The 925,738-nt window shown below is 43.2% G+C and overlaps 10 protein-coding genes across 22 annotated transcripts; 6 read left to right on the plus strand and 4 right to left on the minus strand.

The window, feature by feature from the left end:
* Positions 1-1,523: 1,523 nt before the first annotated feature.
* On the minus strand, positions 1,524-20,075 carry LOC116490506 (glycerol-3-phosphate dehydrogenase [NAD(+)], cytoplasmic-like). The gene is made up of 8 exons (XM_032189719.1): positions 19,975-20,075; positions 14,155-14,332; positions 12,647-12,787; positions 11,314-11,452; positions 9,333-9,445; positions 7,597-7,830; positions 7,299-7,405; positions 1,524-5,988 (listed from the first exon to the last, which is right to left on the minus strand). Exons 1-8 carry the CDS (start codon positions 20,013-20,015, stop codon positions 5,892-5,894), a joined length of 1,050 nt encoding a protein of 349 aa, XP_032045610.1. The 5' UTR covers positions 20,016-20,075; the 3' UTR covers positions 1,524-5,891.
* A 9,007-nt stretch (positions 20,076-29,082) lies between these two features.
* Positions 29,083-62,382, plus strand: OSBPL11 (oxysterol binding protein like 11). The gene is made up of 13 exons (XM_032190040.1): positions 29,083-29,213; positions 42,645-42,713; positions 43,254-43,429; positions 44,263-44,342; positions 45,163-45,345; positions 48,644-48,845; positions 50,920-51,065; positions 53,078-53,218; positions 53,965-54,463; positions 56,019-56,205; positions 59,048-59,230; positions 59,840-59,993; positions 61,307-62,382. The coding sequence occupies exons 1-13, from the start codon at positions 29,083-29,085 to the stop codon at positions 61,382-61,384; spliced, it is 2,229 nt and encodes a 742-aa protein (XP_032045931.1). The 3' UTR covers positions 61,385-62,382.
* A 3,958-nt stretch (positions 62,383-66,340) lies between these two features.
* Positions 66,341-92,018, minus strand: LOC116490458 (TGF-beta receptor type-2-like). The gene is made up of 7 exons (XM_032189586.1): positions 91,884-92,018; positions 78,389-78,539; positions 75,287-75,489; positions 72,085-72,899; positions 71,597-71,738; positions 70,396-70,523; positions 66,341-66,818 (listed from the first exon to the last, which is right to left on the minus strand). The coding sequence occupies exons 1-7, from the start codon at positions 91,933-91,935 to the stop codon at positions 66,606-66,608; spliced, it is 1,704 nt and encodes a 567-aa protein (XP_032045477.1). The 5' UTR covers positions 91,936-92,018; the 3' UTR covers positions 66,341-66,605.
* Positions 92,019-99,521: 7,503 nt separating this feature from the next.
* On the plus strand, positions 99,522-132,556 carry SNX4 (sorting nexin 4). Its single transcript, XM_032190107.1, has 14 exons — positions 99,522-99,679; positions 100,630-100,745; positions 109,518-109,656; positions 109,733-109,882; positions 111,010-111,057; positions 114,960-115,015; positions 119,091-119,163; positions 120,679-120,740; positions 122,217-122,282; positions 126,384-126,473; positions 127,682-127,781; positions 128,674-128,819; positions 130,176-130,290; positions 130,636-132,556. The coding sequence occupies exons 1-14, from the start codon at positions 99,593-99,595 to the stop codon at positions 130,681-130,683; spliced, it is 1,296 nt and encodes a 431-aa protein (XP_032045998.1). The 5' UTR covers positions 99,522-99,592; the 3' UTR covers positions 130,684-132,556.
* A 20,976-nt stretch (positions 132,557-153,532) lies between these two features.
* On the plus strand, positions 153,533-185,205 carry ZNF148 (zinc finger protein 148). 2 transcript variants are annotated; one of them, XM_032190548.1, is made up of 7 exons: positions 153,533-153,571; positions 171,388-171,733; positions 172,955-173,080; positions 176,040-176,163; positions 176,826-176,909; positions 183,013-183,131; positions 183,481-185,205. In XM_032190548.1, exons 2-7 carry the CDS (start codon positions 171,404-171,406, stop codon positions 185,074-185,076), a joined length of 2,379 nt encoding a protein of 792 aa, XP_032046439.1. In that variant the 5' UTR covers positions 153,533-153,571; positions 171,388-171,403; the 3' UTR covers positions 185,077-185,205. The 2 variants fall into 2 exon arrangements, with proteins under 2 accessions (XP_032046439.1, XP_032046440.1); XM_032190549.1 differs by lacking the exon at positions 172,955-173,080.
* A 16,473-nt stretch (positions 185,206-201,678) lies between these two features.
* Positions 201,679-250,836, plus strand: SLC12A8 (solute carrier family 12 member 8). Its single transcript, XM_032190041.1, has 13 exons — positions 201,679-201,747; positions 202,619-202,765; positions 206,018-206,209; positions 209,783-210,014; positions 226,367-226,480; positions 233,009-233,096; positions 234,203-234,290; positions 237,715-237,861; positions 240,696-241,368; positions 242,201-242,298; positions 244,616-244,733; positions 247,118-247,178; positions 249,793-250,836. The coding sequence occupies exons 1-13, from the start codon at positions 201,679-201,681 to the stop codon at positions 249,956-249,958; spliced, it is 2,193 nt and encodes a 730-aa protein (XP_032045932.1). The 3' UTR covers positions 249,959-250,836.
* A 7,049-nt stretch (positions 250,837-257,885) lies between these two features.
* Positions 257,886-301,530, plus strand: LOC116490550 (protein HEG homolog 1-like). 2 transcript variants are annotated; one of them, XM_032189840.1, is made up of 21 exons: positions 257,886-258,190; positions 271,622-271,816; positions 272,366-272,659; positions 273,582-273,902; positions 274,296-274,574; positions 274,898-275,227; positions 276,120-276,437; positions 277,080-277,397; positions 277,850-278,155; positions 278,696-279,019; positions 280,080-281,444; positions 283,698-283,817; positions 285,160-285,254; positions 285,971-286,029; positions 286,515-286,675; positions 288,079-288,213; positions 292,458-292,500; positions 292,611-292,648; positions 293,278-293,365; positions 294,703-294,877; positions 296,215-301,530. In XM_032189840.1, exons 1-21 carry the CDS (start codon positions 257,998-258,000, stop codon positions 296,362-296,364), a joined length of 5,307 nt encoding a protein of 1,768 aa, XP_032045731.1. In that variant the 5' UTR covers positions 257,886-257,997; the 3' UTR covers positions 296,365-301,530. The 2 variants fall into 2 exon arrangements, with proteins under 2 accessions (XP_032045731.1, XP_032045732.1); XM_032189841.1 differs by lacking the exon at positions 294,703-294,877 and having other exon boundaries at positions 296,215-296,304.
* A 33,603-nt stretch (positions 301,531-335,133) lies between these two features.
* ITGB5 (integrin subunit beta 5) lies at positions 335,134-381,419 on the plus strand. The gene is made up of 15 exons (XM_032190322.1): positions 335,134-335,286; positions 338,409-338,494; positions 343,323-343,527; positions 348,060-348,309; positions 351,083-351,251; positions 355,425-355,586; positions 356,083-356,178; positions 356,877-356,966; positions 359,607-359,741; positions 361,662-362,091; positions 374,152-374,374; positions 374,554-374,654; positions 379,125-379,241; positions 380,160-380,326; positions 380,821-381,419. The coding sequence occupies exons 1-15, from the start codon at positions 335,175-335,177 to the stop codon at positions 380,914-380,916; spliced, it is 2,439 nt and encodes an 812-aa protein (XP_032046213.1). The 5' UTR covers positions 335,134-335,174; the 3' UTR covers positions 380,917-381,419.
* A 7,012-nt stretch (positions 381,420-388,431) lies between these two features.
* UMPS (uridine monophosphate synthetase) lies at positions 388,432-394,672 on the minus strand. The gene is made up of 6 exons (XM_032190565.1): positions 394,532-394,672; positions 393,743-393,896; positions 391,558-392,226; positions 390,750-390,925; positions 390,098-390,212; positions 388,432-389,116 (listed from the first exon to the last, which is right to left on the minus strand). The coding sequence occupies exons 1-6, from the start codon at positions 394,670-394,672 to the stop codon at positions 388,941-388,943; spliced, it is 1,431 nt and encodes a 476-aa protein (XP_032046456.1). The 3' UTR covers positions 388,432-388,940.
* A 216-nt stretch (positions 394,673-394,888) lies between these two features.
* On the minus strand, positions 394,889-892,055 carry KALRN (kalirin RhoGEF kinase). 11 transcript variants are annotated; one of them, XM_032189850.1, is made up of 61 exons: positions 891,906-892,055; positions 736,348-736,422; positions 723,636-723,750; positions 697,595-697,787; positions 692,833-693,345; positions 670,940-671,062; positions 661,661-661,852; positions 654,771-654,902; positions 649,727-649,957; positions 625,267-625,389; positions 603,755-603,946; positions 589,586-589,755; positions 583,432-583,606; positions 571,183-571,378; positions 565,266-565,432; positions 559,479-559,598; positions 556,453-556,644; positions 553,047-553,196; positions 551,983-552,097; positions 549,351-549,466; positions 548,659-548,781; positions 545,547-545,729; positions 544,267-544,385; positions 542,936-543,002; positions 541,943-542,052; positions 539,517-539,586; positions 537,737-537,826; positions 534,665-534,757; positions 533,173-533,284; positions 531,710-531,900; positions 531,198-531,299; positions 530,377-530,519; positions 528,942-529,044; positions 490,830-490,859; positions 489,019-489,265; positions 449,757-450,040; positions 448,795-448,899; positions 445,262-445,357; positions 443,528-443,658; positions 440,369-440,435; positions 438,903-439,006; positions 436,386-436,455; positions 435,868-435,954; positions 435,011-435,103; positions 433,919-433,969; positions 433,520-433,597; positions 432,487-432,672; positions 428,166-428,337; positions 423,559-423,797; positions 422,400-422,647; positions 419,055-419,178; positions 417,678-417,737; positions 408,635-408,662; positions 408,004-408,175; positions 406,000-406,121; positions 405,019-405,150; positions 404,673-404,837; positions 404,034-404,112; positions 402,657-402,857; positions 401,610-401,748; positions 394,889-399,874 (listed from the first exon to the last, which is right to left on the minus strand). In XM_032189850.1, the coding sequence occupies exons 1-61, from the start codon at positions 891,976-891,978 to the stop codon at positions 399,329-399,331; spliced, it is 8,925 nt and encodes a 2,974-aa protein (XP_032045741.1). In that variant the 5' UTR covers positions 891,979-892,055; the 3' UTR covers positions 394,889-399,328. The 11 variants fall into 11 exon arrangements, with proteins under 11 accessions (XP_032045741.1, XP_032045740.1, XP_032045746.1 ...); XM_032189849.1 differs by having other exon boundaries at positions 448,795-448,896; positions 556,453-556,671; XM_032189855.1 differs by having other exon boundaries at positions 423,559-423,683; positions 556,453-556,671.
* Positions 892,056-925,738: the final 33,683 nt, after the last annotated feature.

The following is a 925,738-nucleotide window of genomic DNA, read 5'->3' on the forward strand; positions in this document are numbered from 1 at the left end:
TCTCTGTGTGACCGGTAGCAAAGCATCCTCAAACTGGAAATATACCTCAGTGGTTTAGTCAAAAGCCATGTGAAAATCAGTTACTGTTACTGCGAATAACTCAGACCCAAACAGGTGTGGGAGGTTTTTGTTTGGGTTTTGTCCATTCTTACAATGTATACAATGTATATTACATTGTATATGAGTAAATTACAATTCTTACAATTATTATTATTTAACATATTACAATGTATATGAGTAAAATTAATTTAATGGAATAGACTGGTTGTTGGGAATTGTTTCCACAACTGGATTCTGTAGCTTTGAGACTTCTCAGAATTCATGTTAGTTTGCAGTAAGTTATTTACTTCTTGAGGTTCATGTAAACCTTAGTGAATGCACAAAGTAGACTTTCAGACTGATAACCATGACAACTGTCTAGAAATCACATTTTCATTTAGCATGTGCCAGTTCTACTGTACAGTGTAATAACATTACTCTGAGGATATTCAGAAATTCAATTTGCTAGGCAAATGCATTTTATTACTGATGCCAGTCTGTAAAATTGGGGTAGGTTTTATTTTATTTTTCTTAATAATGGCATTATTTCTTTAATAATATGATCATAAATACATTTGTTTCACTTTTTGCTGAAGGCCAAGCCAGTAGCTATGGCAGCTATAATGTTATAGAACTATACTGACTCTTCTAGGCCAAAAATGAGTATGTAAAGAAATGTCTAATCTGTCTTTTTTTCCCCCTTTTCTTGGACATACAGTTGATTATTTCAAATAATTCATAGTATTTAGATTATGTTAGAGAATCAGACATTTTGAACCACACAAGGGCACACCTTGGTACAAAAGTCATCTTTTGGAGGACAAAATCTACCTGAGGTAGGAAATGAGCAAAATCTGTCTTGCTGAGGACAGCTGCTCTCTACAACACTTGTGAAGGTGTTTTTCTTTGTTTCTGACCCTAGATGACATGTTACAAATAATCCTGCTTAGCATAAAAGAAAGTTATGTGGTCCAATCCATTGTCTGTCCTGTTTGTCCAATTTCATTCTTGAGAAGGTACTAAACCTGAGGGAGCAGATGGGCCACGTGCACTGATAATGTGGGTGAGAAGGTGGGGAGAAGGATGATGATACACAACTTGTTTAAGGCTTGATCCCCTTCTAATACGGAAGGGGTAGGGAGTAAAATTTCTGTAGCTACAATTAAGCTTGTTTAATAAGAACTACCATTGTAATCATAAGGACACTGAAGAAAATCTTTGTGCCTACCAGATTTTTTTTAAAGATGCTTTTATGACACTGCTGAGGTGAATAAGCTGCAACATAAAACTGTCTGAGGGCATCATGGTTGAGAGAGTACCTTGCACTGGGCTAGTTCCCCTTCTTAACTGCAGGTTATGCACAGTTTGCTTTGCATTAAACAAGGCCTAGATTAGCCTTAAATAGGTGTTTCTGAGAAGCAATACAAATTAGGGATCAAATGCTTTAAACGTGTACAAGTTTGAATTAAGAAACACTCAGATTAGTAGGTGAACACTGATAATTTTAATATATGCACAATCAACAGTCAGTATAAATGGATTCATTGAAAGCGTAAAGGTTTGAGAATATATATTAGGTCCCAGAGGTTGTGATTGTCTCTTGTCTGGTGTGCAATAATACAGGTTAAATGGTATCACTCAACAACAACGCTTTTTATACTTGAAAAGAAATTACTGGTTATTTTTTCTTACTGTGGAATATTTGCACTGTCTGAACTTTCTGGTTAAATTTATAACTGTTAAACATTTTTAAATGGTGTTTATTTATTGTGCTTGGTATTCGATATGCTAGTCTCCTGTCTGTATAAGTGAAGTGTTATATTTAAGTGAATTTTTTTTTATCTTCTACACAGTTGTTTATCTTGAGGGCTTTTCTTCTCTCTTCCTGAGAATTAACTGAAAATTGAAAGATGGCTTGAAACATTGATGCTTACCTACTTCTGAATTGTATACATTCAATTAAAGAAAGAGGCTGTAATGCGTTGTACCTACAGGGAAAATCTGTCTGGCTGTCAGCGTCCATGTAGTCAGCTTTACCGGTACCTGCTGAATAGCTGCATTAGTGAGTCCAGCAAAGTAAAACTACTAAAGCCTTAATAATCTGAGATTTCAGTTGTAATTTCTTTGACATGCAGTCCTTAAACTGGCTGCGAACTGCGGAATTGGAAGTGACTTTAGGGGACTGGGGAGGGAAGGTTAAGGTTTGCAAAAGCCAGCGGGTTACCTTCTGTCAGTAAGCTGGCAGCTGTAGCCTTGTAGGAACTGCCAAGAAATGTGTCACGTTCACTTTCAGGTACGGATGAATTGGTGACTGTCAAACAAGTTCGAGTAAAGCTGCCTACCTCAGTTCTGTTTGTCTTTCACTTAAGCTTCTAACCCGCTGTTGTGAACTTCCAAGTCTTAAGATGAATTAAGTAAAAATATGTCTCAGGTTTTTAAGAGCAAAACAGTAGGGAGCATAAGCCATTTTTGAGTGTAGAACACAGCTAAAATTGTAGCTTAAAGCAACCATTTGTATAGCCTTAAGCGCAATTTCCCAGTAAAAGTAAACACCAGTTTTAAATAAAAACAAAGATTGCAGGCAGCTACTTTCAGTTTCCTGAACATATAGGGGCAAGTCCATCATATTGAACCTCTTATATGTGAAATCTTTTAAATAAAGCCCAAATAGGCTTTTGTGTGTTCACCAGACTATCTAGCATTATTCCCAGGACTTTTGCTGCCCTAAGAAATAAACAAATCGTTTATCTGCAGCCAAACCATGCCCACTGCTTTAATGTGAGAACATGTTCCATGTTTCTCTATGGAAGTAAATTAGTCTTGCAGACTTTTTTTGTTCCCCCCTCCCTCCATCAGTTCACGTTTCTAATATTTCAATTAGAAGTCAAGGCTATTAACACTTCAGGAAAAAAATTTCTAGTGTTTCAAACAATTACAAGAAGGAAGGATTGCTTTTGGCTGGAGTATGCAGTGAGGAAATAACACAGAAAAGCAGGCAATTAATTTCTTTTTGAAATGAGGTCTTGGGAGACTGTTAAGGCCTCAGATATAGGTGAACTACCAAAATGGAACTTTGACACCCTCCCCCCCATTAATTAACTGCTGGTGCAACATAACTCTTTATTTTTGTTGTGCTCTAGTAAATTAGGAAGGTTGATGTCACCTGCGAGCAGACACACCAACAATTCCTTGCTTGCAAGGGCCAGTTGTTTTTAAATCTGTCCTGCAAATCTTTCTGCTTTCATTAGAGAGGAACGCATGTGTCCTTTCTTCCCCATGTTTCCTGTGAATGACTTTCAGCCAAGCAGGTCAACATCTTTCCCCTGCAAGATCTAACAACCAGCTTTTGCTTGGCTGAGTGCTTGGGTGAACACTTGCACGTATCGCTCTTTGGGACTGGGGTCTATTTTGTATATTAAGTGATGTGATCTTATGTCACCAGGGTTCCAAGTGCAAATGTTGCCTTTTTAATGTGAAGCTTACCTTGGAGATAAAACAACTGTTTTGAGAGAACTGGCTGACCTTGAATATGCTTCCTATTTTGGTACAGAATGTAAATATAGAACAAACTATTTTACTTAGATTTTGACTGGATTGAGATATAAGGGCTAATTTTGTTATTTATGAAGTCAAAGTTGTCTTATTTTACTGTGTAAAAGTATGTCATACAGAAGAAAAAACTATGTTAATCAATAAAAATGTCTGTAGAAAACTGACTCTTCTTGTCCTTTTCTTTGAGAGCTGTAGGAATAAGCACAATAACGGACCACTATTAGAACAGTAATTTATTTTGGGAGAACTTTGAAAATGAAATTACATCAAACCTGCATTTGTTGACCACTTTATTAAACTGTTTGATACCTTTAATGTAAAATGTTCTGTATTAATAGCTCGTAAATCACTTATGAGAATTTCAGCCTGCCTGGGAAGCAAGGGGGTTTTTGAATTCTTTATCCCATCCTGATATATTTGATATTTAAGAATTACATATCTGGCTTTCTTACTTGAAATGAAAGGTCATGACTTTTGTTTTCTTTTTTTCCCCTAATTCTGCATAAAGGATTTGGCCATGTGGTTCCCATTTCAGCTGAAGGAATGTTTCCGTTGCCCTGCAGAGCCCTGAGCTGTTAGCCACGAACAGGCAGTTCTCTTCCTCCAGCTGAGTCTTCACGTGGGCTACCTTCCTGATCTCCACTGAAGAGCAGTGGATGCTACAGCCACTGTTTCTGGTACCAGAGCTAGATTTGCTAGCTTGAAAACAGATTTTAAAAATTATTTATTTTTATAAGTAATATTTTTATACATATATATATAGAACTGATAAATGTGAAAGACAACAACATTCCTCTTAACATATAGAGTGGAGAGGATTTTATAATGTGTTTCTTTTTTCTAAACAATGTCAGTGAATACAGAGAGGTTAAAAAAACACTTGCTGTTTTGGAAAATCAGATGAAACAAAAGTAGCTTACTCTTCCTGTTTGCTTGCATTCTCTCTAAATACAAGTATTTTCAACAGGGTATTAAAGCTTAGAAAATGTGACACTGTTTATTTCATAGATGGCTTTAACTCTGAAAAACATCAGGTATGTAAAATTACCCAATATAGTTAGCTTAAAAACTTTTATGTTTCTAAAATTAATGCCATTGGTAGCAAAATTAAACTGGTCTAGGAACCAGTTTGTGTGTAAAATTCAGACATAGTTAGAGGTCTCTCCCTTCAGGAGTGCAGCGTGTAAGATAAATTGCTTAAGCGACAGCAGGATCAGGGAATTAGTCTGTTTGTTGCGGTCTGTGGAAAGATGCTTGGAGTTGCACTGATGTCAGTCCAGTGGAGCTTCCTGGTAGCGCTGAAATGTAGCCAGGTTTCAAATACAATTTTATAGGAATTCTGTGCGTCTGTAGCGGTCATTTTCATGTACGTATAAAAAGTCAAGTAATGCAGAGGGTGTTTCACTGCTGCTTCTTACATCCTTAAGTGTGATACAAGATACAAGCTGAGCTGTGCGTGCATACTAGTCATCATTTTCTTCTTCAGTTTTCCCCAAGCTAGTATAAATACTAGTGGGTTATGCTTGCTCAGAAATCCTAACGCTCACATAAATGTATTTGGTTATTCCATTTTTTTTCTGTGTATTTCAACAGAATACAGTAAGTACAATGAAAGTCAGATCACTACTGAAAATCCCTAGTGTCCTGAATAATAATAATTTAAAAAGCCCTTCTTTCCTTCCCCACCACAACCCCTTAAACTGCTTTATTTATACATCTGCTAAACATTCACGTATGTCTGAGCACAGTAACAATACCTATTTTTCCAAAGTGGCTTACACTTTGAAACAAAAACAAGGAAGGACTAAATGTCACCAAATACAAAATATTATGCTATTTGTGTTTGAGAAGAATTATGAAAACCCATATTTGCCTATGTGACTGGATCTTACTGCTGTAAGAACTTTATCTGTAATTCTTTTGATCTTCAACTTTTCAGCGTCTTGTGCTGTTCTGTAACTAACATCAGTAGGCACAATGCTGAGGTTCATGTGCGTTAATTAACTCCTGTTACGAAAATTACGATGGGCACTGTTGGAAATCAACATGAAAGTAACTGTAGGCAAATGCTTAAATTGCTAACTCAAATCAAAGTCTGTTACACTTCTACATTCAATTTCTGTTCTCGGATATGGTACTGAAAGGCAGATTTTCACCTCCAGAAAGAGGATACTGAAATACATTCTGTGTTGCTTTTACAGCAAGCATTGCCACACAACCTATTTGTCTACTTTATTTGCTGTGGAGTGGATAGAAGTCCTGAAAAGATGAGAGCACAACCAGATGAGGAGAGCAAACTTCTAAATGTGTTCTGGGTGGTTTTGCAGACATGAGATGAAATCCTGGATCGATCTACCCTCGTAGCAGATCTTGTAGATGGTTGTAAATAATGGAAACCTAAAAGAAGCACGTAAAAATAGTTTTTCAAGTTTACATAAAAATCCATTTTGTTTATAGTGGGGGGAAAAATAGTTCTTTTTTGTTGTTTGCATTGACTGAAAGACTGTAAATTGTAGATGGAAAAAAAAAAAGCAGTAGGAATGAAGTTAGGACAATGAAGAGGAACTTAAGGGCAATTTGGGGGGAGGGGCGCAGAGAAGGTGACAACAGAAAATCTGTTTTGGAGACAAAATTGTTATCTAGTGTTTTCATTCACTGAAAAAATCTCGAGGTGGATATCACCCTTTCCCTTCTGTGTGCAAAATGCATGCATTATTTGTATTCATAACTGATATCTAAAAGGCTAAAAAGGACTCAAAACAATGGAAATGTCTTAATGATTTCCTTTTCTTGGCTTGAAGGTGTTTAAAAAAAAAAAAACAACAGCACACTTGTAAGCTGTCTTACCATTATTATGTGGTATAAATGATATCACTGAATGACGTGGAGCTGAGTCTGTAATTGGCAGTAATTACAGGGATACTCATTAGATTAAGTTTTGACATAGGTGTACATCCTGTCAAAATAAGCTTTTTTTTTCTTTTTATCTTCTGCTTTATCTGTTAATATTCTAACATTTTTTAAAGTATTTGTTTAGCAGTGTTTGACCTCTATATATAATACTAACATAGATCAGGCTAGAAGATGGAGGGAAAGTTTAATCTTTCCTTTGTATAACTTGAGACAAAGGCTTCAAATTATGAATAATCTTATTACCTCTCTCCCCAAACAATTAGAAGTAGTTTATTTCAGCTTCTTTTGTGGAACCAGAGCAGTGAATATATAATATGTGCTGACATCAATTTGTATACAGTTTTTTTGATTGTAAGCATACTCCTGAATTTTATACTGAGATGATTTAGTTCGTATTTGCACTGAGAGCAGTATTGCTGCAAGCTGCAGTGCTGACATACTGAGAATGAGAAACCCTTTGATCATGTTCCTAAACTTACTCTGTAAGCGTGCATCAATCTTGTTCAGGGTGGACCAGTGATATCTAGGTAGCTCCCTTGGACTTTCTTGGTGTCTTATACGTCTGTGGCTTGTTTCTTTTAACACTGTTTTGCCTTCATCCCATTCTACTGATCACAGTAATGAGGAGTCTTGCTAAGTTTAATGGTGGCCCAAGATGTAGCAACCGGTTGTTGCGGAAATGATGGGGTAGTTAACCTTAATGGGACTCGTGTTTATGAATCACTCATAATTCTTGGTGATGCCTGTTGAGTCAGGTGTTTCCCTTGTTTGTCTTTTTAAATCAAAACACTTACTTATCAAGCAGACTTTTCTGTTTCAGAATCTTGTAGACTTCAGCCGAAGTCTGAGGACCTTGTAGTTTTTGTCCATTCAGCATCTCATCCTCCAATTGCTCTATGGACTAAAAGAGAGGAGACTGATTACTTGCATCAGAGGAAATCCTGCTGCCATACCAGCAGTTACTGAGAAGGTAAAAAGCTAATGATGCCTTTGTATTGTTACACAAGATTTTTCTTTTTTTTTTTTTTTTTTTTACTTTAAAACACAGGAATTCATTTTTTTTAGTTTAAAATATTTCAAAATCCTCCTTACTTTTCCTGTGCGTGCAAAGGCTTCCGCTACTTTTCTGTTGCGTCCTCCGTAGCAGGTAGTGATTAGGTCAGCAACTCCACAGCTTTCCAGAAAAGTGGCTATTGATACTGGTCCCCTGCAGAACATCTTGGCAAAGGCCACCATTTCCATAAGGCCTAAACGTATAACTGCTGCCTTTGTGTTATCACCATAATTCAGTCCATCGCAGAACCCAGCTCCTACTGCTACAATGTTCTAAAAACAGTTTAGTGCATAGAGAATGAAAGGAAATTGTCAGATAAGACATGCAATTCATCATTGTACATCAAACTTTAAGAAAATTCCATCAATCTGTCTGCACTTTGTTCACTGGAATAAGACCCCAGGTTCAATTCGCAGAGGCTATGAATTTGTTATGAAGAAGGCAGATGTCTCATTACAGTTGAAGAAAATTTGCTAGACTATAAAAGATTTTATAAAGTATCCACTTTGCAAAGTTATTCCAGTGGGCAAAAGGCAGAGCAGCTTGTTTAATATTGTAACATTGCAATCATGTAGCATGCATGCAATTAATGTTTTGTTTTTCTGCTACTTCCAACTTGGAGCTTGCTGACCTTTCTGTTTTAACTGTTTAAACCATTCTCAGTGAGGACATGCCTCTATCTTTTTTCTGTTGGCCTGTAGCTTAAACAGTTATTGGTTCCACATACTGATGCTGTAATAGATCAAACCTTGTTTTTGCCTGCAAGAGTGGTCAGTAGAATTGACATTTTCTACAGATCTAAACAACTGTCTTCAGATCCTAAACATCCTTGTGTTGCCCTGCATACGTCCCTCCTCATCCCCCAGCTTGCAGTCCCTTGAAGAAGCATAGCTCATTTCATTTGAGTTATAGGTTGGTAGTACTGCCATTGAAATATTTACTCCCAGGCATGCATGTGCCCCAGTGCAGGTTTGTTTTGTTTGTTTGTTTTAGCAAAAGGAATGATTTCAGGAAGAACAAACATTTTCCACAAAACAGAACCAACTTCTCATCTCTCTATGCCCTCCACTACTCCCAGTTCCAGTCTGTAGATGAAAGCAAAGTCTTTGGTTATTTCTATGTAAATAATCTGTTCATATCTGGGTTAAATGGGACCTGTTCTTTACTAGCTGGTAATCCCTCCTCCAAAGAAAGGTGAATCATTAAAGTACAAATGGCTGAACTTATGCAAACTACAAAGATTGTAGCCTGGAGACACTTTTGACACATTTAAGAAAAACAACCCCTAAATCTTAAAGTGCCCCTGCCATGGAAACTTGATGGTTTTGGTATTTCTTTTGACCTAGTCTGGGATCTGTATGTGGACGTGGCTAAACACTGTACGGGTGTGCTTCCAACACTGAATGGTGCTTCTAAGGCAAACTTGCTGGTGGGTTGCTACTTGAACTGTGAAAATAAGTTATTAGCGGAATTACTGTACATAGTAAAAGACTTTGTTCCATGCATGTACAACATAAGAAAATATAGGGGACTAAATTATGCCCTCAGAAGCAGAGGTGAGCGATAAGTTAAAATATGGCTATTCTGAAATGTTTTGCCAGCAATTTTTTTTTTTTTTTTCAGATTGGAAAGCTGGCCTGTGAACTACATGTCTTGTCTGTGCTCACTCAATCCTAAAATGGTAGGACTAACATTAGACCATATGGCTTACAGAAGACTCAGGTAAGGGTAGAATTTAGCCCTAATAAAAACAAAATAGTTTGAAATCACTGACTTTTAAGGCTCCACAGATCTCCACTGTATCAACGTCAGGCACCACGGTAATCCTGAAATTGGGGGTCTGCATTAGTTCTTTAAAGATCTGCCCTTGGTTTTCATTTTTGCACCCTGCGGGAAGGAAAGATGAAAGTTAGAGCATTTGTAATGTTTAAGTGACATTAGTATGCACAACTAACTGAAACCCGAAGTAAGGTCCTAGGGACCACTTAGGTTTTGTGGTCCCAGTAACTGGAAATAACACTGCTGCTGGAAGCCAGGGTGAATATATTGAAGTCCTTGTACATGGACTGAGTATTGCTTACTAATGTTTTGAAGAGCTTAAAAGTAGACAGCCCCTAGTGCAGATGTCTGCCTGAGGGAGCTTGTATAACCACAAACCTTGCAAGTGATTAAACTGAGGCGGACCTAATTAAAAATGAGACTCCTCAGGGTTTTTGCGCCAACCGGTGTTCAACTCGCCCTGCCCTGCCCTGCCCTGCCCTGGAGCCACAGGGGCTACTGCGACTCACACTTTGAGCATGAGCTGGTCACCACAATCCTTGCACCACCCTACTGCAGGTTTAACAGGATAATATTTACAGATTGCTTTGTACAGCACCCCAGTATAATTGTTCCTTTGAAAATGTAAAAAGCTATAATTGCTAAGTATTATTGTGGGGTGAAAATGATTAATGCCAAATTAATTCCCAGTTACGAGGAGATCCACTGATAATGAAGTTGAAAGTTTGCTCTGCTGGAGCAATTTTGTTACCAATTCTACCAGGGTCATGTATCATGTCATCGCAGCGCTAGCCCTAGGTAGTGAGAGGAAGGGTAGAAAGCCCTGACTGATGAAGTGGTTAAGGTTGACTTTATCCAAAGAGCCCTTGGCCAACAGGCAAAGATTTTTGAATGGAGTTTCACTTGTTTTTATGCGAGGCAGTCTTGTTTCTTTCAGAGAAAGCTCAGCAGCAAGGCTCTGTAGCTTTTTCCAGTTGTTGCTCCTGGAGGGGTTCTGGGGTAACACCACTGTGGGTGGCTCTGGGGTTTCTGCCCTACCTCATGAGAAACTTTGTGTTTGTTTCTCATCTTTTAAAAATAACTAATGGTAGGGTTTTCTTTGAGGTGACTGTTTCTGGGCTATGTTGCTTTCCAAATGCAGAAACACTTTGAGGCCCCACAAGCCAAGGGGCAAGCATGCCTCTTTCCAAAGTCATCATCATGGCATGGGTTAAAACTGGGCCAGCAGAAACTGAACCATCCCCAAGAAAATGAATATTGCTCAACTCCCCTAACCATGTCTAGTCCTATTCGTGTCTAGTTTCTCTGCCAGCAGCAAATGGTATGGTTTTCCCTATAACCTCTGGACAGCAATGGAGCAGTATTGCAATAACAACCTTTATCTTCGCTAGCTATTGAAGAATGTAACTTTAATATCTGCCGACTTCAAAAAGCAAGTCAAAAATCAAGTGGATTTTAAAAGCTGCTGGCCAAACTTTCCAAGTCAGGTCAGACCCAGTTCCAGGAGCATCTGAGGCTGTGCCTTGGCAAGCAGCCCGAATGAGAGGGAAGAACAGAATGTTACTGCTGCTTTTTGAAACAAGGACATTTGAAGATGGAGAAATACACCTCAGGGGGTGTGAGCACATAGGAGATTCTGATTACGCATTTCTAGCTAAACTACATAGTGTATCACTGCCTAGTTACTCAGCACTGGGCTGTGCAGACAGGTGGCTTTTGATAACTCCTACAGGAATAGGAGTAAGCTGCAATTTTTTAATGGATGAAATTAGCGAACGGTTCTCAGTACTGAAACCTGCTCTCATTTGCAATCTGACCCTGCCAGCACCAAACTCCCTGGAAGTTGTGCTGCCTCCTTGAATGAGTTCAGCATGCAGTGTGGTCCCTTGGCTGTCTCTAGGCCCTATCGTGTTTCCCAGCCCCAGGTGAAGCCAAACTGAAGATAGCGGCTATAATTTGCCCTTCGGAATAGTTACCAATGGTGGTTTCACAGAACTTTTCATCAGCCACTTCTTTGGCTATGTTGGCCCCCATAAGCACACTGATTTCTATTTTCAGTTTCTCTCGAATGAGGTCAGATATGAGCTTCAGGCCTTCAGGACCCTCATCAATCCCCTGAATAAAAGACGATAGTCAAAATTATTAGAACAGGAAAATAACAGCAGCAAAGCACTGGTAAAGCAGGAGGTGTCCTATTGCCTGCAGGTCTCCCTGGTTCTAATTGGAAGAATTCAGATCTTATATTCACTAGCGTTAGCCATTAGTACAAATGTTCTGCAAACTCAACTAAATTTCAGGGAGAAGGTGCAGTTGAGTTAACCCTGCCACAGGCCTCACACCCAACACTACTGCCCTGAGGGTTTTTTTAAGCTGCATTTTTCCCTTGTGTTAAGTGCCTGTGGTAAGGAACCATACTTTTAAATTAAGTTTACAAGCAGTGGCTTTTTAGCAAGATCTTAAGTATTAATCTGAGTGCTTCATTGGTATTAAAAGGTATACTGAACTGTCACTTTTTTTTTGGAGCTTAAGAAGTAAATTTCCATGAATTTCCTTTCTTTCCCCTCCCCTCCTCTGCGTACTGCTGCATGCAAGATATCATTTCTATAGGGGAAAAAAAAAGAGGAGCCAATATTCCAATCTGAAAACTTGAATTAAATTTATTTCATTCCTATTTTAAATAGGATGCTTCCTGTAACACAATCAACAGAAGAAGCAGTAGACTATATTGCTACACTTTGCCTCCAGCTTTTAGTTTGAGATTCTCTTATAAATATTAATTCCTTTTAAAGTTATGATAACCTGGCATCTCTAACCTTCAAAAACAGATTGCTCATTTCATTACAAATTGAAATTGCTTCAGTTCTGCAAAACTGTTGATGATACGGTGCAGTTTTAATGTTGCCATGAACAGCTTTGCATGTACTCAGGCTGGTTGCTCAGACCCAGTGCTCTGCCCAGGTATGAGTTAACTGAGGCTGTAGTTGGAATATTTTTTTCTGGCAGCTGCGCCAGTTTATGCAGCCCTCTCTCTGTGCATTTTCACCCCTGTGCTGGTCCAAGTGGGAACAGATCCAGGCTAAAGATGGGAGACAAGAATGGTTACTCTTAACCCAGTAGGGTTGCCCAATCCTTTCCCCTCCAGTCACATGAATGGTAGAAGGACTATTGGAGGCTTGGAGGCTTTAACTCTTGCAGAAAGAAATGCTCATACTCACACAGAGCATGCAGCAAGGGCTGGAGTTCCTATCCCTAAATTGAACATATTTATTTACTCTTTACACATTGATTCTTGTGGAGAGAACAACTTACCTTGATCAGTGAAATCCCAAATGTTCCAGGTTTTATCTGGTCTGCAATCTGTTCACAGACCCGTCCGATGAATTGATGTGGTAGAACAAATACTAAGATGTCTGCCCCCTTTGCTGCTTCAGCCACATCTGGTACTGCCACCTGGGACAAGTGGAACAATGGAAATGAGCCCCTCACACCAGGCAACAATTCTCACACCTTGCAGGATTACACCATTCCTGCGACATCCTTAATAATCAGCAAGCTGTAGCTTCCTCTCAATGCTAGTGTGACTCAGAACAAATAAAGCCAGGTTACAAAGGAAACGGCAGGTGAATTTAAGTTTGCTATTAAAATCAGAAAATATTGCCCTTAGTCTCAGCCTTAGAGCAAGTATGATTCCTTACAGAAGAATCAGTGCTGCTACCAGCAAGGCTGCTTCTAAAGGCAAATAGCAAAGCAAGGCCAGGACCGCGCCCATAGCACTGTACAGACAGCCTTTCTGTCTCTCCAAAATGTAGAAAAACAATACGAGGAAAAATATTTTTTTTCCTCAGAGCTGAAGATGTGAGGGGCCCTCCCTCCAGGCTTACTGCAACCAGCTGATTTCAGCTGGTAAAGTCTCAGAGGCTTTGTTATAGGTAGGATGAGGCTGCTCTCAAGTGAGGAAAACAAGCTTGTGGATCTGTTACAGGACTGTGAAAATAACAGCGGCAATTCAGTTTGAACCCAGGAGAGCTGCATGCCAAGTTCAAGCCATGGGAGTGCAAAACTGCAATCCCAGCACTAAATGTGGTTCTAAATATAACCACTCTCCAAGCAAGGAGACCCACCACGTGCGGCATCTGAACTTCCTTTTACAACTACGGCTATTCTAGAAATGCAGTGCTACTTTCTTTAATTCACAGAGCTCTGTCGTTTGGTAAAGTCTTGAACAGCCCAAAAGCCTCACTTTGCTTGCTTCAGTAGCTCTAAATGATCCAAGCTGATTAAATAGTGAGGTATAATTTGGTATTTCAAATGTAAATGAATTAAAAATTAAATACCCTATATTCTGGTGGAACTTGCAGCATTATTATTTAGTAACGTGTTGCTATCCTGACATCACCCAAAACCGGTAGCTCACTGTTCATCTCCTTGTTAGCCATGCTGTTGATTCCCTTTTTTAGAAGAAGGGAGAGCAGTAGCCTCCCCTCTGTATCCAGAAGATGCTGTGGGTTTAAAAATCTCTCTGCTCTGTGTATACACAGCCCTAGAAATAGCAAACAGAGATGCTGCTTTATGCTGGGGAGGAGGATGGCATATTATGTATCAGTATTCGACACAGTTGGATGTTTGAAATTGCATGACAAGAGATGAGCTGAAGTCCCAGAAGTAAGTTATATTTCATACTTAAAATACTGGAGTGAGTTAGGTGGCAAACCACAACAAGGCGACGAATTACTTCCTAGTTTAAAGATTGCCAGTTGTTGCCTTCCTTGTCAAAAATTAAAATAAATAAAATCAGTGTTTTTTTTTTTCCAACTTACCACATTTTTAGGTATCTTGTATCCAGGAAGATACTTAACATTTTCATGTTCCTGATTGATTATTTCTGAGAGTTTTCTTCCATCGATCATCTCTTCAAATACCCACATCTTGACAGTAGGATCAAATCTGTTGGACATCTGGACATTTTGGCCAACAATTCTTGCTATGGCTGAACCCCTTTTTAAAAAGAAAGAAAGAAATAACTGATAGGACACAAACTTTCCTTGCCAATTGGAACCACAAGTTACTTTCAACATAATAACTCATAAAAGGCCTGTGCTACAAAGCTTCATCTGCCTACTAAATTTATCCGAAAGTTTTATCCACTACCCTCCATCAAAAAACAAACATCAACAAAAAAAAGCCTTAGCTTAATATCACAAAAAGTAGAACCAGGTAAAACATTACAGTTATAAGGAATCTGAAGTCATAAGAAAGATTACAGAGTAGAAGTGTGATACGCCCTCAACAGCGCTAAAAATATACTCTGAGGCTAATTGAATATCTCTTCATCCTGAGATTTTCTGAAAACCAACTCCAAAATAATCCAGGCAGTGAAGTACTCCTGAATGATCTTGCTGTGCCAGTCTTTGTGCATCTCATCTAAAACAAATGGATGCCAATTTCCTACCAATAACCAAACGGTTGCAGTAAGGATTTTATGTAAGATATAAAAACTAAGAAATTATCTTTAGGAAAAAAAAAAATCAACCTGGTGGTTTCTCTTTGGATGTGGTTCTAATTATCAGTGTAACAAGATCCAGAATATCTGAAGATATTTGAACCATCCCATTTACTCTTGGTCATGCTGAGCATTTTTTATCTCAGTTTAGGCAATAACTTTATTACACCATCCAGCACTGCAGCCTTGTGAACTTTCACTTATTCTCTTAACAAGAGGAAAATTAAAAATCTGGAAAAAATACTGAGAATATCGCTTGATGCACTTTAAATTATTTTGGGAGTAGAAAAGCGTGATTTTTATTTTCTCTCGTCTTTCTTTTTGCTTTAATACTACCTTAAAGTACTGGCTGTTTTGCTAACATAACTGAAAGAGGGGTTCCAGTTATGACGTTCTTGTTCTCTGACTCACTTGTGATATACCTGCAATTAGGAGCATGAACAGGATTTAGTTGTTTTCTGTAACAGATAAAAGTCTTAAGTACATCCAAGACGAAGTCCAGTGAGGTCTGTGTTGTGAATGGTTCAAAGGGAAGCCATGTTGTAACTGGCTTTCCTTGGCTCAACTCGATTTTTGATGCAACAGGTTTGCACAAGGCTAATTGCTCAATAAATAATTAAAGAATAAGGGTTTCATCTTAATCTTTAACTACAAAGAAATCCTACTGAGATCAATTTTCACTTTCCCAGTGTTGACTGCTTGCTATATCCTGAGCTGCTGTAATGCTTTCTTTCAAATTGATAAAGGAAAAAAAAAAGGGGGGGAGGGGGATAATTTGTTCTGGTCCTTTGTAAGTGTAAAATATGTAAGCATCTCCAGGGTAAACCTTTATTATTATTTTTTGAAAGGTGTACAATTGCATCACATGTTTGTATTATCTGTAAAATTTCTTATGTTCTGGTTCGCTTCCCCTGTTCTCCAACAGTGAGCACAATCAAGGCCTGAGCTGAGGAGGAATTATGGCTTGCTATCATAAATATAATAAGAAAAGTTATTTTTACACATAAACACTAAGACTTGAGATCTAAATACGTTTTCCAGGTTGTGCTGTAGTCTTCTTTTGTGAGAGGTGAGTTTTACCCGCTTATTATCTACAAAATGGTAACAACTTTCCCCGCTTACACCCAGCATCACCTATCCATTTTTCTTTCTTTCCTTAGACTAGAACTTCTTGAAAGTAGAGACTTTTTTTTTGCTATTTATTTACAAGGCACTTAGGAGAGTAAAAAGGGGCTTCAGTCTCAGTGGAGCCCCAACATCCTCTTTCACTCTGAAAAGCTGAAGACAAACCTAAAAAGACTGCAATGTAGAAACGTTTAGAAGGTGTATAGAATGTGCATCAAGGTGACTTTTTGGGGGTGGTGCTTTATAGCCTGTGACTGTACCAAATTTTTGTGATTTTCTGTTGAAAGATGCAGGTTCCAGCTCTAACTTCTGAAATCCTGACTGGGACTTGCAACTTTCAGTAGGTAAAGCTTGTCTTTCTGCAGAGCTGTCATTGCCAATGTGCTTGGATGTTTCTGTCCAACCATCCTCCCATTGACAAGATACCCATGAAGGTATCTCACGCATAAAGCGAGCTTCATAAATCACCTTGTTTTTGATTGGTTTCCCTAGGAATCTTGGGGAGACAAGGTGTAATGTTTAAAAGGCATTCACTGGTTATCAGGGAAAAACTCTCTCTACGAAACAATTAAGCAGTTCAAAAACTGACGTACTGTTTCATTTGGTCCATTTAAAATTTGCAGTCACCGCTAATCAGCCTTGGAAAGAAGAATTGCTTTGTCTGTGAAGCCAGTGCTCAGTAGACTACACAGGCTTGGCAGAGGAGCTCTGCTTATGCAAACAAAACCAAGGACACACACATGAAGACTTCGCCATTCTATTTTATTTCTCCAAAATTCTCTTTAGTGAAGATTAATAGATGGCTGAGAACTCCGCTTGGATCATTTTTAAACGTAAGTGCAAACTGCCAATCATTCTTCTTCTCCAATTACATTGAATCAGGGTGGAAGTGATTTACATATTGCTAAGAAAAAAAGCTCTCTTATGTGGAGGTTTCCTGTTGGTACAATGGGAATTTTTTGGGGTGGAAGGGGGAGGGGTGAAGAATAATTTAAATAAGACCCATTGATTTATATATGCAAATATGAAAGTATTTGTGGCATACATTGGAACTGGTGAAAAACAGCTGAAAGCCTCCATGAAACCAGCTAATCCCTGTCAACTGCCCCTTGCATAGGAAATGTACTTGTGCCATTCCTAACAGGAGCTGTTCCGAGGAGGGCTTACAGAGCTCAGGTACTGCCGATACTTTCCCTTCCCTCAACAGCCTCCTAGGGCTTTGCTATCCTTCTCCTTAGCATTAGTAAGATTGTCCTTACATCTAACCGAAATCTTACCGCAGTTTAAGAATTTCTGTTCTAAGAGGGAGAGATATTGTTTCTCTCCTTTAGGTACTTGAAGAGGATCATATCTTTCTTCAGTCTCTCTTAGCCAGCCACCTCTTTTTTTTTTTTTTTTTTTTTTAATTGTAGTATTGCTTAGGTTGGAATGGATCCCGAGAGGTCTCGAAAGTGGGAACAACACTGAATTCAGATCAGTTTGCTCAGGGCTTTGTTCACTCAAGTCTTAAAAACTCCCCAAGGACCAGCTGCTCTCTAGGCAACCTGTCCCACTGCTTTATCATCCTCATAGATTTCCACCTCCCTCTGTATATCCATTTGGAACCTCCCCAGTTCAGTTTATGGCCATTGACTCATTTTCCTTCCATGCACCTCAGTAAAAAGCCTGGCCATCTGTGCAGGGTAAGGACATATGCCTAGTTCAAGCTGAATCTTCACTGAGGAGAGTCCAAATGAATCTAATTAGATTGGAAGAGCTTTTGGGTTCTGAAGGGTCAGGCAGTGAAATAAACCCGTATTTTTAAAACCAGATAACTGGACCGTGATTAACAAACGCAAAGCCTCCTGTACCTGGCTGACAACTACAAGATGCAATGTGGCACTTGCTTTACTTAACCACATCAGTCATGAGTTTCCTGACAGTGTTGACTTAGTAAGCCAGTGTGACCTGCTGAACTTCTGCAGCTGACATTAGCTATTGCAAAATGTTGTGTCACATGTTGGCCACGTTTCTGAGCTGCAGGAAAGCCTCACGTGCAGTTATCTGAGCTGTCGCACAAATATTCGGGAGGAATATAAGGAGACAATGTTTGCCAAAGAAAAACATATTTCTGTGTTGTGCTAAGATTACCTGTACTGCCATAGAGGCTATGAATAGATGTAATTTAAACACTAGAGAACAACATTTATCTACTTCACAAAGATTTTACAGTTTGTCCATATGGTAGGAAGTAAGAGATGAACCCAGGCAGACAGGTAGTACAAGTAAGCAGATAGTACTAAGCGATTTGCTGGGCTGGAGTCTCGGTATCTCCAGGGCATAGCTCTTTTCAGTTTTGTAGATACACATTATGGAAAAAAAGAAGAAAAAAAAAAAAGGAAAAAAATAAAAAAAGAAACAACCAACTGGCTTTTGAGAATGTTTTATGGAAAGGGAACAGCTTGGGAAAAGGCAGGAGATGCTTGCTTGAGGATGAGAGCAAGAGAGTAGCTCAGTCTTTAATTGTTGGTGGATCAAAGGTAAAAGCTGACTCCCAGATGTTCAGCCGTGGCTCTTGAGGGGCTTGGAAGCAATAAGAAGCAGCTCATGCAGGCTGTGTTTAAGGCAAGGAAGAGGAGTGTGGCAAGGGAGGGAAGCAAGCGCTGGAATGACTTGGGGACAGTGGCAGTCAGGGAAGCAGGGTGCAGGAGCGATGGGTCCCTTAGGACCAAGGAAGGGGATGCTGCAGTGAGCCAGCTGTGTGATGGTGGCTCCCCAGGAAGGCCTGGCTGTAGGGTTGTTTGTGAAAGACCATATGTTAGAGATGTGCACGGGGAACCCATGATTTGGAAGCATGTCACACGTGCGGGGACTCAAAAAGCTGTGGGCTGGTTTTGCAAGGCAGGAGGGTCCAGAGCCGCACCGTAACTACACTGTGTTCTCAGAAGCTCGCAACCAACCACTCCCTCACCTATTGACTTTTTTGGTATTTGCTTCCACATAGCTGTCAGGTATTTAAAAAATCTTAAAGAACTTGCCCTCCTTGTAGAAAAACAATCAAAGAACTACCTGGAGGCTGGGTTTGCTAATCACAAGCACATGCATATACATGTTGTTCGGTTTGGTTGGGCTTAGGTTATATAAACTGTAAGATGCGAAGTCCATTCAGCCAGGGTTACTGACTTCACTGAAGTCTGCCAGAGCCAAGGAGCTTCTGCAAGCAGTGCTTTTGTCCAGGCTAGAAAGAACCAGGCAGTAGCAGGTATATTCTTATAAAGGTGGGCAGGGATAAGCTGGGGACTCAATGCTTTTATAATGCTGCAGAAGGATGCAAAACTACATGCTGAAGATGACAGAAGTGAAGGGTACGTTTAAGTCACGGTTTTAAATGAAACCCGTGTCCTGGTTCTTTCAAAGGAGTGCGAGCAGCATCACCGCTCTGCTCCATGCCTGTATGAGAGGTGCCTGGGCTCTGCCACAAACACAACCACAGAGGCACAGCTCGGGTCCTCTCTGGGCTCTCACTGTCCTGGTGCCAGGCTGGGCATGCTTGCTACACTTAAATCAAGCTGTGATACACTTAAATCAAGCTGTGATACACTTAAATCGAACTGTAGCCTCGTGCTTGTGCAGCTCCCATTGGCTCAGGCAGCTCTTTGTTACTGGCATTTACTGGATGCGAGCATCCTGACCGTTCCCATTTAGCTTACAAAACAAAGAGCCCCCGGCCCCAAAAGCAAGCGGAGCTTTTGCCCTGGCTCCCAATCTTCTCTTTCGGCGGGGTTATGGCTTGTAACGGAGCGGGGGAGGGCCGAGGTGCAGGCGGGACCCCAGCGGGCAGGGCCGGGTTTCAGGACCATGGAGACCCCCGGGCACCTGTTGCGGAACCCCCCGGGCAGCGAGGGGACACCCTGCCGGGCTCAAGCGGGGAGGAGGGCACGGAAGGAAGGGGAAAAAGGGAAGAAAAAAAGGCGACAGATAAAGGGAGGGAGGTAGGAAGGAAGGGAGGGGGGTCCCGCGCTGCGGCACTCACCAGTTCCCCGAGCCCACGATGCAGACGCGGAGCGGCGACATGCTGCTGTGCCCGCGGCACGGCTCGGCTCGGCTCGGCACAGCACAGCCCGGCACGGCTCGGCACGGCTCGGCAGGGCTGCCAGCACCGCCCCCGGCCCGGCCCCTGCGGGAGAAGACGGGCGTCAGGCAGCTGCCAGGGCCCGGCCCGGCCCTGCGCCCCGCCGGCTCCGGGGGCTGGGCTGCGGCACCCCCGGGTGGGCACCCGGAGAGTCCCGGGCACGGTGGGGAGCTCACGGATCCCTCACACCCTGGAGCGCCTTCCCAGAGCCAAACCCAGCCGACAGCACGGCTCTCAGGGTGGCACGGCAAATCCAAGTCCTCAGGATGAAGCAGAGCGTTGTTTTTTTCCCTACATGGTCTAACCATCCATCACTCCCTGCTGATTGTCTCCTCTCTGCCCTCCAAAGCAGCCCTCTCCCCCATTTTCAAGCCCAAGAGCACTCCCACCCTGCCAAGCCTCTGTGCCCTGCGCCCACCGGGCCCGACTCGGCGGCGCCTGGCTCCACGACGAGGGGTCTGGAGAGGCAGGCTGGCTGCCAAAGCCTGAGAAGAGCCTGTGGGTGGTTTATGGAGGGAGGCATCGGCTCAGCCTGCCTGCTGCTCTCAGCTCCAGCAGCTCAGCTGCTTGCCTGGTGCATCCTGCTGGTGGGGAGAGTGCCTGGGGGCTCACAGAAAACACCACAGAATGATGCACTGGGGGTACAACCTCCTGAAGGTGAAGGTAAAGCCCACCCTGGGCACGTGTGGGGCCTGCAGGGGGTTCTGTGAGGTTCTAGGTGCACCTTCCTTCACTCTCCTGCCTGCTCACCACGGTTAGCTCTTCCCCTGGCTGGATAGCTCCTCTGTGCCTCGTGGCTTTCTTCTCCCTTTAGCTTATCCCCTCCCTGTGAAGATCTCATGTGGGGGTGAGGAGGAGCCACCAACCCTCCTGACACTTCTCTGTCATAACCTCTTCAGTCCTGGTGAGTCCTCAAGCCCTGGGGTGTGGGCACAATCACCAGAGCCCTGTCTTCTGGATGTAATCCATGCAACTGAAGGTCACAGAATTATAGAATGGTTTGCGTTGGAAGGGTCCTTAAAGACCATCTAATTCCACCCCCCTGCCATGGGCAGGGACACCTCCCACCAACCCAGGTTGCCCAAAGCTCCATCCAGCCTGGCCTTGAGCACCTCCAGGGATGGGGCACCCACAGCTTCTCTGGCAGCCTGTGCCAGGGCCTCACCACCCTCACAGTAATTTATCCTGAATATCTAATCTAAATCTACCTAACCGTTACTCTGTGTCTTATCACTACTCCCTGATAAAGAGTCCCTCCCCATAAGATGTCCCTGGTCTGTGGAGTACTTGAGTACTGCAAACTGTAATGTTTTCATCTAAATTAAAGTTTTTAATTACAAAATGCTGCCGTATCAGTTCAGTAGCCTCTTGATCAATTGATTTGTGAGGCCTTCACATGGGGTTTGCACTGACCAGGGGTGTGATTGACAGCAGGCGAGCAGTTTTAACCGGGGACACAGAACTGCCACAAGAAATGGGGCCTTTCTCAGATTTGAGCCCTGGAGCCATGGAGCACCGGTGGATGCTGATGACTTGTTTCCTCAGGCGAGAAGAAGGATCTGTGCTTGCCGATGTAGGCACAGTGTTTGTTTTCCACATAAGCCCAGGAGAGCCCTGGAGTGTGAGTCATTAGTGCATAGCAGACATAAAAGCCTGGGCCGCTTAGCAGGGAGGACAGAGACAACCCTCCCGAAGGCACCCCCTCCCACGCTCACCTGGTCTGGTTCAGCACCTAACAGGCTGTGCACATGTCAACACTGGGAGTTTACAAAGCCGGCGGGTTTTCATCAGCCGAACAGCTGCTGCAAACAAAAAAAGAAAAAAACAGACTTGCTGTCAGTGGTGCACTCTTTCTGTGGGGACGATGTGGTCTTTGAACGTCCCTAGAGATGTGACTGAGAAATGCCAAACGTGGCAGGCACCGGGCAGGAGGTGGGGAGGGAGGAGATGTGGGGCTGGCTGCTCTGTGGGGAGCAAACCAAGGGCAGGGTAAAGTGCAGAACCCACGGGTGCTTTTCCTCCCTCTCTGCCCACCCCAAACGTGTTTACGGGGAGGAATCAGATCCCTTCCCAGCACTCATTCTGCTAAGCTCATGCTCTCTCATCACCTCTTTGCTGTTTCTCTGTTTATTCAGGTGATGCTTCTCTGTACCTGTTCCAGCACGAACCCTGGCTTGCTGAGCACTGATAGCCTGGATGATACCCTAAAATCTCAGTGGAATTTCACCCAGTGCCTTGTATGTATTTACTTATTGTTCCTGGAAATACTCGCCTTGCTACATGTAAGACTGCATTTATTATTTTAATAACTACATTGGGCATGTGGCTTTTCCTCTTCTGTTCACAGCTGATGAATTTTAATTTTTACAGAAAGGTTGTTAGTCTCTCAGTGCACGTCCTTGCATTTTATATGGTTACATTTCATCCCATGTCTGTTCCCAGGGCATAGCAACCATATTGTTCTCCCTGTAAGACTTCTTCTCCATTGAAAACATCTCCCAACTTTGTCATTACCAAACTTCATTACCCCACTTGTCATTTTTTACACCAAGCTGACTTAATGCCATTATTCAGTAAGACAGATCCCTCCAGTCCCGTAACTTTGCTATCAGCACCATCAGCAGTTTTCACCCCTGTACTAGATTCCTTCAGCATTTTATAGTGTTTATGTTACTCCTCATCTTCTTGAGTTTAACTAATAAGTTTCCCAGTAATACTAAATCAAATGTTTTACCAAAGTCCACACTGATAAGATTTTACCAGTTTTCCTTTGGCCACAAAAGCAATTATCTTATCAAAGAAAGATATTGGGTTGGTCTGCACATAACATGCCTATCTTGCACTTTAACCCATTTTCTCCTTCCCTCCACGACTTTTGTTACTCATTTGTCCTACAGCCCTTGTCCTAAAAAGCCTATAGACTTTGTGCTAAGCAGCCTATAGATTTTGCTGATGGCGATTATTCAGCCTTCAGAACTGAAGGGTGAGGGAGGAGCTTTGAGTTTTGTGGCTGTGTTACACGTGGCAATGTCCATACCCGTGCCCTCAAGCCTGTTGACAGTGCTGCCTCTGCCTTCCAGGGTTGCATTATCTTCCCTATGGAACTGAAGCAACACATCCCTTTAGCTTCTAGCTATCCAGCTCTCTACCCTGCTGTCATTGCTGGTGATCCTTTCCTTTGCTTTGTACTGATGTAGCTAAAAACCTTTTCCTCTTGATCTTCTTCCTTTTGATTTGCTTCGATTTTGAGCAGTTCTAAGTTTGTGCCTTTAACTGTTGATGTTTGAAGGATAGTTTTATTTGTATATCATTCCCTTCTTCTCTCTCTCTTTTCATTTTTATTTTTTTAAACTAGGCTTCCCGTATTTTTCTGAGATGTCCAGCTCTGTCTGCACTGCAGTTTGTATCCTAGCTGGGCATATGGAGCTCGAGCTAATACTCTGCCTCTACCCTAACTGCAAGCACCACACCTGCCCCACGCCTTGTAGCAGACAGCCTGCTGGCTGGCATTAGCATCAAAATTACAAATATAACACGGGCCTCTTTGTTTTCCAGTGGAAAAATTGTGGGCACAGTTTTTCCCTGAATTATATTCTAAATGGAAGGTTTGCAGAATTTAAAATGTATGTATAAGCACTAGATTATTGTATGCATAACTGCTATTAACTGTGGGCATTAAGTAGTAGCCATTTATACTGAGGCAGCCTGTAGCTTGGTGTAGCTCCTCCAGGGTGTTGGATACAAACAAACACTGCCAGTTCATGTCCTTAAGAACTCACAGTCCAAGTCACTTCCAGCTTCAACATGGATTTCTTGCAGTCTGGCTTTACCAGCTCACAGGATACAGAAAATAAATCAACACTGAAGTTTTTACTCCGCTCATTTTATTCAGTTGAGTTCTCTGCTGCACCTCCTGGTTAGATTAGATAGCAAGAATGTTTGTTTGTTTGTTTGTTTTTCCACACTTCAATAAGTTCTCCAAAAAGGTACTTAGCAGAAAATTAGACTGAATTTTAGCCGTATAGAAATCTTAAGTCAACTCCAAGCAATTTTCATAATCCAAGCAGAATGGACCAAGAAGCCAACTGTAAACAGTCCGTATTGTTTAGGGCTTTCTGCAATTCAATGGATAAGGTTTTCAGGAGAAGTAAAATATTACAGGACTGTAACAGAAGTGAAAAATGCTTCTGCTGCAAGGAAAACTGTACTGGTAACTTATTGTTAGTTGTCTTCAAAACAGACATCAAACCCCAGACAGCAGACCTACAGAGACTTTCCAGAATCCAAATATACCTCCTCTGTAGGAAGCAGAGGCTGCAATGAGAAGGAAGGATATCGTCTGGAAATTATGAAGTGGATGCAGAATTGATTAGAGGAGCGTGCAGGTACAAGTAGGACAACTGGTAGCAAGAAGAGCTCAGTACCAGTCTCCCATATGCAGATCTTATATATATAGTGATGGAGCAGTCAGATTACAAAGGACAGTTTTGTCTTCCAAAATTACTGAGTGCTTTGGCTTGGTTTCCAAACTGATCTTGTTATCATGATGCACCTGGAAATAGCATTTGACTGAGATAACAAGAAGCAAACCATGATAATGGAGATCTATGGCAGATGGAGAGAGACGCAGGTTGCCATAGAAACCATGCAGAAAAAGCATGTAGGAGTGGAGCAAGGCACAGAAAGAGAAGGGGTTAGAGACTGAAGAACTGAACTCACTCAGTTTTTCGAGACATTAACAAAAACACATTAGTTTTACAGGGGACTGAGAGCCATGGAGGGCAGGAGTCCTAACGGTGAGCTGCAGAAGGCAGCGATGCCATGTTGTGCCATAGGGGAGGGCAGAAAAAGCCTCTGGAAAAAGGCCAGAGGTGAATGAGGTGGCTGAAATGGGTGGGAAGCCCTGGGGCACAGCCACAGCCCTCGCTCCCTTGCGCCTGGTGAGCACGCTGGTGAGAAGGGGATGTGCTTGGCCTCCTCCCTCCCCACACGGAGGCCGTAGGTGTGCAAGAGGTCACCCTGCTTCCAGCAGTGCCTGCTTCCAGAGTCAGAATCAGGGCCCCTCAGTCCTGTCCTCCCCGAGCTCCCAGAGCACCATCCTTTCCTCAGAGGGTGCCCTGCTGGGATTACACAATATTCCAGCCCGGGTTCCTGGCTTCCAGCCAGACTGAGCCCCAGTTTGCGTTTCCAAGTCTGGGCTGTGCTGCGTGATGTAACGCGGGAGGCTGGAGCATGACTCAATGCAAAGTCACACTGCGTGGAACTGGAAATGGTGCCAAATGTGACTGTGGGGGATGCAGGCAGCGAGGGAAACTTTGTAGGCAGCCTGAGCTGCTGCCGTCTGTGACTCTGGTCCTTTCAGCTGGACATCTGAGATTCAGTGGAGCTGTGGTAGAGCAGAATACGATGCACAGTAATGGATGGAGAAGGGGAAGGAAATGATGAGATGATTGATGGTGACTGAAAAGCCCAAACAAATAAAGGTTTTGACTCATTAAGACTACAGGAGTGATGAATAGCTATTAAATGCAAGCACCAGTGATTCTGCACATCAAACAGTTCAGCATTTCACATACATGCTCACTTACAGCGAAGCCATGGATCCAGTAACACAGCGATATCTGTAAAGCTCCAGAATCGAGACTCTCTCAAAGGGTCTGCCTTGAGCAAGAATCTAACCCTAAGAAGCATTGACTGTACAATTAACCAGATATGAAGCACTATTAGCAACAGTATCTTTTGGGGCGGTTTCTCAGTAGTTTGAAGCTTTTCCAGTTCAGCAATGATTATGAGAAATAGCACTCCTCGTGCAAGAAAGGCAGGCGGTACTCTCCAGGATTTTTGTTATTTCTCTATGTACCTGTAGGGGATGTAGTTCCCCTAGCAGATAGCAGCAGTGATTGCTTATCTCCCCTGCACCGCCTACCGGCTAGGATACAGGTTTAAAATTATGTTAAGCTTGGTCTTATCCAAAGATAGTTTTTAGGACAGGAAAAAGTGCTAACCAACTAACAAGGGGGTGATAGAAAACTCTTATCATTCCTATTTGGAAAATAAATAAATAAATATATATACACACATATATTTAGGAATACAAGTGATGAGAAAATATGTTGGGTTTTAGAGCTTTAGTCTTTGAACATGGATAGATTTTGCTACTCTGAAGAAATGATTCTGATGTGAAGAAAGGTGGAGCACATATAGCCAGACTATAAGCTTTGGAAGAAATCTGCAGGAGCGGTACATGGTTTTCATCAGATCCTGGACAATTTTCTAAGAGTATCAGAGTGATAAAGTATGGAAAATATGGCAAGTTTTCTTAACATGAGTTACGATAAAATACTATTCACTTCAGTTTGTAGCCATCATCAGGCCTACAAAGGCAAATAGTGCTAAACATGTATTATCCTTTTCATGCTTTCCTCCCCCAAAGCTGCAACTCTTTCTGAGTTCTTCCAGGAAAGAAACCGGCAGCACCAGAAATCACAGTGATGGGTAAGGGCCAGGCGTACTCGTGGCAGGGTGCTCGGCAGTGATTTTAGTCATTTTGAGCCACTAAATTACAAGTGGGGAAGGAGACTAAGATCAGTGAACCTGACCACAGGTTATAACTAGTAACAAATGTAAACTGAAGGTAAAAGACACCTTTAACAGTGCCTTCTTAGCAAAACTGGTTATGCAGTCGTTAAGCATTTTGTCAATGCCACCTTACGATAATCTCTGGTATTACAAGTGCAGCACTTTTTAAAAAGAAAAATGCAAATGCATGGGGTTTGCCATCAGAGTTTACTCTCTGTACTCTCGGGTTAGATCCTGAGAGGCTGCAGAAACACACAGTAAAAACACCAGCCTGTCTGCTGTGTTGGGGAGGTTGTAGGTGGTGTAATGTCCTGCTGCCTGTCTGACAGCGACAGGTCTGGCACAGGTAAAGTTACATTTCTGCTGGGACCAGTAGTCCTCAAGCAAGGGGAAATAAAAGACACACATGGGACTCTTGCCTGAGTTGCTTTTGCTTCACATTTTCCCAGGAACATTTCAGTGGTGTTGGCATGCATTATGATACAATACAATGGTATTATATTTCCAGTTATGGTTGCAAGTGATCAGCAGGAGAGGAACTAACATGTTTAGAGGACAAGAGGAATGCAATTCTGGCCCAAATGTTCTTCAATGGACAATCTGACTCTGCTGATCTGTTCTCTTTTGGTTCCATGGGAGAAACATGCAGCTGAAAAAGCCTTTATTTTCCTGCAGTGATGAGTGTGCTTGTAAAAAGGCAGAAGTAGGGGATTTTATGCCTGTGCAGTGGTAATATATTATGTCTCTGTAAGACATATTATAGCTGTAGGTGCAACAGGCAGTCCTCACTGCCTCACTGTGGTCTGTTAGTCAGATTTTGTGTGCGTGCTTGGCAAGGAGGAATAATATGGGCTAACTTAAAGCTGGCTTGGTACTTATAAATACATTTTAAAGACATGATACTTGTAAAATCCTATCCTCATCTGATGGCCAAAGGCAAAAATGTTTTGAATGTTGCTGGGAAATCTGGAATGTGCTGATGGGAGAGACCAAGAGAGCCTCCAGGGTTATGAAGCTGCTGTGTTGAAGGGATGCAACTGGCCAAATGAACTGTTTGAAATAACGTTGCATTTTTGTTTCTGTTTGACCTACACATATTGTCATATAGGGAGGGCACTTTCAGCATCTTTTGTGTAACAGTTGTTTACCGTAATATAGCAGTGCTGAAAGTGAGACCACAAAAAGGTAGGTGGCTGTGTGTCCAGGCACCCTGCCTGTGAGCTGGAGAGGAGAGGACGAAGAAGTGATGGGGTGAAATGGGATGTGGAGCAGAGCCACAGCCTCGCTAACCAAGGCAAGTATCCTTCAACCCTGATTTTAAGAAGTAATGCAGCCACAATCGACTGCATTTTGCTTTTGCAAAAGTGATGCCTGGCCTGAAAGAATACACAAACCAAAAACTACTTTTCCCAGTTAGCTTTGTGTCATTCTGTGAAGGAAAAAAAATGCTTAACTGTTGCCCACATGCAGTATCTAGTGGCAAAACAGAAAGAAGTGCGTATTTCCTCTCAAGGTCAGGCTTTGCTTGGTGAATAAGGCTCTGGGAACTTCTGAGTTTGGCCCTGTTTTATGGGTCTCTGCAGAAGCTGAACTGGAGGACAGATGTGGGTTTCTCTGAATATTTGGTATCAAACTTGGCATCAAGTCTGGCGTTTGATTTGAAATGAAATATTCTTCCACCAGGACTGCCGAAATCTTTCACTAGAGGGCATCAGCCGGCCGGGAGAACCGCTCCCACGGGCAGAAAACCTTTTCCTGAAAAGAAATGCTGGTACCTGAGCGGTGTCTGAGTCTGCTCACCGGCTCTTTGACAGAAGCTTGTTTGGCAGGCTACCACAGAAACGTCCTTTAAACCGAGATATCCTAAACAGCCCGAAACTCTTTGTGTCAGTAATGACCAAATAGGCTGGCTTTGCCCAGTTGGGAGTGATTCTCTCTCTTCTGTTTGCAGTGGATGCACACAGAGGAGAGCTGCATTCCTCCTGGATAACCCACCTGGAGGAGCAGTATGGGGTCTGTCTGTCACGGTGCTGCCTGTAACAACCCTCCCACATCCCCGGGGGCGGGCGGGCGCACTTCGATGTTTGTTTAAACTCCTTTATTTTCGCCCAGGCGCGCTCGCCCTCTCCTGAGGGACGCCAGGTCTACCCAGCGCCCGTGACGGAGCGGGGAGATGGCGGCCGCCGCCCCCGCCGGGCGCTGCCCGCACCAAAGATGGCGGCGGCGCTGAGGCGGAAGGGGCGGCCGGGCGGAGCGGGGCGGAGCGGGGCGGTCCGGGGCAGAGCGGAGCGCTCCGGCCTTCCCCGGCCGTGCGGGGAGCCGAGCCGGGCCGAGCGGGGCTCCGGGGGGGCGCGGGCAGCCGCCGCCGCCGCCATCTCCCATCTCAGCCCGCATGGGGCCGGCTTGAGCGGGGCCGGGAGGCGCGGCGCCATGCAGTGCGCCGACCCCGCGGCCGCCATGAAGGGGCCGGAGGGCGAGGGCAAGGCGGAGCCGCCGGCGGCGGCGGGGCAGAGCGGCGGCAAGAGCGGCGGGGGCCGCGGAGCCAAGGGCTGGCACTACAGGTGGGCACGGCGGGGCCGGGAGGTGGGGGGGGGCTGCGGGAGCCGCCGGTGCTCGGAGAGCCCGGGGCGGGTGGCGGTGCCCTCCGCCGGGACAGCTCGGGCAGCGCCCCGGGGGTGGCTGCCAGCTGCAAGCCGCCGCGTGGTTTAGTTCTTAATTGGTATTATTTTTAATTATTTGTTTGCTTAGATTGTTTCGGGGGGGGGTGTGCGCCGTCGCTTGGAGGCGGCTGTCGTGTGGCCGGGGGTGAGCAGAGCCGCGCGGTGTGGGTGCTGGGGGGACGCGCCCTGCTGGCTGCTGCTGCCCCCGGTAGGCTACGGACACACACTCCGAGTTGTCGGGGATGTGCCTCCCTCCCTCCAGCACTTCTAAAAAAATAAACTTTGTGCTGAACTCTAGCGTGGCCTGCCTGCTTTGGGATCGTAACCTCGCTGTTTGGCGTGTTTCGGTCCCTGCCAGAAGCTCCCCGAGCTTTGCCTGGCGTGCTGTGGTGGCCGCTCACCGCCAGCCTGGCTAGGGTGAGGGGAGCGTGGGGAAAGCTGGCCACAGAGGGTTCATTAGAAATAGATTCAAATTAAAACGCTTCCTGTGAGCGAGCCATCCGCCTGCGTTTTAAGGGGATTTAGGAGTTTCTGTGTGTTGTTTTTTTATTTTATTTTTTTTTCCTAATGTATTTTCTGGTTCAAGGAGTCGCTGCTCCCATCCAGATCAAGGACGTCTAAGGTTCGAGGGACTTGTGACTGCTTTAGGGCTCTCATCCTCCACTGGAGTTGGGCTGTGTTGCCATTGAAAGTAGTGCAATTCTGGGAAGTTTGTGCATTTCTCCTGCTAATGGAGACCCTCCAGAGCAGTCAGTGGACACTCTGCTGTGTCCTGCTCCTGGGGGCAGGAGAAGGGGCGCCTTGTGCTTCTGCACGGGATGTTGGGGGGTCACCCACTTGCCTTGTAGAAACAAACACCTAGGCCCAGCTGGCAAGGGTGCTTCGTGCCTAATGATTTTAACAGGGTGTGGGCGGTGCAGGCGTCTCTGAGCACCTAGGTCTTAAGTAACTTCCTTCTGAATGACCCCTTTTCAGGATCACCCACCCGGCTCTTCTGTTGCTCATGCTCGCTGTTGTGGCTCGCAGGGCAGAGGTTGTGCTGAGCCTGCCTGCTTCGCGCCTTGCCAGCCTCACTGCAGCCAGCAGGATATGCCTTGCGACTACCACTACGTGGCTGAAATTGCTCTAGTGGAAGCTTGTTATTTTGTAGGTCTTTGGGACGAGTTTAATATATTAATTGTGTTATGATCTACACTGAGTTACCTTGCTGTTAATCTCCGCTCTGTTGGGAATCTATTTACAGCTCTGTTTGACTTTTTATGTTTAATCAGGGACAAAAGATCACCTTTTCCCCCTGCCTCCCTAGGATGGTTTCCTGTCGGGATGCTGCAGTTTAGTTTTTGCATGCTTACTTTTATTACGGAACGTTGTCAAGTAAAGGAAGATCTCTCTAGTAATAAATGGGTCAGTACCTAAAATAGTGGGTTTAGAAACATTTCTGATGGTGGAAGTTCTCTCTTTTTAACTTTCCTGGCACAGGGCGTGGGCAATGCGTGGTCATGCACTGTAGCAGAAGTAAGGTCCCAAAGCACTGTGTCAGCACAGACTGTGTGGTGCAGAAGTGTAACTCTGTACTTGGTGAAGTGTCTTTTCAAAGCAGCTGGAGCATGTTTGCAAGACAAATGGGGCCAGTACTTCATACTTCACTGCTATGAATGGGGAATCACGATGGTGTGTGTGTGGGGAAGGGGACAGAAATCTTCAGCACTGCTGGAACCTGAAATAATGACAACTGAATCTCAAAGAGTTGGAAAGTCACACTTCCTTGTTGTATGGTGCGTGTCCAGAGAATATTAAAAAATGGAGCAGAAAGTCTAACTTTATGTTTTTGTAGGGAAGTAGTATGGAGGTTTTTTAGAGAGCTGTAGTAAAGGGTTAGGCCTAATGTTTTTCAGTGGAGAAGAAACCACCAGAGGCAGATGAATGCTTCAAGTTATGTAGAAGTACAGATAAATCTCTTTGCAGACATGCTCTACTCAGAGCCTGTGTGTGATGAGTTTGGGCAGCCCACACAGCAGTGCCTCCTGTGGCTTGTATGGCTCTGTTTCTTTGGAGTGAAGGAAGGTACTCTTTTATTTTTATTTTTATTTTTTTGACTTAGTTGTTGAGTATGGGAGTCTGGAGAAACTGCGCTTCTAGACATCTGACAGGAAGTTATTTTGCTTACTTATGGATGTGTGATGAGTCTCAGAGTGTGTCTGAGAGCAGCCAATGCTGAGCTGCCTTTTCTTGACTGATAGCAGTAACAGTGTGAACATTACGTTACAGTGAAGTAGATAAGAAAGAGCCTGAGAGGCTGTGCTGCATGCTCAACTTCTTATCCCTATTTCCATTTAGAAAAAAAGTTAACATGAGATGAGACTGCTGAATAACCTCAAATTACTGAAGTTTACTTGGCAAAGTGATATATAACTTCTTGTTTTTAAACTGCTTTATTTTCAGCAGTTATCAAGTTAGGAAGTGGCATTGCCCATTTGCATTCAGCTATTCTACTTTTAGTCTTGATCATCTTCATTAATTTTTGCACTGCTCTAGATTGAGTGAACAGAGTAGCTTGGAAGCAGTGAGAGAAAGGCGACAGCCTTGGCAGGTACTCGTATGATGTGTGAATCATAGTCATTCAAATAACATAAAAATTTCACAAGCAGAATCTGTATCTGTGAGCTAAATAGAAAGCTGGTCAGAGTACTTGCCAAGGAAATATAACAAATCCTCTCAGCCTGCCTTGAGGGAATTTCAGATAATTTTGAGAGAAATGACTTGCAATAACTGGTTCTCGTTTATCTCCGAAGATAAAAGTTCAAGGCACTGCAGTTGACTAGAGAAATGAGATTGTCTTTCTCCATTGGAGATGTGCTAATGTGCCGTCCTCTCACATTTTTCTTCATGGTTCTGTTCTCAAATGCATAAATCAATTCAGTTTCTTTTAAAAGGGCTCACAGCACTTCTTCCCTTGCTGGTAGAAATATATGTACATGCTCATTAATTTCCTAGTGATAGCTGATTTTAAGATTACAAGTTATATTTCAAAACTTATTTGCTTTTTAGTTCCTCATGTCTTCTTTTTGGTAACTATCTTTGTTCCTTATTTCTTAAACAGCTTAAGCATCTGTTCACTATGGATGTTGCCACAGATGTCTGTGAAGTGTTACAGGTCAGATGTCTTTTGCTGTTTTTCAAGGAAGCAAGTTAACTTTATCTGTTCTTGAAAGTTTACTAAATGCTGCCGGGCTGTGAATTAGTATATCAGAACATTTCAGTGGAGGCAGTTTCTAAGGCAGGGAGTCGGTTTCCTAGACTTTTTCCTCTAGGGGTGGCAATGACAGGAAAGCGAGTTCGTCATGCTGGATGCATTCTGTGTGCTCTTAGTTTATCAGCTTAAGATGGTTTCTCTTGTTATATTACTCCACAGGCCTTTGGGCCAGAGTAAAAGAGGCTGAGAGTGAGTAAACAGCAATGCAAACAAACAGTGGACAGAGGGCTTTGGCAAAAAGAGCAGCATTATAGCATCATAACTCTTTTAAAAGTCAAATTCAAAAATCTAAGAAATTGAATGCTGGGTGACAGTTGTCTTTGAAAGGCTTTGTTTTGCAATTGACACTGACTGCTCTTCATAAATGAACACACACACCAAAAAAAACCCACACCCACAACAAAGGCTCTCCCCTGAAAACAACCAACCAAAAAAATGTGAAGAGTTACTGACCTTAAATCAGTCTTCTATTGGAGCAGATGAGCATGCAGTAGTGCAACAGAACAGGCAGCTGAAACACATGGGTATATTTTTAATTCTGTGTTTCAAGATGATTGTGGTCCCTTCCCCATAAAATAATACCATGGGAAACGTGTTTTAAAGAGGGTGGTGGTTGCACTTGTGAGTTTGATCTCAGTTGACTTGGGGTGACAATCTGCTGCACTTCAGGCAAGTGGAAGCAAAGTGTGTGAGACTGAGCTAGGCTGTGGAAGTACTTAATTACTTTTTTTTTTTTTCATGCTGTCTTGTGAAATGAATTAATTAGCTCCAACAAAGGGAAGTGTCTTGAAACTGATACCATCGTCTTGAGCAGATGTTGATAAGAGCCCTTTTTATTGAGGGTGGAGTTAATGTCGGTCTTAGTTGTGAGGATAATATGTAGAGTTTTTCTAGTTTCTGTGTTTTTCTGTTCAAGATTAAGCATTCTTGGAATGCAGAGGATAAATTTCATGCGTTTCGCCCTTTAAAGCTGAAAGCAGCTTGGCAGAAGCAGATAAACTGGGTAATGGCAATGCGATGTCTAACAGCACTTCCTACGGAGAGCCTCTCCCTTGCTGATCCTTCACTCCTGTCTCTGACCAGCGTTTCTCATTATAGCATTAATGTAAGCATCTAATTCTTGCTTAGGCTGCCATACGGTGTATTAGCTGGCCTAATTAACTTTGGACTCCTGAGAACAGGCTGGAATTTAAGTCCCTATCACTTGAAAAGTATAAAAAAAGAAATGTTACGCAAATGTCACGCTGGGACAGCTCCCAGTAAGGAAGTACCAGGAGCGCAAGCACTTTTATTCCCCATCTCCCACGTCCCGGGGTTTCTTCCTGTGCTGTCTGGAGCTAATTATTTGGGGTCACGCGTGGGGTTTTGGTGCTGGGTGTCCCCAAGCCCCCTCCAGGCCTTAAGGTGGCGTTACCTCAGCTTCCTCAGCTCCTGTGGCGTTCCCTCAGGTTCCCGCTGCCGCCCGGCTCTGTGACATCAGGGCGGCGCCCACCGCTTCCATTTATTACTTAATTACATTTCTATGGAGGGTTTTGCTGATTGTATGATGGATCTGATGTCACGCTTGTGTCACGGTGACCTCAGCCTGTTTCTGGAGGCCTGTGATGGCGCCCAGGCCATCTGGTGGTGGAAGACCTTGGCTGCCGGGGATCTCACGGTGCCGGTGGTCGTGCGAGCTGCCCTCCATTCTGGTACCAGCAGTCAGACACGGGTGGATGTCATGTTCATTCACCATGATGGTGGGAAGTGGCTGAAAAGCCCCGTGCCTGGATTTATTTATCCTCATCTGAGTCCTTCCTTAACGAGTATACTGTACTCATAGCACTGACTGAGAAACACTGCACTCAACGTAGTTGTCTCTTCACAACACAAGAAGGCCATGTTTAAAATGCTCAGCTGCTTATATCACGCCCCCCCCCCCCGATCTGTTCATTGTTAATAAAATGTTAAGATCGTTATTTATCGCACTTATTTTTGTCCTTGATAAAGCCCCAAGCACTTCTCAAAAGGCAGGTGAGCGTTGGTGCTCACAGACTGGAAGAAAGGAGATAGAGCAGATGACAGCCCAGATTCATTGTGAATTGAGAGAAGTGTGTGTGCGAGCGTGTAATAAGTGGGTAGAGTTGGGGAAACAGGTTTGGGCAACTTAAATAGGTCGTGGTGATGGCTGGTGTTCTAGCAGAGACCTGAACTGGGGCGGCGAGCTCTGAGTTTGTCTCCAGCCCTGTGGCTGCTCCGTGAGCAGCTCTCAAGAGCCGTATCCCTCTCCTGCTTCCCAGAGCAGGCTGTAAAAGCTGCTGGGGCAGGAGCAACAAACGTGGGAGTTGGTTCTGACATGCGGGATACTTTTCTTAATACTGGAATATTCATTCAGAGTTAAAAATTAAGCTGAACTGAAGAAGCAGAAACTTCTAAATAGCTTTTAACCATCCAACAGTTTGTGCTTTCCCTAGAACAGATCTCTCCAGGAGCTAATGGCCATTACAAGCGCCAATCCTGGAAGTGCAAAGGGTACTTTCTCAACTTGCCTTTTCTAATGTAATCGTGTAGCAGCATGTTAATTAAAATCGCCTACAATATTAACATCCTCCTCTGCCACACACGCTCTCTCCCTAGAGAGAAGATGAAAAACAAACTGTGTGTGACCTAATCACACTGCTTAATGTACAAGCAGAAAGTGCCAGCTGCTGCTGGTAGATTGTCCTAGGTTGGTTCTCATGCTGTACTCACAGTACCATGAAAACCACAGCACCCTGTTTACTTAGGGATGTTGCCTTGACACACATGCCCATCATCAGCTGGTGCTGATGTGTTTTTATTGTAGGGACCACTGCTTGTTGATAACGCTGTCTGGCAACTTTCATTTTAGGGTGCTTGCAAAGCTTATGTGGTTTCAGGTTTTCTATATGGCACATCTAATGATGAAATGCAGCAGGCTGAAATGGGGGGGGAGAAGTGCTGGTATTTTGTGTGTTAAGCTGGCAACCTCATGTTTGATAACCTGGGATGCCTCTCTGCTTTGGAGCAGGAACATCAGTGTCATGGGGAAGGCTTTTTGCCTTGGATGTGCCTTTTTGTCTTTCACGTGTGAATTTCTAAGTTTTTGAGTCTGAAAATCTTTAAAAACGTGCTTAGTGTCTAGGCACTGACGTTAATTTCCAACAGAGCTCAGTTTGCTGAAGCTGACTTCATTTGCAGTGGAGCTGCAATGAGCGAGTGGTCTGCAACTGAAAGCCAAAAGTCTTCAAGGTATAGCTGCAGGATGCTGTGTTCATGTGCTCATTTCTCACCCTGGCTCTGACCTCCTCTGTGCTAACAGTCACGCTCTTTAAACTGTTCTTCCTCTGTAATCACTAATTGTATGTTCCTCTTTCTCAGAGGCCTAGTTTGGAACAGTTGGCTCTGATTTTGCAGAACTGTTGCAGGGTCACAGCTGCAGCTGAAATCACCAGAAGCTGTGATTTGAAAATATCAACTGCAAAAATATGGTAGGGAAAAAAATGGGCCGCAGCGAGCTCAAAGCTAGAAGGGCTGAAAATTCACTGTACATCCGTTCCCTGTCAGTAAAATGGAATGACAGTATCCTCTTTCTTTATTGTTTGGTGCATCACTCCTTCATAAACATCGCTAACAAGCACAGGAGAAGAAACTCATAGGAAAGCTTTTTGTGGGAGCATGAATATCAAATGAATAACGCCTGATGTTCACTGTGCGATGAACAGGAAAGGTTTTGAGTAATTTCTTGTGTGGGGATCACTGTCCACTTAAAGCACTGACCAAGAAAGTAGTCCTGATATTTTTGTTTGTTGTGATGACCATAAGTGGTTAAACTAACACAGATGCTTTCTTAATTAGCGCTTAAACCTGCTGAGTACCTCATGCCTCAAGTTTAATGTAGGAATATTTTGGGTTCATTTCCATATATCTAAAAGCTATAGGATAAGTTTGGGTTGGGATATCTCTAGTCCAGCCTCATGCACAGAGCAGGGCCAGCTTCACAGTTATAACAGGTCATTTAGGGCCTTCTCCAGCTGAGTTTTGAGCATATCCAGCGATGGATGTGTTTGTGCTTGCTTGGAAATAGTAATTTTTATCCTGCATTTAACCTAAAATGTCTCAAAAATTGTTCCAAAAAAATAAACGTCTCTACTTTTTATCTGGATAGCTAATCAGTGTCCATACCTACATTTTAAGAGCTCCTAGGTTAGAAGAGGTTAGAAGCAGACCAAAATGCCTGAGGGAAAAGTATGCATAGCAGTTGATGAGCTAAAACATGCTGGAGGGTGCTTAGAGTAACTAACTGGTTTTAGCACCAGTGTCTGTGACTAGTACTTGCCAGGGTCTGCCACTTTCTGAAGAGCTGTAGACAGCAGATACTGCAGCATTTCAGAGGTGCTCATCCATCAGTGTGTTTGCCCAGCTTGCGTTGCATTGTTATGTTACGTTGCTGCTGTTTGCTGAGCAGAGCAGCTTTAACTGTCAGCTGCCTGAGCTTGATGAAACTGGACTGGAAGGGAAAGGTTTGGTTTCTGGTAACAATAATACATGAAGCTGTGCGTTATGGTGTGCAGCCATAAACTGGCAACGTGAATGCTGTTAGTTACAGGAAGCAATAGCTGTGCTCCAAGGGCGTAAGGTGGAGAGTTCATACCTCCTGAGCTGCCTGGTTTTTGTACCTTTCACCTCTAAGATATTGCTGTGAGTTAAATCCACAGTTACTTGTTCAGCAGTAGCTTGAGCACTGGTTATCCTTGCAGAATAATCTGCAGGGCTGGCTGCTGACTCTCAGGTCCAGCTTCTTTTGTGTTATGCTGATGCAAACCCACAAATAAATTGTGTGTGGGTAGAGTTCATGCTGACTCGAGCTCTTCACATACATGCAAGAGAAATTGCTTAGCTGAAACTCACTGCAGTTTTTTTTTTACAGGCAGATGAGAGCTAAAGAGCTCCTTAAATGATAAAGTAGTTAAATATTACCAGCTTTACAGTAGCCCAGTGAGAGCAGTATTTTGCTTCTCATTCATTAAATGGTCTCTCTCCTTTTCTTTTTCCCATTGCTACCCTGCAGAAGTGTTACAGTATTGTTTCATTTGTGTATAATTGATCCATGGCCTTTTAATGCAGAAAAAAGAATTGAAAGTCTAATTAGTATGCCTTAAAAAAACAAAACAACAACAGCAGAAAATGTTGTAAGCTAGATTTGTCATGTTCCCCTGGAGAACTTAGTGCCAGGAGAAAATTTAGGTGCAAATGCAACTGCCTTGTCGATAACTTGGGCTTGCAGGGCTTGGGCTCATTTTGGGTCCTCCATGGCAGATCAGTGCTTCTCTTCCAGTTCATGTGCACTCCTAAAGGTTTACAGGAACACGCGGAGAAGTTCTTATATTTAACAAAGATGTGTGTTGCTAGCATGTTTTCATGCTTGCAGCCAGCAATTCTGTTCACGGGGTTTACAGTCAGTGTTGTCATGTTGTTGGACATTTCTTCTTTGCACTTGTTGGTTTCTAAACTCACAGTCGAACACAGTGGAAACAGATGAACTGACGAACAGGAGCTATTGCGGCTACTTCACAGCTGACTGCATGGTCTTGGTGGTGAGCTGCATGGCCAGGTCAGTTTTTTATTTCTTCCAAAATCATTTGGAAAAGCGGAGCTAATGTGTTGCTGTGAGCTGGATGAAGGCTTCCGCCTTGCCTTGCTGGGTGTGCCGGCAAGATCTCTGCAGTCACAGAAGATAATTTGCACAGTTTCCACTGCTGACATAGCTTTTTCCTCCCCCCTTTATCTTCTCTTCCTTCTCCCCGCCTCCTTTTAACGAAAAGGGGAATTAATACCTTGTAGACAAGCATGTTGCAGTGGTATATGGGGAATAAGCAAGCTGTTACAGACCAAGTTCAGTAAAAATGGTTCCTGCTGTTTTTTCAAACTGTGTAGTCAGAGCCATTCATTGGTTTGCATTGTTATGACCGTGCTGTCTTCAGATCCATGTGCAGCCAGCAGCTGCTTGGAGCTTACGGAAATCCGCAGGGAAGCCTTTGGCTGCTGCTTTGCTCCTCAAGCAGCTGCAGAAACCTGGCTGCTTTCAGTGTCCTCCATGGTGCTGCCCGGGCCCCATAAAAGTTAACATTGGCAGAGGGACAGCCTTGAAGTGTGCTCCGAGCCCTGTCCTCGTGGACAGGCGAATTTTTGTGCTGCTGTTGGCAATGCCCTGCTTGAGAAGAGGTGGGGAGGTGCCTGCGCAGAGCCTGCCTCTTGGCGAAGATGTTGGCCCTGTGCCTGTCAGGTGCAGGTTGGCTTGGCTGGAGCTCCTGCAGGACGTCACCGTGGGGCTGCTGTGCCTCAGCATCTGTGTTCGAGACTTGGGTGCTGCATGTAAACAGGATACAGGAGGAATTTGGCCCTGCCATCACCCGCTCTTCTTTTTCCTCCGAGGAGGAAACCAGCCTGCAAGGCACCGACAGCTGCTGCAGCTTGAGGGGCGTAGCAGAAAAGGACAAGTAAGGGGAGAAAGGATACATAAATCAACAGTAATCCTTGGTGAATGTTTTATTCCTCTCGTCTTTGAGTGGTGCTTGGGTATCTAAAAATATGGCTTGTGGGAGACATCACTGGAGATGGGGCGGGCTTGTCCTCTGAGAAGAGTACAGACCATTTTGTAATTTCTCATAAACTTTAATCACTCGCTTACAGGGACAATTTTAGTTTATAAATATTGTCGAGTGGGCTGAAAAAGTGAGATAGGTGGGCAGCAAAGTTCAATAGTGCTCAGCCTTCAGGGGAAAAAAAAAAAACAACAACCAAATATTTATTGAGGGGTAGATGTGCTGGGCTGAGGTTCGGGTGCTGTACCACAAGTTCCTGCATAACTTTTTCTTGGATTATGATTTGCAAGGAGTCATTACTTAAAGCAGTACAGTAAGTGTCAACTTTATTTTTTCTTAACATGCCTAACTGGTGCAACACTTGCACTCATTTTTTGCCTTCACTTCAAAGAAGGACACAAATTTTTATGAAGTTGTTGACTCATTGTGGCTGAACTGTTCCTGTTCCTTTGACAATCTGAAACTGCTGGGAGCATTTTGAGTAGCAGCAGCAGCAAGTTGGCTACTGAAAGATACACTACCCGTAGGTACATGTGCATGCACCTAGCTAGCAGCAGGTTTTGCTAAAAGGGAGGAGGATCCCAGCGCAGCCAGGCCTTGCTGTGAGCGTTGTGCAACGCTGCTCAGTGATTTTGGTCACTTCCAAAACCTGTTTTCTAAAAGTCAGAAACCCCAAAGTGGGGTATGATAGGGGCTTCTGAAGTTCTGCAGACAACTTTAAACAAGTTTCACTATTGTTTCCTTGGAATAAATGCTGGCAAGTAACTTCTAAGGAAGTTACTAATTTTACCACTGCTGGTGCTGTGGTTATCTGAGCAGAGCCAGCACCCAAACCACTTTGCTCTCAAAATCTGCCATCTCAGAAGCTTTCTGTAGCTCCCAGAAGAGCCCTGCTTATTCCATTCTTGTGTAATATTCCTTTTTTTTTTTAAACAGGGTTTTTTCTGCCTTATGACACTGCTTTAGCTGATGTTACAACATTTAATTTTGCTCTGGAGGCACTTACCTTAACATTACTGAAGGGAATGCCCTGGTTACAATTCTGTGGCCTTGCTGTTAATAATGTTGAGCATGTTTTGCTGTATTTACAGGGAAGTACTCGTGTTTACACAAAAGGAGATTAGGAGGTTAGCTCTGCTCCTGGAAGAGGGGTGGACAGTTACAAGACAGTAACCATCTCTCTTTTGTGAATTATGATTTTCAGTCTGGATTTGCAGTTTTTTTTAGTGTTACTGATTTTGAAATAAGCCTTACTTCAAGTGTTGAAAACACACACCATGGGCCTTGGAGAACTTGTGCTGGGAGAGTGTGATTGATGCCTACGAGGGCTATGTTCTTGCTCTTCTACTAGTTTGTGTTTGCTTCCAGGCTCTTACACTGTCAAGGAAATGTTTTAAATACCGGCCGAGTTTCTCATGCCCTTTGGGCAGGTTAATCTGTGGCATGCGTGGCTGCTCAAAGTTTGCTCGGCCTTTGACGGGGTGAAACCTCAGCATAGTGCCGATGATTTTCACAGCTCTGTCAGCGGGCACAGTTAAGGTGGGAGACAATGTGACCAATATTGCCTAGTCTGACAGAAAATCAGCTTTGCATTGAGTTAACAGTTCATGCCTGGGATGTGGGGTCAAAATTAAGGCTTTACGTGCGTGCACTTGCTGCTGAGCGCGCCACTGCTTTGGGTCCCTCAGTGGGACGGGGCAGCAGCTCTTCCCTGAGCTCTGTGGGCTGTGATCGCAGAGCAAGGGTGAAGCTTGGACGGCTAGGCAAAATGGAAAGCAATTAGCTGTGACTAGAGACGATTTTCAGAACATTAAAGACAAGTTTGTGCACTTTTATGACTGCAATCTCACAGTTCTCGGCATAATTGTGACAATGAATAAGTCTAAACTGCACTTCACTTGTACGCAGTAACAGCCGATGGGGATGTGTTTGGTCATGTCTCCTTAGCATTTTTATGAGTTTAAGATGCTCTCTGCTCTCCTACGGTTTGTTTTTGTCTGCATAGTACTGCTTAATGAGCTATTCCTAATTAAATTCCTAGCTAGTCCCACTGGCTGCTTTCCATTGCAGGGCAGTACTGTGATACTGACAGCTACTGGATGCGTTTTGCTGTTTTTAAATGTAACGTGAAAAATCAGCTACTTGGTTTTTCTTCAAACACCTGACGACTCAGTAAGTGTACTCTGGTGATACTGCCTCTGTTTAGAAATGAAGCATGGGCAGCAGCTTCAGCTGTTCTGTAACGCGTCCACCGATACTTAGCCCAATTTTGTTGGGACCAAAATCCATGAATGGAGGTGTTCCCCTGGCTCTAGCAGTCCCGTGTGTCCCCACATTTCCACTCTCCCTGATAGGGGGGCACTTTGACCACCTAATGACTGGCACAGGCTGCTGCTCCCATGGACTCGAAATAATTTTCCCTTAATCTTCAATATACTGCAAACTACAGAAAATTTAAATCTAATAAAATAGCTTAAATGTAAGATTCTTTTAAAAAGCAAATGGTTAACATCTGATGTTTGGGTTGTTGTTTCCGTTCTTTGTTGGGATAAAATAGGAACTTCTCACATTGTACCTGAGCGCTCTGTCTCAGACTGCTCATTTTGCTATAGGACTGTGCTCCGCTGTACCAGTTGGGTTCATTCCAGCAGCATTTCTAGAGTTACGGGAATGTGCTGTATAAAGTTGAGTTTCAAGCTGTGGTTTTAAGGAGATTAGTTTGTTGCCGTAAGACTTGTAAACCTTTCTTTGGACAATGGATTTTCAGAAGTGCTAATGTATTTTGTCTGTAGCGATGTTAAGTCTCCATGCTACGTGCCCCTTGTGGGTTCGTAGTTCTGGTGGGTGTTGCAAGTTCAGGCTTCGAAACAACTGGATTTTCCTGCCAGGCCAGAGAAGGAGACATTTCAGGCTTGCTTTATATTTCAGAATATCTTGATATGGCCTGTACATGCATGTTGTCTTCTGCACAGCACCTGTATGGTCTGGAAGGATTCTGGAAATTAAGGACGAGCAGAACCATCCATAGGAGTACCCAGCGGCAGGTTTTGGCTAGTGACCATGATCGAGGTTCTCTTAATAAGCTAAAGAAAGTTAATTTTGTTTACAAAGCTTCCTTAAATGGGGGAACACAAAATAAGTATGCATGCATAGTTTATATTTACCTGAAACTAGGCCAGAGTGACTGTTGAATGAATCTTAAGTGTTGGTGAAACTAATCATGCCTGGAAACTGTTTGGAGTTCAGTAAGTCCATTTAAACTGTCTTATGAAATAATCTCAGAAATTAGATTCAAATCTGTTAAGTATTGGTAGTTGTTTTTTGTGTTTTTTTTTTTTTTTTTTTTTTTTTAAAGATAGCGCCGCTCTAAAAAATGAAGGTGAAAATTAGTTTTCAGGGAATAGATAATGATGCTTAGAAACTGAAGCTTTACTACTTGATATTATCTGATTGCTTTTCTTTTTCTTTTTGTGATAGTGATCACATGGAAAATATTTATGGCTACTTAATGAAATACACCAATCTTGTCACTGGTTGGCAATATCGGTAAGTTTTTTTTTTTTTTTTTTTTTCCCTGGTGGTTTTTAGTAAAAAAGACTCTTGGCATTGCCTAAATGAGTGCATTTCAGTCTTTTTAAGTAGAAAATGGGAAAATCCAATGTTATTAGGCAAACTTGATGAAAGTGTCTTAATCCTTTTCTCTATATAGGTTGAGCTGTCATGCAGATGAATAATATTTGTATTAAAGTATGATTAAGAAGTTAAAAAATTATTAAAAAATGTTCTTTTAAGTCTTAAAATCTTGCAGTAGTATTCTTCTGTGAGCACAGTTGTTCTCTTGTTCTATAGAAATCCATCCCAATCTTTGAGAAAAATTTAGTATAAACTTAATTTGTCTGCAGACATGTTGGGAAAATATTTCATGTGTTTAGGGTTGTACTGACACAAGTCTTTTAAGTCTCAGTCCAGTCTCTTGTGAACTTGTGAGAAATCAAGACTTCCATTTTATCTGTTCTCACAATCCCTTCTTAAAAGAAGATGAAAATGCTGACTTTGTTTTGTGTGTTTGCTTTATCACCATTGCAGATTTTTTGTTTTAAACAATGATGCTGGCCTACTGGAGTACTTTGTGAATGAGCAGTCAAGACATCTGAAGCCCAGGGGTACCTTGCAGCTGGCAGGAGCTGTAATTTCGCCCAGTGATGAAGACTCTCACACCTTTACAGTCAATGCTGCCAGTGGGGAGCAGTATAAACTAAGAGGTAGGACCTCTGTTCTTGGCCAGGGGACTCTTCCACTAGAGGCACTCCTGGCTCCCACCTGTGGTTGCCGCTCTGGGCTTGGCAGCCTGTCCAAAAACAAAAGAATTTGTTTGACTGATTGCTGTAATGAGTGTTGTGTGTGAAACTTTCAGCCTGCTCTTCAGTTAGTTAAGAGCTGTCCTTCTGTTCGGATGGTTCCATACTCTTTGGGCTTGATGATGTCCAGAAGACCACAAATTTGAGACGTGTAGGGTGGGGGGGTTAATCTTCATGTATAGTGTCCTTTAAACTGTACTGATACAGAGTTTTCTAATTCATTGTAGGTAACATTACTGTGTTGACACTTGTAAAGGATTATGTTATTCCTAATGTTCTGTATGTTAGTTTTCTTGTGGCAGTTAGAGAAGCCCATTCTCTGATTTTGTAGGCTGTTGAAATCCGGGCTAATATATTTTAGTACTTCTTTCTTTGAAGATATGCTGTCTTTTTTTAAATTCAGGGCACCTTATTCTGCTTCCAGGAAAATATGGCACGTTGTTAAATTAAAATGTGTGTAGGGAGTAATTGTTGAAGTTATTTTAGTTTTATATACAGAAGTTATTTCTGTGTTACAGTTCTTTCTATGTTACAAAAATAAAAAAAAAAAAAGTACCTGCTAATTCTGTTGAACGTGATTTAATGTCATAGCTAATTACAGATCAGCTGAGCAAATTTTAGAACAAAAAAAGTTTTGTACTGTTAATGTCCGTGTCTATTTTGAAGTATCAAGCAGTTTTTTGCACATACTTTAAAATGTCTTCATGTAGGTAATTCTTTTGGTTTGCTTTTTTCAGCTACTGATGCTAAAGAACGGCAACACTGGGTTAGCAGGCTACAAATATGCACACAGCATCACACAGAAGCTATTGGAAAGGTATTGTACGATTGATATTTTCTTGGGAAAAAATAATTTAGGGTGGTGGTAGAGGTAGTTGGAAACGAACCATTCTGTTATCTAAGACAAATACTAGAAAAAGGGTGTGTGGTTTTGCTTGAAACTCATGACAAGAAAAAATTCTCTGAGTAATAGCTAACTTGTAATAGAAGTATGCTTTAGGAATGAGACAAAGTGAAGTCACTTTGCACTGAAAAGCTGACTAACCCTCCCTGACCGGGTACTGGTCAGCTGGTGTTTGATAAGGAAGTGGAGCTTAAAGGTTAGAGAACTAGTCCAGTGTTTTCCTAGACTAGACTAGACTTTTGGTGGTTGAGAACATAATACATTTTATAGAAACTCTTGGTAACCACAAAACCTACATTGTAGCTGTATAAAATCATGCTTTTAAGATAGAGCAAGCTACAAGAGGTTGATCCTGAGTTAATGTTTACTTCAATTAATAGTTGTGAATGAAATTCCATTCTCTCAAATGTGAACTCTATCCTGGCAGAATCCATTAGCTGTCAGTTTCTAGAACTGTTGCAGATCAAGGGCTAATTTTCCAGTCAGAAGTGAAAAGTATTGATCCATCTCATTTCACTGATTGTTTATAATTAGACTGTAAAACAGGGCAACTGTCAACAGATGATTCAAAATACTCTACTTAGAAATTGCTGCCAGTACATTACTATGACTTTGTCATCTGTCCTTGCTCTATACAAATTTAGAATTAAATGTTCCGCTGTACAGCTCAAATCAGAATATTTGCTGATTATTAGGAAGTAACTCTTTCTTCATGTGCTTATTTATTCACTAGAACAACCCTCCTCTGAAATCTCGCAGCTTCTCTCTTGCATCTCAAGGAAGTGGCAGCTCTCCTGGTGTGCAAAGAAGACCCAGTCAAAATGCAGTTTCTTTTTTCAATGTTGGACATCACAGATTGTCAACTGGAAAAAGAGTTCCTATTCTGCAGCCAGATCACCTTGTAGATGTTCGAGAGGTTTGTCTTCTAAATTACCTAATGATCTTTTGAAGGAATTATCATCTTATATTTAGGATTGTGGAGAAGCCTGCTATTCTTAGTTGGACATTTACATTGTCAGTTGTATGTCCCAAACTATTATTGCATAGCTGTGTGAGGTTAACTTGCCCTGGCTTGTAGTGGTATGTGGTGTATAGTCTGTGACTTTCACGCACTGCAATAGTATCCTTGTGCTCAAAATGGACTTGTGTATTCTGATCTTTGCAAGTCCTAGCAGGGTAGGTAATGAGGGTTTGACTGTTACGTCACTTACTGAGCTCTTCCTTGGAGTTACAGAAGAATTGGCTATGCTGTTCTTGTACTTTGTATGGCTAAAGAGAAATTGGTCATGACTGATGCTTAAGAATACTAGTACTGCTATCTGGTATGCTAATTCATGTCCAGGGATGGATGTGATTTGAAAAAGAGCAAAAGAAAACGAGCAATTTAGAAATACACATTTTTCCACACTTCACATTCAGATGTAGTATCTCTTGGGGATTATTACCTGATTATTATCATTCCTCCGGGAATGGAGATTACCTGTCCATCTTGTCTGACAGAATGGACTGACTGTTGGTTGGTTTAACTCATGAGTATTGACAGTGTACAAATATAAAGCTCCTTCTAAAACAGTTAGTTGCTGAATTGTGGACCTGTGTGATTTTGTAGCAGTTTTGCTATTAATGCATATTTTAATGTTAGCAGTGTAATTAGCATAGCATGATACATTCCTTGGTAAAACAAAAAGTCTCTAATGGCAGGCTTTTTAATTTAGCGAAGAAGCGTCTGGCAAGCATGGATAATTAGAAGGGTGAGGACTTGCTTCAGAAATACATTTTTCACTTTTCAGATGGCAATACAGCTTTCTAAATTCGAGGGAGGAAAGAGGAGAGTGTGTGAGTTGGAACACTGAAGCAGTGCCTTGCGTCCTGTAATTGGGATTCTCACCATGGAGGTTTTCTCAGAGTAAAGTGGAGTGAATTTTCTTAACATTGAAGAGTGCAGAACACTTTGTTACTGAGTTTAGTGACACAATATCATTATGTATCAGTTTTAATTTCTGACCTGTACAGACAAGGCTCAGTAATGATACCCCTTGTAAATGTCAGTTAGTTTGCTTACCATTTTGAAGATAAAATGCTTGGATACAACACCCACAGTTTTTTTTTTAGATGCAGTTAAAATACTTGAAATTACAAAGGGCAGGTGCGTGCCTGTTACACTTGAGCATCATACAGCACAAATACTGCAAATGCAGTTTGAGAAGCTATGGGAAGAACCCTTCTCTTTCAAATTACCTGCTGCGGGGAGATTCTTTAATTTGCCCATGAGTTGCACTGTAGCTGGTTCTTCTGTCAGTCCCTTTCCCTTCTTCTTTCCCTTGTTCTTGACTGAGTACATGTCATGCTGATGACTTGAAAAGAACACCTTGCAAAACAGGAGTTCTGAGAGGATCTTTGTGCTGACTTTGAGTAAATACAGGTGCATGCGTTTGTAAAATGAGAGCTATAGCTTGCATGCTTCTGACACCCAGTTTTCAACAGCCGTGCTTCTCTCTCCCACCCCCAGCACCATTTCTTTTTTTATACAGATCTGATTGAATAAGCAGGAAGGATTTAGGATTGCTTCAAGTATGCTCTGTGAAAGGGGAGATGTCTGTTTGGATGTTAGTGCTGAATATGACATGGGTTGTCCTGTTGTGTGACCTGATCCTGGAATCAGGCACTTGGGTGCTACTGCATGGTGAATGACTTAAGAGCAAAGGTCACAAAAAGGGCTGTGGTTGTTTGTCAATCAATTTTGTGTCCTTTTGTTAACCCAGCAGAAGTTTTTAAAACATTAGAAAAAAAGACAAAGACTTGAATTGCATTTATGACTGGGAAAAAAGGCAAGTATTGTGCTAGTTACACAGCCTTGTCCATGCAAAACATCACTGTTTTGCTAGCTTTCTGCACTGTGACACTTGGGACAGGCTCAGTCTGAATGTGCACAGTGAACTCCACTTCCAAAGAGCCAAGTGATATGCAAATTCACGCCGTAGCGTGCTCTGTAGCCAAGCCCATAAATTTTCCAAATACCACATACCGTGAAGTTGGATGAATACCTATTGCTTGAGTAGTGTAAAACCTTAAAAGCATAAAAGCAGTTCCTGGAGGAGATTGCAGGCAATGGTACAGCAAAAATAGTGAAATACTGCCAGAATTGCTAAATTAAAAACCTAAATAGTACTGTAGCAGTTAAATGCATGAATGCATCTTGGATTCTTTCAAGAGATCCTTCTTCTGCTCTGCTTAATCAATCTGTTTTTATGTTTAACTTACCTGCCAGAATGCATAATGCTCACAGGGGTAGCGGTATCCAGTTGCATTAATGCTGTTTGTTGTTCCTCCTCGGAAGAGTGACTAGCAGGTAGAGGAGTCTGCTTTCATCCCTATGATTCAAAGTCAGGCAATCTTCTGCTTCTGTAAGCTCAAAGAGGAATTCAAATAATATATTTTCTTCTGAAGACTAATGCTTGATAGCTGGTGTGCGTTACAGCTCTACCTCTTGCAGGCAAATGTGCTGTTGCAGGTTCTGTGATGTTCCAGAGGAAGCAGGAAAGGGACTGAAGGGAGAACAAGGGCAAAAATGACAACAGGAAAGTTGTAATTTCAACATGTAATTAAGGTGACAATTCTGCCACTCTTTTTACTCCCTCTGCAAAGTAAACAGTGAGATAGCACTGCCATTATGCTTACAGGACCACTGATGATAAAGGAGAATCCTGTGCAGTTTGAACTGAACTGAGTGGTAGAGCTCTTTTTCTTTAGAAGGCTGGATCCGTTCTTGTAGGGAATGAAAAGATCTGGGTACCCATGGAAAGGATCTAAGGTTCTCTTGCAGGCTGAGCAAGTCACAGAGCTTAATTATTCTTCACATGGTGTGTGTGGTTTTTTTTTTGGTGTGTGTCCCTACCAGCCAAGCCTGACAGTGTTTGCTATTTACTGTAGCAAGTACTGTGTTCTGATTCTTCTTCACTTACATGTATTACCGAAGAATCTGTGATACTCTTTTGCTCGTTAACAAGGTGCCACGTATTTTAGTGCTTATTTTGTCATGTATTTAATGACGTTTTAGTGGCTTCAAGAAGAAACAAAGTATGGTTAAATTTATATACACCTGTTACCAGGTAGTTTTATCATTGTAAAATCATTTGGGTTCCTTTTGTGTGTGTCTGCCACATCACACAGCACGCTTCCAGCACCTTCTGATAAATACCTACTTTGTTTGGTAGATGATGTCTCAGGCTGAGGGCCAGCAGAGAGACTTGATCAGGAGCATAGAATGCCTTCCTGTCTCCGGTCACCTTACGTCCTTGGATCAAGACCTATTAATGCTCAAAGCAACTTCCATGGCAACCATGAACTGCTTAAATGACTGCTTCCATATTCTCCAGTTACAACATGCTTCACAACAAAAGGGATCCTTACCAGCAGGTGGGTATAGATGTTCACAGAGAGCTGGACCCTATCACAGACAAGAAGCCGTTCCTTCTTCAGTTGTGAAAAATGCTTGCTCCACTAAATCCAGTTTCCTATGGGCAGATAAAACTGCTGGCTGCCTCATTTCTTCTGAGCTTTTGTAGAGTTTGATTACTGGTGTTGCTTAGAGCTCTTGTGAATATTTTCCTTTTTTTTTTTTCCTCTGGATTTCTTTATTTCTAATTGCTGTGGATCATCTCACAACAGAAAAAAGTACCTAAGGCACAACGAAAAGGTGGCTGCCTTTGGGATGTAACTGGCAGCTCGGGAACAGTAATAGTGGAGGGGGAACTTTATGGGGTCGAAGACTCTAAGGATATGTGTTGTCTAGCAGAGCTCTGCTGAATCTCATGCTCTTATGACTTTTTTACATACTTAATGCCTGTTGTAAGCATTTACATGTGTGTAGCTTTCATTTCTAGTTAAGCATTCAAATACAAAACTCTGAATTTGAATGGGATATTACTAATACTGTTTAGGTATCAATATTCATATTTTGGCTTAACATACTTGTCTGAAACACAAACTAAAATAAATATTGAATTCCTTTCTGAGGTGTGGACAGCCTTGTAGGCAAATGCAAATTGGCTAAAGTTTAAAACAACAAAAAAAAAAATACCTACCACCTACAAAAAGAACACACTACAACTAACAAATGACAAAAAACAAAACAAAAACACAGAAACAAAAAACAACACCACAAAACCCAAAGCCTAATATGTTGCTATGCCTGCACAGTCAAATAGCTTAAAGTGAATAGGTGCTTACTAGAATTGTTCCACCAAATTTGTGTGCAGCGTACAGAACTGAGAATCTGGTTTTCTATTTGAAAAATCACAATAAGATGCAAAGAATTTACAAGAGCTTACTCAGTGCCTTTTTGTAAACAAGATTTGTGGATACTCATGCTTGTATTATACAACAGATATGTCAGACATAAGTATGCCAAAAAGTACACTCATAATTAGTCTCTTACCTTTCCCATATTCTTATTGTATTTGTAGTACTTGCTTTGCCAGTGCATATTAGTTCAAAGGTGTAATTAATTTAGCTTTTACCATGAAATAAAGGATTTATATTGTTAAATAGTTAAAGCTAAAGTTATCTAGGTAAATCCTAGAGATGGGTGGAGAGGGGAGGACCAGCAAATAGGATGATGCATAATTGAGGCTGGAGTTAAAAACTGAACATTAAAAGCAGAAGATCTGGAAAGGACGGACTGTGGATAAGATAGGAAGGGACAGCAACCTTCCTGGTGTTGGTTCCTAAGCCCAGGGAGCTGCTCTATTGGTGCTACAAGTTCTGGCTTCCTAATAACTTCTGCGTTTGCAACCTAACTGAGATGGCTTGTTACAGTTTGTTTTTCTTCATCAAACCCTACTGGAGTCACCTGTACACTTATTAGCCTTTGAAAAAGAATGGAACATTTGCATTATTGATGAGGAACTTGATCCATTGTGGTAAATTAGCCAGGAGTAACTAGAGATGCTGGGATCATTGAGTGGGTAATAGCTTTCCAAGCCCTGCAGCTTTTTTTAAGCACCTATTATTTATTCAACAGCGTGTGCCTGCCTCCTTTGCAGCCAAGAAAAGGCGACTGCCCTCTCCAGAGAAAACATTGGCAGTGAAACTTTTCCTGCTCCAACTTTTTTTAGTCTAGAATCGAGCTGGGTTTGAGAAGGTACAAAAAAGTGCACCGCTTACTTCCAGTTCAAGAAAACTGTCAGGGTTACGTTCGGGTGATATTGGGTTCTTCCTGAAGTGTCTGATTACACCTTTCCTGACACCAACTAGTTCCTCCAGTACAAGTTGCACATATTACAGCTCGCCAATCGCAGGGTTTGTGCTAATGATCGCTGGAGGTGGTGTCTCATTGCACCACCTTTGTTCGGTGGCTGCTGAAGGGATTGGCTGCAGAAGGAACGATCTGCTTTCAGCTTTTTCTTCAAAAAGCTGTTTTGTGAAAACTGCTGTTTGTTGACCTTCCGGAGGATGAAAAAGTTTCAGCGCAAACTTTCTTTTGCTTCAGGAACAACGATCAATTGGCTGGAACCAAAGATACCTCTTTCAAACCACTTCAAAAATGGAGCAGCTCAGAATTTCCCAGCAGAGATAAACAAGCCAGCATCTGTCAGAGAAGAGCAGTGCATCGCAGAGCCCTGCCAGCTAACAAGGGTAAGGTAATGTGAAAATCCTCTTTCTGTGGGGAATTATTTTGAGGAATATCTGTTTTGATCATATTATGTGAATATGATTTAAATACAATTCTTATGCTTTTCAATTAGCTGGTTTAGAGGACGAGTGAGTGGAGTTGCAGTAAATTAAAGTTGCATACCTTGCTTTTTCAATACATTTTGCTGCTTTCTGGAACAAGCTGTCAAAAAGAGGGAGCCAATTGGGAGGGAATGTAAGGTGTTGAAATAGGCACTATTCCTTTGCATTTTGATCTAAAACAACTGGAAATTGAAGTGCAAAAAAAACTAATTGGAATTCATGATGCTCTCAAAATAAACCCAAGAAGAACTGCCTAAGTAGATGAGAGACAAAATTGCCAGTCTCCAGCTATTAAATCTCCCTGTCCTTCTTTTCCAGTTCTTACTGCATCTGTTTTTTTTAATCTGAGCAACTCTCATCACTTGACTTCAGGATGGCTTACTGTTTTGAAATACAGCTATAGCCTATATCATTATAACTGTCAAAAAGAATATGAAGTGCAAAATACTAAAGTAAAAGAACAGGATTATTTAAAAAGAACATGATTTCCCAACTGAGGTAGAAAATTGTAATTACATTATTTCTATACCAGTTGTTTTCACACAGTTCTTTGCATAAGACTGTATCATTATGAAAAGGCAATGTGCTGTATGTCCTTGCAGCAGCATGTTTCACTTTGCTGTCTTTTAGCAATATAAAACCTGAAGATTTTTTGGTTGCCATAGTTTATATGTTTTTAAATAATTCAGACTAGTTTTCATGAAATACAAAAAAAAAAAAAAACACCCACAAACAAAAAGCAAACGAACCAAGAGCTTTCAAATTTATCACTTTGATTCCTTCCTTCTTATAATAGTGAAGGGAGTTAATACCAGGCTGGATGGGGCCTTGGCCAACCTGATCTAGTGGATGGCATCCCTTCCTATGGCACAGGGGTTGGAGTTAAATGATCCTTAAGGTCCCTTCCGGCCTGAGCCATTCTATGAGGCCAAGTGCTTAATGTGTGCTCCTGTCTGTAGTTGAGGTATGCCTAGTATTATCACACTCCATATTTTCAGCTCTGTTATTTACAATAGCAGAATGGTGTCGCATCCTTGGCAAGGACTCACCTGTGTGATACTGTGTCTTCCGTCAGGTTATGGGCTCTGCACAAGGTTGTGGTCCCTGGTGTTTTCTGTCGTGGTTGGGTGTGACAAAAATTTTCCTTGAGCTGATGGCGGCTGACCAAGGGAGAAGGTCTGCCTTTGGGCAGACGCATATCGCTGCCCTCTGGTGGCATTCAGTTCATCTCCCCTCTGCACCTGCCTCCTTCCAGCTGTTTGTCCTTAAGAAGACGCTACTCAGAGCTGGAAATGCACCTCCCTTCCACTGAAGCATTCATCTTTCCTGCTTGCGGGATGGTGGTTGTTGAAATGGTGCTCATTTTATTTCTGCTAGTCTGTCTGGGCACTTGAGTTGTACTAACAGAGGCCTGTAGATACGTTAATTGTCATCTTGCATGACAGGAAGCAGGTAACTAGGAACTACTCTTTGATGCAGCCTTTGAAACGATGATGGCAACAACACTGGAAGGAGTTGAGGTGGTAGTGTAGAGGTGGAAGGGTGTCATCAAGGTGGCCAGAATTCCTGCTAGCTTTTGCTTCACTATTTTCGTATGTGTAAAAGGCTTGCCATTCTATTAGTTCACAAAGCTACAGGAAAACAAGTCATGTTTGCTTTTATGCTCTTTTCTGACCTGTGTGAGAGATGATGAGAAATCTTAGCCAGAATATTCTAAGTAAAATCTGCACTGAGTGATCTCAATGGCCTTTTGAGTTCTTCAGCAGCCTCGGAGAATATCCTACTCTGTAGGCCTTTGCAGGGATTTGGTTAGTCTCTTTTATCATGCAGGGATAGTTACAATATTAAATCCTTTTTCGGATACTGTGTGGACAGTCCCATCTCTGAGCTGATGTTTATGGCTCTTATTGCAGGAACCTGAAGAAATAAATCCAGATGAGGAGCTGGAGGATATCGGTGATGATAAAGAAGATAACGTGGGAGCAGTGGAGGAGCAGCGCAGTGTTATCTTGCATCTCTTGTCTCAGCTGAAACTTGGCATGGACTTAACAAGAGTAAGTAACTGAAGTGTGAAGACACCTCTTTGAATGCAGCTGATTTAAATGGACTGTTGGATCTCATGGTTGAGACACTCTGTCTTGCTCATTACAACACAGTAAATGACATGAGGTTAGTTGCCACTATGGGGAAGGAAAAGACTGATATAGCCTCTTTCTTTAAAATATTTTCATGGCCCAGCAAGAGATACCACTTCTTTTTTGTCGTGGTGGATAAATATGAGGAAGTTATAAGATCCTCTGCTCAAAGGTAAAGGATTAATTTAATTTCTGATTGATGGTTGTCCTATTTTCTGTGGTGAGAGACTCTGCAGGCTGTCAAGCGTATTGGCATAGCTTGCATGCTTTTCTCTCCATTAGACAAAACCTTTCATAACTTCTATTCGGAACCTTCCTTGCTATAGTTTGAGCTCCTTCCTGCTTGTTTTCTCCTCTGCAGACATGTGGAACACATTATCTCTTTCTTTGCAGTTGATTTATTTATGCTAGGGTTGCTCAGTCCCTTTCAAACACTTCTGTCCTAATTGTACCTATTATGTTCTTTTTTCCTTGTAAATTAATTTTGAGACCTCAGATCAGCTCTGTTTCCCTCATACCTTTGAAGAGGGACAATAAGGTTCAGTCTGCAAGTGCAGTGTCCAAAGCAAGACGGAATGAAAACTGACACCTGAAAACTTCCCTTATAAAAATGCCTGCCTCTTCATTTCACTTACGAGGTGTTCTGGGGTTTTGTTTTATTTCAGGTGGTTCTTCCTACTTTTATTTTAGAGAAGCGATCGTTGTTGGAGATGTATGCGGACTTCATGTCCCACCCGGATCTCTTCATTGCAATCACAAACGGCACCACCCCCGAGGAGAGGATGATCCGCTTCGTTGAGTATTATCTCACTTCGTTTCATGAAGGTCGCAAAGGAGCTATCGCCAAGAAACCGTACAATCCCATCATCGGGGAAACGTTTCACTGCTCTTGGAGGATGCCGAAGAGTGAAGTAGCTGCTGACACTGGCAGTAACTTACCTGCTCACTCCCCCTCAGAGCAAGTAACTCTGTCTAAAGATCTGGAAGGCCAAACAGAGTCGGACTACTATACAGTAAAATTTGTGGCTGAGCAAGTGTCCCACCATCCTCCCGTCTCAGGGTTTTATGCTGAGTGTGTAGAGAGGAAGATGTGTGTCAATGCTCACGTCTGGACAAAAAGTAAATTCTTAGGAATGTCAATAGGAGTGACAATGGTTGGTGAGGGTAAGCATAATGTTTTTCCTTTTCACTTTAGAATATTGTTAAAAATGCTAATTTGAGAGAAAAACTTGATGTACTTTTGCCAGAGGCACACAACAAGTGAATGCTGCTTGGTAGTTTTGTTTCAAAGACTCTTCAGAAAAATCTGCTTGTGGAGGTGTCAGTTGCTGTTGTGGGTTTTCATTTTTTTCTTGTACTTCTGGTTCTCCTTTAATCTCAGATCTGAGAGCCTTAATGTACAGTCGTTTGGTGATTTAGTACTTTACAAAGCACAGAAGATACTGCAAGCTCTCATTATAAGCAGCAGTTTTCATACTGGGAGAGAGGGGGGATGACACACTACATAAGTTTACTCTTTGCCAAAAATCAGGATTGTATTTGGAAATAAAATGTTGAATTTCAAACCAAAGGGCAGTTACTGCAAATCAGTGTTTGTGAATGTTCCCAAGCATTGGACGAATTAACTTCCATCAGATATTTATTAAATAGAAGTGTTATTCATTTGCATGTATTGCTCTTCTGTATCTTACTGTTTAAGTTTTAATTGGATCTGTTAGGGACAGAGGAGGGTAACTGTAATTTCCATTTAGTGCTAGTAATTCCTGCAAGACATGAGACAGCATTGCCCACTCTGTGCTCCTCGTGTATATTGCACAGCCACGGGGGCGTGAGGGGACAGGCATGTAACTGCAAACTGCATACCTGACAAGGGAGTGAGCACGGCAGGAGATGTGGAAGGCACATCTCGATGCTTTGCCTGTAGCAGGTAACTTCACAAGCTCATGTCTCCTCTAGGGTATTTCTCAAATCATGTCACGAGTCTGAAAAACAAGAGAAACTTAGAAAAGTAATGTCAGAGGTGCACAGTGATGGCATGGTCGATGCAGACAGCAGTCAGTTGTTATGCTATGATTTTGTAATGCTGAGAGGTAGATTTTGTGTGGTGTCTTTTTTTTTTTTTTTTTTTTTGGTAGGACTCAAACAAAACCATGTATCTTAAAGCCCAAAGAAAAATTCTAGTTTTTATGAGATTCTTGACATTTATTGCAAAAGCTACTGTCAGGAAAGAGTTGAGTTTATCTTGGCAGGTAAGTGTAGCAGGGAAGATTCTCTGCTATCTGCCTTCAGATAGGGTAGGATCTATTAAGTAGAGAGGAAATGGAACAGGAATATTACCCTCCCTCAAGAACTGCAGCTCAGGGTACTCACTCATTATTTCCTTTTGGCAGCGTAAATCTTGTGTTGCTGTGTTCTGGAACTGCTTTTAAGACAGCAACAGCCCTTTCACATACGACTGAAAAGTATGTTGCACAGCACAGTATTGTACTTTGTAGATCAATATTGTTAGGATAAATGCATTTTTCTTTTTTGAAATATTGTGGTACTCAGGTTAGTACTTTCTATCGAGAAACATTTTCCTGAATCTGTAATAAATGTCATTTGTGTGAGGAGTCTGTGAGGAAATGTAGTCAGATGCAGTATTGGATATATTTCAATCACTAACTTGATCATTTCTAAAATGGTGCTAATTTAAGGTGTCCTAAATTTCTTCACACAGGTCTCTTAAGTCTCTTGGAACATGAGGAGGAATATACTTTCTCTCTGCCCTGTGCATACGCTCGATCAATTTTAACCGTTCCCTGGGTAGAACTGGGAGGAAAAGTCAACATCAACTGTGCAAAGACTGGCTATTCTGCAAGTATCAACTTCCACACCAAGCCCTTGTATGGTGGCAAATTGCATCGGTGAGGACGCTTCTTTTTTTTCCCTATTTTTCTACATAGTTTTGTGCTCTAGAACTCCGGTAGCTATGCAACTGCCCTGTTCTGGGTGCTGAGTAACAGTGTTTTGATAGTCTGAGAGTTAGCTGTTTTTGCTGCTCATGAATACTTGAGGTGGGTATCGCTGTGGTCTTAATATCCCTGCTTCTTGTGATCCTCAAGGAAAAGTTAGGTTGTTTGTAGAGGCAGTAAGGGAATTCCATGTTTGTCTGACTCTTGGTTCAAACTGCTGGGAAAACAGGGCTCCTGACTTTTCTTCCTGGCTGCTGCAGATTTCTTAATGCTGACTTAGTATTTCTTGGTTTTCCATTTGCATGTTGCTTGAAATGAGGCTGATCCTACCGCCACAAAGGGTTGTGTGTTTGTAACGTGCTTTGTAGTTGTATTCCCTTGCATTTCTTTGCTGAATACCTCAGCAGTGTTACTTGTCATATGGAAGGAGTCCCCAGCTGGCATTTAATGAAAAAGTAAAAACACTACAGACAATGTGAGTAAATAGTCTTCTGTTAGTTAGTGGTCTTCCTCTTATGCTTCTCATACAGAAATTCTATCAAATTTAAGCAACTTAAGGAGAACCTCCAGGTAGACATACCTCCCCAGCCCAGTGGCATCTGGAGAACTGAAGCTTGTGTGATGAAAAAGCATCATGATTGAAACAGAGCAAAAACGTATCATTTGGGATCCTTATTTCCACTGTTCAGACTATTCCTTACATCTTTCAATAGCTCCTCTTATGCCATAAAAATAAGCCATAAATTTCACTTTAATAATTTGGTTTCGGAAAATGTTTTGTTATTTGTGTCGATGAAATTATTCATGGATATAGAGGCTTTCTTGGCCAGATCTGTTCAAGGTGCTGTAACTCCTGGAAATGTGACATGGCTATGACTGGACATTTCCAAAAGGAACCTCTTGATGGGGAGGCAGCAGCGTTGTCATGGTTATGCAGAACGTGAGTGAGTTGCCATGGCAATGTTACGGATTTTTGTAGTGACCCTTGTTAGAGCTCAGCTAGGTATCGGCTCCTTGGTCCTGCACCCCTTTAGCTTTCTGAAACTGAGGATTTAGTAATAACTAGGCATATAGCAATCATGCCAAGTTAGCAAATAAACGCTACCAGGTTTTTAATCACCATTAGTTCAGGCAGATAATCATCATCTGCAATGCTGGGAATGGTTGTATGCCATAGAGTAATACAACAGGAGGAAATAGAGGTCACAATAAGTTTCATTTAGCTGCTCAGCACTGCACCTTGTAATGCTGCACGAGTGATAAAACCTTATTTGCTTTAAGCTAAGTAGAGGCAACAATTTTATGACTGCTATTAAAGTACTGGGTTGTCAGTGTCACCACACAGCACTTGGAAAGATGAAGAGCTCAGTCCTGGAGAGATGTAAGTGCAAAGCCTGGACGTGCAGGTCTCTGCCGTGCTGTGGATGCAGCCTATTTGCAGATCTGCAGGAAGGAGGACAAGGGGCTTCAGCGAGGGCTGAGAGCCCCACGGTGAGAAGGCAAGACAAAATGAAGGCTACTGGCTTGTGGCCTGCTCCTTCAGTTATTTTCAGAAACTGTTACCATTTGTTAACTTCAGGAAAAAACAGCTGAATGTAAATGTGCTCTTATTGCCCATGTTACACTAACTCAGTCCTCTTTTCATGAATGAATCTTAAATTTTTGTAATAGAAAACTGTGCTTGAGCACTAGGGCATGGGTAGATACAGATGGAGGTGACCAGTGCATATGAAAGAGGGAACGTGGCACAGCTGTGTGCTGCTCTCCTCCTTCCTCAGAGTTTCTGGTGCTTTTGTGTGGGCAAGGTGGGAGCACAGAGGAGCTGCTTTCCATTGTGTGCAGCTGTTCAGGGTAAGTGAGAGCAGACCAGTGGTGTGGAGTTGGATATGATTATAGAAGCTGTGCAAAGGTAATTGGAGTTTAGCTGAAGCTGGAGATAGTGTCCTTTGAAACTTGCAGCACCTGACAAGTGAGAGCATGTCTTAAGCATTGTTTGCAGAGTTTGTGAACACACTAGTTTGCTCTTTCTGGGAGGAAGAATCACAACTTCTACTTGAACGTGGTAATTTGCAATATGCTCGGTACGTTTCTGCTCTTTAATTCGTGATGAAATGGGTGTCAGGTGGCCTTTGGACAGGTCTTGATGTTGAAAAGAAAAATGTGTGTGTGTGCTTATGGCAATACTTGAACTTCATCTGAGCGAGACTTTGGATGAGATGTTGGATATTAGAAAGACATTTTTAATACCTTGTTATCCTGATTCATCCGGTAGTGTGGAATTTCCTACCTTGCCTTCTGCCTTTGTGTGTGTGATGCTTATATGAGCAACATAGATATGAGACCACTTACATATGGAGAACAGTGGCATAAAATAAAGTGCCAGCAGGTAGTGAGATAGTCCCGGTAAAAAGCTGCATTTTTATTTGTATTTTTAAAATTTGAACTATATACCTGATGTGGTATTGAAATGGAAATGATCAATTCCTTGTTACATGTGATATACTTTGCGTTAGTTCCTTTTTCACTTCAAATCCCACTAAAAGGTTTGAAACAAGTTTAAGCTGAAGCCAAAAACTGAGTTTCCTGAGTAACGTGAAGAGAACTGGAGCAATGAGTGAAAGTCACTTTGTTCTTTGAGCTTCTCCATGCAAATGCAATTCAAGCAACTGACATTTGTAAAGGCAGTGTGACAAGTGTACAAACTCATTCAGAATGGAGATGTGATTAATGCAATGAATAGTCTTAAGGTGGCTTTAGCCATGGCCTTTTAAGAATAAAAACTAACGTTCCCTAGAGTCACGGGTGAAGTGAAGCAGAACACGACAAACACAGTGGTGTGCAGAGTGCAAGGAGAGTGGAACAGCATGCTCGAGTTCACCTACAGCAACGGGGAGACAAAACACGTGGACTTGACAAAACTGGTGGTGACAAGAAAGCGAGTCCGGCCCATCGAGAAGCAAGGACCATTTGAATCTAGGTAAAATATCTGGTTATTGCCATCTGACCCTTTTTGTCCTGAGCAGTCTGGTGAATACTCTGGGAAGACCTACAAATGGAGATATTATTTGTGAATAATGCTTAGCAGCACTGATCTTTATTTGCTTTTAAAAAACAAAACAACAACGAAGCCCCCCAAATTAAGTGCATAATGGTGATGAGAAATCAGTGTGCACAGGCATGTGGTTGTTTACCTTGTCCCTTTTGTTCATGGACAGAGTCTTATGAGTTGAAGTGCTGCTAGAGCAAAGCCTTGTTATCTGCTCTGTTTTTAACCATCAGCTATGCATCTGGGCAGTTCCTGCCAAGGGAGGTCCTCCCAAGAAACTGCCTGTTGAATTCCACTTCCACAGCAGCTTCTAAAGGCAAACAGACGTTAGACTGGCACAGCCAAAGCCTCAGAGCCATTCTATCTGTTCCATACTGCTGCTGCAGATGTAACGCTTGGCCACAAGCCCTTCCATCTGTGCTGCACCATTATGTTTTGTCCTGTGTAAGTGGAGGGGAGCGTGCAGTGATTTTGCTCTGCAGTGTGAGGCTGCAGACTGAGAAAACTTCTGAAAACTAAAGTTATAAACTTCGTTTGTAGGAGGCTGTGGCAACATGTAACAGAGTCTCTGCGGGATGGAGACATCGATAAAGCTACAGAGCACAAGCGAGCCCTTGAAGAACGACAGAGGAATGAAGAGAGGCTTCGTGCTGAAACAGAAACACCTTGGTGTACTAAATACTTCCTCAAAGAAGTAAGTCCCGAAGTAGATAGCTGTTGATGAAGGTAAAGGCAAAGCAAGTGAATGTGTGGGTATGTGTCCTGTCAGAACAGAGTATTTGGCCTTGGGTCTTACAGATTAGCTCCATGGGATCCAGAGGAGTAAGGTGACATACCAGCTGCCAAGTGTGACTTTACCTTTCATTTCCCAAATGCTCTTGTTTTGTAATACTGTGCAATGAGATATTTGCCTGTTCTGTGATTCTCCCTTTTACTGAGCTCTTCCCCATGGCGTGTGGAAAATGGCTTTACACTGCTGTACAAGCAGACTGCCACAGTAAATACCTGAGGAAAAAAATCAGCTGTACTAAATGTGCTTATGCTGCATGTAAACGCAAAATATTATTGTTAGGAAGGAAAACAAATTTATTCTGTATTTTGAACTTCCTGTTCTTACACGTTACGTTTTGGATGGAGCTTATTTGTTCAGTGGCTTATCCTGCATTGCAGTAATGGTAGTAGTAATAATATAGTAAGACTTGAGTTGAACTGCAGGCTGCCCAGGAAGACAGGAGACAGCTGATGTGGTAACTTTAAAATAGGCTTTCCTGGTGATCCAGGTGATAATGGAACTGCATCAAGATCTTTGAGCTCCATGCAAGAGGTTAGGACTCAGCTAAAACCTAACTGTGAAACCTTTACCTACTAAATTGCAGTAGTGTGACCCCCCTGCCTTTCTCTTCAAGGTATCTGGTCTAGCAAGGTTTTAAAGTATAGGTTAGAAAAGTGGTGTGTGTGGTGGTTGTTGTTTTTGTTTTTTTGAGGACCATTAGCTCCAATAAACTTTTCTGTTCCATAAAGCTATGTTAGCATGATCAGCTCTGATTTAGATGTTTATGTTGTTAGTATCTAGATTTAGATGAGGTCGACTTCTGTCACTAATATGAGAAAGATCTAGCCAGAAAACTTTAAATGTAGTCCAGAGCCACTTATTTCCAAGAAAACGGGCTGTATTAGAGTTAATAATCACTGGATAGCTGCCCCTCTGCTGGTGCCTTATTTTGCCTTTTTAAAGAAATCTGGATCGTGGAGTTGAGAAGAATGGCTTTCTATCTGGGTTAATTGCGAGTGCAGCCAGTTCCCAGAGTGCGCTGTAGCTCAGCGGGAGTCGTGCATGTTCTGAAGCAGTCTCAGAAGCCTGCAGAGTTGATCTGTCTTAGTCTGTAGGAGTTAAAGTTAGAAGCTATGTCCCTCTAGTTTTCACAGCTATCAGTCTACTAGTTCTGTGAAGAGACTTCTACCGAGGCAGTGTCTGTATTATGACTGTGTTTTCTCTTTAAATTGCAGGGAGATGGCTGGGTTTATCATAAACCCCTTTGGAAAGCAGTCTCTGCTGTGCAAGCTCAGCAAACGGACACTAACTAGAAAAGCTGCTTACAGATGAGTTTCCTGTTTCTGATATTCTCTCTTTCCCTGTCTCTCGAAACACAGTAATCACACTGAGTGTCCCCTTTTTATGTAATAGTGAAAGCTTAAATGAGCATAAAGAAATAAACTAGGGCACTTTAAAGCTATTCAAAACGAGGTGGTAGAGACAAACTTGCCAGATACATCCAACCAACTTGTTTTTTTGTATGATCCAGAAGATTTTATCCAACTTCTATAAGATTCTTCTAAGTAGGTGCGATTGCAAAAGCTGCCTAAGAGAAAGAACTGTTTGGTTTTTGGAGTGACGTGGGAACCTTTTTCTACATCAAGCTCTAATAACTGAAACATGCTCAGTACCCATGTAGACAACAGCAACAACAAATTGCTGCTTTTATGCCCGGCGTTAAACCTTTTTTGGCAAAAACTGGAGAGGTGTTTGGAAGACACGCCTGAAATCAGCGTTAAGAAACAACTGGATTGTGACAACTTTTTTCTTCAGAGAGAATGCGTGCATGCTTCGGAGGAATATGGAATATACGTAGAGACTACCTTTCTTTTTTATGGATTTATAAAAGCAATTAGAATTGTAACCATGGAGAAATTTTTCCTCTGAAACATTTTAATATACTTGAAATAATTGACTTGAATTGGAAAAGTAATTTGAACACTTTTCAACTCCTAATTTTATTAAATCTTTGAGTGACTTTGATTTTTTTCTCACGTTGTAATGTACTGAGGTTTGGCCTCTTCTCCTCCACCTTCCCCTTCTAAGGACTAAGGCTTTCAAACAGAACAGAAACTACACAATTTTGTATTTAAACTTCTCTACCCATCAAATCATCGCAAAGGTGAAGTATCAGTGTTACAAACTATCCTTTGGATTGTTTTGGTTTTTCTCCTGTGGTGTTACTCAGAACAAAGCAGTGAAATGTGACCTGTGAATACATGGACTGTAGGCTTTGGTTTTTCATCTTACCATAAAAAAAAAAAAAAAAGCAAAAAGCTGATTATGCTGAAGACTGGGTATTGATTTGAAACACAATCAGATATCAGGAAACTGTATTCAGGTACAAACATCCTTTGTTTTTTATAACTATTTTATTGAGGTCTAAGAATTGCTGGCAATTAAGAATAGTACCTATTATGGCTTTCATTATTGTTGTAACTACAAGCTACCTTAATTTTTCCAACAGTGGTGCCTTACTCTGTTTTTTCTTCTGATGTAGTCTTCCAGTCAGTGTATATAACATTATCTGCCACTTCCCAGCCATGGCAATGGCTGCACCTGATCCATCCTCATGAGAACTCACATCTTTGTGATCTGGTAAGATGTTTTCTGCGGAGAAGATACAAGTGTAAGAATGCATCAGAAGGTTTAAATAACCATGTTAACTTTTCACACAAACTGTAAATTGTGCAAAAGAAAAAGTTGGATTTATGCACAACTATGTTGATTTTTTTTTTTTTCTGTGAAATGCACTGAGATCTCCATGCGAGTTACCGTCCCTTTGTGAGAGGTGGGGGTGGGGGTAATAAAACTACAAAATAAAAAATTTGTTCTGTTTGCTTTCCTAGAGATCAGGTGGCCAGGAAGAATTGATTGGTGTCTTTTATGCTGGAGATCTGTCTGTTGGGGCTTTCACTGGCCCTTAAAGCGAGATATTTTGGCACTGTGCACTTCAGTAGTAACTCTATTCTCCAGCAGAAGAATGTGTTTTAGACCCTGCTGTCTTGTTTGTGATATTCTATACAACTACCCTGTCTTCTTAGTTTTGGTTATCTATTGGGCATTTTCATGTTCAACCAGGAATAAAAATAAAAATGAAAACAATGGGATTAGTTCCTCCTTGTTTCTGGTTCTGCAGCACGTTTGGGACATGCTTCTCAGGCAACTCAAGGATTTGGGGTAGGAATCATGGTGGCAGCATGTGGGCTTCCTCTGCCTAGGAGTTCTTCAGTACCTGTGCCAAACTGGGGGTGGGCAGAGGGGAGGAACATAGATTGACAATGCTTTGTATGTTTCCTAGGTGTTTTATCTCTGTCACATGGTGGATGCTCTTTAAATAAACAGCAAGGGCTCTGGTGCAAGGTCCAAACCTATTCCCCTGGTGTATGCTCAGCTGATAAACTTGTGCTTATTAAAATAGAGATCCATGACTCAGTTGCTGAGCTCTGGTTGAAACTTTGATTTGTTAGTGTGTCAAGGTGATAGCTGTGAGGCAGACTGGAAAGCTCACATATTGACCCTAAACTCATTTGCATTCCTTATATAATGTAAGTCAAGTTATTTCTCTTCCACCCTTGTCTGGGATGCTTATGGTTTCACATTGAGAAAGCTGTTACTAATTTTGTTATGTAAAAAAATACACCAATGCTGAAGTAGTAGTCTTAAAACATGAGATGAATCCTTTTAACATGTGAGTACTGCTAGGGGGGGAAAAGGAAAAATCTTCCTTTGCTCAGATGATCACAAGAACTGGAATGGCTTCATGGTGTGAGTTTAGTAATGATGCAGATTTCTTGTTATTTCTGGAAACAGTTTAGATGAAAACAGTTTTGTTTTGTTTTAAAAAATGTAGCCACCCAATATCCAGCATAAATTATGTGACATTTATTTGATTCTTCTAAGAGTTGCAAGTACTCAGCAGACTGCCTTGTATTTTCACACTGCCCAGATTTGATTCTCTTGCATAACTACTGTTGTTCCCATTGTGTGATTTCTGGAGTGAAGGCAAGGGATTGCTGCTGCTTGCTGTATAGGTATTGTGTAGAACCACAGCGCGTTAAATGGGGAGCATGGCAAAATTTAGGATTTTGGCTTTTTCCCCTCCCCCCCTTTTTTTTTTTGGCTACTGAATTTAAGAGCAAGATTCTTACTGATCTTAGTGGTTTTGGGCTCCTGGAGATGTAAGTAGATCCTGGAGGTTAACTGGCCCTCTTCAGAGGTTCTGGGTGTCCTGCTGCTCATGGAGAGCTGAGTGTGGTGTGTCACTGTTTAATGTGGGAATGCGAGTGTAGGATCCTGAAAGCTTGGTTATTGGCTTGTTTTTCATTGGGGGGTGGGGGGATGAATGTGTAAATGGGAGAGTTTGTTAACAGGCATGGGGAGGGGAATAGATTAGGAGGCATTTCTTAAAATACTCTTTTGAGTGGAGTATCTACAGTGTAAGCTGTCAAGCCTAGGGCAAAGTCTGTCTCCCTGGGAGAATTTCCAGCCTTCAGAATGGGAGCTGCAGCCTTCAGCTTTCAGTTCACACAGGCTGATCCCCTCTTGGTCCTGGTCGCCTCTGGAGGAAGACCAGGTCAGAGTGCATTTTAAAGCCTCTTGAACTGAACTTGGAAGAAAAAGTGAATATATTTACCAGTGCTATATCCAAACAGCTCGATGAAAACATCAGTGGGAAACTTTGCACTGAATATTGCAGGAAGGAAGGATTTGACAGCGTAGAGGGAGTTTGGTGTGTTCTCAGTTTCTGTCACTATTAGAAAAGCTGCATCATGCCCTCTGTTCCTCCTGGGCATACACACAGAGCAGTGATTAATGCATTAAATAAATAAGACTGAAGTTGGGTGGGCGGAAAGGGTGGTGTTTGTGGTGAACCAGAAGAGATCTGCTTCAAGAGAAAGGATTGACTTGGAGATTGTAAGGTGACAGAGGCAGCAACCAGGTGGGTGACTGCTGAGAATGACAGGTAGGGTAACAGTTGCGGGTGGAAACTTGTACATCACAGCTGATACAGCTTTTTGTTGTTTAGATTTGATGCAACCTAATTCATTCCCCTTCTGAGGGAATTAGAGACAATTTTGTGCTACCTTTAATTCAGGGGCTGTGGAAATGGCCCAAAAAGGCAGAAACAACTGTGAGATGAGAAGAGCTTTTTGTATGGGCTGGTGCTGTCATAGCTGTGTGTTCTGAGAAACCAAAGCAGCCCTGCAGATCTGCTTTGCTGCTCCACATCAGGGAGCCTTGGCTGGAGGCTGCTCATGGCCTTTACGTGCTTTAGTCCCTTCCCCCTGCGTCTGGAGGTTGATCCATGCCGTGCTGGCAAGCAAACTGCTCTTCTTTCCTGCTCTCCTGGGAGAACCTCTGTGTAGGTGTGTGTCAGGTATGGGCTTGCAGGGCTTCTTGGTAGCAGCTGAGGTTTTTATTGCCTTTTGCTTGCAAGGATTAAGATTTGCAATGCCAGGGTTCATTGAGGAGTGACTTACCTTTTGCATTGGATTAATTGCCGTTCCACGGCAGAGTCCATCTGGCTTGGTCCGGTGGTTATGGGAAAGAAAGGTCCCAGCCCTGCCTGATCATGTTTCTTCAGGTTGAGTAACGCGGCGGGGCGTGTGTGAAAGAGCTGCAAGAAGAATTGGCCAAGGTGCCTGTGTTGGCAGGATTGCTGTGGTACCGACCTGCTGCTTGGAGGTGGCTGGAAACCAGACTGGGTACCGGTGGGTGGGAGGGGTGGTGGTGCACAGAACTGTCCTGACAGCCTGCATGGAGGCTTCTGAGGCTGGAGCAGCAGTGCCTGTGCATGCACATTTTTCTTCTATTGAAGAAATTTCACGTGGCCACCTGAATCATTAAGGACACCCAGGAATTCCCCATTTGAAAAGACAAAAAAGTGTGTGTGGGAGTTGCAGCAAATCAGGCTTTGATGAACTGGATTATCGGGTATCTTCACGATGTGTTAAGGACTGCCCGATTAACTGAACTACTTCTTGGGTGCTGGCTTTTGTTCCACTGAGAATCATTTCAAGTCACTACCTCATCTTTCTACTGCTGCTACAACAGTTTTGTTTTGTTTTGTTTTTTTTTTTTTGGGGGAAGGGGCATTAAAAACAGTGAAAGTGTTTTGACTTCTGTGGAATAAGCAGTTAGAGGAGAAACTAGAGGAGAAACTCGTGGTGACTGAATGGAAGGACTTCAAAAGATGAACCTGGAGTTCAGGTGCTTATTAATAAAAGATTATTATTTTAAAAAATAATAAAAGAAATGCTTTGCATCATTATACATTTAAAGTAAGTACAAAATCAGTTCATATACACTGTTGCACTTTAACCACAGTATTGATTCCACAGTTCACTATCTGTGGGAGGAAACAGATCTCATAAATAAGTTATGTACTAGATCTTAGTTCTGTTTGGAAAAACAAAGGGAGGCTTTTTCCCGGTGAGCTAAACGCTCCTGGTGCATCCTCCTCTTTCCAGAGGCTTCTTGCCTGCTGGGTCACTGCACGTTTCTGCTCCCGTCGCTGTCCTGGTGCTCCCCGCCCGGGGAGGCCGTTTTGTCGGCCTCGCTGTCCGTGTTGTTGTTGAGGATGTCGTCGCAATCCATTTGTGCCATCAGGTTGAAGCGCTCGGCCACGCAGTGGGCGGTGAGGCGAGCCTCGGGGTCATGGTCCCAGCACTCAGTGATGGTGTCGCACAGAAAACGCATCCCCTGTGGGTAGAAGGGCTGAAATTAAGGGCTGAAGGCAGGAGGGAGAGAAGCTAAAAGCTCAGTAAAGCAGTATTTTAGTGGGCTTTTGACAGCTTCCTGCGGAAATACTTTTTTTCTTTTTTTTTTTTTTTTTTTTCTGCTAAGCTTAAGCACAGGAGGAAAAAGCATTGGAAATCCGTGGCAAGTGCCAATGTTTGTACTGGTACTGGCACCGCTTGGGTCGCAGCAGCATCCTCTGCTGACATGGGGTCTGGTCCCAAGCATTTTTCACCCTGCCAGGAAATCCTCCCTGAAAGCTGGAGTGCGATCACTGCGGGGCTTAACCAGGGCCCCAAGGGACTTACGCCCTCCATCTGCTCTCAGTCTTGGCCGAGCACCCTAAAACCGGGAGGGCGAGGGGAGGTGCAGGTGGTGACCCACAGAGCTGGGTGGAGGGGATGGGCAGGGGCAGCTTGAAGGCAAGTTTGGAATTAAAAGTTCAGAATTAAACTTCTTCAAACTGACTTCTTGTTTCAGTGGCTTCCTCAGAGGGCCAGCCATGCCAAATACTCCTTGTAGCATGCAGCTGAACTTTTTTTTCTCACCACAGAACAGCGTCTTACGTGGGGCTGGGGGCTTTTCTGCGTGCTTCAGAACACGTTCAGTTCCTCTTGGCTGCAGTGGTTACAACTCCCAGTAACGTGTGTTTTTTTTTTTTCTCCATTGGTGTAGTGATGTGAAGAGTCCCACTATTTTTAATTAAACAGCACTGTTCTGCTGGTATTTCCCCTTTTTTAGCCAGTAGTGCAGCTGCACCAGGAGCCATACTGCACCTCCCTTTGACTCTGACTCCTATCATGTGCTGTTGCTTTTCTCATCATTGTCAACCGAGCTTGCACCACAGTGGAAAAATCATTATTCTAAATAAAGCGTCATGTTTTTCAGTGGCTTTGTGCATTTCTTAATTTGCAATTAAGAGAACAACAAAGAAAATCACATGAAGATGAAAGAAAAACCGCGGGTCTCACGGCGGTGTGCCACAAGTGGCATCTGTCCTGCACCTTCCTCTGAACCCGCTGCTCTGTGCCAAGGTTTGTTGTACTAAATGTTGTACTAAATCTTCCCTAATGGACCCAGATTAGAGGGAACGGGCTCGTGCACTAAAACTGACAGATGGTGCATTTCAGTGCGCCTGACATCATTCATTTGCTAGCCTAATTGGGAGGATTTGAAGATAATTGATTAACATGCGAAAATGAGCTAGTTTAGCTGAAGCTCCTCAGCTAGGAGATGGCACTGTTAGATTGCTCAGTCACCAGCTCTCCCTGTGCTTGCTTTACCCTGGAATCAGGACATTTATTTGCAGCTTGCCTCATAAATGTGGTGATGCTCTTTTGACTGCTGCATTTTGTAACGCTTGCGAAGTGGGCTTAGTTTGGGTTTGGTGCTTGATACCCTGGGTTTCTGAGGGATGCTGCTTGCTCTGTCTGGCTATAGTTAGTTTTACAAGTGTATTTTTAGCAGCAATATTGACTTAAGCTCCCAGTGTTCCTTCCTGTCCTGCACCAGCCCTTCAGCAGTGACAGTACAGCAGGCTGATCAGCTGCCTCATGACCCAGCCCTGGGAATTTACCTGACCTAAATAATCACTCTTTTTAATGGCAAAATGAGGTAGAAGCGTGGGCATTTACAAATTGTATGGGATACTTCGGGGATAACGTTCTTTAATGGGCTTTGTTGTGCAGCCTTGCAAGCAGTTGTGCAGCACACTGGGTGAGTCAGCTCTTGGGGAAATTAGTGCTGTGACCCCAATGTCAGCTGAAAATCCTAACCCATGGCTAGCAGTCACTTGAGGGAGCCCTATGCTGAAATGCAGAAGCAGCCTTTAGACCAATGTAAGAAACTGGTTTGCTTTGATGGGACAATCTGCGGGTGCTTCCCCTGCAGATGAGCTCCTCGTCTCCCCAATGTTGGTGTCAGCTTGGAGGCAGCAGCAGGGGCTGGAGGCACCAAGCAGCACGAGCTGGTGGACTTCTGCTGTTTCCCAGCAGATGGTGCTGCCCTGTCTGCATCCTGGGTAGGCTGGTTGGGAAAGGCTGGGAGTATTTCTTAAAGCCGGGCTTGTAGGGAGATGTTTATTAGACCAGCTAATATTAGTCAGAGGCAAACTTTCAGGAACACAACGTGGCTTTTCTGTTCCTCTTCCCCAGTGGCTATTAGGTGGTCTAATAAAAGTCACTGACTTATAAACCTCGCTCTGTTTACGTGCTAGACCGACCCAACTACAGCGGCATTATTTCTCGGAGGTAATTGCAGTCAGCCCTTCTCCAGCTCCGCAAACAGCGCAGTTATGGTTAGGCTCTATCAGAGTGTGATTTTTGACAACCCAAGCCTCTGTATGTTTTTCTTGTGGTTTCAGAGTTTATCAGAGACCCTGGGAGGTGAATGTTTGAGATGAATACTCAAAGGCTTCAAACATGTAGCACTGCTGATTTAAGGTCGTGTATTTTTACTACTTCAAGGGAAAAGGCTGGGTGAACTTCAGCTGTGAACTTGCTGACTGATAAACTCACCGATGGTCCAACAGAAACCACGAATTCATTTGATGCTGGCTGCAGCTTTGGTCAGCCAGGTACCTAGGGGCTTTGGACAAACACCTTTTTGAGAGAGACGTAGGGAATACGCAGCCTTCTAAAATCACGAAACTGTATCTTTCCTCTCAAAAATCTGGCTTTGTGTGCTGTGCAGTCAGTGGAAGCAGTGTGCTTTAGGGGTAGATGGTGCAAAACGATCTGCAATGATCAATGACCGAGCGCTGTGGGGCTCTGTGAGCCAGCAGTTCCAATATTTCAGCTTGTTTTGCAGATGAGCCGAAATGTTGATGAGTTTATGGTGTTCTTCTATAAGATGTGAAATTTAAGAAGTGCCGATTTGGCCAAGATTTGAAAATGTCACTCAGTGTGCCTGTTACCCCTCGTGTCCTCAATGCAGGGAAAGAGAGTACTGCGTGTGGGGAAGAGGACACCGTGTCAGGGCCAGGAGGGAGCCATGCGGGAGCAATATTTCTGGAGCTGGTTGTTCTGGGTGTGTTTGTGGATGGCTTTAACAGCGTATCTCGTTATTGCTGAAGTGTTTCTGTTCTAGAGCACTGGACTATGCTTCCTGTGCTAAAATGCTGTGCTCTCAGACCCTCTGAGGGCAGAGGCCTGGATGCACCTTCCTCCCCGCCCTGCCTGCTGTGGGAAGGCTTGATGAGAGGGATGGCATGTTCCCTGAGCCATGGGTTTCTGGATGCAGTGGTGATGGCAGAACTGGAGCAGACGCACAGGAATGACTCTTTCAGGAGACTTGTGCTGAAGTGCTCTGTTTTGCTGCACTACAGCATCCGTGGGTTAGCTGAATGCCATCACTTGGCGTTCCTAGTTCCTGATTGTGGCCATTTATTCACCAATTAATTTTTCTCTACCCCTTGTTGACGGTTTGAAGTGGGTCTAGGGGACTTATCTGAGCCCAGGCAGCTGTGCTGATTTGATTGCAGCTTTACTAATATTCAGTCTGGGTCAGCAAGGTGGGGCAAGGTGGGTTGCTCCTGCCTTACCTGATGTACCAGCCAGCTGCTAGGGATCTCAGGCCGCCCTCTGCCGTGCAGCACGATGTCTCTCATGGTGTCCACGCAGGGCTGCTCCTGGACTTTTGACCCAAAAGGCAGCTCGTAATTCTTTACCTCTGCAAGGAAGCGACAGCAGTGTAATAGGACGGTTTTTGCACACTGACTGCCTTACTTTGGTGTGGCCTACTGGATGGGAATAAATGTGTTTTTATCAGTCTGCAAAAACCATTCTGGAAACAATCTAGGATTTGAACACAAAAGTATAGTGACAGGTTTTAAAGGTGGTTTTCAGACAGGTTGGTCGATCTGCCTGGCCACTTTTCTGAACGTAGGAGTACTGCAAAGGACTTGGTCTTCCTTTGGGTGAAGCGTGTTTTCAGCAGGTAAGATGTGTCATGGGGGTGAAAGACAGGAGAGGCAACCCCAGTTGGGCTGTGGGCAGGGGCTGGGCAAGAGGAGAAATGGCCCCTGCAGAAGAGCAGCCCCAAGTCATGGCAGGCCACTGAGGAGCCCTGCACTGCAGAGGTGAGAGGCCACCCTTTGTCTTTTCCAACCCCAATAGCTTTAATTAGCTTTAATTTTCTGGCCACTCACCAGCACCTTGTGGGCCAAGCAAAGATGCTCGGTTGCTTACATTGCGGCAGCTGCACGATGCAGCTGCACAGGGGGAGTGTTTATACTCTAAAGACAGCAGCTGAAGCCTGATTTGGGGGCTTTCTGATCCCCTAAGTGAAATTCTGGGTTCTGGGTCTGCATTTGCTGAATTTACCCCCCTTGTTCCCATTCTCTTTGCTTTGTAACACTTCATTACCAGGAAATGCTGAGCCCTGGAACAACCACCCCCTCGTCCTGAAGACCTGAGCTGGAGACCTCCCTGAGCCGTCCACCCCCACTAAGCCTTTCTGCAGCTGCAGCTGGAGGTGTTGGGGTCCCCTCTGCTGCTCCTCAACCACAGTGCCATCCCTTTTGAGCCACAACACATGCAGTGAGTGCCTGGGCAAATGCCAGCCCTTGGTGGTCATCAAAGCTGGTGGCAGATCCCACCTGAAACCATGTCCTGTGCCTACAGCCCTGTGTCAAGGTGGAACAGTGTCACCAGCAGGGACATGAGGGCTAGGATGGTCGCTGTATGTGTGGGAAGGGAGCTACGATGTACAAGACAAACCTGGGCGAGACAAGACAAGCCTACCTCCCACCACTTCACATCTGGAGGCCATCTCCCACAGAACGAGGGCCATGGAGTAGACATCCATCTGCTTGAAGGACTCCAGATCTTCCAGGTTCACCCTGGACTCCAGCACCTCAGGAGCCATGTACCTGGCGGTGCCCACCTGCCCACAAAGAAGAGAAGGGTTAGCAGGGGCAGGGGAGCACGCGGGTGAGGTCTCCTGGTGTGGATGGTCCAGTGTAGAGACCACTGCTCTGCCTCCACCAGCCTGCTGTGGCTGTGGGGCTGCCCTCGCTGTGGGCTCTGGAGGTGAGCGCTCCCTTAATGGCCCCAAAAGCAGCACCTGGCAGAGCTGCCCTGTGTAATGGGGCTCATCCCATAGGTTTAAGCTTTGACCACCCCAGGTCCCGTCTGTAAAGGCCACATCTCCCACCCAGTGCCACGTGTCTGATGGCATGCGTGGCTTGCAAGGGGCCTCATCCAGGGGGGTGCCAAGGGGTCGTACTCACCTGCCCGCTGTTGGCAAAGTCGTCTACCGTCAGGGAGGGGTCGAGGCGTATGGCGATGCCGAAGTCGCAGAGCACGCACTCCTGCTCGTTCTTCACGAGGACGTTGGTGCTTTTGATGTCCCGGTGGGCGATGGGGATTTTCGGCCGGCCGCAGGCGGTGTAGTCGCTGTGGAGGTGGGCCACCCCATTGACCAGCGACCCCGCCATCTTTTGCAGGTCCATCCAGCTGAGGACGTGGCTGGACAGGTAGTCCTTGAGGTTGCCCCGGCTGTGGTAGGCTGTGATGAGCCAGTACTCCCTGCGGGGCCCCGAGCCCCGGTCCTCGGCTGTGAGGAACTGCAGGACGCTGTCGTGCTTGAGGCTGGCGTCTGTGAAGATCTGGCTCTCGTTCTTCCAGGAGGAGTACTCCTCGCAGGGGAAGATCTTCACCGCCACCGTCTCGTACTGCCCCGAGCTGCTGTGGTTCAGCTTGGCCCTCCACACCTCGGCAAACTGCCCTTTGCCCACCATCTCGTCCAGCTCGATGGGCAGCAGCTCGGTGTTGTGGTTCAGGCTGTTGGCGCAAGTTGGGCTCAAGCCGGCAGGGCCATCGTCCATCATCACGGACAGCTTCTCATCCCGCTCTGCCGCCCTGCCCGGCTCCGGCAGCGCCGGGGGCTGCCCCTGCTTCCCACCCCACGCCTTGGCCCTCTTGCGGCGCTTCTGCGTGCGGCAGAGGTAGAAGATGACGGTGATCATCACCGCCACCAGCAGCGGCGGCAGGAGGCTGATGGCAGCCACCGGGATGACCTCCTTGCTCTGCAGCATGGAGTAGCCTGCGGGGAGGGAAGCGGAGAGGAAGGCGCTGCCGTGAGGGGCCTGCGACATCTTGTTTTGATCGCGGGTAGGAGGAAAATATGTGGAGCGGTTAATAAGGCGCAGCCGTTCGTGGGGCGGTAATGCAGGCTGCACACAAATCCCATCTGAGCAAAGGGTAAGAACCCAGATGTATGCAATTATTGCGAGGGCTGTTCATTTTAGGTCTCGAATTCAGGGCTGTTTGTCAAGCAAGGGCTTGGGAGGCCGGCCTGCACTCAATGGGCTGGGGGTGCCGGACCCCACTGCAGCCACGGCCTCTGTGTGCCGGGGCAGAAATAATGATGGTAAAGCTGAAGCTAGGCTTGAACATATCAAATATCTGAGATTGTTAGGTTTTTAGTTTTTTTTCTGGAGCCCTTCTGTGCATGGAGGGTGAGGAGGGATGCCAGAGGGGAGGACGGGATGGCATGGAGGACCACGAACGATGCTGCCGTAAAGGAGCATCGCTTCAGTGCTGTCCGTGTGGTGTTTATCATCACGTTGCAGCACTGGCACCCATCGACCGACCCTGGGCACGCTCGCTTTTGTTTTATGTATTCTAAGCCCCTGTCCGCCTTCAGCTCATTGGAGTGTGGGGGGAAAAACCCTAACCCTCGCGCAACGTGTAAATGTCTGATGCTTTGATGTTCGCAATTCCTGGAATAAACATGCTGACTTCAGTAGAGATATTCAAGTAAAATCTTACTCAGAGGTTTTTCTGCCAAGTATAATAACCCAGGGGAAGAGGGATAAGAATCATTCCATAAGCAAAACTCTTGCTGCTTGACCTCAGTGTGTGCAGATCATAATTCAGGTTCTGGAAAAACAGAGCGTTTCGCTATTTTACTTGGCAAATTTCAAAAAACGTGCTGCAGCTAATTTCTGCGAGGCTGTGAAAGCGTTTCTAAAATAGGCATCAGGTTCAAACCACAAGATCAACCTAAACTGATATAAATCAATAACTAACTCAGGAATATGTTTATTTTGGAAAGCGCGAGGCCTGGATATCACCTACTGCTTTAATGGCTTTTCCCGATGCTTAAGATCCCATCTCTGAAACGCTGAAGAAAGAGGAGATATTTTTAAGGGCGTCGCGTGCACAAGTCCCGAAAGCAGTGAGTTACCACAGCTTCAGCAAATTCCTTTGTGAGGATGCCCCTTCCCAACACAAACCCCTTGCGATGAGGGGGCTGCAGCACGGCTCCCACCCCTGCCACCAAGAGCAGAGGCAGTGGCTCTGCTTTCTCTGCAAAATACCCTGGGTCTCAGCCCACGCATTGCCCAGCTCTGGGTTTCAGTGTTTTACGTGCTGGTTGGCAAAAGGAGGCTGTTTGTGAAAGTCCTCGCTGGGGGCGGCATTTCCAATGAGCCAGTTGTCATTTTGGTGTGAAATTATATATCCCAGCATCGGCTCTGGGATTTGACTATCTCTCTTTAGAAGTGTGTGTACCTGTTATGTTTGGCTCAGCGAGCAGCAAAGGACTGCCAAATTTAGTATCATTTACTTTCATTAAAAGTGGCTTGTTTGTTCTGAGAATTTGCATTTTATATGCTTTTTTTTTTCTTTTTTTTTTTTTTCTCCCTCTAGCATTGTGGGAGAAGCTGTGCTGCTGGATCGTAGGTTATACTTAGTATCATTTTCAGCATCTCATGAATTATGGAAAATTAGAGGGGATTTGCTTTGCCTCTATTATGGGTCAGATGCCTGATGGGCGCTTGGATAGACCTGGTCCAGTTGGAGCTCTGGAGGTCTGGACAAGGCTCCAGAGGCTGACGATCTAGCTGGTAGCTTTTCCAAAGCACACCACCCTCCTGAGCAACAGACACAAGCTGCCTCTTTGTTTTCCCCAGCGTGCATTTAAAGCTGCTGTAGGGCCTGCAGCTGTGTGCAGGGAGAATCCTGCTGCAGAAGCCCCAGAAGAGGTTGGGAAGGTGATGCCCAGCACCACTGCCTGCTGAGCCCCATCTCCCCAGCACCACCACGCTGCTTGGCCACAGTCTGGTGCAGGATCTGATCTGGTGTGATTTTCTCAAAGCTTTTAGACTGACTCACTCTGGGTTACGTCAGCTTTTGGGTTCCCTGGCTGATTTGCCTCATGTCAAAGGGCGCAGCCTACTGAAGGACACGGTGCATTTTCCATCTGGTGTTCTCAGGATGTGTTTCTTGGAGGGATGGCTGAGCCACTGGCAAACTGCTGGGCTCAGTGAGGGGGTACAAACTTTACCTACCTCACACAGAAGGTCAAAGAAGACGCTGCATCTGCTACCCCATTTCTTGGAAATGCAAAGGCCCAACACATGACTTATTTATTGTTAGCTTTGAGTGCTCCTACCCACTTTACATAACACTAGCAAAGCTACTCACCATCGGTGTGGTTTTCAAATATAAGCTTGTCATTGCACTCCTGCTCGTCCACGCAGCCGCAGATGTAGATGATCCCCTCCTCGCTGGGCTGGTGGGTCATGATGCAGCGCGAAGTGTTGTAGTTTGGGACCATGAGGTTTTCTATGGGACGGTGTGGGTTGTGGCAGAGCGTGCTGATCCTGATGCTGTCATTGTCCTGTCTCCTGCAGGTGCCAAATGAACCGACAAGGGTTAGCCTAGTGGTGCAGCCTTCAGAGAGCAGGCAGCACGGGGTTTCCAGCCCAACATCACCCGAGCATCAGTTTTAAATTGTGTATTGAATGACCTGTTTGTGGTGACTCTGGTATAATTCTTATTATATGTGCCTGTGGGGGGCTTTGTTAAATCTCTTTATCTCTTCCAAATGGTGGAAGAGAAATTTGTAATGCATGCCAAGAGTAGGATCTGAGCCAGGGACTCTGTTGTTTCCTGTAGATAATTCACAAGTTAATAGGTGTTGGATCAGGTAGTGCCAGCCCTAAGGCTCAGTGCCCTGCGTGGGATCTGGGGCAAAATCCCTCCTTTCCCAGTGCCAGCAGCCAGGTCAGGTGCAGGTGGAATTATTCCCTCCACATTGCTGCTGCACGGTCCAAGGGAAACCTCCAAAGCAAGGACAGCCTCTTCCCAACTAGCGCATTATTCTGCTGCAATCCCTGCCTTGGCAGGGCTCCAAACCCCCACCACCTGTGCAGGAGAGAGGCAGGGGACACAGTGATTGCGATGCCTGCCCTCGAGCAATGGCTTGGCTGTGTGCCTCCATCCCCTCGGCATACACGTGTTGGTGGAGCTGGTTGGCCCCATCTCATTGATGAATTCCTGGGCTAAATGCTGGTTTTCAAGCACTGTCCTTGGGTGACCACTTATGCCCACCTGCAGGAGCAGAGCCATCGGGTAGCTGGTAGGGACTATAATTTAGCAGCTCCAAAGGTCAGAACTTTTATAGAAATAACGTGATGATGATACGGCTCCTGGGCACGTAGGAACTGTAGGGCTGTGTCTGTTTCTAAGCTGTGGAAAGCTGCCACATGTATAGGGAAATGTATAACATGTATGTTCCTGCTCATTTGCTGGAGATCCCCCATTCTCCCTGTCGCTGCATTGGCTTAACAAGAGGGTCCAACCCAACTGTGTCCTGGCACACGGGAGCCCCTTATTTCAGAGCACGGTGAAGCCATCCTTGCTGGTTAGCAGCCCGGAAAAGCCATCAGGGAAATGCTTTGCTGTGAGGTCTCCTACGCTCACCGTGCCCTGAGCGGGTTTTGGCAGTGGTGCAGCACGTGAGGCAGGCAGCTCGCTTCGGGTGTGGGGGTTGTGGGGATGCGTGCTTCTGACGGCCAAGATGGGGTAAGGTACAGAGCACATGTTATTTTTAATAATGTTGTCTTGGGCCTGTGGTATTTGGCCTCTGCATTAGTTTATGGGGAGATAAGCCCAAGCTAGAATCACACTTGTGAAACTCCCACCACAGATCCAGAAAAATGCAGATCACCATCCAAACCCCAGGCGCGAGCTCATCTCCACCCCTCGGTTAAGGTCATGGAGCACCACCAGCAGCCATCACCACGGGCAGCACGGACAACGGGGTGATGGAGAGAAGAGCCAGCTGGGCAGGGAAGGAGCATGTTCAAACTGCATGGCTCTTTGGGCGCCTTGAGGCCAGTCCTGTTGGCAGCCTGGGTGACAATTTTCCCCCAACAGCCGAGTATATTCCCTCCAGAGCTTTTGGTGGCAGCTGTGAGGAGCTGGAGCCAGGAGATGGGATGAGCTGCCATGGAGAGCTGGAGCAGAGCTAACCCAGGTGGTCTGCATGGTGAGCAAGGGGTGGCAGCTGCACTGGGCCCAGCAGACCTTCACCTAAGGAGGATCATTGGGTACTCCTCTAGAGCCAGTGTGTAATTAAGGGCTAATGAGGAGCTAAAAGCAGCTGCCAAGGCAGAACACCAGGGTGTGACCCTTGTTTCTGGAGGAAAATGGAGGTACAGGGAGATTTCACAATGCCTTACAGGTCAGCTGGGAAACTGGAAATAAAACCGAAGAACCCAGATTTGTCATCCTCATCCCACTAAAGTGAGTGAAACATTTGCCTTAGTGCTCCTGGCATTTTCTTGGGAAGCCCAGGTAATTTGAAAGACATTGGCTCATCTATGCAGGGTTTAAGGTCTGCTCCCCATCTGTGTGCAGGGGTAGTTGGGGCAGAGTGGCAGATTTTTCTAGTTTTGGGGGTGGGGGTGGTAAGGGGCATATTTTGTTTGTTTGTTTGGGTTTCTTGCTGGTCTTGTGTTTTTGTTATTTTTTTTTCAGTCCATAATGCAACAATTACATTGAGGCAAAACCCTGCTGAAAGTGGGGCAGTCCAGTGATCACACTAATTAGCAGGTTGAGATAAAGCCCAGTGATATGTGCTTAGCTGGCTCTCACTCTGGCAGCCAAATTAAAAGGGACGGAGAAGAAAATCACTTTGGGTAGACCCAAAATGGACTTTTGTTTTAGTTTTGCTCATGGGGACCAAAAAGCTGTGGGAGGCGCTCATCCGGGTGTACGTTTGACCCAAATGCTGGATCGTGTTTCCTTTCCAGGCATTTCCAGGAAAAGCAAAAAAGGGTTTTTCCCTGGGGATGATACCAGCAGCTTGGTACCAGCTCCAATTCCCAATTCACTGGATGGGGACAGACCTTCGGGTGCAGATGAGGATTTGCAGCCCCAAACCGGGCTTTTCCCAGCCTGATGCAGGAGGACATCACGGCTTTTGGGGTCAGGTCTGCTGGCTTTGCCCAACAGGCTCAGCCTGCAAAGCTCAATTCAGGTTTGCATGCGTGCAGAGGTCCTGACTGCAGCACTGCATCAGGCATTTATACGCATAATTTATTTAGAAAATAAACCAGTACTAATTATGGGAAAGATCAAATCACATTGCAATTATGCTTACAACAGAGTCGACGGGGGAGAAATAGAAAGCCCTGAATGATTTTGATGTCCAACAGCTCAAGCATGAGCATCCCCGTGAGCGCGTTCCCACAACTCCTTTTTCCCCACATCCCCCTGTTCCCTGGGGCTGCAGCTCACCATATGGCCACGCAGATCTCGTAGGGGTCCTCGCAGTAGGAGTTGAGGTTGCAGTTGCTGTAGCACACCTCCTGCTCGCAGGCCGGCGGCGTGGAGTCGCACCACTTGCACAGGTTGGTCTTCAGGCTGCGGCGGGCACCAGCACACCAGGCTGTGGGGCACAGAGGACAGCATCCAGCTGATTTCAGCAATTCACACGTTGTTGGGGAAGCTGCCCAAAATGACTATTTCTACGTGGATTTGTAGCTTTTGTTTTGCCCAGCTGCTCAGTCCAACGTGCTCTAGCTGGTGGCAAAGCTCACAGCAAGCAGATGCTGCTCTGTTGGCCCCACGGTAGCAGCTCCCACCGGACGGGAGCAAGTTATCTCTATTTTTATAGGAACTATTCTCAGTTAAGGAATAAATCCCAGCTAAATTTAAACTTCCTGTTAAGGCTGCTAAATGTCTTTTTTTTTTTTTTCCCACTAAAAAAAGAAAAATGAAGCCACTAAATGGCTTATGTAGAAGTACATACTAATAAACATTTAGTCTAAGAAATACATGCAGGAGTGCACAGGTGGGAACCTGAACTACAGCAGCTCTTTTTCAGAGGTGTGGGCTACCTGTACTCCTCATGGAGAATTCTTATTGTGCGCAGAGAAGGGTTGCATGGGAAGTTTTAACCACAAACAGGGCTTAAAAATAGTCATTTCTATAGAAAGTCTGCCCAGCTTTAGGTTGCTGCTTCATAAATCTTGTTGGTCTAGGGGAAAGAAAGTTATTTTCCATCTGGATTTGTCCAGAAAGACAACTTTTGGTGCCCAGTCATTGTATGCAGAGATGGAGCCCAGCACCTCTGCTCTCTCCAGGGCTTCCTTCATGCAGTGCCCCAGCAAAAATGGGCTGCTCCCCACTGGCCTTGCTGCTGGGGTTTATTTTGGACTGCCAAGGCGTGAAGGTTTGGTGGCATAATGGGGATGGCCGTGGCCAAATCCATGCCCGCTGGTGAGTCCCTTCCTCCCCTGCCTGCAAAGCCCTTATTGCTTGATGCCCATTAGGGTTTTGCTATTCATTTATTCACACCCATGGGGCTGTCATTTACCCGTTAACACCCCATGTGAGGCTTTGTTGGAGGGCTCAGGGTGTGAGCACAATGCCCGGCATGCGGTGAGGATCCGGGTTTGCGATCACCTGCACTACAAGGAGCAAGGGCTGATGAAAGAGTTAAATGTGGAAATAAGAGCCAGAAATACAGCAGTAACTGGACAAAATTCTTTGGAGACAAATTGTTCTAAACGAGCTCAGCCTGCGATGCTGTTATCTGCTCTGCGAGAAAGGTCAGAGCAGGAATATCTTTTCTTTCCCCGCCCCCCCCCCTCCTTATTCTCCTCAACAGAAGTGCACAAAGCCCACTGTGAGTTTCCTCAGAACTTCGTGTCCTTGAACCACGAGCTCGTAGGTACAATTTAGCTGCCACATCACTCGTCTTGGCCCTGATTAGACCCAGATGAACACTTTCAATATTAATACGTGGATGATTTAATAAAGCTGCACGAGCAGTAAAAGTAACAATACGCTTCCATAAAGGGGTTCCAGATGTTGCCAAGGCAAATGCTAAACATCAAAATATAAACTTCAAAAAAAAAAAAAAAAAAAAAAAAAAAGAGCTGGATAAGCAAAACTTGGAACAAACTATAAACTAATTAAATGTGGGTTGAGTTTTCCAAAAATAAATTGAAGCCATAAGGATGTGATGTGAGCCAATAAATAGTACAGTTAGTCAAAGTTATTGTGGAACAAGGGTTGGAAAGACGGTTTGAAGTCACCGATGAGGTGGGCTCACAGTGAGTTTGGCTTCTTATCAATAGGAAGGCTTGTTCTCCTGTGCACGAGAACGGCATCAAATCTCCTGCTATCTATAACCAGGACCCCGGAGAGGCGACGGGGGGAATACAAGACAATTTTCAAGCAGGCAAAAGAAGGGAAAAACTACACCAAAAGTGCTCGCGAGAGCTGCAGGGCTGATACCACCATCCAAGCATGTCGGGACGTCTTTCCTCCTGCTGCTGCCCACAGGGCATCCACGCTCTCCTGGAGGGCCAGTTGAAGCATAGATGCTGGGATGTGAGTGGTATTGGCGAGGAGCAAGCCTGGGTGTGAGGAGGTGGAAGCACGGCATGTTCGTTACGGCGAAGGAGACAGCGCTTTGTAGCCAAAGTGATGGCATGCTCAGGCAATTCGCTTCACTGCAGAGTGGAATGAGTGGTTTTCATTCTCAAATTGTGTCTGCTGAGCTGTTTTGTGGCAACCCAACAGCAGAGGGGTGTAAGCAAAGGCACTCAGTGCGAGATGCTGAGGCACACACTGTCCATCTTCTTCCCGAGGTGGAAGGGACCAAGGCTTCTGCCAGGCAGGACCTGCTCAGGTCTCCTCCTTATGCCCATTACGCTCCATCTTTCAGTACTAAATTGCACTTAAATTGCACTTAATATTCAAGGACAAAGAACAACTGATCATTTTGGGTCATAAGCACTTCGCAGGGAGGCTGGCCTCTTCCTTTCTGCGTGTCTGTGTGCATTGGGGCGCAGCTGGTGCTCAGCCAGCAGTTGTACAAGGCTTCCTCACTGCTCCAGGAGCTCTCTGCATCCTCTTTCTACAGCAGGTCAGCCCTGAGCCCCAGACTTTGTGCTGGGGGGAGACAGATCCCACTCTAACCAGTGGGATTTTGGAGCTCTGGCATCTCAGCTGGCACCACAGCTGGAGGGCTGGGCACAGAGGGTGCAGCCAGTGGGAATGCCCACTGTTTTGGGGGTTCATATCAGGGCTGGGATGGGGCAGGGACCCCCGGGCAGATCGGCGGGTGCAGTTGGAGACGTGGGTGCAGCACAGGATGCCAGGCTCAGCCACGAGTCCTCCATCCACTCCCAGCTCAGGACGAGGCTTTTTGCCGGGCCGTCGTCCACAGCTAATGACATGACTGCATAATAACAGAGCCGCTCATAAAATTATTATGAGAACAAACAAATTCCTTCCCTATTATATACAGTACTTGTTTTTGAGATTAGAACAGCAGCGGGGCTGATGTGCTGTGGTTGCTCGCTGACCCACACGTGAGACCTCCAGGATCTGCCCCCATTACTTCCTAGCTGCCACGGGCAGGATGCAGCAGGGCAATTCCTACATCCCTGATTTCCAGGGGATCCCTACAGGGCCAGACATCCCCATTGCAATTGTCCGGTGTGATCTGCCCAGCAAGGACCCTGGGTTTCCTCGTTTGGGGAGCCCAAATTGAGTTGAGAGAACTCAACACCCCTCTCTCTGCACATGAGGCTCTGCGGGGACAGCGGCAGCACACACACTGGGCTCGGGGGAGCAGCTCTGCCCTCAGGTCTGTGGTCCTGCACAGTCCCACAGAACAAATACTGTACTTGGCAGCGGACGTGTGGAGCGAGGAGCGAGCCAGTAACGTTTCCTGGTGAATAAAAAGGGGCTGATTTTGATTGCATTAGACATCAGTGCTTCCCCGTGCCAAAAAGACACACAGTATACATTTCTGGTTTATTTGGACCTTCTTCAAACAGGCTGGTAACTGACTTATTCTACCACTTATTTTTTTCTTTGTAAAAATAACCCCTTAAATTAAGTGTTTAGCAAATAATGCTTAGTCCTATTACAAAGTAAATTGGGTATGGACTGTACCAGCTGACCTCTCAAATCTCTTTCAGATGCTTGAATTACATCATGATCAAACTTCTCCCCAGGGACAGACGAGCTCTGCCGAATATTGTCTGTCCTTCTGCTGGGGCAGTCTCCGGTGTTGCTGGGGTACCTTTTGCAAACCAGCGATGTGTTGGCACAGCGACCTTGTATTGTTTTGGGGTGCTGGGTCATATCATGGCGAGGTACCTGGAGCCAGCAAGGAGAGGTTTCTCTTCAATTTTGGTCAGCCAGTGTCTTGCCTGTGGGTGAGGACAGGGCAAGCGGTTCTCCATCGGCTCGTGGAGCTGCTCATCTCCTCTGGCCACCTCCACATCCATCTTGTTCCTGCCCAAGGCACCGAGCTGGGCAGGGCACGTTCCCTGTGGGGGACCTCGAGCTCCCTGCCCCAGACCCCATTCTCCACCCCCGGGGCTGCTGGAGCTGGGTTTGGGGCCGGCTGGGAGGGCTGCGCGGGCGATCGTCGCCCATATTGTGCTCTCGCTCATGTTTAAAAACAACAACAGCTCAACTGACTCATAGATCCTACGGCCTCTGAGTCATTTCTTATTTCTGGATTTCACTGCTCTGCCCTTTGCAATGAGGGGAGTTGCATGCACACTCACACACACACACATCAAGTTCACATTTGTTTTTCCCCTATAAAAACAAAACGATTTCCATACCATTAATGAAACAGAAATGACTTGCCTTCGCATACCCTGGCTTTTATTTTCCATTGTATAAACTGTGCAGATGAAATAACGATGGCTGTAAAGTAAACCTTCTCTCTCTCTTTTTTCTTTCTTTTTTTTTTTTTTTTTTTCCTTTCCCTTTCCAGGCAGCCTCTTTTCGAAATAGCAAAGGGAGTCACTTACAGACTTGGCCCCAGCGCTGCGCCTGCTGGGATTAACCCCTGCGTCCCCAGCTCTGCTCTCTTTGCTGCGAAACCACCGCAGGGCAGAGGCAACGCCAGCCCCAGCACCTTGCGGGGTGATGTCCAGGGTGCAAAGGTGGCAGGAGGCAGAGCAGGGCACAGAACGGGCAGGGAAGCTCGGGGAAGGCAGAGGAGACCAGTGCTGACACCTTGGCCAAATGTCCCCTCTTCTCCACACCACCCTGCGGCCACAGCCTGCGCTAACCAACCACCAAATCCCACTCTTGCTGCTTACAGGGCTGTTACACCCTTTACAAAGCACCCTGAGGACAATCAGTGGGGGCAGTGGTGCCGCTTACAGGGGCAGCAGATGCAGCTGGAGCTGGGCATGCAAGCACATGCTTGGGAGAGCAGGACGGGTGAGCAGCACGGGGATGCCCCCTGAGCATTGCCTGCAGTCTGTGCGTCCCCAGGGCTCCCAAGCCCAGCACAGCCCCTTTTCCTGCTCATACAGCTCGTGGCCCCCAGCACCAGGTCAGGCCTTTTGCCAAAAGCCAGTGGCCGGGCGGGCTGGTGACACAGCTGAGATACCGTTACTCTTCCCAGACTGGGCGATGTGTTTTATATTATTTCTCTTGGATTTATTAAGCATTATGTAACCAGCTAACCGATCCCGCATGCTACAAAATCGCTGCTGATTTCATGTCAGTGGAAAGTAAACAAAAAGTGTTCTGAAGTGGCAGGGCTGAAATTCATTTCCACGTTCAAAGCAACCCGTGGAGGATTTTCCCCATCTCCTCACCACCAGTTTGCATCCTGGCTCTGCTGCAACCCATCAGAAAAGAGTTATGGAAAGATTGCGTGTTGCACACAACAGGGTGTTATAAACAAATCCTCTCTGGTCACTCTCCGCACGAAGTGATTAAGATAAAGGTTATTTCACTTAATTATTTTTAAGCATCTTTGTGGATTTTTCTGATACTCGTTGAAATGGGTTGTGCTGGCGTGTTGTTTGTCTTTCAGCTGGGCGATTCCTCTGAATATGAAAATCACTCACCAAAGAAGGTTTGGCATTAAAGTTTCAAAAAGAAACAAACAAATGAAGTCCTCGGGTCCTGGAGCTCAGCAGGACCCCATCCAAAGTGGCAGGGAGGCACTCTACATTGCTCAGCTTTGGAAGGATTAGAAGCAGCAGGTGAGGCAATAATGATGCCTCCAAAAGCATCAGGTGAGGCAAAAACGTTGCTGGTACTGGCAAGTATCTGCATGGAGCTCTTCCAGGGGCTCTTCTTGCTGCTGTTAGAGACCACAGACATCGTCCCTGCCACTAAAGCCAGTTTGCATGCAGAGAAGTGGAATGGGTAAAGGCAGGTCAGGACAAGAAGCTGCCTCCCCGAGGCAGATGGAAGCAGATTTTTCAGGACAAGAAGGTGCCTCCCGGCACAGCATGGCCATGCAGGGCTGGTTTGGGCTCACCGTGTCACGAGCCACTGCAGAGACCGCTGAGGACATAAGAGCATTAGCTTGGGAGCTAGGTGGTGGAAGGTAAGAGCCAACCAACTGTGTGACGTTGTTGTCATCACTTTTGTTGTTCTCATTTCTCCAGGACCATCAACAGCATATCTTGTCTGCTTTATTTAACTGCAGCTTCTGCACCCCTCCCTCAGGAAGATGCAGCAGAGAGTGCAGCAGAGCTCTACACAGAAAAAGCAGCAGCGACAAAGCCGACAGCAAGATAAATCTGTGAGTCTGTTGCAGACATTGCTCGGCCTTTGACTATTGCTATCCAAGAAAAAGCACAGCTTTTTTTTTTTTTCTTTCTTTCTTTTTTTTACAATTATCATCATATTATGCCTTAAAATTTAGTTCTGTGTATGTTTTACAGGCTCTGCAGGAACCTGGATCTCCATGAGCAGATCAAAGCCCAATTTAAAGATATCATCCAAATAGGTAAATGTGTCAGAAACATTATCTGGGTCACATTTGGGTGACAGGGCTCACTCTGTTTTAAGTGCAAATGGTTTGCTGATGGTTTAGCTGAACTTCCTGAAGAGTGTTTGAAATTCCTGGCACATGTTCGATTTGCCATCTGTTAGGAGGATTTTGATGAGCCCACAAAGAGACATTTGACCGGAGCTGCACTTCATATCTCGTGTGGGCTCCTGTGACTGACCAGTTTGCATTTTTTGTGTTTGCATTATTCTGATTCCCTGAGTGCTTGGAGGGAGCGGGGCGTGCAGGGGGCTGGGTGCTGAGCAGAGATGTGCTGCTCGTTCTCCGCCAGTGTGCTGTCATCATCTTGTTCCAGCACTGACTGTTCTTTATGTCTGCTAACATTATTATGTATAGTCAAGTTATGCCCTCATTTAGACCGGATCTGACAGTAATTAAGTAATTTGTACTGTCAGAGGGAACTTGAACTTGAGGGTAGCCTGGATACAGATGCTAAAATCTTCCTCGCTTTTCTGAAGGCATCTCCTCTTTAGCATGTAGGTACGTAAATTGGTCTGGTCTCCTCTTTCATCTCTTTCCTGAAGACTTAAAAAAAATCTCTTTTATGACAACAGTATCATAATCTCTTGAAAAACACTGTCCAATAAGGTTGAATTCAACCTGAATATTTTTCCGAAATAGAAGAAACCACTCACAACCTGGCAGGGGATGCGGTTTGGGCTGAATGCAGACTGTGAGGATTTTTGCAGGAGTGGGACCAGGGCTTTGCAGGAGAGCTGTTGATGAGGCCTGAGGTGCATTTTTCCTGCACATGAAAGCAGTGGGAGCTCATACATGTGTGCACTGCCTCAGGAGAGAGCCAAGAGCAGTCAGAAAATGTGACTGTGTGCTGTGGGATGAGCCCAGCCCCCCAAAAATTCTCTGTGCCTCTGGTGGGAATTTCTGCCACCATTTTCTACCAGCACCACCAAGTGTCTTTTGACATATTAAAGACACAACAGGAACTGGGCTCCCGAGGGATCCATTGGTCTGATTTCTGTGGATGCCCATACCCTGGGTCTATGTGGAACAGAATGATTCATTCGGCTTCTCATTGCTTAGGGCTCTGTGTCACTTCCCACTGTAGGGCGAGGGGTCTTGTCTGCTATCGTGGACTGGCTGGGGCTAATTTTGGGATAGATCTAGCGTGGAAAAAAATAGCTTATGCAGCAAGGCAGCAGCTGATTAAGCCTCTTCCACTTTGGATGCTGGTGTTCAGATGCTCCCAGGCAGTGAGAGTTATCCAGCGACATCAGGCAGATGTCCCACGTCGTGTCCCAGCTGCGCCGAGCAGCGACCCATTGCATCAGACCCTTGTCAAAGGGACACGGGGGTTTGCTCTGCACGGGCACAGGATAGCTGTCTGGTTTGGGATGGCTGAAGCTGAGGGGACCAATGCTCAGTGTTTGCATTTTTGCTTGTAGGAAAACGCCCCACAGGACTGTAATAACCAGCAGTCCAGGAACTTCAGCAAATGCCTCTGGGCTTCCCAGAAGAAGAGGTGTAAGAAAAGATTCTTGTTCCCAAAAGGAGTTTTGGAACCATGGAGTTAAAGGGACCACCTCCATCCATAGTGTGGCAAGGTGAAAGGCACAGCAGCAGGGCCAGCATGTCCAGCATGACACTGCTCCAACCACTTTGGGGGTCCTGGCCAAGGTGTGGGTCAAACTGGGGTTCTGCAGAGTGACCCCCACAGCTCTCCTCTGCAGCTCCTTTCTGCTGATAGCTGCAAATTGCACACTGGAAATGTCAAAAGGTTGGTGTGTTTTTTTTCTTTTTCCTTTTAAATCTTGAATCCAGCTGTAAATAATCCTGTCTAATGAAGGGTAAGACTTGGGTTAAGGTATATTCCCAGAGCTTCTCGAGCCCGTGTGGGCAGTAGCCCTGCGTTCAATGTAGATGGAAGGTTGCAGGGCACAGCTGGATGAATTAATTGCCCCACAGATGAGATGCATTTGCTGTGGTATAAATCAGCTGTCGCTTGTCAGGCATGTTCCTGGCTTATCAATGGGAAGCAAAACATTGCGGCGTAGCAGCTCCATGAAAGGCCATGTCCTGGAGCGGCACAATTGGTGGGGGCACAGGCTGCAGAGGGGATTACAAGATAAGCAGGCTCTCCCACTTCTCCTAAAAGCTAGACAGCTACCAGCAGCTGGCAGGAGAATTCCAGCCCTACATGGGCTGTAATAAGAAGACGAACCAACAGGAGAACAAGAAATACGACTCTGATGGACCTTACAGAGCCCTTCTGGAAGCAGGATCACAGTGGTCTTCTCCGAATCCAGGGATGTGCATGTGGGACGAGGCAGCTTGCAGCCACCCCTTCATTTCCCGTGAAGGTCCCTAAGGAAATGCCATCCCACAGCTGGGGGCCAGCACCGAGGAGATGTCGCTCCACCCCCCAGGGCTGATAAGGTAGGCAGCCATCTGTGGTGTTACCTTGTCAGCCAAGAGAGCTTCTTCCCACCTGAGGCTTCCACTTGGCACACAGCATTAAGTGTGAGATGTGGAAAGAGCAAAGTGTGGGGGAGCTGCTGGTTTCATCGCCTTGGTGGGACTCTTGGTGGTTCTTTTGTTTTTTTTCATAGTGAGATCAGATGTGGCACTTCCCTAAAAACATGGCAATCCACGGGAGAGTTCATTAGTCTGTGGCAAGTTGCAGCACTGAGGAAGCTGGCGGAAAGCAAATGTTATTGCAAGGAGTTATCACTAAGGGGAGAGGAAAACATGTCCCAAGGAAATAAACTCGATGGAGCAAAAAGTGGAACAATATAAAGCTATAGAGGACAGGCACTAGAGTTGAATACTTCCTCAGAGTGAAAGCCCCCAGTCATCTGTTTTTAATGCCAATGATTGCTCTCTGCCTGTTCAGTGAATACGTGGGACACATCTGTTCAGGACTCCGCCTCTAATAGGACAGCAAATATCACGACTGCAGCTGACTGAACTTTTTTTACCACCATTACACAAAAATGTCTTTGTGATCATCGTCCAATATTGACAACAGCACCAAGAGCAAAAATCAGTTTTGCTTTTTTTTTTTTTTTAAAGTGTGTTTTAATTCCAAGTGCCATGGGATTATATCTCAAAAAGGACTTTCCCCTGAAAACAAATAAACAGACAAGCAAAAAAAAAAAAAAAAAAAAAAAAAAAACACTAAAATGTAGATTTGAGCAGCTCTAATGACGACCGGCCTGCCTCAAGTCTGAGAAAAGTTTAAGAAGCAAGGAGAAAGGAGCCCACTTTCCTAAGTTTGACACAGCTGTATGCTGCAAACTTTCTTGGCCTTGAGTCTCCATCCAACTTGTACCAGCAACCGAAAAAGCAGCATCAGGCTTGGAGAAGTGTTAAGGTGGATGAATCACGCTCTTGCTGAATCTCATGCCAGTTAAAACATTGCAGAGGACTTTGGTTTGGGATTGTCAGGGTTTTCCTTGTGCTTTCCCCTTTATTTACTGGAAAATATATTGCTACCAAGTCAAAGCAGAACACAGTGCTTCTTGAGAAGGACTGGTGTAGCCAGACCTGCCACTGAGGTGGGCAGCGCCCATGTTCACACACTACATGGCCTGGGAGAAGAGCCTTGGGCCACAAAGACCCTCTCTGCATACGGATGAATCTGCTTGTGAAGCAGCAGGTGACTTCTTCTCCTTTCCCTTATCTTCTCACCCAGGTTTCTGCCTCTGAGTTATTGTGTGTTGCTGTTGGGGTGTAATCCTGGTAGGTCTCCTGCCTGAGGACCAGGCTGGTCTTTTGGTGACAGTGCAGCCCCTAGTTTTAGCTCTGGTGATCTTAGAAATAAGAGACCAACTTCTTCAACAAGCTGCTTGAGGAGCATGGGATAGGTCAGAGAATTCTTGGGCAGATCAAAAGGCAGAGATGTTTTTCTAACAGCCCTGGGGCTCCCTGTCATGATTTATGAATTATATATGCTCCACATCTTTAGCCAAAGAGACTCAGAGGGAGAACATGGGTTGTTTATTCAAGCAGGAATGAGTGTGTGGCTTCAGAGAGCCACCATCCACCAAGAAGTACCATCTCCACATCTGCAGAGCCATCGCAGTGCAGAGGTGTTCATCCAGCCGCCATCACTGTGCTCCTCACCACAGATCTGAGGTACAACCGCAGGTCCTGAGTGAACTACTTGCTGAAATTCCTGGGCAGATGTTCTCCTCGGAGCTCTAGCATATCCCACGGGGCACAGCTCTCCTTTGGCGAGTGCTACGTGCCTTGGCAGGCTTTGAGTTTCATGTCCTCCTTTGGAGGCTGGATGCCCAAAGGCGAGCTGCTGGGTTCCTTGAGCTGTCGTCACAGTGGTGACGAGGGAGGCTTTCCAGATTCTGATGCAAAACAGGACAGGAAAACTCCTAATTATGAGGCCAGAGTGTTTCTGTGTGCTCAGTACAGTAATCTCCGTATCCAGTCAGTGACTTCTGGATGGGTTGTAGTCCATCTAGCAGATAGTCTTGCAGTCACTGAAGGCTTTGAGCAACAAAACCCCACCACATCCTGAGTCTGAGTAATTACCTGCTGGAACAACTTTGCTGTTTTGTGATCTAACACAAAAGCACCCGGTTTCAGCTTCCAGCATGTAAATCTTGCTTTTCCTTTGTCCGATAGAAGAGGAAACCCTCTGCCAGAAAGCATCTCTCTGGGAATTTTTTGTGAGCGATGACTAGCTCACCTCCCAGCTCCCTCCTGCAACAACTAAAGGCACTGAAAGCATTCAGTCCCTACTGTAGGACAGGTTTTCCCATCCTGAACGATCTTTGTATTATTTTGTTGCAGGTCCCTCTGCTAGGTAAATCCAGAGCCACTTGCTGGAGGTGACTGGGGGAGTCAGGGAAATCCAGCAGCTGAAATTTCTGTGGTCAGGCTATAGCCCTTTTTTCCACCATGTATGGACCAAAGCGGTTGGAGACGCTGCTTGATGACCACTCAACCCTGCTGGTGATTGAAAGGATAGAGACAGGCAGCACAGAGCCCACCTTGTCTCAGCCATCCTGGTGTGACCCCTTAGAGAGAACAACAAGGTCCCTGAGGACACCCAGCTGGTGCTGAGGGAGCTCTTCTGGGATAGCTGGGACACCATCATGGCCATTTTCTCTGCAGTAATTCCTAAATCTGTGCTAGGACGAGTGACTTTGCTGCTGTCACCAACCCACCGCTGTCACTCTTTGCGGAGAGGCTGAATGACTGGTGGGATTTGTTGCGTGAAGAACAACCAAATGTGCATTTTCTGCCATTTTGGGAAACTTGCTGTTTCCTCTTCTCTTAATGCCAATGCAATGTGGGCCCCCCAGGCACTTCTATTGTCTCAGAGTCACTGTAGGGTTGATACTAACACTATATGTGATGGATGGGAGGTAACCCCAGTAAACATTTATCACAGTTGAGCTGAATCAGACAGTGAGAGAGTGCGCCTTGGCTTATTTTTTTTCCCCGTACCAAGACAAATGTTGTCATCATATCATTCACGTAACCTTTCAGATGAACTTAGTAATCATGATATGTTTTGGTTTGGCTTCTTACAGATTAAAACCCTGCCTTTCAGAAAAAGGAAACCATAAGTTAAATAACTCCAAAATTAGGTATTTCTGAAGGATAATTAGTGGTCTTCTTTCTTACCAAAAACAACCCAAGACTGTGCTTTAAATAATGCCTTGTAATAATTCCTTCAGTGCTGTTCCAAATGTGATTAATTTAGCAGGATGTTATCAGTATAGCATCCTACATTTCAACCCATACTTTAGGGTATTATCTACAGTAATGACTACTACATATTTCTGCAACTCTTTGGAAAGTCAGCCTCGGCTTATGTTGTAAATCCCCCCATCTGGGTCTCCCTGCTTCAGCAGGCTCACCAAGGGTTGTATTTAATACATGCAAATTACTGACTGACCGTATGCCTTGATTCCCTATTTCAGTAGATAGGGGGACCCATGGAAAGTGGATGCAGATACAGATCCCTGCCCCCAGTTATTTCAATTGCATGCAAATATACGGGCGCTATAATCCTAGCACTTCATTGCTTTGACCAAAAAGCAATTTTATTTGCATCAAAAGTTCTGTAGTGAGGAGAACGGGTCTGTGTTTGTAAAAGAGCTCACTGCAAAAAGTGCCATTGTCCGTGCAAATACATAAATAGATACTATATAGGGATATATGTGTGTATACACATACATCGGCATTGTATATACAGAAAGACACACACACATACTTAGGAGATGTGTATATAACACTCACTTATATACAAATCTATTCCCTGTTATGAAACAATCATCGAGATATAAACAAGAGAATTTAAGCCATGGATGGGCACATTTTCAAGTGCTGCTGGAGGGTTTTATCTACAGTCCTGAAGAAGTGCTATCAAAACCTAAACAGGGCACTTATTACAAAGAAGTCTTTACGTAAGTGCTGGAAAGGTTTGCCGAATAGCCAGATGTTGTTGCAGAGACAGTTCTCCTCCCCCTCTCCCTGCTTCTTTCTGACTTTAACAGTTCGATTAACTTTGCACATAAACTGGGGCTGATAAAGCTGAAAACTCCACCGCATCTGGACACCGCTGAAGCCAGATCATTCAATGGTGCACGTTAGTCGCCTTTAATCTCCCTTGAGAAAGTAAAAACTTCCACCAAGTCATGCTGACCTATGCATATACTCCTGCGCTGTAAACACTGACATCTGGGAGCTGCTCTCGGCGAGCACGCAGCGATCTCCACCAAGCCAAGCGCTCGCCCTTTGCTGTACGACAAACCCGCAGCTGATGCCGTCGGAGCAGGGCTATGACCAGCTCGCTACGAAATTCCCCTTTATTTCCAACCCTCCAGCTAACTGCCATCAGGGGACAAATCAAAGGTTTGCTATTTTTCTGGGGGAAGGAAAAATAAACGACTTCTTTGCGTACGCTGGTTAACGACGCCTAAGCAGAAACATATCTCTACTCACAGAAGGACAGCAGCAGCAAGGAAAGCAGACCCAGTCTCCTCCAGCAACCCATTTTCTGGATCCCGCCAGTGACCAGGAGCCTGGCTTCACGGTGTTGACCCGTTCATCTTCCCGTGCTCTCCTGCCTCGCTGCTGTCAACTCAGCAGCCCCGAACTTGCGAGGCTGCTGGCCGGGCTGGCTGGGAAGGCGGACCCAGGCGCAGCAAACCCAGCTGTGCGTGGGGTCCGCCCAGGAACTGCAGCTCATGAAGAAACTCAGCCCCGTTCTCCTCATGAAATATATACAGATATGGGAGGGGGGGAGCTGGGGGGAAGAGCTCCGGCTCCGGGAAAAGGGTTTGATTTCTCCAACAACGGCACTGAGCTGCTTCAAGCAGCCCAGGGAACTTCGGAGGGGACCTCATGCCTACTGCCCGCATCTAATCAGAGCAGCATGGGCACAGCTGCACACCTCTTTCATCGGAATAAAACACGGAGGGGAACGCTTCTGTATCTTGACCTGTCATTAATTTGCTGATTTTTCCCCTTTTAGACATAAACTCTGTCTTTTAAGTAAGCTTCAACGGGCTCTGCTTTTCATAGGGATAACTGGAAGGTTTAGGGCAACTTCTTCAGAAAGACCACATCACTATGAGCTTAGCCTAAAGTAGGTGCTTTCAACCCATTAAAGCAGCAGGATTTAAACATATCCTTATATGTTTTCCTGAATCAGGGCCTAAAATAATAACTTGGAGCCTTTAAATAGCTGCTTTCTCCCCAAGATCTCAAACTGCTGTACAAAAACTTGTGAGAAATATTATCCCCACTTACAAAAGGGAAACTGTGAAACATGGCAGAAATCTGACTGGCCTTGGTTGTTAACACAATCAATCAGCAGCAAAAGTAAGAGTAAAATCCTCAAACTCTTGCCCTATGATCTATCCCCATCCTTCAGAGCATGTTAAGATAATGATCAATGTAATCGAGTGGGGCAGAGAGAGAGATGATGTTATTAAGATTTTTTGCAGCTGAAAGCCTGCCCTAGGGTACGGCTAATTTTTTACAGCTATTGATAGATACAGCTATCGTTCAGAATTCTGTGTCAGTGAGTCTCCGGCTTTCTATTTGTCCATTTCACATTTCATTTTTTAGTTCATTAATCAGTGTGTGGAGTATACGCGATGTGGATACACATGTGCTTGCATGTATGTGGATGCGTGACCCGTGAGCATTTTGCTCAGCTGGAATTGGAGTGCTGGGATTTGTATGGTCCTTTCTTTGTATGAATCGTTCCAATAAACTGTTTTGTGTATTATTTATGTAAATTGTGCTCTTAGGGAGTTAAGTTACAGTATCTTTTCCTTTCATCTGTACTTTTAACAAAAAGGGGGGTGTTAGGTGGGGTATAGATATGGCTAATAAATACATGGCTATGCCATGGCCACAGAAGCACATCTCTGCAGAGAGCTGCTTGGTGTGCTCCCTGTTGTTTCAGAGTGCCCAGACATGGCTTAGCCTGTCCTTCATGGATGCCTTCTGTCCTTACCATCGGCTCACGTCCTGGGAAAGGTCCAAAATTGTTCTCCATCACTTGGTTGTCTTTAAATCAAGCTGGACATCTTTGTATGCACTAAGTAGTCTTAATGTAGAAGGGATGGGTTGGCCTGAGTTACGACAGCTGAGGTAGGGTTGTTTAGGAATAAAGGACAAGCAAATGTTTAGTCAACTTTCAGAAAGACATTATTTTCCAATCAGAATATTGAAATTCCAGTTTGCACGACGGTTTTATTTGGGTGACCTGCCAGCTCTCTTTCTGGCTTACAGCATTTCAGCATGCCCACAGCTCACTCAGGCTGCCAGCTGGATTTTTCAAATGGGAGCCCTTCTGCGCGTTATGAGGAAGCTGGACGAGGCCTTTGCTGGGAACACCACAGATTATTCATGATCAATGGGAGCCTCTTTAAAACCAGGAAGGATCCCCTGCTGTGCCGGGAAACTTGGAGAGAAATAATGTCCTCAGCAGGAGCCCAGAGGGGCTTTAAACAATGGTGGACATTGAGAAAACACGCTGTACAGCTTGGAAGTGTGAGTGCAGGAAGGCTGAAGTGCTGGATATTATTTGTCGAGCCGCAGGACCTGGGAAGCCAGCAGGAAGCCTGAGCAGCATTCCTGCAGCCAGGTGCCCGAGCCATGGGCAGCAGGGAGATTTCCAGGTGCCCAGTGCATCCCAGACAGCTTCTGGGCCAACCCAAATCCTCTGTGATGCTTCTCCATTTATGCAAAATAATCTTAGGGAAAGATCTGTGGCCTGAGCCCACTGAAATGAGAGGAAAGGCAACAGCTGCCCCACGTGGTGGTATCTTTACAATTTACAGTTGGGTTTCTATGGGAAGCTCTGCGAGGGGAAGCTCTTGGCAATGATGTTTGTCCTGCTCTTCCTAAACAGCTGTACCCACCCTCCAATAAGGCTCATTTTCAATCTGCTTAGCTGAGGTTATTGTAAGCAATCCTCAACTGCGAAATAGGAAGAAGATGGGGCTGGGAGCTTGTTTCTTTCCTAACGCTGTGGTGTCACCCAGGGTTGGGTGGGAGCCCCCCCAGCATGTGCCCCACCAAACAAGGCCTTTCTCTGGCCAACAGCTCCTCTCCAGAGCACCTGCCTGTTTCTCAGACCTTATCCAAGGAAAGACTGCAAACTAAAAATCCACCAGAATTACTTGGAGCAAAGTTAGCAAGAACTCTGGGATTTAGCCTGAAGTGTCTAAACTCACGTTATAGAGCTTTGCTTCAACTAGAGAACACAGTGACCTTTGGAATAAGGCACTGGGGAGGAAGAAGAGATAAATGGTTATTTTTATTGTTGACTTGTTTATGCCTTTTGGTGTAAATTCCCCTGCTTCTCTATTAGTGATCTGGACAACCTCATAACTCAAGACGTACTGAAGGCTGGATTTAAGCTGAGCAATGTAAGGTTTCTGCAGGGTGGTTTTTAAGTTGCATTGTGGGAGCAGTTTTCCCTAAGTTCTCGTTTAGGAGCTGGAAGATATTTACTGGAGAAGTAAAATAAAACTGTGGCCACCTGAAACAATACAGCATATATTTAAACAAAGGTTTCAAACTGCCTGGGTTTCCACTGCAGGAGGCAAGGGTCTGCAATCCATCAATGTATTGGAAGCTCTCAACATGGACACTGAACTCCCCTGTGCAGGGCACCATCATGAGGGACTTTGCCAGACCCCCAAAAAGATGCTGGGTTTACTTCTGCATCAGAAGGTGTTACTTCAGCCCTTTTGATTGTTTGCATGTTGTGTGACTGGACTAATATCTGTTGAATTTTCTCCTATTTTTTTTAATCTGTTGATATCAGTAGAAATCAGTGGTGATGCTGAGTCCCAAGGCTTTGGATAAGGTCCATGAGTATTTTTGGTTTGAGAGGTTTGTTCTATACTTCAAAAATTTCAAAGGCAGGCCTAAGCACAATGGCTACCTGACTGGATCAGGGACTTTGTTTCTATTAGTGAGCACAAATCCATGCTCATACTCTTAATTTATGTGCACGTATTGTGTGGTTGTATTGAAACATCACAACTACTCAGTTGTGTTACAGTTAATTAAACATGGGAATTTCAGTGTCATCACTCCTCAATCTTATAAGCATGGCATTAGTTTTACTGTGCCACCAGCAGCAGCCACCTGAGGAGGATGTGCACCCTGAAATGCAGATCTGATTCAGCAGGCATCCCCATCCTGTGTTCATAAGGACACTGGCTCCAACTCTCAAGGGTTTAATAAATTCAGATGCCATTGCCTGGTGAGAGCTGAAGGCATTTGTCATAGAATCGTTGGATCATAGAATCACAGAATCATAGAATGGTTGGGGTTGGAAGGGACCTTCCAGATCATCCAGTCCAACCCCGTGCCATAGGCAGCGACACCTCCAGAGGTGACCTAACTTCTAGGCTGCATACAACAGGCTTCTTGACCAAAGGTGCATCAAGATTAAGTAAATGCGTAATTTGCTTATGTCTACTGTTTACAACATTACTACCTTGTTGTTGTTGTTGTTACTCTTGTTCAGTTCTGAACCAAATTGTGTATTTGTTCCTGTTAAGTTTCAGGTTTTTCTCACTGCTTTCTTTTTGCTGTTTTTGGAGCTACTTTCAGTAATTTTTGATTCATACTGCTGATGTTCTTGTCCAGATTCTTTCAAAAATGTGGATTAGTTTTGGCTTTTTATCTTGTATGCATGGATGCAGTTCTGCCATTGGTAAAGTTAATGGAAAACAATTTCAATTGCTTCCCCCACCCCCCCCCCAAGAACACCGAAATTTCTTTTCCACTCTCCACTTTCTTTTTGATGAGTTTTTCTTTCTCTGAATAATTAACTAAATATTGCTTTTCTACTGTTTAATGGCCATTTCACACAGCTATTTAGATGATATAGAAGTATGTCTACGAGGAGGACGGACCTATATGAGGTAAGGATTTCCCTTTTATTCTTTTTGAACCTACTTTTCCTCCTTCCTCCCACACTCTTCCATGCTAAAGCAGCTACTCAATTGTGGTACTTTCTCCATTTCCCCTCTGTGTTTTCTTGGGAAACCTACACAAACACCTTTTTCTGCTCCATCCATACCAGTGACACCATTTGCAGACAGACACCAGGGTCTTCAGTGAGAATCAGGCTTTGGAGACCAAAAGAACAACAGCTGGAGGCCTCCGGTTAGCAAGCACCTTCAGCTCTGAGGGAATAGCTAGCAGAGGGAGGCATGAACAGTTTGACAGCCTGAATCATGATCTTTGTATTGTGAAATTATCATAGGATCCAGGAGCCTGAAGCACAGATCAGAAATGTGCCTCTGAAGGGAAACTCCTGACCATCCTGCTTTGGCTCAGGGCAGGCACAGACTGGGGTTATTTCAGCAGCAGCTGAACTGGGAGGTGCAAAGGGTGCCCAGTCCCAGGGAGCTGGCTGGGGGAACCCTAAAAAACATCCCCTAAAATAGATATGGAATGGTTGCCAGGTCTAAAGAGAGCCTGACTGCAAGAGTGGTTGTGTCTAGCTTTGAGGGAAACACTAAAGCTTATTTTGACCAAATAGAAGTCTTGGAAGTACTCTTAGAAGCACTACTGTGCTGAAACCAGAGCTGGCTAAGGTTTGGGTGCCCTGCCATGACACTGCACTGAAAAAATACCTTCCCAACCTGGACACTGGTGATAAATTCCGACCAACTCTCAGCCTTTCAGGTCCTTCAGGAAAAGTTGTGCGATCGGCTTGTTAGACCTGGAGACATTCTTAACTGTTGAGTTTTATTCAGAGGTCTGATGATCACCCAGATGGAGAGACCTTTCACTTTGTCCCAGTTTATCTGTAAGAAAAGACTGTTAGCCCACTTTGCAGGCTGTGTGTGGGAGAAACGTGGCTCAGGAGGAGCACCCTGTACAGCTGTGGGGCCTTTAATGCTTACCAAAGAGCTCTTTGTTGCATGCTAGTTTGTCATGAGGACATTTCACACTTCCCTTTAATGCTCCCCAGGATATAATGTACATGAGGGTTTCCCAGGCAGTAGGTCATCTTGATTTGGATACTCTTTCTGGTACCCTTTTCCAACGTATGCAGTGAATTCATTCTTGTCCAAATCTGTACTATGCCACGTCTCTACTTTTTAGGAGTAATAAGAAAAATCAAAGCTGAAAATAGTTTTTGAAATGACTGGATGTTACAACTGCAAAATATTACTGTATGTTATTGATAATGTTGTTTCCATAATAAAAATATTTAATGCAAAGTATGATATCCTGTATGAGCTTCATATAAATATTTCCATTACGTTGCTGATATGGATCTGAAAAATTTCAGTATGCACATCCTGCAAATGCGAGTGTAATTGATACAAGGTATGTATCTTAATGTACATCTTGAGTAAACATAAGAAGACCATACCCTAATGGAAAACAGACTTTGTCTTACAATGTGCAATCATGCTTTTACATCTAAACTGGACTTTGGGTTTAGAAAACAAATCTTAAATCAATCCTATTCAAAGGACAAACCAGAGTTCACATATTTGTAAAAAAACTTTTGTTCTAGGCAAGCCTTTTGTGAAAAAGCTTGGGAAACTCCATCCAGCTACAGTGGTGGAGGGGTGGGAAAAGAGGTATCAGTTCAAACAATCTGAGGAAAAAGTTGAATAAACACTGAAGACAACAGAATAGAAACCAGACGCCAAATATTCATTCATGGGATCTTCAAAGGGGATTTTGTGATTTATTTTAATTGTTGTTGAAAGAGAAAGATTAATTTTTGGATGAAAAATGTATGCAAATTCAGCCCTGGTCAATGATAAAAAAAAAATGGTTCCTCATTAAAGCACAAGAAAGCAAAATAAAGAAACTCATAGTATCAGTTCTTCAGTCCCCTGAAGTGGCCTTTAACCTGGGTTTGAAAAGGGCAGGTAGGAAAAATAAAAAAAAAAGCTACAAAAGTATATTAAAAATATGCCTGAATCAAGGCACAAATCTGGTGCAAAAATGGAAAACCTTAGGGGATCGACGAGGCATCTCCTGAGAGTCTGAAATGAAGTTTGAACTACAAGGGGCAGATGGGAAGAACCTCTCTGCCCAGTTTGCCAGCTGGACAAGGACTGTGTGGGCACCATGGGGTTCTGAGGGAATAAACCCAAAGGCTGTGATAATGGTATGGATCTGTCAAACCCAAAGGCTGCGATAATAGTATGGATGTATGTTCAGGAGGAGCTGCTGAACATCCCTCTGAAAAGACGGAATCACATGAAAGCACGGTGAGGGCTTGTTCCTGCTCAATGAGAAGAAAGGAGATAGCTGAAACTTTTATTAAATAACAGCAGAGACTTCCCAAAAGGTGAACTCAGGGGATTTTAACTACTCAGGTAACTCTTGGGTAAGCGTGGTGGCGGCCTGTCCATGACAGGACAGGCTTCAGGCACAATGGGAAGGGAAAAGCCTGTCTGGATTTCACAGCACCGCCTGAAAAGAGCCCATAGAGAACACAGGGCAGAAGAGAGGCTAAGTAAAAGCTAACAGAGCATGGAGGAGTCCTTTGGTGCCTGTAAATAGGTGACGTAAAGGAGTAAGAGCAGAAAAATAACCGGCTGGTGGGTTTTACAAAAACGAAAACAAAATCGAGCTGCCAAATGTTAACAAACATCTCATGGGAAAGTTGACAGCTAGTGAAAGTCTGTAAAGCAAAGTGGTGAGTTGTCTTGCTACAGAGGTCAGCTAGGATGGATGCTGCATGGAAAACCCGTGTGAGTGCATCAGAAACTCCTCGATGACCTGAGCACCAGGAGAGGCAGGCAAGCAGCACCTCCGTGGTACAAACATCTAACTGGATGAGGACGAGCGCAGACACGACCACCCAGGGGACAGCTCCAGGCCGGTCCCTGCGGAGGGGAGGCACGAAGCAGCTTCAGGGCGAAGCGGCTGAAGCCTCTCGGTGCCCGGCCGGGCCCTCCACGAGGGGACTTGAGCAGGCGGCCGCGAAGCCGGGGCAGGGAGCCCGAGGCCCCGCCGAGCCCGGCGCTGGAGCCCCGAGCTCCGGCACCCGGGGCGGGCCGGGGCAGCGGCGCCACCTTCCCCCGGTGCCGCCGTGAGCCCGCCCCGGCCGCTCTCTCTAGGACCTGCGATGAGTTTGCCCGCCGGAGCCGGCCTCAGCGCCTGCGCGGAGGGAGGCGGCCGAGCCCCTTATCCCCATGGAGAGCTCCGAGGCCGAGCCGAGCGAGAGCCGCCCGGAGGAGGACGGCGCCGCGCCCGGCAGCGAGCCCCAGCCCCCGGACACGGTGAGGGTGCGGGGGTGGCGGCCTCGGCCCGGCTGCCCCCCGCCGCGGGGCCCTCGGCCTCGGCGCGGCCTAGCCCGGGGGGCCGAGCACCGGCCTTTCCTGAGCGCGCTGCCCGGCCGCCTGCGCCGCCGGCCCGGGGAGGGGGCGCGGGGCTCGGGCGGAGCGGGGAGGCCGGGCCCGGGGGGGAGGTGAGGCCTTGGGGGCTGTGCGCCGCTCGCCGCGGGGCTACAGGTGGGAAGAGCCCTGCTCGGTTGCTGCTCCGAGCAGGGGGTGCCAGTTTTCCGTGGTGTTAATTGTAATTATTATTTTTGGCTTCTCGGCCTGCGCCCCCACACCACGGATTGCACAAAGGGATCGGTCTCCTGGCTGGGTTCGCCTAGGGGGTTCCCGGTGCTCTCTGCTTGCCCGGGGGGGCATGCGGTCCGAACCCACTCCTGCCTGGTTGTGTGGGAGATAACCATCGTCCTCGCTGAGATTTAAAGAATAACAGGGAAAAAACAGGGAAATCTCATGCAGGATGTCCTCTCCTCCCTGTGGAAGGGGAGTAGGGGCTGTGTGCATCTCAGGTGTTCAGAGGAGGAATTCACTGGTGGTAGGGAAGTGACTGGGTAGGAAGTACTGAGAACTATTTGCATTAAAAAAAAAAAAAAAAAAAAGTTACTTTGTTACTTGTAGGAAAAATATTTATTCGTTCTCTGCCTTCCCGGCTCCTGATGACTGAAGGTGTTCAAAGCTGTTTGTTGACTTAGTTTCATCCCCAAAGCGGGTTTTCTGTGTTTGTTTGCACATGTGGCACAAAACATATGTATAAAACAAAACACTGCCAGAGCCTTTATTCTGTAGAGACCTGCTACTGAATGATAGTGGTGTGAGGAAGGGGAGGTAGGGTTAGTAGCTTTTGCTTTGTGTTGCTAATATTACATGAATCTTTATTTTTCTCCTCTAAAAAGATGGAAGACTGTTTAGCAAAAAAAATGGAAATCACTGTTTCGGAAGCAGAAAAGCGGACTGGGAGAAATGCCATGAACATGCAAGAAACGTACACTGCTTACCTCATTGAGACAAGGTGGGTGATGAGAACTTGCTCGCAATTGACCTGGATGTGCCATTCCAAACCCGTTCTCCCTCCTTACCCCATGAAAACATTCAGGTACAGCTGATGAGGGGGGTTTAGTTGGTTTATGATTTGTTACGTGATAACAACGTGCTCTGGAGGAGTTTTTCCTGCAGAAACCTGGCATCTGGTCTGCAGTTCAGTACTAACACTGGTTTTGCCTAACTCTGCACTGTAACTCTACATCTGAAGCTAGGTGGAAAAATGTGTGCTCGGAAGGTATTGCTTTAACACAGTGTCAACAACTGGGTTGGATAAATTTATATCTGTATATATAAGGTTGTATATGCAGCTTGCGTGTGAGAGAGGTTGTGCTTTGTGGTCTAAAGTAATGGTTAGACTTGTTTGGGATCACAAGGAAATAAAGAAGTCTCTTGACTTAGGTCATGTGGTCAGAATTTACTGCTCCACTAGTGTTTGAAGTGTATGTGGTGATCAGATCAAGCAGAACTCCTTGTAAATGTTCTAGGGTAAGGGTTAATTATTTCCTTCCTTCATACTAGTTTGAACTTTCACTGGAGAATTTACTGCTTTCAGTCCTCTTCTGTTAGTAAGATTAATAATACCAAGTATGGTTAACACACCCAGTACCCAAATACAACTCACAATTTTAAGTATCAAGTAGTGAACAAAGCTTAAAAATCTTTCTTATAGCTCCTTCCCAAACAGTCACAGATGATCCTGCACAACAGGAGTCAGGTTATTCAGCTGAAGCAAGGATTTCAAATTTGCCTTTATTAGGAGTTTTGTATGTGTCTTCTTTACATTAACAGTTTTAACTGTTGAGCCTTGCCTCAGGAATGATGGGCTGTATGGATAATACTCTCTGAAATAAAAGAGTTTGAACTCTTCACAGCCTTAGCAAAATGCAGCCTGAGTTTTCTAGTTGCTAGCTCAAGGGCTTCTCAATTTGTTTAGCTGATGAAGTGTCGTAGCAGCCGTACTGACCATGGTGCAGACCTACGGGGATACACTTACTGTATTTTGCTGAACTTCATACTGTACTTCTGCTTTGGATTTTAGTTGTGTTTTTAGAATACTGTAGCTCTTTGACACTTGTTGAGATGTTTTTAAAATACTTTTACAGTGTATTGATATCAAAGACCAAATCTTCTCACATAGCTAATGCTATTTTTCCTTTACTGGTATTTGTAAGTGAGAAGGGAAGGAAATTGGAATCACTGGTATCTAACTGTGATATGGAGTATACTCTGGGGGCATCTTTATGCAGCCCTAGAACATGCTGACTGCATCTCCTTTCTCAATCATCCTTACATTACTTTAAACTCTCTCCTGCTGGTCTTTCCCAGTGGTTCCTTCCTAGTGGCAAAACTGTGTTTTGCTGCCCAGATTGCCTTCTTTCATTACGATTTATTTTGTTCTGTGGTCAGCAAATACCAAGACCAATTACATGTTTGTCACAGCGCTATTGAAAATGTGGGTTTGTCACATCTCTAATAAAATAGGTACTCTATTCCTTTTGCTGAGAAGGCAAAATTTCTTGCATAAATATAATTGCTGGCTATTAAATGAGCTTCCTGCTGAGCCTGTAGCTGTAGGTGGGCTTCACAGCAATTTGTCTGTGGGTAATAGGATATTTTGGAGCTGAAGAATAAAACTCAGTTTATAGGAATATAAAAGGACGACCGCTTAATGGTTGTGTTACACTCGTGTGAACTGGGTTTTCGCTGTTACTGCTATCTAGGATTTAACTCTGATTTGAATCGAAGAGTTGTGTGCATCTTGGTGAATGAGGCACAAGATGGGTGCAATTAAAACCACCATATATTTGTTACAGAACAGGAGCTGACTACTTCAACTTTTAACACGTTAGTTTTGCTAGCTCAGACAAAGCTGTTTTCAGAATATAATTGATGATGTTGCTTCCTTTTTCTTTTCAAAATGAGAAGATTTATTACTACTCTCACATTTTCATGTGATTTGTTGATTTTTTTTTTGTAAGTGATAGTGCACCTCGATGTAGGTTTTTTTTTTTTTTTTTTTTTTTATGAGACAAAACAAACTTCACTGCTGTAGACCACCGGAGTCTCAGCAAATTCCAAGGGTCATGCTTCCTGAAAGCATCTCCTTCAGTCTTGGTTTACACCTTTCTGCATTAGCTTAGTGGATTTTTGTGGTGAGCTATTTCCGTTCAATTAGTCTTGAAGTCAGTTTGTTTCCCAGCTTCCGTTAAACTATACAGTTATTTAAAAATAACTCAGCTCTTACATTCTCCCTGTGAGAACAGATGAACACTTCCACCTCTTTGTGTGAAATGGCATTAAGGGAAATACAAATTCTTATAATTAAGACGTGTAACTAAATATTCCTTCTTGCAATGCAGGTGCTCAGTGTATCATTCCCTTCCTATAAGGGAAAATGCAAATATCCAGGCCCTCTAAATTCACAATTGTTTGCTTATTAGAAATTTAGGCATCTGTGTCTCATACCAGAATCTTCAAGCTGCAAGAACTGAGATGGTATGAAACTGAGCATTTGTCTCCCTGGCTTGTACATTCTTGTTTTTTTGTGACGGGGCTGAAAATTAACCAGGATATAAAGGACCTCTAAATGCTCTGTGTTGATAAACTGCAATTTGTTTTATTTAATTATGGTCCACACAGGGATGCCTTTCTTTCCCCATACTCTATAAACAGCTTCTCCTGTAGTAGTAGGGCACTTCATCAAGCTAACTCTGCTTCTGTCCTTGCTGGCTTTCAGATCTCTAGCCTTGTCCTTGGGGTGAAGATAGTGAATGTAATTATTTTTTCCTTTGTGTGTGTGGCTTTAGGAAAGAGTAACACAACTTTGTGCAGCTTGGTAGTTGACTACATGAAGACTACTCTGAGAGAAATGGGCTTGGAAACCAGTAGCCAGCTAGGTCAGAGTTCAGTGGCACTGATGTAGCACCATGGGACTTCAAGAATTTATCCCTTGCTATGCTTTCTTGGAGTTCCTTTCCCAAAGTCTCCTGTTGCATGTTGCCCAGCATGTGTTTCCTGGGGGTAGCACAGAACAAATGCCCAAAGGGGCATGCTGTCTTCTAGTATAACTGCAAAAATGCAGTTTTCTGCTCATTGAGAGCCGGGAATATTGTTTGCTCCATCCAAAGGAAGTGTTAGGAAAAAAAAAAACAAAACAAAACAGGAAAAAAGTCTGAATTCAGTATGAGGCTTAAACAGGGAAGAGTCAGGAAGCTGAAAAAAGATGGAAGAGTTAAAACTCAGTTTACTGCTGGTTTTTACTCAATTGATGTTATGAATCATTAGCCTGCCTAGAAGATGTGTATTTTAATTAAAAACAGCACTCTTTAGCTGATGATATTCATGATGAGGTAACTTGTTTTTTGGTCACCTTCTGACAGGAGAACTGCCTCTTTGCCTTACAGCTTGCCAGGTACCTTTGGGTGACTCACAAAGTACAGAGTCGATCTGTAACGATCCTTTTTCTGTTTGTTGAGAGGCCGAAATGCATAGACCGTTTTTAGATATCGAATGGAAAAGGCGTCCTTGGATGGTATTCGTCTTCACAGAGCGTGAACGTTGCCCACTGCAGGGGAGTGGAAGTAGCTGGAAGGTCAAAGGCTGAAAGCTCAGGTGCTGCCTCCCCAACCGAAGCGGTGATTGGCTTTACAGGGAAATAAACTAATGTATTTCCTTCTCTTCTGATTTAATATTTTGCAGCCATTCCTCCTTTTATTGCATTAGGAATTGTTTAATGGCTCATTTAAGATAATTAGTTTTAAATGGCAAATGGGAAGAGGTTAATTAGATGGACTGAAGTTTTCACATTGGCACGTCAAATTAAGGCAAATGAACGTGGCTTTTGGAGTAATGTAATTTTCTAATCGCTTACGATAACATCAGTTATGAATGTAAAAGCTGGAGGTTTCAATTTTGTCTTTTAATTTTTTTTTTCAGGCAGGTTGGTTCATTCAATGAATAACGTGCATTGTTAAAACTGTACTTAGAGGGGAAACATATGGTTTTCCTGCCTGAAGACTGTACAAGTATTATATTGTGTTTTTAAAACCAAAACAAATTGAGAAGTTTGACTGAACGTCAACAAGTGATTATAATCTTAATTGAAACTGGTCTGCAGTACTTGTATTTAATGGTAGAGTTCATAATGTGGTCTAAAAAATTAGATGGTAATGAAGGTATTAAGTGTAACGAGTACTTTTGTGGATTTCCACTTCCTTTCTGGAGCGGTGTTCCTGGGGAGAAACACTCTTGTAATTGGTGATATTTTATGGTCTTATAACGTAGCCAGGTGGGGACATTTTTTGGTGCAATTAAAAAAAAAAAAAAGGGATTTCTCTCATTGTGCTTGCCTGTCCCAAATCCATCCTTGCAGTTTCAAACTCCTTTTTTTATTTAAACCTTGTTTAAAAGGCAGTTGTGTGGATGTAGGCTTATAATTGAGGGCTGTCCAGTACTTTCCTGCCGCAGCTTTCCAAAGAACTGCTGCTCCTGTCCTTTACTCAGCTGTGCAGTCTTGTGCAAAATCTGGTTGCTTTTACTTTGTCAAAGCTTGGGTGGAAGGGGGATTTTGAGCTAGTATTAATAACTTTAAAATGCATCTTAAACGTATTCAGATGGGTGAATTGGAGAAGCATAGCTGCTTTTTTTGGATGTTGCACAGCTGTCCTGTCGTCTTCCCACTGCAGCTGCTACCAGGGAAGTTTCACTGCCTCTTGGAGAACAACTGGGGTGGGTGCTGCCAGGGCAGAGGCATCAGCAATCCCCATCGTGCAGAGAAGGCAGAGTGTAGTACATGCGTGGAAGACTCTTGCTGAGGTGTACTTTTTACTGAGGTGTTGCTTTTTGCAATGGGAATTCGGGCAAAGAAGTACTGCAAAAGAACTGCAAAAAAAGAGCGAACTACCCAGGCAAGTTTGTCCTGCAAGGTTCTCTAGTAGTCATCTAAACTGCAATTTAATCTATTTCTTCAATGAGGTTTGTGTGCCCCTAATAAGAGCTGTAAAGCTTGACTAACTTCAGTTTAGGGTAGCCTAGCCTCCTGTACACAGATCCATTTCCTCAAAACAAACTGGGGCCGGGCCTTCAACTGACCAGACTTCAGTGTGGACAGGGAAGATGTGGTGAGCAGCGTGATCTGTGTAGCATCATCAGTCTGCTTCCTTCCTCCTTGAGTTCTCAAGGCCTCTCTTGAACAAAAAACTAAAGTATCAGGGTCCCCGTGTCACTGCTGTGGTGGTACGAGTTGGCTGTGCCTTAGGGCTAGGTATCTACAGAGCTGTGGTCTTTCCCTGCTGAAGCCCTGCACTTCTAGACAGCTTTTCAGAAAAAAATTAATTCCTATTTAATCTCTTGATTCTTTTTTCTTTTGGTGGGTAGGCTGAGATGTTACTACTGATTACTGTGTTTTTGTTTTTTTTTCCTTTTTAGATAACAAATGTGTTGTTAATTCTGACAGGTAGAAAGCTGGTGTAGCAGGCTGCTTGAAAAAGCAAAAAACACGCTTAAGACTCCAAATGGTTTGTCTCCGTGGCTTCTAGTGTATAGTTAACTCTGCAAAGCAGCCATGAAGCATTAAGGGCATAATTTACACCGGAGCATTCTCCTGTCAGAAGGCTGCTCTCTCTTGCAGTGACAGCTTACTGATGGTGTGTTGACCTGAGCCATTGCAAGTGATAAATGAAGTGCTACGCTATTAAAATATGCGATGATCCTATTGATGTGTTTGCCTTCCTTCAGTATTTGTAGGAATGGATGGGAACCTGGAATATAAGTGCGTTCTCTTCTGACCTGCAGTCTGTGTTACAGATGTAGAGGACACGCTCTTTATCAAGTAGACCCAAGTGTATGAAGGAACTTTAAATTTTATAAATAGATTCTTCTTGATTTCATTTCTCTTTCTTCTGTTTGTAGCAGAGTGCTTTTTTTAGTTCTTTTCCTAGACTTGTGGTGCTAGAATTAATGACAACAAATGATGATAGGACTCTTAAGTGCAGGAATTGAGACTTTTAAGGAAAACACGGGTCAAATTCTTCATGATAAAGCTGACTTGGCAAAGATGGCTGTGGGGAGGAATGGCAAGCCTGAGCTGGGTATGTGAAGGCAGATCAGCTATGGAAAACAAGTGACTTAACTTATTTATGTTATTATATTGGCATGAGAGTGCTATATTGAGACCGCTTCCAAATGCCTGCTACCAGAATTCTGGATAGGTCTTTTCTAACATCTTGTGAAGCTGTACTTCTAAAGAAGAGCACTTGAAAATGGAGTAGGAATGTCTGGACCAGAAACTTCAGGCAAGTCTCTGCTGGACACTGCTGCCCTAGCAGTAGGATGTGTCTGCAACGTGGATGAACCCTTCTGCAACATGGCTGCGTTCTCAGGGCTGGCCTGGCCTGTGTTTTTATTCTCTTCCTATTCCTGTTTGCTTGTGCAGTATGTTCTCAGGCAGGGTCTACGTAATCCTGTGGTGTATTGATGGTGGCAGTCTTGCTTAAGTGTCAGCAATAACCCATACAGAAGTGGTGCTCTTGAAGCCTCTGTTGTAAGTCTGTGCAACTGAGTCACAGCTGTTGAAGTTGGAGATCTGAAGGTTCCCTAATTCTGAAGTACTTCAGTGTGAGTGTCTCCAATGGTCAAATTATTTACCAAATCCTGCTGGGAGTTTCTCTTCTAGGAAAGGCAGGTTTGCATCTTCAGCTTTCCGCCAAGCAACTAATCTACTGGGGCCTGATAGCTTAATTCCTTATCTGCATAAATTAACCTCTGGCCCAGCACTAGTACAATCAGCAAATAGGTTCTTTTCAAGAATTGGATAACTGAAATGTTTGAATAATGCAATGTTTGTGTAGCGAGGAATGCCGCGCAGCCTGTCAGCCCAGTGCTGAGCTAAACGTATTCTCCCCAAAATATCATGGTTGTAGTAACGACTTTGAGTCAAAATACTCAGTAATAAGGAAATTCTTCCTACAAACATACAGTAGGCTGTTTGCAGTGTGACTTAGTGGCTGTCAGCGGTGTGCTGGCCTTTTTTCCTAAGTCAGTCTGAAACAGTTTAAATCTGCAGCAGTTTAGGTTGAATTGTTTTTATGAGTATAGCCTTGTTCTTTATTCTTTCTCCCAGTGAATTTTCTTCCTACAGCTTCAGTTACCTTACTCATGACCCTACTCATTTTTAAAAATTCCTATTGTGTAATTCTGTATTATATTACTTCAATCTCAAAGTGGAACCATAATTTATTTTTCAAAGCAAGAGGATATAGAAGTGCTGTTCCTCTCTAGTAAGAGTTCAGAAGGATGACAAAGACTACCTCTATTTTTTTAGGTGTATCAAATACATGGGGCTGCTCTGGGGCAGGGTTGTTTGTTTTTCAGTAAGGTCAGTAGAAAACCAACCTTGTAGATTTAAGAATAGCTTTAAGATACCAAATGATACGTGATCTCTTTAGATATCTTTAAAACTTTAGTCCATGAAGTTCTTAAGAATTCAAGAGCTACATAGTGTGAAAGAAGCTGTGGCCACAAATGCAAATACAGGAAATCCCATTTAAATGAGAACTTTACTCTGCAGGTCTTCATAGCAAAGAAGTCCATGGGGAATGGGTTGCCCAGAATGGTCGCAGAGTCTCTGCACTTGAAGATATTCAAAACCCAAATGGAAATGGCTTTGAGCAACCTGCTTTGAGAGGGAGTTAGACTACAGACCTGCAGATTCCCTTTCAACTTCAATTACTCTGTGATAAGCTCATAACACAGTTAATATTATTCCATACAGGGTTTTGCCAGGGCTTCGTACGTTAAGGAGTCACTTAGTGTAAGAGCTAAGGTAGGCATAGGCATTGCTGGTTTCTGTGAAGTGCCGTGTCTGAAGGCTCTCTGTCTATTCTGGCATATGCTAACTGCCAAGAGGTGATCCATCTGATGCTTATTTTAGGATATTGCAAAGATTTTTGGTTGCTTTAACTGTCTTGTATGAAGGATTATTTTTTTCAGGTTTTTAGTTACTCTTCAGTCCTATAAGATTCCACGATTTCTTCTTTTATAGTAACACACAATTCTTTAATCCCTTGTTGGATGATGTTGGCTTTGTGTTCAACGAAATGTTCAGATGCATCAATTTTGTACCCACATACTGTATCTTGAGCTAGGTTATTAGACTACGCATCCTTCCTTAATCCTTACATGTGAAAAGAACAAAAGATTGGAAGTGCTTTGAAATTTGCTTCTTTTTCTTGAAAACAAACAAGCCAACAAAACTTTAAAATTTCATGCTATTTCTCTTTTGAATTATTCTGGCTGTTACAGATGATCTAACTTCTGTCTTATGTGGAGACTCTCCCAGTGAATAGTAAATTTCTTCTTGCAATGCACTGTATCCTTCAGCGATTCATGAAGTCATGCTGGCTCGGAGCCTAACGCTGTTCCAAGACAAATATATCTAATTCTATAGTGCTGTGAACTAAGCCACTTGTATAACTGGACTGTGACCTACCTGTTTGTGGTGTGATGAAAATGCATTGACTTTTCCTGTGCTCCTGGCATGTGCAGATGTTTTGAGTGCTATCAGGAAGATATCAACATGATTTGTCTTTTAAATTGAGTTTGTAGACACAAAATTAAGATTAGATTATGAGCAAGTTATGTGGTAATCGTCACTGTGAAACTATTTTTAGGTTCATTGCTGATGGTGTGAGGAAGAAGGCGGTAGCTTACTAATGTTCAAACATGCTGTTTTATTTTTCAGGGCTGTTGAGTCCCAGAATGAGGGACAGTGCTCCCCAGTGGACTCCCTGTGGCGACGTTACAGTGAATTTGAGTTGCTGAGGAATTATTTGTTAGTTACCTATCCACATATTGTTGTTCCACCTTTGCCAGAGAAAAGGGTAAGGAAGCTGTGGCTGCAGCCTGCTCTGTATTGTTTCTTATTTATTTGCCATTAACACTCTTCTTTTCAAATAGGCTGACTTTGTTTGGCACAAACTCTCAGCAGATAATATGGATCCAGATTTTGTGGAAAGAAGAAGAATCGGTTTGGAAAACTTTTTGTTACGTGTGGCTTCTCATCCTGTTCTTTGCCAAGACAAAATCTTTTACTTGTTCTTAACACAGGTACAGGAAAATGATGTACTTTCTAAATATATATTTGTAGTGATCATTTATTTAAGATAATGCCCTTTTCCTCTTCCCTCCCACTGTCCTGTGGCTTGTTCTGTGTCTAGGAGAAAGATAGACAACATTAGTACACTTGTTTTAGCCAGATGACCCTGATTAGTACAGATGCTTTTAGCCAGATGACCCTTTTCCACCGTAATAGCCTGTTGCAGTTGTACAGTTGGCATTCTAATGTACCTTATGGCTTTATTCTAGTCCAATTTTAAGGCTTCTAAGAGAGAATTTTCACCTCTTTCGAACAGCGTATTGAGAAGCTAACATGTTGGCTAAGAACTACTCCAGGTTTAGTCCTAGGAAAGCTAGCTTGTTATACTGCTGGCTGCAGAGGGTGTACTGGCGACTGATTTGCCTTTTGGTTGTGTGTGGTTTCTTTCACATTGCGTTTTAAATTGTGATCCTCTCCTATGTTATCCCAAATGTTGTGATCTGATTGTTAGCCAAAGCATTGCATTCCTGCGGTTTTCAACTTTGGGCGTTTTTTGTCTGTGCTTTGATCAGAGATTTCCAAATAGTGGGCTGAACAGAGATGTTTGCAGTAGCACAATAGAGTATGCAGATGAAGTAGTATGGGTAGCAGTATGGAAGCAGTGGAGAAACAGCTACTACACATGAGCAAGATGACTGCGTGCACAGTAAACAGGTGACTTCAGTCACTGCCCGCACGTTTTCTCTGTGCTCTGTCTTAAGCTGCAAAGGTCCTTGGTGCAGCTGATAGTCTGCCGGCAGGTATCTACCCTTCTTTCTAAAGAGTTGAATTTAATTCTCTTAGACAAAGCTGGGTAGGCTTCTCCCTCACCCCCAGTTGATAGAACGTGGTACTGGAACACCCTTACGTGATGAAAAGAGAAGTTTTGGTGGGAGGTTAGTGTGTAGGCAAAACATAAGGACACGTTAACCTGGGTTCTTGAATTGAGATGGGGAGGGTGCCTGAGGCAGGCCCCAAGCCCACTGGGAGACTCTTCTTTCAGGTCTGATATGGGCTTGGTATAGGGAGTCGGGAAAGCTGTGGCACTCCTAAGTCACTTTAACAGTACCTTCTTTTCTTGTGCGTTATTTCCTTTTAGGAAGGCGGATGGAAGGAAATGGTGAATGAGACTGGATTTCAGTTAAAGGTAATTACTGTAGACATTTCTTTTGTGATTTGTGACACACAAATACTTCAGCAAACATTGTAGGCTATCTACAAAAGGCTATTTGCTGTTAGAATTAGTTAAAGGCATTGCTTTAAGTATATTTATAACTACAAAAAGTGGTGTTCTTGGCATGTAGTAGGTTCAGGCTAAAATTGTCAAGTTCTGTAGGAAGTTTGTTAAAACGTGCCTGTGTTTGATGCCCAGCCTTATAATTCTGCTAGTAACGTGAATTATGCTACTCAGAAGCTTTAAAACTAAGGACTGTGAGATCGTAGCAGTGCTTTTGTATGTTGTCAACTTAGCTTAGTATCAATTTAAAGGTTGGTGTCAGATTTTAGCTGGTAAGAGATACAAGTTGTCTTTGCTTAAAAAAAAAAAAAAAAGCAAGAGGAGTGTGAATTTTAAGTTTCTGTTAAGGACTAAGATGGAATGGATGTGGTGCCCCTTAACTGTTTAAGAGGAGCACATCTTGAAGTAGTACTATCCACGTTGACATCAGTGAGTTCCTGACTTGGTAATCTGGTGGAGGACTAGAGGAATAAATGATCAAAGATCTCCTGGCTGGACAGGATACGAATCAGTGAGAAGCTAGCAGATTGCAGGGCTGTGCATGGAAATGTTACTGTATGGGTACAAATACTAAGCTTTTGTTTCGCTGTAACGTGATCAGCTCTTAGGAAATCACAACTGGGAACTAGTTGGAGAAAGCCCATTTTTTTTCTGAATAGTGAGAACTGAAGAAAATCACTGGTGCTTATCCTCGGTGTCCAAACAACTTTGTTACTGACACATAATGTTGATAACTTCACTTGACAGTAACTCCCTCCTGTCATGGCAGGGCTTGCATTTTGCTAGTCTTTGTAATGCAACAATGTCAAGCTATTTTGCTAGTCCACATGCTTTTATTTCAGCTGTACTCAAACTTCAGAAAGTTTGGATTGGCAGTGTGTGTTCAGGAGCCCATGTGGTGGAAAAGAAAACTCGTAGAGGAGTGCTGAGAATATTTGAGTACCAGAAACCATATTGCAGATCTAACAAAAGATGAGTGGTCTCATTTTCCTGTTGGATTGGATTATGGATATAGTTTTCTTTTTCCAGTTCTTGTTTCCTTAAAGAAAAGTAAATTTGCAAAATTCTGGGGAGAATCTTCTTTCCTTTTTTCAACGTTTAAAGTGTAAACCCCTCAGATTGCCTGGTTATTTAGCATTACACTGGAGGACAGAAATCTACAAATGATTCACTGCATGTCTAGGACTAGAGTCAGACCACTGGCTTAAGCGCTGCTGCTGTCTCTGCTGCTGCTGAATTAAAGCAGGATGTGTGCTTGGTCCCAAAAGGTTTGAACCAGGCTAACTTGACTTTAAATTAGGCATTAATGCAGTGTCGCTGGGCATGTTACAGTTGAATGTCAGTGTTGGAGGCTTTGTTTACTCTGCTAGCCATATCATTAAATCATGCCTTTCCTCCCTTCCCCCCACACCGAATTTTGTTCTTTAGGAGATTTGTCACTTGGACCCTTCCTGTAGGGATGAAGAAATAGTGGCAACTATTCTTCCCTCCCTCTTTAGTTTACTTAAACGATTATGGCATCACAGTAGGAATTAACTGTCTGAAACCTCCTTGCTTGTACTTCATTTGGTGGGGTATTACCTCTAAAATGCTTGTTCATATTGATCTTAAATCAAGTTTAAGACTGGACAGATGTTTTTCTAACTGCATAACTGCGTGGTGCGAATGCTCCAAAGTGGTGTGTGGGAGTTACCGTGCTGTTAATGGCAAGAAGGAAATAATCCAGCATAGTGTTGTGCACCGGCAAGGTCTTGGTTCCTGCCTGACAGTGCTTTTATACTTGCTGAACTCTTCCTTCAGAGCATTGCATGTCTGTAACAGAAGGCAGCAACCTGCCCTGTAACTGTAATGTAGGTAGTGATTCTCTTCAGGTATAAGTCTGTTGAATGTGTACTCTGTCCTTACAAATATGAATGGCTTTGGTGCCTGCCATTTGAACATAAATACAGTATTTTGTGAAAGCTACCTACAGGAAGGGGCTCTGATTAATGACAGCATAACGAGGTAGTGTTTGTACTGCAAGAGATCGTGTAAAGAGGACATATAGGCACATCTGCACTGTCTGAAATCTAGCTGGCATGTATATTGTCTTGTGGGAGCAGAGCAGTGAAGGCATAAGGCTGTACAGGCATGTGGAGCACTCTGAGTAAACACAAAGCCTGGGCTGGGAGCTGGAGATACTGCAGGGCTTTGTGTGCCTTGTGCTGTCTTCGTTGTGCTTCTCAGCCCTGCCTTTCTCTTCACTTTGTGAGGTATTTTTAGAGGAGTGCTGCATTCAGCAGTGATAACGAGCCTGTTTTCTTCCAATATCTCTCAGTCTTACAGATTTCATTTATTTGCCGTTCAGTTTGTGGATTTTTTTTTTTATTTTCTGATTGCTTGCTGGGAGAAGCAATCTGCCATCCTGATACAGGACTGTTGTGGTGTAGAAGACTTCTGTCAGTAGCTGTCAGCCCAGTTGCTTTTCCCTCAGCTTAGATGCTGTCCTAAGTGCCCTCTGAATAAGGAGGTGGTTCCAGGTGGAAAGAACTTGCAGTGATACTGAAATACAGGTATTTTCTGCTCAGGCTCCATGCAGTGGGAGGTGGAACAGTCTCAAGCAGTGCTTGCCTCCTCAGGAGAAATTGCTGAGAGAGCCCTAAAGGAAGGACTTCCCCTGGTTTGAGAGGACGCTGTGTTCTGTATGCTGTAAAATTCACAGCAGCTCTCCAAGTTCTGAGTTGGTTAAACCAGTGCACAAAATATTCCCATGCCGTATACTGGCACTAACAAGTACTGTTGGAGTAACTCACTGCTAGCAGTTGTGACACAGTGCACTATAGGAGATCTTGAATACCTCAGAAGGTATATTGTTTTTGTTCTTGCACTGGAAGGAGGGTTGTTTTGATCAAAAGTAAACTTCAGCCATTTTACATGCACTGTGGTTTGTATGTGGTATAACTGAGCCTTGGTGAAGCTGTATGTGAAGTGCCAGAAACGTTGTAATGTGGGACTTCAGTGGATGAGGCTGAGATGTCTCATCTGGATTTATATATATTTTTAAGAGGAAATAACCATTGCACACTTATTAATGCTCAATTAAACTTAAAAAGCCAACAACCAACCAACCAAAAAACCCCACCTTCTTAGAGATATTTCCTACTGCTGTTGCAGTCGCTAGTAAAATGACATCTCAAAAAGTAGCCAATTAACATTATAATTAGGTATGTACTTTCTTCTGTAGATACCTATATATATTATAGAAAAGAACATTGAAATTAAAATAGTTCATTACTGATATACAAATCACATATTTTCTCTAAAGCGACTCATAAAATAAGAGAACACCATATATAAGGTTTTGATTTCACCGGGGAACTGTTCCTAGTAATAAAGAACATACAGAGGTCACTCTACCACTGGTTTTATTTGGTTTGAAAAATATAAAATAGTTTGTCCATATGGTCTTATGTTACCTAATTGCTTCATCTAAGAAGAATGTAAGGTTGTGTATCTTAACTCCATGATTTGTATAGCATTTTTAAGAAGGGACTGTTTTTGTGGGATTTAGGATTATACCTGCTTAGTATTAGTGGATACTGTTTACATCCTAATTTGCAAAAATATCTTAGTTTTCTACTTTTTATTAAAAAAAAAAAAATAAATAAATCTGACATGCAGGGCAGCTAGTGTCAACTTGTTCAATGTCTGAAGATTAAAATATGCCAGGAAGGCAGGACTTTTTTCTAATGGTGCTGCCAGAAGGCTGAGATTTTTGTCACTGGAATTTAATTGCATTAAATTAACAAAGCTTTTTTTTCCCCTTTTTTCAGGCAGATTCCAGATTAAAAGCTCTTAATGCAACATTCAGAGTGAAAAACCCAGACAAGTAAGATTCCACATCCTTCCTCCCTCCCTTTCCCCTTTTCAGTTACAACTGTAACTTCAAATGACAGAATATTCTATCTCCTTAGAATAAATTCAGAAAAGAAAAATGATCTTTCTGCATTTTAATTCTTAACAGAAGCCCAATAAGGAGGCAGTGTGAAAAGACTTGATAAATCCTAATTCTAGAAGCAGGAAACTTTCAGAAAAATGCCATTACTTCACGTAAAATGAGTCTTTCCTTTTAGCTAGAATAAAAGGAAGGGTTAAAAAAAGACCCAGAAAAATAACCTCTTAATATTTGTTTGCAATGAAACCTTTCCAAACATGAACAGAGTACAGATTGATAGTAGGTCTTTCCAAAAGTGTACAATAGTGTACAATTCTGGATGCACGCACGCTGGTGTTGTAGTTCATAGCTGTCTTCAAGCTGCCAAATTTCACAGATGCTCTTGGAAGTCTTGAGGTCAGTTGGGCTCTGCTGCAGCTTAGGAAGCTCAGAGACAGGCGCTAGAGGTATCTGCTGGATCAAAACCTGGAAGTACAAGGGGAGGATCATCCAACCCTAGGTGATGTGAGGAGTGTAAAACGTGAGTTTCTATGCCTGCAGGTGTTGGAAACATCAGGATGCAGCAATAGGATCAGGAGATCTTGCTGTTAGCCCTCTATATACATTAGACATGCATGCAGCGCCCTTTTGGGTTCATCTGCTGTCCAGTAGTGGCAGTAGGACATGCTGTTTAGGGAGAGGATGTGCCTGACTGCTCTCTGCTGTTCTGTTCCCTTTGTACTTCCCCAGTGCCCGTGGGTGTCATATGAGGGATGTCAGAGGGCACACACCTAGATGTCAGTTAGTAGACTTGTCTGTGAACCGGTCCAGTCCCTCTCTTTTGGAATTTGTTGATAGTGTTTGTTTCTGCAGCCTTCTGTGGCAGCAAGGAAGCTTTTAGCAAGCATTTAATATGTATGAATGCTCATGAATGAGATAAAAGACGGTAATTCTCTTGGTATTTGCAGGTGAAATTGCCCCCTTTTTGAATGTTTCATCCAATATCTTTGTTTGTGACTAGCGGGAGTTTGCTTTTCCAGCTTTCGTGGCAGGGAAACTGCCAGTAGTCTGCTCATAGATAGGAAGGGCTGGTTAATGCCGAGATGAGAAATTTGCTGTTATCTTTCAAGGTAACTTAATGTTGCAGAAAGCAAAGCTGTTGTGAGAAGTGGCTTGGTAAAAAGCAGGAGAATAGTTAATACAAGGAAAATAGGAGGAATGGCTTGTAACAAAAGCAGTCTCTGAGTATCTAACTCAATAGGGACTTCACAGTACTTGAGAGATACGGCGTGTGCTTTCTGTTGTATTCTGCCAGCTACAAAACTTCCAAATTGAACTTTCAGTTACAACAGCAAGCAGTTTTAAGAGTTGCTGAATAACTGATGAGCGTAACTTGTATTTGTTTATTCAGGGAGAGCCTGCATGGCTGTGACAGGAGGTGCAGTGCCTTGCTCTGCCTGGCATAGCTGTGCTCGAGCTGCCTGCAGCCTGACTCCTTACCCTTCTCTGTTATCTTTGGTTATATGAGTAGGTGGTAAAGTGGGTTCAACAACCTCACCTAGCCCAAACAGAAGACATCCCTGCTGTGTGGAGTGGAGGCTTTCTGGGTACAATCAGATTCCTGAGCCAGGAAGGGTCCCGGTGAAAAATTGCTGCAACTCCCAGTCCAGATTGTCTTGCGGTGCCGTGGAGCTGTGCTCCTTAGCTTAAAGCGATGTAAGGAACTTTAAACAGCTGAAACGATGCTGCTCCAGGTGATCAAATGCAAACCTCCTCCTGTGGGAAGCAATTAAGATCTTTTCTGATGGAATTGTATGGTGATAAAAACGTGATATTCTGGTACTTGGAGGTAAATTCGTAGTTTCTCTCCTACAGACTTCGCTTAATTCGGTCTCATGGCACCCATCCTCTTGTTCTCCTTGTGTGCTTTGAATCAAAACAATAGCTCTCTTCTTGGTGAAAGATTTCTTTAGAAAACACTAAATCCTTTCCTAAGGCAGAATTAAGAAGGCAAACAAAAAACCCTGCTGAGTAAAATGCCTTCTACTGTAAGTGAAAGATTCTTCTTTGTCTTTACCATAAAATACTTTTGAGATGAAACTCACAGAAACATAACCTGATTTGTTCATTTTTATCTGAAGTTCTACTTAATTGCTCAAACTTCTTAAACATCTAGGCTGTTGGTAATGTTGCAGAACCAGGAAAACCAAGGGAAGAGGGTCAGGCTTGCTAGGCAGTTATTGAGTGCCGAAACCAGGTCTTGGTTCATAATGCAAAAACTGGTATTTGTAACACTTGGCCTTCAGGGAACACTGGGCAAAAAATAGCATCACTTTGGTTTATGCTGTTATGAAACAACAAAAAGAAGACAGCTTGATTCTAAGGTGACTTTTTTAATGTACTGGCGTAAGAGACAACGTACGGCTGCTGGAGCCCAGGATACTGAGAGTTCTCCCGGGTTCCTGACCCTTGCCTTCAAGGGAGTACAGCATTCCTGAAAGCTTTCTTGCCACAAAACAGGATAAATAACACTTTTCATTATAAATTTCTGGAGTGGAAAAGGGAGTCTTCCTGAGCTGAAGGCATGCTTTTTAATCTTTTGTTCTTAGTTCAATTATTTCAAATATCTTCACTGTTTGTGTCTGCAGCTGTCTGACATGCTGCCCTGGTGCATATTTTATAAAGTGTAAACTGAAAAGATTGCTCTCTAAACCCCACTGTGCAGATCAATGACTATATTTATTTTTCCCATACAGCTTCTCTGCTGTCTTTTAAATCTTTTTATGTACTTTAACCCTGTGTGTGTCATAATCCTATAAAAGATGCTCCTTGGAGATCAGAAATACTAGAAATGGCAATAAAGCTTCTACTTCCTGAACGTAGGGAGGAGAATGTTTTAGGGGAAGACTTCCTGGCAGGGGAAGAAGAGGTGTTAAATGAAAAACCCTGGAATTTCATACTTGGTCACCCAAAGCAAGTGACCTGACTCATTTCAGTAAGACCTCTTGGGTACAAACTATTCTGAAATACAAAGCCTGGCTGTGTGCATGCAGTGGGTGGAGGAGTTCAGGTGTTTTTTTTTATGGTTGAACATCAGCTTTAGAAGGTTAATTTTAGTATCTCATTCTTTCATTCTAGTTACATTCTTCGGTGTTTGTTTATTTTCAGATCATTGTTTAGTAACTTAGGAAGCCAGAAACAACCTTACCTATCTAAAAGAAGCATGTTCTTGTGTACCATGTGCATTCAGAGTGAGTTGTGAGTTGGATTTCAGTGTAACAGGGAGGGTTTATGCATGAGTGGTCGCTGCTGTGGCTTAACTGGTCACTTGTGACTAGCACAGATGTGGTGACTGACTCAGCTTTCTAATTAGGATGAGCCAAATTGTATCAACTGAAACTACCACCAAGGCTTGATTGGGGTGGCTGATAAATGCCTGTTGCTTTCAGCAATGTGCACGTGAGCACTCCCAACGAGCTGCTGGACTGGTACCTTGTGAGGCTGTGGTAGCCTGCTTGCTTTTAGCTTCAAGCAGCTTCAGTTCTCAGTAGGGTTTCGTGCACAGCTAGTTACTGTATACCTTAGCCTTACAGGCATTGTGATAACTATGAAAGCTTCCTTGAATTTCTCAGAGGCTGTACTGATAACTGGCTAGATGGCAGCTTGAAAGCAAATACCTTTGTCAGGTCAGAAATGCTGAACCATATTACTTCATAAAAACACGTTCACAAATTTCGGCTTGGTACTCATTTTAAACTTTCCTATTCACTAACACTTATTTTTATAAACCCCATAAAAATGTCTCTTAAATTGATCTGAACCTTCAGCATTTGCATTTCAAAAACAGTAGTCAGCCAAGTGTTGAGGTTGTTCGTTTTAGGGAAACTAAGCTCTGCAGTCGCTTCTTTAGGAGTCTTCAGCGTAACCCGGGCTCCGTCTTGCTGGCTGTAGCGTTGTGGCTCTATCTTGCATTCTGTGAAAGCTTGCTTTCATGATAGCTAATGATGTACTATCTGTTTCCTGCTCCCAGGAGATTTACTGAGCTAAAACACTATAGCGATGAACTGCAGTCTGTCATATCACACCTTCTGCGAGTCAGAGCTGTAAGTATTTCCCATGTGTGTCGTGACAAACAGGGTAATTTATTTATAAGGCAGAATTTCTTGTTTAGTCAAGAGAACCGGTATACGTGTTCTAGAAGAAGGGCAGTTCTGCCTCAGAGAGCCCAACTCTCAAGTGTGGGGCAGGAGATGGGAAGGGGAGTACTGGCTTCGTGCAGATTTTGGGGAGCTGGGGTAGAGGTGTGTGGGGGAGAGTTCCACATAGGACAGTTTAGGTTGATTTGTATTGCTAATCTGCCCACCCTCCCGCTGGTCGCGTATCAGGAAGAGGTGTTTTAAAGGGGACCAGGATGTCCACTCAGCTGGCAAGTGGCTTTTGCTGTATGTCTGCATTAGGAAGGGACCCAAAACACAATTTTCTGGTCAGAAATATAAAACTTTGTTTTCCAGAACTTGTAGTATGAATTATGCATGCTTCCCAGCACAGTTTTTTTGGCTTGTTCTTCAGTCTCTGAAGAATAATGTTCTTTTTAATGATGAGAACAACTATGTCATGCATAATATACTGTGGGTTGACAATGGAAGATTTAAAATTAAAAAAAAAAAAAAAAAGACACAAAAAGTAAACAGGAAATCACAATTCCAATAAAGAGGAGCATGATACTGCCTTTTTAGTATGCTTCACGGAGATTTAATTTTTGATGAAAACTGTGCTGTGGGGAAGGTTGGTAATTGATTGCCCTGTTGAACTGAGGTACATGAGAGGATTAATCACTGGTATTGTACTAACAGTGCCTTTTTCTCAGGACTCTGTGTGTGAGATCTATTAGGTGACTTGCTTACATTTCCTTTGTACTGCTTTAACAAGTTCTGTAATTCTTACAGAACTTCAGTCTCATTCCTTGGTGCATCACAATTACAAGGGCATTATCTGGATTACAAGTCACACCTCAAATTGTACATGTGGTCTCTTTCTGATGTTGTCGCCAGCATTGTAGTACTGGCTGCAGTAGGTACTAACTCTCCAAACAGCTGAAATGACATATCTAGCTCTAGCAATAAGCTCTGCAATGGATAGCTCATTTCCTTTCCTTTATTTCACTGAGCTAGATGGAAAAATCAAGTCACTTGTTAGAATGCTAGTGAAGCTTTCCCTGCGGTCTTGATGTCAGGATAGATTTTTGTCTTGCCATATTTATGTTAAATAAGCGAGTGTGCATATAAATTTAGCATTATGCAGGCAAAGGAGGATATGTCTTGCATCTTTCTATCAAAAACTGAATTAACTGATTATTTGTGGACTCCATTGACATACCCTGTACACACGTGCTTCCAAAGAAATACTTCAAATGTTACTCTTCATTATAGCCTTGACTGTGACTTCAGTCTTCAAAGATTTTATGCTGTTGATCTTCTCCTTCAGTAGTAGCTTAGACTAGACTTAGGGCCTATCCTATTTACCTGTGTAAAAATATTAAGACTTGGATTTTGTATTCGATTTTCACAATGCAAGTTCTCTGATGTTGATGACCAAAAATTAACTTTTAAATGTTTTAGAGGGTGGCAGACCGGCTATATGGTGTCTATAAAGTCCACGGCAACTACGGAAGAGTATTCAGGTAAGATTTTTAGTTTTTAAATGTGCTTACAGGTATATGTAGAGAGAGCAGTGAATTTGTTTTGGTTCCGCTTTGCAAACATGTAACAGCGTCTGCAATATTCAAATGTCTGGCTTGAAAAATTTTGTCTTGCAGAACTAATGAGACTTGTATGTTGGATAGTGATCTCTCTCCGGATTTGCTGTGCTTAGTTTTAAGTACTTTTGTTTTTTTGTTTTGTATTCCAGAACTTTGAGACTTGTGTTGTGTCATTTGCATTCTGTTTCTTCAGGATGTAACGTACTGCCTGGTTTCATGGTGTTGTCTGAAAAACCTCGAGGTCTTTTAAATAGTTAAAGCCCAACAACTGTATCTATCCAATTTTAGTACCTTTTTTAAAGTGAATTTGCCTATCGTTTTTGATTTATATAAGTGAATTGCATGCTCAAGTTTTCCATCTCACTGGAGAATTGAAGAATCTAAACTTCTGGTTAAGGGAAACCTCCTGCTTCTACACACTGTTCAAGTGCTAAATTTAATTCTCAGGGTTAATGGATTGCAGATGTCTTTCTCATTGGGGGTTTTAAAGTGAAATTAGGTGTAGTTCTGTAATAACACAAAGACAAACAAATGTCAACATTAACGGAGTGGAATGTTTATGAAAAAGTGAAGGACAAAATAGACACATTAGGCACAAATTATGTGAAATAGAAGGGACTGCCCCTCTGCTTTTTTTCTTGCATGAAGAATTGTCGATGTAATTCTTATAACTAGTAAGTCTCAAAGTTTCACAAAACTGAGAACACAATTAAATTTGCGGTGTACATGGGTGTCCTGAACAAGTATCTTACTTTCTTTACTGTTGCTCTGTTTCCTACTTTATCCAAACAGTCTCCCCAGTGTGAACAGGGAGTTGTGGTAATGAGGCGGGAGGCAGTTATGAGTTGATATTTTTTTTAATGAATGGAACTAAACAGCAATCTACCATAAAAATAGAAAACAACATACAGCAAACCATTTCAGAAGAGGTAAAAGGCTTGCAAATGTCCAATCCCACCTTCTGTTTTTTTTGTAATGAAAGGCTTCTACCTGATGTGTTGTAAGTGCGGAGGGCTCAGTTTCTCCTCGGCAAATGAGGTGGACCAAATTCTGTTTAAGAAAGTTCGCTCTCTCTCCTTTAAGTTCTAGTCTCTCTCTGTTTTAGTTTTAGCTATTTAAACAAGACCCTCTTGGCTCAAAACCAACTTAAGCTCTGCATGTTTGTGAGGATGAGTTTAGGCAGCAGGGACAGTTGTTTAACAGAGTGCCTTAAATAGCCTTGCAGTTACACTGTCAGTTACGCTGCCTGCTTAGAGGAAGAAAACAGTTTGGCCAAGTCCAACTTGAAGGCAGTTTCCATTCAGGTGTCACCTGGAAAGAAACTATATACAGGATGCAGCTTATTAACTTCCCTTACCCTTCACGTGTGATGTTGTTTCTCGTTTGTTTTTCGTACAGTGAGTGGAGTGCAATTGAAAAGGAGATGGGGGATGGGTTGCAGAGTGCTGGCCACCACATGGATGTGTAAGTACTGACTGAATATCTGATAGCTTGATGGAAGCCAGATGTAGAACTCTCCCTCTTTCCTCTCTTTTCCCTCAACCCCAAAGAGCATACAAGTAGTGCACCGAGAAAGTTGGGGGCGCGTTGTTTTTAGGTGCGCAGCGTTTCTGTGACTTGGATGCAGGCACAATTTTAGCATCCATGTACTGTATTAAGTAGCTCAAAAGGTCTCAGGAGAACCAGAGGGGTTTCTTTTTTATTATTATTTTGAAATTGTAGAAGTGCTTGGAATTCTTCCAGCTTTTCTTTTAAGCTACTATGCCAGAAACTGGTGGAATACAACTTTAATGTACTGCAGACCTGATGAGTTCCATTTGTTTTTGATAGTGGTATTTTGTACCATGCAGTAGATGGTACATAGATTTGGACTTAATTACACAAAGCTAAGAAATTTAATTATTCAGCACCAAAACGTTAATGGATTCTTGAAACAAATGCTGTCTGGATGTAATAAAGTAGAGAATCCTCCCTTTTTGCATCTCTAGAGTCAGTTGGCAGAGTACGTGAAACACTGCCTTCAAAATAAGAGTCTAACACTTCAGAGTGCTCACAGAAGTACTATTCTAGGTTCATGCTTTTTGCTTTCCAGGTAGTTGTATCCTGTTATCGTGTTTCAGTTATGGTATAACTTCTCGTGACTCCGATTCCTGTTTTGTAATCAGGTGCTACTGTAAAGTAACAACTTCAACAACAGAGGAAAGCTGTTTGATACTTATACTCTATAAGTTATAGATATACATATAATTTGGGTAGAAGTAAAGCTATCAGTTTACAGTGCAGATCTACGAATGTGGTGCTACTGCTTGGTTGTGTTTGATATTATGCCTCATCAAATGGAAGGGTTTGAAGAGCCATACCAAACTGCTCTTGGTTTCTTCAGAAGAACCCTGTTTTAATTAGATCTTCAAGAATTTGGGCTCTTCTGAATGTGTTCATGCTTCTGTGTTTTGTTCATGTGATGGTTTACGTCCAAAAAAAATCTATTATGTTTTTCTAAATGGAAAGCTCTGGTGAGAATAAATAAATGGAAAATGTGTTTTGCTTTCAGAAGAAAATAATTGCACTCTACTTCAATGTTCAGCACCTACTGCAATATGCAAAAATTGAAGACATTATGAAAACATGCTGTAATGCAGAGAAGCTGGGTAGGCACAAGTAGGTTCTCAGTGGTTGAGATGCATCACACTATATGTCAACACCTAGAAAAAGCTTAATCAACTGAAGTGGGTCTGACCTCTCAGTCAGGAGGCTGAACCTTCTCCGCACATCAGAGAGGTTTTTCTGTGACATGGTTAGGATTAAAGATCTGGAGTAATGGTGTGGTGGTGACTCTAGCTAACTTTTTTTGCATGATGTCTGAAGTAGCTTTCATTGTCTGTCATCTCTTCTGCTCAGGCGTTCTTGTACAACGGTAATCTTTTAGTGGCAGTCAAGAAATGGCAGCAGTAAGATTCATGTAGTCTCCTACCAGCAAGGATCACACTGATGATCTCTTGAAAGTGTAACTTATCAATGCAGCTACTCTTCCCATAACATTAGACTGAGCAGTTTTGTTGCAACAGAAAGCGACTGCAGGAAGGCTGCCTGATAGACAGTAATTAAATTTGTTTTGGAAGTATATCTACCCCATGTGCTGTAGTCTTTAGTATTTATTTATTTAAACTTTTGAGATGTTATTGTTTAGGATGATATAAAACTGCTTAATATATGGAGAAGATATCCCAAAGTACCTCTGGGTGCATGTTGTATAACAGGATGAGGCTTGCTGAAGTCATTAATAAAAACAACTGAATATGCTGAGAAAGCTCAAATGAATGACTGTAATCCTGGCATTTAAAATATGAAAGACGTCTGGCCTTTGACTTCTGTCCTTTATATGATTAATGAATGGCCCTTTATCTCTTTATCAACTGGACTGTCAATACAGGTGGAATCAGTCTAAATTAAAACAGGGTTTTAGTTGAAGATTCCCATGAAGAGTGGGAACATGTTGGGTACCTTTAGTACTTACTACAGTGTTTCTCCATAATTTTTTTTCCCTGGACAAACCAGTGTCTAAATTTCAGCTTAGGCAGTCAGGAATATAGTTTGTCTTACTATTACTTTGAAAGCAAACTTAAGTGTCTTGAAAGTCTGGCCTAGGTAAGGTGTTTTTTTTTGTGTGTTTGTTTATTTTGGGAGAGTTGTTCTGCCGCATACAAGCTCTAACAGTTCTACAAACTTAGAATTTAGTTGAAACTGAAATGTGGTCCATCTGCTGCCCTGGGAAATCTAACCACTATACTAAAATTATTGCACTTCAGAACTTAAGAATAGAGAGGGTAAGCCACATATGACCTGTGTGGCTGTAGGATTTTTCAGAATATGCATGTTTTTCAAGAATTTGGACTTCTTCCTTGCTTTGATTCACAATGTGAATTCTCGTTCTCTCTGTTCCTCTTACTCCTTCTACTTGAACTGTTCCACTGCTGCTGATCACCTTGGGTATTGTGCTTATTTATCTCAAGTAGACTTGGTAGGGCTTGTCCTGGGTATGCCATGTCTTTGATTTCACAGAGCATCAGAGGAACCTACCTTGCTTGCAAACTTTAAAAAATAAAATCATTTTTGCACAGATGAGCATGTCTGCCACTTTTCCTCAAGCTCCTCATTCTTTGAGTTCTTCTGCAAGTACGTGAAGAACCTATGCAGTTCTTCTGAGCAGGGCAGTGGGTCCGATGATGGTAAATTCACTACTAATGTCTCCATCATAAAACTCCCTTAGATTCCTGGTATCTAAGTGACGTTACTGTTTCTTCTAGAACTTGCAGGAAGAATGTTCTGTTCTCTACCAAGTCATATTAAGTTACCTTTCAGCTTGACTCTGCCACTTCTGTCTTAGAGATAATTAGTGGAGAGGCACCAGAAGAAACTGAGGAACTCAAAGACTTTGCACAAACTTTAAAGGCAAGAGGTGCAGTAACTAACATTTGGTTTCGTTGTGCTAGTCACTGGACAGACATGGACACATGCTTACTTCAGGGAGCCTGTAGATGTGGAAATAACTTATTTCTTCTGTGCCAGGGATTGCCACGGACTCAAGAACCCAAACTGAATTGGTAGTGTTTGTGATAAGCTCTCATTCATTCTGTTCATCAGTAATGGTACACGCTCCATATTGCTGACTAAAGCAGCATCCTATTTTTGTTACTGTGCCAAGTGAGATGTGCACATCTCTTAGCTGTGGGCCTGTTCCTGCAGATGTGTCTGAGCACAGTCATGTTGGTTAGTAAGAACCTATTAAATACTGTTCAGTCAGCAATATAAATTAGAAAAAGGAAGTGCTTTTTGCCATTTCTAGTAGAGGTCAGCCTAAATGATGAAACTTACTGAGTATAAGAGCTGTGGAGTTAATTAAAACCCTTGTGCTTCTGAGGATTTTTCCCTAAAAGGCAGGTTTAAACTTCTTGTTGCTCTGAACTGATATGCCTGACTTTCACAGCAGGCAAAGCAACACGTCTTCAAGGAGCCGAAGGACTTCGTGTTTTGGTGTTCAGAGCAGCCACTATGAGTTTTGCTCTCAGGCTTATGGGTTGGCTGAATAACAAACAATAAAAGAAGCCTTTTAAATAGTGCCCCTTTGCTTTTCAGAAGGTATGATGTTCACTTTTCTAAGCTGTAGTGCTTTCAGCCTTGCAGGATTTCTTCTGCATCGTATCTTTTCTTTTTGCCTTGGTGCTGCCTGTTGACAATCCACTGAAGACAAGGAATAAATTGTGTTCCTTTCCTGTAATAAAAACTGCCTCATCTTCAGCAGGAAACTTATGATAAATCTTGTACTCATCAAAAGATTTATTGTAGTAACAACCAAAGAAACAGGCCTGCAGGAATGTTTATATTAGCTGACTCAGAGTTTAATTAAAAACAAAGGACAAAGGAAAACCCCTTTCAGAAGCATGTTTCACTGTTTTACTTTGTGACTGGCCTTTCTGTCAAACAGGTGTCCTCCTGTGTTACTGTATGTGCAGTCCATAAAGGTTAAATTAATGAATTCCTAATTGACCATGCCCATTTTTTCACTAGATATGCAGCTTCTATTGATGACATCCTGGAAGAAGAGGAACATTATGCAGATCAGCTGAAAGAGTATCTCTTCTATGCAGAAGCACTACGGTAAGAAACGGAAATACAGAGATCAAGTAAAAATCATTGTGATTTTCTCTAATATTGTGTTGGTGTTTAATTTTGGTATCTTCTGCTCTCTAAGAAGTAGAAATTTCAGTGTTACGGAATCTTCACATTCTTACCTCCTATTTTGCTTACTTGTATTTTGATTGCAATATGGGTGGTAATAAAAATTTAAAACTGAGCTAGCTGGTCAGTAAGTGAAATGATGGAAATATTAAGATCTGGATACTGTGGAAGATAATGCTGTTTCCTTGGCTAGTTGTGCCCCAATGTGCTGAAAGCTTTGTCTTTTAAAAGACAGGCCAAATAAAGCTGCTACAGCTGTTATAAGTCCCAGCAGATTTCAAAGTGCCCCATGTAACTTTTATCCTGTATGTTACTGTGCAGCTAAACATGGATTTTTTATTTTTTAAAATTGTTTTAGACTAGACTTCACAGGGCAGTCTCCCTTACAAACGTGGATGTGAAAGCAAATTTCTTCACGCTGCAAGATTGCACCTAGTGCTATTATGCTCTCTCTGGGTTGGCTCTGAACTTTTCAGAGAGGTCCAGTAACACTATAGAGAATCAAGTTGGCGAGTGTGGCTGCTGTCAGGGAACCCAGAGCACAAGTAGCCTCTCCTGGGAGATGAACATGCATCCGGCAGTGGAGTACGGATGTAGCCTCATCAGCCCACACAGGACTGGGACTTGCTGCAGGTGGTCAGAGGAAACTTGCCTCTTTTCCAGATGAAAGGCACTATGCGAGTCTAGGAGCACTGTTTCTTGTTTTGTTTAAAAACTAAAACATGAAGAACTTTATGATTGACTGATGCATTGCTGCTGTGACATGTTCTGTCTCCGTTTACCTTTTGTTGTAGTTGTGATTTTTCTCTGATGTATTTTGAATAAAATTATTTTACAGTGGTGTACTTAAGTAGGTGGCAGGGCTCACATTGCTGAGAATGTCTTGGAGTGAGTCTAAAAAGAAGAACAGAATGCTGCTGGAATAAGAACTTTCTTTATACCTTGATGCAAGCTACAGTAATTGCAGAGTTAAGCATTCTGTGATAGGGCTGTTGAATTTGAGCTAGATAAATAACTGAACATGTTGCCTGCCAAACAAAGCATTTTGCCATTTGTAAAGTTTAAATGGAGGGAAACGTAGCAAAACAAAGTAGTACGTGACAGATCTTTCATTACTTACTTTTCAGGGCAGTTTGCAGGAAACATGAATTAATGCAATATGACTTGGAAATGGCGGCACAGGACCTAACATCTAAGAAACAGCAGTGTGAGGAGCTGGCAACAGGAGTGAGTCTTTTTCCACTTTCTTCTCCAAGATGCTTTTTTTGTGTGTGTGTGTATGTGAGCCAAGTTACTTAGAATGACATTTAAATGGCACTAACATGCTGGCCCCTGGTTATGAGAAGCAGTATCCTATGAGCTGTAGGCCTCTGAGGTTTAAAAGTAATTTGGTTCTTGATGACGTAAGCTGTTAGTGTTCAATAAGAGAATTTGATAGAGAGCAAGTACAAGGTTGCAGGAAATAGGAACTGGGCAGAATAATAACAATAACTACCCTAGAGGTCAAAATGATAGGACTTCTGGAAGGCTTCCTCTGCCTTTTGGAACATGGACACTAGTGATACGTGGCGTTAGTTCCTCTTATATGGAAGACAATGGCTAAGAAACTACTAGTAGTAACATGTATTTAATTTTTTTTTTTTAATATTGCTAATTGAATCTATTGACATCCTGTGGAGAAATACTTTATAGTTTTTCTTTACCATACAAAATGCAAGGCTTTAAGTTCTTTCCTACCTCAGTCTGAGATAAAAACTTGTCTGGAAGCTTACCCATGCCAGTGGAATGACTTGCTTATGGTCTAATCCACAGACAAGCTGTAAGAGTTTGAACATCAAATTACTTAAAGGTGTCTGAAGGGTCCAGAGTTCCTGGGAATGAAAGCTGAGATACAAGTTTGTTTCTTTCTCCATCCTCACTTGTCTCTATGTAATGTGAGCTGCCATACTTTCAATTGCTACCTATATATGGGACACTCAAGAAATTAAATATGCCATTTTCTGGTAGTTAAAGGCAAAAATGAACAGAATAATAAGCCCTAATGCCGGTAAAAGTCATGTGATGTATCATGGCTCTGCTCAAGAATTTCGAAATCTAGAATTTCTTTTGTTTTTCATAGACTATGAGAACATTCTCCCTGAAAGGGATGACCAGCAAGCTGTTCGGGCAGGAAACCCCTGAGCAGAGGGAAGCCAAGATAAAGGTTTTAGAAGAGCAGATACAGGAAGGAGAAGAACAACTAAAATCTAAAAATCTGGAAGGCAGGTAAACAGGCTTGATTTGTTCAAAGGAGATGGGGCTTGTCTTAGCATAAGTCATCGACTGGATGCTCTTGAAGGTGTTTGCATTTTATAAGTGTTTTTAATATATTCTTGGTGTTTATGAGCTGTCTATAAAAGCTCCTGTCAGCTGCAAGTTGTGAAATAAAGTACAGTACATGCAGTTAGCTTCTGGTCTGAGTGTATGGCTTATGTAAAACCTGATGACTTTCCCAGTTACTGAGCCCACTCTAATGGCTGACTTGCTTGCTTTTATGTTCAGCTAGTAATATGTTTAGCAGGTGGGCTTGTAGGTCTGCAGCTGAATAGCCTAAGACTCAAAAGCTGATTTGCTTCAAATACAGTATTTAGTTTGGTTTATATGTATGGGTCCTAAGTTAATATTCTACAGCTCCTCATATGGGGGATAACTGACTCCTGTGTGAAAGAGATTAGAAGTTCTGGCAAGCAGTGTTTGAGTAACTGCTTCTCAATGCTGTAATGAAATTTTCTTCAGGAATGCAAATATGAAAAATAGGAACTAGCATTCCTAAAGCAATGTGTTTGTGTCAAAACATGTTCATCATATAATAGAAGGGGTAAATGTGGTATCTCCTGGTATGTTAGGATTAAAGCTGAGAAGATAAGACTAGTTCATGAGCAGTTCAAAACAACAAGACATTCAGTAAACCCAATTTCTTAATCATTTTGACAGAAGTACTGGAGATCTGCTTTTGTAGCTCTGGAAGCAATTTTCAAGTGAATACTTGTCTTGTGTGTACAGTCCAGCACAAATGAAAAGCCATGAATTACAGAATTCTTCTTCCATTTTGGTTAAGGAGACCTGAAGACACATCCCCAAACCAACAAAATTAATTCCTGAAGTGAATTGTCCAAGTCAAATTTGCATTGTAAATGTTGTTACACTTTACTGTCTCAAATCCTGTTGACAACTGAGTTTTCACATTGGAAAGACCAAGATTCAGACTTGACAATTGAAACAGAAACATGGAATGTTGTGTGCTGAGTGTTAGCATAAAGATATTTTGTCACTGAGAAAATCTGAAAAGTGTATTCTGAATTATGCTGGTTCTACAGCAGTGATGCTTACTATATTTAAAAAAAAATCCTGTGAAACTGGTTCTGGTTTAAAAATCTTAAGAAGTAGATGAAGAATTAAGCAGTAGTGCCAATTACAAAATGAGAACACTGCGGGATGCACAATAAATACAGAACTTGATTTGCTGACTGAAACAAAGTGCTTTATCATACATAAAACTTCCTTGTTGTGGGTTTCAGAAGAAGGAAGATGAGCTGAGATTGTAACATGTAAAACTAACAGAAATATTGCTTTTAATTCCAGAGACTTTGTGAAAAGTGCCTGGGCTGACATTGAACGGTTTAAAGAGCAAAAGAATCGCGATTTGAAGGAGGCTCTTATAAGCTATGCTGTTATGCAGATTAGCATGTGCAAAAAGGTATGTGTAGCTTGTGAAAGGCTAGGCTAGTGTATATATCATGTCAGCAGGGGATCAGATGCAAACTTTCAGCATCTAGGAGCGTTGCAGTCACAGAAGGTTGGAAGTCACTAGCGTAAAACCTCCCACATGTTCCATCCTACTCTAACTCTGTGACATGTTAATGTTGATATATATATAATAGGCAGTGTGGTCCAATCCCAGTGTGGTCTCTGCCTTGTTCTTGTGTGGAGTTTTGTGGGGTTTTCTATAGAGTCTTCCATGGAAAAAAAGTCTGAGGTTTGCAAGCAAATTATATTTCCGTCTATTTTTTGCCTTTATAATTTTTTATTATTATTTTTAAAGGGAATTCAAGTTTGGACAAATGCAAAGGAATGCTTCAGCAAGATGTGATTATCTGGAAATGAATTCCTCCTCCAAGTGCCAGAGAATGGAAGCACAAACGTTTAACACCAATGTTAAGTTGTTACATGACCTACATATAAATCATGAAATAAATGAGTTGAGTGAATAGTTTTTCTTTCTGCTGATTGTAATTGTTAATAAAGGACAAAAAGGTTATGTTATTAAATGTTTAGCTCTGACTGCCACTACTGTGGCATGTTTTATATGTGGTAGCAAATAATTCAGGGGTAAGAGTTACTGAAAACTACAACTCTGTACTTGGGCAAAGGTGTAGGGAAAGTTATCCCAGAAAGTATGAACCGAGCTGTTCTCTCTGAGACGTGTGAAACACCATGCTCCGTAATGTATAGATCACTTCCAGATGCCCTTTTTTTCAGCTCTTGCTGTTTAGAATTTGTAATGCTCAAGGGTGCTTTGGTTTTATAATAGGACACACAGTTGTGTTCTTGAGGTTTACACCACAGGAGGGACAAAAAATGAAATTGTAATGCCTAGGGTTCATATTTAAATGCCTTTGCATGTCCATAAAGAAATGTGCTTTTCCAAAGGTCAGGTTAAGCAGCTCCTGAGATGTTTGAAACTCTCTACAGTAGAGGTGTTGTACAATGGTTTGATACAATATTCTGCATTTACTGGTTCCCACCTAAGTTTTGATATGGGCATTGATTTCTTATCAAACTTCTTCCTGCAAGTTAAGGAAACTGGTGATCCAGCTGAGCAGCAAAACCAAAAACAAGGCTGGTTAAGAAGCAGATGCAACTTCTGCAACTTCTGTTTGGTTGTTTGGAACCTGTTTACATTAGATGTGAATCTGGTTTGTGGTACCTCTTCTTGTAACTGAAGTGGTTTGGCTCGTAAACGAGTAGTCCTTAGTGGAGATGCTGAAATATAAAGTCTGGTGTGATTTTTGTAGTAATCAAGAGCAGTGATGTACAGAATCCGCAATGAACTAAGGTATCTGTCTGGCTCTTTTAAGGATGTTTCTGTGTTTAACGTTTATAACATGATATCACCAGTATAACATGATTTGCAGTTACAGGTACTTGCATTAAATGTTGCCAGTTATGAAAAACATTTACCACTGTCTAATATGGGGCTTTTTCTACATATTTAAAGTTCCTGAAGTCTTGTGGAATTCATCAGACTTGATTGCTAATCCTACAGGAAGCTTCGTAACATTCTCTTGAATAGTGTATTTAATTTTTCCAGATTATAACACTACTCAGATCCTTTTTTTTTCTTTTGAGATATTCCAGGAAGTCTTTAGAAGTTGTTTTGGTAATTTATCAGTAATATCATTACTTGACGTGTCCCATGTCACTTTTGTCTCTGTGGCATTTTTTCTATAAAATCATTGTAAAGAATTCATAGACCTGGTGTACACTACAACTCAAACTGGAAGTAATGTACTGGTCGCTTTGATAGCGTATGTTAGCTTTCTCAAAGCATTTGACAATGACACTTCTGAGAAATGATATGGACAGAAGGAGGTCTCCATTTAATATTTACAAGGAGAAGTGTTCTCTTCAGAGGATTGCAGTATCCAATTCCGATACAGGTGGAAGGACTTTTACATTCCAAACCAAGAAGTTGCACACTTGACATATTCAGTAAGCCTTCTAAAGGAGTGGTGCCTTAATACAATACCATGAGGCGCTCAGAGTAGGTATTTTTCATGCACTTTGATTTTTGGTAGATCTTTCTGGTGCCTCTTTCCATAATTCACTTGCTGTACAGCTTACTATAAATGTATTAGTATGCCTTTTTTCCCTTGCTAGTTGTACTAAGTTTAAGAAGGGAACAACACCGTTCTTGTAAGTTTTGTGCCAATAAGCTAAATAAAATTGCTCTTTGATATTTTTGTTATGCTGTTTTTGTAAAAATGCTGTATTTTCCCAATGCTGACAAATGTTGCTCGCTGTATTGAGTTCAGTTCTTGGCCATCTCAAACAATCTCCAAAATTTGGTTTTAAAATTTAAGAGGTAAGTTGTGCACAACTAGTTGATTCACCTTTTAGGTGAAGAATATAGTATCTAAATCCAAAATAAGATCCTTGTTATAATCCAGTTTTGATCCCTGCTTTGTTTTTGCCCAAACAGAACTAGCTGTCTGAATTGCATGTATGTCATCTGGGTAAGAGAAGATGCATTTCAAAAGGATTTGTGATGTTTGGCAGAACTTGGGTGAAAGCTTAGTTAAGGGTAATTTGAAATAGCTTAATTCCCTTTACTTTTGCTGTTTCCAGATTTGCATTGCATGCAGTCTTGCATGCATTTACTTGTGGATCTTAGCAAACACTAAGGGTTCCTCCCCCTCTTTTAATTTTTTGTCTTTTGAAGAGGAAATCATCTAGTTAATGTCTGTTTCCATTTGGTTAATAGAGTCCACATGACAGTGCACGCTCGCAAAGTGTGCATTTTTCTAGCACAGATTTAGCTTCTGTAACTCAAGCCCCTCTGCCTTGGCTTGCTTCCTTCTCTTATCCAGTAAACATCAAAAACTGGTGGAGGGCCTTGAAAATAACAGCACCCAGGTAGACCACTTCAACTTCATGTCACTGAAATGCTCATATATACAACACCTTACCTATGTGGACAATCTGACCTACTGACAGAGCTGTCACTTCTGCCACAGGCAGGGATTATCAGTGGTGGTGCTGCCCCGACCTTCACTGCCACTAGCAGGACCTTGATTTGTCAGTGCATTTTACTGGCTACTGTTGCTTTGAAATGCAGCTAGGGTGAGGGAACCAGGTGAAACTGAAAGGTAAGATGTTTTTCTGAAGGGTCTTATCTCTTATAAAATGTTCTACTTAAATACCTGACATCTTCACAAAGCAGAATTAATTTAGCAGCTCCTGGAGTGAGGCTGGGCTGGGCTGCGAGTGCTGCCGCCTAGGAGAGACTTTGTTGTCCTGTATACTTCTCCCTGCTACTGAAATTCCTGTGTGTGTATTTGTTGAAGAAACAAGAAACATACTTTAATGTTCCCTAAAGGATTACAGAGAAGGCATTTGCCTTATTTTCTCTCCCCTTGCCCCCAACTTGTCTTGCAATGGCAGGGCAATGGTCTAACTCACGTTTTTGTTCTCATGGTCTGTGCATTCCTGGAGCTTCTCTTGCGTTTGCTCCTAGTGCCTCCCCATGGAGCTTTATCTGTTCAATGAAAATCCTACTACGGGGCTGCCATAGAAATAAGGCAAACAAAGGAAACAACTGGAATGAGGGCTGCTAAATGGGAGTAGCAGCTGCAGTGCCAAAATCAAGTACAGTATGCTTGTGTACCACCAGCAAATGCAGCCTCCCCACCCCACACACACACTAACACACTTCTCCCTTGATTCTTCCTCTGCTGTTTTCTGACACTTACTGGTAAAACACAGCGTCACTGAAAGGATTTTGCCATCATGACTTACACTGCAGTGTCAGGTGCAGAGGCAAAACATTGCTGGCTTTTGCTTGCTGTTGAATGGCTTCTGTAGGCTGATAATGTATTTTCTTTCCAGAATTATTTTTTTTTTTTTTTTTTTTTTTTTGACTGATTGTAGAAGGTATCAATCTCCTATTTATTTATTTTAGCCAAATTAGAAATTCTCAGATGGATGTGGAGGAGAAGGATTCCAGGTAGTGGTGGTACAGCGTTTAAAGATGAGGTGAGATGGCACCATTCTGGGAGAGGAAGGGAGGTTAAACTGTATAAAAGTACAGAAAGGTTTTAGGAAGAGATGCACAGAGAGGGTAAGGAAGAGAGGGAAAGTGAAGAGGTAAGATGTAGGGCAGACATGGGGTTGGTGGAAGAGCTGGGGAGGAGAACAGAAGGAAAGCATCCATAGCTGGGATGTGCCTTGTGCAGAGGGGGGGAAGCAGTGCTGCATCGCCCTTGTTTGGGAGGGAGGGCAAAATGGGGACAGGAAATATGGAAATTTTGAGAGCTGTCAAAGACATGAATGGACTGCCTGTAATACTGATGATGGCCAGCCCAGGTCTGAATTAAACTTCTGGTGGTGGCTGTGGTCTCAAAGCTGAGTTGAACACCAGTAATGGTGTAACATCTATTATAACATCTCTTCCACTTGGAAGGAGAGATTTAATTTTCAGCCTGATGCTATATTTAATTTTAATATCTCTTTGGTTTTTAGTATTATTATTTTTGAACATATAAGATAGGAGAAGATGCTTCTGCCTTTGAAAGCCTAACATAAACTCGGTGGAGACCCAGTCCTGCAACCACCAGCACAATCACACACACCATTTGGGGGCCCACACAGCCAATGCAAGCCAAGCAGGCTGCCCCATGGAAATCCCAGGACTAGCGGGCATTAAATAGCTCGCCCATCCTCAGCAAGCGCTGTCTGTGGTCGGGAGATCTCGTGGCATGCGAGGAGCCCAGCTCTGGCTGTGCACCCAGAAACGCCTTAAGCGGGCCGGGAGCGGCTCTGCGCGCTGAGCGCCTCGCCGGGAGCCGGGGGAAGGATGCTGCGAAGAGGAAAACGCAACCCCGACCGCCCTCTTGTGGGTCTCAGGCGCCGCTTCGCAGGGGCCGGGGGTGTAGCCGGAGAGGTTTCCGTGCAGGATTGCGCGAGGAGTGCGCTCGTTCCCGCAGGGTGCCGCTAACCACGCGCGGTGACTTGCAGGAGCTTCAGAAGCTCGTGGGCAGGTTCCTCGGTCGCCGTCGCACGGGGGCAAACGCTGCCGTGATTTGGGCTTAAAGGTGGGTTTCTAGGCTAGTGGCACGCTTCTGATCCTCAGAATTGCTTGGAAGGGGTGCTGGCGGCACGGTCAGCAGGAGCAATCTGTGATCGTTCATGCAATCTGCGCTCTGCAAACGCTGGGAAGGTTGCCCTCGCCCGACGCTGCTTTGAATTAGGGTTTTCTTGAAGCGTGTGCTCTCTGATCCCAGCCTTGAAACTCTCCGGTGACAGTGGCCAAAATCTTACGCTGGTTGTTCCAGAGGCTAAAAGTATACGCTTTCTTTCCAGGCTCATTTGTCTGTTTTAACTTCCAGCCTGTGTTGGGAGGCTTTCGTCTGCTCCCCTCCGAGGGTGTTTCTGCCTGCAGGAGGCAGTCGGGAAATGCTCCTTGTGTGTGGCTGCTACATCGATGCTATTGCTCTGTCAAGGAAACTATGAGCTGTTAAAGCCAGAATCAACCCGACACGGTCTGTTTTCCATGAACATCATGATTGGCATTGATCCCTTTTAATTCAGCATCAACTATTGTTTTCCCAGGGATTACTTTCAGACTGACAGGCCTATAATAATCCAATCTCTCTAATGATATATTTTTATAAATAGGCAAAATATTAGTCGTCTTCCAATTTTGTGGGATTTCTCCTCAAATTCAAAACTTGCTGAAAATCAGTACCAGTGGTTCAGAGATCTCTCACGCTAGGACTTCTGTAAGGCTTGAGAAGAAACTGTAGAGACCTGAGAGGCATTAACGCAAGAAGCTGATCCCCAGTGCTGCACCCTGGATGCGACTAGGGAGAAATGACCTCCTTGTGGTACAGATAAGGCACAGATATGGTTGAGCAAGGCTGCACACACAGCATGATTTATTTTAAGCATCCCCCTAGAATAAAATTTAAAAGAATATCCTTAGATGTTGCATATCTAAACTGAATTATTAGGGGTGAGGAATTCTCCTTTCTAAAACACTTCTCAGTGTTAAATCTTCCCTGAGCACATCTTGTGATGACTGCCAAATAACAGGGCAAGTTGGTCTGGAGGGCTGCTAGGAGAGAGCCTTCTCCAGACGCCCTGGCTGCTCCCCGAGAGCTCCTGCTGGGGGAGAGCTGCAGATAAGCTCCGGGTGTGACTCTGCTGTGCTGCCGCCTTCGTACGTCCTCAAGTTCCTCCTGCCGGCGTGCCGAGTCCTGTGGCTGTAAGCAGTATTTGTCCAAATGTTTTCCCAAACCTTCAGCGTTTATTGGGCAGGTGACAGCTAAAGGAACTGACTGTTAACGGGGTCGATGGCTGTGTCTCACCTGCTTTTTGGTCCAGTTTTTGGAATTGAAATGTTTTTCAATACTCTGTATTTGATTTCTCTGCATTATTGTCAACAACTCTTCTGTTTCTGGGGTGTGCTGGGCCTGTGCTGGGAACGCTTTTGTTCTTTTTTCTACTTAAGAAGCTTATTCTCACTGCTCATTCTGCTGGCCATTGGTTTCTCCTTGCTGCCTTATAGATAACTGATCATTCCTAGCCTCTAATTCCTACCTGTGGCTGGATTTACTATTCCTTCCCCCTCTGTAATACTTTACCTGTTTCTATTTCTCCTCAAAGACACGATGGGGATTTGAATGGGTGTTGCCTTTTCCAATTCCAGGGCACTCTAAAATACTCTCAGATAATTTCTGGTGATAGTTTCCGTTCTGCTCAAATTCATTCTTCCAGCTGATTTGGTCACTGCTATTTTTAGCTTCAAAATGCTAAATATGTGGTGCTTAGCTGGGCCTTTTTCTGTTTCCTTCTAACAAATACAATGATTGTGATTACAAGGCAACTCACTGGCTGCTCAGTTTCATGTTACTTTTAAATTTGAAAACATTTCCTTTTGACATCCAGCATAGAACTTCCCGCACTGGAGTTAAATAAAAATGCATCTCTGCAGCTTTTGAAACTGTAAAGCATTTGCTCAGGAGGTGTCTCCAGGATCGGCATCAGACATGGTATCACTTTCCCATGCCACATGGATAGGGGGTTAACTCGCCTCATGTCCCATTTCCTGAGCTCCTGGAGGTGCCAGCCAGCCTCCCTTTGCTTAGCTGTCCTTCGCTCTCCTGTCTCCAGCCCGTGGTACTTTGCCCTTTTGTCTCATGTTTAGAAAACTACAGAAACTCTTGCTTAGGTTTGATACGAACCATATTGCTCACAGACACTTTTCTTTTTCCCCACATTCCTTAAAGATGGAGTGACAAGCCTTCTCCAGCTCAGTGGTCCAAGAATTCCTCAATTGCTTGCCAGCATTTGTCTTCCACTCCACTGATGTCTTGGTGGCACAGTGACCAGTGTTGGCTTCTCACAGAGGAAAATCCTTCTGCCTCAGGTAGGAGACGTGGCATGCGGCAGCAGGTAGGAGGTGCGTTTCCATGGCTGTCCATATCAGTGCAATATAATGCGTTTCTCTCAGAAGCTGTTCTGGATCCAATGAGCGCAAAAGCAAATGGTTGTGTGGCTGTATCTGAGCTCTAAATCTAGATAGTAGACTGCCTTAATGTGGGAAAGAAGGGAGAAAATAAAGTGCTGGTAAAATGAAGCCGATGGTCTCTGAGGTCAGTGTGCACCAAGGACATTCCTTTACCTCAAAGTGTCTGAAGGGGCTGATGCTCAGAAGCATAACCTCTTCTTATCTTCTGCCAAGGGGCAATCTGACCCCCATGTTACTAAAGAGGGGATCTGGAGTTGTTTCTGTGCAGTTTTCCTGTCTGTCCAAGGGCGCTGGATGTGAGACAGATTCAGTCACGTCCCAAGGTAAGGGCTTCAGGTGGGCTCAACGGCTGGCTCCCCGCAGACCCCTCAGTCTGCATCGACTGCTCAGGGAGTTGTAGAGAGATAATTAGATCTTGGATGTAGTCTGCCCTAAATAAGGAACAAAAGCTGTGGTGGATTGTTTTGGTTCTGCTTTTGAAGATTTTTGACCCTCTTGTGTCTGTGAAAATCAGAAACTGGGACTTTTAAAGATCCTTCTTGGAAGTGCTCTGGAAATATCCACTTAGGGCTTCCTTTTGCTAAAGAGCAGTCTTGAAGATATTTTTTTCCTTTGTAAAAGAGAAAGAAGTGCAGGTCCATGTGCAGCTGTTCTCTGTGCTTGAGGCACGGGGTGCAGATCCCAGAGATGCAAGGCTCCAGCTGGAGAGCTCGGTGCTGCGTGCTGGGGAAGGTATCGTCTGCATCTTGCCTAATGGCAGCGGTGCAGGCTTGCAGAGCCCTCTGGCAAAGAAGGGTTAACTCAAGTCTGTTTGCACCGGGCAGCCGCTAATCCACAAAAGAACGTGTTCCAACAGCAAAAATAAATCTTGTCTGTACCTGCGCTTGCTGGCTCCCACTGGAGCCAAATCGCAGCAGTCGCGGTTCTTACCTGGCTCCTGCTCAGCGCTGCTGCAGGGTTTGCAGCATTGCATGCAAGCAGACTGGGGCTCAGAACACCCACGCCAAGCACAGGGAAGGCTCTGGTGGAAGGTGACAGCCTGTGTGTGGTCCTGCAACGTGATCTCCCCCTGCTTGTGCCTTTGTGGGAGCTGACTCGCCTGCCCTGTGCGCCGTGTGCCAGTCGCTGCTCTCCAGATGTCGTCGCGAACGTGAGTGTGTGGTTCCTGGTGACTCACAGCCCTGCGGTGGTTTGTTTGTCTCTGGGCGCTGGCAGGAGCACCTGTGGAGCCTCAGACTTCAGGGTTTCATCACAAAAGCTCATGGGTGTTACATGCCCAGGCAGCAGGTGGCACAATGGCAGTGGCCGCACACAGCAAGCCCATGCCACACAGTGTTAAAAGTGGTGTGGTTTGGTTCAGAAGTCTGCAGCAGAGAAAATCAAAACTAGACTTAAAAATGAAGAAAATAAAAAGGATTTAGGGTGTGATCTTTAAAAGCTGAACAGTTGCTGCAGGGTTTCTTCTTCTTTAGCTTTCTATGTTAGCCCTTAGTTTTGCTCTGAAAATCAGACCATTCATCGTGAATTTTGAGAAGATACTCTGGAAACCTTCACCTGCTGTGCAGTAGCCATCACTGCAGTATCTGTGGTTGCCAGTAGTTTGTATGAGTTCTTCAGAATATTTGCTGTGTTAGGGAAATGAAGGCAAGTTTCCACCTGAGATGCCATGGTGGGAAAAGTGCTTGTGGTGGCTGCATCACAGCCAGGTGTGATGGGGAGGGTGGTGGAGGAGAAGCTGCCTCTGACACTGACAGCACTCACAGTAAAGGGACAACATGCCAGGCAAGCTGGGTTTTGAAAGAAATGCAAAGCAACATCAAAAGTCATTTAATGCATGCTTTTTGTAAGCCCTGACGTGTTGTCTCTGCTATAACCATGAAAGCAAAACCCTTCAGTTCAAGATTTTCCTACTGCACAATGTCTCTGAGAGAGAAACTCATGTTGATTGTGGGCCCAGGGAATTAAAACAATAGAAATTACTTTTTTTTTCTATTTCTTACCTGTCAGAGGAGGGAGAAATCTTGGCCATCGCACTTACATCTTAATCCAAACTTCCTCAATGCTTGGAGCAGACAGATTGGAGCTGTTCTGGCTTACACAGCTCCAGATGCAAAGCTTTGTTCCAGCTGCTTCGAGAGGTTTCTTTGGATTTCACACTTGGCTGGGGACCATCCCTGACAGGAACTTTATGAGCAGAGCCTGAACTTGTATCTTCTGCTTAGAAAAATACAAAGTACCCTGGGGCAGAGAACCAACCATCAGGGTGCTTCTCAGGCTGGTTGGAGATGCTGCTTCCCTCCTCTTCATCAGCAAAAGCCAAGTCCTTGTTTTCTTCACTTTGGTATTTTTTTTCTATTACTTGATAATCTAAAACTCTTTTTTTCCTTGTGGCATGCTTTTGGCCTTGTTCCTATTATTTCTGCCATGCTTCAGAGCAGCTGGTGGTGAGTTCCTGCCATCCTGGCCATGGTACTGACATTGTGCATGCCACCATAGAATCTGAAATTCAGATGGAGCCAGTCTGATGACAGGGAGTCCAAAGGAAGAGGTTCCTTTTGGGGACCATGGGAAGGGTGGCAGCAGCTGCCGGAGATGTGGGACAACCTGGTTCATCCAGACCTCTCATCCTCCCTGGCATTGGCTCAGCCTTTCCAAAGACCCTGGGGTTGTCTGCCCACCCTTACCTTGGTCCTCCCACCCTGTGCAAACCTGCCTGAAGCTGCTGGGTGGCTTCAGAAGTGGAGGAGGAAGGGGAAATAGAAAGACGAACTGCCTGGTGTCAGGGCCCTTTCAGCTTCCCCACAGTAGGAAATAAGCTGAAGGCAAGTTCCTTCTTTGGGCCACAGTCCACTATGCTTGTGTTTCAAGCTTGTGCCTGATGCTGTGAATTAGGGGGAAAACTGCCATGGGATGCTACTTTGAGTAGTGCAGCTTAGCATGCTGCCATCATACTGCTAATGTGGTGGTGGGTAGGGATCCTCTGGACCGAGACCCATTTAGCTCTCTCTGTTGATTGCCCTGCTTGCAACTTTTCATGAATAGCTGCTGCCTGCAGCACAGCAAAGCCCTCCTCACGGAGACCCCCCCAGCAGTCAGCCAGTGCTCTGAAGTAGCAGATAGGGCTACTCCCAGTTTCTTACATCTTCTCCCCTGAAAAACCACTGTCTCCACAGCACATGCCTTGCTCCTGCAGGTAGAGCTGCTGGCTGAAGCTGCCTCTTAATGCTCTGCTCCAGAAATCTTTTGTTTCACACCACAAAGAGGGTGTTGCAGCTGGTGTGGCCCCATTCCCCTGATGCCATGTTTGCAGTGTCCTTGCTATTTGTACTCTTCACTAATTGCAAAGCCAGGGAATCTTACAAGGGGTCTGGAATAAAACCCAGCTGCAACTTCTGCTCGAGCGGGGGGGCTGCAGCAGGTGATCTCCAGGGGTCCCTTCCAACTTCAGCCTCTGTTAGCACCAGCCAGCATCTTGTCCCAGGGCTGAGGCCTGGCTGAACCTGCAGCCCTCTGTGTGAGGGGACACGTGGCCACAGGGGAGCAAAGCAGTCGATGGGATGGGATCCCAGCTAATGGTGGGGGGCACAGGGGCACGGTATGGGGGGCTCTTCCCCAGGGAAGGCATGGTCTGGGAGCAGAAGGCAGTGTGCTGGGGAGACCCGGCCGGCTCAGGGTGTGCCGCTGCGCAGCCAGGCTGTGTAAGTGCCTTCTGGGCCCCAGCTGCTGCTCCAGTGTTACTGTGGTTAAATGGGCGCATGTTGTGTGTTTTGAGTGTTTTGTGAACAATTAAACTGCAATTTGTGCCAGCGTGATGGCTCTTCCTCACAACGTGATAACAATTAAGTGAAGTGCAGTATTTAATGACCAGGATCTCATTTTCCAGAGGGTGATTGAGATTTCTTTTCCCACACTACAATGCTTTTTTTTTTTTTTTTTTTTTTTTTTTTTATATATATATATATATAACCTGAAGAACCACCAAGAGGAAAAGGGAACGGTTTGTCTAAGAGAAAGCACAGAAGTTTTCACTTAGACATATGTGTGCTGCATTCCTGCTATCTCTTTTGCTGCTACAGGCTTCGCTGTGGGCCTGAAAAACTTCCACCTTTCTTCTGAGACATCTGAAGCGATGACCCTCACTGGAAGCTATTCAGCTACGGAGGAGTGCCTGCTGCTGCAAGGTGCTGCTTTCAGGCAAGCTGGTGAGCAGGGTCAGGTATGTCACTCGAGAGCATCACTGCAGCTTGCTTCTCTTCTGCCCAAGTTCCCTTTCTGCAGTGGATGATTTAAGGTTAGCATTCCTTTATTCATGAATTTAGTTGTAGCTATAAATAATACACAACTTACAGGGACTGCTAAGAGGATGTGCAAATTCAGCAACGAGAGACTGAGAACGCTGTACTCGTGTTGGTGGCTGTGCCTTTGCATGTTGTAACAGACGGAAGGACTAGCAGACATCTCTGTCTTCTGAGGACAAGTGTCCAGCACAAGCAGTGCTTTGGTTCCAGCAGGACCCCTCAAGTGATATACCACAATACCAACTAGGAATGATCTGATATATATTAAATGATTTCCTAAGTTTAGATTATTAAATTGATTAAGCTTAGATGATTAAACATTTCCAATAACAAAAAGCATCTGTTGGGTTTTGTTTTGTGTTGTAAAGGGCTGTGCCTGTCCTTACCACCTGCAAGAACATCAGTCTGACAGAACAGAGAGGGGCTGGTGCTCCCCGTCAGCTTCAGGACGCTGGGCTTTGCAAAATCAGGTGAAATTGTTGTGTTTGTCTTTTCTATTTCAAGTTGAGAGGACTCCTTTTTACTGTTCAAGTTACTATGAAAAACATCTTTTGGTAGCCTTAACTTTGAGACTGCAATATTTCACATGTCTACGATCAGCCTTTCTGTGGTAAAGATGCAGCAACATCCTCTTTCTGTTTTGGCCCAGCCCACCTGCTGGTTTTGCATTCACTATTTTTGGTATTTTTGTCGTGTCATACTATACTACTCCCTACTCTTCTGTTTCTTTTCCTTACTTGTGACTCAGGTAACGTTTGTATCATCAAGATAATTTACTCTGAAAACACATTCAGTTTAAGAGAAAAATGCCGTTTTGAACTTGCTTTGTGTTTCTTTCCAACCTCCCTCTCTCCCCCCTGCCTCCAATGATATTATTTCTCTGTGACTCTTTGGCACTAAATCAGACCTGTTTTTATTTCTTTTTACTGGTGTACTGATCCCTACATGAAAAAATCACCAGCATTAACATTACTCATTGGTATGCATAGCTATAGCACAGGATGTTTTATTTTTTGACAGCTTCAGCTTTGTAAACTTCTCTGTAAACTGTGGGGAAAAAGCAGCCATTTTAGTACATAAGTGGGCTGAACTACAAACAGATACATTTCCCAGGCAGGAACTGATCTCCAAAATATTGCCGCTTTGCATGCAGTCGGGAATAAGATTGACTATTACATCTTTAATTAAATATGCCAAGTGAGTTGATCAAAAATGGCCAAGCTGACGAAATGAAAGAATCCTTGATCTACATCTAAATATTCATTTTTCAAATGAAGTAGCTTTTTGTGGTGCCTTCCAATAGCTGACATTGATTTCAGCCTGTCAGCTTGCATCTGCTGGTGATAATAAGGAGTCTCTGATAACATGTTGGTTTTTAATAAAGCTGTTTTTCCTCCAGAGATGCATGGATTTGGGGTCACCTTCCTGGGTTTTCCCTTTTGTACTAAATGAATGATTCAGAATCTCCACCATTTATTTATTTATGCCAACTGGTGAAGTTAATGGCTAAATACTTCAACACAGTATTTTTCCAGGGTATATTCACTCCATGCCACTGGCTTCTGAAAACAGAATCAGCTTTGTGTCACAGGTAGGGACAGCAGCACAGCCACCAGCAACTCTGCAATGCTCAGCTCACTGGAGGGGAAGAACCTTCTCTCTCGGGATAAGGCTTTACCCACAGCTTTGACTCAGGCTGGAAAAAAATCAGTGTGTTACCTCAGTCTGCTGAGAACATTTGTCCTCTCCGACTATGAGTTGTTACACTCTGCTCTCACCCTCTCACCACCTCCTTTTACACCTGACCTTTGAAGCACTGATGGGATGTTTTCTTCCACTCTTTTCTGCAGCTCCTCTCAGGCTGGGCAAGACTCTTTGCTTCCACCCAGGGAGTGTTTTTACTTCATCTGCTTGTCTGGTTTGGTGTGGGCACGTCCAGCCAGCAAACAAGGCCAGTTCGCTTTACAAAGAAACATGGTTTTATTTATTACATGTAATTTTTAATCATACATTTGACTTTTAAATTATCCTCGGCAGTGAACCCTCATCTGTTTTGCAGATGGAAGGCAGCACTTACTAACCAGCCTTTGTTGTCTGGGATATCCCCAGCCCCCAGTCAAACCATTTTGATGTTCTTCTGACCGCTTTCATCTTAACACTGTCCCTAAGGCTCAGGCTCCCTGGATTTCCCAAGCAGGTGGTAACTCGTATTCTGGATGCTTTCTGAGCTAGCACCCTTTGGGCTATCTGACCAACCTCCAAGGCAGGCTTTCTGAATCTGCCTGGGCATGAAATGTGAGGGTATCTTAGTCTCCAGAGGCTCTCCTGCCTTGTTTCCAGCTGAGGCCTTCTGGAGGGTTACACGAACATAAAAGGGGCTTTATGAAGGCTGTGCTGGGTGTGATGCTCCAGAGGCTGCAGGCTGGCATGCACAACGCTAGCAGAGGGTCTTGCTGTTCTGCCAGCTGTGATGAGCAGAGGTGGTGCTCTTCTCTCAGGCTAGTTGGAAGTCAGGTGTAGTTTGAAAACTGCATCAGTGCTGTTAGGCAAAAATAATATGCAGTTGCAACATCTCTAGCTTCAATGGTAAAAAAACAAAACAAAAGACCAACAACAACAAAAAAAAAAACAACTGCTACTACTGAGATCATCTACAGAGAGACCATGTGGAGCCACAGAGAGAAGCTGAGGAGGGCTCTGTTTCCAGGTATAAAATGTGATGTATTTAGCATTTCAAAGGTCAAGTTTTTCTTAATGTGCACATGCAGCACCACATTCCTTCCAGAAATTGCTGGCCTCTTGACATTTGTGTTTTAAACAAATTTCTGGCTAAGCTGCTGGTATGTCTCTGATGTGTCCTTGAACTGTTGGCTCTTGTTCTGGGATCCCCCCTCAAGTTCAGTTCTTCATAGGCGCTAGCTGAAATGTATAACATTGGAAGCTAGTGGTTGGAGTTACTCAGTAATAAGTAGATTTGTTTGTTAAGTTAACTTTGGATAAGACTTTGCAGTGAAGACCTTTGCCCCTCTGTTTATAGATACTGTCAGTGCTGTCATCCGGGTTGGAGATCGTTTGTCACTGCTCATTATTGGCTAAACAAGACACACAACCAGCTAGATACACCTCCTTGATACACACACATTCTGTTTTCTTAGGATGATAACAAGGCCATGATTTTGCAAAGGCTGTTCAAGTTACTGCTTTGGGGCAGAGCACTTTTTTGGGTCAGGACACGTACAGCTTAGGGCTTGGGTCAGACCTCTCCTCTGTTCTTTCAACCATGGCCAGTCCTCAGCCTACTGGGGTGGATGGTGCCCTCTTAAAAACAAGCATTCCCTCTGGTTTGGGGGGTGGGTGGCAGCTGGGCTGGGTTTGGTGGCTCCTGACCCAGTCCTTCTGCTCTTGGGAGCACAATGGATGGTTTTCTCCTGGACTGAGGTTGGTAACACATTTTCTTTCTGAACCCTTTTGTTTTCAGCATCGATGCTTTGGATGTACCATAGCAGTGAAGCTCCATATTTGAATCTCTTGTTGTGCATTTTATTTTTATTTTTAGTGTTCTTTATTATTTTTATTTTATTTTTTAGTTTGGACTAACCCACCTTCGGTTTGATAGTTTGGAGAACGTCCCTTTATTTGGCAGTATGAGAGAAGAAGAACAGAAGTCACTGATCGGTCTGTACCAGACATTACTTCATGTACTTTTATTCTGTCTCCATTGTTTTTTCTCTGAAGATAATAATCCCAATCTTCTCCATCTTTCATGAATTGCCATGCCCTTGCTCCTGCTTGCTGTTCTTTGAATCTTCTGAAGTTTCCAGTCTCTTTGAGATGGCTGGTCCACAGCAGTCTGCCTGAGATTGTACCACGTTTTTTCATTGCTCTTCATCCTATTTTATCTGCTTATAATCTGCTCACTTATTTTACCTGCACACTGAAGGGATGAAGTTATAAAGGTTTCTGTTGCACAATGGAAAACAAAGCTAGGTGGCACTTCAGGGTAAAGGCGATGAACTAGGTTACTTCGTAAAGCATTCCCTTTATGTTTATCCAATCTGTTCCTAAAGACCATTCACAGCCCTCTAGGCTCTCCCAGTGTTTTGTGACCTTTGCTATTAGAAAGACAGAAAAATACTTAACCTAAAGAAAGCTTCCTTGCTACGATTCACCTGTACAGCTCCCATGGGCAGGGAAAACAGCTTTTTCCACTTGTCTGTGCAATGGCCTCTTACATATTTGAAGACTCCTATCATGTTTCCCCTCTAGCACTCTGCTTGGGAACAAGTGCAGTTCATTTAGGCTTTTTTAGTCATGTTTTCTTCATCTCTTTTCATTCTCACTGTCCCCTCTCTGACTGGGACATCTATTTCCTTAGCTTCATGCCCCAGACCCGCCACAATACTTACAGCTGACATTTCAACAGCACAGTGTAGACTGAATGGGAACAAGTCCTTTGAGTCTTTCACACTTGCCAGTTTGTATGTAACAGCGTAATGTGAACTTTTTTGGTGACTGCATGATATCAGTTCATGTCCAGCTTGTGAGCGACCATCTTCTGCCCATCTTCTGAAACATCGCTGTCCTTCAGCTCTGCAGCTGATCCAGGCCTGTCCCTCCATCCTTACTGAGTGGAGCTCCAGCTTCTCCAGCTCACTCCTAGCTTATCCGAGGAGGTTGAAGTTGAACCTGGACACCAGTCGTTGTCATGGCCATCTCCAGCTTGGTGCAATCTGAAAATTTAGCAGTGTTCATTCTCTAGTTGAAACATTGAATAGTCTGGTCCAAATCTTGAGCAGTTTCATTCAATGCACCCTTATCCTTTGAAAGAAAATCAGTTGTAACTACTTTCAAGAAAGGTTTGCTAATTAGAGAAAATTCATCTAGTCCATTTCCCATATTTTATGAGAAGGGTACATGACAAAATTGCTTACTGACAGTAATAACTTACCTTCTAGCTTTTACCTGACAAAAAGAAACCCCACCTGAAGCCGTAGCTCAACTATTTTTTATTTGTAAGGTGTGTTAGCAGGTTGCCTGTTCTCCCAAATGTGCAGCTTCATACAGATGCCATGAACTTTTTTGGTTGTTGTATTGTTCATTCACCCAGCTTTTTTGAAACTCCCTCAAGTCTCCTTCACTCCCCTCGGGCCTGGTTAACTTGGTAACTTCATATCTCTGTTTTTTGTTTATATCTATCAAATCCCAGTTTACCATTCATCACTTCTCAATCTGTATTATAACAAACAACGTGAGATGGATTTAGGATGGAAGACTGATACCCTGATCAAAAATGACCATCTAACCCTACTTTCCACTTTCTGTCTCCTGGACAAATTCTGGCATCAAAAAATGTCAAATGTCTTTTGAAAGACAAAGTAAACTTTTTATTTTCCTTTTTCCTTACCCTTTTCCTTACTTTTCTGATACAATTGATAATTCTAAGAGCTTCATTCATAAAACTTTACTTGTAATAACATGATCTTCCAAATATTTTGAAAGATAATTCTGACTGGTTTGTCAGATAGGGATGTGTGGCTGCATATTTTTGCTGGCAGACCAGCTATTTCAGCTTCTGACAGCCACTAGGTATGCTGTGATTTGAAGAATTGCTAATAGTCTCTTTTGTTACAATATTTCTGTATTATTCAGATGCAATTTTGAGAGTATTACCAGAAAAGACCAATAAAAGGAGGGCAACTCTGATGTTTTTGATTATGAAACTGCAAAACCCTAAGGTTTTCAAAGCCCTTTCATGCCTTTCTCATTTTCCTCCTCTTCACTGCCAACTGAAGTTTGAAATTTTCCTTTCTACTGGCTTTTGTAGATTCAGATTTCCATATTCTGTTGGCTTTCCTATTGGCTCAAATAACATGGAAACTTCCCATTTAGCATAATGGCTTGATCCTTGTCCCTGGTGGGAATGTACATCATCTTGGACTTCATTGCTTTCAGCAGTATCCATGTCATCTCCACACGGTGATTTTTTTTATTTTTTATTTTTTGGTAAGTTTTAACTTTGAATGTCTGGTTAATAAATATCAATATCTCCCAGCATTATCCCAGTGCAATGAAGTAGTAATGCAAATGTCCCCCACCTGCTCTTTCAATCTTTGAGTTTTGCTTTAAATTGGGTTAGACTCATGAAGAGGTGTGGTTCTGAATTTTAAAGTATAGTAGTTCCTTGTGTGAGCTCTCTGTGCATGTTAATTGGTTTGATGCAACCTATAACACCTTGTGTCAGGGAGTATACATTAAAGTAGATATGAAGTAGCTGCCGTATCTTGTCTCACATCTACACCAAATAACCTTCCCTTATGGACAAGCCTTTAGTTAATGCTATCTTTTGAATTAGATTCACTGTAATAGTTCAAACTAAAGAACTCAGCTGCAGTGGGACACTTGGGAAAGATTAAGATGAATTAAGTAAAGGTGTGACATTAAATTGCATTAGTTAAAGCCCACCAAATCCCTGTGTGGATGCTTTCCCTTTAACACATAAAATACACGTAGTTTCCTTTGCATTTAATTCTGAAAGGCTTAATCCTAAAATGTTCACACCAGGGTTTAAGGCCCTTTTCCTTTTCCAACTTCAGTTAATTCAACTTAAATGTCCTAAGTAGACAGGGGATTTCAGTTAAGAGCAGGTGGGTTTCTGCTCTGCTTATGATTTGTGTTTTAAGGCAGAGAAATTGGTTCTCTAAATTCTGCCACATTGTGTCATTTGGACAATTTATGTTAGGCAGAGTACTACATTATCATCATTTTTGTTGCTTTTTCTGTCTGTTAGGCATCTCGGCATGGGACATTAAACATCCTCTCTTCTTTTAATCTGGAGATTTATAATGTTAATTTTATAGGAATGCCATGTGGGACCAAGTCAAATATATTACAGATATGTGAATGTCTTATGTCTACATAAAACTGTCTTGACTGACGCTGACTTGCTATCTTTCTTTGTTTCAGACAGGTACATCTCATATCAAACTATTACTTTTCATTTTATTTGGGATTTTTGTGATGTCTTTGGATCAAGTTTTAAAGCACTTCAAGATACTGCATTTCTGTAAAATAAATGAGTAAGTTGAGTCAGGCATGTTTGTGGCATTAGAAACTAATCCGATATTAAGATTTCTTCAGGGCTTCAGTACCAGTGTTCCCCTCTAAAGAGATTTAGGAGCAGAGAAGACTTTGGAAATGAGGAAAAGGGCTAAGTCACTTTCCTTCTGACCAATATTTTCTTGAAAGCATTTTTTGTTTGCAGGCATCAGATGCACAGGTATTTTCAGACATACCATAACACATTTATTCATGTCAGGACAGCCGTGTGACTGATAGCAATGTGATTGATTCCAGATCTGCTAGGAATATAGTGTAATGTAGCTTCAATTGAGTCAGGCTTCTGTAGGATCACGAACTGAAAGCCTGCTCTTAAAAAATGATTAAAACGCAAATTCAATCAGGGCTGTTGAAATAAATAGGAGCAATTTACAGACAATGTGAGTGGATACTCAGACAATAGACACATTTAATTTTCTGCATTGAGTATTTGTGCTAGTTAAATTCCCAGTGAAATGACTGAATTAAAAAAATGGATGGAAGATTTTCTACCTTTAAATAGCAATTGTTCCCTGATTACATCTACTGCTGAAATGTCAGGTGTTCATCTAGGCATTTCTGAAGCACTGTTCATTGTATCACTTGCACAAACTAGTATTAACTATGTCTACAGCACTTTTAATGGTTCAAGGAAGAAGGAGAGAAATTGAAGAAGGCATTTGGTTTTATTTCTGACTCAATATCTGATACCTCCATTTAATTAAATGGGATATTTGCATTTTTGAAGCTAGACATGCTTGGCTCTTTTGCTGAATGGGGAAGAAGGCATAAATCTACGAGGACCAAACTGTGTTCATCTCCACTGTTACGGTGACAACCCAGTTGCAATAAATGTGTTTATACTTGTTTCACTGTCCATTCTGTGTTTACTACTAATTATGATTACCATTTCTTTATTACAGTCACTGTCTGATCCGGTGCTCATTTTTGTCAAATGGGTTCCAGGCAAAATTGTAGGTCATAGCTAGCATGAAGACTGGTGTGAGACCTAAGTAGAAAATGAACATCTTTCAGCTAGTGTTTGCCATCTACAAGTTATGAGTATGAACACTGATAACCTCAAAAGTCTTCTTCTTTTGAGATTTCACATGGTTACAAAATATCCAGTAAGATATTGATCCTTGATATGAAGACTGCTTTTCAGATTTCCTTTGACCCTATCCTGTAGCCATGTAGAGACATGAATAGTTGGACAGAATTTTTTCCACTCAAGGAAAGGCAGTTGTTTGTGTTTGAAGGAATGGGACTATAGCTGAATGGCATCATCTGCATGGGGAAGGGAAGAAGACAGATGTGTTTTATCCTTGTTTTACACCAAGAAGGACAGAAACAAAGCAAGGAGCTTTCATCACCAGACAGAGTCAATAGGACAAACCACATCACTAGGTTTTGTACATCGCGCCAAAGCCACAGATAAGCTAAGTGGACATTCACATCAGGCACAAAGAAAACCAACACCCTACCCTTGACGTTAGTTGATTCACCTCTCTCTGTGTGCTACACCATCAGAGCAGAAGGCCCACACTAATGACATTTTCAAGCAAACAAAAATATTTTTTGAAAAACTGTATTTTAAAAAAGAGTTACAATGGTAAAGCAAGACTTGGAAAACATAATTAAGAATTCTGATAATTTTAGATACTGGATTTACAGACTGTCTAAGCTCAGTTAGAGCTTGGTGAAGTCAGACAACTATAAAGGCATAACTTTAACTGTTAGGCTAAGCAGCCATCTCAATAGCATACCTAACTCGTGGACTTCTCGCTCCAATTCAAAGAGTGGACGTGTCCAGGTTAGCTTTTGCTTCACTAGAAGTTACTATCCTGATGCAGAAATTCCTGAGTGCAATCCTTCAGTTCATCAATAAATGAGGTTAAATGAGGTGGTTCTTCTTGCTCTGCACAGTTATTTCTAAAGTCCCTTCCTGTTTAAGACCTTTCAAAACACACACTCTCCAAAGATTCCTGGTAGCCATTCTTTTTAATATGTAATTTACGTGTGGTTCTTATTCCTCTTGGTTTCTGGGTTTATACAGAAAAGGGAAACTATTCTTTTTATTATATCCATTATTTTGCACCCTGAAATAAATGAAAAGAAACTGAAATGCACCCTACTCAACAAGGTATGCACGCTGCCTTTTGGAGGGCTTTTCATGGGTGGGCAACTTCTGGATTTCAGAAAGGAGAGGGAAGACTACTAAATTTTTCTCTAGGAAAAAGCAAAGTTTGTCTGTTATTTCTGGAGTCATAAGAAAAAAAAAGAAAAAAAAAAAGTCAAAGTGCCCCTTTAAACTTATCAAGCTCCAGACTTTTACATTTTTGTTATGTCTGAACATCGATATTAATAAACACTACATTATTAAATGTGCATCAAAGCATCAAAACACTAGTACGAACAACTTCAGTGTAATAGCTGTGTGACTTGGTGAGAAATTACCATCATTTGAAAATATGGGTGGCAGGCAGGGGTAAAGGCCCGAGGTCTGCAATGCCCTGTAACCACACCTGCCTCGGCATGGGGGACTTTCAGGTGAAGACATCACCGTCAGATTCTCCCAGATGTAGGTGCTCAGTTCCTCTTAAAACAACAACAGAAAACTCCACCCTAACCCAAACCGACATTTGAAAATGGAGCATGTCTTGATTAAAGTCGGAGAAGATTGGTAATGAACAGAAACTAAATATGCTGAGTCTTACTTCTTTGCTTTAAATACAAGACAGTCTTCTTATTATATTGTTAATTGCCAAACAAAATTTTTGAAAAGCAGGCTCCAATTGATGGGTCCTCGGAGAAAGACTTGTGCTCACCCTGCAGAAAGCTTTAATTCCTCAGTGTATTTTAAAACAAGGTTTTAGTGCTGAGCTTCCTGACTCAGACCTAATGAAATTCAAAAGATTTTTTGACAGGTAAAAATGAATAGTTACTAAATTAATTGTCTTTGAAGGAAAAAAAAATATATCAAAGCTGCATAAATGTACATCTTCCCTCAGTTTCTAAAACTCTATTTCTGGAGATTAAAAAGTTTCCCATTTTATTCAGCAAGCAGGTTAACGACGCTTCTTGTGTGTATGTAAAGCTGTAAACGGCTGCGTGAGATGTAGGCACGTTTTATTAACTCCTTCCTCTGTTCATAGAGTGAGTAGTCGGCGCAATTATTTTGAAATATAGCTATTGCATAAAGGCAGGGCAGACCTTCAAACTGGGTCTTAATGTCATTAATACTTTCTTAACGCAATTTATTACAGCACAACGAAGAGGCACGATCTCTGACCCGTGTGAGGATGCAGAACCTTATGAAGGCATCTCGTTAAAGGGAGGTGGGAGCCCTATGTGGGGTTGTTTGGTGCTGCTGGCTCCCCAGACACATGCACCTTCATCCTAACAGGGTCTGCATGAGGGCTGTGAGCTTTGTGGCGGGGACAGGGCAACCTGGGCACAGCCAAAGTGCGGCGAAAAGCTTTGTGCTGCAGTTGGGTGGCTGCCTCACGAAGCCCTACAGAGCTGGTGAGCGTCGCCCAACAGCACCATTAGGGTTGGGAGAGACCTCCAAGAGGCCAACCGTGCCCTTAGGACCAGTGTCACCCACTCAGTGCGTCCCCAAGGCGCAGCTCCAGCCTTCCCTTGGACACCCCCAGGGATGATGACCCTGCCACCTCCACGGACAACCCGTGAGAGCCTGCAAGAAGAGGTCCCGCACAGCGCGGCGCCCCCCTCCCAGTGCCAAGAAGCGACACCAGGCGATGCAGCGGGGCTGGGGGCTTCGCCTGGAGGACGCTGCTCCCGCTCCGGCTCCGGCTGAGGAGGCAGCGAGGCGGCGAGGCCGTGCCCCCCCCCCCCCCCCCCAACCTCCTCCCTCTCCCCTCAGGCGCTGCAGGGCCGCCATGTCACCCCGCCGCCCGGCACCGCCCCGGGCTCGGCGGCTCGGGGCCGGCCCCCGCGGGCAGGCGGCCTCCGCCCGGGCCCCGCTGCTGCTGGCGGCGGCGGCGGTGGCGGCGGTCCTCCGGGCGCCTTTCCCATGCTGCACCGCGGCGCGGCGGCGCTCTGTCGCTGTCACCGCCAGCAGGAGGCTGAGGGGAAGGCGCCGATCGCGCCGCCGGAGCCGGAGCGGGAGCAGGAAGGGGCCGGAGCCGCCGCCGCCGCCAACTTCCCCTCGGCCTCCCCGCGCCCCGCCATGCCCGGGGCCTCCGCGCGGCCGCTCTGAGCCGCCCCCTGCAGCCGCCGCCGCCTCGGCCCCGGCTCCGGCCCCGGCCCCGGCTCCGGCCCCGGCCCCGGCCCCGGCCCCGGCCCGCCTTCTCCTCGCAGCCCCGCGGCCGGTAAGTGCCGGGCAGGGGGGAGCCGGGCCCGGCCGGCGGGGAGGGACGGGAGGAAGGGAGGCAGGGGCCGCGGGGAAGGCAGGGGCAGCGCCGCGTCCCGCCCGCCCGCATGGGCCGCGCTTGGCCCCGCCGGCGGCTGAGGAGCGGGGGGGAGGCGGCGGGAGCCCCCGGGACCCCCCCGCGGCTCGCTCGGGGTGCGGGGGGCTCCCCGCGGGCCCTCCGGCTCCCCCCGCGTCCCTCCCGGTTCCCCCCCTCGCCGCTCCCCCCCGGCCCAGCCGGCCCCCAGCGCGCCGGGCCCCGCTGCAGGCCGCGGTGGGGCCGGCTGACAGGCAGACAGACGGACAGACCGACAGACAAAGAGCCGGGGCAGCCGCCGACAGACCGACGGACAGCGTGTGTGTGTGTGTGGCCCCGCAGCCCGGCCCCATCCCCGTGCCCCCACACCCCTCGTGGCCCTATTCCCCCCCCCTCCTGCCCGCCCCCATTGTTCCCGGTGTAAGGCAGGTGAAGCGCGCGGAGTTGTGGAGGGTGATTTATTTTTTATTTATTTATTTATCTCCCCCCCCCCCCCTCTTCTTAAATAACCTTTCCCGAGTCGCTGCTCGGAGGGAGCTTTTGGAAGTGGCCTTTCTGCGGTGCTGGGAGCCTCTAACAAGTGCCAGGCGGGAAGGGCAGGGAGCACAGGGAGTCCAGCAGGAACGAGCCGGGCTCCGAAAGCTTGCACTCAGCTCCCCTGCCCCGGTCCCTGCCAAATCTCAGCTGGGATGAGCGCAGCAAAGGCTTGATTAAGCTGGCTCATAAAAAGGGAAGGCATTTATGTCGCGGCCGTAAATCACCTCTCCGATGGCTTCATCTTCGCGAAGTGTGCGGAGCAGCTCGGAGATGCTTTGCGCAGTGGTCGGAGACAAGTGTGCGGATCCCAGCGGTCGTGGCTTTGGTTTTGCTTTGAAAGTCTGCCGGCAGCGTGACCTGTGCACATGTGACAGTCCGGCCCAGGAAGTTTTAGGTGGGAGAGATGTTGTGCTGCTGCTCAGCAGCATCTTTGCCTTTGGTACCAGGAAGAAAAATTACAGGGAGCTGTTGTTTTGTCTCCACTGGGATCTTGGTTGCCTTGTTTATTTGCCGTACTTACAGATTTCAGCGAGGCTTTTCAGGCTTGCTGGCAGTATGTACCTGGGCCTGTCACGCTTACATATTTTGGAGTGCCCATATCAGATTTCTTTGTAAGCGAGACAGCTTTTGCGCTCGTTCTCCATGCGTTTGGTGATGCGTGCCTTGCAAAGAAAAGAGGTGGAGAGGTAGTGCTAACCTACATCGTTTTTTACAGGCGTTCTTAAGCTGTAATCAGAATTCGACCAGGCAGTGGTCGAACCCAGACGTGAAGTCTCTCCTGCCGCGAGACAAGTTGCACACCTGCAGACAGGGTTGGTTTCCCAGTGCCCCGCTTCCCACGCTGGGGATTGGGGCGCTGCCGCTGACAGCTGTCATCTGCAGGAGCTGGGGCTGGGCTGGGAAGCTCCGGAGCTCCTGAGGCCTGGTCACACGTGGATCCAGTGGGATCTGCAGGCTCTCGATGCAGGGTGCAGTCAGGTTCATAGCGGGGGCAGGCAGCCTTGCTCTTGTTGCAGTGATTAAGGGGAATTCTACAAAAGTTAGTTCTTCAGTTGTACTGTTTCCCTGAAAGCAATTCTTACGGCCTTTCCTCCTGAATATTCCGCTGAATGTATGCGCGTATTCAGTTTCCAGAAGTGTTTTCTTTCTCGTTTCTGTATGTCTGCATGCTCTTCTTCCCCAAACGTGTGTAGGCAGTGAGCTCATAGAGCTGAATAAAGCTCAAAAGGATGAGGCTGACCTCTTGCATGCAGCTGGTACGTTTTCTGTCTTTACTGCTCAGGCTAGGGCATGAGATAACAGATGCACTTATAACCGATGTTTCTGTTATTGTTTTCCTTGCCCATGTGCGTTTAATTGCTGCTGTACTGCAAACATATTCTACTTATGGAAAATCCCTAATATAATGGATTATGAAAGGAAAGCTTAAGTGGGTAAGTAGCTGCGTGAAGACCACAGTGGTTAAAAAAGTACTGTCTGGAAGAAAAACTGCTCAGACATTAAAGGTTACGTTGCAGGCTAAATTGTTCACCTGACAGAACCTCCTGTAATGCTATTGTGTAGTTTCTTAAAGGACAATTTTCACTCTTCAGTTCAGTGTATTTAAGTTTATTGGTATTAGGATTTAAAGCTTTGTAGAGCAGGCGTTTATTCTAGAGAGAGTTGGTGTGGTAAAGCCACTGGGGGTGGAAATTCGTACTTCCAGTTGAGAACTTCTGTGTACCAGTAGTGGTAGAGTTGAATTACCAGAATATTAAGAATATATTACTCGAGTGAAATATAATAACAGTACATCTAAAAGAGCTTAGCTCGCTTCTAGCTGGGTTCTTTGCACTACAGGTTTGATGATGTAAAACTGGAAATGGTGAAGATCAGGATATTAGGTGTTAGGCTGTTGACTTAGGTAAAATATTTTAAATTTACCAACGGGGAGGAAAGGTTTAGCTGCTTTCTAGTATCGTGGGGAAAAGCAGAGTGGGATTGTCTTTTCTATCTGGTGGTAGAATTAGCGATGTTTTTTTGTGACTAGGATCTCTGTGGAGAATTCCTCCTGTGAGGACTGTTACGTGTACTGTTGTCCCCCTGTAAATACTACAAGGGGAGACCTGTCTGTGGCGAGCAGCTTGATGGAGTGAGTGGGCCTTAATCTATCTAAAAAGGCTTTAATTGTTTAGCATAGTTTGGGATTAAGCTTGATTTAATTTTGGCTCTAATATGAAATAGATTTTTGTGTGAAGTAACTAAAGTTAAATAAGAAACGGCGACATATAAATCTTTGACAAATAAACTTACTGGTATTGTTCTGGAGTTCTTGAACATGAAACCAAAGTGTCTGATTTTGTTTTCCAAACTTAAAAATCTTTTCCACTGAGTGAATGTGAGAAGGACTGAGAAGTAAATGCCACTGGAAATATTTTAAAGACTCCTCTAAGTGGATCCAGCAGAGAATAGCATCACAGAATCATAGGTATGTTTTATTTAAAATAAGCACTCTTTCTGCCTCTGTCTGGCATTTCAATGATATCTACCTTTCAAATCAACATAATTTACGATGAAATAGATTCAAGCCTTTAGCTCTCAGTCTGATCTGCAGAGCTGAGTGCCTAAAGACAAATGAAGTCCCACAAAGCCTCCATGGATGTAAGTAGACGTGTGTGTCTGCTTCTAACAAGTTACAAGGCTCATGTGAAGCATCACTACAGTGATTAACTCATATTTTAATTTAATTTGATTTTTTTGACAGAAATATGTTTTTGAAAAATTAAATTTCCTGGAATACCGAGATTCATGAGAATATTTTTTTGCTCTTCTGTGTATTGGAATCTGCAGAAACCCTTGAACTAGCGGTGAAGTTTAACTTACTTTAACACACACGCAACTTACTAGCTTTTGGGAGCTGAGACAGCGCTTGACAGGACGTGTCAGAAAGCAGCAGCCATTGGCTGTAACATATGTAGGTGTATGCCAAGCACAAACTTCCCCCTAACAAAAGAAAACCCATTCAGACTTTCATGAGGTTTATTTTCAGTTGCACAAATGCTTTTAGTTACTTCATTCCAGTTACTGTTCAGTGCAGTTAAAAGCACAGTTCCATCTGTTTAGTTCATTAGTGCACTATATGTTTTTCAATATACATTTTTTATCATCTCATTAGAATATTTTATACACCAGCAATAATGTCATAAACTACACAAGTGACATAGGTTAAACCTATTTAACTTACAAATTATCACACAAATTAAAAAACTAACATATGTGAGTGTTCCAGTGTTATTTCTGATTAAAATGCCTGCCCCTGCCCGCATATAGGGATTTTTTTTCATATGTTATTCTGATATTCAGCATTTTGGATAAAATATCAGGAAAAATCCATAATAAGTTCTCACAGGACTTGATTATAAGTGTGTCCTAAAGGGGAAATTCAGCATCTTTTAGAAAGATGGCAGAAAGTTCAACATGCAAAAAGGTTGAACCTCCTGATAACTTCTTCCACGCCGTCAGAATTTTACACTGGGAGGTGATACAGAGACTGTTATCACAGTTGCTCAGAAATAATTATTAGTGTACTTTTATGATATTGTCAGTGTGTTAATGTATTTAAGCCTGATACTGCGAGGCAGCTTTTTCACAAATAAGGTGATACAGTTAATGTATTACTAATTTGTGTTACTTAATGATTTCATTCCCTTTTGTGGAACCAGCAAGGCACAGCTCTTCAGCTGGCTCTGCATGCTGGCCGTAGCCTGCCACTGATGCGCTCCATGGACATATTAGTAGTGGAGTACCTGCGTCTTGTCACAGTCTGTGCAGAAAACTCTAAGGCAGTACTGTCTGATTCTCTCCTTATGACTAGGCTGACGTTTTTGTAAGTGCAGAATTAAACAGTCTGATGATAAAACGAAATCTGTGTGGGAAGACGTTCCAACCTGCAAACAGCACCAGGGTATAATTTATGAGCAGCCTATCGAATATAAACTGTCTAGGTCTCTAGCATGGCAAAAAAAATACCACAAGGTGCCTGTGAAGTAGCTGTGAAGCAAAATCATTTTTTGATGCAACACGTGATACTACTATTGCATAAAGCTGTTGTGGTATCTGTGTAAATAAACTCAGATATGGGAGTGATAAACAGTTTTACAAAAGACTTCAAACGGCAGTTGTGTCCGTAAGCTAAAAAGATGCCCATTCATAAGCATTTCAACAAGTATCGTAGTGGCGTGGTAATCATTTCCCATAAAGTCCATGTAAACTTTTACTACATATGTAGCCCAGCACGGATGTAAAAACCGCTGTTAGCAGCGTTTACAGTGCCAGTAACATCGTGACCAGGTCATGCCACCTCAGTGCAAGAGGTGCAGTGACAAATAGTGATGCTGGGCAGGTTTGACACAGCCATATGTTCGCTGGCAGTGGTTAAGACAGAAAGGGGAGACAAATGTGTTGTACACTCCCTGAATTTTAACTTCTACGCGATTGCCTGGAAAATGAGTCAAATTTATTTCTTTTTTTTGCTTTTACTGGGATTAGGTTTGAATGAAGGAGTTAGCATTATATTCCTAAAAAGTATGGGTGAACGTATAAAACAATTCTGGCATCTGTTTGTGATGATCTCTGGCCTAAGGCTTTAGTCAACTGAGCTTGAGAAATGCTCAGCGTAAACTGGAGAGAGTTTTGCCAACCCCAGCAGCACGCTGCCTGCCTGGCATGCAGCTGGAACCCGTAGCTGTTTCCTGGGAAGGGGCAGAGCACACGGGCAATTTCTGCCTTCGCCAGCTTTCTGCAGGCTTCCTTTGGTGATGCAAGCTATTTAGCTGGGCTTTCACCAAGCAAATCTGAAATATTACATCGCTGACATTCTTCAGTTTCGTAAAGGGGAGGAAGAAGGGAGCAAAATGGATGTGAAAGCCAAGAAATGAGTGCATTGCACTGGGCTTGATGTCCGGGGATGATGTTTTAGTCTGTAAGCATTATAACAGCATTTCCAGATGCAGCCGATGATTTCGGAGTTTTTCAAATGAAAGTGCTCGGAAGCAAAGTACCATCTCTGCTGCTGACCTCCTGAAATGCAATTCTCCCCTGGTTTTGACCACATACACAGTGAGTCCTGACACAGGTCACTGCTATGCGAGTCTGTCAGATGAAATATGCCTGAGGTGGATGACAATTGTCAGGCTTTTACGTCGGGTCATCTGTAGCGCTGCGCAGTTCTGGACACAATAGGAGCTATAAATAAATTTAAAAAGTCTTCGCGTGTTGTGTCCTAAGTTTCTTTTATCAAAGGGGTTCTTGGCTAAAGATTGCTAAGCTCAAGCAGCCCCTTTTTTGCTGAAATAATCTTAACATGTCAGGGGAATTTTTGTGATGAGCACTGCAGACAGAGCAGGTCAATCCTGAGGACACCACAGTGTGGTGTAACTGATGTTAGAGATGATGTCTTCAAGAAGAGTCTGTAGAATATGGGTTTTCAGCTTCTCCTGTGACCTTATAACCACTTTATTTTTTGGGGGTATAAAATCTAGAGTAAAGGTGCTGTGTGTGAATACAACAATATCAAACAGAAATGAGTAAGTTGCATGGGAGGAAGCCTGCCGTCATTCCTCAAGGAGAGCTTTATCAGGCTGCTGTCCTCAGGACCTCCCTCTGGCTCTGGTGAACTCGACAGGTAGATGCTGCTGAGTTTTTGTGTGGGCCAGCAAGAAGATGTGGAAAGTTATGTGGTTGTCTGCAGAGGGCCTGGGAAGTTTGGATTGTTTGGGGGTATGAGGGAGTCATGGAAAGCTACTTGGCTTTAGTTTTGCTTTTTTCTTTTAGAGATTATGAAGTTTGCCAGTAATATCTTTTAAAATGACTCATAGCAAATAATTTTGATGTATTTAAAATATTTATTTTTGTGAGCACAGGTTATTTATACTTGACATGAAATTAAGGGATTGGGATGGAATAAAGCAGAGTTTGTAGGAAAGGAGCATGCAGAGGATGATCATCCAGTTGTCATAATACATCACTTGAATACGTAGACTAGGCGGCAATTTGTAGACAAACCCAGGGAGCTTGTGTTCTTAATCCGACAGGTAAAAGCAGATCAAGCCAACCAGACATGCTCGGGCTTTTCTGGTGCCTGTTAGGAGCCCCTGCTCAGCGCTGTATCCTCTGTATCGGGTCAAATATAAGGAAGCTTCAAGCAGGAGTCGACTGCACTGTAGAAGGGGAAATTGGCACGAAACCTAATCTCTCAATCCTTTGCCTGACCCTGCAGTTCGCTGCCTAGGGAGCCTTTGTGTTGTCCCCAGCTCGCATTCCTTCTGGGCCACGGGGCAGCGTGGAGCTTCCCACAGCTGTGGTGATCCTGTGCGTATGGCCGCGTGTCCAGAAAGCACGGGATCGCTTGTACTTACACGTGCCAGGTGCCTGGAATTTGCCCCTAAGTCGGGCAGCTCTTCTGTTTCCATCTGCGGTTACGCACGAGTTGGCTTGGGCTTCTCCTGGTGCTGTCGCCCAGTGGGAACCAGTGGGTACAGGACTGGGGCCTCTTAGCAGGGTTGGACAATAAAACAGTGCCTGGAAAGCAGTCTGTAAACACAGGGCATGCTGGATTTCTCTTTTCCCCAAGTCTTGTAGGAATATTTTCCTTCTTTACAGGTTAGTTTCCTGCTCGTGCAGTAATACAGGATTGTATTGGATGTATCCTACTAAGACTTGGCTTCCCCGTGGAATTGCTCGACCAGGGCTTCTTGGAAGTTTCAGACCTGCTGGGGATGGCAGCTCTGAATTGTTGGCCTGGGAGTTAATGGCATCAAGGACCTTCAAGATTTTTGTTCCTAATAGTCATAGGAGTATGATAGAAATCTGTGGGGTTCCCTGTGCATGCAATTTTTGGGACACTAAAGTGGCGTTACCTGGAAGTTTTCTTTGGGGGTTGTGGCTGGTCTTGAGAAGCAGACGTGCTGCAGAAGCACAGCATGTTTAGGAGTTACCTGATTTGACTTTTTTTTTTTTTTTCCTTTGGAGTGAGGATCAGCCAGACTGAAAAAAGGCTGACTTACAGCTCTGGTATTTGGTGTAAGTGGGGTGGGAATAGTTCTTAGTTGATTCAGTCTGGCCACAAATGTTGGTTATCAGGAGGGAGGTGATGGATTTGTTGCAGCAACATGGAAAAAAAGGCCCAGACTGTACAGAAGCGTGCTCTTCAAAAACTTCTTCGTTGTCCTGGCAACTTTACGTGGTCTGTCACTTGCTATTGTACCAGCTGTGGGTTTTAAGAAAGTGCCCTAGTTGTTGCTCACTTTCCTTAATTATGAATTTGTTTCTACGGCTTCTCCTCTGGCCGATTTCCTGCAGTCTATAAACACGGACGTGTGTTGGTTTGTGTACTGACTGCTCCTCTCCCCCTTGCTGAAGATGCTTGGTACTCCCCTTACGCCGTTATAGCAGGGTGTGGGTTAGGCCACGGTCCCTAATTCGTGGGACAGAAATTGCTCCTTGGTGATGCTACCGAGACCGTTGCCTCTTTGCTATTTTCATATCCTGATCCCGCTGTCACCTCAGAGGGGTCTGACCACCTTACGGAAATGTCTCCTGTGTTAGGATGAGCGGCTGCCACCTGTGGTTCTCTCCTGCTTTTTCCAGGGATTATTACGTGGCTTTATTTTCTATACCATGTTGTGTGTGTTGCCTTGTGCTCACATTAACAGAAACAAGGTAGGTTAGCTTCCTTGAGCTTGAACTATTTTTTTTTATGCTTTGTTTTGTTTAGTACCTTGTAGTTGCTGAATCTTGTGGAATGGGTCCCTGAAAGGACCTGAATTTTTGGGGGGAAGCGGAGCCGTCATCCAAGGCGTTTTTCTGAACTTTTGGGAGGCCTCTATCTGATATTCTGGCCCACGGTGATGGCCTTGAGATATGCCCACTGAAGGTAGCACAATGGTGTCTGAAAAACAATAAAAGAGAGCAGAGGATTCGCCTGGTCTGCCCGCAGTGCCTCTTTCTGTAAAGGAGGGATTCACCCTCTCATGCTCTTGGCTAATTGGATTTTCTGAGGTTACTGTTCCGTGTGCGGGTGAAAGGTATGGTTAAAAAGCAGCCAAAATGCAATAAATATACATTAAAAATAAAGTTACACTGGCATATTGCACAGCCTCCTCAGCAGGCTTAAATGAGAAAATGCTCCTTGCTGGTGCCGCTGTGTGAAAAGTCAGGCTGCAGAGAGCGCAGCATCCCTCATGAGTCCTTCCGAGACCTTACACAGAATGCAGCCTTCCCCTGAATAAGTCTACTGTAATGAAGTTAAGGAAAAAATGTGTACTTAGCTCATGCCAATATCCTAGAACTGAAATTGCAGCTTAGGAGAATGATTCCTGTATTCCAAAACATTTTCCTTGCCCTCACAGTCTGAGAGCCAGTGTTTAAATCATGCTTTCAACCACTCAAGTAAGATGTAGAAATAAATATTGTCTGAGCTCCATGAGATGCTTTGTGTCTGTTATTTGTGTCCTTCTCACCTGTGGTTTAGGTTACTGTTGGTACTTTCCTAAAAGTTTTCCTTATGCTGTTGTGTATGTACATGAGGGATGTCCTCCAGGTTCTCTTGAGACAGCTTTCCCTGGTAACTTCAAGGTTTTGGGATCAAATCCTTCCTGATTATACTTTCATTAGCATATTGCCCAATGTTATTTAGTCTATGTGGACTTACCAGGGAATTGGCTTGAATTTTTTCTGTAATTATAATTTTTCTTGAATGCCTGTGGATGACCTTTTAGAAGAGAATGAGAAGATGAAGTAAAATCATTTCAGGCACGAAAATGGTGCACTTAGAACGCTTCTAGCTATAAGTCAAGCACACAAATGTTAAAATTGCAGTGTTCACCTATGCCACCGTAAGTTTACCATCTGAAGTGTAGGTGCACTGACCCAGGAGTAATATTATCTGGTGGTCTTTAGTGGTACATGAGCACGGTGTTTCCCCCTGCAGTCCCCTACCTTTCTGAATGTACAGGATCCATAGCGCTTGCTGGCTAAGCAGCTGCTCGCTAATTTGTTTTCTGCTCATTGCATAATGCCTCCTCTTACTGTGCTCTGCTTAATCCTGCGCGGAAGGCAGACTGAATATATTTCTTCGTGAAGGAGAGGTTTGTGAGGCCCTCAGAAATAGCTCCTACTGCTCTCTTCGCACCCAGATCCTAGGTAGGTCAGTGCCCCCGCTGCAGCGATGAGGAAGCGGCAGTGCGGGAGGGGAAGGTGATGTGCCAAGACGACAGATTTGCCCAACAGCAGCGGCATGGCTGAGAAACGGAGCCAAGCTCTGTTACAACATCGTGCTTGTAACCTGTCGTGCCGTTGTGCTCACCTTTTCTTGATGGTCCTGTGTCTGTGCTCCCAAATTCCTCAGCTTATTCTCTACTGAAGCGACTTGTCTGGATGAGCTGTGCCCTCCCAGCAGTGCCTTGGTCCCAGGGGAGGCCAAACCCCTGCGGTCTGCCTTCTTGCAGTAGTTACCTAAGCCACTAAGGCGTGGGCTCAGCTGTCCCTCTTGCATATGCCACCTTCTTCCCCCAGGAGCTGTGTTGGCTGCAGGAACGTGAGCACCGTGAAGTGATCAGTCCACCCTGCTGACCTATACTGAACGCTGCTTATTCTTACGACTATTTCAGTGTGCCTCAGGGAAATGAAACGGGTACCTCCATTCTTATTTTATGGTTGGGGAATTGATGCTGGGGAGTTAGATCGAGATTTGTGTGTAGTGTGGCTCCCACTGAGCTCTGGGAGCTGTAGAATTGCAGAAGAAGGAGCAAGGATAGGACCCTATTTTGCAAGGCAGTGTTGAGTGGTCATGACTTTCTTTTCCTGCTATCCATGCCTCGTTTGCACACGTTTCAGCCATCACAGCAAATGCAGCAAGGGTGTTATAAACGTTCTCACTATTTTACCTGCTTATATGGAGCAGATTCATCCAGTGTGCTGAACAAAATGATGCTTTATAGAAAAATACAAATGATCTTTAATTAAAAAGAAGAAAAGATGTGAAAATCTATCATATTTTCATGTGATAGATATGAAAATAAGCTAGAGAGGCAAATGATGATGAACCTAATGATGAAAAGTACCTGCAGTGTGGCTGTCCCTGGCTTCTGTAAGTTTGCATGCAACTTCTTGTACTCTCCCAGGGCTTGTTGTGTAAAATGTTTGAAGGATTTTTAAAAATCAATCTGGAAAGAAACAGCAGAAGTGCTGTTGTACATACATACATATGCAGAGACCTCTGCCATTTGAGCCAGGAGGGTAACTGATAGCAACAGCAGGTTGTCATCTTCTGTAAAATAACACTAGCATGGTGCTAGTGACAAGAAGAGATGCTTCACAGATACTTGCAGATAGTAGAGGGGTGGTGAAACCCAGGAATTTCTCCAAGGAACTCAAGGGCTTGTCAAAAAAAAAAAAATCACAGTTTTTAAAAAGCAACATATTTTCCTTTTCCGTTTGTTTTCAAGGTGAAATTATATGGGAAAGGCTGAGCCAGTTAGCCTCTGAATGCTGCATGGGGAAGGACCCACTCCCACGCTATTTCGAGCTGCTTCTGACAGATTCTGTACAGTACACCAACTCAGTTAACCTGGCAGAAAATAAGTAACTTTTTTTTTTCTTGCCAGCCTGAAGGACTTTTAAATGACCATGTATTTGTAGGAGCATTGGGGTAGGCACAAAAGATAGGGTGGCGTGTCCCAGGAGGAGGGAGCTTAGCTATGTCATACGACTGCACTGTAAAAAAAAAAAAAAAAAAAAAAAGGCATGGTACATTATCTGAAATAATTCTACAAAATTTCAGCTTTAGAGGTATGCTTGCAATATATCAAATTTTACAAAATTTTAACAAGTTGGTGTGAAGTTATAAACTAGCACAAGTACTTACAAGGTGCTGGCTAGCCTTTGTTTTGTGTAGGGCTTTCTGTCCTGTGTACAAATTCATCTGAGGATTGAGTTTCATAACGTAAGGGCAGAAATTCTGCTCTTTTGGGTTAGCTGCGCAGTGGTAGAGGTCCAAATATACATTCTCAAAACTACCTGTTTTCTAGCAGGTTGAAATTAAGTGCCACCAGATCAGTGGCAAACCAGCTTTTTCTCTAGATAAAAAGCAACACTGCCTGTGACTTCTGTAATAGGGAAAGTGTGTTTGCTCCACTGGTAACATCCCTGTGGGTGTTGCAGCGGAACTGGGCTTTGCTGACACGGTCCGGAGAGCTTCTGATGTGCCTGCTTGATGTTAGACCGTGGTTGTGCTGGGCGTGATCAAATACTGAATTTAGAGTAAGCAAGGTGGCAAGGATTTTCATGCACGGATAATTTTATGCACAATAAGTAGATTTTCGGTGAGTAATCCTGTTGATTGTAAGAGGACTATTCACAGCTCAGCGCGAGCGTAAGTCTGGGTGGGATCAGGCCCTGCGCTGGCACGTGTTCAGCAACATGGGGTGTTTGGAAATAGCTGTGCAACAAGTCTTAGGAGTGTTTGTATCGTACGTTGCATTTTAGGATGCGTTATTTTTATGATCTGTGAACCCGTGCACAATGATTTATGTTTGTTCACTTTTTCTGTTTTACAAGTCATCATTTTAATTCATCCTTTCAAATGCCTGTGTGCTAATTGCAAAATCTTTCAGTTGTGTCTTATTTTCTCAGCAGGGAGAAGGGATGCTAAGTTCATGTAATGTTCTTTATTTAAAAGCATTAACGAGGGTGGTATTTTCTACTTTCCAGATGTATGATCAGAATTGAACTTTTGGTATTGTGAAAGCGAGCAGTGTTTCCCTTTCCATTTGACTGCATCCGTACTTTAATAATGCCGCCAAGTATCTTTTCTGAGGTGGGAATCCTCAACATGTTTCATGAGCTGATAGGGTTTTCAAATGGCTAGTAGGAACCTGTGGAATTGCGATTTTTTCCTTCTTTTGGAGAGCGTTGCATTGAGGGCAGTTTTATTAATAGGAATGCATCACCATAAAACGTGACCTAGGCACGTGTAGTTTTTAATGTGCTATTAAGCCATGTTGCTATTTCTTTCTTCTCTCGCATTAGGAATTGCAGAATTACGTGGGTTTTTTGCACTGCCTTGAGGATATAGATATACATTGCACCTCTAAATTTAGCATAGCCTGTAGGTACGTCTGCGTGGCAGCTGTACCTCCTTCATTTGCATGTGTACATCACACTCGGGCTGCAGGTTCCCCATACACCCATCTCTCATCTAAGCACTGCCTGCAGCAGAAAGAAGCAGCCCCTTTCCCTTCTCCCTGCCTCTTCCCTTGCCCATCTCCTGTGCTCGCTTCCTGCCTACCCCCGTGACCCGGAGGACAGCCGGTGGCTTTGCTGGTGGCCTTTTGGCCAGCTCCACTCGTGGTGGCACGGTGACAGTCGCGCTGCTCATCCCAGTGAAGGCAATGAGAACACTGGGAGAGGGGCTGGGCACCAGGCCATATACCTTCCATTCATTAAAGTTTACATTTTTTACATAAAGTTTACACAAACCATTGTAGTTGGGCCATAAAGGTGAGCTCCAAGAAGGAGTCTTAGTGGTGGGTGCTTACATCAGGACACCGTGGAGGTGCTACAGGCACCCTAGGATTGCTGTTGTGCGTGCACACTATTTTCTCTATCTTGTCTCTCAGTTTTTAATTGTCCGACATACTTTTTTTTATCTCTGTCTTTTAAATCCTACCCATAGAAACTTCATCCAGTACTGCACATAAAGATTAATTTCAGAGGTGAACCGAAGCAGTATCTCTAGGTGCTTGCTGATCATTAAGTAATCCTGTGCTGCCTGCTTCAGAAAAGAAGGGAAGAAGGCGGAGTGGAAAGAAGTGGAGAAAAAGAAGTGGAAAGAGCAGGAGAGTACATGGCACTCCGGTGGCTAACAAGTTGTAGCACTTGCCTTCAGGGGTGCTGCTCAACCTTAGTGCAGAGCAGCCACCATCCCACCAGCCTTTTTATTTTTGTTTTTTACCTATTAATGTTTTCTTTTGACTGTATTGCAACTGTTGATTCTGAATTGGAAAGGTTGTCACGCTTCTCATTTATCCTGATGTGGTTTAGGTGATTGTTTCTATGATAGGAATATTGTCTTTCCCACTCAGCTCTCCAACTTGCTGCACCAGGGATCGCTGGAAAAACTGATGTCAGGGGTACTGAAATGAACAGTTCTGAAGGACTGCCGTAGGCTCTGGCACGGCAGTGGCTTTTGAAAAGGAGCACGTTGTTCACTGGCTGTGGATGTTCTGCGAGCAGCTGCTGAGCACTGTGTGAAGAGAGAAGATGCTGAGATGATCTGATGAGACCTTTTCTATGCAGTCTCTCCCCAGCCTCTTTTTTATTTTTCTTTCCTCAAAATGGGAGCTATATATTCAAAGAAAATGCTAAAATTATGCGATTATTTGGTGGAGCTTAATAAAAGTTCTGCAATTTCATTGAAAATGTCTCTGCAATAAGGATAACAATGTTTGATGCCAAGGGAAGTACTTGTGTATGTTCGTGTATGCTTTGTGTTATTGTAACTTCGCTCAAGATAATCTCAAAATGAGTTGATCTTTATCTCACAGATGCATCTTGCACTTGAAATATTTATTTAATCTTTGCAGGCTTGGTAAAGTGAGCTGCTTTGAATGCTTTTAACTTAAATTTTCTTTATCCCACTGTCATTCTTCCAAGAACACTTCTCCTCATCTTTAATGTAAATGATAGGATTCCTTTTATGTGAGCCAAAAGGTGTCAGATGACAAATTACCCTTGTTTCACTGAGATGGTGGCAATTGGGATACTTCTCATTTGAATTAGTAGCTTATTTGTGTTTGTAGTTCTTCTTTTTCAAGCAGTACCTGATGTCATATGACTTACACTGTGCTTCATCGCTTAGAGTACGCAGCCTAAGAATATGCTACAAGTTCTCATTATTTCTCTCTGAAAAGCCAGATGTTTGAAAGCCTGATTCAATAAGCAGCACGCTCACTGTACCAGCAGCTGATATGACTCAAGATCATGATTGGAAAACAACCGAGTGTTTGCAGTTGCATGACTCTGCTAAGTCTACTTGGCAGGGTGAGAACGAAATAGTTTCCCTTCCCCTGGCAATTCAGAGCTCTAGTGAGACCAGGACATGCCATCTAGTGCCCGACTGTCTTCTGGGCAGCTGCTCTGTCTTGCCAACTCCCCTATGAATCTGCCCGTCTCTGTTGGCGAGAGCAGCAGCTCTTCTGCAGCCTGAAACGCTCGGGTCTCTCTATTTTCATTTGTCTGCCTACCTTCCTGCCAGGAAATAGCTTTGTATCCAGGATTTCCTCAATTCATACCTAACTTCGGGGTGAGACGGCAGTATGCTCCATGTGGAGCAACTGTTTCCGTGAGTGGCTTGAGCAGAGCGATCAGGGCCACTGTGTTCTCAGACTTGATGCTGTTTTTTTTTCCTTAAATCACCTTGCGTTCTTGTATCCCAGTACCTGCACATACCATTCCTCTAAAGACTCTGCGCTGAGCTTACACTGTCGCATTTCTGTAGCATGGAACAAAAGCGCAGCAGATGATGATCTATGTAAGATGTATGCTGAGAGTGGATAAACTTGGGATAAAGGCTGAAATGAATAAATATATCTGCTTGTTTTCCTTGGAGTCTATCTTTCATTGTACATATTTAACATGCCCTACCAAGAAACCTTAGCTCCTTCGCACCATCCTTTATCAAATAGTGACTCCATGGGAGACAGATTCTCAAGACCTTGAGTTCCTTCTCGCATTTCTTACTTGACACAGGATCCTCTGCACTGATAAAATGATAAATTCACCCTTATGTTCTTTTAGGATCACTAAGGTCTGTTGCACGATCTCTCTGGGAGACCTGCACTGGTAGAAAAAATGCAGCCTTTGTGCTATGCCAGGGTTTTTTTTGTTTGTATTACTGCTGAGAAACTATCAGTATGGTTTCCCAGTTACCTCCCCAAAATACTTTATGGATTATATAATGTCTCTAGGTGGCTGTGTGGCATGCCAGACATCCGTTTTCTCTTGAAGATGTGAAATCCCATTCTCTTCCTATAAAGTGGATTAACTGGGAGTAAGCTTGTCACCTAGCACTACCTGAGATCGCTTACGACATTAAGGAGTTGTCAGTACTTGAAGACAGATGCTTTGAAAATCAAGAGAAAGACTCCAAACTTCCTTGTGTTAAAATTGCAGAAGAACAAAACAGGACAGATAACAAGCAAAAATGCTCTTAACAGAATTTTTCCTCTTCTGCTTCCATCACAGGCTTTTTTGGGTCTCTAAAATGTTTTTGTTTTTTTGCATAGGAAGGGAGATTATTAAAATTGTTGATGACATTGTCATATATAAACAGATTTAGCTTGGTGACTGCGTCCTCCTGACTTGTGGCATCAGAAGGCTTATTAAAAAGACCTGTAATTGTCTGAAGAGCTTCTTTCTTTGGCGTGCCACTTAAATAGCTGAAACTTGGAGAAGTCAGCCCATGCTGGCTATCAGCTTTTCAGTGATACAGTCAGAAATTTGGAACATCTCCTGGTAGGGCATGGGAACAAGTATTATTCCAATTCTGTGCTATATGACATGAGCTGTAACTAGAAGGTGTTAATGTGGAATTTTTTAATTTCATTTTTTAGAAAAAATGAGTGAATTTTACTTTAGGAAGAAGATTAAGAGCTAACAGTAGGATTGGAAGCAAAGTATAATGTAGCAGAACTTCGAGATCTTTGTCAGCTGGTTCTCTGGTGGCTTGTGTTCCTACCCAGTACGCTAGGATCTCACCTGCAGAAAGGCTGCTCCGTGCTTTGTAAGCTCCCTGTAGTTCAGCACAAACAAATCTTTGCAAAGGTTTCAGGTGCATCAAGAATTTTCAGAAGATATTCCTGGTGAAGAAAGTGCTTTGGAAAGCGATCAAACAAGACTGGTAATTTAAATAGTTGATGTACACTCGTTTGATCCAGTCGTTTGGCGAGCTGGCAGTGGGTTTGCAAGGAGCTGGCAGTGGGTTTGCAGGGGGCTGCACCGCCATCCCGTTCATATTGTGATTCTGAATGCGACAAAATCCAAGGGGCTGGCGTAGCTGTCCCCAAGATATGCTCCTGTTTGTGCTTCACCCCACCCTGTCCGGCCCCGCTGTGCCTCTGCTCCCACCCCATGCTGTTGTGTAGCCATTGCTGCCAGCTGTGGGACGAGGCAGGGGTGCAGGAGGGATGTCTGTCTGTCTGTGGGTCTGTCTGGAGCAGTGGACCAGAGCGCTGTGCAGCAGGTAGGAGTTAGGGGCCTGGGGACTAGCACGGAGGAGGCTGGCTCCTGGGACCCATGCAGGACACCAAGAAGTTTTAGCCCTGCCGTGCCACACATCCCACGGTGTGTAGGGAGGTCCAGAGGGCTGTGTCCTGTCCTAGCAAAGTCACATCACCTGAGGAACAGGGAGGGGACAAGCAGATGCTGCCACCGCCAGCCACAAAAGCCTGCTGCCCTGTGTTAGACAACAGAGGAGAAAGCCATGCCACTTGTTGGAATATTCCACTTGGTATCTGTGCATCACGAATCAGTGTAACTACCGGTATTGCTCTTCACAACTGGAATTAATGTTTCCTGACTAATGCGCCAGCTTAGCGGGTGTGAAAATGACTGCCCTTTTCATAAACAAATTGTACCTCGCTGTAGTCCTTCCTTGACGTGCACGCTTAGCCAGAAAGTTCTCTTTTCTCTCACTCGGGGATATTAAAGGTGTTCCTGCAGCTATAGCATGCCCCGGGGTAGCTGTAACAAAAGAGCACGTAAAGAACAAGGAAATAGGGGGGAGCTGGACCAGTATGACATTGGCATTTCTCAGACAAACAAAGCAGAAAAAGAGAAAAAGGGGAAGAAAAAACCAACATTTTTTGAAAAAATAAGGAGTTAGGTCTCATTTAATCTTAGGCTTTTGCCAGCAATCGGAGGGCACCTTGTTACAAACCTTTTGTCTGAAAGTCTTCATTGGTGTACACATGCATGTGTGTGAAAGGAGAATCGTTTTGTGTTGAAGCAAGGTATCCAACTCCCCGCTTCTGGTTGGGTATTGGTGTTAGGAGTGGAGTGCATGTACGTATGCTGAGTACTGACTGGGGCCTTATAAATGTTTCTAAGTGAAAACTTGAAGCAAGAGCACCGATTGGAGATGTTTACTATTAAAACTTTCTTTGTAGGTTATTGCACTTAAGAATGAACATTGAAGACAAGCTGGGAGGATTATTTCTTAAATGTGGTGGCATAGACCAAATGCAGTCATCCAGGGCTATGGTAGGGATGGGTGCTGTATCTGACCAGTCCGGAGTATCGGGAGACCGGCAAGAGGCAGTGCTTCAAGATCGGACTATGGCGCACCAAGAAATTCTTGCGGCAGACGAAGTGTTACAGGAAAGTGAACTTCGACAGCAAGAGATGATTTCACATGATGAACTCATGGTCCATGAGGAGACGGTAAAAAATGATGATGACATGGATGCGCAAGATAGACTTCCTCAAGGGCTGCAGTATGCTGTTAATGTCCCTGTAAGCAATTTCTTTGTGAAATATTGGAGAAATTACTAGGGAGCTTGATCCGATAGTCTTATCCTACTCTGGCAAGAATCTATTAATTGCTTGTTTGGATTTTGATTATCAAAATATTTATGAATAGATGCTGTTTATGAAAATGTCATTTGCCTCTGGCTGTGGACAAATTTTTCCAATTAAGTATAATCTTTAAGTATCTGTTTTATAAATATTTTATAATCAGGCTGTTGCCATAAAATTAATGAGTTAAATTGTGCTCTTTTAAATACATTTAATGTTCGAGGGTAACTACAAACCAGAATAAATAGCGTTATGAAAAGTTGCATACTGTTTATGCTGTTGATAGTGCTGTTTAGTTTCTTTTGACGCAGGAAGCATCTTCTTATATGTTTTCAAGCTATGTGGACGCTTAGCAATTGCATTCACGCTGCAGGTTGGACTGTGACACTTCATACATGACCATAAATATGCCCCTCCTTGAGATCTAATAGAAAGTTTCCCTCATCTTGCCCAGAGAGAATACAGATGACTTCCTTTTGAAAGCAGAACGTCTGTCTGTAAAGCAGCACACCATCACTGATAGCTGTCAAACATAAAGGATAATTACAAGGACCTTAAAAGCAGCTAGCCTTATATATGAAGAGTAATCCTCGGAAAGGTAGCGTTGTGAAAACACGACTCTGTTAGCTGTAGATCAGGCAGTTCAGCTGTTAGAAAAATGTAAGAGTATCTTGCTCTTCATTGAAGTGCACAATAGGTGAAGAAATATTTTTGGAAAAAAAAAATCCCATCATTAGCAATATTTTTGTTTTCTTTAAAAGTACTTCTGTCTTAAATATATACTAAACTATTCCGTTAAATCTTGCATTGACAATACACGGACTAAAGTAAAGTAGGTGTGAAAAGCTGAATGCTTTTACAGATGGAAGTGATTTTAATATAAGAACTGATCTCAAAATCACCACAGATCAGAAAGAAAAAAGACTTTGGGAGATGAATGAAAGGATACATCAAAATGTCACTGTAAAAATTAACTATGCCCTTTTTACTTAAGATTCTTATTATTCCTTTCACTTAAATTTCTGAAAGAATGAAGCCACACGATAATTCCCTTAGAAAAAGGTTTTCTGTTTCAGCAGTTTGTCATCTTCTAAAATTGAAAAATTGCTTTTCTGTAGTGAGAACCTTACCTGAAACTGGCACTTGGTATCTTAACAGATCAGTGTAAAGCAAGAAATTACCTTTACTGATGCATCTGAACAACAGAAACGAGACAAAAAACAAATACGAGAGCCAGTAGATTTGCAGAAAAAGAAGAAAAGAAAACAGCGTTCACCAGCAAAAGTAAGACATTGATTTGGCAAAACCAAGATTAAAAGAACCTGAAGATTGGGTTGACTATGACTAATTTCATTAGCATTTGAAGTAGTTAGGCTGGAAATTGTTTGTTTGCTCAGTGAAGATGCAGTTCTGAAGTTTACCAGAGACCCAAATCAAAACCTGATATAACAGTGTTTTTCTTTGAACTCTTTTTAGCAACATGAACCCTTGACATATTTTAACATCTGTCTCTCCAGGGAGTTCTCTCCAAATATTTTTTTTAAATTATGAGTCAGTAGCTTTGTAGACAACCTATAAATCATTACTCTGTATCAGTCTAATAATAGTTGTGCTTTTCTGTGAGCCTGTCAATTTTATATGCTTTATGCATAGTGAAAAGTTTTTAAAAAGAAATCTAAAACGGTAGTTTGGAAAATTCTAAAAAGTTACTAATATATATAAAATAATCTACCAGTAGGGAATATTCCTGTGGTCATAATCATCTTCATATATGTATTTATTGATATCAAAAGATTCTTATGATAGCTGCTGGTTTGTTACTTCAAAAATTGTTTTGTAGATCCATTCATGAAGAGTATGTATCCCTATATGTCTGAAAATTTAGGTTTTCTTCTGTTGAGAGCCACTTCAGATAAAAACAGAATCATTTCACCTCATGAGGTAGCAGTGTTATACCTTCTAGCAACTCTCCAAATCCATCTTCAGATTTAAAATAGAACATATGCTGGAAGCTCTGATAGGTAAAAACCAGTTATATATCATCACACAGAAGCCCTAAAATAAGCCTACTCTGAAACCAACCTAGACTGTGTATGCATTGAAGGAAAACTCAGCCTAACACCACGAAGAATTCCAAAAACTCCTGCTTGTTGTCCTGGGATTGGGACCCTTCAACCCTCCTCAAAGCACTGTCGTATTCTTGGAAAGTTGACAAATTATATCAAATTGGGTGTGGAAGCAAGTTCCAAATCCTTTGCATCAAGGTATTTGTCCTTTTGATAGAGAAAGGCGATGTAGGTCGAGTACCCTCCACAGATCACTTCCATGGAAACATTGCAAGGTAGGAGAGGCATGTGTCCCTCTTTCTACAGACATATACTTGCATGCTTCCTTTTTATCTTCCAGTCTGTCAGTGCCATTCTTTTGAGATAACAAAAGATTGAAAAATGATCAGGAGAATTGTTAAACAGGTTCTTTTTCAGTCTCTCTTCCCCTTTTTTCAAGCTTGTCAGAGTAGAATGGCAGGATGAAGCTGAAGGGCTGACATAGGTGAGAGCCTTCTGCAGTTTGAGTTAGTGCTCCCAGAGTAACAGGGTTGATTTTTCCATCCAAACAGCAGCTGGGACTTTTACAAATGGAAGTCAATTAATTTACTGAAACATTTGAAATTTTCTTCTATTAATCTAGTCCTCATATACATAAAAAGTCAGTAGCTCTTATGAATCCTATCTACTTTTCCCCTTCCATGCACACTCACATGCACAAGAACACAAATGCATGCATGTACACACACACACACACACACACACATGTTACTTTTATTATGAAAACTGTCAAAGTTTTCTTGATTTAAGACATGATGCAATGAATGGATGCAGTGGAAGAGCTCAGGGTTAGTTTGCACAATTATTTAAAAAAATTCAATATATGAAAAAAATCATAGCAGGTATTTAAATTTATTTTAAATAACCAGTTTCATTAGCTGAATGCTGTTACAGTACCTAATTATAGTTGTCTGTATCAGAGACTTACTGGAGCTGTAACATACCAACCCTACAAACGTATGAATGTGCTTGTCCTTCAGAGTGAATGCGCAAGAATTTGCTAGCTGAGACTTTCACTCTTGCTGATTTTTTGATGCAGCAAAATTAAAAATTGTTAAGTAGATCCTATAGTATTTGCTACTGTGCAGAGATATTTCATTTATTCTGACTCCCTTTCTCATCGCTATCATTATCATAAAACTTTAAACATCATAGCTAATCAAAATGCAGATGTGTTTCCCCAGCAGATTTTTATTTTATATTTTTTAATAACAAGGGACTAAATGTTTTATGTAAGGTTATTTAAGCGCTTCTTTATAGCTCTGTTTTCAGTTAAGTAAGACTTCTGGAAATGTAATTTATTTACTGGTTTCCTTATGCTCTTGCCAGAGATGATAGAGAGTTTGGGTGTGGGTTTTTTGTTTTATTTTTTTTTGACAAATTAGAGCAAACCTGTAATGAGCTTTACTGAATAAGATATGGTGTAATTTTTTTTTTCAATTACTTTTTTCAACTTTATATTAAAACAGCTGCTTTGACACCAAAGCAGTTGAGTGTAGAACATTGAATTTGTCAAGGAGATGCTCTAACATGTATATTGAGTGAGCAATATTTTATTGAGTGAAAACCTTGGGAGAATAATGATACTATTTTCTTAGTTGTTTGGCTTTGGGGTTTTAGTTTTTAAAATATAATGTTGTCTCCAAGATTGCTGATATATGTAGATATAGGTAATTTGTATGACTATCCTGGATAATTTGTATGTTACTTTGCAAATTGCAATAATGATTTGAAAAAAAGAACATAACTTTTCACTTTTACTTTAAAATGTGATTATCCATGGTTCAGTGCCCAGAGGTGGTTTGGTTACTTCGCGTCCTTTCCAACAGACGGACAAAGTAAACAGTAGCATATAAAATGACTCAGCTGTGAGTAGGGAAGCTCTAAGTTGATTTTCTGAGATGCTTTTGCCTCCGTCCTGTTGAAATACTTCTTAACGTACAATGAGACACAAGTTGGATTGGACTGCAATTGGAAATGTAAGCTAAAAGCCTAAGAAGTAGCTTTATAGAAATTAGCATTGTTTTACCTGAAATATTTAAATTTTCTGCATCGAAAAAATGTTTTTTTTTTTTTTGTAGTTAATAAGACATCTTTAGAGGGTAGTGTGAGAACAAATTTTACTCTTTTTAAAATAGATCCTTACAATAAATGAGGATGGATCACTTGGTCTGAAAACCCACAAATCTCATGTTTGTGAGCATTGCAATGCTGCCTTTAGAACCAACTACCATTTACAGAGACATGTCTTCATTCATACAGGTACTGCTTGACTTCAAATTTGTCTTTTCTGCTATATAAAGGGTTGTTTACTTATGTTAAAATGTTTTCAGCTATATGCGGATTTCAGTGTTAAGACTGTAGCAAACTTGGCATCTAAGCTTAGAGATTCCATGCACCAAAGTGTCAAAAGAATACCAGGAAAAAAAAAATCAACGTATGTTTAATCAACTTAAGACCTAACTGTTTACAAGGTTTCTTTTCTTTCTTTATCAGAAAGTAATGGGTTGACTTGTAGCCTAAGTGCCAAAATTGACCCCTTTGTAAAATGTGCTCCGGCTGCTTATTTGCCTGATGAGGTATCTCTCTGGTTCGGAGAAGTGAAAAAGGTACTTACCATTATAATAGCTTGCCAGTATCCTGAATGCAGTCTTATGCCAGCATCATGATTGATCTTGTTCATGAGGATGTTACAGCCATTTCAGATCACTCTTCCATGCTAGTCTCAATGTGATTCTTAGGATCATGGAAACAATTCTGGAGTTCATATACTTAGTAAGGCTAATGTTTTTTGGTACTAGAGTATTTTTGGAATTTGCTCAGATGCTGGTTTCTTATAAAGATTTTAATAATCCTCAAAAGTAGTTATCAGAAACAACACTGTGTAGTTATTAACTTATGGATGTGGAATTATATTGTTCAAGGTGAAAAACCATTTCAGTGCAGTCAGTGCGACATGCGTTTCATACAGAAGTACCTGCTACAGAGGCATGAGAAGATTCATACTGGTGAGTATAGTGCCTTGAGTATCTTTGCTAGTGTGCTTAAAAACTGTTTCCCCACTCAGGCAAGATTTTGGATAAGAAGTATGCAGCCTAAGACCCTGTTGTAGTTTGTTTTGACTTAACAAATGTTATAAGACTTTAAAAAACAAATTACCTTTGTGCTTTCAACGTGTTCCACTTTTCTGTGGCTGTAAAGTGGTATAAACTGTAATAAGCGATTTTGAAAGTAGTCTCTGTAAATAATCCCAGAGTGACAAATTTTGAAGTTTGTGCGTTCCTTAAAAACAAGGTTTATTAAGCAGTTCTATCTTTTGTAGTATCAATGTAACGTGGACAACAGGGATTTCCAAATCATATTTTGGTAGATTTTTCTTTTTTTATTAATTTCTTTTGGAATTTGATGGATAAGTGCCAGGACTAAAATGGCCAAAATGCCGAACCCCAAAGGTATTAGTATCAGCTTTACTTCTCACCTTTTTTTTTTTTTGAAAGGTTTAATTCAGAACTGTTCTAAAAATAAGAGCTTTAGCTTAAAAATATCGTAGGTCAAGTAAGGCCTGAATTTTTAAGCCAAAGAGAGTTAAAGTTTACACACGTTTATTTTTTATCTTGTTGCACCGCACAAAACCACATTCTTTAACAGGTTTGGCTTCATTGGGTTTTTGGCATTTTGGTGCATGGCCTTTCAATCCCTCTTTAAATATTTTGTAATATGGTCCCTTTGGACTAGATGCCAACTTCTCAGCCTCTTTTACAGAAAAGCAGAGCTGGTGAATGCGCACAGTGTTTCTTGGCTCTAGCATTTAAGTGGATATGAAAGCTACTAACACGCAGTGCAGTGTGTGCATGTGTAAGAGTCGAGAGGGAGAAAAATCTTTGCAAAATGAATTTTCAGAGCAGTGTACAGGGAGTTGCATGCACAAGTGCCCTGTTGTTTATGGGATTTTTGTATCCAAGGTTGCCATGAGTCCAGACTAAGTAGGTTTCCTTCAGCCAGTCAGCCACAGAAGAGTCCTCCATTCTTCTGTCCCAAGTCTTTGTTCTGTTCATAGTCTTTCCTCTGGCCCTGAATTGGTGAACCATGCAGCCTTCGCTTTGTGTAGATATTATTCTTGAAAAGAACGCTCATTTACTCTCGTTTGTCTGTATATCTGCCCCTGACTCCCAAAAGAAAAGGCAATTTTTTTCCACATTTTTCAGAAGTGTTTTTTTTTTTTTCTTTTTTTTTTTTTTTTTTCTCCATGATGATTATTCCCTGTACGTGGCTTTGAAAATGAGAGTCTGGGCAATGTAGTTAATTAACACTTGACTGAAAATATTTTTTTAACTGCATCTGATTATCTTTTAAAATTCAGTTTCTAGCTCAAATGACAATTCCGCTGCATTGATTGTAAGCTTTGGAGGCAGGGTTGGGTCTGGTGTTGGTGGGACTTTTATTTTTCAGCTCTTACATACTTAAGTCTTTGTCTAGCAGAGAAAGATCTGCCATTTAACAACTTAACTGTATTGTTATCTGAATTTTTAGATAGCTATGTTTTCCTCTTTCCTTAGCACCCAGAGGCATAGTCTGTTTGTTTCCCAAAAAATTAAAATCAGTGATTGTGATTAAATTGCTGAATTGTGTATGTTTCCCTAGATGACAGCTAGTAAATGCTTTGGAGAAATCATTTAAGACCCAACTTCCAGTAGAGTAATTCCTACTTTATTTAGCTAGTTTCCAGTAGACAAACATCTTTCATCTTCAGTGAGATTGTAGTTACTGGATATATACAACTTATTCTGAAAAAAAAAAGAAAAACACGGATTTTATTTTTTTACCTCCCCAAACAGAACAAAACAAAACAACAACAAAGCCACAACAAGCAAAACAAACAAAAACCACACAAAAACGATCAAAAACAAACAAACAAAAGGAAAAAAAAAATCTTTTTTGAAGTTCACTTGGTTAGTAAGTATTTGACTAGAGCTCTGTTTTAGGGCCTGGCCCCGTATAGCTAATTGTCATTCTGTGTGCCCATCTGTGCTTTCATTTCGATGTGACAATATATTCACTCCTGGGCCATAGCTGTCTGCTTAGTGGTATTCTGTTCTGCAGAACTGCATGTTTGAACCCACCCAGAAAAGGGGAATTTTCAGTTTGCTTCTCTGACATGGAGGTGAACACCTCCATGTCAGACCACATGGTCCATGGTTTTTGCTTTGATGGAAGTAAAGGAAAGCTCTCTTTGTATTACTCATACTCTAAGAAATATTCCTTATAAATTCTGTTGTATTTTTTAGTTTTATTTTGCATTTTTAATCTCTGCCTGGTTTTAGCACCAGTTTTTGTACATTGTTCAAAATACCAATGAATAACATATGCTTCTTATTTTTTAAAGATGTTTATCAAATTTTCAAGTTCATTATTTTAAGAGAATCTAAAATGGCAGTTATACATAGAAGCCCTATTTTATGCCTCTAAATTTAGCTCTAAATTTAGAGGTGCTCCAACTAGTTCCAGTCTGATTTGAATTCGGTTCTTTGAACCACTCTGTCGAATGAAGTGTTACGATGGAGGTAGGAAGCAATCAATGAACAGCCTTATTCTGTGTAAATAATTAAATAGTCGCATCTAAAAGCAGACATTACATTAATACAAAATTCACTTTCTAGAAACAATTGTATATAGAGGAGGGCAGCAGTGCTTAGATCCTTGCTGCTGAACTTGTCACTAATGATACGGAAAATTGCCATTTCAGTTGTGAGAAAATGAACAGTCATTGGCACACAAATAATTTCATATTTTGAGTTTACTAGGCTCATGAAGATAGCAGATTTTTTTCAAGTATATCTGCTTTATTGTTGTTTATAAATGTATCCATAGACGTTACCCACTCATGCATTCATGTGTCCTAATTCTGTAAGCCACCCTACTTTCCATTTTAAACATACACAAAAAAAAGAGGTTACATTTAAAAAAGACAAACAAACAAGAAAACAGCATTAGTGGCTAAACATTCAAGTGCCTTAATATTCTGTCATGCTGCTTTTTATTGTCTTATTTTATATTTTATCATTTGTATATTGTCTGTTTAGATTTTAAACTGCCCTGGAGATTTGCTGCTATAATTGTTAAAGACTTCATACACACAGTAGTTGCAGCCATGCTTTATAAATAGTTCTACTGCTCACTTGTAACATATTTCCAGTCTAGACGCAAAACATAGGCTGCTTTTGTAAATAATGTATATAATTATTTTATTATATTTTAAATTTTTTTTTTTTTCCTACAACTGATTTTTTCCTATGTCACCAATGCACTTCAGAAAAATATATTTTGGATTCTCCCTATGTTACCAGAAGGTTTTTAATAATGAGCTCCATTTGCAATATATCCTGTTCTAAAAGTACAACAAAATTTCAGAATGCACCTGAAGTTTCAGGCTTCTGCTAGGAAGAAAGTATTACAGGATGCATATCTTCATATTAATTTTTAATCTTTTTCTAACACTATCTTCCTTATGAAGATTAAAACAAGAATTAAGCATGGTATCAGTTTCACAAAATGTGTCTTAATTTACTTCCAGTGTTCTGGAATTCTCCTGGAAAGTATGATTTGCTGTCTGGTACTAGTTAGTTGAGGGGAGTATTCCTAAACTTTTCTTCCTATTGAGGCATGGCCAGCAGTGCCCTGATAACGTCCCCATAAGGTCTCCAAAACAAGCAGTCGCAGCCTGCTCCTGTCCTACCCCTGGGGTATGGAAGCTGTTTAGCAGTGGTGCCCGGTCTGGCACAGATGCTGCTGCTGCCAGAGGTACGCCTCTGCCGTCTCGCCATCGCTGGTGGGAATACACTGCAGGGAAAAAACTGAGCCCCCCTGTTTAAGCCTAGTTAAAGGGAATAGATAGCAGTTAGGCTTTTGCCAGTAAATAGCCAGCTTGTTAAGGACTCTGGGACTGTTGGCTTACAGAGATGGGTGTGAGGCTGAAGGTAAGTGTACCCCCACAGCAGAATGCATTCGAGCCTCCCTGGGATACAGGAGAGCTCCACGAAGGGCTGCTCTGCACTGCAGCAGGACTGAGCTGTCTCGCTTCTCTGGCTTTGTTCAGCTTCTGTGGAGGCTCAGGACAGTCTGCATCCCAACCAGCATTGTGCTGCTCTGAGAAGAGTTTAAGAGACTGAAAACAGACTTTCAGACAACATAACAAGAGTTGTTCTAAGGAGGTGATTTAAATGAAGCACCAAGTGGAATAGTGGAGAAAAGGAAAATAAAACATAAACTAAAAAGGATTAAGTAATAGTCTTTGGGAATGGAAGGGATTGGTGTATAACAGTAGAACATCAAGACCTAAAACTCTTGCCTCATCTTTCTTAAAAGTGCAAACAGGGAATTTAATTTGACTGACAAAGCCTGAAGAGGCTTGGTGCAAGTAAAACACCATAGTAGTAGGTATGCCTAACTAATAAAGAGAACATGGCAAGACTGAAACTGGAATTTGAAAGGAAAGGAATAGGCCAGAGAGGAGGATTTACTTGTAGACAGTATGAGCAAGGATTAAGTGGTAGGTGCTACAATTTATAGAGGGTGCTGAAAAGATCAAAATTTTATGGTGGTTATTAATAAACAAGATATGGTAAAGTTGGTCTCGGACCAAAAGTGAAAGAAGAGAGAGGATGCTGAGGTTGTGAGACTGCAAAAAAACAAAGATGGTAGCTGTGAAAGATCTTAGGAGGGGAGATAATTTGATCTAGGAGAGAATAAATTGGAATTATTTCATCCAAGAAAAGGTTTGGTTGACAAGCCACACGGAGAGGTAAGAACTAATAACTGAAAATTTGGTATAGGCTTACAAAGAGAGAGGTTTAGAAGTTGCTTGGAATTAAGAATTGAAACTCTGGGCATTAATGATCTGACAAGGAGCAAACGTGTGGGTGAGGCATCTCTTTTCCATTCTAGTTTCTATAAGTACTGACATCTTATTTTAAGGTGTAGTCATATCAATAGTATTTCCATTTATAGAAGGATTTGGCTGAATTTATTCACTCTAAACAGAAAATAATAATGAAATAAAATTAATATTTTATTTATCATTAATAATTTGGTAATGCTATTTATTAAATTAATTTTTAAGGAAAAAAAAAAAATCCTTAGAAAAAAATAAGTCTGCATACTCCTGGAAACAAAAGATAGATATTTTATATCCCAAAAATCTGCAGGACAGCATCCAGAACAAAGGATGTTGACAGATTTTGCCAAGATATTTCCTTATGACTGCATCAATTCAGAAGACTTTTTAGTAAATATTAAGGGGAAAGATGACTGTTTTTCAGGATGAGTTCTGATAAATAATAGCGAACTTTTGTAAAATCAAAACTGACTTTTCAACACATTTGGGATTGTTCAGTTTTGTTGGAGAAACCTAGAAAGTAAATGAATCATAAGGAAAATGTAAGGCAAAAGTTAAAGGAAGTAAAACCAGTTACTGCATGTTCTGAAAGGATCAAAACCCTATTTGCCTGTGTTAGTTCAGCTACAGAGGTTTTCCTTTTTTTTTTTTTTTTTTAATTAATTGCAATTTTAAAATGAATTTTGGTTCCAACCAAAATAGTAAATTGGTTTCAGAGCAGTTATTTCAATTTCACAAACAGATAAGGGGAAAGAAACAACTGAAAATACAGAGTATCCTACAAAAATCTAAATCAACAGCTTGAAAACACACAATTATCTTCTAGATGGGATAGGATTGAGTTAAATGAGTTGGTGAGAGAATTAAGGTATTTTTTAGATAGTCCTCTGCCCTGAAAATTATTTAGGAAGGTTATTTTTGTGGTTCTTCATTTGTTAGGTTTAAGGCAGATGTTTGCACCTGCATTAGAAAGACGGGAGAAATCATTTTAAAGGTGGATTTTTAAATTTTTTTAGTGTAAAGATTTACAGTAATTTGGAAGCATCAGCTCCTGAGTGCTGGGAGAACTGTGATATGAGCAAGCCATAATTTGTTTTTCAGTAGCAACAATCTAAATCTTCCTTATTACTTCTATTAGAGAATGTAACATTTGACCTGGTAATTGTGTGGAAGAACATCGATGGTTTTTTAGATTAATATTGCTACATGTTTTTTATCAGGTGAGAAGCCATTTCGTTGTGATGAATGTGGTATGAGGTTTATTCAGAAGTATCACATGGAAAGGCACAAAAGAACTCACAGTGGAGAGAAGCCTTACCAGTGTGAATATTGTTTGCAGGTAAGATGTTGTAGTGAAGTCTTTCACAATTAGAAAGCAAAATACCAGTCAGTTCCCAAGCAGTACACAGGGAAATTTCTCCAGATACCGTAGCTTTGCATATACAAATAAACATACAAAAGAATCGTGTTGTTTGTGTTTTTTTCAGTTACAGTGAGCTGTCTGTATGCACAGGAGTCGCAGCTGTCTGCAGTTGATTTTATTGATATACGCTATCATTAGAAGTCAGTAAAGTGGACAGACTGTCAAGTAAATTTGCTAGAATTAGTTTCCTTTCTTAGTGTTAATGTTTTTTGTTTTTTGTTTTTTTTTTTTTTTCTCTAATGAAATATATATGTGTATTCTGCAGTATTTCTCCAGAACTGATCGTGTGCTGAAACATAAACGTATGTGCCATGAGAACCGTGACAAGAAACCGAACAGAAGTGCCACCAAAGTTGGCTTTTTGCCATCGGAGGAAGATTCTGGTTTCTCTACGCCTATGAAAGACAGCTCCTTGCCAAAGAAGAAAAGGCAGAAAACAGAGAAAACAAAATCTGGAGATAAGGACGGTATAGATAAATCTGAACAGAAGAAGGACAAAAATGACTACTTGCCTTTGTACTCTGCTAGTACAAAAGTAAAAGATGAATATATGGTAGCGGAATATGCTGTTGAGATGCCCCATTCTTCTGTCAGCGGGACGCACTTAGAAGAAGCAAATTCTGGAGAAATACACCCACCCAAGCTTGTTCTCAAAAAAGTTAACAGCAAAAGGAGTCTGAAACAGCCACTTGAGCAAAGTCAAACCATTTCACCTTTATCTACATATGAAGACAGCAAGGTTTCAAAGTATGCCTTTGATCTTGTGGACAAACAGAGTTTACTGGACTCTGAAGGTAATGCTGACATTGATCAAGTTGACACATTACAAGAAGGGCCCAGTAAACCTGTACACAGCAGCACTAACTACGATGATGCAATGCAGTTTTTAAAGAAAAAGAGGTATCTACAAGCAGCTAGTAACAACAGTAGAGAATATGCCTTGAATGTAAGTACCATAGCATCTCAGCCTTCGGTTACGCAGGCGGCTGTGGCAAGCGTCATTGATGAAACTGCTACAGCCTCCATATTAGACACACAGGCACTGAATGTTGAAATTAAAGGTAGCCATGACAAAAATGTCATTCCAGATGAGGTACTGCAAACTCTGTTAGATCATTATTCACACAAGGCTAACGGACAGCATGAGATATCCTTCAGCGTGGCCGACACTGAGGTGACCTCCAGTATATCAATCAATTCGTCTGAAGTGTCTGAGGTCACCCAATCTGAGACAGTTGGAACAAGCTCTCAGGCTTCCTCATCAGATAAAGCTAGTATGTTACAGGAATATTCAAAGTTTTTACAACAAGCTTTGGACAGAACTAGCCAAAATGATGCCTATTTGAACAACCCGAGCCTTAATTTTGTGACTGATAACCAGACTCTTACAACCCAGCCAGCATTTCCTTCCATAGAGAAGCAGGTCTACACATCTATCCCCGTCAATAGCTTTCGATCGGGAATGAACTCTCCATTAAGAACAACTCCAGACAAGTCTCATTTTGGACTAATGGTTGGTGATTCGCAGCACCCTTTTCCCTTTTCAGGTGATGAGGCAAATCATTCTTCTTCCTCCTCTACCCAGGACTTCTTGGATCAAGTAACTTCTCAGAAGAAAGCAGAGGCACAGCCTGTTCATCAAGCATATCAAATTAGCTCCTTTGAGCAGCCCTTCAGAGCTCAGTACCATGGGGCAAGAGCTGGAATATCATCTCAGTTTAGCACTGCCAATGGACAGGTGAACCTTCGGGGACCAGGGACAAGTGCTGATTTCCCAGAATTTCCCTTGGTGAATGTAAATGATACCAGAGCTGGGATGACTTCTTCACCTGATGCCACAACAGGCCAGACTTTTGGCTAAGAAATCTTTGTAAATAATACTGGCACTTTAGAACACATTTGTCAAAAGGGGGTTGCTCTGTATAAGATGGAGTTCTGTACAGCTTTTAAGAGCGCTATGTTAAAACAAAAGTAAGCTGATATTAGCAAGACCAATAACTGCTTTCTTTTTCTTTTCTTTCCTTTTTTTTTTTTTTTTTTAAATGGTTAGTCACCAGTCATTGATCTGCCTGATGTTGTTGCCCCTATCAAAGGCAGGTTATTATTCACTTGTTTGAATCCAGTAATTATTTTACCTTCTATGAAAATTAAAATAAACAAAATCCCCAGGTAAGACTTTCCCCCATGGTTGCTTCCTTACTGGTTTCCTTGTATGCTTTGGGAGGACAGTTTATTGTCTGATACTATTCATATTGTCATTTTTAAGCTTGTCAGTGTAGTCATTGCTCTTCAGCAGGGAATCAACATGTATTAAACACACAGAATAAACTATAAGTTTCAAAGTCAAGTAAATAAGGCTTTAAAAGATGGCATTTTCTAGGAAAATAATCTTTCTTCCAACTCTCTTAAAAATAATTTTAGACCATATGCCCTATGTTTCTGCTTTGCATTACCCGAGTTGTGTTTGGAGGAAAAAAAAAAAAAAAAAAAATTCTGGTAGACTAACTCTACTATTTAAAAGTCTAATTAATTTAAAATTGTTTAAACACTTTTTTAAGCAAAATACATAACTGCTAATGCCTTTACTTCATTCCTGAAGTAATGTGTATTTCTTTGTACAGCTGAATCTAGATGTAACTTTTTAATGACTTTTTCATACACAGATACCAAGATTTTGAAGTTTTAGTTAAAATACTCTGTAGAATGACATTCCCAATTACGTAATGCTTACACAAACTGTGTGTTCCAAGATTTCAAAGTTTAATTGTACCTTACCCTACATATTCACAATGATTAACATAGAGCACTTAGTTTATTTGATAGATTTGATTTCTCAAAAAATAAAACCATTCTAGATTTTTAGGTTTGATATGGTTGCATCATTTTCATCTCATACAACTCCAACGATTACTTTCAGCATACATTGAAATCGAATATTCTGAGCTTCTGTAAAAACTGTTTTAATTCTTTGTCTAGAGTTTTGACAATTCAGCTCATTAAATTTATCAAAGTATCCCCAAAAGCTGAAGAAGTGGGCATTCAGATTCCATATGTCTTTTTCGAGTTTGCTTGGTGAAAGTCATTACAATTTTGCCAACCAAAACCATTGGATAATGTTAGTGAAAAGGATTTCTTTTCAGCATAGATGAGTGATCAGAAGTTTTCATTGCATTTCACAATATAAATAAACTACAAAGTTTATCCCTGTACCATGAATATGTTTTTTTGAATAGTACTTTGTCTTGATGTATGCAGTATGGTACGATAAGTAGTTCTGTGTGCATTTTAAGGTGGTAAGATTTGAGTAGCATAACTATTGTGTAGTTTAAGTTAACAATTTACAGATTTTTGAACTGTATGTTCATTATATTGCACCTTCCCTAAAGGGACACTGTCTGGTAGTTTAAGGCAGTTTAAGCCTAATACAGGCTGATTAACCAGGGAAAAACGCACTCACACACAACACGTGTGTGTGTGTGTGTATATATATATGTATGTATGTATATGTATTTTTTATAGGATTGCATACATTCTTTTACAGCACTATTGCTAGCTGATATTTCTCAGATGAAGCCATCAGCTGTGAGAAAAGGCTGCACCTCAAGGGGCTAAGATATACGCTGTCTTTTGAAGGGACTTGAGCAGGACACACGAGAGTCCCCACCTCTTCCCAAAACAGTAGCAACATTTTTCTTGACTTTTATTACTAGAAAGCCCATTTCCCTCTCTCTCGTTTCCCTTGTGGTCTCGCTCTTAAAGCACTAACTTTGCTTGGTACAGTTCAGGGAGAAGGCCTGTTTGTAACCCACAGCTTGGTTCCTACATGGACAGGAAATACAATTTATGTAAACTTCTCACTTAGTACTTTTGTATAAGGAAACAGATTATGTTGTGATTCATTGACCCTGTGTATGATATAAGGAAGGTGTTTCTGCATGTTATCACTTACCAGTAATTTGGTCTGAGTATTTGGCCCAGAGTTAAGAATTGAGCATCAAGGGAGAATAGTTAATTCCTTCTGGATTATTAATGATACATGTAAAGAAATTTATTTGAAAGAATAATTACAATTTGTTCCATGTCTCTGTTTTCTTCCGTTATGATCAGTTTGGGTTTTTTGACTTTCCATTCTACTTTGCATAGACACAATAAATATGGCCCCTATTCCCCAGGAAGCCACCTCTTGTTACGCATGTTTCGTTTTCATTGTTTCATTTCCATGACATCTTAGCTTGTGCTGCCTGAATAATAATACTGTGTCGACATCTTTGTTCTAGTGCCCTGTTGTTGCAAGTAGGTGACCATTAATAGTACTATTTGTTAAATATAACAAGCAGCAAATGCCAAAAGAAGAAAAAAATAAAAAAAAAAGTAGGATTATTACTGTACTAGTCTGTTCCAACCGAGAGGTAAAAGGAATATAAAGCCTGCTTCTCCCTAAGCAGATTGATTCAGCTTTATTTAAAGAAAAAAAATAGTTATTGCATTGATCCTCTGCTGTGAAAAAGTGATTGAGGAGTAGGAGGGAGTAATTCTCGCTCCATGCCATCTTCACACTTATGGATTGCTGCTTGGGTACGTGAGTAAGCTCTTGTATGGAGGGAAGGAACTTGCTCTTCCCCAGAGCAAAATGGGAATTGTTGGAGAAAATGTTACTCCTTATGTCGCAGTTCATTCTCTAGTCTGCTGCTGAGCCATTACAGCTATCCTCTGTGCCTTAGGACAGATTGTGAAGTCCCAGCCTAGCCCACAGGGACTATCTTGTAGGATTCTCGCACATGCACAATTAAAGAGGTGGTGTGAATACTTGATCCGCTGATGCTTGAAGCTTTCTGTGATGGAGGAGCTAACCAAAAATACTGCTATAATTTCCTGAGTACATGGCCTTTTATTCTGGAAAGACTCTGTATGTAGTTCTGGAAGGTTTCTCTGTGTGAAAAGCTCTTGCTTTTTTAATAATTACATTATTTAATAACATTTTCTACTGCTCTTATTTTGCTGCTTCTAATCTGCTACAGATGCACATTCTCTGTTTTGACCTGGTCAGTGTTTGTTTTTGTTAGTTTTCCATGTATGTCCAAAAGAGCCGGGGAAAAAAAAAGTCTTTGGTTTTCTGTTCTGTTCTTGTACTGATATTGTTCAGTCGGTCAGCATGAGTTCGGGGTTAGCATTTATATTGCACAGAGCTAACAATAGAGGTTCTTTCTTAAAGGTCATGCAGGCACCATGTGTGTGTGCACGATGGAATTTTTTGTGGCTATCTCCTAGTGATAGAGCGATGATGATTTCAAAAAAGGAAAAAAAAAAGAGGAAATTCATAATGTTTACTATCAAACTATATATATACATATATGTCTATATATATAGACACATACTAATAGGCCATATTTTGGACCTAAATTACTTGACAGTGTCCCTTTTAGCATGAGTCCTTTGGTATGTTTTACCATTAATGTAACAGACAATGAAGGAATCAGCTTGTGATGGTATACTAATAACCAGTTACGTTTTCTGCTTTTGATTTGGGAATGAATTAACCATAAACGACAAGGTCTAGGGAGAAGGATTAACAATGTGTATCCCTGTATGTTGGTTTACAAATAACAGCATAATTTAAATTGGATGATAAAGGAATTATGTTTTATGATCTTGTGTCTCCTAGTATGTCTTTAGGAAAAAGGTGTTTGAGGAAGAAAATAGGACAACAAACTCTTCACATGAATTAACACTTGCATTATTTTTATATTGTACTTGTCAGTTTTTTGCGTGAAGGGAGCTTTTCATTGTTGATTGAGAAGTACAGTAAAATCTTGCTAATTCGCTGACTGCTAATCCGATCAGTTTATACATCCCCCATGGTCTGTCCCCACCTCTCTGCAACGTTCCAAAAAGTACTGGAGCGAGGTCTCGTCTCAGTAGCACTCTACTGCTTCACCCGAGTATACTGTACATATCAGTATACTGGGAGGTACAAGGAACAATGAAAACTAAATTACAGTTGTCAAAATAAATGAACAAAGTACCTTTTGTGACATGACATCCTTGCTTTCATTGCCTGCTTCTTCGCTCTTCTCAAAATTGTCATTTGTGAAGGGTTTCTAAGTCACTGCTGCGAATTATTGGGGTTCTACTGTAACTTTTGGAGTTTACTCTAAAGTATTCATGTTCTCCTATGAAAACTTTCCACCTGGACATATACATTATATTCCATGCTTGTTCAGACTATTTTTATGGTGTTTGTATCATATGTAGTAACTATTTGAAATGAACCAGAATATTTGGATGAATTCACTCTGCATTTTGCAGCATTGGATTTCTTTATGTATGCATATTTGCTAACTAAATTTTCTTGTTTTTTGAGAGCTTTGATTTTTATTCTTCTTTGTTTGTTTGTTTTAATACCATTACAAATTGCAGGGAAAATCCTAATACTCCTGGGAATACGTTTGGAAGTTTTATTAGGCAGAAATACGCCATCGGTACCAGTATACATGTGAACTTTCAAATTACATGGTTGGTACCGAAGCAAGCTAATGATGTTACACGTCCCTAGTTTTAAATGTTCTCCTGAGATGAAGCCTTGTAACTTTGAAAGTTCATTCAACTTGCAGTAATGCATGTTTATGTTAGGCATGTGATGCATTTAGCTAAAACTCACTTTGCAAAGGGCAAGTACTAAGAAGTATTACTTCTAATGAAAGGAAATGTCGTTAAGTTAAAATTTAAACCTTTGTTCAATTTTAAATTGCTTTGTGTCAGGGAAATACATTTATAGTCGCTTTTGCTCTACTCTGCTAAAGAACCTTATGTTTCCTTTTTAAAATTGTACCTTTTGGTAGGAAACACAAACTGAGGCAAGCAACATTTCTAAGAGCTGTTTCTTGCTTTCCTTAATCCAATGGATGGAAAGGTAATATTGTGTAAACAACATTATTTTATTTTTTTATGCAATATCATGCTGTAAATATGATTTATCAAATAAGGATGTACCTATGATTGAATCTTTGATTCTGCACAGTTAGAGTTTATATATAAATATAAATGTGTCTTGACAATCAAGGACTTATGTCAGTCTTCCTTTATGATGTTTATTATTGTTATGCATTCCATTTGTTTGAATTGAGTACCAATGTGGAAATTTGTATTGTCTGTAAAGTATGTAATGTTTTTTATAGCTTGTTTAAAGAAGAAAGAAAAAACCCTGTTGTAAATACAAACAAACTGAACACAGTACCGCTCTGTTAGAAGGCATACGATGTTGTACTGTTTGTAAGCAATAATACATGACAGTGCTAACTTTACAAGTAGCATAAGGATAAGTTCCAAAAATACCTTTGGGAGTTATTAGCCTTGAGTTAATGAATATTCTTAATCATTTTTTATAAATAAATTCAAACATCCTCCTGCTGGAGTATATAACATTGTTTACACAGCACAATTTCAGACACAGAGGGGACAGTCTTTAGATCTATGGCTTCATCCGTGCACACTTTGAGTAAGAAATGAATGGCTTGGCTGCACTTCTGCAAGAGGAGGAAGACTGCAAAAGTTGAATAGCTGTGTCTCTAAAGGATGAGAGATACTATTCTGCTTCTGTGCTGATTCCTGACAAGTCCTCTACTTAAATTTGGAGTCTTTAAGTCCTGATATTGAACTGATGAGACTTGGGCCTCCAGTAGAAAGGAGTAGCTCTCTTTGTATTTCATATGCAGATAAGCAGTGAACTTACAAGTCACATGTTCATTTGAGTTGCAGATTTTTCAAATTATGAGCTACGAGATGAGTTTATTCTGATAAATCAACGTCAAACTTATAGTTTGAATTGAATAGGTATTAGACTGTACAGAGCAGCGAAACTATTTGAACACAGTCATCACTGCTTTAGAACCCCCCCCATCCCAATTTATAAATGTATATGACCTACATTTTATAGAAAAAAAAAATGTTTTTAAATGCTAGTCATTTATATAATATGTGCTTTGAAGGATTTGCTAGTCCACTTCTGTCACTTTTAGTACACTGGTATCTTTTATATGTAATGTATGCTTTTTATTATTATTGTAGTAAAGCATTTCAGTAGGAGGAATTTTGCAACAGTATGAGGGGTTGAAATTTTCATTGTCAGAAATGAATTATACTGGACTTTGTCTGTGTAGTCTTGTCTTTCTTTTAATGCTGTCTGGAAGGCAACTTGGAATATTCAATAAAGCAAGTGACCTCCTTTTCTTTTGAAGGCATACTATGTAGTGCTGAATTGGATCTGGAAACACGATGAATTTGAAGACAGAAATTAATACAAAATCTAGTGTACAGAAGAAATTGTGTTATGAAAAACCTGATGATATATATATTGGAACACTGTTACAGTGCATTTTCTGATATAGTGTTATTTTGCTGAAGTCCATATGCCTTCTTTGTATTTCAGCTATTAAAAAAATCCGTATGGATAAATTTAGGATAATAGGTTTATATTAATAACTATACAATATTTCTTTATCCTACAACATCTATTCCGTCCCTTTATTATTAGGCAAAAGATCGTAACCTGAGTTCCGTCAGTAAAAGTATGTACATAAATAAGAGATGGTTTTGTAGGAACCTGAAGAGTGTGAAAGTTGTATATTCCTTATGTTTCTGACAGAAATCAGTACAGGAGTCTGTCTTTATACCTGTGAAATGAAGAATTCCCTGATAAAATGTGTGTGTGTCTGCGTGTGTGTGTGTGTACGTACGCGAAAGATGCTTGGGTCTCATGGCAAAAATGATACAAGGTATAAAAGGATTTAATGTAGCTCAACATCTGACATTTAATATGTAAAAGAAACATATAAATTTCATAATTCAGAAAGACAGTAGTTTTGCAGGAAACAAAACTATTTGGATAGCAGGCTTGACCAAATGAATTTTTTGGTTAAACTTGATATATTTTAAATGATTCTATTTCTGCCTTTATTTCTGCCCTAAAAGCAACTTAAAAATATTTTGGGAGTTATTCTATCTGTTCATTTGACTGTGAGTGTAATTTATATCATGGTTTACAAAACGTGGCATGAAGGATTGGATTGTTTTATCTGTATAATACAATGAAAGATTGCTTTTTTACATAATCATGGTGAATGGTATTGTATTATTAGGATTGATTTATTCATTAAGTGACTTAATGAGTTCCATCACTTTTGACATTACTGTTTTCTTATGATTAACTTAGTCATTTGGGGTTCATAATACCCTCCTATGTATTGTGATACTAAGGGAAGTTATGTTTTTGCTTTATTTTTAATTAAACTAATAGTTTGATAATTTATATTTGCAAATGATGCATTTTAAATGTGGTCACTTGCTGTTTGAAAAATAAAAATATAGAATACTGTTTTATGAATAGACTTAGCAGTATTTTTCATGTTAGATGATTTCAGATCTTTCTTAACGAGACAGATGAAGGCATGTGAGGATACATGTCGCTGTGTAAGCACTGAAGTGGATGCTTTCAACAATTAAATATTTAAGTACTTGATTTGAGATGTACCAAATTTATTTGGGTTTCCTTCCCCTGTGGATCTCCATCTTGCCACATTTGGTTAAACTGCATCTCTGACCTTAATTTTAATCCTGGACTTTGCACGATGGTAGCAGTGGAGTCACTTGCACAGGACCACATAGCATTAGGCTAGCTTGCCTCTTGTGCTTCTTTTGTCCCCAGAGAGGCATTACTACACAGTGCCAGCAACTCCTCGTGTAAATGAGGATGAGGACTTTGTCTGTTTTAATCTCAGTTGTAAGAAAGGTGAATTTTATTTAACTTTATTGCCTACTGGATACAAATACGCCATGTGTGCGCTACATCATTTTGTAGTCTGTATAGTATACAACCTATTTAACATGCAGCGTATTTTTGTACCATTCAAGCAGATATGTGAGAAATACTGATGATAGCATTTTTGCACTTATAAAACCAGAAATGTGCCCCTTAGCATTAATGACTGGTAATTTAGTTTTCCTTACCTCTGTTTATTCAAATGTTAAAGGTATCATTTGAACCTTTTGGTAAGGTCACTTCTGATAAAGACTTGATTTTTGTGAAATACATGGCTGTCTGGATTTTACTTTGTGTAAGAACAAGTTTTATGTTGGACAATGTTAAAACTTGCACATCACCTTTTAAAGAGAAAAAAGAAAGAGTTAAACTGTGTTCAAACTTGAGCCATGATCAGATGATCACTGCAGAAACAGCTGTGTTGGTTTAGATCCCCTCCGGTCTGTTACAGCACTGGTCCTGGAGCCCGCAGAGGGGTGACTTTCAGCAGGAACCTCAGGGAACCTCCTCTGGTTAGCACAGATTGTGGGTGAGGAGTTTTTTGTCTGGCTTAAACCATTTCTGAGGCTGTTTAAGTCAAGGTGACTGAATTTGCATCGCAGCAGAGAAAGAGCGCTCCTGAGATTTGCTTTAATGTCTCAGCCAGCGAGGTGGTAACTCTAACAGATGAAGGAGCACACAGCCAGAAATACATGAAATCAGCACAGACATTTCTGCAGGAACTATCTGAAATTGGCCTTAGTAGGGCTGCCCTTAGTCCAGCCCCTGTTAGTTGTGTCAGGCTATAATCCTTGCTGCCTCGTAGTCCCTTTACATATGTCTGAGACATGGAATGAGTACAGCAGTATTATTTTATATGACTTTGTTTCAATATTATTCCAGTATGCTTGTTCTGGTATTGTTTTTAAAATAACCTATAAAGAACTTAATGTTGTATGTTGACATCCGTCTAGTATAGTTATTACTTTTGTTTTATGTTCAATAGTCTTAAATTGTGGGTGAATTATGCAATATACCTTAGTAAGTAGCGTCTGCTTACTCAGCCACCCTGCTTGTCTTTGTTTTTGTTAGTTTTGCTTACATTAGTCACAATGATTTTTATTTGTTTCAATTATGTGGTGAGAATAAGGAATCAGAACTGATAGTTTCTGCTTTTTGACTCTCATAATTAGATTTTAAAATGTTTTGATGCTGGAAAGAATTGTTAGGACCTACATTTTGTGTTGAATGAGAAAAATAACCCATGTAGCTTTATTTTTCCTTGTACCACACAGGATAATCTGTTTTGTAGCTCCAAGTAGGACAGCAGGCAGTTCACAACGGCAGAGATTTGGTGGTGGTTGGTTTAGGGAGACGGGGTGGAAGTGTCCAGATTCTTGGTTATCCTGTGTGTTGCACCTGCCACATCAACAGAGGGCAGTTTCCTCTAGAATATTGTTTGCTCTTTTGTCTGCTTTAGCTGTCAAGATACGAAGTGCAAAGAAACAAGCTTTCTGCTGGAGCTGTACTCGGTCATGGGGGGTTAAAACGGAGCCTGTATGTGTTGTCCTCCCTGAAGTCCTGCAAGCAGTCCTGCAGCGGTCACTCAGGTAAGCTGCCTCCTCCTCAGCATCCTTCCACGTCAGGCTGAGCTTTGGGTCTACAACATCCCTAACGCAGCATCTGCTCTAGTTTTTGAATTTCAAAGGCAGTCTTGTGGACACGAGTCGCTGGCAGAAATTAAAACACGACAATTTGGTGAGGTGCCTGCCATCTTACGAGGTGCCACCGTGGGGTGGTGGTGGCAATCTGCAGCCTGGCCAGCTAAGTTGCTGTTAGCCGTGTCAGCAGCCCCGCGTGTCATGCAAAAGAGCACGGGATCCGGTTCCTTCCTCCATTATTTGTACTTCTGGATGTTCGCTGGGTGCACAAGAAGCTGTGTTTTTCTGCTTGGAGTCACTTCGGGCAGTTCCGCCTGCCTTACATGGGAGAGCCGAAGGAGGTTTCTGCGTGGTGACTGAACACTGCTGCCTTCTGGTAGCACGGAGGCTTTTGTCTGCCCGGCAGCTGCACCTTGCAAGCCTCCCTCCTGGAAATCCGGCTGCCTAGTCCCAAATCAAACATTGTGCTGGCACCTTCTGGCTCAGGTCGGTGTGCTGGCAGCGCACAGATTGGACGTAGCTGCCTGTGTTTGGAGGAGGCAGTACTTTCTCCACAGCATTGCCCCAGAGAGGTATGCTGGCACAGCAAGCTGGGCCACTGAACACAGTAGTTTTCAATTCTATTTCTGTGTATATCTGTATTTTTTTCCTGGCTGGATGCAATAATTAGTGCCATTTCAGAGAGGCAGCCTTTCTGTTAGACCAAAGCACGAGTCTGGCCTAAGTGGAACCAAGAGGAATCGTTATTTTTGCACTGCAATTAAAAATATTTCCGTGCTTTGATACAAATAACAACTGTTCAAAATGTATTATTTTAATACTCGTGAGGCTCTTTGGTAGCAGCACTTCCTTGTTCTTATCAAAAGAGATCCCTGTCTTGTCAAAAGATAAACTGGATGGTGGGAGATGATAAAATAACAGCCGCTGGGGATACGTCCAGGTGGTTGCAAGGTAATCTTCGCCATGGAGTACCGTGTGAGAACAACGCAGAGGATGCCATCAGAAGCTGAAAGGATGACCTGTGAGTTTGCTCTCAAGACCTGCATTTGCTTTGCTAGTTCCTGAAAGCTTCTTTATGATAAGGCTAATTACGGACAGCCTAAGAACACTGCAGCTCCAAAAGAAGGAAAAGCAAGTGCAAAGTAAGCAATGTGCCGAAGTGATCTGTCTCCAAACCTCTAGTTGGAAGGGAGGATTTTCAGGGATTTTCATTTCTTCAAGGCTGTATTTGTTACCTTACAGAGCAGTCGGTCAGCTAGTCGAACCCACAAATGGACTTCTGGATGCGGCAGCTTCTGGAAGGGAGCCACGACGGGAGCAGGAGTCCCTCTGATGTCAGCCGTGGCAAAATGCTCTGGCAGTGTGAGCCCTCTGTCAGCCGTCCTGTGCTGCCTGATGTTCTGTTTTAAGGAGCTGAAACAAGAACGTCGTTTGTGGTGGTGCCTGAATACTGTGCCAATAACTGCTGTATGCATGCTCTGAACGACATTAGGTAAAATGCAATTTAAAAGCAAGGTTTGAACTCCAACAGAAAAACGCTGGCTCTTCGTGTACAGAGCTCTGTTTTAGAAACATACTCTTTGTTTAACTGTTGGTCTAGGGCTGGTATGTAGAGCGACTGGTTAAATCACGCGACTAGTTAAATCATGAAGTATATTCACAGCTCTGTCCTCGTGAAAGGAGCGGGCTGTGTGTGTACCTGGAACTCAGCTTGCACACCGCTGCGGCAGGCGATGCAGGTGGGTTGAGCAGCTGAAGCAGGTGGTGCTGAGGTACATGGTGGTTAACATCCATTCCACTAAGAATCAGCCTTTTCTACAATTCATGTCATCTCTCAGGCCTGTGGACAAAAATACACATTTTGTCTTGCCGACTGACCTAAGCCCTGCTGCTTTCCCACTCCCTGAGGGCTCCTTGTGTGTAGTTTTCCCTTCCCTGTTTTATCTCATAGCATTTGCCACCTCCTGTCATTTAAGGAAAAAACACTTTGCACATGACTGCAATTCAGTTACGCTCGGAGAAGCGATGTCAGTCCATGTTTCTGCTAATGTGCTAGGCATGGAAAAGCAGCGTGCTCAGCAGGAATGCATGCAGACCCATCGAAGGCATGCTGTGGGTTGGATTTGGTTGCCCAGAAGGAAAATGTTGAAAACTGCCATGACTTAAATAGGAGCAGGCAGAGAGCGACACCAAGCACTCCTGAAAGTGTTTTTAGCATCGGTGCTTTGTGATTTTACCTTGGAGGGAAGCAGGATGTCTTTAAGGACTGTTCAGCAGTGGGAGATGGCAGCAGTAACTGCCCCAAGAAGTTTTTAATCTCCTGCACATGTGCACATAGAGGCAGAGGTGCCTGCAGGCAAGCCACAGGGCTCAGCTGGTTACTGAATTAGCAAGTCTTCAGCAAGTTTGCAACAAATCACATACTTCAGATTTTGCCCTGGCCCACAAGGTGAGGGAATCTGGCCGAGCCTGTTCCCTGGCAGGTGTAAAACTGGCCTCTGAAGGCAAATGGGGGGTTTCAGAAACATCTCAGGAATGGGAGACCTCTGAGGGAGGAACCTGCTGCTTTCCCCCATCAGGCTTCATCCTCCTGCAAGAAGTCTCCTCTCCTCTTTGGACTCCTGCTTTCCTCTTCTGCCACTCCATCCCTGCTGTTTCTGTCCAAGAATACGGGCTGGTTCATGCTTTATCTCTGTGGAAAATCAGAGCGGGCCAGCTGCATTGAACAGGTGTCCTGTACGGATACTATAGCGAATGGTAGAAGGGCCCTGGCTTACTCTAGCTTATTTCATTTTGGAAGCAAATTAAGTCAATGACAAGTGTTCAAATGCTAAGGAAGGGCACCCAGCTTTAAAATTAATCCCGTTTCCAGAAAGACCACCCCAGATCATGCCTTTAATCCATACAGAGCATCATCCCCACGGGACACGGCATTTTTGGCAGCCCTGAACGGGGAAACTGGGAGGTGAGCGAGGGATGCGAGCAGGTGGCGGCTGCTCCGGGGCGGAACAGGAACCCCATTTCCCTTCGGGGGGCACCAAGGAGCCCCATTTCCCTTCGGGGGGGCACCGAGCCCCTTGGCATTTATCAATCTCTTTAACTATCCCTTTGCTTCCTCAGCCTCCAGACGATTCAGGGTTCGGGAGAAGCCTGCAAAAAAACCCCTAAACGGCTCTGCCCCGCTGCCTGCCGTCGTCTGGGGGGCCGGATTGTGGCAGCCCCTCGCTGCCGAAGCGGTAAGGGAGCGCTCCCCGACCTGCCCGGCCGCGCAGGAGGGCCCCGGGCACACGTGGCAGCGCCGGGCCGGCCCCCAGCGGGGAGGCGCCGCCGGGCAGCGCCGGGCCGGGGGCAGCGGAGCGGCACCGCCAGTGAGTGGGGGACGGGGAAAAAAAAAGGGGGGGGGGGGACAGAAAGGGTAAAAAAGTCCTCGTAAAGGGTCCATAAAGAGCTAGAGAAGGCAAAAAAGGCAAAAGAAGGAAGGAAGGGAAAAGGAAAAACAGAGGGCAAAAGAAGGCAAGAGGGCAAAAAAAAAAGGGGGGGGGGGCAAAAGAAGGCAAAAAGGAGTTAAAAAGGGCAAAAGGGAAAAAAAGGAGATAAAAAGCAAAAAAAAAAAAAAAACAAGAAAAGTGCAAAAGAAGAAAAAAAACAAACTAAAGCAGCAAAACAGAAAAAAAAAAAAAAGGTAAAAAAGAGGGGCAAAGAGGAAAAGAAGGGCAATGAGGAAAAGGGAGAGAGGAAGAAGAAAAAGTGACGGGGGGGAGGGAGAGGGGGAGGAAGGCAGAGCCGGCCAGGTGAGAGGTTCTGGCTGGGCTGGTGGCTTCAGGTGGCTCAGTGCCCGGTACCACCACTGCGGGGTTGTGGCAGGGACATGCTGGCACCCCTGGCACTGCTGGCACCCGAGGCACTTCTGGCACTGCTGTCACCGCTGGCACTGCCACCGCCTCGGTGCAGCCCCAGTGTGCTGACCGTGCCACGGAGGTAGCACTGCTCTGGTGAGCCCAGGCTTGCTTTTTGCCTCTCATGTTCCACATGTTATTTGTGCTGAATATATGTGAAAAAAATAAAAGAGCCGGGTAATTGTTGTGGCTGTTACGGTAAATGAGTAACAGGGAGGGCGAGGGCAGGGCGAGCACTGCTATGTGTGGTGTTACATTCGTGGTGCTGGCGGCTGCTTCGTTTCCCTTTAATCCATCCCTTCCTCAGGGTCCCCTAAATCAGGTGTTTTTAAGAACTTGACCAGGAGAGGAGTGGAGGGGATTTAAGAAACCTGAAGTGCTGCCCGGTCCTTTGGTGGAGCGAGGCCTTGGAAGTGCCTCTTCTGGCAGCAGCAGAGCGGGACCACACGCAGTCATGTTTGTAAAACCAGCCCTCTGTTGGAGAGCTCGCAGCTCTGAGACGCCTTTAATGGGACTATTAATAAAACATCGCTGCTTTGATAAGGTGCGAAGGCCACAGAAAATTCATCTGCAGGAATATGCTTTTGTAATTAAGCAGGGAAGCGTCTTGGTAAAAGGAGACGAGGCTTTTCACCGCCCCACAAGGGGGTTTCTAATGTGCTAGCTTGAAATGTGTTGGAAAGATTAAAACAAGCATTCTCGCTTAATTTATAGACTGGTTAGTGTCTTTGGCAGAAACCTGAGGAAAAGTAGTATCAATTAACTTTGGGATTAGATGCTCGCTTATATTAGAGGAAAGCAATGGCTGTTTGGTGGTTTTGGCAGACTCGCCTGTATAGCTCAAAACTGAGCTTCCGCCCAGTCAGCGACGCAGATAGATAATGCCGCCACAAAATATGTGTGTTTTGCAGTCACTTAGAAACCATGGTGTGCTCATGGTGAGAGGAAGGCTCCTGCCTGGAGGATTCCCACTTCCAAAGCCTGAGTTTTCATGGACGTGCGCCCGACATCGCGTGCCGGGTCCTGGCGCGCTCCTTCAGCAATGTTTGCTTCGGTTACCTTTAGTCTAAATGGATGTGTACAGCTGTGCGTGTAAACAGTCGCCGAATTAAATAATAGGCGAGGGGAAGGTATTAGGAGGCTTGAAACGCTACTGAGGAGCAATGCTGGAGAGGCAATTTCCTGTAATTGCGGAGGAGAAAGTGCTTGTGGCAACGCCGCTGGGAGCGTGTTGAAGCGGAAAGAGCACCGGGAGCTGTGTGCGGGGTGAGGGAGCGGAATAGGAGAGAGCTTGTAACACTGAGGAAAAGGAAGGAAATCCTCAGATGTGGGGCTTTAAATATCTAAGAGGGTAATGTTTCCTACAAGGTCAGCTCCAGGGATGAAACCCATGGATCTCCTTGCTGCGTCGCTCAAATTTTGGCCCCGTAATACTGGTGCATCCAACTTCCCTGTGCTGTCGTACACAGGATGTGCTTCCAGCTGTCCCTACCTGCTGCAAAGGGATGGGGCCAGCCACTTGTGGGCTCCCTTAGCGGAATGTGTCAAGAGACCAAGATCAAGAGAAGGCTGCCTGTAGCCTTCCTCACCTCCATGCATACAGCTGGAACTGCTGCAAAAGACAGGAGCTTGTGTGACCACAGGGAATCCTTTACTGAATAAAATTGCTGGCTTGGAAGGGCTGCACTGGGGAATCTTAGGAGAATGTGTCTATTCAGTTGTAATTGTGGTTCATGTTGCGTGTTTTCTTCCTCAGAAAAAAAACAGAAACGCCTCCCATGCTGCCCATTGTGCCTGGTCCTACAGGAGACTTGCGGCCACCTGAAGGAGCAGTGGTGGTTATTGATTTCACAGGGTCATGGAGGCAGGGTGGTGAAAGCTCTGATAAAAGCTGCGATTCACACCCTGCTGCCAAAATCCTGACGGACCTAAAGTGATTTTCACTCTGATTCTCTGTGTCTCTGTCCCTGTGAAACAGGAGCAGCACATTTCTGTCGTTTGCCTTGTCTCGTTAGCTTGTGAGTGTGACAAGTCAGAGATTTCTGCACTGTGCCTGTGGTAAAGCGGGTACATTGGTGTGGGTGATCATGTTTGGTTCTTGTAAACCTGTGAACTCAGCTGGCCAGGAGCTGAATCAGCCCTGGGAGAGTGGAGCAGGCAGGTGGGCTACGCTCCCCAGGTGCTGTGTAGCTGTGCTGAGAAGTGGCAATTGGGGGGATGTGGCCACTGCAGGGCCACCTGGGGAAGGTTAAGGCTTGTGGTCAGCTGGAGGGAGGGGTATAAAAGCAGCTCTCTGTAATTAGGAGCATAGAAAACAGACTGACAAAGAGAAGAATGAGGGATGTCAAGGTAGAGAAGTGCTTGTGCTAGCTTTTTCCCTTCTGTTAAGTGGTGTTAAGTTATCCTTGAGAGAAAACCTGATGCTACCCTTCTGGGAACACAGAAGGTGTTGAATTAAGGCTGGCCCTCTGGTGGAGCCTGCCTCTGGCAGCTACAGATTTGAAGCCAGGCCACTGCAGACAAGAAGAGTGTACCTGCAGGGGTGGGTATGACCACGGTTAAGGCAGTGTAATCATTAGCGGTGCTGGGAAGTAAATACTTCACGTGTCTCGTGTCATAAGAGTGCAGGAGCGTGGAATAAAATTATCAGGTGCCAGAATTAAAAGCAGTGAAAGGAAATACTTTTCCCAGGCAGCGCATAACGAAGCTCTGGAGCTCATGCTGCAGGATGCTGAGGGTGCCAGGAGTATGAGCAGGCTCAGCAAAGCCCGTCAAGGGCCATTAAGTGTCAGGCTGCTGATACTGCCCCTGCCATGGGTGGGAGTGCCGCTGAGGGAGCACTGCTCTCTGCTGTGCTGTTCAGTGTCGGCTGCCAGCCTCTGTTGGCTCTGGGTTACAGCCTTGTGCCTCTACGGGCTCAGAAAGCAGCACCGGTGTCTTCTGTCTTTCCTTCTTCCACAGCGAGTGCAACAAAACCATGATTCTCCCACAACGGGGGACCCAGCACTGCAGGGGTCTGAGGGAGGAGAAGAGCTGACCTGCTCGGGTCGGTCCTGCCCGCCGTGAGGGCCACAGCTGTGCCTGGGGCAGGCAGAGGAGACACGAGGGGTGCCATGTCCGGCCTGCGTGCTGCCAGAAGCGAGGGCTACGTGCAGGAGCTGTTCCACGAGGAGGCACAGCAGGTATGTCGGAGAGCTGTCTCCCTTCACAGCCCGGGTTTCCGTCTCTGGTGGTCTGCTCCTGTTGCCCTCGGTGGCATTTTAACAGGACTGAGCAGAGCTGCCCCCCATTCTACTACCTAAACCTGAGGTGCTCCCTTTAGAAAGTCCAGCTTTTCACAGGCAAAGAGCAGCAGCAGGTTTTGGTCTGTAGAAAGGGTGTGAAATAATGTCCTGCCCAGGCAGCAGGGGCAGGATGAGGGCAGCTGCAATGGGAAAAGCTGCAGTTCCCTAGAGTTTTAGCTCTTGGCTCCAGCAGCTCTTAAATTCACAGGTGCCCTGAGTACCAGAGTCCTGTGTCTCCTCTCAAAATGCAGTATCCTCATCCCCAGCTCTTTTGGAGATGGCTGTATGTGATGGGGAAGCCTTCTTAACTTACTCTTCCAGTCCAAGTCTGTCCAGCCTGCTTTGTCATCTCCTCTGAGACACTTCTCCAGTGCAGAGAGGACCCCGCTCATCTTGGTGGGGACAGAAAGAGAGGCATGACATAAGACATGGCAATAAATAGCTGCAGTCCCTGTAAAGAACCCCTCAAATGACATTTTTTTGTTCATGTAACATCATGGACCAGGTTAATTTGCTGAGGCTGAGTAGGATTCTGTTGCTGCTTATCCTACAATAATATTAATTCAGTGTTGAAGGGAGCCCTCTCTTCTATGGCCCAGTGATCCCAACAGCTCTGCAGCCCCTTGATCTTGGAGAACTCAGCAAAGTCATGTTTTGGCACCTGTTGGTGGCCACCCCTGTTGCAATAATGCTGGTCGGCTGTTGCACCACTTCTGCAGCCTGCCCATAGAGCATGAGAGGTAAAACTGAAGGCTTTGCTTTCCTCTAGGTATCTCAAACGCAGACCAGGCCCTGGTGGAAGATTCAGCTGTTTGTGTGGGAGCCGGTGCTTTTTGGAACGTGGGACGGCGTCTTCACCTCCTGCATGATCAACATTTTTGGAGTGGTTCTTTTCCTGAGGACGGGATGGCTCGTGGTGAGTGCTGATTTGGTTGAATGTGTGACTAGGTAATCTCCTCCTCGCCACTTGTCTCCATCACCACCCTTTCTGGTTCTGTAATGCTTGTAGGTACTTTCTTGGTTCAGTCCTCTGGTTATTGCTTAGCTTTTCAGGAGGTTCTACTAAAATCGGAAGCTTAAGTGGTTTCTTCAAGCGTTCCTATTTTAGCTTTCAGAAAAGAAAAAACAGCACATCAACCAACCTGGAAAATAAACAGGAACACCCTTGCCTTGCACTGTTGAGGCAAAATAACCACTTTACCTGAAAAATGTAGTTAGAGCTACTCTGCTGTCTTCCCAGTGCCACCAAAGGGGGTTTCTTCCAAACACATCTGTATTGTTTGGAGTCCCCATTGTGTCTGGAATGGAGAGTCCTCAGTCAGGTGAAATTGTCATCCCTGCCAAAGGGACTTGCACTTGGGGATCCAGAGCAGTATCTCACTCAGGGTCAGTGCTCGTCTCTGGTCTCTTGCAGTGCGATGCAGGACTCTTCCTGATACAATATGTTGTACTGTCCCTTAAAACTTCCCCTCAATAAAAGGCAAGCATCTCCAGGGAATGGTGGAATCTGAGCTTCAGGCAGAATTTGCGTCACAGGGACAAGTTCATGTCACAGGCACGGTGGCCATCTTCCAAAAGGAGCAGGAAGCAACTTGCACTCTATATTGGAAATTGCTTCACTGAGGGCCAGAAAACCAAAGGGAATATCGGGACCCACACTGAAGGAAGAGCCGTAGAAACTCTGCAGGACAACTGAGATGAAATAGGGCTGCTCCCTTGTTGATGGCAGGGTGCAAACTGCATCCCACAAATCCCCCAGTGGGTTCAGATCAGAGGGCAGAGTGCTACTGCGTGTTGTGCTTGCTTGCTTTGTCTTTGCTAGCAGAAGCATGGCTTGCAAATTTTGAGGAGAACCGCGGTCTGTTCTGGTGAAGAAGTCAGGATGATTTTCCTAGCTCCCTCTTCCTCTTGATCTGATTTCCTCCATGTCTCCTCTGAAAGCAAGTTAACTGCTGGAACAAGCACAAATAAAAATAAAGTAAGTAAATAAAAGAAAAAATGTAACAGCTGGAAGCTAGCATGACAGGGAAGGGAGGAGAAGTCAGGGCTGGCAGAGTTCACGTGGCAGAGCACGGTCAGATGTTGATCCATGCGCAGTCAGGCTTTTGCTATGAATTTCCAGAGGTAAAGGTTGCGATTGCAGGGGACCCTAACCTTACAGGCGTGTTCAGCACTCACTGCCTTGCTACACTACTCTATCGTGCTCCATCTTAACACCTTCCAGCATGCATGCATAAATAAGCGTTGCTGTTTAATTTGGACTTTTTTTTTCCCTACTTCCTCGGCTTGCTGTTGTTGCTGCGAGACAACTCCATCCTTCCTCCCTGCTGGTGATCTGCAAGGATCTGTAAGGATCTCTCCTGGTCCCGGCGTTAACCCATTCTTCTGCAGAAACCACTAGCATTAACTAGCTGCCACGTAGCCTGGTGTGTCCAGCAGGTTCTGGGAAAGCCCAAGGCCACGTGTATGTTTGCATGAGTGCATTTTTTTTTTTTTTAACTGAAGCGTGTCTTATTTATTAACCATTTTAACCTGAGGGTAAGCGGGCAAGCTGCGGAAGAAAAAGAACAATTGTTCTTTTAAAAAGGAGTGTCAGATCCTAGTGGACTGTGGTGCTGACCCAGCCAGCAGCTGCATTTATGACAAACCTTGGCTCTGTTCCCTACTGACCAGATAAAGCCCTGTCAAAGGCAGCGGGACACTGAACCAAAATAGGATTTTATGATGATAGCAACATCCTGGATATGTTTCTGTTGTTTCACAAAAAGCAGAAAAGAGGAAAGGAAGGGAGGAAAAAAAAAAAAAAAAAAAAAAAAGGATCTGGGATTTCAACCAACCCCAAAGCTGAGAAGCAGCCTTTTAGTGCTGGTAATAAACAAACCCGTATCAAGGCTAGCGTGACCTCAGAAACTGCTGGAGTGGGAGGAGAGGGAGCGAGGTTGGAAAGGAGCGATGGGGACACGGCCTGTAATACGAGTCAAGGCAGAGGAGAGGAAACCAGACGTTAACGAACCGCTGGGCACTGGAAGAGATTTCTGACAATGAGTTGGAGTCAACCGTGCACTGGACTAAGTGATTTGCCAGAAGGGAAGGTGGGCTGGAGCACGAAGAAAAACTTTTGACCCTGGAAAATAAATTACAGCCGTGTGAGAGAGAGGAGCGGAGGGTCCTGAGCGCAGAAGAGGCGCTTGAATGCTTTTGGAGGCACCCAGCACCTTCCCTTTGGTCCTGCAGAAGGCAGCCTTCCACTCTTCTTGGAAAATCCATGCCCAGATAGCAAACTGAGTGCCCCGAAGCAGGGGTTTGTGCTGGCCCCTGTGAGACCCGCACCTGGCATTGCTCAGAGGCTTTTGCTCCTCGCCCTGCAGCAGCTCCTCCCTGGCGCTTCCTCTGCCTGGAGCAGGAAGGAAATTTTTGTCAGCAGGGCGAAATCCTCCGCACAAAACTATGTGCGAGTAAATTGAGAGCGAGAACCACCTGCTACTTTGCATATATTGTGCAGATAAGACCCAGCGTGAGGCAGTTTATGACTGTATTATTTATCTTCCACGCAGTGTTTCCTTTGGGGTTTTGTTCTTTGTTATCTCATCGTTTGGGAGGATTAGAGCTTTCAAAGGTAAATGTTCTGATAAATTAAAATGCTGGCTTGATGCTTTTAATAAATCAGTTGTCACAGATCCCAAATGTTCAGTTTTGAAACTGTTTTTGCTTTTTTTTTTCTGAAAGCTTTTTAAAAAACAAAACAAAACATTTCATTCTAAAGCATGATGAAACATGGCAATAGGCAGTGACCTCCCTGTGGTCATTGAGTCATTGTTTGACATCATTCTCTCTGAACCAGAGGACAAAATCAGTGATTCATGCAGGAGTCCAGTGATGGAGCAGGACCTTATCACGCAAAGGTCTGTCTGGCCACACAACGAGGCAGGTCTTCTGCAAAAGGGTATTAATGGGAACTTCAGATTTGGCAATCAGTTACATTAATTAGATAATTAGGGTGGCAGTGTGTTGTTTTTGTTTTTTAACCTGTAGTGACTCCATAGTCATTGATCACAAGGAACTAGAAGCAGATGGGTCTTTTTTTTTTTTTGTCTCAATCGATCTGTGTTGTGTGAGTTGGGATTTTTTAATTGTTGTTTTGTGTCTTTTTTTGTTTGTTTCATTGCAGGGAAACACTGGAGTTGTGATGGGCATGTTTCTGGTGTCCTTTGTAGTCCTGGTTGCCCTGGTGACAGTCTTATCTGGAATTGGGGTTTGCGAGAGGTGCAGCATTGGAAGTGGAGGTGTCTACTCCATGATTTCTACTGTCCTCGGAGGTCAAGTTGGGGGGACCATTGGCTTCCTTTATATTTTCGGCCAGGTAAATAAGAAAAAAAAATAAATAAAAACTTTGCAATGTTTCTAAATATGCCCATAAGAGCAGGCCTGTGCATGGCAATCCACCACCTGGCACGGTCAAAATGGAGGAGCTGGGTGTCTGAGCAGGTGAACTGTGCAGGACATCCCTTCTGATCCCAAATTACCCCAGGTGCCAAGACAACTCCTCGCTGGCTTAATGAAACTGAAGAGGGAGAGGCCAGGGTGGCCACCTAAAGCAGAATGAGCAGTCTGGGCTACCATGTTGGCCTCAGCACACTCACCGTGTGCTTGGGGGGAGCACTTGGACCAGGTGAGCCTTGGCTGCTTCCCTGCGGGAGCCAAAGAGAGCAGAAATGGAGCTGGTATGGGAGGGGAGCTGGGCAGAGGTGAGGACCACAGCTAAGTGACTTCTTGAGATCAGGAGTCACAACTTTCTCTGTTCTCTGAAGGGCCCCAAGCAGCAAGTGGTGAAGCGCTGAAATGCAAGTGCAGTAAACATAAGGAATGGAAAGTAATCTCTTAAATCTGTAGTAACTTAACCCCCTCCCCCCCATAAAGATGTTATGAACAGTCTAAAATGTGGTGAGCCGGGAAGAATTTTTATTGAGGTTTGTTTTTAAACGACTGGCTTGCAGCAATCTCTGAAAACCCTTAAAAAACACAACCCAAAAATAATCCCCTCTTCTCCTTTCACTCCAGATTAAAAGCAAGTGTCCATAAAATACAAATTGAATGCAGTTACAAGCCAAGATATGGAAATGGGCCACACATGAGAATCCTTCCTGTAATATTTTCCACTCTCGCTCTCCGAGCGGACCCTGTCTGGGAAAGCAATCAGGTTGCAGCCTGTCCCCAGGGTCGTAAAAGCTGGGCTCTGGCAGTCCCAGCCCGTAGCAAGGCATCCAGCACGCATGGGGGGCTGTGGGGTGGGAATTGGCAGCTCACAGAGAAACTCTTTGCGTGCTCCTGAAAGCTGATGTTTCCTTTCTCTCTGGCTGTACTCAGCAGACTTTCTGCCTGATGTTCTTTGCACCAGTTCTGAGCTGCATCCCCACTGCAAGCTGTGTAGGGAGTGCTGTAGTCAGTCAGAAATGGGGCAGTAACTGGCCATGTGCTGCTGATGCCCTCAGTCATGAGGAATTGCTCAGCATCCTGCTGCAATTCTGCCTGCTGGGGCTGCCTCAGCCAAGCCAAGCTGGGACGCAGCTTGGGGTCCTCTTGCGGTGCTCCAGAGGAGAGGTTTAATCGAATCCAGCACACCTATACCAGGTGTACAGAAACCAATGTGTGCTTGGTCACAGTGGCCCTGACTGCAGGGTTGGGGTTTGGTGCTTTTCTCTGCAGTCTCCTTGTCTGGAGTGGCTCACAGTGAGAACTGTTTGTGCAAGGAAACGTTTTCTAGCCTTAAAACCGCTTCGTGCTAAAAGCTAAGATGAGGCAGCACTTGTCTGGGTGTGGAAAACCCACTATGTTCTTCACCCAGCAAAATGTGTGGCTTGCAAATGCAAGCTGATTGCTGCAAGCGTTCAGTGTAGAAGTTCACTTCTGATTTCAAGATGGGTAGTTCAAACCCTGAGAAAGAAGCCTTTCTTGCTGGGGTGATGGTCACTGCTGTGCAAGGTGCAGGGGGGGCTTTGCAGCACCCAACCACCTGGTCTGCTGGTGATGCTCATGTTTTATCGAGGGAAAGGCTTCAAGAACATTTGTCATGTTGAGGCTATCAGAAGTTCTCTCCTGGCCTACTTCCTTCCAAGTGTCCTCCTAACAAGGAGAAGTGGTACATTGCAGTTGATGTCAGGGAAGTAAAGCAATCTTGTTTAACTCCTTCAAAAAATGGTGTTGGTCAGAAATGGGAGTGCAACCATCCTGCTTGCTGCCTGTGGTGCTTTTCTTCATATGAGATGCAGCCACCGCACCTTGTTTTAATACATTTATTTGAGTTAGAATCTGTTTTTTTTTTTTTGTTGTTTTTTTTTTTTATGGTTTTGTCTCTACTTCAAATCTGAAGTGCAGTGTTTGTGTGCCCCCTTGGAGCTGTGTGGGCTCACGGTTCAACCTCAGCCAGCTCAGGAGAGAGCCTGTTTTGAGAAGTGAGTGTGTGGGTAGTACATGTGTTGTCCTCTTAGTGGTGGTGTATAGGCTGTGCCAAACACAAGTAAAGAAGAGAAAATCCACTTATTTGGGGACTATAGAATGAGCCTAAACAAACAGATTTTTATGTATTGGTGCTCAAGCAAGGCATTCACTTTGCAGGGCCTGAGATATCTTTGGTGGAGATGTTTATGGTGGGGCTATCAGCAAGAAAAAGACTCTTTCAGGGTGTAGTTCACCTGATCTGTGCTAGGTCTGTTCTGCTAGAACTGTCGCATAAATCTGGTTTCTCCAAGAAGTACAGCTATTGCAGGCATTGAAATCATGAGGCTTAAATGTATTCTGTGGAGACTAGCTCACTTTCACACTCGAAAAACCAGCGTATATAGGCCGATCTAATCACTTTCCTGGACAATTAACTTTCTTGTCTAGACTATCTGGATAATGATATTTATGAGAAGAAAAATAATAATGTTATGTCTTAACCGCTTGCAAGCATTTAAGCTGACATCAGAGTAAATGATTGGAACTAGTTTAGGACGTGTGTGCCCCCTGTTTTTTTTAATGAGATGTTTGCCTGTGGTGGAAATGAATCCTTCTGCAGCTTGGTGGTCCTGGAGGTGTCTGAGCCCAAACAGGTGAATCCCATGTGTGTTGTTTGCCTAGAACAGTGCATGAGCATGCACTGATCAGAAACTTTTTCCAGGTGCATGATGAAGCTCATCTCTTCCCTGTCACCTGGCTGCTGTCACCTAAGCAAAAGAGCAGGCTGTTGGGTTGGGAGGCTCAGGTCCCCGAAGGCATGATGCTCTTCCAAGGGAGGAATTACCCTGCCCTGCAGGGTGATCTGAGGCCTGAACCTGCAGCGGTTTTCCTGCACTGCAGCTGTCCTGTCCTGCAGCCTGCCAGCCACCCTGGGAAGGGTGCTCATCCTGCTCTGCAGCAAGACAAACAAAAGGCTTTCCCAAGTGCTCAGGGGGCACGGGATGCACAGTGTGCTCTCCTCAAGTGTGCAGGCTGCCTTCCAGTAGCAAGATGGGGAGCCAGTGAAACATCAGGCTTTGCATCCAAACCAAATACTGAGTTAAAAATAAACCTTAGGAGGCAGTGAAGGGGTAAGCATGCAGCCATTCTTCAGGCAGGTGTTTGACCAAGAGCCTTTCTTTGAGAGAAATAGGAGAAGGGAAGAAGCTTACAGAGCTTGACCCATCCTTTTCTTCCTTGGATATGTCAGGGGGGTTTCTCTTGGGAAGTTAATTGAGGGTAAATTTTAAAGCCAGTGGGAAGTTTCTGGTTGCTGCTGTGTTTACCCAAGCAGAACATGTGCTGCCTTCCCCACACTGCCCTGACAGCGGGCTCTGTTGTAGTAATAAGGTTCAGTCCCTGTGGGTCAGAGTTGCCTTAAATATTGTCGTGTGACAACAAATGCCTGCCTGCTGTGGGCACTGCACCCACGGGATGCTCACAGACCGCTGTCCTTCAGTGTGTTGCAGGTGCCATGTACATCACGGGCTTTGCGGAGTCCATCGCGGATGTGCTGAGCCTCAGCAACATCTGGGCAGTGCGGGGCATTTCCCTGGCCGTCCTGCTGGGGCTGCTCGGCATCAACCTGGCAGGAGTGAAGTGGATCATCCGCCTCCAGCTCCTGCTGCTCTTGCTGCTGGCTGTCTCGACGCTGGACTTTGTCATCGGGTCCTTTTCGCACCTTGATCCAGGTAAAGCTGGGGGTCCTGAGCTTTGGGATCAGTGCACGTTGGTTGTATGTTTTTTTGTTTGTTTGTTTGTTTGTTTGTTTGTTTTTCCATAGGGGTCTTTGTGAAGGTGTACATCCAGACAGAGGTAGAGCTCAGGGCTGCCAGATGTGGCTTTCCTGTGCTATGTTACCAAGTCTGTAAGAGACAACCCCTAATTTTGCAAGGAATAAGTTTTTCCAGAGCGTTGCCTGAAGATAAGTCATTAATTTGGCAACTAACCTTAGGAATCTAGCTTTTAACTTGTGCTTTTGTTATACTCCTATTGCCCTTGAAGGTTTTCTAGCAACTGAGAGCTGCTGCGCTTGTGATTGAGGTTTGTAACCTGCTTGCTGTTTGACTTTGCATTAAGTATTGTGCTGAGAAAAATGTACGATTACAGAATCACAGAATGGCTGAGGTTGGAAGGGACCTCCGGAGGTCATCTGGTCCAACCTCCTGCTCATACAGGGCCACCTAGAGCAGGTTGCCCAGCACCGTGACTATTACAGATCCAACTTGTCATGGAGGAGATTTTCTCACTGGAGGTGTGTGGCATCCCTTAAGCCCTGGCATTGAGGTATGCGGTCAGTGCTGGCCCCAGGCTTCCCAGCTGAGGAAGCAGCATCTATTTGCTGCTCAGGACAGGGACAGGTGGGGTGGGGAAGGGAGTTGCTCGGGTTCCAAAGAGTTTCACCCATTAACTTTCACCAGCCTGATGGTAGCCCACAGTGGGGTCTTCAGTGTGGGGCAGCTGGGCATTGGCAAGGCAGAGGGATGGGGCTCCACGAGTCCCCTTTCCCTTCCCTGCATCCTCATCCTGAAAGGATGTGGGAAACCTGCTTGCTGCAAGGAGTTGAGGAGCACTGCAGCCAGCACTTCAGCAATCACCGAGTGCAATTAGCTGAGTAAACAGAAGGTGTCACCTTTTTCTTGGGTTCCCCTGCATCCGAAAGGGTCTTAGGCAGGGGTTCAGGAAACCTGCTGAAGTAGCTGGAGGGGGAAGATCTCCAGTTGTGACGAGCTTGTTACAGCTAGAATTCAGCTGGAGGGGCGTAGATTCCAGCTGTGCACTGAGGAGACCTTTCATGTAGCCCCAGAGACCTTTCTGATAAGGGGCAGAAGGGGAATGCTCGGGGTGGGGGATGACAATGGGGAAGCAAAGGTGGGACCAGGAGGAGAGAGAGGAGAACATGCGTCAGCAGGAGGCACGGCCAAGCTGAGGTCAGTGTTAGCTGTCTTTGATTTCATCCACTGCTGACAGCTGAGCCATTTTCTTCTGACAGAAAATAGAGAAAGGAGCAGGAATGAGGTGGCTGAGCTGTGACGGGTGGCAGAGGAGGGTGTGGGACCCGAGGGAGGGCCAGATCCTGCCCAGCTGCTCTGTGCCCACATGGCTGGGTCTGTGGCCTGACTGGGAAGAGCTGTACTGTCTTGTCTTATTTTTAGACAGCTTCTGTTTGAGGGAATGATCCCGAGCTCAGGCTGGATGCCCGGCACGGTGCTGCATTTCCCCAGCAGGCCTCTGAGTGGTGTGTCAGCACCGACGGTGAGCCCCAGCCTCCGCCAGCCTCATCCTCCCCGGCTGGCCAGGTTAGGGTCAGCCTCCTGCCTCTGTGTTGCACCCCTTGGCAAAACGCCTCTCCTGCCAGCACCCCACAAACGGCTGGGATGTGCTGGGGTCGGTACCCATCACACCGTCCCTCAGCCGCAGGCAGCGGGGTGCAGTGTATCTGAATGCTGCCCTGGGGGAGGCACTGGGAGCCATATGGCTCTGGGGACAGAAATTAGTTATCTTTGGCCTTCGGTGACAGCAAGAAGTCCTTTTGTTCATGGGCAGCATTTAGCTGCAGTCTTTCCCTCCTTGAGCACCTGTGATCGGTTGTCTGCAGGCTTCACACATGTACGGTTGCTTCAGGTCTGGTTAACTGGCTACAGCAGCAACTGTAAATGCAAGGGAAAGCATGAGACACATGCTAAAGGGGTAATTTTGGAGGAAGGACCTGTGAGCTGCAAAGGTTTGGGTTGCTTCCTTGTTTATGGCAGGTTTCCACAGTTCTGCTCGCAGCTTTGGGTCTCAGTTTCCCCACCTGCGCACTGGGCACACAGCAGCCCTCCCGCCGCTGCGCTGGGAGCATTTCCCCTCGCTCGCAGCTCCAAGTGCTCGGTGAACACTGAAGACCTGTGCCTCTGCCAAGCAGTGATTGTTTGGATTGCAGTGATCTGCAGGAATGCCTGTCCATGCTGAAGGCCTGAAGCCCGTGCCTGTGTGTGGTTGCACTGGATGGGGGCCCCTTGCTCGTCTCCTCCGTTCCCCAATCTCACACCCAGGCACACACAACGTGGGATGTGGGCCAGGCACTCACTCCCTTCCTGTGGTTTGCCTTTATTTTTAGTCAGAGGACAGGCAGTATTTACACAAAAGGGGCTTCTCAGCAGGGCTTCCCGCTGCTATTTCTCCTTTCTCTCTCTCTCTTGCTGTGGCTTGTCCTGCAGCCAGGCCCGGGCAGTGCCGGTCCCTTCTCCAGATGCTGCCGTCCCATGCAGAGACTGCAGGGCTCGGCCTCCGAGGGGAGCTAGGAACCTCGAAAAGCTGCAGTGGAGGAGAAGCTGTAAAGAGCGAGGGCAGGAATAACGAGTGTTTGTGTATTTTAGACGCAAGGGGGAAAACAAACAAAAGGGAAGAAGAAAGGTGAGGATCGCTGTCATTCTGAAGCAAACCTGCCTGCCCTACCTGAGCACTGTGACCACCAGGCTGCAGTGTCCCTGCTCCTGGCCCCAAGGACTTTGGCTTCTCTCTGCATGCTGGTGTGGTACCAAACCCTGCAGCCTCCTTTGGGTGCCATACCCGAGGCAGGAACTCTGGCCTGAAGCACCACGGAGCGTGATGCTGGGTGCCTGGTGAGCACAGGAGATGTCCTCCTGACCCATCTCCAGGGCAGGAGGTGGATGCTAGGGGTTTGGATATGACCCAAGGGCTCAGCCAGGGTGTGCTGGGGTGCTGCAGGTCAGGCTGCAGGCAGAGTGGGGTTGGACTGTCTGGTTCTGGAGTTGATCCTAAATCCCCACCTTGGACCCAGCCAGTGCTTCCCCCAGTGATGGGTCATAGTCCCATGCTGGGATCCCTGCGAAGGTCAGTGTTGAGGAGAGGGGCTCTTGTGCTAGCTAAAATCCAGGCTCTGAGCTGTCTCCAGCCTCTCACCTTAAAACTCAGTCTTACCTCCAGAAATGGAGACCCCTGTGTTACCTTCCTGCCTTGCTTTCTTGCCAAACCTAATGCAGGTGAATTAAGATCAGCGCTCAGCTTCTTGGCCCACAGCTGGGACCTTGTGCTTGCTACGCTGCCGAATAACAGGTTCCAGGCAGAGCAGCAGTGCTGGGGTTTCTTGGCCTGTTTGTTTTAATTCTGTAGGTGCACACCTCAGAATCAGCCCGAGTCATTTCGGGGGAAGCAGTGAACATAAAAGAGAGGACACTGTCTGCGAGCAGCTCCTCAGAACAGCATGTGAAGCTTTTTGGCCTCTTCACGTACTGAACATTAGAGTCATGGAAAAAGAAGATAAGACTGCTGTTAATGCCCACACTTTTATTTTCCTAGCATATCTCTGCTAATTTTTGTGTAGGGTGACTCCCAAATACTCCCTTCAATTAGGCGCCTGCTTTCCTGTTTTGGCAGTTGCTCGCAGGTACCCCGCTAAAGCAAAGCGTCCGTGGGATTAAATCGGGCGGGGTGGGGTTATTTTGGGGGAGATCTGGTGTTAATTTGGTCCTGCTTTGTTTTGTTGGTGAGATGAAAGGAGTCGCAATACAAGGAAAAGTGCCCCAGCTACAGCCTCTTAAATGCCTGGAATGTTCCTGGGGAAAAAAAAAAAAGGATTTTGTTGTGGCAGGGAGTTAAATAATGGGAAGGAGAGGATCTGGCTGAGGCACTGCTTGGGCTGGGACCCCCATTCTGCAGCTCACTTAGGGTGAGCACAGAGCTGTCCAAGTGGGGCTGAGCCCCTCTCCTGGAAGGAACCCACGCAATTCATCTCCCAGGGATGTCTGGAGGCTTTGAAGCCTGCCGAGGCCCTCAGCACAGCCCCTGCCTGCATCCAGCCCGCTGCAGCCCCCAGGCTGTTGCTGCTGGAGCGCTTCTGGTTGGGATCACTCCCCACACAAACCACATCCTCCGTGTCACCCGCTTCTGTTTTAGCTTTCTGACGCTGTTCTCACAGAGTCTAGGAAAGAAACATTTATCCTCATGTCTTCCTCTGACGGCGAGTCCTGTGAAGGATTTCTCCCCTTGGCTGTCCTGTGGCTGCCTGGGAGAGCTGGTGCTCTCCTGGGGGTACTGCTGGTGAGGAGCCGTGGGGAGGGGACTGGGGGGATATCTGCATGGGGCTGCTCCAGCAGAAAGGGGACCTGCAGTTGTTCAGATGGTGTGTACATATAAAAGCTCCGGAGCTGTAAAGATCCTTAAAATGATGCCTCAGGGGCTTTGGTGGATTGAATTAATGAAATGCATTCACATCTTCTATTTAACGTGAAAATGATCAAAGCATCCTAATCAGAGGCCTCTGCTTGGCCTGGGCTGTTCTATTGTATTTTTGGGCACGAGGGGTGTGCCCCAGTTCTCTAAGAGAGGGTGCAGGAAGGATGTGTGTGTCAGAAGATGATCTGCAGTTAATCCCAGAGGCTTTATCCAGGCTGATTGCTGACTTCCTGGCTTGAAACACATCTGGAAACTGGCATCGAATTCCAAGTAGAAATCACTGAGCGAGCGGCAGCAGAAAATCCCACTTTGCTACTGAACAAGGTAGACCCGGTGGTGAATAAAAGCAGGAGGCTGCTAATGCAATCTTTATTTATTAAAAAACACGCAATCGCTTTCCCCAGGTTTTTCCAATTATAGCACATTGAATTGGCGTGACATCACCTTTGAGCCAGGGCCAGCCTATTCAACAGTCTGGCGAAGAAATTTATTAACTGGTTACCTGCCAATTGTCTGGGCTAGGAGCTGCAGCACAGATGTGTTTTGAAAAGTGATAACATTGTTAGGGGCCTTGTTTAGATACAGACAGGAAAGCTACACCAGTCTCTCTGAAGTAGGTATTTTAAGGCAGTTGGTTTTCTAAAAGAAGTAAAAATTCAGCCCACCAGCCTGAGGCATCTCCCTGGGCGTGGTGAGGAAGGGATGGGAGCTCGGGGTCCTGTGGGTCCCTGCCCTCCTGCACCCACTGGGTCATGCTGGGGATGCTGCAAAGCATCCAGCTTCATTGATGCTGGTAGCATCCCTGGGAAGGGAGGAAGTTTTTAGCATCTCCCCATGGATGCCCTCATTTTTCCCCATGCTGGCTGCTCAAGCTTGGGGAAAATGTCCCATCAAAGCTCCCAGGCTGCTGCTCTTTTCTCTCGTTTGGCTTTTCTTCAAAATCTGCGACCGCCTTGCCCACCATCCTCCCTGCAGTCCTCTGGCCTCAAGCAGCCTGGCTGGAAAGAGGGTTATGATGGGATTTGAGAGCTGGCTTGCTCTCTCCCCACTCTGTTACTGCTCCTGGGATGTGCATGTGTCTAAAAATTGCAAGCGATGGATTCTCCATTGCATTCCCAGGGACACTGCTCTGGTCACAGCTATCCCAGGCTGTCTCCCTTCCTGCAGCCACAGCCCACTGCTTTGGCTCTCCTGGGGACTTGGGGACTAGCTTTTATCCTCCTGTTCTGCATTAAGTCCTCCGGCTCCCCTTCAGTCTTCTCTGCTCTGGGCTATGCTGTGTGAGTGGCTGTGCGGGAGCAAGCATCATCCTTGGAGCTTGCAGAGGTGGGGATGTCATCAGTCAACGCCTTACAATGTGCTGCTGCCCTCAGGAGGGGGCCAGGAGGCAGGGCTGGGGCAGCAGAGGGTTTGCTTCTATCTTGTGGGTGTTAGTATTTAACTCATTTAATAGGTGTATAGTAGGAATTAGGCTTTTGATTCAGCTTGTGATAGTATTAGCGTGGAAGAAAAAACACTGCCTAGCCCCATAGTGAAGGGGAGATGATATCCCTCCTGATTAATAAAGGAGATTTCATTTGTGGTTGGTTTAACCTTTAAATTTTTCACTGTTTCCCTGCGAGATGCTGCTAAGCTTATCTTCCTAGAGCTTGTAGATAAATCCTGAAACACCTCTGAGGCTTAGGTGGTGGTCAGCCCGTGCTGCCCCCCAGCAGGATGCTGTTCAGGGTGCAGAAGCAGAAAGCTGATTCATGCCCCCATGTGTTTGGGACAGGTCAGCTGCTGCTTGGTACCCTGGGCTTTGTCCCCTGCTAGATATTGCCTTCACATGGGCTTTCCTCTGATAAAACCTCCTGCTCTCAGGTTTAGCAGACACTTGCTTAATGCTAGGGGCCTCACAAAACGGGCTGGCTCGGGAATGATGTATATCAGCCCGTAATCCCTCCATCTCTCCCTGTTGCTGTGTTTTAACTGGACAGTTTTATTGGATTGCATTGATTTTTGTGTGTGTGTGCTGCTACATGATTGTTTTCAAACGATGGAGATTTGATACCGTCTCTTATTTCATCCCCCCAGAGTTTAATTCCAGTCACAGTTCGGCTGTGCCCTGAATCAGCTTTCCTTATTAAGGGATTTGACTTAGGAAGGTAATTTCTGGGTACTGGAGTCTTTCTTCAGCCACTTCACTTCTAATTTGCATTTGTGTCCTAGGCTAAAGAGGAAACTGTGCAGGATATGGGTTCTTATCTACTGCTCATCATCTTCCCTGCTGGCTTGTCTGAACAGTTTTTGGCCTTTTTTGGTTGTAGGTGAAAGATTTCGGCCTGGTTGTATCTGCACTGCCCTGGAGGATGGCCTGGTGGTGGTTCTTGGTTTTCTTTTATACTCAAAGAAGAAATGTATTCATTGAATAATGTGGTTTTAGCAGGGGAAATGTGTTCTCTGATTTAAACTGAATTCACTGAATGGTTTCAAACAAAACAAAACAAAAAGATCCTTTTATGTGGCAATGTCTTGCTCAGCTTTTCCAAAATCAAACGCTGCTTGATTCCCAGTTCTGAAGCTAGGCTTCGAGCTGTAGCTGTGTGTGCTGTGCAAAGGGGAATGAAAACCTCCCCAAAATAAAATCAAACTATTGTTTTGGACACAAAGAATCAACAAATGGACTGGTTTTCTTTTTAAATATTGTTACCATCCAGATAATATATCCATAGCTTGAAGGTATGGGATGCTCTAGCCATGAGTATGGCAGAAGAGTGTGTAGAGCACTGAGGCTGTTGCTGCCTCTCGGAAGCTGGGGAGCCGATCCCCATGGGTTGGGCTTTGTCCCAAGCAACACACAGAGCAGCTCGGAGCGAGCTAGCCCGAAGGATGTGTGTCATCGCTGCTGCAGCTCCAGTGCCGCTCACTTTCCTCCAATTGTTGTGCCTTGACTCAGCCTAAATTCTGGGTTCTTAAGGCTGGGAGTTTTCATCTGAGAAGCTCTGCGGAGCCTCCCGCAACAGGGACTTTGGGCATGGCTTCCAAGAAATACCTCTCTAATTAATAAAAATATCCCATTTGTGCAAAATGTTTTCCTAGAAAAAGGGTGAAGCAAGGGATGTTTTATTTCTCATGTGACTTGTAATGAATAAAACCATTTCTGCTGGCAGGTTTGAATAATGCTGAACAGCCAGGTAGCGGATACCACATCAAGAAATAAAATAGTAATGGAAGTATTTTATATATTATGGCAAGACTATACTTAGTATTAAGTAATATAAAGCATAAGTGGACTTTATAAAGTTGAAATACCCGTGTCGTGTTAAAACCTTTTCCTTTTCTTTTTTTTCCTCCTAACCAAAATTTCAGATTTTCTACCTGTAGAAAATGCTCTTTCATTATTTTATTTTTCATGGCTTTTTTTTTTTTTTTTTTTTGGCAGAAAATAGTTAGAAAACACCAGCCTGTGTGGCCAGTATAGAGGCCAAACAGCTCTGAGTTACTTCCATAAGGCTTACGTTGTTGTTTTTCCAGGTCTCCATCCCCCAGAAGCCGGGGTGGGGATGGAGCAGGGAGTGCTTGTCCCTGGGTCACCAAGCCCTGCATCATGCAGAGCTGAGCTCTCCCTCCTGGTGGCTGCCCAGGGCTGTGGGCAGCACAGGCTCCTGCGTTGGCTGCAAGAGGCAAGGGTGTCCCAAGGATGAAATGTGCTCGATCAGCTAAATCCAACCATCGGGGGCTGATTTAAGCAGCTCCTTTTGTTTATTACGGCTTTTGTGCTATTTTTAGCTGCTGGCCAGCACTCATTTTTGCAGGTCTGTTGGATTTAGGGGAAGGAGGATGCCTGCGACCTGCTGGCTGTTGTGGCCAGGATGCCCCAAGGTCCCTGCACCACGAGGAGATCAGGGATGGTACCCATGTGGTGAGTGACAGGGAGCAAGTGCATCTACGGGGGGTCACCTACACCTGGGCCTCTGTCCCCCTTCTTGGGGTCTCTGGGCAGAAGAGAAGGATGCAAATATTTGGGTTTGCCATGCATGCAAAGGTAACTGATAATCCCTGTGTGTTTTTGTTTGTTTTTGCTTTTCTCCAAAACCACCCCACAGCACTTCTGCTCTAGGCTTTCCTTCTTGCTCACAGTTTTCAGCACACAAACCCTGGCCTCCCCCATGCCCGTTGTAACAGAGCACGATATTGTAGCGTCCTGAGTCCAGCCTTTTTCAGAGCATCCTGGAACGGGCAGCAGGATGCTCTGCCGAAGCCCTGAGCAACCTGAGAAGAGGCCACCTTGGAGAAGAGCAAGCCGTTTGGTGAGACAGAAAGCAGGCAAGGAGTGCTTCCCCGTGCAAATGTTGTCACACTGCACGCTGGTTTGTTTGTCTGCTCGACACAGCAATATTTATGCAATGGGGCTGATTCATCACCCTGCAGCAGCCGTGCTGGCAGCTGCCGGCGTGATGCCTGTCCCTGTGCTGGATGCACGGCAGCTGGAGCCGGACCCAAATATCCTGTGATCCTCCCCAGCAGGTGCAGCCGAGGGCGGTTTTGGGGAGAGGGTTAAGGCTGGGATCGCTCGGGGCCCGCCGCTGCAGGAAGCCGCATTGTGTGCTGGCTTTAAACAGGAGGTTTGGGAGATCAGTGCTGGATCAGAAAACAGGGACTTGGGAGGAACAAACACTCGCTGCTTCAGAAGGGCGGTGATTTCCTTTTGGGTAAACACGTCATTAATCTAAGGGAGCACATTCTTTTCCATCAAAAGATAAGGGATTCGGATTGCATTTCTCAGGGCTTGGTCTTTTCAGATTGTTTTAACTGTGGCTTTCACTCCTTCAATTACAGACTTTATATAATCTCTCATTTTGGGTTTGCCGGCCTTATTATGGGTGCAGAGAAGGTCTCGGACAAGGGAACTCCTTTCCTCCTTCCTTTAAAAATACTCTGATCCTTCTCCCCATCTACTTCTTGCCAATTTTTTTTTTAATTTTTTTAAGTAAAACCTTTCTGCTTCTTGTTCCTTGCAACTCTGACGCATTTGAAGTGCATTTTTGTTACTTGTCCTAGTTTATGAAGCTGGCTTTCCAAGAAGCCGGGGATAAAAGGAGCTGATTTGTGCACCAGGAGCAGCAAACCTGCTACGGCCCTGCTGCTCGCATTGCTGAGCTGCTCATGCTCTGGGGATGCCTCTTGCCATGGCCTGGGGAGATGCCAACTGTGGCATCCAGCTTAATTTTCAGCTGATGCCATCCCAAAGTGTGGTGGGACACCACTTTTTTCACTCACGCTGTCCCTAGGGCTGTGTGGTTTCTTCGAGCTGGGATTTTTGTTCAGTGAGCCCAGTTTCACAGGAGCAGCAGGGCGAAGGAAACTCTTCTGATGGCAGATTTGTCAAACGGGAACTTAGAGATGAAATTATGGTGTTAAGGCCTTAATAGCCATGCTTTTAGCTCAGTATAATCATTGACCTGCAAGCATCCAAAGCCAACTGCCCAAAATCCCCCAAGTTTGGGGAGAGGCAGAGTTGGGGCTATAAGAGACTGGGGGCTCTGGGATAGACAGACGTGACTGCCATTGTCCCACCAGGCCAGGTGGGACCCATGGGAGATGCCAAAAAGGGCTACCCAAATTTGGTGCATTTGGGCCCGTGAGTACATCAGTCCCCTGGTACCAGTCAGGAGGTAGGGCTGCCAATCTCTTCCCCATCTACCTCCAGCTCACCCCACTGCTGGTCTTTCAGCTGAAACTTGTATGTCCAAACAAGAAGCAGGAGATGTCCTGAAAAAATGTTGCAGCATTTTTGTATCTCTGTGAGTTCAGAGAAGTTCTGTTCATTCTCTGAACCTGCCAGCACAGTTCTGCCTCTTACAGTGCTCTGCTTTCCTGACTCGCCCTCGTAAGAGGGCTGGGGATGATCTGGTGAAAATCTGTTCCTGCATCTCACCAACTTGAGTTTCAGCCCACAGCAAGGTGTTGCAGTGAATAGTTAGCACGGAAAAAAACTACTGTTTCTGTCCTCTGTCCACCTGCAGCGCTGCTTCCCTGTCGCTGTTTTCCTTCCCAACCTTTCTGTATTTCCCCTGTGCCTCTTTGCCTCCATCTGTCCTGCGCCAGGCTGGCAGCAGCAGGGCAATGCCTGGGGGTACAGATGGTGGCGTTGGACTTACTGGGAAAAAAAGATGGTGTGGTTTCTGCTTACTTGGCAGGTTGCTTGGTGTCGGCATGCGGTGGACCTCGGGAGCTGGAAATGGAGCTCAGTGGCTGCAGAGGCTTTGGAAGGGAGTCTGAGATCTGATTGTTAATGCAGTTGTTAAAAAAGCCCAAACACAGGAAGCCAAATGTGTGCACAGAGGGATGCGGAGAGGTGGGGCTTGGTGCTGCGCCACTTTGATTTTTATTATTTCTTCATTCTGTTGGGAAAGGTAATTAAAGCATTACTCATCACCCCTGTGCCCTCTTCATGCCTTGTCTATGATATGGCAAAAACATTCAGAGCTGGTGCCACTGAGGATCCTGAGCTGCTTGTTGCCTCAGGCAAATTACATTTTTGTGTACTCGTAGCTCAGGACTTGGGTGACGTTTATGGGTTTGCATCCACCTCTTCACATCCGCTGTTTCTAGGTGTGTGACCGATCCTGTGTGTCTTGCAACTGTGCTTGGAGGTGCTGAAAATCCTGGTGGTGGTGGTTTGACGTCTAAGTGTTAAAGCTGGGCATGTCATTCACCAAGGGTAATGATGCTGCTGTTCTTGTGTGACTGGCAGTGGGTAGTGAGTGTGGTTTAGTGACCACCAGACCATGCAGGGACAAACTTCTGCAGGTAGGGAAGAATTAGTGCTGCAAGGGAGAGAATTTCAGTCCTCTGCTGTAGAGTGCTTTGACATATTGATGTGTACAGAAATTAATTTGGTTTAGGCCACCCAACGGTCATCTGATTGAGCACAACTTCTGAGAGCTACCAGCCTGACAGGGCTTGACTTGCCCAAGGGGGAGTTCACAGCCCATAAATCCTGGGCTTGTGCCTTGCCCTCTGTTAAGTTTGGAGGAAAACTATATGAACTTGGTGCTGGCAAGGAGTTGTGAAGCTTTGTCTGACTGTGAAGGTCTGTGTTCAGCTGCAAGGCTGGGCTGTGGGGTCAGCCCCTGCCTCCTCCATGCTGATGTGCCCAGGTATCTCCAGCAGCCACACCAGGCTCGCTCTGGGAGGATGCTTGGGCTGGGGCCACCTCAGTGGTGACCCAGGGGAATGGTTGGACTTTGGAGCTTGTGCCAAAAGGGTTTAGAGATGGAAGGAGAAGCCACTCTTTGTGGCTTTTCAGATGGGAACGTGTGGGCCTATTTATTTAGGAAAAGAAAAAATACCCCAGCACTTCAAGCCTTCAGCATCCACCTTCATAATTAAACCCCTAATCACAAGCAGAGCGCAGTACGTGACTCTTCTGGGAGCTGTTTCTTAAGGTAGCTTTCCATTTTGCATTATTTCGCTCCATGCTCAGGCCTGCCTACATGCCAGGGTTTACTTAACCTTAAGCTGGTGAACAGGCTTATTGAATTTGGCCAGGACTTGTCTAATCCGTAATGAGCTGCAGGTTGCCTGAGGCTTGATGTCGAGGCAGTCCTGCATGTATTTGTGTAAGGGGCTGGCCCAGCATTGTCACCCCTGCACCATCAGCATGCTTGTGCCCTGCTCTTTCTCCAGCCTCTTGACATCCTGCTCTGAAGCCTGGGGCTTTGTGGAGGGGTCGCCCGCAAAGGTGTGTCCTGAGGGATGGAAACCTGCTCAGATACTTTCATCCATGGGGAGAGAGGCAGTGGGGAGGGAAAATGCAGCAAGAAAAGCCCAAAACCCAGCTGGGTTGGAGAGAGGATGCAGCTGTCTCCATGCAGGACTCCCTGATGGCTTCATGGAGCTTGGGGGGTGGAGGACATTCATCCTGGAAAGTCTCCCATCTGGAATGTCCTGGGTGTGTTTTTTCTTGTTTCCTTTTTTTTTTTTTTTTTTTTTCCCTCCTCTGGTTTACTATCTCATTTTAATAAGGGCAACGGGAAGGATTCTAGGTGAGGTCCTTACTACAAACAAAGCGTGCCAGAAATGGGTAGCTTAGCAAATATAGTATATTGTAAGGAGATCCAAAGAATGTGCTTAAATTTGGATTGAGTTGGCTGGAAAGGGTTGTGTCTGTGAAGGTTTTTGTCTAAAGATATGAAAAAAGAAATCAAAAAATGATGGAACATCTTACATTGACCTTTCAATGAAGCATTGTGCCTTGGAAATGCTGAAATGTTTCATCTAGATTCAAAATCCGACTTTTTTTTCTTTACCGTGCAGTGACATTTTTCATTTAAAATAGACCTGAGATATCATCTTTTTTTTTTTTTTTCCTTTTAGAAAAAAAGAAAAGAGGAAGATAAAAATCAAAGAAAAATTAGAATTCCAGAATGAAAACAAATGTTTTGGGATTGAGCAAAGTAATTTGACTTGAACCAAAGCAAAGCTTTTTAGTGTCTTAATTTGTCAAAGGTCGCAGAAATAATTCAGATGTTGGTTTAAGTCAATTTTTTCCCCTTTGTTTATTTACTTCAGCTCAGCCACTTGAGAAATCCATTATTTGCCTGCTTCTTATTGAGTATCTAATGATGAAAATAAATTGTTACCACTCTTTACTACTCTTTTCCCATAAGACTGACACAGCACAGAAGAAGAACCAGATTCTTTTCCTTCTAGCATGACACTGGGAAGATTGTTTATAGCACTTCAGCTCCATCCCTCCACAAACCAGCAGGGATCAGGCTCATTAAGGGCAGGATTTAGAGTCTGTGGGGTCGCATAAATTAACTGAGAGCAAAACTTGTCAGACACAAATTTTGTCCTGAGTGATGCAGGAGGAATCTGGCTCAGATCTCACATACCCAGCAGCTAGGTGGAGGGAAAAGATCCCCTTGCAGGAATTAAAAAAATGGTCGTGCCTTGTTCGAGATCAGAGATCCAAATATAGACCCTATCGCGCTTCCTTCCCTCCTCCTTCCGAAGCGCGGCCTTTTGAAGTGCACTTTAAATGGGATGTGGATAATTGACTCCATGAACACCCGAGTGAGTGCTCTGTTGGTTTAACCGATTGGTCTCAGTTGCTGATTCCTGTTTTGTTTTGGATGATTTTCAGCCCAATTGCCCCGTCAGCTACAATTAGGACCATTGATAGGACAGCCGAAAGGTCACCCATGGCTCACAGCAGCAGCCAGGAGCTATTCCCCCTGTGGTGTTCTCAGCTCCGAGGTCGTGTGTGTCGACGGTCGGCTCAAATTGATGGTCATTGCCAGCCGGGGCATAAAACTGATCAAAAGGGACATAGGGGGACTGTTTTACAGGAGGATAATTGACTGAGAAATGAGGTCGTCGTAAGATGTAACATTTGGATGAACTTTTCTTTAATGAGACGAGAAAGCTCCTGATTCTGTATAAAGGGGAAATTTTGAACTGCTGGGCTTCCTCCATCCCGCCAAAGCCGCGAGAAAAGGAAATAGAAGTGGGACAGAGCAGTGCGTGTATCCTGTGACTTCTGCAATAAATCTCTTGCTGTCACGGTAGAGTAACATCTGCCATTGTTTGGGGCTTTGTGCATATAAACAGACAGTCTCTGCCATCCAAGACTTATACTTGGAGGAATAAAATATATATGGAATTACATAGACCCCAAAACCACTTGGAAGACCCCAGTCGGAGACGGTCCACTTGCAAAGGAGGAGGTTGTGTGTGGTGAGGTTGTGCAAGGTTTTGGTTTGGTGGTGTTTGGTATTCTCCTTAACTGAGGGAAAAGAGAATATACTTATGAAATAGGCAGATGACTGCAAGCTGGGAAGGGTTTGCAAGCAGCCGGGCTGATAGGATCAGACTTCCAGGTGACCTTGCACAAACTGTGGGAGTGGTGTGAAAAGAAACATTTGTGGTTTGGTCAAGGCAAACAAGGCTTTGCAGCCTGGCAGAAATGATGGACCGTGCCAGTGTGGGATGGGGACTGTTCCAAGTAGGTGAAAGGGCACTACAAAGAAAATGCAGGTAACTTGTGGGCCAGGCAAGAAACAGAGCATGAACTTCAAATGGGGTGATTTTGGCTAGACTCTTTGGTTAGACTCCGGAGTCCGCTTCACAGGGGATTTTTAAGACTGTTGGGCAAATTTTTATGAAGAGAGACATAGTGACAGTCAGTGCTGCTCTGAAGCATGGGTTGGAGGTCTGCCTATATCCCTGATTCCTCAGGGTGAGATGAATATTTTCCCCACCCCTATTATTCTAATAACAAAACGTTACCGTTGCTGTGAGGATCATGTGAAGAATTGTTTGATCGTAGACCAACATTTTCCTCAAGCAGCTTGATGGAAGTTCTGCAGCTGTGGGTGCAGATTCCAGGGAAGTCTGTAGGAACATCATCTGAAAAAGGGAGTTTGGGTCTGGTCTTGCAGGAATGTACAACGTACACAAATTCCCCCTTTATTTCTACAGAAGCTGCACTTTATGCAGACTTCCACAAGGCCCAGAGGTCAGGGTGATGCACTGAGTGTATTCCTTTTAAATCTTGTCTGTGCCTTGTTCTTGTGAAGATTGCTGGTGCTGTTAAAAAGCCGAGCAGCAGGAGACCTTTTCTATCAGTGTGTTTCCATCCATGTTTGGGTAACACAATGAATGCAGATGTAGGAAACTTTTGATTATCTATAGGATTTTTCTGTGGCAACTTCAAAGCTCTGCGGTTAGTTATATTCTGAGGCTTTAAATGGATATGTAGTGTGTTCAGAAATCTTATTTAATTTTCCGGTTTAATCTATTGTCCAAACATCGTTAATGTTGTCTTTGAGGCGTGGGATAGCTTTGATGGAGTCTTTTTTTTAATTTCTGGCTGTCACCCCGCACAGCCATAAACAACATCCTGCCTGCTAATGAGAAAATTCAAGTTAATGCAGTCACATGTCTTGTGGAAATAGATTGGGGTGGCTGGAATTAAAAAGAAACCAGCTCTGCTCACCTCCCCCCGCAGCTAGCACTAGCATTTGGAGCTCTGACAGGGAGGAGAAATTTCCACAAATGAAGATACGCCATTGCAAAGCAGCATTACCAGCTGAAAATGAAAGTATTTCATAGATGTATCTTTAATTCTTTAATCTCCTCTTGTGAGTTATCTTTTCTACTTATAAACATCTAAAACCTTTCCCATTAAATACTGTGTTGGGCTCAAGTGTTCCTGGCAAATTCAGGCTTGTGGAAGCACTTGACTCGTTAAAGCAAGGGAGCGGGGTACACCATTAAATGCATGTGAAGCAGTTCCACGACGTTGCTGTCCTCTCTGTTGCTTCCCCTGCCCTCCCATCTCCTGAAAACGTTTCTGTTTAGGGAGTAAAACCTGTGTATGTGTGTATGACCTCGGAAAAACTTGGTGGAAGTTTGGCGGGGGGCACAGCCCAAGGCAGGCTGGCTTGGTGTTTGCTCTGTGTTGGGCCACATCCCCATGTGCCATGCTAAACATCCATTTGGAAGTGAAGGATTAAAGCGGCATGGGCAAATGAAAATAGATGTTAGCTGATCTCTACAGCAAGTTTTCCTCCATGGAGACGTTTCACAGGCAGGTATCCTGCTTGCTCACAGGCAGGGCTCGATGTGAGGCAGCAGTGCCCATGCTGAGCAGCACCAACCGCTGTGCTCACCATCAACTATGGCCTTCCCTGGCACTTGCACCCATTTAACCACGTTTACCTCTTCCCCCCAGTAAAAAAAAATTGACGTTTGCCATTTCAAACTACCACTGAAAGCAGGTAGTGTGGCCATGCATGGGCAGGCGTGGTGGCTCTGCCACATCCATGTCGTGTCTGAGGCTTTCCTCTCTCCCTCCCTGTGTCTGCAGAGCACGGCTTTGTTGGCTACTCCGAAGAGCTTTTGTTCAACAACACGCTGCCGGACTACAGCCAGGGGGAGTCCTTCTTCACTGTTTTTGGAGTGTTCTTCCCAGCTGCCACAGGTACTGTGAGCTTTATCCTCTCCTTTTCCTCCACAGGCACATCTCCAGATGAGCAGAAGCCTGGGGGGTTTCTGCAGCACCTTTCGGTGAGCACTCAGCCAGAGCAGACTCATGCAGCCGATTCAAAATGTACAGCCTTTCCTGCAAAGCCTCAAATTTTGCACAGTCCTGTCTGGTTTGCTTGAATGTGCTCTGCTTTCTCTCATGTGGCCAGAAACTGTTTCTCAAGTCTGTGAGTTGATCTGATGGTATCACTCCTTTGTTGCCAAGGATTAGGCACTGATCTTGACCAGTGCTTCCAGGCCACAGGATACCAAGCCTTTTTAGTAGTGTCAATCATGATTTATCTTGTTCAATAAGCCTTGTGATTAGATTGTGCTGGACAGGTGGGAAGGGGACAGGAGGGCTTTTCCTCCAGCCTCGCAGCTTGGTTGGTGCTATCACTCAGGATGCTGACTCTCTGCACTGCCTGCTCAGCAGAGCTCACGTTCATTAAGTTTAATTGGATGCTTTTGTGTTATTCCTTCCCTTAAATTAAGAGGAAGATCGATGTCCCCTCTCCACAGCTGGCACTCTGAAGTGGGAATGAAATAGCTATCAGTTGGAGTTACAATACCTTTTGTTGATGCTGGTTTTTAAGCTATAAAAAGTACTGATTATAAGCAGTTTCCATAGTGATGAATCCTTGGATTATAGGATGAATTTGCAGAGGATTAGCTCTAAGCAACTAGCTAAAAGTTGTTAGCAGAATTGCTGCAGTACAGAGAGACAAACTAAAAGGTTTTGTGAAACAGATGAGCTGGAGGAACAATCTGCTACCAGACAAAGTCAGGTATACCTAGAGCAGGATCTCAGATTTTCCTTTGAAATCCTCTCTCTCGATTTACCTGGTTGGCTGTTGCCTCCAGGTAGGCTTTCTTCTGGAAAAAGAGCCTGCATGAACTGTTGGCACCATGGAGAAGTTGGCTGCTGCCCTCTTCCTCATTGTTTTGTCTGGCCCACACGAGTCCCCCAGCCACAAAAAGAAACCTTCCTCATGAGCCCTACCACTGATGCAGGAAAATGGGTTTTTCCAGTTCTCTGATTACAGAAGAAGGAATAGCTATGACAAAGCAGAAAATTGTGATGGTTAACTGTATTAAATGGTTCTCCATCACTGCTAATGCTTGGCTGCTAGGAAGAAGGCCAAAGCTAATAGATATAATTTATTTAAAGTCTTGACAGCCTGATAATTTGTTAGTTAGTGGTAGTAACACCAGTAATACTGTTAAATATTCTCCCAAAATACAGTTTGGGCTGATGTGTAATTACTTTGGTTGCTGCAGAGCTTTTTCTTGTGTTCTTTTTAATTGCTTGGTTATTTAGAGGATTTAAATTGTTCTTTGGAGCAATGGTGCCATATAACACCACCATTGTTGCTGTTCATAGCGCTGCAGTGTTCAGGAACCTCGTGAAAGAAAACACAGTGCTGTGTTAGGTGCTCTACGTGGGAGAACTTGTGATCTGATTAAGAAAGATTAAAAAGGCAGGAGATGGGAGTCGTGACTTCTCTGCTCCAGATCACGGCTGGGATCCCAGTGCAACTTCAGAGGTACTGGGAGTAAAGCTCACATCTCCAAGAGCTGGTGCAATGCCTTATCTTGCATACTTACCTATGCTGGGGCTGCAGAGGGGACAGCAGCTTTTTCAGTGTCCAATGTGCTGCAGCACAGCTGCTTCCCATGGTGTTGTGGGCAAGAGGATGATGCTCCCTGCCTGGAGGCAGCCTCAGCCCCCCAGCAGGACAGGCTGTCTGCAAGGCTCCAGGTGACATGTCAGGGAGGGTTTGGGCAGTGGCATTAAGAGCAGACTAGATAGATGCAATGCAATCTCCAGGCCTCTCCTGCAGGGCAGAAAGAAAAGGAGCGGCAGGAATATGTGAGCGTTGCTGCCTGGCTACACCTCTGGTTTGTGTTCCTGCACCATCCCAAAGTGGTTTCCACATCTGTTGGGACTCCCTTGGTGATGGGGATGCATCAGCAGCAAAATCCTATGCACTAAGCAAGGTGCAACCAAAATTCAGGGAGAGTTTCAGCAGAACAATGTGTTGTTTGGGGGTTTCCTTTGAATGTTTGCTTTGGGTCAAAGTGATTTTTTCAATGTTGTGTTTACCTTTTATTAGTAAATGTTTTGTTTGCTTTTTTTTTTTTTTTAATTTCTAGCATATGCTAGTTTGCAATCTAAGATGCTGTTTTGGTTATTTTTTTAAAAGAATGTAGGAAATTGTGAAACAAGATGTTTAGGTCTTTCTGTGATGAAATGCTTCTCTTTGAAGTGAAACTATTTTGATGTCTTCAGGATAAGCTCTTTAGTCTTCCCTGGAAATTGTTATCTGAATTCAGCTGGTTTAAGTTTGGTCTCTGGGACGCTGAAAAGATACACGTTGTCTATTTCCACCCAAAATAGCTCAAGAAACTATTGAAGAAGATGGCTCAGATTTGCTGGCTTAAATTGGAGACTAACACACTTGCTATGGAGGATGTGAATATACGTTACAGAGATGCTGTGTGTTAACCAGATGTTTTTTTGAGTGTTTGTAAACACCTTAACGTGCATGTTTTGCTGCTGTGTTGTGAAAGGCAGCTCAGCTACCTGTCTAAGCAGGGGGGTTTTGTGGGAAAGGAGGCTCAGGAGCTGCCTGCCCACACCACGCATGCGGTTGCTCAGCAGCCACACAGCTGTCAGTGCAGCAACAAAATGAAGTTAAACATTGCTGTGGTGCAGCAAATGGTTTTCTTTTCTACTAAACCCCCAAGGTGTACCATTTAATGAAAGAAGTGTGTTGTCATGAGATGCGAGAAAGTAAGATGATGTTTGAAGTGGCGTTAGTGGAAAATGTAGTTGTACTGACACCGGTTCTGAAAAATCCCATACTTGGCACTCGCAAAATGACAGCATTTAGAAGATTTAGATTTAGAAGTTTTGAGCTAAGTTATCAGATGATGTAAACTGGCGCAACTCCACTGGAGCCTATGGAGGGGTGCCAGCTTACATCAGTGGAGAATTTGGCCCTTTAAAAAAAAAAAAAAAAAACTAGCTGCAATTCCTATCTCAGATTTTCCATTCTTCATCTCTTGGTGAAGGAAAAAAAAAAACAGAACACAACGCTTTTACGCTTTATAGTGAGTTTGCTGAAAAATGCCATGGGTGTTTGCAGGCAGTCGTATCTGCAGTTGTGAGCCATAGCTGGTAGAGCTGTGGGCCAGAGCTGGTGGAGCTGACGACTGCGTCTAACCTACAACGTAGGTGGTCCCCTCGTGCACGTATCCACTGCCTGGATGACTCCCAGGACAGGATTATGCTGGGAATAGCAGCAATGTACAGACTGTCTCGGCCATAATTTCCTGGCTGAGCTGACCGTGTTTTCATGCTCCCTTGTCCAGAAGCTTTGTCATTATCTGCTGCTCTCTGAGATAATAGCCAGTGTGGAAAATCCAGCCTGCTATCTCGTTGGAACAGAGAGGTGGGTAATTTTCTCCGTGGACAATCCGCAGATAGGATTGCTTGAGTTCAGACAGGATTGGCCGTTTCCTTGGGGGGTAGGTCTGTATCTGGAGAATGAAATGTCCCAGCTTCTTCACTTCATTGAATTTGTAGGGTTTTTTCTTCTCTTGAGTAGCTGAAGTCTCTGGAAACCCTGTTTTTGGCTACTTGCAAGGCAGACTGGTTTGCTGTTTGGCAGGGGGTGACCGAAGCTAGTGCAAGTGGAATCTGTTCGGTTCCTTTTGTCTTTTCACTGAAGAGTGTGGTCATTAGTCTGCTGCTCACAGTGATCTACTCAGCACTGCTTCTTGGCAGCTGACACCCTGTCTGGAAAGTTACTTTTTGGTTGGTGGTGGCGGTGGAAAGGTGGCTTTCCACCAGGGCAGGGATCAATCATCAATCTCAAGGTCCCACTTATGTGGGTTCTGGAGGTCATCTTCTGGCTGCTCCTCAGTATGTGTGGGTCTGTGGGAGGGAGGCAACGAGGTGAACGGGGCTGTGCAGTCATCACTGTACGGGTGACTCACGTGGCTTCAACTTCTTTCGTATTTGGTCCAGAAAACGCCATTTTGGTGTTTCCCCAGTGCTTTGCTGAGCTAAGAGCTTGGATGAGGAAGAGGTGAGTCAAGCTCAAGCTGGAAGATAGAGAAGCGGTGCCAGATGTTTGGGAAACTTGGCCAAGAGGTACATTAGATAAACAGCTGTCCTTCTGACCACAGCTTGCTCCCTTTGGAAGAAAAATTCAGGGCATTCTGCGTTCTCTGCTTTGCCCTTGAAATGCAAAGTAGCTTGTCACCAAAGGGTGCTTTATAGATGCTCTATGTAGCCTGATATTTTTGACTGTTTCCATGGACTTCTGCCTTCCTAGCTTGTCTCACCTCCAGCTAAGGTCATTGTATAACTCGCAAAAAAGGAGCAGTGCTTGAGCCGCGCTTGGAAGCTTTATCCAGGGAAAAGCTCACCAGCTGATGGGCTTTTAGCAGCACTACTCAGATCTATGTCCATGGAGTAGTCTTCCAGGAGAAAATTAACAACTCGTTTTGATTTTTAAAGCCTTCAGTATGGTCCCAGGGATTCAAATCTGGTCTAAATCTGGAAGACAGCTCCTCTGGGAGCAGAGAAGTGCCAGGGGCCCGCAGGGGCTGAGAGCGGCTGCTGGGGCTCTGGCCCTGGGGTGGAGAGGATGACAGAAAGGAATGGCTGCTGGGTGGGCCTGGGATGATCAAGGGGAAGAGAAAAAAAAAAAAAAAGAAATAAAGCTCTGGATCTTTAGCTTGATGTGTTTGGCAACATGTGAGTGCCTTGTGCTCATTAGTGTGCTGTCCTCACAGCAGCATAGTGAGCAGAGGAAGTGTTATGATTCCTATTTAGCACAGATGGGGACATGGGGCTGTGAAAATGCACAGGAAAGCCTGGGATGGAGCAGGCAGTTGAGCCTCTGGTCCCTGATTAGCAACCAAGTGTTTGCTTCCCAGTGGCCATCAATCCGTGGCTGTGCAAGGTCTTTAGAGAAGACGCCCATCGGCTGAGCTGGGTTTGTCCCCTCTGCTGTGGGATGTGTTCCACGGCTCCTGTCCACCCTTTGCTGAGAAAATCCTCCCAAGCAGCAGTCAGTGTTTGACCTTTAATATGCAATTGTTAAATTGACCAGTTGTCCTGGCCTGGAGCTGCAGCCGCTTGCATTTGCAGCCTCAGAGGCTGACTTGATTGCTCCTGTGCCCGGTGAATGGCTGCTGGTGTTGGCAGCCAAGTGACAGCCCTACGTGCTCCCTGCTTTCTGCCTGCGAGTGCCATGCTGTTGGCATCCTCATCCTCATTGCTCTTTGTTACTGGTCTCACCTGAGCTCCCAGCAGGGTCCTGTGGGTGCTGTGGACTGGCACTTAGCCCACGTGGCCTAGTGATGTTCATCCAACATCCAAGGGATGGGACAGAGGTGGGCAGGAATTAATATGTCAAGGAGGCTCAGCCTGCCTTCAGATTGGTTTGGATTCCTGATGAGAATATGGACATAGATTCTCTTTATAGCAGGTATCTGAAATATTCTAACAAATTTTGTGGGATAATTTGATGAGGAAAGGTGTGCTTTCTTGCCAAGTCTGTTGTGACTCCCTCTTCAAGTGTGAGTAAAGTCTCTTAACCCTTTTGTAGCTTGGGTTCCCAGCCTGAATGCAGAGATTTTAATCCTTTGCTCCATCCTGTTTCCTTTTCCTTTGTTGTCGGTTGCTAATTTGTTAGGCTTAGGTCTGTCCCTTGTCATACAGTACCCTGTACTCTGGCCTAAAATAACATCTCAGTACTTTATTCTTAGTTCTACTGTGTGCTTTCTGTGAGGCTGGGACAATCGCTTACCCGCTCAGAGCTTCTATTCTCCTATCTGCAAAGCAGAGATAATGCCAGCCTCCCGGAGCCGTGAGCGATGCCTGCGACGCACAGCCCTTGGATGGAAGGTGCCACCTACGTGCAGAGCCTCTCATTCTGCCCTCTAAATACGCCTGTGAAAGCCATTAACAAGCACAAGCTGCTCTGCAATCGCGGCTGTCCCTTGTGAATGTGGGCACCTGTAATAGATCTGGTCTAAGCGGCAGGGTCTGGGCAGGGTAGGACAACCTGCTGAATGTCCTGCAGTGATGAACGGTGGCGTTTTTCTTTTCAACACTCAGATGGCACTGTTTTCCGCTATGGTTGCATTAAGATAAGATGGGTTTTGTTTGGATTTCTGCTTTTTCACCCCCCTCATTCTCCCCCAGCATTGTTCAAACTGGACAAAGGATTCTTTGTAGACATGTTAGTGGTAGCTCCTTTCTGTTAAAGACAAGAGCAGTTACTTACCAAGCAGTTGATGGGAGCCAGTAACCCTGTCCATGGCAGTGCAATGAAATGATATAGTTACTGTTCTGAAGTAATCGATTAAGTGACTGATTAAATTATATTGCATATTATAATATATGTCATGTATGCTATAACTTAAATTAACTCTAAATTGTATTTATGTCTACAAAACATAGGTGTGATGGCTGGGTTCAATATGAGTGGAGATCTCCAGAAGCCTGCTACCAACATCCCCCTAGGGTCTCTGGCTGCTATTGGCACCTCGTAAGTAATAGATTGGGGAGAATTTACTGTCTAGAGTCTGCCCTGGATGTGACCAACCCATTTTGTACTCCCATCAACCTTTTATTACTCAGCCATCTGGAAAATTAAAGTCTGGCTCTCATTCAAATCCTCATCCATTACCACCACCTACTCTGGCTGGGTTGGAGAGGAGATTCGTTAATGTGGATACAATCAGTCCTTCCTCATGCTTCAGCCTTCCTCTGCCGGATGGGATGTGTGTTGGTGCTAGAGCAGTTGTGCTGCTGCAGCCAGGCTGTTCCCAAGCAGCATGCAAAGTTCTGGAAGGCTTGGAGCACGTGGTTTTGTCACTTCTCGCAGCTGGTCTCAAAGCGCTCCCGTTGCAAAAGAGGAAAATGCATTCGTTATTATTAGAGAAAACGGTACCACGAGAGGTAAAATGACCTGCCTGCCTGCAAGGCAAGGGGAGCACAGGTGCCCTGCATCCCTGGGAAAAGCTGTTTTCCAGGAGTAATAGGATGTTGTGTGTTTAAAAGAACTTCAGTAGGTTCCTGCCTGCTTTCATAGCCAACTAAACTACTTTTAAAATATTACATATATTTGCATACCCAGGTTCAGATGGAAAAGAGGGACCTTCTGAATTTAGTGGGATTCTTGCTGAAAACTGGTGCTCATTTTCTTTTGAGTCAGGGGATTCACATCTCTGCTGTCCAGACTTTGCAGACAGTCTAGCTTATCCCTCCAACTGAGTACTGGAAAAGCCAGAGATACCGAGGAGGATCATGGCTGAGGCAGTAAATTTGGCACATTCAACGCTGCCACCAGATGAGGGGACCTGCATACGGGCAGGATGAGGTTATTCCCTCTGTGTGCACATCAAGAGTGCAGGTTTCCTCACCTCAGGGTACCATGCCATCACTCTGTGTCTCTCCCCACTGCACTGCAGTGGGCAAGTGATATGTGCGGGTGTTACGCCGAGCCTCGAGGCTGCCGTGCAGGAGCAGCCAGGACAGAGTGGCTGAAGACCCAGTTTACAGCTTCTTGGCCTTCTTCTGGCTCTGCTGGTGGGCATGGTTCTCAGTGGTCATGTCTGGTTGGTGAAAATAGTTTGTTTTTGTTGCTTGCAGGTGGTTTCTGTACATGGTCTTTGTCTTCTTGCTGGGAGCCATTTGCACCCGCCAGTCCCTCCGCTACGACTTCATGATAGCAGAGAAGGTAACTTGTTCAACAGACTCAGTGTAGTGTTATATAACGGGGCTTTCAGATTTCCTTCAGCATTGTTGAACGCTTGAACTTTTCCCAAATCCTGAGCAATTTGGGTGCCCATCTCTCATTGATATTCAGGGGATTTTCCCATTGCAAATCCCAACGTACAATTGATTTGAATAGCTTTGCATTCACCAGCATATCCGATAATGCTGAATCTTGGCGTAATCACCCGGCAATAGCTTGAAGAGCTAAAATATGCTAATGTTGTCCAGTGATAAATGCTGTATCTTATTCAACGTATCCTGTCTCATTGGTGAAAGCTCAGACCAAATTGAAATCTCTAAAGAGCTGCACTGCTTATCTTTACTAAGTCAAGCGAAGCTTACGTTTTCATATCGAGTGGACTGTAATTGCAGTGTGAGCAGTAAGATTATCGAACTTGAGATGTTCCACGTTGGTGTATATAAATGAAGGAGGGTTGTAGTGTTACAGGCAAGGAACGTTACCATTACAGGCCTTTGAAAAGAGAGTAAAGATTTTGTTGTGTTGCTGTCTTACTTTAAATTGGATATGTAAGAGCTAATTTTACAATATTCAGCATTACACAAAAGCATTGCCTTACAATATATAACTATTTTATAACTATTTTCTGTATAACTATTTTCCTAATTAATTGGAGATGTTTTCCATTGATTTAATTTATAATATGATTTTAATCTAAAATGTCAGTTTGAGACTCAGACTTCGTTTTCTCTCCAAGTAATTGTAGCCCTAGACTTCCTCCAGTCCCCAAAATAAGCTACAGGTTATTGGTGGGCTTCTATGACTTCCTGCTAAGGAAAAAAAAAAAAAAAATCTGTTTCAGGGAACAAAAAGAATGAGTCTACGTTCTTTAAGGCAACGCCTTTGTTATGCAAATGAGACAGTTAATGGATGGAAAGTACAGTAATGAAATGGTACTTATAACTGAACCAGCTGAAGAGAGAGAGATTACTGAAGCTATGTTTTAATTTTAAAACCCTCTGTAGGGAAAAAAAAAAAAAAAAAAAAAATCTCCCAGTAAATGAATCCGGAGATATTTAGTTATGTTAAATAACAAACAAACAACAAAAAAGCAAAATCAGTTTTCTCTTCCCTTTTTATGGTACAATCCGTATACTCATGTGGTTTCTTTATATTTTATACAAGTTGCTTTATATTTTAATGACTGTGTGGACAGAGAGAAGGAGAGAGGGGTCATTATACACTGAGCATGCAAACTCCCCGTTTTCATCAGTCACAGGTGAATGAGTGTTTAGTTGCTTTTCTGCCTCACAATACTTGTTTGGCTTTTTAAACACAGAAATGAGATTCAGTAATTTCCCTTCTTAATGAGCCAGAAGTGCCAATTTCTTACGAAGTATTCATACTCTCTGTGCTTAAAACCAACAGCAAAACCTTTCATCAGCCTCAGTGAAAGGGACTCTTCCCCTCTAACCCTGATTTGAATGTCAAGTAGAACATTTAAATGCAAGCATTTTTGGCAGCTAAACTAATATATGATGTCTGCCACAATTGATTGTTTCGGTCAAGTATTTTTCAAACCAGGCCTGTACTGTAGGAGAGGGAAGGGAAGTTCTGCTCATAAGACTGCTGCGTCCAAGGTCTGTCCATTTGTCTGATGGAAGCTGATAGCTGCTAATCTTTCCCTCAAGTTTCTTCTGTCCCACAAGATAAAATTCCCAAGGCAAGTGGATTTTTGTGGTGAAAAGAAGTGTATATTTGAGTGGCAGGAGGTTGGTACGGTTCTGAAACACCACATTAATTTTACGTGCCTTCCCTGAGCAGCAAGTGTTTTTTTGTCTCTTTACCCAGTCTCCTTTTTGCCACATGCTGATTTCATAGATAAGAAAACGGCAGATGTATCTTCAATCATCTTAAGACATGTAAATTTGTCTAATTGCTACTAATAAAGCATATGCCATCAGACTTCAACAGCAGCAGATGCTCGGAGGATGCAGAAAATGGCAGCAGGTCCATTTAGATGTTATTTTCCATGAGGAGAAGGGCAGGAGTGGAGGTCATGCAGTGAGTGAAGGTTGAAGGACCTGCACTGGGTGCTGTCCTCTGGCACCATGTTGTGTGCACCTCCACCTCTGCTTGCAGCAGTTGACACTGGGGACCCACGCAGGGATACACCAGTCCTCACTCTTGTTTGACAGACCCTGAGAGCATGTTGTGTCCCCAAGGGGAGAGAAGGGATGCTTTCAACTCCATCTGTACTTGGCATTTCCCCTTCAGCTTGCCTCTCCCTGCAGTCTGATGAAGGCTGATGTCAGCTTAGGGCTCCCCCAGGAGATGGCTGCTCCCCCTCCCATCCCTCTGCTTGTTTGACATTTGTAGGAACTTCCTGCACTCAGACCTGTGTCAGACTGAGCTGAGATCAAGGAGCGTGTTCAAAAATCATTTGGAAACATCTGGCAAACATGGTGAAAACACATCTTCCCGTGGAAAAATGAGCTAAAAACCTGTTATTAGCAAACCAAGAGAACAACCCTGAAGTCTCTGTATAGACAACTTGTATTTTGGCCTGTAGAAGTTGCCCATAACTACAGGGTTCATGAGGACCTCCCTTTGCTCTCCTTGAGAAAGGTCAGAGCTATCAGGCTTCAGCTGAACTTTGCAGTCTGTAGGTGCTGGTGGCCGTGCCCAGCTCACAGCTTGCTGCTGCAGCACCGCCAGGTTTCCACCCCTGCAGGAGGTGCTACGCAGTCGCACTGGCAGCTCGAGGTGATGCTCAATACAAACTGGTAATAAAACCAGCCTTGGAGCACTGTGGCTTTAAAGAGTTTGAAGTTTCACGTTGGCTGAAGGAAATTCTTTACTCATTGAAGACAGGAAAATAAGGTCATTGTATTATATCCCTTGGAGCATATTTTTTTTAAGATGCCATTTGTTTAAGTGGCAAGTTTGGTTTGGTTTTACTGCAGATTTTCTTTCAGGATTGGTTTTCCCCTCTGGGACACAGGGGTTTGTCTTCCTGTTTTGGATGGTTGGAAGCCTGGGTAGCTTTTCCTGTACGATGTGCTCTGTATATAAGCGATCTCTCCTGAAATAAACTCACTTCCAGTTACTTAAGTGGAATCTAATAGCTGCTGCTTTGCTGCAATTGCTCCTAGTGACAAAGAATTTCTTGGATATGAGCTTGTCAAATGGCTCTGTTGGTACAGGATGTTTGGTATTAACTTACTTCTATGGGGTAATTTTCCCGTATTAATTGCTTGTACATTATACCACAGACCAGTTAAATTGCTGCTTTCCCAGGGCTCGCTCAGTTCATCATGCAATGTTACAAAATGCAGGGGGTTTCTGAAAATACATGTGTTTAAAATCACTCACAGGTCTTCAAAGAATGAAGTAATGAACTTTGCATCCCCTCTGCTTCCTCCAGGTATCCTTGGTGGGTTTCTTGTTTTTGCTAGGGCTGTACATCTCGTCCCTGGCCTCCTGCATGGGAGGGCTCTACGGAGCGCCCAGAATCCTGCAGTGCATCGCCCAGGAGAACGTGGTCCCCATGCTCGCCTTTCTTGGACGCGGGGTTAGTGATCCTTCTCTGAAATTACTGTCAAAACCCAACCTGAGGGAAAACTGTTGATATGAGGAGGCAGTATTTCTGTGTGTCTGTGGGGCAGGATGGGATCTGTGCACCCCATCTCAGCCATGCCCTGCCCCAGAGCTGTCAGTCCTGTCGCTGTACCAGGACAGCCCTTCCTTGGCTGTGGGACCTCCTCCTTTTGGTCCCTTTCTTTTGAGATGTCTCCAGGAAAACAGCCACTTATGATACAATTTGCCTGTCATTTGTTTTTTGCAAACACCTGATCTAAGCCCATGCCAGTCGTAATCGTGACCAAGGTACTTAGCACTTCTGTGCCCACCCTTTCAGAGCAGAGGCCTGAAGCTTTTGTCTAACCACTCTGGTCAGATGGATGCTAGCTGCCTCTTTATCTTTTTGTTCTTTTCTTCTTCTTTCCTTCACTTTCTCTTTGAAATCTTCCTACCTTCTTTGGTGACCTCAGAGCTGAGTACAGTGCTAGTCCCAGTGCAGTGGATTCAGTTTGTGCATGCTGGAGAAGAGGACACTTCTTTATAGGGTGAGATGCCTTTTGGGCTCAATAAAAGTAATAAGAGAGTAGATTTGAAAGGTTAATTTAGGGGGCTGCTAAGCTTTAGATATACTTTGAAACAAAGCCTTGCTTTGAATATGACAAGAGGCTTTTTCCTTGTCTCAGTCACTAATCCTCATTCACATGAGTTATTCCCCTGAGAACAGTCAAAGTCCCAGTCACTAAGGATTGTGTAGTCTTGGGCTATATGTTTAGAACAAAGTATTTCTTATGGATTTCCCTTTTTCTAAACAGGGAGAAAAAAATTCCATTGCTCTAAATAACCTGCAGCATCTAACTGTCTGTACTGAGCAGCTGGGAAAATCTTAAGACGTTTTACTCCTTCAGAGCAGCTTATAAATACAGAAAAATATTTCACAATAGTAATATTTAAAATTGTTTTATAAGCATGATTATCTCCTCTGTCATTTTATATTTCTCAAAGCAATTCTTGAAACTGAAAGTCAAGATGATAGTCATAAATATAGGAGAATCAGGAATGGTAAGAACAGCAAAAACTTCCAGCTACTGAGGATAGTTGTCAGGCAATCCCAGAACAGACTGTTCTCCATGTGGTGACGCTTGCCAAATTGTCAGTGATTTAGCCCTAGGACTGCAAAACTGATTCCCTTTCTTCTCTGATGGTTTTCTGTCTTTCTGTAATACTTTCTGCTCTGAACTCTGTCTAGGCAGAGTGCCACAGTGGAAGTGCTCAGAAAGAGGTGAGACGTTAAAGGCAGATCATTTTACCCGTTCCTTCTCTCTGCCACCTTGAAAAATGTCTAGATTTGGTTCATGGAGAGTTAAAAAATGTAATTTGCCCTTAACAATCTGTTCCACATCAGTTCTTCTTTTCCATGGTTTAGGAAAGTGTTATAGTCAACATAACCCCAGCTAATGTGAAGGACACTGTTGTTTTCTGTAGTGCTAAACCTAAGCCAGAGGCATCCTGAGATCGTACCATCTGTTCCCTATCTCACTAAGTCTTTCTAATACCTAAGATGTTTTCTGAGAACCGTGCTCGCTTATCCCTGAGACATATTTCTCATTTCATTGTGAAAAGGCGTAAGGTCCAGAACTGGTCCCCTTTTCTATTAATAAGTTGGAGGAAATAGAAATAGTTTCCATTTGAGCTGTGTGTTTATTGAAGAAGCACATGCAGTAAATGAAAATGTAGAATGGAAAATGTTCCCCGTCTTGTGCTGGTGTTGGTGCGAGGGGGCTGTAAGAGCACCTTCCCAGCCCATTGCTGAAGTGCATCCCTCAGCTGCTATGCTGCTGGCAGAACTCCGTGTTGTGCCAAGATAACTCAAAGCATTTCCTTTTGATCCTTTTCAGAACTGAAGCTTGTTCTTAAGGGACATTGCCATGGTTTCAATTTCTACCTGTCTTTAGAAAGTCCTTGGAGGTGAGGAGTACAGGACAAACCCTGATCCCAAAAGGGCCTTGGCAGGGGCTCTGATGGACACTTAGCATCATTTCATCTGATTCTAGCAATGACTGAGAAAGGGCATATTAGACCTAGGGTTAAAATTTGTGAGCAGATGGCTGTCTCCCCACTTCCTGATGTGCTTTGCTTCGTCTCTCTCTCTCTCGTAGTCTCGCTAGCCTAACCCTGCCCCAAAGGAGAAGAACAAGCTAAGTTTCTTCTGGTTGCCTGCCTTCCTGACTGATGCCTGGCATTGCTGGTGCCCCCAGTGTCCTTTAGCTGCTAAACCTTTCTGCTGCTTTCCTCCTGGTGCTGGGCTGATGCAGCTTTCGTAGAAGAAAGGAGAAAATGCCAAGTACAGAGTCTCAGCAGATCATGGATTTAGCTCAGCCTTGAGTCAGGGTAGGGCCTGAAGCTACTGATAGAAAAATGGCACAAAAATACAGAAATTAGAAACGAACAGTTAACTCTAATTAACACGTTTTGTTGCCAGAACACAGCCCAGACTTCCCATAGGCCCCACGTGTCTCTCTGAAAGTCTATTACTGTTGCAATGCCATACTCTGAGATACAGAGGAGAGTTGATGAGTTTTTCCAAGGCAAAGATTGAGTGAGGATCAGAGGTGAGGTGGGAACTCAGCAGCTTTTGGCTTCCAGTCTGTTCTTTAATTTATTAAGCCAATGGGCCTCTGCTTGTGTGCATAGGGGTGTGCATTTCATGACTATGCATGTACCTGCAGACTGCTGGGGTAACCATTCTTTACAGCTAAGCCACCAGAGACCCACACGGCAAAGTTCATGAGTATTAATTTAAATATGTTTCTTTTATTTATGTAATAGAAAGGACCCAACAGGACTCCAGTGGCTGCAATTTGCTTAACAAGTCTCATCACCATGGCTTTTGTCTTCATTGGGCAAGTGAATGTTCTTGCTCCGATAGTGACCATCAACTTCATGTTGACATACATTGCTGTTGACTATTCCTACTTCTCGATCTCCTTGTGCTACGATGATCAGCAAAAAGCTGGCAAGACACAAGTGGAAAACACTAAGCCTCCAAACTCTTCCCAGCCTTTGATTTTCAACAAGCCCTCCAGCCATGCATCAGATGGAGTAATTCAAAGCAGATCGAATGGCACCTTGCTGGAATTCACAAAAGACATGGACCAGCTTTTTAAACCATTTCGTAATGAGCCAAGTGCTAGCAAAAAAGGAGCTGAGAGTTTAACCCAAAAGGTCAAACAGAAAAAGGTGAAGAAGCCAGCCAAGCAGACATTACAAGACAGCTTCCTTCTGGATCTCGATCATGATGCTCCTCCAGCTCAGTGTGGCTGGGATGAGACTGCGGAGTCCCACCATGAAAGCTGGCAGGACCTCGCAGAGCAGGGCCACCAGCTGGAGGTGGGTCCGTGCTGGTCGCCTGCTGCGGACACCCAGGGGACACCTGAGCTGCTGGAGCAGGGGGAGCAGCTCCGTAGCCAGGCACCGGCGATCTGCAGCCAAAAGGTGGAAGGTGAGTGTGTAGGAGATGGGCATCTCCATGCTCACAGGGAATTATCTACAGTCTTAGTCCTCCTGGTGCTTTGCTGGAGGCAGGCGAGAAACTAGCTTTATAGGGGGCTGTCATTCAGTGATTTATAGCAATAATATCTTTTATTACAGGTGAGGGTAGAGTTCATCGTAATGAATCACAGGAGAAGTTCCAATGTAATTTCCCATGGAAGATTAATCACAGGAAAGCAGGCAGGACTCTATGTAGTGTAGGGCTGTTTACTGCATACTCATTATTCTACAAATGGGATCTTAACACCGTACATTAAAAACATTTTGAGTGTTATCTTGGGCCTTATTTCACCATGATGTGGAGTAGGAGGGATGGAGCCTTGAGAGACTAAAACTCTGGCTGTGGAAATGAGATGATCCCCATGCTGCAGGTGGAGGCTGTAATTTGTCATCCACAGCTAGGAATCTGAATTTATTTCGTTGGCAATATGGGTGTTTTGCCACAGAGGTTGTTGTCTCAGATCTATCAGCATTAGTCAATTAAGCTTCATAAACGCATGTGAGGGAGAAAAGAATTTTAGTTTCTTTTACAAACATGGAAACTGTGCCTCAGTTTCCATTGCAGGGAATGACATCTGTGAGGCCTAAAGATAGACTCAGTACCAAAGTTGTAATTTTTTTTTTCTTGATCATCTTTTCTGCTTTCATTTTAGAAATTTTGGTTAAACTGTGCCATACTCAACTGTCACCTAGAATTTCTGGTTTGTTTTTTGGCAAAGTGGAAAGAGACCAATTCTTCAGCTCATTTTTAACATTTTTTTTTCTTTCCTTTTCTCCTCTAGAACCATCTGTAAGGCAACAAAATCTAGAACTGGGAATTCAGCAAATTCCAGAATCATTCTACTCCAGATTCTGCAATCACTGGGTTTCCTTTGCTGGTGTAAGTAATTTTCTTTTATTTTGAGCACTGGTTTATCACTGCTGAAAATGGAAGGAAATTCATCACTTAGTGTAAATACACTCCAGTACTTTCAAATGGCTTTTGTTTCTGGTATCCCAGGAGGTCACCTGAACTAAATACTTAAGAGACCATAGACCCAGCGGTTCAAATTAAGAGAAAGGTAGATGACATTATTTAAAACAACAACAGCAATAAATAGACGAACTCCAACATCTTAGGACTTTTCTAGAGTTAAATTTACATGGCTTGCTGGGAAAAAGTCACTGTGTCCCTCTTTTCACTATGAACCAAAGAACCTGCTTTTGCTTGCCATGGAATGGATTGAGACATCAGCTTCAAAGATGTGTTATTTTTATTTATGAAACAGCTTCTGCAAGCTCGGGGTGGGGTTTCAGCAGCACTGAACTCCTGATCAGAGCTGCCTGGCTGTGAAATTCCACGTTTTGAGGGAGGAAAGCAGAGCATTCCTCTAGCATGTTACTTTAAAAATAAATGACTTTTAAATTGCTTGTTCCTGAAGCCATGGAAGAGTTTAGGACATTTAAATTCTTCTTGGGAAGACGGATTAATGGGCAGATAACAGGAAAAGGGTCAGATGTGGATAATGAGTGAACCATCTGGCTTTGCTGCATGGATTGGGATTTAATAGCTGTACATAAAACATAACAAACACCCTTGAACAACATACTGAACCCTTCTAATTTAATCCTCAGAGTTTGACGCCTACTTTTCAGATTTGATGCTCTGGCTGCCAGCAGCCAACTACTGGGAAAAGGTCTTGCCAGAACCTGGCGCAGTGGGTGGGATGGATGCTGGAGGCTCCTCTCTAGCGATGACATCTCTAGGAGGTTGCACGCTAATGCTTTCTCTGGGCTCAGTAACTAACAGGGCCCCCAAGTGTTTGTTATCGTGGGGTTCAGAGTGGTCAGCTCTGCCTTCGTGGGGGAATTGGCTTAAAGAGATGACTGATGTGCTCATTAAAGCAGATTTGGTTTCCTGTTAATAATCAGACTTGAGAGGAGTTTGCAACAGAGCTGAGAAGAGATCAACACAAAATAAAATCACTGAAATAAAATCAGATGCACTTATTCATCCAAGCTCCTTTCCCCTCTGCCTCATCTTCAGGCTTCACCAGCCATGTCAGCCGTGACTGCTTTAGCTCTTACGTGCTGTCTCTTGCTGTGTCTAGCCTGATCTGTGAAGATGCTGCTTCTGCCCCTACTCATATGCCCCTTGAGCCATTTCTACGAGCTGGTGAGGCTCCAGATACAGCTTCATGCTCCCAAATAGTGACCTGTTGGCTGCTGCAGCTTGGAGCTCCCTGTGGGCTAGCCAACACTTCCATGACCTACAGCTGGTGTATGTTTGAGTAGCCTGAGCAAAAACTCTGCCTCTAGGACCCGAGGTAGCTCACTAAAAGCTACCTGCACGCTGCTGAAGGTGACAGTGCAAGCCTGTGCTGTCCCTCATTTATGAGTGAGACCAAATGAAGCTCTGTATAGCATGGGGAACTCCTTGCTGAGAAACCTCAGCCATGCCATACCCAAATCTTTTCTGATAATACTGGATAGAAATGCTTTATGTGTGGCCAAAAGCCACTCGCGATGGAGTGCTCTGGAAGCAGGAGATGACGTCGTTCCTCCAGGGACCTGCACCACAGCCCTCAGCTGCTGATGCCCGTAAGGTCCATCCACCCATGGTTGTGGCTGCTGTCGGTCCTCCCATGGGCAGGGTGCAGGCTGTGCAGTAGATCTCGTGCAAGGAGAACCTTGGCTCTGTCCCCATCATGGGGTGTTATTAAGAGGAAGACACCTCAACAGAAACACTCAGCAGGGTAAACCTGAGTGTCTGCATCCCAGGTCTAGACGATGCACATCTCTTACACAGTACTCCCAAGAGGGCCTGAGAAAGATGGAGATGCAGAGATTCCGTCATAGCACTAGTTCTACATGAATTTGAAACACAAGGTTCAGTATTTCTAGCAGTAAATAAATAAAAATGCAGTTACTGATGCTTTCGTAACAGCTTGAGAACCCTAGCACTGCCTCACTTATTAACAAGGTTTTATTGGGGTTGTAAACCATGCTCAGATTGCAAGATTCAAGAATAAATTTCTGAAACCATGTGAAGCTGTGTGTGAAGGTGGGTAGTCCTCCTCAGGCACGTGCTGCCAGCTCTCCCATGGGCCAGAGCAAGAGATGATCAGAGCTTCTCTGGACTTTGCAGAACAGCTGTCAGATTGACAGCAGTATGCTACCTCGCTCTGGAGCAACCCTAAACCTTGTCTTTTCAACAGGCAATCGTGTCACTCATCATAATGTTTGTCATTCAGTGGATCTACACCCTTGTCAGCCTGGGAGCAGCAGTTATTCTGTATTTCTACATTGGCCAAGTGAGTCCAGGACTCCCCCTGGGTGAGTAATTTTTTTCTGTATTATTAAATCTGCTTAAAAATTCATTAAGCTTTAATTTAACTTAATTAGGAATTGAGATGCTTGTGTTTAATATGCAGGTGGCACAGTGAGTGATGAGATTTAATTTCTTTGGTAGTTTCAATGCATTTTATGTCTGTCTCTTTAATATTTGATTCCAACTGTAACTAGCATTAGCCTGATAGTTTGCACATTGCGCTTGCTTTTCGACTGTACTGTACTTTAAATGGCAAAAGCAGATTCTGAGACTTAACAGGGATGGCAGATTGCAAACGTATCGTGGCAATGAGAAAAATCTGTTTTAAAAAATCTGTTGTAAATACATTTTAATAAATTTAATTAATCGGTCTAAAACCACCTGAGAAAACTTTAATGAAAACGGGAATTATGACAAGTATCTCATTAAATCTCAGCATTCTTAACTGCAAAACAAGAGAGCCTTTTGATTCCAGATCTAAACAGGTTGAATATGTTAGGAACGTAATCTGGGAAAATACTCTTAGGCAAAGGGCTTTAAAAAGGTCTGTGCATGTGATGGGCTTAAACAAGTTCAAAATTAAATATTGAAGCATGTTGAAAAAGCAGCTCATAATTGCATAGTCCTTGGCATGGAGGCAGGAGAGGTTTGCGTTGGTCTGCTTCTGAAGGGAGAGGGTGATACACACACAGTAGGTGCCTGCTCACGTCCATATGCATACATATATATGTAGGGGTATAATGCGTACGTACCTGCATGCATGGATGTGCAATGTTTTGTTTGGCACCTGGCTGAGAGAAGTCAAAAAACCTGAGTTTGTGTCTTTTAAACAATGCAGAGGTAGCCACCTGTGTTTATTTAGATAAAAGGTTATTTGGCATTCAGTGGGTAGACACCAGATTTCAGAAACCCGTGCTGTGAGAAAGCAAAAATGAGTAGTCGTTCAGGAACTATCAATATATCACTCACCAATCTTTCTACTACAGCTGATTTCTTTTTTTATTTATCTGTATGGGGTGGAAAAGAGTTGCTGTGAGCAATCTGAGCTAGCACAAGCTATCCCTGCTCTCGGCAGGGAAGTTGGACCAGATGATCTTTACAAGTTCCTTCCAACCCACACCGTTCTGTGACTCTGTGAATTAGTTCTTCCTACTTGCAGCTTTGTATCTTTGGAAATACATAAATTTTACTTTAACAAACTTTTTGTACTGCCCCCAAATACTGAACAAAACACAAGTAGTGTCTTCAGGCCTTAGGGTTTTCTTTGCCTTTGTTTACTCACAGTTACATCTTTGTTATTTTCTTTTTAAATATTTCCAAAAATGACTCTAAAAATAATTTCTCAGTGTGTAGAGGATTATGGAAAGTGATTTGAGAAATGACAGCATAATTAAACATTTTTGTCCTGGTTTGTTTTGCACTTGTGTTCCCATGCATGCTGTAAAAAAGCACATGGCAAAGAAGTTAAAAATGAACACACAAAGTTCAGCCTGATTTTTATTTGGTTGTGAGTGAAAATGATTTTTGCAGTCGCACCACATCAAATGACCCATTTTGTTCTTCAAAAGACTGCATGACCATTCTATACAGAGAAGTTGTGGGACACTGTCTTGAGAGATGCTCTGAAGTAAGGACTAGATGAAAACCTCAGGAGCGGTGGCTCTGCCACAGGAATGCTCCATGATTTTGACGGGTCCCTCCTCCTCTCTCTTTCCCTCCAACAGCCTAAAAAAAAAATCCAGCAGTTGTTTCTGGGTCTCTGCTCTCCTCCCTAAAAAAAAAAAAAAATCCAGCAGTTGTTTCTGGGTCTCCGCTCTCCTCCCTATCCCTCACCACAGACTTCGGGGGCTGCTTTTGCTGCCAGCTCCAGAACATATCTGCCCCTGCAGTTAGTCAGTGCAGGAAATTAATTCTAAAACAAAAAAATCCCAAAATAAACCTTGGTGTTGATCAAATAAGTTAAACCAGCTCTCCGTGGGGACAGCCAAGAGGGAGCAGTGAGACCATGGCCATTGTGGCTTAGGTCAGCTGAGCAGCTCTTTGTCTCCCCATCCCTGCAGTGGGAATGGTCTTTGCAGCCTAAGGAGGAGAAGGTGCTGCAGCTGGTATCTTTGCTTTGGCCATCACTTTGCTGGTATTTTAACAAGCTGTCAGTCTGGGAAGGAATAGCTGTTCTCCATATGAACTTTGGGTTAGATTCTCAGCAATCATTTAAAAGCCACAGCGAGTGGGAAGACTTCAGAATTGTTCTCACAGTTGCTAAATCTTTGTGTACTGAAAGCTAGTAACAAACATGTCAGTTTGGGATTTTATGCAAAAAAAATAAATGGTGAAATGCTATTATGAGGGAATTAGCAACATACTGACTTTTCATGTCTTTTCTCTGTAGGAGCAGCAGCGAATTTCAGTTTGTTCAGCTGGATTAAGTCAGCTTTGATCACCTCATGCAGGTTGGTACCAGTCACTTGGCAGAGATTGAGGCAGTGCTCCTTGTTCCCACTAATGTGCATGGGAAGAGTTGACCTGCTTCTTACCTCAAGCAGTCTGTCTGGCCCTTCCTGAAGTTCTTAGTTAAAGGCAAACAGGGCTGTTGGCTTCAGTTAGTCCAGTGCTGATGTATCCCAGTGGCTGAAGCTTTCTTGATCTTACTCTCCAAACCCCAAAGGTCTGTGCTCAACCTTGGAGGAACAGCTTGAACCCAAAAACACAGTAGTAAATGAGGAGTGGGAGACTCCAGCTCTTCCACCCATGGCAGGTGGTGAACTGCTGTGGTGGTGGAACAGGTACACAGGTGCCAGCTGGGCTGGAGTGACAGAGGGGAGATTTGGGGGGAAGCAGCAATAGCTGCAGAGGCAAATACAATAAACAAGGTCTTCAATGAAGGAACCATTCAGTATCGAGTTTGTATGGGATTGCAGCAGAAAATACATGTATCTTGGTGTTTTCCTTCTCAGAAGGCCTCAGAGCTTTAATTTGGTTGGATACTAACTGTTTTTGTTAATTTTTGATCCTATTAATTATTAATTCTGTCATGTTTGGGTTTCCTATGGGTGGTAATGACCATCTCTGCTGCTGTACAGAGCAGTGGGATTTGGGGTTCCTAATCTGTTTGGCTGTTTTACTGTTGCAATGGGGGAGCACTGTAGTAAAGATCACATAACATGAGCTGCCAGGCATTAGGTGTGCAAATTTGGTGGCTTCTTTAAAGTAAATGAAGGTCCAGGCACTTAAGCGTGTTGGCACATGTGTATGCCTGTCTTGCCAGCTCCTGTCTCTGCCCGCTGTCCCTATAACATGGCTACATGCCTTTGGTGGCAGAGGTGGCTCAGGAGAGTGGCCAGAGGTGATGGGACCTCTCTTAGATCCCCATGAAAGGTCCATGGCACGGCTGAGAATAGACATGTCAGGTCTCCTGCATCACCATCCATAGCTGCCTCTACCAGATCAGTGGATTTCCCCAGGTGTGGGGCTGCCCTGAACACCCACCTGTCCTGCAAACCTCTTTTGCTGTGAATAGCTTCGTTTATGCAGCTGCTGCTGCCTCTCATGGCAGTTGCGTAAAGCCACACACTTCTCTGTTAGCGGGATGGGAGCCCAAGTCAGACAAGCAACACAGAACAGGAGGAGCGAGGGGGTGTCAAGGGTGTGCACTGTGCTTTGTGCGTGTCTCATTTGGAATAAGGGGTTGCCCCCTCCTTTCTCCCTCTCACTCACCATGTCTGCTGCACTCCTAACACGAGCCAAAGCCAGGGGTGAAGAGGTGAGGAGGAGAACAGGGCGCACGGGGCTGTGCTGGAAGCGCTGCCAGAATTACTCATTGCAGGGTGAGTCAGACCCCGCTGCTTTGTGTCCCAGGCATTTAGCTGTCCTGTTCCGCCTCGGTGTACAGCCGCATCCACTGCCTGTAATTTTGCCGTGCTGCAGCTATGATGATGGAGCAGTTTTTCCTCCTGGTTGTCCCTCGGCACTTCGCAACCCTGCCTGTTGTCAGATGCTCCCTGTGGGAGGCTGGTTAACTTCACGGACAGCTGCCGTATGTGGCTGGGAGTAAGAAAGATGAAGCTAGCCCTTCCGGAGAGGCAGCCCTTGTGCTCCTTGTGGGCAGAGGTGTCATTGGTGCCGGGCGTTTTGCCCTGCAGGTTATCTGGCTGGCACAGGCCTCAGCGCTTTGATCAGTGCAATCGATGAGGAGAGGCTCTGTCAGGGAAGATGGAGTGAGGAACTGGCAGCAGCCCAAGACGGAGACCGATCTTTCTTCTCTCCCCCTAAGACTGCAATCTCTGAGCCAGCCAGCTTTGTAACCTCGTCCTAATGCCAGGGATCCTGCTTATGCTGGTATGGACACAATTTTGGCTCTGCTTGTGGGCCGGGTGGGTTGTTTTGAAGCCCACCTTTGCTAAGCTGCAAGAAATTGCATTGAAATCACTTGCACATTTTTTCTCAGCCACAATTTCTTGAAATCCAAGCAAGACACATTAATGAATTTGAGGTAAAGAAGTCACTGCATTAGAGTGCAAGAGCACTGAAAGCAACCAAGGATCCTTGGCACCTCAAAGAGGGCTGAGTCAGTGTTATAAGGTCCTCCAGTTTCGATTTGCAGGTGTGCAGTAAGGTTTTCTTAAAGTTGGCCTCTGGGAAAAAGAAACTGCAGGGAAGTCTCCTCTTATATTTAAAAGAGGAAAAGAGTTTCCTGCCTACATGGTCTCAAAAGTAATTGAAATGTACACGAAAGCTTAGGAAACTATAAGAAGGATATTTTTCATTAGCAATAGTTCGTGCTCCTTCTTTTCCTGCACCGTCTGGAAACTGGCAGAGCCAACGTTTGGAGCAATTCCAAAGAGGAAATGTATTTGCTAAGAAAATGTATATTTTCCAATGTTTATGAGGGAGGAGGTTGAAGTATAGTTTTTGCATGCCTTCTAGGAAACTGTTTGCAGATTAACTCTCTGCCTTCCGAGGGCAATGCAGCCCCTTCTCCAAGCGCCCTGCCGCGGGTGCATTTTTCCTTGGCACAGCCGGGCGCGTGGCTGCTAACGGGTCGTGCCTCTGCTTCTGTGTTTGCAGGAGAAGGCCATCTCCAAAGGAGCAGATCGTTGTGACACCGGCCTTTGCGACAGTTGGCATGGAGACCACGCAGCTCACCGAGGAGAACGCAGACTTTGCCTCTCGAGACCGCTATCACCAGTCCTCCCTTATCAGCAGAGAAGAGTTTGTGAATCAGTTTCAGTAAAGGGGGAGGACAGAAAAAATACCGAGTTGTCGCTTCTGAAAGGGCTGATAAGTGCTAGCCCCTGCCACAGGGCCTTGTGAAATACTTGAATGTATATGGAAAGGATGTGAATAGTTATTTACATATTCAAGGCTTGTTTGTTTATGCAAACTACAGCATGCCCAGGTTTCAAACCGTATCCAAAAGGGAGGGGGATAAAACCAACACGCAAATGAAAGGGCCGATCCAGTGAAGTGATGAGTTACTGAGAATGATATAATCCTTTAAAAAAATCAATTATAAGCACTACTGAGCTCTGAAAACTGCTGCTGCTGTAAGAGCTAACAACACCCGATTTCAGATGTCCTCTGGGGGAGCAGGGCAGCAGTGTGCATTGTATTTGCAAGCAGTGACCTCAGATGCAGGAGCCGAGTGCCCGGTCCCAGCTGTGCCACCGATGGATGCGACCTTCCAGGTCAATTCACTTCTCCTCCCGGCGTGAATTTGCCTGCTTGTGATACAGCAATTTTCTACCTCAGTGTTTCAATTACCAAGGTCTTAGAAAGTACTTTAAGGCATTAGACAATAGGCCAGAACCAGTGGCAAGTGCAAGAGGATTATGAAATATATTCGTAACTGGAATCGAACCTGCGCGTTTCTATGCAGTAATGCAGTATAATGAACTCTTCTCTACTGTGAAACCACGAAGTGATGCCTTAGCATCTTTTCATAGTGGCTTCCCACATCCTTTCTGAAACAAGAACCAAGACGTAAAATCAAAGCTATCTCCAAATACAGCATCTCTTGGATAAAAGGAGAGATGATTCAGAAGTGCCTTAACAAAATGCATTTTGCTAATTCTGCTTCAAGCTCATCCTGTGCTGAGCTTTATAGATGTATGCACCTAAGTAAGAGGGGGAAATCGCTGCCTCTCCCTTCCTGTAATCTCTGATCATTTCAGCCATTAAATTATTTATTTCTTCTGTGCAATAAAAAACTTGAGACAGCAGAAATGCCTCTCTGTGCTAGCTGTGGGCGTGTTCAGTGCCTCTGAGCACCGGGGCTGTTCAGGGCTGTGCCCCAATGTTGGGCACCCTCTGTCCCACCACGTGGTCTGATCTGCTGTGGCTTTGGCTCTCCAGGTTTCTTAGAAGGACCAAGGGAGACTTTCAGCTGACATGAGAAAGAGAGCAATTCTGCAACGCTGCAGAAAGCATATTCATTTTCCTAGGTTGCAGGTATTTCATTAAATATCTGTAACCTTGTCTTTACTATGTCAATAGAAGCAAGCAGAAAACAGGGGCCAATGCTGAACTACCTCATATCATTCTCTGTTGGGAGTTGTCCTGTCAGGATTTCTTGCTGTCGTTTTGTGTTGGATTTCCAAATGGTGTGGATCTGCTGTTTGGATGTGCTGAAGCTTCCCCCAGGTCCTCTGGGGCCACCTGCGTGCTCAGGAGGGCCCTTCCTGTGCTCACAGCATCAGGACACATCTTGCAGTGCTGAATTAAGAGGAAAAAATGAATAGCAAAGGCACAGGGCTGAGTTTGGGGATGTCTGTGCTGGTACACGGTAGGCAGAATTACACGGATTCTTCTCTGAAGACAAATCTGAGAAACTTTGCTGGTGCTTTGCTCTTATCAGTTCAAAGCGTGGCAAGATAACAGTCAATTTTTATTGTCAGCTATTAAGATCAAATTAACTTATCTTTGACCTTGGCAGTTGCTGCTGTTGTGCAAGCTTTTAGACTCTGCTTGGAGCTGATCCACCTCTCTGACAAGCCGCATGGTGCTGTGCTGTCTCCTGCTAGAGTTTGATACACGACCGCAGCACCAGGGCTGTGAGCCCTCAGGTTTCAAAGAGAGCCCCTGTGTGAGCACTGTGGGGTGCCTGCCCTCCCCAGCATGAGCTTTCCCAGCCCTGCAGCCTCAGGAGCACAGCTTAAACTCAAGGAAACCCCAGAGCCCAGCATGAAGTGATTAATGAGTGGAAATCCCTGTGTTAACCTCGTTAGCTCCCACACAATTTAGTTCCCTTCTTAAAGCCAGGCAGCACTCAGGGGATCCTGGGGAGGGAAGAGAGCAGGTACTGTGCTCACCAGACCCCACAGGGGAGCCATGCTTCCTGCTCTTCCCCAAAACCAGCAATACAAACAGCTCCTCCCTTTGACTACCAGGATTTTGGCCAGCTCTCTCAGGACAGTGCTCACAGCTTTGCTTGTGGCCACAGCCCTGTGAGTGCTCCAGGTACAGCAAAACACCTTTTGCCTGGGTTTTCTGGGCTTTGGGCTCCACGTGCTGCTTCTGGAGAAGCTTTCCCCAAAGCATCCACCCCTCCTGGCATCACCAGCACGGCAGGTACCAGATCCTGCACTGTGATGTAAGGCTGGCATTTGGTCTTTTCCTCCCATCAGGCCTGCAAGAGGAGTGTATCGTGTGGGGCTGGTTTCCTCACCACCGCTGTGTGTTGTAAGTAGAGCAACTTTCCTTTTCAGTGCTCAAGAAGGGGTGTGCTCATCTTTCTCAGGGCATTACCTTTGATGTAGTTAACAGTGACGGTGGAGGGAAGGCTTGTTTCAGGAGCCACCACCTCCGAAGGGATGGGGACAATGGTGTTAGGAGCAGTCTGACCTACTTCCTCATGCATCCTGTGCTTTTGAAAAGCCAATGCCAGTCAAAAATCAAGCCTGTGCTTTATTTTCTTTCCAACCACTGACTTAATCCTGACAAGGCCTGTGGTTTGGGGTACCCTAATCAACCTCAGAGCAACTGTATTTGAAGTTTCTGGCTGCCCCCCCCTTCTGTAACCCCACAGACTCATCCACTTCTGAGGCTGGATGAGTTCAGACCCCACTGGCATGCAGGTCTTTGTGTATCAAGGAAGCTTCTCTAGGAAGAGAGGAAGACTAATAGCATTGCAGATCATCGGGGTGCATTGTCAAAAACGTCTGTAGCTTTTGTAGCACTCTAAAAATGCATGAAATTAGGGATAGCAATTTGTCAGCTTAACATTTAGTGGTTGAAGGGAAGTAATGTGGGTGACGATTCCTGCTGTGAGTGGGAAGTGTTCCTTCTGCCCACCTGGGAGCCAAACTGTGGCTCTGGCTGCTGCAGCTTTAGTGAACACTCAGCATCCCTGAAGGTCAGCTTGGGGCCCAGCACTGAGCCTTATCTGTCCACTACAAGTTGCTTTTTGGTTAACGTCCTTATGAAAAGACCCTTCTATCTTTTTAGCCATGTGAGCTTTGTCATCATCTACAATCTGCTTTCCTTGGAGTTCATGGAATTGTTTTTAAGAAATTAGGATGTTTAGCAATGGGGCAGGGAAGGAGAACATTTGTTTTTGAGAGATATGTGGATGTAAAAGGGCTTTTTTTTTTTTTTTTTTTTTTTTTTTTAAGGCTTCAACTGTAGGTTGCTAGATCGAGTTTTGACAGGTTCATTTGCAGAAGATATAAGCACAGACGGTAGGATAAATATTTTATTATTTGCCTTGCAGTCTCGCCGAGAAACTCATGCTGTGTTTGTGATGCCACAACATTAACAAGTGTCCAGAAATCAGAATCTTCTGCCTCAAAACACTTACAACACAAATAAGATTGAGAACGGGCAGGAGGAAAGCCAAGTTTCACTGTGATATCAGCGTTAAATGACAGCTCCTTGGTATAAGTTGCCATCACCCCCCCCAGGTCTGTCTGTGTTCCCCCATCAGGAGTCTGCTCAGGGAGAGCCAAACCCCTTAAATCCAGAGCTTAACCCATATCCATATTTCTTTTTTCTCCCCTCGTGGCTCTCTCTTGTCAGCTTTGGGTTTCCTTGGATGTTCTTTGTTGTGTATGTTGGCCAAAAAGCCTCACAGCTAGGGTGGTCGCTTGTTCCTAGCAGGTAACAGCGATCACAGAAGCAGCATGACAAAATGTGCTGAATAAAGGACGATTCTGTGTGTGGGCTAATGCAGGAACAGGCTCCCTGCGAGAGTGAGGCGGTGTGTTCTCACCCCTGCCTTTCTGGTTCACTTTCTGGTTCAGGCAGGCACGGTTTTGTGCGGCATCGTACCCCCACCTGCAAGGCTGGACGAGATGTGCTGAATCACAGCAGCCAGCCTAGGGTAGTCATTTAAATCAGAGGGAAAATGAGGTTATTTGAATTATTGCCTTTGTCTGGTGAATTCTAGAAAGGGCAATTACTGCAATAAACGAGAGAAAATTAAAAGATTATAGTCAACCTATAAATCTGGTAACTCCATATAAAACAGGAATGCAGTGAACTTACATTCCTGATTTCACAGTGCTGAGACCCAGATCTGGTGTAATGGCATTTAAACCCAAGACAAGGCGAGACCTCTGGGTAAAACAGCCCGAAAAGCTGTGGATGAGAGGCTCTGGCAGCCAACTGCGGGCTGGAAACACAGAGCCCTAAAGCTGTGGGGTGCAACAGAGGCTCCTTCCCCTTCTGCCCCTCGTGGCTTTGGGATTTGGCCGGATTTGAGAGGTTTGTGGGCAGAAGCCTTGGGGCCACTCGGCAGAGCCCGGTGGTACGGGGTGCACCTGTAGCTTTATGGGATCCAAATGCTGCTCGTGAACCTTGGCAGCAGCAGCAGCAGCTTCTTGGATCGCGGCGGTGCTGCTGTGCAGGGCTGTTGGAAGGGCTGGGTTGTTCTTGATGCGCTCCAAACCAGAGCTGGCTGAAAAGGGTCCTGAAAGAAATAAATCAGAGGTTTAGAGTTGCTTCTTACCAGATAGATTGAAATGGCTGATTTTTTTTTTTTCTTCTTTTCCAGAAAATGTTGGGTTTATTTCCAACAACGGGATTCAAAAGGCAACATTTTGTATCCAGTGGCTTTATTTTGTTGTGCATTTTTCTGTGAGGGATGAAAAGAGAGCACAAGACCCGTATCCATCCTGACCTCCAAATGTCAAGGATCTGGAATGAGCTGCTTCCAAGGGAGGTACGAGGCAGGCATTTCTTGTAAAAATAAATCAATCAAGCACCACTATCCCCAGAATTTCAAGAAAAATGTTTAGGTGCTAAGTGCTTTTTGGATGATTGGGATCCATTAATGGATGGCTTACAGCATCGAGAAGAGACGGCGAAGGTAATTAATTGCTTGGTTAGGAACTATCTGTCCACTTCGGAAACTCAGGACTTTTAATAACAAATTCCAGGAGTAGAAAATATTCACTTTGTACCTTAATTCATCATCAGCTTAAAACTTGTCTGAGGTTTATGAGCCTGATCCAAGTTTTAGACAGATCTGGGCTGCGTTTCAAGCGAGCTGCAGGAGTTTCATGATGTTGGCTGGGGCTGTGAAGGGTTCCTATAGAACTGACGAGAAGTGACCAGTGAGTGTAATCCTTACGAGGTGTTACGGAGATGCCTCTTCTGTAGAAACTCCCGTGTTTTTAGTGATTTCAGGCTGAAACAATGCAGAAACTGGTAAATTGGGCTGTGTGCCTCCAGCCCCTCAGACTGGAACGTGGAAATCAAGGTGAAACAAAAACAAACTGTTTTTCCTCCCCCAGAGCAGGGTGATAGGTGGGATTCAATTAATCAGCATTTACTATCATGTTTTATATAAATCATGTTTTATATAGTAATGTTAGAGGCTTCCTGTGTTGCTGTTATTCTTTTTAAACTCTTTTTTGAGTTGAATGTGCTGCTTTTGGATGGAAGCATTGAATGTATTTATACATAATTTGGGGAGACTTTTAGGTCACAGCCTCTTTCAGGAGGCATTGTTTGACATCGGGGTTTGCTTGGTCCTTCTTGGGAAATGAATTCCATGCATTTAAATCTCCCATTACTAGGGAGCAGGATGCGGCCCTGCCACGAGTGCTGGTGCCATGTACAGTGCCACGGGGACGCACAGCTCGTGGCCACGCGGGGAGAAGTGAACTGGAGCTCACTTGGTGAGCTGGACCTCAAAGATAGCAGAATTTGTTGTGAGTTGACTTCTTCAGTGTTAGGGTGTTCCTCACTGAAGCGGCAAAGGTAGGACTGAAGTGAGGTGGCAGGAAAAGGCGGTAGCCTGGCATTTAGAGCCACGAGGCCTTGGCAAATGGGGCAGCTGGTGGGGGAAGGGATCGCGCTTGGAAAATACAAAACAGCCTGGACATCGGCGCTTCCTTTCCAGGTGCCTGTGAATAACACACTGTTTGTGACTGGAGCCATGACAGAGCGGGGATAGCTTTTTCTGTATGGTAAATACTCAGTTAATGGTACCAGCTCCCATCACGGTGCTTTTTTCGCAGCCTTGGGTGTTGTAGGAGCAGCAGGGCATGGCGGGGGCCCTGCTGTGCACCACCGGGACACCAGGAGGTGGGGACACTCGATACCAACCCCGTCTTCCTCAAGGTTGTTCTTTCAGTGACGTTTATTTTGCATTTACGCGCGGCTGATTTTGTTCTCAACGTGCCTGTTGAGTAAAACAGTAGGAAGAATTTATGGAGACTTGTTGGAAGAGCAGTCGATCCCGCGCTTCCTGCTTGCTGGATTTACAGCTTCGGAGGATGCGGAGTGCTTGTTGTCATAGGAGTTGGTGGCGGGGAGTCATGCACTTCATGCGAAAGGATATCCCCCAGCTATTTGAGCTGCTGCTCTGCATTCCCTGGGCCTTCTCCCAAAGTAGCAAGCTACTTTACAGCTCCTCACACCCGCTTTAACTCTTGATGGCACATTGCTTCGCTGAATGTGGGTATCTCCATCATATTGAGGAGGAAGCCTTTTTTTTAGGCGACCTGTTCTGTAAGGTGTGGGTGAATCCCTTGGCGTAGGCTGGAGGACCCCAAGGATGTCCTGTGCAGACCATGCAGCTTGGTGGCCGCTGCCTGCAGCTTCTGGGTCGCTCAGGTGGCCCCAGCTGCCAGGGCTGGGGTGTTGCCTCGTGTAATGAGAAGCGGGGTTGCGATGTGCTGGTTCATTTCAGGGAAAATCATAATAACGGGATGCCAAATCCCCGTGTCCGGGACTAACTGGACAAGCCCCTGTCATTCCTGTACTTGTGTGGGCTCATCAGTGCCACCTTTTGGGTGGAAAGAGGCCTTCAGGAGAGTTTGTGTTTGGTAGCTGGCTACTGGCTTCTCTTTTGGTGAAGGGAGAAAGAGTGAGTAGGGGCTACAGACCACGTCAGTGTTTGGTACTGGATTCGGTGGGTTGTCGCTTGCCAGCTGTGTTCAAAACACCATTTTCTGCTTGGCTGGGGAAAATTCAGCCTGAACCTGAAATAAACAGCTCAGGGAGGGGAAAGCAAAGGGCGTGCAAGCATCCCAGGGGGGAGAGGCTGTCGAGGACGGGGTGCTGCTGGTGTGGGGATGGAGGGCTCGCTGGGGACACTGCGACCAGGCTCCTTGGGGCTGCCAGCAGCCAGGGCCGAGCCCGAGCCCCAGCTCGGCGCTGTGTGCTCTCGCTGAACCAGGAGCGCGGGGCGAGGAAGGGGAATTTCAGAACAATAAAGGGAAATCCTTTGCCTCCCGTGCAGCCCAGCCTGGGAACTCACCCCCGCAAGAAGCTGCAGCCGCAAAAAGCCGCTGCTGGCACGGTGAAGCCAGCAGCGGGTTCGCTTTATAACCAATAAAAGCTTTCAAAGTTACTTGGCAGGGGCTCGAAGGAGCAGCCGGGAGGGGGCTGGAGCCTGGGGGCTGCCCGACGCCCCCCGTGCTCGGCTCGGAGCCGCTCCGGCGGTGCCCCCCGGGGGACTCGGGCATCGCCCCCCCAGCCGCTGCCGGGTGCCCGGGGGAGGCCAGGCCGGGGTCAAAGCAGCGCAGGAGCGGGGCCGGCCCGGGGGAGGGATGCGGGGGGGGCCGTGCCGAGCCGTGCCGAGCCGTGCGGGGCCGCGCCGGGTGATGTCAGGCTCGAGGAGGAGCCTCGGCCGCCTGCCCTTTTACTTTCGGCCGCCGGCACTTGGCCGCAAGCTGCCGCCGCCGCTGGCCGACCCCCCCCTACCCCCCCACCCCCGGCGCTATGGGCACCCCCACACCGGCCTGGCCTCGTCCCCCGGCGGGCATGTGAGCCCCCCTTCGTCCTCCTCCTCCTCCTCTTCCTCCCCGTCCCGTCCCCAGCGCCATGCCGGCAGCCTGCACCCTGCTGGTGCTGCTGGGGCTGGGGCTGGCCCCGCCGGCCGGGTCGCTGCCCCTCGCACCCCCTCCTCCCCGGCGCCTTCCTCCTCCTCCTCCTCCTCCTCCTCCTCTTCCATCGCCCCGCAGCCGCCTCGGCCGCCCCTGCTCGCCGCCCGCCGCGGGACACGCCAGCCGCCCCGGTGAGTGGGGTCGGGATGGGGACGGGGGGACACGCTGGTGGATAAAGCCGGGGGGCTTTATCCGAGCCCCCTGCCCCGCTCCCTGGGGCTTCCCGGAGCCCCCCGGGTGCTGGGATCCTTCCAGAGGTGAAGGGAGCCGGGGGGGAAGCAGCGAACAGGACGTGGGTGCACGGGTGGGCAGCGAGTCCACGCCACGCATGGGACAGGTGCGTCGGGGTGTCTCCGTGTCACCCCAACCCAGCACATCAGTCACCTGCAAAGTCACGGCTTTCCTCGCCTGCCACATCTGTGACCGGGAGCGGGGGCTGGCGTGGTGCTTTGCCGGTGATGCCGGGGCTGGTTTCAGCACAGGGAGTGGGTGGGCTGGGTTTTTGGTAGGAAACGCAGAGCTCGCTTCATCCCCTTGTGATGGGGTTTACCCAGGTGCCAAGAAGAGACAGGGCTCACAGGATGAGTAAGTCCTGATGCGCTGGGGGAGTTGGTGCTGGGCGGCTGCAAGTGGGCTAAGGAGCTCCAGCACGTCAACACAGACCTGTGTGGGTTTTGGGTCCGGACGGCTGATCACCTGCCTGGGATGGAGCGCTGAGTTTTGGCTTAGTTCCTGATGTGAGGAGAGTACCATGCTGTGCCACGCAGGGGTCAGTTTATAAAACCCAAGTTGTGAAACTTCAGGAAATGTGGTGAAACTGCATTTGTAATGTTTTGGTTGTCTTTGGGTACCCAAAGCGTGCCTTTGTAGGATGTGCCCATGCTATACAAGGTGTTTGGCTGGGGATCCTGGCTGGGATGTGCCCTGCAGTGCATGAAAGCTGCTAACAGTGTTTGTGAGAGCAGCCTGGTGACCAGGATACCGCGCTGAAATTAGGGAGATTTGGGTCCCTTCCCGGCCCAGCTACAGAGCTCTCGGTGCCACTTCAAGTCAATTCTCCCTCCAGAAGGGGTGAAAATAACACTGCCTTTCCTGCTGTGCGCCTCGCGGAGATAAAATCTGCAACTGCCTGCAAAGTTCTCAGCTGTTATTTGACGAGAGCCTTTGCAGAACCCTTGCCGGATAGAAAAAAAAAAATAATATTCAATTTCACCTCAGATTCCTATCTGGCATCTTTTCCTGTGACCTTGATGGCTCCTGAGAGTCGGCGGAGGAATGCGTTTCCTTTGTTCGAGCCTGAAAAGCCCGAGCTGGCTGTCCTCGTGCTGCAAAACCCTGGGTCTGGCCAGGGGCGTGGGGTTCTGCAGTTAGCTCTGTGCTGCCGGCAGCTACAGGTGCTCGTGAATCACGTCAGCCCCGAGCCAGGAGCGGTGATAAATAGCACAGTAGTAGCTCGATCTAGAGCAAATGGCATAATAAATTACGGGGTGTCCCGACAGCTGCAATTCACTCGCTGTTAGCTACAGCTCTAGGCTTGTGTCAGTCAAGGGAAGCGGTGCGGTGGGACGGGATCTCCTGAACCGCTTTCAGGCCAACCTGCAGAAAGCCCCGTCGTCTGTCTCGTGGGCTCTTGCACCGCTCTGAGGGGTTCTTTGAAAATGTTTGTTTGAAGTGGGGAGCGTTTCTTGTGAACCCGTCGCCCCGCCGCTACATGGAAACGCAGATTACATCTTGGGTGGCTTCGAGACAGCTCTGAGGTTAGGAGGCAGCGGCCCTTCATCAGCGAGCTGGTAGCAACGTGGGTACAAGTGGGCTTGGGGAGCCCGGCTGCCCTCCCTGGCCTGCTTGTGCCTCCATACCCGGGGAGCAGGAAGGTTGGGGAAAGGAAGTGTTGGTGTCAAAGCCTGTGGTGGGATTTTCCCTGGCAGCTGCTTTGCATCTGAGACAGGCAACCCAATGGGCACCGGCAAGCTGGGGCGTATGTGGGCTCAGTCATGAGCTCTGTCTCCAGCTGGTCTCGTTATTGCAGGTTTCCCACCTGTAAAATGGGAATAACACACCTCTGTTTTCCGTTGCTCCATGGGATGCACGGCACGTGGTCACCTCTTTGGCAAACGCTGCTGCTCCTGCTGCGCCCTGCAGAGGCCGTCACAGTGGTGCTGTGGGGAGGGCAGAGGTGGCACTGAGCCCTTGATGAGGTCCCTGTGGACGAGGTCTCTGGCTCTGTGAATCCTCCCCCTGCTCCTACAATGTCCCTTTTCTCACCACACCTCCCCACAGCCCTCTGTCAGCACCGGTGCCCCGTGGGGACGCCAGTCGTGCGGCTGCCCTGATAACTCAATCTGCTGTTCTGCCATCTGTGCCTGCCCTCCTGTCCTTTCTCCCTCCTTCCCCTGCCAGCTGCTGCCTTTCCTTGCAGCTTCCCCGGTGTGAGGCCGGGAAATGAGGTAGGAGATCACCCAAGAAGGAACCAACGTTGCCTGCAGCCCAGGAGAGCCAGGCTGGCTGTCAGGAGCCTCCTGCCCTGGCAGAGGGGCACTCGCTCATCTGTTCATTAACTCTCCTCCTCTGAAACTGTCTGTGGGTGGAAGAAGCAGATTTAGGAGCAAAGGAAGAGGTTCACGAGGATGCTTGTTCGCACAAAAGTGCTGTATTGCCTCCAAATCTGCCTCAGACTTTCCGGTACGTATCGGGTGGCTCTGCGGGGGCAGAAGCCCAGCTGTCCGTGTGGTCGTGCTGGTGCAGGATGCTGCTGGCGAGCTTCGGCACGATGTCAGGGGACAGCTGGTGGCACAGAAGGGATGCTGAATTTGTTTTGTGGGCCGAGAGGTCCCTGGGGTTGCATAGGTTCAGCTCTGCTCCTTTGGGGTACAGAATGAAGAGTGTAAAAGGAAAGAGGAAAAAAAAACAAGCCGTTTCAGAAAAGGAGGGGGAAAGGCGCGGTTGTGCTCGGCTCACCTGAAGTTTTCATTTCCCTGTAGCAAACTGCCAGAGCTGGTCCGTGTGTCTCATGAGCTCAGTGCTTCAGCAGCCATTCGCACATCTCTCTTCCCAAGCTGTGATCGCCACTTCAGACGGATAATTTAATTTGCTGTAATTATTTTGTGTGGCTGGGAAGCCAAGGGAGGCAGGCGGCTGCTGCAGCACCTTTGCTGGCTATGGCCAGCCCCACTGGGCAGCGGGTACCCTCCCCAGGGGATGAGATTTTCAGTGTCAAAAGTCTCTGCTGCTTTGTTTTAAGCAGCAGAGTTCCTAAAATCCTGGAAGTCCTCTGGAGCTTCTTTCCCCCGTTACAGGTCCCAGTTTTAGGGCTGGTAGTCAGAAATGTACCCTGGTAGGAAATGGAAATAAAAAAAGAGAAGCAGTGGTGGGTTGGCTGTACTGGCTGTGGGTCGCTCTGCCCCGCCAGCTGCCCACCCTGGCACCGAGCTGTCCTCCAGGCGAAAGCAGAGACTGATCCCAGGCAAAATAAAGAATTATTTCCACGGAAAGGTCAAAAATCTGCCTTCTTGCAACATGAAAATGCCATCCTGAAGCACAGCCAAATCCCGGCACCTGCTCTAGCATCTCTCTGCTGTCAGAGTGGTGCAAGGAAGCTTTAAGGGCGGTTTGGCTGTCCAGAGGGTCAGCAGGTGCTCCGAGCAAATGAAAGGTTGCTTGTTCAGTATATTCCCCTGGTAACGCCCGATAGATAATCCATAGTCTGCAGCTGGTGAGCAAGCTTGTCACGAGCCTCTAATACCCCAAACCCAGGCCCTGTTATTTACATTCGATTGAAGATGTAGGTCATACAATGTGTTTTTCTCTTTCCCGATCGGCTGAGCATAAAAGGCAGAATCCAATTTTCAGTGGAAATAGGCCTGATTACAAATTCAAATTTTTATTTCTCTGAGCACTTTTGCAACATTTGCATTGTAATTTGCTGTTTCCATAAATACCAGAGCTTCAATTGCTGAGATATTCAGCCAGAGCACATGCAAGTGGGCTGCGAGCACAGGCTCGGTGAAAGAATGAAGTCTGTAGGTGCACAGAAAGTGGTTTTGTTACATCTGGGCACCCGTCCCTCTCACCCTCTTCTGTATATGTGCAGCTGGGGTGTGCACACGACTGGCCCTACATTTTTAATGCCTGTGTGTTGTGCCACAGCATCCCGCTGCTGCAGCCAGGGGCACGGTTCCCTGACAGCTCTTCGATTATGCACTGAATTTGCAGTCATCCTTTCGGGCTGAAATCATTCGAGTCAGAGGACGAGGAGAAAACTTTCCCACCCAAAAGGGAAATGATGTTGCATTGCTGAGCGACCAGCCCAAGTAATAATATAATCTTAGAAAAATGCAGTTCCCTCGAGGAAAGGAAGCTCTGTAAACTTCAGCTCCTCCAAGCTGCCCGCGTTGCTGTTGCCTGTGTTAGAGCAGTGTCAAAGCTTGTCTGCCGGGGTGCTCGGGAGATCACGCAGCAAAGTGGGAACGAGAACCAGCTCCTGCTTGAAATGAGGATCTCTTAGGGTCAGGACTCTGTGAGGTTTCCAGTGCAGATTTCAGGATGCTGGGTCCTGTCCCTTCTTTGCTGTTAATCGCCTGTTTGTGCCAGCTGGGTGCTGTATGTGGTGGCAGCCACCCTGGTCCTGAAGAAGGAGCAGGGGTGGGACCAGCTGCAGGAAGGTGAAACACCTGCAGGGTTTCACTGATGGGGACGATGGGGTCAAAAGTATGCTTGTGTGGAGCTGGGGAGGGGGGGAAGGTGGTTTGTTCTTAGAGCTGTCTGTCTTTGGGCAAAGCCACACAAGGGAAAGGTGTGATAAATTGCTCAGATGAAGCTGTCTCATGAGCTTTGTCTTTTCAGAAGCCAGGATAAAATGCACAAGGAATAAGAAAGCCTTTTATTAAGTATCTGAAGTGCAGTAGGCAAACTGTCTCCCCCAGGCAAGGCTCGCTGTGGTGTCCCCAGTCCCACAAGGAATTCTTCATCGCCTGTCCCCCATGCAGGTGGGGCTCCTCGGGAGGTGTAGAACTGTACATAAATCTATGTCCCAACACCAAGTTGTTCGCTAACTGGTTTTGCAGGCAACCGGTTACTGGAGCATCGCCCCAGCTGCACTCAGCATCTCGGCTGTGGATGATGGGCTGCTGCCAAAAGTCCTGATCTGTGCTGAGTGCCTCGGAAGGTTTGGCTTTCTCTCCTGAAAGCTCCGACTCCTGGAGCTGTCGTTACAGGAGAATCGCTTAGAGGGGGAGAAAGGGAGCTGCTGGCTGTGGAGGTGGTAGAAAAAAACATGAAAACATGAGCTGCGAATCCAGGAGACAGACTAGAAGTGCAGGCTGGTTGTATTTAAAAGCAGCACAGGTGCAAAAGTGGTCTCTGGGGCATTTGAGAGGCAATTTTAGCCACTCCTGATGGTCATGCTGTGTGTGTGCACAAGCAGCTGGGCCACTGTGATGGTCTCACTCCGCTGGGAGAAGGGAAGGCCAGCAAAGAGTGTGCTGGTGCTGGAAGCACAGGGCCATGCCGCAGGAAAACTGGGAGTAAGCACAGCTGTTTTCTGCCCGGTGTTGTGGGCACCCTGTGGTGGCCTTGGCACTTTGACGTGAAGCTGAAAGGGCTTTTAAAGCTGCTTTTGTGAGGACAGCCACCTTGTTCACAATAGGACTGAGCCTGCCCTGCTGCCCTTCACCCTGATGCGGGTCTTTGGCTCCTGGGTCAGCGCTTGGATCCAGCTGGCCAAGGTAACTGTGGAGATGTTTGAGGAAAGCAAAAACCTAAACTCAAAAGATAATCACTGTTTGCACAGTGATTAGAATGGCAGCAAGCTTCTCACGGGTGAACTTTGGGAAAAATGCCCTTTTCTTTTCAACCTGAAGCTAATTTAGCTCAGGTGTGAAGTCAGCTGGGGAGTGATGCTACCTGCTGGGGTAGAAGTGCCCCTGGGTCCCAGGAAGGGTTCACTGGGCCAGGTTGGTGGCTGTCCTGGGGTCCCTGCATCTCCCAGAGGACATGGGGTAGTCGTGGTGATACCTCCAGAGCCAGCACATGCACCTTTGGGGCATTTTCCCCATCATTTTTCCTCATCATGTGGTGTCAGGGATTTGAGAGGCTGTAGCGGAGACCGGGCCTACCTCCTGCCTGTAGTAAGGTGCATATCATTTCCAGATCTGCTTCCCTGAGGTTCCCTCTGGGATGTCTGGACCATGGAAGAAACCCCATGCAGGGGCTTTGGAATTAATGGGCAGCCTCCTTTGGGCTAACAAAGGAGGGTTTCCTCTTGCTGCTGTGTTTTTGGTGGGATTCACTCGGGAGTTTCCATGTACCTCTTATTCCTAAAGCATCCTGCATGCTTGAAACCAAAACATCAAAGTAAAACCTTTTCAGGATGAACTTGCTCTTCACAAGTAAAGGGTCCCCCAGGTACAGGGCAGGGCTGTAAAATCACCCTGCAGTGGCTGTGCAGACAGGGGCCTGCGAAGTGCAGGATTTGCTCTCCAAGAGATTTTGGGCTTTGCTGCCACCCGTGCAGGCAGCTCCCTGGCACGGTGCTTGCTTAAAAGGCACCGGCTGGGGCAGCAGGAGGAATCTGGGCCTGCAGGGCACAATTACCCACGTCACCGCCTGCCGGGACGCTGCTGTTAACACCCTTCCTCTGGTGGAAAATCTCTTAAGCCCTGAGGACCGGTGTGAAACGTCACACTGTGGTGAGCATCGCCATGCTGGGGATGTGGCCGCAGAACCGATGGCAGCCTTGTGGCAGGGTGCTGCAGCCCAGCAGGGGAGGACAGCACTTTTTGGAGTATGGGTACATTGAGGGGAGGAGGCTGGGGCGGGTTGGAGCTTGGGTGTTTGAGAGGTTTGGGGTTTGGTTTCGGTTTTGAGCTCTCTGTAAAAAGCACAAGGCAGGGCTGAAAAGGAGCTGAAGGCATCTCCCCTTGCAGGATTGCCCCAAAAGATGTTTATCTAACATGTTTTCAAGGGGAAGGGTTTCACAGCGTCTCTGAATAGTGGTTCCACTGCACCTGTGCCATCCCAGGTAAGAAAACACTTTCTTATCAGGGAAACTGTAGCAGCCAGAAGTTAAACCTTCTGGGAGGAGCGGTACCAGGTACAAGTGCTGGCCGGGTTTGTCCCCGCACAACTCGTGAGATCTCTCGAGCTGACAAGCAGAGGTAGCTAAGCAGTGTCAGGAGGGAGCACAAAAGGGAGGAATGCAACCTTGTATGCTGGGCTAAGTCCTAGCACAGTGCTGTGAGTGTCCTTCCAGGAGGGGAAGCCTCAGCAAACAAACTGCGCATGATTTGCTTTCCTTGTGCGCCAGAATCAAGGGCCCCGATTGTGGAGCACAATCCTGCCCTTGTAACTCATCCTTTATCTCTGGGCTGGAGCTGGGCACAATTGTGTCTGTGTCTGCAGGACACGGAGCAGGGTTTCAGTAGCTGTGGCTCACAAAGACATTCTTAGAGAGCTCCTCACCCCTGGTACGGGCTTGGAAGAGCTCAAAGGAAAATACCTCTGAGAAGCTTTAGGCATTGAACATTCATCATTGCCTGCTTGGGATTCGGTTACAGGACTAAGATCTAAATGTTAATTCTTTTCGGGACGTTATCAGCTCTTTCAACAGATGCAGAATGGGGCTGCGGTATGAAAGCAGCAGCCAACCCTGCAGATAAAAGCCCTTTGAAGGGATGTTTCTTAGGGGGGAAACTTGATCAGAGAGTGCAGAGTAACTGCGAAGGTTTTATTCTGAGGGACTCTGGGTAGCTAAACCTAAGCCCATGGCAGTCCCTGCTCTGCAGGCACATACCAAGGCTGTGGATACAGCGCTGCTCCCCGACCCTGCCTTTCTCCATCACCTCCAGCATCCCACTGCACGGAGCCAAAACTGGGAGAATCCCATCCCTGTGGGAGGAACCAGTGGTGTCAGTGCGGAGTGGGAGCAGGGCTGGTGTCCGTGTGCCATGGGGAAGGACCTGGCTCATCCCCGGGAAGAAGGAGGTGCAGCACCATCCTGAGCTCTGCTATTGCTGCAGCCAGCGGCCGCTCGACATGGTGTCATCGAGGAAATGTGATCTAGATCATTGTCCTTTCATGGAGGGTGGGAGAAGGGAGGCAGGGGCCCTTATCTCGTCAGGGGATCCATTTCTCTTTAAGCTTTTAAATTTATTTATTTTTTCTTATTCACCCTTGGGGTGGTTCTGAGTTTTGCTAGCCCAGATGGAAGGGGAAGCCAGCGAGCCTTGTATCTGAGTGTCTCCAACACACATCCACCCTTGGTGGCCTTGGGATTTTCATCCCTCTTGTCCCTGCTACATCCTTTGGTTACTGAGCTCCCAGGTTGGCCATCTGCTCCCAAACCCATTCCTAGCCAGTGACCATAGAACTTGTCCCTCCCCTCGCAGTGAGATGCTGCTTAGAAAACCCCTTCAAAAGAATATAATTAGATACATCTTTGAAAGCACAATCCTTTTTAAACCCCAACGTGGGACCAAACCTTCGACCCTGGCTCAGTGGCACCCACTCCCCTTTCCTGGCAGAGCTGCACTGGTGCAGTTGGCACCCGCAGGAAGGGTTTCCTTGGCAGGGTGGTGGCTTTCCTGCTTGTTGTCCCTCCCGGCTGCGGGAAGCAGCTCTCAGAGCTCCCGCTTGTTTTGCTTCCAGGGTTTGACGTGGAAATACTGTGCTTTTTTTTTTTTTTTTTTTTTTTTTTTTTTTTTTTTTAAGATTGCCAAGCGATGCCTGTGGTCCCCAGGCTGCCACTGCCGTGTTCAGCTGCGGATGCTCCTTGTGGCTCTGTGCAGCACTGAGGGTGTCCAGCTGTCCAGCTGGAGGGCGCTGGGCTTTTCTGAGGAACTTCTGCCAGTGGCTTTGGTTCTTTTAGGTGGCATTTGTGCCACTTCTTCTATGGCTCTGAGTCAAACTGAGCTGCTTTTTTCTCCCCTGTGGGCCACAGCCCGTGACCCGGCTAAAGGTCTTACCCTCCTGCCCCCACAGGAGAAAACACAGCGTCCCAAACCAAGCAGTCCTCTTGGTATCCACACCAGCCCACAAATACCCGTAGCTTATTCTTTTTTTCCCCTGCAAGCTCTGTTTAAGCCTAAACCAAGGCACTGTGCTTATGTTGGGAATAAATAAGCTCCGTTCAGTGACTTCTGCTACACATGAGGTCAGGCAGAATGAGCTAATGCTCCCTCCTGGCCCTGAAATAAATTAAACGCTCAGAAAGCAAAATTTGGTCCTGCAACTTCTGAGCTGCTCTCGCCTTTTCTTTCAGAGGAGCAGGAGCCCCGGGACCACCTCGTGCCCACTTAAATGCACAAGGGCAGCTGCTGGGGGCTGGAGTGCTGCAGGAGGCTGCACAATGCGGGGTGATGCCCTCAGCAGCATTCAGAGGGTAATTAATCTCGCCGTACCAGCAGTGGGCTGGCTTCCCCTGAAATATTGTTCTGGTGAGCCCCATGTGAGATTTTTAACAATTGCAAAGCTTGCGGACAAACCCCTTGTTTCTATTATTTCCTTATTTGTGTGAGAAAGGGCCGGTTATAAATGAACTCGTGTGCTTATAAAAGCCAGCAGTGGCATTGTCCTGCTCTCCCAGGCCTCATTTTGTCCCCCCTTCGCCAGCACTGTACACGCTGGTGGAGCTGCCATAGCATTTTTTTTTTCATTTTTCCCCCCCTTTTTCTTTTTTCCTTTCTTTTTTGCAGCCAGGATGTTTTTTCTTGCCTTTTTATTGTTCCAGTGACCTAGCAACTCGGCTGCGGTGGAGCCCTGCCAGCAGACTTCCTCCCCGCGCCGTCTGACAGTCTCCAGCAGCACTGCCCTCGGATGGGAGCAGGAGTTACACCGAAAACAGCCTGGGTCCAGCACAGCTTGGCTCTGCCCTCGCCTGCGCTGGTGGCCCTGCTGCTGCCTTCCCGCCCGGGAAAGCTTTGAGGGGACCTTAAATCCCTGGAAAGAGGAGCGAGGAGTAGTGCGTGGGTGATTTTTCCTCTTGCACCGCTGCAGCAGAAAAGCCTGGAGGATTTTAAGAGGGAATTAGGTGTCTGCAAGCTGCCCGGTTCTTGCTCAGGGAATTTTTAGTGGAGTTTCTGCATGGATATGGGGTCTTGTGGGGAGTGCGGATAGTCACGAGACGGCTTATCACTATTCGAAGTGGGCTTGTATTTGAAAGTGTTTTCCAAAGGTTCAGCAGTAAAACAGGAGGTTTTTTTTTTTTTTTTTTTTTTTTTTTTTTTTTTTTTGTCAATTCAGTTGCCAAAAGCTGTACAAAAGGCAGACCTTGTGACCAGAGGCTTAAGTCACTGCTCTGAGCCCCAGGGTGGTGGGTTTCCAGAAATATGGGTCCATGGGATCCCAGGGACCTGGGCATTAAACCCAAATTGTCCAAGCAAGTTGAGCACAAAATGCAGGTTTTCTAGGCCTGAGCTGAGGCCTGGGAGGCTGTGCCTCCACAGAGCAGTGCTTCGGACACCAAAACTGAAAGGCTGGAAAGCACCGGGTAAGCAGGACAGCATCCTGTCCTTCCACGGCACAAGCTTTGTCCTTGGCCTTTGGAAGCGACCCCGGCTGGTGTGTGCTCTTCATTTCAGAGTACCTGCTCTTTGCTGCTTCAGGGTGCTGCTCTGAGAGCAATTATGGATTTTTTTCTTCTCTTACGTTATCTCAGGTCCCTGGACTTTGGGATCATGAACGTGGAGCAACTAAAACGGATAGGAAGTAAAAGCAGCCCTCGTCATCCTGTTGTGGTCCCACATAGCAGCCCCACAAGGACCACACCGCTGTCCCCAGCAACGGGGCAGCACAAGCAGACGGACACAGACAGACAGCCACTGAAATTCCAGCTGCTGCCACCCACGCCAGGGACCTCAAAACTCGCAGCCTGCAGGGCTGTGGCTGGTGTTAAGCCCCATCCCGAGCTGCTGTATTAAAGCATGGGTCACCTCTGGTGGCTGGATAAATCCTCCTCATCGTGGAGTGGAGAGGGAGCCGCGATGCCAGAGAAAAAATTAGAAAGAACTAGTAAAAAGGGTTAAGTGCATGTGGTTAAAAACCTCTTGCATTCTTCCCGTGCTTAGTGCACACGAGGGACCTGCTTGAAGCAATATTATCGGCGTGTTTACGCTGAGCTGACCAGTCTCGAGCACGAACGTTTCATTTTTTTTTTTTTAAGCTCCAGTTTTCCTCCTCCTCCCCCCCGCCTCGGGCTGCTCCTTTCAGGGCAAGAACAAGGAAGGAAATTGAAAATCCCAGCGCGCCCTGGACGGTCCAGATTTAGGGCTGCGGCTTTTGTTCACACAACCTCGCTTGGCTCCCAACCGGCCTCCGCCCTTCATCCCGACATCCGCAGCCGCGCTTCCCAACGCAGCGCCCGGGGGCCGGCAGCCACCGTGCCCCCCGCTGCCCTGCCTGCGGCTCTGCCCCTGCTCCTCCTCCTCCTCCCTCGAGTCCACAGCTTCGCCTCCGGCCAGCCGGGAGTTTTCTAAGTTTAGCTGACTTTTTCCCCACCCCGAGCCTGGGGTGATGCTGAGATGATGCAACCCCGCAGATGTGGGCTCCGCAGTTGTGGCTGCGCTGCCTCTTGGGGAGGCTGCTGTGTGCTCACGTCGCCCTCGGATGGTCCTGGGGTGGCCACAGCCCTCCCGAGGATGCCTGTGAGGTGGCACAGCTGCTGCTGAACGCTGGCAGTGTTGTGGTTTTTGGTATCGTGCTGTCCCACGGCTGAGGATGTGGCCAGGGCTGAGCCTTCACCGTCCCTGCAGCGGTCACCTCCTGGCCAGGGCAGTGCCTTGATCACTGACGGCGTGGCTGGACACCCAAAATCACCGGTCCCCAGCAGGTCGCTGCACGTTTCCAGCAGTTTCACAAGGTCCAGCCAAGCCAGGGCCTTGGGAAATCTGCTGGAACCTGATCTGTTTGTGCTGGCCATGCCGTAGCTCGGCTCCCCCAAACCAGCTGCCTTGTTATTGCTTGCAGAGAAAAAGGAGCTCCCAGCCCCACTCCGCCTGGGGATCAGCACTGCTGCTTTTAACGGGAAGCGCAAACACTGGGCCCGCAGGTGGCGCGACGGCTTTGGGCTGGAAGTAAAATATTTCTCTTGACAGCCATGGTCGTGGGGAGGTAAGAGGCAGCACCCAGTTGGCAGCTTAGCGTGCGACGAAAGGAGTGGTGACAGGTTTGTGCCCGAGCTACGGGGCTGCCCTGCTGTAAGCCTTCAGTGAGCAGAGGAGGCTGGGTGGTCCCGGGTGTGGTTTGTTGGGAGAACTTTGCATCTGGCCCATGCTCTCCAGGGAGGGTCATCTCTGCAGGAGAGTCAAGGAGCGAGACGTTGTGGTGGTCGGGGGTCTCCAGAGGTCTGCCTGGTCCCAAAGGGTTCCTTCACCTTTCTTTTTTAAAGCTTTTATGGATAGGGGAAGGGAGAAAAGCTGTTGTGCTGCACTCCAGCACACGCGGAGTTTTTGGCAGCAGGTGGACTCATGGGCTACGGTTACAGGCCAAGTATTGACTTGCAAGGAAGGGCAGCAAGCATCCCACCACGATGTGCAGGCTGAGCTACCAAAACGTCTCTCTGTTCTTCTTGGTGAGCTCCCACTGAAGCTATGGCAGATGGAGGGAGGAGAGCGCTCCCCAAACTGCTGCTGGCTGCTGAGCCGCGTCCTCAGCCCTTGTCTGGAGGCTGGTGGGGAGATGTGTTTGTGTTCTGGAGGTGCTTGCGGCTTTTGGAAATCCTGTAGAGCACATAATGCCTGTTGCCTTCCCTGGGAGAAGGCAGTTCTGCATCCCCAAAATCCTGCAGGCCCTTGTGCAAGGAAGGGGAGCTTGCTGCTGGTAGCACATGAGCACAGCTGGCAGCAGGCACTTTGGGGGAAGAGCAAGCTGAGCTAAGGGGCAGTGCTGGCCTGGGAATAAGCGTTTATTCTGCAAATTTGTTTGTTCATTTTCTAACGCATTGAGGAAACACTTCTGGGTGAGGGCAGAGGTGGGAGCTTGGAGCAGCCTTTTCGCAGGAGCAACAACCTAAATCTTTTGGGATGTAGCAGGGGTTCTGGCCACCTTAGCTCACAGAAAAGACTTGAAGATCAAAGCTCTTCCCTATCTTGTTGGTGAAGTTCTGATAGACACTGGTACTGTTACACCAAAATGCCTCTCACCTTGAGGTGCAGCAGTGCCTGGATGGCCGGTGTAATCCTCTCCATAAGTTTCTCCCCTTTGTCCTATGATGGGCACATGGTGCCTGGCACTAGCTCTGGCTGGACACAGCACATGAATCTCTAGTGGTTATTATTATTATTTTTTCCTCCTTTAAAGATTTATTCCTCCTATCGCACACACAAAAAGCATGAGGGTGTTGAGTGGCACTGCTCCTGCACCTAGAGGTGGGTTTCGGTGTTTGGCACCGCTGACTGGTCTGATTTACACTGGTGTGAATCCAAAAATAAATTTCATGGCTGTGTTTTGATTATGCAACGTTTTCTCTAGTGCAAATGAGCTCAGAGCTTGGCCTCGCTGTTACTGCAGTGAGCCGAGCCTGCACATCCAGCACTGATGGGATTTTAATTTTTCCTCTTTATTCCTTTCAGTCATTGACAGCCATCAGGTGAGGAGAAGTTCGGACACGGCAATGAGGACTTCCAGCTCTCTCGTGGGTGACGTGGAGCTTGTGACGATGCTGGCCAGCAGCCGGGAGCCAGGGGCAGACCATTTCAGTCCCCCCTCCAGCACTGGGGCTTTCCCCCTGCCAGGAGCAGGGGGCACAGCGAGCAGCCCCCCTCCCGGTGAGTTCCCACACCAGGAGGACAGGGCTGTGCTGATTTCCCAGTCCCCATTTCCACTTTTTTCTTAACACCTCTTTGTGAAATAAGTGTTGCTGGGATATAGGAATGTAGAGGTTGTCCTAAATTTTTTTCATTCCTCATTTTTCCCCATTTGAGGACTTCAACAGGAGCTGTCACATCCCAGGCAGCTGCCCCAGCTGCCAGCTACTGTTTGTCCTGGTGGGAGCACTCCACACCTCACACATTTGTAGTAGTTTTTAAAAAAGTCTGTGTTTCTCTTGCCACATAGACAAATGCAGACAAATTTTGAAATCCTGACATCCCATTTTTGATGGCAGAAATCCCTTTTTTGATGACAGAAGCCCTCTGTTCCCAGCAGTCCCTCTAGCTGCATGTGCTGTGAGAAATGTGGGCAGTGCTGCTGTGACCCTACTTACTGCATGTTGTAGTGCTGGGTACCACTGTGGGTGATGCTGCTGCAACCCCATCTGAGACACCTTAACCTGGTCAGCAGGAATATTCATTTCTCTTCTTTCTTGCTCTTTGCAGCTGCTGGAAGCCTGGTCAGAGGCAAGAGGGCACTGGCTTCTCCTGGAAACCCTGCAGACACAGAGACAATGCCAACAGCGGGGCCAGCCTGGTCCTCATCCCCAGCTTCGCAGGCCCACAGGGTGCTCCCCAGCACCCCCGTGCCTGGCTCCCCGGGGCAGCCCTCGTCCTCCCACCATGCACTCAGCACCCAGCCTGGTGTGAGCAGTGCCACGCTGCACTCTGAGGACACCACGGGGAACTCTGCAAGCCCTGCACTTACAGCATTGCCTGCTTCTGAAAACACTTCCAGAGGTGAGCTCTGCTGGCCTCCGGTTCTGTGTTGTATCTCCAAAATATCTCTGGAAGCCAGGGACCTCCTCCCACCACGCTCCTTGCCCAGGTGCTACCTTTCCTCTGCTGGTTATGTGCCTGAGAAGCTTTCAGATGCACAAGCCATGCCCACGTTCACAAGCATTTGCTTGCTACAGGAGTAGGGGTGTATATGGTTCCTACTGCCTTCTAAGGCCAGTTATGGGCTACTTTATGGAAAATCTGAGCTTTCTGCAGAAATGCTGATTTATTTATTTATTTCAGTGCTTGTTATCGTTCTGATGGTTAGCTGAAATTCCTGGCAGAGACCAGAAAAAAGCATCTCGTCAAAAAACCCCAACATTTTCCATTACCAAAAAAAAAAAAAAAAGGCAGGTAGAACCTTGGGGCCTTATCAATGCTTTTTCATCAGGGTGGGGCCTGTAGCAACACAATTTCCCTGCTGGCCCACTGCTGGCTGCAGAGTAAAGCCCAACTTCCCACTCAAGCCACGCCGCAGCAGGGGCCTGTGCTTCAGACCTGATAACAGGTTCCCCACAGGGGCTCTGTGGGGAGCACAGATCAGCCCCCACCTCTGCAGCCTCCTTGGTTGACCTTCCTTGGGCCTTCCACATCTCGCCTGGCTTTGGGAAGCCTGGAGCAGGCGAGCTGGTTACTCCACCATTTGTAGACTTTTCCATGGGGGCTTCAGCGCGGTGCTTTCCAAGCCGCGGTTCTTGCACATGCAGTAACTCGGGTCTTCCTGAATGGAGGGGATTCATGCCTTTCCAAAAGAGCATTTCATCCAGATTGAAAACTTCCTTTGCTTAATATCCATACGTGCAGTGTAAGCATCTGGGAAGAAAATGGATCCATCTGTTTATAATTTCATGTATATAAATCCAGCTCTTTTATTGTGCCGTAGCCGCTGGAAGCAGCTACCAGCCGTCCAACAGCTCAGCAGCAGAGAAGAGAATTCGGGGGTTTCACACCACCAGCACCTTCATGTCCACGACAGCCACCAGAGGTGCCGGGAGGACGTTACGGTCTCTGCCAGCCAGCACCGGACTGGCCCATGCAGCAGAGATTTCCACCTCTGGTACAGAAACCATCTCCTCTCCAGACCAGACCCGGTCCCCTAGGCCATCTGTGGGAGCAGACGCTGGTGGTGGCACGGATGCCATCGTACCCTCCACAGCCCCGCAGCTTGCCCGCTCATCGTCTGCCTCGGGCAGTGCCGCCACGTGTGAGTTTTGATAGCTAGCTGTATAACTCAGAACATTATTTAAAGAGTCTTTATAAACAAAATACATCCTTTCTATTTTAAAGAAAGGAGGAATAATATTGTACTTGGCACATTCTGTACGTTTAAAAACATTTCACAGAAGTGAAAGTATGGATAAATATTATTCTTGTTGGAAGAGGAGGATAGATTTTTTGTTGAAAACTTACAGTTGAATTTTGCAAGCAATTACTTCAGGAGTTCCTATGTTGAAACCATTTTTTCCTTGTCCTAATGATTTCCCAGTAGTAAATATTTCCTTATTGCATATTCACACATACGTTGTCTGCACCTAGCAATGTTGGGACAAAACCTACCCGGCTGTTTTAGTTTTCTATTTCCTCTCTCCTTTTTCAGCTTTTCACAGCAGTCATGGACCCAAGAGCATCCCAGTCACAGGAGAGGCAATGCTGCACTCAGAAGTGCCCCCTGCACTCACCAGTGTGGTTGTGGGGACACCAGGGTCCCCCTCGAGCTCTGCCACCAGCACTGACTCCACCAGCAGTTTGGGACAAACCTTGTCCTCCTCGGTGGCCAAGGCACACCAAACTGATGGCTGGCAGGGAGACACAGCCCTCACTGAGCATCCCCAGGAGCTCAACAGCTTGCTGTCTGCCTCTGCACATGTTTTTACAGGTAATGTGGTTAGTCTGAAAGATGCCTGCTTTGTGCCTGGAGTGGGTTTTGCATCCCTGATCTTCATTTTTTTCCCGTAGGATATCACCATCAGTCACTGTTGGATGTATGTGTATTTTTATTACCAGCTGCACTGGGACTAGGGGAAGGGTGGAAGTTGTTTTCAGCTTATGAAAAACTGCAAAGTAGCAGTGTCCTAGCTGCTATTGAAATTCCCATACTGAGAAAAGCAGCCATTGTTTATAAATACATATGAAAAAAGATCACTCATCGTATGTGCAACTCTGTATGCGTAAGTCAAATCTGGTTTTGTCCTATCTTAGGTATCAGAAGCAGCCGCCAACCAACTGACACATCGACGGCAGAGAAAGAAACCTCAGCTTCCTTTACCACCAGTGCTTACGTTTCAGCCACCGCCACCGGCAGTGGAGGGAGGCCACCAAGGTCTGTCACAAACAGCAGCCGCTGGGCGACAGAAGTCTCTGCTCCCAGCAGTGGCGTGTCCAGGACCTCGGGCACCATCAGATCCTCACCTGCCTCTTCTGTAAGAGCAACCTATGGAGTGCATTGGGCCAGAGAGACCACAGGTTTCAGCCAGCCTGTGGAAGACTCTTTGCTGCTACGCTCTCACTCTCCTGCAGAAGGTCCTACAGGTGAGCTCGAGTTAGAGGTGAAGCCCATTTTTATGGGGAGTAAAAGGAGGGTAGTTATTTTATCCTGCACTACCTATGTATCACAAAACATTACAACTATGTTGAATATACTGTTAAAGGTGTAGCATGATTTCTGGGTCTGAAGGAATTCAGCTCTTTTTTGAGGAAAAAATTTGGTTTAGTGTTTTTACCTAAAAGGCACACGTGAAAAGTTTCCTTAGGCCAAGAAAAATAATTTACTTTCAAATCATGGTATTTTTTTACCATCTCCAGTTGTTATTTCTATTTCATAAGCAAGGGAACTAAGCACGTGGGGATTCAATCATGTCCCTGCAGTTCCAGGGATTAGGCTTCAGTTCCTGCCTTGTACACAGTGGACCATACTCCTTCTCAGAAATGGAACCAGCTCAACAGATTCAGGGCAGCTTTGGATGTGGTCTCTGAGGTCCATCAGGCTGTGCTTTGCTCCTTGACCCTGCTGTGGTGCTGAAGGAATCTGAGCCCACTTCTTCAGCCATGACCTTCACACACTGCTCAGCGTTGTGCCTGGTCTGAACTAAATTCCTGCCTTTTCTGGGTTGTTAGGATATGTGTTTGTTCTAGCAGCAAGGAGTGCCCTCAGGCACTTAATGGTGAAATCAAGTGCAAGGCATAGTTGTTCAGCAGTTTTTACATAACAGCACTTTTCCTGGCATCAACCCCCTTTTTTTTTATGAGACAGATTTCTATGGGAAGGAGTCACATCTTTGGAAATTTCCTATTTTTCCTGGATTTATGTCTTCTCGTATTTTCTACCTGTGCATGTACTCACTGCCTCTGGATGCTATTGGAAGAAAGCTCATCTGTTTATTTATAGTTTTACATATGTAATTTTTTCTTGGTCGTATCTTAGCTACTGGAAGCAGCCTTGCATCATTCAGCATCCTGACAACAGAGAGGAGAACTGATTTTGACGCCACCAGCTCCTCCATGTCCATGACAGCCACCAGAGGTGCCGGGAGGACGTTACGGTCTCTGCCAGCCAGCACCGGACTGGCCCATGCAGCAGAGATTTCCACCTCTGGTACAGAAACCATCTCCTCTCCAGACCAGACCCGGTCCCCTAGGCCATCTGTGGGAGCAGACGCTGGTGGTGGCACGGATGCCATCATACCCTCCACAGCCCTGCTGCTTGTCCACTCATCATCTGCCTCGGGCAGTGCTGCCACAGGTGAGCTCCGACCCCGTAGGTCTCAAGTACCCGCTGTGTGGAGGAGTGAGGGGACGTTAGGAGGTGTTGGACAACGCTATCAGGTGTTATGGAGGAAAGTTTCAGTGAATGTTAGCTATTTTTTGCATTTAGTCACCAGAATAGCCCAGCCTTATTGCAATGAGCAGCCTGGCACCCAGCTTTGTTGTGGTTTCTGAGGTAGCACCATTTCAAGGCAGGCCTGCTGGCTGTATGGGAAGCAAGGCCTGTTGGCCCTGACTCCACCCTAGCAAACGAATGCATTATTTACTGATAAAAGCACAGTCATGCTTTGTTTCAAGTACCAGGGAGTTACAGGGTGCTGTAGCCCCATCTCACTTTGCCACGGGCATCGTGGGGCACACAGGACAGACTGGAGCAGGTCGGTGAGCACACCAGTGCTCCCACCTCTTGTTTTTGGTGCCCTCTTCAGGGTGCTGTCCTGTGAGCAGCCTTTCCCCAGACCCTCAGGTTGGAAAGGCTTGTCTTTGCAATTGGCATCTTCTCCAGGTTTAAACCTTCTCACTTCTTGTATCTTCCTGAGGGTGGTGAGGGAAGAGGGGTGTGCCTATCTGCTTATACTTTAATATGTATAAACCCATATTTTGCTTTGTCGTTTCCCAGCTGAAGGAGCTATAACATCAGCCAGGGGACGAAGCCTGCCTGACACTCCTCTGACCAGCACACCCAGCTCGGTGACAGCCACCAGTGGTGGGGAGAGGACCGTGGAGCCCATGGTGGGCACCAGCACAGGCAACTCTGCTCCTGCTTCAGCCAGCACCAGCTCCCTGGATATTGTCCTTCTGCTGTCTTCAGTGACAGAGCCTAGGAGGCAGAGAGATATTTCACAGAGCGATGCTGGCCTCGTTGAGCTTCCAACAAAGCCACTGCCTGTGTTTCCTCCTGGTGTTTCAGTGCCTTCATCTTCACCAAGTGCTTCAGGTGGGTTGTGTGGGTTCCTCATTTGCCATGAAGGGCCCCTCATCCAAGTTCCTACCCTTGCTTTCTGGTTTTAAGCTAGATTTTCCATATTAATGACCCCAGTTTGTGGTGAAGGAAGCCTGAGCATTGCAGGGCTGGTGAGTTATTCACCTCTGCATTGTGGCAGCACTTCTCTTGCCAGGATGTAGACAGCCAGGCAGCTTCTCAGGGCCACACATACATGGAGCAAGTGTTTAAACTCAAGCATGAACTCATCTGGGTTCCTACCTCACAGCTCTTAATATTCCAGCATGAAGTTTTCAAGCATGTATATATTTTTTATTTTATTTTTATTTTTTTTCTCCCTACATTTAAAATTCTGCCTTTTTCTCAGAGCCTGCACATCCTGCACTCCCTGGCCAGGGATAATAATATCATAAATATATGTATGTATGTCTGTCTTTGCTTTGCAGTTCCAGAGAGAGGGCAGTGGGTTTCTGGTGTTCCTACTGAGACCACATATGTCTTGACCGTGCTCTCCACCCGTGGGGAGGGGACATCTCGGGATGAAGCTAACCACGGCACATGGAGCATGGAAATGGAAAGTCCCACATCCCATCCGGGCACAGCTGGGGAGCCCCACTCGGGCCCCCTCCCATCCTTCCCAGCATGGTCTGGAGGGGGACATGTCTCCTCTGACTATGCAGGGTACACAGAGCCCAAGGTCACCCTTTCATCCAGAGTCTCCACCTATTTCTCAGCCTCCGGTGAACCTTCCAGTGAGTCTTTCTGAACTTCATAGTCGTGGCTGAATTAAGACAAAGCCCCCTTCCCTCACCTCCCAGCTCTTCCATGGGCTGATGTTTCCACCAACACCATTCAGAGCTGCTGTGGGTGTCGTGGGTATTATTTAAAAGCTATGGTGCTTCAGCTCATTAGTATTGTGTATCTGCAGCTGTTGGTGTTTAACAGGAACAGTCTCAGGAATGAGACCTGTATCTTCTTGCTACAGGGAACATCTAATACCTGCCTGGGTTGGGGTGACAATTATAAGTAGCCTAAATATGCCATTGTGATGCTAAGGGTGTACTGATTGTGCCTGTATATTTAAACACTCCTCTTCCCTTGGAGTAGGCTTTGTTTGTTAAATCCATATTTAAGGTAACAGATATGTGAGGACTACCTAATCTGTGTTTAATCTGTATTGATAAGTGCAATTTTATTAATCTGCATTTCAAACTAGAATTACTATAGAGCTCAAGAGTACTGTCTGATCTGTGGTGGTAAAATCAAACGCCTGATTTTCAATCCTATTTCAGCTGTGGGAAGCAGCCATCATTCCCCCAGCAGCTTGAGTACAGAGGAAGAGATTTCCAGCTCCTACACCGATGCCTCGCACCGTTCAGCCACGTTAGCTGGTGGAGAGGGGACACGGGTGACAAGCAGTGAACTGGCCCATAGCACAGAGAGCTCCACTTCCTACACAGAGACCGTCAGCTTTTCAGAGCCGATTTGGCCAGCATCAGCAGACCAGAGCAGGGCAGTCAATGCCTCAGTTGGCAGCACAGGCTTCGCAACAGAGACTCTCTTCACACATTCTTCTGAGATAGCCACTGATTCATCTTTCCAAAATGATCTCACAAGTAAGTTAGTGTGTCCAAATGTGTGCTTTTTGAGGGTAAGAGGGTTCCCATTGACATGCATTTATCTGTTATGTTCAAAGCTCTCGTTCATTGGTACATGCAATGCCACCCGTGGGTGTACTTGGAGATGTTCTCATGTCTCCAAATGCTGACACAAACAGAGGCCTCAAAGCCAGGTCCCTCGTAGCAGGATGCTCAATCCAAAAGTGAAGCCCCGAACCTGAGCAGCAGCAGGAAAACTCTCCTGTTTTGATGGTCATGGTATTTTTTTTTGCATCCTAACTGGTTTGTTGTGGGTAATGCTTTCAGAAGTGTGTCATGCTGTAGGTCAGCATGAATTAAAGAGTCAGTAATAGAGTTACACCAAATTCTGAAATTTTAATATCCTATTTTTTGATTTTTAGTGATTGTTGAAATTATGTGTACATCCTGAAATTCATATTATAAGATTGACTGCTCCTTTAATGCTAAATAATCTGAATTTTTGCATGCTGTTGTGCTATTCATTTAGGATTTCCTGACTGCAAAGTTTTCAGTCAATGAGTTCATGATAAGCTGCAAATTAACATAATGTAATAATTTCATCCTACAGAGGCATGGAGTTCACTGTGTCTAAAAACAAACTGACTTAAGAAGATAGATATATTTTAGTTTGGAAAGGAGGATAAGAGGGAGACAGTTTTATATGAGTTTTATAAATAATGAAAGATAGAAAGTGCTGATGGGTTTTCCTGCTTAGCTTGCCACAAAATATCACAGAACGATAAGTGCTCAATCACATTAAAAAAGCAATACTGGAAGAAGAGTTTTTTTTTTTTAGAAACCTGCACTTTTCATGGGAGTTTTATGTCTGTTAGAGTTCATAATTTTAAAATGAGCTAAGGAGTACAGAAGACTCCTAATTCAATAGCCACACTTGGATTATGCTTTGAACTTTTAGATGAGTATGGGCTTATTTATAGACGAGAACATTTTATGTATTTATCACATAGCTATAATATGATATCAAAATAGTTTAATTTTATTCTGTCATTGTGGTGTATTTTGTCCTTTACTCCAGGCTTTTCAAGTAGCCATCAGCCAGTCAGTAGCCTTGATGCTGAGAAAAGGACCTCAGTTTCTCATACGGATGGCACGTACATTTCAACCACGTACACCAGAGGAGGAGAAAGGACCCTCCTGTCTATCTCAAATAGCAGCACCTCTGCTGACTCCTCCGAAAGTTCCACCTTTTTTTCAGAAATTTCCAACCCTTCTGACTCATCAAAATCTTCCGTGGCACAGGACAGGAGGAGCAATGCATCCAGCAATGGCAGTTTTGTTGAACCATCTACGGAGCCGTTGTTGGTGCACTCTTCCCAGCCATTGACTTCTGCTTCTGTAGGCAACACACAAAATACGACTCTCTTCGACACTGACTCCGAGGTGTTGCCCACTGGCAGATCATCTCTGTCTTCATCAGCATTTCCACCCTCTTCCTCAGCGTCACCACTGCATCACTCGCTCACATCAACACCACCAACAACTTACCTGTTGGCAACATCAGAGCCATCCGAGATGCTCTCGTCCTCTGTGATGGCATCTTCAGCCCCTCTGCAGGCTTTGTCGTCCTCTTTGTCCACTTCCTCGCTGCTTTCGTCATCGTATTCATTACCATCGTTACTGCCTCTGTTTTCATCACCATCATCCATCTCACAGTCCGATGACAGCAGTCGAATAAGCACCCCCATAGCTACGACTGCGGTCAGGCGGGTGCCCTCCACGGCCGCCGTGGCTGGCAGCTCACCCAGGGAGACCAGCAAGCACGGTGGTACTCGCCAGCCCCCGAACACCACCACCTTCACCCCCACCACGTCTCCCCCACTCCCCACGACGCCCATGGAGCTGCTCGGTGGCCGCATCGCATCCACGCCTGCTCCCACGGTGGTAACAGAGAACACCTCACCGAGAGCCGCCACCTCCAAGGGGGGCACCGCTGGGAAGGCGCCGCCGCTGCTCACCACAGCCAGCGAAGCCCCACGGGCAGTGCTGACGGATGCTCCCCTCAGCACCTCACCAAGTGCAACAAGCCACGGCGCTGTCGTCCCTGCAGTACCATTGACCACGGTGAAACCCCTTGTGCTGACAACCCCGGCCAGCCGCTGGCCAACCCCGACTGATGCTAGCACCACAAAACCTCACAGAACTCAAACACCCGCTGCCACTAAACACATTTATACCCCTGGTGAAAGGACAGAAGCTACAGATCTCACCACTTCAATACCTAGTAAAGTCACCAAGGAAAACATCCCTGCTACAAGTCCTCCTGAAATCCCTCCAACCATTAAGACCACTGTGAGTGTAAGAACTACTTTGGCTGCTACCAAACGCACAACCATCCCTCCACCAAGTAGCACAGCTGGCGTGAGGACATCTCCAGCAACAGGTAAGGTGTCTAAAAGTGCTCTTCAGTGGTGAGGCCAGCAGTAGCTGGGTCCCACTTGAAGGGTCTTTGAAGGGTTACTTATGCATATGTGACAAGTCTGTTGTCAGCAGCTTTTGGGAATAAGAATTCGCTCTCTGTTCTGGTATTTTTAAGATAAGGATTTAGCAATCATGCTGAGCTGCTGGGGAAAAAAACAAACATTTTTCTGAATGTTTCCAATGGAAATGTTAAGCTGAAATATAGGAATTTCCAAAAAATAAAGCTGATTGGCTTTCCAGGTAAGCTTAGGATGCACTGTATATTTGTCGTGAAGAATTGAAGAATAGTCCTATCTCTCTCTCATTCGGGTGAAAAGGCACTCAGTTGGCCAGCATTCAGTATTTTTGTTGGAAGTTTTTCTGTTATCATGACCTATGGCCGGTCTCTCCATCCCACTAAATAGCCACCCCCTCAGGGACCTGTCACTTCTCCTGGCATGTCACATACCATGATCTTGCTGAGCACATTGTGGCAACCGAAATTGTTAACGGGAAGCTGAGAAACACCCTATTCAAACATTTCAGATTTGCTTTTTAATTACCTTGTGGTCCAGGAGCATTCTGTGAATCCATAGTGGTATTAGAGGTGGGAAGGGTTGTGCTTGGGCAGTGTTCACCCCGGAGAACCCAGGCTTGGCACGGGCAGACGTCTCCCCACGTGACTGAAGGGATGCTCCCTGAGCAGGAGTGGGGGCTCTCAGGATGTGGGAGTCTACAGGCAGTGGCAGTGGCAAACTGCAGCACATTCTGAGGAGTCTAGTGTCGAAAAGCACTGGGGAAGAACAAAGGTTTTCATTTATCACTGCTGCCAGGCTCCTTCTCAAGTATATATATTGAGCTGTTTTATATGAACGGAAATCGATTCTACATTTAAAGTTCAGACGTCTGACCCTAGTGCCACTATAGGGTATTGTGTATACTAATTGCACTCAGCACAATACTGGCAGTAGTGTATATTCTACAAGTAATTAAGCATTTAAAGGTTATTTCTTGGGCTGATTGGTTTTAATTATTGCTATGGATTCATACCAAAAAACAAACAAACCTGGGGGGGATTTTTTTTTAAATCAAAAACTAATGTAATGGATCCATTCTACAGAATGATTCGCATGCTTTCCAAGTTACTCTTTCCTCTAAATACTTGAGTTTTGCCATTTGCCAGAATGAAAAATATCCTCCTTGTGGGATGCATGGGCATCTGCTGCTGCGAGAGAAGGAACTGCTGTCAGCCCCACCACGCAAAGTGTGTGCTGAAGCACGGGGAAACAACAGCAGAGGTTTTAAAATAAACCCACTTGTTTCTGACTGCTCAGGTCAGAGACAGCAAGTCTCCCTCTTGCTGATGCTGAAATGGCCCTGCCAGACGGCCCAGGACACAGGGATTATCCCCTGTTGCTGTCCCGAGGCGGGGGTCAGCTTGGGACTGTCTGGGCTGTGGGGGCTGCGTGGTGTCATGGGCATCGCGGGGGCGTCACAAATAGTGCATGTAAGCTTGTGGCCCCTGTGCTTTGTGCTTTAACCACAAAGCCCATCCTTCCTGCCTCTGTGAGAGTGCTCAGCAGGAACTGCAAAGCACGCCTGTGACGTGTGCTTGTGCTCCTGTGGGCAGCACGCACAACGAGAGGAGCCATTTAGACAAAACATTTTTGAATTATTTTTTTTTTCAAAGGGAAATATTGTGTATCTTCAGAATTTGCAGTCTGAATTGTCTTGTTTAAAAGCTTCTGAGGCTACCACCATTAATTCCCTGAAGCACCGTGTTTCCAGATGGCGTCTGCTCCCCAGACCCTTGCACACCCAGCAGGCAGTGGCTTACCAGGGCTTTGGGAAGAAGCCCTTGCCCGTGTGTCTAGCTCTGCCTGCCATTCCCTTGTTGGATGTCCTTGTCCAGAGCTGTAGCGTTGGTTGTCTTTGAAAAGCGTTCCGAGCTCTGCAGAGGAGCAGTGCTGCTGGGTGTTAATATTAACATGGATCAACACTGGTTCCCAAGGGCTTTTGGATGAATATTCAAGAGAAAGTGTTTTGCATTTATTCTTTCAGCTCCAGCAGAATAATTAAAAACAGGATAAACAGTAAGTGCAAATGATGCAATGAACCATCTGATAATGCTCAGGGGGTCACAGGAGAGAAGCCAAGTTGATCTTTTTTAGCATAACAGTTGTTGATTTTGGGATTCTGTAACTATAGGCTGATCTTTTTTTTTTTTTTTTTGTAGATGTGGATAAATGTCTTTCCAACCCTTGTCCCGCACTGGCTACCTGCAACAACACCCAAGGCTCCTATGTCTGTCAGTGCCCTCTTGGATATGAGCTGGAAAAAGGAAAGTGCAATTTGGGTAAGCAAACGAAAGTGAAAAAACAAGGGAGAAAAAGATGGAAATAATTACCTGTAATCTTCTAAAATCAATGAGCCTAGGCTCAGACAAGTTCAGAGCTCAATGTACCCCGCAACTACCACTTTTACAAGAGCCTTTAGTGTTTACACAAGTGCAGTGTCTAACATGTGACCAGACACAGCGATAGGTAAGAGTTTCTCAGCCTGCCCTAAAAACACACCAGCAGAGCGGTGAGCTCAGGCTCGTTAGTAAGGACAGATGTGCCACTTCTGTTTCTAATGTGTTTTATTACCCCAAAGCAGATCAGTGAGCAGGGCTGTTGTACAACCTGACTTCAGTGGGCTCAGCCAGGTGCATAAAATTAGGAGCCATGAAAGCCTTTGTAAGATCAAGGTTTTGTTTCTTACCTTTCACGTTTTCTGTGCAGCACAGTTATTATTTGGGCTCAGGTTCTGGCTCCCTCCTTTCTAATAAAGGTCTTGAATCCCAAGGACTTTCAGAGATCTGTTGCAAAGGAGAATTTGTTTTGCTGCAGTTTCTTCTGGCCCTTAATCAGCGAGGTTTAAAGGCATGGGCATTTTGCTAAGCAGCATGACTGAGGTGTCCCTGAAGGGTGTTTTGAAACCTTTCTTCATGTAGGAATGTGTCAGCTTCTAATTTAGAGAGTTGTTTTGGTTGTGCCTTGGACGGGTATATGGGCAGATTATGCAAATACCATGAAGGTGATTCTAGTCTCATTTTTACCAGGAGTTGTTACATTAGAGCTGTCTGATATAAAATTTGTGGTGAAGATAGACTCCGTGGATGGGAAAAAAAATGGGAAAGAATTGGAAGCTTTATAATGTTATCTGCAACTGTATTTGTTTTTCTGGTGGAACATAAAACTTGAGCTCTGAGTTCTCATTTCCACTGAGTATCTCATGGCACTTAATACAAGATTTAGGGATATTATCTCTCTGAGGCTGAACAACTTGGATTATTGCATTCTGTTGCCATGAATCAACTCTGAATCTAAGCATGGAAAAATGCATCTTTTGGGCCTCCTTTCAAACGTCATTGCTCATTCTGTCCAACAATTTAAAAAGAGAAAATATCCTTTCTACAGTGCTTCATTTTGACTTCTCGGTTTGCTTTCCTTCCACTGGAGGGAGGGATAAAAGATTTGATACATCTGACCTGAATTATTATAAATTAGCTTTGACACCTGGAACCACCTTGCCACAAATTTTCCCCCTCTCTCTCTCTGTGTTCAGAGGTCCTTTTAAATGAGCCTGTGTTGCTTAAACAGCTTCGGTTTATAGAAAGGATGAATATGTTCCAACTCACGCATTCTCCTTTTTAGTAAGAATATTCATCGGCCAGGTCCCCGTGAAACTTAACATGACCCACGGGAAATATGCAGATCTCAAGCAAGTGGAGGGTGAAATCCTGGCGATGGTGAGTGTCCCTTCCAGGGTGGTGGTGGTTCTCCTCGTACAGTTAGGACAGGTAGCCACAAGGCTCTCTGGTCTGGGCTGAACCCTTTTAGTTGCTGAACATCCTGGTGTGGTGGGAGCTTCTAAAGCTTCCCAGGCTTCTAAAGGGTGTTAATGCTTCTCTGAGGTCAGACATTGGAATGGTGACTTTGGGGCTCACGACACTCACCGTAAATCTCCTGTGTGCCTGCCGGCTGTGGTGGCTTGGACTGCAGCTGGTGGCAGCTCGCTCATAGCCAAATCCCGAGGGATAAAGGGCAGCAGCAGAGCCCAGCTGAGCATACGTTGCTCTCAGCAGCATTTCCCAGTCACAGTCGGTTCACAGCAAGATCTGGGTGGGATGGTGGGTTCCCCATATGCTGTGCCTTCACCTGTTCCAGAAAGACCCCTGGGATAGGGATATATATACATCTCTGTGCATTATTTAGGCAGATTGTTGCATGCAAGAGTTCATCCAGCCATTCCTGGCTGCAGTTCATCCCAGCACTTTTAGGAGCGGGTGGTTTGGAGATGCAACAAAAGCAGCGGGGTGCTGGGGTGAACCACCTGGGTGCTGCCAGCACTGCTTCTGCTGCAAAGGGAAAACAAATGCCCGTGTTTGGGGGCTGTCTTGGAGTGAGGGGGGCTGCTCGGAGCCATGCTGCTCTCTCCTCACAGCTACTCTCTCCTTCCTTTCAGCTGGATGCCTCGCTGTCAGGCTTGCCTGGGTACCACCACTCCACAGTCAAAGCCACCAGGTAAGGGGCCGTGAGGAAGAGTGACAAACAGCATCGGTTGCCTGCGTATTCAGGGTGGCCAGCTTGAGATCCTCATTTTGAGTCAGCCCCAGGGGTGCTGTGCTTACTGAAATCAAGCCCAGCAATAGCGCAGGGCATGGGAAATGCCTTTGCACCCTGGCCATCTCTCCTGGTATCCCTGTTGGGGACAGCTTGCCAAGCAACAGCCTGAAAAAGCCTGTTGCCCAGGGTGGGTTTGTGGCTGGATTCACAGTGAACAACCAGCACCCCATCCAGCCCTAAATCTGCCTCTCTATGTGCAAGTTTGTCTTGCCTTTAAAGTACAACAGAGGTCTACTGCGATGCACAGCTTTCTCGGTCTGTATGTGGTGTTGTTTCTGTGTTAAACATTGCTTGCATTAATAATTAGCAGGTTGTTAATGTACTAACAATGGACTCGGACTGACCCGTGGTACTCAGGGCTGTTTTGTTTTGTTTTCTGTTAGGGAGGCAAATTTTGTGCATGTTTCAGTGCAATCCACGTTCTCTTTAGCATCCAACGTGACTTTCTATGACATTGTCGGCAGCGTGCAAAGCTACATTCGGGCTTGCAAATCCCCCCCTGATCCCTGCCAGTTCATCTCCAGCTTGAAACCACTCCACAGAGGTAAACAGCATCAGAGAGACTGTGATGGGAGGGTGGGTGAACACGTTTTGGTTGGCTCCTTTTATAAAAGGGGGAGGAAGATTTTGGCATTTAGCAAAACCCCTCTAAAAGTTTTAGTCTCGTTTCAATTGGAATCATCTTAACATGATGTTTTAAACTGCTCACGTGGCTGTGAGTTACGGAGTCAATGGGGTATAAAAGTTGTTCACAATTTAGAGTTTTTGGGCCAAGAATAATTTCCGTGCCAAGTCCCCCACCTGCTGAATGAGCAGAAGGAGAAGCCCACCAGTGCTGGGCAGAACCTTCTCCAGGCTTGGCCCCAGTGGTGCTGCTGCCCCCAAGCTCTGCACCTCCTGATCCTGCCTTCCTGAGGCAGTGAGAGGGGTGATCCTGGTGGGATGCCAGGAGTGAGGATGGTCGGTGGCAGCAGCTACTTTGGGTGAGGTGGGAAGCCTCGGCTGGTCATTCTGGCAAAGTAAACGTGGAGATGAGAAATCCAATGTGGGATTTCATTTTAACGTGGTGTATTTTAAAGCCACACTCTACTGTTGTGGACTGAATAAATTTAAATGACTTCAGTGAACCAGCTCAAATTATACTCGGCGGTTACCTCCGTTACAGTGCTTCTGGTAAAGTCTACTTCCTTGCTTAAAATAACTAAGAAACAAATTCAATTCTTGTGTAAGTACTTAAAGAAAAGACGTGAGATCAAACAATACGATGGTGCGCCCAGCAGGGAGGGGGTTGCAAAAGGGGAGCTCCGGGTGAGTGGCACATACGCCATACGAGTTCCTGCTTCTCATGAAAACATTTTCATTTGTTGGTTCCATTTATCCTACCTCCCAGTAAAATAGGTAGATTGGTGGCACAATTTCCATTGTTTACCCCCAGTTTTGCTGTATGCTCATTTCAACAAATCTGACTTTTTAGAGTAAAACATCACTTCAAAGTAATGTAAATGAAAGGACAAAATCCGTGGTTTAAAAGTGGAAAGAATATGGGGCTTGATACTGAAATGGAAGAATCTCTTTTGGGCTGAGCAAAATGTTTTGCTAGATATAAACCTAAAAAATGATTTGTTGAACTGTCTCGGGGGGAGGATGTGTTTCAGCTTGAGCCAAAACAAATTTTTCTTTTTAATTTCCCCTCCTGCCTTCAGGCTGAAATATTTATTATTCACCCACTCTCCTTTCCTGTACAAATGACAGTAGATATGCAAGAAATTGTGACGTGTTGTAATGTTGATTGTCTCATAGTAGAACAAATATTGTTTTTTTTTTTTTTTTAAAAAAAAGAGAGGTGAAAGCAGTGCATCAGCTGAATGCAATGCCTAGGGAAAGCAAATGTGCATGGTGGTGTGTTCAGAGAGAAACGTGCTGTTCTTGGCTGTGTCTTCCCAACAGTTGGCAGCTTGTGCAAGCAGAAGGACCCCGAATGCGACAAGGAGACTTCTGAGTGCACCGACTTCGATGGGGTTGCACTCTGCCAGTGCAAAAGCGGGTACTTCAAATACAACAAGATGGACCATTCCTGCAGAGGTATTGTCCTTTATACAGCATTCTTGTTTTGGACTGAATTCTGCTTAACTTTTTTTTTTTTTCCCCCAGCTAAAAGAGTCGTGCATGTGTGTGTTTGCCTTATGCATCACTGTGTGTGCAAGAAGCATGATCTTATGAATAAATATTAGCAGCTCAAGTTTCTTTTTGTTAGTTAGGGGACTTTTCAGCAGACATTGGAGATACTGTCTCTCTCTAGGAATAATATTATCTCTTTCTGGAGCATGCTGCGAGTCACAACGATTGAGAAGAGAGAGAAGGGGGCCTGATTGCTTTGGGCTTCAGTTCAGTGGCACAGAGCAGAGATGTAGTGCAGCTCTGCCTGTTTTGATTTTGTCTGAACTCTCGGCGAACTGGAGATAATTGCTTTAAACTCACAAGCTTATATCAATACATCATCACTATTTTTTAAATAAGCAACTATCTGAAAATGATTATGAATTTATTTTTCAACGGGGTTCTTAATAGAAATTTTAAGCTTCAGGGTTATATTATTTTTTAGCTACTCCTCAGATCATGAAATTTCTTTTGCTACATCTTAAACAAGGTCTTTGTCCTTGTGCCAGCAGTCAGAGTGACTTTTGTAGGATCAGAATGTCCACTCCCTACTTGCAGCAGTTTTCATAGGTCCTAAGAAGAATTCAGTTTTCTGATTCAGTTTGAGTTTTCAGAAATTCAGTTTTCTGATGATATATCAATAATAATTTTAATAATGGTTATATGTTGTTTCTGGCAGCGTCAGCTGGGTTACTGTTGAAGTAGGAGATGCTTTGTCAGTTCCAAATCTGATGAGTGAGAGAAATGTGTCTGGAAATAATGCATGTGCTGCAGGGTCGGGCTGGGCCCCTCTGAGATGGGCATCCCTGGCTGCTGGGTTGTGGTCCTGCCTCTCCGCTGTGCTGTGGCTACAGGCAAAACCTTTCTCCTTTGTATTTCCCTCCCATCAACTTGTATTTTGGGGAGGATTTTTTATTAGGAAATACTGACTGCCTCCACCTTGACAGGCAGAGAGGGGCTCATGCAGTGAGTGGGGAGCTGAGAAGACTCCTGGGAGGATATTGCCCAACTCTTTCCCCACCACCTGTGGAGGGAACCATCCATTTGTTTTGGACGTGACCCGTGCCAAATAGTTGTGTAAAGATAAATACCTAAAAGGCTGCAAGGCGCTTGGATGTGATGGTTATGGAGTGCTATGTGATGTAACGTCTTGTAGAGACGGAGATGTGATCAGTCCCTACCCACTGGTCTTATTTGCTGTGCAAAATATGAAAGACCAACCCCCACACTGTGAGGTTTCGATTTCCCATCTTCAGCTCTCTGCTGGCACTAGGAAACATCTTACTGACCAGCTTGGGGGACAGGAATGGTGAGGGGTTGAGGCCAGGTGAGCCTGGGGATGGCGGTGAGGGGTTGCTGCTGAGCGCACGGTGCAGTGCTCCAGCGATGTACCGGGCTGTCGGCATCACTGTCCCCACTGGGTAAGCCAGGCCATCACAATTTTAAAAGTCTTTTTCAAATACCATGCTATGGCCCTTATTTGAAATTTAGGGCTATTCTCTCCCATCAATACAGCAAGTGATATGCCAGGCTCTTTTAAAATCCTTGCCCTCTTAGTGACTAAACAGGAACTGCGGCCTCCCAAGCATCCGACCCGCATTGTGGATCATGCAGAGGTGGAGTGCTAACTCCCATTATGTCCTTGCAAAGAGGGAAACAGCCATTGTGCTGCCCCATCTGGCCTCCCCATGGGAGGTTTAGGTTTGTTCTTCCCTGCCTGGCTCTGTCTGTCACCTGGGGCACGCCTGGAAAGTGTCCCCTGGAGCTGGGAAGGGTCCCTCTGAGCCAGGGCAGTTTGATGTTTGGGCTGAGGTACCGTGCGGTGTGCATTCAGTCATCTCGGGGTTCTTGCTGGTTTCAACCTTCCTGGTGTCTTCAGGGCTGCTCTAGAAAGAGGTCAACAGCCCCACTGTGCCAGCTTTTCTGAGGCGTGCAACTTGGGAGAAAAAGGGAGAGTCAGGAGAGGCAAGGACATAAACTCTGAGCATTAAAGCTCTGCATTGCTCTAAGTAAAGTAAGACACCAAGACACCCCTTCAGGACCTTGCTTTTCTTCTTTCCAGCCCATGTGGAGCTCCCGGGCTGGCAGCCGTGTGCCAGTGGGTCCCCAGGGCTGCTCCTGCCGAAAGGGGGCTGCAGTGCTGAGGCTGCTCGGGATGTGTATGCCTGCGTGGCTGGGTACAGCTCCTGCACCTCTTGGATGGAGCAACCCTCTTGGGATGTAGCAAACAGCATTTCTACATGACCACAAGCATCTGAGACAAGAGTGCCAGGCATGCTGCGGGTCACATCTCCTGAAAAGCCAGGACTGGGACAGAGCTGCAGAGGGGGCCTGGCAAGCAAAGAGGAGTCCCAAGCTCTGGCTCAGGATAATGCCATGCCTGGTGCATTTAGGGGCATGAGCAGGCAGAAGAAGGGATGTTTTGTTATCCCTGTGCTTGCAACATCCAGTTCTGGGAACCGGAACTCAAAAGGGTCAGAGAGAGAATGGGATTGTTCAGAGCAAAGCTGCAAGAGCCAGGGAAGCTCAAAAATCTCGGAGCACTTGGCTTTACAAGAGGCAAAGGAGTGATCTGATGGCGAGGGGAAGAAATGGGATAATATAACCTTTTCCAGCCTACTGAGAAAACATCCAAAGACTGGAATTTGACACAGGGATAATGCAGAACAGAAAGAAGGTGAATGTTTTTTGTGGCTGGGGAAATTAACTTTATGAGCATCTGACCCAGGGTTGTGGTTGATTGTCCGTTGCTGGAAATATTAAAATCAGGCTTGGATGATTCTGTAAAATGTAGTTCCAGTTCAACTATTTGATTTGAAACTGGAACTGAATTTAGGAAAGTTCTATGACCTGCATTATGAGAGAGAGGTCATGGTCACATTGCTCCCAGCTGGCACTGATACCCCTTGTTATTGGTGCTGCGAGAGCCATGAGCTTCTGTGTCCAGCTAGAAAACTAGGGGTCCCTCTTGGTTTATTATGGTATTGCCAGCCCATCATAATAAGCTGCACATTTGCCCTCCTTTCCTCCTCCCTCCCCTCCTGTGCTAGGTGCTTCTGAAAACATGTGGGCTCCAGCTGTGCGGGGGGAATGGCATCTCCCGTGCTGTGCTGGGAGGACGCGAGCACTTGGCCACGCTCCTGCAGCTCTGTGGGGCAGCCCCCTGCACCCCGAGGGATTTCCCTGAGCTTGGTGGGGTTTAGAGAGCCCCCATGTTTGCAGCCACACCTTATCCCTGCAGCTAGAGGTCAAGGAAGAGGGAGGAGGGCTCAAGTGCTGCTGCATTGCTGTTTTTAAGCATACGGTGTCAGGAAAACAATCCACGAGCAATGCCTACCGAGGGACTAGTGCGTGAAAAAGTGCTGGTCTAGGCAGTAACCCAAAACTTGTAGTTGTGTGCCCAGCGGGTCACCACCTTTGCTGTTCATCAGAAGCATAATACAATTTTCTCAGGTCATTCAGATGATGAGAGAGCTGTCCATTAAGCACATCAGTATGGCTTCGGGGTTGTTTTTTATCCAAGATTTTATATGTAGCAGTTTCTGGGTTATGTATACCTACTCCAAAATTTAATTTATATTCAATACAACTATACTATCGTGAAATATGACATTTCAAACTTTGATTTAGCTCCAGCTTTAAGAGAAAAAAAAAAAGTGGCATTCTTAATGAGGTAAAACATAACATCTCACTTTGGGTTAACCGCAGCTCTGTTTGGATAACATTTTCTGGCAGTATTAACATTTAAAAACAATGAATAACGTGCATCATTGCTAAAGTAGCACAACTTAAGTGAGGTTTCAAAATGAAAGCTGGTGACACTTGCAGATTTTGTACTCTGATATTTTGTGGGAACAATACAAGCGTGCGGTGAGTTTCCATTTGGGCAAGGAGGGATTGTGTCAGGAATTGTTTTACCAGCTGCCCACCCTATGGCAGGTTCCAGGTTAGTTCTTGGGAAACTGAAACGGCCCTGTCAAAGCTAGTGGGAGGTGAGTTTAAGTTCACAGCATTTTGTTTAAAACAGAGGAGACGGAGCGGGAGGTGGTCCTGCTGCTGTTGGTCCCGAGGCTGGCTGGGGAGCAGCTGCCAAGGGAGGCGGCAATGCTGAATGCCTCCTGTGCACCACTGTGGGGTGCTCATGGCCCTTCTCTCTTGTCTGCTTGTAGCCTGTGAAGATGGATATAAGCTGGAAAACGAGACCTGTGTGAGGTATGGTGACTGCTCTGCCCCCTCCTACCCCACCATCCTTCTTAGTCCTGCTTTCGTGACCTGTTGGCATAACCAAGCTACTGAAACTCCCTCTTGTTTTCTGTTATCAGCTGTCCCTTTGGCTTAGGCGGGTTCAACTGTGGAAACCGTAAGTACAGAGTTTCGTTTCGTTTCATTCATTTTGTTTCGTTTCATTTCGTTTCATTTCATTTCACTTCATTTCATTTCCACTGTGTCAGAAGTGGGAAATTTTGAAGAAGTAATTGCAAATAACTGTGTCTAAAACTCAGTAGGTGTAGACTACTCTCATCAGGGTTTTCTGTTTCCTCAATGTCTGTCAAAAATTATTTTGTCTGCCAAAATATTTCTTTGACAGAAATTATTTCTGTGACAGAGTTGAGTTAATATTATCTGCTAACAAGATCAGTATTTTCCTTGGAGATCTTTCTCTGGATACTCTGTCATGACAGCACATATAGCATGCACTCTTGAAGCAAGATATTTGGAGGTGAATCAATGAAAGATCAATTGAGTTACTGAGATTTATCAGTAAGGGGAATCATTCCCCTCAGCACACAGGAGCTTCTCCTTTCCTCAGCTAGAGATCCCCAGCTCCATCTATTTCACTTGAAAAAATGCAGTAATATTGTTTATAGAAGGAGGGAAGGCAGGAAGCAAACAGTTAATCCCCTTGTGTGAGGACTGTGGAGATGTTTACATGAATACTTATGACCGCATTGCTGTTTCTAAGTGAGAATATGTCTTTCTTGTCCCTAGCATATCAGCTCATCACTGTGGTGATTGCGGCTGCAGGAGGGGGACTTCTGCTTATCATGGGCATAGCGCTGATTGTCACCTGCTGTCGGTAGGTATCGCTGCCAGTCCCACTTACACTGTGCTTAGCACTCCATGTAGGAGCCCTGAAGGATACAAAAAACACAGCTAAGCAAGCAGTTTAAGCAGAGGTATTTAAGTATTACCTTGTGCTTTCATTTGGGACATGCCTCTTTTTTTTTTTTTTCCAGCAGTCAGGTTAATAAATTCAACTAGGTGTCTCTTAATTGCCTGGCAATTGTGTCCTGTATGGATGGAGAGGCAAAGGAGTCCTTCCCACTCAGAGCCACAGGGCACCAGGCAGTAGCCTCCAAAAATGCAAGCTAAGTAGAAGAGAAAAGTTTAGGCAACAGGAAGGGTTTCTGGGACATTGCTCAAGAGGTGTGGGAATGCATTCAATGCTCTTTTCCTCCAAGCACAAGCCCTGCATGTGCTCTCACTGTGTCTTTCCCTCTCAGACACACACATGTGCACATGTAGTTCCCATACCAGCAGATAGCTTCGGAGTAGAGGCAAGATGTGCTGCTGAGGTAGCTGTGCTTCATGATTTACATACCACGAGAAAGGGCTGCCTTGCAGTAACACCCTGTGCCCCCCATTCCAGCCCCCAAATCTGGGATTTCAAAGCTCTCTGACAAAAGTCAGCAGCTGGATTTCTCAGTAGCAGCAAGGTCCAGCTGGGAGGTGAGATGGTCACTCCACGTCCCTGTCTGCGGGGACAGACCAGTCTTCTCATCAGTCCTGGCCTTTTGCAGGCTATGTGCTTTCCTGGAGGGTATTCTGCTCTGGACTGGGACTGTCACCAAAATCCGCTCCTACAACATGGCAGTGATGTAGGGGTGTTTGGTGGTGTTCAGACTGGCAGCTTGCCAGCCTTTTTTCTCCGGAATTAAGGTGGTGCCTGGAAGTGCTACGGTTCAGCATTTGGAGACTTGAATAGCATGGGGGCTTCCATGCATTTTTCATTCTTCCTAGGCTTTTTCACTGACTCTAGTGAACATGCACATTTTCAAGAGACAAGAGGCATACTTTGAAACAGGAGAGGTTTAAACTGAATATAAGGAAAAACTCTTTCACCAAGAGGACAGCAAGGCAGTGGAACAAGCTGCTCAGAGATGTTATGCCATCTCTGTCCTCAGAGATTTCAAATCCCACCAGACAGTGCTCTGTATGGCACGATCATATGGCTCCTATCTGTGCCTTAGAGCAGGAGGTGGATTGTAGCCCTTCTGGGGTCTCACCTGGTTATCTTTGTTCCTGGTGAAAGTTTGCAACATGTGGTAAGTCTCCTGAGATCATGTCAGAAATGCACATAATATATGAGGATAAGTTACATCTTTTCGCTTTCCTTCATTCTTTTCTAAACAGAAAGAATAAAAATGACATAAGTAAACTCATTTTCAAGAGTGGGGATTTCCAGATGTCACCATATGCTGAATATCCAAAGAACCCCCGAGCACAAGAGTGGGGCAGAGAGACCATCGAGATGCAGGAGAACGGAAGCACCAAGAACCTATTGCAGATGACAGATGTGTATTACTCGGTATCTATCCATAGCTTAACTATTAACCCTTTGTACCTGATACAGCAAAGATACATTCCTTTATTTTGGGAATCACAGATCCCTTTCCTGCAAAACAAAAAAGCTAAGCAAATGGCTTCCATAGACAGCAAGGCACTGGGAGTTTGGTGGACTCCAGCTATTACTTGTGTGTTGAATACCACAAGGAGCTGTCATTAGGAAGAGTGCTAGGGAAATGTCTAGGAACATTTTGGTAGATGCCTAAAAAGCCCTATCGTAGAGTAGAGAAGGAGAGTTGAAGGTTTGGGGCAGTCTTGTAGGAATCTCTGTGGGCAGTTTTCTCCCTTTCACTCTCACTGATGATGCTGGAAGGTTGAGACCTCTCCCTGGGGGTTCTTCACCCCCAAATGGGAAGATGATGGTCACTGAGGACCCCTCTTTTCTTCCACTCCTCCCCTCTCCAAGGTATAGGCCCCTTTCTGAAGCCAAAAGGATGCATAAGAAGCATCCCTCCAGCTCTGTGAGAACACGCATCAGGAAGGAGGTGGTGAAGGAGTAATGGGCTGTGTAGGGCAGAGGAAGGGTCAAAATACCTGTCGTAATGGATACTGTAATACCTGCATGGTTGGTACCAGCTGCTAATGTCTATATCCAGAGCTGTTGTGTTGGTATATCATTTTTCACTATCCCACATCAATATACCGGATGCACTCGAATCTGTGTGGGGTTACTCACGTTGCTGAAGGTTGCAGGATTTCATCCAAATCACACTTTGTAGATTCCTGCTTTCCAGAGAAGAGAATGGTGGGCAATACTTTTTTTTTTTTTTTTCTGGCTTGTATTTTAGGTTTTCCCAAAGCAATTTTACTGGGTTACACAGCATCACAGCATGAAGGGAAATGAGAAAAAAAGTCCTTTCAGATAATACTGAGAAGGAAACAAACTTGGCTTTTCTAGAAACGTTTCCTTTAAAGATGACTCTGGGACAATATCCTGAATTAAGGAGTGTTATTTCAGTGCCCGAGATCATCAGCACAATTCACTTGGATTAAAAATTAACTGTGTACTTAGACTGCACTTGGAGTCAGGTAAATTTCCAGCCAGGTAAACTTCAAGTCTTCTAATTGGCAAGACATCAAAACTCAGTTGCATGAGAATACTGCCCTCCAGAAAATGCATAACTCTCGCAGTGAAAATCATTCTAAGTTACAGAGATAACTAGTGATCATATTATTATTCCTTGTAGCTACTGAAATAACTGCTGGGAAAGGTGGTAAGGATGTGTTGGAAAGAGGATTTGACTGTAAGAATAAGACCCTTTTAAAATGTTATTTATCTATTTATTTTTGCTAATACAGCCAACTGGACTGAGAAATCCTGAACTGGAAAGGAATGGACTTTATCCTCCCTACACTGGTTTGCCTGGATCTCGACATTCATGCATCTATCCTGGACAATACAATCCATCCTTCATTAGTGATGAAACCAGAAGAAGAGACTATTTTTAGCAGGACAGAGAGGGAGTGGAAGACTGACGCAAATTGGCCCTTGATCCCCAGGTACAATGTGTCTCCTGGCAGTTCAGCCCGCACCAATCTTACTCTTCCCATATAACAGGATGATCTTTGAACTCCATGCCAAGCATTGCTGCCCCGAGGAATGGTTACACTTGCTGAGCAGCAGCGAAGAGGAGGAGGAGGGAATGGCTCAATGTGCACATCAGTAAAAGACCCAAGTGGAAGCTAGTGCGTGTACTCCGGTTTTGTTCTGTGCTGTTTCTTCACCCTTCACGCTACACGGCAAGCATCGATAAGTACAGGCAGATGAACAGTTCCCAGCACCCAGTGAATACCACTAGGGAGTGTTTTGTTTACAGATCTTGTTCACTGTTGACTGTGCTTGTCTTCTTGGCTAACCTTCATGCAAAGATTCACTGTGTGACTGGTTTTGGTAGGACAAGTTTGTCCACCCCCATTTCCCCTTGCTGCATTGCTTTTTGCATCGTATGTGACAGGAAATTGGCTTGTCCTCTGGCCTTGATCTCCATACTGGTAGAAGTTCTCCAAACGGCCGGGCCCTTACTGAAGGCTGGTGCCTGGCAGTATTGGCTGAATTCATGGGTTGATTGTCTCCAAGGAGTAAGGGAAAGTTAGTCATACCACTGCAGTTCAAACTGAAAACAGGCACAGTTGATTGTGTAGCTCTGAAAACTTACATATATAGGGAAGAGTTGGTGTATGTTGTCGTTTTGTCAGCCAGCGTGGTTCAGAAGTGATGACACTACACATCATCATGGTGCTTCTGTGTAGGACCTTATGAGGCTGTTTATTTGCAGGGATTTAAAGGCTTATAAAAACAGCTATGAAATGTAAAATTTTATCACTTCGTTGCTCATAAGGAAGAAAAACATGATCTGAGAATTCACCGTGCCTCTTATGTGGAACTCAAGGAAGGAGCAGTAAGGCTATGTCTCTGGCTGGGTAGGCAGCACGTGAGTGCTGGGCACTGTGGGTGGGACGTAGTTTTCAGCCCTCCACAGCCACCTTGACTTCCTTGAAGGAAGTCAAGGAGCTATATCAAAATAGGTTGATTTCTTCTGTCCTAGTTTAGAGTGATTCAAACCAGGCAGGTTTCCCCATCTGGGCGTAAATTCTTATCAAGCACCTTGGCAAAAGCAGAAGAATGTACGTTATTACATTCCTCACCAAAGATCAGATCAAAAGTTTATTGACTTTTTTTTCTTTACAGAGCAGGGTGTCAAAAGAGATCTTATTACTGATGTATATTTCCCACTTATTTTTACTGCAGAGATGTAAACCTAAATCATCGCAACCGCAGTGCCTCTGTATGCCTCACCCCTTACCCACCACCAATAACAGCCATGTGGTCTTCAGAAAAACAAATCTTTTTGGATGCCTGGGGCAGCATGCTGTGCACTGACGTCATTTTATGGTGACAATGTATGTGACTTAATCCACAATCAAACTTGCAGGTGGTAGTACACTGCTTATCTCACATGTAGTCAGGGAATGGATGCTTATGCTGCGAAAGGAACTATATTTAAGGAACATTCCAGTTGCAGTATCCAAAATAGTGTAACAAGTAAAACACAAAAATTAACCGTTCCCAGTGGTTTTGGTCTGTGAATGACACTCTTCTCCCTGTCACTAGCAGCCAACATCTTAATTTCACAGGGTCCACTGGATGATGTGAAGCAAGGGCTTGGCCCTGCTGTGCTCTGAGGTCCTTCAAAGAGGGTGTTGGTGGGGTTGTTCTTGCAGGGGTGAGTAATGCCAACTCTAGTTTTGAGCATGCCTAGGACGGATGGGACTGCTTCTCCCATGGTGTGAAGGAGGGTTTTGTCCCTATTACGGATGAAAATGGGGAAGCTGGGACTTTGTGCTGGATCTAAATCCAAAGTGTATAGATGAGCACTGGAATCTGTCTCTGTCTACTAAAGAAGCTTATCAAAATCTAAGCAGCATGTCTCAGCAGTGATGGTAGGATTTAACTGCATGCCAGCATTTCCTCAGACAGGAAAGGGTTTAGGTATTTACTTATACAAGGTATGTTTAATCACTTGTTTAGTTTGAAGGCTGTGAAATGTTCCTTTGTGTGACAGGTGCAAAGACAAAGTATGAAATACCAGCTCACAAATGCAGATTAATCCTTCTGTATAAAGTGTAACATATGGGTTATATGAGCAAAACTCCTGGTCTGTATCGTCTCACAGCAATTTGCAAATTGTCAGTGTCTCGGTAAACCCAGCAGGGTTTTCTAGGTGAGGACTGCAAAACCTGGCTCTTTTCCAAAAGAACAAACTTTGTTGCACTGAAGTTTTGTCTCTGCCAGAACAGGTAAATGTTGGGGAAATTATTACGAAATTAACCCATTGCAGCTTCCTTTTGGTTTTGGTGAGAAAAAAGTCAGTGCTTATCCCACAGGAGAAGGAAGGGGGTCTCTGCTGACCTGCCCCTGCCAAGACCTTCATTGGTGTTCCAGGAGAGGAAGGAAGAGGAGAGGATCTGGGGAGGTGACAGCCCCGAGGTCAGTGCAGGTGCTTACCTGCGTGGGAACCCAGGAAGTGTCAGCCAGCCCTGCCGCTCCCTGCGCTCCCCTCTGTCTGCACCCAAACCCCACCGGCTCCACAAAGGCAGAGAGGATGGGTGGAGTGCAGCGTGTTTTGCCATGGTTTAACAGTAGCTTTACTGCAATTAATTGGCAATAAATTACTACTGCATCCCAGTAGCAATGGGCTCTCCCAGCTGCGGCAAGGATGTGAGTTGCTTCCGTGCAGCGTGCCTCTGCTGAAACTGCCACTGGGATCCTCTCCATCTGCTTGTCTATTTGCCATCAACTAAACACCCTTGGTAGTGGTTTTAGGTTTTGTTGATCCTGCTGGATATAAGTCAGGTCTCCATGCGCCCTATCAGTCCCTCAAGTCCACCTTTGAATATGGATAACTCTCCTAGGGTGCCTAAGTAAGTGCAGCTTGTTTCTCAGGCTATTTAGATTGCTTTTAGCTACCCCAAATTGCAAATTTTGAGCACACTGGATGCTTTTGCCAAGGAGAATTGTTTTCAACTATCCAAAAGGATAAGATGGAAATGGCACGTTTCTTGTAAGAAGACTGCAAGTGGCTCAGACAGATGTGGGGAAAGGAAGTAAAGCCACACCAATACTGCATGGAAGTCTGCTCGTACTCCTGGCTGATGTGTCCAGCTGAGCTGTCAGCAAGGGGCCATGGGCAGGTGTGTGGGAGTAGTTTTGATCAACTTTGGGGGGAAAAAAAGCTAATTGTGTTGTTTGAAAGAGAAGGATGTAGGAGGCATATGTTTGCTGCTATAGTGCTCTGACAATTGTGTTGACAAAAGCCCCTTGCCCAGAGAAATACCCCTGGCAGTCAGCCTAGGAGAGGCAGTCAGAATGAACAGAGCAGTGAGAGGCAGGCTGGAGGGGTCATTGGAAAGGGATGCAGCAGCCTCCCTGTGTCCCTGTCCTGCACTGCTGCTCGTCCTGGCTGACCCTCCCACGCTGCACTGGGAAAGCAGAGTGCTTTTGCACACTGTTGAAACCTTGAAGCACTGAATTTAGCTGACGTAAGGAGTACAGGGAACAGGGATAGTTTGATGCCTTTTGCCCTCCACGTATTTATATCCTTTATAGTGTTAAGCAAAAGACTGGCAATTAATCTCGTTGCTTTTTCAGCATGTCCCATAAAGTTCCACTGTCACAGTCATATACAGAGACACTGCCTGTGACCTGCCTTCTAAAAGTGATTTGTTTCCACAACGAGCAATAGGGAAAAAAAAAATCTAAAAATAGCAATAAATTGTATTTACTGAGAGGTGTTTGTGACTGCAAATTTGTGCCAACACTTGTAAAGGTTGTTCAGCAGGGCCTGAGAGAGCAGCAGAGTGGTTTTGGACACTGCTGCAGCCATGTGAAGTGCTTCCCTGGGACATGTTCCTAATGCTGGTCAATGGCTATATCCGTTCCAAATCCATCTGGACTTCTCATTCCCTCATAGTGATGTTTAATCTTTAATTTTCTTCCTTAAATTAACAAGAACGGATGCATTTTACTTAAATGTTCTTCCTATGCTGACTATTGTTTTTTTCCTCTTTACACACAAAGGACCCAAGCCAGCATCCACTCTAGTGGGCTGGGATAACTCTCTCACGGATTTTAATGAAGTTTTTTTAGGCCTGAATCATTCCACTGTCAGGGTCACTTGTGCGTACAATATGCGTTCCTGCAGCTCTGTTTTCTGCCCATTTCTGTGACATTGTTGCTGCCTTTTCATGTCGTATTTATTTTTTGGATGTATCCTTATTACTGTAGCAGAACCTGTATTATGTGAGATTGAACAGGTTGTTCAAGATTTGTAACACCTTTCTGAGAAGAGGATGAATGTGAATTTTGTAAAGTGTTTTTTTTTTTTTTTTTTTACTGATCAGCCAACCTGTTTCCCATTGTGTGAGATTGTCTAGGGATGTAGAGGTAGAGATGCTTCATGCATTCACAGATAAGAACTACCCATCAGTTCACGTACTTGTGCCTTCAGAAATGAAACAAGATCTCCCAGTTTTGAAAGGGGTAAGCACTGTGTTCTTGTAAGTTCTGGGAGCCTCTTAATGTGTATTTAATTCTTCGTTCCTTTGAACTGTTGGAATTGAAAAGCAGGACAGAAATCTGTAAAGAGGTAAAAAAAAAAAAAAAAAAAAAGGAAATTTAGAAAGAAAAAAGAGACAGAAATGAAGAAAAGAAATATACTTCCTTGTTTTGTAGAAGTAAACATCGAAATTGAGTGTAACACTGTGGCTTCTGTACTGTAAGGTTATGTTTGGGATGACACGCTTCTTCTGTGTGTGGTTTGTGTTGTGTATGAGTAATATCTTTGTTGATGGAAAACCTAAAGCAGGTGCCTAATGTTCCTCAAAAGTCATGTGTAAATGCTAAGTCCCCTGGTCTTCATTCTGGTAAGATGCTCAAAGTGATGGGAGTCTTGCTTGGGTAATTGCTGGAGCAGGTGGCCCACAAGTCTGTAAAATCTGATATGGAAGAGTCCTGGGGAATCCAGTAAGAAGCAATCAGTTCTCTTGAGCAGTGCCACAGAATTTATCTGACATAAAATATCCGTTATAAAAACCATTAGGGTGGTTAACTTTAAAGAAAAAAAAAAAAAAAAAGACATTAAATATTTAATTATTTCATTAAAAAAGAAAAAGGAAATTCTGTTAAATTCAGTCATTTGTTTTGAGCCCTCTTAAATTCTGCAAGACTTTCTCCTAGCAGAAGGCAAAATTTTATATGTAAAGTCATGATAGTTTCTTTGAGCAGCTTTCAGAACTGCGGTTGCAATATCTTTAGTGAAGTCTGTTTCAAAAGGTAAATTTTAAGCATTTGTTTGTGCTTCCTCTACCAACCTGAATGTAAACCTGTGTTATGTTCTTCACATTGTCCTGCTTCCCTCCCTGTAGCTCTGATTGTTCGCTTCCAAGTTGCTGGGGTTCTAAAGATGTTTTCCAAACCAGTATTATTTAAAGTTGTATCATATTTTCAGCCTTCACTAATTATACAGTACTGTAGTAGCAAAATATAATTTTTAAGGATTGGACTATTTTTATACCTGCATCCAATATTGTTAAATCTGGCGTTCTAGTCAGTATTATAAAAGGATACAATAAAACTATGAATATTAGTTTGTCTCGGCTTTTTTATTGTCTAAAGCTTTCCCTGTAAAGAAATGCATATCTGACCTTTAGATTGTTTTAACAATAATTAGAAGTCTAAACTATAAAATAAGAAATTTTATAGTACTTCTGTTCTTCTACTGTTGTTTAGTGATTGAATAACTTAAGTGTAAAGCAAAGAAGAAAGGAGTATGTTCTGTTATGCTAAACAAGCTTTTGCTCAGCCTAAATGTAAGTTCTTTATTTCAGTAATATTAAGCAACTCAAAGTTTAATTTAAAAATTTTCCTCAATTTAATTTTTCATCCATCTGGAAATACTAGAATTGGTGAAATTGTGTATGTGCATGCTGGAGGGAAGGAAAATGTTGGCAGAGGTTGGTGCACAAGGGCTCTTTGCAAGGGCAGGAGACTTGACCACAGTGAGGTCAGTCCCACATCTCTAATTGCCACTACAGACCATGAAGACTCTGCAGCTGAGTGTCTCTCAGAGGAGGAAGGCTGATCCCTTGAATCCAGATGAATACAGTGTCCAGGGGAGAGGCATGATGTGGAAGAAAATTTTTTAGGCTTCATTCTGCTCCCTGTCTCTGCCTTCCAGCTCAGCAGGCTGGTTAATCCAAGAACAATTAGTCTTACTAATTAAGACTAAGGCAAATAAGTCATTAAGTACTTCAGCCTTTTCCTCATCTCTCATCACCGTGTTTTCTCCCTGCATCCAGTAAAGGATGGAGATTCTCCTTGGTCCTCCTTTTATTGTTTATGTATTTATAAAAACATTTGTATTGTCTTTTACTGTAATGCCTGGGTTAAATTCCACCTGGTCTTTGGCCCTTCTAATTTTCTCCCTGAATCATCTCACAACATCTCTGTAGTCCTCCTGAATTGCCTGCCCCTTCTTCTCAAACTCTATTTTCTTTCCTGAGGTCCAGAAGAAGCTCTCTGTTCATCTATGTCTCATCTTTTGAGACATAGGGATGGCCTGCTCCTGTGCTTTCAAGATTTCATTCTTTTAAAATGTCCAGACTTCGCTGGACTCTTGCCTTTTAGAACTGCCTCTCAAAGAATTTTGTCAACCAGGTTCCCATCTTGGGAACTACCCAAGAAAAGATGGTGAGCTGCATATACTTTCCCTGATCATGGGTGAATCTGTATGTATATCATTTTGATTTAGACTTCCTGCAGGTTTGTTTGAACCTTTAGCTAATTGCAACATATATTTCTACATGTGTGTAATACACAGTGGAAGAACTAAATTTACATGAGATAGCAAAATATATAGGAATTTAGTAAGGAATAGGACTGAAAATTACACAGGAAAAAAGTACCCAGCTGACGCATGTGAAGAGCTATAAAAGACGCTTTAATGTACTTCTTACAGCATGATTGCCCCTTGCTTACATTCAATTTATGGTTATGTAACTGGGCCGTGCGTGACTATACAGCTTATAATAGGTACAGAAGACCTTTTACCTTTGATAACTTTTTTTTTCTGATGTAAGCAAGGATAAAGACAATGAACAACTACTGTTTGTTCCTAAATATAGCACACTTTTTATAACAATCATTGGTCAATGTTCTTGCCTGCCATAGCTGAACTTCAATGCATATCAGCTTGGTCTTACACCTTCTGGTAAGTAATTTAGAAATCCCTGCAAAGAAAGACTTGTCTGTGAGTCTTTTCAGCATATCATAACTGCTGTGGCTGTGCAAGCCTGTCTGCACTAACAGTCAACTACCTATTATCTAAATGTGTGCTTAATAATTGCATTAATAATACCATTAGAGGTACTGATGTTTCACTGATACCGGTTTTCCTTTTTTTGATAATTTTCTGTGTCTGAGCTCCTAAACTATCAAATCTCTTAAGTTCCTCCAGAGATTTGCAAGCAAGGAGGTACGCAGAGCCTCATTGCCCCATCTCTCACTGAGAGAGTCTGTTGTGACCACTGGTTTGTCACAAGCAGAGGCAAGAGGATCTGATATGTCTACATGTGTTTGCTCAGTGTTTGCTTCCTGGAGGAACTGGTGCCTTTTGCACAGTGAATGTGTCACACACACTTCCCAGAGGTGACAGCAGCAACCAAGTAAGAACGGAAGTTAACTCTAAAGACATGGATTAGGGTATGCCAGGTTCTGTTGTGTACTTGTTGTAGAAAACAGTCTTAATGAACAGGACAATACATTCAGCCAGCTGACGGTGGTGTAGCCAGCTCTCAGCCACTATCATCTACACCTGCTGAAGGCTCAACCCACATTTTTAATAGCACTCTGGGAAGGTCTCTTTTTCCTATGCCGTCAATTCACAACTAACAATAAGACTTTAAAACATGGATTGGTCCAATTGCACCTTAAAGTGACATTGGGAAATGGGGATGTGTCACGATGACTCAGGAATCCAGATGGGAATGGTAAACAGTCAGAAGACTAGTGGCATTCAGCTCTCCTGAATGCCCATCACAACCAGGTTTGTCTCTCTTTGCATAGAGATTCCCAGCTGAAATATGGGCTGCAACTCCCCAAACAAGTGTTTTTTAGAGGCATTGAGCTTCCCTGGGGGCTCACAGCAGTCAGGGATGATGGAAATGCTCCACCCTGACAAGAGTCTGGGGTTAGAGTAGGTGTCCCTTGCCATCTGCAAAGCAGAGCTTTAAGATGGGTGGTAACCTGAGGTTTGTACAAAATACTTCTCATGCATGTCTTCCTCTTTCTCTGTCAGCTTTGTAGGAAGAGGGGATTTAAGAAGGGGTCTGTAGGACATGGACAGGTTGGGAAGTGGGCGTCAGAGTGGCAGAGGGGCAGCAGGGTAGCAGGACAGCCGTGCTGAGCATGAGGTGAGGGGTGTTGTGAGGGCCCTGAGCAGGGCTGAGCCTGCTCCTCAGGGGTACCCTGAGCCCTGGCCATTTCACACATCCCTGGGACTTGGGCAACAAAGGGTTCCTGGTAGTGCCAAGCCCTGAAGCCAGGGCCTGTCCCACCACCTCAGGAACGCTGGGGGCAGCCCCCACGACTGGGTTCCAAGACCTGTCACGGCCCCTCTGACAGGGCACAGAGGGACAAGATCGGTCACTCCCTGCAGAATCAGAGAGGCACTCAACCAAATTTGCTATCTGCAAGCCACTGATATTTCCTGGTTCAGCAAAAGTTAAAAGTTGAAGACATCTCCATGCTTGCAAACAACTTGAGTAATACTTCTGATGCTGTCTACCCTCTTGCATCCAAAGAGAGCCACCCTCTGAATATATTAGATTAGTACACGAGACTGCATGTCTTGTTAGCACAGCAGATCAAACAAAAGCAGGTGAAGGACGGGAAGAAGCCTTCCACATGCAAAGCTATCATTTTGCATTTGGAAATTGTTCACAACCTGCTAATGTTGCTGGCTGGGGTGTTTACCAGAGGAGAGCAACTCCACAGATTCCTGAGGTGGCTTTGCAGGGGGAAACACCAATGGTTTGCTCACCCTTTTTGTCTGTGGCTGAGAATGACAGGATAGCCTGTGCTTATTTCTCAGAAGGGCTTTACTGGTAGCTGTGGCAGGATCCGGGGTCAGCCGTACCTTCAAAGCGAGAGAAATGACACCTTTGCTTGAAAAGGAGGAACTGGAAACCACCATGGGATGTCTGCTGATCTGAAGAAGTGCATTTTACTAGAGCATAAACTAGAATAAATGCACTATTCAGCTAGAGAGCTTGGGTAGGTGAGGCAGGTGAGAATAAGAGGGATTGGGAGAAACAGATCCTGTGCACAGGCCTTTTTTCCCATCTTGGTCTCTATGTAGCAATTTTCAGAGGCTTCCTGAGATGCAGTTTCAAAAAGTCTCTCTATCCCACAAGTTTTCCTTGTGTCATGGCTGTGTTACTTCATGGCATTCTGCACTATTTCCCATTTCCGGATCTGCTGCAGGCTCCCATATAGGCAAACAGAACAGCAATAATCATTGCCACAATGGCCAAGGAGAATTTGGTTTCTTTGACGTCCAAGATGCAGTTATTTTCTGTTGCTTTTTACCCTGCTGAGCAATAAGAAGTGCTTTGGTGTAAACTTTTGCTTTTAAGGACAGAGAAGTTGGGGGTCTGAGGCATAGAGCTCATCTATTCTGGTAATTTATTGCAAAGGGTGTGTGTGTATGTCCCAAGTACTCTAAATGCATCCTTAGCATGCCTTGGTATAAGATAGCTTCTTCCACTTTAAGAACAGACGATACTGCAACCTCCACTTAACTTGCACTGAAAGTGGCTGTACATAGAGCTGGCAGGGGCTAGCTAGTGTCCTGTCAGTTCACAGGTCAAATTATTTAGCGCTAACTTCCTTGTGTCAACAGGTCTCAAGTGTTTATGGCTTACAGGAAGAATATTGCAGATCCAGAAATCTCCTCCCAGACACAGGAGGAAGAGAAAAAACAGCTTGGATCTGTCATTTGCCACTTGCCACCATGACGTCAGCTCAGGGCTGAACTCTACCTGTGGCTGAGACCTTAAATGAGCTGCCGCTAGAAGAGAAAAGCACTTTCTCTCAAGTTTAACAGCGAGTAGCAGCAGCAACAGAAGCAGCAATGAGATTCTGTGTATTCTTCACTGTGTTGCTCGGACTGGTGCTGAGCCTTTCATTCGGTAAGAAACACTATCTTCTGCTTTGGGATTTGTTGGGGAAGCTATTCTGTTACAGTGAATGGATTGCTTAGTGCTTTTAACAGCTGTTGAGAGACTGAAGGTCGGTGGCCAAACACAATTCAGGACGTCTAGATTTTGATTAATTAGTGATGAAATATGTTACTGCAGGAAAACAGTTTTCGTTGTTCACAGAACAATGAAAAAGCGCTGGTGCTTGTGATTAACCTAATTTAGCCTGTTCCAAGAGCAGTTTTCAGAACCTGTAGACTAAACCCAGGTAATTCAAGCTCTGTTACAGTCATAACAAAAGATGAGTGTTCTACCCCAGCACCCAGGGAAAAGGAGTGCTGCTGCTGGCCTTCCGAATGGAATCTCCTTAAACAATCAATCTGGAAAGCAGTACTGCCTGAGCTGGCTCACTGAGCATTTCTTCCCCTTCGATTAAAACTAATTAATTGGAACTTCACCAACTCAGATGGCAGAGGGCTGCACTATAGTCTATTCAAATGCAAGGGCGTGTGTCATTCCTTAAATCTCAATAGTTTTTCTAGCATTGTGACAATTTTGGTGGTTGTAGGTCAGAGCATCAGCCTGAACTTGCCTGTCCCTGGTATTCAGTGACAGTTCCAGGGTAGCAGAGGAGTCAGTATTATTTAAGGTTAGTTAGGTTAATTAGTTAAGGTTAATTAGTTAAGTTAGTTATATGAAGAGTTTTGTGGCATCTTGAACCTGTGAGAGGAAATCCCAGCTACTTTAAAGAGATATGAGCTAAACTAAGACCTTCACTGATGCTATCAAGCTTGTTTCAGACGGTGACAGATGGTAGTGAGTCTCCACTGAGTACTGTGAGTGAACATAAGTATTTACAGCAACATCTACAACATGCTACAGACTGATTTTTAACCATAAATTATAAGTGTAGAAATCTTCATGACTGTCAGTTGTCTGGTTTTCTGTTTCTGGATAGCAACAAGATGTGAAAAATCTTGACCCAAGAAGTACTGGAAGCGAGGGGAGGCTTTCACTGACTTGAGCAGATTTTGTATTAGGTCAGCCCTGACCAGAAACCTTTTTCATTCTGAGCAAACATTGTAAAAGCTTTGTATGATGTGTCCATTTGCAGAGTACTTACAAACTCCCTGCTCTGCTCAGCAGTCAGATGTCTGTTGTTCCATAGCCTGCATCTTAAGATCCATTACTTTATCTCCATGGTAAACGTCTATTATACATCCTATTTCCTTCCGTGGAAGGTCGGGTCTGGGCAAATATGGCCATAAAAGAGCCACCTTTGCTCAGTTTACCTTCAACAAGCCCAACGGTAGCTCATGCGCACTGCAGTCACCACAGATGTGATTCTTCCTGAGTCCAAAGGTACTCCTGGAGAGCTGTTAGCCAGAGTCTTTATGGGGCTAACAGCTGTTGTAGGCCAAGGACTAGCTCTGCATGACATTAAGGCTGTAACATTGAGTTTGAGAAGGCAATTTAGAACAAGGCACCAAACCCACAGCCTGTGGCCAGCATAGACTCATAGATACTATCGTGATTACAGCCAAAATGTACATTTCTTCATGTTGACCAGGGAGCTGATTGCAGCCTATGGGACTCAGGGACAAGTGAAGGCAGAAGGCTTGGCAGAGAACTGGCACAGTTTCTGGCATTTCCTCTCCATCCTGAGGAGACTAATGGATTACCTTAGGCCTCGTCTTTTTGACATGCATTTCCAAATCAACTTTATTGATCAGAAGAACAAAGTCTATTAAATTTACTTCTGTTTGGGATTTTTGAAGGCCTGTAAAAGTTCTTGAAGGGAGGTGCCTTTTTTTTTTTTTTTTTTTTTTTTTTTTTGGGGGGGGGGAGATTTTAGAGTCATTTGCAGTATTTTATTTAATATACCAGCTGTAAGAGTATGCTAGTGCCAAGGGTGTTAGCCACAATATTAGCCTTCCATCTGTATTGTTTATAGTTTAGATTAAATTATGATTGCATCAGCATTAACTGAGATTAAATACATTTATTCCTAACTCATAATAATTAAATACCTCAGATTGAAGTTACATCACATGATCCAAACTGGCTGTTTATCAGTACAATGAATTTAACAGCAAGCCTGTGTTATTAGTTGCTTTCTTTACTTCGCACACAAATGAAACAAGCAAACCCCCAACACCCAAAAATCTTTTACATCTTTATAACAAAAGTTAAGAATGGTACTTTTTAAATAAAAAAAAGCAAACAAACAAATCAAAAAAGCACAATAAAGACAATATTCTAAATATAATTAGACAAAAGAGTTGAGAGTTAACACAGTAACAGGTAATGCTGAAACCAAACTGGAGGAAACTTCTTTTTCCTCAACTGTTCCTAGAATCAGCCAGATTTCTTCTCATTCAGAAAGAACTATAATGAGAAGAAAAAGAATAATGAAAAATCAGAGGCAGAGGGAACTTTCCCACTGGGAGACACATGTCTGCTGGCAACAGAACTGTCTGTGGCTGGGAAGTACGGCTGAGCTGGGGGGGGGGGGGGGGGGGGGGGGCGGGATGTACTTCCCTTGTGGAAAATGTGCTCAAGAAAGGAGGTTTTTAAAGACGAGCCCAAACCACATCGCACTACAGAGTCATCAGAGCCTGGACAGCCCAGAGGCAGGGCAAAGCTGCCCTGGAATGGCCCAGTGGACACCACTCAGCTCCCCTCCTAAACTGCCCAGAGGTTGTTCTGCACACACAGCGGTTCCCCAACACCTCTCCTCCACACACCATGGAGTAGCACTACAGTGTCTTTTGTTTTTCCTTCATCAGGAACCACAGATACAACAAATGTGTCATCTCCTGCTAACTCTGCAACAAATGCAACAAAAGATAAGGATGAAAAATCCCTCAGGCTGCCCCTAGGAGGACACATTGGGGTTACTCACTGCATGGAGCCCCAGAGCCCTGATAGGCAGTGGTGTGTTCCCCTGCCTGGTCTACCCTTAGTTTATCTGGAGGAGGAGTCGCAGAGCGCCAGGACAAGGCTGAATCTCCTCTCCCGACTTCCTCCTCCTTCCTGGCTGGCCTTTGCTGTGCGGGAGGAGTGCTGGGGAGGAGTTCACAACCTGGTCCTCTCCTGGTGAGGCTCTCAGCCTCCTGGATCAGACCTGAGGATCCCCATCTATTTCACACATCCTTGCCATGCAGAAACGGTTGCCGGTTCCCAGAAAGACTGCTGCAGAGCAGGCCACGATGGGTAGTGTGTTCAGGGTATGTTGGGTGCCCTTGATCTGGCAGTGGGAGTCACCTGTGCAGACCTGCTTTAGCCAGGTGCAGGGAAGGCTGCCACAGGTTCACCCACTGAACACCCCATATCTCCCCTCCTTACATATGCAGAGGTAATTCTGCACAAACTTCTTCCCTGGAACTCTCCTCCATGGACCTTGAAGTAGATCTATGATGTCTCTTCTTTTCTTTTCATCAGGAAACACAAACACAACTGTGACACCTACTGATAACTATACAACAGAACCAACAGAAGGTAAGGGTGAAAAATCCCTCAGCCTGCCCCTTATGAGGACACGTTGGGGCTATTCAGTCGATGGATCTCCAGAGCCCCCCTCTACCTCAGGGAGTGGTGTATTCCCCTGCCTGGGTTTCTGTGCTGGTGGGGGTGTAGCAGAGCCTCAGGACAAAGGCTGACTCTCCTCTCCTGCTTCCCTTCTCTTCCCTTTCTGGTTATTGCTGCAAGGGGAAGTGTTGGGCACAATTTGAAGAGGCTGATCTTTTCCTGCTTGTTGCCTTTTCCTCCCAGACCTGTCCTGGATGCAAGAGGATCCCTCTAGACCTGGTAGCTAGGGCAAGTTCTGATCAGACTCTGCAGGGAGTTGCTGCTGTAGCTCTTTAGAGCATGATCAGGGATGGAAATGGGGACTTGGCCTCCCTGATTATGCTCCAAGGCCCACATCTATTTCAGACATCCTTGCCATACGGACAGAGATGCAGCTCCACAGTTTCCCCAAAAGGGTGGCTGCAGAGCAGGCCATGATGGCGGGTGCCTTTATTGGCTAGTGGCTGCTTTCATCCTCTTCTGGTACCTGGCATCGATGGAGCTGAACTGGGGCAAAGGCACTGCTCTTGTGGTGAATGTGCTCAAGACCAGAGATTGTGGGGAGAGAATACAAGGACACCTCATGCTATGGAGTCATCAGGGCCTGGGAGAGCCCAGAGGCTGGGCACGGCTGCCCTGGGATGGCACTCTGTGCCCCATGCAACTCTCCTCCTTAGCTGCCCAGAGATTGTTCTGCACACACAGTTGTTCCACCACAAACTATGAAACAGCACTACAGTGTCTTTTGTTTTCCCTTCATCAGGAACCACAGATACAACAGATGTGTCATCTCCTGCTACAACTGCAACAAATGCAACAGAAGGTAAGGATGAAAAATCCCTCAGGGTGCCCCTTAGGAGGACACATTAGGGTTAGTTACTTGCTGCATGGAGCCCCAGAGCCCTGATAGGCAGTGGTGTATTCCCCTGCCTAGTTTACCCTTAGTTTCTCTTGGAGGAGGAGTTACAGAGTGCCAGGACAAGGCTGAGTCTCCTCTCCTGACTTCCTTCTCTTTCCTGGCTGGCCTTTGCTGTGAGGGAAGAGTGCTAGGGAGGAGTTCACAACCTGGTCCTCTCCTGGTGAGGCTCTCAGCCTCCTGGATCAGACGTGAGGACCCCCATCTATTTCATACATCCTTGCCATGCAGAAACAGTTGCTGCTTCACCGTTTCTCCAAAAGACTGCCACAGAGCAGGCCACAATGGGTAGTGTGCTAAGGAATTGTTGGGTGCCCTTGATCTACCCTGGCAGCAGGAGTCACCTGTGCAGAGCTGCCTGGGTAAGGCAGATGGAAATTTTCTGTTCCCACTGAGAGACACATGTCTGCTGGAAAAAGAGCTGCCTGTGTCCCATAAGTGCAGCTAAGCTGGGGCAAATGCACTCTCTTTGTGGGAAATGTGCTCAGGACCAGGAACTGCAGAGAGAGAAGTCACAGACACATCACAGGGTCATCAGGGCCTGGGACAGCCCAAAGGCAGCACTGTCCGGGAGGGGGGGTGGGATGGCCCACTGTACCCCACACATCTCTCCTCCTAATCTGCCCAGAGGTTGTTCTGCACATGCAGCAGTTCCCCAAGACCTCTCCTCCACACACCGTGAAGTAGCACTACAATATCTTTTGTTTTCCCTTCAACAGAGACAACAAGCGTGACACCTACTGCTAACTCTACAACAAATGCAACAGAAGGTAAGGATGAAAAATCCCTCAGGCTGCCCGTTATGAGGAAGCTTTGTGGTTACTCATTCCATGGAGCTCCAGAGCTCCCACAGCCAGTGTCTCATATTCTAGCATGAGTTTCAAAGGGTTTCTCTGTTGGTGAAGTTGTGGAGCCCCAGGACAAAGCTGAGTCTCCTCTCCTGACTTCCTTCTCCTTCCTGGCTGGCCTTTGCTGTGAGGGAGGAGTGCTGGGGAGGAGTTCACAACCTGGTCCTCTCCTGGTGAGGCTCTCAGCCTCCTGGATCAGACGTGAGGATCCCCATCTATTTCACACATCCTTGCCATGCAGAAACAGTTGCTGCTTCACAGTTTCCCCAAAGTGCTGCCAGGGAGGCTATTGTGGGTAATGAGTTCAGGGACTGCTGGGTGCCCTTGACCTGCTCTGGCAGTCAGAGTCATCTGTGCAGAGCTGCCTTAGTGAGGTGGATTTAATGCTGCCACACGTCCCCCCACTGAACCCCACACACCTCTCCTCCTTATCTGCTCAGAGGTTCTTCTGCACACACAAGAGTTCCCTAAGACCTTTCCTCCACACACCATGAAGTAGCACTACAATGTCTTTTGTTTTTCCTTCATCAGAAAACACAACTACAACAACTGTGACACCTGCTGCTACAACTACAACAAAACCATCATCAGGTAAGGATGAAAAATCCCTCAAATCAACCCTCATAGGGACACTCTGGGGTTACTCATTCCCATTGGGGATGGCTTTTTCTTTTAACCAGCCTTGCCTGAGTTTCTGTAGAGGAGGTGTCACAGAACCCAAGGACAAGGCTGAATCTCCTCTCCTGACACCTTCTCCTTCCTGGCTGATCTTTGCTGCAAGGGAGAAGTGCTGGGGAGGAGTTCACAAAACTCCCCTTCCGAGCAGGGACTCAGACCTCATAATTAGACTCAAAGACCCACATCTATTTCACACATCCTTCCCATGTATAAATAGTTGCTGCTTCACAGTTTCACCAAAGGACTGCCACAGAGCAGACTGTCATGAATAGTGCATCCAGAAGCTGGTGGGTGTCCTCAACATCACCTCTTTCCAACAGTTGGAATCACCTCTGCAGATCTTCCTTGCTCAAGTGGAGGTAGCATTCCTGCAGGGAGCCTAGGTTGTGTGCATAACTGGACCAGCTGTGTCCAGTCTGTGTTCCTGAGCTTGGGGGAATATGCTCTTCTCGTGGGAATGTAATGAAGCTTGACTATTGCAAATTCATAGAAATCTTGACATCAACATCTTTCATCTTTGTATCAGCAGATCCATGCGACCGAAATCCTTGCGGAGGAAGTTCGGCTAAATGTATTTCTATGTATTCCACCTATGACTGCCAGTGCCCCTATGGATTCTACTACAACAACAGTACTTGTTATCCAGGTGAGTTGCAGGACAGCAATCTATATTTAAGATAACTGCAATCTATATTTTAGGTACTTCATAGATAACTGCTCAAGTGGAGTTTTCTTCCCACATGCCTGGTTCTCATGTTATAATTGAAAACATAATCAGTCTGGGAAAATAGCTGGTGAATAATGCCTTGTTTTGCAGACAGCCACTTCTACAATGACCTAGATTGTTATCTCACAAAACAGTAACAGCCAAAGAGGTTAATGTGATAAGAAAAGAAGGTGAATTCCCTGAGTGTCAGGCATGCTGGAGATCAAAATGTGTGAAAACCAGGAAAGTAATGCAAGTGTAAGCTTGCATTATATTTATGGCCAAGATTTATGAAAGCCCAAGCCTATAAAGACAGAATATTTGCCTTGATTTTCCCTCTTGCTAATCTTTCATCAAAGTCCTGTTGAAATGCACCTCTGAGATGCTGTTGAAGGACAAGCATGGGAGCAAAGGGGGCTTGTTATTTAAGTGCCAGCAGGTAGGACTACCAAATTTACATGTGAGCCGAAGCAAACAGGTAGACACCAATTTTTGTTTTAGATATGGTGAACCATGTTAGCTGCTTAGTGGCTGTGACTGCAGATTTAGTCTTTAATGTATATCACTAAATTCTGTAACACCTCAGATGGAGTCTTTTGTTAGCTTTGGATCATGCTTATAGTTAATGTCATTCAATTTCACAGTCTGTCCAGTTTAATTGAGACCAGGATCCTGCCTGCTTCTCAGGTAGCCAGAGTATGTACCCTATTGCTGCTGAACTGATGGAGCAGACATTTGCTCCATACCAAATCCTCCATGGATATATGAAAAATAGTAAAGATTGTTTTTTTTTTTTGTGCTGTATTTCCTCATCTCTGAAGGCTGGAGAACCCTAAGGTAAAACCCAAATTTCTTGAATGGTTTCTAATAAATTAATAACCTCTGTTTTCATTGCAGGGAAAGTATTCCCAGGGACCATTATACTGGCAGAAACTTACCCTAAGAATATTGAAACTGTAAATTCCAAACTGTATCAACAGATGTCCGAAAATTTAACAGATTTTGTGAGTGACTTTATTTTTAAACTTTCCTGCATATTTAATGCTTTACTGAATGTGATGCAGACAGAGGGGATACGTGCTGCCTTTAAGGTATAGCCTAAGATAGTTTCAGTTAGGAAATCTACTTTCAGAGAATACTTCACACTCACTTAGACCTATTCATTAAAGAGTTGAATTTTGCCCTCAGATGACTATATGTATGGCTCTTGCTGAAGGAAGGGTTGCACCTGAGATAAAGCAATATTGGCAATTCCCAGTGTTCTGGGAAGTCCTCAGATTGCTCTGTATGTGAAAGCACCATTCTCTCTCCATAAACCATTGGGTGAAGCAAAGTTTTCCAAAACATTTAGTTTCTGATCTCTACTGCTTTCTGAGGACTCAGTAATACTCAGCAGTTGAATAAAAACAAAAAAAAAAAACTTCTATCCTTTCCCTATCCTTTCCCTATCTTTTCCCTGTCCTTTCCCCATCCTTTCCACAAAGCACAAACTTTTCAGAACGACTGTCTAGCTGTGTCTAAATACCTAAATAATGTCTCTTCCATAAGCATACCAGTATCCATATTTTAATTATATCAATGAAATGGATATTACACATGTTGAGCATTCTGTGACTATGGATAAAGTCTTGTAATGGACTTCGTGTAGAAGTAAGATAAAATGTTGAATTCACACTGCTCTGTAAGCAAACCAGGGGATTCGCTTAGGTCATTTTTCTGGAAGTAAGGAATCAGAGAACCGTAGAATATCTGAGTTGGAAGGGACCCACAAGGATCACCCAAGGGTTCCAAAGGACCACTTAGCCCCCAAAAAAGGAAGGAAGAAGAGGTCTGCACCTCTGCCAGAGACCCAATCAGATAATATGAAATATTAATGAAATATTAATCAGAAGTCATCACACATGGCTTACAAATTCTTTGTGTTATTATATTGCTTCCTGTGAAATTCTTAGCAGGGAGTAACCAAAAGTTGTCCCTTCAGAATGTTAAAAAAAAAAAGTCTGCTCATTTTTTTGGTCCGACATTTTTTCATGTCATGACTACATGACATGAAGCACTAGAATAGATATGTAATACTATAAAAAGTGAAAATAACATAAAAACGATTTTCATTTTATTATAAAGAAGGATAGTTTATCTTTCATTTCAGCTGTCTTAGGCACTTTTTCCTTTTCTTATGGTGCCTCCTGTGTATGTGGCAGTTGGCTGCCTCCACTAGTTGTTCCCTGCTTCACACAGTGTGAGGGAGAGCAGTGACTTTTCTACTGACCCCATCCATCCCCTTGTACTTTTATCAGTGCTGTGTTTCTCCCCACAAGATCAGCCCCTGATGATCCCACTTGATTGCATGTTAGTGACATGCGCCATCTGTAAGGATGTCTATTTCTCCCTTTTCTCTCTGCATCTATGTAGGCTGATACTGCAGACTTCCTTCTAAGTGGTAAGTCTGCAAGGCAGTGTCTGTAGCTGTCCATCCAACCTGCCCAAATGCACTGCTTGCCATTCATGCAACTCATGTCTCTCCATTCATCCACTGCTCTCCCGTACTTCCTGTTTTGCAGCATCACCCCACAGCTCCTCTTCTGCAGTATCTTGCATGGCTGATGTGACTGATTAGTTTATTTGTGCCCATGGTAATGTGTTCTGGGTCAAAAATTCACAGCTGAAGAATCAGTGCTTCATGGGATTATGGTCTATGTTTCTGCTTGGCTTTAACTCTAATTCATTTATCTTTTACAGTTTGAGGAAGCATTTAACTTAACAGACTACAAACAGACTGTCATCGTGAAAGTTCAGTAAGTTTGCCAGTTTGTTTTTTCCACTGTGTGTGAAGCTTGCTTTGTGTGCTTCCCACAGACCTCTTTTTAATCTGTTTCCTGTGGAGTCCTCAGTTCAAGAAAGAATATGGGATGAATTCAGTTCAATATTACTGTTGTTAAATCACGCCATTCATTTGCTATTTTTAAAATCCCTGCTCCATTTTTGCTCTATGTCTATAGATTTCTGATAGGTCTGTGAAGTGGGCAGGCTGTGATAGCTCCACAGTGGATCTCCCACTTTTATCACCGTGTAGGATACAGCACTGTGCCAGTGACTAGGCAGTTTGTTCCTGTGATGGCTGACATGCCTCTGAAAATGTAACAGTTAACACTGAAGTTCCAATGAATATGTCCAACTTGGAGTCCCAATTTAATTTCAGAAATGGCCTCACTACAGAAACCCACTGCATTTCTTTCCGTATTTGCCGGTCTTCCCTGATGGCAGGCTGAACAAAAAGGTTATTGAATGGGCTGTGGGCATAGGTCCTTTGCTGGTGTAGGTGGACACTGCAACATGTCCTTCTCTTCCCATCCCCATCTGCTACAGATTACTGTTCTGAGAGCTTTGCCATCTTCTCTGCACACACTCCCTAACCACATCAAGCAAAATCTGGCTTGATAGCACATGGAGCAGTGTAAACCCTTTCAGCTAATCCTGTGGCTTGATCAATTAAGCAGACTGTTGTTCTAGAAGAGTTGTGAGGGCAGTAACTTCCATCAGAGTGGTTGTGACAAACACATGGGGCACAGTAACTTTTTAAGGCACTACAGCAATCTGCCATTTAAAGGAATTTGTGTGCATGTCCGAGCACTATGAAGTTCAAGCTGAAGAATAGTCACTGCTGCGCTGCACCTCATGCCAAGGAGATCGCTATCCAGCTGAACCCAATCCAGCTAATGTGAAGTTGTCATAAATATAGTGTGAACAGACACTTCTGACTTCATTGTGGCCATACCCCGAATTGTCCTCACTGTGCTTCAGGGTGGCCTCTCCAAGTCAGTCTTCAATGACAGCCCAGGCTGATAAGACTATGAAAAATTGGGATCTAGTGGATTAGATCTTCCACACTGCAACAGGTTTGAAGCTAGCCCAGTAAAAAAAAAACATTAGTTTCATAGCACTTTCATGCCAACAGCACACAAAGGAGTTACACTGTTAGCATGAAACCCAACTGCTTTTGCTTACCAGCATTCCATTTACGTTTGTATGTAAAAGAAGATGGCTGTTACTGGATTCGTGAGTAAGCCTTGAACTCATTTTCAGGTGCCTTAGCAACTACCTACGTTGTGGGATGAAAGAAGTTAGGGGGGAGGGGGAAGTTTGGAAGAAATCCTCTGCTGTCTTTGCATCTAGCTTTTTACCTATATGGGTTATTTGAGATGTTAAAATGATGTTATCATCTATATTTCTCAGTGTTACTACAGGAAACACCAGAAGTGAAAATTTTGGAGTGAACATAACAGTGATGAACATATTTGAGAAAAACACAAAAGAAACCGCCAAAACTGTTTCTGAAAAAATAAGTAAAATCCAGTCCGGCTACCTGAAATCCTACGACAGTATGTAATTCCTTACTGTTGAAGTAAATAATCAATTGAGGCAGAGTTGATTATTTTCAAAGTTGATTGGAACATTTCTGTATGCAGCAAAGCTCATTAGAGCATAAACCTTGTTGATTTTAAGGAGCTGAGTGTTCGATCTAACATGATTTTGAGGAATCAAGCATTCAGTGCTGGGCTTTTTTGTCTTACTAAAGCTTTCTACCTCCTGTGTTTGCAAGTGATGGAAAATAATTATTGCCAAATAAGCAATGGCATGTTGATTTTAATCTGATGAGCGTTAAGCGTCTGGAGAAAACAGGACAAAACCATTGCAGACATAGATTTTGCTTCTCAGAATAAACCAGTGTTTTACTGGAAAAAGAGGATGAAACTTTCTTTAGATATTTTCTTCCATAATTGACCATATTTATTGATAAGAACCCTCACTGATTAGATGCTCAGCTAGGCGATGCTAAACCTGTAAAATCCTGAATTACTAAAAGTGTAATTCTTGGAGAGCATTTTTGTAATAAAGAAAGGATTTTTTTATTTTTTTTTTAAGGTGCTCACATTTTGAAATTAGCTTTTGCTAAAGGTGTAGCTAATAATTAAAAGAATCCAGTTCATAGCTTATAGCCTGAGTTTGGTCTCCAAGATGACTGTATCCACCTCAGCCTTGACATTTCCTATGTGCTAGACCTAAATATGAGGAGAAAACAGAAAACCTGACAGCTCACAAAGTATTGGTGCAATCACATACCTCCATTCCTCCACTGTATGCCACCCACTGAGCTCTGTTAACTGTTGCCAGCATTGGAACATGGATCTGAAGAACAACCTGCTTGGCAAACATCATACTGATATTTGTCATGCAGTGAGCTGCATGCCCATAAACATTTAAATCTGTGCAGAACTCCATGAGATCTGGCCCTCACAGTTCAGTTGTACAAAATACTAAAGAAATAGTGCTGGAATTCTTAAAATATATATTTTTATATATATTTCTTCTTATTTTTTTTAGGGTGAGCTAGAAAATCAGTGTTCAGAATATGAACTTATGGGTAGAATTTCCATCTTTCTATACTGGTTTGGGGCGGGGGTGGTGGGGAGGAAGGAAGATATGGAGGCAGTTGCAGGAGGCTGAGAAACAGAATGTCAGAAGATACAATGGAAACAGGGCCTTAAGTGGTGATGGGCAAGAGAAAAGAAAGGACTGGTCCAAATGCCTGCAGTAAGTGATGTCCCCTCAAAAAAAAAGACATAATTTTTTATTCAGAACTGCTAAAAAAATGGTTTATGGCTTACTCAGCAATTGTACTACTTTCTATGAAAGGATACTATTAGTACTCATGTTTGCTTCCTGAACATTTCTCTTTTAAAGGTACAACCCATTGTGCTGTTTTTAATTGTGATAATGCAACCACAGAATGTCAAGAAAATGAGTATCCAGAATGCAAGTGCAAAAGCGGTTTATCAAAGACAGAGTGGGATGTTCTTTCTTGTTCAGGTAAGAACCTTGCTACTTTATTTACCCCTCAAAGGCTGACCTGGTCATCCCGTCTCAGTCTTTTTGAATTCTCAAATGCTCTGAGCTCTAAAAGTCAGGAAACACGTGTCATATTAAGCAAGCAATAGAGACACATTCTCACGTTTCACTTTGAACACGTCCATAATTCTATTCCAGTAAAATAAATCACTAAAGCCTGAGAAAAGTATCACTGAAATCAGTGATTGGGCAACTATTTAAATTCATTGTTAAACTCTTGGCAAGAACTGAAACCTATACGGATAAAGAGTGGAACAAAATTAATCTTATATCACAGCTTTCTCTGCTAGGACATATTTTGGGAATAAACTCCACATGCTACCTGAAGGCAGCTATGGAAATGCAAACAGAACTGGAAGTCTAAGTATTCACCACAATGATCTGTTAAAACTATGTCCCCTGTTGGTAGTTCCAGGATTGCATTACCCATGTTTAAACAAATATTTGTGTAATTAATGAATTTTTGGACCTGTTAATTGTTTAATTGAGTTTTTATTTGATTGCTTGCTTTGAATTTTCACAGTACTCTTCTTGTATTTTAACAATTCTCCAGAGACCTGAGATGTACGCTATTTTCTTGCTATGAAAACTAAATTTTTTTACACTACAGAAAAGATGCGACATTTTAAGAAAAACAACAAATATTACAAACTCTCGTGATAAAATCATGAAAGTTGGCTACAATAAAGACCAATGAGATGCTGTCTGGTGTAGGCCTTTATGGCTCCTACCCTGTCTAAATACGATCCAGTTTTAGATCATTTGCAGTATAGATCATCTGTTGTGAGATCAAACTGTAGGATAATTGGATTGCCTATGCAAGATGAAGCCTAGATGATCCCAGTTCTGAACTGTTCAGATGTTTTGAACAAGTTCTCATTAGTTCTTAGTTCTCATTTTGTGCTTTTGTATTTCAGGTTCTGTTCTACCTACATACAACCCTAAAAAAAACCTATTCTGCTGTTTTGAAGCACAACAAAGTTGTGTGTGTTTGCATTTCAATTAAAAAAAATAAAAATGTGTGTGTGTGGAAATTATCCCAGGTTTTATAGTATCATTAGAATATAGAAATGTTTCCAAGATGGTGTTCTACAAAGTTTTTGTGTTTTGTTTTGTTTTGTTTTGTTTTGGTGCTATCTTCAATACACTGTATTTTTCCCTCTGAAAACAGATTGCAGTAGTGACTGCTCTGCAGATGACAACGAGTACTGTTCCAGAGAAGATGGGGTTCCACAATGCCATTGCATGACTAACTTTAAGAGGGAGGGCCAAAAATGTGTAAGGTGAGTGGTCAGCTTTTTTCTGCATTCCTACGTTGTAGGTAGTTAGGGAAGAAAAATAGTGTCAAAAAAAAAAAAATATCTAAAACAGGGTCACCCTCAGTCTAAAAGAACAGCCTGCAGCTATGTGAATCAGGGAGGTGCCTGAGGTGGTTAGCAGGTAGACAAATTCACACATTGTCACATGTTACGATGGTTTAGCTCCTTGGCATTAGCTGTTGGTATGCACTCATAATACCCCAGAGGAAAGTCATGGAGGCCCAAGGTCACCTGTGATCCAGTGAAGAAGATAAACTACCTCACACCTATTTTGTGGGATACTCCCATAGACATAAACTATTCTTCCAGAGTAACTAAGCTGCAGGAATTTGTATGCTGAAGTGTTCAGTAAGCAACCTGCAGTAGTGCAAGAATTGCCTCAAATCCCTGGCAAATTTCCTCTGGTATTAGGAGGGACTTTGTTCCCTGATAAGTTTCAGACCTATGTTATTTTGTCTTGGTTTTCCTTCTGCGGGTATTGCTGTCAGCTCACATTCAGAACAGAGCAGAGTTGTTTGCTGGTAAAGCTAAGAAGGTTGTTGTGCTCTGTTCTTGTGGATAAGAAGTAGGACCTTACTTCTCCAAACTGCTAATTCACCACTTTTTATTGTTACTGCTGCTCTGCACAGAATGGAATCACTTCTTACCATGATGTCAATATATTTTAAATTTAAGAAACTAGTATGGGAGGAAGACAAAGAGTAACCAGTCCTTACAGACCTTATATTGAAACTTTTGATGAAGAATATTTTTCAGCAGCAGGTTGCAATTACAAGTGTTTTAGGGATCCACAGGTTAGTTCTTTGAAGAAATTAGTCCTTTTTAGCATTTTTTCAGGCTGAGAACCTGAAACTTTGAGTTCCCAGCTTACCAATCATCCTGAAAATCTCAGATTGTTTTCCTCTAACAATGAAACTAAATTTAATATTTAGATAGAATCAAAAAGAAAACCTGTAATGAGCGAATATTGCAGAAATTTATGATAAAGTGTGGTAATATACTATTATTTTGTGATCATCCGCTGAATGACATTGTCTTTCTTTTTCACCTTTTTTTTCTTTCTTGTCTCATGTAGCTGTCCAGTGGGCTACTCTGGACAGAACTGTGAGAACAGTAAGTACAAGAATTTCTGATTTTGAATTATAGCATGGAAAAATACCCATTAATGTTTAACTTGCTTGAGAAAACAAACATAACAAGTAGTAGCCTTTAGAGGTGTGATCATTCTATAGTGATAGCAGGAAGATGTTAGAAAAGAATGAGTGAAATTCCACTGTTGCCTGAAAGACCGAATTCTTGAATCTCACATTCAGACAGATGGTAGCATTTCTTCTAATGACCTCTTCATTAAGCCTGATAGCTTTTAGTCAAACACAGGTTATTTGGCGGAAAAGCTTTTAGTCCTCATCTGAAGATATGCAATGCTGAATTTAGCACCACCGACAGATTAGTTTCCCCTGTAATTAATCACTCCCTGTAATTATTCACTCTCATAAAACATCAGTGAATTGCTTTCACTTGAAATGTTCCTGCTGTAATATCCAACTACTAGCTCTTGTTTGTGCTTTACCTTGCAAGCACTGTTTAATATCTAGTATCCTGTACCGGTGAAGAGATGATGGACCCAACTGTGTTGTCCCATAATTGTAATTGTTGGGACAAACTAATCAGACTGGCTTTCCAAAGCTTTTTCCATTTTCTGAGTCTGTTTTGCAGCTGTTCTGTGCACCCTCTCCAAATTCCACTGTCATATAAATTAGGAGGGGACATCCTTCATCTCTGCTAGTGTTTGCACATGCTTAAATTCAGAACATTTTCTGTTGTCTATGCCTAAAATTTTGTAGATTGGCTAATGGTGGTTGTAGTGCAGCACAAAGTAGCTTTCCAGGTATAAATATCTGGCAGGAAGGATATTTTTCATCCTATGGAACATGCATTTTTGGGGAAAGTTTTGGAAATCTTAATGCCTTTTTCTTAAAGCAAATGAAAACACTAAATATGTACAAAACCAACACAGACATTGGGAATTTAAGCACAAATTTGAGACCCTTTAATAATAAACTCCATTAATAACCCCATCTTCTCTACATGGCACTTAGTGTGTAATAATGTAAGCAGTTGCTGAGCAGTAATCAAGGATACTTTACACGTTTGATGTAATATTCTTCTGAGAAATCATACTCCCTGGTGTCTTGATATATGCCCCCAATATGATTAAGATTTTGCTTGATTGCTCTGCTGGTTGATGGTTTCATGTTGTGCATGTCTACAGTAGGTATTCAGTATATTAAATGGTAAACTTAAAAAATCAGACAGGGATTCCCAAGCAGTAAGGTTGGGCAGCTCAAGAGACTGTCTTATTCATCCTGTCCTTTTCTTGAAATGATGCCCTACAGGACACCATTCTTAGTCTTTTCTTTACTATGTCTATGGAGAGCTATACGTAGGTTGTAGTAGCAATTCCATTCATATTTGAAGGGAGATATGCAGAATCCAGGTCTTCCTTCCCTTAGTTATCCTGTTTCTACAGCAAGGTCAGTGAAATTGAATTTTCCTTGCCAAACATTTGTTCAGATATCAAATATTTATTCAGTGTTCACAGGGCCACATAATAGACACCCTAAATCAGTCTGCCCTAAGTACCTAGTGTGCCTGTGGGAGTCAAATAACTACTCGTTAGCAGCAATTTTAGCTTAAGCAACCCCTATATCCTCCTGGTCCTTCCTGTTCCCCAGTTATAATGGAACAACCATATGTGAAGCCATTCAGTGCATGGGTTTAGAAACCTGAGCTAGAATCAAAATAGCCATCCAGAAGAGTCTTTAATGCAAATTAGTGCATTAATTTACAGCTTTCAGTGTCCACACAGACAGTTGGACTAAAGCAGCATCAGGAGCCTAGGAATGAATAACGTTTTTTTTTTATTATTATTTTTATTTTTTTTTATTTTAACAGCAAGAGCTTCAATATTTGCCACGAGTTTTGAATTGCCGTATCTTTGTTTTTTCCAGATTTTGAACTCATCCTTATAATAGTGGGCACAGTTTTTGGAGCCATTATCCTGTGTTTAGTGGTAGCAGTCTCAATTGTTTCAGTAAGGTAAGAGTATTTCTGACAATTGAATAGAAAGTGCATTGCTGTGTGTTACTAGAGAACTAAGCAGAAATTTAGAGAGGGACAGGGCTGCAAAAGTAGTTGCACTTTTGCAACTGTGGTTGCAAAAATGAACCTGGGCCATCAAGTTCATTTAAGTTCTGTAGCCATCAGTAGCCAGGCATCTCTTTAATTCTTACTATTCCTAGTCTACTGGTGAGTTCCTGTTTACAGATGAACCTCCTCCCCTCTGTCCATACAATAAATAAACATTCAAGCACCTTCTCTGCCTTTGCTTTAAGTGCTGCCCAAGTAAAGACTATCATAAGACCCGCCATAATGAACATACTTCACCTTCAGTGCACAAGCTAGTGCTGAGTGTGTGAGAAATGTGGACTTGTGATCACAGGCAATTCAAACACATCATTTGACTGTGAAGCTTTTGCTGCCAGCAAGAAGGCAACTTTTCTAAACTGGACTTAATGGATGTCTCATTTCCTCCTCTGAATAGTCAGTAAGAGCTAGTGGTGGTCAAGGAAACTCCTTCAGTTCAGGATCTAGCTGAGAGGTCAAAGTTGCCCTCTGTCTTTCCTAGCAGCTTATCCCCATCTGTGATAAGAGATGCCAAGTTTGCACTCTGCCACTGATTACAAGGGATTTTGCAAGATGTATGCTAGAAAAATCCATTGCATGTTTCAGAACAGGACTGAGCATTCAAAATAAGGTGGAGGGACATCTGAATAGGTAAGGTACTTTTAAAGGTCTTTTAAAAACTCTTTTTTTTGTTTGTTTTTGTTTTGTTTCCTCTGAAGAGCCAAACACGGTCAAGATCCAGAGAAAAAGAGCTTGATAAAGCCAAAACATTCCAATCCTGATACCTCTAGTGAGACTAGGATCTTCCCCAGAGTCCAGACCACTTCTGGCCATGGAAATCCAGGGTATCAGCCAAACCCGTATGAGGCTCGTTCCTCAAACAGGAATCGTTTTATGGACGGGGATTATGATGATGTGGTAAGTGTTTCATACAGTCCTATGGGAACTGTGTTCCTGGACTGTGGTGTTGTGGGCTACTGACATTGCTGGAACCTAAACTCCACTCTGTCTCCCTCCCTTGATCTAAAGGGATGGAGCGTCACAAAGACAGCCAAAGGACTGTAGCTGCAGCTGAAAAAAGTTCCCTAACACAAAGATCAGCAGACATCTCGTGAAGACCTTTTTTAAGCCCTATTGGTCATTCCTGAGTCACAAGTGTCATAGGTGAAAAGCAAAGGTCTAAGCAACAGTCTGGCTGCCCAGAGGTCTGCTGTATGATAGGACCTTTTTCTACATCAACTGCAGACATCCTTCAGCACAGGGGCACATGGAAGCATCACAAGCCATTGCAACGTGTGCTTCTTTTAAGATAGTTGTAGTAAAATTTGATACTAAAATTTGATACAAGTGCTGCAGTGGTGCTCCCCAGTTGCAGCTTCATGAAAGATTCACAGTCAGTTTAAGCTGGCACAGCTACACAGACAGACAGCATCCTCCCCCTGTCTCTCTGAGCTGTGTAGTTCACAGCAATAAACCTCTGCAATTCCTACAGCACTGAAAAGGGGTGAAGTGCAAAGTGCCATGAAAAAAATAGCACAGCTTTTGCATTCATGTAGCATGGGGGAGCCTGTTCAGCAAAAAAGTGTCATGAGCTGCATGTGTGTTCTGAAAAACTGACTGTTTTATCCTTGTATTCTGCAAGGGAGCTGTGAAGGAAGCAGGGACTTGAGAAGTGATATGAGTGATTTGTTGGGTTCTGCACATATCCAGTAAATAGGGAGTGCTTTGTCCATTCAGAACTCTTTAAACAACATCTTAGACCTTTGCAGTCTGAGAAACTACCCCTGTATACTGAAGACAATTTGTTTAATTGCAATACACTTACATGTCTTGCAGAATTGAGGCCTATGCCATGATAAAAGCAACACAGAAGCCTGATGTTTAAAAAAAAGAACTTTTAAAAAGCTGCCAGCTAAAAGAAGAAATACATCCATATAGTTAGTTAACTGATCAGATTCACATGGATTTTGGCTTTTCTACCTTTCCAAAGATGTCAACTTTTTGTTGATGAAAACCTGTTGAAAATCTGTCTGTGAAATACATTTGGTTTTCCATGAGGGATGATGTGTTGCTTATTGGGCTACCATGTGCACTGTGTTACATGCTGAGCTATTCTGAGAAAAAATCTTTCTGACCATGAGAAACTCTTTTTTCCTTTTCTTGTCCAAATTCTCTCTAGTATGACATATCACGGGAGCCTGAGGGCTTTAGGATGCAACGCAGATAACTAAGTGGCCAGAGTGGCAGAAGGATGGATGACCACCGCAACAGTGGGTCAGACCAAAGAGTTTCACAGCCTCTTACCAGTGCAGTTATTTCAGCAGCAGAGACAAAGTCCTTAACACCAGATTCTCTGAAGATTTTCTAAATGAAGGCTTCTACTTGAAGGAGAATAGCGGGCAATAGCTCTCTGAAATAAAGGAAAATAAAAATGAAGCAGAAGGTAGGGAGAAGATGATGACTTCAAAATCTAAAAGGGTCCTGTAAACACTAAACTCCCTTCAGAAGGCCAGTGCATTGATGAGAAAGTGAGTGTAGACAAGATACCAGGATTTTAATCCTGCTGTTATTCTGTTCTTGTGAAAGATGGTCACTGCAACACGTGTGATGTTGATAAATGTCAGCTCCCAGAGCTTTGCCTATATCACTCCATTGCAGCTAAACGCTACCTGTGTAGCTGTGGGCAGATCAAAGCAGTATCAAAACCGTTCATGAGAACCTCTCACTCTCTGTACTATATAAGATACAGTCTTTTTTCCCCTACTCAACCCCACAGTATTTCCCATCTGAAAGTATTCGGTTCAAATCTCTGCTGACACCTGTTGTGTGAGACAATTGTACTGTCTGACCTCTTATGCAGCCTTCCTTCCAAATACAACAACAAAACCCTGTAACTTCAAACACTTTTTTTCTCCATTTTGCATAAGTACATTGGTTGTTTGTGGAAAGCATTACCATTATATTTTTCCCTCTTGCACTCTGTAAGTTTTGATGGAATCATCTTGAGTCTTTATTTTTCATTACTTAAGTACACTCAATAGATACTGTAAAAAATCCGTATTTTACCATATTTTTCTGTGTGCATTTGCATTATCTGTTGACTAGTCATTGGCATTTCTTTATATATATAATATACATATTGCCCAGAAATATACATATATTTATAGGTTATGTTCATTTAAAACATCATTAAATTCTGTATTATGTTTTGTGTTTTGCTTTTGTTGTATTAGATTAACTTTTCCTATTAAACATTGTTGTTTCTCAGTACCAAGTCTTTCTTATGTTACTGTGAAGTGGTGTTTCTTTGTTTTTAATAAATCCAGTCTATTTGATGTTAAAACTTGTGCAGAGTTTAAATGCAAGTGTGCACAGACTTGCACAGACAAACATCTTTCACTCAGAGGTTCTGATAAAAAATGTTACTAAATCTTAATGAACCTAAAATGTTTACTGTCGTAGGGCTAGCACCAAATTTCTGTAATCACTTTCAGTGGGAACTGTGTCGATAAGGCAGGTAGGTCTCCTATAAAAAAGTTGTCCACACTGCTCTCTGAATGGCAGGGGAGACCCCTTCCTTCCTCCGGCTGGGAACCCTGCTGGGGGAACCAGAGGGTGGGAAGCAGCCCCCTCAGGTATGATGAGCACCAGCCTCATGACAAAGGGACTCGGTCCCTTCCCCAACAGCTTCACTACTGCATGCCCCCCATGCCTACTGCCCCTCTCTTGTCTTCTGGACCCTGTGTCCTTGCCATTCCCTGGGTGAGAGAGAGGCTCCCTCTCCTACTCCCCTGCTAAGCCTTTGGGAGAGGAGGACTCCTTTCCTTTTCCCCTACTTTTCACCAGCAGGATTAGGTTATGCTGCTAGAAGAACACACCAGGGCAGGTGCAAGGAGGTGAGGCACTGATAAACAGATGGGATATAGAGAGAGCAAATAGCAAAAAGTCATTAAGTTCAGTGTAAACTTTGACTTTGTTCAGCTGACTTCTGCTTGGAAACCCTCTCCTCACCTTCTTTATAAGGCAGACTGAAACTTACATCAAGCCTAATAAAAAGATTTATCTACATCAAGAGCAACAGCCCGTGGTCTTTCACTGAAGTAAATTTCCCGTTTCCTCCACTGAGTGCTGAGGATCCCTTAAAGGATCCTGTGTGCCAGTACCCTGTTACAGATGTACAAGAAAAGCCTTTTAAGAGTTCTTTTTCACCTTTTCGCAAAGTAATACAGACTTGAAATACAGCTCGAAGCTCAACAAACAACACAGAAAACTATAATGCAGTAAAACTTTATTGAGGGTGTAGCATGTAGAAATGCAGTGTAATTGATAATAAAAGCCTTGAAATAGGCAGATGTTTGCGTCATTTAATGGGAAGGAAATTTTCATTGCTCTGGTGCAAAGGTGCTTTCTGCTGCTGCAACCAGGTGCAATTCAGCTCCTGTTGGGGAGGGGCCGCCAGATACTACTGGAAACCTGGGTTGCTCTTTAGCATTTCAAAGGCAGCTGCAGCTATTTTATCTGGATTGAAATTCTGTACCAGAAGGGCAAACTCTCAGATGTTTCGCTTCTCTGTGGCTATCACTGACGTGTAATTCTGCTGGGAAAAGTGATCGTGGAAGAGAGCCAAACCCAGCCAGGCACTGGAAACAGGGCAGAGTGCAACGAGAGATGTGCTGCAGGCAGGGGAAAGCCTCCAGGGGGCTGCCACAGCAGCGTTTGGGGTCCTGGGTTCTGCCATCCTCCTGCTCCCCTGAGACACAGGGTGTCCCACTGGCACTGGAGCCACAGGGGAGGAGGGAAAATGGTGCCACTGGAGTCTGCCACCTGCTTTTGTCCTAGACCGAGAATAACAGAAGGGAAATTTCTTGGTATGTCTGCACAGGGTGTGCTAAATAGTGCCAAAGAGGCCGGGCACAGGTGTTTGCGTGGTTACAGCCCATGCTTGTATGGAGATACTGGGATCACTTAAGTCATGCGCCATTCTTAATTTATTTGGAGACATTTGGGCATGTTAAGTGATGCAGGATGCTCAAGGAGGGGTATGGCGCTGTGGGTGGCTGTGGGCTAAGAGTCTGGATCTGGGCAGCTGCCTTAGAGGAGCAGTCACAGCATAACATGATGTGACGTGGGATAAGTTGGGCTGGACTGCTTGAGGCTGAAACTAGCCTCGAAACTGAGCCATGAGGCCCAGTGCCTAAGCAGTCCACAGCATGACTGCTCAGCATCCAAACTTGTTTGTGAAAGCATGAAAAGCAGTTCTCTTCGGTCCTGAAAGCAGAAAGATTTTCGTGTTTTTCTAGTTATCTGCTGGTGAAAAAAAAAAGAAAAAAAAAAAAAACCACCACTCTGTTTCATTTATGAGGTTGGTTTTAGGTGGATCCTGCACATGAAGATCCAGGCTGCAGTCATCAGCCAGTGAGAGCGAGCAATGAAGGTAAGAAGGTACCCCAAACCCAAGGGCCTGACTTTTCATTTCTGGTCTGCTTCCTCTGACTTTGATGGTTTGTTGTTTAATGAAGGAGCTCTAGCACCCCTTCAAACAGTAGGAGCAGCAGATCTCTTTGTTCTTTTTAGCCATTATATCCTGTTATCTGTGACCTGCTATGCTTTATGGGCTTCCCTGTTCTTAGGCCAATCAGGACTGATGTTTTTTTTTTTTTAAGGCTTGGTTTGGAGATTATTATTATTTTTTTTTGCTAATTTCTGCAAAAATGTGTAGGTTCAGCTCGCACCTTCTAAACCTGGGAGAAGTCAATTAATTCCTCCTGAAAACTCTTACTAGGCAAAACTGCTCCACTTGCAAACACCAGACAGAAGGCTAAAAAAAGAATCCACAAAGTACTATACAAAGGACTGCCGGTAAAAGGCTCTATAAATACATCAAAACCAGGTAGGAAATCAGTGGGACTGCTGACGAGGCTGTAAAAGGGGCAGGTGGGAATGAGGAAGCTGTAGCAGAGGAGCTTCGGGACGTCTTTGGGAATGTTTTTGCTGCTGAAGCTCTTGGGGGGCTTCCTGCACCCTTCCCAGTCTGTGCAGCGGGATCAGCCGGAGGAGCCAGACCAGCCTGAATTAAATAAGTAATGGAGTAAAGAGATGGTAGGAGCAAAAGAAAGTACCTGAAGTAAATGGGTAACAGGAGGGATCAGGTCAAATAGATACAGGGGTGGTTAATAAATGGCCTGGACCCGATGGCTCTGACAGAAGGACCCAAAGGAGCGGTGCAGCAGCAGCACGGGGACCACTGCACTGTGCTGGGAGGACAGCCTGGGACAGGGCCGTGTTTCTCACTGTCAGCCCCCCCCGCCCTGCCTTTTCCACCAGCAGCACCAGCTGAAGAGGTTGGCTGGGGTTGATGGATGTGAGCAGCGTGCCCCGTGTGCCCTAATGACACTAATTATTGGGGGTGTTGGTAAACCGCAGAGAGGCCGGGTGACGTGCTGTATGGCTGGTGGTTTATTGTTTATGTAAAAACTGCCCCGTAACAGAAAACAGGGGTGTTTTTTTCCAGCAGATAACTAGGCAAATGCAGAACACTTCCTGCTCACCAGCCCCAGAGGTGCTGCCTTTCACACGTAGGCTCCAGCTGGCCACCTGCTGGCTCCTGCCTTGGGGACACAGAGCTGGTCCTTGCTTCTCCTCCGAAAGCAAGCCAAGGCCAGCAGCAGCACCAGGCCGGCACCTCCTGCTGCAGCCCAAGAGGTTGGCCAAGGGGCTGTGCCTCTCCTGCTCCCCGCTGTCCCCAGGCCCTGGGCACCGACCCCCTGGCATCACCTTTCTGTCTGGGCTGAAAGGCTGCTGTCCCTGGTAGCACCCTGAGGGACATCTGTCCCAAAAGGTTCCTCAGCTGGGCCACTGCTTTGTCGCCTGCTGTCCACTGTCAGCTTCCTAAAAGTGACCTTCAAGTCTGCCTGGAACAATGCTTGTGGGGTGGGGAGGGGGAGAAAAGCTCTCTGCCTCCCTGAGGTGCCCCCCTTGCCCCCAAGGCCCTCGTTGGGTGTCGCTGCCACCTGCCCTGTGCCCTCTGAAATGACCTGGTTAAACATTAGAGGATTTCCACCTCTGGTTTAGTCACGGACAACCAGGCGCAGCTGGGAGAGGAAAGTCTGCTGCATCTGGGAGGGGAGACTTTGGAAAAAAAGACTTTCTCCGAAATCTTTTATCTGCAGAGATCCTTTTATAGGGCCAGTTAGACAAAACAGAGAGCTGCCCATGACAGAGGCCACAGCAGGAAACCCTGGTGTCTTAGAATCACGTTTTCTTTTTAAAGAATTTGATTTTTCATATTTAAAAATATATATACTCCATGTCTGGGGCATCTAACAAACTGAAGGCACTGTTGTAGTGCTAAGGGGCTTAATTCACTCTTGAGTAGAGGAATGTTTAAATTGGGCGAATCAGGGGTCACATCCAGGTGGGTATTTCAGTGCCTAACTTGCACTGAAATTAATAGGAACTGGGGTCCCTGAAGAGGAACCGTGGATCTGGCCCTACGCGTTGTTCCTGTAAATGAAGCAGGGCTCGTGCTTCACAAACATAACTGTTCTTCTTCTTCTCATGGCAAGGTCTTTCCTTGTACAATTTCCATCACATTCTGGAGCAAGCTAATGCTGGGTGGCAACAGCTTGCCAGAAAAATAAGCAAAAAGCAGGCTTCCAGCGGGCACAGCCCCAGGGTGAATTTCCTTGGCTGTTTGTGCCCCCCGAGTGCTCCACTCGCCTGGTTGCTTGGGACCTGGGCTTTTACTGACCTCGGTGGGAATTTTGCCAGAGATTTCAGCAGAGCCAAGGCTAACGGGCTCTACCTGCTGACATAGGAAATCATACGTAATGATGATTGCCTTGCATACACACATATACAGGAAATCTCTTTGGGGTTTTCTTTCCAATAGCACTTTATGAGAAGCCCTCTGCTAAATGTATGCAGTAGATGCCCCTCGCTTTTGTGGCTCTCCCGTAGCATTAATCAGCTCCAGTTTGCGTGGGATGAGATGCACAGCAAGAGAGAATATTTGCTTTTAACATAGCAGACAGGGCGGTAGGGATGGGCGAGCCTTCAGGCTATCAGACTTTGTCCCCTCTCCGCGAGTTGGCAAAGTCCCTGCCACAAGATGGTGCTGGCTCTTCGCAGCTGCAGGAAGGACCGCAAGAAATGCAAAACCTTTGAATGAGCAGATTTTAGTCAGGGCTAAGCATTAACAGGGACCACAGGCTGATTTCCAGTATGCTGCTGACTTTTAACCCTCTCCTGTGTCACAGCCTCGTGCACCCTCACGCCCGTCCCTTTTCAGGCTTCTTAGCTTCACACAGCACACACAGCCCCTTGGGTTGCTGACTGAAGGCACAGAGATTTATTCTGAACCTATTTTATTTTATTTTATTTATTTATTTTATTTTATTAAATTTATCCTTTTCATTTCCTTTTTATCCTTTTATCCTTTTTCACGCAGGAGAAGGACAAAACTTGGCAAGAGGTTTTCAGGTATCCCTCCTTTGCCTCCCAGCACAGCAGCAATGTTTCTTCCCGGCAGCAGAGAGTGCTGGTGTTGCTTTTGGGAGGCTGAGAACAGAGACTGGTCCTCAGACGGTAAAAATAGCTATTTTTTTAAAATAGGAAGCAGCAACGTGAGCTGCATCATCACCCGGAGGAGAATATACTGTTTAATAATGAAACTCATGGTTGCTGTGTTTTGGAATGTTGCCTGTTACTGCCATCTGACATGGGTTTTGTAGGAGTTGGAATTATTATTATTATTTTTTGTAGCTTCCATGCAAAAAGCAGGAGATGAGCTGTTTCCAGTGCTGTGAAAAGACCATCAGCAAAGCTCCACGGAGCCCACAGGACAGCCCTGGCATGTAAGGAAAAGGAGAGGAAGTGTTTTCTCAATCCCCAAGGCTCAAACGAGTTCGCCTTTTATTTCACAGCTAATCCTACCACCCAGCTTGGCCCTAGCTCCTCCCCAGACTCTGAAAAGCAAAACAATGCTTTTATTTATTTATTTTTTAACCAGGCATCAGCCCAGCTTGGTCATCACCTAGTTTCCAGTTTTGCCCATCTATGGGAAGCTGCTTGGACCAAGGGTTGTGGGATGCTCAGGACCTGCTGTCTGTGTGCCAGGCCAGGCTCAATCCTTCTTCCAGCAGCTACCAGCTGCCCCGTGACTCCTGGAAATGGAAATGTTTGCTGTCTTAACTGGTCTTTCTGGCACAGCAGACAGCTGTGCTCAAGGTCCTATGACTTCTGAACTTACTGCAGGTATGGTGGTTTAATGAGTTACATCCAAAAATGTTGGAGTTATAAGGCATTATATCCAGTTATAAGGAGTTGTATCCAGTTGGGAAATGTCTCAGGACATTTGGCACTGGAGCTGCTAGCAAGCAACAACCCTCAAACTACGTCAGAGAGCCTCGAACTATGAGCCCAGGCTCAAGCCCACGCTTTGTGAGACGTGTGGGCAGAGGGGCAGTGTCACCCCTGAAGCAGGCTGAGGCTGTGGCACCACCGTTTGGCCAGACTGATGCAGGAAGGGGAGTCAGCCCTGGGAACCTAGAATGGCTTCAGCAACACGGCAGATTATCTAGCTGTGACTCAGATGCTTTTATCCACACCTTCTGCCACAAGGGAGATATGACAATGAAAACATGTCTTTGATACACTCAAAAGTATCTCTGATAAAGCATTTTGTTTGTTTTGACTGATAACCGAAGAATCAAAGAACAAATTTTAAATTGCATCACTTGCAAATGCATGCCTAGGTCAGAAACACCGGGGTTATGTCCTACTTGCACCATGGCTTCAAAATGCAACTGATAAGGGAGCAAGCACAAAGATCAGGGCTTTTCAGCCCAGGGTTTTCACATCTTCTTTCCAACAGAATCATGCAGTTATAGCCAAAAAACACAAGTTCACGTGGCTCCTAAATTCTTGAGAGAAACTGAGAGGTCTCAGTCCCGTGGATTAAGTCATCCTCAATAATGGCGTTTTGTAGGCAGGAGGTGTGATGTCAAGAGTGAAAAGACATGGGAAGCAATGAAGGATGCTTTGGGAGAACAAGGCTGACTTTTTGCAGCCCCTCTTTAGGTTCCCAACCCCAAATTGCTGTGCTGTGCAAAACGTGTGCATAATGCTTATGGAAAGCCCAAGAGTTGGCTTCTGTCCAGGAATAGAGGAAAGTCCAGGAAAGGGAACATCTGGGCTGGTTTTCACATATGCAAGGCTGGGGGCTCCTCACCAGGTTGTGTCTCAGGGTACTCAGGCATGGTCAGAGTACTAGGTCCACACATGGGCATTGTGCCTCAGGCTGGCTATTTTCACTCCTGCAAACACGGGAGCTGCCTTTCACTTTCCGTCTCCTCACAGAATTCCTGTGAGCACAGCGCAGTGCCCTCACCTTTCCAGGTCAGTGTGGGGTAAGTACCATTACTGGGGGGGGGGACAGGGTGCACCAGGGGGTGTTCGAGGCAGCAGCAGGAGACACAGGGCAGCTCCTGGTGCTGCGGCATGGCCTGAAAACCCCGGTCTGTGTGCAGGCAGGAACTCCAGGATGCACCTGCAGCCACATCAGGCGTTAATGCTGCTTAGCAGCCCCAGCACGCTTGAAACATTGAAAGTGTGGCCCAAGGGTCTGGAGACTCTGGAGAAGCCAGCGGCGTGTCCGAAAGCAGCGCTGGAAATCAGTGGAAAGAAGGAGAAATTTTCCCAAGTGGCGTTAGAGTTAACAAACCCTGCCGGAGAGCAGCGACGCGCGGGGCGGGGATGGAGGGCGGGCGTTTCGAGCAAACCCAAGGCGCTACCTTGGAGGGTTTATGTCAGATTGGCATAAAGGTCTGCAGGCCGCCGGCAGGTAACGCGTGCCATAAATTGCCTTTTAAACCAGCCATCGGCCACGGACCTGATTTATGATTTCTTTTTAAAGCAGAAGGAAAAAAAAAAAAAAAAAAAAAGAGAGAGCTTGTCGGGATAATGGGGTCATAAATCCGCCGTTCCCTTTAGACCTGCGCTGCAGATGTCCCGCGGTGCTGGGGACCAGGTAGGACAGGTCCCCTCCCGGCCGCCTGGGACCAAAACCTGGGAGTCGCGGGGAAGTCGGTGCGGGGCGAGCCTGCGGCTCCCACCCGTGTCCGCGCGTGTGCCCGTGGGCGTGCAGCCCCACGAGGAGCTCCTCGAGCCCCCGGGGGCTCGCACCGGAGCCGCGGGGTTCCGCCACCCGCCGCCGCGGGGAGCCCCCGGGCTGCGGCCGCCGAGCGGAGCGCGGCGCCCCCCCGGCACCGCCTCCTCCTCCTCCTCCTCCTCTTCCTCCTCCTCCTCCTCCTCCTCCTCCTCGCACAAAAGGCGGCGGGAGGAGGGCCCGGGCTGCCCCGGCCGGCCGCACCATGCCCCGCCGAGGGGGGCTGCCGGCCCCCGCCGCCGCCCGCCGGCCCCCCCCGCGCTCCTTCCTCCTCCTCCTCCTCCTCGTCCTGGCCGCCCTGCTGCAGCCCGGCAGAGGTAAGGCTCGCCGCGCTCCCCCCACTCCTTTCCCGGCCCTAGAAAAGCCCCCGGGGAAGGCGGGTTGCCCCCAGCCTCCTCGGCGCGTTTTTTGTCGAGGTTTTCCATTTTTTTTTTTACTTATTTTCCCTTTCCTTTGCTTCCCCCCCTTCCGGCTGGCTGCAGCCCTGTTTCCATCCCCATCCCGGCTCCTGCCTCCCCCCCATCACCACCCCGCTCCGGGGGTCCCTGCGGGGCCGATGCTCTCGGTGCTGGGCGCTTTAACGGGGTGGCCCGGGACACCGCGCTGCGGCACACGGTTGCGAATAAAGCGCCGAGGAGATTTTCTTAGCTTTTTAAATTATTATTATTACTATTTTTAATTTATTTTGTGCTTGCGATGCTTGGAGCTGCTGGTGAAAGTGCAGCAAACTGTTTCGGGGAAGAGCCCTTACTGCAAGGGTAAATAAAATGATCTTTTCACACTGAGCTGGATAAAGCATAAAATATATAACTTTTTTTTTTTTTTTTTTTTTCCTCCCTCACCAACCCACTACATTCACCTCTCACTTTGGGGAGCTGCCCAAACTAGGATTTCTTGCAGAACAGGTTTAAAATGAGCTCTGATTGCCCGGAGCATCTTCGGGAATAAATCTGTTGCACACCTCTCATGAGAGGCTCCTGTCTTGCCTTGCATCGTTAGTTTTACATAGTCAATTCCTGGCTGTCTGCTGGGTGCAGTTGTCCTCTGAGTGTTCGAGCTCTCCAGGGGCTCAGCCTGAGGGCAGGATGTAGATTGGAGATGCCTTCGTGCCTGCTGGACGCTGCTCTGCAAAATGAAATTGGGTTTGGGAGCCGGCAGCATCAGCATGAGTGTGTACGTGGGGTGGGGAGCTCGGCAGTCCAACGGGGTGGATTATCAACCTCCAGAGTAATCCCAGTAAATCCTGGATGGAATTTTTCCCATTGTGGGAAGTTTAGTTGAGAGGAGTGGTCCTGTTAGATGGATGGGAAGGACTCAGTTTCTTTCAACCTTACCTGGCATCTCACCCCTGGATCTGGACTAGCACAGGCATCTTCAAATCCCTCCTTTGCCCAATTCATTTTGATCCAGCACAAAAAAACTGCACAGAACTGAGTGCAGCTAAGACTGTCATTGGGAAAATCCTGTGTGTTTTAACTCAAAAAGCTCAGCTTTCACTCCAAATTCAGCTTTTCAAAGCTCCATTTTCACAACAATGTTGGAAGTGTTTTGGTTTTGCTCTGAAGTGGAAAGAAAAGCATACTTTGCATCTCCAAAAGCTGCCCCTGGGAGCAATGGCCCCCAGGAGTGTGGCCGCCGCCAGGCTTTGCCCATGGCACCCGCTGGAAGGGAGGAGATCTTGGTTTCCATTCAGATATTACCACCACTAAATAAACTTCCAGAAATCCACTAGTTGGGAACGGAGGCAAATACCGTCCTGTTTCCAGACAGATGGGTGAGAGAAGCCTGATGGCTAGCCAGGGCTGGATAGTGTGGGCATGACTGCAGCTATGTGCTTTATAAAGCCAGTCACATTGTACTTTCTATTATTTTTCTATATTTTGAGCTCTTGCAGTGCCCAGGAGCTGAAGGCTGACTTGTGGATGTGAACAAGGAACGGGCATGTGCTAACGCTCAGTGAGAGGGCATTAATGAGCCTCTTGTTCGGCGTGGGGGAAGCCAGCAGCCTGCCTGAATGAAAGCCATAGATGCAGCCCGGGGTGAGGGTTAACCACCTTGGAGGGCACGGAAAGCGTCAGCACAGGGCTGGGGCATGGTCACACTGCTGGGGTGGCTTAGGAGCAGTGACAGGACCACTTGTCCTCCCTCTGTGCTTAGCCTCGGGCATGGTGTGATTTTGTGCAGCTGTCCGGCTTGGTGCACCACTCCTCAGGCAGCTTTAGGTTTGCAGTAAATTATTCTTAAGGAATACACAGCAAGCTCCTGTCCAGGGCTCCTGCTGCTGAAGGTCCTTGCCACAGGCCCAAGCTCGGTGATGTTTTTCTGCAGCTGTCAGCGTGTCCCCAAGGTCTGCAGGTGACATCCAGCAGCAGCGCCGGGCAGGGCAAGCCGCGGCTACAAGCCCTCCAAAAACAGAGGCTGGACAAAGCCCTTATTGACATCTGGGAGGGAAAAGTAAAGCAGGCTTGGAGTTCACGCCCAAAGCATTCCGCTTGGAGGCTGCAACCTCTGTGCCGAGTCCTCGGCTGAAAATTTGTTTAATTACTTATTGACCGTGGACGTTAATAGCTGCACCCTGGGGAGAGCTGGGGCATCAGTGCCACTGAAGGGCACATTCATAGCCACAGGCTTGGTTAAACAAGCCGCCGCATTCAGAGCCCATACCAGTGACATTTGGTTTAATCTGTGCGATTCCACTTTATTTTAAAATCCTCTCGAAACTCAAAGCCTGGGTTTTGCCTGGAAGCAGGCAGCCCCGGAGCAGGCAGCGTCTCTGGGACGGCATTGGGCCAGCCTTGGATGCACCCCAAGGTGAAGAGGCTGGCCAGCATAACCTGGATGTCCTGTGGAAGTGACTCCTGTCATAAATTAAAGCAATTTACTGCAGTGGGAGTCAGCTATGGACGTAATCTGTGTGGAGGGGCAATATCTTGTAAGACTGCTTTATGGTGAAAGTTTTGGGGAGGGAGATCCTGTATATTCAGTTGGAAACATCCAGAAGATGTGCCTCGTGTGGCTTTTAAAGTCAGCATCTGGGGGATTGGGGGACAGCCTCCTTCAGGGCAGTGGAACAGCTATTGCATTGTCAGCAGCGATGGGAGGGTTTCATTAGAAAGATGGACAGGTTCCTTCTTTCATTAACCGGAAACCACTGGAAAAGAGCGGTTCCTAGAATCATATTGTAGGTGTTCTAAGCCCCCCGTGCCCATTTCTGCCCTTCTGATTTTTTTTGTGAAAGGAGAAGTCAGGACTTCCTTGCAGGAGAGATGGAGAGGTTTGTTCCTCCTCCAGCCTTTTCAGCTCCTGGGAGATTCCCTGCTCATGACACTGAACTTGCAGCGTGTTTAGCGTTAAAACCACATCAGGATCCCCCTGATCCCTATTTTCAGGCTGTAACCGCTCAGCCCAGCCCACTTTCTGTCCTTCTCTCTTGCTGAAGGTCTCAACATGTGCACGAGTGGGAGCGCCTCATCCTGCGAAGAGTGTCTCCTCATCCACCCAAAGTGCGCCTGGTGCTCCAAAGAGGTACGTGGGCAGACTCTGGTTTTTGCTTTAAATGCTGCAGTTGGTTCTCAGGTGCTTTTTGTAACGCAGAGAGGAGGCTGCAGCCCCCCCTTTGCCTATCCTGGTGCCAGAGGGGGCTGGTGAGGGCAGCGGGGACTCCCAGGCAGAGTGTGGCTCGGGCGCATGCAACTCGTAGGAAATGTCCTCCACCCTGCTCAGGGAGCAGCGCTGGTGCTTCAGGTCTCCTGTTCCTTCAGTTCCCTTCCTGTTTTCTCCCTGGGAGCCCCAGGAATCCTGGTACATGTCCCGTGCTGCAACAAAGATCATTCCCCCTCGACTGTCCTTTTGGGAGGCAACCAGCACCTTTGGCATGTTCACTGTCATCAAGGTGATGAGCTGCACAGCTTAACTGCATGCTTCGTGGCCAAAATGCATCCTATGTTGGTGCTGAAGCTTCTCTCCGGTTATTTACCCTGGTCCTCCTTGGTTTGCAAGAAGTTGCAAATACCTTTCCCTGCTCCCTAAGTATAGCTTATGGGTTTTCATATATACCTCTTATCGAATGTGCGTCTTATCAAGCAGACTTACAATTTTTAGAGTTTAAGGTGTTTGAAAGACCTGATGATACATGATGTGTAGATGGTGTTTGCCTGCTTAGCGCCTGTATCTGCCCTCGGTGTTGACAAGAGAAGTAAGGAATAGAATAGAACAGAAAATAATAGAGTAAAATGGAAGAGAATGGTTCAGTTGGAAGGGACCTGCAAAGATCCTCGCGTCCAGCTGCCTGACCACTGCACGGCTGCAGCTCTCCAAGGAAAACCTCTTAACGCAGCTAACACCATGTTACCTGACAGCGGAGTAGTTCTCCTGTTTTATTTTTTCCCCCCAGCAGGTTGACTGATGTGTAGAAGGGAAAGGGTAAAGCAATAGATCCTGCTTTTGAGACATCTTGTAAACAGCTGTAAGAGCTCCTCTTCCAGCCAGCTCATCTGCGGCGTGATATTGGATGCAGGTCAGCTACGGGTACCCAATAGCTTGCCTTTTTTTTTTTTTTTTTTTTTTAATTCTTGGCATCAAAAGACAATTTTGGCAAACGCTGCCAGAGGAAATGTTTGTCTGGTGGTCGCTGTGACCACTAATTGTATGTCAGCCCTTGGCACTGGCTGCTTGACTCTTATCTTGCAAACAGAAGAGTTACTAAAAAAAAAATAATCCTGAATGGAGCAGAGGGGCCAAGTGAAGGAAAAGGTGTGTTTATAAGGAAGTCCTGGAATACGTCCTGACCTTTAGCCTGGCGCAGCTATTTAAAAATACACTTCGATGTATTTCTTGCCAAGAGTGATGTGTTAAAAAGCTGCTGTCCCTGCTATACGCTACATGCTAAGACTTAGGAAGCTCTTATCCTAACTCTCTGTATATTTTTTTAAATTTCATGTTTGAAACTGAATTGTTTCTAACTATGAAATCATCAGATGAGGTAATGGGATTGTGAAAGATATCTAGGGGTTTTCAACTTCAGAAGTTTATAACGTTATAAACTCTTCACGATTGGCTCTCTTTGCATGTCATGTCACCACCTTATTTCCCCTTCCCTCTGCTGCAGCCTCGTCAGTCATGCCTATAAAATTGCTGGCTTTCGGTCTGTTTTGCTTTCCTGCTTCCATTAGCTGCCATTCACAGCAGCGTGTGCCCGGGAGCGTTATATGCTGCTCAAATTCTGTAGCTCTGCTGACGTTCAAATATCAAGGCTCAGATACCAGAGCGGTTTCCACAGGCGCTAATTATGTTGTGGTAGAAACACAATCAGCCCATTAGCATGTATTTACTGCTCGCCTTGCATTTGCTTAGCGCATTTGGGACTAAATTGGGCCAACTGTTGTCATCTTTACAGGCAAGAATTATGTTTTTTTTTTGGTATCTGCACACCCACACGTGCATGCACACCTTTCTCAGTGGCACCAGCACGGTGAAGCCCACAGGACATCCCAAAGTCATCCCTGTGCTGATGCTTCAGAGGATGCCCTGGCTGTGGGAGAGGAGGGCTGTGCTGTTTCCCACTCCCAACTCACCACCTCCTGCCCCACAAGTGTGGGGCACATTGCCGCTTCTATCGGCCTCTGCTCATCCCTGCTGCCATCCGGGAGGATGATGATGGATGAGCTGATGAGAGCAGCTGCTGGTGTCCGTGCAGCCCGGAGTTCCCAGGGGCTGGTGAGCTAACCACAAGGCTTTGGGCTGCTGGAAATTTGGAAACAAAAGCTGACTGTTGGCTCTCGGACTAATACCTTGAAAGGCAGGGCTTAAACGGGGCGATGCGTTTAAATTACGCTCTAAAGAGAAGGCATGACAGTATATGTGTGCATGCAAAACAGAGATGCACATTAATTATTTTAAATTAAAATGAAATTTGCTTTATGATGAATTCAACTGAAATTTCCCCTGTGGCACCCTGTTTTCCAGCGGGTTGCACGTATCCCATGCTCTCTGAACACATTTGTGGCTGGAGGATGAGGAAGGAAAATCAAGGGATTTCCTACAGGGAACATGTAAGGTTATTTTAATGAAGAAAGAAGGCATCATTCAGGCTGACTTAATGCAGAATTGAACTGATTAAAACAAAAATTGTAGGCAATAGCCTAGAACATGTAAAGTTAGGAGTTGGATACGGTCAACGCTGTTTGCGCGTGAGCCAAGCAATTTGTCTTAAAACTCTCAAACTGAAGAGCGTGTAATTGTCACATTATTGGCCTCGTCTCCCTGAACTCCCCCGTCTGCTCGCGTGCATTGCCTTTTGCCTGTTGGTTGGTGCACCGTGCCCGTGAGCAGTGACAGTTGATCCTGAGAGCCACGGGGCACAATCCCCGAGGGGATGCTGTTGTGCAGCACGAGGTAACGAGGACTTTTTTTGCTTTGGTTGCTTGTGGAGTATTTGGACCTGTGAAATACCCCGCAGAGCTTCCCGTCCTTTTCCCCTTTCATTTAGTCTCTGGGATTTTCCTTGTTGGAGACAACGTTGTGGTTTGGTTTGATGGGACAGGGTGGCCAAAGCTGCAAGGGGCAGCTTAGGCTTTGCCTGGTTTTGTAATGCAACACCATGGTCCTGCTTGCTGCCTTCCTCACCCCAACACAGGACCCCCCTTGCCTCCCCCATTGTGTCCCCACCTCTGGGTGGGCTTTCTTTTCCCCTACCCTGAGTAAAGCAGCATTTCACCGAACAGGTGAGGGCTTGGATTTGCTCAGAGCTGCAGCTCCGCAGTTGCCATCCTGTAGCAATTCCCCTGGGCCCATTTTAGAAGAAATTTAAACAGAAACCTGCTAAGTCAGGAGTGGTGGGGACTGGGAACTGAGGAGGTGCAGAGGTGCTGCTGAAGTGAGAGCTTTCGCAGTTACCATTAGATGGTATTCTGCATCCCCACAGGGATGATTGGAAGTGCTTGATAAAGCCTGGCTTGTCACTGACTTAAGGTCAAATCGTGTCCGAGACAAACTGTTCCTCGAGGCTGCCCTAAACCTGCTGCTCTGAAACGCCAGGCGTTGTTCTCGGTTGGGAGGGACCCTGGTTTCTGTTTCGTCATGCTGGAGATGATTTACATAGTCCCAGTCCTCCTCTCTGGAAGTCCAGCTGTTTACACGAGGCGATCCAAGAAATTCATGTTCACATCCATCCAGCGTGCCGTCGCCTTGGCTGGACACCGCTGCTCAACGCAGGAATGCAAACCTCTCATTTTTCCAATAGCGTTTGGACCTCGTAGTGAGGAAACGCAGCAGAGATGCTCTGTCTGCGTCCCAGGCTGTCCTCGGGGATCCTCCAGAGCTGTGTGTGACATCAGTCAGACGATCTTGACATCTCCCCTGTCCTCTGCTGTACCTCAGCAACAGCAGCAAGTGGGGTTTATTCAGCCCTGCTGTGGTTTTTGGGTGTGTGGCTGAAGGAGGGGCTGGTGTGGCTGTGAGCATCTTTTCTGCATTATTTCCTGTATTTTCAATAGCTCAGCCCCAGAGCAGGAGATGGCTGCGTCTCTTGTTAGAGCACAGAAACAAGTAGAAATCAGCTGTTGAGAATGCAGTAAGCTTTGGGCAACTCACTCCTTTTGGTCCTTTTAGGAAACCAAACTGGCATGCTGACAAACGGGACATGCTGGCTGCAAAAGGCCATGTTGTGTGGCCGGGTTGTTTCCCAGCAGTGTGCTGCCACTGGGGCTGGCATGGGGGGTATGAGATGTCTGGGTATGGGGGGAGATGCTCAATGGGGAGTGCTGAGCCCCATATCGGCCTTAGGGATGTTGTGCCCCAAACCACTGCTGTCTGTTCCCGGTCTGCGCCAGCCCGGAGGACGCTCATGGTGGTGGCATTTCTCCTGCAGGATAGAGCTGGGGCAGTGCTGGCTGTGCAGGGTTTTGAGGAAAGGGGGATGTGATGGGATGTGGGGGCTCACAGGGGAGCAGGGTCTCCAGCTTCACACCTGGACTTGGCCTCCTTCCCTCGGTGACACCTCCCTGTCCTCTCTTCCTTTTGCAAAGCTCCCCTGAGGTGATGCTGCTGGGGATGCAGAACAGTGTGTGTCTTTATGCTGCTGTGGTCTGAGAGCAAATTCCATTTGCAGACCTACAGGCCAGGCGCTGAAATGCTGAGGGCTTGGGAGCACAGCGCATAAAACCTTGCTGTGTTTCTTTCTTGGTAGATCCCTTTGAAAGGCTCGGGGCTCAATGCAAGCTGCTTTTGAGGCACAGCCAGCTCAAATGCCACTGAGGGCTCCTTGTCATTTGCTACAGACCCCAGCACATCCACACAGTTGCAGGGCTGATATTTCTCCCTCCTCTTTCCCTTTTGCCCACCTTTCACCTCGCAGGAGTTTGGCAGCACCAGGTCTGTCCCATCGCGGTGCGACCTCCTGCAGAACCTCATCGCGAACGGCTGCACGGGCGCCATCGAAAACCCTCGCAGCAGCAGCAGCGTGGTGAAGGACGTCCCTCTGAGCAGCAAGGGCTCCGGCCAGACCCACCTGGACGTCACACAGATCACGCCGCAGAAGGTCGCCCTGAGCCTGCGTCCCGGTGAGTCTCAGCAGCTGCAAGACCCATGGGGGGGCTGCAGGCACGTGGCAGGGCAAGGAAAGGTGCCGGGACTCTAAACTCTCTAAACTTTCATCTGACTCTAAACTGAGACAGCTCCTCATATAAATTTATGAAAAAGAAAAAGGAAAAAAAAAAATCTTTTGGTATGCAAAAGAGCCGTGGGATCAAGGCCTGAGATGAAGATTTGAACTTGTGACTCAGAGCTTGGACTGTATCCATGTCCCTGTTTCATTCCCCATAGCCATTGATTTTCATAAATCTTTTCATTTTAATTAAAAATTAAAAGTGAAGGGCTAGAGCAAGCCACGCGAGCGTGCTTGTTATCTAAAGCTCTTGCATGGTGGGGGCAGACTGTAGTGTGGGTTCAGAGTTCTTGCAAAAATCTGGCAGCCGCTGTTTCTGAAGGGGGAAAAAAAGCTCTTTATTGCAAAGTGAAGGAGCAAATATAAAAGCTCGATTCATTATAAGCGATCGGTGTGGGTTTTGAGGGCTTACACTTCTGTGACAGCTCTCATGAGCAAACAGAAAGATGAAATATGACGTTTTGCCCAAGAAAAACAGCAGCTCGAGCCGGTGTTCACGCTACCAGCGCTCTTCCAGAGCCAACCAGTTCCTGCAGGCCTTGTTGTTTTAGTTCCGTAGGACGAATAGTAACGATGTCTCTTAATTAAATCTTCCTGAGTAGCGGGACTGCTGTCATCGGTCAGACCCCTAAACCTAAGGAATTGTTGCTTTGAAGCAGGTGCCTGAGGTCAGTCACCATGGCGTGCCTGACCGAGGGACCCACCGGTGGCTCTGCTGCAGTGGCACTTCTGCAGTTCAGTTTGTTTCTGAAACAGGTCTGCTCCTGTCGGAAGTGAGTTATTATTCCTCCTGTTCCTCGAGGCAATCGCTGGGGGAAAGGGCTGGCTCAGCTCCTCCATCTCGCCTCCACAGCACATTCCTTTCCCAGCCCCTGGCTGTTCGGCACGGCCGGAGGCGCGGGCGCCCACGGCTCCGGTGGCTTGGGAGAGGTGGGACGTGGGGTCCAGCTCCCTGAGGCTTTCCTGGGGCTACTTTGCTGGATGATGGAGCTGCTGTGCCTGCCAGACCTCGTTTCAGCAGATTTCCAGGTACTTGAGAGCAGCACAGTGGTGTGCCAGGCAGATTTTGGTTCTGGTGGGATGGCAAGAGAAGCCCCTGCAGGTCTGGTTTGAGGTGGAAACCCTAATGTGCTGACAAGTTCCTATACGGGATGAGCTGCAGCACTGCTCTTGCTTCACCTGGATGCTGAGGGTTGCAGTAGGCTGTGGTTTGCTTGGCAGGTCAGCAGAAGCTGAGGCTGTACAGCATCCCCAGGGTACCCAACAGCTGCAGGAGCAAGGGAGTGTTAGGAGATGTGCCAGCAGCTTTCGGCTGTCCCGCCCCGGGCTCAGTGGCCAGGCAGCTGCTCCTGCGGCTCCACGACTTGCTCTGGGGTGAGCAGCTCTGCCAGAGCAGTTTGGAAGTGCTTTTGAAAGTGCCCAGAACAGCAGGAATTGCTCTGAGGGCTTGTGCAGTGCTCTGAGTGGGGCTGAGCCCATGAGCTCTGCTTCATGTGCTCCTGTTGTAGAGCGTCAGAGGCATTATGGGAGGACAAACATTTCTGCACGTTTTTCATAATATCTCCCATTTTTGCTGTCTTTTTGATGTTGAGGTGCATGCCATCTTACTCAGGGCCGATGACTTCCCACACCCTTGGATTAGCATCCCCAATTTAAATTATCCATTAACTCTTGAGCTAGAGAACAGGTCCTGAGGGTTGCAGTCTGTGGACCCAAGACAAAAAGGAGACAATGTTGATTTAATTTTGTGCACAATGCCAATTTTGTGTTCCATCAGGAATCTTTTTTTTTGCTTGCAGAGTGTAGAATTTCAAGGCTGAGCTCCCACAGCAGTCGTGGTGATTGTGCTCTTCTATTCTCAGACTGCTAAGCAGAAGCAGAAGAGGGCAAATTGTCAATTGTTTGCTGGTCCCACCCAGGCAGTTTGATCTAAGCATCCTGTGGCTGAGGACGTATCCCCAAATCTCTGTGCTCAGAGATAATTCCCAAAGGCCTTAAACTGATGTCTTTCTGGGGCAGCTTTCAGATCAAGCATTTAGTTTTTATAGCATTGCTTTTTAACCTTGGGTCCAGCTATAAGGCAGAGCGTCCTGGTTTTGAAAAACATGAATAGTGTAAAAGGAATTTAAAACAATGAATAGGTTCATGTTGTGCTGTCCATTAAGCCTGGAGCCTCAGCAAGCAGAAGCAAGAGGTTTTCGTGGGTAATCATGATTGTTGAGTTTGCATTCTTAAATTAGCTGAAAGCAGCTTTTCCATTTGTTTTTACTGCCTCTGTGTGACTGTATCCAAGAAGCATTTCTGTATTCATTTTTGACTTAAAAACTTCTCAGTAAAAGCTCTAAGGAGAGGATGGTGGTGATGGTATGCGGGGAGCGAGAGGGCTGGATTATCCCTAAACTATGAGAGTAATACCGTGCACAGAGAATAATAAATGCTTTTGTACTGACATCTGCATACATTAGCAATATTTTCTGTGAGATAATCAATTTGTACAGTTAGGAATGAAAAGAGAACCAGGCCTGGAATCCTGTTATTTTTGGTGCCTTTTCATGGACTAATAAATTCATAACTGTTAAGAGAAGGTTCATTAGAGCATCCCAAGTGCTCTTTCCAGCACAGCAATTCCCATCTTAGGGCCTGCTCTGGAAGAAGGGCAGTTTGGAAACCGTAGTGTCTGAGGCAGCATGTGCAAAGGACACGTCCTCTTTTTCTCAAAGGGCTGAGTATTACAGTGGTGAAAAATATGTAGGAATGAAAAAGAAATAGGCATAGGAGTGGATATTCCTGGAGTGAAAGACTGTCTTGCAGCACTGAATTGAAGGAGAGAGATAAAGAGAAGAGAAAGAGAGAAGAGCTGAGATAGCTGGGTGGGAGTAAGAGGGGCTGCGAAGAAGATCCTGGAGTTGGGGGTGGCATGGGGCTTGCAGGACTGGGATATTCCAGCTCTGCACGGGGCTGCAGAGCCCCTCCTGCCTCGTTTCTCCAGCGCGGTGGTTTGGGGATGCTGCTGCTGCCTGCTCATGGGCTGGGAGTAAGTGGGAGCAGCTGTGCTGCTGCAAACAATGAGGAGAACAATAAAACTTTTAGGGAAATGTTTTCACGATAATAAAAAATGTGCATTTGATTTCTGGGGAAGAGGGAGGGAGCAAAGAGATTTTTGCAGAACCTGCTGGTGCCCAAAGTTCAGCCGTGGCCAGGAAGGGCTGGGAGAGGTGGGAAGGAGGGGGAGCTTTGGTCTGGAGGTGGTCTGAGTCCCGGAGGAGCCATAGAGCTGGAAAAGATGCTGAGCTGGCAGCTGGAGGTGTGGGCTTTCCCATGGCTCGAGTGCATGCATCTGGGGGTCTCATTTTGTCCCCTCTCTCAGCTATTGGCAAAGTGTAAGGCAAATGTTTGCCATGTCCCTTCTGGCTCCACTGAGGTCTGTCTGGCTTGAACATGAGTTTGTTTTGATGCCAGTTCACCCGTTTTCAACATGTGGCTTTCTGCCAGCATGGCCTCTGCTCCTGGACACCCTTCTGGAGAGCATTTCAGCTGAGGGCAGCTTTGCAAAAGGGAAGCAGTTGGAGAAGGTCAGGGGAAAAGCTTTCCTCAGCTCTTTTTCACATGTCCACAGCCTGACTCCGTCCTGTCAGCTCCTTCCCTTGTGTTCATCACTTCAGAAAGCTTCATCTCTGTTTTGGTACTTCCCCATGTGATTGCAACAACCTTCTTTTTCCAGTTCGCTTCCCTTTTGCCATACTTTCTCCGGGGTGATGGTGGCAAGACTTTTTTTCTGGAGAAATTTCCTTCTGAAAGGTGTTTCTTCTGTGTCTGCTTTGACTCGACTTCTCTGCACAGCTCGGAGAACATCCTGCATTCATCTCACACCAGCTGTTTTCTCCTGACCCACTTCCTTCTCCTGCTCCACCTCCTTTCTCTCTTGTGCAGGGCTTATGTGACTGGTCTGGTTTCATTCGAGGATGTACCCAAACAAGAGCGTGAAGAATCCCTCTTCCATGACGCATCACACTTGAGGTTCACTCTGCTTACTTTTCTTTCCAGTTTTCTAGGAAAATGCCCATGGGTTCTGACCAGTTTGGGACAGCAACATTTTCATGTGTGTATCTGTAGACATTCTCTCAGCTGAGATGGAAAGACCCTTTCTCATATCTCCAAAGCTAAATGGAGACATGCACTTGATGGATAAGTGTTTTTATCTTGCCAGCTGGTACAATACATAGCTTAAAACCTCAAAGCATGTCCTGCTTTTCTGTTCGTCTCCTGAGGATCAGATTTGAACAGGCTTGTTCCCCTTGCCCTCTTCTTTTCCAAGAGATCTGTCTGCTCTGCATGGGAAAAAAACAAAAGGCAACAGTCTGGATTTTGTGTGTGCTAGGGGTTCTCTGGCAGTGCTTTTCACCGCTCTCAACTCTTATATGTGTGCAGGTGACCAGACCTCCTTCCGAGTTCAGGTCCGGCAAGTGGAGGACTATCCTGTGGACCTCTACTACCTGATGGACCTCTCCCTGTCCATGAACGACGACCTAGACAATATTCGCAATCTGGGGACCAAGCTGGCTGAAGAGATGCGAAAGCTCACTAGCAATTTCCGCCTGGGGTTTGGCTCTTTCGTGGACAAAAACATTTCTCCTTTCTCCTACACGGCACCAAGATACCAAAACAATCCCTGCATTGGGTAAGTGGTAGGCGTTCTCCAGAGTCTGCACAGACGGTGGTTGCAGGGTCTTTTCTTGCATTTCTGGCTTTAGATAGTGAACCCCATTTATGCCCCAGTTTTTGGGAATGCACGATGCTCCAGAGCCATTCAAAATAGGGCAGTTTCCAATTTTGCAGTGGCTGTTGAAGGATACCTACATCTAGACACATGAAACTATTGTACCAGGAGCCTAATGCTATTTTTAAGTACCTGAAGAGGATGCAGACATTGCAAGCATTTTTACAGGCTTTAAGGAAAAGAAGCAAGAGCCAGAAATTCCTGCTTTCTGATCCTAGCTCTGAGTCATAGTTTGGCCTTGGGTAGATCAATTAAGCTCTTCTCCATTTTACAGATAAGGAAACCAAGGCGGTGTGAGTCTTTCCCAACAGAAGTGTTTGAGGGAAGTGAGATCTGGAAGGGCCTGTGGGACTGATTAATGAGTACTTGTAAAGTGTTGTAAAAATTTCAGGCAGTTTTCTTCATCTTTATTGCTGTGGGAGGAAAGCAAACTGGCAGTTGCGAAAGACACAAATGATGCGATTTGCTGTGCAATGTTATCAGAGCCTTCCTCTTTTTTTTTTTTTTTTTTTTTTCTTATTAGTGTATTTGCTAGTGTCTTTTTGTTTGCCTTTTAACAGATGGAATTTGGGATCAAGTCCATTGTATTAGGGATTGTGTCAGAATCAAATGGGCTGAAGTGGAGGGTGTCCAGGCTCAGATGGGCTGGGATGTTGGCAAAAGAGGGCGGATACAGCAATAAATGACTCTTACCTTTGTGTTCCCTGTCCTGCCCCTTAACCTCATCCCTCTTATCCCTCTTTGGGCTTCTGGTTAGTTGGGTAAGGGCAGTGTGGTTAGCCCTTTTGTTGGAGCCATTCTTGGATACTTAAATTGTAAAGTCACATCACAGACAGTTGCCAAGCTCTGTGAGCAAGCATGCTCTAAGTTTGCCATATGAGAGGCAGATTAAAGAGAGCTGTCATCAGCTATGAAGTTTCTTGCCATCTTTTGGCATTGACCAAACATTTGGCATCTCATCACACGTTGACCATTGACCAGACAAAATTACCCATATTCTTTTTTCATCAGTTCTTCCCAAAGAGGAAAGTCAAATGGATCTACTTCAGTGCTAAAAGCTTGTGCTTTGGCCATGAAGCCTAGCCACAAAACTGGAACTCCTTTCCCTTTGGTGGCCTTGCACATGTTTATAGTGTGATGAAGTTAGGTAAGTCAGAGGGAAATACAGAGCTTGTTCTGCTGGAATAGATTCAGTTTCCAAGTGTGGAGCACATAAAGTTTTTCAGTGCCCAGATGAAAGCCCTAGCCGGTGGAGGAATACTTACGTCTGTCCCTTTTTCTTCAAACACTTCTTGCTCCGAGCATTCAGGTTACACAGTATTTTCCATTCTCTGTCCCCTGTGTGCCTAACTTTGGGATGCTGCTGTAATGGAAACCACCTGGCTGAAAGGCATGGCCGGGCATGGAGGAGTGGCTCTGTGTGAGCTGTTCCCACCCCATGGACATGCTCTTGCTTCCCACAAAAGCATGTGGCTGCTCTTGTTCTGTGCCACCACAGCACCATGTCTGTGCTCTTCACAGGTCTTCTCCCTCTGAAATTTGGCCTCAAGGATGCACTCAGTCATCTCCATCATCCTCATCTCCATCAGCCACTCGTGTTGGGGGGACGGGGTTTTGCTTCAGGCTACAAAATCTTCTCAGGAACTTTGGCTTACGTGTGATTTAAAGCAACAGGCCTTTTGTGGAGTGAGATGGGGTAAGACATGCAGGAGGGGGAGGCAGTGCTGGCAGAGGAGAGGATGGGGCTGTTGGTGATGTTCACAAGCTGTGGGTGCCCCATCCCTGGATGTGTTCAAGGCCAGGCTGGATGGGGCTTTGTGCACCCTGGTCTGGTGGTGGGAGGTGTCCATGCTCATGGCAAGGGGCTTGGAACAGGGTGGGCTTTAATGTCGCTGCCAACCCAAACCACTCTGTGATTCTGTGGATCACCTGGAGCTGCTTTCACCGAGGCAGTCCAGAGCTGTCACCTCACCTTCTGCCCTTGTGATCAGGCTGTCCTTATGGCTTTTCGGTTTTACCCAGCTGATTGCTTTTCTGTCTATGGGTTACATTAAGCAAGGCTGTTCTTGGGAAGCCACTTAGGTGTGATTGCCAAAGGCAGCCCTCCTGGCGGGTACTCCCTTCCTGTCACCATCTGCCTCCCCCTCGCAGCGCTGCATGCGGGCTGTCACTGCTGCCAGGTGGCTTGCTGATTTGGCTGTGAGATGGGTTGAGAGGTTTTGTTTTGTTTTCGGATACTTCTAGTGTCAAAGCAGTCCTTGTCCAGTGACCTGTTTGCATCTGGAAAAAGCTGCGGTGGGTGGTTTTTGCCTCTGGTCCAGGGGTCCCCATCCTCCTCCCTGCACCTTTGGGCCCAGGCAGGCAGGTCCAGTGTCCAGTGCTGGTGTCTCTGCTCAAACCTTCTGTGGAGAGAAACTTTTGGTCTGGATGAGGTATCTGGAAACTTCAGCTGCTCAAAGCACCTTCTGGGTGGGGTGGGACAGAAAGGCAGACTCTACTGTTTGTAGATAACTGGCCAGAAATCAAAGCATCCAGAACACAAAACCTCATGAAAGCATTTCAACCCTCTGGACAAAGGTTTGGATACCAACCTCTTCGAGCTGCTGCCTCCTGCAGCTCCTGGCTCCTGCTAGGGTTCATGCTAACTAACCACTCCCCTCTGCTTCTCTTGCAGCTACAAGCTATTCCCAAGCTGCGTCCCGTCCTTTGGCTTCCGCCACCTCTTGTCTCTGACGGATAAAGTCGACCGTTTTAATGAAGAAGTTCAGAAGCAGAAGGTGTCCCGGAACAGGGATGCTCCGGAGGGCGGCTTCGATGCGATTTTGCAAGCTGCAGTGTGCAAGGTGAGTCACTCTGGTTGCTGGGGTTTTAACACAAAGCAGAACAGGAGGAGCTCTTCAGCTGTGTTTTTGAACCCTGGTGAGGCTTTGGTGTATGGTTTCTTGGAAGGAACCACTAATTTCTTTTTGCAGAAACCAACAAGAATGCATTGAAAAGAAGCTATTGTTTTTATGTGCTTTTGTGCATGAACAGGCAAAGAAACCATTTAATACCTTCTCCAGTTTGAAGGTGTAAAATGAACCTTTTGCGAATGGAGATTCAGGTGGCAGCATCTCCAGGTGCTGAGGGCTTGTGCAGTGGGGGTTGCTCTCCAGCTTAGGGTCCTCTTTGTGCTCTTTCTCCCACCACAGCAAGGAGGAATGCATTTCCTCCCCTGTCACCCTCCCACAAGGGACAAGCCCTCTCCCTGCAGTGGCTGTCTGGGTTTGCTGTGCTGTCACTCTCCTCACCATGAGGTTTGGGAGAGAATTGCTCAGAACTGTCATGGAGCAAGTAGGTGGGTTGCTCCATGTCCCTTTGTGAGCTGGGGATGAAAATGCAATGCTGCTCCCCTGCGCAGTGTGGTTGGGCTGCCCTGCTCTCCAGTGCCAGCTTTTTACCTTTGACATACGGTTTGGTTTCTGTGTGCTCCAGCCTTGTGCAGTCCTGTTGGTAGGTCTCATTTAATCATAGGTCTAGATTTTGGGAGCCAGGAGATAAGCATCACCTGCAGGAGCGGTTGATGCAGGTTTGCGCAACCAGGTTGAGTGGTAAAGCAGAGTTTCCTTCTTGCGGGCTGGTTTCATGCACGCTTCATGCTCCCAGCAGGACTGAGCCTGCCCTGTTGGATCTGGCGCCTCTGAGCAGCCGTCTTTCTGCTCCCAGCCTGGCACAGATGCTGTTGCTGGCACCACGACAGCGCTGCTCCCAAGCCTCCTCCAGGCACAGAGCTCTTCGTGTCCCTGCTGGGTGGCACTGATGGACACAGCAGAGATGTCTCAGGGCAGTGACTGCTGTGCTGCCCATCGTGTGGTTCTTCACGGTTCTCTCCAGCACATTTTTCTTATTGCAGAAATGGGATAGCATTTCCTTATGGTGTAGAAACACCCCCTAAGCCCTGCAGCCCAAGTAGGAGCTTCCTTTCCCTTGCAGCAGCCGAGAGATGCCCCAGCTCCACCTGTGGCCACACGTTGGCAGTGAAATATGTTGTGGTCAACAGCAGTTTGTGGTGTCACGGGGGACATCCCAGGAGAGCCAATGGAGGAACCTGGCTGTTTCCAAGCCACGGTGTCCAAATGCCTATTCTCCTCCCCTTCACGCAGAGAGGTAGGAGAAACCATACCTCGTCTGCTGACTAGGTGGTTTTGTGCTGCAGTTCATATCAGGCATTTCTTCTGCATGAGCTGTCCTAAGAGCTCTGTAACATTCAAGTCATTTTTTTGGCCCGGGTTTTAAACCCAGGAGTGGGGAGAGTTTGTACAGCTAATACAGGCTAATAACCAGGCCCAGCGCTTGGCTCCTCTCTGAAAGATGAAGATATGGCAAGTGTTATTCTGGAGGCAATGAGAGAGCCAGAGACAATAAGCCTTTATACTGATGCGAAAATGGTTAGCCAGGAATATTAATCAACTTTCTGTAATTATATTTTCCATTTGCAGTATTCTGGTCTTCTGCCATTCTGTAAGTGCAAACATCATATGGCTTGGTGGTGTGTTTAAGTTTCGGGTCACACACACTAAACTGCAGCGAGGAGATAAGCCTGTTTTATAAAACTGTGCCTTTTGAAATACTTTTGGTGAGTGTTTGCTAGACACTGGTGCATGGAGATGGCCAAGACATCTGGGAGACACTGAGGTGCCTTTCAGAGCTGCGCAGGGCTAAGGAGGCTTTGGAGAATGGATGCTTTGGCTTTTAACCTCCAAGGCTTTCTTGTCATGCACGTGTCAGTTTCTTTCTTCCAAGAAGGCCCGCACCTAAGAAATGAGAGTGGAGTTTTACGCATACGGATGAGTCCAGGGGGATCTCCTGGCAGTCAGTGCCTTGGCAATTGAGCTCTTTTTATTCAGAGGCCAAAGCATAAATTTAGATACTTACTTCAGGCTTGGAAATGCTGATAGGAATTTTTGCAGCCTTTTCAATAGGGTTTGGAGGGCAGGGATGGGGTGAGCCAGCTGTGGCGGTTTTGACCCTGGTGGCAGGCTGTTGGGAGCAAAGAGGTGGTTGTCTGGGGAAAGGGGGCAGCTCCATTTGGTTGTGGGATTGGGGGCAGGATCCGTCCATGCCAGCCCTGTGGAGACACATCTTTCCCCTTCACTCTGCCTTGGGTCAGGTCCCACCTTGGTTTAAAATGCTTTCTATCCCACGGGGATCAAAAACGAGGCCGGTGTCAATGCAGATGTCTGTTCAAAACTTGCTGTCCAGTAAAAATAAATTAAAACCCCTTTGGTTATTTGTTTTAGGCAGAGCAGAGTGCTGTGTGATCTGTGGTGGAAGCTGCTGGCAGAGGCGGTGTGAAGTGCTGTGGCTGCTCGGTGTGTGGCGTTGCACGTTGCCCTCTTGGGGTGATTTTTCCCCAAGAAAAATGAGGGATTTTTCCCTGGTGGTCTCTAGCAGCCATGCCATTGTTGCAGCACTTTGGTGTTCACTGTGTTGGCTCAAAGTGCTGTACCCAGCCTGCCAGGCAGCTTTGGCACTGGGTCAGGTGCCCCAGCTGAGGTGTCCTGCCCTGATTTTTTTTCAGCGTTTCTGTGTGTTTGGCTTAAGTACAAGAATAGGGGATAGTTTGCCTGAAAGGATGCTCAGCCTTTGATGTGAAGGTGGTGCTAGCAGGCAGATAAGCAGAAGCGTCATTCCCTAAGTGACCTTGTAACTGTTGAGCTTGTTTTCTTTGTGCATAACACATTTCTCAGCGAGTCGAACTCAAGTTATCATCTCAATCCTTAACAGAAACCAACTTTGGATACCCAAAGAAAAGTGAGTTGGATGGACCGCTGGGTGGGCAACTGTCTGGTGGCCGGGTAGACCAAGAGCTGCTTTTTGCATTGTCAGTCATAATCACTTTTGGGTTCAGTTTGTAAGAAACCACATTTTGGCACTAAAAGCCTTGCCCTTTATCCAGTGGAGTCACTTCAGTTGAATGGCTCCTGCTTCCCAGACCCCAACAGTCCTCGTAGTGTAATGACCTGGGCGGTAAAGTGCTGGTGCAGGACAGATGTGTTTTGACAAAGATTTCTTCCTGTGGCCATACTTGAATTGCATGGCTCTTTAAAATGCCATTAACAAAAAAATACTTTTTGCATTAGGGAAGAAAAAGAAATAAAGTCTGGAATAGTTGTCCCAGAGTACGAGTTGTATTTATTGGAAAGATCAGCAGACTTTGGGCTCTGACTCACATCTGCAAGCGAAAATTGTGGTGGCAATCATGATTACCATCCTTCAGCATGTTTGCCGTGACCCTACCAGTGGTGTCCATAAGAAGTGCCTGCAAACAGACTGCAGTAGTTTGTTGGCTGACATATTAATTAATGTAGAACAAGGTAGCTTTCAGATTTTGCTAAGTAAGCTGAGCAGTGAAATATGGAGGAGTTGGGTATATTGATGTGTGGGTTGCTTCTGGATGCTGCTGGCTCTGTGCCCTGAGTATCTGCGGGTAATTATCCTTAACTCTTACATCTCTCCTCACAAAAGCCCTGCAGATCTGTCCATGCAAAGGTGGTAGAGACGTCTGTTGCACAGGCAGGGACCTTGCTTCAAGTGTTGCAGCTCAGGAATCCTTTTCTGAGCGGGCTGTAAGGAAAGCACTCACCAAGGATGCAGCAGCTCTCGTTGCTGCCTCATGCTGCGCGCAGCAGCATGGCCATACCACCAAGCTGGGGAAACAAGGTCAGATTAAATGCGCATGGAGGAATTTGGCAGGTCTCCTTTGGCCATAAAAGCAGCTGAAATTCTTATTCTTGGATCGGGGCAGAGAAGGTCTGGTGGACAGTCGCTGTACCTCTTCATGCCTTTTTAAGTAAGTGCGTTGGAAGGCGATGCTGGGGAGTGCCAGAAGGGCCCCAGCAGCTTGTTTCCTCGCCAGGGATGGGTGCACAGACATGTGGTGCTCTTCTAGTTGGTGGTAACAGGGGCTCTGATGGATGGATGGGTGCACAGCCTGCCGGGGAGCTGTCTGTCTGATGGGTTTTGTTCCCCCCCAGGAGAAGATCGGCTGGCGGAAGGAAGCATCTCACCTGCTGGTCTTCACGACGGATGATGTGCCCCACATTGCCCTGGATGGGAAGCTGGGGGGGCTGGTGCAGCCACACGATGGTCAGTGCCACCTGAACGAGGCCAACGAGTACAGCGCCTCCAGCCAGCTGGTGAGAGGGGACAGGGGCTGTGGGGGGCAGGTGCTGGAGACCTCGGGGTGTCAGCAGGCCCCTTGGTGCTCTGGGCACCAGCCACCCTGCTTTTTTTTTTTCTTTTTTTTTTTTTTTTAATTCTTTCTAATGCTTAGTGCAGTTCTAGATAATGGTCTCATCTTGCATTCCCGGAGGTTGCAGCCAGGTTATTACACATATACACTGGCTGATGGCAAAATAGAAAGAGAAGAGAAAACAATTCACTGTTTCAGGTGTTGCTGTAGGTCATGATGTTTTGTAGTGATAGGTGCAGCAGAAAATATTTAAGGGGTGACAGAATTGCTGGAATGTTTCTGCTGTTTCAGTTGTAGTGGTACATCAGGGACTTCGTGCTGCAGTGAAATACCACATTTCTGTAACAAATCTTGCTGTTGGGAGGAGAACAGTGAAATGAACCTTTGTTTCTGGGCTACCCATCAGTCTTTTTGGATTTATTTTTTTTTTTTGCCCCTAGGATTATCCTTCCCTGGCGCTTCTTGGGGAGAAACTGGCTGAAAACAACATCCACCTGATTTTCGCTGTTACAAAAAGTCATTATGTCCTGTACAAGGTAAGTGCTGCCTGGGCTGGTCAGGGCTTTCGATGCCCCTTGAGAGCATCTCCCCTTCAGCAGGGCCGTGATGGGGGCAGCCCTTCAGGGCACAGCGGCTCGGTGCAGCCATCCCCTCTCCCTGCGAGCACCCTGAGCACGGTCATTCAGAGAAAAGCACTAAAGCTGCTTAGAACAAACAGACCTATATGTCAGTGAGCGTGTGTGTACCTAAAATAGACCCTAGCCTAATCTTGACTTTAGGAGGGCTGCCAGCCGTGCAGCAGACAAGGGAGCAGAAACCTGTTCAACCCATTCTGCTGTGACTCAATCCCATTACCTAATGCAGCGCAGGGCTGCTGCCCAGCTGTGTTTTTCCATCACGGAGCCCAGCACCACAGCCCTGGTTTGAGCTCCCTTGCCACCTCCACTGGCAGGGGGGGCTTTCCTGGGGCTGCCCCGCGGGGGTCACCCCTCTTCAGGAGTGTGGAACAAACTCGTGAGGATGAAGGGGTTCAGGGAGGGGATCAGGCTTTCGGGAAGCTCTGGATGCTTCTGAGCTGAGCCAGCAAAGCCAAGCGAGCAGCGAGGCGGTGGCAGTTCTGCTGCTGCCCCGCGGGGCTGGGGGCTGAGCTCATCCTCCCCGCCCGCTCCTGGGGAAGCTTGGCTTTTGTGGCATGTCGCAGCACGTTTTTTTTCCTGCTCCTTGTCTTTTCAAGAACTTCACCGCCTTGATTCCTGGGACCACGGTGGAGATTTTGCACAAGGACTCCAAGAATATCATCGAGCTGATAGTTAAGGCCTACAACGTAAGTGCCTTTTAACATCACAGCTGCTGGGGTGGGAAGCGCCAAGAGCTGAGCTAGCTTGGCTCTGCCTCGGGTGCTCCACCCAGGCTTGGCTCTCTCCATGCTTGGGTCCCCTCCGCAGTGGGTCACTGCTGGCGTGGTTGCACCCACACTGGGGAGGGAGGGGAACAGCTCGCCCTGCTTGGGATGACGCCGGTTCTTGGGCTGATGGCTGCTCGAGGCCCTGCTGGTGTGGCTGTGGAGCACTTTGTGGGTCCTCCCTGCGTGAGCTGCTTGAGGTGGAGTGGGAGCACAGTAGAGGTTTGGCCCCACGTCTCTCGTGCAGGATAGCACTATAAGTTCAACCTGGTTTGAAGCAGTTCTCACAGACCACCCTGCCACTAGATAAAATTGATTATTTCTTTGCAATTTGATGCCCACTGGCCTCCCAGGGACATGATGCAGCTCCAGCTCAGGTTAGTCCATCCTTGGGTTGGTCCTCCTGCCTCATGAGCCATTATGTTGCTCCTGAGATCCCTCTTCCCCATCTCTTCATTTCCTGCCTCACTTTTTCCTCCCTGCCAGGTGTGACAACCCCACTGCAGTGTACCTGCTGTCAGCGCTCTCCTGTCCTGGGGGCATGAAACAAAAGAGAACAGGATGGCTTTTCTGTCCGCCCTGACAAAAACCCTTCCTGCTTCCGCAGAATCTCAGCACACCTGCAAGGTGGAGATGCCCTGGGGAGCCATGCAGGCTGTGCCACTGCCTGGCTGGCGTGGTGCTGGCAGGGTTTTGGCACAGACTCCCGGCTGGATTTGGCCCAAAGGGAGTGAACAGGACACTTCTTTTACAACGGCTTTCCTAAAGCCAGCCCCAGCAGGTCTCAGGCATGTTTCTCATTACAACACAACGGGTTTCCCATGGCGGGTGGCCTTCACATCATCTGTCCCTGGAGCAGCTGTGGGTCCAGGATCCCTTTGTTTTTACTCTGAAGAGCTCCATCCTTTGAATTTTCCCTGTACTATGACAGCTTTATTTCAGATGGAGGAGTTGCTCCATCTCAGGGCCAAGTCTTTCCTCTAGGTCTCCACAGGGTCCTCTGCTCATCCCTGAAGGTGTAGCAGGCTTGAGACCACCAAACAGCACAGCAGCAAAATCCCTGTGGTAGTGACAGCAGTGCTGTGAGGAGGTACTGCTGCGTGACGGTGCAAAGTGGCTAATAATAATGGCATTACAATTAGGCTAATGGCATTACCCTCTCAGGCTAATAAGAAATCTTGGTGCCTGTGTGAGAACATAAGAATGACCCAGGTGAGGTCAGGCCTGGTGTCCTGCCTTCTCTGGAAAACTGTGAGCAGTGTGGTCAGTGAAATGTGTTACCGCCTTGTGCACCTCTGCAGCTTCCACGGTCCTTCTAACAGACTTGGGCTTGACAAAGGGATAAGCCAGCATCTTTCCATCATGGTAATTAATCGCCTTTTAGGCTGCAGGAGGCTGGTGAGTTTGGCTCAGGACAGGAAGAAGAGAGCACGTCTGTGTGACAGTGTGTTGTGCTGTGATAATTTGGGGCAGAGCAGCAGATGCACATGCACTATGTTCAGTGTTATGACACACTGGTCAAAAGTCATGTATTTCCTGTCCTTTTTCAAAAGTGGTAGCTCTTGGCTAGCACATGGACCCCGGCTTTGCTAACACACTGACTGGTGAGAGGTTTAAATTAGCACTTCTCCTTTATCTGGCCACTTCAGTGAGGGGAGAGACAAGGGGCAGAGGGATGGAGTCACGAGCTAGCTTTGGAAAATGAATGTGGTTATACAAAAATCTCCATTTTGAAAGCCTCTGTCTTTTTTGGACACCACTCACAAAAAAAGCGGTTCCAGCCATTGGAAGAATTAAGCAAAACAACCTCATTTCACATTAATACTTATAAACAGAGTTTTCCCTTTGTTTTGTTTTGACTTTAAAAGTCTGGGTTGTGTAGCAGGATGGAGAGATGAGAAGCAGAACAAAAGGGAATAGGAGGATACCAAAACCTCAGTGATGAAAACCGCTTTTTACTTTGAAATGTTTCACAGAGATTTTTTCATTTATTCTTTTTTCCTGTGGAAAACCTGGTGTTTGTTACTGACATATCTGAAAGGGTACTTTTTGTCTGGTATTTTCTCTTAAAAGGGAAAATACGTTTTTCCGACAAGTCGTGTCAAATCAAAAAGTAGGACAGAGTTGCAGGTTCAGTCTCAGAGAAATTTTATGCTGCCTTTATGCAGTACGAAAGGCATCACAGGATGGATACCAGCGGAGAACTGGGCTTTGTACTCCTCCAGCAGTCTTTGATACGGACGAGGTGCAGATGTGCACATCAGCTTCTGACCTTCAGCTCTGAGATGAAGCATATGGTCCACCTGTGATCAAGAATATTTCCTTCTTTTTTTTTTTTTTCTTGTGTATGTATATCTTTCTGATATGGTGGTCTTCATGACCCTCCTAGACTGCATAAACCATTGCCAGATTCTTCAGTCCAATTCAAGTTATTTTTTATATCAGTACACAGGTGTCCTAGCTCTGAAAACAACAGGAGAAGAGACTAAAGCAGAACACTCTGCAAAAGAAAAAGGTCCACCTGTGGTAACCTGACAGCTTTCTTTTCCATTGTGTTTCCAGAGTATTCGGTCGAAAGTAGAACTGACTGTCTGGGACAGCCCCGAGGACATTGCCTTGAGCTTCACTGCCACATGCCAGGATGGTTTGTCCTACCCTGGGCTCAGGAAGTGCGGGGATCTCAAGATAGGAGATACGGTGAGTCTGCCTCTCTGCACATCCCTTGGACAGGCTGTTGTAACGCTCCGCAGCGTCCATCTTCCTGTGCTAGCCTCAAAGCAATGTCACGTTTATACAGAAACCCACTGAAAGCGGCTCTGCCAGAAGTGGCTTTGCATGGCACAGATCAATCCAAGGTCCCCTGGTGGTCCAGAAAGAGGGAATGCAGGTGTCTTGCTTCCAGCACCTACAGTCAAAAAGTCTTCATCACGCAACAGAGTGCAATGGTCAAGAAAGGGCTTGTCTTTAATCCCCGATATTCATGTTATGCTCTCTCAGCATTTCTTTTTTTAGGTGGTTTAGAGAGATGTTGCAATATGGTTGATGTGGGAGTGAGAAGGGAGGGAAGTTCTCAGTGGTGGTGACGAATGGCACAGGAGGACATGCCAGAGGCCACGGTCCCCGCTGCTGATGGGTGCTGAGCCTCTGGGACAGCACAGCCCCTTCCCACCAGCAAGGACCACGTTCTTCTCCTCTCCTGCTTTAATCTAAATTAAAAAACAGCCTCTTGCAGATGTAGCTGAACTGCTGGGCAAGGCAGGAGGGCACATTGTCAACTGGTGTCACTCAGCCTGGCTGGGAATCCCGCCCCCTTTTCCTGGCCTTTGCTGTTTGTGAGGATGAACGTGTGCTCATTAGCAAGACAATTTCCTTATTTGAGAATAAAGTCTTTAAAAACATACCAGAGTGCTAAGCACTCAGAGGCATATAAAAATAGTTTGAAAGAATAAACAGTAGCTGAATTTTTATCCCTCCTAATAAGGGCCATGGAAAGTGTTAAAAAGGAAGGTGACCTCAGCAATTTTAGCTGACTTGACTGGATTTCAGGTCAGTGGATTGCAGTCCTTGGAGCTGTGCCACCATAGGCACGTGCCTTCCTGGTGTCCCCAGCAAAGCCAGGGCTCCCGAGGCAGCAGAGTTAATCTGGGCTTTGGCATGAGCACGGAGCTAACCGAGCTGCTGCAGTGTGTCCCTGTGTCCCCTCCTGCTCAGCAGCTTCAGGCCCCATTGCATCTATGGGGTCAAGAACTATCTGCTGCAAACTGCTGAGAAATCTTTCTCAAAACTGGCACCGGGCCATGACCTGCTGTGGTTTGGTCCTGGTGGCACAGGTACCAGGAAGAAAGCAGGGTTGTGCCAGTCCCTGGGCTTGTCTTCTGATCTCCTCTGCAATTTGAGCGTGTTCCCTAATTGGGGCTTTGTGAGTGAGGCAGGTCAGGATTCCCACAAAATGCACTAAATCCTTGACTTTGTGGGCATCTTGGGTCCTTGTGCTATACTGGCTCTGTGCTAGTACTTGGTTTCAAGAAAATATTTTCTTTTTGATGTCATGAAAACCTGGCTATTTGCTAGACATTCGCCCTAGTTATTTCATGGGATAAACAGGTTCCTTCCTGCCTCACAGAAACCAGTGGTCCATGATGGAGAAAATTACCGCTAATAGGTGACCGTAATAAGTATTAAAACTTCACTCTGCTGCTTGTGGTGTCTTTTAAAATGAGCCATCCAGAGAATAACAAGCATTTTGCTTAGGGCTGGGGTTGCCCGCATGAGCTGTGGGTTTGGCAGGAAAAGGCTACAGGGCCAAGGCTCTCCTCAGACAGCACCAGCACTTCCCTGTTGGTGCTTTTTTCCCCCCATTGTGGAGTTTGTGGGTATGAAACACCTGCTTTGTGCCTCTTTTTGTCCCATTTGGGTCACCGGGTTGCCTGTGGGAAACCAAAGGGGCCTGAAGGATGCCAAAACCCCCGGTGCGGGCTGTCCAGGTGCTGAGCTGCAGGTGCCCACATGAAACGTGGATTTGGGATGGTTCTTCCACATGGGGGAGTGAAGGTCGACTGTCCCTCAGGAGGCAGTTTCAGGCCATGCTCTAACTCCCTCCTCACCCTTCCTCCCCAGGTCTCCTTCGAGGTGTCTGTGGAGGCCCGCAGCTGCCCGGCCGAGGACACCTCCCATGTCTTCACCATCAAACCAGCCGGCTTCAGAGACACGCTGGAGGTGGCCGTGACCTACAACTGCCTCTGCGGGTGCACAGGCCGTGCCGAGCCGGCCAGCGGCAAGTGCAGTGGCAATGGGACCTATGCCTGCGGGCTCTGCGAGTGCGACGCTGGCTACCTGGGGGCCCGCTGCGAGTGTGAGGAGGGGGCCGGCGGGGAGACGCACCAAGGGCTGTGCCGCGAGGTGGAGGGCAAGCCCCTGTGCAGCGGGCGTGGGGAGTGCAGCTGCAACCAGTGTGTCTGCTACGAGAGCGAGTTCGGGAACATCTATGGGCCCTTCTGCGAGTGCGACGACTTCTCCTGCGCCAGGTACAAGGGAGTCCTCTGCTCAGGTAGGTGCTGTCCCATCCCATGCCCTCTGCGTTGCTCGGGTCGGAAAGCCACATGTGGTTCTTGCAGGCTGAAGTGCAGCCCTAGGAACGAGTAAAACTTCACAGGCTTGAATTCTCCCAAGTTTCATGGTGACTTCTTAGGTTGGATTTCTCCACATGAACCATCCTTGCCTGCATAGACAGAAACCATCTTTTTTTTAAAGCAATCTGATGGTACAGTGCAAGTGAAAGGAAAGGTTGTGTTTCAATCTGTTACTCATTAGAGAAAATCTTTGCTGGAGATTCCAAAAGATACTTACATACAGATTTATTTATTTTTTCTACGAGGAAAACAGTCGTTCATCACTCAAGATGCAACTGGTCCGTTCTGCTTAAGCAAAGGCAGAGGAGTTATTTAGTGGTGTTTGCTAAAATGGCTTTAATTCCTTGTCAGCCTGAGGTCACATAATTTACCTTGCACATATTGCCTGGATTAGCCCTTGGACGCAATTCCTTCACTTGGAGCTCGGCAAAATGTTACTCTTCAAAACTTGCCTGTTTTCAAGCAAGTGAAATATTTCCCCAGCTGAAAATCTCAGACCAAATATCCAGAACACCATGCAGGTTTGTGTTGGCTTTATGGTTGTTAGAGGAAGCTTGGAAAAACAGCTGTTTTTCACTGTTCTCTGGGGAAGTCGAAGATTTTTTTCCCCACGGTGTCTTCCCCTAAAGGTTTCTGAGATGGACAGTAAATAGTGGGCCACCCTTGGGTTGAGCTGTGCATTTCTGGCTGTTTGAGACTGTCAAGTTGATAGGTAGGTAGGGACAATTGGAAGCAGCACCTTAACTGAGAACTGTATTACCTGGGGTTTTTCCATATGACCACCCTGCTCTGGTAGCATCATCCCACCAAGAGGAATATATTTACTAGCAAGCAGGACAGCAGAGCTAAGGAGAGGTTGGAAGATCCTGGTGTAGCAGTTGGTACAGCGAGGCAAGGACACCCCTTTGCCCCAATTTCCATGCCGTCAGGAGAGCCAGAGCTCTGCTGGACCACAGGAAAACAAGTTATGTGTCCTCTACTGCATCTGCTTTCTTCTGCCCCTGTGGAGAGCTTCTGGCAGTGGGAAGAACAGCATAGCTGGTTTGGGATGTGCAAGATTTTTAAAGTCATTTAAAAGTCCTTTTTATAGCTGTGAAAGAAAACAAGGAGTAGGCTGAGGCCGAGCACCCTCCTCGTTGCTCCAAGGGTGGGATGGTGTCCAGCAAGGCTGCATGGACTGGTGGGGTTGTTCTTGGTATGCCTCCTGGTATTTCTATTGTTCTTTGTTGGCTTTTTTTCTTTTAAATTCCAGCCACTACAATGCTATATCTGAGCAGTAGCAAGCATTGTGCCAATGACATGACATTCAGATGTGTTTTATTCAGCCCAAGGGGCTTGGGGCTTCTGCAGCCCACCAAAAGTGCCTGAGTTTGCATAGTAGGGCTGCCCAAAGCAGTGTGGGGTGTGCCCAAAGCTGCCCCTATCTATCAGCTGTCTCTGTAAGTCCCCCAGGTATCCTCTCAAAACAGCTTGCTTTCTCCTCCCTGCCAGTGTGGTCTTACTGGAAAAGACTATTTCAGTCCACCCGCACATGTGGATGCTTGACAGCCAGAAAGCTTGAGTAGTGCCGTGGCTGCAGGAGCTTCCCCCAGGGTGGTGGCACGGGGACAATTTTCTGTTTGCTGCTTTTGTTCCTACCGGGAGGGAGCAACGACACCATGCCCCCTTCTGTCTCCTTCTGGGCACAGCTCCTGCAGGCTGGTCCCACAGCGAGGGCAGACCCACTGGGTTTTAGGAAATAGCTTTCTCCTGAGGTTCCAGTGGCACAGGGCAGGTTGCTGGGAGCAGTGGAGGAGTGTATCCTGCCTGCCCTGCTGCCAGGATTCCCTACTGCTGGCAGGTGTCACACTAGCCAGGCGAGCAGGCCTGTGCTCTGCCTTCCCAAAACACTTGTTGCCTCAGAAAAGCCCAAGTGTCCCTATGCTCTGAGACACTTTCCTCTTTTTTAAGGGTTGGGTCTTCCCCTGCTCCTCCGTGTTATGCAGTTAATATGGTTGCTCCTACTAAAGCAAGCGGCTGAAGGCACAGAGGGTTTGAAATAGTCGGAACAGTCTGAAATGAACTCCAAGCTTCTCGTCTGTCAGTGCTCAGCCCTTTGGCCAGCAAAAGTGTTTTCATTCCTGGGTCTGTTTATGAATACTGGCACCTCATTTTGTCAGTGCTGGAGAGATGAGAGGACTGTGGACGAGGCTGAGTACAGATCCTGTCCTTTTGTGGCCTGCGTGAAGTAGAGAAGCAGATTTTGGGCAGAAGATAACCTCAAGGAGAGGCAAAAACAGTTTTGAAGTGGGTTAGAAGGGGTTGTGGAGGAACTTCAGCTCTCCTGCAGGCTGTGTCCATAGGGGGGCTGTGCTCTGTTAATGCGAGGTATAAGATGCCTTCTGTACCTTAAGGTGAGATGGGGTGGGGAGAGAAGTGGTTTATAGGATGTTGTAAATGTTGATTGAAGTTGTATCCAACTGTTAGTAAGTGCCACTTCTTAGTAAGGATGTGATGTGTGTGCTGTTGCTCCCCAGGCAGTTAGCAGCCCCAGAATAGCTGTTCCAAACCATCATTCAGCTTCTGGGAGGGCTGCACAGGACAGCTCGCAGGCGTGCTCTGTTCCTCAGCCCCTCCACACTTTTTCCCTTGAGAACTGAATGGGTAACTCATTGCAGCAGGCATTTTTACAAAATAGGGAGACCCTTTGCAAACCCCTGAATGCTTCACCTCAAGCTTGTCTCTGGAAGAAGTTGCTTGGGTGGATTCAGCCTTTCTGAAGGAGAGGACAGAAGAGTTTCTGAATGCTGCACGTAGCTGTACGTCATGCTGGGAGCTTCAGCGCAGTGCTCCGGCCTCTGCTCGATGGTTTGGATGGCTGCCATGGAGAGGCAGAGTCCTGCTTTCAGCCTGCCTCCCTGCCTGGAGCCCAGGCTCAGGAATTTGCGGATCGCTGCACATCCCAGTGACTTTTGGACCCCTTGGCTGCCTTCCAGGATATTTGACAAAGGAGGAAACATCTCGGTGCTAATTGCATTCCTAAAGGTTCCATAAAATGAGGTAGTAAGAAGGAGGGGAGGCCCTGGTGAGAGCATCACACATTTGCCTCTAATGAAGAGAGACTGGTTTGCTGGAGGCCACGCTTCATTAGCTTCAGTGCTCAGACCCCTCTGTTGTTGGGGGAGGGTAGTACAGCGTCTTCTTTGCTTTGGTGTCTCTAGAGAAATGTCCTCTCAAGCACCACTGCTTGTATCCTGGCTTCCCACATGGGTACCATTTGTCAGCTCTTCAGTCCCAGCTTGGTTGTGACTGGGCAGTAGGATCGCAGCCTCGAAGTGCTACTGTGGAGTAAATTACCATGGGATAAATAAACAGCGTGTACCACGTTGTGATGGCAGCTGAAGGTTGTGAGCAGCTGGCTGAAATGCAAAGACATCCCCACACACCAGAGGAGACAGGATCCAGCCTTGCCTACCTGTGCAGCGCTCCCTGCGGCACAACAGCTAGCGTCAGCATCAGGTGTCAGATTTGCAAACACATGCAAGTGCCAAAAACACTTTTGAAATGGGATTTAGGAAAGGGCAACTCATTGAAAACCCGTGGTTTATTTCACAAAGACTGTCTACATAGACAAGCCAGCGTGCAGTGCAACTCCAGCTGCCCTATGGAAACCACTTCAAAACTGCTGAGGATGTGCAAGTCCTTTGTTGACTCGGTAGTTATTTCTGAATGCTTCCCTTTCTTGGTTTCTGTGAGGTTTTAGCCCTTACTGGTACCCAGTGACATAAGAGTTTTGTTTAACACAACCACAAATTAGAAATCACACTCCTGCTTCTGCAATTTGTTTCTGGAGTTCCTGGTCCCAGGCGCCGTATCGAGGTTCAGCAGGTCTCATGGCAAGGGGCCTCCCGGTGCTGGCACTGCAGTTTCTGGGGGTGCAAGAGAGACCCAAAGCATGATAGCCCTGTGTTTTGAGGGCAGTGCTCAGGTTTGATGGTACTGCCAGTATCTCCACCCTGTGAGTCCTACTGCAGCCTGTTACTGCACAGATGATGATGGACTGGGACACTTCTTATGGAAACAGACTTTTTTCCTCACCTTCCTTTGAAGGCATCATCTAGACCTGGGCTCTGGTGTGCCAGGGAGGGCTCAGATGGAGGTGCAAAGAAGCTGCTGTGTTTTATTAAGGAAGATGTGGGCAATATTGGGTAATGTCAGAGGTAGAGGTGACGGTCGAGTGTGGTTTGGGAGGGAAAGGGAACTGGTGTGTGCCTGCATCTTCAGACATCCTGCAGTGGCACTGGGGGTGTCCCTACAAAGCGGATGTTGTACAGACCAGAAGGGAAGAGGGTGGCCTGTGGAAGAAAGAGGCATCCATACAGGGAAGAGAGCCTAAACCACATTTGCAATGTTTTCTATTCTGTCATGTCAATTTCTGCTATTCTGGGGATTTTGATTCAGGGGATTTAAATTTTTTTTTTTTTTTTTTTTTGTGTAAAAAAATGCAGAATCTGAATGCAGATGCATGTCACTGCCAGGAAAAGAAGGACACGAAGGGGAGAGACAAAAGGGCCCTACAAGAAGTGGAAGTTAAAAATAGTGTTTGCACGGGGGCTGCTGCAGCAGCAATGCACGCTGCTGCCTCAGCATTGTTTCTGCTCCCGCCCCAGGCTGGGGTGAGCTGGGGGGAGTACACACTCCAACAAATGTTTTTGAGGCCTATTTTGGTGATGGAGGAGGTGGTCTCAGCTTGGGACACTGTGGTGCAGCCTCACAGTGCCAGGCAGCTTTTGCTTGTGCCAATGGGGCTGCAGCTTGGGGTGAGCTGAACCCAGTAAAATCCTACAAACCAAAACCTCCTTTTGTAATTAGTGTCATAGTACTGTGTCTCTTTTCCTTCTCTCTTTGAATCCTCCCCACAATGGCAAAGATGAGCACTGTGTGCCCATTGCTCCTTCTTACCAGCCAGCAGACCTGGCTTCAGGCAGCTTGAGGTCTTCTGCCTGGAGAAGACAGGGGATGTTGTGGCTAGTGCAAGGAACAAGGAGATGGCACTGCCGTAGCATCCATTTCTCTTTGAAGATGTGGTCAAGAGTTACTGCACAATTTCCTCGAGCTCCCTAAAAGCCCGTTTCTCCTTGCTGTGTTTCCATTCACCTTGGCTTTTATTGCCTACAGAAAGTGCAGGAAGTGGCTGTGGAGAAGTCGCTGCCGCCATCTGGGGTCAGCTCCAGCTGCGTCCCACAGTGTCATCCCGAAAGGTCGGGTCTGGCCATGCTTGGCCCTGGGGAAGCGGCTCCAGATGCTTGAGGTCTGAGAGCAGCTCTCCAAACCTCTCAGCCTGTAGTGGGGAATGTCACCAAGATGCTCCCTGCTCCTTACACAGCCTGGAGAGGATGAGGAGCCACAGGGATGCACAGGGGCCCTGCTTAGTCGCTATAGACAGCCCACAGTGCACATCCTGCTCATGGACGTCCTGCCCTTGGGCACCTTCTGCAGTGGCAGCAGGGATGCCCAGCCCTGTACTGCCAGGAATTTGGAAAGGGCTAAAGTCCTTCCCAAATGGACTGAACGCTGCTTTGCCGGAGGTCCCTTTCCTTGCACAAGAGGGAGGTGCCATCTTTTCTTACCCCTCCTTTCCCCCTGTCCTGGCCCTCAGTGCTGTGAAAGACTCGTGCAGCCCTCCCAAAATCTGGCAGCGATTCCTTCGAGGACCTGACCGCACAGAGTGCTGCTTTTCTGGCTGCTTTTCACTGCTGTTTCTCCTTGCCCTTTGAGCGGGCATTTTGCAACCATTAATGCATGCTAATGAGGCGTTCAATGCCATGGCAGAATTAAAGAATAAAGTGGTGACGCTTGTACATCTTTGCAGGAGCCAGAGCTCTGGCTGGGGGTCTGCTCTTAAAGCAGCAGCGAGAGGTGACATCTGATGGCACACGCACCTACCCAAATCCCGTGTGCAGGCACAGCCGCCCCCATGGCCCATAACCTCATGTCTTGGGGTTAGGAAGCTCCAAAATAAAAAAAAAAACAATACAGACTCTGAACACAAACTGTGTCACGCATTTGCTCCCCAGAGAGAGACAGTGTGCTGGGATGGTCTCGCTTCAGTGCTCTGCTTTTATGGCCAGCTCGTTTGATGTTTGCATTTGGCCTTTCTGATTACAGTAATTAACAGAAATAAACTCTGGGAGATGAATGCTGTATTTTGGGTTTAGAGGCAAATGAAGGCCTAAAACAAGCAGGTGAGTGAAATTCTGGGTCTCTGCGTTTCTTGTTGGCATGCATGGTCAGCCCCTGAATTTTGCTGTTTGGTTTAGAAAATCAAATATAAGACCTGAAAGTACAGTGCAGTGTAAGCTGCAGGTTCTTTTTCTTTGTCTTTCTCTCTCTCTCTTTCTCTCTTTCTCTTTCTCTCTTTCTTTCTCTCTCTCTCTCTCTTTCTTTGTCTTATTTTGAATGAAATTCTGACTTCTTCTAGCTTCTTTGGGAAGGGAGAAATCCATTCCAAAACCATGGACCTTCAGTGAACTTGCACCAGATTATGTGTTTGCATCCAAACGCAGAACTGGGCAAGGCTCCCGCGGCACTGGATTTTGTAGAGAAAGAATGTCTCTTTGCTCTGGAGACCACTCCTCATAATGAGGTCCAGCTGAAAGGACATTCAGCCCATTCGTGCCACGGTAGGTTGGGAATTAGCCTGCTTTTCATTTTCAGGATGACTTGAACCATTTGGCCCCAAAGTTCAAGCATTTGGGATCCTGCAGCTTTGTTTTGGAGCCAAGTTATATTTTAGGAATGAATCTGGGGGGTTGGGTGGTGTTGTTTTGTTTTTTTTTGTGTGCATGCTTGAGATAAGTCCATCCCTGCTGGCCTGCCATACTGTGCCTGCGAAGGGTTGGGCCAAGGAGCACATAAGTGGGAAGAAGCTCCTGATCATGGACCTCATGGCATCTGCAGTGAGGGGATCTGCACACTGTAGGAGTGGATATCATCAACTACGTGATAGCAGATGAAGTTCCCTAAATGCTCCCATGGTGCTGGAGAGTTGGCTTTTGTCAGCCTTTGGTGGCAAGTGCAGGGACATTGTGGTAGGAGAGAGAACGCATCCCATGGGAGAGCCTGTGGAGACCTGCAGCAAAGGGGGGTGGAGGTCTCTGGAAGAAGGCAGTGGCACCAGCCCTTTTAGAGTTAAAGGGTTGGAGGGAAACACGGGAGGGGGAAAAAAACAGGGCTCCCCTCCCCACTCCCCTTTGCCTTTAGGAATAATATGAATTATTAGCCATTTCTGCTGTGCCTTTCATTTCAATCCTTAAGGACCTAGGAGGTCCATAAGGGGTGATGAAGCCATGGATGTACCCGATTTGAGTTGGTGTTATTTCAACACACAGCTCTAAGGGAACCAGCACACCCATCCCAGTTCCCTTCTCTTGTTTCTGGGAGGGTCTGGCAGCCCCATATCGCTCCCTGCAGTGGTAGCAGAGTCGGCAGCAGGACCCGAAAGCTCCAATTCCCAGCTCGGGGTCTCCGTCCAAAAGACCACGTGTGGCAGGCTCAGCCGAGGCACTCTCAGCAAAAGCTGAGAGGTTTGCGGCGTGCTGAGATTGCTTAAACAAAAAATAAATAAGTTAAAAAAAGAGGAAAAGAAAAAAAAAAAAGCGGTGGTTTTATTTTAAGAAACTCAGCTTTAGATCTCTGTCAGGAGCTGTATCTCATGATTGCATTTCAGTTCCACTTCTGTGGCGGAGAGAAGGAAAATGAGGAAAGGCTGGCCAGGGCTGCCGCAGGAAATCCGCTCTGCCCCGGATCACTTTCAGCTGCCTTCGTGAGACAGCAGTTTCCAAAGCCCTGTTTTCCCTGCCCTGTTCTCGATTAACCCAGAAGTTCCCAAATGAGGGAGAAAGCAGGAGGATGGTGCGGGGTGGGGGTTGTAATGTATCACTGCGATGTGTGGGATACTGACAGTAATGGGATGTGGCTTGTGGTACCCAAGGGTGAATTAGCAGCTCAGATGTATTTATTCCTTTGTCTTTGCTTTCATTAGTCTGCATCTCTGATGCTATTTTCAGTGACAGAACTGGTGAGCCCAGCCAGCGCTAGGATTGAAATTAAGGATTATTTAAAGCCTTGTCGATTCTTGGCCAAACCCATATACTCCAAGATACAAATATCCTTTAAAATGAATGCACTGGCAGGATGCACAGGTCCACGGTGTCTTGTGTAATTAATGTATAGAAAAAGTACTTTTCCTATTATTATTTTGCCTTTTAGTGCTCGTTTCGGTACAGCGCTGTGGATACATGAGCGTGGGCGAGTTCTGGCGTAAACGGAGCCCGTCAGTGGCTGTGCTTCAGTTACACAGAGACCTTGTGCCCTCGCTGTCTGTGTTTAGATAGTAACCTTTTAGGACAAGGACAGAGGCTGGGATGCCCCTGCCAGCCCTTGTTTTCCCTGCCAGCCCTGCAGGACGGGCGGATGGGATCCCAGTCCCATCCCCACGCAGTGCCGTGGTTTTGTGCAGGGCGGGCACTGCAGCCTGTGGCTTCTTTGAGTCATGGAAAGAGACGAGTGGGAAGCCAGATGATTTATTTGCCTAAGCAGGCACTGCATCTTACCAGGGCCCTTTCCCAAGCGGAAAGTTTTCCAAGCACTCTGAGCTTCTTCCGCTGCCCTTCTCCCTCCCACGCACACCATGCGGTGCCAGGGGCTCCAATCCTGTGCCTGCCGCGGGCACCAAAGGGTTGGCTGGGCAGACATCGAAACTGCTCAAGCACTGCCCCGCATCAGTGGGTTTTGAGCGCTCCCTCTTCTGTAGGCAGCTATTTTTGGTGCCTTCACCCCGAGGGAATGCAAACAACATGTGGCTGCTGCGTCAGGGCTGGCTGGACATCGAGCATGGAGGGCAGGGCTCAGCACGCTGGTGGGAGGCATGGCGTGGCGAGGCTGTAAGCTGCTTGCCATCACTTATTTGTCTTAGCAGGTTCAGTACCCAGCTTTTTTTTTTTTTTTTTTTTTTTTTAACTAGTCATTCAGGTAACCAAAAATGACAAAAACAAGTGCCCAGAATTTGGAAGGTCCTGATCCAAAGGTTCATCCAAGACCACAGAGGCACAGAATTTATTATTGTGTCTGATTTAATGGGAAATAAATGCAGTAACCTCTTCTGTCCCGAGAGCCTCAGAAACTAAGGAACTAGTTTAAAAATCATGAGGATTTTTTTTTTCTTTTATCATATTGATTTTATTTTCCTAGAGAATTGCTAAAAGGTGGGGAAAAGGGGCTTGTTTCCAGACCCTCTCACCTTCTCCATAAAAGCTGGGGTCACATTTTATTTCTTTCAAAAGAAAGACAATATTTTTGTGTAATCATGTGGTCCCCAAGAGCTGGGGGCTTTAGGAGAAACATTCCCAACCATAAGAGCCAGCGACAGGGCTTTTAGTACACTGAGTTTCTGACCTCTTGGTGCACCAGTGCTTGGTGCAGTTCCTAAAAGGCAAACACAGCCACGGACACAGGCTGGAGCAAAGCGAGGGTGGCTGGACGTCCTGCCAAAAGCCAGGCAAATGACTACCAGTGTGACAGTGACAGTCAGTGCTCAGCAGTGTCATGCCCTGCAGCTCCCACCCAGAGCCCAGGCAAGCCCACATCTGTTTTGGGGGCTGCTCTCCACCCCCAGGAGCTTGGTGTGGCTCTGCTACACCCTCCCAGTGGGTCTCTGCAGCCTCCCACACATGTGTTTTGTGTTACCCCCAACAATTAAGAGTTGGCTGGCTAACTTATGTTATCAAATTCAGAGGGAGCTTTCAATTTCCCAATTAGATCTCGATCTTCTAAACATCTAAGATCCTCACATTTCAAGGATGGGAACAGAAGAAAACATACCTTGTTATGTTTGGAGAACATAATTAGTGTCTTTTGGCTTCACGAACCAACTGTAGTAGAAAACACACAAGCCCAAATGGTTCAAGGTGGGGTTAAAGTCCAGGGTAATATCCTGCACCCTGAGCCTGCTGCTGGTGCATAGTCCTGGAGCACAGTCCCTGGTGTCCCTGAGGGTGCATTTTTGTCTTGAAAATGACACTGGGACTAGGTTCGGCATGGATGTAGTGGTGGAAGGGCTTCCACTGGCATGATCTTAGGTGCCATATTGAGTCCTTCACCTCGTCAGCCTTGTGGCATAGCTCAGAGTGGGAACCTGCAGGACATTTTGCTGTGAAACACAAGCACCATGGAGCACTCTCCATGCTGCAAACCTCAAGTCTGCGTCACAGTCATCTAAAGACTCCCAGCGACCGGCACAATGAATTGCCTCAGCCTCCTGTGTCCTGAGCAGAAGGACACGAGGTGTGTCAAGTCACAAGCATGAATTCGCATCCTGGGACCCCGGGTGGACCTTGAGAAGTGGGTCAGCTCTTGTCAAGCCCGTACGAGAAATAAATGTATCCCACCCACTCATGGTTCTCCAGTCTTCATGCTGTATGGGAGGTGGATGGGGGATGGAGGGCACCACAAATGGAGCTCGTGGCGGGGAAGGAGTAGCTGCTCTTTCAAGCTGGTTCAGGCCCAAAGATATTAATATCTTTGCTGCTAAAAGTCAATATGGAAATTTTCACTTCTTGGCACGTTCCCTGTGAGGAGCTTCAGCCAGTGGCTTCTTGTATGTTGAGCCAGTGTGGCCAAGGCAGAAAGCACATTTCAACGTGTTCTTGTATTTCCTGCTCACACCCCACAGTTAGTCACCTTCATATATAAGGGCTTTTTCTTGATCCTCTTCAGTAACCAAAACCATTTACTTCAAGAGGCTGTTTCTTACATTTTGCAGTTGCAGTGCTGGACTAGGGTGCATTATTTGGAAGCGGTTGTTTCCCTTCCCTGGGGCAGTTGTTCCAGGCTCCATCCCCAGCGTGCCAGAGCTGGAAGGGACGTGCAGGCTCTCTAGCTGCCTAGGCTGGCCTGGCACCAACTGCTTGAAAAACTGAACCATTTCATGAGCAATTCAACTTCCAGAGACGGATTTACAGTGGATTTGCATCCTGTGCTGGGCTCTGTGGTGTCCAAACGGGTCTGAGCTAAGGCTGAAGGTGCAGGGGCTTCGAGATGGGCTCTGCCCCTCTCCTAGGGCAGGGGGTGACTCACACTCCAGTTGGGACCATGGGTGGTGTGGAGGGAGGTCACCTTCAGGGATCTGGTGAACGTGGCCTCCTCTGTCCAGTAGTGTTTGAGTTCACAGACTGGATCCAAAGCAAACGGTGGGAGTACAAAAGAGGCTGTAGGAGGGCATCTGGCATTTGGCAAGGGGTACAGCCCCTCTGGCAATCTCAGAGACAGGGCTATCAATGGTTTTGTGCTGATGAAAAGAGCACGTATATAATTTATCTTGTCTGAGGAACTTGAGGCTGTTTCCAGTGGGAAAGCTGAGCTGTAATTAGGTTGCTGATGAGCCTTGTGTACAAACCATTCAGCTCTATAAACCGTGCGTTCAGAAGCATCCCTTCTCCTAGGGACCGACCACGGAGGAATTCGAGCAGTGTTTCCAGCGAGCTGATGGATGCCTCTCTGAAACCAGATGCTCGGCAGCCAGCCACTCCACTTACTGTAATTGAAAGCCTTGAAGTCTGTTGACTTTCTCAGGCTGTCGCTTAACACCATAGCTGCAAGAGGATGCTTTGGTTAGGGAAGAATCCTCACTGAGGCGGTTCCTTCATTCATCTCTGCTGTGAGCTGCCCTGAGCTGCTGCCTGGATGAGGTTCAGCTGGTCCTGGCAGACTTTGTGGGGCTGGCTGGGGTGCTGAGGTCTCATTTGAACACAGGAGGTGGTGCTGGTTTAATTCTTTTAATACACTGCCTTGGGATTACTTCTTAAATAAAGCTGTTAGGAAAGCAGGACAGGAAAGACCTTAGGTCAGCCTGGTAGGCTTTTTGCTTTCAGACCTATCAGCACCATGCCAGCACTGGCTCCAGCCACTGCTGACACCCTTGTCACATCTCTGTCCCCTAGGCCATGGCGAGTGTCACTGCGGGGAGTGCAAGTGCCACGCGGGCTACATCGGGGACAACTGCAACTGCTCCACCGAGACCGGCGGCTGTGTGTCCAGTGATGGGCAGATGTGCAGTGGCCGCGGCACCTGTGTCTGCGGGAGGTGTCAGTGCACCGAGCCCGGGGCTTTTGGAGAGACTTGTGAGAAGTGTCCCACCTGCCCAGGTGTCTGCAGCATTAAAAGGTACACACGGGGGCTTTGGGAGAGGCTTCTCGCTGGTGGAAAGGGGAGATGGCTGATCCTGATGTTCCTCTTCCCTTGTGGTGCAGCTTCTAGACCTACACCTCCCTTTCCGTGGGGGTGCAGGTGGCAGGCTGCAGTGTTCGTGTGCTCAGTCTTTCTCTCTGTGTGTCTTTCTGCAGGGACTGCATTGAATGCAAGCTGTTTAACTCAGGAAGACTGGATAACCAAACCTGCCAAAAGCACTGCAAGGACGAGATCATCACCACTGTGGATGTTCTCAGTAAGTATGCAGCTGAAAGCAGTGCCCAGTGACTGCAGCATCCAAATCCTCTTAACCCGTCCAAGACCTATCTGTGAAGAAAGCCTCAGGGAAAACGCAGTATTTAGAAAGCATAATGTATGACCCTCTGTCTGGGCTGTAATCTGCATTGCTTTGAGTGTTCATGTTAGCAGCTCAATTGCTCTTCTGTTATTATTTCCATATTAGTTACATAAAACACCATTATTTGATGCTAAGTAAAAAACCCTTGATTTTAAATAAGATCTTAAAACCTGGATCCAAGCAGCAGTACATAACACTAACATAACCACCTCATTTCCTTTTGGAAGGAAATGCATCAGTTTTATTTAATGAAGTCATTTAGAAGAAATTATGAGTTTTATGAATTGGACATGTTGGCTTGCTAGAGACGTGAGATAAGCGTCCCCCCATCCTAAGGTTAGGCATTACGTACGTCTTTCTGGGCACGCATTTGCTGTGAGCAGCTGTGGCTCTGCAGTGCTGAGCTAACAGCCATGTAACCCTCTGCACAGGGATGGTGTGGAGGGTGTCCAAAGCAGCCCTCCCTTCGCCCTGTCTGGTGTACGAGGACCACAGTTCCCAGCACGAAGAGCGAAGAGAGTAGGATAAGATCAGATGACAGGAGAGATTAGATGAGCTGCGAGAGAGTGCAGAAGGACAAAGTATCACCCAAAAAAGGCGTTCTCTAATCTTCCTGAGATTTCCTCTTGGAAGAAGTGGGCCTGTAAGAGAAATCAAAGCTGTTTTGAGGATGATGAGTTCTGCTGTGGTTGAACTGACTTCTAAAAGTCCTGCCCATTGTGTCCTCTTCTCGAGGTCACCCCACACCTTGTCCCTCAGCAGATGACTTTTTCCCCCCTTCTTTTCAAGCTTCAGTCTGGCAATCTTTGGTTGCTGTTTGAGACAGTAGAGGAGACTCAAACTGTGACAGCTTTAGTCCCAGACCTTACCCTGGCCTTGGCTATACCCCTTGGAGAAGGGTTAGAGAGGCTGGGATAAATTCCCACCCACATCTGACAACTGCTCATTCTCTTTCATAGGTCATATATTACAAGTGCTCTACCTTGCTCGTCCTTTTTCTCCCTTCCTCCTGAGCTGCCTCAGGAGAAGATGATGCTTCTCCTGTTGACTCCTCTCATACACAGAGCCCAGCTTTTAAATTACCACCAACAGGGTTTTGTACCTTCTCCCTTGGAGGCTTGCTCTAGTTCTCCCCATCCTCACTGCAGTTTACCAGGGGAGTGAACCTACATCAGTTCACTGTGAGAGGTTACAAGTCCCTTTTAAATGCTTCCAAACCACATGAAGCTCCTTTCTGATGCCTGGCTGGCCCATGGTTCTTAGGAGCCAGCACATACTGGGGGTTAAAGCTCAGCTCTCCTGCCTGCGTGTTGCACAACGCCAAAGCCAGCCTTTGTGCTGACTGCACCCTGGGAGGTGAGGCTGGGCTGTGGTTGGCCAACCCCCCATTGCTTTCTGAGGAAAACTGCCAAATTTCTGTTTTAAGACATTCTGGGGAATTATGCTTATTCTTCTGCTGCACTGCCACAGTCCAATCCTGGGCGGTGCAGAGCTCTGGGACCTCAGAGCACTGAACAGCTTGGAGAGCTGGGCTGCATAATATTCCTAGAGAAAGTGCGCAGGGACTGCAGGCTACCTCACAGGCAAACTCCGCCAAATCCTCGCCTTCAAGTATTTTTGCGCTATGTAGCACATGTTCACAATCCCTGCTGAAAGGCTGAAGTCTGGTATTTGTCACTGGCAGCCAGAAGACTCGGGTGTGTGTTGTCCCAGCAGTGGAGGCTAGGACCTTAAATACCAAGCGGTGCTGAGCATCCCCTGGGAGATCCCGAGTGCCTTCTGGCTCTGGGTATGAACCATGGAATTGTTTAGGTTGAAAGATCCCTTAGAGCATCAAGTCCAACCATCATCTAACACTATGAAGACTGCTGCTAAACCATGCTGATACCATAAAAACTGGTCAAAGAAACTCTCAGTTTGGAGTTTAAGAAAGCAGGCATTCTTCAGCTGGGGCACCAGACACACAGGGGATTGCTCCTCCTAGTGTGCGTACTGAATCGTTCAAGCTACAGGGGTTATATACAATCAAAACATACATATACATTGGATTTCCAAGAAATAATTAACATTCACACTATTGCCCATTAAAGCATTTAAATACCCCTGGTGCATGCACATTTGTTTCCACTGGTGTTTTTTTGGGGTCTTCTGGTGGTCGTCGCTAGTCTTCCTCGCTGTGTTCGCTGGTTGAGCCCAGTTCCTGCGCATGCTCAGGCCACCTCCTTCTTTCTTATCTTATTGTTTCAACTCAGGCATGCATGCTACGTGAAGTCATTTATGTATCCAAGGACATAGGTGCACCATGAGTTCCTCACTTAATCTGTTCAGACACATCCTCCACGCCTGGGTCAGCTTAACCCCCTCATTCTGAGATACAATTCTGTATGGGCTTACTGATAAAGTTGACTAATTAGTATGGTAGCAACAGAGATACAGACTTTCTAAGCTTCCTTCTGTCTAACTAAACACAGTAAAGGTTTGTCCTATCTGTTCATAAAACGTTTCAGATTTGTTTCTATTTTTCTGTCAGGGAAAGATCCGTACGTCCCTCTGACTTGGTGTTAATGACCCTAAGTGCCTCATCCACACATCTCTTAAATACCTCCAGGGACGGCGACTCCAGCATGTCCCTGGGCAGCCCGTTCCCATGCATGACCACCCTTTCCATGCAGAAGTTCGTCCTGATACCCAACTAAACATCCCCTGATGCAAACCGAGGCCGTTCCCTGTTTCTTTGCAGCATCCTGTCTTTCAAAGCTTTATAAAGCAGAGCCATCTAACGTTGGACTTATGAACCAGAATGATGCTTTTTGGGAGGCTTCTATGAGCTGTGTTGTGTGCTGCAGGATCCCCTTTATTTCTGTAATACCAAGTTTCCATTCTTGATGGTCCCAGAGAGGAGCTTTCAGCATGAGGGGCTGTGACAGATCCGGTGCTGAGCTGTCCCTGCCAAGAGCACATGGTGGTGGACCTGAAAGCTCAAGGGGGCCGTCACTGCTCTCTGAGGGTGTGTAAGCTCCAAACCAGGTTTTATCTCTATTAGCCTAATTGTACCTTGCTAGGTACAAGTGTGCCCTGCCTTCGGTACCATGGGTGAAGGTGGAGCAGGTTTTGCTGTCCTGAGGCAGGAGCAGCTGAGGTTTGTGTGCACCAGGACCCTGCTGGGGCTAACCAGAGGTGCAGCTGTGGCTGGGCTCGGAGCCGTTGAAGTGGAAGGAATTAATCTTCCCACTGAAGGCAGGTCGAAGGCATTGAAAGGAAAGACAAACAGAAGGGCAGGAGATAAGGATCTGGAATAGCTGTCGTCATTAAAGCCAGGCCATTTCTGTGTGACAGATGGGCACAGATGCTAGTGACAAACTGCAGGAAGCATTTTCCAGGTGCCTAAACCAAAGCCGTGTCTTGCCAGCAAATAGGACTGAGTGCCCAAAATCCCTTTCTTGAAAACACCATCCCACAAAGGCAAGAGGGGCTCTTGCAGGGCTTGGCATGACTGGAGGTGTTTTCCAGCCTTTCCTGAGCTCAGCTCAGCTGGAGCACCAGCCAGACACAGGCTGCTGTTGGGTGTTACCAAGGCTGGATGTGTCCCCATTACTTTTCCTCCAGCTTTCACACCTTAGGAAGCTGAAAAAATCAAGAAGAAAAGGGCATTTATTATTTCCCTGCATGAAGGAAGAGTGTGCATGAACGAGCTTGCTCCTGTTTGCTGTGCACTGTTTGTTGAGCAGTGAGTGTGACACTTGCTGACTTCAGCACCCTGGGGTGCTCCGGGCTGCAGAGACATGGCAGCCCCCAACTGTGTGTTGCCACAGTCCCAGTTAACAACCGTATTTTCACGTGAATCAAGATCAGTATGCTGATCATTTCCAGGTGCTGCTTTTCTTCCCCGTTTTCCTCCCTCCCCAGGCCCCTGGGGGTGCCCACCTTGCCTCCTCATTTATTCTATGTCATTTCCCAGCTCTGTCAGGCTTTTTCTCAGCCAGGTGTGCCTTGCAGCAGGACCAGAGGTAGCTGCAGAGCAAAGGCACTATAGTGGAGGCTTTTAAGCTTTTCTTAATGCTTTCTCCCTCCCCCCACGTGATGCTGAGTTCGGCTGGAGCTGGGCTGTAATGTGCACCATATGTAGGACAGGAAGCCCCTCGGATGGGAAGGAATGCAAGGTCCCCGGCGTGACACTGCTCCAGAAGAGCAGGGGCCAGCTCCGAGGCTGGGCTTTGGGTGGAAACGAATCTCTCCTCCCCATGCAAAGCACCGCGCTGGGTGTGCCATCATGTGCAGAGCTGCCTTGATGTGCAGGGTGACAGCGGCACATGGTCTCCTGGCCAAGTAACTGGCAGGGACTCAGAGCTGCTCTTCATTTCGTTCCAGAAACGGACGACCCGAATGCCATCCTGTGCGCCTACCCAGTGAACAACTGTGTCATGAAGTTCACCTACTCAGAGCTCGCCAGTGGGAAGTCCAACCTCACCGTCCTCAAGGAGCCAGGTTTGCCCTCCTTTGCCCTCCTTGTGTCAGCACAGCCTGCCCCGCGGGAGGTGCTGGGCTGCTGCTGGCTGGCAGAAAGCTGGTTTCACAGGCTGCATGCATGAGCAAATAACTGGGGTGAAACCCAGAGCCAAATGCTCCCAACTTAGTAAAAAAGGCTTCTGACTGAGAGTGTGATGTGCAGGAAGCCCCCACAGGAGCTGTGGATTTCTGCATTTCCAAGCAGTAGCTCTGGTCCCAGCAGCACAGTGTGTGTGCCCCACCTCCCCTCCCCTCCCCGGGGCAGCTGCAGTTCGCAGCATGGGCCCTGTGTGTTGCTTCAATCACAGGCAATGCGGCTTCTCAAAGAAAATCCCTTGTGGCACTGCAGGAAGAGCTGGTGAGCACCCAGCGGTAGCTTCTTGTGCTCTGATTTGGCCCTCTGAGACACAGGGCAGGGTGGGAAGTTTTGGAGGAAGCACATTTTATTTCATTTAGGCTGCAGCCTGCACTTAATTGAAAGGCCAGCTGATTAGCTGGCAGGCAAAGTGCCTAGTTAAAGCAACCCGTAATCACCTGTCTCCAGGTCAGAGTGGGCCAGGAGTTGGGTTGGGTTTTGCCAGAGGTGTCTTTGCCCTCTGTGTCCCATGGGGACCGCCCAGCTCGTCCCCCAAAGCTGTGTGACATCCCAGCCCTGGTGACGTCCTTGTGAACTGTGCTGCTGCCCTGCCCCCAGCCAGGAATAAATGCTCTTGAATGTAAAAATAAAAGATCCCTTCCGTTACAGCGAGGACTGTTGCTTTTTTTAACTCAGTCCCTGCTGCTCGAACTGCCCTGAGGCCACTTGCTCAGTGGCTGCGCTCCAGGTCATGACGTCTCGGTATCCTGGTCTGGATACACCTGCTCCAGAGCTGATTTTCTTCTCCCCCTCCTTTCCAGCATGTAGCTCAGCCCCTAGCGCTGTGACCATCGTGCTGGCCGTCATCGGCAGCGTGGTGCTGATCGGCACCATCCTGCTGGGGCTCTGGAAGCTGCTCGTCACCATTCATGACAGGAGGGAGTTCGACCGCTTCCAGAGCGAACGCTCCCGGGCGAGATACGAAATGGTGAGCCTTGGGGTGCTGCTGGGGCTCTGGGGGGGATCTCTCAGCATAGCTGGCAGCAAACAGCTCTGCAGTGATAGAGAAAAGAGATGGATGTGTGTACTGTGCTGACTGGAAATTCAGGTGGCCAGGTCTACAAGGAAGCATTGTGGGGAGGCTTCCTGCCCATGGGGCTGGTCAGCATTAGAGGGCATCACTTCGTGCATGCAGATGGGACAGAAGGTGGGTCAAAGCCAAATACAGTTAGCATCTCTGAAGTAATTAGAGCAGGAAGGGGAGGATGGAAGTGAAATTGTGGCTGTTCCATCCCTGGAGGCGTTCAAGGCCAGGTTGGATGGGGCTTTGAGCAATATGGCCTAGTGTAAAGGGTCCCAGCCCACCGTCTGTATAGGTCCCTTCCAAACCTAAACCGTTCTGCAATCCTGTGAGATTACACACATCTTTGCCATGACACAGGTTCTGCTCCTTACCTTTTCCCTTTGTTTACTTCTCCAAAGGCATCCAACCCCCTCTACCGAAAGCCCATTTCTACGCATAACGTGGAGTTTACGTTCAACAAGCTCAACAAGTCCTACAACGGTACGGTTGACTGATCAGGTCTCAGCACGTGGGACTGCTGTGGACAATTGCCTGACTGTATTTGCTGCTCCTGACTTGAAGACGGGACCGATCCTCTTCAGGGGAGGGAATACCTTACAACAGGACTGGTCGATGACGGAAGCCTGTTATTTGCACAGTGAGGAGAAGAGTAGCGTGCTGTCTGGGGACACGCCGACGCCAAGGCAGGCTCGCCGCCTGTGCTCGTGGACTCCGAGCCACGTGAGGCTCCACAGCCCAGCTTTCCGGATATATTAAACCTGCCAACTAAGTGAACCAAGTGCCATATTGCAGCTTTAGACATATCCCATCCCACTAGAAAGGGTGACTAGGCCAAAATCAGGGGAACCCCATGCCATTGCAAGTTGTTAGGGGGGGAATTAGCTTAAAGAAAAGAGGAGGGTGTTGGAAGCATTTGTATAAGAAATTAGGATACAAGAATTCTGCAGTCTTTAGGATTTTTTTTTTATATAAAAACAAAATAAAACTATTGTGCATACATGATGCTGCGAGCGGAGTTTGTCATCTCCTTGCTGAGCCCCGCAGGGACAGACTGAGACGGGGCGTGCTTCTGCAAGGAAAACGGGTGCTGCCTTATTTATTTATCGGTAGCACCTTATCAGTCCCAGCACGAGGACACAAACAGGAACTGGAGCCGCAGTGACGGCTGCAGAAGGTATGTTGGTTTAACGCCGCGCTGTTGACCAAGGGTGGGGACTGCCAGACATCGCTCGGCGCTCACACTCGGTGTAGCTGCTCTGTCGAGCAGCAGGAAGGCTAGGGGAAGCCCGAGGGAAATGGGAGTTTAGGCTGAGGAAATGTTCAGCACTGACTCCTTGGGCTTTGCAAGCAGGCATCCAGCCTGGGCGGCTGCTAGCTCAGCTTGCTGGCCACACATCTCCCTCTGAGCATTTCACATCCGAGGTTTTAATACAGAATTGAGCTGGGGGGTCCAGCCTCAGCTTCTGGCTGGGCAGGGAGCTGGTTAAGGCCCAGCGTTGTTATTTCAGAACTTTTTGTTTTGTTTTGTTTTGTTTTGTTTTGTTTTTTCCCTGAAACTGTTCCTCCTGCCCCATCTGTTTTCCTCTGAAGCTGGGGTTTGTGTTACCCCAGACGACAGCTGCAGCTTTAAACCCACACGAGCTCTGCACTGGGACTTCAGCAGAAGGCAGGAGAGAGAAGCCAGAGCAATTGCTACTGCTTTTTATTTTTTTTGGCTTTTTTTTTTTTTTTTTTCCCCTCTTCACCCTGAACAGATCATGCAATAGTCAGCTGAAGGAAGCTTGCCAGGGAAAAGCAAAAACAAATGGCGTTCATTGTTTTGACTTGCTTTTCTCATTGGAAGACAGCCACGGGCCCATCCTTCCGGATTTTTTTTATATATTTGTTTTTGCCTCTATAAACAGGAGCCCTTATTTGCTCGGTATAAACAGCTCTCCTTCAAGAAGTTTATGGTCCCCCTCCTCCTACCAGCAACACTGAAGAAGCGCAACAAACCATGTTAAAAATAGCTAGGGACAGGGATTAAGAACGCAGTAAGTTACATGCTGTCAGCATCAGAATTGATCAGGTGGCCTTAAAAATCAAAACAAAACAGTGCTCTGTCCTCACACTTCATTTTTTAATCCAGGATGGTTACTGAATCCGACCTAGCAAGGGCAGTTTGATATAGCATAAATGCAGAGGGTAGGGAACGAGGCTGGCACAAGAGCAGAGCTGCCTGGGGCACACCAAGGCTGTGCACCACTGGCCACATCGTGCCCAGAGCCAGGACACAGCAGGTGCAGGGGTTTCTCCCTGTGCTTTTGCAAGAAATAGGAAAGGTCTGAGCACAGCAAAGGGGCAGCAGCAGCTGCTGTCGCAGTGGCAAGCTGGCTTCAGCAGCCAGCAATGGCACAGAAGTGCTCTTCAGGGGAAGCTAACACTAACTGCACATTTCCTACACGTTGCTTTAATGAAAGGCAATGAGAGCAGCTTAAGGTGATTTGCCCTGTTGCATATTGAATCCCTGGGAATAGTGCTGCCACCTGGGAAGGGCTATCCAGGAAAAAGTCTGGTTTTACCACCATCGGGCTGCCTAGCACTGCTTTGAGAAATTTCATTGCTAACACAAGGTTACCAAAAATACTGCATCCAAGAAAAAAAAAAAATCCATCCTAAGTAGGCCAGATTGTTTGTTACAGATCAAGTTTTAGCTCGGTTCACTTGCAAGGTTCACAGGCATGGAAAGGGAGAGCAGGAAGGAAAGTGGTGGGAAAGGTAGGGCAGGAACTTTGTGCCAGCTTTGCCACCCAGAGCAGCAAACACTTTGAACACAGCTCCACTGCCTCTAGTTTGTGAGGGACCAAGCAGCTTAAAAACAAAAGAAAACCATTTGCTTTCTTCCTTTGCATTTGGAAAGGAAAGGCGCAGCCAGTGCTCCCCTTTCCAGCATTTCTTTTGCAGATTACCTTTAAGCTGTGGCATTTCCTAGCACATTAGTTTGGTGCTGAGGGAACAGTGAATGATGGCAATGTGAAGTTTGACCCTGCTAGGGGGTTACTCGGGTAGGGAGGGTAGAAAGAAGGAAAGGAAGGGACCTGGAGATGCGATGAAAAGCTTTGCTTCTTCCCCTGCTCATGGGGTTGGGGGGAAAATCAGCTGTGAAACAAACTGCTCCGAAGAGTTGCCAGGGTATATAACATGGAGAACAAGTGGAAGATGGGAGTCTGTCCTGTGGCACCCTTCTGAGAAAGTGCAGAGTAATTCCAGCAAGAAGGAAATAGGGCCAGTTGCTGTCAGGGACAAGCGAGCAGCTGCCTGTTCCCTGGCTGGCAGCACTAGGGCACTGAAGGCAGAGCAGCACCACGGGCAAGCCACTGTGTCCTACAGGGATGTCTACTACCACATCTGGGTGGGGGAAGGATTGAGCCTGTAGGTCAGGCTTGTCTTTTACCAAAAGAATATCAGAAGGTACCAGAGAAACTTTATACAAATGAATAATCAATTGCATGTTTTTAATTTTTATGGTCTCTCCCTCCAAGTTTAGCTTCTACTTAAGGTTGCATCTGGAAATAAAATAAAAACAAAAAAGAAGTGATGCTGTGAGTGAGAAGCTTTACTTTCCTGTGTAAGCAGATCTGCCTGTACCCTTGGCAAGGTTAGTGCCAAGCTCTGTCATAGGAATGGTGTATTTCAGTCAGCAGCCATTTATTTGTGTCCCTAAACACACGCAGCCTGACCACAGCTAGCATTCCTGAATGAAAGCTAAAGCAGAAGGCATCAGCAGGTCACATGGTGATGGAAAATGTCAGCTCTTGTCTGGCCAACTTGGAACCCAGATGCCATTGCAACATCAGCTCCATGTTTCCACAGCCACAGCTGGAGGCTGCTGCTGCACAGCCCTGCAGGGGCTCACTTGCTGTCTCATCAACGTGTTTTCCCATTTCTGGGAGTGCTGTTGTGTCACACCTTGGGAAAAGTCAATGTCAAGCATAGCCTTCGTTGCCTTGTTAGCATGGAGATTCCTTGCAGCTTGTGATGTACAAAAGCCAGGTGTGATACATGCCCTCCTAGCAGCCTCCTTGCCCCGTACAACGATGCAGTAAGAAGGTGATCAACAGCTGGAGGCTAAGCCCAAGCTTTAGAACACGAATGCCTCATGCTTCTGCATGCATTTAATCTTGCATTTCTCCAGTTGCATGGAAAGTGAATGAGCTAGCGTATCGAGGAGTGCCACTAAGATGTCTGGCAGGAAATACCAAGGCGAGGTAACTAACTACATGTGCAACCCAGCATCTCCTGTGGGTTCCAGCATCATTTCCTGATCTGAACATACTTTACATTGGAATTCAGCTCACTGTCGTTCCTCCTCCTCTTCACTGCCCATCTGAAAAAAAAAAAAAAGAAAAGAAAAACTACAAATACAAGGGAGGTTTTGATTTCATCCTGCCCCTTTCTCTATTCCCATTATCAGTGGTGTCGTGCTCTGGTCCCAGCACAACAGAAACTTCTCCATTCTGCTTTACATTGACACCTCTCAGCAGAGCAGAAATAATCAGCTGCAGAGAACACAGCAGAATTTCCCCAGCTAAACAGTCCTATTTGTTAAAGTGTCTGTTGTATAGCTACTATTATTTCTACAGGGATAGATCAAAAGTGACTGCACTGCTCATCTGCTCCTACATTATCTATTTGACCTAAGCACAGCCTATGGCCATACAATTACACATGGTCTGAGGCTTTATTTTTCATCTCTACTCAGGAAACTGTGCTTTAAGCAAGAACTTCACAGCTATATCCTTGTTCGGGCTTCCTCCTCTCCTCTGTATTGGCCAGCTTCCACACATAACCCTGCATTTTCACAGCCTGACCGTGGACAGCACGAGCTTATGAGTTCAGAGCATGACACAGGTCATGCAGAAATGGAGAATCAAGAGCAAAGAAAAAGTCAACCCAGACAAGCAGGCAGGGTCACTGCTTTCAGCCTGCAGGAGTCTGTCAAAAGACAGAAAAACCCAAAGCCTGAGCAAGCACCAAACTGACTTTTAATTTGTTGCAGAGTTCGAACACGAAGCTCTACTTGTCAGTGTGATGTAGACCAACCAAGACCTAACAGAGTGATTACAAACAAACAAGATGTCCAGCCCTGTCTAGTCTGCAGTTCAATTAAAAGTCTTCCAAAACAGACCATTTCCCTGAGTCACTGACCTCCAAAACTCAGGAATGGAAACAAACTTCCTCTGGGTATTTCACATTCCTTCGGTTCTGTTTCCTAAATGCAATGTTTGTGTCACTTGCTAAGAACCCACAGCAACAGGCTTTCCAAGTACATTTAAGGGGAAGTGATGCAGTCATTTTTTCTGGATTTAGATCTCCAATAACTTTTTATGGAAGTTTATGGAAACAATAACACGACCTGTCAACTATTGGCTACTAAAGCATGTTGACACTGTTATGTACAAGTACATTTAAGGACAAAAATTTAAACTGTTTTAATTTGATGCTGGCTTTATCAAGACTTTTGCAAGAATTTTAAGTCTGAGTAAAACACTGTACTTAAGCAGCTATCTTGATTAAAAGTACCCATGCTGCTCCTCCTTGTTCTAGGCAGAAATGCCCACAACAAAAAGATACAGTGAAAATTACACACAAATGTGTGTGCTACATAACAATTCCTTAATGATTCCAGATTGGGCTGATCTCTCATGCAGTCCCCGGTGACTTGCTCAGAAATACCAGCAAGGTAGCTGTCGTCCTGGTGCAAGCACTGACATCACTTGACCACAGCCTTACCCATTATGAAAAGGACAGTATCTTTTCATTCTGCTATCAACGATCCTCCAGAGTGAATTAAGGACAGCAAGTTCATATAAATGCTTCCTTGACAGATAACATAGATCATGTGACAACCAACAAAGTTAAATACAGCCTTATGCCTCTATAAGAGGCTCTAATGAGAGCAGAGAATGAACTGCAAGACTTCCAGATTCATATATTATAATGCAAATTAGTTTTGTAAATTGTGACCTAGTTCCCATGTTAGAAACAGTTGGGATCAACAGCAGGAACTATGCTACGAATGTGAGCAGCAGAGGCAAGCAAGGAAATTAACATTTGTTCTTAATTTGAAATGGATTTTTAATCATTTTCAGGTGCCTCAAAAAAAGGCACACATGCTTGTTTACTATAATCACCCGGACACAAGAATGCATGTAGGAGGTAACATGTTTTTGTTTTGCTAATTGAAATGTTTGTGACATTGGTGTCAAATGAAGTACTGGAATACAACTTTTTCCGTGACTTACTCAATGCACAATGCAGGACTGAGAAATAGTTTTCCGATCTGTTGCTCAGAACTTGTTTCATAAAGTTGAGTTGCAAATACCTTCCCAAAGTAACAAGATATTAGATCACATCGCTATCTCCAAATTCAGTGGCTATTTTTTTCCACCAGAGGCCTGATAAAGTAGCTCTCGGATCTTCCTCATGGTTTTAGCTGCATAAATTTCAGATGCATACTTCATGGTTTGTGGAAAATACTGAACTCACCAAGTTCTGCTTGTGCTCTAACAGTGACCCTACTAAAAGACACAGTGCTAAACCCAAATCTGAGGCAGCTGTCTAGTAAACTCTACTGCCTTAAGTTATGGCATCACAAGGGAGTAAGTTGTTGAAAACCAGGTAAGTTTCATCTTAAGCATATCTCAAGTTGGCATCAACAGTGGAAACTATCGGCTATAGAAGGGCTAGGGCATCAACCACCTTGAAAAATAGAGCCTCGGCTCCACCTGGTGGACAAAGCAGTTTTCTGCAAAGCCGTTTAAGCAAGAAAGCCTTGCTTCTGCTACATGCCTCAAGGATATTAGGGAATTAATGAGAAACAGCAAACAAATCCCTGAACCCACATTCACTTTAAAGGATTGAAACTTCTTAGAAGTTGATGCAAAGTATCCTGACTCGCAGATTATTGCAGGGCAGCTCACAAGAGACAACACACTCATCAAGTTCCAGTGGTGAAAGGTGGCCACGAGAACCTTCACGTTTCCTGTGCATGGAGAACTCCACCTAAACATGGTACGTAAGACTCTTGAACCAAACAAAAGCCCCACAGAATTTTCTCTGTGTATGTTTTGTTTTTCTAATACTCTTTCCACAGCAACAGATTTATAAGCCCTGTAAGAAACCTTCATCAAGCACAGGAGAAACACTTCCAAGGAAAATGAAATGCAAAAGGATAAGGTCATTATCCTCAACCTACACAGGCAGCTAGGAAGCTTATCAATTGCAAGTTTCGGAAGTCTGCCTGCCTGCACAAGGTCATAGATACAAGAAGCATACCACAGACCCTTAAATCCAAGCCCATTTCTCTTCTTAGGCACTCTGCATATGTTAATCCAACTGACAGCAAGCACAAAATCTCCATTTGAACTTCAGCATAACCCTAATCTCCTGAAAGGCTGGGAAAAATGTCAAATATTAAAGCCCCAAAAAAATCTCACCGGATATAATTGCTCCTAGCCTACAGGCAGATGTATTTAAAAAAGGATCCAGCTTTCTTAGCGTACTTTGCATCAGCAAAGAAATAGCAATGGTCTAGAACCATACCACCAAGCATCTGCATTCTTCACGTTTTCATGTTGGCAATGAAAATTCAAGCTGATTTCCACCTGGAAAATACTGGATCTATTTAAGGTGATTCCATCCTATCATACGTGATATTTCAACTTAACCTTTCTTCACAATGCCAAAGCATGGAAAGTAATTCCTGGAAAGATTCCACAAACACTTTAATAAATCAAGCAACAGAGAGTATGTATTTGTTTCTCATTAGAGCAATCAGCAATTCCACCATAATTAAAAGCACAACAGCTGGGACCTATAAAGACTCTTGTCAGAGCAGACTATAAGCACCATCAGCAGTAACTCCTGCAGTCACAAAAAACAGCAGAATGACTTATTTTTGTAATGCCCTGGCTCTGAAAATAAACAGTGTTTCGCACTGACACAGAAAAAAAGACTTACAGATCCAGTTACATGAAAATAGTAGCAAATTTATTTGAGAACATATTATTAAATTTCACAGCATAGGATCAAGACGTGATACCTTTACTTGGAAATTGTGGAGTTGAGCAATCCTGTGAGATTAAGACAGGTCGGTGCTGCAGGTGAAGTTAATAGTGAAATACTGACCCAATTTAAGGGTGAGGAGGATAAACAGGAGCAACAACCGCAAGGCAAATATTCTCGGAGTGTTCTCATTCAACATTTTTCAGCATAGAAAATGATTAAGACTAAAAACTGAACATAAAATTTTGGTTTCATATATCCAACAACTAAAAATACTGAAAAATAACCACGGCAGGTACAACTTTGTCTGTATGTATGCAATTAAAAAGTAATTTAGCCAGCAACAGATTTCTTTCCAAAAGGGCCCAGTATTCTACTGGCTGAAGTGTCAATGTATTTACGTAGAAGTCTCACGATGATTACAGCTCCATCAGCTCTGCTTATTGAGTCGGGAAGTGACCTGCATCCCATCTCACACATGACCACCAAGCCTGCTTACGTAGCTCTCCCAAGCTGCCTTCCTGTACTTCTCTGCTTCTTGAAGGCGGTCTGAAGCTGACAAGATGCCTCGTCCCACAATAATGATGTCTGAACCTCTTTCACTAATAACTTCCTTGGGGCTTAGGTACCTCTGTCCAAGATTATCACCTGAAACAGACACACCATTTTTTTTTAGTTTGTGCAAAATTATACATTCTAAAAACTTACAAAGAGATGGAACAGAAAACAGGTACGTTGTTTCAGTTCTCACCCTAGTAATCCATAAGGTACCTCCAACTAACGAACACCTACCAATTACTGTGGCAGGCATGCTCTGCTCCTGTACTTGACATAAGTCTTGCTCAGGCTTATGAGCCACAGCAGGCCTCAACGTGATCGCTCCTCGAACCAGACAGCTCATTAGCCACAGAGCCTCAGGAAGACCTCTATACCATGAAATCTCACGGAAAATAATGAAGGAATTTCAGCTGGACTACAAATCAATCACTTTATTAGACAAATGTGATACTGCATCTCTTTCCTCTGTTTAATCAAAGGAGAAGTCATCTTGACACCATTCCTGTTATTTATAGAGGGAAGCTTGATGCTCTCTCCCCTTCATACCTGTTGTTTATGCCATATAGGCACTGGACAATCAGCCCACCCCTCCAGCTGTATCCAGCCCCTGTGGTGTAACTAACTGACAAGGACAGGATTAAATGCTAAGGGGAAGGGGACTGTCCAACCTGAATCATAAAAAATTGGCAAGAGCCTTGTATCCTGGAAAATTACTGAACAAAAGACAACAGCCTCGCAATCCTATAAATAGTAATCCCAAGCAAGAACTTGGATACTGATTAACTGCTGTTAAAAAAATATAACGTTGCTGTTAAAATCATTATATTCTATATTATAAAAAATATAAACCTTGTTATTTCTATAAAGATATATAATAAATCCTTAACTGCTTCTATATGAGAGCTTTGTAAAATCTAATTCCATGACAATGACACAGATCAAATTTGACATAGAGAGCCCTCATTTTTCATGATTTACCAATTCCAATAGATGGATCTGATGCTCAAAAAAGCACTGATCTTGCACCTACTGCATTTACAAACACACTCTAAGTATTTCAGGAGACATTACCTCCAGCTTGCAGCTGTACCCCTGGAGTTAAGTGAAGAAATTCTGGTTTCTTACTAACTCTAGATCCAGATATGAATCCAAAAACAAAATCAGAGTTTTCTTCAGCCATCTGTACCTGAAAAAGACCAGTAAACAGTTTCAAGTCATATACCTAAAATCAAGCTTGCCCACTAATCTATTTCTGATGCATGCATTGACACATTAAGGTGTGCAGAGCAGGGGAATGAAACATTGGAGTGTTCTAGCAAGTTCTTGCTTTACCAATATAAAGTCACCTAGAATTGACTGATCCCTCATTGATTTTAGCTTTGCTTGCAGACAGGAATGCAGAAGTTACTCTTGTTTCTAAGTTGTAAATGATACACTCAATGAACTTACACTGATTAGAATTCTATTGCTAATTTAAAAAAAGGTGGTGAGTGGCAAACCTATCACATTCACTAGAGCTCACAGTGTGAATGACAACAACCTGACACCAGCAGCCTGCAGATATAAAACTTTAAGTGTGACACTGTCAGATTCCTGAGTCTGCACAGAAAGAGAGCGTATAATAAATAGTGCTGGAGAGACTTTTGGAAGCATAGATGTCAGCAGCACACAAAACCTCCCTCATCAGAACACTTTACAAGCTGAAACAGAAGTGCCTACTTACTGCAGCTTCTGTGTATTTGCCCGTTGCAAGTGACCCTTGGGAACTCATCTCAGCAATGAGAAGGCAGCCCCGCTGCAGAGGAAGGCCGACTTCCTTCAGACCCTTCACAACTCCAGAACCTGGCACCACGTGAGCATTAACTATGTCTGACCAGGATGCTATTTTGAACGTACCACCTGAGAAGAGAGAGAGAAAGACACACACAAAGTGAAATTAGTCATTAGAAATGTATTAAACAAGAATCATGACTTAAACAAAACAAGCAGCATACTAACTCATTCACGTTAAAAGACTTTTTACTACTGAAGCTTAACAGTTGCAAGTGCAGTTTTACCAGACATTCCTGACAGCTGCACAACCACAAAGCATCATCTCCCAGTTTTATATTACAGAAGCACTTAGTAACTTGCCTTTACTATTCATTAAGTCATTTACAGTGAGCTAAAATTCTACCATCACAGGTGCAACAGTATTCTGATCATTTACAGCTGCAGTAACAAATGAAAGCCATAACAAGCACACAAGCATAGCAGGCTGCTTTATAAGCCCCACTGCATTTCTCGTGGCAAACAGCTATTCAGAAGTACTTACTGAGGACAAGCATAGATTCGTTAAAAGATTTAGGTTTTGGAAGGGACCTCTGGAGGTCGTGCCCTCTCAGCAGGGCTAACTTCAAAGCTAGATCAGGTTGCTCACGAGTTTTCTCCAAGGTCAGAGATCCCACAGTCTCTCCTGTCAGCCTGTTCCAGTGCTGCAGTTACACAGACTGGCAGCAAAATTATTGTAAACCAAGGTTGATGATAATCACCTTCATACTGATGTTTCACTGTGTTTCCAATGTCTGCAAATTTCCTATCTTCAAAAATCAAGAACTCGTGTCGATCTGCGAGTGCTCTCAACTCCTTTACTACTTCCTGGGTGAAATCATTCAGGATATCTATGTGAGTCTTTAGGATACAAATGCTGGGGCCCAGGCTGGCAGCTAACTGCAGCAGCTCTTTGGATCCTGTGACATCAACGGAAAGGCACAAGTTGGTTTGTTTCTTTTCCATGAGTGTGAGAAGCCTGGCTGCAACAGGATGCACCCCGGGCAGCTCAGCACGAGCCCTGAAGCTCAGCTCTTTACAAATCCTTTTCACAGGAGCAGGACCATTCTGAGCCACTGGCTCAAATACATTTCCCCGAATAAAGTCCTTCACCTTCTCAACCATCTCAGCGTCCACTTCTCCCTGCTGCTGGAGAATATCTAACAGCCCCGACAACGTGCATACAGAGTGCAGACGAATCCCACATTCTTCTAACCTGGCCTTCCCACCCTGCTCCCTGTCCAACAGCACTACAGCATCTGTGACTTTCAATCCTTCTTTCTGAAGAACTTCTGCAGTTTCCAGTACACTAGATCCACTTGTTACCACATCTTCAATGATTAAACATGTTTCTCCTGGATTAATGATGCCTTCTACCAGTCGCTTGGTACCTTTAAAACAAAAGGCATACACTTAACTAAATGAACAAGGTTTAAAAGACCACATCAGAACGCATCAGAAGTATCAAGATTTTAACCTGATATGTTAATGATGATATCTATTTTACATACAAGCATATGTTGCAGTAAAAAATCAAATCAGACTTCAAGAAAATAGCAATTTCATACTGTCAGTATGTAGAGAGAATTTCTTTAGTTAATACCTGATACCAGGTATCACAGTTCTTACCACAGCTCAGTAATTGACTTGTAATCCAATTCACAAAGACTGTTACTTCTCCAAGGGGATAAACAGATTTTGTATATTCCATTAACAGAAGTGACATATTATTAGCTGCACATATTTAAATAATCATTGTGTAAGTTGACTACAGAAATTCTGGTTTAGTATTACTATGCATTGAACCTTCAAAACACCAACAATATTTTCTCCTGTAACTTAAAAGTCTTTAAACTAAAAGTTACTTTAAATGTCTTTGAAGTAGCAAAGCCATTGATACTCTTCAACATATTTTCTATTTTTCACAGGCATTATTCTGTGCTTAACATCTCTGTTGTTAGAACAATTAGGAGGAGTAAACCCCCCAAATGCCTTTGCCAGAACGAATAATAGGCACAAATCCATGAAAGGCGTCCCGGGGGGCAACAACAAAGGCTGCCTGGCTTTACACAGACCGCGGTGCTTCAACCATGACGGTCTCACCAGTGTAAGTACAGCTCTGCAATCTGTGTGACACCGGAACCCTTGTACCAGGCAGTTAATTGCTGTCACAATCAACTTGTCCTTCACAAGAAGGAATAGCAACAGCTCTCCTGCCTAGCACACTGGCTAACATTTAACTTCGAAAAACATCCTCTCTGACTGAACGCTGTTGGAAGAGGATAGTGTTTATCACACAAAGAAATCCATTTGACAGAGTATGTTAATGCTTCAGTTTCCCTCTCCTACACACACCCCTCATCCCCTTTCCACCAAACTAAAATAAAATTGATCACTGTGTAGAGAACTCACTGCTTCTCACCTGGTACACCTTGCCCACTGATTAAAGGGTTACAGGATATGAAAGAAAAAGAGGTTTGAGAGACAAAACAAGAACAGACTACAAAAGATTCCTCTTGGAATCAATATGCAAGAAGTTCTGTTTAGGGTTGAGACATGGCACTGGTCTCAGCACGTCAGAAACTGCAGCAACTGTTTTTGTAGAGGGTGGTAACCCACAATAACTGTGCCAGAGGGAAAAAAAAGACACTGTGGAAGCAAAGAAGCAGCTCATGAGCTTCCAAACCTACTACAGCAGGATTTGAGCTGCAGGCTAATAAGAGACCAGCTGGGACAGCCTGATGCTGTGGGAGATATATTTCAGGGCAAAAGGTGTAGCTATTTCCATTGAAGTGGTAGTCTTAAACTGAAAGAGGGATGTATATTAGAGAAGAACCTTAAAAATATAGTTATTTCACAAACCAGCCAACAAGTAAATACAAATTCATCACGTGAAGAAGGTTTTACCGTAGTCTTTTGCTTCCTTCCTCCGTATAAGCATGGGAACCTGCTTTTCTGAGCAGATAATTGTGGCCAGTGGCAATGCTGTGTAGGGAACACCACACACACAGTCATACTCGAGGCCAGCATCTTTCGCTGTTTGAAACAGAAGATCTGCAACCTGAAAAATACGTGTATGCGAGGCGTCAGACTGGAGCGACCACTCCTCAACAAGTCCACCACCAAGGGAAGGGAAGGCACAAAAAGCTCTCTCCTTTGCATTATTTGATAGCTGCCTAACACCGATAAAGAAACTCCAGCAGTTTCTCCACAGGAAAGCATCACTGCTGTGAACGATGCTGCTGTGAAGGATGCTCGGGACTCTTCACACCCTCTTTTTTTGGTTACTTACCACGAATTTCCCCGCCTTGAAGCAGGCAGAGCGAGGAAGCGATGCCACAAACGCCCCAGGCGCCACCACAGGGCAGGATCCCCAGGCCCCTGATACGGCAGCATCCCCCCTCCTCCTTCCTCCTCCTCCTCCTCTTCCTCACAGGATCACGGAACATTAGGGACAGGAAGGGACCCTGAAGGATCATCGAGCCCAATCTCATCTCTTCTCCTCTTCCCTTTTCCCTCCTCTTCCTCTTTCTCCTCCTCTTCCTCCCTTATATTCCTCCTCCTCCTCCTCCTCCTCCTCCTCCTCCTCCTCCTCCTCCTCCTCCGTCCTCCCTCCCTCCCTCCTCCTCTTTCACCTTCCTCCTCCTCCTCCTCCTCCTCCCAGCGCAGCAGGGGCTCCCCCCCCAGGGCCAGCACCTGCCGAAGGAGGCGTGGGTGCGAGACGAGGCCTCGCAGGTCCACGTAGACGGGCGAGGTGATGCCGCTCTTCAGCACGAAGCTGCCGAAGCGCAGCGCGCCCGCCGCCAGCAGCGCCGCCGCCACGCCGCCCGCCGCCATCTGCCCGGCCTCCCGAGATGGCGGGCGCGGCGTCAGGCTGGGTGGCTGCGCATGCGCAGCGCTGTGTTTTCCCCAACCACCCCCGGTCCTTGGGGACGGGCACGAACGGTCCGGGTGCGATTGGTTCCGCCCGTTAAAAAAAAAAAAAAAAAAAAAAAAAAACAAAGAAAAAAAAAAAAAAAAAAGCCGCGTTGGGAAATGAGACGGAGCCGCTTGTTCTCCCAACAACCGAGTTTTAATCCAAAATAGAGAACAGCCCAGAAAACGCGTCGCTAGCACAGTCCGTTTATAGAAAGGGTGCACAGTCCAAGCACACGGGCATGGCAGCCATGGCGGCGGTGCCAGCCCATACCAAGAGGCCGACTTTACAAATGGCGAGCGGGCAGTCGTGTGCCCCAGAGCCACACGGCGCTTTGGGCAGGCCAGCGGCGTGCCGAAATTGTTAAGGCTGTGGACGTACTTCGCACCTTGAAAGCGCTGTGTCGCTGGCCATGCCGCTCCCCCCTAGCTCCAGTTGGTGGTCGCAGTCGTGGACAGGCATTGAGTTTTGCCCTTAGCGAACAAGGCTGACACATTTTATATATATATATATATATATATATATATATATATATATATTTTCCCTTTCTGTCACATTTGCCTTCCAAAAGTCACCAGCCAACAGGTCTCAGTGACGGAGCAATGCCAATGGGTTTGGTAGAAGGAGAGCACCAGGAGGTGGACGTGGCAGTGCCGTATGGCTTCCACTGAGGCCAGCTCGTCTGTCCCAGCCGCCACGGTCATGGCCAACACGTGGTGGTGACACTCGGTGTGACACGTCCCAGCACCAGGCCCAGCACTTGGTGGCACCGTGCGAGCAGCCTGGCGGCATGGGGCCAGGCCCCGTGTCCCTGGAAAGCACCATTTTCTGATGGAGTGAGGACAAACAAGCAGGGAAATAGACCCAGGCCCTGTGTTAGGGGGGGGATCTGCTGCTGGGTGGAAAGGAACAGGAACAAAAATTGTTAGCTTGTTAGCCCCTGTGCGCGTTAATTATCTGTCAGACTTGTATATACAGGCTAGCCTTGACATTTCTCTCCGGAGTTTACATTATCCCAGGTCACTTGATGTAGCCCTCTCATTGCAAGGGTATTAAAATACGGTTGTATATAGCCAAGTCATACTGTGCTGTTCTGCGCCTTCGTCTGTGGCATTTGTAACAAGGGCCTGACGGCATCTTCAGAAATGCTGGGCACCAAAACCTGGGAAGGTCAGCTGAGGGCACAGGCTTTCTCTCAGCATTATTGTAGGTTGAAAGTAAAAATGATTTTAAAGGTAAATGTTAATGAAAAAAAAAAATAAAGTCATTTAAAATAAAAAGGCAATGGGACTAAGCAAGACTTGTTGGTACAATTAGGACAAGAGAAGCATTGCAAATGCATACTCTGGGTTGCTTTAGGGTTTTCAAGCCTAAGACCCTGGTGCTGTGTGTCAACCTGGCCCACCCTAGCTGCAGGGCGTGCTGCTCCTTAGCTCACCTAAGACATGAATTTGGATTCCAGTGGCAGTGCAGCAGCCTGCAGGCAGTGGCTACCTGCCTGGAGGGCTGCTCTGCACCAAGCCTGTGCAGCCAAAGCACTGATATTGCTGCTGGTTGTAATGGCTGGGGTGACTACCAGCACTGCACATGATGCTGCCCTCTGGGAAGGCCCTGAGTTTACCAAGGGGTCACCTACTCCCTGCAGAAGGTGGCAAAGGCTGAAAAAGATCTTGGGAGAGCAATATTTGAATGCTTCCTCTGTGTTTATCAGATGGCAGTATGTCATATCAACCTGACATAAATGACGATTCAGGCAAAAACATATAATGTTTGCACTAAAATGCAAGGTTTATAATCAGACACATCTGGAGGTACCGACGGGTTTGAGTTTTCCTGAATGTGCTGTAAGAAAAGCAGTGCCCAGGAAGAGGAGCTACCTAACATGAACACAGAAAAAGCAGGGCCATAAAGGAAAGCAACTCCAAAACACTCAAAATCTTCAGAGCTCAGCAGCTCCAGCTCTCCCTTCAAGAGGAATCTCTTTTTGAATATGAGCACCAGAACCATATGAGCACCATGTATCCTCTTTCAGCCTTTTTTTTTTTTTTTTCCCTGCTATTTGATAGCAATTGGAGACTTCAGTTTTCCTTTAATCAATCCAGCTTTTACCCCTATATGCCCAAAGTGCCTATTTTCACAGTTTGAGATGTGAATGCAAGACACAGCAAAATAAAATGATAAATAACTCCAGATTTCCTGTGATACATGAGAATTTGTTTGTATTAATGCCAAGCAGAAAGACTGCAGCTTAAACAGTACCCACGGGCCTAATAAAAGCTGTGGGTTTTATAAACCGCACTTCCATAAACATTTTCTTAAGGGCAGCACAATCACAGCACAAAGAGCCAGCTTCGACAAATAGGAAGAAGCACAAACAGTCCTGCAGTGAGAAGTACCTGCGGCTGGTGCTAATTAAAGACACCCCTCGATGACTGCTGCCTGAAGTTTTGGTTGCTAAGAAATCACATACTTCGCACTCTTGCTCAGGAAGAGAGTCTGTTCTTTGTCTATGAGGTGCTGCTGAGTTGCTCAGAAAATTATCTGCTGCACCACAGAGGGAAACCAAAGCTTTAGCCCTCTGTGAACACTCAAACCTTTCCACAACTTCCCCCAGTATTAGACCTCTCCATCACTCACACAGTCCCATACGCTGCCTCTGACTCTGCTCGGGCACCTGGGCTCGCCTCTCTGACTGCAGCTCCCAGATCTTAAGGTCTGCTCTCGTGTTGCGTGCATGCAGCACCAACATCGTGATTTGCTGTGCCTGGTAGAGCAAGCACAAAGAGAAGGCCTCCTACCTGCCATGAAACTGAGCTTGGAGTTGGATCAGAAGAAGGGCTAGCAGAGCCCTGAGAGTGCGCACTTGCAGAGAATCTCCATCACCTGCTGGCAGAGCCAGCTTTTGCTCCTGCAGAGATGTTGCAGGCTCACAGTGCAGTTACTTAGATGGCAAGTTGAATTTGGCTCTTGCCCTTACGAGACATCTCAAGAAAGCCTCTGCTGAGTACACATGGCCAGAGCAAGCCCTTTTTCATTAGGAAAACCTTTGGTAACAACTGACATTTCCTATTGCAGGCACAGCAGTGGCACTCAGCACCAAGGCAATGTACTCACGTCCTAGGGTTAAAAAAATTCTCTGATCATCAGCCTAGAAGGCTGTAGGGTTTTATGGTGCTGCAGCAGGATGGGGAAGCACCAGCCTGGGAGGTGTTTCCCCTTCCAGTCCTGCTGCTAGAGAGAGGAAGACTTGGCCAGCCTATGAACTGCTGATCTGTCACTGCAGACTCTGCGTTGCTTGTACTAAGGCTGGCTCTGTCACTGTAACATCAATGTGATGATGTTGCAACTTGGCTTGCAAGAGAGAAATGTTTTAATTGCAGATTTTTTTTATTTTATTACAAATTAGGCTTTGGACATAAAAATATCCTCACGAATGCTTTGGTGATGAGGTGCTAACGGCAGCTGAGAGATATTTACAAGTTTGGAAATGAAACAAATGACATACTTTAAACACTGAAAACTATTTTTGAGCTGTAAGCACAGGGATGGACTCACCACTTACCAACTACACTTTGAAAGGCTTTAGATGGACTTTGGGCCAAGCAATTCTGAAGCTAGAAATGGAACAGGATCCTCTATATATATACTCTCTCTATATATGATACAATATATGTATACTGAAAACCTGTGATAGAAAAAATTGTCTTCGTCAATCATCGTTTAGTTTACAGATACTGCAAAAATTGGACATCCTTTTCTCAATGCACAGGTTTCGCAAAAGATTTCTGTACAGTGTATATAAAATGCTTTAAAAAAAAAACCACCATCGTAGTCCCATTGTGCTTCATCAGAAACAGCTGTATGCTCCAATGAATTCATTGCCTTAATCATAGCTCCAAAAGGTACTGCATGTTGACTTGACAAAGCAGAAAGCCCAAGGGTTAACACAGAATTTTATTCTGAGCACTACCATGTAACGAGAGTGTACCTAAGCCACGCCACCACAGAAGCTGATCCAACAAGACCTGATCTTGCATGTCCCATGCAGGCAAAGTCCCCACTGAAATTATGGGAGACCTGGGTGTACAGGGTGTGCAAAATCCACCTGTTAACATGGAGCAGGCTTGCAGTGACCTCAGAAAGAGCTGAATTCAGTGCAGTCCTGCAGCACACGTTAAGGTCGGCCAGACTTACTCCTCCACATGCTATCCTACTCCTAATCTCTCAGATGCTTTGAAATCAGTTCAGCAAGATCAAGAGGATTTCTCATAAGGCTGCCTCCCAAAGATTAAGGCAACTGCAGTTTTGGCTCTTGTTTCCAGTTGGTGTTTGCTGCCCGCAGCCCTGTGGAGATGCTTCCAGGAGGAGCCTGCTGAGGGAGGGGAGCAGGTACCTGTCGCTGTTACCCTGTTTGCTTTGGTTCTGAGTAACTGGGCAAGGACTGTGGCCTCCAGACAGATTTGTACCCCTCAAATGCCAACGCCAAATACAGAAGTATGTACAGAAGATCTTTGTGCCTGCTCGCTCCCTGTGCCGTGCCTCAGCACCAGCAGTGTCTTGTCCCGGGGAGCCAGGCATTACGTTCCTGGGTTCAGCCTGCTCATCAGGAAACTCTTGATGCTGGGGACGGGGTGCACGTCATACTGGTGTCTGCGGCGCTCGATGAAGGAAGCCAAGCGGGAGGTATCCAGAGGGATTTTGGAATAGCTGCCGTTGTGCGGTTGCAGCCATGGATGCTGTAAACACGTGGCTGCTGTTGGCCTTCTTCTGAAGTCTTCCTGGAGGATAACATTGATGAAATCCCTGGCGGCATGGCTCACATCAGAGAAGTACTCGGGTGGGAAGCTGAAATCTACTCTGCACACATTGATACAAGTCTCCTCTTTGCTTTCATCCAGGAAGGGAGAGACACCGCTCAGCATGACGTAGGTGAGGACCCCGATGCTCCAGATGTCTGTGCTCAGGGAGACGGGAAGGCCTTGGATAACTTCAGGAGCTGCAAACTCTGGGTTTCCAAGGAGGTGGTGGACGTGATAATGGCCTGTGATTTGAACTGCATCTTCCAAATCGATGATCTTGACACGAGGTACTGGGATTCTTAAATCAATGAGCAGATTTTCTGGCTGTGGAAAACAGAATAAAAACTTAATTATGCTCTAGTTCTGCGAACAAAAAGGTGTAGCCTTTATTCTAGATACACCCCTACCCAAATATTTAGCTTTGTGTTTTAGGTTGAAGAACTGGTCAAAAATCATATTTTCTCAGGTATGTGTGACATACAGAGCAGGAGAGTTACTGACAAGGAACCAGCTCAGCTCCTGTGTACCCTGTTGTCAGTTTGGATCAACACTGAAGCTGCAATGACACCATTCCCGTTTTACACCAGTGCAACACAGTGTGATTTTGTACTTAGTCCCAAATACTTGCAATTTATTTTTCTCAAAATAATCTGTACAGATTAAGAGCACTGACAGTTGTAATTTTGAGACAAGCTACAACACCTCTGATCAATTCATTCAGATTCCACTTGTTTGCGTGACACCTCGATGATATAAATGTATGCCAGAAATGTTCTCTGTAAAGCAAATATTAAACTTTTTTCCCCACTACCTCTCTAGAGTCACTTTTCCATGCATTTGTCCTATAGCTCCTCATGCTCATGCACATACATATGCAACTCAAAGTCTACTACACTACTGTTCAAACCTCTCCACTTGCTCTTCTGTTGTGGAAAGAAGAAATTAGGAAGAAATTAGAGGATCTTGGGACAAGACAGTCCATGGCTAGGTCTGTTGTCCCTAGCAATGCATTTCCTTCTTCCCACTCAGCAACAGAAGGTGCTTTATTTAGCATGCCTCATTCAGGAGAACTGTAAATAGGTCACAGAAAATTGGCTTCCCACCTTGTTTTTGGGAGGTATCTTATGATTAAATAAAGAATTCAGTGCAGTTTCTTACCTACAAGTGATGTCTATTTTTGACAAGTCCTATAAATACAGCAGAAGATACAAGCAGAAAGACTGAAAGAAACCAGGATAATATAGCTTTTTGGGACTAATGCTCACATAAGATATTGCACAAAATTTTTTTTTTTGTTTTTTTTTTTATTTTTCTCTCTCTATTTTTTTTTTTTTTTTTTTTTTTTTTTTTTTTTTTGTAGTAGCAGCAGTAAGAAGCAGAAGAATGAAAACACCATTTCATCTGATGTGCCTGGGGGCTGCAGGGCTGAGATGAGACCTCCATGGAGTTGGATTGTCCATGATACATGACAGTCAAATCCATCTCTCATTCTCCATTTTTAAATTCCATTTAAGTCTTCAAATAAATTATAGATTATCTGATACCCCTGGCAACCTGAATCAAAGCTGCGGACCACAAAGCCCAGAGCACTTGATCATAACTTCAATCACCAGTTCTCTGCCATCCCAGATCACTGGGATGTTGATGAGGACGGCAGCACAATGCCGAATCCAGGACAACACAGAGCCTCCTGCCACGTGTGCTATCACGGGGAGGAATGAGCTGTGCTAGTCTCACATTAGAGACTGCAGCTTGTTCTTCCTCACTCAGCAGCTACTGACATCTTACTCCTGCCCCTCTTCATTAAATCCCTTTTTCAGAAAGCCCTTGAGAACAAACCAATGAATCAAGGACAAAGTACATCTCTGAGCTGAAGGAAGATATAGACCTCATGCTGCAGGTCCTAAACCCTTTTTCTGGCCAATAGGTCTGAAAAGTAGCACTTGTCCATTCAGCGATCATCACTCAGGGCACAGACTGCACCTCCTCGCTGTCAGTGAAGCTGGGAACTGTCTGTACCAGGGCACTGAGTAACAGCATCATTTTCTTCTTTTCTTACCTTTATGTCTAAATGAGCCACTCGGCAATTGTGAAGATACTGCAAGGCTTCCATTGTGTCTCTTATGTAGAAAGCTACCTTTTCCTCCATGAGTTCATCGTGGTTCATTAGGTAATCTAAGAGACGACCGTCATCCATCCTGCAAACAAACCAAACCCCACACGTGAAAGATCACACAGCATCTCCAGGAACAACAAAATTGCAATGGAAACTTTGTGACCTAAAAATAAAGGAAACCAAAAGGAGAGATCTGATATTTAACGATATCTCAAGATACTGCAGGCTGTGGAAGTGGTAGAATGATTAACCCTCAATTGCTAAACCCAGTCCTAAAAAATTTAGCAACAGTCTCAAAGTAAAGTAATATGCTTAAGGATGTATTCAATAGACAGAGGAGGTTCCTTTGAAAACAGATCCACTTAATTATTTGGCTTCATCTATTTATTTACAGAGAAGATTGCATAATGCAGAAAGAATTACTGGCATTTTCAGCTGGTAATATGTTCTGTGGGAAAACTAAACGCATAAAAGTTTTCCACCTAGTTTTATTTATGTGTATAAATAAATAAGCAAAAAGCTCAAATGTATTTCATTGGATACTCTGTAACAAAGAAGCATTTTGGATTTTGGTTGCTATTTCTCCTTAGAGGGACAAGCATAGTCCCTGTGCAGCTTTTTTTTCACCAAAAACTATTAGAGAAGTGTAGGCTGCAATCCAGCTGAAGCACGTTTACTCACATATAAACAGTGGACAAAACTGCCCAAATAAATTTCATCCTATTCAGTGTGACAGACTAACTGCTGATACAATTACCCAGGCCTCACCAGAGTAGAAAGCAGTTTTATTTGTACCCCTGAATCTTATTTACTGTAAAGAAAAGGCAGCAGAAAGTCCGCAGAAAATGGCTATATCATTTGATGTCACAATCAATAAAAAACAGATGACAAAGTCTTTGCCCTGCTGAAGTGAGGGTGGATTTTATCCTTGGCTTTAAATAGTGCTGTGATTCCTACCCAGACACTTGAATTGAAGCTCCGTGTACTTACAGCTCCAAAACTAGGATGTAAGAAGTTGGAGACTCGTAGGTATCATGGATAGTGATGTACTGAGGATGCTGTAAGTGCTGTAACAGGGCTGCTTCATGTGCCGCTTGCTCTTTCTTTTTCATTTTTTTACTAATGAATTTTACAGCAACGTCTTTCCTGGTAGCTTTGTGAACACATTTCTTTACTATGGAGAATCGTCCCCTGGAAAAAAAAAAATCACATTAATGAATGGGACGAATAAATAAATCATGCTCGTTTTCCAGTGCAATAGCAGGCTGATTTTCAAAGTCTTATTTGATTTAGTACATTAACATTTCACAGAGAATCACACTTAACTAGTCGTTCATAACCTTTTTCCAGCAAGAACCCCTGTCTCTTACCCTGGCTGTTTGGATTCTTTGGGGATTAGCAAGCACCGACAGCAAACAGCCACTTTGTTTCGTGCAGCCCTACTGATGTCCTCTAACAATCTCCCCTGGGTTCAATTTGCTGCTGCTTTTACAGGTTCTGCCTCCTTGTTCCTGAACTTGTCTCTTCCCTCTCCAGTTGCTTAAATAATGAGCCCAAACTTACTCAGACAACAAAAGGAAAACCCTTGTTAAATAATCGCTAAGCAATCATTTTGTCTTACAGTTTTAGGCATACGGCGAGAAATCAGGGGCAAACAGCTGGCATGAGGGCATTTAGGAAAGTCACACAGACCGGTGCCTAGCGCTGTTCTTGGAAGCAAGAGTACTTGATGAAGCCACGTGCTGCACTTGGTCTGCAGGTAACACATACACTCTCCTTTCCCCAGAACCAGGCAGGCTCCTACCTCTCAGCCCCAGAAGCACTCGTCGCTGACCTCTGGGATAAGACATGACCGCATGAACATCAACCTGCATTGTTTGTGTGCTCTTGTCGGCTGTCTGCACAAGGTCCTGCTCACTGACCACCCCGCTCAGCAGAGCCCTTCAGCACCTGATTTAAGTCAGTCACATGCCTAAGTGCTTTGCAAACAGTCTCTGAGGTTAAGCACAGCCAGAACCAGCAAGTCATCCTGACTTCAAAAGCCCACATCAAACCCGAGATGTCAGAGGAGATACCAGCAACTGCTGGTGGTAGCTGCCAGAGATTTGGCTGTCTAATTGTTGAGAGGTTTGCATTTGGTCACCCATGTCCTAGTTGCAATCCTCAAATCACAACTCATCTTGAAAGATGAGATTTAGCCAGCATTTTAGCCTGTCTGTATTGTAATCAGTACTTAACGTGCAATGCTCTCTGAAAGGAGCAGTTTTCAAGCTAACTACAAAAAGCAGCCTAAGCTCTCTTCCAAGGCCACATCTTCAAGCCATTGTTTCAGTGTTTCATTGCAGCGATAAGCAGGGTTAACATTACCTCCCAATCTCGTGCAGCTCTGCATAAGCAAGGTCAAAGTTTTCCTTCCATGAAACAGTGGCACCGTCAGCAGCAGAATCTTTGGGAAAACAAAGCACATGCAAGACAGTGTAAATACAAGACAGGTTAGTGTGGATTATAAACTGCATATTTCTGAATTACGTGAGAATATATTACTTAAGAACAGCAAAAATTACTACTGAGTCCAATTTCATGCTGCTCCATCAAATCCAGTGTATTAGACCACCAAAAGCCAGAGCTTCCCAGAGTGAGGTGTGGATAAGATGAATTCAAATCTGTCCTTGCTATTTTGGGCTGGAAAGGAACCACACAGACCGTTTCAGGGCTTATCTGTGTGCAAATGGAAGGGAGATCTATGCCATGTGAGATCTCATTTCATCCAGCACAGGCTATTGAAGCCACTCACACAGCTGGTTATGTGCTGGAGCTACTGAAACCTGGGGAAATGCATGCACACTGAGCAGCAGCTGCAAGCCCAGCGGTGCAGGAAAAGGCATGGAAAGCCTTTCCAGTGGCAGGAGCTGGCTCTGAGCATCTCCCAGGCTTAGGAGACCCCTCAAGTCCTGCTCACCATGGATGCCCGGCAAGCATAATCCCTTCCTCGCCATACCCACTCACCATACTCTGGGAGCCTCACAAATTCAGATGGGTCACTGGGCAAGCTGATCCCCCAGGGGTTGCTGGCGCTCACTCGAAACTGGTACTGGCAGCCTGGGGACAGGTCTTCAATGACAAGGTAGGTGTCCAGAGTTGAGGCCACTGACTGCTGCCAGACCTGCGAGCCTGTGGTGTAGGGAGGGAGAGAAGGAGAGGTGATGGAGACAGCCCCAATGTGTGAACTCAGAGCAGGGGACTTGTTCTTGCTGCCCAGAGGTTATATGGCCAAATGCTGGAGGGCATTTCATAAACTGCTGTCAACATGAGAACGTTTTCTCAGCTAGTGACCAGAGCTCAAACCACTTACCTTCTTCTCTGTACTCCACAGTGTAGCCTGAAATGGTGCAATTGCCTGTACTGGAGGGGGGCAGCCAGCGAAGGATCACAGAGGTGCAGCTTCTCTCCTGAGCAATGGGGCGATTTGGGGCAGCCGGGACACCTTGGGGAGAGAAAACAGGCACCCAGTCTAGCATCACGTCAGCAAGCCCTAGTGCTTTAACTGAGGGAAACAAGTGTTCCCGTGGACTTCACTGAGCAGCAGTGAGGTGGGGAGGTGGTTACCCTCAAAGTGTCTGAAAATGACAGAAGGAAGCCATTTGGAGTGTGTCTGTGTGTGTGGTGCTTGGTGTGGTGGCAGTGGGTTGACAAATGTTTTGCCCAGGGCTCCCTTCAGCACCGTAGCAGTTAATGCAGCCACTAACTTGTTTGGATAAATTGGGGAAATGGTAATTCTAGGGCCAAAGGGAAGAAGAAACAAATTGACTTCACAATGCTGGTGACACTCCTGGTCCGTAATTCACCAGCCAGACATTCGTCTCTGCGCTGTGCCCTTGAATGCAGCAGGCATCCACATCTCTCACATTAACACATCCCTCCCAGAGCTGGAGGTCAGGATCAATCAGCTCACCATTTTCTATTTATTACAATTAGCTGGGTCACTAATCACAGTGCTGAGGACTCAGGCTGGGTTTGAATCCCAGCAGAAGGGTTCCCCCTGGCCCAAGCTCCCCGAGCCTTGGGAAGCAACACTGCAAGCAGGATGCAGGAGCTGAGCCCCTGCCAGTGTGTTTCCATTGCCCAGATGTGGTGCTTACATCTGGACAACTTCATCAACGCAAAGAGCCTGTGATGCCTTTAGCCAGCAGTGGGATGCTTGGCTGAGGATGGGCTATATTTGTCTCGGTTTGCCTGGCACACCTCCATGCCTGGCTGCGTTTGCACCAAGTATTTCGGCATGTTCCTGGCCCTGTAGAGGAAAAAGGCTGGCTGTGAGGGTCAGGCACGTTACCTTGGACTTTGACTGTGGCTGAGGTTGATGCTGTCCCGTGCTCATTAACTGCCACGCAGGTATAAATGCCGCTGTCCTGGGGCATCACGTTACAGATCTTCAGTGTCAGCTCCCCAGATTCACTGTGGGTGCAGAAGCCTGGATTACAAAGCGCTGCTTTGCCCACTAATGCTTTTTATCCCCACTTCTGTCCTGCCTCGTTACAAACACACATGCACGCAAATACTGTTAACCCATTTCAAGGAGCATCTCCCCAAAGATGCTCCTAAATGCAACCCCTCCACCTCTCAGGATTAGATTACCATAAAACTTTCAAGCAGAATGGTCCCAATGGGGCCCTGCAGGGCAAATCTGCTGCTCTGCTGTGGTCTCAAAGGAGATTCAGACCCCTGGAGCTTGTCATGGTGACCTATGTGGCTGGGAGAGTGGACATTTCACAGCAGCTGGGGATAACAAATGTCAGCGCTGAGTTCTTGGGAGACACTCGGTCTTTGGGCCAATCTGAGCAAATAAACAGCTCTACTCAACCTAATGAATTTATAGCAGGTCTGCAGATAGTCAGCTCTTCGACATGCACTGTGGAGTTGGCCTGAATGAAAGGATTTTGCTTGTGTAACTGAGCTAGCTGTGCCGGACACCCCACTTAGAGCCAACAATAAATTTCCTTGATGGCAAAACTAGAGCAGTCCTTGAATGTGCAAGCCATCAGAAACTGCACAGGGACCCGGCTGCCGGTGTAACCGCACGGACACTGCGGCTTCGGCTGGCCCAACTGTGCTGGTTGAGGAATGGGATAGAAACATCCCCTTCCCCCGCAATCTGGACACCGATGCCAGCAGGATTTGTAAGACAGATGCTGATCTGATGGGCCTCTCTTTGGCAGGCAGCGCCTGCACGGAAAAACAAGCAGGAGGAACGAGACAACACGAGTGCTGATAGCACACAGCGAGGGACGGCACAGGCGAAAGGCTGATGTAAAACAGAGCCCCACATGGAAATACCCCCCCCCCCCCATCCCAGCCCTGGCCAGCAGCCTGAAGATAAGGCTCTATCAATCTAATAGCTAAAAAGGCAATTTGGGGTACCCTGGGGCAGCTTCACAAGGCAACGGTCTCTGAAGGAAGCTCTTGATCGGATGTCTTTTCTTTTCAAAATTTTTTTTGAACATGTAAAATCCCTTCTCTCTTAGTGTTCATTTGTCACTTCCATGGACTTCGTACTCCCTGGGTTTGTCTCAGTCTGAGCCAGCAGTGCTCACAAGTTCACATGAAAGATTGCCTCCTGGAGATTTCCACTTCAGTTTGGCCCAAATAGCTTATGTAAGCTGCAGATGAGCATCCAGCAGTGGGCTGTTACCTGACCTGAATTCAACTCCAGATCATCCCACTGCTTGCTGTAAAGATGGGCCAGGAACATCATGACAAGCATCTTTCTGTCCAAGCACAGCTGGATGTAGCCTTCCCAGGAGCACATGTAGGCTCTTTGAGGAACAGCTGAGGAAAGGCTCAGGAAAACTGTGTGAGTTACCACCTCTGCTGTGAGATGAGAACATGGTGTGAATAAGTAAATGAAGAATATTGAAAGCTGATGAGGGCTTGCTCTGCTCTACTCCTGTCCCTACCAAAGGTGAGCATTGTATCAAACCCAAGCAGACAAGCCCCAGCAAAGCAGAGGCAATATTACCTAAAATAATATGGTGGAAACATTAATTGCTTCTGGATTGCAGCTGGCTCAGAGCTCTTGTCATTCTGGGGAACAGCACAACCAAAGCTCACAACTGTCCACAACACACTTGGTGAAGATAGGCTACGTCAACTTGAGAAACTAAAGAGTTACCCAAAACCCAGAGTTCAACCCTTTCTAGCTGAAGTGTAGCTCAGTGATGTGCCAATTCACCATGCCAGCCTTGATTAACTGCATTTCTAATGAGCCTTGTAGCCCAGTTGGTGCCATACTTGAGGGGGACATGACCAGACGTGTTGGGATGCAGAGGTGGGACCTTACCAGGATGACACCGTGTAGGTGGCCGTGCTGTTGTCATTGTCAAGAATGTTTTGATCTGGTCCTTTCCAGGTTATAGTTGGTTTGGGACGTCCACAGACTTTGCACTGCAGCATCACCGTGTCGCCGAGCAGGCAGGTGATATCCACTAAAGGCACAAGAAACTCTGGAGCCACTGGAGAAGAACATAGGGGGAACACCTTTTAATGCACAGGAGAGGATGTTCCCCGTGCAAGTCTGGGGAACGCATTATAGGATCAGTTGTGGTTTGGTTTTGTAGAGGGGCGATGCATTAGGGTTAAGCACTGAAGATCTGGGTCCCAAATGGATTATCCCAGAGCTGTTAGCAAAACTCCACCTTCACTAAGAGCCAGCTGCCAGCAGCCCAGGGAAGGAGGTAGCAGGGACTGGCTGTGCCTGGGTCTGAGCTCTGGCAGGAAGGTGAGGTATGGTGAAGGTGTGTTTGGTGATGGGTGGGTTTGGGACACTCAGTGCTTGGTCTCAGGCTCTGTGAGCCCACCAGCAGATTGTTGAAGAAGAGTTGCCTCTGCTGTGAGCACTGCTGTGTGGGACTGAATCCCACCTGCTGGCTCGCCCCTCAATGCAAGTCAGTGCACAGCTGTCTTTAACTCACCTTCTTGAATGAAATTGGGGTTGATTATCTGAAAAATACAAAGAAATAATACATATAAAGCAATTATTTAGTTGTCTGGACAGTTACAGAGAGACATCTGGTTTCACAAGGCAAGGTGGTGAGGCTGACCCGAACTGCAGAAACACTGACCAGTGGGCTCAAGCAGTCTCAACAACTGGCAAACACAGCAAGCTCTGGTGACAACTGAACAAGCCAGTGCACAGTTGAAACAGTAAATGACAGCTACAGTTTCTGGAAGGCCGATAAAGCAGACTGTGTGAACTGCATCGCAGGTAGCAGGCACAACACCAAGGCTGAGGAAGGTGACCGTGCTTTCTCTTTGCTCAGGTGATGCTCAAGCCATTAATCCCTTTCCACCTGGATGTGGTTTGTGCCCCCCTGTGCCCAGCTCCAGACCCACATCACACAGCACCTGCAGCCACCATGCACCTGGGGCACCTCACCTGTGCTCTGGCCACTAACCAGCTGTGGGGAGCTTCTGCTCAGCTTCAGGGGAAAAAAAGGTAAAGTGCTAAAACAGAAATACTGGCCTCTTTTCACCTACTGACACATATCAGTGCTGCAACAGCTCATGGCCTATCATGAGTAAAATATCACTTGTTTCATTGGGCTGCTGGAAACTTTATAACTTGAACCTGGAATTGTATAACTGAGTTATTTTGTCTAACTTGTTAACTGGTGAGTTAGCAAAGACTTGAAAAGCTACTGTCTCACCATAGCATGGATATACGTGCTAGTTACATCATGCTAGTCCTAGAGGAAAAGCTGGGGGATAGCAAAGACAACAGCGGTAAGTTCTCACACACAGCATCAACTCTAATTATGTAATGGTGTACCACAGTATAAATGTTTTAGCCTCATGAACTGGTTTAATAATCCAATGAAGTCTTGTTATCCAAAGTCACACTAATAAATATCAAGCACCATAAACACCAGTGTGGTTATCTCACCTTGTTTCTTTGCTACTGTCTATTTCAGAGCTATTTTGAAAGGTGTCAGTGAAGCAGTGACCTAATTCATGGTCTGCCAAAGCTGATGGGAGTTATTGCAGTGATCAGAAACCAGGCCACGAGGCAGAAGCAACAAGCCTTCAAACTCATAGATGCATCCTTGAGATTCGTATTTATTTTGGAGAGTTATAAATAGCTTTCCAAGGTGCATGGCTCAAGGTGCCATTCAAGGAGGCACTGGAGTGCACTCAGATTAATTTTGGCTGCATAGCCCTTCTGCATAGCCCTAGGCTAAGCTCTGGTATCAGCACTCAGCCCCCAGGCTCTGCTTCCCCCATCACCACCAGAAAGCATGAATGGATGAGTCCAACATGGGCTCATTGCTCTCATGGGCATTTTTTCCCATGGAAACATACCTTTCATAAATTCCTCATCGTCTGAGACTATCCTTTGGCATAGCAGCAGGCAGAATTTGGTCCTACAGGAGTGTATATAGAGAACCTAATTCACCATACAGGCTGAAGCAACCCATCAATGCCAGTGCTTTATGCTGTGCTCCAGGGAGGGGTGAGGGCTGATGCTGGTGGGCACAGCAGTTACGGTCCCTATCACGTGGCCAGCCCATCCTTCAGGTCTGGACCTGGCAGGCGAGATGGTTTGGGCTCTTGGGTTCTCCCAAGAGCACCGAGAGTTCAAACACTTCACCCCCAGCAGCCTGGAAGCAGCCAACCTCTCTACACCCCTGGAGAGGCCCCTTTGAGGACTATTTCTATCGTCCTTGTACGGCCACACTGGGGGCACCTGGGGGCCCCTCCATGGGGAGGTGACAGCAGAGTGTGTTCCCACTGTGGTGGGATGGCACAGCTTGGCCTGGCTGCACCCACAGGGCCCCAGAACCCTGATGGCCTTCTGTGTCTCATCCATCATCCCTGTTGTCACCCACCCTTCTGCAACTGCTACCCATGGGGCCCAGGACCCACATATAGCCTCCAGCCCCCATGGGCAGTAAGTAATCGAGGTGTAAGAGGGCACTGGGTGAAGAAAAACATCTCTCCACCTGTGGGGAGGGAAAGGGGAGATGGCATTTGTGATTAACTTGTAGCGTTCACGTGGCACTGCAAAGGAAGAAAAAGCTGTTGTAGGGAGGGAGATTTCCAGCTAGATAACCACCACTTGCCACTTCTCACTAAATGAGACCATCTATTTATCAGATTAGTAACCTGAGGCAGTGGTTCATTTGCACATACATCTTCATTTTTGTAGTTTGTGGCTTAACTGGAGCACACATACATCCTCGGTAGCACTCTCCTTTCTTCCCTGCAGCGTGCATTAAATTCCCTTATTATTCACTGATTTCTGTCCTGGTAAGATTAGAGATCCCAAGAAAGAAATGCTCCTAACACTTTGTATTAATTTTATAGCGCTAAAGGATCTATTAGAAGATACAACTACAGTGATATATGTTATAGATACATCTATAAATAAATAATGCTACAATTTCAATATTTTCTAAGGCACAATCAGTTATAATAATTGACTTACCAATGTTTTTTTTCCATTGCCTTACCAATGGAATATCATAAAAGAAAATTACCGCTGCTAGATAACATTGGAAGAGTCTAGGGGTAAAATTTACATTTCCTTTGATAAAACTTCAGCTGCTAATTAATAAAATGCTGCCTAACGACACCCCACAGCTATGTCTCAGCTTTCACCTGCTGTAAGCTTAGAGAAAAATAAAAGCCTTTTCGCAAGAGAATGCTAAATGCTACCAAAATGATTTAATACATCACTTGATTAGGGAACAGGATTTGCTTAAATCACAGGGTGAGAAGTGCAGAAATAGCAAAGATTCACAGCCAGAAGCCAGCTTTCCTGACCCACACATCAGCCCCATGGGGATCTGGTGCCTCTTCCCAGGTTTCTGGGCAATGGGTGTATGGCAGGAGAGGAGAGACTCCATGAAGTCCTTCTTGACTAAGTGAAAGGCCTTTGGAGGTCAATTCTTCATGTGCCAAATTGATTTTTAATTGGAAAAGAGAGCTCCGGAGCATGGCCTCACCCTCTGAGAACTTTGCACAGCCTCCTGCAGGTGAGGGAGCTGAAGGGAGATGACAGATTTCTTTTTTTGTCAGACAAAATACCTGCAGATGGATCCAGAGTGGACAAAATCTTCTAACTGCATGACTGGTAGAGTTTGTTTCCCAAACAATGGTGGCTAAAAATGGAAACCCTGTGCAAAGTGACAAAGGCAGCCCACAAAGTGGTCTCTGCTCGCACCATATGGGGTCCAGCACTGACAAGGCAAAGAATGGGAGCTGGAGAGAAGGGGCTGAGACACACAAATGGGATGACAGGCCAGTATTATTCCATACAGAAGACAGAAATAGACCTTGCTCCTCTCTTCTCCAGCCTGCATTGTTTCAGGGCTCAGACCAAGAATGGTCCACAAGCCTTTGTGGGTCTAAGTGACTCTTTTTGTTGCAAAACTGGGTTTGGAGATGATTGCCAAATTCACCCGTAACACCTAAGCCTACTTGCAAAGGGCTCACCAGGCTTCCAGATGTGTCATGCTGAATTCTTTGTGAGTTTGCTTAAACAGGACAAAAGAAGCAATTTAGGGTTGCAGTCAGACTTCGGAAAAGCAGCACAGATGCTGCATACAGCAACTCAGCACTTTGCAGCACTGGATCACATTTTTCCTGGTTTGCCAAGCTCACGTTATGAGCACAGAAAGGCATTTGCATTCATCACAGCAAAGCCGTCCACTTGCAAAGTGACTCCAACCTCAGACTCCTTAACAGAGCTCATCTGTTATGCATATGCACACCCTGCATAAGTGCATCACAAACAGGACAGACAGTGTTTTTCCCCACTTTTGCCGACTCGTGAAGCTGGACTGCCAACCAAGCCCTCCATAAAAAGAGCCATGCTTTAGCTAAACAGCAGAGGGCATGTTTACTCCAAGGCAAGCAGCTCGGCATTTGGTAAACACCTCCTAGCACTTCTTGCTCATCAAGTTAAAATAAAATATTGAGTCATTCGCACATGCTGGTAGCAAAGCCAGCAGCAAGCTCCTTGCTCCTTCATTTTCATTTAAAAAAGGAAAAAAAAAAGTAATGGTTCTCAGAAAAAAAAAAAAAAAGAAAAAGAAAAAAAAAGAAGAACTGAAGAAGAATTAAACCAATTGCAATTTACAAGAAAAGATATATTAGTTTCTCTCTGATCAGGTCAACTTCTAATGTGAAAGTTTTAGGGGGAACAAGTCTCCTCCCCCCCCCCCCAAAAAAAAAAAAAAAAAAAGACAAGAGAAATCCCTCGATAAGTAGAGTGAATAAGGATCCCCGCTGTATGTGGGTAGGTGCCACCAATGGGAGAAATTATTTAAAATGAAAGAATGGTACCTGATGAAACATCCCCCAGCACCAGGCCTTTGGTGGGGAAGGGGGATGCCTTCTGGCACCCGGCATGGATGGGCTTGGCTGCTGCTGAGAGGAGCCACAGGAGATGCTGGCTGTGTCCCATGGGTCTGTATATAGCAGGAGTCCTTTTCCCTGCATCAGGCTCCAGCTGAGGTGCTTCAATAGCTGAAGCTGTGGGGTGTCCCTGCTTTTGAAGGCTACCACACCGTGTTGTGGCACCCTATTGTCTTCTTGCAGATTAGCAGATCACTTGTTCCTCTTCTGAAAGCTTAACTACGGCACCTGTGCTGCCAACTGGCTTGACACCTGATAAGCTGCCTGCCCACTCCATCTCAGCATCCCTGTCTACCCAGGGCAGCGGGACTGGTATTGCCTGTGGAGACCACCCCAGGGACATTGGAAGCTCTCAGGATTGCGTTTTTTCGTGTTGCATCTGTGATAAGAGTCTCTTCCCAGAGTAAGGCTGTTCTGTACTATGCACACAGACATGGGAAAACAATCTGTACCTGGATAGGCTTTCTTACCAGTATTGTCTGAGAACAGAGAGAGTATGTTAGATATGCTCTGGAGACGGAAAACTCAAGGCAGAGGGATGAAGGCATTTGCCTAAAGCACTTGGGAATTCCTGGCCTGAGCTGAGAGTTGACGCGAAGCCAATGCTGTATCCACTGAGCTATTGCTTACTCAACCGCTTGGGCCGTGAGGGTGCTAACACGACATTCTTGCCTGCAGTGTGCTCCCAGTGCTGATCTCCCTTGGTCTCTGGGTAGTCTTGAATGTGCCTAAGTGTCATAACTGAAAAAAAATGATGATGAAGCCCAACCTACATACCTTGGCAATATCCCAGTTCACTAACCTCCTGATGGCACTTCCACCAACTCAGGGTGGGCCTGGACTTCATCGCACCTTTGCAGGGCTAAGAAGCAGGAACAAACACACTGGGTGTTGGCTGCCTGTTGGTCAGGATTACCTGCAATGCACTGCAGCTGGCATCGCCCTGTGCAAAACAAGATGTCAGGTCCCTACAGAAGAGGTCTGCTCTGAAGCCTGGAAGCTGAATTTTGTGAGCCTCAGCTTCATCAGGTCTTCTGACTGCTGGGAGGACATCTGCTCAGAGAAGAGACATGTGGCCTGATGGGATCTGCACAGGTGACTTATGACCTCCTCAGCAATATTGAAACCCCAGGAGGTGTTATGACACCAAATTGTACAACAATTAGTTGTGTCATTGTCCAGGACCCCAGACATGGGTGTGGACGATATTCACTGATTCACAAGGACATACACCTTCTTCCCAGAAGGAGAACAGCCTGTCCCTGTGCAATTAGCTACAGACATGTGGAAAGGGACTCTCTGATCTTTCTTAAACATAGGTTACTCCTATCCTTCACGTGGCTACAACTGCTCCTCACATTCCTGTTCCTACACTCCACATGCCTGACAGGTGACTTTACACCTTCTGTTTTGTGTAACAATTGCACAAAATAGAAACTAGGAAAAAAAAACACAACCCAACAAAACAAAACACCACCATATTTCGTTTCCATTCTTGTCCACTTTCATTACATATTGATAAACTACAAGAAAAGAAACAGCCACCAAGAGATGCAATTTCTATTCCAAGTTACAAAGAATGGAAAGTTCTCCAGGGCTAGCCTGTCCCTATGCAGATAAAAATACAGTAATAGCATTTTAGCTCTTTGAAAAGTCACTCAAAATTCCAGGTTTTTGCTCTCATTATACGTTCTTCACATTTCTCTCCTTCTTTCTATTTCCCCTTGAAACAAAACAAAGCCAAAGTGCTTCAATAATCTGGAATCTACTGAACAGATCCGTGGTATTTTATAAATAGCAACCAAAGCTGGACCTGAAAGACTGCAGCAGCCGTGGGACTTCATGGATCTATCATGACCAGCTTACTGACTTCTTGCACAGGAAACAGGCTGGAAGTAAAATGCACCAACACTTCCAACTAATTAATATGGCTTCGTTGCATTTAGAGCCTGCTCTCTCTTCTAGCACTGGGAGCATGTTCTCACGTAAGATGGGAAGAGGGATGTCAGTGTGTTAGGGGTGACAGCCCTGTAGGAGAAGCCGGGTGACTCGCCCAAGGCTGTAAGTACAGAGGCCTCCTCCTTAATGACATGGGTAGGCTGCGTGGGCCTCTAAATGGTGGTGTTTGGGCCAGGACACAGCTCTCCTGCTAGCACTCCCACAGACTGTGAAATTGTCACATGCTGAGCCTATGAAACTGTCACAAGCTGAGCCAGGTGTCAGAGCCAGGTCTGCCCCCACCACGGGCAGCTGGTGATGCTCCTGGCCCCTGGAACAGAGAAGGGGGAGCCTGGTGAGAGGCTGGTTTTCACTATGTGCACAGCTTGGGGTAGAGGGTATCACAGCTTTTTAGCAATATTTAAGCACGGGACACAAAGCCAGAAAAGTCAGTTGTTTTTTTTTTTCCTGCAAAATATGGTTAAGGATGTACAGCAGCTGCCCCACTCCCTCTGTGTCAGGTACAGCCCCCAGAGGAGACTGAAAACACACTGGCTGATGGAGGATTTGACAGTCCTGCTCTGATACTATGTGCAGGCACAAGCACAATCATGGGACACAAGAACCTGAAAAAGCAAGGGACTAATGTTTCCCCCATGGACTGGGTCAGGTTCAAAGTCTTCATGGTGAGCCTGCCACAGGAAAGGAGCTGGAGGTTGTGATGAATGATGTTGAAAGGGCTTGCCAATGTTGCTTTCCCCTCACTGACAAGCCTTAAAACTGGAACCATCACCAGAGGAGAGGAATTCAGACTAGAAAGAGCCTGGAGAGCCCACCAGCCCTGGGAGCTGCCAGAGATCCAGCTGCAGTTCCTCTGAGAAGAGATTTCGCAGCCCATGCTGAGACCTGTGCTGTGAGGCGTGCTAGCCAGCTGCTCTGCAGCTTAGACATCTCTGCATAGACCTCTTGATGCTCTGTCATCACTGTCTGATTTCCTCCACAGACCTCCTGCCCAATGAAGTCCTGCATCAGGCTCAAGGTGTGGAAAAAGCTTGCCTTGCTTCTGTTTTAATGGGAAAAGGTTTTAGCTCCTGAGGCCTTAATCCAATACATTTCTCACAACACATTTGAAAAGGAGCATCACAACATTCATAATAAAGGGACAAGGAGAACAACTGTGTGGCCAGCAGTGAAAACCCCAGACACTGCAGACTGTGCTGCTACAATACCACTTCTAGGGCCGTTTCCCTCACGCACGTTTTAGCAGCCTGCCCTTGCGCTGCTCCCTCTGGATGGCAATCCTCACCCAGCTCTGTACATCAGGCCTGTGTCTCAGCTGTTTTTCATTCCATGGAGCAATTTCCAATGATCTAAAGCTTACATAGATTTATGTGCAGTAACTGGGCACTGCCTTGTACCAAATACATATATTTCTAGTTGTTACCTGTGATTGGCAAAATGCTTTTTGAAAATGCAAAGACACTCCTAAGAATAATGGAGCTTTAGTGGCAAATATCATTCAATCTCCAGCATGTCAGCTGGGTCAAAAGCTTTCCTTTAACACACATCCTTTTCTCAAAGATGTATTTACTGATGCCAACACAATTACAACAGAAGAGAACCTGCAGGTTAATAGCTGAGGTGGTACATCCCAATACACTTCTGCTGTTTTTTAACCCCAGGAGGAAGGTCAGCTTTCTTTTGTGTGACGTTTGTAGTGCAATCTGGCTAACAGCTTCCTGGAGGTGCGATATCCCTCTTCTCCAATGACCTGCTCTACTATCTCTGCAAAATCATGGAGGTCTTGCTGAACCTTTTCCTCGCCTGTTTCAGTAGGAAGCCTCAGCCGTGGTACAATGTACACAGGTGTTTAGTGTGGTCACCATACACAGAAAAATGGGCTCTGCAAGATATTAATTGAGAAGAGCCAGACATGCAGCTCTCATGATTTTAAGTTCTTTCTGACTCTCTCAGCAAGGCATGTCTTGGTCACTCCACTAAAATCGGTGGCTTCACACTGGAAATAAAGAGTCGTGTAATGCATCACAGGTTGGGTCCACTTATCTACAGTCTTATCTATGATACAGGTACATAAAAGCAACTAATTTTACCAAGATCTTTCAGTACCTTTACAGAAATGCAATTTCCCATTTTTTAAGTGACATCAACTTCTAAGGAAAAAAAAAAACAAAACAAAACTTTTCTTTTCTGATCTAGATTTAAAGCACCAGCTTGGTGCAACAACGTTTGCTCCAGTAATTCACAACACAAGCCTGACTAGCAGCCCAGCATGTGTTGCCAGGACAGTGGGTGTTTTTAAAATAGAGAGCTGCTGCATTTACTGGTAGCTGACAGGCATGCACGATCATTTCATTGAGAGAGGTCCCAGGTGGGAAGCAGCGACTGAGGGCGGCTTTGTAAGCCTCCAGCTCAGCAAGAACTTGTTCCTCAGCTTCCTCCACTGCTGCTATCACAAAGGCAGCCTGAACTCCAGTTCACTGGTTGGCAAAAACAGAATTGGTGCTTTGTGTGACTCATGTTTAATTGGCACATATGTCCATGAGCGATGCAGACCCACCAGCTCCCCTTCCAGCACAGGCATTTCAAAACAGGCACATGTTCTTGGACAAAAATAATGACAAGGATGATTGTCTCTACCTCCATGCTAGTATTGGGGTCAAGGTCATCACACTCTGACTCCTCTGAGCTGTTTGTCTCCTTGTTTGGCAGCATGAAGAGGAAGAAAGAGAACAAGAGATTAGAGGAGAGATTGGTTAGACAGGGCAGAGCAGCAAGGAGTTGTGAGCAGCATGGGGATGGATAACAGGACAGAATATGTTCCAAAAAAAAACCAAACAAAACAAAACCCAAACCCAAACCAAACCAACAACAAAACAAGAGAAGCAAAGGCAAAGACATGCTTTTGCCAGAGGAAAGGTAGTGATTCTGCAAGTCGTTCGGGCAGTACAGCAGCAAGGAAGCAGGAGAAGGAAGCCCCGTGACCACCATGCTGCAGCAGCTGCTGCCCTTAGCTCTGGGTGCGAGGGGCAGCCGGGTGGCAGTGGCAGGGCTTCTCTTTGCACATGCCATCTGTTTCAAGAGGCATACATGAGGGAAAGCCTCCAGAAAGGAAAACACTTAATCATGGGCTCTCCTGGAGAGGGGTGGATCCATAGTACATGCTCAAGTGCTTTCCTGCATCAAGGCTGGGCTTTGGTTGTGTCAAAACCACAACGAGTATTTGTTTGCTTGCCTCTGCTGGGAGGGATAGCCCCAGATTAGTCCTGAGCAGGCCTCATGGCTGGTTTATAGAGATGGATCCTCTCAATTGGAGCAGAGAAGTCAGGCACTCAATGCAGAAGATGGAGCTTAACCCCACCGTTCTCAACCTTTTCCACACTGGGAGATCTCAGAGAGAGAGAGACAGACACGGACACACACACACACGGACACACACAAAACCCTCTCCTGGCAAGACCAAGTCATCTCTTCCCTGTCTGGTGATATGGAAATAAAGAGGTCATTCAGACCATCTCCCCACAGTGAACTTCTTTAGCATCTCAAGGTTGAGAGCCCCTTATCATAATATGTGGGGAAATATTGGCCTGAGGAAAACTTGTCAACATTAAAAAGGCAGTCATTTCACCCAGTGGCTTTCTCACCGCTGCAGTTGCTCTGATGGAGCTGCAGATTGGTCTAGATCAGAGGAAAGTCATTCACTGTTTTCAGTTATTTACAGAACAGTTATTTAACCTCATACATAGTCTTTTAATGAAGATTACTTACTTGTGTATGGGATGCCAGGAAAAAGAAAATGAAAAACAAAGGCTGCATTTTATCTTGCATGCAAAAATCCTGCTAAAATGGATACTACAAAAAAAAAAAAAAAAAAAAAAAAAGATAACTGAAGTGGAAAAAAACAAAAACACAACCCAAAATTGCCGCCCCCTCCCTCTCTCAGGAGAGGATGTTATAGGGGGTGAAAAGGATGGGAAGCAGGAGAGTGGCACACAGCTTTCCGTTGGCCTTACTCACTTTAACAGAGACTTTGTTCCCCAGAATATCCTTGGATTTACGTGGCCCATTGGCTTCATTTTTGCCACTGCTCTCCTTTTCCGCCCGCTTTCTCATGCGCAGGGTATGCCATGAACATGACTTCCTGTTGTACCAAAAAACGCAGCAATCAAATGGCAAATCATAGCAGGAAGGAAGGATTGGGAAAGGAGAACCAGCATCCACATTTGCGATTACTGCAATTCCCTAGAAGGTGGAAGCCACCGGCAATACGCCTATCTCTACTTGAGCAATGAGAGTTGAAGTTAAAAAACAAACCAAAGAGTTCTGCAAAGCAGATGTTGTGCCACACTTGCTGTTTAAATGCATGGAGCAAGAAAAAATATCCCATGATGGAAGCAGGCAACTAGAACTCGATCAGCTGGTTTCAGGGACTTTGTCTTGCATTGCCACAAACAGAGACTTATTTTGTTTTTGCTATAGTTAATAGGTCAATTCAGTCCTCAGTCTTGTTGGTTAAAAGCAACAAATGTAATAAATGAGAACCATCTTCATAGATTACTTTGTTGAGCAAATAAAAAGATTTAAGAAATTGAAGGTGTTGCTCCCTACATGTTACTCAGAACACGAATAGCTCAGAAAATGGGAGCTACATCACTAACTTTCCAAGAGATAAGTACTTTCCTAGAATGACAAGCTCTGCTCTGCTTCTCAAGACCAATAATTTCCCATTAGTGTAATAATTGATTTTGCCAATTGGGATAGAGAGGACATCAATCAGTCCATGCTTTTTGACTAGAATCACAGCAGGCATGATTTCCAGAATATTTTTCACCCCTCATTACTGTGCCTGTGACCTTACTCTTGGAAAAAAGAAAAAAAAAAGATCATGTCACCCTTTGTAAGAGCAATGCTGTGTCAACAACAGAAATTGCATATCAAAGCAGACGTAAAAAAATCAAGAAAACAAAACAAAACATTTCTCAATATGGAATTCATTTGGTTTAAATAGTGGGCAGGTGGGGGAGGATTTGGGAAGTGGTATGTTGTCCAAAGCTGAAAGCTCTCGAAACAGCAGTGTGATGAGCTGGGATCCAGGTTCAAAGCATCTGCCCACCTTTAAGTCATGCAAATTTTATTTGCATGTTTTAAGCCCAATGTTTGGCACATGTCATGTCACGTCTACAGTACCTTGATACATTTTACAAAGCAAGTTGCATGTAATCCAACGATCACCTGCGATGCCAATAAAATGCAGTATGTTAGCAAGGTAGGACTTGAAGGACACCCCACACAGCCGATGCTCCCCCATGATCACTGATGATGATTCATAAGCATCTTTCTGTATTTCAGCACCTGACTGGAGCTGTACAATAGCTCATTTTTTAAAAAGTAAACCCAAGGGCCTCCCAGGAACTGGCTGCACTGATGTAAGACCAAAATGGTTCATGGTGACTGTTTCTGGTGTGGCAGCACTGTGGGCCAGGTGCCTACCAGTGGCATGGAGCTGGTGGCTGGCAGGGGCAGTTGTGTTTTGGCACAAGGAGCACCAACACTCCCTGCACACCCTGGCTGGACAGGAAGGATGGCTTGGTATTTGGGCATTTTTGGGGGGAGGTCTGCATTAGGTGTGCAGACCAGGGGGCATTATCCAGCACTTTGGCACTGTTATATTTTCTTTTATGACATGATAAAGAGTCAAGGATGTGGCTGATGGACTCCCTGACCCTCACCTATCATGATGCTAACACTACTGGATCGAACACATATTTTGTGTATAGTATTTGTCAACAGAAGAAACAGTTTTATTACTTTTAACTCCCCGTGATCTGGCAGACTAGACAGGGCTGAAAACAGCTGCATTTTTAACCCATTGGATTTATATTAGAAAGTCATTCAGGCTTCTTCTTAGTTGCAGGGTTGTTTTAGCTCTGAGTCCGAAAACATGATTTAAGACTGAGAGAGAAGTGCAATACATGTGTCTTTCAATTCTGGTATTCCTTCCTGGCCCCAATTCATATGACTATATTGCAGAATTTGACTGCACAGCTGCCATGAAATCAACATCTTCCACCAGGAGCCCAGTGCTGGGGTGAATGTAAAGGCACATGTTTGCAGACTGTGGTTAGAGGGGAACCCAGGAATAGCTGTGGCACACGAGCAAGAGATGTGCTGAGCAATTTTTTTTTGGCTTAATATTTCATTTGCAATAGCATTCAGTAGTATTCCTGAGATCACCGACTGATGGGTCAAGTCACCGTATTTCTTAACTGAGTCTTTAGCAGATACCAAATTACTACTTTTAGGGAATCTCTCACAAAATCTTTCCTCACATTCAGTTCTTCACCTCAAGGCACTCACATAAGATAACAGAATGTGTAGCATACACCACGCATTACCAAGTAGTCATTTTAGATGTTAAAAGAAATCAATCGGTATTACTGAAAAGAGGGTTGTACCTTCTGTATTTAATACCAAAAAAACACTTTCTTGCATTAGTCATTTCAGACTGACAAATTTCTAAAAATCAAAAAAGAAAAATATATATCCACACATTTGTTAAATAAACAACAAAATGTTATAAACAAAACAAAACTAAACAAAAAAGGGTCAAACTAGTTCTTTTACCTCATTAAAACATGCTCATGGTGAAAATTTATTTTACATATTTAAAATAGTACATTTAAAATTAGTTACATTACAGGTACAATGATGAACATTGCGACTATCCATTATATTGCACAACCTGACTTCATCAATATGAGTTTGTTTCTTTTCTTTCTTTTTAAATAGTGCAAAATACTTTATACAGGAATGTACTTGGATGGGGGTCTTGCAAACCAAAAATATTTTACAAAAGTTACTGCGAACAGAAAAAAAAGAACAAACCAAAACAAACTTAAAAAAAAATAAATGATACAAGCTGTACAAGGAAATTGCCATAGACAACAAAATCTCTCCTCTTAGAGAAGCGAACCTCAGTCCAACTCAGGGCCTGATTATTTTTTTGCTAGATGCTGTTATAACCAATATATAGATTAGTAACTTAATACAACATAAATATAAGTCCAGTCCAAGCAGGTCCATGTTGGTGTAAAATGGTGTAATGTAAAATACATCTTTAACCATTTATGGATTTATTTCTCTCCAAAGTATAAACAAAACCCCACAAAACAAAAATAAGCCAAACCCAAGCTATCCACCATGGCTGCCCGATGCTGGGGATTGACCACTCAACTTGTTCCAATGGCACTGTGGATAAAAATCAGCAGGAATTCCCTACCATTTGGGTTTGTTTATTTTTATTTATTTTTTTTCCTCAAAAAATCCACATAGTGCTCCCAGCGAAGCCAACATGGCACTTACTTGATGCTTCCGTCGCTACTATCTGTGGTGGATTTAGTGAGGGGAGCCAAGATATTGCCAGGGATCCATCCTTCAGCAGCCGGAGAGTGGTCGTTTGCAGGCTGGTACACTAGGAACATGTTCTGCTGGTTGATAGCGAGGATCTGAACCACCTCTCCTTGATTCACACAGATCTCATCCTCCTTCAGTGCATAGTAATCTTTAATCACAACCATGGAAGAGGTCCCATTGCACCCTCCCAATTCAGTCTGTGGAAGTGGACACAAGAGAAACCTGGTGAGCAGGTGGTGCTGAGGAACCTGCCTTTTCTGGCAGCAGCCACAGAAAGCACTTCATTCCCAGCCTAACTGCAACAGGGAAAAAGATACAAAACGCATGCAAGTTCACATAGGTAGAGAAGGATTTTAAGCATCAGCAGGAACCTGATACAAACCAACCTCCTGCTTCAGATTAGATTTCACAGCTGTTCTGAAGGTGACGGTGCCCTAGCAGTGTACTCATTTGTGTGGTATTGCAGATGAACTACCTGTGCCGAACCAAATGCAGGGAAAGACCAATGAAGGCTCACATTAGAAACCAAATGAATACTCACACATTTCATTGATCTTAAATATAGGTCGTATTGGAAAGTGGCTTTGGCCAACCGCAGCCAGCAGCTGGGTCCAACCACCACTGACAGTTACTGCTTCCTTGGTGGTTTGTGGGAATAGTGTTGGGTTAGTGCACACGCACCTGGATTACAACCTTCAGCTGGCATCCTTGGAGCTGTTACGTGAGAAAAGGTCTAAACTATTTAAACCATCGGGGTAGACCTCTTCAGGAATGGGTGGTTAATGGATATTAAAGAGGTCTGAATATTGCTGTTGGTGATACTGCAAATGGAAATTCATTTCACCAAGTCTGCAAACGTAGTGCCCTGAAGAACACTGGGGTCAGGGCTCCAGGCAGGTTCTTTTCCAGATTTCCAGCTGAAGAGCCACCTGCCTGAATGCCAGAGCTTTCACAGTCTCCATTTAACTTCAAATCACATTTCACACCATTGCTTCAGTATGTTGATTCCCGTTGACCTGGTTAGCTGATAATTAAAGCTAACGTCACCGATAGTCTATCGTACAAGAAATGGACTATGAGATCATGTTTTACCAGATGAGTTCAGTACCTTGCTTTGTTCGTACTTGTCTCCGGGCTGTGAATGTTCATACCCTGTGCTGCCGTTGGAGGTAGATATCTTCAGGGGTGGGAGAGAGGGATTACGGCTTGTAGCCTTCAAAGGCTTCTCAGACCCTACTGGAACAGAAGAATAGGGTCTGCTGTTGGGCTGAGAGACCCTACCGGTCTGGGGTCTCAGCACTGCTGAGCTACTTTCTTTGCGTTGGTACTCTATGGGAGACTGTAGCGCTGCAAAAGAGGACAAGAATTAGTGATATGCTTTCAATGACATTGAAAAGGGATGTAGGGAGTGTATGGGGTGACTCAATTGGAGCAGATACATAAATTGCAAAACAAACAGGCACAGAAAAGGCCACCCATGGAAGCACATGGCATGTTCACAGCTAGACAGGATGCAAGCGTGTCACGCTGTACTGTGCATGAACTGAACGCAGCAGTCCATGCTACTGGGAGGAACAGCTTCTCTAACGAGCACAGTGGGCTAACTCATTTGCCATTCACAGTACACGTAATTGCACTCAGCTTCTTTGAAATTGTACAAATGAAGTATCAGAAAAATAATCCTGAAAAAAAAGTCTGAATAAGAGATGTACAGCTTTTTTATACTGAATTTTGCTTATCATCAGGAAACACAGATTAAGACCCATAAATCTCATTTGTGTATTCCCATGAGAGCTCGACTACTAAATTATCTTCAAATATGCTGCACTGAAACTTTTCTCCCTATGTACTTTCTGTATTAACTGCTTTGGCTCAAAGAAACCACTGGAGATGACCAGCAAGCTAGGAAGTATAGATTGTACAACGATATCAATCCCAGCAGCCCTGACCTCTCCAGAAAACACCCAAAAAGCAATATTAAACAGCTTCACAAGCCTTTAAAAAAGACTGCTTGTGAAAGAGTACATTTTGTAGTCATGGATAGAGCTTACACTCTGGGAAAAGGAAGGACAAAAATACCAGATGGTGAAGAATTTGATATGTTTGGAGGAGAAGGGACAAGGGCTGGGACTCACATGGGATGGGAAAGAGACAGATTTACTAGGCTCAGACTCCCATCCCCAGACCTATGGGTTTGTTTTCTGCATGTCATGTGGCTTTAATGGCTGATTTATAGGCAGTTAATGCTGTGTACATGCACCAGACTAAACCTACTGGAATGCGGAGAGACTAGTCTAGCAGGAGGCAGACAGGAGGACATAATGTCACAGCATCGGCCCAGCCAGGGAACCACAACAGAAGGAATGTCTTTCCCAACAAGAGGAAAAGGAAAGACAAACAGAAAGGCTCAGCACCACACAACATACTCTCTAACGTTCCCCTTCCAGAGAAAGGCAGGGCTGGTCCAACAAGAAACCACTTGATACTAGAGAATGAGACTGAAAAAATCAACACGGCCAGACCACTGTTTTCTTCAAAAGCACACATTTTAACGTAGATCTGTAGCAATCTGGAAGATTAATTGGCTCAAAAGCCTATGCAGTGACCCTTGCCACAGAAGTGACTTGTGTTTCTGCCACAGGGACTACCCATTTCACTCGCTTACCTCAACAGCCGCTGAAAATGCTTTGGTCCTGCTGCAGATCAGCCATTGAGGAGGAGGAGGGTTGGGGACATCTTTGACAGTGATTTTGACAGTGACATTTTTCTAGTATATATAGCAGATTAGGCTGCAAGATCTTTAGCAATAAGGCCTGAATTAGTACTCCTCTATCTTGAAACAATATGTCCTAATCAGTGCCTTTAAAGGGTGCTCAGCTTGGTGGCTACTAATTCCACAGTTAACTATGACAATGATGCCTGGCTTCCAGTCTCCTATTCAACATCTGTTAGCATTCTTTCAGGCTTCTGGCAAAAATCAATGTTCGTGTACTTCCTCTCTCAAAAAAAAAAAAAACAAAAAACAAAAAACAACACAAAACAAAACAAAACAACAACAAAAAACTCATAAAACATGATAAAAAAAAGTTACAGATCAATGGCATTTTTCATAAGAAATACATCCATTGGTGACATATTTTCTTTACACCTTGCTTCTTAAAAGCAGAAGTAGAGAGCAGTCACTACAGGCAATCATTTGCTGCACAGTCTGTTTCTCAAGCTTAGCAGCGTTTGTTATTCCAAGGGAAAATATGAAAAGCTTGAATATCACAGTGTAATTGCACCAAGTTTTACGTTTATAAACTGACTACGCAAATACTATGGTTCGTGCATGGTGCCTTACTCTCTAGGGCTTCCCAGTTAAAGACAGAAAATCAGAGACAGCTTGGGTAAGAACTCACAGGGAATATCTTGTTATTAAGTTTACATAGCATTGGCTCAGTGTGGATTTAATATGATTTTAAGGACAGAAAACATCCGCTTTAATGAAATGCAAAGCTAAAGAACGTATTTAAAGATTAGTCAGCCTCAATGAGATTACCTCCTAAAAGCCACTTAAATTGTTCTAAACTGGACAAGCTCTACTGGATACAGTATCACTTTCTTGGATCTTATTTATAGGTTTAAAGTAAATCCTTAAGCTTGTGTTTTAATATAAATCTATTTTTATTTCTAGCTTTAGAGATACTGAATATTTTATTCCTAACCCATCATGTTCCTTGCTGGTCTCACAGAACAGAGGCTAAACAGGGGCTATAAGGATGCTTCAGTAGAAAAAGGTACTCACAGGGAAGTAAGTCCTGGTAGGACGGGGGGGAAGAAAAAAAAAAAAAAAAAAAAAAGGAAAGACAGACATGGAAGGGATACAAAATCACTGCAGTAGTGTCTACGGAGTCCTCACTAGGTTTACAGAAAAATTTCTGTAGCTGAGCATTACTGGAACTTACTTTTATTCCAATAAGCCCTCATTCAAAGTCAACTGCACTGACACAAAACCTGCAAGTTTTGGTATCAGCCAGTCAAACAGGAGAATTCAAGCTGCTCATCTTACCAATCTCTTCAAGGAATCATTTTACAGTGACTATATGAGGTTCTTTCAATTCTGAGTCATGAAAATCAAACATCAAGCTTTGGAATCACATGAAACACTCTCTTCTCAGCTCAGCCATAGTTTTCAAACTTCCACAAACATCCTTTGTAACCCTTTCCTATTTAACTTTTGAGACGCAAAACTATGCTAAATTCAAATTAACATATATATATATACACACACACATACACACACACACAACTCCACAATGAAGAAAAGAGAAGTTTTGTTTGGATGTGAATTGAAAGAGACTCTTCAGATTTTGCAACAAAAAATCCACAAGCAGAACACCACAAATCTAACAACTTGTGCCAAACCAAAATATTTTGATTCAAGCTAGTAAATTTCTTTATAGATCATGTATTGAGTTTTTAAATATCGAATGCTTTTTAATTTAATTTATTTTTTTTTTAAATAAGCTCTTTTGAAATGAATAGTACAAAACAATTTTGAAATGAATAGTACAAAACAATTCTGGAAGCTTCCAAAGAAATAATTCCCACTTTCTTGCTTCCAAACAAACAAAAAGATACTATTTTTAATTTTTGACTCTAGTCCTGGTTGCTTCTCTTTCCTTTACCCAATTGTGAGCATGAACAAACTGAAATTGTTAACTGAATGGTTCCTTTTTGTTTTCAAAATCTACACTTTTGTTGATCATGAATGTGTTATTATTTTTTAAGTAGAAAGACTATTTTAATTTGAAATAGTATTTCAAACAACCCTGAATCTATTCTTAAAGCAGAGCTGACATTTTGAAAAGACCCCTGTTCATGCAGAGCTCCTGTAGTTACCACGGGAAACAAGCCCAGATGTTTCCTTGCCCTCTCTTTTTTTTGTTGTTGTTATTGTAAGCAGTTGCTGCCCCATGGAGTTTAGTATGGGGGCGGATGGATGGTGAGGCAGCCTTCATCCCACCTCATATCCTCAGTTTGTAGCACATGGTGACATTAAATAAGAGGCTCCTGGGGATATGACTTGCTCTGACTAAGTTGCAGATACTGTGTTGATACAATGGCATCCTGGTTTTGACATGGTCTTGGGAAGAGATGCGATTTAAAGCCTCTTTACAGAATAGAAAGCAGCAGGTGATACAGCCTTGCATTTTTAAAGGATCTTGCACGAAAGTACCACCACAGCATGTAACAAGGGGGGGGGGGGGGGGGCTTGAGATCTGAACATGAACCTGACTGATGCAGCAGGTCAACCACACAGCAACCCACCACCAAGCTGCCAAAATCAGCCCACAAGACACCACTAATCGAGGCAGGCCAGAACGACCTGCAGTCTTTAATGCAGGAGGAAGCTCCAGCAGCCTCCGGCTTGGGCTCCAGGGCAACCCAACAGTTCATCACAGGCTTGCCCCATCCTCTTTCACCATCCCACTCAGCTGATCTGGCATGCAGGACTGAGACTTCCACACTGTTACTGAGGTGGTCTCTTTTAACACCAGCTGTCACTTATGACAACTTCTTGCATGTACCGGGCTCTCATTTTCTCCATGGGATTTTCCTTATGAAAAATAAGTTGCTGAATGTTTTCCTTACAGAGGGACCAAAGTTGCAAAGATTATGAGTCCCATTAGCATCACAGTTTGGGAAACATCACAAAGATCATATACATACCATTTAGGAAATCTCTTTGTGTGTCCAAAACCTGGTTGATGTCCTGTACCCAAGCTTGCTGAATTTCTGGATTAGCTGCCTGTAAAATAACTCTCTCTGATGTTTCCCGGCTCATCAGAGCAAACTTGCAAGGATCATTGTCCACATTTTCTTCAATGATAAGGTAGTTCATCTGAAATAAGCCAAGGTAAGCATGTGTTACATGGAGCACGATTTAGCATTACGCAAGAATCAGAATAAAATTGTTGTGAGAAGTTCCTGACAATAATTGAGTCCAGTATCAGATTGTAAGATTATAGTCAGAAGAACTTGTCTCATAGATTTAGGCAGATATATCTTAAGCTGAAATATGATGCTTAATAGAGCTGTTACAGATGTACCAGACATCCATCTGCCTTGTCTTCAATTACAATTTCTATTTTAAGGTGACACAGACTTGACTGATGTGCTAAAAAGTTACTGTGACACAAAAACATAATTAAGCTGTTCCTATTACGATGTTAATAAGGTCTATCATTCCCCCAATTTAAATGAGTTTACATTTCTTATCCTCCATGGGAAGAAAGTCTCAGTCTTTAGACTATTTTAAGACTGGAATGGACACTGTACAGGGATATACCAAAAAAAAAGAGCAATTCTCCACAGATGCTGCAATGGATCTTATTTCTAGAGGATTACACCATCAACTGTGTGCAATCACTTCACTTGACTGTAGTCACAGATACTCTTCCTGGAAATCTCATGGATGGCAATTTCAGCTGCTGTCCTGTAGGATACCTTGTCCTTGTGAGGTATCTGAGTAAGTGTACTCTTAACTTTGAATTCTCCTGAGTTATTCACATCTGTGATAGTAAACAAGAGTAGGCTGGCATATCCTTTCTGCTTTAGAGGGCAATTTGGGGTTACTATAATGGAATCATGACAAGTTAATTTACAAGATAGTGACTGAAACACCCATCCATGCGACTTCACAAGTTAGTCCCATGCAGGCAAAAAAAAAAAAACAAAAACACAAAAAAATACCAACCCACAAACCAAAAAAGGTGGGTCCTCACTGTTAAAGAGAGACAGCTCTGAAGACTAAAATCATCACATCCCTCTAGGTCTCTCTCCTGTTGCTCCGAACATCATTCAAGGTATGGAGAAATTTACCCCACATCTGAATGCTGTCCAGCACACAAACTGCAAGACAGATGGAGCCTCTTGCCTCTCTTCTGAGGGTCCCTGTGGAGTTAGTGGGACAGGCAGAAACTCTTCTGACATGAAGACAAGGAAAGGGGTGGACAGTGAGCCTGGCCAGTGCCTCCTCTGAGCTCTTGCTCTTCTGGCTGACAGCCAAAGCAAGCAAGTCAATCCTGGTATGACTCTAAGAAAAGGACTTGCAGGTCAGAGTCCCACACCTACTGTTTGTGTCTTGGGGAGACGCATTTACCAAGGCTACCCACGTAGGTATTTTGAAACCTTGAAAGGTATCCAACTGAGAAATGTGCAAGAAGGGATGTGCTATTTCTGAATGCCAACTTTAAAAAGGGCTCTTTGCTAATGTAGGACATCACGATGAAGCTTGTGTCATGGCCTGAGTGTGACAGACCTTGGAGAAAAGTATTTGGGAATCTAATCTCCTTGGCAGACCTGAATGGCTCCATCTGAAGTCATATGCACTTCTTACTCTAACAGAGAGGCCTCAGTGCTCAGCAGTGGCTGTGACACAGAGGAATTAAATGAGACCTCTGGCACTGACGAGGTTCTTCTGCTGTGTGGGAGGATGTGCTCAGCGGAGAAACAGCCCACATCTCTCAGGGAGTGTCTCCCAGGAAGCTGGACAAGTGTGACTGAGGACAGTACTGAAGCATTGCAATGGCCCACGTGCCATAAGATGGCTAGGCAGCCTGGTAATTGCTGCAAAGATAGCAAGGTAGCAAAGAAAGCAGGTAAGAGCCAATACAGGGAATGGTCCTATCCCTGTAGGAAGGCACGAGAGCAAAGCAGAGGCAGCCAGAAGCTGAAGCAGGGGCTGGGAGCAGGCTGTGAGTGCTTTTGGTGCACAGACTCCCTGCTGCAGTGGGGGAGATGCACATGGAGCCACGGGGGATCCCACATTTGCTGCAGGCACAGAAGAACAAGCTGTTTGCCAAATGGAAGAAAACAGGGACTGGAAAATTGTCACACAGAAATTTTAAAGCAACTCAGGCACTGGGAACAGCATTATGTTCATAAGCTGTTTAACTAGAAAAGCAACCCATACCCTTGAGGCAAGCTAATTTTATTGACATTAGAAGAGATTTATTTTTCTCTCTTTATCTACAATATACAATTCAGGAATTGTTTCCTGCAGACAAAAGCTTCGTTGTTATACATACAATAAACTGAAGCAAAAATGATTTACATTATTTCTATCTCCAACTTTAATCATGATTTAAACCAGCAGCAGGATAAAACCAAAGCTGATCATCTAAATTAAGATTAATGTTTATTTGTACACTTCAGGTTTTTCTGTTATAACTTATTACTTGGTTGGAAACTATGAAATACAGCGACTTGCAAAGGATATGCTTTTCAATAAATGCTGCAGTTTCTGTCAGCCAAGAAGATGCCTATTATCTATTGTTTATTATCATAGATCATATGGTTAATATGCATTATTTTCCCTGGCATTGTTCTCTTCTGTTTCATATTAATGCACCATTTAAATTTTAGTGCAAACACATTCACAGAATCACAGAATATCCTAGGTTGGAAGAGACCTCAAGGTCATCGAGTCCAACCTCCAACCTAACGCTAACAGCCCTCCACTAAACCATATCCCTAAGCTCTACATCTAAACGTCTTTTGAAGACTTCCAGGGATGGTGACTCCACCACTTCCCTGGACAGCCTGTTCCAGTGCCTCACAACCCTTTCAGTGAAGAAGTTCTTCCTAACATCTAACCTAAAACTCCCCTGGCTCAACTTAAACCCATTCCCCCTCGTCCTGTCACCAGGCACGTGGGAGAACAGGCCAACCCCCACCTCGCTACAGCCTCCCTTGAGGTACCTAAAAAGAGCGATAAGGTCACCCCTGAGCCTCCTCTTCTCCAGGCTGAACAAGCCCAGCTCCCTCAGCCGCTCCTCGTAGGACTTGTTCTCCAGGCCCCTCACCAGCTTCGTCGCCCTTCTCTGCACCCGCTCAAGCACCTCGATGTCCTTGTAGCGAGGGGCCCAAAACTGAACACAGTACTCGAGGTGCGGCCTCACCAGAGCTGAGTACAGGGGGACAATCACCTCCCTAGCCCTGCTGGTCACGCTGTTCCTGATACAAGCCAGGATGCCGTTGGCCTTCTTGGCCACCTGAGCACACTGCTGGCTCATATTCAGCCGACTATCAACCATCACTCCCAGGTCCTTCTCTGCCTGGCAGCTTTCCAATTCATTCTCCCACTCCTTATTTTAACTATATCTTTGGAAAGGAAATCAATCCCAGACTGGTTTATCACCTTTGAATAATCAAGATATTCAGATAAACCAGTGACTTTGCTGTTTCTGCAGCCACAGCAAAGGCTGTTCTACTGAAAGAGGTGTAGCACACATTCACCCTCAGCTACCATTTTAGAGGGGAATTCTGCATTTATTAAACAAACATAAAAACCCCTGAAAAACAAACAAACAAAAACAAACAAACATGTTTTCCCTGGTTACTTTCAGTACTTTAATACTTTTCAGTACTTTAGTACTTTTACTTTTAATCCCAATCCCATACTCTAGAAAGATCTTTTAAAAAATAAAATTAAATGTCTTAAAACTTTCTTGATAGGTCAGCTAGTTTTGTAATTCCTCTTCACTACATTTTTATTACTGTGTGTATTTTTGTTTGCTTTTGACATAGTTCTGTCTCGTGCAACACTCACATTTGCACTAAGAGCCCTGTCCCCATTAGGAAGGGTATTTCCAGTAATGTCACATCCAGACTTAATATTGACTTACAGTTAGACGAGTGTTTTGTTTACCCCACCTTTTATAATCATGCTTAAAAGCAACTATCATACACTTACTTTGACTACTGCAGGCTTTGTAGCACTATTTGCTAGCTTAGAGCTATGAATGTCAGAGGCCCTGCCCTGGCTGTGCTTCCTCTAAAAATCACCCAGTAAATTTAGACAACCTGTGGTTTATTTAGTGTCGTTGGTCTTAAATGGCTTCTGATGTACTGAAAAGTAAATGTAAGTGTTTTCTGCAAATTGTTGTCCAGCAATGGCAGGACAGACCTGACTCACAGTACAGAAAATTGATAAGATTTCCCTATGTGACAATCAAATAGGACAAACATCTCCCACTCCGTTTCTTACCTTTATGCTTTTCTTGAACATGTAGCCTGGTGTTAAAGATCCTTTCCTAAGCAGTTCACTGAAGATAACTATTTGCTCAAAGAGAAACACCCTACGTTCCTTTGGTCGGGACTGAACTCCAGAATCCTGCTCAGTCACATAGAAGGTGTCCTGCTGCAGCAGCTTGCCTTGAGCTGTCAGCTTGCCCTGAGAAGCAGACAAGGCACCAGTGTTACAGATCCCAACCCAGTACGGTCCCTTGAGATGATCTGCTATATTTCATGCAGTCCACATTGTTCAAGCAGAGCTGAACTCATTTGAGACATATCCCCTCTAATTTATTAAAGCAGCAGTCTTTTAAATCAAGAACTCAGTTTAAGGAAAATAATAGAAGTTTTCTTTACTGTCATCACCATCATATGTACATATAAAACCAAAAGCAAGTAGACTGTTTTTGTACTTAATTTCGAACACTGTTCCCATTAAGTAATTTGCTACTGTAGTGCAGTAGCCAAACCAGAAGTGAAAGACGCAATCTCTGAAGGTGCAAAACAGGACCTACCTGTTTGCAGGAATGCCATGATGTATAACAAGGTATGAGAAACTTAAACTTCATTTTGGAGATAAGACATCTCACTGGGTCTGCCAAAGACTACACTGGCTTAGTTACAAATCCCAAGCTGTAACCTGTGGGGTTATAACTCATGAGTCCCCTCCTGGATGTTGCCAAACTTGGAGGAAGCTGTTGATGTTAATGTTAGGTGACCTTACTAACAGGCAGAGCGGTCTGGTTCAATGTTTATTTTGCTCTGACAACAGAGATAAGAAGTCTAATTCGGGCTTGCAGAAGCTTTCACAGACCTCACATTTTGAAGAAACAATAGCTTGATTGTTACAAGTTTAGAATGACACTTTCAAAACCTCATCAAAGCATGCTGCTCACCACCACAGAGACAGCACTAGATAAATAGCCTGGGATGGGGCTGATTGTAGAGACAATCATAGAAAGATAAAACACCTTTCCTAGCCTGGTCGTTATTAAAGCAGAACATACCTCAAAGCCCTGGAGGCGACCCAGGTTCATCATATCATTGCAACGTTTCGGTACAAGGCACATTAATTCAACTGCTTTCTGTTAAGGAAAACAAAGGTTGTATTGGTACAAGGAAGTCAGAGGGTCCCTAAAAGAGAAGTGTCAAACAATGGACTCCAACAGCATAATCACTGCTAAAAATTATTCACGTTGAGGCCCTCGTGTACTGAACATTTACAGTAATATCTAAAAGAGGACCATGCCTTCATCTTTTCTTCTGACTGAAGCTAAAGAGAAACATCACATTTGGAATATCAGCGGGATCTTCGATCATTTTGAAAGGACTACCGGGGCTTGCATTTCTGCATATAAAGTACCATTAGACAATGCAGTATCACTGTCCAGGCCATGAAAACATACCTCTATATCTGAGCACTCCAGCCCAGCTTTTTCACTGTACCGCAGGAAGTCCTAGGGAAAGCAGAAAGGTTTGCATTAAGGCACTTCAGAAAGAGAAGAAAGACGTCAGTTTTAAAAAAGAAAAAGCGTATTTAGCATGCGAGTTTCTGAGAAGGAACTTGCTAATATTAATGAATACATGTTCAGAAGTTGCTGAATGTTATGACCACTTTGTAGATATGGAAAAGGGGTGTGGATGGTTGCTGAAAATACCACAAGAAAAAGACAAAGCTGGGATTAGCCCTTGGGAATGCTGACTTGGTCCTTGTCTTAAGCCACAGGACCACACACGCTTGAGGAATTTTCTTTTCCTTTTGGCATTTCAGGGAACATGTTGCTGTCTCTTCACAAGTGTGCAGTTACCAAACTGTGGGCTGATGGCAGCCTGCTTGAGACTAGTTCAAAAGAGAGAAGAAACCACCTCAGAGCCCCGGTACTGCTGGAAATTACAGTGTATGGTCCAGACATGCCTAATTTTGGATGTTACCTTGAGACCCCTAAGGATGAATATTCAGAAATGCTGAGTAATTGGCATAGTGAATAAAGTCAGCAGAAGCCATAGTGGTCAGACTCCTTAGGGAAAAAATTACCATGCACTCTCCAGACCAGAATATTGTGGAAATATGTTTTGCATGCTAATTTGAAGAGAGATATTCAGCAATGAGATATTCTGAGACATTCAGAATAAATAGTGACATACCATTCAGCACCAAAAAATGGGTTTATTAATAGTCTCGTGTGCATTTACTGCAATTTAAAAAACTTGAATGCAAGTTTGCTTTGAAATTTTAGAGGATGAAAAATTCTATTTGAAATTTATTTTCCTATAAAAATATTCCAACAGAAAATTATTTTAAAGAAATCTGATTATCATCAATTACAAACTACTCCCATAGAGATGGGACCCTCCTGCTCTCTGGACATTTTTCACAGGATGCCCACATATAAACATTCTTTCTTCCTAATCTGATGAAGTTATTCTTCAATTAAAACTAAGGCTGATTTAAAGTAACAGTGTCTAGTACAAGATCCAAACTGCATCTTTCCACTCACCTTGAGAAGAAGCTGATATTTAGTTATTCTTTGAATGGGTTTGATCAGAAAATCACTGATGGTTAGTCGTTGGTTTATTTCCTGTTGAACCTCCTAAAAATTGAGGATTAAAAAACAATTGCAAACAAGCACAGAATAAGGCAAAGATAAAATGTCTCCACAGAGACTTATTTCTACAGAAAGCTGATCTGTTCTTAATCTTTTGTTTGCAAAAGGGTACTTTAGAGGATTTAAAAATCTGGCATATCCTATTTAAGCAGAGACTGGGTAAAAGTCATGACCGAGCTGGAAGACATTTGAAAGCACAAGATTCCTTCCCACTTTGAGCTGACCAAGCAGGGCTGCAAGGTCTGGAGACTGCTCTCTCCAATGCGGCAGGGTTTCTCCCACAAACAAGTACTACAGAACACGCCTTGTGCCCTTGGGTGAAACAAAATATCTTCCCATTGTTAAACAAGCTTCTTTCACATTAATATCTAAATGTGTCTAGTCCCACGGATTTCTTGAAACAACATTATTGGAAATTTATGAGAGGTACCACCCAGCTCCAACAACTTTCACCTCCTCCCTTGTTTGTAGGCTACAGATTAAAAAGTCTGTTTTATTTTGGACAGAACTCAGTTGTGGCACTCTGAAGACAACAGACAATGCGCACTGGATCAAGTATGTATTAGAAATTAACATTAAAAATTGAGACAAAATGAACTTTTCTTCCCTGTAGCAGAGAATTTATCAGCATGCATAATACCAACATGGTCAGGAGTTTGTTTTAGACAAACCTCACGAGTTACAGAATGGTCTACTTTACTAGGACTCACAGCTGTAAGTAGCAATAATGGATAATGAGCCACGCTTACCTCAAAATATGCCTCATACTCAGCTACTATGTATTCAGACCGTGGCTTATTTTGGCAATACACCACATACATGTGTAATCGACGCTCCTGTGAAAACAAGATGCAGAGCAGCCTGGTGAGATATTGGCTACTGTTCTGTCCTGCTATTAAAAGCCGGCAGATAATTGCTAAAATGTTCTGATAGGTCATCTTTCTTTTTAGTTAAATCAAAGATTTAGTTTCCTGAAATGGGGAAACAAATTGATAACGGGTTCTGTTTCCCCTTAGGCAAGGGAAGTTTCCATGGGGGAAGCCAGTTAATCGAGAGACCAATTTTTCCCCCAAAATAAGAAGTCTGCAAGAAGATGGTGACTAATGTTTCAGGGAAACCCATCTGCTCACTGAAGATGAATAATGATGTTTAAATTAAGTTTAGACATGTAAAAATATCAAGACAACACAAGCAGATGCTTCTGGAAAGGAGTTATCACACTTTAAATGACGATTAGACTAGAGATAGGTAACAAAATAAAACTTACATGTTTAATAAAAAGCTGTGCTAAACGGTCATGCTCTTGAAGACATTTTTCCAGTTCAGCCAGGAAAAAGCTGAAAGAAAGGATATCAACATTTCAAAAGACTTTTTTTAGGTCATTCCAGGGCAGATCGGTTATCCTTCAGTAATATATCAATGCAATTTTAGCTAGAGTGTTCAATAATAAATGAAAAGACAAGCCTGGCTTCAGCCCGTAATGGTGGCATTTCTAAAACAGTAGATGAGAGCTGTGAAATATGGAGATCTTGTCTTGCAAACTCTCTGGTCCTCTTTACTGTTACACTTACAGAGGTTTCAGGTTTTTAAAACTGTCAATGCCTAACTGCGAGAGTTACATTCCTTCACTGAGAACTTCTAAAGTAAAACTCGTCTGTATATCAAAACACTTGTGAAAACTCAACTGAAGCTTTACCAGGAATTCTCAGTTGCATGAGCAGATTTGGAATACTGGTCAACGTGAAAGAAATGCAGAAGTTTTCACTTGAGTAAACAAATCAACACCTTTTTGGTCACAGAGTAGTGGCATGTTCTATTTTACACCGTTTCTCATGATATTACCATTAGTTTTATTCATAAACTCAGCCTCTGTCTTGACCTGCACCTTTTGTAGGTGCCTGCTTGAATGCCCTTTCCAAGAATACACTGAGATGCCTGGAAGTGAGGTATTATCATCTCAACTAAAGTTTAGAAATGCTGATAGGTTTTTCTAACTGGTAGGTAAATTCTGACAATCTCATTTTCCATGATGTTCCTCTTTTTCACTGCAGGATTTCTGTCTCAAATGCCTCCATGGACTTGCTACAGAAACCAGTTGCAGAGCATATGCCAGCAATGGTCTGGCCCCAAGAAATCCCAGAACCTCCAAGAAGATGCATGTTGAACAGCTGTCCCAGCTAAACAACCCTATCACCACTATCAGCTACAGCTACTTTCGCAACTCAGTCCTGAAAAAAAAGTTAAATTAATCTGCATTTAAACAGACTTCTTGACCCAGATATGCAGAACTAAAAATAGAGACTCCCTCCCTGTGTGTTACAGAAAACTCTTATCACATTTAAACAGTGAATGGCACTGTTAAAAAATGCTCCATTGCTTATATAAACTTAATATTTTTCTCACATTTTTGTGTTTTGTGCTTCCAAGAGCTGTTGTCAGAACATAAGGACAGGACCTGATTGGCACCCAAGAGATGCATGATGGCAATGACACTGTGACTCCTTGATGAGGAAAATGTCCAGAGCCAAAGGAATACCTAGTCTGGTGTCCATTGCTCAGATATTCACACTGCCTGTACTCAAATTCTAGTTAGCCAAAGGCATGGGGTTTTTATGAGTAGCAGAGTTGAAATGGTGACCATATTACCGAAAAGCATGACCCTGCTGTTCATAAAGTTACAGTAGAAATGGCTCTGGGTTTGAAATAACCCTTGTATTTCCAGCAACTTTTCAAAAGCAGCTTGAATGGGGACAGAATAAGATTTTCAAGGAAAAAAGTTCCTAATTCAGAGTCAAAAGCATCAGACAGGCCAAAGCCTGACAGAGCTTTAATGTGAGAAGTATCTTATCACCCTCCTAGCCTAATATTGCTTCCGTGGTCAGCATTCTTAATCCTATCAGCTGAACGTGCAGATGCTAGTGTTGCTGAGAACCACCAGATCCATGCCCACAAACCCCAGAGAGCCAAGAAGAGGGTATGTAGTAGTAGTTCATACAAAGGAAGGAAACAATAATTTTCCTGCATTGCTACTGCTCAGTGGCGGGATGAATTCAGCCTACAGCTGTGACCCAGGCAACAGAGTTACAGCAGCCTCAGAAGCTTTTCTGAGGATCCAGCAAGCACCCCACAAGCAACACCCCTCTTGGAGCTATGCTGGGACAGCTGAGGAGCCCTGCACTGACCACAGTGATGTCTCCCATGGAGCCTCTTGTTGTGGCTCCTCAGCAGGGAATGGCAGAGCTATTGGCAGCACAGCACTGACACAGACCCTCTTGTGATCCACAACATCTCTGTCACCCTGACCAGCACTCCTGGCATGGGGTGTGAGCCAGCATAATGTTGTATCTGTAATCAGAGATGGTACCACAAAAACCCTCCCATGAAGCCAGCCAGTGCAAAGCTGTAGCCCATTGCATTTTTTAACACTGGGAAAAAGGATTTTATGTAGGATTGATGCTTTGCATCATGCAGCTCTGCCATTTTTGGTTGGGTAGACAGAATCTTATATCAGAATCTAGTATACTGTTGAACTGAGGCTAAAAGCACATGAACTGTAACATATTCTTGGGAGTCACAGCAGCCATGATTTGTGAAGTTAGGAAGCAGCACTTACAAACCAACAGAGGCCATTTAAAGTGAAGCAACATCCTTTGGAAGCTCGGCCCTGAATGACCTGCTGATGTTCAAGTAAAAACAGCTTAGATGTGCAGATACTACATACCCCAATCCTTCATAAACGAGTGGTTACAAGGGTGCTGAAAAGCAAACTAAACCAATGACTTACTCTTTGTGCCAGTCATAGATCTGGTGAATATTGCCAAATACTATCTTGTCTTTCCCTTTCATATCTTCGGAAACTCCTTTTTCTTCTATTCTCTTCATGAAGCCCTTTAGGATTAATGATCAGTGATTAGCAAAGGGTTTACTTAAAGAGGGAGTATGTATAATTACACTCACTTTAAAAAAAAAAAAAAGTAAAAGTTTAATGTCAGGCTTTTTGCTTTGAAAACACTTAAAATACCTTTTTTTTTTTTTTTTTTTTAATACAACTTAAAATCAGAAACCCATCTAGATATTCTAAATTACATAGTCTGCTTAAAAGAAAACTTTAAAGGATTTATTCTGAATAACTACAGTTGTTTTAGGAACCCCTTTGTTAGATGTCATTGAAGTGACAAGTGCAATTAGAAGATAAAAGTTAAACAAAAGTAGCTTATCATGCTCTTGGCTTCACTGGTAAGAGGGAGAAGCCAGACTCTGCACTGACAAAATTCTTCTGTTCATCACCATGAATGTTTTGTGGGAGCACAAAGCCATGCAGAAAGTTTAAATAGTCACATGAACGGGATTTCTCACACCTCCTGAGAGTTTCTTTATAAGTCTTTGGAGCACTGCAGCCCTGTTAGCTTTGCCAGTGGAGCGTGATGTAAACAGAAGATAACACAAAAGTCTTCAAATTTGGAAGCTCTTGAAAATCACTGCTAGACGGGCTGATAATTCTCCCTGGACTAGTGAACGCCAGAAGCATTCCCAAAAGCCCACTTCAACCGAGTGCCTCCAGTTCTCAGTCCTTGCTGGGAATCAAACCAGACTGTGCATGTGAGTTGTCTCTGACAGGTGATCCCTAGGGATCAGCCAGGTCTTTACAAGTTGAAACTTACAAAACAATGACTGATTTTGAAAAAAATAGGAAAACAAAACAAAAATAAATCCTCCCTCTGTTATCTCAAGGTGTGTGGATGTTTGTTTTTTTTTCCAAAACATGAATCCATTGGCCACACACACACCTCAGCACAGACCCGAAGCCAGGCTTTGGGAAGCTACTCAAACACAGCACTGTAGCCCCGGTGCAAACTCAAGGGAAGTATGTGCTACCACTATTCAGTATTGATTTGAAGTGGTATCACTGCATGACAGCAAGAATGGAATGAAATAAATGGAAGGGGCGTAAATTCTCTCCCACTGCCCTCAAGGCTGCATTACAGCAGAGTTTGTTAGAAGCAGGGTAGCCAAGAAAAACCCTTATATGCTGGAGTTGAAACCTAAAATACAACATTTGTTAGATGGAAACAGAAATAGTTTCCGAAGGCATTTCTTCTTGTTTCTGTCAACATGAGGAGGGGACCATGGAAGCAGTGTGCAAAATAAACCAGTTTGTTTCTCATGCTGTATTTTTTGTTGTTGCCACTTTGCAGAATGGTGTTTGTTAGTGAGAAAACATTTTGCATAGCAGGGCTTGCTTCAGCTCACCTCCACAACAGTTCCCAAGTCTTTGACGTAGTCTTTTTCGGTCTGCACCAGCTCATTTAAGACAAACCTAAATTTAAACAGAACACACGCATTTGACCATGTTCCTTGATGTTACTGTTTGGTCCTCTTACCACATATTACCTCCTGAAAAAAAAACACCACCATCCCAGGAAACACAACACTCTTCGCTCATAGCTCAGTGGGACGAAAACGACAAAAACTTTACATTTCAGGCCAGAGTAGTTTCAGTGCTCTTAACTCATCTCTCCTTCCTCTCTTTTGCACCAGGTTCCAGGGCAGTGCTAGAGCAGCAGCACAACCAGGTGCCTCTGCTTTCAACCACCTCTCCCTGCCCTGCTCTCATCTGTCCCCCCCATGCAGCCCTCCTGATAGCAATGGGGACATTTCCCAACCCATTTTGCAGCATGTAGGAGAGGGTTTCTTGCCCCAGTTAAGATGTAATTTGGAAGTTTTAAACACTGGAAAACAAATTCCCCTTCTTGCCTTAATGCGGAGCTTAATCTCTCAGCCTAGGTAATCCTTGTGGGGGTGGCCAGTGATTCCCACTTATCTCAGAACTAATAATCCCAGGGAGGAGAGTCAGCTAATGAAGGCTTGATGCATGCAAACAACACCAAGCTAAAAAAAAAACAAAAACAAAAACAAAAACAACCCTCCTTTGTATGTCAAACTGACTAATCACATAATGTTCTTTCGAGGACAATTTCAAGAAGTTACAGCTTGCTGCAGACAGTTTTCCTCTCAATTACGCCAATACATGGATTTGGCACATGACAAATAAACTCCATCTGTGCTCCAGCTCGCTCCGGCGGTAACAAGGCTAACAAGATAGAGGAGTGCTTTCATGTCTAATATCGCTCCGTTCATGTCAATCAGCAGCCTGACCCACTTGAAGTGATAGGTCTGAGGGCAAACAGTGCTAAGATAAAAGCCTGCTTGAGAATATCTAGGGGAAAAAAAAACACAAGCTGGCTTTTGGCTCCAATACAATGGCTGTGCTCCCAAGGTGTCCCTTGCTCGGACGGAGCAGAGGAGCTGCTTGGACGCAGGGAGGAGATGCTTGGACACGAGGCAGGGAGAGGTTAGACAGCTTCACATTCATTTGAGAGTGAAATCCAGCCCCCTTGGCAGAGGCCTGGGCTGGCAGCAGTGGTGCTGGATGCTTGTGCTCTCGGCAGTGCCCTGCCAAGCTGCGTGCCTGGGTAGTAAACATGAGCGGGGCAGAAGGCTGCTCCCTCACACAGCGGCCGCGTGCGTCCCGTGCGGTGCCCTCTCGCTGGCTGACCTGGTGCCCTTGGGACAGGCTGGCTGCATCTCGTCCAAATGGGCTCACATCCCCTCTGGCTGCACTGCTCCTGGTGGAGCAGAGAGCTGCCCAGAGGCTGGGGAATCTCTGCCACCACCCGCCCCCAGCTCCCTGGTTTCACCTGCTGTGAGGGTACAGCTGGCCAAAGCCTGCTCTGAAAATGAGGCAGCAAATTAAACCTGCCATTCTGTACCTGTGTTAGGAATCAGGGTCTCCATCACCATTATTTAAGTTAAATTTGGCACTAGGGTTCCCCAGCTCCCCTCTCCCTGAAAAGCAAAAAAATCATCCTTCATCCTCTGCTAGTTCCCTGAAGCCTATCTGACACAGGACCCTAAAGGTAGTCACAATTTGAGATTTCTAAGAAGCATGTTGCAAAAATTCATGTTCATTCATCTCCTCATCTGACAACACAGAGCAAGGACAGACAGTTACTTAGAAAGTGCTTGCCCCAGCCACCAGCAGGTATTGTCTACACAGCTGTAGTTAAAATGGCATTAAATGCACCAGGGGTAGAGCCTCACTTCTGAGTCAGTCTGAATATCTGAATTTGGGTATCTCAGTAACTCCACACTAAGGCTATACTGACACTGCTCAGTAAGACTGCTGCCTGGATGCTCACAGGGACGCAGAAATCGGGTCTGATGGAACAGGGGTTTCCCAGTGCCAAGGCTAACTGCTGACAGGCACATGTTGCCTGAGACAGAGGAAATGACCACCCATGCCTGAGCAAGGATTCAGTTGCTGTTTTGTGGGAAATGGGGGGTCACAGCTCGAGTTTGGAGCCCGGCTTCCTAATATGGCTATGGAATTACACACAACCAGAGGCACAGACACAGAGCACAGACACCAGGGAGCTGGAGAGGAGACAGATGTCTTGTGCTGAAAGCCACTAGCAGGTGCTCCTAAACATCCTGGCGTTTCGGAAATCTGGACGGAGGCAGCAGCTAATTACGTGTAACACGCTGCCAGTCTGCCTGCCAGAAGCGTCACAAGTTAGAAAGCCTTACTGTACGGGGGCTTACACCAGCACTAACCTGAAGTTATCTAATGAATGAACTGCTACCAGAAACCCCCCCAAATTGAAATATCGAGGAGCTTTAAGGAGACAGACAGGGGCAGAGAGGTTTCCTGCAGAAAGGCTGACAGCTGTTTAGCAGAAAACTTCTTTCAGTCAGAAGCACGCCCAGGAGTGCTGTGCCCCTGCCCGCTGCTGGCAGCCCATCCCGTCCCTCGCTATAGTGCTTCTCCAGCTTCCTACAACAAACGATGTTTGTTGTAGATATCGATGGCTTTCACGGACCTGCAACAACCTCCTGCTTCCTCTCCCATTACCATGAACATGAGGGTTTCCCAAATTAAACTTTCTCTTCTGTGGCATTTTCCCACCACAAATGCTTCTGAATTCTGCCCCTTCCTTTTCTAGGGTGAAAAATCATCATCTCATTAAAAAAAAATCTCTCTTTTCCTTGGAAGTAGCTAACAAGGTCAACAATATATTGCCCTTTGCAAGCTGATTTCACCTCTGGCACAGTAATTTCCAAAGCAAACACCTCAGTAACTCTGTGTGTAACTGCCCAGAGGCCTCTACAGTAATAGATACATGCTATCTGGGGTAAAAACTGCACATTTTTAAGAGTGAAGATGAACTTCCTGGGTGTGAAAGTGCTTTTAAAAAGTATTTTTGCAGGTTAAGAAGAAACAGATGCAGCAGGACACAGTTTTACTCCCAGTTCTGTGCTCGATCAATGACTACAAAGTATTCTTTCAGAGCAGCTACGTGCCCTCCCTGGGTGCCTATTTCAGAAATACGAACAAGCGAGACAACTTACATCCTGCCTCTCATTGCTTTGGCTTTTTGTTCCTCTTCAAGGTTTCTTGGGGGAGTTGAAGGCGTCATTCCTTCGTTTAAGCAGCCAGTGGCATCTTTTAAGGTTCCTCGGTAAGATCCTCCTTCAAGGGTCTACGAAAACCCCAAAGAACAACAGAAAAAACATTACCCTTGAACTCCAGCATCGGTGTTACCTCCTGCTTCAAGTCAATTCTGCAATCATCAGTGCAGTCTAAAACCAAGAGGAATATTTAGTTTTCCCCCAGGCCTTAGTGAGACAAAACCAAACTAGTTTTAAACTGATACAAGCCCCCTCCTCCAAAAAGGATTAAAAACAGAGAAAATGTCCTTTTGCCAGAAGGTGAAAAAACATCCCAGTAGCCCCAGGATGAGAAAACTCTTCCAAATTCTTTCAAAACAACCTGAAAGCATCCTAGTGTCACAATCAGACCCAAGGTTAGGCTACACGTGGACAGTGTTTCTCTGCCAAAGACTGAGCAAGAATTCCTAGTAGCAAAGTAGAACATAGGCTGAAACAAATGGATAGATACAGAGCAACATTCCACAATAATTAAAGTTTCCCCCAGATCCCTGGAAAGTAATCGCAGTTGACCTAACAGTGTACACACTGGGGAGAGAAAATAAAATATCCTCTGAAAATACATGTAACTGGGTTAATGAAATACTCAAAATTTTTTAGTCCCTCAATGGAATAAAACTATTTTGAGTAAATTTTCTGGGAATGTCCTTCTCAGTTTCCCATGTCCCAGAGAGATCCTTCTTCACTTGCTCCAACTGAGCACCCTATTAACAGACCTCTTCATAACAACATCTCAAACTGAGAAAATGCCAAAACTTTCTGATATGATTTACTAGACAGAACTGCTTGCACAGTTACAATAATTCAATGATTTTGTGTGTGTGTTGTTTTCACACACATAAGGAAATAAACCTTTGTAAGCTCATCGTAACTGCTTCAATCCTGGCTTATTAATAAGTAAAATTTGCTCGAAGCAAGTGTTTTCCTAATTTTAGAGGTCCTGGGACATGTATAAAATAGGTTTATCTTTTACATTAACATTTTGTACTTTTGGGGGCAAAACTTAAAAGAAGCCAATATATGAAACACAATTTACTCTTTGTCCGACAGACATGGGATCACACACGTCATGTATGACAGTGCACGAGTGCATGATATTGAAATTTTCGAAGAAATTAAACCCAGAGCATTTGTATTGCTTATTCCAGTCCCTGTCAGGTAGAGTTGACAAGACAGATTAAAAGCAACATATGAATCTTTTTAAAAATTAAAGCACAGCTGCGGTACTTCAAGCACTTTTACTCTTCACAGTTTTTTTCACAGAAGCCAGAATACCAAACAAATTCATGTGTTGGGTATCAAAACTCCTCTGCCTCAGAACAATTTTGTTTGTTTTTTAAATCACTGCAGGGAAAGAACAGTCCCCAGGAAGAGGACAGTACAGTAGCTCATACCCTGCAAAGCCCTCTCCAAAACCGCCTTTTGACTTTGCAGTGCAGAGCCCATGGGCTTTGTCTCACATGTGGAGCAAAAATATTCGATACTCTACTGAGAAGCAGAGCACACAGGGTTAATAGAAGCATAGCAGATGAAGGTGGAAAGCAAGGAAACCAGAAACAGAAGTAGACTTTAAATCCCTTCCTTAGAGCTGTATCAGGCCTGTTGTATACACAGTTTTCACACCACTAAACTTACCAGCTTACTTTTGACCAACTTTTCTATTGCACTGACAAGATCCGCAGCAGTCGGGACATCGGAGGAGCTCTGTCGAGCAGCTAGCAAAGAAGAGGACTGCAAGACACCAGGTTGCAAAGGAAAAGCAAGTTAGGAGGATGAGAAGGGAACAGGAAACCAGTGGTCAGTGAAGCAGCTTCTGAGACAGGAGAAGAATAAACGTAGAAGGGGAGCAGGAGGGTTAGAGGAACACATGCACAGTAAAGTGAGTGAGTGTTGCTTTATCAGACAAGCACAGAATTGCCATCCAAGTCTGTCTGCAGCAGTTCCAAGGCTGGGAAACAGGGAGCGGCATCAGAAACCAAGTTCATTTGCAACCGTGCTAAAATATTCTTAATGTCTCCTGGTTCCTCCTTCCAAGGACATCTATGGTTTTACAGGCTCCAGAAAATTGATCTTCTTGCTGCAGATGTAAGAAATTACCTTCTCCCCCATACATGCATATTTAATAGATGCAATAAGTGAAGGTACACGTGGAGTTACAGGCAATAGGGGAGGGAGGCAGGGGCAAAGAAATCCTTCCTCCTTCCTTCCCCAAAGATCAATCACAATGCCTAGTGAACTCAGATGATACCACACATTCATGCAACTTCAGCCAACTAAAATTTGCATCTTTTCTCTCCACTCTCTGCAATCAGTGGAGAGAAAATTCCCTTATGTATACCATCTATCCTAGATACCTGGCATAGGAGGGGCAGAAACACTCTCTAGAGATGCTCACTTTTCCCTACTGGCATTAGTTAAAATATTTTCAGTCTCAACTGAAAATTTTAAGATTGTCACAAATCTCCAGAAAATGCTAAGACCTCATCACTATACTGCCCGAACATCCCCACAGCAGTGTGAAGGCTGGCATCTCTGTGAAATGCTCAGCTCTAGCTGAAGGATTTTGCTCTACATGGACACCCCTTGGTCTTTGTCCTAAGAAATATCAGTTTGAAAACCAAAGCTCAGATGATACCTACGGGAATTAACATTTATTAGCTCACCTGTATGTACATTTCTTCTGAACAAAATACTGACCAAACCCTTTGATAACCAGCTTTCAACAGACCGACACAGACTAAACATGGCTAAATTTTTAAAAATTCCGCAGTAGAATTATTAAAAAGCTTATTCATCTCTCAGCTACTTGATATAGGTCTTCTGGAGAGTGCCTATTTCAGCGAAGTCATCAGGCAGGTGCCAACACATGCATCTGAGATTAAATAGTGCTGGGGAATGAGACGTGGAAAGGTGATGGCAGGAATTAGGCAGCTGGCCATCTCTTTCAGCAGCCCTTTGGGGATGCTGCTCATGGTGAGTGACACAGCCCCAGGAAAAAAAAAGGAAAGGAGAAAGACAAAGCAGGAATGTGAACAGCCTGCCACTTTTAGTCTCCTCTTTCACTCAAATAATACATCTAATCAACAGTTCTAATTACAACAACAACAAAAATTATAGGTAATCAGGCTGGTAATTGAGGAATTAGGCTGGAAATGCAGGAATCTCATACAAATGTAAAAGTTCAGGCAGACAGATTCCCCTGCAATGCGACAGGCATGTCTTGGACTAAAAAGACTGAAAAAACAGGGACTCTAAGAGATACCGGACAAATACAGAGATGATAACTGTCAAACATATCCCTTCTAGTGGGAGGAATCCAAATTTTGGAGGCACTGAACAGCTGTTGCTCTCACTTCTTTTACCCAAAATTGCTCAATATCTCTAAAAAGTAAATAAGCGCAAGATTTTCAAGGGAGCATGGAAACATTTGCTGCCTACAAGTCTTTCAGGGTAAAACAACTCTTTGGTGATTGTCAAAAGAGCCCGGTTTGTGTGAGGCAAATCAAAAAATGGTGTTTTGATTTCCCAGTGAGTAAATTATGAATTTCTGATATGAAGATATCTGGTGATTAGTGGTTATAAGTGCCACCAGGAGCAGAGAGGCACTATTACTGCTAGGGCAGGGTGTCACCTCCCACCACTTCTGCTTCCCCACACTGCTGCTCTTCCAACCTAGGGCTGTACACAGGACATGAGGACATGAGCAAGGAGCCATAGCCAAATTAACACAGTTAAAGAGCTTTTGGCTCCAGAATGGCTCAGACACCGCTTGCTTAGTGTTTCTGTGCCAGGGAGTTCAGGAGCCACGTTTGTGGGCTGAAGTTGTGTATCCTCATGACATAGGGGGAAAAGTGACCAGAGCTAGAGCAGCTTTGTTTTTCTTTCTCTTTAAACAAACAAACAAACTAACTAACCCCAAACTATTTAGCTAAATGACCCGGAGAACAAGCCAGGAGCAACTGCTCTTGTGCTGGGCAGGGATCCACCAGAGCTCTGCTTTGCAGACCTTTCGCCCCTGCCTCTCGCAGGCAGCCAGCAGCACACGCAGCACTCAGACAGCACCAGTCCGGGGCTCCAGCTACTTCCTCCTGGCCCTGCTGCCACCGCAATGTCACAGTGCTTCCTGGCAGATTAGCAGCAAGCCCCGAATCCTTTCCTCCATTGCTTTGCATCCTAGAAACATTTGCTCCCTTTCCTCTCGCTCTTCTTCCAAACTGCTGCCTGAACCTTTCCCAGGAACATTCTAGGTTATCACTTTTAATTTTTTTTATTTTATTAATTTCCCCTATCCTTGCTTCTTTGCATGCGGTAATTACAATCAGAGGATAGAGATACAAAAGTGGCAGTGCTAAAAACAGATGCCAGCAGGAAAGCAGGAAACAGCCAGACAGGAGGATGGATTTCTGCAAGGGAGATGCCAGCACCAGGAAAGGGTGGGGGAGGACACATGGAGACAGGGCCCACGCTAACTGAGAAAGCAAACCACTTCCATAGCCAAATCCACAGATCCTCACCTCAAGTCCAAAACAGTAATTGAAGGACGCTGCAAACAACTGCACCATCTACCACAACAAATTCCTGGTTTAACATTCAGCAGACGCTAGCTAATGGCAGAGAACTACAACCAGAAATACCACGTGCTAGGAATGGGATTTTTTCCACGTGCAAGTTTTAAGGCACTTCAGAATAGGGGGTGTATGGTGGGACACAGACTGACAAAGTTCCTGGAGCCCAACCACATAGAAAGCCTGATGGAAAACACAAGTTATCCAACTCTTGGTAAAGGTGGTATTTCAGGATTCAAGCAGACTCCAGCACCTATCCCAGTCCTCAGGCCCAGGCTGCAACGAAATACCATTTCTGCTGCTACTGCCAGACACCAACAGCACTTTTGAAACCCGTGTGGAGAACACACGTCATCAACCTGAGTGGAGTTTCTGACCACACACAGCACAAGCACACCACACCTGGCATGAAATGCAATCCCGAGGCTAAACTGCATATCAGGCACTGTTTGTAAATTCAGTTGGTGAGAGGTATTAGGTTATGATTCGCATGTAGGTGCCTAGTGTAACCACATGTCTAGAAGACCACTGGGAAACCACTATAAGACAGCTCTGTGAGAAAAGCACTTAGAGAGCAAATTGATACAGTAGAGGAGGTCTTACCATCTCATCTTGGGTTGGATCATTGTCAAAAATCTTCATGGGAGGAGGAAGAGGTGTATGAGATTCTTCGTCTGGCTCATCTTCTCCCCAACCCTTCTTGCTCTTCTGAAGGAAAGTGAAATATGATTAGAGACAGGGAGGGGTTTCTTTTTATCTTTTCAGATATCTGAGCCCTGCCACCAGGCTTTGAGTCTGTTAATGATACGAATAGTGTCTCACTATGGCACTGGGTGGAGGGAGTTGCAGGTAATATTAAGCATCATAGAAGAGAAGCAATAAAGATGCAAGGCCTGTTAATCCGATTAAATTCTAAGAGTTACAGGAACACAAGTACTGGGGCACCAAAGCAGCTACAGCAGCTACAGCTGTCTGTGTGCTGGCGGAAAAGTATTTTCTAATTTAAATGAAAACAGCTCAACATACAGTTTTCAGAATGCATTGCTCTATTTGTGTTCAGTTAATATCTTCTCCATTTTCCTCCTGTAACTCTTTATTCACTTTGTCAGGAAAGAGCCATTCTAGCAAAGAACATGCCTGCAGAGAAACTGCAGCTACAAACACGCAGCTGATTTAACAGAGACATGGCTATTTCTCTGAGTGTTCCCTTTCAATAAGGAATTACACTGCCATGGCACGATGAAGGTGATATGAACCTCAGCAAAAACTGATAACAACTGCTCAGAAATGGCTTCATTTCTATCCTTGGCAGACTCCCAATAGGCTATTAAAAAAATCTAGTTAAAGGATGACAATGTATGCAGACTCTGAAAAGCTGTTCCCTACACATTCCGCTGCTCTTTAGATGACAATACTTCTTGCAAGACAGCTTTAATCAATTTAGTTTTTCATATGATTCGCTGCTCCCTCTAGACCCTCAGGGAGCTGCATTTGCTCAAGTGCGAATCACACACCCCAGACTATCAGAAACATCAGGCTTCCCTGCAACAAACCCCAGCACACACCTCATCGGCACTGTCTCCTTGCGGAGTGGTTTCATCTCCGGTCTTTGGTGAGCCGAGGTCAAAGCTCTTCCTGCCATCTCGCACCTTCTTTTGCTTCTTGATATTGCTCTCAGCCTTGCCACTGTTCAGCCGGCGCACAGGGCTGGTCAGCCATTTCTTCAGCGTGTTGGTCGAGCGCTTGGGGCCCGGAGAGCTCTGGATGGAGTTGAGGGATGGCTGAGGCTGTAGGTTGGCCACCGAATCTGACTTGCCCCCGTTGTCATTGGAGGAAACTGAATATGCCTCTGCAAGAAAACAGTGCACGCGGGAGATTATACCAGCCCCTGCCCTATTTCCTAGTGTACATCAAGCGCTTGACATTTCTAAACATGAAAATACAAAATGCCTCAATGGAAAATGTTGTGACCTATGAGCGTTGTGTAATCCTTGTACACCAGAGAGGACAGAGAGGAATATGCCATGCTGAGGGCATTTTCCACTATCTTACACACTTCGCCCATCTGCTACCGCACTGTCTGTCCTTAAGAAAGATCACAGGCAGCAAAGTTACCTAGTTATTTATGAAAGTCTGAATTTCATGTTAAGTGCTGAATTTCTCGGCTTCTTCTCACAGATTTCATTGTGAATTGCCAGGAAGAAATCAAGCACAAAAAGCAGATTACTACAAGAGATCTGACAGCCACCAATACTTTGACAGTTTCTGGTGCCATAAACGTTTCTCAGCCGTTGCCAGACCTCAATAACATTACTGATAGTTTGACTACATATTAACTTCTGAAGGTTATTTGAAACACCTTAAAATCATCTCCTTTGCCCCTGAAAGCAGTTTGTCAGAAGACTTTACACCTTCCCTAGAACTAAGAAATTGGAATGAACAATTACAAAAGATGACAAATTGTTCAAACCAAAGGAAACACCCAAGAAGGAGATACAGGCTTAAAATTAAGAAGATTTCCTTTATATCCTAGCAGGAAATTCTGCTGAACTGTATCCAACTGCAATTATCAATACACATGTTCAGACTTGCACCTTAGAAATGGGCACAACCTCCCTTACCCTCCCGAAGCAACAGAGCAAAGATGTGCCAATATCAGTAAGTCTTTAAAAACAAAGCAAACAAGTTGCTGGAACATTTCTCAATTGCCCTTTAGGAACAAGTGCCCTGCTCTCACCTTTCTGAAACTGTGGCAAAGGCAACTCCCTCCCCAGAATGGATCAGGGACCGAGGTGTTTTATCCTACACAGTTTAAGAAGATATTTTTTTTACAGAATTCAGAAATTCTGTTGTGCTCTCGTAAGGCTCATCTCACACTGTGCATCAGAAAGCAGTCACCTGACATTATTACACATTTTTAGATGTTTATCTCTGAATCTCCTATCCACCCCAGCAGAAAACAAAAACATAAGTTACAACACACAAACACAGCCTGGTGCATGCAGATATTCGCAGTTCCACAACAAATACCGTGACAGATATTAGGTAATGCATGTGCTGAGGGAGAGCTGCTCTCCCAGTCCCCTGTACTAGTTTAGGAGCCAGTTTCTGCCACCTGCACACAGAGCTCCTGCCCTGGTGGGCAGAGCTGCTGCTCAGAGCCAGCTGCACACCCAGCAGAGATCGCAGCCCACATCGTCTGTCAGCTTGTCACCTGCAGACCAGGGGAGAAGTGACAAGGCTTCACGACCAGAGATGGCGTCAGTCAGAAGTTACACCAGTAATGTGTTACGTACCTGGGATCAAAAGTCAGGTTTTTAGAACATATGGAAATAATTGTAAGCAGCTAGGAGAAGTCAAAGTTCATTTCCCAGAGAGCAGAAAATCTAACTCGTCTGTCTTCTGACAACAGGAGGCGTGGGGGCGAGGGTGGCTGGGAGGAGGGCAGGTCCCAGGTGGAGCTGCTTTGGTCTGCCTGCAGCTGATCTGCCAATTTCAGGCATTCCTCCATCAGGGCAAAGTAGGAGTCTTATCTCAAAAAAGCCTGGTTTCAGCCAGCTCCTGTTGATGTTCCGTGAATGTGAAGTCGTGTTAAATCAACGAGCGCAAGATAATATTTGTCCATGACCAGCTTATCTTCCATTCAATAGGCTTTAGATAGCCTGCCCCAGCAGACTCCACGTGATGCTCTGGCAGTTTATCAGCACACCTTGCGTCAGCACAATTCAGGGTTTCAGGATGAGGTGATTCTGAGCACTTAGGTAGCTTGCAGGGTGCAAGGACCTTCTCCCTTCCATCCCCCCAGCCAGGGAGGTCCTGGTGCAAAGGGAGCTGGGCTGCAGTCACAGGGGAAAATTGCTGGAAGAACTCACTCACTGCAGGCTACCACTTTGGGGGGTGAGATTTGGGGAAAGCAGGCATATTACAGACTTTGCAGGGGACTGGGCTTAGGGGATAGTTGGACTTAAAATGAGGATAAGCCATCTCCTACATCTTGGTTGATTAATGTACAGAGAGGCTTTTACTACAGCTTGGAAGTAGCATAGCCCAAGCTCCTGCCTCAAGATGAAGGCACCTTGCCAATTTACCTCTTAGTGCTGGAGGGGAGCTGATAGGAGGCAAAATGGAGCACGGGACAACCACCAGCACCCCAAGGACTTGTTATTGAGCTGTGGGATCCCACTTCAGGCTGACGGGCTCGAGGCAGGGCCAAACCCAGGAGCACCAAAGCCTGGGATGGCAGATGCAGGGACCTCCCTTCCCACCAGGGAACACCCCTGGTTTTATGAGCAGACAGCACAGCCACAGCCTGGGCATGGACAGACACACAGCTTCTCCCACACCACCGCAATCCAATTGAGGTGGTCCCCAGGATGCAATAGCCAGTCTTTGTCCCCTGCTACCCAGAAAAAGGCAGCACTTCAGCACAAATGCTCCAAGTCCCAGAGCTGGCCCGCCGACCACCATACCCACTTTCAGGGTTTTTGTCTGAAGTTTAACCTACGGCCATGAGAGCTCTCCAGGCTGAACATCAGGCCTCCAGAACATCAAGCTGAGATGAAAGCCAACCCAAAGGCTTCCAGAGGGAAAGCTTTGAATAGTCGGGAGTGTTACACAGCAAAATGATCCCACTTGAAGGAGGCTCTGGATGTTCCTGCTCAAGGACACAGCTTTGGTGATGCAAAAGGCTATTTACCAGCAATGGTGTGTTTTCCATGCCCCTGGGAACAGCCAGAGGTTACTGAATCTCAGTTGTGCCATGCCGTACGTGTCCCTAGCAGATATGAATTCTCCTTCTTTCTCCTTATCTGCTGGAGTGCCCAACTGACTGCCGTAAGGCACCTGGGAGAGAACCCTGGGCCTGGCTTGGCCACGCAGCAGCTTGAGGCTGGAAGTGCAGCCTGCCCCAGCCTTATCTCGCGGTTAAATGTCAGTGTGCTCTCTGGTTGGAATAAAGGCAGGGAAAGGGGCTGGAAAGGACGGTGTAAATCTCCCTGCTTTGCAGCCACCTCGAGAGCCTCCAGCATTGGGTGAATTCTTTCTATTCAGTACCTAAAGGTTGTACAAAGCACTCTCACCTCATTCACCTCATTGTCTTATTTCTCACCATCTCCAAATATGAACTGTCTGAAATGCAAATGAGTCCATACACAATATTGATAACCATTTTGTTTTTCCTTTTCAAGGAACTGCAAACGTTACTGTGTTTTGTACCAAACAAGCCACACTTGCTGTTTGCCATCCCTGTGGAGAATGATTTGCTTTACACACAACACAGGTCACCCCTGACACAGCCATGGAGGCAGGAGTGGAACTCAAGAAAGAGCAGAGCTCCCACAACAGACATAGACATGTTATGCACAAGATCTGCTATGAAAGACTTTTGGGACAAGCTCCAAAGCCCTTCTGGTGTGAGCTGCACTGCTTCCGTGGCACATACAGCTACAAACACATTTATTAAACACGTGGTAGGAGATTGAGATCCAGACACAGAGTGGATCAAGTGGAACATGTTACCGTGTTCTTCCAATGCACCAGCACGTATGTGCTCTGCAAACTGTATCATTAGAGCTGTTTGGAGACAGATTTTGCTCAAGAAGAGCCAGAGGCCCATTGTGTGGCAGTTCAGGGAGCTGCTGCCCACCAGGAGCCACCAAGCAGCAGCACCAGAGGGGTCTGCAGGAACTGCGGGGCTCGCAGCGAGCTGCAGCGCGTGGTCATCCTGCCACCGCCATCCTGGGATGCAGAAATCTAAAAAAAGGTATCTGGCAAAGTGGAGTGGGTGCAGGGAGGTCAGCAGACTAGTGTGGCTAGATGGATTTCCTGGCCAACCCATTCATTCAGACAGAAGAAATGACAGTTTCCAAAACACGCCTAAGCAAACCTCCGAGAAACTTCTGGCAATATGACTGTGGCAGATACACAGCCAGACCAGAGAGCTTTAACTTTCAGAGCTTTTGCACTGCCACAGTCATGAAATCTTTGCTGTTGCTGCTGAAATGAACAGACGTCTAGAAAAGCACAGCTCTTTTACTTGGAAAATGGAAGGTTCCCGTTCTGTGCAACCTTGGGTGAAAGGAAAAACAAAAATCTCACAGACACATTTTAGAGGCACGGCTGTATTCCCACTTGAGCCAGTAGGAATTGCTGCTGGAACTTAACTACAAGACATTTTATTTTTACCTCGCCATTCCCCAGAGCATGCAGGGGAGAGGAGGTCTGACCAGGCTCACGCAGCAGAGGATTCATCTGCAGGAACCCAAGTCTTTAACGGGAAATGGGAAAGGCTTCTCAGAGTGATTCCGAATAAAACATAAGGCTTGTCTTTTTGATCCACACTAACCACAGACCGTATATGGCAGAAGGGAAATATGCCTTGATACCCAGAAGTTAATACAGACTACAGCTATGAAGACGTGACTACGGCAGGACACACTCTTGCTCGAGGTGAGAAGAGTTGAATAATTACATGGGACCAGCAGATTTATGTATGGCTCCATTTCTCACCCCAGAAAAACAGCCTTAGAGAAAAGGATTTTTCCACAGAAGTTAGAGAAAATGAGCCAGAATGGGAACTCTGTAATCCTATTAGCATGTGCATTTAAATCAACATTTTTTTTCACAGAAATAATTCCACTCATAAATGAAAGCCAATAACGAAAATCTGACCGATGAGCACATAAATTAACTCTGCTCAGCAGAGCCCATTTTCCATATTTAGTGATTGCTGTAAAATAACATTTTTGACAAAGGCAGAATTGAATCAGATGTGGGTGAAAGAGTAACTCAGTCTGTCCTCAAGCTATTATTTCCTGAAGGACAGGAATCTCTGTAGCAGAAAATCTTGGAAAGCAGGAGTCATCCAGACTCACCCTATGCACAAACAAAGCCCCTGTGTTAGTATTTCCCACTAAACAAACAAGGATCATCCAAACCATCGAAACGCTGCCTCTCCTGCCCTTTCCAAGCATATTTCCTTCACCACACAGGCTGTGGGCTCCAGTTCACAACTCTGGGCCCCTCGTGGCTTTATGTGCTCCCCAGGGGAAGCTGTGTGGTGGGAGCCACCTCCTGTCTGCTCCAGCACTTCAGGGCCAACGCTCTACTTGGCGAGCTCAAAGATGGCAGAAGGAGTGACAAACACTGATTCCTTGGTCTCTTCTGTGCTTTTGTATTAAATGTTTAAAACACACTCAGAGAAACATTTTTATTGGCACGAGTCAGGGTTACAAAACTTTGTGGCTTAGGCAGATGACAGTACAGATCCCAGTTTTAGTGTTAGAGCCTATTCTGGATGTAAAACCTGGCATGGATTTGCAAAAATTTGGGAGGTAGTGACATCTGGATAATTCAAAGTCACTTTACAGCTATTCTTCAAGTGAAAACACTGCTTCATAACACATGTAAATAATGAACCCGATGTGTTTTAATGTCAACAGATAAACTGCCTCCTCAGGCACTGCCTCCACATAAGGTCCCAGCAAAGAATGCAAATGGACATGAGGAAATTTTCAGTGCCCGTGTCAGACGAAGATAAAGGACAACTGGCTTGAAAAGCCCTTTAGATTAGAAGTACACTAAACTTTCGCAACGGAATTGCAAAACTTGTCTGGAGTCCTCCCCAGCTCCCAACCCGCACCCAGCCCCGGTCGCATCCAGCTGCGTGTGGAGATGCTGGCAAGGGAGAACCGAGAGGACACAACGTAGGACCCACCTCACACGCAAGGGTAAGGACACCCTCAAACACTGCTATTGAAATTTAGATGCAAATTCTGCTCCGAGTTCCAGTGTTCTCCTGAACTTCACAATCTCCTGGAAATGGGCAGCCTTGGGAAGTTTCAATGGAATTTTCTGTTTGTATCTTGGAGTATCACTTGAAGCTTCAGCTTGGAAGCAATGTCAAAAAGGCACAAATCAGTCTGGCAGGATTGTCACAATTCCATTCACATGGACAAAATTGCTTCTGTCCGAACTCAAAGAGTGGTATGGAGTTAAATATTTTATGCAATTTTTTCTAATCCAACAGAGAAAGAAACCTATGTTGCTAAAAGCAAACATACTTGACAAACTGTCCAATCACTGCAACATAAAAACTCAAAATTTGGCTGTTGGGTTCACTGCAAAACTTGAAAACAAGACTAACTTCCAAAATTAAACAGAAAAAATGTGACTAAAAAATAAATAAATCACATGACATTCAGAATGCAACTGTTCCTTTATTGAAGAGCTGTGGAACTGGGCAAGAAGAGCTGTTGGAGAAAGAGGATGTTCTGCCGAGATCCCTGTAGTTACACTGTAATAAAGGAAGGATGCTGCTGTGGGAATTGTGTTTGACTTACAGTTTTGGGGAAAGAACCACTGATCTGTAACTTTTAATACTCAAATTCTGATTGTTATTTTCAGGTAGGAAACGAAGTGGAGGACAACAAGCACTCGCCTAGCTGGGGTGGCAAAGCAGCTGCACTTGGGTTTGTTCATTTTTGTGGCAGGGAGCAGCTCACCCCAGGCCCTCGCAGTCAAGGAGCTGTGCTCACTTCTGCCTGAGGGGGATGCAGAGAGGGGCTTGCCCCCTGTAGCACCCTTTCTCTTTCCATTAACGACAGAGGGAGTCCAAGGAAATTACACCCTTAGCTAAATTTAGTTATTGTGAATCCCCTTCCCACATTTGAGGATGTTTCATACCAGGCCGATCTCGCAGCAGGAAATGATTAGCTGAAGTTAAGCATCTGACAATTCGCTTTAATGAGCAATAACTCATGGCAACCCGCCATTAGCTCCAGTTGAATAGCTTTTATTTTTAGCTGGTGTTGCTCAGATGAGGCTTTCATCCAGCATGCTCTGGGAAAGCTGACATCCCAAAGTAGTCTCCAGGTCTTGGTTGTGCCAGTCAGAGTGTCAGGGCTCAAGAGCGCCGGTTCCTGGGGGTCAGAGAAAAGTCACTGCAGTTCTGGGAAAGTTTCAAAGGGTGAGATAAAACCAAGAGCCTGGAGAAACAGCACAGAGGCTCATGGTCTCAAGAGACCTTGCAAGAAAAGTTACTGAAATCCAGAGAGCGTGCTGAATGAGTGAGCCTGGCCTCCAGGGAGAGGAACAGCACAAGGGTGAGGCACAGTGACAGAGCCTGCTGCATGAAAGCATGACTTCGTTACTGTCCAAGAGTGCCTGGTAAGAGGAACAGCCACAGCAGTCATCACCACATCTGCTGTTTCACATGAGCCTAAAGCTATTGCCAGAGGCGACTTTAGGGAAGGCGCAGGGAGAAGAAGAAAGGGAGTCCTCAGATTGCTACAGGACAAGATCTTGCTTCCTAGAGATGAGCATTTAACTGAGGGGCTGCTGCGCATGATGGCAGAGCACATCCTTGGGGCTCTGAAGAGGCTATCAGGATGGTGTACAACTCAACTTGGCAGCATCAAGCACTGCAATGGCAGCTGACGTATCTGTGGTCCTCTCTTCAAATGTCCCAGTCAGAAACGCGTTTCTGTGTAACTGCTTAAAACCATAATGGGTATCCGTGTCATGTCCAGTGGGAGGTTTCTGTACCACTCTCAGTCAGTCTTCTTGACAAAATCATCTTTCTTCAGAGTCCCATACGACCCCTCATATAAACTGCTGTGAGTTCAGGGCAAGAGTGATAAGAGGACAACACCCCCAGAGTGAATCCACTAATCTGCTGGGGTGATGCTCCCAGCCAGCTCCTACCCCACAACACCGTGAGATAGGTACATTGTTGGCCTACCTTGAGTCCTTCAGTGACACCTCACTTATCTCCCCAGACACAGCAACTCCTTTCTAGAATATGTTTTTACTGAATGAAAGGATGTGGAAAAGCTCAAAGAGCAACTGCTCCACGCAGCAGAGTTTGAGGACAAACACAGTATGTCTACGCACTCGATTTCATGTACCCATGCTCTTGCCTGGGGTTTGCGCCCAGCGCACAGCCAGAGCAAGCGCACCACGTCTGCAGGGAAGGCGTGTAGGAATAGTCTGCTGGTAATGCCTCACAGCTGGGTGAGCGGATTTCTGAAGGCTAGAGGCACGCATCTTGCTTTAGCAAAGAAAGGAAATAAAAAGTCAAGACTAACAAGATCCAGAAAGGGCATGCTTTTTTTTTTTTGAACAAATCAACATTTATTTCAATTTAGTCAAACAACTTGTTGAAGCACTTCTCTAAGTTCTTCTACTTTACATTTTGTATTTACACTGTCCTCTTTCTGTGACAAAAATAATGTAATCCCAAACCCTGAAGTTTCCAGAGTAAGTGTCACTAGCAGCGAAAAGAACAGAACTCCAAACACAAAGCAAAAACCTCCTTGATATATTTTGACAGGAGACTTATGCACGTTCTTTAAAAAAGTAAGTTTTAACCCTGAACCTTTACAGAAACCTATACGGGATGATAAGGGGAAAAATGTCGTGATTGAAGCTGAACAAGAAGAGCAGTATTTGCTGGCCTTTGCAAGTACACTGTTACTTTTAGCATAAGGAACTGTGAAATGCTTAGACACCCACATAGAAGCAGACTTTTAAACTTTGATCTAAGCAGTGTCACTCTGCTGAGAGTATTAAGGGTACCAGAGTCAGCGAATGCCATCTTTTATCCTAGTGGTGGGCACAAAAACAAAATTTATTACACATGGTTTCCAAGCAGCTGTTAATACAACACAAGCCTTATTCTTTTGCAAAGTGTCAGGGGTCAGCTTCATTCAGCAGCTTTCAAATTGAGCTACTGTAAGAACTTTTCCACATTTAACGAAGTAATTTCTCAGTCAAATGACATCATTGCTAAGGTCAGCTCTGCCTTACGCTGGAAGCCAGCAGCCTGCATGACAAGGTGGATCGCTGCTGGATTTCTGGGGAGAGAGGAGGACATTTGAATGTCCTATTTATATCTCCCTACCTCAAAGGAAATTGTATGTTCCCAAACAATTCCTAATGGAAACAGCAGAGGAGTATCAGTGACAAAATAAATTGGAATTGGGGGGAGCGGGGAAAGCAAGAACAGAACCCAAAGCTTTTTGGGATAGGAAGAAAAACTGCATGTTGATAAAGAAGGCATTGGTCATTAAACTTTCCAGGCACACACAGGGCTCAGAAAGCACAGAAAACAAGCAGAACAAACAAACACAACTGTGTGCATCTTAGCGTCAGCTTCTTTTGCCAAATGCAGTAGCTTCCAACATTCAGCAGCTGTCTCTTGCTTTCTAGTGGTGTGGAGTTCTCTTTGGTACTTGGAGGCTGTCAGGAGCTCCGGGCAAAGAGAAAGTCTTTGTCCATTTACCAACCAATTCCAAAGGCGCTGATCTTGAATAACTTTACTAAGCAAGAGTGACACAGATGTCTAGGAAAGGGGGCTTTTCTCTTAGTAAAGTTGTGGTAGGTGCAGTGGAAACCCAAGGCAATCTACATGCTTGTCAAATTGTGCCTAGGTAAGAACTGAGTCCTCCATGAACGTCTCTCATTTGTTCACTCTTAAATTATTCAGGCTCTGACAGCCCCTGAAAAGAAAAGAACGGAATAAGAATAAGTTGTAAGTGGTGCAGGCGAGGGCGGACACCACGAAACCACCAAGAACAACGAGGTTGGGGTGCTGGACGACAGACACACAGCAGCCTGAGCCTCCAGGGCTGGTGCCCAAAGCAGCTTCCTCCACACCCTTCTCCTCCAGAAATACTAGCGGAAAATACAAGCTCACAGCAAAGGTACTGGTTGTGATGAGTTAAAAGAAGTAATGGATGAAGTAAATGCAAACAGCGGTTGGGAAATAAAACACACAGATAAGAACTGCTGGTGCTTGCGATGCTTGGTTCTTTGAACACGGCACAGGGAAATGGCTAAGCAGCTCAGAGACTTTTAACTGCACACTCACAACTATCAGACTTGTGGGAAGCTTTGGCTCACTCAGCTCAAGCAGGAAATGCAGAACATCACTTGCCGCCCCATATAACAGCCTCACGCGATCTGTGTCTCGGTTGGCATTTGACAGCTCTCCAGGGCAGGGAGCAGTTCTGTAAGGAGCCTTCCCCGTGGCACCAGTCAACACGCTTGTCATAGAGCAGGTGATGAAATCACTACTACACTCTATCTGCGTCAGCAAGAAAGATGGGATGGGAACTTGAAGTCTTGGAGAGCATCTGCTGCTCGGGAACAGGAGAGCTCTCTGCAGCACCCTGCCAAGCTCTCAGCTCTCTGAAGCTGTGCAAGTGCCTTGACCCAGCTACCAGCCTTCCCCACAAGGCTGGTCCTGAGGAACTGTGTGATTTTGGTTTCTGGAGGGCCCCATGGAGCCTCCCGTGGCTTTTGCAGTGCCTACACCATTTCTTCTTACCAGCAAATTCATCTTGGGAAAAAATTCAAAGTCCAGTTTAGCAGAGACATGGAGAGGTGCACTACATAAACCGCACTTGCTTAGTTCCCCACTGCATCAGTGGCTAACTGCAAGTAGCTGCAAAAATGCTCTACCAGGCAGCATGTTTAACAGGAGATATTATCATTGTAAACCCCCTCTAAACAGTTACATCACTGGTGCTGAGCAGTTACTTCCTTTAGCCACATCTTTCAAAATAGCTAGGAAAAATAATTTTTTATTTGAAAACAACAGCAAGGGTAGACTGGCCTAGCAGCAGAGGCTCTTTGACTCTGGAAAGACTTTGCTGAGTATGGTAATCATTTACTGCAACGTACAATGCCCCCCCACCACCCACCCGGTAGTTGTTATCTCCGGGACAAGAGACTGCAGCAAATATTCAGCAAGCGATAGCCTTTACGTGTTTGGAGCCTGCCTTGCTCACAGCTTTTCTCAGACACGCTGTCAGATCAAATTTTACAGCAGCACTGCTCTCAGCAGCTACAGCCCTCCCCAGTCAGCCCGGGATGCTCAGGCCTGAGTAAGCTCTCAGATGCTCCCTGACATGGAGCCAAGGAAGATGATGCTGTCTGCTCAGCACCTGCACCATGGCAGGAGCTGTGCTCTGCCCTCACCAGCTTGAAATCACTCCTGGAACACTCCAAATGCTCGCCTCCTTTTTGCCTGAAGCTATGATTTTCCTTCTGCTGCCCTCAAAAGGATCCCCGTTGATTAATACTTATTCTATTTCCTAAAGAAATCTATTCAACCTCCACATACTTCAGCTGAGAGACGTGTTTGAGTATCGTGTTGATCCTCAGGGTTCAAACTACAGAAGGTGTAATGAATACCAGACTCGAGGCACTTCAATGGCATTAGCTGTGAATCATCTTTTTACATTGTACTGCTCAGATACATTTGGATCTAAAATACATTTGCATTTCTAATTAAAACAGATTACCATTGGTAATGAAAGAATGTCTTAAATCAGAATCCTTAGGCCATAAAAGCTAATTGCATGATGCTAAAACTGGATTTCAAAAATATACATATTATACCCCCTGCAGGATTAATTAGGCAACATCTCTTCAAAAGAGTTCTCAAAAGTGTATTTATTCAGCATGTGGTTAAATTATACGGGGTTGTGCAACACTCCCCATAGCCTGCCTGGGCGCACGCAGCTGCAGCGGCTGGGGCCTTGGTCTGCAGGGGAGCTCAGCACGGGCAGGGGGGCTCAGGGCTGCCACAAGGCCTGGCTGATGTGAAGGGACACACGTACCCGAATACTGCCTGCACCCCTAACGTGGTTTTAGCCACGGTTAATTCTGGTGCTGCTGAGAAACATCACCTTGGGTATGTGCGTGGTCTGTATACTAAAACACGCGGGCCTATGAAAAGGTCAAAATCAACGGGTAGACAGAAATCTGGAAGCTTGAACTGGTGATTATTTGATGCCCATTTTGTCACCTGTTCCTTCATGTGATCCCAAGAAAGTTTTACAGCACTCACTGAAGTGCAGCATGTTGTCAGATAGGTCAGGACTGTACTGCACGCCTGGGGATGTATGAACTGTCTGTTCACTAAAGCTGCTTGTGTTTTTTGAAGGAAAGAGGGAAAAAAAACCACACACAGCACACCAGGGCACATCCTCAGCTGCTATACTTTGTACCTGTAATTGTCAGCAAGCCTAAACTGCAAGAAAAAGTGTCCTCAGAGGATTTAGCCATAACTTGGGATGTGTCACTCTGCTCTCCTTGCTCAGAGCTACTTGCTCCGTGTAAAATTTCAACATGGAAAAATGTCCAGGTACATAACAGTAGAGACACCTCCAGGGCCACTAAACCCATTCCCTTCTGATTCCAGGCAAAGAGTCCATCTCTTTCATAAATGTTTAATTCTGAGCTGCCTTGTGGAAGTGAACAAAGGATTTTTGCTCAAAACTGACATACAGAACCTACTTGTGCTTTCCAGAGCACAGGGATGCAACATTTTCACGTTTGTTTTGCAGACTCCCAGAACAGAACATAAAACCTCCACCAGTAACCATCTTCTGGTTCCTTGGGACCACATTTGCTAATGGGTTAGCAGCAGGTCTGGCTCCCAGGCTTCACCCTTTATGGACTTGCCCAGCCTGACAAATAATTTCACAGGGAGCCAAGATTTCACAACTGTTGAGCTGTACCAGGACTAACACTGGCTGTAGCACACTGAGCAACCAAGTGCATCGGGGTGCAACAGGGGCAGCTGGACAGAAACTACCAACTCCTCATGTGACGAGATGTATTTGTTCTATTTTCCAAAAGTACTGAGCAACCGGAGCTGCGTGGGGCTTTCTGCAATGTAATACTCTGGATGTTACCTTAGAGAAAAGCCAATGACAAATACATAAGCTGAACCATATTTAATGGCTCTCTCCCCATCAAAGAGAAGAAATACCCGTAGCTGTTCTATTATTAACTGCTGTAATTCAGTTTGCAGGTTCCATTTTGTGTCATTAGGACTTCACTGGTTACATTTTCATATTTTATCTTAATTATCTGTAAGGAGCCCAGGTGACGTGTGTAACTTCCACGTTCTCAGTCTGATGAGGACAGCCCAGGACAGAGGCTGATGGATCGCGTGGCACATCAAACTCAACAGGAGAGCTAATGGGATGCACTAGCCACCTTTAATTTGAGGAATGGATTGTGTTTCAGCATCATCAGCCACATCAAACGTGAACTAAAAGCAAACAGGTTGATTTTTGGTTTGTGGTTTTCTAGTGGCAAAGAACATTAGCCAAGGGAGACATTTTTGAGCATATCTCCTCAGGTATTTTCTGATAATTCTTCACACATGCTCAGGTCCTACCTATAATCTACAGAATATTATTTATTTATTTTTCAGGAAACAGCCTGATGTGCTTCTATAGTTATTTTAAAAATACTTTTTACATCACGCTGAATTGTGTGATTCAATATTTGCAGTTGAACTGTTCTGCAATAGCAACTGATATGCAGTGGCTGAACTGGCAGAGAACTGGATTTTCGTACAAATTGAAAACCACTTCTATAGATTCCCCCTGCATTCACTACCTACCCAACCAATTCTTCTCTTTTGAAAAGAAATTGCAACTTTTGCCAAAAAAATCAAAATATTTTCATAGAGCCTGTTAACAGAAAAGAATTACACTGAAAAGTAACAGTGCTCAGTTGTGTTTGAGTAGTATGATATTGATGATATTTTTAGACTCAAATGTTTTTTCTTTTTTAACTTCAAAATGATAAATTAGATTTCTTAATACATACAAAAGTTTTAACAAGGTGTATGCTGAAACATAACGGTTTGGAAAAGCAACAAAATCTTTCTTGGGTCATGTGAAATTGCTGCCCTTTTTCTTTCACTTCAAAATGGATAGATTTTATTTCAGCATCCGTGCATTGAATTCCTAAACAATACATCTGTCTGGCACTTATTTTTAAAGGAAAGCAGCATGCTTAGTTACCCCGTGTTCCTTGAACTGAGCAGGGAGTTACCCCAGCTATATTTTTCACAATTATCTGTTCTTTTTCCCCTTAGAATAAAGTCTCCCTTCTTCAGGCTTTTGACAGGATGAATAAAGCCTTGTGAATTCTTATATGTTTCTTGGTGTGAATGGAAAGTTTAGGAGCTTTGACTGAATAAAAGCAAACCCCATGTTTCTTTAACGCTGGATGAATTTATGAAAGTCGAAAACAATGCAGCAATCTGAATAATAAGTATCCCCCCATGCATTCAGCCCCAGACTAGTAACTGAAAACTGATCTTTATAGGAGCTCTTGCTGTCTATTTTACTCATATGAGTTAAGATCTGAACGTTTATTTTCTGTACAACTGCTGTTACATCCTGTATATGGCTGCATCTCAAAAGATAAGGCTGCAAGATCCGTCTCGAAAGGGAGACACAAAGCCGGGGGATGAGGTGCTAGCTCACGGCAAGAGAGCTAGAGTTATCTAGTGGTGCATGCAATTTGCAAAAAAAAATAGAAAAAAGAAAAATAATGCTTGTACTACTGGCATCTTGGAAACTGACAGAAAGTTGGTGAAGCATCCTGAACTTTGGCATTGATGCAGTGAACATCAGGTTTATAGAAAGTGGCTGGCAGCTGGTGAGTGTGGCGAGCAAAGGAGCCCTGGGCAGCCACCAGCCCTGTGAAATACCCCACACCTCCCGCGCTTGTACGGTGGCAACACAGAGCCACTGAAAGGCTGTATCGGTGAGCCGTGTCTCTACCCCCCAGAAATACTCTCACAAAGAGGTAAGATTTAGCACACTTGTACCTAATTAATCCTAAGCAGAGCTTGCTGCTCCCCAGCCTGCCACAACACTAGATCACAGACGGCAGTGGCCGTGCTTTCCGTTCCACTGCTCATGTTCAGCTTATCAGCCTCGTGACTTCCCCTGCCAAAATCTCTGTAGGTCTCATTGCCACGTTCAAGGGAGGACACACAAATGCTAACAGGTTCAGACCCATGAGTCTTCATTTACCCCAAAAGACTGGTAGGGGGCCTGCCAGGCACACCTTCTGGACATGCTTAGCTCAGGACACTGTCCAAAGCGTGCAAAGCAGGCACGAGAAAGCACAACTCTGCACCAACAGAAAGCACAGGTGCTTTGCTAACAGTGTTCACCTTGTCATGCTAATCCTGCTTGCTCAGCCGAGCACCATTCTCATCAGCTCTTCCGTCCCTACAGTAACTTTCTGCCACGACCTGCTCCAACTCCTGACTCAGCCTGCAGAGGTGGGAAAATGCAGGACTTGGAAGGGATGTTCCTGTCATGGGCTTACTGGTTTTCTCTTACTAGAACTGGAAGGAGACATTAACAGCGCTCCCAAACCTCACCACAGGTTTCTTGTGAACCTGCCAGGAGAAAGAGCTGAGCCCAATGCCGGCGTCCTCACAAAACCTGCACACTTGATCCTCTTGCCTTTACGGAGGTGCAGCTAACGAGCAACAGACTGACTTTACCCACCAAGTAGATTTAGAGAAGGTAACAGTTTCCTCATATTTCTTATTCAGGAAGGACCAGGAAACAAAGCAAACTTTGGTTGACACCCTTCATTTTACTATTGTTTTCTCCTCTGCCTCAATTTTGACAGAACTGCCTTGGCCACGCATTCCATTGCGCTTTACACAGTGTAACCATGGCTCGGCCTGAAACACTAAATAAAATATGTTCAAATTAGGAAATGTTATGGGCTCGAACATATTACTGCAGATCACTGTCTTGCTACCACACAGCACTAAGGTACCAGTTCCCTTAGCAAAGCCCTGCAGCTCACTCTAACACGATGTCAGCACCTTCTATAAAAAGCAGCATCGGATCTCACTTTTTACCTAATGAAGAAAAAACTTTTATTAACATGCTGTTGACAGCCCTTGTAATTATGCCAGTTTGCCCAACTTCCAGTTAAGGCTCTGTTTCTGACCAGCTCGCAAAGATGTACAAGGTGGCTGGCTGAGCTCCCTTCCCTGCACATTAGTCACCACCACACTTGTCAGGAGAAACGAACTTTGTTAATCCTACGGCGAAGAGGTTCATCAGACCGAGCCAATAACAAATCAAAGACTCGAAGGAGGATAGCAAGAAGAGGAAAAGAAAGGAAAGAAAGAAGCAGAGGACAGTAACACAAAGAATGCAGAAGGAAGAGAAAAGCTGTGGATAGGAGATGAGAAGGCAGAGGGACCAGGAATTGAAGAGCCTTGTCAGGAGCTTAGCACAGACACTAAGCCACCCCATCTTTCATTTTTAATGCACTGAGATTAAAGGCCTGACATTCAGATTAGCTTTATTTTGTTCTGGAAAGAAAAGTTGGGATATGACTGGCAGCCTGCTCGGAAGAGCAACTGCTCAAGGAGGCAGAGGGACATGTTCTGCACTGAAACCAACAAGCACATCCATCTAAATCAATCTTCCCTGTCTCTAGCTACCCTCAAGTAAAACATGTTTTATGTCCTCCCCTAAAGCCACCCTGTAGCCACACGATATTACCTAGAAAGGGGTGTAAGATGTTTCACTGCAAAATTATGCTGACAACAGATTATTTTTAACCACAGACCCTTTCCTTTGGGATGCGCATGGTGCACTCATAGCCAAATTCTTAGGTCCAGTAGCTGGGAACATCTTCCTTGTGCTCGAAGAGAAGCAATTCCTGCACCCTGATAATGCTTCCCCTGCTCCTAGTGCCCTGCAGGGCACTGAGAGCCCAGCGTACTGCAGGCAGAGCTAGACCTGAACGTGCTGGACTACTGCAAAGAGATGGCCTTTAAATATGGCTATAATACAACACCCAGAATTTAATGTCTAGGTTAAATCTGAATCATAAATTCTTTACAACCCTCATGTGTTAATTACAACCTGGAAGCCAGCTTCCACCTGACGCCAGCCCCGTGCGCCCACAGCCAGGCTGCAGAGAGCTGCGCTGGAGGGAGTGTGGGGTAACGGCACCTAACCCTGGCCTCTGCTCCCTGATTACAGGGAATGAAGCTTTGACCTTGTGACAGTCGAGGCACGCGGCTGATCCTCCTTTGCTTCAGTAAAGACATTTCGCAAAGTACAAGTCCCTCCAGTTTCCCTGCTTTCCCATATCGTGATCCTTTTAACGGAGCCTCAAACCTGAACCATGTAAGGAAACAAGGAGGTGGACTCAGTGTTAAAAGAAAGTAAGTTGTTTTCAATCGCAAATCTTGGGCTGTTTTTTAAGGAGAGTTCAATGACTGTCTAGTTATCAGAACACCAGCAGAACTTGAACCCTCTTATCAGTCTGCTTTCAAAGCCACTTCTGCAGTGCTGAGAAGCATCCCATTACTCCATATCACTTTACATTTGTGTATTTAAGAAACACTGCAAAAAGCCTTGCTTATCCACTCTTGGCTGATTAAGGCCTTTGGCCTGAAGGCTATACAAGCCTACTGCTCTTAACTACCCCTTTTTATGGCTGAGAGCAAGTGACACACTCTTGCTATGAGGCACTCCTATATTAGGATTCATGTCTCCCCATACTGAAAGACAGAGAAGTAGTCCTTATTTAGTTCATGTAGAGGACTATCTGGGTCGGAGCAAAACTGGGAACAGTACTAAGTGTCAGTCACTTTCCCTGTATGGATCCCAATAGCTTTGTACACGGGCAATCAGAAACTCACCAAGAGAAACAAGCAAAAAAGCAGGATCAAGGTTGCTACTGCTGCAAATAACAGGGTAAGATTTATGCAATAGAGTAGATCAAGTTATCTGTCAAATGTTTCAGAGAAATGACCAATTACACAAGATTTATGTATTTCATGATATATTGGAGACCTAGTTTTTGTATGTTTGTTTTTGTGTTTTGTTTTGTTTCTTCTACAGCTCTGCGTTAATATTGCTGTTTAGGAGCTCAAACATCCACATCACTTCCAAGCCTCACAGCACAAAATGCACTGACACAGTTTGTACCAACATAATCCCTGTTTGAGGGTGGGCTGCCCACTCAGCTGCTCCATTTTGCTCACCAGAAAGTTCTTATTGACACAACAAAACCTACTCAGTTGTTGCAAAGATCAAGACAGGTTTGGCATTTGTCACCAGGAAAAAGGAGAGGTGCTTTCCCATGGGTGAAGGGAAGGTGGTTTATGGGGCAGCAGCAAGAACGACCCTAAGGTGCTTCACATCCATCTTAAACACAAAGTCACCTCTCTTCCTACTGCAAGTCTGAGACCGGGGAGCCCTGGGGAAGAAGCATCTCCCCAAAAGCAAAGACAATCACTGACAATGCACAATACATGAAGCTCCGAGAGTCAGGTTGTCACTTTAAAAGCATCTCCAAGCTTAACAGCAGAAGCTGCCAACAATAGCATGCTGATGCTGTAGTCTGGGGCACCCAAATCCCTCATCAAATGTCAGGTTTGGTATCTGCTTATGCTTACGGAGTACTTCCACCATCCGACTGCCTCTGGTTTTCTTTAATAAACGCAGCGTAACAGATAGCTTTTTACAACTTTCTGCCTGTTCAAAGTTGACGTCCAAGGACACGAAAGAAATAAAGCGACCAGTATCACAAAACACCTTTTGTTACTAGCTGGGTAAACCAGAACTGCAAACACAGTTAACATTTCAAGAGGAGAGAGAAGAGCCAGCTGCTTCCCTTTCCTCCTTCTGGATAGGTCTGCAGGCAGGACAGGCGGCGGGGAGATGTTAATCTGTTAGAATCAACATTTTAAAGACCAGAGCCATGTCAGAGAGCTTGAAGCCTGCTCCAAATGTGCTGCGTGGGCCAACACATTAAAGCACAGTCTGTCCTAGAGACTTGGCTTTTCACAGCGATTTAATTTTACAACCTTTCTGTTGATTTAATTCTACAACCCTACCCCGACCACCAGGTTACGTGTCTTTTTTTACAGCCCTTGAAGTCCCCTACTTGGCGTGAAGTAGCATGTTCTTCCCAGCCTGGAAAAGATCATCTTATGAACCCATGGCAGACTGAGCAGCTCTGGTTTGCTGCTCTCACCATGTAAGTAAGCGTGACTCTAGGTCAATAACTGGGGAAACAGTGCTTCTGCACTGCAAATGTGTGCCTCGTGAAATAAGCAAGTCACCCATCCTCAAGCCATCTTCCTCTGCAGATGAATTACTAAAAAACTGCATTGGAAAGCTTTGATCTTTAAACAACAGCAACAGCTCAAAACAAAAGAGAAAAACAAGTTTTGTTTGGGACATTTATGCTTGGCCACTCAGAGAGCAGGAAACACTGAAATACCACGGCGACTCCTCCTCAGCAAGCTCACACTATCCAGACCGAGTTCAAGAGCCAGTATCACAGCGTAAAGGCTGCAGGCTGGGAAACCTTCACTCGGTGCATCTCAGCTGCGGCGTGCCTTGCAAAAGCCAGTTTTTTTTTTTTTTTTTTTTTTTTTTTTAATTTTCACAAGGCACTCCCGCTGCTGTGGCTTTCCCACATCTCTGCGAGCAGCAGTCTCAGCCCGCTCAGCCCGCGTCCCCAGACCTTCCCACATCACCATTCAGAGATTTGCGAACTGCGAGAAACAGATGTTCTCAGCGCATGGCGCTCTACCCGAGCCCAAGAAAGACTAGCGGCGGGGGAAGGGAGGGAGGGAAGGAGAGAAATCTCATTTAAGCAAATATTTCTCCCTGCCCCGCTGACCTTGCAGTCCCGGGGTGTTTCCTACCAGCCACGCCAACGCACAGCCCGGCAACTCCAGCCCGCAGCCTGTCCACCCGCCCCTCCGGCTGCCTCCCAGCCGAGGGGACTCCGGTAGCCCCGGAGGGGTCCCAGCCACCCCCTTGCAGCCCAGCGGGGCTGCGGGGCACCGCTCCCGGCTACCGCCCGCTCCTTCTCTCCGCTCTCCCTACCCGGGGCAGCTCGGCGGGGATGCTGCCGGGGGTACCGCCGAGCCCCATCCCGCGGAGGGTTGGCTGGGGGCCCCTCTCCCTCCCCTATCTATCCCCTTTTTGCCCACCGACCTTTGCAGGAGCAGCAGCAGCAACACTTCGCCAAGAGCCATCCTACACCGGAGCGGGCGGGATAGCCGCGCCTGCCCGCTTTCATGCTGCCTTCGGGTTGCTCATGGCAAGGAGCCGCCGGCCCGCTTGGAGAACAAAAAAAAAAAAAAGAAAAGGAAAGGAAAAAAAAGAAAAAAAAAAAAAGACCAGGGACGAGCGGCCGAGCAGCCGCTGTCCCCGCGGAGCCCTACGCGCACCTCCAGGGGCGGAGCGGGGCCGCCTTATGCAACGGGGCGGCGGCGGGCGGAGCGCGGCCGCGCAGCTCCCGCACCCGCGGGCGGCCGGGGAGGGAGCGAGGGGGGTCCGCGGCCGGCCGGGCTGCGGCCTTCCCCCGCCAGGAAAAGCCCCTCGAGCTGGGCAAGGGGGCTGGGAAAAGCTCCGGCAGCGCGCAGCGGGTGGGAGGCAGCCGAAGGTTGTTGGGAATAAAGAGCTGCCTGGGAGGAAGTTTGCCGGAGCTCTGATATGTTGCGGAGAGGGTTTCCTCCGAGGTTTTCAAAAGGCAAAACTTGTGTCGCTGCTTTTTTTTTTTTTTTTTAACTGAACAACTTTAAAAAAATTTTTCCCCCTCCAAGAACCATTCCTCAGCTTTAAGCATCTGACAGCTAAAACCTTTTACTAGTTGGAAGCACCACCCTGCCCAACTACTCTGCCAGCCTGCTTTCTGCAGGACACCTGCCTCAAGCACCACAGCCCTTTTGCTCAGGGTAAGCTAGGTGCTTACCCTTCCAAAGCACCGATCAGCCTGCGTGAGATCCGAAAGCACTGCTTGGTTTGGAAGGTGCCAGCCTGTTAGGGTTTTCCACCTAAAGCACGGAAAACTGGAGGTGCCAAAAATGGCCCAAACCTCGCTGGAGGCAGCTGGTAGGAGAGGTTGGGCAGGATTCCAGAGTGGCAGCATCACAGCTTTTGCACACTTGTATCGAAAGCTGAACAAACCCAACAAACTGCTTCTCCCAGGCATAAATACACGTAGGGAGGGAATAGCTGAGAGCGAAGATGTTGCTGTGCTTTGTGCCGCTGTGTGCCAGGACTTCAGCCTGAGCCGTCTGGCTGTATCGATGCCATACACCGGGCGTCTGGACTAAGGTTTTGTTTTGCTGCCTAACTGCTTTGGAGGAAGCAGCTCTTCTGTGGGGCCAAGGGGTGGTTTTGGACAGGAGGCTTGGGCTGTGGCTTCAGCACTGCTTTCACAAACCCTCACGAGGTTGCACCTACACGGTGGGTGACTGCATGTTGCTGCCAGGCAGGATCCTTCAGACCCTCGAGCTGCCCTGGAGAGTCACCTTGCACAGCCCCAGGCCAGCAGAGTGGCCGAGACCCTCCCCAAGAGGCTGCCTCCACCACAACTGCAATAGAAAACCTCCCTGCCTTGCTTCTGCCTGCAGTGTGCAAGCTGCTCTTTGACTGTAGCCTCACTAGAAGCACTGGCAACCTCACAACAAGCCTGCAGCATGCAAAATTTTCCTGCCCTTGAGCACCACAACGCTGTTCAGTACATAAGGATGAAGTGAACCTTCATTCTGTCTCCCCTTCACTGTGTTGTGTCTTTCTCTGGCTTGGGGCTTTGCCTATCTGGGAGATGCACAGGAATGTCTCGGGGCACAGGCAGGGCTTCCGAGCCTGCAGCAGGCAGATAATGCATCTCGCTGGGAACAGCGGCCTCAGCAGCAGCTGGAGAAGGAAGATGGGGATGGGGAACCAGCAGGGGCACCCCTGCCCTTCTGCCCCTCTCCCTTTCCCCACAGCCTGGGCCAGGGGCAGTCCCTCACTGAGGGTCCACACAGCACCTAGCACACTGGAACCTTACTCTTGGTGTGTTTTAAAAGCCATCCCAAGACAAACTTTAAGACTTCTTGTTTAAGAAACTAGAAAACATTCTAAAAGAAGCATTTCACTATTTAATTCCCATGCCTCTTGGCAGAGCTGACCACTGCCAGGATAAGCTCTGCAGGAGCTCAGGCTGAGCAGTGCATGGGCACAGCGTCCCACGAGGGCACAGCACCCCGTGTGCAGGATCCCATGAGGGCACAGCATCCCACAAAGGCACAGCATCCCATGAGGATGCAGCATCCCACGGCAGCGCTCAGATTTCCTCAGCTGGCTCCTGCAAAACCCCACGGACCTGGGAGGTTTGAGGGATTCACAGGGACATCTAGTGGTAAACCCTAGCGGCACGGAGAACAAATCCCAGCGTTGCTTGAGGGAGCCAAAAAGTTCATTTCTGATTTCCCTCAAGGAACGCTTGAGCCATCAGGCCAAGAAAGAGCATCTTAGAGATACAGTGCACGTTCTAACAACGGCACATGGCAATAAAACAGTGCTTAGAGGTGAAGTTTCAGTAAAGCAGTGCTTACAGGTGAAGTTTGAGAGTCTCAAGAGGGCTTTAAAACAAGTTTGTAGCTCTTGTAATTGCAGCTGAACTTTAAAACCTAATTAAGATGCAATCTCAGCTCTGAAAAACTGTTTGCTTAATTAAGACAGAATTGAAGGAATTGAAGTCATTATTCGGGAGGTGGGGAGGAAGCAAGCTTTTTTTTTTTTTTTTTTCCCCTTTCTCCCCAAACGTACAATGCTGGGAATATTGTGAAGGCTATATCTGAAAAGTTACTCTTTTAAGAAAGATACACCTATGTATATTCAATGATGAATTACACATGCAATAAATATTTAATAAAGCAAGATATGAACGAAAGACATTTTTAATAATCACACCGTTTCAATTAGCTCCCACAGTGCAGAAGAAGAGACATGCTGTGGGCACAGTCTAGCTCAGCTTCAGCACTGGATGAGGACAAATTCTGCCCTGAACTTGAGTGGGAACTGTGCTGTCACCTGCATTGGGCCTGCAGCTTCAGACTGGGAGCTCAGCCGACAGGAGGTAGCAGCGTGGCAGAGATCGCATTGGGAAAAATAATTCTGCACAGTTCACTTGCCCTAGACGAGGGCTGAGGAGGCTTTTGCCTGGGATTAGAAAGGGTCCTTAACCTCACTTCCTATGTTCACATTATATTCTTTATGTTATTTTTGGACAGGATGCAATAATGTGTGGCTCTGCGGTCCCCGAATGGCCTCCATGTCCCCTGTCATGGAAAACATTCCCAGCCTTGCTCTAAACCAGCCCAGCTCTCAGGATTTTGAGGAAACACCTCCCGGCACCACACTCTAAACCCAGCTGCTGTTATCTGCAGTGCAGTGACCGAGGAAACGTCGGGGTCCTGACTCGCCCCAGCTGAAGCTGAGGCTATTAGCAGTGTGTCTGCACCGCAGGCCAAATGCGCTGCCCTGTGCAACACCGATGATGGAAGGGAAGTCATTTGAGTCAGGATGATGAGGAAATTAGTTCTGTCTGCTCTTAAATACAGCTTCAGAAAATTCCCCAGGCATGAGTTGCTTTTGTATGAAATCCGAGAGAGTCTGCAGAACTGACTTTTGCTGTAGAGTGGAAATAAGTTCTTCCAATTTTTTTACGCAGTCCTTTCATGGAAATTTTGGGGTGAAAGTTGGAACATATCAAACCTTACACTGTATCTAGTGCTCTGTTGTACACGAAGAGGCTGCTTAATTGTCTTAGGTTATAAAGTGAGGGACAAATCTGAGGGAAACACAGGGCAAAATACCTGGTGGATACAACAGCTTCATCTGGGTCAACAGCAACGTGGAGAAATACGCCTGGCCTATGTTGCCTCAGAGGTCTGTCATGCAGGCCAGCAGTGACAACGTTTGTCACTGTAACAGGTGCTGCTTCCTTCCCCCATCACATAAAGATAGAGATAAATAACATAATGGCCATCAGGAGCATCTGTTCGTTACTTATGCGAGTCAATCCTACATCGTGCTTTGGGGTGTAAAGCGATCTCTGCTGAAAATCCATCCCCACAGGCACCACCATCAGGGAGCGAGATGCATTATGGCTGCTTTATTTTTTTAGTCCAATGAAGCTTAAGTATTAGCCACTCGTTTCTTATGAAGGAACAGGGAAACAACCGTCTCACAGAAATAACTCACAGATGGCAAAAGGGAGATGGATTTGCCCAGTTTTAAATACATCATTGAATTATGTGATAAAACTTGCAGAAACAAACAGTGCAAGAACGTGCATGAAATTTAAGCTTAGTTAATAAGGAGAGCTAGGTACCTCCACAGAGCAACTCAGATGCTGTGGGCAGGACAGTAAACATGGATGTGCGGAGAACCAGAACGTGAGAAACACCAGGAGCAAGGACTCAGCAGCATTTCTTTTCTGACTACAGCCTAGTTTCAGCTCATGGAGATATCAAGAGTTACACAGCAGCTCACAGAGCCCAGAAGACACTGGGTGACTTGATTCATTACCAACTCTCACACTCACTTTCGGGGTGACTTTGGGGAAAAAATGTGTGCAATAAAAGGATACTACCATTTCTTGTTCCCCTCAAAGTGGTCTGAAACTGAGGTTAGACATCCTGCACTGAACAACAAGAAGAGTTTTTATTGTTTGATGTGTCTTGATATGAGGGTGGCAAAATACATGGCTCTGATGTTATCAACTGTTAGATATAGTATTAAAAAAGCTCTTTGATCAATATGCCTTGCCTGCTAATGCTACTCACAAAACCAGGTAAATCTGAACAACTGGAAGGAACGCAGATTGGCAGACTGAAGCAGTCCTTGTTCAACCAGTACATTGCAGTACATTATTCTTGGCTCTGGCTCCAGCTATTTTCAACAGCACTAAACATTCATTAGATTAAATCAAATGAACCACGTTCTTTAAAAATAGCCAGAGCCCTGTCATGCCAGTTGGAAAAAACAACAACTTTATTGGGTATTAAAACAGATCAAATAAATTAAAAATAAATAAATAAATTGAGTCACATTCCCTCCTGGCGCAAGAGAGCACAACTCCAAGGAGAGGTTTTTGGCTTCTCAATTCGGCACAGTGGTAGGTAAAAAAAAGAACATTCTCAACTAGCTAAAACAAACAAATTAAAAAGAAATATAGACAGCCCAGCACAAACTCCACGCTGAACTGCAGTGTAGGCATATGTTCAGCAAATGTTAGGGTATATCATTCCTTATGCCTCTGCTCTAGACAACAGCATGGGATTGGCTGACGACAATTTAGAAGAGTTGCATGGCCAAAGAGCACCCTGGCCAACCAACTCTTCTGTAAAGCCTTGAAGGCCACATCCAGACCTGTCTCCCTTGCCAAATGCTCCAATGTGAGATGGGCCTCACCTTTCTGTGCTACATCACACATTTCTCTCAAGAGTCACAAGCCCCCCACTGACAACATAACTTCTCTTTCCTAATTTACAACTCATCCTTTTTCTTTTTCTGCACTTTGTAAGAAGGAAGAGCCCTGTCCTGCTGCCTTCCTCCGACACCTCAGCAGAGGCTCTAGTGCTTTGGCAAGGTAGGGGCAGCTTCTGGCAAGGCCTGCCCTTGGGCCAGCAGAGTGGTTTCCCCGGACCCATGAGCCATACCACCAGAGGAGTCAGCAAAGAGCCTCCCCTCACCAACCACTTTAACGTAAGAGGCCCACTGGAGCCACGTACTGCTTTATCATAGAATCATGAAGGTTGGAAAAGAGCTCCAAGATCATCTGGTCCAACCGTCCCTCTGCTACCAATGTCACCCATTAAACCATGTCCCTAAGCACCAGGTCCAACCTTTCCTTGAACAACCACAGGGATGGTGATGTTAGTAATGGGTTACTTGGGTTCTGGAGAACTACACTAGGCGGTGGACACATCCTGAACAAGCTCCTGGACAAAATAATAAAAAAAATAATAATAAAACCTTCAGGAAAAAAAAAAAAAAAAAAGTGAAATAAAAATTTAAAGTAGCTTTTGTATTCATTTCCTGAAGCACTTATCTCCATTAAAGCAGAGACATATCTTTGGGAGTTACAGCAATAAGCAATGATGGAAGACGCAAGCATTAAAGTGCTGCCTTTTGGACAAGTTTTGGCTCCTCTCTTACTGTGTTGCGCCTCAGTGGGGAAATCATGAGCCTATCTCAGCCCATCATAGTCTGATTTCCAAGACAAACAGGAGCCTCACCCACTTGTGCATGACAAAGGTGAGTTGTTTTAGCAACTATAGCCTAATAGTGTACCAGAAGTAGTCCTGATGTGCCTGTCTCAACTTGCCTGAGGTTGTTCTATTTGGATGCTAGAAACCACAGCTAATTTTCTCTTTAAATGGGATTTCTCCTTCCTTAGAGAAAGTCTTCTTGTTTGTTTTGTTTTGTTTCTGATAGAAGAGAAGTAGACATCTCGGTCTACTTGCCTGAGATGTCTTGCAGTAAACAGCAAGCTGTGTTCATCAGCTGTCCCCCCATCCAGTATCCAACACAATTATAATTCAAGGCAAACTGAAAGAAACATTAAAAAACTGGCAAACACCATTTGCTAGAGAGGAAACTTTCTCCGTTGGGCCAGTCTGGAAGAATTGGATTGGAATTAAAATAAAATTCAATGTCAATATTGTCAAAGCCCTTATTTATTTGGGCCAAACTATTGGAGTAAGTTTATTTTCCACTTTCCTTTTTCTTAGGGTAAAAAAGAGAACATAGAGGAATTCTTACCAGGCAATGTTTAGGATGGCAAAGCTTGCTGGTTTACAGCACCAGATCTAAGACAAGCATAAAAGAATCTGCAAAGCTGTTATTAAAACTTAAGGAGGATAAAAATAACAAGGACACACGTAACAGGCAGCCTGTTGTGGGGAGAATTAAAAATATATATACATAGTTTTTAAACTATATTTTATCAGTTTGTGGAATGACTAGCTAGAAAACAACTGTATGTTGGAACAATGTGGAGTACCTCTGCCCACTTCTGTTCTTTACTGTCCACAGACCAGCAATAACTGCATTTCTCAGATCCTAGCTCTCTGGCAGGTAGGATTTCTGCAGATCTCCTTAACAGAAATGCTGCTCCAAAGGATGTCTGTGAGTGATTGCTGGTTCAGCACCAAACACTCAAGAAATCCTTCTTCTGCTTGGTACCATCAGACATTACCAAAATCTGAACTGCAGCACATTGGCATTTCTAGTCACTACAAGACAGAAAAACCTGTTGCATTTCTGCAAGAGGAACAAGTACACGATGTCTTGGAATAATTTTTCATTCCTATGTTTAGCCAATCTCTTGGTACGTAACAGCTCTGCATTATATGATAGTTCCATGAGCACTTCACATTGTCAAGAGCCAACTGCCCTGCCAAAACTCATTGTTGCCTTTTCTGTCTCTCCCAGGTGCCTGTGCCTTCCTGCCTCTTCCCTGTGCCAACAGAAATGTTTGTGCAGCCTCACAGTGAATCTGATCCACACATGGATCCAGGTTAAAATTAACCTAAGATGGGGGGGGGGGGGGGAAGAAAAAAAAAAGTTTCTTTTAGTCCAGATCAGTTCCTTGATCTACCTTGTTTCTCCTGCCATTATTGGCAATAATTTAGTGGAAGAGCCTCAGGGTACATGACAGATGCATCACCTGTATTATTTCTTAGTCTCAGAGATCCCACTCGCTATGGTAGATCCTGACTGCTTGGGGAGGCACGGTGTGCAGGTTTGATGGTTCAGATTCAGTCTCTCTGTGTCAGACAAAATGGGTACTTCCATCTGGCTGGCTATCTTTTGCTCAGCAGAGAGAAGGAAGCACCAGCCCCAAGTGCTGCTAAGAACAGGCCCATCTCTGGCATTCCTGCATGTCCCCTAGCACGTTTTTTGATGGATGGTGAGTGAGCTGATGGAGAGCAGAATGTGCATTTTTATGGGCAGAAAGACACATTTTTGAATATAAGGAAAGACTGTACACTGCAGAAGGTGTACAACTTTCAGGTGAAGGCTCTGTCCAAAGCAGTTGTCCCATGGAGCAGCAGCATGTCTGTGTAGCACACGAGGCAGATTTATCTGAGCAGACATGAAACACCCATGAAGATTACTGTAGTGAAAAGCCTGAACTGCCCTTCCCTGCCATCCATGCACAAACTTTTTTTTACTAAGCTTTTTCACAGGTTAGAAAGGCTTTTCTCTGCAGCAAGAGCACCTTGATTCCTTTACACTGCATGAAACTTGTTTTTTGCAGTCTGTGGAAGTAAAAATGTACTTATTTCACTGAGTCCTGCAGAGTTAATGAATTCCTCAGTGCTTTTCCGAAGAATGACATTTGGATCTTAAGGCTGCATTCTGTTCTCTGATACCTAAATGTAATTCCCATAGATTTCCAAGGAAACTGGGTATATGTTCCTTGGCAAAATGCAACCACTAACTTAAAAATCTGAAGATATGTGAAATCTGCAGAAAAAAATAATGAGCTGGGCACAGTCTGCAAGGAATAAAACTGAAATGTATGAGGACCTTAGAACACTTCTAAAAAACGATCTATAGGAAAGAAAAAGCTTGAGCTAAAAGATTTCAGCAATCCTCCCTACTCTAGAAACTAGAACAATGCCCTTGAAATGGAAACACGGGGTGCTACTATCTAACTTTTAATTTCTTTGGTTTGCAAAAGCAAAGGGCAACAAAAACTTAATTTGGCATCAGGCAGTTAAATGTTATTGGTGAGAAACATGGAACACTGGGTCCTCTTCATTAAAACAAGAGTCAACAGCATATATGAGTTGCAAATTGCATTGGTGAGGAGATGAAATCAGAGCTGCTTTGTTATGGGAAGTCTTGGATAGAGTATCACTGCTGCTTCTGTTTGACCGCACACCTTTAGAGAGACCGGAGGCCATCCCAACCCTCACTGCAATCTGCAAGCAATTATCCCTCTACTGTTTGAGACTGCATGGAATTTAATTTGTATTTTTTAAACTCCAGAAAGGAAAGGAAATGCTTATTTCACTCCATTACAATTCTGCAGAGTCAATAATTCTTCAGTGCTCTTATGAAGAATTTGTGATACATATGTAAAATAGAGCCTCTTAGGAAATGCTGAGGACAACCAGAGACAAGAATGGTTTAGCCTCTTATAATAAAAGAGGGAACCATTCTTTAGGTGTTCTGAACTGCAAGAGACTTATTTAAACAGATTTAGGGAAAATATAGTCAAACATGGGCTCTGCCTTGAAGAAACAATAAATGCAGTTCTGTAGTTAAAGCAAGGCAGTATTTGTGAGAAGAAGTAATGCCTTTTATTGGGCCAGTTAATATGAATGGGAAACAAAACAAAAAACACTGGCACTTATGTAAATAACCTCCTGCCCTAAGACTTTTAGATCATCAGAGCAACAACAACATTAACTCTACTTTCTTGAATTTGGGATTAATCTGAACTAAGTGAAGCTGACATGGGTTCAGGCTCTTCTTGCAAAATGTGTAACCTGGGAATAACTGCTCTGTCAAAATGCTTGCGTAAATGACAGGAAAATCAGGCTTCTTGTGTCAGGATCAATATATCAAATCCGTGCAGTGTGCTGAAGCACATATACAGAAACATAATTTCAATTACTTAAAATACATTATTTAATACACATGTGCTTTGCATTTCAGTTTGCCTAGCTCTGGTTCAGACTGGTCAGGGAAATGGGATTTTTAGCCTAGCTAGTTCACTTCAAAACACACTCATAAAATATTTGTTTAAGATTAGCAACGGAAGGACCAGCCCAGCAGTGTACAGACCTTGCAGGGTGTAAATACTGCATTTAGGATTAATCCCTTTAACTGTCTGGAAGCTGGGAAGCCTTAAACGAGATTTGCCCTCATCGTTAGTATCTGCATTACTACAAATCTCACAGGTACGATCTATAGGCTCAGCCCTCGTGTTGATGCTATAGAAAGTACATCCACAGTCTGACTTTGAGTTAGTACAAACACAGAACCAGCAGTCTTTATTTTTCTTTCATGCTTAAACTTTAAACAGTTCAGGGCAAGCGACCAGGGAGGAGGTTGCAGCGCATTCAGCAAGGCAGAAGAGGGACATAATAATGAATGGTGGCTCGCTGGGGCTGGTTACGCAGCAAAAAGCCTAGGCAAACAACCCAGATCCCACTCTTCTCCCCACAGTCTCAGATGGATTACGGTCCAACGTCCATCTGCGAATCTGCTAAATTTAGTCTGGCCTCAGAGGAAACACAAGACACAAGCCGTCCACATGCTCCCGCCGCTCTTTCAGCGAAGGCGGCCGGTGACCTTCCTGTTAGCTCAACAGGCCAAGCGCTGCACAGCAACTCCCCCCTTCCCACCATGCTACACGTATCTCAAGACACACGACTAAATAGAGAGGAAATAGATTTTACTCAAAGAGCTATTTTTATACCTCCAGGCTGCTTGTTTTTCACTAGTGGGGCAGAGGCGTGGAGATATTATGGCTGCTGGCTTCAGGTCAGAGCCAGCACAAAAACTCATGCTGCAAACTCTGCTCTGCCTGCTTGCTCTGGTGTCTACAGTACACTCAGCTCAAAGGAGAAGAAGAAAGTCCCTGGGCAGTTATTAAAAAGAAACTTGCACTGAATTCAAACCATTCTCAATAGGTGCCTCCTCTCCTGGATAACTGCATGGGGAGTCCTGGAAAATACCTGCTCTGACCTGGTTTCCCCAGCACCACAGCAGGAGCCTGGCTCCTTCCTCAGTAGAGCAACTGCTGCTCAGACTCGATCACTGCTTTTCACGGAGTCCCTTCAAAGGCCCCTCTGTCTGCTCTGACCCTGTTACAGGAAAGGAAGTTCAGAGCTCAGCTGTTTTATGAAAGGATGGGATGAGCACCAGGAGAACTGGGGACTGGGTAGGACAGGCCATTCCTGGCTCAGACTCCTTTTGATGGGAGATGCCTCTGGTCTTCCCCAGGCAATATGAGATGCTGCACAGCCCAGATTTCTCCAGAAAGCAGTCTCACTTAATGAAATAAAAGTATAGTATTTACTTAGTAGTTCTATCTTACTGACCTTGTCCTTTGTGATGTCCCAACAATTGGGAAATCAATACATTAGTAATACAAATTAAAGATTCCTTTTGCAGCATGCCTTTGAAGACAAGGTGGGAAAATAGGACCAGAGCAGTCTTGCTTGTCTAGGTGTGCACAGCTGAACTACTCCCAGTCTGTCCCAGATGGCTCACAAGGCCAGGAGAAGGCTGTGGCCACCCCCCAAAACCCACCAAAGCAGCTAGGTTCTCCTCTTCATCTGTGAGCATGCAGCCAAGGAAGGAGGTTCCTGCTTCTCTGCAGAAAATGGATAGAGACATGGGTGCTCTGAGGCTTCTCAACGCCTGCAGTGAGGAGCACAATCATATCCCATTGCACAGAGCCCTAAATATGTGAGTTGATTTAACTTGCCCCTGGAAAGCAAGGGGTGGCCCTCTGGGAAATCTGGCAGGAGAGCATGGAGAATTTCTGACCCTGGTCTTCCACATAGGCTGCAGGAGAAAAACATGTGCTGAGCTTGAGGGGGACTCACAAGAGCTGCTTTCCCTCTCCCGAGCTCCAGCTCTCGATGGGGAGACCCAGCCTGCCCAGACTACTGCACGTTGGGCTCCACCACCCAAGCCTGGACCTGCCAAGCCACCCTCTGAATGCAACAGAAGCGCTGCAATAAGTAACTGTACCCTTTTCTAAAACCTGCCTCTCCAACAAGCCCACAAGCATATCTACAGGAAACAAATGACTCTTTATCTTGAGAGAGAAGATTTTTCGTTTTGGAAACAGCCAACTCATGTGCACCACTGGGCGCAGTGCTGACAGGCGCTGCGTGGCAGCGATACACCGTGGTCCTCACTTCCTTCTGCAGAGACCAGCACTTAACCCTCCAAAGTGCGAATGCTTCTGTCCTCCTACAGGTCCACGCAGTTTGGAAACATCCCGCACTACATTTTTGCTGATGCTTTCCCATTTGACTACTAGTAGTGTTTCTCTGCCAGTTTTTTGTTGGGTTTTAGTTGGCTGACTAATGCGATGCTAAAAGCAGAAAGATTTATTATCTCAATCGGCAGAAATTCTATATTCCATATTCAGCCACAGCCTAAGATGCTGGTGCCAGTATGTTAATGAAGAGGTATGAGCAATCGATATTATACCTGCTACCAGGAAAGCCTGTTCTCTGACAGCCTCCCAGCCAAATTAAGCAAAAATCCCAAAGGCGCAGTAAACGACGCATTAGAAAACCGAGCATGAGTTACACAATAATAAAGCTGTCGGAGACTGTAATGCCAGAATAAACCTTCAGCTCAGGTGCCTGACCTTCGTGCAATATCAGCTACTGGATTTTGTCCAGTTTTATGCTGTACCCTCCAAGCTGCTCCTGGTACATGCACCATGAGGGTGACCTGTCAAAGGGTCACACATTAATACAGAGAATCAGGCCCAACACATGCTATGTCCAAGCGTCTAATCCTTCTGATCAGATTATTTGTGATCACAGCAGGTGGATTACAGCTCTGTGTGTACCACAGCTGAATTTCCCCCCAGACCAGGTGCTGAATCCTCTGGCATCCTTGATGAGCACAGCTGACTGCAGCATTTTAAATCCCAGTCCCCCTTCCCCCTTTTCTTCTTTCCCAGTGGAAAAAAAAAAAAAAATCAGCATGGCCACTGTACAGTGAAACTTGGGGTTAAGCTGACAGGGGATTAGGTGGATAAAGTTTTACCCCCTGTCAGAAGGGGAAGCAAAGGCAAAGTAAACAAGAAAATTTGCAGGCCTTCTCTCTTTTAAACAAAGACTCCTGTGTTTAAAATAATAAAAATCCACTGAACAAAAGCAAAGCAACTTCCCCCAAAATAGCCTTTCCTGTTTTATCAAAGCATTCATCTAAATTGTACTTCTCCACAAAAATAAAGTTTCAGGTAGAGCACTGGAGGCCTTGGGCTTTGATTAGATAACAGAACAGCTGAAGCAATAAGTATAATTGACTTCAGTGGTACCTGATACGTCTTAAACAAACCCACGTGGCTGAATCTAGCTTTAAATATCTAGTGATGACATACTGAAAAAAAAAAAAAAGGAAGAAAGAAATAGAAACACCATGTCAGAGAAGTAGTGGCGTTCATGACCTATCAGAACAGGACTCCAACAGCCTGCACTCAATCTGCCCCCATGCCTTGTAGCTGCTGAGACTCACTGTGGAGGCCAAGTACTTGCAAGGCTTGGTCAGGCTGTGCCTACCTTATCTAGCTGCTCTGGGAGTGCTTGGACTGACACAACCACTAGGGCTTGGCTGCACAAGAATTTATCAGTACAGTTATGTCTTCTGGATGTACTAATGTATCTGCCATTTGTGGCAGAGCTACAGCTGTAGTGACAGGAATATTCCTATTCAGCTTTAGCTCATCTTGGTCTACCTCTTAGAAAGAACAAAAAGCACATCTCATCACCCATATTGTCACTTGTTGCTAAATATTTGTTCATTTTTGATTATTTTGGTGATAATGCAGTCCAGGAGAAGGTGTAAGCATTGACAACACCAAGAGTGGACACTTTATGATTATCTGAGTTCTCCCACAGTTGACTATGAGGCAGGAGAAAGTATAGGATCCAAGACCAAAAGGTAACAGCTGATAAGGGAGTGAAGCATCATCAATCATTCCAGCACCCAAGCAGGAGTTGCCTTCTAAGGGAGAAAGAAGTGATGTGGGGAGAAGCTGTGAAGGTCCATGAAAGTGAAGCCAAAAACCACCAACCATTTCAAGAGCAAGAGGAGGAAGACACAGCAGTGAAAAAACAAAGGAAAGGATGACCTGACCGAAATAGCAAAGCGGTTTTGAGTTCTCTAGTCTTTCTATTCCCATTCCTTAGCATTATTCATTTTTCCCCTGGTATATTGAGGTGGAACACTGGTCCCAAGCTGGGCCCAGAAGCCCTTGGTGTCAGCCTACAGAGAACTGCCATGTTACAAAATGCTTGTTAGCCGACTTGTTTCCAGCTGCTCTATCATAATTGAAACAGAGTGAAAATGCAGTAGAAGCTTTCCTGGTGGGATTTTTCAACATATGTCATGTCCTGAACTTGTAACAAGGATGCCACGAGGCACTAAGCACTAGTAGGAGGGGTTTGCGTGACCTCTTTTGAAAGGCTGTACAATGAAATTCTGACTTCGAACACCCCTGTTGGACCGGTATTAGGAACAGAGGAACGGGGTTTTTGTTTGTTTGTTTGTTTTAATACTGCGTGTTTATATTGACAATGGGAGCCTGAACACTGTTCATTTAATAAAAAGCCCATGACCTGTTTATGTGCCAGATAAATCAACTGTTACCTAATAAAATGTTTCTTTTAGTTCAGAGCCATACAAACATTTTAATTGACTGCTCTTAATTAAGACTTTCAAAAACAAAAACAACTTCTCTGCCTCTACAAGGACAACTGAAGGTTTAATGCAGTGCACTAAAACTTCTGAATCGTCCTCACACAGCTCCCCCGAGAAATCAGGAATCATTACCATCGAATATGTTTTGCAACAGAGATTGTTTAAAACAACAGAGAAAGTGCGCAAGCCAATGTAGATCACAATTTAATACTCAACAGGAACAGGGACACAACAAAAGCAACCTAGACTCTTTTCCCCTACTAAAATCCAAGATGTTCTTAAAAACAGAGACGTGGGAAGAAACGATCATGCTTTTCCCTACATAGATTGCTCTTCTGAGATCAGGGGCTGGAGGGAAGAGACTTCCAACCCCAACAAGAGCCACATTATAGCCTCACTGGTTTTGCACACTAATCCATATAATGATCCATATAATGTTTCCCACGAGGAGTGGTCACAAAAATGCAGGTTTCAGGGTAACCTCTTTTTCATTGATACTATTCTTTTTTTCACCAGATTTTATTCATCTTCCCTCTTTTCTTCCTCTGCAGCTTAGCCTGCAGTCACACCTACCAGCCACAGGATCCCACAGGCCATAAGATCAGGCAGGTGGGACTCTCTAAATGGAGAAGCTTTCACCTGAGCAGCACTGAAACCCCTGGCCCTCCTGCCTGAAGTCTGACAGTGTCCCAGCTGATGCACCCAAGCCAGCATGAGCAGGCTGGGAAAAGCAGACAGGATGCTCACTCTGCCAACACACACCTTGCGAGGCCTACGTTCCCTCTGCAGTTGGAAGACACCCAACTATTGCTCAGTTTGCTCTGTTACAAGGACCCACCACTGCCACCAAAGCCCTGCTGTTAAGTGGCCATCTGCCTGCGCAGCAAGATGTTTGCATAGCATCTTAAAACAATGTACTTCTCATCTCCTCCAGGGATTTGGACGAGAAACAAGCATCCTGCAGGCTGAATCTGGTTTGGGGCCCTGAATGGGATCCCTTTGCATATCATCAGCCTAAACCAAATGCTATAAACCCTATTGTTTTAACGCTTTCTGTTGTGATGATTGACATTGTTTAAAATTACTACAAGAACTAGCCTTTGAATTACACTGTGACTATGATATTACAACAGAAATGTTGAGTGAGCGATCATAAAACAAGATTTGTAAGATCAAGATTTCTTCTAAAGGTTTGATAGGCCAAATTCAAATTTGGAATCACTCAGATGAAACTAACAGGCTGACACCAGGAACATGCTTGTCCCAGTGTGCTTAATGAATATTGACTAGGTCATTAGGTCGCTTTCCATCCATGCAGATTTCTCCCTTAATGTGAAATTTATAGTTTAATACCTTAGAGCTCAATTATAGAATAAAAGAGACAGGAATAAAAGTCACAGTTTTCTGTAATTAGCCCCGTGAGACAATTCAAACAGAGCTTCATTCCTAGTGTCACAAGCCTTTCTTTTTCCTTCTGAAGGAATGCCAGTCAGGAAAAAAATAATAACACAAATTCTCGATTACAGTAACAAGACTGCAGACCAGTTCCTCATATTCAGTCATCTGTAAATTATTTGCAAAAAGGTGAATCTCAGAAACCTGTTTGACTTTTTACAGGGGGTAATTGCAAACTCCGTCAGCTCACTGGAAAGCGCAGACAGGCAGGACTGTACTTGGGCTCTGAACTGTAGTAAAGTCATGAAAAAAACAAGTGTGTATCCTTCAAAGGAACACAGCCAGGAGTCAGTCGGAAGGCTGGGAGACTAGTCCTTGACGTCTCTGTGCTTTCACTGATCAACAAGAGAAATCTGCAAAGATATTCCATTATGAAATATAGGGAATGTTTTTTGTTTTTGTTTTTGTTTTTTTTTGTATCTTATATTTCCACCAACTTTTCCCTTTTGTAATATTTTATGTTAACTCAATAACTATTTAGAATGGAATAGTGTTAAAGGGGGGAGGGGGGGGGGAAGAGAGCCAGAGCACATGTTCAGTTGTGATGTTTGATTTTGTTTCCAGTGGCTTTCACAGGTGTTCTGTTCAGATGTTGATGTTTCAGGTGCATCTTTTGTCTTTCATTTTAAGGATGGTAGGTACTTTCTGTGAGCCTCATGATTTATATTTACAGTCCACCATAATTTATATAGGACAAAACACAGTTATTTACCATTTTCATTAAGCAGATGCAACTATTCTACATTTGTCAAAAACTGCATGTTTATATCACAGATGGCAAATTTTACTAATAGAAATTTTATGTATGGATACTTTCTATTCTTGAAATTACCGTGCTTGTAAAGGCAAAGAATGGTGTGCCTTGTTAACTGCAAGCAAAATTCAGCTATTCTGCAGCTGTGTATCTTTACGTATTTGAAACAGATGGGGGGAGACCACTTGATGCTGACATAAGACGTGCCAGCCTTTGCCCTACATAAAGCAAGGATTGTAGAGAAGGGCCAGACATTTTGGAATCTTGGACCAAGGGATTCCTAATCCAAACCATGCCCGAAGATACTGGAAATAGAGAAGGACACAAATCTGAACAGCTAGAAGCCGTTTATGATGTTAATCCTTGCAGGATCTCATGAGACTGGCAAGCTCTTCCAGTGGATAGTTCATTTTCCACTTTAAACTTACTCTCCTCTCTTTATTTCAAGCATCTGTACATTCATTTTAAACAATTTCCTGTTTTCCTAGTGGAAGGAGAACTGATTAGACACAGAAGAACCTATTTGCTGTACTCTGGCCAAAACTGTGGACTGGGTGGCTATTTTTATTATTTCTAGAAGCACTTCTGGAGATCCCATTAATGCTGAGTCTCCCTGTTACAGGTCTGGTGTGTGCAGAAAGAAAACAGAGGCTGAGGGGGAGAGAGATGCAAGGAGCTAAAGGCAACGAATGCATGGATGGAGCCGGCTGGCCCCAGACTGACTGCACCTGCCTGGAGAAGAGGGGGTGAGAGCCAGCTCAGTGAATTCCCTGGGATCATCCATCTCATGGCCTAGCAAGGTGCTGGCACAGGCTGGGTGCTGTGTTCAGGCAGCCTGGAGCCCACTGGACATCGGTTGGCTCCCGCCTGCCAGCCACAGCCCCACACTATGCCCATCGCACTGTGCCCACTGTGCGGCATTGGCCTGGTGCTCAACCCTCATCCCCACACCACCTGGCCTCCATCCTCCTCAGGGCTTCCTGCCTCCCTGCCCATGGCCTACACTCGCAATTTTTTGGTGTTGTTTCATTTGAGGAGAAACTCTTCAAGCCAACGAGGTCTGAGAGGCATTTCACAGCATCCCTCAGCAGAGGAGCCGAGCCCAGCGCGCTCCCAGTGGGCACGTCTCTGTCTTCCTGTGAGTCACCTCATGTCAGGTGCTGGCTGCTCTTACGCAGGCCAGGCTGATTTTCGGCTTCACCTCTTTACTCACACGTTTAATCTGCAGGGAGGTGTGGCAGCGCTTCTCAGAAGACAGCCCTGTAGGGCTGAAGGGAGAAGCTGAGGACCAGGACAGGCTCCTAGGGCAGCAGCAGCAGCCAGAAGAGCCGGCAGGGCATGGGCATGCGGGGAGGAGAGGTGTGGCAGGTCTACGTGACATGGGACAAGTTGGAGTTTGCACCTCAGGCAGCGAGGACAGTCAGCAGCAGCTTCACCTCCTGCCTCCTGGGCTTTAAAGTAAACTCTGACTCCAGACCCCTTACAGTGCCCTGTGCACCTCTCCCCACTGCAACCACAGGGCTGCAGGCAGGGAGCAAAGGCAGACGAGAGCTCGATTTCAATGCTTTTTCTCAAAACAAACATAACCACCAAGCTTAACTTGTTCAAACAAGAACGGATCAAGTTCTATTTCCCCTAACTCAGGGGGAGAAACAAACAAATTTTAAAAGCCAGTTGAGGCTGTGGGTTTGAAGCCAGGAGTGGGACCTGTGGAGCTATTCCCCTGCACCCTACAGAACACAGCCAGAAGGGGACTCGCTCCAGCCACACTGAACCGAACAGGTCCTGGTCTAGCAGTCTGGGGCATCTCCTGTGTCTGGCTGCACTGATGTGATGCGTGGGACACAGAGCTCAGAACACAACATCAACGGAATAGGCCACAGACACCACAGAGACGAACAATATTTCACCTTTCAGTGCAGGTGTTTGTAGGAAAGGGTAGGACATTTCCCTGAAAACTGATGTAAACACCCAAGCTCTCAGGGTAATACAGGTGACGTGTTTTGTCATGCACTGATTGTAAAGGACTCTTAACCCCTTGTACTGTGGCATTACGCACAAAGTCTTCATTTCACCAGTCAGTCAGTACTGGTGTACCAGTACTCACTGGTGTTTCTAGCCATAGACAGTCAGCTGGGATACACTAAAAGACCACACACTAGTGGCATTCCTAAAGTAACACATCCATAACTTGGGGCATCTTGGGTGTATATACAGCTTGACTTTCCCTCCTTCTAGGCTTTTAGATTCTGAAAGTGGTCCCTTTGTTGTTTAAAAGCTCTTACTATTATCCCGCGTCTCAAGACAATAACAATTGCCACACAGCAAAAGACACACAGGTACAACATTGATTCATGGAATGGAGCTAGGCTAGCGCTGTGCTGATTCACAGAGATCCAGTAACAAAACTCACTCATGATACACAGTCCTTTACCCACGTTGACTGCAACAGCAGCCCAAGCAGCTTTGCACTTACATGATACAAAAGGGGAAATCTGAAACAGTCTTAACACCTGTCAGGATGTTGCCTACCTTTTCCTGAAGGGAAGAAGCAATCCATCTCCACGCTGCTGCGGGAATGGGAAATGCAGAGAGCGCTGCTGGGGACCAGACCCTCCTGCGGTGGGCTCCGCTCCGTGGTCCGGACCAAACACCAGCCTGGCCTTTCGCTCGGCCTCTCCAGCAGCTCCACTGTCTGCCCCACCTGAATGCTCAGCTCGCTGCTGTGGCCTGCTATGAAGTCCTGGAGCACCACGGTTAGTTCACACCCTCCAGACAACTGCCCAGGTTCAAGAGGAAAGAAAAAAATGGAATAAGAGTTAGAGAGGGCAGGATTAAAGCAATCATCTGTGTCTCATATTTACACTGGCAAAGACAGGCTCTGTATTCCTTAGAAGCCAAGTTAATCATTTCTTTTGTCAAAGTTCAACATGTTGTGACCCTGGTTTCCTTTACTTCTAACTGATTCTGTTGGGCTTAAGTGAGAAATCAAAGCTACCCACCCAGTAACCTTTTGAATGCCATCACTTTCTAGCTGTGGGTGTCCATCAGAAACCTTGCTTTTTTTCTTGCTTTAGCTTCTGGGGTGACTGGGCAATAGCCCAGGCTGCCTTGGCGCTGTGCCTCATGGCAGAACAAATTCCAGCTCCCCCTCCACAGCATAAGCTAGACACATTTCCACATGCCACCAGTGCAGTGAGGATACAGATACAACTTTTTGCAAGACAAGAAATGTGCCCTTGTCTTCCCAAACTTGCTCTCAGGACCCCTTGGGAGATTAGGGAATCCTGACAGGGCAGATCAGAAAAGCTCCTCCCATGCTCTCTGACGGAAAACAGAGGTGTAAATATATAAACGCAGAGTGACTGATTATATGCTGACTTCCAGGATTTGTATCTAAGAATAAATGTATCGTCTTACTTCCGTACTGAGTGCTGGCAACCTGCTGCTTTCCTTCAGTCTCACACCCTGCAATGCTCAATGAACAATACTGGTCTCTGCTTAACCACTGTCTCTATACAACCAGAGACCAGATATATAAGTGTTTGTGTATAGAGCAGAACAAAACAGAAAAAGTGACTGCACAAGCAGCATAGCTAACAAAGCTTGTTATCTTAAAGATTTGGATTTCAGGGTTGGCTTTGCAGGTGTCTAAAAGGGTGTGAGTACAAATCTATAAGTTTTTTTTTTTTTTTTTTTTTTTTTTTTTTTTTTTTTTTTTGTGGTATAAGGAAGCTCTGTGAATGTTCCTCTCCAATCTGGATTCCTTTCTGTCTGCCTGTCTTTAGGGGCCTTCATCAGGGCCCTTCTGTATGTCCTGCCTGCTTCCTGGAACATGCAGGAATCTTTGAGGTCCTTATTCCGATGTAAAATTTGATTGAATTAGCCCACTGATTCAAAAGTTACTAAGACGAGAAGTAAACAAGCTGATTCAAAACAGTGTAATACCACATACCTCACTTTCTTTGGATATCAAGCTAAAAACAGGCACTTTATAAAATGTTTTTAAATAATCTGCTTGTAAATCCAACTGAACTGGGAGAAATCTTGTAAGGTGTAACAGTACCTTTGTGAAATCAGTGAGAACTGGAACCTGCTTATTGGCTTGACAGGGTGAGCCCCTGAAGAGAGCACACCCAGGCTCTACTTTCAAGTTGGTACAACCTCAAAATTCCTCACTGCAGCCCACTCGGGCCGAATGCACGCCCCCACGGGAACAGCCTGTCTCCCCACCCAGTGGCATAGTGGTTTGTGTGTCTAATGCAGGCAAGAAAGAAATCCCATTCACAGTTGTGATATTTACAATTACAGAAAAGGGTCAGTGGACAAGGACTGGTTCTCACCTGTCCTGTGTCTCTGCCGTAGACGAAATGCTAGATTTGGGGAAGAAGAAGGAAATATTTCTCTGAAAGATTATTTGTAAATAAATAGGAAAAAAAACAAACAAACAAAACAAACCATGGTGGCTGTTTGAGGCCATTCAGACAGAGTGGTAGCATTAATCCTGGCAGAAAGAGCTCAGTGGGTTGATGGAAGCGCACCAGATCAGCTTGGCACCTAGCAATGCAGTTGACCAACAAACCCACCACTCATCACACTGACACACTCTCCCCATAACTTGAATACAAACATTCACAGGTATGGTAAGAATAAGATATTGCTATGATACCTGCTGGGGTTTCTTTGCTATGGGCTAATTTGAGAACTATTTTTTTTTTTTTTCTGATCCAGTATGGGACCAGGTCTGGTATGGTATGAGATATTTAAGACACAAGTAAAATCCTGACTACTTTGTGGTAAATTCACTGACGAATTTTATCAAATTAATTTTGTGATGAATATCACTTTCAGTACTCCTTGCCAAACATTTTTTCTTTCCTCAACATTACGTTATTTGTGATTTCTTCTCTGAACACAATCAAATCTCATTTCCTTCTGGGGGATAACACGAACAAATACTGCGTTGCACTTCTCTTCCAGAGACAAATTTCAAACATTCACATGCCCTGCACTGAAGTACCACTAGGTGTCCGTGTTTGCCATCACACAGGAAACATCTGCTATAAGCAATTAACTCTCGCCTTCAGACAAAGGGCCTAAGTGCCGTGTATGGTATCTGGGCATGAAGAAGCCGGTCAAAACAGGAGCCCAGGATCCATCGTTTCCAACAATACGGACAAAGGATGTTCCAGAGCAGTCAAAAACTGTCTTCACATGGTTAGGTTGATTTTTGACAGATAAGTCATTTTAATTGCTTGAGAGGTGAAACAATCCAGAAATATCCCAGGAAACGAGGTCTGGGGAAGTTAGCAGTTCAGAAAGTTTGGAACTAATGAGGCACTTGCTAAGGAGCATCAGCTCAGGAAGGGCTGCCCTAAGCAGTTTCCAGCCTGCCATGCTGCACTTGGCACAGCAGGCTAAGGGGCAGCTATCCTAAAATCAGCCTTTCCTGGGCCTTTGACAATCCCTTCTCAAACAACTAAACACCTGATATAAGCAGATGCTTCCATTAGGACCACACCTGTAACCATTATCCCAGAGGAGGCAGGTGCACTCCATGACTCCATCTAGCCCCAAACTCCTGTTTTCCCTGTCTCATTAAAATAGCTATTTAATATAATGAGAACCAGAAGAAATCAGACCCTCTAGTTGCTGCTGGGCACCTGGTGTGATCAAGCTCTTCCTCAGCATTCATAGCCTCTAGCTTTAGAAACCCACCTCTGATGTGAGGATGTGAGGGAGCGAGCTGCCCTTCCCCAGCTGCCTGCCATGAATTTCTATCACCTACTCCTCCAGCATCCTCTGGATTGAAACATGGACCAGGGCTTCCCTCCATGCTCCACCTCACCACTGGAATAGCCAGTGCTAAAATTTGCAAGGAAAGACCCAATCTTTGGCAGAAGTAATTAAACAGGGTCCCTTTACAGGTGCAGTTAACACAGGTAGAGACCCACAAGTCATTTTTAGAGGCTGTCCACAAAGAATGGAACAGAAATCTCTCCCTTTTGCAAAGGACTTCCAGGTTTTTACCATGCCTGTTCTTGTGTCTTACCTACCACCACACCACAAAGGATATGTACTGACCAGATTAACCCAGGGCAAAGTAATCTCTCTGGAAGGACTATATTACACTAATACGTGTACAATTTGTCAGCCACTTACGAATAATGCAAATACATCTGATTCCTGATGACAGAAATCCTTTCACCTCTGAAGTGTTCCCTCAAGCTATTAATTACTTAATTTATTTTTGGAGAGTAACTTTGCAATCTCAGAGAAAGATATCATGCCTCTCTCTACCTCTGAGCATACAAATTGGAATACAGACAGGCTGCTGCTTTCTCACATGTATTGCATTTCATTTGGAAGAAGAAAATAAAGGATGTCCTTAAGGTTGCACTTCACAGGTAAATGGCTCAATAATTTAACATATAATATTCACTTTTATTATTCCTGTGATAAAAACCACCATTAAAGCCATTGGCTGGTACATTTAAAACCCAGACAGCAGTCTAATCTGTGTGCTGTACAACAAGATCAGTGAGAGACATTAAAATAAAAATAACGATGCAATATGCCTTTGCAAACCATAAGGCATAACCGAAAGATCTGACACAGGGATGAATGTAATGAATTAAACAGAAAGCAATGGCTTGAAAATCAAGAAGAAAAGGGAATGCAGAGGCAAATAGTGAAATGTTGCAAAGATGCAGGAGGGCCCCGAGCAGCCCAGAGTGAACGTGCCGTGTCCTGAGTGCAGCCGGCAGGAGCCCCAGCCTGTCCCCACGTTCAACAAAGGCAGCCCCACAGAGATGGCTGCTGCCTGCCACCAGCAAACCAACTCCCATCCTCTGCGATTGCTTGTGCCTGGGCTAGGAAGCGTCATCATGCATTCAGTGTGTAAATGTTCTCATCAGGATGTGCTAAAATAGATGAAATCTGTGCTAGAAAAGAGCCCTGCCCTATGCCACAGGTGCAGGCAGGGATCCAGCCACACAGCTACCCTCCCTGCTGCAGGACACTGCTCACAAAACTCTGAGCACTGATGGGAGCCATCTAGGGCAGACACTGACCCTGGGAAAGGAGTTTTCTTGTGACTTACACGAGCCTTTTTGACTTTGGGAACACCCATCTGAGTGCTCATCAGTCTCAGGAGGGTGAAGTGCAAGCCACCAAAAAGATCCCAGACAAGGACATGTCCTACTATGGGGACATCCCAGCTGCTCCAAGCATGGGAGCCAACTCAGCTCCAGGGATCAGGAGGTACTGGTGTACCACGACAGGATTACCATTTGATGGCCCTTCCTGAGCCATAGTACGTGTGTACGGCCACTGCGGCATCTGTTAAATTTCCAGCCATGAAGCAGCAGTCAGAGGAAGCAAGACTGAACACCAGAGGAACATTTATCATTACAGTACAGATGGAAAAGACCTATCAGGTCACTGGCTGTCTTCCTTCCTGCTAGAACAGAGCTTAACTAGTACTAAATCCACTTCAGTTTAAAGTCTAGTGGGAATTAATAGCTCTCCAACAGGGCAAGCAGGGGGTTGGAAGATGGTCTTTGGAAAAGGACACCTCAGACACTTCTTAAAAACAGGCAGCTGACAGGTTTATCCTGCAAACTGCAATTGATCTCACACTGGTTCTAAATACGAACCCGTCTCAGAGAGGCTGAGAACTGGTAATAGAGATACTGCAGTGGCTTTAACAGCATGGGTGAATAAATACCTCTCACCCCAGCAAATGTGGTGGCATTTCAATTGGCTGCTTCTACACGGGTGCAAAATACTGGTGTACTTGGTCTTCCCTCCTGTGATACAGTGCCATAATTAAGGTTTTAGTCCTTTTGTAAATAAGGTATTAAATTTGCTGCAGAACCTCACAAAGCACATTGTGGTCTGTGACCTGTGAGCGCACATAACAGAGAGGACCTGGCTACCTGAGGTGTCAGGGAACTACATCTGATGCTCATGGCAGTCCTTGTGAGCAGCATCACAGCCAGGGGTTCTGTGCTGCTGTGTCCTCTCTGACAGCTCTGGGGCAGATGCTGCTCATACCTCATACCTGATGCTCAGTGTGGTATTTGGATCCCTGAGCTGAATGCTGAGCAATGATTACAGCTCCAGTAATCACATTACTGGTCATTGACACTCACTGCCAAGGGAGGCAAACAGATCAGTTATATTTGGGGTTCTCCATTTCCAAATATGCCTGTATTTTGGTCAGCTCCCTCTCATAACAGAGTAGTAACAGAAGGCAGGAGGATAAACATCAGCGCATTACACTTATCTCTCACCTTTGCCTTGACTCCTTTGGAGAATCACACCACAAAAACACAGCAAGCTGAAGCTGCCACACCTTTGGCAAAGCCCAAATTCAAACCGTTGCTACACGTGTTGTATTAGACCATCATTTGTCTGGTCTAAGTGCTTGTGATTGCTAAAGATGCTCTGTCAGTACGCAACACGCACAACATCCTCTCATGTAATACTAAGCTATTAAAAAATACATTATAATGTAAAGAACTATGCCCAGCCCAACTCACTATGCTAGATTATCCAATCTGTTATTAAAATTGCTGTATCATTTTGGTCATATTTATCTCCTTTTTTCTGTTCCTAGAATGTTTTGGTTATGCCTTCAGTATATTTTTTTTAATCACAAATCCAGAATATTCAGAAGCAGAATCAGCAGTGCACAGCATCTACAGACAGAGGTAAAAAACAATATATTTCAGGTAGGTGAGAATTCGTTTACTCTGTAGTACAAATCTCAAGCCACCATCTGATTTTCACTCAAAGAACCAGCAACAGAGAATGAATCTGTCAGGGTCAGAAGAGCTGCTCAGAGTATTTAAGTATTTTAAAATATGCCAGCATCATTGTAGAAACCCACACTAGCCGGTTATTTACATATATTCAATAGCACACAGAGCTCTGCTAGTTTAAACAAAGCATTCTGTGTGGTGCTGCTCTGTGTCCTAATATAAATTGCTAGTTTTCTGTTGCTTTTAGGCTTTCTGCCCATCTGGATTTGGATGGCAGCCAGTTTTGGATAGAAGCATTTAGTCACCATAAACAGCCTATTTCAAGAGGGTGAGAGCGGCAGCGGGAGAAAGAATGGGATTTGCATTCTTATCAAGAGGGTAAAAAAAAATAAAAGCGAATAAGACCACTTAGACGCCGATTCTGTCTGCACTGAAATAAATCCAGGAGCTGTCACTCGAGCTGGGGGATAGGCACTAGAAATCTTATCCCCCACAGAATTCTTTGTGAAAATTTCTGAAATTCCATAGGGATTTTCTTTTTACTGGGAAGTTGGAGAGAGAGAGATCAAATCCAGAAAAAGCCTTTGAGGAATTTCAGTCCTGGAGAATTGGTTTAGTTTTACTGTGGTGTAACAGGCTCTGTTTGGGGTGCGAACACTGAGTCACCCATGTTCCTCCCTCTAAAAGCTCTGCACCTCTGAGGGATGCTGAGCTGAGAGCTCTGGCAAGTTTGGTGATTGCTTCATTGCAGCAGTATGGAGGTGTTTCTGTGGGGTAGATTATATTTCAGGAGCTAGGAACTGAACCAGGAATAACCTATCATGGTTAGCAAAATTGCTCCAGATTGAGCTCACTTCAGAAAGTCCTTGGAGAATACCTGGCTCACCTCTGAGTCCTTCTTGATCCTCAGGCCCCTACACTCATCTGCCCTTAAAATGGAGATGGTGCTTCCCACTCTTTGCTTTGTCTGACCAAATGAAGATGATCCCTGCTTGAGCTTCACAGGAAGGTCTCTTTATATTTAAGCTATTTGTCAAACACATGGTGAGGATGATGGTGACAGCCTGTAGCCCAAATGTACCAGCTTTGCTCCTCTCAGCGAGGAGATAACAAGAGGCATCTGGATGCTCAGCATTCCATAAATCAAGACACAGTATGCTATTTCGCAGCAGGAAGAAGAAACAGAGATGGCACACGGGACATATAAATATGCTAATGGAAAGGAAATCTGGTGTTATGGTTTCAAATAGCACAAATCTTTCCTGTCCAGCATATCTTGCTGGAGTCCCTTACTATACGACCATATCCTGGCTGTGCTGGATTTTGGACTCCAGCATATGCTGACATCTGCAGAACAGCTTGAATGGAGCTGCCTGAATTATTTCTGGAGCCTTTTTTTTCCCAGAAAGTAAGGCTAGAGTCAGCCCAAATTAAACAGCGCATGCAACTGTAAAAAAATCTTTTGAAGATAAAGACGACCAGACTCTGTTTCACCCTACAAACTGAACCAGAGCATCAGTCTGTGTTTGGCCTTTTAAGACTGGAGGTTTTCTCATGGTATTTGGCTTAGAGAGCTGGTACCAAAATCCCATTCCCTTCCCTGGAGAAGCACAAAATAAAGCATATATCATCGGTATTTCCTCAGTGCCACGGGGCCAGCACAACTTGCTCCAAAACCATTTGCTACCAGTGTAGCAGAGGGCGAGACAGGCAGATGGCTGGAACACCCCAAGGTAAAGCTCCAGCTGTCACCTCTTGCAGCCACAAGATGTTCTGAACACGCCTAGGGTTAACAAAAGCACAAGAGTAGACTGAAATTAGGCAGTAATGACTAGTTGCTTTTTTTTTTTTTTTTTTTTTTGTATGTTCAGCACACTGAGCAAAACAGACAGTCTTGCCCCAGGAGGTCAAGGGTTTCAGTCAACGTATCATTTATCAGGCATCAACTCCCAAGACACTGCTAGCAAGTACACGAAATCTGGTCATGTAATCTGGCCAGGAACTTTGTGAAACATCTCCAGGTACAAACAGCAAAGTGTACACAGTAAAAGGTCTTTGTCGATGAGTTTAAAACCAGAAGCCAGTTGTCTGCATTACATACTTGGTACCACTGGAGAAGGGGAGTTCAAATCCAGCGGAAGCTTCTGAAAAACAAGCACAGAATGGGACAAGCACACAAGCCCTTGCAAAAGGCAGGCACTGTGCACATCTGTCTTTATCTAACTGAGGAGTTCTGTTTTGGCCAGAGTTTTGAGAAGAGAGGAATCATATCATCTTCCAGCAGCCCTGTTCTCTTCTCAGACTGTGTTCCCAGCTGAGTATGTACCCTGCCACTTGCTTGTCAGCAGAGAACCTACAGCCTACAGCCTCCCTGATATCACCTGATATCAACAACAAGGAATGTTTAGGATCTACAGGTCCCTGATTAGCCACCTCTGCTTTTACATTACGCTGAAATAAAAACAATTACCTGAAGAACCAGAAACAATGGCTTGCCACAGCCAGAGGAGAGACATCAGACTGATGTCCTCCTGAGAAGGATGCAAATGATATTCAGAGGAAAAGGACAGTAAGATCACCCTAGGGATGCTTTGGAACAAAGCAAATCTCGGTTTGTGCACTGGATCAAATTTGCTTGATATACATATCCCCAGCTTATATTTCCTTTACAATCTGGATAATTATTTTTGACAGGTATGTTGCCATCTGCACAGCTAGATTTCCAATGGAGTTATGAAAAGTGGTATCATTTCTAATAATACCTGCAACAGATCTCCCTCCCCTTATCAAATAAAAAGCAGACATTTCCAAGGCAAGCAGTTATATATAGATTGTTTCAAAGCTGTTTTTTGTTGTGGTTCTGTAGTGAATGCATGCAGGCAGAAAAGGGATAATCTTGTACTCTCTTTACCTCTGCTAGTATTCAGGGATCAGGATTTAGTGGCTAACTCTTTTAGATACATGTAAGCCTGATGACATTAGACAGATACCCTGCCAGCGGAGTATCATGCCCAGCTGCCAGCAGCGTTACGGGGGCAGTGCCTAAGGCTGAAGGCAGAGTCTGTCTTCTTGCATCTGCCCAGACTCATTGCTGATCTTCACTGACCTGCCTCGGGTATGCTGGGCTCTCTTGAAACAACCAACCCTTTGCAAGGATGGCTGGCTATCCACAGGCTCTGTGGCTGGGGAGTGGGTGAAAATGAGAATGTCCAGCAAAGAAAAATGCAAAAGCCTGCACTGATACTTGCTAGTATCACAGGAAACAACAAACACTCCTCCTTCAGTCTCAAAAGGGCTAAGGATCTGAACAGAGAAACAAAAACATGACGAAAGATTTATTTATTTTTGTCCAAATTGTTGAATTTAGAGAACAGATGTTTTATATAAAACTGGCTTTATTTTTAATTGGAAGGGGTTATTCAAACTATGCCTAAGCCATATGGTCCTTTAAGTCTGACTCCCCTCTGCCATTGCTGGAGAGGCTAGCTTGGCATCCCTCGCCTTTTCCAAGTTGTTTCCTTTTTACAGATTTAATAGCTGCTATTTTTCATTTTTATTGTGGGTCCCTAGGTCCCGTCACTGTAAGTCAGAGCCTTAGGCTCAAAATTAACTCAAAGGTAGATTTAGATAAGTTGCTCTTAATGATTTTCAGTAGGTTGGTCGAATAGACTGTAGAGGCAAAAGTAGATTTGAGATTACAGAACCTGTAGGATTAATGCCAGTGACCAGTGTTCACCTCAAAGTGCCTCACCTCACTGCCCAAGGAAGACCTGGCCCTGACGTGCACATTTTCCTGCCCCTTTTCCCTTTGTGGGTGTCACAGTGAGAGAAACAATGTTTCTGGTAAAATTTAAATGACATTTTAAGAGGCTTGGCCCCTGTTTGGGTGAGGTGCCTGCAGTTGCCTGGTAGTGGCTGGAGACAGCCAGGTAACCCCATAGATCCTTCACCCTCCTGCATTCCCAAGGTGTTTCCTCTAATGCCTGTATTTATGGCTGGTACATTAATGCCTTATTCCAACAATATGCTCCAGCTCAGTGTTCCCATTAATCACCATGTAAAACCACGCAACTGCTGCTGCAAATAGGCTGCAGGGGTGAACTGCATATGAAGCATGCCCATGCCCTCAGTCAGTGCTTGGCACAGTGGAAAGCGGATCTCGAGGGACCTGATTACTTGTGTTTGAGTCCCCCCTGTTGCTTGCCTCTTCCACTGCACCCGCTGAACCTTTTCAGCATTGCTGCATCATTGTCAGGCATCATGGCGGGTTGCAGCTTGAGCCCTAGCAGTTAAATCCTGGGGCTTTCATTCTCCTTGCCATAATACTGCTATTTACTTGAGGTGACCTCATTTGCCAAGTGATGTAACAGGGTGCTTGATCGAGCCTGGCACGTCTAAGCAGATGTTTCCAGTGGACACAGAAACAGCATTATGAAACGAAGATATCGCCTAAAACTTGAGCAGTGCAAGAGATTACAATGGCTTTTATGCAGATCAGCTTACCTAAAACTGCGTTGAAAGGACTTTGGCTGCAGTCATATGCTTCCCTTTTTAAAAAGAAAGACTGTTGCTTGTACTACTGTAATGTGACTCCCAAAGGAACTGGCAGCTGCAGGTTTTGAATTTTATCATTCTTGGCCTCTTTGATAGAGTTGACTGGAGCAAGCCCAGAGGACACTCCTCCCATAACATTGTTCTTCTTTAACTACAATAACAAAAAATGGTTGCACCCTTTTTGTTTTGTTTTATTTCCTAACAAGGTAATAAATTCTGCTGCAAACAAGAATATAAATCCAAAGAGTTTGATAGTCAGTCTGACTTGCTTTGTTTCAGCTGAAAGAAAATACTCATTGACTTTGCCATTTACATTTGCTGTCTTGTCACATTATCAGGCCTGGCTAAATATGGATCAATGAAGTCCAGTACAAACAAGTAAAAGATTGAGGGGAGCCTAAAAGAACTTGCTATGTTAATTTATCAAAGGATGAGCAGAATAATAAGGTCTATTGATAAGCACATTCCCACTCCCGCTTCATTTCTTTCACTGAAAACACTTCAGATAAAATACTCTGTCCTATTGCTGTTATATGTAAATAGACCCCAGCTGAATTTCTTTCTTTCTGTTCTTGCTAGACTCAGTGTGATCAATACAGAAGCCTCAATATTCAAAGACAGGTGTCTGTTTACCCACAACACTCATGCACGTGATTCTTTTGTTCCCCAAAACCACATTTCTCTTTTGCACTCAACACTCATAAAGGAAGGCTGCAAGAACTGAGCTTAAAATATACTCAGGCTATTTGACAACATAAAATACAACAGTGCCTAGGATAAACAAAAGGTTCTGGTAGCCGAATGTGATATTTTCAGTGTGAGATCCAAGTGCACTTAATATTTGACATTACCATATCCAGTGTGTCTCTAAAGCTATGTGGAGGACGTGTTCAGGGTAGCTCAATCAGAGAGCCACTGCTGAGGCTAAAGTCAGTGAAGTTTAGCACGAACTGAACATTTACTTCTTTTGGATTCCTTTGGAAAATCCTACACTAAATCTCTATCTTGTCCTTAACTGACAGATAGAAACATATGCGCTCTGGGGAGCTACATTTTTTTTTTTTTTTCACTAAGTAATTGGGAGATAAACTGTGTAAGATATCTATTGCAGAAAGACAGAGAACCTAAAGAATTGGACAGTGGATCTGACTTGCTATTTCCCTTGGGATAGCAAGGGATTTCGTGGCATCCCAGCTGCAGATGAGAGTGACACAGGAGCCTGAGCACGAATGGGTGAAGGCTTGGGAAAAGAATAGGACTGTGGCAGAACTGGGGCTGGAGAGATGAGGGGCAGATGACAAACTGGGATCCCAGGAGCAGATAAAAGAAATAACCAACTAGGATGACAAAGGACCCTCAGTGCTGATCAGTACTGTAATGAAACCAAGCAATTCCCATACGAAACCTTGACTCACTCTGAGATGTTTCCCAAACTGCATATTGGAGAACTCTAAAATGAAGAAAGAAATGATTAACCTTTGCTGCACCTTTCTTAAATGCCATTCACGTCTACGCTTAACACCCACAGCCTGTCTTCCATATGTGTGCGTATGGTATTAACATTATATTAATTGCACTTACTTAAACCACATACCCAACACGACGTTTCCTTGGCTGAATATCTCCTTTTCCACTCATAAAATTGTGTTCTCTTAATAAATCCCGTTTCACTAATTCATTATTCCTTCATCTCTGCCGTAAGATTTTTGGCATAAGCATCTGTTTCCTTTCATAAAACGCAAGCACATTTTGGACAAGAATGATAATGATAAATAATAAGTAAGCAATTTCCTCAATCCAAGGCAATACAGTAGCAGAACTGTCTGCCCAAACCTCATTAACCCCTATCCAACCTAAAGAAACAACTGCTGAAATGCTCTGGTCACCAGAATGAGTTCTAAATGGAAGGAAAACATGCTTAAACTAAAAGAGAATGAACCTAGTCTTTACTGCATGAAAAATGATTTTACTGTGGCACCACCACACAAAACACTGTAATTATGGGCTGGTGGCTCTTTCAAAGATAAATTTCCACAAGAAAATGATGAAAACACAGTGTAAAACATCTTTCTTTCATTCTTAGGGTTTGCACGCAAGGCCTTAGCGAGTAGTGACCCTATTAAGAGCATGTACATAATTTATCACAGACTGCACAGTTTCCTTTCTGATTCCCCTATTTATCCCTCCAGCAAAAAAAAAAAAAAAAAAAAAAAAGGGACTCTTTATCACACTGCTCCATATTGTACTGTAACTAATGCCTGGATTGATCCACAGTGCCGATAAATGAATTTGCCTCTCTCCTGTATCAAAGGTATTTTCCTCACTAAGATGCACCATTGAGGCATGGGAAAAAAAAAAAAAAAAAAAAAGGCAAAGGGAATCTGAAAAGTCCCTGTAGAAACCAGAGAAATTCTGGGGAAATAGCATTTAGAGGCAGGCCCACTCTTGGCCATGGCCCAGATGCTGCAGCAAGCCATCTCCTCCCCTGTTCTGGTGCCCAAGGATGCTGGGGTTGATCCCCATGGATGCAGGCAGTAGGGGCACCTACTCCAGAGGGATGGGGAGCTCTTGGGGATGGGGAGCAGGACCTGTGGCAGCCCTCTGAGACTCCCCTCTTCCCTGGGCTCTCCAGTGACCTGCTCTTGGTGCCTAATGGGGGATAGGGTAAATATCAATCAAAAAGGCCAAATCCTGAATGTTTTCAAAACCCCCTACAGTTTGCTGGTCTCAAAAAGTGAAGAGTGATCAGGCAGTTTGAGCAGTCAAGTCAAGACTTTTCTGCTAAGTAGAGTTTAAAAAAAGGGAATGATTGAGGAAAAAAGGATTGGGATAGAATTTGAATAGAGTTTAGCACAGAAAGCTTGAAATAAAAGTAGAGGGGGAAAAGGACATTCAATACCCTTATGAATGCTTATTTTATGTTCCACCTGCAATTTGCCGAATTTGATGCAAGAGGCACAAACTGTAGGTCTAATTTACTATGTGGCAACTTTGTTATAGAGACCCCAGCCACATCTCACTGCTATCGGTGATGAAGGCAAAAGGGGCACCTGTAAAACTAGACCATACATTTTGCCATGCCTTGGTTCCCCTATCAGTGTTAGTAAAAGCTCCGAGTCTTATTTCAAGAACATCTACAAAGCCTTCTTCTCATCTTCCAGCCACAAAGTGCCCAAATAAAATTAAATGATACTACAGTGCCTTTAGATCACACAAAATAACCATTTCTGTCAGGCTGTTACATTTGAAATTGCCAGAAAGGAGTAGGAAAAAATTGTAGAGGAGTGTGCAGCATTTCCCGAACTGAAGCCAAAGAGATTTACAGTTCTTTGTACACATTGTTGGAATATTTACACATTCTCACCACAACAGCATTAGTACTAATATAGGTAAACCTTATTTCTTTCCTATGAAGGACAATTTCATCTTCTATGGAAAGCAAAAAGTTTATCATTGAGCTTTATTCTACCCCCTAAAAACTTGGCAGTCCTTTTATATCATCCATCTCTATTACGACGCCATGGATTATCAATTGAACACTTATCTTAATTGCTTGGCTATTTGGAAAATTACAATCCCAGACTGGTCTGTCTTACAAACATTTCTACAGTTCTCTGGCTCCACTACATACATTTGGTTTCTATCCATACAGTAACTGTCATTTACTTTGACTGACTCCATTTTTCTTTTCTGATCACCCTATGTCATTTTACGACATTTTCTCAGCCTCAGTTCCATTCTGCAACCCCATATAATTCAAATCATCATTCATATCACTGGCTTTTCTTCTCCTCTCACTAACTGTATGATATGAAAAATATCCATTCAATGGCTATTGTTTAGCAATAACAAGGGAACACTTTAATTTTATCAAAATTACTGTGAATACTGCTAAGAAATGCAACTGTTGTAAATTCACGTTTTAGCCACAGCAACAAAAACTGCGTCAGCTACTGACATAGTGCAATTATTTAACTGATTGAAGGCCTGCTGCAATCACATCATCCAGGTACATGATTTTGGTAGTTCACATCAACAGTTCAGCACAAATGGACTATTTTCTCTGCTAAAACATTTTCTTGAGAAAAGAAATTACATTGTTTTTAAGAAATTCTTACAGCTTTTTTTTTTTTTTTTTTTTTTAATTTTAATTACTAAAAATAGGAAGGTAGTCACCAATGCAACACTGAATGAAGAGAAAAAGTAGCCTAATCTCACTTTGCAAAATAGAAAATGTAGCCAGACAACAACACTAAACACAAAAGCATCACGGAAAAAAAAAAAAAAAAAAAAAAAAAAAGGAGGAAAACAGTAATTCCAAAAATAGGTTACAGCTTATAGTTACACATCTACAGCTACAGATGTGGTGTGATAACTATAGGTTCGTTTTTCCCTTTTTATAGAAGTCTTTCTAGAAAGTTGCTTGGGTAAATGCTAGCAAACCCTTTACTCCCAAGCAAAGCAAATACAATGAAGGAGGTCAGTGCTCTTCTTTAGAAGTACAAGTCTGCAGTCTTCACCCTCCAGAAGGATACTCAGACCAGGAGGGTTTGTAGAACAGCACCGGCTGAGCAAATGCTTCTTAACTGGGTTTCTCTCTGACTGCAAGCTCCAGCACCACCTGCTCACAGCCTGAATTTGCCACAGCTCAGGAAAACTGCCCCAGGACTTGGGTAACACTTTGTAGGCGTTCACCCACAGTTGTTTAGAATCAGGGATGGAAAATGTAAAAGCCGACATACCTTCCTTCCCCTCTGGCAGTTCAACAGGTGTGTGCTCTGTTAACTAACCCCGTCTCCGTGCCACTGCCACCTTGACGTCATTGTTACTGGGCTGACAAAAGGTTTCCATGACAAACCAGAAAGCTGATCTGTTATCTCCCCTTTGGAGGAAACCGAAATGCCCTCTCTCCCATGTTGTGCTAGAACCACCCATCTTTTATTTGGCACATAGCACACCGGCTGCATTTTCATGGGTGAGTTTGATTTTTCTCTGCTCTGGGACAGAGCAGCTGGGTCCTTTGTTGCTTCTCCCCTAAACGAGAGCAGAGGGTGTCACCCCTGCACCCCACCACAGAAAGGAGAACAGATAACACTGAAAGAGGATGAACTTTGAAGCAAAGAACAAAATCACTATTAAGTCACTTGATTCTTGGCTGTAATTTATTACCTCCCCTAGCAGGCATGGCCCGTAATAGTTAGCAGATGTCTGAAACATCTCGTTTTGAACTTTGACTAAGATTAAAAAGAGATTTCGTACTGTTTAAATAGCAGCTGCAGAATGAAATAAGGTTTCCTTCCTAATGTGACAGAAATGTTCATCCTGGCCTTAAACAAGGAGGATTGTTTTATATTCTGTAAATATTGAGGGAACTATATTTCTGTGCACAGGCACCCACACATTATAAATTTTATATGCCTCTAATTTGCAGCAATTGACGTGAAATAACCCCACTGGAAAAGGCTGGCCCAGAAGCCTGAATGCTGCCTAGGTTTTTGTTACAGTTTGCCCCACGCCTACGGCTCACCGCAGGCAGAAGACTAGCACAGCTTGGCTGCAGATGCCAGGTTAGCAAAGTCACTGGGCCAAATTTCAATTATTGTCATTCTCATGGCATCGAGGGAGAACCTAGAAGTCCTCAGAGAGGACCACAGCCTGGCTGTGCGAACAGAACCAAAACCCACTAAGGAGCAATGAAGTATGCTTAATTACGCCCATGGTCCCCCCCAAACTTACTGCCACGCTGGACCCACAGGGGTTTAACCATGCCCAACAATACAAATTCTCCCCTGTATTTGAGCCTGGGGACCTGATGCTGGTTTGATTGCATGGCACAGGCCCTGTGACCCCTCCAGGCCTACTGATTCCCCTTCCTCATGTTCCGACACTGCTTTAGTTTCAGCCAAAGGCTAACCAATTAACTGAAACAGATGGCTAAGACTCTGATTGAGGAAGTTAACATACAAACTGCTTATTTAAAAACAGGTTTAGATTCCAAAATGAATTATTTTTCCCTTTCAGCCTGTGTGTATTTCTTATGTGCTGGCTAGAGGGGATACTTTCTGAGTTTTTCATGAATTCCTTGTGCTTGCAGGTTTCTCGATGGGCACAAACAAATATGTGGCAGACAGCACCAGTATGAAAGAGGTTTCAAAAGGTCTGCTGTGGTGAACAAAGATGGCACTAACCTGTACACATCTGGTTTGAGTTAATATTTTTATCCCGTTAGAATACATGAGATTTTTTCCTAAGCTAGTTTTTTCCTGGTACACACGTTTCTCCCGATTTTAGTAACATAAGGTTGTAATATAGTGTTCTTGACCAGATGTGATTTTGGAGCCAGTCCTGAGGAGCGCTGCTCACCTTCAGTGAAGGCAAACGCTAAACCGTGTACTGTTGTCTTTGGGGATGACAAAACAACTTTCCTTTGGCTCCTGTTAAGACCATTTTAAATCCTGCTGCAGGACAGCTGGTTACAATGTGGCATGTAATACTAAAGATGTTATTACCGAATATGAAAATACCTAACGCTTTTGAAAATACAATCAACATATTTTATTCATTGTCCCAGTGAGGTTCACAACTCTAAGACCTTCAAACCATAGCAGGACTTAAAAACATACGCTTAACCTCAAGCCAGTGCTAACCCTGTTCCTATGAAGCGAAGCAGAGCATATGCTTAACATTAGGGGCATGTGCTTAATGGGCTTATGAAACAAGCCTTGTTTTATGATTCAGCGCAAGCAATTTGCAGCTCTGTATTCATCTTCCTTACAACTGGTAACGTGCCTGGGAAATCACGACCGGCTGGTGCAGGGACGGAAGCACCGATGGGGCTGTTACACTGCATGAACACGGTGCCCAGCACCAGCCCAGGACCATCCAACCTGCCCCACTCAGGTCTCTGTTGATATGTTCAATATTCCCAGCCATGGAACAGGTGAGTGAAAACCAGCCCAGCTAATTAAACACCCTAGCTGTTTAGCATAAAGAAACTATATGCAGGAATAATACCCACAGATGTTTTTATCCAGATTTACAGTAACTCCGCCACTCCCAGCAGGTGCCAGCACTTCTGACTTGGAGAACACGACGCCTGCACATATTTCTATTTAATTACCAACATTTTCAGAAATTTGCTCTGCGGTGCTCAGAGCGGAGTCATTAATCTTCCGTAATTTCTTTGAACAACAATTTTAACTTTTATGAGGCTGGAACCCCTCTCTGCAGCAGCGGCTGCATTGCCGGAGAACTGGGTTTTATGCAAGGCAGTTGTCATGGAAACTTGCTGGGGAGGGGAGAACCCAAACAATAATCGAGCATCAAAGAATTGTATGTGCAGGGAAAATTCAACGCTAGGCTCCACATTAGAGCCATAGGGTCTCCAAACTGCAGATTTTAAAGCTTAGGAGGACTGGATATTATTATAAGCTCTCTTGGGGATGGCTGTATTCCAGTAATGCATTATCACTGATCTGTTCCCATTATAATCCATCCATTTCACTGGAAATGACATGTTTGTGGGGCAGTGGAAAAGCAATCTGAATAGGAACAATTGCACATCTCTGGTTTTGGGAGAGAAAAGAGAAAGAGAGAGGAGGGAAAAAAAGGTTATAATCAAAACTATATTTCAATAGCAAGCCTAGCTGTTGCAAAAATAATAATGGTCTTGGCTAGCCTCTTGTTGTGAAATAATGAACCTTCTGCACCTTTATAATATTATTGCAGGCATTCTATAGAGCACCCTAATAAAAATGGATGGCTAACTAAATGAGAAAAGGCTGCTGCGTTGTTTTATGAGGCAATAATCCAGTTCCAGAACACATAAATTGTAAACCCCAAACCAAAGAGTTTATCCCAGGGACCCAGCACAACTTTATTGTTATTGTTACCCTGTTGCTCTTGTATATGACATTACAGATGTGTTTTCAAAATAATTAAAATCTTAAAGTTAGCAAAGGTGCATAAATGTGCACCAAGAGTGCTGAGTGCCACAAACTATTATGAACTTGCATATAAGAAGGGTGCTTTTTTTATATTCAGAGGGATTGGTTTACCGCTTAAAGATGGGAACATACAGATAGGGAAGCTAAAATAACCTAGCTGAAGGCCGCTGCCTGGGACACAGATGATCTTGGTTTTAACTCCAACTCTGCCTCTTCTCTAGTGTTTGATTTGGGCCATCTCATTCTCCTGTAACACTTCTGTGTCTTGGAAGTAGGGACAGTGCCAGTCATCTTTTCATGAGACTAAGCAGAAGCTTACATTTCAACCCATGTATTTGTAGCAAGAAACACTCCATTTGTTTCACAAACACATTTCTAGCAATGCCAAACTTCCACAAATCTGCTGAAATCATCAGTCTCCTCAAACCCATTTCGAACCTCTGTGCCTATACCTGGGGCTGGCAGTCTTCCCTCCATGACAATTAGATCTGCATGTATTAGGGCTCATCCTGTTTATACCTCTGCCAAGCTTACCAAGCTATTTGGATCAGTAGGCTGTTCTCTTTGCTCCTGTCAGATCACCCAGCTGCAGGCATTAGCAGTGTGCTTTTAATCTTTCTGTTTCCCATGGATAACTAGCAGTCCCTGTGGAGCAGAACCAGCGCAGCCCAACTCCCCACAGATCTGGACTGTGTGGTCAGTCTCCAGCTGTGGTGGAAGTTGTTTTTTTTTTGGCTCAAGCATCTACGAGGTTTCTCATCCCTGTCTATTCTCTAGCAATGCACATGCTCACACCACTGCATTTCTCCTAATTAGAGCAGTTTCTTTGTCTCTCTCCCAACCCTTATGCTGACTTCCAGGAACCCCACAGAAATCATCTTTGAGATCAGAAGCTTTCTGCCAATTTACTTGAAAATTTCCATGAGCAGATGTGGAAAATACAAAAGAAAACCTTTTTTTCTTTGAAAACTAAGTTAAAAACTTTCTTCTATCACAAGAGTAAGGACAGATCTCTTCAGGATATTCTACAAACTTGCCTGCCCTATAATAATTCTATTTATATCTACGTCTCTCAATTAGCCATGTTTCAATCCATTTAATACATGCTGTTTATTTTCTATTGTTCTGCTTTGTTTGTAAAAATATCACGTGGCCCAAATCAAATGTCCACAAAAGCCTATCACTGAGACACTGTTTCCTCTATTAGCTGAATTAAAACCTCATCAAGAAATACCAAACTAGTTTAATTTTATTTTCTATAAACAGATGCTAGCATTACTGGCTTTACTTACTGATTTAATCTATTGAAAACTCACCCTCTTTGTTTGTAGTTTCTTTGTTACTCCTGGAGTCAATATACCAGGTATACAGTTCAGTTGTGTTAACTAAAAATGAGAGGTTGCAGATTTTGAGAACTGCAATCTCTTTACCAAGTCACAGGTGAAGTGGGACAATTGGACACTTATGGATCCTCTTACTGTTTTCATTTTTAGGTCAAGTAAGATTTCTGAAGGTTTCTCAAAATCTTTTGTATAATTTGTATTTCATACAGGAAACACAAATACCATTGATAAATCATTAGGAACAATATCATTTTTAATTACTCTAAATCAGACAATTCTTCTAGGATAAGAATCCTGTGGAAACTTGAACAGAAATTGGAAAGCAACTCCCTAATGGATGTGTTAATATAGCCTGTTTGTGGCACAGATCCCTTGTCCCATTCCTTCTGGCTAGGGCCAAATGGTTCCATTACACTAACACCTATCACAGGTGTCTTGGAAGAGAGGCCAAGGACTACCTGTACCTGACTGTTGAACTGCACTCTAATTTTAGCCTTGAATCCCAGAGACTGGAAATGACTCACAGTGGGCGTAATCTGAAGTTGCTCAATACAAATACCAAGTGTAAGCATAGGCGTGGGTCTGTTTGCTTGCATGCTGCAGTCATGTTTTGTTAATGCATCATTTTTCTGAGACATGCTAGAAACAACCTCCACAGCCTATGGGATGGATCAGTACTATCAGCAATTGCTCAGCACAAATCACTCAGAGCTCTTTTTATACCTTTAGGATAAGCAACTTCCACATGTACAGTAATATAGCTCTCCCTGTGCTTACAAGGCAACACAAACGATGACAGCATGTTTTATTGTATCAGCTTCTGATTCATAATTCTTTGGCTTTATGGTGACCAACTGCATATGCATTTAGAAATTTAAAGATGCTTCTTTCCCAAGCTACTCTCAGCTGCCTCTGCAGCAATAACAAAGAATGATCTTGGATAGTTTCGCATGTGATTAATAGCTGTTCAGATTGCTTTGGCAGTTTTAGCATATGCTAATTGGGTTAACAAGGTACTAAGTGCTCCAAGGTGTTATGAATGTGTCGTAAAATCAGAAGCTCTGCTGTCAAATACATTCTCGTGGTTTGTAATTTACTTGCAATGCGCCTACTCCAACACACAGTGTTCCAACAATCTCTCCTACTCTCCCATGAAAGGCACTAGTACAACAGCACAAAGTGCATCTTTACGTGACACCATCTAATTTCTGGGATGCCTGGACAATCGAGCCTCGGTGGACCCTTTGCCACGGGTCCCTGACACCAGGCTCCTCTCAGGCAAGCCAGCCACATGGTCTCCCGGGGCACAGCTAGGCTGCCAGGGCCTGGCGGGGCTCATGAGGGTCTCTGTCCACTGCTCCTCCTGCTGTGCCCCCAGTCCCTGCTCTGCTCCATCTCAGTCTCCAGGTTTATTGCTGTTTCTGTTCTGCTGCTCCCCACCTTTTGCCCTTTAGGCATGATTCCTTGTGCCCACCACTTGCTACCCAGTGACACTGCCTGGGAGAGGTTTCTAAGACTAGTAAGGTCTGCATGGAGAACAGGCACACAGGCCTTTGCATGTCCTATATTCTTTGCAAACGTGAGCCAATGAGCTGTCACAAGTACCCTGCGTGCTCTGTTTTACAGATAATCTCAGAAAAAACAGTCACATTGCTGTTTACAGGACAGAGCAGGAAAAAAAAACACAGCATCACCTGTTCCTATTTGCTCATTTTGCCAGAACCCACTTACTAACATAAGAGACAGGTTCACCTGATACCTTCTCCTTCTTCTGCTAGTTCTCTCTTATCAAAATTCACATCTCTGATTATTATTTCTGTGAAAATGAGCTACTCACTATTTATTGCCCTCCCTCTCCCTCTTCCTTTTCCTTTCCCATTAACTTTTTAATATTCTTATTCAACAATAAAATTTAAGTTGACGTTGATTTGGAGTCAATAAAATAAACCATATATTTTTGCCTGATTACACTTTACAACAAAAAACATTCCTGCCTAAAGGTACCACCAGATCACACCAACCTGAGTAACTGCACCAGTCATTTTACACAGCCAAATCACTGGATGAAATTATAACTAGGTAGTGGATTTAAAGCTCTTCATTGACTAATCAGCCTCAATGAACAGAGCTCCTGGCAACAAAGAAGTTGAACCTTACATTCTATATGCATCAGGAAATTAAGGATAAGAAATTTCATTTATTTTCCAACTGAAGATTCCCACTGGTTCCAACTGAACCAGTGCACGATATGCAGCAGACAGGAGAATAACAAGTGTATGAGACATCAGGCAAGGAAATGATCAATCAGTCAAGGGTTTGTTTGCCTAAGACCTAATCACCCAAGAACACATTTTACCAGGAGCTTGAGAGGAGTCGACAGAAGACAACTTGTTCCAAGGCACAGATTTGACTGTAAATGTAGAGACTCTTCATGCAATTAACACTCCTTAGTGGAAACAGGGGTGACAGCAGGAAGGAAATGTTTAATCTTTGGATCTAAAAACATGATTCCTCCTTGCTTGACTAAAAGATTAGTCTTGGCCCAAAGCCAGTATGAGGCTCATAAAACTCTCTGTTTTCCAGGGTAAAGGTTCATAGCAATAAACTGCTTGAGAGGGGAGCCAAAATCAGGTCCCAAAAATGTCAGCCCCCGTGTGCAGGCTTTGTCCTGGACACATAACGGGTTTTCAAAAGAGAAGGTGGGAAGACAGATGCAATGGGCTGCTGGAATCCATACAGCTCATATCATAGAATCACAGAATGGTTTGAGTTGGAATGAACCTTAAAGATCATCCAGTTCCAAACCCACCTGCCATGGGCTGGGACACTTATGGTCCTAGATACCTTTGTATACTTCCACACAACACTTTCACATGACTGAGTTGTATTTGCTACATTGCAATTGACTAAAAGAGAAAACATCCATCTTTCTGCACCAAAAGAGATAACTGTGACCAGTCACATAATAGAAATGTGCCACACCTCAAACAGCTCCTGGAATAATCACTTCCCTTAGGACACTGCACCAGTTCATATTGCTGGCTTCAACCTGGCAATGCCAAATAAATAAAAATAAAATAACTTGGCATAGAGCCCCCAACTTAGCAAGCAAAGCACATCAGGTTTAAATCCCACTTACCTCAAAGGACAATAAATATATGCCCAACAGTGAGCTTACATTGAGAGGAATCGAGGCTACCGTTCCCTCTCTCTGCCTGCTGCTCTTGAATTATGTACAAGGCTGAACAGTTTGGCCACCTACCCTACATGGTGAGTAGAAGATGTGTGATTCAAGCTGCACATGCAGTTGCTGCTTCCAGCGGCTTCTTCGCTCCTGCTCACCCACTACAGCCCCTGTAACATGCAACTGGGCTATGCAGGGGGAATGGCTGCAGCTGGATAAGCTAACACTCCTAACCCTCTTGGCTCAAGCAGTTTAAAGGAATGCACGCAATTTATTTAATCCCCAAATCCATCTTATTGTAGGAGTTAATAGTCAGATAATGCTATGTATAACATTCCAAACATGCCCCTATAAATAAGAAAGCACTGAAATAGAGAAGTTTGCAGTAAATGATCAAATCCAGTTCCAAGTTTCTCTTCATTAAAAAACAAACCAATGTATTAATCTTCACTGCTGTAAATTTTAACGATGTGAAAAACAGATTCTAACAGCTTCTGAGCACTACAAGCTGCTTCCACATTTTGAAAAGAAAGGAGAAATAACATTAAATCCACTTTTTAAAGGCTTGTCCGTCCTTTGCATGTTCCCATTCTTACAGCACATTTCATTTGTAACCTGGCATTCAGCCCTGGAGAGCATTTTTTCCCAACTCAAAAATGCTTCTAGGAACAAAACAAGGTCCTCACTACACTTACAGACTTCTGGTTAAAACTATAGAGTGTCAAACCAAGCTTTGCTTAATGCTTTCTTATGAACATAAACCACCAATAAAAAAACAGTAGGACATGGCAAATGATCCTCTCTCAGCCCTCCTGATGAGCAATGGCGGGCACTCCTTTCCAAACCTGACAGCAGAGGGGACTTGGTCCTCATGCAGATGAATGCAGGTAACAGCTTGACTTGAGCTCAAGAAAAAAGGCAAGAAATTTCATAAGATACTCTGTTTTGATGAAAGACTTCAACATGGACTTTTAAAAAAGTCTCACAGCTCACTGTCTATGGATGATGTTAAACACAGCCTGACTGGGATGCCAAGCTCCCATCAGATTCAGCAGAAACACTCTCTTCTCTTGGCAGTTAACCTTGTTCATAGCTGCTTCACTGTACTTTTTCCATAGCTGCTCGGACCCAGTTACAGAAAGTTAAATTCCTCCTTAATAAAATTAGGCTTTAAAGTAAATTCACCTTATTTGCCACTAAAACAAGATGCTTAACAAAATTGTTGAATTGAAATCCCAGCCTGGAATGACTATGATCTTCGGAAAATATGCATTTGGATCCAGAAATTATTTTGTGGCTCTTTAGCTTTTTAATGGATCCTGAAAATGTGGACCATAACATTCCTTGAGCAGATAAGTTTAATCTGTTTCCCTACGGAACAGTCAGCTTGAATTCAGGCATCCTTCCTGAAATGGGCTGAATTTCTCTCTCAAAATAAAAATGCAGACCCTATCTGTAAAGATTTGGCACATCTCAGCTTTGAATAATGAAAAGAGGTAAATTTGTACCACTAATTAAGACAAAACTGAAGGCAGGGATGACAAGATACACACAAATAACATTTTGAGTTATACAACCACAAAGATGTCAGGAAAACCTCTGAACAAGTACTATCCATTGATCTATAAAAAAGGATGCCCAATGGTCTCAGCACGAAGTGGAACTAAACCAGAACTTCTCCTGATGTGATCACTGGGGCAGCAGGGTGAACTCTGGCAAATCACATCACTTCTCTGTGACCTGGTTTTCTCAACTGTAAAATGACTCTGGCTGCTTTCCAGCAGGCTTTAAGATCTCTGAATACAGAATATGAAATAGACATGACATGCAATTGAAATCACTTGCTTTTTTGCAGCTTGTCTGCATATTTGTTTAATCAAGATTTACCATCAAAATAGAAGGAACAGTGAGATCTCTCCTTTTAGTGATGATAAAGTGATAAAGATAAAAACTCTACCTAATTCTGCCATCATTCAGGACTCACTTAATACTCACTCACTGCTAATGGCTGCCATGATTTGGTTTCATTTTCCTCATCCATATAGATGGTGCCTTGGGACATTCAGAATTGCTCTTTTATTGTGCCCCATCAAGAGTTTATCTTAAGGTTTTAAAAATCACTTTTCTTTGTTAGATTTACCTCCTCTACAGCACAAAGAAATTTAGCAAAAGAGACACAATCTGCTGTGATTAAAGAGAAAAACTAGAAAAGTGTTCTAGCCCTTATGATGGTACTTTACATTGTTTTCCATGAGGGGAATTATATCCATTAATGGTGATTACAAATCCCCCTGTCTGGGACATTAGCATCCCTTATGCTTGCTACTGACATGAAAATAGACAACTAAAATATTACAGAGCTGCTTTATCAAGCACTTATCCTATTGAGTCATTTAATTTTAGCCTTTACATAGGGATGGGACGCCCAGAAGAATTGTTTGAGGAATTTATCGGATATAAAATTTAAGAAATGCAAAGGAAACCCCTCAACCATTAGGATCAATATTAGCAGTTCCTGTATTATTCCTATTAAAAATTATTCCAACAAAAATGCCAGGTTCATGGATGGACTGTGCAAGTGCCTTGTTTCAGGTCTGCACCCTGGGATGTACACCCTGGTTCTCCTGAAATACAGCAATGCTGCTCTGTCTCACAGCAACCGTGGACTGGGAACCAGCAGATGGAAAATGAGTTGCATATTTGTTTAGAAGACATCTGCTTTGGCCCAGCTTTTACTGGACTATTTTTAATCATTTATCTTTCCCCTGAAAAAGAAAGTGTTTTGTTCAAAGGCTGGAGGCCAATCCTGCTAACACTGAACCAAAACCCCAACTTGATGATGGGTTCCTGAAGAGCTGGACATGGTGTGGAATGATGGGATGCTCAGGATCGTGCTCAGATATTCACCCGGTGTACAGTGAGGTGCTTTCCTTGACCCAGTGAAAAAAACAACTAACGTTTTTCCTTTTTTTTTTTTTTTTTTCCCATCCATTTCTTCCAATGACTTATATTTTCTGCCTTGCATCTCTGACCTTAGCAGCTGCCTAACCCAGTGCAACAGCTCTCGTCTTCTTCCTGCCTCTCTGCAGCACCACATAGCTAATTGCATTTCAATTTCAACAGTGTTTAAATTTCTGTGGTGAAGGGTGGCCAAGTACTCATAAATAACACATGGGCATCACACAACGACAGGGTCATAAAGCAGCATTCTGATGAGCTTGAGAAAGGGTAGATTTTTAACGTTATTTATCAGTCCTGAAAAGGGCAGACGTTTCATAAAGTTAGAAGGTATTGAAGGTTCAGTTGCTGTAGGGGGACAGCACAACTTCAGGGTTGGAAGAGAGGTTTTGCAAAATAACTGCAAGTAGTATTGAGACCAGCACCCCTGGAAGAATAGGAAACCCCAGAGATTTTAAATGACAACCCACAAAAACAACAACAAAAACTGTGAGGGCCTGGTTCATACACTATTACTTTCAACCACTGAGGGAGTGAGGATGCAGTGGTAGTCTGTTCAGCCACTGTAACAACACCCAGAAAGTGACCGATGAAGCACAGCCCTCAGCCCCTGGCCCATAGGCTGCAGTCAGCAGCACCTAAGCAAGCACAAAGCTAGGGGCCAGCACCCACAGGCTGGGTTTCTCAGTGTGTATTAATTTACTTTCTTCTCTTCCTATATCTGCTATACTTCTAACTGATGGTTTAACAACTCCTGTTTTAAAGGAACATCACATGCTTGGGTTAATAAAAGTGTTCATCCCCGTGGGTAGACCCCCTGCTGCCCTTCTCTATCGACTCCTCAAGATCACACAGCAAATATCAACACTGGAAAACTTTTAGAAGTAATAAAGCCAACTGAGGCCCGAGACCTGTGGGACACAGCTGGTTCCCATCCTCAATTCCTCCTGCAGCCTCTCTGCAAGCTGAGAAGGCTCAGCACCTCAAGAGATTGTGCCCTGAAGACACGACAACAAACCCAACCGCCTCTTGTGAAAATAAATAACAACCAGCCAACACACGGCTTTTCTCCACAAGAGTGGAAAATACACATGTGTGGTCCAGCCATGTTCTTTCAGTAATTGTTTATTTGCAAGTACGGCCAGGAAGTGATGCTGTAGTGTCAGGAAAAATGAACCCAGGGAGGAAAGGGGCTGTGGAGTTGTGCCACACGTTTCACACCCCTCTGTTTCTCGCCCACACGCACATTTGAGGAGGGTGAGTTTGATTTTGATTGTTGGTGGCTTTTAAATTAATGCAAGATCCAAACAGAAAAATAAAGTTGGTCTGGACAGCAGCAGCACTGTGATTCTTGAAACCAAGGCTTGAGGGAAGCTTTGGATGTCTCTCTAGTCTGTAGGTTGCCAGTAGCAAGGCATGCGTGTGGTTTATAAGGTGGGGAAAATGCTGACTCCAAGACAGGGAATTGCCTCCTAAAGAATCCTGCAGCAGAGAGACTTGACCCCAGAATAAATACTGCCTCAGATGACTAAAAGGACTGGGAGTTTGTGGACTAGCAGAGATGAACATCATGAACCTCCCTATAATTCAGAGACTTTTCTTCCCTTCTTGATCTTGGGTTAGAGGAGGCAAACCCTTACTGGGAACGAAAGGGAAAGAAAAAACAACGATATATTGGGTGGTGTGATCTCTTCCTCTGCTCCCCTCATATTTAACTTCCCCATTTCTGCTGTAAACTGTCACCTCCCTAAGCTGCCTGCTCAGTTCTGTGTTTTTCTGTATCACCTCCCAGCCCAGCCACTACCTTTGTTCTGGTGATCCTTCAAGGTCCTGGACATGATCATCACTGCTGCACTTGGCCAGGCAACATATAAAGACCGAGCTAGATGTGGCCCTGATCGAAGAGTTAAAAACAATTCACTCATCATCTGTCTGCTCCTTTTTGCCCACACTCAGGCATTGTAAAGCATGAAAACGTGTAAATGAGTTTTATATAGATTTTATGTATAGTTTGGATGGAGAAACAGTTACCAGCAGACAGAAAGCTAAAGAGAGGAAAAGTTCATGCCAAGATGGTAAATTGTGAACTTTTCCAGGAACTGATCAGCTCTGGAGACAAGCAGTCTTCCCTGAATCCCCAGGAACGGATAGATTCAGTGCACCAAGAGTCAGCTGAATCTGGACAAGACCAGCTCACACTAGCATCACATACTGGTGGTATAATTCAGGCTGCATCCAAAAAGTAGTGGCTGCAGTAAGCAAATATAAATACACACTTGATGAAATAAAGTACTTTCCAGCAATCTTTGTGAACAGCTTCCTAAGAGCTACTGCACACCAGTATGACCCTCCACTCCTGAATTAAAAGTGCTCTAACAAATATTGGTTGTGATCTATGTTTTCCCTGTTTTGATCTCTTATGAAGAAAAAGAGAATTTGCAACTCTTTCCCTCTTTCCCTTTTTTTCTCCTCCTTCACACTGTTTTGCTTCCAATATCAAAGCTCTTGCTAATATTAACTTTGAACTTGGATGATCTCCAATGCCCCCTAATGTCCTTGATCAAGCAAGTCTAACAGTGTTGCTCAAAAATCTGTTCTTAACACTAATTTTTGATCACACACAGTCTTTTCTTCCCTTTCAAACGGTTATTCTGTTATCTCTTTATAGCTGGAACTATGCCTTTCCAAAACGAAGTTCCTTGAACAAACCCAGCTCTTCACAGCTAATAAGCGTTAACTACACAAAAATGATAAATTCTAAAAGGAAAAAAAAATCTATGCCAACAACAAAAAAAAGCATACTGTTCCTCTAGAGAGATATATTTAATGTTGTACAGCCAAATCAAACAAACATGCTGTAATCACCAGAATGAAACCTCAGAAACAACTCAAAACAACAGCAGAGGACAAATAAATATGAACTCAAGTTCTTGGAAGAACAGGAGGAGAATGATCAGGTTTAGATGAGGAAAAGCTTCTTGCTTAATGACAACACTGAAGGTAGAACTTGAGAAGAAGTAAAAACAAATAAAAAAACCTCTCATTTAAAATAAGTTCCGAATCCTGTTTGCTCCTTTCTTTCTAGGCCACTTTATATTATCTAGGAGCTGACCCAAGAATGGTTAGAGACAACCCTGAAATCTCTAATGGATGCTTTGTATTCCATGTAAGACCTCATTTTGGGGGACGACTGTATAATCTATCCATTTTTAATCAGTCCTTTTGTCCCTTCTATCCATGCAAAAATAGCATGATGCTGAACCTGGAGGACTCATTTCACCTCTTGAGGAGACTTGTTTACAAAGTGGTGTGCAGACCTTATAGGCAGTAAGTCTCAGGAAATGCCAGTGCAATCCCATTTGATATGACAATGCAAGAGAGTCTCGGGGCAGACTACGGGATCATCTCACCTGCCTTCTGCCCAATGCTGGCATTCTGTGCTGTGTGAGAACAAAATTGAAAAGTAGCTTTTCATAAGGGAAAGGGAAATGAGTTAGTAAATAATTTACAGGTCACTTAATGTTAATTTTGATAAGCAGTAATAAAGAAATGCCCTTTAATAATTTACAGTTCAGTTTACACTCTCATTAACATATATTTAGAAGAAAAAGCAACTCAGACAGTTGATCTCAGAACACATATGTATTTTTGTCTCCCCACTACAGACAGAATCTTGCTGGAAAAGAATACTATTTATGATTATCACGATGTAATTTTAATCACTCCTCACTATGTCAAAGATCAGTTCAGATCTTCAAACTCCTCTACTGTTCGAAGTCCAACTCAGTTTTTTAATGTAACATAAATGGCAACAAATCTTTGACATCTCATTTCTTTGAAAATCACGGTGTATTTATAAAAGTCAGACAACAGCTGGTCTGGCTTTAGAGATGAAAAATAGAGTATCCTTTAATTCTTCTGTGCAAATCATTTTTATTCTTTTTTTTAGTTCTTCTATTTAAAAGTGTACAAAACTCGGGTTGGTGATCTTTGAAAGAAAGATTGGGATTTTACAGCATTTCCCTCCTTCTTATTTTGTTTTGTTTGAATCAAACTGATTCACTTAAACATCCTCATGACTTAAACATTCTCTTTCTTCCCGGCAGGCATCAAAACATTTTTTGATGTTCAGTTTGGTAATAAAGATTCGTTAATATGGAGTATGATTTATTTCCTGTCATTTAACTCCACAGTGTACACCACAGTTAAGCCTTTCAACCACCTTTACAAGGGCAGCTTTCTGCACCTTATGCCTGTGCGTTTTAAAATTACAGCCTTCCTAGCTAAGCAGGATCACATGTTCTTCAGAAATGCCTTGTGATTGTGAGATACCACATTTGCAGTAAATTTGGAACACTCCATATATCCACTAGGATGACCTTTAGCTGTGTGCCTTGTGCCTGTAAGCGGAATGTGTTCATCAGCACGTTAGTGTGGAATCTGATTTTCATGCTGCTCGAAGGAATGGAACGGAGATATCAAGTGGGCAGCCACGGAAATTACACTTAATACCCTTGCATGTATGTGTTGACCCTTGGCATTCATACCTGCATTGTTCTCAGGAGAGATTCAGCCTGAAGGAGTCCCATACACTTGTTTTATCTGAGTGACTTGGTTTGATTTTGCAATGTGATTAACTTATTATCTACCAGAAGATGCATTAGATTGAAATGGTTTAAGGAAAAGACAGAAAGCAGACTAAATGCTGATTCTTACTTCCTAAAAAGAAAAAAAAAAATCTATGAAAATCAATAACAAACTTTCTTTATGAAAGGGACAGCAACTAGATGAAAATTTACTAAAGAACGTACTTTATAAAAGAAATACAACGCACTTATAAAAGTAAATACAACTTTTTATAAAAGAAATACAACGCACCGCCCGTTATGCATAGAAGAAAATGCTGTCAAAAAATCTTTGAAAAATCTCTTTCCATAGGACTGTGCTTTCAGGGACTTTCAATTGGATCTCTTCTCATCATCTAATCATCCAACTGAATCTGGTTTTATATCTGCTACTATTTACAGTTGCAAATTAAAGAAAAAAAAAAAAGAGAGAGAGGTGTAAAAAAATATCTGCTGCTTCTGCACTGAAGGAAAGAAACCTTTGAATGCAGAGCAGTTACTGTTCATACACCAGCACAGGAATAGCCTTCCTCTGGGGACACAGCATTTTTAGAGCAGAAATCCCATGAAAATTCAACAACAATTTCAGAAATCCCAGCTAAGATATTTAAAATGCATGGAAAATTTCATGCATGCCTTTTATGACATTATTCCCTGGGAATATCAGCCACTGAGCACTAACTTTTCTATTCCTGTATTCTATACACTACAGATGTTCCAAGTTTCCTGATATTCATTCATTTGAATCCATGCAATGAAACTACAGGCTGCTCCTGAGCCAACAAGCTCTCCATAGGCAGCTTTTTTTGTCTTTCAGAGCGCATTAGAAACAACTGCATTGGGATTTAAACTTCTAAAATATAATATAATTAAAAATCTGATGCTATTCATTTCACATGAAATGTCTTTTGAGGGGAGAAAGAAGGAACCCTTTGCAAAGCTTGTGCCTTATTCTATGTTTTGGCTTTGCTATATTTGTCTGTGATGAAGCAAACCTTGGTGAAACACTAAAATCTCTGAGAAATTTCTTTGCTAAAATTTTACTACTGGATTAAAAAAACAATGTCTTTGCTGAAATTCATCTACTGTCATCATCTCTTTTTTGGCTGTGGGGGAAGTTGTACAACCCCTCAGTACACAAAGAAATAGATGTGGCTCAACTGCATGGTATGGACTTTAGATAAGGTTCCCTGAAAAATTACTATGAAATTTCCACAAGCTTGCAACAAGTGTCATGTTTTAAAAGGAGTTGTTCATGTATTGCTTGCTTTTCAAAAGAATATGTACATCTTTTCTAAGAAAACTCTTTGAAACCAGACAGCCTGCCTTTAGTGCTCTCTCCACCCACAGCTCCAAAAATACTTGCTGGCAACAACAGAAAGCAAATGTCCCTACCCTCAGCAACACTTGGACAGGTCACTTCTCTTGATCACCCACTTGTTACATTTAGAAATGGGTGATGGAAAAAACAGATAACACATAATTCATGCCAGGATTAAACCTGGATGAAAACCAAGGTTGGTAAGAATTACTTTTTCCCTTGTTTTGAGATGTTTTCAAAGTTCTCAGGGAAACCTAAAGGCCAGGGCCCCCAAATTTGCCCTGGGAGGTTTGTGCTGAAGGCATTGCCAGTAGTGATACCAGTGCTGAGGGAGCTGCAGATTGCGTGCTACATACATTACACATCCGAGTAAAGAGCTGTCAACTGACTCCACTTGTAGATGACAGACAGGTAAATTCCTACAAAGCTGCAAGTCACAGTGATCCGTACACAAACAAAAAGGTAATGTGAGATCTGCCATTCAAGTCTCCAAACCAGAGATTAAGTTATACCAAAGCAGAATTTAGACCTGGTCCTGTAGAGCATGAATTCAGATGCAGACTCCCAACGCTTAAAGAAATCTGAAGAAACAACTATTGGGGAGATGTCAGCTCCTGGCTGAACGATTTATTTCCTCGATAAGATAAACATTTTGCTACCACATGACATTATCTTGAAAAGAGTTAACAACCTATAGCTAGTGAGCACTCAGTAAGGCTAATTAAAGTGCCAAAATATTTTATCTCAGGATTGCCTTTGCTAGCTATCATGTTCTCCCTGTTCCACAGGTGAGGGCAGTAAGAATTCAGTGTGATAACAGCAGCAATGCTGGGCAGTGTCAAAGCAATAGAAATCTGTCCTCTGGGGTTATAATTCACTCATTTTTTCCATCATATCTTTATGGGAAAAATTCACTAAACAGTCAGAGGTCATTCTCTATTACATAAATTTAATTTTACTTGTGGTACCACAATTCATCAGCCACTGTAAGGGAGCAGAACTCCAGACAATGCACTACTGCATTTGGGAACGTCACTTGCCTGGACAGGATCAGTGCAGAATAACCACAACAACACTTAGCTAAATGAGACCAAATCAATCACTTCCTTTCCCTGTTAGAAACTCTCCGCTGCTAAATCTAACCTAATTTACTGTGAGTAAGATATATAGGTTACAGGAAGAAATCTCTCCAAGCCAATGCCCAGCCCCACCTGTCAGACAGCTCTGTATGTAACATCTTTCACTGGGCTCTGGAAAACTAGAAGATTTCTAAAGAAATACTCCAAGTGCTGTAGTTAAGCAGCAGCCTGCTTTACCACCCCACTCCCTGTTCCCATGATCATGCTTTCCCTTAGCTCTTTTGTAGCCAGAATTTCCATCATGCCTTCCGACTCCCTTCCCATCAGCTGTAGCCTGCAGCAGCCATTAATGACTGACAGAGTGGCTGGCCACTGAAAGGTGATTTGTATTCACTTCAGTCCCACTGCGCTAGGTCTGTAAAGACTCCAGCCTGTAGTGATACCTTTGATACAAGCACGACCGAGGGTCAGCAGTTCTTGTCCCTTGGGGTTCCTCCCGTGCTGCTACAGAAAGGTGCCTCTTGCCCACAAACCTGCTCTGACTCGGTACAGAACTGAGAAGGCAGAGAAGGAAAAAGCTGAATTTGGATCATGGGATGCACATGCTGTGCCACAACAATGCCGGAGGGATAGAGGACTTGGATAGCTAGCTGTGTACCTGTTTTGTAAGAGTTTAGAGATGATTTAAAAAACCCTAGTACCAACGGATTCAAAGGAAAAAAAAATGCTTCAGGAAAGTAAACTCAATAACTGAAAGCTGCAGAAAACTTTAATACTGTTGAAGAGAAACAGAGATCTGCTATGTAGTTTTTATATCTGCTTGTTATATAGGTTCCCTTGCTAAGGAACTAAGCAAAAATTAAATTGTCAGCTCAGTCCTAGTGAGAGTGCTCTTGTTAGCAGAATTAATTAATGCCTGCATTTGCCTTATGGTATTGTTTTAATTTCCCTGTTAAATTCCCTCTCTGAAAATGTGAATGTCTCTCATTTTTATTCCACATCTAGACATTCTCTACTTGAAAAAATAATGTTATATATCGGCATCAGTGCTTTAAATTTTTGTTTTGTTTTGTTTTGTTTTTTTCCCCTTATGTTGATGTTCTTATTTCAAGGGGATTTTCATAAAATGATTACTGTTGTTTCAGCATTTTGTAGCAAGTGTTTTTATTTATTTGAGATTAAATTGCATAATTTAATCTGTTAATTTAAGTATTGATAAGTATTCCTGATCACCTTACCATACTTCACTTCTTTACAAGATCCCTGGATAGAGTGGGATCTTTGTTTTTTCAGTTTGGTTTTAGGCACTTTCAATACTTAATTTCCAGATTAATTTATGATGGGAAGCAATTATCAACCACTTTTTACTGCATATGTTGAAGGTGGCCTCTAATAAACATAGTGATTTCCCTTATATTCTCCATGTGAGGTACATTACAGAAGAGGTTTCCTTTACTATTGAATATCTGGGCATTTCTGTTTGTTATTTTTTTAATTTGCTTTTTAATAAGAATGCATTAACACTAGGCAACAGTCCCAGGACGTATACCTATTTAAGAAAGCTTGCAGCATGTTGGTGCATGACTCTACAGAGCTCAAGCTCCCAACGATCAGTAGCATCAAGGGGATCAAGGCTTCCCTCATTCCCATATTACTTGGAAAGGAAACTTCCAAGGAACTGAGAATTACACCTGAGTAATTACCTCTACTCCTGGCAAGCACTGAGACCCTTAGAAATGATGGATTTTAAGGACAGAAGGGAGCCCAAATACTTGGTGCCCCGGTTTCCTTTGTAACAGAGAATCTGAAGTAATACTTTCTGCATCAAATCCTATTTTTTCCTTGAGTGACAATATCGCAGAGAGAAAGCTATTTTGCCTTGACTTGAAGCCTTTAAAGAAAAGAGAATCCACTCCTGTGTCACTTCTTCCAAAAAGCCTAAGTTCTAAGAGCTCCCCTCTTACACTAATTACCTCTACCAACAAGGCAGAAGAGGTCAAGATCTCAGTCTCATGACTTCTGATGATGAATCTAAGATGAGCTAAGTCCAGTATCTAATGGAAGAGACAAAAGTATATCATGTATATTTATTTTTAAAGAGCAAAACGTTTTCAGTTCACATTTCAGTGCTTTTTTCCCTATCTAAAAACAACAGGAGGCAACCAGAGCTGTTCTCAGCATTCTGCAAAAGCCAACAAAAAGAGGCTATTAGAAGATGGAGCAGTATCACCAGAAACAGCTGGTTTACAAGCCAATAGATCAATGGGCTTAACAAATGAGAATGCCCTGCACGCTGGCATTTTTAATGCAATTCCCCACTGCTTTGAATCCAAACATAAAGACTGAAATCCTGTCTGCTGTGAACTGAATAGGGCAAGGATTTCTCACGAAGAAATGGTTTTCAGATAACGTGTTGAAGAGGGCTTACTGTACAGAACAAAAGCCGTCTACTCTGCCTTTTGGAGGAAGATGAAGAAATTTTGCATAGTAGGTTACCTAGGACCTGACATGGATGCCCAATGGGAATAACACTTAGTGTAATAGTGTTCGTTATCTATTGATTCCGTGAGACCAGCTCATGAAGCCACTTTTTCCCTCTACATAATACTTTCCCAAATGACAATCCTAATCATGCTTTTTTCGGTCTATTAAATATTTTAGGTTACATATTGCATATATAAAAACATCGTAATATTTTATATGTTCTCTTTTTTTTTTTTTTTTTTTTTCCTTTTTTAAAAGGTGCAGACCTACAGATCTGACTTGAAGTCTGAGGTTCCGCTACACAGTATTTAATGAAAATGAAATGTCTGAGCCCAGGGATAATAGCTTTATATATTTTTGTGAGATAAAAATCCAAGAAAATTAAAGATATTAAGGACTAAGATCCAGATTTAAGAAGCTACTTAAACATGCATTTCATTTAAAAGAAAGAAGTAATCTCTCTCTCTCTCTCTTTTTTTTTTTTTTTTAAAGAGACTTGGATTTTTTTTATTTTTTAATCTGAAGACTCTCATATAATCACCTGACCCCTGCCTGCAGCCAGGAAAACCTGAATATTTAAAGACTTGGTAACGATTTTGGAGCTAGGCATATAACTAGGAATAATTTCAAAGAGGAGCCTGCTACCATAAATATTGCTGTGAATTATCTTCGACACAAAACACTGGTCTGAATTCTGGTCTGTATCCTGTGTTGGGTGTTGTACAAACACAATGATTGGAAGAATTCCCACCCGCCTTTGGATTAAATTCTTAATCCAAACAGAAAAAAAAAAAAAGAAAAAAAGGTAAGTGCAGTGCACCCTGAGATGTAATCTGTGATGGCACCCACCATACGCATGACAGATTTTGCTCTGTAGAAATAGGACTCAGCACTTCTGGCCCCCAGTCAAGTATACTCTGTACACCAAATGATCCCCCTGGTAAATATTGCAGCTAGGTTCAGCTGTCTTCAGAGAAAGCAAAATCCTTGCTGAATTTACAGTAATGTTATCTCATGCCCACTTAACAACAAAAATACCTTCTGCCTTTCTTGAGTTTGAAATGCAAAGGTAAAGCTTTGCTCTAGGGCTGCGCCTTGAAGAGACACGAGACAGAAAGCACTACTCACAACCCAGGAGGAGTTGGCTTACAAATAATTTGAAAGAAATACATGTGACTTGAGGCACAACGAGTGTTATTAAGCCAAAACGCTTCTTGAACTTGGGAGTCTTTGAGATTTTTTTTTTTTTTTTTTCTGTCTAAATTGTTGTTTGGCATTCTCTTCTGTGAAAATTCAGTTCATGCTTTAGGTAATCCTTGGGCATAAAAGCAAAATTTAGGAAAGGGATAAAGCATGTCATCTAAAGCTTTGCATTCTTTTGCCTTCAGATGCAATATCAATTCAGGTAATGTTGATTCTTAAATGCTGCTTCAGAGTTGTTTCTGGCACTCAGTTAATACATAAATGTTCCCAGCACATGATTAATCTGTTCCCAACCTGGCACACTACTAGCACTGCAAAGCTCTTGCATGTGCTTGTAAATGAGCCTGCTCTGAACAGCCAAAGTGTTTTGTTTTTCTTAAAGGTAGGAGTTGTCTTCTGGCTCTTCTGGTTGGGGATATCACTGGAGCACAGAGGGAGGTCACTCAGAGCCTGACTTTGAACTTCTGGGAATAACTCTGGTGACTGTGCTAGAGTTTAATAGCCAGGGAAACTGCAATCTGCTGAACACTTTACCTATTGGTGCAGTTATCAGTACCACACAGGTTAATTACAACACGTTACAGCATTTATCATGTCAACTCTGTCAAGAAACCTGTGCTAGCAAGCACAAAATGGCACAGTCTTCCAGCACTGGTATCTCAGTACCCATCTATGCGAGAAGGTAAATCTTCCCAACAAGATTGTCAGACCACCCTACAAGATAAACTCAAATACACAGTGGAGGAAGAAATCCCTTTTCAAAGTTGGAGAGTAAAATAACCTGGAATGACAGCAAATCATTCCAGTTCTGTGAAATGTCACCACTAGGAGTTCTGTGCTCCTTGCACAGCTTCGGGATCCGCTAACACAGAGCTCCCTCTTAGCAGATGCCAGTCTGTGCTCAGGGCCTTGCACAGCAAGCAGTGGAAAAGCCTGCACCTGTGCTGAGACTGAACACAGGTGGGCCTGCAAGGGGAAGTAAGACAACTCAGCTCCAGCTGTCATTAACTGGGGTAACATTGTGTAGAAAAAAAAAAGAGAACCATAAAACTATGTGGGGAGTTCACTTGCCTTGCAGCGAAGACATGGAAATGGAGTACTTTGGGGGCTAAATTCTCCACAGTTCGCTGGCACTAGCATCAGTGACAAAAAGGAAAGTGCTTTAGCAGGAATTGCCTCTCTATCTCAGGATGGATGCTACACCAGTTGCTCAGACTCAACAAAGCACATACATTTAAGCTTTAACAGTAAACTGGAATTTGTTTCTATCCAGTAAATGTATATATACAGTTGCATGACCACAAATAGCTTTAAATCAGCAAGTGAACCTATCTATGTTTAAAAAGTAACATGGCCCAACCCTAGAACTGATTTAGCCTGTCATCAGTGGTAACAAATTTTTGCCTGTGTGATTTGGTGCTCAGTTTATCCCACATGCATTTACCTTTCAGTTCAGACAAGATCTGTAGGCAGAAATGCCTACAACTCTTTCCAGCCTTGTATCCTTAAACCAGCTGTTGCAATGATGTGCTGTCTTTCAAGGCACAGCCCAACATCTCTGGCGCTGCTGGCCCTATAGATCTTATATGCAGCTACAGCAGTGTGGGGTGTCTTACCAGAGCTTGCCTGTCTGCCCTAATTCATGCAACTGAGTCAATGGGTGCAGGGCAAAACAGCAAAGCTTATGTGAATGACTAAAATTAAGCATGAGCTCAAGTATTCTACTGAGCTAGGGCCTTTGTCAGGAATGATAAATGCGAAAAACATGGAAAAGCACGGTGATTCCACATGGATTAAAGACATAAGAAAGTAATTCTTTCACATCATGCAAAGTATTTGCATATATTACAGTGGCCTTTGGAGTAATACTTTTCTAAGGCACATTCTTAGTTAAATAAAAAATAATAATAATAAAAACAACAACATGGGAACATGCTTTTAAGATAAATATAATAGGTGGTCTTCCAAAGGTAATTTGCAATTAACTCAATTAATTCCTATTTCTGAGTCCAGCTTTCAAAAGCTTTCAAAAAATACCTTCTGCACTACACTGCATTTGTGAACCTTATGACCATAAACATGAATTCTGAGTTTATGAAGATACCTTCCTACTCTGTGCAAAGAGCAACATAATTAGAGCCCTGACACAGAGATAAATTCAGAATGATTCTGCAGAATTCATCCCTTTGCAAGCTAAACAGTTTCAAAACAACACATGAAGAGAATATGGATATTCTCGTGTTGGATATGACAAACCTCATCAGCTTAGCTGAAGTAAATTCTCACTAACAGCCCATTTACTCCTACCACCAACTGCTGAAGACAGCAGTTGAAGGTATCAGGGTGACAAATTCAAGTCAGGCATCCTCGTGGAGCTGAGAATCTGGACTCAGATTGTCTGACAAACAAACCGTCGAGTACATACGTGCCGACAGCATGCAGCAATCCAACAGAACGTAGCGCGTCTTGGGGCCATCCATATGCTCCACCATATGTCCACGAGGCGTAGGGTCCAGAATCACAGTCTCTGGAAAGGGTAGGTCTCCCAGGCTCTCAAGATACCAGCCAGGATCCCAGTTTTGCTCTATTAATTGGTGTGTAAGCACCTGTATTCCCTCCAACAAACTAGTGATTTTAGCTCAAAGGGTAAATGTGGAACGCAACCAACTGTTCACTGATTCAGAAGCTGGCTCCCAAAAGGCAGGTTTTACTAGGGAAAGAAAAGGTTGCTCTGGGCTGTTTCTTCAGAGCCAATTCAAACTCTATGTACTAACTACAAAGAAGCTGCAGCAAAAGATGTTACCATGTAAAACAGTGGTACTGATGAGCATCCAGAAACAGGCTGGATTTAACAGCCTAGCAAAAGGGAATACAAGTTTTGACTCAGTAGAAGTCAGGTTGCTGTGTTATGTCTTTTCTATTCTGCTTTTCACTTACATTTTTTTTCTGGGGCCAATTAGCTGCAGTGTATTTTCACATTTCAGTCCTACCTTATCACTGTCCACTGTATTCTGTGATGTCCTGGATGCAATGGAAATGGTGTCTGGTTGACTGCTGCCGTCTCCTTGGCTGTCTGCATCATCTACTCCATCTCTGCAAAAGACATAAGAGGAAAACAACCATGCTTACTTAATGCACCACCTTGGAATGTGCACAACTTTATAGGTGGATTTGAGAAGTGCCGAATCAGCGTGCCAGGGCTGGCTTTACACTAAAATTACCTCACTGATACAGCCTATGTTGTTGTGTAGCTTGAAATTTAAAATGATGTAACCCTCAGCCATCGGGTTGGGATTAGCACATAATCACCACGTTTGTTGCTGGAAACAGGATGGCTGTTGCCTGCGTATTTACAGCACAGAAAGCTCTGGTGTTCAGAAATAGCTCTGTAATGAGGGTGTCAGGCAGAAATTTTCCTTAAATTAGATTTCTGCCTTAACCAAAACCATTCAGCCCTGGCTACACGTGGCACAGAAGGAAAGGACATTTCTCTTGTCTCACAGGAACCACACTTTCAGGAATTTAATATTAAGCAATAAAATGATATCCAAACAAATATGAATAATGACAGTGTATTGCTCTCTGAGACTACCTCTATGAATCTGCCAGCAGAGGGTATTTTCTCCCTTTTGCAGTTCTCCTAAATTTTTATCGGTCTTTCAAAATATTTCAATAATACAAAATACAATAAATTATAACATAAACAACAACACTGCGCTAGAAAGCTCTTAGATTGGCACATGTCCCCAGGAAGAAAGCTCTGGATCTCTGCCTTGCTTCTAGATGACTAGCTTACTCACTCTTTGGATACCTCTATAAAACAGCCTGTATTATGAGACTGGATACATGATAATATTTGATGAGGAAGGGGAGATGCTCAAACTGCAAGTGGCTTTTGGGAATGTCAGCCTGGCAATGAAAGAATAATCAGTTTTATATAATTTCTATTTAATCCAGAATTGAAAGAGGTTGAACAAAAAAAATAATATTATTTTCTAGGATGAAATGAATTTGAATTTGATGATGAAACACAGATTCTTCATCCTAGTAATATACTGTAATGACCAGCTATGACTTTCATTGTCAAACAATTCAAAATGCCAAACAGGAAAAAAAATAAAAATCTGTTAATACTCAATTAAATAGGTAATTTCTCCTTTGGGAAAGAAACATAACCTTGGACTCTGAAGAATTTTTACTGTTCATTTTTCTCCAATACTTCAGAGTAGTAAAATTAAAGACCTTTGCATGAATATAATAGAAAAGTTACTTTTGCCAAAACAACATAAAATGCACGATGATGAAAACTGCTTTCAACTATAGTAAGAAAAGCAAGTGAATCCAGTAAAGAGTCCACAGACACTACACTGCTGTTGGCTGATAAACCTCTAATGATTTCATGTTGTATGCAATGACTGAGGTTACCTTCTACTGTTGTTTCGCTGCTTTGCTGGTGTCTTGGGGAGCTGAATTGGCTCTTTCAGAGCTCCTTTCAGATGGATAATCCTTTCTTGAATGACTTCCCGGATGTTTTTGATCCATTCTTGTTTTGTTTCAATACTGGACGCCTGAAGTTCCACAAGGCAGAAAGACAGACACTCTATCACATTCCCAGCGTATCACCTTCTATGTAGAAGAATCGTGGTTGGCTGATAAAAATGCATGATTAACTGCTTCTCCTCTCTGATGTATTGTTCTAGCTGCTGGATACCTGGTAACCCCAACTGAGGGTATTTTACCAGACCTACTTGGCAAGCAACAGCAAAGCAGCTAAGCTCTGGATAAATATAGTTAATGCTAGCAATACAGTGTGCTCTGTGGAGAGGAAATAGGTTATCAGTGCACAGTGGGATTTCCTCAGACTAAATAACTACCAAAAAAATTCTTCATTTGAAAATCACTTGACAGAAACGGCTGTCAGCTCTGGAGGGCTGAGGAAAATGTTGACTGTCAACAAACCCAGTGGCATAGGACTAAGGGAATTACACCTCCCAGAAAACACCCCAAGATGTGTCCTGTGTTAGTGTGCAGCTGCTTAGTCGAGATTGCAAGAGATGCGATTTCAGCAAGGCTTGACTCAGACTGTGGCCTTGGATCCGAATTGCTCCTGACGCAGGCATGACCCCACCGACAGATATGGAAGCCATGTGAGTATGAGAGTGGAAGAAACTGACCTTCCATTTAGGGCTCTTGAGGCCTCAACTAGCAGCTCTAAAGGCAAAGGAAATAAACAAAAAAAGACTTACTTTCAGCACTGTTTTATTGTCTGAGGATGGTGTTCGTCCAGACCACAAAGCAAATTTACAGGGGTCTCCTTCCACATGTTCAGTCACTCCCAGTTCTGAGGTCTAGTGTGGAGGAAAGACGGTAAGAGATTTCATATAAATGAAGCCTCATGAATCCAGACAACTTTACAATTTTAGGGAGAATCAGAGGAGGCAGGGATGGATATGGGAATGAGATCTTGTCTCTGATTTACTACACACAGGTAAAAGACAGAAAACCATCAGGGTATGTCAAGAAAGAGTGAATAGTTTAAGTGGTCCTCCTTGCACTTCCCACCCACCCATCACATCTCACTCTCTTAAACCTCCCCAGACTCACTGTGAGTTTGGCTTCCCACAGGGCCCAGAGCCAGCCCCTCCAGGTGGCATGAGCATCTCCAACCCAACACAGGGAAGTACAAGCCATCCCCCAAACTCTACTTCTACCTACAAGAAATGCAACACCCAGAATATTTCTTTGCAGCCACACCTACCAGTAGCTTGTTCTTGTAAACATATTTTGTATGTCCTGAAGAATCTTTGATCTCTTTGCTAAACACCAAAGAGATTTCAAAGAGAAACAAATGCCTCTCACGGCCTTTCCGAATTAAAGACTTGGGATCCCACACTTGGAAGGAATCCTGAAGGATCAGCTCTCCCTGGACGTCCAGGTTCTCATCAAACCCTAAACAGAGCACACAAAACACATCGGCTAGTACTTGTTCTTGGGGGCAGAAATGCCCAGAAGCAACAGAGCTAGGAGGATTTGGAATAAAAGGGTCTTTCTGTTTTTTATGCATATTCTGAAAGAACATTAATGGGCATTTACTGTCCTGGTGAAAATATTTTTTTTTTTTGTCTACTGCCAAATCATAATTATTTCATCAGAGCCAAATGTCTTATGTGCTAAATGAGACTTCAGCTAAGAATAGTAGTAATTACTTAAAGATAAATTATAATATTTATCTTTAAAGCTTTCGGTGGTGGTTACTGTACACAGAACTGCAACGCAAGGAATCTTATGTGTGTCACCACAACTTCAGAGGAATCTAAGATGCTGTGGCTAGAAGTACTCTGTCATACCATGATGCCCTCAAGCATGCTAACCCAACCTCCAAGAGTCCGTCTGAGCCCAAAGCAGTGTGCTGGGGGAGCTACATGTATAAGAGCAAATCAGTAGGCTGTCTGAAACATGCCCTCCAGAAGTAGTTCTTCATCTTCCAAGCTGCATGTTAAAAACCTTCATATCTAAGGATTGCAGGATACCCTCCACATAACTTGGAGGCCTGATGGAAAAGGGAGTCCTGGGGACAGTTCACAGGTGTGGGCTGGGTACAAGGTGCCCTTCTCGCTGCTATCTCAGCAGCCCATGGGAAACACTTCTCTCCAATGAAAACATTTTCTATAAATTTGGAATATATATTTTTGTACTTTTTTGTGATTCTTTTTTTTTCCCTTTGGGCTGATTATACATATACTAATATTTTGAAACACAAACTGTTTTGACTCAGAAAAACAGAACTTTTTCTTTTGAAATGTTGAGATGTTTAGATGTTAGAAATATTTTCATCCAATAATTATTACACCTGTGAGCAGCTAAACTGATACTGTTTCAGAAGGTATTTTTGTTTCAGTACGTAGGAAAATCTTCAGCATATATATATTGCATATGTTTACATATACATTCAGATGTATATATACATATATAAATATATGTATACATAACATACACATATACTACATATGTAAATATTTTATACATAAATGTAAACAAAACTCCAAAACTTCCTAGCCAGTCTCCAAGACTTTTGAAGAAATTTCAGAAGGAGCTGGGAATGTCCTGAAAGTGATAGCCAGCCAACAGTACTGCTACAGCCAACCTGTGTTAACCTTCTAAACAAGTTGCAAGAAGGCTCAATTCACACCCAAGTCCTTTCCTTTCCCCATCCACCCATACCTTCCAGCATGCTGACATGCATTGCATCGTTGGCCTTCTTGGGGACACTGAGCATCACTTCCAGACCATCTTTGAGCTCCCCTTTGCCTTCCTCACAGCAGGTTAGCAGTTCCTAAGAAGCAATGCAGAACACCTGTAAGCAAACTCTGACCATGCTGTCTCTATCTCATGTTGTGTTTCTTGGTATGTAGAGTGCAAAGTTGGGACCATGTCACTAACAGTGACAGGAAAAAGCTGAATTTCATCAAAACTCACTGTGGATGCTCAAAAATATTGGGTATCATATGGGAAGGACTATAAACCAAGATGAGTCAAGGTGCTATTGAACGAGACTGCACTCAGAGGGTTTCTGAGGTTTTATGCCCATGTTTTAGCTACCATGTTTCCCCAGCTGGGGAGCAGGATCCCAGCCTGCTCCAGCAGCATGTCTGTGGCAGGTCTGGCAGGGCGCTGTGCCCAGGGCAGGCAGGTCCCTTCTAGAAAGAGTCATCTTAGAAGGAACCCAAAGGGTGACAACTGAAGGATTGTTTTAGCCATCCCAGTAGCTTTGGTTTGCGCAGTGCAGACTTCTTGTCCCACAGCACTCACAAGACTGTAAGCACATTGTTTCAGTAAACTGGTACAAAGCACAAATTTGTTGAAACACTGATTGTACCCAGTAAGTACCTTGGTAGTACAGCACACCACTCCATTTGTACGCAGGAAACATGCATCGAAAGAGACACAAATATCATCTATGGTCCTAGCTTGTCAAGGTCAGAACCTGTCTCTTCCATTATCCCTAAGATATTTTTTTCTTTGCTTTTCTAGTTTAGAACTGAACAACAGCTGGTTAAGTTATATCTAAAATTCAGCTATTGACAAGATTTGGCAAAAAACTATAACCAATTTACAAGAAACCAATCAAAAGTTTTTGTTGTTGTCGTTATTTTTAAATGGAAAATGTTAGTGCTTCATTTTTAAGTCTGTTTTGTATATGAAGGTTTTCCCTATATTTCAAACACAAAAGTGTCCGTCCCCAAACAGAATCTAACAGGAGTCTCGGTAAAGAATTATTTTCCAAAGTTCACGACTGCTGTCATTGAAGCCCTTAATTAAAATATTACTTCACAAATGCTATAGCAAGAAGAAAAGGAAACTTAAACCATTCTGCCATCCTTTCAATTTCCCTTTCCCAGTTCTTGCTCTTCAGGATTAAATCCAGGTTGTACACCCACAACCAGCTGGAGCAAGCCATCACTTGTTTGCTGTTTGCTTTTTTTTTTTTTTCTTTTTTTTTACTCCTTTCTGTGAGTATTTTCCTTTAAAATATGCAACCTGATTTCACACTTTGTTGTCATGCTCAGGCCCAGGTAGTAGGAGCAGCAGCTCAGCAGTAGCTGCTTACAGATCACGGACAGCTTGATGAAGCAGCTCCTTTTAGAATAAAAGTTAACTCATTACAACTGTGAACTGCTCTGCGTGAGCTGATTTGGGCAGCTCACTAAGGTACCTTCAGTAGGAGTTGGTATTTTGTGATCCTCTGGACAGGCTTGATTAAATAAGAAGAGATAGAATTCGCCAGACCATGCCTTTGCTGAATTTCCTAGAAGAGATAAAAACAGCAGTCAGTCATGGAAAAGTGTAAACCCCCTGCCAGACGGAACCACCCATAACAAATGTCAGCTCTGTATCTCTGCATTTCTTTGTTTAGCATTTTAACTCTCTTCAAGTTCACATAAAAATAGTGTGGTTTCAGAGAGGCTGGCAATAAACTGCAGTGTCCCCCTAAGGCCACTCAGACTGCAGGAGCACTGTGCAAGTTGAGCTAAGGCTACACTGAGTAAACTACACAGGCTTTGATTTAAATGTGACTTATCTGTCATGTCAACTGGTTTCTCTTAGCTACGAAGGCTGAAAGCAGAGTTTTAACGTTCAATTAAAATGGAGTGACATTAAATTAAATTGCACAAGTAGGGTGCAATTTAGCTGTCTAAACATAAGCAGCTAGTACCATCTGAGAGCCCTGAGGTAGCTGAACTATCCACATGGGAGCAACGCAGCTGACAGTGCTGACAGACCTGTGCTGTTCTGAGGCAGCAGCTGGGGACCAGGAGAGAGGCCCTTATGATACCTCTTACAGCACTGAGTGCTTCTGAATGGCAGCCAAATGTCTGGGCTGATCACCGTGACGTGCTCATGAACTTCTGGAGTCATCGCAGATAGGTACTGGGTGAGGTCTGCAAAGGACTCCAGTGGGAGCTCCTGAGAATCCCTGAAGACCCTACTGCACATACTTAGTCATCTAAAAGATTTGTAATATTTGATCCCTGCTACCCTTCAGGGACAGGTTCTGTGCTGAAGTAGGACAGGCTGGGATTCCTCTGCCTCCGCCAGGCTCTGGGCATGCCTGCCCCCCTCCTGGCCAGGATATACTCCAGTATGAGGGGAAGAGATAGGAAGGGGGGGAATGGGATTTATCTGAGGCTGGAGGGTAACTTTTAGGCTATAAAGTGAAGAAGTTGCACAAGATGAAGGGGGAAGAGCTGCCAAGAACAGTTTGATTTTCTGCTGAATACTACTTTTTATTTATTTATTTTAGCTCTAGTGTTTATGCTGAGATGCAAAAATAGCCATTTTTTTCACAAAACGTGCCAACAGATGGTGTTGGTTTTTGTACTAGGCATTTTTTTCTTTTTCTTTCTGAAATAAATGTCTGTGCCGTGAACAAGACCCAAAAGGAAAGGGACTCTGTGTGGGGCTTAGGAGAGTTTGCATGAAGCTGAGTCACGGCTGGCTCTGTGTTTGGTGGTGTCTGCAGAGCAGACAGCTGGGCTTCAATTAGTAACTGCGTGAGACAGCATGGCTTTGGCCACACCTGTGAACTTCCCAAAGTTGGCTAAGGACACTAATTTTTGTAGGATCTAAGTGATTAATTCAGCAGTACTCCTTCCTTCCAGCTCTTTGAGCAGCATGACATGCTCCCAGCAAGATGTGTCCCCCTTGGACACCCCCTTCTCTGCCAGGATGCTCCCTGGTCAGGCTGCATAAAAGCAGAGGAGGTTGGTGGAATAACAGATGTCCCTGCTTTGTAGGAGCCTGCAGCTGGAAAGCAGTAGCACTGCTACATGCAATCAGATAAATGCACTGCTGGAGAGGGACGTTCTCCCTGCAGCTCTTCCCTTTGGTCTCTGAAGTCTCAGAATAAGACAGCAACCTGCTTGACTGTGACTGCCAGGCACAGAGATACCTGAACGAGATTTGAAGCAGCCTAGCCACAGAGCAATATGCTCTCATCTTTGCTCTGGTTCTTGTTTGAAGCAAGCTTAGTTCATGTTATAGCATACAATGGCTCACCATTAGACAGAGCTTAAGTTACTACTTGGGTTGAAAAGCGTCCTAAGGGCTTGGGAGAACTGAAGGTGTGTGAGGCACTGAGCTAGCAGTTGTCTTGCACCCAGCTGAGCTGCAAACAGGATCAACAAGTAGTCTTATATGCAACGACAGCAACCCAGGCAAACATAAAAAATATCCTCTGCACACGGCAGCAGAGGACCTTACAGATAGACCTGGGATAGACAACATGGAGAACCAGTGCACACCATTCAACAGGCTCAAGCGCCACCTCCTGGAAAATCCATTTCGGTTCAATTCTACTTTCACCATTAGGCAACACGGAAAACAAAAACAAAAACAAAAACAAAAAAAAACCTTCATTACTTTTCTTCTGGCTCACATGAGCCCCTTCAGTGTTGAATTTAACTGATCAGTGGCACAGACAAAACCCAGAGGAACTGATTCATGTCAATTGCCAACCACATCATAGGTTGGATACTGCTGAGTCTTAAGGATTTGTAAAAGGGTTTCTCTTTGGAAAAGAGACATAAAGGGGTATTTATTTATTTATTTATTGGGGGTTGGGGAGGGAGGGTTGCTTTTGGTTTGTGTTTCCTCAGAAAGACAATTACTTAAAGCTATAAGCTAGCAGACAGGCATGGAAAACTGCATGAGGTTCCAAAAATCAGAGGGAGTGCTTAGTATAAAAGTACTGAGAAACATCAATGATTTTTTTCTCAGTCCACAAAACCGTGATGGGAGCCTGCAAATGTTTATAACCGGGTGTATTGCTTGTAAGAGAAACAGTCTAATTGCAGGCAATGGAGTCCCTTACTAGCATGATGAGGCAAATGTTTACTAGGGTGGGTTAGATTTGCAGAACAGGAGGACAGGATCTTGTTTTGGACTTAAGGATTTCAGGTCATAAAATATATTGGGATTTGCTTTTCATTTTACCGCTAAACCCGGAAGCATAGAGTATATCTAAACCAGACCTTCAGAAAGGATTGGGTCTGAAAAATGCACAAAGGTTCCCATGAGAGTGCCTGCCTCCATTAAAAATGACTTGCCACACTGATGAAGATCACACATCACACTACAGCCTATCAGTTTTCACAGCATGTGGTATCTGCAGTGGAATGGAAAACTCAAATGTTAAGGCACAAAAATGAATCTGTTGCTCAGATGTAAAGAGGAGGTGTTTCGGATGCAGCATGTGTGCTGAAGGAAAATGGCAGTGGCTGCTTACATCAAAGAAAGTCCCTGCGTGTTCCAGGATGAGCTGGCTGGAGTCGGGCTTGTTTTTGCAGTAGGTGACATACATCTGAAATTTATCTGCCTGTGAAAACAAACATCAAGGGAAAAGCAAGATAAGCTATTTCTCTGCTCGCACAGTCCCTCATTAGGGCTCACCAGGACAAATACAAGTGACAAACCCCCACCTCTCGAAGCAACGTGAGAAATATGAATTAAGAATGGAAGACTTAGAGGCAGTTCACACCTTACCTGAGCAGTTCTGAGGGGAATGAGGTGCACCATGTAACAGCTATGGGAGGCTTTCTTTAACAAATGTGACAGAGGGAAGGCCTAAAACTTTAATCCAGCTGAAAAACAATTTCTAAGAGCTCTGATGAGGTTACACAGATTGCATCCAAATCCCAATCATGAAGTGTTGGCTCTATCACCTACTTGCAGATAAAGCCAGCATGAGAACTCCTGGCAAGACACTCACCTAGCTGAAAGTGGCTTGAGCCAGCACTTTCGTCTTAAGACTGGCTCCGATTTGTGATGTCTGGCTCAAACTTGCTTTTCCTACCTTGGTTCAGACTTTAATGGCTCAAACTTTATGTTGTGCTAAGAGTGTTTTGCATTTCATTTCCTAATTTATTTAAGAGGAAATTAAAAGCATCTGTGCAGTCCTGTCTTAGAGCAGTTTCATATCACTCAACGCTGGTCTCAGAGAGAGAGAGGCAGGCAGAGGAGGATGGCCTCCTTTGATTACTATTGCTTTTTTGATACCATGAATCTAAATAACAGGACCTTGAAATTGGGCAGGCAATTCTGCATATACATCTATAAGCACAGCTCTTGGCAAGTACTGTTGCTGAGGTGATGCGGTACCATGAATATCTTGCACAGAATGATACGTAAATGCATTCATCTTTCATAAATATGTAACCTCTTCCTTGTAAACTACATTTCTGAATCCATTTCATCAGTATTTGTGCCATGTTTTCAAATTAAAAGCCTGTTCAAAATCATCCAAACATGCTCATTTTTTTGGTAAGTGAAAAGGTTCCGTAATGACTTCAAAAATACTAATTCACAGTTTTAAAATATCAATAAAACCAGCAGGAAAAAACAAAACAAAAAACAAACAAAAAACAAACATGAAGAAGGTTGAACTGTCTGGTAAATATTTTGAAAAAATAACATTTTTCATATAGATAAATTACGATAGCCAATTCCTGGAGCCTCCTATTCCCATGAAGACTCTTATCATCAAGATTTCAAAGTCCTGCTGGAAATTTTCATGGCAGTGGGTAATGGAATGAGAGAGTACAGTGGCTCAGCAATTTGACACTCATTTCTGAAGCAAAATGTTGATAAAAGAAGATGCTCATGCCTTTGTAAAGGCCTCATGCATGACTAAAACTCTCTAAGGAGGGTAGATTATGATTTTAAATGTTTCATCCTTGCAGGGTCCTTTGCAAATGAATAAATGTCACCTTAAATACAGATTTGGTTTGATAAATTCCTTTTGAACAGGTTCTTGCACCATCAGAGGTAAGTACTGTGTTGGTCAGTGCAGGACAAGGAGTGGTACTCCAGAAGGTTTCATACTGCTCAAGAGAAGAGTTAAGGAAGGGAGCTTCCATCCTGAGAGGGTGATGCTGGAAACAGTCCTCATTACAGATTAACTCTTGATTTCACTTTTCTCCAGGGATGTAACCCCTGCACCAATTCTCAGCTTGTTTCTGTCTGTACTGGAGGAATTAATTTGAATAAATAAAAAGAAGGCTCATTACCCAGGTGACGAAGCAATGGCCCACATCCTCAGGCAGTTGTTCATATTTCTCGAGTTCTTTCAGGAAAATGCTAAAAAAAAAAAGAAGACACCGATATAATTAGTTACAGTCAAATACCCAGGAGAAGCAGAATGACCAATGAGCTGATCAGTGTTAATGATCAATAGTTGTAACTTGACTGTGAGGCTAATAAAGTGTGCTGCCAGTGAAGAAACTGTGTCTTTGCAAAGGCATGCTTTGCTATTTGAGTATAAACATGCCCCACTCAACTACAATGAAACAGGTAAGGGTCCAGTGTGTCCGAGAAGACAAAGTGATATTCAAGAACCAGACCAAATCTTCAAAAAGATCTTGTGAAGTGGTTCAAAAACAGGAGCCCAAATGTTCCAGCTTCCCATTGTGAATCTCAGCACTCTGAGCAAAGAACAATTTAAACAAGCATGACACTTTGTGGGTAAGTAGTAAATTCCCCACATAAAGATTTCATAATAAACTTGCTCCCATCACCTTGTACTGTGAGTGACATCTCTGATTTCAGACAGAGCCTTATACAGTGCCAAGGTGGAAAGAGCAACATGAAACAGAAGTTGCAGAAGGAGAAGCAACTATGTGTGCTGTTTCCTTTGCCCTGAATCAGGTTGGGGGATGCATTAACATCTCTGTCCAAAGCAGAAGATTGTGGAGAGTGCAGGTATGAAGGGGACAATTTATTTTAGTGTTGTTAGAAGCTCTGATGGGAAAAGGATGATGCGCATACAGCGAGCTGGTAAAGGATAGGTCAGAGAAAGGAGAAACCAGCAACAGGGAGCTGTGGGGCATGGCTGAGGGCTGAAGGGGGTGGCAGCTGAGAGTGAGGGAAAGTCAAAAAGAGTAATCAGATGTCATTGGTCAGAGTCACTGAAAGGAAAACAGCATCACAGAGAGGAGAGGGGAAGTGGGAAGGCAACTGGGTGATCCTGGCATAGTTAAATGAGGAAGAATATTTGTTGGTATGACTGCACAATTCTTGTGGGCTGTAAGTCAATTCATCCATTAATTAAAGGTCTTTTTAATCTAATATGTAGTTTGACTCTACTATTTTGTAATGCTTTGAAGCATGCAAACAGTAGCCTCTCCTGGACCATATTCATGCGCATACAATGGCACATTTACCTGTCTGAAGCACTGAAAGTCTCCCAGAACTTCTACAGAGAACAGTCTTCTGAGCTGTTTTTCAAACTGCCTTGCTTCTGATGTACAACTTGAAGACAGACTTTGAAATTCAAACTGAACTTGTGGGATTCAGCATCCCTAAGTGTTGTAACTCCCATTGCATTCATATTATATCAGGGAAACAATGCTCTCTAAGCATATCTGATACAGTCTCATCTTGATAAAAGGGAGCACTGTTACTTACAGATTAAACACAGTGAGTCTCTAAGTGGCAAGAAAGCTGCTTTTTAATCCAGCTCATGTCAGCCATTTCTTTTTCCTCCCCTTGTGTTTTCCAAGAGATTGTATTTTTGACAGACAAGCTTCCAGACCTGATCTATTTTCTATTTCATAATTTCCACTTAAAATGTTCACTTTACTTATCAGCTCTCACCCCAGCATGATTTAGAGAGAGTCACAGCTGTGGTACCATGATGTTACTAAATTTTGCCACGATCAATCCTTTGAACGTGATAGTATTTTTTTTTTTACCAACAGATACCAATGACAAAGTCCTACCATTGATAACCTTGATATCCATCTGATTAATATAAACACTATCAATTCACACAAAAGCGTCACCTATCAGCCTCTCCCTAGGCAACAAGTAACCTCAGAGCACAGCGTTCCTCAGTTATTAAGTCACTCACAAGCATCAGAAACAATAAAAGTTAATTCCAAAGTTTCTACTCCTTTAATTTTGCTGAACATTACTATGAATTCACATCCACCAGTTGGAGACATGCAGCTATAATGGAGCCAAAGGCTGCAGTTCTCACATTTTGATAAGGATATGGTTGTGATGCTATATATATGAAAAATAATATGCATCCATCAAGAAGACCTCATTTCCTAAACTGTAAAGCTGAAGGAGTATGGCTGCTACCTCAGTGCCCCATTCTTCCTCAAATGGAAGACATGCAAAGCACAAATACAGTGCTGTGAAATGGAAAACATGCGTAAGACTACAAACTGTTGGTATAATAGGACTTCAACATTGTTAATCAGCTGTAGGCACAGTTTAAACAAAAATGCAATTCATTTTTTTTTTTGTAAAGAAAAACAAAACAAAATGAAATCAAACATTATTTTATAAATCTAGATCAATTACTTTACACTCTGCTGTACATTCTACTGTAGGCGTTCAGAGCAGACACCACATAGATGTGTAGGTATATGTATGCTTTTGGTTTCCTTAGTCAGTAAACATCAACATAAATGTTAGGAAAACCTACTTGTTATGAAAGTCATATATCTCCTGAATATTGCCAAAGATGATGTGTTCTTTATTAAGGATCCCAGCGGGTATTTCTTCCACTCCACTTGTCATTTCCCAAAGGTAAGTCTGGAAGACAGCAAAAACTCTTAGCTTTCAGAGAATAAATGCAGTGAAAAAGCATAGATCTCCTTGCTTTCTTGCCGAAGGCATGGGCTGACAAGGGAACTACACACTTTGTGATTAAACAAACAGAGTAAAAAAACAGATGTTCCAGTGTCACAAAAAGCTCCCCAGAGAAATTCAAAGTGCTGACACTGAGAAGTTGTTTGAGGAAAAAGCAAAAATGTGGCAATAGCACCTGTCTTTGCTGTCCAACTGATGGTGACCAAGAACTTCAGGCAGAAACAGTTGAAAGATAAGCTGCATTTGCCACTTCAGTAACATTAGATATAGAAATCCAGTTCAAACTGCAGGAATGTGAAATCTGACAGATTTCACTGAAAAACACTCTGCTTTTTGCCCTGAGTATCACAGTCTCCTTCAGAACTACTCTGCTGCAGAGCTAGGTAAGCCATTTGACAGTGCAAATCCAGCTGTTTGTCTAGCTTGAGGTGATCTCTAGCTTGAGAACATCCAAACAAAGAGAACTAAATTCTTAAGAAAATGCTTCATGACTGAAAAAAAGACTGGAATCCAGCAAATTTCAGGTCAACTCATGAACGTACCGCTATTTACTGAGTCCCAAGACATTACTTACTCTCTTACTATCTGTTTTGATATTAAATGCACATTGAGGTGTCCCCAGAGGTGCAGACGTTCACAGATATAAGTGAGAAGCACAGGGCACTGTTCTGCCATTGGCAGACAGGCTCCCTCCACGCTCACCAAGCTCCCACCACCAGACGTGGTTCTGCTGTCAATCGCCAATGGTGGGTAACCTCACACCACCACCACAAAGGACACCGTGTCCTTCCTAAAAACATCGGAGACTCCCCAGGCTGTAACTTACCTCTAAACATTCGTGTAAATCCCTGACATAAGCTTTTTCTGTCTGAAGCAGCTCAGCCATAATGAATCTAGAAAAAAAAAAAAAAAAACAACAAACACATTTAATGTGCTTTGGGCACTATTGGCAATGTAATGAAGAGAAAACACAATATTCTTCTATTGCCTTCACGAATCAACGTACTTCCACTCTGAACCTCCAGCTGCCTCATCTTGCACATTTCAGCTTCATATATGAAATATCACTTGATATTCTAGTATCTTGTAGCATTATTTTTAAACAATTTCTCTGCATAAAATTCTGTTAAGTTGTATTTCTGCAGTGCTGAGGCATGATTTACTATCTACATACCAAGCTATAGCAGTCAACCAATTGTCAGATTTTTTTTTTTTTTTCCATAAGAAAAGACTTGAGATTCCCTGAAAACATTTGCAACTTCACTAACATGCAATTAAAAGTCACCCTGCAATTTGAATTTCAGTGGGAATACTAATGGATTTGGGAGACACCGCTAATTTGAAGAGGATACAACAACTTGGTACCTGACTGGAGACAATGCAAACTGCTGGGAAGCCCAGCAACCTCATTTGTAGTGCTCAAGCTCAAAAATCAAATGCTCAATGCTTTGAAAATGTGCTACAGGAGGACCAAGTGTAACCACTGTCCCCTAAAGAAGAAATGGTTTCTTATTAAGGTTGTCCAGAGTATTTCAGAGGGATGAGAAGGATCATACATACAAATGCTTTCCAGAATATTCTCACACAAAATTTAAGGCAAAGTATTGTAAAAGTGAAGCATTTCTAGATTTAAGTGCAACAACCACTCTCACAATATTTCAACTAGTATGAAAAATTTCCATCCCTCTCAGTTATACACCCACTGAAATTTGAACCTAAACGTCAAGTGACTGAAAACCAGATAACTCCTCTGGATGTCAGTGGAGTTTAAATAATACTTAGACTTATGAGGATGTTTTTTTTTTTTTTTTTTTTTTTTTTTTTTCTTCCCCTGTTCATTTTACTTGTCACATACAGCCAGAAAGAAATCATGACAATGAGTATCTTCATGATGTTGTCAGGGTCTACTCGAAGTACTCAACTAACTCTTTTCCCTTTCTAAAAGTAATTTCTGATTAAAAACAAAAGAAATTCAAACTGTATGTTCTGATATTCTCCTGCCTACACATCACAACTTTAGCTCTACACCTGTGAACATATCTCAATAGCTCCACTGCTAGGAGTTATAGTGATATTAGTCCATTCTGGTCATGTAAATATCATAGAATCACTTGTAGATATTATATCATGGCTCATTGTGAGAGTTTTGGGACATACTCTTTCTTTCTGGCTGATTTTCTTTTTTCTTCATTGACTTCATGATTTGCATCTCGCAGCTTTACCTCCCGGTCTGAAAGACTTGCTGGAATAATATCTAGTTCTAGGTCCTTGTTATCCTAGAAAAAGTAACAGTACAGATTTTAAATTCATGTAAGATTACTGTTGTGTAAATTGCAGCATGTCCATGAGAATAAAATGAAGGGACAAAAGTAAGATAAAGATACTAGTGTAAGAAAGAAGAAAATTCAAAGAGATTTAGAAAAACAACAGTGAGGGGGAAGAAGATGAGAAGGTGAGAAAGAAATCTTTGTAAAACAAACCAAAAAAACCCACACTGCCACCCACCCACCCACCCAAGCCCACTATGAAATTGATTACAGTCTCTGCTGTTACTTCTATCTGTCTAGGAATAAGCATTGATGACAAATGTCTAAATATTACCTTACTCCTTTCACATCTCAATGTATTGCCTAGTATCAGACCTCACAAATAGTCTGAAAAAGTGGGGCACTATCCAACAAGAGCACAGAGACTATTCCAACTTCTAAACGCCTTCTGCTATGGAAACGCCCTTCCAGAAAGTAGTTAGTAAGTCTATGCAAACTAGAGACCCTGCAAGGAACAGGACATTTAAGTTATCTTGAGGATGTGAGGGAATTTTTTCATCTTTCTTTGATACTTTGTTTTAAAGGATGGTTGACCAAAAGGTTTTTAAGTGTTTCTGCTTCTGACACACCACTGATAATGAGGCTTGGGAATACAGGGGGGTTCTCATTTTTGTTGCTTTTGTATTGCTTTATTTCACCTAAAAGAGCTCAGAGATGAGGCTGGTGATCTTTTTTTTCATTTAGTTAAAGGATGAGAGAATAGTAACATCCAATCCAAGCCTGGGTTTGATTCAAAATAATGGTGTAGCATTAATATTTATGGCTTATGATAAAATTAATACAGACTTTTGTTCAAATAATATGTTTCTCCCTCCTTCACAGTAGCTGTATAGTATCCTGGAGAATACTGCAAACATTTGTTTAGAAAGTCCTTCTGATCTTCATCTGATTCCTCCTCATATCATTGATATGACACAAAAACAATAACAAACAAACAAAAACAACCCCACAACACTTTTTCTCTTCAGAAAGAACAGTTCTAGTATTGACTAGTTTTAAGTGGTTATAATAGACGTGTGATAACCTGCAGCATTCATTCTGTAGCCTACACTTCCCTCTGTGACTTTCAGCTTTGGTATAAAACCTCAGCAGGACACAGACTTAAAGTACCTCTGTATTGATTCCAAGGGCTTTTTCCAGGGAGTAGCGGTATTTCCCCATTCTGAGAGAGAAGTCACGGTAGCGTTTGTCAACAGTGGTGACCCACTTCCTGATTTCAGTGGCGTGCATATGTCCTTTTTCTACAAAGCTGTCAGCCAGCTGGATGAGGAGCTTCACTTTCTCCTTCGTTTGCTGCCCAAAACATGGTGCTCAGTTATGTTACACTATTATTTCTTTTGATTTTAATTTACACTGCATTCAGAAACAGCTCACAATTTTATATAGATCATTTAAATTCATCTTATGCAGAATAAAATGCTTTAAACTTTTTATCAGTAAAACATGAAAGAAATTATATTTTTATAATGAAACTTATGAAGCTGCAGGAGATACAAAAAGTCAAATATTTGAAACCACACACACAAACACATAAGGAATACATGTTGGAAGTTAGAGACATCACCTTCCCATAACCAAAAACTTATTTTAGTGAGCCTTGGAGTAGAAGATAGGATTTCAGAATCATACCTCATAAAACACACCCAGTTACTCTGAATTTGTATGTATGTGGTTCTGCAGACCTGTGTAGACAGGTCATCAGTGCATCACAGGCCAATCCAGGAAGTGAATTTGAATTGCTACTTTCTGCTTCAGAAACAAACAGAAATTAAATCCAAATTCCTTGTCCATTATAAAATCCCCGGTCAGTATTGTAGCTCCAGTTGGACCATTACAAAGTAAAAGATGCCTGAACTCCAAAACACACAATAAGCTCTCAAATCTTCCAGAGGTCTTATCTATACCTTTAGGGCTCAGACTGCCCCTCAGTCAGCATGGTTTTCCACACTGAGGAACTTTGCGAACTTTTTGGAACTTTTTGTTTTGAGGAACAAATCTGGTACAAAGGAGCTAGTCACAAATTTTATCTTAGATTCCAAATCAGTCCCAGCAATTGAAGGTGCCTGAACCCTATGTTTAAGCCAACTCAAGTGCAAAACGCTTCTAAAAAAAAAGAGTTATCAACTGTATGGATTGAACTCCAGCTGTAATGCACATGTTAATCCTCAAAAGCAGAGGAGAATCAGTTGTACCCCTAGAGATGCTGGTGAGCTGCTTTTCAGAGAAAGCGAGAACTCTCCCCTCTGCCAGAAGTGGTTCATGCTGTCAAGTACTAGACATTATCAGCAATCTGGCCAAAAAAGGACAAGCACTTGTCAACCCACTATTTTCTTGAATTTGGTTTTATGTTTGAAACCTGCTAGAAATTTTATCAGCAAAATAAACTAACAGCAGAATCAGAGGCCATCTTCATACACTGAGTACTTAAGCAAGGCTAGGTATGGAGGAGTAAAAATCTGACTTTCTGTCATATTTAAAGGGTTTTTCTTTCCCAAAAGCTACTGGTGTTTTTGCTGTCCAAACATTTGGTTTGGACAGAAAGGAAATGGGATCAGGAAAGCTTTCAATTACAGCTTAATTTGAGAATAACATCATCTGGGAGTGACTTGCATTTACCAGATTGCACATGGCCCTGGAAATATTCTAGGTCAGCAGCAGGATAGTGATTTAGTAGAGCCCCAGGGAGCAGGACTGGATGTGTCAGTGTAAGGAATGACCAGTAATGGTCAGAAACCAACAAGGTATAAAACTTAATTCTAGGCTAAATCATGAATAGAAATAGCTTGGAAACTTTGGGATGAATTGGGATTATTCTGCTTACAAATTAAATGATAAATTGGAACAACTGCAGGCATGCTGATGATTAGGGGACAGAAGTTCTGTTAAAGGAATGTTGTATATGTCCTGTTTGATTAATTTAGCTCCCATCCACTCTTCTTATCTCCTATTTTCACAAATGTGCAAACTCAGTAAAAAGGAAGGGGACACGAAGAACACAAAGCCTGTGAATCAAATCCATGCAAGCATGGACAACCTAATAAGGAATTTAAGGATTAGAGAAGATCAATTTTAAGACACAGTGAAATGAAGCTACATCATACCAAAGCCATGGTCATGCTGCAGTCTGACTTTGCAGTTTAGATCCTTATCAATGACTGTTAATACCATTGTAGATTCATGGTCTGTGAATTACCTATGGTTTGAATTAATTTGTCTGAAGCAGATCCAATCACTATTCCATTGTAAACCCGACCAGACTTCTCAGAATTGCTCCATATAAATTAATAGATTCTTGGTAATGCAGCTTTGTATTGATAAATGCTCACTCCAGAGTTTACAAACCCATTTATTTAAAATATTTCGTTGGGATCAGTGGAACATTTCTAGTAAGATAAATTACCGCCTGTGATCAGTCCAGCTGCAATGAATCAAACAAACTGTGGTTGTAATCACAGAATCACAGAATAGCTGAGGTTGGAAGGGACCTCTGGAGGCCATCTGGTCCACCCCTGCTGCTCAAGCAGTGCCACCTAGAGCAACTTGCCCTGGACCGTGTCCAAGTGGCTTTTGAAGATCTCCAAGGAGGAGACTCCACAACCTATCTGGTCAGCCTGAGCCAGTGCTCAGCACCTGCAAAGCACGAAGTGCTCCCTGATGTTCAGAGGGAACCTTGTGTGCTCCAGTTTGTGCCCATTGACTCTTCTCCTATCCCTGAACAGCACTGGAGAGAGCCTGGCTCTGTCTTTATCACATCCTCCCTTCAGGTATTTATACACACTGATGAGATCTGCCCCCCAGGCCTCTTCTTCTCCAGGCTAAGAAGAAGAGAAAGGGAATCCAAGATGATCATGGGTATATTTAGAAGCTGCAGATCAATTAAGAACTCTGTATCATTCTTGTGTGATTTCTGAGGATGGAATTTAGATATGTCTTGTTAGGTTGCCATGTTGTGTATGCAAATGAACTTTCTCTTCATTCTGATGAAAGCAAAAATGCTCCATAATCAGTACAAGCCAAGGGGAAGAAAAACACATTTTTGTGCTTATGTCTTGCTAAAAATGAAAGGTCACAATTCTCAAAGGACATTTATATTTTGGGCTAGGAACGTCAGGAGGAAAATACAAAATCAAGAGAATGTGATTACAGAGATTTAAGACATTTATAGGACCATAAATAATCAGACTAAGGTAGATGCCATAATTAGACTAATGCCATTTTTTACCTTTGCAGGTACTCTGAATTCCCCATATTCTTTCAGGAGTTCCTGAGTTTCCTCAGCCGATTCCCCTGTGGAGTTGTGAGTAGAGAGGTAATATTCGCCTGTTTCTTGGATCCAGTCTAAGGCCTGTGAATGTCAGAAACAACCAAAGGAAAAACAAAACAAATAGTCTTTGTATTTCAAGAACTAATCCACTAACAAAAAAATCTGCCGAATAAAGGATATCAGGGCAACTGTGACATAATACTGTGTGTATTAATACACTTTCTAGGAACACATAAAAAGAACACGATAATTAAAGCAGATGGGAAAGGATACAAAAGGTGCTGTCTGTTTCCTAGGAGAAAAAGGAGTGTAGGGAATTCAACCTACATACAGCAAAATATGGACAGAGGGAAATCAGTTTTCTTATTCAATAAAAGCTCAATAAAACAAATTTGCTCTTATATTTATTTTCTAACAGAAGAACAAATCCTGAAATGAATATGACCTGGCAAAAATACTGAGTTTTGTTGTTGGACTTGGGAATTCTTTTAAATTGTTTTTAAAATGTATATTTGCCATGTATTCAAAAGTTACAGTTTTAAAATACAATTTAGGATTGCAGTAGGAACCCCACAAAGATATATGATGTGGATACAAGGGTTATTTACAGATTGCCAGGACAGAAAGACAAACAGGGGTTGTTACACTACCTGCTTGGCACTACGCTCGAAGACAACGTACTGTTGGCACTGGTCTAATCGTCGCTTTTTCAGGGTCCAGAAGTGAAGGACCCGGTTCTCCCTCTGCAGCAACTCACTCAAAATGGCTGTAGGGCAAAGGAACTGCAGGATTAGTTGTTATAGGAATGCATAAAGAAATAAGCCATACAAATCTGAATTTAATCACTCTGACTGGACCCAAGGACTGCCCCTGAGATTGTGCTTCCTAAAAAAAAAAACTGATTCAAAGGGACTGCTTTAAATAATAATAACAACAGTAATAAGATGCAGTTGCAGAGTTATCTGGTAAAGGAGGAGGTGCTAGAACAGAGCTGGAAATTTACCCCAGCAAATACATTGGGGTACCTGATTTCTAGTCCTTTTGTTCTCTTCTGTTGCTTATTTTAGGAGTCTGGTGCTAATTGACACGGAAGAGTTGCCTTTTTACTGCCTTGTTCTGGCCACAGGCTACCCAGCACTTGGCACCAAAGAATGCGGTTTTGAGCAGAACTCATCATGATTAGATGTAAACAGACCTAAGCCTCCAGTCTGACATATTGGTAAGGTCTTTGTACAGCTGTGCTTCCTGGGGACCTGCAATAACTGCTGAGTTAGGACTTTGGGTTAGGGTCTGGTATTGATCTTCTAAACTCTTTTTCTGTGTGAAGGGGATGTGGCAGACATTGAGGCTCAGGAACAGATTTGAAAGAGACTGGCCTCACTTTGGGGTCTAGTGCATATGTTTTCTGAAACCTGAGGGTGCTCAGCCAGACTGTATCAACTTGATAAAAGGGTCTGATTTTACTCAAAAAAAAAAAAAAAAAAAAAAAAAAAAAAAAAAAAAGCACCACGGATTTAATCGAAAGATCACACGCACAGAAACTGCAAGATACTTACACCCTGTCACTGACACAGACATCAGTAAAAGCTGTGTTTTCTAATCAAACCATGCTAAGTCCCGTGTGGCTGGCAGCCCTGCAGCTCAGCTTGTGTCAAGCACTTCTGGGTGAGGAGCTCAGGTATGGCACCGCAGCCCCTTGCCATAGCATCAAATGTGGCATCCACTAGAGGGGGCTTAGGCACACGCAGTCTGAGCAGCAGCCACGCTACTTTGTATTAAAGCATTAAGTCCAGATTGTCAATCCCTTACAGAGAGTTATGATCAGTTACTTCACCCGGTAAAATAATCTCTCTTACCTAAAGCCCTTTCTGAGCCTTGATTCATCCATTACTTATGTATCCACTCCACTAGTAGAAAGCAGATTTGGATACATCCATTCCCATTTACAAGCCTGACACTTATTATGGTCAAAAGTTGATAATTTTTAAGTAAATTGTAAAATGTAGCCCAGACCCTGCTGGAGGTAGCAGGAATTTTGTCTGAATGACAAAATTAACGGGAAGCTTGTCATGGGTGTTCCAGATCAGGTCTCTGAGTAACTAGTTTATGCCAAATAAAACTAATTTTGTTCTAAATAAACAACTTTGTTTTAGACATTTGACTTACAAGAAGACTAACAAATGAGCTGATTTCTAAACGTGTGAGTAATTTCAAAGAAACTCAGTGAGGAAAACTCACAAGCTTATATCAGGTGCATATTTAGGGACTCACTGAATGAGGGTTTAAGCAATTTCCCCAAGATTTTCAACTGTACAGAACAACTGTCCACAACACACACAAAAAAATATTTGACACAGTAGCAGGGAAAATGGACCAAAGCCAGATTAATACTGCAGAACTGGTATCAACAGAAAGGAATAAAAATAATCTTTTCAGACCCACCATTTTCACCCTCTGTCTTTAAGCAAGGCTTTTATCCCTCCCACAGACATAATGGCTGCACTGCTATGGCTGTCTCTTTCTGTAGTTTGCAAGCCAGCCAATAATAATTAAAAATGCTTTAGTTCTGTAGGTTCACTTTGATTATTGTTATCAGTACCTTGCAGCATTGCTAACCACAGGTTGACAAATGATTAATTAAGCAGAGAAGTGAAAACATTTAAAACATCTCAGATGTATCACATGATTGCAAACTGCTCTTCTGGCCAAAGGAAAATTACAGGCAGGTATTTTTGCTGGTGATTGTTTGATGTGGTAGGGTGATTCCAGAGAAAAAAAAAAAAAATGCAGATCCATCCTAGGACCAAACAAGCTTGGAGTTTTTTTGTTTTTGTTTTTGTTTCAGTGCTCAGCAGAAATGGGATGCATATGTGCTTTTTTATTTATGCTTTTTTAGATATTAAGACAAAACAGCATCTGATCATCACAGCTGACTAGTTGTGTAGTGAACAATGGCACAATGTCACTCCCATGCACTCCCCTGACAAGGGAAGCCAGAGAGAGCCCAAGTTTCAAAGCCCTTTCCTTTATTCCCCACTACCACTTGCAATAGCAGAGCTATGCATGAGAGCTTAGCAGAGGAGGGATCATCTTCTGAGAGGTCTCACTACCACTGCTAACAGTGTCAGGCATGTACATCATTTCAGTGAAAGCAGATGGCAAAACTTAAGGTGCCTTCTCAGCAAGCACAAACTTCAGGATGACAACAACTCAGAACTTAGCAAGGGAGGAGGAAGGATGCAAGGAAAACCTGTGATGCTGTCATTGCATCAGTGCACCAACCTTTCACTTGCTGCTCAGGCCCCCTGGTATGGCTTGCTACTCCAGGCATGCTAACATTGTTCCTGTGGATGTACTTGAGGAATACCTCGGCATTTCTTCGTGCCAGAGTGCAGGCCTAAGAAAAACAGCCCCCACCAAGAAAAGTTAGTAAAGATAAACAAAGAAAGCAAAAGGGATTCAAGGGAACTGTCCAGTTATTTTGCAAGAAGTTCTCTTTCATATGGAAACACAGGGGCTTCAGTTAAGAGTCAACAAACCCAGCTAATAAACTAACAGCCTCATGAATGTATTAAAATACATGAGTCATTTTGAATTCAGTGCCTGGTTTTACATCTTAAGGCAAATTAATGACAATAATCAAGCAACTGGTTGCAAAGAGCTAGTACCTCACATACATTTTCAATCTAATCAATCCTAATCCTCCCTCAAGAAGAGTACTCGTTTCTTCCAAAAGTGTGCAATCTACAGGCATCGGTTCTTAAGCCATGCCTGTCAGACTAGTTTCACGTTGTACACCAGTTTTAGTGGAAGTGGGAAGCTGGCTGTCAGCTGACTTGTCAGCCTGTCAGCTCTGCAATTCTTAGCAAGCAACACCTGGAAGTCAGGAGGAAATCAGTCTCCATCCCAGTGCTGTGCTAGAGAGACACAGTGGCTTCAGTTGTTAGCAGTTTTTCAGGTATTGGCTTAGAAGACAGAGTCTGAAATTCTGTACAGTTTGTATAAGCCAGCACCAAAATACCATATAACATTTGTCATTTATAATGCTCCTTGTATGAAATTTTGAGAATAAATACTTTGAACCACCATAACAACTAGCATCCTCAACGTGCAATGCACGCATCACCTAATTAGTCCTGATGACATCTCCTGGAGATACACATTGACGATAATGCTTATCACTCCTATTATATCAGTGTGAAATTAGCCTAGGGCTTATACAGACAGCCAGTATCTGAACTGGAATTACACCTCAGAGCCTTCTCTCAAACTTACCAACAGTGCCCTAAATTGACTACCTAATGGGGAGGTTTTTTTTCTGATTTATTACAGAACTAAAATGAGACCTTGAGAAAAGCCTCCTTCTGCTCCAGATGTTTGCTGATCAGCGGGATGACGTGGTCTATCTCAGCTGCTGGTCCAAGTTTATCTCGGCCTCCACACCAATCTTCATCCCGTCTGTATTCTTGCTCCAGGCTCTCTAATACACTGCACACCTGAAGCATGCCCAGAGCACAACAACTTAGTTATCCACAATCATAACAAGGAGGAACATATTCAGAAAAAGTCTAAAAACCAAAAACATTTCAAACCCAAATATTTTAGACTGTAGGCTATGGCATGGAGGATAACCAGGTATGAAACAGGCCCTGGACAGAATGATCTATTAGTTATTCTTGCCCACAGGGATCTCTACTGTTTGGGATGCAATTCATCTGGTTTAAGGGTGATAAATCCTTCTTCTCTTCCAATGCATAGCAGGGGGGAAGCTCAAAAGGTATAACCAAGGCAGGGGTCAGTCTGGTCCCTGTGGATCATTCAGGAAACAATCCCTATTCCAGAAGGGTGCTTTAGATGTGTTTAAATCCCACTGAAGTCAAGGGAATTAGCACATACTTGAAGAAAAACACATGCTTAAATACTTTCCTGAAACAAGTTCTGAAGCTGGAACTAATTCTCTTCAGCTGCATGTTAGCTGCTCCCTATACAGCTTTTGTAAAGACTTATGGATACCAATAGACATTAAATCAGTGTCGCAACGTAGGTGGATGCAGGTGTTCCACTGTACAGGGCTTACAGAAGGATCTTCTATCTTGGTTGAATAATGGGAATAAGGCAAATAAACCAGCACAGTCTGAAAGTTGTGTGTGCGGCAGCCTTGGACAAGGTTGAGTCTTTTGCATTGCAGATCCTGAAAATGACTCTCAGTGCTCTGTGCAGACACTGAAATATCTGTAAGTTTTCCTGACTGTTGGGGACTTTCCTCTTCTTTCCTAGAGGACTGTTCCTACATACTCCACTACTGAGATTACTGAAGATCCAGGCAGTTATTGCTGGGGTTCCAGCTAACCATGTTCACCCGTTTCTTGCTCACTCCTGCAATCTTTATATGAACAAAGATATAATTCAGAGGACCCCACATGCTTAAGAACATAGTTTAGAAGAGACTCTGGAACCACTCAATCCTCCCCACCATTACAGGTTATTTTCATAAAACTCCATTCATGAACACATCAAAATCCATTTTAAGACTGGTGAACTGAGGTTAACTGATTGACTTATCCTGCTGCCGGGCATTTGACAATCTGAAATCAGTTCCTTGCTTGGATGCAAACCAGCCCTCACCCTCAAACACTTGCTGGAGAGCAAATGCCCCATGTGTTATTTAGGCACAGAAAATTTCTGTTTTACATGTTGGTTCTTGAGAATTTTGATACTGTGCTGGGGTTTGGTGACTTAAAAGCAATGAAAGTAGATGGACTGCCTTGGGTCCACATCTTTGCAGAAAGACTGTTCCTGCACATACAGGTATCACCTCATTGTTAAGAGGATGAGAGAAATCATCAGGAAGCAGGCTGTAGATGAATTCAGTGAGAAACTGGACTATTTGAAAGCCAGGGCTGTACCACTTATACCATGAGTGAATTGGAGAAGACAGGCGTGAAGAAGTTTGGCTGGTTGTGACAGTCTCTCTGGCCACCCTTTTAGCTGCTTTTTGTAGATACTCAAGAGAACTCAGGATCCAATAAATTACTCAATCCACTGCCATGCAGCCAGGGACCAGACTGCTAAGGCCTGTAGGCCTGCAGCCTGAGAGAATGACAGACTGCTTGCAGCAGCAAGTTCATGAGCATTAAAGACAGAATGATCTTTGTCCAAACATTTGCTGAAGAGACACCACTCATGAATGAACTGGTGGGCACTGTAGTATGCTTGTCTATCACTTGGAGAAAGGAAGAGAGACTGAATTGATAAATGACTGGCTATGCATATTTTGGCCAGCACATTTGACTGTCTAAAGCACTAATGAATCCCTTAATGGCTTCCATTTCTCACAGTCCTCCACCAGCAGTAATTCTTTCCAATCCTGAGTGCATCAGGGACTGTAAATCTGTAAACCCTTCACAGGGAAGGACATTCATTATAAGGAATTAATTTATTTTAAACAGTCTTATAAATGCATTACACAATGACAACAAAAAGTGGCCCAAGGATCATCTACAGCCTTGATGTTAAGGAAAAATTATCTTGGTCCATAATGACATACTTAGCTGTGCTAAAAAACTTTCCAAGCCTGTTCTCTAATAGAGGAACTAACTGTGTGGTGGTAACAATAGAAATTTTAACGGAAAACATTGCTGCTTTTCACAAAACCGCAGGTTCCTACTGCTAACAGAAGCTGCCTGGCTGCAGTAAATTACATCACACGAGGCCATTCAAGTATCCATAGCATGACACTAATTCTCACCACCAGCTACAGTGAAGTTGCACCTGTTTATGCAAGAGATGAATGATCCTATTGTACCTGCAGCCAACTGGATGTGGTTTACAATTCATGGATTCCTGGAATGAGGCACAGTTGTGTCAACATATGATGGTTACTGCCATAATTACCTGTGCTGCAGATGGGTTTCAGAGAAATCGCTTTGTATCTTGGCATCTTTTTTGGCATGGTGGTGTTTTACTACTACTGAAAACACTGGCTATTTCTGCTCACAAAATATTAAGTAATTAATGGTAAGCAGTTCTCAAAGAAATGCAGGTTTATATTCCTCAAAATGAACTCTGGTATAATGAGGACTTGAAAATAAGATGATAGGATTTCAGAAATTTTTCCCTTTGGGAAAGAGACAATTAAAAAAAGCTCAAAAATTATATTGTTTCAACACAGTTTCAATAAAAACTTTAAGATGAAAGTTACTGCATAATTCAAACTGCCTGTCTGAAATACAGTTTTGGCCAATTCAACCTTTAGTTTCCTTGTGTGGCTGAGTATTGCTATACCACTGGATAAAACATCTTTTTGGTTAATTTTGTTAATGCTGTACAATCCCTTGCTGGTAAAAGACCCTCTGCACTTGGGGTCAGAGTAAAAAACCCACATGAACCACCGCTGTCATGGGGTCGAGTGCAATCACATTGGTGTTTGTTAGCTGAGGGGCACCTGAGGACACACACGGCTGGGTCCTATTCTGGTGACAGAAAGCTTTGTTTGCACTTTGTGTGTGGACGATGTCAAAAGGCAAAAAAGCAGCTTTCTGGGGCAAGCAGGGCTGACCAAAGCCCCACACTTCCTGTTTCTGGGATTGCTCAAGGAAAAGGGACCAGATATTTGGAACAATTCATCATCCTAAAGGAGTAGAGAGACTACTGCCTCAGAGATCTTACTGAGACCTTCGCACTACACACTGGGAACTAAATGCAAGCCCGTAAGCAATTGCCATGAAATGGACACAGCACTGTTCAGCTCACCTGCTCAGAGGTTTTATAGAAAGCCACTGAAGCATTGACCAGTTTGAGCCTGTCCTCCATCTTCAGCATCAGCTGTTGCCAGTGCAGGGCCACCTTTTCAGCACATTCTCTGATGGCATCAGCATCATAATGCCCTGCCTGCAGCAGAACTTCGGCTTTCTGCTGGACCTGCAGGGCACTCTGGTGTGTCTTCTGTAAGGAAGTGGCATGAAACAGGGACTGTGTATGAGGGGAGGAAAGAGAGGTTGTACAGATGCGCCAGATTTATGGTAGAAAGGTGGAGCAAGGTGTGAACATGGAGATGTGAGAGAGTGAAACATTTTCAGAGTTATCTCCAGTTAATAGTTACTTTCCGCAAAGCATTTTAGTTTCAGTTATTCACACACATTTACAACATTATTAAAGCTTGGGACAAGCAAGCATTGGCCACAGTGGGTTAGCTCCGCTGCACAGCTACTGCCCCATGGGCAACAACCTGAGGCAAGGGGGAGAGTCCTTGTAGATCCCTTGTGGCAACCCCAGTGCAGGGAGCTACCGTGCTGAGCTCCCACCCTGCCTGTACTCAGTGCTGACTGCATCCCACACAGTCTGCAGGCACAACGAGTTTCCAAACTACAGGCCGAATCACCCTGATTTGACTCTTGCCAGGCAGTTTGCTGGCATCAGCAGCTTTCCTCATGTATGCAATTGTCCTGTCTGCAGGATACAAAACGTTAAGCCAGGAAACATGAGGATGCCTTACAGGGAACACTGCTGCACCACGTAAATTAAAGATATTAGGAACGGCTTTCATCAACAAATGTTGAAAATACTATTTGGGCCAAAATGACAAAAAAAACCCTTCCCCATTATGATAATGTTTCTTTAGTCACATATATATACATATAACAGCATGAACTATGTCACAGATACCAGTTCAAATAAGATAGGTTTCAGACAGTTCACTCACATTGGACTTATATTGTGCTACCTTTAAGGGCAGAACTCGGAGGGGAGTCAAGCTATTTTCCACACCTTTGCCCAGTTGACTCAGTTGCAGGCAGGACTGATACATCTGCCCCATTCCCCAGCCTGCATCAGTGCCTCTCAGTTAACCAAATGGTGGTTACACCTTCCTTTGTAGGTTATTGAGGGGAAAACAGCCCCTGTCCCTTCCCAGCTCCTAAGTAATTGTGTTCAGGTTTAGCCCAATATTTGATTTTAATCTTCTGAACAGAAGCCCTAAAATCTCCCCCAAACTCCTCTGTTCTGCATCCCATTTGTAACTGCTGCTGACAAATTCTCATGTGATACATTTATGATCTAATCCTTGAACCTGGAAAGAAGCTTGAAATCATCTGGTAATACATTGATGAATAATGCAATGTAGAGAAAGCTATTAGCAAAAAAAAAAAAAAAAAAAAAAAAAGGATTAATACTTGGCAGAAACAGTTAGGAAGATGTTCAAGAACAACTGGTTAAATTTAATATCCAGCTGCTTTACTGATGTTAGAGTCATAATACTTGTTTTAAATAGACTTTAAAGGACTTTAACTGAAAATCAATACCACATCTAGCGTGCCTTTAGAGGACTGTCTGCCCTGCATGCTTTGCTGATCTCTTCCCCATATTGAGCTTTAAACACTTGAAATATTTAATCTAGTGTTTTCTGCCTTTGAAAACTTATTTTCCCCATACTGTGGTGTAACCCTCTTCTCCCTCTGTGATTTGCATTTACCACCAAATACAAGCACTTGCTCAATGGCAGCAAGCTGTGATAACACAGCTGGTGGGTGTCTTGTCCCCAACCGCTGCCTGGTGATGGCTGCCAAGACGTGGTCAGCAAGGCTCAGTACCAGCCAGCTCATACAGAATTGATAGAAAACTTCTTTCCATTCCCTTAGGAGCTACAGCAGCTGCTCCTTCCTTACTGTGAATGGAGCTGGATCAAAACAGGTCATTTACAAAGATTTAAACTCTATACTTACTAGCCACACTATAATGTATACTGACTGCTTTGAAGTTTATCAGAAGACCAAATGACAGTTTTTTCCCCATAATCTGGGCATTTTTTAAAATCTCCATTATGGGAATATTATTCTCATAGTGTATTTTTTATTTTTATTTTTCCCCAGACACATATAAACCACAGAAAGTGCTTTGCCAACCTGTTCTTTTGCTTTGTAAAAAGGTAACAATTAACACGGAAAACTGGGGAAGCATATGCACCTTGATAAGCAGGAACAGGAGAAAGTAATGTACCTCCTTACACATAATTGGAGCGAGCACACCCTGTGAGTGTAGGATGTGTTCATAATAGCAAGGGTACATGAAGAACTGAGCCAAACTATGAGTTCTGAAGTCCCCTGCTCAGGGGAGCGGATAACTTTCCACTTCTTATCCAAAGCACAGCAGCTCAGAGGATGTGCTATTACTCCTGACATGTCCTGACACCATGATGGAGGCAAATGCACTGGCTCACTATTGGTTTTCAAGAGCCATGTCAAAAATGCGCTCCTCCTGGGCAAGCAGGGGCATGAGCTCATTTCAGCAGGCAATTCTTAAGAATCACCCCTGCTGCTTAAAGCAAAGGTGTTTGAGAATGTGGGTTTGAATGAAAATCTCCTCTGCCACCAACAACAGAGCCGCTGAATCAAACAAAGATTACAAGTGAGAGCATTATCCAGAATCAAAGATATTCATACGTGAATGCTCTGAAATGATCTGACTTCATGAACTTCTACCATTTTCAGATCACTTTGTGAATTTTAATCTTATTGTTTTTACCAAAGAAATTATCAGACATGTGAGTGTCATTTTCATGAATGGAAAGGCTGATATTTGACAGCAGAAGAATTAGCTGCAGATGATAAATAATTTATCTCACTACTAACCTCCATCTACTTTATGAGTTTAATGGTAGGATGACTTTCTAAAATTTTTACTCTTTTTCCTCCTTCAAGCAAGCAATGACTGATGCCCAAGAGATAACCTTTTGCATGCTGTACAGCTGGGATGAAGAAACAAAGTTAATTTATTTGTATTACCTCTATGGCCAGCTGAAATTGTTCATGCTCTCGCTGGAGCTGCTCAGCTTCAGAGAGGGAGCTTGCATTGACAAGGCTTGCATTCAGCATTGATTCACCATTCCGGATCCAGCCAAGCACCTGCAAAGAAAGGATGTGCTTAAAGGATGCTTCCATACAAAGGTTTCTGTAGTCAGCTATCAAAAAATAGCTCAGCCTAACAGAAAGGTACTTTGCCCAGTGTGGTCTCAGGCTGAATCAGTGAGGAGAAAGAAATCCTAGGATAAGGACTCAGTGACAGAAATTGTCAGAGGGAAAGATCTTACTGCAGAAGCTACTGATTAAGGAACCAAATACCAAAATATTTACGTGGATATTCAGATGGAAAAGAGCTTTCATTTCAAAGGTCTGATCACAAAAATGAATATTCTCCTGTGCAAATACCCCAGGGCAAAACCACAAAGTACACTAAGGGGTATTTGAAATAAAACATAAAGATCTCTCTCCTTTTTGAATTTCCACCTGGAATTATGGACCCTGCTGGGTCATGCTGCAGCTTCCTTCATTCTTGTGTTTCTTTCATGCAAAAGTCAGAGCTTGGGGGTAAGGAGAAGATGCAGTTGGTTTCATCTGGCACGTAGTTAAGATGCAGTTGGAGTTTCTGTGCACATGCAGAACTAGGAAGAAACTCCATGTCTTGCATTTTATATTTAGTCAAGAGGCTGTACTTCAGGGATGTTCAGATTATTTGTAGACATGCAATGCATGCTGTTATGACTACAGAATCAAACACTAAATGTAGGTAATTAATCTATCAAGCTCTTATTTATTTATTTAAACAGCGACACTTTCTACTATTTTAAGGCATGTTTTTTGAAAATTAGCAACCCACACGCATGTACAAGTTCTCTGCTGTGTTGGCTCAAAGCCTATTTTCTACCTGTGTGGGTGTCAAATTATTCCAATAAAGCCAGCAAGTTGCTGAATTCAATTCACAGATGCACAGGAAATCCTGACTGCCCAGGCACTGCCCTAAATTTAGCTTGTGATTTACAAAGCTCCCAAATTGACTTTGCTGCAATATTCTACACAGCAATTTCCCTTTTGTGCCATCATTTTCATCAAGTGGTCCATTAAATTGTCTGAAAGAAACAGGGATTTTCTGTTGTTTTGTTTTTTATCCCTGGATCAAGTATCACCCTACTTGTGGCCATTCAATTCCCTGTGGGGTAGGAAAATGAGTTTTCCCTAGGACAAAGAAAGAGGAAACATTTACAGATGTATCTGACCCTAATTTGTAGGAAATTACGTCTGCTCAGTATAACAGTGTGGAAGATTTCATTTGTCAGCTTTCTGTCTTTCATCAGCAGGTATTATTGATCCTGTGGGAAATGCAACAAAGATTTAAAGGAAAAGAAATCGGGTTATCATGTGGCAATCTTTTTGGCTAGCATTTTGTATAATCCATCAGAGAAGAAAGCTACATTATTACCCACTCACTACTTGGTACCAAAAGCTGAAGTTAACCAAAAGATGGCTGTATCTGAAAAAGGGTTGAGGAGAGTATATCATAAAGCAATGCATCATTTTACACTTGATATATTGCGATATATCCTGGCTTAGGCCGTTTAGACTGTAAAAAAATACTGAGTCTGTATGCTAAAAATGCAGCAACTGAATTGATTTTTTTTTTCCCCCCAAGCAATATAATCAGTACATGACAGGGTCCTCTGGGCAACAGCTTTCATTTGATCTGAAATTTTCAAAACTTGTCAAAGAGATTTTGGTACAGATTTTATATAAACATCCATGTTTCCAAAAAGACAAACAAAACAAAACAAAACAAATAAACAAAAACACTGGAAGCCTCAGTCTTAAAAAAAAGAACTAAACTAGTAAAAAGCTAATCGACAAGTTTGAGTAAGGAGGAACTATGCAACTGAAAGCAGCAAGGTTTCCTCCAGTGTTAATGGATGTGCAGATCACTCTTTACAACTGTCTCGTTAACTCAGTAACTTGCAGAATGAAGCACTCCGGGTCAGGCCTGAGGTTCTCCATCCTGAAAGCCTCTCAGAGCTCTTCTTGACCAAGGCTGCTGCCACCTCCGTTGTGTCCCCCACATCCTCCCCAAAGAAAGTGGGCTCAGACACTCACTGTGGGACCCCTGCACTCCCTCTTCCAGACCCAGTGAGCACCCAAACCCCAGCAGATTTTGTCTGAAAGAACTTAAATAATCCCGTTCTACCTCCAAAAGTGCAACACTTAAATGTCAGTACCTCATCTGGGATTGTATCAGCTTTTTCCAAAATAATGTTTTCCTGTTATTTTTTTTTCCTCTTTTTGCGTGCATGTGGTTTACATACAAAGAAAACATTTTGTGGCGTATCTAAAGCTTCCTTAAGTCTAAGTGCAAAATCCAGTCACCTGCAGAGCTTTTTATTGTACCTCTATTTTGGAAGTAAACCGTGAAATGACTGGGAGAGAGCATTGTACTGGGTCTGTCTGGAATGTTAACTTTCCCACACATTTGTATCTGGTTAACAAGAACTTATATGGTGCTCTACACCTTTTCATTAAAATACATATAGAAGCTGCTAATACAGCACCAAAACACGTCTCTGGTTGTTGCATTTATTAATAGATTCACCACTATCTGGGAATGCACAGGCAAGCCAATGATTTAAGGATGCTTTTAAACAGACACATCCTACAAATCACAGATTTTATCAACTTTGTAGAAGCAGTGATTAAATAATCCTGGAGTTAAATAAATCTCCAAAGACTCTTAAAAAAAGCCTAACCATTTTCTTTACAATGGAGAAACAGAAATGCATTAACAATGACTTACATAAAAGCCACATCTTCCTGGAGAACAACTTCAAGGCATGGGTTCTCTAACACAGCAACCACCACAGTTCTGAAACAATTCCCACCTGTGTCTCTAATTTTCTTAAAACAGACTGCTTTTGGATAAGGCTCCACCGTAATTAAATAATAGTTCCAAATTCTTATAAGATTAATACCCTGAAACTCTGACATCTTCACTGAGCACAGCATCAGAACTTACAGGAAAAAAAAAAAAAAAAAAATGAGGCACCTCATGTGCAACCTTCCTTAAGAAACAAGAGCTCTGCATCCTGTAGTGAGTCTCTCTGCTGGTTTACTTTAGTCAGAACTCTTCTCTTGATGTTCCTAAAAAAGGCTTTAAGGCCTTGATAATGATACAAGTCAAATTAGGTTGGAACAGACTTTTAAGTTTAAAAGGCAAAACAATGTAAGAGAACCTTTTACATCTCTGATCCCTTTGAAGATTCTCTGAGTGGCTTTTACCAGGAAAGACACCACCACCAGCAGGGACACCTTCTGGTAAATTTCAGTCATGTTCAAAACTGCACTCCAGTTTTCAGGAACTTTGTGACATATTTGCATGGGGAAAAAACAACAAGAAGAAACCCAATACCAGAACAAAAAAAAGAAGTGCATTCGATATACCCTGAATGACTGGTTTCCATCATCCTTTGGGCATATCTACCTGGAAGCAAATCTAATGCTAAAATACCGAAAATGGATGAATAATGGCCATGTGAAAAAAATATCCAAAATTCATTTAAAAACAACCTGGTAAGTAATTATAGTGGTACACTGTGACAATATCCGGGGCTATATTACAGGAAGTTCAACACTTATCAAAAAAGAAATAAAACTACAGACAAGAAGCAAGAGATTTTGGAAGCCAAATATCTGCAAGCACAGCACTGGAGAGTTTGTTTTTTAAATTGATCTCCACAACTCTATTCTACTATTACTTTTATGTGAGCAATCCAAGCTCTGTAGTTTCTGTCGAAAATGAGTGGGGAAAGTGAGTGGAAATCAGTCTTGGGAAGGGTATTTCTAAATAACAAAGAGTTTGTGAATCACTGGTCTATACTATTTCCAGTCTAAAGCAGTTCACAGAACATCTCACTTTGAATTGTTCTGCTTTAATGGCCTCAAACTTTGATTCATTGTCCTGGCATTCGAACCCTTGGTGCATATGATTTAAAGCAGAAACCCCTCCTAAACGAGACTTAAATAGATAGAGACAGTTAAAAGACTTTGCATTTCCATGAGCCATTACATCAAAATGCAAACACATGTACACGTAGCAGTCTTGACCGATTTTCCTATGTCAGCAGAAGTTAACCACCACTACAGTAGGTGTCTTGTGGCAACCAAATCTCAGCTGATTTGCAAGAGTGAGTGCAATTTGGTAATGAGATCATCCATCGTCTCAGATGCATTAAAATGAAAGTGAAGGAAATTTGGACCAGACTGGAGATGAACTACAAGCCAAAATCAATATATTTCCCAATTTCGCTAAATGGTTGGGAATATGACTCATCTACAGGAAACCAAATAGATAGGGCACAGATATATTTTAACTTGGCTCTTTTCAAGAGAAACTGTAGCTGTGGTAATTTATAGGTTAATAAGAAAAGGAGTCCGTAGCATTCAGCTGAACAAATAAAATGATTCTTCACTATTGGTTTGGTGAAAGGTCACAGTAATAAAGATTCTGATAGTCCCAAGCTATGTTAAGAAAATACTAATTCAAGGCAGCTGTATGTTCTCTAACAGTAAGTATTAGATATTTCAGTCCTAAAACCACTTCCTTTGGTTAGATTTTGATTTGTAGAATAGTAGAGCCCAACAGATACTTGACAGTGAGGCAAGTAACATAAAGTACCTGCAGAGAGTGCTACACTGCCACTGCATGGCTCCAGGAACAGCCGCCGGGCTGGCTGACCGAAGCAGCATCCTGGGTCAATAGGGTTACAGGGATTTGGTCAGCTAGCAATAGCCTGTATTTTTTGTATTTTTTCATTTTATTATTTATTTATTATTTTATTTTTTAGCATTTATTCTTTTAATACTTAGCTATTAAGTAGTGTATAACAAGCATCAGGAACCTATGGAAAAAAAGGATTCTCTGCACATTAACATGGTGACTATGAATATCACAGTGTCTCAAGAAGAAAGCCAAAGTATGCTGTAGAGCTCTGGAACTTTGTAAGGAGGGTCTTTTCAATTTATCACAAACACAAATCAACTGCATTTTCAAAATCAAAATTCAGGACAGTTCCATGTTAGTTTCAGTTATGGTTGCAAAATATTCAAATCAAAGTGGGCTTTGAAAGCACGAGAAAACAAAGAAATGCAAGGCATCCAAATGAAATATTAGGGGGGAAAACAAGGGAGGCAGAACATGATTGCCTAAGCTAGAATGAAATCTGGAGGAAAAGCAATATAACAATACCAAGATGGTTAAGCAAATCCTAGGATAGAGACCACAAATTGAAGTTTTTATCTGACCCAGAAGATTTTAAAGGATCCTACAGGTCAACAGATGTGTAGCAATAACTTAAAATGTGAAACTACTGTAAGGCCATGCTTAGACATCACTGTTCAGTTATCCTTTGCTTTGGGCCAATTCTACATAATAACTTCAGTCTGGATCCCATATGAAATCATTGTACTCCCAAAACACAGGCTTTGAGGCACATTCCAGTTGAGAAGATAGGGTGTCCGTTCTGCATGGAGTTCCCATAACTATTCATGAAGCCTCACATACACGCGGTACAAGGAACAGAGCCCTTCATTATTTGTAAAAGGTCATGATGCAATCTGTCAGCAAATTAAGTACTGCTAAGGAAAAAGGGATTAAGATTGTCCACCTAAAGGTGAGTGACTTGGCAGATAATGGTTTAGCATGTGCTATAATGGTTGAAAACCCATTTAAGACCCGGCAGCATGGTTAAAAACTCTCACCTGCTTGACCTCAGCCTGTAGGTGCCGAAGCTGTAGGCACTGCTCTAACCTCTTGTGAGTTTGGTCAGCATTAAGCTCCAGCTCATGCTGTTTCTCATGAAGGAATTCCAGCAGCTCTTGAACTTGTGTTGCAAGATCAATGTCCTTTTCACAGATCAGCTCAATGCCTACAACAGAACAACATGCAGACAGATCATTACACTTACCTGCAATTCTAGTTGCACAAACATTTTTTGCCACCTAACACATTGATTTGTAACTCGTTTAGTAATTCCTTCTCACTGAACTCTCTCATCGTCAGTATTTGGCCTGTCCAGTTTCCTATTCTGCACCACTACATCTTTTCTACAATGTAGAGTTTCTCTGGTAATCATTGCTCATCTCACCCATCAGCAATTGACTAAGAGAACATGATTTAACCATAGCTTTGCTCAAAAACTTGTGTGAACATTAAATTAAAAAAAAAAAAAGGCAGAAATTCTCTCTTCATTACAGTAAATCATTAACCTATACTTTACAAACGCATGTTGAAAAAAACTTAGAAGAGGAAGAAAGAAGTGGAAGAAATTAGAAAAGTGAAATAAAGTAAATTCTAGTCACCAGATTTACAATAGTGCCCACGAGTAGTTGGAACTCCACAGGGCAAACAACTTTTCCATCTGAGGACTTTCGGGGATCATTAACAACAACTTAGTTTAAACCAACCTGTAGTTCATTCAGAATTATTCCACAGAGTGACTTTCATCCATTCCTCACATACCAGATAAAAAAGGCTGCCTTGTACCACGTTTTCTGTTCCTTGCATCTTGCATGAAAAGGATAAACTCTCGAATGACCTGGCCTGATCTCACAGCTGACCCTAATTTGATCAGAGGCTGAAAGAGGTCCTGAGGTCCCTTCCCACCTCCTGAATTTTCTTGTGACCCTATGAGCCTTGCGAGTGGTAGTTATATGAAATACAAACACAGAGTGTCACATATTCCTTCTTGGTATGATAGCATTGGTGAGTACATTACAAGTGTAATTGGGAAAGTTTGGCCTGGAAGAGTTATGATGTCATCCTACGTTACTGTAATCCCTTATAAACTAATAAAGACCCGACTCTTCCCTTACTGAGGTCTACTGGAATTTTGCCACTGGCCTCAGTACAGGGAGGATCAGGAACCTAATAAGAAAATAATCAAATTGCTGTAATGCTGAGAAAACACTACACTTTTCTCCAAAGCCATTTGACTCCATGGAATATTAGGACATTAAAAAAGAAATGTGTTAATTAGAAGCTTCTGTACAAAGGCTGGAGATAATTTTTAAAATCCATTTAAAAAGATTTATTTTCTTTCCCCTTTATCCTCCTCAGAGACTCGTGACTTTCATTCTCTCTCACAGTGGTATCCACAGAGGACAGTACACAAAATAAATATGACCTGATGATTGACTCTATCCTCTTTTTCCTGCTTTCTGGGTTTATCAGGAAAAAAGCACATGGGAACGCAAGGGATTGGCTTATTCCCTTTCCCGGCCAAAACAAAACAGTTTTTTCATTACCAAATAAAGCAGAATGGCCCCTGGCTTCTCATTTAAGACCTGGAAATTTAATATATGCTTCTATTCTTAGGAGTGAAGTTCCTTTCAAATGCCAGACATGAGGCATCGTTGTTACAATTAGCCTGCGTATGGCTCTGTATCCTTAGGACATGACGGGCTTTTCATACGCTTGACTTCACCATACCTATAAGATATTAAATGCATGGTTTTCCTCCGTGCAAACTCAGCTGGTATGGTTTTGATTGTGCTAACTCATCAGCGGCAACCAGTGAACTGACTGGGATGCTATCCAAGGGCAGCCAGCACTCCCCATGATGAATGATCTGCCCTTTCTTGCTTGTCATATGTCACACAGATTTATTTTGCAACGCCAGTGCATGCAGCGAGAACACTTATTCTTCTCAAAGATTGGTTTGCAAATTGGAAAGCTTTGCTTTCAGAATAATTTCATACATAAAATCTTTACATTGTGTTTTGATAGACAGAAAAGCACAGATGATTTTCTGATAAAACTGAACTCAGTTGCCATTTTTTTCTCATGTCTCAACCATTGCAGCAGATATGACATGAAGGATAATGAATTTAATATGTTTTTTTTAAAAGATATTTACAAAAAAAAAGTACCCACATTGGTCAGCATCCTACAAGACGTACGTGAGTTACAGCTGAGCTATTTGCAGTGTGACATACTATTCAGTGTAGGGAAGTGGTATTGCTTTTTGACCTGTACAAAGCTCTTCTGAAGTTCTTCTGAACCTGTTTCTTAGACCAAACTGTTACAAGCCTGTAACTGAACAGCACACTCTCCTCTTTATTGCAATATGTATTTTTTATCCCAGAAATGACATCACAGCCAAAAAGAAACAGATTTGCATTTCCCTTTTAAGTGATGCAATGCTGGGAAAAGACATGAATTATGTTAGTTTGACACCCAGGACACAAAAGGGCTTTGAATTTTCCACATAACAGGCAGGGATTGTGTAAATTACCCTGACATCAGTTTTTCAGTGTATTTCAGGCTAGGCTTAGAGAAATTGCTTCTAACACATAAAAAGCTAGCTCTGTAAACCTTGAGTGACACCTGACTGTGGTGCTCATGGTGACAATGATATTAACAATGCAAATGGACATTAATAACAAAATAAATATGTGTTGTCAATTAATCAGCTATCAGAGTGTAGTTGCTTTTAGTACCTAGAAGCAGATTGACTGAGGGACATATGATAATGAATGTGACATGAACGTGTCATCACTGCCGCTTGGGTTGAGGTTTTAAACCACCCATGAACTGTGATCCTAAACTCTCAGAAATCTCCAAGCTGCCTCTTTTGGAAACACCAGGCCTTTTAATTTATCAAGATAGACACCCAAAAATCAATATCCATTTTTGAGAATTTTTGCACACAGATCCCCTTTAATCAGGGGATACTTTGATGTATAGAGCTGCAATCAAACTGGAAAAACAGAATATAGACTCATTGAAATAAGAACTGATGAGTCATTAAGAAGTCCAGTCTTTCTGAGAATACTGTTACAATATTCTCTAATGCAAACCTCTTTCCTGAAGGACACTGGTATTAGTCAGACAGGAAGACAATTTGAAAGTACTGCAAAATTTCAGAAAACACGACTTGACTTTCAGATCTTACATATTCCCTAACAAAAACAAACATTTATTTGAGTTTCAAAAGAGTTTTTTAACATTCAAAGAGTTATAATTCTCATTGTGAAAAACAGGCTAATCTAAAGCAGGCTCATCCACAAGTGCTGGACTAGTGGAAGAAAACATGGGACATCACTCTGTGCTGTATGGCATTTTGGAAACAGTGGACTTGCACAGATGTGGAACATACACAGATGCCCTGTATATCTGGATGGATTCTGACATGGTCCATTACTGGACAACTGGATTTACTGTACCCACACCACAGTGTTCATAGAGAATTCCAGGTACTCCACAGCCTGAGAATCACTGCTCCAAATCTGCATGAGATGTGCAAAAAATCATGGGCACATGTCTAAAACCTTTATGTACCTGCACAAGGTTTTCAAGTGAAAAAGGCGTCATGCATGCATGGAAAAAAACCTGGATGTAATTTTATCTGACAGACTTACTAGCTTAAGGACCTCCAAGACAAACTCCAGAACGATCAAAATTGAATCTGGTTTCTGTGTGACATGTTAAAATGAATAAAGCTGAAAGGGAACTACATGGAAGGGAAGAAACCTCAGGCGATAAAGAGTGCCTGATTAGGTGGAAAGTCCCTGAAAAATCACCATTTTTTTAAATGTTTTAACTTCTATGGCTGTAGCTGAGTTTTGATTGTAGCAGTGGTGACACTGTACAATGGGAAGCAGCAATAGCAGTTGATTTCCCAGAACCCCTACAAGTTCACAGCTCTGACAGTAAGAACAATCATCCCTTAACTTCTGCACTGAGTGACTGTGATATAGGATTTAGCAAGACGGAGTAAAATTAAATGATTTTTTTATGGACTACAGCTTTCCTTTATTAAAATAAGAAACAGTAGGGTCCCAGGTGTAATCTCTCTCCCTTATTTTGCCATTCTCCCATCATTTAGCATTCTGCACAAGGCAGACGTGACCATTACCTTTGATTAACTACAGTTACTGTGCATCCCCATGAGGCTTCCATTTCCTTGCCTTTGGGAGCAATGGATTTTTATCAGGTAGACTTTATAGAAAGAGATCTTAGATAATCTTATAAAAACATTTTAAAAGTCACTTCATCTAGCTGTTGATCTTTTGTCTGCAATCAAAAAAAAAAAAAAAAAAAAAGCAGGCCCTGAGACTCCTGACTGTTCTCTGTTCTGGATCATATTCTGTACCTCCCACAGATTCCTACTCATATTAAGATGCTTCCAAGATGTACTAAAAAAAAAAAAAAAAAAAAAAAAAAAAGCATACTAACTGATGTATTAGGACTAATTTGTTACCCCAGAAAGCAAGGGTGCTGAAGCACAGGGCCAGACACAGTGTGGGCAGATCTCCTACAAGCTTACACACATGGTTCACACAATGCACCGGCTTGTCTAGTTCACAACATACTCTTGTAGCAATCTTAAAGCCTCTGTTGAGTGCAGCCTGCCAAATCAGGCTGAATACTGCCAATTTTTTTTTTTTTTTTTTTAAAGGTGGGTGCCTAAGGGTAAAATGTTTGCCAAAGAATAAAACTATAAAAATCTTTTTTTATGTTGAAAGTGCATATGGGGAGGGAAAGAACGGGAATCACTCTTGCTTTGCACTCTTTCCAGACATTCAAGAAGGTTAAAACGCTTTGCAAGTAACATTCACTTCTGGGCTTTATGCAGTGATTAATTTGAATGACAACACTCTTTTTTCCAAATGCAGAATGCAAGGACACAAAAATCCTGATTCATAGGATGTCTTGGAAACAGGATCTTACTGCTGAGAAGCAGAGTAGAAGTACCAGACAGACTCCCAATCAACATGAATCAAGTCTGTCACCTAAAAGTACATGCCAAAGGTTTTTTGCATCCAACTATTTATCTTTAACTTTCAAATGCACATTGAAAAGGAAAATTCCAGTACCATTTATCATATTGCCTTTTTATACACAAAATAATTCCAATTGGAGCTGGCTGGAAACAAGAATTCAATTCCATGGTACATTTCAAGGCTCTCATATTTGGATTATTTTCCAGAGGGCTTCTGGATAACTAGCTCCTCTCTCCCTCCACCTCTCTCTGTCCCTTGGGCATGTCTGCACCCAGAAACATGGCACAGGGAAGGGATACTCAAGCGTGAGGAGAACCGAGTTAGCACATCTGGTCAGCTTGCCTCCGGATAAAATCTAGTTGCAGAAAGGTTTACAAGCTTAGGAGTCTAGAGCAGCTAGAATTTATCCAGACCTGAGGTCAGACTGGCCAGCTCAAGTATTCGTAACTCATGACTACCTGCAGTGCTTGTTCTGGAGCTGGTACAAGGACAAGTGTCCTTACCTGTGTAATGTGTCTTGCCCTCTCCTCTCCCTCCATGTTGGAACTGACAACAAACTCCATCCTGCAGTTGTAAAAGTTTCCAAATGGAACTTGAAAGTCAGCTTTACTTTCACACTGAGTTTTGTTTTCAAAGAAACAGCAATTTCTGACTTATAATCCTGAATCCAAAATTTCCCCAAACTTATGGAACAGTTCTGGGTGTGGAGAGACACCTATAGGCCAGAGTGGCTCATGTTAAAAGTTGAAGTATTTTGTATGTAGTGGGGTACTTTTGTTTGATATACAGGATTTTTATTTATTTATTTTTTATTTTGTGTGTTTGTGTGTGTGGGGGGGGTGGTTCTTTTGTTTCTTCTCATATAAAACAGAGAACAATTTTTTCTGCTGACCTGAAGCCTGGACCTCCATGATGTATTGGTGTAAATCTTGCCCTTGTTGGATGACTTCAAAGGTCATGTTGTTCATGGCCAATTTCCGCTCAGTGTGACGCTGCAGACGTTGCTCAGCCAGAGTGAGGTCTTCAGTATTGAAATCATTCATTTGTCTCAGCAGATCTTCATTCCAGGCATCTAACTCTGCTGTAACCTTCATGGGCAGAAGATAAGACACTGTAAGCACTCAAGAGCAATGAAAAATCTTACTTTCAAACTGTGTATGGATCACTGAAATACTTCACATTTTGAATGTGATCCAGAAACCCCCAAACCACCGCCTCAATACACTCTAGATTCTGCCCATTTAATGGTCACAGTTAACATTTTACTTAGGCAAGGATCAATGGAAAGATGATCAGTCCAGCGAGAAATCTGACAACTTCTTTTTCCCTTCCACATTCCACTGTAAGAAAAGACTCACTGTATTCACATGGGTGGTAGAGATAGTGCTTATGAATAAATTCAAATTTAAATTAAGAAATAATGCTGTCAGAATTGCAAAAAAAATTTGACACCTGTGATTACATAATCGCCAAATTGCCTGAATATTTCTAAAAATTTCTTGTAGCACACTATGTGTTACATACTACAGATGGGAATATTTTTTATTATTATTGTTTATTCTTTTTCTTCATAGAATTTAAATTATAAGATGCTTCCATTAAGCTCTAAAACAGGGATAAATAATACATTTGCAGAATATATTATAATACTATGTTGTTATAAATTATATATTAAAAGTTATATATTAATATAATGCATTGTGAACAGTATCTACATGTTGTTCACAGAAAATGCATCATGACACCTAACATTTTATTACGAAATTGGTGAGTTAGCCCCCACAGCATTGACTGCAGTTGTCTCAGTCTGTGCTTTCAGGGACTTTGTCTTTTTAAGGGTCTTTCTGCTAGCTGGAGTGGGAACAGGCCCTGTATAAACTTCCTTCTGTGAATCTCAAAGATTTCATACTGGGGAACGAATATAAATAATAATCCCAGGGCAGTGGTCACAGACTGACAGAGTTCAAGAAGCATTTGGACAATGCTTTCAGACATTGGGTCTGATTTTTGGGTGGTCCTGTGCAGACCCAGGAGTCGGAACTTGATGATCCTCGTCAGTCCCTTCCAACTCGGGATCTTCTACAATTCTATGAACACATTTTTACAGATGGTGAAAGCACAGCACAGACACATCACACTCGAGGGCTGGGTGAATCACCAGGAGCATCACAGGCAGGACCCAGTTCTTGCCAAAGACCAATGTTACCTGCCAATAGCTCATGGGAACAGGCAAAATCTTCTGTTGCTCTCTCTGCTTCCTAATTTAAACAGGCAGACTGATGATTCTAGCAGTCCATTTACTATACCATTTACATTTTAGCTCACAAGTAGCCAACCAATATCACAGTCCTGCTCTGGTTTTGCCTGTACAATGAATGCAAGCTTTAACCCCACTCAAACAGCCCAGCCTCCCTTCAAATTCGACTCTGCTACTAAAAGATGGAACGTGCTAGCGACAATGAACTGGGGAAGTGGGACAAGGGGAATGGGAATTAAATCACACACATAGGCTAGTACTGTGCAGCATATAATTGTTTAAAGTATTTCAGAACTATTAAATATATGCCTGAATTCACATTCATTGGTCAGCTCTTCATAGCTAGAGCCAGGAGAGCTAAAAATAGGTATCTAAATTCACACTTGAGCATGTTATCATGTAGTGAGAGGTTCTCTGTTTCTCACTAAAAGCACTCTTCAGTGCCTGTGTGCAGTGAGATGTTTAGCTTCCCAAGTAGCCAGGATTCGAAATTTTCCACTTGGTTTTCCTTTTCAGAAAGCATAACATTAAATCCAACACAGGCACTAGAAGGGAACCCAAAAGGACCGGCTTTCAGCCCCTCTCACATTAGTATGGATGGGAGCTTTGCATTAGATGGGAAAACATAAGCACAATTTCTAGGCTCTTGTTTGAGAGAAGCAAAAAAGCAGATTTACTCAACCGAGAACCTGGGATCTCAGCTGCAGGGTGGAAGGCAGAGTGTGAACATTCCGAGGAGCTTCTATTTTTCTTCAGCTTTTTCCATCACCCATTTCACTCAATTACCTTTAAATAACAACTATCTCTACAGTCTCTTTGGCCCCATTCCTGATTCCAACAGCCTTTGATTCATTTATATGTTTTAGCTGGGGTCCCTGGACTGTGGAGGCTTCTTGGCAGATTTAACAGCTATGGAGGAATGGTTGGAGTAGATGCTGGAGAAGGGTTTTACTAGATACATTTACTTTAGAGAAAGATCCTTGGCTAACTGCAATCAGAACTGATGTAGCCTTGACCTTGTTTTAAAGTAAAAAATGGAATGAATTTAGAGTAAACACAGGTTCCTACAGTCATGACAATAACACAGTTCAATGCAAAGCCCCTTCTGCTTGTAGGATTTAGTAGTGATATAAACAAACCAAAGGATTTTTTATTTTATTTTAACGAGGTATTAAAAATATTGTCTGTTCAAATTCATTGCACTAAGCATAAGGCTGCTAAAACAATCACTTGAAATTTTGCAGGGGCTTGCAAAGTACTTCCCAATTCCCTGCAAGCATTCCCATGTATATGCACGCAGGAAGATGTCTAAAAGCATTTGTAAGTGACTGCAATACAAAACATTAAAACAGTCAAGGAATATGTTACAATAGTTTGCTCTTGCAGCCATGCTACAACATGGGGATTCCGATCAATCTCTTTTCATCCTGCTTATGTCTCTGGACATCATCTCCAGTACAGGAAAATACAAATCTTTTGGAGGGTTGGACTGCCAGGGAAGTCGAGGATGGACTTATGAACGAATCAACAGATAGTCCCACATCTTCAAGTAGGCTGGGATCCAGCACTACTACATGAGTGCCTGGCTAAGCCTCTCTGCTGTGATGCCACTTCTCTTAGCAACTTTTCCATTTGCAGGAGAAGGGACACTGAGCAGCACTGATTTTATCATTAAATCCACTACAGTTTCCACTCATGCACAGGAAAAGGGCTGTTCCTGACTGCACTGGCTTTTGTCCCTGAGCATCCAAGACAGGTGAACAGCAGAGAGGCATCTACAGGCACTCAGGAGAGGAATTGCTTCCCAGGCAACCCATGCTCCTGACGCTCACGTCAGCAGCCATCTCTCACCAGGCTCCTAGCACAGAAGGAGCTCCACGTGGGTATCTATGTGTTCTGCTATCCACTGCAAGGCACAGAGGGATTCATGCTCCGTTATCCACATTCCCCAGTTCAAATCACTAGTTGCAAGTGGAGGAAAGGAGGCAGGTCAGGCAGAACACAAGCTGGTAAACTCCTCAGGCTGCAAAGCCAGACCAGGTGCTCTATGTTGTGTTGTCAGGGCCATGAGCTGGAGCTGTGTCTGTGCCTGTGAGGCTCTGGATGGTCAGTCAGGTCCAGCAAGGTTCCTTAGTTCAGCCACAGGCAGCAGGGAAGAGGAACGAAGGAGGGGAGCTGTCTCTGAGTGGGAGCTGAGGAAGCAGTGCTAATTATCCCATGTGGTGGGTTAGGGGAGGAGAGGAAGGAGTCAGACACAGAGAGGTGGAACATCACCAAGCTCCTCTGGCGACGTGTGTGCACAGGAAGGTTGGGTACGTTGCTCTGAGTAACTGAGACAAGCAGATGGCTAGAAGGGAATCTAAAGCACACGGAGGCAAAGAAGCAATAGCAGAGCTGTGATAACAACCCAGGTTTCCTGACTCCCAATCTGGTGCCCTATCCCAGAGACTGTGCTGCTTGGCATATCTCATTAAGACACTTCCTTTTCTGTCTGTACAGCCAATGCCTCAAAATCCCAGCAGTTTCTGTATTTCATACCGGACCATTTGGAAATGGTCCCAGAGTCTGAGTGCCTAGCTAGATTGACTTGGGTATAGGGAAAATTTATTTTTCTTTAGAAAGAGGCTGTAATTAGGCAGCTCTGTTAACTACAGATGTATATTTTTCAAGCCTAAAAAAGGACCTTGGATGCTTTCACAGAATAGGTCAGACATTGACATCTATGGTGAAACTTGGGACTACACAAGATGAAACTACTTGAACTGTGTGTGGCAAGGGCCAATTACACTGAGCCTATGTCAGGGACTGTCTCATAACAGGGACTGCCTCATAACTTCTTGTGAACTGTGGTAAGAGCCAATTACACTGAGCCTATGTCAGGGACTGTCTCATAAATGAGGCTCACTTGGCCATGAACTTGTTTAATTCCCTTTTGACCCAGAAGAATGGCTGATTAGAGTTTGTTCTGTTCATCTATTGGATTTTCGGTGGGAAGAACTGATGGCACTTCTTATGTTTATTCATTTTCCTTCACAGTGTTTGTGATTCTAAATAGACCTTAGCATCCTTCACATGCCCTGAAAGAAGAAGAGTGCTGCCACGAGAGAAGCCCTGAGCTCTGCTTTGTTCTGCTATGGCATGAGAGAGAAATTGTACCAAAGCAGGAGGGTCATGAGAGCAGCAACAGTGGCAGTGCACAGGCCTGCATTAGCAAAAGTGGCAGGCACTCCAAAGCACTCACACTGCTCAAAGGAAAGCTAGATGCATACCTCACTGTCAGCCACTCTCCAACTGACTCTGGAAGGAGCCACATTCCTTTTCCTTGCAGGTCATATAAGGTTGGTGGCCAAGAAACAGGTCCGAAGCAATAAAAGGAGGTCAAATGACCCCAGAGTGTAAATGAGAGAGAAAGACACAACAAAGCTATATATTGAAAATGAGCATGGAAAGTATGATCCTTTTTTCTTCATCTGAAACAGATTCTCCTGCTGTCATGATCATGGGAGAAGAAATGATGCAGGTAGAGAACCCAAGCTAGCATTAAATGAGCTACCTGAGATATCCACCTGACAGCAGCAGGGACAGCCCAGGAGTTCACTTCAGCACGTGACCAAATACTGGGTTCATGCTGAACTCCACTATCACAAGACCATAACAGATACACAGAGTACATCAGCCAGGTCTGTGTTTTGTGCAGACACAGCAACCACAGTCTAGACCACATATTTTTTAGGCAGGCATCCTAATAAAGCAGCAACTTAATATACCCAAATTCCTATTGCTGCAAAACTGCTGCTTTTGCTGCTTCCTGGATTTACCATGTTGCAACGCCAGCAGATAACACGACTGTGGGGAGAGAGACATGTTCATCTTCAACCCTGGAGAGAGAGAGGAGAGGCACAGAGAGGTAGTGGGCAGGTCAAAAGTAATAGCACTAATACCAACAGAAACAGTCCTGCCATCTCACTCCTGTAGTGCAGTTGTTTGTGGATTAGGCCAAAGAGCCTATTCAAGCTAAAGCAGCTGCTGCACAGGCAATTGTATATCTGCAATGGTTTCATATCTAAATCCTATCTGTTTTTTGATGCCACTGCTGAAATTTTCTATAAAATGGTGCTGCTGAGCCTTGAATGCTGCTTGGTTGGCCCAAATTCAGTGTTTGACACCTAAAGTCTTCTTGTTTAATGCCAGCCAGAAAAAAAATGTTTGCCAATTGAAGAAGGTGGAGAGGAAAATGAAGAATCAAGCAAGAGAAAATAAATGTTATATGGTGAATGAATCATATAGGAGCTGATATTTTGAAGTATGGGCTAGAGAATGGGCATATGAGGAGGAGGAAAAAGAAAGTTCTACCCTGGGAGCAGCCACTATCAACAAACAGAGAGTGGGCTTGTGAGAGGGATCTGGAAAAGAGTAAAGACAATTGGGAAGAATAAGCAAATGTAGGAGGTAGGTTGCAAGAGAAAGGATGGTGGAGGTAGGAGGAGGAGCAAAGGTGAGGAGTGTGGGTAGAGTACAGGGATGAGGCAGGATGGGAAGAATAGTCACACAGGCACAGGGCAGAGCTCAGAATCAAGGAAAGGGAGTATCTACCTCTCTTCAAGAATATGAAGAGGGGGTGGATGAGATGGGAGGTCAGATGTGATCTAGGGAGGAATAAAAAAAAAAAAAAAAGATCATTCTGACTCCTGGATGCTAAGGGAATGTCTATGAGTGAAGAAAGAAAGGGATTATAACAGAGTAGGGGAAACCAGATCTCCAGGGCACATACTTTTATTATTATTTTTATGTTTTAACCAGATGTGCCAGGGGCAGCAGCACTCAGCTCTGGTTTGGAATTCAGAGGACACTGGAAGAGCAGAAGACTGGACGTGACCCTATAAGCGGATCTATGAGCAGGCTAAAACTGCAGGTATATGGTCGGAGATGTAGGTAGGAAAGGGTGAATGAAACTGTCACTTCTACAAACCACGTATGCAGAAAGTTTGCCGTTCCTTCTTCTCAGGTCTTGGTTTGGACTGACGTTGTGCAGTGTGACAATGCTGTCACCCATTCCTTTTGACATGTGGCAGAGAAACAATACTGGCTTAGTAGGGACCTGAGCTATTGAAATGTGAAAAGGCTGTCGCAGTGATGATTCCGCTCCAGTGCCTCTGGCTCCTGAGTCCCAAAAATATCAAGAGAAACAATAGAATTGAACTCTAAAGACAAGGTACCCAAGAGAGACTCATGCCTTGCTTTCCTTAAAATGAAGTGATGTGCAGTTTGAAACCCATGCATGTGAAAAAGAAAAACAAACAAACAAACAACAAAACAAACAACAACAACAAACACCTAAGTATGGGGCATTATAAGATTCCAGCAACTCTTATGTCTTATAAAGAAGCTCACATCTGAGTGTCAGCTATAAGTCAGTGGGGGGTTATAAAGCATCTTGTACCTCCAAGCAGGCAGCTATTTCACTTGAAAGATCCTGCTAATGTTATAAACCTGGAATGGGAAACTCAAGTAAGTTGTAAATAACAGTGAATCAAACTACTGTCTGCAAGCTGGCTTCTGCTCCCTTCTACAGGAATGGGTGGGAAGAGCCAAAAGAATCAGCAAATGAAATCAAGGCTGAACAATTTAATTAGCAAGTGAAATGGAAAATTGGATAACCAGCAGGTGAAGATTTTAGTGATTGTGGTACTTTTTGAAAGATAACAGTATACAAGATGCAATTTATATTGTACAGCAGGGACCCCATAATCCCTTCCAGGACTATGTCTTTGCATAGAAAGTACACTGCTCTAAGACTACAGTGGACTGGCTTTGCCTAGCACTGCACAGAACCATGTGTATTGCAGGAAACAACAACACACACACTGTACAAAAGATATAAAGAAAACATATGTAGAAAGATGTGGTCTATGCTCTGGATGGTATTCATTGTGGTAGGGGTTGCAATTCTGAGTATTTTACCATTCATTTCTTATGCAATTACCCAGCATTTTACTAAATATTAACATCCACCCAAATAATGGTTAATAAGCCTTTAAGTGACTATTTTTGAAGCACAAGTCGAAGAATACTTGACAGATTTTAGTGAAGCTATATCTCTGGGATACTACTGTGTTTCATACATATAATTTGCTCAGTGTGGTGCCAGCGCTGCCGCTGATGCCTGCCAGCTATTGTCCCCAGGGTCTTATACCCTACTTCCTCATAGTGGATCAACTACTCCATTCACATTGCATGAAATCTCCTGAGTTACTTGGTTGGCTGCATGAACTCAGTCATAGCATGCATCACACAGAAAGCCCCACCATATAATCCTAATGATCCCATCTTGTCTTGGAATGTGCAATGACTTGGTAAAGGAATAAAACAAATCAGGCATCAAAGTTAGACACGTTTCCTAAATAAAGAATGGGTTGTCACTTTATGGTTTTAAAACCTAAGGCAGAAAAACCTCCCACTGGGATAGCTAGGCTCTCTCATATTTCTGTTATGCTGGTTTCCAGGTGTCGTCATCGCTTGGATTTCATACTTTACCCCAAGAACCTACAGTGTAAATATCAGTCAATATAATGAGATTAAGGCAAAAAAATAAAAGGCAGCACATGCTATGTGCCTCTGGGTTCACATCCAAATTCATATCTGCCAAACCTGCCTTGACTCAAATACAACACAAAAGCTGCCTAGGCAACTCACAAGTCCTTAGAAGTCCTAAACGAAGACAGCTGCTCTGCCCTACCGACAAAAAAGGCAGGTGGCTTCTCTTTACATAAAATACTCTTCCTGAAGACAAAATGAGACAATAGTTGGCAGATTCCACTGAAGCACAGAGAAGGTTAATGATGCCTAAGTAGATGGAAGTGAGTGTTGCTCATGAAGTACCATTAATTCTGAAGTTTGTCTGGACTCCAAACCTCTGTCGGGAGGAAAAGATCATAGAAAAGTCCAAAAACCACAACAGCTATGAAGTGGATGGGTACAGTGCAAGTCCAGAAAGAAGTGCCAGAGGAAAGGGTTACGTGGTCCATGGCATGGACTTCAATATCTGGGAAGAACAATAAAACATGAAAGTTTCCAAAAAAGAAATTGCAGTCAGACACTTTCTAAATATAAAAAATAAAGGTCAAATAGTCCATGGCCATTTGTGAGCTTGAAAAATTCCCTAATACGTTCAGTTTGCAGTATCAATTAGAAAAGGGAGAGAGAGAGAGGTTAATAGGGAAAGGCAATGAAAGAAAACATGTTTGGTACCAAAACTGGATGGAAAAAGACTACACAGGATGCAACTATTCTCTGAGATTGAGTTATAATATGAAACCTTCCCCAAAACTTTTGGGAGGAGATGGGCTCCCACAATTGCATATCTGGCTTTCATTAAAGAGAGGAAAGGTTTTCTTCTGAGCAGTTCTGAGGGAAGGATCCTCATCACATGGGCTTCCTAGGAACTCAAGAACCTGACAATTGAGGCTGAGAACACAGACACCCATAGAAAGAGTGGGAAACACAACACTTAACAAGACAGAAGCAGCAAAGAGAACAAGAGCATTCAAATTTGGGAGATGGAGACAAAAAAAAATGAGATGGCTGGAACAGAAACACCAGGCCACTGTTTTGCTATCAGACCAAGATCTGCTGGCTAATTTTTGGAAATCCAGTAAAACTTCCATTTGGAAACCCATGTCAATCAAGTGCTTTTGTTGTGAAAGCACAGGTGCCTTACAACCTATGTACCAAATTGCTCTGCACAGAGCAGCTTCAGGGTTCTCAAGGAAACTTTTGCCTGTGCAACCTGGTCCCCTTGGAGCAAACCTGCCCTAGCAGCACTGCCCTTGCGCGCTGCCAGCCAGCTCTTCTTGCTCGCTTCCTTCTCTGGGGAGGTAATGTGCATGATGTTCTTAGACAAGGGGGCTGGAAGATCCTGTGTCAACCTCTAACTTCCTCAGCTGCTCTACTTAAAACAGGATGCTGATGACTGAGATTTCCAGCATGCTGAGAAGAGCTTCTGCTACAACAGCACTGTGCCTTGGGCCCACTTTTGTAGATGATTTGCAGGAAGGAGAGAGATTTAACATGGATGCAGCAGGTAGAGGGGTTTTGTTAGGGATATGTTCAACATGGCGCCGCTCTTTGGACAGATGGAAGGGGGCTTATCTAGGCTAGAGGAGGAGAAATTCATTTGAGAATCATACTGGTACACATTGGTTCCCTATGAACCAATAGAACCATAGATTCTTAATCTATGCTGGATCTGGGCTATTATGGAAAATTACAACCTAAATACATTACCAGCCATAGCCCAAGCTACTCATCTTTAGTTAAAAAAAAAAAAAAAAAAAAAAAAAAAAAAGATATTTAATTTCTCAATTTAAATTTCATCATCTTTTTCCCTTACAAGCTTAGAATAGCTAACCATCAGAAATACTACATGCTTTTTAATTATGGGGATGAAAACATCTTTTTGTTTCTTAAAAATGGTGTGAGATAATGGTGTTAATGTTGATAAGTTTCCTACTGACTTGTAATCTTTATTATACGGCTGAGGCAACTGACTGCAATCTAGTTTCTAAAGATCTTTATTGTGTCACTTTGAGCTAATTCAGCTGTTGTTTGAAATGCACAGCATAAATTTATCAATTAATATAGTATTTCAAATTACTTTTCTTTTTATTAATCAGACTTTTTTTCTTGTTTGAGCGCTAAACGTACTTATAAAATTTAAGATACTGACATGGATATGATAACTTTTACTCTGTGTTCAGTTATAAATTAAATGTAGTAATTATTTTAAAATAAAAATATTTTCCCCTGAAAGAGAGAGCTTTCTAAATAAAAATCATATGCCCATAAACTCCCTATGAAATGTGTTCTCATATTTCCTTGTAATGTTAATCCTGCAGAGGGAATTCAGATGTTCTGATGATAAAAAAGTAGCAAATCTACACTGACAACTAAGTGATGATTTTCTTTAAAGTCCTTTCTAGCTAATCTGATTTGAGAAGACTGAAGTACATTTCCAATTTTAAATATCTTAATGTATCACAGACAGTCTAAATGTTATCTCTGAATACACCGAAGTAGGATTCATGCTGAAACAAAACATAGGGATCCATGCAGCATTCCCACCTCTGGCACAACATACAGAGTGGGCCAGGACAACCCACATCATTTGATGCCTCAGTTGTCCCATCAATAAAGCAATCTATAATGGTAAAGGTCTTTGTGATCTTTGGTTGGGTGACAATGTAAGAAGGAAAAGAATTTGAAAACAGAGGTTTGGTTTTTAACCCGCCTGGAATTTGCAGTGAAATACAGACAGGCTGAGATCTTAATGAATGACCCAAGCAGGTTCAAAATATACTGCCAACAGATATATTTGGGTGTCCAGAAGCACATACTATTATTCATGTTTTGCTTCATTTTTGAAAACACAGGTGCCATTTATGGGTAGGTACACATATATTTATTCACTTATAATTCCTATCTTTAGAGTCCAAGCCTTAATTACCGTTCACCACACCACTGTATCAAAATACCTTCCACATAAGTTCAGCAGATAGAACAGTTATTGCAGGCTCCTGAGCTGGGAATGTAGTAGTCTTAGGGCAGCACTGCTCACACAGCAATGCTATCCAATCTGAAGTGTACATATTTATACATATACGCACATACTCACAGGGAATACTGCCTCCTAGTATCAGGAAGCCTGTATGTAACTGGTGAGTAAAATAATGTTAATTAATCTAATTGACATTAATAACAAGCACTGTAGAACAGCTTTCAGTACAATACCTAACTTACCAGTCACAACAAGAAAGCTCAGATACTCTTCACTGATTTCTATCTCTTGCATCCAATTAAAAAACATAGACAAACCCCTGTTCCTAGCCTTTCATTCTACTGTAATTCATCATGCCATGTTTCAAAATACACATAAACTGTAACCCAGCATACTAAAGCTCCCAATTAATTATCAGTACCCACCTTGAGATTGCTGATAGATTTACAAATGATATCAGGAATATCTCATCATAAAACACTTAAAGTGCTGCATGACCTGAACAAGGACCAGTGGGATATAGTAGGAGGAACACATCCCAGGAAGGACATGTGTGCTGCTACATGGCTGTCATGGATTTTGTGTGCAAGTTAATTTACATGTTGTTCTTTTTGCACCACGTCCTATCAGAATTATAGCAAGCAGTTAATGAGATTGCCTAGTCTCTTTAAAGATACTCTGTCCAAGAACACCTCAATTATTAATGCTTTGATGAGTTTTCCTTCCAGTGCTTTTGATTTCAAAATAGCAGTAAAAAAAAGACAAACTGAAAGACCTTTTTAAACAGGCACATGAAAATTACTTAAAAGCTTCTTCTACTATTCCCCCCTCTCCCCAGTAAATAAATAATAAAAAAAAATCCACTGTGATGCTCAAAGTCCAGCTTTTAATTATCCTCTCCCTTCATAGATATATATATTTTTTTTTCTCAGAGGTTTAAAGATGATCACACGTCTGTTTGCATGCATCTATGTTTGTATTGGAAGAGACAGACCTCACTGCCAAGTGATGGAGAACTTGCAAACCCTGACTAGTGCCAATAAAGCACTGTAACAGTGCTTTACACCTTACACAGCTTCTCCCTGGAGCAGGCAGATTCTCAGCATACAGCCAGCTGAGCAAACATGAAGCTATTTCACTGCATTTAAGCAGTACATCCTAAAGCATATTTTTACCTTCAAGATGCCAAATTTAAAATGTGGTTTTATCACTCTTTCCTGCTGGACAGCTGAGCGCAGTCAAGCAGCTGGGGATGTTTCCTAACACAGTACCTTTACACACACCCCTTTCCCCCTGCTCTACCTTCCTCAGGTCGTGCAGCCAGCTCTTACCTCGATGGTGTACTGTTCAAAAATCCGGAGCTGAAGAAAAATATCTAGCTTAATCTTCCTCTCATGGAAGAGCTCTTCCATCTGTACCTGGGCCTCGTCGAGCTGCTGAAGTACAGATTCGATGTGGCTGATGGAGCTATTGTGTGGAGTCTTATTGTTGGAAACCGCTGAGTCCCTGTGGCAAGGCAGAGAGCATGGTTAAAGCTGAGATTCAAGGCAGGCAAAAGAGCAAGAACTACACGTTTGTGATTCTGCGTGCTGCTGAGAAGCAAGCCCAAGCACAAAGGGCTGAGGGAAGGTGTGTGCAGCACTCATTGCTGCTACTCGCTGAAATCCTGCAGCTCCTGAGCTTGGCACCAAGTTTGAACAAGGGGATCATCCTTTCTTGTGCTGTGACACTGTGACCTTACATGTTTGTGAGGGGTTAGAGGGGCAGAGAGGGGAGAGAATGGCACATCAATCTCAATAGCTCTCTTAAGGAGTCTGGCTGGCAATCCTGGCCAGACCTACACACTGACCTGCTCCAGCCTCTGTTCACACTGCCCAGGGGCACCAAGCTCAGAGCTGCTATTTAGCCACCTTATTGTTTAGCCACCTGGGCTTTTACAAGTTAATTTTGAGCATTTGCTGTAGTATAGATTAATTGAATCAGAATTACCAGCATTTTTGACTAGGGAACAGGGATGCTTTGATTTCCTCCGCATTTCTTAGTAACGCAACAGTCTCAGAACACAGTGCAAAACCTCCACTGAAGGAAAACACCTTTCAAACATTGTAAGATGGTGTCATCCACTTGTCTTTTCACCAGAGTAAGTGAAATGAGATGTTCCTGGGAGGGGTCAGGCACTGCTCCATCTGTGCTCCCCACATACAGGGAACAAAAGGGAGCAAACCCTTTAACTGGTATGGGTACCAGGGGGAAGTTTGCTGTACCTGAAATAAATCTTAGCATGGACATAGGAAAGTCCTCACATTTTCTTTTCTATTTGTGCTCTCTCATATATTAATGAGCTCACCTACAGTCTGTTATGTCTTCAGTAAATTTAAGCGTATGCTTTATAGATAAAGGGCCTTTTCAGGCACAATGAGCTGAAAACTTACTCTTGAATGTACCATGAAACATCCCCTGACATTAACAAGAACCAGAAAGTAAAGTCTGAAGCCATAATTAAATGCTTGGCTTTGGTACTTCAGCAAAAACAAGATTTAGATGCAGTGATTTTCTCTGTCCAACCTGCTTAAAGTCATGTGTTAGCAGCTGCATTGTTTGGGTATTTAAAGCAAACCAACTGAAAGCCCTATCAGATACCCTGCGCAGTGTAACCAGATGGCATGGGTAAAACAGCAGGTTTTACCATCAGTATTTCCTACCAACCTCTAGTTCTGCTTTGGAGAAGGTGGTGGTGGTGGCGGGACAATCACAAATCCAATGGCATACACTGGACTACTGGTTTATCAAACTCCCACGTGTGCAGGGAACTGGCTGACAAAATGGGAGGACAAGGACAATATCAGGTAACACTGCCAGGTCACCACATTGTCCCACAGGGACCAAAAGCAGCTGGGAGCCCTTCTTCTGGCCAGCTAACCTGGGCTGCCAAGTAAATGTGTCCATGGAGTCTTCCCACTGAGGAACAGTGCTAGTGTTTCCAATTTTTTAGGTTTCTATTTCCTTTTTCTGTGTTGAATTTTCCTTCCATAAACATCTAGCAAAGTATAGGTAGTTTTCTGTGGAATTTGTCTGAAATGTTTGTACTTTGCTCTTTGCACATTATCATCAAGTAGGGTCAGATCAAAACAACACACAGTCAACTTAAATGTTAATTGAACACTGTCAGCAAGTGTAATTGAGGTAAAAAGTACAACCTTTTACAGACGTTTTAAATTGAAACTAGGCACTGACACAGTCATTTTAGGCAAGTTTAAAACACACCTTTGAGGTTCCAAGGCAACAAAAATCATGTTACTCTGATTTCATTATATGTCTCGAAGGAAAAAAAAACAACACATTTTCCTGAACATATGAAGACTAAGAATACAGTTAAAAATACAGAATACTATTAAGTGCTTAGTAACTTGCTCTGTGGATGTGTTTCTCTGCTTTTCCCTCAAATACTTTCTGTTTGACACAATGAAGAGATGATTCTGTTCAACAATCATCTGAATCCTGATGAATGCTGGAATGAGATGATCCACCATTATTCTGAGCATATACTACCAACTTCCTTTGCCAATAAGAAAATATTACACCAATATTACTCTCTTCAGCTGGCAGTTTCTGCCCCATTCCGTAAATCTTGCGTTTTTCACCCTCTTGGTGACTACAGGGTCTCTCTTTGCCTAGACATTAGCTGTACAGAGAAAGGATGAACGAAGACATAACAAGGTGAGATTTGAAACCACAGCTTAATGTGACGCCACATTCAGTCAAGTTCTGCTTCCTTCAGTCAGCACCTGTCTTCTATAAAAGAACAAGAAATAAGTCTTCATTTAAATGCAGGATTATTACTATTCATATATTACCTAAATGACTGAATGAATTATTCAAGAGTGGTAGATCTCACATGGGATCTAAAGGCACATTTGGTTTTAGAAATTCCTTTTCATTAAATATTTCACTCTTCAAATCAAGCCACACTTGCATTTCAGTGGCTGATGCAATCTAAACATTTAGCTGTAGTAATGTTATTTTTTCATAGTCTCCTCAGATGAGGCCTTCAGATCCCTATATAGGCTGTTTTGAGAAAGATCTCTATCTGGAAAAAGAAATTTTTGAGACTGGATGCTTCTACCACTAGATTTCTTGTTTGTCAGATGATGAGAAATTCTGGGTAAAAATTCATAAAAGATTCCTAGTATTCTTTGAATGGACATGAATCAGAGTTTACAATGCAGGGAAATTACTGAAAAAAATATAAAATAGACTTTGGGGAACATATAATAAGGCTTCGTTCACTGCTGTTGAGCTTGCTTAGAATGAACCTTGTACTCCTGAAATCACTTTAAGCACCTGAACTGGTTGAATGCTTAGTGAAACTTACTGATTATCAAAAGCTCATATGTTGAACTACTGCAAAAAAAAAAAAAAAGCAAGATTCATGACTCTAACTGCCTTATTTTTGGCCCTATCATTCCTGCTCTTTCACATCTCACTGGAGCAAGTCATTGTTTTGACTTCCATAGATGTGCAAAAATATTGCCCCCAGTAGTGCTCCTGGAAACGCAGTTCAAAAGATCTCCTTTGTGTTGATTGCAGGGAACAATGCTCACCTCAGGACAATACTGATAACAAAGACTAAAAAAAAAGTGGTTTCAGTGCTAGCCATGATATGTACAATGTTTTAAGCCGGTCTGTTTTGTTCCTGATGGGCATGGTCTCCTGATTCAAAGCATCACTAAAGGCTCCGATGATCTTCTGCGAAGTGTGTTCCCAGGCATGGTACTTCACTGGTTTGGACAGCTGAGATTTTCCTGTGCTAGCTGAAGGAGACAGTGTGCTATTACACAAATGGTCTTCTCTAAATGAATATCTGTGCTCTCAGAGATAAGGACAAGAAATGGAAACTTTTTCAAGGCCCCATTAGTTTTATTCATTTTAACATGTTTGGTAAGAGCAGTGTATTTCATTTTCTTCAGCGTTGTAGCACTTGCAGTCTTCAGCCATTCTTCACAGTAGGTACTAGGTGACCCACACTGTGAAATGCAATGCTGTGTTAAGGAAAGATTGCAGCAATTCCATTTTTTCCTCCATTCCTTTATCTCTGTATTCTTTACTTTTGTCATCAGCCACAAAAGATGTTCAAGTGGGCACACACACACACAGGTGGTTTCATGGTTTTCTTATGCAGTTCTTCTTCACTTTTTGAAAGAGTCCAGGATCACATTACAGGCTTTGCAGTTAGCCATAGCTCAAAACTGATACTGGAATCAGAGGTCATCGTGACAGTTCAGCTTTGCAAATCACTGTGTGTGCTCAGGGTTGCTTTATTTCAGACAACATTTGTGTGCTTCTCTCTGTGTTTGGCCTTAACTTCACCAGAAGTAGGGGATTACTTCACATAAAGATGCTCACCCTATACCACCTTGCTCACTGCCCAGAACACAAGCCAGATCCCAAAATATGATTTCTTGGTTAAATACAACTGTCTCAAAATCTGTCTTGGCATTTCACAAATGCTTAAGTGTGACACCAGTCCTAAAAAAAGTCTCAAACCTGAGGCCACCATTTAAAAACCGACAAAGTTTACATTAAAAAAAGCTGAACTCCCACATTTCCAGTTCACTTCTTTGCCAGCATGACCTTGTAGCCACTACAAGAAACTTTCTCCAATAACTGCTGTTCATACTGGTCCTCTGCTGACTTCTCTGCTCCAAATATTGCCCTGGCCTCTGTACAACTCCACATTCTGCCTTCCTGCTGACTCAGGTGCAGGCAAAAACCTTTAGGCCAATCCCACAGCCTGCACCAGGACTACTTCTAGTAGTCCACCTGATGGCCTTATACAGGGACCCTTCCAGGGTCTTCTCTCTCTTTGGGTGTTCATGATGGTATACCAACAGGTGGGGTAGCAAGAAAAAAATGTTTTAGTAAAAAAATTCACCATCTTTCTCATGGTCTCATAGATATCCCCTAAATTTAGCAAAATGTTTCTTTGCACAATGGGAAACTGCCACACAGACCTTTGGCTGACCTGGTAGGGGCAGCCATATGCATGTTCTTACCTATAGCCCCCTCCATCTGGCAGCATACAAACCAAGCGAAGCATGTTTCCTTCCTAATTATCAGCAAAGATGCATGGATGGATGGAGCCTAGCTCTTTCTTTCCCTGATCCCTTCTTCCCAACTCTGGTCTCAGCAAACAATACCACTTGGGTTCCGTGTTCTCCATGATGCAGGTAAGCCTCATTCACCAAGAAGAGGCATTTATACAGTCTGTCTCTCCTTGTGGCTGCCTACAACTGAATGACAATCAAAACCTAGAAAAGACTTTCAAATCTACTTTTTTTTTTTTTTTTTTCTTTTTTTTTTTTTTTTCCCCAAACCAGTGGAGAAGACTCCACATCCAGGGTGATAAGAGAAAGTATAGAGGAAAGCTCAGCATGTGGCTGTAGTAGAAGACCTAGAACCCCTGCAGGGTTCTACCACGGTGCTTCATTACTACCTTGCAATAGGCACCTTTGGCTCTTCCTATGCAAGAACTGAAGACATCAGACTCAAAAAACTCAGGCTGGGGAGGACAACATAAGACCTGTACCACTTGGATATTACATACGTAGAAAGAATATTCACACTATATACAGGTAGATGAGGGAAATATGTAACAATATAAATAAAAATAAATAAAGAAATGTCTCAAGAACAAGGGACTCAATGGTCTTGGTTTTGAACTCAGTAACATCTCTAGAAGGCAGGAAAAATCCACTGCTGTCAATGACGTTAAAGGTATAGAAAATTGCTGTAAGTAAAAACAAGTGAGAAAGCTCTCAGAACTAAAACTCTGGGGTAAGCTTACTGTGTGCTCTGCAGATATTAGTTGTTACACTTACAGACTGAGAAAGAAAAAAATATAAATCCAAACACCCAACTTCTCTGAGCCAGTCACTTTGTGTATTTCAAATCAGATAAAATGAGTTTTAATTCATAATGCAAATAGAGTTGGCAGCACAGGACCCTTCTTGACAGTAAGAATAAACAGCTCATGGACAAAGATAAATAGAAGGGTGCTGCATGCAAAATAAAAGAACAAAGATTGTTAGATATGCATGTTTTACTATGAGGAATACACTTCTCTTACACCAGGAGTAACCACATAAATCACAAGGCCTCAGCTCACAACCGTTTAACAATCTTCTATAAATACCAACTAAAAATATTCACCTGAAACGCATTTGTTTCAATTCACTTCACTGTGCCTATAAATAATCTCCCTGTCAAACAGCAACCCATGCTGATCCACAGACTACTCTAATCAGTCCACATAAATCACTCACTGCAATTTCAATATATTACTCAAAGAAACTGAAGAATAATAAATAAGCAAGGAATGAATAAACTCTCCCCATTAATCCTAAACTTACACTTCCCCATTTATGCACACCCAAACCACAGCAAAGACCAGATTTCTCAACACCTGTCCACCAGGTGGATGCTTACCTGAGCTGTTGGATTAGATCTTCCCCTTCTTTAATAACATTGAGGGTTGCATCCAAGGTGGCTGTTTGCTGCTGCTGAAACTGCTTGATGAGCTCCTGAACCGCATCCACAGAGTCAGCACAGACATCCTCTAAGAGCTCCTTCTGCAGATCTTCCATCCATGTCCACAGCTGGGAAGGAGGGGAGGGAAATATAAATCAGAGAGGGATTGAGATTTAACCCTTTTGCTCTCTAATTCCAGATCAGAAAGCATTAACTAGGGCTGCATATTTCACAGGAAAACTGACCTGAAGTTTTTAAAGACAAAAAGACACTGGTTATTCAATACTGGTTGGTGCAATCCCATTTTAAGCTACAAAGTAAAATAAATATAGTATCAGATAATATTTTTTTTTCCAAAACTAATGTGTGTTTCAGTCTAATATATGACAACAACTAGCCTAATGATATTCTTCCTATTAATTCTTTAACACAAGTAATGAATTACAATGTCTTATAGCTGTGATAACTTAGCCCTTTCAGGAGCTGTGTGCCATCAGCTCCTATTAATTTCACATGCTGCTGAAGCCTGTTAAAGGACTGAGACCTAAAATATTTGTTATGTGTGTATAGTACTGACTGAAGTCTAGCTGTAGTTGCTCAGCTATGCCTTCCCAGGCAGAAGGTTTTGTGTTCTGCTTTCTCTCTCTCTCTTTTTTTTTTTTTTTTTTTTTTTCTCCCCTAAATGTACCTCAGCCTTTTGGAAATCCCAGAAATAGGAAACAGCAATCTCACCAATCTATCTCACACACATCCATTCATTCTAAACAGTCTTGACTACCAATTTCAAAACAACAACAACAACAAAATCATTTGAGTAAGTGCTCAGATGAGAATTTCCAGCCAGCTGTTCAGCAGATATCTGGACAGTGGCAGCAAGCCCCAGCCTCTCCTGGCTGTAAAGCCTCAGAGCGAACAGAGGTTTCCCCTTTAAGCTTTCTCTGAAAAGTGAGTGTAAAATTGCACCAACCGAGCAGGCAATCTGCCAGCAAATCCTAATGACTCCGCCAGAGAGACTATTTTCTGTGCCATGCCTGCCCCATTAACCCACATTCTGCTGGTCTATCCCACGAGGTAGCAGGATGCACCACGCTGCACCACTGCCCTGGGGAATGTCAAAGGATGCTGTGCTGCCAGCCCAGGGAGCTGCAAAGCAATTTGTCTCACAGGGAGCTGGAAGTACACGTGAAGCAGATGACAGACGCTGTGTGGGGGCGGCAAGAGAGCTGGTAAAAACGTCTCTGTTCAGAACGAGACGCACTGGATCCCCATCCTACAGGATTTCTTCTGCGATTGTGAATTCTGCCTGTCCTTGTACAGCGAGAGGAATAGAGAGATGCTCTAAGTGCCAGCTGATAGAGCTTTTCACAGTTAGGATCCAAACCTAAGGCTGCCATCCCAAACTAAAACAAAACAATCCAAACCAGAACTTGTCCCAGCATGTCTGGTGATATCAGAGAAGAAAAAGCCCAGTTCTCTATGCCCTATCCTCACCTCTGCTTCTGACTCCTTGCTTGATAGGCTACAAGCCACTCATACATTTTAAAATATCTGCTTAATTTGAAGGCTTCTCATTAAGCTTTTCAGAGTCAGCTTTGAATATTTAGGGTGAACCCTTCTGTTTATTCATAAGTAGCATAATCATAATTCCTACTCTACTACTGGCCTAAAATGGAATGTGTCTGCTCCATTTATTTATATATTTTCACTTTCACAGAGGAAAGACATGATATAAAAAGGCAAATATTAATACAAGAAAAATATAATTAAGTAGTTAGCCTCATAATATAGAAGAAATAATGAGAACATATTTAAAGAAGCAAGCAGAGAACTTTTCCATTTGTGGCCTGAGTTCCGGGTACTGAACTCTGAGAAGCCACTGTAAAGGAAAATGTGTTTGTGCCTTTATCTATGAGTCACATTCAGAATCATCCTGGTTTTGAGCTGATCCCTGCTCCCGCTGAAACAGCAGGGACAGCTGGACTATAACAGGCAAGGACCATTTGGGGGGAAATATTATTTTCTCTGCTTATCAGATCTTCAAGTCACAGAGCACTTTGTAAATATAGAAGAGAAAAATGGTCATGCATATAAATCATTCTTCTGTTTTGAATTGGGAAAGCCAGTATATTTTTAATTTCTTGCTGCTTTTTTTTTTTTTTTTTTTTTTTTTTTTTTCCCACTTCTTAAGATAACAAAAAAAAGCTCAGGGAATTTCGTTTACAAAAATGAAAGTGAAATAAATAACTTGCTTTATTGGTAGCAATCTTCCATTTTCCTGAAATTATCACATTAGAAAGGGCAGGGAATAAAATTTCCAACCCCCCCACTGGGACTTCAGAGGAAACTCCATTTTCAAAAGTGTCTCCAGAACCAATCTGTCAGCAGCAGCCAAAAGGATTTGGACTTTTAAGATCCTACATCATGTTTTGAGTATGCTTCTACCTCAAAGCAGTTTTGAAATACTTAATAAACTGCACTGTACTCACCTGGAACAGAAACACTTGTGAATTTCAGAGAGCACTCAGATATATGAACTCACATTAACTTCAGATGTTCCCATAAATGACCTCTGATTGTAAGGATTTGCATAATAAAAGCTATCAGAATCTAGGTCATCCTTGACTCAGAGGCCTCTAATCCTTTAGACTCCACCAATCCCTGGGAAATCCTAATACAAAGAATCAGTCAATATTAATAAGATTAGGAAGATCTTTCAGGAACAATTTACAATAGGAACTGGATTCAAAAACCTCCTACGTTATGTGCTACAACTGATGGCACCTGAAATAAATTACCACCAAGCCCCATTTGTGAATGCCACAGAAACGAGAAGATGAACTCCATGTCACCACAGCACCAAAGTCAGATGAGCTGTTAATCATGAAACAGAAATCACATCCTGGCTTGTTCGTGTTTGTCACAACTCAGAAAATCAGTCCCTATTAAGGCTTGATGTTTAATTCTAATGCAACTATTCAACTACTTTTAAAAATCCTCACTATTAAAACGCCAAATCATCAGACACTTTGTGAATTTCCTAATTCAAGCTGTGACACTCTCTTAAACAGCTAGCTAGCTCAGACTGAATGCACACTTTCAAATTTTTGTTGAAATTTGATATATTACACAGGCCAGCTTTTATATCATATTTGCAGAATCCAACTCTTTTCTCTTTTATTCTTTGCATGAGCAGCATTTGTGAGCACCTGTCCCATTCCCATACATGTTCCAAACTACTGCTAATCTATCACCAATCCGTAAAGGATGTGTGTGTGTGGGGGGTAGCTGCAGACATTTCAAATACTAGCACAGTATCTACACATCCAGCTGCAGTGACTCTGTTTCACAGTGATGCACATGTCCAGAATACATTCTCTCTACATTGCATTGCTTAACACATTCTAATCCAAATATATAAAATCCTGCAAAATAATGAAGAAAAACACAAAAATATTGTTTTTCAAATTGATCTGTGCTTTGGTACAGCTAACTGGATGTGGAAAGACTGATGCATTAGTGGCAAAACCTGAATTAATTCTATCAGAAAGAGCCAGCCGCAAATCAAACTCAAGGAAACAAAGTCTACAAGCTTTATAACTGTTGATTGCACTGAAGTCTAAAGCAAATATCTAGCCCTAAAATGATCATGCTGCTCCATAGAGGCTCCAGAATTGAGACTTTATTTACCAAGGTAACCATGGCTTTCAACAAGAAAAACACTTCTCTTCTTATTACTAGGCCAGTGGAAAAGAAGAATGAAAGCCACCTCTTCTGGGGGAGCATCTGGCACCTCTCTAATGCACTGTAACAACTTCTCTGTCTTTCTTGGCTATAAAACACAGGCAGTTTCTCTCCATCCAGGAGACAATACTGCTCTCTATTCTCAGCTATTTTATCTGATGCAATACCCTTCATTTTACTCAAGTACTTAATGAGACCACTTACCGGAGGTTTGAAGGACATCTGTGCCTGTCACCTAGAAATTAATGCTTCTGACTTAGAGTAAGGGACCATTTAAAAAAAATAAATCTGAAACCTAGAGAGATTGCTGAGAAAATCTTGCCTTCATGTTTGGAATAAATATTAAACACCCAGTGTTTGTACACTGCGATGTGCAAATGTCACTGATGAGTTTTAACCCCCGCCTCCAAAACATTTTAAAAACATTGAGTAATGAGACCAGGGAAAAGCAAAGAAACAGTCAGTTCAATCCATGAGAATAACCACTGTACATTTTTTCATTCAAAACAAGGGTATTAATGGAAACAAGCAACTTTCCAGGGTATATCATCTACTCCTTTACAGCGTCAGCAAAGTGCCATGTGTTGCAGTGAATGCCACAAGAGGATTTGCATTCCAACTCAATAAAGTGAATGTCCATCACAGAAACCAAGGCTAAAGCAGAACTGAGAAGAATTCAGTGATATATGGGATTCCTCTTTTCCCACCTGACTTGCATTGCACACAGAAGTGTGCAGAGAACCAAGAACATGCTGAGAAAAATAAAACAGATTTGTTCCAAAGAGAGATGTCCATCCATGCAATTTCCCCCTCCTTCTAAACCAGGCTTATACAAACCCATTCTGAGCAGTAAAACATCTAGCTATTTTACCATACACAGAAGGAGGTCCCATAAACCCTAGGAGGGGAGATAGATTTGGGAAACAGATTCTGTTTCAGGTTAATTTATGGCAGGACTTCAGCATGTGTATATGTTCATGTACCTGTTGTGAATCTGTTTTCACTGTGTGAAAAATTATAAATTTTTAAATTTAACATTTTTAAATTTATAATTTTATTTTTTATTAAAAATTATAAATTTTTAAATTTATAATTTTTTTTTTCTGCCTTGATTTCTCTCCACCAACATGGTGAAGAAAACAAAACTTCTCAGCATAACTAATTTCCAACAGCCATTGTTGTTCGCTCTTAGAATGCATCCAGGGCTGTTTAAATTGAAGGAAGTGATGGTTATAAATTAAGAGCATACTTCAACAACACTTTCTAAAGTCACAAAGGCATATTCAAGGTCTGATGGAAATGTCAATGGAAACACATCAAACAATGTATGTAATGATGAGCTGTAACGTGACCGCATACCACCAGTGAAGTGTCACATGATGACAGCATACCTAATAAAATGTGACAAGATAGGATATGACCAGACACTACATGTGATGAAATGCCACAATATGCAACTTCCATGGTAAGATGCAGCTGGTGAGACACCCTGCTGCAAGATGTAATGTCAAATATTACCAAACTGGTTGGGAAGAAATGGTGAGTGGAAAAAAGGGAACGTTCTGTGATAAAAAAATAAAAATCCGATCTCTTCCTAACCTCTTTCTTGCTTTTTCCCTTTTTCTTGCCAATTTCTTGACATTCATCCTTGGTTAGGTTGCATCTGGTGCTTCTGTATGCTAACACGTTTTAATTAGTAACCTTGCCTATGGCAAAAGGATTTGCAATGCCTAAACATCTGATGCTTTTTCCAAGTCCTGCATGGACCAGATTGATACAGCACAAAATAATCCCCTCTCAAGGGAAACGTGATTTGGGTAGTTACACTTCCATCAGGGAGTGTGAGATCCCCAGCCCAAGGTCATGTAAATGTAATTCAGGGCCTATTTGCTCTAGGAGAAGAGTTGGCTTATTACTGAAGAATCAGTAGTAAATGTTCTATGCTTTTGCTACCATCATGAATTGCAAAAACATGTTCACCTTCTAGTATAATTTTAATATGTTACTTGTAATTACAAATCTGGATGTAATTAGCTGCAGTAATTGTACTAAGCAAATCAAATTTCGCACATCTCCATACTGATATATGCTTGGAGTTCTTCCTACATCAAAAGTTTTACTCAGATTTACACCAGTGTAATACAGTACAATTTGTTGCAGGAGGAGCTTTCCATATCTTCAAAATATGCTCTACAGATTCAGCAGTACACTTAAATAAATCCAGGTACTATTAAGTTTTCCTCTAAATTGTTCCCTGACTCTAAACATTTTGTTACTTCTCATATGGGGAGTTGCACTACCTCTTCCCTCTGTGCTTTTTCAATAGATTTGCTGTCTGACTTGCAGTCTTACCCTGATCTGCTGCTTTGAGACCTTTGCGCAACTTTGAGCTCTACAAAGGAATCTAGGAAGCTCAGAAATAAATCACTTTTGACACTTCTGAATCATTCTGAGACTTGCTAAGGATTAAACAAACTTGCGACCTTTCTCTTACCAAACAGTCCTACGGAATCCATCAACTGGAACCACTACACTGACATTAACCATTTTAAACTAGTTTTATAGGCTCTATTGCACATGTACACTTAAGAGGCAACAGAACATGTCTTTTGAGTGATGAGTGAATTATAGGGGTGCTCCTGTAATGCTTTGATGAAGAGTACTCCCTACACAAATTGTCACAGGCACTGGCTGCCCACTCTGTTGCCTTTGTATACAACAACAAAAGCTGCAAGCCCACACACTGGGAATGGGAGAAGCCCACCTTCCTCATTATAAGCCCTTCCTTCCTTATTGTAAGACTAATAAAAGAGTACTTTAAGAGAGCTGGTGCCCCTTATTTAAAAGTGCTTATAAAGCACCCTTCTAGTTGCAGTATGAACCGCTGTTACTTGGAGAGCACGACATACAGGCTGAAGTCCCATCTCCATAACACACAAAACACATGCAAGGGTTTTCTGAAGCTGGTAATATTTGATTCATAGGAAGAAATCAGTCAAAATACCAACAATTGGCCTGAAAAATGTGGCTGTCAATGTACAAATTGAACTGAAGTCTGTAGGAATCCTTTGGTAAGGACATGGGAGAGAAAGATGGAAAGAACTTACCTTCCATGCATCTGCCTCAACTCTGCTGAAGGTTGGACAGTTAATTCTTATTAGCTTGATTCTGTCTCACAACTTTTTTTTTTTTTTTTTTTTAATTTTTTTTTAAGGAAGATCACAGATGGCAGAATTTTATTCACTAGAGGTCTGGCCACGCTTCAAACTCCTCTGCTCAAGATCTGGATGTGCTACCAGGATATCACAGCTCTCTCCACTCCCAGCTTCTTAATCCTTCACGAAAAAAAATCTTGCTTCTTGACAACAAATCGACAGGGAAGTGGGGCACACTGCACCACCCCAGCTGTCCTCATTCCTCAGCCCTCAGTCTCAGAGCTTTGCTATCATTACAGAAAAGATTTAAACTACCTGCAAAGAAACCACCAAAAAAGCAATGCCTGGTGAATGCTTACCTTTGGGTCAAAGCCACAGGCTGTGCTCTGGAGATGGAAGAGGGTTTTGTTCCTATTTTTTTTTTGCTTCATGGTAATTGATTACTAGTAACTCAGAGTCAACTTTCACATAGCTCACACAAAAGTAATGCTTGTTTTACTAGCAGAGCTCTCTCTGTAGCCCCAGTTACCAGAATCATAATGGTAAGCTAGCAGGTAAAGAAACACATCTGTCTTCTTCAAGGCATCTGCCTTCCAGGCAAAGGGCAGCATACACATACATATATGTTACTGATGCATGCAGTGCTGTCTTTTCCCTTCATCCACATCTCCTGCTGTCTGCCAGCTAAACCACCTCTGATTGGAACATCAGAACCGTTAAAAAACCTAGCACTTGTTTAAAAAAAACAACAGCATTTACTTAATCTCTTGTAAAAGCATTTGCTTCCTCCCCTCCCTTTATTTTGCAAGTTCTCTGTTTACAGTATTCCCTCTGATCAAACTACACTGATTCAGCTCCCAAGAACCACGCTCTTACTTGTAAAAAGCATAAATTTAAAGTTTGATGTTTCACAGTCATGCAGTGAGAGAAGGAGCAGGCATTTTCACAGTCCGCTTTTGTTTGCTGTTTTAGAAATCTCAGCTGGAAATATTAGTCCATTAAAGGAACAAAATTTTAATCTTTTCAACCAGACACGTGGTCTTCATTCACGCCCTGAAAAATGTTGGCATATTAGATGCCCCGTCAGAGCACATTTTAGGCATAGGGAGCCAATTTGAGTCATTTTAGTGTTTTGTGCTTTCACTGTTTTTAGATCTGGCCATAATATGAGAAAAGCAACAAAAGCACTGACCAGGATGGCAGTTCAGGAAAGAAGTGCTTTTGTGGGAACCATGTCCCCAGAATGAGACCTTTTCAGAGCTTCCAGAAGTTGCCAGAAAGTGGAATTGCTGAACTGATTATCCCCTTCATCATAAATCTGTATAATCTGATGGGTGGTTGCTCTGAAATGTCAATATTAACAGTTAAAGTAAAACAACCAATTATTAAGTTCAGTAACGTTAACTGTGAATCCTGGGTCAATTTACCACAAATGATAGGATTATACAATATATCCCTGAACCACTGCCATGTTTGCTCCATGATTAACTTTGATTCATTCTGTCTACTCTTCTGACTAGAGTCAATAGCAGCAACCCTTAGCCAGTGAGCTTTTTGCTCCCTGCTTCCCAGAAACTTCCTCAACATGAGATCCAAACCCTGTCAAAATTAGTGACCTACATTAAAATAATTTCCTAATCATGATACTCAATCGAAGCAGAGAGAATTTAATTTCACAGCCCTTGGTTATCAAGCAAAATTAAGTTAGCAGTGCCTGCAGTAAAACACTTCCTAAACGACGGGGTAAACCCACTTCCATTACTCACTTGAGTAGCCCCACTGATGTCTGTGGGGTGACCAAGGTGACCTGCTGAACACAAATAATGTAAGTCTTTCTAGGAAGCTGCCTGACACTTAATGGTCTAGGACTTTGTTCTCAGTTTCACATGGCCTTATCAGACAAGCTGTTCCGAGTAAAACTTTCCATACCAGGTATCTGCCTAAGGCTGAACTTGATGAATTTTGAGGTAAAAGGTCCTGAATGATAGGAAGGGGTAAAAAGAGTTATTCTGCCTGTTTTAGAAAAGGAGTCTTATTTCTGCTTGCATGAGATGCTCCAGACACTCCATGCTTTTAAGCAGGGGTTTGAAATTTTGCAGGGATACCCTTGATGTAAAGAACATATATTATGTCATCCCTGTGAAAATCTGCCCAAATTTGGTCACTCAGAAGACCTCTGTCAAATTCCAGTTTGCACACGTTCAGTAAGAACCTGCTAAGAGTTTGGCAGTTCTTTTTTTTTTCAACATTAAATACTTCCTGAGCTTGCTCATCATCCATTCTATGGGCCAGGTAGGCCTGGCAGGCTCCTCATGGCACTGCAAGCACTGAGCGCCTCTTTGTACTGCTCTGACCCACTAAAAGCCAACAAAGCCTGGACCTGCCTCTCCTACTTTTCCTGGTTTTCACTGTTCTGTTGCAGGGCTTGGGGCAACACAAAGGTGGAAACCTGAAATCCACTGAAAAATGGGAAATTTAGAGGTGCTAAGACATGCTTTCCATATCCCGAAGAGCTATGAGGCATTTGCAGAACTGTTTTGGAGTTCAGGTTAAGACCCATGTGCTGTAAATGGATCCAAATGCAAAGTTCCTCCTTGTATTTTAAGTTAGTGACTTCATGATCAGCCAACACAAGTAATGCAACAAACCTTTACTACAGCTACATACAGAATACAGGTATACTTTCTCTTAAACACCCACGCAAATTCTAAAATCCTGCAGATGGAGACAAGACTTTATTTGAAGGTATCACACACATGTAAGTGTAGCCTAACCTCAACACTTACTTGACAAAAGCAATTTCTGGGCCTTTCTATACTGTTGTTTAAACCTGTGACTCTGAAGCTGAATCAGAAATTGCTGGTAGCACTACGTCCTGCTTCCCTAAGCAAGAGAAAACAAAACTGTGAGTGCTAAACAGAAAATCTGTAGGGAAAGTGAGGACGTCTACAACATATTGTCATTATTTATTTATGCAAAAATATTTCAAAAGTTAGTAACGATATAGAAATGTTGATAGTGCCCTTTTGTGTCTACATTTTTATACTTGGAATGATAAAGTCCACTTCAGAACCATAAATATAAAACTGAAACGTTAAGGTTCAGACAAATAATTATTTGCACTGAGGTTTTTCAGTCCGCAGGGTGAGATCTTATCACATCTGCGAACTCTTCTCCAAGAGGCTCAAAAACTATTCTCATTTAAACAAAATGAAATGGCAGCCAAGAATCTTGTATTATTATTTGATCCTAGAAGCTGAGAGCTCACAAAAGAACATCAACCATCATGAGATTTGTGATAGAATTGCAAGATCTGGCAATTCTGCCACTAATTGATTTAGATCTGAAATAAGATCCTGAATTCAATCACACTTAATCCTGAGAGAAATGATTCAGGTACAAGTCTGTTGGAAGCATTTCTCCCTCTGACAATAATTTATAACTTTATCCTGCCATACAGATAATTGGATTTGATTCCCAAGGTAACAGGTTTCTGCTCACACCATCAGGAATGCCTTGCCTAAAAGAGTATAAAAATATTGATTAAACACTGAGAGCATCATGAATACTGTAGGACAGTGAGACACAACATCTCTTTTATAGGAAAGGCAATAGGACAACTACCTCACTCACGAGTTATGATACTAACAGTCACTTAGGGGACTGCTCTAAATTTGTGCTTCTAAAATGTTTCTACCATTTCAGAAAGTCATAATTTTAGCCTATTGCATGTATTCATACAGTAAGACTGCTTAAAAAAAATCTGAATTATTGTTATGTTTAATTGTTAGTCTTTCATATTCCCTCAACTGTATAGGTCAATGTTTATCATAAAGAATCCTATCATGATTATTTGACATGAAGTGAGCAGTGATTCAAGTCTGCTGTGGTATTAAGAAAAAATTGCTTCTAGCTTTCATTGCTCATGGGATATCTAGATTTAAAGTTAATTCAGTACTATGTATTGTCCTGAAGAAATTCTAGCAAGGAAGATTTTTAAAAGAAACATTTATTTGACAAGATGGCTTTTTAAAAATGGGAGCTGTTGAAAGTTTCTCAGATGCTGGAAATCTTAGTAGTCACACATGGAGACGAAGAGGTGAGCAGAGTACAGGTGAAGCAGTGAGAAGTTCACTGTCGATGCACTCAGCCACGTCTGGGAATTACTGCATCAGAAATGCAATTCATCTGCTCTAGGAAGATTGTCAAAAGCAATGTGTTTGCTGCAGGAAGATATTTAGGATATTTCCATAAAAAACATGTCAGTAAGACTGATTCTTTCTACTTAACTCTCCCTTTCAACAGTTCTGTCTCAGTAGATTAATATATCAAGAAATAATGAGAATTTGGGAAAGTTAGATGAAAAATACATCTAGGCCATAGTTTCCTGCATTATTGCCAAGAAAACACTAGGCCAACTGTTTATTCATTTCCAAGGTCATAAGAGAAATACTTGTTAATAGTTTAAGAAATGGTTTCTTTAAGAATTACAAAGGCTGAAATGAATAATGACAGTTAGTATTAAGTAATTAATAACGTCTTCTAGAATAATGCAAAACATGCCAGGTGTTAAACACCCTAACATGCCAGCCAAACGGCTTTCTCCTTGCCCCAAGACACTCCCAGGTGAAGTGTTTAAATGGGCACAGTACAGCAAAGTACCAAGCACAACGCTGCAGGTAGGAGAGCAGGGTTAATCACGGAGGCATGTGTTGGCACTGTAGCTGGAATGCCTCCTGGTAAAACAGCAGCAATGGATCTCAGATGTCCCTGTATTTCACTGCTGTAGCAAAAGGATTTTTGCCTTGCCATCTGCTAGAATTTAAATCTGACTCCACACTCTTTCTTTAGCTCAGCTAAAACTGCCATTGACTCAAACAGAATTTTGCTTGATAAACCCTACCTTTAAAATTGGAATCTAATGTTATCTTTGTTGGACTGAAATGCCAGCTAATACGGTGGATTTACTTTTAAGCAATTTTGGGAAACTAGCATGGGTGGTGCATGTCTGGCCTGGGCAAGTGGCTAGAGCAAGAACCTGCATTGGGTCCAGCCCAACCCTGTTCTCACCACAGCTGGGTGCATCTCCTGGTCAGAGTCTGGGGAGAAATCAGCTGAGCTCAGATATGAAACAGAGAAAGGACATAATATTATCAGAGGCAAGGTGGAAAAGGAAGGATGTTTGTATTTCTTCATTTTTGACAAATTCCACTATCTGTTTTTCACGTTGAAAAACAACAAATACATTGGTTAACATGTCAGTTTAAAATATACGTGCAGAAACGCATCACTGAAGGAGGCAGGTAGTGACACACAAATAAATTCAGTGAATTTACTGAATGACCTGAATGTTCAGCCTCCCCAGGAGTGGAGATAACACAGGGGTGAAGATGTGAAAACTTTTCTTGCAAAAAGCTACTGTGCATCCTCCAGATATTGGGGGGAAGGTGCTGCAGGAGACTGCAATAACTTTTGCAACCTCTTTCCATCCAATCTAATAGCTATCATTTACCGTGATTAACATGGATCTCTGGATTCATCTTAACTTTGCTGTATTCCACTTTTATGCCACAGCTCCCTCATCTGTCCCTCTGGAGTGAGAGAGCTTAGGCACCCAGAAGAGCCTGTCCACTCCGAATCTCCCTAAAACTGACTGCAAGTACTTATGGGGTATCACAGCACCCATCTGTTCCAAGGGTAAATGACAATAAGGCTGAGATTAAGGGTTCACTCTTAATACCTAGTAAACAGCACTGATTCTCTTTATTTAAAAAAAGATTCTCTTTTTAATAGTTTCAAAAAAGATTGGTGTTTTAGTACATCTGCATTTTTATACCCCCAAAACATGGCTCACTGAAACCAGGTGAGTGCAGCTGGCTAGCTCCCTTCTTGTTGAAGAAGGTTAGAGGTGAGCATTCTGCACTGCAACCCAAAACCTTCACACAGGGAAGCTTTAGTTCCCAAACCCAAATTAGGCCACTCAGTACCAGGAATCATCAGAAGAAATTTAGATGATAGAAAACATTATACTGATAGCTTCCTGGCATGACTAGTCACCACCTGCACAGGTGAGGCAAGGTTAATCACAGTAAGAAACTGTTATGAAATAATTTGAGTGAGGAAATAACCAATTAAGTTTCTCCTGTGGCAAACCAAAATAGCTGCAATCATTTGAGATACACTGGAAACAATAGTACTATTCACAAGCTTAAAGTACGTAGTTTTTTTTTTTTTTTTTTTTTTTTCCTTCATATATTTCTGAAGCAGGACATAAAAGGAAAACCCTCATGTATCAACAGCTATAACAGACATGCTGAATCTCCAACTATCTTCCACGCACACATATATACGAATGTGTGCATACACCCTCTATTTAAGGAGGCTCCCCAGCACATTAAGACCTGCTACATCCAACTTGTTTGTAACATGTAAATCAACAAACACAAGGTAAAGCTTCAGTTTCTAACAACATCTTTCCGATTAAGTGTGCTGTTGCAAACAGATGCTACAGACCATGAAAACAACCATTCTGACTAATTCCATCTCTCTCAGCAGAAAGACTATCTTTAAAAGTCACTCATCACTGAATGGCCTTTGGTCTGCAGAAAAATGTGAAGTATGCTTTAATTACATCCCCAGTGGCCTCCCATTTGATGGCCTGTCCACTGTATCTCTGGCGAGACAGCCTTATCTCTGGATATTTTTCAATTATGCTAAATTGCATTTATTCAGGTCCTCACTGATTCACTGTATCAGTATGTGGCTGTTTGCTCTTTACCCATAATTTTGAAAAGTGAAGTCTGCCTCATTAAAAAATGTAAGATTTCCAGTAACACTTAATGGTTACATTAATTAACATTTCATTCAAATAGAATTCCTCTGATGATATGTATCATCCTGCAAGCATGTTTATATCTAGTGTGTTAATATCAACTGATGTTCTTACAAGAAAATTCTTGCTTTACGACATAAATTCTAGTTGTGAATTAAGCACCATTTGATCTGTTTGTTATGTAATTCCTTAATTTTACTGTGCTATTTTGCTCATGTGTTTCATTCACATTTTGTTTTCTCTTTACAACAGATATTCTTATGTATCAAGCACACTAGATTTCAGTCTGGCACAACGATGATGCCCTTTCAATTTTATCTGGGTTTTCAGTTTGTACCCAGAGTCAGCCTCTTGCAGTACTGTGCAGTACACAGAAAAAAACCCTCATGCACATCTTACCTCTTTGGTGTGGGTATGGAAGGAGACTGACATGTCCAAGAGAAGTTTCCTCTGTTCCACCCTCCGGACAAAGTCCTGAATCCGTACTTCCAGATGCCGGGCTGCTTTATAGATCTCTTCAGGGTCACATTCCCCAGTCTGAGCCAGCTGCTCTGCAGCCTCTAAAAGCTTGTCTGCATTGGTGTACGTATTCTACCAGCAAACAAAGCAAGAAACAGAGTATGAGTAATACAACTGTGGCAAGTATACCCCTGAAACAGGCTGTTTATACTTTCAAAGGCATGAAAGCAAGTGATTACTAGTATTTTAAACAATAGTAATAATTCCTATGGGTGCTGCCATCTGTGGAAAGAGAATGTATAAAGCCACACAGACTAAGCCTTGAGTAGGCATGAAACAATTTCTTATTTGAAACACACCACCCCACCCCAGTCCAGGCACAGCAACAGGACTGTGCACTTGTTTATTTCCAAGTCCCCTGGAATTTCTCAAAGATAATGTAATGAAGCAAAGGGTCTCACCACCTCAGAAGCCAATAGTGCTTCATGTGACACTGGGCTACAAGCTCACTGCAAAGGCCTCCCAATGGCTATCGCATTACAGCATGGAACCAAGTCAGCCAGAGATGCCTCAGCCTCAGGAAACATTTCCCTTTCAATGGCTTTTGTGAGATAAATCGAAAGACTGTATTTTGAAGTTCCTTCTATATTTTTCCCTCTTGTCTGCTGTTCTGCACTGTATTTCTAAGCAGAGTAGGTCCACTTGATTAGCTGGCAGCTGCCAGTATGCAACGCTTAGATTGGTTTGGAGGGGTATAATTTCCAGACTGCCCGAGCCATGTACCTGCCCTCCATTACAAAAGGACTGGAACACTTCACTGTCCTGATTTACCCCATAGCCATGGCCTTTGCAATATGAGACCCCTTACCCCAACCACACAGAGGGAACTGAAGAATGCAGAAGTTCCATGAAGTACCCAAGACATGTTAAGCTGAAGGAAAAGATGTGAATCCTACTCCACCAAACTTAACTCAGTGTTCAGAGTACCCGCTCATCCTTTCTCTCCCTCTTTCATGTTTGCAGAAAACACCACCGAACCAATACACCTGAGATTCCCATAAATAGCAGCAGAAAGGTAATGGGAGTGCAGACATCTTCTCCATAGCCAGGAATTAAAGATAGTCAGCCCTTGCTGTCACAGAAAAGCTTTCTTATCTCAAGTTGAGGGCTATAGCTCTGTGGTGTTAAACACTTAATACAGAGAGACAAAGATATCAGCTTGATGTAGGGAGTTTCCAGTACTGGGTGGGATCTTCAGAAATGCTCAGCCTTGGCCTACGACTGCTCCCACTGGGAATTTTAACTTCCCCATCAATAGAAGAAGAATTGTAGCACTTTCCTTTTCAAAATCCTACTGAGAATCCTCCTCAATTTAAAAATGCATTAACTTGAAACATATACTTAAAAGACATTTCAAAACTGTGGACACACATACTTCAGAGCATTAAAGGAACACTGTCAAACATATAAGCCATAAATCAAATCCTGTTGTTCTTACTGGGATAATACCTTGCTACAATCAATAGCTGTTACTAAAGAAAATATTGAACACAAAGATGGAACGCTGGCTTCCAAGTGTTTAATGGGGAAAAATATTTCCAGTTATAAAAAGCAAAAAGAAAACAGCTCATTCACTGTTCATTTTCCCAGTTTCTGAGGGCTGACTATAAATACATGGTATTTGCATTTCTCCTTTTGGACTGTGAAGAACACATTCTAGACAGTTTTGTTACCAACAGTAAATTTTTATTCCCTCACTTTCAGGTCACTGCTGTAATGGCTAGGTTGTTAACAGTGGCAAAACTTTATGTTTTAATAACCATTTTTTGGAAACCTCTTTAGCTGAGAATTTGTAAAAATTTTCCATTTAATATGATCTGTATTAGGGTCCAGTTTCACTTAACAGCATCCTTTCTAAATAATCCTCTTCCAACAGTATTTGGAGCACGTGCCAAAGCTAGCACTGTTTTTCAAAGTCTATTTTACTCTTGGCTTTTTTCACATATTACCACTACAACAGCACAAATACCAGTGCAACTCCCTAGGGAGAAGACTGTCCCTTGCTTTTGTGTAATATTTAGTACTCTTTTAAACACATTCACACCCTGCTTATAGAACAATTCTGAGAGACAAACACCTTGTTGAGACACAGTATGAATACAACTTTCGTACTTTTATCCTAGCACCTACACACTTGCGTCCATCTCAGCTGAAAACCATCGTGAGTTTACTGATCCCAAGATGTGAGTTGGAGTGAGGTGAGTTCACTGATGTGATGATCAGACACAAGTGGCCTGGATGGCACATCCTGGATGGTGAAAAGAGTGTAGGCAGAGCCCTAGGCTTTGAGGAAGAAAAAGAATGAAGATTGTCCTCAAAAGAGGCTCTGGCCATTGTGTACAGACACTAAAGGATGCAGTGGTCCTTCAGTAATCCCTCTGTATTACACAACATTCTCCAAAGGCAAATGGAATTTTCTACAAGGAAGCTGGCTGGGTGTAGATGGAGATGTATATTGTGTTTGCCCAGGGCTCTGCCAGGCACTGTCAACATACGACAAAAGTTTGCATCTGCAAAGTATTCATACCTAAATTTGGCCAAGACTGCTATAGCTGTGAACACTTAGCGTGGACAACAAGTCTGAACACAGCACATTTTGAGCTTGGTGAAATCTTTGTCCCCCTGCTTTTTATCTGTTCCTACGAAGCTCCCAGCTAATTATCTGGGTTTTAAAAACAGGTGCAGTTTATGATAGGAAAAACACTAATGTCTTCATCCCTGCCATTCCAGAAGGAAGGGTTGGTGCTGAGAGATTTCCAGCTCAGTGATGCAGATTCAAGAGGTTTAGATACACTTCAGATAAGCAACCACAGCTGGGAGTTAACCGCACTTGCCTTGAACTCCAGAGCTTGATGTATTTGTGAAAGGATTGTCATCTACTGTCAGATGAGATACAAATACAGCATATGCCAAATAAGCTAGAGGTTAGTTCTTTAGTGAGAGCCTGTGCTATTTTTGTTTGTTCTACTCATTTGCTTCAAGTGCAAATAAATCATATTGAGTTGTTACATATATCAAATATTTTCATGTACATCTATCTCTCTACAAGTGCCGTATTAAAGCTATGTTCAACCCGAGAGCTTCAACCTGGTTAGTACTATAATGCTCCACTACTTGCCTGCTTCGCACTTTCACATTTTTGTCCCAAGCTCCCTCTCTTGATAGCAAGCTCTTCAGAGCACAGGTCCTTTTTTCATCTGTTCAAAGCACTTTGTACTTTTTTGGTGTGACATAACAAGTACTAGATCAGGACACAGGGGGAATCCAAGAGAGAATTAGGTCTCATGATGAAGAAAAGCATATAATAAATAGGTCTTCCTTTACAAATACCTTCTTGTCCCCCCTGCCACAAGAGTGCTTCAGATTCCCAGCCCTCCCAAGACCTGGAAGGATGTACCCAGAGCACCAGATCTAGGTACATCTCCACAATGGCACCAAGGTACAAAACCTTGGCAGACATTATCATCTAATGCAACCACTAGAAAAAAAAATGTTGCTAGAAGGATATTCATAGTTATCCCCTTTTCTGCAAGTGCCAGCCCCACAGAATATTTTCTATGGCATCCTGAGGAAGAAGATGCCAAAAATGGCTAATCCCTCTGGAAGGCAAGACCCTACACAGAATCTCTCTTCTACATAGGGATTTGTGGAAACTAGTTCCTGTTAAACAACGATAGCACCAATTACACACAAAAAAATCTTGGAGCTGTAACATGATATGCTCTCTGAAAGTTTAGTGGTGCATGGTATTTTTTCCTAAAGTTGCTTTAACGCCTGAGAAAACTCAGAATCCTTGAATTTCTGTCTCAGTGATCTACTAACTTGCATTACATACTTCTGAAACATTTCAAGAGCAAAACCTATTTCTATCTCAAATCTCTTAGTATCTTTCTCTACTAATCTTTCCATGATCACCTACTCATCTTGCGAAATCTGCAATTACACAAAAAAAGTAAATGCATGCCTCAGGCTTCAGAATAAGAACAGCTGGAGTATATGATTTTGGAATTCATTTTTTCATCTGTCTTCTGTTTGTTGCAAATAAAAAAAGAAACACAGGAAAAGAAACAGACTAGCAAAACCCATACAGTAATCCCTACCACAATTCAGAATGAGAAGTGCTTGCAGTTTGATCACATAGCAATATTTGCTAATAAGATTCTCATAATTTTGGTTCTTAATTTTTAAGAGTTTGACATTCTGTAGCAAGCTAAAAAAAAAGACTGCTTATGAGAAAAGCTGATGTGAATTTTCCCCATTATACTTACTACTCTATCCTTTTTACTTCATATCAACAAATGCTAAAATGCCACGATCAATTTCTGTCTCTGAGCAGATCTCGTCTGATTCCACCATGTCTCCAGGTTAACATGTGTGAAGCTGTAGCAGCATCAGAAGTGTGCTATCCCAACACAGCTCCTTCAGCTAACTGCCTATGAGATTTCCTTCAAGTTGAAACCAACATTACTGTGTCCATAATCCTTGTATCATAGATGTATTTTGTCAACCATTCTCTCCAAATCTATCTAACCCAGAGTAGGAGTTGCACTGATTCTCAACATCGGAGAGTACTGGCTGCATGCAGCCAGTGCCGGCCTCACCTGCTACGGAGAGAGAAAATTGCATTACAATGCTTACTAAAACAATTCTGCTTTGAAAGACTTTGGCATATTTTTTCTAAAAACAAACAAACAACAACAACAAAACAAAGAAAAAAAAAGAAAAAAAATATATACCTGAATAATGCATCAGTTAATTATTGTCCCAAAGTAAAGGTTAGAGGTATGAGAACAGAAATATTTTGCCTTTCTTGTTTATGATATCTATTGCAACCTAAAGTCTAACAGTTTAGTCACTTAGAGACAAATTATTTTGAAAACATTTGAAAGATGAGATTAGTGCAGCATTTTGCTTTTAACCTAAGGGTATTTTTACAAAATGATTCCACATAAAGATTTTCCTTCAGTTCTAGCAATTAAACTTATAACTAGTTTATTGCTGCATGTTTCTATGCAGATTACATTGAAAACGGCTGTCTAATAGTTGTCCAGGGATGAATTTATGGCTAAAAGTTGGTCTTGTTCCCCCCTCCAAATAATCTCCCCTTTCATGATATTTTACAGCTGTTTATTATATCTGAGAAATTTTCATGGTACCTGTCTCCAAGATGGAGATCCTGGTCTCCAAGATCTCCAGAGTGATGTGAACTATGCTGATCAGCCAGAGAAAGACATTTCGTTGCATGAATCAGAAGCATGAGGCAGGAGAATGGGGCAGGTGATCAGATATATCGTTGTGTTAAACCCAGACTACATACCTCAGACACCTCACTTCCTAAGAACATGTTTAGATACGCTGAAGGGGAATGAGGCAGCACTGGTCTGCCTTATGCCATATTGATCAAGTTCTGGTGCTGTGGAAGGAAGTTCCAGGCAAAGGTTTCTCATATTCTTTCAGAGTTGTGTCACCCGGGTTTTACCACATAAATAATGCAGAAAAGATGCCACCTCCAGACACCAGTAAATACTGACAAGAGAGAGAACTTAAATGACTAGCTTAGACCTGATCTTCTTGACTAAAGACAAGTGATGGGAATCCAATTTTATGCTTTCAAGCTGAAGTTTAGCAAAATTATTAGATTTTCTCTGATGTGATACCTTCTCTGTGAGCTGGAACTTGCTCAACACTAAAGATGAAATTCCAGTATTACTACTCCTGCAGTGAAGATGGGATGTTGAGACAAAGGTCAAAGCCTGATCCATCTCTCACTGAAAACAGCAAAAAGGATCCTACTGACTACAGTGAGAACTGGGTCAGCCTCTGAGTCATTGACTCAAGAAGGAGAAGGAGACAAAAAACGGTGAAGTGCTGCAAGCAGACCTCTGGAAGCCACGTACCTCTGTTCAGTGCATATAGGAGAGCAGGCAGCATTCCTCCTCACAGAAACTACAACATGATTCACGTTCACAAAATGATTATGGAGCTGATTCTGCATTTCTTCTCAATCCTTATAATCTATTGTTGTCCTTTATTACCAAGTTCAGTTACTGTTAACAGATATTTGCTCAGGCCACTTTGTTAAAAGTAGCTCTGTTTTTTTTGTTTAGGTTAAATGATGTCACAGAGAGGCTTTTGTTGGAGCATTATATCTTTAGTAATTTGATATTCTAAAGGTAAAATGAGTGACCACGATGAAGGATTCCTTTGATAAATAAATCTGGGGTTTAGAGAAGCATCCATCTTTGTCAAAATTCCTCCTCCCTGAAGGGCAAAGGCTAAGTGTATATGATGATCTAATGTAAAATGTGATTTTATTCAGTTTCAATTTCACATAATCAAATCAAGACCTATGTTCTTACTTGTGTTCTATTGCTCTAATTCAAAACAGACTTACAAGGAACTATGGCTACACAACTTAAAGGCAGAATGTCTCTCTGAGGTCATGTAGCCACTTGCTCTATTGATACAGGATCACTCCCTACTGTACACTAGGAATGGATACAGTAGACCTTTCTTAAAAACATCCAGATTAATGAAGTTTCCATTATAATCTTTAGCAGACTGATCTTTCCTTAAATCTGACGATTCATCTAAGGCTTTTCTTGTCATAATTCTGCACCAGTTCTCTTTACTCTGTCCTTCCTGAAGTCTGAGATCTTCAAATCCTAGAGCCTGTTATATTTTCTTTCGATGAACACTTAAGACCATGCCTACCTTTAAATGAGTGAATAATAATCGCATCTGTTTAAGTAGTTTACCAAATGAGGGTCTCAGGTAAGCTTATGAGTGCAAGCATGTACGAGTTTGTGTCCAAATTTCAACCTCTTGACAATTTCAATAAAATTACTACTGTTCTCAGGACTGCATCCTATTTGCCAATGTACTTGAAGAACCAGAGTGCCTGGAAAGTCATTTCAGCATGCAAGCACTGCATAGAAGACCTCTCCCAGCTCCTCAAAAAGTTATCCTGGAGCTGATAGATACATGGGGTTGCAATGTCCTGCCTCTCATGTCCTGTTGAGGGATTGTGGGTAATTCATGCTGTTTTAAATTATTTTTCTTTCAGACATTTTCTGGCTGAGCACCCGTATTTACTGGTCTATTGTCACTATCCTCACCAGAATTTGAAACTTAGCTCAGTTCAGAAACATCCACAAATTTCAGGAATGAAAATTTTACTCCTATTTCAAATGGTGAGGAGACCATGTATAAATAATAATATAAAATAAATAATAAATAAATAAATAATATAAATATAAAATAAATAATATAATAATATAAAATAAATAATACCATGCTGATGTTAATTACTACTTTAATCCACAAGTAGTATCATGGTTTCAGTGGGTTATTTAAGCATAAGGGATTTTTCAGGATGAATGAGAAACAAACTGTTCCCAAGAACAAACAAGGTAGATGCAACACAGCATCCTCACTAAACATGAAGAACCACGTATTTTTCCATGTATTGTTATTTTTTATTTATGCTTTTCCCTCAGGGTTCACCTACAAGCTGAGATGAATTTATTATTTGACATTACACATTACATTAAAAGTTCAAACCCATAAAAATGGCTTAAAAGTTAACTCAGTCCTTTAAACAAACAAGTAAGATTAGAATTATATATTATATATCAATATAATATAAATATTATTATATACATAGGAAATATAACAGCTAAAAGAATTCTTTGTCCTACTTCATATTGAGGGCTTACTTTAGATTAAAACAATGTCACTTATGTTATATTTTAATCACATCAACTATTCATCTTAAATCAGGAGTGCAATCACAGTATAGAAAAATACTCTATTAGCACAATCACACTAATTAACTTTGCTGTGATCACAACTATTATTCAATGAAATGCAAGTGATACACATAGTGAACTAATGTTTTAAATTCCATCTAATATCACACATCACATCCAATATTAATAAGTATGCAAAGGCGTAGATATGCCCAAATACCACACACACACAAATCACAAACTATTAACCCAGTACTTCTTAGGTCAGCTTAACCATCACTGAATTTTACTGTCACTACTGAAAAAGACCATCCATGCAAGGACTTTAATCGGAATGCCTCCAAAGGTATTTTCTTCTCTGATAACCAAATGCTCAAATGCATTTTTGGCTGAGATTTAGACTTTTCAAACCTCTGCTGGGATTTTTTTTTTTTATTTTTAATATTGCAAGATTCATTTTAGTTTTTGCTCCAAGGGGGAAGATGGGATTTCATTCTTTCTTTAGCTAGAAATGCTACACTCACCAAAGGTTTCACCCACATCCTGCCAAACCTCCTCTTTCCTCTCCATTTTATTTTAATGAGTTTATATGAGTAAGTTCCTCTGTTAAATAAACATCTAAGCACAAACTTAATATGAGACATGTAAATAAACCTACTCTTTCCAGAGAAGCAATCTGGACACTTCATGTGGTGTGTGTATCCACTTCATGTGGAGTGTGTATCATTGCAGGATTACTTTGGAGTCCAATACACATCTTTAAAAAGTTGCAGTTTGAAGCATGAGGAATACATACTACTTTACAGTTTGTGAGCTGTGATTCAAGAAGTTCTGATTTGCAAGGCTCCACACACAGGAGCTGGAAGAACACTCCTTTGGCACAAGAATGGTGTTTTAATCTCACAAAGCCAGCTTTTGGTGTCTTTCCTGAGACCTAAAGAGGTTGCCAGCTGAGAAAGCAGTGTTGCCCCAGGAAGGCTCATACGCTGGGTCTAATGCACAAACAGCTGTGTTTACAAACCAAAGAAATTTCTGAGAAAACAATTTTCTGAGACTGTATTGAAAAAAAAAATTAACAGTTTTAATTGAGGAGGTCTCATAGCCCTTCAAAGCCAGCAGTTATACCTTACTTTGGCACCCTACAGCACCTTAAACAGAAAGATTGCCTACTTACTATGTAGGCTCATTCTGTGCTTATAGGGGAAGGAATATGAAATACAATAGAGAGCTAGGTAAAGATCAATTAATACTCTTAGGAATACTTTCCTCTTTTTCTGTCAACCTATTGCTGTTCTAGGAAAAGAATATTTAAACAGCGCATTAAAACGAGATGATGAAATACTCCTGTTGTTGTTTCAATATTTTATGGATGGAGGGATGTACAAGAATAGTGGAAGATATCTGAAATGGACAATTATTGGCCAAATTTTATCCTAGCATGAAAACAGCTTGATACCTTCCTCTTTGAGAACACCTTTGCACAATAACAGGCATATGGAAGTATGGAAGCATGGAACTGACAACAAGGACAGCAGAACAATGTTCGGGGGTCAGACGTGAAACCAAACTGGCCTTGCAGCCAAAAATTAACATCTGGTATTGGTTAGTTTTATGCAGAATGGTGAGGGTACCAGGAAATATTATGACTGCAAAATGACTTGTTAATCAAGTGATTAGCAAAGAGTATGAATGAGAGCTGCTGAAGTGACTGCAAGGTAACTGAGCCTTTGAAGAAAGCTCAACAGAGGTGAGAAAAGCATTTTGTTTTGCACAGATGACAAGGAAGCACAATAAAGCGAACTGTCAGGAGCAAACCGGAGTGTTCTGAAAGCTTCTCAAATGATAAATATTATCAACAAACCCAGACAGTACATAGCAAAGCCTCCCAAGTTCTGTATGATGGGAAGGAAAAGGGAAAGAGAGTGGAGGAAGACAGCCGTGTGGCAGCTCAGAGGTGAGCAATCTGGGAGGACACGGTATTGTTTTCTGTCCCAAAGGCTCAGCTTGTGTCTTTTCTGAGCCCTGCAGACATGAGTGCAATCATGACAGCTTTATCAAGTCCTGCCGGCCTTCTCAATTGAAATAACTTCGGGCATTCTGGATTTAATATCATGCTCACAATTTGGAGGTTTCAAAGAAACAGTGATGACAGTATTAAAAGGCTTTAGACTGTCAGCAGCACTGGGAAAAGTCAGTACCAAAACCAACTGGCAGCACTACTGCCATGAAAACAGAGGCAGAAATAAAGCTATGACATGAATTCTGCAAACTCTCTGGCTTTGTTTCTAGTGTCTTGGTTTTTATGAAACCTGTTTTAAATAAGACAGCAAAACATTTCTTTCCCCACAGCCACTTCCTCAGCTGTGCCTCTCTTTCTATCACTGTAGAGATAGGTTATACATTTTTCCTGCAGCACGTCTTGAACGAGATGGGGCTGCTTATAGAACGAGATAATGTTTAACACAAGAAAATTCAGCAGAACTCTCTCCTGAATTCCCCAGAGCTTCCAGCTTACAAAATCCTATATAGACAAATACGGAGACCAGGCAGGCTGGACCACAACACAGTATTGTATATACATCACGTAACAATTGTATTTTTCATGCATGCAACGTAAGCTTCTGCAAAAAAACAGGTCTAACAAGAATTCATCACAGGACCCCAAGATTTGCAGCCAACTCTATTTTTCCATAAGTTAAAGGCCACCTCTGACAAACAAATGGATATTTGTGAACAACACGGACAGAAAAAACGTGCCGAAAGATGTGCCACAGCCTTTCAGCAGGGTCAGCGCGCTGCTGCTGCCTCTGGAGGGATGCAGAGATTTAATGAAATTTTTGCTGCTGCTCCTTTGTAACACAGATTACCTCCCTGACATGCTACACTGCATCAGCTCCTGTGCTCGCACCCAGGTGGGAGTGGTGTGGGAGATTTTCTCAGCGAGGCCACCGCATCTCCTGGTGCAGCTGAGCTGCTGTGACATGCTAGTGCTGTCTACATTCCCCCTAGACCCAGAGGGAAGCAAGGAGTCTTTTGGTACTCTCCTGGGTCCCTTGTATTCACCCACGCAAATCTGACTTGTAGCAAAGATGCACTTAAAAATTGGCATTTCCATCCAGAGGAAACCTCACACTTGGGTACACTGCCTGCCAGAGACAAAACATGATGAGAAGAAAATGTCAACACCTTTATTTTGCTGACAATTTGGACATTTCAATTTGGCAGAAGGGGAAGGTTTCTCAACATACCCTTTGAGCAGGACTGGTAACACACCACCTGCCCATCTCTCAGATAACCTCAGTCCCCATCCCCCTGCTCTCTGGCCTTCAGATAATTTGATGGCAAGTTTCTCTATTCTCTATCTACAAGAATAAGCCAGCCTCCCCAGCTTCAGTTACAACTGAGGTAACTTTTGACTTCACCTCCTTGTTCCAGCTCAGCATCCTTAGGAGCAGGTCAGTGAGATCCAAAGGGATTCAGAATCTCTTCACTGTCAGCATTAATTCAGCTCTCCATCACGGTTTACACATAGGAATTTGTTTCAAATGAGTAGAAACTATTCTCTGAATCTTATTAGATTTATAAGCCCATTTTTCACCACTGTTATTTCAGTGACGTGAAATGTCCATACAGCTTACCCATCAAATTAGTTCTTCAGAGGTGTGCTGTGAAAGCAAAAATGGACTAAGGGCATTGTCTTCCCTACAACTTATAAGGATTAAGATCTTCTCTAACAGCTAGTGAGATGTACTGCATATTGGTAATGTGGAAAAGAAAATGAGTTTTCACTATCCTGGAAGAAATAAACTTTTTTTTTTTTTTATTATAATTTTTTTAAAACACCCAACATTCATATACTTTAGAGAAGTTTTAGACAGGGACCTACATTTTTCATGTTGGTCAGAATGCATTTGTATGGGGAACATTTTAACAATGTGTTCTACTGTGTGAAATTCAATTCAGGCTACTTATAATCACAACAAAGATTTAGAAATATAACATTTTAAATTTCTGATTCTTATTAGAAGGCCACACATGATTTGAGCTAAACATATCCTAATAATGACTTACAATGAGAGATCTGGTACAGAACCGTGCTATAAAAATGTATTGATTTTCGGCATGTAGTAGATCTCCAAGAACATCGCAGCCATATGAGATACTGCCTCTGTAGTCAACTTCTGCCAATTTATTTTATTTTATTTTTTACTATAAAAATTTGCCCAAATTCTGAGCTTTCTAGTTTATTCTTTACTTAATGTTGCCAAACCATTCCTTCTCCCTGCCCAACCCCCTTTCCTCTAAAAATCCCAACCAGGTCCCAAAATGATAAGACAGGACATGATATTAGACAAAATCAAAGATCAGAGAAATTCTCCTTGAGCTGTCTTTGATCTCTCTTTGCCTGCTCTCCTGGAGCCCCAGCTTCATGCCCGCCCCTAAGGAGCAGGATTTGGGCACCTGCTCCTGCTCCCAGAGGCATACCCTGCAGGGGCAAGCAGCAATTTACACTCCCCTTGCCATTCCCATCCCCACATAATCTCCTTATTTTTGTGTCTCTGTCCTAGCTCACAAATCCGCTTCTGCTCTGTGCTGTGCCATCTTTCTTCCTTGTCTCACATTCACATTCCATTATATAAAAAAAAAACTAATTTTACAATGGTTACATGACCCAGTGACCCAATTACCAGTCCCAGAGGGGAGCGCACACTCTGGTGAGTTGGCTGATATTCCAGCAGCTGACGTGGCTGCAGCCCTGGCTGTGCTGTGGGGCTACCTCCTCTCTCACATAGCTGCCTCCTCTCTCACATAGCTCACATTGGGGCACAACGGTGCAGCGGGAAGTGAGACCACCCCTTGGTGTGCACCCTGCAGGGATAAAACCTCAAATCCTTTTGGAAAGGGCCTGGAGCTGGGAGGGACAGCTTGCCACCCCATGACAGGAGGCAGCAATGGCGTGAATGCATTTCTGACTGGGCGGTATTTCTTTGAGCCATTTCTGTGGTGGGAGAAAACACCTACCCCTGATTTTAAAAAGGATTTGGTTACGTCTATTTGGAGCCTAAAATATACCCCAGAGCCAACAGAAAGTGACACTGAAATCATATAAGACTTCTCCCCCCTCCAGTAGCATCTATTTCAGAGTCAAACCAGGGAGCACTGCAAATCCTTCCTGCACCCCACTTTGATGTGTGGGCATTGTCAAATCCTGATTCTGGTTGTCAATACAGATCCTGGCCACAGGCAAAGCAGCCAGGCACCAGGTGCCAAAAACTAGCACATGCAGCCACCTCCATGCCCTACCATCCTTCATTTCACCCTGCATCCAGTGCGTTCACCTCAGCTCTCAAGTTGACACATTTAACACGAAGGCTGTGCTGTTAATTCCCTGATGGGAATGAGTCATGACCACCTTTTTGTGCTGCGCACTTTTGCAGTGAGGACTAATATCACACCGGGGGAGGCAGAAGCAGGCTCTGTTCTCCCTTCTCTGCCTAGCTCCGCATCTCACTAATGTCACGAGGAGTTACCTACGCTGCATGGAAAAAACAAGCCTTATGCATCGAACAAAGCGCTCTAATAATGAGGGTTGCTTGCTAATAGGGCACGCACACTGTCTTTGTTTTGCAGCACATGCTGGCTTCTATTGTATTAGCTGCATGCTAACATAGGCAACCGTGCCAGACAAACACGTGCACACGCTCACTGACAGGTCAGAAACACCTCCTGTCTCCCTTCCTGGCTTTTCACAAATTCTGCAATTCCTTCCTCCCAAACAAGCTTCATTTCAAATGCAGTGACATGACAAGTCCAATTCGGCTTGCTTTTCTCATGTCAGTCTTCAGAGCTTCCCTCCCTCCCTCCGCAAAGGCTGAGGCAGGAGAGGAACCTGTGTTTTCGCATGTGGTTGTGCTCTCAAGCAGACACTAAACAAAGATGCCTAAATGCTTCAAACCATATGCCATTTCCATAGTGACACAAACCAGTGCTTTCCTGGGGCTCAGTTATGCAAAGCCAGACCTCACAGACAGCAGCTATGGAGGGCAATATTAATGGCTCTATTACATGCACTGAATCAACAAGTTATTTATACACACAGTAGGATTTTGCCCCTGTTCACACACATGTTATTCTAAAAGACTTATATAAATCCACCGATATCCCTCTATTCCTACGCAGGAGAAGCTGAGATCTGAACTCTATTGCAGGGCAACAAATTAAAAAAAAAATAGGATTATATGCAATAAAATTTTGGTAGAATACTGACATAAAACGTTGGTAATAGTCACATAATGGAACTGTTCTCAGACAACTCAAATGCCTGACATGAGAAATAAGAGGACATTCCTCATCTGGACCTATGATAGGTAAAGAGAAGAGCAACCAGACTGCAGAGCAACTTTCCCACAGAATAGATCAGCCACTGAATGGGATTCTCTGCTCTTTAGCACAAGTTATTACAAGCAGTTTCTCTGAAACTGGAAATGTGACATTGTTCTAAATCTTCTGCAGCAGATCTATTGGACCCCATTAGTCTATTCCCAGAATATTTGCACAATGATAATAAATACCTAAAACCTGCCCTTGAAAATTATTTTACTTTATTACTGAATATACATCTCTTTGATATTTGCTTAACCTAAATAAAATCACCAAATACCTGCAAAGCAGTATATCTGTGATTAGCCACATCTGCTGTGCTAATGCTGTACCATTCTCCCACAAGCACCACAGGCTGGCCTGGAGGCAGCAGCAAGTAAAAACTCAGATGGATTCATAATGTCACCTTCTTCCCCTTGAATTCCCCCTGCTATCAATAGCTACAAGAAATTGAACTGAAGAGTACTAGTCCACCATCATTACAAATGAAATTCGGACACTGCTGCAATTAATCTTCCTGAGTCAATAGGCACGGTTTGGTAACCCAATAAGAAAAGCACATGGGAGAATGATCAGAGGGGATCCAAAGCCTTTGGATGACAATGATTTTCACCAGCATACACAATGCTGTCAAAACAGCAGTGGTTCATTAGCAGTTCCAATAGTAAACAGCTTTTATTTCAGCTGTACATTCATTCAGTCAAGACATCAGCACAACATTGAACATATCTTTAGCATGCATGTTATACGATACAACAGTGTTACATTTTTCCAATGTTATCTTTAAAAATATATATATAGGGGCCTGAAAAAAAAACAATTTCCAGAATTTTTCTTCTGTAGGCAATTCTTTCTGTCTCTGTTTTCTTATTCTGAATGAAATGAGTTCAAAAACTAAGATATCCCCACACAATAGAAATTCAAATTTCTAGAGCTTCTAGAATTAAAAATACATGTTTCTTAAATAGCTTCATTGTTCCGCCAGTCTGTCAAGGGAGCAGTATTTTGCATTTATAGGCAAACTAAAGGAACACATTTTAAAGAACCAAAAATAAACCTACCCAAATAAACCAGCTATAGGAAGCTAGCTCCTGGCAACTGTCAAAAACGTATTGTGTTACCAATCCTTGAGATTTTACAGGGAATATTTGGATTCTGAATCAAGCTCCAGGCAGTTTAAGGAAAAGATCCATCTGTCATGTGATTTTGGAAGAAATAGGAAAGAAAATCACCTCTAGCTCGATGAGCAATATACTGAAATGTAACTCGGAGACATGGCATACTTAGTACAGCTCTTCAGGCAATTGCCAGGAAGATTTCTCTGCTCTTACAGAGCCTCTCTAAAAACAGTTCTCATTACTTGGGAACTTGTGAAGTACCGGTGGCTACCAATTCAATTACTCTGCTATCCAAACTCTCAGAAGATCAGCCAAGAAGCTCTTTCAGCAACCTCTGCTAATGAGGTCTCCATGGGCATGTCTAGACCACTCAACGGAGCATGGTACTGACACATCCACAGCCTACTCTGATAGCCTACTCTATCACACTTCCTCGGGAAGCACATGTGTTACATGGCCTTCTTCTGGCTCATGTTTGGCAGCAGAGTCCCCATGCTTGCACAGGAGTGCATCCAGCACAGCTATACGGCTCTGTCCTTCCCAGCTTTTCTGTGCAGAACAGCTCCAGCATCTTTGCACTTGCAGCTCAAGTATGTCCTGAGTCACCAGGAGCTGCTAGAATTCACACAGAGTTACACTATTGCTTCCATGATAAACTACCTGGCTCTTTAACTGTGTTCTTGGAAGTTTTTAGATCCACAAGTCACCAGATAACCTTCCCATACAACCTATACATAGGCACTGTTTCATTTTTCTCTGCTGTCTATGACTGCCAGATGCTGCCTGCTGCCAGCCAGAAGAAACCAAGAGTTCTGGAGCCCAGAGCTCTGCACCACAGCACACATGCTTGTGTAATCTGCTGCCAGTGGGCATTTTTTCCTCTTTGTGTAGAAATGAATACATTTGCATAAATGAAGTGAACAGGAAACTGCATTATAGCTTCAGAGCTTGTTCATGACCATGCAAAGGGTGATGAAGAAAATATAAATGGAGCTGAGTTTCTCTTGCCTGTCTCATTATTGTTTTATTTTATTTTAATTTTATTTTTTATAAAAGCATTTGGCATTATTGAAACTACAGTTATACTGCAAACTTTGAGCATAGTTCTTACCAGGTTTAATTGCCTGCTTTCTCCCTGTTTTGGACTAATATTTCATCCTACACTGTATTTTAGTCACCCAACACAAAGGGAGAAATCCAGCATGCCTGGTGAGCTATTCCATTCAACAACCAGGTAGGTCACAAAATTAAAAAAAAACAACTAATAATAATAATAAAAAAAAATCACCCTGGGACAATGCTCCCTAAGTGCTCATTATCAACCTGGGCTCCTCATTTATGCCTAGCTGTTTTACATCAGCACTGAACTTCATGCCAAACTTTAGAACAATGACATCCAGCAGAGCTGGAATCTGTATAGGAAAGCGCTAGGTTTTTATCCTGAAGGCCAAACAAGTAGCTGTTTGCAATTCAGTTTGGCCTGACTATTCCATTACCTCACTTAGTTTTAAAGCAGTTCAAGTAAAACTACATGGGACTGAAAGATCACAGAATACCTTATTTATTTATTTTTTTTTATTTTTTTTTACCCACAGTGGATATTCTTACTGAAACCATTGGATATTTCACAGGACAAACACTATAATCATATTATTCAACATATTTACACTTAAAGATCTTTTTATCTCCAAGAGCCATTTGAAAACTCTGAACTGATGGCATCTGGGGAATAGAACTATGAAGGAAGGGGAGACTCAAGACAGGATCACCAGAGTACAAATTGCATCTCAGATGAAGAACATCACCTAATTTTTGAGGATATAAGCCACTGGCTTTTTAGTTCTCATTTGAAACTCTTTTCTTGCAGGAAATACCTTTATCTCCCTCAGAAAAAACAGAAGAAAGGGATTCTTAAAGGAACTATACACATTTACATACATGTAAGTTTAGCTTTGATGGTTCAAAACCTGTGTTCAGTGTTTAATCATCTCCCAAAAGTTCTTTTGGAGGAAAGCGAGCATAGACACCCAAGAACCGGAACACCAATTAGCTTCCCAAATAGCATACTGCAAAGCTCAGCGCTTTTGCTTCCAATTTTGCCCATGTTTTACCTAGCTCTCCACTTCCATAATTCAAGAATAGCCCACTGCACCTTGGCAAAATGGAGCCTGTAGATCTTTCAGGTACTAAATACAAAACTCAGCTGTAGCTGTGAGTACAGTGCAGTTCAAGAGGCTTGAAAGCATCTCCATAGACCTGAGAGCAGCTTATCCTCCAAATGCAAATAAGCACCACCTTGCATGAGAGCACAGACCGCCCAGCTCTGCATTTACAGAATCCAGGCGGGTTGTTTGTCTGGGTGACCCCAAACAACGCGGGGTTTGGCAGGAGAGGGAGAACACCAAGGGGACAGCGTGTGAGCCAGCTTCTACTTCTGCTTCATTTCACTTTGGTACAACGTTCGGTTAGTTTGGATTAGAAACACCCGCTGTTTACCGGTAGTTGAACTGAAAGCTTTTAAAATGCACAGCGAGTGCCATCTGCAGGCTGAAGTACATACTGGTGGGCCTCCTCCTGCTAAAAATGCAGATAAACCTGCCTGATAGAAAAGCGGAGAAACGCAGAAGGACTACAGGCACATTTTTTTGCAGATCATTCGAATCACAAACCACTCGGTCCTGCGGCAGCGGAGTGCCGCATAGCCAGAGGTGTTTCCCCACCATCTTTCCAAATTCCCTGCCAGCACAAATGCAGCGATGCTCTTTGTGAGCAGAGAAGGATGACAAAGCCACCTTAACATCCAATTGCCAGGAATAACAGAAGGGAGAATGATCTGTGGCCCCTCTCTCATGTACAGCAGCCCCTCTCATATACAGAGAAGAGAAGAAGGGTTTCCAACACGTAGAGCTCAACTCAATAGTGCTCAAGTGCTGGGAGACTTGGGGAGCACAACCCAGTTAACACAATTTTTCCACTGGTTTTCAGGTAAACGCTCTGAATAAGGAAAAGCTAGAAAGTCTAAAATGAAATTGTCCCTGGATTTACAATCTTAATTGGCTGAATGAAGGTTATTTGATTCACACAAAGTAATCTGAGACAAGCTGTCATTGCACGAACAGCTACATCTACAGAGTGGTGTTTATTTGTTGATGGTTACCTTGATACCTATCTTGCCATTAATGCCCAACTGCTCAGTTTCTCCGTGCAGGAGGCACAGTGCCTAAAGCTGGCATTATCAAGGTGCAGCCAGAGACCAGCATCAGCACTGGCAGAGAAACAGTCCCAGGTATACTCAAGATAAAAACCTCCCTCCCAGGAACTCATTCAAATTCAAACATTTCCCATCTGTGCATCCTGTGTAGAATAAATACGATGAGAAAAAAATGCTAGAGCATTGTCTAAACAGCAGTTATGAGAGAAAGGGACCCCAAATTGTATTTCCTATTGCCCATAATGCACCACTCGAAAATCACTGACATTTTCCAAGCGCAGCTGTATGCAGGAAGGTGATCTATTTGGGCCATGCCTGATTGGATCATTACATCCAGATTTATAAATCTGTGAGGTTTCTAATCAGACATAGAGGGAATACATTCCACCTCTCAATCTAGTGCCTTGGCAGGTCAGTCAATCAGAGCATTTCTCAGCACAGCAATCCCAGATATAATTCTCTTCTTTACTTGCAGCTAGGCAGCATTCAAAAACATGAACTTTTTGTCCACTGTTGCAAATACCACAAAAACTCATGAAAATTGCTTTTAGCTTGACCTTTGCAAATACCTTCCTCAAACAGTAGGAGATAAGAACAAATATATCAGAGCCAAAAGAAAGTAGATGTTGAAGAATAAATTTATACTGTATGGCAGACTATGTGTTATTTTCAGAGAACTGCCAGAAGCAAGAAGACTTGTACTGTCAGTCTCACCAGGTATGTCAGTATTGCAGTTAAATATATATATATATATATATATATATAAAATCATTAGCAGACAATAATTGACATCCTGATGAGGGGAGTGAGCATACTATTCAGTCTTTTGTTTCAGGATCTTAGCATGTGTGCTTTGTTATGTGGCTATATCAGGAATAAGCAATACCAGTTACCTATCTTAGACACGACAAAGTTATTCACTATTATTAGGAAAAAAAAAAAAAATTAAAATTAATTAATTATAGACCAACTATAAAGAGTTAAGCATCAGGAGGAAGGGAATCAGGAAGAGTAAAAACTGGTAATAGTCAGAGTGGAGAGGAGATTTATTCCTCAACACAAAATTGACCTCATGAAAAGCTTCTGCAGGAGAACTCCAGGTGTGATAAATTTATGGCCCTTCCTGTTACCCTTGCTATTACTCTTTTGAAAGCAAACAGTATTATATTCTCAAGTCCTTGACCTGGGATAAAGCCTGAGATTCCTTTCACTTCCCCCAGCACATGTCCCCATGTCCATTTGCCAGCCTCGCATTCCAGTGTCACGCTGCAGACAGGAAGATTCAGAGAATATTAATGCCACAAAAGATACCAGATCACCTAGTTTCAGTTTCTGTGTATGTAGTATAATGTAATGGCTGTCTGACTTAAACACATCTTTGGGAAGGCACCTTATGTTGATTTCAGGATGAAACCTCCCACTGACTCCTGCTTTTGGATGGGCCCTGTAAGACTGTGGTTTGCAGCCTCCAGCCTAAGGCCTATTTTAATCCATTTGCGTAAGTTAACTCTAGAATTTCAAATCTATTGTCATAAATTTTAAATCCACAGAAGGTCCTATAAAATTTTAGAGATCCAGCAGTCTAGAACTGCTGCTTTCAGACTGCGTGATTTGTCAGTGGCATGCAAAGATACCTCATCACAGCCGAAAGGTAACACTGAAATTCACTATCAAGCCAAGGAATATGAGTATTACATTGATAGCTGAAGGTCTAATTAAAAGAAGGATGTCGGCAAACTGAATGGATTCAAGCAAATAGTTACAAAAGAGCATTTAATAAGAACATGTTAGTAGATTTAAATATGCTTAACGTAGATAAGAGGCACTTAGGAGAAGACATGATAACATTCAACAGATATTGCAGGGCTGTTATTTTATCTCCTTCCTTGGCATTTACCTCCTTAAGCGAGATAACCAAGACTAAAGGGATATAAACAACAGTTTATATATATATATATATATATATATATATATATATATATATATACCCTGAATATCAGGGAGAGAAAAAATAATAATAATCCTGCCAGTCTGCCAGTAGCTGCTGTCAGGCAGTGAAATAATTTCCCTTGGAGCACAGTGAAAGAGTTACGTCCCTGTTGCTGGAACCATCTAAAACTAAAGTAGGCCAACACATGGGAAAGTTACCATAGAAAAATGAAACCGAAGTCTAAAGCATTGTTGTCTTATGTCGCAGTGAAATATTTGAGCAATAACCAGCCTGTGTTCATCAGGAAATCAAAGCATTTCCTCTACATAAAAAAGAATGTATCAATCAGGATTTTATCTAAAATACCCAGTGCAGGAGTACCTTCGTAGGATACCAATTTCTGACAGATGATGCTTCAATCTAAAGCAAAAAGTGTAACATGATCTAGCAGGCAGAACTGAGACTGGATAATTTCTGGCCATAAGATATTTTTTTTATTAAAAGAATAAATATAAAAAATTGGTCCCTGGAAGAACTTATCAAGTTTCCTTCTTCATTTTAATTCTGTAAGTAAAGGCTAGTTGTATGTTTAAACATCTGCTATGAGCATGCTTCAAGGAAAATTACGGGCTTTCAGGCCGGAATTTTGGCTTCATACCAAAATTCCTCGTCATGCTTTGCTTGCCCTGTGCTATGAGGAAGATCCTGTAACAACAATAACAGCTATCCTCTAATTCTGGAAAAAAAATAAACAAAAATCTTTCTAGGCAACAGGCTGTACTTGCACAGACCCACCCACTGTGGTGATTTTCTAATTGTAATTGCTGCTGCTACTACACGTAACATATAAACTGCGCAAGGATCCTGTTCAGCTCCCAGTGTTTGAAGAGAGCAGTGTGAGTTTACCAGGCCCCTAAAACTCCAGTAGATTTTTTCTTATTGTATGAGAGAAGTAACAAAAATCAAGCCAGAAAGCAGAAGTCTTTGATTCAGACTCTTACCTGTGCTACCTCTTCAAAATCATCGTGTCTTTTCTGCAGTGCACGTGCTCTATGTAGAGACTTCCCAACTCCTGTGTGTTTACTCAGAAAGGCTTCCCCGTGATTTTCAATCCAGTCCAGTACCTGTCAAAAAAGAAGAGCATCCAATTACCTCTCCTGTCTCAGCAGCACAGAGCAATTGTTGGGGTGAGGATAAAACAGCTGCAGAGCTATATATGTTTGCAGTAGCTAAACACATGGAGATCTGTCAAGATCCATTCCAATAAGATAGAAGATAAATGTTTATAGATCTTACTGGTAAATTAGGATTATTGTATTTTTACTATTCAATTTGTTTTGAAGTGTAGCTTAGTTATTTGAGCCTGACAGATATTAAGTATTTACTTTCCCATAAATGAGTTTTGGGGAAAGGAGGTCAGAAATCTGGAATCTTTTGCAGTAAGCATCCTCCCCTTAAAGCTCCCTGTGTAAACCAAAAAACAGAGATAGCAGATTTCACATAAAGAGCAGATTCCAGTAGGAAGCATCTTAAATGAGTCCAAAAGCGTGATGGAGGGATCAATTCAAATTGATTTTGAAATGGGGAGAAAAAATCAGAGTAAGTAGAATGAAAAGGTTAAGAATCCTTCACTGCAGGCCATAGAACATTGACTGAATGCACCTTTCAACTCTTATCAGGTTTCCAGTTCCAAATGTAACTGAACCCTATGGAAAAGTAAAGTGGCAAATCTGATATACTGAGAGCTAAAGAAGATTTTCTTTTAAAAATAGATCAACTGTATGACTGCCATCCATTTGGAGCTCCTTCACACAATAACACTGGCACAATTCTGCTATTAAGCCACTGAAATTTGGATTAAATCTGTTCAGGGTCCACTACAAGCTGCAATACCTCAAAAACAGTGTTTGATGCTGTCATCTTGGGAAATTTCAGGATGTGATCTCCACCCTTCCTCAATACACAGAGGCTAAGAGTATGACAGTAATAGATCAGTACTGGTTGCAACCACAGGTCCCAGCAATGGTGGCCAGGGGCTGCAGGAGCCGTGCCAGCTTGGCCTGAGAGGGGCTCTGCTACTGGGGCACAGAACTGGACAGGAGAAAGCTGCTGTGTGAGGAGCTGTGTGTTGTATGCGGGGCTGATAAAGGAGCAGATATTATTGACAAAGCCTAGAAACCTACGAGGGGAAAAATTGAAGATGTGTTTTTTTCCTCTTTTAGGCAAGCAGAGCTATTTGATGGCTTGGTTGTAGAGAATACAACTTGGTTTTCAACCTGTACTTTAGACCCCAAGTATATTTTAATAAATAAAATAAATAAATAAATAAAAAGTTCCAAGTACAAACAAAACTTTATATGCATATACTTGTTTTTCACTCCCATTTCTTTGCTGGTAAAAGCACTCTTTTAATCAGTATTTTGTGCTTACAAGGTATTTTTCATTCACAGTACAAAGCACTTCACAAAGTGGGGTATCACAACACTTCAGGCCCTGCTAGAACAACATGGATTTGGCACAAGCATCACTGTGGGGATGAAGAAGCAGAACCAGGTGTGTTAGCAGCTCAGTCACCGCTTCCTGCTTCCCTTTCTCTGATCAATTCAGCTTCCGGTTGCTCTCAATATAGAGTCCCAAATACATCCCTTCAAACTTTGGCAGCCACATGCCAGCTGGTCTGCTAAGGCTACAATATATTCTTGACCAGGAATGTGTATGTTATTTGTAATAACATTAGGTATTGGAGAGTGGCCTTCTAGCATCTGTGTCATTAACAGTCTGCAAATAATTCTGTTAACATCCTCCTTCCTCTTGTCAGGAGTTTTCAACTTATCTGTTAAAAATGGAAACAGAGAAAAACTAAATTCTGGAAAAAATATATCTGATGAGGACTAATTTTAAAATATGATTTTTAAAATTGCAAATAGCTTTAATTTAAACAATGCTTTATATGAAGTATGCATGCTTTCTATCCATTAATCTTTGACAGCCGTGCACTGTAATTCCCCCAAAAATTATTCTGAAGACTTTTTCATGTTTATAGCATAAAAGTAGTGCCCACATAATAGTTAAATTTTCAACCCAATCAATGTTAGCTTAGGTCGCTTTAGTCACTGTTCGATGACTGTTGACAGAGATCTCTGCTTTTATTTTATAAAGGGATGTTTCAGTACATGCTGCAATTCAAAACAAGTAATACAACATGTGATGCTTACTTTAAACAAAGATGACAACAGAAACAATGAATCTAGATCAGAGTACTGGTCCAAATATGGATGCTTTCTCTCAACAAAAACAAACAAAAGTGCTAGTACATTAATCCACAGGGAATCAACCTTTGTTCCAGGTCTCAACCAGAAACTGACAACTGCCACAAAGTCTCATGTTGCATTTGGGCAGTTATTCCATGGTGCTGATGCAGAAGGTGATTCACCAAATCCTTCCTGTAACATGAAAGCTTCCCACTGAAGTCTTCTATTCAAATATTGATTAGGTTTGCAAATCCTTTAGTTTATGAGATTAGGTATAATATACCTCCCTGAGGTGATAAAATCTTACAGCCACTTAACAAATCAGTGCTAGGTGGAAAGATAAAAATCTATACACCATCCCCTAATGACACTGAGTGTAACACCCTGTTTGACTACCTCTTTCCTATGCCATTTCTCTGCTGATGGTGCCACATTTCAGATTTCCCAGACCCTACCTGCTCTTTAAAGAGTTCTAATTGCTCCACAAATTCTAGTTCTGCCATGATTCCTGCAAGAAAAAAAAAAATCACGACTTTAAAGAGTAACTTGCTTAACAATGTTTTCTGTGGCTCTGAAACTCACAATAGCATATTTAGCAACTCCAGGCATCAATGTATTTGATTTCGCAGCCATTGTCAGATATGTGAATACTATCATTCTTTTGCTTAGAGTGAAAAGAAAAAAAAAAAAAAAAGAGAGAGAGAGATTAAGAGACAAAATGAATCGCTGAGATGTCCCAGGAAGTTGGCATAAGACAGGATCTTAGTTCAAGGCTCTGTGAATCTGTCAGCCCTAACTGTTAAAACAATCCTCAGCATTAAAGCATTTGCCCTCTAATAAGCTCACAATACTTGGCAAGCAGGGAGAAATATCGCATCTTTGCTTCCATCCTATGAGGCACGGAAAGTTTGCACTAAATGAGGAGCTGTGATATGGAATAACAGAGCAAAGCTACAACAAGAACATAAATCAGGTACAAGAATAAGACAGGTACAGCAGCACTTACTTCCAGAGAAAACAATGAGAAATGTTGAGCAATTATCTACAGCAAACACAGGAACAGCTCCGAAAGGTCATAAACCTGAAATCACCAGCTCTTTTAAACATTTACCTGTCAGTGGGTTTGGAGACTTTCTCCCTTATGCGGAAAAAAGGAAACATTTTTAGAAGCAGCATAACTGTGTAATAATTCAAGATAAACATTAACATTTTAATTGAAAGCATGGACTTTTTAACTTACTCTACTGCTGAAAATTTATATCCTGAGATACAGTTAGCCATTGAATTTATGGTGGCTTAGTTCAAATAATTTAATTACTCCTTAAAAACTTAAACAGCTTGAAGATGCTGTTAAAAAGGCAGTTAAGAGTGTTTTCCAAATTACATCTTCAAATTTCATAACTATCCTTTATTGCCAAGCTATTTTTTTCTTAAAACGGCTAGAAAAAGGCTGTAGGTCATGAATTGGCTGGCATTACAATCCTGCACTCCAGACAGGTCCATCATCTGGGGCGTTTCTTGAAACAAAAAATACTCTGCAACTCCAGTATATGTCAACGCTCTTTTCATTATGCATTTACTACTGTACTACTACTACTCTGAAAGCTGCCTGAAGCAGGGGCCAGGACCTCCCTCCTGCTTTGCAGCTTCTAGCAGAGTAAAGCCGAATCCTGCATGACTGCAATGTACATTCAGGCTAACCACTGTGGGGACACTTCCTGGTCGGAGGGTGTTTTCCAGTCCAGGCCACTGTCCATCAGACAACAATACTATGTTAATGAAAACATGCTGAGTTCCAAGCCTAAGGCATCTCCAATCATGCCACCAGAATCACCTAGGAAACTTTATAACTCACAGATATCTTAGAAGGCTGGAGAATACTATGGTACTTTATCTCCTTCCATGGCAGATGCACATCCCAGACTTTACTGACCCCATTGCTCTTGGAGAGTGGATTGGGGTAGCTTTGTTTCTGCTGTTAATCCACCCAATCCAAAAGATGCCAACAGGGTATAATAGAGTTACTCTGTTTACTCTTACGTGCCTTCGTAGCTTCCAAAGGACTCCAGAAAGAGTGCATGCGAGGCTGGGAGACGAGAAAGGGACCCCATTTCTTTTCTGGATGGGGATTCATAACTGTGCTTAATTCCCAGCTAGTAAAAGTTTATACAGCATTAGGCTCAAAATCATGAATTGTTTCCTAAGAGCCTATTTAACAGAAGGAGAACACAAACCAAATGTTCAAGAAGCACATCTGACGTCAGCAACATCTATTGGTGGGAATGCTGCTGGATACACACGTATGTTAAAAACACGGTGCTAATCTCTCTTTCTACATGTCACCTAATTTAAGATCAAAAGTGGTAGGAGCATTATTTTATTTCTATAATGATGTGAACTTCCTGTCTCTCTTTTGTCCTCAGGGGCAAAATTACACACCCAACAAAATAAACAGCAAACTCAGGTCACCAAGAAAATTAAATAAAATTCCAGCACAATTACAGCGGGCTGACTGTGCTAGCTATTACAGTCATTATATGGCTGGATAATCACAAGATTCAAAACGCTACCTGGAGGAAGAATAGCTGTAACTGTCCCTTTATGAATGATCTGTGTAACTTCAGAAAGAACAAGAGTGACAATTCGTATAGGTTTTATCTGAGCACAGCATCAGGAAGCCCGTGTTCTGAAGAGAAACTCTTCCAGAGGCCCCTCGATAGTGCATTTTGCTGATGCAAAACTCTTGCCTATGTCAAGTCCTGTGGCATACTGACAAAATAAATAACACACAGGTGAGGTTGTGGAAAAATGTACTGGACACTCCATTTGCAGGGAATGGTGATAGTTTCTACAAGACAAAGTAGGAAGACAGAGTAGGATGACAAGAAAGAAGTGGAAGAATGATTTTAAAGGAAGAAGGTTGAAGAAGCAATCAGGGAATAATTAAAGAAAGTTCTAGGATGATAATTGTTCTTCCTCTAGGCTAATTTGTATGATGGGAATATGGTGAGATGATTGCATTAGTGAAGTTAAGGTCAATTCTTTTAATAGCTTAAAAAGCTAAATTTGATTTTTAAATTAAAAAAAAAAAAAAAAAGAGTTGGACACTATTTTTAAAGAGCAGACAGCTCAATGCAGCTCTTAGAAAATGCAAACTCTATCCATAGGTATCTTTCCTAATTCGTAAGAGTGAAAACTAAGAAGCACCTCATAACTTTATTTGACTTTAAGTTAAAAACTCATTGAAATCCAGTCTCTTTTCTCAGGTGATGAGTGGTGGGACTCAAGGTTTCAGGTTGCACCAGGGGAGGTTTAGATTAGATATTAGGAAGAATTTTTTCACAGAGCGTGATCAAGCATCGGAACAAGTGGCCCAGGGAAGCAACCGAGTCTCCATCCCTGGAAGCATTTAAGAGACATGTGGATATGGTGCTAAGGGACATTATTTAGTGATGGGATGCAGTAGGTCAAGTTTATGGTTGGACTTGATCTTGGATGTCTTTTCCAACGCAGATGATTCCATGACTCATTCTTAGCAAACCCTCATGCTCTGATCCTATTTTACAGTGATACAAACTGTGAAAGGAGTAGTGAATCTGTTACTTTCTTTCAGGAACCATTTCTGTTGGTGAAGTTAGTTGAAAAATTGTGTTTTTGCATTCTTTTAAATTATATTTCTTTTAGCAGCAAGGAATGAAGATGAAATGAGAGAGACTTGGAGAAGAACAAAGAGGCTCAAAAAAAACCAAACCAAACCAACCAAACAAACAAAAAAAACAACACATGGAAAACAGGTGAGGTGGAATTAGACGATATTTAAGGCCCCTTCCAACCCAAAGCATTCTGTTATTCTGTGAAATAACTGATGGTAGAACCCTACCCTGCTCCTACACAGGAAGGAGATGAGGAGCATAAGCTGCTGATTAAACACACATGAATAAGCTGCAGTGTGCTGTGGTAGCAGTGATGGGGCATCCTGACTTCTGCATTTGACCCAGACCTGTTCTGAACGGTTTTATTGCTCCTGAGCAAGATGACCTGTTGAAGAAGTGCCTTGGCTGAGGGAACGATTACTCTTTGTTACTCTATGTCCCACTGTTGTTGCCATAGTGAGTCAAACTGGGTTACTCTGAAAACTGAAAATAAATGATACCGTTTTCCATTTTAAGGAGTTAAGAGTCAGATCTCGATCTCAGCTAAAATGGTACCAATCTAGCATAACTTTAAGGGCTTAGATTAACTCTTTGGTAACTTTAGCAGGGTTGTAATAAATTCCAAAGCAATTCCAATGAAGTGCACCCAATTTATCCTGCTTTAAATGAGGCCCCATTTCAAACAGATGCATAAGCATTGCCTAACTTTAAACACATGGATGAAGCCTCCAAAATCTACTAGGCTCATGCCTTAAACGTGCCAGTGAGAAACAGCCAAACTGTATCAAGTTGCCACTATGTACACTTTATTGCTTGCTGTTGAGATACTTTGGGATAATTAGAGTTTTGGTGGGATACCAGGAATTTATACGGCACTTCAAAACTTGTGTTTTTAAAGTATTTTCGCCATCTCCACTCAGGAATCAAAAATCATCTTTACTTATTCAGTAGGTGCTATGATGAACAGGAACTCAAAGGCCTTGTTTGTCTGAAATCCCCATTTCAAAACCCTGCCCTTGCCAACCATGCATTTTGTAACCAGGAAGTGTAGTTAAAGGGTTCATGTTTCAAATCGCGCTTTCATAGAGACTTTATATCCAAAGATTATTGTAAATGTTTTGTTCTACTGCACAGCAACAAAATCTGATCTCTTCTGTCAAAGCCCTTCAAAATCATACAAGCCTATTTAACAACACTTACTGGCTGAGCTGGAATTTGCTGATATGACAAAGAATGTTGTGGCAGAAGATAACTCATTTTCTTACAGTAGAAGTACTAGAAACTGCACAGCATATGTGGATTTATGAGCAATACAATTCAAAGTATATGTGTTCTCAGGATACCCACAAACCACTCCTTCCTTGGGAGGTAAAAGGAAAAGGCCTCCGAGGATAAAATATACACATTTGCCAGGGGGAGCGCTGCATCTCTGTGAAGGCGGTAGCCACTGTGTGACTATCAACTTCTATCCACTGCAATTATATCTGCTCCTGGATAACATCGTTCCGTGCAGGCTGGCATGGGCAGCCCAACCCCTGGTCTGCTACCAGGCCCTCCAGGAGAATTTTGTGTCAGCACCAGCAAAGAAAGAACAAACACCAAGAATCAGAAGAAAATTAAAAAAAAAAAAAAAAAAAAAAAAAGTTCTCCCAAACCCACAACGACTCAAGGAGACTTAATATATCCTAATCCTCTTTAATGACTAAAATGCACACCAAGTCTGATTTCAATTAAAACATAGTTTCTTTGTTGCATTCCAAATCATAGCTGAAAATAGATTTCTTTTCTCTCCTATCCCTGGCCCTGTCACAGCAGGGTAATGTCAAGTAAAGGTCTAGCTGAGAAAATACACCAAAATACAAAGGAACTTATCCTCTGGCTTTTCCTGCCATTATTAATGGTTTATAATAAAACCCTAAACAAAAGTCAGCCATTGCACTTGTGGTTTCTCCATCCCAATTAAAACAGAGCTCCTTTTTTCCACCTCTTTCATTATAATTTTACATTAGTGATACAGTATCTTTAAAAAACATTTTTTTTAAAGAAGAGAAATAAAGTTTGATCATGCCTCATTTTTAAAAGTGGAACCATCATTTTGGCTCTCATGCCATTATTTTTAAATTCAGAAATATCTAAATCTGACACTAAAACTTAGATCTTGCTCCCACCAAAATCCTCAGCAAAATTTCAACTGACTTCAGTAAATATTGATAAAGACCCCATGTTTGTAAAAGATAGGCAGGGGCTAATTATTCATCCAGCAGAATCCAAGCCTCCAAACACACACTTCAACCCCACATTCTATGTCCCATTTAGCAACTTCTGAACAAATTTAGTTCCTCTGACAGCATGTTACAAGCTGCATATAGGCTAATGTGGATAAGTGCACTCCTAATGTACAGATACAGCTCTGCTAATGGAGTTTTGTCGTGGAGGAAGGGAACAGTGCCTTACTCTGCTCACTCTGTTTGGCTAATCATGCCAAATCATTTGAGAGCTTTAAGAAATAAGCAAAAAGCAACAAGGATTTCATATCAAAAGTAGACTGGAATTTAAGCAATTTGGTTCAATGCCCAGCACTGCAGTTCAGCAAATGACTCAACTTCCCTGCCTCCATTCTCATTTGTAAAATGACATTAACCACACTTACAGTCAAAACAAGTGAGGCTGACAGAGAAAGTGTTTGGAGTGAAAGCTGCCTTTATTTTAAGTTTTTGCAGCCTCTAGCAATATGTGGCTCTAAATCTGGTTGGGATTCTAGAAACCTTTTCCAATACTTGAACACACTAAAATATCATAAATAGCAAACAACATAATGGCTGCTACACACAAATAAGCAGACAATCAATTTGAAAGCAGGGCTATAAAATCAGCTGAAAATTGCTCCAAATTCACTGCAGTATAAATACCTAATTGCTGAACATATATCTATAAAATCTGAAACACCGTAGCTTGACCTATTTATATGTCCATAACTAATTCATCTTCAGAAAATAATGTACCAGCCAACCAGCTTTGTCTTTATTTGATTCATCTTAGGTGGTCATACATGTTACTTCTTTCAAATTGGCTTGAGACCTAATTGGTGCATTCTGCTATCACACAAATGAAGCAATCTGAGGTCTGGGGATTCTGTTCTTTTGTTGTTTTTTTTTTTTTTTTTTTTTTTTTTTTTTTTAACTTTTTGTAGAGAAGGTGTAATTGAGTCATCAGAGCTACACTGATTAACATACTCTTAGGACTGGGTGTTAGGACTGGACAACAAATACAAATTTTGATACTTCCTCAGTCTTTTGTCAATGAAGGTCACTCTCAAAATGATACAACAGACAACCTTTCCTGAAGTCACTCAGAAGTTTGTCATCTCCATTTTGCCCTTCCTTTTCACCACAACAGCATCTGGTAAATATGTATCAAGCCATGCCTGCATCTCTTTCAAAAGCCAAAGAACTAATGCAGCTGCTATTAAGTATGATTTTTTAATCACTCCCTGCTTTTCTCCTCTAATTGTAGTTATTCCAAATACCACCACATAATTAAAGAGGTCTTTTCAAAAAGAAAAGCCATGCAGTCCCTTTTACCCTTGGAAGGAAAAGCAACCTTACAGACCTATCAGTATTATTCTGCTGCATAGAGCAACTAAATTAACAAGGAGGATTAAATGCAGAGCCAATTACAACATTAAAAAAACTTCTTCTATTCCCTTGTCTACATTCAACCAGAAAAACAAGTCCCCATGAAATCAGATCGTAGGTGTTTTTATGAGTTTCCTGGACACTATGTGAAAGGTTCACCTCTGCACAGTTTCTCATTTTAACAACAAAATATAACCTCAGTGGTTAAAAAAATAAAATACTGTTTTGCCAAAAGCAGGACATCCATGTTTTGCTCTTTATAGTAGTGACAGCCTTGCATAGCACAGCTGATACTAATGAATGTACTTCAGTAAATTATACAACTACTGAAATATGGGACAACAAATATAAAAGAGACAAATAGGTACCAGAACGTCCTCAATAAGTGAAAATACACGCGGAGACTCCAGACTCCTCACTGCTTCCAACACCCATAGCTACCCTATGTTTACAAACCCATCTGGAAGCAGGACCGTAAGAGTTTGGCCAGCCATGTCTGTCCCTGCAACACAATCCCTTGTTCATCAACATCTCCTGCACTGGAAATCACTCCAGAAAAACTCTCCCTGGCTGTCTTCTTCTTAGCAGCTTCTAATGCACAAGTGTGCAAAAAGAATTAGTTGTAAAAGGGTTCAAAAGTTAACAGCATGACTAAGTGAAGACATCCTAAATATCTCCTGCAGTGCTGTGGCCTGAGCACCAACAAGACTGTTATCTTTTCTAGCAGTCTCATTCCCTGCTGCTTCAGGCCTTGCAAGGGTGTTGTTCTTCCATTTCCACCCCTATCTCACTCCAAGAGACTTGAGATGAGCGTAGAACTGTACAACAGTCAAAAATATTCTTGCCTGCTCCATGTATGCTGCCCTCCCATGGAGGAAGAGGGCTGCTCACTTCAGGAGGGGAAGCAGCTCCAACTTAACTCCTTACCTTTTCACAGACTTACATGGCAAAAATAACTGTCACTGCTTTCTACAGATTGCCATTTTGTACTTGTACAGTTCTTCACCCAAGCCTTTCACATCTATAACCATATTCTGATGGTTTAAAACTGACAAGTGTTTGGATAAGTGAGAATGTGATGTGTTCTGGCACCATCCACCTTCACTTCACGTAAAGGAGAGAGCTGATCCCAGCCCTGGTAATTAGGGAGATGCAGCATTTAGTCATGTGTCTCTTGGGAACAGCACATTTAATTCAGGGCTTTGGCAGAGTTGGTTGGGTGTAGGCTGGGCATTTTGAGTACAGTACTTGCCCATTTCCTCTGAGCAGTGACGGAGGTCATGCAGCCTCAACTTGCTCTTTCACTGAATGTGGTCATCTAGGCTACAAGCTCTCCACAAGGGAGTGTGAACACATATGCTTCTCTTACCATGAGGAAGGGTTTCCTTCAACTTAATGCTGCTTTCCTTTGGTAAGGCTCCCATTCATCAAATGCATCCCACTTATCTTTCATTTTCTTGATCAAATGTTTTACTTGATAAAATTTGGAAACTGCCTCTCTAAAAACATTCCAAGTAAGAGAACAATAGACAGACAAACGAAGAACTAATGTTTCTTCCTTGATGCCTGGCTTGTTTCTAATGTTCCCAGAATATTGTTTTTAAGGAAATAAAAAAAGGAAAAAAAAAATCATCAGGTTAAAAAAAACCCTCTGTTGTATTCTTTAAATGCTAACTTCTTTTACAGCAAGTTTTCAAAGCTGTGTGGGGGTGGAGAAGCTATAAATAACGACATTTGTGCATGTTCCTTCTGTACAAGACACAGAAAATGTGCTCTGCATCAGCACAGAAAGATGCTGCTGTGCTCTGCATGAGACTTCTCAAGGCTTGTGGGTAGATTTTTTTCTTTTGCAATTACGCTGCTGGTGTTGCTGTTGGTGAGCCGTTTCTCCAATGCTTAGGAAACATACCTGGCACTTAACTGTAGCACGATGAATTAGCAATACAACTAATTGATGTCAATCTCCTATCAAGGGTAATATGCAGAAATACAGAAATATTTTCTTACCTAGAGCAGCTAGAAGGTTTTGGTTGTTGCTGTTTGTAGCACTAGTTTGAACAGATTTCACTCCTCCTAAGGCTTAGTGGCTACTTCACTTTCCCCAGGTCCCCATTTCCCGTCCCACATTTGCCCTCTCAGACCAGTTTTTCAGGGCACAACCACCAGGTCAGCCAAGGTTGGGCCCAGCTACACTCTTAGGTCTGGCTCCCTCAGACCTCAGGCTGTTTGCTTAGACATAGTCAGAGTTTCCTGAAAGAACACCCTGGGCCCCTCTCAGCTCAAGAGGATGGGAAGAAAAATGTGCCAGGCAGAGTAGACATTGAAGCAAAGGCAATCTGAAAAGTTGTTAATTTTTTACTCAAGCAATCTCTCATCCTCCATTGCTGTTGTTTCCACCATTTTAGAATGCGGTTTGGAGCTCTCTCAAGAAGAGAAACACCTGGCCCAAACCCAGGGTCCTCCTCACATGCTCTGAAGTAGGATTAGGACATCCCAGAAGCAAAAGGACTGAGCTCAGTTATTGCTGCAAGTGCAGATTCCTGGAGCCTAAATAAGAACCAACAACACAGACAGAGAAATCATAGGTCTCATGATGATCACAAACCCTAATGGCATAGACACAGTGCCAGAAGCTCAAGTCCTTCTGCACATCATCCCCCAAAGAGCCAGAGAGCCAGCTGATCCACAGGAGAGAGAGCTCTAAAGAAACAGTTAACAGTGCTCAGACTATGCTACAACCATACTAGGGCCTTTTTCAATTCCTCAGTAATACCCCCCCTCCAGTAACTCGTATGTGACCTCTCTGGCATCAGAGCAGAACAGAAAATCAGCACTTGCAGTCCTGATAGTAAATAGAGACACCTGCAGGACCCAGCTGATTTGGATTTTTGATAGGCAGTTATGATTTAGACCTCCAAGGTGTTGACAGAAGTTATTATTAACTGCTAACATCACAGCTAATTGCCCAGTGCTGATTTTCATGTTTGTGAGGGAAAGCATCTGATCCTGAAGAGATTATTAATTTTATTATTATTATCATTTTTAAGAGTAGCCCACTATGGCTTGCAAAGTAGATTCCTTGCATATATTCACTTAATTTGTTTTTTTTTTTTTTTTTTTTCTCAGTGGGACTGTCCAAAATGTAAAATGTCCCTAAAGAAATACAGCACATACACAGGAGGGACCAAAGGAGTGTCATGAACTCTTTAGAAAAGTACATTAACCTCGAGTATGTAAATAGAGCAGTTGATTTTAACTCTGTCAGTGACAAATGTGCCTAAAGGCTTTAAGAGAGGAAACAAAACTACTGGAGGACATATTTACTACATGTTTTTCAGCTGTAACCAGAGCATAACAGTTAGCGTAGGCAGAAGTGGAATAGTGTAATGGCAAGCAGGGTTAGGCACCTACCTTGGGTAACAACTCCTCATTTACTCTGTAGGAAAGGAACTACCTACATGACTGGCTTCTAATTTTGGTGCTCTGGGACACTGTCTGGACCTGCTACTAACCTGGACTGCACTGTGAATTTAGACATGGATTAAGATGGTACCATCGACAGCTTGATAGTATCAACCCACCTGAACTGTTACTAAATAAGATGTTTAAAGCCAATGAACAAATAGAAAGGACTGATAAAGCAAAGATGAACTTCACGACAGAGCAGTCTTTAATACAAGCACTATGCTCCAGGCCTAATGTTGACAACCCTCACTGTGCTGAGTTGTCTGCTTCGCCGTAGAGAAAACTGCTGATCGACCAGAATATTAAATAAAGTTCTGCTTAGGTTACTGTTGGGAGCAGACGATTTAATCATCTTCATTTAACCAGGCTTATAATCCCAGCACAGACAAGTTTAGTATGAGAACAACCTCCAACTGGGATAAATGGGTCTTGGTACGTAGTGTTGTCTCAGTAACAGAAAAACTATGCAAAATGGTACAGCACTGCAGCAGCCTCAAACACCCTTGCCAGGGTCAGAGCCCCATGGGGCTGGGTTTTGTGCCACCACATTGGAAAACACCTTTCCTCCATGGGGCTCTGACCTGGTTTGAAACTTGAGGCAAAACCTGAGTACAAATAAGAAGCGCCCTGAATGCCAGGAGTGGCTCTTCTCCATCCTGGCAGTTCCCAACTATCAGAGACTTTTCTAACATCACTTGTTTGTCTTTTAAACAATTAACCTAACTCCTCAAATGTTTTATCTCCCAGTTTGAGATATTCTGTGCATCAGGCTGTGCCCAGGGTAGACAGGACGGCAGCACAAGGCTGCCTTTGGGGGTTGGCCTCCCAGCAGGGCTTTTCTACCACAGGGTCCCGCTCAGGGACTCACACTGGCACCACAGCATCCCTTCTGCTCACACTGCCTGTCGGTCAGTCACTGCTCAGGCCAACCAGCTGCATATGACACATGGTCTCCCTGAACAGAGAAGTCACAGCTCAGTGCTGCAAATAAGCGGGGAAAGGGCTGAGTTGCTGAGATGTGTGAGAAGTTTGGCATGTGGCATACAGGCCCCATGCTGAGCCAAACACTCAGTGTGAAAGACACAACAGAACTGAAAATAAAAAGCTCAGGACATTTGCATTGCTGTGTAACCTACCCATAATCATATGGCTGATTTCTTCCAAAGGTCACTGCAGAAACTGATCTTACGAGGGTTTTGAAGGGTGAAGGGCCAACGACCTTACAGACTGATCAAAGGAGGCTGCGGATAACAGCAATGAGGAGCTGTTTGTGGGGAGGCAAACAAATGGATGCTGAGCCCTAAGTCCCCTGGCAGACTGGTTGAGATGATGCAAAAATAAACTAAGATTTATGTGCAAGCAGGATGAGACTTATGAAAAGCTCTTTCAGCAAGGAACAACCTTGAACTGTTCAGGAGAGAAAAGACACTTGAAGGACTCCAGATGTGTGAGTCATGGGCAGAGCAAGGCCCAGAAGTGGTTGGGGACTTCCCATGAGCATCTCATTTAATGAAAAAATCACTTTCCTCACACGTGAAGTTTTCTGTGAAAAAAACTCATTCCTTTTTTTTTTTTTTTTTTTTTTTTTTGAGGTGTGGGTTGTGTCTCCCAGCATATAGCATCCCCTCTCCCCTCATCCTGAACTTACTGTTCTTCTTGTTTCCTGACACCACATAACACTTTAAAAAACCTGAGGAGGCTAGCAAGCAAGCAAAAGCAACACCCCAAATACATTCTGATTTTTTAAAAATTACCTTTTGTTATAGAGAAAAAAAAAAAGGGAAAAAAAAAAAAAGAAAAAAAAAAGAAAAGAAGTGATTATTGATTTGTTTTTGTTTTGTGATTTTTTTTTCCCTAACTTTTCATGCTGGTTTGGGAAGGAAACTATCTCAAGGTCAAAATGCTTTTTGTGGCTGAAGCCAAAAATAAAAGTAATTTTCTCCATCCCTCGACACATGTCCCCCATCCAAAAAACTCCAAAAGGCAGGAAGAAGAAACAAGTAAAGAACTGTCAGACCAACAGGAGGAGAAATATAAAAGACCAGTGGACAGGCATGAAATATGTTTGTTTTACATGGTTTTTATGTTTGAAGGACATTTTTTTTAAAAAGGGAATCATAGCATAAAAGAAAGTTTATATTTGTAATAGTATACAGGAGTTTGGGCCTACCAGTTCTAAAATGTGCCTGGGGGTCACCCCAGCCTAGGCAATAGCTTCCAGAACTGCAATCCAAAGATTACAACTTTAAAAAGCAAACAAGAGGCTTTGTTGTAAGAGCTCCCTGTGAGGAATATGAAACAAAAGTAGTTGCTTAAAAGTCTCCTGTGAGCTAAAGCATTGTGTTCAGACTTAGATGGTACACAAACTGACTTCCAAGGACAGAAATACCAGAACCTTTCAATCAAGTTGTTTGGGTAGGGACGCTACTTAAGGTACAGCCAACAGAAGCACAGAGCACAGTTATATGGAGCAGAGCTAGAAAAAGCAGTTTGTGACACGGGTTGAGGTAGAGCTGCTAGAAGTGAGAGGTAGTGGGAATGACTGGCCTGGAGAGGAACAGCTAGCATAAACAGGTCATGGTGCCAGATCAGCTCAACCTAAATTGGGCCTCGCTACACAGTAAGACATAATAATCTCAAATTGTGAGCGCAGGTCATTGCCAGAGGCAGAAAGTAACCAGCTGGCTGAGCAGCTGCCCCATGCAGGAAAACACCGTGAAATCGTTATAGTTATACTTCAGCAACTAGCTATCATTATCCTCTTTGTTGTCTGGCTAGTTGTTTTCTCACTTTAATGAAAATACCTTTTGTTGGCCATCAGTCAAAAGCAATATGAAAGAGGATTGATCACTGAGTGACAGGCAGAATCATGAAAAGGCTGGGAGATCATGTGAGGAGGTAATTGGAAGGAAAGATCACGGGAAACAAATGGAGTAGAAAAGAAAGACTATTTTAGACTCCTAAACCAATGCCCAAAATAGCATATTTATTTCTTAGCATAACAGACCCATATTTCATTTTTACATAGTCCAAATAAATCCTGTAAGACATTCTCTTCAGGGGTAAAACTGAACTAGCAATGACTTTGAAGGTTTAGAGCAAGGATTTGTGAATCAGACATCCTGACATGAGGAGTTCTGGCCATGAAGGTTTCAGTGACCTTTGGCAAGTCGCTTAGCATCAACCTTTCAGAAGACCCATAATCCTGAGATGAAAGAAACCACAACAAGCAAGAAGTACTACTGTTATTGTTACTTCTTAAAGTTGCAGGAGGAAAAGCCTTCTAGCATTCCAGCTTATGTTTATTCAGAGACCTTATTTTTTCTCTGTACCCTTAGTGACAATGACTCATTCTAGCAATTGCTTTCAAAAATATATATATATTTCTGGAGAAAATTATTTTTCTTCCTTCACCATTGCAGCCCTACTATTTTTGTAGGCCTAATCAGTAACAGACGAGCCTGATTCTTTCCCCCCCTTTTGCCATGACAATGGGAGCCAATGATGCCTTTCAAAAACAATAAACTAAACATCGTATTTTCAGGGATGCTGACATGCAAACAATCTGGGTATAGAACTAAACAACGAGGATATGCTATATAAGGCGGATGATTCTGCTCGAGCATAACAACAGCAAATTTTAGCACTTTCCCTAGGACTGACTTCTCAAGTTTGCTACAGAGTGAACCCTGGATCAGACAGGCACTGAATGGCCTGGCATGGTGGCTAGAAGTGCTCAGCACCACACAGGATTGGTCTCCTGCATCCTATTTCATCTCACCCAACACCAGGTAATATCAAACTGAAGGACCTCCCTGGAGAGCCTACTTTCTTATTATTTCCCCTGACAGAAAGAGTATCCACAGTACAATTCAGATCTTAGACAGACTGAGTCATTCCCTGAAGATGCCAGTGTCTCTCCACTGACTATAAAAGGAGACTATGCATTAGGCTCCTGACTTGGATGATTCAGTTACGTTCTTAAAGACAGGCAGGATAAATCCAGACCACGGAGAGCTGCCTCTACCTCCTGAGAGGTAACTGTATTATTATATCATCTTTTCCATTTGTTCATACAACATGTTGCATCCTCTCCTTTCGCTATGAGGTAGATTCAAAGCCTGGAGGAGTCAGCAGGATTTTCAAGAGTTTCTGGAAGGCCTTCTTAGAGATTCCTAAACTCTTAGTAAGAATCCAAACTTTTCCAGTTCAGAAAGCAGCAAAACAGACCATCTGTAAGGACCGTGTCTTAAAGGACAGACAGTATCCTAAACAAGAAAAACAGTTTAGGGGGCACAAAGGATTATTTTTTTTCTGTTCCTCTTCTCACTTAAGTAGGTTCAGAGATCAAGCTGGCTGGTTCAGATTTCTTCAGATCCTATTTCCCAAGACAGCTGTGGAGCTCATCAAAGTGTTCTTGCACTGCTCTTACATCAATACTAAGTAAACTTCAGTTAGTAACTGAAGCTGGCCCCTGAAGTTTGATATCCCTAGTGCTTCTGCTCTGTGTAGAAATTAAAAAGTGATCATTATTATTTTTTAATCAGTGACTCCTCAAAAGCACAAAGAACAATTGTCTACTTGGCTTAATAACTATATAGAGTAAGAAAGATAAAAGGTTGATTCCAGATAATTTCAAGTTACACTTTAAATCAAATTTTGCAGAGGATACAGTACTGTTAATCAACAAGCCTTAAGGAATTTCCTGAAAAAAATATCATTAAATGAAAATGTAATTGCTTAAACCCATATTTCTTTGTAAAAACTTTTGGCACAAAAAGTATAATACTGATATATATGATACTGTTATAAATGTTGTCAGAAGTTCAGAACACAGCTTGCTCTCTCATGTGAGTTTGAAGTATTTAAAGAAATTAACTTCTTGGGCTGCTTTCTTAAGACATCTGAGTTGTTCTTACATGAGACACTGATCACTGGTTAGAGGGTACAAGTGTGACTACCAGGACAGAAACACAAAGCCTTGTGTTATTTAAATGGCCATGTTATTATTAGTTCATTTCATAGGATCTGCAGGATACTAATCAGTACCACTTCACTTTCAAGTCAGTGACAGCGTTGGTTACTTGTCAGCCCTCTTCAGAAGATGAGTGGGGCCACAAACCTCTTCATTGCCTGGACTTGCACTCATACAGCCTGAAAAGGTGCCAGTTCCTTTGGCAGGAACAAAAGAATGGAATGAAAATTGCTCTAGGGAAGCAGTTGCCAAGATATTTTATTGCATGGTCTGTGACAAAAAGGGGATGGAAACAAACAAACAAAAATCATTTTACTACAGACTTACTGTCATTTATGGCATAAATAATACACCAGACAAGCACCAATAAAGAGGCCGTTAAGGATATAATGTGGATTTGTAAGCATGTGCACATCTTATTAAGTTAGCCATTTAGAGATATGTAGGTAAAAGTTTTACTGTGATCTACCAAATTCTGTGATGAGATATTTATATTAGATAATAAACTAGGTGTGGACACTTTGGCCTCAACCATTATCTGGAAGGGCAAGGTTTGTAAAAGCAGTGTTATTTATTTATCTCTTGGTCTCGGGTGACAAAAGATTATTTTCTTCTGTCACTTCCCACTGGGACAAGGTTGCCAGGTAGTTTTACCAGTATTGACTCCTGAGTTCCTTTTTTCATTAATTCTTTGGTACAGTACAACCAGAGTTCAACCTTTCCTCACCATCAGGTACCACTGCAACCATATGGATGGTAAGATCACATATACCTTGTAAGCTCAGAGAAAGTATGGCAGTAATGCTTTGACAATTCAAACATTTGAATGACAAACTAAGTGCATTTCATTAGTTGATAAATTTACCAAAGGGGCTGTGAAAATTCTCTAGGATGCTTCTAATGTTTTAATTATTTATCTGTCAGTGGTAGTAATTTACAAGCTAAATCTGCTCAGATGGCGCAGAGAGCAGTGACGTGTTTTTGCAGGGTGCTGTAGCTGAAGTCATATGGCAGTAAATATAATCTTGACTTGACTCTAATGTTCTTTTTACTTTGCTCTTGTTTACAAATAAATCTATTGTTTTACAAGGCTCAGTGAAGGTACTTATTGTTAACAAAGCATAAAAGGAGACATATAGTCTGATTTCTTCCTTTGAAACAAACTGTGACAAACTGTGATAGAAAACTACAGAATTTTGGAGAAGTCATTGCCTTGAAGTGATCAAAACAACTGATTGTCCACATGCATATGTGGGGGATGTACAGACCTAATCCTCTAAAATCTTGTGTGAAAGCTAAATGAATCATGAACTGTGCCACAAACATCCCAGCATTCTTCTGCAAATGGACTATGCAGATCACACACATCACATGAAGTATTCAGTGTTTTTGGACAGTGTATGGAGGCAGATAGATGTTGGCAGGACATTTTTCTCCATACAAGTGAAGCAGGGCAGGAACAGGGAATGATCTGTTTTCTCGGCCAGTAAAAGCCAGACATGTTACAAGTTAAAGTGCTTGGTTATGAAGAGAGACAGCCTTTCCTCTGCAATACTTTGCAGTCTCCCACAACAATGGTAGCTGGTAAATGTAATGATATCAGTGTGGCCACATGGCCTTTTTATCCATCACCAGAGGCAGATAACCACACAAGGAAACCAAAGCTATGCTCATTAATGTCTCTGGGCATGAGGCCAACAGGACACAGATCTACAAATTTAGAGAAACCCAGATGAACCTGATTCTGGTCTAGCTTGACCTTCTTTAATAACAAAAGGGCTTTGACACATCACTACAACTGGTATGGCAACAGTCCTAGCTTTCTTAGTGTACTGGTACCCACTTGCTAATAAGGGTTTATTAGTGGTGGACATCCTGTGGCTTACTGCGAGTCTTCACCTGGCATGAGGTGTATGTCTCCTTTTTCCATGCAGAACCACCCCAGCTAAATCAAGACATTGTACAAAGCCAAACAACACCAGTACAGAGAGGACCTCTACATCCACCTATTTTCCAGCTCCTCCTTTACAGGTAATCATCACAACCAAAGTGAAGCAAGAAGGAAGCAGCACCGGCAATGTGAGAAACACGTGAGTCTGTAGAATGTGAATCTGTAGAGAATAAGGTTGGCTGTGTCAGGCAGGGTGTTGGTGTCTGTGCATACACAGATGGGTGGAAAGACCAAGAACTTCCACAAAAAGGAACGACGCCTGCAGAATAAGAGCAGCAGTTTGACTATTCCACCATCAAAGTGCCTTAAAATACCAACTTCAAGGCATGCACAGACCATTTCAATAATGCATCTGATAGGTCTCCATTTTTCTTCTACTTTAATAGGTATGCTTTGGGCTTTACAGCTTCATTTGAATGAGTTTATGAAGTGAGAGAATTCAGACAAAATTCTTGCCTATATTAAACCAAGGGGATAGGGGAAGGCAATGGAGTGAAGAACAATGCTATAAACTTACTACAGTTATTTCTAAGGCTGTTCAATAACATCTGCTTATGGTACAACACTCGTTGTGCCTTGCTATTTTACACTGTTGGTGTTCAAGAGTGCAAAGGGAACATATTAAAGTGGAGAGACACATGCCAAGGCAGACAGGGTAAATCAAGATGTAACAGGGCAAAGCAGGCAAAATTGGAGACAACATTAGAACAATTTCAATTTTCAACAGAAATTGAAATGGTGTAAATTTGCTGGTAAGTAGTCTGGAGAAGCAGAAGACCCAGAACAGAGGGGGACAAAAAGAAAAAGCTACCATAAATGGGCTAAAGCATCTGCAGCAATTACAGAATAACAGTATGAATGTCAAAGGGATTTTTTTCCTCCCTTGTAAGACAGAATCTCAGCACCTCCTCCCACAGCTGTGTTAAGGGATCAAACAGCACAGCTCTTCCCTATCTGAAATGATAGAGAACTTCTGAAAAACAAGAGAAGCAATGAAGTATTTTACACAGTTGGCAATCCAACATTTCTTTTTATAATGATCCTAAATACTTCTGGTGTTAAAAGAGTTCCTTGTCAGTTTATGCCTGCGTAGAGCCTCATAACAGCTCACAAATTGTCTAATCTGCTATTTCTATTGTGTGAATGGTGCTCCATTTCCTGTGAAGGCTGCAAATGCAGTTTCACTCCATTTATTTTCTTCCCTTCTTTAAAATGCTATATGTTCATAACTCATAGTTCTTAGTACACCAGTATTTACCTTTGTTCACATGTGCAAACTGATATCATTGTATTTACATATAGATTTAACAGCAAATAATCTTGGAAAATGTCTGATGGTGTGAGGTAGTGATTATTTTAATGACATTTTATAGCATAACATTTCTTATACTTGTAACTTGGCAATCCACAGTGTTTGTTTAAACTTTTTTTCTATACCACAACTTCTATTTTGGTTACAACTTGACTGTACAGATACATTCTTTCTCAAAATAGGAGTTACTTTTGTTTCTTTTAATTTATCATTTTCAATGTTTTCAGGTTTTGTGCAGTTCAAACTGAAACCAAATTACAGTCAAAAGGATTTCCTTGTCAGTGGGAGATTATCTCAGAACACTGCCCTGACCTGCTAGCAATGCATGCAGTGTGTACTCTGGCCTTGCAAATATTGTAGAAGATATCAAGAATGAAGTGAAAAAGCCCTGTCTAACACAGAATAACCCTTTAATCCAGTCCAAAGGACACACCTGGACGACATAAAACTTTCATCCTGCTACCCAGTTTCGCAAAACTTATGGAAACTTGACATTGCATGACTAAGTATTTGAACCTTCTGTCAAGTCTAATTAGAGTAGTTAAATGAAAAATAATTGATCTCTCAGGATCCAAAAGGATCCATTCTCAGAGATCTGTCTTTACTAAAAACTATTAATGCAGTTAAGCATAGAGCAAGAACATGCAAAATAATCCTGGAATCTGTACTAGAAGCATGAAACATAACAAATCTAGTTCCTGTTCACATCTGCTTTTAGGACAAGATTGATGCAGAACAGCTGACATGAAGAGAAAGGTAGAGATGAAGAAGTTGAGTGAGTGTAAGGTCTGACAGATCATCTTCCACCTGAATTTTTCACTTCATTAGCCAACCCTGGAGAGGGTGAACCATGGGACATGCACAGTGGTAAGCTTAAATTTGAAGATGGGTGGAAAGGAAAGAGGAACTCTTCCTTTGAGAAACTACACTGTATCACTGCCAGTCTAGAAGACAGCAATTTCTATTAAATTCAGGCCTCTCTTTTCAGGATTTGTTCTCCCACATACCTTTTTTGATTTGAACCAGGAAGAAGCTAGTTAAAAGTTATTAAATATTGATAAGGCAGATGTTACTTTGGCTAGCAGACAACTTACTAGTAGACAGCTTCACCTGCCAGCTGATAGCTATTTAAAAAAGCAAGCATAATAAGAACTGCACGACAGATACATAGGAGGTGATTACTTTCAAAACAAAATCAAATCAACAAGCAAAAAAAAAAAAAACAAAAAAAAACACAAACCAAAAAGCATGCTCAGAGATCTTCCTCCTCCTCATGGAATCTACACTTCATATTTCTGTTTAGCTGCTAATTTCACTTATGAGTTACAAAGCATTCATTTTGAATAGTACAGATGTTTAGTGAACAGAATGATTCATCTCTTCCTCTCTACTTTCTAAGTAGGACAAAGGGATGGAAGTGTGTGCTGGGACAGAAGCACGTCTGTCATTAAGCTGTTGTTTCCCAGATAATAACTACCCATTAAGAGAAAAATTTGGAAAGATTGCTGCCAACAGAACTCACACAGAGTGATGCTTTCTAAATCGATTGGAATCCAGCAACTCTTACTGCTTGTTTCCCCCCCCTCACCAGAAGTCAGATTACACACAAAAGACCTGTACTTTTTGAAAACCAGTGACAGTCTCGTTGCCCTGCATTAAGCAGGAAGTAGAAGTCTGAATGTGTTTCTTGAATGCACCTCTTAAGCACTGCTACTGATTTCAAAAGATGGAAAAGAAAGCTTTGGAGTGGACGTATTGAACGAAAGTGTAAGTAACCCTAGCGGATGAAGAATACATAGCTAATATGGATACCTATGGACATTATATACCGCAGTTGGATAAAATGTAAAAATACCAGAATTTACAATGCCTTGGTTTTTAAGATTTTAACCCCAAAATTGTATTAAGATAATATATCAAAGTTGAGAAAGTTTGCAGAGCATTCTAGCTGAATTCCAAGTATGTGCTCTATTTAATATATGGCTTATGAATTTCATTACCATGCAGTACGTTTGCTGGTACATAATGAAAGTGAAGTTGCTTAAATTAAGCATCTGTTACATTAAATCTCAGTTTTAATTATATATATGGCATGAATACTTGTGCGGTTTCATGGGAAAAAATGAGCAGGTATAAATTTTAGCAAACTTCTCAAGTCTGCCAAAGAAATGGTCACACGTATTTGTGAAGGATATCTACAGCCACAGTTCTGTCTGTGCTGGTGCACTTTAACTATGGCACTAACAGGACCACAAATGTACACATGTTGCATACAAGTGGCCTGTCCCCCTTCCTTGCTGGTTCACATCTATTTTGCCTGTGACAGCTTTGTCGCTCCATCTCCACCTCATGTTTCACTGGGAGGAAGGCACTGACATAAAGAACCCCAGGGACATTAGAATGCTCCATAAACACGATTAGAGCATTCAGCCTCTTCATTTAAAGCAAGGACCATATTGCCACCAACATCTGTTTCAGGCTGTACAGGGGCCCATAAACAAACCACACCCTGAGGAATGAGCAGAGTCCTGTAACATCTGTTGATTGTGTTTGCATATTTAGCAGCTATGAAAATGGCATCTCATTCTTACTATCAGTTACACTGTTGTGATTGTACTCAAAAGGATTTCTTTTTGACAGAAATTTTATTTCCCTGGAGCCTGAATTCTAAGAGGCAAGCCTGTACGGTATGAACTCCGTTTCTGTGAGGTGGGCTACGTACATTGGGGTGTGTAGTTCATTTGAGCCAGCAAACTCATAGTACAGGTACCTGCCCTCCACAAATGGTAATAATGTAAAGATCACCTAAGCATCGCCACTGAAAGGTCTGTATCTGTATTGCCTCCACACAAGAAGATGAAATATACCATGGTTCGATTGCTTTTTACACTTGAAATCCTTCTTTTTCTAGTAAACGCTGTTTTCTCAAAAACAGCAGAGTACCTACAGCTAATTGCTCACTTGTGACAAATTAACCACTGAAAAGAGTGTCACATTCCCTTGGGGAATGGATTGATCAATAATCAGTGGACTGACTGATGACTTCAATGTGAAACTGAGAGATACTGAAAGGTGCATTAGTATTTCAGCCTGGTTCCAGCACAGGCAAAGCTGCGCACGAAATCTTGGTTGTGACAATATCCTCCAGATAAGGCACCAAACAATCTTTATGTCTGCAAATAAAAGACCATTCTTTACCTCCTTTAGTAATGGCATTACCTGTTGAACATCCTGCTGGAAAACGCAGAGTTGCAGCCTCTGATGTAGCCGGACCTTTCGGTGTTGCCAGATGCTCTCTAGGCGCCGCTGGTGATGCAGGACTTCATGTACCACATCCAACACCTGGTGAACAGCCTTGGAGTAATTTGCAGTAGCAGTGAGGGATTCAGAGTTCCCAGGGCTCAAGGGACGCTGTAAGACATCCAACAAAGCTTTCCCATCTTGGCTCACCTGTGTGAAGAAACACATCTACTTCACTGCTCTGGTACTCAAACATCCAAGAGCTGAGAGAGAACAGTCTAGCTGATTCTTCTTCCCTCATATCTTTTCCTTTAGTCAAAAAGGAAGAAAGACCTTGTAACATCTCTTTTTGACTTGTACTTGCACATGCAGTGCCTACCTTTGCTTCCTGGTGGGCCTCCAGTGCCACTCAGCAGGAGCACAGATACTGTGCTGCTGGGGCTGCATGGAACCAGAGATCCCAAGGCTGCGTTATGTTCTGACACTCGGGCACCGAACACTCTTGACGTGCACTAGCTGATGACAGGTGGCATTTGCAATAGCAGGCCTATTTTTTGTGAGGAGGTGGCATTTTAAGAAAACCACAGATGGTAGAGTCAGTCATATTCTGTACAGTATGGGAGAGTCCTTTCTTCGTAGGATTACTAAGTATGAATATACATTCAGAAGTGTGACATTCTGATTCTATACTTCATTCAGTGACAGTGAAAAATAAATTAGTATATGGTAGCGATTCTTCTCTTTCCCAGGATAGCTCAGATGCATCTATAGCCTCCATTTTCAATGGCCTACAAAGTTTGTTGGCAAATAGAAAGCCTTCTGCATGTATGTAACCTTTTTCGTGCATATTAAAACACGTTTTCACATGCAAAGGCATTGGGGAATTAAAAAATAGAATGCCAGCTTTTTTTTTTTCCTGGAACGTTTCTGGAGCATTTTCATATTGCAGGGGCAAAATGAAAAGTGGAACAACAACAAAAAAATAATCCCAACAAACATTATTAATAAGTGCATGTAAATATTAATTCTCTAAAAATGTTTTTGAAATATTTTTCAACTGCAGAGTACAACATTAGAATATTTTGATCAACAGAAACACTAAATAAGGACATTATTGGAATATGTTATTTTCCCAGTCCACTTTCCTTCTGAAACAAACTACAGTGGCATGACAAGATTTTCTGAAAAGTGTTTTCATTTCTATGCAATCATAATCACCAACCTTGCTAGAGAACAGTCTAAAGAACACTTTCCATCCAGGTTGGATTTTGAGCATTATCAGTCTAAGTTAAACATTTCTCAAGGATTTTTCAAGTCTCACTTATATCTGTATTATAAATTGCTTGTTCAAATGTAGCAAATACCCATTAATCCCAAACTGAGTCTTTTGGCAAGCCATGCTACATTGCAGTCTGTTACAGCAGCATATGTCTGGTGCAATTGCAGAGAAATGAAGAGAGCCTTTGTGATTTATACTGGCAAAACTGGGAGTCAAATCTCATCATACTTGGTGGCTACTAGGTGGGCTTTGGCAGATCCTTGGGGATTTTTTTAAATATTCAGGGTAACTTGGAATTAGATCAGGAAGTAAATGGAGAGTCCACAGGGAGAGGCATTCCATACTCAAATTCAGTTGCTGCTGAGGACCAGCTGGAACAATTTGCACATGCTGAAGCCTGCTGGGGCCGCAGAAGGAACAGTCGCACTTGCCAGCAGCAGTGCACAGTGGAGATGCTGGGGATTTTAGCAGGGCACACCGAGGCACAGGTGTTACCTTAGCAACTTTATAGAGGTGGCAATAGCTGCTAGGCAGGAAGAAGAAGCATTCGTACAGGGAAGAAAAGGCATACGACATGCTATTGTATCTGGGAGAAGATAATCAGCAACAATCTAATCACCGTGAACAGGAAACAACGGCCATGCACACGATTGGGAGCAGCTTCTTAGACCTGGAACTCACTTTTCACTGGCTAAATTCACCATGTGAGTTCACTACTGTCCTGGTACTGGCTTTTGGTTTTACAGTTGGTCCACATCTGTCCCTGGCTGGTGTTACAGCAATTTTTGTATATGCACCTGCTTCATCCAAAGCTGAGACAGGAGCTGAGACAATCTAGACTCACACTGTGAGGAGGAGGAGGAAGAGAGACAAGTGCACTTCTGCATTCTCTCTGACTCCTTGCTTCTTCTACAGGATTTAGGCTTTTATCTATTCCATGAGTTATTTGTTCCTGTTGTCTACCTAAAAAACCTCAGAGATTACAAGTTATGGTTCTTCCCTGATGGGCATAGCCTTCCAGTCATTCTCTGCACAGCTAGAGATAAATACCAGGCACCAGGTGCTTGAGTTGTCCTGCTAATAATCATTAACACAAATTAGAGGCTATTAGAAATGTTCTCCTGCTCTCCAACTTACAGGCTTGTCCTGTCATGCTGGATGAAATGTACAATAAATACATGGCAAGCAGCACAGTGACAAACAGATAACCAGTGGTGCTCTATATTTGCAAAAATACTTATATATTCCAGGACTTCATGTCTCCTGCAGCTCTGCACTTCTTTGGTTTAAAAAGTTTCCTTCCTGGAAGTATTTTTGTTGTGAATATTACTGCATTCTCAATCAAGGGGCACAGAAGATTTGTGCTTTCAGAGCTCAGCAATGCGCAATTTACAGAAAGGAAGGGAACAGCTTCACAAATGGAGGAGCTACATGCTGTGCTCTTCCAGTCATTTCCATGTTCTTAGAATTGCAAAAAATAAAACAATCTCTTTTCATTTGATTCTTCTGAGTTTTTCAGGGACTGTGCAAGGTCACAAGCATCACTTACGATACATTTTTAAAAAGTGCTGCAAAAGTCTTCAAGATTAATGGATCTACACCCAGCATAACTTGCAGCCCCTAGGATGTCTAAGTGCCAGTGCTGTGTTTGTCAAAGCAAATTTGACCATTTCTCACTTATTTTGAAAAGTACAAAATTGCCTGGAGTTTCTGGAAAGGTTTAACTCATCATGTGATATGTACATACTCCTGTCATTTGGTGATATTCCTGCATTTTGACTTCATGATGGGAAAAGTGATAGGGTGGGCTGTATGTAAACGTTTCTGTAAGACATTGTGTGTCCTTGAGTTAACCAAAAAAGCTAGATTTTATTGCGCTAATGCAATAATCTCCATGGAAGTTGTATGCATAAGTAGTGAATAAGCTATAATCTGTAAACATCATATATATATTGGGTCAGCAATACCTCCAAAACTTTGCCAGTGACTAGAGTAATGGTGCCACCTGTGAAACAGCTACAATTTGCACTAGGAAAAAAATGGGTCTTTAGAGCAAATGTATCATGCCTCTGGGAACAGACGGTAAAATTCAGTTAATCAAGTCACACTGAACAAAAGTTACCATCAACATAGCTCAAGCCTGACTAAAGAGAACCTTTTTGGTGTTACCAGTGGGGTAGAAGAGGATTGCATATCAGACCCATGGTCCCTGCTTTCACTATTTTTGAGCTTCACTCATGGTCAATAAAGAAAAAAGGCAAACAATTATGGCTATAACCACGGTAAGGTGGAATTTTTTTTTTTTTCCTAAAATTCCTTGGGCATTTCTTCTTGGGTTCCTGCAGAGTATGTGAAACGCTTCATTTTTCTATGTAATAGAACAGAAGAGGCCCCTATATCCAGATTTAGATGTTTATTCCATGGAACGTGCATTCCATTTCAAATATCTTACAATTACAGAAGTAAAAACAGATTTTCAGTGACTCTGCAGGAAAATAAAAGAAAGAGAAAGCTACCATTTTCATCCCATCATAGAGAGCTCTGAGGGAAGACATTAAATTCTACAGGCAAGAGGCACTGTCTGCATTGGAGATATGGGCATGTGGATAGGAGGCAGGACCCTTAGGTCTAATCTAGGCTTTTCAGCTCACCATGTAGCTGTAGTCAAAGGAATGAACATTTCAGAAATAACAGACTGTAACCTCTCTGGCAGTTCTACAGACTGTTTAAAAATGTGCTTATTAGTGAAATAATACGGAAATGTATTAAACAGCTGTGTCTGTGACAATTTGTAGCTTTCCGAGGAAGCATCAGTAAAAGCAATATGCATTTTAAAAATTGCTTTTGTTTTTTAAATCAATTTTCTTTTCACAAAAAATAAGACTGGGGCTTCTAAACAAAATGCCAGTTTTAAACATTATTTTTATTTAACCCCAATTTGACTTACTTTTTAGAAGTATTTTTAAGTGCCAACAGAAAACCTTAGTTTCTGACTAGACACATGTATAAAACTCATGGTTGTAACTGGACGTCAACTGGGCTGTTCTGTGTTTACTTAAACAAGCCGCTGCTCCTGAGAAGCCTGTCTGAGTACTGAATTAGGAACTGATCTTTGTGATTACAATCCAGAATTGCTCTAATAATTAACGCTCAAATTCTTCCAGTTATTCAGAAAATAGGAGATTACTATTTAACATCACTTACGTTCATGGTATCTGAACAACTTCACCGTATATGTGTACCACCAACCCTCAAATAGCAAATAATTTTCTCCTGCATTTTATTCTACATGTTCTTCCAAGAATATGATGAACAGAGCAAGAGCTGAACAGTGTGACTTTGTATGTTGAAACAAGAAGCTTTGTCATCCTCAGTTCCCATTCACGTACCTGTGTCATGACTCATTCACAACAGGAAATCAACAGGAGTAAAGCTACTGCCATCTAAAATGGGTTTCCATTTCAGCAAAGGCAGTGAAACTGTTCTTCTTTGGGGTGCCAACACTAGTTCCAGATTCCATTTGTGTTTGGGTTTGTCCCCTAGATTGTCCTGGTGCACCCTTGCAACAAGATTACTGTGACTCCCCAGAATCCTACAGCCTGGGAGAAGGTAGATTTGACTCCTTCTTTGAAAAAGTTGCAACAATGGAATACAAACCTATCTTACTTGGAAAAGCCAACCTCCCAAACATAGTTAAGTATCTTATCACTTAGATACTCACATAATCCTCTGGGAAACACATACCTCTGTGTATGCCTGTGTTACTTGTTCATACAGGGTCTGATGGTGATGGATGGCCAGTTCCAGATCTTGCATCTCAGAGGGGAGCCCTCCTTCACTGCACATTTTACACCAGGCATCCACACCTGAAAGGAACTGAAACAATTCCAGAAACAATGAGCAACAGCGACACAGAACATCTCATCACTGTCAGCTTTAGAAAACTTTGCAGAGTGCCACAGATGACTGTAGATTGGACCATGGAGAACATAACAGTTATAAGGGGTTCATATGGGCACCCTGAAACAGCACATTCCCATCACCCCTTCAAGTGCCTGAAAAAACACCTATATCCAAATGTAATGCTTTTTGCGTTTTCTTGATTAAAAACTAATGCTTCTTTAACCAGGTCTAGAAAACATCCATTCTAAGAGACTTTGCAGGGAGGCTGAAACATTTTGAAAAAAACCATCAGCGTGAGGCACAGGAGGACACAGTTGCACATCCAGCTGTATTTGTCATCATCTCAGCTGCCAACTTCCCTTGGTCACTTACCTGTACTTAACACTGCTAATTTGGGCAATACAAACTCCCACTAAAAATCAATGTTGACATGCATTTTAATGATAGACAGACAGTTTGTATTCAAGTAGCTCCCACCTCAGCACCAGCTCAGTGGGATTGCTAACAGAATACCAAGGCTTTAACCCCTGGGTCACACGTTTGATTCTGGCCCAGGTCAGCAGTGATCAGATACCATTACCATCTGATGGCTGTCAGGCAGCCAATGCAAAATGAGCTGCTGGTTTCAGTCCAGTTCCTGGTGGGCAGACATCCACAAAAAGGGAGAAAAAAGTCATTGCATTTGCAATAGATATGGGTTAGCACCTTGGTTGGAAGCCTTAACAGAGAGCCAGAAATGGAACAGGCTTGGGGAGCAGAGGGATGGAAATTTTTTTTTCCACTCTTAAAGGCCTCCTGAGCAGTGCTGATGCACTTTGGCAGAACATATTGGGGAGGCTCTCCTGGGGGCTGCCTGTTCTGTAAAAGAAAAGTGGAATTTAGTCTGTAAGGTTCCCATCCTCCTTTTCTTTTAAACAGAGCCTACTTCAACAACACAGCATCTAACGTGCTCATATTTTGTCCGTACTGACTGCCTAATGCCACCTCATTACTACTCATTAATATTTTCTCTTTCTCCATCTTGCTGTTAAGCCAGCCTGCCATATTTCAGGGCTATTTATAAAAATAAAAAAGAACAGCTAATTATACAACAGATGCAGTACCCTGTAGGGTGAATGTATAATGCTGCAAAACCACCCCCAGGACCACAGTTTTATCCACTCCTGAAGCGTTCACCTGTGGCTTGTTAGTAAAGCACTAACTCACAGCATGAAAGGCTGTGAGATTCAAAGTAAAGAATTTCAATTCAACTCTGGTTCTGGCATCAGCATCCTTTTTTATTAGCAGTGTAAAGCTATTCACCACGCTGCTGTGTAATCAGGGCTATAAAGTGTTTGCACTGTAAATACTTTTCAGTGTACAAAGATTCAATAACAAAGATAAACTCCTAAACATTCATATCTACAAAGTAAAAATCTACCAGTGAAAACTGTGCTTTCTAGAAGACTGGACTCAAGGATGGAAGATTCTCTTGTGTTGATTCGACCACTGATTTGTTGAATCTCTTAAGATGAAATTCCCAAACACTCCTGCATGAAGCTGAGGTCATCATCTTTTTTTGCTAAGCTAGTGGGATTCACATAATGTCCTATGCAATTTTAAGAGTACGGAGCTGAGACCAATACTTTCTAGAGCTGTTACATAAACCTCTTGGTGAACAGAGGGAACAAAAGATCTTTACACCTTAGAGACCAGTGTTCCTGCTGCTGAAATCACACAGTTATGGCTCTTATCTAAACGGCCAAATTCTACCAATTTTTGTACAAGCACTTATAGACCTGTTTCTCATATATGGCCATGTCTCCAGAACATGATTTGCAGTGTAGGTGGAAGACACCTCAAGAAGATGAATGTAAGTACATTCACACCTGGTTGTCTCACATCTATCTTTCCTCTATATATCAATTGTATATAGAGAACATCATATCAGCAATTACATCAGCAATTTCACTACTACCACCACCACCAGAAACAGTTGATATCCTCTCTTTTGAGAAGTTTTAAGAAATACAGCTTGTCAGTGTTTTACTCTGATACCCTGAAGTGGTGGTCTACATGGAGATCCACACAGAGAGCAAGTTGTTTTTTAAGGATTTTTGCAAAGTATTACATCACAACATTGGAATTTGTGTATCTTGAAAAAAGCAGCTATGTTAATTTTTATTACTTCTCACTTATTGTAGCGGGCCTGATCAACTTTATTTTATGTAACCCTTCACACTAGAAGCACATTCATATAACAAAGTCGCCATTTGAGTTAAATAAATTTAAAATTGTAAATTTCTAACTGTGAGATCAGAACAGGAGCTGTTACTGTCTAGTGGATACTCAGTACCATTTAAATTAATTGCTTAAGTTTCTAGTTAGCCCTTAGACAGGAATAGCTCCTACTGGGAACATAAAAGCTGCCTAAATATGATTTGAAATGACAGACTCCAATAATTCTACATGTTTTTCAAGACTTGAGGAAAGATTAAGAAAAATCTCTCCTAAAATTAAAAGTTTTCCTAAGGTATCTTTGTGCCTCTGATGTAATCCAAAAGTAACTTTAAAGTAATGACCCACAATTACTCCTAACTCACAACCTATTCACCGAAGTCACAAATTCTGTATTAGGTCAGGTACTAATGGATTCTTAGGCAACTTCTTTCAAGTTCTCCTTTCTAACTCCTATTCTGGATCACATGGCTGCTCCAAAACACAGCTCTGTCATTTTGTAGTCCATATTCCTTCAACTTTTTTTGCACAGTCTTTGCTTGCTGTTTACTAGGCCTCCACCTGGGAACTGTGGCATAACCAGGGTAGTTCTCCCAGGCGCAGAAAAATTAAAAACAGACTCTAGTCTGCCTTTGTCATCCTGAGCATCCTGAGATGGATCCAGAAAGTCTGTGGGGAAAGATGAAAAGGCAGCAATGAAATTGTTTTTTCAGTGGCCTAAAATATCTATTGATGTCCTGATTTTATATTTTATATAGATATATATATTTTTTTGATGAGGTTAACCGTATGCTTCCTGATGTTGTTTTTGGAATTTCCTTTCCCTACCTAATGCAGAAGTTATCTTGTTTTTATCCCCGCATCTCACAGATATCAATTGACTTTCCCTTTCCTCCCTTTCCTCAAATTCTTCCTCCCTTTTTTGTTTTCTTCTCTTTTGCATTTCCTTTCCTCAAACAGAGAACCCCAGGACATACTGAGAGGGATCCAGATAGAGATGAGAACAGTAATATTCCTGTCTGGGGAGTAAGGCAACATGAAATGAATAGTCAAGGGTCAGTTTTCAGAGAATCAGCATGAATGTCTAGTGTACACACCCAACACTAACTACTTTAACCAGTAAGTCTGCTTGTGTCCTTCTGAGGGTAGACGCTAGCCCAGAATTAATTGATTTGGATCTCTCAGATGATTGAAGACGTTAATTTGTTCATTCTGACAAAATCTGAGATGTGAGCATCCTATTAATAGTTCAGCTCGCTTTCAGAGATTGCAACCAAGAAAGGGGAGGACACGTAGTACGTCTGCTTCTGCCATCTGGCACTCAGTGGGTCAGAATCTCCTCTGGCGTAACTCAGCACAGCTCTCTCAAAATCACAGTGAGATAAGACACTTTTTCTTGCAACCTTGAATAGCCTCAGATATACCCAAAGATATAGAAGTGGATTCTCTTTTGCTCTAGAAGATCTTTCCATGATAACATGAGAAGAGGAAAAAAAAAAAAAAAAAGATTTGTAGCAGGCAGAATTAAGGGACATTTGGGAAACACCTCCATTGAGTATCCTGAGTTGTGCCTTCACCTGGACACAGCAGGTATTTGCAGTTTAGTTTACTAGTTTTGATCAAACACACGTGCTGAAGAAAGCTTGGCTGGAGGCTGAGTTGGCAACATTTGTCTTTTCTTTCCTTCCTTTTTTTTTTTCCCCCTTTTCTTTGTATGCATTTTTGGGCACATGCGTGTCTTCCTTATTTTTTTAAACATAATTTATACATACCAAACCATCATCAAGAAAACGCCAAAGAAAAGGAAAGAAGGAAAAGAAAGAGACAAAGCAAAAACCCAGCTTTGATCCAGGAACTCATTCAGCCAAGTTCAATTCAGTGTGCCACATGTATCTGCTGTGAGAGCCAGGCTAGCAACGCGATTCTGAAGCACGTGAAGACAGATGTGAGGTTCAATTCCCAGCAGGGTTGACTCAGCCTTTCATCCTTTCAAACCAGACAAATTGTATTCTGTACAGTGTGCTGTGTGGGGTCTTTAGGAAGAGACCTTGAAAAACAAGTTGTTTCCTGCTCAGCTTGCATGTTATAAGATATAGAGCTTTTCATAAATCTCTGTCCCAAGCCAACAACTTCCTTGCAGGCTGTGGTGTGCCAACGGCTGGAAGATTATGATCTTACTAAGATTTACAATCAGTAGGAAGGATGGAATAAAGAGATGGTAGTGGCTTATTGCACTGGAGAGGGAAAGGCAATCTGCATATCAGACTGGTATGGGGAGGCAGGGGCATACTGTGGGAAAAACTGTTTGGATCTGCATCAGTACTACCATTACCAACACAACAGAGGGAGCAAAAACAAGATTTGATCTAGGGCAGAGGAAGTAGTGGGTTTATCTACATATTTGTTTCAGAGATATAAGCCTTATTTATTGTAAAATGAGGAAGCTCTGATCTGAGTTTAAAAAGTAAAACAGTAACAAAAAAAACAAAAACAAAACAACACAAACACAGAACACCACCACAACCCTGGGTGCTGCCACATAATAAAGGACCACATTTGGAATGAAGGCTTGATAGACCACAGATTTGGTCTGAGTTAGAGAACAGATGCCAAACACCTCACTTTTGATACTATACAGAGGTCAAATGACTAAATTATTAGCCTACAAGTCACTGCTTTATTCTATCAGAGTTACTGAAGCAGGACCAACACTTCAGCCCTGGCTAATGGACACGCTAACTCCCACACTCCCCTTCTTCCAGCAGTCTGAGCCTACAGGCTTGAGATCAGCGCTTACCTCCCACTGAATTGTTGCTTATTACAAGTGAGGAGCAACTGCTGTTCAGAATTAGCAAACTCTCCTGTCTGCCTAATAATGAGATACTGTATTCTGTCAGGCAGAACAAAATTCAGTTTCTTTTATAGAGGTGCCAAGGGAGGACTGAGTTTTTCAGACCCATCCATTCAATTGTAAAATAAAAAAGAGCCAAAGCTGAAAGTGACATTAGTGAAACTTTTTTTCAAGTTCAGGCTGAAGCAAAATATCCACTTTGACAGTGTTCAAAGGGTAGAGTGACAAAAAAAATTCACCTTTAGCTGACAGACAGCTTAGTATAGCTTTCTGTTTTATTGCCTTTTGTGCTATAAAATACCTTGGCAACTCCTCATAAATTGCAAACAAGACTGACACTTCAGAAAAATAGGGGATTGCTTGTGAACAAGCAAAACAAACCCCAAAACAAACACACATCAAACCAAAGCAAACAAAAAAGAACTAATTCATTAATAAACCTTGTATTATTCTCATTAAGACTGTAGACTGGATAAATTCTTTTTTGATTCTTCTGTATGACAGACAATTATCAGTATGAATTCTACAACTATGCTTTACAGTGTCCATTGTACTGAGATGAACGTACTTGTACTGGTCATCTTGTTAGCGTATCAGTCTCAAAGCCAATGAGCATGCTTACATGAGTAAGTGCCCAGTAGGGTGAGTAATAGCTCTGTGCTATGGTCTGCTGTCAGTAAGAAACAGAAAATAAAGAAAAATCCATGATAATTCTATGCTCAGAAACAAACAAAGAAAATCTTTACTTTTTCAGCTAAATATTTCCATGCATACATTCAGATTTACAAGGCGCAGTTTCTGGCATATCAGTAATAATTTCTTCTTTAGCCACTTGAAATATGGGTTATTATAGAAATATCAACCACAGCCACTTAGTAGCTTTAAATAAACTACTTGGAAAAAACAAGTGCACAACAGCACTCAAGAGAGCCTCAAAGCACCATTTGTCAATGGAAAATAAATGTAATCAACATATAACCAAAGTTGAACCATCAATATTAAGTGAAGCTGGTTTAGGTGTAAAAAAGCAGGTTTCTTCACTGACACATTTTAAGTCTGCTTTTAGCCGTGAAATTATGGAACAATTCTGGTAGTTGTTAAAGATGCAAACCAGAGTTCAGGGACAGAAAGTTCTTTGGGATGCTACTAGCTGTCTTTTAATGAGGCTTAACAAAGCTTGGGGCAATGGAGAATGCTGCAGGAGTGGAGGTGGACTGAATTTTGTAAGCTTCATTAACAGTAATATGCCTTGGCTTCTGGAAATTGTCTGCTGGTGTAGGTCTATGCTATACCTATGAATATTTCTGTGCACATTCCATGTATACATATGAATGTAGATACATACTTTTTTTATTGACCATAGTAATCCCGACTTTATCCACAGCACCGATGAAATACTAGGCAAGTGAAACAAGGCAGCACATTACTGCACCAGAGTACTTCTGTTACCACCAGATCTCAACACTAAGGCCTAAACATATTTTCTTATCCACTCAGAAGCGGGGAGGGGTCGACATCACTGTTTGTGTTTGAGACACTGCTCCACTAGGAACAAGAATTTTAACCTCACTGTATATAATCCAAAAGCCATAGGATAATAACTGCAGCATCACAATTATCAAAGCGGCAGTGGACCACTTTGCCAGTCACAAAAGCAGCTTACCTGTTCAGCTTTCTGGTGAAAGACAGCAGACATGGCTAAAATGGTGCTACGCTCATCCAGGGCTGCAGCAAAACTCTTCCACTCTTGATCCAGCTGGGTAGAAATTTGTTTAATTTGCTGGGATGCATAATGGCCTGCCTCAGAAAGCCTGGATGCAACAGACATGATCCGATTGATGTTGACATAGGCGTTCTGAAAATTAAAAAGCACACATAAATAATGAGCAAGAAGAACCATGACCACCCCCTGCCTTCATTACGTATTCCAAACACCATCAGCTGGAGAAAAGCCGAGCAGTTCAGAGAGAGCAATCAACCACCCATTTAAATATGCATGAATAGCAGGCATACTACCTTCCACTCTAAAAATACATCCCCCAGGAATCTTTTTGCACATCTATGCCATTATCTACCACTGTTATCTTGCCCTGCTTCTTCTTCAGTTTATTTTTTTCTGTATTTATTTAGGTAAAACCATTTGTCGCACATTAGCTATTTACTCACCTGTTGGGGTTTACTCATTGCTTCTATCTTATTCTTGATATTTCTGTTGAATTAATCTTTCTGTGTGTTAAGTCCACATATTTACAAATGAAATGTTTGCTTTCTATCCTTTGAGACCTCTCTGACAATCCTTTATAGACACGCAGTGTCAACAAATGTAAAAATGTTATAGAATTTAAAAGAGCTCATAAGGATATTCTATAGAGAAATAAATTTCCATAGAAATAAGCATTATATTGTGTTCTTCAGTTAAAACGTTATTTTTTCTGTAGGTTATTTTAAGCTGTTCTCCAGCAGAGAGATCATTTAACTACATTGTGAATTTAGAAGGATTCAAAAAGCCTACTAAAAGGATATTTTCTATTCTTTCACAAGACTTCCCCATGGTGATTCTTACCAAGCCTCAAAGCAGTGGAAGAACAGGTTTTTCTCAAACAGGACAGTGGACAGCAGTAACTACATTATGATACCCCAAGCATTGGAACATAAGCCTAAAAATAAAGGGCCACCATGCCAATGTCATATACAGATGCACTGTCAAGAGAAAAATGACATCTGTCTTGCAGATTTCTGGACAGTCACTTGATGCAAACTCTTCTCCTTCTTCTGCTCTCACTGGAAGGAAGGAACGTACGTCCCAGCATTTGAGATGTTTTGCCAGTACTGACTCACTGTTTTTCGTCTTGCTGAGCCACTTCAAAAGGGCTTTAGGAATTTCAGAGTGGAATCTGTAAGACCCCTACACACAAGGGCAGACAGAGCCCTGATGATTTTTACAGTAGTACTCATGGACAAATAATAAATTGGAGGTTGAAAAGTTTTCTGGAGCAGGATCTCATCATAGTGAGTAGGAGCACCATGTGGCAAGGTATCTGCCAATCCAAATATGAAACACAGCAGAGCACTGCTAAGGTAGGCACAGCTCCAAACTAAGTTGTGAAGCAGGGCAACGTATGTCTGCAAAGCCTGTTGGATAACTACAAAGTATACTAACCACACCTGTAGGTGCTAAAGTAATGAGGGATGTGACCACAGTCCTCACAACCAGTCTGCTCTCCTAGTAAAACCATGACTGGGAAAGCTGTGACATGAATTACATAGACAAAGCAGTACCCAGCCTCCAGTTTTAGTTTTTCCCTTACCTCATAGCCTCTCTTAAAAATTTCATTTAAATAGAAGTTGTCAGATTAATTTTAAAGAAACAAAACTCCCCCCCCTCCCCCCGTATGGTTAGAAGAACACTGATTTTTTTTTTTTTTTTCCTGGAGTTTAACATATTTTTAAAAAATTGTTATGATTTGACTGTGGCTGGTGATCTAAAATTCAAACACCTCTAAACGTAATTTAGAATAATAAATATTTAAAGCTTTTCTCCCTGAAAGCCTTCATGACTAAACCTCAGCCAAGATGACTCCTTAACATTTCAGGTCAGCAATTCTGATGGAAAGCAATATAGCATCGCAACAGTTGCTAAAAACTGGATGAGGTACACCAACTGAAGAAATGAACCTTTGCTGTATTTCAAGAATAAAAAAAAATGTTGCTGAAAAACTTTTGATTTCATGTCAAAAATAGTAGGTTTCCTTTTTTTTTTTTTTTTTTTTTAAGTTGTTGTTTCTCCCCTACAGAATTGTCTCAGCCATTGCAATACAGTGGACGTGATTCCATAGGAGGAAAACAGCTGAATGCCTTAGATCTCTGTAGCTACAATATATGGACTTACTAATTAGTAGAAGGATAAAATGTACAATTAGTTGAAATATAGCAGATAGAGTCCTAGTCTTATTTATTTTTTTTTGGTAGATTTATATATTGTTATGTCTGTTTTTTACATGTTTATACGGAGAAGAGGATTTTTATAGAGGGAATTTCACTTTACTAGATGAAACTTTCTCATGGAGGAGTACCAAGCTGTCCTGTAGCCAACCCACTAACTCCACAGCTCCTCCAGCAAGGAGCCCTCCTGCAAGGAGCAGTTTGGTAGTTACCTGCTCACCCTATGTTCTTCCTGGTGCTTCCTGAGTGATAAATGGATTCATGGATTCAAGAGCAGACTGTCACACATGGTGTGCTCTTCTGTACAGCTCCTAGTGGTAGTGTAATGCAGGTATCTTCTACTCCACAACACCGTTATCCTTTCCTTCTGCTTTATCTGTCACACCTCTGTGAGGCAGTGACACTGAAGCGGGGCTTGGAGACACAATGCTCATCCAAGGTCTCAGAGATACCCAAGAAACAGGGAAGACTTAAAACTGAAATTTAGAATAGCACATCCTATCAGACGTTGCTGTTATGGGATCAGGATTGTGAGGGAGATTTGGATGCCTGTTGTAGGTTGAAAAATTCAATACAGCTTCAAAGCACTCTAGAATTTAGTTTTAGGAGGAAATATTTAATTGACCACAATCCGCAAAAAGACTCAAGACATTTCCATCGTGAAGTAGAATAAAGTTGTAAACTGGCTGCTTTCATCTTTATCTGCCAATGTGTAATGTTCCGAGTAAAATGGAACAAAAGTCTGTGCTGCCAACTGTCAACATTTCACAGAGCTAAACCTTCCTTTCCCTCTGGTTTTTTCATCTCTAAAAACTGAATGAATTGAGAGCTTCTGTATTATTACTACACTGATCTTTTTATCCTAACAGGATGTAAATTAAATTGAGCAACTAATGTCTGTGACTTTATTTTTCCTTTAGGCCGGAAACTACCAGGTTCATAGAGAGTTTCACTTTAAATATAACGGAAGTCTTCTCCTTCCCTCCTCCCCCTTGTCTTTTTCTTCAAAACAGAGAGGTGTCCCCAAAGAGCACTGCAAGGGATCACTGATTTATGGCTACACAGGAATACAATAGGTCAAACAATGAGAAAACATATATTAATGTCTAGAAGTAATGACAAAAACACTTCCGTTGACATTCTGTTGTAGTGATACTAGGGTACAGCCAAGTTTTGATGAACATGTTCCCTATATCATTGATAAAACTTTATTCTACATGTAGGGACTGCTTTTTGAAAGTCTGCAAATACAACAGGAGGGAATTTTTCATCTAGTTACTTCAACTTTGAAATTCTGGGCAAGAAAGGGGATTTTTTACTCCTAGAAGACACGTGGTGGACAAACAAAACAAAAGCAAAAATTCTCTGTATGTGCAACAGCATCATGATATGCAAGTTTCTTTGACAGTTTAGGGAGGCCACCTGCAATGCCTTTCAAATTCAGAATACCTTGTGTGTGTGTGTGTGTGTGTGTGTGTGTCTCCACCATCTCTTAGTCCATTCCTGTAGCGTAAGTGAGGCCTTGATTTTTATAACTAATGTCTATAACATAGACATTCCTTCCAGTGCATGTGTTCATTGCAAAAGTCCCTAACACTTGTTAGGATAACAGCCATCAGCAGTAAGCACTGACAGTAGTGGTGGTTCAGCTGGGGAATGATCTCCCACAGGGAAATACAACACTAATTCAGAACTGATCATCTAATAATCATGCTGGGAGACCTTCCCTCTTAATTAAACCTTCCAACTCTAGCTGGAACATTACTTTCTTCTATTACAGATATATAGAGAATACCTTACACTCTTGAAAGAAAAATGAGCAGTGAGAAGCACTAAATCTGCAAGAAACTTGGCTGTGTTCATCTCATTTCCTAGAGAACTAGCTGAGATATTGTGGTGGCAGTGGATGTGGGCTGCAAAAGAAGGGTTTTGCAGATTAACTGAAGGTGAAATTTGATTGATGAAGATTTTGTTTAAAAGAAAAAAAAAAAAAGAAAAAAAAAAAGGCAAGAAAAGCTTTCACTGTGTTACTGTAAGTTTAGAAACCATCTGCAAAATGAACCTAACACATAAACCCAAAGCAGAATGTTTCAGTGACAAAATAATCTCGTGAGATATCTTTAAGACCTTTAAGTTTCTATAACAAGGCCAATTACATCTAGAATGTTGCAGAATAATATTGGATGGCATTTTAGCTCAGCCTACATACAGAAAAATACTGTTCATTTAAGACAAACGCTGGGAATTTTCAAAATACATTATTAGCCTTTACAGGAAAATTGTAACATGTATGAAATATATTGCGACTTCCTTAGGACAATATGCATCTCCATCTAGTGTCAGACAACTGCCTCCCTGACAGCAGGACGGGCAGCAGTGAGCTCTGCCATATTTACATATGCTCCATGGAAAGTGATAACTCACTCTTCCAGGAGGTTAACAGATCCAGGCACAGAACAGTTCCAGCAAAGGAAGTACAAGTACCTTCAGTCCAGAACAAGTGATACACATACCATATATCCAAGTGCAGAGCGATGATCAATATGCTTTGCATCATATTGAAACACCAAGGCTTTCCTCTATGAAAGTGACTAGAGGAATGAGATTACTCACACAATGGTTGAGCTAAATATTAATCTTTGTGAGAAGTAGCATTGCTTCAGTATAAATATTATACAGCTGTGATAAAGACCAACAATTTATTTTGAAACTGAAATAAAAACAAGCACTGTCTTGAATCACAGGAAAAAATATCTACAGCATTTATTTGAAAAAACTACTATGCTACAGTTTATTACCTCAGATATGACTTTTTCACATTCCATATGCCATATTGTTCATTTAAAAAACATTATTATTTTTAAAAAAGTAACACTGTTGATTCAAGAAGGAGCTTTGTTCACAGAACACCTAGGAAGAGCATGCAACAAAAGGAATGACCTAAAAAACATCCAGAGAGTGCATCTTCTCGAGGAACTGTGAAAAAATGTTGTAAATATTGTTAGTTACACCAGGCCTATGGTGCACTGAGCATAATATAAGGAAAACAAAAGACCTTTAGAAGATCCCAGATCTGATCCAACTGCTGCTGAAATCTGTATGGTTTCTCCCTGTAAAACACACAGCCACCCTTATCTACATCTTCTCTAAATACCAATTTTGATGTATTGAGAAAAAAAGCAAAACACGCAAAAAAAAAAACAAAAAAACACAAAAACAACACAACCCAATGCCTCACACCCAATAAGAGCGCTTCAAGATTGAATTTTTTTTTTCATTACTCAGATTCATGATGGCTGACCTGTTCTCAATCTAACTATCTGCTGTGACTAACACGCTGCTTAAAAATGATCTAGTTAAATTAAAAAGCAAATTTCTATCAAAAATAAAGTTACATAGCAAATGTCTAGAGAAAAAGTGGATAGTGTGATCTAGTTCACCCTGGAGACTCAGAAACAACAAAAAAATTGCATTAAAAAAAAAGCCACACCATTTACCTGGGTTTGTAATGTCATTATTCTTGAACCAATCTCCACATCTTGAGCATGAAGAGGTAGCTAAATATTTCAGTTTTGTAATTAGCATAAGAAAGCTGGAAGGCTCATCAGATATGAATGTGTATGTTAATTAAAACTCATCAAAATCTTAAGTTTTCAGACCAAGGTGGATAAATCTACTATATTTGGGATGACAAACAGGTCTGAAGGACCTCTTGCTCTCATTTTTGGTAAAGGAACAGTAAAGTACTCCTGTGATCTTCTCTTAGCAGCCAAGGGTATGACAGGAGAGATTGAAAAAAACTGAATTATAATTCCAAATGAGTACTTAAATATCAGTCACCAGACCTATATTTTTCTCTCACCTTCTGCGTTATGTTAGTTAGTGCTAATCCTTAAGTCTACAAATATTTATCAGTGGGAACTTAATAACGGAGGCTTCCCAATGTACAAAAGTAATTCATGTACATGAAATCTGCAGAAGCAGAGCCTTTGGCAACAGATGCTGCAAGGCGAAGAACGGTGTACCTAGCACAGCAACCTAGACCTCTTACTGCACCATGAATATTATCAAATAATAGGCACACATGCACTAGCCATTTTCAGACAGTCTTCTTTCTGCAGAAATCAAACAATAGCTTGAATAAGTATGCTAAGGTACTATTATAAAAACAAGACAGCTGCGTAAAAGCAGTTATGTGGTAGCAATTGCATGACTTTTTATTTCTGATATCCCTGACTACAATTTTCTTATGGAAAACCTGCATATGGTAAAAACCTCCAGTCAGACCAACCATCAGAAAAACCTAACAAAATACACAGACCAGATTGCTGTGTAGGCAGTTGTGTGTCCCAAGCCTACCACTAAGCTCACAATCAACACCCACATTCCTCTGTATTTGCTTTGTTCAAGTAAGTCTATCTGTCCCAAGTCTGTTGCTACCACTGGCTCTTGCCTTAAAGAAGTGCAGAGGCTTCCTCCTTACTACCTATTGTCTTCCCACATGCTCACACAGAGCTCCCATGTGTGCCAAGAGGCAACTATCATCTATCACAGGAGTTGGGCCATGGCCAGGAAACGGTTGCTTTAATTTTAATCTCCTTTTGCTCTTCCTGCATGCTTTGCCTCAGTCAGAGTGACTAGTATGCAGCCCAACACCCTCATGCAGCAAGCTGATGCCTCCCGCATGCTAACACCCTCATCTTCACAACGTCAACTTTTGGGGACAGCAGGAGTCACTCCCTGTTTTTCTAACAAAGAATTTACTCCATCTAAAAACCAGCATCGCTGCTGACTGCAGCGCCAGGTTAGTGCAGGGAGGCTGCAGCTTAAGGTTATTACCCCTTTTCCACTAATTTTCAAATGTCCTTTCAGCTTGATACATTCACCCTCATGCCAGCTATTCCAAAAATAGGATGACTGGCCCTCCGCAAGACAGCAGCCCTGTTTAATTCCGCAAGACAGTGTCACCAGGCTGGAAAACTCATCTCGATTGCCAGCCTGTGCAACCCAGGAATTGAAACCCCCCAGAAAGGCCACTGTGCAGACACATAACAGGAATACAGGCCTTACAGCAAGCGTATGAGCCACATGCTCATACGTTTCAGCCCAGTTAATTAGTGCAGAGTAGAGTGCCATTTCTCAATGTATTTAGAGGTTGAAAGCTAAAGGTGCCCAGTATGGACGCCCTTCCACACAGATCTTGTGTGCGTAAGAGATGAAGACAACAATCTTCTTCGCAGTATCGCTCATGCTGACCATATGGGCCTCCATATGACTATACATGTGTGGTTTACACCAGAGACAGCAAAATGGGAGGCACATCATCTGCCCCAAAACACAAAAGGTTTCTCTTCTGGGCAGCACTATCAGACGAGAGCTTGGCAGTGGTGAGACGGCACAGCCAGAAGCCATGGCCACCCTCAGAAGGGACCCCATGATCTTTACAAATGCCTCACTTCCTTGCATTCTTCATCCCAAAAGTTCACTTGGAGACAGATGGAAGAATAATGGAGGAAATTAGTTTTTTCTTTCATTAGGCAGCGCCCTTGCCTTCACCCATTAATTTTCAATTAACAGTCATCCCTTTCCAAGTTCAGTTCCCGGATATTTTTAGAAAAATAATGCCAGGCAGTATCACAAAAGTGATAAAAGGAGGTCTTTCAACTTGACTCTTCTCACAATGCTTTGTGAAGGATTATGACTGGGTTTACATCTATCATAATCCAAATGAGTTTTAACGCATTAACCTCCAGGACAAATTTATTCGTTAGGATTCTGTGAACAGCAGCACTACACGGAGGCTGCTCTACCCTGCATTTAGTTAGTTGGCTTTGTGATTGCAAGCTTAGCAATCAGTTGCCTAGAGCCTATTTTTCAGTGCTCATTTCAATTATAATCACAATAAATACATAACAGCCATTATAAACATTTCTCATCCTCTGCTTTTATGCATTGCCTTAGTGAGACACGATGATTTAGTGAGGAATAGGTAAACAGGTGGAAATGGTGGGTGGAATTTAATTACCTGAGCTGAAATTTGGCCCGAGTAACAGGGTTAACGTAATCTTATGAAAGTGGTGGGCAGTCTTTAACATTTCAGACAACACCTTGCCCTCTGGCACCACAGGGTGGTGTGGCTCTCTAGTGACTGAAATATCAACCAACACCTTTGAAGTCTCAGCTCCAATGCAAACGTAGTCTGACCATGCACAGTGTGTACAGATACATCTGCAGGCATTGGCTGACTTGGGCAAGCTTTTGTGTAACTGACAGCCTTCAGAGAGACTCGTATCTGCGTTGTGCGATTGCAGCAGGGGGTATGCATCCGTTTCTCTAACCCACTGCAACAACCAAAAGATCAATACAGTCAGTCCTTACTTCTGTGCTGAAAACAGGGCAGCTTCCAGAACAAGTATCTCATACAAGAATAAGAAAAAATAAGCAAAGCTCTTAAAAATGGATAATGACACTTCCTTTTTTTTCCCTTTCTTTTATTAAAAAAAAAGACGAAAAGAAAAAAAAACTCAACATGAGGTGAGTTGCATTAAAAGGACTAACCAATTAACTATTGAAAAAGCCAAAATCCCACCATGGCCATAACTGACAGCTTGATTAGTGTCTCTTTTTCAAGGTTTTGAAAAGTACCTTAGCAGGGTATAGGGGAAGAAGCATAAATTATTAAAGGACTACATAGAGCTCTCATTAACTCCCAAAGAAATGTCAAAAAAGTAAAAAATATTGTATTCACTCTCCAAAATGTAAACAAACTCCACAGGACTGTGCTGATTTTAAGTCAAGGAAATAATCATATCAGCATCTGGGCAGATAGAGCATCAATTTTCTTCCCAGAAAGAGGGCTGCTACCACAGCCCAGCCTGACCTTCCCTGCTTCACCTCTCGTAGGTCCTCAGCACTCCCTGATCTGGAGGTGGCCTCATGTGCCTTTTCCTTCCTTGCTCACACTCCCAGACCCGCTCTTCACAGTGTTCTCCCAACTCACCATTGAATTCATGGCAAAATGATTGTGCTGTGTCTGTAGGTCAAGGGCATGTTGATAGCTCACGCCAATCTCTGTGTGGCTCTGCAGGAACAATTCTTTGTTGTGGCTGATCCAGTCAAACATCTAGAAGGAGGAAAAAGAAAGTGTTAGGGAGGAATGAAGAAGATTGAAACAGCACAAAATAAATGTCCTTGAACTGTGGAATTTTATGTGACCACCACCCCACACCCAACTATGTTGCCTTACAAATAAATGTTCCGTATTGAAATAAGCTGCTCAAGCAATAACAGCATTTAAGTTATCCACATGTGAGTGGAGTAATAGGCTAAGAAACATAATTCATAAAGCATATTCGTCAGTAAACTGATACTACAATCTTTTCCTACATGCAATAACAACTTCATATATAGAAAGATGGCAGCAGAGGGACCTAAATCAGGGGTTGCTCCATTTACCAAAGATCTAACAGTTCATAAAGTACCCTTAAACCAGAAATGGACCAAAAATTCCATAATTATTGATGGGATTTTCTCATCCCCTTTCCTTATAGTCTATACATAAAGTTTCCAAATGTTATATCCAAATAGCCAGTTGACTTCCTACACCTATTTCCTAGATCTTTCCAATTCCAATGCCAAAACCTAGTCTATCTTCCGCTTATTATTTTTGGGATGAAGGAAAAAAGTATTTTATTAATATCTATAAAGAGTATGCATTCCAACTTCTCCCTCTTCCAAATGTGTTTCCAAGTAAAATGTACAGTTCTTCAGGCACAGATAGAAATATGTTGAATAAAGCTGATGAAATTCATTCCTCACTTCGTAGCATATTAATGTGATGCTCCAATCTGCAGCATGTTCATTCGTTATAACTGTCACAGGACAGATAAGAGATAGTATGTTTACAATTTGGCTTGCTCTGTGTTGTGTTGGAGACTAAATGCTTTCAAAGTGGGAACCATTCCTTATGCCTGTCTGCAGCTGTGCAGACATTACGGTCCTGGATTTCTTTATTCCTGCAAACATTTTCTTTAGAGAACCCCTTCAATCCTCATTCCCTCATGCTGTCTCCATCTTCATCCCAGTGAGCCAAGGACCTCTCTGTTAATAAGAGCTCTATAGCAACAACAACAACATAAAAAACCTCACCAATTCATTATAAGGAAAAGAAAAGCCAATTTTAGAAGCAACAGAGGTCAGGCAGGTCAATATAGTCATAGGTGTTAAAGCAAGCATTTTAGGGTGAAAAGGAGGAAGTGAGGCAGCTTCTAAGCAGCCACCTTACAGTCAAGGGATCAGTCCAGATCTTTGTTACGCCACTGATGTGTCCTCCAGCCAGCAGACATTTTGTTCCATAGCACTGAATAACAATTTTCAGGCTGACACCTGAAAAGCACTGTGTGTTGCTTGAGTTTCTCAGCATCCATTATCTGTTCCCTGCAGAGATAGTGCTCCCAGGAGCAAAGAAAAGGCCCTGTTTGGGTAACTTCAAATTCCTGAGATAAACCCAGTATTTTGTGCTGAGTGCTCAATTCAGCACAGGGATGAATTACTTTGTGCAGGGGATTTGCAGCAAAAATATTGTGTATCCCTTTCATTAGAAGGAAAATAAACACTACAAGTGCTCCAGTGCCACCAGACACACGGCACTGACCCAGTCCCCAAAACCTGTCACTTACACCAGATTTCTTAATCTTTTATTTATAAGAATACACTTGCAACTACAGAGTCTCCACTATTTCATACTGATGAATAGTCTTCAAGGGTAAATTTGATTCAAGTTACAATGATGCAAGTTCAAAGTAATATCCTCAAGTTGGCTGCTTTCCGATTTGTACCAATGGAGCTGATCCAATTCAGGCCTACGACTATTTTTTTTTTTTTCCCCAGACAGCACAAATAAGATTTAATGCAACGATGAGATCAGGGCTTTCAAATATTACTGCCAATTAAACAGAATAAGAAAGCTTTAGGTGGCTTTTCAGGTAGAAGATAGTAGGTTCTCTCATTGGATTCCTTTTTCCCACTCTATTAAGATTTAACAAGAAAAATAAGCACAAAATCATTTGCCACATTTGTGGACTTCAAAAACAAAAAAGCCACAAAGGCAGAAAGATTCCATAGCAGTGAAGTTCATGTCCCAACAAGATTTTACATCTCTGCTTAGAAACGAACACAGACTACATATAAGTAGATAAACGTTCAACATGAACATTTTTTTAGTGTTTTAAACAATCTAAAGACATTCAAGAAGAAAACTGGCAGCAATCCACTGAAAATAAACAGTAAATCTAATAGTTTATGGTCAGCAAGGCCAAATGAGGATCTTTGTAAGACGAGTAATTTAAACTACTCATCTATTATTCTGTGGATAGAGAGCATTTCCTTCATCTAATCTATACACACATTATTGGACAAGAACGTAGGTTAAGTTAAATCATGCTTCTGCCTTCTAAAACACAATAATAGACTATCAAGGGAAAAAAAAAAAAAAAGGTTTTGAAGTTGAATCATCTTTTTGTTTAATCAACTGAAATACACAAAGCAGTTGAAAGGATGACCTTCAGGAATTTTGAGTGACACATGATGAGGTCTCTATCACCTTTCAGAACAGTTTGCTTTTTCAACTTCTATTCATGGACAGCAGCAGATGTTGGAAGAGACTCAACTTCAAATTAGACTTTGAATCTTTCTATTATATTCTTCATAAAAAAGGTAACTTTGGTTTCAGCTAGCATATGTCTGTAGCAAATTATCCTCCACAGTGCTGTCTGGAGTCTCTCCTGTTAGCTGCTGCAATCTTCGCTGACTTGAAACTCAAAAGTCTTTCTTCTCTGAGTTTTCACGTGGTTTGAACCAGGAAGAAGATGAAGCAAGATGCCCAGAGAAAAGGAGATACAGATTCACTGTGGTCTAAAGTAGGGTTAATGACATACTTTGTTCGGTAAAAGCATTCATTGCACTTCTGTTTTAATAACTAATAAGGCAGAAGTGATTGTATATACTTACTCAACAGCCAGGGCTTTGCAAGACTGTAGGCACATCTACCTTACACAATGCATCACTAAAGCCAAGGTACCCAAACGAGTTCCAGGTGAACTGGTACCTCTGCATGGTTTAGTCCAGTGCTGTGTCGAAATACTAGTCTGATGCCCAAAACCAGAACAGTCTGGGCACAGTAATGGTTTGATTTGTCTGTATTGCTTTTGTTTCCAGGGCTCGTTCATTCAGAGACTTTAAGCATTTCTGCTTCACACTTATTGAACTGTAGTCATTTTCTAAATACTATGAAGAAGGGATTAGGTTTTCTTTATCACACATCACTGGCAGCATGGGAAAAATTGTACTTTCACCCTCCTAATCAAGGATGCACAGGAATGATAAGTATCACCATCCTACAGACCACAAGATTTGTGTAACAATCATGGGATTTAAATAAATAAATAAATGAAGTCTAGGTTGCTTGTGACATCCAATGGGTTGTGTTTCTCTTCAACCACAAAGTCCATAAATGGACTTAAAATTATTTTCTCATAATATGACTGGAAGCTGAGACTCTGTGAATATACCAGATGTTGGGTGACTTGTGATGATGCTGTGAGAGATGGTAATGTGTGGCCAGTGGGTTCAATACAAAGGCCTGTCTGCATTGTCTACCCTGCCTGCCCACATTACAAGCAGTCTTTCCTGGAAGCTTTCTAGTTAAACTTGTTTTCCACATGAGAAACACTGATGCTTCCTGTGTTCCTGAAGTGAGTGTGTTGCTTTCTCTGCTTAATTAAATCACACCATTAAGGATGTGAGCATGGCAATGACCCAATAATTGCTGTTTTACTCCATCCTGCAAAGAATGCTCTAGTATCAAGGGCCTAGCTTGGGCTCCTGGAAAAACATTCAATATCCTTTGATAAGTTAGTTTCCCTGTCAAAGAAATGAGTTTTTAATGCAGTAAACAGCAGAATCCAGAAAACGTGCCCTGTGAGATCAGCTTAGACTAGACGGTGTCTCAGCTGAGAATTTCCATGTCATTATAATGTTGCTAGACAGCACAGTATCAATGGATCTCATCCCATTCATTAAAAGGGCCCTTACAAACCTAGCCTAGTGATCACTATAAAATTAATGGATCTTGAATTATTCCTTTGACTTGCTTCTTAGTTGGAGTGGTGCTGACTGACTGTGAGCTAATTCTCTTAAGTCTGTTAATCATTCCTGCAGTCATGAATTCACACTAAACAGGAACACAGAATAGCTGAGATCAGACACTATCACTTAAAACATGCAAACCAGCTGTCCTCATTGTCTCCCTGACTGGCACCTTGCTGCACTGCTGTGCCTAACCTGGAGACCAATGGCTGGAGTTTTCCAGTTACTGAGTAGCTGGGAGGAGGGGTTAAGTACATGTAAAACAGAAGATAAACTTTCAGTGTTATTATCTTTTGTAGTCCCTGTTTCTAACAATACATAAAGAAAATAAAACACACACATTGAAGAATGTTAAATGCTAAAAACAAAAAAAAAGGAAAAGAAAATACACCCTACATTTAATTAAGAGAATTAGTCCCTTATAAGAAAGTCAAGGGAGCCAAAACCAGTCTCCTGGGTCTCCTCAGAAAGCTTTGCTAAAACATCTACCTGAACCCTCGTTAATGATTATGCATGCACCTGTAATTATTACACGTGCGGTCTCCAGGCCACTTCACTTAAGAGTTAGGGTATCAGATTGTATCTCCAGCATCACTTGTGCTGGCAACAATGAGTTCTTAACCTCATGTTTTGTCATCAAAGTTGATGAGTTACTAGAAAAATCCAGGTTAAGTGTTAGACCAAACAGCAGGTCTCCAGCTGGTCATGAATAAGTCCGATGGAGGGAGTAGGGGACCCCACACTTTCCTTGGATTTGTAACATCTGGCAGGCTAGTGAGAACAGTGTGAGAGCAGCTGTTTGGGAACAGAGAAGAAACACACGGTTGTGGAACAGCATGTCTGCAGATTGTATGCTGCCCTGCCCTAGCTCTGATAAAATGGGATTTGTAATATTTCAAGTAGCAACCTCTGCGCTCTGGCTTTTGTCAGAGCTCACTGAGCATTGGTGCTGGATTCTGGAAGGGTGGGACAGAGCACCACAGGATGATGCTTCCATCACGTGGCCAGCAGCACGCCCTGTACCAAGCGGTAATGGTGGGAGGATTACAGTCCTCATGGTCAAATCTTTTGGCAGCAAGGGAACCAAATGTAATTGTTAATGAAGTTGGTCATACATGTTAAAAACAACAACAACAACAACAACAAAAAACCACAACCAAATCTATCTAACACTGTAATACAACCGGATTTAATTGTGACCCTGTTTGTAGCAAGTCATATTGTCTGTAGTTCTGAGCCATAAATATCAAATTCACACAGGTAAGTAAAACCAGAATGATAACTACTATAACCACACCATCTTGAACAATATAGGATACACATCAAGAATACATCCAGGTATTCTCAGGGATATTCAGTATGAAGCTTTCAGAGTCTCCCAGGTCTAAATCAAATTCGTGGGTAGTTTATACACATTTGCTCTTACGCCAAGATTTCCTTCAAGTTAAAACACATCCTCCTCCAAGGTGTGAAACCTTTTCCAGTGTGAACAAGTCCAGGTCTTTTAGTTTTTCCTCATAAGACACAGCCTCTCTCTGTACACGTTCTGGTTGATGGTCATCTTACTGTCCAAGTTAAGGTCCTAACAGGACTCTGGGGAGTGTCATTTTTTATCTCCCTGGAAATACTCCAGCTGATGCCATCTAGATTAATCTGTGCTTCTGGACTCATAAAAAAGAAGGTACACAAAAAGGAGAGCAACAGCTACTGAATCAACATCTGTACCTACTGTATTACCTGGCTTTTTTTTTCTTGGTCACCTCCAGCATAAATATCGACAAATAACAGTAGCAGTTACTAGATTTGTTCTCACAAACACAGCTCAAATTATGTTCCAAATAAGAAAAGAACATTTAAGAGCACTCAGAAAAAGCATACAAGGTGGATTTTTTTAATAAACTACAGTCAATCTCACATATAATACACCAGGCATAAACATATTCTCACACTATGCCTCCATATGCTGCTAACAAAGAGGAAAAACATTGTTAATCTAAAAAGGAAAAAAAAAAAAAAGCCTGTAGTTGAGTAGAGGACAGATGACTAATTACATGCCAGATGAAAACCAAATAATATGCCCTACTGTAACAGCGTTTGTTGTACTTTTTCCAGTTTGGGGACCCCATAAAGTTTTTCAAGGTAAGTGTTACAGCAAGTCAAAATCTTTGAATAATAAGTCAGCTTTAATGAATATAAACTACTAAGAAACCGTGGTCCATAGGTGGGAAACCATTAGAAATAAGCTTGTGTTGCTTATTAAGAAAACATCCACATAAGAATCCATGCGTATTTTGGAATTTCAAAACTACCCAGCCAGTGTTAAATTGACTAATCTACAACAGAAAGTGGAAAGTTCCACTGCAAGGCCATTTAAGGCTCAACAAGTTCATTTTCATATGCCTCCAGAATATAAACAAAATAACACACATAGAGCAGAAACTACCAGAGCCTCTCTCCTGAGGTTTACAAGTTTCCAACTACAAGGTCTATGCCTATCACATTAAGTAAATTAAAGCATTCAGAGCAATTCAGTTAAAGATAAATCAAGCCATATTCCTTGTATCTCCTGCAAATGAACTTCACCAGAACTTTAACAAGAAGAAGGCCGCAGAACATTTTTGTGGCATATACACAACCTATACTGACACAGGAGGACTCAGTCTTGGAAAGCACTGCATCAGCTACCTTTATAAAAAGAAATTAACCAAATAATAACAATATTAAATCTCCAGTGCCTCCAAACAAGAAACATAGCTACAGTTTAATCAGAAGAGGCTATACAGAGGTCTCCTAAAAATCTAGAAAGAGACAGAAAGTGTGCAACACCTTCACAAAGGCCTTGAAGAAAAGAGCCAAAAGTGTTCCACTGCAAAAGAGCCAGCAGTCCAACAAATGAGCCCATTTACCTGGAATAGAGGAAACCTCCCTGATCCAACCTCGAGGCTAAATTCAGCCAAACAGAGAGCTGATGGTGGGTGTCCAGGCCACTCCCTAAGGGATGAGGATCTGGGAACCATAACCCAGCAGCAGGCACGGGACTCCTCAACCAGAGCCCACCCTATAGCCCCTAAGACCTGAGAGCAACCAAGTTGAGTCAAGAAATTAATCACAGGGATAGTCCACACAAGCAAAACAGGTCCCAGATCACAGTAGAAAGTCAGACCATGCATCCATATGCTGTTCAGCAGAACCTATGGCATAGGCTATAGGCTAATATCCCCCAGCTGAGCTGAAATGAAGCTCCGGGCCCATGAGTAGTTGTTGGGGAGGACCAGATGAGGCTGGTTAGGGTCAACAACACTAATTATTACCCACAGTGCCTGACATGGGGTAGGTCACATAGAGGGTCGCTAGGAGAATGGCTGTTATTCTGGTGAGACTGTGCTGGCTGAGAATAATTTTTGGACCCAAGGAGAACTTCTGATGAAAATTTTGATGACAACTGCTTCAACGCATGAGAATTTCCAATTGACTGAAATCCCCATCTCCACTCTGTAACATACATCCTTAATTAAATCAAAGTACTTATAGGTTTAAAATAGAGCTCAGCATACATTTAAGTGTTTTGCTAAACCAGGGCCTAAACACAAATTTGTGCTTGTTTCTGTGTTTGTTTCTTGTTCACAGACAGTGACGGACAAGCTGATACTTCAGCCAGATCTTTCCCTTTCACATGTGTTCGGCACAGTCCTCAGCCAGGGCAAATTGGTGTTGTGCCAATGAAGCCAATTTACACCAGCTGAAGATTCAGACCTACAGCTGTATTTGTGTAACCTCAACACTGCATGAACACAGTTTTTCCATTATAAATATCTGTGTATACGATTCATAGAGTAAAGTAAGTTTATGCTACAGCACATTAAATTATTCCAGACAATGGGCCCAACTGTCAACCCACTAGAAAATTAACTAGATATGTGACATGACAAATAGCTTTGTATTAATGTCAGAGCACCCCTTCTAACATACTCACGCTGAATTTTCCTACTAAATACCAGAGTAAGAGATATGTGTTTTTTTCCTGACAGATATGAAGGCACAGTCATGCACAGAGTAAGGCATGAGATTCCTGTAATGCTGAATAGAGAAGCAATAATTTTATTGTTGAAGGTGGGAGAAAATTACAGATACTGAATACATAAATATGTCTAATGATATCTGGGCGTATTTTATGCATCCTCATGTTTGCTTCATTTTTTGAAATATCGTGCTTTTCCACCACAGTTGGAGACACCAAACACTCAGTCATTCTTGGAAAGAATTTTCTGTTCCTTAGAATGGAAACTGCCTTTCCCAAGTATAACTCATTTGCAGAAAACTGTGTGCTACCTAAGTGTAAATCAATGCATTGGCTACATTACAAATGTAATACTAAAAGAAACAAATAAACAGCATTCAGGTGAACAGAAAAAATAAACAAACAAAAAAAAGCAACAAACAGTATAAATTATGAAGAGATCAGAGTGGTTCTCCCAGATAAGGAAATGTTCCTCTTAATGTTCAGAATCTGGGAGATATATAGTAAACTTCATTCACTTGAAAATGCTGTATGAGTTTGGTGACTTTATAGGCTCTGGTTCCATGCCCATCATGTGTGACATTCCTGCAACTCCAGATAGCTGCCACTACAAACGAAACAGCCAGACAGATGTTTACTGTTTTGTATCAGAAGTGTGGCATTTCCCCTACCAAAATTACCCATGTCTAAAGCCCAGAGATACAGCTGTAGGGTAATCACAGGTTTTAACTCCAGGCAAGTCATGAAACGTCAGGTCTGGAGCCAGCATCTCTGTGCAGAAGGACAGCCAAAGGCACCAGCTTCCTGCTGGAATTCGGGGTGTTTCCAGCTGGCCCCACTGCAGCAGGCAGGGCTGTACCCTGGCTATTTTCACATCCCTTAAACCAGACAGCTCCATCTTTCCCCTCTACACCAGCAAATCTGGCAAGCTGTGAGGGTGGATGTGTTCCCCACCTCAGCACACAAGCTCAGGTCTTGCTGCTGCTGCTCCAGCTCCCCAGTTTTCAGAGGACTGCCGTAGGGCCTACCTCAGTGAAGAGGTTTGCTGCTGAAAAGATTTAAATCCAGCTCAGTCCAAATCACAAGGATTGTGAAAGCTAATTTGGTGAGGAGCAGGGGTTTCTAACAATGGTGCTTGCCTATGCTGCCGAACAACAGGCACCAACAAGGGCATGCACAGTGGGACAGCAGGAGGAGACCATGAGCCACCCCAGTGGGGAAAACCACCACATGCCAGCACCCAACCATCACACCAAAATGCCCGTCAGCCAGTGGGGCACCCAGATACAGCATTTGGGGAACAAAAAGGAAGTAGCTGAGGACTGAAGACATTCTCAGTGGTGGGGTGGGGTGGGGTGGAGGGGCTCGATGGCACAGACACTGCTGAGGGACCAGAGGTGACCCACACTGGGACAGGGACACTAAGGAACACAGTATCAGGAAAATGTTAAGAATCGGAGAGTAGCTGTAACATTGGCAGAAAGAAACTCATGCAAACATTATCCCTGACTTCCTCCACTGCCTGTCTCCCCGCCAGAAGTATTTTGATGGACTGACTATAAACCATGATAAAAATAGGGGAAATTGAGACTGTTTCATTGTGTCCTACTTTTGCCTCTCATCACCATTACCAAGATCAGATCACGTGTGTTGATTAACAATGAACTAAGCAAAAATTCTCAACTTGAGACTGTTTTGCTTGCAACACCTTTTCAGTGCCTGTGTTAGAAGTAAGGCATTGAAGATTTTGGCAATACATGAAGGCTCAAGAAAACATTTCTGTTTTTTTTTGTTTGTTTGTTTGTTTGTTTGTTTTTTTCATAATGCGTATGGTATGCAAGAAGAAAAGCCAGAGAATCTTAGTCTAAAGTGACACTGATACTGGAAACCAACCATTGACTGTGCTCCTGGCTTCACCTCTTCAGCCACCACCAGTTCCTGAGGAGGCAACCTCTTGACTGCTTACCCACCACCGTGTGTCCCTATAAATACTTATGAAGTCTAATTTAAGATATACTTTTAAGAACCTAAACTTTGCCAAGTATGGGCCATTTAAAGCATTTCATCCAGGCAAGGAAGATGTTTGTTTAGGAATAATCACATAGATACCTCTGAAAGATACTGCAGAATAGGCCTGTTAACCTCATGCACAGTGTAATTGCATTATTTCCTGACACCTAGGCTTTTAGCACCTAACCTTCTTGAGGATCAAAGCAATTAAAAAAACAACACAAAACAAAAAAAAAACTGCTTTCTTCTCTTTCTATATGTGTAGGCTTCCTTGCCCTTTAGAGCATTTGGGTCTCCTTGCCTTCATTAGTTAAAGCAGAACTTCTTGGTTATAATATCCTATATTTGTACCTAAAAATGAGTTTTAGGTCTGTATTCAGATGCCAAAACACTTTATCTTGCCATACTGATCAGGGGAGCATTCCTGTGCTTCCCAGTGGTGCCAAGTTGGAGAAGCTGAAACAGCTTCGAAATGCTCTATATCAAAATTGGCAAGAGAAATAAAGAGGAAATTTGTGCAAATGCAAAAATATTCTATCAGAACATACTGCCTTCAATTATTTTTGGATCCATTCTAATGTTCATGGAGGAAGCAAGAGGAATAGTAACTGCATATCCAATGTCGGCAGCAGGAAACTACAAATAGTACAGCACACCATGTTCCAGTTCCAATAACGGCGGGCTTCAGAGCTGTTTCCTTACAGTTAGGCGCGGACGGACTGCGAGGCGATTGCTGCCAGAGTTAGGAAACAAAGCAGGAACTACGCCATCACTCAGCTAATGTTCTGCCCTCTTACTCTGAAAGGTCACAGCCGTGTTGGATGATCCAGTGCAAGCTGGATAGTAAGTGCTGTAGAGTGCTAAACTATGTTATAGGGCACACTTAGCATGAAGGAAATGCGCAGGTCTTCCTCATCCTCAGCTATAGCAATGGAGCAATGAGTTGTTATTACTTTTACACACCTATCAAAAAGATCAGGTTCATTTCTAAGTGCTGTGGAGGCAACATATTTAACTGCCTGAAAAAAAAATAAAAAATATGCAGATTTGGCAGCACGGGGCAGGATGAATTGATACAGAAAGATGGAAAGCACTGAGATATCTATTTTGCACATCAGATCAGGACTCCTACTTCAGGACAGACTTCCCGTGTGACAGGAGGAAAGGCAATTAACCCCTGTGGTTTTTAATTCCCCATTTTTTGCTTTGAACCTTGCATTCTTTGTACTTTCATTTTGCTGCTCCAAAGCTGATCCAGCTCAACAGCAATCAGTCTCTGGCAGATGATTGCTCCTCTTGATGGACAGCTGTCCATATCTACAAAATCAGCACTGCAAATGGAATTCAGAAAATTCTAATGTGCTTTGCTTATGGAGTCTGAACGCAGGTCCAGTTGTGGAAATGTTATGGAAGGAAGTTTGTATCCTCTGATCTGTCAAACCAACTACAGACTCACTGCAGAAGAAACAGAAATATCAACAGTGGACTCCAAAAGGAGTCCTGTCACTTCCTCCAAAGAGAAACAAACGATGGTTGTAACATGGTAGGTGACATCCACCACTAGAAAAACATCCACTGGGAAGATTTTTGACGCGTATTTATCCAATTACCTCGACTGCTCTGCTCAGCAGGCAAGGCAATCCCACACTTCCTCAAACCAGATGGCAAAAATTGGTTTGTAGAGGCTTTCTGTTGTAGGAGCTACACAAAGCAATTGGCACGTACTTGTGGATTTGTCTTGTTATTAGCTTTGTCCCTAAACCTTCTACTGGTGGATGGAAGGGCAGAAAAGCAAATGTTCATAGTGCAATTGGTACGCAGAGGAAGACCCCCTGTGGCCTTGCCTGATAAAAAAGAAAATAGCAGGATAGAAGCTTGACACTGAAAAATCCAGAAGCTCCTTTGGTACATCACTAATAAAGAAGACATTTTGATTTTACAATCTAATTAGCAGAAATGAGCTCTGTTTGTGCTTTGAGGGAAGTTAAAATCTTCTATAATGATCTCTTGATCTTGCAAAATCTGTTCTTTCCTACAGATACCAAGAACAGGATCTTATTAAGTGTGACCAGCAGTGGTCAAAGTAATGAACAGTTCCCACAGAGCCCCCCATGATTACTTCCCGCTCCAACAACTCTTCACTTTAGATTGTCGGCAGCAAATTGAGGGTGGCATTAGCAACCTGCTAGAATCCTACTTCATATTAAACAGAGCGGACGCCAGCTAGCTGCATCTTTAATTCAGAGCTATAGCCTGCAATGAGTGGAAGTCCCAGCATGCAGGTTTCTAACTACAAGATATAGGGTACACAGGATTCATCTTTCTATTAAAGATTTTTGAAAATGCCTTGTCTTTATAGATGCTGAAGTGTTTTTACCCCCCAGTTCACCAACAGCTCTTTCATGTCCATGACTTGGAGAGGGGCATTGCAGATTATACACAGTTTAGCAGCATCCTTAGAGCCCACTAAAGTTGAAGGTGTTGATCCCACTCTGATATCTCTTCAGCACATGACATCTATGCTCACAGCATCACAAGAGGCTGTCAATGCACATTCTGTGTGCAATCATCCCTCATTATTTTGCTGTTTCTAGGCAAACTGTGTTTCTTTAAAAAAAAAAAAAAAAAAGAAAAAAATTGAGGTCATGCAAGCCTAGTAATTTGGGGTATCTATGAGCCTAAACCCTTTTCTGCTGCCACTGAGCTTCAGAAAAAAATAATAATCAGAAAAGATAGATTCAGAATATAATACTGTTTATTCAGCTGCATCAGACCATCTAATAGTGGCTTGTCCAAAACAGAAAGCACTGACTACTTGCCTCAAGACAGAGCAGAAGCAGTACTCAGAAGCAAGAATTCTATTATCTTAAAATGGGGGAAAATAAAGAAAAAAAAAGAACACGATACAGGACACATTTGAATAAACACACTGAAAATTAATGAAAAACTGCTGTCACAATAGAGTTATTGTTGCATGCTTTCAATTCTCACCTGTTTTATTAAAGCCTCCTTTATTCTAAGATGCGTGATGTAATTAAATAAAAGTGATTAGAGCTGGCATAGGTTCATTTAGCGAAACACAAAGATTTTTAAGAATGGATATAGAGGTTCTCTCTTTGATATGAATTTTCTGTGTTGGTCCTTTGTCCTTGATGCTATTAGAAATGTTTTACACGAAATATCTGAAGTGAAGCTGAATATTCTCAGTACTATACTAAAGCAACTTAAATCATGTGTGGATATGTATCTGTATTCACAAGGAATGTTTCCATGCCATTACATCTGCAAGGGCATTTTTTCAACTGCAAAGCTGCATTTCTTTGCTGGAAACAGCCAATGCCCCAGCCCAATTCACTCTATTACTGTGCTAGGTGCTACATAACTGTGCACTTAACTGTTGTTTGTGCACCCAGCTCAGTCTCAAGTTGAACCTCCTTTACAAGTCATCTATATAATTATCCTTCCAGTGTTTTAGGATCTAATATTTTTAGATGGTGTCTGCCAGTTCAACAATTTAGGAACCTAACTGCACCCATTTTCTGTGTTCTGCCTCATATTAGCAATTCTGTGTCATCGCAAACACTTTATGCTCAGCATGGGGCTCATCCCCTCTTTTGTCACCTTTGTTTCAGAGTGGGCTTAAACACTAAGAATGGCACAAGGATAACAGGAGTGATGGTAAGTCCTCGATGATCTTCTACTTACATGGCAGCTTATTTGGACTGATAGCTGACTTCCCTTCCCCACACTGGCATCCCAAGCCTGATTTTATGAATGGGGAAGAACAGCCACCTAGTGAGAATTTCTATATCCAAAAAGGCACCATATGCCAGGGGAAACTTCAGATTATAAAAGAAAGAATTTTTCACTTGCAGTATGATAGAGTAGACACCAGACATGGAAATACAATTTCAGAAGAGAACAGACACTGTGCACTGTGCATGAGTCCATATGTATGAGAAAAGGCAGAGAAAGAGAAGGTAAAGCAACTTTAAAATACTTTGACTAGATGTTCCAATTAAGCAATCTTTGGTCACAAAGACCTCTCTATTCCTTTTCAGATCCATAAATAGAGATCTCTGCATTTTTTCTGTAGTTAAAAATAAAACCAATTGTGTCAGGTACACTTTCAAAGCCAATTTTTCTTACATTAGGACTAATACAAGCCCTGGCAAATCAAGGTGCCCATAGCATTGCGAATGTGCACTTGCATAACTGGAATATCATGTAGGGCACCAGCACTGACAGCTGGAAGCAAGGTCCCGTGTCTCTAAGTGGGTGGCAAAGCTGCTAACCCAGCCATCAGTAAGGCTGGCACCAGAGACAGTAGCTAGAAATGGTGGCTTCAAGAGGTGCTGGAGTTGTACAGAAGTGCACGGCTCCTGCACGCAGAGCTCTAACACAGGCTTGCTGAATACCTGCCAGTGGGAGCTCTTAGAGAGACCATGAGAGTCTTCCACTAATTCCAATGGAAGCTAAGGCTACTTCTGCTTTACAGGACCAGGCACTGCTTTCTTAAGGAGATGTCAAAATGTTATCAGGTCAGGGGATGCAGCTAAAACCAGCCTGAAACTGAGTGTCTTCACCCGATGAAGAGAGAAGTAGCTGCTTTAGAATGAGAGGGCTAGGTACCACCAACAAATCAAACCCTTGTGATCTCTGAGAACTCTATTTCTGGGGTTATGGGCAGGGGATTTCATTTGTACTTAGTCAAATTCTTGGTCACTCTTCTTACAAAGCCCTCTGCAAACACATGCGTCTTCACAAGCACTGACCCCAGTGTTGAGCTTCTCCCAGTCAGTATCTGTACCTCAGGGCCACTACCCTTTGTCTGCACAGGCATTCGGGATGGGCTAAGAACAAAAGTAACATGCTAAAATGAGCCTCATGTAGATCCTCAGTCAAATGTCTCTGCAGAAGACACTAAGCTTATTGACTCCTTTTATTGAGGAAGTCTTATGGAGCTTACCTCAGGTCTAACAACACCCCCTGTGTTCAAAATCTCCAGGAAAGCTCCTTACTGTGATGCTCGCTTACTGTGCTGTTGTGATATCAGTGGTGTAAGTACTTAGGTGGAAAATCCAGAGCACTCTGAGTTCTGTACGCCAATGGGATACTCATGGAGCTTCAATGAAATCTAAATCCTACACAAAAATCCATGTCTAATCCATGCTTATTATGCCAGCATGATTATTACTGTTAATAGTTAAATATGCTCATTCAATAACAAATCCTTTCCCAGTGAAACAGCACAGGGGGCATATATATGTCTCTTTGGTGCAAGACACTAAGGACATGCTCTTGTTATTATCCCAGTTCTGGTTCTTTCCCCTCCTAACATGCCTCCTCCCCAGCCCTAATTAACCATGTCCCAGAACTCACTGACTTTACATTCATTTCACACGACAGCTCCATCAGCTTCTGAGTGCTTCCCTCACCACTTTCCCATTCTCGCTCCCTGGGACACATCCCCTTTCCATTAATTTCTAAGCCAATGTTTCACACAAAATTGTGGAGGCAATTGCATATATGGCATGTAGAACAGACCAAAGAAAGCAAGTGGTTCCAGAAGTGAAATAAGAGTGGTGAAATGTTCTTTCACTGAGTAGCTTTTTTCTCAGTCAGAGGAGTCTCTCCCAGGTGCTGTGCCTTTTGGTGTTAGACAAATCCTTAAGGGTTAATAATGACATAGTATAAATAATAAAATTATATCATCTACTTATATATATCAATTCCAGAGTGTTTTGACACTGCTGCAAGAAGGAAACGTAGAGATGAAGGGAAATGAGGAAGGAGGTAAAGATATTGCTGATCTTTTTAATCTTTCTAATGCTGCTCTTCCAGAAAGTCAGCTAAGACCCATTTCTTAGAAATGCTTCTTGAAACAGCATCACTTGACTAAAGGAGCAGTTACAATTCCCCTGCCTAATGGACTGTAATAAAATAAACTGGCTCCTATTAGCAAGAAGGATCATATCATCAGATTTGTAATGCATTTTATTACAGAACATACAGCATCAGAATTTTAAAGTGCAGTATAAAGGGAAGTAATGTATGAAATGGTTAATGTGGACATGTATCACACAGTCACAAATACACTGATAGCCTCCCTTCACTCAACAGCAAGATTTCAGTGGTTCTTTCTTCCTACCGCCTTTTTTTCCTAAACCAAAAGGTAAATTTCTACATTTTTCATTCTCTTTTTTATTTTTTTTTTATTTTTTTATTTTTCCCCAATCAAACTTATCCTGCATCTTTTTAGACAACAAATAGCTCGCACAGCATTCCTTCTTTCTGAGGAACATAAACCCTTGACACATGTAATACTCCAATAATAGTGTGAGCATGGCTCAAATACTAAGATTATACACTTACTGGACAATCTTTTCTTGCTTTGACTTCATTGTAAAGCTAGAGGTTCTTTGTACTCTTCTAGACTAACTCTGCATGGTGTTAAATTAGGTTCCAAACCAGGAACTCCTGCATTTCACATGGCACTTCAAAATAATTGTAAACAGTAGACGGTATGTCTGTGATTTTCCTCTTTCAGGAACCAAATGCCCCATTATTTGTTTGACTAAATGGAGGCTGAGTCTAATAGAGACTATCTGGTAAAACAGCTCTCATTAGTTCCCTTATTTAAGGAGCCCAGACAGAGGAAAAGGCCTGAAGAAGCACTGCATGTGAGGAGAGGGATGCAGAATCTGCTCCTTGGTGCTGTGTTCTCGCTGTCCCTCATGGCAGTGGGATGCAGGGGAATTAGTGCCACTATTATCCCACCTTATTCCCCTCCTGACCCTTTTGTTTAGTGTTCCCCCTCTCTAAAAGTGTCTTTTACCATAAGGACTTCACATTTTATCACATTCTGATCACTCTTACGCTTACTGAAATCTTCCCATCATCCCAGACCAGTCCCATCGTCCGGGAAATGGGAGCGACGACTGCGGTGGGGTAGGAGCCGCAGGGAGCCCTCTGCTCCTTCTCTGCAGCCACCCGCAGAGCAGCAGTACCACGGCAGCCCCTGGCAGCCAGCACAGCTTCCCAGAGCTGCTCCACAGGGAAAATCACAGGCCAAGCTATCCTTTTCAAAGGGAAGCTTTAGTATGGATGAGCAGAAGGTTTTGACTGCAAGCCTGCTGCTTCGCTGCCCCCTGAATACTTGATGTGGCCAGTGGTTTGCCACTAGACTTTCCACAAAGCTGGCCCTATCCAAACAAAATATTTCTTCCACCACAAGCTTCCAGTGAAATTCACTCATTGCATTTTCCACCAACCATTGCCATTTTTTTTGGAGTTTGTGTTGTGGACTCTGTGGAAAGGCAGAAAGCAGAAGGAGAGAGGGCGACCAAACAACCATGCAAGTCTCCTCTGGCTCTCGATAGAGGCTGACTCCAGTGATTTTACAGCAGCCTGCTCTGTCTTTGCTCTGGTGTTACAGGTTTGTAACAGAGACCCTAGGTTCAGTCCAGCTGATGACTATATCATCTTTTTTAATGTGGACAACACTGATTACATCATGATAACTGTTTTTCATTCACTTACATGAGGGTAGTAAAATTGATATGGAACAAATCCAAAATGGGGAAATTCCTACAAAAGTCAATTTGGGTGCCAGTTACAAATGATTTCCAGAAGGACTGGAAAGTGCAGAGTGTAAGGATAATTTTTTGTCTTTTTTGGTATTTATTCAGTGCAAAACATGTGGACTCTTGCCTGAATTCTTTGCCCTGTCCAGATTTCAACCAACCAATTAACATTTCTCAGATAGTTCTAATAGTTGGATCTATGTTCATTGTGTTTTTTTTTTTTTTTTTTGTTTATTTTAAACAATATTCAGTTTGGACTGGACCACATTTTTTTTCATATAACTGATCACTAAAGTATTTTCTTTGTTACCAAGTAAAAACACAGCGAAGGCTCAGCTCTCGTTTCAGACTTGTGTACATCTATATGTATGTACGTATATTAGCTGGTGAGGAATTAATTTGTCGAGCAGTGAGAGCTGGGGCTACACTTGCAGCTGAAATGTGTTATTTATCAGCAGATCATTACAGTCGGCAGTGCACAGCATGTGAACTTCCTCGCAGCGCTCTGCCAAAGCTCCCCGCGTGGCTGCCCTGCCTGCTGACTTGAGCTTCAGGGAGCTTCCAGCCTCCATCTGGTGATCCCATCTCACTGCGCTGTGCCGATGGCAGAGCCCAACTTTTCCGCTCCCTCTGCCCCAGCACAGGAAAATAAAACACCAAAGGTCTGACTCGGAGACAAAGTTTCTCCACAGGTGACTGGGCTCTCGCCCACTCGTTTGTGACTGCCATCCTCTCCTTTTATTTGCCAGTGATATGAGATGCTTAGCAGAGAAGCATGCAGACCTTCTTTAAGTTGTGATACCTGTAGTTTGAATAATTCACATGTCCAGCCAGCGACTGTCATTTATAAATGTTCCAGTAGAGGGGATCTATAGGGAAAAAAGTGAACTGATTTGCTTTGAAAAAATGTAGTATTTTAATACCAAGTGGTTCAAAAATAAACCTATCTGAAAATACTGTGTGTTTTTCCATCTTGTGCCCCCCTTTTTTTTCTATCTTATCTTTAACAATTTTTCAGGCAATGAGGACAGCTAAAATTTTTAAAGTCAGAGGTGTCCAGAAAATGGAAAGTCCTTGTCCATTTTCACCTTTTGGAACTGTTTTCCTAAAATACCACCCAATGACAATACAGATATTTTTCAAGGCCCTAACGTCTTACTCATATTCAGAATTTTGTGTTTGAGCTTTTATCAGGTATTAACGTTGTCATTTGATTAGCACTAAATGACATATCCAGGCTATAGGGTAAGAGCTGTGCCTTTCCCCAGGAGATGAAGACCATGGCTCTGCTACCATACCTAATAGTAGAGGGTAGAGTTCAAGTGAGCAAATAGAGGTACCCGGAAACTTGAAAATTCAAAACACAGATACATTGTACTGGATATATATACAGCGGAGACAGCTCTCAGTCTGGGTTTTGCTCTGAACTTTTTATGAGACAAGTACATTCCAGTCTCAGATGATCAGACTACTTCAAAGAGATCTGCAAAAGGAGAATAAGCACATCAATATTTTACACCAGTCTACCTATGTGAAATGTGAAGTAAAAGGCTTTTCAACCTTCACTGGAAGAATTTTAGGGAGAATTTCATAAACCAAAAAGATTACAAACTCTGACTTGTGAGAATAATGCAACAAAATATTTTTTATTCTTTGGGATAATGCAGTAGTCATCAAAGTAAGGCAAGGAGAGCTACTCAGAAAAGCCAAAGCAAGACTGTGTGCTTAGTTTTTGTTTATTGATTATGAGAGGTAAATGAATAGGAGATACCTAGAAGATCAAAACACCTGTTTTGTCAGTCAGGAATTGCTCAAGACAGCCAGTGTGAAAAAGGGAAGATTCATGTTCGCACTGCTTCTGTCTTCACCTCAAAGTTTCATGTACCTGCTGACTTGCCCAAACCTTGCACTTAACCTCAGAATAACACATGCAAAGAGCCCAGCTGTCATAGTGCTCAGGCTTGTATTACACCATCCATTTGTGCTTGTTCAGGAGAAAGAAATGGAAAAGTGTTTCAGAAAGTTCCTTCAACACTACAGAAAAGTGCTGGGCAACAAAAGCTTCACAGACACTGACTTGATCTAAGAGCTTTCAGCTGATAAGGTTAATAACATAGCAAGTAATCATTAGTAAAAATAAGAACTTATGTTAGCAAGCACTTGTCATCTGAAAAATCCCAAAGAAATGGAAAATCCAAGCTGACTGAAATGCAGCCACCACTGGGAAGGGCAGCAGTAAGTGCTCTGCTTACAGCATGGCATACACAAGAAAAAGGGAGAGGAAGAAAATACTGTAGCATTTTGAAGAAAAACTCTGCTCTTATGCATTCCTCAGTGATTCTGCAGTGATTCTCACTTTAGGCAGACTCATCTGAATTCAAGGCTTTCCCAAGAGGAGGATTGATTATACAACAATGGTGCCTTTTTTGTCCTAGCATCCCTTAGAGATATTTAGTACATGCACAGAAAACCAATGTCCTGTGCTTTTCCCTGAAGTACTGACGGCTGTATTTGCTTCAGCAATGTGCTTCTCCCTGACATTTAAAAACAAAATTAATTTGCAATTAAAATTAATATAAATTGATTTAAAAGATCATATTCAATGGGACGCCCCTTCAGATGATGTCCGCGTTTCTTTTGCAAACCCTCCCGGGCCCAACAGACATGGTAGTGAAACAACCGGCTCATACATTAAGGGGAGATCTGGAGATTGGGACTTTTGATGGATATACAGACTAGATAAACAAGAGTCTAAGAGCTCAGTACTTTCCCCTGAGAATATCCTACTTCTGTGGCCTAGAATTTCAAATGTGCAGCAAGGACTTCTTACAAAAACACCTAATAAGGTGCCAAGCACAACTGTATTAAGAAAGTGAGGCTGCCAAGACTCCAGCATGACATGGTTTTATAAAACAAATTCACCAAAATTGGTACCTGCTTCCAGTGACAAGCAGCAGACAAATAGTAATGTTGAGAAGCCTACTTTATTGTGGATTGCTGAAGTTTGAAGGGTTGTTGTGTCTGAAAGCTGGTTAGGGAACTCTGTTTTTTAGCCAGTGTTTTCAACAAATGTGACAAACTGCTATGATTTGCTTATATGGGACTTCCCTATCTAGTACAGGTTCCCAAATGAATATCTTCTGAAGAAGGAGGTGGTGAGGGTGTAACTCTGCAGTGGTACTACACACTACAGCTTCCTAAAGCCATGTTGCTCACCACTTCTGCTGCTCTACATTCTTTTGTGTACTGTGTTTCATTTTGAGACACCCTATGTACTTTTCAGGCTGATACACCGTATTACAAATGTCTAAGAACTATGAAGTCACCATGCAATCTCTATGGAATAATTTAATGTTAAATATTTCTCAAATAATAAGGTCTTACACTGGTGAACAGGAATCTTGGCCACTGACTCAACATCAGGTATGAACTCAAATGCCATCCTTATGTGTTATTTAATGTAAAACAGCCACAATGAGGTTTACTTGCTATCATCATTTCAGAATGCTTTCTCTAGGTCTGTTTATATGTTTAACTTAAACACATTCTCAGATCTCATGCTGTGGGAACTAAGCGGCCATGTCGTTGGTACGTACTTCCATTACTAAAGGTTTTACCAGTTGCAAAACCTATTGTGATTTCCTAGGATAGGGAAAATGAAAATGTTTGGGATAACAATTAGGATGATTTAAACTACAAATTTCCCACAGCCTCACAAGAAGTACAAACAACAATCATAGTGGATCAAACCCTAAAATCATTCTTCTTTAGGTGCTGCGACATGTAGATAAATATATTCATAAGCTTAGTAAAAGAAACTTGAAAAAAGGACCAATTTATGTGCTGACATCAACCAAATGTACCCAATGTGACACAAAAAAAGCAGATTAACTTTCATCAAAAGTGAAACAAGCAGGTTATTCTTGGATGTCATTATGTCTGCTACATCCAACAATTAGTTCAGTCAATTTGGTTTCCCAGTCACATAAAGTACATCAGCTGGCAACATGAGATTTACACCTGTGATGAATACCTCATGTGTCTAATTACAGGAGAAAATGATCGCATTTTTTTCTATAATTAGCCCTTGTGATAGTCTGGGTAAAAGTAAGAAGAAAACAGGTTTTCCCTTACCTTCTCAGCATCTTGCTCAAAAAGCCGGAGTTGAAAGCACTGGTCCAGTTTTAGCTTGCGGACATGCCACATCTGATGCAAATGTTGTCGGGTAGAATGCAGCTTGTCTAAAAGGCTGGTGATCTTTGGCACAAGACTTTGAAAGTCTGCACTTCCAGGAATGCAGTTCCTACCAGAAAAACCATCACTGCATCTTATACATTGTAATAACCTCTGACCCTCACGATCCAGTTCTTCCACAGGAGCTTTAATCACTTTTTTCTTAAGCTGTGTGTGCTCATCAATCAGCCTCCTTGAGCCCTCGACATCAACTGGGAACTCCTTCCTAGCCAACATTTCCTGGAGGTCCTCCAGTCTTGATAATAGATGAATGGCACTGTTGAAAAATTCTTCTAAGGAGACACGCAACTCTATCCATTCATCGTGGTTGTAATCCAATGATCCTTCAAACTCATCTGTCAGTTGAGAAGGATCTACGAGTTTTGCCAGGCCTTCAACAGATACCATACTTGTCTAAGGAAGAGAAAATGACAGCATTAGAATTTGTGACTAAGAAGAAATAACAGCACAATCCATAAATAGCATGAAACGATTATTTTCCTCATCAATACATAATTGCAACAACATTGTTAAAGATGCTGAGAATGATGTTTAATTTTGAAGAATTAATTGGATTGAAAAGCTTTCTATTAATAGCACTGATTCTATTTATTTATTTAAAGACATGGTATTTACTGTAATAATGTCTGTCTTTTCAAACCAGACTCTCCTTCAAAAATTTATCGTGGGAATGCTTCTGCCATAGATTACTTTAATCCAGTCGGACAGTGAAGACTTCTTTCTACATCTGTTAAATATCTGGACATGATTATTCATTAAATATGTATATGGTATTACAGGGATTCTGTGATTTACATTACATTCAGGTTAGTGGCTGTACAGCAGCAAAAGTTTTAAGCACTTGAACTTAAGCAGGTATTGTGACCTGCCAAAACCTACAATATGCACTTTTTTTTTTCTTCTTCCAGATTATGCAGTTGTTTTTTGCCACACGCAGAGCTCTTTCATATTAGTAATTTCAAATGCAATTAAACCAAAATCAATGTAAAAGCAGAATGTCACTAGAGTATTAACAATTAGAATTTATTGCTAATAGAAAGAACTGATCATGAATCATACAGAATGAGAAATGGTTTTAATTCATTTAGGCTCAGTAATCAGTGATAGAGAAATGCACTGGGTGCCTAGAAAGCAGATTACAGTTTAAGGACCCAACAACTGATGGCTTTTCCCATTTTTTTTTTTTTTTTTAGACAAAGTATTTTTTTCTGAAACATAAGCATGGGGTGTCAAATGTTATACTAGAGATTTTTGGTGTTGTCATGTTAACACTCAAGTTGGTAACCCTTCAAGGCTTGCAATGTTCACCAACAGCTGCGTGTCTATCCCCTAAAAGTCATGCCTCTACAGAAAGTTGGAGTTTCTGCTCTTCAGAAGTGGAGACACCCAATAATCACAGCAATCTCGCAAAAGTCATCTATAAAGAAAAGTACTTAAGTTCTGTCCATTATCCTGAACTATGTCCAAAATAGCAGGCTGCCCACTGGTTTTAAGTTAATAGTAGGCTTTTCTTCCAATTTGTATCCAGCTAAAGACATCAGGCATTCTGAAATGTAAAAAATGGGGATTCTATTGAACATATGCTCAGCAGAAAGATTATTTTAAAGCCCTTTTGCAATGTTCCTTGGTCTGGGGAAGGGGAAAGAGCTGACAAACAATGGGAAGGTAAGCATGCAGCTTGAGAGGGATTTCAAATTTCTAAATCTCTGAACACTAACCCTTTCAAGATAATTAAATTTAGAATTTAGCTGTCAAGAAAAGACTTCCCTTAATACCTGGGCATTCCCCCTGAAGTGCTTCTCACTAAGGCAACATTACCCTTATCATACTGAGAATTTGACATGAGAATATATCAGAAAGGCTTTTCATTAGATGACTTCTGTAGCAAATGTCTTTATTCAGATTTGTTTCTCTACAGACTTCTTCAGACTCTCATGAAAACAACCTTAGTTTGACAGGTATGTGGTGAGACAAAGTAACTGCATATCAGGCTTCACCCATCTTTCTTTTAAAAATCACTTTAAAAAGCACTGCCCACTATTTAAACCCTTTTGGCAGGAGAAAAAATAATTTGAAAGCACCTCTGAATTAATACTGTAAGCTGCCTGGTCTATTCCTTAAAATGACAGAAAGTTTTGGAGTCTGCATACATCAACCAAACTTTTTTTTTTCCTCTTTTTTTTTTTTTTTTCTTTTCTTTTTTTTCTGGGTGTGACAAACTGCAGGGCATGCTTCACTCTCCAGACTGTAACAGAAGCTTTCTGCCAGCAGCTCACAACACAAAATCCAGAGCATTAGCCTCCACCAAGGGCCATGCTCTGCCCTGGCACATGCATAATGCTTCCTTTAAGCCCAGAAGCAGAATCTGGCCTTAAAACTGACACTGGTAACTTAAGTTGGTGCATAGGGTAATTCAAAAGAGACTTTCATTGCCTTCCACTGCAGTGTGTTCCTGCTGAGTACCTAGTGTTTGATCTGAGTTGTGGGAAATCACCAGGGTGGTTCAGTGCAAAGAGGGTGCATGTGTGTTGTCTCACATAAATCAAATAAATGTGACTCATAGTGGCCTGGGATGCTTATTTAATAATCACAGCTCTTATGTAAAGCATGAGCTGCCCCAGAGTCAGAGGCTACCGCTAAGCAAGAGCAGCCACAAAACCCCCTTAAAACAGATGCTCCTGGACTGTGGAGGCTGTATTGCAGTGGATCTGCTGTACTGTGGGCCATGGCTTAAATATCTCTTTAAAATCATAAAACTGTCCAACAGAGATCTGACTTTCTCTTCCTCTGGTCCCCAAAATTTTTGCACCATCACAGGGATCCATGTGAACAGCTCAGCAGACAGAGCAAGGCTCAAAGGCACACACATAAAATTAAAAATATCCTTATTGCATGCCAGAATTTATAGCAAATGACTCCAGAGCTTTTAACACAATACAGACTTGGAGCTGTACCTATGAAGAATAGCTTGACCACAGTTTACTCTTCATCATCACACCAACTCCACACAGTAAATAATATAAGTCAAGCCTTCAGAAAGAATTAAATCATTTTAAAAACAAACAAATGATCTAAAATATGCATTTGAACTCTGTTACCTTACCCCTAGGTTTTGATTATTAAAGCACTGAAGGATTGAAATTCAGTGTTGGGTATACATGCAAAGAAAGTTGTCTTTCTTTGGGCTGCTGTGGGACTGCCCCTTGATGTTCCCATATATGTGAAACAGAAGCCTCTCCACATCCAACAGGTCTTCTGTTATGAGTCTCTGCATGAGCTCCTTCCTGTTCCTTTGTAGCCCCTGCATCTCCCCTCTCCTTCCCATTGCCCTGATCCCTTTCACTCCCCACAGGTAGCATTGTCAGTCTCATTGCACTGAAATGGTAGGCACTTCTGCCAGGAGCAGTGATTTCAGTAAGCATGAGCAATGTCTGGAGGTGATACAAACCTCTGCTGAAGGCAGCCTTGCTTTCAAAGGCTCATAGGGGATAGCAAGTGGAAGTCCTTTCCCTGTCTAAGTCCTCACAGGAAGCCAACGAAGATAAAGTCCATTTAAACTTAGCGAAATTTGAGTTGAATCATTTTCATTGAGATTTCGTGAATTGGGGGTAAAATCTACAAATACTTGAATTGTGGTAATACTGTAAAAGCCTGTTAATGTTTCATGGTAATCTAGTTGCCCAGTGTAGTTAAACAGTGCTCTTAGGCAGAGGCTGAAAATACCACATTACCTTCAGTAGATCTTAAGTATGTACTTAAATATACTCTTCCATTGCAGTCAAGATTAAGAACTACATCCAAATTCTATTCTGAGTTACAGAGCTTCAAATTCAGAGTCTATATCTGAACTTAATAATATTGGTAAGACAGTCAACTATACATTTGTTTCTCAGTGAATTAAAAAAAAACAAACAACAAAAACATACAACGTGACTTACCCATGGCTGGGCATTACTGATATATGAGCACTTCACACACCTGAGCTTTGCTTCTCTTTGAGTGAGAAGCTGAAATTCCGAGAAAGCTAAGAAGCACTAAGAGAACATAAGAGATTTGTCTTCACTGATGATGAAGTCAGTAAAATTTCCTTTAATTATGCAGTTTCGTATATTGGTTACCTCTCAGAGAACCTGCCTGAGGCACCTTATCATTAACATGAATTGTTATTGTTAGCCCTGAATTGTAAATTGCAGTTAAATTAAAGTGGTGACAATATATAGATGAATTTAATCTAAATGTCTTTTATTAAAAGAGCCATTATCTGAAGTTGGATAGAGGTCAGCTAACAAACCCGTACATTAGCAGCTAGAGAACTTTGTCTTTAGCGTTTTGACTAATTTGATGGTTGGTTTTTGTTTGTTTGTTTTTTCTAAAAGAAACAAAGGAATGTTGAATGCTACCACCAAAAATAAAACCCACAGTAAAACTCTCAGTAATGTGAACCACATGTGTACCTCTGAGATGAAATGTGTGTCCCATTCCACAGATGTGCTCAGAAGGCCACCTGATGCCAGGCATAAACCCCTCTGGGAAGCAGATCTAAATGTCATATTTTTCTTTCCAGGTTTGAGATTTTTTTCCCCTGAAGAACATTTCTTATCAGGGATAATGCTTTGCCATACATCCCTCATGTGGCTCTCACCTCAAAGATGAACTTGGAACTGCCGAAGTTTGTTTTCTGCTTCTGCCAGAAATTATCAGGTTTTATAATCAGGGCAACGTGAATCTCGGCAGGAAAGGCTTCTTGAAGGGTCTTTAGGAGAGGCTTGATCAAATCCCATTTTGATCCCCGCATATCGATGATAACAGTGAATCCTCGTTTACAGACATCTTCACTGTAGGAATAAAAGCATGTCAAGATAATTAATATTGTGTGCAGTCACACTGAGACTTAACTTTTGTTGATAGCATTCAGTGCTGGAGACCAAAGCAAGGAATGATACACTGAAAATTAAAAGCTAAAGAGTAAAGCATAAAGGCTATACGAATTTTAAGAGTTTTGCAATAATCTAATTCACATGAAGTCAGGTACATACATTACAGTTTAATCTCTTATTTCCCAAATATGCACAATTCAAATTTTCACTGAAAACATACACAGTTACCATCAAAACCAGGATAAAATGTATCTATATAGTAGCTGTAAATGTACACAACAGATTCTGCTTCCAACCTATTGAATTCAGTCCACAACCAAAGCCAATAAGCAGGTTCCTGTGTCTTAACATTGCTGACCATCTGTAAATTTGTGTGTCTTAATCTTTAAATGCCTCTTTAAGAACTTTAAAAAAAATTGCAATTTCCATAAAAGCACCTAGCAGCTGTTCCATGAAAGGAAGGTCTGTGTGATTTCGCATGTGCACTGTTAAAACTGCATCTCTTTTCTGTCCTGATTGATCTTCCAAATGTTGCAGGTCTTTTAAGGTCTGAAGTCATACCTTTCCTCCACCCTTCTCTTTTCCCTTCTCAAATGTTAAAGATGGTTATCTGGCCTGCTCCTGAGTGATGCATGTGGACCAAGAGTACCACAGCATTAGCTTGCAAATGTGCCTTTCATTTTTACTCACAGGAGAGGAGAAAGGATGAAAGGACATGTTGATTCAACTCAAATATGGGTAGCTTTCAGAATAGCTTTTCCAGTGTCATAGTACTGCTTTCTTAGGAAAAGGGATATGGTTTAAAAGTGTCATCCTCCATCTGCAGTGTCCAAACCATGGATTAGAATTGGGAAGTGCCTGCTCCTCTGACTGCCATGCACAACACTGAACTTGGAGAGCTCTGGTGTCTCGTGTGGGTCTCAAGCACTTGCATAAAATGTGAATTCCCCACCCCCAGTAATATTATTGGCATGGTAATTACTAAAATTCATTGCCAAGGCACTAAAAATGGCAGAATGGCCTAATTGCCAATGTAATATATATTTTTAAGATGGAATAGAGGTCACAGCCAGAAGGAGAAGCTGCTAGAAGAAAGGGAGTGTAGAAAAAAGAAAGGAAGATATTAACTGAAAGAACAGTGGTGTAAGAAGAGATATGTGACATAACATGAACACAATTTGTGAAACAGTGAGGTACAGAATAAGAAATCCTCTCTAATATATGAATATAGCACCCGTGGCCTTTCTGCAAACTGGCCATCATTATAAACCGCATCAATACTGCAGACATAAAGGCATATGTAAGATACTTCAAAATAGCAAGTGTTGATATTGTTAGAATGAATTAAAAATATGCTTGACAGATATTATTAAGCATGGTTATGATGCGGAAACTGTAAGACTGTTTAGCCTCCACATGAACACTCTCAGTGCACACCCAGAGGATGATTTTCACTATATTCTACCTCTCTGCATCCTTAAAGCACTCTCTGCTGGTAAGATCCAAGTCCCACATGTCTCACTGAAAAAAACTCTGTAAAGCTCTATAAATCGAAGATGGGGTATTTTTCGTAGGAGGCACACTGGATTAACACACCTAACTTAAAAATGAAAGTCCTTGGTGACCTTACCAAGATCTAAAAAAGTTTGTGCACAGACTGCTCAAAGGGTACCCAAGGCAAAGGGTACAATGCCACGTTAAAGGAGGTCCCTAACTTGAACAGTCTCCACTTAGTGCCAGGAAGAAGCAGTCAGAGCCAATGAGCTTGGTTCTCTGCCTTAATGTTATTGGCACACTCAGAGCATGCTGCTTACAACAGTCTGTATAAAGAAAAACTAGGCAGACCAGGCACTTCCTAGCACCATCAGGAATATAGATCTTTTTATTCTCCTTTTACCTAGTGCTGAAAGGTCAGACATCTGATCCTTCTATAACTAATGCCAAAAAAAGACTGTCAAAGAAGCTTTGTTGGTGTTGCTACTGCCTCTTGCCCTTTGGAACTAGAGCTGAGACAAAGAATCAAATCAGAAAGGGCTGAATAGGGGGTTTGTGTTGTTTTTTCTTGCAAAGCTTTATGGGGTCTTCCGTAACTTCTGCCAAGTCACCAATCCTTGTTATATTGAACTGATTTTTTGAAGGACTGATTTTTCTTAAGACTCTCAGCACAGAGAGTAGCCAGACAAAGAGGAGGGAGATAAGAAAAATATTTATTTAGATTGTAAGCTCTTCAGGGCAGAAACCATCTACTATGCTGTGTTTGTGTAAAGAGCTTGCCTTGGTGGATATCTCCAGGTACCTACACAGTCTTCAGCTGTCTAGAATCAATTTAAAAAAAATTACTTTTCAGGAAACTATATATGCAAATCTAAATAATTTTATGAAATATTAAAAAAACAGTCTGTAAAAACACAACAGAACGTATATGCAAAAGTGCTTACATATATGCAAAAAATGCTTATATAAACGTGGGGAAACACCATAGGCAATGCAGTTTAAAAAATAATTGAAAAGACCAAAATTTAAGTAGCAATATCCAAATACAGCCATTGATAAGGTCCTAAAAGAAGTGTTCTCATTTGTAGATGTAATGAAGTACACAAAAATTCTGGCGACTCAGAGCAATCTGTGAACATTTGTCATCCTTGACAGTCAGTCATTTTTCATCAGTTACCTCAATATGTAGAGGAAATGACCCTAGGTTTCTTTTGAATAGTCTAGCCATGCTTATTAAATTTATTGTTTAAAAGCAACAACTCAAACCCTCCCCAGTTTAGCAATTGATCGGAAAAAGCATCAGTAGTAATCAAGCTTCCTTCACACTGTCTGAGCAAGACATGCCTTATCCCTGACTCTCAGGAGGCTACAGCAATCTATTATGCACAAGTAATCATTTTAGGATAGCAATTAATGTTGATTGTAGTGCTTAATTTTTTCCGGTATTGATATTTGACCAGAAACTGGAGAAAACACTCAGATCAAGGTATTTGGACAATCCATCAGCCTTTTGACTGTGCTCATCTGGACTAGATTTGCAATGATGAGCACAAAATATTTGATAGTTGATATGTCATTTCAGTTGCTATACTGCTTTTAAGCAAAGACAGAGACCAGCTTAGAAATTTAATAAAAACATCCTAGAATATTTGTGAAAACAATACTTAGGATCTGTTTGTTTGTTTGTTTTAAAGAATAAAATAGAAACTCAAAAGCAGATATGCTAATTTTGTCAAAATAACCCCCTTATTTTGGTTTCTAGGTTACTTTCACAAGGTTATTTTCTCAAATTTCCTCTTTAATTCAGGCACATTCTAAATTATATTTTCTTTGGCAAGAAGTTGCTTGCTGGGTACGAAGCAAGTTTAAGCACTTCATGCTTTCTGATTAATCTTTGAAATACCTATCATTGATTATATATATTTTTTATCTTACAATTTGGCCAAAGCTTCTGGCATTTAGAAGCTTCAGCACTTGATTAGCTGAAATAATGTAATATCTCCATGCCCATTTTGCAGTCATGAGTTAATGACAAAGCAGCACATTTAGCATGCCTGTTGGACCACTAAAAGCACAGATCTGACATATATGGCATCTCATTCAACATATGATTTGTTAACTGTGAGAGAAAGATCTCCTTCAAGGAAGGTCAATGTAACCTTGTCAGGAGACGCTCTCGGCATAACAAGTAGCTCTACAGGCATCAATTTGTGAGCACAAAATCTGCAGGAACTTAATTATTTTTGCGATCGCCATTCCTTTGACAAATGTGGTTGTAATCAGCAAATTGAACAACAAGCTGAGGGTGGAAAAGGGAGAGGAAGAGGAGAAAAATGAGTATGTGAAAGCCTCCAAGCACAGACCATTATCCCAAAGGCCTCATTTCATACTGAGACCAAACTAACTCTCCTGCCTAGTTTCCATATCAAAATGTGCCAAGGATCACTTGAGTAATTTAAGTGTTAACATTTCTTATTTACTGTAACTCTATTCATCTTGTCTGTGGTTTGTTAACGCAGCTTGAAAATGAAGCTAGATCGGGAGGTTTATAATCAATGTCACTTACTGGCTTTAATAGTTTGGTTCTTCATTACCAGATTGAGCCTGAAGATCAACTTGTCAACAGAAACAGCTATCTGTAGTGATAATACGCTTTCCAATGAATTTATCTGAGTGATAATACGCTTTCTAATACATTTGGAGGACAAGATAAAATCCTTTCTAATAAACCTGTTTATCAAGAACTCTCAAGCCAGCATTATTTATTAAAATACTTGACATTTAAAACTTCTCAGCAAATTGTACCTTGCTCATTATTTCAATTACCAGGTGTGATTCTGAACTCACACCGTCAAGAGTTGCCACCCACGTCCCCCAGTGACCGTGGCTGCTTGGCTTTGGGGCAGTCTGTCTTCTTAGAGATCTCAGGACACCTCTGCCTGCTGATCCTCACATTTCCCTTACGTGCTGGTGTACCAGTGACCAGTGGGGGAAGGTAAATGATACACATCCCGAGAATGCCATTACTCTGGAAAAACAATTCATGGAATTCTCCCACCAGAGAATTTCAGCTACCTAAAAGACCATAGACAGACAGAATTCAGCCTAAATTTTCCCTCTTATATTTTTTTTTACTTCATATCACATTTTTTTTTTTTTTTTTGTAATTAGAGGAGAAACAGTCATCCAACCTCCATTTCCAATTAATCCTTTGTTCCTTACTGTGACCTAATTTTGTTTCTTCTCTTGCAGCACTGAAAAGGAAATATTCATTCTCACTTTCCTTTTTTAGAAAGAGAAAGAAAGAAACCCAAGACAGTTTCACACTGGCTGGAGCTGGACATAAAGCAGCAATGTAGAGAAATTTCAATGACATCTTGTAAAAAGACTTGGAGCCAGTAAGGTCTGGTCAGAGACAAACCTCCTGTCTCTGCTTTCCAGCCACTGCTCTTAGGGGACAGAGGTGTGATTGCAAATGGCATAAGAATGCAGATGTGTGGGCTGCACAATGTCCACATTCAACCCCCGGTTTTGGCCACATGTCAACAGGAGGGAACAGAAAGGCAGGAAAAAAAAAATATTGGCAGAAGCTAACTGGTGCCAGAATGGGTGCTCCTGCAATTCTCAAGCAAGTAACTCATTTTGGTATTCAAATTTTCCTTCTAAGAGAATAGCTCTGGAGTCAAAGTGATTCTGCTATAAAATTATATAAGCTGGGAAAGACTTAGACACCAGCTTGATCTAAGAAAACCTTTTCCTAACATGTAAGCATGACGGTGTGAGATCCTGAGTGCCACTATGAGAGGTGCTGGTCACAGTTAGTATCTCAGAAGAATCTGCCAGGATCCAGCAGGATTGTACTGTGTTGTCTTCTACCCAGGTAAAAATCCTGATCTACACCATTATAACCCAGATTAGATCTCTGCAGGCATTCATCCTCTTATTTAATTGAGCAAATAAACACTATTTGAGAAGCTTTCTGTCTTTATTTAAATAGCAAATATATAAAACACAGCTGTGTCCAAGAATACATGATTGCAGCTGTTAAAGCCAAAGCCGGAGGATGAATATTATAGTTTTTTACATTCCTATTAAGTTTCTGCTGGTAAATGATGCCTTCACACAAACTCATTTACCCTCTTCCCCTTTTGTTGCTTCATGTCTACTATATTTGGATCAATATCTGGCAGGTCTTCCTTGAAACAGCTGCTGAGATAAATATGAAATTAATCAAGGCTTTGTTTTTGTTGAAGCTGGGCTACATTTAAAGATTTGTTACTACAACAAAGAAATATTTGAACAGTAAGTACCATTCAACTCTCTCTTGAGCATTTAAACTCTTGTGTTTGGGATGATTTAGCAGAAACAAAACAAAAATGATTTACTAAATGAAAATGATATGTTATTGACATTTGCTGGAAAAAATAAATATTAGAGTTGTGTTGAAATGTAAACACACCATTCTTGAAAAAGTTTGGCTGAACAAATGCTATTTGAGAATATGTTCGGAGATTCAAATTTACTGGATTCTAGGTGAGACGTAAATAAGTGACTGTGTTTAGCACAGCCAAACTAGTGAGATTTATTTAAAAAACAACAACAACAAAACACGTTATGCCTGTATTTTAAGTACTTAGTTCATGCAAGGAGACCATGAAGTCCATTTCACGTGCAGTCACTATAACATTTAGTCTACAGTCAACACTGCCAGATTTTAATATAAGGAAAAGGATACTTCATCTGGGCAATGACTGCTCAGGGCTCTTAGACCTAAGATCCTGATTTATCAGTTCAAGACATCAGCAACTTAAAAAGTGAGTGAATGGAGAGTGGCAAACAGCTCCAGGAATTCTAGTCATTGTAGTAAAACACTGTTACCCCAGAGTGGAAAGTCTCCAGATTGCAAATACACACATTCTATTGAAACACATTGTGGGAGGCAGAGTTACCCACAGTGGAAAGACCTTTTATAGCACAAATAAGCCTGCAAACATGTTTAGCTCATGCTTTACTTTTTTTACCTTTTTTTTTTTTTTTTTTAAAAAAAGGAATGATTAACGTAGGTTTAGGCAACAATAACACACTTGATCCAGGGTTCAATTGGGCTTACAGGTGAGAAGAAAAAAAACTCTTCAAAGATGCTAAAATTACTGTTTCTAAGTAGTATTGACATTTCTTGCAGTACACACTCATCAGTTATCACACACTGCTTCTGGCAGCACAGGAAAGCAATGTACATCCATGTATGGAAGAGCTGCAATTGAAAAAAGATCTAGGGAACTAGGGAGAGCTGGAAAAATACACTTTGATCCAAAATAACATGTTTCATGAAGGGTGCATGTTCTCATGAAAGTGTATACTGAAATAAAAAATGAAAAAAGTGTTTTATAACGGCAAAATATTTTGTCTGAGCCTCTTCGGCTTAAATATCTTTATCTTTCATTTTGTTCTATAGCTTTAAAACAGACATCAAATAAAGAGAAAAAAAAGCACCAACTTTGAATTTTATCAAAACAAACCATCTTGATCAACAAAATATTTTAGAGGTATTTTTTGGTAAGGAGTTTCTGAAGTTTTTGAATTTTTTCTCTTTTAAAATCTGCACTTCAAAAGAGCAGATTCTCTCACTAATAAGTAACCTAGCTTCTGCCCTTTTGCAGTGCATAGTTCAGCATGGAAGTTGCCTAGCAGAATTGATGAGTTACTTGTTTGAGAGTTACCGGATTTTGGCTTAAATCCACACGTTCATTTTGTTTAAGGGTACATGCTGAATTCAGGTGCATCCCTTAGGAGAAGAGGTGGAGTGCTACAGCCCAGAAACAGTCTGCAGGCCCTGCAATGATTCTGTTTTGCTAGGACACTTAGTGAGAATTTGAATTCTTTGGGGAAATATGTAGTTTAAAAGTTGATGTCTCCATTTTCCCCAGGTTGGACAATGGGGAGTTTCCATGACTAATAAATCTAGCGGTACATTTTTTTGAGCTCCACCCATATAGAAACAAAACAAGTCTTTGTAGTCACAATGATTTATCCCCAAATAGTTCACTTATCAGATAGATACTTCCTGCTGTGCCAGACTGGGTGAAGATTGGGTGCCTGGGGTATTATGTGCAGAAGGGTTTGCTCTGAAGCTGCAGAATCAACCTATGTGTTAAAGACACACTTGTAAAATCATATCTTGTGTATTTCTTTACACAACAGACTTCACTCATTCTTTCAAATAACTACCATGATGACATTTAGAGGAGAAAAAGTCCATTTTACCGAGTCCTCAAGAGACAGTGGATACTGATGTGTTTTTTACAATCCACTTTCAAACCATCTAGCTCTGATTTTTTCTGACTCTGTCTCCTAGTAAGGCCAGGCTCTCTCACTCCTCTTAGCAAAGGGGGCTAAGGCTTGACATTGAAGCTACTTGCCATGAGGTGTCACTTATTATTTGCATGGTGACATAAGTGTGTGGTAGACCAAAATGATGCAAACTGAACACAAATAGTCAATAGTTCAGTATTTCAAAAGGAGTGAAGGAACAAGAAGGCTGGATCCAAAAAGCTTCCGGAAAGTACAGAAGAACCAAACAACTGAATAACGGAGCCAAAAATTGGTGTTGTGGCTCTGATAGCTTTGCAAAACTCAGCTGAATCTCTGAGCTAACATTCTGCCTGTCTTGCCAAGCGCACATGAGGTATTTCTTTCATTTCTGCAGCCTCACATGCTCTCACCTGTAGGATGTTGAGCTCCTCAGATGCCTGTGTTTTGTCCCACCAATTTTACAGTCCATCTTGATAGAGCACTTTCTCACCCATGGACCGGCATCACAGCAACACCGTTTTAAGGTTACTCCATGCAGTCCTCCAAGAAAATGTTCCTTATTATCCCAAATTTCCTCCACAACTGCTAACCATTTCTGTTCTCCACCAGTACCTCTTCTCATCAGTCACCACTAATTGGAAAAATCCAGAATAACTGTTTCATCAACTAAAGCAGGTTCAGATAAATGCTCTGACAAGTAATTGCTTGATTTCAGCTGCCTGCTCCTTTTCCACTATTAGCTGTGTCACTTCTCTATCAAAAGCACAATAAAACATCACAAGCAAATCCATCTCCAAGTGCCACATGTGAATGTGCAGCATCCTATTCATATAATGAAATGCATACCCCATATAGTGCCTACCCTGCTGCCAGACCTGAGAATTGTATTGACAAATTAATGTATGCCAGAGTAGGAATGACAGGAGTCTGGTAGTCAAAAAACTCATAACATTTATTGTAGATATCAGCCAGGCCATGGTAATAAAAACCACAGAGTAGATTCATGGAGAACTGTACCTGCTGACATTTGTCCTAATACTGAGTGGCTCATTTGATCTGGAAGAGACACATCAAAGATATGCTACCAGCCACATCTCCTCTACTAGACTAATGAGTTTCCTACCTGTGAGTTAAACTAATGTAACATAATGTCTTGTGTAGGAATGAGCATAAACGGGGAAGGTTTCTGTAGAAAGAAATACTACCACCATCACAAATTCTGGGCAACAATTGGCAAGAAACAACAGAAAACATTTCACAACGGCACCACAAACCTGTAGCTAATGCTCACGCTGGACAAGCCGCCCACTACAAGAAAAGCCTACCTAGTACAGCTCCCTGACGCTAAGAAAACACAAATAACTGCAAGCAGCTGCCTTTCAATTATCACTTCACAACTTACTCATTTTTAAACCTTGCTGAAGCACCACAGTCCAGGATAGGTGACTGGGAGTCAGAGGATCCTAGCTTTGGGTTAATTGGCCCCTGCTTGTGTTTTGGTGCTATAGCTCAACTCTACTCCATTTTATTTCCTGTAAAATGGGTGTAATGGTATTTTTCTTTTTTGAGGCTAATGAATTTTCCAATGAATGCATTGTATTTACCACATTTTCAGGCACAGGTGTGATAAATAATTGTGGGAGAATTACAAATTGCAGATAGTCATGTCTGCTTCGTGGTTAATTCACAGAAGCTTAAGACAGAGCATTAATAATCTAAGCATGTGCTTATTTATCCATGCTGGGCAATATTCTCTGTTACACGTGTGCTGATTTTATATAGGGAGCATTTATTGCTCTATACATATGCTTATCTAATTGCACTGAATACACATGCTTTATTAAACTCATAAATGAGCACGCTTATGGGTCTATGTGAAATTAGAGCCCTTCATATTTTATTTATAAAGTGGGACAATAGAACTGCATTGGCATAGAACATCCATTTAATTCAGAGGATTTAGGGTCGTCCCACAGATTTTGCTATTTTTGACAGAATCGAAGCTTTTGGATTTTTTTAATTAGATTTCCAGCCCATCTGCTTGCAAAGATAGCCTTGACAATATAAACTAATGCACATTTGTCTTGCTGAGTCTGCAGCCAGTGGAAAGAAACAATGAGCCTAGAAGAATAGTGAACTTGTACTCTCCATCTTATTGGGGTGTTAAGTAAAAAGCCAGTTCTGACTGCCTAATATCAGGATTCTTAACTATTTCCCTATTTCCTTACTCTTAATTTTGCCACCTAACCTAAAAAATAAAAAATAATAATAATAAAAAAACAAACAAACAAAAAAAAACAAATAAAAAGCTTGTCAAAGCCCTGATTTATTCACATAACCTTTTACCCATTTTGATGTCTGTGCTGGAAAATCAGGCTGTCAGTTAGGACCATGCAAGTGTCTGGCCAAATATAGAATATTACCATTATAATCAAGTATTTTGCATCTTTTTTAACATGTGGAGTAACAGCATTGATCACAGCATAATCAGACAACTAGTATTAGAAGCCTAAGTGGAAAAGATTGCAAACCCACAATTATTTTGGATTTGTTATAGAACCCACAGGAGCACTAGCCTAATATATGGTTTAAAAAGCTTTATGATATAAAACTAAGGAAAACAGATTAAAAGATGTCTGTTGCTATGGCATGCTTTAAAAACAGCATACAAAACAAAGCTCAAATAGACTCAGACTTTTTCCTACCACTTGAAAATAGTAAGAATACTGCATTGGTGACTTTAAAAAGTGACACTCTACCAATTCAGAGCACTTCAATATAATTTTTAAAATCACCCACAAAACTAATGACTCTAAAAAGAATGGACTATTCCTGCATTTTCTGTAATATTAAAATTGTGATTCTTAATAACTGTTACACAACATTTCTTGATGTTATCTCTCTTAAAATCACTGACAACATTGGCTTACGTCGGTCAAACAAGCTTACACAGGCTATAGATATCAGAAAACAAGGAGCTAAGATTGCTTCTGAGTTTAAGACAGTGAGTACTGTCTGAATTATCATGTTGTGGGGACACTGTGTGGATGCAACCATATCCTGATACTGTGTTTTTAAAGGACAGCAATGTTCAATGACCGTGCTTCTTTAGTCCTATGGACTGTCTGATAAAAATATCTTCCATCTGGTTCCTGCTTGTATCCTTGTTCCTCACAATATAAAGAGCTTGATTAAGCAATTAAGACGATGCGTAAAGCACATGTTTACACTTGCTGGATACAGATGGACTTACGCACACACTTGACTGCTTTGCTGGAGAAGCATCACAATCCTTAAATAAGAACTAGGAAAGGACATGTGAAGTAGAAGCCTGTAGGCCAGGCAGACCTTTTCCTGCTTCGGTTGAACTCTTGAATCAATTTCCAAGTTTATTTTACTGAATTAATGTGTTAGCCTAACAAAGTATTGATATCCACCAGTCATTTGTGATTAACAGTAAATATGGTGAATGCATGTTTCCACCTTGATGACTTCCCTCCTATGTCCCTGATAATTTACATCACACAAATGCCTTTGTTTTGTAATTAGATGTTCTTTAAAGTAAGAGAGTTATAGAAGTCTTATGTGTGGTGAATGGCTGCTTAGATGGATCTGCTATAGTCTATTGTTTTGAGATACATTTCTTGACTGAGTCTGTTTGCAGAACAGATGTGCATTTGTTACATTCAGACTCTGTTGAAGTCATCTGTAGCCAGAAGAACCAACAGATGAAATCCTACCATTTTCACAGAAGGCATCTATCAAAGGCTGGAAGAATTAATGGCTTGATAAATAAATCCAGATCCACTATTAAAATGACCTGATATATTTTTATAACTACAAGATCCACCAAAAATGTCCTATTGCTTCATCTGGTGATAATGAACCTTAGCTCTTTATTCTACCCCATCTAACTAACATAGTTTATCAATGGCTGTGATAGAACTCAGCCAACATTTGAATCTATCTGATGCGAAACAGAAGGTGCCCCATACATTACATTTAGCATTGGAAGGACGAACAGCACTGTCATAAACCGTTGTATCATCTTTCATTCTGAAGGATCTTGAAGAGCATTACTATGAGTTTTTGAGTATGAGTTATTGTTATAATTAGGTGTTAAAAAAACAGGATCTAATATTATGCTTTAGAACATTTCACTCAACAACAAAAGCAGAGGAAACTGCCTTTTTATATTGGATTTAGACAAAGAACAAAATATACCCCAAAAGATCTTTGACAATTTTCTTTGAAAAGGAACTTAATTCTTGGCCAAGAACAAGAGAAACAGGAGAAGAAAAGCAAGGAGTATTGTGCCAAAAAAATGTTCACAGGTGCAGGAATTAGACATTTAAGAGAATCCCTAATTACACATCTGATATTTGGCATCCTTTCAAGGCAGCGTGAACACAGTTAAAGTTCTTTTGTGCATGTGTGTCCTCCTAAAAAAAGACAAAAAATGTGTTTTCCTTTGTAAATACAATCATAAGTCAATTACCTGTAAGTGGGAAAAGCAAGCACAATATTAGCAAGATGGACTTCAGCTTCTGGAAACACTGACTTGTCACTAATTTTAAAAGTTCAAAAATGAAAATCAAGGCAACTTTGTACTGGTACTGTATCTGATGCATTTATATTATTTATACAACTCCACTTTCTGTACCTTACTTAAGTATCTCTGCTTAAATTTTGCTGGTGCCAGTGGGAATGTAGAAAATATTTATTTTAACATGAGAACAATTAGCATCGTCTTCACTAACAAAATATTTTTAAACCTGGTGTTTGAGCAAGTAGATCCACAAGTAGCCTGTTTCTCAAAGGTGTTGAGTTGATCTTACCTAATGAAAATGTGTGCCTTATTGTTATAATTGGTAGTACCCAACAAGTCTTTGGAAAAGTGCTACCAATGCTAATATACCACAGATGCAATTTAACAGTCCATAAAACCACACAGATTAAGTTTCCTACAGTATTTATTCCTAAATGGAAATCCCAGGAAAAGTCTTTATCTGATCCTATCTGATCCTATTTTCTTGTCACCTACCATATTACAGCATCTGACACTGCAAAATCGTTGGGGAGGCTGTTCTGGAACTTAAGGGGAAACTGAGTTTTCCAGTAAGCCTGGTAAATGTGACATGATATAGTGGATGGGCTCTGCCGTGAGAAGACGGCAACCCTACAGAAAAAGCACATACTGCCTGTGTATTTTATTCCTAGTTTGAAAGTTCATTAACAAAGCAGAGCTTCCGGACACTCTTCCTATGGGTAAGATTGTCTGCTACTTTCCTATGTAGCTGCTTTTTAATTAGATGTTAGAACTGCAGCTCCTTCCCACAAATCTCCAATGGGAAGCAAAATTTAAACTGATCTGTGATCCTTGAGATGTTTGCTTCTCCAGATGCAGTTTCTGAACTGAATTACAAATGCTACAGAAATGGGAGAACAGAAAAGTAAGAGGACATAACCACAAAACTGGATGTGATTAATCACAGTTGGAAGAGATCAATTCTATCTTGACAATGGAGTTAAAAAGAGGTCTTCAAGAAAAAGTACATATTGACTATTTGATTACTACTTAGACTGACAGATTATTAGCAGGCAGCATGTCCAGCCATTCTTCCTATGCTTAAGATCTGTTAGTTTATCAGGTACTTGTTTTTCATTTAGATTTTGTTTTGGAATTAGTTCTTTCTTGTTCTCTGTACTTGCTGAATGGCAAAATGGTACATTTATAATGAAGACCTCTTACCATGTGCGTTTTCTAAGGTCAGGAGATGACACAGTATATGGACAATTTCTTACACAGTGCTCCCAAGGCAGTAATGGGAATTGCAACTTTAAAGAGCTTGCTTCCCAGAAATAAGAGGTCTATTCAGTGTGTACTATTAAATGAACCTGTATTTTTGCCTCATGCAGCATAACTTTGATAAAATGCTTAGGATTTTCTATCCTCAAAACGTAAAAATATCAGCTAATTTAATTTCCTGAAACTTTGTGAGGTACCTACTAAATTCAAGTTTTGCAGTTAAGCTAAGGGCGAAGATAACTCAACGTTGAAAACAGAACTAAAATTCAGGAAACTCTGCATATTTTCCCAGGTGTTCCAGGATGGCACATACATTAGTGCAAATGTGACCTAAATGGGTGACCTAAATTACATCTGAGACTCCCATTTGGTTTCCATCTACAAAGAGCACAAAAAACATAAGCAGAACTACTAATAAACACCATTCTTAGGTGGTGGTCTAAGCAGAGCTGCTAAAGCAGAAATACAATTTTGGTCTCAAGTTAGGAGTGACACACAGTAGAAAAACAATGGAAGGGAAAATTGACATTGCTACATTAGCGGAGGACTTTGGTCTCTAAGGCTGTCATATGCCAAATCACAGAAGATTGAGATAGAAGAGACCTATTTAATCATCCTAGGTGGGGATGTAGTTGGTACTTTGCCAAGAAAGAATACTAATCAATACCATAAGCCTACTTTTCTTGAAAGTAAGCTTTCACTGGCATTAAATTCACATGCAAATAAAGAAAAAATGGTAGGGAATCAATTTAGATTTATACCTCATGTTAATATAGTTTAATGAACATTTGAAAATATGAAATACAAAAGTCTCCATCTACTGTTACTGATGGTAAGATACTAGATACCTTTTCCACATGACGTACGAAGTGTAAGTGCACAGTAGATGAAACACAGTGAGCCCACTTGGAGTTCTCTAAGGAAAAAATCTTTTGTTCCTAGTGGAAAGTGATGTTTTCCTGCTGAGCTGCTTAATCATGAAATAGTTTGGACTGGAAGAGACCTTTAAAGGTCACCTAATTCCAACCCCCTGCTGTGGGCAGGGATGTCTTCCACTAGATTTGGTTCCTCCATCCAACCTGACCTTGAACACTTAATTAATATCATGCAACAGCACTTCAGAATATAGCGTTCATTGTTGAGCTGAGACAAAGTATTTCAAAACTGTTTTGCTCATCATCCCTCAGGACCACAAAAGCCATTACCTTGTTTAGCAGAATGGTAACCTGGGCAGATAATTTGAAATTACCAACTGGAGTTCCGAAGTATCACAGCCCTATGTGTTATCCCAGATTGAGGTTGTTGATGGATCTTGCTTATGAATTGTTCATCCAAACACAGACATGCATTACAATGTCACTGTAGGGATTGCTACTGATTGGTTGAATTTAATGCATTGAAATCAGTGGCATTGCTCCAGGATTAGTTTAGTCCAATGTGTATTTCTGAAATGCCATAAAGTTTCTACTAAGGATCCCACCCATCTTCATACTAAAGCTATGCTGACATATTTTTTATTTTTACCCCTCAAATGGACACGTTTAATAACTGCTTGGGTCTTCAACCCTGACTTAGGGTGGGGGGCAGGGGAGTGCAGAAAGGTTGAATTTAAGCAGCCAAGTATTTTAATGAGTATATCTTTCAAACTGAGCTTCAAAGTAATATTTATCCGATCCTCAATGACAACATCAATAGCAGAAGCATCTGGCCAGCCAGATGCTCAAATAAATGAATTAAAAATCAAGCTTAACTCAACATTTTATTAAAAGACTAAGTGGTAGTATCACTGCATATATATTCGAGATTGTCAGTTCTCCTCCTATTCCCACGGGAAGCAGGGTGATAGATGAGAGCTGCATCACATCAACATCACATACACACTTGAGTAGTGCACAGAAAATATGTATAAAAACAGCCTAAATCTGGCTCATGATGAACTGCTGCTGCTGTTGCAGAGAGATGCACTTATTCTACAAAGCCAATGCTTCGCTTCGATCTCTATTCAATGACTTTAACCAGAAGGATCATTCAGCAAAGACATCTCTTTTAGATATTACACAGAGCCCATAGAAGGATCCTATTTTCTCTTGCTTGCATTGCAGCAGGGGTAGGTGGGTACAGGGAAGAGCAAGGAAATGGAAGAGGCTTCTCTGAATGCAGCTGCAGAACAAAGGAAAGCTGTTCTGGAGGTTTGACTTTTTGGCAGAAAGTACTACAAAGGAACCTGCTAAAATATTACATCACTGGAAAATTCTCCAGAGACTACGGATTTTCTTTAAAGTTAAACATAAAATAAAGCTCTGTGTACACAGGCAGGGAAATCAGTGCTCCCTTCTTCATAATAGAAAAGTACACCATGGCAAAAATTGCAGACCAGAAAATATCTGCTGAGCCAAAAGCAGGTTTGAATTACACTTTTCCACCTTTTTGGGGTGCAGGGGGCAGCACTTTCTAGAATTATTTCCCTTATTTATGGTTTTCTTCTGAATTAAGGTATTTCCTTTTCTCTCTCTCTTCGCCCCCCCCCCCTTTTTTTTAAAAAAAAAAAAAAAAATCAAAGTAGCCTGGCAGCCTCACACCACATAGTTACAATTACATTTTGCTGCACACAGCATTACAGGATCCATAGAGAACTCCAGAGCAGTGCCAGGATCCACAAGGAAAACATTAAAGAAGCACCTTGTGGAAAATGAGAGGAAACCATTGATGAGATTTACAACTGCCTACCAAACTCTTGGATACCAATTCCCTTTGGAAACAGCAGGGAACTGAGCATCCCAACCTCTGAGACGAAGTCCCAACCCGTACTTTCCATGCTGTAAGAGCATCAGCCTGCTCAATACCACATGTTACCATGAATTGGTCATTGTTCTATTTTAGTATGATCCAATTTTCTAAGACCATAAACTAGCATGCACTTTCAGGAGCACTAGAACTGCCGAATCCTCAGTGGTGGTTTGTGCACTGAGTCTCTAATGTCTAATAATGCATTTGCCTCTTCTGGAGCTCTTGTGCTCCAAGACATCCCCTCTGCCTTCAGTTTCTAGGAAGGGGTGAGGTACCAATTACTGCCCACCTTTCCCTCTCTGTGGACACTAATTAGGTCTCCTCTCCTTGACAGAGCTGTCTAATTTCATTAGACTTATAGGAGTTTAGTATTCTTGAGACTCTTCTCTGACAGATTTGGTTTAAACACTGACTGACAGACAGCATGTTTGCATAAGCTTTGTATCATTTGGAGACAAGGCTAAAAATACATTCCTGAAAGTGCATCTCCAGTCCTCCTCAAGCAGTGCATTGGCGAATCCAGGCTTTGAAGCAGCATCCCAAACACCTCTATCCATCCCATGAGGCCAAGGACCAAGCAGTCTTGACTGATCTGACTCTGCTTCTCCATCTCCCATTATTTGCTCCATACTGGGATGCAGTAAAGGTCTCATTCCTTCCCCATGGGACTTTACAAGAGCTTTCCATTCATATTAAAACACCTTTGACAATATTCCTGTTACAAAGCAAACTACAAAGCACTGCAGCAGTTTTCCTGCTCCTAGAGACATCCATGAAGAGGGTGGCATAAAACACTTCCAAGCTATAATAGTTTCTGAGAGTGAAAAGGAAGTAGCACGTACTGAAGTTACTGATGAGGAACACAAGCACCCATGCAGGAATGAGACAAAACCATTTTACAGTCTCTGTAAAAGCTGTAGGAAAGAGATCACCAACAAGAAAAGTTAGGATTGGCTGAACTGCTGCATATTCTGCTGATGGCTGCTGACAGCTTCACCAGGGAACCGCAGGGAAGCAAACCAGTGCTGGCTCTGCTGCTAACATGTAGCTCCCACAAAAGGTCTCTGTCTGCTAATTTTAGCTCCTCTGAATTACTGCTCACATTAGTGCAAAGCTGCCCTCTTCTTGGAAGTCTCCAGGTCGCTGCTGCCCGCACCTCTCTGAGTACTGTGGAACCACAGGTCTGGTGGCTAAAAAGCCCACGAGGAGCAGGCACCAACCTTAAATCAGCACTAGCATGGCAAAGGCCAGAGAGAGCATCACAGTGAAGCGTGCTGCAGAGACTCACAAACCACTTCTCTGCCACTGAAGAAGATGGAGAAAATGATGCTTTGCATAGAAGTAACATCAAGTTACAGTGCCCACTGGCTTCCGCAGCAGCGAGTGGCCATGGGTTATATTCTAGTTTACCAGGGGGGTTTTTCACTTGTCTCCATCACCTCAGCTCTTTCTTCCAGGCAGCTAATGCTGTCATAATCAACATGCAGAAACCATTTAGCAAGGAGGAACAATGCTGATCTAATCCCCAGGTTGAGGGCTTGGACAAAGCCCAAAAAGCAAAGTGAGGCAGCACAGCTCTACGTGAGGCAGCTCAGGAGATGGGATCGAGCCCAGCCCTCGAAGGTGGCTCCTGCATCCCACAGCTGGAAGCACACCTGGGGCCACCCCTTGGCAGAGATAGGGCAGTGCCTGCCACAGACAGAGCAGTGAAAGGCTTTGCCTACACCTGTTTCGGGTGCAGGAAATACAAAGGAAATGCACATCTTCAAATCTGCTCTCACTTGCCCTTTATGAATGCAGGTTGGTTTGCTGTTTACCCCAGACTTGGAGAAACCCAGGCAGAATACTTCCCAGCCCTGAAAGCCCTGTTAGAAATGCAGTTACTACAGTCAATGTCAACATGAGAAGGCAGCTGGGGTTTTTCCAGTGCCTTGGCAAAGCTCTGTGCCATCGACCCCTTGTGATGCCTTGAGGAGGCTCAGCAGATGCTGCTGCATGGAGGTTACTGTTTCTAGGTTAGCTCCCCTTTGGCCATGCCTTTCATGGGAAGTGCCGCCACAGGTATCTCTACCCCTGCTCAAGGCTGCATTGGTGTTTTTTAGGAACCCTCCAGACCATTCTTTCTCACTGAGGAATGACCTTTTTTTTTTTCTGAGGAACAGCGAAGCCAGGTGTGCTGATGTTGTGGAGCTATGGCTTAGCAGTAGCAGCCTGTGGGCTTTCTATTTCTTGCCCAGTGGACACGGGAAGACTGGGGCTGTGGGGAAGCACTCCACTCACTGCTACTTTTCTGGTGGCTCCAAACTCCCAGGTTGAACACGCTGCCTGCAGTGAGGAGAAGCAGGAGCAGGGTAGGGTAGGGTAGGGCTCTGAGCAGAGAGGGCCAGACCAGTAACACCAAAAGGCAAAATGGACCTGAACGGGTAGAGACACTTGCTTTGCTGCTGGGGAGAGCACAAAGTAAACCAGTGACCTTTAATTTCATCAAATTTGTTCCCCTTTGAGCCTTATCCACTGACTCAGCTGAAGAAGGCATGACTGAGCTCCCACTGGGCTGGAACAGCAGTGAAGCTTCAAGAAAAGGAACTTCTCTTCCAGACCTGTGCTCTTTCTTTGTATATTAAACTTGGCCAGCAGGACTACCTCTGCAATGTGAAATCTTCAAATCAGCAACCCACTGGAGAAGCTTTACATTGGAGACATTAGATGAACCAGAAAGAACCCAACATGCATTTGAAATCTCAGCATGAGTCTGCATGGTTGGCAGTAAGAGAAAACTGGACACACACACCCCACTGTAAAGAAGAACAATCGCCTTGGAAATAATTCAGACACAATAAATGAAGGATTCCTTGATATTAACTGTTTTCAATTGCAGATTTAGAGCCTAGAATTAAGCAGATGTCGAGTGCAGAATAGAATGCTTAAAAACACAATGGCAATTTGAAAACCTAGTTTTTCTGCTTGTAACAATCAGTAATTTCAATTATTTATTGAAATACAATTAATATCAAACAAAAATGGAGCAAGCTACTATTTAAAAAATACAGAAATATTGGAGAAGTTAGTGTGAAAATCCAGTAATAGACTTTCAGATCTTCCAGAATAGTGCAAATATTTTTGGATAAAATCTAGACAGTTTACAAAGGGATCTGCAAAGTATTTTCCATATCCTTTAAGGAATTAATTTCAAATAAAGATTCAGTCTTGAAATAGCAAAGAATTTTTTTTTAAATAAAAAAAAAAGTCTCCGAATTTGTGTTTTGACACAAGACAATCAAATCTCCATGCTTTTGTTTCAATATTAACATTATATTACTCTCATTTGCTTCTATTTCACAAACTATTTCCATCATAAGGATAAGGGATGCTTCTGCTAGATGAAACAGAATGCATTGGATGATCTCTGGTATGAGTGATAAGCAGAGCTCAGCTTGCCCTGCCTTTTATCAGTCTTTAGAAGAAAAAGGCTATGTGAGCTGTGCAATTCACAGTACATTACCTACGAAGCTCTGTATCATGCTATTTGTGTTGTTCACCACAAAACCAGGCTGAAAACACTTGCACGGTTATCCAGCTGGAAGACAGAGCAGGTCTCAGCAGCAAACAGAGCTAGTACCAGCCTGAGAGTGCTCCTGGCTCCCGTAAAGTGCAGAAGAATAGAGGACATTTGCTTTAGATCCAGAGCTTTGTAAGATTAATCCTTGCAATATCCTGAAACAGCAGCAGGCAATGAAAGCAGGAAGTTATTTGGAACCTGGTATGGAAAGCCCCCATTTACTTTAAGTTTGGGCTGGTTTTCAAAAAAAAAAAAATAATAAAAAAAAAAAATCTGGGGATTACAAATAAACAAACATAAGAAAATTTTGTATCTATTTGAAAAAAAAAAACAAACCCACAGGTTTATATAAAACACTGTCAGAAGAGATATTGAGAAGATGCCACTTTAATCCTTCTGCTGCAAAACAGGAACACCACCAATACATGGGTCACTCCTGATAAACTTTCCAACAGGCTTTCCAAATTTGCAGATGCTACAGCAACCTGCTGCGTGCTTCATTTCTTTTACCTGTGTTTTAACCCCTTTCTTTTTGCCCTATTTGCCATGTACACCTGGATTATTGTTTCCTTTAGCTCAGTTTTGCATACTGGATTGCCATAATATGTATTTACTTTCCCTCTTGTTAAACTAAGCTATGCCAACACCTGTAATCTTTTCTCATAACTCCTACTCCACAGTCTTTGACTGCTGTTGTTGCTCTCTGCATTTCTAGGAAGCCCACTTTTTCTAGTAGCTTTTGGTCACAGGGGAGCAGGCCATCCTGGAGCTGTAATGACTTATTGCAGAATTTGGCATCAATTATAGAAACTGTCCAGCTATCTATAAAATCTATAAAATGTCACAGCCCAATTCGCAGCAGGTCATTAACACAGCTGGCAGAAGACCAGAAATTCTCTTTTGGAGAGCTGACTTCCAACAAAAGGTGAACATGCAACTTGAATGTGCAACCTGGTCCTTACGTGGTCTGTAAGTAGACAGATACAGAACAGGGATATAGTCAGAAGCCCTCTGAAAGGTCACAAGATGAGACCCCCAGCCATTTCCACAGAGGCTCCCTTGTCACTTCGGGATAGCGATGAGTGGCAGCATTGTGTACCAATGCCACATACAATACAGGCTGGATGTGAACTGGCTATCAAATGGTGAAAGGAAAGGCTCTTAAATCTACTGGCATTCATGTCAGTTATATACTCCTAATGAACTTCTTTCTCCAAAACACTTACCTTTTTTTCTTTTCTTTTTTTTTTTTTTTTTTTTTTTTAAATCAAATTATGTCTGAAGCAAATATTAAACCTCCATTAGCCTCATTAGCTTCAGTTCACTTGTTAATGTGGTATTTTGATGCAAGTGGATGAAGGAATAATTATCTCACACGTGGCACCATATATTTAGTTACTAAAATTATTATGAAGTCCCTGGTGTTATTTTTAAAATACATGGATATTTTTGTAGATCTACAACAGCCTCAAGCAAAAACCATCCTCAGAAGCTTCTTTTATGCTGGGATCGTGTCACAGAAAGTAGAGCTCCAGGGTTTAATACCTATCAATCAACAAAACAAGTTTCACACTACTCCTGGCCAGAGGAGCTAATATACACAGTACCACAGGTCATGAGAGAAGAGCTTAAAATAAATCCAACAGAGGTGAGTATTGCTACGTTTTGCCAACCCCTGTGCTGTTCTCTTAATTTTAAGAAGCCCCAATCATTGAACTAATTTTTAGGGGCACTTGTGTTGTTTTACTGATCCTAGCACCTTTAATCCAGCTCAGGCAGCTCTGACAAGCTGTTCAAACACACCGGGCTGTCCCTTGGAAACACTTTGCTACTGTTATGAGCCCTGGATGTCCCCCAGAACTGGGAAATTCTTGAGCAAGTTTTTAAACAGAGGACAAATAAAAGTAGATGCCTTTAAAAATACAGGCCTCTGAGGCATCTCGGGTTTCCCCCTCTGCAGAGAGCATACAGGACTGCTTATCTTGGCTCCAAAACAGACTGATGTGTTCATCCGGAAGATTCACTATAGCTGACAGAGAACATTTCCTTCATCATATTGCTTTGCCATGTGGGGAGATAACTCAAGCTAATAATATTCTGTCTCCTTATTATCTTCCTATAGCCTATGCATAACTTAATTCTTAATTCCAAAGGGCTCACAGCTGAGATTGGCCTGGTGCTAGTTTCATTTACACACACGTAAATCAAAACTCGCTCTACTGGAATAAATGTCTCTATGCTACTGTTAAAAAATAAAATCCTCAGCGAGGTCAGAAAATTCCCCCTTATTGAACTAGCTCAGCTCCCCTGATCATAAACACAATGCTATCCCAGATTCAGTCACGCCTTCCAAATTTCTAAACACCTCATCCCATTTAAATTTGCATGTAAATAGGAGCTATCCTGATTCACAAGAAATACAGCCTGCCTATCCAGAAAGCGTTAGTGCAGATGTGAATCAAGCAGAAAATGGCAGAGCAGTAGGGACCTGGCATCCGTGGCAATTATCTTTACTTCTAATGAAGAGCATCTTAGTTTCTTGCTAATTAGACAGGAGCACTTTAGAGAAAAGGACCTCTCAGTATGCCTACAAGTCAGCATACAGCACCAAACCAAGACTGCATTCGTCTGCAATGTCAGATAGCTGCTTGCCTCCTCCTCCTAGTTCCCAAGACTGCAGGATCAGGACCTGAGGCTCATAGATCTGAAGTCTCACCCCCACACAGCAGTCCTCAGCTGTGTAAGAAACCCCACTGACTTCGGGCACCCGCCTGGCCGTCACTGCTAGCTGCATGAAAGCACTCACTATTCTGCTCTAACTCAAGCAGACATTGCTGCTTTCAGAAAACCCACATTATTATTCTGTTTCTGAAGAAGGAATTACAGAAAGCTGAATCAGAAACTTTGAAAGCTGCTAGGCAGGCCATGGTTTCACTTACCCTAATCTATCATCATATTTCATCACCAACCTTATACCTGCTCCCAGCTCCAACAACGTGCCACCTCTGCCCCTCCATTAAGATACAAAACCAGGGTTAAGTGACAGATAGTATCAATGTAGATAGCAATCTGTCTCACTCAGAAACCACTGCAGTAGGAATAAAGAAAGAATTATTATACTGGTGTCAATAAGATAAATTACAGCTTTTTTTTTTTTTTTTTTTTCCACCAAGAAATTCCAGTTTTTCAACCAGCAGAGAATCTCTCCCCCTTTCAGCACTCCGAGCATCAGACTAGTTTCTCCTGACATTGCGCCCAGAGTCTCAGCTAATGAAACTGTTTATTTTGTAGATGGCTGATGCAGTTATTCATTACAGCAGTCATCTTGGAATAGATAGAAACTAGAGTGATATGAATTCAAATTCACTGCTGTTCCTCACATTTATTTGTTTCCAAAAAGTAAATAAGTTTGAAAGCTCTGCTGGTTGACCTAGTTAAAGCAAACTCAATGTTTAGGGAAAGATGAGTTTTCAGTGTTTTCTCACACTGCATAGCTTACACAGTCCCACGTGCCAAACTCTCAAAGTCTGTGATCACTTTTTCCTCCCACCACAGTGAGTTCACAACCACAGCACCAGAAAAAACAGGACTGGGAAGAACCTAAAAGTCACCTGCTGGTTCATTTCTTCTCCCTAACATTTATACCCATGCTAGAGGTTTTTGTACAGAGCTGTGGAGGTTTTTAAGAAGAGATGAGATGATTTATTCTAGTGTTTACCATTCCTATTTATAAATCTTTTCCTCTTGTCCAGCTTAAACTGTTCTGTTAACTTTCTCCTGTTCTCTAGGCTAAGCAGCCTCTGCCATTTTAATCCTCCATGACAGGTTGCTTTTGCTACACCTCCGATCACTTTCTGCTCCCCATCTCTCAGTGTGTGATATCCCAAACAGGAGGCAGTACTCTGGTTAACGGCTCCGAAGTACCAATCTGCAAGTATCCTTGGAAAACTGGTGAAAGGCCTTCATGAACAAGCAATCCTTTATTGATTGTCACAATGGGAGGCTGTACTGCAGAGGAAGAAATGTTGTCTGTCATAACTAGAGACGTGTCCTTCAAAGGTGTCAAACATCAGGGCAGAACAAGGCTCTGAAGTGGGGGTCACAAGGGGGAATTTTTATTTTTTTTTTTTTTTCATGTTCCTGAGTTTTGTATTAGCTCCTTCAGCATGCACCTCTGCTCCCCAACTTCACCATCACTAGAGAAAAATCATTGCTGGACTGATTCACAGTGAGGCAACGAAAAGCAGCATCAAAGACTAAGCTAATCTTTTCAGTTGTGTGTGAGTGGAAAACACAATGGGTGGATCTTGCTATTACTGCCATACAAGAAGAGAAATTAATAGAAAAGTTTGACATATTAGAAGGTCATTTTAACTGTGCAATTGCTTGCAACCCCTATCTCCAAGGGAAAAGAGGCAATGTCATATCTTTGTACTTGAAACCATGCAAAGGATAATAAAATATAAAGGAGCAGTTTCATTACTGGAGCAGCTGGAGGGGAATTGTCAAGCCCTGGGACACGAACTCCCAGGGAGTGACCTACTGCTCTCCTAACTCCAAATCATGTCCATAATCTCCCTCACGATGTTGTTGAAAATAGAGTTGGCTAGAGGAAAAGAGAGGGAAAAAGAGCAAAAGTAAAAGCAAACCAATTCAACTTATTAGTAAAAGCTTGATGAGCAAAAGTCTAGTGCAGCAAAAAAAAAATGCATCACCTGAGACAGTGTGAAGTACTGTCAACATGAAACGAACACTGGCAGATCTGGTACATGTGGTTTCTTTTGCCCTTAACTCTGCAATCTCCCAACAGCCTTCACTTTCTTTCTGTAGCAAAAGCAGGAACTTTGATTTCTGTACATCATACATTTAAGGAACTGAGAGCACTCCTGAGATGCTTACCTCCTTATATCCAGCTACAACCAGCCCTCCATTTTGAGATGTTAACTTTTCACTCTTTACAAAAATATAAGCATTATTGAAAGGGTTTTATCCCAGGTTTTAAAAAAATAAGGAATTCCTGGGGGTGGCACAGGGTCCACCACTGAAACCCTGAGCAACCCTTCTCAGCCCCTCACTCACCCTGGGATATCCACATCTCAACACCCGGTGTGGTGGTTATTGGGTAAGGACAGTGGACAGGCTTGAAAACAGGGAAAGGAAGCTGGATGAGGGTGTGCATAGCCTCATACTCTCTGAGGCATTAAACACTGGCCTAGAAATACCTACCTGGGCACTGAGCCCAACAAACCATCTCCCGAATCTTGCTAAGATAAATATGCACTGGCAATAGAGATACATATGCACTGGCAATAGATCCATCTTCCATCATCCCTAGGAAAGGAATGGGGACCTGCATGTTGAAGGAAGGGCATGAGGACTAATGCTTGGACAAACACCTTCTAACAGAACTGGCTTGCATGCATAGCCATTTAAAGTGACTCTCTTTACAAACTGCCCCTTTTGTCCACCCACTTTCCTTCCTGAGCCTGGAGAAAGCTCAGGGAAGTGCCAGTGCCTCCAGCTACTCTCCTTTTCCATGCCTCTAGGAGAGCTGCACAGAAACATTGGAAATGAGAGCAGCTCCTTGCTGCTGTCACGAGCTGGGTTTGCAAGCCTGAGGCTCACGTTTGCGAACACTGCCTCTGCTCTTGGGGACTTCTGCATTGCTGCTTGTATGATAAAAACCATCAGAACACACGCAGGAGGAGGAAGGGAACACTTTTGTTTCTCTGTCCCAAGAACTGAAGGTACTAAAGGTTAATACTTGGAAATCAGCAACTGCCAAGAACAAGTTCCCCACCCATCCATCCACACTGACTTTGAAGTGTTTTCTTTCTAGCTTTACCTTGGCACGCTGGCCAAATAAGTCACAAGTTTCCGAAGGTCTTCCTGCCTTATTCTGTCATGATTGCTGCGGGCTGGGAAGGTCAAGACAGGACCACCTCGTTTATCACGGCCACCTGCGGAAAATAGAGGATTGTTAGAAAATCAGGCAGGAAGCACACGTCAAAAAAACTATGTGCACTGAATTGATAAACATAAATTAAGGCACATTCAAGAGCCTGCGCACTCTTTGTAGCTTTCAGGCTTGCTTAATTGAGGAAGACATGCTTGCATTTGTTAGAGCGCCAAGGAAGAAAAAGGAAGAAAAAAAAAACAACACACCAACCACAAGGAAATTTGCTACTAGCTTTTCTTCTGGCTTTCACATAATCCCATAAAATCCAGTATGACTGGTCAACAGCAAGAAAGTGAAAATATTTCTGTTACTCAATGAACTGCATCCTTCATTACCAGGCAGTTTATAAAGTCCTACCAGCTGGATGCAGTGCACCCCCGCCACATTTATGCAGTCAGACATACTAATCTATCTGGCAACTCATTAGAGACTGAAGTTCTGATTAGAAGTTTGTGCCTGTGTTTTCTATTTAGAGAATGTTGTCAGCAATTGGAGTTTTTTCTCTTGCAGCTTTCCTGTCTTAAAATCCACTCCTTTTAAACTGCCAGTGTCTGGCACTTAATGCTTTACAGCAATTTTCAAAAGAGCCACAAAGGAGTGGTTCTACCCTGAATTATACAATCATAAACATAGGGGCGAATACAACCTATTCTACTGCACCTCATTTGTTTCTCTGCTGTGAATAAAGTTTAATAAGCTTGTAACAGAAATCTAGTTCCTCATGCAATGTTTAGTTCTTCCTTCATGTATTATCAATGGATTTTTTCAGGAACTGTGTGTTGTCAGAAACATGTTGGCATTGTTATCTAGCAAAAAATTCATATCAAAACTACAATTCAAAAAGCTAGCACAGGACTACACCTTGCCAATAAGCTGTAAAAAAAGCAGATCGACATTCACTTTTTTAATGGAACATATAATCCCTTTAAGAGAAATATCACTTCTGACAAAGGGAAATCACGTGCTTCCTCTGAATTATATTATCTGGCCAAAAAGAAGGAAAAGCTATGCAAAGACACGTGCATCTCCAGCACTCACACACACTGTGTTCTCTGTTACAGGGCACAGGACACCTGCACTCCATGGGGCCATAACTTCTGCAGGGGTCCCAACCACCACAGCTTGGTAGGAAGAGCCCTGGGAGGCTCTGCTGTAAGAGCAGGACTGGCACGAGAGCTTGGATAAACAGAATCCTAGCTCACCACAGGACAAAGAATTGCTCTGAAGAGAATTTAGATCAGGACTCAAGGAGGTGTCTCATACAGCAGGAGTTCCAGCAGGTGCACATCAATCCAGTGATGTATATGAACATATCCCTGAGGCACAGGTTTTCCACCTGACCCTGACTACAAGACAGAGGTTTCTTGTAGATGCAGCTGCCAGCTGACAACATAGTCCCTGTTCATTGTAGTCTGAAAGTGTCCATTGAGTTCATGCCACGATAGGTACAAGCTCACTTTCTAGCACAAAGTGTCTCCACATAACTCAAGTCATGTAGAAGCAGCTAAAAATAGCAATGTTGTTTTTTATGTATATATATTCTATTTCTTTTACAAAATTTCCAGGGCTATGAGTTTTCTACAGCCCTGCAGACTGTGCAGCTCAAAGCCTGTCACATTATAGATAAACTTCACCTACAGAGATATAGATGCCAATGTAACCCAGTGTTACATTCTGTCTGCATTGAAATTCCTGTAGCTTTCAGTGGATGCTTTACACCCGAAGGGCAACACCTTCCAATTTTTCAGTCACATTCAAAGGTACAGAGAGGCAAAGACAAGGTGACATCTTCATTTTGAGCCTTCGTGCAGCCAGGGGAACATGTAGAGTACAAAAAACCTGCCCTGCCTCAGCTCCACCTAAAGCTGGGTGCCTGATGCTTGCCTTTGGCTAACGGTGTGCAGTGTGCTGCCCAGCACTGCAGGAAATCCTCTGGGTGATTTCTCAGAGGCACCTTGCTGCTTCCAGTTAAACTGCTTACATGGGTCTCTCTGCAGCAGCCTTCAAACAGCAGAGCCTCTGCTGCAACAAGCATGCCACAAATGCTAGGAGGATCCAAGGGAATTTGGTCTCATCTTGGCTGATCCATCCCTCTGCCACGTGGCACAAGAATGGGGGTGTAATGTAAAAAGGATTCAATTTACAAGGAAATAAGCTCATTTTTATTTTCAGGACTACATCTAAACATAAAAAGATCCTCATTTCAAGCACATTCCCCCATTGTTGGGATTATTTCACACACCATAACAAAGCCAAAACCATTATATCATGCGTGATGTGTCCAACAGGAAAGCAAGCCAGCCTATAGAATGGCAAACCAATATTGAAACTAAAGCTGGTGGGAAAGATTTCTTTTTTTTTTTTTTTTTTTTTTTTTTTGACACAGGAAGCTTTTCATGGTTTTGAAACATTTCCCATCATATCAAGATGTAACCAAGGCTTTCAAAAGTTTCCAGATATTCACTAAAGCAGAGACATGAACTTGAATTACATCCCAGAAGAATATGCTACCCACTACTTAGTCAGGCTCCCCCTCCTCCCCCAGTCCCAACTATTTTAATACTTCTACAAATGAAAAAAAGTGTTAAGAGATGAGATCAAGAGACATCCAAGCACACATTTATAATCCTCTCCCAGGATATGAAACGCCCAGAAAGGGCCATGATCTTCCCTCAGCCCAGCAGCCCCAACCACTCCAATGCTGCCTGTTCACCTCAGCTTGGTCATGACCAGAAGTTGCGTTTGGGTTCAGGGACCCCTTTCACAACTACATTTCCAAAGTGAGCTCTGAAAACAAAACAAAAACAAACAAGAAAAGAAACACCACACACTGAATTCTGGGAGACTGAGAAAGTTAAAATGGAAAATTCTTGACCATTTTGCTGACAGTAATGGAAGTTGCAGAAAGGGAAACAGAGGTCAGAACATTTCTGTCCTGTCTTTTTTTTTTTTTCAGGACAGAACTTCTCCTACATCAGTTCATCTGAACTGTCCTCTGGAGAACATGATAAATAAGGCTTGCACAGAGTCAGAAGTTATCAGGACAGACCAGAGAAAATGGGTTAATTCTCTTTGGAGGAAGATTACAAGATGACCCAGATGGAGTTTTCTGGAGGATGGAAGGATAAATAAGTGCCTGGAATGATTCCTTCTACTTCCATAGCACAGCAAAACAAGAAATATGAGGTTTAGAAACAAATGTGATAAAAATCACTGCTCTATGCTTTGAGTAATAGGGTGAAAATATTATTACAAGTGCATCATACATATTAAAAATCTTTCACTTGTTTCCAATAGTTTATGAGCAATCCCTAATTTTTATGAATGCCTGCATTATTTACAATTTTATGAAGAGCCTGCGTGATGAAATGTCAGGTTTCTTCCAGAAGCAACCACAGTGTGTTTAATTCACCACAGGTCCTGCAGAGTCCAGTAACTGTGGTTACTCTCTTAAATACTAATAAAACGTAGCTTCTCTGTTGAGCTTCATAACTGCAAATGTCAGCTTTACCAGACAGACTAAACAGGATGGTCACACCACCTAACTTTAGACACCTGCCATGCCAATGTTAGGACCCTCATCTCCTCTAAGGAAGCCTCCAAACAAGGAGTAAGAACCACTAAAAGAAGAAATTATTTTTGCATTTGCTCTGCAGGAAGTCTAATGTCCCATGCATATCTTTCCTCTTCTCTATTATTATTATTATTTTTACTGAGGGAAATAGTAAAGTACAGAGAGGGGACGAAATTGGAGGAAATTCACCCCAGATCTCACTTGAAGTACAAGAAGTAGAAATGAGGATTTCTGATCCCTAGTACACTGTATTAGGGCTTTATAGTACTTAGGCTAAACATCAGCAACTAGAAACCTTACAGAAGCTCTGTCTGTGCTTACAAGGAACCCACCCACAGAGGCTAATCTTGCCTCAAGTCAGCCCTGATTTGCACACTGATTTTACATGCACAGCTTCATCAGAGAACTACCCAGCATATTGTTTTAAAAGAAAACAAAAAATGGAGGGGAGCAAAGAAGCTCAATTGCTCTAATCAATATGTCCCATCTTCTGCCTCCCACTGGGCTCACAGACATGGGATGCAATAATCAAACATATCATTATGTTTGCTAATTACAGTTATTAAATGCTAAAACAAACAGCTGATAATTTCTAATTGGTTTTCAAGGTGGGCTTTCATGGGGTTTGTTCTGATTTAGAGAGGCAAACAGATGGTCTAGTTATTAGTGCTCTGGAATAAAGGAGTCAGAAAAACACATGTTCCTCAGGGCACAAAGAACACTGAAAACAAATATTTAGCCATATATGTCTTGTCTCCCTCCTACAAAATCCTTTGTTGATTGTCTTTCCTGTGACTGGCATGCTTGCCCATTCTTCCCATCTCCCCTTCTTCTACCTGTATAGAAACCACCACTACATTCAGCACCTGGTCCCAGAAGTAGGATCACATCATTTTTCCTCCATAAATAATACAGGAGATACTGCAGCAATAGCATGAGGCATGATGATGGGCACCACTTCTACATATTAAAAGAAAACAAACAAACAAAATAATTAAAGAAACCTCAAAAAACCTGCAAACAGGGGCAATGGAAGCCGGCAGCAGACAACTTGGGCAGGTTTCAGTGACCTACTGATAGGCACTTTTCTGGTTGTGGTCAGGCTTTTGACTGAGACAAAAGGGACCCCAGCCATAAGATGCTTTCCCTAGCAGCTGCCTGAACTGAGATTTTAATCACCTCAGTGGTCTGTGTGGCTCCAGCTGCCTACAGGTAAGGGAAGATGTTGGCCAGCCCAGAGTTATTAATGTGTACCGTGGGTATGGGTTCCATATTTCAAGTCCTGAGAAACAACTATCCCCAGTAATACCCAGAAGGGTGAAATTCCAACTCTGGAATCCTGTTTAGGAAAGGAACTAAGACATTTCCTGTAATGCAGACTTCTTGTATACAACAGATAATGACTAAGGAGAGCTCTGTTTTCAAGCCATGTCACTCCGGTCCTATCTACTTCTCTACCACAATGCTTTCCTACTTGAATTCATCTATATTTAAGAATATTCCAGTCCTTTTCTTCCTTCTGCATGCTTTTGGTAAGCCAGAATTCACAAGGATTAACCACAGAAGCAAACAAATTCCCCCACACATAAAGGCTCCTGAGTACCTTTTCTAAGGTCCTGCAACACCCATCAGCAGTGGGGACAGAAGTAGCACACAGCACCTCTGGCCTCTGTTCCGGTGTCTGCTGTAGCTCAAATGGATGTGCTGCTCCGTCTAACCCCTGCAGACCATAAGCTGATCAATCTTGATACTGCAGACTGTGCTGGGACCATAAGTGACTTTCCAGAGGAGCTGAAACACTCCTCAAAAGATATTTCAGTCCAAAATATGGTGAAAAAATGAATGATAATGAAGAGAACTAGGAGACAGAATGAGCTCAGCTGATGTCAGGCGCCTCTATAAAATGACAAACAATATGGTCTGGATTTCTAAATCTAATTGACAGACTTCCTAGAAAAGAAAAGTATCAAGGAATTGATATCCAGAGCCTCAAAATAATATTTCTTTTCCTTTAGTCTGCCATAACTGAGCTCTGTGAGAGTCTTCTTGCTACCAGACCTCCTGCAAACAGACCTCCACACTAAAACTCTTCCAGCTTCAAGAAGCACTAATTTCTTGCAAGGGTTCTTTATAGGATTATCTGTATGAGCACACACAAACTCGGTTGATTCCAAAGCAGGTGATTCCAGTGTAATAGTTAAGGAAATTTAACCTCCCACAACAAATCCCCCCTGCAAATTAACACAGCTGCAATGCAGTCAGCAGAGAATGATCCTCCAGTGTGTTCCTCTTTGCAGAATGCCATAAACAAGTGTCAAGTGCCTGAAACAAACCCTAGTGGTATTAGGGTTAATGACCCCCCAAAACAAGGCTGTGTGTTCCCACCAGGAGATTCCTTGGCAGAACAGATCAGAGAAATGGCTGTAGATAGGATGCTCAGCACAGCTGCTGGATGAGCCCATTTCCCACCTGATGGATTTGTTCCATAACCACACAGAGCATGGGTGGTTTATTTCTGATTTATTACAAGTATTTCGGGGTAATTCTTTGATTTTGAATGCTTTCTTGAAAACAAGCCACTGAGAAAATTGTCTCATTTCCCACTGAGAAAATTACTGTCCCAGCAAAGCAAAATTAAGAACAGGTGAAACTTGTTACAATAAAGGAAGAGCTTCTTTGTGTGGAAGGTAGAACTTGCCCATTCCAGAGGAGCTTGTTTTTTCCTCTGGAAGATACAGATTTGCTTTGAAGTATCAAGGCAGCCCAGAAGCATCCTCTTCAACACTGCCCCTCACTCACACACATACAAACCTTGCTTCCTTTTACTCTTCTATCTCAGATGTATGGGAATACCTGCTTCTATTAAAAAATAAATAAAAATAAAAAAGATGCAGAAACAAACAAAATAAACCCCAAATTTTCTAAAACAAAATACTCTGCTGCAAACACTCTTGAACCTGATGGTGAGGGGAAAGGAACAGAACAGCCCACAGCCGTGTTGATCACGCTGCTGATGGCAGTGCCAATAGGCACTCCAGACTCATGTCTCTGAGCATCATATTAGAAGCTATACAGAGTAAAGGGAAACAAACAAACAAAAAGAGAAACTGCATTCACCCTGACCACACACTGTTTGTCTTCCCAATCTGAGGTGAGCACACCAGAAACAGAAAGTTTCTGATGTCACTTCAGCAAAGTGAAACATGTAATGAATGGATTCAACGCAAGTGGCTGTTCAGGCTTGCCATGTCCCAGCAGGGAAGTCCTTGACAGCTACAGCCAAGTAGAGGCTCCTGCAAATTTATGGAAGTTCAGGGGAAAGTTCAAGCTATCAGACTTACACAATTGCTATTAGGAAGTCTTTTTCTCCTTTGGCTCTGAGAAGAAATTTGGCCTAGAGCTGGAAAACACCATCAGATAAAAATGTTTCTAAAATTGCACATTCCAGCAAAGTATTTCCATTTCATCAAGCCTATATTTTCCTACAAAAAAAAGTATGAAAAACAAAAAAAGCAACCACAAAACCCACAACCATTTGCTAATACAGAGATGTCCAGTTGTGAACTTCAGAGCTTCTTGTATGTTAAAATAGATTCCTTAGGAAAACCAAATAAACAAGCAAAACAAACGTAAGCCTACGAAGCAAAGTGCTTTTACAGAAACAAGGAAGTTTTCAGAGGTGATGTGTTTTGTCAGTGGGATGCAAGTGCACACCCTACTACAAAATGACCTTATATTGATTTATAAGGTCCCAGGTTACATTTCTGTACAAGGACTACTCTTATCTGCCTGCATAAATGAAGCAGAGACCTTTGCTGAGATACGTATGGAGCTCACTGTGTCTTTAAGGACTAGAAAGCCTTGTGAGCTGGAACAGGATGGGATGTATACAGAACATATTGCTTCACAGGCTCAGTTCCTTCCTCTTATTGTTATTTTGAAAGTCTCTATCATTAATTTAAAAGCTAAACCCGTGTGACTGGATGCAGAGAACCACTGACCCGTGGGCTCTGAAGGCTTTTCCAGGAGGCAGTCAGGAACTCAACGCGCTTGGATGGCACCCACAGTTTCATTTACATCCCACAAGTTCTTCTGAGTCCTTTCAGACAAAAATGTTTATTGGGTTGTTTTTTTGGGGTTGTTTTTTTGTGTTTCCACAAGGCAGCACAGGTAGCATCCCTGCTCTCACACCTGCTAATTAAGGAAGCACACAAAGGAGAAGTCTCCTTGCTGGAAGGAGACAGTGGTGGATCTTGGCAAGCTGCTGGTGTCCGAGAGCCAGGACGGTAAGTGTTGGCAGTCACTAGGCACTCTCCACAGAAATTCTTAAATTTAGTCCATGGCTACAGTTAAAACATATGGAGAGAAACATGGCAACTGATTTGGCACCCTAGCAATGCTTTAGCTGAGTATCACTGGATATCCCAGAGAATGTTTTGATTTCTGCTCTGACCTTAGAGTCCTGATGAGGATATCTAAACAGACACTATAGGTAAAGGTTCTTTGGTATCCTCACAAATGATCTAGCAATCTTGCAAGGCAAAAGAAACAAAACAAGACCAAACAAAACAAAAAAGCAGGCTCAGACCTCATCAAAAGACCTGGAAACTTTGCAGTCTAAACTTCCTTTTTCTTCTTCAAAGAAAAATGTGCATCGATGCAGGAGTAAATTCCAGATGAAAGGATGATGGACCAAAACCACTATGAAAATTCAATAGTTAAGCAGTGTTATATTTTTCTAATAGCATATTTCTTCTTTTTGGAGTTCCCATAGATTTCAAACTACATCAGGGAAAGGTATAAACAAGAAGCCACTTTTCTCTACCAAAATGTAGAAGAATTGTTGATGTTTCACTTGAAATTTCCATTACAGAGGAAGATAATAGAAACTTTTAAAATTGGAATCAAAACTTTTTGTGCAAATACAAAATGTTTACATCATTCAAAAATTAAATATTTTGGTTAGTTCTCTTCCCAATCCAATACAATTTCCAGTGTCCACAAATCTATGTTGGAGACCTCCTGAAATCCAGACCTGAACTCTTCCAGCACGTGGAGGGCCTTGGGAATCTCATTTCAGTCCCTTCTCCAAAGAGTGAAGCACATCCGTCGCACAGAAAGCAAAACGTGCTTCTGCACACATGGTCCCACATATCTCTGGTACATAGTGACCTGGGGTGACTTCAGACCCATAGTTTTTGGGAAGGTCAATCTCTTCCCTCCTAACAGTCCTTGGAGCAATTTTTTCCCAGATTCCAGTCTCAGAAGCCAAACAGCCTGTAAGCCTTCCTTTTGGATTCATCTTGCCAGCCTACATTTAGTGAGACCTAGTTGCAAAGTTTCATCTGGTCTATTTACACTGAGCTTCTTCCTCTGAAAAACCTTTTGGGAAATCTCTGTGCTTTCCCTTCAGGCTCTCAGTCAGGCTCAGACATCGCTGTGCTCCTGTCACCAAATTGTGACACCATTCTACCTTTTGCTGTTGACTCCCTCTTGCTTGAATAGCCTCTCAGCAACCTGGCCAACTCCTCCTCTGTGCTCCTGCCTTGGCAGAGGAGCAGAAGGCACCTGGATGGCTGGCAGGAGCCTACACACCGCGGGTCTTAAGAGTCCCATAGGAATGGGAAGTGTTGGGAGGGATCCTGCAAAACTCTTCTGGGTGGGACATGGGGAAAGGGCAAATGGTTTCAGCAACACCCACTGTGCTAGTCAGCTAAAAAGCTTTTCATAGCCATGTGTATGAAAAGCTCCATGTGCAGGAAGGCAACGTGGCAACATGCTCCACTCCCTCTCCCAAGAGCCTCATCCACTTCTTTCTGTACTGCCCTGATCAATAGAAAATCTCCTATGACTATAATCAAGCAGCTGAACGACATCTCAAGTTAAACCACCCTTCGAAAGCAGCATCTGCATTTCCCAGGAAAGGCTATAGCCACAGCTTCCAAAATATCACTTTCACCACCTCTCACGAAAAAAAAATACCGAAATAATCTACAACCTGCTTTATTTCCTTTCCTCTGTGCTCATCTCCTCAGAATATAAAAATCAGCCTTTGGCTTGAAGCTTGCTCTCTAATGGTTCCCAAAGCCTTTCCATTGCTGGAAACAACACTGTGAACCACCCAGGCAAAGCCAAGATTTTATCAGGGTTTAGGCAACAAGCAGGCGGCCAAAGCCTCCCTCCCAGCCCTGGCTGAATCTGCCTCAGCGAGGTTAGTGATGGGAGCAGTCAGACTGCGATGGCTGGGATGCACTGCCACTGCTCAGGCTATCTCCGTGCTTATGAGAGATGGCATGGGGTTTTCAGATCTTGTTTAGATACACACATATATGAACCTTGCTTGGATTCAGTCCAGCTTAGAAACAAGGCCACTGGAAGAAATCAAGAAGCAGTTCCAGGAATAAAACCACAGGAAGTGCCAGGCACGAAGCCCCAGGCGGCGTTCAGGCTGGGTAAATCCATGCCCAGCTAGCTACAGCTGTGTTGCAACTCTGAAATTAAGTGCACTTCTGAAAGCCTGAGTGTGCCTCTGAGATTGCACAGCAGTGTGGGCAGGCAGTAGCTGGTGTCCAGCCCGTTCTCCCCACTGCTCTATGTGGTCGAGGTGTGGAGCATCCACGGCACTGAAACACAGAACAGCACAGCCCCTTCCACAAGGAGCTTATTTGTTCTTGCAGCTGTCCTGTCAAAGACTGGTTGAAAAGACAAGGTGGTGTAGCTGGAACAGATGAGAAAAGGAAAAAGTGTGTAACTCAGATGTTCAACAGATTTACTTTGTGTGCTGATAAATTCTGCCGGTGTAAGGACAAGATGAACCCACTCGACATCCCTACTGTACTGTTACCGTTAAAATTAACTGTAGTATAAACTCCAACAAGACTCAATAAAACTCTCCTTTTCCTCAAGGAAGCCTGATTGCAAATGCAACGTGCTCACAGACTCAGTGTTAACTGCATCTCGAACTCGAATATATATATATATATATCCTCACAAAGTTCAGCAATTTGTTTTTTCTTTTTCTGGCAAACACTTTCTTTTCTGTGCTCAGAGCACACTCTAGGAAGTTACTCCATTTTAATTAAAAAGAACCTAGCCATCACTTGAAGCTGTCAAATCCTTTTCTTCATCTGCTTTATTACATCAACCCAGGGAAAGTCGGAGCAGTTCCTAAACTCTGGGCTGGAGGGTGATGCTGGGGCTATTTTAATAAGGCACCAGAGCCTCAGCACATTTTATCTACAAAGGCTCAGACACTTGTTCCCATAGCCACTGCATTTGGAGACCTTGGAAAGAAGGTGGAAATCCTGGGACTGCTACCTAGTGAGCTGGGTTAGGAACAGGAACATTTTGAGCAGAGATGAGTCTGGAGGGTGGTGGGTCTAAAAGTAACAAACCATCTCCTGCCTGCAGCAGACTGTGGTGAGAAACCCCTGGGGGTGCGCTGGCACCTCTCACTTGTTCAACCCCCCCAAGGCAAGCTTGGCCTGGGACAGCATCAACAGGAGCTGATGATTTTGTGTGAGACCCTCTGGCTGCAAGCTGAACCCAGGTACAGTAAGGAAAGGTGTTATATAAACATCCCAGACAAGTTGTTGTTATTAAATATTCCATGCATTACCAAATGATCCTGTGGTCATTTCCATGTGAAGCAACAGCAGGAGCCAAGAACCAAATTCCAGTACAGTCCCTGCATAAATTCCTGCCTTTTGCTTCCCCAGAGCACCCGGTTCAGCTTCATGTCACCAACAAGTCTGCAAGTACCGTGCCTTTTTATGACTATGTTCCCCTCTTCAGAGCAGTGAAAGACAAAAAGGACATAAAATATTTCGTGACACTCAGAATGAGACACCAGTGTGAGGCAAACAGTGGTGCGAGTGAGAATTGCTGGGAGAGTCGGGTGGGTCATGAGGTACATTTGGTGTCTCACAAACTTCCCGAGTCCTGGATTTTCATATCATCGGTAAAAAAACTTGAGGGCTTATAGAGCCACATATTGTCTGCCCAAGCCCTTGCTGGTTCCTGTGCCATTTCAGTGATGCTAAGTGGGAGGGCAGCTTGCACCAGCTGCTAGTCCAAGGGAAGGGTTCTCCTCCTCGCCAGGCATCCCCTGGCCCCGCTTGGCAGCCAGCAGGGAGCGGAGGAGGAAGGCCCAGGCACCTCATGGCCTCACTGCTGCTCTCCTGCCTTCTGCACTCAGCAGCACTGTGGAGATGAAGGAAACAAAGAGCTAAGACTGCAGACAATGGGCCGAGCAGGCTGGCTGCTTGATACTGGTCTTCTTGTTGCATCAGGCAAGGTCACCCAAAGCAGCGCAAATGGCTTACAGTCATCAGAAACACCAACAGTGGAAGTACCCTCTTTTCGTACTGCTGATTTGTATGACTTCATGCAAGATTATGATCGCTTCAGACATTCTCTCCCCACCCATCCCCCTGCCTGACAAGTTGTAATTCACCCCAGAAACAATATAACCTAAGCCATTCTCAAAGCATTTTCCATACTGTCTAGCCCTCATTCATCCCCATGTCCTCGAGATTCATCCCCTGAATGAAGGCTGTAAATTTTTGCACGGGATGACAGAAGATCTTTGAGCATCGGAGTTATGCAAATGTAGCAGTGGCACTTTTAAGTGCAGATTGATTGGGATTGCAAACCAAATACCAGTGATTTACAGGACCAAGTGCTTCCTACAGAGAGGACTGAGTGATATTCACTGACCTGAACCATCCTGGATCCTGACACAGCCCAGGTCTGACCTGGAGCTGACATTCCTTCCCACCTGTGCTGCCCATTTACCCATTTCTCAGAATAGGAAGAAAATCACCATGGGCCAGTTTCCAACTCTCTGAGTATTATTGGGTGGCCCTGGTCTACATATGGCCCTTTTCTTGGCAAAAGAGCCAGTGTAAGTACGCTAAGTACCACAAAGTCCAAACATGAAACTGCCTGCACAGCACTGTAAGGACCAGCGGGTGACAGGCAGAGCTCATGCTGGGCTGGAGGAACCAGGAGGGATGTGCTTACCTGACACAAAGGCCACTTTCTCCTTTAGTATAGGAAGGACATCAGCAGCTTTTAAGCCATCATTTCGGAATGAACCTGCAAAAGAGATGAAGACAGGAAAGCCACATTAGAAGATACAATGTCCTGGCTTCAGACTTCACCAACAATCCATGTTTCTCACTCAGACTGGAGGAAGTCTATAAATTACATAAAGGCACCAAGAGCCAGGCCCTTATGGCTGATAAATGAATATCATTAGCATCAACAGAGACATGCTTGTGAAAAGAAAATAGAGAGTATCAACTCATCCCACTTCATCCTTCAGAAGTTCTGAAAGGTTAATAAATTGGAGGGAGATATAAAAAGGAGCAGAAACCAGTGTAACTGCAATTTCAACAGGCACTGGAGAACAGTCCTGAGAGATCCCTAAAGAGCCCTTTGTGTCAGAAAAGCACTGAGGAATTTAGTTCTGGTTGCCGAATTCTTTCTGTGTTCAAGTAAGAAGGGCTTCATGCACTCTGAATTAAAGACATGAGTCTTTGCTATTAACTTGTCCTTTTTATGAGAATAACCCCACAGATCCTGGGCTTTGGCTAGCTCTCACATCAAAGACAGGAACCGTTCAGCCAAAGGTAATATTTTGGAATTTAAGCAGATTTGTATGTATGCATCTCATCCAACCGTGAAGCAAACCAGAACAGCCAATGTGCTAGACATATCATGAGGGCTCAAAGACACTGAACCAGAGTTCTGGGCCAAATTCCCCCAGCTGCAAGATCAGCAAGTGTCAATGCAAGCTGAGTTTTGGCCAATGCATGTTAAATTCATTGGGGAAACAGCGAACTCAATTCTTAGGCACTTAACTATGCAGTAGACATTACATAACTGAAGTCATAGTGAACACATTACAAAAAAATAAAAAAAAAATCAGTGGCTATGTGAAATATATAATAAAGACTTCTCAGCAAGAAGCGTTTGTAGACTGCTACACCGAGGGCTCAAGGACAACTTGAAACACTCTCCTACCTCAGTGCATCTCCCGGAGGCAATGCACCTGGAGCCCAGGGGAAAGATATCTGACTTTTAAAGACAGTCACCTCCTGAGCTGCAGCAGGGCAGGCTAAAGGCAGGGGGACCTGCTGCTAACAGCTCCGATGTCCTGGCTGTGTGCAGGAGAGGCAAGGAAGGACATGAACGGGGACAGTGCTGCCAGAAGGTGTTTTCAACATTCTCAGTATTCCCCAGGACAGATTGGTCACACTCCAAAATGATGAAAGAACTGGAAAGCTGTGACCCTGTTCTCCAGCCAGAAAATCCACAAAAGCTCCCCAAAACTGCAAATCTTCCCTCAGGATGAGGGATGAAACTCCTAAAGACAGAGTAGTGCTTAAAGCAAGGTCCCTGCTCTAGGTGAGGTGCATGCTCACCTGAGCAGCAGCTCATGACCTGCAGACCGGGCCGTGACCGCAGCGTGCAGAGCTCACTGCAGCTCATGCCAAATGCCACACACCAGCAGCTCCATCTCGGAGCAGGCTGGCAGGTTTTCCAGCAAGGGCTGGGGGAAAGGATAACTGAACAGGAAAAACAATGGCTGTAATAAGGGCTCCAAAAGCAAAGACAAATCTGTCTCCAGGAGGGCCCCAAGCAGCAATGATGCATTCCCCAGTTCATGAGTTATTATAAGCATACTCCTAATAATGCTCATTTTCATCCTAACCCCCAGCTGTTTCTAATACATTTGTTTTGTTTATTTGCATGCTGGATCTGAAGCCATGTCTGCATAGCACCATCTCATTTTGTCGCAGAGCCCCAGTTATACAACTGTGTAGGCAGTGCCTTCCTAGTCGATGATGAAGGCCACGCTTTGTACTCTGCCCCACACTCCCCCCTACCCTTGTATGACTCGAGCCCCTCTGCAGCAGATGAACAGAGAAGGACAGATGGATGAGGGAAGGGCAGGCTGAACTCTGAGCATTTGGGCACTGGTTTGCTGGTTCACCATCGCCATAAGCCATCATAAGCCATCGACACAACAGTGCCCCTCTTGCTCTTCTACCTGCAAGTCTCACCATGCTTTGCAAAGAAGTGTCAGCATTGCAAGTGCCTCTTTACCAAAAGAGAATCAGAGGTGCAGAGAGCACGGTGCCACATCCCAGTCACCCTGCAGCACCTCACTCCTTTGCCACACCTTGGCTTAGCATGCTGTCCACATGGTGGGGATGCTCTGGTTATCCACAAACCTTTGTTACTCCAGGCACACAAGAAGAAAACATACCATGCCTGCAGGAGCAGCAGACCGAATAATGTATTCTTGGAAACTTGGAAACACTGAAAATTTTAAAAACTGGATGCTCAGCATGGCTGAGTCACTTTTCAGGGCAGATCAATGCTGTAAATGCACAGCCCGTCTCCTAGCAGGGATTCCCTGTGCAGCAGAAGCAGCTCACAGTTTTAGGTGAGATGCTGTAATGAGAAGCCAGCTGGGTGAGATGGGAAACTTAAAGCACATTTCCACATTAAAGGCAGCAAACTTGAAACTGATAAGAGGAAATTTGTTTTGGTTTGGGCTTGGGTTGGGTTTTCTTCCCCACACTAATGCCCCATTTGGCCTGGGGAACTTGCTGCTATAGGACGTGGAGGTCAGCAGCACAAGAGGCTTTCCCAAAGGCTTAGAGATCTGCAAGCTGCAAACATCTCCAGGGAACTGTAAAGATTAATAAAATAAACAAGAGTTTTGGAAAGAATATAAGCCTCCAGACTTTGGAGTGAAAGCCAGACTCTAGTTATTGGAGTGAAATATAAATTATGCCTGGAGGGTGCCCTGCAGGCTTTAGGATTTCGTTCTCTAAGAAGAGGTCAGTGGCCTCTGTTGGAGACGCTGTCTTGGGTTAGATGGACCAACCCGTGGTCTGCTCCAGAGTGGCTTTTCCTAGAAAAGCTCTAGCTCCAATCTGAAAAAAGCAGTGTGCTCTTGGCTTCAAATAAAGATCAGCTGCTGGAAATATGGAAATACTTTCTATACTGAAAAAAGTATGCGTAGGCAAGAAGAAGGCCTCCTGTCAGAGCACTGCATGGGGCTTAATCACTTGGCTCCTGATGTCTTCAGCGGGAGTAGTTCATCCCAAGTCCCATGCAATGTTTCATGAAATTCAGCCCACATTCTCATAGTTCTCAGAACAGATTTGACTATTTAAAAACTTTGGCATGAAGTTTCTTTAACCAAACAAAACTGAACTCCTTCAGCTGAACCCATCCCTTGAGGAACTCCACTGGAGTCCAGGAGGCAACAGTAGGATTAATCTGGTCCATATTGTTCATTTCTTCTTGCCTGAGTAAAGGCCTCTTCCATATTTCTTACTTTTTTTCCCCTCAGTTTTTCAGAGCAGTTATCTCCTAAGTTTATCACAGCCTATTTACCTCCCCCCTCCCAAAGCCTCAGGGGATTTTATTTGTGTTTACAGTACAGTAGCATCTTGCCTTTCTACAATGTGCAAACAGAAGGGATGTCTGATGTGAGCAGAGAGAGGGAGAACAAAGGAGACATTATTATTCCCATTGTAGCCTTTGCAAACTGAGACAGAGAAAATTGACTTGTCCAGTGTCAGACAGAAAGTTTGTGCAGAGCTGAGCCCTCATTTCCCCAGCGCTTCCCCAGTGCTTTCCTCACACAACCATCCCTTTGTTTTCTGGAAGAATATCATCCTCCTTTCTCTCGTCTTAATACTTTTTGCTTCCTCCTCCTGCTTTTCTCTCTCCGCTATTCTTTCTTTCTGCTTTTCTCCCTCAAATATTTACTTTTCTTGTCTGGGATAGGCTATCTTTAACCCTTTCCTTCACTTCTTGCATGCTATTGTCCATCTCCACAGGGCTGCGAGCCTTCCTGGCTGGATTTCTCCGAGCTCCACAGGGCGCACAGAGGGGCTTAGCCGAGGGCTGGCGGGGGCTTTGCCACTGGGATTTCCCTGGTAGGGGCTCATTGGTTTGCAGGCAGAAAGGCCACAGCATGGCACGAGCATTTTGTTGAATAGAAGCAACATGTGCTCCGGACTTGCATTTTAGCACCATCTGGCAGAGATAAATGGGCCTGGACACTCTGCATCTGCCTGTCGCTCCTCTGCGGATGACAGGCTGATCCCTGATGCAAAGAAAGGGCGTTTTGGTGCCCTGAACTCCCCAGGGGCCATGTGAGGCTCTCCTGCTAGCCTTCCCCGCTGCAGGCTGCAGTTATAAACCGAGTCAGAAACTTCACCAACAAAGGATATTATTCTCATTATTAACTGATAGACAGTGATAAAATGACCTCACAGGAAGCACATACAGTGCTGGGCCTGCAGGTCAGAGTATGGCAGGGCCAGGGTGAGTGAGGCAGGTTGGGCTGCCAGGCACCATAGGCAGGGGGTGAGGACAGTGCCCCTTGAGCTGGGGATGGCCTCAGCAAGCACTGACGGGGACATTGCGGGTATTTTCCGAGGAAGCACAGCTGGCGTTGGCTGTGTTCCTCACCCCATGCAGAGCAAGGGCTGGAGATGGCTTTCAGCTCTGCGATGGAAATGCAAATAATCCCCAGGACCTTCATAGACACGATGGCTCTCCCGCTATACAACTGGAGACCCACGCAGCATCGAAGCTTATGCTGAAATGTCTATTTATTTCTGCATGTGTGAGTGTATATAAACACAGGATTATAGACAAATATGCATGGAAAGTGCCTAACAGCTACCTGACAGAGGATCCAACCATAAATCTGCTTTGAATCTGATCTCCAGCACTCCTGTTAGCCTCGTACAGGGTAAATGTCTTTATGCCATCAGATGTAGTGTGCAGACGGACACACAGACCTATGCCTTAGCCTCGCTTTCCAGGTGACCTCCTGAAAAGTTGCAAGAGCCATGGAAACCAAACAGACAGGCTGCACAGAAGACTCACACCACTGCACCACATGCCAAAGACGTTATCCCAGCTGAGACAAAAGTTATATTCACTACATTGTTGCATTTATTCTAAAATGAAAAGATGAATGCTGTTTTTATATGTAATGCTTAGCCTCGGTCCAAGACCAACACTATTTTCTCCACACTTCCTTATTTTGTCCTCCCGTCTATTAATTATACACCACCACTGCTCGCTGGAACACCCTTCTGGTCACGGCTATTGGGCAGTGATGCTAAGAGCTTCCTTCCTCCGCTGCCAAGTTTTGCCAGTGCTTGTCAGAGGTCCAGCAGCTTTTCTGTCCCCTCTACATGGGGCAGTCGGTCCCTCTGATTTCCCACTGCTCGAATGCTCCCAAAGGGACAGCCTCTGTGAACGCAGCCCCCTTCCCTCCCTTGCCTACAACGCTGCAAAAAGCAGGGCTGGGGTTCAGGGAGCTCACTAATTGCTGAGATTGTTATTCCTTCCACGAGGTACTTGGCAGCACCGATCCTCCCAGCACAGCCTTTGAATGTCCACACATTTAAACAGTAGCCTCAGCTTGAAAGCAGGCCAAAGAATAGGCAAGGCTTCAACAAAGGTACAGCCCCTTGCAGCAAACATGCAAATTCATTAGCCTCTGTGCACATGTGGTCTCTAATAAGCTGAATTTAGCATCTGAAACCTAAAACACTGCACCCTGTGCATCCCACTTAAGCCAACACTCAGGCTTTGCCTTCTCATACAAGGCACAAAACTAGTCAAAGCATCAGAAGGATACCAAATTAACACACAATCTGTGGCAAAGGCTGAGCTTCATCTCCATCCAGGGGGTATTTTATTCATTTCATTTGAAGCAAACATTAACAGGGATGCTAAGAGAACGCAATGAGTGTGAGTCAATCTTTTACGCATTTCCTTTTTATTTTCATCAGTACTTGGAACCAGGCTGAGATCTTTCAGTTCCTACCCTTAGAAAAATAATTAGACATTATAGGTAGCCCTGTGGATAGCACATCTGACTGCTAGTCAAAAGACTTGGCTCTTTTTGTGGTTCTGCTCCTGAACTGCTTTGTGATCCTGAACAGGCTGTTTTAACTGTGCTAGATCTTGGTTTTCCTGGCTGTGGAAGGGGGATAATGACTGCCCACATTAGTAAAGTACAGTCAGGTCCACAGACCTCAAACGTACCTTAAAAATGTGAATTAATTTTGTCTCAAAAAACCTTTCTGAGACAGGGAACTGCTGCAATCTGCTTTTATAAATAGGCAAAATGTGGCAGTGACAGTAGGAAATACTTGCCCTGGTGAACACAACTTTCTGGGGAGGAAAGGGAGATGTTAAGAGAACTGGAAAAGATTATGTCACAAAATCCTGTGTTTTATTTCTTAAGTGTGCAAGGGGCAGATCTGCTACCCAAGAGGGAAATAATCACATTTAGCACCTTGAGCTTCAAGACATTGAGTATCTTTCTGTAGGTTGCGGTATGCTTCAGTAACCACCCACATGCAACAGCCTTTTACAGCGTTAATAAAGAGCTATGGGCCATTTGTAACCTGAAGTAGAATTTCAAGCATGGACATGGTTTCTACCCAGGCTAGTGTGCATGAATATTTTCTTTTCATTTCACTTCCCTCTCGATTACAATCAGATTCCTTATGGAAACATTCCTCAGAATTTTATAATCCTATAAAAAGTTTAAACCTGCTGATGGATTCGTGCAGGAAGGATGCAAGTCCTCTGTGAAATCTGAGAGGCTGGGTACACAGGGGCTCATCCTCTATTAAATTCTGGTAGGTAGAATAATTTCCTTTAGCCAGCACTTGTTTAGTTTACTGGCTTTTTCCAAAAAGCAGCAGCAGGGCATCAGCCAGCACCTGTAACTTGTAATCTGTCCCTGCAAAAGCCCTGCTCAGGTCCTGGAGGTCCCCAGGCACCAGAAATTTATCTGGGACAAAAAATAAAATAAAATATCTAATTATATACAACATTCAGGAGGCACTTTGCTGAAACGCCAGCCATACAAAAGGACCATATGCCAGTGCCTCAAGTGTGCTTTGCAAACATCTGCCTCTCAGGGGGATTTCATGCCAGACAGTAAGAAAGCAACTTTAATTAGAAGCCAATTGAGATCCTTGTCCCAAGGCCTGTGACTCCCCTAAAAAATAAAAAACAAACAACCACCACCAACAAAAACACAACAAATGATCTAACCAAATACATTTGCCCATGTGTTTAAAAACAATCTGTACATTTTCTCTCTGAATGCAGAGCACTTTCTGAAGTTTTTCTGGCAGGGTTCAGTGTACCCTGTCCTAATGCATGCACAGGCTGACAAAGTTCCCGTTGCCTTCAGCAGGATCCCTGCCCTGGAGAGACAGTTGTGTCTTGTGTGAGTGTCAGGGGGGATTTTAAACCGGTCATATGTGATTGTGGCTCATCCAGCATTCACAAACTAACACCTCACTATTAATTAGGATTTCTTTTCCCTCCGTCTCACCTCACTTCACTTCAAATCCCATCTGATCAGATACACGTCTTCCTTTGCTCATCCCCTTTGGTATTTCTTTCTTTCTGCTAGAGCTTAGGATTTCAGCATGCAACTACAGTGTCATTCTGCAAAGCCAATTTAAATAAAATAAAATAAAATAAAATAAAATAAAATAAAATAAAATAAAATAAAATAAAATAAAATAATTAAAAAAAAAAAAAAAGCAGAGACCTGCAGGAGAATTTTCCTTAGGGATAAATCAAGATGTTGTCTCTGGCTGTGCATCTCCAGTTGTGCTGGCACAGAGGGGATAAATGAAGCTGCCAGCCAGCAGCCAATGCAGCAGATCCCACAGTGGTACAGGGGATGCTCATGGGCTCTGCTTTCCTGCTGGGCTACTCCAAAAGCAGCAACCTAGGGAGCAGGGGCTCCCCTGGCACCCATTGTCCGCATTACAGTTTCCCAGAACCTACTGTTCCTCAAGCTAACCTCTAAATGATGACAGTACGTATCCCCCTCACAGGCTGCCTCACTCTAACAAAGCACCAAAGTACAGGGTGGCCGCAGCAGCTCCTCTGAGGGACCCACGAGGTATAACAGCCATTGGCTTAACTTCCCCAGCCGCGTCCAAAACCTAAACAAAACCAGGGCAAATGCTTTACATACACCAGCAGGAAGGAGAGGGCAAGGCACTCACGGGGCTAAATAATTCATCTGTCTCTCTTAGGTACGCTGACATGTTTGACACACATTAAACATTAATGGAAATCATTTTACGGATGGCTGAGTCATGCCATAGGCGCACCATCTTCTGCCTCTCCACCTGCCCTTTTCCCCCTCATCCAGCCCCAACGGTGGAGCATGGCCACTTGTAACGCTGCCCTCGGATGGGACCAGGAGCCCCCAGATGCTGGGGGACAGAGGGGGCTCAGCATCCCCTGGGAATGCAGGGACGAGAGCAGAGCTCACTGAACCCCAGCCCCGCTGCTGCTAAATTCACCAGCCCGCTGTTGTGTTAATTGCTGAATGCAAGGGGCTGGGAATTATTTTGCAAAGCAAATTACCTCCCTGATTTCTAAAAGCTTCCTAGCCATGTTTTTTTTTTTTTTTTATCTTCCTATTTTTAGTTTCAATATATAAATGCCAATTATATTATTGCCTGCCTCTGTTTAATCTAATGTTAGCCTACTCATTTTTTCAGTCATTTCACTCTAAGGCCAGTATGTCCCCTTCTGCCCAAATCTCCTTGGCATGCTACCATAAATGTTTATAGCCCTACGACTTACTGTTGTAAAAAGCTTGACGTTTTTGTGGTAAAAACCTGCAATGTTATTGTAATGTTGAATCAAAAAGGATCACCAGCAGGTTGAAAATGCAGCTTTCTTTTGGTTTTATTCCAGCTAAAGACACGTATAAAGAGATGACTGGGATTAAAGCCTCATTAACTGCCTGGATGTCTTCTTGGGCAAGCACTCCTCTTAAATTTACTGCAGTGGTACTCAACAGAAGGTAAAGGTACACAATGCCACCAGACAGCCTTCAAAGACAGAGGATACACGTTTAACCTCATCTCACATATCCTATTAGACTGTGAGACTGGATGACATAATTACCAAAATATGTTCTTCATCCCAAACATGCTTTCTTTTTTTTTTTTTTTTTTTTTTAATTGAAAGGGCTAAAATATTTCTAACACGATTATTACCTAGACTTGATAAGTTGGCTACTTTTCACTAAGGGGGAGCTAAGAGTGGCACAAATACCTAGCTACAGGTTAATGAGATCTGACTGATCTCCAGAGGGTGCAAGCTGCTGCTCTATAGATGCCCATCAACTGGAGTCAAATGACCATCCCACTAACTCATCCCTAAAACACAGGGAAAAAAATTAAGACCCCTCTTCCCAGCCCACTGCCAGGTTGTAAAAGAAAAAGTCACATACCTGACAATGTTTACTTTTTTTATTTTTTTCGACACAGCTGACTAAAGAGCTATTATTTCAGGAATGATTCTTTAACTTCACAGAATGCAATATAAAATCTTTTTCCCGCACGTATCTTCTCTTCTTATAAAGGGATTTTATTGGTTGGTGTCTCCCCCCATTCCAGTTTCACCAACCAGCACGCTCTGCAAAGACTTGCAATTTCAGGCAGGAGGAAACTGCCCCATGCGAAGAGCTGGTAATAGTCCACAAAGCTCGTCTGAGAGGTCTCCTAAAGGCAGTGAAATTATGCGTCAATTACAGACTTGATCTATTGCAGCTTGAGGTTTCCTATTAGGATCTTGAGCACAGTACTGAGCAGCAGACCCCAATCCAAACCCAGCCAAGTCAACAAAAAGACATTGATTACCTTCAGTAAGTTGAAGATGAGAGGCAAGGAGAGTTCCTCCTTTCACTCACATCTCCTACTGCAGGTGAGATTTCACTTCTTTGGCTGCAGCAGTTTTCATAACCCATTTAAAATCCGTTTTTCTATTTTTCCCCATCCAGTAATACAACCTGCATGCACATCTTATGCTCAGTGTCCCTGCTCTCCAGCACAAATGTACCCACCAGCACCTTCTCTTACTTTCATTCTAGGTTTGCTGATAAAAGGACAGACCTAGTCAACGTTTTCAGCCTATAAGTAAACCCAGGCTTTCCATGACCTTTTCCTGCCAAATCCAGCTCTACAGTTGGAATGACTTATCCATTATATTGGTTCAGTAACTCTTAGGCTCTACCATGCTAATACAGCTTTGAACACATGACAAGACACAGTCAGAAGTCAATAAAACATTAGGAACAATCACAAAACAAAAACGGCAAATTAACTGCACAAAGGGAAAGAAAGAAACATATTTTTCTACCTGCTTCCAAAGCAAAAGCAGAATGAAAGATGGGCTGGAGAGAACAGATTATCATGCTTTGACTTCATTATTATAATAATTAATTTATATTAGCAAGTGTACATTAAGAAGATGTGTTTCCACCCCTTTGCCACCACCAGCTGGTACAACATGTGTGTGTCAGTCATTGGAAACAGTAGCTGTGCTGATGGCCCTCTCCATCCATCTTATATCTGCATCCTGTCCTGACTGCAGCTGTCTTTTGGGGTCAAGTCAGCAGTAGAACTGCACCAACACATCATGGAGAACAGTTCCTGCCCAAAAGTATCTAAAATGGCCACAACCAAGTACAGTTGTAGACAACTGAACATGTAATGACTTCTTCCTTTTTCATAGCAGCTGACCGATGGCAGAGAGCAGGTGTCATGGACAGGGATTTTAGGCAAGACATTCATAATAACCTTTTCGAAACCTGTTATTTACAAACCTGTGCTGGAAAAGGAGCTAGGTTATGGCTTTTCAGCCTAAGCTCTTGTTCCTTTAATATGCTGAGAAAATACTCAGTTTTGCTCCACAAATCAGTTTTATATCTCCTCCAGTGGATCCCTCTGCAGTATTTGGACCTGTCCTCACCAGCAGGTTTTGGGAATATTGCCTGGGACTGGGAGGACTAGGAAAATATCCTCTTGGCAATGTCTGCTTAAATTTGGTGATCTGATGAAAATTCAGCCTATGTAAACACATCTACCCTGTCTGCCACTTTCCTGAGAAGCCCTATCAAACATGACAATAATCATTTATAACAAGGAGAGTAGTAACTACAGAAAGTCAAGATACATGAGACTGACTACTAATAAAAGCTGCAGGATAAAGCATTAACAACATGCTTGTGAATAAAAAAGGCATACTGAAATATTATGGAAAGAAATTTACCATGCAGGAGTAAAGGTACAAAATCCAGTTTTCCACGTGGTATACTGGCTTTAGTGATATAGACAAACAACCTTCTCACAGTCATGAAGTGCATCTTTGGAAATGTTTTGTGAACTCATACACAGAGAACAAAACAGAGATAAATAGACTCTTCTTCCCCTTTACTGAAGAGCCACAGTACTGAGCACACTGCCTGCTATAAGGCTACTGACAATTAAGGATGTGTCACTCTGAGCAGTATCTCTGTCTGTACATATCTAACCCAACCATTACTACCATCCTCAGCCGCCACCACACAACCATGCACAGAAACCCTACATTATGGGAATAAATATCCATTGAAGCCAAAATGGCAAGTCAGCTGAGCACATAAATTGCCCAGATTCTACCCGAGGACAAGAATAATTATCTTGCTAAATCCACTTTAAAACCCTCACTTAAGAATACTTTCTGAAGAGGTCAAGCCCTGATGGGAGCTAATACTTTCAAATGAACCTTTGTTATTGCCCAAATACAAAGAGCCGTTTTAACGCACTGCGTCAGAAGAATGCCTTCTCCAGGAGCAAGGCTGCCTCCATTTGTATAGATCACCACTTAAGTGTTCGGTGAGTCATATGACTTTGTGGCTTTGAAAGATTGCACTTTGATGTCCAACAGACAGATGTCAGCATAAAAAAAAAAAAAACGGGGAAAAAAAAGTCCAAGCTCTGCACAGCCAGCATTAATTTACAAAACAGCAGTGAGCTCATGTGCAGACACCAAATAAGTACCAGCAACCAAGCTACCTCCTCTCTGCTTTGCTTCCAAAATATTTTTAGCAATTGTGTATCTACAGAAGCGCCAGTAAAATGAGGTACCCTAACACACAGCAACCTGCTCAGCAACAGGGGTGTGCAACCACTTGCAATACGCTAGCTCAGGAGCACCGTACCCAGTAAAGCAGTGCACTTGGAGCTGTAACGTCAGCTAGTCCCTCCGTGTCAATTGCTTGAGGAGCAGTGTGTTGGAGCTCACACTGCCACTGTCACTGCTGCTCCACGGATAAACAGAAGGCTTCTGTCATCAGTGTTTTCAATCCAGCACTTTTCACGAGCACTGCTATTCAATTATAATGATTGTTTTGTTAAGTGTGGTTCTACTCTGAAAACTGACTCCATGAAAATAGGATCATGGAGTTCATGTTTATTGCAGCTCAATGATTTCCAGATCAAATGCAGTCAGTTTACAAGTAAAAAGATGTTTGGTTTGTTTTTCCAACTACCAGGTCTACAAGCCCATGCTGGGATCTAGAAATTAAGTTGTCATCTTTTTGGCAAAAGGAACAGAGAAGAATTCTGCTCGCCCACTCCCGGAGCTGCTGCGTATCTCCAGCTTCAACAGAGATTACAAGGAATAAAAATGAAGACAATATTTTCTAACCCACTTATCTCATTCCGCACCTTAGGGCCCCAGCAAGGTAATCTGATTTTAAAAGCTACATCGAGGGCAACTTGAAGTGACAAGACTTAAGTACCACTTAAAATCTCCCTGCATATTTAGGTAGCTATAGTATGTACCTAACTTTAGGCACCCATTTTTCAAAACTGTTCCCCTTAATTTAGTCAGCAAATTAATCAGATCTGCATATGATTACACAGAGATAGCAGATCATTTCAGTAGGAAGGTGCTATTTTTATATAGACACTTGTCAGAGCAGAATTGCATGTTAAACTAAAATTTATGAGTCCGCAAGCCGAGTCTCCATGAACTATTTGACAGCTGCAAATTATTGCATTAGAGGCACAGCCAACTTGCGTACACAGATACACGTGTGCATGTGACTTAACCATTCCACAGCTGTCTGTCTGTCTGTTTGTCTGTCTGCCTGCAAAACCTCAGCTCTGCAAGGGTTAGAATCTCTCGGTCACGGCAGCTCCCATAGGTCATAGCCAGGTGTCTGAGCCCCACAGTTACACATATGGAAGAAGCAAGGTATTCAAGGGGCAGAAGAACTCTTAAAACCTGCTTTGCGATGGATTAGGATCTTACACCATTCTTACAGCGCTCTTTATCAGGTCCCCTGTGATTCCCCCACAGAAAAACCTCCAGTTTTCAGCCATGTCTTTTCTTCTCCACATTTCCTCCCCCCATACACCCAGCTCTTTCCTTCTGGGCTCCTGTGCTGACTGCTGCTGGTTGCCACTGGTCAAACAAACACCCCTAGTAGGATGGCTGCCTCGAGCTTTGCAGAGGATTCGAAGGAGCATTAACTAACAGCTGTATACGAAACCTGGATTTATTGAGAGTAAACTGAGGCACTGTTTGCCCCCGCTGAAGATCTGCCATGAAAGGTTCCCACAGTACAGCATCAGCACTGCCCACCCCGTCTGGATCTGGCCTTTGCCTCCTTCTGCCTTGCACCTTTGGGAGTTAATGGGAACATCTGATGGCAACCCAAGAGATAATGCAGAAGAGCTTGCAGGAAAAGAGAGCTGAAAATAAAGGCTGGGAACACGGCCAGCATTTACAGATGTACTGAGTTAACGAGTTTGGGGGAACTTTCCAAAACATTATCCGGTTTTACCCACCCGGCCTCTCATGCTGGTGTCACAAGCTGGAGATGACTCCTTGCAGGGGCAGTCCTGCCAGGCCATCCTGGCAGGATTACTCTGGCTCTCCCCCTTCTCCCACCCCCTCCAACAAGGACAAACAAGGGTGTTTAATTAAATACCAATGTTATCATTTCTAGCTAAGTGTAAAATCGTTGATTTGGAAAGCACGGCGCCTGGCTTTCATCATTAAAGAGCACTGTGATCAATGGAACATCAGGCCAATTACGGCTGTTATGGTACCCAGAGATGTGTTTCTGTTCTCTGGCTCTCTTTATGTATTCAGGTGCAAAATGAAGGAAAGTACAGCAGCAAACACAAAGTGCACTGCTGAGGACACATTCGCTCCCGAGGAGCTCCTTCCAGGGCCCCTTCCATCACAGGGCTGGTTAGTGCTGGGCAATTGCCCTCCCTTTCCCACTCCAGCCACAGTCAAAGTCTCACCCACAATGATAAAATCTGCCTGGAGATTTTAGAAAGCTATATTCGTGCAAGACAGGGTTGTTGCTCCAGCAAACAAGCCACCGCTGACATGTCTTTACAAACAGTCATGGGAACTCTGAAATGAGTACAGCTAAGAGGTACGGGGGTACTTGTGGCTCATCCCATCCTCCGGATGATATTTTCCCAGCACGCAGTCACAGCTCGTGCTATTTGACTCATCCTCATCTGAGAATGCAAGTAGTTCCCAACTGGTAATGCAGCATTTCTGCTTGCGGGCTTAGAGCTCGGTTTCTCTCGTGATGCTTCAAGCTGAGCTGGGTCCAGGACAGCCAGTGGATGTTCGATGCTGGGAAGAAGGGTCTAGGTACATCATTCATGTGCTTTGCAGAGAGAGAGCCCACAGGACAAATCTGGACCTCAGCAGCAGACCCTGATATGGGGGTTGAAGGAGCTGAGTGCAGCTGTCTGTGAATCAGTTTTGTCTGATGTTTAAGCAGAATAAACTTTTACCCTGCCAAAGCCAATCCTTCTGCCTTGCTGCAGGAAGGGTGTTGTTCCAAGCCCCAGCCTTGTAGCAATGAGATAGGCCTTGAACAACCCTAATTTTCTTCCAGATTGTGCTCACTATAGGCAATGCTGTTTTGTAAAAGCCAAACTGTGCTGCTGCCCAAGGAGGGATGGTAGGTAAGGAAATGTTTTAGGCTGGAGGAAAAATGGAGCTCTCCCAAATACTACTGGCATTAGACTTTGGATTAAACCCTGTCCTTAGTCATGCCAGTGCAGAGCTGCTCCTCTCTGCACAGCTTTCAGAGAACTGCAGATTTATCCCTGTTAAATCATGCTTCAGTTCCACGCTTCTGTATCACTTTCCTCACAGTTTCTCTCTGAATTATTTTAATTCCTTATTAGAATAAATCAGTCTGCCTTGCCAGTTAGAGCACAAGACGTTGCAGATAGTTACTGACTCAGAACTGAACACTTACTACTGGATTCCCAAGAAAAATAACATTACATTGGACTTTGAGAAAATTCAGATATCTGAAAGCAAAAGTAGCATTCTGTGGGAAGCTGTAATTATTCCAGATAACCAACAGAAATCCAAAAAACTCAGAGAAGAGTTGAATGTAAAAGCAAACCAAGATGGCCAAGGTACGGAAATCAGTGCTGAGGCATAGCAAGTTGCAGGCAGCCTTCAGGGATACCAGGAAATCAGTGGACATGTATGGCTGGCATGCAGTGCTATTGATGGCTGCAGATTAAATTGATATTGAAAGCCCATTTCATTTTTTATCTTTCTCTTATTAAATTATTTTAGGATGAGAAAAAGGAGACCACAAATCTGTCTGCTAAGAGCAACATGGAGGTATACCACATTAAAGTGGCAATAAAGACATCATGGACAATCCCTTGGCTCAGAGCCTCAAGATGTATATCTTACACAAACCTTGCTCATAAATTAATTTAGACCAGAATACAGTCACTGCCTCATAAGCACAGGATGTTCCTAACCTTTCAATTACCTGTTTTTCTGCAAAAATAAAAGATGGTAGAGATCCCCAGACACTGGTGCAGATCCCAACCCCTTTTTGTAGCTCATATGAGACAGATCTCCAGAAATTAACACTGATCCTGTGCTTGCACTTTATCCCTTGTAAGGAAACAGCCTTGTCTTTCTTGGCGTACCCTCTCTGGGTGCCTGTGAATGAAGTAACCCATGTCACAGAGAAGCTAATAAAAGCGGCGGGTGGCCCAACATGTGAAACCTTCCCCCAGCTCTGTGCAGCTCTGCTCGCTGGGTCTTGCTGTGCCAGCTCTGGTCTCCAGGAAGCTCTGACATTTTCCTTGATGGTCCCAAGATAAGGAAAGAGAACGGTTACTTGGGTTAGCATGAAACATTTGGTTTTGAATCCTGGCCACAGATGTACCCTGTGATCAAACACAGATCATCTGCTCTTCCTGCATCTTGATTCACCCATATGCTGGGGACAGCAGCATTTCCTTACCTCCCAGAGCAGCCTCAGAGCTTGGAAGCAGCATCTTGTTTTTTCGCTGGCCAAGAAAATTTCTTACCATCAGTGCTAAGTGGGTGTTTTCTCTGTACGGTTTGCTCAAAGGGAAATAAAAAGGCAGAAAGAAAAGATGTAAAGCTGTTCTTAAAAGAAGACATGTTCATCTTTAGAAAACTGAGAAAATATTCAAGTGCCACTCATTTAGCACTTCTGACAAATCAAGCCTGGAGCAATTAGCTTGCTGACTGCTTGAACATCGCTGGGTGTCATCTAACTTACCATCAGGACAACTGACGGGACATCTCCAGCACATCCTGGTTACAGAGAGCTATTCCCATCTGCCCTGCTGGCCTGGTTTGAGGACCTTCAGGTGCACCCACCAACCACTGCCAATTCTTAAATGAGAAACAAGAATGGAGAATATTGGGTTCAGGAAGAAAACCAGCTTGTCTGGTCATCCCTGAGCTTTCACCACACACATCCTTGGACAGGAACATTCATTTCTCAGAGCAGCCACTCACAGAGAATGATGCGTTTTGTCCCAAAGTCTGTGGGTGAAGGAAGAGCAGCATGGGAAAGCCATGTACCTCTCTGAGGTCACGCATCAGCTTATCACAGGCTCAGGATAAGCCCCTTATCCTTTGCAGAGACCCCTGTGCTATGTACCACACTGTTTCTCCTGACAAAATCCAGGACTGAATCAGTCATTTGCTTATCCTCCATGCTGCAGATGTTTACAGGCATTCTTACCAACACTTCAACAAGGCGCTTGTCCCAGGAGACTGTTTACACATTCTTCAACTTCTGAGCTTTCAAACACTCCATTAAATCTGAAATTCCCACCACAAGCAGTGAGCATGCGTCAGAAGGTGAGGAGTGAGCCCACGCGTAGTCTGGGTGGCACAAGGAGCACACATTCAAACACAGAGTGGGTGTTAGCCCAATCTCTTCCCCCTCAAGCCTTTCCCTACATCAGACAATGACTGCACCAAATTTCCGAGCAGTAATAGCTCTGAAAGTTGGCAGACTTGAAAATAAAACATGAAACCACATACTTAATCACCTGGGTACTGGAGCATATAATTTCTCTACCCACAAGCCTGAAAGCTGCCAACGCAGTTGCAAAAAGGAGCTGCAGTGTGGGGCAGAAAGCACAGGTCTTTTGTAAAATGTTTTTTGCCCAAGAAGCAAGAACATTTGGTTACCAAAACTATCATCTTCAACTTTTAAGACACGTGCCCCAACTCTTTGTGTTTTTCAGTGAAATGAGGTTGAAGATACTGTCCTCGATAGGAAAACCTGCACATCGAGATACAGAGAAATCAGTTGCTGGTCTCTGTTCAGATGAGATGCAGAAGTGAAGCAGAACTGACACCGAATTACCCCTCACATTTAAGGTGCTTGTCCTATGGCTGTGTGTGGGGTGTTAAGCAGGGCATGGTGAGGAAGTTGGCAACCAGCAGTGTTTGATGTGTAGCTAAAAAACAAAGACTGCTTTGGGAAAGAAAGACTCCCACTGCTGACGGTCTTTCACAGTCAAAGAGTCATGTCTAGACCAAATCCAATATTCCTAAAGAGGAGACACATTACTTGGGCTGTAGCTTCCAGCTCTGGAAATATTGGGTTTGTTGGAGTCTGTGATTTGAAATTAGGTTAGCTAACCAATAATGTGTCCAAGGAAATCCATGCTGAAAATGGAAAAAAATGGCAATGGGCAGCAGAGAAATGTTACATGAAGATATTAACAACTAGATGATGTTTGTCCTTCATCCTACTTTCCTGTGAGAGAAACCAGGTCTCACGTAGGATTTGTGCTAGCTGTTTGTCAAATCTTTTCCTCCAGACAGGACAACTGGCCAAGATTTCAAAAGCATCTGCACCACAACGGGTCTTGAACATGCTCTTCTGGCACAGACGGCTGAATTTCAAGGCCTTTTTTATGCCAAGACCTAGATTTATTGTGAGGGGACTTGTGCTGAAAACAAGTCAGTAAGTCATAAAGAGACATGCTCATCTCTGAACTCTCCAGGCTGGAGACATATCTGTTTATTGGAGATATCCGTTAGAGAACTCGAGTCATCTGGGCAACAATGCTTATCAATTATTCAGGCTGCATACTTTTTTTATCCAAGCTACAGATACACAAGGTTTCTTGAAAACAGGGTAATCCAGCTATCCCATGTTCTACCTTTAATCCACCTGGAATTTATAGGAATTTAATGGAATATATAGGACTTTCCTAAAGGAATGAAACTGCATGAGAGCTCTGAACTCACAGGCCTTTCCACCTAAAACTGTGATGGGGTGAAAGCAGACAGTTAATCAACGAAACTGAAGACAAGGAGTCAAAAAAGAGATGTCAGAAAGGAAGACTCACAGGCAATTTAATGAAAATATTATCATCCTAAATTGCATGTTTAAAAGTCAAGAAAATAAAATTTTAATGTGGCATGAGTAAAAAGAGTTACATTTGAATACACTTTTCTTTAAAAAATAAAAATAAAAAATCTCGTCTTCTAAATAGTCAACAATCTGTTGCAGATAAAACCATAGGATGGTAATTGGAAATGAGTCTAGTCCCATGACAGGAAATGAACTCTTATCAATGGCTTTTGCAGATCTCAGTCAAACAGTTGGGAAATCAGTAGTCATGGAAATTCATGAACCTAATATTTTTGTTCTAAAGAAGTATATAGCAAATACATTCCCATGTAATGAGTCCACACAGATTTATTCTGTTTGTATGTTTGTTTGTTTTGCCATAAAGATAACCCTGGATAAGAAATCCAGCACTTCCTGGTTTGGACTGTGTCAGGATTCCTGGTAACAGCATTGAGGAGAAAACCCACGTAATTCGCTTGGCAAACCGAGACAGACTCCAGCTTCCAAGAGAGTGACAAGAGATTTTCTAGCATCTCCCAAGCTGGGCTAAAGACAATAACAGAACATTATATAACGTGACAGAAAGCCATTTTCACCACAGTCCATTAGTGCAGCTGAATCACTCAATTCCGCAAACTGTGCTGATCATTCAACATTAATTGGAGCAAATTATATTATAATTTATGACCTTTTTCCTTCATAATTACTTATAGAAGGAAATGGTGAGGAACTAGTAATTAGGATGATGGGAAAAAGCTTCAGAATAACTTTTGAACAGGAGTGTCCTGTCTTTTTCTTCCCCTTCCTCTCAGCTTAACAACAGACAAGTAAATTACCTGGCACTTACTTGGGTCATCATTTACAGCCATGCCCCAGTCTCAAATGGAAAATTCACAGCATACTTTCTCTAGATGCATGGGGAGGACCTTTGTCCTTTCCTGTATTAGAGACACAGGGCCTGTGCCACTCTTTCTCCAGAAGGATGATTTGAAACCTTAATGAAATCCAGATATCTTTTCAAACAGGACCAATAACCACTGCTTATCTTATACGCACAGAAGAGAAAATGTTACTTAGACTCAAAGGCAAATTATAGTGAAAAAGAAAACCTCTAGCAATGTAACTTCATAAGCAATTATTCCTTTCACAGCCCTTTATTCCTTGCATATTGTCAGCCTTCTTCAGCTAAATGCCCTGCACTATTTGATTGCCTATAAGTCACTGCTAGTTGAAATGGACATTGTAAATTCATGCAAATGAGGAAGACATATATCCAAGCCATAATTCTTTACTTCAGGCTAACTTGCTCAAGTTATATACTGCTTTTTTGGATACAAAACAGGCCTGACTGATCCATTTTTCCATGGTGATCAGAAGACAGGGTGCGGGGTTGGTAAAAATGTACTGATATTTTGGCAGTAAAAACTCTTCAAACCTTTCCAGACAAGATAATATTCAAATCCAGAATCTGGAATAAAAGCAGCATGCAATTTCTAGCTCAAGCTGAAAATTCAGGATCACACTGTACCCGTTTTACTCCTGTCACGCATTGTTTTCTTAAGCAGAAGGTGTGCGTTGAAGGGAAAACAATAAAGGAGTTGATGTGAATAACAAGGCTTTGGTTCCTACTCTACCTTCCTGTTTACCAAGAAACAAATCTCATCTGAATTTCTGTACAGTACACAAAGATAACTAGCATCTAAATAAGATACTGCAAGCAAACTTATTGTTACAAGGCCAAGTCAATCCATGCAATCCATGCAAGTAATGCCCTCTGAAAGAGATGGGAAACCTTGACATGAAGTGATTACAGACTCAGGATGAGGTGGTAGCGTGGCATGCATAAACCAGGGATAACTCTGGCTCTACGTTTATATTTTTGAAGATAATGCATTTTTAAACAAAAATGAAGGAAGCTAGAGACTAGCAAAAGGCTCAAATTATGGCTGTTTTTTCAGAGGAGAACACAAAGCCACATTGGTGCAAAGAGGAAAGATGCCTCTCCACTTCTGTGGGTGCGGTGAGGAGGCAGAAAAGGGTTCTGGGGACAGCTCACATGTGAGGATGTCTCCACTGCAAGCAGCAGTGAAGCATACAAATAATGAAGCAGCTGCAGGGGCACTTGAGAGGCTACAGCCGTAAAAAGCTGAACAGAGGCACCGACGAGCTTCTAGACAAGCAAAATGCCCCAGTCTGCCATGTCACTGGTGCCCAAGTAAGCCTCTTGTGAGACAACCTCTCAGCTACAATGCCACTGGCAGCTTAGATATATGTACAAGAACAACTCCACTATCTGGAAAGGACTCCTTGAGATACTCAGGTTGGTGAAAAAGCAGAACCTGACCAGGAACAGCTCAAAACAGTCCATAATACTGCCACATAACTTCAGGATGGAGATGCTCCTCGCTCTGTTCCCTCAGTTCTTCTTCACTGGCATTAACCATGCAGGCTTAGAAAAGGACCTGTCGTCCCTTTTCCAAAAAAAGCATAGGTGTTTTTCTCAGTGCTGCAAGTAGGCCTTGTTTCCATTAAAATCAATCTTTCAGCTGGCTTTGGAAGTTCAAACAAGCACTTGGCTGTAAATCTCAAAGTTTTATCCAGACAGTGATGTTAGCTGTTTCTGTCTGTAGGAAATGTTGCAGTTTGACCTAACAGTTCTTCTAAACAGGAGCTTTACTACATCTCCAGTGTCAGTCTCAAAAGTGATGGTTGGAAAAAATGTCCATTGTTATTAAAAAGGAAAGTCAGTTCCCAAAATAAGATATATCACGCTCCATCGTTTCCCTGCCAAACATTCCCGTGCACTTAACGACTCCACTAGGAAAAGAGTTTAAAGAGAACAGTATAGATCGGATTATCGAATGACAAACTCTTTCAACCTTTAATTCAGAAAGCACAGTGCTCTGGCATCCCACCCCATGTTTTAGCAACTGGAATATCAGATACAACCAGGGCGTACTGAATCTACCATTAGTGAGAAACACGCTGTACAGTGTGATGGGAGTCTTTTACTGTCGAGCAGACTGGAGGGGAGTTTTTCTGTTAGTCCCACACAGAAAGCAGTGCAGCTGAGCAGAACACAGGGCAGTTTTGTCCTTTTCACTTGCCCTGCTGAATGGACTGTCAGCGGTTCAGTCTGTGCATCATGAATGCTAAAGTACTGGTTCACACTGGAGTCCTCAATAGACCTGCTGTGGTACCAGGCAGCCTCATAATTCCCACCACTGCAGGAGAAGCACAGCATTACCAAAAAAAAAAAAAAAAAAAAAAAAAAAAAGAAAATCCCCCCAAGCCTCAATCAGCCCCTGTAGCCATACATTTAATGATGTTTCTGCTCTCCATTTCTGCCTCCTCTATCTGAACTGTTGAGTATACATATGGGACCTACTCAGTAACATGGCATTGCTGCCCACTTTATCCCAGTACTGTACTGGAAACAGGAATCACTTTAAGTGCATCTTAAGCAAATTTCTTCAGTGGCTTCTTGTTCTGCACCCCCTCACTGACTTTCCAGATCTCTGAATAATTTGTTCACACAGTGTTGCTTCCTCACCATTAGAAGCCATAAATCAAAACAGAAGTACTGCAAGATCTCACATTCTTGGAATCAATTACTTATATATATATATATTTTTATTTTTTTTTTAAATGAAAAAGAATATACGCAAGAAGTACCAGGGAGTCACAACTGCTCTTTTAACAAAGGTTGATACAAACTGAGTTTAACCCAAATTTGTGCCAAAAAAAGAGAACATTTTTTCCCTATTACTTTAAAAACAGAAGAATTCCCCCAACCTTGGCTTGCTTCCTGCCTGCAGCCTTTGGGTTTGCAGATCTGTACCCATACCACATGCCTGCCTGCCAGGCTCCTTTCCTGCACGCTCCATCCCAGCCTCTGGCATCCCGTGGCTCCAAGCCAGCAATTTGAGGAGGGCTTGCAGCTGGCCAGCACATCCCCCTGGGTCCAGGCATCTCCTGTCTGCTTTGCTATTTGTCCCCACAGAGCAGCACAGAGGAATGATGCCATGGTCAGGGAAATCGCCATTACAAGGCTGGCTGTGGGGGTCTCACAGTCAGGCTCAATATGTCAGGACAATATAACCATGGTGTAGGGAAGCACTGAAAGAGGCAGCAGAGAGGAGCTGCTCAGCAAGAGAGATGTGTGCTGTCACCTAAGCTGTTTTTCCTACTCTTCTGGACCAAATCCCCTTTTGCCACTCAATACTCTCATGAGATCTTCATATCAACAGGCCCAGAGTAACAGCATGGCCTATGGAGCTGCAGATTAGAAAATACCTTATCAGCTTTACTGAAGAAATAGGAGAGCTGGCCGCTGGCACACTGTTATCTGTTAATGGCTACACCATCATGGATCATCTCTACGACCTTCCTATGCAGAAATCCTGCCCGTAATTCAAGGACAAACACCCACTCTTCACCACTGCACCTCACAAGCCTTTCAATCTGCTTTTGGACCCTACCTACCCAAAATCTGCAGCAGTATGTTCACAGAAGTGACATGAACATGCAGAGTGTTGTTTAATTACCACCAGTCTTCAGAAGCTGTATGATAACAGTGCATGCCCTGCAGAGGGATCAACACCTCTTATGCAAGTCCCTAAAGCATGTAATTCCACCCCCCAAAAAAGCATCTGGAAGCTAACAGCAATGGTCTGAGCCTTGCAGATGACCTAAGTGAAAACAAACACACACATTCGATAGCACCCAACAATTACAGCCATTTAGTGAGGCCACCACAGCCAGCCAATGCCAGAGGCAGAGGCTCAGAGCCATGCTGAAATAGCTTTTTCATCATGGCTCTCATCTGGAACTGAAAATATGCATTTTGCAGAGTCAGATCAGCAGCAAGTTATCTTGGCTTTCTGCATCCCATATCCCTGAGAAGAAAATAGTAAAGAGCTGCGAGTAACCAGAAATTTGTAAGTCACATTAGGTTGATGATGGCTGTTTTTTCTGGGTTGCTATATAGCTGTTAGAATTAATTACTACTGATTTTCCTTTCATTAAGAAAATAATTTTTATAGCTTGATTTCACCAGCTGCAAATAAGTGAGACAACATTTAAAGCACTGAGCTGGCTTGTAAGGACTTTCACCACTTCAGACCATCAGTTTTTGTAACCATTTCTACAAATCTGCAGAATTTATAGCTGAAGTGTGTTTGCTATTTGCATGCGATCCCAGAAACAGGATCCTAAATAATTCAAAGATAAACAAGGACTCACACATATGCTAGACTCTGAGGTCTTTTTTTTTTTTTTTTTTCCAGGAGCTTCTGAGCATAACAGTGTGATCAGAGTCAAGTTATGATCTGGCTCTCTATTCCCAAGAACTAACACAGTTGTAGTAACCATCAAGGCCTATAGTCCCTGTTAGAGGATTTGAGCACAGCTGAATGCTTTAGTAATGATCTATATGCCATTAACAAAGATTATACACATGCACACAAACTTCCAAAGGCCAACAGTTATGTTAACAAATGGTTTTAGCTAATCTGTGAAAACTGGGCAATTAGTGCAACTTCTCCTGTTAAGAGCTGGTGTCCTTTGTTAACAGCTCACGACAGATCACTGAAAACAATTAGGGTTGTTAACATGCGAGGCACTAATGACATTTACAGTGTGAAGTCATGTGGTGTTCCTGCACGATGTGGGAATTTTAAACTAGAAAATACGTATGCTCGTGTGTGTCATAAACCTGCTCATTAGGGACTACCAGAGATGTCATCGTAGAATCCCGATTCCTTTGAATACAAATGTAAAAGGAGTCATGCTTTTTCTTCTGGCGATGCATAATACGACAGTTCACTAGAGTTGTCCATTTAAAACAAGAGAAAGACAAAGAGACAGAAAGGAAAAAGACAAAACCTTGTACTCCAGGACCTCTGCTGTCCTCCAGCAAGGTGTTTGTAGCGCCTGCTGGTGCCCTGCTCAGTCCTCCTGCTCTGCAGCTCAGTGCAACAATGTAATTGCAAGAATGGGCACACACCAGAGATGGATTTAAAATTCAGATATCCCATGCAACTCTCCTCTTGCAACTCTCCTCCGTTATCTTTTAGAAAGTAGGGGAGTTCCTTCTGTGCTGCCAATAGATGGGATCCAATTCCCACAGCTCTTTTCAGCCAGGTTTACATGTGGTGGAAGGAGATGCATTTCTCCTCTAGCTTTGCAAATTCTATTCCAAAGGGAAATTTTAACAAGGACATTAGTATTCAAATTTTGAAAGACTAATTCTGTAATGTCAAATTTTCTGTAAAACTGGACTTCCAAGTATTGACCAACTGTCATCCTGATGCTTTAATGGGCATCAAAAATAACAAATTTGAAACAGCTTATATACCTGGAAAAATTAAATAGCAACTCTTGATTTAGGAAAAATATAAACTGATGGAGTAACCTGCATTAGATGCAGAATTAAAATGCACATGGGAAATAAACTGGAATACCTCGCTCAATTTCTGTTCTTCGCAGGTCATCAAACTAAAATGAGAAAAGCAAACTTACAGTGTATTGCTAACCTGGGTTATGGAATAGAAAGTGGTCTAGGTGCTCCCATAGCAGTTTAGGAAAATACGTATTTTGAAAAGGACTGATTATTTTGGCTAATTCAGAATGAGTATGGTAAAGTACAGACCACACACATGCTTTCTGGACAAAGGATTGGACAGAAGTCTTTCTCCTGACTTCACGATACAAACCGGTTGGTTATCAGTATGTACCTACTTGCAAATAAAGGTCATTATTCAGTAATGCTTCTCTGCTCAGAGAGGTTAGTTAAGCCTGTGCATAAACAATATGGAAGGCAATGGAATATAAGAATCCACCTTTGATATAACCTTCAAAATTACCAGGAGCCAATAGCAGAAGTTTTAAAACTGACAAGAGATTTTTCCTCTGTTTTACTTTTTGAAATTATTTATCTTATATTACTTATATGATATTATTTTGATATTATTTATGATTTGATAACAGGCTCTGAGGCACCTCCACTGACCTGCACAGTCTGGCTTTGTCAGAAGCTTTACTGTATAACCACAAAATCTCCTTACTAGAAATTTTAGATAACTCAGACAACCTTTTGTTCAAATTTACTAACTTATGGCATAATATTGGCTTGTGAAAAACCTGCCAGTTTTACAGCTGCTCTCTCCAGATCCGAAGCAGAGGGAGCATCAGTCATTCACCACATACACCAGGCCACTTCCACCCAAAGGAGCCTGTTTACCCACAGACAGTATGTATGTCAGCTTGGGAATCCTTGTCTTCAGCACTAATTGGGTAAGAAAACCACTTTCATTTACAGTGTGAGTAATAATAAAAGAGCAGAGGAGCAAGATTTTTTTTTTTTTTTTTTTTTTTTTTTTTTTTTTCCAGTAAGCAGTCTCACCTCTTGTATCTCCTCACTTTTGGCTTTGTCCACCCAATATTTTGGGCATCAACCTGCATGCTTGAGCAGTCACAGGCACTTGTCCATTGCCACTCACATGCATCCCAATAACATTTCTAGTGCTACAATCCACCTTAATCTTCCTGTTAATGACAATCAACAGAGAGACGTCCCCCACAAAAGCTTTCAGCTGCCCCATGAACAAAAATGGTATTTTCAGGAGACATTTCTACCCAGTTTTTCAGACAGAAGGATGGATCAGATCAAACCAAGCTGTTTCAGCCCAGAGGAGGGAGCGGGCAGGAGACGAATGCGAAGGCATACGGGGAAAACACATGCACGACCAGTATTTGACTGCAGGGACCTACAATCTGGCAGTAGGAGACATCCAGCTTCTTTTTTTTTTTAACCTTTTGTTCATTGTTTTAGTAATTTTATCTCTTGATGACAGATGAGGCGGATATTGCTAGGAAACTAAATGATTTCTTTGACTCAGTGTTCTGTGGGGAGGATGAAGGAAACATGCCAGAAATGGAGAGAAATTTCCCGGGGGCAGAAAATGAAAAATTAATGAAATGCTAAGCAACACCAGAGTATGTCAAGTGAAAGGAAAAAAAAAGGGGGATAAGAACAATTAAAATCAGACAGTGCTCTAAAGGGGTTGGGATGATCAGCAAGGCAAGAGTGATAACCTGAAGAACTTGTGTGGTGAAATCCCTTTAACTCCCTGGGGGGAGCAGAAGACAGACAGGGAGCGTTCAGGCTCAGGACAGAGAGCAGGGAAGATCAGGCTCTCTAAGCCTGGCCTTAACACCAGCAAAAGTTACTTGAGTAACTTGAATAAAGAGTGACACAGATTTACAGGAGGAACGTCAGGGTGGACAGCCCAATTTTCTCTTCCTGCAGGGCAGTGATACCAAAGACAGAGCCAGGATGAATAAGCCAATCTCATCGACTTGTTTTTCATCAGGCAAGTACGATCCCTACAGCATGAGAGCAAATGGAGAAGGCAGCATGGACGCTTATCAGGAAAGGGAAAAAAGTAGCAAATGTGAGCTAATGTTCCTTATCGTACACATGGCTTTGCTGACATCTGCCCATGACATCTGGTTATTGATAGGCTGAGCATCAGCACCGAGCCCAAATTTGCTGCTCCTGTCTTCTGGCCACTCAGCTGCCCACGAGGCATTTAGTGGAGTAGGTGACAGCTCCAGCGCTCAGTCTCTACCTAATCACAGCTTGGGGATGCCAAACCAACACTGCATACTGATTCTGCAGCGGCTCTCAGATGCCTTGGGTTCACAATGTGAGTCCTAGTTTGGAAACAGCTCGGTCTCGACAGGGGACAGCAGGAGAAGGACATGGATTTAGGTCTAAACTCGAGCAGGCACTGAGGCATATGGCTGTGCCTCTCTGGGACAAGGCTGTTTTCCTAGATTAGTGAGTGATGCTTCAGCTTGCTAATAATATCGCAGGGGAAGACTAGATGCAGAGACATGAAGAAACAAGAAAATAGGTCACTCTCTTCTGAGAATAAGAGAGAGAGGGGATAATGCTGGAAAACAAATAACTGAAGGACTAAAGCCCCACTTTGATGGGGCAGGATGTTAACCAAGAAAGCATCACTGGTGCAAAAGAAAAAAAAAAAGAAGAAAGGAAAAAAAGGGCAACAATGGAGGACAGACAGCATGTAGTTTACAAAATGTACAAACAGGCTTTCTGTGGACCATATCCCTGAGACCAATGTTGTTCAGGGAATAGTGTGGTAGCCTCTGCTCTCCCCTTTAAAAAGGCTTAATCTGCTAATGCAGTGCTTGCCAGCAGGTCCCATGCTGAGCCCAGCGTGTCTGTTAGTACCAGCTAGGTTGTGCTCCCCAACCAGAGCAGCCAGATTTTGTTTTAGAGAGACAGGGCGAGGGGAACTGTCAGATGGAGAGTGTGGTGCCAAGACTTCTTTGATGGAAGGCGATAGACAGGTCTCACACTTCTGTACCAACTGTCTCAAAGCCTGATTTTTCAATCAGTTTTAATAATTTCTTCTGGACTCAAAATAAATGAGGACAGATGACATGATACCCAGACAAAACTTGATTCTCCCAGTGGGAAAAGGAATATTCCTGAGGTTAGTAGGAACTCAGCTCTTAAAGCCAAAGAAAGTAACTTTTTTTTCTATATGCAGCCATTACATTTCTTTTCTGTGCATCTCTTCCTTCCTGTAAAAGAAAAACACTCATGACTAAGTGAGATCCAATGTATATATTTATGTATATATATGAAGTGTGATGCTGGAAGAATCCTGCTGCCAGAAACCCTGGATGATTTGGGACTGGAGCCATCCTGAAATCAACTGGAGCCCTTTGTTCACGACTCAGTGAGCATCTTCCAAACTTCATGGAGATATACCACTGAGCCTCTCCTGCTGCTGTCAGAGGGCTTGTGGATGTTATGTCAGAGTTGCACAATGTGAGAAATGGTCGAATTCCTCCTGCCAAATTGATCAGTGGACTTTTACCTTGACTGAGTGCTTCACCAGTTCAACAATGCCATACACGCCGTAACTGGCTGCCCACCTACAGCACGGTGGTAAAGTTTTCCTCACTAAAACCCAACCAGTCAAAAAGCCTTTGCTTTTTGCCAGCTGGTGCCTTTCTAAGGGAGCCAGTGGTAGGCTGCAAATTTTGACTTCAGGTACATCTGCTCAGGCTTACGGAGCCCTCAGTCTGGGAGAAGATTTGTGCAGGTGTAGCCAGCACTTTTACTGCATTTATCACAACGCCAGATTTTAAACTGCTGGTACAATGATGAGCAATGAAATCACAGCCTGGATTTGCTCTTGGATCCACAACTGTTTATCTGTGTTTTTGGCAGCCATCTTCATGAGCTACATGTAAGATTTTCATTGGGCTCTTTGTTTGGTACCGGCTGGATCCTCAGCAGCTGGAGTCAGCAGCTGTAATTTCACATAGCTTCAGTGAGACCCAGGTTCTGATTTATCCCAGCTGAGGATCTGGCCCACGGTACGAAGGAGATCACACTGTATGGAAAGCAGCTTCACTGGAGAGCAAGGCTGCAGGGCCACCGAGTCTGCCATCTGGCTCAGCAGCATGAGGGGCTGATGCTTTAAGAGAGGCAAGGAAGGAAAGTCTCCACCAGGCTGCTACCTGGCTGTGCAACACTGTACCGCATTTGGCTGGGGAGATAAAGCCCTGCATGCAATCCTTTTGTACTCTGAAACACCATTCTGCCCACTGGATAATGCTACGTGCTTTTCTACATTACAGTATCCAGTGCATATAAGCCAGTGGCATCACCAAGACCCTGTAATATATTCATTGGCACAAGTGAGGCCTAAATAAAACTCAGTGCTTTGCAGATTAGAATCCCCTACACAGAAAAAGGAGAAAAAACAGCGTTTTTACTCTTCTGTAAAATCCAGCACAAGGTAATGATTGGAGAAGGCTGTGAGCTGCTTGCAAAGTACCATTACAATAAACCTGCACGACACGCAAGGATGAACTCGAGATACTTTGTGCAAGAGTAGCTTAGGAAGACATCACAACACCTCTCGTGTATATTTTCACAGACCGGGCCCTCAGCTTCTCCCTTTGTCTCCTTCTCTTGTTGTTCCAAGCATTCAGACACCTTGTGGGGAGTCCTCTATCCCCGTTTATGTCAGGGGATGTGCTGAGGCAGGGCAGAGGGCATTTGCAGGATGCTCAGGGCCAGCTCCTGTCCCAGGGGTGAGAGCCAGCAGCTGTGGAGCTGAAATGGCCATGTGGGGAGAGGAAGGGTTGTGCAGGGCATGGATGCTAAGCTCTCAGGAGAGAAACATTTCCAAAATCTGTGGATTATCCTGGCCCTTGGTGTAAGAGAGGGTGAAGAGCCCCCACTACACAGGACTCACTGTCAGGGCGAGGAGGGCATGCATCCTACAGTAGTATGCCCCCAGGCCCTTTTTCTCCACTTGCAGGTTGGGTCTCACGTCACCCCGTGATGCATCCCAGCCTCTGCACCATCCTGATTTCCCTCACAGAGCAATGCTAGAAAACAGCGTCTGAAAAACATCAACAAGAGGCTGGCTCAGCAGCAGGCCCCAAGCAAGCCCTTACCCTTGCTGTGTGGCTCGTAGGCCTGCAGGTCCCATCACACAATTACAGAGAAAGCTGAAAGCATTTAGGTTTGATAAGCAGGTGTGTGTGTGGCAGGCGCTCACTGAAATAATATTTCAACTTGTCAGAGCATCTCCTCATGACAAGATCTTGATATTATGAGGTTAAGAAAATCTGGACGCGAAGCTGAGGCACAACATAAAAGCCATGCTATCTGTCAAAGTCATCAACAACCTCATCGGTGGGATTTAGCAGTAAAACTCCCAGCCCAGAGCCTGTCAGCTCCATCTCATGCAGCCGATAACGCATTTAGCAGCAAAACCCGTTCACATGAGACAAAAAAAATTATGTGACCACAGAAGTGAACTTTGGATTTTAGCTTCTCCTTTTTTTAATTGGTGATGAACATGTAATAAAGAAGAAAAAAAAAAAAAAAAAAAAGCTGCAAAAAAATGAAAAAAAGATTAACCTCTGTACGTTTTTCTGAGTTAGACTGGGAGCTTTTGCTGCCGGGGGAATGCACACACCTGATCTGCAGGACTTGCAGGATTGCATGCCTGAAATATTTCCTAACATAGCAAGTAGGCTGGAGATTTTCTGCAGAGTAATAGCCGACCGTGACAGCCACTGATCAGAAAACACTGTAGTATAGAGCAATTATCTCACAGGCTGTGTATAAAAGTGTTTAAAGTGCTCCCACCATCACTACAAACATATGGTTATAAACAAAAGGTGCTTCTGTTTAGCCTCCGTGCACCCCTTGAGAAAACGGCAGCAGGGAATAAAATCAAAATCATTTTAGAGGAACACGTCAATTCAAACTGGGGAATGCAAAATATGCAAAACTAGTACAGAACTCCATGCTGAGCAGTTGTGTTTGTTCTGTGCTACAGCACAGCACAGGGAGAAAATAAGCCCTGTCCTGAGCTGAGTTTGCTCTAAAGTGGGGTCCCAGGGACAGCACAGTGCCAGTGGTGCCCAGACTGTGTTGTGACCTCCACGCTTAACAGAGGGCATACAGCTACCTCCAGCTGCAGAGAGTCGAGCCTGAAGTCCCCCTCCCCTCTCTGAAATCCTTATAAATTCTTCGTCATTCCCTGAAGATATGAAGCTGCATCAGGCATCATTTCACAGAGATGCACCCTGGTCCATACAGGAACCAGGATGCTGCATCAGTGCCCTGAGCGTGGTTCCTCGTGCCATATGCACCAGCAGCGCTGCTCCCAGTGCTTCTGCCCTCTCTGAGGACCCCTTGGTATGAACAAAGGAGTATTTGGCCTTTCTGTTTGAAGGAGCTAGCTTAAAGATTAGCCCTCTAAACCTGCCTCGGTTGGACTGGGTTAAAAGGGGGAGCCTTCACTCTCTGCAGTAAATCTGTAATTCAGAGCTGTGTGGCAGCGCAGTGGAAGAACTGAGCAGCAGGGATAAGGAGGGCAGCTGACACCTAACAGATGTCAGTTTTTATCTTTTTTTTTTTTTTTTTCTTCTCTCTTCCAAGTCTAGACAGTGGCTCTCACGTGCTCCCACCTGGGGACACGGCCACTTGACGGGGTGGTGGAAAAGAGCATTGCTGCAGCTCGTCTGGATCACCTCGTGGTATGTAGATCCCAGGGGAAAACCCATGTCCCTGCCAGTGGCAATGGCAGGTTGGAGGCAGGACACCAAGGGCAGAGCCAGGCTGCTGCACTGTTTAAAACAAACTTCAATGAAACCAGTGGCAGAGAAGGAGAGCTTGCCCTGATGTCACGACACCAGCAGCAGAGCACCTCCAGCACCAGCTGCCCAAAGCAGCAGTCTGTGGATGAGGACAGGGAGAAAAGCAGCAAGTCTTCCTCACCACTCAGTCTTTGAGTTTTTCAATTTGTCCTAAAAGCTGTCCTAAAATTCTTTGTTCTTCAGCATTTGCAGGTCACCTCTTTGATAAACTAGTTTGCAGCTGAACTTTTAAGGATGAGCAAGGTACCTGCAGATTCCTGGGTCGGGTGCCTGAAATCTCTGCCAGTACCCCCTGCCCAGCACGCTGAGAGCTCGAACCTTGCACCCTACAGCCAAACAGCAGCAAAGAGATGTAAGATGTTCAAGATAACTTGGTCAACTACACAAGGCTGTGACTGGTGTTTCCAGAAGCATGTTATTTATATAGCACCACGGGGGACCTTGGAGATTCAAAGGCAAATAAATCATGACAGATTCCCTTCCCCAGGGGCTCTGTAATGTTCAACTCAAACCCTCCGGGACGTTAAATGCCTCCTGTGAGGTGCTAAGTGCTATCAACTCCCATTGACTTTAATGGACATAAGGATGCTCAACACCTCGAAAGACAGCACTTTCAAATTACTTTGGTCTCCAGCAGTGTGACCGTTTACCCAGTTTTAACATAATGAAGGTGCAAGCAATAAATATTCCACAGAACAACTTGGTCCCCAAGGGACAGATGAAGGACATGACTTACATTTTCATCTTGAGCTTCTACAGTACAGAGATTGTCTTGGAGAAGATGGGCATCTCGGAGAGGATGAACAAAAAAGTGACCTTATTTGAGCATGCGACAAGAAGTGAAAGCTTCACAACCAAAGGTGACCTTCATCAAACTCTGGGGCATGGCATGCTGCTGCCTTAAGCTGGCTTTTTCATTTCGTTTTTTGTTTTTAGCATTTTCACTACCATTGCTTAATGAATGTTAGCTATGTCCTTAGAGATAGTAAGCCATCTAGAGACTAGAGACTCTTTTCCAAACAGGCAAGTGATCCAGGCGTGATGCAGGGGTGCCCTGGATCTTCAAACTGTAAAACTAATTCAGCTGCTACCTCCAAGCCCAATCTCTAATTATTTTGTCTCTCTTTATAAAGGTTCTCCCTCCTCTCCCCCCAAGTCTTGCTGCAATGGGTTTGGCTTTCCCTTATCTTTTTTCTTTTTTTTTTTTTCTTTTTTTTTTTTTAATCTTTAAATCTTCAGGTAATTTAAGCTGCTTCTGCCATGTAATCCTTGCTCGGGGCATTGCTACAGCTCCATAAAAATTTCAGCCAACAGAGAGACAAGTCAAGCCTTACAATGAAGCTGATCTCGAAGGGGTTGTAACATATTTATTTGTTAATCCACTCACAAGCACCTTTGATGGCTAATAGTGAAGGTTATTTGTGTTTTGTGATTTTTTGTTTGTTTTTATGTTAACTGAAATTACCTATATTTCCATAAAGACAGGAACAGATTTTGATGCTCTTCAACCAAATGATACAGAACCAAATGTTCAAATCACTAAGCAGAAAAACAGGATCACTCTAGTGTATGTGGAAAATACTATTCACCTTCTCAGCACTTTTCATTTGAAGATGTCAAAGTGTTTTGAAAATATGAAGGGTGTGTGTGTGTGTGAAGAGCCAGTGTTCATGAAAATCAAAGCTAAAATTTCCAAGCGATCTGTGTCCCTACCTCATTCTTACCAGCAGAGAGATAGAGTAGCGCTCCCACCAGGTTTAACACCAACAGGAGATGAAGAGAAGAACCTCACCAGGAGTGAGACACCCAGGTGGAGCAGCAGATGAGGCCACCAGGGGCTCTGCACCTGCTGGGCAGGACCCACCTTCTCATGCTTCTGGCTGCACAACACCCCCAGCACGCCCCACGCCCGCCTGCCACACACACTGCTCTGCTCTGCTCTGTCAGCAGCTCGAGGTGTGAAACGCGCTGGGACTTTCACGCCCAAGTAGCTCTAAAAAGGGACAGGACAACTCTAATTTATGTCAGCAGTTTCAAAGATAAATCCCAAAGTGCAACTACTTCTAGTTCCAGAGACAGTAATATAAATATAGGTAGTGTCCTAAAAATAAATCTCTTCCCAGATGGATAGAGACACGAAGAGTCAGAAGAGAGATGTAAGCTTATTTACAGACCAGTGTGAAACAGCAGAAGGCTTTCCAGCCGCGTCATCCTCTGCTTCCCAAAGGACTCCTTAACCGTGTTATTGTTTTCACTGGGATTTCATTCCAATGGGGGAAAGCAATCCATCAAAGACATGCACTTATTCCGCTCTAAAATGCTGCTTGGCTTTATGAGCTAATAATAAACATATTCATATTAAATTTTATTCCCGTGAAAGACAAATAGCAGCAGCACGTATAAGAACAATTGCTCTGACTTAAGCTCCACATTTTCTCAATTCACTGACAAAACCAGGCTTCCTTTCCATCTTGCATTTCATACAGTGCTAACTTTCAAATGAGGACTGCCTTTTGCAGGTGTATTTTTGCTCCCCCATAATTAAGGTACTCCTATTTGTGTGCCAGCTGTTGAGAAGAAAGAGCTGGGCTGAATACTTGCACTTCTTACTGCTTCTTTGTGGTTGCAAATCAAAGATATAGAAAATATTCTGACTTGCACCTCAAATTCATTTAGATGTACAAAAAAAAAAACACAAGAAAGGCTCAGGGCTTCAAAAGCTGTACCCCAGCAAGTGCTGCATTAACCATCACCTCTTCCAAGGAATAATTTCAAATTGCTTTGTCTACTCAGCATAGACCAAATTCGAGTTTGTTTGTGGCTTGTTAAAGAAAGCTCCTACTCACTAGCACAGTTCAGAGAAAGCAGTGAGAAACGCATAAAGAAAATCAAAGCAACAACAACAAACACAAAGCACATAACCTGCTTTATAACTTCAGTGTATAGGTAACTTACAAAAGTCAAGAGAGTTGTGAAGGACAGGCAGAGAAAGCTGAGCACATGTTTATAACTATACATGTGTATATATATGCACGTGTTCAGTGCATATATGTATACACACATATTTATGTACACTCCCCCTATGTTTACATACACATGTATGGGCATGCATGGTAGGAACATGTCAGATTACCGGTCTGCATAAAGACATTGCAACACCTCTGGGAGTTATCAGAGACAATTTGTGGAGATGCTGTTGCATGGAAGGGGTTTGAGGAACAAGTTCCTCAAAAAAACAGTCCTGGTTCACCCATATCTGAGACAGCTGGCTTTCTTCAGGTCGTGGACTCACTGTGTGCTGTTCTGGCTCCCTGGCTGGTGCATGCTGCATGTCCAGCTGCAGGTTGTGCTGCATCAACAGCATGGCTCTTTCCATCCGCCAGATGGTTTGGCTGCTGTGAGTGACCGAGCTGGCAATGCCCTTTCCACTATAACCCCCGATAACTACAAAGCCCCTAATGCACTTTCACTTGATATCACTGGTCTGCAGAGAATGAAAATATCATCCCAATTTTACAATAGATTTGCTCCTTCTATGTACTCAAATACACGACCTTACTCTAGACCTGTTCCTCAGTATGCAACAAGCAACTGAGCAGCAAACAGCTTTCGGTCACCTAAATGCCTTTGTACGCCTGCAGAGTGGCTCCAGCACTGTTTAGCACCACCTGATCTGGGCAAAATGGCCACTGGTCTTCAAAGAACTGAGATCATAATGTTTCTATCTAATAGCACTCAATTTCTTCCTGTTACATAGAGTAATAATATTCCATAATACAGGCAGTTGTCCACATGCTGTGCCCCTCTAAATAACCCAGTTTAAATTTCTATGAACAGGCATAATATATCTCATCTTCCCCTCCACAGAATTCTTCCTTTGTCCCTAATATGCTTTCTAGCAATTTTTATTTGGAAATAAAAATGCTTGTGAAGCATCATCTCATTTAATTAGGCCCTGAGGACGGCAGATATGGCTCGAGCACTGGCAGATAGTCATAAGTCTTCCAAATAAAAACGGCTTGCAGATATAGGAAAGCTGTTTAAGTGGCTTTGGCAAGACACACGAGGTAATGTTTACACTTCTTTGTACACAGATCTGTCCTTAGATGTATTCATGATTTTTTTTGAACCTACAAGTTCTGCTATTGATTCGGCCCCCTTGGCTATTGAGTAGCTTTGGAAAACACCCTAAAATGATACAGAGCAAAAAATAAAACTGGGGAAGATGGGAGTACAGGGAGAATTAGAGCTGCGTTCCCACCTTATTGACTCAACTTGTCCAGCACCCTTCTGGATGATGCCATTTGAGTTTGTGCAGATGGAATGAAATTCAGAGCAGAGTTTGCCCAAGCCCTTGCTCAGCACCTACTGGGAGTTTCCAAACCAGAGACTGGGACCTCGTGCAGCTGCTTAAAAGCCTATGCATTTGTCAGCAATGAGCAGCAAAGATTTTCCTCAAGCACACAAGGACATGCTCAGGCTCCCACACAAGCAAATACATTGTCCTGTTTACTGGAGAGGATTGCCTGAAAGCAGTGGCATGGGTTCACCAGCATCTGAATATCACTGTCAGCATCTGCAATCATTTGTCAGATGCTATATTTTCAGGTGGAAAAAGAAGGAAATACTTGCAGGGCATCCATCTGCAGAGAGCAAAGTGGAGTCCCTTTTCAGCTAAAACCAATGCTGAGAGTTGAAAGAGATCAAACATTAGTACATCCTGATCCCAGATCCCTGCACCCAGGGAGAAAATGATGAAGAACAAGCTTTTTCCTATTTTCCAATCTTGCTGGTTGAATATAGCAATAGGAGATGCTTTCAAGACTCCAGCTAGCAGCTATGCTCATTTCTGAAACCATGTAGTTCTGCTATGGATTATCCCAGCCAAGATTTTCTGAAAAAGAAACAAATCAGAAAATATATAAAGACACAAAGGTCATTAAAACCTCCTTTGGAGTATCCATCAAGTCATGTTTACTGTCATCAAAAGGTTGTATTTCTCTAAAAACATTACAAACTGAAGCATTTTGTGCTGTGATGTATGAGAAGCAACAAGGATGTTGCAAACAAGCCATAGACTGGAGAACAGTATTCCACCTCAGGCCATCCAGGGTGGGAGGACAATAAATCCTCCTTCAATCCCATTCACAAGTCTTTGCACATCAGACTAAAGCTGAATGATGAGATTGCTGGGAGCAATATCTTATAAATCTCAGCTGCTGTCCAGCTTTTCAACACCTTCAGCAGGAGAGTCTGTATGTCCACCTGGGCATCAGCCAGGGACTCTCACCATCCTAAATGATCATTTAAATTTTGATAGCTGAACCACAGGACAGGAAAAGGCATAAACCTCATGAATTAAATGGTATAACTCTGAATGGTCGTTTCATTTCTAAGACATTGCTACACGATTCAAAGAACAGGACCTCAAGACATCATCTGGTCTATGTCACCCCCATAAGCAGGTCTTCAAATAAACCTAACAATAACTGTTTTCACTTAAAAGTCCACATGAAAAGAGCTTTAGTTTTAGAGTGAGGTTGTCAAAATTTAGCTGTCCCATCCTTTGCCTTTTCTCTTCCAGAAGAAAGAATTCCCTCAAATTCCACACAGAAAAGCCACATGAACATCATACGCGTGTAAATGCTGAAGTCAGCATTTGAGTACTACTCTGTATCTGGCTAAACAATGAGAAATAATTGTGAAAAACCATCTCCAACCACAGTGTATGAAAACTATAGTAAATAGGTTCATTGTGTCTGTTTACTGAGAGAAACAGCTTTCAGTGAAGTGTACGACTGTCCTTCCACCCCAAACTTGCCTTGCTACTGACTATTGACTTCCACAAGTTTGTATCTGGGTTTGACCTGTTCTGCTCAGGAATGGAATTTGAAAGAAAAACTAAGATGACATTTTGGATCCTCATTGATACCAACATTCAAGACTCCTTGTATTGAATTAAATACCCTTATTTTTACTTGACTTCTGTATTGAATACAGGCATTCAGAATGTTACAGGAAATGCTTTTTACAAGATATTATCACCTTGAAATCATAACTCTTCAAAAGCCTAGAGTAGAACTGCATCCATGGATGCAGTTTGTCATAGATGATATACCAAAGAGATAGAAGAGGACAGCATCTTGGCCCCATTGAAGGTCTACCGAACTCAAATCTGGTTGTATATCACATAGCATGATGTCCAGCCACCTCCAATGTAGTGGCAGAAGAAAGGAGAGCATGCAGAAGAGAAGCAGGACAGAGTATGGGAGTGTACCTGATTCTACCCCTATGACGAAGAGAGGAAGAATGAGTCTCTGGGATGCATGCCATGCCTGGATTGGTGCAGCTGCATGAATCCTCTTACAAGGTCAGACGGGAAACAGAGCCTAACCAAAATAAACACAATTTCCAGAACCTCTGACATCTGACCCCAAGGCATGGGAGGAAAATCCCTGCATTTAAATTAGGTATGAAAATGCAAAAATACAAGTCTATTCTGCTATAATGCATAGAATTACAATATATCTAGATATCTAAGCATCAATTAAAATCAGACACTTCTGAGTAGGTCAACCATGTTGAAAACACGCCTGGCTTGTTTGTGCTTCTCTGAAAAGAACATCCTGTCCACCCTTAGCAAGACTCATTTTTTTATTTAAAGCAATATAATCTTAAAAAACTTGCTCTAGCCTTTGATCTCTAGTCATCAGTACAAAAGCCATTTGGAATACTGCTCAGACTTAATTAGCTTACTCCTTTTTTATATGTGACCTCAGTCACGGTCTAATTAATCCATTTATAGTTAAAAATCTATCAGCCAAATCCCATACTTCATTCTTAAGACAACTTCAGAAATGGATCCACTCCTCCTCCTAATTTGTTTCACTACTGGCAACACCCACCCCTCCTTTGGACAGTCCTCCCTTTCCCGTCAAAGGGAAAAAAACACCTCAAAGGAGTAACTGAACTCAGACCACCCGGAAACGGGGCTCCTTGGTACACAGAATAAAAAGGAAAATATGACCCTTATTTTGGAAGAAAAGGAGAAGTATGAAAAGCTGAACCCCACCTCCAGTACTGCACAGAGCCACTGCTGCAGCAATGCAGAGAGCTGTCAAGAGATTTAATTAGGGTACAAAATCCAGTGATTTAAGAATTCTCTCTCCTTAGAACATTCTTAGGCATTTGCTGAGAATTAGAGGGTGGTTTAAACATTAAAGGTTTTTTTTTCCTCCCTTTAATGAGATCAGCTGCACAGTGGAAAATGAGACTTTATTTATCTAAATATCACATGAAAAACTGAATAATTTAATAACCTCTCTCAACTAAATCCAACCTAATATATTTACATGTTTTTTTTTTTTTTTTTTTTTTTTCTTATGCATATAAAATCCTTATTTTGTACTTGAATTCCAGTGTATAAACAATCCTTAGCTTTACAAACCTTAAGATAAGTAATTGGAATTCTGCATTTAAAATTGACTGTTATTCTTGCTAACAATAAAAAACTCTTTCAGTTTATACTTATATTTACTTCTGAAATCTTATGAAGGTTATTCACTTGGGCTAGATCTCTCAGTGAGTATTTCTAGGCATTAAAAGTGTGGGGATGTTTCTCCCTTCTTCAAAACAAAACAAAACAAAACAAAACAAAACAAAACAAAACAACAACTTTCATGTAAAATGTTATGCACCATTCTAAAATTCTTGTCCATTTTTGGTCAAAAATAGCACTGGGAATGATATCCAAAACCACACAATTGATCATTAGGTGCCTAGGAACACCTGAGTTATATATTCAGTTGTATAGAAAACTTAAAGATTTCAGCTTTTGGAAAGACAATTAACAGATATTGAATAGCTTAAAATATAAACACATCCTCATCTTTTAATACTACTTTATCTGTCACAAGGGTTTCATTCTGACAGGACTGAAACTCTCATTGTCTCAATGGAATGATCCAGTTAGCTTAGTTTAATTTGGTTCAATAAAGACAGTGTAATCAGTTCACCTAGGATTAAGAAAAGCACTGAGTGTGCAAATAATAATAATAATAATAATAATAATAATAATAATAATAATAATAATAATAATAATAATAATAATAAAAGATTTGTTTCCCCCTTCTGATACATGAAGAAGAAACATTTGTGGAAAGCTGGGATCTACCATTCAGAAGGACAGGTTGACCAAAAATCATAGAATCACTGAACAGCTTGGGTTGTTCTTAAACCAAAGATCATCTTAAAGATCATCTAGTTCCAGCCTCCCTGCCTCCTTTCCAAAATAATCAGTCTAGTTTATTGCCTAGAAGTAATATTCAGAATATTTCTAAATATCAACATGCTTGGTTTAGTTTTAAAATAATAATAATAAAAATCTCTTGCATCCAGCACAAGTAAAGTAGCTTTACTTAGCTAATACCAAAACAATTTTACACTGCAGGTTTTCTGCATTTTAACTGAATTTCAATTTACATCTGTACCAAGCCTGCTATAAATCATGAATAAAAAGTAGGTCTGTAAGTAAGTAAGTAAATAAATAAACAAATAAAGTTCTAACTATTTTCTAAGTGGTAAAAAATGAAAAGTTTAAAATATGAAAATATGAAAAATAAATTTTAATTACATACATAATTACTTTCATATGTGTATAGTATATCCTATTGATGGCAAAAAATGCCAGATTTGGTGAAAATTATGTACTTTGGCAAATCATCATGTCCTAATGTTTACTAAATAATACCAAGTCAATCCTCATTACTAATGAGATCAAAAAGTAAAAATTACAAACAAAGACACTTCTCATGTTAATTGTACAGACTAGATGTGCTCATTGGTGTGACGGCGTTAGGGATGCATCTGCCCTCTTTGGTACATCTCCCCTCCCTGTGTAATTCTGTAGCCACGCCTGATCTTAACAAATGGAAAACCTTAATTAGTGCACAGCTGCCAGCCTGAACTCTGCTCACCAGTCCCTCTTTCCTAGCAGGAAAGCACATGCTCATAGCCACATTTATTAAAACCCTCTAATGGTGCCGACTTATTTGTGCACTTCCATTTCAGTCTGTTGTTGCCTCGCAAGAGCATGGCGTGAAATAAATCAACTCCCCATTTGCAATGTCTGTTTCCCTGACTGCAATATATGGCTGTGTGTTGTGGCAAAATGCAAGCTAGGTTTCCACCTCAAGTAGCTTTCCCCTTTCAGCTCCAAATAGCACAGAGTGGAAGAGTGCTGGTTGCTGTGGTCTCTCACCACTTCCTTTCAAGTCAGAGGTGCTCCTTGATCAAGTAAAGCAGGAGGAGAGAAAATGAGCAAGTGAAATCTTGTAGGTTGTGAAGATGCACTGCACAGATAGCAGTAAAACCCTAAAGCACTCTGTGGGTCTGGGAATACATTCAATTGTGGCTTTCAATCACTGTTTTTTCCAGCCACCACTGACACTTTGGAGCATTCTCAACTCCTCCGTTCCCACCAAGCCATCACTTTGGTGGTGTTCCCTTTGCAGCAGGGCACTGGAAGACATCTTGGAGACAGCTGTAGAGGGCAATGTTCAATGATTTTCCCTCCTTAGATACAAATGGCTCACCACGGAATCAAAGGAACAAACAGAGAAATAGGGTGATGTAGAGGGCAGCTCTTACTTGAAGAAGACATCTAAAACCATGGGATACATCTAGTTTCTCTTAATTAACAACAAAGGGATCCCCAGTTAGCCCAGATTTAGGTGTAAATGGTGTAAACTTCTGAAGTGGGACCCATCAATCCCACCCACGGCACTTTCAGAGAGCTGAGCTGCTTGGTTTCTTTGAGTTTCCTCCCCCTGGAGTTTTACCATTAGCAGCTAAACACCATGTTTATGTCCAGTAGCACAGCACATGCTGATTGCAGTCAGACTGCACATGGGGTGAGGGTCCAGGCACGGACAGGGGGACAAGCCATCCCTCCTGGGGCAGCCTCTGCTTGTGCCAGCTGGGAACCTGAGGAGTTAGCACTTCCCAAGGGCAAGGCAATCTCTAAAAACACACAGAGTAGGAGAAGGGAAGGAGCACAATCCTATTTATACAAAAAGTAAACTGCAGAACCAGAGAGATGAAGAGCTGGAAATTAATTCACCTCAAACCACCATAATCAAGGGTTCAAGTAAAGAACTCTCCTTCCTTTCCAAAAGAAAAGGAAAGAAAAAGGAAAATTCTATTTTTTTTTTCTTTTTTCTTTCTTTTTTTTTTCTTCAGAAGGGAAATACTTGTGTGTAAGAGTACAAGGAGTGAGAACATGGGCATCTGTAGCAATCAGCACAGTATTGGCTTACAGATCTTTAAAGATGGATGTTCTTGGGATACAATTAAGAAGCTGACACTTTCCCAGCAGTAGCACAGCACAGACTCAGGATGAACTGAAAATGAGACCATGTTATCAGTAGTTCACCACCGATGCCAGGTTCTCCTAGTCTGCTTTTCATTTTCATTTTCATCAAGCCTACTTCATTACCTTGGTCTTGATGCAAATTAAAATAAAGTCATCAGTCTCTAGACAGACACACACAATTTTTGTTAGAAAGGCGATGAACTCAGTTCCTGTTCCTGCAAACAATTATGCAAGTAAGCAGTCTAATTTTCTACAGATGGCTTAATGAGGCTGCATGTGTGTAAAAAGTTACCCACAGGCGGATTTGCAGTAGAAAGGCCATGGTTATCTCTTAGCTGCAGGGTCTTCCAGAGACCCAAGCAGTTACCATTGTTGAGAGCAACAAAAGCAAGGCTGCAAATTCATTGTTGGATCAAATATTTCATAACTGTGTTTTAGTAGTTACACCTGGTGATAATATGCTTGCTGCTGGGGCAGGACTCAGGAGGACAGCTTCCAGCACTGCATGGTGGTGGACTGTGTCCAGGCGAGGGTGGCGTCGGTGTGATGGGGACACCAGGCAGGTCTGTCTCGTGGGAGCAGGAGCGGTGCTCAGGGGGGAAGGAGCAGGATCCCAGTAATATCCCCAAATGCATGACACACGCAGAAATGTGCCAGGAGCCAGTCGGGGCAGTATCCTGATAAGCACTGCAGTCTGCCTGTGACTGTAATGGGATGTTTCCAGAGGCAGCTCCAGCATTATCATTCCTGCCTTTCCTCACTGGCTGCTCTCAGCATACATCTTTAGGCTTTTTGAAGGCTGAGCTGTAGCCCTTCATTCTTTATGACAGGCCAGCTGTGATACCTTCCAACTCTCCTATATAATTTTTAAATGAAATTCTGACTGCAGCTTGAATGGAAATGCGTTCTCTCACTGGCAGTAAATGTCCTGCCTTGCCACACTGTAGCATGAAGGCACATCTCCCAGGGCATGAGGAACAGGGACTTTTACCAATGACATCCTTGCATATATTATTTGCTTCCACCACTGTGGGAGCAGGATGACAGAGTTGTTACAAACTGAAGACGAGACAGCCCCAGGTAGCCTTGGGTGAGGCTAAGAGAGTGGAAACTATTCCCTTGCAGCCTGCACGGAGCATGGGCCCTGCAGGTACCCAGGAGCAGAGCATGTGGCCCAGAGAGCTTCAAAGAGATTTGGAAAGGAAACAGCTGGTGATTCCAGCTCCCCTGTGTGATTGTGAAAAGCTGTGTGAAGCATGTAAAAGGAAAGGAAGCATTTGTCTTTTTAAAAAACAAACTAAAAAGTAGTTAACATCACGGAAGATGTGACAACGTACAGGAAACAGGGGAGAAGTAGTTCTTAGAAAATATAGTACTTAATTTAGGTGCCTGATATTCCTAGGGCTCTCGCATTAGACCAGAAGTCAGGAAGGCTGCCTGCTTTGATCGGACACCAGCCAAAGACCCCATAAGGGCTCAGGGAGTGGAGCAGTGACTATGAGCTTGCACATACCTGTACAGAGAAGGATAATAAAAGCTACTCCAAACCTGGGGGAACCCCTTGGAGGAGACACTAGAGGTGTGAGGAATGCTGTCACATCTGTATCTGCAGCACAGTTGTACTATAAATACCTTCAGAAATTGGAACTGGCAGGGACTAATTGGATAAGCCCTGAATTAACTAAAATAGCAATAGAAAACACGTACCTAAATTGAAAAGTTGTTCTGTTATGTGGAACAAATAGATCTTCTGGCTCTGGACCCAGCATTTTTGTCAAAATAATTATCAGTGAGTGAAGCAGAATCTATGGTCCCTTACAGACACCAGAGAGATCCTCTCAGGGACCATTATCAGCCCAGGGTTAGACCTCGTTAACCCTAACTAAAACAAGGGGGATTATAAACTGCAAACCAGATCTGAATTTGGCTTCCCATCCACCATGTGTTTACACAGCAGATTACTCAGAGCCCGTTTCTGCTTCCAGATACCCTCAGTGGCCACTCCGTGCTGCCATGGGAAAATTCTAATAAAACAACCTTGCTCTTCTGCATCGGCGCTGCACTTTTGGATCCCAGGCAGGCTGGTCAAAGCCCAGGTGTGGCTTGGTATCAGTATCTCTTTGCTAAACAATTTTCCAGCAGCACAGCACAGACCACGGACCATTCCCCACGAGCAATGTGCACATAGCCACCCTGCTTTGGAGGCTAAGCCAAGGCCATCATCACAGATGTGGGCTGCCCACCCCAGATGCCCTCACCACTAGAGCCCCATCACCCCTCTGGACCAGCTGGGATGAGGCAGAGGTGCAGAAGAGACAGGGAGAATAAGACCAGGAGAACTTACAGGTACAGACCAGATCTGTGCTTAAGCATCTCCCCACCTCCATTGCTAGGAAGCTCCAGCTCACCGTATTTCTTTGCTTTTTGTTTGGGAAACAAAGCAAACAGCGAAGCATGTCTGTACGCACCAACCCAGGCAGCGCACCACGATAGAGCCAGGCGAGTGAGGACTGCTTGACCTGGAGGATTTAATTAGCGCCCTAAACTGTCTGAAGGGTTTTGAGTTTTATTCCTACTAACTTGCAAATTTACTGCTTTTATTCGAAAGGAAAATTCACGATCTCAAATGTCAAGAAGTTGTGTTCAATTTCCTCCTGGCATTTTGACCTTCTCAACATGAGGGAAGTAACCCTTGAAGATCCAGTGCAGCGAGGCAGCAGAGAATCCATATGTTAAATATGGATTTCTGTACATCAGTTAGGACAAATCAGTTATTTTCTGATATGGGTTTCTGTACATCAGTTAGGACAAATCCCCGTGCTGGGGACCTCTCATTTGCCTGAGATTCAGGAAATACCTCCTCACCTCTGTGGACTAGTGTAGAACAAATAATGTCATTTTTTCCAAAGAATTTACAAAAAACAGTGAACCATCTAACACGTTCAGTTTAGATTCCAATATGAAAACTCAAACACATTTCTAATTCAGCTAGGTTTTAACATGAGTCAGTAGGGAACATTCTGACATTGCAGGGTGAATTTTGGGCAGTTAGTGATTTCCAGCTAAAATTTCCAGAAGCAAATCAATCACTGGGTTTCATTTTGGACATCGATGAAAATGTCACCTATCAAGCTGGAAGAGAGTTTGTATTCATTAAAGATTACTTCAATTCCTGACAAGAAAGGAGGAGATGGGAGGATTTCACCACATGGGGATTTCACTCTACTATTTTTAGAAATAGAACTAATAACAAAAATATAGAAAACGTGAAAAACTCCTCTGTCACATCAATTGTAAGTATACCTTAAAAATTAGGACAATTCATCGCAATTTCATTTAAAAGTCCACTGGCTCAGCAGCAACTAGGAGAGCATTCACTCTGTGGTGGTCTGGTGTAAACCCAGACTGTGAATGTCACTGTCCACATGCAGTGCTTGGCTTCAAGTACTACAACGTCCATCCATCCACAGGCTGTGGAAGGGACAGGTGCCCACATGCTAAAAGCCACCCTCAGAACCAGCATTTTTGCTGGCAGTCCCAGTAGCGAGAGGGAGGAAGCAAATGTGCACAGAAATGGAGTGTCTCCCGCTCCCTTTGCTCACAACAGGCTCACTTGGGGCAACTGCTGTGTCTCAAAATAGTGGCAATGCTGGAAAATGTGCCCATGTACCTCAAGGAGGAATGTGAAACTGTTAGATGCCAACAACTTCCAGCAAGTCACTTACACACCATTTGGGGATTTCCCCAGAGAAAGCACGGGTTTCTTTATCCAGTGTTGTGCAAAGAGGTTTTTTTTCATCTGTTGGCATCATCTTTTCATGCTCAGCCACATGACCAATTCAGGCATCCTTGCTGGTGCCGACACACAGGGCATGCTATGTGGCCACAGGACCTTAATGTTAAGGAAAGCCACTTCTCTCTGTTACAGCAGCATTGCTGCTGATGCTGCAGTATGGAAAAAGGGAGGTGAAAAGACTCCTACAGAAGATCTGCAGAATTGATTTGTGTTGTTTTTCAGCCATTGCAAGAGATCAATGAGGCATAAGAGTGAAAGAAAGATGGCCTTCACTGCCATGAAGGTTTACAAGCATCCTCCCACTGCTTCAGCCAGTTCGCACATTTCATGGCACTACAAAGTTTAAATGCCATCAAATAGATCAGTCTGGCAATAAATTCAGCCAAAGGCAATCTCTTAAAAAGTCATCATTATGTAAGGGTATGCTTGCTCATTATAATGAAGGATGGAAAATACAGTATGCGTCACATAGTGTAATTCAGAATTGATTTCCTATCACGGAACATTTTACAGAGACTATTCTGCACAGTGGCTTTGCCATGCTCTAAACCAGGACAGTTTTCTCACTTTCCTTCCCTTTCATCCTCTCCTTTTTGCCCAGTTCAGGAGACTATTTCAAGGCAACGCCTTCATCTTCACCGCACATCAAAAGCAAATCGAGCGAGGAGTGCAGCTCCTAGCCTGGCAGCTCTCCATCACATTTTAAAACTCTTCCTTGAACCAAAAAAGCACATCACTCATTTTATTTTGCTTCTCATCAAAGAAGAACTGGTTGCTAACAGCAAAAAGAGCCACTTGTGAAACATGCCAGCTCCTGGTCTGATCCTGCCAGGAGCTCTGTCATCTCTGTTCCCACCAACGCTCTGCTTCCTACAGGAATCGGGACCGTGCAGGATTGGCCTCTCCTAGAGACTCAGGTGGTGCTGAGTTATGTGTCTACTCTGAAGCATGTATATTAAATGCCCTGTCATAGTGCCCTCTGTTTTTCAGTTGAGCTTTCAGTTTATTTAGTTCTTACCTCTTCAGCCACTTCAGATCTGTCATCTTTATGTGCAGATGCCACTAAGTGGGTTTTTATAGCCCCCAAACTGCTTTATTGCCAGCACTGCTTGAAAACTCAACAGAGGTGCCAAGGGCTATGGATGAAAACTGCACTTACTACCTTTGATCTGCTGTTGGATGGTGCCCTTGACACCACTGGTACATACCTGTATCCCTTCACAGGCTTGTCAAGTCAGTGTTACATGCACATACAGCCATGTTCACACCTACAGGAGGTTAGTTTCAGCTGGTGTCAGAAAGGGAAAAACAGAAGACTGCAGTCCCTGGGGAAATAAAATGCAATTTGCTGCCTACACAGATCCACTGCAATAAGGTGACCTGCTATAATACCATGCTATGACCTGCAGCGTAAAGCGAATGGCTGGTGGGGCAGAGGAGCCTTGGGTGGCTCAGAGCCCTCTCTGCTCACTCCAAATCCTGACATCCTGGGGCTTCAAAGGCCTCGAGCATAATTCAGTGTCAATCTCTCCAACATCACAGCCCTTTCTCTAGCCTGCCCTGTGTGCTACAGTTACACTGCAGCGTGTCAAGTACACAGTTAAGCTCTCCTTACTAAATCCGTACCTATTACATGCTCTTGCGTGCTACCCAACACGCTTCATGCCCTTCTGTGCAACCCAGGGGAGGCAGATGGGTTCTTCGGCTGCTGCCCCAGAGGGGCTCTGGTTGCCCCTCTGCTTGCACCAGGAGTGGAGCTGCCAGGATTGGAGAAAGGAGCTCAGGCAGGCACTTACATGTGTTCCATATGCTATAAAGAAGCTGCAATTCCCTATCTTCAGAACTTCCAGAAATCATTATAAGATTAATAAGTAAATGCCTGGGGTCCAATAAAAATTGGACTTTCCACTTTTTTTTTTTTTTTTTAGAAGTCATAATAGAATTATTATTATTTCTGCTCTGCAAGATGGAAAGCTCAAAAACCTCAGCATTTGGACCAGAGCAGGGCAGGAAAACAAAGCAGCCTGACAGCCGTACAAAGCCTATCGGCCTTCAGCTCTTGAAATCCTGCCCTATGCTTGAGCTACAGCACCATACTTGGTTCCTTTTGTCTTCCCAAAATAGCAACTAGCAGGGCTAGGGGAGAATCAATTCCCAAGGAAATCTCATGCAAATTGGAGCCACACAAAGGAGGCTGTTAAACCAGAATGGACAACGTCAGTGCCGCTCTCGGACCTGCACAACGTTTCAAAAAGAGACTGATAGTAATTAAAAATGTGTCTCTAATTATTTATGTTTCTTTCCACCATGCTTTGTTATATTGATCACTGAAATAATGACATCCATGACCTATTCAATGGTACAGTTTTATTCATAATTAATACATGCGCATAATCATTATTAAATTACATAAAAAAAAAAAGGGACTTTTACCTCCACTATAAAACAACAAATTAGGTTTTGTCTGGAGTTTCAACGTGTCCAATAATGATATTTAAACATATTTGAAATTAAGCAGCACAGAAGTTAATCAGATAGTAGGTCTGCCGTACCTTTGCATGAGTAATGCTGCATGAAATAATTAAAATTTCACATTTATGTAACACTTTCCATCTCCAAGGGATCCCAGAACCTATTCATAAGTACAGCCTAACAGACATATTTTGTAATATTTTGCCTTCATCTGACAGCCTCCTTCCATAGATTTCAAATCACTTCCCAAACACTAATCAAGCCTTCACCACCCTGTGAAGCTGCCGTGGGCACGCAGCCCCCAGGCTGGGTGAATTGCAACACACCCTAGTTCAGGGCAACTGGCACAGACCACCCCAATTCAGCAAAGATTTCTGTTTAATAAACCAGTTAATCATCTGGTTAGGTGCTCTTTCATAGATGTACGCACAGCCTCAAGCATCTTGTTGAATGTGAGCATGCGATGATCTGGGACCCAGGTAAAATGGCGTGGAGTGGAGGAGAACGTGGTCACTACTGCTCTCCCATCTATCTGCCATAATTACTTCAGGTTAGGCGTGAAATAACCTAATAAGTTATTTTATTCACCTTTCATGTGTGGCAGTATTAACTAAATACCCTCAGACTGAGTGCCATTTTTTGTTTCACAAATCACCATGTCTTTAACATGCCGTGTAACTCAGTTTTCCTCCCTGTATGCTTTCCAGTATTCTGACTGACAAATTCTCCAGGTGATGTTTTCTAGAAGAGAGTACACGTCAAATCAAGGATAGCTCTCCCAAATTTTCTGTGCCCAAGATGCGCTTGGTGCAACAGGGTGGCACCATGAAGTGAGGCAATGGGTGAAGCTCTCTACCTGCCACAAGGAGTGCTCCCAGCCCTGCTTCCACTGCTCCCAGCTAAGCCAGCTGGGTCCAGGGTACACAAGCACAGCTTTGGCAGCTTGCTGTGGCAACCTTCCTCTTAGGCATAAGGAAGAACGGATGAAATGCAATTCACTTGAATGTATGAAAACCTCCTGTGTCCGTGATAATGACTTTGTTTAGAACAATGTGATGGAAAAACATGTATGTACACAAAAAGAGTTTCACATAAGCTGCTCGTTACAACACCAGAATGTTTCCAAGCTCTCTTCGGCAGCCTAAAAATCATATTGATTTGCAGATAACATAGTAGCCATTGAATTTCTCTTTCTGGGTCATTAACATAACAACTGGACTTAATTCACCATCATGGTGCAAAGGACACAGAGGATTCTGCCTAGGGCTTTAGCTGGATTTTTATTTTATTTTTTCCCCCCTGTATTAGCACTAAAGGATCATTTTAAGAGCTCTAGGAGATTGTAGCAGACTGAAAAAGTGATTATCCTCGTCTTTTAAGAAAATGAGAGCAGGGACTTGGAAGAAATAACTGATAAAGTCCATAAACGTCCATCAAGCTCCAAGCCGAGAGCCATACCACCCCCTTCATCTTGCTAAGGCCCATATGGACAGCAAGCCATGTTATGAAATATAAGGATTATTTCAGCCCAAGTTTTTTGTTTGTTTGTTTGTTTTTATTCCCCCCCCCCCCTTTTTCTAAACAAAAGATGGAAGTTTGTGGTTAGTCCTTTACCCACAACCAGCCTTAACTGCACTCAGAAGAAGAGGAACAATGATATTCTGTATTTATGCTGCCTATTATTAAGTGCTAGTTTCCAGTTTTGTTTAAATGCCAGTTATCAGGATTCAATTTACCCCCTCCGATGGGATGTCTGGTATCATTCTGAGAGTAATAACTGCAATATATTATGCTAATTGAGCACTAATAAGCTGCACAGCGCTTTTGCTTCCAAACAGGAATGGAAATGTCATTTTTTAAATAGAATCCAGTAATCACCTGTCTATACCTGCACCATCTCCTTTCTGAATCCAAGAATATGAGGAGGCAGCAGAGATTTGCTGGGGATTACAGAGAACACAAGGAAAACCCCAAAGATCTAACTTCTATCAACACGCTTTTCCTTAAACCCCAACCCCCTTTTGGGAAACTAGGAAATGCCCCATGAAGAGTGCATTTCATCGAGACGTCCTCCCCTGTCAGCAGCCTCCAATGTAATGAACTTTAAGGCTGTTGTCCCACGTATCATCAATCTTAAAGATGAGGAGTCTCCAGCAGTGAATTTCTCTTCTGTTTAACTCTCAATAGGACTGTATTTCATGCAATTAATGTCAGATGCTGCTTGTGCATTTTGATCATTTCATTTATTTACAGCACGAGAAATGATCATGACCACAAATCCAAGGCATTTTTGCACTCACTTAAATTGTGGCAGTAAGTCTGCAAGATTTTATTGGCTTGATAAGACTCTCAGAGATGAAAGATGATTATACTAGTTACCCTAATTAATATTTTGTTATTAGTTATACTAGGGAAAATGACCTTTACAGATGAACAAGAATTCCCTCCTGTGTCTGAAAAAGAAGACTAAATGCAGTTGCATAGATTTGTAGGGGCATAGATTTTGAAGGGAAGATGTCAAAGCCATCTTGCATTTCTTAGTTTGGCATGACAAAAATAAATATGAAATTTTTAATGCTGCTTCAGTCTGAACCTTTGCAATGGAACCAAAACAAACAAATAACCTTTATTATTGCACAAAGTCCACCTACACTGACTTGTTTTAAAGCCAGTTCAGATGCATATTAGGAGGAAGGTCTAGAAGCAGACCTGACATATTCACTTATCACACTGACACCTTTTACAAAACACTGTCAGATCTACAGGCAAGGTGCCCTGTCAAAGGGTTGGATACTTTACAGTGATATTTCTAACGTTTGTTAAGGGCTAGAAGGCCTTTGGTGAGTTGCCTTTCTCAGCTGCCTGATGACTAACACCATTGTTTATGACTCTGATTAAAACTGTACCAGTCTTTGATGCAAATTTAACATGTTCACTGCTGGTAACAGGCATGCTGCCAGCTCACACCTAGCATCTGGCAATCAGGCCAGTGCCTCCTTCTTCCATCGCTGACATAAATATTACAAAGAGCCTACCAGCAGGAAGATCTAGGAAGCCACACTGCTTACTCCTCTCTTACAAGACCTACTGCCATTCACCTGGAGATCAGAAACTTCATTAGGTGAGTTTATATGCATCTAACACTCCTGAATGGGACTTCCAGGACACTACCAGGAGGTGTTCTGGATGTGCCAAGTTCACTGCTCATGCACAGCACCACTGACAGAAATGCCAAGCAGGTCCACCCCACAGCACCTAGAAGTGTCAGACCCATCACGTGCAGCCCCTCAGACTCATAACTGCTGCCTTGGATGCTTCCTGGAAGCATCAGGCTTTGTGGGCACAGATGAGCAAGTAGGGGAACTCTGTGTAAGATGGGTAACTTTTAGGACTACCTGACACCTGGAGTTCAGCAGTAAAGACACAAAACACTTGAAATTCCCAGGCATAAAAAAAGCACAGGTGGACCAACACATCTGAAGTACGGTAGCTCTAGTCCTGCTTCAGCAACAGTTTTATCTTGCTTCCACATAGAGTGGCAGGTAGGACAGCGATTAGCCCCCAGTCATCAAAGCACTCTCATTAACTTCACACTGAAGTTAATAACATGCTTAAAAGCTTTGCTGAACTAAGTCTGTAATGATCAGCCCAATCTAAATACAGAAACCGCACAGCTCATGCGAGGGGGAAGCTGGTGTTAACTGGGAAGAGAAGCATATATAAAATTTCCCCCAAATCCACCCTTGCTTCAGTAAAGCTACGCACACGCAATGTTCTAGCAAAGCCAGGGTGTTTCCTGCTGAGCTGGGACTGCTTGCTAGCATCTATCATTTGCAGGAATTCCTTCCCCAGTGCATGAAGGTAACTGCTCATTCGTGCTCAAAGGTGTACAGATGTGGGCATGATGCATCCTCATTCACTGCTCATGCCCAGCAGTGAATACCTTTTATCTTGTAGCCAGATATCAAAGACACAAGCTGCCAGGAAAATAACCTGATTTATTACATACCACGCTCATTTAGAAATCACCATTGATTTGAAAAACCACAGGGGGAAGTAATTAGATTTAGTAGGTAGCAAAGCTTCTAACTGATGATGTAAAGTCATTTTGTTCAACACTCCCAATATAGAAAGTGGCAGAAAAATTAAATAACAAAACCGGTCCCTCTCACCAGGCACAAAAATAAATAAAACAAAATCAACGTTTCACCAAATGCATGAAATTAAATACGTGCTTGCTGGCATGTGCTATGAGGGCGTCACTCAGGAGAGCATTTCGATGCATGTGCTTGTATTTAGTGAGTTATATAAGGCTTAGGAGCAGGTTTAACATCAAGCATGTGCATCTGTGTTTTACTGCACAGGGGAGGTGTGGAAAGCTGAGGTCTTGGGTGCTGAAGCACCCTGGGGGCACAGGGCCCGGCAGTGAGGAAAACCAAGTGTGCCTTGCCCCTGCAGAGCTGCTTGGCGTTTTTCATGGCCGATCCCCTGTGTGTTTCATAGAAAACGCACATTACTGCACTTTGGTCATTCTTGCCAAATATGGTTTACTGCAGCCATGTGGTGGTTCTCCTGCTAGGAGGAAGAATAGCTGACACCTTCTTGTCTCACAGTGACTCTTACTCTTTAAATCAAGTTGACTATTACATGTAAATCCCCCTTCTTGTTCATGCCTGTGGCCAGGTGAACAGGTGTTTTTGACATCCAGGCTGAAAACAAATGATGAGACAGACTAAACTAGGACCTCTGGAGGCTCGTGTGAGGCTGGAAGCAGGAGAGAGTCTGCCTTTGTCCACACCTGTACTGCTCTCCATGGTGGGCAACTGAGCCGTCTGCTGGGGTCACAGGGAAAGAGAGGAGGAGGAGGATGCCTGAAGCCCAGAGGGTGATGGACCACAAAGGATACCCCTGGACTCCCTCATTCCCATTCCTGACATCTGAGCTGTCTCCTTGGACTGTAATTACAGAGTGAAAAGAAAAATAAATAAATAAAGACCTCAGTTTCAGCTTTGAAATTAACTGAAAAACAATATATTTGTAAAAGGATAATGCACATAAGTAAGAAGACTAAATGCCCGAGTGATTATTTCAGTCTTCTGTCTCATCAGCTTCTACCGCACGATCAAATTCTCAGCATAAAGTAAAAGCTTTACACCAGATGGATCCCTCCAAGGGAACCTCTGGTTACAGGTGCTGCTTTTTGATCAGGTATACGGAATAGAAGAAGGGTGCATGGGGTAAGCTCAGTGCTTCTCTAGCTCTGGCAGAGCTGGAAGAAAGGTGGAGGGATTTGGCTGAAGTAGGTCCAGGCCAGTTGTACCTGGAGGCCCAGACTGAAGTCAGGAGCCAGCATGCACATTACTATGCAAATGCACAGTAAAAGCCTGATGAACTTACAACTCTGGACACACACAGCTAGAGCAATGTCCAGCTGGAGGATGGCATCAGCAGTGCTGCCACCCGTCTGCCTTACAGTGAGGATGGGGACACAGGACTGTGTCCACCTCCTGCCTCCAGTGGAAACATCTCCCTCATCCCTCTTGATTTTGTCACATCAGTTGTCCTTGCAAATGATTTTTGTGCTACCAAAAGCTGTTCAATGTAGACCCAGAGAGCTGGGCTACACGTTCTGCCTCACCACCAGGAGGAGCGCCTTTAAGGGAGCAATTAGTCATGGAGTGCTGATGAAGTGGGGGGACTTTTCCGCTCATTAGAGGCAGAGGGAGGGGGCCCACCGCTGTCCTTCCACACACAGAGCTGGGCAGCCCCCAAATGAGACCATGCTCCCTCATTAGAGAGTGGGGCAATGAGCACGTCTGTCAGCCTTCTGTTACTATTTCCAAATGAACTCAATTAAGTTAATGAATTTTTCAGCGCAACAAAAATGGCAAGGAAGAGGCTGGAACACTAAATGAGAATAAAAATAAAACATTGCTCCTCCTTCTCCAACCCAGATTTCAAGATTGTTTGCTTTCAAATTAAAATATTTTTCCAAACATTAGCTTAGTTGAGGAAAATCTCAAAGTGTTTTTCTCTGTGGCTGTTTTATTTGAACAGTCACACCCACTCTGTTCACTGCAACCAAGTATGATTAATGCCAAGCAACACACTTTCCTAAAAGAGGAATTGTTGTCACACTTCATAATTTCCATCAATTACGGACACTTCAAAAAACACAATGAGTCTGCATTTAATTGCTATAAAAGTTTAAAGGAAAACTACTTAAATGCTTTGGATATAACAGGATTTGGGCACATCATTTTCATTTGAGCTAAATCTTTTGGAGGAAATCTGACAGGTAATTTACATGTAAACACACAATTTCATAAATTTTTGTTTTGTCTCCTGATGGCTTCTTTAAAATCAAACCGGGTACAAACTCATTAGCAGCCTTGTGCATGTGCCTGTATGTTCTGCCGACCATACACATTTCTAGAAGGGGGAGAAAGCAGAAAAGCTTTCCACTTTTTTTTTTTTTTTTTTTTTTTTTTTTTTTTTATCACCAGTAGATGAGAGTTTAAAAAAAAAAAAATACAGCCATAAACAGTAGTAGAGCAGATATATGATAAATCTCAAAAATAATTCCTTTCTATATTATTTCCATTTCACTGCTGCTTTATCCTTTTTGTTAATGATTTTATGATTGCATCCAGCAAAACCAAACAAACTGTTTTGCTTTTTTTCCTTTGGAGTAATGACGGTATGAGTGAAATTTAGTGCATGAAAGACATGTTTGGAGAATAATTTCTAAAATTTCTATTATCTTTTATTGGTGCATTAAAAAGAATGATAACAATAGGAAAGGATGCCTTCTGTCTGGAAACTGATTTTAGTTTTCTTTCTGGTGAAAACACAGGCTTTTACATGAAGTTCAACCAAATACGAACCCAAGAAGTTTTAGCCAAGAAACACTGCATATTATGTGTACAGTGATAACAGAAGATCCCTTCACAGATGGGGGCTGCATTGTGCTATGCCCTGTGTGAAAGCCAGGCTAAAAAAGTTATTGAATGCTTCAGTGAACATTGCAAGCTGGTCAAAAGTTGGATAAAGCTTCATCTCAATGCAGAAACTGAACAACCTCAACTAGAGAGTAAGATACACTTCCACTTTCTAAGTGAGTTTTATGTAATTATTAGAAAAAAATCATCATCTCTACTTTGTAGCACACGTTGAAAGTCAACATCCTCACCATCCCTGACACTAATTTCACCCTGTGCTCTGCTTCCTCTAGCATCAAACCACTTAGGAGCCTAATACTCTTCTTGTTGAAACACAGTTAACTGGAATTATCTTCCATCTGGGTGCAATATGGTCAGTGGCGGAAGGAGTGAAAATGTTTTTTATCTTTTTGTCCCAGCTCTCTAATAATGGTCATTGAACGAGTTCACAGAAAATTCCTACAGTAGTGCTGTTAAACGACCTTACTGCATTTAAAAAAAAAAAAAAAAAAAAAAAAAAAAAAAAAAGTTGTAAAAAAAAACTCTACCTATTAAAAGTGTCTTGTATTTGATGCTTAGAGACTCTGGACTGCCTCTGGAGACTCCACTGAGTTTATACAGATCACCTACATTGCTGATTTAGATACTCAGATCAAATTAGCAAAAGTGGGATGGGAATATTCCCTATTGGAGACTGAGTTTCAAAGGTGCTGCCTCACATCCCAGAAGTTTACCCAGGTGACACCGTCAAATAAATCAGGCAAAGCAGACAGTGTTTACATGGGCACATCTAAACTACGGTGTCTGGGAAATTTTCCCAGCTCCCAGTCTGGATGTATGTTCTGGCCACATCCCAAATTAATGTCAGGGCAAGTGCTAAGTCCCACTGTCTGCCCTCCTGGTCCTGGTTTTAACTGGAGGAAAACCTTTGTTACTCAGGAAACCCTGAGTTATGGTGTGCTCTGACTCATTGCATGACAAGGGCTGTGGGGCACAGCTAACATGCTTTGGCACCAACTACAGCTTTTGGGACTTCAGCCTCATAGGAAGTTGAAAAAACTCAACACCCAGGAAACTCATAAAGGTTTCTGATGATGCAAGCACTTCTGCTCTCTCATTTTGTAACTTTAGAATGCACACCATTGGTGTTGTTATTAATAATACCGGTCACCCTTATTGAAGGATCAGACTTTTCAGGTCTGGCCAAGGCTGCAGCTCCTTCCCTCTGTACACACCAGCTCTCAGGCAGTGGGGACAAGTGACTCAGGCCAGCCCTGGTTCTCAAACCCTTTTGTTTCTGTGTCTGTGGGGGATGACTCTGGTGCCAAAGTGCCTGACTTGTGGAGGAAATGGTCCATAACAAGTCCCTAACGCTGCCCATTAGAAGGTCACCCATTTGTCTCCCTGTTCAATACCTTCCTGGCAATTGATGCCCCCTTCCATAGTGTGTCTGGTAATAAGCAAAGCATCCTGCTAGCAGCTCTTTTGTGCTGCCTTCCTACAGCCTTACTCATTCACAAAAGCTTTCCTGTACATCAGCTTAATGGATAAAGCAATCAATACAAATAATATCAGGCACTGTCCAACTTTCTTCCTTCACTAAGTAGGGCCTGAATCTTAGGCTTTTGTCTGAACTGCTCCCTGTGTCCGGAATAACTAAGGATAATCTGGATGTTATGTTCTTCCATAGAAATTCTGGCAATTGCAAGTTTTGGCTAATTTCTTCAGTCCATTTTACTGACAGGCAAAAGGAATCTCACTGGTGAAAACTGACATGGTTCTGCACTGCTGCAGACCATCAGGGACCATGGGACAGCTTTTGAAACCAGTATTTGTTGTCAGTTCTCACTTGATACCAAATCAGTGAAGTGCAGATCAAGAATTCAAAGGTCCAGCAACATCGATTGGGGTGAAGGTCCAGCAACATTGATTTGACAGGGATGAAGTCAAACAGCTACACATGTTTGCTTTCTATCAAGGTTCTCTTCAGGTTCTCATGCCACCAGTAAAAATAGAAAAGGAGCCAAACAACAGGCTTCTGTTGCTGGAGGTTCTGAGTTGTTTAATCTACCTGTTGCAGAGAGATGCGGTGTGTTCCCAGTTATCCACGTTTTAGCCTGCTGTCTCCCGTGCTAAATTTCACCATGAATACATTCCCCACAAGGGAAAAATAGTGAAAAATTAAATGAACAACAGAAACACATGGATATCAGGTTCTTGAATACCTGTAAGATCACCAGCACAAGACTGTGTGAGCAGGAACTGCTATTTATTTATTTATTTATTTTCACATTGCTCTGTAAGCACCCAGGTTATCATCTGGGAAAAATGCTAATAAACCACTCTAAAGATTCTTACTCCAGAGCTTTCAGCTTGCTTCACCCTGCAATGCACACCAACGTTGCAATCACCAGGAGACACCGAGCAGCTCAATTTTCTGTCTCCTGCAAACTCAGAACATTTTCAGGATTGTGTACTGTTTAGGAGCCAGGGGAACCAAGAGCTCTGCATCCCTCTGTTCCCAGCTATGTTGCTGACCCCAGATGCTATTTCACCCTTGCGTGTCTTGATTGGTCCTAAAAGCTTTTGTTTATCACTTCTGTTTAGGCTGGAATTATTTCAAGACAGAAACTGCTTCTGACAGAAGGGTGCTCTAGTCTCAAGCACAACCACAATACCAAAATAACCAAGAGATGTTTGCCAGTTATGATGGATGCTTCTCTGTATTTTAAAGTGTTTCCTCACTAGGACTTAGACACTGATTACAAATTGCATGCAGTACAAATCTGAAAAATTTAGCAGCCAATCTGCTGTTCTGGGGGGAGATTTCCTTGTCAGCAAGGTGATCCCTAGCCCAAACCTGCCAGCACAGCAGGGCAACCAAAGTAAGGAGCTGTGTTTTGTGGGGAGGGTGAGAGTTATAATCTCCCTGATTTACAGGACACTAACTGCCTCGCAAGGCAGTAATGACTTCCCACCAAGGTCATCACAGACACTGTTTATCAGTCTGCTTGGAGCAAACCCCATTAATAAATAGGCGGCTGCGATGTTTATTAAGAAAACCACGAGGCACGTGACAGAGCTGTAATATTACCATCTCGGTTCCACTGCACGGCACACATAATAACGGGGACTCAACGAAGCAGGTATTCCCAAGAGAGGAATATTAACTACAAATAATAGAGAGAGGGCTATGAGGACAGATCAGCACAGCCTGCGTTCTCCGCACTGCTTGGATTGCTTACCCTGTGAGCACACTTTATACTTATCTTTCCCTACATTGATCTTTGAGCTCAGATTTTTACCTCCTTATCCTCTCTTTGTCCATCTAGCGCATCAGAAGGATTTATAGCACGTTACACAGGGTGAACCTGTGAAAAAGCAGTTACCATGGCAACCCGGTATTTCTTTTCTATATAAACTTGAAGTACCAGAGTAGAGGAAGGCCAGAACACCACGCCAACATCAAAGTTGCTTTTTGTTCCCATTATTATGTTTTAAAATAATTAAAATTATTTTACTACCATCAATCAAATATATTAAATATGTCTTGTAAAACCCTTTCAGAAAACACATCCCTCAGGGCCGGTCATTGCCAAGTACCTGAAAGGCGCGCTGCAGAGGCCGCCCACTATGCATTAAACTCGCCCTTGAAGAAGAAGCATCTCAAGAGACCCCAAGCATGCACACCTGTGAAGAAGCGTGTGAAGGTGCAGTGGGTCACCACACACCACCACAGGAGCTCAGAATTGCAGGTCAATATGGCAATACTAAGACACTTCACAGCCACTTGCCTACGTATTCTTCCACTGGCTCCCAAGCCTTGACCCACAAAGCCAAGTCACAGCTGTACTTTCTAAATGTATAGAAACAGAAGGGCCTTTTCAGGAAAACAGCACTATGCCTTTGCCCTGCCATTTATCAAAAAATGCTTTATCTTCTCATAGGTAGCCCCCACTGCCCCTCCAGGCTGCTGTGCTGTACTATTCCCCAGCAAACTGCCCCTTAATTGAGGGTGCCCTCCTGTTCATGTTTACATCAGGCAGCTTCACTGCAGAAGATGTCAGCACACACCTTGGGGTCAGGTTGCTTGCTGCAAACCCTTGAGCCCCTTCATGCCTCTGTAATTAGCCCTGGGCTCCACAGAGGGAAAAAGGGATCTGAACTGGGAGAAAGAGAAACTGCCCGTTCTCTGCATGCAAAACACTGCTGCCCACGGTGTGCAGGATCTGGGGCCCACACACTGCACAGAGCCCAATGGGTCCAACACAAATAAACAGCTGTGCACCAAGGTGGCCTAAACATCTGCTAGGACCATTTGTTCAGACCTTTTGATGTAGAGCATTTCTTGAAAGAAAAAAAAAAGGCCAGGAGTAAAAAGCATATTTCCAGGGAAAATCAGATAAACAGTAGACCTAAAAATAGTGACACGGCAACCTTGAGTCTTTCTCTCTTTTTCCTATGGACAACACTGGCATAAATGGTTTTCTCTAGAAGGTACATTACTCACCTCGGAAAAAAATTAATAATTTTGGCTGGGGAACTGAGCAGCTCAGTGGCCTCCAGCAATACGTCCCTTGCACCTCCATTCATCCAGGAAGCATCAACAACACTGTGCCAACGCAGAAGGTGAGCAGAGCACCTTAGACAGGCCCAGGCAGACATCCTGGCTGTTTCATATCCCGCTGTGGTTTTTCCTGTTACCTCCTGCGGTGTATTTTCCACACAGCCAAAGCCCTTACTGCTGGCTGTTGCTGCCCAGCTCCCATGTCCTTGGGACACCAGATCAGCTCCTGAATGCACTGCGCTTGTCCTGAACTCCCTTCCAAGTGAAATCACTAAGTCCTTTTTTTATTATTAGCAAGGGCTGAATTTCCAGTGGTGCTGGAAGTGTGGAAACACAAGCTCCGTTTCACAATATTAGAAACACATTTTCCAAGCAGAGTGGGGTGAAAACAGAGGGAGAGAGGCAGTGGGATACACGCGTGCCCCATTGAAGACAGCTGAGCCTCAGAAAGTCACCGGATAGATACGGGAGCACTACCACATGACAGAAATGAAACAAAAACAAAACAAAAAAGGTGTTTTTGTTTTGTTTTGATACTGCTATATAAATGGCGTAGATATAGCAAATACATGGCTTGCTATGTAAACTGTAAGGTGACTGTTTTTTCACCTGCTAAACTGCTGTTGATACGATGCACTAGATCATTTTGTGTACAGATGGGAACCAAAGCTCAAGTGCTTTCTTCTCCAGGTATACAATGGGTCCCAGAGAACCTGCAGTAATGCAGCGTTATTAAGTGGAGGCCCACTGCTGATCTCACTAAGACTGGTATCAGAGCAGAGCCATTCCTTTTTATTGCGGAACTCCATTTTACTTTTATTTAGGGAGGCAGTATGATCTCATAGGCAAGGCATCAGGAGCTCTGGGTTGTGTTCTCAGCCATGCCATGTGATCACAGGCAAATCTTGCAAGTGTTCTCTGTTGTGTTTTTTTTTAATCATATGCCACATGCTGGAAATAATATTTATTAACTGCCACAGAGTGCTCTGAGATCAATGAATGATAAACCATAAAGAAATGCTAAGTGTTACCAATGAAGTGAATGATTTTTATATGATTAGAATGACATAAATCAAGACTAACCCCACTGTCACCATCGTAATGCAAAATCAAGTCTCAAGGTAACCTGAATTGGTAGCAAAGTTCCCGGGAACAACACATGACCTCGTGAAAGCACAGTTTACTACTCAGCACACAAATGATGTAATGGTATAATAGGTTTTGACATGGAAAACAAAGTGCAATAGCACAAAAAAGTGAGTTCATAATATTTTGTTCATATTGTGTCAATTTTCCTTTCCTTTTATGAATGCATTCTCTTGCTGACATATTCTACCTCTTTCTGTTCTGGCTGCCTTTGTCTTGGCCTTATGGCCTCCTCCCTTCTTCCCCCTTCTAAATTCATGCTGTGCATGAAGTTGTTGGCCTACAAGTTCACTCATTTACAGTAAGATTTACTCTTTTTGGCCTGATGCTGTGCTCCATTGTAGGCTGCTGGTTCTAAAGCAGGGAGATTTAGCATGTGTTTCATAAAATATTTCAACCTTTATTTCACTTTTTTATTCTTTTCAATTTCTGTTACTTTTCCTTTTAATAGAACTTCATCAACACCACAGGATTGGTACCTAGGTGATAAAAACAACTGGTTCAATAGCGTGCAACCCCCATCACTCTCAGCTTAGTACATACAAATGATAACCCTTTATCGGTTTTGTTCCTCATTAAGCTGAATCATATGAGAAAGCCAGAAACTGAATGAACACTGCTGGCTGTACCTTGACTCTAATTTCATCTTCAGAGTGGCATCACCGTATCTATTATTTGTATCAAAACTCCCGGCATTGTAATGCATTTGTGCTCTGAGCACATGAAATATGAAAATGTGAAAGAGAACAGGTAGAAACGTTTCCCTATTGACATTTACTAATCTTGGACACTCAAGCCAAGTCTATCAAATAAAATGCCTACTGCAATGCATAAACCTCATAATTCTAAGAACAATCAGTTTTAAAAATAAAACAGAAGTCACTATTTAGAAACAATACAGTGCATAAGGCAGGAAAGAAAATAATGAGATGCATCTCTGAGCCTCTAGTGACTGGCAGGTACCCAGTGTCTCCCTACAAGCTGAAGTGGAGAGAACACTGCGTAAATGAGCACTACTGACTAGTTACTATTTGTAAATACCTAAAGCCAAGCTAACTGTTGCAAACATGCTGGAAGTTGTTATTATTAGAATTACAAATATGATAGGGGACTCCAGATTCAGTTCTTTACTTCTGTCAAATGCAAACACTTTTTGAAAGCCACAGTTTTCTGTTAAAACTACGTGGCAAGGTAGGTACTGCAACACCTGTAAAGTAGCTCAACTCTATTCTGTGTTTCCCTTTAAAAGCTGTAGAGCTTTGTGGGATAAAAGACAGCTCTTCCCATCTTTCTGGAGAGGGAAAGATAATTGAGAGCTACAGAACAACCATGTCTTCCATCAGCAGTAACCTCAAACAGGTCAGTGGGATGTGATCTCTGCAAGAGAACTGCCAGGTCCACAGCAGGATTCAGCACAAGCTCTACAAGCCAGAGCAGTGTGAAATGCATTAATAGAGTCAGCTTAGAGAAAAAACAGGTCTTTAACTCTTGGGTGTGTATCTCATTGACTGCCAGCCTAAACACAAGAGAGACTGAAATACCCTTTTAGTGAAAAGGGGTTTAAAATCTCCCTGGTTTTCTATTTTGAGTAGCAAGTTTATTCATGCAGATGGAAGAAATGAGCCTCTAGAAGGCTTTGCTTATGTAGCCAGGTAGCACCAGGGACAACGAATATAAAATACTTTAAAATATTGCAAGTGAAGTTGCTCTGCTTGATTCTGAAAAAGAATCAAAAGTATTTCCAGCTTGTCATTGCCAAGTCAAATTTGGCCTATAACAAAAAATCAAACTCTTAATAAAACCAGAAAGTGTAGGTATGTTCCCATAACTAAAAATGATTGAGCTGTTACAGCTCAGCAATTTAGTGTCCATCCACTGAGTTGCAATAACTATGTGTGCACTTTAAGCCCACTTCAATACTGAAATAAAATACATTTGCTGGAAATGTGCTTCAGGGGATATCTGCAGCTGCTTCACGGAGGTTTAAACCCACCACGTTAGTGACTGGGGTAAGCCAAGAGCACACTAACAGTAGATTAGCATGTTCTGCCTGATAAACCAGGATTAGTTAAGCTGCAGCTATTTGACCACTTCCAACCATGCAAATTCACCATTAGACCATTTGCTGAAAGACTCGATGCTCACAATGACACCAGTTCAAATAATTAAAACTGCTGCTGGTTCAAAATGAAACAGTCAAGAATGACAGTCACAGACAGACCAAAAGGTTTTGAGATAAATGATTTTGAGCTTTTGATCCCTTTTTGGGATAGGTAGCATAATCAGACATTGAAGCTGGTAGAATTATAAGACCGTGTCGATCACAGTTCTTCAGGTTGCTTTTAAACGCATATATCTGAAAATTTGAAAACAAAACGTGTTTCTGCATATATTTTCAGAAATGAATGGTCCACTTTGTGGGGGTTCTTAATGCTCCTGTATGCAAATCTCAATGTTAATCATTTCCAAATCACTCCCTGGAATACTATACATATGATAAATATTTAATTCCTTGCACTGACATTACAGGTTGAACGCTTTTCTTTTCCTATGACATTATTAAAGGCATGAATGGTAGGGAACAGACTGAAATAATTAATTGTATTTGATCATTCTCGGCCACAGATACTGCAAGAATAAATTTGCCAAAGAAAAAGAAAATGTGACAATGCAAGAAGGTGACAAAGAGCTTAAGGAACTCGTTCATTTGGCATTATGTGGCAGGGACAATATATCACTCCTTCTAGCCTAGACACTAGAAGAGGCATCCAGTTTTTCAACACCAATAACTGTAAGGAAAATAAATACCCCATGCAATATATATAACTGTGTGTTTGAACCACAATCAAGACCTTTTCCGGTGAAAATCCAAAGACTAAATCAGGAGCATGGGAGAGAAGCCCACCCTACTGGTAGGGCTGAGAGACCTGGGGCAGGTGGGTTTCTATCCCTGTGAGCACCCAGGAGGTCTGACAGCAAAGTTCTGCTTTTCCTGCTTTGCAGGGAGAAAGAGGGAAGTGTTTGGAGAAACGTGCTCCTGCAGGAGCTTTGCACAAAACCCTCCTTCCCAGCTCTACCATCAAGACCTGGGCCTGACCAAAAAGCCCCAAACGATTCCTGTCTAGACCTGTTGTGCCCATGGTGTCCCAGCCTCCCACCACCTTCCTGCTGCCACTGCCTCCTATGACCACAGCAGCAAACTGTTGATCCCTCTTCCAGCTCTTTTCAACCCGGTGAGCCAGAGATGTGCTCACAGTGATTTTTCTGTCACTGTTAATTTGCAGATTATCCAACTGCATTTGGTCAAGACAGAGTGAAGAAACTAATAATATAGCACAGCACTTAGGAACACTAATTGCAAATTACTCTTAAATAATAGATCATCCCTCTCTTAATTATGGCATCTTTCACTCTCCCCATAAAAGTGCAACATCTGCTAATGTATTTTTCTAATTATTAGTATGAAGTTGCAGGGAAAAGGTAGCCTAGTGGCTTCTATCTTGACCTGCTCAGCCCAAGTTTCCCTGAATGTCCATAAAGCATTTTTCCCCTTTCTTAAAAATTCATTCTTAAGATATATTTCTTGAACCAAGGCTTACACTGTGTGATCGGTTTACCCATTAACACCCTTTTCGGCAGGAAAGCATGCACCAGGAAACAAACTTGCATGAATATGTGACTGAATCTTGTATTTCCCATTCATTTCCAAAGGTTTTCAAGACGGGAACACCTTCAAGTTTGCAAATTTCATCTTTCCATTTGCTTTACTCTATGAAAATCCTTGCTGACATTTTCTCCATTTAACGTGCCATTTTTCTCAGTACTGACTGAAAGATGTTGAAGGATAACTCATCCACATGCAATCCCATCACCAGAGTTTTCAAAATGGACCTGTGACTCTGAGCTCTTTCATTTCCTTACATCAAATAAAAAGATGGTCATGACAAATTCTCAGCCGTGGCACTGAAAACTAGGCACATGGCAAATTTGATTCTATACCCAAAGCAAACGGCCACCTTTGAAAAATGTTGTGCAAAATGATTTTCTGAGTGCTTTCCATGATGCCAGCAGTAGAGCTGGAACCTGAGCTCAGCTCTTCTGAATTAACCCCCTGGTACTGCTTCTTGGGGCACTGCACTCTAAGACCTCTAACTTGAATTTTTAAGTAACTTGGGAAATTGTCAACTAGAACTGTTCATGCTATTCTGATGTCTAATGTTTCCATCAGATTCCAAATAAATAATGCTTAGTGGATAGACCTGACATGCAAATAAAAGAGTAATGCAGCTTCCAGACCCATTGCTGCCTTTAAGCAACAAAGTCCCACTCCAGGGTCTTTCTGCAGCTGTAATTAGCTGGTCAGCTCTCTCACCTGCAGCCCCATGACAGTATCACCAAACTAATAATGTAAATGAGACACCCTTCTTGCTCCTGTTAATCACCTCTCCTTATCTGACAGGCGCAGGCTTGAGATTATTGCTCGGAGCGACCAGCATTCCTTACCCGGGAGGAAACCAACAATTGATAATCAAAAGAAAAGATGAGAAAAAGAAAAAACAACCTCAACCACAATGAAAATCAATGTGGGTCTGTAAAGAGATTTTTTCAGCCTGTACGTCACAGGATATGCATCCTCTGACTGACAAAAACAAAAGTGAGCTTTTAGGTTTTCAGGTGTTTCTAGGTGTAACCTAGAGCTGAACAAAGGATAATTTCAATTTGCACAGAATATTAGGTTCTTTTCTTTGAGTTCTTCATTCTAAAAACCTTTTCAGTTTTACTAGAAAACCAGTAGTGTTAAAATGCCTATTTCAAGGTAGAAAAGATGAGGGGTGTGATCTTGCTCCTCCTTTTCAGAAGCAAGGGTCTACAACACTTCCCAAGTTATTCCTTTAGAAAACATCCCTGAGACCCATGTGTTACCACAAAACATTTCAGTTTCAATGCACAGCATGTTTGCTGAAAATGGACTCCACCACAATTTTTCTGATGAGCTCTAACAGAATTGCAGCCCCAGCAAAGCCACTCTTCCTTACTATCCCCATATTTTCCTGTCACTAGCAGAGGAAGCCTGACTGTGTGTTTCCTCAGAGAATGCAAAATAGGAAACAGCCGTAATGGTGCAAACGTCATAGATAATTAAACAGAAAATCTGGCAGATTTTCAGACACGCTGCTACCTGACTGTGAATATAAAGCAGTTTTGCTTGACAGTCAGCTAAAGCACTGGGACCCCTGCCTGGCTTTAGGTTAGTCACCTGGAAGACTTTGAGCAAATATTTATCATAGATCAGCACTGCACAGCTCAGATGGTCTCGTCCAAAAGACATGACACCCACATCAGTCTCTGATGACTCAAATAAAAATTCCCCAGCCTCTTGCAGCAGAATACATGATCCTACTCGGTTTTTCATCTCAGCAGTGCCCAGCCCACTTCTGGGTATTTTCTCTGGCAGTGCTGTAGATCCAGGTATTAACTAGCAGTCCATGAGCTGGTGCTGTTCAATTGCATTCATAGTTGTTTCCATAGGATTTCCAGTTGTTCCAGACAATGATTTTAACACTGACAGACTCATTGTGGGGTCTATTAACCCCACAGTATCCAGGCAGGTAAAAATGAACTAGTTTCCTCTCTTCCCAGCAGCCATAACAGCTGAAGTGTTAAGAGCGTACTGAGGGCAATGCTCTTTTTAACAGCACTTGGCACAATTACATTTTATTAATTCAGGGCTGTTATTTTACAGCTTCATTTGTTTCTGCCAATTTTATGTTTGGAAGGGAAAAGAAAGCATGAAGGAAGACCAAGTGAAGTGGAGCTCGGCAGATGGAGAAAAAGTACCTCTTACTCTCTCCATCACCACTGAAGCCAGAAGTGTTCCACCTCGCAGGGGTCCCTTGCCAAAAAGAGGGAAAAAAGGAACATCTCAGCAGTTACTGGAGCACTTGAACCATCACTGATAAGCATGTTTCTTTGCACTGAGTTGTAACTGGGATGAACAGGGACCTCAGCAGCACCACAAATGATGGGTAGTTGGTGCAGTGAACTGCATCTTCTGAAGACCCAGGTGTCAAGCCAAACCAGCAATTTTCAGCCTCTCCTTTATCCTAACATTCTGGACATAATGGGGAAAGCTGCAGGAAAACACAACCCTAACATGCCTGGCATTGGCAGATAGTCCTGCAAGTAAAGGATCATGCAAGCTCATGAGAGTAAAAAGGTAGAGCTGTTTGTATGGGATTTGTCACAGGAAGCTATGGGTATATCCATGCTCAAGAAGCAGGGTGAATCAGCAGCTCCACACATATGAAACACGATAGACTTCAAAACAAACTTTCTTTTGAAATGGTCCAAAGGAGGAAATGTGCTCCTGCTGACGTGGCATGGCTTTGGTCCGTAACGCCAGGGTCCCATTTTGTCCAAGCTGAAGTAGCCCTGTCACAATCAACATCACTACAGCATGATGGACCTATAGGTCCCGGTGGAAAACCCCATATAGGAAATCCTCTCCGCACACGGTCGAAACACAATGACTGGAAACACAATGAGTAGTAACCGCTCTGGGGCCACCCCCTTCCTAATGTTCAGAAAGGGGATGGCAAACTCAACAGCCCCCCACCAGACACCTCCCTAAAACCGAGCAGCAGCAAGTGGAACATGGTGCAGGATCCTGCCCTGGGGAATTTTGTTTTTCAATCTGCTCTTCAGCTCAGTGCACAAAGTGCTCTCATACCACAGTAATGAGCGCAGGATAGAAATGCCTCCAGAGGTAGATTAGATTAGAGACAGTCAAACAAAAATGCTGCGGCTGAAGGGATAATCAGAGCTCCCCTCCGAAAGTGAAAGGGCAGGTCTCAGCACTTGCTCTGTCAAATCGCTTCTAAAAATAAAACTCGGGAGCCAGATTCAGGCCTGATGGCATGACAAGTGTTAAATTACAGCACTGGGGGTCTGTCATGTCTAGTACAGCTACAGAACTGATCTGCTCAGAGGACAGGTATGCTCATAAGTATTTCTCTGGAGTCCTTCACCATGGGCAGCGCTCAGGTCCTGGCCAGGATGCTGGGTCAGCTCACACTCCTACCCTCCATTTCAGAGCCCAACTTTTACTTTTTCCTCCGGAAAGACAACTTCTTCTCTTTTCCACCACAGTTTCCAGTAGCACAAGGCAGCACAGGCTCAGTAAGTTTCACTCAGAACTCCTGAGTGAATGCCGTGATATAAAAACCTATATGCCGTGATATAAAAACCTACCCCTTCCTACGCCACCACCGAGCAAGGCAGGACCCAAACTGTCCTTTCAGCTGGGGCTAGGGGAGTGCAAAAAAACCTTGTTTTATCTCCCTTCAAATGAATTGTAGCAAACACATTTTTTCCTATCTATGTAAGAGCACAAGAAAATCAATGTTACAGCTAATACACCCTTTCGTGGGACTGGAGTAATCAGTTGTAGATGTCTGCACTGCAAAATAATACTTGGCAAACTCTCAGTGCTTTAGGGTCAGCAGAGAGATGTCATTCCTTCCTACATAAAATCATTAACACTGACGCCATGGCTATGCTACTCATAATGCTGGGTAAATATCCCAGAAAGATTAATAATATTTTCATTGAACTCTCTATTTAAAAGAATATAGAAGCACCATTTCATCCCTAAGCTGATAATAGGGTCCACGTGTGAAAACAGTAAAATAATAAAAGCGACATGAATAAGCTTTCAACAGAAAAAGCTCTACCCGAGGAAAAGTTTCTACATCAAAGCAGGCAGATAATCTGACAATATTTTCTTCTGCAAGACTGTATAAAGTTACTTAATGATTTAAACAAGATGCAGTATTATAATTTTTATTAGTCCCTAGGGAGCTACAACTAAGCTGCAGGGGAAAATTGCCTGCCTTATAGTGGTAGGAAAATTAGAGGTAATTGTTATTTTTTCCGTTTTGCATGATCAGGACCAAACATTTAAACAAATACTTGATTTTCAAAAATTATAACTGCAAACACTTGGGGGTTAGGTATGAAAGTAGCCAGGAGTTAAAGTATGCAAGGATCAGAAGTTTTCCAAATAAATGGGAGAAGAAGGCCCCATCCTCTCTTATGCTCCTCACATTGCTCTTGTGTTCCTATGAGCAAGCAATACTCCCAGTATGAGACGCTAAGAGGTGCAGGACATTAGGTAGGGCACGATGATTCACAGGAAGGATGGATCTCGTCTTATGAAGTCAAGATGCACTTTCCTGATGAAAAGAGTTTCAAGCCGGCCACCTCTCCTAATAATAGCTAAGTGCAACTAAATTCCACTATTCCACACAGCAGCAGAGAAAATTAATGGGCTTTCACTACCTACTTAAAGAAGTGATATATATTGCTGTTAAGGGATAAGTATCAGTAATAATATGTGCAATATGCAGCTCAACTCCTAAAAAGTGAGAGGCATTCCTTGTATCTCTTGGGCTTCAGAGCTTCTCCGCAACCTCTAACACTTTGCCAACAGTGGAGAAGTGCGAGTAGTAGTATGAGTGTTGCCATTTTAATAACAGTCAAGTACACAGTAATTTACTCACATGCGAAGAAATCAACTACAAAACTAACTGTGAATCTGTTACTATTTTAATCAAGTTCTCAGCAAGTTTTCTTCTTTCACTTTTTTCACTCTACCAGCCCTCGCCATGGTCAATGTTGTATTCAGCAGGGTACCTGTATGCGTGGCTGCTGACGAATGCCTTGAAGTTTAGCCCTTCATCTATCTCCTGAGTTTTCCAGGTCCCCCAGACAATACAACTGAAGATCTCCAGGTAAAATATATGTCAAGAAGAGAGATAGGATAATAGTAAGTGAACAAGACCAGAAATTGGCCGATCAGGACTTTAACCATATTTGCAAAATGAATTAGTGTGTACTACACGCTCTCACATAATCCCTTCAGAACTAAGAAGATCTTAGTGGTTTTCTAAGCATAGATGTTACAGCTTTCCCTTGGTTCTCTGTATAAATGTAATCCTGGTCATAATTACATGCATATGTTAGATATTATTTATAATTCAATGAGAAGAGATTTCTTTTTTGTTTAGTCACTGCTGCTCTGTATGTTTGTGCTGCATAAAGCACAGATGTACTTTGCTAATCAAAATCTAATATCTGAGATCCCTGTGGTGAAATAGACTTTTCTTTTTTTTTAATCCTTCAAAAGCTTTTTCTTTTTCCACAGTGCTCAAAATTCTTTCTTCTGCTTCTTTTTCTTTACTGACTGTCTAATCTCTTGATCCTCATGCTTATACTATGCTTATCACCAAAGTATTTGAGTAGCAAGGGAGCTGGGGCAACTTACTGAAAAGCCAAACAGCTCCACTTCAGAGCTCAGATGCACCCACCAGATCACACAGGGGCCCACTGCACAACACTCACCTTCTCACACCACAAAGCAGGTTTCACCCTTTCCCCTGTAGCAGTAGGGTGACAGCACTGAACGGGAAGTACAAGGAGGTTTCAGGAATTAGTTTGGAAGCAGCATAAAATGTTTATTTGTGAGCAGCACATCAAGAGAGCAGGTCTGTATCCTCGTAGTGTTTGGGCCATCTGCTTCGTGTGAGGGGCCAAGGATCAGAACACCTCCTTTCAAGAAATCAATTACATTCAATGGCCTCATGATATAGATATTAATAGTAGTAAAAAAAAAAAAAAAAAAAAAAAAAAAAAAAAAGATGACTGAACTCTATGCATCTGAAGAGAGAGCTAAAGCACCAGCAATGGTGACATCCTCAGAGAGTTAGGAGGGAGAAGAGGTAACTGCCTTTAGATATATGAAACCAAAAGGCATTTAGTGTGCACTGTGTAAACACGCATCAGATCCTCAGGCTATGCTACCTTCTCTAACAGACATCTCAGGGACAGCCCAGTCTTCTGAAATATTCATTTTGAGAGTCTCTTTGGTCTAATAACAATACAGGTATGCAGTGGTTTATACCACTAAAGCTGTTCATGGTGCAACCAACCTGTAAGACCAGAACCAGACTGCTGAAGAGATACATGAGGAAAAAAACACCACCAACAACAAACAAAACAACAACAATGAATTACATCTTTTTGTTTGTTTGTTTCTGAGCAACCTACTGACACTGTCTCTATTAGTTTTACTCACTCCCGAGTTCATAATTCAGAGGAAACTGGAGGATTTATTTATTACATTTGTTCCTGAAGTAAACACAGTAAACAAGGTATGCCCATAGGTGGACTACTGGGTAAATGACCAGCAGAGTGCATGTTTCTCTGTAAATCACCTCAAAAATCCAACCACACTAGCCAAAATGACTTACTTGATCTTAATAAATATTGCATCCAAATTCAGAACAAGAAATAGAAAGTTTGTACGTGAGATTTATGTTTCACTCTCTGATTCACACTATAAGCGGTTTGATTAAATATTTATTCTAATATCCACTTGGGTTAAGAATTACAACAATCTGTCTGTAGGTATCCATGCAGAAGCTCTTAGAAAAACTTATTAATTTACCAGAAATGCATTATCAACCTTCCAGTTCTAAAGCTGTATTTTTTTTCTTTCTTGCTAAAAAAAACCTGCCAATACAATTTATTCCTTGCCACCAACGGGATATTGATCTTCACAACTCTTGCTCATGGGATAAATCAAGAAAGGTTTCCATAGAGAGAGAAAGTGATCCTCTTCTCAGGCTTTTCAAATGACTTCTGAAGCAGGAGTTCAGTAGAGTGAACATTAAAGGAGAACTTTTAGAAGGTTGCAGGTAAGCTCTGTTGCTTCATGATGTTCTTTGACACATTTCAAGGTTGAAATTTAATTATTCAACAAATGAAAATTCATCCCTCTGATACTTCAGTTAACAACACATTCTTTCTGCTAGAGGGAATGATTATAACAGCTTGGCTTTTCTCATATTGAATCAGCCCAAAAGTACAAGTTATTTTCCTGGGAAGACAAAGAGATCAACAACATTTACATGAAAACAGGCCTGAATATTTTAAAATGGCAGGCGATTTTGAGAGACATTTAAGAAATCTTGTTCTTAAAAATGTTTATGCCTGGGACTCAGCAAATATGCTCAAGTTATGCGTTCCACTATCATTAGTCATATCATAAAACAGAAGCCACAAGTCATGATTGAATGCCTTGATTATTGGGAGCTGACAGCTACACGTAAGCAGAGCTGAGCTTGAGGAGCTCTGTTGTCAGCTGTGGCACTGCTTGATTCTCTGGGTTATGTTGTTCCCATCTGTGTTTTTCTCCCTCTTCGTGAATGAAGAAGGTGTATCTACCTCAGTTAAGTGCTGTGAAGTTGAAAGACAAAAGTTACTATATATATTCCCAATGCATGCTGTTTATTAATTAATGTAGTAAAAAGACAAGAGCGTATATATTTTTGTTCAGTAACACAATGGAATGATGTGAAAAAAAGCTTCAAATTTCACTCCTGATTATTTGATAGAGGAAATATCATACTATTAGATACAAAAATGACAAGCATGTCATGATTCTGTTTGTCTGTCTTTGCCAGAAGCCCTCAGTAGACATGCATAGATGTTGAGAGTGTAACAAAAAAGTTATATGTAGTAAAAAATACTCATCAATCTCTCATCTGTTTTTACTACAATTTCTGTCACTGAGCTAGCTAAGAACATCACCTAACAGATTTAAATTTCAGCTCAGAAACTAGAAGCAAAATGAAAGAGATTTGCCTTGCCTTTTTCCCCTTTATTTCTTAGCAGTGGGGAATGGATTTTAACTCTCCAGATCAGGTGTGGGTATCACCAAGTTAATCTACCTGGAGAGAGCACATCAGTACAGATGCTATGGACCCTCCTCAGTGTTGGAAGAAACAAGATGTGTTTCCAGTCTCAGTCACATTGCAGCCCTCCTGTGCGACCCTAAACAAGTTATCTTACCTCAGCTACTTTTCATCAGTAAGACACATATAATAAAGATGTCTGAGTTAAAAAGTGCTTTGAAACTCATCCTGAGAATTTTTTAGGTCTAAATGTATGAAGTTCAGGAACTGGTGTCAATCAATTGCTTTATCAACCCCTTAATGTTGTTACTTAAGAATATGCAGAAATAATCAAAGTAACATAGGTACATATGTTTTGAAGCAAAAAGACATCATCACAAGCACAGAAATTTAGACCCTCCACTTCAGACAAGTTGTAAAAACTTCCTATCTCTTCTTGAGAAATGGAGCTACAGACTGTGGTCACTTTAGATCATTTACTTCAGAAAGATATTTAATCTTTATTGTAATATTCAAGGTAATTAAAATCTTCCCACATCCCCTGGTAAGCTACTGCAATTGCTATAATGATTGTAAAAGTGTTATCCATCTTTCTTGTTTCAACATATCTCACTTCAGCTCCAGATAAGGGATCTCAATATGCTTGTTCCTCCTAATGAAACAATTCTTTAACAGAGTATACCTTTCTCTAGGTGTTCACAGGTCATTTTTGAGACATGTTTTCACTTCACTGTGACTGTAGTCACAGTGTAAGACACTGTAGTGACTTAAAGGTTACTAAAACTGTGGTCTCAACAGTGGTGTTGTCTAAAAGCACTTGAAGCTCCTTCTTGCATGTTTGTAGATGTGACTCTATGATTATTTTTGTCTGTTAAGCCAGAGTATTGCCAGTGGAATGCATCCTGGCATAATTTCATTGCATCACTGATAGGGCAAAATTGCCCTAACCTGCTTGCCAGTAGTTGATGGCTTTGGTGTCCTTGCCTAAGCAAGCTTTTCTGCAAGCCAACCCAGGTGATATGGTCTAACCCCCTGTTCCCAACCAGAGAGAGGTCATTATCAGAGAAGCCTAGGTGGCTCTCCAGCCTGTTTCAGGTCATCCATCAAATTCCACTCTTTAGAAGATGCCAATCTGGCTATGTAATCCAGACATCCTTTCTTCCCTACTTCTCTGGTTCAGTGTTTGATCAAGTAAAGAAGCTATGAAAGTAATAGAAGATTATTTTACAGAAAATATACTCCAATACCTCTCTCTTTTAATTCATTGTGTCAAAAGAATCTTAAATTTGGCTGATCCCAAAAGCTGGCAAAACCATAATTATTCAGCTGTTAAGATCAACATTGTTATTCACAATGTACCATTTATTTACTCTACGTTGATTAAAGGGGAGATTCAGTGGAGAATGGCATACAGAGAAAATACTGTCCCCAGATTGCTTCTCCTCAGGAAAGGTGTGGTGGTCAGACCCAAAGGGACACCCCTCCTGTTGCCAGCTGTGAGCAGGACAGCCAGAATACTAAATGTGTCCAGGTGAGCATCATCACCCACAGTAGGTGCAATCAAACCAGCTATTTTTCCTTTTCAGCTCTCTTTGATCAACTATTCAAGTGCTGCCACATCAGCATTTCCCCCTCAACAAGGAACGGACACAACAATCTGTCCCAGAGAACTAGGACTGTGCAGGATTTGCCAGTTTTGCCTTGATTGCCTTTCTGAACTGTGAATCACTCAAGAGCCTGTGCAGGGTACTAAGGTTTCCACATTGCTATGGGAACACGGTACTTGGCAGCTACTGAAATATTCAGCCCACCTCCATACAAGACCAGAATTCACAGGTGCCAGCCGAATACCTGAGCAAAGAAAGGTTTTCAAATGCCAGTCAGATATTAGCATATAATAAGGAAAAAGGAAGGTTATTTTCTTTGAACAGCTTGAGAATACTCCAAACATTGAAATTGCTCTGATGTCCTGCACTCAACAACTCTGCCTCCCCCTCGCTAGAGAAGTTCATGAAAGGGCAAGACCCCGATGGTGGGAAAAGACAAAAAGAAACACCTACCTCCAGAATAACACAAACAGTGGTCATCCAAATGCGGCTGAATGCTTGTGGTCAGTATCCAGCTAACTAAAGGCTAACATTTGGATCATTTCTGCCCTGAAATTACCCTCCCCCAGACCTCCAGGATAGGCATACAGACAACATCCAGATGTCTGTCTTCTACCTCAGGGCTGAGGTTAGATGGAATTCCTGTTCAAAGAGCTGGGTATTTTCTCTTTTCTTTTAGCCACAAACTAAAATATCAGAAGCAAAATAAGAGTTTATTTCCCATAAATTGCTGGCACAAATTTTATGTGATCTGGAACAATAAACAAAGACACTTGCATGGGATTTGGCTTTTGTTAGGCAAGGATATTAGTGGGATTCAATGAGTTTACTTCTGGTTTATTGGGCTATCCCATTTTAATAAGCCAGTTCTTACGCAAACATATTTGTCTGTCAAGTGGTAAGACAAGGCACGAAAACTAAGTTGCAACAGAGTTGAATTCAGCAGGAGGGGAATTAATTACTTCTCTTTGAACAAAGCAAAACAAAAGAAAAAAAAAGTCTTCCAAGCATATTTCCAGGATCATCCTGAATCTATCAAATTACCACTCAGCCAGAAAACACCAAAGGGGAAGAAAGATGATCGACTGGATGACAGTTAAAAACACTGTAAAGCTGCTCTCACTGAAACTTTTGTGCTTGGCTTTGCTGTGTTCCCAGCGGTGGTAAGAGCTGCAAGGATGTAGGGAGTGCAGGAAGACAGCTATAACTGTGGCTTTTATACCAACACCAACCATGCTCCCTGGAGACCAAGCTCCTGGGCCACAAGGGTCAGCCTGGTAGGAAGGGGAGGGCCAGTCCATGATGACTGGCCACAGCCCAAGATTTGCTTCTCACTTAAGTAATGATCGCCCACGGTTCCCATAGCCTCCCAGTTTCTGTACAGACTGACTGAAACAAAAGTCACATCTGTGCACCGTTCAGGTCATGCATTATACATTTCTAGTGTTTGGTAGGTCACAAGACGCTCAATCGTCGCATTTTATCTATTATTAAAAGTATTTACAGGATACTTGCAAGTCATAGGAAACCAGTTATCCCAAGATGAGTCATCCAGCCCACCAGACACTGCCCATGATTTGAGAGGACCTGTCTGGAAGTTCTTTAAAGAACTTCATATTGTTCTCACAAACTGTGACCAAATTCAAGCTTTCTCTTTCTTAGAAAACTCACAAAAAAAGTTCAAAAAATAGCTGCTAAGCCATCTAACTTCACCTGATATACTGGGACAATATGGACTAGACAGGAACACGAAGTTCAACCTCTGTTAGTGCTGGAGTAATGGATTATCTCCTTCTGAGGAAGGAAATAGGGAAGACACCATTCACCTCTCCCTGGACTGCAGCTAACCATAGGACATCACTCTTTCATCTGACAGAGACAGTTCAGAGGAATAGAAATGCACTCAAAAGCAAATAAAAGCATGGTGTCAAGACTATTTTCTCCTCAGCTACTAAAGGACTGTTCCAAATCTCACTCTGTTACTGGTGAGAAAATATGGCCAAATACATTGAGTATAATGAAAAACACTGGCACAACCCCGTTTTATAGTTTATGTAGTTTTTTGTATCCCTCAGTAATTCTTCCTTGTGTATTTGTAGAAAAACAATTCTTATCTCCCCTCAGTCTTCTGGATAAATAAACAAGTCTCCTCTTTCGGTACCAATGAGATCCCCATACATATCTTTTCCAATTTTCTAATGATCCTAGCAGCCCTTCTTGGTACCTTTCCTACACACAGATGTCTGGGCTTCTCTATGTGTTTTATTGTCTTACTTTGAGGTTGGAAGTACTGTCTTTGACTTTGTAGTACTCAGTTACTCATTACATGATAGTGTTTCCTTAAGCTCTGGTAATGTAGTAATGAGTTTCAGCTCTTCTTTGGATTGCCTAATGCACCACTGGAAGACAGTCAACTCTGGATATCATGAGCACAGGACACTAATGTTGGATAGGAGAGGACAGAAGGAAACAGAATTACTGGCCATGCTGCTACAGATCACAGTAACATTAAAGACTGAATGTTAAAAAAAAAAAAAATAAATAATAAATAAATAAATAAATAAATATAAACAAAAACAATAACAATAACAACAACAACCCACAAATACAACAAAACAAGCCACAATAATACATCTCTTTTTAATGAACAGGCAGATAGCTTCAGTCTATGCCATGCACAAGTACATGAAATGATAGTGATTTATGTTTTTTAAACAAAGAGAATAAGTATTTCAATTAGGCTTGTGGGGGAGGGAGTGTGTGGCTTTATATTCAAAGCCTCATTTTAACCAGGGAAAATTACTGACTGCTGCATGAGGCAGCATTTAGCTGCTTTCCTTTCCTTGAGCAGGGCTCCTGGTTTGCCTTGGGAATCCAGCCCCGGCAGGATGCCTTTCTGACATCTACCTCCTGACCAGCTGTAGGTGTAGCTACTGACATTAAGCAGCATGAGATCTTCTCAAGGAAGCAAAGCCCTACATGAAAAGGTTGCACTGCAAAAAGAAGAAAAGTCTTCAAAGGAAAAACTACCCAGCATGCTGCTCCAGAAACCATGCTGAACTTTCATTTAAGACATGAGCACTCTAAAAACAGAGTGCTCATCTACTTTGTACAGTACATTTTTCTTCCTCAGCTGTATTTCTCTACAGTTTAAATTTTGATATGAACTTCTACAGAAAAAGAAATCCTAGCAATTATAATCCTAGCAATTATGTAGGCCCTTTGCTAGACTGCAGAAATGAATTGTTAGCAGTGACAAAAGCACTCTGCCCTGAAAGAAAGAGGAGAATGGATTCCCATCAAGCAAAGATGATGAACCCTTTCCAGGTAATGGAAATCTGAAAACAATGTCAGGCAGCATCTGTGGTAAATAAAAAAAAAAAAAATAAAAAAAAAAAAGAAAAAAAAAAAAAAAGAAGGAAAGAAGGAAAGAAAGAGGCAAGACGCAAAGGTCTTACAGCCTAGACATGATTGCCTGGCAAATTACACCAGGGAAAAATCTTTCACAGAGAACTAATGAACTAATGCTGTGCCAACACTGAAAAAGAAGCAGCAGCCACTTAGAAAAACTATAAACTATGAAGTCTGACATCAATTGCAGGCAGATGAATGCAAAAGTTAATACAGAATGTGGTTGATAAAGATGAATGTGGTCAATACCTGAGCATACTTCAAGGCTAAAACACCTTGTCAAGCAAACCGGACCTCATTACATAAAGAGATTGCAAATTTTGTTGTTGAAGTCTGGTTTTATTGATGTGCACTTCTCTTTTTATAAAGTATTTGATTTAAAGTGGTATGAGAGTGATTAAAAATTAGCTTGATAGAATACCAATAAAGCATGGATTAAATGAATTCAGAACTGACTAACTGACAGATCTCCAAAATATTTTTTCAGTGGGGAATCACCCATGAGTGATGGGGTGTTTGCAGCAGCTTCTTTGGAAATTTTTATTATTTTTTCTCTGAAAATATTCATCAGTGTACAGAAGGTAAAGGCAACACTGCTGCTAATATAATGCCTGATACAGAATCTGGTGAAGTAGTAGGCAGTGATGAATGCTGTCTTATTCAGCAGCAACCTGACTTTCTGGGGAATCCATTTGGAAACAGAGGACTGTAAAAGGAGAACTGGAAGAAATGATAGATTACTTCAGATTATAATCATTACTGCTAAAGTGAGGTTGAAATTTTGGAAGTGATGCAGAAAAAGGCCATCAAAATTTTTTTCAGGTTTAAAAAAATCTTACAATGAGATTTCAAAACCTTAGTTTACAGAATTTACTAGAAAGAAGACATTTGAGTGCTTTCCAGAGTATATTTCCATCTATATGCGTGTACAGATATATAAAAAAAAAACAAAACACACTTCATACGGGAAAGACTAAAGAAAGAGCATGACTGGCCACTGTATTGACAACAGGAAGACATAGGTCCTATATGAATTCTATATGAATTCCCCAGTTCTCACTACATTTTATCAAATGGGATTTTGTTCTAGAATAAAAAGCAGCCTAGTGAACAGACCTGCTTAGGCTCAGACCTTTAAGACACTAGCTAAATAAAATATATTCCTTAAAAAAATTGTATCATCATTGTGAAAGTCACCAGGTGTGTCCTGACTCACAGTCTCAAACAATCCACACAGCAGCAAAGCGCAGTGGTGTGATCCTCTGCGTCGTCACGGAAAAGACTTGTTGGGAACTTGGTGCATCAAGAATTCAGTTCCAAAGCCCTTATCTGGGCAGCACCGTCCTGGCCTGTGGATGGTGTAAGCTCAACAGATTTAAACTATTCCATTTGAGAGACAGGAGAAAAAAAAAGGGATTGGGGGAGGGGAAGAGAAGAGATTTGCAAAGAGAGATACTTGTAGTGAAAGGCTGAAATAGATGAAAAATGCTTTCAAATTAATACTTTCCATCTGGATAAAGTGTTCATGGTCTTTGGATGAGTAGAATTAGTATCTCCACAATCCAAATGGGACAGGTGGGTCACCAAGGAGGTAGGACGCACTTTTCTTTACCCCTCTGTCAGGTGCCTTTGTTATTTATCACAATTAAAGTGGGTTGCAAGCACTAGAAATACATCTCTTTGCGTGGAAACTAGACCATGGCATCTCAGACAGACTATGGAGACAGTTTGTGGGTCTGTTCCATATTATCTTCAATTAATTTTGTGTGTAGCTTAATAACATTTTTGTGCTGTTATTGCACAACAATAACAGAGTGCAACCCAGCTGTGTGCTCTGCATCATTCAAGCAATGTCTCGGGTCTCACAAAGCCTGCAGCCCAAGCTCAAGACAGAAGACCAAAGCTTCACCAAGACCTGTCCCAGGGAGGGCAGAGCCTCACCTGTGGCCTCTGGCCACCAGCACGCCTCCAGCTGCACAGCCCAGTGCAACCACCGCCAGACAGCAAGGCTGTAAAATCCAGACCTCCTGGCTGCTCTCCTGAGCTTCTCGCACCCAGCCCCAAATGACACTTTGTATATATACATAGCTGAAAAATCTGCACGCATTTAAGCTGCTAAGTACTATATATGTTGTTACACCAAATATTCAGTGACCTCTTTCTGAATGCATTTTAATTGAAGTAATTACTCATTCAACTCCAGCTGTTAAAACTCCATCCTGATATGTCTGAAAGCAAATGGCTTTTCAGATTCATCACTCCAGAGGCTGGAAAGTATCTAAAGATCAATATGCAGCTGGGAAGAGAGTCTTCCCAGTCCTGTATGATTTTCATTATTTCTCTTAACAATTTATCTTTTTTTTTTTTTTTTTTTCTTTCTTAATGTTCTTATCAGTTAGTTCCTGTTAGGTTAGCAGCTCATGGTATTGAAGAAAGGCATAGTCAGGGAGAGGGTTATGTTTTGCTGGTTTCCAGTGTTTCCAAACTTTTCAACATTCTCTTGTTTTCATCAGTGTAAACTGTCTTTAAACTTCCAAAGTTATGTGTGTTTCTTGAGTTTCTGTGTGAAGATTTTCTCTCATTAATTAGCGAATATGTTAGAAGCTTGGGATTATCAAAGCAATTGGGAAAGCTTCCACTGATTTGACATGGAAAGATTTCATCCTAACCTTAATACTGGCTTAGTTTTCATGCTTTCCCTAGAAAGGATATGATGTTACAAAAGAAAGTTTTTGCCCTTCCAGCTTCTGAAAAGGCCTTTTTTGAATGTTAGCTAAAGCTTCCTGTAGGGTAAAATATGTTTTAAGTACACAAGTTCAGTTACATTGCCCTTCTCATTTTGCTGAAGAAGACAGTCTCTGGTAACAGCCCAGATGAGAATATCATAGTCCCACTACTGACGAGTGGGTCTGGATGGCACAAAAGCTAAATGCCACTCCTCTAGATAAAACATAATGTTATTGCCATGAGTAGGATGAACAGCAAAACTTTTTCCTCTTTTTCAAGTTTGACCAAGAGGGTAAACAAATAATATAAAATAAATTAAAAATTGTCCAAACCATTGAAACAAGTCAAGGTCAGAGTTAGGAAAAAAAAAAAAAAAAAAAAAAAAAAAGATTTAATGTTTCCCAGTCTTATGCTCTAATTAAATAAAATCAACACTAGAATTAACAATGTCCCATTTCTTATGGGTTTCTGTCTTGTGGAAGAGTTCCCTGGGGAGTAAGACATTTTGATCCAATGCTTTCTCTAGAGCTTGGGCTTTCAGAACCACCCTTTACAATAGGGCTTCTCTGTGGTCTAATAATGATATAACTCGATTCATGCTCAGCCTTTCCCCACAGGGTTCAAAAATTATTATCCACAGAGCTGCCAGTATCTCTCTACCACCACAACGACATGAATCCTCAGAAACCAGGCTAAGAAACAGACTGGATTTGTTCAGTTCTGCTCCAATACTCAAAACTGCTCAAATACTCAAAACTTTTTCTAAATCTTCTCCTGCTCTATATAGAGATGTCACAGTTAGCACATCCCAGGTATTTCTAAACATGCCAAAGGTTTTTCTGAACTTATTATGCTCTTTGTGAATAGCTAAGTGGGACTACATAAACAACTGAAAATTCAGGCTTTAAGAAGTTTCTGTGTAGCAATTTATATCAGATCCATCACTAGGGATGATGGCGTTAAAATTCTTGACAGTGTTTGGTAGTCTAGTAACAACAGAAGAATTAAAAGATCTGTTTAGTTATTCAGTCAGGACTCCTAGTGTTGTTTACAACACAAAGGGGCTTATGTATACATTAATTACATTCAATTTAAAAAATTTAAACCCATGGCATTGTAGGAAAGATTTATAATGCAAATGACCAAGGCAAAAAGACTGTTAAAGAGAAAGCAGAAAATTAATTACAAAGGCTTACCCAGTTAATAATGGCTTTGCATATAATACTATCGTGGTTATTTTCAAAAGTTAAAGCTGGAAAGTGATTGTAATTATTAGGGAGGCCTCAGCTCTGCTGATTTTGTTAGACCTCTGGCAATTGCATTTTACAGGTTAATGAAAGGAACAAATTACTCAGTTTCACATTATAAATAAAAATCTGACATTTTTTAATGCATGGTGAACTCCTCTAGCAGAGCCTTTGTCACGAAGCAATCCCCTCTGCTAAGAGGACACCCTAAAAGATCGCTACAAGTATCAGGAATGATTCTGAAGATTGCTTCCCCTTTGGAATCAAAGATTAGGAATGGCTCGTGGAAGAAAGTGGAGACTTGAAGTGAGGTCTAAGTGGGGTAGAATATATAATTTTGTTAAAGTAAATATGACTAGAGACACTTGGATGATGCAGATTGCAGGAGATGGTACAACAGAGGAGAGAGGGAAGATGGTTTACTTATCAATAGTGTAAGCAACAGTTAGAAAAGTCATCATCAAAAGAAACCACTTTCTGCTTTGAGACCTCTCCAATACAACTTTTCTTCATTCAGTAGACAAGGTCACTTGCCAAAAGGTACAGGGCTACAAATCCCCTTAGAGAGCATTTCAGGTAAACAAGGCAGCTAAAATGCTATCCAAAACAGACATCCAGTGCCAAGCATGGCCAGTCCAACCTTGTGCTAGGCCATGGCCTCCCCACTGCCTACCATCTCATGAGTCATCCTCAAAGCTCTCAAGAGGGTCCCCCACCAGACTATTTACAGTTGGGTGCCCACCTATCAGCCTTGCTTTCACTTCATGTGTTTGAGGAAGTGCCCAGGTCCCACTTCTCCCAGCTCAGTCTGCATCCCTGCCTCATCTTCTGCAGCTACTAGCAAAAAAAATATATATATATAAATAAATCAAGAGTTCTCCCCTCACCCAAACACTGGCACAGAGAATTGAGGTTTTGCATTTATTCTGACCTTTCTAAAAGGCTTGGTTCTTTTCCAAAATCAGAATATACATTTCATGTACATACATAAATTTTCTACAGGGCTGCTCCATCCACTTGTGTTAGGTTGTACTGACTTGGATGCATAGTTCATTTTTCCTTTTTCTAGGCTGCAAATTCCCCGAGTAAGGGATCCTTTTGATATTTGCAACACATACGGCATTGTGAGAATTACAAACACTTAACAAATACACAGAAATATCCATATACATTAGACAACCCAAACAGAAAAAAAAAAAAAAAAAAAAAAAAATGCATGATGAGAATGTTACATCTAAGAAGCAACTGAGAAAGAGTAAAGTAGAGCACTGAATTTCTCATGTTCTATCCCCAGTGTATCTCCAAGCTTACTTTGGCAGAGAATGGCCACTTTTTAGGGGTACTTCACTGGCACTAGCAGGTTTTAAATGAATATAAAATGAGTGAAAAACATTCCACAATGAAATAGCATGTGGCACTATACTGAGACATTAAATTTTAAGAGCCATTTTACCATTGGAATTAAACATTAATCTAAAGGCATCTCATGTCAGATACTGTATTATACTTCCACAGGGCAGGAATTAAAACATATATAAATCTATCCTAAACGTGCAGTTCACCCCTTTGATTTCAAGAGTCCAGATTTCCCAAAACAAAGAAATTCTGCAAGATCTGTTTTGTGTGTACACCAATGGAAGCAAGACATCTGTTAATGCCAAGAGGTTTAGTTAAGCACATTCAGAACAGATTTGCTGCACAATGTTAGTGGTGCTGAACCTGAAAGCAATCGTTGGAGAAGGAATTTATTCTTGTGCTAACCCCAAGCAAGAGTCACCATCCAGCCAATTTAATATCAACAGCAGTAATTTCAACAAGATGATATTTAACCACAATCCAAAATGGTTCGGTCTGGAAGTAACACAGTATCAACGTTTGAAAGAATGCATACCCAGCAGCATACGAAGAGGGAGGAAAGATTCAAGGCCACAGTGGCTTTTTCATGGGGTTGCATGCACAGCTTTTGCTTGAACTTTCTTAATTGAGGTTGCAAAAGAGTATGCTGAAGAATGAACTCAAATATCATTCAGTTGGCAGCAAATTCCTTCTCCAGAGGCCAGTAATGAAGGAAAAGCTCTCTGCTTTGAGGAGCATACAGATGCAATGCTACACCACAACCTGTGTGCACCAACAGACACTTGTGTACCCATCAGCACTTCGCAGTTTTTACGGTGTGGTGAACCTCTGCATACATCATGAATGAAGAACACAAGGCCCACAGATAAATCCTTTTCTCCTGTTATCCTCCATTTGCTCTTCTCTTCTCCAGTAAATTCCCTTTCCCCAAAGACAAATTCTCTTTGGCTTCTGCTCCCCTGAAATTGTCCAAAACCAAAGCATATTTTCTTCTGTGCTTTAGAGGGCCTCTGCTGTGGCTCCTAAACAGCCCCAGCTCAGGAAAGCCTGATTATAGCCCCAGGGACAGACAAAGTTTTTCATGAGAGACCATTTGGCCTTGAAGGCTATCTTGTGGCCCTTGGGAAGGAGGATGGCAGTTCAAAACAGTTCAAAATGTTTAATTTTTGACACTCTTCAATTTTTGAAATCCCGTTTCCATTAAAATTAAGTTAGTTAAATGAATTTCAATGGCAGAGGATTGCAATCATTAAGGAAAATAAATAGACATGCAAGCTAATGTCAAGAAACCTCTGTTTCTTGACAGCCACTTGCCAACAAAGAATGATGTTAAACTCTTCCACTGAATAGACAGATAATATCACAAATGTAACTCCCTGAAATAAAATAGCAACACTGCTTTTGAAATTTGTTTTATAGCCACTCAATAAGCAGGGATGAAATAAATAAAAAAGATATGGGGGGAAAAAAAAAAAAAAGTTAGAAGCAAAGGAAAACACCCAGAAATATGCACTAAAAAGATTATAGGTTTGACCTGGTGTTGCAGGCCCCATGCTCTTACAAACCCAAATATTCTCCTCGCCATAACACTGAAGAAACTGTGTATTTTATATCTGGAATTTCCTTGTTCTTTCCCTCTCAAAGTTTATTGTACTTTGGGAAGAGATATTCTCAAGATGCCACAGACAAATGAAACAAAAGAATTCCAGCTGATAGCTCCTTGGCTAATTGCCATGAACACATCCAACATACCAGCGGGGTTTTCTCTAAGTATCAGCATCTTCTTCTCCTCCAGGCATCAGTAAAATATGAAAATTTTGCTGCTGAAGGAGACACTTATATCACCTTTTTAACTGTTGCTTTGTACTACCTGTGGATGACTTGAATGGTTTAAAGTATTCCATTAAATTAAACACAAGTTGTTACGAAGGATCAGATGAACTTTAAGGCGCTAATAATACCTAATCAATGCTTCTGTAGAGTGTCTCTTGTTCCCTTATCATTTGTAAGAAAACAAATATACTTGTACTGATAGATCATAGACTTACAGCCTCCAGGAGCACCTGGTTGTGACTTTAAACATTCCCATCTGTCAGCACCGTCACTTTGATTTAGCATTATCTAACCTGTGATTACACAAATTAAATATCCTAACTTCCCATTCAAACAACGAGCAAAGTTGTTATCAGACAATTCACTCTAAGCAAACCAATTTAGGGAAATGCATGGTGATGAACAAAGAAGTTACCCACTTGCTGGATGTTTTGAATAACTTCAGTCTCTTTTTCCTTAGTCAACTACCCTTTATCAGTCTCTGCCACTTATGTCTGAAGCAAAAGGGTTACTGTACTGTAGCCAAGCACAGCTCCTAGCACTCCGTTCATTAAGTCCTTCTTTTAAATTTTCCTTTTTCTTTCACTGTCACACATTTACACACGCATCGTTCAAGTTTACCATAACTGATCCCATGTCAGGAAAACACTCTTCATTTTATCACAGATTACAGTTAAAAATGCACCAAGTAAGCTTGCTCTTCTGATAGTTAGCTTGAGTAAAGCAAACAAACAAGATGATAAACTCATAACTAAGCATTAATTTGAATTGTCACAAAGGCATATTTTAACTTCTATCAGTTCTTGTCTTCATTTCTTTGCAGTTGCCAGTAAAAGAAGTATATTTGGACACTGAAAAATGAATAACTGTAAATAAATTTGATTGTAGGAGAATTTCAATACCATGAACTGTAGATTGGATGGAGCACATTTCAACACAACACTGAATAGTTTAGATTAGTTGAGTCATGACTCATACACTCCCCAAACAGAAAATGATGAAATTGATAATTTACCAAAGCAAACCTAGATGGTTATTTACCTGCACACTAGCTATGCCTCATCAGGTTTACATTTGCTTCTGTGTATAATTATCATGAATTTGTATCCAGCCTAAAGAAGTCACATGGTATTTCCACAGTGCAATCAGACAGTCTGAGCACCAAAATTACTAAAGCTGGGACTGCTCAGGATTCAGAGTTAGCTACACTTTTCTGAGAAACAAGCCTGCTGGGAACCCCAGCTTTTCAGACATGAACACCCTTGGAGTAAGTACATCTTGGGAAGCACTCGTCCTCTGATTAGCCCACACAGAACTGAGCCCTGACTACGTGTGCCACAAGTTGTCTGGTGAAAAGGATGTATGCAAGCCGAGCTGAGCTTAGTTTACTTTATGCCAATATAGAGTCTTAATTTTTTAATTACTTTTGCAGAAGGTGCAAATGCGAAGGAGTGGATCTAAAATAATGTCTGTATCTGGGCCATTGTACCCAAATGTCCTGTGAACTCAACTTTTACATGTTTCTTCGAGTTCTGGAAAGAAAATTGATGGATATATTGCCCGGTTTGGACGGAATTCTAAGATCACTTTTGACAGACACCTGGGAGGCCTCTGTGCAACATATGCAAATAAAAGACTGGAAAGGAGCCTTGCCATTAAAACTTTGTAGCTCTCCCACACATCTATAAATGGAATGGAAAGAATGAAGACAACAGTTGCAAATTTTGTCTCAGAAGTCCCATCAAGATTGAATTATGGTCCCAAGAAGATGCATGCTTCTTACTTAAGCATTTTAAACTCTTCTTATCTTTGCAGAAGGTAAAAACAAATCATTTCTAAAATAGAACTTCTGGTGACCTTGTTGTGGGATTTGATTTCTCCAGCATTGGCAGGCCCAAAATACCTTGACTTTCTTTGGATAAAGACAGAAGATGTCAATGAGCCAAACTGAAATCCTTTCCTACCTTGCCAGGTAAACGTTTCTAATTGAGCCTTTACTGCTGCTAGTGAGGAAGTCTTGGTTATTTATGTGAACTCCCTTTTCCGAAGAGCTATTCAACATACCTTGGGTGAGATGGAGGTTGCAGTAGATGGAGGCTCCTGTTTCTAAGGAATTAAATTCTGTATTAAGATCATGATTATAATAAACTGTAGAATGCAAATACCAAGGGCTGAAGAACCAAAATATCTTCACCATGCTAGCAAAGTTAAATCCATTTTAATAAGAGCTTTCTGATTTTCTTGAAGATCCCTGGGCTGGGAGGTTGCACATACAGAAGCTCTGAGTGCCTCCAGGGAACTAATCATTGACAATGATCTGGAAATTGCAGGGGGGGATAAAAAAAAAAAAATAAAAAAAATAATGGGATCTGGTGCAATGGAATAGGTCTTGTGTAGTCAATATCATGGTCATATTGCCAGAGATCACTGGATCGGTCAGAAATTTACTGGACAGCAGAAAGAGTTTTTCACTGACATGGAAGACAGCATGACAGACATGAGAGGGTTGTGTCTTAAAAGACAGTTTTTATCTGCACATCAGACCTAAAGTTTACATGCAGTTGTCAGTGTTCCTCATACCAGATCAGATGTTTGTCCTGGAAACTAAGGAGGGAATGATTTGTCATTTGACAATGATACCCAAAGATGATGAGAATGAATATATCCAGGCATGGTTTGCTTGGTAAATATAAGATTGTCAACTAGCTTCAAATATGCTGCTCAAGAGTCTGACATGCTGAGCTACATGGATGCAAGGTGCCATGGATCCCAGCCAACCTTGGCAGGATCTGGCTACTAAGACCGTGTGAACTTGTAAAGTGTTTCACAGATTTCAGAGGGGCTAAAATTCTTCTTGAGAAGCCAGCTGGCCAGTGATACAGAGTCAGCACAGACTCTGCGAGCAGTGTTTCACATGGTAGTACCAACTTTTCATTGTTTTACCACATACCTTACTAAGAAAGGGGGAACTGGTCCTGAGAGATTTTGAAGGAACAGATGCACTTGTATACTGAGAGCAATGAAGCAAGAGGAAACTTGGTGCAGCCCCATGCTTTACAGCATTGAAAGGAGGGATAAGGAGGACAGGACAAGGAGCAGTCACTGGATGCAAACACATATATCTAGCAACTCCTTTTCTGATAGCTCCAAGTGGCTCAGCACTCGGAGCTCTGTTTTTTACCTTGACAGGGCCAACCCTGAGCACAGCTCCTCTCCTCTCACAGAGGCAGAAAAGCACAGAAGCTCATCAGCCATTAACAGCCCTGTGCTCTCCCCTGTGCAGACCAGTTTTGGATGCATGGAGTTGTGCTCTGTCTTGTCAACATTTGCTCTTAGGTTCAAGATACATTTATATTCAGACAGGCACAAAGGTACGGCATTTTCACATTTCATTTGCCATTTATTCTCATTAATGTGAGCTTTGAAGTGTTACCCACTTTGTGTCCTCTCCTACCACCTGTGCCTTCACTTGTTTCCCTTTTGCACACCAACATTTGCCTTCAGCTCTTTCATTGGACACTGTAGGTTTGGCCTGAGGACTGTGCAGCCAGCTTGTCCCAAGTTTTCTTTTCCCACAGGCAAACTAAAATGTGCCCACAACAGCTTCCCCAATCACTATCTCCTATTTATGTTGGGAGGACAAAGCAGACAAAGCCTTGATTTGCACCACAGACAAGAAAAATAAGGATCCCCTTTTTCCTTTGAGACACTTCTTCTGTGTTTCCTCTCTAAGCAAAGGGTAATGGGACTCTGAGTAAGGGGGAAGCACAGTCATGGCAAAACACCTTTTTGGTTCAAGGTGAGCATGCCCTAGGCCCAAGGAGAATAACCCACAGGTATTGGATGCACTGCTCACAGTTGGGGATTTTAACAAAAACTTCAGCCTCAGACTTAAAAAGAAATAGGGTAGACTTTACACTTGCAAAGCAAATAACCAGGAAGGATACATTGCCACAGGCATTTCTGGGGAGCTTTTGCATCCATTGGTACTTACAGATCTTCACAGTTAAAACTGAAATTGCAATGCAGATAGGTGGCTTACCGTAAACTATTTCAGTGTCCAGTCCTACCTGCCTTTCACGTGCAATTTCTTCTGCTCCCCTGAGAGTTCAGAGCCAGGCTGTGTCAGACCCTGAGGACCAAACTCCCTTGCTGATGTCCCCCTGAACCATCACTGACAATGCTGCTCTCAGCACGAAAAATAGCTCCATCCCTGTCCTCATGGCAAGCAGGCTCCCAGTTCAAACGTTCAAGCTCTGGTGGGCTGGCTGAGGCAATGTTTATAGTTCAGTGGTATGGATGAAAACTTACACAACACTTTATGCTGTCAAAGCAAAATGTGATTGTTCCAAACTGTGCACTGACATTAGTAAAAATATCAATTAAGGCCAAAAATGCACTTTTACACTGAGCTGCTTGGATTAGATTGTAACCAGCAAAAGGATAAGAAACACTGCTTGTTTATCTTAATCACATTTAAAAATCCAGGCCTTTGTATTATTCTCCCCAACAGCCATTTCAAGTGACAGTAGGAATTCCCCAGTGGCTTCAAATGGATTTTTCTGCCAACATATTCACTTCTTCAGATTTACTTTTTTCTTTCTCCTGTTTTTATTACTTTTAGGTAAATATTACCAACTCATGATTCCCCCCAAAACAAAGAAACAAAGCAAAAAGAATAAAAAGCTCAATGCACAATGACAAGAAACAAGCAGGACAATTTGCAACGCAGTGCCAAATAAACACTCATTTGTCTTCATTGGAGGTCAGTGGGGCAAATTGGTGGGAACTATTTGTAATTACAGGTTGGTGAGATACCATTGTGGCAGTTGTGCAGCATTTTAATGATTCATTTTGCTCTAATTTAGCCCTGGAGATCACACAAGAAATGGAAAACAGAGCTCTGCATGTTCCCAGAATGTCTGTTTGAATGTGTTCAAATAAGCCCAAGATGAATTTGTTTCCAAACTCCTAAATTTTATCTCAATAAAATCTGTGAAATTACTGCATGCAATTAAATTATGATCAGTGCATTGTGTTGGATGAATATCAAGAAGTCCCATTTGTGTCTCATCTGGAAGTACATATATTATGCATAAGAGAAAATGTTATAAAACTTCACTCCTTTATTACTTTGCATTCTGGACTTAACAGACGATACAACAGAGATTGCAGTGCTACCGATTTTACCACAAGTGTCCCCAAACTTTCCTTGAAACGTGCTTATCAATGTAAACTTTCAAAGGACAGATCATAGAGGTTTAAAGTCCAGAACACAACTACAAAAATCAAGGAAATGTATACTGTTTGCAAATATAATTTGTAATTCATTGGTGAACCCAACCAAAAATTTTTGAAAACCCGAGGTTCACAATGTTGTATAAGGCTTCCAGCTAACTACATGTATTAAATAATCCCTATCATATGCCAGGAAGGAGGGTGAAACCTTGTAGAGATAAACAATCTTGTGTCTGGTGATAGCATTTTACAGATGTGAAGATTCTAAACAGAGGTTCTGTTAAGTTTAAGATATGTTTACAATAACAAGCACAGACCACTTACGATATCTTTAAGGTTTTCCATTTTTGGACATTTTATTCTGTTACTATTACTGGTTTTATCCTGCTTCCAAGATACTATTCATGCTTATCAGGTTTATGATTAACCAAATTTACTGCCTGAAGCCCACTTGCAACATCTCTCTAGGAAGAAGCTGCACCACTGCAGAACCCCAAACGCAAAATTAAAGTTTAGATTTTGAATTCTGTCAGAGTTCAGTTTTTCTCTTGCTCTCTGCCACACATATTATATGTGTGTCAAAACACTCACCTCTATATTTCCCAAATATCAAGCTGAGGATTTTTGTTCATGTTTCCTCTTACGCACCAATGACCAAAAGCATTGTGCTACTTTCTTGTTTCTGAAAGATGATGTTTTTGGCCTGTTTAGGACTTTTGATGATAATGAGTAATGAAAGTAGGACAGGAGAACAACAGCAGAACTACACTTGAAGAATACCTGCAGCACTGACAGCTGAAACATGGATTTCTCCATGCTTTCAGGTCACATATTTCATTTAAAAATTACCTCCTAACATTGAGAAAAAAAACACTATCATGCTGCAATCAGGTGCTAGCCCCAGGCAGAGCATTTCCTTACAGAAAAGAAAACACAAACCATTTCCTCTCTGCGCCTTTGACTTCTCACACCAACCAACTCCCTACAGTGGGCACCAGGAGGGTGATTTCAGGGTGGGACAGGGAAACACAAAGCACAATTTCTATGCCTTTTTAAAAACAGTTCTGTGGCCACAGCAACAGTCTCTATGTACATATAGACTGCAGAATAGTTGAGCTCTTGGCAGATGTAATCTGGTCGAGCGGCTGTGCGTGTGGCTGTTACCAGCAAGAACAGCTCTGCCGTTGTAACTCCACCAAGATCTAATGTAATTTTTACCACACACTGACTGTTTAATATTAGTAATTATGCGCATTTATGAGGTTTCATTTTTGTATGCAGAAAAAAAGGAAAAACACAACAAAACAAGGAAAGCACTCAAGCATCCCACAGCTTTAAATCCCACGACATGGACTGTGAGGGCTTTTACAGCATCCTGGGTGAGGTCTGCTGTGTAACACTGAGGTGCTGTTTGAAAACAAAGGACGCTCTTCTGCAGGCCTAGTGAGATTGACGGGCTGAGGGATGCAAAACGGAAGGGGCACACACAAAAAAATAGTTTACATCCTCTAATTCCTTCTCACATTTTGCAAATACTCTGGCGCTTCATGAATGCAGATGTTTCTTGGCTCTACAGCTTCATTTAATCCAGAAGAGGTTAGCTACTGAGCCTGTGATTTAACCTTTAATGAGCAAAATAGGGAAAGATTTCCCATATATATCCATATTATCCATTCATTAGTTTAAATCTGTGCATCTGAACTCACTTACACCCAGGCCACGCTGGTAGAATTTCCTCCTTAAACCAAGGTTTCAACTTATAGGCTGTTGGCCTAAAATATATGCCAGAAACATCGTTGATTAAAGACATAAATTAAAATAGAAGAAAAATTAATTCAAGAAAAATCTTGTACAGCTTAAAAAAGCAAACATCATCTAATTTTGTAATCAACAGCTTTAAAAACAGGACTCCAGCATCACAGGGAGGAGAAAAGAACCACAGGAGAAACGACGAGCTTCTCCACACCACGGTGCGGTCCTGGTGCCTCCCAAAAGCTTTTTCTTAGAGGCTTGATTTTGTCTTGTAGCAACTGACTCTATTTGTCCTAAAAATCCAGCTGAAAATATGGTCTACATTACAGTATTGCAAAGAGAGTCTTTTAAAAGGCTTGTGATCGTTAAAGTTAAAAGTCTGATGAGTAATGCTGTTCTGCCTAAAGTATATGTCATTCCCTTTGCCTCCTTCTTGCTTTATTTTGAGACAGATATACTTAAAATAGTTTTTTAAAATATGGAGATTATTATCCAATCTAAGAGATTTAATTTAGCATTTATATGGGTTTTAAATGCATGCCAACACTTTCCTTCATTTCAGTGTTTTGGCAAGTGTTCACTATTCACAATTCCAAAGGCTGCAGACGCATGTCTGATCATTTTAGGATATTTACAGTTGTAGGCAATAAAGACAGTGCTGACTTTAATTAAACTTTTTAATTGCTTTCTGAGACAACAAGAAGCCACGATTGCGTTAAATTGTGACTGGCTCCTTTAAATAACGGTGGGTGCGGACTGCCAGAAGCATCGCTGTCCATCACTTCTTAATGGGTGGGTATAAATAAATGCTAAATCATCACTCCTGATAACATCAGTGACAGTTTGGTAATCCAGCTCGACTGTAAACATCTTTGTTTCCAGTGAGAAGCAGAATATGGACTGGACAAATAATAATAATAATTAAAAATTAAAATACAATTAAAAAACATAACAAAACAAACAAACAAATAAAAAACATTATTTAACTGTTCTGCCAGCCCTCCCTTAGGAGAATGTTTTCCAGCCCTACAGCTACAAGGAATAGCACTATATATTTATAGCAATTCTTCAGGCAGAGCAGGACATTTCTGGGCACTGGGAGCAGTGCACTCTCACTTCTACCACAGGCTCCAGTATATCTCATGTCTCCTGGGAGTGAAGGGCCTTTGCTTCCTGGAGGCTGTACTGTAGCACTCACATTTTCCAGACTTTTCCCAATCGCCCTCCCTGTCAGTCACACTTAGGAGACACCTCCCATGCTATCCATGCGTGTGTCCACTGCTTACATGGAAAACTCCAGTGTTTCTGCAGCCACCCTACAAGGCACTTGAGCAGCTGCAAGCAGAGTGGTGGCTCGGGGCTGTGTGAGTCACCCATCCCAAGGGACCACCAGCAAACATCCTCCAAGCTCGGCTGAGAGCCGTGGGTGGGTGGGAGAAGCATCAGTGGCCTTGGTCCAGTTCCTCCAGGCGCACACCCGTGTCATAAAGTCACCAGTCCTTTCTGGGCCGGTGGGTCCCTCACACATAGCCCTGGGGGCTTTCCCATACAGGGCCAGACACTACACTGCTGTGTGCAGGACGGCTCCATGCATAAATAAATGACTTCAGCCCTCAGGGTTCTCACGAGCAATAAACGGCCATTGAACAACATAAATCACACAGCCAGCCTGTGGGTGATGGAGAGACTGCTGAGCAGGCAGCTGGCATGGTCTGTGCCTCCATGCAACCTTTTAAGCGATGGAGAGGGCAGCACCCCGTACCCAGCCAGGGGTGTCCCCTGTGAGCACGGGTGACCACCCTGCAGCACCCCCAACAGACAGAAACACTGAGCAGAGACTTCCCTGCACAAGGCTAGCAAGGGTGACATCCAATTTCTTTTTATAGACCTCCTTCAAATCATCCGCAGTTTACATCTTGAAACAAATTATGTCATTCTGCAAGATTCTGGGAAGATTTGGTTCCCTGTTAGTTAGTCCTGCTGTCTTTTGGAAGACAACAGCAACTTGGATCCATCATTAGTATTTTGTGACAATTAGACAAAACATTGCAAGGTCTCTTTGTACAAAACATTTTCAGGTTCATCAAACACAACTGTGTGGGCCATGTCAAGAAACGGCCTTTTTATGTGGTTCTTTATGGCATGGGAGCTGTTAGCCTATCTATAAATGCTTACCAAAGCATCCCAGTGTAATTTGCCTCTGTGTTGAAATGTAAATATATTCAGTCTCATCTGTAGACAGGGAACACATAAGACAGGCAAGATATAAGCTTCTAACCATCAGCTAATAACAATGTTTAGTTATCGGGAGCTTTCTTTCTCCAAGATGCTTACATAGTTATGGCCAAAGCTGCTTTGTGAAATGACCTGCCAGACATTAACGCTGTCGGGGCACGTTAGGTGTGGTTACACAGCTATTCCAGGCCAGGAAAGCCCTGCCTGAGGGCTGCAGGAACGGGCTCTTATGGTCAGTGATGGCTGGTGATGACAGTCCCACCAACATTTCTAAATGATTAAAACTTCCCAACATTGCTGAAAACCTCCTTCATTCCCCTAAAGCACCTTAAAGCTGTTTGGCCACATATCCCACAGTCTCGTTTGTTATTCAACGCTGAGTGCCTGCTCAAGCCCCTCCTGCACCTTGCTTCTTCTAAATCATGCAAAGTGTCCCCCTAAGCTTGTTGACTTGTTATAATCTACTTTGAATGCTCATATGCAGAGACCTACAGGTTCTCAAACCACTTCTTCATTAATGAAAATAGTGAAAATCCCGCTATACAGACAGAAACATCTCACGATGCAACACGAGAAGACCCTTGCTAAGAACAATGCTTCCTCAGGAACTGGAGGTTTCCCACAAAGTAAAAACAAAGTACAAATGATTATTATATGCTCTCACAGAGAAGTCCTTTGCTATCCGGTCCATTTACTCCAGTCAACATTTATCATTCCAGTCCCTTGAGTGTTAGTGTTAGATTGTTATCTGCAGTTACATCTCCTTACCGGTACTATACAGGGTTAATTCAGAAGAAGGACCTGTAAATACCCTATTAATTATTATTTTATTTTTTTTTTAATGGTTTGAGCCAATTTTGTACAACAGAGAAATATTTTACACCTGTGCAATTGCAGTAGTGTCTGAACATCATCTACACCAGGGCCCATCCACGCTACACACAGATCTGGAAAGCACTGGCCAAAACTTATTCTGGGAGTATTTGGAAGCTCAGATAAAGAGGCAAATCTACAAACAGGCTCCATGATGGGCTTCAGTTTTTAAGATGTTAGGTACGTGCCAGTGAGCAGCCTCGCAAAGAGCACTGCAGTACTATGCTACCTCCTTCCCCTGCCGGGAACCATTGCAAAATTTTATTTTGTTTTATGAAAAAGAACCAGGTGAGAGAAGAAATCTTGAAGGAAAAAAAAAAAAGAAGTCATCATAATCAATCTATAGAAGTGGCAAAAAAAGGGACTGACAAAAGAAAAAGGTCCACTTAATGCTTGCAAAGACTAAACAAATATTCCCAAGCTCAAAACTTATTACATTCCATATGATTTTCCAATTTTTGCCAAGTTCTGCCTGCAGTTAAATTCCCCGTGCAGTTAAATCTCCTTTAGCCTGAGTGATGTCAATGAATTTACACAAGTTTAACGAAGAACAGGATTTTTTTTCCCCACTGGCAACGTCTTTACTGAAAGGGCAGGACAGAGTGCTTGTCTTCTCAAAGCTGGGGAGACCCCTGGGGAGCAGCACCATGTACCCAACACTTGGTCTGCCCGCCTAGCTCATTTCAATGATTGCTTCATGGGTGGAACATACTGTACATTGGCCACAGGAATACAGGGAAAAGACTGTGGAGACAAATGCCTCTCCATCTTCAAATCAAATAGGATATACATCAAATTAGTATTGTACTGCTACGTTCCTGAGCATTTAAATTAATATTTGTCAAAAGCTGGTCATTTGCACAAGGGCATGTAATAAAATAAAGGCTAAGCGATCAATAATCTACCATGCAGACCTCATACTTTGAAGTATTAAATTGAAAACTCCTTTAATTGTACCTCACCTACTGTTATCTTCAAACTCTCAGCACTGCAATACAAAGAGAAGCTGTGGAAGATTCCCTTAATCGATTTGTTCATCAGCTTTTTAGACCGTTTGCTGTGGTTTTGTATGCTGCTTTGACAATTACATGTATTTTACACTTCTAAAATATTGGCATACGCTTGCACTCAAATGCAAGTCCTAAGTAATTCAATGAGAATCCTTCTGTTACCTTCAATGGACTTTCAGAAAAACCTCAAAGACCTTTGATTTCAAGCTGTATTAGCTAGCTGTCTAATGAAAATTACTGTATTTTCATGGAATATAGCTAAGTACCTTTCTACACCTGCAACTTTTTCTGAAGAGTTCACTTTATTGTCTTTGCATCTGAATGAACTTACAAATGAGGTATTTGGATGTCTCAGATTAATACATGGCATTACTTTTTTTTTTTTTTTTTTTTTTTTGTGAATTCACTGGGAGAAATATATGATCGTGACCCAGTAGCACTGTGATCAGGCTGGCTAGGTAAGATTCAGAGCTCTCTGCTGGTCAAGCTTCCTTATAGAAATCATTACTGAGACTTGGAATCATTAAGAAGAGAGGCTGAGGCAGGCTGACTATGAGGATGTTTGAAAATTCTTTCTCTTAGAAGTGTTTAATGTGACAGCTTGAAAAGCCATACAATATTTGCAGTGCATTTTGATACCTGTTGCCATAACGAGATTTCTTGAATAGTGTGGGACAGTTCCAGAACTTTTTTGCAATCATGTCCATCTACTACCTTTTCTGACTCTCAGTGATGAGTGGCTGTTATTTTACTTATATTAAAAGCATTTTACTCACTGCCTAAAATATATTTTTCTTATTTAGTTCCATGAGGTTGCCTTGACTTAACCTTAGTAATGCTATGTAACTGTGTCAAAAATGCAAACAACTTTGGCAGATCATAAAATGTCATCTAACTCCACCATAGAGAACTACTGGCAACAAACAGATTAAAATCATCCACACAGACTTCTATTGCACTTCAAATTAATAGACATATTTTACCCAGTGAGTAAATTTTTCCATGTTTCCTAATTGATTTGGAAGCTATATCACATTGAAATTGAAACCCTATGTGATAAAGATGAATTTTTAAATACATCCTCATGTTTTCAGAACTAATGCACAACAGCACTATGTCAGCACCAATGCCAAGCAAACAGATATATTTTACTGTTATATCAAAAATATTAAAACGATGACAAGATGGCATTAATTCTTTCACCATTTCATCTGAAATTACTATGTGATGCTTCTAAGGCATAATTGGGATTATTTAGTTTCATAGGCTACATCTCCTTCAAGAACCCAGTTTGAAAGAAACATAGAGGAGTAATCTTACAAACCACAAAGTCCCATATTTTTCATGCCATTTCAAGGCAAGACCAAACACTGGTAAACTGATTTAATCTCATTACGTGGGGACCAGGAAAATGTGCAATTGAAACAGAAGTATTACAGAAATTTGGTGCCATTGTTTCTTTGAGCTGAACATTTTGCTGAGGTTGCAAAAGTTTCCTCACTATTTCTGGTACTCTCATATACCAAGATCTAAATGTATATTTTCCCTCTAAACTTATATTTTATCTTATATTTTGTATATAAAGAACCATGGACAACCCTTAGTTCTGAGAATAAAAATATTTTCTAAAGTAGAGCTCTCAGAAAAGTATAGTTGCTGTTCAGTGTGTGCAGAGCAGACAAATCACCTGCTCCAAATCACAGCTCCACCCAAGACAATAATTGCTTCCACCATATAATATACACCTTAAACATTAGTGGCACTTAATGTTTAAAAGCATGTCGAAGATGACAGAATGCCGTATCATTCACACCAAATACTGTAAAAGAAAACAAGCAGTTTGGACTGGGATCTAGGTTAGGCTCATGGTTAGTTAAAACACTGGAGCACCAAAGCTTGGATCATTGCCCTAGATAACACCGGTTGTCTTAGCAGTTATGAGAAGGCGCTAGAGAACATCAGTACCTCACCTGGGGAAACAACAAGGCTTCTTGTACAAGGATCTTGGCCCAAAAGAAATGAGGCCAGAACAGTAATTTATTTATTTATTTATTTTCCCCAAAATAAAAATGACAGAATATTATATCTTGCATCGTTTTATGGTTTAAGTACTGTAATTTTTTTGCTATTGTTTGTAATTTGGAAACACCTACGTGCACTAATCAGATGCAGGGTCTATCGAGCTGAAATCACATACAACTTCTGGGCTGCAAAGCCTGAATGCTGAATATTCAACCAAAGGATAAAAGAAATGTGAAGCAGAAGACAGAGAACTGAGGCTCACAGAGTTTAAGAGACTTGCCCACTGTCCAATGGGACATTTATAGCAAGGACAATAACTAAACGCAGATTTTCTGTCACATAGTATAAACACATTACCACTCTTCCTCCATAATCCTACTCTACTCCTTCTGCTGACAAATTAACCTAAAGTTTGCGCCAAGTTACAACAGCTGGAGAAACACACTGGGCCCTAGCTACTACAGAAATTTGTGTCACAAATCTAACAAATAAGTGGTTTATTCTTCAATATGTCAACATCTTTCTTGTTTATCCCCTCTTCTTCCTGATCTTTTACATATCCTGAATTGTACACATGGGCTGCGTCAGTTCTTTAACATTATTTGCATTCAGTAGTGCTTATTCAAACAGTATTTTTAGGGAACGTGCAATTTGGATAAGACTAGCATTCCAAATGTAGCATTTATCTTGATTATTTTAAGCTAACTGTACCCACAGGCTCTAAAATACCAGTTTGGAAAGTGCTCTGGGCACAAGATAATATGAGATCGCTAATTAACTAGGAAGTTTTACAAGAAGATCTGATTTAGGCCTTGATTCAGCAAACAAATGACATTATGTATGAGTAACCCTGTGGAAAACATGTGAAGTCATTACATAAATCATACAACATTAAGTGTACACTGAAAGCACCTTGCTGAAATTGGGTCTAATTTAAAAGTCTCGTGTTCTCTTTAATGGCATGTACTTCAAGTGCCTGGTGTGTTGTGGTTTCCTCTTCTCCGTTAGGGTAAACGGTCTGAGCTCAGGGCCAAGAGCCAGGAATTCCCGCTTCCTTAATCTCGTTTTGAAACCATCTGTGTTTTGGACGAGTCAACTGACATGACTGCATCCCAAAATTATCACTTGAAAAATGTGTAAGAAGTTTCTACTCAGCATCTTCCTCTACAAAACCATGGTTAGGAGAAGAAATTATTGTTTGAAAAGTTGGGGTGATTCACTAGTAAAAAGTCTCCTAATATAGTTTTAACAGATTTTCTACTTTTCATAATTAACTTTCCAAAGTCATGCACACTGCGTTTACATCCCTTTGTTGCTTTTTGGTTTTATGGTTTCTTTTTTTTATTAAAAAAAAAAAAAAAAAAAAGTTAATATAAGTTATTTAAGGTTCTTAAGGACCTCTGGCATCGAGAGGAACAATAATTGAGAAGATTCTTTCGATTCTTTCCCACTGCAAACATCCTGCACAAGAGATTGATGAGACCCCACCATGTGAGGCAGTGTCACAAGGATGGCTTGTGGCTGGTGACACTTTCAGGCACACCTTGGTGCACACCTTGAAGTAGCTCCATTGCATCCCTTCCATGTTCTGCTGTCAGACTCCAGGGCTTGCTTGCAAGCATTATCTCCTTACCTCACCTCCATCAGGTCACCACCATTTGCTAGCCTTACAAAATTAAGAAAATAAAAATAAAAGGCACTGGGACCCTAAGGAGATCTAACTTGCAATTTCAGTGCAATGTTGTAGTTCTTCCTCAGCTGAGTAGTTCTGGACCTAGAGGACACATGGCACAGCACGATATATCACGAAAAGGAGAATGGAGACCAGCCAAAGATCATGGCATGCATTTCTCTCTTTTTACATATCCTGGCTCTCCCTTTGATGCAGTCCATCTGTAAGTAAGGTGTTTACTTTAACAGGAGGTAGCAGAGTCAGAAAAAAGGGAGGCAGCAAAAACAGATGAGAAAGAGAGCTTTCTGAAGAAGGATCTGATGTAAAGGAAGGGAACTTCAGGCAAAGTGAGTGCCAACATGGAAAAAGCAAGTGTGGCTCCTACACTGAGACATCTCCTTCTGAAGTTCTTTCCATGTCTCATATTTTATAGACAAGGACATACATAAAGCATGTAACAAGTCCCCATTACTCCTAACAGTAGATACCATTCCTTATGTGATCCTCTCCAGTGGGTCTGAAAATAAGCATGTTAAGAAAATGGGAGAATATAATCACAGGCTTTGAGACAAACATTGTTTTTTTCTTAACCACGACAGACATTCTTAAACAGTATTTCTCATACAAATAGAGTTCAGATGTTGCAATTTTTTAATGCATTCTTCCCTGGAAAATAATTTCTGAACAATGTAAAGAATGATAATCGCTGGTACTTAAATTACCAGGAAATACATTCCTACCATTACAGGTGGAGGAAAGATTTTTAATTAATTTCCTGGGAGAACATTTTTCAAAATATTCACACAAATATAACCTGCATATTATAGTTTAATCTGGAGCTTTATGGGGACCTAACACTCACACAAGGAAAGGACAGGGGAGCGGCAAACTTCCCTCCCATCCCTGCCTTTGAGCCTGACTTGAATTTATTTTGAATTCAGAAGTCTGCCAGCTCACTGTCTCACCCTGAGCCACTGGGAGCTCTGGTGTATGAGCTCCTCTATGTGAAGGCAGCCGGGTGAAAATATTTTGCCTGATCACCATATTTAGGGGTCTGTTGTATTCCCCAAACAAGCTACAATTTCATTCATGACTGAAGAAAGCAGGTAGAGCCACGCAAATGTAAGCAGCTACATAATGGCTGCATCTGTTTTAATTTTTTCGTGGCTTGTCAAATAATGATTGTTATTAAAACAAAGTATATTTTGTCACAGATGCTTGCAACAAAGACTAATTGGCTGCGCAATTACCAGGCTGCGGCTGAGCGGGCGCCAGTGCAGAAAGCACCGTGGCGGAGCTGGGTCTGCACAGGCAGCGGGGTCAGCACCCCACAGCCCGCTCGTGGTGGGGAAAGACCAAGGGCTATATGAGGGGCTCCCGGCTTAACCAACAAGAAATAAATAAATAAATAAATAAATAAATAAATAAAATGAAGAGTTCGAAAACCATCCTACATAACCAGGCCTTGGCACCACCAGGGGTAAAAATGTTTTGATTTGTCTCATTTCTGGTTTAGATCTTAAGCTTTAGGAGTGTGGTAAAAGACACTCTCCAAGTTCAGAAAGTTTTGGGAACAAGTGTGATGGCAGAGGAGGCTTGTCTTGTGAATACACACTATCCACAGCCCCATAAAGCATCAAAAATCAGGAGCTGCCACAGCTTGCTTTGTCTTGATCCTAAGGGGAAGGAAGGGCAAAGATGTGACCTGCTGAGCCACCCTTCAGTCCCAGAGCAACCCTGCCCAGAGTTTGGGATGAAAGCATCTATTCAAACAAAGGTTTCTTTGCTTGTCTGGCCTTTAAGAAATGATACTAAGACCTGTTCTGTAAAAGGTTTCGTCCACCCAGGTTGCAAGCAGTCTACAGAACTGGAAGCCAATATTTTTAGACAAACATTGATTGCTCTGAAAATCTCTCATTACTTCAGCAAATCAGACACAAACCCAACGTTTTTCAGAAACATGTTTAAAAAGAATTTTTGCACATTTTTAATCCAGCATGATGTGTCCTCCTTTAAAAGCAATTTTAATTATGTTTAGATTTTGAATTTATTTCTGCAAGATACATATGATATTATTCTTCATTTAGACTGTGTCACTGGAAGCTTTTCATTAGATGATAAAAATCCCCACAAGCCTGTCTGGCCTCAGGGTAGAAGTGACTGGAATGACATCTCTGTAGTTTTAGTTGGAGAATTAAATCTGTATGGGCTGCAGTTCCAGAGGGAAGGGAAGGGAAGGGAAGGGAAGGGAAGGGAAGGGAAGGGAAGGGAAGGGAAGGGAAGGGAAGGGAAGGGAAGGGAAGGGAAGGGAAGGGAAGGGAAGGGAAGGGAAGGGAAGGGAAGGGAAGGGAAGGGAAGGGAAGGGAAGGGAAGGGAAGGGAAGGGAAGGGAAGGGAAGGGAAGGGAAGGGAAGGGAAGGGAAGGGAAGGGAAGGGAAGGGAAGGGAAGGGAAGGGAAGGGAAGGGAAGGGAAGTTGGTAATGGGAGGCAGGTAAGAGACTAACAACAGCCAAATTTGAATTTTTTAGAGGCATGGAAAAGCCCATAGTAAAACCACATTGAGCCTAAAAAGGAAAGGAGGAGTGACCATCTGGTACACCTGATAGAAGGGCATAAGGGAGTCAATAATTCATAGGAATATATAGCATCAGATAAATTGCCAAGCGTTTTGCAACATAAGCTGCTTCAGGAAAAATGGGTGAGGCAATTGCAGTAAAACATCTAGGCTCTGCCGGTGGGTGCACAATACTAACAAGGCTTAGCTACTGGATCTGCTGGGCTGTATTCTCTGCTTTAAGGTATACATATTCAAGCATGCAAAAACAACTCCTTCTCTCTGCACTGATACTGCATTTGAGTGGGATTATTCAGCATCCAAATTATACGCTCAGCAAGATCACCTCCATTTTGATAATTGCCTTATGAATGCATAACATGGCAGCGTGGGGATTTGTATTCCCAGGAACGTCTGCTATCAGGCATCAATCGTTAGTCTGCCGAGGACGTGGCGCACCAGTTGATAAAGAAGAGCACACGGCACGCTCACAAGATTATCAGTGAGAATCTGATCTTCCCTGGTTTTCCAGAGCTCTTGCTCCATACATCCTCACCCAGAGGTAAATTCCAGGCGTGCCCTTGTGATATATGTGAGACAAAGCTTCCCTTTCCCAGAGCAAGAGCAGGGAAGGTCAGGTCTCAGGACAATTTTTGCAGGTCTGGTAGAGAGCACAGCCCTGCACTATTTCCCATGGAGGATGCAGGGTGCAGCCCTCTCTGCCCTAACACCTCTGATCGATACAAAGGGATGCTTTAGAGACACCATTAGTCTCACTTAAATAAATAAATAAATAAGAAGGAAAAAAAAAAAAAAAGCTATTATAAATTCCTCACTTAAGGCTTGCAAATTGCTTCTCTCCATAGGGTGCACAAGAAGCCAGGATTTGGCATCCTTAAAATGAGAGACCTCAATTACTCATCACTCCCTTAACCTCAGATACCCCAGTAATTGCTGTGACTCAGTCAGGCACTTCCAGTAAGTGCTCTGCACAGGGGCTGGTATCCTCTCTGCTCTCTTCCAAAATAGCAACCACTTGACTGGGAGCGGTGCTGATGTGCACACGGATGTCCCTGGGAGAGATGGAGGTGGAGGCACTGGAGGGAAGCTGAGTGCCAGAGGCAAATGCATTACGCTGGGGAAGGGAAACGTGAGAGGATGTCGTTTTGGAGGAGTGTTCACCCTTCAGAGTCAGGATAACAATAATGGCTGGTCTGAGGAACACATGTGGTAAACTGGGCATGCAGGTACGCTCAGCTAGGGTGAAGGTAGGTGCAAATACTTCAGCACAGGTTGGGAATGCATTTTTGAAGGCATCTTCCAGTTGGCCCTGCTTATTGCACTTTGATTCATGCTGCAGAGTGGGCTTGGGGCACCCAAAGTGCATCTTTTTGGATGATACTCAAATGGCTGATCCACCCCACCACAAATGCTTGATCTGAGCATCCGTGGGGTCAGCCCAAAGTGCAACAGCCAAAACTTGCAGCGTGCAAACATCCTCCCTGTCACGCCAAGTGGCTCTCAGCGCAGATCCACCCCTCCTTGCTCAGCTCTGCTTGCTACCACACACATAGCAGCACGTACCGGCTGGGGATTCCTCACCATTCCTCAGCTCCCTGCCTCCAGAAACAGAAACAGCATTTTCCCTTCCACCAGCCTCATTTTTCCGAGGCTGAAAGTCTGATCTTAACTATTCTCCAGCACTTAGTCAGCTGTGGATTGGAAAGTGCTGAGCAAAATGACTGGTCAGATGGATGGTTTTCTTCAGCTATAGGAACAGGAAATTCAGATCTTATCTGGTATTCTAGGCATGGAAAGCATTCTACTCTAAGAATTACAGGCCCAGCCAGGAAATGCCTGTTGTCACCACATTGCACTCTGTGGCTACTAAACGTGCAGAAGTGGGAACAGTCAGGCACAGGTCTCCATCATCCCAAAACACCGCTCTGAGCTTTGGGAAAGTTCAGCGCTTTCTTATTCTTTCTTTTGTTGCTGTTGGTGTTTGTTTGCTCTGTCATACAGATACAACAGACTTTTACACTATTAGATTAAGCGGAATTTCTCCCACATCTTGCTACAAAACCAAGAATACCCCAAGAAGCCATGCAGCCATCACAGTTGTTCTTGCTTTCGCAGGCTTACACAGCCTCAAGGGAATTTGGGTTGCTGTGCATTTTGCTGCCTCTCTCTCACAGAAGGCTGTGTGATTTGAGATGTTTTTCTTGTGGTCTTCTTGCCAGGTTAAGAAAGAGCTGTTCCTCCAAGTCACCTCAGCCTTGCTGCAACCGGGGCATTTTCACTGCAGAACCCAATCTTTTGGCATCTGTGAGCCCTGGCCTGTTCGGCACATCCCCCCCGACAGAAATGCGCCTTCGAGCCATACTCCTGCAAACCAGAAGTCTCTACATGTGGGCCTGATTTGCAGCTTTTCTGCAACTCCACTTCTGAATCCAGTCCATTTATTCAGTGGAAAAGGCCAAGATTATTACCGCAGGTAACCACAGCTCAGAGCTGCAAATCAGCACAGAAACGATAAGCTAGTAGAAGCAGTAACAGTCAAGAACCCAGATACAGATCCCATAAAACCAGCACTATGCCAAACTGTTTAGGCCAAAAATCCTTCAGCAGATGCCTTATGAGTAACTTTTTAGAAATCATAATTTGAAAACCATTGGACAGATCAGCAACCAAAAGATAACATCACTAAAAGCCCAAACCATGTGGGTTTTCTTTTTCTTTTTTTTTTTTTCTTTTTTTTTTTTTTCTTTCTTTTTTTTTTTTCTATAAACAAGCAGGACCATATTTCTGTTCTCATTTATAGCTGTAAAGGATCGCTGCTCTCAGCAAACATCCATCCAAGATTTACATTCACAAAACACAGAAAAACTGAGTTCATGATATTTCCGTGGCTGAAACTTTTGTTCTTGGACACAGACGGAGCTTTGATACAGCTTCAGCTGTCTTAGGATAGCAAGGAAACACAAGAAGAGTTTTCTGATGTCCCAGACTGCTGCCACAATAGGAAGGAGGGCTGAATCAGAGTTAGAAAGTAGAGGGCAGCTGGTTTGCAGATGAAGATAGAGATAAATCACCCTGCAGATGGGATGGAACGCAGCAGCCAGTAAATTTCCATTTTCTTGTGCTGTATCTCTTCGTTCCATCCTTGGTTACTCAAAAATCCCATCTGAAACCTAGCAGCAAGTAAATACTATAGGTTGGAGCAGGAGAGAATAAAGAGAGAATAAGGGAATTGCAACTTTCAGGAAATGAAGGCATCCCAATCACTTGCATCAGAACAACAAGAAATTCATTAAATTGGCACTTGGCCACCTGGAACAAGCCAAATTTGCTGACTAACCAAAAGTCAATTCTTCAGTTTTGCCTTCTATTTTGCTCAATCAGCTGTTTGCAAGCACTAACTAACCAACGCTAACTAAATAATAATAGCAATAATAAAAAAGATATGGACATATTGGATAAAGGCCAGAAGAGAAGAGTGCAAATATGCAGAGCTCCAGAGCACGAGTTCTTGAGAAAGACTGAGGGAACTACAGTTATCATAAGAAAGGTCTGTGAAAAGACATGTTAAGGGTATTCAAACAAAAACTTCAAAGGACAGCTTCAAAACTGCAGATTCCTACAGAATTTGAAGAATTCCTTCAAAACTGCAGAAGCCACACCAGTGTCCCCTGCCTGGGGGACTGGCCTTTCCTATACCTCTTGTGGCATAAAATGTTAAGTGTCCCCCTGTGCAACATGCAGTTGGGAAACCTCAGACACTCGACAGCTTCACTATTGTGACAAATCTGAACCACAGCTGAAGAATCTCAGGAGACTTTTAATTAATACACATTTCCTTTAAAATATCGTTATAATTCATTTTGCAGTGGTGGTAGAAAATGATTTAAACATGGAAAGGGTCATTTTAGGTAACTCTCCAAAGGGCAGCCTCTATTACCTACAAGCCTGAGAAATATCCATTACAGATATCCCATAAACTTGGTAATGAGCCATATTTAATAGGTTGTTGGTGGGGTTTTTTTTGTTTGTTTTTTTGTTTTTTGTTGGTTTGCACTGTGTTTTTTCTTATAAGTAAATTTGAAACAGATTCTCCAAGTAATGAAACAAAGTTGGCGAGCTAGAATTTCACCATGTGGCTGAGCGCCGGCATCACAAGTATGTTGGGGGTGCTCAGGTCCCTGCGTCTGTCCCAGGCATTTGGCAAAAAAACACTATTCTGTTCCTGCTGCCACATGATGCTTTTATGTTCATAGGATTTAAATGTTTCCTGTTCCTGCCCATCCATTTATCATTTTCTGAATGAAAACCTGAAAAGAAGATTTTAACAAGCAAATATTTACTTTAGGCACCTCAGCTTAGGCACCAGCTAGCGACCACAGATACAAGAACCTGAATTATAGGTTGCCCATTGTAGCACATGTATCTCAAGTTAAATGTGTCTAACCAAAGGTTAAATTTAACTACAGATGAATAAAAACATTGGGGATAATTCTGGACAGAATTCTGGACTGTATCCTATGGTCTCTGCTATGGCATATCTATAATCTGCTTTTCCTCTAGGTATCCTTTGGGCACAGTAAAGACCTAACAATATTATATTTAATTTTGTAGCTCTGATTGCCCTGTGCTTAATCAACCTATGCTCTTTTGGATTTCCCAGTTTGCAAAACTAATTATAATGAATTGGCCAGCCTGTAGATGCACTGCTGCCCTTCACTGTATTGAAAAGGACTGTCCAAATACACACCACAGGTCAGCTACATGCTAACAACCAAAGATAAATTTGAGTCAATGTCGGTAGCAAAGAGTTTGGGCTTTAAGAACTGGAGGACAATGCTGCTTCCTTGCTGCCCCTTTGAGATTCGACCTACCTTCTATTGCACCCTTGGAACTGATCACCATTTCTTTATTTTTGGTTTTGGTTTGTTTTTATTATCACTATCACCAGTCACAGATGATCCGCAGTATTTTTGCACATTATTGTTGCAGGAATATAATAGACACCCTCAAGTAGGTAAAAAATGCATGCCTCCCACCATCCCATCAGTAAGAAACAACAGACTACAGCTAGTTTTAAAATAGCTGTGCACGGACTTTATAAACAGAACCTAACAGGCAAATCTGAAGGCAAAATCTGTGGTGAAAAATTACACCGCTACATGAATGAATACAGTAAAGCTTGAGAGTGAAAAAGACTTACAGTCAGCCTTGCAGCAACGCTTAACATTTTTTCTCTACAGAGCCAGAACATCTTTCCCCAAGTATTTTTGTCTCCCTCATCTAGATTATAAATCCTGCAGAATATAACAGTTGCCACCAACATAAAAGATCCCTTGACTGCTGACCTGCTTTTTTTGTCCCTTTGAAACAACCGATTAAATAGGGTGCACAGGAACCTACTTGCTTTTCCCCAGCGGTGACAAAAATAGCTTCTCTGAGCAAGCACATCAAGAGTAAACACAAGCTGCTTCAATAAAAGAGAAAGTTTGATTTCATAATTCTTCCTTGTGCAAGGAAGCCTTTTAAAGAGAATATTAGGTTAGGCAGGACTGCAGACAAAGCAGGGGAAGTCCCCTGGCAGCCACACAATAAATGGCAGCACTATTACCATTAGGTCATAACCCTCGTGTCTCTGAGCCTTTGTGTGCTCTGAGCCTGGTGTGCTCAGAGCTGCCGACAGCTGTTCCAGGGCAACACATGGCGAAAGAGAAATGCAGCAGCCAGCGACGGGTTAAAAACATTGATTTAGTTTTTGTTTTGTTTTGTTTTCCTTCAAGCAGCACCCTCTGAACTTGTTATTATCTTCCTACCATCTCCTCCAGACCTGCCCCAAAACACAGCAGGGCGATGGAGGTCTCTGAAACCAACGTAGACATGCCAGGTGCTTTCTGTATGAAACAGCCATCCCTTTCCTGCATTTCTTTTTAAATGGTCATTTGTTTCTAACACTTGTGTGAGAAATCCATCATCGAGACTTATTCAAGGACACTGTCAGCTCAGCATCCACATTATCTGCTCCTGTATTTTCCTGACTTCTTGGGATTCTGTTGAGATTTATTTTATTTTATTACTTTTTTAAGCATTTGCTATACCCCAGGACTTTGAATTCCTCCATTCGAAATAGCTAGCAAACCGGCACACTACTTCACACCCCAATAACAAGTTTATCTCAAACATCAGATGTGTCATAAACATTATCCTTACAATCTTCTTTTAAGCAACAAAAACAAACATTCTTTAGTCTCATGGCTTTTCTCAAGGCACCGACAATATATTATTTCCCAATATAAACTATTCTCAAAGTCCAAACATCACACGTAATATAAGATGTAACTTTTAGGAGCATCTGTTGGCTTACTGCCAAAAAGCATATAACTATCTTCCTATCAGGAGCTCCTATTTATTCCTGAGGAGCACTAGATGGAGTTGATAAATAATTCAAAAAGCAAAATACTCCTTTACTACAAATGGGAAAGTCCTCACTCGACATGGAAAGAACAGAAAAGCTAGGGGGAAAGAGAGAAGTTGTGCTGGAAACTAATTCTTTGGGATGTTACAATGACATTGCACAGGGTAAAACAGCTTCCTTCATAGCACACCTCTGCGTCTTCATTGACCACGTGAAGCTTATGCCAAGGGGCTCGGTGCAGAGGAGTTACATAAAATGGAAAGTGAAGCTGCATGGATTTCTCTAATTACTAAATCCAGGTCTGCACCCAGTTTCCACAAGGTCAGGGATGTGATTTTGTACCTACACAGTTATAAATACACTGTGCCACTGTAAGGCCTGCTGCAGACATCACTGTGGGATAATCAAGGCCCACATAGGTAGACCAGGTCCTGGGGAAGAGATGCTCTGTGCAAAGCACCTTTACCTGTGCACACTGTGGTTATGTCAGAGAGTGCAGTACAGCTTCAGTGATACTGCTCGTGTGACTGGTAACACAACTCGCCAGGAGGCAAGGTCTTAGGAAACTGCTGTGGGTGTCTGGCAAACCCAGGAGATGATGCGTGCTGCAGCATGAAAGAGCCTGTAATCGCTGTTCCTTGCTGAAACTCTACAGACCGAGGTCCCCGTGCACTGCAGAGCATAACGTCAACAGCAAACACAGCCAGCAAAGAGATTTCTGGGGGCTTGAGACAAAGCAGAAACTTAAAAAAAAAAAAAAAAAAAAAAAAAAAAAAGGAAGCAAGCAAGCAAAAAAACAACCTCCTATCACCCTTGTGTTCAACAGACACACAAACAGTTTTGTTTCCTATTAAGATCTTGTCTTAGTCTGGTAAAATCAGACCCTCTGCTTTATAACTAGGCCTGGCACCAGCCCCCCTCCCTCTCCCATGCATGGGACAAGATGAGGTTCAAGACCTCAGAGCTCCTCAGTCATTTACAGCTTTCCAAATAGGCCTGCCATTAATTCCCCCTTTCTCTCCCTTGAGTCACACATAAAAGCTGCACACCCATTAGTAACTATTAACCAAGCCTAATCAAATACTCTAGGCGAGTTTGAATGTTGCTATTCAGTTTGGGATGTTTAAATGTAATTACAGGCAGCAAGACTTTTTGACATGACAAATATTTTTTAATAACATTACCAGAATTGTTAGTTCTGTTTTCACTGTGAAAGCAAACAGAGCAATTCCAGCTGGAAAGTTAACATTTATTCTTGCAGTAGGCTAAAAAGACAGATTCTGGCAGCCATGCAGCCAAGGAAACTGCTTCCTCTAACCAAGGAGCAATGGTGCTTCCAGGGAGACTCTCCTACAGCCAATTTTGCTGCAGCTTAGAGCAGGGAATCATTGCAAAACTTCATGTACTAATCACACCCTTCTTTCACCGATTTTTTTTCCCTGATTCCGTCATAACATCTCTCTGCTCACACACTTCTTTTCACTTGCACCAGGTTGACTCCTGATGAAAATTATTTTCTTTAGAAAGGGAAACACTGAGGTAGTTGTTGAGGGAAATCTTCCAATAAGACGATAGCCCAATGCCGAGCATGAAGGGGTCAGCAGAGGGAAGGTGCATGCTAAAACCTTTGCGATCAGAGCTGACAACAATAGATTTTTGTTCACTTACGCTCATTGTTTAAATTGTGTTCTACTACAAGGAGTCTGGGCGCCTTTCAAATGTAAATATTTTACAAGAGAATACCATATGGGAGACACAGCTGTTTGTTTTTATTAGGAAAAAAAAAAAAAAAAAAAAAAAAAAAAAAAGAATCCTTTCATTTTGCAAAGATCTTTTTTTTTAAAAAAAAGCCCGACTCGTAGTTATATGCCAACACTTGAATTATCTTAATTCAAATTAATCCCTAAGTAGTTGCAGGAAGTGTTTGAAGTTGGGCTTTTGCAGTTGTTAAGCGCTTAAATAAGTTGTAAAGGAAATCGAATTGCAAGATGTTTATACATCAGTATTTTCCCATGCTTGATAAAAAAAAAAAAAAATACACTGATTTCTTACTCATTACTACAGGTGACATTCAGAGTTCAATAAGGCATGTTTACATTTAAACAGGCACATAAGCGATATCAACTATCAAAATAACACTACCTGCCCTAAAATCAAAGGCCAGTAAAAGCTTTAAAGTAATTAATTCATTTGCCAAATTAAGCCTGTAATATTGTTTATGGATTACTCAAACAAAACCTTGCAGATTTTCTCAAACGTGTTGCTGCTGAAAACTATTTGCCAAATAATACCCTGACAGTGAGTTACTGCAGAAACAATGCTTCCATAGTGTCTCAAAAGCCCAATTTGCCCGGTACACAAAGAGCCATGAGCAGGAACAGAGCACCCACATCCACAAGTTGAGCATGCACGTAGGTCCCAGGAATTCGCTTCTGTTTTTTTGGGAGAAACCTCACTGTGCTAGCCCCATTAAGCAAGGAAAAATGTACATGCACATGTCCCTCCTTTAGTTATTCCACTAATTATTTTCTTCTTATCCTCACACTTTACATAGCAACAAAAATATTTTTGTACATCACCAAGAAAGAGGCAGCACAGTGTGCGCCATCAGTGCTGCAGTGCTCCACCTGCTCAGCCCTAAGCCCAACCCAAAGAGGGGCTGAAGTGGTGAGAGGAACCTTACCCAGAGGCTACCAGACCAGAAACACAAGGAGTGACTCTTCTCCAGGATACTCTTCCAGCAAGCAGTGGTTTCAGAGTTTCTTCAGAAAGAGATTCAAATTGATTTTTTAATATTTTTTTTTCTGGACTTTTCTTTCATTAATTTACATAATCCCTTTCTGAATCCATTTGTAATTTCGATCCCTACAACCCCCTGTGACTAGGAATTTCCTATTTTAATTACATGCTGGGTAGAAAAAACATTTCCTTTGCTTTAATACTTCCCTGTTGTGCAAAACTCCCTCAGACTTGTAAAATGCACTGTGCCGACGCAGCCAGCCAAGAGTAACACTAGGTCCAAAAGCACAGGAGTTGAGAAGCATCGTGAGCTCCATCTCTACTGCCCCATCACTCAACTGCTGCCAGGGGCTGGGCACCAAACTGATCTAGGGGGAGAAAGGGCAAGGAAGCATGCTTTAGTTTAAAATTACACCTGAGAATGTATTAATCAAACGTATTAGCTAGAGCAGCCAGGTGAGCAGTTCTGAATATCAGAAACCAGCCACTGCATCATAACTGAACCCGCCAGCTTGCCAACACCCAAACCCCTCTGCTTTGCAGTGCTTGCTCCACTACAACTCTCCTCGCGTGTGCTTCTGAGGGTGATGCAAACCCTCTGCTTTTCTTGTGCATCAGCTGACGACATCCTGCCCCTCCTCATGCTCCCACTTCTGCTTCTAAACCCATCCCAGAAGACAAAGGCCAGTGCTGTGGTGCTGGGCGAGGAAGGCTCCACTCTTCTCCTCTGTGGGGCAAGGGGACACCCCCCAGGGGCAGCTGCTCCCCTGGGCTGCCCAGATGGAGAAGCCCACATCACTGCTTCCAAAGGGACAACAGATGGTACTGCAAGTTTCAAGATTTATCATTTAGGAGTTACTTACAAATGCAGCTGCTTGATCTACACTTCAGCTCTTATCCCACTGAAACATTTTTCCCCCACTGTGCAGAGTCTGGGCTTTCCTGGCCCAGGATCTCCAGCATCTACTACGAGCCACCATGCACACAGTAAAGACAGCATCCACTCTAAAGAGCTCAAATCATGGAATAAGAAGACAAATGAGGACTAACAGAATTTGGGTCAGCACTCCCATTTCCCAAGCAGGGAGTAGTATTGGGCAACACAAGCTGCTGCAGATGGATGGCCCCGGTATTATCTCTACAGGTTACAGCCACTTCACACTCCCTGCGGGAGGCTGGATATCAGAATAACACTTCTGCACTAGGCTGAAGGTAACACATGGCATGGACTGGTTTAAAATTAATTATATCCTTCAATATAGATGGCACTCCTCAGTCAAGACTGGAAGCCCTTCTCCCAAATTAAAGGGGTTTTGGTGCAGCCCCTGAGGGACAGCACAAAATACAGGGCTCAGACAGTTTGCCTAGTGTACGTCTGCACGAGGTAAATTTCACTGCTGCTTACATGTCCCTCCACAAGGTCTCTGGGATTCTGTTTTCTACCTGCTCTGAGCAAACCATTCTGCAGTACCAACACTGCATGCACTTTTTGGAAGTAAAGCCCTTCTGGGGGAAGGCTGAAACCCAAGGTCGCTCATGCAGCATCCTTGCAGCTCCCCATGCTCCTTGCACCTTGCACAAAGCAAACAAAACACACTGCTCCCTAACACAGCACGCCTAAAAAGCACCTGCAGGCTTTTCCTGAACCATGGGACAGTGGCTAAGCCTTTCTGTCACACCCTGGTAAGAGCTGGTCACACTGCAAACATCAATGCCCAATTTTAATTTACACTAGCAAGAAGTAATCGACATATGCTACAGCCTGTTCAATAACAATGCTGAAAAGACATTCTACATGAGGGCATTCTCTTTTTAGGTGGGTTTGTGTATGAAATGCAGTGGTGGGATATAGAACAGAGAGATAAAATATTTAAATTAAAAAAAAAAAAAAAAGTAAATTAAAAAAGTAAGGGAACAGGATTTCTCTAGACAATTGGCAACAGAGGGGTTACTGATGTTTAAATGCATGCTCCAGGCAAGAGCTGACTTTCTGACACTGTGCCCCAAACCATGTTGTTCTTATAATAAAATCATTCAGGCATCAGTCGTGAGGTGGAAGATTACACTGAAATAGTACTCCCCACACAGTATCTTTTTCATTTGCATCATTTACTGCTGGGCATCCGAAAAGAAAGGATGGCTTATGTAAGGGCCTTACCCGGGTCTGGGAATGTTTTTCCTTTCTACTTTGACACAAAATCCTTTTTCTATAAAGGGAAAGGCAATGTTTTTTCAAAGCTGGACTATACAAATTTAGACATTTCCTCTTGCTGGTCCAAGAGTTTTGTAAGAGCAGTTATCACTTTGGCCCCTTGCTCAGGCTGAGAAGCACAAATACCCTTATTGATATTGATATCTGTGTGTTTCGAGGCTGTTTTTGAAGGGGCAACCCCAACCACTCACCACTGCTTTGAGCATCACTGTACTGCTGCGATGCCATCAAAACTAGCGCTAGGCTTTGAGAGGCACCTGGCAGCACAGGAGCCTAACTGAGAGCTAACACAGATGACTTTCCACCTCAGAGCACAAGAGACATTCAGTATCTAATGACAGCTCTTCTTTACCACCGAGCCAGCTGCAGCTGAGCATTAGCCTGCCTTTAGTTTCCTACATTTAGTTATTATTTCCTTTTAAAGGTGTAACCCTGTATTCTAGCTCCATCTCATTGCATTCCTCCAGCAGTCAGAGATCATATTAAAAGTGTTTATTAGGACTGAAAACCAACGGTGAAGATTTGCTTGGGTTTCTTATCTCATCTTGCTCCTCACCCCTCCTTGTCAATATGAAGTAGCAGTTTTGTGTGCAGGATTTAGAGGGTCAGCACAGCTCCTGTGTCCTTCACGTTTTCTTCTTCCCCTCCAAAAGTTAGCTAGTAACCAAATTCTCCTAATCCTGCCCTGATCTCACCATCAGTCTTAAAATGCTACAGAACAAGACACAGGCAGCAGGAGCATCACCTGCCAGCTTTTACAGCTTCATAATACAATCTCTCTTCCCCACCATTTGTATGCCCTTTGTAGTTAGAGGTGAAGATCCTCCTATCTGCTGAAGGTTACCTTAGCTCAGGAGTGAAAGCAGCCACTCATCTAGCAGGACCCTGAACCTCCCGTAACAGCAGCAACACAACTGCGTGTGACACCATCTCTACCTCACCACTGCCTGGGGTTGGTGGATGGGACCCCTCCCTGCCGAATCCAGGTAGTTGTTACAGTACCTGGGAGAAACATCTGGCGAGTAGCTGGAAGTTACAGTTCAGATTTACGTTAATAACAATGACAAAATGAACCCAATAATTTTCCAGTGTAAATGCTTCAAAGTCAGCAGAGAAATTGTTACCGTGAATCCAAATTTGACATATATCCATCAGTATGCAACAAGCAATCAAAGAAGGTAGTCCAAATAATTTTTTTTTTTTTTTTTTTTTTTTTTTGCATTAGCAATAAATTTGCCACAAAAGATTTTCAGTAAGTCATTAATAATAGCATATTCCCCACTCAGGACTCAAGTGCCATCAAATAAAAATAAGCTGCTGCTGCCAATTGGAAAACTAGCTCCATATGTGTCTGTAGGAGCAATAACAGCACTAGTGTCCAGGTGTAGAGGTTGCAGTTTTGGCAAGGAAAGACCTCTCACTTCTGGAGGTATCTAACCAACAGGAGCCCAGCCTGGTGCACCGTCCCCACTCTTGCCAGGCCCCATCAAGAGGATGTGTGCATCAGCAGCAGCAGTTAATGTAACAAAGCACAGATTTCAAATGGCATTTTGGCATGCGACCCATTTAGAGTTTACATAAAATTATTACCAAAATACAAGTGAGGATACAAGACTCCCTCCATAACCTGAACCCACAAAACCAGCTTCACTTTCACACACTGACTTGTTAAGTTTGGACACAAGAGCCACCGAAAACAGTGGAAAATAAAAGCCAAAATATTCCGATGAATCTAGACCCTGAATTCTTTTTCATTTCAGTAGGGACCTAGGAGCCTAAAGTAAAAGTTAGGAGCTTAAATACATCTTAAACTTAGATGGCAGGCAGCAGGCACCTGTGCATGTACACAACCTGGGAAAGACTTTAGACTCTTCTCAATGCTTTTGCGTCACCAAAATGATACATAAAATAATGAGAATTATAACTTTTCTTGCCGTCACTGGCTCAAATGGGATCGATCTGAAATGCCAGGAATGCAACAGCATTGAAACCATCAAGGAGAGGGGAAAGAAAGATGAAGTCAATGCTTCAAAATACAGTAAGAACATGGGGAGTATATTATGCTAACATATGACACATTTTTGTCAGAGGCACAGCATAATTCATACAAATGACAGAAAGAAGTGAGGCTGGAAAGAGCGGCTCCCCAGTGTACAATACTTTCTGGGTTAGTTCAAACTGCAGCTGAGCTAGCTAAGAGGGAAAGAGAGGCCCTGAGGCCAGTCTCTCACTTGGTGTAGTACCAAGTCTTCCCCTATTGATAACCAAAGAGATCATAAAGACTTACACCCTTTCTTCCAAATCCTCAATGACTTAAAACCAAAAACACTTAAATCACAGGTTTACAGATCCTCTGTCTATTTAATCACTGTAAATTTCACTGAAATCACAGACAAGATACCCACACAAGAAGGTGGAATCAATTAAGCTTTTTTTCTCCAGACTCTTTGGTTTTCAGTTTCATTTGTTGCACTGGCATCAACTCTCTCCTGCCCAGGCATCAGTATGAATAAATGCTCTGTGATGCTCGCTGCCCTCATGATGTAAAATCACCTCTCCTTCCCATCCAACTTCTCGAGGACGGGTCTGGCAACAGGGCAGGTTGTGCAGCTGGTCCTGGGAGCCCAGCAAGGGTGCAAGCCGCGTGCTGCTCCTGCCGTGCAACAACACGGGTACACGTCACCTCCCAAAATATCTTCTTGATCAGAGCCCATTTGTAATGGTAATCACCAGGATGCAGTCTGGTTCAGCGTTAATAAATCCATCATTATGCTGCGAATATGTTCTGTTCATTTAGATCTAACAGGAGTGGGAGCATGATTTGGGCATATTTAGATCTAACATGGGCAGGAGCATGATTTGGGTGCTGCAGCGATAATGATGCCAATTTATAATCGTTCCCTGAGACTCCCAGTTGATCATTAACATTTTTTTGGGGAAGAAAAAAAAAAGAAAGAAATCCTTAGTATGCAACAGAGTATCCGTACAGAAATATTCTTTGCTTTTAGTAATGTGCCCTTTGACAGTTTTGGTTTACTAGCAAAAGCTTCAAATTCAACATTTTGATTGATGCTTTGTCATGTTTTCATCCTCACAAGGTGTAAGAAGACATAATTCAGCCTTGGCAGCTACAGGTAATCATTTAGCAAGTCACACCATTAGCCAAGAACAAATAGGAAATTATGCCAGTGAATCTAATCCATTATGAGAAGCAAGCAAGGATCTGTTATACTGAACAGTTTTTGCAATAAATTTGGAGTAATGGAAATAGGGACTTTGACTCCCGTGATAAAGAACTGAAACTTCCAAGAGATCACCACATCTTATGCACACAGCTCCACCAAAATAATACATTGCCTTACCTAGGCATGCAAATTTGGAAAGCAGATCAAAAAGGCCATGCTGCAAGAGATGCCACAAACTGTTACTCATTAAATGAACGAATACTGGACTTGTTCATTCCTAAAAGAGATGAAAGGGACCTCATCTTCCAATGAACCTCTTCATCCACAATTTAACAAATAGGATAAAGCTCTGAACATTGCAGCACTTGGTATAACGAACCCATCAGATAGCATTAAGTTAAAACAATGGCTCAGATATCAATAAGCCTCTTACAAGAATTTGGTCAAATCCAGACATTTGGATTACATGGCAGTTTGGGAAATCCAGTGGTAGAGGATCATTTTCCTTCCAATCAAGCTCAAAGAATCTGAATTTTTTTCTTCTCTTACAAGAAAAAAAAATAATACATTGGCCTTGTATAAAATTGCTCAACTGCACCAACTTGAAGCCAGCCCAGAAGCTTAGTGACTGCATCTCTGTGCCAAGTCAAGTCTGAATAATGATCCCTGTCTGCAGCTCCTGAGGCCAAGAGCACTCAAGAGGCAACAGGAGCAGCTTATTTCAGAAAAGGGTACATCTCACGTTGTTCAGTAATAGCCCACTTTGGCCCTGGTCCTATAGATCAGGAGTTAGAAAAGCACTGATAAGATTTGAAGAAAGCCTTATTTCAGCTCTCCTGGAGGACTGAGCCTCACTTCCCCTTCTCTGGGTCTAGTGAGGGAAGACATCACATGGCTGCACCTTCTGGAAACCAACCAAAAGTACTGCATGCCAAGACCTGAACACCTCTGAAACCAAACTTGGGAAGACGCGCTTTCAGCTGGTGTAAATCAGCAAAGCTCTGCTGACTGCAGTGGATCTGCACTTAGTTTGGGGAGCTGAGCATCTGGCTCAAACGCCTGGGTGCTCCAGTAGTGGGCACACACATGTGGGAAGCAGACCCAAAGCCTTACATGAGCATAAGCAGCAAACATCTCCATTTCCATTTCTGTCAACGGGGTCTACAGAGACTCGGTATGTCTGAAAGCAGGCATGTATTAACCATGTGTCCTTATATGGGCTTAAATGTCTGTCTTTTTAGGATGCTGCATGGAAATATTGGCCTTTTCTACTCATAACTGTTAGCACCCGATAGCTCTTTAGATTGAAGGAAAAGATTTCTCTTACTTCATTCTTATGACAGTGTAGCATCGCTGGCTTCAAAATGAATTATAACAGAGTAAAACTAAGCGTTACAAGTGAAAATTCAGGCCCTAAAAATTACATTTGATAACTAAACTAAATTGAAGTAAATAAATGAGCAGACTTGTCTGAGAATAACTCAACCAGAACTCTCCGTGCTTTTGCTGGTCTATAAAGGAGAACTTGTGGATGTTGTGACAAAACTCAGCTTGAAGTTATTAATTTTCCAAACAATGACATACCCTGATGTTGATCTGAAAGTTGTAAATTAGGAGATGGAAAGAATTCCTGACTTTCAGATTCCATCACATTTTCATGGTCAAGAAGAAAGCTTTGTTTTCCTCATCAGAGGACTGTTGCATCTTTAGGAACAGCTTTCCTTTTGTTCATTGGTGCCGTCTTCCCATGCGGCATTGTTCAGCCGTGTGCTGTGGCTCTGCATGACAAGCCTATGTGGCTCAAATAGTTCTTAAGAACCACTATGGCAAGATGCTGAGATTAAAAGTAAAACAACACTGCTGTAAACTTCACCACTTCACCTTCAGCTGGAAATTCTTTTTTTTTTTTTTTTTTTTTTTTTTTTTTTTTTTTTTCTGGTTCATACATCATCAGCAATAATACAAATCCTTTCAGGTCCAGCACTATGCAAATCCATTACTCATGAATTATGTCTCCTGTGTCATCTGGCCAACCCTATTTCCTTCTTTGGGGTTGTACATGTGCCACTGGGAGCATTAGTGGAAGACAAAGAGTTTTTACAGATAGCTTTGCAAGAAAAATACAGATAAGATACAGATAAAATACAGAGTTACAAGCTAGGAAAGGTTTCTATTTTTTTTTTTTTTTTTGTCAGAGTTGTGGTGGGTCCACAGAGTAAAGTAACAGACTTCAAGACCTGACTTTCACAGTGTGTAGCAAGCAGCTCTCTGGAACAAGACTAGCTTTATATAATTTCTTGACCAAGAACTGTATTTTAATCACTGGGGCTGTCATAGTTTCAAGAAAAGGAAATAGGAAAGCAAAGGTTAAACCCAGCACAAAGCAGGTGTTTTTAAGTGCCCAAGTATTTTCGCCTGTGTGGTGCACTGTGTCAGTCAGGGATGCGCTGAGGTCTTCGCTCCAGCTGACAGAGCGGTGCTACTGCAAGGGTTTCATGTCAATGCAATTAAACCAGGACAACTGTGCTGATGGGGCTGTGGATGCAGCATGTGTAAGAAAAAGGATAAAACTGCTTGTCAGATTTATTCAAGTCTTTTCCAAGGCAGCATGAGCACAGCTGTGTCGGTAGAGGTGCATCTGTGCAAAGGCCTTTGGCCAGAAGAGCCATGTTGATACAGGAGCTCAGCAGTGACAATCACATGGCATAGAGGCTACAAGTGGCCTGTGAAGTGACTGAAAACAGCATATCAAAAAACACACATCAATCCACACTGGTTTTCTGAGCCATGTACTGTCACCTCCAAGACCAGTTCGTCCTCGGGCTCCAGTAAGTGAGAGCCTCAAGTACACGTGAGTGGCCTGGAGCTGCTCCTAAGGGAGTCGGTGCCAAAGCTCCCAGTAGTCTTGACAGAAACAGGATCTGGCACAAAATGCTGCAAGTCATTGCATGATCTTATTATGACAGTATTCTGAGCAAATCAATACTTGGGCTGAATTTCATTTTGTATATTAAATCGAGGATTCAATTCCTTTGTCTTGCAAGAAATCTCTGCCTCAAAAGACACTAAAAGGAGGAGGAAAAGGAGACTACAAGGAGAAAACTCAAATGCACCTTATAATCAGTTGCACCTATTCTAGGACCACAACCACTAAAATACCTTAAGCACATATTTGGCATTATTGTAGGGTATTAGTATAAAGTAGATTACTTAACTAACTTAATTGTGCATTTCTTATTATATAAGAGTGATTTATTCTGAATGTCTCTGTAACTGAAAATTCCTTGTGCTTGCAGTGCTTAGACTTGGGGAAATTACGATGAAGCTGCCAATACGATACTCTCCGCCCTCCCCCAGCCCCCAGGGGGAGGAGGACCTGTCTGGGATTGTATAAACTCAAATGATACTTTGGCTGTTTACATCCACAGACAATCTGGCCCAAAGTATGTTGCAAAGCTCAGGATGGGAGAAAGGAACAGCATGTTCCAGCCTAGAAAGCAGGCAAGAAGGACATCAGACCCCTCCTTAGTTGTACTTAGATTAAAACAGCTGATATTGGGAGTGTCCTAAACACTCAAATTCACTCCACTGCTGCTGCTGCTAGAAAATCATATGATGTGTCGGGGTGGAATGCTAATTTTAAATCATCATTTGAGGAAACATTTTTAGAAAGAGGTTGTGCCTACAAGGTTGGATACAGGGCTGCTGAAAGCCATGAACAGGTGGGTAGAGGTGCCACCCCAGCACCATGCCCCTTCACACTTTTGGGAAGGCAGTAACCCACTCTCATCCCTCATGTTCAAAAGGGCAATGGGATTTACTCAGCTTGGTACTAAAGATGAATTAATTACTCACCTGTTCCTTCCCTCAGTTACATTGCAAGTCTGATTTCACTATCAGTCAAAGCTAAAAACAACATTTGTTTCATTGTTCAATCAATCAGACCTCAGGAAATCAGAACAGTTCCTCCACCATTAGAAGGACCACTGGCATAACGTTAAAAATAACCTGGACCATACTTAAAACTGTCTGATTTAGAGCTAGCTCTGCCCATCTGCTTCCTTCCTGTTCCCCCCTCCAATAAAACTAATTTCATTCATCTTTGTTTCTATGAGCTCCCCATACATCATTGGTTGTGCTCCTTGTTTTCTTGGTTCGATTTCTAAGATTACCTATCAGCTACATTTTCAGATGGTTCAGTGAACTTCATTGTTCTGACTTATTAGAAATTGATGAGGGTTAAAATAACTTCTTCTATTAAAAGCACAGCCAAGAGAGGAAAAAAAAATTGCTTTGGAGGAAATCCATTTGGATGCACTCACTCCTAGAAGCCCTAGACAGCTTGATCCAGGACCTGCTAAAAAGAAGCGTAATTTCTACTTATAGCAGGCTGAAGCAACTTTTCCCTTGAAGATTACATCACTTTGATTGGATGCTATGGTTTCCACCCTGATCTCTTTAGTAGAGTTAAAATGTAGAAGAAGTAATTGCTCATTGAAAAGCTCATAAAGAAATATGGCAAAACTGGGAGAAAAATACCAAAGGAAATAGAAATCACTTTAGTCAAATTCTTTCCTGCCATCATTTACCTCTGTACAACCAGGTTTGACTGAAAAGTGTGGTCTTCAGCATGGGAAGGACAAAATTGATAATACTTTCCTTTAACTATTAACTGTTAAAAATGTTCAGAAACAAACCTGAAAGACGAAACAACTCCGCATGAAACAAAGAACAAATAACTAGCTGAAATCCAACACTAACATTACAAAACATTTATTTTAGTTTATACCGTGTGCATATAAATAGAACACAGTGCAAGCAAGCACCACTCTGAGGCAACGAGAAGGTTGCACAAAATAGCATTCAAAAATCAGGAAATGCCACAATTAAGGTTGCCTGGGCAACCTTAATTTTACCCCCTGTGCATATGCATTTTACAACACAGTCTTTAAATACACCATAGCATTCCATTTCTCAAATAGTATCACATACAGAAGAAAGCTCCTAGCAGCAATACCACCTTGTCATGTTGTACGTGTTGGTTACTTTCACTACAGGGAAGTCGTGGACGGGTTTGCAATATTTCTCATTTCAATAGTGAATTAATTTCACTAAAAGTTTAGGACAGAAGTATCCCTCAACACAGACTTGGGCAGTGAGCTTTCAACCATTTTAAAACCTTGCAAAGCAGAAAGTGATTTCAATCCTGGTTTAATGTCTATCACCAACACATTTAAAATAAATCTACCTGTGTGGGCATTGTAGTCTTTGCTCACAGTGGTAGCTTCCTTTTCTGGTGTGTGTAACAGATACCGTGTTTGCCCTATAGTTAGAAAAAGTCTGGACTATTGCCCTGAAGAGACTAGATGAATTAGTTAAAGCAAACCCAGAGCTTGTAAGCTTTACTGAATCCTTTTCTCCCATGGGTGAGAACTGGTCCAGGAAATAAACCAGCCTCTGCAAAACAACAGAAAAGAAATCCCCCCTCCAGAAGGAGCTGTGGATGTGTAAAGCCACAGAACTGCAGACAAATGAAGTCAACGAGTACAGGAATAGGAGTAAAATACTTCACAGTAGCTTTATGAAGTTAAGGATCCCTTATTAATAACGAACCAGATGAAAACATACACTGCTTCCTCTCCAACATAGTATAATGAATAAAGAAACCCAAACAGTCACCACCTTGAAAACATAAGATACTGAATATAAGGATGCATTTTGTTGCCAAAAGCCTTGCTTCCCTCCTGTTTTAACAAGGATCTTTGGCATTTTTGAAAAGTCAGTAAGGGAAACTTCAATTTGTGTTTATCTTATTGAAACTCCACCGCACAGCACAATGAAACACTGAATATCCGAACAACTTTCCTGAGAACGCAAATGGTTACTCACAGGACCAGATGGCCTAAGTGGCTTCTATTCACCTCCATAACAGGCACCGTAATTCCCCATTAGGAAAGAACCTGGCTCTTCTCCTGCTGCCCTCAGACAGCAATGGACAAAGAGCACTCCAGCTGCAATCAGTTTTGAAAACTCCCTCAGGTCCGTAGGAATAGCTCCAAAATTAGTCCAGAACAAACCAGAGATGTGTGCTTCAGAGTGCTGAACCTGGACAGAAGAGCCTTGGCTTCACCCCTCAGCCTCGATGGCCACTCCAAGCTGGCTGTGTCCTGTCTGAGAACCCCTGCCAGCTTTTCCCCATCTCCCTGTTTACCCTACAAGCAATCTGGGGCAGGCTTCTGCTGCAAGTACCCATTGGTGCAGTGCATGGCCTAATGAAGCCCTGATCATAGCTGGGGTCTCCGGGTATGCTTGGAGGACAAATCACAATGAGAAAACTTGCAATAAGAAAAAATAGCAACTAAGACAAAGACCTTGATTTGTATAAAATAATCCATGGCTTGGATATCACAACTTGTGACAGATTCTTTCCTACTCTCATTAAGTTGATGGCAAAGCTCCCATTAGCCTCTGTGGGATGAGGATCAGACAAGCCCGTGTACATCAAACACTTTGAAAAGGCCAACAATGTCTACTTTGAATGACACAGAGTATTTCAGTTCCTATGGAAACTTCAAAGTCTCATTAAGTGTGTGATGCAGTCAGTCCTGAGCCACAAGTTACATCCATTTCCGAGCACAGAGGATCCTCAGGGACACAGGCACCTCAGACGCACTGGATGCTTTATGAGAAACTTCAGTGACCCAGCCAATAATACTTACAACAAAAATAATGTTTTCCATTCTCACATATTGCTAAGTTGTAAACTGTTCCTTAGATACCTGGACACAGAGTTTATGAGAAACATATGTAAAATCCTGACAAGCAAACCGTGTTTATACCTTTACACAGAATAACTACTGAAAGGACCAATTTTCAGAAGATGTCTGTCGGGACCTGACAAGTATGCAGCATGCTGAAGGTGTCTTCAAGCAATGCATTTCAGACTCCATCTGCTTTCCCTGTGATTCATGCCACCCCCTGAAACTCCCCTTGCTTTTTTCCCAGGACAGATATCACCCTGATGGTTGCCATCAGGCGTCACCAGTAACTCGATAAGAGCTTGCTGAGCTTCTGCAGTAAAGGGAGGAAAAAATCTCATGTTCCAAAGAATTTCTCATAACATTACATTGTCTGGTTTAAATCATTAGTGGATGAACACCACATCTTTGAGATGTTTCATTAGGACGTGATAAAGACCTTCCTACTCAGCTTAGAAGATGCGAGACCCAATAAGCTGCTCTACATTTTCGAAAGAGCCAGAGGACTGATTGTGTCCTCCCTGTGGGATTCATAATATTTCTATTTTCACTCATGTCCCCAAAATAAGGATAAGCCAACACTGTAAGGACTTTCTGTTCCTAAATCTGTAATTCCCAAACACTTGGTACAATTGAGTCTGTTTTAACCAACTGCAGGGCTGGTGGTTTTTTTGGTGCTGTTGTTTGGGGTTTTATCCAGCATGTTTCAACATGACAGTGTATGGAAGGATCTCAGTCACAGCACTGGTGTGTACCAATAACATGACTTCATCTCTCTTACCACCTATAAAGAGAGGACAGGGACAAGTAATTGGTTAATTGCTTTCAACTACTTTCTCCTTCTGTCCTTACTCTGTCATCTCATGACACCCTTTAGTTAGCTTGACTTTCATACTTTCCAACAGAGTAATTGAAGCAGTGCATTCAAGATTGTATTTGTACTCTTTGCAGCAATGCCTCAATGTAATTAAGCTGTTTTATCTGAATTCTAAGATGACAGAAAGCTGGTTTCCATGTTTAGATACCCATATGCCTTGAAAGTACACCAGAAAAATACTCCTTTCAGCTTTGCACTGTTATGCAGTTTTAATCCCCTGAGCAATAAATTTGGCTCTAATATATCACTCAGTACCTTGACTGATAAAAATGGATTCACTGTAGATGAGTAGTGCTGTAACAGAATAAAATCTGTTGCTACAGAGCCTGGGTTTACTCAGCAAATAATCTGCATCTTCCAAAGTTCACCAAAATGTATCCCTTTATCTAAAATTAGACCATAATGTAAAAGATTCATTTCCAGTCCTTATCTCTCTTTTACTTTCAGCTACAGCTTCCTAAAATTGTGCCACAGACAAAGGCAATCATTTAAGAAGTGCTATAAAAGTTTACATTCTGCACAACCCAGTCACTCTAAAATTCTGATCAGAAGCAGTAGCATTGGTTTATGTCATTTTAGAGGATCTAATACATCATCATTTCATCCTCTACACTACCTGGTATTACCATCTAGTGGGCTTGGAATTCCTTGCGTTTTTAGAGAAGCTATTCCTCATTTTACAGGCTGCTTTTATTTATTTACTAGTGCACAGGTAAAAAATATCCTGAGAAAACAACTGTGTTCTGCAAGAAGTGATAGATGTGCAAATTGGACATCTCTCTTTTTTTGAATACAACTAATATTTTTAGCATGAAACCAGCAGCATTATGTCCCTACTGAATTTAGGATACAATTAGAAGAACTTTGTTGTCTTGGACCTTTTGTAAATACTCTTTGAAGATTTCAGAGGCCCCTCACAAGCTCAATCTGCCTAAATCAACAGTTGCAAATCAGTAAGTGCAAATACTTAATGAGGGTGCTGAACAAACTGTTCTTTGAATATCTCCAAATTACAAAATTGAAGATGGGAACTGACATCAAACTGGGGATTAACTTTATCACAGCCAGAAAAAGAGTGAAGTGGTTACCTCCCTTAGCATGTTTTTAGAAGTACGCACCAGCACAAGGGTGAACGAGAAATCTCAGTTAACACTGTTGGTCCAAAGGAGAAATCTGAAACCAGAACTCAGAGAATTGCAGCCCCATTAAAAGATTTAGAAGAACCCTTAATCCACCTGCTCTTTAGACATCAGATGCCATTCAAAGGTTAAAAAACACCCTCCAAATGCACCACTGATAGAAAGGACAGATGTGTCCAGGATAAATTTACCTACAAGACAACAAAGAAAAGAGAGAGAAATCTCAGTTGTCCCACTGATAACATCTTAAGCACCTAAAAGGACAGGATATTCTTTTCCCATCATTGAGGTATTGATGAAGACTAAAGTAATAAATGGAATCTCAGAACTTCAGTCATACGTGCCAAATGCTCCAGTTTGGCAGGCTCACAGGGACATCCAACATGTTACTCCCTAAAAGCTCAGTTAATATTTTGTAAGACCAGCACATAGCTCTCTAGAGATCACTGCCTCTTATTTATGCCATGACTGCCTAGTACCACATGTTGCTAATGCCAACACTCAGGAAACACAGACACCACCCAAAGAGCTTGAGTTTTATAAAAAAGACACAACCATGGAGAGCAGCTTATCATAGTACAGCCAGGCAGTCAAACCAGCTCATGGAGCAATTCCCAAACAGAGGTGGTGAGATTTTAAAATTACTTTTATAAGCTGTCATTCATTTAGACAACCACTGAGTACATCATTTGATGGACCAACTGTTGTTATCCATGATTTCTTCTGTGCCACTTGAACTGTTCACCTTCACCCATTCCATCCCATCTATTTAGTGAGCTAAATGCTTGCTAGTGGAGATGGTCACCTGCCACCTGAATGCCCAATACAGCTAGATCTGACAGGCCTCAAGTTATTTATGATAAATACATCAATCAACCTCTTCTTGCCGTCAAACCATTAGGATAACAATTTCACCATAGGTCAGGGGCTCTTCTGGCTATTTTGGAGGAGAAAGAGGCAAGTAAGCTCATTGAGGAGTCCAGGCACTTACATTAATGGGGCAGTACGAAGGCTTAGTGCTGAAAGCCTGCCTGGTTTTCCTGATTGCCTGGCAGACACTCATAAGGGCAGCCATTATTTCCATAGTGTTTCTGTTATTTTCCTGCATATCCAACCAAGTAGGCTAAGGCTGTTATGATCTGCACCAATATATCACATATGAGAAAGCATCTTGCTGTTGGAAACGTGCATGTAGGCTGCCAAAACAGACAGATACATTCCCTTTAAATCTCACTTCCATCAATGCAGACAGCTTTTCTGACCATCGCTCTCCCAGGGCTTGTCTGAGGTTACTATGTGGGTGACAGAGCAGTTATTTCACCTAAGACAGCCTGCTTCCTTGGGGCAACAGGAGGAGGAAGCTTAAGTGGCCCTGGTCTGCCAGCTTCTCGCTGCTTTCTTGGATGTAATCCAATCTATTAACTGGCTAGAAATCCCTCTGAGGCTCCAGCTGGAGCTCCATGGAAGATTTTCCCTGTCCTTCTTTACTGCCTTCTCAAACAGTATCATACAAAATGCTCGAGCAAAACTTGAACCTTTTCAGAGCCAGACCCTACTTTCTATTACAAGAGGCTGCAGTGGGAGAAAGGAAGTCCTGCAGTTAAACCTCAGAAAATTGGAGCCATTTCTGTTCCCCCAGCACTGTCAGATCCTAGCATTTCATCCACCTCTCCATGCCTCAGTGCCATCTGTAAACCAGAGATGCTAATAATCCCCCACGTCTCACAGCTGTTCTAGGAATTGACTCACCAGGGTTTAGCAGCATTTCAGTTCTGGTGATGGGAGCTAACAGGACATACACAATGTCAACTCTTTTCTTTGTCAGATTATTAATTACTGCACATATTCTCCAGGTCTCTGCAACTCGGGGTGTTTTAATGGCTGGAATAAATAAGAGTAAATAACCTTTCCCTGCCTATAAATCATCCATCTGTCACATTCTTGGATATGACAAAACTTCTAATCAATATATAATTTTCACCCTCTCTTAATGAGTGTTGCTGTGTTACAGACTACCTACTGCTGATTGTGGCTATGTCTCCTGTTGGACTGGGATTAAACAGTGCTGTAACGCGAGATGATGCCAGCCCAAACCCTTCATCCTTCAGTTGTACCGGATAAGCCTGCATACGCTGAGTGCATGTTTATATTACATATTTCACTCAGCTTCTTGAACAGGAGACAGCAACAGTTTTATAACCATAGCAGATCTTGAAAATTAAAGCAGTCATGGTAGGTTTTGCAGAACTTTTTCATGGAATAACCAATGAAGTTTTCATACATTTTCTTTTAGACTAAACGGAGTTCTCTCTTGCTGTCTGGGCTGTATCTCCTTCTGTTGGGATTTAAGGAGCACATTAAACAAATACCTAGATGGGAAACATCCAAGGAATAGTTAATGGCTGAGAGAAAGGGGTTTGGGATGGTCCTCTTCCTCCAGGGTCAGGAATAACCGGAGCTGGGAAGAGAAAGGCTGTTGCCTAATGCAGGATTTCAGTGTTTAAAAATCTGGTTTTCTTCCAAAAGAAAAAATGGGGCCCTAGTGACTTGGCAGCCTGCTCCTCAGCCACAGATCCCACGATGCCAGGATCCTCAGCCCCATGGCAGTCTGCACGCCTGGCTGCCCCAGTGCCACGTACCCTGCCGGGAGGGGATCACCAACCCCACAGCAGCTTGCACAGCTGGCTGGCTCCACAGCAGGGACCCTGGAAAGGGTCCAGCTTCTGTCACAATTTCAGCAAAATCAGAGCATGTCAGCAAAATATACAGCTCCTTTCACAGCAGGAAATCCAAAGAAATAAATTTATCTTATCAGCTTTAATGTAAATCTGACAGCCCAGTATGGTGTGGGGTAAAGTGAGATTTCAAGTGAACGCAAGCAAGATCAGGTTTGTGACCACATTTGGGTTCTTTGTAACTCTTGCAAGAAAAACCTTTGCAGTCCAGCCTGGGTCATACTCTGCTTCACAGAAATAGTGACAGGAGATTGAAGAAATTGGAAATAGTAAAATTGCAATTAAAAAATGAATAAATAAAATTGTAGCAAGGCCTTTGTTAACACGTGATGAAATAACTATTAGGAGTTTGCTATTCCTAATTGTATCACCTTGTAGGAATACAACTTAAAGCTTAAATTTTAACTTTGATACATCAGCCACCCAACCCAGGAAGGGGTAACAGAGAGAAACCACCACATAGCACGAGCAAACGTTTTCCATCACAGCACTTGGAAAGATGGGTAGCATTGCAAATACCATGAGGGGGACACATGGGCAGCCCCTTGTTTCTCACACAGAGACCGACCTCTTGTAACACTCGATTCATTATTTAAAATATATAAAAAACACTGTGTATGTGAGATGCTTCAACAGTATGAGGGCAGAATTACAGATGGTAGCAGACCTTCTGCTTGTATAAACTGCCATAGCTCTATCAAGCTAATTTCTAGAGGAACAACACAAATTGAAATAGATGGAGCTGGAGGAAAGAGGAGATCTAGGCTCACCTGAACACAAAACACCAGATAAAACCTCCAACATGTCAGCTGCCCTCCTACAAGCCCCCAGGATGTTCATATTGCTTCCTCAAAATGTGGATCTGGAGGGCAGCTCAGTGATGGCAGAGGCTGGTGCTGGTCCTGGAGGGAGCTGAACCCTACCAGAATGCACTAAATTTTTGCTTTCCTGGCAAAAGCTGCAGTGCCTATGGGCCATGGCTCACAGTACCCAGTTTACTCTGTGTGTGAGTTACCTGAGTTCACACACACTGGGACAGTGCGGAGAAAAGGGATGCTGAGCCTTGAGTCTTAGTTTTCATCCCAAGTCGTATCCCGACTCACTGCACCACCGAAGACGAGGTCCTTCTTCCCCAGGAGGCACTGCTCCCTCGGTCACAGGCAATGGAAAGTCAGGGGGAAATAAAATAATCAAGATCATGAGCTTTAGTGCCTCCGTCACAGGATGCAAAAGCCACTTCTTTCACCAGGCTACCCACGAGGACGCCACATTAAACCCCCCACAACACACACAGATAAACAAAGCCCAGATGGCACTGGGGAGAGACAGAGAAAACCTCGCTGTATGTGCACACTTTATAATTTGGGGAAAACTTTTGGATACCAGGGTGCAGAGCTTTGATACATCAGACAGATGTGCATTTGAACAAGTCTCCAAAATTGCTGGTACACTACAGCTTTTAATCTCTGCTAGAATAGCAGTGAAAAAAGGATCAGGTGACTACAGGAAAGGGAATTTTTGGTGGTTAGAACAGACCTGGCTGGCGCAATAAATCACTGCTGTTTCTATTCCTTTCTGCTGCAGAATGATCTAACCTAACTAAAAGCAATGGCAAAACTCCCGTTGACTTCACTGGAAGGAGGATTACTGAAAACTGCGGCACTGGAGGTGTCAGGAACCCTGATTCTAACCAACATTTTAATAACCTACGAAAGCCCTGCTTTGTGCTTCTTTAAAGGCTATTAAACCTTTACAACACTGATATTTTTTCCAGTTACAAATTCATATTGTGAAGTACAAACTGGGACAGAAAAGGGTCTGGGACACACCATTTAATACTTGTCAGAGCTCTGTTTGTCTATCTATGCTCCCAATTACACTGTTTAGAGAAAACATATTTTCCCTTCTTAAAACTTCTCTGCACTAGGCTCTAGGCTGCATGTCTGAGATGTTGAGCGAACTGCTCTATCACAGCACCTGATCACCAAGCTAAGCAATAACAGCAACCATGGATGGCAAAAGTCACAGAAAATTGACCTTTTGTTGCTACCACAACCTTATTTGGTGTGGAAGCTCAAACATACCATTATTAATGAATCAGACCAGAAGTATTTCTGTCTCTCGACTTGTTCAGAACAGACAAAACTACTGCACCATTTATGCTGCTGGAGCACTGAGCACAGCACCACAGGCTGCTGCTCACGAGTCCTGGAAGTCCTGCCCATGGTGGGCTTAAGGATTCTCCAGCTGCCCACCAGTGTGAGCAATCCATCACCTCATTCACCCTAAAGCCACAGCCAGCATCTTGTCTACCCATGCTAAATATCTAACTCACATTCTTGAACAAGTGACTGCATTTGCAGAAGCCAGAGAGAGCTGCATTATCACTCTTTTCCAAAACGCAGTCTTGATTCATATACGAGTCCAAAGTACACTTATAACTCTAATATTAGCAACTGTGATCTGAGTCTTTTAACCTAAGTATGCAGAAGTCTTCTGGTAACAAAACCCTTTTTCACCATGATGGAGTAGAAGGTTTTGTACGTTGCTTACACATCTCAGTGTCTGGTGCTTGTAACAGTTGGGTTACTTCAGGTGCTCAACAGGGCTGTTGTGGTGGGTTGTTCAGCAAAGTTGTTAGCATACGTACACTTCAGCAGAATGAAGCAATGGGGTTTGATATTTTAACTAAAGGTGCCCAGATGTCAACAATTCTTGTTGGTCTGAAGGAAAAAAGATAGATAACCATGAAGGGTTCTGATAGCTAAGGGAATACTGCACCCAAAGCAGAAATTGAATAAAATGCCTCACCTGGGGCACAATGATGCTGATTTGTAACCAAGGGCACCAGCTGTTCAACATATTTCAACATCAGCTTTTAAACAATGGAGCTTGACAACTTTGAGCAGGGGAAAAAAATCTCAGGCCTTCCCCCCCCCCAAAAAAAAAATATATATATATATATATATAATATATATATATATACACACACACACATATATATATATACACACACACATACTGTTAAAAAAAATAAATACTGCACACATTCAGTTTCTGGTTGCTCTATGGGCAAAGGCATCCACTAAGGAATCCCTTCACAAAAATATGGCAGCACATGTCAAGATTTTCAAAGTGTTCATGACACTTATATTGTTTCCTTTCTGGACCATCTATCTTGAACCAAAATAGTGGGGTCATGTTTCTGAAGGGCTGAATATCTGAATGAGGAAAACCACTTCTCTTTAAGATCTATGTGCAGGCAGAGCAGCTTTCCTGTAGCTCTGCTGGGATACACAGAGATGTAAAAGAAAGCAAAAACCGCATTTGGCAGAAGTCCTACGGAACAAAGCTAAGTGTTACAAAACCGGCTCAGAGCAACACATTGTGCCACCCTGGCAAGGTGGCAAACGGAGAACCCAACAAATACCAAAGCACTCCAGTGCATGCATGGAAGTGGTGGCAGTGGAGCTGGAGCTGCAGCTATTACCAGCTCTTCTGAGCAACCCCAAGGCTGTAGAATGGAGCACATTTTACTGATGTTTTAAGCCGTGACCAGTTCAATGTTCTCCCTACAGCTCTGATCACACCAACGTGACCAGTCAAAAAGAAAAAGCGCATGTCTGATTTAATTTATTTTTTAAATATGAAATTAAAATGGCTGGAATAAACATGACCTATAGGCAGCGTTCTCTGCAAGCCACACAAACAAGCGTATTACTGCTCTCCGGCTCCACACCGCTGTTTTCCCAGAGCACAGTGTCCAGTATTTGTTCACCCTGCATAAGGAGCACCCTCAGAGGGCAAGGCCAGTGGCTGCTGATGCTGCTACACTGTGCTATCCAGCCCAACCTTGGCTGAACGGCTTTGTGAATACGGAAACACACAAAAAAGCACCGAGGAGCGTAACACAATCTGCCTCGGGGAAACAAAGAGGACGTAAAGGCAAGTTAAAAAGCTGGAACTATCCAAACAGGAGTGAGACTGAATGAAACCCCTTCCAGTAGCAGAGTAAATAAACCCAGCTTTCCTAGATTCATTTATTTTTCTAGAGCTGGACAGTAAATTCAACAAGGAAGTGCGACCATGATGTAAGGGGGAAAAGCATTCATCAGGTCCCTAGAAACTGATTTTCCGCTAAGGAAGTAATAAATATTTGGAATCACCTGCGAGATTTTCTTAACAAAAATTCACTGCAACATCCAAGCGTCACACAGATTACATTTTTCAAAGGAAATACAATAAATGGGAGAGGAAATTACATAATGAATGGATTTTTTTCCTTTTAATTCTTCATGTTTTACTTCAGAGACAAAATTTCCCTCGGATTTACAGGAAAACATTGTTTTCCTTTTAAACATCCTAAATCACATTCAGCAGACAGAATATGGGCATACGGACCTACTGTGCAAGGTACAGAAGAGGAGAAAAAGTCTGACCTTCATTTACTACCTGGTTTGCTTAAGGCAAGAGCTTCTGATGCAAGCATTCACACCTACAGCCTCAGAATGAAAACGCCAACCAAAAATAACAACAAAAGATGTTGCAGCATGGACTAGCCCCAGTTTCTAAACACCAGGCCTCCATTTGGAAGCCACCAGTAGGCTTCAAAAAATGCTAGTCGCTGGCAACTATTCAAAATCTCAGCTTAAAACCTGGCTTCCAGGTTTTTCTCCAATCGCTTCATTTTCATGCAGCACAGTGCATCGTCCTGCGTGGCCGGCTGCACGCAACAAACTCTCAGGGGGACCGCACTCGGGTGGCCTCATGCAGCAGGAGCAGACCACTGAGAGACATTATCCAAGACAGGATTTTGACAGCTGCTGGAGAGAAGACAGCAAAATCGCACGTGAAAACAATTTCAATAAGGTTGCAATAACCCCACTGCGGATGAGCGCTGCCCATGTTGTCCCATGGGAGAGGTGGGATGCCATCCCCAGTGTGCTGGAGATTGTGCTCATCACTGCCATGTACCTCGTCTCCTTCCTCAAAGTCATTTAGATAAGCTTTAATTTTTATTTTTTTTTTAAATCATCTGTAATCACTGGAAAAAATCCAAATGCAGACCAATAGAAACATTAGTCTCTGTTTACTTGTTAAATTTTATTTCTGCTCAAGTTTTGCACTCCATAATAAATAAAAACAACTTTATCTTACCTAAACTACTATGAAACATGACAGCAAATCTGTCAGTCTCATAACCCAATGCCACACATATCTGTCTTTCCCTGCCATAAACTTCTGCTCGAGCAGCAGGAATATGACAGCTGTACCATGTACTGGCAGATTTGCAAAACTAAACCTACTCTCTGGAGTAGGTACAATGATGATGGTACAAAAGCTCCATATCAGTGAAAAAAAGCAAGGGACATAAATCCCAAATTGCCTCAATGGCTAATGGCACTTTGTACAGTTTTGTGCATAAATAGTGCAGGAGTCTGCAAACTGCAACCTCTGTTGTCCTTCTGGAACCATAATACTTTATGATTTCCAGATCATTAGAAAACGGACTGCAGCACTGTGGCAAGTTGTTCTTCCCCCCATTCACGGTATATGTTCCACTGAAATATACTACAGAAGGATAATATATATATATTTTAATCTCAAGATTTCTTGCCTTTAAAACAAACAAGAGAGATAGGGGTGGATCACCATCTTGCAAGAATTACTTATCCTTAAGCCAAGTATCCTACACAGACAGTGAGCTCAGGATCTCTTTGACCCATCAGACTCAAATATATATATATTAAAAAAAAAAAAAAAAAAAAAAGGTGTGAAAAGAAGCAGGGAATTAATTTTGTTAGAAATACTCTTGCTTTCCCTTCTACTTCTGATGTACACTACTCCTACATTGCAATCATATAGGCAGCAGTTGATCCAAATATCTTAGAGTCTTTTTATGGTTCCTGAACCTATCCTATATTCACTGGTGGCATATGTCCCTGAAGCCCCCTTCCTCCCACGCTGTTCAGTCTTTACTCTTCACATATTCTATTTAGGGTAGAAGCTCCCCGGTTGACTTTGCTGCTTAAATTGCTGCATCTAACCTGGGATCTCTAAATTGCCCTTGCCTTTTAAAGTATTTATTCTTACTAATGATATAACCACAGGCTTGTAAGTTTAATAATGTGCTGAGCTGGCCCTACCATAAAATAACTGATAGAGACAATACCAAGTAGGACAAACAGAAGGCTTGCTGTATCAGAGAGACTAATCTGCCTGTACGCTACACACCACTGAATAAATAGTGATTTGGAGCATCTTTATGACAAGGAAAAGCTTTGGGCTGTTTTGAAGGCATTATGAACATATTTCCATAAGGAATCGCACCCATAGAGAAAAACTGTTTCACAAGGTTTACGTGAGCTTTGGATGTCTGTACATGAAGCATAAAAGCCAAGGGCATCCATCACGCAGGTACAGCTCAACAAATAGTCAGAAATGGACTCCTCCATGCCCAGTGCCAAATCTTCAGATTCACTGAAATTCAACGTGCCACCTTGTTTCACTGGGTGGTGCTCCTATAAGCAGGAATGTGCTTGTCTCCAGGTCAAATTCTTCCTGCTGAATTACTCCAAGTGACCAGAAGCACACTTCAGAGAAACACAGACACGTGTTCTGAGGCCTGCCAGCACTCAGAAACAAAAATAAGACAAATCTGTATTAAAGTGCATCATTATTCAACAAGTGGAGGCATTAACATGCAGACAAGACAGAGCGAGGGGGAAGAAGCAACTCCATCAGAGCACACATCAATCACTGCAGCACGAGGAGAGCCGACAGCTCCATTAACTCTGGGACGTGCAGGTCGCAGGCTTGCTTGTTTGTTTTTTAATATATATCAGACGTATTTGGAACTTAAACATTACTGTCATGGTAAATTTACTGTGGAAGGAATATGAATGGTTTTATAGAAGACACTTAACAACTAGTTGGAGGAGCAGGGCTGAACAAGAAGTTTCCAACAAAACTTTCTTCCTACAAAGAAACATGGCTTTGACTCAGTAAAATAATCCAATGAGAGTACCACTTGTCTTCCAAATAAAACACTTTTTTTTTTTTTTGGTTTTTGAAAATGTAAACCACTCATCCACTAGATTTCTATTCTTACTTTCTGTAAAGTTTTCAAAAAAAAATCAGTTTAGTGTTTTTGTCCAAACCTCATCAAAACATACTTTTATTTATTTTTTTTTTTTTCTCTCTCGACAAAATGCTGAGGAAGTTTTTCCAGAAATCACCATGACCACAGACATTTTTATTGTCACTACCAAAATGTTCAGGATGAGATGATGTGGAGACCATCTCACTATTGGGATGCAGAGATAGCATGAAAAAAAGCGTAAGAATTGGTAAGTGAAACAGCCTGAATACCATGAAATTGGACTGAAATTCTACAAATAAAAGACAGTTGTTGCAGAAAAGCAATGTTTAAGGTTGAAGGTAGCCAGTTCCAGCTCACGCCGTGAGCTCACGGAGTCCTGGCCTCCGGGCAGTTATACAATTTGAAGGAGACCAGGCAACGTTACGAATGCCAAGTATTCCAAGAAAACACAATCAAATCATAGGGAAAAGCATCTGGGATGCAGCTTTTCCTGTGTTTTTGTGTCTACCAAGCTTGTTTTCAGAAATGCAAATAAATCATTCATGCACAGAGGTTTTCAAAAGGCTGAAGACAGGCCGTGTATAGTTTTGTCTCTGCAAACACACACCAAGCAGGAGGATCTGGTCTGTGAGCACACATTGGTAATGCAGGAGGAATTGTAGATTTGCCGAATGCAGCTGGCTGAGGCCAGACTGCCCAGGCACTGCTCAGCCCCACAAGCATCTGAGCTCAGCCACAGGATCTCTCACGCCACGTCCATGAGTATTCGTGGCCCCACAGGCCGTGCTGCAGCAGGGTCAGTTCCTTTGGGCTGGATGGGCTGTTGCATTGTGCTACAGCCCTGCCGGGTCTGTGTATGTGAGGGACCATGCTTCGAGTATCAATCAATTTATTTCTCCCCACATGAATCATGCTGATTGACAAAATCATGGGGTTTAAATGGCTACAACAAAATTAAAAGCAACAAAACCAGGTTGATGGGCTGAGATGAAAGACATCGTATTTCTTCAGTGAAGGACAAGCATATAATGCAGTTGATGACCCAGAAAAACATACTGCAACATCTAGGTCTGTTCGTTACAAGTACAAGTCAAGTGAAGTGAAAGAAGAAAAGAGAGGTCGAGCCTTCGCCTCAGCCAGCCAGAGCTGGGGAAGCACCGAGTCACGCTGCGACTGCATTTGGAAATAAACATCGACATGGGAAAGTCACTTCTCGGGCTGTCATCAGCTTCAGGGCTAGACAACATGAAGCTGTCACACACCATCAGCAGCACAGCTGCAGCAGGCACCAGATGGGATAATTCATGGCAGAGATGGGCACTGACATTTGGGGTACCCTGCCTGAGGCTTGTTCCTTACCACCAAGCACCTCACTGCGGCATCCCATTTATTCATGTGGCTGCTGAGTGAACCCACACACCAAAATAGGATTCCTGTCACCTCCACCAGCAACTGAAAGATGTTGGCCAGAACATATCCTCCTGGTGAGGAGCTGGATCACAGCATCTAGTTCATGCTCTGTGGGAGCAAGGAGATCGTGTCTCCTGAGGAGTGGAGACCAGGTAAGAAAATACCTTTTTATAGCAGAGGGTATTTTGGAAATGCCTGTTGGCAAATGATGCAGAGTTGTGGCTTGTCACACAGACAGGCTGCAGAGTGTGGGCATGACCTGTGTGTCTACCACCTAGTAGTTCCTGAGGGGGAAGAAAAAGTCTCCATCCTTTTGGGGGGCCTCATTCTGCTCTCACGCACACAGTGATGTTAAATCAGAGTAATTGAGTCTCAGCACAGCAGAAATCAATGAGATCACTGCCAAGGCCAATGTCAGACACACACATTTACAAACTTGCCCAAGGTAGAATTACAGGGATTTTTAGACTGAAAGATGTGAACTAATATCCTGAATGCTTTCAATCAGTTTCTGCAGAAAGCCTCACTATATCTGCCCCTTATCAGCATGTTTGGAAGGCTGTGAAAGCACGCAGGACATCTCTCATGTCAAGACCACATGTGTCACTCATGTGCATAAACACCTGGAAATCACTGTTGTTATCCAGAAAACGTTGCCTGGGTAACAAGCTTCCTTATGGCCATTGCAAGCAGTTTGGGAGAACCTTGAAGTCTCTCTAAATCAGCTGTAGGGTAAAAAAATAGCCCCTGCCAGGCCCTTGGACAGGAATGCATCTATGAGTCCATCTACTGTGTACAGCATCAGACTGCAAGCTCTGACAGACACCACGCCTGGGAAAAATCAGTTGCTTTTCTAGCCCCTAGAGTATTATATTACTTCCCATGAAAAAAAAGATGACTGAATGAGACAAATTTCTGGGCAGTTCACTGAACTCACCTTCAAGTCAAGTTGTTCAGCCTGTGGTCAAAGGCAGGGTGCAGCTGCAGCAGAGCTGGGTTACAGCCCCCTCCAACCTGCCGCTTTATCCGCATGCAGTCACTCCCTAACCCGGTTGTGTCAAAATGATCCAGGTTGGCTTACTATTTAAAAGTATGGAGGGCTTTCTTTAACCCAGATCACTTTGACTGATTTGGGTTAGAGAAGGACTGCATGTGCAGCTACATCTGCAGACACCAACCCCACAGCAGCGGGGACACGGCCCAGCCACTATGAGCCTGGCTGGGGTTCAAAGCCTTTGAACCTGGCTCAGCTGCAAGCCAAGCAGCACATCTGGCCACAGCTGTAGATACTGTTCGGGGAAAAAAAAAGGCATACGAGGTTGAATTCAGTGTCAGAGATGAACTATGTACTGTAAAAAGTATGATTCATGGGAAATACCACTCAGCTTCAGATTCCATTAGTGCAAGAAGAAAAGATGCTAGTACTAATGGCCCTCATTTTCAAACTAAATTATTCATTTTAGGGCAACTAGGTATGGCTTGTTAATACTGCATAGCCATACACAAATAGCATCTCACAATAAGGGGCACAGCTTAAGTCACCTCCTGAACTGGAGCTGAATGTGCATGTTTCAGTCAATCCATCTCCAGAAAGATCAACTTTAAAATGGAAGCACACTGAAAGAGCTGGAAAGCTGCTCTCCCATAAGCAAAATGCTATCTGTTGTCTGTACGGTACCAGGGGAGTCCAGCTCTCTCTCCCTGCACTTGCTGCTGTCTTGTACATCAGAACCCCTTCCTGGCTTCCAAGGCACAAGCAGAGTTCACCAAGAGACCCACTAAAATATAACCTCTAAGTTAAAGTAGGAGAGAAACAGCTTTGCACACTTCTGTTGTTGCCCTGCAAGAGGCAGTCAGTCATGTGTCCAGGATCACATTCAAGTCAACCAAAAATAGTGTGACTCCAACAACCTTTTCCCTAAGTTTCTTATATAGGCATGCCATCCTGTATCATGGTACAGAACTCTTTGCTACCAGCCTGACATGTGGTCCAGACTATGTTCTCCTGCTGGCTAATGTGGCTGCAAAATGGGTAATGCTATTTTCTTGTTTCACAGAAGTTTGGTTAGAATGAATTCATTTGGTTTTGTACAATCCATCACAATCCAGAAACGAAAGATGCTCCTAAGGTGCAAAATGGAAATGATTTTCTTATTTTAAGAATACAGGATCTGTTAATCCAGAATTTGTTCAGAGATGTTTTGAAAGATTAGACTCTTCAGATTCATTAAAAAAAATGTTCTACATATGCTTCATAATAAAAGTATTTATCTGACAACCAGCCAAAACCATTTTATCTCTGTAAGCAATCCTGAAACACTGCAGAATGCATTCACTGCTTTCATTACCAAATTACTTTTTAAGAGTTCAGCAGGTAATTGAAGTTCCAAATGTCTTAAACGGGTTTGGCAACACTGAGAATTCTTAATGGACTTGCTATCCAAGAATTTTAGAGACAAAAAAAAAATATGGTTGGATTCTAAATATACACCCTAACATAAGATGGATTCAAATTACACAAAGAAGCTGGCTTTTAAAGAGGGAGAACATTTTAAATGAAGAGCAAAGCTCTGCCCAGAAGAGGTTCCATGATGCCAGAGCTTCAGCTCATATTCAAAACCAGACAGCAAAAAGTCCTGAGAATATTTCAATGACACTGTGTCGGCCTAAATGTATTCCTCTTGAACTCAAGGACTGCTAATTTCAACAGAAAACTAATTAGGACAATGCTGTCCCATATATTGTGTACTATTAATGTATTCTCGTTAAAAACGGAGGGCTCAAAACCCTTTTTTCCTAGATAAAAAACATTTTGTTTATTACTTCTCCAATTCACTCAGCGGGACCACTGAAAGGAACGAGCCTGAACCTGGTCTGCATGCCCGCGTCCCCACATTGACCAGCGCTGTGGTGTGCAGGGGCAGGAGGCTGAGGAGCAGCACGAAGCCTGCAGGCTGGCCCAGCAGCCGCCAGCTCCAGAGGTCTAATGAGGACTCTTGCCCTGCCTGCATCAATAGCTTTTGGCAAACCATTTTCTGCCTCAGTTCCTCACATTTATAAAGCAGAGATGATGACAGCACTCCGTGTTAATAACCGTTATGTGCACAGCTTTAAGTGTTATTATTGTACAGGGCTTTTCATCCACAGCCAATTACCCAATTCTCAGAGGGAAACTGAGGCATGGAGGGATGTTAATTGCTTAATGTCATCCAGCAGGCCACAGCAGAAGTAGGACCTTCGTCTCCTGAATTTTGCATTATCCACTAAACTTCTCTACAACCTTGGCATTACAAGGTGAAAATGAGCTAGCTGATTGTCCAGCACTAACAGACAACAGGATACTTGCTTACTTCTGCTAACATCGCTATTTGCAGCCTATCTTCTTGTTGCTGTTGTTCCTGCAGGGAAAGCACAGTGTTAGATTTGTAAAATCACATTATAGGGGAAGACACTGCGATGGCAATCGCAGGATTATGGTCTCACTGCAGGCTCCAGCAGCAGGAAAAGCTGGTGATGATATGGGCTGCTTGAGGTCTAACACGAAAAGCTTTAATGACGACAAGAGGAGCACAGAACAACGGGACCATGGGCTTTGCTTTGCATAGAAGCAATCTTTTCTTTTAGGATTACTCCAATGCAAAAATCCTCTTTCTGCAATGCCTCAGTTATCACAGCAAGGGAATAACTTATATTTAAAATGAACATGAAAAACTGAAGAATCTGTATTTCTGACATGCGCCAGCAAAGATGAGATGCACAGAATAGAAAACCTAGTAAAAGATGCTGGTCTTTAACATAAGACTCCTTTACTCAAATTATGGCTCCTACCCATGAAGGCACAAACCTTTCACCTTCCAGGCATGCAACATTCCTTCCTTTCTCAAAAGCCTACTGCTGAGGCATTTCCATTGCAACAACACTGACCCTTGTACCTCCATCACACCTATGACTTTAAGATGAAAGTTGCTGACTGCACGTGGATGCACAGACACCACCAGAGTAAGCCATTAGAAATACCAACTGAGCTGTCCAAGATAAAGCAAGCCAGGCTATATGTAAGGGAGCCTCAGAGAAGTTATGGATGCAGAAGCTCAGGAGCTGCTGTCAAAGAAGCTGCATTCCAGCTGCTGCAACACAGTTTACCCTGTGTGAGAACTAAACATTGAAAAGCAGAAGAGAGTTGAGATATGGGGAAGATTGATTTGCTAAAAACTTAGCTCCAACCAGCACCAGAAACATCCTTTGATCTGGGACACAGCAGCTCTGTTTAGAGCCTGTCTTTCCCCTTCTTTGCCCACAACAGGTGCTCACTTATGAGCCTGTTATCAAGCAGTGGAAATGGGAAAACTCTGCTTGGCCAACGCGTGGTGTTTAACAGCTTATAAACTTATTTAACAACAATAACATCCTTTTACGACCCCCTTCACACTGCTGGACCACAACACGCTTTGCCATCTTAAACAATGAGCTGTGACATGCTGGACCACGTACAGATGGACAGGAAAAGCTGAAGATGTAGGGAGGTTTCCTCCAGACGTACAGGCTGGGGCGTGACGGGAAGCCCACGTATTCCCAGACTGCTTTGGCAGCAGCTGGGAAGGACAGGGTGCCTGGATGTGGTACTCGCATGTGCTGATCCTGACACAGAGCTGCCAGAGGCTGTGCTCATTTTATCTCGCCTAAAGCAAGAGAGGTGATGCAAAGACACCAGAGGTGTTAAGAACAGAGTCTTTACCCGGAAGTCCTACGGAAGAGTCACAGATATGAATTACCTCTCAATGTAAAAATGCAGCAATTTGTACAGTCAAATTCAGCAAATACCTGTTCACAGACATCACCATTAGAAAGCTTAATTTTCGAATAGGAAATGTACAAAAGCAAGAAAGGAATATAATTATCACAAAGAACACGCTTAGAGGAATATAATTATTCCACATAATATAGTTATCCAGCCAGAATATTAGGAACCAGCTTTCCTTCCCAACAATTGCTTGTGGTGTGGCGATGTCCTTTAGTTGCTCCAACAGCTTCAAAACTGTGAACCTCAAGTTTTGACTTCAAAGAAAGTGCAATTTCAAACCTAGGTGTCTTTTTTGTCTCAAATGGATGTGTGCAAACAAGAGATCCATCAGCACCTATACATCCATGCAGGCTTCCCATCTAAAGACCCCGTCAATTTGCAGAGTTCCTGCAGGAGTCCTGTATGATAAATATCTCTGTGACAAGTCTTCAACTTCTAAATTAACATATTCGTTTACTTATCTGCATGTAAAAGTACAATGCAAACAGACAGTTTTCTTGACCATCAACACCACCTAATCCAAAGCAATGCAGTACAGCTTTCCCATTTGTTTCTAGAAGGAGAATAAACTCAAGTTACTCCAGCACAGTGGAAATATTGTGTAGAATTACACAATAGAAATATTGAGACGGTTTCAAGAGACTGAATACAAGGTTTATATTCACTCCTACATGCTGAATGCCTCATATAAAATGAGGTACAAACCCAGGCCAGTGCCCACCAGAGTCCTGCTGTACAACTCTTGTACCACTGATGTTAAGAGGAAATTAGCAGGCATGTGCCCAGGCTAGATATAAGGGACAAATGATGCAAAAGCCAGTGGCTTTCCAGATTGAGGCTGTTCAAGCTTTGTTTGATGTAGCTGAGGAACATGGGTGTTTGTAAGTCATGATTTAAGGTTTTACACAATACCTACATCTGTACATTAATGGCAAAATTAGGGATGAAGCTTACATAAAGTAACTATGCAGTCATGGAGAGTTTTTTAAATCTCTTTCCGCAGATAGCCAAAATCAAGAACATAATGGCATTTCATAAAAGAGAACAGCCACAACTCCAGCCTCCCACCACTTGAAGGGAAGCAGGACAGCCAAGAAACAGGACTGTTACAGTTTTGCTTTCCCCAGCAAAAGCTTTGCAACTCCCTCCATCATCAAGCCACAGGATAAACAGTACTGAGAAGGAAGAGAATAATTTCCTGCTGCCTGAGAAGTGGCTGGCGTGTTACCTCTGCCAGGCCAGGCTAAGAGCAAGCCTCAGAACTGGGTATGATCAGAAAGCATCTGGAATTGCAATGGGGAGATGGACAGCAGCAAGGCTCCTGCGGGCTCAGGCTGAGGTGACACAACACACGTGTGCCCAAGACCAGTTCAAATCAGGTCACAAAATCCAATTCATGAAAATAACCTTTTAAAAATAGATCGCTACAGTTGGCTACTTCGGAAACCTAAGGGCTTCAGGCTGTTGTCTGAGCCACTAGTTGCAAGATGCCCGTACACCAAAAGGAAAAATAACAATTAGGGAAGCTTAAATTCAGTTCCTGGAACAGTTCTCCTCCCAGGGAAAATACATACATAGATGCTAAAAGCAAAAAGGGAGCCAGGAGAGGAGATCCCTTTAGAAGTCATTAGCTGCAGCTGTTAACATGGCTGCATGGTAGTTAAAAAAAATAAAATAAAACAATAAAAACGTAGTCCTGCTTTTTTTCATGTGTGTACTTCACTGAGTCTGCCCTCTGTGCCATCCTATTAGTTTCAGGATTTTTGGCTTAATCTGTATAAAGTTGCTGTCTCGTCCATTTGAAATCCAGCTATTCTGTGTACAAATGGAGTCACTGCGCACCCCAGGAATGGGAATAGAGGGAAAGGAATGACAGGTTGCCCCCCTAGCACTCCTGCTCAATTCAACAAGGGAAGCTCGTTTGGATTCGGGGCACTCAGAAAACAAAGCCAGACATCAGGTTTGCACCTTCCCAAAGGAAAAACTTTGCCAGGGAACTTCAGACTTTATTTCTTGTTAGCATGAAAATGACTCTTTGGAGTAGTGCTTATTCACATCTCTTCCTAATTCTCTCCTTCACACCACACATGGGGAATGTAGCAGTTACACACAGGTGGTAAATGGTCCAGCTCTCCTCAGAAGGCCGCAGGTATTTATTCTACCCTGGACAACGCCACATGAAACGAAAGGCCCCATTTGGAGGAGCGACATGCAGCTTTCACATTCACTAGATATATACACCAAGAGGAAAAAGTATGAGGAAAAATGAGACCAAGGGAAGGAAATCATATACTATGTTTATAGCTCTTTTAAACTATGCTGTGTGGAACCAGAGAGGAGGTACCTCCCCGTGCCCCCAAGTAACTCACGTACCCACGGGAGACATCCACGGCATAAACCTCGTGGCAGAGCAGTTGGATCTGTAGCAAAAGGGAATCTGGCACTTGTAAAAGACCAAAAAAAGAGCAGGATCAGAGTTTTAAATGGCTCCTGACAGCATTCTCTTCATGAAGAGATCTCTGTAAAATATGGAATATATTACCAAACCTGGGCTGGAAAGCAAAGCATTTTTAGGTAGGTGGAACTTTTTAATAGCATGTCATTAAATCTCTCTTACATTTAGCATTTAATAGATGTAACTTTCACAGCAGCATGCTCATTACAAAAAAGGCACAGGGGACCATACCAAACAGTGAGCAGAATGGACCCAGAGCCCAAATGCCTCATTTTTTTTGAGCATTTGGATACCATGGTGATGAGAAAAATCATCTGGATGTCTTAACACATTAAATTAGAAATATCCTTACTCTGCTACCAGTCCTCTTTGGCCCCATCCCCACAAGAGTCTGTCAGCTGAACACGGGCCAGAATTTCCGCCTGTGTAAATTACTGGAGCTCCTCTGCTGCCACTGGCTCTGGGCCATTTCTTAAGCCAGATGTGGATATGACCTACGTATATTTAAAAATAGGGTCAGCATAATGAAAATCTTAAGACCATTTGACTGGCTAGTGTGGATGCAGGAAAGGTGCATTAATCCCATTTCCAGGAGTAAGGCCAAACCGTACAACCTGTCTGAAGTAGGTCACCAGCATCCATATATAGGTGTCTGTACCGAGTGGTTTAAGAGGAACTGAGTGTTTGCACATCGATCTGATTTCACCTGTCACTTTAGCCGTGACTTTTGACAATCCTGAGGTACAAAGGGATTGGTGTGCTTTTCCTGGTCCGTGCCATGGCAATGTAAGTTAAAGCCACACAGCATTTTGGCAGGGTGTGCTCCATGACCAGAATGTGGGTTTTAAAGAGGAAAAAAAAAATGTGCAAAGCACATAACCTCAAGAAAACAACTTACTACAGCTTTATGTCTGATTATTCCCATTTCATAGGTGGGTTTGGTAAGACTTCCCTATCCTACACAAAAACTGTAACTTTTCACATGCTTTGAAATGCCTCACAAAATTTGTATGCTATTTCTAATTACCATTGTCACTCCACACCAAGGAGCGCTGAGCCAAGCAATGCAATTTCTGTTCATCCTGCACGTCTCGAGCACAGCTTGACTTCTGAGGTGGAAGCTGCAGAAAGCTGCCATTTGACCACCTGTGTGAGAGCCCACCAGCTGCCGGTTCTGAACTACTGCACGTGACCACCATAAGCCTCAAGTGAAAAAAAATAAAAATAAATAAAAATGCAGTGGAGCTGAAGCTAGACTGAGTGCTGAGATCTACCCCAGGCACAGCAACCAGGTCTGAGCTGCCCAGCTCAATGATGTAGGCAAGCAACATTTTTTTTCTGTTGTTGTTGTTTAAATCTTTTCCCATGATAAGGACTCACATTCTGAGAAGCATCATTTTTACAAATTGTCATTACCACACAAAACAATTTTAATCAATCTGAACTCATCTAACCAAACAGCTTTTCCCTCTGCTCAGATTTAGCACCAGAGGTGTTTAAAACCAAGCCAGTGTTAGCAACTTTCTCCTGGTCCCTAATAATTAAAGACTACCTCATTAGGAAATTGATGAATCACCTGAAGAAGCAGAGATAACAGGCCATCAGGAACCTGTAACAGATAGCTGACCCATTTAACACCCCGGCTAACTTTCCAGAAGGATTGAGTTGAATTGGAGCAAGCTGCTAACCAGAGAACCACGCACCGTAGATCTCAGTCCTGGAAGCTCACAAGATCATTACTATTTACCCGGCAGGCCTGACTGGCTCCTTCGGAGTAAATTTATCTGAATGCTTCAGACTGACTCTATTAGCATCACTCCTGAACTCCCTGCTTCAGCACGGAAAAGCAGAACAGGAAAGTTAAATTGCTGCAAACACAGCGGCAGTCAGATCCAAGGAGGCTGCCTCTTCAGGCCATATTTCTACGAACACGAGACATTAAACGTGAAGGAGAACACCCAAGGATTTTGGCTCTATGTCTTTGCTTCAGAGGCAAATGTCTTATTTCTCCAACATCAAAGCAAGACAGGCATTTGGTACAGTCACCATTAAAAGACTGCAGTGTGATAATAATGGTCATAGATGGTGACAGGCATCTCCTGGTGGAGAAAATTCTACTGTTTTTCCTGTGCTTTGCATGGCCACCTTCCTCTTTCTGAGTATGACACATGCATAGGCATGGCCTGTTCCCTCCTTTAACTATGTACCCAGCCAAAGCCTGCTGATATTTTCATCTTACATGTGAGAAAACCTACAGCTGTAGTTTTCAGGATGGAAAGCCAAAGGTAATCAAACCGCTTATTGTCTCATTTCTGCGATTTCCTTTGGCTTCTGACCTTCACTTCACTGACATCACTCACTTCCCTTCCACGAAGGATGCAGGCTGCGATCACTTTCCCAGCAAAGGGCCTTCCAGCTCTGAAGTACTCTGATTGATACCTTTGTTGCTTTCTCCCACATTTTCAGGTTTCCCTACAGTTTTCTCATTTCTCCCCCATTATTATTATTTTTTTTTTTTTTTTGCATTGTTCTCAGCCATTCCCTCTGCTTCACACCCAGTGTCAGACCCCTATAACACCACTGGCTCATCCTCTGCTCAAAAGCAGAGCAAAGCGAAAGACGAGTGAGTCTTTGGTTAAATGAATTCACAATCCACTTAAGCACTTTTATCGTAAACACGCTGTGGCAGGGACCATCTTTTTGTTCAGCGTTCATGCAGCATTTACTTCAGAAGGAACTAATCAGCGACAGCGACAATTAGAGAAATAAACTCCTGTAGAGAGCCATCATAACATAACAGCAACGCCGTCGGGCCTGTAAGAGATCAGCCGTACATCCACTCACTTCAACTGGCCTCCTGCACCTATAGCTTCAAGGCCTGCACAGGCTGACAGGTAGAGCACTGGGACCTGCTGAAACCAGCAGCAACCCATGAAACTTCTCATCTGGCATTTCCACTAAACCTGTCCTGTGGGAAAAGACAGTAGTAAACAGTGCACAAGAAACACAGTCCAGACATCTCCACAGAAAGTAAATCTGCTACCAGAGTACCGCATATTTCTTGTTAGCTATTATTTTTAACCTCTTGCAGATTTATTTTTACTGCAATTTGAATGTATCTGTTATATGCCATAACATTAGTATTACGAGACGCACTAAAATAGTAAAATATCCTAGGCACTTGATACCATTTTACAAATCTGGGTGTTAAAGCCAGCGAGGACCGTGGGTCGCTGCAGCAGCCACCAGTGCAATGACCCCACTACAGCTTTACTTCTTAAACCATCTTCATGAACAGCAGAAAAAATTAACGAATGAACAGCAGGGGTGTGTTTTTTATCTCACCATTAAACGAGGGGTGAGCAAAACCAGAATTATAATACGTCCAAAGGGATGGACTGCTGCTACCAGGCTGTGGGCGTGAGCCTTGAGCTCACAGCCTGCAGCCCAGAGCCCCTACAGACCTCATACCAAAAGGACTTGAAAACTACATGGGATTGACACACACCTCAAAGTCTTCATTCCATTTTTTATAAAGCTGTTTTAAATAAGCAAAAGTTTGTCTGAATAAAGGCCTCAGGACCTGGCTTTATAGTATATTCTCTGTGAAGCCTAATAAAAGACAGTTAAATACATAAATTATGCTCTCATTAGTCATCTTAACTTTTCAGTGATGCAAAACTGATGGTTGTCTATTGGCACCCAGGCAAGCTAGAGGAGAGTTGAACTTTCCACTCCCAAAAAGCACTGCCACGAAGCTCTTTGTTTTCAGCTTGGATGCTGTTTGGCACAACAGTTTGACGTTCACTTAGAAGACCAGGGAAAAATACGCACTGCTAATTTTCCTAAGTGCCATGCCAGCGTCTCTGGGGGCCGCGTGTTTGCCCACCTTCCCATCCAGTAATGTGATTTGCTCCCAGCTAATAAAGCATGCCTCACATTAGCTAGGAAAAGGAGTTTAGTTAGTGGGTTTCGAATGATATATTCATAGAAAAAAAAAAAAAAAAAAAAAAAAAAGCTGATGAAAAGCATATTTAAAATACTCGTCTTTGTTTATATATTTTAAACATGGGAGACACAAGCCGATAATCCCTGCAGATCTCCTTTTTCTTCCCCATTGCCCCCGTGGTTTATCATGTCCAATTAGCCATCTGCCATGCCTGCACTGCCATACAAAGGGGGCCGGCTCTCCTCCACCGCAGCCCATCAGCGGGGCTATTGTCCCAGCTGACAAACAAGAATCAGCCACTATTGTTTCCAGCTGACAATGCTGCTCCAGCCTAGGCTGCCAGTTGCGATTACAACAGCAGGAGCACCAGGGTACACCCCGGGAGTCGTGAACCACGCAGCAGTGTCGGCATTAGCGGGGAACCTTCACAAAGCCCTCTTTGCAGCATCTATTCTAATTTCAGGTAATAAACCAGCCTGGACCAGCCTCCATCCTTCATATCGTGGCTGCACCGGGACACACCACCTCTGCTGCTTTTCCCAGCGCTCCCCTTGCCAAGGCAGGCTCACCGTCCCCAGAGGAGAGCAACTTCCGAGAGGGAAATCTTTCCTTTTATCGATTTTTATTTTCAATATATGCCTTATCTTCTGCCTCTTCAGCACAGCTTATTGCACACACGTACAAAAGGGTTTAAAAAATCTGAAAACTCCACTAAGTCTCTGCATGGGTACCAATTACGCCATGAGGTTAATTTAATTTCTCTCACAAACAGCACTCACTCACCCTTTTTCCCAAGGCCACTTCACTAACAGAAATGACCAGAGCAGCTGGTCTGCCAGTCACCGCGATGTTAAATTGAAGATCATTTCCTCTTATTATTCTCAGCAAAGCATGATGTGACCTTACGCTAAAAACTAAAGTCTGCCTAATTATGGTAGTTTTGTTCCATCAGTGAGACTGAAATGCTGGTTCAGATAATTAAGGTTACAAAAAGGGAATTTCATTTTTAGTTTTAAAGGCAATTTGTTGCCTTGAAGTGGGAGTGTGACAAATTAGGCCTATGTACTTATATGTTCCCAGCCATTATACAGTGTAATTTTTGAAGAAACAGAAGGCAGCGCTAGGTTTAGTAGCAAAGCCACACATGTTGTTTAGGGAGAAAGAACCCCAATGCGACACAATTTATTCTAGGCACTGGTTAATGAAAGCGAGCAAATACAAATCAATTTTTATAGTTCTGTTTCCACTTTTCAATATTTCCTAAGCCCCTGAGTAGGGAACAGGAATTATTTAAACTTCAATCTTTTTACCTGCTATTTCCAACTTCAGCACTAAATGTATGTAATTTGAATATACCATTTCCAACCTTAACTGAATTGTGCTAAACAAAATAAATGCAAAGTGACTGAAATAGATGTTATTCCAGCGGTCACATACATAACGTTTGCAATGACTTAAAACAGAGAAAAGTCTTTGTCCTGAATTTCAAACACCAGGCTTTCTGAAACAGACATGAAACAAAACAAACAAAAAAAAAAAGAAAACCAAATATTTTGCTGAAATATCACTCCATCCTTAGCCTGCAAAACATGAAACCTTACTTCAACATGCTGCAATCCACATCTTGCACAGGTGACTGACTTGAACCTAGATTTATGGCTGCTGTTGCAGTGCCAGGACCAAGTGCTGGTTTTGGTTACATCAGTGAAAATTCCCAAACAATTCCTCAGAAGTCTTCTGAATAAGTGTGATGGTAACAACACAGTCTTTCCCAGAACTGAGCGGGGAAAAAAAAAAATCACAATATTATGGCTTCTTTCTTACAGCCCTCTACATCCTAGGGCTCTCTATTCAGACAATCATATTTGACTTATCTGTTTGCCTTCTCTTTTTGTATCCTGCTTTCTTTTGCAACACATATATCATAATATTCGCTGTTATTCTCTGAGTGGCTAGGCAAAATTCCCCAAATGGCAGAGTCCCTTTAGTTAAACACATGGCATGTGTGCCATAAAAGCCTGTAAAACGGGAGTTGTTTATCTAAAGAAATATTAAAAGCAGGACACCAATCCAAATCAAACAAAAGCATAAATACCTCTAACTTGTTTCATGACTTACTTTAAGTTCCAGCCATAAAACACACAGCGCTGTGAGTTTATAAGGTCTAATACTCTATAAGTATTTTCTTTGATGCAACTACGAAGTACTTACAAATACCACTGGGTACTGTATGGTACAGGTCGCCACGGAGCTATAAAGCTGCTTTACGTCCATAATCAAACTTCCTAGGGACCATAAGGTCACAGCAGCTGAAACAACAAAATACTTCATCCCAAATCTTCAAGGGGTCCAGAACACCTGCCCAGCCAGAGGATTCCTCAAGGGGCTCTAAACACAGAGGGGGGTGTGCTTGGAGTGGGCGGGAACCTGCAAAAAAATAAAATTGCTCCCATTTCTAAGCCCCCCTGTTTCTCTAGCACCTTATTATGGGACTTGACACAATATAGGGGTTTTGGGGGAAGAGCAGTAGATATATTTTCATGGCCCAGTGGGATGCTTGCTTGTATCCATGGAGCCCATCACCCCAAAACATAAGTGGCCACCTATGCTGGATGCAAAACGGAGCACTAGGAGAGTTACATGAGCACTAGGAGAGTTGTGTGGAGCTCCTCTTTGATGGAAAGATTTTGGGGTAGCACTTTCCTTCTTTGTGATCTTTGCCCCCAAACCCAGTGAAGGCAGTGAAGGCCCCAGAGGGGCTTTCCCCACCCCTTCAGTAACATCACAGGTGATGTATGAAACCTCATCACATCACCTGTGAACTTCACTGGCGTCTGCACTATGATCTTACTTGCCCTACTTCACCCTGTTATGGAAAGCAAGGATTGTGACTTCAGTACCTAGCAGCTCTGACCAGAAGCTAGATGCAACAAGCCTTTGCCTCTGGAAGTAACTCTGTTCCTCTTAATTTGATTAATATCAGACAGAACAAATACCTTCCTACTGGCCTGTAACACAATGCAAGCTCATCCAGCAGAAGCACATTATTAACAACCAACAGGTGTCACCCCTGTTGCCCTGTTCATACTTCTGAGTGACGAAAAAGGAAGGAGTTGGGAAAGAAATTTTCCTTCAAATACCTTTTCTGAACTAAATCACTAATTTAAATTACTCCTTTCTAGGACCAGACAGCAGAGATCCTTCCCCTTCTGTCACAAGACCTCACAAATCAGTAGGTTCTGCTTCATTTCTGAGCAGCACCTGCAGGGCCAGAGGGGGAAGATGACAGTTACTCCTGCCAAAATCTCTGGATCCACTGGCATGTCCTTTGTCATATGTCCATGCCAGTTCCCAGTCCAGCAGAGCTCCCTCTCAGGGTCCCAGGGAAGAGCAGGGCAGATCCATATGGCCCACCCCATGCACTGGACTGTGTGGTGACAGAGACTTGGGAGCATCTGGGTCCTCACATGGAGTGACATAACCAGCTTTCTCTCCCACATCAGTCACATGAAACAATGCCTACATTAGATAATAAGGAAAGAAAGGAACAAACCTCATGTTCCTGACAGGGTCAGAGGTCAAAGCCCCCAGAGAGCAGTATGGATTTTAATTAACAGCATCACCATCAAGAGCATGGGCGCTTTCCACGTGGTCCATAGAACCTGACAGCCTTTCCTACAGCAAAGCCTCCTTTATCAGCATGCATTACTGGACCGGACCTTATAAATTATGAAGTCTCAAGGTGAGGAAGTCATGCGTCATGCAAACACCTCACTCCCTGTGACAACTAGATTGAATCAATTTATCCGCTCTACGAGGAGACACTTGATTCCATCAACCTCGAGGAGCACTTCTCCGTAGACATCATTTCAAGCACATCTATTGATCAAACAACCTGGCCACTGCCAATCATTTTAAAGTTATTTAGTAGCGGAGCTGCCAGTCACTTGTGCACAAATGAACAATGCTGGAAGTCTGAGCGGCTGGTGGAGAGCCGAAAGCAAACAGAATAATTCATCGTAGTCAAAGGAGATGGAATAATATCAATTTTCAACTTACCCACAGGAATTATCTCTGACAAATTCGGCATCTTCATATCAGATATAATCAATGTTAAGTGCCAGAAAAATAATTTAGAAAACCGTTCCACTAGTGGATAAGAAGTATTGATGATTAACCTTCCCAGTAATCAGTAGTTTGCTAAACTGTTCTGTCAATGACCTCTATAAATATTTAATATTTTGGTAAAGGATTTTCTCATTTGTTTTACCTCTGCTTCCAAAACACGCTGCAGAAATTCCTGCAATTTAGGCACAAAGACAAAGCTTTCCCTCTGTGCCTGTATCTGAGGGAGATCTGTCGTTTGTACACTTTACAAAGAGACTCATTTTATGTTTCAAACAACAGGTATTTGGCTTCGGTTCCATGCAATGTAAAAGTCTCAGTACACTTTTAATATAGACTGCTAAGAGCTCTACAGAACTTGCTTGTATTTTATTATCTGTCACTGAAATAGACATGAGGAACTTAATAAGGTATACCTAGGCACAAATTTGGTTTCTCACTCAAACATAAGCTCAAACAGCAGTGATAGACTTTGCAGAAATTACTGCCTTGATTCAGCAGCCTGTTATCTCACAAATCGGAGCTGGAGATTGCAATGGTCATTTCTGCCCTTGAAGTCCCTTCCCTCTGCAAGGTGATTTTTATCCCAATTACATGGAAATGATTCTCTAAAAGACAGAATTACTCTGCACACATCTGATGGTGAAAACTAGAATAGTCCCAGTCCTGCGTGCCTCCAGGGATGAATTCCAGCACCAACCACACAGGTGTTAAATCCACTCTTTTCTGAAAAGTCCTTCCTAGTTCTCATCTGCGTACTCTCCAGAACAGGCCCTCCTTTACCACCTCGTGTTAATTCCATTGGTTTTACTTCCCAGCTCCAGCTCAGAGACCTGCTGTCTCAATGGTTCTCGCTGAAAAGGGACCACTATGTCCAGTGTTTGGGTGCTGCCGGCGGAGCTGCTCCGTGCACGGCGCCATTCCCAGCATCAGCCTCCTCTGCTGGTACCAGGGAGCAGCCTATCGATCCTCCCAGCTCAGTGCAGAGCCCGTCTGCTTGCTAAAAGCCTCCGAGTGAGATATTAGTGGTTTGGACTCCATCTTTTCACTGAGAATAATGAATTCATGCTTTTCCATGCAGTAGCTGTGAATTCAGGATGGGTTTAGGCAGCCTGATGTATGCTCATGCTATTGGAGCAGCTAATCTTTAAGCCACACGGTTTTTTTTTTTTTTTTTTTTTTTTTTTTGTGTGACCATTCAAGAGCATGAAAGCCACAATGGTTATGGCTTTATGGCTTTACAAATCCAGAATACAAGCCAGGACAGGAGAAATAAAAGCAAAAAGCTAATACCAAGAGAAAAGAAATGCTAAGCCTATGCAGGTCTCCACAGCTACTACAAACCAGACCCCATCTCACAGCCCTCACTCAGGCAAGACTGGGACTGATGGGGGAGAAAAGGAGCAGAAGCCCCAAAGCCCCACATGTGCTGGTCTCTCTGCCATCCAGTGAGACCAGCAACAGCTTCAGGCAGTCACAGCCCCAAGAAGCAAGCAGCACGCAAACATCGCAGAAAACCAACATTGCAATTTCACGTGAGTCATGCCTGCTATCGTTTGCTTTCTCCCCATTCCTCAGTGATGTCTCCCGGTCATTATAACAGCTGGCAATCAACATGAATTACTAATATTTTTCCATGTCATATTTTTGGACACAAAATGCTACATTAACAGTGCAGAAACAAGAATTTTCTGATCTCCTTCAATGAAGCTTTGAGGCAGATGAGCCAACCACTAGGGATGGCCTGCGTGTGTACACATGCTTCAGCACACGGCTGTGGCCTGAGCATCCCTTCCAAGCCTACATTTCTGTGATTTTGTTTCCTTGGGGAACAGAAGCATCAAGAAGTTGAAACAGGCAGCAGTGTATTTCTGGTTCTACAGGTGAAATAGCCAGGGAAGAAGACAGAGTGGGAGAAGAACATAGTGCTTCTCTATGCTTTTTCCTCATTTAAGATTTTTTATTATTTTTTCATAAAAGCTAGACAGACTTGACTCTCTCCAGATTCAATTCTGCTAATGTGCTTACGCTCAGAAGGCAGTGCCACAGGGAAATGATTTAGTTTTGGAGGAAGGAGGGGAGAGGAGAAAAGGTGGGGAGAACCTTTAGTGATGTGTGTCTAAAAGGAAAATTGTCGTGATTTTTGTTTCGTGTGTGCGTTTTTTTCTTTTCTTTAAAGAAATCTTCTTTTGCCTACAAATGCTAATATTGAGGCAGCTTGGGAAATGAGCTTATAACCTGGTAAGCTATCAACAGGCAAGTATCCTATGCCTTAATGGCTTGTGGATCACAAGATACACACAGCCAGACCTTATTATAGTTATCCTCTAGATCAAAGGGTTTTCACATAAATGGGGTGCAGTCTACCATGGCAGGGAACCACTGCAGCCTTCAGGATTTAACTACTTAAAGTTTTGGTGATTACATAGTTGTTTTTTTGTAACCGGAGCTCAAAGCACTCTGTATAGCTAATGAGCAGGTAGAAGGAGGAAGACAGCTGAAAAGCAAGGTCTTGACAAACAGCTGTGGCAATAAGTGGCAATCCCAGCCCAAAAGGGTCAATCCCCTTATGAAACAAGCATTTAATCCTTTACAATTTTTAATTAAATATCTACCAAGAAGCCCGTAATACTTTCTTGAGACTCTGATTCCGTCGGGGGAGGGACCGCAAGTAGTTTCAGCTGAGATGCTGAGCCTGTGCAAAGCCGAGGGCCCCCAGGGAACAGCACCTCTCGGGCGGGTGGCGCAGGGGGAGCCCCAGCACATCCCCGCTGCCCGCAGAATTTAATTAACGAAGGAGCGATTAATGAAGCCCCCACTCCACCGGAGTCCGACGACCCTCGAAGCCCAGGCAGGGCATAGGGCGGGCAGCCGGCTCCGCGACCCGCAGGGTCCCCCGGGGAGGGGATTAGCGGGGGACACGCCGAGCATCCCTGTAGGGTTTTTGGGGCTGCCGGGGGCGGGGGCCCGGCCGGTCCCCTCCCGACGTGGCCGGCGGTAGGAGGGCAGCCCCGTGCGGCGGCTCCGCGGCAGCATCTTCCCGGGGACACGGAGGGGAGGGGAGCCGGGGAAGCGAGCCCAGGGGGCTGCGGGGGACAAAGCCAGGAGGCAGGCGGGGACCCCCGGCTCTCCCCCCGCTTCACCTCTCCCTTCCTTCGGCTCCGCTGCCGGCGGTGCCCGCGCTGCCGCCGCCGCCAGCCCCGCATCCCAGGCAGGGCCCGGCGGTGCCCCAGCCCCTTCCCCTTCCCCTGGGCTCCCCTTACCTGTTCGGAAGAAAGCATCCACCTCGGAGTCGGGGACAGCGCCTTCCTCCGCCGCCCCTTCGCTGGGATTCATGGCTGGGGAAGAGGAGGCGGCGAGCCCGGCGGCTGGTAATATCCAGTGAGTTAGGGAGGAGGAGGAGAGCCGGGAGAGAGAGAGAGAGGAGAGAGAAAAAAAAAAAAAAAAAAAAAGAGGGAGGGAAGAGAGGAGGGAGGAGAAGAGGGATGGAGGCGCGTTTAGCAGCGAGCCCAGCCGAGCGCCGCCCGGCTCATCCCAGCCGCGGTGCCTGCGGGGCGGCTGCCCCGGGGCTGGGCTGGGCTGCCCGGGGCGGGGTGCTGAGTCCCCGCCGAGTGAGTCCCCGCCGCCGCCGCCCCCCTCTCTCCCTTCGTCCCCTCCCTCCGCCCGCTATTGTTCCGACCTGCCCCTCTCGGCGCTGATAACCCGGCACGGCTCGGCACGGCACCCACCGCTCCCCTGCCGGCACCTCCCGAGCCTGCGGCTCCCCCCGGGCAGCCCAAGCTGGGGGCTGGTGCTGGGTTTCCTCCCCCAGCCCTACTGCTGCGCATCGCCAGCTTGCGCCGCTGCCATTCCGCCCCCCGGGCGAGCAGCCGCGGTGCCGGGGCTGTCAGCTGGGCAGGTGGTCGGGGATCGAGAGCAATAGCTCCTGTGGATGAAAGGAAACACACCCCCACACCCTTTTTTTTTTTTCCCCCTCCTTCCCTGGTTGCTGTTCAGGGGTTTTGGAAAGGCTCGGTGCAGCTGCGTGTTGCTGCAGGTACGCCTTCGTGGCTTACCCCTTGCGGTCCCAGGGGTGGAGAGGTCAAAAGGAGTTGGAAAAGCCGAGGTCCTGCTCCCAGCTCAGCTGCTGATGCAGCTATTCAAATGATTTTATTTCTCTGCTCTAGCTGCAGTATTTGTGATTTGGGACAATAATTGTTGTCCCCAAAGGAACACCATGAGGAATGCTTGTTTGTACTCCAGCAGCTGTGTTAAACATTATTCCCTAAGCCCAGCTATCAAGATTTCAAGCACAGACAGGCAGAGATAGACAGAAAGGCAGATATTTGCCATTTGGGCACTTTCCTTCCTTCTGTTCACCTATCTGAAGCCTCACCAGCTCCTCATTCCTCTGCAATCACGTAACAGCCCTAGGACTAGCAGCCTACTTAAGGAGAAACATTGTTTAAGGAGAAATGTTCCACCTAGGCAGAGCCCCACTGTAAAACAGGACTGCTCCCACACCTTGATTGCTCATTTTTTTTACCTCTGCCCCGGAAAAGGGGAAGCAACTGCTGGAGCAGCCACCCCTCTCGCTGGATCACCCTTGGATAACCCAGCCCTGCTGCAGAAAAGCACCTTCCACTCTCAAGACCAAGGGTCTCAGCCAGCAGGTCCCCGTGCCCCCACAATACCCATAGCCCTGTAAGGATGAAGCCCACTCACCGCTCCTTTGCCACTGAAGAACTCAGATGTTTGAGGGACTCTCGAGGTGCACACAGGAGGAAGCGTGCTGGAGAAGACACAGAAAAAATGTCTCCAGGTCACCACAGAGGGATTCGCAGGGGCACTTCCAAAGAGCTCAGCACCAGTCTAGTGCCTCTCAGGAAATAAAATATTCCAGGTAGCAGAAATCTCAGAACCAACTGGTTGTAAGCAACACTGTCTGGATCAGATCTCAATCTGTTGGGCAGGTTAGCAGCTGAGGCCAGCAGAACCTTTTCTATTTTACTGCTGAGTATTTCACACAACACAGGAAAATGGATTTCCTCCATCAGCTCTCTTCCCAAGAGAGGGTAGGGGAAGGCTGGATTTGGACACACACTCACAGACTAGGTATATTGTACTTGATAAGAGGCTGAATCTTTCCCTGAAGAAGCTGAAATATCAGAACAGCATTGAGCAGGCAGGCTGAGCAGAGGCATCTCAGTCACATCTTCTCCAACCTTACTGTTTACTGCTGGAACTGAAACAGAATTGAGAAACAAACCATACATCAGGCCTGAGCATGGCAGAATTATAAGCAAGCATCCTATAGAGATCTAGCATTTAGTTTCCCTCTGGTTGCTTTATTCTCTCTCTTCTGATCTACTGCCCATTTCCCAAGCCTCACCCCAGCTGTGTTTAAGTACAGCCATTTACCTTTTTATGCCTAGGGATAAAAAGGGTCATTTCACAACTATCTGCAGAAAACAAGGCTTGGTACAGACCTCTGTGATGCCTCCTTAGGGCCATCAGCACACCAGGGCTAGCTCAAACTCCAGCAGCAGGGCATTAACACACCACAAACACCTGAGCACAATCAGTCTTCTAAGCACTAACCTTCTTTAGTGACCACTCATCCCTTTTCCACACCACAAGGCAGAAAAGCCTTCTCTCTTCAAGGCCTAAGCAAGCTGCACCATTTCAAGTCCTGCCACAAGATTTCATCTCTGAATATTCACTACATACAGCCCTGCTTCACTCCTTAGCCCTTTCTGCCCCCTAGACTCTTTCACATGCAGACTGATGTGCAAGTGTGAGCTAAAGCTGTGGTAGCTGGGAAGATCAGGACTTCCCAGTGAAGCATTTAGAGTCCACTTGGGATCTTGTACAGTTTGGTGGGTTTCTGAGTCAAAGCGTTCCTCCTCCAGGAGCATCCTTAGAAGTGCAACAGAAGTTACCCATAGCAAGGAAGGTTTTACATCATTCAGCAAGGAGAATTAATGATGTCAGTGACAGAAATTTATATGAATCCTGCAGGTGTGGCCTATACCACTGATTGTAGAAGTCACATAGGCAACAGAAAATGTCCTTGTCTGCATAACCTGCAACCACTTTAGAAAATGCTGAGATGGAGAGCAGTTCGTTTAACTCACCTGCCATGCTGATAACTATACTGATTTCTGTTAATGATTAAACCAGTTAAGGCACTTAGATTTAACCATATAAAATACAGATAGTTTCTGAAAACAACTATTTTTTTTTCTTCAGAGGGCATCTTCATTAGAATAGGAATGGCCCTAGGTCTTTCTCATGCTTTAAAACAAATGGGAATTCCCACTTTGTAAAGAATATTTTTTTTTTATTCAGTTTCTTTAAAGTACACCAAGACCTAGCTGCGCATTTCTGTTGCCACCTCTGTTGGGCTAGGCACAGCACTCCTGAGCTTGCAGCTCCACTTGTCAGGAAAGCCCTGCACAACATTTTCACTGTTTTCATGGCATTATCATTGAAGTATCAGTGCTGTTGCCATGTTTTCCACACAGCATGGCCATGCAGGATGGGGAGAACACACATCAGTGAGTAGCAATGCAGCCCCAGACATTGTAAGCTGCTATTTTCATTACCATTGAGATACAAGCAGGGCGGTCACTGTAAAGTATCTTCAACAACTTGGAGCCACCATGATTTCAGTTCAAGTCTCAGCAACAAGTTCACAATTTGTATTGTTCAAAGAAGAGCTGTTAAATATGGAATAAAATACTTTCTGCAATCTATGTCACTTTGTTGTTGTTGTTGTTGTTGTTATAATGCTGAAGGTACCTCCAATTTCTTTGCGATACAAAACACCAAATAAACCAACCAAACAAAACCACCTAGAGAATTACATAAGCCAAAGTACACCAGTCTCATTGACAGACATTGTTTTAAACTTTTGCATGGCTCTACTTGGCAAATATTCCAATTCATAACAAAAAACTACTTTAGCTGGGTGCCATTGTTCTTATTTGTGTGACTCTTGAAGCTGCTCAAGTAGCAGAAACTGTCACACAGGCTTTTGATTTAAGTCCCCTACTACAGTCAAGTTTTCCAACAGGACAGCAATAGATGGCATCAGAGACAAAACATTTTTCAGCTTGATCTCACAAGCCTGAGAACTATAGGATGGGAGGAGGGAGAAGTATATGAACAAGAAATCAATAAATTTAATTTTACCAAGATGGCAGATCCGACGGGAGAAATGTATTTGAAGGCTGTAGGGCAGTTGCAGTGCTGAAAACAATACAGCACTCAGAGGAAGCACATGCAATGTGGGTGTCCCACACGAGGGATCAGGAGTCAACTGCTGCAATACCCAGGACCCATGCCAAGGCTCTTTATTCAGAAAGGAACAGAGAGAAAACCCATCCTGCCAGGCTCAGCCGACAGCTGAAGTCTGCAAGGCACTGCAGAGACCGTTACTTGTGCAGAAAGTCCCTCCCTGTCAGTGTCACAGCACCATCTAAATGCAAAGTGTTAATGGGTAGGATCAAAGAGAAAGCCTCAACAGCAGAGCAGGAAAACCTAAGTCTTAAAAGCACCTAGGGCTGCCTCATTAATAAGTTATTTGCAGCTACATTCTGGGGTATGTGAGAAAAACTTCTCACACACAGAGACCTGTTCAAACCCATGCCTAGGTATTAGAGTTGAAATTACCGTGCTCTTACACTGGGCTGAGTGCAGGGGGTGGAGGTGTCCGCTCATATTCCAGACAATTAGGAATCCTGCAGGGGAAAATCTGTGAGCCCCCAGAAACACGGTGTGCACAGAAGCCTCCAGGGCAAGATGGAGGAGGCAGATTTAGACACAAATGCCCACATATATGTCAAAGATTATTGCTGTGTTCAATAGACAGTGCGCATATCAAGGTTGACTTTGCAACAGCCATGTGTATGTTTACACATGCAGCTTAGCTCGATCCTTTACTCAGATACGAACAGCTGTATGAGCAGGCATGGAGCAAGCCCTAATCCCATGGCAAAGGGTTTGTCTCAGCATCATCCCTGCTGCTGTTATCCTCCAAAGCTGAAGTGGGAATGTCTATTCAGTTGCCACCTACTCTCCTGCTTCAAGAGTCAACATTATCTCCAATTTCCCTGAATTTGGGCAGGAAGATGAGCAATAATCACTCCTTCTCAAAAAACCTACCCTGTCTAGAAGACAGTGACAACAATTAGCAAGGTAATTTAAAAACTATATAATAGCTTTGAACAGGTCCTTTGCTAAGTTTACAGGTCTGAGTCTGGAAAGAGTCAATCATGACTGAAAATCCTTTTTCCCATGGTAGCTGTTTTGTTACACTTGTTAATTAAATTGTTAGTGCCAGTGGATCACCAGTTTTATTAAATAGTAGGGAGAAAAAAAAGAAAAAAAAAAAAAGAAAAAAAAGCTAATTGCAAAGGTGGTATCCCTCAGCCAGATCCCATTTGCTACAGCAAGGCAGACAAGACAAGCTTGCATTGGCCAAGTCCACATTCTATTTTTACGTACACAAAGAACTTCAGTCTCAAGCACTGTTAAGCTGGAACATTTTCTTCTAACTAAATTTCTTGCAAACTTTTAATCCTGGCTCTGCAATTTGACCACATTCTTAATGATACAGAGAATTATTTATTTACCAGGAGCTTCTGTACTCCCTGCAACCTCCCGGGCATGTTCTGCCCAGTGCAGAAAGAGTTACAGAGGTAGACCAGAAAAAGGAAGTATTAAACACTGAAATGTTTGGGGGAGAATTTTAAATGCACATATTAGCTATTCAGAAAAACAATTTTAAAGTGAAGCATGCATTAAAATTAAACAGTGACTACTACTTTATTACCACAAGCATTCATTTCAGTGCACTTGTAGGATACTAATTTCACACATGGTTGGGCATAAATACTAACCTGTTTTCTATTTCACCAGTACAAATTAGTGTAAGAAAGAGAACTTTTTCCCTGCTGTTGTGTATGCAAAACCAAAAACAATTGGAGCTCAGTTTAGTTTCTGTAGAAAGTTAGAGAACTAAATGACTGGATCTGAGATTGGATCTATAAATTTGTTGCAGCATTTAAGATTTGGATTCTCATAAGAAGCCCTAACAAACTTACAATAATCAGCTAAAACACTAAAAGTATCCGTAGGGGGTCAAGTGATTCAGGCATTTTTATTAAGTGGTGTCATCACAGATATCCTTTCAAAATCCCCTGGACCCTCTTACTGCAAACTGCACTATAAAGTCCTCACACAACCTGCCAGAAACCTGTACAGACCCTACCAGAAGGTCACTGACCTTGCTCCATGCATTACAGTGTCTGATGTACAGAACATTGTAACATTCACAGCACCAGATATTGGTGACTGGAGAATCTTTTCTGAAATGTCACAAATGAGGGCTTTTTGGTTGTTGGGTTGGGTTGGTGTTTTTTGTTTGTTTGTTTGTTGGTTGGTTGGCCATTTTTATAAATGAACATCACAGCATTGGTCATGTAATAAATTTAGTTGAGCCCTATCTGCAGAGCTTCATGTGAATAACTGTCACAAGATACCCATCAGTTGTATTTATTTATTTATTTATTTATTTTAAACAGAATTACTGTTACTGAAGGCTGCACTCAGTAAATTACCAACACCCAATCTGATGCACTGGAGTTGTTCAGTGACTATACCCACACTCCTACAAGCACACGCTTGTTTTGTTCCATAGATCTCAGGGGCAGTTCTAAGTCTTCCCTACTCCAGGGCAGGGGGTAGTTGTTCAGTGTCTCTCTGCTTTCTGGCAACTACTTTTCTCCAGAGAGCTTTAAGGGTCCTGCTAAGCAGAACTCCCTTTCTGCCACTTTCCCCATATCTCTTTGCAGCCTGGCTTAAAGCTATGGCTGGAGAGTTTCCAGATATTCTGCTTCATTATTTGTCCTTTTGGCTTTCTCTTTCTTGACTATTAGTGGGTCTCCTTTCCCTGCTGCCTATAAACAGAGGGTCACAAGGAAGCAGAGTAGTTCCAGCTTGCTCCCAGTACTGCTTGCTGAAGGTAAGCGTGAAGGAGAAAAGGTCTGAGGACACTGAGAGTGCAAAAGAAACATGTGTGACTGTGACCACGGACTAAGCAGTAGGCAAGGAGGAAGGTTTGGCCAACCAGGCACGTTCCGGTGTTGCCAGGTCTCGTGTGTTGAGGGCCAGGCTCCCACCCCGCTCCCAACCCTTACAGGCCTGGTGCTTCGCTGCTTGTAGCGCTCCTTCAGATCTCACGCAGCTCAAAGCCCAGCCTAGCTCTGGACTCTAAAAGTAGGTCTCTGCTGCCACCACATCCTGCTTGGTGTACCCTACATTTCCCATACATTAAAAAGTCAGGGATGGATTTCCATAGTTCGCAAGGAGTCCTAAGCAGACAGACAGGGATGATGTGAGCATATGCTTCGTTGCCAGTTCCTTATGAGCTTTGTTCCAGTTCTGCCAATCACAGAATCATAAAATCATAGAAACACAAGGTTGGAAAGGACCTACGAGATTTTCTAGTCCAACTATCCTCTGTCACCAATACTACCCACCATGCTATTAAATCATATCTCATAGCACCTTGTCCAGGCGCTTCTTGAACATTCTGAGGGACGGTAACTCCACCACCCCCCTGGGCAGGCCGTTCCAGTGCCTGACCACTCCGAGAGAAAAAGTTTTTCTTCATATCTAATCTAAGTCTCCCCAGGCACAACTTGTGGCCATTTCCTCAAGTCCTGTCATTAGTTACCTGAGAGAAGAGGCCAACCCCCTCCTCATCACAACCTCCCTTCAGGTAGTTGTAGAGTGCAATGAGGTCTCCCCTGAGCCTCCTCCAGACTAAACAACCCCAGTTCCCTCAGCTGCTCCTCATAAGACCGGTGCTCCAGACCCCCCACCAGTTTTGTTGCCCTTCTCTGGCCACGCTGCCAGATCACCTCAATGTCCTTATTGTACTGAGGAGCCCAAAACTGAACACAGTACTCAAGGTGCAGCCTCACCAGAGTACAGGGGGATGTCTAAGTAGACTACATAACAACCCTTCCCTCATCTACCAGTCTGGTCACACAGTCATAGAAGGAGATGAGGTTGGACAACCACGACCTGCCTTTCATGAACCCCTGCTGGCTGGGCCTGATCCCCTGGATGCAACACAAGTGCCATGTGATCTCACCCAAGATGATTTGCTCCATAACTTTCCCTGGAACCAAGGTCAGGCTGACAGGCCTGTAGTTCCCCAGGTCCTCCTTCTTGTAGATGGGAGTCACATCAGCAAACCTCCAATCCTTTGGAACCTCTCCAGATAACCAGGAATGCTGATAGATGATGCAAAGCGGCTTGGCAATTACCTCTGCCAGCTCCCTTAGCACCCTAGGGTGCTGACTGCACTTTGCCAACTGCAGATGTGAATGATTTTCACCTTAGAAGAATGCTCCAGTGGCAGAAGATTCAGCATGGAAACTCAGTACCACAGAAAGACCCCAAAGCCTCCACATTATTGTTGCTGTCATTGTTATTGCTGCTGATTTTGGTATAATTTGTCACATTGTATTTTTAATTCCAGCATGGATGGGACCTACAGTCAGGCAGAAGTACAGATCTGGTATGGTGAAATCTTAGAAGGAGATAAAGTAAGGATCCGGGTGGGAAGTCCCAGATGATCCCACTTCACAGGAGGGGCAGGACAGTATCAAGATGTAGCATTTTCAAAACATCCCTGTTCCTAACCGCTGTGGCACATGCCCCAAGATGGGGGTCAGTTACATGACAAAAGGAAAGGCTGATATACTTTCACCAGAAGAAGAGCTGCCTCCAAGATGGGTATTTCTCCATCCCAGTCTGTCAGTCCAATAGAAGCTGGTATCAAAATTACCTCCATGAAAGCTGAGCTATAAATTCTTAAGGACCACACATGATTCTGAGTATCTTTGAAAGCCTAATGCCTCACAGCTGCTAGAGCCAGAGTACTCCATTCCTTCAAAGGGGAAACCTTCATTGGTCATCTGGATCTGTTTAGAAACACTGATATCTGCTAAAAGGAAGCTCTCTGTATCATTATGGCTGATATCACGAATCTAGTAACTTCAACCACTGTGCATAAGCACCAACCATTTTCCTTTCTTTGACTACGTAAGTCAGCTCTTCCCCATACTCTGGTGAACATCTGGAAGAGACCAAATCCACGCTATGCTCTGTTAGCAAACTTTATTTCACAGACATCACTAGACAGCTCATGATCCAGAGCGGCAACAGGTCCAAGCTATAGGTCATGGGCCACCTGGCTACTGAGACTCAGCATCTTTGGATCAGATCTCATTGGTCCTGGAAGAAAATGTTTTTTAACTTGTCAGAGGACCAGCAGACCTGCTGTATGACACATACAGAAGTTTACAAAGGGCTTCGTATTAATTGTCCTGTCAGTAACTAGAAGAGGCATAACCCATTTCGGAAAGACTTCACTTCTTGGGTAGAGCCAGCTGGGGCAGCGCTAGGGAGCTCAGGATACCAAACAAATAGCCAGAAAGGGAAGGCTGGGCAACCTTTGTTGTTTCATTGCAAGGTAAAGTTGGGCTAATATCAGTTTTTAACATCTAATAAATTTGCTGTAACACACAGTTTTGGCAGGAGTGACTGAAATAGTTCTGCCAGAAGTCAGGAGAAAGAATTCAGGATGTGTTGCTTTCAAAACTTGACATTTTGACCCTCTATCTGAAAACGGTACTTTTTGCTTCAGAGAGACTTCTTTCTTTAAATGGATGGTGGTTAAAGACAAGCCAAGCATCCCGGAAGTGAAATAAATACAGGGTGCCTGCACAGCTCAAGGAGTTATGGCTACTGGAAATGTTCTAAACCTGTGTCCATGCGGTGCGTGCTCAGCAATATTCACTCTGGTACACAGCCAAAGAAAAATACTTTTACTCCAGTGCCAAAAACAGAACAACAAATACATATGACATAGAAACAAATACTGGGAGTAAGGATTCTTAGATTAATTTCCAAAGTTTCTTTGTGCTATGAATTGTGACCTTTCATAGAACAATTACCCCTCTAAATAATAATTAACCTATCTGCAACAGGGCAGTACTATATTCTTACCTTCAGGGAAAGGCTAAATTCATTATGGTTCAGTGAAATATTCTTAGTTATACAGCTTAATGACACACTACTTCAGGGTGAATTTTACTCCTATGAGAAGTCTCAGCTAATCCTTTGCACAGAGGTGAATTCCACATTCATATTTATGAAGAGCCATACGGAGTTACAGCAAGGTATTTTAGTGCTCAAGAGACACACATTTCCCTTCCAGCTTCTGGTTTCTCCTCCCAGCCAGCACTGCAGGTACTGCTCTGGGACACAGCCACATTTGTCCCCATTTGGTCATAGGAGTGACACTCAAAAAGCAGACCCCCCTGCTCCAACTCTGATATTCTGCAAGTGCTAAATAATATCTGATTGTGAGGTTCTGCGAGACAAATCTTTTATCTCAAAGATAAATCTCGTCATCAGTCACAAAATGGAGCAGAACGACGTGACAAATAAATTTAAGATTCAAATGCTGATATTGTAAACGTACTTGCTTTTCCAAGACAACAGAAGTAAGCACTGCAGTCAGTGGTACCATTCTCACAGTCATATAATATTTGAAACCCATGAATTCATATTTTTTTATGTAATGACATTTTGATCCTTTTATTTTAATCTCTTGCCATGGCAATCCTTCCTGCTCTCTTTATATATGCATGTATATACAGAAAATTTGGGGATGATTTTCTTCTCCAGTCAATGAGTCAATGGAAAGGGGAGTTGCATGTTTTTTTTGTTTGTTTGTTTGTTTGCTTTTTTTTTTTTTTTTTTCCTTAATGTGGGAAAGCAAATTATGACCAATTTTGGCAATGAAGACAAAAGTTCTCTACTAAACATTTTTCTAGATTTCCCAATGACTATTATTTTGTCTAAGCTATTAGACAAAAAAGTTTTTCTGTGTCTTGTAATTGCAACATAGCACAACATTGGCATTTAGTTTCAGTCAGTAGAGTACATAAGTGTCATAAGTCTCTTTTGTCTTTAGCTATGGAACTGAAGTAAAATCTTGGACTCAATAAAATTAAAGGCAAAAGTCCCTGTAGCAAAAAGGAGACCAAATTTCATCCAAACATTTCTTAGTCTGATCAGTGTAAGATGTTTTTATTGCTGAAAATCCCAGGTTCAAATACTACACACCATCCATTTAGATTGTGAAACTGGAACTAATCTTAGGAAGTTTACTCAGGAGCAATTTCTCGTACTTGAGTTAAAATCAACATTTGTTACATTTTCATGGTTTCAGTAAAGTGTATTGTTCAGAAATTCAGTCCTCCACCCTATGCTAATGTGCTCCAGGATCTCCCTCACTACTTTCTTCTGCATCAGTTATTAGACCTTGCCCTACCCTAATGACACCAAGATCTTTCTTTGTGAAGTTGCAGTTAATTCTGAATTCACAGTGTACACAAATAGCTTAATCCCCCCCGCCCCCGATATATTTTCATGTGTTTATCTTCACTGAATTTCATTTGCCATCATACTGCCCCATCATCTAGCTTTATTAAATCCTTCCAGACATCCTCCCAGTCTTCTATGGTTTCTTGCTTAGTTTTGCCACTTCATTATTCAATTCGTCTTTTAGATCATAATGAATTGTATTGAAAGCTATATTCTCTACAGTACAGAGTGATTATTCTTAATATTGAATTGGCTTGTGCTATGATACATTTAGTGGTGCAAGAAACAAAATCCAAAAAGCATTAGAAAAAGAAAAATACTCTAACACAAGTCCCTAAAGAAAAGGAAACCTAGCTGGACTTCTCATCCTTGCCAGGGCACAGGGCTTTTTTTTTCCCTTTTCTTTCTTTTTTTTTTTTTTTTTTTTTTTTCTTTTCCCAGGCTCCAAACCCCTTTCTGTGGTTTATGGTATGCTAACAAAACAGCACACATTTAAAATAGAGCTTGATGCTTCCAACCCTTCCAGTGCATGGGAGTTGAATATCCCCACTGCATCAGCATTGCCTGTGCTTGCTTCAGCCCTCCTTGTACCCGGGAAGAGTAATGCTAGGCTGGTCCCACACCCTGACACGTCTGCCTCCCCACTAGGAGCTCCTGCCATCTCCTGCAAGCCAAGATGGAAGAGGGAATAAGTGAGAAAGAAAAGAGGAGGGAAGGGAAACATCACCACACTGGAATGATGCCCAGAGTCCAGTGAAGTTAGGCACTCAAGTCCTATTACCATTTTGTAGAAGTTAAGTGCCAAAGCCCCTGAAAACCATTTTTAAAATCCCTAAAGAAATGATTATATCTGCCACACTTTGCCAAGGCATGGAGCTGCCTCCTCGCTGTGCTGCAGTTTTTTCTCTAAGAGTGTGGGTGGACATTTTTAGACACTAACATCAGGCAGAGGAGCTACTGACTCAGAATCTGCTGTGAACTTTCAACTAACAGGAGTCAACCCCAGAGTCTCTCTCTGGAAAAAAAAAAAAAAAATAATAATAATAAAAAAATAAAAGTGTTTTCTGCAGCCTCTGAGAAATTTGTCCATTAAAAGGTTTCAGAAACCACCAGCTGAGCCCACCCAACAGACACTGCTCTGTGGCCACCCCCTGTGCATAGGCACACGCCTTCAGAGCCCGGTGTAACTTTCATAGAAGCCAACAGAAAGGCAGCTCGAGCTCCAGGGCTGTCACTTCCTTACTCGTTTTGGAAATACCCTCGGCTAAAGCAAAATTGCCATTGGCCTTCTTCCAGATTTCAAGCAGAGAACTGCAGGATTTGACTCTTGTTTGTAGTTTCTGATTCTTTGCGACTGACAGTTTTCTACCCATGTTTTAGAAGCCTCATTTTCCCACCTTATTCTCTACCATCTTAATAAAAGATGACATATATAAACTAAAAGAACAGTTGGGGGTTGATCAAACACAACATCCATGTGCCACAGTTGTCAGCAAGAGGTGGGAGGCTTTGATGACCCAGAAAGTCCCTTCCAGCCCTGGGCTCAGCTACGTTGATGGCAAGGGGAACACAGGGCCAGGGAAAGTGCAAATGAGCACAAAGAGCTGGATATTTTTTCTTCCCTAAAGATATTTTGCCATTTTAAAGATTTTAAATACTGCCTTTCTCATACCTAAAGCCTCTGGATGATTTGTATGTATGAGTGGCTGTGTGTGCAGGCACATTCTTACACATGCACTGAAATCTCTGGTTCTTATAACAATTCTGCTACGGGTTTGCAAAATGACCCCAAACAATTCACAGTTTTGTGCCTCTCTTTTGTACTTCTGTAAAATGGTTATAGCGATACTTATTTGCCTCACAGGGATGGCAAGGAGCCCTTGTTCCAGTTTATAAAGTGTTCTGAGATGCTCAAGGAGCAGTAAAGAAAAGCAAAGTTAATTGGTTCATAAATTGTCAAATGTGTGGTCATCCTGTGTGCTAAAATTAGCATTAATAAATCAGTTCTTCTTGAGTTTACACAGAAATAGGCAATTACTTATGACAAGGTAGGAATGGTGTGGGGTTTTTTTGTTTTGTTTTGTTTTGTTGAAATGGACCCAAACACTAATTAGTGTGTAAACTTTTATTAGCAACTACCACTCTTTGGAGACCTGCAAACAGTACAATCTTAACAAATGTTACAGCACGGACTACCAAGCACGTGTCATATATATTTTTGTAACGTATTATTGTACCACTAATTGCTTCAAGACTCTAGTATGCAATTATAACACCATTACGGAGATAAAACCATATTTCCATGGTTGTACCGAGGTGATGTTGTGGTACTAGAATGGGGCAACATCAGTGTGCATATATGGAGGTGATGCTGGATGGTCGAAGTGAACCAAGAGGACATTGCTGTGAATCATTGATGAGCAACCTTTAGCAAGAAAATGGGAGTGACACCAATATGGCTCTGTAAAGAGAGCACGATGGCCAAATTAAATAAAACAAAATCAGTGACATTCTATTTAAATCATATCACGAGTGGGAGCCATTTATGCAGTTGTGATTTGGCTTTTTAAATGAGTCAGGTACAATAAATGACAATGTTTTGACAAATGTTTTGACAGTTCCATCATGAACTGAGCCATATGACTGTTTTATTTTTTTTTTCCCTCCTCCTCTAATCACCTTCCAAAGAGATTATAAAGTGCATTTCTGGTAAGAAGAGTGGTTTCATAAGACAGCACTCTGGAGATCAATATTTCTTCATTGTCAGTGACCGCCAGAGAAAAGCTCTATTCCTACCTTTTTTGCCTATAATGTCTCTCTTTTACTTTACTGGAGACTGCACTAAGATCAGAGCCTTTTCTTGCCATGCACTACCTAGACTGTAAATGCACATGAACCCTGGTTTAGAAGAGTTTGCAGCCTGAACAGCAGAATCACTGGGAAGTTTCAGTTATGATATTACATTTTAAGGAAAAAGAGCCTTCCAAAATTCAAAATTTGTGGACTTCCCTACATTTTTTTTTTCACTTTTTCAGTATTATCACAGAAAAATCCTGGGTTTTTTTGTGTGTTTTTTTTTTTTTCTTTTTTTTTCAGGCCAACCTCCTTATCTCTCCATTTTCATCTAAGATCTAGTCTTCCAGCCTGATCTACTTCACATGAGGTGACACAGCTTTGCCCTAAAAAAGCCACCACAATATGGTGCAGGACCCACAGTCAGTTCAGAAATTGCAACCACAGAGGAGAAACATCCTTCCTGTAATTCCCCTGAAGTAAAGATGGAGCAGAAGTCACAATACAGACCTACATTTAGGTACACTTCTGTTCTTAGCTCCCTCCTCAGCTCCATACACCCTGAGAGGCAGGAGCTCAAACCCCACTCCCATATGCAGCCACCGGAGCCTTCTACAAAATCTCCAGCTTATTGGTGTGAAATGCATCCTCCTTCTTTTCAAGAAACCCTTGCTGAACCACTGATGTCTCTTGCTCCCACTTGAGCATGCAGAGGGTCCTGCGTGTGCCCACGGTAGTCCGCCAGCTCCCATAGCAGTACCCAACCCAAGCCATACACAGGTTGCCAACCTGCTCTGTGAGCTCTGACAGGGAGGTGCCAAAGATGCTCATCAGAAATCAAAATTCTTCTCATTTCGTATTTTTAAGGTAGCATTTGAAAGAGAAAATCTCTAGTGTCACTGCTCAGTTCATCCAGCTGACATATAACTGCCTAGGCAAAATCCTCTGCTCCTTATAAAATAAAGCATTATTGAATGGTTAAAATGAACTATCAGGGAGCCTTTACTACAGAAGAGACCACATCATTCCATCCAGATAACTGTTGTTTTTCTACATACCTGCTACATAAAGCTATAGCACAGCTGACAGATAGCCAGAGGAATAGAGCAGCAACAGTGCTATTGCTCCCTCTACTGTAAATATTCATTATTTCTTAACACAAGTGATACACTCCAAGTCATTAGAAATAATTCAACTTGTCAAAAAGAAAATCATGTTTTCAGAGTGGTGTAACCAAAAGATTATGTTCCCTAGCAATGAAGTCAGAAAAAGATCCAATGAAATGAGATGTTGTTTGCTTGTTGTTCGTTTTTGTTTTGTTTTGTTTTTTAAAAAAAGGCAAGTTATCTGATGGTTTTAATTCTAGCTGTAGTCACAGATAAGTGATAGATGTACTTGCATCCACTAACTTAAAAAAGCGAAGAGGTGAGCAAACCTTTCTGCTGATGATCCTGCCCTTGCTTTCTAGTGCCAAAGGGCATGAAAGAGATGAAAGCAGAAGTTAGAGGTGTCCAGTGAGAGGTATTTTGAATCTTCAACAGCCTCCCACTGCAAAAATCAGCCCTGAGGAACTCAGAAAATTAATCAGGGAGAATGGAATATAAACAAGAAGGTGACAGAAGCAGAGCCTCGGTGACTGAGCCAGCTGGTTCCTCAGCTCAGGAGCGAGTGCTCTCTGCCTGCTGCAGTGCTGGGCTTACACGGGGCATCTTCAAACAAGCTCTGATCCTCAAAATTTGTTCCAGTGGGCAATTTAAAATCGCCTCCCCCCTTTCTCAGGCCCCACTAAGCCTCGAGCATCAGCAGTGGGTGCAGCATGGTGCAGGCCAAGCTGGGGTAGGTGCCCCCAAAAGCACCAAGACACCTGTAGGGCACTCAACTCGACAGCATCGCCACAACCCCAGGTGCCCAGCACCAGGCAGGAGAAGGCTCACACACACTTCCACATGTCCTGGTTATGTAGCACATCCTTGGAGAGCTCAGTGCCCTTTTTGCCTTTCTCCAAACTGTTTCCAGGAAGGAATGAGATAACTTTCATTTTCTACTAATTTTAACTACACAGGATAAGGATCATCGACTGGTTTGTTTTAACATGCTCTCTACTCTTCATTTGGGACAAATCTCAACTTCGTGTTTTACCAGCTATTGAAATCAATAGAAAAATCCTCACCAATTTCACTGATCTATGGATCAGTTGTTGTGCTCTGCAGCCCTTAAGGATCTGTAACTGTGACAGTATTTTAGCATGCAGATTTCTTTCCTTTTGTGCAAGAAAGCATGCAATGCACACTTTGGCAAGTGTATTTCAGTTGTCTTATTCACGCCATGCTCTGTTGCTTGAGGAAGCATATGGCTCATTGTGTTTGAAGTCCCATAAATCTGCATTAGTTTAAAATATATGAATGTGAATCATTAGCTTAAGACTTCAGAGCTAGTAAAAGAGCACACGAGTTCAATATCTCTCCTAAGCTTTTCTGAATTTGACATTATCATGAGAACAAATATGAAACACCATTGCTGCATATTTAAAGTGTATGACTGACCACTCTCCAGACAGTTTTTGTAGGGATAAAGACTTCTTCTAAAGTTTAAAAACTTTTTTTTTTTTCTTCTAACCATTCCCAGACAAATAGCTTGTGAAGATTAGATCCACAAAATAGCATCATCATCACTTGAATCTAATTAAAGCCATTTGTCAGAAACATCTTTTAAAATTCAATGAGACCTGTACAGCCAGCCTTGAGTTCAAGCTACAATTATCCTGCCCTGGGTGTAATTAGAATCCCAGGGATTAATGAGAACATACAGTTACACTTTTTTTCCTCCACACAGGTTTTTCATTGTAGGGGAGGAAGGAATTGTCATTGAGGAAGAAGATAAAAAAATAAAATAAAAGGAAGAGTTGTATGTTTTGGACCACATTAAAGTGAAAAACATCCATAGACAATAAAGTTTGTGGTTTTTTTTTTAGGGGGGAGGGGATTGTTTATTTGGTTGGTGGTTTGTTTGTTGTTGTCATTGTAGTAGTAGTTGTTGTTGTTGTGAAGGAAAGACTTGGCAAAGCTTGGAAATATTTCCAAAACTGATACTTCTAAACTGTCTTCATGACATTTGGCCAGAGAGATTTAGGACTCAGGTGTGCCGCCTTTTTTTTTTTTTTTTTCTTTTGAAACAAGGATTATTGTGTTAAATTAGCCGTGGAATTTTAGATGTTTAACCACCGACTGACTTAACAGCAGCCATTTATTCTGAGTAGAGAGAAAACATTAAAATACAAGGAGGCAAGAAAAAAATAATCCTTCTTGTCGTGCACCTTGTTTCCATTTTTTTATTTATGTAAATGAAGGGGAAAAAATGAAAGAGCGATGTAATACCAAGGCAGCTTTTCATTACCTTAGTGCTCCTTGTGCTTCAGACTTCTAGCAAAACCTTGCAGCTATTCCAGCCCTTGCTCCGGAATCACAAGGTGCAGATCAGCTAGAGAAAAGTGAGCTCTTCCTAAAAGCCCTCTCTCACACCTTATTTTATAAACTCGCTGGACATTTCTCCCATGGCAGATTAAAGGTGGACCAGCAATGGGCTGTTCCATATCAGAGAGGATGAGCAGAACTAAATAGGATAAAAGGCAAAGATCCTGAAAATAGAAATTTATATTTTTATATATATATATATATGTAAAGATGAGGAACATCTTTTACTAATTCAGCAGATGTAATTAAGGAAAAAAAAAAAAAAAAAAAAAAAAAAAAAGATGGTTTGGGGTGCATAAAGCCTCCTTGAGGCTCTTGCAAAACTTTTCCCTAGGAAGAGGTTTATATTCCCCAAAATATGTCTGTTCTCCCAGTGATACAATGTGACATAATAAAATACAGTGCCTTCTGATACAGTCGCCTTGCCTACACCTTTAGCTTGGATTGTGACAACCATAACACTGCTACTACCACGGCAAGACTGACTCACACATTTGTGAGCTTAGCAGCAGGCTGGCAGGCACCAGCAGCTTCTCATCACTCAGAAATAGTTCTCAAATAATAATCTTTAAAAATTCCCAGACAGGAAAAAGTCTGTGGTGATAAGAGAAGAAACCTTCATGTCATGTGTATGTCCGAAGCTCAGGACTCTGATTTAGTTATCACGATTTCTATTTTAATTCACGAGTGCTATGCCTGGGCAAGGCTTCATAGCCCCGCTCCTAACCTGATCCAAAGTGTGCCTTTTCACCAGCTTTTCACAGGCTCTTGGCACAGCAGAATTAATTGATTCGGTCAATACAGAATCTTTCTTGTTGGCATCATCCAACTTGCTTCAGTTGCTTTTCCCCCACGGAGATCCTGCCTTTCAGGCTTGATGGAGACTGCACCCACAGTACATAGCATGGATATGCAGATTCCTTATGTTGTTTTTCTTTTTTAGCTTTCACCCATATAGATAATATGTGGAGCTTGCATGGAGTGGGAAGAGACAACTTGTCTTTACAACAAATGCCTCTATTTGCTGTAGGAAATCCAAGCACTTTGCAAAACAAAGGGAGGGGGGGGAAGCAGGCTGGCTGCAGCCAGGCAAAGCAGTCCAAACAGCGGCAGTTTTTTAATTCTATCAGCAGTAGTTTCTTTCCAATTTTCACTGCCAAGTTATTTCCTCCCATGGTCATTACGCTATTATTTGTAGAGAGATAGATGCTTACAGGAGAACTAAAAGCCGCTGCTCCTTTTGCCAATACCAGTAGGCAATGCGAGGACGGCATCCCAGGTCTGAGGACAGGCTCACATGAAAGGGCTTTGTGCAGGCACGCTTGATTGCCTTTGCAGTGCCAGAAGAGAACTCAGACTCTCGTTTTCAAATGATCCAAAAGCAAAAAGTTACAAACTGCACAGGACTGAGAAAAGAAAGGCCAAGCTCTGTAATGACATGATCACACAAGTCTCTAGTTTGTCTGTGCATTCAAATACATCAGCTCTTTTTCCAATTAAAGCTGTGATTTAGTGGCCTTCCTAACAGCAAACAACCACTCCATAGCAAGTGTTTTCTGTGACTTAAGCATCAGTATCAGACTCTATCTTTTACCCTTGTTAGCAATTGAAGGCAATTCCTGAAATTTCTGTCTCCTTGCTTTAAGCAGAAGTTGTCTTTGTCAATGCCTCTGCTGGCAGGGCTCACCGGAGGCAGTACCTTGCTCACTCGACCTTCCAAAGGAGGACTTGCCCCTTTTGAAGGGGTCCTGGTTTGAAAAGGAACTTGGTTTGATTTCATCTTGTTTAGACAAAGGGAGGAGACAGACTTTCTGGACTGAAAGAATTTATGATCATAAGTACCTGAGTTGGTGAAGATTTTCATTACAATACTCTTCAAGGTCACAAGAAGGCAAGATTTTATTTTATTTTCACTACAAAGTTTGCAGTCATGTTGCATTTCTTCTTGCTTATCTAAGAGAAGCCCCAGAGTCTTTCTGAATCTTAATTACATTAAAATTACATGATCAGAGGGAAGTCGTTCCAATGTGATCATTTACAATGCCACTTACTGAAATGAGCCCTGTGGCTAATTTCAGAAATAAGCAGATTAACCCCCATCTTCTATGGACAGACAAGAAGTCACTATTTGTATAAGAAATATTATCATTCAAAACCAGGATTTTCTTCCTTCCTTGTCTATTCAGTTGCTGAAAGCAAGAAAGAAATTCAGAGTAGGTTGACCACCCCAGAATCACTACCAATGATCGTGGTTACTGCAAGCCTGCAGGCTGCCCAGAAGTGTAGTTTATTTCTATGCTGAGATCTCCCCTTCCCATAGGAAGTCCCATTCTCCAAAGCCTAAGCATAAAACAATACTTGAGGACAAGTGTAGAAAATCATTGTCCAGTGTGTATGATATTTAAACAAATGATGTGGTAATTATCAGGAGGGTAAACACTAATACCTTGTAAAGATGATGATTGCCTTTTCATCATTTTCCATTGCAAGGGAACATTTCTGCTCCCCTATTACAGAATTTCTTTCCTTCCCCAGCAGGGTAGAGCAAAAAGTCCTCTCTTAACTGCAGAACTCCAGGAGTTTAGAAAATTAGCAAAAACGAGTCATACTGAGCAAAATGTGGGATGCTAGGGACAACTAAACTTCAGAAAAACAACAGAAGAAACCTAACATCCATGCTTCTGGGGTCCTCAGTTCCAGATGGTTGGCTGAAAGTCATGAAGAAGGACATAATCACAAGGACTGCCATATTGTTGAGCAGAGAGCTGAAAACACCCTTCCTGCTGTCAGGCTGTCATGCAAAGTATACAAAGCCAGCGGGTAAGGTCGCATACTTAAGCCCTGATCCCAGGAAGATGACATCACCAAAGGGGTCATTGATGCCTACAAGCAATGGGCCTAAACCACAGATTATTCTTACAGAGTGCTTCTGTTCCATTGCCAGAAATGCCAGCTGGCAAGTGGCATTAAGAGAACACTGGGTGCCAAATTGGAGATGACCAGCACTATTTCTGAAATGCCAAGGAAGCCACTGTATGGAATATCTCCACCCCATCCCCTCTTGAACTCTCCCTTGGAGGCCCTTACTAAACTCTCTGGCTACTGCTCCCTCCTGGGCAGAGGGATGCCATGGAGCTTTGGCTTTTTCATGCTCAGCTTCATGCCCATCTCTACATTTTATAGGAACTTCCTACAGCACACAACAACCCACTATAACATGTGGCAAGTTATATATATTTATTTCCTAATGCTGTTTAAGCAGGGCCCTTTTTAGAGTTCTTGTACTGCTACTCATGCATCTGGACAGAGGACCTCACAGTTTGAGACAGGCACATGATAACTGAAGCTAAGCACAAAAAAGGGGTCAAAAGAAGTAGTGTTCTTGACTTGTGCAATATTACTCTCTTCAGCTTCCTTTCAGCTAGATGTACGCACGCACACTTACAAGTCTCCTATAAACTCAGCTAGATGTACGCACGCACACTTACAAGTCTCCTATAAACTCCAACGAGATGCTCACCAGTTAAAAATGATTAGAGTCATCTCTGGAGGGAAATATCACCTTCTGCACATGCACAGAAAGGTCCTCTCATTTTACTGCCCATATTTACTGTCAGAATAGCATGAGGGTTTTTAGCAGTAAAAGGAGTCAGACCCTTATTCCCATCTCCATTTCAGGATGCATGATTCTCCACCAGTGTTTTCCACTGTAATCAGTTTTCTTTTAGGTATCTCAAGCAACTGGGTTTTCCCATGAAGCACATTTTGCTGACATTTCATTACATGGGGTTATGTTCAAAACCAAGTCCCACCCCAACGAGAAAGTCCTGTGGAGATGCTAAAGGATCTGCTTTGAAAATTAACAGTACCACTGACTTTTTTAACTACCTCTGAGGCCCTTCTGCAGACTGCATGCCAGATAATTTATTCCATCATATTTTCAATATTTTGTGACTGAGGCTGATTTCGGTATTTCTCCACTGATACATCATCCCTTATCTATTTCCCCTGCTAGTGGACAAAACACTGAGTGTGGGGAGGAGAGGTTAAACAGAGGTCTGCTGCCATTCACATTAATGGCACTAAACCTGCAAATATTAATGCTGCTATTCAGTTCATTGAAAACAGGCTGGGACTCAACAGTGATTTTGATTTAGTGAATACATATTATTTTAAAACAATACATTTTCTCTCTTGACACTCTCTTTTTTCTCCAGAGAAACCACTGTGTCTATGCCTAATTTTTCTGGATTCTTTTTTTCTTATTTTCATCACAGAAGTTAGAGGGACGAGAAGCCTAGTTTGTTCCACGTGGCTCTTGACTGGGACAAAATGTAGAACAGGTGATAAAAACCTGGATCATTTTTTGAGACAATATGGGGAAAAACCTTCATAAAAGATTGTCACACAGTCGAGAATGTAGAAATAACTTCAGAATTCAGTAGAAAAAAATCCTGTAAGCCAAAAAAACTTGTGTGGAAAGTGATTTTGCTTCTCACTTTCAGCATAAATGGCCAAGAAATTTAGGAAATTTGACTGCTCTGTAGGATTCCATAGAGAAGAGCCCAAATCTCTCCACTAGCTACAGATTAAGACAGCAACAAAAACTGACAAGAGAGAAAACTAGTCATAAAATCAGAAATGTCACCCTGACTCTCTCCCATTCCCACCCAATGACCTGAAGATCATCACCTGGCATCTGCTACCAATCTCAAGTCCCTAGAAGCAGGATCACATTTACCAGGAGTTGCTCATGTAGTTCTTGATTTGTAACTTAGTAGTTTGAAAGAAATGTCCCTAATTATCATATTTTGGGCAGAAGGAGGTCTAGCAGAACAGCACTCAAAGAATGCTAAACTGATCAGCTGTGTGAATTGCTTCAGCCAGTTTTCTAAAGATCCTCAGCTGAACATAACATTGAGAGGAAGCACATTTCTCTTTGCACCACTGTGAAAGGATTTCCAGCACCTCTCCCAGAACAGCTGAAGCCAAAGCTATGACTGTTTTTATGCTTTCACTGCCACCATCCCTTGATATAAATGACAGCCTGCTCCTCCATTTAGCAGCCACTTTGCTTTGCTCTGCTCTGCTGTTTCCCCTCAAGTTCTGTTTCACTCTCATTTTTTGATTTAGTTCCTTTCAGTTTCCCTTTCCAACTGCGCACCATTAAGACTCCTCTTTCCTAGTCTTCTCCCAGCTGCTGAAAATTACAATTCTTTCTTCTAGTACTTGGCTTCCTACCCTTTGATCCTTTTTTTGCCTTCCTAGTAAGCCATCTGACCCTTTCGTACTTCCTCCACCCCCTTTTCCTTCACTCCCCTCCTCCTCTTCTTTCTCAATTGCTTTCATCTTTCTTCGTCTTTGTGCTCTGGGTTCCCAGTTTCTCTTCTCTTCAGCTGAAAATGTGCATTTTTTCCTAGAGCCTGATAAAGCCCAGAAGCCAAAAACGTCATCTTTCATCTTATTTTCTGATTTTCAGTATGGATTCTATTAAAATAGAGTTGTTAGGGCTTACCACTTCACAGTGTACTGACACAGAATCAGCAGAGTCCCAGTCACATAATAAAGAATTGAAGGAATTGGAAGGAATTAAAAGCCAAAGCAAAATTTATCTATTTTAAATATTTTGCAGTATTATTAGCTAAAATTATGTACAGATTTAGATAGAGATATAGACATGCATGTGGGTACACACAGCATCTCCATTTTTCATTACATGCTGCTCTCTGTAACTGTATGGTCTCTTTCCATTAACAATACCAAATAAAATAAAATAAAATAAAGTAAAAACCTTAGAGCAAATCAGGAGATTGTTATCCAACCAGGCAGCTTTCTGTTGGTAGGCAGGGGACTGGCCAAGCTGCACAATGGGAGAAGAGTCAGGGGATGTAATGTGTGCCAGTGGCCTTCAGCACACAGCACATAGGTGGGCGAGGTGTGCTCAGCTCTCAGGTTTGGTGGGGTGGGCCATCCAGACTGCTCAGCGCAATCCCACAGGGGAATGCAAGCACAGAAGAGGACTCTGCCTTGCCCACATGTTTCTTCTCAAATTTCTGAGTGGGGTAGAAAGAAAGCAGCTGAGAGCTTTTCCTACAAAAGAAAGAAAGCAGACTGGATTCTCCAAACTTGTGCCCCCCCAACCTACTGGTAGCAAAAGACTTACAAAACTACCCTGTTCTTCTCACAGATTCCCCCAACCAGCAAGTTCCCAGTTTTCCCAGTTAAAACACAAGAAATCATGGCTGGAACAGGCAAGTCAGCTTTACCAAAGCTGCAGCAAGGATAGAAGAATACTTCTAACAATTTCAGCAAAGAAAATGTAGTTTTCTACTCTCCCCATGTCAGTTTTACCTGTTTAACCTCCTTTAGCTCCCTGGAACCACATGAGGACATCTGTCTGTGCAAGGTTACTGGCTCGGCACGCGTGCTGTGCTGGGACGGTTTCAAGGCACACATTGCAGCGAGGTCTCTGCACGAGGCAGCACTCAGCCAGACCTTGTCACAAACCAACATCCAGCCCTTCGTCAGGGCTCTGATTGCACCCTTGGACCTTACGAGGCTCTGTGAAGACTCAGACATATGTGAGAAATGTTTTCAGGTTTCCATCAAGCACCAAGCCCCTCTAAGCAAATTGCAGCACACCTCGAACCTGCTGAGAAGCCTTGGAGATGTTTCACAGCAGCTCTCAGTTGCTGAGCTGTGTCAAGGCACAGCCTTGGTGCGTTCGTGTGCTCCACATTCCTCGCTGTCTGAGGCAGTCTCTGAGCTCCACCTTCATGGGCTTTCTGGCTCACACTGTATGTCTGAAGCCAAGGCACTGGTCTCAGAAAGATTATGTGCTCAGCAACGTTTAAAACAGCCTATCTTTTAATGGAGTGGAAGTTCTGCTGGCTCTATTTTGTTACTAAATTAGTAATCGTGGCCCTGATTGCTGTAAAGCCCAGTGTCAACACTAACTTGGGTGTACATCACCATCATCCTTAAGATACATGAGTGAGTGATACGGTCCTCACATGTCTCAAAGGTGAATTTCTTCCCAGGAACGTGGTCTCCCAAGCTGCAACACAACCCTGCAACTCTGCAGTGTCATACTGCCCTCAGCAAAGCATCACTGCTCAGGGGACTCAACACACAGCCCTGCTATGGAAAAAAAATGTCCCAGTAGGCTGCTTTGCTCTTTTCCATGCCGAGGAGCACCTGGGCAGGGAAAAGAAAGATGAGGACGTTAAGTTTCCTCCCTGACACAGAGGGATACAGGTTGGGGAATGAGGACTCCATGGAAAGCAGGAGAAAGGAGAGTCTGAAATGCATCAGGAAGCAGTGGGTGGTGAGGCAGTTGCACAGAACTGGTGTGCAGATGCAGAATGCCACCTTTTATCCACAGCTCACCCACCAAACCCCTGTCCTCCAGCTCCTGGTCACCTTCATTTTTTTCTCCCCTGCTTGTGGAGCCAGGGTCAGGAAGGAAATGTGTCTGCATGGTAGCAGTGCCCAGGCACTGTGCCTTCACCTTGCTGCTGGCTTGTAGTCCCTGTGGTGCCAATTTGACATAAGAAAAATTATGTTTGATGACGAGTTGAAAACGTGGAATCTTTTGATAGCATCACTGTAGCTGGCAACCCCTCTCAAAATACCTTTCCTGCTTCCTCCCTAGCTAGCTTGGAAGCAGCCACAGGCTACACCTGAGGCAGTCTGAGCCCAAGTCCCCTCCCAGCTGCAGCTGGATAGCAGCTTCTCTGCTGGATGCTGCCTGGGTCACGGAGAGGGAAGAGACAAAACCAGTCTCTCTGGCTTCTTTAGGATCTGTTTCTCACTGAGGCATGGAGTTGTCAGGAGAAGCAGAGGGGAGGAAAGGCTCAGGGGATCCAAATGAACTGTGATAAACAGGCTCCCTGCTGCCACTCAGGTAAGCCTAGGGGCCATGAAATAAGAAAACCCAGCAATCAGGTCATAGCTGTCCCTTTTTTTTTTTTTTTCTTTTTTTTTTTTTTTTCCCTGCCAAGTGTCAGAGCAGCCAGTGTTACACCGGGAGGCTGTAAAGGCTCAGGGGTCATTTAGGATGAGGGCGCGAGCACTTTAGTTCATGCCACTCCTGTGTCAACCCACTTGCACCAGACAATTCGGAAATAAAAAAAAAAAACAAATGAAGTCTGAAGGAGACACCCTAGCGAATTCTGCTGCCTTTGTATTGTCAGATTAGATGGCAAAAATCAAGATCAAGCAAGGAATTTACACTAAATAATTGATTGAGATCTCTCAGGCTTGCTGAAAGGTGTATTGTTGAGATGAAGATGGTAACATCTGAGCTTCAAAAATGTATTCAGCATTCCAAATCGGCCACCTAAATATACTAAATACATATTTCACCCTGCTAAGGCCCGAGAGCAAACACTATATGCAAGACTATATATGCAAGACATTGTTTCCCTTGGTTATGGCTACAAATAGGGAAATAATAAGCATTCAAGTCTCCCACTCTCTATTTAAGGGAGATGGTAACATAAAAACAGCAAGCTCCTCTTTGTTGTCTTTCTCCCGTACCTCTTGCAGATTATTTGCTCTTTCTGAAAGATAAGACAGGACACAAACACAGCATGCCTCTACTGCCCAGCCATTTGTTTCTGTTTTGTTTCTGTCAAATGATGCCAGCACTCCAGCCCGTGGAGGAATGATTAGCCCCTCTTTGCTCACCTTCTTCTCGGAACATGGATTAAAGATGCGTAGACCACTAGGATCGATCCGGGGGAGGAAGGAGCATAAGCAGTCTTCCTAATGCTTGCAGCACGCTTGCATGCCCATAGCAACCTGCTGCCTACTTACTTCCATTAGTGGGAACGTGGTTACCACGCAGCAGCACGCTTTCTGAGAGACAGTTCCTTTGCACACCTTGTCCCACTCATCGCTATTAAGTTCTCATTTAAATCAACATTACTGTGCTATGCTAAATCAAGAATTCGTGTTTCTCTATAGATTAATTAAATTCATTCCTATTAAACAAGGCTTAGGAACTATTCTGCATAGCAATAAATAATGGCAAAGACTAAAATAGAAATGTGAATCATAACAAAAATCATGGGGATTACTTGATGAAACCCCAATAAAACTTATTTAATTGAATATTCTCAAGGAATAAGTGTCTCTATTTGCAGTTTCTCTGATTTAATTCATTCTCTGTAACATGTTGAGCTTAATTTCTGCTCTTAGTAATCCACAGGAAAAGTTACTGTGCATTCTGTTCTGTTGCATTTGCATCCTCTCAACAGTGTTATAAATGCTATTAAGCCTCCATGGTGGCAATTGGTTCTATATTTACAGATCATTACTTTTTTTATACGTATTATTTTTAACCCTGGTACAATGCTGTAACAAAAAATGCCTTAATGGGAAAATAGAATGAAAAAATGATGTTTTTGCCTTTATATTCTGCCTTACTACAATGCATTTAAAATTTAAATTTACCTGCCTGTTAAAATGAGATAACTATAAGTGTAAAAATAAAGATGCGTAACTAGATATAAATAAATATGTATACACAGCCATGGTGAATATTTTCAGATGACTCTTAAATGGTTTCTGAGAACCTTGACGGAAGGTGAAGAATCCCACAGATAGCTGTTCATTTCCCAGGTGCCATGGGCAGTCTACAAAGAAGATAACACCAATCTTCCGCCTCTAATTGATATCAAGCTCCTGTGCCCTTCTATTTAAGCAGTGCTATCACCAACCTGAAGAGAACAAAGTCCCCTTGACGCTGAGGCCAGTGTCTCCTGCACATGGTTTGGAAGTGCTAGGGATCCCTGTGCCGCCTTCTCCCTGCCAGGGGAAGGAGAAGGTGGTGTAACGCTCCTCCTTTCCAATGGAAGAACTGAAGAAAGCTCAGACAGGAGCAACTTGGCAGAATCTTGCTCTCCTCTGCATTCCTCCCACAGGTTTTCCAACAAGGCAGCACGATTCAGCCCTCAGTAATTAAGATGCCCATCCTATTCCCACTACATTCAAGTACAAAAGCCTACCCTGACATCAATAGGAAAGGGGAAGTAATATTATTAGTGCTAATTGGTTAGCAACAAATCTCTCTGGGACATATAAAGCCTAATCACAACTTGAAACAGTTAGATACAAGAACACTTATCAGAGCCTGAGAACTCACCAAGGATTCTCAGCAAGACTGCAACCAGTTCGGCACAGACTTCAACCGGCTAAATGTCAATTTAGCAAGATTATTTTTCTTACATTTGTGAGAATAAAGAACTGCTTGAAAGAGCTGTATATTTATGTCGTTTCACTTTCACAAGCAGCAAGCTATATGCCCTGCACTTTTTTGCCTTCAAAGATACTTTGATAAGATCTGATTCAGAAAGTTCCCAGTAGCTAAACTGGGAATACACATCTGCTTTTTAGCTCATGTAAATGAAGTTTTTGATAGCTATACATTAGGCTAAGTTTACATTTTTCCAGAAATACTAGACCATTCAGGGAGAACACTATGATGTGTCTCACACATTCTACTTGCCTAATACAATTGTTGACAAAAATAATCCTTATTAATTAGTTAAAATGGCATAAACATGTGCATATAACCAATTAGGTTTGTTATGAACTTGTTTCTCCATTATCCCACTGTCATGTTCTGAAGCCAACCCACTGAAGCCAACATCTGATGCAATATACTTAATTTTTCTTACAAAGTCTTCTGACAAAACTTAGTTATCATAATATGGTGTTACTTTGACTCAAAATCAAAATGTCTGTGCTGTTAATTATTTTGCTGATCCAAAAAAGTAAGGGAAAGTATTTGTCATAAGAATTGGGTAGAGACAACTGCATGAGGACAGATTAAAGGGAGCAAATTCTAATCTGGAAAAAAAATCAAGGACCCCAGGGATGAAATTAAGATTAAAAATTCTCTTACCATAAACCATAAAAAAATTCTCCTACCATTAGTCTCATTTTATGAGACTAATCTTGTGGAGAAATGATAGCCATTCAGCCAGGGAGTGTGCAAGGTTTTACAGTGCGTCAGGAATCAACAGCAACATGTACAATTTAAGGAACAACTGGACAGCTCATAATGTTGCAGAAAAAGTTTTGAGGACTCTTGCGAAATAGAAACTCAACATTATTGAACAACACCATGCTTTACAAAAGAGAAAAACATCATACTGGGCAGTATAAACATGGAGATCATTTACAGCCAACTGATGTAACCCTCCTGCTATTTTTAGCATTGGTAAGGTCTCAGCTGGAGTGTTTTGTCCAGTTTTGGGCATCGTATTTCAAGAAAGATCAGCTGAAGACTCCAGGCGAGAGTAACTACAATTTTATGAAACATAACACACAAAGCAGGCCTGAGCACTCTCAGGCTGTTTACAACAGAAAAGAGAAAAACAAAGGTGACGTGGTAATTGTCTGCAAATCTCTCAAACACTGCTGCAAAGAAAGGCAAGCGGTGCTCATGAAGTTCACGGAGAACAGAAAATCAAACAGTAGGCTAAAATACAGCAAGAAGGACTTAAGGTGGGAACAGGACAGACTTTCTCACAGTGAAGCACTGAGGCAGATTGCTCAGGGGAGCAGTAGCACCAGGGCAGGATGAGAGCCAGCTGCTCCCCCGGTGTGGGAAGGCAGCAGCCAAGTGCCATGCCACAGCTGGCAGGGCAGGACCTCTTAGAGGTCCTGCATCAAAGAGCAAGACATATCTTCCCTGCTTCTGGGGCAAATATATGAGAGACGGGTAATTTACATCTGTAGGCTTTCTGTTATATTTATTATTCCATCAGTATTGTTACACTGACTACATTTTCAGGTTGAATAATCTTCTTTCCCCTCTATGTCCATAAATATTCTATAGAGTTAATAAAAATATAATGGATATGGTGAATACTAATGAATTGTCTGTTTCTATATAGTAGAAAGTAGATTATTTCTTCAGCTGTGCTTCTGAAGACTGACGGTTTTCATACTCAGATCACTTGCTCACCCAAGTCATACCAACGTAGCCAAAGAAAGTCTGAGCATGAATAAATGTCCAATAAAAAAAAATAAATAAAATTACAGTCAGGACACACTTCTGTGAAATTAACTTCCTTCCAGATGTTACAGAAGCAATTATTTGCTGTACTCACACTGTTAATTTTACCTCTATTTTTATAACGTGCAATTATTATGTGCTTCCACTCCCCCACCCCTTCTTTTTTTCTATAGCACTTTTGCTATAATCTTTCCTAACGGTATGCACCAAATGTGTGCTTCAGGCATACAGCTAGTCTCTGATATCACCGATGCTCCTGATATATCTAGTCCCCAATCACATCACAGCACACTTCAAAAAAAAAAAAAAAAAAAGTATTTGGGTCTAATTTTGGATTCCTGGAAATTTTGTCTTCTTCTGAATGGAGGCAAAATAGCACGCTTTCTTCTGCAGTGCATTTTCATTTCTGCTTATTTCCAGTGGGAAACACTGACTCTCTCAGAGGTCTTACTTGCAAATGTGATGAATATTGGACTTTTTTACTGATGAAAATGAGTGGCTGCTGTTTTTAGCCCTGGCATGTAATCTGATTGGAATGGTAACCTCATTCACACTTTGTTGTATATTGTGATTTTGAGTTAATGTCTGTGTTAAAGTTGGAGACAGAATAATAATGAATTTTAACAGTCTCACTGACTAACCCAGCCATTGGTTCTTGTCAGTTGGAAGTCTTTTTTTTTTTTTTTTTTTTTTTTTTCTTAAGAAAGGAATTAGTTTAGTTTAACTATATTCTTTCAGCAATCTATGGAGTCAGAATATGTGTAATAGACTCCTTTTCAATTTTTACCTATTTTTACCTTTGTAGACAATTCACAACAGATTAAACACTGGGGAAGTTAGCTGTGAGCCTCATCTAATGACTTGCTAAAAATGTTTTTGCAGTGCTATGCCTGTGAGGGTAAGCCCAGAACAGTCCCTTGCTTCCAGCATTGCTCAGCGAGTATGACTGATGAGAAATATCCTGGCTCTGTCCTGCTATTCCTTACTCATTCTGATTTTGTGTAGTTAATTTAGACGACTGAAGCAAACTTCTTATGTCAAAGGAAACAGATCAGCATCTTTTCACCACTAGCTAATATCCAGACAATGTCTGTCAAAGAAAACCAAGAATACGAGGGCAACTTGGTACCTTAACATGCATTTTCAGTTCATGTTTTCCTGACTAAGAAAACCAGAAGAAAACCATATCACACAGAATCACAGAATCACAGAATTTCTAGGTTGGAAGAGACCTCAAGATCATCGAGTCCAACCTCTGACCTAACGCTAACAATCCCCAATAAACCATATCCCTAAGCTCTACATCTAAACGTCTTTTAAAGACTTCCAGGGATGGTGACTCCACCACCTCCCTGGGCAGCCTGTTCCAGTGTCTAACAACCCTTTCGGTAAAGAAGTTCTTCCTAACATCTAACCTAAAACTCCCCTGGTGCAACTTTAGCCCATTCCCCCTCGTCCTGTCACCAGGCACGTGGGAGAACAGACCAACCCCCACCTCGCTACAGCCTCCTTTAAGGTACCTGTAGAGAGCGATAAGGTCGCCCCTGAGCCTCCTTTTCTCCAGGCTGAACAAGCCCAGCTCCCTCAGCCGCTCCTCGTAGGACTTGTTCTCCAGACCCCTCACCAGCTTCGTCGCCCTTCTCTGGACTCGCTCAAGCACCTCGATGTCCTTCTTGTAGCAAGGGGCCCAAAACTGAACACAGTACTCGAGGTGCGGCCTCACCAGAGCCGAGTACAGGGGGACGATCACCTCCCTAGCCCTGCTGGTCACACTGTTCCTGATACAAGCCAGGATGTCGTTGGCCTTCTTGGCCACCTGAGCACACTGCTGGCTCATATTCAGCCGACTATCAACCATCACTCCCAGGTCGTTCTCTGCCTGGCAGCTCTCCAACCACTCATCTCCCAGCCTGTAGCTCTGCTTGGGGTTATTGCACCCCAGGTGCAGGACCCAGCACTTGGCCTTGTTGAACTTCATGCAGTTGACCTCAGCCTATCCAGATCCTCCTGCAGAGCTTTCCTACCCTCGAGCAGATCGACACACGCACCTAACTTGGTGTCATCTGCGAACTTACTGAGGGTGCACTCAATGCCCTTATCCAGATGAAGATATTAAAGAGGACTGGCCCCAGCACCGAGCCCTGGGGGACGCCACTAGTGACTGGCCTCCAACTGGATTTGACTCCATTCACCACGACTCTTTGGGCCCGGCTATCCAGCCAGTTTCTAACCCAACGAAGCGTGCGCCAGTCCAAGCCAAGAGCAGCCAGTTTCTTGAGGAGAATGCTGTGGGAGACGGTGTCAAAAGCCTTGCTGAAGTCAAGGTAGACCACATCCACAGCCTTTCCCTCATCCACCCAGCGCGTCACTTTGTCATAGAAGGAGATCAGGTTCGTCAAGCAGGACCTGCCTTTCATAAACCCATGCTGACTGGGCCTGATCGCCTGCTTGCCCTGCGAGTGCTGCGTGATGACTCTCAGGAGGATCTGCTCCATGAGCTTCCCTGGTACTGAGGTCAAACTGACAGGCCTGTAGTTTCCCGGGTCTGCCCTCCGGCCCTTCTTGTAGATGGGCGTCACATTTGCTAGCCGCCAGTCGATTGGGACCTCCCCCGATCACCAGGACTGCTGATAAATGATGGACAGTGGCTTGGCCAGCTCCTCTGCCAGTTCACTCAGTACCCTTGGGTGGATCCCATCCGGCCCCATCAATTTGTGCACATCCAAGTGCCACAGCAGGTCGCCAACCAGTTCTTCATGGATAATGAGGGCCACATCCTGCTCCCCATCCCCTTCCACCAGTTCAGGGTACTGGGTATCCAGAGAACAACCAGTATTGCCGCTAAAGACTGAGGCAAAGAAGGCATTGAGCACCTCCGCCTTTTCCTCATCTCTTGTAACTAAGTTTCCCCCCGCATCCAGTAAAGGATGGAGATTCTCCTTAGTCCTCCTTTTTGTGTTGATGTATTTATAGAAACGTTTTTTGTTATCTTTAACGGCAGTAGCCAGATTGAACTCCAGATGAGCTTTGGCCTTCCTAATTTTGTCCCTGCACAGCCTCGCTACATCCTTATAGTCCTCCCTAGTGGCCTGCCCACTTTTCCAAAGATTATAAACCCTCTTTTTTCTCCTAAGATCAAGCCACAATTCTCTGTTGAGCCAGGCTGGTCTTCTTCCCTGCCAGCTCGTCTTTGGGCAGGTGGGGACAGACCGTTCCTGCGCCATTAACATTTCCTTCTTGAAGAGCGCCCAGCCTTCCTGGACCCCTCTGCCCTTCAGAACCGCCTCCCAAGGGACTCCACCAACTAGTGTCCTGAGCAGCTCAAAGTCAGCCCTCCAAAAGTCCAATACAGCGGTTTTACTGGTCCCCTTCCTGGCCTCGCCAAGAATAGTGAACTCCACCATTTCGTGGTCACTCTGCCCAAGACAGCTCCCGACAATCACATCCTCCACCAGTCCTTCTCTGTTTGTGAAGAGAAGGTCTAGCGGGGCACCACCACTGCTAGGTTCACTAACCAGCTGTGTCAGGAAGCTATCTTCCACGCTCTCCAGAAACCTCCTAGACTGCTTTGTCAGGGCTGTGTTGTGCTTCCAGGATATGTCAGGGAAGTTGAAGTCCCCCACGAGTACAAGCGCTGAAGATTTCGCAACTTCTGTCAGCTGCCTGTAGAACTCCTCATCCGTCTCCTCATCCTGGTTCGGCGGTCTATAGCAGACCCCGACCAGGATACTAGCCTTGTTGTCCCTGCTGATCCTAACCCAAAGGGACTCGACCTTGTCATTCCCAGCCTCGAGTTCTACAACCTCGAAAGACTCTCTAATATAGAGAGCCACCCCACCACCCCTTCTGTGCTGCCTGTCCCTTCTAAAGAGCTTATAGCCAGGCATTGCAGCACTCCAGTCATGAGACTGGTCCCACCACGTCTCCGTGATGGCAACCAAGTTGTAGCCTGCCTGCTGCACGATGGCTTCCAGCTCCTCCTGTTTGTTACCCATGCTGCGTGCATTGGTGTAGATGCACTTCAGCTGGGCCATTGCCTTATCCCCCGGCCTTGCCATTGTTCCCCCTGGCACAGCCAATCTTACAGTACATTTTAGCCATGTTACAGTACATGTTAGCCATGTTACAGTACATTTTATATTTAGTAGAGCAGTAAAGAAGTAGTAAATAAGTAGTGTCATAAAGTTTTAGCCAAAAATTACTGTTTTCATACACAACTCTTTCACTAATAAAGTATTATTCCTATAAGTAAAAGTACCTGTGTAAACAATTTTTTACAAAGTTTATAAAACATCAGAGGAATTGTCCTAACATTACTGCAACAAATTTTGGCATTGATTTATCTTAA

This window comes from Aythya fuligula, chromosome 6, assembly GCF_009819795.1.
Source record: "Aythya fuligula isolate bAytFul2 chromosome 6, bAytFul2.pri, whole genome shotgun sequence".
Taxonomy (NCBI): Eukaryota; Metazoa; Chordata; class Aves; order Anseriformes; family Anatidae; genus Aythya; species Aythya fuligula.

Excerpts from the sequence above, each read along its gene's own strand:
- LOC116490506 (XM_032189719.1), bottom strand. The coding sequence starts at position 20,015 with ATGTCGCCGCTCCGCGTCTGCATCGTGGGCTCGGGGAACTG. Across the intron at positions 14,333-19,974 it reads ATCGTGGGCTCGGGGAACTG|GGGTTCAGCCATAGCAAGAA; the intron begins GTGAGTGCCGCA and ends CTTTTTAAAAAG. Across the intron at positions 5,989-7,298 it reads CAGAAAAGTCTGCTTGATAA|GTTTCCATTATTTACAACCA; the intron begins GTAAGTGTTTTG and ends TGCTTCTTTTAG.
- LOC116490550 (XM_032189840.1), top strand. The coding sequence starts at position 257,998 with ATGCCGGCAGCCTGCACCCTGCTGGTGCTGCTGGGGCTGGGGCTGGCC. Across the intron at positions 271,817-272,365 it reads AGCGAGCAGCCCCCCTCCCG|CTGCTGGAAGCCTGGTCAGA; the intron begins GTGAGTTCCCAC and ends TGCTCTTTGCAG. Across the intron at positions 272,660-273,581 it reads TTCTGAAAACACTTCCAGAG|CCGCTGGAAGCAGCTACCAG; the intron begins GTGAGCTCTGCT and ends ATTGTGCCGTAG.
- OSBPL11 (XM_032190040.1), top strand. The coding sequence starts at position 29,083 with ATGCAGTGCGCCGACCCCGCGGCCGCCATGAAGGGGCCGGAGGGCGAG. Across the intron at positions 29,214-42,644 it reads GCCAAGGGCTGGCACTACAG|TGATCACATGGAAAATATTT; the intron begins GTGGGCACGGCG and ends TTTTTGTGATAG. Across the intron at positions 53,219-53,964 it reads TTGGCATGGACTTAACAAGA|GTGGTTCTTCCTACTTTTAT; the intron begins GTAAGTAACTGA and ends GTTTTATTTCAG.
- SLC12A8 (XM_032190041.1), top strand. The coding sequence starts at position 201,679 with ATGTCCGGCCTGCGTGCTGCCAGAAGCGAGGGCTACGTGCAGGAGCTG. Across the intron at positions 233,097-234,202 it reads CTGGCTGCTATTGGCACCTC|GTGGTTTCTGTACATGGTCT; the intron begins GTAAGTAATAGA and ends TGTTGCTTGCAG. Across the intron at positions 242,299-244,615 it reads ACTGGGTTTCCTTTGCTGGT|GCAATCGTGTCACTCATCAT; the intron begins GTAAGTAATTTT and ends TCTTTTCAACAG.
- ITGB5 (XM_032190322.1), top strand. The coding sequence starts at position 335,175 with ATGCCCCGCCGAGGGGGGCTGCCGGCCCCCGCCGCCGCCCGCCGGCCC. Across the intron at positions 356,967-359,606 it reads TGATAGTTAAGGCCTACAAC|AGTATTCGGTCGAAAGTAGA; the intron begins GTAAGTGCCTTT and ends TTGTGTTTCCAG. Across the intron at positions 362,092-374,151 it reads CAAGGGAGTCCTCTGCTCAG|GCCATGGCGAGTGTCACTGC; the intron begins GTAGGTGCTGTC and ends TCTGTCCCCTAG.
- LOC116490458 (XM_032189586.1), bottom strand. The coding sequence starts at position 91,935 with ATGGGTTGCTGGAGGAGACTGGGTCTGCTTTCCTTGCTGCTGCTGTCC. Across the intron at positions 72,900-75,286 it reads ATTTGAAAACCACACCGATG|GCTACTCCATGCTGCAGAGC; the intron begins GTGAGTAGCTTT and ends CCCTCCCCGCAG. Across the intron at positions 66,819-70,395 it reads GCAGCTGGCTGGTACATCAG|GGGATGCGTTTTCTGTGCGA; the intron begins GTAAGGCAGGAG and ends TTCTACCCACAG.
- SNX4 (XM_032190107.1), top strand. The coding sequence starts at position 99,593 with ATGGAGAGCTCCGAGGCCGAGCCGAGCGAGAGCCGCCCGGAGGAGGAC. Across the intron at positions 100,746-109,517 it reads GCTTACCTCATTGAGACAAG|GGCTGTTGAGTCCCAGAATG; the intron begins GTGGGTGATGAG and ends TTTATTTTTCAG. Across the intron at positions 127,782-128,673 it reads GTGAGGAGCTGGCAACAGGA|ACTATGAGAACATTCTCCCT; the intron begins GTGAGTCTTTTT and ends TGTTTTTCATAG.
- ZNF148 (XM_032190548.1), top strand. The coding sequence starts at position 171,404 with ATGAACATTGAAGACAAGCTGGGAGGATTATTTCTTAAATGTGGTGGC. Across the intron at positions 171,734-172,954 it reads AGTATGCTGTTAATGTCCCT|ATCAGTGTAAAGCAAGAAAT; the intron begins GTAAGCAATTTC and ends GTATCTTAACAG. Across the intron at positions 183,132-183,480 it reads AGTGTGAATATTGTTTGCAG|TATTTCTCCAGAACTGATCG; the intron begins GTAAGATGTTGT and ends TGTATTCTGCAG.
- UMPS (XM_032190565.1), bottom strand. The coding sequence starts at position 394,672 with ATGGCGGCGGGCGGCGTGGCGGCGGCGCTGCTGGCGGCGGGCGCGCTG. Across the intron at positions 392,227-393,742 it reads GAAGGAAGCAAAAGACTACG|GTACCAAGCGACTGGTAGAA; the intron begins GTAAAACCTTCT and ends TTTGTTTTAAAG. Across the intron at positions 390,926-391,557 it reads AGTGAAACATCAGTATGAAG|GTGGTACGTTCAAAATAGCA; the intron begins GTGATTATCATC and ends CTCTCTTCTCAG.
- KALRN (XM_032189848.1), bottom strand. The coding sequence starts at position 891,978 with ATGAATCCCAGCGAAGGGGCGGCGGAGGAAGGCGCTGTCCCCGACTCC. Across the intron at positions 533,285-534,664 it reads AATACCAACTCCTACTGAAG|GAACTGCTAACCTGCTGTGA; the intron begins GTACCTTAGTGA and ends ATTGCTTCTTAG. Across the intron at positions 408,663-417,677 it reads ACCCCAATACTAGCATGGAG|ATAATCAACCCCAATTTCAT; the intron begins GTAGAGACAATC and ends TGTATTTTTCAG.